The 1,145,140-nt window shown below is 39.7% G+C and overlaps 2 protein-coding genes across 9 annotated transcripts; one reads left to right on the top strand and one right to left on the bottom strand.

Annotated features, from left to right (window-relative positions):
- Positions 1-96,547: 96,547 nt before the first annotated feature.
- On the top strand, positions 96,548-109,482 carry DIO2 (iodothyronine deiodinase 2). 2 transcript variants are annotated; one of them, XM_058806923.1, is made up of 2 exons: positions 96,548-97,039; positions 107,915-109,482. In XM_058806923.1, exons 1-2 carry the CDS (start codon positions 96,818-96,820, stop codon positions 108,530-108,532), a joined length of 840 nt encoding a protein of 279 aa, XP_058662906.1. In that variant the 5' UTR covers positions 96,548-96,817; the 3' UTR covers positions 108,533-109,482. The 2 variants fall into 2 exon arrangements, with proteins under 2 accessions (XP_058662906.1, XP_058662907.1); XM_058806924.1 differs by having other exon boundaries at positions 107,915-108,487.
- A 79,587-nt stretch (positions 109,483-189,069) lies between these two features.
- Positions 189,070-1,097,086, bottom strand: NRXN3 (neurexin 3). 7 transcript variants are annotated; one of them, XM_058806342.1, is made up of 22 exons: positions 1,096,378-1,097,086; positions 1,065,153-1,065,170; positions 1,055,055-1,055,084; positions 1,052,743-1,052,754; positions 892,508-892,809; positions 885,818-885,979; positions 853,083-853,521; positions 847,701-848,084; positions 813,249-813,452; positions 805,673-805,699; positions 730,187-730,306; positions 723,544-723,925; positions 721,988-722,178; positions 721,331-721,504; positions 705,343-705,462; positions 431,979-432,160; positions 324,582-324,753; positions 302,846-302,935; positions 296,271-296,578; positions 290,133-290,135; positions 227,259-227,334; positions 189,070-192,022 (listed from the first exon to the last, which is right to left on the bottom strand). In XM_058806342.1, the coding sequence occupies exons 1-22, from the start codon at positions 1,097,084-1,097,086 to the stop codon at positions 191,721-191,723; spliced, it is 4,407 nt and encodes a 1,468-aa protein (XP_058662325.1). In that variant the 3' UTR covers positions 189,070-191,720. The 7 variants fall into 7 exon arrangements, with proteins under 7 accessions (XP_058662325.1, XP_058662323.1, XP_058662324.1 ...); XM_058806340.1 differs by lacking the exon at positions 1,052,743-1,052,754 and having other exon boundaries at positions 189,070-192,343; XM_058806341.1 differs by lacking the exons at positions 302,846-302,935; positions 1,052,743-1,052,754 and having other exon boundaries at positions 189,070-192,343.
- Between the last annotated feature and the right edge of the window lie 48,054 nt (positions 1,097,087-1,145,140).

Raw genomic sequence — 1,145,140 nt, 5'->3', positions numbered from 1 at the left:
TATTCTGGTTTCCTTTTGGATACCTTCCAAATGTGATCCTTAAGTAGAATTTTAAAAGCAGAACATACTACTGGAAAAGTCTGGAAAACTGCCTGAAAACTACTGCTGGACGCATCAATGGTTCTACAGGAGACGGGATGCCTATGAGGACAGGTCGGTCAACATTTCTAATGCTCTTGACAATGGACAACCACTACAGCTCAAACAGCACTTCTCAATGGGTAAGGAAAGTAGGTTGATAAAAAGAGTGGACAAATTGGTTTAATAGGAATTTTAGTTGTAGTCTCAGAAAAATGCTGTGACCTCTGATAAAAGTCCCAGCTGGCCCTCAGTTAGTGTGGACCTTAACTTATCCTTGTTTTATAAGCCAGGAACGCACTGAACTATCAAGTGATGGTTCTTTCTGGCCTGACCCTGTGTACCTCCTGGTGACTCAAATTCCAATAGGAACTAAACCAGAGTACAGGATTGGGTCTACAAAAGATTCCCCAAAACTGGTGAATAAGAGCAACAGACAATGCTGAAAATTACAATTTTGATTTTATCTCAGGAGCTGAGAATTTTGAAACAGTCTATGTATAGCAAAGTGCAAGCACAGTCAATTTTATATAGTAATTTTCAATAGTCAATTTTGTGACAAAACTTCCAAACAGGCAGTGATGCATCTAACACTGAATCTAGCATAGACCTGCAACCAACAACAGTGATAGAGGGCAGCTTATGATTTCCTTACCATCCCTTAGAAAAAACTGTACTATGACTTTACTAACAGATGGTCCCAGAAATTCTCCCACATATATCCCACGTAGAAATGCAGTGTTATTTATCTTAGTTTATTGTAAACTATGTTTGTGGTAGAAATAGAATAAATTCAACTTTTAAGATAATGCACCAAATACAGGTGGATACAGGCATACACCAAAATAATAAAATTTGCTAGCATAATGTAGGCTAGGAGGATATATTTTCAGATTTTGTAGCCAGGTTTTTAGTAATTTTATCAGAGTTCCTGAGAGTTGTCTCTTGACATCCCTTCTGTTGATCTTACCCTCAGGGCATATGCAACCTTCCATTTCTCAAATCCTTTTGTCTTGTAATCCCCATTCAATGAGTCACATTTGCTTTGTTTGTTTGAGACTGATGGGGTCAGGAACCTTTGAAAAAAGGCAGTAAGATGACTTCTCCCCAAGGAGTAACTGAATGTGCTTAGGCAGAAAATTTTCAATATGTGAGATGGGGCACTTGGATGGGAAGAACTCAGCATTAGGTGAAAATAGGACATTGCAGAGATGAGAGAACAGATAACAAAGCCATACCTGAGTAGTGATTGAAATTATAATTACTGGGGATCTGGGAGGCACTGTGCTGCATCTCAAAAAACCATCATGTTGTTGATCTAAGACCAAGCCTGAAAGAAAGGACTCATTTGTGAGCAGGAGAAAATTTTTTTACAGATACTTTCAATCTTCCTCTGTTTTGCTTAAACATTTGTTAGAACCCACCCCTGAGGCAGGATAACTTAAGTTTTTGTTAATAGATCCACTGGGCTGCATTAGAGTGAAACAACACTGAATAACCACTGTGTGTATGTGCATATATCTATATCTTTATTCATATATCTGTATCTATATATTTTGGGACAATTTGGTTTCAGTGGAAAGGAGTATGTAGCCATTTTTGTTATTGTCTATAGGACTATAACAATATTAAAGTATAAAGATAGCACATAAGGAAAAGAGAAAAGTAGAAAGAAAGGACAAGAGTAGAGTGTGAGAGGAACCCCTGGGTCCACAGACAATACTTGGTTCATGCAATTTAGATATCTATAGGTTGAAGTGATGGTCGCTGTCTTGACCCGTTGGGAGTGAGGGGAGCCTGTAAAACAAGAAGTTCAATGGATTCAACAGTTCCATACATTCAGGTTCAGGTAGAAACACCTGGGTACCTGCCTTGGTTGGGGAGTTTTACACTGTTTTACACTGTACATAGCAGCACTATGGGTCATGCTTAATTCTCTGGTGGAAAGCCCCAGAAATTAGTTGGGGGCACTTGAGAGGTCTTTGGTGGTTGATGATCCCTTCTAGGACATGATGGCTGTTTCTCACACCTGCATAGTTGAGCCAGTTGTGCCTTATCAGAAGGGATGAACACCTTCAGACTTCTGTGTAGGTGTCCCAGTGCCTCCCGGGAGGTGGGGGGAGGGAAATTTTACACCTGAGCCCCATGGGGAAGGAGTACATTGGCATGATAAAAAGCATTTTCCCACCTCGGAGGATCTGCTGCTTATCTACCTTTTCACTTACCTGGCTCAAATCCCAGATTGTTGCTAAACAAAGATTAAGGTTTGTTTAGATCATCCTGTGGTGGTGGGAGTGCACCCTCTCTGCACCTGGGCTGTTCCTTTGCAGATCTGAGGTTTTGCCACAACACACAAAAACTCTCCTCCCATTTGGTTGGAGGTGCAAATCTGGCCTTAGCAAAGCACCTGCTGCTTTTGCAAACGTCCAATTGTTTAAGTCTTTTAACCTTTAACATTTAACAATTACAGAAGCCTTCTGCTCAGCAGGACTATTTACATGCACCTGTCCACTTATTTTTTTGTTCCTGTTCATTCCCTGACAGCTATTCTAGTTTGTCCCCTAATTCTCCTGTTTCCTGTTTCTAGGCCCAGCCTCTGCCCTTGGAGGAAGCAGCTACTCAGGTCTTCTATTAGGTCTTCTATTAAATTAGTCACAATTTGACTAGAGATTTTTCTTCTTCCTGATATCACGTCCTTACTTAACATGCACGTAATTGTCCAGTAAGGGAGCTTCTTCCTAGTCCTTCCTGGGGCAAATTATATCTTCCATCTCCTTAGGGATCTTTCCAGTTAAGACTCATGAAGGAAACCTTTCTTGCTCATTTCCAGCCATTCCACATATTCCATTACTGCCGAGTTGAAGTATCTTGAGGCTATGGCTGCAGATGTCGCTGGCTGGCAGTCACCCCTGATTTAGCCAACTTTCCCCATACTTTATTGGCAAGAACAGAGCTCAGAGGAAGCTGCCTAACATGCAAATGCTCTCTTAAAAACGAAAAGTACCTGAATGCAAATCAAGGCAATATTTTTGGGGTGTGTTAACCCAGGAAGAGTGGTACCATTTCAAACAATATTTCATTAATCTAGAATTGTCTCCAGACATCAAGAAAATATTTAGAATTTTGATAATATATGATGTGGGTTTTTAGGGATATGTTTCCAACATGTAACAATTTTTGTTTCATGGAATTCCTGAACCTGTGGTGATAGTCTCCTAGTTAATGATAGCCTTGAGGTTTCTTTTTGCTGCCATGAATTTGTTCTGATACTTTTAGAACTTGTATGAGTTTTATCATCTGTAAGATTCTTTAGCAGAGTTTGGTGACATAGTCATGCAGTGTGGATGTGGTTAGCTTTCTGACTATGCCTCCTGCAAGTTTCCAATTCAAGTGACCTAGTTCTTAGTGCAATAACAGAATTATGTCTTCTGAAGACCCTTACTTTATGATGAAAAGTGCCCTTCAAAAATAATGTGGAAAATCAGAGACTTAAGTTGTTTCTTTCATCATCAGTTTCTCCTGTGGCTGCCTGGTATGTTGCAAGTGCTTTAGCAGCAAGGATCCCATCTGGATGGGGATTTTTTTATAAGGAAGAAAGATCTGTTAGAGTTGTTAGCTACTCAACAGAGGTTGGAATTTTCTGATTTTATTCTACAGCATTTTGAAGACAACATGTGAAACAGATTCTGTGAACTTTGGTAGAGGGTATGTTCCTTAGGCACAACCTAGTTTCAAGAGAACACCTGTTTTTTCTGAGAAACCAAGGCTGTTCTGAACAGATAAGACTGGCTAATAAAATAAATGAGACTAGCTCATTTTGAAGGTCAAAGGGGATGGATGGACAGAAGATACCTGGGGCATAGCAAAACTGCTTTCTTCAAAGTGGAGTTTCTGAATGAAGTTGGGAAGAATCAATGTTCCCTGTTCCCTCACATAGCCTAGACTAATTAGGTATGGACTAATAACTGTAACTGTGTCTTTTTATCTCACAGTTTCATATTGGATTGGTTTTTTATACTGAAATTCAAAGCCCATATAATCTTTTGTTGGATCTCTGCAGATTGCACTAACACAGGATCATTAAGAATCATAGAATTATTAAAGTTGGAAAAGATCTCCAAGATCATCAAGCCCAACCTTGTCCATTCCTACTCAGAATGTACCATGTTACAAGGTGTTTCTGCAGTCTCCTGGACAGTAAATATCATATTTACTGTGATTTAAAATGGAAAGTTTAATTCACAGTTTTTCAGAGCTAATTTACTAATTTCAAAGCTGGGAGCAAGTGTGTGTCACTCCATATTGCTCTACAGCAAAGGGCCATCTAGCTCAGTGTCCTGCCTCCAACATGGGTAAGGAATACATTGCTAGGCAAGAGTTTAGGCAAGTATCTGGCACTGCCTCCTCAAACTCTTCTCCCAGCTTCTGGCAAACTGTATCTCAGAAACCTCCTAAACAGAAACTTGCAATTTTGTTCTGTTTTTCTGGTTAGGCATGTGTGGGGAGGCTGCTGCTTTTCTGCAGCTAGGAAGGAAACTTCTTCCCTGTTAGATGTGTGAAAGGAATTACCCTTTGTGAGACAGTACAGAGTGCATGCAAACCTAAATTTTTTTTCAGGCACACACAAAACTTAATCTGCAGAATAGCAGCCACTGCTGTGCACAACTGAGCTCTTAAATCAGTTCTCATCTCTGCCTATCTGGAAGTGTTTTCTGGAAGGATCCATGTTTTTTCAAACTTAATGGTTCTGGGGAAGTCCATTGTTTTGTGGAATAGAGGAGGGTTTCTCCTTAACAATTCCTATGACCACTGGAGTCTTGACCTACTTCTGTCCATGCGTGTGCTACAGGCAGCAGAGAGGTTGTGGCAGGGAGGGGCTGCTCTGCAGTGAAGTCGGTGCTGACAGCGGTGTGTGCCGCGGTGCCAGAGGGACTGATGTGGGTGACTCAACAGGGCTTGCTCCATTTGTTTCGGTACTGAAACAATGCCACAGCAGGATGCTGGAAGCTACATGGGGGATGAGATGTAAAAGCCTCCTTTTCAATGCTCCATTACTCTGTTTAGTGTTTGCTTGCCTTCTCTATTGTGTATTTGATGAAGTTTTAATTATTATTTATTATATTGTTAATGCTATATGCCAAACACTGGGGATGCAATGGAGATGGTTGGTAAATAAAATAATTAGTATTATGCTCGAGAATAATGGCCCCTTGCACAGTGAATGGCATGAGTGAGCTGGTACTTCTGCAAAACTATTTTTTTTACTTTTCATAGTTTTACTATTCATAGTCATTCTGTACCTTTTCTTCCTATGTTCCAAGTCTGTAAAGAAACCTTCCCTCTTGTTTCTTATGGCAGATGAGGAGTTATATCTACTTTGAATATTCATTTTAATTTCCAGGTATGAAGAGTGTCTTGACCAAAGCTGCAAACTTGTGGCTAAACCAGAAAGAGTCCTGGTCTCCAGTTATTTTTCAGATAATTGCATTGTCTGAAAGACTCTGCAGTAAGCTATGGAGGTATTTATGGGTAAAGGTCTTTATCTGCACTAAAAATGACATTAAATAATCTAACAACTTGTCTTTGTTAGTAGGCTAAACAGAAAAAGAGCACAGTGGCGCTTTTTTCATCATAAAATGTAAGATATCATTCTACTCTACAGTTTTGAAATTTTTGAAACTGGCAGGAGCCTTGAATTGTGTCTGTAGATTTTGCTTTTCTCAGTTTGTGTAATGAGCAATTGGGAGTAACAGCCAAGTCAAGCACAGAGGAGAATTAGATATCAGTTGAGGGAATAAATCAACACAGGAAGACCTTGAAAGCAAATGCATGAGTTGTAAAAGGAAAAGAAAAAACCCTTCAAAAGGCAGGAGCCTGTGATTGTTTACAGCTGTCAGGAAACATCGATACTGCTCCCAACCTTCTTTGCTATTTAAGGAAAGAAAAGAAATATGAAGAATTTAATTTTAATTATGTAAAATGACATGCCATGGAAGTAGGCTGTGCCAGGGCCTACTCTGCATCTAATATTTCGCATAATTTGCTTGCTGTCCTGGCTCAGAGCTGCTATACATGCCTGTCATGTGAACTGCAGTTCCCCAAGGCTTTGGGATTATTCAGGTTTGTGCCATAGCACTCTACTGCTATTGCTTTAAACCTGATTAATGAATTGGAAGTTGAGTTGATTTAGTACTTCAGGTTCCAGCATAAAATTAATGGTTGCAGAAACTTGTTGAGTTGTTTTTTTTTTTCCCAGTAAATATTGCCTTATTCTTCCTGTTGTCATTGAAGAAAGGCAGAAAAGAACAGTAGGTTAAAATTCAGTATAACTGTTTCATTAAGCTGTGGAAACTCAGATGCCAATGAGGGGACAGAAATTGAGTGTAAATTACCCCTCCCAAAAAAATTTGCAGGCAGTGTTGGAACAGGTACTTCAGCTGCAAAGACATGCAAAATTGCTTCTCTTTTTTTCACCTTCCAGCTAGGAAAATGTTCTCTCCCCACTTAACAACAGCAGCAGCAAAAAAATACAAACAAACAAAAAAAAAATCAAGGGAATGATTAAGGTCTGCCCAAGTAAGAGCAAATACTTTTTCCTTCCTCCTTGGGACTGCCTGGCATGACAGTAATCAAGTGTCCCGCTACCCTGGAACAGCCTGAGAACAGGAAGGGTGCCTGGGGAGGCAGCACACCCCTGCTGCTATGCCAAAGTGCTACAGAGCACTACTGTGTTTGCTGTGCCCCCAGCTCAGAGAGGAAGTTTTGTTTCATCTGTTCTGGCAACTTCACAGTTTCCTTTGTTAACTCCTGAAACTGAGCTATGGTTGTGTCACATGAGATGCAAAGGCAGGAGAAACTGGGTTGGGATCAACAGCACAAAAATCTGAAAACACAAGTGAATCTAAAGACTACCAAGAATTTAAATCATAGGATCATGAAGATTGGAAAAAATTCTGCCCTTTGCATAGGTGCAGCAGATGAAAATCGGCAGTCAGAAAAGAAAAGCTGCTCCAAGAGCACCAAAAGTGTGCCATTGGGATAAGCTACCAAGAGGTCTATTGGCCTCCTCCTGGGAAAGCTGTCCATGCCTAAACCTACCCTGCAATGGTGCAGGCAAGGACAAGAAGCTAGAAAGCTACTGCTTCTGGAAAACAAAACCCTTTTTCAACCCTTTCTACCCTTGCCTCTCCCTGTTGATGAAAGGAAAAAGCAACAGAGTGTGTAAAGTTCTTTATGGTACAAAGTAATAAAAAGGCTACATTACTGGGTCAAATTCTATGTTGGTTTTCAAGGATAGTAGTATGGATTTTAGAGCTTCAGGTTACTGATAGCACAGTATTAATATGTTCTAAATCTTGGGTCTGCTATACAGATGTAGCACATCTAGTGAATGGAACTAAACAAACCCAAATAATCCCATGGGTTTATGTGGGATGATGTCTCGGCTTCAGGTGCTTCAAACTCTGGGTGTTCATTTCCTTTAATATGGTCTCCAAAGGTCTGCAGTTCAAAGGCAAAAGAAAAAAGCTGAGCCTTTGCAGTTAAATGACACTTGTACTGTTTATTCTATTAGTGATAGTGATCCACGTGCTTGTATCATTTTTTCTATCAGAATTTGACACTTGTATGTCTGTTGTTGGGCTGGCTGATAGTTACAAAAGGCTATTGCTTCAGTCATTGCTTGAAACACTGGAATGAAGCCTGGCCCTCTTGGACATTTTAAGTAGCTGGTTTATTTGTCTTTCCAAAGCAATTTATCTAAATAGGCCAACACAGTCAAATTACATGGGATTCTAAATACATTCCACTGCCCAGTCTGACATCTTAATTAGAACTTTTAAAAAATAATGATTACCTTTTGGCTCCCAGAATTTCACTAACCTCTCTTAAAAATTGGCCAGTGGATATCACTAGCAGCCACACAAAACTATTTGTTTTTTAAAGTTGATCAGACTTTCCATTGGCACATATCCCGGCCAAAGGAAAAAAAAGAAAAAAAAAAAAAAAAGAAGGCTGCGAGAAGAAATACAATTTCTGCTGGTTCAAAAACACAAAATCAGGGAATAACTGATAGTTCCAGGGAATAACTGGTAGTTCCAGTTGTAATCTTGATCTTGCATAAAACCATTTTATCCTTTATACCTTTGTCTGCTTTATAAAACCATTTATTTTCCAATATAGTGTAATATGCTTGTGTTGCACAATATTGTGAATAATTTAAAATACCACAATGATTGCATTGGCTTTCCCATGCTGTTTCCAATTTTTTTTGCTGCAGGGACTGTGCAAGTGGAGCTACTGCTGTTAAGTGTCATTCTGAGTTTTTCTGTATTCATTTATAAATTACATCCTGTGTCTCAAAGTAGATTATCATCTGTGAATGAAGGAGGATAAATATCTACTCAGAGAGAGACTTTGGAGCGCATGAAAGACAAACAGCATCAGAGCTCAGAGATGAGAATGTAACAACATGCTAGCTAGCATTACTGCTTCCTTTAATTTTTTGTGGATTTTTAAAGTGAAATAAGTTTTAGACACTTTACAAACTTCTTGAATTCAGTCAACTAATTTACACCAATCTTTCCAATAAAACAAACACCACCAGCCCACTCCTCCCTAACTTCGGTTGTCAGAATTGCAAATGGTTCTCTTAGTATTTTCCAGGTGCTTGTCTAGATACTGAACTGGGGAGATTGATGATTTCTTTTAAGATAATTGTACCTTACCACAACACAGATCCACTAGTCAAAGTAAAGTGAGTATAGTTTTCTAGAGATTAAAAAAAAATGTGTTAAATATTAGTTCAGTTATCAGTTTTGGTGCATAAGAACAAGGCTCCATTCAATGGAAATTAAATTAGAAGTTTCATTCCACATGCCAAATGCAAAGCAGCCTCTGAGAGACATGAGCAGCAGGAACTGAGCCTTGAGACAACTTCCAACCATATTCATGACCACTTTCATTCTAAGTGACCAAAATGAACCTAGCCTGACATGAAATTCCATAAAAAGCAGAAAGCTGAGATGTGGGATGTTCAGAACATACTGCTTTGATCTAGAGATCCACTTGTATTGTTTGCTAATGCAGACAGCCTTTGTGACTTTGTGAAGTTTCAGTTTTCTGTGAGCACTTTTTTTAAAGCAGTTGGCAGTATTTACTGTTTTCTTGAATATTGCTTTCACCTCCACAGTTACATACAAACTATCTGAAGGAAAATAGCTGGATAAACACATCATATGATGTGTGAGCAGCTGGATCAGAGGTTGAGCGCAAAGGATTACAGTAAATAGAGTGACATCAGACTGGTGACCTGTCACTAGTGGGGTTCCACAGGGCTCTGCTCTTCAACATCTTCATAAATGACTTGGATGCACAACTGGAGGAGATGCTAAGCGAGTTTGTAGATGATACAAAACTAGGAGGAGTTGTTGACTCCATAGAAGGCAAGGAGGCTCTGCAGAGAGACCTCAACAAATTAGAGGGCTGGACAGTCACCAAAATTAAATGGAGTTCAGCAAGGGAAAGATTCTGCATCTGGGATGGGGCAAGCCTGGATGTATGGACAGACTGGGGAATGAGAGACTGGAAAGCAGCACCATGGATCCTGGTCACTGACAAGTTGAACCTGAGCCAGCAGTGCCCTGGCAGCCAGGAGGGCCAGCCCTGCCCTGGGGTGCATCAGGCACAGCATCAGCAGCCAGGCAAGGCAGGGGATTGTCCTGCTCTGCTCTGCACTGGGGTGAGGTGGCCGCACCTCCAGGGCTGGGGGCAGTTTTGGGTGCCACAATATAAGAAAGGCATTGAACTGTTTAGAGAGCATCCAAAAGAGTGTGATGATGGTGAAGGGCCTTGAGAGGATGATGTATGAGGAGTGGCTGAGGTCACTTGGTCTGTTCAGCCTGGAGGAGACCGAGGGGAGACCTCATTGCAGTTACAACTCCCTCACAAGGGGAGGAGAAAGGGCAGGCACTCATCTCTGCTCTGGTGACCAGTGACAGGACCTGAGGGAATGGCCTGAAGCTGCGCTGATGAGGGAGGTTTAGGTTGGATATAAGGAAAAGGTTCTTCACCTGGAGAGTGGTTGGGCACTGGAAGAGGCTCCTCAGGGAAGTGGTCACAGCACCAAGCCTGAAAGAGCTCAAGAGACATTTGGACTTGGGCATGTGATATGATTCTTGGGGCTGGTACTGTGCTGGACCAGGAGTTTTCCTCAGTGACACTTGTGCATCTCTTCCAATTCAGGATATTCAGTGATTCTGTGATTCTGATAAAATAATGAGCTTCGGAAGTTTGATATTGTGTGTGTAGAGACCATAATACAAGTCAATTACTATATTCCTTATCTGCTTGTTGCAATTCTGCGGACATAATACTTTTATTGTACTGAAGGTTCATGCTACATTTCCATTATCACAGTATGTCTAGTATTTTCCATTAAAATTTCAGATTATTCTGCAGTTTAAGACAGTATGATTTGAATCTCATGATAGATTATACAACATACAGAGGAAAAAAAAGGCAGTACCACATATCTCTGTGATTTATGCCTTGTAGTTTAGCTGAGCCAAAAAAGAAACTGGTGAAGAGCCAGGTTCTTAAGCAGAACACTCACTGATTTGGGCTGGAATGGGTTCTCATCCTGCCTTATTCAATACAGTGAGTCTTATCTGCTTTACTCTCTCTGTATGAAGAGAGTAGAGGAATGCAGTCAAAATCATGGGAATCTGCCATCCTGAAGCCATTGCTAGTAAGGCGTGAGCAAAAATTGACAAAGGGAGGGATGGATGGATGGATGGATGGATGGATGGATGGATGGATGGATTGATGTCCAGAAAGCAGAATAAAGCTATCAAACACTGAGGAATGCATATAGGGAATCTGTATGAAACTGAGTGGAAAGAATTAGGAAGGTCAGAGACTTGTGAACAGCAGAATTGTTGGCAAGATGGATGCAAAAGTCTAATTGAGGAGACAGTGAAATAAGAATTCATCAAATGCAAAGTGAGAATATGATGTTAAATGAGAGAGACAGAGGATTTGTGAGGACAGAAATTCAGCTTGATCACCTAAGAATGCTCTGCGTACATCCATTGTCTTGTGTTTGTGCAGTAGTTCCAGAAGCTGTGCTTTTTGCTAAGGAAATTGGAACCAGTTGGGAGTTCAAGGAGAGAAATTTAGAGACGAAAACAATAATGCCAAAGTGAGAAGTCCTTGCTAATGCCAAGAAAATATATTTGAGACAACAGGTAGAAAAAACTTCACATTATCAGTGATAGAAAAAGGAGTAAGAGTAACAGAGCTAAAAAAATATGAGTGAAAATTGAAGTTAAGGTGCAGAGAAAAAAGAAGGAAGAGATTTAAGATCTAATGTAATACATGACCCAATACAGTATCTCAGTCAAAAACTAAACAGAGCATGCTGAAATCAATGAGATTACTTAAGGAAGAAATATCGATTTTATTAGGAAGACGAAAAAGAACAATTAGATTGTTTTTCATCTTCCTAAAAGAGTGAAAAGACAAGTATGCTGAGATATAAAAATACACTGCAAACATGATTTTGTTTATTGGCAAACAGGTAAGAGATAACGCAAGATTATGACTAATAGATCAAAACAGTTTGCTGTTTATGGAAAGCTTTGTGAGAAACAACAGCCAGAGTTGTCCTGGAAATGAGAACCTAACTGTTTTACACACTAAAATACCTTCTCTCATGCTCCTGAACAAGCCAACCTTCTTCAGAAACACTCTTAATGAAGGACAATGTTTTGCTAGCCAGCATGACAGGATTTTCAACTAATCCAGGGTGTATATAATCTGTACTTCTGCAGCAGGACTTCCTCCCAAGCCAGGTAACTCAAAGCTTGTCTTAGTTTCCTTTCTGAGTAGAACAGCCTTGCTCACAGCTGCTGTGTTGCTGGTAAAAGAAGAGCAGCATTTATTAACTGAATTGTTCATCTTTGATGGCATACTTTAAGGAAAAAATAGGACTGGGTCAAACCTTTACTGACAGTAGAAGCATACCGATTTTCACAGCAGAGAATGTGGAAGAGAAGAAAACAGTATCCTCCCAAGTATTAAAGATTTTTTTGTTTAAACTTTTCTTTGGGAATTTCAAATACCTTTGGAATTCTGTCAGCTTAATCTAACCAAGCAGTGGATGCTTGCACAGGTACTGAATAAACACTGTGCTGGAGATAACTGCACATTTTTAGCACCAGTAAGCACAAAGAGTTAGAATTTCCAAGCTGAACAAATGTTAGTTTTCCAGTTGAGTGAACAAAACCTGATGTGCTTAATCCAAACTTATTAGGTCATGCTTGAGCTTGTACTTTGTGTGCCTTCTTTATTAAGGTGTTTCTGTTGGCAAATGTTTTAAATACCCACTCGTTTGTTTCTGAGATGCTGGATAATAACTGACATTTGAAAAGAAGGGAGAGAAGTCTAGGAATCTAGGTAGGAAGCAGAACTTCCACTCTTCAACAAAATTAGAAATTAAATGAATTAGAAACATAAACCCTCTGCAATCAAAAGGAAAGCAAGATAGGCATCAAAGTTCAGTTTATGGATGTCACATTAGGGTGAAATCTCATCACAGTAAAGTACATTCCAAAATTATCATCAGTTTCAGGAAGGACAAACAACTAGGATTCCCTTTGTTAATCTTGACTATACCTACTTGAGCCATTGAGGAGCCTTTCAATCTCAGTTTTTGATTTGTGTAAGTTGATAAGAATGGAACCCTGACAGTTCTCATGTGTAGGATCTAGTGCACCAGGTTCCATCTTTTCTTTGACCATATAGGCATGATTTTGGAAGTCTCACAATAGTAACTGCAACCTAGAAGCTAGTGTCAAATTATGAGATTTTCTTCTTTTCAAATTTTGGCTATCTTAAAAACTTCACTATTATTGACCCTGAAACCTTCTAAAATTCATACATATCATCCCAGTTCCACTCTTGCTGATCACTCTGTAATATTAATACACATCTTGGGTTTATGTTTTTGAAAAGCTCTGTAAAAAAATTCACAGCTCTAAGTAAATAATATCTATAGTGGAATAGTCAATCCTTTAGGATGAGTGACTCAGTTTGAAGAGTTGGTGTAGTTGACTTCAGATGCCTTCACATAATATTAGCAAAACTTTATTATTCATAGCTTGAGGTATTCTGAATATTGCTATCAGTTCTGTTTTATCTTTGGACTGCAGTATAAATGGCAGGGATTTTTTTCCTTATGGAGTAGTTAGTTTTGAGAAGGACACTGAAGGTGGTTGAAAAAATGTCTGCATATGGTTTGAATCAGAAACAGCCATCTGAAGGGAGAAGTAATAAGCAAATCAGCCAGCCAGCTAAACAACAGAATATAATTCCTGCTAAATCTTTGGCACAGAAGTGTCCTCCCAGTGCCCCAAAGCATCTGGGAAATGAGTATGACATTCAAAGCCTGACAGATGGTGCGAGGATCCTGCATGTACTCAGGCCATGCCAACTGAGGATACCTGGTCTTTCATGGTCCGAATTGCGCTTGAATGCAAAAGAAATTTTCAATCTTCTTAAAATTGAGACCATCTAGATGAAAACAATGTCTGGTTTTTCTGGTTTTGATGAGAAACAGAACAGGTTGGATATTGGAACAGAATACTAGAGGCTTCAGAGTGAAAATTGAAATCTTCTCTCTGTGAAACTGGAATGTTTTCTGATCCATACTCTTCCTTAAATGATCTCAGGTTAGCAACTGTGTTTTAGTGATTCACTCTTTCTGAGACAGATTTTTAATGGGGGAATCTGCCAGTCCTATTTCTTCTGGAGAGCAAACCAAGGTCCCTTGGGGCAGGAAACAAATTTAAGTGGTGTTCCAAGAAGTTTGGCGCCCTGGAACATGATTGAATAGGGCAAACAATACATGTCTGCACTGAGCTGCCAAGCAGCCTTTCAGATGGCTGGCACTTCCACAAGATGGGCAGTCACCACTGCAATATTACTTTAAAATTGGCATAAAACCTGTCACTTTCCCATTCTAAGGGACAAAGCTCATATGAAACAAGAGGCTACATGACATGTGTAGCTATTTTTCTCCAAGTTTTTTTAGTTTTTTGAAAATTGTTTCCAACATTGATGTCTTCAGCATGGCAGTTTTCATGGTATTTTTTGACTTATATGAGTTGATGATTTTGCTTTCTTGGTTGGGGTTTTTGGATAACATTTTATTTTTCTGAATTTACTTATTGTGTGTATCAGATTTTTACTTGGCCATGTTGGTGTAATTCTGCTTTGTCATAAGGCTTCCTAATAGTCAGTGTGCATTAACCAGGTGCCTCTTTAGGCACCTTTGAATAGACACTGGACTGCTCGAAAGGTTCTACCACTCTTAGATGTTCGTTCCAGCTGTTTTTAAAAGAAAAATTCTTGGTATTTGTGTTTTTTGCTTTTGAAAGAGAATGTAATTGTGTAGATTTTTTGAATTTGTTTTCTTGTGTTTTCTTTGGTGAGTGTTTTTTTCTGTTTCATAGATACTGAATTTAGGCATGTTAAGGCTGGTGCTACAATTTTTTAATTATAAAGATTTTAAACGTGGTTCTGAGCACTACTTAGCAACAATTGAAGGGCATCTTCTGCTGTGGGATCCTTAATCACTCCCCCATTAACCATTTGTGGATTGTATGTCCAAACATAGGAGCAGAGTCAGAAGTGTGATATCCATTCCATAGACATGGAGTGTGTTCAAGTCCAGAGCTGGCCCTTGCAAATAGGATCAGTTGTTACTGTTGAGGCAGCAACTGAGACTTCTTTCAAAGAGCTGATCTGTCATTTACGGTTCATAAGTGATGCAACTCCATGTTTATAGGAAAGAAAGAGCTTTGCTTCAAGCCATAGATACAGAAAAGAAAGACTTCAAATATTTCTTTAACCTTGAAAAAATAACTGGTGAGCAATTTTGATTTCTATTCCCAACCCACCTTTGAAAGCTTGAGTACTTTACCAGCTCTGCATCAAAATCCCTGGTATGGATTGCTGTAAAAATCAGGGCACCTTCTGAACATTATGAAGTCAACACTGAACATGAAAAGGTTGTAAGTTAAGAAGCAAATGTTCCTTTCCCATTATTATAATTTCTTATTGGTTATAATCTGAAAATATGGTACATTTCTCTTCTAGTGGGTGTACCTTTTATCTAAATTGCATTTACTTTCTTTACCAGAAAGTTTATGGAACTGTTACAGCTTTTAACTAGCTCTGATTAAAAGCATGTGCATGTGTACTTTCCAGCACAAATTTGGGAACTAGAGGTGTCATCATGGCCAATGGCCTTGCCTGAGTAAGTTTTACTCAACATCCCCAGGTTTGCATCAATAGAGCTACTAAAAAATTTTATATTTGACTGATTCTGCCACAGTCAAGATTGTAGGGTGAGTAGGACAATTAAATAGAATGAAAATCATTGCTGATAACTCTCAACTAAGATGAAGAGTTATTGGTAGGGTGCAGAGATATTTGTTGGTTTATATTCCATACAGAACAATGTCCTAAGTACTTTCAGTAGTACTTTTCTACTTCTTGTACAATCTATTTTTAAGATCGGAAAAAAATTACTTCAGTAATTTTGTAACAGAAAAAGTGCAAACTCAGAGTCAAGGTGACTAATATTAGTATGGCAGAATCCGGATAGTTTTGTTTGCATTCTGCAGAAGAACTTGGTATTACAGCTTTTGCTATCCAGATGTGTTTCTAATGAACAAGAGTCTGGACCAGTCTCTCCTCTTAATTTTCTTCGTGTGGAGAAGCTTTAAATGAAATTACAGCCTGCTTTCTGTAACTTGTAGGCCAACCTCCATTACCTTATATACTACTTAAGATCAAGGCTGAAACAATAGTTGAAACTCTGAAGCTGAAAATAACTTTTACTGAGTAGCTGGTAGAACACATCCTGCTTATGAGCATTGTGTTTAATTTGCATTGTTTCATATCCTGTAATGGAAAGGAGTCCATAAGATTCTGGAATCTGGACCACAGTGTCTGCTTCCATTGTTGTAGAATTCAGTCCTGTGGAGACAAATGCAGTTGTCATCTTTGCTTTAGTATTAAACAGTTCTCCATAATGACATTTTAGAGCTGCAGGCACAGTTTTGAGCTGTGACTGCAAATTGTTACTTGGCTGGTAAAAATCAGTAGGGAGGTGTTAGAGCCATTGTCTGAAGCTTATTTTTGAACGCCTTCCATCTAAAAGGCAAGATGCCAATTTCCTTTGAATTCTTTTTTTTCTGGGTTTCCCTTGGCTTCTCTAATGGATAACTGTTTTCTGATGCTAACAAAAATCTTCAGCATGTCTCTATTTTGAAGTTTTCACTCTCATTTAAGACATGGTGTAGGGTCTCCAGCAACACACGAGTTTCACACACAATTATATATGCTCTAGGAAGGGATCTGATCGTGCTCACTGATGAATTTCTGTTGAGAGAAGAAGAACTTATGCTAAATATCTCAGATTTAGCACATGCCTTTAACGTCATGTACCTGCAGCCACTATTGATATTTATCCAGACCTTGACATGACTGATCACAGTTCATTTTTGAATATCACTATTCATCTCTTCCTGAATGTTCACAGGGAGCAATAGTGCACAGCTGCCCCAGTGGGAGTAATTGACTTTAAATATGAAGTTCACAAAAATATTTTGTCTGGCTGCTTCTCTGTCTTCTCATCTTCTGTGCAGTACGTGCTTTCTTAGGCTAAAACTTTTGTAGTGCAATACTGCCTTAGGAAAGATCTGTGTCATGTTGTGAATACAGTCGGTCCTGGTACTGGCAGAGCCCTCAGAAGGATGTTACAACCATATACGAAATAATAATATAGCAATATGTTGATACCTAGGAATATTTTCCCCCTACTATTTAGCCTAAATTTGTTCATAAAGGAACAAATAGTTTAGTGTATTATTTCAAATTTAGGTGAAGAAATACAGATATGTTTATATTTAGAACCTTTAGCTCTTTTAAGCAGGAAACACCTTTTCTTACTAATGCAGTCAGATTGTTTGATAAAGTTATCTTAGCTTCCTTGCTTTCACTTTCACTCTGCAGATATTATTAGGTTCAGTATCAATCTGTCAGCTTAACTGGTGTGTGCTGGTAGTGCCCAGTCTGATAAAATGTTAATGACTGACTTTTATAATGGCATCCAAGGATTTCAAACTGTCTTCTGCCAAAGATTACTTTACTAGTCAATCTGTCCTTCATCTCTTTAACACTTGACAAGGAGTTAAAGACGTCAATCAATTACAGAAATTACAGTATAAGAACATGTGAACAGCCATTCCCTGTCTGAGCAGTGATCTATGTAATTTATCATCCTGTCTGTGGCACTGCCCAGCAGAAAAGGCCTGGAGAGGAATGAAGGTATTGAGTGAACTCTGTATTCAGTTTTCCTTAAGCAGTGGTTTAGAAACTGCATCCAGAACACTTCCAGCAATGATAATACTTTCCATTATTCTGATTCCTGGACCCTTTTTATTTATTTATTTAGTGCTCAATTCATATTGTAATGGATTCCCCATTGTAATGACTTGTCGAGTGAAAAGTGGTTTCTTGTTTTTTGCATTAAAACCTTCTGCCAGATCACCCATTTTACTTCCCTAGCCTGGAAAGCTATGAAAAGTAGCAGAACAGGATCTGAAGGATCCTATGCAGATCCCATTAGCAGAGGGACAGAAGGTCAAGATACCAAGAACATCCATGGCTACCAGACTTCATGCATTGCAAAATCACTTGCAAGTGTCAAGGCCCCTTTGTGCTAGCAGTGGTACAGACTTCTGAGAGAGAGTACGATGCTAAGACTTGAAACTGTAAACAGAAGAAGCTGTCAAAGTGGAATAATGAAAAAACAGTGTTCTCGTTTTTTCTGTCTGTTTGGAAAGAGCTAGAAAGTCACAATTATTGCTGCTGCTGCCTAGACAGGAGGCTGGGAAATACCCTTGTTCAGCATCCTCCCACTTTTACTCAACTTTCTTCAGCTACTTTACACATTTCCTGCTTGGATTCATATCAGGAAAAGAAGCAGAAGTTATGCACAAGAGTCAAAATGTGAATGGTCAGCAGAGAAGTGGTTCCCTTGCATGAACCTTTTTGCACCAGGATCTCTGAGACAGGGATGTTCAGAAACCACCTGCTGCTCCCTGCACAGAACCACAATTAGTGCAGAATATAAACTCCAAGATGACAAGTATTGACTGCTATTCAGGGAAGCAAGCAGCTGCAATGGGCAGAAGGTAGAGAAAGTTCCAGATGAAGTATTCTATTAAGATTTGTAACTACAACAACCTTATGCCCACCCCTGTTACGTTGATGCTCCCTTGTATAACACTGCTGTCAGAAAAAGTGCATTCAGACATTGAATACTAATTTGTGATGCCAAGCAGGAAGCTGGGGTAAGATTTGAAGGAAATGTGAGAACAGGAATTTATCCCAGAATCTGCAGTTCTAAATTTGTAGCATGACTGCACCAATGAATGTCTTCAAACCAAACCAGAAATAGTAGACAATGACAAGAGAAGGAAGTACAGGCAATTCCATACTGATATTTCCCCAGAATATTCTCCCAGTAATCAGGAGTCTACACATCCCTCTAAGACTTTGATGAATTTTTTTCTGTGGGTTGTACATTCCCTTTTTGAACCTGTATGACCTTTGTCTTCTATGGCCACAGGTTAAAGAGCACAGTGATCAAGAAGTACCTCCTTCTGATACTCTTGAATCTAGTCCTTATCATCTTTCTGTTCTCTAGTTATTATATTGAAAAGTTTACTAAAAATTCTTCCACATTTTACTCTTTATCTTTTAAAGCACTACTATATTTCAGATTAAATGGTCTCAGTTTCAGATTGTTGAACCTTAGTTAATTAGTCTTTTTCTGGTTCAGGCTCCCTACAATACTACTACATGTCCTTTTTTGATATCTCTTCCAATTCTTTTGGGGAAGAGAGGTCAGACCTACTCACAGTTTTTACAATACCAATGAGGCAGGGAGTTATAGAGTGGGATAATCCTGTTCTTATGACTGCTGGTGTTCTACAGTCTTTTCTAACTGTTACAAATTATTCAGATTATGTTTTCATCAAACTATTCGGTAAATCCTCAACATTTTCATCCTGCCTTGAATTAGTCAGCCCAGAACAAGAGTTTATATGTGAAGTTCAGGTTGTTTTTCCCCATAGGCATTTATCTAAGCTGAATTTCAACTGTCATTTCTTTGCCAAGCCACTCATTATCATAAGGCTTTTCTGAAACTGTCTCTCTTCTTTATTGCCTTGAATAGTTTAGTGTCAGCACCATTCTTTGTCACCTCAGTATTCTTCCTCCTTTAATTCGTTTATGAATACACTGAGGACCTCAGGTCCTAGCACAAAACCCTGTGAGACTCCACTGTCTTTTTGTTCTTTGGCTCTGTTTCTGATCTCCTAAACAGTTCTTTATCCATCCAAGGACATTCCCTTGTTGCTTAGATTATTTAAGCGTCTTTGGGTGAGGAATATTACTGAAGGCCTTTTGAAAATACAAGTAGACCATATCAAAGGGATACTCCTTGTCCACATTCTTAATTGCTTCTTCAGAAAAATTAAATAAATTTGCAAGGCACAAATTTTCTGTAAAAAAACCCACAAGAAACAGTGTTGACTCTTCTCTATTCGTATTCATCCACATGTCCATTAATTTTAATATGTAGGATAAATTCCACTAGCATTTCAGAGGGCTGGGAGGGTCATTGGTGAGGTCTTCCTTGGGTGTCTCTGAAATTTCTGGAAAATAATCAGTGTCCTGTTGGCCATCTCCTAGTACCAAAGCAGTTTTAGGTACAAGATGCAATATACCACAATTAGTGCCTCCCTTCTTCATCTTGAGTTACCTTAGTGCTTTAGGGTGAACAGAAGTTGATGATAGCTTATAATTAATTTCTTATGTCTTTTGCAAGTTTCTTACTATGTTTCTTATGTTCCTTCTTCTTTTTGACTGGCCTTACTGTGCTATTTTTTCACTTAGCATGCCGCCACTGAAATTTTCTGAAGGGGTGCTTTCACACTTTAAAAACTGATTTTATTCTGTTTTCTTCTGGTGCTTTCTGAGGCTTTCTTTATGTGCAGTACTGCTTTGTCCTGAGAATCCAATAGATGGTGGCTATTCCAAGCTATGGTTGGAAGCTGTTGATAGGAGGAGTGGCTGTAGAACAGAACAAAGTAAAAAGAAAAAAGCAGTAAAGAGGAAAGGAATATATTTCTAGTGACCAAGCATCTTGATGTGGCTTTATAGGACAGCAGGAAAATGTTACCTGTGCTCCAGCAATGGAGTTTGGATAGACTGATGATATTGCTAAAAAAGACATACAGGATGTTTACTGCAGAGTAGAAAATTGAACTCAGATCTTTAAGGTCCAGGACTGTCACACAGCCAAAGCGCCAGATGGATCCCTCTTGCTCTTTTAATAAGTGCCATTGCTGGGAGGATCTTAGTCCTGTTAGCAAGTCAGCATTTTCACTAGAACAGTGGCTTGAATATTATTACAAATGAACTATAGAAAAAGGAAAATAAAAACAGAGAGATCAGGAGCAGTGGCTTTCAAGGAGCATGCTTCTTTTCTTAAACATTTAGCTGGTTGCTTCAAGAAGCAGCTGTGGGAAAAGAGGATTAAATAGGGGAAGTATAAGAGATGCAACTGGGATGTGTACAGTTTCCCTTGAGAGAGAAAACTGAAAAAATGTGTGGAAATATTTGGGAAGAAAAAGTGCTTTATTCTGCTAGCTTACGATGTCAAAGAAAAAAGATCCATGACAATATTTTTGTTTATTTTGAGGATTTAATTTTGCTAGATGCAAATAGTAGAAAAACAGACATAGAATGAAGGGAAAAAATGTCAATACGCTCATCTAAAGAATTAATTTTATTTTAATGGAATTTAAGAACACTATTTTTGTATGTGAAATTATGTAGCATTATAAAAAATCAGCTAATGAAAAATGTTTCCTGGGAGATGTATTTGTTCTTCCCTATGGTTCTGTGTATGGTTCTTACCTGCAGTTATCCTATCTGCTGATTAAAAATGGGGTGCAGAATTTGATACTTTTCTTCTGCTCCTGCTTCAGGCTCTGATTAGTTTGTATGTTCCAGCTGTAGAAATAATTGGAACTTATAATAAAACGTGAAATATTTTTACTGTATGTGCTTGTAACCATCTTCCATTAAATGACTGGTGTCATAAGTCCTCAGCATGATCAGATTTTAGTATGTGTTGTGTATTTTTAGTTTCCTCTTTTTCAGTAGTAAGTCTATATGAAGATAAGCTATCTGGACCCACTTTGACTTTTGTAGCCCATTTCCCCAGGAACTGGAAACTACCAATTACTATTTTGTATTCAAAGCATTTTCATATTTACATTTCTGTTAATTCTGGCTTAAATACTATGGGTCATATACTTACTTTTAAAAGCATTTAATTAAAAGTTTAAAAAAAGGACTTTAGAATTCTATGCTATTATAAGTGTTTTGAAGTTATACACATTATACATTTAGTTTTAATATAAAACATTTAAAAATGCCTCATACCCATTGTTCAGTTTTGGATCTACCTTGCCTTGGGCCCCGCTGAAGTACCAGGGAGGAATGGACAGCAAGTTTAGATACAACTTTCAGATATACAGAATTGTCTTTAAACCCTTGTGGCTTGTGCCATCTCTGCCTCTGCATAAGACTCTTTAGAGGAGAAAGGGAAATGAAAGAGAAAAAAAGAAGGTACTTCAGGTAATTTAAATATATGCACTTTTGCACTACAAATATGAATACCATTTTTAGTTGTTGCCATAACTTGAAAATGATTAGTCAGTTGGAAATTAACATTTATTTTGTATTGAAGACAGCTGAGCTAGATATTTTTCTTTACAACTTAGATCTCAGAAGCACCTTTTTAAAAATGAGTTGATTCCTGTTTTTGTAGATTTATTGTGACATTCTATGTGCTACTAACTTTAGTGCAGTGAATTTGTAGTTACAATCCCCTCTAGAAGTTGCCAATCCTCAAGCCATCAGAAGCAAAGAAAATAATTTTACAGTACCTGGCAACATAATGTATTCGGTTTAGCTTCCATAATTTTCTTACCCTGAAACTTTTAAACATGAAACATTTGTTAAATATGCCCCTGGCCTGAGCAAAGTGATAAGGTAATACTGTGAAATGTCGGGACCTTCCAGGTTTTCCCAGATAAAATGCAGGACCTTCACCTCTTTCAATGTTCAGAATAGGACTCTCTTGAATCTATTCCAGAAATGTAAAAATAAATAAAAAATCAATACTTCCTGGAATATAGTACAAAGTTTGGAAGAGCAGCAGAGATAAGCTTCCCATGTGTGAAATCCTTTCACCTCTGTAAAGGCTTTCCTGAGTAATGAATTTCCAGTGAAAATAGTATCAGGAACTGATATAATGTCCTGAATGAAATGGAGTAAATGCCAATCCTCATTTCATAAGCCCCTCTAATGGACTGTGCTATTCTGCACCCTGAAATCCTGACAATCTGGGACTTGGGAGCAGGAGAAGCACAGCTATGTGTCCTTGAAACTCTCTGAGGGTGCTGCTGCTTCTGATGGACAGAGCACACCAGGATGTTAATTTTTCTTCAAAGCTCTGCACACCAGCCTCTTGGATTAGATAGACAATGGACCTACTATAACATAGAAACTTTTAAATGGAATGAAAGTGACAAAAGAGACAAATTAAGACACAGAACAAAACATCTTACATAAAGGCCATGAGTTTAAAGTATTTGGCTGCTTTCTTTTTGGATGAGCTCCTAACAAAAAAAAAAAAAAAAAAAAAAAGGCCAAAACAACTCCAACCTAATATTTAGTCTTGTCTTTAGCTATGTAACAGGAGAATGTGTTGCATCATTTGTCTGCTGCTTCCAGGTGCTTAAAAAAGCTCAGTGGTTGCTCTCACTGAAACTTGAGTGCTGTCCAAATGTTAAAATCGGTTTCCAAAAAGCGTAGTTCATTCTAGAAGGCCATGCCCTATGGGACAAAAACCAAAGGACCCACTGCCCTACTTTGTTGCTATCATTGGCACTTCCCTCTCAGGTTTGTTTGCACAAATCTTTCTGAGACCATTTAATAAACTGGATCAAGGGCTGAAAACAACACCCTTATTTTCTGATGGGTTATTTTGAAGCAGGACCATTTCCCTTTTTCTGTTTAAAATGAGATACTACAAACAGTTGTGCCATCAGTGGTGAAGAGATACTACACCTCTTTCTAGCAGTGAGTGGTGGAGGTGGAATATGTCAAACTTCATTAACTCTGAATGGAAAATTTATTCTGATCTAGGCCACCTGATCACTGGTTGGATAAAACTGTTTTACTACTGAAAGACCACAGAGGGCATATAGGCACTAAAATCCTTCATGCATTCAGTTCAAAGCCTAAGAAATCTCCAGAGGGAAAGGACATGTTATGATGTCTTCAGAAAAGCTGTGCATGTTTGTTAATAATTAAAAAAAAAAACTGGAAAGACATGTAAATAGTGATTCTCCTCTAGAGACTTCACAGTACAATTTGGAAGAAGGCAAAATTAATGAATAATTAGAAAGAGAATTATAGGAAAAATAGTTTTGAGATCAGATCATGGTAAACTGTATCAGGTTGTTGTATTCATAATCCATCAAAGAAGTCTGTTGTGGTTTAGGAATTCCAAATGGGGAATGTTGCTTCCCCATTTAGTGCTTCCCCAGAAATTCTCCAAACCAAGCTGCCGCTCACTTGCTCACTTCCCCCTTTCCCCTGGTCCTCTCCCCTTCGGGAGGCTGGAGAGGAGAATTGGAGGCACAAAAGGTAAAGATCACAGGTTGGGCTAAGGACAATTTACTGGAAAAGCAATGAGATAAAAAAATGAACAGAAACAGCAAAAGTGCTAATAACAAAGTGTACAGGGCAGACAAAGGATTGACATGTGATTGCTTGGAACGGGCCTTACCCAACCCCTCCCTCTGCCCACTGCCCCTGGCAATGGTCTGTGAGAGAGTGAACAATACCAGTGCTTGGAAAAGAGGGTGTAAACACCAATCCAGGCTGTATGTTGATGACTCTAGCTCAGTTTTGAGGGATGGTGGTGAATAAATGCACTGAAAATGTATGTATGCCTCATATTTCTAATTATGTTTGTTCTTATTTCTGAAAATATCTAGCATTCTTCCAGGGCAGGGAGCAGGCCCATTGGCAAGAAGGCATGGAGAAAGCTTTCAGTTCAGCTTCCTACACTGTACATTTTCTATGAATAAATAAAGCTTCACTGGTTTAGGCTGACAACTTTCATTGAGTGAATTTATTTGAGACTGGTCCTAGTGTTTGGATTTTGGGTTTTTTAAGGTCTGTAGAACAGATGATGTTGAAGGCAAGCATTATGAAACAGAGCCTGGACTTGTCTTTTGAGGCTTGGTCTTTCCCTCCTGATCTTCACTTCAATTAGCACAGCTGGGGTGTGGCACTAAGCAGATAATCCCCCCCTTCAGCAGCACAGCTGAATGCTGTTAATCTTTCAAATTGTCTTTAATTTAACACTCTTCTTGGTTAGCTTTGCATTTGCTTCATTAGTAACCAAGTACATCACTAGTGGAGGAAAAGAATAGTTTTCTTTCCTTAGCTGAGGGAATTAATACTTGAGAAAAATGTGAAGTTGTGATGATGCTGATTCATGTACCACCTAAGGTATGACATGCAAGTAACTTGCTGTATTTTTTTTTTTTTTAATCTTTACTAGGCCTTTAAAGAACATTAGTATCTAACTTGAATGACTGGTGGTTTAAGAATACTGAATGGGGTAAATTTTTAATCTGTCAAGGTCTCATTTATGGTTTAGCTGTTGCTGCATGTGTAGCAGCAGAAGGAGCTGGTCTGGTGTACTCGTGTACCAGACAAGCTCCTCTTGCTTGCAGGCACACGTGCATCTGGAAAATGGCTCTGAACAATAAACGTAGAGTGGCTGTAGTTAAGTACAAACTGCTCTGTAGTATTTGTTTCTTCTCATTCCCCTTTGTCCTTTTCTTCTTTACCCTTTTCATATGTAGTATAGTATTTGAGCCAAATTTCAAGTACAGTGAGTACTCTGATGTATATCAGTGCTGATAATATACTAAAAATTATGAATAATGTCTGTAAAGACATCCTGCTTGAATGTGTAAGCCAGTGTTTGATGTTCAGTTCTGACAGGTTCCTGGATGTACTCTGAGGACCAGTTATGCTTGAAGAATAGTTCATTGCAGTCTGATTTTCTTCTGGGTTTTTTGTTTGTTTCCTTTATTGTGCTGAAGCTCATCTCTGCTGAGGCAGGCTCAAAGAGACAGACTTGTCCACTGTTATAAATAGACTTTTAAGATGAAAGGTTCTTAGTCAGAAATTTCCCAGATCTGAGGTCTTTACCACAGCTGTTCTGCAAAACTTGAGTCTGATTTCCTTGTACTATAAAGCATTTTTTTATTCCTTCAGCTTTTAAAAAATATTCTCAGTATGAACAAACAAAATTCCTCTCCATGGTGTCTTACTTGCTTGAGTGGCATCATTAGCCTCAGACTCCATGACAGCTTAAACCTGCTGTTTATTTTATACTTTAGACTAAGGGACTACAGTTATATTAAAATTTTCACCAAAAATGGAAGCAAGAACAGAAAATAATACAGATGCAAATGAAGCTAACCTTTCCATTGGAATTTCCTGATTTTGAAAGTGGTTTACCAGACTTGGATCAGATTTTGAAACATTTATGCCTCTGTATAACTTTGTATATACTTGGATAACATTAGTCATTAGATAATGTCTGCAAGAACATAACAGTGCGTTCACGATGGCTTTTTTTCATTTAATTTTCTAGATTTTTCCTTAAGATAAAAGAAATGCTTGAAAATTCTCATAAAAGTACTCCAAGTAGGATTACCAAAGCTGAAGGAGGTCAGTAGATGGGGCTTCCCTGAGACTCATTAATCAATAGGAGACAAAATAACAGCATGGACAGATGGCACATGGCTGTCCTGCTGTTCCCCTGCCCCTCACTCATTTCTTGCCAAGCACTGAGTAGTGGGACCAGGGAGACTAAAAGTCCACAGGATGAATGCCACGAGGGGAGAGGAGGACTGGGGGCATTGAGGGTGTTAAATGGAAATATGTTGCTCCACAGGTTGGTGGTTGTATAGCATGGGAAGATAGAAGGCTAACTTTAGGAAACTTTCAGGGAGCTGGATTGCTATGGGAAAGGTTACTTTTTGCTCTCGTAAGGAAAACAAAATTTATCTATCTTGTCTCAGATGGGCTGATCAATTTTCATCTTTTTTTGCTTAGACATTTTGAGAAAAATTAGCCCTTTTCCTGTCTCCAAAAAGTAATTTCACTTGCAAATACTGGATCACTTGAAGAAGCTGACTAATACTGAAAGGTTTTACAATTATTTTGATTACTTGCAGAAAAAGATATATCACAGACCTGACTTTTCCAGTGCTGCAAAATGTGTTTTGTGACTTTTCTTTGTCTCAAGACTTCCTTTAGCTGAGTTCTTCCAAACACTGGAAGATCTCTCCCCTCTCACAGCAAGAATTGTGTAGTAAGGTCCAGTCCCCTTTTCTTTACAGCTGCTGAAGCTGTTCTTTGCTGTGAGATCCTCAGATCTCAGAATGACCCTTTGGGACCAATAGTAGCAGGTGTTAATTGGAACAATCTTTGGGCTGCTGTGATGCACTCTGGGGACAAGCTGGAGTGTAAAAGCTGTGTGTATGCGTGCCAGATCTGAATAGTTAAAGCAGAAAGTTTGATGTTTCGCATTTCAGGCTTTGTCATGTTTCCCCCTTGTACTGATTTTTAAAAGTACAAATGGAATTAACAGGGATACTGGGCAGGAGCCATGGTGTTCATTCACTTCAGGCTATTGCAGATAACAATAGAAATAAGAAATAGCTTATTTTTTCTCCCTTATTAAAACTACTAAAAAAATAGTCATCATGTATTTGGAATCGATCTGCATCTGTGTCTTTTCAGCACAGTTTGGATAAAATGGAATTCACTTGGGCGCTTTTTCAAAGATATGACTTATTCTTCACTTATTATGGTAGTTCACAGCCATTATTTAGAAAAAAAAAATCGTCCAAATTTCAGTATATTTCATCATACTCCCAGTACCTCCCTACTTGACTGTACTTTCTGCTCTTGAATAATGAGAACTTGGTACTTGAGTTTGGCCATCCAACATTTTTGCTTTCTCATGCAGATACAAATGGATGTGTCTTGTATTCAGTCCAATAAAGATTGGGTTTTTACTTATTTTTCAATGCTGGCAGGAGATTTTCTGATGGAATGAACAGTGTTTAAATATGCAATCTGGGCTTGCCCCTTCTATCTCTAAGCAAAACCTTTTAGACTAAATGTCACTGTGGAGCCTGACCTTTGAGGTAGGCCATGAGATGACCGGTGCTGGAGACTCTTACACCCCTAGGATTTCTGTCAGCCTAGGAATCTGATAAAAATCTGTTTTTACTCTAAGGAACAGCTACATACACAGAGTAGTAGTGAATATATTAATTTTCTATGAAAATGGTTTTTAATGACTAAGCTAAATAAATCAGAGAAGTAAAGCTTGAATTTGTCAAAGGTTTGATAATCAACAATTTTTCACCAGAGAGCTTTATGAAAATTTTTATGTTTGTGTATTTTGGGAGTCTTTGGGGTTTTTTGAGCAAAACACAGAAAATGTTGATACCAAAGATTACTTTTTGTGGAAATTTAATTTCAGTGGCAATTTTTTTTATTGTTGTCATTTCTCTTTTAATCTGCATTTAGTGTAAGCATAAATTCACCAGTCTGGATGTTTTTGTTTTGTTCCCCCACAGATATAAATGACCAAATAAGAGCAAGAAGTATTTTCTTGTACCACGTAGCATTTGTGATTTTCCCGCTTTTTGAAAAAACAGCATTTCTCTGTTGTATGGTTAAGGATAGGAATATCAGGGTTTTACTGGATACAACAGCACATTCAATACAGCATCAGAAAGCAAAAAAAAAAAAAAAGTAAATCTGCACAGTTTTAAAATTACTTCAATCTTAACCCTCCCCACCTTTTAAAATTTCTTTTCTGTCTGTTTACCATGTGTGCTAACTTTCTTGATGGATTTTATATGGTTGAGTACTCTAAAGATGATCTCACAATGAGCTGTAAGCCTTTTTCTCAGCCTTTGTAAAGTCCACAACTTTTGATCCTGTCTTAGAAGAAGCAGTAGTGACCATTTGATAATAAATCATTTACTGGTATTCAAGGGTCCACTGGGCTTTGTTCCCACTCTGACATCTTCAGAAACTTTCTGCACAGAAATACTTTTTTCTCACTAGAAGTTCAGTGCCTTTGGTGGCATTTTAATTTTATTCTTTCTTTTTTTTTTACCCCCTTGTAACAAATATGTTGCTGTGTTGATGTGGTAGATTGCAGGGACTGAGAGTTAAAAATGCTTAATGCTGTGTGGCTTTGCAGCCTCTGATCTGTTAAGCAGGCAGCAATGACTTTACTCTCACTGGGGTTACAAAATCTTGGCATCAGGCTACCAGAAAGACTTTGCCCATCCCACCCTGTTCCCTATTTCCCAGGTGAACTTTGGTTTGCAGCATTTGATTACCTCATAGCTGCAGAACAAAACCAGCCTTTCAACCATTGCACCATTTATATTTGTTTAATTGTGTTAAGTTAGCATACTTTTTAAAAATTTTTCTTTTGATGTGCATTATGAACTCATGATTCTCATAAATCCTGAGATATTCAGAAAGTAAAATCCCCAGGGGAGAGTGGTGGCATATGAATGATGATAAGTTTTCATGGGTCATGTTCTTGTTAGTCTTGAGGTGGTCATTTCTGCAGCCTTGTGTTGAGGACCACTGTGAGCTGGGGCCATGGGTAAGAATAAACAGATCTGATAGGCACAGATTTTAGAGACTGATCTCCCTTTCTTTCCCTCTTCACTGCTGCTATGTTAAGAGGAGCAGGGGAAGCAGTCAGGTTTCTCTGGCACAGTGATGCTCTCTGTGCACACCTCCCTCCCATGTTGGATGTTTTCCTGCCTCATGCCTCCCAACCTTCCATGCAGAGATTGCAGCAGGGGAGAGGGAGAAGGGAACCTGACCTTGGTGTGCTGCAGCAAGTCCTGACCAACATGGGGCTTTGGTGAAGCAGCTGGTGTAGATTAGAAGAGGCCTTGGATTGCTTTCATCTATGGAAGGGCAGGGCTGGTGAAAAACTGCCCCCAGGATAGGAGAAATGCATTGGTTTTTCATGGATCTCATCCTCAGCCTCCTCCTTAGTTACATCTAATGAACAATGGTACAGCTGGGAATGTGGCCACACACAGCTTGGAGAGTTTCTTTTTGTAACTAGATCTTGGGAAAGATTTCCCTTCAATAGAGAATTTCATGGATTTCCTTTGTGCGAGTTGAGAAAATAAACAAACAAACCACGTCCAGCAGTTGGAACGTTTGGGACACCATGAAATGAATTTGATTTCCCTGTCTGTTGGTATACCAGGGGCACGGATTATAACAGATGCCCTAATGGAATCTGAGTACCTTTAGGTGTGGTTCTTCCAGTCAAGTGTAAAGTATCTGGAATGAAAGTATATACTAAGTATGTGATGTTATTTCTATGTATTTTCAATTTTAATGTGTACATTTATGAATTTAAAATAATTCTTGAATTACTTGGAAATTGGCCACCAGAGGTAACTTAGTGGTTCCTGGCACCTGTTTTTAAGAGATTACCAGCTGTTTACCATTTGTTGTCCACAGTAATTGCAACTGCTCAGACCTCAGTGTGTTTCCCACAGCTTTTCTGAACTGGCTGAGCCAGTTCTGCAATGCTGAAGTAGCACTGACAAATGTTGTTACTTGATTATTACACCTTGTTCAGGCATAGCAGGTTTGCATATTTTTATTTCTTCTACTGGATTAGCAAGAATTTATTTATGATAATTTAATTTGATGTCCATCCCTGAAGTTTCTTTCTTTAGAATGACTTTGCCAGTTGGTCTGGTAATACAAATATAGTATTTTCTTTAGCATGTATAGTGTAGAATTGGATGCTCCCACTCCTAGGTGTGACAAAATGCTTATGTTCACAAAAGATGCACAAAAGAACAAACACAATGTCTTGAATATTTTCTAAATATGAATAATGCCAAATATTACTCCATCTTTTGCAGTCATGAAGGTTTTTCTAGTCTAATAAAATGCCCTTAGTAAAGAGAGAAAAAAGAGGAAGACAGAGATTTGGGTATGTGTAGGGAAGTTAATTGTAAAAATTCATGGGGTTAACTCAGTTTTGCCCTGAGGCCCTTCAGCTTTTTATGTTACATTTTTTCCCTCTCCAACTGGCACACAGGGATTTTATGTAACCTATCAATAATCAGCAGTATAGGGCTATGGAGCAGAAAGCCTTAAAGAAAGTCACAGGATGGATGTATTTGAAAAGAGGAAGGACACAAAGAGGGTGAGATTTCATGAGAAGGACCACAAGCCAAAAGGGGGTACAGCAAACACACATGCTTATTTTTGAAGATGTTTTTTCTGAACATCTCTGAAAAGGATCAGAAACAATCCAGAGACAAGAGACTGGGTGGTACCATGCAGGTGATAGTAGGGAGAGAAATGTAGTATTGCTTCTTTCAGCATCCATATCCCATTGGATCAGCTTAAATATCTAGTGTAATTTTAAGTAAGGGCATATGAGCACATCACAGATGGCTGAATGCCAGTGCAGAGCTATATTACCTTTTCCTGTTCATGTACACCCAGGTTGCATCACTTTCCAGAGTGAAAAAACCAGCCAGAAACAACATTGTCATGTAAGGCCTTTGCAGGATGTCTGAAAGAATTTCCAGATATGATTTGACCTTTGTCTGTTTCCCATGGCTTGGTATAAAGCATGATTTTCCAATGCTGTCTCATTTTAATTTGCAGTCAGGCCAGTGAGAAGATTACACATTCAACCTCCTGCTTTAAAATTATTATTTTTTAATGTTTGGAAGGTGAGGTAATGTGGAGAACTGAAGCTGAGAACTTTCCTCAGAAGCTTGCAAATCATACTGGATACCAAGATCCCACTGTGTAAATGAAATACTGGCTTCAGGAGTGATAGGGAGTACCAGACAACATAGAAGGATTAGGATGTACATTTGCAAACATGTGCACACATACTAGCACCAAGCATGAACTTCAGTGACACAAGTAATTTTAGACCCTAATTTATCTCTACTGCAGTTCAGTGTTATCTAGTCTTAAAGGTGTTGCTGGGAAAATTCAATCACCACTGTGGTTTAAAATTCTCATACACATAGCAAAAACTAATCCTGTATCTATAGATAGCCACAAAGAAATCATATGTGCTGTAATGCCTTCTTTTGCTGACTTGCTAGTTTTCTGACTGGTTTTGAATGGCTGGGGAGTCCTTTCTAATGTTTTTAGATTTCATGATAGAGAGGGTAGCCTCTCCCTGGTGTTTCCACAGTGGTCTATGACCATGTTAGAGCTGTTTTAAAGCAGCTGGTCTCCAAGAAGATGTACTGATGTCCAAACTGAGGCCTTTAATAAAGACTAAGTGTGACTGCAGTGATGTTTTACAAGTTAATGTCACACCTGAAAGAAAAGCTGAAGGGGAGGATCCTCACAAGTGGGTCTGCTCTTGCTGTTCCTAACACTTTGAGCAGCACAAACTCACTGAAGTACCCATTATGTCTCCTCCATGGTTCTTATGGACACTGAAACACCAAGCACTGCTTCCTAAATTATGTCCAAGTTGCAGGCACTCTCCTGTTTTCTCCTCCTGTGATTTAACCTTGTGGACTGCATTCTCCAGTGTGAAGTTGTTCAAGGTTTGAGGCAAAATCCTTTAAAATGTGTATGAGTCGTTCTTCTGGCTCTTATCAGACTTCCTGTTCTTTGGTGTTATGGTAATGTATGACCCTCAGTTGACTTGTAATTTTACACTTGAGGAACAAAGAGAGTGATAGAATGAAGCTGATGTTTCATTCCAGTAATAATCTGACTGAACTGGGGAGGATTTACTGCAGCTGGCCAGAGCTAATGGCTGTGAGTATTGTGGTGGCTGAGAGTTCCCTCTCATGTGCGTGGAAATTCTGAGGAAAAACTGACTCCACCAAGACCAAAACATATTTACTAGTGGGAATTAAAGGGACCATGTGATGCAAGGATGTCTGTCTCTGGGCTGGGAATGCTTACAGACAAGAGATGAGGAGCCAATTTATTGGAAGTTTGGGTCAGGACACACAAGCTGCTGCTGAAAGGGCCTGTCTACAGTTATCTTCTGCACATCAAACAGGGGATCTCCTCTAAGAGAGAGGACTTTTTTCTCCATTTCATTTTCCCATTGTTGGTCTTCAAATTCTTTGATTAGGTGAGCAAAATGGGGACCTACTTTCATGTGATGATCAGTTTAATACTTTGTGAAATGGATTCAGTGCTGGGAATTCCCACTGAAGACTCCCTACAGTGTGAGCGCTCTGTCCTTCTTCCAGCATGCTGTGATCCCTTTATTTGTATAGAAGGCTGGAGTAACTTAAAAGCTGCCTTGAGGCTTAATAAAACAACATCAAACATGTAAGCCTCTGGTCTTCAACTTCATCCACTGTAGGCTCTTTATAATCAACAGTGATTATACAGCAGTGTGTGTTTTTTTCCCCTACAGGTGAAAATGTTAACTATGCTGAGGCTGTAGACTTTCCTTATAGATTTTGAGGTAAATTAATATGTTGACGTGTATGCCCATGTATATTTATGTTGCAGTATCTTCTAGTAGTGACAGATCTTTTTGTCTGAGATACACAATGGAGAAAGCCTCAGTGCTTGCATATTTACAAGTCCCATAATTATTTTTGTGTTTATTGTAGCTTTGCTTTTTTTCTGTCTCAGACCAAAAAATTGTGTAGTAAAATTGAAGCATCACTCTATCTGGTTTTTAGTGAGGGATGGAGAGGTAAGAGACAGAAAGGCACATGAATGCACATATATAAGCATATAGAGATGAATATCCATATACCTTGACAGACAAATACATTGGATGTGTGAGAATTTAGGAACACCAAATATTCTATAAAGTATGTCTGCTCTCCATACAGTACTATATCTAGGAGGCACATTAATACTTGAGGTATAGAAATCTCCTCTAGGTGACTTGTTGCTCCTTTGGTACTTTTACATTAGCAGGTGGCTCCAGTAGTTGTGGATATGCTTCATTAATGAATAGATATAGTTTTTTCACTGCCTGAATCTGAGACAAATGAACATGTGGATAAGAACAGCTTGCATGATTCAGATAACATTCTGAAATGCTACTTTGAGTTTTGAATGTTAGCTTTCATTGAAAGTGGTATTATGTTATAGTTCTTCCCCATCCTCAGAATTTTCCATAAACAAGAATCTTGCTTAAAGCCAAATTCAACTCTCATAAACTCCAGGGATTAATTTGGCTCATTATGCTATGGGCAATTACTGTTATATGGATTTTTAATCTGGTTTCTTCCTCTACAATTTGTTTCTGGGTTGGACTTTGTTCTTGGACAAACTCTCTTTAGTATTCTATTGTTATCATTCAGCCGTAGCTACCCTTGGCTGCTTTTCTTTCTGATTCTCATGGATTTAATTCAGAAAAAAATATATTTGGTATACTATGATCAATTTTGTCACTAGACCTATTAGACATTAACTCACGTGTGCCAATAATGCCATAGAGTAATTTTTAAAAATTGCTACATGCAATATAAAAATTAACTTCTGAGCTAAGTAAAAACCCAATCTCTATAGTTACATAACCCTGGATACATTTTCTTTTAGAAAGCTCAGAAAAAAATCCGACTTGTGCCTCTATTTAGAGCTCCTTAGCAGTTCATATTTAGTTCTACCCATGTGGTTCTTCCTTGTTCTTATATTTAACATTAATACTTTAATTGCCAATAGCTGAACAACAAAGAACTACTACAGTCTGAGTATTCTCATTAGAATTTCTCTTCTGTGCAGTATTCTATTAATTTTAAACTTGAAAGAAGGAAACAAATAAGTGTGGGGAAGTAGCACACTTCTTTGATTGTAGTAAGGTAATTCCTTCCTTTTCACAGAAAATCTTCTGACTGATAGACCTACTAAAGAAAGAAATGCCTCTATCAAAGTCATCCTTAGGATTCCCTGCTTTCCTCAGTTGTTACCAGTTGTGAAGAAAAGTCATTTAGACAGATTGAGTTGGCACTCGTTCTATCAGGGCAGAATTTTTAATTTTGGACAAGGACCCTCTGTTGGAGAGATAATTGGAGTAAACATTCTGTCATCCCAGTGGACTGTCTTTCACATTGTCTTGTGGAATGGTGTTACTTCAGTTTTTTATGGAATATAGTTGGAAACAACAAGTATATTTTGTTCCCATTTTGCTGGTAATGGCTGTGGAATTGATATACACTGTACTCTTTCACAGAACTATTTACTGTTCTTTTGTCATTGACATAATCTTGAAAACAAAATTATTTTTACACTGAGAGTCAATGGAAGGTTTAACAGCTTCGAAAAAAACAGCATTCCATTTTCTGTTTGATACTTCTTGCTTAGTCCATTCTGTGTAATTTTGTTTCCCCACATCCTCAGCAAATATGCAGCATATCTCCTACACAAGAGCTTTTCCTTGAGACCTGCCTTGAATGTATTTTTTCCTCCTTTTTTTGGTACTGTTCACTCCCCACTGAGCAGGGATATTTACAGCACAGCAGTAGCTAGTACAGGAGGGCAAAGTCTGCCTCCTGAGATATCAGTGACCTGGGAATAGCATGGTCTAAGTATATTTTTATGGCTACAACCTTCCTCTAAAGATAGAGAATATTTTCTCTATCAGTTGGAGAGATTGAGTAGCTGCATCTGCTCCTAATCATGCAGGTGGTAATAGCTCTGCCATTGCATAGCATTTTCTCCTTTCCTTTCCTTTAACTTTCCAATTCTGCTTGTCACTGCTTGAGACAAAAGGCATTTAATGATGTGATGCAATTTGAAGTAGGCAAGGGACACCTGTCTCTGGTTTGATCTTTCTGCAGTACTTCATAATGGAAGACACAGGCAGTTCATTACGAAATCTAAATTAATGCTTTATCTGTAAATATGTTGGGAGGATATGTGAAGCCGAACAAGGAAATGAGAATCTTTAGGAAATACCATCTAAAGATTTCTGGCCTCTTTGGATTCTCTAACTGCTGTATAAGAACCATCACTGGCAGACCAGCAAGGATTGCAGTCAGTGCATGGATGCAAGCCCACTGGAGAGGGCAGGTCAGTGTGGCGATGTTCCTGAGCCTGCAGATGCTGTGTCACTGTGCTGCTGAGCTCCAGCTCCACTCAGGGATTTGTTCTGTTTGGAACTGCTAGGTCAGCAATGTGCACCTATCTAGGGGTTGTATATTGTGCCAGCTATACTGAGGGGAATAAAGAGAAAAGCATACCTGAATTTACATCAGCCTAGAATCAACTGGAAATGCTTCTGGAACTGAACCATGGCACTAAATATGAGAAGACAACTTCAGCTTTTCAGCACAGATGCTATGTAACAGCACTGAAAACAATTGCTCTGGATTTGCAAGAAAGGACTCAAGTAAAACCTGGATTGTTATTATTTAAAAATGTTCAGAGAGTGGGTCTGTAATGTCACTTATCTACCATGCTCAAATCTTTTCTCTAAAGAGAGAATTATTTTAATGGTGAAATATGATAGCTCTTTCATAATTTATTCTCTGAACCTGGCTTGTGTCTGTGCCTAATGTTTTTCAGTGTAATAGAGAAAGTTAAACTTGGCCTAAAGTAGTTACAGAAGACCAAAAAGTGAAAATAAACAACAGAGATGGCAGTTTTATAACTCTTTATACTTAGGTTTTTTTTCAAATTAACGTTAAGTATTGGAGTTCAGATTCAGTGGCTGTTTAATGCAATCTGATATTTTTAAATTCAGTATTTGTCAAACTCACACTACAGAATTGTTGCATAATTTCACTTTTTCATAATTAAAATAAACTGTTTCTGAAACCTCTTAACATCAAATATAGTTCTGCTGTTTATCCTCATCTTCAAAAGATAAGCAATATGGTCCTCCCTTCCTCTCTCATGTATGTGCTAGAGAAGATGTAAGCATCAATGCTGAAAGCCATCCTATAGCAAACACAGTTGCTGTTGTCTTTTCAGGGTCCTCCTAAGGAGCTGGATAAGTTTGCAGCAGTGAGATTTATGTGTCAGGAAGGTTTGCCTAAAACAATCAGTGAAAATCTCCAAAGTAAGTTAAAGCTGGGGAAATTCTCACTTGTTGGGGCACCTAGTCTACCCTTGTTTTCTGTGTACCTTCAGGGAGCAAACCCGGGAAAGGTTTAGCATGACAACAAAACATCCCAAAGAGCTATTTGCTTTTCTTTAGTCTCCACAAGAAAAGAAGACAAGAGGGGTCCCACCCTTAAACAAGATTGAGAGCCAAACCTCATTTTGAAGATTATTTGGCAAAAGAAACACAGACAAGAAAGCTTCCCGCAGCTAGTTTGTTTGAATGGTGACCTTTATCTTTCTCCAAATGAAACTGAAAACTCTTCCTACGCTGTGTGACCTCCAGTGAGATTAATCAGTTGCATCACGATGAGATGATGTTATATATCATCTGTTTGTACTATGTCCTTTTCCCATATGTGGGCTCCATGTTAAGAAATTTTCTTCTTCATCTCTCTCCCTCCCATCCCTCCCATTTTCACTACTTCTTAATACCTTTTTTTTTCACTATACCTCATCTGTCCACTCACTGCCCAGAGGTGTGACAGTGGGAAGAATTTTATAGGCATAAGAAAGGAATGAATATACTTTTGGTTTTGGACCAGTTTCATAATCTTTTGCAGTTTAATGAGTTACCTCTGTTGCAGGGGACCTCTGCGATAACTTTGCCAAAACTGCAACTGTTATAATGGACTACAAATTAAATGAATTTCAAAACTGGCACAGAAAGCATAGCTTTACATGTGCTCCTCCTAGGAATGGATCAGAGAAGGATTTTTTAGTTGCAGTTGGTTAGAATGTTGGCTAGGAAAACATTAACTGTCCATTAAGAGTGAATAAACTTTTAGTATGAAGTAGCATGCCAAATTCAAGTCTGAAATGTGATCGTTTTCCTGCATTCTCTCTCTTAATCTAGATTTTTAGTCAATTCTTATTTCCAGTAGCTGTTTCCCTTGGAAAACATTGTGCTTGAAAAAGTTCTGTTTGTGTAAAGAGCTCTGATTTCAGCTATTATTTCTGATAGTTGACTAGGATATAAAATTCTCAATGTTACGCATACCATGTAGAACACAAGTGCAGCATATATAATTTGAAATAAGTATTAAAAGATACAGCTTATGGGAAATATTGAAACTGATACTTACTGGTAATATCATTGTGATTAACCCTTTGTGATCCGTCTCAAAGGGATGTTGAGTGTAAGGACCTTTACTGCACGCTGGCTCTTCTTTACTGACAAAACTGCTTTCTGTTCAATTGACTTTTTTCTTAATTGTCATTTTGATACATTTTCTGGCAGATCAGTTCCTTTTTTGCTCGTCATGTGAAGGCCTATACATCCTCTGCCTTTGCAACCACTGTTATAGAATCTGCCCTCTAGTTATGACAAATTTCTGAATCTAGTTCTGGGAAGGTGGGGGAGAGAGATTTCTTACCTGAATCAACAATGATTTTCACTAGATTGACTTGAGAAAAACCAGCATTGTAGGTGAGCACACTTCCTTCATTACCCTTGCTGGACAAGGGCTGTCCATCTGCTTGCATAGTGCACAGTCCAGTAAAGCCCCAATTCCAAGGGAGACTTTTTAGCTCTAAGATGAGTGGTTAACAGTAAATCTGCCATAGAGCATGATGCAGCTTTGGTAGTGAGACAAACAAATGGAAAAGGTCTCTTCAGTCGCAGGTTTATATGCTGCAGATTTAAGCTGAATTCAACTCTGAACCAGGATGTCCAAGCAGGAATATTTCACCAGATCAAAAGATGGGTGCATCACAAACAAGCCACATGGAACTGAAGTTAGTGTATAGAAAAATGATTTTCTAAGGATTGGAAAGAATCCTGAGAAACTTTGAGCTAGACGGAGAGATTTAAATTATAGATAAGGTAACAGCAAAAAACCTCCTTTCATGTTTTGTTTAGTTAAGAAATTTGTCTGCTAGGGTCCTTCAAAACATTTAATGATGGCCAAGAGTACAGGGAGTGCTGTGCATCATGATGAGATTTATAGGAAAATGGGATCTCAGTGCAGGTGCCAGCTGGAAAAACCTCAAGAGCTCCAAAGAACTGCCATCACAAGTAAATGCAAGGTGAACTCATTGACTAGAGGCTTCTAGCAGCCTTTAGATTGACTCTTCCTGGTGCTGTAAGAATTTGTTATAACAATTTTTGAAAGGAAGCTGTTTAAAAGCTGTTTTTCCTGTGAAAATATTCGGTCACTTCCAAGGCTATGCAGTCGACAGCACAAATGGGTGAAAGGGCTGGGGCTCCTCTTTCTGCAATACTTTGTGAACAGAAGAGGAGAAGCATCTCACAGACTGATTAAATCCTTTTGATATCTTTCTTGTCCCTCAGGAATACACTCATATGCACAGAGAACTGAGTACAGAGCTCTAATGGGACACAAATTAGTTTCAAGATATACAGTCAATGAAAACATATATAAGGGAATACATTTTGACCTTTTTCATACCCATCTCCAAGACAGCGTCTCTCCCGATGAGCAGTGGTGTTGTTTCTTATGCTATTTTGTTGTTTTTTTAGGAGGTGCTCTAATTTATAGTGTGAATACTTATAATTTAGCAGCAGAGAGGTAGCAGCCTCAGCGTGACACAGCTTTACTCTCACAAAGGCAGAAATGCTGAGTCTTGCTATTCAAAAGGCTGTAAAATGAAAATTGCTTAATGTAGAAGTAGCAGTGCTAGGAACCTTAGCTATGCTTTTATTAATATATGTGCACCTCCTTTTGGCAGAGATTACACTGCATTTAAAAACTGCTGCAGATGCTTTTTGGGGGATCTAGGCATGTCCATGTGGGTGGTGGGTTTTTTTAAACAGCAGCAGGAGATTTCAATCATGCTGCAGATTTCACTCTTGAAAGAATTCACAAAAGGTCCCATCCTTAGTCTGCTGAAAAGCTATAAAAAGACATGCTTAACTGGTCTTGTGTTGGGGAATATATAAAAGGATTTCCATCTAGCAAGCAAACAAAGGTACATCAGAATGAAAAGAAAATTCACATCTAAGGAAGAACTGGGAAAAAATAGTAGTTTTCATCTCTTTAAATTAGACCTTGGACGAGAGCCTGAAAATTGAGTCTCTAGAAGGATTAGGAAGTAAACATCTTCACTTTTCAGTCTATTACAAGATTATATCAGAGCTGCTGATGAGTTGTTAAGGTGATGAAATACCTAAAGCTCAAGGCACCAAACTTCTGCTGATGACTGTATTTGGTAGCTGTTAATCTAGCTTCTTATTGCAGATTTTAAAAAATTAAGTGTTCTGACTTAATCCTCTCTCCTTGGAGCCAGTGGTCCAGAGATTTATACAGTTTACCTCTCTCAATAGCTCAGTATCATCTTTCCATCTTCATGTGTCCACTTGTCTGTGACAAACACATGAATAAAGAATTAATGCTCTCTCTCTCTTCACTCACCCCACTCAGTACAGTTTTGCATCTTACTCAATAACAATTGTGAAATTTCAAACAATGATCCATCAAGTTCATTCTGAATGCCTGGGGCTTCACAGAAAGGCAGCAGCCATGTCACATCTCTGTGCCCACAGTTCAGTATTGTGGCTTTGAAATGCAGAACTGGATTTCATCTCTGGTCTTTGGTGATCTGCTGAAATAATAATGCATAAATGTTGTTAACCCTCTAGCAATGGTAGAATTATAGAAGCTGAATGCATGAGTGTTTTCTTCCAAGACTTCACAGCAATCTATCTCAGATATTTTCCAATTTGTGCTTGAAAAAACTTGTTGGAAAATTCGATGTGCTATCTGTTGGGAAAAGTTTCTCCTTTGCACTCCCTTAGTATTTCATACACACTTTTCAGAAAGAACGTTTATAAATTATCATTTTCACAGAGAGAAAGGAGTAAAAGATAGAGCAAGGTGAGAGTAATTTTAATTTAGATTTCTTAATAGACACCTCAGAAAACTCACATTCCTTGCAATAGCTGGAATCTTACTGATTCTGTCCAATTCGTGTTCATGTGCCTCAGATGTTGAGTAGGAAGAGGCAAAGATGGGCCATAATAAGGTCTTGTACACACTGATAGTTGCAGTGACTGGGCAGAAGAATGGGTAGGAGACAGGACATGGCAAAATGACCCTCAACTTTCTATTTGAATACTTGCTTTGAGAACTTATTCCATCAGGCACCCAATCTGAGCACCAACCTGTGACCTATTCAGACTGCCTATAGAGGTTTAGTAGACCCTCTTGATCCTCTTTCACATGAAGGCTGTTCCAGTTTTATACCCCATCTTTAATATTTTTGTTTCTATTTTATGTAAATCAGAATGCCTTCATTGTTCATGGGTGCACTTCATCTGGTTCTAAATCCTGAAAATCTCATATATGGTTTAGCCCTAAGCCCCATAGATACTATTTAAATGGAGACAATTCATCACTAAATTCTTTCCAACTCTTGGTGAGACATGGAATCGTTGGCTTCTGAGCAAGCTGACAAATCAGAACCACAGAATATCCTGATGTGGAAAGGACCCACAAAGATCATTGAGTCCAACTCCTGGCCCTGCACAGAGCAGCCCCAGGACTCACACCATGTGCCCAAGAGCATTGTCCAAATGCTTCTTGAGCTCTGTCAGGCTGGTGCTGTGACCACTTTCCCTGGGGAGCCTGTTCCAGTCCCCTGGGTGAAAAACCTCTTCCTAACATCCAACCTAAGCCTTCCCTGACTCAGCTTCATGCCACTCTCTTGAGTTCTGTCACTGGTCACCAGAGAGAAGAGATCTGTGCCTGCCCCTCCTCTTCCCTCAGGAGAAGCTGTAGACTGCAATAATGTCTCCTCCATGCTGAAGAAGGGGATAGAAGGGAAGTATCTTTTCACTGTGTTAAATTTCTTGAATTCTGTTCCCTTAATGCAATTTTTTAAAAATTCAAAGCAGTGCAGGATTGAGAATCAATACGCTTTACCTTTAGTGATCTTAATGAGAGTTACATGCTGGAAAGATTTACTGGAAATTTCTGTCCCTCAGATATTTTCTCTCTCTGCCAGTTTGCCAAATTCAGACACAACATAAAAAGAGTGACTGGAGATGAAATTCTTTTCCTTTTGGCTTCTTATGTGGCCATATGATCCAGTAAGAATTGAATGGCAGATAAATGGTGCTAATACACATTTAGAAATGTGCATGGGTAGCTCAAACCTAGCTAAAAATCAGGATTTTTAGCACTTTCTGTGACTCTCCCAAGTCACAGGAGCAATAGAAACTTACAGGAAAGCACTGCGGGAGAAAAGAAAGCTGGTGAGAGTTGTAATGAAAGAGCCGTGGCACCTTTTTAATGTAGAAGCAATGGCAATAACGCAGTTTTATGCAACTGCTTCATCTTTATCTTTTCCTTTGACACCTTTGTTCCATTCTTCCCATTGTCCTAATGCAAAAAACACACACTTTTCCTTTTATAGGGAAGTTTGTTTTGTTTCTCCCTTTCAGTTCTTTTATTAATTATATTTAGGGAAATTGTTCATATCTCACATTCTCTGTAGGCTTCTCCTTTATGTGTCCAGCCAGATGTGAGATGAAATTAGCCTTCATGGGTTGTAAAGCACTTTTAGGGCTAAATTTGGGCTGGGAAGGAGTGTGGTGTTTATGCAATGTAAACAAGCAATAGAAGTCATCAAGGCAGAAAGGATGATTGGGACACATGTCTAAACTGGCAGCCTGGGAGACCATTTAGGGTAACAGTGAAGTATGCAACAGCTGCTGGTTGTGGCAAAGGAGGCTTGGATGTATATAGCTTATCTGTGAGGGGTGCACTCAAAAACCACCTTAGATCTAGTCCGAGACAAAAAACCCAATATAAAAGAAGTATAGTTACATTATCATTGTGATTTTATAATGAGCTCTGTTCTCAGATGTGAGGTTGATTTTTTATTTTGTTTTTAAGCTCAAGCTACTTGATCTACCTCTTCCCTATGCTACTTTTCCATGAAGGAGGTGGTAGCTTATGTCCTTCTCACTTTAAAAATGCCTTGAAACTAACAGTAGTGATGCAAAAAAATGCTAGTGGTAATTTCAGTAGAGATTTGTTGAACTGTGGTAAAGGAGAAAATATTTTCAAAGTATGTGGAGAAATGGACCACCCTGTTCTCACATGGTGTGAACTGGAAAGGCTCCAGTTTGTGTCAGTGGATCTGTCCTGATCTGAGCATCAGCTGACAGTCCAGCTCACTCTTTCTGAAGGACATTTCATAAATGGATGGAAAAGTAAAACACAAGATCTCTGCCTCACCATAAGCTCTCCCTGCTAGAAGCACACGGTGCTCCAGGCAACGAATGGGATGCTGAAATCAGAAAAAAAATGGCACAATCAGAGCTCTGGCATCTGAGAAGCTGCACGCCTGTGGAATTTTCAGCTGGTTTGTAATAGTGTTTCAGGACTGGCACACTAACAGGTTTAAATGTGTTTTAATCCGCTTATGTAATTTAAGCACCTCTGGGAGTGGTGAGCATTCATTAAATTATTTGTTATGGTGGGAGTTCTATCATATTGTGCCAGATGCTGCTTTCCATGAGATATGTTATTGTGTCTGGTCCAAACTAAGCTGAATAACTCCATCAAATTCGATTAGGCTATAAAATAGGTCTCTGTATTAAAAAGTACCAGAGCACATCCTTGGCTCTTCTAAGCACCTGAAAAGTAACTTTATCAGCCATGCTACAGCTGACAGTTTTTTCCCTTCCTTTGATATTATTTTTGACTCTTTCTACATCATTACCCATCCTACAGACAAATGTTCATAACAGCTGATTTAGTTGAGAAGGAGAAATACAGAGGTGTGAAATGGCTCAGAGGTCTCCTTTATTACTTTACATCAAAGATCATTATCCAAATGAGAACAAATTTGATTTTGTAGGAAACAAAGAAAAATTCTTCAAGTCCATGTTCTGTATTATTTATTCTCCCTCTATTTTGTGAATTAATACACTCATGAGCAACATAGTCCTGCATAGTTCCATAGTTCCAAAGATCCAATCCTGTGTTTCTTCCATGCTCAGGTTGCCCTTGATCTGAAAGGGAGTTTGGAATTTGGTGGGAATATGAAAGCAAACCATCATGTAAGGCATATGCTCTCTTGGCATGGGTTGCTACTGAGGTAAGATAAGACCAGAAATCTCATATGTAAATAATGTGCACTAGTGCAGTAAAATTTATTTTCACTTTCTTTCTGAAACATTTTCTCTAATAGTTCTTCGTCATTTATTTATAGCTGAAAGTATCAACAACTACTGGATAGGCCTGAACTATATTTTCTGTCTTAAATGCTCTGTTAGCTCCCAAAGAAGGATAGTTGTATCTGTTTACAGAGCACCAAGCATTGTTCCTTTGTGCTTTGTGACTTTGTTCTCTGTATTCTGTGCTGGAACCAGTTCAAATTGACTCTCTTGAACTGACTGTTTAGACTGAGGTCAGTATGCAAAGTCTCTATTATAACCCATTCTCCAGTGTAGCCTTTTTTTTTTACCTTCCCCGTCTTCCAGGACCAGCCTGGCATTCTGCTTCCTGCCATTCTGCCCAGGCTCTGCATCACCTCATGGTCTCTGGGCAGACGGAACCTCATCTGCCACACTCTGCCCACCCAGTCTGAGACACTGACATCTTTGTCTCCTACTTCTTGAAGGTTCTGGATCCTATTCACATCCCTACTGCTGCTTCCCATAGTCCTTACACTTTCATTTGTTTAGACAGTAAAATATACAAAAGACAGTGTGCCAAATCCAAAATCATAAAACAGAATAACTGCTAAATAACATACCCTACAAGAGTTTTGTGTAGGTTTCTGTAGGTGTCAGCAGCTGCAAAATGTGTTGGGTTTGAGTCCTGTAAATCCTTCCTTGAGAGAAACATTTATGGTTTGAGCAAAAGCCAGGGATATATATTTTTTTTATGAGTTAAATAAATAGAAGCATAAGTTCTTTTGTCACATTTTGAAGATTACTCTTCTCAAGTTGCAAACATTCAGGCATCTTTTGGAATAAATATAAAATATTTTTATGGAGTGTGGAGGAAAACAAAAACCCACAAGAAACATGATAACCATGTGTATCATCTGTGTGATAAACTGAAAACTAACAAATAGTTTCACTGGAAATTTGGCCAGCTTCAGGGTTCTCGGCTGCAACTATCTGAAATGAAGCTGAAAACATTCACAGAGCATCCCTGAGCCTCTTAAAATCCACTTGTAAACCCAAATAGGTTTAAAAGTGAAGGCCACTGGGATGTGTTTGTCTGCCCCTCTCTTCCTCAGCCGTGCAGCCAGGTCTTGTTTGATGAGGAGCTCCAAGGTCCAGCCCTGGCACTGGGGGCTCCCAATGACCAAGGAGTTTGGCTCTGGGCTGTCATCCTCTCTATGGCCATGGTGAAATCAACTCTGGCCACTGTGGTCCTGTTAGGTTCAACTTTTAAATTAACTTGGTACTGTCTGCTCAGCAGTGCTCTGCTCATCTAATCTGGCCACTTTTGAGTAACCTCCAAGTGGAGGACATGGTGAGGAACCCACCCCTGGAAGGAGCCCAAGCTCCCTGGTACAGTGTCAGACCCACAGAGAGAGAGAAAGAGAAAGAAAGCATGAGCTCTGCCTTCCCTCTTGGACTTGTTTTCAAGTCTCAGGCTGCTGAATGTAAAAACAGGAGCACATGCTTAGTTCGGTGCCTGTTTTATGCAGCTCCTGTGTCTTTTCATTGACTTTAGCAACACCAACACTCTCCTTGCATTTACACTACTGGAATACAGACAAATGTATAAAAGAGTAGCAAATATGATTCATAGAACATATGGGTGACCTCACACAAGACTTCACTGGGTCCCTAGATGTAGTGACTACATCCATTAGACTGTGCTTCTCCTAAAACATTTAAAAATGAAAAAATCCATCCTGCTGGTGAGGTGATAGGGTCTGATGTCACCCTGTGAATGACAGTCAAATTCCCTGTGAATGACAACTTAAGCAGTGCCCATCTAAGATAACTACTTGCATTGAACACATTCTCCTGCAGCCAACCCCTTAAAAGTCACACAATTAAAATAAAATTTTGATATGCACATGGATTTTTATCACATGCATCTGGAACCAGTCAAACATTTCCCTAATGAAATGCATCAGGGCAAGGACAAGTTTTAATAATACACAGAAATGTTAAGGGCAAGTTTTAATAATACACAGAAATGTTAAGAAATATCTTTGATGGAAAGCCAATTTTTCAACTAGGGCAAGTAATAAGCATAATCTTTGAGGAAAGGTGGCACATGTTTTAATAAGCCATTTTAAATGGGGTTCATCAGCTCTGAAAGAAATACTAACAACAGTGCTACCAGGTTTAACAAAAGTGAAAGGAAATGATGTTTCTGAAATGCCCAACTCATTTAGGACTTAGAACAGTTAATGAGCTCCTGAAATGGGAGGACTTGTACCAATTAATGTCTCAGAATAGCTGGAGTAAATGATCCCAGTTCTTTTCTCCCTGGAGTAGAACGAAATGCCGTCGTTACCCTATTTGGGAGCAACACCAACCCATTATTTACCACCTTATGGCAGCCAAGATGACTTAGTATCTTGAGTTCCTTGTGTTAATTTTGAGATTGTAGATGGAAAGTTGTGGGGTTCATTTCTGTTTTGCTGTTGTTTCTTATGTTTGTACTAAAATACAAACATAGTCAAAATGTAACCATCAAGATTTTTTTTAAGTTTAAAGGCAGATAATTCATCATAGTTGCTTTTGTCTCACCTAAAAGGAGAAGAAATGTTGGTTTGGCTTTCCTTTACTGCTTTGATGCTGAAAACCATCCTGATTTATAAACATTTTACTATTAATAGTTTAATCAAATGCAAAATATTCCATTGCAATGTCAGAAAGAGTAGTTATGTATTACTGGCTGAAGTTTGTTTTTTGCCCCATGTTTTGGGTTCCTTAGGTAATTTGGAAATGTGGAAATGTGGTTTTACTGACATAAGGAGAGGCAACAGCAAGACTATGAAGAGAATTTAATGGGCCTCAGAGTAAATCTTATTTTCTTGAGAAGTGTTTTCTCCTATTAGTCCTTCTCACAGTGAATTTCATGGTAGTCACCATCCCAGTTTGATTTCTCCTGAACAGAAATTCTCTGCAGCTAAAAAGCTATGGCATGGTAGAAGTCAAGGTAGATTCATCTTTCTTTGCCAGAACTTCTTTGTTCTCTTTCATGTGTTCAGATGTTGAATGAAGCACCAGCTTCCACAATGATATCACTTTTTATTGTATCTTTGGAGTTCCTATCTTGAGATATCTTGAAAGAATGCATTATTGTTGAATTGCCATTCCCTTATAACTTAAGGCAATGTAAATATGTCTTTTGAAAACACCCAAATAGTGACACTCACACCTGCAGATAAGACAGGTAGTAGAATAAATCAGAAGAAACCAATTATAAATACTCCTCTGCTACTCAGTAGGGAAAAATATTTCCAAACATAGTGTTCCAAACATAGTGAGTTTAATTTATGTTGTTACAAAAACTTTGTCTATAAAAAAAAAAAAAAAACATGATTACATAAAGTGATAGTGAATAAGATTGTAGTGTAAGAGCCCTAACACAAATTCTGGTGTGTGGCTGAGTAGCAGAACAGGCAAGAAGTTGCTGTGCAAATGATATATGCCATTACAGAGCCTGAAGGGAAAAACAGTAGTGCTTTGCTAAAGTATGTACATGACAAGAAAATATTTTTATGAAGAAAATATCAAAACTATTCACAGACTTTATAATTCAAGAAAGACACAGTTTTAATGACTAAACAGGAGAGCACAAACTACCTGAGACCAACACAGTTCTAGTGTAGAACACAAATGGGGTCATTTAGGAGTGCTCCTAACCTCAAAACTACTCCCAGCATTGGAGGAGCAGCTCAAATGGACCAAGACAGTCACGGATGATGAGGTCTGAATGGCAGACACACCTGCTGACATTCTCCTACCTGCCAATTTTTTATAACCTTGTAAACAATCAGCAGATGGGGCAAACACCACAATTTTTACTTTTACCACCCACAGCAAAGACATTGCTCTGTAGGAAGCTCTGAGTTATAAGAAGCTGTGAGATTTCTGGTGAGCTTGGACTGAAAAACAAAACTAGAGCCTCAATTCCTTGTGGTTACCAATGTTTCCACAGCGCTTGTGTGAGCAGGAGTGTTGGCACAGTGGGGTCAGCTCATTCTGCTGATCTGAAAGGACTCAGGGCTCTTTCAGTTCTGTGCAGAATTCTCATGGATCAGAAGTCCTTAGCTTATGCTTGGTGCAACTAAACAGCTGTGAAGTTTGAGCTTTCATTGTTAGAAAAGTGAGGGCTGATGTGATTTGAATTTGTTATCTGCAGGGAGATACACTTCATTGAGACGTATAGAACAAAAGCAATGTGGATGTGAACAGCCTCAGAACTAGATCATGCCCTCAACTTAGAGTCTGCATAGCTCTCTGGATCCTTTCAATATGAAAAGGTCCAGTGGACCTCTAGGAGGTATATTCTGATGTAGATGCTTGTTTTAAGAGGATGGAAGAGGAAAAATGCAATGGAAAGTTGGATTGGCATCACAGCCTCAGTCATGCTAATGGCAAAGAGCCCTAAGATTTAAATAATTTAGGATATTGCCTTTAATTGGTTCTGGTTATGTAATCTTCTGTTAATCTCTTTCCTCCCACTGTTTCTCTGAGGGAATGTGCTCTAATGAGTAAATGTTCTGTCCATTTTATTAAGGATGGAGTGCTAGCCATAAAGAGAGTTCCCATAAAAATCACCGCACAGAAGTGGATTAAATGACAAACACCAGGAGCAAGAGCCCTAATGGCTGGAGTCATGTCATTATTAGAGACTTTAAGCTTCTGTCTTTTGTTTGGGGGAAAAAAAAAGAGTTTAAAAACTACTGTGTAGTTGAGGAAAACATGTTTTGAAAACACAAACATGCCTGAGTTATGTACTGTATCGTAATAGAAAACCAATTCCAGTTTCATTGTTTAAATTAATGCAACAGTGCTCTTAATTTCAGACAGTTCCTTACAGTGCTCTGCAAGCAGACATTGCACCCTCCTCCTGCCCCAACACACCCCCACACACATCCAGAAAAAAAGAGATCTCCTAACTTAACTGAGGTGCTTCAGCTCTGGCCACCTATGGGTGTTGTCCCAGAGGTCAGGGTCAAAGTCCTCAAATTCTGTTCTGCTCTGTGGACACAAGAAGTAGCCAAAATTCTATTCCGGACCAAATGTTCTTCCTGAGCATGTTTTGTACACTGAAAGTCAGGCAGGCACATGTCCTTGCTGAGCCCAGGCAATTAGGCTCCCTGCAGGAATCACTTGCAGTGAGTTGTCCTTCCACACTCCAGTTTTAGAGCATTGACTTTGCATGGGCTATGAGTGAAAAAAATCTCAGCCAGCAGTTTTGCAGCAACTGAATCCAAGGTGCTCACTTTTTTTTGTTAGGGACTTGCTGCTTTTAGGATATTTTTCTTTATTTAATCTCATTTGCCAAGCCTTGTCAGCAATTCACTATAAAGACAGATGAAAGAGTCAACTAAATGACTACAATGGATTGTCACTGATAGCTCTTATGGGCTTAAGACAACAAAATGGAAGGATTTTCCAAAAGTATCTGTAGCTTGATGTCATAACCTTTTTACACCAATTAGGGTTCATCTATGGGAAGAGACTGGTTAGTAAGAAAGAGGAAATTACAGTACATAATGATGGGATGAGGGAAATGATAGGAATATGATAGGAATATCCCCTTTGTCATTCTGGGGAGGGTTGAGGATTGGCAAACTGACCTTTGTCATTGCACCTCACTAGGAACAGAAGACCAGGATGGCCTGGGGGGTACAGTGACCCTTTGCCAGTATGGCTCAGTTAGAAGAGAACAGAGCCTTTGTCTGTGGCTGTCTGGGACACAATCTGCCCCTTCCAGCTGTGCTGGGCACTGCTGATAAACAGCTCTCTTTTCTTCCTGTCATGGTTTAGGAATGGTAGTATTTCCCCTGAAGTCACTCCAGGCCACACACTTCTCTCCTTCCACCCTGTCCCTCACCCTTGTCTGTGGCAGAAGGGAGAGGAGAATTGGAAGCACAAAAGATAAAGATCTTGGGTTGAGATAAGAGCAATTTAATGGCAACAGCAGTGAGATAAGGAAATCAACAGTAACAGGAACAAAATAGAAGGTTCAAGAAAAGAAATATTGTTGTGCATTCCCAAAACTCCCAACAACAGTCCCACCTCTCCCTCCAGCTCAGGTACCCGGTACCCATCCTCTCCCTCCCTCTGCCCTGGAGCCAGCGTTACCCCAGCCCCTCTGCCCAGCTGACTCCCTGGCAGGAACTTCTCCTCCTCTGAAGAGGCTCCTTTTCCCCACGCCAGCAATGATGTGAGGTGGTACAGGATAACCTTTACCCCCTTCTGACTGCTGCAAAAAATTAACTCTGTCCTGGCTGGAACCAGAACACCTCCCCACAGGAAAGGATTAAAACCACGAATATGCTCATTTCCCCAATAGAAGGGTGAATCAGCTTACCTGGTTCTTAGAACTGGAAGTTTGTTTGTGTGCTTACACCTATGTATGCAAGCATTTCTGTGATTATATAGCATAGTTTACATTTTGCTGAGGAGATGAAAGAGTTACACATCTGTAGAGAATTTTAGGGTACCTATTTTTATCCAGGCCCCTCTGCCTTCCCTGCAAACACTGCACACAGTAGATTATTGTTAGGTGAACTTCCAGCATGAATCAAAATTTCAGCAGCTTTCATCAAGCTGTGGACACTGAATCTGCTTAATGGCTTATTTATTATAAAGTTCCTTAAGATCTTTCTGCAGTCTTTCCCTGGTGCATTTTGGGATATGTCCTTCATGATCCTTAATGTCAGCCTTCTGGCAAATATACCATTTGTATGTTATACATGGAAACAAATATACTTTTAAGTCACTCATCTGCATTTCCTCATGTACCTATAGCCCTGACAAGGGCTATGAAGGAACAGGTGGCTTTGTGTTGTTTCACCTTCAGAACAGCTGGTTTATTCTTTTGAACAATTCATCATGTGAGCATTGTTCTCTAATACTAATTTTTGAAAATTGGATTAAACATCTGAATATGAAACTTGGAAATCTAAGCTGGCATCCAGGTTCCTGTAAACACGCCTTGCAATTTTGCTTTGCATGGCTTAAAAATTTGAATCCGCTTATGGGCCAGTGAAGCGTGATTCTGATTTAAGTTTTCTATCTTTCTGATGTATAGGTTGGGAGGGCTCTTACTTTGGAACACACCCTTGTGAGAAGACAAAATTAATTCTGTTCCCCAGCATCCCTTGTGGTTAGAGATCAGTGTGCCAGGTCCTGCAGCACTGCAGTGATTTTCATTTGGAAAGGATTTTTTTGAGCTGACCATGTGAAATGAGTGGTGGTGCTGCTCCAAAGCAGTGCCATGTCCCTTTGCCAGGGATAAGCAAATGCTTTCCTCTTGCTCAGGCTTTCTGTAGTAGAACTTTGTACAAATATAGTGTAAGAATGAATGTTCAGTGGTACAGAACCCAGCTTTGATATTGATTTGTGTTACTGTTGCATAACATTTAGGGACTCTGTAAGGAGCACGGTCAAATCAATCTACATGTGTTTAAATACTCAGAAATAAAGCAATGGAAAAATTTTGGGAAAAACCAATCAGATCTTACCAGAAAATGATGTTTATTAAGCACCAAGCCAGACCAAACTCTCCTGGTCTTTACAAAACCATGATTTTAAGAGCTGTTTTAGTTCTGGAGCAGTAACAGTAGACAATGAGTATTGAAGTTAATGGAAAGTCAAGGCACTCTACATATCAAAATATGCTGTGCAGAATTTGATTTTCACTTAGCAAAATTAATAATGGGGATCAGTAAAAAACCTACATGCTCCTGGCTTTTCAATGTAAAAATATATTTAGTCCCAGCATATATATGTGTGGAGGTTTTTAGGAATAAATACATTTATATCATGCTGAACTTACACATGGTAGTATGAGGCACAGACAACAAAAATGCCTATATCACCTAGAAGATTAATGAGCGAAGTGAGCTACTTCTGTCTAAATCTTTGTTCCCTGTCCAAGGGAATGAGGGACAGACATTGGTCAGTAGGCAGATAGGAGGACATGAGGTCCTCCTGCTTTGCCACTCCCTAAGACTTTTATTGCTACAGAACTGCCTCTTTCACTATAAAAGCTGTGGCCCCTTTATTCCAGCTAAAAGTGCTCTCTGTCACCCAAAGAGACAGCCTCCTTCTACATACGTGGTTAGAATGTCAAAATAGACCCTGGTGCGACAGCAACTTTAGTTTACGTATGTGCCAACGATATATATCTTTTATACACATGGTGGAGATTCACACTGGAAAGAAGACCCCAACATAGGTTCTGTTTCTGTATCTAAATGTCCTCAATATTGAACTAGACTCAGATGTAACATTGCACCTCAGAGCTATCTCCACAAATTTTTTTTACTTGATTCTTGTACATTTTTTTCATGGCTGTTTTAATTAGATGGTTTTTAATCATGCCTACTTCTACATGAAAAAGTAAGTTTTCTGACAGAAAGAATGTATTTCTTAAATAGCTGAAATTATGATCTTTTAAAATCAGCCTTGAGTCTGAGAAAAGCTGTTTTGTGAGGTTTCCAGAGGTTCCTGCCAAAATGCCATGAGACCATTACTTCACATTTACTTTCAGATTTATCTGGAACCCAGAAGTGCAGACACAACACAGAAGAGCTGGAAGAAACAAGAGTTCATCAACTATTTCTGAACTTTCAAAATGAATTATTTCTGGTTCAGTCTGTGGAAAACAGAAAAGCTTGGGTGGTGAGGAAGTTGACTTTATTTCCCAACACTTTTCTGTTCTACAGTAAATCCTCTTCAGATTCAACAACACTTTGATTAATTAGAAGATAATTATCCATTTGCTGACTAAACAATTGTTTCTTCTGTTGAAACTAAGCAATAATATCTTCTTGCTCATCATCCTTCATGTATTGGCAGCAGATCTTAGGTACATACTGAGGGGAAGGTTTGGTCCCTCTGGGAATGCATGCATGTGGAGGGAAAAAATGCACTGGTTTGAGAAGGGTGATTGTAATGCTGCACACATTACTTCAGGTATGTGCAAGTCAAAGAGCCACTGACCTGGAGCAGTCATGGATCAGACAGCCCAGCATGGTTTCCTGCCTGCTGTGACCTGGCACGGCCCAGGACAGCGCGAGGCCTCTCCGGGCATGGCTGGCTGCCACTGCTTCCCTGCGAGTGGAAACTTCACGGCTGGTGATAAAAGGAGAGAAACTTTGCCATTCAGAGTTACCTTTCTGAAATCATGAAACAAGGTAGGTTCATGATTTCAGGTTAGTGCTTGCAGGTGGTGGTCATCCTTCCCTGCCTTTCACAGCTGAGTGGGGAGCACGTTCCTAGGCTGAGGCCCAGATATCAATGCTTTTCTAAGTGCTGGGCAAAGACTAGCCCTACTGTGGTGCCAGTGCAATGGAGACACCAGGGTGCCACAGAAATGATGCCTGGTTTTGCCTGCCTCTTTTGAACTTTCTCTCAACTTTATTCAGGGAGATCTATTATAAGAAAATTGACTTGTGTAAGATAAAATACTAATTTCTGGAAGGGGGGCAAGTTTAGACAGATCTTCATGGTTTTTTCGCCCCAAAAAATTAACTTTTTGTCACTAGCACAGAAGTAGGCATATCAAGGAAACTCAAGCTCTTTTTTGATGAAGGAAAATACAATAGTTTGACTGCTTTATAAACAGTCTAACGCTCCTAAAATTAAGTTTTTGGTGTATGCCCAAATATACTACAAAGAAAACATTTCCTGTAGTATTTTGGTGCTCCTGTTTGGTTCCAACTCAGACTGAGAAATGTAGAAGCCATTTCAGACATGAATGATTGTAATAGTTTGCACTTGTAAAGTGATCCAGATACTAACATAATGGACTGCAGCTGGAGTGAGAGCATGGTAAAATGGCTCTGTTACAAGCACAGTTCTTTAAAGGAAGTGGTGAAAGGGAGAAATTAATTATATTAGGTCTGGTATACTTTGACTAGAGGTGTAGTAGCCAATGAAACTGAAAAGGCTGTTAATTCAATCACTGAAATGATTTAGCATGGGAAAAAAAAAGAATGTGTAGCCATTTTAAAATAAAGCTAAGAGATTTTAATTGCTAGAAATTAGACTTGCTTAGAACTGCAGAAAAATGGGATGGATGGGAACATCGCGTCTTATCCTTTTTCATTGTATTTTACACACAAAAATAGAGACAAGACAAATGATTTAGACAGGTTCCTTTAAGTCATATAATGACTTCCTCTTGACACTAAGTAATCCTACTGTTCTTAGACATATTTCACCTTCAACTGCAGAATGGTCTAAGTTTTCCTAAGTAAGAAAACATGGGCACTTTTGTCACATACAAAGAGAAAGGGAGCAGGGGAAGCTTAGAGATGGCTGGCACGATTTACAGCATTTGGAAAATACGTATAGGCTTAAATGCTCATGAAGGATCATGAATAGATGCTTTCCCTTTCACTGAGGATACTTAGCAGCATTTCTGGTATCCGGGTCCATGTATATTCTTGGGCTATACACTCAGATACAATGCAGGTCAGTTTGCTGTGTGAAACTCACTACTCAGTGGCCACTGCCTATTCAAAACACATGGTAATCAGACAATTACTGGGATTACCCCATTGATAGTACCAAAACCCCCCCACATATTTCTATTAAAGCAAGTGGGAATTCTATTTCTGGTAAATTCAATTTCATAAACATCTATTTAAGACAACCAGGGGTGAGCAGTACTCTATTCCATGCTAAAGAATACACACAGATATACTGTTTGCACTTCAACAATTCTTTCAGGGTCATAAAGGAAAGTACAAGTTAGTGTTGACTTTTAAGCAGTAGTATTAGCCTTGCATCACAGGAAAACCTGGGATGCAGCAAATCACATTTATGCAGTACTCATAAATCAGTAAAACACAAAGCTGAACTGGACAACTTTTACATGACATCAATCACAAACTGTGAAATACCCAATAAAATTTCACAACATACCTGTGGAACAAGTTTTGCAATGTGCAAATAACACAGATTCCCCACTACCAGGAAGAAAAAAAAAGTCTTTCAACACATACAATACAAATTCTACAGCACACATGAAAAACAAGTTCCACTGTATGTATGGGGACTTGAAGAATAAATATAGTATTTTAATAGCCATTAAACCTGAAGTGACCCCTTGTCTCATGTTTAGTTAGTACTTGGTTTTGTGGTCTTTCATTGCCTCAGGGCTTTATTAGGAAGATGAATTAATGTGAAAACTGGTCTTTTAAATGAATTGCTATATTTCTGACCTGAAATGCCATGATCAGTCTAGAACCTGCCTGGTATTGGCCCCAAAAATTGCCCCCTAACAGATTCATAAAGCTTCTGAAAAGCAGAAGTGCAAACAGAATGGAATATAACCATCTGAAACATAGAAATGCTTGTGCTTGGTTTTAACTGCATAAAGCAAACAGATTAAAGAGGCTACAGGGAGAAGGAGGGCAGACTGACAAGCAGTAGTGTGGTATTAGAAAGAGTTCCTTCTATGAGACCAGTAAAACAGCGCTAGAGCAATGGATGAGAGATAAAGTTAGGGGTAAACATCCCTAAAATATAGTTACCAATAAAAAAAAAAAGACAAAGTTATTAATTATATCCACAATTTTATAATACTGTCTAAAGAACAGAAGGTACATAAAGGAATTGACACTCTTGGTATCAGTCTATGAGCTAATTACCACTGCCCTTGAGTTGGAAAGATGCATCTCTTCTTTGTCTGTGTCCTGGTTCCAGCCAGGACAAGGTTAATTTTTGCAGTAGCCAGGAGGGGCATGGTGAGGACCCAGAGGTTATTCTGTGCACCCTCACACTGTGTGCAGGGGGTGGTTGGGAAGGGGTCCCTTCCATTCAGGAAGCATGGAGGAGCAGCTGGGTATTGCCAGTTTCCATCTACTGAGCACTTAAGCATTAATTATTTGCCTCTCTTGTACACTTTGTTATCAATATTTTTGCTGTGGCTGTTAATTTTTGTATCTCATTGATGCTTCCAGTCAATCACTCCTAACTCAGCCTGTGATCTTTATCTTTTGTGCCTCCAGTTCTCCCCAGCCCGCCACAGGGGGTGGAGGAAGCGCATGGTTTGGAATTTTTCACTGGGAACTCTAAATTGGAGAATACCATTCCTAAACCACAACAGTTAGTCATTCCTTTTGAAATTCTTTCAAAGTATTTGGCCTTGCAGCTATGGAGGCACATGGATGTTGCTTTAGCCATAGAGTCTCTGGTCACAAAATGTGCAAAAGCTCAGCTTGAAGAAAGGAAATGTGTGTATTTCTTTGCCTTTAACTGAAGCAAAAAGGTGTGATGTAAAAGAAGACCAGAAAGAGAAGGAAAGGCAGGTCACAGAGAGAGAAAAGAAAATTATAGGAATGCAAATGTGGAGAAAGCAGATAAGACTTGTCACCTCCAGATAATCATTTGGGGAAATGTTACAGCATGAAGAGCTTGATTTTTACTTAGGAACAGGTGTAGAGCAGAGTAATATGTAGTTCTCTGCAGTTGTGAGAAGGGGCATTTATATTTTTTCTCTCTCAAGCAGTTTCCATGTGACAAAATACTTGGCCATACATTGTGTAATGGTGGAATGCACGAGCCCCTCCAGGCAAGCAGTTCTGCACTTTAGGCTATAGCAGCTCACTACCTCAGTAATATAACCAGTGAACTCATGTGCTGCTGTCACTATTGATTGCAAGGATGACAATACTCCTGTGCCTGCTAGAAATCCTCAAAATCAGGCCAGAGAAAATAAATTCCTACTATTTATAGAAACTGGAGCTCCCCTTTCGAAAATGGTGAAATTCATTAAAGAATGACTGTCTTTGTTCTTTTCAGATTTCTGTGAGAGCTATCCAACTAAATCCAAGAACCAATAGAAATTTATTGTGTATTTATGTATTTTGTTTTCAGTGCTGCTTATTAAAAAAGTAATTTGAGAAACTTCAAGTAAATGAATATTTTTCATGTGCAAGTAGGAATCAGAATCTTGTACCTTATTCCTGCCTCATCTCTCAGGTTTCCTTTCTGGCCTTCAAGTGTAGTCTCCTATGTATTTCTTTGTTCCACTCAACAAAGGAGACTCATGTTGAAAGTAGGGCACCTACTTAAGTGTTTAGTTGGATTAGGGTTCTTCAGAGGATTTCCTAACCTCTGGAAAAAAATGATTAATTGTTGAAGCATTAGGCCTTCAAGGCCTAGACTTCCAAGAAATTCGGCTCTGAATCCTGGGCTGGGCTGACTGAATCATTTTATGATGGCCAGACCTAGGACTGTGCAGGGTAATGGTTTCTGAGTGCAGACAAAAATAGGAGGAGGTGAGTGCTGAGTGAGTAAAATGAGATTTAGAAACTAAAAAATCCCCAACCAACCAACCAAAACTAAAAAACCAAACAAATCTAACAAACAAACAAAAAAATCCCAAAACTCCAAAACCAACATCAACAACAAAACAAAACCATTCCCCCCTCCTCCCCCTCTGAAAAACCCCAAACCCAAATAAACAACCCAGTGGAAAAATGCATAGTCCAGTTACAGTTTAAAACTTTCTTGGGATATAGTCATCAAAGAGAAGATATTGTCTGACTCCATCTTTGCATTTAACTTTGTCAGACCAACTTTCAAGATGAGAAAAATCAAAATTATGTGATGATTGTGACATGCTGCAGTTATTTGTGAAGCCTTGACCGTGTTTGTGATGGTAATAGTTTCCCAAAAGTACTGTGCCTTGCAAGGTAAGTCACAAAGTTAGCTTCAGCTAAGTAAAATTTGGAGGAAAAGGCCCTGATACGGTTAATTGGCAAATGCCCATTTTTTTTCCCATCTTCAACGTGATGTCATTTTCTTTAATGTAATTCAAGAACACTTGAATACTATCAAATGTTCCCATACTTGCCCTATGTGCTCGAAGACCTTTATGCATTTCTTATACATTGCATAAAAACTAAAATTACTTTCCTGCTGGCTTGCAAAATACTTGGGTTAATTTTAGCCAATAGTTGCATTTCTCATAACCTAGTCCCTCAAAGTGTCTTCTTTTCAGAGTTTGCCAAAGGGCTGACTTAGAAATGCTAGTTCTTACAACTCTCACCTCACTTTGTTGTGACTAAGCCCTCCTGAAATGCTCTCTGTTCCACAGGACATTCCTTCTGCAGCTGTCACATGCTGCTGTGCTTGCTCTGTGCTTACTGAACTGCCTTATACTCACATAGGAGTCTCAATTGTTTCTTTCAAGGGAGAGTTTCTGTTCTGTCCTGTGTACTTTTTTCCTTGGTTGTTAATATCTTACGGTTCTCTACAATGACAGAAAAGCTGATAACAATCTTGAGTAGAAGAGATCAGCCTGCCTGTATGCTGATATAAACTGAAATGGTGGCATGAAATATGTCAATAAATCATCTTGCAGTGCATTTCACACATGTTTTTTTCCTGGTGTGAGTAAGCACATTTGCTGAGATGGGTCAGACCTGGGATAACATGAGTTTTTCTAAGAACGGATGATTTCCCTGGTACGTGCAAGTGCTTTGCAAGTTTAACCTGTCATATCCTACTTCACCCCTAACCCACTTTTTCCCCAACTCACCACCTTTTAATTGCCTCCTAGAACCCTGTTCGTGAAAATACAGAGCTCTGAAATTTCAGCCAAAGGGACACTCTGCCAATATTTTTTACCTGGAAAAAATGCTTTTCAAAAAGAAATGATAAGGAATAGTCTTAGTTGTAATCTAGAATTGCACAAAATAATTGGCTGCTCTGAGGCATAGTTATTTGGCATAACATGTTGCTTTGGAGGCTGTTTCCAGGTACAGCGTGGAGCAAATCAATCTCGTTCTTGTTTCTGGGAGTTCCCTGTCCTTGCCATGGAATTGCAATAAGCAGTCAGAATGCTGTGGTCAGTGGCATAATTGGGTTTGGGCCCGGAAATAATGGGAATTCAGCCAAAGCCTCTGAGGGAAAGAGAAAGGACTCTGTAAACAGTTGTAATTGGGTCTGACTGAAAAAAGATCATTAATGGAGCTGTGTCTTTTAAACTGCTAAAGCTGTTCTTATGCTCTAATTCTACCCCTAAACGTCTGCATTTGGTGCCAGTCATTACCCCTGTGACTATATGGAAGACATAGCTCCCTTCAATTCTATATTCAAGAGACAGGTTGGATCCTTACTTTCTTCCTATACTTTTTTGTCTTCTGCCTCTAGTATGAGAGGCACAAATGCTGCCAGGGGTTTCTACTGCCCAGTGGGGCAGCTGCCCCTGCACAAGAGGAGTGCCATTGCAACTCCCCACTTCCACCTCTACCCATCACCACTGTGGTGGAATGTAACTCAGCTGATAAGCAGGGTCCCCATGTGCTGCCTGCACACTCTGGAAACACCTGAATTGTTCTCTGCAGAACAGAAATGACAGGGAGAACTGCAGAGGAAGGCAAGGTACCCCCCAAAAATCAATCAAGATATCTCCATTGTGAAAGAAAAAATTGGGAGACAGGAAGAACTGCGGGATGGGTGAGAAATATATGGATATATCCAAATATATCCATATGCTTTAAAGAAATTCTCGATGTATGAGGGAACAGTATAAACAAGGCTCAGAGATTTTCATGTGAGAAATTTCTTGTGCAAGAAAGTGAAAAACAGTGCTCAGTGCAAGGATAGTGCTATCCCATTATACAGCTGAGCCTGTGGGCAACATTGGACAGGGTGACCCACTTGTATCTTGGCATTTCTACGGTTCTTTCCTAGGGAAGTGATGTTTACCATGTTTTCATCTTTTTGTCCCAGTGGAGATAGGGAGGAGTCTTTCCTGAGAAGTGTTTTTTTTCTGTAAGAAATTAATAAGTCAGGTGAGACCTTCAATGGCAGAGAATGAAAAAAGAGGCATGAAGAATGACCTGTGTGCCTGAAAACTTGGCTGCTAGTTAATCTGATAAAATATATTGATTTTGTCTACAGACTTTGATCTGGATAGAAATAAACAACAGTCATGGTCTAAAATCTAATATCAAGACAGAGTTTTGTTCACATGAAAAACTGACAAATCTGAAGTGCAGAAAAGAGAGTGCAGCCCTACCCTGTCTGTTTTGGCTCTCACTCAGTAGTGAAGGCACTCCAGAAAGGAGCTTTACTGATATAATCTAACTAAAAAAACTTGAGTTAGACTTGGTGTGTAATATGTCTAATGATCTGGAAAATATATGTTGGATATTCTCCCTGTGGTAATGGACCGAGACACAGAAAGCCATATTTTTCAAAATTCAAGATTGTTGCTCAGTTTTCACAAAATCTTTACACATTAAAACTGGCACTGTTTCTTAATTATTGAAGAAACGCAAAATTAGTGGAGCTGGGGAATTACTGAAAGGCTGCAGTACTTTTGAAGCCAGACCCACCCTGTTTAGGTGGAAAAATGCAGTGGAAACAATACAACCCGAGAATTATTTTCTGTGTAACTTCAATTTGAGTTCTCATCCCAAATTCGTTGATGTACTTGTCTGAATTTCTGCTTATCTTCCTGGCTTCATTACACAGCATTTGAATGTTTAAGAGTGCTCAGAAATCTTTATGATACCTGTGAGGCACGAGAAATATTCTTGTTTTCCTTTTGTTTTAAGGAGGAAAAGAAAACAAGAATTGCCAAAGGGCATGCAAATGTCTGTGCCAGAGCCAGGAAACAGGTACATGTTTTCAGTGTACCAGCCTCTACCAATGCCTGCAAAGGCAAATTTTTTGCCCCCCAGTCGTGTGTATGAATGCACATAGACATAAACAGATAGATGTGTAGTGTGATTGTTTCCTACTATGTGTTTGCTCCATGGGTGTTTGACATTCGTGCTGTGACATTGGAGCAGGCCTTGGTCAAACACACACCAAACTCACATCCTGGAAGACTCTTTCAGTGATGTAATATGTACAGAAAAGTGGCTCTAATATCTTCTATCTTGGCCCTGATTCAGGGTCAAGAGGATATTTCCAACAGTTGCTTTTTCCAACAAAGAGTGCTCTGAAAACCCAGGCCCTGTGAACCAAGCAAGTGCTCAGAGCACACACTTCTATAAGAAGCTTGCTTGCCTACTAAGCAATTCTCAGCAATGTCTTTGGCTGCAAGCTATTGTTATTTGTTTGTACTGTGGCAATGCCCAGGGGCTGCAGTCATGGATCAGGGCCCCATTGTGCTAGGTATTCTAAAGACACAACAAAAAGGTCTTTGTCATACTCTTAAAGCAAATCTGAGGTGAGTCTGGGAAAAGAACTTTCCCAAATCCAAAGTTCTAGGGCCAATTTATAAGCAGTTTACTTCTCTCCACACTTTGGGTTTATTCTTGGTTTTCTCATCTGCATTGTTTATTCAACACAGATAATAAATGAAATCTGAAAAAACAATGGGAAATGCAGAAATTTGATGTAGTTACTTATATTTTCTACTGAACTTTTAAATAAATAGCTATTCAGTGACTGACAGAGGTGCATTGAGGACTTAGTTGCCATCTTTGGCTCCCTTGAAGTATTTTGTTGTGGTGACTAAAGTGACTGAAGACTGAAGTCTGAGACAGAAATAACACTTGAGAAAACCCAACCTTTTTCCATTTGTATTTTTGATGTGTGAATATCATTTGCTTCATGCATGTGGCATTGCTGGGGGTATCCACATGACACAGGATTTTTTGCACCTCAGGCATTCCCCAGCTGCTGGCACTTGAAGTCACATTCCTTTCTGTATCACATCAGTTTAGTTGCTGTGGATACTCTTGTGATGCCAAAAACAAAGGATTAGGATTTACTGTAGCCCTTCCTCTCCTAGAACAAAAGGTTCTGTTTCTGAATGTCCTATCTGCATTGCAGGCAAGGGGAGCACTGAGGGTCACAGAGGAGGGATGGGGCTGGAGCTCCATAAACACTCCCACCCTACATTTGGCAACGATGCCCTTGTGTCCCCAAAAGGTTTTGGGTGAATAGAATTGGGAATTAAACTTGTACTGAAGTCACTAAAGTGCAAATACCTACAAAGTCATGTCAGATCCACCTCGGCACTTTGGCTTTTTATCTTTTCTGGATGTCCTCTGTATGCCTCTAGTCTCAAACGAAGAATGAGAACAAACTTTTCTCGGTTTTGGAGATACTGCTAGTGGTGCATGGGATAGTTGAACCCACAATAACAGGAAAAGGGTCTGGAAAGTCCCTCGAAGTGGTTCTTCACTCGTTGAGGAATCACTGTGTAAATCAAGACAATGGTCTGAAACCATAGTTTATATTTTTCTGACCCTCAAAAGCAGCTCTGTAGGAACTGAGTCTATTTCAAAATCCACATTCAGCTAGCAAAAGAAAAAAATGTAATGTTTCTGGGGAAAAAAAAAGAAATATAGTATTAATTCTCAGAATAATTCAGCATTTAACACACATAATTCTTGCCTATTTTCATCTATATGCTGATTAATTAAACATCTTAAAAACCTGGTTATGTATTATTTTTTAAAAATATTCTTATGTTCAAAATAAAAGTTAAATTAATACATCTAGCCATTGCTGGTGGGCTTCTTTCATAAGCCTTCTCTGCCATGGATTTAGGAATTGAGAGAACAAACATTTATCAGCTGGAATAAAGACTTTTTTTTTGTTTCCGTTTCTGTCTTCTAAGATGCATCCCAGGCTTTCAAAGAAGCCACAATAAAGCTCTAATTTTCTATTTATATGCCCAAACATTATTTTCATTCATATATCTATAACCAGATAAACATTCTGGAAATTCACATTGCAGTATAATCACTTTGTTCTTCTTTTGGGATACTGACTCATAATTAAATAAATGCAGCTGAGAGACAAAAACGTGACATTGAGACTGTACTGTTGCAGCAAGGGGAAAAAAGATGAAAACAGAGGTTCTAAGGTCAGCAAACCAAACTGGAGTAGGAACTCACAAATTGGGTTAATGCTCTGGTGCATCCACAAACACCCTTTACAGCCAGTGTTTTATACTTTGGCTTTAAAATGGGGATAATTACTTTCCTGTGTTAGAGGGTTTTGTGAGAATATCTATTAGTGACTGTAAAAAAAAAAATCTTGCAATATGGTAACACTCACATAGGTATCAAGAGAAACAAGAAGCTTAATTAGCATCTCACTAGAGACTTATATTCTCCTTAGAAAGAGCAATAGACTGAGTTACTGAAGGTAGCCAAAATTCAATCCCTTGCTGTTTATGTAATGAGCTAACTCACAGTTGGTATTTGTTGTGAATTGCACAGTAAAAGAATTTACTTTAAAAATGCCTTTTTGTTGAGTCTTGAATGTGTTGTCCAAGATGTCTCATTTTTAACAAACTTTCAGAGAATTTGAGCCTGACCTGGATTCTGAACCTGTCCAGATTTAGCACTGCAGGCAGCATCTGCAGCTCCGGGTTAGGTGGCTGCAGGAGCATTTCCAGGCTAGGGCTGCACACTCCAGGTCTGCAGCCTGACTGGGCTCCACCACCCGGCTGGAAGGGGGCTCAGGCTCCTGCTGTGCAGCCAAGATTTACAGCACTGCAAGTCTGGAAAAGGCTTTTTGGATCTACTTATGGGCAGGCTTATGCCACCACTAAGGCACAAGCTGTATGTAGGGTCTCCCCTGTTCCAGGGCACAGCCCTTTCACAGCTTGCTGTGGAGCGAGGAGAGCAGACAGGGAAAAAAGTGTTAGATTTCTTCTTTTATAAGTCCCTGCCTTGAAGCAAACAATTTCTTTCGGGGGGAAAAAATGTTCCTAAAATAAAAACGTTGTATTTCTTATGAAATCTGTTAATGCTGCTGAAATGACAAAGATAATGATTGCAATAATTGTTTTTAAGGTGTCAGAAATGTACATAGGCATATCAAAACAAAGCAGTCTACTTAAAGCTGACCACATGTAGCAAGTAACAATAGTCTAAAATATTGTAACTATCTAAAGGTTTTAAAGATGTCTTTGTTTAAAAATAGGATTTACCCATGGATTTTTAAACAATTTAAAACCATTACAAATTGGTTCATAAGAAAATGCAATTGTGTTATTTTATTTTTAGTCACTTTTCTTTAGGAATAGGATAGCCAAATTCCCTGAGTTCTTTGAAATGTTTCTATTAAGCTTCAAGCTTTCATTTGTTCATGGGATAATTTTCCATGTCTAACCCCAATTTTATTAGAAAGGAAAATTTCTATAACTTGACTCAGTCCCTGTTTCATGCTGCACTGCAGAGGAAAAACAGCTGTTTTTTCAGACATCTCTCAAGCAAGGTGATGTGTGTTTCCATGTAACTCTTGCAAATACAGTGCAGCCACTTTTACAAAGAAAGGTATTGTGAAATAGTTACACCCCTGAGATATATTGTAGGTTGTTAGGAAATTAGTCTTAGCCAGACTGAAGGTGGATTCTTAAAATAACTTGTAGTGTTTTTGGCTTCCAAAGCATTTTTGATGTGGAAGATCTGCTAAGAGTATAGAATCATAGAATAACTGGGTTTGGAAGAGATGTTTAAAGGTTGCCTAATCCAACTGTCTCTGAAATTAACCCCATCCAACCTGACTTTGATTCCAGGAATGGGCTATCCACAATTTCTCTGGGCAACCTGATCCAGGGTTTCACCATTCTCATAAAAATTCTTATATCTAGTCTCAATTTGTTGTCTTTTAGTTTAAAACCCCACTGCAACAGGCCTTACCAGAAAGCTGTCCTCATCTTTCTTACAAACCCCCTTTAAGTACTGAAAGACTGCAGTTAGGTCTTCCCAAACCCCAACTCTTCCAGCCCATCCTCCCAAGAGAGGTGGTCCATCTTTGTGGCCTTCCTGTGGACCTGCTTCAACAGGCCCATATCTTTCCTGTGCTGAGGAACCAGAGCTGGATGCAGCACTGCAGGTGGGGTCTCATGAGAGTGGAACAGAGAGGCAGAATCACCTCCCTCACCCTGCTGGTCAGACTGTTTTGTTGCAGCCCAGGGTATGGTTGGATTTCTGGGCTGAAAGTGCACATTGTTTGCTCATGTCCATCTTCTCATTCACCAGTACTGCCAAGTCCTCCTTTGCAGGATAATAAATGACCTATCAAGGACAAAATATATTTGTTCTGAAATTTAAATTCACATATTTTTTTAAGGCGTTTCCCATTTCTTAGTCTTAAAATTTGCCTGTTCTACAGGGAATTTTCCTTAAAATTGACTATAATATGTCTGGAAGTCCTTGAGTTCAGATAGCCAGAGGACCTTAAGATTACTATCTCTAGCAGGCTTCTCATGACTTCCAGGTTCCTTCTCATGGTGCATCCCTGCAGGTTTTCTGGACCATGAGATTTCAGAGCATCCATCTGGGCCTGTCTAGGCTAGCTCATGGCCCTGCAAATGCCAATTTCATTCACAATCTGCAAGCTCAGGGAAGATGCTTTTAGAGGCAGCACAGAAAATGTGTATTCCAAAAATGTTTGTTTGTACTTTTGAGCTTGTGAGAAACCAAAGGTATCAGTTTCAGTGTGACTCAGGTAAATATTATATATGAGAAATATGAGATTTTAACTAATTCAAAGTCCTTAAATCTTTGTGTTTGCACACATCATTACACAAATCTTTGTTGTAGTGTAGTGTGTTATCTTTAGACAAAACACATTAAGATGTATAGTGTAATGCTAAAAAAGGGTATAAATTACATTCCTAGTTGATTACATATGATAGAGGTCCTAATATAGTACATCCATCATTGTTGCTGTACTTTCAGTTAGTAAAGTGTCATTTTTGTGTGTCATTTTGGCTGCTTCTCTGTGTATCTTCAGTGAGTGAGGAAAAGACCCACACCTTCTGCCCTTGGCCCACTTTGCAGGTGATCTGTGGAGGAAAGCTGGTGATGAAGTGCTGCAGGCAGCTGCAGCATTCCCAGGCACTGAGGAGACCATATCCTCCCAATGCCCACAGAAAGAAAAACATGATCTCTGCTGGATAAGTCCAGACCTGCAACAAACAAATATAAACAGATTTTTTATCTTCCTATTTAATGAACTTCTACAAAACTAAGAGCTCAGCTTTGAGAAAATAACACTGGCAAACTCTTCTCTGTTGTGAGCAGGATCTTGTTGTCCTCATTCAAGGAGGAATTTCATATTCTGGCCCTAGCTTGCATTGTTAAAGAAATCTGGACATTTCCTAGAAGCCTGAAGGTTTTTGGCTACTAGAAATGCTAGAGATTTCCTAATGCTAAGAAAAACCACAGACTTCTCCAATTACAAATATAATTGTAATTCACAATTAGAAGTTACAATAAAATAGCATTTCCTGCAGAACCAAAGACTAGTTTAAACTTGCAGTCATTATTTGCAGGGCAGGAAGGATGGAACTAGATTGTAACTAGGACTATTTATGTGGCTTATACATTGCCCTTAATAATATAAACATTATGCCCATCTTGGCCACACTCATGAAAGGCAAAGTGAAGCATTTGAAATAAGAAAGGCATTTCTCAAATGTCTTTTTCATCTTCTCCATCATTCAGTCCCAAAGTGTTCAAGACACATTGTTGTCTGTCAGACTAAACAGAGAAAGGAAAGCATTATTCAATTCTTGAAATATTTCAGTGCCCACACATCTTCAGTTCTCATGACTTTTTTTTGTCCAGTGATTTGTGTCAACGATATTATCTATTCAGAGAAGTATGAGGCAAGAGGATAGAATGTTAACTTCTATAAAGTCTTTCATTCCACGTACTTCCCCAAACAAATGCTTTACCAAGTTAAATAACATAGCTTCAGAATTAAAATATTCCAGAGGGAGAGGCAAGGAAAGAGCCAATGTTTTCAGTTGAAAGTGAAAGAGAGACATGGCAGCTTCTAAGGCCGGCTCTGGGATGCAAATGAGGATGTTCTTATAACCTCAGTTCTGTATTTCAGGGACTTTGTTAAGGGCAGGAGGGCAGGGTGCTCAAGCAGAATTTGGAAGAGGGCATTTCCAAGGCAGGAAAACAGGGCAGAATGGCATTTCAATTCTGTTTAACCACTTCAGGTCTATCGTGCTTTCATGTTTTTTCTGACTGAGTGAAAGACTTAAAGGGTACAGTTTTCCAGAGTAGCATACATTGATGTGATTCTTAACTCTGCAGTGTGATGTTGGTTTATATGAATTGTCATAGATTATGTTTATATGAAGTGTCATAGATTAAGACAGTGGAAATATTAGAGTTTTGTGAGCTGAAACTTTCCTAAGACAGCATGTGGGATTTTTGATACACTTAGGTAAGATATTCTCTTTCTGTTCAGAGCTTAATTCCCAGCACACATTTGAACTTCAGTTCTGGTCTGAAGTTTTATATTAACCAGGTCTGAATTCTGCATATTTAATGCATTTTTTTCTCTCTTTTATCTTATCCATACTGTATGCTACAATTTACAAATATTTTCTCACTACATAATCTGTTACTGATGAAGCACTGTCTTGATAGAAATGTGTACAAAAGTAAATGCTAAACTAGAATAGAGCATAGTTACATCACAGAGAACTATCTGGCATCTGCCTCATTAAAGTGGTCTTGGAGATAACTTTTAAGTCTGTATAAATATGAGCATTAAATGCTATATCTTTGTGCTTTCCAAGGAAAGTTGTATATAATCAAAGTGATAGATGCCTTACAAATATTGGATTAGTCACATTTAGTGATTTATGGAAGTAGACTGGTCATCCTCATGAAAGCCAACAGGTACACCTTTTCTCTTTGACATTTGTTAGTCATTAAAAAGGTACCTCAAAATATGTATGCTTGACTCTGAGACTAGCACAAAGTTGCACTGCGAAATGCCTTGATGTCCAAACATCTACAGAAGGAAATATGTATTTGTACAGTCACCGGGATATTGTGAAGAAGCAATGATGAGATGAAGAGCATGTAAATTCGCCCCTCTTTGTACAGTGGAGTTCTCACTACACTAGTGAAATTACTAGTGTAATTCTGTGAATGAAAAATATAAAATTTATATGTAAAATAGAAAAAAATAGAAAAATTCTACTTGCAAGAGGCAGGTTCTATTTAACTGAACCTCTAAAAATGAAGGGTTTATTTGTTTACATTTATGCATTTAATAAATCTTCACATAATCCTGCAACAGATATTAAATACTTTAACAGTCTTCCATTAATTTAGCAAGGGTGGAACAGCAGTGTAGATAATGGCATTTAAAAGTTTTCAATTTTTGCTTGATGTTTGAGGTTCTGCAATCCTACCTCTGAATTTATGAATATATTTGTCAAAAAAATCTGTACTTTAATCAAAATAGAGGATTTTTGAATTAACAGTCGGGTTTGCAAGAACTCCTACAAAATAGTCATGACAGCAGCAGCTGCCATGGGTCTACATGATACCTTTTAACTTGATATGGGAATGTCAGCTGGTCAGCAGAGTGCATCTGCACCTCTCTTGAGCTTTGGCTAGAGGAATATACAACAGGAGGGTGAAATGAGTATTTACTGCAGCATTACCCTTGTGTATTTGCCACAAGTTCCATTATCACAAGCCTTCTTTGTGTTATTTGCTCATCCCTGCAAATATTCTTCAAAGAAAGGTCAGGGAGGTATAGAGCTAAGCTTAATACTGCTTTTGAAATGTACCATGAAGTGCTGCACACCAGAATCCAACACGTGCAATGGTCATTCCCACTAATACAAACAGAAATGACCTCTTTAACTGCTGACTCAAATTAGGCCCTGCTGGAATCCTAAGGCAAATTAATAATTTTCAAAGGTACTAAGCAAAATGCTATTTCTCTGCCCTCTCAAATAAATTGTGAATGCCTTGAGGAACTGGAAATAACTAATAGCCATCTTTGTGTAAAACTTCATTTATTTTCCTTTTAACAGTCTCAAAAAATCAAAATCTAACACACTGTGACCAGTCTCAAAATCTGGGCTAAATGCTCCATGCTACATTACCCAGCTGGAGAAGTAAAGAGGAAATAATTCTCTCTTACATATTACACTGTATAGCTATTCAATGACAGCAGTCTTCAATTAAAAAAAGAATTTGAATTAAGTAGATCCAAGTCATTCTGGCATTTTTCTCTACTGGTATATCCATGTACAAACAGTGATACTGTTGCTCTGATCATCCCAAGAGCATCTACAAGGCCTGGATGTGTTTCAGTGCTCCCCATATGACATAATTTTTGCAATGAAATAATGAAAATATTTTTTAAAATTAAAGGTCCAACTAGCCTAGTATCATGCCTCTAACAGTGGCCAATTATGGTTGCAAAAAGAGTCAGAATAGGGCCAATGTACAGACATTCCTACATCATACTTTCCTGACATTCTGGAGTTTCCTAACGCAGCAGTAATTCTTCTCTGTTAGAAATATAAATTATGTACCCATTACCTAGTTGTGAGCACGTGTCTTATGGAAAATGAGTATATTCAGAGAAGCATGTATGCACACACACGGAGTTGGTTCTTGTCAGAGTGTTAATATATTTGTAGATAATTTCCATTCTAATGCCAAAGTGCATCCTTGGTTTATGAGGGCCATGGCAGTGGGGAGGCCTCCTGTACATCACTGTGAGTTTAAAATTTTCACTAATTGTGTAGTAAGTATACCCTTGCTGACTCAGAACAACCAGCCTTGGTGCACCAGTCCTCTAACGCTGTGGACATTTGACACAGAATCACAGAGAATCACAGGAACTTTGGGGTTGGAAGAGGCCCTCATGATTATCTAGTCCAACCATCAATTTAGAATTTTGACTACCCCTAGACCACATCCTCAAGTGTCATATCCAGCCATCTCTTGAACACTTCAAGAGATGGTGACTCCATCACTTCTCTGAACAACTTATTTTATCTAATATTTAATCTGAATCTCTCCTGGCATGACTTGAGGCCATGTTATTTCATTATATAAAAGAGTAATAAAAAATAGCAAGGGAAATTTTTATTGTCTTTTGAGCTTTATGTTTGGAAAATGTATTCTGACCCTTTCCCCCCCCCCCCCCCCCAAAGATTTAAAAGAAAAATTTGTTTCCAGCTCTTGAGGTGTCATGTAGCCACAACTTCAAATAGTCTGAGCTGTAAGAAAAGCAGCAAATACAGCTAGCATTGACACAGCAAGTAATTTTTAGGTAAAAAGCTTCAGTCAGGCTTTCACAGCCACTGCTGCATTCCTTCTTTATGATGTTTTAGAAGTTCCAGACAGAAGAGGAAGTGCTGAAATGCTCAGAGAAAGGCACTCCTCTGCTCCAGAATGGAGTCCTGTCTGGAACTCAGCGTGAACCATTGGACCTCATAAGAGAGACTGTCCTTGGGTGAGGCTGATTCTGGCTTCCAAAACCTATGGCAGCTGAAGACTTGAGCTAAGATGCAGGGCAATAGACTGTGACCTTTTGTGTGCATTCTTCCCATAATTATTCAATAAAAATGCAGACTGTTATTTCTATCTTGCTAAATATCAGCTGTGAGTTTGAAACTGTCCAAGATCCCAAACAGAACACTTTAACTTAAAAGCTAAAAGCAGGGAAAAACCACAAGCTGGAGATCAGGGACAGCAGCATGTTCTACAAAAAAGAAGCATAATATGACAAATCTGATAGGAACTTGTGTGCGCCTGTTGGGTAGAAAGATGGAAATTTTCCAAGACTTTCTAGGAAAAGGCAGTATGAGTCATTTTGGGATGCCAGAAAATGTTGACAACCCTCAGGTGGGGTAGCCTTTAGGAAGGTTAGAGAATGGGTTGAGAGAAGGAGCTGAAGAAAAAAAGTCATTATTGTGGACTTTCCATAGATGATGAGGTAAAAGGTTGAGAAACAATAGCAGAGGGACAAGAGTTTTTTTATTTACTGAAATTATATTTGCCAAATGAAGCATTGTTAGTCAAAGAGAACAGGTGATAACAATTCCTGAGATGATATCATGGGTCTCATGACCATTAAATCCTTGCTCACCTGGGTACCTACAAAAGCAGAGTAGGAGGAGCACTCGGGTCAGTTCAGCAATCGTCTTTTTGGCATGAACCTGTCTTCTTCATGATCAGAGAAACTTATTGAGCAGTGTCTTGTATTGACTGGTAGTGTAGAAGCTATCATCTGTAGATCTTTCTGATAATTAGTTGGTTTTGTGCCTCCACCAAACCATGGCTGCAGAGGTAGGTATGCAAAGCTCCATGTTGCACTGGCTGAGCTTTTCCTACGTAACAGGGAATACTTGTATAAGATTAACCCAGGGTAGATTATCTGCCTTGCAGCTATGTGGAGCTTCAGGAGGGCCTGGAGCACTTCAGTTGTTAGTTGGTTTGTGTTCACCCTGGGTCTTAAAAAACAGAAGGGAATTCTCTTCCCCTTCTGAGTGCTGTCTGAAAGACTTGTGTACCATGTACCTCACTAATTTCCTCTGATTCTCAAAGTATATTGTGCTTGTATAAAAAGGGCTGAATGGTGAATTTTGTCTCATGATAAGAATTAACAGGCACAGCAGATTTAAATGAGCTGTATTAAAGTGAAGCCTGTCAGCACAGCCCATTGGCAGAGCAAAAAGATGAAGATGTGAGTTATGATGTATCTCCTGTGTGTTGTAATTTTTTGTATGTAGAATAGTTAAGAAGAAATATTAATGGTAGTTAAAATGTATTTCATTCTGATGTATTATCTAGAATTCACTTATATTTTTGAACAGGTAACAATGAGATCTTTTGCTCCCTGATGAAGAAATAGCTTTACAAATTAACTTGTTTTTATAAAAAACCTTTTCCAGACTTATGCTGCATTCTGCAATAATTTTGTTAGGAAGGTGTTTTAGAACCAGAATAGAATTTCTAGTGATGATGAAATGCAGTTGCAGAGTAGGTATAGCCCAGTGTGCAGGGCCATCTGCCTAATTCCAATGAAAATCCTAAAGTTAAATCTCCAACATCCTAGAAGCTGTTAGTGTTCTCTTTTCACCCCAATTATGTCATGACCAAGCATCAGAAGTTCCTTTGAGGATTTATGTTTTCTATAGAATCTGGTGATATTTAAATGTATAATGGCTTAAAATAAATGTGAAGGGAAAAAAAAGAAGAAAAAGATGAATTTTCAAGTATTTTAAAAGAAAATAGAACTTAAACCCATGAATTTGAGGAGCCACAGTTACACATTTTGCCAAGAACAGCAAAATCAATCAAAAATGTTTTCTCATTTTTTTCCTTGGTCATCCATTTGAAATGCAAATTCTCCTTTTTCTGCTTATGTCAACACTGAAAATAAAATAATCAGGTTTTTAATAGGATTTTACTGTGGTGAGAATCAAATCCAGTATTATCCAATGACTTTGTGAAGGAAATTATTAACTCTGGAGAAGTGACTACAAACTTGGAGAGAGCCAACAGAGCCATAAGCAAAATTTATGTCTATCCATAATATTGTTTTTGGCACAAAGGAAAGTGAATGAGCAAGTGCAAGAATAGGAAGTAGTTGAACTTTGTCAGATATTTTTTTGGTGTTCTGAAGAGTTCTGTGAATAAATCAGCAAGGGAGAAAAATCTCTCAGGCATGTCTGTGCAATTGCCTCCCCTCAGATGAAAGCCCTGTGGCTCCTCAGGTGGGTGAAGGTCATAGCTGAAGCAGGTCGTGCTTTAGGCAGAACTGGAGTGAGCTTTGGAAGTCAATCTGAGTGTGAAAAACAGGGAGATGACAGGGAGTGGGCTTAGTAAAACAGGGAACAGCAATATTGACACACAGAATCCATCACTCCTGTGTGATAAATGAACATGCAAGGCACAGGAGCACATGCTCTGAGACTGGGACTGGCTTGCTTTGCAGGCTGTAAATAGACCTGAGTTTATTTTGAGCTGTCCTTGGATCTGGCAATATTGTATCTTGCCAATGAAGTGTTATCTTTTCATTGTTTCTGCCACCTTTTCTGCATCCACCTGTGGTGACAAGCTGAAAGGGCTGATACAGTAAAACAGAAATATTTCTTCATGTGCTTGTTTCAGTTTTGAGTTTGAGGTTGCTCATCCTTTGCACTTTAAAGAAAGCAGAGCAATGCAGAAGTACGTAAATAGCTTCTGGGTTGCCAGATAATGTAATTACCTCAATTAGTTAATGAGATGATGGGCACTCGGGTGAGATCAGCTGTGGCTGTGTAATTGTTTGGGTTCTTCTCCATGTATGTGCAAGTCTGGGGTTTTTTAATACCTGAAAATGTAAGAGATTTTTCCTTTGTTTCTTGCATTCATTAGCCTAACATTCTTCTTTTTGTATAAGCAAGAACCAATTGTCCTTTGGTAATTTTGATTTTAAAGCAAATATTTAAACACTTATGTATTTTCTGCTAAACATGGGCCTGAAAAAGTGTGTATTTATAAAGTAATTTTGGGGTGATGTTGAGAGTTGTGGAGACAAGAAAATCTAGATTGCCTTTTTTTGTTTTTTTGAGAGAAGAGACAGCAGTATCTTCTGTGAAAATCACATCTTTGAGGGAAAAACCTCAATATTTTCAGTTTTCTGCTTCCTGCAGGTATAAGATGAAAGAATAGCTTCCTTCCACAAAACAGCTGTGCTTCCTTTCATAATAGAGGGGATAGAAGAGCTTTGCTTTTGGCTAAATTAAAAAGGGGACCCTGGTACTTGTGAAGTTTGTAGCCTATCCCCCTGCAGAAGTAGGAGAGCTGCAAACAGAGCCTTTTTCTCTACCCTGTGATACTCAGTATTGGAACCACCATTCTGCCTGTGTTTAACTTTTGACGCACGAATAATTCAGCTGAAGTCCAGCTCACATGAGACTCCACACACCCTCCTTGGGAAAGTAGTCATTACTGCTGGGAATATTCCATGGAGCTACGTGTATAGGGGCCACCTATATGGAGAACAAACACAGACAGTGTTGCCAGGGAACCCTGGGAGATTTGAGAGCGCACGACAGCAAGAACAGACTGAAAGGGTCTGTCCTGTACTGCTTACACTGCAGAACTGCACACTCTGGGTTATAATCAGCCCCTTGAGGGCTGCCAGTTTACCCTGCCTGTATTTCACTGCAAATCATTCTTCTCTGCTGGGTGTGAGGCTGCTGTGACACTGCTGAGGTCATTTTACTTCAGCCAAGGTGGCAGTCTTTACAATGAACAGCTTCTTTGGCAAAACATTGACAGCTTTATGGTGAAAATAATTTCTGAGTACCTGGAGTCCAGCATGTCCTTATTTATTTTTGTGTCAGAGGTTTTTCAGTTTCTGGCTACACCATTAAAACTAGTCATTCAGGTGGATGATATTAACTAGCCATATTTCTTTTCTCTGTCGCTGTACTCACAAGCCCATCCTTGCACAAGGATCAGAATGTTGCTATTTATGTATTTCTGGGGTTTTTTTTTGGACCATGTCACTACTTGTTTTCTTCTTTTTCACAGCTTCTTAGAAATCAAGATTCTTGTATTCACCCTCAGGGTATTTCTTGGTTTAACTCATCTAAAGAGGAAGAGAGCTGTAGTTGTTATTCATGAAAAGAGCCACTGAGCTCAAAGACAAACTGTACAAATTTGCACCGTATTCTACTCTTTGCACCTTATTTTATACTCATGGTGTTACCTCTACCTGTCCTGTCTGAGCATTTCTTTCACCATTTTGTCCCCTGCTTCTATGCTAACATGCAGGATATCCTTTCTGAATGAGCCAAAATACTACAATACTGACTCTTAGAATCATAAATTTATAGAATATCTTGATTTGGAAGGGACCCACAAAGATCAGTGAGTCCAACTCCTGGCCCTGCACAGAGCAGCCCCAGGACTCACACCATGTGCCCAAGAGCATTGTCCAAACGCTTCTTGAGCTCTGTCAGGCTGGTGCTGTGACCACTTTCCCTGGGGAGCCTGTTCCAGTGCCCAATCACCACCTGGGTGGAAAACCTCTTCATAACATCCAACCTAAGCCTTCTCTGACTCAGCTTCATGCCACTCTCTTGAGTTCTGTCACTGGTCACCAGAGAGAAGAGATCAGTGGCTGCCCCTCCTCTTCCTCTCTTGAGGAAGTTAAAACTGCAGGGAGGTCTCCCCTCAGTCTCCTCATACAGATTGATCTCCAGGCCCTTCGCCATCTTCAGTGCCCTCCTCTGGATGCTCTCAAAAGCCTCAATGTCTTTTTTACATCGTGTTGCTCAAAACTGCCCCCAGCCCTGGAGGTGAGGCTGCCCCAGAGCAGAGCAGGACAATCCCCTGCCTTGCCTGGCTGCTGATGCTGTGCCTGATGCACCCCAGGGCAGGGCTGGCCCTCCTGGCTGCCAGGGCACTGCTGGCTCAGGTTCAACTTGTCAGTGACCAGGGCTCCCTGGTTCCTTTCCATGGTGCTGCTTTCCAGCATCTCATGCCCCAGTCTGTCTGTACATCCAGGGTTGCCCCAGCCCAGGTGCAGACTCTGGCATTTGTCCTTGTGCAGCTTCATACAGTTGGTGATTACCCAGCCCTCTAAGTTATCCAGGTCTCTCTGCAGAGCCTCTCTACCTTCTAGGAAGTCAACAGCTCCTCCCAATTCAGTATTGGGGAACTTACTTAGTGGTTTTATTTGGGCTTTTTGTTGTTGTTGTTTAAAGACTCTTTTGTATTTTGCTTTTGCTGTGTACGGAGCTTTAGTCAATGTATACAGTAAAAGGTATAAAGTTATCTGTATACATGAGAATTTGTGAACATGGGTGTACACTGCAACTGCACTGCTTAGCCTTTGACTGTTGTGTGATTGGCTCTCTGAGCTTTATGTGTGGAGTCATTAGGCACTAAATCAAATTAAGAAAAAAAAGGAGGCAGGACCATGAATTCACATAGCTTTGAATCTTGCCTCTGAAAATTATGGATATAGTCCTCTTAACAGCAAAAATAAAACCAAATTGATGTGTATGATGAAAACAGAACATCTCTTGTTTCAGACACTAATTTAAGGTCAGGAGGTAAAATTGGGGGATAACTAGGAATGTCTTAACAGATTCTTGCCCTGACATCAAGGCTTTGAATTTCAATTCCTCTGTTTCAATCTTCACAGCTTCACAGCAGTATAATGGAAAGTAATTAATTGGCCATTGTTTGTGGAATTACTTTCTAACTGCAAATGAAGAACAATACAATTTTCTCAACTTTGGCTGAGACATGACATTCTGATTCCATTTCAATGGGTCTAACAATTTTCTATTTTGGTCTGGCTGTTTGCTGAAAGGGAAATAGATGTGCAAAGGAATTTTTGGAAAAAAACTGTGTACGGAATTAATGGAAGGGACTGGTATGAAAACTAGACAGATGTTACAAATTCTAGAATGAAACCAAGTTCTGGTTTTCTGGGGACCATAACCACTTTTAGTAGACGTGATCTGCATTCAAGCAGCAGATAAAATTTGTTCTGTTTGGCCTGTGATGTTTAGAAGGAAGAAGTAAAGATAATGACATATGTTTTCATTACCTTCTTCCATCAAGTTTGGAAATTAGGCCTTTTATCAGAAAGTAACAGCAGTTTTATTTTATTTAAATTGATATCTAATTAAATGAAAATGAAAAGCAGCACTGCCTTTCAAACTTTTTATTTTCCCTGCCCCTGAGATAAGGTACCAGAGTATAATTATAGCTCTACAAAGAGCATCAATGTTCAGTAAATGTGTTTGTATCTCATCTTTATTTCAGGAACTTCAGCAGTGAACTCCCTAATAGGCAGTAATCTGCAATACCAGGTATTCCTAATAACCTGAAGAATTCAGGTAAGTGTAATAATTTATTCAAATTATTTTGGATATCTAGGATCACATCTTACTGACTTTTTAAGAGGTTCATTCTTTCACATACTGGTACAGAAATGAGTTTTGATTGAGTTCTTATGAGCTTTGATGTTTTTCTCAACTACATAGTATTCCTCTAACTCTAAATACTACACAAGGCTTTCTCTGTGTGAACAGCTGACAACTGAAGAGTGTGTTTGCATGGTGTGTTACAGAGACCTTGGGAAGTGTGAGGAGGACAAGAAAGGTGCATGCATGTGTTGGCTGTTTTTTATTATATTCCCAAGTTTTTTTTTTTTTTTGTGCTCTGGTGCCTGAACTACTCTTTTATATTTTGTGTATAGAGTTTCAAATTTGTAAACATACTGTCACTGGAGAGGTTGTCCCAGTTATATTAGAAATTCTGTGTCTGAAAAATGTATACATTTCCAGTTCCTTAGTGACAGAGAAATACTATCATTCCCATCTTAAGTGCAGAAAGTGTGCAACTTTCCAACATGACATAGCCTCTCTTTTCCAAGATGAAAATTAAATACACAGGTGCTGGATTCAAGCTCAGTTCTGGCATGATCTTCCCCTCAATTGGAAAGGGAGAAATTGTTCTTTTTCTAATCCAGAATTAGAATTTTTCTTTAGCCTAGAAGTGCTGGTTAGCTTTTAATGCATAAGCAAAAAATACATGACTAAAAACGTTCTAGGAAAAAAATTAATTCTAATCGGTGAACCTTTGGACTCTTAAATTTCTTCAAATATTGAGCTCTGTGACCTTCATTTAAGCTCTTTGAGCTCACACAGCATCATACTTAACCCTTCTTTCCTATTTGACTTTATTCTTTCTCTTAAGTAGTATTGTTACCTTCAGAGCACCTGAATGAGCTTCCAGAAATCTTGGCAAAGTTCTTGGTCTTGCCACAAGCTCCTCCAGCTAAAACTTTCTACTCCTGCTTTCAGTGGGTTATGGATTTAGGACCTTTGGCTTAGTGAACCTGCGTGAAGGGACTTGGATTTTTCTGTAACTCCACTACTACTATGAAGCAACTATGAATATGATGCAAATATGATTATACTAATACTGTTTTTGTGTACATAGGCATACACTGAGTCTCTCTCCCTCACACCTGTGTTGTGATTTGGGCATATGGAAAGAAAAATAAATAATGTAAAAATGTAATAATTTAGGACTTGTCAGGCTGAGGGATGCTATCTCTCTGCACAATCTCAAGAAATCATGATGAGGTGCCTAGGCAGGGAAGAGACAATGCCCTGGAGCTTGTTTCCCATGTGTGTTGGGGTGTTTTCTCCTCCACCCCCTCTACTGTTTTACTGTTCTTGTTTCTATCGCTGCAAAAATTATCTAAAGAATTGTGCCATTAAGCTATGCATATGCAAGTGACTTAATTAAAATAACTTCAGTTATGCTAAACACAAAAAAATTATTATATCCATTTAAACAATAATTGTTCACATAAAAAAGATTTTAGCAGTAAGACAGGATACAGAGAGGAGAACCATATAGACAGCAGAACATAGTATATATATTCTAATTTAAAAAAAAATAAAATTCCCTTTAATCTCAGTTTAATTATCCTGTCAACCAAACAATTGCTTAAGCATTTTATTTCTACTGACTCTGAAGGAAGAAATTCAGTGGAAATTATGAAAATCTTTTACAAGTAGTAAGTTAGATGGTGATTTACACTGTTCTTGCTCTTGTGGTGGCTGTGATGGCTGTAGATGAAGCTCCTTTTCTGTCAGGTGCTGCACAAACACTGTGTGAGGAGGAATCACAGCATTGAGCAGAAATAGGGCTATAACATCTCTGAAACAAAGGCAGAAGAATCTGCATGTAAGTGGTGAAATGACTTCTGTACCTCCAGAGACAACCGAAAGATAAGGGGTAAAGTTAAAGCAAAAGATTTCACACTGATTTAAAACCAATTAAAAAAAATCCAGTAGTTAATAAAAACTAATCTTCCATTTTTACACTAGGAAAACTTAGATAAATTGATAGAGAGGCCAGAAAAAGGAACTAGTGGGACATATAAAATAAAGCCTGTCAAGGCTAGAATTAGACCTTGACTCCCAATTCCTTGCAGTAAGTCAATCATGCTGCATGAAATTGTTGTTGTGTGTTTTAATTACCCATTCACTGATTGATTAATTTTGGGGAAATAAAACATCATCATAAATAATTTTAAGTCAGTATAAACAATTTACTTAGTCTATAGGGTTTTTCCTCCTAAAAATCTGCTTTTCCTAATTCCCAGATAAAATGAAACCTCTCCAGTAAATGTGATCACTATGCTTTTCCACATTTCAGAGATAGCAGGAAATCCCTTCGGCTGTTTGAACAAGGTCTGGCTTGCCCACCTTTAGCAGAGGCCTGAGTAATCAAAGGAAAGCCAGTGGTTCTGCACAATAGAGTACACCAGAGATTGGCTGTGGACAATAATTGTCTCAAATATTTTTTATGGAGTTCAATGACCCTGCCCTTTTAGAGAAGATGGTGTCAGCTGCAGATAGTTTCACCATGGCTTGTCTTTTTTATTTTTTTTTCCTCTAAAAACTATTTATTTTACCCTTAATGACTCAGCCACTTTTGCCAAAAAGGCTTTTTATTTTTTTATTCCTCACAATGGGACAGAGAATGGTGTTGAAAGGTATTGTAGCTGGCATAGCCTGAAGGCACTGTGAAGCCAGGTAAAATACTTTTCTCCTTCTCACTGTTTAATCTTGGCTTGCACTCCTACTGACTTATTACAACAAAATGGAGAAAAAACCCAACCCACCCAAATATTCCAGATTGATTTTTATCATGAAAGGGCTTCTGTGCCAAGAACACACCTGGTTGGTTCAAGAGTGTTGTTTTCCAACACCGCCAGATTATTAATTATATTTCTTTTCAGGGGCCAGGTCAGGGTTTTGAACTCTGAACATCCTTTAACTCTCCACAAACAAAGCGAATATATAGGTTGGCTTTTATTAATTAACCCATCCTGAGATTGCAAGGTGCTGACAAGAGGGCACAGTTGTATTAGAAATTTGGATTTCCAGATAAAGTTTAGAATCTTCCTGAGCTGTTATGCTTTATCTTTTCATCAACATACCCCAGGATCTTGACTTTCTTCATTTTTCCAGTATAATTTCAGTCTCCTGCCAAGTCTTTATCAGATACCTCTTTGTTTCTGACCCTGAATATTTGGAGATGAACTCCTGAACTTGCCAGTTCCAAACCCTATGATCATAGTAATGATGCAAAGAGTCAGGAGCCAACTGGAAATCCAGTTGCAAAACTGAAATTCAGAACTACAAGCATATAATAAGCCCAGAGACATTTCCAGAAAAAAAAAAAAACAAAAAAAAAACAAAAAAACCCCACAACAACAACGAAAAAACCCCACAAAACAAACAAAAAAACCAAAACAAAACAAAAAAACCCAAAAAACAACCAAAGCAACAAAACAAAAAAAAAAAAAACTTGGAAGCTGCTATTCAAGAAATGAAGTGGTGGCTGTCAGTTGCTGTTATTGTTGGCTAAATTATGGCAGCAGGCTGAACACTGGAGAGTGACACACACAAGGACCTTAAGTGGTCTTGCAACAGGATATTTTAACTGTAACCCACTGGAGTGAAAGGGGCACCAAAACTGTACTGAGAGGTATCTGCAGCAGAATGAGATTGAAATGTCAGTGTTATGTTCCTGCAAGAAAGACACTGAGGCTGACAGTGGGCTCCCCACCTGGTATTCCCAGTGAACTCTGGATATTCATCACTTAGATCAACCCCAGGGACATATCTACTTGCCCAGGCAGTCTCTAGCTTTCCAGTTGCCTCTTTTGATGGCTTTGGTCTGAAAGCAAAGCCTGATAGCTTCCTGCATCATGATTCTGATGTTGCTTACCATAGATATCTGTGGGATTTATAGTGTAATTTGAAACTGAAGCTTTTGTGTATCTGTCTGGGTGATATGGTTATGCTGGAACACAGAAGGCTCCACAAATGCTCTGCCACATAAGGTGATTGTAAGCTCTAAGAGCAAAGAGTATGTTAGCATAATAGTCATTGTAAATGGGGAGCTCAGAGTATAAGGCACTTTGTCACCTTTTATTACTTGTTCTTTCTGTATCTTTGAAACAATTTCCTTTATTCAACATGAAATTCACCCTGTCCAGGATCTGGTATATATTGTCTGAGCCATTTCATTCTATCATTACAATGTATTTTGTGATTATGACATCCTGGTTAGTATGTTGTTCAGTCTTAAAAATTAGGCGGAGTTGAGGCTGGGTGGTAAGTGGGTGAATGACTTCCAAGAAAACATCAGTGTTACACAGGAAATACCGTAGTGATTCATAACAAAATTATTATTCTTCAATTTGAAGTACTTTAGAAATAATAAATCTTCTGTATTTGGAAGAGGTAAAAAAGCTGAATCATTATCTTCACTATGAACCCTGAGGGTTTTGATTTAATAGTTAGTTTGAATTTTTTTTTGTGTGTGGGAGACTTCTCTGTCTTACATGAATTGTATGGTGCTGCTTTACTGTTGCCCTTTAGTAGCCCCAAGATTAGTCTGTAGTGGCCCTATTTGAGTGTCTCTTGGATATTTGTCCTGCAGGATGTACTTGGTAATAAATCCCTTGGCCCACTGCTACTGTACTTGCTGCCAGTGTGCAAACACATTATGCTTCCTTCAGGGTGCAGTGGGTGCAAAAGACTATTATGTGCATAATTAACTTGCTGCTTAAGGGAACTGAGTAGTAAAGGCAGGTGGCTTCTTAAATATGAATCAAATATGTTGAAGAAAATGTTGCTGCTAAAAAAAAAAGGCATTCACTATTGGGAAAATTACTTGACCACTTGTAGAAGTGGAGGGTATGGGTAGGATGCTCAGGGAATGAGATTTTAAGTGTAAATTTTCCAGTAAGATTACTGTTTATCATCAGCTTTTATATTTGTATCAAATGGGAGAGGTGAAGGTGAAAGGCTTACTCACAGACACAAAGTGAGCCAATGATTAGCATATATTATTTTCCCAGCTTCCTGAACTTTTGAAAAACAATTTGCTTTTTCCTCTTTCTGTGTAATTTTAGGAGTGGTATTTTATTCTGAATTCAAAATTAGCAAAAGGGTACTTATGCCATTTTAAGTGTAAGATGCATAGACATCAGCGGGGCCCTTCTCCTCATCACAGCCTCTGCTAGATTTAGCATAATTCAGCAAAACCTTGCAATGATCCTTCTCAGCAAGTAGAGCAACAAAAGGTAAAGGAGAGTATGAAGAGCTGCTCAGTGAAAAGAGAGGAGGGAATAGACACAAACTGAAACACAGGAAAGTTCACTTAACAGAGAAAGAAACCCTTTTTATTGTGAAGGTGGTCAAGTAGTGGAACAGGTTGCCAAAAGAGGTTGTGGAGGCTCTGTCATGGAGATCAAACACCTGACTGGAGAAGGCTTGGAGCAATCTGCTTTAGCTGGCCCTGCTTTGAGCAAGGGGATTGGACTTTATGGTCTTTGAGGATTTCTTTAAATCTTCACCATCCTGTGATTCTGTGTAGCTATCTAGAGGTAAGTGAACTGCATAAACAGTGCGGAAAATTTGCTGCCATATTTGGCATTCCTCAGCAAAACTAAGGTGTACTGGAGTGATCATTTGAGAAGAAAATATAGAGGTCAAAAGCCTTTTGAATTCTAGAAATTGTACGTTTCTCAAATGTTCTGAAAGAAAAGGGGCAGAAATCACATGCCTTGAAATTTCTACCAATTGAGACAATCCTTTCAGAAGAATTGTAGAGAACAAGCCTATTTTGGCATAGGGTGGACTGCACAGGTCTCTGCCTGTGCAGGTAAATTTCTGTGATTCAAGTATTTCAACACAAAGGGACACATTACTAAAGCGGTATTTTATTTGTGTTATGTAGATGTACTTGTACATGACAATGGCTCAAAGCAAGTTTTAATGTACTAGTAAAAAAAAACCCTAAACAAAAAAAGAAAAGGTAATCATCAAGGGGAGGTGACTTGTTCTGTTGTTGCTTAAAACAGTTTGAGCTAACTCTCCTATATTCTAGATTATGTGAAGGATTTATCTGGGTAAGCAAGTGAGGTAAAAAAAAGCAAAATGTTGAAGCCAGGTTTGCTAGTCTAGCTGTGTCCTGATTTCTGGAATGCTTATTCATTCCCTACATCTTTTGCTCATCTGCAGGACCTGAAATTTGAGGTTTTGTTGATTTTGATGTTGTTCGTACCCTTAAATATGCCTAAAATATTTTTTAATAGCTGATTAACAATGCCTTCCCAGGATGTTGTGGGAGTTCACTCAGGTATTGCTTATCTGCTTACCTCTTTTACTGCTTACCTGATGCAGCATAAAGGATTACCTTTTACTGCATGGTCCCTCATTAATTTTTATTAGTTGCTGGTCAACTCCTTAACTCAATCCACTCTAATAAATTAATGTGATAAGACACAATATCCTAATATACTTATTAATGCAAATGAATGGAATCGACTTTGCTGCACACCTGTTCTCAGTAATCTGTGCAAATACTAGGGAATTATCATTGCCTCTCAGAAATAACATCTACAGTGACATCTTGTTATTCTTTTTTGCTGGCTGATGAAGCTCATGTTATTGCATTGCACAGGATGCTTTGGAAAATACAGTCACTGTGGCTGAACTTTACACATTTTGAAGAGACAGCTCTAATTTGCTTGTTGCTCCACCAGAACTGTCTTCCTTTATGGCTGGAAATGCTATAATACAAAAATGTTTCAGAAATATCAATGTATTAAGTATTACTAGAGCTCAAAGGGCAAGATCAGAAGAGACAAAGTAGAAGTGAACTTGAATCTGATGGCTGCAAGTTGATCCTCTGTAGAAGGAATTATTTCCTTGAGATCTGCTCTGGCTCACTCAGGGTCACACAGGCCATCCATGACAGAGGGGATCTACAGCCTTCTACAGTGGTTTTAACCATAAGGTGCCTGGAGGAGAAGTGCTAAACTTGCAATATACCTGGCCATCATTAGAGACTGTGAAAGAGGAAGAATATGCAGATAATGTAAATTTTATATAGTGAAAAGCATTTAACATATTTTGTCTTGTCTCAAAATATAAAAATTTGATTCTTTTTTATGCCCTTCATAAAAAAAAAAAAAGTAGTTGCAATACCTGTATCTTTTTTTTAGCTCTGATTTGAATCAGTCATTGCCCTCGTTGTAAGGTGGGGACAGTGAGGCATATAGGCATCTGAGAATCTGTCAGGAAGATAATTTCAGATCATGGACTGGACAAAAGCGATTCATGTTTGCAATTTGGGAGCAAAAAGTACTAGAATATCTCCCATTTTACCCCCTCCTCACTCCTAATATCTGCTTAAAAATCTTTGTCTTGTTCAAAGATTGTGTTCCAGTGCTCAAGCTTTGGTCTTCTAAAGTTACTGAGTTAAGCTTAAGCCCAGAGCCTTGGCATTTTGCATGTGCTGGGAGAAGCAGAACTGAGAACTTTAATAGTTTCTTCAGGCTATGGTCATATGAAAATTATTCCTAACTGTATGGAGACAAGCCATTCCACCAAACACTTTCAGCCATTTTTGCCCAACATTACAAACAGCATATCTTGGTTTACAAAATTAATCCAGAATTACTGAGTTTTAGTATGTATTCTTCTAGCATACATATGCTGGCACCTCTAATTTATACTCTGCTGTCTTCTTGATATGATACTTAAAAATTCATGTCAGTTAGGTGAAGCCCCGGGTGACTGGAAAAAGGAAATAATTGTACCAGTCTTTAAAAAGGGTAAAAAGGAGGACCCTGGGAACCACTGACCTGTCCATGTCACGTCTGTGCTAAGATTTGTCCATGTCACCTCTGTGGGAAGATCATGGAACAAATCCTTCTAGAAGCTGTGCTTAGCCACAAGTAGGACAGGGAGGTGATTTGAGACAGTCAGCACAGCTTCACCAAGGGCAAGTCCTGTCTGACCAACCCAGTAACCTCCAGTGGAGTGACCACATCAGGGACAAAGGAAGGGCTACAGATGTCATTTAGCTGGCCTTCTGTAAGGTGCTTGATGCAGTGCCCCACAACATCCTTCTCTGTAAATTGGAGATGGATTTGATTGGGTCTGTTTGGTGGATAAGGAATGTTGGATGGTCACATCCAGAGGATTGCGGTCAACAGCTCAGAGTGCTGATGTACATCAGTGACAAATGGTGTCCCTCAGGGATCTCTGTTGGGACCAGTGTAATTTAATATAAGCAAAGGGATCAAGTGTACCCTCAGCAAATATGCAGATGACAACAAGCTGAGGGGTGTGTTTGACATACCTGGATGTCATCCAGAGAGGCCTGTGTGAGCTCAGAATATGGGCCTGGGAACCTCGTGAGGTTTAACAAGAGCAAGCACTGAGTTGGGGCAGCCCTCCGTACCAATTGCTGTGGATGAAGAGATCAGAGCAGCCCTGCTGAGAAACACTTGGGGGTGGGGATGGGTGAGAGGCTGGGCATGACTTGACAATATGTGCTGAGCCCAGAAATCCAGTTGTATCCTGGGATCAAAAGCAGCTTGGCCGTCAGGATAAGGGATGGGATTCTGCCCCTCTACCCCCCTCTGGTGAGATCCCACCTGGAGTGCTGAATCCAGCTCTGGGGTCCCCAGCACAGGGAGGACATGAAGCCGTTGAAGTGAGTCCAGAGAAGGGCCACCAACATGGTTAGAGGGATGGAGTACCTCTCCTACAAGGACAGGCTGAGAGGATTTGGATGGTTCAGCCTGAAAAAGAGAAGGCTTTGGGGTGACCTAATTGCTGCCTTCATTACCTGAAGGGAGCCTGCAAGAAAGATGGGCAGGGAAATTTTAGAAGGGCATGCAGTGACAGGACAAGGGAGAGTGGTTATAAATAGATAGAGGGTAGGTTTAGATTAGATATTAGAAAGCAGTTTTAATTGTGAGGGTGGTGAGGCACTGGAGCCATCGTGAGGTTGTGGGTGTCCCACCTCTGGAAGCGTTCCAGGCCAGCTTGGATGGGGCTCTGAGCAACCTGGTCTGCTGGAAGGCGTCCCTGCCCATGGGAGGTTGGAACTAGATGATCTTTAAGGACCCTTCTGACCTAAACTGTTCTATGATTCCTCTGTACCAACTTTTCAAAGGCAACATAACGTGTCTGTGGTACACATTCCTACCTTTTCCATAGACAAATTTATAAGGTCTTAGATGAACCAGTAATTCCATGTTCAGTTTTAAAAAATCTGCTGACCAGAAATCAAGGTTTTGCTGCTTTTGAACGCTTACAGAATGTCTGCTAAAAGCATTCCCATGTCCATGTATTAGCAGTGACTTCTGAGAGTGCAATAAGAATAAACTGTTGTATCTCTGAGAAACAGAAAGGATGTTTTATACAAATTTACTCTAAAATATCTTTGGAAGAGAATGCTGAAATAGTTAGGAAAATTGATGGAGTTCACTAGCCAGAGGGATGTTTTCCTGCTTCTCAGTAGAGGCAGCAATGACTGGGTGGGATTATTGTAGCACTGCATGGATCAGTTAGATACAGAAATGTTTTTTCACTAGAAAAATTACTTTTGTGAGTTTAATGGATTTAACTTCAGTATTTATGGATTAAAATTTAGTATGCTTGAAATTGAAAAGCAAAGTTGAGAGATGCATCCCAAGTCCACATATATATTTTGTTAAAGCAGAAATTGTGTTGGAAGAGGGAAGGGTGAACAGTTGTATGGGAAAATTTTTACACAAGACGATATGGCCTTTAGCTGTGAGAAACTGAAGTTTACTTTTGCACGCAGCCCAGACAGTTTGGCTGGCATGATGGGGAGAACGGCAACAGGTGTGAAACTGTCACCCTAGAAGAGCAGCTTCTAGCAAAGTGTAAAAAAACAAGGAAAATGAGGCTGTGAAATTCAGTTGGTGAAATATACTGCCCTTTTACTGGCCACCTCCTTCTTATAAGGAACAAAATGAAGGTCTCTGATGGGAAGTGCAGCATTTTTCTTGAGGGCAGGAGAGCTGAGAACAGCCCTGTTCTTAGAAATGTAAGGTGTGGTTTTGTACAAAAAAAAAAAAGTTCTTTGTTTTATAGCTATGACATGCTATAAAACCACTGCTGACATGAAACTGAACAATTCAGGAGAGGTAAACAGCTTAGAAAGCACATAAAAATTGATAAGGGACTTCACCTGGTAAACTCAATGGGACTTTTTGCCTGATATGTTGAAAGGTTGAAATCTCTGTAATAAAGAAAAAGCGAAAAAAAGGAAAAAGATGTGATGTATAATTTAGGGCTTGACCTTACAGCTTTATTTGTTTAAGTAGTTTCCCCCTTTTCTGAAGACTTATTCCATGTGGTGAAGCATTATTTTTTCCTAAGTTATGTTGCCATGTTAGTGTCTTAATAGTTTTCAGACATAAAGGTATTTGAGGACATATCTTTCCCTTGTTGAAGTAATGACCAACACTTCCCACTTATTTCAAGGGTACTTTAATCTATCTTTTCAAGGCTTTTTTAATTAAAATGAATTATTCAGTATGTGTACAGCATTTTGAAAGTACACATAGCTACGTAAGTGCTAAGTTTTATTACTACTCAACTCATTATCTTTTATCATAAAACTAGCCATGACTTAGCTGCTGTTAAGCTTCTTAGTTCTCAAGGCAAATGAACACTAGAAAATGCTTTGACTTTTTTTTTTTTTTTTTAACCATGGCAAATTGCTACTACCACTGATGACAGCAGTGATGACAGGGTATGAGCCATAACTGAACCAATGTAGAGATCAGTTGTAGCTTCACTTCTTTAGGAAACTGAACTCTTATGAGTTGCTGTGCTGCACTGGATCATAATGATGGTGGACATAGGAATATGATTTGTCATTGCTCCATTCTTTTTATAGACACAAACATGCAAACAGTGCACCCTTGGAAAATGGTAACTATACACCTAACTTGTGTCAGTGGTCACAGGAGGTGCACAGGGCAGTGGAAAATCAGAAGTGGAAGACACCTACAAGGCACTTGCATTATATCTGTGCATTTATGTTTCAAGAATGGGACACTTCTGCTACTAATGCTGTCATAAGATTTCTTTCTGTACAAGTGCATTTGAAAATCCAGGCTTTTGATGTTTTATGCTGGACTAAATAAATCTTGCCTAAATTTAGGTATGTGTGTTAGTTGTAGGTTTTAGAAAAATTATCTGATTTTTTCAAGAAGATGTAGAACTTGAACTTTTTTCATGTGAAATTAGAATCTTGCTAGGCCTCTAAAACAGGCAATCTATCAAGTTTGCCATTGAGTAATTATAGTAATAACAATTAAACATTAGTAATAATTAAATAGTAATAATTCATAATTAGTAATAATAACAACAAAATAGCAAATTTAAAAGTCGACCACTAAATATGTCAATGAATCTGTTTTTCTCAGTGTATATGTACCTTATCCACATATATTCAGAATGTTTTGACGTAAAACCTGAATTTTGCTGTAGGGAAACATTGTGAATTAATAGCAGCAGGTAGAATAATATTGTGGCTACCTCTAGGGTAAATTCTAGCTGGCTTTATTTAGGCTACAAAAATACTTCTCATACTTAGTTGTCTTTTGGCTTGTTTGTTACTGAAGAACCAGAAGAACACTTTAGTTCTTGGAGTTTTTAAAAGAAATAGATGATATCCTGCCCATTGCCCTATAGCTTTTTCATTTATTAAATTATTAGTGTTATTCCTACCTGCACACAGTGAAGATGAGAGTCCTTTTTCCCACTTGCAATGAGACTTCATAAACAAAATTGCATAGAAACTTGATAAGATTCTTGTACTTTGAGTGTGAGGGAATAATAGATTACTGCCTAGGTCACTAAAGGTATAATGAACCCTTACAAGTGAATGGCATTATTTTGTGTCTCTGCTGCATTATTCTGATTACTGCTGTTAGTAATATCTGACACTTACACATCTTTTTTCTGAAGATGTTAAAATCTTTAAAGCTTTGAAAAGCTCACTTAATTTTCATAAAAATCTGTGCTTTATATGAGTCTTTAGGTAAAAATAGGTATTTAGGCAAAGCATGGTTTTCAGAGGCTTATTTAAATGCATACAGTGAGTTGTTTGCTGACTGGGGACAAGTTGTTTGACTCTTAATCTACCACTCCATCTAAAATGCTTGTTTCCAGCAGCACAATTCTTCTGATGTAAAGGGAATTACATTTAACTTTCTGAATCACTACATTTCCTTTCAAATGCCTGTTCAAATATTGTTAGGATGAGATGAAAACTAATGGTCCTGGATACATGCTCACTGCATTTATTGAAATGGTCTGTCATGCTGAACCTCAGAACAAGCAGCTTTCCTCATCTATAAAAACTTCACCTTTCCCAAGAGAAGGCTAGCTGCTGGGAAGTTTGTTTCTTTCTTCAGGTTAGGAAAGCAGTATAACAGACCTCACAACAGATTTTTGGGCAATTATAAAGAGCAGAATGTACTTGGAGCAAAGAACGTGGTGAGGGGATAAAGAGCAAAAATCCTAGACCCTGTATTGGTGTTAAATTTATTTCTAAGACAAAGTTTTGATTTTGTTTATATTTAATTGCCCCATTTTATAAACTTGCTTTTTGAGGGTAGTCTAACATAAAATCATCAAAATCTTCTTTACTTGACCCTCTGTTGTTAAACATTAGTTGTGGTGGCATAAAGTAAATAAGGAACTGAGAATCAAATCTTCTATTTTCTTTCTATTTCTGGCTGGAATGAGTCTTTGCCTTGATAAAAAGGGTAGAGAGATACATTGAAATAAAAAAATTACAGAACCCTGAAATTCAAGTTCTGGCTTGTGACTGCAAATTGCTGAAATTCTCTGAGGCTCTGCCCCTTTCTCTACCTCATTCTTTCAAACTTTTCTAGTTAAATTGAAGCTCTTCAAGGCAGGGATTTTCTATAATATATACTAATTTAAGACTTAGCATAGTTTATGTTGACGATTTAACTTAAATATCATATTTACTAGTGAAATGAACAAACCATAAAGAAATGAGCATGAATCACGACCCTAATGTGGGGAACTGTGGTAGGAGGTGGATGGGGGCAGCCATGGGATTGCACAAGTGTCACAGACTTCTAACTGCAGAAACTGAAGAGTGAAAGAACATGCATTTACAAATCATCCTAAGCCTAAATGATTTCCAAAGGAAAAAATAGTAATGGGATTAAAATTAATTAAAAACAAACAAACCCAAACAACAAAAGAACCCAAAGTGGGAATGGAAAATTCAAATTTCACTAGAATCAAAGCAGAAGTTTCAATGCAGCTGCCCCCTCAATAAATCTGAAGTCCGTGTCAGCTGAAGACTGAAAGTATTCTTATTTCTTACAATGCACAGCTCTTGAGTACTTTCTACTGCTCACACTGTTGAGTATGTATCCTGTCTAGCATCCCTATTATCTGTGAAAATACAGCTCAGAAATTTGCTGGGTTTCATGTAAAAAAATGAAACATCAAATAGTGGGTTTATTGTTTTTGAGAAGCGACTGACTTGAAATCTTTCTCTGTTCTGAAAGATATTGTAATAGTGAAAAAACACATAAATTTATACATATTTAACATCACTCTATAAGAAGCAAAATGGGCACTTTTTGCATTATCACTTAGATTGTTTTCATATAATTGAATAAATTTTTCTAATGAAGCAAAGAAAATGTTCAGTACGGACAATTTTTCAAACTGAAGAAAACATAGTAGAAAACCCAGCATGAGCAGATGGTTTGAGTAGTTTAGGAAAAGCTAGAGCCCTGGGCGAAAGCAGACTGAGCAATATTTTTAATGTGTCCCATATACATTTAACAGTTTTTAATAAACCCATGAAACTGAAGGAGTTCATTAAAGTAATGCCAGTCTTCAAATGGCCTGAAAACCATTATTTATTCCCTTCAATGTATGAAACTAAGTTGTTGCAAAGAGATTGGGACACCTACAATATGATTTCATTCGAAGATTTGTGGTTTCTGACATGAATATTGAACACATTGAAATGAAAGAAGAAGCCTTGGCTTTCCAGCTTTGATAAAAGAAGTTCCATGTCCTCAGTTAGGGAAATAAATTGCCCATGAACTCCTTACTGCCTCATCCACGAAGACCTAAGTATTTTCCTTATTCCCATGGATGAAGGGCTAAAAATTCATGGATTTCCCAGATGATGCAAACTTCAAGGATATTTTGGCTGCCAATTCATGCTTTCTAAAAAGCACACAAATGATAGTAATAGAGTATTGGCAGAACTGAGAGAAGCGAGATTAAGTAGGAAATTAGAATCCAACTGAAAAAAAAAGTCAGTTGTCTGATCTGAGACTGAGCATTGATGGTATTTGGATATATGTAGTTACTACTCTTATGCATCTAAAAGGCTGTTCTTGTGAGAGAGGTGCCAGTGGTTTGCTGGGAAAAAGGAAATGGACCCTTCTCAACTGGAAAAGGTGGGACTGGAGGGCTTTTCTAGAGCTTTGAGCCAAATTACTTAGAAGGGGCTACAAAGCTTATAATAAAACTTTATATATACTCTCCCCCATCTCCCCCCTCCCAATCTCTCTGGTTTTCAGATGGGTAGGAATGCATTAACATAATAACTCATTGACAGCTTAGCTGACACACTTAGCTGCCAGTATCCTCCTGCATTCTTCTATTTCACATGGATAGTCATGGCAGAGGTGAACTTTAAATTCCAGACACAGCTTTTCTGGGGCATTTTGGAGGTGATTTACAGAACCTACAAACAGATGAAGTTGTTCTCATATTCAAGACATAAAAGTCTCTTTTGCTCTTCTTGTGCATTATTCAGAATATTTGGGCTAATTTTTCTTCTAACAAAGCATTCTGATTATCCTTGTTAATGAATCAGCTTTCCTGGTTTTCTTTAAAGAAACTACCTTATATTTTAGGGTGTTTTGTTTTGTTCTGTTCCAAAATTAAGTCTGACTCAGCCAGGTGTGTTTTAGCATCAGCTTTGTTGAAACAGGGAGATGATTTTTGTTTTGCATAGAAATTTGATGATCATTAGTGAAGGGATGTGAGGAATTCTTCTGGTCTCAAATTTGTCACTATTATACAACCACACCCATAAGTCAATTTTTTCATTGTGCTATCATACAATGAATGCAGGCTCTTAGGAGGTGCCAGACTGACAGCTTTGAAGTTTACAGAACAGGTTTTGCAGAGGCATTAGCAGCTCTCCTTTTGCACTTCGATCTTTCTGAACAACTGCAGCTTGATTAGAAGACAACCTCAGTTACTACCTGGTGAATCTAGTTATAACTTGCCATCTCTTAGGATATTCTGTTCTTTTCTTATCTTATCACTTAAGAAGTGACCCAATTATATGGCTTTTTTTTCTTCTTCAGTTCATTTTAATACTGTTCCAGTTTGGCCCCTACTGGATGAAATGACCCCTAATTGTGGCGCTGCTTTGTGGACTGAGTGGGCAGTGAGGGTGACTTCCTTAATCTGCTTCAAGGACTTCACTCCAAATTGCTATGGGGAGCTGCTCCTGTGGGCAATTTGCCTTCTTCTTACCTGTACTCAGCCACACTGCAGATAAACCGAAGGAATCCGGTCTCTGGGTATTAAACCAACAGCTCTCACAGCTGCCAGTTTCACAAAATAATCAACTCTCAATTATGCAGCATAATGGCAATGGTAGAATAACCCAAATAAAACAAAACCAAGGCTAATACGAAAGGTAAATAAATTAAGCAGTAAGGATAGATTTAGTGTGCCTACCTTGGAGAGGCTGGTAAGCAAAATCTTGTAGAGAGCAGAGGCAGCTTTAAGCAGTCAGAATGGGGCTGGGCACGAACCGTGCCCCATTCAGATGGGGTGATGTGGCCAGGAGTGATGGAGGAAGGTATGGCCTGCAGATCCACACCGTGGATAATCCATTCAGATAGCATTGCAACTTGTGCAAAGTAATAAAATTCTTTTTTCATTAAACATATTATTTCTTTTAAGAAAATATGCTGCTGATCCTAATCAAAAAGTGTAAATAGACAGTGAATGCCCAATGGTATTTTAAGTGAGGGAATTGTTGCTGAGAGATGGGTGTGATTTTTCTCTTTGGCAAAGAGAAAATATTCAGGTTTATGAGAGGTACAAATTCTTGTTTGGCTTTAATAAACAAATTTTGCCCAGGGCGGCAAGGCTAAGCTAAGATTTCCCTTCCCCATCTCTAGCCGTATCACTCTGCAGCTGCACAATTCTCCAGGGATAAGCTCATGGACACACTAACTAGTCCTGAAACAAAAAGCTTCATTCTTTGGTTTTGGCAGTGAAAGCAGTGAGAAGCAGCACGGCAGGCACACAGGTTGTACTGAATCCTTTGGGATGGTCTCTCCCATGAACCTCCTGGGGGTAGGACCAGAGCAGCAGCCTTGCTCGTCTGTCACTATGAGGTACTCCTTCACAGCTGTGCTGCAACGGGTAAGTGTATACCAAATAGTCCTGCTTCATTGGAGAAAATAAGGCTGAGTAACCAAAATATCAATCAGTCTACTTGGTTTGTGCTCTACTGTCTTGAAACAATGTGATTGAGTGCCACAGTAGCTTTCACAGGTAATTAGGCAACAAGCAAGTAAAAACCAACACAAAAATCTGAAGATTGTAAAACACAATCTCTGACGTGCAGAAAGCTAGTATGGATGCACTATAAAATGAGATTAGAAGAAGTGGCTTGAGCTGTAGTAATTCCACCTCAAATTTTCTGCAACCAGTTACAGTTATCAAGAGAGTTGCAGTAAGCCAATTTACTAGGGACTCATGTCCTAATCTTCACACTACTGTGGTTGAAACTGGAAAGAAACCTGATGCTATGCATGGTTTCGGTTTTGATGGCACTGATTTTTATAAACATTACAGAATATGAACATCTATACCGATACTGTTGACTTTAGCCACATACAAGGTTTAGTAACAGTAAATGCTTTAATGTTGTTGGCTTTGCTCATTCCACCTTGACAAATTATGGATGATATGTTTAATTTCCCATTACTGAACCTGACTGCTCCTTAGATTACGAGAGGACTTTTATTTTCTTTTGCTGATGAAGAACTGAGGTACATTGTAGGGCTATGCCCAAATTATATATTGGAAGGTATGGCAGAGCAGGTAACTGAAATGAGCTTTAGCTGAACCCTATCTCACTTCCTTCATTTGTAAATTCAAACCTGCCTAATTCTTCCTCATATATCAAATTCATCCAGTTTTCCTTCAAGAAGGAAGTCTTCAAGACTCCAAGGCTCTCTTAATGTCTCAAGGTCTGAAATACCTAGCCTATCTTCCTTGTTTCATGACCATCTGCAGGGAAATAACAACAGACCCTTGACTTCAAAAGCGAGATTGTGCTCTACATATCTGACTTTCACAAAAGATGCAAATAGTGATTTCCCTTGTATTTTTGATGTCTGAAATAAATACAGGAATCAGTTTCAGTCAAGAAGGAGAAAAACTATTAACTACTGTCAAGAAGTAGGGTTAAGTTTTCCATCTCTGTTGAGGGCTGCTAGACTGTACTGGCAAGCTGACTAGAACCACATTGTGCCCTGCAGAGACAGGCTACTTCTGAAGACAGTAATGAGAAAAATGAACCTTTATTTACTCAAAAGATTTATGACTTTATGATTGTATTAATGAGTTATCATCCATTTTTTGACTGAAGCTCCCAAACACAATCTGTTGCAGTTCTGTTTAAGTCTATCCACATAGTCAGCTTTACAGACAAGTGAGGTGACACAGTAAACAGGAGCTACCACTCCATGGGCTTCCTGCTCGGCTCCCAATGCACTTCAAAGCTCTGTGGCTGTCTGGTCTCCAGCTGTCTTACAAACAACCTCTTCACCCATGAAGCATGCTGTGGGTAGGGGCAGTTGTTTCACAGGAACCCAGAATACATTGTGTTCCCAGGGTAAGTTCTTGCCTGACTTTACCTCCAGGGAACAGGAAGAGCCTGAGCTGGACTGTCCTCAGAGATGTTTGCAAACTGTTCTCAGAAACAATGGCTGATGATTCATCTGGCACTGTCATCAACGATCTCCAGGCCTGCCGTTTAACAGACCTTCCCAAAATAAAGAAAGGGCACCTTCCCAGACAGAATCATGTATTTTTTTAGTAGTGAATCTACAGAGGAGTAGCTTAGGCTTTAGAGTGCTTGTAATCAAGTGATTACATATGCTTGCCCGAGGTCAGGCAGTGAGCGAGTTTAGCAGCTCTGGGGACCCTTGTTCCTGTCTTGTGCTCACATGACATGAGCACACTGACTCATCCATGTGTGGGGATATATAAATGCCTTCTTATAACGTGTTTTTGCAAGTTTTAGTAATAAAGCCAGATCTGTGAGGCTGCAATCCTTCTATGGCAACAGAGCACTGTCATCACCAACTTAAAAATAGTTTGAAAAAGGAACTCAGTCTTTTTGTTTGTTTGTTTGTTTGTTTTGTTTATGCTAGTACTGCAGAAGGTCACTGGTTTAATGTGTGCAACATTTTAAAGTTATTTCTATGAGTAAACATTTGCTGGAAGATATCCTATCTGGGTGGTATCTTTTGAGAATGCCTGAAATTTAGCTACCTAAACAAACTTTGGTGAGGACAAGACATGGGGTGGCTTTTCTAGAAGTGTACATCCTAGTATAATGACAGGCCAAGTGACATTACAATGTCTGAAAATTAAAGACCCCAGAGTAAGGAAGACTGATGGTGTTTACCTTCTGCATTTGCTAGCAGTGGAAGGACAGTGATGACTGATGAAGAAGATATATTAATGAAGTAAGCTCATACTCCTCATCAAGGATGAGAGTTGACAGAGGCTAGATATCATGCTGGCATCTCTGGGAGTGAAATGTATCCAGGGAGGAGAGCCTAGTAAGCACACAGTGAAGACATCCACTAAACCCCAAACTTATGGATGTCTGCAACAGGAAATTCATGAAATATTTACCTAAGGGATTTAGAACCAAGCTAAAAAAACCCCAAACAAACTTGTCTACTATAGCTCCCCAAAAAAGTCGTGTGAGAAGAGGACTAAGTATTGGACTAAAAAGGTGAAACAAAGAGAAGTGCAAATGAACAAAAAGCCTTCAGCATGGGGCTGAAGGGGATCCTTGCAGCTGTTAAAATCCCAATGGCTCTGCCAGAGGAAATTTCTATTTTTTTCTTTACAAGCTTTTGACCAAAAGCTAGTTACCCTAATATTAAATAGGAATTATAAAGTCCTTGAAGCTCAGTTGATTTAACATCATTTAAGGCTAAAGCATATATTTTTTTTAGGTAGGGAACTTTCGCTTCAAAAACCCAAATCCATTAAAAATTTATTTTCTCTCTTATCTCCTTCTCTTACACATCAGTAGATGAAGTCAGTTAAAGGTGTTCACTTATGTTACCAAGAAAACAACAAAAAATAATTATACTGGTACTTCAGGCAGGTGGGAGAAAAATGTTACAGAAATGTGCTCTTTCTTGGGATGCATCAACTCACAAAAGCAAAAAGGACAAAGAAAATAAACCAATCATGAGAAAAAAACCTATTGATAATAGAAGTCTCTGTTGTTGTGTTACCTTCCATGTCACATGAAAATACTTCTTCCAAAATTTGGAAGTATGTTGTAAGAACATTCAGAAACATATTGGATTTTTTCTTTCTCCTTTTCAAAGTAAAGCAAAGTTCCACCCTTGCTCTCTGTCTCTATTTTTTTCTCCTCTCTCTTAAGGGAAAAAAAAAAAGTTTTGAGAATTTCATTTTTTCTATTCACTGCAGCCCTGGCCAAAGTAAAGCCCTCTTTTACATTGACGTCAAGATCTTTACTAAGATTAGGGTTTCATTTCTCTATTGCAGCAATTAGCTAGGGAATGTATAAAAGGCTTCAGGGAAGCAAGCTAGGACTCCAGAGGGGAGAGCACTTTGCACCATAGGCAAATAGCAAAGAGAGAGTGCGAGAGGAGAGGAGGAAGGCAGGAATACAGAGACGCCGAGTAGGAGGGGGGGACGGGGGAGGCTGAGAGGGAAAGAGAGGGAGGGAAGCAGGGAGGAAGGAACAGAAAGTTTATGTACATAAACCCTTTTTTTTAAAGCATTGTTGCACCTAGTAGCTAGCTTTACTGACACAGAAATGAGAGGTCTGTTCAGTGCTTAAATATCCGAGGAACAATGGGATAGTGCAGGAAAGTTAACAATTAACAGTCTCAGCTTAAATTTTGTAACTGCAGGGAACTGGAAAAACAGCTGCCTCTCTCTTCAGCAAAATCAGGTCTCCTGGTTAAGAGAAGAATTTTTGTTAACATCTGAATTTCTGAAAAATAAGCAGCTTGCAGTTGAATGAATACCGTGCAGTTATGGTTTTAACCAGTCTGCTCATACTTAACTATCTCTGCTTATTTTAAATAGAGCAGCTGTGAAAGGGGTAATGAGGCTTTTGAAATGCCTTTTGCTTTACTCTTTTAAATGAGGGTACAGAGCAATAAAGCCAGCTGAAGGTACCCGGCTGAGGAGAAGCAGCGAGGAAGATGGGTCTGCTAAGTGTGGATTTGTTGATCACGCTTCAGATCTTGCCGGTGTTTTTCTCCAATTGCCTCTTTCTCGCGCTCTATGACTCTGTGATCCTCCTGAAGCACATGGTGCTGTTCCTGAGCCGCTCCAAGTCCGGGCGCGGTGAGTGGCGGAGGATGCTGACCTCGGAGGGGCTGCGCTGCGTCTGGAACAGCTTCCTCCTGGACGCCTACAAGCAGGTGAGGAGCCCGGGCTCGGCTGGGGCCAGCATCCCGCTGGGCAGCGGGGAAGGGAAGGGAATGGTGCGGGTGCGAGCTGTCACCTCGCTCGTGTGAAGACTGATGGAGAGGTATGAGCTGAAAGGAGCGGTGCTTGTAAATCGGGGTTAAGGATTCGTGAAATTCTATAGCCGCTGAATCCCTGTGCTAACTCTCTGTGCAGCCTTGGCCATGTCTCTGGGTTTAGGTGTGCCTCAGTTTCCCCAAGAGCATGAATAATAATCTTCATGTTTTTAAAGTATTTCAACGTCTTCATTTAAGAGTAATTGTAAAATACTCTAGGTGTTTTCACAGCTGTAGTTTATTATTGCCATGTGAGAGCCTCAGATATTATAAAAAGACTGCATCTTCAGATAGAGTTCTACATAGATGTTAACTGTGTGTAACTAGAGTTGTTTAACCTAGAGTAAAAGATAGACATGAACCATTGTCATCACACTGGCATTTTCTATTACTCATATGTTAAACTTTCGTATTAAAGAAGGTATCCAAGTAAAACTGTGCACCTTTTTCCTTCAGGAAAGCAGTGACAGAGGGACATGTCAGAGATTAAAAATGAACTTGACTAGCTGTCGGACAGCTGCCTGGTGATTTAAGTTCATAAAGCTAGTAACAGTTATGCAACATGTACTTTTCTTTTCCTTTTAAGATTTCTTACAAATATTACCCAGTGGTACTGCCCAGGTCTCATGAGGTAGCTGGAATTCCCTTTTATAGATTGAAAAGGTGAACCCAAAACCATAAAATTTCTTGCAAAGACCACCCAGTTAGTAAGTAGAACTGGATTCAGAGCTCTGTGGCTTTCAAAACAGTGCTTAGTCTGTTAATTTGTTGTCTTATTTAGACCATCTAATTTAACATACTCCATGTGATGTCACAGGGGTCCTGTCCAAATACTCTTCTGAAATATTTCTTTTTGTATTGCCTTCCCCCCAATTTGCTTTCACACCTCTACAATAGCCTCTATGTTTGCTGTTATCTAAAAATGTGAAGAGCTGGTGATGCTGGTGTTTGCTGGCTTTGTGATATGGAATACCATCTGCTTAGCCTGAAACTCAAGCCATGGGGACATTAATTTTCAGTGTAAGACAAATAGAAATAACTTTAGCTTTTGCCAAATGGGTCAACCTCTTACAGCAACCCAGGAATCATCCAGCTGGCTACCCAAATAAAATAATGCTGAATGAAGCCCACTATTCTCCTAGCCCTTCTAGTCTTTGTTTTTATTCTCTTCATAGACATTAAGTAAGTACATTTTACAGTGGCCTTGTTAAATGGGTCACTGAACACAATTGTTCCCATTTACAGGCAAGGCAAAGCAGGACAGTTAGCACATGGCTTGGTCAAGGCTCCAGTGGAAGCTGGTAGCACAACTCTTCAACAGTCAAGTTTTGAGTTCCCATACTTGCAACCTATATGTGGCCTGGGGTCTGGAGAAGTTGTGAAGCTGTAGGAAACTTCATATCCATGATATATTTTCAATCTCTTTTTGCTTAAATTGCACACAATTATTTAAAATCAAGATATTGCATGCCTTTCTGTAGTATCCAAAGTCACGCTTTGCCTTTCTTTCAGTATCATGATGTTAAACATGGGAGTGACAGGTATGGTGACTCTGCTATTTTTGGTGCTGGCAGTGAAACTCATACCTTGAACTTTGGTAACTTTATTCTCTCCCTTATCAGCATTAAATCACCTGGGTTGTTCAGGTCGATCAGGCCATAAGGTTCCAAGAATAAACCCTGTGCCTCAATGAACTTGGCAGAAAAATGCAAATAAACACAAACAAATTTTATCACCTTGTTCCAAAAAGAGGAAAAAGTCCATTCATGGCAGCTATCCTTAAGGCAAAATGAATTGACCAACAATTCATGGAAAGACTATTTTGCTTCATAAAATTATGGGCCATAAGGACAGGATATCATTGGAAACTCTTGATTGTCACAGAAAGATAGTTAAGTATAGAAATCAAATTGTAAACGGGACAAAGTAAACTGAGGAGCAATATTGGAAGAAGAGTCATCACCTCTACGATAGATGACAATCTTTTGCTGCTTCTGTAAGCAAGAAATAGGAAAAAAAGTCTCATCTGAAAGTTGTACTAGTAGATTTGAAAAAGATTGAAACATATTCTCCTTTGTAACATATTTTAAAAACATGAGAAATAGTGAAATATATCAAAGAATGTCCTATAAGGCAAATTTTTCCGTAAATCACCCTTTTCTAAATCCTGAATAGAACTACCCTGTTGTGATATCTTACTCTGAGACAGTAAATGAGCAATTAAAATGCTGCGGAATCAGGGTACTATATAGCATGGCAAAACATAGCTGATAACATATCCATGATTGCTTGCTACTCCAATTTACCAGCTGAAGCCAGGTATTAGTAAATTACTTTAGAAAGTACTTAAACTCATTCCACTGAGCAGTAGTTATGAGAAAATCACAATTTTTCATGTAGAATAACAGAATTGCAGATGTCTGAGATAACCAGAGCCAGACTGCCAGTTAGCAGGAGACTGGATCAAAGAAGAAACTGTGCTTGGTGTCACTTGCACAGAATTCTTCCTGAGCCCATTTCATTATATTTTTCACAAAATTACTTTTACTTGTGGTAGAATTTCTATTCAAAGCAAAATTATGGGAATCTATTCCAGAAAAACACTATAGGTAGACACTACATTCTGAATTAAGGTAAACTTACTACAAGAAAGTACCTTTGCCTCAAAAGCATGTGTTGTTCCAGAATTCTTTTTTTTTCAAGGCTATTGTGTAGAAGATATGATCTTTTAATGGTTAGGGTGTATTTCAAGGAAGGTATTCTGATTTATTTTATTATTGTCTAGAAAACCTTATTAATATCTCATCCAAATGTCAACTTTTTTGGCTTTTTGTTGTTATTAAGTATTACTGCACAAGATTTTTTGGTGAGGGCAATTATTTCATAGGCAAGATTACCTAGCAACAGTTGAAGATTTTAACATCATCAGTGGGAAAACAATGCAAAGTTAGTTGTACTCTATGTAGAGTATATTCAGTGTTCTTTTCTATTGGAACATTCTATATGACTGGTTTTCTCCATATTTTAAAGTCTTACTTGAATCAAAAGAATTTTTTTTTTGTTTCTTTTGATTTTTAATGTAAATGTTACTAATGAATAATATATTTCTTTTTACTTCCTTAGCTCTGAGTTCAATATCTGTCAGACTCAGTGTTGATATTGTCTGCACTTCACCAGCTTTGTGATTTATAGACCATCCTCCTATTATTTTCCAAGAGGCAAGTGTGTCTTACATTACATGGGAGTCTTTAGGACCAAACTAATCATCATAACAGAGATAAACAGAGGTTGTAGTCAAGTTAGATTAACTTTCTGTAATTGAAAGAGTGCAAATATTTTAAATATTATTTTTCTATATATATGTGTGTGTAGGTATTTACAATTTCATATGTTTGCCTGTATAAAGATCTATATATACACCTCTTTGTCTCTATATATGTACATACATATATGTATAAAGAGGCAAAAGTACACATATGTAAGTATACATTTCCAGGAGTCAGTCCCTCTCATGTCTCCCTATGTGAACACACATATATATGTGTGTATGTACACATACATACAGATATGAATGCAGCCAGGGCTATTGATCAGAGAGAAAAACCAAGACCTTTTGGGAGGGTGTTAGTGTAACCATTATTTACATAGGCCATTTCTACAAATGCCAGGGAGCTATTTGTTCCAGCTTAAAGCATGTATACTGAATGTATAATCACACATCTGCAAAAATCCAAAGAAAAAGCTGGAGAAGTTTTGAAAAAAAAAATTAAAAGCCTTTTTTACCTGCTAAGTTCTGTGCCTTATTTAGTAGTGGGATGAATCTGTTTTCTAAGATACCAAAGGTGAGAAATTGTTATCTTAAAATGCTTTTAAAATAGCTTAAGAAGTGGTCGTACCCATTAGAGATGCCCTGCTCAGTGGTGAGCCCTTCTGCTGGAAGCTTTTCCAGTGCCAGATATGAGCTCTGTGTTTCAGCAAGGCAGAGCTATCATTCATGGTCTCCAGTAGAAGGCTTTAATGCTATCCTTGAGGAAATCATCCCTCTTCTGTAGGGTGCTGTAGGGAAGACCTTAATGGCCTTTCCCTGCAGCAGCCAGTATTCAGGAATGCTGTGGTGTGCCTATGGGGGCAACGTGCACATGCACATGCACAGCGATGTGTGTACTGTGCGTCATGGGCCTCAGAGGGATGCTGGTATCTCAGTGATAGGTGGTGGTGGGTGTGTGTGTACTTGTACAGCTTTTACTGTCTCTAGAATGGGCCAGCAGCAAGCTCTGGCATGACGGTCCCAGCGCAGGGAACGGCTGGCACAGGATCCCAGGCTCATGGCGTGGACCCAGCTCTGGATGTAGCAGCAAGTAGAGTGGTTCAGTAAACACCCAGTGAGATTTTCCTGGGTTTTCACACAGGCAGTTAAATTACCTTTGGCTGCTTTTTCCTGCCTGGTAGGTAGATGATCTAAAATAAATCAGAATGCAAAGCAAAACAGTCCCAAACCTTATGTGTTAAATGCATGCTGAGCCATCAGCATCATCACAAAAATATATGTGAAAGTAATATAAAAGCATGATCCTCTACCTGCTCTTCAGCTGTCCAGTAACTCTTTGCTTTTTGGGGAAATATTTTAAAGCTTGAAAAAAAGACACAAAGTTCATCCTTACTACTTGTATTTATTTTGTCTGGCAAGGTAAGGGTCTCTCTCCCTGCATTTGACAGTGATAAAGGGAATCCGTGAAAAAAAGTCTGTTGTATAATTTCAGGGTTTAGAACTAGACATTGTATGGTATTAAAATATTTTATTGGTTTTACAAAGTTCAACTTTAGCAGAATTGTTTTCATTGACATTTGCAAATGAAAACAATCTTGAAAGAAGTGAGAAAAACAAAACTGAACCAAACCACAATTAAAATTTCTCCTGCAAAGTTGGGAATGTAAATTCAACAGGATTTGGTCTTGAAATTGTAATTATTATTAAAAGTTTCTCATTATTACTAATATATTATCATGTTTGTTGTAGTTGTGTGTGAGGACCAACTTAGGCCAGGGGCCCATTCTACTAGACAGTGTCCCAACAAGAGGAGCAGACTGTTGGTCCCATGGAACTTAAGAGTTCAAACATTCAAAACAGACAAAGAGTAGGAAAAGGAATATGAGGACTTCTATCCCACATGGGCTCTTATCCTATTTCGTTTTCAGATCTAAATTCAGTTCTTCCACATCTCTTTGCACTGTTCCATTTTCACCCTTATGTGTGAAAAAATGACTGTAAGGAGTGCTAGCCTTGTTGTCAAAGCTCTGTGAAAACCTCTTTTTGCTGTGATAGACACAAAAAAATAGCTAGTGGGCACTATTCAAGAAGAGGATCATACATGGTTCTGGAGTGCTGGCTCTACCTCTCTGTTTAAACCACCACTGTGTATTCATACTCATAAAGCTGAGTAAACAAAAAAAAGTAAAATCTATCATCCAAATTAATATCAAATTCCCTTCACATGCTGAGTAACAAAATCTGGTGAAGGCCTCTGTCACATGAAGTCAGATCCTTGTGGCCATGATGTAGTTGGCCATGCTCTCATCTTGAGGGAAACACTAAGCCCTTAAGAAGCTTGCTCTTGGCTCCTCAATCGCAGCAACTAAAATTAACTGTGAGAGCACAAGGCAAAAGGCTCCTTTATGCTTTCCTTGTGCCATGCATACTCATTTGTGGGACTGGTGGCTTTTAAAAGGAGAGAGCAGCATTTGACTAGTTATTTTTATCTGTACTATGCCTGGTTTGTTTGCCTCCCACTTCTCTTCGTCAGCTCCACATACCTGATCCTAAATGAAAGACTCTGGGAAAGCCTGAGCCATTTCTGGTCTCTGCTCTCCAACTCGAGTAATTCAAGTTGCCACCTTCCCAAGACAAATGTCGAACTTCTGCACCGCTACTCTACTCCAGACAAGGATCTTCTGTGATTTTGTCAACTGCACAACTCTGGGTCACGAAATAAGGAAAACAAAACTAATATTTTGTAGAGTTTGCCAGCCAAATTATGATTTGGATGAAGCTATACCTAGCTGAATGGGATCAAATCAAAGCAGAGAATTAAAAAAAATGCTAAAGGCTGCAGGCATTCAGTTCTTTACCAATCATTGTACTCTAGTCCCAAACACAACATGTCCATATTCAAATGACTAATATCATAAACTGTTAACTGTCTGGCAGCACCTATTTTTTTTTGGGGGATGACACAACCTGATGAGTCTGCCAAACTGTATGAAAATTCCTGATGCAGGGAATTTAAGCTGTATTCTGGTGCACAGGATCCCAGGATGGTTATGCTGAAGTTGATAAAAGCAAAACAGGTAAAAAGAAAAGGCAAATGAGGAGACAATGTTTTGTGTGTGGGGCTTTACCTAGTTCTTATGGAAAATGTACTACAAATTTAGCAGTATGTGCTATTTCTAGCCTGCAGTTTATGAATAGGGCTTTCTCTCCTACTCCTAAGTCTCCTTCATTTTGCAGGCTGTGTGCTAAAACATCAGCAATCTTGATTCCTTTTCACTTTGCATGCAGACTGAGAACAGGCTGTCAGGCAAACACAAAATTCTCACAAATGATGCGAGTCACTGCTTTGGTGTAGCTGCCTGCCCCTGCTGATGGCAGGGCTGGTTTGAGAAGATTTGGTTGGCCTACCTTGCGTGTCCCAAGCAGGCTGTGTGGGAGGGGATGCTGCGTGCTGCTCGGTTCCTGCCTCATTCAGAAGGCTGGCACCAAATGGCCAAATATTCACGCACAAAAGTACGTGATTATGGAAATGCTGGATTGCGTGTGAGGGGAATTCTGCTGGTTTGTTTCTCAGAATTTATATTTTGCCTGCCTTTGTGTAGGATTTCAAAAGCAGTTTGGCTGAATACATGAGTGTTTTTGTTTGTTTTCTCATTGCGTTGATTTTCTTTTCCAAGAGCTATTTTTTCTTTCAATAAATAACAACAAAGAAGATGGCCAAGGCCTACAATGCAGATGATCAGCAAGGATGATATTGTCATCCTGTGTCAATCGGTTCAGGGTCTGGTGAAATAAACAGTCCCTTGGGAACGTCAGTGCTTCATCAAGACCAATTAGTGGATCTGCCGCTGCTGCTTATGTTTAAGCATTAACGACTGGGCAGGGCTGCTTTTTGGAGTGCCTGACACTGGCATGGAACAAGGCACCGACCTAATTACTTCTCTACAAGAGCAGAAAATGCCTCATGAATGCCTGCTTGGCAAGGATGTCTCATTAAGGGGAAAAACCCAACACAAGCACTCCTAGAAACAAAAATTAAAATTATAGGTAATCTGCGGCCATGAGACTTCCTTCATGGCTGTGGGAAATGAAGAGAAACTGCTGTAAGGTGATGTATAGATGGATAAAGGCTTCTTTCTACTTTGTTTCCTAACTCCATCTATTTTTATAGTCCATAAGGAGTATGAGAGGCAGAATGCAAACTTGCATTGTTGAAGAACAGAAAATATATTGCCATCTTTGGTATCTATGTTAAATAGGGCTTGAAGGACATTCCCATGTTGGTGTCTGTTGGAAGTTGTTTTATTAGTCTGTTTCTTCAGGGTTTGTAAACTGGCCTAGGAAATTTAAGGGTTTGGTAGACCTGAGTGAGGAATTGGTAATGAGGAGCTTATGATATATAGCCTCTCTTTCTGCTTAAAATTATCAAGAAGCAAACTGTGATTTCCCAGTTAAAGAGTGGTGGCTAGATATTTTCAGTCATGATATTTTGTTAAAATAAAACCTAAGGAGTAAGTAGAAACAACTGTTCAGATGTTTCTTTGGTCCTCAGCAGCTCTGATCCTTCCTGAATTATAGGTGCTTCTTTTTACCATTATTTTTCTTCTCCTCTGAAGAGTGAGAGCAAATACAAGAAATTGTGTGTTGTTTAATTGTGATTTGTGAAAAAAATTACATGTCCTTACTGCTTTTCTTTGACTGGATGAGAAAACACTCTTAAATACTAAGGCCCACTATCCATACAGGGGGTTGGGTGAAGCCCAAATACTTACACGTCAGGCTTTGCCAAAAAGGTACATTTTCAGCAAGCTATCTCTGAAAAAGTGTGTATGGTAGTTAAGGAACAGTTAAGCTTTCTAGGTGAAGAGGGATCTAGTGTTTGTGTAGATATGCATGTGCTGTGTTTCTTGAGATGTCCCTTCTTTGGGTAGTCACCAGTTTATCACAAATTGCTGAATTGTTTAGTTGGCCTCTGGATTGAATGCAGCTCTCAGAGTGATTATATGGGTGCCACATGATCTTGACCTGTGTATTTCTTTGTTCAAGTGCAGCCTTTTACCTTACTCCTGCTTTATCTAGCTTTATCTATCTGCGTCACAGAATGGCAGAGAGAAATTATCAACAGTTGAACAGCAGACTATGTGCTAAGGTGCAGGTAGCCTTAAATGCTGTAAGATGCTTAATGCTACTTTTTAGATGCAAGAGCCTGAGTCTCTGAGCCTGCCTCTCCAGACAGATAATTTCTTCTCAGGATATAGTTATTTTCTTTCTTTGAGTTCAGTGGATAGTACACTCATACATCAGGTCCTAAACTCAGCTGTTTCAATCTGTTTTCAAAGGCAAGCACAAAGCTTTTTTTAAACTATTACCAGCGCTCTAGTAGAGAGTAATGCTGCAGATGGAGGTTTACAGGGATGGGGCCAAAAGTAGCTTTGCTTTTCCAGAGCATCCTTTTTTCTCTTGACTGTGCTACAGCTGCATATCCTCTGCTTCCAGTGGCATGATCACCACATACTTGGCCTGGTGAAATTTTTGGGTCTCAGGCCATCTTTTCTTCTATGGTTCTCTTCCTTTCTGATCTCTGAGTGAGAATGGTGGCATGGTTGTGTTTCAATTTGCCCTATCAAAAAGAGTGAAAATAATGCTCCTAATCATGTGCCAACATGCTCTGAGACATTTTCATATAGCTGTAAAGTCTGGGAGCATTAATGACTGTGCCTTACAAACTTTTCTTCTATTAGACTCTTGCTTCTGTTGTTATTCTGATGAAACAGTGCAGAGCCATGACTAACTGCAGTTTTGTTCAAGATAGTCAGGTTTCTGAGGGAGAAATGGAGGATCCAGTATCAGCAATCTACTTGCCTTTGGATCTGTGTTCAGCAGCAACTGCATGAGTTCAGTATTCAGCTGTTCACTCAGCTTCTTACTGCATCTGACTCCTATACTGCATCTGATACCCTATAATGCAATCTAAAATAGAAGTGCACCAAAAATCAGTTATTTATTCAGTCTTTACACAGTTCTCATCTGTAGCCTTTAATTGCAGTGTAGCTTCAGAAATAAATACATAAAATGTTAAAGACTTTGTCCCTGTGTGTTTCCTTCAAAGAAACAATTCTGAACTTAATCAAATAGTCAGTGGGCAGAGAATGAAAGAGTCAGGAAAATACAAAAGGATCATTGTATTGCTGTACTAGAGGCTGATGTTAAAGACAGAGACATAGGAATTTCTGAGGCAGAGCTCATTAGAAATTAATTGCATTATGCAATAATGTTTTGTGTTTGTATAGTAGTTATCAGCTAAGGATCTTGAAGACCTCTGCAGGCTCCACCTTATTCTGTGATTCCCTCCTGTGAGTTGCTTTTATTCTGTCTTTTGTTCTATAGACATGCAAACAGAAATGGTCAGGCAAAATGACCTTTCTACCACAGCCTGTTGGGTCTGAGTTAGATCTGAAGTTGGAGCTGAGAACAGTTAATTTTCACCTTATCCTACTTCAGCCATGATATAAACTTTCCCTTTTTCCTGCTGTTTCCCACCCCCCCCATCATCTTGTACAGAAACATTGCAGTAGAAGGAAATGTGTCACTCAATCACTGATGAAATTACTGCAAAGGGGTTAGAAGAAATTTTAGGGAGCACAATCTCAAATGATTCACTGTCAAAGCAGCGTATATATTAAGTGGGCATTTGCAGAGATCTCTTGTGTTTGCTACTCTTGAGTATTTTCATTCTTGGACTGCAGGATGAAAGAGAATACACTAAGCTGCAAATCTCTCAAAATTGAGAGGCACTGTTTGTGTTCTGAAAATCAGGAGTATAACACAGAATGAGTTTTGAGAATTGTAAAAATGGCTTGAACTGCAGGCTGTGGGCTGAAAAGGGACCTAGGCTTTATAACACCTTACTAGCTAATCTCGAATCAACAGGCTACTCTTTTTTCATAACAATCATGGTGTCTCATAAAAGGCAAACATCTAAAATATATAAACAGGTGTAGTCTGTGAGCTACTTCATTATACACAGTAGTTGTCTGATTATACTGAAAATTAGTGAAAACACTGCTGAAGTTTTGAATAGTGAACTTCAAAGATGATGTGAACCAAGAGGAGAGAACTCATGGAGAATGACAATGGAAAAGATCCTAGGTGTCACAGAAGAAAGCTAGAAGAAATTTGAGGTAGTCTGTCTGAAAGCAAATACAAGTCTCCAAATACATAAGGGTGGACAGGACCAAGTATGTAGTGGACAGGACAAACCTCTTATTAAATTTTCTAACATAAATGAAGTAACATATTTGTCAGGAATGCCACATTTTCATGAACTGTGAGTGCAGGTGGACAAGATGACTGTTGTGGAGCTGCTGCTTTTGATGATTTTCTCTGCCCCCATGTGACTCATTAGGTGTACTCTGAACACGTGACCGTTTGAAGAGAGTAGTCATAAGGATACTGCACAAGCAAGTCACACTAACTTGCCATGTTTTAATTTGTTCTGCCATCAGGTCAAACTGGGAGGAGAAGCCCCAAATTCCAGTGTAATCCACATAGCCAAGGGCGGTGACAACAGCAGTGGCAGCTGGAAGAATGTTGGTGGCAAGTGTGGAACCAAATGCCACCTTCTGGACTTTGCCAACTCAGAGCGGCCACTGGTGGTCAACTTTGGCTCAGCTACCTGACCGCCGTTCACAAGCCAGCTGTCAGCCTTCAGCAAGCTGGTGGAGGAGTTCTCTGGTGTGGCTGACTTTCTGTTGGTCTACATCGATGAAGCTCACCCATCAGATGGCTGGGCTGCGCCTGGAATCTCTCCCTCTTCATTCGAAGTTAAGAAACACAAAAGCCAGGAAGAGAGATGTGCAGCTGCTCACCAGCTCCTAGAGCACTTTTCCTTGCCACCTCAGTGCCAAGTGGTGGCTGACTGCATGGACAACAATGCCAATGTGGCCTACGGGGTTTCATTTGAGCGAGTATGCATTGTGCAGAGACAAAAAATTGCCTACCTGGGGGGCAAAGGCCCCTTTTTCTACAACCTTCAAGAGGTCCGGCTTTGGCTGGAGCAAAACTCCAGCAAAAGATGAAATCCATTCTCCACAGCAATTAGGTCAACTGGTGTGTCCCTTTAAGGTGATGCAAAAGGGAAAAAAAAAAGAAAACATGCTAGTTTGAATGAAATCTTTCAGATGATTGCAGGAGAACACATTTGATAGCAATGTCAAGTGAATGTTAACTAGGAAAAGAAAATAAAACAAAAATCTAGCTCCACAGAAACATTGTCAAGTGAAAAAAATTGCACTCCTGCTCTTGCTATGGGACAGAAGAGGTGAACAGGCTTCTCCAAAAAGGTGCTGCTGGCAAGCAGGTAGGGTGGTTAGGTAAGACCTGTTTCCCAGAAGCCCCAGTCCTGGGGTGAGGCACAGAAAGCATTTCTGCTTGGAAGGCATTCCATGGAAAGGCAATGCTGTACATTTCATCAGAAACGCTTCTTTACCCCCTGTGGCCAATGCAAGGAGCCGGAGAGGAGCAGGGGTTTTGCAATTGCTTTGCATACAAATGCAGTGCAGTGCGGCGATTTTCCTATCTTGGTAGAACATTTATTGTTCAAAGACTGCAGGAGCCACATGCAGACTGGCACAGGCAGACTGGCTGCTCAGAGCAAGATAAACCTTTGTCTGCTGGTATTTGTGCTCTCTGTGGACACCTCTGCACAGCATATTATCTATGTAATTCTACCTTACATGTTTGTATCCAGTGTGCAGACCTGTGCCTGCTGAGAAAGGTGTTAAAATCTATGGAGTTGGACCAAAAAGACAAAGGTGATCAAATAAGCCCATTACCATCTGAAAACTGAAATACCTGGAGTAATTATAACACAACATTGAGAATCATCTAGAGCATGCATCATGAGACAAAACTCAGCTGATGCCAACCAAATCTTTGGTTCTGAGAGCTGACAACACACATTTATCAATGTTCTTTGGTTCTCATCTCTGTTTCTTTACCCATGTCCACCTCTTTCTGTCTAGCAATAGGGTTAAGGTAATTTTACTTTTAGCTTTTAAAAAAATAACTTATTTCTCTCTCTCTCTTTTTTTTTTTTTTTTTTTTTATGTGACCTTGCAGGTATATTTTGGGGACAGGAGAACTTATGCACAATTTTACCTCATTGGAATGGAAACCTATCCTGTCATTTACCCTGTTAAATGTAGTCATGCTGCCTTTTACTGTCTTAGATACCCGAACCTTGTTTATATCTATGTTAATCTGAAAGTTAAGTTTTTTGCAGCCTTAGAATTAATTGGCTGCAGTTCTGCTATTGGATGAGCTGATTGTCTGTTTTGCTCATGTTCTTGAAAACCTTCCCAGAAGAGAAACAGGGAGGACAAACAGTTTGAATTAATGTAAGTGTAGAAGATGGCAGAATTTTCATATGAATTCATATGATTGTGTTGTCGAAAGAGATACTGTGAACTTAGAGTACACATTAAGTTTAGGTATTTCTAAAACTAAAATTATTTAATCAAACCTGATGAAGAGGCAGATTTACTATGAGCTAACCTATTAGAGCTGATAAATGAAAACCCATATGGAGATGGACTATCCAAGTTTTCTCTCATCTTTGGCAGAAACATGAAACAGATAAACAGAATAAGTGGCAAAAATCAAATTCGTTCTTAATTTCTCATCCTGCCCAGCATCAGGAAAATGATGTGTTGATGCTGATATAGGAAAGAATGGAAAATACATAAGTGTGTTAATTTTCACAATGCCCATTAACATTGTGTATTTCCTCTAGCTTGGCTGTTGGTCAACTTAGCAAATGTAGGAGGAATTCGGAAATGTGTTTTCAAGCACAGATCTGAAATAATGACAGTAACATGGGTAATTTCTCCTGTACTCATGTTCATGCTTCCCATTCTTCTCACATTTTCCTCCACACTGCTAGACATAGATACACATGCACTTACATAGCTGGTAATGTGCATTGGAGAAGGGTGTAAAGCATAGTTGTCAAATCTAGTGAGCCCCACTTCTCGGAAGGCCTGTGTCTCTCCGTGTGTGCATTTATATATGCAGCCACATGTATATAACACATTTTTATGTATGTGTATATATGTGTGTGTGCACATAAAAATGATGTCTAAGACCACTAATAATCATTATCCTGTCCTACCGTTCATTAATGTTACTGTAAATCATTGCTCAATGCAGAAGACTGTTACAGATCCTCATGACTAATTGGGATATATAACTGAATTTTAAAAACTTGTTATCATAGAAACAGTAACATAGCCAAACTACATGGTTTATTTAATCCAGTGTCTTACCTCTGACTGTATCAGATGCTTCAGGGGAAGGTGCAATAATTTTTAACTTAGAGAATTTTTATTAGGTTCAGCCCATATTGTTTTTTCCTCGTCTGAAGTGACTGTGGATGTCTCATCACCCCTCATGAGAGGCTGTTTCTGGGTATTAAGATTTAAATATTTTGTGAGGTGGAGATTGATAAAATAAAAAAAAATCCCTTTTACGTTCAAAGAAAACCAAATGAAAACAGATTTTTTTCTTTCATATTTAAATAGGCTGCTTTTCGATGTCATTCTCATCTCTTGCTGTTATATGCTAAACCACTAAACATAAGCGATCCCAATTTTTCTTCTGTACATCGGTCATTATATAATCTACATAGAAATTTGCATACTTTTTGTTTGCTTAAGACAAACAATAACTCATATTCTTATACAGATTCATACTCTTTCCTTGTCTCTGAATCTCTTCTGGTTTTGCTACATTGTCCTTTTACTCAGGTGAGTAAAGATGTAGACATTAATCCAGGTGAAAATATGTATTGACATACCCAGCACAGCATCTTTTCCTTATTATATCCTATTCTTCAGTCAGCTGAAACTTTTCTAATGCACAGCAACTCCATAGCCATTGTAAAACTTAAACTAGTAAGTCTTTTCTTCTTTTCCTCATTATACAGTTGAAGTCTGAACTGTTTATATGGGAAATGCTAGCCAAATGTTTAACACAGCTGTTGAAACATACCTTTAGTTCAGAGGAAAGAGTCGAAATTAGTAATTCAGTTTGTTAATACCCAGTTACAATTATTTTTCAAGTCCATTCTCTCCTTTTTCCATTTTTTTGTTTTGTAATTCATAGATGCCTCTTCATCACATAGTATACAGGAATTATAAAATTGGCTTCTGTAAATGGGAAAAACACATTGATTTTCCACAAACAAAAATACACAATAACTTCATTTTTATTGGTAACATGTATGACTGTCCTGCCTAAAATTTAAAGATATTCCAGCCTCACTGATTATCAAGGCAGAAATACATTTTGCAAAATCTTGGCTTTCCCCAGAATCTCCTGGTCAGAAAGCAGGGCTTTCTTCAAAGTGAAAAGGGCATAAAGGAAAAAAATGGAAAGGTATTTTTTAGGAGGCTGACAGAAACCTAATGCCTTATATTATTTTATTTTTTTTTTACAAAATTAAAACATTGTATTGAAAAGGTTTAAATGAAACATCATCCCCAATTGATAATAAAAGTGTCCTTATGTCCCATACCCAAAATTATTTTAACAGTTGCTTTGGGTCCAGGTAGAGGTTTTACTACTTTGCTGGCCTTGTCTAGTCTGCTGTGAGACTGGATTTGCTTCTGTCTGATTCTCACTCTGTCAGGGCACTACACCATATTACTTGAGGTGCTCCAGTGTGACATACATGTTGAGCAACAGCTCTGAAAGCATTCTGGAAGGCTACTGTATATAATAGAGACCCCAATACTGTGTCTCAACATTACTATGGGAAACTTCCAGCATTTTTCATTTTGAGTAACGTAAAGCAATTCTGGGCTATAATTCTACATTGTTCTGTGCTTAGCATCTGTATTTAGCACTGTATAAAAGGAATGTAAAACATTTTGTGCAGATGAGGAACTACAGCATTTTGCTCTTTCCTTGTGTAGACAATGACATAAATTTAAGGCAGCAGGAAAACATGCCCCGTCTATTAAAAATAAGAAAATATATATGAAATATGTTGTTGAACATCTTTCTGAACACTCTGAAAAACAAAATGCAGTGATTTTTAGGAAGGTGATCTTGGTGGGGAAACGTACAATAATTCTCAAAAAGGTATTTGTGCTATGCATCCAGGTGTGTGCGGAGGGAAGTTATGCTTCTGCATGTGTAAAAGTGGCTTTTCTGTGATGTGGAGTATAGATTTAAGAGTTTTTAAGACTTTCATTCAGTACTATAACCAAAGCAATAAGAGGAGTCAGGTAGGGAATATTGGCCAGTTTTGTACAACTCAACACCATGTCTGTGACAAATCTGTAATCAGCTGGGCCCAACTTGGAGTCTTCAGCAAAGAGGGATTGGGGTGAGACAGGGGAGGCTTGTGTGCTCATGAAGATGGCTAACAAAAGAGTGATTAACTCAGTTAGCTTTCAGATGCCCTCACACTGGCTTTGCCCTGTGCACCTCAGTGTGGCTGTATTTGAAAGAGGAGTCTCTTTGGGTCTGTCAATAAGATCACCGTGGTGTAGGTACCTGTGTGTACTATGTGTGTGTCATTGTTTAAATGTCAGAAATACACTGCAGGAGAGCCAGCAAAATTTTGTTACAATATGGTGCTCCATGAAATGTGCTTTCTAGATTTGTTTTTCTTGTATGATAATAAATGATAATGGAAAATATACCTCTTTTGTGTTTTATTCTGACTGCTAATACACAGTGGAATCTTGACATTTGACCAAGGAAACTTAGACCTATATTTAATACAAAAGGTGGTGCCACCCTGATTAGATCTTAAGCAATGCAAGCAAAGTTCCTTATAAGTGGTGGAGCTAATTTACTGACTACTCTCAGCTTTTAAGAAAGGTAAAGGGGACAGAAACAGAGAACTGCAAGGACAGTAGTTGAGTATGCACAGAATTAGTGTTAAAAAAAAAAGTGCTTGAAGAAAGCTTGCCAATCTGTATACAGCACATGAAACCTAGGCAAATTGATTATGAATGCATGAGCTATAAATGCCACTCCCATTTCAATGTACAGGCAAAAGATAAAAAAAACAAATTAAAAACACATCTGAATAGCTGCTACAAGAAAAAAATTAAAATGTGCAGCAATTTTTTAACAAACTCACTTTGTGATTTAATGGTATTTTAGAAATTCCCTCTTCTTTGTCATCTTTTGTTACAGTAGGTTTTATAGTACTCTGCATCTAAAAACTGCTTCTGAATATAGGTGAGAAAGAACACAACAAATCTGCAGAAGGAAGACCATGAAAAAGGTTATATCCTAGTACCCCAGACAGAAATGTTCATTACAGTATACTTTATAGCCCTTGATACAAATAAATATCTCCCTCTAGATTATCTAGCTCACATCACAAAAATAACCTCCAAAAATACTGAAAGGAGAATTTTGAGTTGAGAGAATTTTCCTGTAGTCTGGTGGTTAGTGATTATGACCATTATATCAATTGTTGCTATAAGGAGCTACTCAGTACTCTGGAAGAAATAAAAATACCCTTCAGGTTGTGCTTCTTATTTCACAGCTGTGTAAATCAGATGAAGGCAGGTGTGATGAAATAACAGTTTTATTAGAAAATAGGAACATCAATAAATAACTTATTAACAAAAATCAGACTCTGGATACTCCTAAATATTTGTGAGAGTGTTTTATTTGGTTTTTCCCCCCCTGAAATAGTGATGTCCATGGTAGAAACAAACTAAAAAGAAAACAGACTATATATGGAGTTGTATCTCAAGATGATTGACTACTGCTCAAGGTCTTACTTTCTAACAGTGAATTTCTGAGACATAAAAAACCATCCCCAAATATAGTCTTCAAACAAAGGACCCAAATCTTGGTTAAAAACACTGATTACAGACAAGCCAACCCACTGTATATGCCTGTGTACTTCTAATTTTCTTGTTAGGGGATCAATGAGCTTAAATGTGTCCTAGAGGGGTAATGTGAAATGGAAACACTCTGAATGGGCTTCCTGTTCAAATCCTTAAGGCCTAAGGATTTTTAAGACTTGTTATGTGACTTGACTAGAGAAAGAGAATCCAATATAGGTCATATATATGAAACATATGAATGTATAAAAAGTTTTAGTTTTCTCTAAGTGTCTGTTATATAATATTAAAGAAGTAGCAGGCAGGAAAAATGCTCTTTTTAAGTCAGTATTCCCCATATTTTCAATACGTATACTTTTGTTTTCCATAGAAAAGCTACTGTGACTTAGGTATTGGTTAGGTGTGCAGGTACTAGGAGGGGAAGCTTTCTTAAAAGCTGGTACAAGAAAAAAAAAATTAAAATGTGCAGCAACTTTTTAACAAACTCACTTTGTGATTTAATTATATTTTAGAAATTCCCTCTTCTTTCGGCATTGATCAGGTTTTGATGTCCTTTAGCCCTGTTCTTTTTTCCTCATATCCTTCCTGCACCTGATTTCCCATATATCTTGAACCTGTGATATCACTGGTGATGTTTCCCCCAGTTCAGCCTTTGGTTTTGTGGAGTTCACTGAAAGCTACAGAATAGCTGAGATCTTAATTTCAAGTATGATGCCAGGATGTCTGTTGTCAGAAGGTCAAGTGAGATATGGCAGAGTGCAGTATTTTGTTCTGTGTATCTCTGTATTCTCAGTGCACATCATCTTCATGTAGGCTTGTTCTCAAATTTCCTATGCCAGCCTGGCATAGGAAAACTGGCTTTCCGGACAGATTATAAGAACATAAAATAGCTTTCTGCAGACTGGGAGTGAACATACAGGTTTTCAGCTCAGCCCTAGCTACCAGAGTTTTTATTTCCCTGATTCTGCCAACCTTTTGTGAAAACTCACAATGCTCCAGCCTCACACAGAGTGGGGGTCTCAGCACAGTGACTCCCATACATTAGACCTAAGCAGATGTCTTATGAGACAAATCTTTCTGAGGTTTTCTCAGAGATTCACAGGAAATTAGACCAATCCTTCCAAATCAGAAATTGGTAGACTATACTTGGCAATGAAAATCACTTGTTTCGTGAGAAAGGAAATCTTGTAGCTGATCCTGCCATGGAAGGAGCAACAGATTTTGCTAGCTGCAGAAATTGTCTGTTAAGTGACCCTTGCAGATCTTCACAGGTGGGCTGAACAGCAGTGCTAAAACTGTCTGCTTACAGTTCATGTAAAGACTGAACACACCTAATGGAAAATAACACAACTTTGTCACCTGTGCTCCTCAAAGCACCTGAAAAACAGAAGTACATCTCTACTACAGGCTAATTTGATAACACCTAGGCTGGATGCCTGACTGAAAGTGCATGTAAATGTAAGAGCTATTTTCTCAGGATATTTCTCCTGCCTGTCACAAACATCTGTATACCTCAGTATGGTGCTGCTTCTCTTTTGTCCAATACCGTGGCAAACAGTCCAGTATCACACCCAGCTCCTCCTGAGTAGATTGTAGTGGCCTCTTAATTTACTCTGTGTGACACTGGTGCTGAGCTGAAGTTCAGGTTGTCTTGTATTTTATTGGGATGGATATTTCCAAGTCAACAGGTCAACAAGTTTCCCAGCACTATTTTCAGCAGTGGAAGTATATGGTAAGTGATGTGGGGAGAAGAAAAGTTCAACAGATTCCAATGGGACTTACTACTTAATGTTGATTGTAAGATTTTTCTTACTATGTTTAGTTATGTATGAAAATCTTCCACTTGTATTTACTTAAAACATCAAATTCTAACTTCAATGGAACTTTCAGTATCTGAAAAGGAATTTCACAAGACATGAGTATTTTTTTCAGGTTTCAGAAACTGTAACTGTGACAAAGGAGATACTCATTAAAGTTCATGATTGCTGCTTAGAGATTTTTCTGTGAGTTGTTAAGGGAAGCAGAAAAATAATCATTGTCCTGTATCTTCACCTATGTCAATGTGAGGCAAAAGGAAGATTTTCAGGCCACACAGCAGTCCTGTGTGGCTTCTAAAGCATTCCTTAATGTTATTGCCTCTGTTTTGGAGTGGATCATCACTCCTGGAGAAAAATCCTGCTGGGGTGACCCAGTGGTGAGATGAGATGTTTTTCTTTAAAGGACAGAATTTCCCCTCAACTGACCATTTCAGAGCAAACAACAGAAAAAAAAAGTCCATGAGAACTAGGTAAGTTTCCATTCCCAAACTGACTGCGGAGGAGGAGGATCTTCCTGTTGCATTAGCACTGTTTTAATCAATTTCATGTTGTCTCCCACTACAGAAGTGAATGTGCTGCTTCAGTGATTTGAACATTTACAATGCCAAAGCAGCCCAGGCTACTTGAATCTTTTTGTGGCCCCTCTCTTCTCCTCCTTTTTTTGTTTGGGGCCAGGAAAACAGATAAGTCATTACTGAGATTACTGCAGTCTGGATCATTACCCAGAATGCCATCTGCCAGTATTTTGTCAAGCTTCCTTCTATTAAAAAGTCATTAGATGACATCTGACATTCATTTATGATTAGCAGATAAACCAGTTCACTTGACAGATAAATAGGAACCCAAGCAACTGTTTTTTAATTGTGACTACTACCATATGTTGTCACTCATGATATATTTAATCACTGATCATGCTCTAATTAAATGTATCTTAAACCTCTTTGTCTTGTCAATAGAAGAAAAAACTGATGGTAATACTTTGATGTGGCTTCAAGTTTACTGTAGATTTACGCTTTCACTGATACGCAATAAAGAACTAAATTTGAAAAAAAAAATATTGATGTTATCAAGATGTACCATACATGCAGGTTTACTTCTGATATTTGGAGAACAAGAACTGTTGTGTAAAGTTTCTGATACTTGAATTTTGAAGGAAAATTCAGAAGTAATAGTAGTATTTTTATTAAGGAAAAGGGCTTTCACGTACTGTCTTAAAGGTTTTTGTGTACATTTGCTGAAATACCTATTTTAAATATAGTGGGCAACAAAAATAAAGGATATTCCCATTAAGTGTGTAAGTGTACTTAGACAATGTAATTTTTACTTTTAATAGAATGAAAGAAAGCATTGCTAAGTTTCAAACTTAAGACTGTTTTATATCACTCTCTTTTTATTTTTCACATCTTAGTATGTTAAAAGAAATGCAGTGGAGTATCCTGAGGATAACTCTATCTGAAATTTAGTTACAACATACTACTTAGTTTGTTTTCTGACTCCTGGCAGCCTGAACCAGAGATGCACATGAGTCACAACAGAATGCAACAATCAGTGTCTCCTTCAGGGCAGTATGTAAGTTTACAAATAAGCCCATCATGTGATAAAATTTCTTAAGCATTTATGGGCTTAAAAAATTAAATGTGGTTAACCTAAATACAACTGATATAATAGGACTCTACAGTTCATACTTTCCATTATTCATCACTCTCTTTTGAAACATAATCTTCTGTGAATTCTTTTTCCCCAGAAACATTCCAACCATGAAGTCTTTCCAAAGTTGTTGGGTTTTTTGTTATTGCCTTTTTTTTTTTTTTTGTGGAAAATGTCAAGACATTTTACATTGCTATTTCAGAATGTGGTAAAGAATAGAGATACATCCACACAGAGACACACAGACTGGTATTTTTCCCATGGTAAAAAAAGAAGACATGATCACACTCAAATAGGAGATGGCCATACCAAGCATGAGTGACATTTTTCACCGTATATATTGTATATAAAACCTCTGAAGTAGAAATCTTCAGGAAAAATAACACTCATGTAAGCTGTTGAATACCTGCAGGATGAGCATTTTTTTCTGAGAAAGCAAACACATAATGGAAACTCTAATAGTACTTTCCACAGGCTAGGACTTTATCAGTTTTCTGATTCTAAGGCTGAACATGGAGGATGACTTCTTTAAAGGAAATATTCCATAAAAAGCCAGAACCTGTTAAAGGAAAATGTGTGCCATATAGTGTGTCTTTATTTTCCGAAGATTTTTTATGCTATGGGTGAAATCAACCCTATGGCCAGCCAAACTTTCATTATGACTATCTGTGTACTTATTTCTGTAGAATCTTGCTGAAACTAACTTTTTTTTTTCTTTCTTCTGTGTTTTCCCTGCATCCCTAAATGGGCAAATTTGCCAGAATATGAAGAAATGAGTAAAAGTAAAGAAAATCCTGCAAGTGAATGTCTCCTTCATGAGAATCCATGAACTCATATACAGTATAAAGGTATACAGTAATCCTACAGCCTCACATGATTGTTAACCTAAATGAACATGCTCTGAGAAGTGTTTTTACACTCTAGACACTCAAAGTCTAATCTTTAAGGAGGACATTGTACACTGACATTTCAGACAGGAAAAAATTTAGATAATTGTGATAAAGTTAAAACAAGCTGTAAAACAAAGTTTTCAGAAAACTCATCTGACATTATCATAAGTTTAACTATATATCAATAGAAAGTCTGGAGTTTAAACAACAATATTTTAGTGATTAATCAACAATACTAACATGATTAGTAATCTGCATTAAATAATTGCATTTCAGTGAGATGTAAACAATTTGATTATTTTTATTATTTTTGCAAAAGGTTTGTCTGAACCTTTAAACAAGTTTCAAATTTAATTTAAAGTGTGAGCACAGAGATAATATTCAGAGCAAACATAAGAAAAAAGCAGAAAAGAGATTAAATTTTTTGGCATCAGTCATCAAAATATCATAGCTTTACTTGCCTTGTTCTTGCCTTCAATCACTTGGAGTTTATGTTGGTCTGCAGTTTAGGAGGAAGGTAAGCATGAGACATGACCAAAGAAGAGAGACAGCCTTGGTATCATCAGTGTAAAAGTGTTTAAAAAAATTAGCCCTTTCTTTGTCTTAAATAACTGAATGTCATACTCCTGGAGACTCCTGAGTCTCTGGAGTGTCTCCTTTAAAAAAAATCATTGCCTTTATAATGGGTAGCTCTCTAAGCATTTGTCAAAAGATCAGACCTTTGTGCACACATGCACACACAAAACAATATCTAATCGTGCCCTAAGGAGGCTAACCAGTACAAAACCCATTAGACATTATATACCTGTCTCACATAGAAGAGCAGGTTTGGGAAAACAGTAAAAGAACTGTTTTTACTATTTCCATAATATATTAAAAGGATTTTGTACAGTTGGTTTTTTTTTTCATCATCGGTTGGTATCAGTGAGAGGACAAGAACACTCAGCTGATTGATTTTTGTTCATAATCTTCCAACACTGCTGCAGTCACACGTCCAACCCTTCTAGGGCATCCTGTTGCAAAGTGACTCAGGACTACTTGGTGGATGAAGAACTGGCTGGCTAGCCTCACACAAAGACTTGTGGTCAACGGCCCCTTGTATATGTAGAGACCAGAGAGAAGTGGTGTCCCTCAGGGGCTGACGTTTGCTGACGGCACCAAGGTGAGTGGTGCAGTTGACACATTGGAGGGAAGGGGTGCCATCCAGAGGGACCTTGACATGCTTCAGAGGTGGGCAGGTGCAAACCTCATGAAGTTCAACAGTGCAAAGTGCAAGGTCCTGAAACTGGGTGACAGCAATCCCAGACAAACCTACAGGTTGGGCAGAGAAGTGACTGAGAGCAAGCCTGTGGAAAAAGGCTTTGGGATGATGGTTGATGAAAAACTCAGCATGACCATCAGTGTGTGCTCGCACACAGAAAGCCAACCCAGTCCTGGGCTGCATCAAAAGACGCGCGGCCAGCAGGATGACAGAGGTGATTCTGCTCCTCCACTCTGCTCTTGGGAGACCCCCCTGAAGTGCTGCACAGAGTTCTGGTGCCTCCAATAGGAAGGACATGGACCTGTTGGAGCAAGTCCAGAGGAGTGTCACGAAGGTGGTAAGAGGACTGGAGCACTTCCCCTATGAAGACAGGCTGAGAAATTTGGGACTGTGAACCCTGGAAAAGAGAAGGTTGCATAGAGACCTCATAGCAGCATTCCAGTATCTGAAGCTGGAGAGGGACTCTTTGTCAGGAACTGTAGTCATAGGACAAGGAGCAATGGGTGCACACTGAAAGAGGGGAGATTTAGGCTAGTGTTAGGAAGAAAATCTTTATTATGAGGCACTGAAACAGGTTGCCCAGGGAGGCTGTGGACGCCCCAACCCCAGCAATGTTCAAGGCTGTGTTAGATCTAGTAGGAGGTGTCCCTGTCCACGGCAGGGGCATTTGGGACTAGATGATCTCTGTAGTCTCTTACAACACTTAACATTCTAAAATTCTCTGATTCTAGAGAGAATTCCCTGGAGAACAATTTCTAGGGCTCTCCATTCCAGTTCTAAGTGATGAGACACATAACTACTTTCCATTAGTATTTACAAGTTCAATTACCTTCATATGAATGTTCTTGGTTTGTTTTTTTTTTTTCTGTTGGATAAAGGTTTCTTTCCCTTTTTTGAATTTTCTGAGACGCCCAATCTCCCTTGTTATTAACTAAGAATCATGCAAACAAACCAAAGGCCTTTATCCAAGCTTTCATCCAACCCAATTCTCCCATGTTTCCTGTTTCTCAGCCCTTTCCTTTAAACCTTAGACCACACTGACTAGTCCAAAAATCTATTTTAAAAATCACTTACATATAAATAAAGTTTTAGAGTAGTTGTAGGATCCCAGGTGGGAAAATCAATAGCCAACATTCTTTCTTGGTCTTTTGGAAATAGATACTTGCAAATATAGTTGAGGGGTTTTTTGATTGGGATGCATCCAAGCTGACATTTTGTGGTCTATCTTCTGTAAAAAAATATATGTTAAAGTTGCTACTGTAGGTCTTTGAAGGAAACTGGTAATTCAGACAACAATGCATACTAAATACTCACTGAATATCTTGTTATGCTGTGGAAGTTACTTGTACAGTGTTAGTTGATACTGGTAACAGTTATAATAAGAATTCAGATTTTTGGACTTATTTCCATAAAAGATGAGAATCTTTCCTCTCCATCACCTCTTCAATAATACTCAAGGAAGCAAGGGAAATGTAGCTGTTCTTTTGGAAGACTGTTTTATTTAAAAATAAATTTTTATTTCTTGAAACACCACATAGCTCCTATTTCAATTCTTGTTGTTCCAGGCCTGACGTAATTCCTGGACAGTTCTTTATGCATTTAGGTAATTATGGATCTCTACCTTTCATACAAAAGGCACAGGTAGGCCCTGTTGCTTAAGCAGCATTCTGATCCATGGGCATTTTTCTAAGAGTTTGGGTTTGCTTTTTTTCTGAAAAACTGGGCAGCTGCAGGATGTCAGATGATCAGTGGCCCGGCAGTTGGAACCGTGCTCTCTGAATTGGTATTGCACTAGAGATCCTCTAACACATGTCTGGACACTGCTGCCAGGCAGGCCTGGGTGACCCTGGGCACTGCTGAATTTCTGCTAAGCTTGCACAAGAGGAGTGGTATTTCCCCATTCTCTTTCAAAGTATTCAAAGTTTGCGCAAATCTCTTTTTCTTCCTTGCATTTGCCCAGCTCTTGCCAGGCAGGGACTGAGGCCTGAGTGTTACAGCTGCAGTCCTGGCACTCTGGGCCCTCATGTGAAGCTCGGGCACGGCCTGGCTCTTGCTGCCCTCCTGCAGCAGGTGGTCAGAGCACAACTGCTGACAAGCGTGGTGAGGGCTGCCTGGGTGGCACGTGCTGAGCTGTGTGGAAAAAGGGTCACATCCAGTGGAACTGGCATAACTCTAACCCAAACTTTGAGAAATACTGCATTGATTTGCCAGCGACTTACCAAGTATATAGCCTATGGGTTGAAAACAAATGGTACTGTCAGAACCTGTGTTCACATATAGGGAACAAAGTACTGCTGTTTGTCTTGGTGGCCCTCAGTTTGTAAGGCCGACAGATTTCACTGATTTTTAACTGACTCTTGTGAAAGTGCTTTACAATGTTTTTTTTTTTTTAATTCTTGACACAATATGTTCAAACATTACTACCCTTTACTCCTTACCCTAAAACACATGTGCACATCCACACATGAAAAGGCATCACATGCCTCTTATGTTAAGGGGCTGAATTTCTAATGAGTACAGCTCCCATACAACTAATTTCATAATGATCAGATTCCCAGAAGAGGCTGACATGCCAGTTCTATGAACTGGAATAAATGAGACTGAGATTTTGCCATTAGTATTTTGGGAGCTCTCTGAGTATTCAAAATATGAGAGCTTTGCTTTATTGCTGCATCAAACAGACACTAAGCCAAAATCAAAAATATTTGGAAATTATGTTATAAGAGCCTTGGTTTCAGATGTCAGGCATTAAGGAAAAGCCCCTAGACTTATTCTCGTCTTCCTTGATACAGGTTAATGCTTCTTGCTTGTCTTTGAATGGCAGCAGGCTCTGGACCAGCCCCTTTTCTTGTTTATGCACTGGCTGGGATGCAGATTAGAAGAAATTCAAAGCAAATCCCTTCAGACTTGTTAAACCCCTGCCTTCCCCTAGGGTTTGTCATTCAGTGAATGCCCTCCCTTTAAGCTCTCCCCATAAAACTGAATTCCTGGTTCAGTACAGGAAAGTTATGGGCTGTTGTTTTTTTAACCGAAGAGAGAAGGCGGAGCTTATACCTAGCCAACAGGAAGTACCTGCTTTATATTGACCTGGAGCTGATCTGTCTTCTGCTGGTTTTGGTAAGTACATGTATGATTTGGTAAGATACATGTATGCATTAGTTGGAACAAACAATACATCCTGAGATACTAATGATCCGGGGTTGTTTTTGTTAGACCAAGTAGAGCTGTGCAGTTCCCCACAGAGGAACACAAACCTTGGAAAAGACTTGATCTTTGACTATTATTTGTGGCTGGGCCAGTCATGATTTTCAAGACAGAGAAAAGTTTTGAAAGAAAGTGAATTTTCACAGCAAAATGTCAACTATAGCACTACCAAAGTTGAGAATGGAAGACATCTTTGCAAAGGAAACCCCTAGAATTCTACAGACCTACCCTAGTCTGTTTGGCACTCTGTGAGAGCAGAAATAACACGCTCAGTTCATTTAGTACTCTGTTTTCCTCTTATTTAATAATAGAGTTATTTGAGAGGAAACTCTCCCACCTTCCTTAATTTACCAAATAATTACTAATTGTTAAATTAAACCTGAGGCAGGTGTAGATTTACACTGCCCTGAAACAGCAGGCCACAAAAGGACTCTGATTCCTATGGTAGAGTTTCCAGCTGAGAGCTTGGCTGTGAAGCTGCCTCTGCAGAGACACAAGAAGAGGCTTCATTTTTTAGTATTATTTTGCATAAACGTCTGGACAAAGTGCAAGGTATGTGCTCTTGAAAAAGACTTGGGCTGTTCTTAAGGAAGAGGGGGTGGTACTGAATATCTTTTGGGCTTATATTTTGGGTTCCTTTCAAGTCTGGAAGGCCATATTGCTTATACCAAATCAATTACAGACAATATGGTGGCAGGGACCAGGAAATTTAAAGAGGATAGGAGCATTTTTTTTCTTTTCATATACATTGCCCCCTAGCCTACTTCTACTGCATTCTGTAGGATAACTTTTTTTTTAGCTCAAATATATTTGTGCTTTCAGTGCTGATGATCCATTCTGCCCTGTGAGGGCATCTAAAATAACAGTCTTTAAAACAACATTTGGCATTCAAGCAAATATCTCACAACAAAGATAATAGCCAGTTATCATCCCTTGTTTCAGGCTGACTGCCCTCAAATTTTTTCAGATTAAATCTGTGATGGTCATGGCCCAGGGTGTATCACAGACTTCCTGGCTTTGTCTTCAGGGTTATTGCAACAGTTGTGCTGTGAAGGAACAATGAGGTAGTGGGAAAGAGCTCTCATGTCTGGGGTATGACTTCTTTGCTACTGGTACTTAATCTTGGAAATTGTGTGTGAGGAGACTTGGTAATGTGGCTACAGTTCAATGACTGCTTTACCTCCTAAAAAGTGGAGTACTCTCAGAGATAGTTGTTAGCTTTGAGAACTCCTAAAGGCCTTTAAAACTCTGGGTGACTTGCTTTGCATTAGCTAATACTCTGCGTATGTGTACAGGAAAACCTGAGCACAAAGTCAATCACTAGGGGTTTTATCAAGGTCAAATAATGAATTAGTTGTAGTGATTAATTACATCTCACCTCTTAATTCCTGAGCAATGAGAGAATCATACTGTTTTACAAAGTAATTCCCATGCCTTTCCTTTATTCCGCCACATTATTTTCCCATAGACCTCCTTGAAAGCTGAAGGGTGGACATACTGTTTTCCAGCCTTTAGTCAAGATTTGCAAGGAGTCAGCTGTGCATTTAATGTCTGTCCTTGTTCTGAGACAGTGAATAGTTGTTTAGCCTGGAGAGCCAAATAGCTCTGGGGCAAAGTAATCGGTCTCCATGCATGGTTTGTAACTAATACTATTGTAATAGAGAAGAAACATGAAGCTCTGAATGTTTCTTTCCAATACTATGGCACTCAAGCAAGCAGGATATGTTTGAGACATGCCAACTTCTTAATCCAAAGAGTCTACATGATAAATATGAAATAATAGGCTAGAACCTGCAAAAGCATCTCCTGCCTTCCCCTTATTATATAGTGCTTTCATACTTGCAGAGAAGCAAATTTCCAGAATGTCATGCATCTGTCACAGAGAGGGGATTTTTTCCCCCCTCTGTTGTCAACATAAAAAAAGGATCAAAAATCAAGGGTAAAAACACTTTCAGATTTCTGTGTTCAAATTGAGGTTCTGCCTTTTCTTCAGCTGGCTAAACTCTGTGATTTGCTCTTTGGAGTTTCTCAGCATCAGTTTATTAATGTATGTTTTCATGCAGGGAAAAAAGGCAGGAAATGCACAGCTGAAATTACAGTTGTTTGACCTAGTTTGTGAAGTCCTAGGCTGTGAGTCTGTCAGCCTCTCAAGCCCAGCTCTGTGAGAGGAATCACCTTTAAGAGATGTGTTAGTTGTTCATGTTATGTTTGATTTATGAGAGAAGATTCGAAATCTTGTTTAATTTTGGGATGCTGAAATAGAAAGATGTTAACAGTCTGAAAAGATTGTGTGACATGCATACTAAGAAGAGAGGGGTCAGGAGAAAGGAAATATTTAGGAGTGGAGGCAGAATAAATATAAGCAAATGAAAACTGATATGGACCATGATAAGAAAAATCTTGAAAAATTAAAATGCATTCAGCTGAGTTGCAAGTACAGTTGCATAATCCTAGCTCTTTAGGACAGCCAATATTAGAATAGACAAACACCAGAAACCTACCTATATATCTATAGGGTGTATCTGTAGACTATCTAAAGAATCTCCCTACATGCATTTTAAAGCACTTCACACTGCACTGCTAGAAGGGGGATTGGGGGCAACCTGCTGAGCCAGGGAAGTGGTCTACATGGCCTATGTACATGTTCTGAACAAAAACTCTGGAGCCCAGTTGTCTTGCTTTATCAGATCACTGTGATCACTTTGCCGTGCAAATAGGTGGGATTTCCTGAGAGCACATCCTTATAAAACTTTTCTTTCACTCCTCCTACCCAATGTTTCCACATAATCTTACAGCTGTCTGAACTTAAACGAGATTTTCAGATGCCCAAAGCTAGCTGAACCTGAAGAAAAGCGGCACCACCACTTTCTGCCATGCAGAAAGCACTCATAGGTCATCACATTCCAAAGCTGAACATACCACTTGGTTTTCTTGTGTAAACCTGATGTATGTGTTAAACCTCATGTCTCTTTTACAATGAGGGTTTGACTTTTCTCTATTGTATCTAGTGTGGGCAATAGAATTAAAGTTAGCTCCAGTACCAGTGGGCTAATTTTCTTTTAATTATTAATCCAGTTGTCTGCGAAATAGTGGCTTTAATCACTGAGGAGAAAGTAAATTTAGGTCCTTTCCAGCTTTGAGGAGTCAATAGATTTGCTAAGCTTGAGTAATTTTATTTTATTAAAGTTATTGAAGTTAGCAGGCAGAATTCAGCCTTTAACCAAGGTTTTATATAATACTTCTGTTGCCTTACACACTGCCTGTTGCTAACAGCACACTGGCCTAATCTGAGGTGGCTCAGCTTCTGGAGTCTGCAGGCTGAATTAGTTGCAAAGGACTTAAGACACATTGCCCAAATGTGAGGCTTTTTTTAGATGGTAAGTCATCCTTGCAGTTTAAGGCTAGAAATGGATATCCAGACAAACATCCCTGAACTGGAGAAGAAATATGGATACAAATTTTGAAACTAATATTTTTCTCTACTGGAAAAGAACCCCCTAATTTTCTATTTATCCTGTTCTTCCTTTCCCTAACAAAGCAGTATTTTCCTGATCATGTGAATTTTATTTACTGACTACCAAGTAATTGCATGGTGAGTAATTGGATGGCTTTGCAGCCCTGGAAATGGAATGCTGACTGCTTAACCTGTAGGTGAGTGTTCCAGCCCTGTGCTGTCCCAGCAGTGAGGGCAGATTGTTTTCAAATGCTGGCTGCATGACGTGACGTGGTGGGATTCAGCCCAATGGAGTCAAGTGTGTGCTTCCCAAGGAACCACTTAGCTCTGTTGTCAGCCTTGGGAAGGGAGCAGGACAAAATGGTTCTTAGGAAGAATGGCTCCTACTAGCTACCCATTGTCTGGACAGACTGTGTCTGTGGCTATCTGAGAACACAGAAGTACTTGTAGTAATCGAAATCTCAATTTGTTCGTGCTGAGTACCTGCCGAGCTCTGTTATCTTTCACTGACAGTAGATGAAAATTAAATATTTGATTTAGCTGCAGGACCTTAAGTAACTGCCTGAATCACTGCTGGAAAAGTAAATAAGATTTTAAAAGAAAAATTTGTAGCACAGAAACTGCCAGAAGGAAGCAGTACGCAGCTCCACTGTGGCTGAAAGAGGGGAACAATTCCTGCCATTTTTCAGCAGAGAATCTTTTCTTTCTGACCCAGCAGCAGTTGATTAGTTACCCTGAGCTGTTGTAATCTGCACCAAGTCCCACTAAAATCCCTGGGTTTTTGCTTGAGAAGGAATGGTGAAAAATGCAGCCCAGCTGTTACAATACAGAAACCTACAAGAGCAAATCCTGTAAAAGAAGCCCAGTCCAGAGAGACTTTTTATTCACATGGATAGAGTTTTTTCTCATTTTCTTTCCTTTTTCTTTTTTTTTTTTATACTCCACAGAGCTTTTCCCTCCTATAGTTTTTTGCAAATCTTCTTCCCGTTGTTGCTGGGAGATTTAAAACAAACAGCCAAACAACCAAGAGCATTTAATGAACTCTGAATTGCCTTGCTATTAACTGAGAGAATTTCTAGGTTTCCCACTTCCCCAACTGGCCTAAAATCACAAAAATAACCTCATCTTGTTATAATCCTGTTTCACAACTGCTTAATTCCACTCTAGACTGGATTTTTCTTTCTTAGCTCTCATTTTTCCTCCATTACACATGTATCCACTCTTCCTCTGTCACAAACAAGCTTGCTCACACACCCCCACACATCCATGCTCACATGCACCAGGAGTGGTTTACAGTTTTCAATTTGAAAGATGTTTCTTAACAACAACAAAAAAAAGCTTTCATTGTTTCTGATGTGGAGCACAACTAACAAAACAAAGGAAACCAGACTGGGCAGTAAAACTCTTGGGGTGTGCAAGCTCAGTTGTGGGAAATGTGGTGTTAATTTTTCTTATTTTAAAACCCACTAATGCCTCTTACAGAACTCAAAAGAACATTTTGTTTACTTAAAAAGTAAAAAAAAAATAATCTGATGACTTCGTTATATGGGATTTATTTGGTTTCTTTCTTTTTCTTAGCTAGGAAAGTTTGTAGGAAAACAGGATACTTGTCTCTGAAGAGGTTGTCTGCTACTTATTTCCTGCATAAACTTCCTGCTGTTGCTACTTCAGAAACTACTGTCTAATCCACTTGTGTCCCAGGCCTTTAACTCTTTCACTATGCACCTGGTCCCCAGATCATGGACTTTCAAAATTCATTCCCCCATATCACCCCTGCCCTTAATTTCTTTAACACCCACAATCTGGGTCATGTGACAAGTTTTTCCTTACTCATTCTTTCCTTGAATAATCACTTTGTTCACCTCTCCCTCAAATTTCCCTGTTTCCTCGCATGCCATTCTTCACCATATTTAAATTTGAACTGTCTGTTGAAGCCTGTAGAATGAAGGTCCTTGCTTTTGTGGATATTTCAGCATTGTCTTGCTGCAAACAGAAAACACTGACACCTTGCAAATATCCCTGGAAATTTTATTTCCTGGGTTTTTTTGACTTTGCATCAATTCCTTTCATCCTCTAATTAGTACACTTGTTGGGCTCACTTTAGTTTAGCTAGTCTCTGTGGAGTGTGGTGATACCATGCCAGAATATTTTTTTTTTTTCTGATAAAATGCCATTTTCTTCCATCAGGGCAGATTACACAGTCAGCTGTGTATTAAAAGGTCAATGTACAGAAACCTTATAAATGTATTGACCGGTCTGGAAGCTAGTTGTTATTTTTGTAATGCCCTGGTGACACAATGATTAAACTGATTAAGCCATAAATGATGAGGACATCAACTTCTGTCAGTTCAGCTCTTGGAATAGCCCTCCAGCCCCCAGTCTCCCAGTGTTCTGGATAAATGTGCTTTGAGTTCGTCGTAAAACGCCGGGTCAATGGACTGCCGAGTACTCAAACAAAGCAGAACGCCCTGACCACGTGCATAGCCAGCTCTCCTGCCTGTGCTGCCACAGGTGAAATCAAGGCAAGGAAATGTGAGCACTTGGCAGGCCTGCAGCAGATGCCATCTCAGTTCGTCTGTGATGAAGGTGAGCTGTTCCTCTCCAGTGGTGACATGCTTTCCACTTCTGCCTGGCAATTTGCCTGGCTGTTCTCCACTACTTATTAACCAGGTAGTTTGAGGTCTGATATATTTTGCTCTGGAAAAACTTTCTATCTAATTCTTTGTAGAACATAATCACAGGGCAACAGCTTCAGAGTGAACCCCTGAATGTATCCAGCACTAGCTGCTGTGGCTACTCTAATGGCTCCAACAAATGAAGCTAAACATTGAGAGCATTTGAAGAGTGTGACAAGTGTGGATGGTAGTGGTGGTAGTGTGGTAGTGACTTGCTTATTATGCATGTCACACCAGGAGCACTGCACTCCAGCTTTCTGCCGAGTGGTGTGCCAGGACTTGGGGCCAGAACTTAGTCCTGGCTGCTTAAGGCCCTGATTACCTGGGAAATTCTCCTTTTTTGCAGTGTCACATACCCAGGGCTGGTGACGAGGGAGCTGAAGTGGGAGTGCGTCAAGACGACGTTTGTGGCAGCACACTCTGTAGCACAGCCTGCGTTGGCTCACTTGCTAGGCAACCTCTGAATGCTGCCTTTCTCAAGTGTTTGGGAGGAGGTGAGCTGATCTCCTTTTGAGCATGGCTAGAACAGAGGAGCTCTGATTCTGAATCATTATTCTGCCACTGATTAATTAACAATGGGAACAGTTTATTCATTAACTGAACTTGTCTCTTTTCTCTGCTTTAATATGGAAAAAGCAATTAAGTACTAGTGTTGATGAACCAGAGTGTAAATACAGAAACAGCTAGTCCCAAAACCCTGTGTCTTTCTTTATATAAGGAGGGTGTTAACACCTGTTTTACACCTAAGGTAAACTTCCTTCAACTCTGCTATTAGAGCTTGGAGAATCAAGCTATGGAAAGTAAGCAGTGTGGGTGCAGTGTTGGCACCCATACATAACAGAAACTTGGTTTGGGCCAAGACCAGTGCTAGCACCAAGCTGGTGCATCAGCCCCTGCATGGATTTAGCAGTTGCTATGCATCTGTGGAACTAGTAATGGTGCACAACAACCTTGCATGGAAGGAATTTCATTCTCATTTTTTTAAATCTTTATAAAAAGCCCTCTTTGTAAGTGCAGCTACTTGTACTTGCTGCAGTAGCAGAGATGATTTTTTGCTATGTATGTAAGGATCACTAGATGCATCACTGAAGTATGTCTGCCTTCTGGATGGAAGGCAACAGTCTTTGTTACTATTTCCTGTGAACTTTATGGCCTTGTGGTCTCTTGCCCCTCTCCAACTCCTAGCACTCAAGGTGAGAAAAACACTACCAGATGAATGAGCAACTGGTGTAATCCTGCTGAGAGAGGATACCACTTTCAAGTTGCAAATGATTGAAATTTGTGATGATTTCCACCCTTCTGGGAATCAGCTGGCCAGCTATAGGCAAAAAATGGTTCTGGGTTTGAGATATCTTGGCAGCTGGAGGGATAAGCTCTTGAGCAGTCATTAACTGATGTAGACAGACAGAAGCAAAAGGAAAGCAACTCAAGGGGAGTGAGATACGTGCTTTTCTTTGAATTTATTCTTTAGCTGCTGTTTGTTAACATGGTCCACTGATTTTGTAGTTAATTTTGTAGCAGAGATTTTGTAGTCTCTTTATAAGCTTGAGTCTTATTTTTTCAGGAGCGCGTTCAAACGTTCAGTCTTGGTCTTGAACTCTCATGTGACAGATTAGGCACTGGCATTATAATTATGACCAGACATTTTCTATTCCCAAGGAGTTTTCTTGTCTCTTTCTCATTGATGCCTGGAAGAGTTCAGTAACAGTCAAGGGAGTTAACAACTGAGCTACTTACTTCTTCAGTCCTTGGTGAGACGAGCTTGTGAAACTACAGACTTGTTTCACTGTTATGTATTAATGGTTAAGAGTGTGGTAGCATCTAGAAGAGAAGACAAAACTACAAATTAGGCGTCCACCTAACAAATGTCCTCCTTCTTTGCTGGACGAATGTGTAATGAAAGAAAAGAAGTAAGGCAGACAGAGATGGAGGTACAGAGGGAGACAGCAGCAAAGATGGGGGTGGATGCTGAACAACCATGTCTTCCAGTCTCCCCCAAAAACATTTTCTCTTCAGCCCTTTTAGAGAGGATCTTGTTGGCAATCAACTTAGAAATGGAGGCTAAAGTCTGAGCATGCAGTGGGAGAAAGTGGCAGCTTGAAACCTCAAGACACTTCTCTTCTGTGCTGTGAAGAGGGATTGTCACAGGACTGATGTCAGAAGAATTGGATTGGTTTCAGGGAACCTTTGCAAAAGGGTAGCAGATGAAGGATCTTAATCTCAGTGACACTTCTGTGTCTGACACAGCTCAGAGAAAAATGGAATGTTTAATTACAGGAGGGTTTCGATTACACAAATTGCTGGTGCAATGTGTGGTTAAAAGCCTGTATGAAATAGGTCCTTCATATTGCTGAGCATGATTTCAAGACAAGATATTAAGGATAGATGAAACGTGATTCAAAACTGTCTTGTAAAGATGCACTGCAGTCATCTCACCATTAGGCAGATGAAGTCTGTAAGTGGGCAAGGAGTGCATTGACTCTGGTCTCTCTAAGACCCTCACTATAAATTATTTTGACTTGTGACAATCACAAGCCAAAGTAATAAAATAAACTTAAACCTGACCCTGCGTGCAGCCTATGAACATCTCCTGTCTGCCAGACAAAATGCTTTCACTTGTCTCTCCCAGGGCAATTGATTATTTTGATTATTGAAAAGCTTTTTCTTTTTTTTTTCTTTTTCTTGTTTTTTTTTTTAAATCCGGTGACATGCCACTTGCATATAGGTAAGATGTTTCTCTTGGATCTCCTCCTCCCATCCTCTATGTTGTTTATGCAGCAGACAGCAGCAGTGCTGCATGTTCCCTCCTAGCCTGGAAACTGACTGTGTGGAATAAGCAGGGGGAATGAGCAAAGGGAAACTTGAGGTCTAACTGGGCAGTTGGACTTAAGGAAAATAAAGCATAAATGTTTGTCATAGAGCCTGCATGTTAATGATCAGCCAGAGTTGAGAAAATATCAAGCTCAACAGTCATCAGGTGTGGCAAACTCCTCTCTAAGAAGGGAATTCAAGGCCTTACTTTGTTAGGATCAGTTCCAGACCAGGATTTAGGCATAATGACTTTCAGTAGAGGAATTCCTTCCCTCCTCCCCAGTTCAAAAGCTTGGTTACAGCATATGAATGTACTGGGCTGACTTTGGATCATTTCATCATGAATTTAGGTGTCTAAGAATTGCAGTCACACTGAATGGAGGGGATGAGAGAAAGTCTGATTCAGCCAACTGGCAATGTGATGAGAGCTCTCTCTCTATATTGCCTGGATTTAGACAGTGATCTCAGAGGTGGCATTTCAAAATAGATATTCAACTTTTGGCAGAAAAATGCCTGACCTGTATGCTTCAGGTAAAATCTGCCATTTTTTCATAAAACTTCTTTGAAGGAAGAGCTTTCAACAATCCTTTTTTCATACATATATTACTCATTCAGGAAGTGTTAAAGATGAGTATAGACCTTTTGCCTGCAATGATGCCATAAATAACTCTCATAGGGAAAATGTTCCGTATTTCTTGAGCTTCACCTAGTGTGCACAGATTCATTGGAAAGCAAGTAGAAGTATAGTTGAATAGTACAGTGCTTGCACCTTGAAATTGTTAATAATTTTAAATTATTTACTTTTTCCTTTCATTTTGAAGGCAAGAACTATAAATTCATACAACTTCATTAAAAATGTGAATGAGAAGCTGTCAGATGCTAGTTAACAAGTTCAGATTACCTCCCCAATTACAGGGTTGCACTTTGAGTGTTAGAGCGAAGGATAAGAGTACTGGTGAGTATAGCAGTAATGGGATCCCACTAATGTCTCTAGTGGCATAAAATGAGACAGATTAAGGACAGATTGCATGAGACATAAATCTGTCAGTTATTCTGAGCAGGCAATATGACAAAGGAGAATTCAAACAGGAGAGCAATAGACTGGCATGCAACTTGGTTGCCACAATCAAATAGAGTGAAAACCACCACACCCTCAAGAGGTGTAATTTTGCTCTATCTTTTTCTGTGCCCTTAAGCAGGGTCCACAAAGGCATATTTGATTTTTTTCCATGCACTTTCCTCTTTTTGCTTTCACCTTAGGGATGACACTTGATCATTATGATTTCCAATGACTCATGCTCAGCAACACAAAGCTAAATTGATTACCAATCCATCCTCCAGGAAATACTGGTGGGTATCCTCAGGAATCTAGGTTAGGTTCAGGTAAACATCTCTCACACTGGTTCTTCTGATGACTAGAGCAATTTGGTTCTCCCTGCTTTCTGTTTCTAACAACAGAAGACTTGTTCTCAGTTAAATAAAAAAGAAGTATATACTTGGTAGGTAAAAAAATCCACACAACAACAACAAAAAACTACCCAACAAAACGTTCCACAGAAAATATAATGATATACCAGAAGAACCATTTATGCATTAAAATCTCTTCTCAATTTTCCAGAAGGCATCCGAAGCTCATTAAAAGAGGCTTTATTTTAGTGTGGTTGTGGTTTTCATTTTCTCTTTTCTTAAAACAGCTTCTGTCACAGACAAATCACTTTCTCTGGCATTTTCAAGCACATATTTCCTAGCAGTCATGCTAATACCATCACAGGAGGGAAGCATTTAACTATTGCTGTTTCACCTCTATCTCAGCAGTGCACAATTGTGACTTGCAATTGCCATTGAATACAATTTTTCTGCAGGAAAACAGACCCCTTGCCTTAAATAATAAAACCAGTGAACTTAAGCAATGACTGATTTCTGCACTATGCAAATCTGTTCTTTTGCATGATTGAATTGGTGGAATACAAAGAGCTCTCCAAGTCAAGTGATTGGGATGTATCCAGGATGCAGCACGCCAGCTTGAGATTTTGTTGCAGGCTATGATAAGGATCAGATCGGGGCAAAAATTATTCAGTAATGGTATGTTTGCACCAAAGGGGTTGATTTTACTTGAAATCTGCCTCTGTTGCCTGAGTGCCAATCTGTGGTGGCCTTATCTGCAATATTTGCTATGTAACAGCCTTATTAAAAAAGTTTTAAAGTCAGTGCAAGGCTTCTCATTGCTTTTAACAGTTTTGTGTAAGGCTCTGATTTGAACATGCATGGGAAGCCTCAATTATAGCCTTCTTCTCTCTACTTTGAAAATGTGGTCTTGGCCACCCAGCATAAAGAAGCCTTCCTTAGTGCCAACAGCTGGAGCTGGGTTTTTTTCTTGTTGCATTCCCTACAGGCAATGTCACTCAGTAGAGTCTGATTTAGCAAGGTGCTTCAGACACCTTATGAACCTGTGTAAATCAGGGACCATTGCCTGGGCACTTAAAATCAGGTAGGTTCTCACCCAAGACCTTAAAATGCAGAATCAGAATAGCCATACTCACACCTCATCAATCCTACATTACTAACTACTGCTGGGTTTTGTGGAATGAAGGTGGGACCCTTTGAACCTGAGGCATTCTATTGAAGGATCTAAAACAAAGCATTTATTTGTCAGAGAAATACAAGAAAGAGATGGTCTTGAAGGGAATACTTGACAGGAGTTAGTCACTGGAACCAATATGCCCACTGATGGAGAAGTGGTTAAAGAGGACCAGCAGTCCCAGAACTAAATCCTAGACCAGAAGCCTCTGCTGAGTGGTTGCTATAGATGTAGAAAGTTAATAGGAGGCTGGAGATAAATTCCCTTCTGCTGTTATGGCATATCTGTCCAGTTTTCTGTGATGGCTTCAACCTTAATGCTTTCTTCGTGGGTCTCCTGATCTGTGAAGGTGTAGCAGCATTCCCAATAGAGTTGACCTGGTGACTTGACCTCGATGTGCATTTGAGGCATGCTAGGGTGAAATTTTCTAGGGCACTGAAGCTGGCCTGATATTTAATTTCTTTTTATAAGAGGTGAGCTTGTTACTTTGTTAGCTTTATTACTAGCTAGTTTAGGAAGTTGAGTTAGCTCACAGGATAAACAAGCATTGGAATGGGTGCACAGGAGAGTGCAGCAGTAGTCCACAGCTGTGGCAGGGGTGTGGGTTCTCTCCAGAGAGAGAATTAAACAAATGCAACCACTTCATGCAAGGTCAGTATTTTTCATATTTCTTGCCCTGTATTTTGAGAGCTTTATGATCTACCCTGGTTCATGTCCTGCTTCCCTGTGTAGGATAGTGCTGCAGAACTGAGGATAATTGTGCAGATAAGGGAAGGTGATAACTGCAGCACTTGTGATAGAACCTGAATAGATGCTGAGTAACAAGAAACTTCCCATTTACTCTGTCTTCTTCTGTCTTCCCATGTCAAGTTACCACCTTCATGAGATCCTCTTTTCACCTCTTTACGGGAAAAGAATAGTCCTCTACCTTCTAAAAGTATTGCAAGGCTACATTATTTATTTTACAGAAAAAATAGTTGGTTTCAGCTTCAGACCTATCAAACATTCTCATGGTTCTTGTTTGTACACTTAGTTTTCTCATCTCCCATACATTTTTGAAAAAATGAAGGTTAGTGGTCCAAAACAAATTTTAGTGGTTATTACTGTAGCAAATAGTTGGATTAAATAAACATATGAACATGAGCTTTTTCTTCTCAGCACTTTTTTTTTCTCCACAGAAGAATGTGAGCCACTCTTTATTAGGTGTAAATTGTGTATTACTGCATCAAGAGAATGATGTTGATTTACATGGGATCATGGCTTGGCTCACTCAAACTCTGATCCACTTTGCTGGACTACTTTGTGACTGCAATGAGGCATCCTTCTAATTTCTCCTGCAACCCTATTCCTCACATTTCCCAGGCCATGGTGTTTGTGTTTCCTGATTTTAAAGCACAGTGTCTTAATTATGGTCAGAAAAAAAACATAAGGGAAGGGAATGTTCTGATCTGTCTTTTAACTGCAGTTCTTACTGGTATTTATTTCAAAGTAATTATAGGAATGGAAATTGCTATGAAAAAATGGCCTTTTCCAATCTCAGACACTTATGTGTATTTGAGACAAATCTGCAGACCTTTGTTGACTCAAGTTTTATTGCAAGCCATATTTATTTTCCAGCCACTGCTGTAAAATAGCCTTGCAGCAAGGGCTGTCTTCAAGGAGAGGAGAAGGGTAAAGAACTAGAGGGACTTGCCGTGCTAAAGTCACTTTTTCCCCTTACTCTCTTATCGCAGGCAGCTTTTGCTGCCGAAAGTGTGAGCCTCTCCTGCCCCCTCGTGCAGACATGTGAGCACTGCCAGCAAATCTTTCAAAACTCTGCTCAGAGAAATAGCAAAATAGAATAACAGGCAAAAGAGTTTCGAGATAAAGCAGTTGTGCTGAACAGTTTTTTAGAAAGGATAGACATATGAAGACAGCTGTAGGGACCTGCACTGAGGTGTCTCCCAAGCCATTAACAAAGAGAAGTTGCTTCTTGAGACTTGCTTTTCCAGGCTGTAGAACACATGCCCTTATGAGGATGGTAGATCTGGTGAAAGTCTGTTTATGTGTTCAGATTTGACAATAACTGTGTCCAAATTTTTAATCTGAAGAATGGTGTCTTCAGGAATTAAGCATGGAAACAGTTAAGCCTTTCTACTCTACTGCTTCTCTCTGCAGGACAGGTCTCCCACGTACGTTAAGCCTTTGCTGGCATGTTGCTGGGTCCTGCTGCCACCTGGTGCTTCTTACACCCTCGTCTGGTACCCAGATGTCTCGGGCTGGACATCTGTTCTTCTGGCCTGTGGTCTCTCACTATACTGAGTTCTAAAATATTTGTGGGTGCCTTTAACTGAAAATAATTATCAAAATTAATATCAAATAGTTTGTCAGAAATGGCATGGTGATCAAAGGGTGAGAGGCACAGCATACCTAAGCTTTGCATTAATATTTCAATGTACAGTTTTATGTACCTGCACCAATACTGGACCATATTTAGAAGACTATTTGTTTTGTTTTTCTCAGTGCTAACTTAGACAAAATTTCTGATGTTAATGGGAGTTCAGCCGGGCAGAATACAACTGGAATCAGGACTGTGGTATTTGGTTGTTTTGGGGTTTTTTTTTCCTAATACAGTCAGGGTCAGAGTGGATTGGTCTGTGTTCCAAAAACATCTTAGCAGAAGATATTGAATTACAGCAGCAGTTTCTTCACCTTATTTTTGAGGACCAAACTAGGTTATATAACTTATGTTGTTGATCAACCACATACTGACATTGTCTGTGGTATTAGACATACTGTTTTGAGTGCAGCTTAAGTGTTTTAGGAAAAAGAAGAATCAGTAATACAAGACTGATTAAGAGCAGAGAAGATAAATGGAATGGCTCTAATTCTCTTTCTAGATTCCCATCCTGTAGGGTTTGTATCTTTTTAATCATCTTTCTTCACATAAATGAAATCCTAACATCTCCTCCTCTCAATTCACAACAAAAACACCAAACCAAAACTGAAAGCCAAAACCAAAACAAAAAAACCCAAAACGAGAAAACTCACAAGAACCCCACCAAACAACAAAGAGAGGAAATTGCTTCTCTGATTACTGTGAACAGACTCTTAAGAGCAGATTTATAAAGTCTCCTAGTGTCCAAACTGGCTTTGCTTACAGGAAACATTCTTGCAAGCAGGGCACCACCATGCTGTACAAGAGAGGGGTGACGGTGGGGTACTTGAATAAACAAAGGCACAGAAGAAAAACCCACTAACAGTTATGAAATTTGAGGATATAACATCTGTGTCAATAATTCCCTAAACTATGAATTGGTGAGGCCTCTGTCTTTCCTAAGGGAATAATAATAATAATAATAATAATAATAATAATAATAATAATAATCTTGCTATGCTACTTCCCTTCCTAACAACTGATAGCCACTGCCAAAAAGAGATAATCAGGTAGCTGATCTTCAATCTGGTCCTACCATTCTATTCTTAAGGGGTCTCTTAATCTGAAACCAAATGAGAGCAAATAAGTTGTGATTTACAAGGAAAGAAATTAAGTAGAGAGTAATTCACACGCTCTTCCCAGTACCCAGCAGACCTGGCTGCAAATGTACAAGTAACTACAAAAACAGAGAATTGGAAGCCACAAAGAGCCATAAATGGATTCATCAGATCCAAATTTTAAATAATTCAGCTTAGAAAGATTAAGTGGTAGTGGTGTTGTTATTGCAACTTTTTTAAGGCCTCAATTAATTCTAGAGAAAGAGAGCCAATGCACCTTTAAAACTTTCTGCTTAATCAAGTATAGCGAATGCTCATTTAATGATTGTCTTTTTGTACCAACAAGAAGTAACAATGCTTTTAGCAAAAGAAATGGAATGAGAGAGAAATTGCCTAATCAGCCCTACTCATGCAGTGCTTTGTGAGAGAGATTATTGAATTTTCAGTCTCTGCAGAATTTTAATGAAGCTCTGTCTTGCTGGAAAATCCAGCCCTTTGTCAATAAAGTTCAATAACTCGACCACCCATGTAATAAGATGTACTGCCTGCAATCTTTCACTTGCCAAAGCCAGAGGCCTGCTGGAGTCTTCCTGAAAGTTGGAGACACTCATTTGTTGTGTATTTTCCTACAGTCTGCATGCAGTGGAATTTGCATTTACTGTAGTGAAGGTGTTTACAGGGAGGTAGAGAAAAAATTAAAATTTGTCTCAATGTGCCGGCTGCTATGGTAATAGGAATATTGCCCTGCTGAAAAGGAATACAGTGAACGTGTCTTCAGGAACATATCTGTCCCAGTTAAACTCTTCCTTAAGTTACAAAATAAGTAACAAAGAAGACAGAACAATAAGAAAGTAAGTGAAAGGTGTTTCAGTAAAGGTGTTTCAGTAATGTCTGAGCTGAGGTGAAAAATTAATGGCCAGAGAAATTCAGAGGGTCACTAAACAGGAGAATACCCTCATACCACTGCTGTTGCTTGGTATCAGAAGAAAAGTGAGAGCACTGATCTGCCAAACTAGACAGAGAAAACTTCAAGGGACATTCACAAAACCCTCCAAAAACCAAAACCAAGCAAAAGAAAACCGAAAGAAATAACAACAAAACACCAAAAAACCCTGAAGAAATGAAGTTAATTTGGCTGGATGGGTATGGAGTAACTTATTATGTATACACCAAATATTAAGTTTAAAAATAATCAGAAATTGCAGGGATATGAGCAGGCTTTTTTCTGTGGAATAACTGGTCACACTGAGGTCCTCTGTGCTGCTAGTTTCAAACAGAACTTCTACATTTCTGGATTTACAAGACCTTTTGTTGATGAAAATTTCATTGTGGCACTGACTTATTGCAGTGAGAAATTGTTTTTATATTAACTGTGTTTTTTCAGTGGAAAACTTTTGCTGAAGCCACTTCTATACCATTTGCTCTCTAACTCTGGACTGTATTCCAAGATGAGCAAGAAAGGAATTAAAACTTCTGAAGTGTAATTTGTTGCAAGGAAAATCCACAGACAGCAGTGGGGAGCTGGGATTTGATAAAACCAGGAGAAGACTCAGTCTCCTCTGATGAGAGGACACAAAGTTATTGAAGATAATGTTATCAGAAACTAGTGGGGTAATACAGAGAATAGCACAGAAGCAGATTAGCCACAGCAGGAGAAAACTTGGAATCAACCCTGACATCAAGGTTGTGATGGAAATGAAGAAACCTGTAGAATTTATGTCATGGAGAGCAGGCAGAAGTGTGAAGATTTTCTTGTCCCAGCTGCCCATAAACATCTTTCAAACAATGATTTACATTAAATGAAGCTAATACCACAAAGTTAGAGGGGCAGAATAGACAGGGAAGTAATTAGAGATATCCAAAGAATGAAGAATAAGCAGCCAAAGAATAGTAATGCAGCGGATGGTGTTTGCTTTATAGAGACAGCAGAAGATGAAAAGGTTTAATGAAGATTCTTATAAGCTATGGAAATCTGTCAATTAAAATAGTGTGAGTTGCTGTAAATGCTGCAGACTGCTTTGGAGAAGAATATTTGTTTGCTGCCTAATAAAAAAAAACTTGTGGAAGGATGCCAAAAATGCATTAAAAGTTTCACAGTGATTGCTCTGGAGGGAAAAGGACTAAAGACTGGGGACTCTAGTTTTGAGTAGCTTTTAAGCTAGGTAGGTGTCTGGAGTTCTTGCTACCCTGACCAAAATACTCAACAAGCCATCCAGATTAAAGGAGATGTGAGTAATAAAGGACTCCTTTTCCAAAGGTGGTCACAGGTAGCATTATCATCCTCTGGGAATTTTATGACACTCACTGGTAGAAAGGAGAAGAAATGAGACTGGAAAGAGGTAAATATCTTAATTAGGAATATTAAGAAACACTGCTAAAGCTGTGGAGATTTTTTAGGCAATGAAAGAATTTACTTGGAAATAGAAGAAAGCAGACAGAGGGAGGCAAAGAGAATGGGTAAGGATAAGGGAAAGAGGAAATCATTCTGGAAGCAAGTGGAGATGATGGCGTTGCTGAAGAGCAATTTAATAGAATGGAGCTGTCCATCATATTGAAAACTAATATAAGTAGAAAGACACATTATTAAATACTTGCAGAAGAATTGTTTTCATGTCCAGCCAGAGCTAATGCCAGAGCAGGATAAGAATACAAACTGAATTTTTAAAAGAAAGAGACTTCTTTCCTGAGTGCTTGCTGGTAAATAGTTTAGAATTGGATTAGCAGATAATGTATTGGAGAAAGGAAATTTATAAATAAGGTGTTGAAATGAGTAGGCTTTTGAGCCCTCAGGAGCTGACTGTTAAAGTGTGAACAAAGCAGCTATTTTAAAGCATGTGTGTACCAGGAAAGATCTAGCTGTCTGAAAAGACAAAAAGAGAGAAAACACCAGAGAAAGAAACACATGAAAGTTAATGTTTGAGGCATATATTGTGTCCTAAGAGCAATGAAGAGAAAAGAAAGGATTGCCAGCAAGACTAGAGATCAGAGAGGGTGTGTCAAACAATGAACTTGCATGTAGCAGTGTTTGTTTGCTGGAGTCAGATAATTGCCAGAGCATTTGTGGTTTATGTGTTAGAACAAATGTCTGGGAAGAGTCCAGGCTTTGTCTCTTACTGAATGTACAAACCAACTGAGATTAAGTGATTACTGATGAACACAAGGCAAGAACCTTTTCCTCTGTACTTGCCAGTGAGACTCTCCAAAGGTGGGTGTAGGTTAGCCAAACCTTTTAAGAGTCGTTTATTTTCCACCTCATAAGTTATTTAGACAGGGTAAAATGTGCCATTGAATGATACATCCTAGGTCAATCACGAGACATTGCTCCATGCAGGGGTTACTTGGGTACAATTTTGGCCTTTATGTCAAAGGGAGTTTGAAAAGTCTATCTTAATGTCCCTTTTAGTTTTACATTTAATTAACACAAAGTATTGCATTTCATCTTCTTCATATGGAGACAGCATTCTCTATAAATAGTGTGTTCTCTGTGTTCAGAGTAGTACTTTCTTACATGAGAGGATTCTTACTGCATCCCTTTCTACTGGTGTGGATCCAATAATTAAAAGATATTACATTAATCAGGTGCATGAATAAACTCTAGGTGGGACAAAGCAATGGCATCTCAGCAAAATTATTTAGAGGAGGATGTGTGCTGGTTTCCAGACTTCCCTGAAGACCCACCTCATGCACTCCTGAGTGCACATCCTGCATGCAATTCTGCACCATAGGGCCAGCAATAAAGAGACAGCGAGTGGAAGCCAGTAACATGTGAAATGCATGGGTTTCTGTGAAGCAGCAATTCCTGCCAATGCCTCCAAGACTAGAGTTCAGTTGCAGTCTTGCAGATGACATCTATGTAGGTCATTGTGGCTAATTATATATCTGAGAGCTATTTTCTTTCCTGAAAAGGTGTAAATAACTGTGAGTAGCTGGGTACCTCTCTGAGTTGAAATGGCATGAGATGACAAGATTTAATTACATTAAATACAAGTAATTTTAACCTTGTTAAGAGCCTACATGAAAGGTAAGAAATATGGGTTTAATTCCTATGTTGGTTACAGCATTTTCCTCATTATGGGCAATTTTTAAATTTACTCTTGCTGACTAGTACTGTGTTTATTTTGCATAAATTGAGGCACCACTGTAAGGGTTAAATACTTGTTCTTTCTTCTCCTGTATGTGTCATTTTATGTCTGTAAAATGTGGTTTAGGTCCTTAATATAAGATACTAAACAAGCACAAAGTTTGGTAATACAGTAAAAAAATTATGCTAATGAATATGCAAAAGTCAGTCCTGCTCTTAAAATAAGCATATGTGATAAAATATAGCTAAATAAAACAATAAAAATATATGAAACTGAAACTGATGCAAAACTGCATCTGTACCAGATATAATATACACTGGGACAGTGTAGCAAGTGTATTTTCATTAAAGAAGCATCATTACTGGAAACATTAACACTGCGAACAAAAGCCCAGGAATATCCTTGACCTTTATGAACAGGTATTTTTCTGCCTTGGGTACATTTTGTTTCATTTTTAAAATAAAACCTTTCAGTTTAGTGAAGATTAAGTTATATAATTAGAAAATACTGATAATCATGCTACTCCTCTTAGTTGTTGCCATTTTAAATTTCATTAGGTACCATGACTCATTATGTACCATGTATTTTATATTTTTGTGGAAATAATACTGAGAGATACTGCTCTTATGATATCTGCATGGTATCCCTAAAAGGAGATATTTTAACTTGCTAGCTGCTCTCTCTCTGCATGCAGGACAAAAGCTAAATATGTCAGGGAGGCTGAAAGCAAGCTCCTTGCTCTTGAAGTTGGTAGGGGTGGTTTCAAGCACCAGCTAAGTGCTTGGATTATATAATATCTGCTGGAATACATCATCACAGGTATTTAATGCCCTTCATTTCCTTTGGATCTGTGAGTATCAGTGATTTCAGAGTATACAAAATGATGTGAGCTCCAATATGCTGATAAAAGTCCAAATTGCCAACCTTCTTCTTTTTTCTGAATGCCTGTCCCCACCTTCACCACATTATGTGAGGATCTTCTCTTTCAAGGCACAAAATAAAAGAGTGCTGAAAAAGTCAGATACTATTACAATGAAAAAAATCCTACTTGTGAATCCACTCCTTTAAACTTTACTCAGCTTCTCTTTTGTATTAAGCATATCCCTATCTCCAGTGTTGTTTCATGTCTGCCTCAATGTTTACCCTTGAAGAAAGTGGGGGGCGTAGTCTGCCTTGTGAAAGCGGATGGCAGGAACTCAGGGTAGAATTCTGTTATCTTTTTTTTCTGTATTATATCCCAACTTTTCTTGATTAATCCTGTGCTAAAGCTAGAGGAGGATCTTTTATTTGCCTGGCCTGACTTCCTCATCCTAAAAGGCACTTTGATTTGCATGGAAGGAATGGCATTGGAAAGATTACACAGAAAGGGGCTTATATGAAGGAAAGCTGATTGAGAAAGCTTATTTTTAAAAGTCTGGTCCTTTTAGTTTTGTATTATTCATTAAATTAGTTCTTTACCCTTTATACTTCTGTGCTCTTGGTATGAAATAAAAAGTTAAAAAGAAGCATTTTTAATATACCGTAAATTCTCAGACACATTTTACCCAAGAATGTGGAGGCTTAAAGCTGAGGATAGATCCAAGAAAGAGTTTGATGTCCTGTTGAGAGCTGGGGAAAGGTTAGTAAACCTGACCTCATTCCTGCCTCCCTCCTGGGTGTTAGAGCAAAGGACAGTAAGGGGTGCAGTGCATAGAGCAGTTGCTGTCAGCCAATTTGTTGTGGTTTTAGAAGAGTGATCTTGATGGGTGGGTCCTGAGCCATCCCCAGGGGAGCAACATGTATTAGTAGAAGTAGATAGACCCAATTTTTATAAGAAGCAATGATAGACACTAGTGGAAAAATGAGATAAATCACCCTCAGCTGGAAACACTAAAGGTCATTTGTGATTTAGTACTCAGAGCAGCTTTGGAAAGGCAATCCTATCCTCTTCATTAATCATTAAAAGTCCTGTATTGAGTAGCTTCTTTGTCTGCAAAAATTGCAAGATGCAGAAATTTTCATGTTTTCCCTCCTTGATGTTAGTTAATTTTGTACTTTTCATGTGTAATGCCCAAAGGCATAGCTTGTCCTTTTACTTATTCTTTTTCCAAAGTCTCTTATTTCTGATGCTGTTGTAGAATAACACTCTTGCCCACTCCAAACTCTCACTGTATAAATGGCAAAGAGAAAAGAAGAGAAAAAGTGGCAGAAGGAATAGGAAACATTTTGTATCCCAGCTTTGCACAGCACTTAAGCTCAGATCTTGCCTTGTGTCTAGAAGCAAGTCTTGCTGCTAATGAAAAGCCTTCTGCCGTAGAAGACATATTTGTTGCCTCAGTGGGCCTGTGGCCTTCCTCTAAAATAATTGTTGAAGGACCCTTTTCCAGACTGCCCCTAGCTGGGTAAAGTGCATTTTACCCTATGAGTAATGTAGGTAACATATATATTTACACATTGATATGTTTTCTGGCCCTCTGGGAAAAAAACTCATAATTATCCCACTAAAGTGAATTTCTGTGTAACACTGGAAACAATTTAAAAAAATCAGTTTATCTAATCCTTAGTTTATCTGCTTCTACTAGATGTGAAAATGAAGAGGAGAAGTGAATTTCACAATTATCTGAGATTTAAGCAGAGATTTAAGTCTTCTCTAAGACCTAAAGTTCATTTGGTAGAGAAAAATAGCTAATTTTTACAACTTGTGAGAATAGGGGTCAATTTCTTTCAAAAACTTAACTTTTGTCTAGAGCTCCACTTATCCTTGGATAACGCTTTTGTCAGTGATGATAAATATACTTCCAAAGACTTCTGGAGACCTTTAACTTTGATGAGCAGTTCAATCAACATAGTCAATTATGACATTACTTCTAATGGATTAGGGCTTTTTTTTTCACATGCAATTGGGATGTGTCTCTTCCTATAAACAGGTTAGAGAGAATAAGCATTTCTGAATTATCACGACAGTTTCATCTAAGTCTGTAAGCTGTTATAGTCTACAATTTGAGAACAATTTAATGATGTGAACATTGCAATGGTAATAAGGAAGACTGCTTATTGCTAGCTCACAGCAGAGATTATACATGATAGGTAATGAGACAAAGCTGGCAGACAGCAGTAAACTTGGGCCTGGCAATTCCACAGTCTGAACCTGCTGGTTTTGGAAAAGAGTGGGCATGAAACTGTTGTCATGGCCCTGTAGGTTCTTGTAGATGGAAGCCATTCTGGGAGGTGCCAATTGGTGCCATGAAGTCCATGGATATAGGGTATGCTCTGTGCCTCTTTGGGGCAGGACCCAATGGACATAAGCCCTCAAACCAGTATTTTTATAGAGGGTTGTTTCACCTGGCCTTTATATCTGTATATGTGGTCTCAAAGAAGCGACTCATTATTAAACAGTGAATCAGAAGAAGCACAAGCAGAGGACAATGGAATTGTACAGGATTTCAGCAGAACCACAAGTGCCTTTTTGGTTTATTTCTCTTGTTGCCTATGTAAGGCTTTTCACTATTCTGAGAAATAAATGGCTCAATAATCCTACCCTCCTCCAAGTGGGCAGGATTATTTTTTTCCACACCCCTGCCGTCCCTCCACCAACAGTATGTGAATAAGGGTATTGCTGGGAAGATGAAGGAATGTTGATCCCTCTGATTTGATCCATTATGCACATGTTCTGCCATCAAGGATTATAAAGAGACCAACTTTATCTTATGTAGAAGGTGATTGATGTTGCACATGTGTTGCAAGGCTTAATGGTGAGCCTTTTATTTGTGCTTCTCTACGCAGCTGCTGACTCTGTAACCCAGGGTGGACTGTCAGGACACAGACATTGTAATGTGTATTTCATAGCTGTATTTTCAGTAGTTGTGTCTCGAAGTGGCCCTTTTGACTCTGGTGTTATCAATATCTTTTGAGCTTTGCACTCCTGCAATGTGACATTGCCAACCCCTTCATAAAGTAACAGTTGTGCTCCAATGTCTGTTGGCCTCTTGTTCAATTTCTGTATCAGTAGATGTCTCTGTTTCCGTAGTGTGTGTGAGAATTGGGTCTGATTGCCTTTCTTTCATTCTGTCATTGCCTGTTGCCCTTTGGAAGGTATACAGGGCATGAGACTATGTGGCTAGCATGCCACTGCATCACCAGTTTCCATTTTTGTTCTACCTCATGTTAGCTCTTCATCAGCTGTTTTGGAAAAAACTATGTGCAATGAAAAAAGACCTTCTCTTTGCAATGTCATTCCTTTTTGGAATCCATCTGGGGGCTGTGCCTGTAACAGCTTTCTTGCTAGATGAGAGAGAATTCACCTTTTTCATATTTTCACAGTGTCCATTTTTCCCCCTTATGTTTTGATGATTTGCAGATTAGGCATGTTTTAAGTCAGCAGTGAAATTGACTGTGCCCTGGGGACCACCATTTAAGGGTAATTTTAGTTCCTGGCACCCTGACTTAGCAGACACAGGTGGATACAGCTGCTGTGCACACAAATGTTAAGCCTCTTGAGAAACAGCTCACAAAGCCAAGCAAGAAGGTGACACAACACATTATTCCTGCAAATGCCTGGACTCAACAAAACAGTGGTTGTGAAAGTGTGCAGTGTGCTGATTGAATCTGCCTGAATGTGTGTAATTGCACTCATTGTTCATTCAGTCACAATCATGAAAACTGCTCCATTTTCTTCCTTCTTCCCTCCCTTTCTCTCCTTTTGTAATATGTGACTTTTTCTGTACCTTCCTCTTTGTGTCCTCTTTGCAAACGGTCTTTGCCAAATGGAAATGCTGCCTGGCATTAATGGTTACACTCTGAAATAACATTTCAGGCTGTAATAACATTCCTTGCGAAATAAGCCATTATTTTTGAAAATATGTGTTCTGTACAAGACTGGGTAATATGTCAAAGTTCTTTGCCGCCTTGAATGTGGAACTCTACTTCTGTGTTATCTCCATAATGCTGAAGCAACAACATGTTGCCACTGTTTGCTAAATTTTCAATATATTTTCTTTTTTTTTACATGTAAAAATCATTCTTCCTCCTGTTTATGTAAAACAAAGGTGTCAAGAACTGTAAAATGATTGAAAATGCATTGCTATTGTTGGGGAGGAGTTTGTTTTTGTCTTCTACACTGCTTTTAGGTCTTAAGTTCCTCTCAATGCTCTTGTACTGTTACATTGTCTCTCAGTTCTAAAGATTAATCATTAAGGCTTCGTTAGATAGCTTTCTGGTCATATAGAACCTCCAACAGAAACCACCAGCTGTATTATTTAAATATTCTTGCCTCAGAAAGCTCATCTTCATAACAACTGTATCAAAGAATTTATTAGCCGTAACTGTGCCACATTTTGCAAAATATGCCAGACAATGGAAATACTATCCAAACTGAGCTTTTGTAAGTATAATTGGTATGAACTAGGTCTTTGGGAACCTTTTCTCACTAAGCCAGTTTGCCAGCCATTCTTCCTAATTTTTATGCTGTTCACAATGTTATTTTGCTGGTATGGGAGTTAGTAAACACTTCCCAAACTTACAGATGGGACCACGGTCCCTTTCTTCTCTATTTCATATCTATCAGGGCAGATGCAAGACCCAAGTGAAGCAGGTAACAGGTTTGAGAAACTAGCATAGACCCATTGCCTCCTTTTTCGGTCAGACTCTGTAAAGCAGGATTTATTGCTGCTGATGCCACTAGAGAATGGCTGTCATCTGTGGCATAGCAGGTATGAAGGCTTGTGAGGGGTTCAGTCTCTCCAGGGAGCCCAAATTACTGTTCCCAATAATTTCATTACTTGGCAGGAGTAGAAAGTGTGCTCTTTCAACAGTGAAGCTAAGCCTCAGGGGCGCAGCCTCTTGCCTGCCAAGCTGTGAGTGCCCAGGCCTGTCCCTTCACCATGAGACCACAGAGCTCCGTGTCAGTCACACTGCCTGACGCCATGACATGATCACCACAATATTCTGTGCTTCCATAAATGACTCTTTTGACTGCAGGCAAGTCACATTCTCAGTGCCTCAGTTTTTCTGTGAAACTCACTTCCCCTTTTGAGGAGGTAGTGAAGGCTGGGTAATATTTGAATAATGCTTTCAGAAACAGGGGTAATTATAATCTCCATTCATCCCTTCTTTGCTGTGACAGTACGATGAAATGTAATCAGTAACAAACAATTGCCTAGAACTAAATAAAAAAGTCTCAAAAGGTAAAATGGAACTATTGTGTATGCTAGAGGCTAAAAGCTTTAAGAAATAAAAGTGCGCTAGTTGGGATAACTATTTTTTGATGATGCTAGTAGCAAAATTATTCAGTACATGCAAATGGTAAATATAAACTTGAACTCTAAATACAAATTTTACCTAGGGTTATCCCTAGAAAAAACAAGTCAGGGAAAAGCTCTGTAAATGTCTGTCTTCAGCAGTCCTAAGAAGATGGCAGTATAAGGATGATGTAAGAAGGACACTCTTACTCTCAGAATCAGGGATGCTTCTGGTGATACACATATGGGCACTGTTAGTCAGGGCTGGATGCCCTGTATTTAACTTCAAGATGAATCTTTCCTCCGAATGATGATTTATTTTTCATTTTGGTAATAAACACATGCAATTGAGTCACAAGTTCAGATCCCACCAAAGGAATCTCAGTTGTTTTGAACCTCTCTTACTGTGTATCCACGTGACCATATGTGAATGCAAACATTGTCCCTTGAAATGAATTTTGTGTCTATAGCTTGTGTATTGGAACTCAGCAGATATTTGCTTATACAATGAGGTGGGTGACAAGAAAATACTTATGATTTGATGGAAAGAATGTAAAAACCATTTGTCCACTACTCAGTAAGGTGAGTGCTGGATATACTTAACAATTTGCTTTGATGGTGGTGTGCATTTTCTAATTTATTGGATGCCTGCTTCCTTCATAAAGTAAATTATGTATCATTAATCTTGCTTGGAAGCTGGTACCTTCAAGATAATGTAGTGATTATTTTCTTAGATAATCTACCAGTTAGGAAAGGATGATGTGATCAATATAGAGAACTAATCTAGCTATCAATGATTTATGTGTGTACATGTACAATATATGCCACACCACACTTGACCTCTCCTTTCAAAGGCATTCACATTTGTTTTGGGGAGTGAAATATTTTATTTCACATCTTTTGGCACTCAATGTTGATAGCAGCTAAGATTTATAATGGCAAAGGGAGTACATTGATTGATTCCTACACTCATCTACCTAAACATTTCTAAAATGTCGGAAATTAGCACTGATTCTTCAATAACCTCCATGAAGCCAAAGCCATGAATCAGTGTGCGCTGCAAGATCTGTGCTATAATCAGTTTTGGGAGGACAGATTGATTTTTTGATTCAAGAAAGCAATTAAGCATATGCTTAACTTTGAGCACATTTTATGCCTATGGCAATCAGCTACCACAAAACCCATGTGCTTTTATAGCACAGCACTGGAGCCCTGAGAAGACAGTCCAGAGCCCATCCCACTCACCTGGAAATCACAGGAGGTTGTGACAAGAATGACTGAAGTGGGTGGAAGGAAGTGAGCTGAGCAGGGACAGCTGCTGCCTGTTTGCCTGCTAGGTAACTGTGTCCATGTGTGCTCCTGCAGTGCATGGATGCACTGGAGCTGTGCCTGAGTCTGCTAGGGATGGTGGGATGCTCCAGCGTGACTGCCTAGTGAACTCGTTCTCAAACAGAGCTTGGAGGCCACTGTTGCAAACACTACAGGACCAGATATTATGGTCTAAAGATGCAGCAAAGATGAAACCCAGTGTTTTTCTGGAGGTAAAGTCTATTGAATCAGTTCCTGTTCAGCTGATGCTCAGCCGTCTTCAGGGGAAAGAAATATTCTTTCCTTCCAGCTGGTTGCATTTCTAACCTGATATTCCTGTTACAGTGATAAAAAAATGGAGACAAGATCTATTTGCTTTTGGTGAATAGTGTAGTTTAATGAGAAGGTAAAGTGGTTTAAAGAAAGTATGGCTCTGCCTGTGTCTTCTCCCCAGCTGCAAGGTTTTGAAAAAAAATGGGTAAATAAATATATCTTTGATGAAGTCTGTTTCCACTGTCTTCTGTGAATCTGCTGGTTCACGTTGGAGCTGGAGATATAATTACTACTACTATCCAGTGGCAGATATTTCTATCATGGTTCTGAACCAAAGGGGTGTTTTGGTCAGAATTCTGTTCTCAGGCAGTGTTCTGGCTGATGAGACAGATAAATCAATGGTGTAATGCTACTGAAATTAAAAGGCAAATATCTGTTCTCTGTTACTTTCATTTATACCATGTAAATAACAGTGGAGCATGCTCTGCTTTCTTGTTCCATGGAAGAGTATTGTCCAAGAGGTAAGAGAAATAGCTGAACTTTGGATTGTTCAGCTGAAGTTGATTTTTGAACTTTTAAGACTTGCTTACTACTGAAGCTAATATGTTCCAGAAAAAGCTGTCTCACTTTGTGACCTTCTAATGACTGACTATTCTGCTCTATTTCATTTTTTATTTCACACCTCTCACCTTTGTATTTGGATGCCAGTGAGATGAACACCTTGAAAATTGATTGAATTCAAAGGACTCCAAGTTTTTCCCTAACTTTAGTTGTATAGAAACCTATTTTTTGCTCCAGTTAGCTGGCCTCTTAGAGATTGCTTTCTGACAGTAAGCTGGGAACACTGTAGCCTATTATCTTACAGGATCAAAGGACGTGGGTTTTTTGCAATGGAGCCTTTTCCAATCTTATATCAACCATACTACCAGAGAATCTGCACACGGAGAGTTAAACCCATTTGGGCTTTAGGATGTAAAAGGTTATTTCATGTAGGGGGATACAATATAAGTAAATAAAGTTAGTATAGAAAGTAATCCTACCCCCCCTAAAGAGTTGCAGCTGGGTTAATGATTAAAGATTAGGAGCAGGCCTGATGTTAACAGGCCACAGCTGTAGCCAATGAGAAGAGTGTTATAAAAGAGTGGGTTGGTTTGTTGAGGGGAACTGGAGTCAGCTGGCTGCTGTGGGGATAAGGAAGAGTCAGTGCTGGAGGAGTTGCCTACGAGAAACATCAAGGAGGTATGAAACTCTAGCAATATGGAACCCTTACAATGTAATGACAATAGAACCTTTGTAACATAATGACAACAAATTCATTAATTTTTCATCATAGAAAGTGCAGCTTGAAAGATGGCTTGAGTCATTTCACAAGACATAATGGGATAAAAATGTATATAGCACCTTGATATATATAGACAATGTAGAATTGTAAAATAATTCAAGTTGGAAAGGACCTTTAAGATCATTCAGTCCAACAATTTACCCAGCACTGCCAAGTCCACCACTAAATCATGTCCCTGAACACCACATCTATGTAATCTTTTAAAGACTTCTGGGGATAGTGACCCAACTACTTGCCTGGGCAGCTTGTTCCAATGTTTGAAAACCCTTTTGGTGAAGAAATTTTTCTAATAACCCATCTAAACCGCCCCTGGCACAACCCGAAATTGTTTCCTCTTATCCTATTGCTTGTTAACTGGGGAAAGAGACCAACACCCACCTTGCTAAGATCTTAGCAAGATCTTGCATGGAGATATAAGATCTGCCCAAAGTCTCCTTTTCTCAAGCCTAACAACCCCAGCTCCTTCAGCCACTGCTTGTAAGGTGTGTGCTCTAGACCCTTCATCATCTTTGTTGCCAGCAGGCAGATTTCCAGCCTCTCTGTCCTCACCCTGGGGCACTGCATGGGCTTGCTGTGACCAAAGTGTCCGCACTTGGTCTTGTTTAACCTCATGGAATTGGTATTGAGGATATAACAGATATTATCTGTTATATAGGAGACATTGTATGGCCATCTGCTGCCTACTGTAAAGAGCATGGGGCAAGGCCTTTCATTCAAAAAATGGCAGATTTGCCTGGATGCATACAGGATCAACTGATCTTTGCTTATATCTAAAATCACCCAGATCCTCCCAATTTCTGTTCACTTGCTTTATGTGCTTAAATTTTCTTTAATGAAATTTTCTAGAAAACAATATCTCCTATTAGTCATGCCTAGAAATGCATTGAGTGGAGGGTCAATGAGATCTGAAGTTCACCTATCTGCTCCTTAATTGCTAATGGAAGACATTTCTGGGATACAGCAAGCACATGGATCTCTGCACCAAGATGAATATTTTACCCTACATCCTTTTATTCAGTGACTTAGTCATGACAGCTGTCACTTCAGAGACGGGAGATTGAGATTAATTTTCTCTCTGCCTGAGGTTTGAAGTTGCATCTCCCACACTAATGGTCTGAATATCAGTCAATTAAATATCACGGGTTGAATAATCTCTGTTTCCCTTGAAATATACCAGTTCATATAGAAAAAATAAGTGACTGAAAATCTGGATGGGGAAAAGAAAAGGACATTACTGCTTCAGAATTACAAAGCTACAGGGGAAATGAAAAAAATATTTGGCTTCAGTAAACCTTGTGTGTATATTCACTGAAATTATACACACATTGGAACTCAGGTCTCCCCTTTGCCAGATGGGTGGCACAACCATCTGTGTTTCTGTGGATTTCATAGGACAAAAAGGGTCCTAAAACGTTGATGTTGTACAATGCTTGATTCTGGTTGCAAGGGCCAACTACCTTTGAGAATCTAGCACTGACTTTTTGCAGTAGCTGGGGTGTTTTATAGTTAGTAATTATGGAAATTATCTGTTATAATTTGCATTTTTATATACTTCATTCACTTAGCTGAATAATTATAGCTTAGGATTTAATTATCCCAAACACATATCCTTCTTGCCTCTAATTTTAGTCTGTTCTACTACACCTGTCTCTCATCTGCTGTGTTCATCTCAGTCGCAATATGATTGGAATGTATTTCATGGAAACATAGAATGTATTGGGTAGGAAGGAACCTTGAAGATCATTTAGTTCTAACCCCCTTCCACTAGACAAGGTTGTTCAGAGTTCCATCCAGCCTGGCCTTGAACACCTCCTGCATCCACAGTTTCTGTAAGCAACCTGTGCCAGTGCCACACCACACTCACAGTAAGGATTTTTACCAATCCTCTGATCTTAACCCACTCTCTCCTAGTCTGAAGCCATTCCCCTTGTCCTGTTACTACATGCCCTTGTAAAAAGGCCCTCTCCATACCTTCAGGTACTGGAAGGTGTTTATCTTCTATACCTTTCTTTTACTAAGATTTCTGATCTCCGTGTCAATGATGCTCTTGTTCTCTGAGCTGTTTCAGTTAGTATACTACTCTAAATCTTCTTAGAAGCTACCTTTTTTTTTTTTCTTTTTGATGCTGTTTCCCCCTTATTTAATGTGCTCTTAAAATAGAAATAAAACCATATTGTAGATCTACTAATTTTAAGCAGTATCCCTTTCCTCTTGAGATCATTATTTTTATAAACCTTTTTAGAATATAAAGTGAAATATAAATATAAATATTTTTAGAATAGAAAGTGAAAAAGGCACTCTAAAGGAGAAACTGCTAACAATGCAGAACAGAAATTTTGAACTTCTTCACTTGCAACTCAGCCAAATCTGTGGTTGATAAAAGAGTGCTGAAAAATCTCCTGATGAAGAGCTATGCTATTAAACTTCCTGACGACTTCATTTCTTATCAATGTGGCAGTCCTATGAAGACAGTGTTTTGATTCTCTCCTGTTTGATTTTCTTGTGCTTGGTGTAACAGTGCTGACTGATACACAACTTAGCAAATTTTTACTTTAAGAGGCATTCTCTCCTCAAAATAGCTGAATATTTTGAGCAAAATATATTGAATTTTGCTATGTTGTCAGTTCTTGCTGAATGCCAGTAGAATAATCTGCCTCTGGCACTGTTACAGTGGTGAAAGTAATGTTCTTGAGATCGGAAGGTAAACAAAATGTGTTTGCAACTGTTGAGCAACATCTGCAACTTGAAGAGTAGAACAAAGAAGACAGCAACAAGAGTCATATTATTTATTTCCCTTTATATTCCTTTGTGAAACCAGAAACCTTTTTTTTTGCTTTTTTTCTTTTTTTTCTCTTTTTTTTTTTTTTTTTTTTTTTGGTAGGTAGTATCTGTTGCAGTTGCCAAAGTATAAAATTATGGAGCTGAACCTCTTTGCTGAAATGATGTCCAAGGCTAATTCATCTGTCACATGGCATCCTACATCTGGACACGCAAAAACTCTTTATGGGAGAGTCCCCCATGGGTAGGATCACTGCAAGTGATTGGCATATGAAGAAAATTCCAACATACCAAAGTGAGGAAATGCAATCTCTGTGTGGAAGTTATAGCTAGGAGGCATATGTCTCATTCTAACCTGCTGGGCTATATACTGTTAAAATTGGAAAAGAACAGGAGTGTGATTATGAAAATGAAGCTAGATACCTGCGAACAAGCAAGCAGCAATTTTCCTGGGATATGACTCTGTAAGTGCAGAACACTCAATGCCAGCCAGGTGGAAGGTTGTAGTAGCTGTTTAAAATCAACTGGGTTTAATCAGTCAAGCAGCACGTTTTTGGGAAATGTGATTTTGTTTTCAAACTAGGTTGGACAGCAGGTTCCTCTGTAATGTATTCCACAGCATTGCCAGCCTCCAGCCATTAGCTGTGGATGGATTTACCCTGAATTATCATGGTGAGCCTGAGGTTCAAATTTCAGCCTTATGTATTTATAGTGAATAACATTGTGAATAGGATTTCAGAGTTTGGGAAAATTTGGAGCTGGAGGTAGTGACACTGGTAATTTGAGTCACTGTATGAGCTCTAGTATGTCTTCATAAAACACAAGGAGTGGCAGGAATAAAAAAGTTCTCGAGGTGATGCTGTGTCACTGGGATCTTCCTCCATGCCTTTGTGTAGTTGTTGATGAACTACAACAAATGTACTGATATGGGCATCACACTGCTGATAGAGGCACAACAACTTGTCTCTTCAGCAACAACACTGGGAGCAGTATGCTGCTACTAGCACAGGGGAATTCCTACTCTACATTAGATTCCCATAAAACACCAACACCTTCACTGTCCCAATTTTTGATTTCAAGATGCTCAGGAATCTGAGTCTGATAACTGAAGAGTCACCTAAAACTTCAAGACTAGAGTGCTCAAAGACTTCTCTGTTAGAGATAAATTATATACAGCAAGAGTGAAACTTGCATGTGTTGGAAGTAGAACTGTTGCTACCTCAGACTGTGATCATCATGGCCTCAAAACTATCTCGAACATCACTAAAATTTATTATGGTCTGCTGTTTACCTTTGGTAAATGGCAGCTGAAATGCAGAAAATGTTTGATAAATAACTGAACAATAAACCAACATGAAAACCTCATCTTCTTTAAGTAATAAAGCAAGAAGCAGAGAATCTGCTTTGAGAAGTATCAGTGATGTTCAAGTGCCAGTAAGGTGCTTCTAAAACATGTAATAATGCTACATTAGAACAAGGAATTGAACAGTCAGTGTGTTGTGGTGTGTTGATGTAATATAATTTGTCACATTTCCCATCTATTTCCCTTTTCAGTTTTTTTAATTAAATTCAATGGATGTTCTGATTGAAAAGTTTTTGAGCAAGACCACTTGCTCCCTTTCCTAAAATAAAGTATATTTTTCTAGGATGAGTCACTCTACTTTTATTCCATCTCAGTATCATCTGGACTGTTGGCTATACTGGTAGCTGCTAACAGGCCTTTGTAGGAAGCAAAAGAATAAGCAGTTCATGACTCCAAGTTCAGAAAATCTTGTTTTCTAAAGTAGAAATGGTGCAGGGAAAAAAATCCTTCCAGAAAGCAGAATTCCAGATTCTGAAATTTCAAGATATTTGCATTTGAAGATTGCAGAAGGCATCCCTTCACACAGCCTCAGACTTGGGAACAGAGTCAATGTGGTCCTACACATGACTGTGACAAAGAAAAAGCCTAAGCTGCTCTGCAACGAAGAGAATTGCATATGCAGAATCTTAGAAATCCTGAAGAAAGTGCTGACTCCTAATTGCATCCCAGGATATAAGATGAACCCATGCTAGATTCTTTCCAGCTTGTAATAGAGATATGTAATCAATTATTTTCAGAATTTCTCAAATCCTTTAAGATCAGGGCTAGGTTAGACAGGATCCAAGCACAAAAGAGACTGAATTAAAAGGCAATTGAAAAAAGAGCTAAAGAATACCAAGCCAAAGCCCCAGCAGAAACTGCTTTTGTTCTCATAGCTGGGGGCAGAGTCAGTGATTTTTCCTGAAAATAAAAAGTAAACAAAATAAAATGTGACAACATAGTCCTCTTGACAGATGGTTTAAATTTTAATACATCCTGCTGATGTTTAAAGGCCAGGAGGTTTTTTACTGTTTCAACCACCAAATTGGTGTGAACTCTTAAGCTTACATATTTTCAGTTTTCCCAACTATAAGATGGAGACAATTGAATTATATCTTTTTACACTGTTTTTTAGCAGTTGAAGGTAGGTGAAGGTTTCTGTGGTTCTTGTGAAATGGAGCAAATTTAATGTAAATGCTTTTGTGTTCTTAAATACTTCCATTGCTGGTCACAACTGCTGTGTCACTTTGCTCTGGTACAAGAGCTGAGACACCACTCTCAGTCTGCCTTCAAACTGTCTCCAAGTGCTTGTGACATGGGAGAGAATTGGACTCATGTTCTGGATCTGTTGAATTTTAGTGTAATAAACAATTTTCATCCAAACAGAAGTCTGTCTAAGAGCCATGAACATTGAGCTGAGTTTCAAGATAAGCAAACATGGGGGGAGGCACAAAAGCAAGCCTCAATGTATCCTATGTCTAGTTACTCACACAGCTGTAGAAAAGAAACCCTTGTCTCTGCATTTCCTCAGTCTACCCCTCAGGCTGTATAAGATTCCTCTAATTTTTCTGTCTCACTCAGTTGAGCTAGTACTGTTCATCTTAGACTGAGCTCACAGACAAACTTCCAAGCTTTCAAAATAATACTTGCAGCAACTGCAAAAATGCATTGATAGCAGGTGTTTCTGTAGTTATGTTAAATTTTTGGTGTTCTTTATTAACTTCAGAATAACAACATTGTCAGTCATTCTAGGATATTTTCTAGTAAATCATATCCAGCTATAAACTAATATGTCCCGATAATTACACCACCTCCCTGAAAAATCATAGAGCTTTATCTCCATGAAAAATGAGACATTACATTCCAGTCATTAGACACATCTCTTTGCTTTTCTGAGTTTTAACATAGCTGATGTGTGACTCAGAAAACAGATACATGATTTGGTTTTGCTGTCATTAATTTCTCTAGCACATGAACAATAGTATTTCAGCCCACTCCTACGCTGCTAAGAAAATTTTTGCCAGTTAGGGCAAGTAGTATGATATGGATCTACTTTCCCCTATATTTTTCAGAGCTGCAGGTACTTGTTTTACTTTGCCATTAGCAAGTTTCACTTCAGAAACTGTAGCTATCGATTCAGTTTCTATTAGCAATATGTGAGCTTGGCTGGCACAAGAGGTGCTTAGATCCATTGTGGAGTAAGAGTTGACATTCTTGGGCTGATGTGACCTCAGAGAAGCAAGATAGATAGATCTGAACCTTTTGCACCACAGCAGTTCATTCCTCACACCACAAGCTGCATGGTCAGCATGATGCCACAGGCAATATTACCTTTCCATCAGAATCCCAGTATTTGTCTTGTGGTGGATCCTCTGAGACACAGCTGCTGCATTTCACTTTACTTGTCTCCCTGGCACTTTGTTCTTCCAAAAGAAAATTCAGATTCCTTCTGATCTTACTGACAGATGGGATGTTCCATTTTCTAGTATTATCAAGCATATAATCTCAGTGGCAGAATTTCTCATTGATTTAAATGCATTTCAGTATGACTAATTCTTCTGTTCGAATGTCTTCCTGATTTTCAGAATTCCAGGTGTCCAGTTACAGATGGGAAATTTTCCTGAAAAGGGTTTTTTAACTGCTCATGGAAATTATAAACTAAAGATTCTTGACTAAAGCCTATCAAAGTGGAAAAAAATCCCCAAAGTACCATCAACATTTGGAAGGCTCTAGATCTCACCTATTAAAGGAGACAAGCCAGATATGTCTTTTCATTTCAGTGATGAAATGAAGCTAACTATTTATATTTGAGCTCAGAAATATAAGATGGGGTAAACAATGGTCTTCCATTAGATCTTCATAGTTCACATTCTCATTTTTGAAGGACCCATATGGATTTACAACAGAACAACTAAGATTCTTATACATTAAGACTGATTGAAAATGTATATGTATAAAAATACCAGAAGAAACCATACAATTAGAAGAATGACAAGAATTGTTAACCAAGGAAACAGCTGTTTTAAACTAAAATCTGGGAAGTGTGTGTTTGCATTAGGACAAGAAAGCTGTTGCTCTGATGAGGTCACAAGCAGAGATGACTTCTCAGCAGGAAGCTTGTGCTCTAATAGCAGGAGAAAGGCAACAAGCTACAACTCTGCGTGCTGTTTCTCACCTTACCTGTTATCCCAAGGGGAATTTGGTGTAAGATTTGTGGAGAATGAAGCAAAAACATATCTTGAGATAAAAGGTCATGATACCTAGTGTTGCTCCAGCTGTGTACGAAATAACCCTGGGTGATGATGCTCCTAGACTTATTCCTTGGGGAAAACAACCAGTATTTAATAAGCCTGTCTTTATGAGAAATTTTTCCTTCTTACTAGCTTATAGTCCCCTGAAATCAAACACAGTGTCCACGCCATCATATTTAAAAATCAGTAAGACTTTCATTGAGGGAAAAAGCCTCATAGAAATCCTTTGCATTCAGAACAGTAAAATAATGCCCAGATCAAAATTAATTCTCATAGGTAAACATCTCCTGATTTTATATGGATCTGAAATTTGGACCAGAATTTTGTTTAGCAACTAATTGTTTTACTGAAGGTTCTTTAAACTTGTTTGCTCTTTTTATCTCTATGAACATGGCTGTCCTGTAAAGCCACCACAGGTCACTGGTGGTTTGTGGGGAAGATGTTTAATGGGCATTTTGCACAGAAAAAGTGTTCCATTTTCTCTTCCAAAAGTGAAGGGCTGACTCTGTCTGCAAGACTGAATGCTCATTTTCAACAACGATTTCTTTAAGGAATAAGTAGCCCATCAGTTGGGTGTCTTTTAATGTTGTTAATCCAGTTAAGTGCTTGTGCAAAGGAGTCTGACAGTAATGGCTAGCTCATCTGAAAGCCACCCAGAATTGTCAGGATCTGGCAAAAGGCTGTCTCAAACACACTGGTTCGTACCCTGCAGCTGACATGTCCTCTTCCCTTAAAGCTCCCTTTCTGCACATCCTTCTGTCTTGGTTTATTTTGTCATGTCAAGTAATGTCATAGCTGTGACAATCTTGTTTCCAAAGTCTTTAACACTCATACCTGACCAGTTTATCTCAGAAAAACTCTTTTTTTCCCTTTCAGTATTTTATAAACTATAGCTGGTGTCTTCATAAGATGGTTTTTCACAGTATTTAAGTTTTAAATGATGCTATTATGGCCATAAGCTACAAGACAAAGGATCATCTACTGGGAATGATTTTCTGACATGAAAATCAGTTTTTGCATAATTCAAATGTTCTGAAGAGAAAGAAGAATAAAAAATTTTCTTCTGGCTCTGCTCATCACCAAACATATTTATTACTGTAATGTAGTAAAAGTAAATTAAGTAATTATTTTAATGTGTAAATGTGTATTATATTGTGGAATATTTTAAATTTATTCAGTGAGCCTAAATTGAATCATTTCAACAGAACTTTGAACTGCACTTTTTATTGCCTTTTGACTGCTGTGTCTCATTGGACCCATGACAGCTGGAAATTATACATGTTGTATAAATGTATATATGGGCCCTTTAAATAAACTTGTTTATTTAACACATCTGGTTGCAGCTGAGTAATTGGTAATAAACTCTGCAATTCACACCCTGCTCCCCTGGTTTGGTCAGGCCTGTGTAACTGTGGAAGAGATGGTGCTGGTCAAGGTAGGACTGTGTAACAAGCCTCTGTTTTCTGAATCATGGTTTTGGCTGTAAGTGTATAACATCTACCCAAGCTCCATGGCAGAGTACTGGGGACTTGGCAACCACTTCTACATTGCAAATTTGCTTATAGCCTAGCTACTTAAAATGTTCTATTATGAAAGTGCTGTTGCTTGCTATCAATATTTTTGGATGGGTATGCAAATGTAGACAGCTGCATGTTAAAAAGGCTCTGTTATGAGCTAGTTGGAATGGATTGCTGTTTTACAGAAGTGCATGTTTGCTGTGCAAAACTGAAAGAGAAACTGGACATTGAAAAAAGGAGACTTGCTACTACTCAGTAGCAAGTCTCAGCCCCTATGACTACTTAGCCCCTATGATTAGTGGGCAAGGTACCCAAACCAAAATATCCTATGGAAGGATTATATTCATAAATTCAAATATCTACAGTGTGGGCTTCCATACCTCAGTTAGTAATATAAAGGTTTATAAAAGTGTGATCTGACCTGAACCTGGAGCTTAGAATTTAGTATTAACCTGAAGGCTGTTGGCAAACTCTTTGGTCAGCTCAGTCGCAGTGTAGACTCTAATGGGTGTATATGGACAAGATTTCCAGTGATCATGAAGTGTTTCCAGACAACACACAGAGATATCAATGTGTGTTGAACATGTGTTTAACACTTACCTACGTTCCTTTGCTTCTTGCAAATATATGTTGCATATGCCAGATCATAAAATTCAATGCTGAATGGATCCTTCAAAATTTTCTTGAAGGTTACTGCTTGTATTCGTCAGAGGATTTCAAACAAATTTGCAAGCACATACCATGGCTAAAAGTGTTACCAATGCCATATGACTGAGAGTAGTGGTGGTAAAATCGTCAAGAGGTTAACATTATTTACGTGGATGCAGTTATTGGAAATGCACACATAAGCAGAAAGCAAAAGACTTAAACCAGCCCAGATAGCTGTGTGTGAGTCAGTCTGTGGCTGTCACATAGCCTGTCCTTGGCAGCTGTAACAAGACATTGTAGAGGCACCACAAGGCTGAAAATTGCTAGGGTCAAATTCAATAGAGCCTCCTTCAGGCAATCCTTCCCACAGTCCCTTTTTAGTCCTGTGGTTTTTAGTGCAGATGTGCAGTTTGCTGGAGCTTTGTAGGTGCTCGAGGCAGTAGGTGCATCTTGCAGTTGGTCTTTCTTGCATATGAGTTTATTTGGCATTTGCATGCTGCACTGCATCAGCTTTTCTTTTCCTGGTATGGACTACGCAAAAAATCCTCAGATCCAACAGATCAGAGAAGGTAAACAATTTCCTCAAAGGCACAAACTAAAGTGGTGACAGAACTGAAAAAAGGACTGAATATCCAGGCCCTCTGATCCTTTTGCAAAGGATTTTTGACAGCATTCTTTTCGGAAATTGCTCCAGTGCCACAGTTTTTAGGAGAGGACTGAAAGAAGTCCAATTAAAAAATAAAGACAATCAGCTCTTTATGATTTCTTGCAGGAAAGCTTAATGACATATCTCAAATTTTCACATTTGTGAAGCTGGAACTGGTTAGTTTTTCTCCATATAAAACAAGATATCAAGAGCTTGACAGTAATGAAACATTCATTTTCTTTATCTTTTTACAAGGCAGACAATTAGTAATTTTATGGTTGAAAAAGCTCATTTTTAAACCTTGCATGTGGATGTTATTGCTAGACCTATTCTGATGTCAACTTTGTTGAAAAATAATGAGTGTGACTTATTCTGAATCTGCTCCCTTCTGAAGGGGGAAAAATCTTTCAAAACAAACAGAGAAACTGTTTTCAAAAGGTTTGTACACTTTCTTTTTTGATTTGTCAGCACAGCTACAATGTATATTTTCACACTAAATTTATGCTTCACATAACTGGCCTTTCCCTGGCCATCTTGAATGTCTTTTCCTCATTAAGTGGAAAAGATTCTTTCTTAACCTTTCTCTCTTGTGCTGGCTCTTCCAGTGCCCTGATGCACTGGGAGTTCATCAGTTGTGGTTTGGGCAGACTTGCTTCCAATTGATAGCCATGTATTACACAAAAACATAGAAATAGCTGTTCAGCTGAAGACCTTTTTTCCCTTAAATTTTTTTCCCTGTTCACAAGTTTTGAGGCCTTGTTTGACATCAAGAAAAATGCTAGATTCAGTCTCTGAGAATCTCTACTTCAAAGGCTTAAGAAATTTTTACTTGGGACCCTCTCCCCTGAAGTTCTCTTCCAAAAAACTGAGAAACTACATCTTCCGTGTTTCATAATGAGCCCTAATTTTTTTTCCCCTATCTGTTTCTATGCCAAGGAAATAAGCCCAAAGGGATGCAACATAAAATTTTATCAGAGGAAAAGTAAGAGTAAATAATCTTGATAGGAAAATAAGAATTATAGGATTGAATTCCTACGAGGGAATCCTAAACTACAATCACAGAGGTGTTTGGCTATTACTTTTCTGACCTTGTAAGTAAGGGTTCAGGGTTGATTGCTTCAGTTTGGAGAACATCAACCGCTGAGCAAATCTTAACCTGTAAACAATATCCAGAGCCCAGTACCTTTTGATATTTGAACAGTGAGTTGCTCAGGGGGAGTTCAGGCTGCATCAAAGTTGCTTGTTTTGTCTCCCAGCAGATGGTTGTGTTCTCCTTCCTAAGCTAAACAAGCTCTCTAGGATCTTTGAAAAGACAAATATTTATTGTAATTATATTTGCAAACTGAATGTAGTTTAGTGGCTTTGCAGATTTTGTTGACCTGTGCTGTGCAGTCCTTCTTGCCCTGGAAAGAAAGGTTTCCTAGTGTGTGCATTCTCTGAATGGCTGTCAGTGCTCGCTGTGTTTGAAGTGGGGTCTCAGTCACATTCAGTTTTCTGTGTAAGTTCAGGCAAATCTTGCTTCTGAAGTTAAAACAAAAAAATTTCTTAATTTCAAAGTAGTTGTTCAATGCTTAAGCTGAAGGAGATTGTCCCTTAACTGCTTGCAGGCAGTAATTTGAAAGCTAATTTTTTATCTTAGTTATACCTGTATACCTACAGTCTTTTAGCAGAATTACCATAAGAAAAAAAAATCTTCCTGTTCTTAATTTTGACTTGCTGCCTAGCCCTGAGCTCACTGACATCTGAAGATGTTTGAGGACTGTGTTTTTGTTCTCTGTGGTCTGCAAGCTCACAGGCCCAGCCTCACAGATGTTGTTGCATCAGGCTGGAAAGCACAAGCAGCACCAAGATGGGTAGATGCCTTACTGTCATTAAGGTTCTGAAATACTCACTGTTGATGATTTAGCTTTGAAGGTGTGTGCTTGAAACTTTGTGGGTTTCATGGGTTGTAATATCAACACTGTGAACCCCAAAATAAGAGCAAAGGAGTTAAAGCCTTTTTGTAGCCAACAATCCCTCATGCATCTGTGCAGCTCCATCATAAGCCACAGCACACTGTGCTTAGTCAGACAGTTTCAAGTTCACAAAGATCATTTCTACGATGACCTCCATTAAACTGATTTGTGGAATGTTTCATTTTTTCACAGCTTGGACATATCTTATAAATTTCAGGAGTCAGGACCTGTTATATCACCATAATGGCTTTCCTGTAGAGGGAGGTTTGAAACAAATCTCTTCAGTGCAATGGGGATCCTTTTATGATCACGAGCATCAGCATGTAGTAGGGTCCTTAAAATAACATTATGACTTTCATGATTTTTCCTTTGTTGTTGCCTTTTAGTATTTCCCTGGACTTGCTTGCCCAATTCCAAACTGCTGTTTTACAAGGGTCTCATGCACCTCCAAGAGGTGAAGTACAATACTCCTAGCATATATGCTACTAGCCTGTGTTGAGCTCTGGTTTTGAGTTTAGAAGAATACCTGCTGTCTCTGTTAACAATTTAAAAATAAAAATCTGTCTCCCTCTTGCACCACAGCCCAAAGGAAAAAAAAAATCTTCAGTTTTCCATGCAATACTCTCTATAATTATTTAAGTTGGTCCAAAATGGTTAAGAACCTTTTAAGTATTTTGGACTTTTTTTAAAAAAATTATTTTAAAATTTTTTATTTAGAAGCTTTATCATGAGGAAAAAAATATAACCATGGTAAGAACTACCAAGATCTGACAGCACTGGCATTTGCAAGCCATTGTTTCTATACTGTATGGATTAGGATTTCGGTTATAAGTTTAATGTAATGTATAAGCCCAAATAGATTGTATAGAAATTTGCAATAGTCTGAGATATCCACTTTAAACAAAGTTTTCAGGATGCAAAATGTCATCAAAAATTTAAGAACTAGAAGCATAACTGCTCATATGGGAAAAATGGAAACTAAAATTGACTAAAAATTCGGGATGTTGACTGATCAATATTCGTTGTAACAGTAGAGAATTAAAAATGTAAAGGGATAAGAAATGGAAATTAAATAAGAAAATCTTATTATCTTTCATGTTCACTGTCATCCACCATGACTTTCAGGTGCTATATCAATAGCGTGACAGGTATAAAGGATTGTCATTTCAGCTAAGAATAGTGTTTTTAGATGTCTGAAGCCATTTTTAGTTTGTCACCGATGTACATCAGGAATAGCCACACTGATTTTTCTGGCTTTGCTTCAAATTCACACCTGCATTTCCTGTGACCGGGTATGAATTTGAGGAGAGCAGCTGTGAAGCCCAGTCCTTGGCTGCACCTTGGGCACGGCGGCAGCTCTGGTGAGGAAGCTGAGGCTGAGTGAGATTGGGGGCGTTTGCTGCAGGCCCTGGTGCGTGCAGGAGCTCCCTGCTCCCAGAACCACAGCCTGTCACACCCTCCGTAGGCTGCCGCTGGTGCCAAGGATCGTGATGGGTCTGGGGAGGGCAAACTAATTACCACCAACCATCGTGTCTGCTTATTTCTCGCATGAATGGGTAACATCTTCAGCGGAGCTGGGCACTCATCATCGCTCAGCTTTAAGGGCTGTTGGTTGGACAGAGGATGGTTTGTGGCTATTCATAAAGAGGAAGACTGAAAATATGGCGAGTTTCACCTTTTATAACTGCATTTGCAGTTCCAGGGTAATTAGCTACTAAATACACTGCAAAATCTCTTCTAGATGCAGCAGGTGAGAAGTGCAAAATGTGGAGGATGCAGAATTAAAAAATGCCTTGATGCTTACAGATGTTTTAGGCATATTTTACCATAATTAAAGCAGCTCTCTGTCAGCTACTGTAAAAGGGCTGGTCATACAAAATGCTGAGTAACTCCTATAGTTAATTTTTCACCCTCCATTTCCAGACTGTTCATAGAGTCAGTCCAGTTCTGCAAGGTCCTGTGCTTTCTTGGCACAAGCTGATTCCACATAGACTCAAGGGCACATTCTAGAATTGAGCAATGAACATGGTGCAGATCAGCAGGTGTAGATAGGCACGCACTGAGTGTGGAGCAAGGGTAGGAGCTGAAATGGTGCTTTTCTCCTTTTCAAAAGGGAAGATTTGATCTAGGACTAGGTAGGAATCAGTTACTCTGTTGCTAAAAACAAAAGCAGCTGGTATCTGTGGTATGCAGGGGGTTCCTAAAGACAAGAAAGGAATATTTAAGTAGTTTTCCATATAGCAAGAAAGGACAACTCTGCAGTCCAGGAATCCTGGGAGCTAAAGGAGTTTGCAAATATATATTCACATGCATTTGTCTGCTTACTCCCTGCCTTTGGAGTGATGGCTAAAGATTCTGAGTGACTGCAGTGAAGAAAGTACTGGTCCTCATGAGCTATCCCAGATAAAAAGCCAAAATGAAGCAGAAAGATGGCAGGTTTTCCTACCTGATATAAAGTCCTGCTGAGAAAATATGGACAAATTATTTGACTTTTGATTTTATTTTTAAATTTATACACCTAGCTGCTATTTCATAGCTTCCCCAGCTATTACCAAAGCCACTGTCCTTGAGATCAAGACCAGTGATAGACTGATCAAGACCGGAAGGCTGGTGATAGTAGTAATTAATGTGAGTACCAGGTTACTTTGGAAAAAGGAAGAAAGGAAAAGAAAAGCTTCTACCACTGCTGACTATGTTTTATAAGAGTAAAGCATTTCAATAAGCATTTCAACACTGTAAGAAAACTCCCTGTTTCAAACATTTCTCTCACCTCTCCCTCCCGTCTGTGTTTCTGCACGATAGCTCCCAAGAGTATTGGCACTGGACTAAATCCTGTGAAGGACATTTCTCAAGGTGTCCTGCTTTCATCATAGCCATTCTACCCTGGAGCTGCTGCTCTTCTGAAAGAAGTCAAGTTTTTTGAACTAAGAACGCATGTGTATGCTGGAGCCCAGGCTCCCCGGTGAAGATGCTCCTGAACTAGAGAAACATCTGGATGCTGGATTTGGCTGTTCCTCTTTGTCAGATGATTCGGAGACCGCTGTTCTTTTTATACAGTTTGCTCTCTCCCTCTGTGCTTGCATGTCTGGAATAGGATCTAGATTCTTTCTTAGTAGCTGTTTTTTTCCTTGCTTGGGTCCCTGTTGTGGATTCTGAGAGTGGCATTGATGGACAGTGCTGCCTGCTCTCCTAGCTGGGAGGACTCTGAGAGATGACATACCATGAAGGAAGGGAGCACAGAAACCCCTGAAGATTTTGAGATGAGTGTAAAAAACCCCAAAATCCATAGAGGAAACCATCAAGAATTTTCTTTCTCCTGCAGAACAGGCTACTTGTCAGAGTACCAGTATTTTGCTGCCTTCCTGCCACCTCTGAAAATTCCCTCTCTGGTTCAAGTCCACAGCCAGTGATTCATCTGTATCTGAACCTGCTCCTTAGGCCAGACTTTGGGACACTGAAGAAAGACAATGCAGAGAGGCATTTCCCTGGAGGAGCTCTTGAGAATTTCTGGTTCTCTGATGCATTTTGGTACGTGGTCCTGTGGAGGGACTGGATCTCTTTCTTCCTGTCTCTTCCACTTGGGTCTTTAGTGCTGCTTCTCCTTGGGGCTGGTGGCTGATGGCAATGCAATAAATGGGTTCTGTGCAGTGCATGATCCCATCCACATGTGGAGAAGGGGTTTCACTACAAAAAGGTTGTTATTCAAATATTAAAGTAACCTTTGAGTGCCTCAAAGCCAAGGCAGCTCAAAAACCAGGCTACTAGAAGGATTTAACCTGAAAAGAATATGACTTTTAAATTCTCTCTGTGTGAGAACCTGTGTAGAGCACAGCTGTAGAATGCCTAAAATAATGACAAATTATGAGTTGAACTGAAATAGAAAGACAATGCTAAACGGTTAGCACAATTTATGCATACACAATAGTTCAAATATATTGTAAATATGTAAAAAAATACACAATATAAATGCATAAATGTATAAGGGGGACCAAGCTGCCTCTTTCAGAACATTACAAATGACAGTAGTGACAGCCAGTGTTGTTAGTGCTGAGAAGCTGCAGGAATTCTCTGTGCTAACATTTGCACCCCTGTCAAAGGCTGTATTGTTTTAATGACCAAATGCTCCATATTCAAGAAGAAGTGCAATTTTCAGGATTAGTGATGCCAAAAAGGTATAGTCATTTTAGAAGCTTAGGATTTCTAAATTTTCATCAGGAAAGGAATTAATTGTTGGACAGTGTCAAAGAAATAATCTGTGTCGAGGCTGGCAGCTCAGATTCTTGGCATTTTGCTTAGTGATTGCCAGGAAAATACACATTTTACTAGAGAATATAATCTAATGAATGTGAAAATTTCCATACTGGAATTTTATTTCTTTCTGTCTCTCTCCCAGTATCCTCTTAGGTGACTTCGGAGAAATCAGTCACTGTGCTTCAATTACTCCCTTTATATGGCAAGCAAAATAGTACAGAATTTGAATTTTGATACAAGAAATAATCTTGACTCTGATGTCTCATTTAGACTTCTAGTTTCCTACTGCAATCAATCTGCAGCATCTCAGTAAGTGTCATATTCAGAATAAGCTATCCTTCTGTCTTAAAACTTCTCAGAGTTTCTCTTAAAGTTACATCAAGCTGGTTATTTAATTCCACTAATTCGGAAACTTGTGATCTCTACTTTCATTGTACAAAACGACAAAGTGAAGCAGTGGCTCACTGGCTTATCTAAGGTCACACACAAAGTAAGCATCAGTCAGAAGTCTGACTTTGAGTCCCTGTTTGAAAACACAAGATAAAAATACTTATCTTGGGCATGATTTAAGAACAGCTTGGAAAAAGAGCTTTCCTAGAGAAAAAACCAGAGAAGTCCAGGTATGGCCCATGCACTTGAGATCCCAGGTCCTCTAAATACCTTACTGAAGGAGCAAACAAGGGTGAAATGTGAAGGATATTTATGTAGCTTGCTGAGGGTACAGCAAAGGGGAAAAAGAAGAGGGTCAAAAAGATTGATCAGGTAAATCAGTGAGCTTGACGTAAGGGTTAGGACTTGTGACATGGATTAAAGATTATCTTGGAGACTTATAGGACACAGGGGTGTCAGTGAAAGATAAGAGTTAGAAAAAGTCAGCAAGATGAGGACCACACTTATCTTTACCGTGGGTATAAGTGAGCCAAAGAAACATGCCATTTCAAGCTGCTGAAGTTTGCAGATGTTGCCAAGAATGAGAACAAACTTGGGAAACACAAGAGAGAATGCAGGCCCAGATTTCTAATTCTCTTGACTATTTAGATTTACTGTCACACAGACACAGATTTAGAGCCACTTGAGATATGTGACTGTGTTCAAAGATGTTTTGAAATAAAGAACACAGATATAATAATCAAGTGTTGGCAATAGTTCTGTAATGTTGAAATCAGTTCTGTAGTATTGTAACAGCTCTCACATAAATAGATAAAATATGATTCCTAAGTTTTTACTAATCTGTATTACTTCCCTCCAGGGTGAGGTATAGTAACTGTCTGCAACAGGGAACAGGAAGCATTTAGAATGATTGTCTGTGTCTGAGCAGAAATGAGAATCTAGGTTTATAACTGCACCCACTAGAAGTGTGACATTAGAAATTACATATTTTATGGAAAACTGCTCAAGGCAACTAGTGATTAAGCCATCAAGCGATCTGAAATCAAGGGATGCTCCTTCTAAGTAACACAGTTAAAATCAGGTAATTGTTCAGGGCTGTACCCAGACCACGCTGTCTAGGAAGGGGAGCCTGTGGTCTCTAGAATTAAACAAAGAAACTGGGCTAGGGTGAGATGAAAGGGGAGAAGGGGAGAACACTGCTATCAAATTTTCTGTGGTTCTTTTCAACAATATAACCAGCCCAACAGGGCTGCCCTCTGCCCTTTGCTGAAAGCACAGAATGACACTGCAGCCCTGTCCAAGTTTATGATGTAATTTTGTAAGTGCTCTCTTATGTGTTTGTTCTCAGTAGTGCAGCTCTTTCATCCAGTGCCACCACTGCCTTGGTATTCTGAGCACATTCAGAAGCCAGTCCAATTTAAATGTACCCCTGTTGTGATACCTTTATTTCTCAAACTCATCTTGAGTGTGTGGGAAGGAATCATTGTGGCTTTTTGTTTTCAATGGAATCTGATCTCTGTCAAGATCTCTGCTCCTGGCTTTCCATTAACAGCTTTTAGTTTACTAATCACTTCTTTTGAGCTACAGGCGTTAACCATTTATGCAATCAACCATAATACCTGGATAGGATCTTTTACATGTTAGATTGCTATTGTTTGCTAAGAGTGAAAAAATTGCTTGTTAAGTGGGTGTATGATGAGAGGATAAATTGCTGGCAAAGGAAATAAAAACAGCCATGCTGTAACATATCCACAGCTCATTTAGACTTTGACAGCAGCTGGATCTGAATGCTTCATCAAAAGGTGTAACATTTCCCCAGCATAAACAATTGTTTCTCTGTGTTCCAGAAAATTTCTTTCTTATTCAAACTGATGCTTATTTTATGCCAGAAAGCTTGAATGCTAATAACCTTAATGTTCCTTGCAGTAATATTAATTAGACTAACATTTTCCATCTATAGAATAAAACCAACAGTGTACAGAACTTTACAATTTTAATAAGAAAATCAAACAGCCAGTGGGACACCAAGTGTCACCCCAATGCAAAACACAACTGGCAGGATTTTTATGATTCATATACATCCAGCTCCCAAAGAGCTGATTTGGTTTATATAGGTGGCAGAGCAACAACTTCTGCAGAAACATTGGAGATGCTCCTTTGCCCAGCTTGCCTGTGGCTACCACGGGCGTTTGGACTTTGCTGAACACATAATTTTCCTGTTGTGTCTCTCTGTGCCCTCTCTGTGCCCTCTGAATCCTGCCTGTAGACACACCAAAGTGGCTGTTCATGGAAACACACATTTTCCATTAAAATGGCTGTTCATGGAAACAGCTTGCTCCCAGCAACAGTCTCTTCCTGTGCTAGTTTAGCTGGGCCCTGTTGCTTCAGTGTGATAGTTCTGAGACATTTCTGTGGACTTCTCCTCCTTCATAGAGAGTCTGGGAATACTTAATCATCTCTGGAATGGTTCATAGAAATCTGGCAGACGTTATATCTGAGATTAGACACCCACCTTCATTTCAGACACCATTGGTGTAGGGCCAATGCTATTATTTCTGCATTGTGCCCTGGCATAAATCCTCTAGAACTGGGATTTTCCCATTTCCCAGAAAATGGATAGCCACAGAACCACAAATAGTACTTCACAGGTAGGGAAAAGAACAGAAGTCACCTGTAGGTCTTCGGGTCTTCTTCTCTTTGGATGTGTTGCCTACCTCTAGAGGTCCTGGAGTATTTCAGTCTCCTGCATTTTCTTCTTAGAGAGACAGTGAATTGTTCAGTACTCCTCAGCCATTGGTTACATAACATCTTGCAGTGCCCCCATTTTGAGCACAATTTGCTCTGAGTACTTTAAAAATTGTCAGAATACTGGTCTTACATCAGTAATCAGGTTTACAAGAGACTGGTGAAAGGTTTCTCTAAGGACAAATAGACTCTTGTTTCCTATGTAAGCTTCACTGGAGCTTGGTGAGTGAGAAACATCTAAACACAGATTTGATGCTATCAGATATTTTCTGAGGTCTGAAACATCATACAGAAGAAGAGTACTTACTGTTAATTTAGCACAGACCACTAGGGGCAAATCTTTTCTAAATCAGTAACAGGGTGACAAAATTACAATACACCACAATTTATGAAGGAATCTGATGTCTAGCATGACCCAGGGTAAAATGTCCCAAGATTAGAATTTTAACATGTAGCAAACTTTAAACATGTAATTAATTATAATTAGGGAATGGAATGCAGCACATGTTGCACATAGAGGGTGATTTGCTGACCTAGGGCCTAATACTTAGAGATCCTAAATATCCAACTGCTAAGTGCAAGATCAGTAAAAACACATGGTATCTCTAAGTATGTAACTAAAAGGAGATGAACTTCATCTAACACCCCCCATTTTTGAAATTAGTAATAAAACTTCTGTTATCATCAAGAACTGGTAATCAAGAGATAATCCTGTTTTATTACTTGGTAACTGAGACACTCAGAGATTAAAAGTAAGATTTGCTAAGAGATGAGAATCCTCCCAACTCTTGTCCTTATGAGATGTCTGAGAATTTTACTGCTGCATTTGCCAGTGCCAAAATATTTTTGAAACCTCCCTGCACTGCCTTAAACTCAGTAGGTGCAGAGCACCACAAAGTATTGTGTTTGTGTCCTCTGTTTGACCTGTACATGATTTCTGTCTCTCAGAGCACACACTTCCTTGGGTCCTACAATGTTGAATGCATTCCAAAGGATACAGATAAAACAGTCTCTTCCACATGGATTAAACCCTTTTGCTTCCTGCTTTCACTCCCTTCAAAATTTCAAACTGGGAAAGAGCAATCAGAAAGGAACCAGATATACTATAAGGGAGATTTATTTTTTTAGTATATACAAAATAGGAGAAAAAAGATACTGATATAATTTTGAATAAAAGTAATTGAAAAATAGTGGCAGCAAACTGAGAAATTAGATTAATTAAACAAAAATATGAGAGGAAGGGGTTGTTTATCTGTGCTTTATCTAGTAGAAATTAATGGATAATATGGAAAAATAGCTGCCATTGCAGATGAATATATACTTCAACAAATAAAAAAAATATTATTGTTTACCTACAGCAGTAGTAGGTGTAGAATAAAGGCTATGGAGCTTGGTCTGTGTGGGGAAATTTGTGAGTGCATCAAAAGTAAACTCATGGACATGTATTCTCTGCAAAACAAAGGACATTGTTTCCCTGTGAAATACAGTTAATGCTGGCACTGCTTCAGATCTTCTGCATTTCTTCACATGTTCCCAGCCAAACAAGGCAAGGCTTCATAAATACTTAGATGAACTGTGATGCACCAGAAAAGAGGGAGCAAACAGTGCATTATGTCTCTACCCACCTGAAGACTGGGGGAGCAGAGGAGAACCAGGGAGCCCAGGTATAGCAAGGCAGATCTCAAATCTTTAGTAGTCTTGGGTTCCTGCCTAGTTCTTGACTCAGATATAAAGGATTTGTACAGAAGAGCAACCAAGTAAAAATAGTGAGCCCATCGCCTCCCCGTCACCGCCTGAATCTCAAACTGCTAAGAGAGCACCTACTGGCCCAGCCAAGTCAGGAATAGTCCTTTTCTTGGCCACTTAGCCAAGTATATTGAAATTCTTGCATTAAGCAGCATGACCAAACCCTGACAACATGGAATTCAGGCAGGAAGGAGACTGGAAGTCACTGCAGAGCTGGAAGGTGAGAGATTACCCTGGCTAGACAACTGGGAGGGTGACTGAAGGGTTTCATCTCATGGCACTTTTTGAAAGCAAAACATATTAATGCCTTCTGACTATTAAATCTGTGCAATGTCAGTGAAACACTAAACATTGTCCTAGCAATAACTAAAGGGGAAACAAAAGAACATGATTCTATGTTTTTGTGGTCCTTACTCCTGATTATTGAATTTGCATCTATAATATCTTACCCTAAGAAAATTCTAAACCAGACAAGGGATTTTCATTTAATTTGTCACATTCTTTTTGCAAATTTTATTCAATTATTTTTCCCATCAATTAAGAAGATTTATGAATATGTTTTCCATTATGCGATGTTTGTCAAGTAAATTATTCATTAGTTTTCCCTCAGCCAGCAAATTATTTGTGAACCATCATTTCCCCTTTTGTTTTTCAACCTGCTTAGATTTCTGAAATGGTGACAGAGTTTGTGTTTGATGAATGTGCTTTGTTTTCTTCATAATTTTTACATAACCAAGTACACTTTTAATAGATATTTGGACTCACAGTTGACTAGTTGAACAGTTGCGCTTAGTAATGAACATATGTAAAATCCCAGGTTTAGTCTAAGTTATTAGCCCATACTGTGTTCTGCAAAGGTGAAGTATGTTAGGTGGCATGTTACTGCTCAGTTGTCTAACCTTAAAGATTTGAAATACCACTGAAGAAGCAGTGGACCTTAACTCTCTCAACTTGCATAATGATCACCCTAACACCAGGCTACAGAGGCGGTTGTCATTTCAAGAATCCTAGTGCTTTGAATAACAAAGGCTGAAAAGCACATTCACCTGCAATACTGTGGTGGTTAAGGTGAGCTTGAATTTTCAATGTCCTTATTTGTTGCTGCCTCAGACAAGTGGTGGAGGATCTTGTACAAGTTACAGCTACAAGACTGATAGAATTGGATTGTTGGTAGCAGTGAACCAAAATGTCCATCCCTAGGATGCCTTTAATACAATTGTTTATCTACTTTGTAGAACTCAGCAATGAAAGTTAAGAGGGATGATAACTTTGTCAAAAATACAGCCAGGGTTTGAGTTTGGCATAGAGGAAATTATATTAATGGGTGTTGATATTTATCTGCAACATCCATGTGACATTAGAAATTGGCCTTCTGTCAGGTCCTAGGGGACAAGCACTTGACTAGAGCAAGATAATGGTCATAATCAGCACTGAATTGCTGGCAGACTAAATGTCATATAGGGAGATGGGGCTAAGTCTAATTTGCCCTTTGCATTGATGTAAACCATTCTGAGCCCCCAGGCAGCGGTAAGGTGCTACCCTGCTGACACCAGGGGAGAAAAAGTGGCCTGGTACAAGTGAGTCAGAAATGAAGAAAAACAAAATGGCTGGAACCATTCGTGCCTATTTGATTAATTCTCAAACTGTGTCCCATCTCAAACATTTTTCCAATAATTTAGCTGTTTCTATTGTTCTTGCTGCAGCTATTTTTTTCTGTTCCTTCTTGCTGCAGTGGAGCAAGTCTGTTTTTAACTTCTACTGCTGTGGAGTTTATCTCCATGGCTCATGTGAGAACGTTAAAAGAGCATGACATGGGTGTGCATGTGGAAATGATCAGTAATCTTTAGCCTGCAATAGCAGAACTCTCTTATCTCAGGACAAGGGAGGAGGGAATGAAATTGGATTTCCTGCTCCTCCTGACAGTTTCTATAGCTGCAGTGTGGTAGCCCCATCGGGTACGATAGTGCACAGCTAACCTAAGCTGCTTTTCTCATTGGGAGCAGCTGCCAGCTTCTCTTCAGAACTGTGGGCTGTGAAAACTATGTATAGAATTGGCACTTTGCTTCTTGGTTTATAATTTTCTGACTCACCGTATGTAAAGTTTTCTCAACATTTGTGCCTCACAAGAACACACCCAAAGTAATTAAGAGAAAAGCCCCAGTTTTTACATGAACAATAAAAAAAGCATTATTGCAATTGTGACCTTAGCTTTTGTCTGGCGAGATAAAGCAAGAGCAGATGTTATGTTTGAAAATAACTGACAGTGAATTAGCCATGTACAGTGTGTCTTGAAAGTGCTGTAATGCAAACCAGACACTGTGCTCATCCCAGCCCTCAGCAATGTGCTCTTTGTGTTGGCATAATAGGAGCAACCAGATATTTGCAGTGGTGAAACATGAGACAGGGAAGCTGCAGCTTGCAAATCTACTTGTTGGAGGCAACTCTCAGTCAGGTGAAATCCATGGAATTATTCTCCTTTCTGTTTCTTGGGGCTTGTAAATGTGAGGAATTAAGAAAGTTCAGCTCAGTCTAGATTATGTCCTAAACTAATCTATTCCCTCACTTCTTGCCTTCTACTCAAATCATCCTCATCTTCACTTGCGTGAGGTGAAAGTGAATCCTTTGGTTTATTCCTTGTGTGTCATGTTATTTATTGAGAGTGAGAGCCTTCCACCCTTTTTATTGCTTTTTGTGTTGCTATGGCAATGGTAGGTGAGGCCCATGCTTCTAGTCTGGTTAAATGTAATTTTAATTGCTTCAATAAGTGTACTTTAAAAATATACAGTGAAGGCTAATGTTAATGTTGTAGTTATGTTGCATCACATGTAGTAGAGATAAAAAAAAATGTTAATGTAAACTTATCTTTAACTGGTTTTGAAGCTGGTGATTTAGCTTTCAGCACTCTGCCTTTTGTGCTGTGTCAGGGCTGATTGCTTTGGGTAAACACTTGTCTTCAGCTGAAGCCATGGGTAAATAGGATTGGAAAGATGTGCCTGAGCCATAGAATGCAGTTCCTTAGGATTGCAGGTGACTGTAAAATAGGCATTTAGCCTAGACTGATGCACAGAGCATCTGGATCATGCGATATTCTAGAAAAACCCTTGGAGCATGCTTCAAAATCCTGCAAGAGTTAAAAACTTTGTCTGTAGAGTGCTGTTAGGAGGAGGGAAAGAGATAGGGCTACTGCTGATATTCTATATTTCCATGATTATCCTACCCTACAGAGCACAGGGAAATCGTGTCATGGCAATGGAATGCATTTCTAAAGGCCTTTGGGAGAATGTTTTAGTGGCAATTGCTTTTGTTCTTTTCACATGTGAAGACTGAAATATGAGTTGCATTAGGCGTGGCTGTGTCATCTTCTGACAAGATGTTGAAGACTGGCAGTGGACCTGTACGCTTGGTCTCTATATTCAATATTTCTTTTTAATACTGAATTGTGGAAAGGGGTAGAAAAGAGCTGCAAAATTGGTTTGAAAGTAGGAGAAAACATCCTGCAGTGAAAAAGCTACAAAATTGGCATGTTTGAATTATTAAAAAGCTTTAGAGGAAGCTTGGACAGAGTGAATAAATATCTTCCTAAAGAGAAAATACCATATACCAAAAGGGCCTTTTACTTAACAGAGAGAGGACTTAAGACCAGGCACATCCAGACTGGATATAAACCAGATTAAACTTGAAGACAGACTAATCAGACACAAAGAGTGTGTCCAGCAAGTCTTCCTATGAGGACTGGCACATTCCTAGAGAAATTGTTCCAGTTTTACACAAGCTGGTGGGCAGAAAGGGGCAGCAGAGGGGCAAATTCTGAAACATTTTATATACAGATATACCTACACTGTTTATATGCTCACATAAGCACACACATATAAGGCAGAAGTGATGACTTGTTAGGCTTTTCTGGCTCTAGACTCCCAGGCACTGATCTGTGTGGCAGTACTGAACTTGCTGTTTATAAACTTCTTACAGAAGACTTCTTAAAATAAGAAAGGTAGAAAGCAATTATAAGTTTTGTTGAAACCAATTATAATTTTTGTTGCTAAAGCTCTGTTAGATTCTGAAGCAATTATAAGAGAATTTGAATTATAATGTAAGTGTACAGTGGTTAGCTTTGATATGTGAAGGAAACATGGTTTCTAGTAATGGAACAATGTTGGCAATTAAACCTTGCAGTGCATAAAATGTTTGTAAACGAGATAAAGGATGTGTGTTGGTTGCAAGGGTCTTTATATGCCATTAGTGAAGTCTCCTTGAGTTTTGAAAAGTTTGACATAACCGCTTTTTCATGGAGAATGTATAAAATACAATTTTTAAGTTCTAGATTAAAGCATGTTATGTAGGTGAAATAACTGACCAGTGGACACAGTGTACAAGTGTATACATAAGTCTTATATTCTAAAGAAAAACTCACTTAGAAAAATGCTTTGGAATCAGAAGAAATTTTACTAATACTTCTGGTAATATCAATGTCTAGAAGTATAAGAATGATGCAAAGTTTGGCTCTGTTAGAAGTTTAATTTGACTTATTTTTTACAATAAATAGCTAGTATATTGATATATAGTATATAAATAATATATTGATATGCATAATATATTTATACAGAAAAAGATTTTAAAATTATAAACTTAATTTATGCAAAGTGCTGTTTCTTTGTCTTGATCATGCCCAGGTTTATTAACTGAAAATGTTAAAGTTATGTTATTCTACAGATCTGCACCATTTCCTACAATAATTTGAACATTTTTGTGTTTTCCAAGGCTTTAGGAATGTTAATCTTGAATAGTTCTTAGAGTCTGGTGGTAGCACAATGTAAAAACAAAGTAAACCAATGCAAAAAGTTCTAATGTTAAAGCATACATCATCTGTTATAACAGAATATTTTTTAAATTAGCAGTTAGAAGAAGAGACCTAATTAACGAGCTGTTTTGGGTGGTTTGCCAGCTCACAACCTGATTGTGCTTTCCCCTGGTGCTGGCTGCAGCCTCACCTGCGCTGCTGGAGGTGCTGCCTGGCATCCTGTGCTCCTGTGGGAAGCACAAATACCCTGGCAGGGCAGAATCCTGCGTGAGGGTGGGAGTGCCAGAAAGAGCCATTGGTGACCCCCTCCCTCACCCCCCTTCCCGAATCCCCAGCATAAAGGAGATGTTGGAGATGCAGAGTGTATCTGTCTGTTGAAATGAGCAAACAGGATGGTTTCGGGTAGTTAATGTTGCATTGAACAGCACTAATTTGATGAGTATGACATGAGCTATTTAATCTGCATTGAATCATTGCCTTGCAATTGCACCCCTAAAAACTATGGCTGTCTAATAAATCACAGGAGCCAAAGTGGCAGGTTTAGAATTTGCAGTACCTCCTAATCCTAGTAAAACAGTTATGAAGTAGGCTGAATAACTAATGGTAAATGTTTTTGAGATCTATTTTATCTGTCTTAGTTCATAAATAGCCTGCCAAAACCTTTTAAACTTGTCTTTTATTACCAATTATTTCCTGATTCCTTTCTGCCTGTAATTTTTGTTCTGTCTTATAGGTGAGATTGCAGATGCTTTGATGATCAATTCAGAAGTAATAAAAGTATATCTGTATTAAAGTAAAGTATACCTTTAATTATGAACAGCTCTTCCTGATTAAATATCTGCCTTCCTCTGAATTATGTTAATTGACTTCTTATTAATTTTGGAATAACTGCATCTGCTTATTACAAGTAAAGAAAAAATGAATATGACATATTTATCTAGGAGTAAATCATATGGAAAAAATCTGTGAATCACAGAATTGGGTCTGGATAGGCTTCTTATGTTATCTAATGGCAAGAGTGCACAAACTCCCATTTTAATGTCACTGCTTCCTCATATGTGAGATGAAACACTCATGATTCTGCCATCTTTTTTCAAACACTTTGAGATTTTAAAATGGACTTACATCCATTGTGATTTGTCCCTGTAGATGATGATCCCCATCATAACCTTTGGGTCTCAACTTTATGAATTTGATGCTTTTTTTTTTGATGTCAGACCTTCATTGCTACTCTTATAATTTCTTGTTAAAATGTCTTGGTGCAGTCCATATTTGTAAACTGAAATTTGAAGCCTGATACCAAGCTTGTCTGTTAAAAAAGATTTCTATTTTGTGAGGTTTGAGATATCTAGCTCAAATGCAGAAAACAAAATTTAAGCATGTGTCCAGTTTCTGCTGAAGACACTAGAAAGGACTGCTCTTTCTGTGGCATTGGTAAGGGTAATGAGGTCAGACAATTTGATGTGCAGTTGCTTGGATATTTGCAGAATACTTTTACAGAGCTGTTATATTACTGAAAAATATTTATTCATTAAAATCTTCTGTAAGAGATGACTTTGACCAAGTCAGGGCTAAACCAAGAGCACCGAGAAAGGCTTCATAAGCTTTTAACTACTTGGGAGGTGTTACTCAGTGAATCTCAGCTCAGTTGCAGTGGATGGTGCCCGGTGTCACAAACATGATACCTGTGAGATGGCACTCTGTGTGGGTCCCAGTTCACTCTCTGTGATGTTCAAGGGAAACATGTGATTTAAATTAGGTGAATACTAATAACCTGGTTATTATTATTATTCTAAGGCTGAGAATCCCTGAAACAACACTTGCTCATAAAAAATGTGTCCCAGGTGACTCGATGCCCCTCATCTTTCACCAGTCTAGAGAAATCTGGTGTTAGACAGTGTCATTCTATCTCCAATATATGTGAAGGAAAACAAAAGAACCAAACCCATCTCCCTCCCGCAAAGTCTCTGTTACATCGTTAAAGTTCACTGTCTTTGGCTGAGCTCTGAGACCTGAGACCCAGATGAAAACATCTATTAACATTCTGAAGGCACATTTGTTAACTGCAGAACTATTTCACTCAGTGCCTTGACTAAATTATCTTTGTGCAAATTACATTTTTTCCCTAATCACCTCGGGTAGTTCACTTGGAAGGCTTCCTACTTTTCTGCATCCAACTGCCAGGTATTACTTTGAAAAGCTTCACACCAAACTTGTTTTGGATGATATCTGGAGTAAAAGGCCACTAATTCAGCCTACTGCTGTGAGCCCACCTCTGGGCCTTTAGCTGTCAGGAGCCTTGCTTGTTTCTTAGCTCGTATTTGATATGATGGAAAACTTGAGAGACTGTGCTTTTCTAGCACATGAAGCACATTCAGACTGGATTTAGTCATTATCCTGAACCCTTGCCTATATCTTATATGGAGATGCAAATAAACAGCTCATGCCAGCATTCACAGGGCTGTTATGTTAAACAGGTGCTGAGGTCCTGGGTGGGGTGTATCAAGGCAGATCAGTTTACATGGCTTACACTATGCATCATTACCCTCTTACTTGGACACCTTGGCTTCAGGCAGGCACAAGGTTTTTCTTGGCTCCAGGCAGGAATGAGGTGTTCTCTTTCTGCCTGTGTTTATTGACTTATGCAAACTTAAGATTCTTGAATTATTAATTTAATTTTAACATGATGATTTCTGGATAAAATACTCAAGCACCAAGGCAAACCCTGCACAGATTAACTTATGATTTAGCAGAATGCTAAAGTCTCTCTGGGGGATACATGGAAACCCAGACTCCCAGAAATCCAGGCTTGAATCACTGTACTGCCAACTATGCAAGTGGAGATGTTTTATATTCTTCATTTTGCAAAAAAACTACTGTGGAGTAAAGGCTGAAAAAAAAAAAATAATCTGAGGCAACTAAAATATCTGTGAGAGGACCTAATCTCCAATCCCTGACCTACAGAAGTCTCTTCCATCATATCGTTTCTGAATGAAATACAGGACAATCCAGGGAATAAAGACCAGATAACAGAGCACAGGTTATCAATAAAATCATGTCAACATCTTCCTAAACATGGGAACCATTAGGCACCTGTGCAAGAATTAGGCACCATGAGTGGCATTCTCACATTTAAGGTACTTAAAACACTAACTTTGAAGCTTTGGGCTGGATAAGCAGACAGTGAGGTGGATTGAAACTGGCTTAACAGCTGTACCTGGAGGATGGTGATCAGTGCTGTGAAGTCTGGTTAGAGGCCAGTGGCCAGCACTAGGGGAATCCTAGGGTCAGTGCTGGGTCTAGTCCTGTTTTCATCAGTGTACATAAATACCAAAAGGGATGGTGTAAAGAAGATGGAGCTGAGCTCTTTTCAGTGACAGGACAGGACAAAACAATGTAAGTTCTTCTGAATTCAGACCACACTTATCAGACTGGACACTGAAAGGTATCTAGTTGTGGGGGATGCTTGGCTCTGCACATCAAATTTAGGAAGAATATAGAGATGGCTGAAGCTGGGTGAGATTGCAGAACCTCAGCTCTGTTTTAAAGGGAAATTTAATTGTTGATAGCAAGAGGTTGGCTTGTATCTTTTTCCCCATCCTTTTGTTAAAAGACACCTATTTTATACACCAGACAAATTAAATGGCCTCAAAGTCTCATACCTCTAAAAGCACAGTTGACATTTCTGCAGAAAAGTGTGTTCCAGACTGCAGATTTTCTTCCCTCCCAACCCTCAGCTACTTTAACCATTAGATGATTCAGCCTCTAACCCATTAATTGCCTAAAAAACCCCATGGCAAAAGTTTTGTGTTAATCGCTGTCAGTTTTGTGTTAATTCCAGGTGCTGAGATCTGACAATGCTGACAATGTTTTTTAAGGCTTAGCCTACCTACATAGGCCTCTCAAGATGTCTTTGGAGATTTATCTTGGATATGGAAAATGGGAATCTGGGCTGACCCATTTAGGGAATGAAAATAATTTATGATTGAGAGATGCATAGAGGGATATAAGTATGTATCTGTATTTTAGTGTGAACAAGTAAACAGTCAGCACTATAATAATCTGTAAGGCATTTGATCCCAATAAACCATCTTAATCCTTAAGGCTATTCTGGCAGTGAGAGATAACTGCACAGAAACAGAAACGTTCTTAGCATAAAGCTCACATATCTATGTTTACTGTGTGTGTTAGACAGTTTCAGATCCCTTCCCCCTCTTTCCCAAAAGTGATGAGAACTTCATCTCTACAGTCTGCTAGTTCCCTACTTCACTAGCCCTTCAATTTGGATTTTTATTATTTCCAGAAAGGGCCAAGACAAAAGGAAAATAAAGTCATAAAGAAATGCTTGGGACTAATGCTACCCCACTGGCTTGCCCTCTGCTTCAATGAAGTTTCACTGCAGATTTTGGTTTTAATAGCCATACATGTGGTCCTGCGCTTTGTGGGAGGATGCATTTCCACATCTCTGCTCTTGACGAGCCTCTGAGCTCAATGTTTTTGTGGCTGTCTCCTGGCTGCTGCATTGTCTTCATTGTTGTCTGCATTGCAGACAAAGGGCTACAGCTCAGAAATGCAGAGACAGTGAATGCCCAGGCAGTGAAGTGCTAAAACTTGTTTAATTTGTTGTCATTACTAAAGACTGAATGATGCTTATGAAAGGGTAGGAGCAAGAGCACATTGTACCTCCAAAAATAGGTAGTACCACTGCAGGTTATGTCACCATAATTTTTTTTATAATCTTCAAGCCAGAACTTGCTCCTTTAGTTTTGGTGTCCTGGAATCTGAAGACACTTGGGGTCTGTCTGGTATTTTGTGAACATACAGACCTTGTCAGCAGTGCAGGTGTGTAGTGCCTGGTGCTACTGCTCCAGTACAAGTGCTCTGCTGGCCTAAACTGTGGGGCAGACATGAAAAGGGGACTATTACTTACAGCTCAGAAATCCTCAGGATAAAGGTGGAATTTTTCTGTAAGTTTTTTTCATTGATCAATTAGTTTGCACAAATCTTTCTGGCTTAGATGGGTGAATAGCGATTAGGTACCAGGCTTTGACTCAGGTCAAGGTTGTTTGCTAGGGAAGCTGAAACCAATTTTTCCTCCCCCCACAAATAACAAGCTCGGGTTAAGACACTTCAGCACAAATGTTGCCATGTAATGGCATTAAAATAATACACATGTATTTGTGTCGTGAAGTCTTCAAGGTCTAGAAAAGGACTTTGAGTTCCCCCAGTCATGCAAATACCAGCAAAAACATTAACTTAGCTGGGAACTGCTCTAATTGGGACAAAAACCCCCATTTTGCATCCATATTTGACATTTAATAATAGCTTTAAATTGCTTTCATAAACAAGAATTTGTAGTTCTACTTCTTATTGTTGGACAAGAATGTATAAGAATTTTAGCTTCAACAAAGCTGCACAGGTGCCACTGCAAGAAATGATCCTTAGTATATGGGATACATTAGGTTATGCTCTTGATTGATAATTTGAGGAGGGAAGTATATATAATATTTTTTATGTAGGGAAACTTTCCTTTTATATGTTTTTTGATCAGTGACAAAGCATTTCTTAACTTCAGTAGTAAGTGCTCAAGGTGCAATATATCTTAGTGCTAAATAGTGTTGTCTGATGTATTCACCCTGCAGGTGTAGCTTAAGTGTAAGAGTCCATGCTTACGTTAAATACAATAGTCCTGTTGATGGATTTTGCTTACATTTACCCAGATGCACTGTATATGCAGCTTATTTTCTTCCATTTTGCTAAGCAAATAATTCAATGAGAAAGCAATACTATGAAGTGCAATCAGCTATGAAAAAAAATTATAAAGCTATTTGTAAGTAAAATAAGAATTGTAAATTTATTTGTAGGTCACTTTTTGTAGAAGAAATGTTGATATTATGGCCACTAAAATGAATTTTGTTTTTGAGGGCCCAGAAACATCAGGAGAACAGAGAAACCTTTGAGAGCTTCTGTACTCTCAATCCTTGTGTTAAAAGGCTTTGAGGGAGCAGAAACAGTCCTTCAGAAACTTTCCTTGTTGCAAAGTAAGCCTTTATAGTGCATACCATAATTGTTATTCTTTATAATCATAATGTGGCTAATATTAAAAAAAAATAAATCAGTGAACACCATGAGGTAAGGAAAATAAAGGAAACATCCAAACAGTTTTTACAGCAAAACTTGCAGAGATTCAGAGATTTATGGAAAGGGAGCACTCTCTGTTTATTGTCAGGAAGCTTTGCCATTAGCTTCAAAGGAAGTTTCAGTAGGTTCTAAATGTTTGTAAGAGTTATGACTCAATTTATCCAGATAACAATATCTTTGTTATCTAAAATCTTGGAAACACTGTGTATTTCAGTGCAGACTGCGAGCGATAACAATCAACTTCAACTCTCACTGACCCAGGAGGGCTGTGATATGGCATTTAGTATTACTTCCTATAATTACATGTAATAAAATTGTGTTGTCATTGGTGTTATTGTAATTGGTATAAAAAGTTGTTTATAGCAAAATATTACAGATGCAGGCAGTGATTTTCTGCAGGAGTTCACAGATGGCAAAGCTAGACTCTGGCAGATTAGAACTGCGAGAGTATAGTACTTGCACAGTACAAGTAAGCTCCAGTTCACAATGCACATGGGAGAAAAGGGCTTGATTAACAGATTAGAAGCTGCTTTGGATGTTAAAATGCATTCATGTGCCTGTGTATTTACCAGTATGTATAAATCCAGGACATTTAAAATAAACAGTTAGAAACCTAATAGTTTCCATTTTTAAATGGTTTGTTCTTAGTTAAAAGGGTTTTATTCTCTTTTTAGAAGCTCCTGCATTTACACCATTTGTTCTAAGTTTTCTTAGCCAAATCAAACCAATTCCAGCTCTTGATTTGGAGAAGCTAGTGTTAGTGGGAGGAATGCATGTGTTATACCTCTGGCAGCACCACAGTGTACTTTGGAGGCGTGAGTAAAGTGGGAGAGTCTGGAAGCTTTGAGGGCTAATCTTTTTACAACCATGGATTTTCTGTGTAATCACAGGCAAGTCTCTTTGTCTTAATTTCCATCCTTGCATAGGGGAGATACTAGTATCATCTCGCTAGGGAACCATGGATGTAAATTAATGTTTGTGACTCAGAGAACAGGCAGAAATGAATAATCATCTGATGTAGAAGAAGTGGTCGAGATCAAATACTTACAGAATTCAAATAGACCTACTGGAAGTGTCCTGCATAGTACAAGTAAACTCCAGGGCATGATGCACGGGGACAAAAGGGCTTGATTCAAGTTACACAAAGACTTTTTAGCCCTGGCACAGCTCAGCTCAGTATTCTTGGTTTTGGAAATCAAAATCCTGTTTTTCACCTGCTGCTTTACTAGGTGCATGGCTGTGCCCTGTATGCAGGCTCTGTTTCTTCGTCTTCATCTGTTCTTAAAAATAGCTCTTGGAAACTGTTCCTCACAAGAGGAACCTCATCACCTTGTGAGTGATCCTTGCATTTATCTCTTTCTCCACATAACTAAAGACTTGCTATTACCATCACATGATAGTAGTAGCAACTTTAAATTACTGGGCCAGGCTATAAGACTGAAAACTGTGAGAATCATGTGCACCCAGGAGGTTATGCAGATACATTCACTTTTCTCATTTCCACTTCTGTTTCTGTAGTGTGAGTCAGTCCTGTTTTGTTGTTCTGTGTTTTAACACTTTATGTAAGTATTCTTGAAATCCAAAGGCTGAGTGAATTATTTCAAAGTGTTACAAAGGCTTTGGCAGCATTATTAAACATATATATATATAATTCGTTCCCAGTGAGTTTAATTTTCCATGTGCATCAGCCAAACCTGTTAGGCATAGTGCCCAGCTTACGAGCCATTGAAGAAAAGCATGCCTTAAGTTTTTCCAGCTGCTTGTTCAGGATGTTTCTGACCCATGTGGACATTGTCCTTTTGTTGTATTCTATAAACAGGCAGACAAAGGAGATGCATGGAGTGGTAGATGAGTGGCTTTAGGTTGTGCTTGGTGGCGGAAGTACAGGTTTGGTCTTCAGTTGGGTTTTTACAAGGTATGTAAATAAGCCAAAGTTTTTTTCTTGTTTTTGGTCTGCCTCAACTGATTTAAGGAAATAGCATGCTCATGCAGCTTCACCCTAGCATGCTGAAATGGATTTGTCTCCAGGCAATTTACAACATATCTAAACCATCTCTCATCTTTACTCCCACTCTCAGGGCAGGTGAGTTATGTAAGCCTCATGAGAAAAAGCAGAACCTTGTCCACCACTTGCCTACACTATTAGGTACTGCCAAAGCCCAAGCAATTAACACTAGCTAATTAACTTTATCTGACTGCTACACTGAAATAGGCTCAATTTTTAAAGGTGTTTATGTAGTTGATTTCCCCTGTTTTCAATAAGAATTAGCCAGCTTAATACCTTTAAAAATTAAGCCTTTCTTTAGCTATAGGCAGTCTAACATAATCTCTTGAGTGTGCTCTTTTCCCTCTCTCATGCAATCCATGTGCCCAAATTACAAACATCAAAATCCCTGCAGACCAACATTTACTGAAAAATTTCCTTGAATGGCACTGCATTTGCTGATGTGTGAAGGACAACATGAACAGGCATGCCAGAAAAATGGGGTTATTGGAAACTGTTTGAGGACAGAGAGGAGATATAGCATTGTGCAATGTGTATTGTCTGAAGAGAAAACAGAGTGTAATAGCCTACTATACAGCATTTTACCAAATTGAATAAGAGATTCTGATTATTTTTTTTTCTTAAATAACCCAACAGATGTTGCTACTGTGGGAAAACTTTCACCAATAAAGAGTAAGTATCAGCCAAGACTTTGCAATCCAACCTCCTTCATTTATCATGACACCCCTGCCTGCAATACTTCTATACCAGCTAGGCAAATGTGCTCTCAGAGCTCAGCCTGGGTCCCATCCAGAGAGCCAAACAGAAGGCAATTGTCTTTCTTCTCATGCTGGTATCTCTACCAACCCAAGAAGGTCTGGTGAGGTTGACAGCTGGAAGGCAAGTCTTGTTGCTGTTCCATTTCTTTTTTATCGCTTGCATGTGGGAAGGGAAAAGCAGTGACTTGTTCCACCATATAAGAAACATCTTTTAGGGAGCCAGTGCCAACCTTGGCAGCTAGGGAGGGTGTATGATAAAATGGCAACAGCTGCACATGACTTTATGTTCTCAAAGGGCCCTTGACAGAACCTTGTGATCTTGCAAATGCTTTTCAGACTGATAGCACTAGAACTGCATCTCCATAGAAGTAACATGCTTAACTTTGCCCCTAAGTGTCGAGTCACATTCATTAGTTACAATTCATGTGTCTTTGCCTTTTTTGGGAGTAATCATTACCTTATGATTGAAGTTACTTTCACTATGGAATTGACAGGAAGGATGTTTGTCTTTTAATCATTATTACCAAACTGTCTGATCAGAATGTTCTCACTTCTTGTGGAAGAAAAACAGCCTGGCATGGCAACTGCAGAGGAGACCAGCATATCTGCCCTCCCTCCCAGACAAGGAGCACAGAGAGAAAGGTCTGGAAAAGGAACCAGCATTTACATTACTCCTCACTTGTCCTTTTCTGCAACACCAGGGCTGGGAAAGATCAAGCCCATTTGTGCTCAGATCTTCATGACTTTTCTCAGTGAAGAACCTCTGCAACTGTGCAATAAACAGAGATATGCTGAACAGTTTTGGAAATACAGGACTAGGCACCTAAGAGAGGGATCTTCAAAAAGTGTCACAGTAAGTGGGATGTTGTTTACCAGTACAAAATGGCAGGAAGAGCAGCAGCTGGCCAGCCCTGGTTGTTGAAAAGAGCCGTGTACCTAGCTCAGATATGGTGATAAGGCAATTGTGTCTGCTCTAGATACTGGAGTGAGTCTGATAAAAAGACATGAAGATGAATAAGTGATTGGAGCGTATGTTGTATATGGAGAGGCTGAGGGAGCTGGGACAGCTCAGCCTGAAGAAGCAAAGGCTTATAGGGACTCTTACTAACATGTATGAACACCTGAAGGGAGGCTGTAAAGAAAAGAGAGCCAGGATATTTTCCCTGGTACCCAGAAAAAGGGTAAAAGGAAATGGGAACAAATGAATTAAATTTCATCGAACCACAACAAAAAATGTTTACACTGAGTGTGCTTGTACATAGCAGGTTGCCTTCAGAGATTGTGGCATTTACATGTGGAGATATTAACAAAAATAGACATAGTCCTGGGCAAGTTACTGCCATTGACTCTGCTTGGGGTGGTAGAGCTTGGACTACATGATCTCCAGGGGTCATTTTCTATCTCAGCAATTCTATGGTTCTGTGATGAGCCAAAGATATACAATAATTCCAAGCCTTTTAGGCAGCAATGAAATCTCTTTTCTGACATTTTCATTTAGCCTAAGTAATAAAGTGGTCACTAGATGACAGAAAAAATGAGAAAAAGCATGACTACAGCCAGAGGGTTAAGGTGAGTCAGGTTGAAATTTCTTGCTTCACACAGTATTTCATAATGATATGAAGTATAACAGGTTTTGAGAGAAGTACTGAGGAAGAAAAATATTTTTTCAGAACACCAACTACTTGGTGATAACAAAAGTTTTGGCAATATTAGAAGAGATATTTAGGTTCAGATCTATATCTCCCACATCCCAGCTGATTACTTCAGTACTGGAAATATTAGGTACCAGTCATCACTCAGAAATTTAATGATTTTGGGAGGGAAGTGAGTGAAGATTAGACCAGAACCTGTGGGTTTGATACATGTGGGAATCTATCAGAATAATGATTCACAAAAGAACTGAAAAGAGTTGAAGGACCTCACATGTATGTACACATACATATTCTTGCCTATGCAAATGTGAGCAAAAACAATGTAGAAAATCACAGACAATACCTGAACAACCATTTTATCCTAAGTTGAATTTGATTGTAAATGAAACTTGTGGAAACACTGCTCAAAAGACCTATGGATTTCACCTAGGGGAGAAAAAGGTGAAGTCATCCCAGGCTGAAAATGAAAGGGCTGTGAAATACTCGTTTGGCTGAACTCCAGATGCCTGTAAACAGTTTAAGACCTTGCGGATAGCTTAGGAAGCTTGAATCTGTCAAACCCCCATACTACTACTGTGAACTGAAGTTCTGTACAACTTGCTGAATGATAGGGTATTGGCAATTTTGCATGATGCCAAGAATCAGACTATAATGCCCAGTAGGACAAGGAACATTCAGTACTGTAGTTGGGGTTAACTGGAAAGAGATGAACACTCAAAGAATCTACCACTGACTCCTGACCAAAGATGAATCAAGAATCCCATAAAAATAATTGAAAGAGCTACACACTTAAAAGGGAGCACATAAGAAAGGGCATACTAAGTCAATGTCCTAGGTATGCTTTTATCTGAGATAACTGAAACCCGTACTACAGAGAATGATGCAACTGAGGTGGTGGAAGTGGTATGAAATAGACTCCAGACTCAAGTTTAATTTATATCTCTGCAAAGGAAAGAAAAAAGGTTCATTGGACTAAAAGAAGAATGCAAACATGAACATGATTCTGTGATTTGGTGGATAAACACTCCTGTGGGATGGGGGATACTTGCATCACAGAATATTTCCACCTTTAAAGGTCTGGAATTTCCCTGAAGTCTTTTGGAAATAAAAACGCAGCAAGATTCAGGGCTTTGGGAAGAACATTTTATTGCTAAGCATATCTTTAAACAAACTGCAACTAAGAAAAGAAAAAGAATCAAAAAGAAGAAGAAAAAGAAAGGGAAAAAAAGCAATAACATCACGATAACTCAAAAAAAAATTCTCCAGGTTGTCCATAAAGCAACAGGGATATGGTAGTAGCCCACATACAGAAATGCACATGTTCCCAAAAACTGTCCAATAGAAACTTACACAAAAAAGGAAAGTGTAAATATTTTTCCTTTAACTTAAAAAAGGAAAGCAAAAAGGGAAGGAAGAAAGAAAGCAGGAAATCATTTCACAAGACTCCAAGACTCCAAGAACAGCAATCTTTTACAGACATCAAGATATAATCAACTTTTATATAGTTTCGGCCAGTTAAGTCATCTAAAATCGTGCTTTCATACCTTTTTAAAACCTGTCTTTTTTTCTTTTTTGTATAAAAAATAAAAAAGAAAAAGCTCAACCTCACACACGCACACACACACCACACACACGCACACATACACGCACTGAAAATATTTGTTAACATGAAAGTGCCTTCTCTATGTGTTTGAGAAGACTGTTTTTCTGAATTTAAGTTCCCATGTGCGTGTGTGTATCTGATGAAACTTCTTCAAAGTCAAATATTCATGCGACTTATAAACACCAGCAAGAGTAGATTTCTAAACCTAAACAGCTGATTAGTTTTCATCCGCATACAGCAAAAGTTTTCATTTCTGATATCCCAGGGCTCTCAACCCGTCTTGGTTTCTGTTGTTTCCCACTCTGTCTCTCTCTCCCTCATCTACTTTTTTGCACATGATAGGCATGGCCATCAAACCACCTCACTATTGTTCTGTACAGTAAGATAATCCTTTTCACAATAACTGGGAAAATGTAGAAACCAAACAACCAAATTAAATAAGTTAAATAAAACATAAGACATTCCCAATTTAACCATAAAACAGTATATACACCATTAGGGTATCCATATAGAAATTATACTAGCAAAAAAATAGTAGTAAAATATGTAAACAAAATTTCAGGGTTTTTTTTTTTTTGACACAGGTAACTGTGACAAAGCTAAAACACACGCTCCCTTCACATTTTAAGGTTTGCTTTTGTTGTCTGTTTCTTTTTACTCTGTTCTTCAAGAACATTCTTATTCCACATTAAGACCATAACAGAACTTCTGTTCCAGCCGTCCCATCAAACATACCATGATAAATATATCTGTGTGTATATATATATATGAAATTATTAAATTAATTTTTCTTTATTATTTTTTGTGTGTCACAGCAGCTTTATTTATTTTCTTTTATATAAAAGAGAAGGAAAAGGGAGAATAGGGCAAATGGAAAGACAGAGATGATCTGAAATGTCAAGCTACAAAATTAAAATATTACATATGAAAAACAGTTATATGTCAAAAAAACTGTGTAATTTGCATTCTTTTACAAGTGTTTAGCTTTTCTGATGTTCATTGGTCTTGTCACAAGTTGAACTCAGTGGTGTCTTTCTGATCACTTTATTAAACTGATTTATTATTATTTTTTGCATGCATTGCAATGTCACAGAACCAGATCCCAGAGGAAGGCTCCTTTACTTTTGCACAGTATATTCAGTTCAGAACAGTTAATAACTTTTAAGCATTGGTTTTTGAATCTCCAAATCCCATTAACCATACTTTGGTTGTCAAATGCATACTGAGTGCTATACTCAAATAAAGCCAATAACTGCTCAGAACAGACCATAACCCATCTGCTCTTCAGTTCAATTGCAAATACTGGAGCCAGATCCAAGAGAACCACCTTTCCATGACAATTTTCCTCAGCACCACTCATTAGACACTGTCACTGCGTTGTTAGCAAACAACTTACTACAAGATGATGGATTCTAGAGACAATACAACCAGATATGCAGAGTAAACACCATGGGTAGCTTTTGAATTCATATATGGCAATAGTCTTTCTTTATTTATTATGGATTTTTTTTCCGAGATTTCTTCTAGTGTCCTGGGTCACCCCCCACGTCATTCCACTACACTCTTCCCTCCCTCACCCAAAGTAACCAAAGAAACCAAATAAAAAGCAACCCAAGAAACAAAACAAAATCAAATCAAAAAACCAACAATCTCCAAACTCATTTATTCCCCTCCTCCAATCTCGAAGTTATGTGTATGCTGGACATGGCCAGATCAGTTTGTTCAATACATCTTTGTTGTTTAATAATGTTTATATTTTTTCTTTTTCCTTCTTTTTTTTTTTTTTAAATAAGTAAACTGAAAAATTATCGATACAGTCAGGGATCACGAACATTGTTAAAGACTCACTTGGAGATATGAAACAAGTAAGCCATGAAGTCTTCTACCTTTGCAGAAAGTTCAGCGGAGGAGGAGATTTGGAGATGTCCAAGTTCACTAACAGAGCAGAGCTGTGCGCGCCATCTCCAGAACGCTAAGTGTGCTTTATAATACATTAGGGCAAAGTTTGCTGACTCCAAGTGAGGACTTAGACATTAACAGTCACTGCTGAAATTTTTTCCCAATACTTTTTCCCACAAATGATATCTCCCAATCATCTCGTTCGCTGCAATGGTTCTGATATCTCAGTTAAATCTCATTAAGTATTTCTATATTTATATATAAATAATTATTCTTTTTTACACATAATACTCTTTGTCCTTGTTTTTCTGCTTCTTGTGGCCGCTCTTTGAGCTCTGCTGCTTCTCCTTCACGAGCGTGCCGTTGCTCTGGGCTGAGTTGCTGATGTAGTTCCGCGTCTCGTCCACCTGATAGGACCCCTCGTCCCTGTTCCTGTACTTGTACATGGCGTACAGGAGGATGAGGATGCAGAGGGCGGCAGCAGCCACAATGCCGACGACCATCCCCGTTGTGCTGCTCGACTCACGGACCACCTCTGAGGCCCCCGGAACCCGTCTGATTCCCGGCTCCGTGGGGTTTGCTGTGGGCACATTACGGAACATGGGGGAAGTGATTAGCGGGCTCTTCAGCTTTGTGCTGTCTAGCTCATAGGCAGTGGGCAACGGAAGCAAGACTATGTCAGGCTGGGGTTTGAGCTCACGGTTATTCATTTTGCCAGCTGGCAATTTGGGAATCATCACAGTCGAGGACGAAGCTGTGGAGCGGATCAGCTCAGGGGACAAAGACGTGGTAGTAGTCCTACCAGTTTCGGAGACTTTGTTAGGTCTAAAGTCCTTGGATTCCCACTTGGGTGCGTGTGCTTTGTAGCCACCTTCGAAGATTGAAGTGGAAAGACTCTTATCTGTTACCAAGGAGAAGGTGGTGTAAAAATCTTCATCATCAGTAGGGGGTAGGTTAGAGTCAAAGGTTTCCCCTGAGCCATACCCAGATATCACCAAGCCATCATCATCACAACCATCGCTGCCTTGGTCCGACAAGCAAGGTAACCCCGCCTCAGAGGTCATGGACAGGGAATCTTTGGTGGTCTCAATAATGGTGAGGAGGGGGCGAAAGGTAGGGGGAAGTGTAATGAAAGGTGCACGAGTAGCAATAGGAGGGATATCTAAAGGGTCTTCTACAAGTAGAGGGATAACTAATTCACCTCCTGGGATGGAAAAGAGAAAAAAAAAAGATTAGTACATTTTAATGACACAATGCACCATTTTCAGTTCACTTAAGGGTGAGAGAGGATCTGGGCATTATGAAAAGGTGTCAGGGATCAGCTTTCTCTCTCTCTAGCTTCACTACCTACATACTTTTTTGGGGCTGCCTTTCATTGTTCCCTCCCACCCTGCTCGGGCATCGGTAAAGTGAATGCTCCATTTCCTACCTATGCTAGATATGTACAGTGAATACCCTGAATTTTTACAGATCCAAATTTTTTTATTTTTGGAGATACTCTCAAGTGACTCTGTGGTCATCAATTTTTGGTAGTGATTTTTTTCAAGCATTTGGTTAGAAGACTATTTAAATTAATTACTTTAGACTGCCATAGACCAATGTTCTCCTAGCTTTATTTTCCACCATTCATCTTGCCAGTTTTTCCTCTTCTGATTATTTTCATTTAAAATAACAGTGGTATTTCTTCTCTGTCATCTGATATGCTCACCCTCTGTAGCAGTATATAAGTCCTTTCCCTAAGGTGTTTTCCATTCATCCATTTCTTCCTGATCATTGTCTGGCTTTTAAATTGTGGGAAGGTTCATGAGCATGAGGGATGGAATAAGAACCAAGTACTTACTGGGTCCATGAAGGTATAGAGCTCTACTCAATATGTTCATTTCTTTTTAATCTTTCTTTAGCATTCTGTTTGACACTAGGAATGTCCCTTTCCTTGCATCTTTTGGGGCTACTAGTGCCATGCTATCTTCATCTTCCATTCTTCTTGATATTCATTCACTATAATTTGATTAAAAATTAAGATAGATTTTATAGTGATTGACAAAAAAAGTGAATAAGGACTTTAAAGAACCAAATTAGCACTTGAGCCCAGGACTGCACTGCAGAAATTGTCTTCACACATACTGTTACATGTTCTTGACAGGCACACAGTTGCAATCAGTTCTACTGATTTCTAACAGGATGTTTACCTGCCTACAGAGGGCTGAAAACAAGGTGGACTTATGGTCTCCTCTTCAGGCAGAACAATAAAGCTATAGATGTAACATTTGTACCTTACAACAATATAAGCTGCAAATGAAACAAGAAAATCAGTGTATCAGTTCTGTGATTTGGATTCTGAGCAGCCATATTGCTACTTTTAGGGAAATAGCCTTCTGTTGTCTCTATATCATAATGTGACTGCACCTCTATTTTTCAGTATATGGTAGTTAAAACTCCAGTGTTTTATATTGTGGACAAAAAAAAAAAAGTGTGGAATCTTATTAATTTATCTAATTCCTCTACCTCTGTTTATATAGTCTTCTGTTGACATACAGGTCATCAACAATTTTTTTTTTAGAGTGAATTATATTGATTTTGAAAGTTTGTGTATAGATTTTCCTTTGGGTAATTTTTCTTTGCCTAGCCATGTAAGTAAGCAGCTTAAAATATAAATTGAATTGTTCAGCTAACATAATGAGAATCACCTAGATCTGTTCAAAGGAGTACAACTCAGTAAGTATTCCTAATGCACAGGAAATTTTGATTTATACTCACCATTGCTTTAGGGGAATGTTCAAAAGGAATTGTAGTTTCTAAATAAATAATTCTGGGTTTTAGTTATGTATTAATAACTGCTAATGAACAGTTTGGCATTGCTACAATGCTGAATTCATCAAGGTCAAAAATTCTACTCTCTCAAAATCTACCCTATATATTATATGCACTTGTTTCCCATTGAATTCTGCCAGTAATGTCTATGGAATGTCTATAAGGAATATTATCTAAAATCAAAATACCTTCTAAATGTATTTGGAGAGCAAATAATTTGAACAAATTACACATGGGAGATAGAAATATACTGAAAAAGGTACTTAACAGTTTGATTAAATCTGGATAGCTGAAATAGCAATATGGCTTATTCTTTTCCTTAATGGGAAACTAAGTGGTGACACAGTTTAATCAATTGAAACAGTCGGAATTCCCTCAGAGGTACCAGGGTTGAAATTACACCAAAATAAGAAATGTGGTACTTTGCATACTTTCATGCAAAGCTAGTTTTAAGTTAAGATACAAAGGGACAATTTGAACATGTTGTTTAGTTTCCTGAGCTTCCTCAGTATGTTCATATATCTCTTTTGTTACTGCAGAGAGACTGAAAAAATAAGTATCAATGTCTCTAAACGACATGCTTTCAAAAAAATTATGTAAAAAAGCCTACAGTGGAGTCTGCCAAATGGCTGCACTGCATTTTGTGCTCACGCATCTGAGCTGTCTTCTGAGCAATGCAGAAACTAGAGCATATAATATGATTTATACATGTCCAGAAGGCCTATATCCATGGCTTGAGTAGAGCATCTATAATCTATGCAAACAGGGGGTCTCAGGATGAACTCGGAGTATGCCTTGAGGGAAAGATCATCTGTGAGCCTGGCAAAAAAATGTATAAAAATAACAGAATTTAAGTGAGGATTGCAACAAATGGCATGACCCTGGAATTTAAGTTCCAGAAAGTTAGGGATAGATAGTGTTTCTTTAAACAGTTTTTAAGATCAGTGTTTTACTGTTCAATTGCAATACTCATCTGTGATTTGCATCCATCATCTGTGACACTCAACTGGAAAAAAAAGTTGGTCAGCTTTTAATTGCTCATCTGGAGCCTTGAAGTGCCTTTGTTCTTAAAAGCTATTATACTGGCCTAGAGCATCAGTATATAGTTGATCTGCCACCCATTGGAGCAATATTTTGGGTAGCTTTCATCCAAAAAGAAGTTATTTTGGTCCTCCTAATGATTAATTTCCTGGAAGGAATCAGACATTTTTTATATTTAATATGTATTTATCCTTTTTCCCATTTAATATGTATTTATCCTTTTTCCCCAATAACCTTTGCATTTAAAAGCAGGTCATAGTTATATAGTTTTTGTTGCTATTGAGGACTTGAGATAATGATCAAAACTACTGGAATTATAAAAATGAATACAGCTGTCTTGAAATATGAAGTAAAGTTGATAGACTTGCTATGATAACTCAGGTTTTACATAAGTGATGGAGAAAATAATGGAGATTTTCGATGCCAGCAAGTCTGGTGGATGGAAGGCAGTAAGACAGAGTCAGGACTAAGTTTTACAAAGCTTTCATCTCTCAATGTAAGTGAGGAGAGAAATAACTATCATACCAGGAGCAGTGGATTAACTTTGATTCAATTATTTAATCTCATCACTAGTTTTTATTCCAAATTGTCCAATGATTCACACTATGGTTAGTTGCATACTCAAGAAATAGAGACTGTTTAAGGTCCTTCCTTAGGAGTCACTTCTCCATCAAGGAGTTAATTTGTTACATTTACCTTCGTGGTGGATCAGATAGATGAAAAGGTTGTAATTATGTTTTGATTTTTAATTTTTTAATTGTCCATAATAGAAGAAACTGAGGCCAAAAAAGGCTGTGTGACAGTAAATCAGAAAAAGCACTTTAGGTATCAAATCTGGCTTCTCTTTTATTGCATTGTTAGGCATCTATGCAAACCTCACAGCAAACTTGAAGCTGTAAGTTTAACAGGATGCAAGCACAATGAATACTTCCTGGGGTATGTGATTTATAGGGGAATAAAAACATCCTTAAAAATGACATGATAAAAATGCCACTCAGTCTAAGAGAAATGTGTTATTTAAGGATAACAGGGAATGTAAATCCTGAAAAGTTCCCAGGAAAGTGTGAGAAATATGATCAACAATATCTGTGGAGCAATTGCAGACTTTCATATCAGTCCTGCAAGCAACTCTGTAAGTGGTACTACATTTCTGCAGGTAAGAGACACGAGAGGGAGTCTGATGACCAGCAGATTGAGTGTGTGTGTAGGGGAATCATCTTTCACAGAAGAATGGCTGAGGGTGCAGGAAGCTGCCTGGAGCCAGTGGTCCTTTGATGGTGGAGTAGTGATGCCTCTTGCCCAGGCCCCACATCAGATTAAAGGTGAACACTGAAAGATTTTAAAAACTAAAACTTGGTTGTCAAGAATATCTTATGCAGGATTTGGATCCTGAATGGTTTGCTGTAGAAGGCAAATGTTTTACAGATTTAGGCCTCTAGAAAGAGCTAGAGGAGCCCCTGAAAAACAATGACAATTTTGAAGAGAAATATGTTTGAGAGAGGTCTTATGTATGTCAAATTTTCTTCTCTCCTCACAGTGTCTACCCATTTTTCAACTGCAAAATTAATGCTTTGCAGCCTTGAATAAAACTTACAGGTTCAATTTCCAAATTCTCTATTCTGTGAAAGAAAAAAGCAAGGCTGCAACCCTGTTTGGGCCATGGCTTTCAAACAAATATTCATGTAAGACTTAGATTCTGCTTGGGAATGATATAGGCTGTTTCCTGGTAGTTATAGGTTTCTTTCTCCCTTTTTTTTTTTTTTTTTTTTTTTTTTTTTTTTTTTTTTTTTTTTTTTTTTTTTCTGTTGGCTGTTAAACAGCTGTTAAAAGTGTGTGCATTGAATTCAGGGTTACTTTAGCAAACTAAAGATTTCACAAGGATTTTCCAGATTTATTTTTCACCTACTTTGTGCTTTCTCCCCTAAGCAGGGAATAGATGTTTCTTGAATAGAAACATGTGTTTTAAAAAGCTCCTCTTGAAAACACAATGCCACAGAACTAAACAAAAGAGGAACAGATAAAATAATTTCCTTGGCAGTGACATATATGCAAAACTCATCCACAGTGTAGATGAAAAAAAAAAAACCCCAAGTCCAAAAAACTTAACACCAAACCAGAAGGAGCTCTGAGAGAACTGAAGTCTGTGAGGTGGGAAATCTCATACCAAAGAGCCCAGTGGTTTGCTTGGCCTTCTCATTCCAGAGAGTGTGCATATATTAATTAAAAATTAGCCTTTTAATGTAACACATATACTGCTTTCATGGAGTTGTTCTTTTCTTTAAACTACCAAGAGCACTGGGGGTATAAAAGGTCTACTTAAGCCTTGGAGCTGCCCTGCTTTTTGCTTTATGAGTGTATTTATAGATATATATTTCATACCTCTGGAGCTGAGCTCTAGTCAGAGTCCTCTGCCACAGGAAAAGACGGAGTGTTTAAAATTTAATAGAAGCCTTATGAACTGTGAGGATGGTGTGGGCAAGCCAGGAATGCAGAGGGCACAAAAAAATTCTATAAATAAAACAACATGAAAAACTGTGGCAGCTGGTGGTTTTCATCTTTAGAGCTACAATTACTTCAGTGGAGTTTCAGGCATCAGACTGATAAAGGACAAAAGGCACACAAAAAGGAAGCCTGAAAGATTAATCTTCTGCTGCTGATGATAAGGAACACACCTTATAGTCTCTCTTTTCCAGCTGCAACTGAGGAGCTTTAAATTGTCATCCATAAAGGCTGCACAATTCATCCATTCCTGCAGGTACTTGAAATTCTGCATCCAAAGTTTGCAATTTTAATTCTATTCTTTTGATGTTCCTCTGAAGTCTGACTCCATTTTTAATATGGAATACTTGCCAGAGAACTAATTCCTTACCTTTCCCCTGCCCTGTATCAACATGATAATTTCTTATTAAAAGACTGAGTTCATAAATTTCAGTCTAATGGTATTTAGTTAATTCTGCTTTGAGTCCTCTGAGGATAAAAAGAGGAAATTATTCAGAATACAGTCTCTGGTTGAAAGGAATGATGATGCTAACACAAAACCCAGTATATGAACATTCTCAATATTTTCTACTCTTGCAGTCTGAATTAATTGCAATTGACAGAGAGTAGTAGAGAGAAAAAGCAAGATTTCTACAATGGCAAACTACAACTCTTTATCTGAGATATCTCCTTTTAATTTCAGACACTATATAGTCCTCAAAGTCATTTGATAAAACTAGATTTCTGGTGGAGTTTGTTGAAAACCATTTCCTAAGCCCCTCCCTCCAACTATATTAAAAGTCATCAGTAAATGCAGTGTTTCCCAACAGATGGTTCATGAGCAACATGAAGGTACAGAGTCTGAGAGGTCATGAATCCCAAGTTAACGTTGGGCTGTCTGTTACTGATGTAAATTATTGCTCACCTTTGTGGAGTTTTAGTGAAACAGAACCTTCCAGAGAGGTCCTGACATCATGTCTAGAAGCAAAATTCTGGGGCAAAACCAAGAATTTTGGTGCTCAGACACTGAGCTTCTCTGAACCAATTGAGGCACGTCCTCCTCTATCTCCCACCACTATTTTAAACTTTTATGATTACCTGGTGACAGCTTCCTATTCAGTATAATTATTTGTTGTGTTTTCAGTACCAGTTGTCCCAGGGACTTGATGGTTGAACCTAATATACCTGCTGAGCACAGCATTACTATGCAGAAATGGTGAACACATATATACTTACAAAGAAGTACAGCTTTCTCTTATTTTAGTCACTGCTTTTTGAAGAAACTAATGGAAACTTCTTTTGAAGTAAGGAAATTTTAGAGGTTCAGGATCTGTCTGCATAACTTCCGTACGATGCTATCAAGTCTGATACTAATAGCAATATGGTGGGTGCACTGACCTGGTAAGAGTACACTTGAGAGTATCATTTAGACTGGACATCAGGCACATAATCAGCAATGAAAAAATTCAATAGAAATAAAATACTTTCATGGGAATAAAGTAGGAATGGTGTAGAGCTGCAATAGGAAAACCCAGAGAACTCCCAAAATGCTAAAGAAGTCCCATAAATTTTGACATGAAGGCTACACCACCAGGTTAAATACAATCTAAGTAACATGAAAAGAAGTAATGTTACTGGTGATTCGTGTGGGGAAAGGGAAAGAAAGCTTCTAGAGGGGGACTGAGAAAGATCAGAACCAAATTGCCTCAGACTCCTTCACCCCATCCTATGCACAATACAATATAGCAATCGACAATATACAAAGAGCACATAACATAAAGGCAACTACAAACTGATTAAAAAATAAATAAACTTATATGTATTTTCATAAAGCAAAACCATACACTAGAAAATAAAAATGCCACAGCAACAAGGTCAGAAAAGGAAAAAACAGAACAAGTAATTCACTTTATCAGCAAAAGAAAGATCAAAACCTATGTGAACTGAAAAAAATTATGAAAATCAAAAACATTATTTCCTTTAAAAAAAGGTAACCAAAAATACATAAAAATATTTAGAAAGCATACCACATTGATTTCATAACAGTCAACTTACATCAACAAATTGCCCGCATGTTTTTTGGCATGAAAGGAAAAATTTACAAAAGAAAGTTGTGTAAGAATGCTCTTGGACAAGTAGCATTGCCACATTCTTGTAACTTGCTTTTTTTTGCTGTTGTTTCTTAAAAACTTCTTTAGCAAAATGTTTATTATTTCTTTTTAAATATATTTGTTTTACAACAAAGGGCGATACAGGGAGGCAACAACACATACATCCACACCACATAACATGAAAAGAAAAAAATCTTGCACCTTAACAAATTTGAACTTTTTATTTTCTGCTGTTTTTGGTTGTATTTTTTTATCTTATGTAAAGTTGTTAGCATATTGCAGTTGAAAAATCCTGTACAATTTATTGAATTTACTTTTGCTTGTTTGCATATCTACATATAATTTTTTTTGAAAAGCAAAGTTTGTTGCTTTTTTGCCTTTTTGGTCAATTTGATATATATTTTTTTAAACATTTTCTTTTTTTCTATAATTTTTGTGTGTGTGTGTTTTAAGGAATGGATGACTGCACATAAAATTTTAACAATGCTAAAGAAAGGGGTGGTGAAGGGAAACTTATGGGAAGAAAAAATGCTTAGGGTGGATGGAGTGGGAGTGTAAAAATCTATGAGTGTACTACACAGGAGATGAAGATGATGGGAGTGAATGTGTAAGTCAGTTGCCATGTCCATGTAAGGGCGGTACGGAGTGATCTAGCAGCATTAGAGCTTCTGGCTGTAAGGAAGGGATGGGCAATATACAAAAACAAATGAGCATATTCATGCCCATCAACAAAAAGAAAGAACAGAACTCTAACATTGACAATCTCACAAACCCTAAGCTGCAACTTCTTCAACATGCAAGTTACAAAAAATTAATAATTATAATATTAATATTTACATTTTCATTAAATGTTCTCAAATTATAAAAACAGTTAAGACTTTTCCCTACTAAAAATAGCAGTAAAAGTACACAAACTAATAATAATAATAATAGTAATAATAATAATATCCAGAGAGTAAAACAAAAAAAACAAGGAAACTAGTTTTATGCATTGGAATTAGAACAACTTCATCTGTAGCTACCCACAGCCTTCTTGTTCTAAGAATCATCTTTTCTGAAGTCCATCAAATTGACAGTGTATTCTCAGTAATTTGAGGCAATTGTTTCTTGTGTACATCAAATGTACTGTTTCAAATGTAAAGATCATGTTTGCATACCCCTTCCCCACTGTCAAATTAGACTGCTTTCATATTCAGATTCCCTGGAGAATCTCAAAAATACAGCTGTAGGATTCTGCCAGTGAAGTAGTTCCTTATTTAAAGACAGAAATAGAGGGAAAAAATTGCAGAAAACAATTCATAACTCTTTTGTTTTGTTTTTTTTTTCATTATTAGATTGAAACAAACCAAATCTAAGATAGATATTCAACCATTGAAAAGAAATACATCAAAATAGAACTATGAAGAGATATACTAAAAAAAAAAGCAAAAGATGAAATAGAGAGTTCTCTTTGTTCCCAGGAAGAAGGGAGATAAGAACAATTGCTGGACTTTGAAATTTTATTTTTAAAGAAAATATTATTCCACACACTTTCAAAGATGGACAAACCAGATGCACACATTGAAAGGAACAGACAAAGCAGTCTAGGGACACTTTCATAATTTGAAATTTTAAAAAAAAATAATCGGATTCTCTTTCCTTCCATCCCCCTCCCATTCAAATATGTTTTCAATTGTCGGCCAAAAACCCCACCACCCTTGAGTGTTGCTTTTTTTTTTAATACATCTTTTTTTTATCACTTATTTTTAAAATAAACATGGAGAGGAAAAAAAAAAGGACGTGCAGTCTGGATGTATGTCATAAATAGACATAGAAAAAGATAGAAGAAATTGGCTGAGATCGACAAATGGGTTATATAATAGCTTAATTTTACTGTAGGATGTTAATAATAATGCATGCTTAAAGTAAGTTGCATTTAGGGAAAGTAGAAAAACAGAAGAGCAAGCAAGGGTTTGGGGGCGGGCAGGCAGAAGGGAAGGTGCGGACAAGGGGTGTACCATCCATGCCTCTCCAGAAAGGGCAAAGCACATTCCAGCAGGATCTCTGCATTTCTGGGGGATGTCAGAAGGGCAAAAGGGTGAGGAGAAATTATAAGCTATGCTAGGATAGACTTTTCACCCTGACTATGACCTATTTGAATCCGTCCAAAACACCAAACTCCATCCCTTGTTCTGACTCCAAGGCACACCTGAAATCAGTGGCATATTTTCCTGCCTAGTGGCAGAAAATGCTGCCACTGCTAGCATTAAGACAGAGACTACTTTCTCCTATGCTACAAAAGTATTAAAAGTTCAAGGAGCTATTACTAATTGGTACTTTCCTGAAACAGTATTCCAGATACTATATATCCTAGAGGGGTCCTCAGCTTTCTCTGAATTCCTTAATGACACATATGATGTCTGCGTTTTTCTTTTGTAAAGATCATCACTTAGATATCAGAGTCCTTCCAAGAAGGAACTCAGGACCACAGGCAAACAAACAGTTTTGTTTGGTGTTTTAAAAGACAATAAAATTACATATAAAGCTCTGGACCCTGCCTAAGAGAAATCTCTCCAGCAGGTGGGAGAATCTGGCTGTAAGCACTGCAGACACTTTAGCTTTCCATCAGGAATGTCAGTAAGATCATTCCATGAGCCGTCATAATGTCATGCTACCACCAATCAGTTGAAGTGGGAGCGCTCTTGAGATTGAATTTCTGGGAATAATGAGGATTTCCTCCCTGTGGATGTGGCCAGGGGTATTTCTGTGTAGGTATGATAACAAACAGGTAAGATGTTCTGGTACTTATGAATGTGAGGAGCAATAGCCCCTCTAAAGCCACTGACAGATCAGTGTTAGTTCTGGGGAATATTAAATAAGTATAAACCCCATAAAAATTAAATAGCCTGGGTTGGTTTTAGATGTATTACTGAAAAGTGTCCTGTTCTGAGAGGAGTTATATAAGAGCTCTACTTCAGAAGTGATGAGGTTGCACTGACTAACAGCACAGTGCAGCTGTAGCTGGAATGTACCATGCCTATGCTGGGAGGCTACAGTGGACCTGTCTCCTACATCCCTTTGGTAAACATGTTAGGAAGGGAAGAGGTCACACCACAGAAGAGGAAACCTGGTCAGGGTAATACCAGGGACAAAACATGCAGGTTACAGGAAGCAAAACATGGTCTACATAGGAAAATTTGGGGATTAATTTATGGATCAGAAAAAAATTGGTTAGAAATATGAAAAAATTTAGTGAGGCCTTTTCAGACCTCAGTGGAGATTTTTGTTTGGCAAGGTTACAAGGTTAGTGTCCCTGGACATCACTCCCCACCAGGATTCCGAGCCTCTAGTTTAATTGTACTTAGGGAGTTTCACAAAGAGGCATTTAAGCTTTGAATTTTAATCAGTATTTGTCATGACTTGCAGCTGGATTTTCAGAGCAGTGAAATATCCCCCTTCAGCACATTAGAACTGAGTGCCTTCTCTTTGATGCAAAACAGACTGTAAGGCATGGTTGCCAACTGTGCAGTCCATGTCAGGCATCTCCAGAAAATACTTCTGCCCTATTTGACGATGAACTTCTAACTCATTGCATGAGGGTCTGCAAAAGCCTTTTATTGCCTGTAAGATCAAAAGAGAGAACCACAACTGGAGCCAGAGACACTTCAAGAGATGACAAGATTTTGTAAAGGAAATATTGATGTTAGCTTTAGAAGAGGATCTAAAGGGTGCTAAGCAATTTTTTATTTGGTCAATACAGAGGTGCTTGAATAGAAGTAGATTTCTTCAGAAAATTTGGGTCCAACAACTTCTGTTGAGGCTGGCAAAACCTTCTTCAGTATTTAAAAAAATTCTGGCAGTTAATAATAAAAATTAGATGTCCTAATTTGAAAATTGGATCCTAAATGGTTCCACATAAAATTATAAGATGCTATTTTATTACCGAACACTTAGCAAATTATTCCTCAAAAACAAAGACTAAAAAGCAGCCTTTTTTTTTTTTTTTAAATTTTCAAAAACTTAAAGTAGATCAAAGGACTGGGAGTATAAACATCTGTATTATCAAAGCTTACAAGTTTATTGCTTGAAGGATTGAGCTGATAGCCAGTGTTTTCAAATGAAAAAATCCATATATCAACAGGGAAACAATTATGCAAAAAGCTCCTTGTTCAGTGGCTTCAATGATGAAGTTTTATTATACTACTTTTTGTTTTCAAGTTGCATTTTAAAGGGAAATAAGAAAAGTAAGGTAATGCACATGTCTCTGTGTGTGTGCGTGTGTGTGTTTGTGTTAAAAAGCAATATGAAAAATGGATGGTAAATTGGGATCTAGGGCTGCACTGCAGTACCCAGATTCATGCTAACCTCTGGAACTTCCATGTCTTTTACCACTTTAGTCACAGAATCACAGAATAGGCAGAATTGAAAGGGATCCACTAAGATTATCCAAGTCCAACTAGTGGCCCTGCACAGCACCATCCATCCCCAAGATGAGTCCCACCCTGCACCTGGGAGTATTGTGTAAACACTTGAGCTCTGTCAGGCTGGTGCTGTGACCGCTTCCCTGGGGAGCCTGTCCCAGTGCCCAACCATCCTCTGGGTGAAGAACCTTCTTCTAATATCCAACCAAAACCTCCCCTTACACAACTTCATGTCCCTGCTCTCCATTAAAGCTGATCGTTTCTCTCTTCTCTAAGACACTGAATCCCAAATTATTTGCGTTCTATCCACTGCAACACAACTCTGGTTCTTCCTGCTTGTACTAGCTCCCAAAACAACCTGTTCATTCTTGCATGTTTTTAACCTTTCATAGTGTTTTTTGACCATCCAGCCAAACGAATGCTTAGCATACCACAAGTAACAAATAGCTTATAGATTAATAGGATTAAATACTAAGTTTCAAAGCAAGTTTCCTACACCCAACTCAGAATAAAAATCTGTTCCTGTGATTCCCATCAGCTATCAGCACTAATTTAATCTGCAAGCCAAGTGTATTGAATTAGCTGGTCCACTACAAAACACAGAGATAGGAAGAGCATAAGAATATAAATTAGTTATATCACTTCTCTTGCACCAGCTGTTTGTACTGGTAAAAAGCTCTCTCATTCTAAGCCCATGCGCACATCTGAAGCTTAGAAATAAAAAAGCAATCCATAGTAAGAATATCTATATGAAAATGACTGGCAAAGTCCCACATACTGTTCTGTTTGGGTTTGTGTTAATTAGTGGGCCTTCTTTATAGCAATGAGCAAAAAAACTATCATCAGAAATGAAAGCACATGTATAGCTCTGAGAGCTAAGGAAATCATAGGGCTAAACTGCCACAGCAGTAAAGAATTTTTCAGGTGTTTGCCATAAGCTTATTATCTTTTCACAGTCCTTCAAATCAAAGAGTATTTGATGCTTCCAGTGCTAAGCAGCCCAACCAGTATCACTGGCCTGAAAGCATTCTGCCCATGCAGCTCTAAACTGTCTCTTTCTCCAGGGAGCAAGATCTGCTGTAATGTTTTTTGAAAGACTGAAGATTGATATTTGTAGTCAGCCCAGCTATGGCTTTTTTTTTTTTTAATGTAAAGCCAAACTTATTTAATCCTAGAAGTCAGTTAAATAGAAAGAAGTGTTTCTGAAGGGATTTTGCAACCAAAACCCAGATTCTCATAGTGACAAACTCAGCAGCAGAGTGACATCCAATAATTTGAGTGGGAGCAGGAATAGTTTACTGTCTTCGGTCTACACATACATAGCAAAAATTCTGCATATTTCTGCAATACTAAAATGTAAATAATTTTCTGCTAATCCACAAATATAGAGCAGCAAGGCTATATAAGTGTCTTCTCCTTTCTTCAGTATACAGCTATGAAGTGGACAGGTAAAAATACATGTCATCAGGTTGTCCAAATGCTAGTAAATACTTCATGACTTCTGCGTATCTTCTCAGAAGTGGCATCCTCAGAAGTCACATCATGTTGGACAGGTTGGATCAATGGGCTGAGATAAAACTGTACAAGGTTCAACAAGGCCAAGAGCTGGGTTCTGCACTTGGGTCACAACAACCCCAGGCAGTGCTAAAGGACAGAAGGTGGCTGGAAAGCTGCCCAGCAGAAAAGGACCTGAGGGCTGCTGGTCAACAGCTGCTGAACATGAGCCAGTGTGTGCCCAGGTGGGCAAGAGGGCCTGTGGCATCCTGGGCTCTGTCAGAAATAGCGTGGCCAGCAGGAGCAGGGCAGTGGTTGTCTCCCTGTGCTGGTGAGGCCACACCTTAAGTGCTATGCTAGATGTTGGGCCCCTCACTACAAGAAAGTCACTGAGGTGCTGGGACATGTCCTGAGAATGGCAACAAAGCCGCTGAAGGGTCTGGAAAGTCCTACAGGGAGTGGCTGAGGCAGCTGAGATTGTTAAACCTGGAGAAAAGGAGGCTAAGGTGAGAGCTTGTCGCTCTCTGCAACTATCTGAAAGGAGGTTGTGTACTTCAGAAGTAGGCAGAACGCTTTTTCAGTGCAATATTTTTAATCACTTGCAAACTAGGTTACATTTGCCATTTCTGTTGAAAGTTCCTACAAAGGAATTGAATTAATCCCTAAAACAGCATAAGCACATTACATTTTCAAAGTCTGCAGCTAATCCAACTGCAAGTAACTCAGTGGATGGAACTTCCTTCCTTGCTTTGTGAGAGAAGAACCCAAAGCACAGCAGAATCACTGGTTAAAGGTTTCTCTTGCAATGAACTTAAGCTTATTTTCTGCAGGAGTGATTCTAGTGATTCTAGTTCTGCAGGAGTGATTCTAACTAGTGATTCTAGTTCTGCCCTCAATAACCCCTCTTCATTTAGTATTTCATACTCCTGTTACAGAGACAAATCAGTGCCGGGAGGAACCTGCATTTGCAGCTTGTGTCCAGATACAGATATTGTGCTTTTTATCTTGGAGTTGTAAACAAAATAAAGTAAAACCACACAAAGAAAAGTGTCCACTTCTTCGATGGCTAAATAATCCAGGAACATCCTAGGCATTACTTATGTCTGTGGAAGACATTAAAGATCCAAAGCATTTCACTTTAGAAGTCTCCACTGATGCAGCTACACCGTATTCTCAAAGTTAAATGGAAATCAGTACAACCTTTAACAGTGTACACACAGTACCAAGGAAAGTGTTGGACAAGCTCTAGAAAAGAGCAAGGGTGTTAACATGTAAACTGAACTACAAACATGGTGATGAATTCCAACTAATAAAAATACACAATTTCCTTGGTAATTATATCAAGCTAAATAGTGCAATTACCGAGAAAAATAATTAACCATGTCTTTTCAGCATTGTGAACATCACTTCTTTGTAAATTTTTTACTTTGTAAAATGTACAGTGAAGAGAATTTACAGTGTGATGGTTGGGAAGAGACTAATTCCAGTAGGTTTTGAACAAGATTAATTTACCTGTGTCTTCATACCTAAATTTCTTTATTTTAGTAATCACAGGGCACGATAGGGATTCTTATAGGGCATGCTTTATTCTACTAAGTTTGAGCAATTTTAAGTTCCCTCCTACAGTAATTGGGGTGTAAGAGTTAAGAATTGAAATGACCTATTAAAGCACATGTTAAAAAACTGCACTAAATCAGGGATTAATAAGCTCATCTTCCAAATGATGGAAGCAGTACAGCCCTGCTGATAATGCCATTTTCCTTATGTTACAAGAAGCCTTTAGAAGTTCAGAACTGTCCTAGGACTATGGGACTTCAGTCTCCAGACAAAAAAAAGGAAAAAAAATCTTTAGAATGGATACAAGGACTGCCCCACAGCCATCCTAAAAGGCAAGGGCAAGTTCTCCTTCAGTAAAATGAGCTGATGTTGCATACACTAAGGCTTTAATCCCCAGTAACCTGTAAAGGAAAAATGGTACATAAGAGACTGTTACTGAGGAGGAGTTCACTATCAAGTAGACTGCTGACACGTTCTACAAAATTACCACTGGGAAGTGATAGAAAACCCTAGGTAAAAACCCTGATAATCTGTAAACATAAATAAACAGAACCCCAATTCTTCCTCCAGAAAAGAAAAATGGGAGCGCCAAGCTTTTGGGCTGTATGCTAGGTGTTGTTCTCTCACACCACTTCAGACAATGGGAGATGCTCTTTGCTTTTGATTTTAATAATGTTTAAAAGCACTACAATCCCCTTGAGATCTCAAGCAGAGGTGCTTAGAGATGGAATGGCAAATGCCTGTTAATCCATACTTTGACGTCAGTTCTCCTACTAGGCAGCATTTGTAACTGCATCAGTCACACAATAGAGCTAACTAACATATGAGCTATCTAGCTCTGAAGCACTGCAGGGGGAATCCTTTGTATAGAAGCTTTCAACATGTGAGCTAGTTCTGTCTATCATTTAGAAAAGACAAGAGGGGATGGTGCTGTGACTCAGGCATTTGGGAATGGATCTTTGGCAGGGCTTCTTGTTTGTTTGTTTTTGCAGGGAAGTTTAATACTAGACATCAAGTGCAGAAGCATAAAGAGAGGGTGCTGTTTTTGCAAATTTTCTTTTGAAAGTTCAGGATTACAGCAATGGAAGGCTGCTGCAGGCAAGTTTGAATCCTCTTTTTCAACATCATGAATGACTGGAATAAATTCTACTGTGATTCAGAAGCCAACGCTTTAAGCTGTTTATCAGAGGTTGCATTACAGCAAGAAAGTGGCTGGGAAGGGTATTTTCTCTGTTTTCATAAAAGATTGGATTAGAAGAGAAACAGATCTCATTCCAAAAGTTAACTTATTTTAGTATTGATAATATTAGCATCTGGGGCCCCCAACATAAGAAGGATGTGTAAGAGCAAGTCCAGAGGATGGTCATGGAGCTGAGGGCTGGAGCTCATTTCCTGTGAAGACAGGCTGAGAGATTTGGGGCTGTTCAGCCTGGAGAAGAGAAGGCTCCAGGGACACCTTACAGCACCTTTTCCCAGTACCTAAAGGGGGCCTACAAGAAAGCTGGAGAGGCAGCTTTTATAAAGGTATGTAGTGGATAGGACAACAGCTTCAAAATAAAACAAGGTGTATTTAAATTAGATATTAGGAAGAAATTAATTATTTTGATGGTGGTAAGGCACTGGAACAGGTTTCTCAAAGAATCACCATCCCTGGAAATGTTCAAGGCCAAGTTGGAGCAATCTGGTTTAGTGGAAGGTGTGCCTGCCCATGGTGAAGAGGATATTTGAGGTCTCTCCTCACCCAAACAATTCTACAAATCTATACTATGGTAATTGTATCTATTTTAGAATCACAAGTAAAGCCAACATGTTCACAAATAAAGATTGACACCAGAATTCTTCAGGTCCATACAGATTTTTAAACAAAAATTCAGGATGACTGCTTTTTGCTATTGATTAATTCCGCTTACCTCATTTGTATTGGCATTCTTTCTCCCTAATCTTCACACCATGATAATGTATACCCCACCCTCCCAGAAGCTTGTTTTCTTTGTTAGAGAAGTTTAAGCACTACCTTTCAAAATGGATGGAGAAGGGGGATGGGGGGTATCTGGGAGTATGGTGTGTATTTTTTTTTTAAAAACCAGCAGTTAATATTCATAGACCAGGGCAAGTCAGATTGCTGTGGATTCACTATTTAAAGGGATATATAGTCATATATTTGAATATGTTTTCCATATTATTCCTTACTGTATTACCTGGAGTATTTACATTTAAATTTCAGGGTTATTGTTAGACAATCAACTGAGAAATGACTGCATAGATATTAACTATCATGTCTGAGCTTCATGGTTTAGTAATTCTCAGGAGCATAAAAATCATGAATACCTGTGAAATGAAAGTTAACTGCAGATCAAGTCCAATAGGATGGAAAGTTAATTAAAAGAGGCTAAAAAAATCTTATCATATCAGGCTTTCCGCTGCTATGAAGTAAGACATCGTATGGTTAGATTTTAATAGGAAAGTCTATTACTTTTCTCATAGACTCTAATTTCCTTTATCTGTATGAGCCACAATATTTTCTCATGCAGAATTATTTTTCTGATGAATTCATTATTTCTATTCATATTCTTAGTCTAATTGATGGTCTTAAGCACAATTAAAAAAAGAGAGCTGGAAACATTATGTTAATAGAACAAGCATGTTATTTGAGCAATTCTGCTATTGGCAAACTTGCAGTTTTGAACTTTGTGAATGAAACAAAAAGGTGTTCAAATTTTAACTTATTGCCCTGTGATTTACTGCCTTATTAGGGTATTTATGAACAGCACTGTTTTGAAGTTAGAAGAAATGTTTCAACTTCAAAAGGCTCATTATAGACACTTGAGCCCATTGCTTGCCTTCTGCAAAGGACATTAAATGAGAACAGACACATGGACCAACATTTTACTGAAGAAGAACTGGCAGATTTGCCTGTTTATTTCCAGTGCCTAAACAATTCTTGCTAGTCTTTCATGGTAAATTTAAGTGTTTAATGCAAAGTGTCTTCTTTTCCCAACCTTCCAAGCCATTGAATTATTCATCAAAATGGAAGCATGCCAGAAGCCAAATTCTAAGTTGCTATTGCTGTCTTATAGCTCCATCACAATTCCTTATTATTCCTTATTTCATTGTCTGGTGATTTAGTAGTGGTAACCTCCGTTGAAAATTACTGAGAAAGGGAAGCATGTGGCAACTCAAACATACAACTACAAAGAGCAGAATTCAGCACAGGAGCAATAAGCTTTGAGAAAAGATGACAGCTGTCTTCATAGGTAGGGAGTCATAACATGGAGTTAATGGAAAAAACATTTCACTTCTGCTCTTTCCTCATCTTCACCTTTCTCTTAAAAAAATACATTCCACTTCAAAACTCTACCATAATAAGCAGGTGTTTCCTGCTTATTATGTCTCATTGGATGATTTCGCAACCCGATAAATATCTACTTCCAACTCTAAAGATATTCTTCATTCCAACTTGCTGCCAAGCCAAGTTAGGGATCTGAGAGATGAGTTCAGGTCTCCTATCACTACCACTCAACAGGAGAGGCTGTAGGTTAAGGTATGCACTTGGCAATCTTGCAGCTACCCTGTTGCCTTCAGTGATCTTACAGAAATACGACTGACTGAACTTTAAAACTGAACATGGATAAATGACTCTGCAGGGAAAGTGAGGGACAGATTGGAACCCATTCCCTAACCCCAGCACTGCATGGAATTTACAGGGACCATCAGGATATAAAAGTCAGCAGACTGGTCTCTGAAACCAAACACACAGATCAGTGGAGAAGAGAAAACACTTTCTGTTTGCTCATCTATGGCATTCAGGTATAGCTATGGGTGAAATTATTCCTTTTGATTAAACAAATAGGGCTGTTCATAATGAAGAAAACAATTTTATTTAGAAACATTTCCTCTCCTTTATTAATGCAATTCTTCTTTTAAACTCAGCAGTAGTTTATCCTCTTCCACCTCTGCAACTGTTGCATGCCCTCCAAATCATTGTCTCCCTGCATTGCTCCATGTTTTGCTCAACTAAAGCTTGTTAGTGAGACACCTCAGGAAGTATCCATTAAATGTCTCTCATTATTGTATTTATGGAAAGCAGACAATAGCATTCATCACTCTTACTAAAGGTCTGAAAAACTTCTTTTAAATACCTGCAGAACACGTTTCAAATCTGAGATAAACAATGCCACTGAAGTATCACAGAATCACAGAATCACAGAAGTTTAAGACTGGAAGAGACCTATAAGATCATCAAGTCCAGCCGATTTTCTAACTATTCAACTAGATCATGGCAGCAAGTAGTAACAGTGCATTTCTGGTCAAACACCTTAGCTGGCATATAAGGCTGGGTGCTATGTTAGATAAGATCAAGAAGATCCATAACACTATCAAGTGCAGAAATAAAAATGGAAGTAGCAATGGCTTACTTTAAAGACAGAAAAGAACAAAAAGGAAGGTTTATCCCTGCTCCTTTCCAGAATATTAATGTGCAGAATACAGATGCAACAGCTGGGCTCAAAAAAGTGAGAAAGTCAGAAGCTGCCTGATCTCAGAAAAGCAACAGGCATTCCTTATGTATTCAAACAGTGTAGAATAAAAGTAAAGCATTGTAATGAAATACAGTAAAAAATGTAGATGATACGCACCTTATGAAAACAAGCTGTTGTATTTGACAGCTGAGCTTTGAAATGCTCCAGCTAAAGTCTCTCCTCTCTGTTAAATCATCTGGACTTTTTTTTCCAGTGTGTGATTTAAGGTCTAGCTAACTCTATATAGTGATTTTTTCCACGTATAACTGTACAAAAGCCCTAATACTATAAACTGCTAAATACTTTCTACTTTCAATAATCCCAAGTCACTCAACATCTCATCAGGCTGCCAATTTTTCCAGCCATGTGGTTAATGTAATTAGCAAATATGCAGGCATATGCATATATACAGGAATCTACACTTTTTTTTTTCTTTTTTTACTAAGAAAGTATTTAATTTGCATCCAAATTCCAAAGTGCTTTAGACATTCAAGTGCTGACTCTTTTCTTTCCTAAAAGAAAGATCAATATCCTGTTCACAAATGCTAGGGACAAATGCTTTGGAAGAGAGTGGTAAAACAAGTGAGGAATGTGGCAGAAAAGTTGTGCTTTTGGTAATTTAAGCCTATTACCAAATGTAGTCTCCCAGGAATTCCTCGTACATACAGTTGGGGTTTTGTTTCTGCATATGCTATGAATTACCTAATCCACTCTTTCTGATCTAATGTTCAGTTCTGGCAAACAATCCTACTTCTGAAACTTAAGAGCATGATTTTCTACTCACCTGCAGCAGTTTGACACCGATAATGCTTATATGCATTATTGCTAACTTACATTAGCAGTAAATGAGAGGTACAGCATGTGCATCGTTTCTTACAGTGGAATCAGAGAAACCTAAAATATGACAAGCAATCTATCTCCTGGGGACAGGATATTACCAGCACTCTGTTTTCACATCTAAGATATTTGCTAGAACTATCTGAAATCTGTAATAATATTACATAACTGAACAATACTTACAGGTTTTCATATATATTTACTGTATGTAAGCCATATATTTTTTTTTCTCTTTTTCTTTAATTTCTATTTCCAGCACCTTTCTCAGTGCTCCAGTCAGAGACAAAAAGCTGAAATTTATTGGGTTTTATAAAAGGAAACTGCATTTTCCATCCCTTAATCCTTTCTTGCAAAGAATCTCCTTCCTCCACAGCAGTTCCCTATGCTTATTAAGCTCCCCAGCTACATTCAGAACCCTGGTGCTGTATAAGCAGAGGCGTCACTGTAATGGAGCAGAGAGATAACACTGCCTCTCTGCTCAGCTTTGTCAGCACTACCCCTGAAATTATGTGTACAGTTCTGTGCATTTCATTACTAGAACAGAACAACACAAGACAATGCAAAAGAGAAAACCGATAAAGAACTGCTGTTCAACAAGGAACAACAATCATTGCTCTAAGTTGATGTCCAAAATCTTTGCCTTCACTGTCGATAGCTTCATCATCTTGGTTTGTACTTGCTGAAATCTCCCTTGAATTAGAAAATTGATGTAATATGACACACAGAGTAAATGCTGTCATTGCTCTAATATGGCCGGATCCCCAGAAAAATGACCTCCTGGTGTGTGTATCTGTCTGAAGATTTGAGAACTCTGAAGGCTCAAAATAAAACTTTTGTTTAAAAGTAGAGGTGAGATTAACTAAGGTTGGAAACTGAAAGAAGAAGTAAGATTCCAAGGTCTTATTTCAAGTTCTGTCATTCAGCTAAACCTTAAGGGCTCGGTCTACAAAAGGATTGACTATCTCTTTTCAGTGTATAAATCTAAAATTTAGATCCTAGAAGCAAATGCTCAACTGCTCTAATATCCACAAAACTCCTCTTAGCTGCTAGAAAAATCATGGCAATATAGCTATAAAATGTTTGGGCTATTGGACACTCACATTTGCAGTCAAGGATATATCTCAAGGATATAACTATTAAAATTCATTTAAAATAAGCATCTTGAATGTGCAGCTGGCTTCTGAGATTAAATGCCAATAAAATAAACAATATTGCTTGTATAGGGATTTTAAGGCAAAATCCATAGGTATCAATAGCAATTGATATTCTGAATTTCATCAACAATCTGCGCCTTCACAAAATGTCTGCTGCTACAGTAGTCCAAATGGCTTTGACCTGACTTGCTGTTTAGACTCCTAATTAATTAGCTTTAATGAAATGTAAGCAAATTTGGTTGTGAAAAAAAACCAAAGCTGTTCCAGTTCCTCAGGATACTTTAAACATTTCATGTGAATATAGTGTTCTTACATGAAGCATGCCAAGCTTGGCAGGTCTTAAGAGTTTCCTAAACTATCTGAATTGGCAGCTTGTGTTTGGACACTTGCCACCCACGAGACAGGACAACAGAAAACTTGCAGCTTGTCATCAGGAAGGAAAGGTCATCTGAGAGTCAAAAGAAAAAAAAGTCACCAGGAGAATGAAAAAATCTACTGGTTCAATGGTAAATGACATAGAGATGATTGGGATTCATTTTTCCTATGCTATCATATCTTTGTGTTTGCTGTAGACAGCACTAACAGAGCACATTCTTCAGCAGAGAACTGTGTAAATCCTTTCCAGAGGAGGCAAGATAGGGGGAAAACTGCTGTACCAGGATTCCCCGCTCTTCTTGCATGGAGGAAGAATTACTAACAGAGAGAGTTAGACACACAAATGGCTGCTTTCATCTTTCAACAATCCCAGTTATTAGAATAGAGGTGCTGCAGGCACAACATCTGCAGTTTGTTTTGCCATCTGTTTCTAAAAATATCTCAGTGAAAGAGACTTTTTTCTTGTCTCTCAAAATCATTTTTGTTTGCTTTTTCTTTCCAAGGGAAAAGTGATGGGTTTGGAAAACAGCATATGTGGAAAAGATCACTCAGCTTCAGGGGTGGACTTTACCATTGCTATTCAAAACACAATGAAAAGCTGTGAACAAAACAACTGAAAATTCTGAAATATACTGGCTCAACTCCTTTGATAAATGTAATCAAAGAGCTTAGTCTTCTAACATAATTCCTACAGAGCTAGTGACAGATGTTTCCTATGCAGGAAAGTATGGCTTAATGTTCTGGGGAACCTAATGGGGGAGAAAAGAAATTGAAAAACTGAAAAGAACTACAAGAAGCTCCAAAGTTATTTACAGGTGAAGTTTAGTAGTCATATTTTCAGAAATTGAAAAAGGAGACAAATGAAGTGGGGGGACAAAAGAAGTTCCCGCAAAATACTTCAAAACTTAAGTTTACTTTCTTTCATAATTAGAGATTTTGTTAGAATTCAATCTTCACTTTTTTGTAAAGCATAAATTTCAAAATGAAAAAAAATAAAAATAAAAACCAAACCCAGCATTTTAGGGGTCAAGGACCCATTTCTTGTTTTGGATATGACATAGACAGCTCACAAGAGACTAGATGGAGTGCCTACAGTATTTTGACAGCATCAAATTTTCATTTTTTACTACAAAAAAATAAGGCGTGAATATATTTAACTAATTTTCAGTCTCTGAATTCCTTTGGGGCTTACTTGGCATGCTTATGCATGTGAAGTAAAGGGTGTGAGAGACTGAAATGTTAAAGGGTAAAGACTCAAACAACTGGCCATTTGCAAAAGCAGCTGGTGCTTTGCTGAGGCCAGGTTTGCACCCCCACACCGAAGGGGCAGAGGAGATTTTTGGGTGCATGATGGCAAAACCTCTGATCTGTGTTAGAACAGCCCCAGTGCCAAGGAGCAGCCTTCCACCAGTGGACTGTATACGATCCACAGTGTTCCAGGGAATGCCACCCATCACCCATGGGAATAAGGGCAGATCAGGCAGTATGGCCAGTTTACTGAACAAAAGAGCACTTTATTTTATTTCAGATACATACATACTCCCACTTCACTGACTTTCTCTCCAGCTGTCAAACCTTTTTAATCCTCTCCACAGGTCTCTCAGAGTCCCCAGAAGCCTGGCAGAGGTAAATGATTCAGAACCTCACCAAAGACACCTCCCTGCTGTGAGTTCAGATGCGTGACAGGGATCCTCCCTCTGGTTCTGACTGTTCCCAGATCTCAAACCTGAGTCACACGTGCCCTCACTCACAAAACACCTCCCCCAAAATGATGGGATGTACTAGCAGCTTTCTGAGGTATACAAAAGCCAAAGACCTGAACTAACAGAACATAACAGGCACGTGAGAAAGAGGATAAGGCAAGATTCAATCTGTTTGTTCCACATTTGCTTATAAAGCTCCTAAATAAGTTTATTCTACTATTTCAGTTCCCCAAAATGCTTCTTTTAGCCAGAACATAAACATGGCATTAACAAATGTATAAATATACACACATGTACAGAGAGAGTGCGAGCGTGTGCGCACGTTTTGCAGTATATTTATCATCCCTGTCTTAGCACTGAAAAAATTAACATGCAGGAGAATCATGGATTCTAGAGGAAATACAGATCTGCAGGCACTTCACAGTAGATTTGTTACTGAATGGAGAGAGGTCAGAAGAAGGGAATAAACTTATATTTTGATATGTTAGAAAATAACCAGAACTATTTACAGGACTACTTTTGCTCTTTTCATTAGTGAAATACAAAATTTATGAACTCCCCAAGATTTCAGCAGCGAAATCAGTAGTTCCTAAAACTAGTATCTAAAATCAGTCATACTGGTTTCAGTATTAGGGAAAAACCCTGAATTATGGACATATATTAAAAAAAAAAGCTCAAAATTGCTAAAATTGCTTTGCATTTCTGCTGTCCCTCAAAGACAGAGCAATCTTTCCCCCTTTTTGAATAACTCTGACATTTATTGTTCTGACACTGAGGTGGAGTGAAACCAGTGGAGATAAAATTTGGGGCATTTTCTTGTTGCTCTAAACCAAGCTAATGTTGAGATTTTGCAACTTTGTTTGTAAAATAGTTGTAGTTGCTCTTGAATGTAAAAAGAGGAGCTGATGATCCTTATAACACCACCCCCTGGGACCAAAGAACTTTAGTTTTTATGAGACTCCACAGAAGTAGAAAAAGAAGGTCCTTGGTGGTGGGTCTTTTGCAAGGTAATAATGTATTTGTTAGTGCAAAGATCAGTTGGGTTCTCAAATTAGTAAACATCTAAGATTTCAAATCAAGCAAGTCTAATTAGTTTTGTTTTGCTTTTTACTTCTATATCTAATTTCCAAGCTGGTATGGGCTTTGTCTTCTGTGCCTCATAGAGCATTTAAGCTGAGTAGTATTAAAGAAATACTACACTTGATGTCCCCTAGGAACTGGGATCCACCCTTCTTACACTTGGGAGAAAACACTGATTTCTACAACTTGTAAATAAAAAATTGGAACTGAAACAGAGAGGCAGAATGACAACAAACTAATAACCCCTTTGATGTAATTGTAAACTTTGGTTTCTCATGATCTGCTTGGGTGGAAAATAGAACAGGTTTTCCTGCTCTACTGAGGCATTATTCTAGGTGTTATAGTTCATGTGAACATCAATAACTTTGAACTTCTAGTACATAAGGCATCCTTAGGTCTAGGTATGATGCCCAAAAGGAATTTATAAGAAAAACCTTTAGAAGCAAAAGCCTATCCCTGTCCCTAGTATCTGTAAACACTCAACATGATTTCTCTCTAACAGACATTATTATCTTTCAGAAATCAGGTACTTCTTCTTGTTTAAAGGTAACTAATCAGTTGCTATAGACATTTAAGGTTCTAATCAACAAACATTTGCTTTTGATGCAAAATCTGTTTCTGAGTCATGTGCTAGCTCTTCTCTTCCACTCAATGTGTCATTGGCTATTTTTATTTTCTTTACCATATATTTTATGAAGCTGAAAATCAAAGCTAACAGGGACAAAAAGCAAGTCACAGCAGGTTGAAAATATCATATCTTAGTATTTTAGACATGTGTCAGCTTGATAACATAGGCACAGCACTAGAGGGATTGCCAGAATGTGACAGTGCACATGGCTTTAAGTTTAGAGAACATGCTTTAAAAAAAGACAGGAAGGCAGCAAGGGCAAGGTAGCCAGACTGTGGGGCTTATTCTCATCTTTCCTGATCTTAAATGCAAGAACCAGGGAAACTTACACCAGCTAAGTCAGGCTGGAGAAACTGTTTCGTTTTCAAAGCAAAATTCTACGAGCATGCAAGTCAAAGCAATGGAAGTGCTGATATTTAAGATCTCTCTATTGCTGTCCACACATGACATTAATTTATGTAGCCTGAGCATGGTCCATTCCAATGCATGTGTTCATTCTAGAGGGAAAAATGATATTTAATGAAAATAATGTCACACCAGTGGTCCCTGAGATTAAAATACTTGAGTTTTGTATCCCTCACTTTAATCTCTCTGCATTAGCAGACTAGGAATTGTACCAACTTTATAAAAACATGTGATAATATTACTTTTCACAAGCAAGTGAAGATAGCATATAGTACTAAAACCTTAACCATAACACAGTTTATTTGCACATTTCTGGTAGGCAGCAGTACAGAACCATTTTGGGGTGTTGAACAGCAATTTGCACCTGAATATCAAAGTCCATTAAAACAGTAATTAAATCTCCTTTCCACTCATCTTTACCTCATTCAGCTAGAAGTATTTCATTTACCCTGCCTAACAGGGTAAATTAACAATATACACACACAGCCACAGAAGAAATCAACAGTAGAACTGGGAATGCCACACCATAGCTCAGGCTTTTCATTCTTGGCTTAAACAACTGAATTCTCAGCTCTTCCTCTTGCTCAGTGACAAATGTCACAAAAGCTGAAGCCAGCAGCCTGCCCTAAGACAGAAAACAAAAATAAGAACTAACTATTTCTAGTACCAGAGATCCATCTGTAACCTTACTGGGATAAAACAGAGTACAGTGGGATCTCTCACAGCATCGCCTGAGCTTGAGCGAGCCCCTTGCCCCTGCAGAAGGCTGGTCACAGGCATAGCAGAGGCTACATAAGGCAAACAGAAGTCACCATTTAGTAGGACACAAGATTTATCACAGCCTGGAGGTTGCTGTCCTGATGCTTGGACATTTGATCGTCACATTACTCCAGTCTGAAGGTTACCCTAAACTTCATGATGCAGGGGGCTTAAACTCCAATTGTTCTGCTCCAGTAACCTGCCACTTGTTCTACAAAATTGGTTTCTTTTGCTGTTTGCATCGTAACATGACTGTCCTGGTCTCTCTGCCAGAGGGCAGTATTACACAAAACTACAAGCTTGTTGATTACAAAATAATTTTATAAGCAGTTGCTTTACTTAAGGAAATGCCAAGAAAAAGTTTTAGATTCAGCAGGAATTGCTGGTTATGAAAAACATGTGAGATCTGAAATCTAAACTAAGCCAGCTTTAAAATTGATTCATTTTCTGTTGTAATAATTACATTCAATAATTTTTCTCAGATTACATAAGAATTAAGAAAACTAAACTGAACATAAATCATTGGTTCCCACTGGTGAAAGAAAAGTGATATTTTTATCTCTCTGTAAGTACAGGAAACATACCTTGGGTAAGTTAAATGAACTAACTAAATAATTCCATGTTGGAAACCTCAACATATCCCATCACTTCCCTCTTCCAGTAGCTCTTAGCCTAAAAAGATATTATATCATGGTCCTGTGAGAAAAGTTCACATATTTCAATGTCTTCTCTTCAGAACAAACTAATTCCTACAAAAAACCTGGAATTTTAGCTAGGCTAAAAATATGTGTAAGTATGCTTTTTGTGATGATGTGAACATTATCTGCACAAAAACTGTCTGCCTTTTCCTCCACTAACTGAGCTGATCCACTGATGCCAGCTGATGTATCCTAATGCACTGAAGTTTCCTGTGCCATTAATGTGGCTAGTACATTCACAAAGAACTGAATTAAGGCACCAGGAAATGAACCACTGGACAAGCCAAACTATATTTTTTTCTAAACAGTATTTCTAGTCTAGGCAGATGCTTTGAAAATTCAGCTTTTTTTCCTCTGCTTTACGCATTATTGCACATTTATGATGCATATGGCAGAAGACACCCCAGATGCGATTCCAGAATTGTGTTCAAGTTATACAAGTAAACATCAGCAAGCCAGTTTTCACCAGCATCAGTAAGAGGCAGAGATCACACACTGACAGACAGAAGACTGGCCCCGCAGAGTGAAGACACACTACTCTTACAAATCCTAGATACATCCTAGACTTTTGTCTGCTAACTATAAACAAATTATGAACTGTGGATTTTAAAAATACACTCACAAAGGTATCCTTTCATCTGCACGTGTACAGTGATATTCCTTTTCCAAGACTGCCTTTTATAAAAAGTCCTTGGTACATCCCATTGTCTGGTGCCTAAAGCACAGATAGCAGGAATTCTTACTCTAACACATCAGCATGTAGGCACAAATCCCTTAAGAAGCTGTATAAGAAATCACTTTAGCATTATGCCAGCAAACCACTTCTAGGAGTGAAATGATAACAGAGTTTGAAAGCTATTGAGAACAGAACAGCTGCAAACTTGGTCTTATGAAGCTCTGCAGACATCTTGAAACATCCATCCTGAAGCCTCGGGGAGACACTCAGAACATCATTCAAAGCTTGGTGCCTCTTTGTGGACCTCCCTCGGGTAGGTGAGGAAGGGAAGAGGGGAAGGGAAGGGGATGAGGGATGACAGAGCGCCGAGGAGCTAAACACCAGCTTACAAACAGAGAACAGAATCACATAACAACACTGGACCAATGGACTCCAAGACACAGTGACAAGACAGATGGACACAAACAAGACGCAAAATCACTACTGAGAAATAAAACAAAAGCAAAGAAACCCCATTAAAAAAAGTAGATCTATAACTCCGAGGCTGCAAGAAGCAGCCAAGGGTACTGGCATAACTCTTCCAAAAAGAATAAATTATAATATAAATAAAAAATAAAATCAAAATAATATCCCCCCCAAATCATACACTACAGACTTGCTCGGTTAGCCTGAATGCATAGCTCTGATGGAACATACGATGGTGTCATCACAGCCCATGCACCAGTTAATGAAGGCCATGGTTAGTTACATCAGCTAAACTACAGCATGCCAGAAAAATGATCTTGCACTGACCCAGAAATAAAAGATACAACAGACACTCTGCATTGCAATAAAATTCTTTTTATGCCATCTGCAGTTTCTAGGGCTCTTTACATTGGAAGAGTTTTTCCTGGGAATATGCAGGGTAAAGGGGAGGGTTTTTTTCCTTCTGGGTGTTTTTTTCTCTGAACTCAATTGAAAAAAAGGGAAAAGGGGAAAAGCAGGATAGAGACTTTGCAGAAGTTTAAAAAAGTAGGAAAATAAAAATAAAGGAGAGGTAATACTCTTCATTCTTTTAAACACAACTTTCTTGGGATATCAAAAAATGTGAATTTCTTGAGGATGGCAAGAAAAGATTTTGTTGCCTTTATTGGTTTGCAGATCTATATCTCATTCTTGAGATGATGAAACCATTATTTTGTTGGAAGAACTCCAAAAATATAAATTGAGAAGTACAGCGATGATTTTAAAAATTAAAAATTAGCAGTATGGCACGATTACGAGCCAAAAAAAAAAAACGAAAAGGAAAGAAATATAAAAGAAACTAAAACATCAATCACCAAAAATTCATGCGGCACAAGATGAGGTGAAACGACAGAAAATGTTCTTCAAATATATACAATGTGTATATCTATCGATATATACACGGAGCAGGTGTGTTTATATCGATTGATATACCTGTATAATTTTTTTGTTCTCCCTGCCCCACCCTACCCCAAGGCTAATTGGTAGATGAAATTATCAATTAAAATCAAAGAAGTAAATAAAAGGAAGAAGGAAAAAATCAAACAAAAAAAGAAATTAACGTGCTTTGTTCACCAAGAAATAACAATATCATGCATCTGTCCACACCAGCGGATGCCAGGGTTAGATGAAGGCATGAATTTCTGTGTAAACATGTGATTGGATGATAGGGACTACTGCTGATATTGGTCATTTATTGCTTTAGCAAGTAGATATATATGCACACTGTATATATATAGTGCATATATAGATAAAATATCCTCATGGTGGGGCTTTTGGACCTTACATAGATAGAAAGACCAATATGCTGAAAATCAATCTCAGTATTCCTAATGTAAAAAAAAAAAATAAACACAAAACTAAAAAGAAAACAAAACTTCCTGTAAGTCATCTGCATGATTGTAAAACTCATTTGATTTTGTTTTGGCTGTAAGATTGTAGCTAGGAAATTCCACCAAACAAGTGATGCTATTAGACCCTGGGAAGTGCTGTGGATGAGCCCCTGTCCTTTGGGTCCATACGGGATTCAGCTTATGAGATTGGAAGTCTATTTCTCTGAGTACTCAGAGGCATGCACACAACTTTAAAGGCCATTTCTTACTCACAACATGAGAAATGGGGAAGCATTCCTGCTTGTCAGAGGGAAAGACCGTGGGTGACTGAGCACTGGACTGTGGGGAGTGTTCCAGTTAGAGCAGTGAAAATTCCCTGAGTGCTTCAGGAAGGTTGATGCAGTTATAGAGGACAAGAGCCAAATCAACACTTTTTTTGGTTTCTTCAGTGGACTCTTCACTCCCTACATATTGGTTTTTGTACTGTGCCAGCTGTTTCGGAAGACAGATTATGCTTGTTTTCCGCAAATCAATCTCTGACCCAGGCAGGCTGCAGGTGGATGGCTACAGGCCAGTAAATTATAGATACAGAGGGCATATCTGTTGGATATGTGCCTCCTGTGTGTAAGTGTACAAAACTTCCAATGCAAAGAACTGTAGATTCTGGTGTATCTACTGCTGTGTCCAGTCCCCCATCAGAAAGGCTTACCAGTCTGATTAAACAAGGACAGCCTTAACATATATGAAGCCTTTTGGGAAACACAGAGTAAATTTCCCTGGGGAAAGAAAATCACATTGGAAATTGATGGGCTGATAGGAAGGGAAAACTGGCAACTGCACCAGGGAAGAAACACAGGATGTGTCGATCCTGGGAACAAGGATTAAGCCCTACAGACCATTTCAAGAGGCTGTATTGTGGGCTTCAGGCTAATTGGTGAGTGTTTGAGCCTCACTGTTTTGAGCAGTCCAAGGAGCAGCTTGGGCTATGATCCCAACCAGCTGCCTGGCCACCAGCATCCAACCTGCCTGGTGCCAGAGCTCCACTAATGGACATCCTTAACAGGAATGAGGGCAATGGTGTGAGGAGACAGCAACAGCTGTCAGGAAAGCATAATTATCATCCTCAAGGCTTTGAAGTCTCAGTAAGATCAGATTGTAAGGGTGCTCCTCATTTCACTGAAAAGAGATAAATGCTCTTCCTTCACAGTGCTTCCTAGTCATTCCTTGTCTGAAAAGATGTTTTCCTTACCAATCTTACATTCTCTGAAAGCAGATGAGTGACCAAAAAACCACCCCAGAGCTGTTCTCAGAAGCACAGACTCAGAACCTTGGCTTGAGTTTTGAGGAACTTGAATATTTGAGCCTCAGATCTCCTTGGAGCAGGCCAGAAGACAGTCCTGTACTCATACCAGAGAAAAGCATCTGCTTTGGCACAGAAAAAAGAAGATTTTTGGCTGTGTACTGCGACAAGCAGAATTTTCATAGAGATAAAAGAGGATCTTCTCTTGACTGTTAAGCAAATGTTTCTTCAGGGCAGATAAACGCGTTTTTTGCCCCCTGTATAATTTATATAATTTATAATTTCTGTGGATCTAGAGATCTAAGGGTATCTAGGCTTGTCTGCAATAAGATGAATAGGGGGCAATTTCTGTCCCTGAACTGGTTTCTTTTACATTACATTAAATACAGGGGGGTTTTGGATCCACAGCTGTCATTGCTGTCACTTAGAATAATTCCTTATGTATACATTCATGTCTACAGGTGATGTCTGCAAGCTACCTCAGTCAGAACAAGTCCAGTGACAGCTCCTGTTTTTTAAATGAAGTTTTTTTACCAAAATTCAAAAACAAGAAATCACTTTTGGAAGGGAGCCACAAAGTCTAAGCCAGCCTGCTATAGTGTTTCAAGTCAGCCTGGAGAATCCTGAAGAGAGCAGAGTTAGGGAATCACCTTCACACTGTCTTTTTTGAAAGAGACGCAGTGTTCAGGCACAGATTGTATGCACATGAGATTCAGGTCTTAGATTCAACTGTCAATCAGAGTTAAGTGGCAGTAAGACCCTGCCAAATGGTCCTCACATGGTATTTAGTCTCAAAGAGGACATGATTTTCAGCCTCTGAGTACACCAAAAACAAAGGCTTCAAAAGGACTCTACATAGCATACTGCCTCTGATTCCAGACCAAGACCAAAGCAATATCCATAGGTACTGGGATTTGATTCTGACCCATATGAAATCTGAAAACTTCTGATCTGCAGGGAAATATTTTCTGCTGCTCTTGTCTTGGCTATTGCACAGCAGGTTCATAGCGATGTGTATCATATCTCACAGCTGCAGCAGTGAGTTCAGTAACCTTTACATTACTAGACCATGGCACTGAGGGTGATGGAAGGCCAAATTTGGCAGAAACTCAAGAGCTTTAAAAGCTCCACATTATCAGAGCAACAAAAAGAAGACTGTGCTGGGTTAGGTCATTTAATTTTCAGTCTGCTATAAAAGGAATCAGGCAAGGCAGAAGGCAGTGACCTGTCAACAGAAAAGGATGAAGCAATTTCAAATGAGCCCAATTAAAAAAAAAACAACAATAAGTTTAAAAAAAAATCTGAAGCCACACGCTAGAAAACACAAGCAAGATTATCTGGATCTTTTCTCTCCACAATGTACATATTTAAATACCAGATCTTGGCATGTGGCCAGAATTCTGACTTGGCTGGTGAAGTGTAAAGGCAAACACATCTGCTCAGCCAAGCCAGCACTACTGGATTTTGATAAGCTGGCTCAGATTGCTTTAGTGCTCCAGAGCAGAATGGGCTGAATGAGTGCTTTGATACTGCCTGTATGGCAGACACTATGCACTGAGAATGCAGACAATAAGATAGACAAAGAAAATGAGAAGCCCCATAAACCTGCTACTTTTCCTTCTTATTATGATGGAATGAGTGAAGTTTATGCAGAAAGGACCTGCATATTCCTCCTCCTTCTGGCAATTTTGTACACCAGCACCTCTGAGAGCAGAAGAACTCAAAATCTGGAAGTGCAGATTTCATCAGCAAAGACCATCTGGGAGACTTATTTTTACATATAATCAAGCTAACTTTTATTCTCAATGTCACAGTAATTCCCTAGAAAAGAATCAGATTTCAGTGGCTAATGTGGTCTATGCTCCTATGCAGGAGGAGTAGGGTGCAATGAAAGATACTGGGGAAATTTACAAGAATGCCTGGTAGTTTAGGAGAGAACCTTCAGCAGATTTTCAGAGAATCATATTATTTTGCACAGCAGATATTCAAATGTCTGCAGGCACTTCTATCTGCCAACTGTAATGCTTAGCAGGATTTTCAAAAGCAAGTAATTTTTACAAATCCAGTTTGTACCTGTTTGTAGCATTAGATTTTTAACTGTGTCAGGAAGGAGGTATTTTTAGTCTGGAAATGTTGCTGTACAGCACTATGAAATTTCATGCTAAACATGCTGTTTTTCCAAATTTCTACTCAAACTTTGATTTTTCCACTGGCAGCACAAGCTGAAAATATTGCTCTTACAATTTCTAGCTGTTGAAGTTATGGTGATTTTTTAAACAAAAATTTACAATAGGAGGAGTCTGATAAAGACATCCTTCTGTCCTTTAATTGAAATACATGACAATCAGAATATAAATTCAAAAAAATAAGTCTTCACATGTTAGTGAAGCTTTAATGAAGTGACTTCATTTCTTTGCATATCAGTTGCAATAACTTTGCCCTTGTGTCTATGGTCCTATTAATCTCATGCCTCACTTTCATTACAATCACTGTGCTGGCATTTTATTACTATTTTTATTTAAACTCTCAGTACCCCCATTGTTTGCTTTTTTACTTCACAATCTAGTTATATTTTGACTGATTTTCCTCCAGACGGGGAGTAGAAAATTTCATAGAAATCTGTGAAGAAAGAGATGGGAAGAAGGCTGAGCTACCTGTTACCAACAGCCTGTGTCACTGCCTTCACTGTCATCAGAGGGAAGTCAAGAGTATGGGTGGAAGTTCCCAGCTACAATGCAATGCCAATCTCAGGTTACAGCAAGACCAAGTTCTACTAAAAATGCAGGTACACCATGACAAATTGAAAAGAAAAGTGAAAGCACTAACCTTGGGTGAATTTTTATGTTATTATTGTATTACTCAAATGGCTTCAGGAAATTAGAAACAGAACATTTATAATACTTTCTTGGTATTTTTTGTAAGAAAAAAAAAACCCATCATCCCAAATAAAACAAAGCAAAAACAAACAAAACAAAGCCAAATGAAAGGACCCTCTCAAACTATTTATATGTTTCACTTTGAAAGACAAAAATTCTAACCAAAATTCCTCTTTTTCTTTTAAATGTACACAGAAATTCGATGATGTCTGTTCTCTATTATAGAAATGCTTAACTCATGGCAAGCCTCAAAAAAGAAGACTTGAAAAAGCCTGTAAGAAATAAAGTAGACTGCAGTTGCCTGCTGGATACCACATAAAATATCTCACCAGAAAGAAAAGCCATCAATTTATCAAAATGTATCTGAAAGGGAGAAGTTGAGTCAGTTCCACATGGCCAGTCCTTCTGACTCTTTAATGGATACATTTTGAAGCATCACTGCAGATAACAAGGCAAGAATTACTACTAATTTTGTTATGTTAAAACTATGTTTTGGTGCTCCCCAATTTCTTTGGGGTCACAGGAAACAAAATTAGTATAAACACATTACCATGTTAACTGTACTCAAAATCCCATGGACAAACGTATCCCTTAACATACATCTTCAGAGTAATTAAAAAGATTAAACATTGCTAATAACTTATTTTTATTTCACTTTTCTCTTCTGTTTTCAAAGGTTCACCCTCTCCACTTCATAAATCTTCATTATTTGTCACACTCCATATTGATTTTTTCTTCTTACATTGTTAGTAAAGTAACATCTAGAAATATGTGAACTATTAGCTGGAATCACATTTAGAAAGTTTGCCTCTCCATGCGAACAACTTTATATAAAGCAAATAGTGACTACATATTGGTGTTTTGCTGTTGCCAAGTCCATGGGATCTGATGCTTGGCTGTATAGTTTCTTATTTTATATACAGTGTATATATACATGAGTGTGTATATATACACATATACACACACATATATACATATATAATTATATATGTATACATTCACACACATATAAAATATATGTATGCATTGTTTTTTGCAAATGAAATCAGAAAGCAAGCAGAACACGACTGACCTGACTTACCTGTACTGGGTTCACAGTCAATGAAATCTTCATCATCACTGGAACATTCAGCTGATGAGACGATGTCATCTGTTGTCTGGCAGGTGAAGCAAAGGAACAAAAGAAAACAAAAGTAAGATATTTGCAAGTCAAGAAGCTATTACAGAGGCAGCTAAATATCCAAGGTTTCACAAATCTAACTTTTAAAATATTCAAGTTGTACCAAGCACTCCATATATGCCGGTGTAAATGTGTCCTCCATTGAGTTGGAGTCTCCTGTCGGAGAAACAGTGCCTATCCTGTGCTGCTGAGTATTTCAGGTGTGCACAGGTGCTGTGCACCTGCTGGGCTGTTTAGGGCAGCAAGGGGATCACACTGGTGCTGTTGGACGAGGTACAGTGGGCTGCAAAGCCTGCTTGGCTGGCAAACTGCCCTGAGCAGCCGCTGTAGATGTGTCTGCTGGGAGGAGGCTGGGCTCCTCCACAAATACCAGTATCATGCAGGGCCAGCCAGAAGGCACTTCCTGAGAGGCCTACCATGTGAGGCATGCTCAGACTGAACATGCTTTCTGCAAAGGAAATACACAGTATAGACCCAGACAATGCACATTGCTCAGCTAGCAGCCCTCTGCTGTGCCCGATGCACCACTCTGGGGCAGACATAATTCCTGCTCTGTTAATGCACCTCTTGGGCTGGAAATATGGTGTTGATCCACACAGTAAATATCTGTGCAGCTCACTTGTTGCGTGATGAGGAACTGCTGCATGTGTCAGGTATGCCCAACATGCAACCTCATCTCCTTGCTTAGCAAGTGAACAGGGATGTGGATGCAACTAGGCTGACTGGATGTAAAGTCTGATTCTGAAAGGGTTAAACCAAAATGTAACCATTCACAAACGTTACAGGTTTCATCACATTTCTTTGCATTTCCAGCTGGTGATATTTTCTTCTTCTTTTTTTTTTTCAGTTTTCATTTTTTATATTTTTTCTTTCTGTGTGTGTACTGCTCTAATTAATGAGCAGCATGTACTGCAGCATGTTAGAGAGACGTGTACTGGTGTCTCTTCCCAGCAGCATCTCCTGCCTGTAATTGCTGCAATTAGTTGAATTAGTAATGCAGACCATTAGGGAGAGCCTGTGGCAGCCTCTGGACACAGGTTGTAATGTTCCTGTGCACAATACAAAATTACCCCAGCTCAGCAGCATTGGCTCAACCACGGTTTCTGGTGAAACTGTCTCCCTTAACAGCTCTTCCTTGCAGAGAGCTGCCTATTCTGCCAAGCAGTAGGATCAGTGGGATGACTCCTGAAACAAAACAACTGAAATGCTCCTCACCAGGCAGGAAGCATTGCTGAACTCGGGAGCAGGACAGCTGCACTTCAGTACTCTAGGTGAATACTGCTGGGAATCTCACATCTCAACAAGACAATAAAATCCTTATCCCTTATCCCTAAAGACTCTCCAGCTTTAAATAAGGTCTCCTTTACATTTTTATATCTGCTATGGCTGCCTCCAACATGTTCCTTCTTCCCTTCACAAAAGAGTTCTGAGGACTCTGCCCTTTCTTTAGCCTCATGGGCTCCCAGCACTAGGAAATACCTCTGATCCCGGCTAGAAGCTCCTTACCCTCCCTGTCTCTGTTTGTAATTGAGCTAAGGGGAGAAAAAGAGAACCAAGAAGTCAGTCAGAAAGATCAGATTGAACCTAATGATCCTTCAGTCTTGATTTCAGCGGCTTAGATTGAGCCAAGAAAGAAAAACAGGAGAGGTCAGTTGCAAGTAAAAATTATAAAAATAGAGTATCTGTGAAAAAGCCAGTCATGAAGTATTTTACGCGTTACTCAGTCATACCCAGCATGGACATTTGGCAATGTTTTGTGGAATGCTATCTTGCAGTAGTTTCATGCTTAAATACTTTCATTAAATACTTCCACAATCTTGCTTCCATCGGGAGTCAAGATTAAAAGGAACTGAAGGTAATATGTTCCTGCCTCACATGTCAAGGTCATTTTTTTAAGATCTTCATTCAGTCATAGAAAGTTGAAGAATTCTGTTAAATCCTGCTGACTTCTCTTAAGACAAGCTGGCTTTAAAATTTTGTCTGCTCAGTAAGGGTACAAGAAAGGAGGATTGCACAAAATAGAAATTTACTTTTTTCAATTCTCCTACTCCTGTCACATATATTTTAGAAAGTATTATTTATCCCCAGAAACTTTATAACTAATACAGTAATCACATCCTCCAACAGTCAAATGCAGCTGTCCTGGGTAAAAAGATATTAGTTTTTAATTGCAGCAATGTAAAGTAATTTAGTACAATTTAGTAAACAAGGCTATACTGCTAGAAATTTTTAAGCTGGGGAAATGTAATTATAGAAACTGGAGATTCATACTGTAGTTGTCTAAGGGTAAGGATGGCACTGTGAATAAAGAATAAATTAAGGATAGTACTGTGAATTAAGAATAAACTACCCATCACTACTAGAAGACCTTGCTCAGACAGTGCTAAACCCCTGGCAATTGGTTTTGATTTCCAGGTTAAATTTAGATCATGTGGATTTTGGTCTTAGCTGAACATCTGAAAATTTACACTTCTCATAGAAAAACGGTGATTATTTGCTCCAGTAGGAAATAAACACAAAAATGATGACAATGTATTGTTGTCACTTATCAGCTGCTATACCTATTTGATTACCCCCTTACTTGCTCAGATCTAAAGGCTTAATGCAACATTAACATGGAATCAAATCCAATTGAACTGACAATGTGATTTAGTATTTGTAAAGAATAAGGAGTTCCTTTCTAACTATTTTTTTCCTCTTACATATTGGGGGCATCATATGAAACCAGGAAGGTTTTTTGTTTTTTTTTTTAACTGGACACCTCCTTGCAACAGGACACTGGTAGATAATAAAAGTTTAGAGCATTTTGGAAGTGATCAGCCAAACTGAGGGTCAAAACATCCTTCCAGACCTATTAATTACCCTACATCTAGTTTGGGAAGTCCCTGTACCACAACCTGGAAAGTCATGAAGCCCGGCCCTTGTTCCTTTTCCTGTTCAATTTCACATCTCATAAGCAGCTTAAGGCAGTACATGCAACACATTTATGCTGCACTCTGATATGGGTACTAGATTTCCTGCTATAAAATCCTCTTGCAGCTTGTGTTGGTTCTGAACAGAGAAGGGCACAGTAAGCCAGACTCAGACAAAATGCAAATATGTGATGTGCAGTACTCATCAACCCTGGCAACTTCAACCTCTATTTGCACTTTTTCATGACTGGTTCCACACACGATTTTATCAATTAATCTCCATCTTTCCTCTCCATCTCTATTACATACTATTTCACCTGATATTAATTTTTTTTTTGCTTGGTGATTGCTCTTTATCCCATCCTGTTGATTTTGTGTATAAAAATGAGGGTTAGAAAAAGAAAAAACCTCCAGAAGTGGTGTTAGATTTAAGTCAAGGTCATTAACAAGATCTCTAGAAACCACAGAAAAGATAAGTACACTAATCTGTCTTGCCATTTCCTATCTTGTATTTTTAATCTCAGTACTTTCCATCACAATTCATCACTAACTGATTTTCTAGTCCCACCACATATTGGTTTTCCATACACCTTCCGCTCAGATACCAACATCTGAATCATCCCAAAGGAATAAAGCTATTTATGAGAAAGAACAGCAGATTCCTGACCACAGGAACAGGGTCAACAAAACATCCAGAAGGCCATTACTTCTTGTAGGAAGTAAAGGAATTTGTACCTTTCAAGACCCTCCTGGAGCTGGGAATTTTCAATGGATGTTTATTAAACTTGCTGGTTCCACAAGACAGGAGAGGCTACTGAGCAGAGACCCTGGAAATCGATCCACTAAGATAATTTCTTCACATCAGAAACAGCTCGCTGTGAGGCAGTAAGCAAAAGCACTACCCCATTTCTGGTCACTTTTCCCCATTTTTGAAATGGTTCTCATTATACTCACCCACTGGCCCCAGGGAAAGTAAGTGGATTCATGCTTTAGTGTCTGCCCAGTGATCTAAGGATAGTAAATGCTAAACATTCTTATGTACAGGCAAAAGGATAGTAATGAAACTTCTCCATATGCTGTGATGGAAATGATGTTTGTGTTTTCATTGGAAAGAACATGAGAGAGAAAATATTTTTCTCTTCCCTATATTAGCTAAATTCTATATTAAAAATAATAAGTCACACTATACTATTTTAAAATATGTATTTCATTTCTAAAGAATCCCAGCTTTGAAATTACTTGGCCTGTATTAAAGGCCATAAAACTAAAGATAGGTATTATAATAACTTTCAATAAAATTTCTCTCTGGCAGGAACCCTTTTTATTCCTTCCTCTGAAAGATTTTTTTATGGGATTTATATTATTATTTTTTCTCTCCCTCTCTCTAGTGTTTAATGAAATTGCTTTGGAATAAAACCAGGGTAGGAGAAAGTGCTAAACTCTGAGTCCACCCCAGAGGATTTATGGGCATACTTACCTTCAAATTCTTTCTATTTCACTGAATTGGCTCCCCATTCCTTTCCATGAATTATTAGTTCTGTAATCACCTCCTCCTAATTATTCACTCTAAGGGCCTCTTCAATCTTGACATGGTGATAGTTCTATAATCTTTGTTCATTACACTGTATGTACTGGTGTGGGATATGTAGTGCAAGGAAATTTGGCATGGTGTGGCAAGACCTGCTCAAGATCACTCCATTCCTGTCCAATGTTTAAATTCCCCAAAGCCCTAATTTATGTATCAGATCCCTAACCCTTGCTCCTTTGTTCTACACAAAATGGCAGGTGGTGAATCTTCCTTTTCCCAATTGCAAAGTTTTTTTGACACCTTGCTGTTTGGGTACACCACTATATAAGAAATATTAAGAATGCTGGATAAAATAAGCTCTGTCACAGAACAGCTTTATGAAATTATAAAAACACACCCAGGAATGATGGAGTTCTCCCTTCCAGAGGGAGAGAAAAGACAAGGACCCATAAATTCAACCCTTAGACAAATTCCTGCAGAATTACACATTTGGCAGTTGCTTGACTTGATAAAGTAGGATTCAATTTTCCTACTTGCCTTTTTCTTGAAATTCTTCTGCACACTATACATGTTACTTCCAATTCAACACCATTATTTGAAAGGCAACACTTAAGGCTTTGTTGTGAGAGAAGTGTAAATCTATTTGCCACCGAGGAACCACAATTTACAGTACTTGAAATATGACCATCACAAAATGCTAGGCACAAATATTTTCCCAAGAGTGGAGAAATACAGTTGTATTAACCTGGGCACTGCATTTGCCTTTCACACCTAAAATATACAGAGATGAAAGTCAACAAACTTTTTCCTAAATACAAGCACTTGACCTCCTCCATTGCTTCTATACTGCTGTATTTTCTATAGATCTCAAATTTATTGTGGTCTATGGACTACATATTTTCCTCTATACCTAAAATCATAGAGTATAAATGCTTCCTTTAGAATAGCAAAAAGTTAGTGATGCTGTCCAGTCTTCTAGAAATCAAGTAGTTTCTTGGCAAAGAATAGGCTCAAGGCATTTGCTGTCATGTGAAAAAAAGATAGCAGATGAAGTGTCTGTCTCATTAGGAGCCATTTCTAGTTTGAATACCTCCACCTTCTGTACTTTAGTAACTGGGCTTTTTAAAGAACTTTTCGTATTCTGTTCACACTATTCAATTAAATGAGAATCCTTCATCTGTCCTTTCTACACGTTACATTTGTTTCTCACTTTTTAATTAATCTTTATTTGCAAAATACCCTGGAGGTCACTACAGTATAGCAGACCTGAGAGACTCAGTCTGGACAAACTCAAATTACTACATACAGATAGCAATAATCTGCATACAAATGGGAAAAAATTAGAAATGTTGCAAAAATCATAATGAAGCATTACAAAAGAAGCTGCAATCTGGGACTGTATAAACTTTTTAGGGGAGTCCTGGGTTTCCTGTCTTTTGCTAAAGCATATAAATCTCATTACTGGATAGAAAAACACGCATTTTCTTATCATGGGACAGACACAGCCACAAATATGTGCAAGCCCTTTGCACCCCCACACACTAATGCTGAGGTTCTGTCTGCCTCTGCAGAAGCAATGCATCAGAGAACATTAAACTAATAATTTTTCCTCATATAGCTAATTTGAGGTAAATAAAAAACCAAGAGGACCAAATCTTCTGTTTGTTTAAATTGGCATTGATTTCAACCAGACTGCAACAACTTGCAGCAAGAGATAATGGCTCACTACTTTTAGTTTTGGACAAATCAATGCCAAAAGATTATTGGAGTAATTTTAGTCAATTCAGAGAAGAGCCACTGAAAAGAGAAAAGAACTTGACAGATGTATGAATGAGAGGTTTAGTAAAACTAAGCATCAGAACTTGATTTAACAAGGACTTAAGGTATGATAAATTTTTACAGGTGTCACAAAGGACATCAGGAAGAATGATGAACTATTTAGAGTGCTTCAAAAAAGGATAAAATTAAAAGAAAAAAAGGTGTTATTTTAACTAAGCAAAATCTCAGTAGTGATCTTTATCAACTATGGAGAAGTGTCCAAGAAATACCAGAAACCATTAGCACTGAGGTCAAGCAGTTACCTAAGCCATCCTAATGGTAATGAATACCATTAGTGTACATGCTCTAATAGGCAAGAGCTTGCTCCATCTATCTTCAGTCCAATCTAATCACTCTAAATCAAGTCCATATTTGCATCTTCTCTGTCACTATGTAATATAAACACATTACACATTTCTCTGTCATTGCAAAGCAGGCAGCAAAGCTATCCAGCACAGCCTTTCAGTTTGCTGTGCTCAGAGCCAGAATCACAGAATATTCTGAGTTGGAAGGGACTCCCCAGGATCATCAAAGTCCAACTCCTGGTCCTGCACAGGACAGCCCCAAGGATAACACCCCGTGCCCTTTGTCCAAATGTTTCTTGAACTCTGTCAGGCTTCAGGCTGTGACCACTTTCCCTGGGGAGCCTTTTCCAGTGCCCAGCCACCCTCTGGGTAAAGAACTCTTCCTGATAGCCAACCTAAACCTCCCCTGACACAACTTGAGGCCATTCCCTTGGGTCCTGTCACTGGGGCTGGTGTGTTACCTACCAAGAGGCTGGTGGGTATCCAGCAGGCATGTACCCTTCAACAGCAGCCCAGCAGAAGTGCATCTCCTGGCTGCATGTTCCTGGCTGGATATAAAACCTGATTTGCTGTCAAATTATAGCATTAGGTTGGGATCATGAGAGAGCAACACCTCCACAAAATCAGCCATTTGTCCACTACTATGGCAGACAACAGATTAAGGAACTAGGCAGTTAAGTAAGAGAAAGCAAAAAATAATCTTCCCAACTGTATGTCAATCTAGATTCATGAGCAGTCATGATTAAAAAGAGCTTTGAAAGCTTGAATTATTACTTTGAAAGCCAAAAGCGTGTCTCACTAAAATCAATAGTTCATTAAGACTGTAAGTCTGACTCTTCTGGACCAAGTTTGATGCCAAATTTCAGAGACTTTGTTCTGTGCCTGAGCTGTGGAAAGTCAACAGGGAAAAAATCATGTTTCTGCCTTTTGTCTCTGTCTGTTGGCAGTGGGAAGGGTGATGATGTTGTGAGGCAGTGTGACTAGAGAGAGAAAGAGAAGGCAGGGCAAAGAGGGGAGAAAGGAAAGTGGGGAGGATTAATTCATCTGTTGTTCAAGGCACCCTGACAGGGGAAAGAGAAGTATTGAACCACAGCAGCTTAACCCAACTTCAATGTACCTTCCCAAAAGCATAAGGAATGTAATTCTTCATGGTGTTCTGCTGATAAGCAAATCCTCCTAAATCCTTTCAATTTATTTCTTGGCCTGAAGAAATTACATATTATTTAGGAGCTAAATAAATAAATAAAATTTCATTTCCATGAATCTAGATTGGCTGTTTATTGATTACATAGGCCCACAGAGCCGCTTGCTTTTCTATTTCTTTCCTTTCCTAACAGAACAGGCTCTTTTAGACTTGAACTAGGAAAGCATCAACTGGCAAGCCTTTTCCAGACTATTCAATGTAACCTTCAAGATTTGCAAGAGCTTTAAACTGGGCTGTAAAATACCATTTATTGGTTTTAATACAAAAGATAGTGTCTTCTCTCACACCAAAGCTGTTTCTCCCCTCTTATCAACCAATTTCTCCTTTCCATGTGAATTTTCCTTCTTCCAAACAAGTACCTTTAAGATGAAAGTTGTGTGTGTATACACTGAAGACAGAGACTCTTGGAAGAACCACACAGGAGGAATACTGACACTGATTATACTTTTCATAATTTGATGAAGGAGCCTGTGCTCCTTCCATATTATATTTTTATTTCTTATTGAAAGAAACTGTTACTTGAAACAGAAACCATCAGTCCTGTGTTATATAACCACAGTTATGCAGATGGTGCAGGTGAAAACTCCCTAAGAAAGGTAAAGAAGGTATTCCCATCATGAACTTAAGTGACTAAAAAGCTTAATGCTAAAAATCAAGCCTCTACAGCTGACCCCACAACAACTCCCACTCTAAAGTCCATGAGAGTTGCTGAAGAACAATTTGCTGAAATTCAAACACTGCTCATGAATGTGACTTTTTGAATATTACATTAATCTACACAATGGTGTTTCCCAATTCTTGTCCAAAAGTCTTCAAGTGAAAGACGTTTCTTTTAGGCAATGGTCTGAAAATAGACACAGTGTGTTCTACCCTGTGCCATTATCCCACTGAGAAGAGCCAACAATCATCTGAACACACAGAGCAGCATAAACTTCAACTTCCTGCTCTTTTCAGCATCTGCTTAAAGCAGGACACAGGAAGCAAAAGCTGAATAAAGATTCTTATACGTATGTAGGAAAAAGCCAGACTATTGACAGAATTCAGCATACTGCTGGTGTGGGCTCTAGTGCCTTAGGTACACATTGTAATATATTATGTTAAATGGCCACAGAAATAATTTTATCATTATGGTGGGCTATGAACTGCACTTGCTGAAAAACAAAATGTTACATACTCCACCAGCAAAAGGGCAGGGCAGATCACTGGGACGCAGTTACTTTTTAAATTGCCCCAGGCCAAATTGCCAAGGACATTGAATCAGAGCCCACATGCTACTTGATTTTATTTTCCTGATATTGTCATAAATTTGCTATCTGACGTCAGCAAAATTGTCCCCTTTCCTCGTGCTTCTGTTTATATTGCCAGAAAATGGAGAGAAAACAGATTCTCTGCTTGCTTGACATACCATCATAACTTTAGTAAACATTTTACATCCTCAAAGCAAAGCCTAAGTACAGAAAACTCCTTTACCTTTAGTAAAGGGAAGCCTATGTTTCAGAAAGTTAGAGACTCAAATGATGGGAGATGAATCAGCTGCCCTTTGAAGACTCAGCCTCTAGTAAGAGTAAATGGGTTTTTCTTTGCGTGCTAGCTGGCACTTAATAACTGTGTCAGAAGAATATTTTTCATTTACACTTTGCTCCTTTGCTGGAAATCAATATGTCGTTTGCTGGCATTTTCTCCTGGACATCTTTATTTAGCTTGTCTTTTTCCTCAGAGGGGAGGGAGTTGTATTTGATTTTGTTCTGTTATTGATTGGATCACTCTGAGCAAGAAATAAATAACTAAGCACAGCACAGTAGCTTTAATGACAATCTCTTAAGCCTCAAAATCTGCACACGGTGTTGCACTCCCCCCTAACACATGATTCAAAAGAAACAAATCTGCAAAGTACAGTTACTGTATAGAAAAGAGGTAGTGACATGTGCAATTTAACTGGCATTTCTACTTATGTGATCACTTAATAAAATTATACAAGTTCTTCTTCTATTAAAGCAGCACTCCTTTTCCTGCAGCACCTGCTGCTGGGATCTCATAATCTCTTGCAAATGAGGTTTAACGAGAAATTAAAGATACGGGAGATCTTCTCCCAGCAGACATCGTTCTCAGGAGAACAGAGGAGCCTGTTGACACGCTGAGCCCTGCTGGCAGTGCAGCCTGGTCCCCGGGGTACAGCAGGCCAGCGGGGGCTGGCGGAGGGGCAGGCGCTGTGCCCCGGCTGCACCAGCAGCACCAGCCCCAGCGATCCTGCCGGCGTCCAGCGGGAAGGGGTGGGCAAGCCAGCCCCAGACCCCTGCACAGTAATTGCCCATCATATTTTTTCTTTTTAACTGGGGAGTTCTTTATCTCCTCCCCTGTGTCTCTCTTAATTTCTCTTACTCATTATTACATTGACCACAAACAGCTGGCCGACACGGCTGTAAAATTCATAAAGGAGAAAATACCCTAGTACAGGTCCAAACCGTGGCACTTAAAATCTAATGTGACAGGGAATGTTATTCATAAAGTAACAATAAACGTAAAGACTCCGAATAAATGTGCCTTAAAACAACTTCTGCAATTATTATAAGTACCTCTGAGTGCAGTAAGATAAACAACTATCTTTGAATATTCACATTAATGCGCTAGACTATTCTTGCCAGACAAATATTCCTCCTGCTCTCCAAACATTAACCCACACTTAGAAAATGGCATTTAAATACTGTTACTCACAGGATTCACACATTAGCTCACAAGGGGAAGGCAGTTCCCACACATTTAAATGCAGAATAAACATAAAGTAGAAGAAATAATTGCAGAATAAATCCTGGCCCATTAGGTATCAACCAGCACCTAGAAATGCTCCCTGAATAGCGTTAGAGAGTACAACATTTAACAAAGGAAAATAGCCCCTAAATACCTATATGTAAGCACATATGCAACATACATGCTAAAAAAGGCTATGAATGGTTTTAATTTATAAACAATAATTAGTTTATAAAGACAAAAGTGGCTGTGGTAAAACTCATATTTCCCAGGAACACTGACAGCCTCTTAATCACAAGCCCATCCTTCCTCTCTTAATATAGGATGTAAATGATTATCAGCACTAGTACAGAGACATCTGTTTACTCAACAAGAGGTATATATTACCATTATCCTATTAACATACCGACATTATCACAGTGAAATCTAATAAAAATTAATAAAATTAAGTTAAACAGTTCTAGACAATATTTCGTATTTCACTCAGAAATACAGCTGCTAAATAGCTAATGTTTAAAAATCATACTTTTCTATCACTGCCATTTTTTTCCCATTTGAAATATGGGTAAACAAACACCTTTACTGGAGGGACAGGGAACTGACTTAACACCACATTTTAGCAAAAAACATGTAACAAAAGAGTAAACAGAGAAATGAAATCATTACCACTACCACCAGGGATCATGGGGGAAAACTTAGGAAAGTTAGAGCCAGAAATTGGTCTAATTATAACTTTATCAAGGAAAGAGATCTACTCCCATCAAACATATACCCATCAGCTTAAAAAACATACTTGGTCTATCAAATACTGATGAAACCAGGTAAACTTCAGCCTCATGAGGTGTGGAGCATGACAAATGGCTCCTGAGCATTAAATCTGAAGTGAACTTCACTTAAATGGCACATGAAGTGGTCCAAGCTGCAAATGGTTGTTATGCAAGAAAATTTTGCTGTTGGGTAAGGCAGACTCCCATGCTTAGCAAGCCTGACAAACACTTATCACTGCTGGGTTTCTCAGCAGCCCCTGCCTAATCAGAACATTTGCCCTGCGAAGGATAAGAAGGCCATTTTCCTTGCTTATTTATTTAGTTTTCTAGTGAGTTTGATTAACTGTGGTAAAGACAAATCAATCTTTTGTGTTTGTGTAAAATGGAAAAAGGAACAAAGTTAGCTTTAATGGCCCCAGAGATGCTCAGCTGGAAGGCACTTACTGAGCAGAGAGCTAGACAAAGGAATTCAGGCTTTAAACACCATCAAGAACTGGCTGACATCATCTATACTTCTACCTGCTTAAAGGAAAAACAACAAACCCACTCCACACACAGTGAAGAGGCTTTCTTTTTCTCTGCAATTCTCTATAAAGGCATCAAGTACTACAAGGTTCTTCCTTGTGTCTTTCAGATTTCCATGGTGTAATTTGGGAGATACTAGGAAACAAGTATCCAAAGGAACATCATCAGAAGGAGAGAGGATTTGAAGCTCTAAATCCATAAGAATTCTTTTATTGTAAACTTGCTTCTCAACTCAGTTTTGTGGCAATTTTGCATTTTTGACATCAATAACCTCTTGGCAAGTACTGAAAGATAGCATGAAATTCATGCCCACTATGAAATGAAAAAGCTTCTGCATAAAGAATTTGAATGAGACACTTACCAGTTGAAAGTAGAACTCTGAGAAATTTTTCCTCTCATATATTCTGATTATAGTGTTGACAACAGTGGAAATCACAAAAGAAATGATGCCATTTTAATGCAATGTCCATTAAAAGGGTTTAGTAATACAAATAAACACCCAGGTCTTCCAGACTATGGACAGCCAAGTTTTAGCCCATGGAGGATTTAACCTTAGTCTTAGCAAGACATAGAAAAGGACATCTTGACCATCATGGAGGCAAAATGTAGCAAAAGACCCCATATTCAAGATATTCCAGACCCTAAATAGACAGACAAAAGTGCATGCTTAGGTTTCTTGATACATCAGTTTCTGCTTTTTCATAAGAATTAAAAAAGCAGAAAGAATCAGAACTTTTGTTCTAAGAAAAAACTCCATCTTCCATTGCTGTAACACCTAAAGCAACAGCTTTGAGATGATGGTATGTTTCTGGTCTCTCCTGGGAGGAAACAAATTTGGCTCCCTTTAAAATTCCCTTTTCAATGGTGTCATTATTGTAGCTTCACTTGTACCAGAAAAAGGACATAATAGCCACTGAATTTAAAAGGTGGTACCTCTGCATTTTCAGATGTAGGCTCGACTCACACTAAAGAGATTACTGGCATTACAGACAGGAGGGCATACCCAAGCTGGCAGAGCTCCTCCTTTTAGGTCCAGCAATGCTGACTGAAGGCCTTCTGCCAGCAGAGTTACACCACCCATGAGTGTTTCAAACTCAGCTGACAATAATTGGCGTAGTTTTGTCCATATCAGGATTTTGACTGGCAACAGCAAGCAAAATCAAAGCACGTGCATTTCTGCACTGTGGGACATGCAGTGAAGTTGTCAGAACTCCAGAGTATGACACTGTATTCCTCTGAAATGCTTGAGGATGGAAAAAGTGTTTCTAAGAAATCCTGCAATTAAGTCCAATTACTAGCAGCTGTTACTAAATGTCTCACAGTTATTAGCGCACTTCAGTCAGAAATTTGCAAGTAAAAGATTGCAGTCAGTGAGATTTCTTTTGATTCAGAAATCTCAGGTGAGAGGGGTCCATTATTTTCACCAAGTCTGCCTGCCCATTTTACACAACTGTGAAATTACACAAAAGAGCTGAGTGCCAGGATGCCTCTGCCACTGATTTGCAATGACTCTTTACAGGGCTCGTAATATGTCAGCACACCATGGCTTAATTTTTAAGATAGTGAAGATACACATGTATCTCTTGGAAGCAAATATTTATAAATTGCTCTGACAGTACCTTGAGGACAGACCTATGTAAAGCATCTGAAGAAAGATTATAGAATTCTGAAATTGTTTGGGTTGGAAAACATTCAAATCACTGAGTCCAACCATTAACCTAACACTGCCAATTCCATCACTAAACCGTGTCCATACGTGCCACGTCTTTTCAATTCCTCCAGGAATGGTGAGTCAACCTCTTCCCTGGGCAGCCTAGCTTGATTGCATCCAGTTCTTTATATTTTGTGAGCAGAAAGACTCACACTGTCAAAATGGAACTCTCATATGGACTGTAACAAACTGTTATGCAGGGCTGAGGTAGGAGGGACATAAGAAACATTCTGCTTTCTTTAATGTTTTGTAATGAAATAAAATATTGGAGGTGACTGCACAGTTCCTACAAATGGAAGTTCCTGCAGACAGGAATATCTTGCAAATTCTTCTCATCAGTGGGAAAAGCCTGCAGTGCACATCTATAGAAGTAAATGGCAGCAGAGCTTAACACCAAAGGCAAATGACCCTCAGAAAAAGATCCCTGCCATGGTGCACCACCAGTACTCATCAGACCACAAAACTTGCTTTCACAAGCTCTAACACAGCTTTTCCAACAGGTGCAGAGTAAAGCTCTGTAACCTCTCTACCAGGCAGCTTTGAATCTTAGCACCTCATAGGTAGTGGAACAAATTACCTGTGTGGTCCCAGGACATCGCTTTTACCTAAGTCTCCCACTTACCCAGAATGTGCAATTGATCGAAACAAATGCTACAATCTGACACCATGGAGTGCTTGACAGCTGTCAACTCATTAAGTTCTATTCACTGGCTTCCCACCTCCTTGCCAATGTATTACATAAATTGCATTTTAGCTGGCAGCCTTTTCCTTTGCCTGAAACCATTTTGTACTGAGCATATTTAAGTTCATTGTTTTTTTTAAAAATGAATTTATTCCCTTCCCTTTGGTAATTTGCCTTGCCTTGCAACAGTTTGAATGGGCTGCAGGATACTGTTTCATTATCAAGCTGCAACTGGAAATGAATATTTTATAGCAGCTGAACAGAGGTTGGGCTGTAAATGACTATATCCTAATTATACAAAACAAAAGGAAGACAGAAAGAAAAATGAATTTAATTAATGAAATATTGATGCAATTTACAGACAAAGGCCTTCCCATTTAGAAGGGATTCCCTGCATTGTGAATTTTATAAGGAGCTGGAAGTTCACTGCCTCCTTCTTGATTTATCTAGTTATGTGTCTCATATTTAATTTTTGCTTCTTTCAGATTCTTTAAAATGCCTGAAGATATGTCTGGTATCTGTCCACACTAAGTCACAGATGTAAGTGCTTCAAATGCAAATATATACTTATAGTGACTGTTATAAGAACATGTAAAAGCAGAGCAGAAGTGCAGTCATGCTAGCTCAAACTCCACTGAAGTCCTGACTCCCGCCGCTGGCATTAGACATTTATGATTGCTGACAGATAAAGGATAAACACAAGAGAAACCTGCAGAAGTGCTTTTCTCTCACATATGCTAGTTGGAGTGGCAAGCATCAGTTAGGAAGTGGTTACACCTGCAACTCTGTGCTGTATAGATTTTGTATTTCATGGTTCTTAATGGGCTTTTCGACCACATGCTGACATATTAGCTTTTTAAATCTACTTATATTTTTTTTCTATAATATCATATGGCAGTCAGTTCCACATTTTGTACAAAAGCATTTCCTCTAGTTTGATCTCTGTCTGCTTCTGCCTTATTTCACTCCTCAACCAAGAGAAACAGTGAGCAGTCATTGCCTAGTCACAATTTCTCAGATACATTTTGATTTTAAAGACCTCTGTTATCACCACTTGGTTACCAATCTTTCATCATGAAGAATGTCAGCCTATTTAACCTGTTCTCATGTGGAAACCATTGCATACCCTGCAGCTTTTTTATTCATCATAGATCAGCTTTTGAGAGGTGATGGCCAAGTGAGTGCGATGCAGAAGGAAAGGCACAACACAGCTTTACACAGTGACACAATAATAGTTTAGATTTTTTTTCCCCCTCTAACAATTTCTAAATTTTGGTTTGCCATCTTGAATGCAAATTCATGTCTAAAAGTTACCAAATCTGGTCATTTGTTAGCATACAAACTAATTTTCAATGTTCTATGTGGTTAAGATATATAAATCAGTGCCAAATAATGCATTTTTTTCTGTCCTGGCCTCAGTTTATGAAATTTTTGAATTAAAGGCCCTATATCTGAAGTGACTTATTGATTCCTCAAATGCTTCAGAATGCCATCTGTTGAACTGTATATGGAGTGTGATCTACAAAGAACTAATAAAACTTTTAAGAGGATGCTGCATTTCTCAGCCATTCCTAGTCCAACAAGCTGACACCTTTCTGAGGTCACAGAAGGCACCTGAATAAGCTCCAGGGATGCCTGACAGGTTCACTGAGTCAGGAGGCAGGAGAGCATTGCAATGCATAATCATTTAAAATGGACTGGAGCAAGCCACACAGATCAGTAACAGACAGGAGACTCAGTATCACAAACAGAAATGTGGAATGTATTATACATTCCACAAGTGAGGACCCACTGTAGAATCTCCTCCAACTTGTTTCCTTATCTCTTTTTGATGGTAAATGGTCTTTATTATCATGCATGTTGTAAAGTGAATTAGGCTTCAATATAATGTCAAAATGCTGTCTGAATAAAATTAGAGGATGAGAATAGACCTGAGCTTCAGAGAAAATCACACACAGCTGTACTTTGTAGCCCCAAAGACAGTTAAAAATGGAAAAACTATGGCATATGTTTGCCCAAAATAACCTTTATCTTCAATACACCTGTATCATTTTGGATGAGCATGACTTTTCACCCTGGTGTGGACTCTATTGTCCATTGAGGATCAGTAATGAAATACTTTTAAGGAAACTGCTCTGGTTTAAAGTTAGTAAGGTCAAAGAATGCAGACTAATATATCCTATAACAGAACCAAGCAACCACAGAATCTGGCTATATGTGAAATGCAGATTTCAGAAACGTGGAGGAGAAGCTATTGACTCTTGTCAGGTCAATCAACCAATAGCAGTAGGCAAATCTTGGCAAAAGCAAGAGAAATCATTGACCTGAAAGTGTATAATCTAGAATTTTCTCCAGGAATAGCTTCTTTAAATCCTGTATAGGATGTGAATATAAAAGACATAAATGAAAACACAACTCCTATACAGTTCCATACCTAGCCATTGATTTAAGTAAATATAATTTCTCATCCACTTCAGCAAAAAGAGAAAAATATATCAGGAGCGAATGAATGAAATAAATGGATATTTGACAGGTTTGGAAGGGAGAGATACCTTTCACAGACTTCAGTTACATCTCTCCCTGTGCTATGATTTGTTTTCTAGACTTTAGTCTCCATTTCCCACGCACTGTTTCCACCTTCAGCCCAAAGCTGTCAAAGTCTTTCTGCTCCTACTGTGCCTCTCCCTCCCCTGCAGTATTACTGAAGCTCAGCAGCTTTGGTCTTCTACTTTCAACATTACTCCTCTTTTTCTCTGCTACCCCTTCTTCTTTCAGACTCTGAGGAAAACTGAGTGGCTCTTTAATACCAACAGAGATACTGATCATAACTCAAACACAGGATTTTAAATTTGCAGGAGAAAGATTTCTTTAAATTACGTGCTATCAGAAGGCATAAAACTTATATGTGAAGATACAACAGCTATTACCTGAATTTTAACAATGATGATATTATCCACAGCCTCAAATCAGATCAGGATTCTGTTATTTAGATACTACAGTATAAACAGGATAAAAGAGACCTTGCTGCAAGTACTGCTGCTTAGGTGAAGAAGCAATATATTTAGTACAGCTGACAAGGAAATAACAGCTCAGTTTTATGGTGAGTTATGATTTTAAAAGATTAGCTTTTGTTCTATGCTTGAACAAACCCAGATGCCTTTTAAAAACAAACTCAAAACCAGAAGGTTATCAAAGAATCGGTTTTGGATAATAATGTTTTTTTCCTTGCACCTCAATTTCAGACATACCATTCAGTGTGTGCCCGACGGCAAAGCACCCACTGGACGACACCTTGGAGGGTGCAGCCCCCACGAAAGGATCCAGGCTTGACATCCATGCTTCTGAATAGATAAAAGCAGGGAAATTTCTCACTGCATCAGGAGCGTAGGAACAAGAACCTGCAACATCTCCTTCCCACAGCAGTGCCCCGATTGCAGCCTGCTGTGGGGAGAGAGCCTCTCCCCTCCTCGCACGACAGAACAGAGAGCACGGCAGAAGACAGCCTTAGGAAATAACACTTATAGCCAAGATTAATGAAAGTGCAGAGGAAGTATGGGCAGAAAAAGACTGTTTGGCTAAACATGGATTCCTTAATCTGGTTAGCCTGGGACATTTCCAAAGAGGCTAAAAAAGATTTTATTTAGGAATGCAGTTAGTGCATGTGTAACATTAACTGAGATTATACCTTAATAGTCTACAAAATAACATTAGCAAAGATTATACTTATGCATGTAGGGCCTTCTGACAAGAACAACTTCAGGAAAAAAAAAGAAAGAAAAGAGAGAACAAAAATGTAATTGCCTGCCTATCAGCTCCACTATCATAATTACTTTCAAATTCTTGACATGGGTTGAATCAGATGAACACCAAATCGATTTTTGCAGCCAGCAATCATTGCATTCTTAGCTCATAAATTAAAATGTCACTGGTAGACTGAGTACAAAATAATGCCTGTTTCAGTATTTTAGCCTGCAGAGAGAGCAACATCTTTCTCCTTGTTTGTGAGTGTAGCTTGTGTATCCTTAATCACTGTACAGAACACTACACTTATCTAATTCAAACCAAAGTTTGCACCGCTGGATCCCACACAGGAAAACAAGAAATGATACACTACCTACAGAGTGGGGTAGTTTATCCCCCTGGGTATCCAGAGCCCCATTCCAGATCCGGGGAGATGGTGACATGAGTTTTTGTCTTGCCTGTGCACAGCAGCAGCATTGCAGCACTGGGGATTTGCTGGCTGCACACTGCTTCAGGGGAAGCAGTACCTTAGTCCTGCACTGTGCTCCCCTTCATCCTTTCCTGACCTGCAGTGAACCTCATCAGGCTGAAGCGAGTAGAGGGCTCCTCAATACAAGGAAAATTCTCAAAAAAGGCCCAGATTTTAAGGCCAGAAACTATTAATTGTTGTGATTTCTTTAAGGAATAAAGTGATCAGGTTAAATTTATGAGTCAGCAGCATCTGTTGAAACCTGACCCATAACAACAAAGTACTTAATTTCATATTACCTTTTGTGTCTCATCTCTGCGTCTGAGTGGATGTAATTTAATGGGCTGCTCTGTGCCCAGTACCTTGCCTATCACCTCTCCCTCTCTATTTTTAACCACAAACTCTGCAGCTGAGGGTCACAGAACCAGGCCGCTGAGTTTACTTCTCATGTTAACTAGAGTTACCAAGATATCCCATTGTTTTCCCCTTTTTAGGGGCTTTTGCACTTTATATAACACTTAACTGTATTTTTAACTGAAAGCACATTGCTTAATCTTTACCTAATGATTGAGATAATTTTTTCTACACTGTAATGAGAAAAAGCCCCAAATAACCAGTTTTTACTCTGAACTATCTCGAACATCATACCTACTTTTCAGAAGATAAAACTTCAAGCACCTTACTCTCTCACCCACCCAGCAGAAAAGGAGATATGAAGATCAACACAGGTTTAATTCCCAATTGCTCCAAAATTCTCCTCCAAAGCTTCACCTCCAAATACCAATGAACAAGACATCCAGCTGCACTAGCAAATCCAACTGATAATTTTAAATGCATTTCTGTAACAGCCAATTCAGAATTTTGCCTCAAGGGATATATTTGAAGAGTTGAGGATTTTCTTCTGCTCTTTCTAGCCTTCAGAAGCTGAGCTATAAACTCATCTAAACCTGTACTGCAAAGCACTTCCTTATTTAGTAAAAATAGGATTGCCTATCAGTTCAACCCAACCAGCAGCCAGTACATAGTGGAGGGCTGCATGCAGGGAAAGCCTCCCCTATTTCTTACAGTTGATTACTTCTCTGGTTCAGAAAGAGAAGTTTCACTTTAAGTGGAATGGTTGACTCTTTACCTGATCAGTGGGGTAACTTTACCTCACAGGGTGTGATTAGCCTGTGATCACAAGGCCTGGTATGTTTTCAGTAGGTTGCCTGCTACTGTCTGCCATGGGGAGCTCTGCACCTTTGTGCAAAGGCTTTCTGCTCAGCTGTGCCACCTAAGAGCTGACAACTGATCACACTGGAGCTCAGCAGAGATATGGTCTCACACCTCTATGATACTGTCATTAGTACAGTACCAAATGACAGTAGGTGCAGACTCATCAGGTACACAAATCACAGGAAAACAAGAAGAAACCTCTAAATGTGCAGGGGCCAGTACTAAGCTACTTCTGTTCCACATCAAATAAAGCCATTAATAAACTTACTCTTCTGGACCTCTTCCTCTAGATGACTCCCATTTTGGATAGGAACCCATTTCTAACTTCCAGCTGTATCTTATTCACAGCTGGGTAGCAGCCATTTTGGGCCATGCAACCCTTTTGTTTAAAGAAATAGTTTCCCAGTCTCCTCTTTGTAAACACAACACACTTTCAGAGAGCAAGCATCTCTCTTTTATTCTTTCAGTATGCAAGCTACAGAAGCTAAATTGTGAAATATTTCTTCTACTGAGACTGACTCCCAATTCAAAATTTGTCGATCAAAACCTTCTGTGTACCAGTGCCAAATCCTTCCAGTCATTCTGGAACATGAGCAGATATGCTCTGAAACAGCACTGAGCAAACTTGATTTTTTTAAATAAAATATCTTAAAGAATAATTCTGCTGTACAAAATAGTGGCATGTTTGTGTGAAGATGTTTACAAGTTCTTTACTTTCACAAGTAAAGGAATACAGATAATAATGTTCTGTCAGATAGAAAGTCAGCTACGAGACCATGAAAAGATCTGGCACCAGTTTTTAAGGGAGGGATTTCTAGTAGCTTAAATGCAATGATGTTTAAGGATCAGCCCAACATACTATTGAACAAATTCAATTCAGAATATCTACAAAATGGCTGGAAACAAAAACGTGTGCCTTGCTTGAGCACAGGAGGAAATAAAGAGATCAAGCTGAGAAAAAAGAGCAGTTACTTTTCAGATTGTCATCTTTTATCTCTGAAGAAACACAAAACCTGAAACTGATAACTGTCTTGATATGTTATCAGTTATAATATCTATATTATGGAGATGTATTACAGAGTAAGTCCTTAGAAATTCCAAACTAAGAAATCAAATATAATGAATAAGTGAGAAAGCCCCACATTCCATTTCAATTCTGCTCTCCTTATCTGCCATGCTAATATTTAGAAAGTAATTATTCCTCTTGATGATTAAATTTTTTTTCTCCTCTTGAAATGACTGATTTTTCTTTTGAAGTCTGCATCACCCTGAAGGGAAAATACATTTCTCAGCAGATTTTTTTTCCTATTTGTCTAACAAGGAAAGGGGATTAGAAAAATTAGAATAAAATGACAATAAAAATTAAAAAGAGGGAAGGCAAAGAATGAGCAAGGAAAGACAGGAATTTTTTTTTTTAATGACGATTGTCTTTAGGAATTCACAAAGAGAAAGAAGTGAAAAATTATGAGTTCATCACATAGGGTATGACACCTCATGCTGCAATCTGGAGTTCCTATAATGAGGTGAATGGGCACTGCTGAGAGCTCATTGCTGGGGAGAGGTTAAAATGAGTTCTGCATCACCAGGCCAGGCATTTTCATCCTACCACATTACACAAACATTTTTTGCAGCATTATGCACCTGGGTTAGTTCTCTAAAGTGAGCACAAATGCATCTTATCCCAGAGTCTGAGTGTCATGACCAAGTTAATCTGGGCTGGAGGGAAAGGAATTCACACTGTAATGGAGAAGGGAGGTGAGGGAACCTAGATAGTTGGATACTTTATCAATATAAAGAAATTAAACTATGGAAGTTTAACTACAGACTCATGTATCCCCTATAGTAAAAGGCAAAGTAAATAAAAATTTAATATACTATAGGATATACCAAAAGCAAAATATAGACATATGTCATTTCTCATTCTGTAAACTTCTCTCATTGAAATGATCTAATGAGACATTGGGGGTTTTGGATGTATGGTATACTGAAACCATGACCGAAACTCCATAAGAGTCAAAGCCCACACATAGGAATGCAGCTCATCCCCTCCTGAGTTTCAACCCCTGAAATCAGTGTATGACATGCAAATTAGCTTGGCCAACCTTATATAGAATATTACTACACAGTTTGTGAGCATGGCTCCACACTGCTGCAATGTGAACAAGTTGGTGCAAAGTTAATGGCTGGACTCGATGATCTGAGAGGTCTTTTTCAACATCAATAATTCTCTGATTCTCTGATTACTGCACTCTGCTCTTGCAGAATGGCAAGCATAAGATGTGCATTATCATAGATGAAAGACACTTTCTCCATAGTCCCTATGTGAGGCTGAAAATGTTGAAACTAATACTTCAAAGCACTCTTTGGTAAGAGTACTCAAAATACCATGTGACAAAGAAATTTCCTTTTTTTGCTTTTTTTTGAACAAACCCTCAAACCCCAAACTCATATGTGGTTGTTTCCAAGGGAAAAGAAAAGAAAAAAAAAAAAAAAAGACAAGGTATGAGGTTTTAGAAGATGACATACTGACCATGATTTCCAGCTAAACTCTCAGATATCTGCTGAAGCAGCTACTCAAGCCAAACTATAATTCACAGAAACAAGCTGGAGAAGAGCCAGCTCTGGATGAAGTGATTGGCTTATTTTGGAATATGAAATGTTTTCTCTTGACTGCAAGCCATGTTGACTGTCCTTGGGGAGATGCTAAGAAGAAACCTTGATCAGCCATGAGACAAAGCCATCAGTATTGGGTTGTGTAATGGATGGCCATTCTATGCCTTTGTATTTGCAAAGTAGCTAGGTAATATCTGCAATAAAATAGATGTCTTCAGTTGCTAAAGAGGCTAAACATACATTTCCAGGCATTGTTAGTGCTTGGTAAATCATTAGCAAGTTTTGTCATTGTCATCTTCTTTATTTTAAATACAATGCTTTTGAAGTTAATAAAATGACTTGTTTCTCCCTTGTGCTGGACCATTTGCATAATTATAAAGAGGGTTCATGAAAGAGAGTCAATGAGATAATTCCCACATGCAAATTAAAGATCTTTCAATTAACATGGCAGGACGTGTGTGAAAACCATGCTAATGCAGCAGAAGATATCCCTAGTGGCACTCCAGTAATCTGCTTGTATGCTAAGGCATCTCTGTCTCACTTAGCTTTGTCACTGGTGGCCTTTGGGCAACAGGGTGGTGGGACAGAGCAAAAAATGAAGCTTTTTGGGGAGGGTCATTACTTCAATGTTACTGGTGGTGTGGGAGAGCAGTACCTTAATCTTTTTTTCAGGCAAAAATTGAGTTGATTGATTAAATAACCATATTTCTTCATATCATGGAAAAATATTAAGTCTGATTTCCAGAAAGATTTTTCATTCACAGATCAATTTGCTTCTAGTTCCCCTCCTTGAAAGGTGACTTCCCTCTCTTGTCTTCAGTAATAATATATGCACTACTTTCATAAGGCTTCCCTAGTTTCTCTGCTTACAATTAATGGCCTCTCAGAACAACTACCGAAAAGCAGATTTAGAGTTCATATATATAAGTTGGTAATCAACTTCAAAATCAGAATTTAATATTTTCATGAGTATAAACATGCTAGATGATCCTTTATGGAAGTATTACATCTTTCCCTCAAGCTTGGGAAACATTAAAGACCAGATACCAGAAGACAGATGCTTGCTTGCTACTGTGGCACCCTGCTAGCTTTCTAATCACTGAATAAATTTTCAAAAGCAGCTCTTACCCAGGAGAAGTGATATCTCTGTGTCTTCCAGCAAAACAAACAGAACTGTATTATTTTAGGTGCTAGCTGCTCCTGAACTGGGACCTGAATTAGGAGTCTGAAAGTCTGGAAATCAAGAGTCTTTATGTGAGCACGTCAGAGCTTTCCCATGAAGGTATCTGCTTTACTGTCACCAGGCTGAAATCCTCCCCAGGAATCTGAAATAGCCCTCTAAACTGCTTCTCAGGGAAAAACTTACTGATTGCCTTAAAAAACCCCAACCCACCATGCAAAACCCCAAAACCTGTGGTTTGCTCCAGATAGGAATAATTTGGTAGAATACATATTTATGTGGATGATGAAGGCAAGTAATAGCAATGAGTGTCACAAGCTCAGAACTATGTTACAGAAAGCAAGAAAGTTATCTTTGCTGAATGCACTCAAATTGTGTTTGCTTGTTTTTGTTTGCTTTTTTTTAAAACCACAGACATTCTCTAATTAAAGGAATATGACTTTCACAAACAGGAATAATCTCCTACCACCTAAACACGAGGATGAACTGATAGTGGCCTTGGTATTAGTATCTCTCTGTCAGTTTTAATAATTTCATCACCAGCCCACAGGTCATCCTTGTAGGTATTCTGCTTTCTGGTACTGATGTATCATGGAGCACAACCTAATTTAATGGAATAAATACAAAACTGGGAGTCATGAACCCTTATTGTAAAGCCAACTGCTTTCTCCCTGGCTTCTGCACCATACTGGTGGAGCAGACCTAATCCTTCTCATCTCCCTTTAGGGGAAAATCAGTTTCCCATTCAGGTCTTCATGTTCCAAACTCACAAGGGGAATAGTGTTGTGAATGAATCCAGCTGAGACACAAGCCTTGGAGAGCAGCAAAGTTTGCAAGGAAGCAACTGTAGCTCGCACTTCTGTTATTGTGCATATAACATCCAAATCATTGCAGTCTCCATCCATCTACCAAAAATTAAAAATAAAAAATGATAACTACAAAAAGCTGCTGTATTTGCATTCCTGTCCCTCTGGATTTGACCAGTTTATAGAGTGGTTCAAACAGATCAACAGTTTTAAATGCTATTTTTGTGGTAGCAAATAAAAATCAGGAGTTAATTCTCAGCAGGCTATTAGTTTTATAATAATTATTAATACTAGTTGTTTTATTATGTAGCACTAACAAAGTAAACTCAAGCTTTTCCAGCACATTTTAGCTTTAACAAAGCAATTACTTGAGTCAAAATCATGTATTAAATTGAGCAACTTCTAGCAAGAATTGTATTTCTGTCTTCAAGTCTTTGTTTTTCAAATAGTAAGGCATAATAACTTCTTGAAGAATTAGTAATCAATGTGTCACTCCTCTAAGTAATTATTTTACTTGAAACAAGTAATAAGACTGTTCCCATTTGAGGGCACATGTAATTGCAGTGTATTGTTAATTCTCAGTCTTTTGTACAGAATGAATACTCAACTTTAATAATCATAGGAAACTATCAAACTTCTCTAGTGTACATTCTCTAGAAAAAAAGGAATGAAAAAAGTTAGGACTCTGAGTACCTTTTTAAGTTTCAAACTTCAGAGAAAAACACAATTTACTCTGTGTGTGGTGTTTGTGTGCATACTCAGCATGTCCTAAGGTTTTGTTTGTTTGCTTGCTTTTTTGAAAGAATACTATAGACCTAGTAGAACTTGGAATCAAATGGGCTTGTTTCTTTATGCTTGTCTCTTCAATTGCATTCATTTTCTGTCATACAAGGAGCAGAGCACAAGGCTCTTCTCTGCCTCAGCTTCACTGCCTTTAAAGTGCAGAAAAATAAAGCATCTGCATGAGTGACTGTTTTTTAAGCGCTTTAAGGTCAGTAATACATGTTCTTAGCATTACTTGTTTTTAAAAGATAAATTTAAAATAAATATGATAGAAGTTTTCAGCTTAATATGTGTCTTAGGACACATTAGAACTTGAAGTTGCATTTTTGCAATGAATTTTCATGTGAAATGAAACTGATATTTTACAGTCTACATAAAGACTATACTTGAGTATGAGAAATGACTTCCATCCACAGAAGGTGTTCAAGAGCAGAAGGATAGGGCCCTAAGTAAACTGATATGACCAGACCTACTTTGAAAAGGCTCTTGGTGGAGCTCCTTGTTAATAAGTCTTCCTGGACTGTGCTCACTATTCTGCATTTCACAGGTGTGAACCTCGTATGAGTGCACAAATGGACAGGACAACAGCGAAGCCCTCAGTCTGAACAGCACTTGGCAGCACACAGGATGCAGTCAAGATTGTGCTTTGAGCCAGCTCTGGTCCCAAAGGTGATTATACGTATTACCTCACAATTGTGCCTCTGCAAAGCCTTTCCTCACAGCTGGACTTCATTTGTGGGCATTGTCCTGTGTTAAAGCACGCAGATGGCACTTCTACCACAGAGAGCTCAGGGAACGTGCAAAACTGTCCACACCTGGCAGTGCAGTGCTGCCTGTAATGTCCCCTGCCACTACAGAAAAGCACCATTTATCCCAGACTCCAAAAGTACAGGTGCCACTGCTGTGCCTCTGTCATTGCCTCTCACAGCCTGTGATTTCAGCACCGTGCTGGGGCTTGAATTAATTGCTGCCAGAGAGAGAACAGCAGCTTGCCAGCCATCAGAAAAGCCCATGACCACTCATCATACACCACTGACACAGGACCAAGATGAAGCTGGGTGTCCAAGCTGGATGTTTATGTTATTGCTCTTATTTTGCCCGTTTGTTTGTGGTTTAATGCCTATGTGGTTAATTTGAGGGCGATAGATAGCTTTTTGAGAAAACTCATTTGTACACAGCTGCAATTAATCAGAGTGCAGAGAAGAGTGCACCAGAGCTGAACACCCTGCTGAAACACATGGCTGTGCTGCTGCCACACACTCCTGCATTCCTGGGAAGGTTAAGCTAAATTGCAGAGCCCTGGGAATTTGAGCTTGCACACATGCTGGCTCTCCCCCCACATCGGGTCTGTTAGGGAAAAGCTTGAATGATTTCCACCTGGAAGCCTCCTGGGGCTTGCAGCCATTAGTTGAGAAGTTTAATAACCACTGGCAGGGGGGGAAAAAAAACCCACCAGAAACAAGCAATTCACTGAACTTTTCCAACTGCACAGCTGAAATTTAGTATCTACTCCTGTTCCTGACTGTTTTCTTTATATTGCCTGATCCTCAAAACTTTCATGGTATGAGAGCAAAACGACAGCAGCCAGATGGCAGCTCCAGCTTACAACAGAGCAACCTGATAAGAATCCAGTGGTTTTAGTTGTTTCTACTGGATTCCATCTGAATGCAATAAGAAGTTAATATTCCCAAGGACAGAGAAGCTGAGGTGCACAGAGCAAGGTGCAATGTTTTAAAGCTTCTGGAGTGCAGAGTGCATTCCTGAAAACCTTGAGGACTGATCTGCAGTTGTACTGAAGGATGTGCTGAATCAAGTGAAAATTGTGAGCGCTGGTGCCAAACAGAATTTTTCTGAAATGAGACAAAAATTCTTCTTGGTGGCACCCATCATGCTTGGGGCATGCAATGGCTTGTAAGATGGTTATTAGGATTATTGATTAGGTTATTCACCATTTGCCTAAGGTGTATCCAAGAGTTACCAGGAAGAGGTTCAGCATTCACTATAAGAATCTTGTCATTTAAAACACAAAAAAACCAGATGAAAACCAGAAAGATTATATTTGAAACCTGAAGCTCTTTCTAATACATAGATGCTCTACATAATCACTAGAAGATGACTAATATCCTTTAAGTATTATTGCTCAATGAGTCTTAAATGCAGAAGAACAGTGATTGTGCAAATGCCACAGCTATTACAAGTGATTCTTCAAAGGTCAGAGTAAAAGGTCCTCCTACATGTGCCATTATATTATGGAAGATAGTCTCAAAAGAGACTAGCATGAGATATCCCAAAAACATGAGATCATGTAATCTCTGCTTTAATGTTGTTGACTTCAAAAGTGCTAGAATCAATTTTCATTACTTGATTGAGAAACAAAAGGCAACATGGAAGTTAAGTTCTGACTGTATGGGCTTGCTGCAGCTAAAGGAAGAGAATTTCACTTTCCTATCAGTTTTACTTTCCTGTGCAAACACACACAGCCTAGCAGCAATACCTTGAATAAGGGAAGTGCTTCAGCTACGGAGTAAAAGCAGGTGGACAAAGAGTTAAAACCTATATATGCCCTTCCAATAAATTCACATCAGATAATTAGTGCCAGGTTTCTAGTTCTTTCTTCTTTGCAAACTCTTCAATGGCTTCGATAATTTGCCATTATCTTGAAAAGGAAGGATGAGAAAAAGGACACTAAAAATGGTTGCTTAAAGACCTAAGCACTGTGGTATGCACTTGGGGAATTCTAGTTGCGGGGCAGAAGAACATCTGCATAGATCTTTAAGGAGACTGAACTTGTGAACCCTGGAGCTAAAAGGCTTTTTTATGATTCTGCACAATTTGTGTGTGCTTTTTCTTCTGGCTAGAACCTTGCTTTCCTAAGAAGCAAAAGTAATTCCAGTGTTGATTCCAATAAACTTACAGATAGTGTATTATTTCTCTCATTTACACCAAGTACATGCAAACATATTCAACAGGCTTTTGTCTTTGTCACAGGCAAGAAAAAGGAGTCACCATTTCAAGATTAATCATAACAGTGGGGATGAAAAAAACAACCAGTCCCAGAGTTTGGTGATTGACAGCTCTGAAGGTAGTGAGATGTAGTTTTGGGCTGAGAAGCTGAGAGGATTTCTATGTGGGCAATAAAAACTGCACATGCAACATCAGCTGAGAAACCAGAAACCCAAGCAGGGTTTCCCATCACACTTTAGCAAGGATAAAAAGCTGTGTTATTGCAGACCTTACACAGTGTCTTCTGTTATTAAAGTCTGCAGAATACAAAGCTATAGATCAAATAAAATTTGTTATTTCAGTCAGAGACAGAGCTCCAGACTTCTAGTTTCTGCTGCTCGTTCTCATATTAGACTTTATAGGGCCATCACTATTATAGCACCTGACCAAATTTTATGTTTTATCCTCATAACTGATATAAAAATTATTAACCTCACTTTCAGAAGGCACTAAAGGCACCAAAAGGCTATCTTCCCTAAGATCATATGGGAAATTCATAAAAGGAATGAACTGACTCAATTCTCCCAGGACTCATGTTTTGAATTTTCTTTGCTCACATCCACTCAAATGTCCATAACCTCAGTTAGTTCTGGATATAATTTTATTTTCACCAAGATGGGTAAGAAGACTGAATTTTAAGGCCTTCTGAGTTGCTAGGATGAAAGGCATTACAAGAAATTCAGTGTACTATAATAATCATTGGCCTCATGCCTTGCAGTAGTAAAACAAAATAACATCACTACAGCTTACTATTCTTTAGATAAAATGCTTTTCTTATTTCCACTATACTTGTAGTTCCGCAGTGCTCAACTCCATAACACTCAAGCTCTCCTGTTTACTCCTCGAGCTCCAAGCCATAGTTAAGATTTGCTCTGTAGAGCCTCACAGTAAAAGCTTTGGGTGAGTACCTGTGGGCAGACAGCAAACAGTGGAAATAAAACTGATCTCAAAATTTATTGCTATAATATACTGATTGTCTTCACTCCCACTGTGCTGAATGGGCTGAAGATAAAAAGTCAGGGATATCCTGTTGGGAGTTATATGTCAGCATTACAAAGCAACCTGATCAATGCCTACACAAGCACATCAGCCAAAACCAGCACAAAGGCATAGCAGCAGGTAAAAACCAACAGCCCAAGTGTGACCACACCGTGTTCTTACTGCCTGGAATGGGAAAGCTCATGCCAAGTTCAACAGTAAGCCCGGAATACTCTGCCTTAATGTGACAGTGGTTCACTCAAGTGAACTAGAGGAAAAAAAAAATCCCTCAGGCTGAGCTAGCAGGAACAACACTAACAGCTATTTGAGGTGTACTTTTGAAACAGGTATGGGGAGCTAGTACATGGCAGCTCAGCAGAATAAATACTCTCATTAAGAGCTATATCCATTAAAACTATCATGACCCTCTGCCTGCAATTTACATAAGGCTTTCCTATCTACATCAGAGTTGAAAGGAAATGGTGTGAAAGAGAAATGCACTGATTCGAAATAAAAGTTGCACAAAATTCCTAAATCATATTCAAGTGCTTTCTGCTAGATCAATTAGTGAATTCCCATTGCCTCTTGTAGAAAGGCTCCTTTACAAGGTCTGTAACTTCCCTGCACTCCCTGTAACAGACAAAGAAGTTGAGATTTTCTGGAGGTGATCCTTCTGCCTTCCTGTGCAAGGCACAGAAAGCTTTTTAAGGGCTATGCTGCTGTGACCTGCCTGTGCTGGTGTGAGTGCAGGGGAAGCTGTACCTGCTACACATGCCAAGTGTGAGCGTGGGCTCACACATGCACTTCTTGGTGCCTGCTGAACAAGATTGCTCCTTGTGGGAAGGAGTTTGCTGTACCTGAGAGCATTGACGTGTGTAGGTGAGGAACGTGGTGTGGGAGTGTGGATTACACAGACACATGAGTAGGTGTGTGGGTCTGAGAAATAGTTACAGCCGACAGATGACATGATTGGGAACTTTTCTGTGACTTTTTGGAGTACATGAGTGTACACTCTCTGGGCAAATGGTGAGTGTACACTCTCTATGTGGTCATTTAAGGTGTACTGTAAGGCATCATATGTAGCTGTACACACTTTGATGAACTTATTGAAGATCTCTAAGCATGCTTTAAACTTTGTCCTCTCACCTTACATGTTGGCCAGTATGGGAGGGACTAATGCATTCTAGGACTAGGGCTTTTTATGCAACTAAATAGGACAGCCCTTTTCTTCTTGGTCTTGTCAACTCATCCAACAGCAGACTTTGAATTACCACCTTTACTTGTCCTGTCCATGATGCAGATGTTTTGGGTTTAATTCCCATCATGTACCTGGAACATGCATGAAGCACTTAATTCTTTGGGATATAAATCATGGGAAACCTTCCCAACACCAACAACAAACTGTCCTCTCTGCAAGAAGTAGGCAGAAAGCTGAACTGAGCTCAAGAAGATGCCTCTACCTATTTCAAATCAGATCAAATTAAAATCTCCAAAGCCAGAGACATGAACCAATTTATGTTTTAAATGCTTTTTCCTTCCTGGTATTGAAAGAAAAGGTGACTATCACTCGTATTATGCTTTCTCTTCCCTCTAGTCCAAAACTTCTTCTTGATCCTTGAAAACAGCAGCCTGTGTAATCTCTTTTTGGTGACTGGCAGTCTGTGAGGCAGGAAAGCAATCCTTGAAAATGAAATTCATCCAGCATTTACAAACCAGACAAGAGAAAAGGAGGCTGAAGTGAAAAGGAACCTTTTGTTTTCAGCAGGGAGCAGAGCACAACAAGGAAATAAAAAGATGAATAAAGCTGTCATAGACTCTTTCTTTATGGAGCAGAAGCTCAGTTATTAGGTACCTGCAAAGAAGGCATTCTGGATATATGACTCCTAATGCATCGTCCATAATACAGCACTGTGCAGAAGGCATACAACTTTTCAAACAGTTGTCAGAGACAGAAATAAATACAGTGTCTTAGTGGAAAAAAATGGCCAGAAGGATTAGAAGTGAGCATTGGGGTGGTGCAGGCAGGAGTCAGAGAGCTCTCTCTGACAACGTGTTTTCACACAGGATACTTGTCAGAAAGAAAAGAATTATTAACCTATTATTATTATTATTTTTCTTTTACTAATCAGGGTGAGGTTTTTACTGCTCATAAAATGTGACAAATTGATAGTGCTCAGCAGAAAGGGAAGGCCACAAACACAGAGTTCTGCCAAGAATATCTCCATCCACAATTGTAGCACTCTTTATTAAACACAGGTCACACCACCCATTTGAAACCCATGATTTGACTAATCTAAAGGCCCAAAACCCCACTACTAATCCTCCTCACTGCTAATTGGTAACTTCCTTCCATTTCATCTCTTCCTACAGTTCTGACAAAGTTCAGTGATCTTTATATCATATTTCTCTTCAGTTTTCTATGTCTGGCATCAACTGCACATGTCACCATGCTCTGTAGCATTCCTTCTTATCTCAATGCTGATCTCCTAAAAATGAGCAGAATGTTCTAATGCTTGAGTTATGCAAGTACTGTCATATCTCCTAATGCAATAAAGCTGAATGTTTTTGTCATACACTGACTCCATTGCACAGTCTTCCCCATCTGCCTGCCTGTCTACTTCACCAGCATCACAGATTTGGGGAGCAAAGCAGTATCAGAATATATAGGTCTGGATGCAGAGGGGCATGTTAGGAAAGATCAGGTGAGAAATCAAAGATGGTTTGTCTGCTGTTGCAAATTCTGAGTGGAGGATGTCTTGTTCTGTAAATTTGTGTATTAATACTTTGAACTAAGTAACAGCCTTTTTCTTTTTTTTTTCATATGTATACTGCTAAAATGCATTTGCTGTTGTTTTTTGGGGTTTTTTTAAAACATTCAAACATTATCAGTAAAAGCTTCAGGTAACAATAATAAAACATTTACCAATTATTGTTTACGCCTTCATGATGATATTAGATCATGCTGTCTCCATGCTAACTAATTAGAATCTATTCTGAAATTAGAAACTTGGAAGATCTTTTCTATTCTTTTTTCAGCAGTTTGCCATTTGAGATACCACAATTCAACAGGAACCACTACAAGACTATTGCATAGCCCTAATTCCTTTATAGACAGCCTCATTTGAGACTTGGGCCTGAAAAAGAAAATACAATTATTTTCAGTGATGGTTGATCTCAATAGTGAAATTTTGTCTGATCTGTTGCTAGAAGCAAGGACCACATTACTGACTTGAGGTAAGTTGGTCAGGCTCAAATATCAGAAGCTGCAAAATTTGCAAATGAAACTGAACTTGCACCTGAATAGAACTTTTGCTCTGAGATTTAGACAAAGGAGGTTTTTTTTCCTTATGAATGAAGCAGTGTTTACAAGAGCTCTGGCTGAAATGACAAGTGCCCTACCACAGTCAAAGCAAAACAGCTGACCATCCACCAAAGTTGGCAACACTTTTTCAGTTTCACTGACCTATCTTTCACTGTCCCTCCCTAGCCTAATCTCTTTCTCTGATCTTTCTCCTCCTTGCCTCCCACTAATTGTTCACAAATTATTTCAACTGTTTCAAGGAAACAAGGTAGCAAACCCCCACCCCTTTCTTAGAGTGTACTAAAATGCTATGAAAGACACAAGTAACTTTATTCTTTCTATCCCTAAAAGTAAGCAAGAAACTCATCTCTGATCCCAAACCCAGCAACTGGTGATCCCTAGACATGATTTACAAAAAAAAAAAAAAATAAAGTTGCAGTAGTAACAGCACAAATTACATCAAAACAAATTATCAAAACAAAAAGCTGCATTGCTTTCTGGCTGGCTTGTAACCAAACACAATAAGATGTAAAGTAAGGCCAGTTTTCACAGCAGCCCTTCTCTTTGTTATGGTGCTGCTACAGACATTATCAGCCTCTGGCTTTGAGCTTCTTTCCCCAGTACCCTTCTGTGCACAGAAATGCACAAACATGCAGCTTAGCTTTATGGACAAGGCCAGGGCAATGAAGCAGTGATTTGTCCTCTCAATAAGGGTGAAAGACAACTTCATGTAATTAAGTCCTTCATTCACTCTGCAGCTAAGCTTTATTCACATAATATTTTAATGTAACATAAACAAGTTTTATGGGTCGTTACTCAGACAGGTGTGCTGCATACTGCAGCTTTCAGATCTCAGGCCAGGAAAATGAAAACAGGAATGGCAAAATTACATGGCTGCAAGCATTCAAGAATGTGGTGAAATATTTAATGACAAACATTAAGTTTCACTTTCTGTCTTACAACAACTCTTTTGAAGTTTGACATTACATTTCTTCACTCCTCCCCTCTTTCCTACCTTTTGTACTTTACTGAAAATGGCATCTTTCTGATACCAAATTAATTCAAAATCAATTAATTGCTCTCCTAACTCCAAAAACTAAGTGCTGAAAAAAATGAAACATTCACCTCCCAAATAAATCAAAAATCTAATCTTGTTAATTTGCACTCTTTATAATACAATCTGCTGTTTGTACCTGGTGTGTAGGACTCAGGGAAGATGCTCTTCTCAGCACAGTGATGGCTAGACCACTTCCTTGCTAATGCATAATTCCATTCAGGAATATTTGTTGGGCTAATTCTACCTTCAGTGGAAATAAATGTGCTTCTGCAGTTGCATATAAATGGCATTACTTTCCTTTAGCTTCAACATACTGCCAACAGGCTTCTCCTGATGCAGTACCCACAATTTCCAGAGAGTTTATTCAAAATAAAAGTAGTTTCACCTAATTACCTTCACTGATGTCTTTGATTAGTGCATTTTGCACTGATGTAATCAATTTCTATATCTTAACCAGAGCCACTAATTTCTTTCATCATGCAAATTAACTTGAACGATCATATTTCATCTTCAGCATCCTACGTCCTGTTTCTGTCTGTGTTGTCCTGTTTCTGCAGTGAAAGTGGACAAAGCTCTGACCACCTGTGTAGAGAGTTGCCTATTCAAAAAGTTCCTACATGAAGGTAAAATCAAGTAGATAAAATTCATCCCATAAGGCAACAGAGGAAGTATCACACCACAGGAGGTACTCAATGATTGCAGTAAATGTTTCACTTTCTTGGACAACAAAGAGTCTTTTAAAATCTCCAGAGAAGAAGGCCTAACTTCTTTATTGGATCAGTACCTGCAGAAATCTGAACTGGATATGCCATTCCTTCTTTTGTTGCTTTCCAATCTCCCCCCTCCCCCCCCATCCCCAGTCTTCATGAAAGTCAGGATTAAAAAATGCAGCTTTAGGAATTAAGTGGATTTTCACTTGAATCTGAATCACCAGCCTCTCCTGTTCTAAACTATTACTGCACATTACTGCACAGCTTTTGCACTCTGCAAAAGACAGATGCAAATGAGAAATGAGGGAAATGAAGCATGAACAGACTAGAAAGACAAATATGTAGCCTGTTAGGGATCTAAGACATTTAGTGTTCTGCTTATGCTGAAGGATTGCAAAAAGTTAGAAAAAAGCAACCTACAAAAGCAAAAATATTTTGGGGAACATTAGCTTCAAACTGTATCACAATGGATGGGTAGATTAACATTCACACACCTACTTTTTTTTGATAAATATTTCTCCATGACTTTTGCAGATTAAGAGATATAGTTACAAATACATATTATAGGGTTTTTCCCCTAGCTCACAGAATCTTGGAGCAGATGAGATGCCGTGTTTCGATTTACCTGAAGAACCTTTTAATCACAGAACTGTAAAGAACAGAGACAACTTTGATTCAAAATTATTTCTGTAGGGGCTGCATTAAAGCCCATAAAGGGTGAGAGAATCCCATTCACTTCTGAAAACTCTTCCCATTCTGAAATTTGAATGTGTTACTTCCCCACCAAAAATAAAAATCAAACTGTTCTGACAAGAAAGCTTTCACATTGTACTTCACTACCCAGGAAGAAAGGTTCTAGTATTCCAGTTTAAAAGCATGCTATTCTGAGTGCAACTATTTACATATTACAGCTTGAACAGAGGGGGAAATACAAGATCATTTCACAGACACATTGGCCAATTAAGTATATGGAGTTAATCATACTTACATCAAAGTATGCCAAGCATGACTAGAAGGTAATCACAAGGCAAACACATCTTTGTTCAACTGACAACAGAAGCAAAATTTCTTGTAAAATTAAAAAAAAAAATAATGCTATCCAGTAGCAGAAAGATTCTAGATAATTTGAATACCCATATTTTACTATATCAAAACTAACATAATTCCATATCAGTTTTACAAAATTGTGTATATAAGGAGAATTCAATTACTGTGAAAGTTGAAATAATACGTGTACATGCAAAATAAATTGTGCATTAGAACAGTATGTGTATTTAAATAACAAAGGTACCTATTCATAAAGACTAACATCTTCTATTTGGTAAAAGCAAATATAGAGAGAAATATTTCTTTTAATAAAGCCAAATGGAAGGTTTTAAACCAGTGTGGATGTGAAAGACAAAGCTGTTTTTTCATTTCTCTCACTAATGAAAAACAGATCACAGATTTACTCGTTACAAGTAGGAGCTATTGTACCATTAGGGTGTGCAGTGTTCTATGTACAGTGCTACCTACTATGCACTGAAATTGCACAATGCAGTCCTGTGGAAAAATACTTGCAATCTAAATAACTAAATTCTGATACTAGAAGCAATAAAGCCATGTGGTGCTGCATACCACATTGGCTGATTTTCCCTGTTTCTCAACCAGGTAAAATTATCTGCATGGGCTGCTATGGTTAAACTGCTCCCAATATCTGTGCACATTTGTTCAAAGCTACCTTGCCCATCTCAGTACAGGACTACAGCATTGTGTGCAGGTATTTAAAAACATTTTACTGAGGGAAGAAGCCAGAGCCCCAAAAGGTAGAGTTAACTGATGTACCATTTATTAGACTTGGCTTTAATAGCAGTCAATAACAGCTCAGAGGTAGTGTTTTGTAATGCAGCAGGCTGGGTTTGGAGGAGGATGTGAAGGAAGACTGTCTGCTTTGTGCTCTGTTGACGTGAGCATGCAGCACCTGGTAGTGCTGCAGCTCTGAATCACACCAGCCATTAACAGAAAACAAAGTCACCCAAGCAAAATACAGGAAAGCCACAATACATCTTGGAGTCAGTCCCAGCTAGGACAGGCTCCTTGACAAAAGTTCAGGATGAAAGTGGTATAGTGCAGATACCAGCAAAAATGCCAACTAGAAATTGTTTGCAGAGAAGGAGAATGAAAGATAATCTCTGCATCACATCTGCAACATGAAGCTTTAATTAACATTTCACAAGCCCTGGCACACTTGAAATGTCAGTTTCTGTTTGGTATGGAAAATCTGTGGGGGGTTTAGAACCACAGCTATGGATGAGACACAAAGGCAGGACCATGATTAGGACACAGTTGAAATAAAACCAAGCTGCTTTCCTTGTGGCCACGTGAATCGTGACAGAAATAGAAGCAGCTGTTACTGTTGGTTTGGTCGCACTGGGGACAGCTATTGCCACTGGCATGAGTAACTGGCTTGCTGCTAGCATTGCTGTAGTGTTCCACTGGCACAGACCACCACTTCCCTGTCTGCAACAGCTTTATGAAAATATCACTGCTCAAAAATTTCCATTTGGTTCAATTTCTTAGCCGATTGCTTTCTTTAGAAATTAATACTCTAAGTGTTTTTGGGACTAAGCCCCCTCAAGACACTGTTATATATAAACTAGATTACAGGCAACAGAACTGAAAAGTATGTATTTCAACATGATTTAAATTTGCTAAGCAAGGATATTTTCAGTTCTTTCTTGGGGAGACTATTCGAGAGTTTATGAAATCTTGCTTTTATGAAATTGCTTCTGCTTTCAGTCTAAATTTATTTATTCTTAGCTTCAGCCCAATACACCTGGTTGCCTCAATATACCTATATGCCCTCAATGCATCGCTCTAAAGCATTTATACCCTTTAAATATGTAATGTCTATCACAGTTCTCTTGCTTCAAGTATCATTTAGCAAACAATGCACATTTATAATTCGTGTAATTTCTTATCAGCTCAGCTTGCGTTCTAATTTTTACCTCCTTTTTTTTTGCTAGTTAGGCATCTGAAGTGGCATGCAACAATATCACAGAAGAGGCAATTCTGTTCAAAGTTATTTTAAAACACTTTTTTGTGCTTGACAAGCTCTGCAGACAGGCAACTTACAGGGTCATTTGCTATTTCCATAGCAGTATGGGATCTTGGCACAAATGGGCAAAGAAGAGCCTTGTGTTCTTGTCATCATCTACAGCATCATCTGCTGACTAGATGAAGCATCTCCATTTCCTGTGTACATAGCCCTAGCTAGAGGCTCTAATTCAACTATTGCTGCACTGAATTCAGAAGGAGGAGACAGAACTATTACTATGGCTACCTAATTGTTACATTGCTTTTTTTGATGTGACTCATATGGCTCATACTGCACCTTCTCTGGAACATCCCTAGTTCCCTTTAGCTTGTGCCTTAGCAAATGTACTTCACGCATCAAGATTCAAGCACTTCTGTGTGGGCTCTCTAACAGACACTTCAGAAAGTTAAAAGCCCCATTCCTCTGACAGTGTTATAGAGGCACTGTTTCAATTTCTTCATATAAAATTGTTTCAGAGTTTTCAATACATAAGATGTCCCAAATGACCTTTATCTATTTTCCCCAGAACTGCCAAGACCATTGCCCTTAGAGGTACATCTGAACAACACTTCAAACCAGAATAACATAACTTCTGACCTCGACAGCTACTCTATGCTTATCCTCTGTCCCAGGAGAAGAAAGCTTTTGCTTTCAAAAGGTATAACAGGAGGCAACATGGATACAAATTTCATTTCATAACATCAGAAGCAGCTGCCTCTTTGCACCAGGGTGAGTACACACTATAAATAAAAATATAAGCCCAGGAATGTTCAGAGGGATTATTAGAAAGTGGAAATGGATTTTGAAGCATTTTAGGTTGTAGATGTTTGATATGATGAAGCCCTGCAATTGTAACTGACTGCAAGTCAATGAAGAGAGGCCCTGCAGAGAAACCTTGACAAATTAAGAGGTCTGGACAATCACCAACCACATGAAGTTTAACAAGTGAAAAATACGGATTCTGCATTTGCCCTGGGACAGGGAAGCCCTGGATGTATGGACAGACTGGGGCATGAGAGGCTGGAGAGCAGCACTGCAGAAAGTGCAGAAAGGGACCAGAGGTCCTGGTCACTGACAAGTTGAACCTGAGCCAGCAGTGCCCTGGCAGCCAGGAGGGCCAGCCCTGCCCTGGGGTGCATCAGGCACAGCATCAGCAGCCAGGCAAGGCAGGGGATTGTCCTGCTCTGCTCTGGGGCAGCCTCACAAAATTAAAAAGACACCAAATTATTAAAGAACATCCAAAGGAGGGCTACAGAGATGGCGAGGGGTCTGGAGGGGAAGCTGTATGAGAAGTGGCTGAGGTACTTTGGTCTGTTCAGCCTGGAGGAGACTGAGGGGAACCCTCATTGCAGTTACAACTTCCTCATGAGGGGCCAGCACTCATCGCTTCTCTTTTGTGACCAGTGACAGAAACTTGAAATGGCCTGAAGCTGACTCAGGGGAGTTTAGGTTAGATACAAGGAAAAGGTTTTTCACCCAGAGGGTGACTGGGCACTGGAACCAGGGAAGTGGTAACAGCACCAAGCCTGACAGTCTCCGGAGGTCTCCCCTGACAGAGCTCAAGATGCACTTGGACAACACTCTCAGCCACATGGTGTGACTCTTAGGGAAATTATGTGCAGGGACAGGAGCTGGACTCTATGACCCTCATGGGACCCTTCCAACTTGGGATATTCCATGATTATATGAATGTTAAATACATGCTTCAGAGAAGAACCTAATGAAGCTTTACCCTTGCTTATGACTTTTAAACTAACTACATCTACTTTGCCTTTCTCTGATGCTTATATTTATTAATTATTTTTGTGATAGATTAGAATTTGTATTTATATACTATGTATCTAATATAATTTTGCATATCTGCATGAATGCATGTGACTAAGGAAGGAGGCAGGACATTGAGGTGCTCGAGTGAGTCCAGGGAAGGGCAGGAAAGCTGAAGAGTCTGGAGTACAAGTCTTATGATACATGGCTGAAGGAGCTCAGGTTCTTTAGCCTGAAGGAAAGGAGGCTCACTGGGACACCTCAGGGGAGAGGTCAGGAGAGACTTTATCACTCTCTACAACTGCCTGAAAGGAGTTTGTAGCCAGGTGGGAATCGGCCTCTTCTCCCAGGCAGCAAGGACAAGACAAGAGAACATAGTGTCAAGCTGTGCCAGGAGAGGTTAAGGTTGGACATTGGGAAGAAATTCTTCACAGAAAGGGTGATTAAATATTGGAATGGGCTGCCCAGGGAGATGGTAGAGTCACCATCCCTGGAGATGTTTAAGGAAAAACTGGACCTGGTACTTAGCGCCATGTTCTAACTAACAAGATGGTGTTCAGTCTCAGGTTGGACTTGATGACCTCAGAGATCTTTTGCCACCTAATTGATGATATGATTCTATGAAAAACTTTGTATTTTGAAAGTGTGTAAGGATAAGCTCTTCATGTGCCAGTGAATGAAGGATTTAGACATTTATGTGTGCAAGGGTAAATGTGAGCAGGAATGTGCAATGTGCGTGTGTAAGGTGCAAAGTCGATTTAAAGACAGCCATATGAATTCAAATATAAATATAAATAGTCAGCTCCCTGTTTGAATGAAAATCTTAGGTAGGCAGAAGCTTAGAAAGGCAGTACAATTCTGTTTTCTTTTGTGAGAATTCTTTTATAAGCCCATCTTTTAGGTTTTGAAGGTTTTTGGAGTACTTTTTATATTCTTGCTCTTCCACATGCAGCAAAATATGTTCTGAAAATGATAGTTATCTGTGAACTCAGCAACTCTGCCAACTAGAAAAACAGCTTTCAGCCCCACAACCCATTTGGAGCGATAAAGAATTGCTGTGGTCTTGCACTGAAATGGACTGACTTCATTATCACACTCAATGATGGTTTTAACCTCATATTTCCTCAGCTCTGCCTGAAGGAAAAATGATAGCTCTGATAACCAAAGAATATTATTAAAGATAGTTTCCCAGGGAGTTTAATGATAACTGCATTACTTCTCCTTAAGAAAATGAAATTGTGAAGCTAGTTATGTTCAGTATGCTTAACATTGGGAGATTTTGTACTACTGGGTTTTTAAGGGCAAGCTGGCTTGATTTTTTTTATACCTATGTGTGTTAGATTATTCAATGGAACTGGTTTTGGGTCACACTTTGAAGGTAAAAATGAAGTCTTTCTACTAAGTGATCTTTTAATAAGATTGTGGTCTTTTCTTTGGTGCTTGTAAACAATGAAAATGAAGTCTGGATTTAGTTATTTATTCACTGTGTATTTCACTGTTTGATCACATTAGGGATTTCATGACAGACAAAACTTTGGCTTTACCAGCCCCTCCTTATCTTTGGCATACATTATACAGTTGATCTTGCTGCTATGTACAAGATTAGTGGACTTTTTTTTTAAACTACATGCACATGTTGATGAGTGTTTCCAGGCTCAAAAACCTTCTTAAAATGGTTTCTTCAAACACAAGGTGATGAATTATACACAGGAATCTGGCATTCTATTATACAATAAATTCTTGTATTTGAAGGGATAAAGGGATGGATTCTATCCTTGGTTGTATTTCACTAAAATGGTAATTATAATCGGGTATACTACTAGATATAACCAGTTACAGCTGTAACATGGGCTACATTAACATCCTTCCAGTGATAAGAAATCTGCCCTGACTTTATGAGTTCACATTTTAAGCAGCAGATACTTCCATCTGAAAAGGCAAGCCAAAAGGAACTATTTAATCTGAAATTGCAATATGCTTTATAAATTTTTTTCACCAAATTTAATGTCATCCTTAGGGAGATAGTAATTACCAAGCAGATGAGATGAGTGATCTATCCAGACCAGTATCACACATTCCTCAGAGCAGATGCCAGCAGCTGCCTCCAGAAGACTAAACTCACAATTTCATGAGGTGCCATGAACCACAGTTGCTTTTCTCTACAGTTTCATGGTGTGTTTCTGTTAGTGCCTTAAAACAAGTTGATATCTCCTTTTGGAGTCCTACAAAATATTACTGAGGAGTTTCTCATTAGTATACATTTGTTTAATCCTCTTTTGAGCACTGATAAATTCTTTGGTTTAGGCTCTTTTTTGTAATTAGTTTTATATGTTAATTATCTTTTGAATAAAGAACATTTTCTTCTATCATCTCAAAAATATCACCTTTCAATTCCTCTGAAATCTTCCTGTTCTTGCCATTTTGGAAAGGACAAATAAGAATGTTCAGTATTTCCTTCCCAAATCATTCAGGAATTTTTTCCATGCCTGCCTGCCTTTTTTGTGATAGCCACAGCCTCCTAAGTATTTCCTGCTGTAATTTACTCTTGTGTCCCTTGTCAACATTAGCAGCTGTTTTTTGAACTTCCTTTAGTGATACTACTTCATGATTCTGTGAGCAGAAATAAATGCTACATCCTTGGTAAGGATGTACCACTGTTTTATATAATGCTGTGATCAGTGGAATTTTCTACCCCATTATTCCTGTATCACAGTGTAATACTTGCTTTTTGACTTCTGCTGTGCAACGAGCAGATGTTTTTAAAGAGCTTCTGGCAATGTCCCTTAGGTTTTTGTTTTTTCTCCCTGAATGGTTACAGTTAATTTAGAACCTAGTAATATGTATGAACAATTCAAATTATTCCTTGCAATGAGCATTACTTTGTAGTTGTCAGCAAAGGACTGTGTATGATGTTCCGCTGCCAATACAACCTTCTTTATCAGGTGCCTCTGAAATTCCTCACCGTCTTCTTAAACACAGACTTCCATAAATAATTTCTTACTATCTGCAGATCTTGCAACTTCATCGCCAATTCCCTTTTCCACATCACTGATTAAATACAGTGGTCCTCAAACAGAAGTTTGAGGCACTCTTCCATTAACCTTTTGCCATTTTTCTATTAACCTGAAAATCAAGCACCTATTTCTCTTTTTGGTCTCCTGTCCTTTGCCAGTTTCAAATCTTGACAGACATTTACCTTTTCCTATCTGACAGCTTCTCTTCCTTATCAGCTCTTACAAGGAATTTCTGAAAGACTAAATAAGTCCCATTTATTTGTTTCACTATCCCCACTGTATGGATGGCACAGAATTAATACTGGCAGATTGGAGAAGCACATTCAATCCCAGATTCTCATTTTCATATTATATTCACTTAGGTGCTGGTTCATACAGTAAATTCATTTAATTACCAATCCAACCATTTTTCCTAAAGTCACAATCACTGAGCTAAATAAATATGCATTGAAATAATGTGTGCTCTGCTTCTGTTCTACAGCAGTTATTTTCATGAATATTTTTTAGCTGTTAAAGATTTGCTCCTCTATTCTATCTGAAATCCCTTTTTGTTAATCTAACAACCCATTCCTTTATATTATTCTGATCTGTTTTCCTGAAAAAAGCAGGTTTGAGGCATGTTCCCTCTATCATAGAACAGCTTCCAAGAAGTTATTCTGCAACTCTCTAGTGCTTTCTAGGAAGTGTAATTTGTCCCTTTACTCCTTCATTGTCAAACCAACATGGGGATACTTTATTGAACAGTCTGATTCTGATATTACATCTGTAAAAATCATTAGCCTGGTACTGCAGACAGTTAACTAAGGAATTCCAAAACAACTTATGTCTTTAAAGTCAGTGATTTGAGAGGAACTAGAGAGAGAAGTCCAGGATCATGAACCATCCTGTAACTTTCCTATGAGATTACCAGCTTCAGTATTTAAGTGGTAGAAAAGAAGGTAAGAATATTTAAACTGAAAGTGCCTGGAGAACAACAGGAAGGTGAATAACAGAAGAACTGGATTTTTCAAAACAAAACTATGCCAAAGCAGCCAGCTTTCTCCATGGGTTGTTAATGAGGGTAGAACCAGGACTTTATACTTTGAAAACCCTTCAACAGAGTTTCACATGCCACAGGAAAACATACTTCTCCGTAGTGGTGCAAAACCATCTGAAAAAGCATATTCTGAGCATAATTAGCAGTGGTTCTGAATGAAAATGGGAGGTTATATTAAGTTTGTTTGTCCTGCTTCTGTATTAATATTTAATTTATTTAGAACCTGGAAGACAGAATAAAAAACAGGCTGATAAAATCTTCGTCTTAATCAAATTTGGAATTCACCACAAAACTGAATTTACCTCAAATTGATATTGAAATTTAAAATGCAGGAGGTGCAATGCAATAAAACTAAACAGTTTCTACAGTAGTTTAGAATAAACCTGCCTGACTGTATAATGAGGAGTGATCAGTCTGGCAGAAGTTGTGAAGAGAAGGACCCAGCAGGATACACAGCAGTGAAAAAACTCATGCTGATATTAAAATAGGGAATAGTAAACCAAGGTGTATAAATAAAGTTATAGCTTATTGCAGAAATACAAACCAGGGGTCTACTGTAGCTTCCTGTACAATGTACTCAGTGTTGGTAAATCTTTCCTTTAAACATTGTATTTGGGTGCTGCAGAGCCTGTGAAGTTACAGGGCAAACAGCTGGAGAATATAGAGGACACAGCAACAAGAACAGTCAGAGCTCTAGAAAACAGAGACCAGAAGAAAGATGAAATAACCTGCTCTTTTTGCCTAGAAGCCTGGGCCTGACCATGTCAGCAGTACTAAAATATGTTAAAGTGTGCTACAAAGAAGGTGACTTGAAAGATGGACATGACAAGAATCATGAGCTTAATTGGAAGAAATGGAGGTTTCAGATAAAACATCTGTCTAGATTGAGCAGGTGGTTTTGTGAGCTTCTTTTCACCCTCATTATCTACAATACTTACTTAAAAGAAAAATAAAGAAAACAGCTGCAAGAAAAATGCTGAAGGTATCAGAAATGGCCTTGGGCAATTGGGAATAGGCCATGACACTGAGGAATCAAGTTAGTACTATGCTAGTAAAAATACCTCTTAGCTCCCTCTTTTAAGCCATGAGCAGCAACTGAAATGACGGCATCCATCAGAGAGAGCACCATCTAGTCCCAGTAAGTGAATTGAGTCATCTACTCTGGATTCATCCTGTGGCATGGCACTGATTCACTGCACAGCCTTAGGCAAAACTTGAGCTTTCTGCACTTGCCTTCCTTCTCTGAGGGAAAAGTACATAACCTACCTCAAAAGCACATCACAAATGAATCATGGTAGAAGCCTTGGTTAAAAGAGTTCATCATCAAGGAAACTGAGAAAAAGCTTGCTTCCTAGAACACAGCTTCAGATAACTTAAGGGCACAGGATCACTGTTCTCTGCTACTGTGGCCAAAGCCTGCATACCACAGGTTGTTTTGATCCTTTCAGGCAAGCTGTCAGAACAGATGAAATAGTTCCCAACAAAGACACAGAAAAATCTCAGCAGATCGTCACCACATATCCTTTCAGCCTATTTCTCTGCTTTTTGCCTGTCTTCTTGAGCAGAAAAATCACTGCTCTTAGTACACTCCTACTGAAGGCATTTTACAACATACCACAGCGAGACAAACCATTTCAGTCTAAGGCTGTTCTACAAGGCATTCCCCTCTGAAGTTCCTGGGCAGTACCAGGTCCTATGTCTCCTACTTGACATCACACTACCCTGCTTTCCTCTGTACACTTGATCTTCCTTCAATCTTTAGGTATTTTACAATCATTAACTTAATGGACCATTATCCTAGTGAGATCCATCTTCACACTTTATAACCAGAAAGTTGGAGTCCAAGTGTTGAATTCAACATTACAAAGCAGAGCAACAGCTGAACTGAAAACAGGTTCAGGTTGATCTGATTTCCAGTTATGTGCTATGATAACCTACATCTATGTATATATGAGTATGCATGGATATATATGGATCCATATTAGATATATTTTATATTTCCATATGTGCATGTGTAAAACAGTTTTCTTAGCTGTGAAGACAAATAGAAGCATATGATTCCAGTTTCCCTTTACTCTGTAAAAGTATATTCCAAACAGATTCAATTTCAAAATACGCATGACACAACTAAGTGTTTTAAACTATATCTCTCAGGGAATAAGGAACACTTCTTAAGGAGCCTTTAGGGGAAAAGAGTAGAAATTGTCTATGCTGGCTATAAATCTTTTGATTACTGTGTGCCTTATTTAGAAAGCCAACTCTGACCTTGAATTTTCTGGAGAGCTTGCATTCCTAATTTTGGTTGCTTTTTTCTTTGTTGACTACAGAACTGATACACTTTGATTTTCATACATGACTTATCTAGTTTCCATGTGCTTCAAAGCTGTCCAGCCTGAAGGCATCTATTCTGGCCTCAGTCCAAGGCAGACTTCAATACTTAAAGGCAACTGGGGACATGCATGATAGGAGAACACAAGTCCTCTGCTCTTAGATTTCTCTATTTAAAGGAAAAGGCTAAGCTGTCAAATACAAAAAATGGAAGCTGTGACAGGGCTCAATGTAGAAGTCACTGTATAGAAAAGAACAAGAAAATTGTTTGCCTTTTTGAAAGACTCCAATTGATAACTGACACTCCTGTCACCTTCTTAAGTCACCTGATCCAATTTTCTACTAAGCAGTTCAGAAAAATCTATAGGCAGCACAGCCTTTGCTAAAACAGATCAGAGCATCAGTCAGTCCTCCTAGTTACAATACCCTGCCCCTTCACGTGCCTGGAGAGCAGTAGTTTCTCTCATCTCCTGTTCAGTCCTGCACTGCAGCAGATCAGATAACCTCACTCAGAATAAGCACCTTGTATTCATATCCACCAGCAACCACATGAACCTACATCACTCTGCTGATAGTCACTGTCTTACACACAGAAGGGGGCACTGAATTTGTTCTATGTGAGAAAGCTCTTGTACCACACTATTGCAGTATTCGAGCATCTTACAGCAGTATTTTAAAGGCAGTGACTGTATAGCTGCAGCAATTGCTTCCTCTCACTTCATCAGCCTAACTTATTCACCTGCAAAACATATTTTCCTTTGGCAGAGAGGAAGATCATAAGCTTTTTCTTGCATTCTTCTCTCACAGAAACAGCGATCTTGGGCAAGAGGTAGGCTAGAGAGAAGCAGAAAGGGAAGAGAAATTTCAAGGTGATAAAGTGACCACTGGCTATTAGAAGAAGTGAGAGACAGGAAATACTTTTTCCTGTTGCAGCTCTGCATCATTCACAAGAACGAGGGAGCAAAGAGGTTGAGAAGCTGAGATGAGCAGAGGCCCTGTGTAGAGTCATGATTCTCTGCAGACACAGAGGCACACTGCAACTTGCCTTTACACAAGTCTAGCATAAATGGTGTTGATTTCATAGCTGGTTCTTTCTCACAGAAGAGCAGAGCTTCAGGAATACATTATGGCTAAAATATGTGAATGCATATGCAAATTAAGCACAGCTTTCCACTCCTGCAACATTGCTGAGTATCCCCCTGTGTCAGAGAGTTTGGGAGTGCCTGTTGTGCAGGCATAAAGGTAAACATCAAAGCTCTGCTATTTCTACAAGGAATAGGGGGGTAAGCGGCTTTTCCTTTCTAGCCAGCGATTAATCATTCTGCACTGCAGCAGAAGCCATACTCCATAGGCTTCTGTCTGGCAATGTTACAAAAACCAGAAGGATGGCCATTTGACAGAAAATCATTATCTTCCCTCTCCTGTGTATGACCACACTGATAGCTGCACAGGAGAAGTACCTGAACAACCTGTAGATGTTACAGAGTTAACAACACACTTTGTTCAACTCCACTTTCAAAAGCATCATCCTAGAACGGCAAATGTTCTTTAAAAATCCCAATCCTTTTGAGACTTAAGAGACTCTTTCTCTAAAAAAAGTCTGGCAACAGTGAATTTCAACAGTGCTGAAGGCCAAAGATTTCCCATTGCAAATATCTTTCTATCAGAAGGTCATAATCCCATTCTGTAGGAATAATATTCATCATTAAGAGTACTTGTTTCCCACAAAGTCATACACCTCTGGCCTCAGCAAAAAGGTGCCATTTAAGGGGAACAGACTTACACATACAACAAAGAGCAGTGAGGGTGTTTCAGTGATCAAGCACTAGATTTTATCCCTAAGCACGAGATTTCAGCAAGCGATTTCAAATTTAAAGGCTTTAACTTTTCTCCTCATGTTAGGAAGCTTCTCAGGTTATTGCTCTATCCCTTAGATATTGGGATCTGTCAGAAACTGACAGAAATTATGCCCTCAATAACAATATATTAATGTCCAGAAATGGGATTGCTTGTGGAATATACTTGCAAGCCATAGATAGCATTTTTATAAGAAACTCAGTGTATTGCAAACAATAAATTAATAGATCTGTGCCATTGTGATAGAACTTTTAAGGACTGATCACTCAAGATATTCTTCAATAAATAAAACAAATAAACTAGATCACCCTACTCCTGCCTGTGATATTCATACTATTTGTGTAAACATATGGGATCAGTATCCAAAGTGTAGTGCATTTCAGTATTATTCAATTCATTAGCCATTAAATCAAAGACCATAAAAATTCTCTTTAATAATATATGCGTCTTTTTAAAAAGGAAAATTACAATTTTTATGGAAAGCTTTTTAATCCTCAGTTATAAATGAAGAGAATTTGCATTGAAGTGCATAAACTAAAGGGAGAGAGAAAAAGGAAGATGAAAGTGTGTGAAAGAAAAGGAGTGTAACTGATTGCAACACAATTTATTAGCTTCAAAGGTCAAGGCAGCCAGTGTTTTTATTGGATCTGTTTACCTAGGGGCATTTGCAGTGCCTTGACCTGAAACAAATGAGTTGCTGTGGCAGTGCCTCCATATAATTATGTCATTCCTAGGCTAATGCAAGCATTTCTTGAAGTCCTAGTGCAGCACTGCTAGCTCTGTGCAGTCATTATCCATTGGCTGAAAATGCCAGGCAACAAGCAGTGGCAGAGAACCATCAAATAAGTTTTTTCAACCTTCACTTCATTGCTACTGGATCCTCTTTGCCCTTGGGTTGGTCTGGTGGCAAACATCCTCCACAGGAAGGTGATGGCAGCAACGGGTTGTGCAGAGCTGCTTCACTGAGGAACGTGCCTATCCATGCAGAAGGAGTGCTCTCTGGAGAGTTACTCCTTGCCAGGGTATTTCAGATGTGCTCTGGGATACTCACAGCACCAACAGTAGAAAAAAAGGCCAATAACTAGGTAACCAGCAGCTTCCCAGATGATCTACTTTCAGCTGCATTTCCACTTGAATTTCCAGGCTTGTAACTTTTCTCGAAAAGAATGGCTCATTTAGTTAATAAGGAAAGTTCAGGATAGTGAAGCTTTCCAATTCACTCCAGTTAAGACTATTAAATCTTCTGTAGCAGTGGCTCAGATGTCAAGCCTAGTGGAAAATGGCATCCTAGCTGACATAGCAGATGTTATGAAAGACCAGCTCTTATGTTCACCCCATCTTTTATTAGCTGCTTTGGTATGTGGGATGAATTTTTCTGTCTTCGAATATAACCCTGAAATTCCTAGTAATACTTTTGCCAGCCAGTCTTCAGCCTCTGTAGCTGGGTTGCTGAGTCTCTCCCTGAGGGAAGCACCCAATGAAGAAAAGATGGCACCTGAAGATGCTTCAAGTATCCTGACGTCAGAAATGCTTCCTACAGAAAGTGTTACAAGTTCAGCCTGTGAAAAAATTACTCTAAAACAGAGATGTGAACTGAAGTCCCTCACATGAAATGAAGAAGGAAATGGCAGATACCAATCTTCTCTTCAGCTGGTGGCTCTACAGTGCCACACTGGACAAATGAAGGACCAATTCTATGAAACTATAGCTCAGTACTACTACTTGTTTCTGAAAACGTGCTCCACCATTGCTGAAACCTGAACTAGTGGTAGATTTACCAAAGGCTTCAGCAGCCCAAGTACAAAGCCAAGTGTACAAAAGCAACTGTAAACTATGGCATAATATAATACCTGAGCACTCATTTCACAAAAGCCACAGAAATCTTACAAATCATAATGACTCTGAACCCCTAGCAATTTACATTGGATGTGTTCTGGAAATCTAGAGGCATTAAATATGGTCTCCTCCTTATTCACATGATGTATTAAAAATATTTTACAAAACCAGTTGAAGCCTTCAAGAAGTTAAATTAAAAAACCTATATAGTAGCAAAGTTAACCATCTCTTTCTTTTAAAATATTCCTTCCATCTCCGTGAGCACAGTATCACTAGTGCTTACAGATGCCAGCAATGCAGAAATTTGTCATCTAATAATAGCCAAGAAAGTATTAGAAGCTGATGTGATGCTCAAAGACTGAATCACCTTTAAGGTCCTTCTACCTGGGAATAGTCTGTTTCTGAGACACACATCTTGATAGAGAGGGGAAAGAACATTCCAGCCTCAGGGTTTCTTACATATACAGCAAAAATTAGAAAACCAAGAGGTAAAACTGTCTTGAGAGCAGTGCTTTCATGGGATGACAAAACTAATTGGAAGTTTTAGGTCTGCAACGTTAAAGGAGAATTTTATTTCAGCCTCTAACTAAAATGAAGGCCCCATAGAGGGAAGTTTTTACAGAAGCTAAGATACAAACAATTATCCATGCATTAAAAATGCTGGAAGAATTAATTTAAGAAGAGCAATAATCCTTTTCCTGTATGGTGCAGATACCAGACATAAGAGCAGGCCAAGGCTGATAAGAGGCAACTAGAATTCACTATAAAGTGTCAGAAAGTCATTGTCTTACAAGAATGAAATGCTGAAGAAATGACATTGACTGAAAATTCTCCCCATTCCCATTAAAAGTTTGAATGAGATATTTTAATTCAAGCTGATATTATTCAGTTATACACCTCACTTCATTTTTCAACACCCACTCGAACACCAGCCCAACATTTATACTCAGTTTTGACAGTTCAAAGAGTTACAGCATTTGGGAGCTGTTGGTAACCATCAGATACCACATAATGTCATGCTGGCACAGTACTGGCATCTGCAATTATAGTTTTACATAGCTCAGAGAAACAACTTAATTGTACAAGGGCGTACCAGGAACAAAAAGACAAAAGATCAGCTGGACACAGGCTTACTGTAGTACCACTGTTATAATTATGTGATATATTTGTTTACAATACAGCTCTAGCAATGTATTAAAAAGAAAAAGTTTAAGGTTTGCAACACAGCCTGCCTATGTGTAAAAATGGGCCTAAGGAGACTGATACCACATTTTGTTTGACAGCGATAAGAGATCAGAATCTTGATCCATCATTCTTATCTCTGACCTACAGCTCTGGCCAGGCTTTTTTCTTCTTAAAACCCTCATTTTAATTAAAGGTAAACAAATGTGATGACTCAAAGAAGTGAATGTGATGCTGCAGAATAGAGAAACGCAAATGGTTTTCTAGTGAGAACAAAAAATCTCAAGTCTGAGAGTGGTCACTGACATTTCTGATCAATGCTCTTTAAGCATCTCCAGACACATGGAGAGAAGAGCCATATGAGTTCCCTGCACCAGAATAACTGTGTCAGGCATTACCCATTTGTTGGAGATGCACCCAATTGCTCTCAAAGACCTATGGTGTCCCCTGCTCCTCTGTATTCAGAAGTGAAGGCTTGTCCCAGAAATGCTACCACGTTTGTGCAGGCTTGTGTAAGGCTCTGGAAGAACAGTGCTGGGCAGGACGCGGCGACAGCACTCAGAAAAGAAAATGGAAGCTATTTTTGCACAACTCAGAATAGGAACATGGCGTGTGCAGCTCATCGTCTGCTGTGGTTACCTTCAATCCCAGCAGTGACAAGTGCTGAGCTGTATGTGCTTTTTCATTTATCTCTGCAGCTCCAGGCTGAGGGCAGACAGCACCCATTTTACCACAAGACCATGCTTGTGAGACAGGACAAGTGTATTTTCAATTTGCAAGTAAGCAGAGTCCTGTCAAGGGCAATATTAATTTCTACAGGGTCTGAAAAGCAGATCATTATTCCTGACTCTGCCTGTGGGTTATTGGTGCATTAAATAAAAAAAAAATCATCCCAAATAAAGGAATTTGTTGTTATTGCCAGCATACTGCATTGGTCTCCAGGAAGATGTGTCAGCTTATTGCAGCGTTTCTTCAGATGTATAATGGCAGAACTAATACAAGCAATTAATTAGTATTTTTCAGCTATACATCCAAAAACGCTTTATAAAAGAAGAAAAAGGAAATACTAATGCCACATCACATAAAGAATTAATCTGGGCATGTAGGGGCTTAAATGCTGGGGGTAATTTTATGGTTAAGTGTCAGGCAAATTCTGGAAACAAAATGTTCTTGAAGAGAACAGAGAAAATGGCGTCTGTAACAGCTGGGAGACTTGACCCAGCAACTCACGTAAGGTTTTCCTGCAATGGAATCATGTAACTATATAGTTTGTGCCTAAACAGTTGACTCTGGTGTCCTATCTGCTAGACTCTGCTAGAGAAGGAGACAGCACAAGTTATTTATTTACTGGTAACAATTAAATCAGTAAAACGTCAAACAAAAATTTCTACACTGAAAAAAATTGCTCAGTGAACTACAGAAAATACTATGTGGTTCAGGACCACTAAGAAGACTGGTGATAACGAAAGGAAGTTTTGAGAGTTGAAGGCAATTTCTGCATCTCTTCATGTCAATTCAAAAACAACTGTCCTCCAGAAAAGTCTCTGTCCTCTTGAAAAGAAAAAAAAAAAAACATAAAAAAGTGAAACTCAAAAAACCCAAACACACCCAGTGAGTATCATCAATTCAGAATAAATTTGGGGTTTCCCATCCAAGCTGCAAATGTCAGACCACAGCCTGCCTGCATAAAGAGCCATTCCCCTCAACAGAAAAGAAGTTCTCACTACCAAGTGTCAGGTAGTGAAGGGAATAAGAATTCTGATGATCTGAGATTATAATAGTTAAATATTTCTGCAGTAATCAAAGAAATTATGGTCTGACTTTATTTCAAGAATGAAATGAAGTCTGGCTTTACCAACAGAAAAGAAACACCTTTGGGTTGCACTGAGTAACCCATACCATGTAATTCTTAGATCATTGTGAGGTGGCAGAGGACATTTACAAGCTGTATCTTAAGTTTGTCATTGCTTGTCAAAGGAGAAAGTATAAAAAGAAAGAGTAGCAGGCTAGTCTAAAGTAACTAGCTTAGAAGCTTGCTACAACATTCATTCTTATTATTTCTCTTGTACTTATTGGGCAAGTTATGTTTTGTTTAATTCTGATTTGAAAGAAGAGAGTCAGGTTATTTCAATTTATAGCTAGCTATAGATAGCTAGAGGTTTTCACCACTCTATAGTCACTGCTGTGACTGCACTGATATGAAGCCACACGTGACTCAGCCTTGAAGTTACCTGTTACCAGGTGAGTGAGAGAATTCTAGACAGAAGCACAAAGATTAATGAAGGCTGTCTTAACCTGCTTCTCCCAAATACACTGAATTTTAGGCTGCCAGTTCTCATGGACTGGATTATAGAAAAAGCAAACAATAGGTATGATTGACCAGAGGGTTCCATTTCTGTAGTTTTGTAACACAAAACCAAGGCTAGGCAAATAAAAAAATGCCAGTATTTTATATTTTGTGAAATGTACTGCTGTATTACTATGGCTAATTGAGTAATAAACATCCTGGGAGGATTAAGTATTTTCATAAACAGTGCTTGCAGGAGTCTTAGCCACGACAGTAGTTTAAGGCAGCAGTTTAAGCACTCCTCATGCTCTGGGAAACAACATTTAGGGACAGAATCCAAAAGAAATATAGCACAAATACAAAATTCATGAGCAGGTGCACTGGGAAGGTAACAATGTCCTCAGAAACCTCCTGGCTATTTCATGGGCTCAGCTACTGCCTGTTAAGCCCATTGATCAAATTAAAACTAAGCCCTGCAAGGCAGGTGCCTACCATTGTCCCAGGAAAGAGCTTCCTTCTCTTTGTACTTCACAAATTTGCTGCAAATGGAAGGGTGCACCCCGTTCAAAGCGGGCAGAGATGTTACAGAGCCTCTAGCATTTGTGAGACTCATAAAAAGAACTCCATCTGAGGGACTTTTCATATAAATGTATCAGATTTGCATTCACCTGGCATTAAAATAAACACAAGGTGGAAGCACTGAAGAAGAAGCAAGGAACTATGAAAAGATGACTGCATGAGGAAGGAGACAGACAGTGTGGTGAGAGAAAAAACAAATACCAAAAGCAGAACATGCAAGCTGAGACAGAAAACATTAAGTCTGAGCCCTGGCAGTCCAATGAATTTACTGTGAATTCTTTGTGGGGGAGACAGCTGCCACTGAGTGCACATAAACACTCCACAGCAGAGCAGCTTCAGAAAGAACAGCAGAGGTCATTCAGAAACTCTCCACATGTCAGAAAGCCTTTTTTATTTTAGAAGAAAAACTCCAGAGTTTGATATGAATGGTTTGATTTGTTTTCCAGGTCTGCAGAAACAGATGACACAGTAAAGCCTGGAAAGTGCATGTGAACTCATCATTTTTACAGAAGCCTTAAACAACACAGCAAGCATCTCAGCCTTGGTGAAAGGACCATGCAGGTGTGCTTGCCACTCTAGGTTTATTTTAATAAAAACTTGCCTTCCTGGACAAGTAACTAGTTTCATTTGGCTCTTCTATTTTAAAGACAAATTCCTCAGAAACCATAAGATGTTAGCTTGGAACAGAAGGAGTAATGAATAAACCATTCTCATGGGATGCCAACATAGGCATAGGATGTGAGATACCAGTACAAGAGGTCAAAGCCAAAGGTAAGTTTAATGAAAACCCTTGACAACTAATGAAAATCTTTCACTGGTTCAAGAAGGACTTCAAATTGGTAGAACTGTCACAAACTGAAGTCCAAGAAATAAGGTATCAGGTGAATACACCTAGGGGAAAAAGGATATTTGTCTGAAACAAGTACTGTATTCCTTTAAAGGTTTGGATCTGTGTCTTCATTGGGCACTACAGAATGTAATACCATGCAGAGAAACTTCAATAACACTTTGCAAGGGCACTGAAAAGCTCTGCCATGTTAAGAAATAGCCTATTTAGAACAAAAGCTTCTGACTGACATCCTGTTTCACTGCTGCGGCAGTGGCTGAAGACATTAACGTCCCCAGCAGAGGTCACTGTCCCTGCAGCAAGGGCAATGAAGAAGACCCATGTGTCCACTCCTCCCCAGGTCCAGCTCAGGAACCAGCATGCAGCCTAACCTGATCATCTGAAGGGGCTGGCACTGCAGCACAGGCTGTGACCTGCAGCAGCTCAAGCACAAGCATATGCCCTGATCTGCCAGCTCTGCCAGGAGGCAGCTCAGAGGAATGATCAGAGACATGTGACTGATGACCTACTAAATGGCAAAATTCAATAAGCAAAGTCCTTAAGTCTCAAACATTGAGTCTTTTTTGTCTCTTTGGCTCTGCCACTGAAGTTGGCCACTTGCATTGTCTGTTCATTTGCTACCCATGAACCCCAGCTACCTCTGAAGACAGTTGCAGTATAACATCCCATCAATCAAGTCAGGTCATGTGTGAACCAATTAATCTGACACAATAGATAATACTTCCTGCTTTTCAATAAGCAATGTGACAAGTTAATATGGTGAACAATTAACACTGCCTAAACTGAGTTAATTTGGATTTAGTTTGGACAGTGCTTCTCTGTTGTGCAGACATGCCTGTTGTTTGATAGAAAAATAATAACAAAAAAAAAAATCAAAACCACCTACTGTCTCTGTGGATGAGAAGAGCTTGCACATGTATGTTAAAATGATATACAAAGTAAACCATGAAATGCAGATGTGGAAGATTCTCATTAATCAGTGGATGTAATTTTGCATGTTAGAAGGGGCCATTGTTGAGGGAATGGTCATATTGAGATCATTTGACTATTCAGAAACCTTTTCTTAAATATCAGTTTTAGGGTGTCTTGATGTAATGACAGCTTGGATAGCTTGGACAGGTTATTTACATCCTGCTTTGGTTTGTTTTTGCTTCTTCCTTCATGGCCATGTTGAAAGCATCCTTCATTGCCATTCTAGACTACTGCTGGCTTAGCTATGCATTATTAATCAATAATTAGCTGCTAACCTACAATTAACTGTGTATCTGTGATGAAAACAAACAATCCTTAGATACAATTTGTAAGGTGCTTCATAAAGAAATCTTGTTAACAGCTGTTTTCATTACTGCTAGCATGCACACACAATGGTACAGCAGGTGCCACAAGGTCCATCCCAGAGACTGAAGCCTTTGGGCAAGCAGGTTTGAAATCCACCTGCTTCCCTTGCTACAGAAAAAAAATAAAATCACAGCCCTACACAGTAAGATTAGGCTGGAGGGATTGCTTAAGTCAATTCCCTCTACCTGGTACTATGTCAAAGGCATAAACTGAATTACCAATTTTCCCAAATTACACACAAGTAGGAATGCAAATTTTTTTTCCAGAACCAGGAATGGCTGAACTTCTGCATACCATCTGATGCCAAACAAGGTCAATCAAGTTAAAATTGGCTTTCTGATGCTGCCATGTAGGCTACAGCCCAAATTTCACTGCTCTGTGCAAAGGAAAATCATGCCAAATACATTTAAATAGAGTGAAAATGGCACCTGGAACAACACGATCTGGTTAAATGAACAATGACTGCAAGCAGTGATCATGAAAAATGCAGTCCCACTACAGACACCATACCAGACTTACAGGACAGTCCACACTTCTCCATATCTCCCCCAGGACATATGTACAGTTTCCAGTTAGAAGTGCTTATGATCCCACTCTTCAGTGATGTGAATTTTCTGTTAAAATATTGCTTCGCATTTTCAGAAGGCAAATCAATGTTCACAAACACATCCTCCCTTCCATTATTCTATAAGCTTTAGAACTGTCCACCAGCTTTTCTTACATGAAGATTTCCAATAAAGAAATTTTTTTTCTAGTAACAGAGAGTATGGCCACTCCTGTCCACTGACATCTTTGACAACTTTGAGGCCATAATTCATATTATGGCTTTTATCATAGTTTTCATCTGCACAACTCAAGTCAGAAAATGTTATTTTACAGACCCACACTTCTGTGCAAGTAAAAGTATAAAATTAAATGATGAATGATGAGAAAAAAACCAAACTCAAACAAGTTAATAATTCAGTTTTACTTCTGCAAAATAAAAACCAGCCTTCCTGTATTTCAGAAAGTACTTTCTTTTTTTTCCATCTTTTAAATGGTCTGCCTGGATATCAAAAGGGAAGGGAAATGGCAGGGGTCTGGAGTGATTTTTTCTAAAATCTTTGCCTTCTATGAATGAATCTGCACACGACTTCAGAAAATAATGCCCTGACTTGAAACATGATGAAGTTATGATTTAGTCCTCATCTAGACTCCATATAGCTCTACAGTAAAATGTATGTGTGATATTAATAAAATATACTAATAAAAGATGAGAATTTCTGTCTCAAAGAGATTAAATAAACAAGTGGACTTCTGAATTCTAGGTCAAGTACATAGGCATTTTGAATTAATAGTCATTATTTCTCCCCACATCCTTAGTCTGGATTAATGGACCATTGCAGGTGGATGGCACTAGAGCTGCAAAACTCTCAGATGCCAAGGCAGTATACGTGACAGGTACTGCAACTTGCCAGATGGAGCTTAGCTCTACCCATAGATAATTGTAATCATTCCTCTTGTTTTCTCTGTAATGTCCTATTGGGAGAAGTGGGGTACAACACTGCCTAAGCACTGTCACCTTTCATTGCTACCAAGTTGCCTCTCAGCTTTAGAAGGACAAAAAAGCAAGGGAAGAACAGCTAACAGCAGGGAAAAAGTCTCAAAAAATTGAAATCCCCAAATCCTTCTTGTTATCATTATAGTGCAAGAGTTCTATTGTCATTACATTGCAAGGGTTCCATATTGCTAGAGTTTCATACCTCCTTAATGCTTCTTGTAGGCAGCTCCTCTAAGAACTGACTCTTCCTTGTCCCCACAGCAGCCAGCTGACTCCAGTTCCCACCAACCCACTCTTTTATAACACTCTTCTGATTGGCTACAGCTGTGGCCTGTTAACATCAGGCCTGCTCCTAATCCTTAATAATTGGCTCAGCTGCAACTCTTTAGGGGGTAAGATTACATTCTGTACCACCTTCCTTTACCCATCCTGCATCCCCCTACACCTTCTGATCTTCAGCTACAGCTGCCATTAAATCAGGTTTGAACAGAAGAGAAATAGTAAGTTCCAAGTGACCAAACCTGACAGAAGTAGAGGGACACCCAGCCTGTGCTATTCTCTCTCTTTGCTTCTAGAACAATCCTCAGTATTCTAAACTGATATTTACACTCTCTGCCTTGCTCAGTCTTCAACTCTCTTGGGGAAAGGTGACTACACTGCCATTTTTTCACCCTATTTCTCCCCTCACAGTAGAAGCCCTGACGCCATTGAACTGTGGCTGCCTTTGATGCCTCACATCTACCACCTCAGTAGAAAGCAGGAGAGCACAAGTGCCTGCCAAGAGTTGGAGCAGCAGCAGATCTTCCCAAGCCATGCCAAAGGAAACCTGGCCCTGTGGAGAGAGCAACTCAGGCTGAGAATCTGAAACAGAGACCTATCTCGAACGGTGTAACAAACCAACATAAAAGAACAAGTCACAGACTGCAGGTGTAGCAACTCACTCCTTTTGATGTGGCAATTCCTAAGGCCAAAGTGAACATAGCAGATCCTGGTTCTTAACAATCCATTGCCAGGCTCTCACCTTCCTGTTCAGTTCGTGCCAACTTCCCTCCTTTTTTTCCTCCAGGAATCACATGGAGCAGATGTGAACACCATTCCCATGGCTTCAGTTAAGAAAGGACAAAATAAACAACTTGCAAGCATTGGACATTAGCTGAGAGGCATCCAGAGAGACACTAAGCCTTTTCACAGCAGATTGTAAGTGGTCCTTGCTTCTTGCCAGGGCAACAAATGTTACAGCCAAGCAAGCAGAAATTTCTCTGCTGTGCCTGAGTCCATAAACAGGACAACGTGTAACCAGCCATCTGAGCACCAAGGAATTATTCATCTTCAGGCAAGCAACAATACCTCAGAATGAGTCAGATGTGGGGGTGGAAGAAGTCCTCTATGTGAGAGGCTCCTACTGCAGCGGTTCTTTCTGAGGCATATACACAACATATAACCCTCCTTCTTCCTCCCATCCAACTTTCCTTTCCACCTTGGCATTCTTATTTATGTCTAGCAGCTGGAAATCCTGCTGATTCCCAGCAAGCACACACAGGTCTGTTACAGAGCTGTTCCAGCTGCCCTCCTAGCTCTGGAGGAAGCCCACAAGCTCTGCTACACACATCCTCCCCTAGTGCTTCTAAAGCTGGATGCCTTCAGGGACTCCAGAGGAAAAGGCTGTATATTCTGATCTGCCTACCACATCTACATTTCTACATTTCATCCTCACTAATTGCTAAATCTCAAGACAAGACAAGCAGGTCACAGCAGTAGTCACCTGAACAGCCATTGCTCACAACATTAAGAACAATTAACTATGCAAGTCTGACAGGTGGCAGAGTAAATGGTAATGCATTAGGCAGTTGAGACAATGATATACAACTTAAATAGTATATGTAAACATATATGGAACAAACATGAGGGGAAGAGTGGCATGTATGAGGAGTACAGAATCAGTTTTAGCTTGCTTTTTTATGCATATCTCTAATGAAACAAATCTACAAATCTGGGCACTAGAGACCCAAGTGCACATATAAGTTTTAATACAAACGGCATTGCTCTAGCAGAGGAGGAGATTAACTGCTGCCTAAATGTAATCAATTGGGAGCTAAGACAATGATGTATAAGATTTGGGCCCTAAACATATTTGCACGTGTTGAGCCTACTCTGAGGGCATTATGTTAATACATCCACAGCAAAGAGTAATCAAATAGTCTCCAGGAATACTGACCCGACCAAAAAAAATGCTTTTAAAGCATAGATATCACAGATCACACAATGACTGGGCTTGGAAGGGACCTCTGAAACCCATCTCATCCATCCCCCCTTCTAAAGCAGGTTAACCTTGAGGAGGTGCACAGGATCATGTTAATGCATTTTTTGAGTATCACTAGAAAAAGAAATCTCACAAGCTCTCTGGGAAGCCTATTCCAGTCTCTACCACCTTCACAGTCAAGAAGTTCCTCCTGTTCAGAGGGAACTTCCTGTGTTTCAGTTGTGCCTATTGCCCCTTCCCCTGTCACCACTGAAAAGAGTCTGGCCCCATCCTCTTGACATCCATCCCTAAGATGTTTTGTATACATTGATAAGATCCCAGACAAGTCTGTTCCTTTAATTCAGGCATTCCTTTCTATATTCTTCTGCTCAAAGTGAAAACAAAATAAGGTCTTAATTACCATATCTTTAAGTCCTTTTTCTTAAGACCCTGAGGAAACAAGACAATTGAAATCCAATCCTACTGACTTATAAGACAGGCCTCCTACTTAAATCTAAGTCATATGCATTCAAAACATCCATTTCTGTTTTTACCACAGCACAGAGTAAATTTTGTGCTCTCTACTTTACACATTTCTAGAATTAAAGTGGAACTTCAGGGTCTAAATACCACTATAAAAGACCTAGGCCAAGAACCAGGGAGAAGGGAAAGGGAATACACCACCGGATGGAATTTACAAGGTATTATCCATACTATCAGAACAGTGCCTGTGAACTTGGTTGTGAGACGGACCAAAGACACTTATTTTACTACAGGGGAAAGAAAATAACCATCTACAGAGTAGGTTTCTTGACAGATGCTGAATTAATAGAGTAAGGATTAGGAAACAGTAGCTCAAAGCTCAGGACCTGCATTCAGCCTGCTACAGCCTTTAGGCTTTCTAGCTGAAGTACGGCAACCCCAAAGCAGCTTGGCAGCTCACCTCCCTCTGCAAGATGCTTGTGTTCCACTTGCTTTGGTCTGCCCCATTAATCTTCTCACCATCAAATTTGCTCTTACCTCTTGCTTCCTGCATTAAGTTCTTCTAACAGAAGGATAATATATTAAAGGAATAATAATAACACTGATAACAATAGTCTAAGAAATACATACTTCTTTCTCCTATTTCCCCTCCTTTGATTAGTCTCCCAGCAAGAGCAGCATTAATCACTGGGACAAGAGATAAAAGATAAAGTCCAATTTGAATTTTGCTGTGTGCTACTGAGAATGTATGTGTGTGTTCAGGCAGGAGGGAGGGAGGCCGCAGGATAATCTGTCATTTTATATATTTATGCTGTTGGAGGCAGTTGGGACTGGTTCTCCATTGTTACCACAGATTAAAATCATTCATGTCCTTATACTTTCATTGGAGGTCATCTTTCAGGAAAAGAGAGATATTATGACCAAGTTAAATTCAAGCTATTTCTGCAAATCTCTGTGTATGGCTTGGACACCGAGGCAATCTCTTGGATGTTAGAAGAACACAACAAATAGTATTTTTTTGTCCTTACCTGACCTGACTCTTTTTACACTGAGTTTTCTTGCTTTGAAACAGTTATGAGAAAAGAACAGCAGCAAGTGAGAGGAAAAGGTGCATTTTAAATTATCTTAGTACAAGTGAGTGATCCCAGCTCTATTCTGACTTTGAACTGCCATGGAGGATCCATGGATCCTCAGATCTCCCTTCCAGCATTTCTACTGAACTGAGTCCCAGCCAGCTTGGCAGAAATAAAAGACTTTCTCCTTAGGGAACATGGAGTGTGGAGCCAAACAAAGACTAAAAGTAGAAGAGTGGTTACTAGGCCATATAGAATGAGTTTGTCTTTCACTAAAACCTTTACTTCTCCAAAATAGAGTTCCTAGAACCATCAGCCTACCAGTTCTGGCCAGGTCACTCGCCCTCTTTAAATCATGCTGGTTCTTTCCCATTTCTCTCTGAGAGAGAGGTATCTCATCCTTTGGACTTTAGTTGTCATCTGCCCCTCGTCATTCATCCTTTCTGTATGCACTTTGATACATTTAGCCATTGGAGCATTTTCAACATTTCCTACTCTCTTATTCATGCCTCCTATAAAACTACGGGTATTCCCTAGGAGTTGTCCTTACCCAGAAATCAATTTCCTTAGAACACCTAATCTGAGACCCAGTAAAATGGGCAATACAGCACCAATCAAAAACTCTAAAAGTAATTAGTAGGGAAGAGGATCCCTTTCATTGGTCATTTTAAGGCGAAAGGCCAACATATTTTGTATGCAAATACCAATATCAAATAATAACTTTTCCTCCAAAAATCCACTGTAAGGAAAAAGGGAAGTGTTTATATCCTATGCAATACCAGGAGAACTGAAATCTAGTTTTCACCCCTATGGCTTTATTTTTCCTCGGGAATTTTGTGGAAACACATTCTTATCTCTCGGAATATAAAAGAAGTAATTTTTCAATCAAAATGAACAACATCCCACCTACTCATATGCCATCTAAGGGAGGAGATAAAGAATTGGTGGTTGCATAGCCTGTCTTGTTAAACACTACTTTTACGAGCTGTACCGTGTCAGACATATCTTGCAAATCAGTGACAACTCATCCTGCAGATGAAAAGAAACTAGCAGAAATCCTTCTGCTTCTGTTAGCTAACAACATCATCATTCTGCAGAAAATCCAAGGCATTAATTAGATGGTTTCAGAAAGCAGGTCTGTCACAACAACACGGATGTGTTTCCAATTTCTGTGCATTCACTGAAATGAATGATCTAGGAAAAGTAAGAGGTACATTCCCACCTCTCTGCTAGTCCTTTAAAAAAACCTAACAAACAAACAAAAAATCCCAAAACCCAAACCAAACAAATAAAATGGAACTATATGTTCAGGAAGCATTCTGGCAATGTCTGCAGCTTCTAGGCATTTCCCTGAAGTATATAAATAGCAAGAGGAACAGATATGCTATAACAAAACATGAGCCAATCCTCCAATTATATTTTAGCCATAACCATTGATTCTACTCCATTTGTTTCCAAGTAGTTGCTTTTGCAATATTGGATCTCTTCATCATATCTTGTCGCTGCACAACTATTCTAGAACAACATACTTCTCCTATTCTTTCACTTGGCTTGGGATCAAATGTATGGTCAACTAGAATAGCTTCAGTTCCTGAGTACTGTATTAATCAGATTTTGAAAATAATCTTTCACGTGACTTTCAAGAATCCATTTTGACAGGGTAAATGACATGTCTAAATGCACATAGGGATACTGTGCTCTGAAAAAAGGGCATACTGATGTTATTAATTTTACTTTCTGAGAAATGTATGCCTGACTGCCTGAAGAAGGCAGGTATCTGCTTACTACAGCTGTTATTTCATCTTCCTATTCTTTTATTCAAGAAAAAGGTGTGTTCTTGTTCACCTAGAGGCAAGTAAAAATTTCAACAGTTCTTGATCAAGGCAAAATAAAGTATCAGAGAAAAATCTAAAAAGATTCTGAAATTCTAGAAAAGTGCTAGACCCGACCCCTTTTATCCTCCCCTTGCTTTTTGATGCTGGGCCAAGTCTTCATTTTCAAAATTGACAGGAGAACAGAACTGGGTACATGTGTCAAAAACATCAGCTGAGGTTTTGCTGCAAGACCTAAATGCAGACCTGTAAGTTAAGGGAATGTAATCTCAACCCTTTTAGAGATGAATCAGCCAACTCAGACCTTCTGTAAACTATTAGACTGAAGAAATAAAAAGGCAGTGTGGATCCTAACAAAACACACAGAAGAGTGGCTGAAATGACTACTTGCTAATGCTGCTATATAAAAACAGGCTATCCAGAGAATTAGCGTAAAGTATATTTTGAGAAATCATGCTACATGCCAACTTGTGACTCTCAAGTTTGCCATACACATTCAGTCAAACCCCTTCCCTGGAGTCATGAGACAGACATCACCATTTGGACCCAAAAATGGCTACTAAGTTTGATGTTCCAATATCACTGCTGGTAATGTCAACAAATGACAGCACAGACCCATATATGCATGAGCTGTTTTACATGCACAATGTTCATTATCACTGTAATTGTGCTTAGCAGTAATACAAGGCTGAGTTTACTTTCATCATCAGTACCTGTCAGCATGGGCGAGTATAGGCTGGAAAAATAATATTACAGCAAAATCACATTCTTCTTTTGAATGGGCACTGTACTTGTGGCTCACTTATGGCACTTCTAGAAGACTGGATCCCTACGGCACTTTTAGAAGTGCAGCACAACTGTCTTCTGCAGTTGTAGATGAAACCATGAAAATGTAAGAGTCTATTTTAGGTTATATGAACATTACAGGTAATCTGAGTATCCTGAAAACAGCGTCAATAAATATAATTTAAACACAGCATACCATTTACACATCTAATACTCACTTGGAGAATATTTTTGTGCCTTTCCCATACAGAACATTATCATACCATATACATGTTTCTGGTTAGGTAGCTACTACATTACACACCAAAGATTCTATATTTCAGCGTGCACTAAATTTATTTCTCAATTACATATTTGTAAAGTATTTGGAAGTCATTTGGTATTATTGAATTAGTAACTGTAACCTACATGAACAATAGACTGCATGAAAATTTTCAACATTTGGATTCTTGCTTCCAAAATCTGCTTTCTTTCTCTGCTCAAAGCACGCTACCATTTACAGAAGAGATCTGACCGTGAATAAGTAAATGCCATTTTGTGAATGTCACTGCAGAAATGCAAGAGTGTAGTATAGGAGAAGGGATTCCAATCTGAAGCATTTGGAGCTTTGGTCTCTTGAAAAAAAATAATGGAGGAAGAAGCGGATAGAAATGGGTAAGAGCCAGGCTCCGTAATTCTCGGCTGTGCCAATGAGCCAGTGAAGTCAGTCTTTAAAGCAGAGACTCATCAAAAGCTCTTTTTTCATTAGAGCTTTGCAGTCTTGGGATGAAAATGTCACTAGTGACTTACAAGAAGCAAAAACCAAATTAAAGGCCAATTTCTTTCCCTACCAAATTATTATCTATGAGTGCAAAAGAAAGTACCTAGGCAAGACCAAGGGTGAGACAATTTTATTTGTCTTACTGACAGTGAAAGTCTAATTAGACTGACAAATCTTCTGTGCTATTTTCCTTTGTGATATACACTGTAAGGAAGGATTTAGCCTGGAGCTGCACGTTATGGAAAGACATTAATCAAGATTATTGGACACTCAAAAGAGAACACAGTTAGAAGACTGAAAAGCCTAATGGTTAAAAATAAAGGTTGAGAACCTTATTCCAAGCCATGACAATGGGCTGGACTCTCCATATAGATAATGGGAAGATCTCCTCTTCTACTCTCTAGAGAGAACAGTCTGCAAGAGAGAACAGTCTGCATATAATAAATCATGAACTGTCATTCTATGGCTCTAAGATCATAGCTGAAAACATCTACAAGTAATTTATTCTTGTCACCTACAAGTTATAACAGTTTGAACAGTTAGGCAAGTGTCATTTTCCACATCTCAAGAAGTTGAGTCGTGCCCTGGCTATGTTACAGAGCACACAGTTTCTGGCGCCTCATGGAGAGCATAAGTTCATCTGTCCTCCCAGACGGGTTCTGATCTCTTTTTCACAAAAAAATGTTTTGATCTTGGGTCCTCAGCCATCCATGCCATAGACCAGACTTATTAGGGACCTGCCCTAGAGCCTCCAGGAGATTACTTGGTTCTCCACTTGGACTTGATGAACTGAGTGTGTTTGGAATGGAAGATGTGTATCACAATGAATGATCTCTAGACTAGCTTTAGTAATTAACTCCACACAAATTGTTTGAAAACTGAATGACCCAGCCGGAAACAGAGACAGAATCATGAAAGCCACATGAAAGCAAATGGAGAGTCTCCTAAAGAGTTTTGAACAGCGACTCATAAAGAGAATTCTGACCACTCAAGCAGCTGCCATGGAAGGAAGACAAGGGAATGAGTGTCACTCTAACCTGTTTTCACAGAGGCATCCCAAATTAAAAAAATCCCTGAAGTACTTCATTAATAACTGAAGTTGTTCTTTAAATCAGCATATAGGGACAAATAGGGATTCCAGAACCTGTAACTAATGAAGTAACCCTGTGAGAAGCATGACAGCCTTGCAAGATTGCAGTGTGGCTCAGCACAGTGACTCTCATGCAGAAGCAGTCTGCATGACGTCTTACCGTATGACACAGAAAAGCTAGCAGTTTGTCTTTCAGGCCTTTGTGGCTAGTGTGGCAAAACAGAAGTCTCTGAGAGGATATTATCATTACAGGAGAGTCTGATGTGTCAGGGCCCTGAGAGGCAGCAAGAAATTAGTACAGCACATACCACTTCTGAACAGACTGTACTTAAATTCCATGTGTGAGAAAGTCAAATCAGTGCTTCCTCTTGTGGCAGTGGAGCACAAGCACCATTTGCAACTCACTGGAACAAACATAAGTCAAAACTTCTTTCTCTCCCTTATTTTCAGTTAGAAAAAAGAGTCAGCTCTTGCTACTTCCTTCTCTGAATCACAGGAACATACCCAGCAGTATAGCATACAGCCATATATCTCACCTGTTTCTCATTCAAATCCTAGCTGTCCTCCTTTGCCTTGAGTTTTACTGCCTTGCAGAAATTTAGTGTAAATTTATAGACATTTTAAATGCTAATTTCAGTGCCACTGAGTATTTCCAGTAATATTTTTTCTCTCAATTCCCTTTATCTTGGTTATTTGTCCAAAACTATATACTATGCCTGAGATCTTCAAAAGTTAATGCATATCATAGGCCTGAACATGTACTGTGTATTTCTAAACCTCTTAATTTTGCCAGCTGTTTTATTCTAACTCTGCTCTAAAATACTTCTGTCAGTACTCAGACTACCTAACTGCAGAAGGTGGCTTGGTGTGTGTCACAAACAGAAGATATCTTTGCACTTATCATGCTCTTCTCTAGTTTCTTAATGAGTGATGTGTAAATCTAAGTTCTTCTGAAATTCCCCTGGATTTTGTAACACTTTGTGATTACTGCCTTGATATTCTGTACAAGGTTTATATGCATTTCAAAAAGGAATAGTTTAGGTTACTTACATATGAAAATGAGTAATAAAAGTAGCACAGATACTCCTAACAACTCCTATAATTCTTTATCATGATTTGTGCTATTTCACGTTAGATGCTTGACTTTAATTTGTATCATGCCAGGTACTTTTACAATTGGACAGAACTGTTCTGCGCCAAGTAACGTGCATGTGCAGAATAAAAAAGTACATTTTGAACCCTAGGAGTCTGCAATCTTAGCATAAAACAAGATACTACACATGGGTACAGAAACATGGATAATAAAACAAAAAAATGTGACAACATTGATTGACTTGATAAACAGTCGTCTTAGACCATCATCAGCCTTTTTGACTACTTTTTGGCATGCATCATGATGACAAAAAACTTTCAATGGGATTGGAAAAATAACCTGCTATTGCCTTTTGTATGGTATCAAGGAGCAGAAAGATTCCTATGATCAAATCTAAGAAGTGAACAAAAAGTGCCTGAATCGTGCTGATCGGAATCAGAAGAGGCTAAACTTTAAACAGCCTTGAAAGCAAAGAATAACTGTTCATATCTGAGGAGAAAAGAAAAATCTGGAACAAGGTATAACTAACTGTATTTGTATCTCTCATAGCCTTAGGTATCTATATTTTATGTTTCCCAAAGAGTAAACTTGCTCTATTAGATTTTTCCACCACTTAGATCTAAAATTGTAAGCAGGCTTGATGATGGTGATGTTGAACACAAGCAAGATAAAATAACCATTAGGCATCTGAAAAACCATGGCTGGAGACACTGCCCAAAGAGGAAAAGACAATTTCTTCTCACTTTCACCACACAGATACTGCAACTTAAGCAGACAGAATCAAATTCCACCAAAAATAAGGAAGAAAGCCAAGCTATCTCTGCTGCAACAGCGATAAAATGGCCCAATATTGAAATGCAGAAAGTTGTAATGGAGGTACATATTGACCTTTATTTTTCTTTCAGCGGGTAGCATGAAGTGTCAAAGAGTTATTGCTTTAATATCAGCTGAGATGAGGCCATTTGTTGTGGTGCATGTGTATCCAGGAAATCGCTGCTCTAACCATGTTTTTAGAAGCACTTTGACACTTTATTAAATCTTCTTGATGCTCTTTCAGCACACAGTGGTCTCTGTAGGCTGAGTGAACTGCCACGTAGGCTAGGCAGGAAGCTTTCAGAAAGAGTTCCTTTTCAGGCAAGCCAGCATAATTTCCAGCTTGACCCAGCCCATAAAGGTCCAGTGCCATTTTCTGTCCACTGGTATAGCTAAACACAGTTCTGCTGCCTTTAAAAATTATAGAGGGCAGGATAAGAACCACAGACTTTATCACTCTGGAGATGTAACTGTACAAATATTTTCTTTAAAATTAGAACTAGTCACTGCAGAGAAGGAAATTCTCACAAAGTTTATGACAGACAGTGACCAAACACAGGGTAATTTCCCCTCATTTAGCTATAATTTTATAAAATCACCTACTGGGTGTGTGAGGCTAATAATTCAATTAATCCCAGTCATGTTGCCACCTGGATTTACAGAGTACCAAAGCAGGCACTGTTAAACCTCAGCTTGGAATTAATTACTCTAATAGCTGTAAATTCCACTGGAGCCAGACATACCTCACAGAATTGCTGTGGTTGGAAGGGACCTCTGGAGGTCACCTAGTCCAAACCTCTGGTCAAGTAGGATCATGCAGAGTCAGCTGTCCAGGACTATGTGCAGATGGCTTTTGAATTTTAACAGCATGGACTCTCCACAACCTTTTGGGGCAACCTGCACCCATGCTTAGTCACCCTCACGTTACAAATGTTTCCCAATGATAAGAGGGAAAGACCTGTGTTTCAGTTTGTGCCCATTGTCTCTGGTCCTGTCACTGGGCACCACTGTCATCTTTACACTCTTCCTTCAGGTATTTGTACACACAGTTAAGATCCCCCACCATGAGCCTTCTCTTTTCCAGGATAAGCAGTCCCAGCTCTCAGCCTTTCCTCATACATACTTTCCTCCAGTCCCTTACTCATTTTAGAGACCCTTAGCTAAAGACTCCGGCAGCTCCATCTCTCTAATGATTTCCAAACACATTTCATTCTAGTTGGTAACACAATAACATGATAGCATACTGCTGAAATAAATAATCCACAGCTCAGATTGGTTAGTCACATGATTCTTTGCACAGACAAGGACAGCCAATTGAAGGCGTTTATTTCTAATCAGTACCATGCTCAGGCTGCCACAAAAGTGGTTCCAAAACCACTGCATTTTAAGGGTTGAAATAACTACTTTGGGACAATTAAGTCAGATAATCTGAAATTAATTAATTTTTTAATTAGGAATGATTTTTACCAAATAGATGGGAACTACTCTATGTTGGAACATCTACATTTTGCAAGAAACTGATCTTGATAGCATTCCTTCAAAATCCTCTGCAGGAAGGCTATAAAAGGGAAATAAAAAATGACTCCAAATGGAAATAATGCTCCATTGCTTTTCTCCTCATTATGAACTTCACTATTGCAGCAGTTCATCCTGTCATAATAATAAATAACCATACACCCACCTCCCATTAAACTGCATAATTCTCTTCAGAATACATTTCCCCACATATGGAACTTTTGAAACATAGTTAAAACCTTGTTCACATTGTAACAATCTCACACAAATTGGATTGCACGAGATCAGGAGCAAAATCCATTCCCACTCTTACATGTATGTGCCACAACAATTCAGCCAGCTGTTTGTCCTGTGTCCAATACAGTAGGACAACATCTTTAAAACAAAGAGTTTCATGGAGCATTATTCAGAGAAGATAGCTCCTATGAACTTACAAATGAGCAGCAAGACGAATTAAGATCTGAAGGAAATGGAGAAGACTAAGTGACTCACCTGGATGCTGGGCGGGGAGCGATTTTTCCGGGTGGTAGTGGTCGCCATCGTGGTTGTGGTTTCCATGACTGTCGTCGACATTTCTGGTGGCACCGATGTTGTGGGTGTTGTTCCCAAGATGGAAGGGACTTCCCCAACGAGTCGGACGCTTCCATTGATTTTAATGTTGGGGTTGTTCTCTGCCGCCATGTTGAGCACTTTCAGGCCATTGTAATAGAGCCCGGAGAGCTGGCCTTGGAAGAGACGCCCTCTGTCCTTCCCTCCTATGGCTATTTGCGCCTGGGTGTTGAAGATCGTTAACTGTCGTCCTAGTGAAGGGGGGTGAATAACATTATTGACAGACATTTCCTTCAGTTTGCATACTACATTGAGCCCTGGCCCGAAGTGATGGACAAAGGAGAAGTAGATTCATTCTTGGGAGTGTATATGATGACTGTAGAGAAACAGTATGGAAGTGTGGTGCCTAAAAGTCATTAATAAGGATGGTTAGCCTGAAAGTATGAATACCAAAAACTGAACCTTATACCTCAGCATCCACTCACACATAAAAACTCTGGAGGATCTTTAGAAATGTGAACCTGTTCTTTTAGGATTGGATGGATTTTAAGCTACAAATAGGACTTCAACATGTGGCTATTTTTGTACTATCAATTCAAACTGCAGTACCTGTCAAGCTTTAGCCCATAAATAAACCTTCTTTTGGACTTTTTGGTTAAAGCAGTAGATTAACTCATAAAGCCACTTTTAACAATGCCAATGTTTCAAGGGTTGGCTCAAAAACAGTAAAACATCAGGTAAAAAGGAAACGATGTAAGAATTAAGTAGGAGTGTTATGATAGGATCAGTCATAATCTTTCACCTGCAAACTTTGTGTTATGAAGGCTTGAAAATCTAAACCCAAGAAAACACACACAAACATTTCTGATGTCTCTGAAAAAGCAAAGCTTTTGAAATAGTGAGGATAACAGTGCTTCAGATGGTTAAGCCCAAGAATGGCTTACTCCACTCTACAGACAGTGAAATTCAAATGTAGGCAGGGTTATGTGGTTTAGTTGAGGTCACATCTTGAGTGTTACAAGAGGTCCAATACCATATGTAATAAAAAACCCAATTATTAAAAATAAATCTAATAACAATTGCCAATTCACCTAGTTCTGCAGGACACTTACATCACATTCAGCCTGGACTGCTCTATAAATACTGTTTGTGTCCTAGGCTGCACTAGGTTTACCATGTTAAGAAATAAATTGCTTCGTGAAGTGCAAAGGCAGTGCCTATAATTTCGTTATTCCTCAAAAGATTAGGGGCATGCCACCTGAAATCTGCTGAATTAGCAGACAACCAGACTGGACATTGCTCAGAAGGGTTATCAATGCAGCTTCAAGTCAATCATCATTTAAATATCTTGCGCTTTTCCATTTTTATGAAGTTTGAAATATGTTTTCCAATCCCAATCCCACTCCCCAGTTTTCATTTGCCACTTTCTGCCTAGTCCAGGCTGATGAGCAGTGCAGAATGCCACCATGTAGGAAAGCACAACCTACAATCCACTGCTCATTCCTTCACAGCCAGTGGTTAGAGTAGATCAAAATACATGGGGGAGCTCACCAATTTTGGTCGTCGTGGCAGGTCTCGAAGCCAAGTGGTGATGCGGTGTAGCATCATCTTATGGTGACAGGATGGACCATGGGGAAGAGAATGGGGACAAGAGAAGAAATGTATCTGAAAGTAGTTCCTGTCCCCAAAGAGGGCCCTAGCTAACTAAGCAACAGTATATGGAGAGGTGTAACACACAGACATGTGGAGGTGGGCTGCACATCCCCTGTGCTCCTCACTCTCAGATTTGTAAATGGAAAATCAGGAGTTGGACAGGGTGGAGTAAGTGCATTGATGAGAAATGAGAAATAAAAATGGGGGATTATCCTTCCCCTGGAAAGTGTTGAAACACCTGATGCGATGTTCTGCATCTCAGGAGGTTTTAAACTTGCCAGAGGCAACATGTGTCTGTTAAACATCAATAAACATGCACTGAAGCCACACATCTCAGAATGTAAACAGAGTTTTTACTCGTGTCTATGACAAAAATAGGGCCCAGTAACAACATCTGTTAAGATATTAATCTCTCTCAGCCCAGCTCCTGTCTGAATTAGAGGAAATGGCACTGTACACTGCAGAAGGTCAAACTCCTGTCCCCATACTCTCTCCTCAGACCTTGCTTTTCTTTTCTGTCATGTTGTGCTTTGGATTTTATAAGGGATATGTAGTAAGAACTTTACTACATCATTTCTCTAAATATGTTCCCTCCCTCCAGCACTATAGTCCTGTCCATATTGTCCCTGCCCCCAAAAACTCAGACATGGCACTTGCAACTGTTCCCTTCTTCCCATCTCACACATGATAGAGGTAAAGATGAGTAAAGAAGGGACTTAGGAGTAAAGGGACTTATTTCACTAATCTTGAGATGTTATCCCTAAAACAGATGGAAGATAATGGTCAGTTCAGTTTTCCATTCGCTTTTCCATTTCTTTCTTCCCTTGAATTAATTTAGTATCTTTTTTCATCTTTTGCCAAAGGGAAGAAGGTGGAAGGTGATAAAGGAAAATTTTTTGCTTCTCCAGGTAGGAGAGCTCCCCAGACAAGAATAGGAGCGGGGTTCTCTCACTTTTACTGAATGATTATGACTCAGCTCTGGATATTAACTATTCTAACCTAAGCTCATAGCATAGCTTAACGTCTGTCATATTTCTTGCATTATTTGCAAGAAGGAAGACTAAGTATATTAAGCCTGAAAAAAAGAGACCATGTCTCCAATTCTGGGCCTTCATCTACATCTTCTAATGTTAAAAGAAAGTGTACACCAAGGAGGTGACCCTTTTCCAGCAAAAATAAAAAAAAAAAGAAATTTGATTTTGTATTTTGGAGTCTTCACTGTTAAATGGTTTTCCAGATCAGGATTCATGCATTGCACCATATGGTTAATGCTGGAAACCACACTAAAAATGTGTTTGCTAAAAGAACAATCACTTGTTGCAGTCACCTACTACTTGAAATTCCTCATTCTTTGCTCTAAGATGGTGTGCGTGTGCATGGTAAAGACATCAGGGAAATGAACATGGAATGAGAAAAATCTTTGGAGAGAATATGAATTCTGCCACCATGTGTCTCTTCTTATCATTCTTTGAATGGAATTTAGATGAAGCCTTTTACTTCCCCCAAGTAAAATTTATCTGGCCACTGGATTTTATTGATGAACTATTTATATTAGTAAATTCTACTAGGTTTGTAATTCAATTCTGCAGTGCTTTTTTTTTTTTCCACAGAGAACTCTTCCTACTGCTATATTAGTGTCATACTAAAGAAAAATAATGAGGTGTTTTGTAAGCATTCTGAATAGTTCAGGCTCTTGTTTCTTTGCTCTCTCATTGTCTTCATTTGGAAAATGGAATTCTAATTAAAAATACCACAGAGAAATCTGAAGTGCAACTTTGTCGTAGCACTAGAAGAGATTTTGGGCCTGATTTTGCAAATCCTAATTCATACTAATAGTACTTGCTTCAAAAGTACAGCCACTTACATCAAGGAGACTTTACAGGTAAGAGAGATTTGAATAATTAAGTGCTTCTGGGATCAATCCTTTTGATGAGATGCTTCTGGGTCTTTATTAGCTCATCCAATTGCAGAACAGGTAGCATCTGTGCTTTAGCAGACACCAAGTATTCCGCTAAGGAAATCTGCTGGATTTATGACTACTGAAGTTGAACAATTTAAGACTAACACTTCTTTTTATATTCACATACATAATCTCAATGAAGTTAATAGCATTTAATATTTTGCTTATTATTCATGCAATTCCAGACAGTAAACCTGGGCTCTTAAAATTATTTTAAACTAATTCATAGAATTTAAAAGCCCTTCAAAGCCAATAGTGATGACACTTCAGAAAGAGAATGTGTTATATTTGTTTTCCAAGAATGGACTATTTCATTATCATGAATAACATAGCAATACCAAAGGAAGACCAAATCTACAGCATTGAAAAATGTCAGTCAAAAAGTGTTTCATCTTACCTCACCCAAGCCAAGAACTGACATGGGCAAGACAGCTATTCTATATATGCTGACTCTTTGATGAATCTATTCCTCCATCCATCAGTTTGTCTTGCTCCCTTTTGAAGCTCCCCTTTCACTCACCATCTTTGTAAAGTCTTCTGACAGAAGGTTTCCATGTTACATTAATTGTTAGATGGATTACCAGATGGATGAGCAGGCTGGTGAACAGCTATATAAATTACTCATTCTTATATTTTTTTTAATTTGAGTGGTACCTGTATTGCTGAAAATGTCTATTTTGGAATGAAACAACCAAGTTACATTGTCTCAGATGCTACCCTGCACAATTTCATTCCCTGACACATAATGGAAAGACTGAATTTCCCTTCACTTTAGTAAAAACATAGGCCTATCCTTCTAGCCTGACCACATCCAGTGCTTTCAGAGTGCCTGAAGACTCAAATATTGTCTCTTTTAGACTCTAGTGCATGTGTGATTGTCTTTTAACAAAGCATCAACATCCACAAAAGGTAGACTTCAGTTCAAAACTTCAGGATGGATTACAAATGAAAGTGTCTTGGCATGCTCTTAAGCTCAAACTTGTAGAAGCTGTGACATAAAGTAAAAGATTTTGTGGAAAACCAAAAATGAAAAAAACAAAAAACCAACAAACCCACAACCAAACCAAAAGAAAAAAAAAAAAAAAGAGATGGGTTTCTCAAGCACATGAATTGCATCAAGGAATTAGACATGCATCTGTTTTAACAAAATTGAGGCAATCGTTGTCTTTAGTGTTAAAGGGACTTTAGCAATTCAGACTTACCAAAATTATTCTCTTTTTAGTGTTAAACTTTATTTATCTATTTTAGTTTGATCTTGTAAATTAATAGGGCAACCCACTGAGACTCAATAGCATTTTCTGTTTATTGTTATCTTCAACTTTATTCACAATTTAGCTGAATTAACTGTGTATGACAGTTAAATAACTGTGTATCACCAGTTATACTGGTGATAAAAAACCAATTCTGTTTTGGTTACACAAATATTTTTGCCGTTTTTCATTAATACCTTAGCTTTAGTTTTAAACATTACACCTTTGTAGACCAAACCTGAAAAGTGAGTGACACTGCCAGCTCTCATTAATAGGAGTTAATAGGAACTGAGTGCGCACAACACTTTGCAGGATCAGGCCCTTCACATGAAAATATTTTGACTGGATTTAGCCACATCCTTCCTGACCTTAATTCATACTGGATAAATCAATTTGTTAATTCAGCTGAGGTCAGAAATTTGAAACAGAACATAAATTATATTTTTCCAGTCCGACAAGAGATTGGTTTTCCTTCCTGGAAAATGTGTTAACAACCATAGTCTAAATCAGCACAGAAAATGCAAAACCTGAGTTCAAAGGTCACCCTCTTTTATTAGCTGTACTTTCATAAATGGAAGCAAGAGAAGATTGTGTTCTGCTTTGTCTAGATTTCAAGGCAAGGAGTCAGTTACAGGGTTTTTGGTTTTGAATACCATATTTACTAATGGAGGGAGAAAATCTTTCTGACTTTAACTGCACTGTATTACCAAGAGCCTAGTTCATGCCCTACTGAAATCAGCAAGTTATTCTGTTACCTTCAACAGGCTTTAAAATGGGTTCTACATCCAAGACATTTTATTTTTATGTCTCCAAATTCCTTGCAAGAAAAAAATAATTACTGTTCTGACACAAGTCCCATTTCAAAAGGTCATGGACTGTATGCAGAACTTTCACTCAAGCCATCTGGACTTATTCATGTTAACAAGTTTTTTTGTTGAACTGAGGCCAATTACTCCAGGCAAACCCACAAAATTAAGTGGCACTGCCTTAGACTAAGAATTTGAGACGTATTTTAGACAAATATCATTTGACTCTTCAACCTGTACTCCAGACATAGCATAAAAGCAACAGAACAATAATTTTCTCTGTCTCCCTCCCTGTAATTTAAATGAAAATGTTAAAAAATGTTTTCTTTACAACATTTTTTAAAATCATTTAATTATATTAATACAATTAGGAAATAAACAGCCATAGTGGCTAATCAGACTCATGAGAAAAATCAACTTAAAGGAAGTGGTTTACAAGTAGATTTGAAAATATTTTAAGAAAACTTCAATAAAAAAGATATAAATGTAGCTCAAGCCCAAATTAAAATAGGAAAATCATGCAGTGGTTAAATTGCCATAATACATGTTGTTGCTCTTCACTCTTCTTCATTTGGCTTTTTTTTTTAGAAATCATCTCCTGAATTTTTGCTTGTCATTGATATTACAGCAAGTTTAGAATTTCGTCCCTTTAACTGCATTTTAATAGCAATGTATTATAGCATGATTTATCAACATATGGCAGGTGGAAGCTGACACAAATTATAATGAAAATTAAAACACTCATTTATGCAGCAGGCGATTATCATTTAAGAAACATTTATTTGCAGGCTTTAAAAATGAGAGTTTAGAACCAAATGGGTTTAAAATGAAAGTTTTAATAAGTGTTACCTTTTTCCTGCAGCCACTCCTCTACAGGCCGGTTATATTTGAAGGGGATTTTCTGTTTTACCATTTGGAACCGTTCACTATCAGTGTTGCCTTTAAAGTTTAAAAAACAGCTTAAAAACAATCTGTAAAGTCAATGAAATAGTTAAAACATCCTAGATTTTTTGGGTTTTTTATGACCTTATTTAGCTATAGATAAATAAGTGCACACGTGTGTACATATATATATATATTTGAAAAGAGAGAGATTTATCTTTAGTAGAGTGGAGAATAGTTATACATTCAATTGCCTGAGGTTCTGGAAGGTCAAAGAAATTAAAGCCTACAAAAAAAAAAAAAAAAATTCTCAGATTCCCCTCAGAGTATTTGTTTATCCAAATTGGTTAGAAGGCATGTGCAATTTGTCTGCAATGTGAGACCTTGTGTGAACTCAGTGCCATGAGTTAAAACATTCTGATCAGACTCTGGATCTGACTGCATATGGACGTGGCACAATATGTCAGTCACGTAAACACACAGTAGAAATTTGAAAAACCTTCTTGCACTTGTAAAAGACATGTGTTAGGACCAGAAACCCAGTAAACAGGAAAAAAAGGAAAGGAAGAAAATATAAGAAATCGAAGCCAAAGTATCTAATAGAATTAGTTTAAAAAAAAAATCCAAACACCTAAGAAAGGAAAGATAAACAGAAAAAAAGAGAAGTAAAATTTGAAAAGAGGAAGAACTGTTAATTAAGGATACATGACAACTTCTGTTCAGTTACCAAAGACTTGGGCCTGTTGCCAAAAAAAAACAAATGCTTAAAAACTAATTTAAATAAAAGCAGAAATAATTGGCCAAAATGTAAATTCCGGCAATTACAGTTCCACTTTCTATGTTGAGGGATAACAGACTCATCCATTAAAGTGTGCTTTGGTGGAAAGCTCCTATTACTTGCACAGCACAGAGAGGCACAGGATTCACACAAAGCCTCTGTCCAAATTCCCTAGCTACTGGAAAATTGCACAGGTCAGATAGAACCTCTAGTAGAAAGGAGCAGCTCAGTTTGATGGTGCTAGGAAATACAGTGAACAAGTGCCATCATTCTGCTTTTTTATCTTCTTCAGCTAGAGTAATTTTCTGATTAATTCTAATTTTTGCCTCAAGTATTATTTTTACAAAAAACTCTTCAGACAGGCATAAGGGAAGTCCTTTTTTTACATGCAACATTATAAAATTGTAGAAAAAGGATTAAGCCCACAACTTAGTGAAGTAATGCGACCATAAGCAGAAGTTCAGTAAATCAGTTGTGCTCCAGTATGTGTTTTGAATAAATGGTGGCCAAAGTCAGTAACTGTTCTGCACAATTTGCAGTATTGCCTTTAAAGGCACACATATAAATATCCTAATGGGGCTTCACATTTATTTGACTTTCTGAAACAGATGCTGTAATCTTTTTTCAATATAAAGAGACATCAATGAACAAAAGCATAATTAAAAACTAAATCATGGAAGTCCAGCCAGTCAAGAGCAGACACTGTCATACTGCAGGGAATATGACTGGTGAATCTCATGTGTTTGATCATCCTCACTGCATAGCTGTTGCTCAGAAATGCTGCCAGTGAGTGTGAGGGACCTGCTGACCACAGCTGGGCTCTCCAGCAGCACCTTGGCACTGCTGACCTTCTGCTGCACGTGAGAAGCACTAGAGCAACACGCCAGATACAGTCCCACAAGGATTCATATGACCTAATCTTTAGGAATATTTGTAAAAATCATCATCTATATTACTGTAAGCTCAGCTGTAAGGAAAGCAGCAATTTGCATTTGGGTTAGTATCTCCAACTATAGTGAGGGACATTTAGGAGCCTTGCTGCTCATTTGGGGTACATGGTAAAAAAAGAAGCAAAAGCATTTAAGAACAACTTTACTGGCCCAGTTGCTTACTACCTTCCTGAAAAGCCAGATGACTTTTTACCTTCCATATTATATATTAATTGTGGGAAACTCCTATTCCCCATCGCAGAGATATCTAATTAAGCACCATCTGACACACATTATTGGTCCACGTTCTCTGTTGCACCTCAGATGCCTGCCATATACACTTGGATACTCAGATAAACTAAAAGGAAAAGATAAAATTGAAAATACTCTCTGAGTCATCTGCCAAGTCATATTTAACAATGTACTGTGGTGACTTGGAGTCACTCACAGAAATGAAGTTACATTTAAGTACGTTCCCAGCTCTCATAGTTCATATCAACACCACCAAAAGTCAATTCTATATTTCTATGAATACATATTCCTAAACAGAAAATTTGAACCATGTTCAATCCAGGAACCAAGAAAAAACTGATAAAGAAGAGCTGAGTTAACATAAACAACAACAACACAAAAAAAAAAAAAGGAAGAAAAAACTCCACCTAAAGCTAAAGGGACAGTAACATTAACAAAACAATGATATTTGATATGTTTATTAATAAGAAACTGAAATCACAGTTTCTTTTCCTGCAAATTCTGCCATTCAAGCCTAGGGGCAGCTTATGGGACAGGGAAGCAGACCCATTGGTTTGTGGAGAACAGAAAAAAAATTAAGTCAAGCTCACTACAAAACCAATTTTTTTTTTAAGATCAGTTAGCAAGACATTCAGCTTAGGCCTTTTCTCAACACACTCATCCATGCCCACCAAAGCAGATCAATCTCATAAATGCAATCATAAAAAATTCTGCATCTCCTTTAGGATTTTTTTTTTTTGTTAGTTGCAGTGTGCCTATTTTTTTTTTTTTTTTGTGTACAGTGAAAGAGTACTAGGTCCTGAAAATTCTCAGAAGGCATTTCCATGGCACTTAAAGACCCTAATTTCTCTCTCAAACTTGAAGACTTACAAAGAGGTTGCTACTGCACCTATGTTCATGTGATAGTGACAGACACAGTTTTGAAAGAAATGGGGGTTATTCCCCACTTTATAGAGTACATTTTTGAGCTAGGACTGGTTACATAAGTGATAATAAAACGTTGATAGGCAGGCACGTTTTCTATAGCCCCAAAGAAATTTTCTAACACTATTTGCAAGCAACAAGAAGCTCCACTGTCTTCATCAATATCAGCATGCACATAAGTAACCTTTTACTGCTGGAAATAAGATCTTTTTCAGAATGAAGACAGTTCAGAGGAACACTAGAGTCAGCCAGGGGCTGGCATGGTAGAAAAGAAAAAAACGTGGTGAATTGAAACTCCACAGAAATAGGGTGTCTGACAAGAAACAGGCCAACAAGACTGAGGTAAAAAAAGGAAGTGGGACAATCAAAAAAGACATGATGATGAAAAATGGGTTTCTTATAGCTCTAGACCTTCAAGAAAGCCAGAAAGGACAACTATTCCCCACCACATCTTTAATTTTTTTTTTTTTTTAAATCAGGTTTAATTTAATTTTATTGTGTTATTATTATGCAGATATATTCAGTGAGATTAAAATACATATAAAAATCATACCTTTAAAAGCGATGAAAAATTGAAGGGCATTCGAAAATTCAAGTAGGTTTATATTGCAACATTAGTATCTGATCTATTATTTTTTGTTTTTAAATTTTATTTCAGACATAAGTAAGAATGATTTTTAAAAACATGCGCATGAGAATGTGTTTACTCATATACCCAATTACAACAGTGAGCTAAAGAACAACCTTTTCATTGTTAAGTACTTAGAATAGCCATTAAATATAACCAATAGAACCCCACAATTAGTAAATTAATACTGACTTGGAGTTGTGCTTTAAAAAATAAACACAACATTTGATATGAGAGCTCAAAAAGGAAATATCATGGTTTGCAACACGAAGTAACATAAGTTTGGCATGAAGAAAGCTTATTGAACCTCTGACAGCTGAGGCATGATGTGATTAAAGGTGTTTCTCATCCATCTTCATACACATAAATTTTAACAATCCTTTTGTGACCTCAATGCAATTTCTTTCTATAGTTGAATGATACAAACATTCAAACAACCTTTTCATGTAGCTAATATAGATTCTGTCTTTTTTTCCTTTTGAGTCCAGATTTGATTCCAGGCTGTTTTTCAGAATAGAATACGCAGGATAGAGTGGTTTAAATTTTCAGAAAATACTCCTAATCACATAATTCTTCTGCATTCAGAACCAATGTGGGTCTCAAAGGTCACAGGATATAGCTTTTTTATAGTAAAATTGTGTTGATTGGTTTTGCCACTTGTGATTTACTAAATATTTTCCTCCCATAGATTCTAGCTGCTTAAATGATTCAAGTACGAATAGGAAAGGCTCATTTTAAATAAGTTTCCTCTTTTTTCCTTCAACAACATAATAAATTCCTGTATATCAATATGCCTTAGATCAGCTTAACAAACTTAGCTTCTTCTAAAGAACTGTGCCTCACAAACATATTATATTGCCTATTTTTATTCCTTTTTTCATTTAAAAATTCTAAGACTAACTATGAAGAGTAGGATTAAAAGAAGTCTTTTGTCCCATTTAGGACTTATATTCACAATTAATAGAAATTCTGCTGCATCTCCTAAGTGTTTCAACAAACTGATAAGCAATCAGACTTTTATGACCTCAAGGATTTTAACAGTAACATCTTGAAATCTAGATTCTTGAATCTTGGTTAACCTGAATATTCGAAATATTTCAAATACCATTGCTAAGGACTAAGTACTTTGGAAAGGAATATGGTAGAAGTGCTCTATGTTTTTTTGGGTTTTCTTGGATTGTTCCTCTTTTTGCAAAGGAAATGTGGAATTTAATCATAAAAATAAGGGCCTACTGGTTAAATGTGATCGGTTGCTGGCACTGTGTCTTTTTTTTGAAGCCCTTGGTATCCCTGAACTTCAGCTTTTGATAATCTTCAATTTAGACAAACTAAAATGAGGGGAAAAAACCCCAAATTAACTTGTTTGTGCTAATCACTCCTGGCAGTTCCCACAGGAAATACTTTTTATGCAGTGCAAGAGTCCAACGGACACAGTTTAAATTTGCTCATGGGCAAAGCAGAATTTTCTTCCAAAACCCTTCAGCGCTGGAAGATGTTATTCTTTTGTGATGATGGTTCCTTTAAGAAAACAAGCAAGCTTTATTGCATTAAGCTTATTTCTAAACCAAAATGGAATCTTAAGCCAAATAAAGTACAAGAACAATTGAAGCTCTGAAAAATCTGGCTTCTTGGCCTAGACCAATCATAATGATTTACTACCTCTTAGGTGTGAAAGAGAAAAACAGAAAGGTTCCAGCAAATTGCACCAGGCAGAAAGAAAGTACTTGCTTTTAGGTGGAATATTAATCCATCCTGATGTGTTGTCAAATCTGTGAAGATGCTGAAAAGAATACCACAAGAAAACACTCATCTGATCTAAATTACTGTCACAGGCTGTACTATGAAGCAGAATTTTCTTCATTGCTTCTAAGTCTCTAAAAAGAATGAGACATTTTATCTAATGAGCAGTTATTAAGTGAAAGATGCTACAGTGATACTAAGGATTTAAAGAAACATCTTGAGATCAGTGTTGAAGCTTTAAAATGTTTCCACCATTTTCCCCATAATGTAGATGGAATATCAGTAGGAAAAGGGCTTGTTAACACATAGCGTTTGATAGCTCAGTTCACCCAGCAGCCTGTAATGCCAGCTCCCTTCGAGTTTTTATGGATGCCCATAATATCACTAAGATTTACACACACTTAATTGATATCATCGTGGGAGAGAAGCAGTCTGCTACAGCATGAAAAGTGTATATTTGATGGGTAAATGCTCTACTAACACAAATTAATTCAGTTCAATTCAACTCCAAAACTCTCCTAGGGCTGATGCTCTGTGCCCTGGAAAAGGAGACTTGCATACATCATGGAGAAGTTGCCATTTCCCCTCTGATAAAGGGAACAAAAGTTTCCCAAGTGTGCTTGTGATTGGCACAGACTGAACCTCTTTTACCACTTCTATTTTCAGGCAGCTGCACTTGAAAACCTACAAGTTACTGAATTGCTCAATTTTCACATTTCCCTAAGTACATATTTTGTTTTAAATACTACGAAGTACAACCACTATTTGTTCATAGCTTGTATGCAATTAGATAAGTGACACAAGTCTATTAGTAAAGGATTGGAATCTATTTTTAAGACTAGACCTTCCTCCATACATCAAAAAGGAATAACAACACTTACAATCAAGTTTTAGCATCAGGTCTGTTTATGTATAGATGTTTATTTTGTTGTTTTACTGTAAGACCATATTGTGGTTTATGTTATATAACATAGAGAATGGTTGCACTAAAATCCAAACATGCAAAAAATCTCTACTTACAGTGGCTTTAGAGAACACTTGAAAAATGTCCAAACCTGAAACCACAGATGTGGCTTATACAAAAACGAGACAGCATGGCCATGCTAAACAAAATAATTACAAGGCAGATTATCTGGAATCTTTCTAACTATCACAAGCTGTCCCTCTAAAAATTTTTGTAAACCTTCAGTTTTGCCTTGTATAAAAGGAGAGCTATAGAAAATTAATTACAATTTGGGATTTCATTTCATTTTAGTGAATTGAAAAATAGACAAGTCTTAACATTGTTTAGCTTTGCTTCAGTTCTTGGATATTATATTCTTCCCCTGCCTTCACTGTTCAATAAAGTTGCATCTTTTGCTACTGAATTCTCATTTTATTTCTTGTCCTCATTTTCCCCTTAGTCCTGGATGCCCTTGACTTTATCTTCAATTCCCTCTGATCACAATGTTTGCTGGGAGCAACACCTTTTATTCTGTTCGTCTCGCTATGGACGGGAGTTAAAAGCTGACCTTCACACTGCAACCCTCCTCAGCTCACTGCCCTCATGATAAGAGACAACAAGGTCTTGGTAATGTAGGTACTAAAAATATGAGAAAAAATTAGCAAGCAAGACTCCAACAGTAAAAATTACTCAGGCAGCTGGAGCTGCTTCTAAGTCTAGTTCCTTGACCAAAATCTTTACAACGCCACCACTCTCTATTTTATCTGATCTAAGTTTTTTTGACCTAAAAAACTTGAGGTTCTAATTAAAAGTAAAGCACCATTCAGGCCAAAATCATTGGGAGATTCAGAAGCAAACTAAGAGACAGGAGTTTCAATGTCTGTGCAGGAGGTATAGCTAATGTGGACCACAGTGACACTAATAAGACCAAGAAAGACTTGAAGAAGTCATCTAATTCAATGCTCTGCCCCAGGACAAGATCAGTAACATTTCAACCTCTTAGATTAGTCTTTCAATTCTGTTTTGGATGGCTGAGAAAATAAGTGCCTTACCTTTGATAATCTAACACAGAAGCACAATAGAAGCAAAATGAAAGAAAACTCAGACTAGCAAAGGTGGAAGAAGGTTAATCAAACCTTTTCAAGCATCCAGAAGAAAAGAAATATTGTCAAAAATGTGACTCAAGTCCTATTTTATATGTGCACATTATGTTGAATCACTTCAGCCCAGTAGAATTTGAGCCCATGGGCATGAAATAAAAGCAGTCTGCTTTAGTTCTCATTTGAGCTATGTTGGAAAACTGAACCAGTGTACAATGCAGAGAAAGCAGTTACCAGTTCAACCTCTGTAAAAACCTGAAACAATTTGGGTGCCTACATTACTAGATGTTTGAAATGTTTTGTAAGGAATGTGTAAATTACTGTGTTTTTTCACTGACCAGACCCAAATTAAGCCCCATGTCAGGCAGCCAAGGCTGAAGTGTCTATTAAAGAAAAACTGAAACTACATATTGATCTTTCCATTTTAAGCAAGGAAAAAAAATCATTTTGCAGGAAGAAATCAGAGATTGGAATAAAATACACTGCTATTATCCCTGCATCCCAGTTTGATTCCCTTGTGAAAGGTCAGGATGTGATTTATGTTCCCAGTGGGAACAAGCAGCAATAATCAAATACCAAAAGCATTTTATTTCTATTGACACTTTAAATTCTATTGACTCTCATTTATCTAGAGGTTGTTTATCTGTTTTGTGCATTAGGCAAAGTCAGGACATAGAAACACTAATATAATTTACATATTTGAGGTGAAACATTGGAGCTACATGAGTGTAGCTATTTTGTTTCCAGAAGCAATGTGAGACTGAAAACAGCTCAGTTGCCTTTGGAGGGTGCATGATCTGAGTTAAGAAAACTTGTGGCTTTACACCTGCTTCTTGAAGGGTCAATGGCTCACTACCACAACCCTGCAAATAAGAGCAGCTCAGTTCCTGAGACCTCAGTTCAGAGCTGAAGTCTATGCCTTGGTGCTGGTAGCTGGATTGGCTCCATTAGAAACCTTCGGATGTTTCTGAATCTCATTCCCCTGTGCACATATTATCAGGGAGATAATATGGGGAGTTAAATGTACAAATAGAGAGAGCATGTGCAGTCCTTTCCCATAAATACAGTGCTACTGTAGGGAAGCTGCTCAGTCAGTAACAATAATGAGAGTAATGCCTGTAAGGCCCTTAGTCAAATGTCACTGATGAGGACTGGAAAGCTAACCAGTTACAAATAACCAAATGGCAAAAACTCTATGGAAGTGGCAAGTTCTCCAGAATGAGTGCCAGGACATAATTAAAAGCATGTAAGAAACTGATGAAAGAAGAAATTTATTAAGAAGCACTTCCTATCAAGATTGCATATTAGACAGTGCTACAGTATCCTCAGGGAAATTCTTGAATTATTTAAAATTTTCCTTGAAAAAGCAGTGGGGGATATCTGTTTATTACAGAATGGAATAAATGAGACCAAACAGGCCTTTCCCATTTCTAATTGCTACAAATCATGAAATCAATTCTTCTGTTTGCATCAATTTAGAAAAAGGAAATGAGAATTCTAGGATTCTGTAGCAACCCAGTGAGTCTTCTCAAAGACAGATGCTATTCACAAAGCTGTGCCATGACCAAGAGCACCAGGTACTCAGTAAGTAGCAAAGATGCAAATTCACTGACCCAGAAAGACTTCCATATTCAGTGAATTGTAGAATATTTTCTATTTAAGTCACCAAAGTTAAGGTAAATTGGAGCTTTATCCTCAGTTTACTGATGGGCAAAACCAAGCTGCAGAGTGGTAAAAGCATTACCCAAGATCACAGAGAAAGGCATCTCTAAACACAAGGCTGGGATTAATGAACTTCTGACTCCTAGTTCCATGACTGGCCCCTTTCATTTCTGACCATCCTTTCACACAGTTGCTCTACTTCAGATTGTAGCATAGGATTTTAATGACTTCATGCTTTCCAGTGCCTTTAGCAAGCAGGGAAAAGGCTGATGTGGATGCATAAACCCCTTCTGTCACTGCATGTCAGCACGTCAACCTGGGATTACAGCTGGCACTGTTTTTTCTGCAGGCAATGTGATCAGAAAAGCACAAAGTTGTTCAAGCCTGTGATCCCTCAGGACAGATGTTTGTTTGCTCATTCTTACTGTGCACACATGTGTGTTTATGAGAGAGAGACAGGGACAGAAGGAGAGTTAGGGAGAGGGAGGGAGATAGAGAAGAAATAAAACATAAAAACTCTGTTTGATCAGAAGAACTGGAATAGAACTAACCCAGGAGAGAAACATAAATATATTCATTCATCCTGCATTGCACTGTGCAGCAGGATTCTATTAAGCCTGACTCTCCATCTGAGAAATATTTCTCCATCCTTCTGTGCACTACTTTATACAGCTACATTTGATGTACTATCAAATGGCTGAAGCAATAGCAATTGGTTGGATGGGGCTCTGAGCAATGTGTTCTAGTGGAAGGTGTCCCCATCATGGCAGGGAATTTGGAACTAGATGATCCTAAAGGTCCTTTCTAACCCAAGTCCTTCTATGGTTCTAATCAATCTTATGGTATCAAAGGAGAAATTTACCAGAAATCACTGTTGATAAGGCTTATGCTTGGTACCTGGACCTCATACAATCATGGAGCAATGAACACAAACAGATGAGAACAGCTCAAATTACCTGAGCATTCAGTCAGGATTCACATGCCTGTGTGAACAGCTGTATACTTTGGCATAGAATTGTTGGGAAGAACAAGCTAACAGGATATACCTGTATCTATTAGTATGTAATTACTATTCATGGAAAATGGCTGGATGTAAAAGAAATACAGGGAAAACCACATGGATTGTATCTGTTTTGCACCATAGTATATGCACTGGAACTCAAAGGTCTGTGGTAAGTATATGAATGCAATACCAATACTTAGGGATATTCCAGGGTTCTTAAATCAGATACCAGGTGAGAACAATTAGGCAGAAAGATGCATCAGTGCCCTATGGATACTCTATCTTGGAATATTTTAAGTGATCATTCTGACACAGAGCAAATACAGGACTGGGAAATCATAAAGCTCATCTCTTCCTGAGTTTTAGCTTATGCTGTACTACCATTGTCCAAGGTTAATACAACTTTTCCTAGGCATTCACTCTGTGCTCCAAGAATTTACCTTACAAAGAACTCTAGTCAATAAAACTAAGCTGAGAGGAAAGAACTGAGATTTGAGAATCAATACCATCAATGGAAAAAAAAATCAGAAAAATAGAGGAAAAATTAGTGATGCCACTAAAATACCTAGGTTTTGGTTTGCTATGGTTTAAATTTGGCTGAGCAGTGGGGTCAAAATGCAGCAGAAGAAGTGGGACTATTTCCACATAATCATGTCTTCCTGAATAAATCAATAAGGGGAAAACAAGGAGACATTTGCTTTCCAATTGAGAAATACAAATGTAATTGCTGTAGATATGATACAAACACATACAGCTTATTTGACTTCATATTTCAGATCACAAACTAAATGCAGAAGTAGGGCAATTTTTTTTAGAAGGACATCTTTTGGGGCATATTTTTGTTGTTGCCATGGTGTGTTACTGTATTTCTCTGGAGCATCAGACACTTGACAGGTCTCAGACTCAATAAGCTTGATTAGATGAACAATCAGGCTCTGGGAAGACAGAAGAGAATCCCAAATCCAGGACCATTGGAAAAAAGTGTCACTTTGACCATTAAAGCAAATTTTCTCCTAAAGTATTTGGTATTCATCTGCAGATTTGACATGTTGGACATCTAGTCTGATGCAGGAAGATGTAAGAGTGTTGCTACACTAATTCAGCTAACAGCAGAATATACAATACAAACAACACATATCTCTGTTTTTTTGGACAGCACCAAAAAACTTTTACTCAAACTGTCAGTACTTTATGTTAATGTTTTCTTTATCTAGGCTATAAACAAGATAAATATTTTGGCTAAATTAAAACTAGTATTGCCTCTAACATGTATTTGCATATTAGAAGAACCTTTTATGTGATTGTTATGTAGCAGTAATAAAGACGGCTACAGAAGAATACTTCTTACTCCTCTCCCCTCTCCCTCAAGGCCTATCAGTGGGATCCTGGGTGGGAATTAGATGGTCATGGCAACTTGCATGAAGATACTTTTCTGTGTTTACTTCCTGCCTTAGGTAACCTCCTCCTTTCAACCTTACTGCTGTTCAATCATACTGTGCTACTTGCTCTGCTTCATTACCTTACATGTCTTCATAAAGGCTCATGTATTTCCCTCTTTCTTGATGCCAAGCTGACAAATTCCGGGGCTTGATAGACTGCCACTCACATGGGCTTGAGGTACCTGAGGAAGTTAAAACTACATCTCGCTCAGACTGAATGCAGTGTGTTGCAACAGCTCAGATCAGCTTTCAGAAACAAAACAGGAGCAATGGATACTGGAAGCTGCAATATAACCACCTGTTTGTTTTCTGTGTTTTCTCTCTTCTGTCCTCCAAACTAGAATTTGGAAGACAGAAAGTCCTTACAACACTTTCATGAAACTCTTTGAGAATAGAGCAAATGAGAAATAAACCACACCTTCATTTTTTTCTGTGGAAAAGCAAAATAAAAAGTACACAGCAGATAAACTCTAAGCGTAGTGGCAACATTTATGTAATTTTTATATCATGTCAGATCCTATCCCATCATCCAGTATGGAAACACATGCATTAACATGAGGTATTTTTGCACAAATTTCAAAGTATGTTCGTTTGTTGATGACTTCATCAACAAGTCTTATATGTTTTATATGTCATTGGATACAGGGGAACAAAACTTGAGTGTTCATATCAGGCAGCCATATTTATCAGTTTTCCAACTCTAAAAATATATTATAGATGCTATGGCCCTGCAGTGACAAGCTACAATCAACTCTTGATTTCATCAAATTGTCATGCTTTAATCATCCCTCTTGGCAGATCTTCCAACATATGTTGCAGTACTGCCTTCAAAATGTGCTCCTCCAATTCTGTTTTATTAACCCTGTCTTTTTATATGTTTTAGGCTCATTATGCAATGCAGTAAACCTGTCAAAGGCACTTTATATGCTGTCTCCAATTCATGCTGATAGGAAGCATCTAAGAGCTCATTTAAGTCCCACAAAATGAGTTCAATATGAAAAGTCAAAATCCAAAATAAAGTATGTGACAAGAATCCTGGTGATCGTATTCAGCCTACAGGGCTAATCAAAAAATCAGTTCTTTTGTTCCTTCCTTCATTGCCCACTCAGAAGGACATTTGGATAGGAAAATATTAACACCACAGTGGGATCTGGTAGCACCAAGAAAAAAATCCCTTCAGCATGCAGATCAAGCAACAGATTAATGATTCTAAGTCATCCAGTACAACATCCATTTTCATGAAGACAACTGGGTTCAGCCAAACTTCTTACTATTACCTTGGTTTCAGAAGCAAGGTTTCAGAAGTGAAAAGGAGATCATAACAGCCTCAAGTCTGAGGGAAGGAAAAGATTGCTACAGGGTCACAAGAAGGTAGAAGCCAAAGTTTTTGTGAGGAGTTAAAGGGTGGAAAAAAGAGGAAATGACATGTCAAAGTCATTCTGCAAGACAGAATGAATTTGGGGGAAGAGGACCCAGGCTCTGAACAGCACAAAGAACTAGAAATTTCCTCTAAGGAAATCACTGAAGTGGTGCAATATGAGCCATGTAGAGGTACTGTGCAGGGATAAGTACAAACTTAGAAAGAACTTGTTGCAATGACTCAAACATTTCAGTGAGTTCTGCTTTTGAGTTTTCCTTGTTAATTTCACAATCAGCATTAGACTTTGCGTCACTGAGCTCACAAGAACTAATAATCACAACATTGTATATTATTTACAATATCAGTGAACATGTCAGCTGAAGAAAGGATATGTAGCCTTTTACTGATTTCCCCAGTGATGCTAATATTAGACCTTCTAAACTTACTTCCCTTTTCTTGTCTAATGCATTATAAATTAAACAAAGCAAAGTTGGAAGAGGTAATATCCCTTTGACAACAGTTAAAAACAGACAAGCTCTCTGAAACAGAAGACACAAAAAAATTACAGAAGTAGAAAAATATAATGCCACTGATTAAAAAAAAAAACCTACCATGAAGAACTTCTATATCCTGAAATGAGGCTGATTTTTTCAGCTGTATTGGGCTGACTCATAAAAACTAGTAACCTTCAGTAATTATGCCTATATAAGTGAAGATTAATACAGATATCACACACTATTTCTCCACAGTTAAGGCACTCTTATCTTCTAGGTTGGTCAGCAGGTACCAAAACAGAGCACAGAGAAGTCAGCTCAGTCCCCTGCTTCCATCTTGGGAAATCTACTGTCTCCCCATGTTCAGTAATAAAGTCAGTGAGATGAACTCTAGCATGCACAAAGAATCTGGATACAATCTTGTGAGACCTTCTGTTTCCAGGACAAGATGGGGATAATATATAAAAATCAGCAATCATGAGTGGGAGCTGCCCTGTGTGCTTTACATCAAACAAATCCTTGCTAAATTTTGTCTTTAACAACTACAACAATCACTGCATTATCTGAGGAAATTCCTCATCATAACAAGCTCTTGTGTGTTTTGTGTAATTCCTTTACAAATAACCTTGAGCCTTCTGTATGTCCTCTTAATATCTCAGGAGAGGATCTCATTTTCTCCTCCTCTCCTGCCTGCCTTCCCCAGTCCCCCCTCCTCAATTATCTCTTGCTGTCTTCTGGGTGGTTATGTTTAATCTCAGGATTAGGCAGAAGCCTGCAGTTTGCTTTGAACAGCTTATCAGCTTCCAAGAGACATTTACAGGGAGAGAAAGACTCCAGTTTTGATAGCAGTAATTGTATTTAGCTTGTAAGATACAAGGCTATTTATCTCACGGCTGGGAAATCACAGAGGGAGAGAAAGAAAATGTTGTTGATAAAAACTAAATAAAGCCTAAAAAAATGGAGAAGAGAGAAGAGAGAGAAGAGAGAGAAGAGAGAGAAGAGAGGAGAGTCCTCAGAATCTTTTCAGTAGAGGGATGAGGTGGGAAATGGATCTCATTGAACAAAATGATCATGCTAGTTGTGGAAGGAGACTGAAAAAAACAAGGGAAAGGTAATAAATGGCTTGAGCAGGACAATAAATGACCTGTTTTAAAGCAGTCTATGAATTCTTGTTCAATATTCACGGTTGTGTAAAACTCATGGAATTTTATATGTAGAGATAGGTAGAAGCATTTTTAGAGATACTGAGAACCAACACTGCATTTGAAGATAGCTGGATCTGTGGATATCCACATCTCTGGAAATGAAATCTGCTTTTTTGTTTTTCACAGAAATTTACAATAGTACCCATCATGAATTGTGCAGTGCCATGCAACACTTACTACTTAAACCAGCTTCAGGTTCCTCTTTTATAAAACGCCCTTTCCATTTCACATTAGCAGTATTCAGTCAGTATTCAGTCTGCTCTCGCCAAATCAGCCTCATGCTTCATGTTTCCCACCTCACAATTCCTGTAAAATCTCTGATGCTGGTTTAAGTTCTCCTACTATATTACTCCATTTTTAAAGTATCTACAATAGGTTTGGGTGGGTATTTATGGAAAAAAAAAAAGTTTGAGATATTTTGAATCTTATTAGGCTGCCATCAGTATTCTAATTTGCTACAATGAAACAAAGCAAAGCATGGGAGGGTTAACATCATCTCACTGAGAAACGAGAGCACTTTGCAAAAGTATCAAATGGGTAACAGCAATTTAAAAAATGCCAGATTCCAATTATTTTGATACTTTTAATCATAGAATACTTTTGCTAAAGGAAGAATAAGATAGAACCAAGCTTTCAATCTTATCAAGACAAACACAAATACATCAAGTTCTTTCCACCACCATAATTAATTCTCTAGAGTTAAAACAGATGGAATGAAAAATACATCTATTTTTTCTGTGTTACAGAGATGCAGCATATAATTTCAGGTGTCCAAAACATGTCTCATAATCATGACATTTTCTCAAAGGTGAGAGGTCACAAAGTGAAAAAAAATTGAGAAAAACTGACAGACTTGAGATTCTTTTGTAGCCTTTGTTGCATTACCTTTCACTTAAATGCAGAACTTTAACCTCTACCTGACATTTTTTATTTCTTTGTGAGCAAGTAGTTTAGACTAGACTAGAATATTTGGAAAGTAGCTACAACAATTATCTAGCTCAATCAGGGCTGGCCAAAAGTCAAAGCATGTTCTTAAGGGCAGTGTCCAAATGCCTCTTAAACACTTATGAGCATGAGGCCTGGTGACAATCTCTCTAGAAAAATGGTTCTGTTTGACCAGTCTGTGAGTAAAATAATGCCTCCTAAGATCTATTGTGAACCTCCTCTAGCATAGCTTTGAAACACTCCTACACGTCCCATCACTAAGTACCATGGAAAAATAGCTCAGCACCCATCTCTGCTTCCACCCTCAGAAAGCTGCAAAGAGCAAAGTCACCCCAGCCTGCTCTGCTCCAAACTCAACAACCCCCAGGTCCTTAGTCCCTCTCCATAGGACATGCCTTCCAGCCCTGTCACCAGATTAGCTGCTGTCCTCTGGACATTTTCATGGATGTTCACATGCTTCTCAAATTATGGGACACTACCAAGAGTGAGACCACACAAACACTGAATAGAGCAGGACAACCACTCCTTTGACTGGCTGTCTGTGCTGGCTTTTCTGCTCCCCAGAACGTGGTTTGTTGTTTTCACTGTCAGGGTCCACATATGACTTACACGGAGCTGCTGCCCACCAGCACTCCAGACCCATTTCTTCAGGGCTGACCTCCAGCCACTCTTCTCCTAAGTCATAGTAACGGCTGGTGTTACTCTCCTCCATGTGCAGAATCCAGAATTTGTTCTTGCTTAATTTTATCCCATTAATCATTGTCCAATGCTCCCATGCAGCTAGAATCCCCTGCAAGGTTTTTTGTCCCCTAAGGGGGTCAACAGAACCAGCCAGTTTAGTCTCACTAGCAAACTTCCTACATCCACTACCTTCCCTTCATCCACAAGATAGGTGACCTTACCACAGAAGAATGAATATACTGAACAGATCTGTCCCTGGAACTGAACCCTGAGGAGCAGCTCTGGTGACCAGCTGCCAGGCAGATGCAGCCCCATCCACCACAGCCCTCTGAGCTCTGCGTTCAGCCAGTTCCTAACCCAGTGCACTGTGCACAGCTCATCCCACAGCTGGGCAGCTTGTCTGAAATGGTGCTGTGAGGGATGGTATCAAAAGCATTACTAAAATCCAGGAAAAACTACATACACTGCCTTTCCTTCATCCATCAGGCAGATGATCTTACAATAGAAAGACATAAAATTAGTTACATGGAACGCTCCCTTTGTGAACCCATTTTGAGTGTGCTTTATGACTGCATTATTCTTCAAATGCCTTTCAATAGCATACAGCATAATCTTCATAATTTTTCCTGGAGCTGAGTTTGGACTAACAGGTTTTAGCTCCCTGTATCTTTTCTCACACCCTTCTTATAGCCTGGAATAGCAGTGGCTACGTTCCAGTCAGCAGGGACCTCCCCAGACACCAAGACCCTTGTTAGATAATAGAGGAGTCCTGCTGCTAGCATCCCTCACTATTCATTCAGTTAGCTGGAAAAATTATTGAAAAAAGCAAGTAAGAACTCAGCCAGTTTTCTTCCCTATCTTACATAAAATGAGGGGCACAAATCAAGCTTCCTCAAATCTTTCCACCTAGCAAATGAAGAAATACATTTCAGCAAGGCAAGATAGGTAGGAGAATCTAAACCACTATCACTTGGACCTGCTTCTGGAAAGCCTATTGTTTTACACAAAGACTTTGTCTCACATAGACTAACAAAGATGCAGTTCAAATTGGATTGCTTTCAAATGAAATTGAAAAAAGAAGGTATGCCCAACAGTTCAGGAACATTCAATCCTTGGAACTGGAGCTACTCTGAAAGAAAATCCCAGCACAGATATCATGGTCTCAGAATCAGTTTTTTGTTTTATAGGTATGCACTTATCTGGCCAGAGCAGTCAGTTCTGCTGCCAAGAGCTAACAGTCCAGCTTTTCCAGAAATGCAATTTCCTCTCAGAAATGTACTTCAGAGACCAAATAAAGTAAGGGCATAGAGGAGGAACTAATTTTTTTCCTTTATCCATAGCAAAAATCCTGCAGAATAATGTAATTTGAAAGGGCAAAGACTACTGCAAGAAGAGTGAGAGATAACTCAAGAATGATAAAGGTGAAAAATATAAAATATGTACCGTATGGATGAAATAATAAACTCTGGTAATAATCCAGTTGTTTAATACTGTCTTAATTCTTGTTTCTAAAATGCCTTAAAAAATCCAGGCTACATTTTTTTTGCTGGATCATGCATTTCTTTAAATGACAGCTCCTTCCTACCTGTTGCCTTCTTTCCTTTAATCCTCTCCTTTAAAACATTACTTAAATAAGATTTTTTTTTTTATTGTGGATACTCTTACTTAACAGCTTGTCTTCACCTTGATTTTTTTTTTCTACTGCAGAATATGTAGTTGGTGCCTGGATGAACGAACAGGAATATCAGGTTTGTTTTGACATACACTACAAATCTGGCATCACACAAAGTACTTCTTTGCAAGGAAAAGACAGTGAACTGAGTCAAAAAAACCATATCCTGTTTAAGAAATAATAAAAACTTAAGGACTGAAGTATCCCAGGTCTGTGTAAAAATTGAAGATTGATTTCTAACTGCTCTGAAAATTTCTGTAACCTGTCTCAAATTTGATGGGTTTCATTTTGATAAAAACAAAAACATGTCAGATACTTTATCTTCCTGAAGTCTGGGTCCAAAATTACTTATATTTTATCATTAACCAATTTATTTGGATATAGAGAAGGCTTTTTCCAGGAACATAAAAGCAGGAAAATTACAATGACCAAGCACAACTTGTTTTCTGGGAGAGTTAAAAGGATGAAAGCATGAGAGACAACAGAAGGGAGGACGTCATAGAAAACTGTACTTCAGACTACAGCAAAAGTTTTATACCCTGACCAAGAAAAATTCTTTCACATTGTGATAACCAACTTAATGAATCAAGCATGAAGAAAGTGGCTATCAGTACAGCCTATGGAAGAAGCCCATCTTCTTATTGTGTTCATGAGAGAGAGGAGAAAGAGCAAAACTAATGCAAATAAATCACAAACAGCTCAATGGTTTTGGCTGAACCACAACAGCTGAATTGCAGACAGCAGCCTCTGTGCTAATGCTACTTTGACATCTCCCAGTTCTCAGAAGCTTTGTCTCACATACCTATACTGGGCTACTGTTCTGTCTTTCTGTCCAGTAACAAAAAATCTGGTACTTTGAGGTGGTACTAAAGATGAGAGCCCATTCCTAGTAATTTGGATTATTTCAGTCACAAAACCAACTTTAGCTCCATGTTAAAGTTTACCTCCTTTACCATTTTTCTCTAACCCTTTTCCCTACAAGAAAGTGCAAAGCTCATGTTGCAGGTGACTGGAATGCAATTGGATGCTATAAAACCCAAAATGTCATTGCCTGAGTTGTAAGTTTGCTGTCATTCTATTTTCTTTGTCTTTTATTTGAAGTTGTAAAAATACAGCTTTGGAGCCTTTGGGTCTCATTGGGCTAGTTTCAGTTAATTTCAATTTAACTAAAGACTGTATTTTAAGGAAAGCCAATATTCTCTCACTTTGCTCATTTAATGAATATCCAACTTTTTTTTGTACTTTTCATTGAGCAAGTAATTATGAGTCTAATGTATAATCCTTCCACAAGTAATAAAACTCAGAGAGGAGCATGGAAATGCCATTCAGAATGCAACCCTGACTGAAGATTGCACCATGTGTGATGACAAAGAAGAAACATTAGATAGTTTATAAAATTTGTAACATTAGGAAAAACAAGTACACATGAAATTGTTCATTTTACAGACAACGCAGTGTGCTCAAGCAAGCATGGTCTACACATACAACATTTTTTAAACACTACCAATAACTGTGTTTGTAGAATTGACATGATGCTATGTGAAACATAGGGGATTACTCAGCTACTATCACTCAAGTTTGATATGAATTTAAATTTTCAGCAGGTTCCAGTTGAAACACACTGGATTAGCCTGGGTCCATCCAACCACAAAGCCTTCACAGAACTGAATCTCTGCTGAACACAGGTTTGGTCATGCAGTCAGATCAAAAACAACAGTGCAAGTTTGGTTTGTGAAAGACAGCAAGTAATTAATTTTAAAAGCTCCTGTTCAGTCTTTTTTTTTAAACATTGTCTGCACAGAAAATGGGACTAATAAGTATTGGCTTCCTGTAATAATTGGTTCATTGAACCTTTTCTGAATCTTAGGCATTCATAACGCCACTCTATTTTATGGATATTCTGGTATTTAACATGAATTGACATCAAGCCACAGTCCTTTCCTTTGGGAAGGCTGGAACATTGCCCTCCTCCCTTGGGTTTTTTTGTTTGTTTGTTGGTTTGCTTGGGTTTATCCCACAGTAATGTATTATCTTCTGTTTTTTTGATTTTTGTCTTTTTCTTTTTTTTTTTAATTTGACTAAAATATTGGTTTGAAAGAAGTAGCAGACAAGTAAAGGATTAACCTGCACACACCAGGTATGGTCCCATAAGCCTTATTTTCACAGGGACAGGCTGAAAAATTCATCATCTACAAACAGACAAAAATTGAAATACGTGCACAGAAAGGAAAAGGTGTCTGGAAGATAAAGGTGTCCTTTTTTCTTAGGGTACAACTGCACACACTCAATACTAGCCCAGAATATAAGATTAATGCTGATTCCGTAAAACCTTACATCTTCTAATGAAAACATAGAAATATCTTTAGCCAAGGCAGAAGCCCAGGTACTGAGGTAGTCTGTGAGTGTGATTTATTTTCCCTTAAAAAAAAAAAATCTCTAAAGCATTGAGCTGAATATTTTGTTTCTTTACACCAGAGACTTACTACAGCAAGCAATATAAGAAGAAAATTTATTCATAGAGGTTGTAGTGACTGTAATTGGCTGCCAACTGTATTGCAGGTATTTTACAAAATTGATGAAAGGAGCAGAACAGAGATCCTCAGTTGGACCTTTCCTCTCAAACCAATGCATAGCAGAGCTAGAACCTAACACAGCACATCTGTCCTGGCATTCTTCAAAAATATTTTTTTCCCAGAAATAAGGTTAATAATTGAAATGTATCCTTTTGCATACACCTCACAAAACACTGACAAAGGGACATATGTAGTAGAGAGCAATATAGCACAGATGACTCACATTCAAAAACCTTCCTGTGTGCCTTCTGAGGGAGTAGAAGAGATGAAATCATCCCTTTGGAGTAATTTATTAGTATAATGTCACATAAATTAGCATATAACCTCAAGTTAGGATATTTACTATAATTTGAGTTTAAGTTTCTTTTGAACAATTCCTACACCACTACCAAGAATCTTCATTCTGTCTTGAGCTACTACTGTACAACCTAGAAATAAAGAACTGAATGTTTCTTAGACTCAAAATTGAAAACCAAGATCATGGCTTCACCTTAAGTAACATATGAATAAGAGGAAGGTGGTTAACATTGGAGTTCTTTCCTTGTGTTCATTCTTCCTTTTATAACCATGCACATCATCAGATCTCAGCTATTTAATACACTGTCAGCAGCACACAAAGCAATCTGTTTTTCACTTGGAGTAAGTTTGACCTTTTAGCATTGTGACAAAGTATCATGACATTGTGATTTGCCAGTGGTGGGATAAAACATGTGACAGTGTATCAAGAGCTAGTTATTCACTATTTCTGGTGGATTTAGGGTGATAATTTCCAAAGATATTGAATTTTTCCGCTGCATTTTGACAGAAAGTCAACTAGGAGTTGTCAGTTTTGGTTAGATGCTGTGTTAACTTTTGTGTCTGCAAACCTAAGAAAGAAATTGAAATTCAGATGATAAAAAATTATGAGGCAAGCATAAGGTCTGCTCAAATACTTGCTTATCTTCCATTTCCTTACATTTCTACTCTATATTTATATAGACAGTATCTGGGGTGGGGCTAGAGTCTTTTCACTTCACCACTCCTTTTCATAAAGTCTGTTCAAAACTTTTCTACCCTAAATATTTAGAAAATATCACGAGTAGCAAAACCAAGTTTGTCATTGAATAGCTTTGTAAGTCTGTGTAGAACCAGGATTCACTTAGAGACCTCTGAAATAGCATGGTCTATGGACATCATACCACACAGTTGGCATGCTTTTTCTTCCAGTCTAAAGGACCATTAGTTTGTTTTCCAAGAGACACACTATGCATCACCAGGCTCGTGAATTTATTGTCTAGATGAAGCAACAAAGATTTATATAGTGACCAGTTGTTATTAAACATGAGGTTATAGGTACAGATAAACTGAAAGAGAACAAAAAGCAAAATATATGTACCTGTGGGGTAGTGTTCATTCACTGGCCAGCTGTCAACCTGAAGTGTTGCATTGCCACCATTCCTGGTAAAGCGTACTACGTGATATTTGCCATCATTTACAGGTGTGCTTTCCTCTTTAATAGAGATGTCCACCGTGCCAATATTGAAGACTACGCCAATCTTGCCTTGCTCCTGAAAGAAGAAAAGAAACAAGTGTTTTAAAATTGCTGCCACTTAGGAGAATGTTCTTGGCCTCTAAGTCTCTAGTGGGTAGTTCTGCCGGTAGATGGCACTGGAGAATACACAGAATTGTCATTTTGAGCTTCTCAAGACACATTTCATTGGTTCTGCTTCATTGCAAACACTTTCTTTCACACTGTTCTTTACAGCATTCACCTGAAGACAGTGACTCATTTGTTCCCATAAAACATCACAGAAGACAGGTGAGAAACCAGGCAGCAAAAATCAGGAGATGTGGATAAAGAGTTATTTGAGCAACATCTCTGCTGATTATTACTAGTCACTTGTTATATAAAATGCAGCCACTGACAGGCTGTTATCTCAACACCTGTTTTGGTCTGTTATTCTTCTTGGGAAACAAACAGTCCTCACTCCCCAAGAAAATAATTGTGGGATCCAGCAGGAAGAATGCAGTTAGAAGATGAATGGAACTTGAAGGGAGCAGAAGTGTCATTAGCTGACTTCGAAATCCAGAGGGAAGCTCCTAAGAGACAGGAGCTGCCCATCTTATTTTTCTCCATCACACAGCAAACAGTGCCTTACCAATAAAGCAGTGTTTTCCCAAAACTTTGCACCAGTCACTGACTGAAAGGGAAGAGCTGGCAAAATCTGTTATAATAGCCACAACACTTCCTTCTGCAGGTCCCCTCAGGTGATTCCAAGTAATGACCATATTTAATGACTTTAGAGTATACTCTGATTAGATATATGCATTTAATATTACTGATTTAAACAGCAACAGAAATTCTCATCACTGTACAATTAAGAGCAATGCATCTTCAAACACTCAGTAAGGAGAGGCACAATATGCTAGTGTTAACAATTATGAAGGCATATTAAGTGCACTGCACATATCCAAAACTGGTACAGACAGGCAGAACTAAAATGTATCATACAGGAAGTCAATATATTTGCTAGCTATCCATACTATAAAATTGAAACAAGAGAGAGTGGATGGCCATCTTCTATGCAAATATATTTTCCTTGAAAAAAACTGAGGTATAATAAAGGGTGACAGGACAATTCTGTTCCGTTACATATCTGCTTAGAGGGCAGACGATCCCATTCTTCAGGGCTGTTACCCTAACTTTACCTCATTCACATTAGCAAATCTCAGCAATAAGAAAAAAACTTCAGCTCTTGTACTTGATGGCCATCTTGGATTCCTCTCCTGGATTTATTTCTGTCTCCTGGTAGTAAAAGAAATCTTTTTCTGAAAGTTTCACCGTGTTTCAATTTCTCAGAGAGGTCTTTCTGATTCCTTAACCTTACATTTCAAAGCTTACTCATACCAAAGTACTCATCACAAATTCCTTGTATCTTCACTACCCTTCTTTTTTTTTGACATTTTCTTCCTAACACCAAGTTTCCTGGTGTCAGACTACAGGATTGTTTTAGGAAAGGAAAGAAAACAATCCTGTAGCTGAAGAGGTCACGAACTCTGGTGGTTCAACTACTTGAAGTTTAGCACTGAAAACAGTAAGCATTTTGGTTTTTTTCTCATTAAAACAGTAAATTTTAGATTGTGCTAAATGTATGCTGGGTAGGAAGTTTTATGTACATTCATACTGTTATTCTTTGAAGGGACTTTTCTTCAAGATAGCAATATCATCCTTCTCTTTTCACTGGACTGTGAGGTAAGTGGATTGCTGCTCCCAGCAGATGCATGAAATCAGATGCCATTTGGAAACAACCAATGTTTCTTCTCTTATACTATCCCAAAAAATAAGTTTCAGTTAACAAAGATTTATTTCAGATAAAAGCATTGCTGGCACAGCTTTACCACTTCTTTGACATATGAAGTAAGTGATCTCCCAACACTGTTTTAGTGAACCTTTTGCTGGCAACCACATAATTATCTTTATCTGCATAGCAATTACCGAAGAACATGTGATTAATTTTTCCTCAGACTCAAATAATACATAGCAACCAGGTAACCTGGCTACTGATATTGTGGTTTTGCAAGATATAAACTTACATTTAGCCTCCTGGATGACTTCTCATATTGCTTTTCAATTGCCATCAACACACCAAGCTTCTTTGGCAAACTGTGGCTGCTTTAAGAAGGGTCCACCTTGGTGAAGGTATAGCATGAGTAGGTAAGATGAAGACCTGCACCTTTTCTAATGGAACAGATCAGAATCACCACCACAGAGGAGGAAGGGATTAAAAGGTATTCAGAGTGAAAGATGCATACCTTCAAGCCTACAGACTTAATGAGGCAAAGGTAAAAACTTGCAGGTGGGGAAAAGGATGGTGGGAAGTTCAATTAATCTCTGCAGAATGACAAAATGTTTCTGACTTCTCCTCAGAGGAAAAGGAGATAGCACCTTTCATGATTTCCTTTCCCAGGGCTTGCAGGAAAAGACCTATTTAAAGAGCTAGTGATAAGAGGGCAAACTGGGAAAGAGATAAGATTCTGGAAGCAGTGGACTGCAAAATGCCAGTGGCCTTTAGTCTGATGGAGAGAAGGGGGAAATGAGCAAACTGGTGCGTTCCCCATCCCAAGAGGCATCTCCTCCCAGAGCCAGAGAGGACAGACCTTTTAAAAGCAGTGTAACACTTTGTTGCAATTAAGAAGAGCAAAAAAATTGTCTAAAAAAAAAAAATCATGGTTCTTGTGAACAGTCTATTCCAGCTCTCTTCAGATGACTCTTGGGCAGAGCTCCCTGTGATTCTTTAACTCAACTTTTGCAGAATCACAAGTTCTGAGACTCTTATTTGGACTGAGTAAGAACTTGTCATGACAATGGTTTTTGTTCCAATTACCAGAATAAAACACAACACAATATGTCAAAGGTAGGGCTACTGAAGCCAAACTGCACACACAGACCCCAAGATACAGTTTACTTATGATTTTTTAAATCTCCAGGGAACCAGACACTATGAAAAAATTAACAATTAGTTTATGCATTCCTGGCAGAAGAAAAAAAAAAAGTAAAGCAAAACACAGAGAAAATGCTACAGCAGAGAACAGTGACCATGGACACAAGGGGCAAATCCTCAATTCATTTTCAACATCTCTTCAAATCCCAGTTTCTTGCACTACAATACTTCATTAAAAACAGCTTTTACCAAAACCTACCTTCGTTCTAAATCTGAAAGACAAGTTTGACCATTACAGTTTAACACTTTATGATGGACACAACCTTTCATTCCTTTCCCCACACATTCAGCTGGTGGATTTTCTTTCCACATAACCAAACAAAGGTATTAACTAGACCAGTAAATATGTGACAAAGAAAGGTTTATATTTGAGCCGCTACCTATAACATTTATTTTTTAGCTATAGGAAAAATAATCATAACTATGCAGCAAGGGAAAAGGTGAGTACGGAGCCACACAGAGCAAACAAGTTACGTGCTCCAAAAGGGTTCAAGAGAATTTTAACAGAGAGTGCAACTTTTTTCCTCTCTATATTGGTACTCACTCGGTGCCCCAAAAAGTTTCCATGAAAAGGCAACCATTAATTAATGTCTTTGAAAACTCCAAGTGACATCAAGTGCTGGCACTATGTCTTAGAAAACTGAGAACCATTTTACTTATAAATAATGAAGTGAACTCAGCATTCAATCTATCTTACTTTTTTCTCTTCTTTAAGGCTATTTGCCAAAAAGGATTTTTAAAAGTTTTTTCAAGAATTTGTCCTGTGCTGATTTATCCCATAAAATTGCTGCCCTCAAAAGCCACATTACCACTTCATTCCTTACAGTACTTCTGGAGATAAACTTCTGCCATTATGTCTCTAAGAATTTAGAAATATAATTATGATCACATAATGGAATGGTTGTAGATAAGTTAAAAGAACAAAAAAAGCACCAAGTCCTGAAAAAAAAATTGTACAAGGCTTCTCCTTGACCTGTCTACTCTACACAGACTCCTGGCAACAGTTTGTTATAGGCACAATTTCCAAACATTTGCAACATTATTAAATGACAAAGAACTAATCTACAGCCTGGATCAGGAGATCAGCAATTTATTGCCTGCCCTGAAGCATTGGTTCACTTTGTGCACCCTTTTTTACCTTACTGTAAACCAGATTCTTTATCTGTGACAGAGGAGTTATAGACACCTATCTTTTCAAGCTCTACAAGCCCTGAAAATCCAGTTATATTTCATTTAAACACTGATTATATACTGCCAATCCAAACATTTCAGCCCTGAGAGCAACTATGATCTGAGAGGAGCAGGTCCAAAGCTTTCCTCAGCTTCTACATTCAACCTCTTCAAAACCTTTTCCTTCAAAACAGGTCTGAGGTCTGACATTTTAGCAGGTATGTTTTAACTTTTGTTTCCCTTCGTTCAAAGAGAAGCAGAGCCTGTCCTGTGAGAAAATTGTCAGGCCTTTGCTTTCTCCATGCCATGCCTTTACATTTTGAAGGCATCTGTCTTTATGTAGCAGACCGGGTAGGAAGAAAGCAAAATGCGATTGGCAGCGATTTTGTAAGATGAGCAGTTCAAGAGTGTTAGAGGGTACACACACATGAACAACCACATACACACTATGCTCTTTACTCTTAGGTTTTCTTTTTCTAAATCTAAAATTTAAATTGTCCATACTAAAAGTATATATTTGTTCCATGTGTTCAGAAAGCATTTTATTTCAAAAACCAAGAGAGAGAGCTCCAGGCATTAGGACAGATTCTACTCTCAGTTGCATCAATGTGAATCAATAGCAATTCTGTTGAAGAAACTCAATTCCTACTGATGGAAATGGAAGCAGAGTTTATCCCAGCATCTTCTTGTGTTGTTTTGCTTATTTTTCGGAAGCAAAATGTAAAATTAAAGGAAGCATTTATAAAACGTACCGGAAATCTGACTACAATCCCAGGCTATGTTTTCTCACAGTCATTTTATTGCATAATATTTAAATCGCAACTACTGCACGTACTGCCTCCTCCTCCCACCCTGGCTGGTTCCAGCATGGCTAGACATCAGCCCAAACCTGGCAGACAATACTCCTGGTTACTCCGTCCTGCAGGTCACTGCTGATTTTTCTGCTCTCATTTGAAATTGATACAACCTCTTTTAGTAATACAACAAGCCATTTCACACTGTAGGAATGGTTAGTAAACTTTCCCTCTCTCCCCAAAAAATGCCACACAGATACACTTCAACCACCCTCCAAACTCAGTAAAATTGCTTTGTTTTGTTATAACCCTGAGAACTGCTCTTCCTGGAATGGCTGTCTTCTGCTTAGGCTCCTACCCTTGCAGTCCATGTTTTTAAAAGAGATGGAACTTTTATTTCTTCCTCTTTGTTTTCACTTCGTTTTTTCAGACTTTCTTTGCTTGATTTCCTTCGGGGTTTTGTTTGCCTTGTTGTTTTTTTATTTTTGCCCTGCCTTAAACTTGATTCTGAATGTTAGTCCCTCTGAAGGATTGCTCCCTCTCTGTGGTTTAGGGGGCTTTGCAGAACAGTGTTAAATGTTGCGAGTTATCCAGGAGAACCGAAGGTATAGATGCATATTCCACAGAGGAACCCCATTTATTACTACAACTACAAATCACTGGATGTGAACTTTCACTGTAAACAGAAACTCAGAAAGTTCTTGCTGATTAGAAAGGCAGTAAAAACCAGCACTGTCCTTAGAGGCCTTCCTGGGCTGCAGCTCGAACTGAACGCATGGCTGGGCAGATCTTGCTGGGACACGAGTGCCAATGGGTTTTAGAAGGGCAAGTATCAGAACCTGTATTCAGCACAGAGTGTATATATAAGGCAGTTATTTCTACTCTCCTCTGGCTGGCCATATTCAGTGCTGTTTTTAATATCACTGAGAGGTAAGTCTGAAATCAGGATTCAATATGGAAAAAACTCCAGGCCTGGCTAAAGGGAGAGTTTACTGAATGAAGTCTGCCCTTATCCAACATTGACAGCAGGGGAAGAACACTCAAGAATCAGTATTGCCACCCCGGCAAATATGATAATCAACAAAACCAGCAAATGCTCTGAGAGAAATTACATGTATTGAAGCTCACCTGACCTGGAAGTTTTTTGATCAGGGTGCCAACACTTTACAGTTATCTTGAGACAAGGAAAAATGTTAAGGGAAAAGGAAACACACAGGTTAGGTAATTTTGATTTTTAAGGGCTGTTATAAGGAGCAGCAGGTAATTTTTTGTTATATACTGTTCTTGCTTCTTTAAGGTCCTCAACCAGATCTACTCAATGCCAGTTAAAACCTATTTATCAGAAAGAATCACACACACAGAGGACAAATATACATAGAAATTATTACCCTTTGGGGGCATGGTTTTTAAAAGAAGCATTTGTCAGCAATACATAATTTATAAGGCTAAAAAGGACAATTGTTATAATCTACTCTCCTCTAAAATTTTATAGGAGGTCATTTATCTTGTCTAAATTGATTCTTTTTTAAACTACAGAATATATTTTAGGGCAACATTTATGATTTTCAGCTGAGGAAAGAAGGCTTAGATTCATTACAGTTGCTACTTTGATGAGATTGGCATAGTGTTGAACAGGGTCAAAAAAGCAAGTGGAATTCAAGAAATATAATGAAAAAGAACAGTGTACAAAAGGAAAACCTCTATTACAAGTTAAAGGTGGACCATTGACTTAAATTCTTGAACCCAGTACACAGATCTTTATAGGCCCTCACAAAAAGGAAAAGAGGAGATATAAAAGGTTCCAAAAAGTGGTACACTTGAAACTGTGTATACAGTCACGAAGCAATGATTCAGCATTGGCTCTTTTTAACTCAAAGAACTACAAATACCTAACAAAAGCATTTGACGATTATGTTTAACCAAAAAAAAAAGTACCAAATTCATGGGAAGACTCAAGAGCCATTGAATACAGCAATATGAATATAACCTGCTCAGCTCCTCCTGTAAGCAGATGACTACTTTTTAACTGTTACTGCCTATAATACTGAAATGCCACCTAGCATCATACTGCCACAAATGACTTATAAGTCTGTGATCAAGCCAAAATTTTCTTGAATGTTGTTCCTGATTCTTGCTCATTTTAAGAAGTGATGAAAAAATTAAATTGTGAAATATTAATGAAAATCTAATCTTTTCCACTGAAGGTTTAGGAAAGGTAACTTAGATAAACATCTGTCACAACCATGCACAATGCCTTTAGTCCATCCTCAGAGCAAAAAAATAGATAGAGCAAAAGACTTAGGATTCCAGTTTCATCTTTGCTTGACTGCCAACTCTCTCCTCAGTTTTACAGGGCATAAGTGAAAACCACTCAGCTCTCTGAGTTTCTTGCTTAAAACCAGGTTTTCCAATCTTTCATTTAAACTTCCCCATGGCCCTGAAACTCCTTCAGTTTACTTGTACCTTTTTTTCAAGTGGAGACATCAGAAATTTTAAACCTCAGTTTACAGAAATTACACAATCTTACCATGAGGGCTCACATTTGAGGCTTATTCACCATTATGAACAGTTAAATTCAGGAGTGCTCTCTGGGAATTTTCCTTGTATTGAAAGATGATCTCTACTCTTTGGTTGAAGACTCATTACATTATTTGGCTAAAGTAAAATTTATACCAGTTTCCTTGTTAAAAGTTTAAAAAATTTTCCAAACTCTCCTTCATTTTTTGCCAGTTGAAAGTTTATGTGGGACACAGATGATAATATAGTACTTTTTCAATGGCCCTTACAACAAGAAATTGTAGCACAGCAATACAGTGCTACTAAAGTATATTTTGCTCCTGACTCCTGGTCTTGAACTTTTTTTGACCAAACACCTTTGCAGTATTACAGAAACAGATTTACCAGTAGGATATGAAATTGCCATTCTCTTGGTTTAATTTTACCTACTCTCCTTGTCTCCCTGCATCTGTCTTTCAACTTTGCCTTTTGTCTAATAAAAGTTTATTTTATAAACAAAACTACCCTGAAGACAACCAAATAAAAAAAAAGGACAAGAAGCTCAATTCTGTGACAGTTCTACCAGGGTCAGGAGTGGCTCATTTTGTACAACAATACACACAAGATATTTTCACAAGATATTTCTTTTCAAGAAAAGACATGAAATGTAGAAGCTGCTTGTTTATTTCAGCCTGCATCAAATAAGAGCTTTACACATCACTGAAGCAGTTTAGGTAACATTAATACCTAATATCAGCAGAATTACTCTTAGGAATTAATTTTACACCCACAGCTTACATATTTCATGTAAGGTGATACCATTAGTACAGATTGATATCTTTAAAATTTAACTCACTCACAGAGGTAATCAAGATTAGTTAGATAGAGTACAGGGTTGAAAGAAAAGGTTTTTGCTTTTACTGCTGGTCTGCTGTACCTTGAAAAAGCCACTTGAATTTCTCTCTCTCCAGTTTGCCTTTTTATAATGTGAAGCCACATTATCAAAAGGCTTATCAAACAGTATATTTGTATGTGGAGCTGTGGTATCCAATGGGGCCTCCAGATGTTGTTGCAGTACAGTTAATTAATATCAAGCAGGGTATCCTGCTTTACATTATCATCATTACCATGATGAGGCTTGTACTAAGCTTACCCTAAACCCATTTCCTCAAAATCTGGGGAGTGCTGTGGCATATCTAGTTGCTCTTGTATCTGACACCTGCCAAGCCCAGTAATCAGTGGTATTCAGCAGTCTTAAAAGGGAGGCTTCCTTCCATGCCATTCAGTGCCTAGGATGCAGTGCTCAATTAAATCTTTATTCCTGTTACCTGGGACAGCACCAGTACACTGCCAGCCAATTAGCAGGCAGTAAAATGTTTCAAGAAACACATGCAGGTGTGTTTAGGCCACACAATTTCCAAAAAACAATTGTTATTACACAGCTGGTGAAACTCCAGCTACGAGGCTGCTAAACTCCAGTCATTTAGATATCATACTGCAGAAATTAGCAGCATGCTGAAAAGGGGAATATCCTAGGGAAACAGAATGCAAAACAGATTAAAGAGGTGATACCTGTCTAGTGGTTCACTAGCAAATACATTATTCAGATGACTAATTTGTTCTCACAGACTAAAATACACATCATAAAAATATGCCCTATCTGATGGTGTGAACTCCAACTATAATTAGGATTAAGTATTCTGACAGTGCCTTCTGAAACTATAAACAGTATATCCTGAAAAGTTTTGAGAAATTATACCTTGTAGATATGATTCTGCAATAGGTCAGAAACAGGAACCATTCTGAATGTTGACACAAGCCTCAATTTTCCCAGAGAAGACAACCAATGCATATTGTGTGCTGCATTTTAAACTTGAAATATGCTTAAGCTGCTGCTTTCTTCCAGAATTATAGAAGTTTACTGATTAAAAGTAGGCCTTTACCTTTCTAAGAGCTGCTCTGCAACTCACTCTTCAGACAAAAACATGACCAGCTGCTAAAATGTCACATCCACTCAATAAAGAATGACTGCAGTAGGAAGTCACATTTTAGTAGGGCACAAGAACAAGGAGCTTGCTCCAAAGCAGAGATTTTCCAGGAGAAAATACACCCATCCATCTCACAACATCTTCCCTGGAGCTTCAATCCACTGGGTAACATTGCCAACAATTTGTGCTGGCAGAAGCTAAAGTGGCGGTCACACTCCAGTGGTCTGAACCTTGCTGGACACCAGACACTCACCAAAGCCTCTCTATCACTTCTCCAATTCAGCAGGAAAAGAAGAAGAAATAAAATGAAAGGCTCATGAGTTGAGATAAGGGCAGGGAAAGATCACTCATGAGTTGCTGTCACCGTCAAAACAGTCTCAGCTTAGGGAAATTAGTTTAATTTATTACCAACCAAATCAGAATAGGGTAATGAGAAATTAATTTTAAAAACACCTTCTCTTTGATTTTCTCTTCTTTCACGCCCTAACTTTACTCTTAAACTCTCTGCCTTCTCCTTGCTGCCTGCAGCACCATGGGCTTTACCATGGGCTCTATCCCACTGCCATTGCTCCTGCTCAGCAACGTTTGCCCCCTTCTTAACTATGTTTTCACAGAAGTTATAGCACTGTCATGGATGGCCTCGGCCACCAGCAGGTCCTAGTCATGGAGTTGGCTGGCACTGGCTCTGTCAGACACGGGAGAAGCTCCTGACAGCTTCTTACAGAAGACACCAAAACCCTGCCATGCAAACCCAATACATACACAAAATACGGAGTTAAAGATCTGATACTTACAGGCCACGTGGAATAAACCATGTACCTTAACTACTAGACTTTCTTATCAAAAGCATGGGTACAATTGTTAGATGTCAGTAAGCTGAAGGCAAAGAATATATTATTCAGTAACAGCAATCAGAGCTGTCTGTCTCGACTCATAACCAAGAGAAAAGTGAGCATTTGACAAGAAGATGGCATTAAAAAAGGACACTGCATTCTGACAGGAAAGGTGATCACAAATACCAACTTGGCACCATCAAATTAACCCAAGTGCAAGAGCTGTAGAAGTGCAAGGGGTTAAGAGGCTTTGGACAGATTTAATCTATTTAAACTTGGTTTTGCCTAGAGTATATTTTTTTGCAAACTCTCTTCTCTTAATCATAAATAATATCCTAGAGTTTCAGAGTGGTCCAAAAATAGGTATTTACATGTATTATATGACTAAGCACTATATACTACTGCATTTTCCTTTTTTAATGTTTTCTTTACAGAATTTTAATAGAACATAATTCTAATAGAATTTAATGCATCCAGGGCCTACGTTCTATGTTTCTTTTGTAATCTATGAAAAGATTCCATAAACTGTGTAATATCAGCAGCCTACTGTAACCAAAGTAGTCTTCTTTACAAGACAAGCACGAAGTCTGAACTAAGGTTCATTAGGTCTCTCCAATCCAACAAGAAAAATAAGGAAATGTGAGGTTTTGCAAACACAAACAGTACCTAGATTCAATAACAGCTTATTTCTAGTTTTTCAAAGCTTGTTTCCTTAAAATGATAGATTTCTGTCATATCACGTGGCTTTTGAGATGTGGCTGGATTCCAGCTGAAGGCCTTCCTAATCCTGACTCCAAGAGGCTTCCTAAGATTTTTAATGGAAGCAGTACATTAAAAATACATGAACATTCCAGTATAAGAAACTTATATTTCTAATGAAAATACTCTAATTACTCAAAATGATTTAATACTCTACAGATGGTATGACAGAACAGTGATAGATAAGAAACAGTGGAATATTAGACAGAGATGGAAAAAGAGAAGAGGAGAACAGTGGTTTGAAGACACAGTGCACAAAGGAAGCCATCAGTACCATTTGAAGCATGCTGGAAAGCAGAGACAAAGATAAATGACTCAACAAAATTTTGCAGGAACAAGAAGTTACAGGAAAAGAACAAATAGCTGAAATGTACTTTCATTCTTAAAACACTACCTAGCAATTTACATTACCATAACTTTGCTACCAAGGAATACTTCAAACACCCATGTTTTACATACACATAGGATGCAATAACTACTACATAGGTCAAAAGGCTGCATCCAAAACTTGTTGGAAAAAGGCCGTCACATCAAGACTGACTTTTCCTACATTGATGAGAATTTTATTAAATCAAACTAGGCAGCTGGGAAAAAACTACATCTTTGCTATTTGCATATTTATTTTGTGTTGCCGAATTTGCTTATTTTTTGGCAAAGGGTACCAGCTGAGCCCCTTGCCAAGTTTGTACTATGTTAGTTAACACAGAACTGCTGATGTCAAATTGAAACTTGATAATTTGGAATGGATGTCACCAAAAAAGCTGAAGTACTTCCAGTACTGATTTTTTTTTGCACAGTGGGTGTGCGAAAGAGTAGTGAGTAAGGAAAAGGCTAATGTCACAATTTCAGCTTCCATACTTCTTCCTGATAGCTTCTCTGTACTTTCTAGGAAAAATGTTATGAGATGTAAAAGGACAGCCAATGTAGCAAAGGAAACTCCTGTTTTAGGACTGTGCTGAGATCCTACTCCTTGTGTAATACCAACAGTGCTTAGAGGATGAGTGTCCTCTAGGTTCTACAACACTTTGAAATCTGTAGGAGAGAAACACAAAAGAACTTAACATAAGGATGCATTCCATTACTCAGCCTCCCTTGTCCCTGTGGCCACTCACTTATTCACATCAGCTTCCATGGGAAGAAGCTATGTTTCATCAGGCCCGCACGAAGGGACAAAGACTCCCTTTAGAGACGCCCTTTATTCAGAAAACAGTTTAGCTACCATTAGAAACACTGAGGGTAAACGAATCTCATGGTATGGGAGGTAATACCAGTACAAAAACAGCCCTAACACGTCCATTCCTTGATCAAAGAATAATTTTTGTGAATAAAATGGAGCGGCCAAAGGAATTTAGAGATAGAGGACTGTTGTGATTTAGACTATACAGTTTATGCTTATATACTGGAAGAAAAAGTTTTCTTGCTTTCGTCCAGCACTTTGTGATTTAGCAACACTCAGTAAATATTACCCAAGTGCAAGAACAGAGTTCCTCTGTTCATTCATTATTTTGTCAGCAGGCTGCTGAAATTATTAGGTCAATTCTGACATTTCTACTCAGGAGAAAGCCCTACAGAGGACCAAGATCTGAAAAAGGGTTTAGTTTGATACTGTATGTTCAGCACAAAATAACATAGCCTTTAAAAATCAAATTTAAAGACCTGCCACTTTGTTTAGGGGAATAAGAGTAAGAAGGGCTTTATCTTTTTGCAATGATATGACCACAGCCCCAACTCTCCATATTTTCTCCTTCCTAGACAATTTAGCCATCTGACGAGTTGATTGGGAGAGAACTTGCAACAGGTTGATCTTGTAAAATACAAACTGAAGGAGCAATAAGGGTGATGGATGTCTGTGGCCAACTACTATGGTTGTTGTCTGTGTCTTCAGGCAGATGGAGGACAGCACTGGCAGCATATGGCATGGGAGTTTGGGCTTGGAAGGCAGATACAGCAGACTCCTGATAAAAGGAATTAAACCCAAAGCAGCATGGTGGCTAGCAAGCCAGTCTGACAGACTAAAGTGTTGATCACCTTCCTCATTTCTGCACCTCTACACCTCTTACTCCGTTCTATAGGCTCCCACCTGCATTCCTAGAGCTGGCCTTTTTAGCTCTGCCTGCAGAGAGGGAGCCAAGTAGCCTTAGCTGGAGATGGGCTAGTGTCAACACTCATTTTGGCAGATGCAGCTAGGCAGCAGTGGTCAGTTGGTGAAGCTGGCCATGGTGAACCTGGCCTCAAACACTTCCAGGGATGGGGCAGCCACCATTTCATTAGGCAACCTGTTCCAGTCCCTCACTACCCTCATAGTATATATTTACATACTAATCAGAAATTATACAGTATTTTAAACAGAGCCATTTATTATAAGAACATTGGCTTTCACAAGAGAAAAAAACAAAGCTCCCGAGGTCCATATACACTGTCAAGATTCAAGAGATTATTTTGCAAATTGGTGGACAATGCTAGTGACACAGTCTTGCCAGGCTATAAAGAAAGTACCAACAAAACAAAGCAGACAGTATGTGTATGCATGTGTGGACACCTCAAGAACAACAAATAAAGGAATGCTGGCATGGATTCTCTGTGTTTGTAGCTACCATGTGTTCTATATTTAGTCATATTACAATTAGAAGATGAGAAAATACAACAAAATAACATGTATCTGCTTTTTGCAAAAAAAATATATGGTCCTGCTTTTACAAAAGAGATGGTCCTGTTCATCTCCTTGGAGTCCCACTGCTCCTCTGTATAAATATCACTATCCTCAAATTGCTTTCTACTTCATTACAATATTAATAATCAAAGACTGTCCTTCAGAAAATGGATATAGTTGTTTTGGAACAAGTAATATGAAATTTATGCTGATCCACCAAACACCATTCATGCTCTTGTAGCAAAGAAGAATTAAGTACACGACATAAGTGAAAGAAGCTCCAGGGAATTCATGCAACACCAGCCTGCATGCAAAGATAGCCTATACTAACACTTAAAAGGACGGATAAAACAAACAGATTGCAGTTCTGTATCATAAAATCACGATGGTCTTTTTTCACACCAGAATACAAGTTAACCTAATTACAGTCTCCCTAAATAGATGGGTACAAATGCCAGCCTTAATGCACAGCAGATTCCTGCATCAGGGTTCTGAAACTTTCAGAAGGGTTTGCACAGCTTCTTCTTAATGAGCTTTAAACAGCAGCAGAACTGTCCCAGTGTGGGAAAAGAGATCATCAATGAATGGTCAGAATACATCAGGGAGCACAGCAACTGGTCCAATATCTCAGGTTTATTATAAAAAAAAGCATCAAAAATTTTAAAAATTCCACCCTATGATGGCTTTTAAACTTCTCAGATTTTCCATAATAAAATAATTACAATGGTTTTATTTAATTACCAAAATTTTTTTAGAATTCTAATTTCTAGAAATATTACTCATTCCTACATTTGGTCTGTATTTCCATCCTCCCTTTTCCTTTGAACAAAAAAAAGAAGCAGAAAAGATGACAAAATGAGATAAAGAAGAAATCTTCTTACCATTTATAAGCCTAAACTTCAGATATTTATTTTATCTGAAGACATAATTTTCTAATACAAACAGCAATATTATCTTCAGTGGGAGGTATTCAAACTCTAAAAATGTGTCCAGTTAAAATCTTGCTTTATAACATTTGTAATTTATTTTTATCTTTCCTAGACAAAGAAATATGTGGGTTTCTCAAATTGAAATTACATGCAGAGCATAACCACTTCAAACTGGTAGCTCGTGAGGGCCACTATTACCTTCAAAAAGGGACACCATAATCTTCTGATTTTGTGTAGTACATTTATTCTGTGTGGTCGTTGCTCTTGCTAAAGAGGCTGGCCTTGCTGAAGCTCCCTGCCAAACTTTGGGAAGCGTTATCTCAAGGGAACAATAAGAATAATTACTATCAAGGGAGATAACACTGCAGTCCTTTGCATAAGGACTCTTCTTGACATTGAAGCATGTGCTACGTGGTGGCAAGGGAAAGTTTGTTTAATATAATTTCCTCACACAAAGTTATTTGAAACTTATATTGGTCTGGTGCTTTTTAAAATGTAATTATCAATTCATTTTTATCATGATTCACTTTCTTCTTTCAGGTGACTACATCTCAGATTGTTTGGGGGTGATTTTGCCTTCAATGTTGCATATTAAACAAAGATACAACCCTAAAGTAGTTAGGGCTGAGTATCACAGTCAGCGGTTAACAACCCTACAACCTTCAAGGTGGCACTGGAGACATCCACCTCCCTCAGCCTCCAGGGCTACATTTCCTTCTTTATTCGTGAAACCATGTAGGTGGTTTCAAGAAAAAAAAAGAACATGAAAGCCTTGCCATCTTTTCTAGCAAACACTTCTCCAACAGGATGATCTGAAATGGGAAGGAAGCATGAAAGAGGCTTTATTGTTTTTGTGAGAAAGATTAATAGCAAGAGCTGCCTTTAAGAAAGAAAATAATAGAAAAGAAAAAGGTGAGGGAAATGAGAAAAACCCAGCAGCTATGTCTCAATTTTGATCAAAGCAATAGAGAAGGAGCTGTGCTGAGTGTCTCCCCATTTTCCTGGGGGATAACTTTATAGACATGCAAGATATAATACTTAGTCTCTTTTCTTTTTATAACATCCAAATACATGCAACAAACAGCAATGAAAACTCCCTATGTGCCATCCTCACTAATCAATGGCACCATCTGAGAGGACTCCAAGCAAAGGAGTGAGATTCAAACCCTACAAAACTTTCTCTTTTCAGGTTTTCAGGAAAGATGGACAGAAAGGAGTTCTAAATTATTCTGGGTGCATACTAAAACCTGACTTATTTTAGGATTTGCAATTTTTCCAACACTATCAGTTGGGCTGAAACTCCAGCTCATTTGCTATAGACTACCAAACAGTTACAGAAGATTTGGCATCTACTTTTATTACCTGTGTGGATAGAGATCAACTGCTAATTAGAAATTAAGGGCATTGTTTAATCCAGGCAGCATTCCTTAGACTTCAGTGTTGCTTATCTAGAAATACATTTGGCTTGAAAACTGTTTCTTTAAATTGATCCTCTGAGTCTTTTTAACCCTGTTAGCAGTGGGGGATTGGGTATTCTGCATTATTTTCTGAGATTTGCCTGTGGTTTATTTGCAAAGGCCACTTTTCTATCATTGCACTGATAGACAAATGGAACCGGCACTTAACCCTGCCACATTTGCCAGCTGAATACAAATCAAAGATTTCCACTCTTCATTGTCAAAAAGATGAACTATTTTCTGTCCAACTCAAACAGCCCCACTATATCCAGATCAGTCGCTTTCCAGAAACGATGTAAACCACAACAGCAGGTCCTGACCACTAACGTCTCAGAACATTTCCCTCTTTTGACTAGGGGTTTATGTGTACTTTTCTTGCTGTGACAAGCAATTTTGAAAACACTCTGTAGTTCCATTTGTGTACGTCACTTACAAGTTATAGTGCTTTTTGTCTTGTATACCAGGGTTGGAACAAGGATATGAATTGCTCCTTCCTGAAGAGGAACTCATAAAACTATGAGAAGGAAAAAATGGGAGAAATTAAGCAGGAAGCAGACCCACAAAAGCATCAACACTATGTACCAAAATACTACTGCTAGCACAGATCAGTGTCTCTGCTGCATGTCTGAGATAGCTGAAAAAGAGAACAGATGCAATGACTCATGTCACTAAAGGTACAGGGCTTGTGATCAGAGCTGAGTTTCCTGGATTCTTAAATCAGCAACTTTCTTAAATGCTGAATTAAAGACGTTTTAGATAGTATTTGAAAGTTACAGTTGGTTACATTGGAGCACACTGACCCTAACAATGTTACATTAAATATTTTCTTTTTAATTAAGGTAATAGCTAAAGTCTGAAGATGGGTAATGATTTTCACTTTGTTAATTTTACTGTTAAATGGAAAGCAGGACATAGAAACAGATTAGCAGAGCAGCATGACAGAAGGGCCCTTTCAGCTAGCTAGCCTGAGCAGTGAGGATGCTCGCAGGGCAGAGGCAGCAGTGCCAGGGCCAGGCAGGCTGTGTGTGCAGGAGCCCTGAGCTCAGGGTGGCTCAGCACCCACAGATCCACACGCAGCTCCGTGGAGCAGCCAGCACTCAGCACGCTGGCTGCTGGCCTCACATCACCCTTAAAGTTCTGCACAGTTACAGGGGAACCCCTTTCCCCAGCAGCACAAGGGCAGTTCTGCAAGCTCCCCTTCTGTTGGCTGCTGGAGTGTTAACACTGGGTGTCTTTCCAGCATGATAAAGGGAAAACTTATGTGTGCCAGCAATAACTTAGGCAGCAAACGACCTACTTGGGTTACTGAAGTTCAACCAGATTGCAACATGATACAATGCTGTTATCATGTAATATAATCCTACAGTTTCAAGAGGATTACTTAGATTTGAATTAGAAATTAAAATTACTTGTGCTATACAGAGACTTTTATAATAGGAAAGTCTCAAAAAACTCAAAGTACTTCAAACTAGGAGAGCTAAAAAAACTGAAAGTATGAGATATACAAAATAATGCATGAAACTGAGAAGTCAAGCAACTTTGATTCATCTTTTCTAATTAACAGATAATTAATAAAACTATTTTTCCATTTCTTTTCTTTTTTAAGACACACACTAGTTCAAAATCTAGGCACATATTTTCTATAAAATATTTTTGAGAACATTTCATTAGGAGTTAACATTCAGAGAGATAACAAAAATTTCTAAGGATGTAATTTTTAAGGATGCAATTTTCTTTTCAAGAAACCAAGAATAAAGACTCTTGTACGCCAGAATATAAAATGAACTGATAGTGCTTAGACAAAAAACTTTTCTAAGAGCCCAAACCAGGAACTGCTTCTTCTCCTTCTGTTGGTTTTGCTCGGTAAAATTTACTGGCCAAGACATTCCCATCTGGAACACATCAATAATTCTTCAGTGTTCAAAATTATCATTCCGAATATAGGAGCTTTTAAAAGTTTTTGTCATGGATTTGGGTCCTGTTTCCACAAGCAATAAATGTTTAATTTGTTTATGCAAAATTAGGCCCACTCATCTTATCTAATATATGATGAAAAAAGGTCCTTTACCCTTCATAATTACAATAGAAAAGTGTTAACCCTTAAGACAAGTAAACAGCTTTCATCATGCTTTCTTTTTGAAATTATCACATTTTTCTTGCTCACAGGATTTATTACAGAGTAAGGGAAGATTCTCATTGGATCGATCCTGAAAACACCAGTAGCACATCACTGCTCACCAGGTAAAGGAGGACAGCTGGGGGAGCATTTAGTCCAGTGACTGGAAAACAACAAGTCATTTGTTTTTGTGAGGAAAGTCATGGTTTAATGAATCAATTGGAGAGCTTCATGTCAGAAGATCTTAATCCTATCCCTTATGTTAGAAGGGACTTGCTGTGTAACTTGCAATCATAATGGCAATTTTCCCCCTCTTTCTTTTTTCCAAAAGAGAACATCATTTTTATTAAGTGGGTACAGAGATCCCAGAATGGGAGAGGTCTCGACAAATGCAAACCTCTCCCAACCCCATTGTCTGACCTTTTCCTGAGATATTTACAGATTTGTCTGCACATTGAACAGTTGCTGATAGCAGGGTGGCTTGTTTCAGTGCACAGCCCACCCCTCCTGTCGGCAGCTGCTCTCAGGGGACACATGTAATCATTACATTTGTCACGATGGCAATGGTGATAATGATACCGTGTGCACTAATGAAAGGCAAGTACATATTTCACTTTCTGTGAGGGTTGGTGCTTGGGCAACACTGCCTGCCAACTGTCTCTGTCCACAGCACAACCTGTAATTTAGTTAACAAAATGAGCCATTTCAGAGATCAGTCTTATCCTGCCTGTCTTTATCCATTTACTGTTGCTACCAGTGATAAACATAGTAGACCTTACAAACAAGGCCTTTAGGGCTGGAAAGGATGGAAAAATAATACTAGAAAAAAATACACAACTCTTGCCCAATCTGATCTGCCAAGTCAGATCTTTTAACCAGAGTCCTGGAACTTCTGCTTCTTCTCATCTCTAAAGTTAAGCAAAAGTCTTTTGGACACACATGTCTCAATTTTGCATCTTCACTTCCAGTTTCCTTGATTCTTCAAAGGTTTTTTGTGTGGTAGCTGTGGTCTGACAAGAAATTATCTCTAAAATTTCTTCCTGCTTTATGTCCACTATGGGTTTTAAAACCCAGATAAATTCTATGGTTCAGTTAGTCTCCTAGCCAAATAAACTTCTAAGGGTCAAACAGTTTCAGTGGCTATAAAGAAACAATGATTTTCACTACTGATGTTTTAATTCCCATTTCCATGAAATTTGATGAAAGAATTCAGAATATTTTGTTGATTTACTTTTCCCCTCTATTGATGGAACAGGTATATCCACACACCTCTCCTAATCAGTAGTGGGACTACTGCTTATAATTCAGCATTACTCAAGTGCTGAGTGAAATTCTGAGAATAAGTCACTCTACATCATGATCTACAACTTCAAGGTCTCACTCATTTTCCCCTCAGTATTTAGTTAACATTTGGTACTGCATCGTCCCTTAATTCACTTGCCACTTACTCCACTCCTGTATCCCCATCAAAAAAAAACAGAGACCATGCATCTTTGAAAATTGCAAGGATTTCTACATCACAAGAAGTGGGAAGAAGGATTTGGTTTAGCCTTGAGGGCTTCAGAGCACTGTCAGAAGAGCCCTAATTCATTTTTTGAGAAGCCACTCAAGTCTCCCACTGTCAGTGCTGATGAGGGGCATGCACACTCCCCGCTCTTTGAATGCAATCAACTTAGGTCTTAATGACTCTCCAGATGATTTTAAATGTCTAGAGCCAAAACCTAATCACAAGGATTTCCACCAAGATCTGAATCTGAAAATAGTAACTTGAAGAGAAACTTTATCTGCAGTCTGAACTTCACACAAAGGTACTGCATTGAAGCAAAAAAGATGGAAAAGGGATGTTATCAGGTCTGGATTTTCCCTGTTCATACCACAACACTAATGCCATGCTACCATTTAATGACTGTTGTGCAGTTTACTTTGTAAATAGTTGTGAAGAGCTGCTATAGCTACTGAAAGACACACAAATAGTTAACATACATTATTCTCAGAATACAAGTTGTGGTGATCTTTCAAACACCACTTGTTACTTAACAGTTACAAGTAAAGTTGATTTCCTAGCAAAATTATACAACATTTCATACACATCCTATAGAGTACAGCCACTACAGTACTGGAAAGTAAGACAGACATCTTTGGGTTTTGGTAGTTTTCTTTGTTTTGGGCTTTTTTTGCTTGCTTTTTTATTTGTTTTAGTTTGGTTGTTGTTGTGGGGTTTTTTTTTGTTATTTGTTTGTTTTTTAATATTTATGATGCTTGTAACAATGAGGTGCCTGCAAACCCTACTTCATTGGTAGGCACTGTACAGAAATAAATGTCAGAAATTATTAAAATATGACAATATAAATGCATAATTCTTTCTATAAGCAATCAAATATACTAGGACTCTTTGGATCTACAAAGATGTAATAAAACAGCAGATAAAAGAAAACAGATACCATTTCAAAAGACCTTTTAAAAGAGCACTTTACCAAAAAACCCTATAAACTTCATAACAGGAGAAAAAGTGCTGTAAAGTATTAAAAATTATAAAAACACAACAAAAAGAAATTAGGATCAAAATTGTGGGGGTTTTTTCAGTATGAAAAAGAAGACAATGCAGGGGCTTTTCTTAAGCAGCCCCACCTCACCCAGTTATCAGTGCTGTGGAAAAGGATGTAAATAACAAAGAAACAAATCTGCAGCTGGCGCAAAATTATTTAAGTTGTTTCTTAGATCTATGAAAATGGTCTATGCAATGGAAAATTAAATTTACTGTTGTCAGATGCTAAGAAATGCGTGCTGAAAATAACTAATAACTGCATGTGTACTGCCAAGTTCCAAATTAACTGGAAGCACCAAGAAAAAAGGCCCCTGTGTGTGCATCTCAACCTGTCAAAGTCTAAACATGAGATACAACATGGGATGAAGATCCTAAATGAGGGACACAGTAAAACCACTCGGGCAGAAAACTTCAAATACTTGGGAATTTATTGTGAATAGCTTTTTTTTGTTTTTCTGAAACCTCTGCTCAGTTCTTCTATATTTCTGATACAGGCAAGTATTGACATTAAAATTTGTCAGAAACCAAACAACAACGGAGCATAAATTAATCTGGGACCAAAAAAAAAGTAATGTCCCTTAAAGAGACAGATTATGAAAAATATTTCCACATATATGTCAGTACATGAGGAGGCCACAGGAGCATCATTAACTCTGGATTCTACAACATGTCCAGATGGATGGTGATTAGATGAACCACTGGTGTGAAGAATAATATTCACACCTCTGGCTTTGCAATGCAATCCAGTTCTGCCCTTGATAGCACTGTCAAGATGTACATAGGTGAGGCACATACTCAACCTCCTTTTATTTTTCCCTTTGATTACAAAGGAATCATTGCTCAGACTGAAATCTTGAATTTTCCAGATTGTGACACATCTCTGATGGATGAATGATTCACGTCAAATGAACCAAAGCTATGCACAGCCTTACATCAGTGATGGAAGATGCTGAAAGTACAAGCCAAGTGTGTTTATTTCTTAGAGGACCCTCTTCCAGTCAAGGCAAAAGAACAGCCTGCTTGGCTTGGTGGGTGACGCAGACAACGGAGGTAGAATTCACGTTGCATTACATGTTTGGTAACAACTTGCAAAGCAGAGAATGTGATCTGACAAAGGGGTGGAACACGTAGGAGGAAAGAAAACTTCTGAAGATTTGGCAGCATATCCATGGGTTAAATATGTAAAGTGTGAGAAACATAAAAAGTATTTAAGGAATGTAAGCTACAAAAAAATTACTCCTCTCCAAACCCTGAGAGTTCCCTACTGACATAATTAGACTAAAAACCAAACCACACAGACAGGGCAGCAAACTCACTTTGGGATGTGATCTAGTTTAAGTAGATATGGGGCTGCTAAGAACTAAGGTAGAAGAGAGAAATGCAAAGGGGTTCCTGCTTTTTCCTTATCTTGCCCTTGTTCCAAGCAGTTGTACTTGTGCAAGTCTCATGAGTTTAAAAATTTATTCCTTACCAGAGCAGGATCATTACATTTCTATCTGTCCCTGCTGGGATAAAAATAAGGTCAATGTGTCACAAGCAAGATGATCTCAGTGTGCAAAAAGGAGGAATATTACTAACAGGAAGTCACTGAGCAACACATATGCTTCTCAGTCCTGCACACTGTGAGAAGATTTAAAATTCTGAGATCAGAAAGAATAAATAAAAAGGAAAGAAGGAAAGAATAACTCAAATAATAAACACCCTTTCTTCACAGCAGTAGACATCTTCAGGTTTTTATTAATGCATTCAAGAGGAGAGGCTAAATAAGCCACATAAGTATCTCTAATCTTAGTCTCTATATCTATGTTCTCCATACATAACCAAGACCAGTTTAAATGGTTGTGTTTGGTTGTCCTCTACTGATCTACATACTTGTCTGCAGAATGTACCAATCTAACCATTTTCAGTTTAAAAATTAAAAACATCCTGATCAACCTGGTCAAATTATTATACAAAAAACTAGGATTGGAAGAGAATAAGGCTGGGGATGAGTTTAATAGAGTGAGTAAGATGGAAATGGACGTTTTTACATATATCTACATTGAAAAGAGAAAAAAAAGTCTAGTAGCAGGTGCAACCACCTTATCTTCTCTTCCTCTGCCTCCATACCTTCATCCAAATAACTCAGTATTAAGGTACCAGGAGAAGACATTTCACATTTCTGTAAGATCAACCTGACAGCTTACCAGCTGTTTCTTTACTGTTCATCCCACAATGGCATGAGTAATCCAAAGAGTGTTCTCACTTTCCCTGCTAGCAGCATGGTTACCTGCTGTTCACTTCTCCTAGTCTATTCCCTGAGCAGTGAAGTACTGTCTCTTTTAAATCCCACTCACTTTGCAAACCACAGGACTTGATTTTGTGTAAGAGCAACTATTACCTCTATCTTATCCTAGAAGTTCTCATGCTGGGAAAACAGCTTCCCATCTCCTTTCTCTAACATCACTGTCCCAAAGATACATTGGTCAATTTTTGGTGTTATTACAGTACCTTGGCCTTAAGAAGAAATGTATGGGCCAACATGTAATTCAGCCATCTCTTTAAATACTAAAAGAGCATAAGTCCAAGTATTGAATAAAAGATAAACATGGTCAGTTTGGGGGAAGATTGTTACAGGAATCTAGTGGTGTCTAAGAACAAAAGACACTAGTGCAACAGGCTTTGAGGGGCTATGAGTCTTGTACTCTAAAAATACAAAGCTCTTAGAAAAAAATACTGTAATAAAATCACTACCCAGGAATTGAGCCAATCCTTGCAGATATGTGTAATATATCCTGGGTTGCACTGTATCACCTGAAGTCTGGAAGTCTGAAGAAAGTACATTTAGTGTCACAATCAATAGTTGGAAGGACACTTGCAAAGCAAGCGTACCCCAAATTCTCTGGTGAATCTTGTGGGTTAACACCTGCCACGTCCCATTATATCAGCCTGAGAACATGTAAGGGTCCAGGATGTGTGCAGCCTTACTCAACAGAAATCATCCCCTCATCTTTTTGGGGTTTTTTTAGGGATCTTTTCTCCTATCGCCTGTGCCATTCAGTGTTTTCTGAATAACTGTGTCTGTGTAGGTAAAAAGCCTGTGGGATTTGTTTGCCCTTCTGGCAAAGCATGCAGGCATGTCCTAAAATGGAGAGCCAGACTTCCATTATGTTTGCCAGCGCTCTACAACTGGCCTTTTTGAAATGCTACAAAACAGAAATGGACTAAAGGAGGATGGCAGTACTGGCCAAATGCACACACTGGTCTGGATAGCCACTTGGGTGAAGAAGTAAAAAGCTGTTAGCACGCGGATAGAAACAGACATCCAATATCCCCACCCACACAGATGGAGGAAAATAGAACACCTCACTGGAAATGGTTTTCAGCAGGGACACAAAGCAGGAAACAAAAGAGGACAGAGACCAACGGCCCCTTTTTTTTTTTTTTTTTACAACAGGTTCTTTTTTCTCTCTCTCTCATCTAGTGTCTACAACATAAAGGAGCCTAAATCTCATCTTAAAAACCTCCTCTGTTCCTGGATGCACTTTACAGACAATGATGTGTGAACACAGGAAAGCACTGTGCTTAATAAAAAAGGACTTTCCTGTCTCATTCTCTGTAGTCATATAATAATATCTCACATACTAAATAAATGGAGACAGAAAAGAAAGGAGGCTCAGGATTAAAACTGTGAGGCCTAGGTAATACCACATTTCTTCAAAGCTTTTGACTGTCTTTCTGCAGCTCTCTCAAACTAAGGTAATAAACAAAGTCAGCAGTAATAATACTGATACTGCCAGGGGTAATAATTTATCCTGTGACAGAGCAAGAAAAAACCATCAAGAACGTGGCCTTGTCACACTCAGTGACAGGACAGCATTCATAGTGTAAAGGATACAAATCAGCAACACAATGGGATACAAGACAGATAATGCTTGGTTTGTCTTCAAATGGGACTTGTTTAGCAGATCAGACAGACAAAAGGTACTGATAGAGGAGACAAGGCAACAAGAGACAGTGACCAAGTCTCAGAAGGAGGGAAACAACAGAAAATAAATGGATTAAATCACCAATCAACAGAGATCATAGGAAGTTTTCCATATTTTTGTTCTCTACATAAGTTCTTTGAAGAAAACAGTTATAGAGCAACACATTGATGTTCTAGCAAAAGATATATTACAGTACAGTCACTATTATTATCACTGCTTAATAAAAACTCCTTTTCTATACAGTCGCAGCTCTAAGGCCATCACAAAGCATTCTGACACACTTTGAAACCAGGACACGGCACAATGGTTAGCAACTAAACGAAGGCACAAATGAAATTTGCAATAAAACATGTTTAACCAATTTGGGCCCAGGAACTAATCTGCCAATGGGAAGACACTCCACTCAAAAAACTATTAGCTTGGGAGAAATGCCATAATGGGAAAGTACAGGTTTAAATTTTAGGTGCCAAGTGATTACAGGCCCGTCTGAACTGGGCCAAGGAAGCAAGGCTAGCACACTTTCAGCTGTGAAAAGCACACAGAGATATTTAAAGACCATAAGCATAGTTGGAACGTCAGTTCTACCATCTGTCTTAAATGGATCCTCTTCAATAATGATTCCACTCAACACAATTTTGAAGCCCCATTTTTGTGTCAGCTCTGACAGTAAGAAAATATTTTAGCCTACAGCCTTTAAAACGGTCTTTAGCTCCCTTCACACTCACCACAGCTTGCTGAATTAAAAAGATTACAGTCAAAACCAAGTACATCATCCAGGATTTGTAATGGAAATTAATAAGAAACTCACATGTATTTGTTGAGTTTGTTTTGGTTTCGTGTGTGTGTGTTTGTCTTGATTATTCAAGACTTGCCACAGAAAAGTCAAAGAAAGCATTTCACAGTCAGGTTCATGCAAAAAACCCAGTAGTGATGGGAAAAATATAGGTGAAAACAGTGCTAATATGGTTGACAGTAATGCTTGCTTTCTGTCTCCAGAAAGCTTGTTTCACTTGTGTAGACGGCTCACCATATCAACTCTATTCACAGATTCAGGATCACTACATATCAAAGGATAGACAAGTCAAATTTTAATGGTCATACTTCCTGAGAATGTGCCTGTTCCTTTGTAAAACTTTTATTTCAAGCAAGAAGCCCCATGATTTGACTTTGGCAGAGCTGATAGTTCCAACAAGATCTATGGTCATCCTGCGCTTTCATTGTAGCAATTGATTTTAGCACAGATTAAATTCTCCACAGCTTTAACCAAGTATATATTTTTAAAGTTTTGAAATAATTAAACTTCTCCCTTCATCTTCCCAAGAAGAGCAACTGTGAGAAATGAGAACATACTGAAAATATGGAGATGACTAACTGATAGCAAATTTTCAAATTTTGGAGGTTGCTGTCAAATAAAAATGCAACTCGCTTTTATAGAAACTGTTAATATTGATGTTAAATCATCCATCTCCTTGAACGGTTCCAGAAACGTAAAAGTCAGCACTGTGAGTAGGAGTTAATCCTGTATGTGAGACAGTGAGTTCCAGAACCTCACACCATGAATTGTAAATACCATGCTCACTGTATGCAAGCATGACTCATTGATCTATCTGCACAGATGAATTGCATCACTCCTGAAATGAGAGGAATGTTACATATCCTTAGTAGCACACAGCAATGGCAAACATCACTTTAAACCAGGAAATGTTTACTCAAGCAATGTACAACTGAATTATAACATAATCTGACCCATATGGAAGGCCAGTACATTTTTCCCAATGTTCTTGACTTCCCAGCAATGTTCTTACTTTTGCTTTAGGAATTGCATACAGAGGCACAAAGCAATATAAAGTCCCTTTGTTATTTGAAAGCTACTGAGATGACAGGCAGGCCTGCCCTGCCTACAGCTGCACCTACACTCCAGTGCACTATGGAACAGACATACACAAGAACAGAGCACGTCAGTAGGACTTGGCTTTGAACAACCAGCTCTCTGCAGCAGGACAGGTTCTCCAGCACCTTCTCTACACACAAAGATGGGGTTTCTCTCCCAGCATTAGTCACTACAATTCAGACATGTATTCATAGTTAACTGGAATATTCTCACACTCAGTAGTGAGCAGGAGCACTTTCAGAATGAGAGTCTACCCATTTATCCCAATGGCACGATCTGCTCACTGGGAGCACCTATCCCTCTCCTGACTAGAAACAGAACCCAGAAAACACCACTGGGCTTAAAATGCAAGATTACAGACAACTGGTAAATAAGCTATAGAGAGCACATTACAATTACACTTCCATAGCTCTTTCTCATTGTTATCATCCTCTGACGATACCTAAGGAGTGTGAAAATTTAGTAGGTCTTTTGGTCCACTGTTTTTAAGGAAGATGCATTATCTCAAAATACACCTCCATCTGCCATCCTTTGCTACCACATAGCAATGCTTATTGACCTCAAGGGGCCCTAGTATGTTTTCAAGCAATTATTTTCAATACCCATATTTGCCTCTACTATTTTGTTCTGTAACCATCTAGAAGTATTTAGGTTTTAAAAAATAAATTATTATGCCAATAATGCCTGAAAGAAGATATATAAACCAAATATGCTGGAGTTATAAAGATCCCAATGAAATGACAGCACTGAATATGAGAAAGGTGGTAAAGACATGGGTGTTTTCACCAAATATGTCATAGCCTTGTTTTCTCCTAGCCAGCAAGTCTTTTAATGTATTGTGTGACACCTCTACTCCCCACAAGCAGACAGTGTGGAAGTTGCCCATCTTGTCTTAATCAAAACACTGGAACAGAAAGATACTAACATTGTATAGTATTATTACTGAAATACTTTCCCGTGTTTATTTTTTTAAATCCTAGTTTTTCATGTACTGCATTCTCATTAGATTTTGATGCAGTCAGCATCAATTTCTAAGCAGCAATAGTAAACCTCATGAATCATTTTGGCAAAACCTTCCTTGAAGTGACTTTGAAAAGGCAAGAACTTTTGCTAGCTTTATCTTTTGTCTTTGAAAACTGGCAGCATCACACACTTAAGTAAACACTCCCCCATTCATAAACAGCAACACACTTACAGCTAACTTTCTACCTCTTGCAGTTTGAAACTTCAAAAAATCACCTTCCTAATATGTGCTTCTAATTAAATTTCAGTCCCTAACCACAGCTGCTGTGATTCATGCATACCCTGCAAGGTTCAGTGTTAATTAATGAGGGCTCCTTAAATTCTCTGAGCCAGGGTGTGGGAGAGAAATAGGGTGTGTGCAAGACATGAGGATTTCTCACAGTTGGTTGTAGGGTGTTGTGATGCCCCTCTGGGAGGCAGCTCAATTACAGTATGCATCCAAACAAGAATGAAAAAGGAGGTGGGGAACTGGGAACAGAAACCCACACAGTGTATTATTCATAAGCAAATATATAATTATGCAGTCTCATGAATTAGGGATCTACACGTTTAAAGAAAGACAGAAAAACTGTGTCAGAATATTGCTTTGCAGTGTATTGGTTTAATATTCCCTTCTTCCTACAAAAAATTGGAGGTAAAGTGGGACACACTCAACTGATCCCAGGGGCCTCTAGGCAATCCAGGGACAATTTCTGACAGGTACAATCTGAAGTATTAATATATTTCATGGAGTGTGGATTTCTGCAATCCTTTCTGGGACTGCAATTCAAGGCTGCAAATGAAAGCACCCAGCAGCTACGCATCTCTACAAATAAGAAATTTCAAGGTGAGATTTTAGAGCTTTGCTAAATAAGCAAAGCAGTTGGTCTGGCTCACATGCATGTAAGTTCATAAATAATCACAGTTATTATCATGTATTTGTCTTATGCACAGGGCAGGCTGCTCAAGACACCACAATTCTCTCTTCAGCTAAATGTCTGCCAGTCAAGAACACATCTACTCCTCACAGGTTGCACAAAATACTGATCTGAGAAGGCTATAATTGGTTGGATACAAGGATAAGCCTTTGACCTTTGTTCTTCAGTATTTATTTTTCATGTGATTGCAATATCCTGCCTCTCCCAAGCATCTTCCATCCTTTATGTCTGCTCCCAGCAATGCAGCTCAGAAACGAAGCGATCTCAGCATCAGGATCTGAAATTAAGTAGCTGATAGAACCTCAGAGGGGAGGTTTAGAGGAACAGAATGTAAATTAATGAGGAGAGATTTGGCCTTAGCTTTCACAGTGCTTCCTCTTACAAAATATTCTTTGGTACATTTAACAGTCCTGAGTAGTCATATCCTCAGACTTCATCTTGCCTAACCACTGATATTACAGGTCCTCTGAAAACTCCAGTCCCACAGGTGATAAGCATCATGCTTGCACTTGGGTTGGAACCACATCTTTCTTTCTCTTTCAGAGGGAAGTTTACAGTAAAGACATCAGCAAGCCTTCCCAGAATCAATTTCATGTTTGGTCCTCTGAGGACTTTAACTAACACTGGATAGGCAATAACCACTAAGCCTCTCAAAACACATTATTTTATCCTGTCAGTAGAAATTCTGCATAGAATTAAAAAATAAAAAACCACAATCCAGATTTTTAAAGTAACAGGGAACAAAACTCCTCTAATTCAATATCTATCCCTAGTACTTACTGTTCCTCGCTGTTTTGGAAACCCTAACCCAGGGATACTCAGTTATTTTTTCTAATCAGTGTGTAAGTACCTGGTAACTTAATAATTACTTTTTCAAGTCAAGGACTGGCTCTGAGTCTGGTGTGCCAGTCTGAGTTAGGTACTCCCTTTGCAGGGGACACACTGCAGCTGCTCATAACATGAAAAAAAGACAAGAAGTCTGAAGGCAAAGCTAGCATACTGTCATGGTCTAAGCCGAATTTATCCGCTGCCTAGATCTAGATTTGAGTCAATCTCAGTAGGAGCTTTATGCAAAGCTCTTCAAAATTTTCAGCAGGCAGAGGGGCTACTCTATTAGTAGTTCCAAACAATTGGTTTACCAATAGAAACTCTTTCAGGATACAGGTTTTCAGCTCTGCTTAACAGCTTCTGGATTTGAACACTTGGATCTTGCCTAATAAACACAGACATTGCAGATATACTGCCACTGGAGCCTTTTTTATTATTTCAGATAGCAGGTTGAAGCCAGCATGGTCTAGGAACCATTGTCTTCTGCCTATTTCTGTCTCCAGCAGGTGACAGTTATCACCAATTCCTTCTTAGATAATTTTGCCATTGGCAAGCCCTCTATTTCCCCAGAAGCACTATAAATTGGTTAGTCTTGTTTCCTTAAGGTACAAATAGTTTTTTATACTTAGATCTTAAAAGACCGGAAAAGGGCTTTTACTTCTCCCCAGAATACTCAGAAAAAGGTGCCCTCAGTCTGACCCCCAGGGAGAGCAGGATTTTTCTTTCATTTAGACAAAAGGAAGAATCCAAAACCCACATCGAGAGTAGTGATGCATGGAATTGTAGCCCTACATTGGCAATTCCTAAATTTATAGCAAAATATACCTTTTTAGCCAAAGTAGAGGAGGCCTAATTTTCCAGAGTGAAACCAGATGGACTCCAGTCCAATTCAGGTCTATAATCTCACTTACTAGATTTGTCATAAGTTTTATCATGATATGATTTATCCCAGACTATAGGCTCATGGGGCTGCTATCCTCGTGAATTGTTCTCTAAATCCTTAGGTGCTATTTATATTGGACTGTAATTTGAATCCTTCTTTCCACCAGCCTTTTCCCCCTACAATTCCATTGCCTTTCTGGAACTCACTCAGTTTTTTTCTGAAAGGGAAATCTTTTAACCCAGTCATTTATTCCAGAGTTACAAGAAGCTACACACATGAAAAAAAATCTGCTCAAGTTGGAGGCTTTGCTTCATCTTCATGTCTCTGAGTCTCTAAAGTACTCTTGGGTACAGGCAGTTCACATGAAAAAATGAAAAACATTATTTGTGCCTTCATCTGTGTCAGTTTTGGTTTTCTATACCCTTTTTGACCTTTAGAGCACATAGGAGGTTGTTTTCTCACAAGCATTTCTGACCACATATAAGACAATGATGGAAGCAGCATAACCTCTTGTAGCATTCACAGAATACTACCACTACCTGCTACAGAAAGTTTTGCAACAGATTTAGGATTTGCCATTAAATGCTAAAATCTTTGGCTGGGAGTGGAGATACTTCCTCTACCCTAAATTGCAAAGTATCTATTATGTCACATCCTTTAGGGCCACTAATATAGCAATTTCACAGGGCTACCATTGATTTCAAATAAATTGAAAGCCCATTTAAATAAACCATGGCACCCACGCCTGAGTATGAAATTGCATTTGTATATGCTTGTTCACAGCACTCAGCGACAAGACACAAGGGAACTTTGCTCTGTCCTTCCACATCCCCTTGTTGTCTCCCAATGTCTATCAACATGGAGGGAAAGTAACCAGCTTTGGTAGTGCTTCTGAGGCAATCAAGCTGCTCAACAGAAAACTATTATCCCTCAAGACAAATACTACAAAGAACTGACAATTCTCTGCATAATGCAATTATTTCCACCTTTAAAGCCATGTTAGAGTATCCTATGAAACATTTCACCTGTCCATTAAACTTTCAAGATGCAGGACTCTTCTCTGTTCCTCCCTGGGGATCTGTTCCTTACATAATCCAATAGCTTAGATCTCCAGAAAATCTTGGAGACTGAACTAACACTTGTTTGAGGACTACTGCTGGAAAGAATGTTTGCTATTCTTTGAATATTCTCCACAATGCTACGAAATAAAAAAGGATGACTGAAAACTCAAAGAACAAAGTCACTGTGTAACAAATTAATTGAAACCTTGACATCCTCACAAAACTGCCAAGAGATAATGATTCTGTGTTTGCTTCTGGAATGCTGTCCTGCCAATTTTTACATTTGGGGAGAGGATTGCAGAAACAACAGAAAACTATTTAAGAAATAGAACAGTTGTCTTCCCAATCCAAATCACTAAAAACACTTCTTTATTCAGACTTCAGCTCATAAGGCTTAGAAGATCCTTAAATTGAAGTGGAATTAGGATTTAACAAATGAAGCCCTTCTTCCTAGATCTCAAAATGAGCCTGCCGTACTGCCATGTGCAAAGACATTAAAAGCAGAAGGATAAACTCTTCCAACCTTTAATCTTAATGATATTTTAATGTTGCAGAATTCAGTGGAAACCTGGCTTCACACCATTTCTCCTTTTTTTGTTGTCAAAATGTAATGATTTGTAGGTTTATGAATTTCTCACTTTTAGAACACCAAAAAAATGTATACACAAGAAACATAATAGCATGATACTGAACTTATCCATAAGTCTGAACTCTGTAGTCACTATTTCATAAAGATAAGGGCACACCATCTTCATTACCACACCCTTTAAGAACTGAATATTGTCCATTTATAATCTTTAGCTGTAAGGCCATGCAAAGCTTTGCAATGTATCCTTTGTAACTTTTGATGATTATAATGATAATCATGACCTTTTCCCCCTACAGGTTTCAAGGGCAGCAAATATCAAAGTTAGCTGTTTTTCATTAGAACACTGGTCCATAAACTTTCAAAATAATTTGCTTCACACTTCACTTAAAAATTACTTAGAAATATGTACATACATACACACACAGACACACATATATGTATACATATACTGTGGGGGTGAGCAACAGATATATATATATTTATTTATTTACAGCGCCATTGCCCAGTCTTTAGACCATGATCTATGATCATCCATAGGCTGAAAACCATTGGCTTTACATTCCAATCTCAGCTCTTCTTCCTGGATTTCCACAACTTTAAATAGGTCAAATTGTGCTCATAAATGAGGCCCTAATATCTATGTACAGATTATTAAAGAATAAATGCCTTCCAGAGTTTTTGTTAAAAGCAAAATTAGTCAAAGAAATAACTAAATTTTGGCTGAAATTAATGTCAATTTACTTTACTGGAAGCTATGAAAATCTTATAAATTCCTGCCCCTCATCCTTTATAAATAAGACTATTATTCCACCAAAACACAATATTTTACAAAATTGCTTCGTTCACAAGATGGAAAAAATTTGAGAAAAATAATTTTAACTTTCTTCCCTCTCAGCTACTCAGAGTTCCTTCCATATAGTCTGAGGAGTTATGCTATGCTAGGAGACAGTGCTGCAACACTGACTTCCATAATTAGTCAGTGAACTCTTGCCCAGTGATACCTGGAAAGAATACAAAATTCCCATTTTGCCTCTCACTTTCTGGAAAACTATGAACCCTTGCATGTTTTTTAATATAATTATCTGAAACTATGGAATGTGTCTCAACTTTTTAGAGATCTCTTAAAAAGCAAGTTTATCTTTTGAAGTGTCCTGGAGGCCCATGCACAGGAGTACCTCACATAAATTTTATTCTATTTAACTGGATGAATTTTAAATGTCATGCAGTAGTCACACTTTGAGAACATAACAGAAAACCACTTTTGATTATGTCAAATCTTCATGATTTTCAGTCTTGTAGTTAGTTTGCCCACCCTCTTGGTCTTCCGACTATCTAAAGTGCTGTCTGGTCTTTTTTTTAATCTTGTACTATGAAAAACCTGTTACTACTCACATCACCTGTGATAGTGTTTTCCATTTTTGTCAAATTTCAGGGGAAAATACTGACACCCCAGATATGAGCCATATTCTCTGCTCAGAGATATTTGTTTCTCCTACCTGGTGTACTGGTAGCCTTCATAGGATGTTGTGTTTAGGGGGTAGTGATCTCAACCAGATCACTGGACCAGACTATCGGACCTTGTACTTGGGGCTCGAGAAGCCCATGGCAGAGCAGCAGCAGCCACTGCATGGGAGCCTGTGGGAGTGCCCTGAGCCAGCCCCTGCTGTGGGCTGGGGGGTGATGTGACAGAGACAACCTCACAACTTGTCAGGAGCAGCTAATTGATTCTGTTTGCTACTCAAAATACAAGTGCCACAGAACAGGAGGGATGCAGGAAACTCTCTGAGCTGCACCCAGTGCTGCACAAAAACAAGGTTCCCAGACTCTGAAAGAGTGTGAAAATTGCTCACTATCTATATTCCTCTCTTACTGAAATGGCTAACCATTAAGCCGTTTGTCACCTGGCCTTTTTATTTAAATCCAGAAAGAGCCCTGCTTTTCCAATATCATGCCCCCTTCCCTTCTGCAGAACATCAAGCTGGTCCAAGAGGCCCAAAACCTTGCTGGAATGAGACACATACTTTATGAATAGTTTTACCTTCACACACAAGGACAGCAAATGCTTCTCTAAAAGATCAATTTGTTCCTCATACTAAGAGAATGCTTCATTAATTGACATGACAAATATGGGCTGGGAAAACACACTATTAATCAATAAGCATTGGAATGACAGATGCAAGTTGAAAGCTTTGCAGCATCAATTGGCTTTTATTTCATAGTTATGTTATTTGTCATCTGTTGTTCAGGTAATGGTTCTTAGCCTCTAGAGCATATAGAAATATGACTGCCAGCATGTCAGAGGGTCCCATGTCACATGTGGCCTGTGAGATGTCCTGGGGGAAGAGTGGCGGCTCCACAGTTCAAAGGGTTCAAAGTGATACCCTTACTTGTTCAATCATTTTCAGCATATATTGTAATATTGCAGTTTACAGGCACCTTGTTAAGTTGGATTATGGATTATATTAACTGGTTTTAATGAAACCTTGCAAAATGGACAACTGTCTTAAAAACATTCCTACAAAGAAACCACAGCCTGAGAAGACTGATAACGTGAGCACAAGTCAACCACAAAAAATGGCTGAGTTGACAGTACTTCTACTCCTAGCTCAAGCTCCTCATTAGCCACTTTATGAGGCAAAAACAGTGACAATCTGGTCTGACAAGAATCAGGCCAAACATCAAATGTTTGTAATTATCAAGAAGATTATTTGAAATATGCATTTTCATCCATGGTCTTAATGATAACTTTGCCCTAAACACTCAGTATGCTTTGATATAGTATGAAGTCTCCACAATTAGGAGGGCATTTAAAAACTGAGCATCCAGAACATGAATGCAAACATCTTACTCATGCAATATCCAGCACTTCACAGGACTTAAAGGCTGTTGAGCAGTAGGAGGTTTTTTATTTAAAGGCAGAACAAAAACATCCACATGTTGAAATGCTTGTTCCTCCTGCCATGGTAAAAACTACTGGAATAATACATGGAAAACAACATGGCAACAAACTTAAATGTATTCCTTAGTCAACAAGACTTTAAATCAGCAGATTCTGTACAAAACTTTGTAGAGATGGGTGGGTATTGACTGTGAAAATCTTTTGTACCACAGAGAAGTTGCCTGGTTATCTTGTGGCAAAGTGCTTTCACTGAGCTATCCAGCTTAAGGATGAGTTACATACTTTTCTTTAACAAAAAAACAAATGTTCCAAATTTGCTGACCTTTTTTGAGATGACAAATGGCTGTCAGCAGTATGCCACCTAGCAAATATATTGAAAAAAATAAACACAATCTGTCCCTTCAAAGACAGGTGACATTTTAAGGATGACTGCAAAAACATTTACTGTTCTAAGAATAAATAAAATTAAATAATTATTTCAAAATATTGTTTTTCATCCTAATCTCACCCATTTTTATTATCTATTTCTGTGTAAATTATGTAATTAGCACAATATATTAGTACAACAGTACATATATGCAGTAGGACAAGCAGAGTTATGATTAGCTAAATACACATATGTAGGGGGTGCAAGCTCAAAAACTTGTTAATGATAAGGAGGTTTTTAATCAAAACTGTTTGGAGATCCCTACTGTAGTATAGGTAAGCCAGCAATTTCAGTGGCACATTATCCATAGCATGCTGTGGGATAAGGAGTGGTTCATAGACTAAATGGGAATTGCATATAAGAATACCAAAACCCAGTACTTTGCAGACAGCCTGCAAGAAATAGTTGATTGAGCTGGTAAAGAGGCTGGCAAAAATCAGCCTGTGATAGAGTAGAAGAGGAAACAGGTTTAAAAGACAGTGCAGACTAGTAGGGCAGAGGGAATAGTCTATCATAGGTGCTTTATGCACTTGGAATCACACATACACACCTCAGCTGTGAAACGTGGCTAAAGCTGTGCTGCTTGTGAGGAGATGCTGCTCAAGAGCATTTCTATGAGTGTCCTATGCTTATATGACACAGGGGCTTTATCTCTGCATATCAGCATTGCAGCTGCTGAAGGGGGAAATAAAAGAAGCTTCTTTCTGAGCAGCTGAAATCATACTTTGAAAGTGTACAGTTGCCTCTTTGATAGATCCTTGTGAGACAGCTGAGAAATGATGACATGGATGAAAATACTTCCTTGTAAACTGCAGAATTTCATCACTGAGTCTATCAATCAAAGTTCCATTTGTCATCCATCCCACACATGTAGTAATACTTATTACCATAGGTGGGAAGCTGCTGCACTCCTACCTCACAGCTAATCCTTGTTGTAAAGAACCACAGCAGCTATTTACACTCAAATTGTCCCCTCACCACAAGAGAGGCACCCTTATTCAGCATGCCCTCAAAGACCTTCATCTTATTTGTCTAAAAGTACTGAAAGAGATGAAGGACTGAGTATCCTAAGGGAATGGAAGGTAGTACAATTAAGGACTGTTTTCAGGAATGATTTTCACAAGTTTTAGCTGAATGCAACACTATCAATACAAGGAAGATGAGTGGGGGTTTTCCCCATTTTGAATATTCTTTAAATACTCTCGGTTAGACACCAATCTCAGCTAAACCAGAGCAAATTCTGCATACAGTACATACTTGATATAGCTGGAGGTATGAAACAAGATCCAAAACTGGGCATATTATTAACTTAAACTTTTCTGTGTGGCAAAAAGTTGATTAAACCCAAAGCAGACAACAGGAAATAGGAACACAGTGAATTCAGAGGAAATATTGGGAATTTACCATAGGATTATTCTGTTTGAGGTTGCTGAGAGCAACAAAGAAAATCTAAGAACTGTTGTATTCATGGTAATGTAAATTGAAAATAATAGCCAAATATAGTAATTGAATGGTCAGCCTCTCCCTTCCCACTGAAGCTAAAAGATCACTTCCATAGCAGCAAAGGGCCAGTGACTCACTAAAGTATCATCATTCCCTTCAGAAAAGGTGTGGAAGCACCTCTTTACTATCTTCTAATCCTTCTAGAAATGCAGCACAAAGACAATCCTGTGACATATCTCTAGATTGTTTCTCATTTCTCAAAGCATGGTTTAATTAACAACAATATATGGTAGAAGATGCAAAAAGGACACATGTAGTTACACATGGCCCAGTTTTCTCCCTTTTACAAGTGTCCTCCCTTTGATATTGGTAGGTATGGGGTGTTCACAAATACACATCTAACAACACTAGCTTGCTCAATTCCATCTTTCAGCTCTATTCCAGCTTCTAAGAGATCCAACAACCAATGAAATTTAATGAAAATAAAAGCATGATACTGTGCTTGCACCCTCAATTCACTCCTTATGGTTAAATCTACTTCATCTACTCTGAGCAATTTTCCTTCAGCATTTGCATTCTTCAGAAAAGCCAAGTGCAAATTACAGTATTTTCAGGTTTTTTGTAGACAGAGCTTTCTGAGGGATGACACCCTCAGTCTTGGAACAGGAAACAACATATCTCAAGTACCATGACAGTTGTAGGTAAATCTGACACTGGTAGGTATTAGACTGACATGACATTGACCAGCATCTACTGGACACGTGGTTATCTTGCCACTGAACTCCCCTAACTTTTCTTTATCATACACCTTTGTGAACACCACAAAAGCTTATCAGTTGAATATGTAAATTCTTCTCTTGTAAGTACCTAATGGTTATTTGAAATGACTCTAATAGTTAAATTTCCCTGTTCTGTATGCAGCACATTAAAATTTCTGTTTCATTATTTGTTCATTAATGGCACTACAATAACTCAGCACCTCATCAGCTGCTCTAAACAAGCACTTTATAACTAAATAATAAATAATTCATAAATACTTATAATTAATAAATTACAGAGCAGAAAGATCAATTTTTGTGTATGCTGTGTGAAAAGAACATTCCATTAAGGCATCAATGGTGCTGTTGGCTGGAATATTAAAGAAGAGAGAAGAACTGTGTATTGGTGGAAATGTAATGCATTCAATCCAGTCTTTTCTTGTATCAGATTCTGCCTCAGTTTTTTACATTAATTATACTGATTCAAACCTACGTTTCTACTTGATCTCGCCAACTTACACTTCAGCTCAATCTCAGTCTAGACTTCTGGCCAGCTTGTACACAATCTTCAGCCTACTTGCAGAACACTGGGCAAAAGGTTTCCGGACTGTCTAATTTAATGTTAGCAGATCTCAAATTGAGATCCTAAATTCCCCTCTTCAAGTCTTGCCTTGTACTGTCACTGAACGCTTCTTCCTACATTCTCATCGCTTATATGATTGTAACAATCAGAAGAAAATGTTGCTTCCTTTCTTTGTGGCTATGCCTAATTGGGCTGCTTTGTTCCCATACCTCCTTTGGAAATACTCCTCAGCTTCCCCATGGACTACTATTAAAATGAAATGCTCAGCTAATGCAAACCCTTCCTTTCTAGTTTTCTTTCTCTCTTTTTTTTTTTTTTTTTTTTGTCATGGGTAGAATATAACAGTTTTTCAATAGACTGTAACAAAATATGCAGTAATTCAGGCAAGAAGTGAAGAAAATTCCTTTAACTGAATTCAGAGAGATGATATTACTTCCAGGCATAGATGTACTGGGATACCAAAAGTAATATTTTTATCTTGACAATCAAGTTTTGCTGACAACATGTGGGCAAGTAGGTCGGATGAGGCAGCAGTACAATGCCTGTAGCTTACATTTCCTTTCCTTTACATCTCTCTCTCTTTCCACCCTTCTGTCCTCTCTGCAGCTAATTTGGAAGGAAAAAACACAAAGTCTGATGTATTTCTTAATGAATTTCTGAAAGAATTAAGTAATTAAAATTGAGCAGAATAGAATAGTATTTTTCCAATTGTCTTTTTTAGACATTTTTCTGTTTTTCAAAAAACATCCACACAAGGATTTTCTTTTGCCCTTGATTCTTCTGACTGATTGCACTAGACTTAACCTATTAAATATTTAATTGCTGTCTTTCTTGGCCTCTGTACAGCTGTAACTCACCTTGAAGCCATCTAATTTTGTATTATGGTAAGATTAAGTCCCTATGACTGTTCATTTTGTCATTTATCACTTTTCAAAATGATGCAGTCTGAAAGCATTTTTAAAAGGAAGATCCAGTGGTTCCATTTGTACCTCCTATTTTTCCTTTAAAAGAGCACAGGATGATGGCTGCTGTATTCCTCCCAGCAGACATCAGCACAAACAAAAACATAGTGCATTTTATTACAATTAACAAAAGGCAAAAAATGAGAAACGCATGCAAAAATCCATATTCTCTGATAACAACATAGAATGTTTTAGATTAAATATTTTTGCAAGGCCTGTAAGAGCAGAGCAAAAGAGGAAAAATGAGAATCTCTTAGGATGTCTCCCTAAGAACAATTGATGGAAAGATGCCAGCAATTGGTACACAAAAGAAAACCACAAATAGTCACACAATAATTGCATGGCTGACAGCCTCATCAAAGCACCTTGATTAGCATCTGTTCTGGTCCCAGTACTGAAATATCGACAGCATGAAGACACTACCAGCTGTCACCAGCACAGTTCTGAGAACGAGTCTCAGAGATGTTCAACCTGCTTCTTAATCTCCTGAAAGGCAACATCACCCGCTTCAAGGATGAGAGGGAGGCAGTAGACACAATTTTTTTTCCTGGGATTTAGTGTAAGATTTCTGATACCATCCCTCACAGCACCATTGCAGACAAGCTGCCCAGCTGTGGGATGAGCTGTGCACAGTGCACTGGGTTAGGAACTGGCTGAACGCAGAGCTCAGAGGGCTGTGGTGGATGGGGCTGCATCTGCCTGGCAGCTGGTCACCAGAGCTGCTCCTCAGGGTTCAGTTCCGGGACAGATCTGTTCAACATGCTTATCAGCAATCTGGATGCAGGAGTTCAATGCAGTATTAACAAGTCTGCTGTCAGTAACAAACTGGAATGTGCTATCGACTCTCTTGAGGGACGAGAAGCCTTGCAGAGGGCTCTAGATAGATTTAAGAACCGGACAATCATTAATGGTATAAAACTGGACAAAATGATTCAGATGCAGCACACAGATGCAGGTAGAGCCACAGGATGCAATGCTAGAGACTTCAATAATGAATCTCATCAATGTATCATAGAAATTCTATGCAACATCAGTGCAACATGATCAACTGCTGCTATTTAATATAACATTTTACTGGAGATAAGGGAAGCAATTAGACTGTTGAAAATAGTGTTAACATTTCATAATTCAATATTGACCATCACCAGCACTACAATATGTGGTAAGACTGGTAACTAATTTTGTGTGCAATTCCTGTAAGAAGGCAGAAAAGAAACAAAAAGTGATTGAAGGTGAAAGTGTTGTGGGATTATTTGATGAAACAAAACAGTGTTTCACCAGTTTGACTAGGTTTATCTGTCTTTTATTTCTTACCAAAAAAAGTTCCAGTTTTGGTAAAATACCATAGGCATATTCACAGACAATATAATTAATTGCTCTAATATCAACATATTTTGAGAGTGAAAAACATATTCTAGTAGTTCTCAGGGATTTTGGACATTACAAAATGCATGAGAATGTGTTATGAAATTGAGTTGTGAGGGCTATTTAAAAAGAAAAAAAAAAGCAAGCATGGTTAAGATATTTGCAGCCTCTAGTTCCAAATTATACACCCTTTATACAACACCTTAATTAAATCACACCAAACAAAAAGCCTTGACCTAGACTCTGCATCCATAAATATACAACAACTGAATAATACAAGTGCCAACAGGAACAAGAGAACAACCCAAGTTGATAATAATATTCACAAGGAACATAAAACTTTTCAAGCAGCAATGCCTAGATGCAATCACAGATTCAAAGTATTCACCCTGTAAATCACAAAGATTCTTAATAGTGAAAGAAAGGTTTTGAAACAGCGTATGTAGTACAAGCAGTGGAACGTCCACTTAAGTATTCTAAAATAAACGTAAGCAAAAGACAAGTAGAATAAAAACTTCTCTAAATTAGGAATTTCTTTTGCAAGAGAAAAACAAAAAATCTAAGAACAATTTCTAGAGAAACTAGAAAACAGCAGAATAAGCAATTAACTTAAGATTTGCCCAAGATGTTTTGGACATGATGAAAGGAAGGATTGAAGTCCCTAGTTGAGGCAAGATACTCAGACAGAGAAACACATCTGTGAAAGACTACCTAAGACCACCACGTCCTTTAAAACTTTCCAAACATCTCTGCATTACTTGGTCTTTCTGTTTGCACTCATAAATGAGTATCAGTCCTTCTGCAGCCAGGTCTTGTATACAGACTGACTTACTGTGGCTTGTGTTGGAGCCACAGTAAAATATTTACTACAAACAGTTTCAATGCATTTCTTTGACCTGAAATTAATTTAAGCAACTTTGAAAGCTGAAAGTTTGAAAGATTCAAACAGGATTCATTTAGAGACATAAACCAAACAGTCCTATCAGACTGTGTGCCTCAATTTGCAAAGCATATAAGAATGCAATTAAAACTGGCTGCAGGTCAGCTAGCTAATTTTGTAAATACCATACACATAGCCAAGGGACAACAAAGAATGGGAGGGCACACACAGATGTGAAGTGTTTTTAAAGATCTGTTTATACCTTTTGCCTCCAGAAAAAACCACCCCAAAACATTAGGGCTTCTCCTGGAAGATTTCTTTTTCAAACAACAATTAAATTAACTTCTTGTAGTATTTCTGTTGATGGTCAGTGTTGGATGCATGTTACTATATTTATCTTGCTCCCAGGAAAGGTGCACACCAGCATTAGTCAGAAAATTCAGCTCTGGTGGGACAGCTATATGGATTTATTTCAATAATTACAGTCACAGTTAATATTTCATTACTTGAAGGCCACTCTGCTCTGAGAAAGGTGCAAGAAGAGAACAAACAGTTCTCCCTCCTTTGGGAATGCCAGTTTCTAACTGATCTCTAGATTCTAAGTGAAGTTACCTTTTCCTATGGTCATCTCAGACCTTGGCTAACATAAATAACTAACTAGGAAAGCTAATCCAAAAACCAGTAACATTTGTGGCGACAATTTTCTAAACATACTGCATACATTCTGTTGCTGGCCTCAGCCCATTTGGGTCTCCTGCATGCACTACACACAGCCAGACCCTGAAGGAGTTCAGTGTCACTAACAATATAATGAAAGCTAGTGAAGTGAACTGGGAATCACAAACACATTGAACACCACAGATTTTTCATCCTTAACTGGGGCTTTGTACCATTCCCACAGTAGATAAGTTGATACTGACTTAAAAAGTCTCAGAGTTGGGACTGTTATGATGCTATGGAATTGGTATAACCTGGACTTGAAAGGATCATAGTAATAATAACGGAGCTCACTGAAACCTCACAGTGACTTTCTCAAACATCATTTACTCTTGATTTTCTGTTCCTGTTTAATACTTCTTTAGGTGGGCTTTGTAATGCCCACAAAAGTTTAAAATTATTGGCCTTCACCCAGCCGGCGACTCTGAAATTCTCAGAGCTTTCCTGTTCTCAGGTACTAAGAATAAAAGAATGCAATTGTTGATTTCAATGCTTTTGTTTCAGGAATAAGTTCTTTCAGGGATGTCTGTGTACATTTTTGTGGTTTAGTGATTAAATAACGTTTACTGACAAAAGTTTAATGTAGAAGTGTAGAAGTGTAGCAATGCCTTGTATTTACAGATCATCTTTTGTTAAACATCTGAAAGCACTCCATGAATACTCATGATATCAGCCTCTTAGGTGGATTTTGAAGGAGGTAGCAGGTCTATTTTGCAGAAAGGAAACTTCAACACAGTAAAAGAAGACAAAAAGACCTTTCCAGGCAATATGTTCGAAAGTATAAACAGATCTTATAATACCAAATCTTGTGTTTAATTACCAGCCCACTTCACTTATACATCAAATAGTTACAATTCTGTGTCACCTCTTCTTAGAAAGGTTTCACTGCAGTAATTCAACCAAGTAGCACTGAAGCATTATAACATCTACTGCTTAACCTTTCCCTTCTCCCTGACTGCCACAGACTCATACATAATCTGCTGATGTCTCTTTCTGCCTTTTGGCCTCCTACTTGACAAGCTGGCATAACCTATGATTTTTAGTAGATAAACTGACAAGAAAAAATGGGAGGGATCAAATATATACACCCACATTTAATTAGCCTTCAACATGACTGCTTCATGGAGAGCAAGTTCATAAACATCAAAAAGAACTAAAGCCTCAGTACAGATCCAAATTCTTAATTGACTGTTGCCATTGACAGGAAGGTTGCTGTAGTGAGGGACTTGCCCTGCACTTACAGGTCACAACAGAATGTCAGAAGTTAGAAATGAACAGATACAGGCAGTCCATTATTCTAAAAGACCAAGTCATAGCATTTCCCCAGCTCATTGCTTTTTCACAGGTTTATATCTTAAATCTCCCAATTTACACCTCACATCACATCTCTCAAGAGCTGCTCACATTTACAAATGGGAACCTAAAGCCAGAGAACAGATAGCTGCAATGGATACCCAGAAGAACACGCTGCAAAACAGTGGCAAAGATGCATTAGTTCAGGAATGTTTGTCCACACTCCTTGGACCTCACCCCATTTAATCTCAGTGGATTCCTCAAGATAAAAAGGAGCAGAACTAATGTACTACACTAGGTTGCTGAAATAAACATTAAAGATGAGACTTTTAAGTGAAAACTCCAGCTCTTGATGAATACATGTCTTATTTCTAAGCTGATGTAGAGGACAGATCAATGCCAAAAACTTATTTGTTTTAAGGCACCTGTTTAGTCCCCATTGCATTCTGGTAGCATAAACCTGCCACTAATCACTTTTTGTACTAGAAGTAAATTGCAGAATGACTAGGACAGAGATTTGCCTAATGCTTGCAGATGTAGGATTCACTGCTTAGAAATGTCTTGGATAATTTTCAAACCACTTCTCCTCCTCCTCCTTCATTTAGTCTTCATTCATTGCTCTCTTTTCTCCCTATTTTCATTCCTTCACCTTGGTTTCAACTAGGTGGTGATAAGGGAGAGAATATATCTCTGCATATTTCAGCAAGACTATTTTTCTTCAGGTAACAAAAAGATATTTGTAATTTCTCTCTTGAGTGGGTTTTGAAGATTTTCCAAGGTTCAAACAAGTATTTCTTATCTACTTCTAAAGAATCCAACTATTAGAAAGTTTCATGTTATAGTTCAGAACATTTTTATTTACCGAATTAGGCAATTCTTCCATCAGTTGGCATGATCTGGCAGCAAGAACTCCAGAGCATATTTCCCCTGCACACCTCTTGTTCCAAGGTTTGATGTAATAGCTGGCAACCTTGCCTTCTCTTTCATGCCTGGCAGCAATGGGACAGTGCACACATGGTTCCCTGCCCCCATCACAGCCCACCTGCACAGAACGAGGCGACTGCGGCGCGCGGCTGAGGACACAAACACACCGAGAGCAGCCTGACAGCGCAGGGCCACGGTGGGCACTGCTGCTCAGGAGGGGATTGTTGCTCTCAGAGAGTGTCAAAGCAAGCAGTCAAGCCAGCTGCTCCCTGAAGCATCCTCCAGCCTCAGCTGCTCCCATGCAGGCACCCAGGACGCTGAATTCCAAACGCTGCTTGAGCACAAACACGTCGCTGATGTCTATTCTATATTTTCCTGTCCTCAGTTTGCTGAAGTCATGCAGGGCATTCAGGAAGCTGGCTGGGTATTTCCTACTGACTTCAGTTGGATCTGAATGGTGCCCCTGCTGAGTGGTATTGTGGTGACAGCCTTTGGAAGGGCAATGACAGAACAGCTTTCAGCTGAAATGCTGAAACATCATGTGTGACATGGAAGAACAAGCTGGGAGTGTGTTGGGAGCTTAAGCTCGGCGTCTGTCTGTGAGGACTGACACACAGTCTGGGTGATGCGCTGCAGCAGCCAGGCTGCAAAACACCTCACATATTTAAGCAATCAAGAAAGACTTATCTATTAAATAATCACTGCCACCCAAGGATATGTCTCAGGGAGGGTAAATACATCCTTACTGGCAGGTTCTAGACAGACTAACTGATGTACCATGAAGACAGGAGATGCTTGCACAAGGCAAGGTTATTGGGTTGGTCACCCAGACAAATAGAACTTCTGTAGTCTTAACAAATGAAATAAAGACCAACTTGGAAGAGAGTGATCTAATTCAGTTTTTATAATGGATAATGGTAGTCAGAAGAGCTTCTTTCTACTTGTAAAGGAAATTATTTTACCTGCATATATAATCCTTGTCCGCAGCAACATTAGGTGCATCTGTCTTTACTGCCTGATTTGGCTTTTTTTTTTCATTTCAACCCTCTAACCCTACTCTAGGCCTTCACAGGGTGCTGGTGTATGAGAGCTTTTACTTGAGTGGGTACTACTCCCTTAAAACTGGACATCTTCCTCTCTTCCCCTCCTTCCTGTCTGTTTCTTACTGTGCATCAGAAATATTAAATTCACCTACCAGTTCTCCAGAATACTTTACAAAAAAGAAGATATTGCTGAGATTATTGATGACTGAAAACAAATCTTTAAAGCGGTGGTGTCATTTAACCTAGAACTACTCCCCTGCACCCTTGATATGCCTCAGAGCCTGAAAAATCCAAGTGTATTTATTCACAAAGCTGTTATCTTTTTATCTCTATCAGCTTTGGCAAAAGATGAAAATGGAGTTTTTAACCTTGCTGGTCAATTCCTCAGGTATCTTATTTCCTCAGATCAAACCTATATCTCTTAAGATTAGATGCAAATAATTTTTTTTACATGCTGTTTCCAAGATTTCACCACAACTCTAAGTCAGGAATCAGTACCACAAAAGGTTGCAGGTAACTAATGTAGTGAGAGAACACTGACCGTACTAGAAGTGAAAGAATGTACAAATAAATTCCAGTTATCTGTATCAGGATGAGAAAAGTTTTCAAAAAAGAACAGAGGCAGGACAGGATCAAGCAGCACTTACTGATAACACGAGACAATGGATACACAACTATGGCACCTACATCAGTATTTCCCACCAGCAGCTCAGCATTCTGCAGTAGCAGCAAAATAACTTACACTTCAGTGGACTTTTAACCACAAACAAATTGAGCACTTTGTTCCTCTGAATAGGAAGGAATGAAGACTAAGACTCCCATAGGAATAGCTTGTATGCACAAAAAGTAATGTAAGTCATTTATCACTACTCTGATGGTCTTTTCTAATGAACATCCACCAGCTACTGAAAAATAACATCATAATGTAACACACATTTTGCTACCTGAATGAAAATGCCACTGACATCTTCTGTTTACTTAACTAGAGAATACAGAACAATGAAGATTAAACCATGTAGTACCTTCTCTGGAGTGAAACAAGATGGTCCCCCCAAAAAAAACCAAAAAACCAAACCTAACCAAACAAATCACCACTGGAGCTAAATTGCCGAAACAAACAAAATATTATATGAGTAGAAGAAAAAGTATTGAAACTTCTAGTCTCTGGTTTACCAGCTCTAATCTGATCTATTAAAAAGAGGCTGAAAGTCACCCTTATCAGAATGTTAAGGGGACTGCATGAAATCAGCACATGGAATTTAGTTCAGGTGACAGACAGGTCCATCTTATAAAAGCAGTGAAGGAAACAATAATTGCTTTCCCTTGCTTTTGACAATTTCACTGTAAAAAAGCCCAACCTACTGACACTGACTGCCTCACAGACGCCCAAGAAGCCACTCCATCAGGTACTGTGGGTGCAGGGATACAGGGACTTTTCCATAGATCATATTTGTTACATAATTGCTAATCAAGTTAAAAAAAATCATTATTATCCTTTTCACAGTTGTCATTAGCACTAAATCCAGTTAAAATACTAAGTGAGACTATAACATCAAAACAAAAGAACAAATCCACAGGAAAAAAACAACCAAGCAAACCCACAAATGAAAAAAAAACAAAAACAACTGAAACCAAAATACCAACATCTCTTCAAACTTTTCCATTAAATTTGTCTCTAAAAAACCCACTGGCATTTGATAATGATCTATGAACATGGAAAAAATACCTGTTAGTAATTATTTCTGAGAAAGGTTCATATGGTTTGGTTTCTGCTATTACTTAGACTATTACTTCATTAATTATTTGTGTGCAAGTTTAGGTCAGAACTGCATATTCACATGCCTTGCAGCTTGAAGATTTTGATTGCTGCTGCAATCCCCCACTTCCTGGCTGTATTGAGCAACAAAGCTGTCCAGCTGTTCTGCGGTGCCGAAATAGTGATTCAGTGAGGAGGTGATGGCATCAGATTTGATTTGTTAGTTTGTATTGTGGTTTCTAGTACCCATGAATCCTTCTTATTAAATAACCATCAGTTGTGCTAGAGATGATTAACTTCAGAAGTCAGAATTAAATCAGCATTGAATCTGCACTGCTATTAGTACAGTTAATTTTCTGTTTGATGGCTGATATGCCAGGTGTCCATTGTTCAATGTAACTTGAAAAGTGAAAAAAATAATTGCGTGCACATGCTCTTCTTATTTCAATAATACACTGGAATTCAATTTCAAAGAGTGGGTGAGAGCAGTGGGAGTTATAATGGTATTGACCTTCCCCTCTGTGAAGGATGCTAATGCTGCAAAACAATCAATATACTAAGAAGACAACCAAAAAAATGAGGCCACATTTTTGCTTTTCCTCCTTTAAGATTTTTATACTGATGATGTGCCAGGAAACTCATTTTACATTAGACCAGTAATTCTTTCCATACAAAGAAGTGTTATATTAGCAGCTGACAATCCATCGGAACCAAGAGAGCCTTCTTAAGAAGGAAGTGAAACAAGAGAGATTGCAAAATGGAAAATTTGACTTTTTCCTTGCATCAAGTAAAATTCCCAAAACAATAGTTCCTTGTCAGAAAAACAGCTAGGTCAAACAGCAATTCTCTCCATCCTCCATTGAAACCACAGTTAGAAACTTATAGGCTGCTTCTAAAGGAGGAAAAAATCCACCAGCTTGACAGCTGAACATTCTTTTTTCTGTTCTTACCAGTGTTTTCTGGGCAGAGTACAACCTTTATCCTTTTGTTCATTAGGCAACAAGGTCTCTGCTAGACACAGAGTAAGAGCAAAAGTATTCATAGTCAGGATTTAGAAAATCAGCTTTTGCACAAGAACGGGAGAGGGCAACTTTATCACAGACTGTACTTCTAAGAAAAACACTAAAGAAGCTGGACTTTTGTTAATGCTTCAGTGCTGGGCACAGCTCTCTTGCAGCTCTCTTGTAGTGCCTAACCTCAGGCCACTTGTCTTTTATCGCTCTGCCCACAGAGTGCAAAGCAGGTTGAAAGACAGAACTGGCAGAGGTGTGAGCAAGAGGGAGCTGAGGAAGGGTCAGGTCACTGGTGTGCACCTTCACAGCAGCAGCCAGGGCAGGTATGAGAACAGCCTGCCCAGATGTCTGACCCCTGCATGAGTGTCATCCGCTGAGAGACAGCCTTGTCCTTCTGCCAACAAGCATCAGAAAGCCAAGCAAATCCAACCTATCTGCAACATGGAACTGTTGCTATGAGGGAAACTGACATCTTATAGAGGCCCATTAGCCTTTCTGGAATTTACAGGTACTGTTGGTCTACAAAAGAATAATTAAAAAGGTAAAAGTACTTGTAGAATACATCCATAGGAGGAAGCTGATAGGGCAGCCAGCACTAGTGCAAGCCATTAAATTCTGTGTTGGTGAATGTGTTTTACCCCAATAGTCCTTTATTAAATCATTATTTAAGCATTTAGAACTTACAAGCTATACACATCTTTGTGTACTTAACCACACAATTGTTTTAGCTACTCCTTCCTCCTACTCGTTAAATTTCTCAGACTGGGTACTGGTAAGCTGTGTAAGTTTTACTTAACAGGAGTAAGTTTTACTTAACAAGGCAATTAGCCCAACAATTAGTATACATACAGGACCTGTCCCGTCAACATCTTCTAAAAGCCAAAATCAGATTAAATACTTTTACTGAAAGCAAAACCAGTCATAGAGAGCCATACAGCAATGAACCTACTGAACTAAATAAATGGAAGTACTTAAAACCAGTTTGGCATCCACACATCAAATATTCAATAGCATTTACTTGATCTTTATTATAGCCTTCTACAATGCCATTGTTGTTATTTTACTGTACAGCTGTAGGCAGCTCATTTTCATCATCAGGGACTTATTAAGAGTCAGCCATTTGATGCTTAATGACTTGTTAACCCTGAATAAATATATTTAAATAAATTCAAATCGAATTGCATTTGGCTTGTGTTTTCTTTTCTGTTTAGTTTTGATTTTTTTGTTCAATAACATCTTTAGCGAGAGAAAGTACCATTTAAGAAGGAGCTTTTGCTAAAATATATTTCAGATTGTTCACACTTACTTTTCAACACGCAATCCACCTTCCTATGGTTTGCACTCTAACATTTTGTGTTAGTTTCTTTTGGTTTATATAGTTTCTTCAGCTATGGTGTTAGCTCTGATAAGGAAGACATTCAGCCTACTCTCAAAAATGTCTTTTAAATACTTGAGTACTACCCTCCCTCTTCAAATACAGTTTTAGAAAAATCCACTCTTGTTCTTTTTCAGGGCTTGGTTTTATAAGCAAGGCATGTGAAATAAAAACGTCAACACCCAGACTGTTGCACTTGGATTTTTCTATGCCTAAGGACTGCAAAATCTCAAGAGTTTTTATACCCCTCTCTTTTAATTTATGTCCTAACAAGAGGCAGTTACTGAGCTCTGGCTGGTTCAAATCAACAGGACAATAGAAAAAAAACTATTTTCTGGAGATCTGCAAGTCTTAGTCTTTCTCCACTGGGGGAATCAAGTGTCTGAAGCCTTAAAAGAAGCTGTTTGATGCTACATTTTGACCTGCTACAAAGCTCTTATGGCCAACTCAAAACTACCTGTGGAAGATCAGAAATGAGGTGAAGCTGTTCTACACCATCAGTTTTCAGGCACTGTCTGCAGGCACAGAAGTGAAAGAAAGCAGAACTCCAAATTGTATTCTTCTAATGACCATCTTGGTCTGCACTGCACTGTTCTCCTGAGTTATGCTGCTCTTCTCTCAGGAATTATCACTAAATAACAGAAGTTTCTTTTATTTTATGTACTAGAACTATCCATGCTTGACAGAGTACAGTTGGTGTGCTACACATTTGTGGGAAGCAACTCCCAGAGTTGATAAGACAGAGAGGTCTGCTAAACATTACAGTGCTGGGGTTTTTCACAATATCTCTACAGAACTTACTGACAAAACTGGTGTTGAAATCATTAATTCAGAAACAACACGACTGCAACAGAATGGGCCAGACTTTATTTTTCTTGTACATTGTACAAGCTCTGGATACAGAGCTTGTACATCAGCTAAGGAAAATGCTGATATTTTGACTCCAGATCAGTCCTCTGGATTGTTAACAGCATCATCAACTGATAAAGGAAATAAATGCTGTTAAAGTGAGTTACAAGAAAACATTAGGGGTGACAGGCTCAAATGTGAAATAAAATTTTACAGGCAAACTGAAGGGTGTATATATATATTTAACTATTTTTATTCCTTAATTTGGCTTATTAGATTTTCTAATTTACAGAAGACATTACTGATTTGGAACTTTAATTTTTTGGGTTTTTTTTAATTTTGTTTATTTTTACATAATTCTGGCACCTGCACCTAACAAGTTCATATACTACCCTCAACGAGAAAAAGCACAGGGTACACAGATGCAGATGGTCTTGAGTGGAATAGTTTGAATAACATTTGTGATGGCTTCTTTCCCCCCCATGGCTTTCCTTGGCAGATTTCACAGACGAGAAAGACAAAAAATGTCACTAAACACAAGCAGAAAGATGCTTTCTCAAAGTGCAGTGTTTAATTTAGAGGCTGTATGTTGCTCAAAAATACTTTCCACAAAATAAATGAGATTTTATGAGTAGGTGAAGAGGGTCTCTTCACTTGGATGTCTAGTCAACCATGGGTTGATTCAGTCGAGTTTTATATTTTGGTACTGTGTCTATTTTGACTTGAGAAGATGGCTTTGATTTCATATTGAGAGACAACTCAAAGCCTCATTGAGTCTTACAGGAGTGCTGCTCCTTGGATAGAACAAAGCAATTGTTGAGTTCAGAAAAAGAATACCAATTTAAGTTATCCCATATAATTAAGAGAAACAGATACTGCATACAGAAGCTGGAATTTGGTGTAATATGGCCAGACTAATACTTCAGTTTTTGGAAAGAAGTCATAGTGATCTGACCAAATGCAAAGGACTTGAGGCTGCTGCTTTACTTCTGTACAGGAAAAGTACTGCTTCAGTTGATTAAAAAAAAAATTGCTGCTAGGGAATGCAGGTATTCACATCCAGGGTTGTTTTGATCATTTGCTTTTTAAAATTCCTTATGGACAGTTTAAAATAAAAGGACAAATAAAATCCTAAAAAGACTTGCTAGTTTAATTGTGGACTGTCTTAGCAAAAGTAAAACTGAGAGGATGCTTACAAATGACAGGTAATTGATATCCATACTTCTCCAGAGTGACAAGAGATAAAAAGAATTCCTTCACTATTGTGGTAAATAATCAAAACAACCAACCAACATTTTTGACCCATGGTACTCAGAATCAGACTAATTTTTGAAAACCAGTGCCTAAATGAAGAAAAAGGGTTGGCCCAATGTGGCAGATCCTTGCAGTGAACACAACAGAAGTACACTCTCTTTTCCCTAAATAGTGTGCCAGATAGACAAATCAATGAAATTCAATCTCATCAAACTTGGCTGGGGTGGCACAGACTGTATGGCAGAGTATTGTCTGACCCAGATTCATCCAATACAATGTGAAGAGAAGTTTGTGTGACATACAGAGAAAAGAGCACTGAAATTTGCAGTTTCTAATAGAAAACACACAACTTTGCACTGTTATTTTTGTATAGGGAAGCCTGCTCATCATACAAGAGGTTACGCATGGTCTACATTTCTCTTATGAACAGGAAGGCCTTTATTTCATCCTTATATTAGAAATAATAAAGAAGCCTAAAATCAATTTTTATCATTAAAAAGCCAGCTCAACTCTGAAGACTTTGTTTACCTACTTCTTCTTCATTCTTTTTGTTGAAGAAGGATCAGCCTATTTCTAGACTCTGTCATAATACATAACATCTGTACTTTTTTCTTTCATTCTCTACAATGAGATTTAATATGTAGTACTAAGTAAGGTATAGCTTGACAAAATGTCATTTTTAATGGCCTAAAAACCACTTAACTCCTATTGATTCCTTTATTAAAGAGATCTAGGCCAGTACTACCTCATCAGTATTTCATGATGTTACTCACAGAAAAAGAACTTGGGGTTGCAGAGAGAACAATGTTTACATCTTATACAGGAGGCTAAGTCCAGCAACAAAAACCAGGTAAAAGAATCAACCCAAAAAGCCTCCAACTCTCCCATCCCCTGCAAGTTCCCCCCAAAACTCCCAAACCAAAAACCACAAAAGAACTCACAAAACCAAAAACCAAAACCAACCCAAATCTCCACCATTGGGAAAAGAGGCAACTAGTGACAGCAGCAAGTTTTGCTTGAATTTTTACTTGTATATTCTTGTGAACAAGGTATACAAAATAAAATCACAGGCATTTACTTCACCATCATTCATTTATTATAACTTTCTCCCAGTGCAAGGTTGTCTCACTTCTGTTAGTATCTGAGCTGATCTATTGCTAAGACAGAATACAATTCTGTCAGTAAAGACATGATGTTTATGAAGTAATTTTCTGAGGAAGCACTTGAAAGCCCTCAAGTGAAACAGATATCAGAAATTCAGAACATTTTAATTATTTAGTGCATTTCCTAATGCTTTGTCCTGCTTTATTTTGTAATATTCAAATAATTAGCAGTACAAATGGAAGTGGGAAAAATCCCAAATCTATAGCACAAACACAAGAAACCACACACTTAGGCTTTTGCACTCCCCAGTTTGCTGAAACTCAGCAGCAGGAAGTTTCTCCTCTTATGCACTGCCTTATAGCTAGCTAGAGAAAGTCACAGGGCATATAAGCAAGATGGTAATACTACAGATAGATGCTGCAATTTATTCACATCATCTTCTGGTTTTTATCTCAGTCTTCCCCTCCAACGTTGCCCATACAGCTTCTATCCACTTAATACTCATAGCTATTTCTTGCATTGCAAGCTTACTTCACCTTACAATATTGCTGCAGTGTAATGCTCCTTTCTGAGCCTTGCTATAAGGCTCTGATAATGCACATGAATGCTGACCTGCTTGTCAGTACTTGACAATTTAATTCTATCAAACCATTCTGCTGTTTCAAATCTTTCTGATACCTTAGCCTTGCACCATCCTTGCTGTTGCATCCCTGCCCAGTCTCTAGCCCTGGACATAAAACTCACCTTAGTATTAAGTTCCACTGCTATTCTGTTTGAACATCAAAATAACTTTTTTTCTGGTACAATGCACTCCTCCTTGATTCCTAGACCAAGACTTTCCAATTCAATTCCCTGAAGTTTGAAAACTCTGAAATTTTATGTTCAATATTCAATGCCCACCTTCAGGCACTAACTGCTGCTGCCAAGCTGGGAAGTCCATTGCACACCCTGAGGTTACTCTTCCCCCCCAGACTCCCTACCTTCCAAGTACAAGACATGTCTCACTGTAATTCACAGGCATAAAACCCACATTAAAGGACAAAAAGTTGGACCTCTTATATTCCTCTGATGCCATCTGCCCTGCCACAGATGCACAGCATAGAGACCACTACAGGTTCTGCTTCCTGAATAGGTGATGCCAGTGAAGCTGTGTATTGTTGTTGAATATATACAGATGTGTCCATTTCTCACAATTCTAGGCACATGTAAGGGTGGATTAGATAAAATACAGGTTATTTTCAGGTTAAATAATCTTGTTTCTAAGTTGTACTTGAGGGGCGTGCAAAGAGAACAAAGATTTGTTATCTAGAAGCAGAAAGTTAATTTTTGTGATAAACAAATATAAAAACTTTTGATGAATGAGAAAATAGAGAAATGATCAGTACCTTTGAAAATCAGCTATCTTCTGCATAAAATGGACAAACTGTTGATATACCAAGCACATAGATATATGATTTAGTTAATGAATGATTGCAAAACTTTTTCAAATCATTAGTTCAAAAAAATGCTTGGAACCTAGAAATTCTCAGAGCTGATCCATTACCTAAATGACACAGCATACAAACCAACCCAGCACCTCTGCCAGAGGTCAAAAGAAGCTCTTTCCTTGTAGATCAGCTAATACATGAAATGCTTCAACAGAAAATATTTCAACTCTTTGACTGACCATATATTATTTTTCTCGATTGCTGTCTGGTTGAGGACATATCAGAAAAAAAAATTGTTATTACCTATATCCTGATCAGAAAAAGACATGTGTAAGGCTACCCATTTGAAAATATTTTCATTTAGTTGTGTTGGGGGCCTGTAGTGTCTGCCTCACTAAAATTTTGGAAAATATTCACTGTGGAAAGAAACAAACTCCAAAATAAAGGAAGAATTCATTTCTCATGCCATCAGGGGATCTCAGAAGATTCTGAGATATGTCTACTATAGTCAGACCAGCCATGGTCACAATAATGTCACAGAGTAGGATAGAAATGTGCTGCCTAAATGGGAAAAGACTATTCATCTTCCAAGAATCTTCACAGCCTTTGTCAGGTAGCTGTTTTCATATCTACACATTGTCTCTCTTTGTGTCACTAAGTCCACATACATTACCCTGCAGCATATGCTCATCTCTTTATGGCTGTCTATCTTTCTTTGTATATTTTCCCATTTGTGAAAAATCTGATCATATGTCTAGAGCAGCTATACAAGTAACATTTTTCTCATGTAACTACTGTTTATAAGCTTTTAAATAAACTTGCTTGAATAACTCTTCAGAAACCTTGAGAAAAGTGAGTTTTTAAATTAGGTACACCTTTCCTTTCCCCCTTTGGTCCAGATCAATCAGTATAAAGTAATATCAAAGTGGGACGAATCTTTTTCCAGCATTCCCAAAGTGAAGCAATTCTTCATGCCTTTGCTCTTTTCCTTAAAATTGGCCAGAAAAGAAAAAACCCCTGGTTTTGCACTGTTTCCTGCTGTGTAGGTTTCTTCCTTCGCCTTCTTTGTGTGAAGAAAGGTAAGACGGTTGAACAAAGAAAATAATGAAAAAAGGCAGCTTTGCTGACTGATCCATTTCCCACCAGGCACTCTACTGTGTCTGAATTGCATCTTCCTGCTTGGACTGTGAGCAGGTCATTGACTGAAAACATTTGTTACTGACTGCAAATGGGAAGTCAGTCTTGACTTTGAATACTCAACAAGTTGGAATTTTTTCCAAAGGAATTTATTCAAATTTTGTGCAGCTGGATATGTCTGCTAGGGATGAGACTCAGAGGTGCTTTGAGGGCAAAAAAGATCAAGGTGGTAACAACTTTTTGGATGATGGAGAGAAACACACAAAGTCCTGAAAAGACCAGCACCCATCATCCCCCTTTTTCCAGCCTAGTGCTGACATTTCATTGGTGCAGGAACACCCCCTCTCACTACCTTCACTTCATTGCCCCATACTGAAGTGTAGTGCCTCTGTGCATTGCTAATCTGTCACCACATCTGGTTTCAGCAATGACCAAATTTAGGTGAGAGTGACTAATACTGATACAAAATCTTAACATTCTTTCTGAATCCATCAGGATGACAGGACTGTATAAATAATGCTGTTAGTAGAGTATCAGTAATGTGTTTGTCAGCATAAGGCCCCTTGAAACTCTGGGCTTGGCTGCAGCACTCAGAATAGTGGAAAAGCAAAGATTTCTCTGGAAACTCTGTAGGAGCTGGGAGCTGCCGCCTGTCACAGTGTTCAGGTACCTCTGGGATAAGTAGATGATTACCTGACTGACACCAGATGACAGTCTCTGACCTGTGTTATGGACTTCAAAATCTCAAGGCAGCAAGCCTTGGACTTTTGCTTTTCTGAGTGGAAGCAATCCTTGATACAATCTGACCTACTTTACCTGCAAATAAACAACAGGGACAGATACCACTGATCAGCTACAGATTGCTTTTTGCTGCAATGAAATCCCACTGAGGTCTTGGGGACCTGAATGCCATACAGTGATGGCACAGTGGTGCTCTACAGGAATACCAAAGTGGACTGCCTCAATGGAAGAGAGCATTCAGCCTAGTTAGGAAGTGACAAAGGATTACAAGTCAGGAGGTGCCTAGAGCAGATCTCCAGGGCAACATAATTAGCTTGACTTTAACCCCCACACTTGGCCTAAAAGCAACAACAACAGATGAAAACACTGGAACCTTTTTATGATCTACTTCAAAAAGTGATTGGCAAAAAGCAGCAGGAAGTAAGTCAGTGTGCCATTTTGAGCTCATGGTGCAACAGACAGGATTCCATCATAGAAAAAGCATTTCTACTTCCCCTACACACGCTGTGACACAGGGGATCTAAGATGCCTACTCAGCAGCTTCAACATGGGAAGGAGCAACTTAGGAAAACCTGGTACAGCAGAGAGGAACTGTGCAGAAATTGTTCAAAGGAGTAATTTCAAAGAATTTTAGACAGACCAAGTGGAGAAAAACAGAAGGCAAGGAGAATTCTATCATATTTGTTATATCCAGGATCAATGGCTAAAGGCAAGAAAGAAAAGTGCCTGTCACCCAAATGCTTTGAATTTGTCAACCAGAATTCAAGGTGATCCTGGATTTAGGCTTTCTGCTCATGTTCAAGATGACTGTACTTGACTTCAATTCCTGGTCCCTGCTTTGAGCAGAAAAAAAGGCAGTGTTAGAGACAAGTAATAATTAGAAAGGAATAGAGGGAAGAATTTACTATTCTGTTTCAGTTTTTGCTCTGTCACTTGCCTATAACCTAGTTCTCACTCTTCCCTCCCAAAGCCAGTGCCCATTTTTAAGAAGAAGCTGAAGGAATAAATCTATGATTTGCTGTAACTGTATATTTATGTCAGCCTGCTAACTTTTCATTGCAAGATGAGCTTTTAATGAGTGAGAAATTTTTACAGTTCTGAGAGACGTTTTACTATGACAAGGCAGTATTTTCTGTAGCCATTTACAGTGGGGAACAGTGAGGAATACAAGACTGCTGCTATATGAATTTCAGCCCTGGTTCTACACTCAACTCATGTAGAGAACTCAAGTCTGGACTTAAGTAACTTCACTGAATGAATGGTGTGATGATAAGCCATAATATTTGGCAGCATTAACCTTTTATTATCAACATATTAGGGGCACCTGACTATCTTTGTCCATATTTAACATTCTTCATTTTTTGCCATCTCAAACTCATCAATTTCCACAGCAGCCAGACACCTGCACTCTGAAAATTCATCATCTTATTTAAATACCAAAGCATGAGAAGCCTCTTAATAAGGTTGGAAATCCAGGTCTGTACCTTTAAAAAATACTCTTGACCATATGGACATATGGAATTTCATCATAAAACACTCAGTGACCGCAAGGCAAAGCAGAATTGCAGAACTGACATACACCAAGATAAAAAATGAAGTATGGTTTCTTATGACACATTTTGGATTTTGAACTTCTATTTTTTGTTGTCTTATTTTTTTTTCTTGGGTGGGAATGGGAGCTACAATTGTTACTAGCTATAACTTTTGAGACTTTTTTCATTTTGAAATGGTACATCATTGAACTATGACACTTTTGCCTCAGACCTGAACACAGTACAGTTGAAATTGTGTTTTTTCTTCACTGTGCTTACAGTTACATAAAATCTTTATTTATATTGGTTTAGGAAGCAGGAGAATTAGCTCAAAGACACCAGTAATCTCTGTGTAAATCTGAATTCATTCTATTTTAATGAAAACCTTCCAGTTCTATTTAAAACAGGGTAACAGCAAAAAGCTAAGTCTAACTTTTGGGCTGAGGATACAGTCACTGCAAAGGATAAGCACCTGTTTGGCTTGACACATGCAAATGTAAATCCAAAGTGAAATATGTCACATGTTTTATTTCATGATGCAATTCTTTCCTCCCTCCCAATGCTTTGAAAGCACTAAGGCTGGCTGAAAAAAATCACAGGCACAGCAAGTGATACAGCTCCTGTGATGGCTCTAACGTCTCCCTGAAACGCTTTCCAAAAACTGTGGTGCAAATGTTAAACTTTCATTATAAGAGAAGGAAAAAACCCCAATTTTACCTCTTTGCTTTGGAAGGAAACAGCTGTCAAAATACAAGCAGGTCGGGTGATGGTGTCCTGTTAACCCAATTTTACAGAGACCTCTCAGCAGCTAGACAATAGCAACCTTTAAGATGTAATTCAGCCTCCATCTGTGCCATTACTGTCAATTATGGATACTTTAAATGTTAAAATTGCAAAAGAGAAATTAAACTAAACTAAACCAACCAAACAAATAATAAAGAAAAAGGGGCAAAAAAGCGATACCATCAAATGCAGCCCTCCCAATATTTACATAGCACTGCTACACAGAGAGATTGCTGTTGGAGAGTTGTGAACATTTTTCCAAAGTGTTATTTAATACTAGTCTGCACCTCAAGTATGGCAATCTAAATTCCCCTACAGAACAAATCTTTTGGTTTTAAAGACATGGCAATTTCTACCCATGCTTAGAGAAAGAGTGGGTGTTGTGAAAATCAGAAACTACTGCACAAGAGAAGGTCTTATGTTCCACCTAAATATTTAGCTAGAAAAGGGAAGGCTAAATAGCTGTGCTTGTCCTATCCATAAATTTCCCTATAATGAAGAGAGGTGGGAGAGAGGAAGAAAAGTTAAGCTAGAGGATAACACTGGCCCCAAAAGAAATGGCAGTACATGGGCTAACAGCACACCATAGGATGCCAATTAGAAACTGTGCCTCCTCATTATAGGATTTGGGTTCCATAACAACTTTTCAAAACACAGCAGAAGGAAAAAATTCAATGAGTTGAGAGACAAACCAGGATTATTACTGAAAGGAATTAAAAGACACAGCTCCCTGCGGTAGCAACAGCTTGGGATCAGTGACCCACAGGTCTTTTGCAGCCACAAGGCCTATATTGTAAAGGAAGGAAATTCAGCTATGTCAGAAAGAGAAATCATTTAGACCACCAGCTAGATCACAATGACAACACTGTATTTGTGCTTCCTGCAGTGCCTTCCTGCAGCCTTGCTGAGCACTCAGGCAAGGAGCTCCCACCGAAACAGGACAGGACCAGCCTCAGTGATAACACCAGGATTTGTTCCTGTGAGCTAATAGAGGTATCATATACAGACAGGGAACTAACTGGGAAGATTTTCTAGAAAATGAGAAATAGATACTATGCTGCACCATTTATTTGCCATGAGAAATTGTTGGCTATCCTGGAAAGGTATAATCTTCCTAGAAAAGCCAAAGTAACAGCTGTCTGACAATATCGTTTGTCAGAAAAATCATTATCATGCCATTACATAGCAGGCCCTGTGAACCCAGCTGTCTTTTATATGGTGGCAGCTCAAAATCTTCCTGTGGGAAACAAACTCACTCTCTCACTCCCACCCATGCTAAATGCCATTACAAGCCAACACATTAATATCACTCCACTTGTACATTACATATGATGCTTATGTTTAAATAACACCCTCAGATACAGTATGAGCAATCTGAACTTTCTGATGAGACTGAAAACTGGCTTCAGATTTCAGGTCTTTCATGTAGTGACTTGTTTTCCTCAGTCTTTGCTGTATACAATAAATCTGGGAGATGAGCTTCCAAGTTTCTGGCTTAGTTTAGCAAAAATTACCATTTTAAGCCTTAATACATTACCTTCCTGGAACAAAATCTTCTCTCAAACACACAAATTCTGCTTTGTGTAGCAAATTCTCCTACTAAATAAATTTCAAACTGTAAGGAAAGAGGAAAGAATATGGGGACATACACAAGCGTTGCACAGCAGGACCAGCAAGACTGGGGGACAGCTTGAACATTCTAAAAACAGGATTCTGGAAATGTTTTGTTTCCTGGTTGCAAAGGCACTGGAGAAAGCACAAATATATATAAACTGTATATCTCCCATGATACTTCATTTATTTGAAACCTGTCACCTGTTTATGCCACATGCTGCATTCCAAGTTAATTTAAAAAACCCAAACAAACAAACAAAAAAATCTGTAGTTGCAGAGGCATCCAGCTTACATCCGTCTCCCCTTATAAGCTGTGGATTTTTCCCCACCTAAAAGGTCTCAGTTCAGTTTTGGTTCAGGCTGGATACTATGTTCAAACCAAACTACAGCAGAAGTGTCTGCTAAACAGCTGGCTTTCTGGAGTTCCTAATGCTTAAATCCCTGCAAATTATCTGTGGCACGTATGCAAATGAAATAGTGCAATGGAACACGGGAGCACTCAGGGCTCAGTCAGTGTTTCATGCAGCAAAGCACTTCCAGCCCAGCTGCTCATGTGTGCATGTGTTACCTCACAAGGAGCACAGGGCCAGCTTCACTCCTAGCTGCTGTCCACAACAGAGGAAGGGAATTCTGTAGGAAGCAGCTTTGGCTGGAGAACTGTATCTCAAAATCTATTCAGGCCAATACATGAACACCACAATATGACACTTCCCATGCTGTATGTTATGTGCCTTTAACACCAAACTTTAATTTGTAAAACCTTTGCTTTCATCATAAAGAAACCTAGCAAACAGTGGGTAGCTCCAAATCCTATGACTTCTGTGGAGTCCAAGAATATCCTTGGAGAACACTGTCGAAAGAACACCCGTTACAGCATTTGCTACTAAATTACATCCCAAACTTGAGAATAATAGTCCCTATTATGTAAGGCTTATAATTCAACTTTTCATTTGACATCTCCTTTGTGCACTGTGGAGTCAAACAGGCTGCCTTTTCTGAATGGAACAACAGTTCTCATTTCATATGTCTCATTGAAGCTACACCTCTATAGAACAGATGGATCTCCTTTGCACTACACTCTATGAAAAGAAGTGTCATTTAAACATGAGGCCTTTATATCAACTGCAAATGGAAAAATAACCAGCATGGCTTTCTGATCCTGGCAGAATCTGACTGCCTGCTTCTATTTGTATGCTTTTGAGGATCAAAGTCTGAGGAAGAATAAATGAGGATAATTTTTAAAAAGCTAAAAGCCAATACTTATCCCCTCAGTTTCTCTTCTTTCCCCTGACATTAGCTGGAAGATAGTGATGTGCTGTGTCCATGTATGCAACATACATACAGACCCTTGCACAACTGTAGAAGAAAACCTAATTTCAGGAGTACAGCTACATACACAGAACTCAAGAACAAACTAGATCTGAACATAATCCCATATTACTCTCAACAACTCCAGCAGTGTTTACTGGACATCTGCCCTGGTAGCACAACAGTGCAACATTTACAGTCCCACACTCTCTCTATTGGACAGTTCAAGAACAAATGAACACACTACTTGAGTAATTGGGTTCTGTCTGGCTGCTGCACAATGCCATCTGGGTTTACAGGGTTTTTATTCTCCAAGTGTTGAAGTCAGCATGACACAGCTATTTTGGAGAATGGCTACTGCACACCAGTCACTATTTGAAGCCATTTTCTTCCACTGATAGAAAAGAGAGAAGCTTTACAGTAATGCACTTTGTGGAATTGACTTTAGCTGCCTAAATCTAAATGACTATTGCATGACTTCCAGTTTCAGAGAGAGAAGAAGGGGGAGGAAAAAAGGATTATTAAATGATTATTTTACCACGCACATGGCAGCTGAACAAAAGTCCTGGGTGATAAGAATGAGGCACTTTTTATGTTCTTGGAGGTAGAAGAGCATAATACTGACAACTGGTGTAATACCAAGAATAGTCTTCTGCCTCTGCTTTGAGAAGAATAAGGAATACACATATTTTAGTTCAAAAAGTAACCTCGTTTTCACAAAAAGAGTTAAACATATACATTGAACAAGCAATCCCTATTCCAACAGAAGGAAGCACCCATCAAAATAGACTTTCTCTTCCACACAAAACCCCCAGACAACCATCAAGAAATAGAGCTGAATTGACAAACATTCTGAGATCCCTAAGTTTCCAGTGTCAGCTGTCTTTCAAAGAAATATCCTGGCATGTCCACAGGTCAGTGTGTCCCTTACTCTCAAGAGTAAGTCTGGTGGTGCCCAACCTGTGCAGGTACTGCAACTGCCTCAACCATAAATGCTTGGGCCATTGCAATGCCTCTGTAGACCTGCATGGTTTGAGAAAAGGTGATTGCCAAACTGGATGAACTAAGGAATAGACTAAACTTTCAAGCCAAGCTTGAGAAACATCCTGCTTTTTCCTAACAGAAATCAGTACTTCCCAAGTTAGGACAGAGCTGGAGATAGAAGTCTGCAGCAAGGTTTGTGAGAGCCAGATACGCCAGGTTTATGTCCACAGAGGAGAAAAAGGAGCATGTAAAGGATTAGACAGATCAAATGCAAATTAGATTATGCTGACAACTTCCTGAGGAAATACACTCAGGTGAGATTTCAAGACTATCAATCTCTTACAGATTCTTATATGAGAACTCTTAGAAAAGGTTCATATCAGGCTCAGTACTCCAGAGCCCTCTCAGCTGTCACTGTTACAGGGAGATGGGCTGCAGTAATAAATCAGCCAGGGAGAACAGGCTGCTCCTGGCTGCTATGCTGGGACTGTGATCTTTCCTCTCTGGCAGCTGTGTCAGCTTTCCCACACTATGCAATACCCATTCCCACATAAGAAAACCTGTCCTAGCTCTCACTGTGCTAAACATTACTAAGATCAATTACACAAGTGACCTTTTTATTTCAATAATATAGGTAACACTGCTCAACAGACATCTACAAATTACTTTTTTTTTGCATGTGTACACATGAGCCCCTGTATTCACCAACGTTTCAGAGAGGCATATATATCTACTTAAGAAGAACTGGTTTAGGTCTTATGATCAAAGATGGCAACAGTCACCCTCTCAGGCCATTTTATTATGTCTCAGAAGCAGGCAGCTTGTAACAAGTGCATCACATCCTGCAGAGGATGTAACCAGGACAATTATTTATTCCATTACTGTTTTCTTTCCCTTGTGGTGGGAGCTCTGCTGAAGAAGAAGTTTTTGTCAGTGGGAGAGCAATTCCTAGTGTTACTTTGTCATACCCCACAGCCAGGTATCCTTTCCTTTTCTCACTGCTACAGGCAGCTCAGACCCCACATTCTACCTTCATTTTCCCTTAACATACCAGATTTCATCTCTTTTCCTCCTAATACTCCTCTCCACATTGCACATTCCTTTTCTTGTTTTATTTAAAACTAGTAAAGCTGTTATTCAGCAGCTGGGAGAAAAGAGATTTGATGAGACTCATCTATTGCTGAGACCATGCTGACCTGGATCTTTCACTTTTCTCTTTCTCTCCCCAGTGAGCTGCAGTAATAAGAGCTCAGCAGCTCTAAAAGCAATCGATACAGAGATGACGTGGGCAATTACCAGCCTGGACAACTCAAAGGACTTCCAGTAAATAAATAAAGAAAAAACAAGTAAGTTTTCTGAGGCCAAACAACTGCACCAGGAGACTTGGTTGAGGTGGGAAGCCACAAGGGGTGGTGGTGGTGAAATAAATCAACATCCAAGGCAGATGAGGAAGGCTGCAAGGAGGGCATGAGAGGTAGTATGCAAGCTGGCACAACAGAAACACAAGGGTCCAAAGACATGAGGACCAAATCCAAGTTTGCTCCAGCAACCTGCGTCCACCATTATAACTCCACTGACTACAGGAATACAGCAGAATGCCACCAGTGACTTGCTGTGTTTACAAACTCACAGTCATACAGAGGTTTACCTTGAGGACATATTAAGACAGGCATTCAATTTCTCCTCCCTATTTCACCCCCCACCCAGAAAGCCTGCACCATCACAGAATGTAGCTTGTACCTCAATACTTCCCTTTTCCTGCAGCCAAAACTAAACCCATTTCCCTGTGGAATGCTGAGAGAGAAAATCTCCACAGCTATGGCAGGATTCCACATTCTTCCATCACACTTCAAGATGTTAAAATAATCCTGGAGTGCCAAAAAGCTCAACCCATATTAATCATCTCACTAATGTTGTACTCCCACCAGTCCCATTAATATAAAATAGTGCTTACTGAAAGAAATTTTTAATGGCTGTCCTCTTGCACATTGGTTGAAAGAAAAATTCTCCCAGATCAAACCATTTGCATTAGTTTCACCAGAGTGATTCCTTTTACTTTCCCATCACCTCATTTTTATTTATATAGATACTCCTTAATCCTTCAACTATCTAATGTCTTGGCCCCTTTTTACCCCTTCATCTCTGACACAGAATGTTTGAGAAATCTGATGTCTCTCCTCCCTCTTATCAGAATCATGCCAGAGGCAGCAAACGAGATGTCCTGAGACTGCAGTGTAGCCCAATGGAACTGTTTTTCACGGCTTGCAAAGCTGTTTCACCACATGGTGCTCTGCATCAAACAGCTCTTACAAGCCTCCTGCACCCTTAGGGGGTTTGACTCAGGCTTCAGCAGCAGCAGGCAGGTGGTCTGCAGCATGACTGACACTTCAATACTTACTATAGGACTGGGGGTGGCAGGAAGGCACATAGATATTTCTTGTCTGTCAGTGACAGTAGAAATGGGAAAACAAGTGACACCTGCTGCTAATGACAAATGATGAACTCAGGTTCAGAAAGGCTCATTCACACTGCAGGCAGTATTTATGTGATACATGTGGGCTCTGAGATCCACAGCAGCTTCAGTCACTGGCAAAATCTGGATGAGGAAAAGAGGAAGATGACCAGGAAAAAGCAAAGTGAGCTGTAGACAATGCTGTCCATGTTGACAGGTTTGCACCTCATCTCACAACTTCTTTGAACTAGAATTTTTGCCTATATACAAAAAATGGATGCTCAGTTACTAATAGGAAATCCTAGCATTGTTTGAGATCTGTAAATTTCAGGAAGCAGCCATGAGAAGTGCAGACTCTTATGCTGTTGGGGCAAAGACAAAAGCCTAGGTCAGGATTAATCTAGGATGACAGAGATAAGCAGGGGTCTTAGCCATGGGAGTTCTGGCATCAAGCACCAAATATGAAGTTTCTGGTTGCTCATTAACATCCATATATGATTCCAGCACTTCTGTTATGAGAGAGTCTCCAGAAGCCATCACTGCTTCTTGTGAGAACACCTTCCCCTTTGCCTGTGCTCTGCTAGGGGCATATGCATCTGCTCTGAGGCTAAAAACAGAGCCTGGCCAAGGCCATTTTTGTAGTAACAAGATTGTCCATGGAGGAAACTACTTCATCCCTTTTTTTTTTTTTCAACAAAACCTTCTCTAGTAGCAACTGGACTTACTTGCTAATTTGTCACGGCTTTTTTAAACAGATGGCCATTAAACAGATACCAGTGAGAGGGAAATACTAGGGGTCACTACACATTAGGCCTGGCAATGCCTTTGAAGACTGGGTCTCATGGCATCTATCAGCTCCAGTGCTTCTTGGAGACCACTCAGTGGACCTCAGCTATGCGCCTTCACTTTTGCCAAACCTAAGGCAAAAGCAGCGTGTGAATATTCCTGTAGAGTTTTTTAGGAGAGAATCATAAAAGTGTAACTTGATGACTTAGGTTTGGATTATCGACAGGAGACTTGACAAATAGTTCTGGCTTGAATGATAAACTTGGATATCAGAGAATAAATCTAATGGAAAAGAAAAATCTATCTGTCATTCTTGGTCACATCTGCAGAGCCTGAATTGGCAACAGGGATTTATTTTCTTAATTATGAGCAACTTCGAGCTCTCCTGTGGTCCCCTGTATCACCTCTCAGGCCTCGCAGACAATACAATGTTTCATTCTAAAGCAGAAAAATTCACCTTGGATCACCACCCCTTCCAGGTTGTTTGGTTTTTCTCCCTTCACCTTCCCCTGCCCGTCTGCACTCACCCCAAATATTCAGACTGCCGTGTGCAAAGTATTTGTCCTTTGACCAAAGTATGAGAGAAAGGCAGATGAAGCTGAAGTCAGAGAATCACCAAACCCACTGACCCTGTGCACCTGAAACCCCAAACCAGGTTCCACTTCAAGTGTGTACAAACACAGCTGGGTCCCTGCAAGATTTAGCACAGTATGGATTGTAGGATCATCCTCAGAGTATCTACTGAAATCCTAAACCCTTAGCCCTTTTGCTGTGGGGGCACCTTGAGCTACATTTGTTGGTTAGTCTTGCAGTAATAACTAAATAGTCTAACTTCAGGCACCTTAAAAAACAACAGTCTAGCAGAATTGGGCAACATCCAGGGATTTATGGACACTTAAGGCTATTGTGACTCACCAACAGTCTCCAAGTACCTTGTATTCTCTTTCACAACTCACTAGCTCTCCCTTGGATGTCATCCTCAAGACTTTTGCTATAAACACTATAAAGCCGCATTGATTCTTCAGAGCATTAAAGCTGAGTATGAGGTAAGTACCTCCAAAATGTATGCCATATAATAGCCATGTACAAAAGTGAATCTGCTATAGCTGTACTTTCATTTACCATTTGATTTAAAACTAGTGATCAGAAACTCTCTATTGCATAAAGAAGTTTCTGTGGTGCTAATCTTACAATGGCAAACAATTTTACAGTGTCATACTGAAGTTCGCTTTCATTCACACAAGGTAGGGTATGGTGACCAAGCCATGAAGTACAATCAGAATAAAAGCACAGGTTAAAGAACAAAAGCCTCAAGTCCCTCCTGCAAAGCAGAATTGTCATCCATAACAGTTCTACAGTATAATTTAACTGTGAGTACTGACTGCAGGAATATATGTTGGCTAGTGGTTAGGACATTAAAAAGAGAAGAAAAACACATCAAAAAGTTATTGCATATCTTGACATTAAACTTTAAGTTCAGCCAAGCAAGTAAAGTGGTGCCAGGAGCAAATCTTGAACTAAATCACCCAGTGGTCCCTACTTCAGAGTAAGCTGCAAGTCAAGCTACAGCACCCTCACCAAACTACTGTGATGCACAACCATTTGCTCCTCACCCCCCATATGAGAATTAGCCCAGAAAAAGGAAATGTGGACATTGCATCCTCAGAAAAAACTCTTGTATTTTACAGTTATTCTCCCATTCTGCCATCCAACATGCTAATGTAACAATGTTCCTGCTTTTTTTAAAGAATTATCCACAATTATCCTGGCATGTACAATTTCCCAGTCATGAACTAATTTTAAAAATACTAGTGAAGCGCTTTTGTTGCAGAAAATTAGGAATAAAACTCCCTAACATCCTTTGTAGTATTAAATTACTTTACTTTCAGGGCCGAGAGTGCAGGGGATATCTCCTCCTATCACACACTGCAGTTATTTAACACACTAGTTTTATATCTATGCAACTAGTACATATTCATTGCATTTCCCCAAACTCATCCATATATGCTAAACATTCCTGCAAATTCTTTTACATATTTAAATCACTTCTCAGAACTCATTTACATTAGAGTAGTTACAGTAGAGTAGTCTCTTGTGGTTGTTTTTGGGAACATCCCATTCCTGGGTCAAAGTCTCTAAATAAGCAGTTTCTTCTTCTTGAATGCATCCCAGCTACGTGATATGACCAAGATATACCTTCTTATCAGCTTTGCTCAGGCCAACAGTTTTTAGACTCAAGGCTAAGATAGCCACCTGCACACATTAATCAATGATATGGGTGAATATAGGACTAAGCACTGTCTGTTAAAGCAAAAGGAATTTACAAGACTTAAACACTGTTTACTACAATTAAAGATTTTCCTGATGGTTTTCCAACTTTTTCCAAGAAAAGCTTGTTCTTTGTCATGATGTAACCCTCTTCCCCTGCAACTGTGGCTGTAAGGTTTTTCCTCCACCCCCCTTAACAGTTTTATTTGTTATCAAAGACCCAAGGCCTGTCTCTGACACAAAGTAGTTACTGGAACTAAACAGCTGACAAAACTAGGAGAAAATCTGCAGAAAACCAGAAAAGGTAAGAATTAAAGAGGGAACTAAGTTGAGTGGGAATAAATCATTCCTATCTCCAGAATTCAAGAGTGAAAACACCCACACAAAAAGCTAAGAAATCCTATGAAAAAATCAAGGAACTAGTCAGGCCTCCAGCTTTAATTGGAGACCAGTCTAGAACACATAGTTGGATCAAGCTAACCACCTTCCTCAGGATGCATCCTACAGATCCTGGACTTTACTTGCTCTGCTTCTAAAGTACATTGAAATGTTTCGAGGAGGTTGGGAACACTCAGGGCACTGATGCCCAAACAGATATCCTACAAAGGAGGATATAAAGCTCCCAAAAGAGTCACTCAAGGGTAGAAGTAACAACGAGCTATTATCTTTGAAACCTACTGCCTATTGACTCTCATGGCGGCTGTTTCCACCTTGGTGTCCCTGTGCATCCTGATGTGATTGGAGCACAACAAGCATTGCTTCACTCCCCATTTCTTATCTTATGGCTACATCATAAGGTTGCCAAGGCAGGGACTATCTCCTGGTCTCTTTTCAAGGCAGACAATGAGCTCTTTGTTTTATTATTAGAGTTCCATCACATTAAAGGGCTATTGATAAAAATGAATAAAATTATCCATGTGGCTCAGATGAGTCAGTGCTGCCTCATCACAAATTCTCCAATAAAAATAAAGTTAGGGCACCTTCACTGAAACATAAAAACTGGCATGGAATAAGTTCTTCCAAGTGTCTAAGAACTGTCCTGAATATCTTACAAAGTATAAAAACCCAAAGTTGCACGTGCTCTACTACACTCCCTACCTACACAAGCCAAGGTTTATGCAGGTTTATGCTTTTATCCATTTTAAATGATGCTTGAGTTTCATTGCATGCTTTCATCAACTTGCAAACTCAGTTGTGCTTTCTCTAATTATCTTTTATTTCTTCTGTTGATCTCATATCTTCTAAAATTCTTCATTCCTAGTATAAAAACTCCTTGCTTCATATCTCATACAACAGTCCCCTCAACACTCATTTCCTTGAGCTGCTTTTAATGTTTGCTGCCTTTTATTGACCTTCCCTATTTTAGCCATTTTGTTGAGATCAAATTCCCATAACTCGATATTGTTTAACTTTTGCCACTAATTTATTTAGAGATTTTAAAAGCAGAAGCATGTGGGTGTCTGTTATGACCCAAAGTCCCAGTATCTGGATCAAAATGGGACAAGGCAGTGAGAGAATGAAACACATTGGATCGTATTCTCTGAGGAGGAAGCACACTTCAAGGTGTTTTCCTACAGAACATTACCATAGGGTAGGAGGTAATGGAACAAAAAACCTTGGAGAAATTACAAACATTAGAACTAGCATTGATCAGTTAATAATGAAATTTCTGTAACATACAGACAGGGTAATTGGTGGGGGGGAGAGACAAGTATGATAACATTAAGAAGCTGAAAATGCTGGTGACAGCAGGAAATAAGCAAATCTGTTCTGACAGAGCAAGAATGGATGTGAATGTCTGCCACATTAATGATAACTAGAAGAAACTAGGCAACTGGCTTTTCTTTCTCTCCCCCTCCCCCCCTGTTTTTGGGTTTGGTCTTTTTTTTTTTTCTTCTGGTGGATGCAGTTAAGGGGGAAGAAGTTAAGGAAGAAATCAGGTTATATAACACGGACAAGATGACTGATATTTGTTGTTTGCAGTCCTCTTGGAAAGACACATCTGCTGAAATAATAAAAACACTAGCTTTATATTTCCCAAAAATCAAAGAATAAGGAAGCTCTCTGTTGTTATTGTCATTAAATATTTATGCTGTTGTACATAGAATAGAACACAGGTCAGGGCACAAATGATCTGTGCAAATATTGCAAAGGATAGTACAGACCCAAGAACATACCAGTAAAAATAAAAACAAAATAAAAAGATGCTGGAGGAAAACACAAATATAAGGGTCAGGTAAAAAGCTGCACTGAAAAAAAATCTGTCTATTCTCTCTCTTTTAATCAATCCCATCTTCCCACACGCACTGAAAAACCTGATTAGTTTCCTGTCACCATAAATCCAGAGTTCACTGCCCAGATGAGAGGAAAATAATTTCAAAACCCCATTCATGGCACCTCCTTCACAAACTTGTCTTTTTAGCATAGACTCACCTATGCTCTCTGTCTGTATGACCTAAATTCCATTCTCCATCGCAGCCCTCTGTGCCTTCTGCCAGAGGAATGGCCAAGAGTCAGAAGTGGCTGGGGGACAAAACAGGTGTGTGAAAGGAAGGTGTTCAGAGCCAAGAGCTCTGCTGTGGTGCCCTGGTTACACCACTCCTCCTCTCTGGAGCTCCTCTGAGGGACTAACTGGTTCAGATCACAGAAATCACCTCATGATTCTGCATTTCAACAGCCAGTGTTCACTTGAAACAAATGCACCAGGTGTAGCCCTGAAAACATAACAAAAGTTAACTTGATCTTTGTGGGGGGAAAAATCAAGGTTAGAGGTAAAGGAAGACAAAAACCCTACAACCTCACCATCACCTACAGAAGCATTTTTAGAAAGAATGAATTAGAAGAAATTAAAAAAAAATCACTTTAAAAACACAAACACTGTCCTGGTACAGAAAGTACTTTTTGCTTGCTAAATGAAATACACCTCCCATTTTCCCTAGATGGTAATAAAACACACAAGCATTTTCTAAGCATGTCTGTATGTGATCCTTTTGTACTTCATGGCTCCAGAAACCTAAGCCACAAAGAAATTGGCAACTTTGGAGTCTGTAGCTCTTGATGTCCCAAGGTTTTGAACCAGGCAAGCCATACAGAACATATCATTATCCCATCCCTCTGGAATATCTCCAGGCAGTTTCTTTAAAGTACCAGAAAAGAAGGGAAAAGAGGTGGCATGCAGGCTGCTAAACGGGTGCCCTCCAGGAGGCTACAGAGGTTTCCATCTGAAATGTACTCACTTTTTTTTCAACTAAATACTCACCTGGATAATTTATTTTCTTTTAGGAAATTACCATTTCCAATTAGAAATTTCTTGACCCAGATCCAGTGCTCATTAATCAGTGTATATTACTGAGCACAGAGGACTAATACATCTGTGTATACACAGACATGCTCTTCCTTCCCTGAAGCACTTTGATGTCCAAAACAGTGGGCTACAATATTTCAGATGTACATGTAGCACAGCCTCAGGCATACTGCACCTGCTGAAAGGGTTGGCTAACTGCCAAACATCTTTCTTTTGGAAAAAGCATTTGCTTTAATATCTGCTAATTCCAGGAAGGGGGCTGCGCTCTTCTTGTTTGGCTATGTCTTTGCATTTGCAATGAACAAAAGAAAAGGACAAGGCAACCATCTGTGGGTGCTTCATAGAAAAATAAAACCCCAGTGGGCTTCTTATTACAAGGAGGAAAACAGAAAGAATAAGAGATAAAACAAGCTGAATGAAACAAGCTGACACCCTGAGCTCACTTCTCTGCAGCAGACTTGTTAAGCATTCCAGCCCAGACAACCTGGAAAGTATTTGAAATAAAATTTAAAATCAAAAGGTTTCCCCAAAGCATTTGCTTTTCCTTAGAACAGTTTTGTTCTATCTAGTTTAGAGAAAGGGAATCCTACTCCTCCCTACACATTTTTATAGTCTTAAATGGAACTTAGCCAGGCATCAGCCAGACACCAATGGTCAGATGCATTAGAGGCAATTTGCATTTGGCAACTAGAGATGATAATGAATACACTGTAATATTTTGAATTAATAAATATTTCCACTTAAATGCATATGTAATTGCTATTCTATGATCAGATTCACTAAGCACTAGAATTCATAACATAAGGTAAACAGAATTTTCTAAATTCCTTCCCTCCATGTGTTCTGCTATTTCTGTCCACATAAATATCACAGTTAACATCAGGAAAAAACCAACACAACCTGCCTCCAAATACAGTCTCACATCTTCTAACTTTATCAGTGTCTCAAGATTATTACTAGCATGAGCCAAAATACAACGCTTTAAGTATAACTAAGGCTTCACACAAAAACAAAAGAGTGAATCAGCAAAAGAAAACACAGCCTCTCTCCCATACTGAAGAGTGCAGTAACAGACTTCTCTCTGGAGATTTCCAGTAATGAATTCCTGTTTTAATTGAAGATGCAGCCAATGCATGAGATCCAAATAGGCTTCCCTCTCTTTTCTCTCTCTAGGTGATGCTGTGCAGGAAAGAGCTTTTAAATCAGTCAGCGAGCATAATGAACTTCAATTTCCCTTTGACAAGGGCAAAATTACAAACATGCACTTCACTTCCAGACAATTAATTAATTTGTTTACATGATTTCTTTGCTTTGTTTCACTTTCATGATTGTTTTCCCCCTCCACTTTTAAACTTTTTAACTCTCTAAGGTGTAGGATTAGCTTTTGACAACTCATCCTGGTCTCAGGCATGGAGACATGAAAATAAAGCAGATTTTTGAAGCAGGGAAGGGAAGCACATCCCTTCAGGCTTACTGCTATCACCTAGGGACAATGTTAAAGCACACATGCCCATTCTGTAGAGGACAGCATCAGCTTTTGCCCCTTGTTAGCAAGGCAGACACAGTTGTTGCCTCTGGGAAAACGTTTGCCCAGTTATTAGCATGAAAGGGTGGACTCAAACTGCTGGTGTCTGGCAAGACCACAGGCTGCCAGTCAGAGATGAACATGACTGACTTCCAGGGGCAAAAGCCATCTCCTCCAAAGGGGTATAAAGGAGAAGGCATCCAAGTAGCCAGCCAGAGCCAGCAACCACAGGATGCACACGGATATGCAGCCTCCCAACACTGGGCTCCCACTCCTGTGGGATAATGTAACTACCTCAAAAGCACTTGGGAGGAGTAGCAATGGATAAAAGAGAAAAAGCACAGGACTCAGAGAGGACAGGACTGATAGATTTGAGATAGTGAATATAAATAATTTTTTCTTGTAGAAAGAATGTTTCTCCTACATAACACCACAGATTAAATCCCTCTAGCAATATCAATACCGTGTACATTATCATGGTGGTGCATGTTTAATTTCATTTCTGCTGCGACAAATATAGGCCAATAAATTTGACAACACATCTGTTATTTACTTGCACTCAACACGAGCATATTCATGACATTTACTTTGCCAGTTTTAAATTTAACAGCTTTCCTTTTATTTATATCTACTTAGTGTTAGTGAAAAGTGCTCTGGTGACTTTCCATATACATGTAGTAAGTGCAGCACATTTAGCAACAGTAAAATATTCCTTGGCTCTGTACCATTACTGCACACATTTCTGATCACATAGAACAAAAATATTTTAAAGTGGTATGAGATTGTTACATCCACTCACTTTGAATATAACTAGTAACTCTGTGCAGCTAAATCATGCTTGCAGTTGTGCCATCAGCAGAGATCCAGGAACTCATTTCAGTGCTCACTGAGTTGCTGACACACACTGAGGTCCTTCATAGGCTGTGACTTGCATCACAAAGAGGATTTCACATGAAATATTAGCTCATTCCTATCCTCTCCATCCTCTCATTACTCTTTTGAAGGAAAATATGAGTAGGGACATAAGAAGTTGTGATCACAGATATAAAAGAAACGCCTCAAATATTACACAGCAGATTCTCATGAGCAGGGGGAGAGCTTTCCAAAGTAGTGTAGAGAGGTGGTGAGTGCATCCAGCTCAAGGACATGAGCAGAGAGCACCAGCAGAGCACAGTGCCTGGCACACACTCATGCAGGAGCCAGGGACTGGGGCGGTGACACAGAGCACAGCTGCACTGCCTTGCTCTTGCACTGCCCGTGAGCTGGGCTGTCAGTCTTCTGTCTCCTGCAGCACAAATCCAGAATTACAGCTGTGAAACCGTGTAAGTTTGCAAATTGTGTTAGACAAATCACAGAAGACCAAAGAGGGAGATGAAAATTCACAAATCAATACAAAAGTGCAGAGTGAAATTACAGCAGTAAGATGGCTTTTCCTGTCTGACTTCTGGCTTGGAATTCTCTGCATTTTCATGGTACTACAACTGTAACAACAAGCTCATTGACATTTGACAAAGCTATACAACTAATATGCATTCCTGTAGTGTGGCCTTTTTCTTTCAGTATTAGTTATAGCTGTTAACTGCAGAAAACTGACTCCTTAAATAAAAGATCACAAGCATGTTAGAAAAAGTCAATAACTGTGCTGCTTAATAACAAGGCCCTCAGCCCATGGTCAGATTTCACCATGTATGGTCTCAAGTATGGTCTGTTGCAACAAAAACATGATAGCAAATTGAAGACCATACCACAATGATCTGCTTTTTTGTATCTGAAAATACAGTGTCTAGAGAACTATGCATATCAATACACTTGATAACAGTAGGACTGGGGCACACACAGCATGGGGTCTTTTAGAATCTATTTTGTAGTTTTGCAGATGTAACAGCTTTGTAGAGAGAAAGAATAAGCAGTGCAGAGGAATCAAGTATTTATCTATTGAGTGGATGTGGATGCAGCAGCCAAACTGCAAGTGAGTGTGCTTGTGTCTGTTGGGGAGGATGGTGGGGGAAAATGGGAAGAGTAAGACAAGATAACTCACACCATCCAAGCTTTCTATCCTGCACTAACCTGCTACCTACTTTCCAACCTGGAAAAACCTTGCTCGCTCTGCTGAGGACACACAGCTTTTGATTTTACCATCAGCAGTGGAACTGCTGCTGCTCCAGACTCCAAATCCTGAGACAATGGGTCACCTTCACCCTGTTCTATAGCTTGGAGATGATGCTGGTAATTCTGTCATGTTCATAGACAACCTCACCAGTTGAAATCATTACTTTTTATCAGTCCAATTTTTGTTGCGCTCTCGAGTTGTTCAGAACAGAAATTACATTGTCTCCATTGACCACCATTTCAACTCCTGCTCTAAAAAAAGCATGACCAACAATAAAACACCATTTTGGGCTTCATTATTGACAAACAAGAAAGAAAGCTGATACCTTCAGTATCTAAAGGGGGCCTCCAAGAAAGCTGGAGAGTGATTTTTTTACAAGGGTGTATATTGACAGGATAGGGGAAAGGACTTTAAACTGAAAAGGGGTAGGTTTAGATTAGATACAAGGAAGAAATTCTTTACTGTGAGGGTGGTAAAGCACTGGAACAGGTCTCCAAGCAAAGCTGTGGATGTGCAATCCCAGGCAGTGTTCAACGACAGTTTGGATGGGCTTTGAGCAACTTGGTTTAGTGGAAGGTGTCCCCAGCAGAGGGGTTGTAACTAGATGATCCTTGAGGTGACTTCCAACCCAAACCATTCTATGATTCTTTGGAAACAAACATGCCTTTTAATCATTGCTATTTCAACAAACTCCTTTCTTCTTGCTGGAAGGATAATATCCAATAGCTACTTACACTGGAAACTGCTGAATCTGAAAACTAATGGAAATAACTCCTGACCCTAATTCTTCCTACATTTTCACAAGCAATTTACTTTTTCTTCCTTTGTTTTGGCTTAGTTTGTTGTTTTGCCATTTCCTTCTCTTTCCCACGGCTTAGATGAAACGCCAACAGCCCATTTCTCACTGCTTCATACAATGGCAGCCACTGCAGAAAAGATTGTAAAACTTGGCACCAGTAGCATGGGGCAGAGGAGGGGAAGTGCCATTGCCTGTGGGGGTGTGTTAGAGAATGAGGAATTGCTCCTTAGTTACCTGCCCAAAAGCAATTTTCAAGAGGTGTGAGGGAAGCTTGGAAGAAGAAATGAACAAAGAGCAGTTTAAGGCTCTGTCATTTGCTGGGTGTCATTCACACTCAGAGGACTATCTTATTTAAATAATCTATCATTTTCAATCTGTCTTTCAAACTCTAAGCTATTTTTCAGTTAAAATTAGAGTCTGTCATGATCATAGCATTCAGGGAGCATATCACAGGGGGCATATGTAAGCTGGTATCAGACATTACTACCAAGTGAGCCTGTTTTCTGTGCCTTACCACTAGTTCTTCTCTGCCCTTTAACCACTATCTGCAGTAACCAAAACAGTTTTACAAGTTTCTCTCAAGATCAATTTGCTGTTAACCTAGGCAGCCTAGTAAAAAGCTTTCCTGAACAAATATATTTGTTTTATCTCACTGAGTGTTTATGTCACTGATTATCCATCTCATCTTCTTGAAATTATTCTATCTTCGAGGCAAATTTTGCAACTGAAAATCTCCTGAAGGCATTCATTGTGCCACCCAACTCTTTCATAGAAAGGTTTTCTGGGGTAAGTATTATCAAAACCTTATTCCTGAAGATAGCTGTATACCCTTTTGTTTCCCACAGCACCCTGGTAGAATCCCCACTAAGTGTCAGCACAAAAAGGGATAAGGCAACTGAACTACAAACTGTGACTTAAAGGCCTTAAGGCACAGGCCACCCTGCCCTACAGCACTGGTGGCATACCACAGGATCTGCCACCAGGACAGCACAATGCTGTTATGATAACTATCTCCTAAACACAAACTGGACACAGCTTCCTTCAGTTGCCTGCAGCTTGCATTTCTCCTAAAGCTCTGTAATAGTGGAGAGCAAACGAGGAAGATGTAAGCTACTGGTAGCAGGAGCAACCAGCACACTTCCCTTGAGTCTCACTGAACTCTGATGGTAGAAGAAAGCACAGACAGACTGTTTAGTGGTGTAAATCCAGCCTAAACCCTCCAATTTCACTGGAATCACTAGAGGTTCACATAAGCAAAACTCCAGGACTATGCCTCTAAATACCTATGTGCAATAAGTAAGACATTTCAGATATTTAAAGCTCACAAAACTGGGTAAGCAACAATGAGCAAAACTGTCATATTTACATAACAGATATATTTTTCTTGCAGAGCATCTTTGAAAGGTGTTTAAGGTCATCCAAGTATTGCCTCAGAGTAATGGAAAATATCTGGTTCCTTTGAATTGTTTCAGCAATGTTAACATTTGATCAGATTTCTGAACAGGTAGCAACCCAATGCCAGGGCATGCTTATCCATAGAATTGAAGACTATGTTCAGCTCATTTCATTAAGAGCTTGTCACACTGCACAAAACAGCAGCCAAGCCAAGTCACTCAAAAGCAGGATGACTGTGATGGTTAATTTAATTTCCAGAAAACTGATTCTATTCTACCAATAGAGGATTTTATAAACAGTAGGTTACATGCCTCTTAGAACTTCCATAAGGAGTATCAACTAATCTGTGGACAAAAGATGCAGTCAAATTAGCTGACTTTTAGTTCCCAACAGATACCTGGGTACACTACAAGAAAAGACAGTCACAGTCCAGAGATAGTCAGGCTGCCTTCACCCTGCTGTGTAAACAAAACTGGTACACATATTAGAGATAAATAATAACTGCTCAAAGTGGTCTGAAAGGTGCTTAGCCATTCAACACAAAAATGGACAGACAGAAGAAATTAAGACTGTTAATGACATGTAAAAGCTCTTCAGACATCAAAATAGGCTTAGGGACATTTTGATTATACAACTGAAACTACAGGATTCAACCAGGAAAATGCTTCAGCTTTGGGAAACCATGAGACCTGGTGTGCCTTTAGAACCAGGGTAGGTTCTTTTAGCTTTGCAACTGTGTTCCCTGAGAAATTACAATGTGGGTTCCAACCTCACCACAGGTCCTGGAGATGAGGCTACAGAATTTCCTGCCACATGAAGAAGTTATGGTAACAAGAAGAAAGGAACATTAAGGACATTTATTCTCTGCCCGAAACATTCAGAGTTATTCTTGCCAGGGTTTGGGTGATACAGAACACAAATAATTAAGTACCCAGATCTGTAAGCACACAGAAGCAATACACGCACTAATTATCAAGATGCACATCCATGGCATGACTCATCAGAAATAAATGAAGCTACTCTCAGCAATATATTTTCCTCAAGGAAAGACACTTAAACAGAAAAGCAGAATAAGCTAATGCAGGCAGGCGTAAAACAAAACATGAGATTTCCCCCATCTTGCAATTCCTACAATAAGCATGAGATTCAACCTGTCTCAAAACCCCTGCTCACGGCCATTAAACCAATTTATTCTTCTTTCTCTATCACATGCAAAAAGACAGAGAAAAGTTGAGTTGAGGTTAACCCCTTGTTCACTGACAACAAAGCATCACCATTTCAGATTCTCACAATGAGCTTTGAACACATGGGAGATGCAGGAATAGATACCAGATAATGCCCCACTCACTCTGATTTACTCCCCTAAACAAATAACAGAAGCCTCTCTTCCTCATGGTAATTAAAAAATTCCATCTTTCTCGAGACCATTGCAGGGTTCTGCATTTAAGTCTGGAGTTAACAACCTCTCTACCTCTACAGCCCTCAACCAGCTCAACTTCCCCTTTAGATCTGCCTTAGGTAGATGGGTGAGACCTGAACAAAGAGTCAGTTCATGAAAACCTAGCCCCAGAGACCCAGCCTCACCCTCAAGGCTTTTTTTCCCCACCCATAATTAAACTTGAATTTACACTTACAAATACAGACCATTCTCATTCTTTCTTCCTATGCACATGCAGAAACTCCTACTATACACATATTTCTGAATAAATACACATACAAATATGTGTACTGGTTTAATGTAAATTTCAAAGGCCATTTGCATGTCAGGTATGGAAATGAGTCCTGAACCTTGCTTTGAAGGTTTTTCATTGCTCTACAGAACAAATTAGCTCCAAAGAATCCCAGAGAAAATAGGCAGTTGTTAAGGGCTGCTGAAGCACTGGGTTTCACTAGTTAGACATCAGTGGTATCTAGATGTTCATCTGTCCACAAAGGTGTTTCCTCTTCTCTGCCAGACTTCTTACCCACTCATAGCATCTGTGAGAACAAGGTGATTTCAGTAGCTTTTGGCATATTATCCTTTTTAAATTATAAATTATCTGGGCTTCTACCTTTGACCAATGCATTGTGTACTAGCAGAACATAAAACTCTGTGACTCCTACTAATAATCTGATGTTGATTTTACTGACAATGAAAAGGAAAAAGTAGTACCTCAAGGGACTGTATTTGGTACTGTGCTGATAATTGCAGAAAAATTTGGGGTTATATCGTACCTTTTAATCTCTAGGTATTACAAAGTATTTAACAAAACAGTATAATTGGTGTTTGAAGTGAAATAGCACCTGGGCAAGGGAAACAAATCATCAGCTACAATGTACTTGAGAAAAGCCTCCTCAGTCTCAGGGGTAAAAGCAGAAGCTTGCACACAAGCTGTACCAACACATGTTTTGATACTGGTTAAAGCAACCAGATTTATCTGGGTAAGTGGCCCTTTATACTGTCTTTAGTTTCCAAATAATTGACATTGCAGTGGAGCACCAACAAAGGGAACTAGGAAACTTCTTGTCATTAACTTTTTGGCATGATCAATTATTTTGTGATCTTTTGAAGATCACAACTAGGAAGAAACAGGAAGAATGTCAAGCAATAGTCTTTAAGACAAATAGAGGAGGTGTTGGTATTTTTTAATCAATACAGAAAGCCAGTAAGTGCTCTGATCCCACAGCTGCACACAAGTTTATCAAATAATTATAATTTGAGACTGGCCTTTGCTTTAGCGCCTAAAGGAAAATAGAACAAAGAGAATTCTACATCCAGCCTTAAAAGCCCACTGAAAAATCCATGTGGTTACCATAGTGTTTGATTTTGCTTCTACTGTTGATGACATTTACCTGGACTCCTGTACCTTGATCTGTGAAGCAATATGTTGGTAAGCACAGTGTGCAACATTATGGACAATGCATATATTCTGTATAATGCTAACTGTACAATGTTTAATGCATATATAATGATACAAACACCACAAAGCATTAGAGTTATTTATATCTGTGTGATTCATACATAATACCACTAAGGTCTGGCTAAGATTCCTTTTCCCCAGTAAAGGCCAGCACTTTCAGAGGCCAGCCTTAACTCTAACCAAACACTGTTATGTCACTGTAGGCGCCCATGACGTATAACTAAGTTACAAAACACAGGCAGTCTCATGACATTTGAGAACTGCAGGGTTGTCACAAACATCTGCTTGACTTGGGATATGTAGGTAAACAAATTCACAAAGTCCAAACTGTGCTTTCCTGTGCTTTTTAAAAAAAGTCAGAAGATGACCTTGTTTTCTTTCAAGATTTTGTATACCTCTGTAAACAAAAATGCAGAATAAAAATAAGTTATCAGTTGATGAAATTCATCTGAATTTAAGACTTCTTATTACAAAACTTTAACAATCCACTAACTTTTACAGTCTTCAGAGAGCTGAAGATACAACACTCATTTCTGCTAGCACTTCATAGCCATCTATAATTCTGCCACAAAGATTATTTTTCTAATTTGTCACTGTGACATGGTCACACATCACAGTCATCCTAGCTCTACATTGCCTCACAGATTTCCTCTCTCTGCCTCACATACATGGCCGTCTTTATTTTCACAGCCTAGCCTGTCTAGTTTTTCTCTTATTAAGAGATCATTTCTGATCTTCCAAAGATCTATTGTTTCAGTCTCCACTCAAATTCACACATAGGCAACTTTTTGCCAGTCCTGTTCTTCATACTTGGCAGGAGCTCCCAATTAAATATACATGAAGTACCCCAGTACTCCCCTACAATTTTCAGTTGAAATTCTTAAAAACTCTTGAAACGTGAAGATCACCACCCACAGCTGCCTCATTGTTATTCCTGTCTTAATCCCTTCATCAGCCTATGAAGGTATATCTGTTGTCTTTCCCTAGGTTACTAGCGTAACACTCTTGATAGAATAAAACGTGGGGTTTTTTTCACATAAATTCAGTTACTGAGAAATACCTGACAGTTTCAAGTTCTGTAGCTCAGTATCTTTTTATCATTTTCTTTCAAACCATATCTCCAGTGTTTTCTTCTGAGCAAAGTAGCAGGTGATAAGCACAGGAAGGTAAGCAAGAAACTACTAGAAACATCAAATAGAAAGGCTCTACACAGCTGTTTCTGAGCTAAATAGAAGTTTGCACCACCTGTGATAAGGGATAACTTCAAACTACTAAATTCTCTTCCACAAAGCCTACACCCAGCCAGGCTGAGCAGATTCAGTGTCCTCACAAGTGAATAGACACATTCAGCACAGATGCCCCTGTTCAACACATAAAACCTGAGAACCCTCACTTTTCTGCAAGTAAAGATTTCCTTCACCCTCCTTCTCTTTGGCAAGTGTGACCAACCATCCAGCCGAAGAGCAGAGCTGCATCCTCCACAGGCAGTGAGCTCCTCCTGCAGCTGCGAGCACAATGTCTCCCTTGAGAGTGCTCTCAAGGGCTAACAGCTCACCATAACTTCCACAGCACCTCTTCTCACAGGGCTTTTCCCCAATTTCATTTATAGGTGAACTCTAAGACAAGCAAAAAGAAGAAGTATCTTCTTCTACATTTGGATTTCTTGAATCTTCTTAAAGAAATTTCCCCTAGTTTTTCTTAGAAATCAAACACATTGAGAAGTAAGCATCCAAATTTTTATTTATATATATTTAATACATACATACAAGTATATATGAATAACTATATATTTATACATACTGCATATATATTTATATATATAAATCATCTTCAGATTGTTTGGATTACTTAAAACTGAATACCTCTGCTCTAAGAAGCTGGGGACTCAGTCAAGAGTGTAAAACCAGAAATGTGCAGGGAAAGTGTCTCTTGCTGTTACCTACATTTAATTACTCCTCAACACTCATCTATCCTACTACATAATCTCAGTATATAAGAAAAGACAATGCCTTCCTAAGCATGCAACAATCCAAATCCCAAAGGTTTAGTACAGGCTCTCAAACCCTCTCCAACCTAGCACGGAAAAGGAGACTAGCTTTGCTTTCTGGACAGTGATTTTCTTGGGAACCTTTTAGTGGTAGCCTTTTTCAGGCATGCAGCAGGGTGGGTTCAGATAAAGCCCTGCAGTCCAGTGCTTAGGGTGCTACTGTTAGATACCACAAGGCTCCCTGATTCCATATCTGGGTCTAGCAACAGCTCCCTGTGTGGCCTTGCTTTAGACTTGCATGAGATTCACTTGCTGCATCTTTAAAATGGGTATGATAATAATAGCCTAACTATTTTCCTTTTGATCCAGTCAAATTTTGTGAGCATTATTGATTTATCCAGTAGGAGCATCTCTTCCAGTGATAAGCACTTTGAAACTGTAGTTTCTAGGTGGACATTTTTGCCACCTAGAATACATTGCATTCACTCCATCTTTTACAGGGGAAGACACTGCCTCCAAAGCTGAACACCATCCCTTTTAATTTTGTATTGAGAGATATTTCTCTTTAGAATGCACCTGTACAAGGCAGAACTACTGCACTCTGCCTTGCCAGTGATGTACTGTAAAATCTAAAGGTAAATTACCCACCTCTTTACCTTATTTTGCCTGTTTTATTTAATAGAAGCACTGCTGTGTTACTGGAAATATCTGCAAGGGTGCTCTTAGGGTCAGCTAGAAATTCATTGCCTCAAAGAACCCAAACAATGCAGACATAACTAACAGCCTATTCCAGTGCTACAGTGCCTTCTGACAAAAACCCAAAAATTATATATGATTGCTTGCAAAGAAAGAAGAACTGCTCTAGATTAAAGCACTATCTTTTAAAAAATGACAAATATGTGTTGCCAACTGCATATTTGAGGAAAAACTACTCATTTTTGAGGTCAGAAGGAACAACTCCTTTCTGGTATAAAAAAGAAAAAGAAATACCCTTATCAAGTAATAAATAAATGAGTTTTAGCCCATAGAACCATTGAGGCATACCGCTGAAAGAAGAGAGGATGAAGAAAGACTATCAAAAGAGATGAGACATTCATTGTAGACAAAAAATACCAGGGCTGTAATTCAAACTGCCATCAAGGCAGAAATCAGCAAAACCACCACTATGTGCCTACAGAACAATGTAACGAACACATGGAATTTCCCTCATTATGGGTATTCCATGTTCTTTAGAAGGAAATGCATCATTACAGAATTGTCAGCCAAGGGATATGACTGAAGGCATCGCTGCAGCACAACAGACTCAAAGCCCTGCTCATCAGTTGGAAGCAGCTCCTGCACAGCATGCAGACTTGAATGATGGCTGGAAAGCCCTTCTAGGCTTAAATCTATTTGCACACTTTGAGATCATAGCATGACTGCCAGCAGTAGCTGCCTTAAAAATAACTCCTAAATGTTTATTCTATAACTGGCAGTCACACTGTTTATTGAAGAATTAGATGATCACTAAGGCAGGTGGAGATGCCACAAAGGGCATAAATTGATGGGTCATGTTTTTTTGAAAATCTGTCACAAAGCTCCTGTCTATATGTCCTGGGTAAAAGCAATACAGTCTGAAAGCACCAGAGAAACAGATATCTTCAAGATTGAATGCAGAAAGGAAGAACATGCAATTCTATAATATATAATCACTAGGGCTGGTTCTGGAAATAGCATGGATTTACTCTTGTAGAAGTATAAGGGGAATTTTTTGGGTCTAATATTTTTTGAGAAGGTGCTGGGAGTGAGTTAGTTCCCAGAAAACTCTGCTGTAAACTCCAGATGAAAGATGGCAAGTCCATTTCACTGTACTGTTATAACCTTTTACAGGCTCAAATCTGCCTGCAAACCATGTAAATTCAGATGCTACCTCCCATCTAATTTTTTGTTACTGGAAGATTTTTACAGCAAAAAACTAATCAGGAAACAAAGGTGGTAAGATGCTAATAACAGTAGGAAAAAAAAAATAACTCAAGGTGTGGTGTTTAGGATCTGCCAGTACTTTGGTCATAATTCTCCATGCATTGGAGGTATTGCTCATTAAAAGCTATATCAATTACTGTAACTTTCTCTTTTCAGATCTACACAGAAATGCATAATGGTACCATGGAGGGTTTGATCATGCTTTCTTTCTTTTCTTCCTTCATTTGCTCTCTCTTCAAAATACAGATGATCTTCTTTGACTTTAGTTTCAGTTACTCTTACATGGGAAAACTTCCCCTCACTGCTTCATTCTGCTCTTGCCACTAATACCCAATGGGCTATCTTGCATGAACTCTTCTAAAAAAGTTCACAATCAGAAAGCCCACTTCCAGGATTTTGAAGCTACAAGTTAGAATTGAAGGCAGGGATCTGGAGCAGTTTACATAAAAGCATTTTGCCTTCCACTGAAAATATAATTTTCACCCTATCTGCAGGCCCAGGCGTCATCCCCTACCTTCCCCAAACACCCTGCACATGCACACACTCCTCAAAAGCATTTGCATAACAGCCTCAGCTGGGGTTTACATGTTCTTCCTTATTAAAGTAACTAAGTCCCTTGATCTCAGGTGAATGATGTACTTGGGGATGCCTCTGCTTAAGCCTTTTTGAAACATATTTAGGTGGAAGAATGATTTCCTTTTGGCTCCTTGCAGAGAGTATCTGCGCCACCAAAAATCCATCAGAGTTACAAATAGAAATTGCTTCTTGAATTTTGAATGTCCAGTTCAGTTCTCCTCACAGCATAGGACAAAATGGAAACACACTGGAGCTGACATAAGATCCCAGTAAGAAACTTCACCTTCCTATCCATAAAATAACTCAAGTAAATTAATATCTCTAAGTGTCTTTATCATTCATCCCTTTAAGGAGAATTGAAAATATATTTTCCCCACATATTGTTTGCCATTAGGCTCAAACAGATGATGTTTTGAATGAAAAGTTGAAGTATTGAATGGAAGCAACACATTCAACATGAAATGGTCTGGTTACAGCTATAGTTAGACTTCACATTTGTATGCAGTATTACAATGTCCATAGTGCTTTCCCCACAGGGGGAAAAAAGGTCAAGAAAAAACCTTCACACTATCCAATTTGCCTACTGACATTATAGGATGGTTTTCTCAAACCTCACAGTTGAGGTATTCTTTGCCTAAACCATTTTGTGTCCTCCTACATAAGACATCAATCTTGGAAGCTTCTATGTTGTATGTATGCATGCAACCAAGCCAACACAGACAAGTTAAAACACAATGTTTGGAGGGCAAACTCAATATTGAATGATTAAAACATCAACCATAGATTGGATTGCAGCATTCAGTGCAAAGTGGTCCATATTCTTCAAAGGGCATCTACAATAGGACCATTAAACACATGTGGTAATGTGATACATATGGTTTTACAGACAATTATGCTACCCCAGTGAACTCCAATCAAAGTTAGTCATTGTTTCTTGGCTGAGGTGCTTGCTTGTAGCCTATTCACTAATTCTATTTATGTACTTCTAACAGGGATTTCTGGTACACTTCCAAATAGCTTTATTCATTTATTAACAATGTGAACTGGGATATGCAGATATTTTTCCTTGTAGTCCCCTGGAGACCAAGGGGCACAAACTTGCATAAAGCAAGAGCCAACAAATGAAGTGAGTAAATTAAAATTGCAAGAGGAGGAAAAAAAAAATTAAACCAATTTCCAGATATTGAAATTATTGTTATTGAGAAGAATAATTACGCAACCTCAAGGAATAACTGAGCAGTATTTGTTTCCAAAGTATTCAACCAGCTTCAGGCCATGTGTGAGCACACAGCTGTGAGAGGCTCCTTCAACTACTCACTGCCACTTCCCTGCCCCTTTTGTACCAGTACTAATTAGCAACATAAAGAAATATTCCCTGCATTTTTGTCATCATGCTGTTCAAGCTGCCTGATTTTTCTGATAGCCTAATCCAGTGTTTGACATATTGTTTTAGATAATATGATCTTGCAGAAGCATATTGCCAAGCAACCTCTGAATGAGGACCACATTAATGAGAACTACTCAAAGCCTGAGTGAGGGGTAAGTTGAATTACAGATACTTCTACTACATTAAAACCATTACAGAGCAGGCCTCTCCCTAATACAGGTGCTTGACATTTCCCATTAAAGTAACTTCTTTCAAGCTATCACCATTGCAAAAATGAAAATGTTTACACTGAAGTCATCAGAACTATCTGTCTGCCTTGTTTGCTTCATGAAGTTTTAGCCTCAAAAGAATATTTGCCTCTTAATACTATTCCCTCTTTTGAGTCAGGAGCAGCCCCCAACACTTCCCAAACCACATTTTCATACTTTAAATAAACATTTGTAAGCAATTGATCCAATAATTTCTCTCAATTCACTTTAAGTGATTGCTCACAACATTAACAACCTTGGAAGGCTTTATTGAGTGAGGTGACATCTTTTAGCATAGTAATACACAGTCCAGCTAGGAAAATGAGGTTTTAGGGAAATATAAGCCCTTTCTTCATGTCCCAAAGGGAGAAAAATGTTACTTTACTACAACTTTCAGAAGAAAATCTAATTTCCCCAAAAGCTTCCAGACATTCATCTTCTAGGTGGTCAAATGAAAGTTATTGTCAACAAATCCTGCTTGGATCTTTAGGACATTATATCTACAACAAAAACAATATTATTCCCCCCAGTTACTATATTGCGTTCAAGTAGCAAAAGGAAGTGCAGTTACAATTAATATTCTATTCCTGTTGTGACCTGGAGATGTTCCATGGTAAAATCTCAGCTTTTTGAGTCATTTGCTTGTTTTAGTCAAAGCCAAGGAAGTAGTACACACACAAGAGAAGAGCACTTGCATGGTCAGATACTTAAAATAGGTAAACAGAATTGTTTTACTATTCATTTTTACTTGCCAGATATAGGCCCCAGGTTATGATTTGCAGAAATACTGAGCATTCAACTTCACCTTAAAACAACAGGAACCCTGTGTGAAAATATGAAATATCACCTGGTACTAACAAAAAATTCTCAAAACAGTTTATCATTGTACAATTTACTAAGGGGAATAAATTTGTCCAAACCCATGAAACTCTTGACTTGAAGACTTCTATTCCTTAATAATGACCTTCCAATATATCTATGTGCCTCGGTGGTGACAGCAGAGAGGGAGATACACTGTCAACAGCTGAAGGCTTGACTCACTTGGGCACTGATGAGCTTATAACCTTTTAACATCTGCACATAGTAATACAAAAGCATTACTGTTGTGGTTTAACCCCAGCAAGCAAACAAGTACTATGCAGATGCTCACTCACTTTTAGCCCCTCACCTCAGTGAGACAGGGAAGAGAACTGGAAAACAGCAAATCTGTGGGTTCAAATAAGAACAGTTTCAGAACTGAAATAAGGCAAAATATATAAAAAATATTGTAACTGGGGGAAAAAAAGGGAGATAACAAAAAGAGAGAGGGATAAACCCCCCAAAATGACTAGGGATGCACAATACCATTGCTCACCACCTAGAGATTGATGCCCAGCCTGACCCCAGCAGGGACTGTTCCCCCAGTTTAAATATTGAGTGTGATGTTCTGTGCTATGGAAGGTCCCTTCAGGCATTTCTGGTCAGCTGTCCTGGCCATGCTCCCTTCTTGCCTTTTGTGCACCTCCCCTCTGGCAGAGCATAAGACATTGAAAAGTCCTTGACTTAAGGTAAGCACTGCACAGCAACTAAAACATCAGTGAATTATCAATGCTATTGTTACGCTGAACCCAAAACACAGTACTGTACCAGGTTCTAGCAAGAAAATTAACTTTATCCAATCAAAATACAAGACAATCAATCTACAATGTCTTATTAATAATTTACAAGCAAGAGGAAACTTTGTTCCAAACATTTGATAATCCCCAGAAAGAGATAAACTAGCCTATAACAACAGATAGTAGCATTGCATCAATATACAAAGAGGGTGGATCTCAACAGTGTTCTGTAGTCTCAAAGAATGACCTTGCCTCATGCTCCTGAGTCAATAATGATGGCAACAGCACAGCAGGTATGAGCCCAAACCCTAATGTTGAATCAATAATCACTATGCTGGGTCATGGCCCTGCATCAGTCTGAGATGGTTTTACATTATGATGTTGCAACAACTTGCATGATATTGCAAGGTCATCTTGCATTTGTTTGGTGGTACCATGCCATGATCTTGCCTGAATATACACAGATACTTGCCTGTGACATCAAATGATTATAGAGAGATGCTCAATTTTGAAACAACCATCAGGGAATCATTATGCATGATATTATTGATAATGATTGCTGACTTGTATGTCACAAGGTCCCTTAATTTTCTCTTTACAGGACAAATTCAGCTAAGTGTGAGTCCTAAGTAGTAAAGTTTTGCCAAAACTAGCAAAGGCACCCCTTTACCCAAACTGTCCTTTCACATTTTCACTCCAACCTGAATGGACAGCAGGTACTTTGTTCTTGCACACTTTTTATCTGCTCAGCCATCTGACTGAATATGATTGACCTCACTACAACCCATGCAGAGTAATAAGATTCAAAAGGAAACTACTGTGACAGGGAAATGGCCCAATTATGCTGAGACCAGCTTTTTCTCTGGCAAAAAGGGATTCACAGCATAACACATCAAGACACAGAAGGAAGCAGGAACCCAGTGATTGCTGTCAAAGGAGGAGAACAAAGGGATGGCAATTATTTTAATAATTTTCCAAGAGGTGGCATTAATGTTTCTTATAATTGCAGAGAGAAGCAGAAATGTCAATAGTTCCAACCAGCCTTTCTTTCTGAATGGTGCCTGAATCAGCTCTTCATTTAGGCTACTGAAGCATCAACTATTTCCCATTAAACTGTACTTGGGTCAGTCTGCTTTGGTCACACTCAGCTTGGATTGAATTTGAGAGTGATAATTACTGTGAATTCACATCATTTTCCTAGGGTGAATTTGTTTCAGTTTCTTGATACTATTTCACCATGCATGTTTCCTTATATGTCCCCTTTATTGATACATTGTTTTCTTCTATTTCCTTATTATTGCTACAGTGCTGACAGTTGTCAAAGTATGTTTTCCTGAATCCATTTCATGAAATTTTATCTTTAAAAAAACTCATACACTTATTTATAACTGTATTATAAAATATAACAAGGATTGCTTTCAAATACAAAAATAGTCCAATAAGAGTAAAGAAAAGATGGCACAGCAATGACTAGTTCTTTTGTCCTCATTTTCAATGGCCCCTAGTAAGCAACAACCCAAGTTGACAGTAGACCTTGTACTACTTTACCTCTACTCTGTGTGTGCCTGGGCAGGAACAAGAATCACTATCTAAAAGCTTGCAGTTTGAAAATTACACAGAAACTAGTCATGGATGTTTTGAGAATCCTCAGCAGAAGAACACAAGGTAACAGTGAGGCAGAATGTGGCTCTGTGTGTACTCTGCAAGGGGCTGGGCTCACAGAAGGGTTTGTGCACAATATCAGCATTCCAGCACCTCTGCTCTGATGGCACATGCAAGGCTCTTCCACAAAGGACTCCGAAATGAATAAATATTCTCCTTTCTATCATTTACTCACCTGCTGTAACATTACAGGTGAACTGATCCAAAAAGCAGTTATAATAGAAGTGTATGTAATAAAGTTGGAGTATAACGGTGAATTTTAAACAGAACTTGTCTCAGTCTCCCAGTACCATGTGTAACTGTTCTGGGGTTCCCAGCCCATCATTTCATATTTCATTTTGACAGTTCAGTGTAGCCCACCCTGAGTGCTTGACCTGACAATGTAGACATGTTTCAGATGAAACAGAAGGCTAATTAGAAAAGCTGAAGCCATTAATGAAGGCTATCAATTATTAATCAGTTGGTCCACTATTCTCTTTCCCCATATCCAGAAGTATTTATAAGGCAGTGATAGGTTTTTAGGGCTGATGACATCTCTTAGCAACTGTATCACTCTGGTTATATGATTAGATCCCACAAGCAAAGGAGGAAAACATGAAACACATTTCCAGACAAAACACTTCTAAGGAAAAATTCCAAGTGATGAAAGACAGGAGACAAAACTACTTCACACCTCCAGACCCTTCCTGAACACTGCACTGCAGTGGACCCTGGCCTTGCATCTCAGTCACTGAATGTTGCTGGTAATGAAGCACTGAACCATGAGACACAGAAGATTTTAATGTAGTTTGCATTTTCAGAAAGAAAAATCACAGCAACAGCTGTTTTAAAGTAAATATATCAGTCAAAAAATATATGCATCCTATGTTATAAAGAACATACCAGGAGTTTGCAACAGACAGGTAATTCTGAATACTCATAGACAATGTTGAAAGATATCAGAATATTAGCTGAGAAAATTATTTTCAGAAAATGAGAGCAGAGTTTCTATTAATTGTCCTCACATACACGAAATTTATTTCCCTTGCAAAATAAATCTATCATTAAAGAAAAATGTTTAATTAAGAAATGTTAATAGAAACATGCCTTTTCAACAATTTATATTAAGATTTTATTGCCACGTTAAAGATGAAAGCCTACTCAGTTGTGAAATCATCACTTACACAAAGTGCTAAAATCATCATCGCTGGTTAACTGTAGAGTGAGGGAAAAAGACTTAGGAAATGCAACAGGGAATCCATCTTCAGAGCAAATTATGACTACCTTGGTCTTTTCCTTCTCTGGGATTCTTCATTACTGCTAGATGCAGGGTATTTTTCCATTGCCATTTTTCAAAACTTAAATATGCTTTTCTTGTATTATGGTTTGCATCATCACAGATCAATTTTAACTTCTAACTTGAATGATTATAAGTTTCTTATGCAAAACCACATACTGCCACTTCACAATAAATCAGTATACAAAATTATCATGAACTGACAAAACGACATCATATTCTTCCCCTCTAAGGTAATTAAAAATAACTTAAACCTACCTAAAAAAAACAAACTTTACTGAATGTGCATTACTATGCCTTCTGCTTCAGAAAATTTTCTATTCCTTTTTGCATCAGAGATCTGGAGAATAAACTTTAGTAATACTTAATGTCTTAAAGTTCAGCTTTTATCCTTAGGAGAAAACTCACACTCAGATAATTCCATTGCTTGATTGTTCAGTGCAGACAGAACATTTTCCAAGGGAAAAAGCTACAGAAATTTTACAGAAGATACCCCACCTTTGTACTAATCTTAGATCTCTTTTTATCTTACCTTCCACTTGGAATAAATTATTGCTTGCAAATGCTTTCCTGTTGACCTCTATCCCTCTTCTTCACATAAATTTTCAGGAATTTATAAATTTTCCTGGACCATTTTAGACATTAACTTGCAAGCTCTTAGTGGATCTTTGAGAAATGTCCATTTCATCTTTCTAAATGGACAATCACTGGTGCCTCACTCCCATATTTTGAAGACTACACTCCCTTCATCTGTACTGAATCATACTTTTCCTCAGTTTGGCAACCCTTCAACAAGCTTCCAAAGCCTGAAGGAATCCCCCAGCACTCCAAATGTGGGGGCAGAATCTGACAATAATTTGGCACACACACAGGCTAAAAGGATCTTCTTCTTCATGTCGGCCCTTACAAGTTTAGATACTTCTATCAGTCAAACAGAGAGGACATAAGTAACAGGGAAATTCAACAAAACTACCAGGGTTTTCAGTAAGACGCCATCATTACAAACCTACAGATCTAATACTGATCTCAGTGAAAATTCTCAAAAGAATAGTCTGTTTCTATCAAAAATAATCAAAGCACTTTCAAAAAAGTAAGACAACTGAGTTGTTTATATTAGCACAATAAAGCACCTCTTACGTTCAAGCAGTAGTCCTTTTATACTTCGAAAATTAATTCCAGATCCTGTGAGGGTTCTATTTCCTTTTCAACTTCTAAATGAGTACAGTTAAATTCCATGGCTTCTTCCAAAATTTTTATAATCTATGAGTCAGTACCTATAACACATTTCCAAGCCCACCATCCATACTCTGCTAACAGCTCTGACATGGGAAGGGAGGCAGGAGGCACAAATCATAAGAAGCAGCACAGACCTGGACAGCATGAGGTGCAGTGATGGCACCCTGAAGCCTAAATTTACTCTCTTTAGGCAGACACCTTCACCTATCTTGAGTTTTAGATTCAAAGCACTCTTTAGGGTCAAATGGAGCCATTCCATATGGAGCAGATTCAGGCTTAACAACAAAAGAATGGAAGGAATTTTAGTCTCCCATTTGCTCAAAACTGCCCCCTAATGCTTTGTAGCGGCAGTGGCTTAGATCTGCTGGCAGCCAAACTCTCACCCAGCTGCTTGCCCACTCTCCTTCCCAGTTTGAACTCCCTTCTGCTGAAGAATAGGAACAAGAAGGCTCATGGTTTAAGATAAACACAGGGAAATCACTTTCCAATTACTGCTGGGGACAAAACAGATGCAGCTGAGGAAAATTAATTTACTACTAGTTAATGTTTATCTATTTATTAACTGGTTGGGTTAGCAGGAAACAAAAAGACCTAATTAAAACAGAAGGAAAACACCTCTCCATGCCCTTTCCCAGGCTCTACTTGACTTCACTGCAGATTCCAGTCCCCTGCTTTTCTTATTACCTCAGGCTACACACAGTCCCCTCAGTGAAGCAATAAACATGGATGGGGTGGGTTCCTGTCAGTACACAGAAGTTCTCTCTCCTGCTACTTCTTTCTTACACTTTTGCTCTACTCCAGAGTGGACTCTCCACAGGCCATTTATTTTTTTGGAATATCTACCTGCTCCAGCATGGGGTCTTCCACAGGCTAAAGCAGATAATCTGCTGTGTCATGGAGCACCTTCCTCCTCCTCTCACCTTGGTGCTACCTCTGATGTTTATGTCCCTTTCCTGAATGTGCTTCCACAGGTGACACTGGCTTGGCTGATGGGCTCAGCTGTGTCCTGCAATGGGTCCATTCTGAAGCCAAATCAATCTGGCATGGGGCATACCTTGGTCTCAACCCACAGAAGCCACCCTGCAGGTTCCACCCTGCCCACATTTACACCCAACATATGGTTTTACATATGTGATGTAATAATTCAGATGGGTGTAAAACACCCTCTCTTTTTACTCCCAGTAGTATTTAAACAAGTCACATTCATATCTGTGGATACACCAAATTTGAAGCAGATTCATTTACTTTAGAAGATATCTGCCCAGTTATGCTATAAATTTTAGTTGTCCCTGTCATCTCTGTACCTAATTGATACACCTGAGATAGTGCATTTTGGTAGTGATGCAGACCACAGGCTCTTTGGTGCAGGCAAGACAAACCAAAATCCCAATTAAGGAGGAAGTTTTTTTTTTTTTTTTTTCTCATTTTAAGCAAGTGGCAAGAGCAACTTTCTCCCTTATATTCTTCCACTTGTCAAAAATAAACTTCAAGTGAACAGAGTGAATGCCACTAACGTTCACACCTGACAAAAGACACAATGCAACAATCTCACCAGGGAGCACAGCCCTGCAGATGAACTCAGTCTGCCCCATATTTGCCTGGTTTCAGGAACTTATCACCTACTCCAATAGGCAAGAAATACAAAAGAATGGTTCTAATTGTACTCGAGTAAAAAAAAAAAAAAGAAAACACATATCAAGATTAATTTTTAATGACCTCTTAAAAAGTACTGAACAATATTCAGCAGCTAAAGCTTTGAGCTCTTTAACTAGCTCAAATGCATTCTCTGGATTTTGTCTTGCCCAGGTGATATGAGTGACCCACAAACCCCAAAACCACTTACTGCATCAGCAGTTCTGGGAAAGAGGCAGTGAATCTCATTCTCCTAGGAAGAGGGTGGCTTTTGACACAGAAGTGCAAATGGGAAAACAAAAAAAGCTTCTGTAATAAGCTAGCTAATTTTCTTGTTTCATGTACAAAGAGCCAGAAACCATCCAGTGACTGTCAAGCACCACCTTCATGGGTAGCTCCAAATCAGGAATTTCTTTCAGCAAGCACTGGGGAAGATGGATCATGAACCAAATACTACACTGCATAATGCTCTCAGGCACATGGCATTATTCTTAGGGTTGTCCTGTGCAGGGCCAGGAGTGGAAAATGATGATCATTGTGCATCCCCTCCAGCTCAGGATAATTGATGATTCTGTGAATCCTATGAATGCTCATGAAGGGATTTTATACTCACAATTCCTCTATGGCAAAAAAAAAAAAAAAAAAAAAAAGTTTTCCCCAACCTTGATAGATTTAAAAGTTGTTTAAAATTACAATTTCCCATTTTCATTGAAGATGAAATTCAAAGAAGAAAGAAACAAGAATCAGGCACCATGTACATTTCATAGTAGCAATATTGAGAAATCTACTGGATTATCATCCCATGTGTGATGATGCCAGAGTAAGGGCAGGTGTTATGCACAGAACAATACTGAAAGAACTATGTAATACCCAAATGAGGTGGGCAAAGCAGCTCACATCACTAGTTTGGCCTGTTTTTGCATTTTTAAAGACAAAATACTCCTTCCCTATGCCTTTAGAAATCTCTTATTTTCCTAGCCTCTTTTCACACCCAGTTTTGTAATCTAAGTTTTTCATTAAGGAAATAAATAAGCTTGCTAACAAAGAGCTCTTCTGAGAGGAGGGGGATAGGAGTATGGAAAGCAGGAAATACATTGTGCAACTTGATCAAGGGATCTTAAGACAAGGCCAAAGTAAATCAATACTGGGTGCCTTGCTTTAAAATTGCATGCAACAACGTATTACCTCTGTCCCCAAAGAGCAGCAATCATCCTTCAGTGCCACTGTTCACATTACAAGTGATGTCTTTTCAATTATCTCAAAGGCCAGATTTACCACTCTCTATTCACAAGTTCACAAGCCCATTAATAGCCATCTTGGGAATCATTGCAAGGCTGCTGACTACATATCACATGATGATCTCTCTGATAAAGGTTTTATAAACTGAGTCAACATGCCATCTAATGTGTCAAAATACTTTTTTTCCTAGACTGACAACAGGAAACTAGAGCACAGCCCCTCTGTCTTCTAACCCAGCATTATCATTTAATACCAGCTGTCACTGAAAGCTGGAAATTGAGTTCCAGGAAAATAATTACCTGTAATAAGCAATGATGTTATGACAAATGCCACAGTTCAGGGAGGGAACTGAAAGGTTTTGGTTGAGAACACATCCTTTAAAATGATCCTACCACTGCTGTAAAAGAATTTCAGAACAGATGTGATTGGATGACGTGTGTGCAGATGCACCCAGCCGTGCCTACCCAGCCAACCAAGCCCAGAACCAAAGACACCCTGGATGGCTTGCAAGGACCAGCTTGGGTCTACAAGAAAGTAGTGATGTGTATTTGGTGCTGCAGCTGCATGAATAAATCCTGCCAAACACAGCTGAACATTCAGGTGCAAAAGCAATGAAACCTGCCTGGAGCTGCAGCTTGTGGACTGGTTTGTTTGAATTTGCTTTAGTCCTGGGATATCTTCATTGTGACCCACTATCATACAGAGATAGTCCAGAAGAGCCAGGGGGATTTGGTGGGGAGCTGCTGACACAAAGCACAGGCAATGCAATCCTCTGTGAATGCCACTGACAGGTAAACACCAACAAACAGAGAGGAGCTGAAGGGAAACACTGGCACAACACAAATGAAGGTTAACCTGAATGAATAGATACATGTACTCATTCAGTATTCATACAATACTCTATGAATACATAGAGACATTAAAATAAGTTAAATCTTAGGAAAAACATTGATTTTAGAACAGCATTTCAATAGAAATAGTGAAACCAGAAAACCAGAAGGGATGAGGTAGATCTGATGCAGCCAGAAAAGAGGATGCAATGGTACAGCTATGAGGGTAGAGGACTGGACTTGATAACCCAGATAACCCTTTCCCTGTTGTGTGTCCCTAAATCAAAATGCATACCCAGCAACCCCAGAAACCTCATCTATATGTAAAGCCACAAAACCAAACAGATTTTTCCCATCAGAAAGGGAAGACAGGAAAAATTTTGATCAGAATAAAAATTAATGAAGATTTTTAAGTCTGTTTCAAGCAAAACATGTAAAATGTAAAATAGTTGGACCTATATGCCTTTTTATCTACAGATTCCAGTCAAAATTGAATTATTCTCCTTTGAAAAAAAATAAAGGTAGTTAACAGCAACATTTGTGGAGGACTACAGTTAATTTGGCTCCACAAAAGTTAAGTTTTAAAGAAATATAAATGAGAAAACACAACCTCCTTCCCTTCACAGAAACAGACAAGAGAAGACAAGAATATGGTGCACCACAGTAAGAGACGTAAATCTTTTGCATTAAAAATACCAAAGAAGATCTGTATATGAAAAGACTTACAAGTTCTTCAAATAATTAATACAAAAAGAAAATTCTCTGTTCTCACAACTGGACAGAATTAGTACAGTTAGATTTTAACACATCGTAGGAAAATCCTTTCAATGTAACAGAACAATGGACTAATTTCCTCTTGTCAAACCTTCCCAAAACTGTAAGGGTAAAAAAAGCAAGTCTCAGCAGTGGTCTCTGCAATGATGGATGCTGCACTATAAACATATACACAGGCTTCTGTACATTAGTAAAGCACCACACAGAAAATCACACCCAAAGGGAAAATCACACCCTACTTCTCTCCTTGGCAATCTCCTGGTCCAATAGTTTAAATATCTTCTGGCACATTAATTTTGCACAGCTCATGATACAATGCAAATCCTGTGGCTGCTCCTGAAAGTCTGTATTAAGCAAAATATCACTGTTCACTGAGGGCATAGTCTCTCTGAATATATTTAGGACACAACATACATCTATGAAAGGACAATCTACTGATAGCAAGAATATTTGTAAGAATTGTTTAGCAATGCACCCAAAGACCTGCAAAGCTAGTGGATCTATTTCTATTGCTAGTTTAGAGAGCATATTACAAGTGTGAACATAGTTCCCTACAGAACTGATTAATCCCACCATCTCTTTAAGGCTGAGCAGTATCATACTAAAAAGGGTTAAATGATCCAAAATCTGAAATCCTATACATGTTACTGGATTTCAGATGAGATTTTCTAAAAAAAATACAATAAATGAGACATAAGATAGAAAAGGAACCCTGAGTCAGTATAAGATACTTTTCATTTTTCATACTTAATGAATGCTATTACCCACCTTCCAGAAATTGTACTCTTAACATCAGTAATTGACAAGAATAAAGAATAAGCTAAAACAAGGCCTGCGTGCACTGAAAGTAAATTTGGACAGTCAAAGCTAGTAATATACTTGATTATCAGGTATGGGTAAAAATATGCTCAGCTGATGCTTTGCACTGTCCCAAATGATATCAGTTATACAAGGCAGTCTTTTTCTGTAGGCTAGAAATTGTTTAAACAAAGCACCAAGAATTTAAATGTAGCAGAAAAAAAGGTATGCCAAGATATTTAAGAGAATATTCACACTACATAAGCTTTACTTCAACTTGCTTTCAGACTGCTGAAGTCTTTACAGTCTTTCCATTCCACTTTTACGTAAGGAGGTGGAAGAAGAAAATGCCTGTATCATGTATTTAACATAAAAGCCTTTCAAACCAGCAGGAATCTTTCAGTTCAATCATGCTTTATGCACTGAAAGGTTAACTAATGGGAGAGGCTTATTAGCACAAATAACACCACTTCTGCCTTGATCCCAACAACACACCAGCCAAGCAAGCTCAGGCTGCATGCACACTTGGAGAGGAAAAACCAGCAACAACAAATGCACCACACAGCATTTTACACCTGGTGCTGTAAAATCAGTTCTCAGACGTGTGGGCAACAGCAGCTTTCCCAGGGCACTACCTCCCCACAGCTGCTGGGACTGAGCCTCTCAGGTGGGAGAAGGGAGAAATTTGAAGAATTCTGATTTAAGAATAGATGAACATTCAGAGCCAGCCAGCCACAGTTCTGAGGCAACAGACCTGTTACATCATTTCACCTCCAAAGGCTCCATTTTCTAATTTCAGAAGTATGTTTAAACTACCTTTTCAAGAGATATGGTGATGTACCGTGTTTATACAGCTGTTCTAAAATTACATGCACAAGTATGTTTTAGGTATTATTATAACTGTTAAAACAATGTTTCTGAATAGGAACGGTTTTCAAGTAACACATGTTTCTTGAAAATTATGGTGAGAGAAACACAAGAATTTGAATGCTAGAGTTTTAGCCAAATTTCAGTGCATTTTCTTCTCAGAATTGACTCTACAGTGTCCTGATAGAATAGGAAAAGGCAAAATTGCCCTTAATTTCCTTTATAAAACTGTGCAAGACTAGTCTTTCATGTTCTTTACAACAGATGATTTTCAACTCAGTCAGCTACATATCAATGATCAAGTTATCTTTTCCCTGCATTGACTTTTGAAACCCTATAAAATTCAAATCCTACAGCAAACAATGTGTAATATTACTTGAATTAGATCAAGTTCACATTTTTTTCCTCATAACATTTAGTAATATGCCCTGTTTAGGATGTTCTTCCTAGAGGCTTAATAGAGAAACAATTCATTTTGCTGTAGCTGATGCAGTATGAAACAGTTGTTAACCTTTGATGAGAAGGTTACATGAGATACCAAGCTGGGGTAAATTATACTGACAATTGCCCCTGCTTAATTGCTTTTGAGTAGCACTCAGTATGTCTAAATGTGTGGTGAATTATTATTGTACCCTGCTGCTATCCATTAACATGGAGATCAAGAATTTTATTTTACTTTTTTGATGCAACCATAGAGAAGGTGATAAAGGCTTTAATTGCAAACAGATTTATTTTAGAAGTTATTAGTGCAATTTATCCAAGCATACAGAAGATGGGTTGGTCTGAACAAGCTCGTACATTTAAAGCTTCTTATAAAAGGCAAAAATCTGTATTGCCAATTGTTACAATCTACAAAAATGAAAGAATTTAGTCTCTTTTGGAATGAATACTGAAAACCTCACACTCATCTTATTTGAGTCTTGGTTATTTCAAGCCAAGAACTTCACTGGAGATGATCTTATTTCTTCGGCTCAGCCAGAAAAAAACTTCACATTACCTCAATTCCTTTGTATTTAGTATTTAAAAAAAAATACTAAGAAGCAGAATGGAAATTTTCTCAGCATCGAAAAAAGTATCCCTAACCTAGTATTTCTTTGTTTATTCACTCACTGACAAAACCGTGTGACAAAATTTGTGTGACAATTATTAGTTCTGAAATCCTAAGAGAAGGTACTGCAAAAAAGGAAAGGCAATTCATCTCAGGTTTTACTGAAATTATGATATATTACATAGCCCTGGATGACATATTCTACCTAAACACTACAGTCAAAAGGGAGACTAAAATTAATATCAAGCAAACCACAGTATTTGTTTGTACAGTGTACAAGAACAAGCATTAGCATAATATTTATTGCCATACAGGATGTTTGGATAGATACTGTGAGGCACTCAGAGATTTGATTGTTTAACATCTAATAGCAATTCACAGAACCACAATGAATCCTAAGACAAACCTGGACAAAATAACAAAGTTTTAAGCTCCAGAATGTATTTTAAACACAGGCTGCATATTTACGGATGAATCTTTCTTGTGAGCTATCCCATTTGCTTTGAATTAGGAACCATTTTGTTTTATTTCTGCACTTAGACTGAAATACTAGTGTCTGACTTTGCCAGATGTATAACACTAAAACTGGCATATGTGTATTCTGAAAAAATGCTGTCCACTATACCAAACCACTATGATCTTAGTAGATGCTTCTGTGACTCAGCAAAGCTCTGTCTTTTAAGTTAGAGTATTTAGTTGCCCTTATCTTTCAGATAGGTTTCAGAAAGTTACCAAAATGTAACTTCCCACTGAGTGTCCCCCATGTCCTCTAATTCTAAATTTTCACCCTCTGTTGTTCCACTGAATTCAACAGATTTGAGAGTCAAACTCACCAAATTATTTTCAGTTTAATTTATGGTCTAATCAGCAATTTTACTATTCATACCAACATTGCCCTACCAACTCTTTCTTCCATGTCTTCAATCAGCTTCAGAATGTTCGATGACAACTGCAAAAACACTAGGATCTATGCACAAACAGTCACTGAGTGAGGAGTCAATGAATCCCTGTATCAAAGCACTGAGCTTCTACGCTGCCTGAGTGGAGCTAGGGATGTAAAATCCATCATCTTTAGCCACGGGACAGCAGCGTGCCATTTCCTGCACTGCTGCATTCAGTGCCACACACTCCTTCAAACACCTGGGGCACACAGGGCAGGCAATGGAGCACAAAAGCGAGAGCTGGGTGGGCACTGAGAGGGCTGGGTGAGCCACAGTGCCAAAGGGTGCCAGCCACAAATGGGCACACCAGGGTGAAAACCTCCCCCTCGTTCATAGGTTTAGTCTCAACTCATGGCCTCCTACCAGAGACTCCCGCTCAAGAGTTAGGAGACAACAATAAATGGACAATTCCTATGCATAATATGAACTAGCTAAAATACATAAAAAATGGGTTGTTAATCATCTTCTAAAAATAAAAAAGAAGTACCAATAACACGTTTTAAAGCTGGCTTGAAAACTGAAAGTCCGTTTCCTCTCTTCAAATTAGTTTCCCTTTACTAATTCTTCTGTGCTCTAGGGAACAATAAATGCAGCATGCACTAACACATGGGACTTCAGAGACCAAAAGAGTTTAGGAAAGGACAGGAAAAGACTGAGAGCATTCTGGGACAAGATCATTGTGTATTTAAATAGAATGCTTCCATTAAAAAAAAAAAAAAAAGTCAGGCTCTTTGGCAGTTTTACACCAGCTGGCAAAACAACCCGTGACGTGCATATCTCAGATTTGAAACTCATTCAGATATAGCCTCTCTCAGGCTATAACAATGCTGAAATAATATATATTTGCTATGGGGATTTTTAATTCTATAAACCTGATATAATGGGCAAACAGCTACATTATAGTCCATTTCTTTGTGCAGATGATCTGCATATGGTAGCCTATAATACATTCCCTATTTTCAAAGTAAATGGTCAAGAACAGAGGCCTTTATCCAGGTCAAGACTAAGTAGGACAGCTTGACCCTGCCTAGAAACTGAGGATCCCCAATCTTCTCATTCACTTACTCCTCCTGAACAAGGATGTAAAGAAAATTGGAAAAGCAAAAGTGAGAGAACTTGTGGATGGATATAAAGACAGTTGACTAAGCGAAGCAAAACCATACTGCTTCCCATTCACAGGCAAATATTGAGCCAGTTCCTGGTAGGCAGGGCCTCTACATGCATAACTCCCTTGGAAAGACATAGGTCATAAACCATCAGCATCCCCTCTTACCCTTCTTTCCCTGCATTTTTTTTTTTTGGTCAGACAAATTATCTTATGGTATGGAATGTCATATGGTCAGTTTGGGTTAACTGTTCCAGCTGTGCTTCCTTCTAAATTCCAGTGCACTGACAGCATAGTCACTGACTTCTGCATTCATTACAGTTTGTCTTTTAACTTACAAATTACCTTTTAGGGTAATTTTACCATCTCCAATTCTTGTAAGCAACATAAAGAAATAGAGTGTCATTAAGATGACAGCCTCGACTGAAGATGACTATCATCCTAAGGAAAGAGGAAGATGTGACTTAAAACTTGCACTTAATAACACAACTATAAAAGGATGTAAACACTTGTGATGTGCTCTGTAAGATACTCATAACCTGTTTGTCATGCAATAGCTCAATGCTCGTTGTAGTCTCCCAAGAAATTCCTTGCTGCTAGGGAACAGTGCTGCCACCCCAGTTGTTGCAATGCCAGCACTCTATCTAGCCTACAGGGCTAAGCAGAAACCTCCTCCTCTGTAGCAAGGGGAGGTAGGACACTTCTTAAGGTACTGCAGTATATGGACACATATGTCACATCTTAAATGAGCATTTTCTTGCCAATCCCAATTACCTTAAAATTTAATGCAATCCAAGTTAAAGGTATCCATTAACTAGTTAGCCTGAACTTCAAGAATTGACAAATCACAGTAACAATTGTTTATAAAAGATATATATGATTACGTGAAGGAGGGACTCGAGGAAATCCTCGTACACTAACATTAAATCAAAACAGTTCTTCCAGTCCCTCATTTGGCTCATTTTCCATCTTGCCTAGGAGGTCAGCAGTCAAGGTTTCAAGTCTTCAAACATACATTAATTCCCAGGTGGTACCTATTAAAGATGGTATATTCAGAAGTCTCTGCCAGAGAATTTACTCCTAGTAGAAAGACCCATTCAGACAGTTTTTATATGTTAATAATCACAGGAGACCTGCAGAGCACTCCCTCAGGATGGTTGCTAGATTTGTTGTGGTAAAAAACGTCTGCAGACAGTTTGTTCTTTTAGACCTTCTAAGCATTAAGACAATATAACCTTTTGCTTGAAAGCTCATCCTAATTCTCTCCCCTTACCAGCAAGCAGTCTAGTCACTCTCATTCACTAGCTGTTCACTTCCTCAGCTAAATGTGCTATACAAGATGTTGTCTCCTGCACATAGAAATTTTATAAATAATTTCTTGCCTCAACAAAGCAGCCTTTGTTGCATTTCACCTTTTTCACTGATTGCTTCACTACAAAAGATCTTTGATTGAACATGTGTTCTATACCAATCTGTAAGGGCTCGTAATTCGTATAAATTAAATTAGGAGAAATGTTCACAGTTCTTTGCTGTTTCATGAAGGAAATGAGGCATAATGGGCATTAAACACTTCGGAAATGATAACTGCTTAACCACTTCTGGTATTCTCCAAAGAACTATATCAGACTCAAAAACTTTACACACTGCTTGAAATCCTAGAAAGTAAAAACACTGCTCTGAATAGACATCAATGTAAACACAGTCAAGACATGGTAGATAAAATTATTTATGTTCACAAAAATTAAACTTGAACAAAATTAGGGGTCTATATAAGAATAAAAAAGCTGGTCTAATATGGTGAATCACCCTAAGAAAAAACTGCAACTGTAACATCAGTAAAGGCAGCTAAAAATAAAGCAAAAACACAAGATAGGATATTGAAGCAGATCACTCATTTTTTCATGGTCCATAGTCTCTGCTGATGTACTGCCAGCAAAATAATGCAGGTTAGTCTTAAGAAAACTCTGCTCTACTTTCTTGGATACAAAAATGTAAGCCTGTTAATGCTCAGTCTGTATTCAGGCTAGGAAAGGCTGAAATATCTTGCATCAAAGAGCTTTTGGTTTCAGAAAAGTAAGACACAAACTCCCATTGTATTTTGCCTCAATTTTTTACCTCAGAGTAGCCCTTAAGTTACTCAGTTCATCATATACTCTCTGGTTATAATAAGGACAACCCTGCATCTATCCCTCTCCTGATTCTAAATCATCTGCTTCTTCTATGTCTGCTCAGATGACATGCCACTGCAGTTTGGAAGGCAGACTCCATAAACAGGAGTCAGAATTGGTTCTACAACTGTAAAACCCACAGACTTGGGCCAATCACAGTATAACTGAAAAGAAAATAAATTACTGAAAGTGCAAATTCATTTTCATCCATTTATACTTATTTTCATTTTGCAATGTCATCTCTAACTCAGGGAAAACTTACTTGTTGCTACACATTGCTTTAAATACAATATACTATTAAACTGTTTAAATACAATACACTATTAAAAATCAGAATGGGCTACAGCAGATTCGGTAACCTTCAGTGGTAGTCTAGTTCTAAATGATGGATCCTCCCCTAGCCTGGGTCTACTTAAGCAAAACTCATTCTAAAACCACTAATTTTTTGCCCAAACCTGAATTCCTTCTTGTGGGGAATTCAGAACCTGGAAGAACCTCACAACACCATTCTGAAGATCCAGAGGCTTGATTTACCACACAGTACAAAATGAAAGAAAGCAGACTCAACCAGCAGCACACATGAATTATTTCTGTCTCCACAATTACTGCAAGAATGACACTCATCACCACGTGCAGCTGTTTCTCTCCCCATTTCATCTCTATGTTTTGCATGTGATGAAGCACCAAATATAAGTGTAGTGGTGCCAAGTGAATAAACACACAGATGCATTGAACCCACAACTCAAGACACGCAGTCTTTTAAGTATCCATTGTGGAAGACAATTTCCTGGTATAGGTTTGGACTTGTGCTTTGAATGAACTGTTAGAAAAACAAAAAAATATCCTAAGGAGGGATCTAATGCTCTAGCAACACTCTCATTCCATGTGCTACAGTCTGTTCACACAAACACCTCATGCTTCATATGCAGCATTGATCTGGATGGTATGCCATCCATTTCTGCAGGGCTGCCACCTCATACTTCACTGTAAGTCAGGAGAGAAAAGAGTTTCTCAGAGGCTGTAATTTTTTGTCATATAAAAAAGACATTTTAGTCAATAAATTTCCACAATATCTGAAAGACTCATAATTAAAAAATGAATTGTAACAGAATGGCTGTAAATTAAACAGGTAAATATGCACCATCAAAATAAAATATCTTCAACTTCAAATCTACAAATAGGAGAGATCAATGGACACTCCAGAACATACATGATATTAAAAAAACAGGCTAACTACTAAAAGGTTTCCTTAGAAGAGTATGAGCAAGTTTTACAATCTTTAAAATATAATCAGATCTTGATAGACCATAGCCATTACTATTACTTTTGGATTAGATTTTAGTTTAGTGATGCACATTAGAAAACAAAGATCATCAGGTGGCTTTTGCCATCTGTTATCACCAATAGAACACCCAGGGAAGTCTGAGGAGATCAGCATCCAGTAAATAGCATTCAAAAGAAACTGTGAATAGAATATCTTAAAAGGCTCCCATAAAAGAAGTGTTACCAGGATTTTTTATTAACTCAGGCAAATCCCTGTCACTTTTATTATTACTAATATCATTAAATATAATTGCACCTGAAAAAGTCAAGATGCTAAATATATATAAAATAAATTACATTAGTCTTTTCTCCTTCTCTTGTAATTTGCTTTATGGCCTAAGTAGTTGGGTTTTCAAAGTTTATTTTACTCTCACTTTAATCTGTTTTCATAGCTCTGCTTTTAAGATCTATTTATCCCACATTTCTATTAAAATTTTACCCATGCTGCCTTGTTTCTCTTGACAATTGAAGATGGCCTAATGGGAGATTTTGAAGAAAAGAAGATGGACAAAGGCTTTGATTATCACAGCACAAGCATGTGGTAGTTTTCAGACATTTACTAAAGATCTTGCTCTCATGAAAAGTTCACATGCAATCTAAGAGATCCTAAATGGTCTTGCATTTCAACTGTCATTTCAAGTTGCACCTTTAACTACAGATTCATTTTTTTTCCAAAATAATCCTGATGTAAGCTCACTTCTATTTCTTTGAGCCATAAACCAGAGATAAAGTCTTACAGACATTCAAGAAGTCAATAACCCTGTAAAAGTTCCTCTTCAACTTTCCTATTGCATGTCACAGCATGAGTCTCAGACCACATTCTTTATTTGAACAGTTAGGTAGAGCCAGTTATATATATGATGATCAGTACTGCCATACCCAGAAGAGCACAGCAGCATGCTTTTGCTCCTCATGAATGACTGGCAAATCCTTCTAATCCATCCTGACCACAAAGGAAAAAGAGAAATTAAAGCTGAACTAGTTCTATATTTACTGCTAGTGAACAGCTTCAAGGATAAAATTGGCCAAACTGCACAGAAAGCATTCAACAGAACTTTTAGCAATAATATCAATCACAATTACTAGTTTTTATTTAAATATTTGGAATAATCTGAAACTAGCAGCATGCCATAGAGAGTAACTTGAAAAAACAATATTTAAAGAAGCTGAAAATTTTTCATTACGTTATTTTCCAAAACTGATTGGAAAGAGAAAGCAATGATCTTCTTCTGTTATTTTTTTTTAATGAATGCTTATGTCTCAGGTTTAATTTATTTGTTTCAGTCTAGTAAACAAATTTTTTTATAATTAAAAATAATCAGTCATTAAAATGTTCAATTAAAATGAGGAAAAGGTTTGAGACCAAGATATAGAGAAAAAATATGTGTCTTCATCATTAATGCTGAAAAGAGTAATTGTGCAAGTATTTATTTTAGTGCAGAACTTAAATTTCTTTTGCTGGTACTTGTGACCATTTCTCTTCTTCATTCCACTGACTACTACAAAGAAGAGCCTGACTTTTTTCTTCCCCATAACATCCCATTAGGCATTCAAGAGCAACATGATCCCATCTTAGACTTTTTCTACAGCCTTAACAAATTCATATCTCTGAACCTCTCCTCACATGCAAGAACAGTTTTCCAGTTAATTGATAGCATTTTACATGTTATAATGTAACACCTGAAGAATATACAGACATCAGACACATCAAGTCACATTTGCTTCATTTGAGCCACAGAGTTCCAAGCAATTAGGCTCAGCACTGCTAACTTTTACAGTCTTCTGGGGTTCTTTTTATTTTGTTTTTAAGAAAGGAAGAAAACCTGGCTTTATATGAAAAAAATGCCAGGATTTGATCTCATTTGCATTCCAGCACAAAACAAACAAAAATATTTGGATATATCACAAAAGAGAAAAACCAGAATGAGTGACAGTCTAATGGCTTGAGCCATATCTACCTTGTTACAATGAATCTGAATTTTACAATAGGATTCAAAACAAAAATCACTGAAAATGCTGGCAGTGAGCACCAGAACATTGTTTCTGGTTGTTTCAGAACCACCCTGCAATATATCCAGTGCCTGAACATGATTCTGAATATGGCAAACTCCAGCAGCAGACTGAGGCCCTTCGTCATTCACATTAGGTCTGTTTTGGCCTCTGGCATTCCTTCCTGTTTACTTATATCTTCAAGGTTCCATGAAATGTCAACATATCCCCAGCTCATTCAAAATTTGCAAAGGGCCCAATTGCCCTTCCACTATGAATTAATGCATAATACATTGCAAATAATCTGAACATCAAGTAACATGACCAGCCTCTACCTCTGGTAAACCTCTTAGCTATTTGCCAGATGAAAACAAAGCAGTCTCTTCTCCTCCCAAAGAATCACATAAAGTAACAAACCCTGAGTGTTTCCAGTCCTAGTATTCTCATTTTCTCAAGTAATTCAATATCCTAAAACCCGCTTTGCTCAAGCTCTCACAAAACTCTTTTCTTTTCTTGCAAAGCCATGTTGCGCTAACATAAAATTCTTATTCTTTTGAGCTACCCTGCTAAAGCAAGCATCAGCTTGAGGATCTGTTCAGTTCTCACTTAACTTTTTTCGTGAGGAAAAAACCAACAACCTATCATTGCCTTTTACTCTTTGCCTTCCAAGAAGAGTACTACTTCACCAGAAATTCAGCAGTGTTCAGAACTGTGAATATTAATCAGTAGATTACCACTGATGCAAAATGTTTCTTCACTTTTTGAACAAATCCTACTATTGAATCACATAAGGCTTTTGAGGTTTGTTTGTCTCCTTCCTCCCCAAATACTTTTGGCATCAAGATTTAATTGTCTGTGCATCCCATTCAGCACAGAGAAAACCCTAAAGAACTACTATAGGCAGTTTACTCTGATGAGAATTGAAGACATAGAAAGTACAGAATATGACACACGGTATTTTAGAGTAACAGCTTTCTTCAAACACATATCCAGTTAAGAGAAACCCAGGTGTGGGAGAGGCATGGGCCTGTCTGTACTCACTATGTGCAGCTGCAGGAAATCGCCGAGCCCAGGGGCACTGTCAATCCGGACGAGGATGCCATCCTTCACTGTTGTGCTGAAGCCCACAGCAAGACGGTCTGTCCTCGTGCTTGGTCTGTCATTAGCTGGCCAGGTGTACAGGATGAGACCTCCACTCTTCCCAAAGATATATGTGGCACCAGCTACAAGATACAAAACCAAAGAAAAGTGTATTAGTTAATTAGTTACTTATTTGCCAAGTCTGGTGGTAATCCTACGACTTTCGAGAGGAACAAATTAAGCAAGCACATGCTTTCCTTAGTTATAGGAGGGAAACCAATGTGTCCTGCTGGCCTGGCCTGATGAAGTACACTATTAGTTCCTCAATAAAGCCATACAGCATTCAAGACAAAGCTAAGTGAAGAGTTTATCAAAAATAACCAAGATGGCTTATCAAGAGTGAATGATTTCCTTAGTGCTAATACCCCAGACAAGGCTGGACAGGACACAGCTGTACAGGGGGGAAAACCACAAGCCACTCCTGTTTCAAAATCATGGGATTCAATCTTATAAGACAATTCAAATGAAATATTTCTCATTTCTCCTTTAGGTTGGACTTGCCTTCAGCTAAAGTCTATTCACACATAGTAGGAGACTATACTTTTCTCAACACTTCATGAGATTTTTTGGTATCTAGTCCACGTATTTCCAGCACCATTTGTCTTGTCACAGCTGAGCCTGGGAATTTGTTCCTTGCCCTTGTTTTTAAGGACAACACCAAACTTCTCCCATGCTGAACACTGCCCTCCCACATTCATGAGGGCCATCTGAGCTGAGGAAGGCAGAAATGCAAATGAGGAATTATTATTGCAGACGAGGAAGTTGAGAAGCTGAAGCCTTTGGAGTTCACATTCTGACTTGTACTCAACAGTCTGAGTTAGAAGCAAGATTTTATAACTCAGCAGTTATAAAACTGGCCCCCAAGCTTCTTAAAAAATAGATATCTAAAATTCCTTTCCTGTCCAAATCTACAGGCAGGCCAGGAACAACACTCCTCCATGTTTCAGCCACTCACTGCACCTCATTTTTCTGAGCACTATTACAATGGTTACAAATAGAATAGTAGGCAAAAATAACCAGCTTCGGTTACTGCAACAATGACAAAACATATGTAGAAAGTACAGGCAATTACTGGGTACATTTTCTAATCTGAGTGAAACTACAACTGAGGGTTACAACACGGATCACACAACCCTGTACAGAGAAAAAAGCAGATAGATACAGAAACAGGTAGGATCATAGCATGGTAATTTCTACACTTGCCGACAAAGCTGCAGCTTCACTAAAGCTCTCTATGACCTGAATTCCAAATAAATGCTACATATTAATAGAAATAATTGATACACTTCTCTCTTGCTAAAGAGGCTTCCTCTAGACATCTCAGAACATATTACAAAAACAGACATCAAAAACTCAGCCACCTAAACATGAAATTATTTGTGAGCAGCTGACTCAATGACAGAGTGATAATGAATCATGTTTCCTTCTTCCCTTCCAGGCCTATGCACATCCAATAGAACATGCCCTCAGTAAATTCAGACAAATGTGTCCAAAATCAGGGTCACATAGGAAATTTCAGTCATAATTCTGAACTACCAAGAAAGAATATTCTGGCATTCTGGAACTGTGAACATAAACTATTTCAGTTTGAGAAAGAATAATTTTACAGATTCAGTCTCCTCATTTAGCTTTAAACTCCCGACAGAGGGTGTATGACTACTATGGGATGTGTGGAAAGAGGTTTTGTCTGTTTGTTTGAACACATCCCCAGCTCTATCTGCAACCTTATGGCTAGACAGGTGGACATGACCAGGTAGTGAATTAAAACCCACTTCCCAAAATGACTCTCACTTGAATTTCAAGTTCTCCTCCTTTCCTTTGTACTGGCATCAGGCCTTTCAGCAGCCAAGACAAGCTTGGAGGTGAGTTATTTACTCTTTATGAAGACAGATTACTTTTTTGCCTCTCCAAGAGTCATTTGGCTGCAGGTAGACCATATCAGTCCCCCAATGAGAGCCAATTAGAACCAATTACATTCTCACAGATCTTTCATGGGACTTAACTACTTAACCAGATCTTATTTTCTCCTCACAGAGCATAGATTTTGCCTCTAAGCCTAACCTGACAATATTCAGTACTTTGGTACTATGGTACCAAGGTTCCTAAGGTAAGAATCAGAAACACTAAGAAATAACACAGTATAAATCTGCCTCTGTTGGGTCTTATTCCAGTTTTCTCTGAGATGGTTCTACATAATGCTTCATGAAGAAATGTGGTACTCTGGTTCAGCTGGGAATGTCAACTCAGTTCTGGAGTTCACCTGGTCCACAGGCTGTCCAATTTTACTTCAAATGTGTCAGGGGTTTACTGTGATGGATTTTGCAGTCATATATTCTGGCAAGGCACAGAGTTCTGGAAATAAAGATAATTCAGATGCAACAACCAGAGCAGCACTAGCCTAAACAGACCTGTAAGCAGAAGTCTGATGGCCAGTAGTTTTTCCTTATTTTCCAAGTCAGAAAATATCTGCATAATGAGAGATGGGCCGCTTGCTTTATCTGTGTGTAGGTGAATGTACAAATTTGTTGGATATATCAATGCCCCTTCCTTTCACCAACTTTTTGAAGACAAATAGGATATCCATTGACATTTTTAGAAAGAGATGCACATTAACATTGTGCCAGTATATTTTCTTCCCCAAATTATGAACAAAACAATCATTCCAGTCTGAAAACATAAGGTTCATCAAGTAAAAATGAAAGTATGACAAGAGTTAGTACCACATTGCAATCACATAAAGAGAAAAAATAACAAAAAAAAACCCCAACCATGCAACACAAACACACTTGACTTAACTACTTTTATTTGACTGCAGCAACCATGAGTTTATAGGGTTTGAAAGTTCAAGACAATTGAAAAAAACAAAAACAAAGCAAATTATAACCCTGGACTTCAGGAAAAGAGATTTCAGCTTAACCAGAACTTGACAAGACCTGGACAACTCTATTGGACTGGACTTGCTTTAAGCTGGTGTAAGCTGGCTAGACCAGTTTACCTCCAGCAGTCCCTCCTGACCTTAAATCAATAATTATCCTTTCTTTGTGGTGTTGCAGAGAATTGTAGAATAATTAACTAAAGCATTCTGATTAAAAAAAAAAATCTGGTGAAATGCACATCTCTTCATCTTGATATCTTCTTGTACCTAAACTCTGTTACAGTCCTCTTTATAAGACAAGAATGAATAGTTTTCTTCCAAGATACTTTCTATTCAAGACTGACGAGAGAGCACACTCTTAATGAGCAGCCACTTTATATTTAGTTTTTTCTCACTGTTAAAGGTTTAATTATGTAATTCTTTTAATAAATGCAACACCAACTGTGCCCTAGCAATAGAAAAGTCTGAAGGACTGATTAATTTCTCTGTTTTACAATGTACTGTTCTTATGTTTCACTGCTTCAACTTTATAACACTAAATTCAACCCAAACCATGTAAAAAAAAAGAATAATAATAAAATCAAGGACACAAGCATACAAAATTATTTCCCCAGTCACTTGTGTGAGCAATCTCACTTCTCATAGTGCCCTAGGCCAGATTACTGTACCAACACATAAAAAAAAGGTAAGTATAATATTTTCAGGTACTCTACATGTTGCATTCAGAATTTGGTCAACACCGGGAGCTTAGAGAACTGGAGAAGTACATAGTGAGGAAACACTCCCTACAGATTTAAGCTACTAGGACACCATTACATGTTTAGCATATACAAAGCCTATAAACTCACAAAATTTAGTGCGGCAGACTGGCAGTTGACTTCTCATAGAAATTACATAACTTGTAGCTTATATCAGTGTTTAGAGATCAAAGATGGGTATGTTAAAACACATATGACAATGCAGTCTGCATATCTAGCTTTGGTAAACTATGCATTTGTTAGTTATATTCATAAATAGAGCTGTTAGATTATTCATCTTCAGTCTAAAGGAAATAGTTTGAGGCAAAGACTCCTCATGGAAAACTTCTAACACAAAATTCATAACTAAGATTATCAACCACAGCAAATAAAGCCTACAAGTGAGGCGCTTTAAGAAGTGTTTAGTTTCAGCTGGCACCATCACTTGTCATTTTAATTCATAATTGCCCAAAGACTTCAAAAACCTATTTTAAGGATGAGTTTCTTCAATCAGCATAGTACAACTGCAGCAAAGTAAAAAAGTAAAATAGTAAAGTAAAAGCAGAGTAGTAGAAAACCAGTCTATTGCATCTGCACAAGTTATAACTGCTATGCCCTGCACTCCTGTGAATTTCCCCACATGAAATAATTGATTGCAAATTCTCTATTTGCAGCTACTAAGCCATCAAAAGCCTGATTTTCTCAGCTACAGCACAGCACACACACTCATTTCCCCATGGCCAAGAAAATGTAACATTTGGAAGGTATTACAGTGTTATACACTGAAGGGTTAACTGCAGCAACTCTGCACTGGGAGGTGAACACAAGTTTAACATAGTGCAAATGCTACAGCTCATATTTTTACACCCAAAAAGTATCTTTAAAATGCAAATTATGAAGAACCCAGACCAATTCAAAAGCTGCAATACTTACTTGAGCACCTTTCAGAAATCTGCACCAAGGGTGGATAATCATGAGTGGTATGGAATGCTGGAGGGCATGGGCTACTTTTTGAACGCCTTTTCTGCTTCAGGGATCTGGAAGCTCACACCAGAACTTTTTCAACTATAGGACTCTAATAAAGTGACAGAATATTTGCAAAGATAATAGTGTGGCACCTCCAGAGATAAGCCCTGGAGATATATCCCGTGCCTCACACTACTGCCTAGATGACCACCATGGCTCTTGAAAAGCAAGTCCTGCAGCAGCACAGCACCCTAGAAAGGATTGGGTCTGATAATGGAACTCATTTCAAAAATAGATTTGTAGACACCTGGGCCAGAGAGCACAGAGTGGGTGCATCATACTCCCCACCCTGCACCAGCCTCTGGGAAAACGGAACAGTACAATGGACTGTTAAAAATCACATTGAAATCAGTGGTTGGTGGGACCTTCAAACATTTGGATCTACATTCAGAGAAGGCCACCTGTTCTGTTAACACCTGAAGCTCTACCAGTTGAGCTGGCCCTGGACAATCATAACCTCCACATAGCAGAAAGGGATGAAGCCTCTGTGGTGCTCATCAGAAAGGTGTTAGGACAGTTTGGATTAGTCCTGCATCAAGCAAAGGCAAATCTGTCTGTGGGATTGTTTATTGCTCATGAACTTGGACCTACTGGGTGGATAACGCAGAGGAGCAGGGAATCACAATGTGTACCCCAAGAAAACTTGATTTTTGGGTGAGAACTGTAATGCTAAGTTTCATAATACTGGTGGCTAAAATGATATTCCACTGTGTGCCACAATTACCACAGAGAATGAGAATGGACTGCTTCAGTTACACGAGTTGTGAGCTCCTGATGTAGCTGGACACTAGCCAACAGCACATGAGCCCTCCTGTCCTGGAAGACATCTAGGATGGATGGAATCCACATGGAATATATGAACTCAGACATCTTGAAGGGACCACTATTAACTATGGAAATGAACCTGTGCTTGTGTTTATATATGTACATAGCTGGAAGGCATAGATTTGTGCATGATATAAGTGGTATAGAATATCATACACTAAATTGAGAAATACCATTTCTAAACCATAACAAGTATAGGTATTATTTTACTTGTTAACATTTTTGTAAAGGGAGTGGAAATTTTCTTATATTATATTCTGCTTAGTCCAGTAGCTCAGATGAGTCTCCTAGAGTATTTCATATGCTGGTGTAAAAGTCTTAGAAGTTCATTAATAAACAAACTTCTGCTATTTAACAAGAAGCTATCAGTTCAACTACAGGAAAATTGATGATGGCATGATGATGGCATTTTGCTCTTCTTTCTTGGCAGGAAACAGAATTTTAGGTAATTTTCAAGAAGCAATGTTGTCAAAGGATGAAATCAGTAACACATTGTGCTTGACCACAGGTTACAGGAGCAAATCAAGATCCATTTCACATCAGGAAGGAAACCTTGGTAACACCTGTAATTAGCAGCCCTTTAATCACCAGGCTTCTGAAAGCATAACTAAATAATGGAGACCTGATAGTTTATACAGACATTCAAAAAATGCCACAAAATCTCAATAAGAAAAAATAGAACTTTTTCCAAACTTAAAGAAAAAGTAATGGCGACCTTTATCTCACTGTACCTGGACTAGGCAGCTCATTTACTATTTCCATCACCAGAAAAGGAAGGCAGGTTATAATACTGGCATGAAAGCAAGTGAGATCAGGCATACATCTGCGAAAACTAACTAAGGAGACAAAATTTGCTGCTGCTGGAAGCATCATAATTGGGTCATGTAGTAAAAAAGCAGTTCCAAAAAACATGGCATATAGAGTTATTCCACCCTCATAAGTGAAGATGAACAAAGCAACAAGGAAGAGCTGCTAAGAACAATTTCTGTTGTAATGGAAAACTCTAATAACATAGATTGGAAGTTTTGCCAGAAATCTGATCAGACTGATTTGAGCACTGTCCCCAGAATTAAGGTTGTCAGCCATATGTTTGCAGCTAAAGGAAGACTTCATGTTTGATCACTCTGTTTCTAGTCAGAGGAACAACTGTAGGGTAGCTCCTCAGGTCTTTACTTGGCCAGATAGTTCAGCATATTATTTATTTATGCTTGCTATTCTTGACCAAAACCAATCCATGCTTTGACCACCAGCTCTAAGGGGAAGCAAACAACATGAACCAGAAAAGAGAACCACAACTTTCAAATGACATCTGTTTATTTATTACTTCCTGAGAGTTTAGGATGTCACAATGCAAACAATAAAGCATCAGTGAAACCAGAACACTGCCAAAAGGATGCACATTGGCCGAGTAAAAAATGAAGCTTCTGACAGTTGTTTTTAATACTTAACTCATTCTGACCACATCAAATACACTATGCACATGCTGCACAACTCCAAATTTCCATTAAATTAATTTATTAGGAGTAAAAAGACTTAAAGAATGACAAAAGAATATTTTGAGAACAGTCAAAGAAAGTAAACAGTGTTCATATGCATTAACAGCAATAATGATGAAAATAGGTAGAGTTTTCACCTGGCTTTGCAATATACTCCCAAAGAGCATGAATGATTTAGCTGACTCTTCATTACTTGAAATCACTTGAACTGGGTCAATTCTAGGTGTGCTGAAACATCTATATTGACTAGAGACAACCTAATAGATATTTTCAATTGCCAACTTATGCAAAGTTACTCCTGTGGATCCTGTCTGCTAAAGGCACTGAATTCAGGATAATACAGCTTCTTTGCCTCACAGTTACATTAGACAGCATTTACAGCTACTACTATGAAACAAATTAAGAATTGAGAATAAAAAAAAGACCAAGAGAGAATTGTCCCATTCCTTCTGCTCTTTCATATTTACCAAGGCATCAGTTTTGACAACAGCTATTCTTCCTTCTCCAGTTATAAACTGTCATTTTGTTGCCCTCAATCCTAAACTTCAATTACATTGTTATCCTAATCCCTCTTTTACTCCTCATCTTCCTATCCCTCTATACATCACATCCAATTAAAAAAAAGTAATTAGACAAAAGAATTAATTATATCTCCAGAACCAAAACGAAGCTAGACATCAACCCATCCTCTGCCTTCAAGCACATACAACAATATATTTATGTATGAATCATTTGCAATACCTGGACATCCCAGGGACATCTTGTGAGCTACTGCCACTCAATCAAACACATCAAAAAATGGAAGTCTCATCAAAACTGAGTATCATCAATCAGGACAAAAAGTCTTACTCCACCTAAAGATCCTCTCTGGCATTTGTACATCTCTGTGACTCAGTTGCTGTGCTTTCCACACCCTGAGTTTAAAAGATCTATTGATACAAACACCTGCTTGATTAAAAGAAAGGAGATGAGGGTTAAAAAGGTTACAGAGGATCCAATCACCATCAACATCTGGCTCATTTTGACCATTCCTTCACAGTATCCTTCCTGGGAGAAAGAACTAATCCTTTCTATGATATGACTGCTGAAATATCCTTTTATTTATAAGAGATTTAAATTGTCTAAGAATAAAGAAAACTTAAATCCCTGGAAAATGCAAAGCTTCCAGTGTAATCCTAAAAAAAAGATAAAAAAGAAAAAAAAAGCAAACTTCTGTATTTAGAGTTCTCATGAACTAGCTCTTCTTCCTTTCAGGATGCTCACTCTTCCCTTGACAAACCATCTGAGACTGAAACTGAACACCATATTCATCTCAAAAAAGCAGGCATTGTTTGACATGAAACTGAAATTCCTTCCTCACTTGAAAATATGAAGGAGCTGCTTCTACACAAAAAAGAGGAGGAGCTATAAAAGCTGCAAGACTAACACAAAACAGAAGCAGCAATTCAGATCACGTCTGCTTTCTGTGTTTGTCTTTTTTAATGATAGCAAATTAATACGAGTCACTTTCCTCCCAGTGTGTGTGCATCAGCCAACAATTGGATCAGACAGTATGTTACTTCTTATTAGTTACACTGCATTAAAAAGATTGGAAGAGGAAAAGAAGGAGAGCAATGGAGTGTTCCTAGAACTACTACAAGGTCCAAGATAATTAATGCTTGAAATAGGAATTCTCTAAATCTAGAACACCAGTAAGATTGAGGTTCTTTCCAAATATGAATTTGCCATGGGGCATGTTGGGGATGTTTATCATCTCACAAGAAATTTAGGGATTAGCTCCTGACTAAAACAGACACAAGATGACCACAGGCACACCAGCTTAAACATAAAAGATTGCAACACTTGAAAATATTTCAGAAATACCTTAATTTCCATTTTAACAACACAATTGGTCAGACAAGGATTACTGTCATGTCTTCAGCATTGATCCTAAGTGTATACCCAGGGAAAACTAAGAGTAGGACAAGCCTATTTCCTTTAAGTATGCACTCAGACCATGAGTCTTTTCATCAATTAACACAGCCTCATGTGGTTTGTTTATACAGTAACCCCAAAGAGATCTATTTTTCAAGTACTTATCCAGTCTCTCTTTAAATGCATTTAAAAGTTTTGCATTCACCACAATGTCTTACAAACCCTTCCCAATGACTCACACAAATCTGCCATTGATGTAGCAAGTTAAACATTAGCCAGCTGTGGGCTCTGTCAGCACAGGCAGCCTACAGCATCTTGCGCTCTATTAACAGGACCTGAGGATGTTCGTAGATGAAGTGATTATTCCCCTTTACTCAGTGGTTGTTAAACTGCATCTAGAATAATGCATCTGATTTTGGATTGACAAACTGGAGTGAAGTGCCACAAAGGCAGTTGGGTGGATGAAGTGCCAGCCTTGTGAGGAAATGCCAGCAGATTGGGCCTTTATCAGCTGGGAGATGACACAGCTTCAAGGGGCCCTAAGGGCAGTCTCACAGCACCTGCAAGGAGGTTGGGGAAAGGCCAAAGGTCGGCTCCTCACAGTGGTGCACAGCTAAAGAACAGGATGCAACTGCCATGCTTCAAAGTAAGAGAATCTGGCTCTGCAGCAAGGAGAGAGCTTTCTCCTCACAAGGACAGACATGCAAACAGGTCACCCAAGGCGATTTTAGAGTCTCTGTGTGTGGAGATTTTCAAGATATGACTACCTAAACCCCAAGCAACCTGATCTGACCTCACAGCTGCCCTTGCTCCAAGCAGGGGTTTGGATGGACTAACAACTTCCTGGTCACACTTTCAGTCTGAGTGAAAAAGGATCACCTTTTTCTGTGAAGAATCATCTTTTTCATACTTGCCCTTGATAAATAGATGACATTCTCCCTAGATCTTGTTCTGCAAATAATCTGTCCCTATAACAGTCCAGGGACAGTAATCTGTCCCTATATCTATCCTCTCAGTGTCAACTTTGCCTTGCAGACATATCACACCATCACCCTCAACCTTAAGTAATTTCCTTCAGTAAAGAGACCAGTTATGCCATCAAACTCCGCTCCCACAGCTTTATCCAGCTAGATGACAGTTATCACTAGAAAAAGTCCACAAGGACAATTTCTCCAGGTTTTTTTATTTTTCCTTTCTTTTTTCCCTACACATTACTGAGTATGAAAAATATTTTGCAAAATAAACCACCCCCAAACTCCCCACAGTACTGATAACAAAACTGAAAACAACAGGCTTAAAACCACTATACACTAGAAGAAGAGACAAAAGAAACTACAAACACAACTGAAATATGAAATTTGCTGACTAAAAGTGCCTGGAAAATTGTGACCCCTTGTAGAACAGCAGGATATGTTTACTAGGGTCAAGTTATCCACCATCCACCAAGAGATTCCATTACTTCATTACCTGCAAGTGTGACTAAATTCAGCAAAGGTAGATGGAACCATTTCTTAGTTGCACTCTGCTGCCAAAGGGGATCAGGATTCAATTTCTTATTTCTGGGTATTTCCTGATAAAAGAGCACAGTGAGAGGATGTCCTTGGAGAAGGCCAGAAGGCAGCATGCCAGAGGAGTTGAATACAGAGACTGCTGTTAGCAGGGAGAAGCACAGCAGGATCCATAGCTCACTTGGGGCTTGGAGGAAGAACAGGAATGTTAGTTCTGTACAGTTTAACAGAATCTGAATGGTTACAAAATGGCCTAGATACCCCTCAGGATGGATGACGGCTAAAATGCCATTACTGATCTCAATCCAGTCAACACCCCTCTAGAGAATCTCTTTCTAGTGTTTATCCTTAGCTATATTTTATTTATTCCATTAAAACAAATTAACCCTCACAAAAATTCAAAAACAAAACAAAAAATACAAGCAAAAAAACCCCCAAAACAATGAAAACCAACCAACCCAAAAGAAAAAAAAATCCCCAAGACCCAAAAACCAAACAAAAAACCCACACCAAAACCAAAGCAAAACCAAAATAAAACTGAAAAGACAACTTCTGTTCTCTCAGCTTGAGTCACTTCAGGTTAAGTAGTATAACACCTTGCATGACCAGTCTGTGTGTACAAGACTTCACTTCTTTTAACTGTAGGGAATCCTTCACTCTTCCCTACACACCTGCTCTCATTTCCTTAATCATAGATACCAAAACAGAAAATAGTGTTCAAATTTACTGTCTTCACAGTCATCACTGCAAGAGACCAAACCCAAATTTTCAGTCCTGACAGCTAAAAAATGTTGAGCTGGAAGTATCAGCTACTAGTATTCATTAGAGCCTCAGAAGGTAAGAGTTTTACCAAATCTAATATGCTAAAATTAGCAGCAGAGTTTGGAAAAAGAAGTAAGTTTCCAGGTATCTAACTTTTTGCTGGCTACTAGCATTTTAACAGTATGCTTTTGAAACAAACTTTTTTATCTATCACCACTAGATTTGTTTTAGTTCTCATCAGAGCAGTCTCAGAGAACACAAGTTTGACTCCTTAAAATCTGCAATACAGCTTTTAAGAAGATATTAGTCTATAGTACCAGACTAGAGCTAGTCCAAAGTAACACTTTAAAAGAAAAAAGCCTGCAGTGTAGATCTCAGGTCCTTGGTACTTCATTTCTTTCTAAAAACCAACTCTCATGCTGGCTGTTATTGTAGACACAACCTAGTCTTCAGTGACTAAATGGGGCCTATTTTGGTCCATCAAGGAAAGAAACTCAGAGTTCTGAGCTCTTTGACCTCACCTCAGTTATGACATTGTCCCTCACAAGTACTGGAAGGTCAATGATGCAAACAAATGCATTTGTGGAAGCTCACCATTCCCAAGGCTCTCTAACTTTCCCCAAGGTCACATAGTGGGAATGTAAAAACAAAAAGTATCCAGAGCTATTAATAGGGCATACAAACTATTCTGTAAATGATATGCAGCTTTCCTTGCTATTACCTCTTCTTGCCACCATGAAAGGACATCCACCTCTGGGAGAGATGGCCACAAGTGAACCTCATACAGGCAATCTGTTAAAAGTACCACGCCAGAGCAAAAGACAAGTGTAATGGTTGTTTAATCATTCTCACCATGAAGTGCCAATTCTTTAGTGTCTTATGACATTCATGAATGATGCACAGGACTGGCATGATGAATGCAGAGCAATTCCGACTGACAGATACTTTCAGAAAATTTATATCCTTCCCACACTCCCAGGACAAAAGGGCTCTTGAGCTGAGTTATCATTTGTTCCATGAGAGGATTTACAGTCTTGCCAGCAACTCCTTTTACCTTACTCTATAAAGTGTTTATTTTGATATACTGATTGTGATCATTCAAGAACAACTGTATCTGAAGAAAGTCAGCAGGGGAGAGAAAAGGCAGAGTGGCTCTGAATAACTTGCTCACCTTGACCTGGGACTTCATTCCCCTCAGCCAGTTTGCTTTGTTTTTGGTATCAGTTCTTTCCCAGCATCCTCTGCTATTCCATTGTATTATATTACAAATGTGGTATCACTCCAGGGAGACATGTAATCTCCCATGCCAGGCTACCCTTCCTTCATGGCAAAAGGTGAAGTTTAGCCTCAAAAGCCATCCACCATAGTGTCTTCTTATAATTTCAATGGAAAGCACCTCAGTTTCACAGTTTTCACATCAGCCTAGAGTGGATTCTATCTTACAGTTACACATAGCAACAGCTCCTGCCATGAGACTCGGTGGCAAAGGAGCACCTGGACTTTATCCAGAAGAGCAGGGTGATACAGGCACAGAGTACCAATCTCAACAGGACTTAGAGACCAAGATGTTCCCCATGCTGTGATGAGCACATCAGCAGTGCACTGCAGTTTAGCTAAAGCAACACTTCTCACCTCTGGCAGAGGCTACCCAGAAGTCTTGTGACTTGATATTCAGCCACTCTCTAAAAGTTTTTTCATCACTCTTGTATTCTGAGAAATTCAGCAGTTGCAATCTTGACTAAAACACATCATCACCTAAGAGGCCCTGAGTCTGTGGCCTTCAGCTGCACAAAGCAATAGCATGTGTCACACAAGAGAGGATAATGAAAGGCCTGTGTGCTGATCGCATCAATCTAACAACAGCAGTGATTTCTCTACACTTCATTTTGAAAGCTTTAGGTGACTTCAGGCAGAGAAGCAGCAAGTTTCTATGAATATTACAAATATTACCCATAATATCATTACAGAGAAGAATATTATCTTTTTTTACCCATTTTAAATGATGCTTTAATGCTATACTTTTGCACCTCTCTAAGTATTTGATTTTAAATGCCTTGAAATGCTTGGCTCTTAAAGGGGGCCTTCACAAACTAATAGGAGAAATTTAACTTACTTGCCTTTGAAATTAATCAATCATTAATTTAGAGGATATTGCACCCCATCACGACACAATGTTAAGGTAGACCAGTGACAGATGCTACCAAATACCTATCTAGACATGTAAAAAGGACTTCTAGAGCAATGAGTGAACCCTATGGTATCTAATGGGTATTGTTAAGAAATTCTTGAAAGAGAAGATAAATTAATAAGGCTGAAGAGATAACAAAACGTGGGTATGCTATGTCCTCCTAATCTCTTCTCCCACTGAGAAATTTTGATTAAAATTGAAATATGGCTGAAGAAAATATTTATCAAGTATGTATTAAACACCTCCAAGCACTAAACTTCAGTATTTTTATTTCTGTCTCTATCACTTTATTGTGAATTGCCAGATTCATTCCCAGTAAAGCATTTAATTACTGCATCATTTATTTGGGAGACAATACATGGAAGAGTTTCTTTCAGGTACACCTTCAGGGTGCCAATGACATAAAATTCTATATAAAGTTGATTTCTGTGCTCCCTAAAGGGAAAAAAAAAATCTTTCTCAAATAACCTGGAAAAATAAATCCCAGTCTATCTTTTCTTTTTCTCCCAAGCTGTAAATACAAACTATTGATTTACCTCTAGCTCTTTCATGCCTTTCACACGCTTCAATAATACAGAGGATTTGTTCATCATCCTTTTATCTCCAGGCCTGGAATGCCTCTTAAGCCCTCTGTTAAGGGTCACTCATTCTTCCTGCAACTGCAGCACCAGCATCCCACAGAGCTCCACAGGTGACAGCTAGCGAGACATGCAAGTCGCACATAATCACTTACCTCCTGATTTTTTTGGCAGGTGAGACAGAAAGACAAAATTTATATAAACCCTAGTTATTCAAAGTTTTGATCATTTATGTTTGATCTTTTGTAAGCCTCCTTCTGAAGGCAATATAAAAACAGTAAAATATGGATAAAAAGTAATTTCCAATGCAGCACTGCTCCACCAGGTCTATATTCCCACTGAAAACAGGGAACATGTGGAAGTTCTCTCCTCAAATGCTTAGAAACAAAGAATCATTGGATAATTGGAAGGAACACGTAGACATCATTTCGTTTTCCCTCTCCTCCAACTCAAAGCTAAGTCAATGAGAGAAGCTTACCTAGGAACTACTTGAGTTCACTTCTGAATGTATCAAAGAAAGGAGATTCAGAAACTCCTTCATTGGCAACCAATTCCAGTACTTTACTGTCCTACTTTGAAAGTAACAATTTTCTGTATTCCATCCTGTGCCTGTTACTTCTCATGGTATTTCTGTGGATCTCCAAGACAAGTCTTATAGATAAACTCCCAGTCTGGTAATTAAAGACAACCACAGTTTTTCCTCCCTCTCTCCCCTTAGGGTTCAACAAACCATGTTCTCTCGTATTTTCCAGCACTTTTACCACCTTTGCAGCCTTCTGCCAAGTGAAGCCCAAACCTGAATGAAGTATTCCAGATTAAGTCTAACAACTGATTACAGGGCAGGAAAGCATTCCCTGAGCCAGCTCCCTGACTGCATTCTTGCTCAGGTAGATCACTGTGTAATTGGCTCTCCAAAGAAGGACACATTGCTAACTCTAAGTCAAATGGTCAAACACCTTTTCCACAAAGCTGCTTTCTTCCATTCAGTTGGCGCATGCCCTGCTGCACCTCTTGCACAGGAATTCTCCATCCTAGATGACTTGGCATTCTCTTTTGTCAAATTTCATAAGATTCATCATAATGAGCCCCTTTGTCTAACCTGTTGAGGTCTCTCCAAATTGCAGCTTATCACTGGTTGTCCCAGTTTGGTCATTTGCAAGCTTGCTAGAACCACACTCAGTTTCATCTCCCAGGTCACCAGCACATACATTCAAAAATATTGGCATCAGCATCAACCCCTGAGGGGTATCACTAGTCCTAAACTGCCTGATGAACTTGGGCCATTGAGCACAGATCTTTCAACCAGCAAGTCAACTTCCCACCCACCCAAGTAATATCTCAAAGGTTGGTATATCAGGATGCTGCAGCAGACTGTATCAAAGCCTGTGTAGAACAGAAAGTAAACAACACCTCCTGCACCTGTTATCCAGAGAGCCAGTCATTGCAGAGGGCAATGAGTTTGGCCAAGCATAAGTAGCCTGCAGCAAATATATGTAGGCTATTCCAAATCAAGTTTTCATCCTCTGTGTGCTTGTAGGTAGCTTCTAGGAAAATGTGCTCAGTAATCTTCCCAGGAACTCATGTTATGCTGACTACACTGTAATTTTCTAGTAGATGTGGCATTTACCTTCCCCCCACCCCCCTGTCACTAATAACATTTTGACTGTTTTGTTTGGTTTTGTTTTTCCCATCTCTTTTCTTTCTATGTATCTCACAATTTCTCACTGTATTTATTCAAGATCAAAATGCGACAGTGTGATGTAGACTCTTAGATCTTAATATTTCTTCTATCCTGGATAGAATTCCCTCTTGTCAGATATGCTGTCCTCAAGATTCCTGTTAAAAATACATCTCTCCTTGTGAAAACTCAGTCTCACGATCTCCAAGCATTGCTTCATCTATTTAAGGGCCTGCAAACTTAAAGAAAAGTTCCTGTTCCACTTAGTTCATCAAAGAATAGGACCTGCTCCTGAATTATGTGATTGTCTGTTCCATGAACACCAACTATGACCAGGGCTACATATACCATAATGTCCAATTTTCCTGCAAATCCAGAAAAGTGTTTTCCTTCTTGTGGAATGGGTCTAGACTCACAGTTCATTAATCTGATATTTTCTTCATTTTAGCAAACTTGAATGGGCTCCCTCATGTTGTATACTTAGACCTATAGGTCAGATCTTCTCATTTAGGTATTCTGCTCCAAATCCAACTCCTAATTCTGCTCCTTTGCTCTAAAGAATAAGATTACTAAAGAATTCTTCCAGCCTTTCCATCAGTGAATGCTGCTATAAGATACTCATAAAACCTATGAGAGCTGCAGTTTCTTCAGGGAAGTCCTTCCAACATGTAATTCTGACACTTACATCTTCCCTTCAGTACTGATAAATTGAAATGTGTTCAAAGAACATAAAGCAAGTTCCAGGAAAAGCCAATTTGTTTTCAATGGTCTCAGAGGTGCAGGCTGTTCCATGGGCTCATTTTCCTTTGCTCATAGTTCACAGGTTATTTTGAAAGCTGGCTTCCATACAGTACTTTGAAGTACTTTACATATCTGTGTGTATATATACATATATATATATTTTTTTTTTTTTACATCCAATCAGTTTCCATGTCATTTTTGCTAATCCTCAAAGTTATTTATATTTAAACAACAGCCTCTGGCTTTTATTCTCTCCATTTGATTCTCCCATAAGTCATAAAATGCTGAATTGATAAGCTAACAATAATTGCCACAACAGAACAGTAAGGTCACAAGCATAAGCAAAAGAGAAAGTCATTCTGACTTTGCAACAAGCGTAAATCTGAGTAATTCATCTCAGGTCAGTGATTTAATTCAAGTACATTTAGTTATAAAAGAAATCATGCTCATTGTAGTACTTCAAGGCAGAATCTGTTCGCATAACAATTTTTATTCAAATATAACACCTTCTGTAACATATTGTATTGGGGAAATAATAGGGAAATTTAATCATTGGAAAACTGAAGTCACCACCAGTGAAATTTTCCACTTCTTATAGAACGTATCACATCTTCCTCCACCACTCATATTTCTGTGACAACGTATTCCATGAGTAGGTGGGATGGATCTTTCTTTTTCAAGGCAATCCTCATATAACACTTCCAGAATAGACTTAAGCTACACACAGTTGAGCTGAATTATAGACATTTCTGTCCAGTTATTTTGGCATTACACATAGTCTATTTGGGCTTATACAGCAGCTAAATTATCAAGTAGAAAAAGACTGGAAACCAAACAATGTAAAAAAAAAGTAAAATAATCTCCTCTGAGTTATGTCAAGTAAGGCTATATGTGATGAGGGAGCTTATGGCTGTCCTGTGCAAATTCATATTCCTGGTGTATCTACAGCTGAACTAAACCAATGAGAGGGTACAAATAATGTCTTACAGAGAAAAAAAGAGAGACCATGTGCTAGTGGATGCCGAAATACCATTGTTCCTTGTCCACTCAGGAAAGACCAACCAATCCAGACACTGAGCAACTACAACCACACTGAGCTCAGTCATCATAAGACCTATGGCCTACATACATTTCTGTGTTCAGTCAGCAAGAACCAGGTAAGTAGCAGACCTGTCAGCCACTGGTAAAAGGAGCTGGTATCTCAAGAATAAATAACTATTAACTATCTGGGATAGTTACTATTTTCCTCCATATTTTCAGATACACTACATTTGTTTTCTATATGCAACATTACAAAACCAAGCTCTTTTGTGGGTAGAAAAATGGGTTTCGTGGGTTTTGTCCTCACACCACTTAGGAAAAATTTTGTCAAAAAAAAAAATCAAAATAAACATACTAAGAAAATACCAGTATAAAAAAAAGTATATTTATAAGTTCTAAAAATCTCACGTAAGACTCTCATGACAGCTGTAACTGCACATGCTAACCCAACTAACCAAAACACAAGAGCCACCCCCACTCCTGCACTTTTAACAACATGCCAGCATCTTGCTTAACAAGTTTGCAGGAAAACTTAAATTTCCATTATTCCTCAGCTCTCACTTTTGGATGTAGAGATTTCCATCATTAAGCACTACATAAATCAAGATATTGCATTTCAGCACGCCTTCTTACTACAAACATATTGCTAACACTCTTTTTATTAGAAGGGGAAAGGTTAAAGGAGTTGTTTCCTTCAATTAAACTGCAAAGCTTGATTTTACTTCTTTAGCAACATTAGCATCATAGATTATTGTGCTCATGTTTATTTCTCCTTCCAGGCTACCCTCTGTATGCAGAAAAGAAAATAATTGCAATGTTTTCCCCTCCAGATCTTCTTCTACGACATAAATCTTCAACAGGACCCATGAGAAGTGAATTATGAAACGATGGGTAAAGGCATGTAGCATTTAGTCAGAAAGAAAAATATTTGGAACTTCCTAGTTACACATGTATACCACTGAAGGTCAGCCATTGATTAGACTCTCTAGAGACTGGTGCAACACAAGTTGAAGAAAAGTATTTCTGTTTGAAAAGACAACCAATCCAGCATTCTGAAATAAAATTATTCTTGCTTCCAGGCACACAACCGTATTACTGCAGCTCCCATTTTTCCTTGCTATTCCTGCTGTTCCTTAGTAAATTCATTTGCATCCAGTTTGACATTACAGGAGATCCTGTCACACAGAAGCATCTTGTATCTCCAATACAGGAATAGAATTTAGTGATCTGTTTGTTCAGCACTGGCCCAAAGGTATTTTGATGTAATGGTGGTATTTTGCCTGCCACCAGTATAAAATAAGCTAGTCAACAGCAGCACGTGTGTCAATAATGACAGCTTAAATGTATGTATTTTTCTGAATTAACTTAAACTCACTATATCAATCTATCTGCAATTTGCAAGGAAAAACAGACAGAAGTATTGGCTAACATCATCCCTTTCTGCTCCAGTCTGAATTATCCACATCTAAAAGGACTGACTGAGGAAATGGCAAAAAGGTTATGTACTCTACACATAGCTTCTCTAAGGAGCATGTTTCAAAGATTCCTGTAGTGAAAAAGGAGACAAAATTCCTACGTGGCAGCAGAAAGGAACCACTAGGAGTAATGCAATGAAAATGGAAGGGGAAGAAAAGAAGGAGAAAAAGAGTCAGCTGAATATCAAGGGCAACAAGAAATTAATTAATGATTACATTAAGGTTGGAAAAGACTTCCAAGAGGATCAAGTCCAACCTTTGACTGAACACTGCAATAGCATTAATGAAGATGAGCTCTCACCATGCTTTTATTTTCCCCCTCCTATTTCTGAAGCAGGCCTTCCAACAACCATCCTCACTTCAAAGCTACAGTACCTAAGCACAGCACCCAATCAAATTTTCTAGATGTGATTCTAGTGGACCCACCAGAAAGCTGTCTTCCAGAAGTGTATATGGGTCCCAAGACCTCAGGTATAGCACTACTGTTTCTGGTGACCAATCTACACTGCTGTATAAAGATTGAAATTTTTACACAGAGCCTGTAATCAGCACTGTTCAGATGTGCCCTTAAAGTTCTTTTCAAGTGGCAGTTCAAAGAACATCACCAACAATATTTATTTCTTTATTTTCCTGCCATATGTCTGGGACCTTTTACTGGGGGACTTTTGTTTGACTTCAGTTTCAGTTTCACTGCTTTTTCTCTCTCCCTGCTGATGCCTCCAGAGGCATCACCATGGTGACTAAAAGACCTCCTGAGAAGATAACAAACTCTCAAACTTTTCCTTCAGAGCAGTCTCCAGCTGTTGCAAATGGTCCCCATTTATCTCTTCACAGCCTCAATTAGAGCAATTGCATCTTGGAACCGATTTCCTCCTCCCTCCCACTGAAAATGCTTTGGTCCACCTGTCAATTGGCATCCTTGCTTCATTACTTGCTGACAGCTCACAATACAGCTCCCTTCCCCTGGCAAATTACTCCTAATCAATTCCTCCTGCAACATTATCTCGTAGCTCTTCAACATACAGACACACACTCTTGCACACTGGGAAGGGGCTAGCTGGGATGGCTGCCTCCCTAAGAGCTATGATGTATAAGGAATTTGATGCCTGGAATATTTTCCTGGGCTTGCTGCTGTTTTGTTCTGGGACACTGGATGAGCTTCATAGTCTCACTCTCCCCTTCTATCTATACAGGGTGCTTAGAGAAAAGTTGATGGAAGAAAGCTTGATTACTCAGGATGAAAACAAAGATCAAGTAAATAAACAATATTAATAAACACTGCACTGCATTATAATTGACTGTTTACCCACAATAAACTCCCTGATAATCTGTTGATTTTTGCTTATTGCCCAATCAAAGAATGCTTTTGCTTTAATTCCAAATCTTCATCCCTTTTCTTTACACCAATAAGATAGCATCACAAATACCATAGAAAGACAGCTGCTCATTCTGGAACCAGAGACAAAAGGAGCCTTCACAACTTTTATGCACCATCTCGGGAACTTTAACCACATTAAGTGAACCAGGCTGTCTTATTCAGAGAAGACACAAAAGATGTAAGTCATGAAGAAATGTGACCCATACTACCAAACATTATTACAACTTGTTCTTCTGATGGGTAGATGTTACTTGATTCTGTTACTTCAATATTTCTTAATGCTGTTTTTTCTCAATGGTACCACACGATTCACTTGACATCAGTCTAGAAGGGTGTCTGAAGAGCTTTTATCCATATATTTCTATGTAAGCATCTCCTTTGTTTTTTAACAGTTTGTCAATGTAATAAAAAAACACTCAAAGTACCTGTGCTTGTGGATACAACAAACTCATCACCTGAGAGTGTCTAAATGATTTGGAGCACACAAGGGCACATTGCTGAGATGTTAAAGGTCTTTCTTTGCTAGCACATTTAAAACTGCTGAAATTTTCTCAGTTGACATGACTCTGGATAAGGACATCTGCTTGGCAGATTTATCACTGGGAGAAGCCACACAGGTTTTAACTACACAGCCTCCAACACTGCTGCTACTGAGTCATGAATTTCTAGGGCTGAGAACTAAGTTCACCTTTGAATTGTGTTTTACTCCTGGCCCTCCCAGGTGAGGCTGCCAAGAAGATGTGCAATCAGAGTCATGAGTGATAATGGGAACTGCCAAATGGATCCCAGATGCACCAGCTTCTGCCTCTGTTCTGCACAGACACAGCACTAAGCCTTTAAGGGCTAATGTAATGTCACAGAGCAGCGCTTGTTCAGCATCCTTATTATGTGCAGGGAAGCAGTTTTCCTTTTGTGCTACAGAGCGCAGAACTGAGGGCTGGACACAAAGATCAGAATAAGGAACATTGCTCTCTTTTCCTATTTTTCTATATGGAAGAATATAAAAAAAACTTGTCAACTTCCCTTAGAATAAGAAAATCTTTCTGGGCACTTCATCATACAAATGGAAACAAGCTGCAACTTCTAATTGTTTTTTTTTTTTTAATTTTCAAGCAGTTAGTAGTCCAGAAGGCACATGGTTTTGGGTATCAGTAAGCATGTGACAAGTGTAAAGGATTATTACAGGCTGACTGGATAAGCCATATATCAGTGAGAGGTGGGGAAATCGCATGTACTAATATCCCCAGAGACAGGAGCATTTCTAGTCTCATTTGAAATTAAAGGAAAAGGGAAATAATACATTTCTGTGCTGTCATGCAAAGAAATAGAATTAAACTATTAAGGGAAGTGAATGACTCCCAGCAATCTGTAATAAAAACATGTTAAGAAACAGAACCTGATCTTATAAGTTTTGAGAAATGTTTTTTCTATCACTCCTTATTACTCAGAAAACAATTAAAGAGAATGTGATATATTCTTATAAACAAGATTTTTGAGACATACTACCACACAACTAGCTCACAACAGACAAAAAGTACTTTTGATTTCTTTTTGCTCTCTGCTTGCATTTACTTCAGACACCCAATACACCCCAAGGAAACAAATCCCAGCACTGCACAGAGCACATCAGCCCAGAGATCTTGCTCAGACATATTCTGTTGAAGTAAATTCCAAGAAAGACTGTGAGGTCACCTTCCCCTTTTTCATTATTAAGAAACATTTGCATGATGCTGGCTTTATAAAATGTGATGATAATTTACAATAGGCATCCATAACAACACGGTCTAATTTAAATCCATTTTTCTTACTATGATTTCATAGTAGTTAGAAAGAATAAATACTATTTGTATTTGGCAGCCAGGGAAAAGCACCTCAGTGGCCCACACTTCTGGAAGAGCTTGCAATTCCTAGTAGACTAAATCAAGAAGTGCAGTAGTGCAGCATCTCTGTCTGCCCGTGATATACCAAGCCCCATAAGGTCAGTGAGAAAGTAGAGAAAAAGTTCAGGGATTCCAATGGGGGGATTCCCAAAGGTGACCAAGGAATCCATAAAGACAATCTGAAATTGGACTGCAGAACCACATTACTATGCTTCTGTTTTGCTTCTGTTTAGAAACTCTGATGCATTTATATTTCCTGATAATTACTTTTGACAGTAATTCAACACTGAAAAGAATGAAAGCTAGAAAACACTCTGTTCCTTACATTATCTCATCCATTTTGATAGGGACCTATGCTGATATCAGAGTTACAGCTTCTGATGAAAAAGGAGTTCCAATAATAGAAGTGACCAACACATTTTCATGGAATGAGTTGCACAGAAGAGTACCTAGCAATAAATAGCAAAGAGTGACAAGGACTAAAAATGAAAAATTGAAAAATCACAGTCATTCTTTCATAAGTCTTATCACTTCAAACATATGCATCAGGACATCTGCTGCTCTTTAATCTCTCTTAAAAGCAGTTACATATGACTATGAGAAAAAAAAATTCTCCTGACCTACCAGTGGCACAAACACAAGCAAAGCTGATATATTAGTTTGATGTTCATGAGGTCTTCCTTTGTTTAAAACTAAGTAAAAACATCATTTTCTTAAGCATTCAATATAAATCAGAAGACAGAAACCCAACAGAACCAAAAAATTTGACCTTAAAGATTCAGTGGGACTAAAATAACTGCCATGCAAACCCTTAACCTCTGCTCCCTGCTGCTCAGACTGGGATCCCTGAGGTGGTTTGCCACTGAGGCACTATATCTTACCACCAGGATCCACATCCTGCAAGTGCATTATCTCCATAAGATTGTACAGCTTGCTGCTTCTACTAATTAATTACAATAAATTACAGTCAAAAAAAGCCTACTGCTCAAGAAAGGGTGCATACAAAAATGCACTGAACTGGAAATGATACCACAGAGCCCTGCAGCAGAATGATCTAGAATATCTAATTAGCTATTGCTGAATTTATTTTAACTCAAAGGTTTCCTTTTCAACTCATTTGCAGAGGTTTTCACGAAAGAACAACAAAAATTGTTTACAAATTAAAAAAAATTAATTTTTGCAATGTCTACAAGAGACAGAATTCAAGCATCTGCACTACAACTCAAGTTATGGCATAGAAGAGGCTCAATCACTGTTTCTTGCCTTACTGGAAGCCTTGCAAATAGATCAGAGACAGTTCTGCTGCTGTCCCATTGTCAGCCCAGAAAGGTTATCTAAATCCCTTCTTCCCAAAGATGCAAATAAAGACTACAGAACAGGAGACCAAAGACTTAGTTCAGAGAGACCTCTGACAGTCAAAGGGAACATAACCCCGTACTTTTCACATGGGAAGTACAATCTTCTGTTGCTCAAGCATCTATTTGTGAAATCTCTAAAATCTAACAGATCACTTGAACATACATTGTCAGTTTAGTGGAAAATAGGGAATAATTGCCATCTGCAGAAAAACTCAGATTCTCACATTTATTCTAAATGACCTAAAAATAGTTCACAAACACAGTTAAACCACTGTGTGCAGGAATCTTCTCACCAGTAACAGTAGAATAAAGTATATTCAACCATTTGATCTCATTAAACTGACACCAATTTAGCTCAGAAAATATCCAAGGTGCAGAAAAAGATGCACCAAAAGAGTCACTCCTTTTTCTGGAAGTGTTATGTGACCATGTGATTCTTTGAAACTTTAAAAATAAGTGTCCCTAAAGATCATTCACTTATACTCTTTACTAGAAATGTAATTTCAGTGTCACCCAGGAGTTAAAAAAAAAAAGTTACTGGAAACAATGCAACATTGTACTTATTGACATATTTACTAAAAACAGAAAAAGCAAGCACTCAAATTACAAAATAAATACAGCTCTAAGCCATCTGGGATCCTTCCTACAATGTTGTTCCCTCCTCACCCCAGCAGGTGCCATTCCTGCTTTTAATGACGTCAAATTAAGATCTTCCAGAGAACTTCAATGCCTCAAGATGAGACACTGCTTCTCAGCTGAGACTTCCTTAAAGCAAATCAAAAGGGTTTATCTAACGTCTATCACATCTTCACCTTTTTTGTATGTACTGCGTTTTGAGCATGCAAATAGAAATTCACTGCATTTCCCATCCCTTCAATTCCAGACATGCAAGTCACGAAACTATCGAACCTACAGTCTTTGTTTGATCCTAAACCTATTGAGATGAAAGGCTTTGAAACAGGACCTTTAATGTTTGGAATGGATTTCAAAGAAGCCTCTAATTAAATTTATTTCATTTTGTATTTTTATTTTTCATGATGGAGTTAAGCTGTAATGGGACAAAGATTTGAAAAACTCTAGGTAGAACCACACTGGTATACAGAAGGGCTTGAGGAATCTTTTTGGGTTTGTTATCTATTATCCACTAGTATTCCCTTCACCTTTAAGCTGCATCCACCAAAAGATTTTAGCCAGACGGTTACAGCTGCTCAGGACATCCTCTGTGTTCAGATCCCATTTAATTGTATATTATCAACCATTCCCTGGAGAACACCTTTCATAGATGACGAACGTGTTTCACAAACAAGCTTGCTCAAGAGAGTTGTGAGATCTTAAAACCCTCACAGAGAGCAATGATCTGTGTAACTTCATATTCTGTGGGGAACACCATTGCTCTGTTTGAACTCTCAAATGGTGGGGGAGCCATTCTAATTCTAAAAATACATTAATAGGTAGAACGAGCACTCATGTTGGATTGAATGATAGTATACTTGTTGGCTGGGTGCTAAATATCCCAGTTCTTCAGAGGGATCAAAATATACCTCTGCTCTGCCCCTCCAACCATTTTCTGCTTATTCCCTTTTAGTTTCCAATCCTGTAGTCTCTCTACATGTACAGAATGAAGCGAGGACACAAAGCCTGAAAACAGGCATTAACTGAAGATAAGCAGATGTTGCAGTCACGGGTGTCTGTCAGATGTAACTGTTTAGTAACCAGAGGAGAGGACACTGAAGGGGGAAATCTCTAACAGAGAACAGCTTGACAGAAGGTAAAGCACAGGAGACATAACTGAGGGCATAATCAAGACACAAGCAACCTCCTCCTCCATGTTCATGCACTGTTTATTCAGTATCATCTTGATCCATTTATAGATAGACAAAAAATATTATCTACAGCTAAACACGTGGTGAAGGATCTGGGGCAAAGGACTGCCTCTAAACCAGTTCAAGTGCACAGCATCAGCATCCTGAACCACAGCAGTTTTCAAACATACTCCCATGATTAATCAAATTGACAGAAACGTAAAAATCTTTTTAATAAAGCCTATCAACACAATATTAAGAGAAAAAAATTGTTCAAAACAAATATCACAACCTACATATGTATATGTTTCGGCAAACTTTTCTTCTAGATTAAGTCTTTGTGCTTTACACTTACACTACAGTCTGCAACACACCGTCGTTTACCTGGAAATTAGGTAAATTTGATCAAATTAGAAGTTTTGATGAATTAGATGCAGAATAAATTAAAATGAAAAAAAAAAAAACAAAAATAAAAAACAGGAGAGGAATTATGTCCACAGCAGTTTGGGCAAGTATTCATTACAGACAAGCAGCTTCACAAATTTCCATCTCTCTCACTGCAATCAGGAAGCTATAAATAAATACTTATTCCCATTTCACTTTTGTAAGATCTTTCTTCCATCAAGTAATATTCTAGAAAAGCTGGATATTCCAAAGGTGCCATTTCTGACCTTCTGCATTTCTTCCTTTCTTTACACTATTTTCAAAGAAACACAGATGCAAATACTACAAACTGCCTTGGAAAACAAAACAGACTTGGAAACTTTAAAGGATCTTCTGATGCAGCCAACTGTGTAAAAGGCAATAGTGTTTCTCTCAGATCTATGTTTATCTCATTTTAATGAAGTGGATAGCACCTCCTTTTAACACATTGCTTTCTATCTATATATTTTTATTCAACTAGAAGTATCTAGAATCAGTCGAAAATTCATTAACACTGACATTTAGACAACAGAAAGCCATTTCAATTCAATTAAACAAACACAGTGTGTTAACCTTCAGCAAAAGAAGTAGCCGTTCATTTTTATAGGCTTCTGTAAACAGATTTCTGGGCTTCAAAGCCAAGATCAATAAAGCTTCTGCAAACAATAATAGTCTCACACAGACTCCATCGACAGCTGCTCAGAAAATATAGGCTGATTCTAAACATCTTAGTGACTGGGTGCTTTCTCAGTCTTTTCCTCTTGCGCTCTAACATCAGAGTGCAAATGCCAAGACCTTAGTGCATTCCTTCAGAGCAGACACTAAAAGGAGCTGCTCCCTTCTTTAGCAAGGAAGTCTTCCCATTGGGAAAAAACTTGGGGACAACAGTGAACCCATGTTGTACAACTACCTAAATGCTGATGAAACGTATATTATGCTATAAGACACTATTTCCATATAGCAGGTGAGAGACAGATGAAGTCTTAAGCCTTCCTCTTTTTTCTTTAGACCAGTGCTATTAGCTTAACACTCAAGGAAAACTTTCACTCATCCACAGAACAGGCACAACTCAGGGACCAGCTCTGTCCACAGTATCTTGCTTTCCTTCCTACAGTCTCGTAATGCAAAGTAACAGAATAATTCAGAAGAGCAGCTTCTGCATTTCTTAGTCCTGCCAAAACTGCCATGCAAAGGCCAGCCTTATGTTCTTATCCACTCCAATAAACATTTTACCTCTTCCTACTTATGTCCCCAGAATCTTCTTGACTGCCTGTTTTAAGGGAGCATGCCTGTGTGCAGGGATTTGCTTGGGTTTAGTTGTTCGTTGGCTTTTTTTTTGTATTTTTAAACAGCTCTTTGAAGCAGAGATGGTATCTTTAGTAATGCCATACTTTAAGCCCATTGATAACTGATTGCCAGCAAATACAGTAGCAGTGCTACGTTTATCAAGTGCAGTTATTATCACAATAGTCAGCAGAAGACAAATAACTGGGTGATCAGGAAACATAAAATGCAAGGAAGTGGATGGCAAATCATATCTTGGCTCTTCTTAGTACATTAGGAATCTTGCAGACACAACACCTCTGAAACTAATATTTAACAATGAGATGCACTATCTAGCCACAGTTACATAACCACATAAGGCCAGCATTACACTTATGCCTTTACTGTAGCATAAGATTAGATGCTTATATTGTTTTTCCTTCTTTCTCAGCAGACTCCCTGTGAAGTAAGGAGAAGGGATAAATACAGAATGAGTACAGGCATTTGGAGACTTCCTCCTATCTTCTCTCATATGTCAGCGAAGGATTGAGGTGAGAACTCAAAATGTACTCTGTGATAGCTGAGAGATCAGGTCTCACTCAGGTCAGTGGATTAGGCTGCTTGAGAACCACTGGAAAGTCTTATCTCTGAACAGAAGATTAAGGATTAATTTTGTGTGGTCAATATGAAGTTTTTGGATGGCTTATGTAACTCCACAATGGTTGGTTCAGCTATTGCATCAAAAAAAGAAGTGCACATCTTTCCTTCAGAATACTTCCCTACAAGACTACAGAGTTACATAACATACGAAAAGGAAGCTACCACATGTGTTTCTGTCAGACATTATACACCAACAAGGCACATTCCATACATTTCATTCTTTCAGAGCTTAGGACCTCATACATTGTCTGATGTGATGAGATCACAAACATCAGAGATATCAAAGGAAATTAGGATGTGTAGTCCATCTTAATAACAGATGACAAGCATTCCCACAGATGGCCAGGTATCAAATTCATGGCTTAGCTATAATTTTAGGCTGTCCCCACTAACTTTCAAAGTCTATTTTCGTAGTCATTCATTTCATGTGGATTCATTTGGATCAGAAGGATTGGACCTTCTGGGGTAATTACTAAGTATGTACATGACGCCATACTGGCAAATAAGTAGTGTTCTAATCCATGTGCAGATTAGATGCACATTCTTGATGCACAGATGACATTCTGCTGAATACCTACAATTTGCAGATGAGGTGGTTCTGGTGCTTGCTGGATGCCTCTGGTTTTTCTTTACCGTATTTCTTCATTAGAGCACCAACAAATTAATTTTCTATTCATTGACATCTGATCCAGAGGAATCCTCAGCAACACAGCACTGACTGAAGCAATAAAACAGAATCCAAGCAATAAGCCTGGTGGGGTATATTCCCATTTAGGTTGATTCCCAAATCACCTTGACAGATGGTAAGGGAACCTAGTTCATGGGCTACAGCAAGGCAATTAATTTAGGTCTTCTAGGTAGAAGCCTCCACAGTGTATACCAATTTTTCTTTCCTTTCACTTCTGCAAACTAGTGCCAGATTTACAAGATGACATTTACAGTGACGTTTATAAGGAACACAAAGTACTCCAGACATCAGCACTGGCACTTTTGGGAAGTGGCTGCTACTCTGCCCCGTTGGCAGAATAATTTCAGCTTTCAAGGGCATTCAGTAACATTAGCTACATTAATTTTGAAAGTAATTGTGCTTCTGCTAGTAAACACCATTTGTATCACTGCATAAGAGGTAGATTTTCTCGGTTCTGTCCACTCCTGCTCTTATCCCTCAATTTATGAATGAAATCTACTTTTTGCTATGAGTTGCCTCTTTGGAGGCAAACAAAGCAAACACACAGAAATTCAGCAAAAGAACTGTGAAGAGGCATCACTGGTGGGACTTAAGGGAATGAAAAGGAAACAGATCCTAACAGAGGGTTACACAAAGCATGTGTGCCCTATGGCAGAGGGCTCTCACTGCTGAATTCAGTTTACCTGCAGAAATGAATTGTCTAGTCATGTGGAAAGAAACTAATAAGCTTACATCTTCCAAAGGCAGCAGTTCATAACACCTCCAACTTCAGAGGTTACAGGTTTACTCAGATGAAGTCAGGCAACAGGTACCTCATTTTTATCACATCTGGCCTAAATGAGGAAACCTGTTGGCAGGAAAGGGCATCCTTTATACATCTCAGCACTAAAGACACTGAGTGACCATTCACTCGAGAGCTCATGTAGCTGTTATTTTACTTTCTATCTGTCATCCTGCATTGCAAAAACACCACAATTTGATCCTTGAACTCATGTGGGTAATATAGACTATGTTCCTGTATCAGCATCTTCACACCCATACTGTGCCCAACATGAACAGCTGAATGAAACCTATACTTCAGAAACAAATCAAGTAAAACTCATCTTCCCTCTCATCACATAAAATCATGTCAAAGATGAGACTAATCCTCATGAATCACACAATCCACTTCCTTGAGGCATTCAGCTTCTTGAGTCATCCTTCAAGCTTATCAGCAATTTCACCAAAATACCAGCAAAAAACCCCTCACGACTGCAGACACATATGTGGGTGTGATGAGTTGGCCCAGGCAGGACAGCACGAATCCACCAAAGCCACTGTGTCACTCCCATCCTCAGCTGGACAGGAACAGAAAATATAAGGAAAGGCTTGTGAGTCAAGATAAGAACAGGGAGAGATCACTTGACATTACTGTCATGGGCAAAACGAACAGACTTAAGCTGCAGAAATTAATTTATTACTAATTAAATCACAGTAAGATATTGATAAATAAAATTAAATCTTAAAAATACCTCCCTCCTCCCACAAAATTCTTTCCAGGTTCAACTGCACCCCATTTTTCTCTACCTTCTCCTCACAAGCAGTGGAGTGGGTTAGTTCGTCACATGCTGTTTCTGCCACTATTTCCTCAAATTCTTCCCCTGGTTCTGTGTGGGGTCCCTCCCATGAAAGACAAACCTCCACAAACTTCTTGCACAGTCCCTTTCCATGGGCTACAGGTGTTCACAAGCCAGTGTAACATGGGACCCTTCCATGGGGTACAATCTTGTTCAGTGTGGTTCCTTTATAAGGTCAGAAGTCCTGCCAGCAAATCTGCTCCCCTATGGGCTCCTCTTCATGGGAAACCAGGTGCTGCCAGGAACCTTCTCCAGTACAGGCTTCCCACAGGGTCCCAGTCTTTCAGGCACACAGACACCTGGTTCCACTATGTGTTCCTCCATGGACTGCAGGTGGATTTCTGCTCCACTTGGACTTCCATGGGCTTGTTTCAAATGTGACAGTGGAATAACAATATACCTAGATGTACTGGTTTCAAATGAGACAGAACTAATTCTTTTCCTAGCAGCCAGAACTGTGCTGTGTTTTGGATTTGCTATGAGAATAATGTTGGTAACACAATGATGCTTTTAGTCGTTGTTCAGTAGTGCTTACCCTAGGTCCAGGACTTATGGCTTTCCCAGTTTCTGTCAGTAGCAAGTGCACAAAAGCCAGGAGGGAGCAGCTGATCAGCTGAGCAAAGGGATGTCCCAGACCAGAGAATATCACACTCAGATTATAAATTGGAGGGATCAGCCAGTGAATGGTGAGCAATGGTATCGTGCATTACTTGTCTTTCTTGAGTTTTTGTCCCCTTTCAACTTTTGCTGTCTTCCTTTTCATCATTATTATTATGATTCCTATTATGTTTAACTTAATTTCAATACTTAAACTGTTCTTATGTCAACCCATGGGCCTTTTTTTCCACAATTCTCCTCCCCATCTGCTCAGGATGGCAGGGACTGAGGCAGTGGCTGCATTTTACTCCTTTGCTGACTGAGGTTACACCACAACACACATAACTAACAATTACATCATCAATTCTCATAGGGAAAGCATTTCTATCCCCCCCTCATGGAACACTGCTGTATTAAAGCCGACAGCTCCGATCTGGCTGTACTGGAAATATTAGCATCGTTTAGGGGGAGTAAAATGAGTTCACTAAACAGAAACTACATTATTTGCTTTGGGGATAGCAAAGGAACATACAAGGGCTCCCTTTTAAGCACCTGCTGTCACTTTGCCTATGCTCCATACAAAAACCAAATATACAGAGTTAACATCCTGATAAACAGTTTATGCTAAATTAGGATCTAACAGAGGTTATTTTACTAGACAGAATTTCCCACATTTTGTCAGAAAATACCATCCCCATGGCTTCCACAGGGTTTTCTTCTTACCATCCCATGCACTTTGCTAAAGAATATAATAGATTTTCACTGTTTATCACATGGTATAAAAGACAGTAAAAATACTATAATTTAACCATGTTGTTAGCAGCTGCTCCCCATCCCCATTGGCACTCACATCACCAGCATTTAATGGATATAGTTAATGATGCTTCTGTTCAAAAAAAAAGTGTCCAAGACAGTCAGGATGATAATCAGAAAGTGTTCAATTTTTCAGCACAGAAATCAAAATCTGAAAATCCAACTCCCTTTTCTATCTTTCATTTCAAAAGCATACATGCAAGATACTGATGGCAAAATAAAAATGGCACCACACTTCATGATGAATCACTTTCTTCTCTTTCAACTACGCTATTGCAATTTTTATGAGTGGGAAGTAAAAGTACAGCAAACAGATGACGAAGTACAGCCCTTCCTAGTAGTATGGTACAGCCCTAGGATACCACAATTCCACATTTTCTCACAAGACAAGCATCAAAGGCAAGAAAATGCACTTGTCCAAATGGTACTACTGAGAGCAGATTTGTGCTGGCTGCAGCAATAATTATCAGGGCCAGTCAAACACACCAGATTTGGAAAAGGCATATTCTAAGAAGGAAATATGGTGTAGAAAGAGTGATAGACTGTAACAAAAATACACAAAGAAAAAGAAAAATATGAAGAATTGAGGCTGGTGGAAATGAAGGGTGAAAAGCAGAGTTGAGAGGAAGCAACAAGATCTATAGTTTATTGTTTCTACATATATGACAGAAGGAAATTAAAAATTTTAGAACACACGAAGACACATATATTACTGTAATAGACCAAGAAAATGTTCTTTTCAACAGCTCCTGCCTGTCCTTCCCAAAGAAACACGCTTTGATCTGACTTCACCAAAATCCTAAAAGAACCAGAAAGATCTCTAGAAATATATTTGTAAAAGTTCTACCTAAAATAGGAAGAAAAGTCATGGCCAAAGCACTCAGCCACAGGCCTTTGGCATGTTTTAATGCCCCCTGGAAAAAAAATCAACCAAAATAAAAAAAGCCAAACACTCCACAAAACCCACCAGGAATCAGGTGGGCAGAGTCACTGCGGTGGCTTTGATGACTCACTAAGAGGCTGTGGTATCTTTTACAATCTCTGCTCATGCTGAATATGCTTCCTTGAGCTGCTGCCTGACTGTGAAGCAGACAGCATGGGCTGGAGGTCATTCATTTAATTGTCTTGCCAGCTGGATCTTCTTTAGGACAAATCCCAAGGTCTCTCTCCCTAAAGCTCTCACTAAAAGCAATGGATCAGACTTTTGAGCACCAACAGTGACTACAGCCAATAAAAAAACCTGCTCAGAAAGTCAGACTTGAGGAAAAAAGATTAAGAAAATTAGAATTCAGTTATTCCAACTGCTTGCTTCATCCATTCCTTATCAACCTGCTTGTAGATTAATCAATACATAGACAGCAAATTATTTCATACACAGTGACCTTGCAAAACATTCCAATGACAAATTCAACCAGGCACAACAGAAAGACTGTTTGCTACAGAGGCTGAAATTAATATTGAAGTCACAACAGAGCATTTTGCATTAATGCTGAGTACAACAGCTGAGTGTATCAGCATTATATCCACTTTCCACACTCTTTGTGAGATGAGGTGAGGGTTTATATTTCTGCCCCGTCCTTTTCTCCATTGTGCTGACATAGTTACTTGGATTGAACCAAACCAAAAACTGTTTTCTTGAATTATTTTTCTGGATCACTGAACTGGTTCCTCTCATGAACTCACACAGTAGAGTCAACACCATCCAGGCAACAGCAATAGCAATGGAAATGTTTAACTTGACATCACTGCCAAGATCTCAACAATGCCCAACAGTAATGTAGACAGTATCAAATACTAATTAATTAATCATTCATTACTCTACTATTTTCAAACAACACACAAAAACCACGACAAAAATGTAACCTACCATGCACTAACCTCAGTGACCAACTGCTCTGAGATCACAAGCAATCAGAAAAGGATTAAACAACCTCTGCATCTCCTCTCTTCCCTGCCTTTTTATCATTAATAAATTAAAAATATAAAAAAATTGAGATTATTATATTCTGTATAGACTTCAGTACTTCCCACTTACTGTTCTATGTACCTCTCAAGTACTGAAGAGTAGAATAGAAGATGGTTTCATTTGGATTGTCTCCCTCTTTGATGATTGTGTCATTTCAAAAATATGCTAGAGAAGCACTGACCCATCAGACATCTTGTGCTTCAACTAGCAGTAAAGTACTTGACTTCAACTGGTGACACTTGCTTTCCCACATTCCTCTGCAGCTGTCCTTTAGCCCACTTGAACCTTGCTAACACAGTGTTTCTTCTCTTTGCCACCCCTCAGGTGGTGTCTCAGAGGATGGTATTCCCGACACAGATGCCAGAGCAGCATCTGTACCGTTCTCTGCACAAACTGTTTAATCTCACTGAAAGGTAATGGAATCAAGTAGCCTCCTACTGCACAAGATCTGCTCTAGTGATCACCTCCCCTGGTATTTCAGGCTGGGTGCACACAGTATTTTTAAACTACAGCTCAGTTTTCACTTAAGAAAAATCTGCCATTAGAGAAGCAGACAGGGACAGAAAGCTTAGTTTTGCTTTACTGGCAGAAACCATAGGTAGAAAAATCCACATGGTTACAACAGTCTATGTCCCATAATTCCCAGCAGTCACAAGCTGAAATTGTTCAAACAACAATCATCAGCGCTTCAAACTTCATTAGGGAATGCAGTTCTGTTTCTGCAGCTGGCAAGAGGAACAGATCTCAAGTATGAAATGATACTGTGTGTGCCTGGGCAATGTTTTGGCTGCAGGGGTGACTTCTGTGAGAAGATGCCAGTAGCTTCATAAGAGTTGAGTCTGGTTTGGCCACCAAAACAGTCGGTGAGTGGTCTCTCCCTGTCCATATCTCAACCTAGAAACCCTTGGTTGTAGCTTTTTTCCCTGTCTAGCTGTGGAGAGGCAGTGAGAGCAGCATGAGGGTCAAAAAAGGAAAGAAAAACCAGCCCTCATCTTCCCACTGATTCCTTGTATCTGCCCAGGAATGATCCTCTACCTGCAAAACCTCTCCTTCCAGAAGGAGAGTAGGCAGGAAGGCCTTGGCTGCAACACACTGGGAGTGAACAGCCTGTAAAATTTCTTTGCCATGAGCCACCATCACTATTTTGTCACTTTCATCATTAAAGGTGTTCACTTTGCCTACGCCAATCCTTTCACAGCCTTCTGCTAAGGGAAACATTGTGCACAAAGATGTAAAGAAAACAGTGAGAAGCAAGAAATGAGACTCACTGCAGTTAAGGATTCAAGCTGATGAAGTAGAGGGTTTTAGGTTATTTTTAAACATTGATGCAGTACTGTAATGTGCTAAAACCTTAAAAGCCAGCATCATAAGACACACTGCCTTGAACTCTATAATAAAGTGCTTGCAGCACACCAGTCCATGTGTCAATAATTGAGCTTCAGGGTTTTTTCCTTCTTTTTCACTTTTTGCCTTAAAAAGTATGCTGATATTCAAACAAGAATATTAATTACTTCATTGAATAGAAGTGTCCTAGGGCTTTTTATCTCCTGCTCAGGGTATTATGATGTACTACATGGATTAGACTGCACCAGCTGCTAATTTTTTTAAACAGTGTTCACTCAAACCTTCTGTATGCGTGCTATTATGCAGGAATTGTCAGGTCAATTAGGACTAGTGCAGTCAAAGCTCAAAAAGTGGTCATTTCATTACTGTAGGGATAAAACTGAATAAAGGACATGGGAGATGAAATAATGTTAAAAAAGAAGAAAATTCTTCTAATGGCTAGACAGACATTACTTCATGGCCAGAAAAAAACATTGTAACTAGTTCACAGCCCCAGTATGGATTGCTATATGACCTTGAATCAGTTCTCACAATTCCCACCAGGCATATTATGGGATCTGAGATCCTCAGCTGAGAGGTACTAGAACCATGGAAAATTAGGACCTATTTCAGAAACACTTGCCCAGCCTTCTGTTTTTTTTAATGCAGGTGACACAGTCAGTGACTTCAGTAAGATACTAAAACTTGCTTAGCACAGCCCTTCTACATTCACTTTCACCTCCCTCCCCTTAGGCTCCTTATTTAACTCCCTCAAATACACACTAAGTGACCCATAGGTGGAAAATTTCAAGAGGCAAAGACATTCCAGAGATTTAAGATTTAGCAGTGAATGGATATTTATTAAGTACATGGAGCAGACACAGAGTGGCATTGGTTAGTTAGGTTTCACACTTCCCTGCCCCTCCTCCAGAGTTACTTTAAAGACAATAAACTTTAAAATGAAGTATTGATAACATCTTCCCATTTAGGCTAACAGGCTTATCACGCACTCCACCACTGAATATGCTGTTTTAATTAGCAAGATGGATCTCAGAGCTGATATGTTCTGTTGTGCCATAATTTCTGCCTTTACAGTAATTTTCTCCTGTTTTTCACAGTATAATGTGCTATAAATCCTACTTAGGCTGCCTCACTGGCCTGTTGCTGCTCAGAGTCAATCTTTCAGGCCCTCTGTTTCCATGACAACTTCCTGCCATCCTCCCATTTGCAGGATTATCCTACTGCCCCCTGGGGAGACTGTTTCCAGCCTGGATGCTCATGGGCTCCTACATCTGGAGCTCCACTCAGCCCCCTCTCTGCCTCCAGCAGATTTGGTTTGCCCAGCCTTGCCATGTTGGCTGTGCCTGGGAACTGGGCAACCAGTCCTCTCTTTATCCCTCTGGGATGGGGGTGCCGAGAAGAATAACACAGACTTGGCTGCTTTAATTCGCAAACAAGTCACGAACAAATTAAATAACCTGTCCTCTCGCTCCAGGGTTTTGGTTTTTATTTTCCTTTTTCTCTGTATTCCCTGCTCCCACATTCAGTCTCCATGCACACATTTCAGACTATAAGCACATATCCTTACCAGTTCTTAATTTTCAGCTTTTGTCATGTTATCTCTCTCACATTCTTCTTTTCTCCTATTTTATCTTGCCTTCTGTTCCTTTTTTCCTCTCTATAACATTTCCTCATATACTACAATGCTTTCTAAAGACAGCTGTGATGATCCAGAAACCATTACAAGGTCATCCATCAACTGCTCCTGCTCCCCCAGGTCATACACCACATTCCACTAATACTTAATTAAATTTCAGTCTTTGAAAAGAAAAGCAGGATTTTTTTTTCCTCTCCTATGGGTCTCCTTGTTTACTTTTTCTTCAGTCTCATTTTGAGTTGTGAAAAATAAGTTTGGAGCAAGTATCAATTCCTCCATGCTGTTTCAAGGAAGAAAAAAACCCAACTAGGACTGACTGTTCTCTAGAGCTAAAGGAAAGGCAGAAGGGCTGCACCTGAGATGGCAACTTTTCTACGTCACTGTATAAAGACAGCAATTAGGAGCCTCTAAACATGCAGGCAGTGGGGAAATCACATTTCTCAGATTTCCCTCTGCATGACCTATTGATTTTCCAACCTTATTTCTGTTTTTATAGATGCAGTTCTCTATAAACAAAGGGTACATAACTGTTAACAAGAAGAAACACTTTAGGGATATACACACCACCTAACCTTAGGCATCTAATAAAACTCAAAGCTCACAGGTTTACAATTTATGAACAGACAGGATCTTATACATCAAGCTCCTCTGAATTTTGGCCTTGGCACCAAGCTGAAAGACCAGGTCAGGTGCTTCAGGGAGGTTGGGTGAAGGAGGAACCTCCTTACAGAAGATTCTTCCATAAGCTTATCATTTCCACAGACCTAACCCACATCTGCAATGTGGCAAGTCTCCAGGTGGACTCCAGTAAGGTATGACAGACTTGGGCACGACAGTACTTCATCATAGCCATGGCACAGTAAAATGCAAAGTGACTTCTGCATGGAGAGATGGGCTCATCCCCTTGCTTTACTCTTCAGAAAAATGACAAAGGAAGCTCTCCAAGACAGCAAACAGAACCCACAGGTGTGAGTCTAGTAATTTGAGAGCACACATTATGGTATCAGATTGCTGATAAAGTGAAATATCTCCTATCTTAGCTGTAGCCACAGTATTAGCAGCTACAGAAAATGCTGGAAATTTTCATAATTCAGTAGCATCTCTACAATCTTTACAGTTCCACTATAGTCCAAATTTCTGGGCTTTGAAACACCTGCTGCCCTTTCAGCTCTAGACCTAGCCCTTAACATAAACCTTTACAGAGAAGCAGGAAGTGCAGCAAAAGAATTTGGATCAAGAAAAAATAAACTTTCCCTAGGGAAGCCTCACTTAAAAGTGTTTTGGTTTTTATCCCCCCCCCCCATTCATGTTGTCATCAGTTTATATTCAATAGATCTCATGATTAATGTAAATAAGACAATCCAGATAGATTTTATTTAATAAGTGGGATTCTTTTAATCACCTTGAGCAATATGGATTGTAATCCCACCTTTTAGAATTTGGTTTTTATGCAAACTGAGAAGTCTGATTTTAACACTAACAAAAGATTATACATGAAAGAGGTGAGCAAATATTAGAAATCACAGAATTAATTTTCATTAAGAAAAACTTACACAGAAGTAAGGATATTTTTCAGGACTACAATTTCTGGATTGTTTTTTTGTTTTGCTTACATTAAGGACAATTTCTTGTTCTCCCGAGTCAGAATCATCTTCCATCTTGCACATGAGAACTTCAGTGGCTAAATAAAGCAATACTTAACCAGTACATATTCCATACTCTCTACAAGATCATATTAAGTGCCTCAGATCCCACACTTTATACAGATTAGAAAGTGTAACATGTTTGTCAAAGTTATCATAGGAATTTCAGCACCTTCATAGAAGTTTTCTCTGAACTGGGTAAAGTGCTGAGTTAAAGCCTAGATTAAATTGTTCTTTTTTCCTCAATCTGTTTCTTATTTTAGAGCTAGACTCTGGACTCCCTTAGCCCAAACACCACATTTGTTCCAATTCATACAACAGATCAAACTGTTGAGAGGTTTTATTTGAATTGACACTGCTGTAATACTTATGTAATCATTAATGATTCTTTTTAAATACGAGGAAGAGGCATTCCATGTCAGATCTGCCCTCCATCTACTGTATGTTCCACCCCAATGGTTGTCAGTACCAGTATCTCCTTTAACCTTCTGGTTAACTCCTACTAATAGCCCCATTCCCCTTCTGAGCCAGAGCTTGATATAAAATGCCCTTCAGCTTATTAAAGTGAATAGAAATGGTTCAGATGAGTCTCAAGATTCCACATCTCAAGCCACTGACACACTTGAGCATTAAACATTTAGTAATTTCTCTGGACTATACCCATGCATTCATCTGAGCATACAGCTAGATATGTTTTCAGGGAGTTCATTAGCATCTCTGCTGTTCTAATAAGGACTTCCCACCCACACTGTAGAAGGGTTATCCTGCTTTTAGCAGGACTAGAGAAATTCCAGAAAGCTAAGCTCATAAGGGCCATGAAAGCAAAGCTTTTAGTTCATTTCCCTCAAAAAGTTTATTATTCCTGCACCAAGAAGCAGGGTTTTGCCACATATAAATATACACACACATATATTTTGCAAATTCTGCTTTGAGAATAAATTTGAAATTGATGTCCCAAATGATAACCCCAAACACCTGATAAATCAATGACATGTTTCCATAGTGACATTACACTGTACTGACAATGGCTTTGTCCATGAGGGCAAATGACTAAATCATGTCAGCCCCCAAGCTTGATGAGCCCAAGACAGTCACACAAGTCAAGATCATCAGTTGATAAATTGGAAACAGTTCTCAGAAACTGGAACAGTGTTCCTTACAACTCACTGTAAATTGTTTCAAGGCCTTTCTCTTTTTTAAAGTAAGCTGCTGTTCTTTTTCACTAATGAATTCTCTCCTTTTGTAAGAAAAACAAGATTAAAACATGAGGTTGATGTTTTCCAGAAGCATCAGCTAACTTGAATTTTGGCTATTGTGTTCTCTCCCTTCCACTGTGCAGCTCTCCAGACCTCACACTGTTTGCACCACAAGACAGATGGATCAGCTGAGTTCTGATCCATCTAAGACCAGAAAATTTGCTTATTTGGAGGAGTTCTATTCACTTTTGGTCAGCTAAGGTCACATGGATAACAAGTCTTCACCTGAATTCCAATGGCAGCATCTAGTTAAGGTTAGAACACGAGAGCAGCAGAGCAGCCTTCCCTTAAGGCTGGCTTATGCTGTCACACAACATCCTGATGCCTTCACCAGCACAAGCGCAGAGCCTAGCTCATTTTTTGAACTCAGAGAGGGCACCGAAATATCATGTTCTTATTAAAACATTTTAGTTGAATAGACTATTTCTATACACCTCACAAAAAAACCCACAAAAAAAAAAAATCCTGCTCCTCTGTAGCTGTATCAGTGATTGGTTAAGAAAAACTCTCTTTAATTGTGTAATAGAGGTTGTACAAGGACTTTAGAATATAGGAAATAAAGTTTACAGTGCACCATCGACATTCATTTCTCCCACTGTTCAAGGCAAATTAAAAAAAAAAAAAAAAAACAAAAAAAAAAACCCCTAAATAAAACCAATTTCACACCAAAATAAAATAAAAAAGCCATAGCCAAAAGTTATAACTCACAACCTGCTCAGAACCTTTCATAGGTTTCAAACTCCTGAAAACACAGTTTGATCAAATCTTTGTTCAGGACAACCCATCAGTGGTAAACTGACTCCTTGCTATCTGTACCACACAATTCCAGCTCTCTAATACATACAAACTGCAAATAGTCAAGACTGTGATTATGTGAAAATTGCTCTAATACTCCTCTGACAGCACTCCAGCTGAGAAGTCTCCCTGAGCACTGAACAGCTGTTGAGTAGTATTTACATTTACTTCTTATCTTGGAGAGTGCTCTCAGTACAAGCTCTCCAGTATAACCTGCAAAAGGATGACATACTAATTACTACCCGAGTTCCAAACAAAACCCCAAAATAAACAAACAATCACGAGCTATATTGTGAAACACTACACTTTTAAAAAGTTGGAGGGCCAAATAAAGAACCTTTAAAACTTTCCTTGTGGACTCAACCATGCAAATTTCAGTCCAGATTTTCAGAAAAGTTTCGCTACACAAAAATCTTCTTTGCATTTTGCTGAACTTTTCAATAAGTGAACAGTCAATGCCCAGAGACTAGACACCTCTCCATGAACATTTGAAGGGAGCTGTGCATGTGTGGAATAAGTATGAGGGAAGTTGATGGCCTCTTGAGCAAGAATTACCCATATGTTATGGATAAACAACAGTTTCCTGACTCTTTTTTTATATGTTCAATATCTTTTATCAACAACTTGAATACATTGGTTTTAAACAAGGAGTTGGATTTTTCCTACATAGAAATGTATCAGATACTGAAATACTGTGTGTTTTGAAAACAAGATTATCCTCATCAAAACAAACAGAAAATTTAAGGGGAAAAAAAACCAGAAGGAAATATTGCACTTATCTAAACTGTGACATTAACCTGGGAAACTACTTCAGCTAAACTTGTTCCAAGAGTTGAGTAATACCCCTGAGAAAGCACACAATTCTAGTAATAGCAGCAACTCATAGATACTGTCTGGAAGGAAATTAAGATAACTATGTCAGTTTTCCTACCACAGCATGACCCAGTCTGGGGTGCAGAAACAACATTTTGTTATTTCTCACATGCTGTATTTAGCATTATCTAGGGATACAGGTAAGATACCAGTTAGCTGGAAGTCTATTTTGTTTGATAACAAAGCTTATGCTCTCCAGACTGTATAAAAATTGGGTAATGAGCTTGCAAGCTCTGTTCCACTGCATTTTTATGGGAGGATCTTGGTCTCCTGGTACACACAAGAGTGAGGAGAAGCAGTTTCTCCATATGCAACTGCACTTGGTGCCACTGGGCCACATGATGGGGATGTGCTGCTGGGACCATATGTTGAAATTCAAAACAGACACTTCAAGGCACAGACATGCCAAGGCACCCAAGGTCACAATCACAGTACTTCAAAACAAAATGTTAAAGTCTCTGGCAGGCCAGGATTTAAAAGAAAAAAATAAATTAAAGCCTGCTATAAACCTTTCCATGACAGATTCCACTGGTTCATCACAGTTATTCATTACCAGGTAAATAACAATTGATTTCAATGTCCCTGCACACATCCTGACTCAATAAACCATTTTTCAGCGGATGGGCTACGGCTGTCTCTGAGATAAATATCACCCAACTTTAAAACTACATTAGATCACATCCATGTCACCATGACTACTGCAGGTTTTGTTTGGTGACAAAGGTCAGTGAATGTCACGAACTACTTGGCTTATGTAGCTGAATGCGTATCTACGTTGGGTTTTCACTATTTTAGTATCCATAATAATACTTAAGACAAACATTAACTAATTAAGAAATAACAAGTGGGATCTATGAAAGTAAAATCTAACTCAGGCCAGAGTTTTCTTGTGTGGGGCACACACCCATTACTTGAAGTGTAACATACCTTTTCTGTTCAGTTTTCACCCTAAAATGCCTTCTATGTCTCAGAAGACAAAGAGCACCCTTGATGTCTTCCACATCCACCCACACCTGACAGGACATCCCTTCTAGTCCGAAACAATCCCTTCTACCCCGCCAAGAAATAGTACAAAAGAAAAGAGGAACTGAATGCCCCTTCCATCCCCTAAAATTAAAATGCCATGTCTTGCTCTTTCTGCAATATTATCAGGCATCTCCTTACATGTCTATTTAACCCTCTCTTTCCACAGATGCCACTTGAATACCAAGATTCACAGAGCTCATCTTAGCATCTTGGACCCAGTTTTCCAGTCCTGCACACATTCTTAGGGTACCTTACAACCCAGCTTCCCTAGCATTTTCAGTTTTTTAAAAACCTCTTTTCTTTCTTATTCTGCCCATCAGCAGTAGCCACCCACACTTATCCCTGTACACTCCACTTCCACACTCTAGCCCTCTTGAGCTTGAGAGCACTGATTGCATCAAATGTGGCATAGTTACATTTAGTGGCTCAGTATCCAGCAAGGACAGGCTCCAGCCATTTGAAATCTTCATTTAAGCTCCCTGCTGAGCTTGCAGCCTTACCGAGACAAGGATGCACTGAATCTTAGATGGACACTGTACTGCCAGTGATTGACTTGTCTGTGCCTTGCACCCAGAGAATACTTCAGGTGCACAATCTGTGATAATCTTGCACCCATCTGTGTGAAGTGACATGCCAAGACCAGGCAGAGGAGCAATGGTCCCACTCCACACCCAATACACACAGATGTAAAGAGCCTGCATGGGCTGTTTATGCAGCTGCTGACCCAGGAACTCATTTGTGCATGGAAGCACCACCAAATAAAGAAATCTTTATTATCCTGGAGGAGAGAACACCTTTAGCATTCTGCATTATTTTCCTAGACCAAGGGGCATCAGGTCAGGCACAGCAATAGTCTGGCCCAGTGCTTCCCAATGGACAGCTGAGCTTGTGCTGCATCATGGAGGCTGCAGCAAACTGCCTTTGCTTTCCTACTTCTTCTCAAACACTGGCCTAGTGTAATTGCAACACATCCAGACAGGGCCATGTGGAATGATATGCTGGGTATGTTTTTGAGGTACTTTTCAAAGCAGTAAATAAAAAGAAGTGTGGCGTTTCTTCAAATGTAAACAGGACAAGATGTCTTTCAACAAGCAGTTAAGAGTACAGACCACCCTTGTGTAAATTGTTCAATCACATTGGCAGAAGTGTGGAAGCACTTCTAGACAATGGAACACAGGTTTATACCTTCTACTTAGCATAAGAAAAGGTAGCTCTTTCACCCACAGAAATATTTGGTTCTTAGAGTAGTTTATCTCTGAGTAGAAGAGCACTGTGCACAAAGAGGACAAGGACCATTATGCTCTGTTAGTCATATGAGCACAGAGGCAAGGGGGACAAAAAGGGGGAGAGCTTGCACTAGACTGGGGCATGGAACAAAAAAAAGCAGCTTCAACAAAGCTTGGAAAGGAGAAAGCTTGGCTCAACACACTGGGGAATGTAACTGCTTGAAAAAATTTGAAGTGTGCAAAAACAAAAAGTATCTTAAATAACTCTTAAGTAGAAGAAAAGGATGAAATTAAGCAAAGGAAATTGCAGTTTGAATGCCAAAAAAGTATTTCTTTTGAAGGATTTTGTTCTGTGAGTTATATGTGATGAAAGACATTAAAGACTACATGCTGGCAATATATTGATTAGGAGCAAGGCTGAACTGGCCACTCTGAGTTTGTTGTGTCTTGCCTCCCACCTCTCCTGTTTTTTAAGAAGTTTGGCACACTTTTTTCTTTCTTCACCTTCAGCATCAGACAGATGCCAGAATAGCATTTGATATTAAGCAAAAGCCTCACACTGATACCTTTGGAAATGAGCTCCAATGCCCTAATTAGTCCAACACATCCTTGGCAATGTCTATAACCCTTATATAGTCACAGCAGTAAGAATCATGCAATCATGAAATCTAAGCAGGAAAACAGATGGTCTTAAATAAAAATTTTGTATGTAATTCATTTTACAACATGGTGCGAGGTCTCCAACTTGATAAAGAAATGGGAAGGAGCAACTCTGAAGGGATCTTTGGCTTTGAATTCCTGTGTTTAATTTGGTTTATAGATTAAAATGAAACACAAAGATTCAAATTCAAATGAGCCCACAAACACATAAGTGTATGCCACAGAACTGGGATGCAATTTAATAAAAGTGGGATAGCTCTCAGAGGACAGCAATGCACTGATTTTCAATAGTGCATTTCATTCTCAGGAAGATGCAAGCAGTAGCACTTATGAGATGGGAGCACCATGGACCTCTGTGGGAGTGGGCCACATGGAAAAGCTGGACACATCAGCAGTTAGGGCGCTTGAGGCCACAGCTGAAGCAAACTCCTACAGTTTCTCTAAGGAGCCCATGTTGGAACTGTCAAAAACCACTTTAAATTCTAGATCCATTGAGCAAAAGCACAGCAGGACTGTAAGGGATGCTCTGTGTCAACACCTGAGATTTTCAGCAGAGCCAAGTACATGAAGCCATGCATGTAGAGAGGGTGCCTCAAGGTGAGGCACATCCAGCAACTTGTAACAGCAGAGGGGTTACAGGGGAAGGAAAATGTCACAGAAAGCTCACAGACATAATCCAAAAATTATCTACCCCATGATAAAGCTTCCAAATGAATTTCATCAGCACATCATTAGTAAACTCCATTGATTTGGAAAAGAAAACAATGCCAAAGCAAACATCTGTGACATCTTTTAATATGATACTGCAAACCACAGGAGCATAACTTAATAGCTAAGCATTTTAAAATACTCTAAGTTTTACTGGAGCATTGAGGAGAAGTCTTTAAGATGTGAGCAAAAGTCATCCAGCACACAGACCAGTGGTATTACATGCACCTGTGCTCTGTTACAGGAGTTGTCACAGTAACAGGAGCAAACACAAACTCCAAAGTCTCAGGAGGATACCTGCTACTAAGTGATACATTCAGTGGATGAGAGAACTAGAATTAGCACACCAAATGCAAAAGAGACTGACAGTTAATTGCATTTGTTCACTCTCAGCCTGTGTAAGAGTTTGTTTCCTCAATGACACACAGCTTCCCCTCAGCTTTACCAGCTCTCCTTCCTCAGTCACAGTGAGGCATCTCAGCTGTGCCATTACACCTCAAAGTGCTGGACCAAGTCAGCCAGTAACCAGTTCTATCAGGCACTGACAGCACTCGAGCTGTGGGAGCATGCAAGAAAGGCTCTGAACAAGTCCAGTGCTGCTTTGTCAGCAGGGACACAGCTGTGCATTGCTTTCTTTCAGGCATCCACTGCCCATCTCTCTCCTTTTAAAAACCCAGGAAGCCATTCTAAGGTATGTCAAATTTCATCACCTCGTTTCATGACCTGGATAGATACTCTTCAAAGGCTGTAAGGAAACCTAGGGAGCTCCAAAGAATCAGCACGGTGGTGATGCCAATGGGAAAGCTGACTAGGCAAGGTGGATCCATTTAAACCCAATTCTCACTTTGTGGCATTCCTGCCGGGTACTCTTAGGACTCTGGAAACACTACTGCAACACCAAAGGATACAAAATAACCAAAATTAGTCTTTCACCTGTGGGGTTTGCTGAGTTGGGAGGGAGAATAGCCTTGCAAAATGTGGCACTTAAGTCTAGTAACCAAAACCTAAAAGTAAAGTACTCTTCCCTTTGACATCTTTTGCAAGGAAGGAAAAGAAATAAAAAAGACTCAGGGAAAAACATGAAATATGTTTGCCTTACACATTTTCTTCTTACTCTTGTGAGTGATTCCTCTTCAAAATAAAAAGAAAAAGAAATTCAGGGGAGCATGCCACAAGGCAGAGAGAAGTCTGCCATTGAGATAACATATGAAAGTCTGTCTTCATAGTTCATCATCCTAAAGTTCTGGGTGGCTTTGAGCCCTTGCAGGAAACTGTTATTGCCTCTGAGGAGGAAGAAGGAATCAATGGCAGGGAAGAAAAATTGTATGCAGCTCTGTGCATTACTTTTATTGCTGTTCAAGAAGAGAAATACCAGAACCAGGCTTCTGGCTGTTGAACCAGAATCCACTGCAGACAGAGATATAAAGTCAGAAAAACAGGATTACAGAATTTCTGGGCCATCCTTTACAACAGCCCACAGGACTCAGAGAGCCCCTGCCACAAGAGGTGAGAAACTGCCTCAGCAGTTTCTTCAATCACTAAACAAGGACTGCAGCCTTACACCAGAAGAAAAGCAATTGTATATTGCATGCCACCAGGTGTATTTTGCTGAGGCAGTTTTTTTATGTGCTTTTTTTCCTATCTTCAAATGAAAATATTGTCAGCAGGGGAAGTCAGATCATTACACAGCAAAAATTAACTTCAGAGCAAGATGGTCAAACTCAGTCCCAGGCCAGGCTACATGCAAGCCTGTGGAATGCAGTGGACATTTTGCACTTTCACTTAATGGTCCCTGGAAGTTTCAAGAAATATCAATAACCAAGAAGTATCAATTTAGATCACCTCTAGATTCAGTATCCAAGCTGACAAAACTTGTCGCAAATATGAGCCCATCCCTACAACATTATAAATCAATTCACAATAATAAAATCTTATTTGTGAGGGGGGAGAACCACAGTTGGGGATCTCCAGCCAAGGAGAGCCCCCTTTTTTCCCCATATCCTTCTGCAGCAGCTTGTAAGGCTGCTTGTAAAGACAGCAGCACCAAAGAGTCAGAGTGGAGAAACTGGAACTAGAGACTTGAGCAAGTGATGAGAATGCTTTCAAAAGGAGTGAATTTGCAGCAGAGAGTAATTACACATTCAGTGCTGAATCAAGTGCTGCCACCCTAACATCCAGCTACTCCACATTTCTCTGGGGCTAGGAAACATCTCTCACTACTAATAAACTTCCACCATCTTTCCACAGTCTAGGCAAGGAGTAACTTGTGTGCAGTCCTTGTTTTCAGGATTAGATTAGCACTAAACTACTACCCATTGTCCTTTATGAGCACACGGATAAAAGGGCAACAATTCATTTCAATTATTTTTCAGTAGAAAGATTCATAGTGAAAACACTCAAGTTCTTCCTAGAGTTGTCAGTTTACCAATCTAGACAATATTTACATGTGTTCAGGAGATGTTTGACCACATTAGTCTGTGGTCTGCCTTCAGACAGATTCCTGCAGCTTTCAGAATGTATTACTGCTATCATTCATAAAGGGATACTGTTTATTTTCTCATTGTCTTTATGTGGGACTTTTTCTGGTTACAAATTATCTATGAATGTCCTTAGTTCTTCTCTGAACACTATTAATCTCTGCCCATTTAGTAATGCCTAAGTGTTCACAAGTGGATACAAATCTGAATACCAAGCAGTTTTAAACAAAGGTGGAACTGCTTCATTCTTGCAGTCAGAGCACACTGCTTCTTCAAAGATGTTTTAAGTTCCCTCTCACACAAATGTGATGCTCAACCACATCATCAGTAACCTTAAAACAAGGCTAGGGTACTTGTTCTTGTTCAGTGCTCATTTCAAATGTGGTCCTTTTGGAATGCCAAGAAGCAAGTAGAAACCCATAGTTTCTGTGGGATTTTCACATTATTACCATAGGAAGAGTCTATATTTTGTAGTTAACCTATCAGCTGGAAGTTCTATCTCTACAACAGAGGTTGGAAAAACTGCAGGTAGACCAGGAAAGGATTATATATTTTAGTCAAGCTGTATACAATAGCTGATCTCAGAAGACAAGTGACACAAAACTCATCCACAGTCACCAATTAAAATTTATAGATACATAGACCAGCTAGACATAGGAATCTCAACTCTGGAGAGATTGCTCTTTCTACACTGACCACAGATTACATAATCTGGGATATTCCACCACAAGTTTGAATCCAAGCTAAAGAAAGCTTTTTTCCATCTTCTCAAGGGGTTGAGAGACTGTGAGCCAGAGCAGACTTTCAATACCTTTTCCGCAAAATTAAAAAAAAAAAAAATCCCAAGTAATTTCATGAAGCAACTTTAAAGGGAACCAGTAAAATACTGACTTGATTTCTACCCTACTCCCTCCCTTAGAACAAAACAACTACTGACTCCATCAGCACAGAAATATGCTCTTGACCTGATCCTGGGCAGTGAGTACTAATACAGCACTGTGTAAAATACCCAGTAAAGTATGGGATCCTAATCTAAATTCAGTAAAAATTTTGTCATACGTTCCCTAAGAGTTCTCATTTTCTTCATTGCTAATTTGTGACCTCAGGACACAGCACCTTCTAGTTTATTTTAAAGGTAAAAAATGTTGTCATTATATTGCAAGAGTTCTATTGTCATTACATTGTAAGGGTTCCATATTGCTAGAGTTTTGTACCTCCTTGATGTTTCTTGCAGGCAGCTCCTCCAGCACTGACTCTTCCTTGTCCCCACAGCAGCCAGCTGACTCCAGTTCCCACCAATCCACTCTTTTATAACACACTTCTCATTGGCTACAGCTGTGGCCTGTTAACATCAGGCCTGCTCCTAATCCTTAATAATTGGCTCAGCTGCAACTCTTTAGGGGTAAGATTACTTACTATACTACCTTTATTTACTTATGTTCTATCCCCATACAAAAAAAAGCCAGATGGATTAATTTCTGAAACATTTCTACAGAGCTGTTAATTGAAGATAAACTACACCTGCATATTCCAAGTTCAAAAACCATTGCTTAGAATTCACCAAATGCGTATTTCAACACTGTACAATATCTGTTCCTTTTTTAAAATAGTGTGAAGCTCATAGCTTTTTATGGTAGGGAGACAAAGCCACCAGAGCACCAAAGCAGACGGGTTCAGCTGCAGCTATGGCTTTTATTTTGCCAGAGAGACCCCAATACTGAAAGTTTTTCACGTATGTGTCCTAGTGACAGCATTACAAAAATAACTTAGAACCAAACACATAATTACGTGCATTTATTTCAACCTTCCATTACTAGAGATAACAAGATGAATCGTGCAATGCGAACTTTAACAATCCTGTAATTACAGCCACTGAACCGTATGTTATTGAAAGAATTGTGCAAAACCCAGATGCAAAAGAATCAATGAGGTATGTAAATAGAAGTGAAACAGTAAAATAATCAAGTGATAAAGAAGTAATGTGCAGCACTAAATAGCCTCTCAGCATCTCTTGCTACCATGTTTAGTGAATACTTTCATTTTTTCTTTCAGGTTATCACTTTTTCCACTACCATATATTGTTCAGAGGTTATTCTCATAAGTGGCCTGGCTGAAAATACTCTGATAGCTGCTGTAAACACTTGAATATAACCAGAATTCTAGAAATACTGTGATATCTTCAGTTTGCACAGATGAGAAAAACTCAATTACTACAGGTAACCAGGATTAGAACCAGTCTTACAAGGACCCAGGAACTTCAGGCTGGCCCCACGAGATGCAGCCCTCTCCTGAACTCCAGCATCTAAGCTTGGGAGTTATCCTACCCCTGGGATAGGCTGGCTTTTAGAACCAAACTACAGACACCAAAAGAAGACTATTGTCCACAGGCAAACTGAAGTTCCTATTAATACACAGCACAGCCAACTATTTTAGCAAGATTAACTCATTTTCTTTATGAAGGGTAAGGATCAGGAGGAAAGGACAAGTTGTTCTCCTCTTTTCCCCAGAAGAGCTATTTTGTGACATACAGATATCTGTATTTCAAGCAGTCTGAAGCTATTTTAGTCTACAGAAGAAGAAACATGCAACCTGGATTTTAACAATCCTGATGCATCTTAGCCTCTTCTGAATGGCCTCTACTCCATTTAACCTATTATTTGACTTCTAATTTTGACAGCACAGAGTCAAGGGACATCTTTAACCCCAAGTGTCTCTCCCTTCTACACAAACACATCAAGGAAGGAAAACAACAGACTGTTCTAACATCTCAGAGCATATCAAGAACCCTGGAGCTTGTCCTGGCATTCAAAACACAGCCATTTAATCAAGTTACCACAGATCAGTAAAGCAAATGGTATCTTGGGGCGTGATATGAAAGATTGGAAATACATTACAGGCTTTCTACTCCTAGAAGCAAGAATGTAATACCTTCCCTACTGGATACTTGGAAAAATAGGAAAAATTTCACATTAGCCTAGACAGTAGCCAGTACCAGCAACCAGCATTAACTCTAGAACCTACTTTGGAGGTCAGGCCTCACAGCTTGCAGGATCAACCGTGCTGCTTCTCAACAGCTTTATGCACCTATAGTGCTCTGCTTGTAACAGCTCAGAGTATCAAGCTACCCTACAACAACCCTTTTATTATTCTTGCCTTCCTAATGGTATGGCTGGCCAGGTTTAGCTTAACAGTCCTTTTATCATTCTTAGGCCTTTTTGATAGGACCATCTTTATATAAGGTCTAGGTTCACTATTATAGCCCAAAGATGAGACAACTGGGCAGCCCAGCCTCTCATCTTCCAGAGCTCACAAGCTGCTATGCTACTTGTCACCACCATAATTTCCCTTCTTCTAAAAGACAAATCCCCAGTCCCTCCTCTTATTGAACTTCCTGCCTTAAATAACTAAGCATTCTTACCACTCACCAATATCTCAATCTTCATAATCTTCAATTTTCCATCTTTACAATCCACACCTTCTCCCTGATAAACAGGCTCACAATTTTCCCATCCTCTATGGCTGCCCTATCCTAGGGCACACAGATGTATTGACCACAATTCCCAGCTGGAGGAAATGATGAAGCCTTCTTAACCCTTGATGGGCTGCAGCTGAGATCTTTATCTCACAATAATGAACAACTTCAAGGCATTTTTTGGGTAGAGACAGAGTTTTTGCAAATAAAGTGTATTAAAAGTCACATATGGTGCATTTGACATCATTATTGGCTGGTGGGTTTTACTGGGATCTATCACTCATTTTCTTGCAGGCAGTCACACAGCTACACACATAGCAAAAGATCATCACAGTGTGCCAGTGAGACTCTTTCAAAGTGAGCAGAGAACAGCACTGAGGAGTTGCCATGATTTAAGGAGATATTGAATTCTATATGTTTTAAGTGCTTTTTGATAACTAGAAGTATGTCCTTGTTTGTCAGGTTTCAAAACTTTTGTTGGTATTTAAAATACATAACCATCAGCTAGATATATGCCCAGGAGATATTTCTCAAAACAAAATTCCAATGAAAAATATAATAATTTTTATTTACCCTCCTTCTGCATTTCCCACTGGTTAATTATGCATCAAGTATTTATTCAGCAGCAGCTAATGAAAACATCCTCCCATGCTTCCACCTAAGAATGTCCTGCTTATAGGTGAAAGACCACCAATTGTTGAGTAATCCACAGGAGCTGACAGCCTAAACCCCTTGCACCTCCCATTGATAGGTTTGAAACATCTGTTTGATTAGAAACACAATTAATGCAGGCAGAACAGAAACCCAAACCTGAGTAATTAAATGGGAAAGAACATAGGGAGCCCAACTGCTGTATCCCCTCTCCCCAGGTAGTTGGAAGTATACAATGTTATACTCTGAGTGCAGACAGATAGCAGACTGAGCTCATTCAGACCTTTGTCCCCCGATCAAGTGAAACTAAAGGATAAATGGAAATTCTCTGTGTACAACTAAAAGATCAGAAATATAACTTCATTGCAACAATCTGACCCTAAAATGTTATCTATAAATAGCAAACAATTCACAGGCTGCTTCTGCCTTCAATCCTGCAGCAGATGAAGTATTGGTTACCTCTTTTATATACTTTCATGTATACTTTTCCTAGAGATGGAACCATTACTGGTATTTTCTTTCCCCATACACTAGAGGTAAACTGATTTTCACCAACATCCAACATGTCTTTAATATTAGAAACTGAAAGCAAATGTATTAATTGAAGAGCATGGGAAGGAGGCTCTCCCTGTATGGCCTTTCCTAATCTTCCTGCCACCTGCTTGAGCATGCATATTTTATTTCCTCAGGAACAAAATTAAGTCAAAAGCAAAAATAATGTCCCAGACCTCTTCAGGCAGGGTTGACAAGCATTTCTCTTCCTCACATCCCCATGTTATTTTTCATGGAGGTAGCATCAAAAGTCCCATCCAGTGGAGACTCACTTCCAACCATGCAATTTATTCAGCAATAAAGTAGGATACAAACAATTCTGGAGCTTAAACTGAGAAACGTGAATTTATGATTAAATGACCCTAAAGGATATATCTAAGCCAATATAGTAAACTTAGATGAAGAAGATGAAGACAGATCAACCATGACGCACATTAAGCTAAGGTATTTTTAGTGGATTTCTCTGTCCTATTATGAAAGTCCAAAGAGAATTTTGAACTGTTTAAAAATCTAAGATGATATCAAAAAATACTTATGCTTCCCAACATCTTTTATGCTTTTCTTTTGATGACAATAGCAGCAAGCCCCTTGTGTAAGTTGCACTTTGTTACACAATTCTAGTAGCAAGTAAGATTGAATATTTTGTCCTGACCAGTAGGGAAACAACAGACATACAAACTACTGGATAGCCAGATGCTTCCAAGCTAATTAACACCTTTTTTGGTTGGACTAAGCTAAGACAAGTAGCAAAGCACATATGCAAAACATGCAAGGACAGAAAAGGGAAGAAAACACACCTACGCATGGAGGGAGAAAAGAAAAATATTAGATAAGGGTGGGGGGGAATAGCACAGCAAGCATTTTAGAAATCTCTGCTAAAATCACTGCTTAGTTGGCTGGGTGAGAGGAGGTTAAGATAAAGGCAAAACCTGCCTCTGAGCTCCCATTTACCTCAGCAGATAAACAACTTTGGATTAAAGGCAGAAAAAAAAGCTGAGATGTCAGCATACTTCAAAAGCAGAACATTTTACTCAGTACACTTTCCATTAGCTGGATTGCTTCTAGCTCTCTCTCTCGTATATTCCTCACTGATTTACCTTACAATAGTGTCAATGACAAAGTTGAAGTTACTGATAAAAGCCTCATGGAATCAGTCTAATCCATGCAGCATAGACATGCTGTTCCCTAACTACACCAAACATTACTGTTGGGTAATTTTCTGCACAAAAACAGAAAAATGAAAAAGACATGCTTAGTATTTTTTCTCCTTCACCCTCCATACATATTTTTATTATCTGTCCTCATGTGGCAGGACAGATTATTGAAATTATTTATCAAAATTAATTTGAGTGGTGTGGGTACCAGAAAGGAAAAATCCCATGCATTAAATTTGATGTCTACAAAGCAAATGTGAGGCCAGATTTCTCTTTGGTATTAAAAAAGCTATTAAAGTGGGTAAACTAAATAGGCCTGGAACATCAAATAATCTAAACACAATTTCTAAGTTTATGAAGTCTGAGAGCTGTTCATTTCTCCTTCTGATTTTTGAACCCTCCTTTTTTCCATATTTTTTTTTTGTTCTGTCACCTTATCAGGAACAAACAGTGGGGAGATGTGATAATAGTCTTCACGTACCTGAGGCTGCTGCAAAGAAGGAAATAACCCATTCTCCTCATCCAGGGTGGATAAGGCAAGAAATAAACTTCAGCTACAGCTAAGGAGATCCAAATCAGATATATGAAAATGTTTTCCATACTTAAAATATTGGAGCCCTGGCTCAGTCTGCCTGGGGAGACTGTTGAGTATCTGTCACTGAAAGCCTCTACAAATAGACTGGATCCTCATCCATCCAGAAAGACACATGTATAATTTGTCTTGCCTTGATACAGATAGATGAAATGATTTCTTAAAGCTTCCTATTCTGAGCTTCTGTGATCTCATAAGGTAAAAAAGGTCTGGATTGGGTCTGGTAGGTACTTGTAAGACAGGTCACCTGGCAAATTAGCTGTGGAAAGATTTCTGAGAGTTCTCACCCCTCTAATCAGCAATTAGCCAATATCTCAACTGGGCTATCAAAAGTGCCAGCAACTTAGTAAAAAGGGAATTCTGATGACTTTAGTCTACTAGGGTTGTTTTCTCAATCCCAACTCTAAGCTGAAGTCTCAACAATGTTTAGACTGTCCGTGATTTATCCTCTTAGTAAGTCCTTAGATCCCAATTAATTACAGTGGGAGTTTCAGGAGGCATATTGGAGAGAGATCTTAATCTAAATGGTGCTTTGGAGTGGCCAGGAAATACAGAGTTGATCAGTAGTACATGCTGAGGGTACATTCCCAGCTCCAGCAAAGGCAAGCAGCTCAAATCACACAGAAGCGAAAATAAGGCAGACACACATCCACTGTGCAGAAATCAGAGAGAGACAGGGCTCCATTTGCTTTTCCAGTTTTGTATCAGTGGCCAGACTTGAGTTTTAAAGTCATATAATGCATAACCAAAGCAGCTACATTTTGCATGCAATAACTTCAGAAAATCCTAATGAAAGTTGAATAAGACAAAATAACATAACTCAAAGTTTTTATGAACAGAAAACTGGTTTGCTAGTTTGGAAGCTATGCATTTCTACAACTTTAAGAACACTTCAATTATATCTTGAACATCTTCTGAAGCAGGAAAAGGAGGGGAGATTCTCATGTCATTGTGACTTTTTCTACCTCCCTAGGTACACTCTCATCATTTCTGTAAGCAAGCCTGCCTGATAATGAAAAAATCCAAAAGAATTTTCCTCTTTAGTTTTGGAAGGCAGATCATTCTAAACAACACAGAAGCAAAATACCCCATCACAAGCACATCAAAGGAAACACAGACAATAATTCTGCAGAAAAATCTCTAAAAATCAGTTGGAAAAAATGTTTTAAGAGTCCAGTATAGTCCTTTCTTCATTTATTGCCACAGAACACAACCTAATTTTGCATAGTTGGATATGAATAAAGTATTCTAAAGATTATATGTCACTTACCTTCACCCAAGTTCCAGCTAAAAGACATCTGCCAAGAGAGCAAACAGACTTTCCTATAGTCCTTAGCCACCTTGAGGAAACCCAAATGTAGCTGCTAATCTGAACATCACTGAGCACTTTGGCTCTAATATCACAGTTGTGACTGCAGGACTAAAGCTGCTCTATTCAGCTGTCCTGCTGCTAAACATGTAAAAAATATTGGGCATCCCAAGCCCACAAGAATGCTAAGCATCATATGAAAATCAAAATAAAAGCAGTCATTGGGTAGGAGTTTACTTGTGCTTAAACCAGTGCCATGAAAGATTGTCTCCACTGCTCCATGGGAGTTACACAGAAGAAAAATTTGTATGAGAAGGAAATTGGAAGCAGTCCCGCACCAGAGGACTTCAGCAGGTGCACTGTTATCAGAGAGAATGGGGCTCACTCAGAGTCTCACTGGGCTTTGCAGAAACCTCAGACAATATTAAAAAGACTGCAAGCTACTACTTCAGGATAGGGTCACTGGCAGGAACCATCACCTCCAAAAGTAGTCAGTATCAAGAAGGAGCAGGGGGGGAAAGACCAGAATAAACAACACAAATATACGGTGATTCCACACTGACATTTACACAAATGGCACATGAAAGAAGCAAATGGTCACTGAAGAGAATGAAAGACTGAAGTCAGATGAGAGGAGAGTGCCCAACACAACCCCACAGAGACTACAGCAAATGTAAGGAGCCAAGTGGAGACATTAGAGAAAAGGTAGAAATTTTATGTTACTTTTATTTACAGGAGACAACATACTGTTAAGATTCTTTCAAATGGTTTTCCCTAAGCAATGATGAACTAGCAGCATGCAGATATTTTATTTCTAGCAAAAAAGATGTTTTGGTGCCTAGGCACAGACAGGCACGTTACTGGGCATCCAATATTGGTTGTGTCTTTACTGGTTCATTTATCAAGCTGCAGACCTCTGCATTTCTCGCTAGAAATCTCTCTGGGTATATGTAGCACCTGATTCTTATTTATACTAAGGCTGCACTACTCATTCAGTGTAAAGGATCCTTATTCTGTGTTACCTCTGTACATCTTCTACACCACCATCCCTTTGTGAAAAGGCCTTGGAATAAATGAGAATCACATCTGTAGGTTACAACTAATTATTGCACTTTATCTTTTTTACTGTACATGTTATTTCATTTCATTACAGCCCTATTTTCTCATGATGCCTACTGACAGTGACTGCAGTGAGAACATTACATGAATTTTATTTTCACCCTGGACTCATCAGAAGGCTGTTCCACTGACAACATAAGGGAAAAATCAAAAGTCTATCCAGAGCAACTTCCCCTCCACAAGTTTACAGAACATAACCATGAGATGTGTCCATATAAGGTGCCCATACATAGTCATGATGGGTACAATAGACAAATCCAGATGTATGTACTATGCACAGGACAGCAATAAACCAATTAAGTAGAATTAGATGAATAAATTTTCAGGCTCTGCATACAAAATCTACCACTTAGAATATAAACTGCACAGCTATTTGCATTTACTTTTAGTGTGTTCTCAGGGAAGTACTAATCACCTCCTCAAATCCCCACATTTCACCAGAAAACATCATAAATTACTCTTCTTCTATACCATATGGAAGGGAAACACCTCTTTCAATATACTGCAATTATAGCAGTTCTGGATCTGAAATCTACGGTTCCAGAATTTACTCTGTGGCTACACTGATAATAATACAGTGCAGGCTTTAGCAGACTTAATACCATTTTTAGGACACAGTGATACCACATACAGACATAAATCTGTCAGGCAAGATGCAACTCCACACTTTCTCACCTACATTTTTCCCATTTCTAGAAAACCCACACACAATTTCACTCTGCGATGTATGTTCTCAAATTTAACTTTTTTAACTGTTTAAAGTATGGAGAATATTTTTGCCTGGGTGGTCCACAATTATTATTATTATGGAGAAAAAGATATCAAAAGAGAAGAGGGGAAAAGGGAGGGGGGAAAAGGCCTATATGAGAAGAAAAGAGAAAATGTGTAAGATGGTGTGAGAAGAGTGAAAAATGCAGAGGAAAAAAGAAAACATGTCAAAGCAAGTCCGCAATAAAAAAAGTTAAGAAAAGGCAGGAAAGAAAAAATATAACACATGTTTACTGCAAGATGATATATAGAACAAATATATGATTCTCATTATAATCCCCCATTCTGACAATTCATTACAACACAGCACCTCAAGTATCCATTATACTTTTCCATCTGCTAAAGAATAGATGTTAAGAAGATAAATGTTGAAGTATGGTCTCAACATTTCCTTACAGCCACAGACCTTCCTGTCAGCACAGATAAACCTGTGCCAGGATACCTTTCTTATCAGAATATGGGCAACAAACAGTTTAAAATCATGTTAGATTGAAAAGATCATTCTTGTTGCAGCCCCCTCAGAGCAATCACAAGAGCAGCACAAACATATGCTGAAATCAAAACACCTTTGCCTCCTGATAGTGAGATATTAATTATGTACTGGGAATCAGCATTAAGGGAATGATTTCTCCCTACTGACCTATGCCTGCTAAGATGCTGAGCTACAAATTTAAGTACAAGCACCCTGGCCCAATCTCATCCCGGGAATAGATAGATTTGTGCAAATTTTGGTTACCAAGATTTCTGAAAATTATATCTAATGAGAAGTGCCTTGTTGTTTCCTCCTAAAAGAATAAAAACCTGCTGTTGACAGCAAGAGATCTAATCTCTGGGTAGCATTTCCACACTGAACGAAACACAGTTAATTACAGAGTTTTATTTGTTTATGAAAAATTGTAGGAAAGCAATAGAAGGAAAGGTAAGAATCATTAGTGAAAAACCTTCCCGACAGTGAGCTGGCTGTGAAATTGTCTCTCAGAAGAAAAGAGTCCATTGGTCATTTTTAACTGGAATAGACAAAAATCCTATTGAAAGTAACAAAATTCAACACAATTCACTCCGAGCTTCAGAAATTCCTCATTAAGTCTTCTGAAGAGCTACATCCTTAGATGCAGGGTTCTACCAATGGTCTTAAAAGCCCTAGGGAAGGACTGCAATTCTGAATTTACAAGAAACAAGTCACAGGACTATTCCCTATTGAAATAACCTATTACTTAATCATTCATACCACATGTACTCCTACCACACTTATCTGGCTTATTAAGTCTTTCTCATTTCTAATTTACACACAAATATTCATGCAGCCTTTCATTTTTATATTTCAGGTTCATTATCTGAAATACCATTTTTTGAGTTATACCAGTCAAGAGTTATGAAATTGGGATCCATGTCAGAAATATCACTATATTTTTCTGTAAATGACAACTTTGATTTGCAAGTGAATCCTATGCTTTGTAGTTAACATTCATAAGAATTACCTTATTTCTTGTCTTATATTTTTATGAAATTTTTATAGTTCCTTATTAGTACCTTGGTTCTTTTTCTTTGATGTTGAATCTAAATAGTCCTAGAAAGCAGGATGTCTTTGTTATCAGCTATCAGGGAACTGTTTGTTCCCTGGGGAAATTCCCATTATTTCCATGAACTGCGCTTTCACCTACTGCATAACACTGGCTGACAAATTGCAAAGAAATCTGATAAGTTTATTTACTACAAGGCTGTTAGAAGGGGCAGATGTAAAACAGAATTCAGATGTTGCATTGTAAATTAGAACCTGTTAAGTAGCTTCAAATTCCTTACCAGTTTAATTTTAGTAAATTAAATTTATTCCCATTCTAAGCAGGAATATACTTCATCCTAAATCACTGGGCATGTTAATGAAAGCAGAGCAACAGACACAGACTGACTGATGTCATGGGGAGGATTTTGTCAAGTATTACTCCCTATAAAGTGAATAATTTCTTTCTTCTATACTCCCAAACATCAAGGGACTGAACTTAGAAAGGGTGTCTCCAAGACTGTACTGCCTCTTGCTACAATTTCCTACTCATTCTTCCTACTCATTCCTGTGCCTTCAAATATATATGATAATGTTAGTGGTGGGAAAAGTGTATAAATTATTATTGGCTAAATGAGCATTCATTTGGCATGAAGACTTTCTGTTTTATTATCCAATCTTTTCACAACTCAAAATCCCATTGCCCTATTATCATCTTCCATATTGCCTGGGAGAAACAGCAGACCTCATCATCTTACTCTACTTCTTTGTCCCATCTTTTAAACATTTCATCCTCGCCTGGTTATGAAAACCAGGAGATAGTCATCATAGCATGATGTGTTTAGCACACACTAGAGACTAGCTGCTGGAATCTTTCATGAGTTATGATTTAAAACTTAAGAATGATGGATGGTTGGCATATGAGATACAAGTACCCTTTTTGACCTGATCCTTGAGGGATACTTTCCTGCTTTCATTAGTTGTAGAATCACACTTTATGCTGTTATTTCAATTATAAATAATTAGTGTTTAATCAATGTTGTCATAAACAGCCAAGCAAATACCACAGACTCTACTGAAGTTCACTGGATGATAGGTTTTAATAGCTGTGGCTCATAATCACAATAAAATATTCTCCCCTTATGTGTTGTGAGTAACCAGCAGCATTTTCTCATGATGCTTGTTTTTCACATATGAACTCTCTGTAAGCCATTTACTATTTGTTATAAATGAGAGTAGATAAAATTCAATAGACAAACATGCAAAAGCTCTGAAGAGACATGAGCATTTTCTGCTCTGCAGTCAGTCAGCCAGATGTTCTTGCACAGAAACATATACATCTCATCTCTCCTCACACCTGAAACAGAAATATGTACAAAATCTTACAGACTGCAATTAGGAGGTTGGATAGTCTATGTGACTCCTATACAGGTGAAGAAACTTTCTTTATCTGATGAAATAGGTGTGTACACTGCTCTCTTGATAGTCAGCCCTTTTATGCTCTGCAAGAGTAAAAACTCTTCTGGTTTTCCTGAAGGTGACTTCCATCCACAGGAAGACTGCCAAGATACTTAATTTCTATATACTCCAATATAGTTCAGAATAAAAAAGCGCATGGAACAGAATAGCTGTTCCAGTGTCACATATGGCCAAATACTCTGTAAATAATGCAAGCACTTAACACTTTGACTTAGGGAAATAGATCAAAATATTACAGGAATTGCTTCAACCCATTCCACCATGGAGACTAATGTTATTATTAAATGGCTATTTCTAAAACCTGTGTACATATTTAACTTTAGTTAGCAAGTCAAGGCACTTCATTAAATGCACACGAGAATTTTATGGCATCCTTGCATTTGTTTTCTTTTTCTTTTCAGTCTCCTCCATTTCCTCCAGTCTCAAATATGTAGCAGTGATTTATTATTTTCTATGGGGACTCAGAGAAATGCCATTTCATTTCCCTGTATCTTTCTATTTTTCTAGGATGACTTATGGTTGAGAGAGTATTTTCACATGAAAGCCCAAGTACTGTCGTCTCATTAGGAAAAGAGAAGGGCTCAGCATACACAAGGAAGGGGAGAAGATTCAAATCTCAGGCCATTCATTTCTTCTGTAAAAATAACTTCCATAATGCTACATGCATTAATAAAAAAGAAAACATTGATATTTCCAAAAGGCCAGCAATTATTGAAAAATCTTGAAGGCTTTTGAACTTTTGGACCATCAAAAGTTCACTCCAAAATTTGCCCTGAACCACACACCTTAGAAGAAGTGAAACAGAGAATACAGCTGGTGAAGCTCTAGGAAACTCCTTGTTTTTCCTTTCACCTAGGGAATAGCCTGCAGTCATGGGCTGACATGGGAGAAAACCTACCAAGCTCCAGTTCAACCTCTGCTATGGCAAAGGCTAACTCCTCTGAATTCCAAAGGTTCTGACTAAGGGCAAGGTGATGCAGAAAAGCTTTTTTAAAGCTGCAGAGGTATGTGCCAGGATGGGCTGTGGTTTGTGCACATCCACGTGTGAGCTGGGTCTCATCAGTGCCTGCCAGGTGTGGCCAGAGGGGCACTCCAGGGGCACCTTTGAGCAACAGAAGGCAACCACCAGTGCTTGAAATTGGCTGCCGCCTTCTGGTAAGCAGTAAATGGAACTGAATATATTTCAAACACACATACCAGTGCTCTCTGCAGAGAAAACAATCCTAGCAGAAATCGTATCTACCTCAGAAGGATGCAACAGAGCGGAAGAAGGTAAGAAAATGGCAAAGTGGGGAAGGTTTATGTGCAAATAGAAATTAAACTAAGATTATTCAACTTGGTAGACCAGGATTAGGAAGATTTACAAGACCATGAAAGAGACAGAGACAATAAATAGGGAAAAATCACTTATTATTTCACAATAAAGAAGAGAAATCAGATTAGCAAGCCAAAGCTTTTTTGAAAAATAAGAGGAAATACCTTTTTTTTTTTACATGATTCATAATTAAAGTTGTGATCACAAGTATAAACGGACTGAAAACATCATTAGAACAATTCACAGAAGAAAATTCCACTGACGGCTTAAATACAGAGATGTAAATAAAATCTTTGACTTTGGAAGATTTTTTGTGGACATGGGAATGTATTTTATAAAAGGGATAACTTTATTTTTGCACTGGTTTTATACTTTTTTTTCTTACTATAATATTTTAATTTTTATTTTATATTCTGACCATGACTGGATATGAACATGAACATCCAGCTGTGTATTAGAGCTAATAAACAAATATTTCCCTTCCGTTCATGTAGCAAACAAACATACCCTTCCATTCTATCATTGCACTACTGTGGACTTTCAAGCAAGCATCATGTGGTATACTCCTTGGTGTAATGCAAAACCTGAAATACTCAGAGAAACAGAGTTTTGCAAAGCATATTTAAAAATGCAGCAACAATCCCATGATGTCAGTGCTAGACCACATCGGAATTCTGACTTTGTTCTGCCTTTTTGGACAGACAGCTCCACTCATTGTAGTTTTAAGAGTTAAGAGAAAAGGACTACAGTGTGTCATTGTATAAGAGAATGCATTTTTCATGCAAGGCCCTGGCTATAATGCTGACAGCATATTATGAATATAAAAGCAAAGTCATCTTCATAAAAAAGCTAAAAAGAAAATAGATTTGTGGCACAAAGCAGAAATACCCTAGTTGTGGTCTGTAGAGCACAAAGGGTAGGTAAGACATTTCTTGGCTGTCTGGGAAGAGCAGTTTCATCATAAAGCTCTCCCTCGGTCTCCTTTTTACCAATGACAGAATTGCATTAAAAAGAAAGATACAAATGTACAAATTCCTAATCTCACTTTTCCCTGCAAGCCATTGATATTGCTGTCGTCAGGATGTTGTGGGCTGAGAATCAGTGAAGAGATGTCCCAAAAAGATAACGTATCTTTAAAATGTTTTGGAATCCCTGTAATAAATAATGCATATAACAGCATGAGAAATAATATGAGTAAAACCTAAATGGCACAGTTCAGGAGTTATCAACTCAGCTGGATTAAAAGTTAAACCTTTAGACCTGAATAACTCAAACTGAGCTCCAGATCTGAACATAACTTCATATGCACAATTCAAACAAGCTAATTAATTTTTAACATAAGCAATTTTGCTTATGTGGGAAAAAGACTATCTAGTACAAGGTATGTCCATCCCAAGATAAATCTCCTCAAGGATATGACTTATGTGATCTTCTAAGTGCCCTCACAATAATTACACTTTTTGAACTCTGCTGCTATGCAACTCTTATATCCAGTATTGCTTGAGGACACCAAGATAAATAGTGAGCAGCTGTGATGGGTTGCTGCTGGCCAGATGCCAGTACACCCATGAAAATCATTTATTCTTTTATGCTTTAGCATAAACAAACAAGTTGCATGTTAATAAAGGCATAGATAGCTATTCCACAAAAATTTGCTATACATTTCATAAAGTAGACACCACCCTTCATCCCAACCACTTCATGTGAAGAATTCAGGTATGTAAGGCAAACCAAAGCCTTTCAGTTTCATTACCTTGCCCAAAAGCCCAATTTAAGAATCCAGCTTTGGGCCAAAACACCACAGTTCTTAGTACAAAACAGGCATAATGGAGTTACTTTCAAAGATATACTGATAGTTAACAAGCAGTAGATTAAAAAAAAAAAAAAATTCCAAATTTAATTGTGTGGTTTTTCATTAGTGTCATTCACTCATCCAATATGCAGCTATGAGAAGCTGCTGAGTGCAGTGGAGTCTGGCAGGGGCTTGTGTGATCAGGACCTAGCTCTGCATAATGATCACATTGATAATGTCTCAGGCTGGCAGCCGAGGCACACAACTCAGACATCCCCATCTTTCTCTGTTCCACAGTCAGTGCAGCTCCTTGCCTCTAAGAGTGCCTTACCAGCATGGCCAGCTGATTTTTCCAGGTGGAGATGAAATATGTTTATAATACCCTTCAAAATATTCAGCTGCAGGAACTGCAGAGAATTGCAAAGGGTTTTATTAAATGCAAGGAGAACAAAGAACTCACAATCTCCTACAGCATATTAAAAAAGTGGTTCCATGCATAAGCAAATAAATAATGATGCGTTCACATAAATATAATGGATTTCCCTCCTCCATCTATGGTTCTTTCCCTCCTGCAATTATTTCTGAGTGAAGTGAAATTGTAAATAGCTTTACCCACTAAATGATCTTGAGAAAATTATTTCTGAAGTGCCACAGTGCAGCTTGGGGGCTTTTCCCAATCATTCAGTGCTCAGATGATTAGCTTGAAGCAAATTTTTGCAACTATGCTCACCAGAGCAAAAACACATTGTGAGGAATGATGAAAGCAGAACCTAAGTCACATTTGATTTTCAGCAGAAAAAGGCTTTGAAACAGGACTGGAAAGATGCTGAAGGCCACAACAGAAGTGCTTGCAAGAGCTGGGGTTGTGAACTGGAACAGTGAAAGCTGTAGTTATCCATACTGAACTAGCTAATCTACAAGCTTCATTTCAGGATAGAGATGCCAGGCTTGGACTGCAAGAGAGGCAAGGAGAGCAGTGAGCACTGCATGTGAGAAATGAAGCACACTGGAAATACTGCCAAGAAAAGCCAGGTTGGGGCAGCACGGACGAGCGAACAGCCCTGGCAGAGCTGTACAGTGCCCTGCACGGGGCCTGGCTCCAGCCAGCAATGCTCAACCTTTCACAACTCAAAAGAGTCCAACACAAATCCATCACTTTTACAGTTTCTTCACAGTCTCAAGGCCCTTTATCTCTCCAACTAAGGGATCAAGAAAATAAGTAATTATCTATCTGGTTTGAATTAGTTCCTTCTAGAAAGTGGTAGAGAAGAGCCTTTGAAACACCTGTGTAAAACACTCCTGTGACTAAACTAATCTTCCACACCATTACCAAGATTCCTCTATGAAAAGGCAGGCATGAAACTGTTCTGATTGAAGAAATGTAATGCCTTGGTCAGAAGGTGATTCTTTTACCCAGCAGGTTTCAAGAAAATCTACCAATTCCCTCCAATTTCTGTGAGAAGCTTACACATTAAGAGAACTCAGCAGCCACAAAAAAACCTCCTTAGTCTGCATCTTGATTGATTTTATAACAAAGGAAATAATTTGCACAATATATCACTTTGAAAAACAGTTCATCAGCACTGATGTCTCAACATCATCCATACACTAGAAGATTGAAAGATAGTCAGGAAACTTATTAATCATAAATTCACACAACTTGGGTTCCCTGAGGCTCCACATCAGCTGAGAAGACAGTGTGAACATTCAAGGAACGGGCAGAGAATAAGGATGTCCAAAGAAAGAGTTTACTCCTGATTCTCATCATGCCCAAAGTTATTCAGCTTCAGTCTGTTAACAGGAAAGGATGTCAGGATGGCAACCCAAGGTGCTGGTAGGAAATGATTGGTGCCCATCTGCTCACTATTTTTCTTCACCAAACACATGCACTGTTGTCATGCTACAGCATGGCTCCATTCTCTGATATATCCAATGCACACAAATAGAGTGTTTAGGAGGTTCTACAGCTGAGTTAAATCATTGCCAATCAAAAACAGCTGCTCATCAGAAAAAAAATGTTGCCACTTTTTTTTCCAGAGAGGTGTTGGTAGTGTTCCTTTAACTGGATGTGGTCACATGGCAATATCTCCTCACCAAACACAACCCACACTACACATCTCTGCCTCAAGATTGTTAGCTGGAAGTGAGGTCTACCCTAGCAGAGTTGGTGTGGCAGTCTTTCACATGGATGCTGGCTGGTTGTCACCCAAGAAACCAGCAGGAGTCAGTTCTAGGGGCCATCCAATTCTGCAAGTTCTCTGCGACTGAAGAAAGATACACAATTAAGCATAGCCCTAGATAGCGTGATTGGAAGCAATAAATGTAAGAAAACCATATGTAATCTTCTTCATTTCCTATCTTCATAGAAGAATTAGCAACCCATAAGATTGACTAGGACAGACTGAATGTTTCTGTCAGAAATAGATAAAGTGCATGCATTAAAATGGATTTTTAAATGTATGTTGGCCTGAGGGAAACAGCTTTGCTCAAATCTTTGTAAACAGCTATTTACTCTCTCCCTGCCTTTGAAGCAGATGTTCATTGAACTGTGAGAGGGAAAAATACCTAAGTCCAGGATGTGTTAAAGATCTGCAGCCTCATCAAAAGGTTCAGGTACATCTTTTGTCACCATGATGGGTACAGCTCATCTCTGCTTACAGTAAATTAAACTGATCCCAGCAGCTGAGACCACATTGTGTCAAAGAACTAGGTGTGCAACAGAGCAGAAGATACAATTGGAAAAACCACCATCAACAACATTTTGCCAGCTAAGAAATTACTCCTCTGATCTCCATCCTCATTGCTAATTTATTACAAAGCATCATCTATTAAGGAATATCATTAGATGCCTTCTTGGCTTTGATATTTCATACTTGAAACCAAAGTTTAATTTTTGATCCATGAACATGTAGTGAGGGACAAACCCAGCACAGAGCTATGAGGGAGTATCTCATCTGCTACAGCACCCTCACCTGTAAACGAGAAAAGAGTAAATGGCACAGACTGACTGCAGGAAAACAATCCAATCACTTTTACCACAAAAACTTAACAGTAAGTACATAACCATTTCTACATTAATCCAATACATTCCCAGAAATAAATGGGGTAAAAATGCTTCAGGACACTAAAGCCATCTCCCTAAAAATCTCCTGGCAAGAAGAAAAAGATAGGGATCTCTTTGCTTCTTTTGATATTTTTGTGTAAATGATCAGTCACCCTCTCTATTAAAATTGTACCTGTTTTTCCTTTTGAATATATTTAGATTCAGCTCCAAGTTACTGTTTTTCATGATACAGTCCTCTGCAGATAAAAGATCCATTAGTGCCTGGTATTTTCTTCCTGTAAACATACTTTTATACTGACAACAGGTCACCTCCATTTTCCTTTCCTAAGGTGTCTTTTAAAAATGATGGAGTGGTGTGGCAGATAATACACCTGGGGACAGTTTCAGGTAGTTATTTTATGCTGTACCTATTTTTCTCTCTGATATTTGGGATGCTCCAAAAGTTGTGTATGCAGGTTTCACATGGGAACTAGTTAGGAATTTGATGAAAGTATGGAACTACAGATCTGCAGAGCTGCACTGTACTTTAAAAATAGATAAGGGTTTTTCCTTCTTTGTCAGACCCCAGATTAGAAAATAATTTTTTTTCCTAGGTTCAACAGAATACTGCATTTTTTCACTGTATCTTCATTCTTGGTGGAAATTTTCAATAGCTGCAATAGTTTACCCTAGAAGTGGCTGCATGTGCCTGCAGATTGAAAGGTACATCTGGAACACTGAAACTTATTAGAGATTACTGGAGCTTTTTCAGGTAAAGGAAAGTAGTATCAAATGTATTAACTTTTATTACAGAGTAAATGTCTGCTAGAAAAAGCACTCAAGTTCCGCTTTATTTTTGACCTTGAGATTACAGTTTGTGTGTTTTACAGAGTCACTGTGGCAATCTGAAACCACACATGCTTTGCATTTAACCATGCCAACAATGATGAATCTGGCTATCAGAGAGAATACTTAAAGCTGTCAGTTTGAATTAAGGCTACATTTATCCTTTAAAATGCTGATGATAATAATGATTTCTCCCAAGAGTCAATAACTCCCTGAAAAAGATTAAAAAAAGAAAAGCATGGGGAACAACAAATCAGATTTATATTTTTCACACAGTATCTTCCACTCTACCTTCTCTGCTCAGGTGAATTCAGGAGCTCTATAGCAATGAACCTATGACTTGAAAACATATGGAACAAAAAAGTAGTCCCAGGGCAATGTCAGTGAGTCTAAACAAGCACTAATTCAAGATCTCTAAGGACAGGCTTAAAGTAAGGCACAGGCTTGTGCATTGTGTTTAGTGAAGAAAAAAGATCTCTTAGATACCATTGCCATTTTCAGAGTAAATCTTTCTTCTTCAAATCACCCTGAATTGTTCTAATCCAGAATGGTAGGCTGAAGTAATTCCATGACCTCCCCTCTTCCCCTTCCTGAAGTGACCCAGATAAAAATACATTTTCCATTTTGATTCCTCTCACAGAAGAAAAAGGAGTGGAGAAAGACAATGGTAGTTGCACAGGTGTTCTTACTTCATACATAAAAGAATAATTTGGTTTGAAATGTTTTCAGCATTAAGAAGCAGAAATTTAGCAAGAATTGAAAAAAATTCAGTACTTTGGAGAAAACTATTTGTTTTTAGAATGTGTGGGTGATGTGGAGATGTCACAACTAGTGTGATTTCCAGTACAACTTGATCAAATTGCAGTGACATCAGTACTGGTACAGAGTGCTAGATTGTCACCCCTAAAGTCCACAGAGCAGATACAACTTGAGTTATAAAGGAGAGATTCCTATTCATTCCTGCAAATGTGTTACACTGGGAGAGGCATTTTCCAGAAAGCAGATTGAGTTTCCTTCAGTATTTCAGCTGAAGATGTCAAAGATGTCCGAAAACCATCAGTGTGCTCTTCAAAGAGGGCTCCTTGTATACAGCCAAACAAACTCCTTGTATCCAGCCAAATGAAATTCCTCTAAATGAAAGCAGCCAAAATCTCACAAAGTGAATAACTGTCCATCACTATGGAAGTGGACTGGCATCCACCTTCTTTCTTCTGCAAATTCCAGTCATCCTTTCTTGTGCTGTAACTATCAGCAGAACCTGCTGAACACATTCTGTGGGCAAATAATGAATTGAAAGGATAATAATTATCTCCATGTGGAAACCTAAGGCTCATACATACTTCAGGTTGCCAGATTGAAAATTACATCTATGAGGCCAAACAAATTACTTGTGTACTGTACTAGAGGTAACCCAGAAAGGAATTTACTTCTTCTACCTTTATACCAATCTGTGATAATTTAGATGATAGTAAGTGATGATTTCCAACATTAAATTATTGCAATAAGTCCATAATTTTTTATCCTATCAATTGGTCCCTCTCAATTAAAGAAAGAACAGAATTAATCATTGCAAGCCAAGGCTTCCTAGGAGATCTTCTCTTGCTATCATTGAACTGATAAGAGGGGTCACGAGGTCACCATCTGAAATCTACCCAGACCTGTTACCACTGTTGCACCAACTGATAACAGTCTGTATGGTTTCATTCCAGCCTGCACACTGCAAACATATCTCACTAATACTATAACCTTGGTTTATTTCCATATGCTGGGTAATTGCCATGTACTAAGCGATAAATTAAAAAGATTAACCAAAGTACTAACTACAATAAAGCAGCTAATTTAAGAATTTCAGCTCTATATTATCTTCTCTTTATTGAAATGGAACTTAAAAATTCTCCCTTTGCTTCAGCTAATGATAAAATGCTAGATAAAGATAGGTTTCTGTATTCTCTATTGGTTGACAAATAACAGTTTATCCTCTAATTATGCAGCTCAAATAGCATTTTCCTTGACTGTAATTCCACACTTGCATATGGATCTTAGCCTGCCTAAGTGGAAGACTGCCCCCACAGCAGTAGTTTTCAGTCTCCTGCAGGTTAGAGGACAGAGAAGCTGTCAGTATGTCAAGAAAGGCATTTCCAGAAAAAATTCCTGGTGTGATGTGGAAACAGAAAAGAAGAACAGATCACCAAGGCCTCACTAATACTTTGGAGTTTACAGAGCTTTTCCCATTATCTGTAAGGCTTTCAAAGCGCATTGAAAAGCTCTAGTTAAACAGTAAAAAGAACTCCTTCAATTAACCAACAACTCATTTAATCTTCAGGGAGGATGCCTGCCCCTCTGCATCACTCCCGAAATAAACAGTATGTGCTGATGGTCAGGAAGACAGGAAAAGATTCAGGCTATTTTGGGCCTGGGTATGAAACCCAAATTCTGCACTACCAGTCACCTGCCTGGGCTCTTTTACACCCTAGAGTGTCTCTGACTGTAAGCTGTGAAGTCCTTCATTACTATTCTGAACATTGGAAAGACAGAAAGTGTGTGAAACTTCAGATGTATGCTGAAAAGGGGGGTTTAGAATGAGACTGTGCAGTTACATCTCTTTGAAATCCAAAACACAGATTTACAACATGGTGTCTTGATAGACAGTGCTCCTTGCTACCATTCATAAAATGATAAAATCATGGAATCATTAAGGTTGGAAAAGACCTTAAACAAGTCAGACATGACTGACCCCAGTACTGAGCCCTGGGCAACCCCCCTAGGGACTGGCTGCAAACTGGATGTGGCATCATTTACCACTCTCTGGACCTGGCTGTCCAGACAGTTTTTAACCCAGGGAAAAGTGCTGCTGTCCCAGCCATGGCTGCCAGCTTCCCCAGGAGAATGCTGTGGGGGACAGTGTCAAAGGCCTTACTGAAGTCTAGGTAGACTACATCCATGGTTGTTATCATTACACTGTAAGAGTTCTATTATCATTACATTGCAAGGGTTCCATATTGCTAGAGTTTCATACCTCCTTGATGTTTCTTGTAGGCATCTCCTCTAGGCACTGACTCTTCCTTATCCCCACAGCAGCCAGCTGACTCCAGTTCCCCTCAACCAACCAGCCCACTCTTTTATAACACTCTTCTCATTGGCTACAGCTGTGGCCTGTTAACATCAGGCCTGCTCCTAATCTTTAATAATGAAACCAGCTGCAACTCTTTGGGGGATAAGATTATTTGCTATACTATCTTTATTTACTTATGTTCTATCCCCCTACACATGGCCTTTCCCTCATCCACTAGTCAGGCCACCTGGTCACAATTTTTCTGACTGAAGATTAAGAGAAATCCTCTCCTCGTGGGTTGGAACATCCTGGGAGTCCTGGGAAAGGTTATATGTTCATTGCAAGTAACCTTTAGCATCACACCATAGTTTTCCCTCTTCGTATTACAAAAGCAACACGGGACTTTTTGCCTGAATTGTATTTATTCTGCCAAACTCAGAGCATGCCTATACAAAGGACATAATGATGTCTTAACCCTCTCTGTGCTCAAAGCCATCTTCAAATGAATCAGCTCAAATCTGCAGCTACATTACCGTGGTGCTATGCCCAGGCTAACATGTCCTGCCACTCAACAGGTCCCATTATCTGGGTCACAGTGCCAGGCTATCACAACTCTGCAAATTTTGGACTTGATCTTACTCATGTCTGAATAACTTCATAGTCAGGCAGTGTTCTTCCATCTGTCCACTCTGTCTACTTCAGCTCTGCTTGAAAAAATGTTCTCAAGCTTTATCTTAAAAACAGTTTTCTGACTCTCTTCACCTGCCTGCCTCTCTTTAGAAACTGCCCAAAAACCTCATCACTGTAACGGTTAAGAATTTTTCTGTCATCTCCAAATTCCATTTATCCATCAAAAATTTATACTGTTAACTTTTTTGGTAAAATTTGCCTTTCTGAACTTAAAAAACATTGCTCTCCTTTGTGCTTAACTGGCTGATGCAGTTACAGGGAATAATCACCTCCACTCCTGGCATTTGCTCTGCAAAGCTGAATAAATCAAAGGCTGGTTTACAATCATTTTCTGGGAAGAACTATTCATTCCTCAACAACCTAGAAACTCTTTATCTGTTTCAGAAGAAATTTATCTTTCTTGAACTGAAGTGACTAAAAGCAGACCCGCTTTCTAAAAGAATCCACACCAGTTGGATACAGAACAGCAATAATGCTTCCTTATTTCTGCTGGATGTATGACAGGTCTGCTGATATATCCTGGGATATAACTTGACATTTCCATCACCTTTTCATGTTTTTTCAAAGCCCTTTGTTTCACAAAACTGCACTTTAAATCTCAGAGGAGTATGTTCATGCACAACATTTCTGATCCCTTTTAATTCCAAGCAAAGACAATCTTCATCAGAAAAAGTTCAGATCTATGTCTAGGCACAAATACCTTGGAATCTGACTATGTTCAAGAGTTAGTTTTAATTGGATCTATCTTTTATTTGTAGTAAGCTATGAAAAATGCTCCTACTAGAGTTCAGACTTTTTCAGTTTGGGACTAATTTATATTGATGCAAAAATGCAAAGCAATTGAATAGTAGAGCAACACCAGTTGTTTTCCAAACCAGTTTCTAAACCCAGTTCTTTTTCAGAAATAGTCAGTTAAGAGAAGCAGAATGTTCTCCCTGGACTGTTTTACCCACTCCATTCATCCCTCTGATGTTCTGAGTAAACCAAATACAAGAGCATTTTCTTCCCTGAATCCATTTCATGTTTTTTGCAATCCTGCTACAATGCAAAAGATCCTGTAAAAGCAGAGTGGTTTGTCAGCCAGATCTGACACCGGCCTTGGCCTCTCTTCTCTCCAGTGGCTCTTGAAATTCAACAAGAAGATGACTCAAGTGCTGCTGGAAGGAGGGAGGGTACAGTGATGCCATTCACACCACACTCCATACAATTTCTGAAGATCTCACAGCAACACATCCCACCTAATAATCTCTTCACTACCAGCTTTAACCAGCTCCTGTGTGGATCATGACTAAGTTCAATTTTTACTAAAGAGACCCTGTCAGGTATTTTGTATTAGCTTGCATGGGGTTTTTTCCCCTCCGGATGTCTTAGGTTATTTCTTCTACTGTAGAAATAGTTTGATTTTGAGCCAGGTTTTCAGTCAAGATAAGTCTGTGAAGCTCTGCAGAAGTGAGTTCACACCACTTGATGAGCTTTCCTTCAGCAGACAGATGTGGGTTTTTTATCCCAATTGTTTCTTTAAGACAGGTAACAAACTCTACATACTGTCTATCTTTGTATTTCAGGTCAAATCCAGGACACCAGCAGCAAACTATGTAAGTGAATTTAAGTACTGAATTGGCTTCAGTTAGGAAAACTAAACAAAAAGTGTACGTACTAAAAATGTACAGGGCCTGGTTAAAATAAGCTAAAATCTCAGTTAAAAAAATAAAAAAGCTAAGATTTAAAAAGCAGTTTGCAAATTTGGCAGCATTTAAACCTTTTTTTCCCCCAGACAGAACAGGGAAAGTGATAGGGAATGAAAGGCCTGCTTTGTGAGATGAAGATGGGCAGAGTGATGTAAATGTGGACATGGAGTAACCTGTTGAACAGTAACTTAGGAACTTGCTATTTTCAGTTCCACCAATGGCATGCTTCATAACTCTCAATAAATTCCTCTATTTCTTGTGCCTCAATTTACCTACATACAAGGCAACAATAATGATTCAGACATCACACAGCAGTTTGAAAAGCAGAAAGCACAACCTAAATGTTAGGTATTGATATCAAATTTTTTTTCATGTAAACACAGGACAGTCCTTAACAAAAGCCCTTGTAACAAAATTGCACTGAACTGTTAGAGATCATGTTTTCACAGAATCCCTTTTAATTTAGGTCCTCCCCGAGTCTCCTTTTAGCTATGCTCTATTTTGCAGAAGTATTTTCCATATTGATTTGTCTTTGCTTAGGTAGGTTGTTTTCTTTTTTTTTTTTTAGAATAAGAGATTTTCCAAGTGTTCTGTACATAAATAGCCTTTGAAGCAATCCAATATAATTTCAGCAATATTAATTCAATCCACTTGCTATCCTTGAAACAATTTTTGACTTTGCAGAAACCAGCGTTTGCATCTAATGTAGCAAGTATTGTAAATTGCCCTTAAGTGCTTAAAAATTAGCTTCAGGCTGTATCTGGCATCCATTTGTCACATAAATGCAGTGAATATAAGGCTTTTATCAACAACATCTAACATATCTGAAAGCCATAGAGTAACTGTCAAATGGCAACAAATTTTGTTTGAATCTAACCTAAGTAAGATTTGAAATCCAAGAGAGTGTTGCAGCCAGTTAACAGCCTAGGAAGCAAGATATTGCTTCAGAAGTGTGGCAATGCATATGTTCCAATATGTGGGATATATGTGCATATATAGATACCACACCTGGATGAGGAGTCTCTATTTCTTATCAAATTAGTTTACAGCACATTGCAATCCCACCACATTAAAGCCACACCAGAGCTCTATGGTGCAATGAAGCTGAACACACACGTACTGGTATTTCGTGTGTGTGTGTGTGTGTGTGTGTGTGTGTGTCTGCAGGCCTGAAGTCTGAACCCCTAAGTGATTAAACAGGGAAAACTTCTACTGAAGTAAGAAGAACAAAGTCAGATGAATCCTACTGCTTTCTACCTCTAAACACAAGCGCCATCATATTAGTTTTCCAGATGTAAAGGTACAGTACTTAATTTTAAGTACTTAAAACTAAAGTAAATAATTACTTAAAAATCTGATTTTCATCACACAAGAATTGTAGCTTCCATTGAAGACAGTTATGGTCAAAAGCATTCAGGCTTAGATCAGGTATAATAATAATAATAATAATAATAATAATAATAATAATAATAATAATAATGGTATTGAAGTAAATAAGTCTTATTGGGTCTCCTAGTTTTTAATTTTCCTCAGTTTGCAGATAAATACCTAAATAGGTGCTAACACTGCATGTGTGAAATGAATAAATGAATGGAGAGGCATGTTCCCTTCCTCACCTTCAAACTTCATTCTCTTTCTATCACACCACAGCTTCAATAGTCCCTACAACAGTTGAAAAGCACTTTGAAAGCCTCCTAGTTCTTTTATAAGGGCCTACCAAGATCTCTATATATGGTTCTCACTACATTTTAGGACTCACTAACATTCTTGACAGAAAGCCAGGAGTGAATTTGATCTCCACCTTTCTGAAGCAAAATAATTTTGAGATATGAGGTATTAAAATGTTCAGGTCTTAGAGGATTACTTTTTGTAAAAAGGCACTGAAAATCTTTTGAAAGAAAAAGATCTTTTCCTTCACCTTAAATTTTACTTGGCAAGATCTTGGTTTGTGGGTAGACAGAGCAAGAGGTAAGGCTGTCTGGTTCCTTTAATGAATTTCATATAATCACATCAGAAGCCTGTACAGAAGCAGAATTCACCAGGAATGGTTCTTTAGAAAAAAACCTTGAAACTAAGCAATTATTTGAAAAATTGGCCCAAACTCTCTTGCATTTATGCCAGTTAAAATGTGATGCAAATTCACTAGCTTCTGTAGCACTGCTTTCAGATCACAGCCATAGCAAGAAAAGAACCAAACCCAATCTTCTTATTCCCAGCTCATAAGCAACATGAATTCAGCCTGAGGTTTATGAAATCACTTCCGTGCCACATATCTCTCCATTCTTCCTCTGCCTCATTTGCTGAACAAATGAAAAAAGTCACTTTCTGTGAAAAAGCAGCAGTAATGGAATTATAGCTGTGAAGGTAACCTTAGCCCATTCCAGCTCCAGTCCACAGCAAACTGCTAACTGCTGTCCCAGAGAGCTGCATTCTGGAGTGGCCCAGCAGCAATCTCATTGAGTTTAGCTTCCTGCAGGAGTAGGACACCATTCCCTCTCACCTGGACCTTCCCTGCATAGTCTGGGGCTGCTTTTCTCCCTTTTCAATTGGATATTAAGCCAATGATGCTTTATCATCTAATCATTACATAAGGTCACATTATTTTTAGATATATTATTAATCTATTGGGGGATAAAAAAAAAAAAAGGGAAGATAAAAAAGCTAAAAAGGAAATATAATTCTCCCTCAAAGGTCCCATGTAATTTTCACAGCTATACACTGTATGGTATAATGTTGCCCCTCACAGGCTACAAGGATGAAGCTTGAAGGAGAGTAATGAGAATAAGGAGTCAAGAGGCATGGCTCAGTCAGGATTTCTGGTTTCTGTTGCCAGTTCCAAAAGAATACACTGACTCGTACAACACATGTTGCTCCTGTGCTGCTGGTAAAAGGGACAATAAGATTTCCCTCCTTTCTCAGGCCATGTCAAGAGGATCAGGTAGCCACAGAGCTGCAGCCAAGAGACTGCACTGTGTTTCCTTCATCCTCTCTCCCTTCAGCGTCTGTGTGCACTGAAGCACAAACATGCCTAGCTCTAAACACTATTCTTTCATTAAAACAGAGGGGATGCAGGTAAGGATCCCCTATACATTCTTCTTACACAGGGCTTAGCACAGCTGAATGGCTCTGGGAACCATTCCTCATCTCTGTAAGGTTGTAGTCAGAAGGTCGAGCTAGGCAGAGCAGAGAGAATGCAAGCACATACTACAGTCAAAGAGAGAGTTGGGCTCAAGTCAAATCCAGCTCTGGATTTCAAACTCACATTAGAGTCTGGAGAGACTGCTTTTCAGAACTGAGAACCTGCTTTTAGGGGGGATGTATAACAGTAATGGTATCAGAAGGAATGAGCTGAGGTGACTGTTTGATATTTTCTCAGGACCTAGAGAGATAAGAACAAAACAGAAATGAAAGCTAGGGAGGAAGAGAGGACAATGTGGGCAGTAAACACTTATCTACTTCAAAATAACCAAAAAAGCATGATAGTAGGGAAAACCCTACAAGAAGATGCTACACTGTCAGCAAGAAAGGGCTGCTGCAGAGGGAAATCAGCAAACAGACATTCTTAAGGCCCAGGAATTTTGAATTTTAGAGAGATTAAGCTGACACATGATACTGGTGCAGGAGTAGAGCATTATGTCCAGTTCACTCTAAACATGTGTGAGTCTTAGTACTGCTTCAATTGTCTCGATACTATTTATGACATAAGCTCTGTAAGAAAGACATCTAATATGCAGAGCACACATATGGTCCCTTACTAAACACAAAACAGGACAGTCATTCCCCTCCAAGAGCAGCCTGCTTTACAGATCCAGCACAGCACAATACCATGCTGTCACTCCCATGCCATTCGTCCCTCCAGTCATTATCAAACAGTAACGCACATTGCAAATGAGAATAGGCTAAAGGGCTAAATGTGTTTCTCACTGCTTTCAGGAAATTATTAGTGTATTATGTACCCAGCTTCCCTACTTGAACTGTCTCTGTCTATCTTTGGGAGCCCAACAAAAAACCAAATGATACCCTAAGGATGTTAAACTTCCTCTACATACTGCCTCTTTTTGCTAAGCCAGCCAAATGTGAGGTTGGGCTGCTTTCAGTATGTGACAGACCAGATTCAGATATAACTAGCCAAGTTCAAGCAAGGTATATGCCATGCTCTCCAAAGAAGATGATTAAAACTTAAGGAAATGTAAGTCGAGTCATCTTAAATCAAGGAAATGGGGCAATGCTGTAAAAGTAAAAGGGGAAAAAATATTTTGAGCATGTCTTGGAAAAAGTCTGGGACACATTCATAATGGCACTATATTCCTCAAGGGTGTTTTCTTAAAGGATATGCAGACTGGCGCTAGCCACAAAGCAGCAGGCTGAGAAGGATTGTGGGAGGGAGCAAGAGAAATTTGGGACAAGAGAGGGTGGTCTAAAGCAGTCATGTGCTAGGAGGCTGAAAATAAATCAGCTCACACAACTCACATAGGCTGTTATGCAACAGTGCGTGAGATGCCCAAGTATCCTCAGATCTGGTCATCAGTATCAGCAGCAAAGGCAGAAAAGAACCTTTTGGCATCCAATGTGTCAACTGTTGTACAACTGCTTTCTGCTGGTTATCTTAGGAGGAGAATGTAAATGTGATAATGTTATATTTATTTACATATGTATTTATTTTAAATTGTATTAAGGCAACCTATTTGTAAAGGAACAAAGTGCAATTTCAGTACCCTTAAGTGTAATTAATTAAATTTCCTTGAGCTGATATAAACATGGCCTAGACACTCCTGGCACTTTCCAGTCCACTGTTCTCCCCACAAAATGTCTCATCAGTAATACTGAAAATCTCTTTGGCCTCATAAAGGCTTCACCAGAAAAGTCCCTCCATATCCTTAGTGTGTTTCTTTCCCTGACATATCTTCATTTTGTATAGTGTGTCAGTTTCTTGTCTCTTCAGCTGTTATTCATATTTCAGAAAGCTGCTGGGACAGAGACAGAAACACAGGAAATTACTTCACCCAAGTTTAGACCCGAAACTGGCACAAAGGGTATAAGAAGAGGCCAAATAGCATTTCACTGCTGGGCTGCAGGCCTTTTGTTGGTCCAGGGCAGGAGCAAACAAAAGTGAATCATGTCTGCTGGTGGTTCACTACCCTTCTGACATGAATTTGGATCTGGTTTTTTAAAGACAGTATCAACTCAGGTAAACCAACACATGTTGTTATCCTAGAAGCACCTTAAAAGCAATCAGTCTTTGGGGAATATCTCAACAGCAAACACAAGGAATGACTGCATAACAGAGCTCCCCTTCCTGACCACATACATGAGCCCTCCACTGTATACATATGGTGAAAATAACAAGAGAAGCTGGCAGACAGGCTGTCACTTTATCATTGTAGCCATGGTCAATCAATTGAATTCAACAATTCAGCACTTTCCCCAAGTATACCGACACACTATATATCCAAACTAATATAGCCATATTAAAATTCCTCTAAAGGCTCCAGCTAAGGGGCTAGTTTCCCTTGAACTGGAATCAAAGATGTGATGAGAAAATGTACAGTTTTTTTATTACCAATTATGAGGGTATTCATGCAGCACTGCTTAAATATTATCTTCTAAAACTGATAAAAGGGCAATGTAAGGGGGAGTTCTTCAGAGAGCAGGAGACCAGACAATTAAAGCTGTTAATTACAAGGCAATACCCAAGAACTTAAAGATCATACCCAGAACTTAAAGATCATACTCTGTCCTTTCTATCAATATTCATCTCACTAATATACATCTCTTTAAAAAAGTCTAAACATCATAATTTTCTATCATATTTTAAAAGAACTTTAAGAACATTTCATGCACCAGTTAGTTCAAAGATACTATGATACATTAAAAGTTCAAAGCTGCAGCTTCTCCCTTTCCTTTTATACCTCATTTTAAGAAGGAACAGTTGCATGCAATTTAATATTCCTCTTCACCAAGAGCTTGTACTTGTTGCTTTTACCCCAAGACTGTTGTAGAAACTCCTTTAACACAGAGAACAACAGTATATATTGTATTAATGGTTGTGACACAGACCAATCACGTTTGAAAGAATATGGGAAATTCCAGACCAAGAGTCCTTTGTGCACAGAGGAGCACAGGTCAATAACCTGCAGCTGCTCCCAGTTAGCCACCATCACATATCTGGACAGCACCACGGTGGGTACACGACTATTGTGAGGGAAAACATGAGCAGGTGCTGCACTACTACCTCTAATTCATCATCTTAACCAGTGACATATAAAAAGCAGTGGAACACAAAGTGCTATTAGACCTGAAAAGTTGCCATAATTGCAACAGCATTGCTAACTAACCATTCAGCCCCATGTTCTGAGTAATTAGGGCAATGGTTTATGACCAGCGTTTGGTGGCATTAGCAAAATGGAGCAGGAGATTGAGCGCGACGGGTGGGTTGGTAAAGAGGGGAAGGAGGAGAAGATGTAATTTACAGCTCTAGGGAATCACCTGTTAAAAAAACACGTGTCCTTCTTCACTGAAAAGGAAGAAGTTCCCATATTTTATGGATAAGGAACAGGGATTCAAGACAATGCCAAGGTGACAGTCTTTTACAAGAATGTGTTTGACTTTTGTTTCCTCCCCACATACAGATTATGTGATTTGGCTCTGACAAGTCAGCAGGAGAAAGGAAAGTCTAGCATTCAAGCTTTTGCAAGATAAATTCTGTATGCTTAAATGATTTGAGAAAGATGTTACCTTACTTCCTCTTAGAATGAAAAGGCTGCTGTAAGTCACCTATGCTGCAGCTCTAGACACAGTAGGAGGGGACTGGAGAGTTCACATAACGCAAAGAAAAATACCACAGAGGGAGGAGAAGCTCTTGCTTCTTGCCCTCCAGTGTAAGGCTTCAACAGTGAAGATTCTGCAGAAGATGCAAAATATAGATATGTATGACTTATTTTTTCATGGCCATTAAGAAATCTACCCTGAACTCTAGCACAACTCACACTAACTTTCTTGTTTTAACTCTTACCTAAGTCCAATAGCAGGGTGCAAAATACAGAATTCCTTTTTTTCAAATTCTTTCAGTGGGGGTAGGAGAGGAGATTTTTGATGGAAAGTTGCCAGCAGTGATGGCTTTCCCACACTGCAGAAAACTGAAATGTGCAGACTATTACACGTCTACATTTTTCTAGTTTAAAGCATGTCATGCTTTCACTTTTAAAAAATTAAAAGCTCTCTTAATAAATTGCTGTTTACTATTGTAGGTAGCTGTAGATTTTTATTGCCACCCCTCCATTCTACAGAATTACAGAATTATTTAGGTTGGAAAAGACCTTTAAGACCATCCAGTCCGAATGTCACTTAACACTGCCAAGTCCATCACTAAACCATGTCCCTGAATACCACATCTACATGTTTTTCAATATCTTCAGGGATGGTGACTCTACCACTTCCCTGTGCAATGCTTGACCCTTTCTATGAGGAAACTTCTCCCAATATTTAATCTAAACTTTCCCCCCATCACAACTCAAGGCCATTTCCTCTTGTCCTATCACTTGTTTACCTGGGATACTGACACCCACCTCACTACAACCCCTTCTTTCAAGTAGTTGTAGGGAAAAACAAGGTCTCCCCTGCCTCTTCCTTTTCAGATAAATACTACTTATCTCTCACTGACCAATTTTTCAATTGCTTTACCAATTATTATATTTAAGAACTATCTCTCCTCTAAGGTAATAGCAGCTGTATGAATAGAAAATGTATTTAATTCGCAATCACACCAAGACTAAATACATCTGTTCCTACTCAATACTGTCCTTTAACATAAACAGAGTGATTTAGTCCTTTGCCCACCATATAACCCTGAGAACTCATTTTCTGAGTAAAAGCTGTAATCCTGAAATCTTTAGCAAAAATCAGTACTTCCTAAGGTCCTTTTAAAGGATGGCTTACATACTTAGTTTTAAAACTGATACATTTCAAAACAGACACTTCAAAATGCATCTTGTTCAGCTGCCCTAAATTTGCAATACAATTCAGTCTATTAGTGACATTTCATCTCTGAATGTTTGAACTACCCTCTGTTTGAGCCATTCAGTGCCAGGTGCTTTGTGAAGAGGATTCACAAGACACCATTTTCCTATACATATGTTTTTTCTCTCCAAACAGCTGTTTACGGCACAACTGTACATTCTTTTTCATTCAGAGGATCTTGCAACACAGGTGGCAGTGGCATTGTGAAGAATAGCAAATAAGCCAACTCTGTCAGATCAGGCAGAAAGAAAGGGTCACGGTGGGAGACTAGTTCAGCAGAAGGAAGCTGGCATACATGAGTGAAGCAGGAATGACCCTCTTCCACATATCAGATCACCCATCTGTGGGGCTGGGTGCCTCTCTATACATGAAACAAAAATATCTGAGACTGACATTGCTGCATCAGGGGGTGAATTAAGGGTATGTGGCAAGGGGTTGTTAACGGTGTGAAATACACATGACCACCATGCCAGGAGAAACAACAGGACTGAATAACCTGTATTTCCATTATAGGAATTTGTTTTTTCATGGACAAAAATTTAAATTGACTGTCCCTTCAACCTTTGGTTTTTTTTGGTAACAAAGTCAGCTGGTTCTGATAAGGGAAAGCAGAGGCTTTTTATTTGCTTAAGAAAATATCCTTTTCTAATGGGAAGTAGAAGATTCTATAGCCTCACCCCACCTGCCATACTGCACTGCATGCCACATAGCATGCCTGGGGAAACTGGCAAAGGGAATAACATTTCCTCTGAACCCTTGATGGTGGATAAAGAAAAGGGCATTTGGTCTTCCCCTGCTCTCTTTGAGCTGTCACAGAGATGTGCTGCACACATAAAACAAGGCAGGGGCTGCTGAGAAATTCAGAGCTCCAAGGGAGCTTGTTTAGCTTTTTTCCATCCTCCAAGAGTCAGAGGCCTATAGGATGTACTGTGGTAAGCACAGCAGCAAGACCAGAGAGTGGAAAAAAGTGTGTTTCTGGATTTATAGCCATTTGTTCTGTGCCAAGTGACAGAATCCTAAGTGGGAGGGTGAGGAGCACAGGGTGCAAAATTAGCCTGCATTTAAATAAGAGACATGTGGGTTTGGAACCCCTCCCTCCTCTGTTTAAACAGCCCAGTGCTGCTGTGAACAAAGCCTAAGAAGATTATGTTCTGTGAGGATAATCTCAGCTCTCTAGTGCTGTCTTGGCTTCAGAAATGCAGCATTCCCGTTTTCTCCCAGGGTCATTTCTACCATTTCCCTTCAGCTCCTATATGCTTCTCCAGCTACTCTCTGATTTCTGGAGTGAACTTTTTTAATGTTATAATTATCAAGGCTCCTTGGATTTTCCTGCCATTCAGGCTTGAGAGAGACAACTTACTCACCTGAAGGTAACAGGATTAGGTGTCAAGGAGCTTTCTCAGCAATCCAGGTACCCCTTTGGAAAGCAGAGGAGCAGCATTCCCCATGTGCATGAGGACCCAGCAGCCCAGAGCACCTCACTGTCCACCCAAACACATTATCTCACCTGAGCATTAAATAGTACAAAAAATATTCCAGCAGCTCAAATATTGAGCGACTGGTAATGATGCTGTCACTTTGGCAGAACGTGCAAATATTGGCGCAGGTGGATAGCATTTGTGAAGGAAATGAGCAAGATGAGAGAGGACCCCTTTGATCTGTCCTGTGCAGTTGCCATTGCAGCTGAGGGCACACAGCTCTCTGCCAGTCAGGGTTAGCTGTTCCCATCCTGGCACACCCTTTCCCACTCACATGCAGACTCTTCCCAGCTGCAAGAGTGAGAATGGCTTGCCTGGCAGGCACTGTGCACCACTTTAAACATGCTGAAGCCTGAAAAGTGGCATCTCTTTATGCTAGGTTTGAATTCACTCTATGCATGCCAGAAGACTGAAGAACATGTTGTGTAAGGTTTCCACCTGCTTTAAAAAGGTAAAACAGGTAAATAAATGTCAGAGATACTTTACAGATCTGAATATGCTGTGCATAATATTCCTTGGTGGCAAATACTGTTGCTCATTCTGGGGTACATGTTGCCTCATTTACATCTACTAGTTGTATATGGAAAAGAAGCATAACTACCAAGAGAATTAATAAATATGCAGGAAGAATAACTGGGAAAAAAAGCAACACAAGGACCAGGAGTCAAAACACTGTTGAGTTGCAGCCTTTTCCTAAGGTAGTGTTTGGGGTACCTGGATGCTCATTGCACAGGACAGGCCCAAATTTCTAGAATTCTCTGTGCCAAGACCACAGGATCAACCTTGTCTAACACCTGGATGTCATAAACCCAGCCTGAAAATGCACCTTCTTCCTCTGGTCCAATGAAAGTTAGTGTGCATTTTAATTGGTCTTACCATAATACCTTAGTCTTTCATTTGGGCTATGGACACAGAACTCTGGCACTGAAATGAAAGCTCACTGACAAGAGCAAATAAACAATATCACATAAATAATGAAAGTAATTGTAATTGTTCTTTCTGGTACTAAGTCCTGCAGTGTTGACATCAAACAAATTCCTTTGACTTCTATGGATTTTTGGCCTGATTATGGATTATCTGAATCAGCCTGAATACCACAGGCTACAAAGGAAGTAGAGCATCAGAGGAGGAAAACAAATATGAATTGTTCTCAAGTTCACCCTCAGGCTTAAGAAAGATTGAAACCAGCCAGTACATTGTCTCATTCCATCATAGTCCCACTGATCTGGAGATGCTGCATCAGTATTTCCCACAGTCTTTCACATCAGAGCTCTGGATGGGAAATCCCAATTCCCAGTAAACCCAAATAAACACCCAAATTAATTTAAAAAACAAATGCTGAAATAAACCCACTTACTCGAATGTAATTTCTTTTCCAGTGACATGTTGCAAAGCCCAGCAGGAGCACACCTGTTGCATGAAAACCTCAAGGGCATTTTATGAGATTTCCCTCAAACCCAGTAAAAGTGGCCAAGAAATTATCTTGGTGTTACAAAGCATCATGTCTTAAAACACATTAGAAAGCTCTGAAGGATGCAATACAGTCTCTGTAGTCAAGAACTTTCAATTCAAAGCATTTCCATCAGGGTATGAGCACAGTGCATCTGATTGCAGCCCTCCTGAGGTGCCAGGTAGTAACTACATGTGGTACAAAGTAGTGGATTAAATATCACATGGGATAAAAAAAAATAAAGGATCAAGTATTGACATGTTTCTGAAATGCTGTAAGGACACTCAGCGTCCTTTCAGATCACATAGTTGCTCTGAGTGTAAAGACACAAACATAGTAAGCCCTTCAAGGTCCATCTCCTGCTGGAAATCCAACACACAGGCAAGGAGCCAGCGAAACCACTTCTGTCTATAAACACCCTGAGGCTTCCTGGTGCACACGCTCCCGGTGGGTGAATGGCTCTGCCAGTGCAAGCCTTTCATTTCCTTCCTCCAGCTCCAAAGTCCCATGTCAGGCATTAGAAAAGGGATCAACAAGGTGAAGTCTGACATCACTTGGTGCTATTTGACATGAGCACATGCATTAGTGTATGTAATTCTCCCTGCTGAGAATCCTGATCCCCCAGGCCCCAGAGCCACACCAGCAAAGGAAGAAAAACATCCCAGCTAAGCAAGGAGAGAAGTACTAAAATGACAGCCACTTTGCATTTTTAATGAGGATTGTCTCCTAAACGTCTCTGTACCTCCACAAAGCCCTCAGCACTGCTTCAAAACCCATCTTGTTTCTCTCAACTGATTAGGAATTTTTATTCTTGCTTGTTTCCTCTCCTCCCTGCCTTTTCCTGTGTCCTTGGTGTTAGTGTGCCCTGACAGCAGCAGCTCTGTGGTGCTCTCCTGTCTTTCCCAAGCACAGCACCTCATTGTGTGCTGTCAGTCACCCACAGCTGCTGCTTCTCCTGCACCACTCACACTGGGCAGTCAGGAAAGTCTGTCCCCCTGCCCCCAGCCCAAGAGGGAGGTGCATGCACAAGGCCTTGGGGAGCTTCCACACTGCCCAGTCCATGTCTGTACCCTAAGTCTGTCCCAAATCCAAACTAGGGCAAGAACTCCATATTTATCAACCCTCCCACATAACACCCTAGTTTTCATGAATGGAAAACCTGAAAAAATGAGAGGGTGTGGAGGTGCCACATGACCTTGTCCTGGTAAAAGATTCAGATGACTGGGAGCCCAATAATTCATGGTGCAATACAGCATACATGCAAAGTAAATTTAGCTACAGCCTGACATTCTTGCTTTCCTGCTTGTAAACAGAGATAATTGTGCTTTCCTAATTAGTGCATGAGTGTTGAGAATAAACAGCAAAATTCTTGAGGCACATCTTAGCATAAGAACAAAACTCATAGAGGCTAAAACCATCTACAGAGGCCACAGGAAAGCTTTGCTTAGCTTACAGAAGATGTGTTCAGAGAAGGCTGACTGCTTCCCAAAAGGAAAAAACCCATCTTAAAACCATAAAACCCCCAGAGTACATCCAACACTACCAGACAAACGTTCCCCCTCCTCTCACAATCTCTTCTGACCTCTCTCTTTCCCTCTACTAGTCATCCTAATACATCTTAACAGCTGTATACTTTAAATATACTTGTACACATTACTAATGCCAGTTCTACAAGGCTATAATTTCACTATGTTTCCTCAAGGCATGCACAGCTCAGCCTCTTTCTTTCCTCCCAAAATCCAAGGTTTGGATGACTGTCTATGGCTGCACAGAGTAAAAGCTCTGGGTATGCATCAAATAATTCAGAGGTAGAATAAGCATCAGGAACTAAAACTGACTGACCTTTTAGTCCCTGAGCTCAGCCCTTTTGTTTTCCAAGCATTTGACGGACCAGTAACTCACTCTTCACTCCAATCACATTGAAACTTGAAGGTTCCTAAGCTGAATTTTTCATTCAAATAAAAGTATCCCAGGGGTCACAACAAACAAGTGTGTGCCTGTTCTTCAAGTGAGATAACACGGCAATTGTATTTCTGTTCTCTTCGTAAAGGTTTGCTAATGTTGTAGCTAATGATAGCTTCTAACCCAGGCAGCACTGCAGCCTCACAGCAAAGTTTTAGTGAGCAAGTGGAATCCTTTTGGCAGGTTTATTCACTCATAAGGAATTCCTTTCATTATTTAGTACAAAAAAAGATATACCTTCATGAAAGGCTTCTGCTGCTCATGATGCTCACTTTGATAGCTGAACAAACAGCTAGAGACCTTTGCCTGTTCCAGACTAGTGTGCAAGAGACGTTCTCTTCTGAGACTGATTAATTTTCAGAAGAATATTGGGTTTTCATATAGAATTAGATGGATTTTGTATCAAGATTTTGCTTTCTACCTTTAAACTCCTCTAAGGGAGTAAAAAGAGCTTGCAGCACACTTGACTCATCCAGCAAAGCAAGGCACCACAGGGAGAGACTCCTGCCTGACCTCTACAGGCATCAGATAATGACTTGAGCTATGTGATTTGAATATCCCTCTCTTAGAGCCTGAATATGCCTCTGATGCACGTTCCCCTGTAAGAGCAGGGAGTGAACTAGGACTGTAAACAGCATTTAAGACCCTTTCAAATTTAGTTCTACACTAGACTAGGAAGGACCTTGTAGAGACCCAATATATGGCTTCTCTCTGTCCATGCCTGTTCTCCTCTTCCAACAGCACTAGCCTGCCATCATTTTCAAGCCCCCAAAAGGCTTACCACTGAGCTTTGAGAGAGAGGTGGGAGTTATTGCATCCCTCCTCCTGCTTTAAGATGGCTGCATACAATCCAGTGTCTTATAATAGCAACTTGTTACTATTTTGAGTGAATGTGTGAGCTGGGTTCTGCTGCCCTGTGGCAATAGATGGTATGAAGCTGTAGGTCTTGTTCACAGCACAAAATGATATTTCTTTTAACATTTCTGCCTTGTGTTACTGGCTGGCCCTTTAGTGTCACATTATTGAAGACTCTGAGAACTCAATGCTTATCATTGGCTTCCTGATTCTTCACAGTCCTTTCACTAACAGTGAAGTAGCCTTCACTACCTCAAAGGCAGACAATCCTTTTCAGCATCTCCTGAACTTATCACCTTCAACAGTCAGCGCATATTTTCTCCCCAGATTGTGCCAATGCTAAGAAAACCCAAAGCGGAATTTTGTGCTCTGATTATGTCCAAGCCAGAAATTGTAAGTGCAGAATTTGCTAGGGGAAATCACTGCAAAATAAACAAATGAATAAGATACTCTGCATATTGCAAGCCTATAAAAAGCTGGGCTGGAACAGAGTGGGCAGGAACTTAAGGGCTGAGTGCCAATCAGGATAGCTGAGGGGTCTGTTAATTTATCCCCCAAAGATTCCCTTCTCCCTTAGGTTGTAACTAATAAAACAAACTCCTATCTAATGCTACTAATGCTATTATGCTGGAAAGCCCAAACCCGAGGAGGGAAAAGGCAGTGTCTGGCAGCAGATGCCAGAAATCAGCCAAGATCAGAAGCAGAGCATGTCTTCTGGCTATATGTATGAGATGAATGCGGACTTCATTTCTACCCATATCCCCCATACTCTGCTGCCCTGAACCCTCCCAGTGCCTCCTTTTCCAAAACTCTGCTCCGTTCATGTTGAAATGATAATTGTTAATTTATTCTGCTTTTCTGGTTGCTGTGCTAACCCACAGCTTGTGCTGCTTGGTGTCTAAGCAGCTTGTCCTGGGGATATGGTTAAACCTGCCTTTGATCAGCATTTAATCCTTCAAGGTGCTCCAGGGGCTTCATTTTAGTTTCTATGTGAAAGCAATGAGAAAAGGCAGAAAGGAGGGAACAGGACTTTCACTCATTCTCCCTCCAACCCTCCCTGTCTCCAAAGAAATGTCTCCAATAGACTGGGGTGGTTGTTACAGTGGGGGAAGGAGCTGCTCCAGGGGGCTGATCCAGAGCTGATGACTGTGAGAAGCAGGAGCTCTGAACTCCAGGAGCCTAATCTGTCCATCTCCGCAGGTAGCCCAAAGATCTGTGCAAATTTGTTTCTCAGCTAAATATAAGCTGCTTGTTAGGGAGAGAAGCTTATTCTCCCCTACCTTTTTTCAAGCTTTCATCGGGGAGAACAAGTAGAGGTAGCATTTTAAACAGATGGGAGCTAAGGGAATTTTTCAAAGTAAATAAATAAAAAGCAACTTGAAGTTCCTACACACAGCTAAATATGAATGTCTAGATAAAGCCCTAACTGTGGGGCACAGCCATCTGCAGGAATGCAGAAGCTGCAGTAGCAAAACAAGGGGTGGAGCTGGGGAAGAATTTGAGAAAGCAAGACTAGACTGGATGAAAAAAGGCAGCTGATGCCAAACATCCCAGAGAAAGCTACTTAGAAAAGGATTCAGTTAATGCTCTGGTACAGCATCTCTAGGAAAACTCCACATCTAAGATCACTGAAAACTAAGTGGTGTGATGTCCACATCAATGTATTGCCATGGCACAGGACTTTCCTCAGTGGGGAAAATGTACCATCTATTCAAAGAGTTTACAAGCACTTGGCCCTTGTGAATCAAAGAGCAACATACTGTCCACATGTCCCCCACATTTCTGGCTTTACACTCACACTCTAGAGGCCACAGAATGGTACCTCTCAACTTCTCAGTACATGGAGCTAAATCATGGAGCAGGAATATGGCACCAACTTTTCTGCTGTTGGCTAGATCATGTCAGCCAAGCTCTTGGTGTCACAGAAATGAGATACAATACAATAAATGCCTAGCTAAGGTACTTCCAGAGTACTGATCAATGTAGTTGTCTAGGAAATGTATCATCAGGATATTAAAGTTGGTTACCATTCCCCAAGTGCTCTGGTAGGTTACTCAATTTGAGATTAAAGGAATAAATCAAAAAAGAGTCAGAACTGTAACAGGAGAATGCTACCACTGCGACCACCTATATGTGGCTTGGTTTAGTAAACTTGGCTCCTGGATTTTATTTGTAGCTCCTGGATTTTATTTGTTCTGCAACAGAATTGTTTTGTGTACCTGATGAGATGCTTCTTTTCTCTAGGCCTCAGTAATCTCATGATGTTTAGTTTCCTTATGAAACTCAATTTTCAATGAAATGGAATTAATGATATTGTCCTATTTCAGTAGGATACTTTTAGCCGGCTCTAGATATGTAAACAGCTGTGAAATTGCAAGTAATAATTTATCTCATTTGCACTTGCTCACAGCTATACTATTGTAACTCTTTGTATGCTCCCATATTTCTGCTCTGTAACTGGAGATAGGAATTAGAATTTTTACCTGCCACTCATCACATCAGAAAATGTGAGTCACTCACCTCCAGTATTTAGGAAAAAATTTAAATAACTGCATGTGATTTTGAAGTACCAAATAAACTCCACTGCTTGGCTTGAATTTCACAAATCTTCACGCTCTGACACCACACTAAAGGATTGCCAGCTGAATGTGCAGCAAACAAATGAAAATCCCTTAGCAGTTATATACATGACTTGTTCAAATACCACACAGGAGAAACATTTTTCATCTGGTATGGAAAATAAATTAGCCACCTGCCAGCCCGAATTAGGCATATATTAAATTCTATGAAACACCCCTTTTTATCACACTTAAAACATGTGGAAAACACTGATCATACAGGGTTAAACTAGTCTTTAGAAGAATTTAAGCAGATTCCAGGGGTGACTATATAGACAGGAGCTGCCTGATATCCTATGCTCTCTGCTCCATGGCTCTGAGCTGCCTCAGGGCAGGAGAGGAGCAGCCCCTTCCTTCCCTCTTCTGCTGCTCCAAGCCCTGCAACCTTACAAGAATTCTTGGTTTCTCACAGCATGTTGTACTCTGCAGACCTGAAGAAAACATCACATTGGCTTTGCTGCATAAAAATCACTGCTACCCTCAGTGTGCTAGCAGAAAATATATGAGAGGCACTTGAAATAAAGAGTTAAATCTTTTATAAAAACATGTCCCAATCTCTCTCAACTGAGCTTCAGCTATTGTTACCCATTTTTCTCCTTCTTGGGCTTTTTTAATATAGAAAAAAGTAACGTGTAAAAAAAAAAAAATAAAGCCAGCTAGCACAGCAGGAGCTACATGCTGATTAGAAAAATTTCTTGGGGTGCAGGTTTGGGGGCAGGAGCAAATGAAGCAAATAAATGGTATTAATCTTTTAAACCTGAGAGTTTTAGCTACTGCATTAAAAATTTGGCAGTGGTATCTTCTAATCCCAAAGCCCAAGTACAGAGTATTATCCAGCAGACTGCATTCCCACACTTGACACCTCCCTAAAAGCTTTCTGTCATGTGTGCCAGTTTTATCGGCTACCTGGAGGACTAAAAGGGAATTCACTCACTAATTCCCAACCTCAGAGCAATCTTGCTCTGTTCCTTGAATGGCAGGGTGAATAGGGTACTATCTTTAGAAAGCCTTTGCTTATTCAGTTACACCACCTTGCTTTGCTACCAGCCCTGAGTCCAAACCATATTAGCGAGTAGAAGCAGCAAAAGCATTCACTGGTGGTCTAATTCTGCTCTCCCTGCCTTGCCCTGAGGTGTGACTGCCTCTGATGTGGACCATGAAAGCTGATGAGCAGCTCACAAGGGCATGATCAAACACTGCAGGTCAAGACATGAGGAAAAAGTCAATATCCAAGTAAGCCTGCAGGAAGAATGTAAGGAGTCAGAGTAAAAAAAACCATAATTGGGATGTAGCCAGAAATGAGGATTAGCACTACACAACATCAGTGACAATGCATGATGAGGATTCCCAGTTGCATGTCTTATACCAAAAATATCTCCACAAGTAACAATCTGCCCCTAGAGGAGTGATCTCAGGGCTAAAATGCTGAAGTGCCATTGCAGATGAAATCTAGGTCCATGTAGTGCAGTATGTGTCTGTGGCAGTAGCCAGAGTCATATCCTGTGGTGAAAGGACAGCAAACCTTGCTGTAAGAAGAAATTAGTGTAGTTTAGTAGAACAATGGTGCAGCTGGAATAAACAGGCAATATATCAGAAACAAAATATTTTTTATGTCAAAAAACTAGTCTGTTACACACCAGTTGTGTCAGTGGTTTACTAACCTTGCTTCATTTACACACTAACTTCACTGCAGCCACAACAACACAATTAACTACAATCTGCTCTTCTACATTTTGGGAATATGTGCATCTGTACATCCTAGGTCTCATCTTCATTTCTGGGCATAAGCCTTGAAGAGCACATTTCTTACTCAGTGAAAGACCCCTCGTGCTACCTTGTCAATGGCCACTGTGAGGCACAATCTCCTCAAAACCATGCTGAACCAACTTCCTGGACCTCCACCAGAGGGATAAGGAAACACCACTCAGTTAAAAATAGATGTTGACAGGTTTTGTATAATGAATATTGATGGATAAAAACTCCAGATCTCCTGCTCGTTTGTGAGTTCTTCCCTAAGTGCAATATGGGGTCTGCAAGGAACATGGTAAGTGTCCTATGATCCTGTCCTCTTTTGAGTTATAAAACAAGATTTCATATTAGTATTTGGGTCAAGGGACAAACTGCTTGGAGTTTTGGTGTAGCACAATATACTGAATGCATTATTTTTCCAAGTCACAGCTTCCCTTCTGGATTCTGACAAGGAAAGACTGACACACCGGATAAACCAGGGAAGAAATTACATCATATGCAATCTGTTACTTTTTCTCTTTTTTTAAGACACCTGAAGCAGCTAAAAAGCAGAGGGCGGGGGGGGGGGGGGGGGGTCAGATCCCCACTGGGTATAAGCTGGCATAGCTCTGCTATAGTCACTGAGTAGAATGAGTCAATATATTGATACCTACTGAGAAGTTATCCTGTGTACCTTAAATATTAACACCAGAGTCAACATGAAGGAAAATGGAAAAGGGCTTTCACCTCGTCTGTTCACCTTTTCAGCCTAATGAATGTATAAGTTCCCTAATGAGCACACACACACTTGCTAAAATAAGCCTGGCTGAGTCAGAGAGGCACTGTGGGACCCATCTGCCCCTGCTGATCAACCTCCTCCACCCATCCACCCACCTTCTGCCCCAGAATACACCTTGCTCTGCTGCCACACTTCTGTGTGGGGCACAAAGTTCCCTGTGCAAGCAGAAGAAATAAAAATAATAGCCTAGGCAGGCTTCCAAAAGTCAATTATCTATCTGCTTTTTTTAAATTCACAAGGTAATTGGTCCACATTCTGCTATTACTGTTATCAATGCAAACCTGGGAGATTGCAGTTAAAGACAGCAGAAAAGACCTAGGATTAGAACCAAGTACTCTCCTGCTGTATCTGAACTTAAAGCATAATTTGGCAGTATATAGTATGCATTCTTGTTTCTTTTTGTGCACATTGGACTAGTTCATGAACATATTATTTAACCTGGGGAAACATCAGAACTTCCCTTCATAAATTATTTCAATCCAGAGGATTGCTCAAACAGAAATGTCCAAAAATTGGATTTAGAGGAAACCACAGCTGAGAGGCTGTTGGATGATGAGAAAAGTCTTACGGTATTTAAACATAGCCCAGAAACAGACAGTGCTGAATATATGTGTGAAGGTACCTTATACTTTTTGTATAGCTCTCTTTCTCTCTCTTAACCGAAGGAGCCAGTTAAAAAGATGATTTACATGCTCTGAAAGGCTGGGATTTGCAGTCTGGAATAGGGAATGAATAACAGCAGCAGCAGTGTCCTTTTTGGATCCCAGCACAAACTACACACCAGAGGCAGGACCTATGCATTGCCCTCCCACAGCAGAGTGAAGCTTTCCAAATTAGGTCCATTAGACTCAGGACTTCCCTCATACATCTCTCCAGCATGGGCAGACTGGAGAATCTTTTGAGAATTCTCTGTGTTATGTGGCAAAAAAAAAAAATCCAGTTTTAGTCTTCCATGAAAACCTCTGGCATAGATGTGGTTATTTCTAAAAAAAAAAAGCTGACGGTGGTCAACAGCCTTTGGGGATTTCTGCTGGATTGGGAAAGTTAATACCAGGCATGCTGGGCAAAGGACTAAAATACTTCCATATTACGTGTCAGGAATAAACACAAGGTGATTCAACTCAATCAACTCAATGCCTTCTTGTTCCTGTCACACCTGTAAATGCTACTGACTGTCATCCAGGGATATGCTTCTCTAGGACAAGCAATTTTCCTGTGCAAGGGAAGTTCATCACCATTAGATATGAAGGACTATCCTATCCCTCCTCATCTCCAGTCCCTGCTTCCTTTGGCAGTGTTCTGGTGCTGATTTTCTTAGATAACACAGCTGCTTTAATGTTTTAAAACTAAAGACTTACTAAATTGAAAAGTGGTGTTTTAAAAACAACAGTATTTTACTTTTCAACATTTTTCATTTTTACAACATTTTAAATGCTAATTCTATTATCAAAAATGTTATTGGAACTGTTACCAAAATGGTTATAACTGTAGTAAACCCCCTAAGAATATAAAACCCAAATCTATTTTAAACCTTGTGAACAGAAAAAGCATCAAAACCTCTATATTGAAAAGGTAAGTCAAGAAAGATTATTCAGCCCAGCTCTTTAGTAAGTCACACAGTTAACTCACTCCTTGCTGCACTCTCTCTCTCTCCTCTCTTCTCCACACTGATATGTAAGAAATACAAGCACTGAAATGAGGGTGGCATTTATTTCCTTTCAACACAACACAGACCGAATTTTCCACAGTCTACCATCCTACCTACAAATGTACCAAGCAGTGTTTCTAGGGGGCTAGCTGCTCACTTGCCCACAGTTTCATGTAAGAAGTGTGAACTATACAGGTTAAGGACACTGAATAAACTGTTTTACTGGTACATGCTTTGCAATAAGGCACACAGAATGCTACGTGGTCCTGACCACATGCATACATGCCAGGGGCTGGGGATCCAGAGCTATTCAGGCTATTAGAAGAAAGATCAATGAATAGGAATTAGGGATCCTACTTGCCTTTTTGCCTCTAAAATGCCAGTGCTAGTGAATAGCTGCATGTGAAATCAACAACATAAATGGGAAGAGAGAAAAGAAAACCCTTTCCTGAGACAAAAATTATGATGTTTTTTTAGAAGTAATGGCACAAAGATCTCCCTCTTGTTTAAATACTCTCTGGGAGCACAGCCTAACAGAGTTCAGTGTAACAGCTAAAAGGGTTGTCACGTTAAATGGAGCCAATGATGGCTGTCTCAATCCCCAGTTAATCATTTGCTCTCACCAGCATGGTAAAGCTGAGCATCCCAAATCTCCAGGACAGTTTTGCTAATGAAATAAACAAAAAAAGTCAAGTGAGATGTTATCTGAGCCTGCCTGATGAGATTGCAGTTTGCAGACAACCCTGGCTTATCTCAGATGATGAACTATCGTGGATAAACAGAATGCATCAAGTCTGTTTCCCCAAGACCTTGACATGCTGGTGGTAGGGGAATATGAATAACATCTAGACAGCTCAATATAGATTAAGTGAGGAACTGGACAAGATCATGGTGTTAACGAATATGCCCTTTAAAAATACCACCAAATACCTAGTCTGATAACCACACACTGCAAAGCTTTAGGCTTCTGGTATACATTACTTTAGGGCAGGTAAATTAAGGTCAAAATCAAGGACTCTAAATGTAGTATGTAGTTGCAAACACATATGAAGATTTCTATGTGTGTCCTTACAATAGTACCCAATTTTAACGTGATTAAAAGCTACTATCCATCTGAAAATTTCTTGCAAAGCTGTGTCACTATCACAATTCTGACACATAAGAGGAAACTGCAGTATTGGCTGAGGTTATAAAACCAGAACATGTAAGATGCAGAAAAAGGTTCTTGGATCCTGTTCTCCTCTGGATTCACAAACACTATGTATCACTGATGTTAGCCAGAAACAGTTTGGTAAGAAAGCCATAGAAATCTTGCAAAATGAAGACTGAATGTTGTCCCACACACCTGTGAGCTCATCAAAATTATATATTCTGTTTGATAACTGCCACTGAGAAACAAATTTGAAAACATCTAGTTTAGGCAGGCAAATCGATAATGAGTAGAGACATGCAAGGAGTATTCATTTATGCAAATGTCACTGCATTATAGGTGTCTGAACAACTATTGTAATGCATTGCATTCATGTACCAGATTGTTTATCCTAAACAACGGATTGTCTAAACAGTGACTTGTTTGGGCTTCAAATTTATTTAGCTTTAAACACCCCAAAAATCTGGGTACCTAGCTGTGATGGTGGGATTGAGGCACAGTTCAGGCTTGCTCCACCAGCAGGTTACAGATCAAAATTTCTTGGTGCAGAAATAGTACAGAAGTTCACTGTGAAATCTTTTTGTAAGAGAATCAATGACATTTTAACAAGCCCACAACTACAGCTGGGTTTGGAAAAACCTACAGCACTGGGTTATTACACAGTAGCAGTTAAAATAATACCATGACCTTATAACAGATGCATGACATTGCTCCATGTCTTGGAATGCTTTTTCTCAGAATTTCACTGGCATCAATTTCAATATCAATTTAAGAATTCCTCTTCAATTAAAATCCCAGCTAAAGAACCACAATACAACAAGCATTCTGCTTTAAGCCTAAAACTGTGCAAACAAGCAAGGTTTAGAATATTCACTTCCACAGCCCTAGTCACCTACAGCTAAAGTCCAGAAATTTTACTCATTCCCCCTGCTGTTCAAGCCACAATGTATCAAGTACAATGGAAATAACAGCAACTATTTTGGGAGCCTTCTAAATGGATTAATACTCATGTAACCCAGGCTTTCAGAATGGTTCTAATGGCATAGATGTGAGTTCTTCTTTGCATTTGTGTACAATCATTTTATGACTAGCATTGGTTGAGAATTTTCCACTGAAGGGTAATTCATCAGAAGTAAACTATTTTTAGGGATTGTTCTGTATTCAGTTTTAAACAAGTTTAGGCATTTAACAATAAGGTTTCAAGTTCCATTGAAAACACATTTTTTGTTTGGAAAGCTTAATAAATACTTCAAAAAATTTAAAAATGTGATGTTTCTGTACCCATGATGATTAATAGTTATAAATGAGCAAGATTTGCCTTTAGTAGGCCAGCCAGTATAGAAGGAAAAAAACATCAAAACTAAAGGAACATAAAACCTATTCAGATCTAAAAATATAGCAACAGCTTTCAAAACAACATTTAGGTTTATACCAATAGCTCTAAATTTAATACTGTAATCTAATAAATTAGCCAATTTGAGGCAAGAGTACTGTTACCTGTAGATCCATGGGGAGTGGTACTAGAAATGGCAATAGGCTCTCTCCCTCAGAGGGAGAACTAATTGAACAGAAGGAGAACTAATTATTGCCTATAGAACATGAAGAGTTCACAGGCAGCAGGATATAAGAATTACAACATACAATAAATTATTATTGCTATCCCCAGCCCTTTTAGAAGTATCAAATTTTAGTTTTTAAAATCTTTCTTTGAAACAGTTTTGATGAACTCCCTTGAGGATCAGGGCTAATAGGTTAGAGTGGTTATTTGTGAAAAATGTTCTCCCCCTGTTAACTGGATGTTTCTATTTACTGAGTGTCTGGGTGAGTTTGCCATGGTATATGGCAGGTTTCTGTTTTCCCCAGCTTTGGTTCCATGAGGACCTCTGCAAGCACAGGATGACTTTGCCACACTGATTAATAGGTTGGACCATACATGTGTTAAACCCAGGGCTCTGGACTGCTTACTGTGAGTGATGTTTTACTATGGCAAGTACAGAAGCCAGGCAACCTGGCTTGGTTTCATTAAATGAATTTTGTTTCTGGGGATGAATTTGGTAAGATTTGTTGCAGAAGTAGTCTGAGTACAGGCATTGCAAGGAAGGAAAGAGTTTTGGGAAAACATCCTTTAATGATATTAGTTTTCTTGTAGAAAACTAATGGTGCTAGGCCATAAGCAGATGGATACGTGTGTGTGTGTGTGTGTGTGTGTGTGTGTGTGTGTGTACAGAAAAGGGGTTGTATTACCATTATTTCGCATCAGGTTCTTGGGTGTTTCACAAAAGGATATGACCAATCTCTCCCAAGCAGTAACTGTTTAAAGAAGTTACTTGGACTGATCTCTGGATTCCTTGGAATAGCCAGTTCAACATTTTTAGCTTTTTGGGGTTTTGTCCATACGGAAAAAAAATTTTTAAAAATCTATTTACTTTTAAAAATTTTAAAAGTAAATAGATGGGACAGTTCTTTATTCTCTGTACCCTACTCTACTCACATCATATGTTACAACAACAAATGGAAATCCTTTCTGCCCAGGTCATAAGTTCCCTTTTCTGGAATCCCTTTTCTGTGGCTGAGCCTGCCAACTGCTAGACAAATACAAGAGATCAATAAAGATTTTCATTTGAAGTTGGCACAATGTACAGTTGAGGCTGAAACTGGGATCCTCAGGTCAGAGCTACTTCTTTAGCTAGGCAGGTACAGGCTGGGACAGCAAGGGAGCTGCTGTGACCTGCAGCCAGCTGAGAGCCCAGGGCCAGCACAACAGACTCCTCTTCATGCCAAATGTCTTCTGGTTTCTAATGGTGAAAGTAAGACCAGGCTGGTTATGCCTCCCAAGACTAGGAAATATTTCAACTCCCCATTACCACCTGGGAGTTCAGAATATGCAAGGGTCAAAGCTCTGATTTTGTCTAGAGCGACAGCAGAAGGCAGGGCTAAACCATGACCCACAGCCACTAGCTGATGTTTCCAGACTCCTTGCTCAGACTCCTCTGCCTCTCTCCCTGTGGGATACTCACGTGGAAGCTGCTCTCTGGGAGATTTACACTAGTTTAGATGAAAACACTGAATAGAAAGGTCTTATTTCTATGCACCACGGACTGTAACTAAAACACTGTGAGTCCATGACAGCTGCTGTTTGACACTGGACACAACAGGCTTAATGTCACAGTTTGGAGGCAGAAGAGAAAATATTTCTGGCAGTATTTAACGTGGCTGAGGTTATTACAAGACACAAATGCAAACAAAAAAACAAAACCAGGTTTTCTGCAATACAATGTGTAGTTGCATCTCTCAAACACACATCATACTTTTAGTCTTCAGAAATCCATGATGCAGGTTGCTATTAGGAAGAAAAAAAGGTACGATACTGTAATTCTTGTGTAGCAAGCTAAATATTTCAGGAAGACACGGACAAGAACTGTACCAACTATCTACCCACAAACCGTATTTTTTCTAAGGAAAAAAGTAAGCATTTTAGACATATTAGACTAAAATTACATGGAGGGATTAATTATGATGGTCAATGCTTCCTGGTAATGTCAAACTAATTATACAGGGGCCTCCCTTCCCTGTGTATGTGTTTGAGCAAAGAAATCCTAGACAGGAACACAACCATGCCACCATGCAAGAGCAATGTGAAAGGAGCACTGGATCAGATGCCACCAATGCCAGGTTGTACTGTCAGCTTTGACTTTGTGCACAGCCACATTAAGATAACCTAAATTCTATTAACCTCTAAAACCTTTTAGGTGCCTCCAATCAGGCACCTGATAACCTGGACTGAAGTGACAGAAAGCAGTAAACCCTGGGATTTCAGCAGAACTCGAGCTGTTTAAATGTGGCAACAGTTTCTGACTCAGCAAACTGCTTTGCCTCTCCACGTCCCATTTTCTCATCTTAGAATAAGAAATACAAAAATTGGTTGCTTGCCCTCCATCAGTGCTGTGATGGTCTAAGAAGCTGCATAAAATGCTTTGAGATGGCAATTTAAAAATAGCTAAGGAAAAAGTTAGCAAAAGAAAAAGACTTACTAATACAGAACAGCATATGAAATATTATAACCATGACAAAACTACAGTGAGTCCCCTTCTCAGTTCTTTACAGCATAAGGTGATCACCATTTGTGAGGTCAAGGAAAAAAAAATACAACCCTCCCTTGGGATATACAATTAAACATATCAAAGAGGTTATTTGCGTCCATCTGTAGCATCTGGCACTGGCCACAGTCGAGAGACAGAATACCAGAGCAGATGGACCAGTGTATACAGAAATTCTTATGACCTTCTGTGATTAATTTCTTCCTTCAGGTTGGATATGTCTCTTCAAATTGTGTATCAACATCTACCCAAAACTGGTGCTGACATATCATTGATTGTACTGTGAATTTATCTGCAGCTCAGCATTCTGGGACAGTTTAGTCCCTTGCTTACCTCAACTCTAAAGCGGAATTTCTTTATCAGTGAATTTCTACATTCACTCACACATTTTCCAAGCCTTGTCCTCAGAGATTTCTGACAGAGTCCATGACTCAACCGTAAATTGAACCAAAAATCCTTTTTAGTTCTTGAATCTTTGCTACTGTAAGACTGTAACCTACAAAACTATAGACTATAAGACTCCAAATGATTTTCTAATAGTACACTCTTGTCCATGAATTTATAGACCCTAGGTTTGCATGGCAGGATCCTAAAACTTGCCCACAAATTCTTTTGGAATGATTGCACTGTTTTCCTGTGATCTATGCAAAGACATGCAAAGCAAGGGTGAAGTAAAACAGCAAAGAAAACAGAAAACTCTTTTACAAGACTCACCCATTGCAATTTTTTTTTGTTTGAGGACCATGTAGATAAGAATAATCAATTATTTTTAATCCTTATTTATAAACTATTTCTTTTACAAATAATTAGAAATCATTAGCACTGCAGTATAAAATGATGACATTGCAATATTACAATACATCAGGGACTTTGTTGCCATATTTTAAGCTTCTTGACTAACTAGGACCTCTGTAAACATGGTCAAGTTAAACTACACAAACACCAGGGATTGAATCATGTTCTCTAGTAGGTGCCCTTGAAACCAGGAATCCAAATAGCTTATAGAAAAGGGTTGATGTAGAATGGTTGCTCAGGCAGTGAAATGGGATAAAAGAAAGAACTCCTGCAGATATGACTGCTTTGTCTCTACATGGTATTTAGAGGGAAATACTCTCCACACACAGCCCCTAGCCCTTTCCTGATCCTGAACTCAGCTCCCTTATGGACATGAACTAAGCATCACCCCAAACCTTGGCAGAAATCTAAAAACCAGACACTGCTTCTGAAGAGAAGCAAGTTTCCCCAAGGAGAAATCCTGCACATATCCCAATGTACACATGGAGGGGTGCCCTGGCAAAAATGCCCACTATTCAAGCACTGCATTTGAACAAACTGCTCCTCTTAGAGTCTTGTGTAGCAGAGGAGCACAGACAGGGCAAGCACACACCCAGAGGCACCACTGCTGACTGCCATACAGCCCTGCCTTCACCTGGGCCTGTCCTAGTGACCTTCTTAGCAACTCAAATAAAGCACTGCACAGCTCTCCTCTTGCCAAGCAGCAGCAGAATCCACCCTTTCTCCCTCCACAAAAAAAATGTGCCTTAAGTCTTTAGACTGACAGACATTAAGTTAAATTTATTAATGTCTTGTTCTAGATATTGATAAGACAACTTCAAAAACACATGGTGGGAGAAAAAAAAAAGAAAGCTGAATGGGTGATTCAATCATCACAGTAACTGGACTTCTGAAACATAGAATACTCCAAAGTCTAGATTCAGGGTCAAAAAAGTGTGTGGCTAAAAGGGCACTGTACATTGAACACCAGCAGCTCAGGGCTCTGCTGGACAAGATGCATATCCCACAGCCTTCTTCAGAGCACTTGAAACTCCAGCTCAGATGAAGAGCCAACAGGGCAACCCCTTTGCTGAGCTCTGATACTGCTCGTTCCTGTCCTGTTTATTTGGTGTATTTTTTCCTCTAGCTTCAAATTGCCTGTCTCTTTTCTTGAGTATAACTTGGGTCTTTAATGGCTCTTCTAACGCTTCCCTCCTTTACTTCTGATTAAAGAGAAAGAAAGAATGGGAACAAATTTACACTTCAACTTAATTTCCATCTTCCTCCTCTTTTCTCCTTCCCCTCCTCTGTCCCTTGATTGCTGAAATAACCTCAATAATTTTGTTCATGATTTTTGATAAAATGAATTGATTGAACAGTTGCAGACAAAATCTAACTTGTGACAGAAGCAGAAGACAGCCACCAAGGACAATGAAAGTAGAGGTTGGGGTATACAGTCAGCTTTTGGGTCACTGGTCTAAAAAATCCCCTCAGATTTCTAAAACCAGCAAAGAGAAATGCATGTCCACAATGCTCCTTGAAGCAGTAAGTGAAACTATCTCCAGCAGTAGGAGCTTCTCTCACAAAGAAAGGACTGAAACAAAACACTGCATCTAACCACACACAGCCCTGGCATTTCCCATGCTTCTGACAATGTATTCTTAGGATGAGAATCAGTATTTCTCTGCAGAACTGGCTTTCTAAAAAAGGCACCTATGCTTCTCAGGACTTCTTCTAAGGAGAGTACCAGAGCCATGCCACTGTGATGTTCCTTAAACTCCAAGGACCAGGTATGCTGGCTGAAGGTTGAAGATACCTTTCCAGAACATTGGGGGGGAAAAGTAACAACACAGTTCTTCTCCTTTCATATGTGTTATGTCAGGATCTAACAAGATTTTAAAAAATCATGTTAGTTTTGCACTAGAGCGCAGAGAAACAGAATCACCTGGCAATGTATGATTCACCATCCAGTATATCAAGGTAAGCCAGGAGTAGAGCTAGGGAACATGTTTGGAGGTTATCTTCAGTTCTGCTCCATGCTGTTGCTGAGGAAAAACCTCTTCAGCACTGCTCATTAACAGCTGGAATATGGCTTCAATGACATCAATGAACAAATTTCACACCAAGGAATGCACAAAGGGCTCAGTTTCAATCGTTTTTCAAACAGTTATCAAGTATTAATTAGACCAGTAGGGGAGGCTGCTCATTTTGCCAGTGTATATTTCCTAATGACTGAGCCAGGAAAAGTAGCCAAGTATATGGCTTGTTAAGTAGAAATTAACCTGCCTGAAATAACAATTACCTGAACTGAAATAAGCTTTGATACACACCACTGGCAGAATTTGCCACCCTGCCATCTGAGCAGAATTTGCCACGTTGATATTTGGTTACAAGATATATTCTTTTGACATGAAGCAAATGCACCTCAATTCTGAAGGACAGGCACCCACATCACCTTATTCTGTTCCAGCCTACTGCAATCCTGACATGTTCATAGTCCTGGTGTCAGAAAAATAAGTTACAAGGCAAATGGATGTTTGTAGGGCACAGACACTTTTTGTCTCCAGATTCTCCATGAAAAAAAAGTTTGAAAATAAGATAGTAAGAATTCTCTGCTCTGTTTCTCTTCTTCAAGCCTCTATAAGGTGCTGAATACATTTCTCAAGGAAAATTAATTTCTTTGTCTTTTCCTTGCCTCTAATAAACTGCCTCTGAATGCATGAGGGCACAGGAAAGAGAGCAGGCTCCATGGTGAGATAATAAAAAGTGAAAAGGCATTCAAAGCCATCAGTATCTTCCAAACTTACACTGACAGAAATATGCTGGACTGTAGACAGGGGAGCAAGATCAGGGAAACTTAGAATAGCTTTGGCATTCACTACTAAGCTACAAAGAAAAGATGACATTGGGGGAGCAGAGGTCATGCTACAGAGAGGTTACACAAGCACATGACTAGATGTAGGCCACGTAAACTGAGGATCACTCTAGGTCCTATCCAGGCCACCATCATTCCTAAACACTGTACTCAGTGAACATCAGTGAATGACAAACTCTCCTGTGAAAGCACAGAACATCACCATGATCAGTAGCATAAGCAGAATATGAGAAAAGCTGAGATGAGCTACTATTAGAAAAGTAAATCAAGAAAAAATAAAGGAAAGAGAAAAATGTCAGGTTTCAACCCACTGTTTCCACTTTCATTTCATCAGATACTAAAAGATCAACAGTGCTTGTAAGTAAGCAAACATGCCTATATGACTGCAAGCTCCAAGAGTCCTTGGAGTGGAACTGTCCCACATGATCTTCCTATCTCAGGAAATCACAAAACCTGAAGGTTTTAATGCAATAAACACAGGAATTCCTGTGTTATTATGTGTTAAATCAGACAGTGCAAATCTTCCCAGAGTAGAAGCCAAGTAGAGACATTGGGAGAACATATTTTCTATGTGTAGTCCAGTCAATGTAACACCCAAATAATATTAACCAGGTCCTTCTTTATTCCTTTTCTTTTTTCTATTTTTTTAAATTCTCTTATTCAGAAACACTAGAATTTCTTCAACAATTTCAGGTCTATTGTATCTTTTATGTGTTCTCTCCCTTAACCATCCTGTATTTGACTTCCCAACACTACTCAGGGAATTTCCATACTCTGCTGCTTTGTCCGCATGCTCACGGTTGAAGTCCTTACCAAAAGAGGAGGACTTCTGTGCACTGAAACATTGGTAGCTGAGACAGCAAACACACAGAACCAGCTGGACAGAAATATTTCCAGATGTTACTCCTGTAAAGTCTCCACTGGCTGGATTATTAAGCAAACCAGCTGGAGCGGGAGCAGCAGGCTTCTGTAACTGCAAGATCCAGCCATGACAGGAAGCCATGAAAACCAATACTGGGCAGTGCAGTAGATGAGCTAGGAAACAGAGTTCACCAACCATGTCCAGAAAGTCAGTTCTTTCATGCAGCACAACTTTGAAGATTGAACTTTTTGAAAAAAATCCAAACTTCACCTCCCCGCCCCTTCCTATAATTTGATCCTCTTAATTTAGAGTAATAATCTTCCAATAATTTGATCTGGTTAATCCATATTAATAATCTTCCAGTAATTTGACCTGATTAATATGCTGAATTTATTCTAAATTCAAAATCAAGTTCCAAGGACAGCATAGAAACTGATTCCCTCTGAAGTTATTAAATGGAGCCTGCTGACTAAACTGATGGTACTCTCTTCCTGAGCTCTCTGGAAAACAAAGTCTTCCCTCACTCTTTACCACGTGGTATTCACAGAATAAGTGAAGGATCTTTTTTTAGCAATATTTTTATGTGTTTCTGATTCATTCACCCTGTTCCTTGATCTTCTGCACACACAAGACCCTCTGTAGATTGTAAAATACTTCCCTCTCTTCTGCCCTCCAGCATCAAGAATGCAAGAAGATGAAAGATGCAAAACTAAAAGATGATAAAGTAAACTTTAGCACTGGATCAATTTAGTAATGTCCTTTATCAGCCTCACTATTCATGCTTTGCAACCACTATAGCTCACACTAACTTCATTTTCATCTTAATACACCATACATAAAAGCAGCCTAAATATACATCCCCAGATATAAAGCGTATAATCTGTAAACTACAGGAACAGGCAGATCATTTCCATTAGTTTCTTATGTAGCAAAAACCACAATTTACACCCAAAGCATATAATTATATTCAAATTCTAAAAGACAGTTTCGGAAGTACTTTAAATTCATAGTTTGGGGGAAAGTCACTCAGGGATGTAAGAAGTTGTTTTAATGTGCAAAAACAACACACACACAGAATGCAAGAGAAGTAACACTCAGGAGTGGTGAGAGAGCCATGGTGAATCACAGGTCCCTTGCTCCAGCAGCTCCCTGGAGTTTGACATAGCCAGCACTCTGCTAAAATGCTCTCCTGCTCCTTCAGAAACACCAGTGCTGGGATTTAGCACTAGAGCCTGTCCAGGCTTTAAAGCCAAAAGGGATAACACTGCTAGGATCTGTGTTCAGAATCTGAAGGTTTCTGGCTTGTCCTTCTAGAGGAGATACAAGCAGACTGCTCTTTTAAGGTTCTCTGACATCTAAATCCCAAGAGGACTACTGGGGTTTCATTCATTTCTGTGGATCCCTGCCAGGGATCTCAAAGCACACAGATGCACCAGAACTGCTCATCTCACCTAGATGAAAAAATGGTTTTCTCTTAATTTCGCAGATGAGGAAAACAAGTCAGAAAGTAAAGTAATGTCTTGCCAAGGTCCTACAACAAATCAGATCCATCGGACAACTGCACGTCGTCTGGTGTGTCTTGGTGTACAGAGGTTACACGTAAGACATGAAAACTTTTTTTCTTTCTTTTTTTTTTTGCTAGTACAAATGACCTTCCATAGTTATCAAAGACCACCAGGACAGCGAGGGCAAAAACAAACAAGAAAACCAACCAACCAATGCCCAAAATAAGGCAGCCAATCAGCACAGGACTGTCATCCTGGGCAACTACACAGAGAGCTGGTCTTGTTAAGGCACAGCACATACATAGAAAAGAAAAAAAACAGAAGAATGGTCATCCTTTGCACTTCCCAGACAAAACTTCAAAACTACTCCTTGCACCAGGAAGCTCCAGCTCTTTATTTGGTTACCTCCTGTATGGGAAACCATCACCAGCTGGAGACTATTACGTTCTTGTCAGTATTGCCACATAACATGACCTAGGTGCATTTTCCTTCTTCTAGTGAGATGTGTAAGGAATTTGGAGCTCCCAGCAGCACAGTAAATAATAATCCAGTGGCTGTCATAATACTGTTCAAGCACATATTTTCATGCCATGGCAAAACAAGAGAAAGAAAAAGAAAACAAGAAAAACTAGCCAGTATTATTAGGAGAAAAACTCATATATTTTTAAATGTAGAAACATTATAAAAGGTAACATTGTCGTTCTGCATTATTGTGACTGCATAGCTGATGTCACATAACCATATATTCTTTACAACATCAATACCTATACAAAGCATACAGCAGGATCTTTCGTCTGTCTTTGAAATGTAGTCACCTCTACAGAAAAATGTGGCAGTTCCTTGAAAAGTCAGGGCTGTATTATCCAAAAGCAGAAACAATAAAGAAAAGAAACCTCTCTCCAGTCTAAATTGCAAAGGAAATACAAGGAGGAAGAAAGCCCTGATCTAATTCTGACTAGGACTAGCATTGTCCCTTTTGCAAAATGTGCTATGAGATACTGGGCAAGCACAACATTGCTTTTAGAGGCAGCTTTTTTACATGTTTTAAGAAACTATACCTTCAACAGAATAGGTCTGAGCAACGTTTCAAAGAGTACAGAGACATTTATTAAATAAGACTAACAGGGTCCAACAACCATAAGATCATTGGGATCTCCTAAAAACAAGTACCAGGTGAACAGACTTTACCATTAGTTTTGGAGATCAATGCCAACTATCCCAAATTGAGAACAGTTAATACAGTGCACAGAATGAGAAGTCAAAGCACCTGATCAGAAATTGTTTCACAGAAAAGCATGCAAAGGATAACTCAAATAGCAAGCTCATTTTGAGGAAACAGCCTTTGTACATACCAGATTTTTTCTGTATTCAACTACGGAAACTGTGCTTTCTCAGAAGAGCTACAGAGTCAGCACAGGGAGGGAAAAGCCCAGCTATGATCACTTAAAACTCCAAGTGAGTCAGTTTGGATGCTTTGATTTCTGGATAGCCAGCTTGAGATAATTTAAGAAGACTTTCTTTAAAAATAATTAATCATTGTTAACATCTCCTTGGAAAGGAATGTAAACATTCAGGCATACACAAGCACTAGTCTTTGCCAAAAATTAGGCTTCATTGTTGATAGGAGAACAAAGGCAAGCCACAGAAAGTAGACAGACTACTAGCATTTCACCTTTGCAGAACTTAATTGCAACCTTAATTTCAGCTCTGAGTGAAGTTAATTTTGCTGGATCGCTGACTGCTTTGCATAGAGCGATTTTTTTCCATTTTTTAAAAACTACCAATCTTGGCTCAAAATAATCTCCTGGTGAAGGAGGAATGGGAAAGGTCCTGCTTTGTACTGGAGAATGGGCAGTGCCAAGGATGGGGAATCTGTTTCCTCTCATAAGGAAAAGGCAGGATTGCAAGAACATACAATCTTGAGATGAGGAACAGGTCACACTGGATGAGCAGCAAGGACATATGTATTCTAAAAAAGGGTGCACTGCTAGAGCTGTGCGTGGCAATCTTTGACACTGCTTGGCAGAATACCTGCCTATCTTATGGAAACACTCTCTTGATTTGTCCAAGCATTCACTCTCGTTTGCTAATTTTAAAAAACACATAAGAGAAGGAAATGTTTCATATAATTAACAGAATGTCTAAGAATTGATTCAGGCCTGACAGTTATACCCACAAGATCTGGTGATTGCTCACTACCAAGTCCTCACAACTGACTTACACTTTTTCCTAAGACTAGTGCAACAGCCCAGGCTAGCCTAGGCTCCACAAAGTGAAAACGAAGAGAAACTATCCTGTGCCCAGCACTGCTCCCACAGCTGCAGAGCAGTCCCTGCAGCCAGGGGCAACCAAGGCATCACACATCACCTCCGAGCACCTCTGCTCCACAGCCATTAAGGACAGCCAGAGAACAAACAGCCAGAGGAGGAAAAGAGAAAGTAAATTAATTAATTCATCACTAAGACCAAACAGACACAAAATCCCTTCATTTTATCTGTCAACCAGAGGCACTCATTATTCATCAGCTGAGGCCACGAGGATTGGAAAGAAGGGCTGTGAAGTCACTGCTGCAGGCTCCGGTAAAGCAGCTGACCCAGCACGGCGGTGAACAGCCCAGGGGAGACAGGAGGATTCAGCACATGTGAACTTTCAATAAACACTGCCCCAACTTTGTTCCTCCCTCTGTTTCACAAGCCCCTAGTGAAACAAAAAGGAATCAAGGGTTTCCCTCCCTATTATTCAGGGATAAACATTCTGCTAGTCTAGGAAGGTCCTCACATGGAAAAAAGATTTGTTCTAACTTGCTGAAGTTCCCTGCCTGGCCAGGCTCACTCCTCAGCTGAGAAGGAGGTAAATCTGTTAGAAAGACTTTCTCCTTGAGAAGATGTGCTGTGCCAAGTTTTGCACTTGCAGGTTGCAGCCCAACTACCATAAAGCACCAGCTGGGTGATTTCAGAATTAACTCCTGTAACACCAGCACAGCAGTGACTGCCAGATCTGGGTCCGGTCCTGCTCAAGGTAAGCCACAAGAAGGTCTCCACTGATTTTAAAGGAGCACTAAGACACAGGCTCCAAACAAGTGCTCACTGCTCATGAGACATTTATTTTTCCTCTGTGCTAGATATTAATTTGCTTCTTCAAACAGATTGAAATCCACTGGGATGTAGGAGGAAAAAAGGAAAATATGTTTAAATACAAGACTGAGTCCCAGTGGTCAGCACTGTGGGGCTGGAAGACAACACAGCAGGGTGGCAATGATCCTGATATGATTCCTTCCAAAACCAGTATTAATGTAGTCACTAAGCAGGGCAGCAATCAGAATGAATTTATTTCTCTAGAGAAAAAACAAATTATCAAAATCCCAGGAAACACAGGGAGTGCACAGCCTCTTTGGAATCTGACTCCTCAACGCTGTTACAGATCCAAGTTCCAAGGGTCTCTGTTGTGCAACAGTGAAAGAACACACAAAAATAAACCATGCATGTTTCCAAGACCAGCTGTCTTTGTGGTCTCTTCTTCCTCTCTCAATCTGCCCACCTCATTCACCCTCGTATTCGTGGCCAAAGGAGGTTTTTATGATAGCTTTGCTACAAGGCATGATGAGGAAAGAAAAAAAAAAAATCCCACAAAAAACCAAACCACTAACATTGACTTATGCATTAACCTCAGCTCCCTGAATTCTCTATTTCCCTTGATTCCTTTCTGCAATGGGGACACCAAAAAAATGCCTGTTTCTCACTGAAGCTGATAACTGCTTTTGATCCTGACTCTTAAATGAGGCTTTGCTTGACTTTCAGGGCAGATGGAAATGCCATCAAGGAGAAAAGAGCTATCATTTCTTGACCACGAAACACACTGTAGACTTTCACACAGACTACTGCCTGACTTTAACAGCACAGCCAAACACTATCACATTTTGTGACATCCTTCTCTCCTTTCTTCACAAGTGACCTACAAGCCAGACTTTGCTATCCCCTTTCATCACAGAACTAAGCTACAAAAGCTGGGGGGTTGAAAACCTTTTTGGGCAGTGACTGGCTGATCCCTCATATTTCTTGTTTTAGCACAACAGGGACTCTCTCACATGGTCCTCGAGCATTGCTACAAATAACAGGGCTCCTGCTGCTAGTGATTAATAACCCATAACTGAGTTTCACATGGGTGGTGCTTAACAGATGGTCTCAATGTCTGGCATGGCATTGAGTCCCTTCCCATGTGGGGCCTGAATGTTTCTCTTGCATTTTAGGATGGATTTGAACTTTGGAGCAGAAGTGGGAGTTTGATAGGCTGAAAGGATAGTGCCACTTGTGTATGCAGAAATGGCTGAACACCTCCCACTCAACCTACTGCACCCAGTGCCACTTCAGTCCTGAGCCCTGGCCTCTGCAGCACGGTGCTGTTCTGCAGTGCCCTGGGCTCCCCCTCCCGCACTGCCACAGCATCATGACCTACCTTGCAGAGCTCCCTGTCACCCTCTCCCAATGCCCTCCAGCAGCTCTGCCAGGGCACCTCCTGCTAGCACAGCCCTGCTCCGCTGGTGCTCAGCTGTGACCTGCAGCATCTGCCTCCTGGCTGTGTTCCTGAGCCCTTTCCCCCTCCAGCGCTCCTTGCCTCAGACCTGCAATACCAAGCCTCTTCCACAGCTCTGCCAACGTACCTAGAGATCTCACTGGAGCTCCATTCATCGCTGTGCCATTTGAACCCTTCAGACTGCTCTGCTGGTCGTCTGAGCACTTATCTGTCCTCCAGTGCTCCAGGTTTCAATATCCTGGTAACCCTGACACAGCCCTGCCAGCATATCCCCATAGTCTCTGCTGCAGCCATGTCATGTGGCACCAACTGTGCCAGGGCTCTTCCTTCCTTCCCTTCCCTCTCCTTCAAAGCGTGCCTATGCTTCATTTCTGATACCGGTTCTTCCTCTTCTTGCCCTGCACCAATGTGAATCTCTAGGTGAATACTCCTATGATGGAAGGCCAGACCTGACCCTGACCTGCAGCCCTGCAGGGAAAGGCCCAGGCCTTGGCCTGCCGGCCTCTCCCAGCTGATTTGACTGAAAACAGGAGCTAAGGGAAAAGGACAGCAGACAGGAGAAGGTGGAGATGAGGAAAAGCCCCCATGCCTGACAGGCCTAGGCCAACTCCTGTCAGGGTAGGAAGACTTGAGAGAGCTGGTTAAGAGGCTGTGTTCGTCCAGCCGCTGAGCATTGCTCAGCAATTCAGGGGCACGACGCTGGCCCTCTCACTCTCTCGGCATCTCTTTAGACACTCTCTTCCCCTTCTCCCTTGCTACCAGAGTGAAAACCTACTCCCTATTATTTCCTGCCCCAGGGTTTCCCAGGAAGACAGTACCAGATACCAAGCAGGAAGCCAGGAGCAGGAACGAGACCTCGCCTTTTCCTTTGTACGCCCCTTCCTCTCCTCACCCAGGAACGCTGCGAGCGCGCAGGCAGGGGAGGAGCGGCGGCAATTCCCCAAGCTCCGGCTGGCCCTCCCGCAGCCGGCCGACCGGAAAACCAGGGTGGCCGGCGGGGAAGCTGCGCTGCTGCAATGACCATGCCAGCCGCTGCAAGCCAGGGAGTTACTGCTTCCCCGTGGCAGGATCCCAGCGGGACAGCAGCGGATGCCCTTCCACCGTCACGAGCTGCTCGGCGCTGCCACGGAGCGACCCGAGCCCGTCCCGGGCCCTACCCTCCTGGAGCACAGCGGCCCAGGAAGGTGCCTCTGGAAGGGTGCGTCCTCAGCCCTAGGCTCGGCTCGGGGGCAGGGGAGGAGTGGGGGGTTAATGGAGAGGGGGCAGAAATATGAGGGGCAGGGAGGACCCCCCTCCCCCGGAGACACAGCCATCGTCCCTGCTCCCCCTCTGCTGCTCCAACTGCTCTGCAAAAAGGTTAGAAAGAAACAAGAGCGGGAACCCACCGTGTCCTCCTCGGAGGGAGACAGGGGAGCGGTAGATAGAGATAGGCACAGAGTGGTGCTTGCTGCCGTGGAAGTGATGCTCATACTGAGCCTGAGAAACAGACGAGGAAGAGGAGGCAGAAGAAGCCACGTTAGAGGAACTCCACACAGAGCTGACGATACATCCCCAAAAGAGGGAGCACATCCACAGGGTCCAGGCGGGGCGGCGTCCCGGGCAAATGCTGGGGTCTATTCTCAGGTGCATGGTCAAGGCACAAGACACCTACAGACGGGCAGTCTGAATTCCAGCCAGGGAGAGAGAATAACGTTCATGATGCCAGGGGACCCATGCTAGCAGAAAGGAGTCGCTTCCGAGGCTCTAGGGGTGTGCGTGTGTGCTCAAGAAGAAAAGAGACTGTGTGTGCGAGAGAGCGAGTGCTAGCGGGGAAGGGGAGGGAGGGGGAAGGTTAGTAACCACACAGAGACGAATAAGACGCGCCGTTTCCCAGGGCTGGATCTACTGTGGCAGGAACCCCGCGGCCGTACCGAGCCTCCAGGAGTGCGCAGGAAAGCCGCACATGTCCGCACGAGGGTCCTGTTCAGATTCCTCCAGGAGCACGGGGTCCTTGAGGACTTTTCCCTGCATGCGATTCCTGTCTCTCACTTTGCTGAGAGGGACTATTAAAAACGAAAAAGAAGAAATAAGCCAGGGGACCCAGGTAAATTTTTGATTTTTTTTTTTAATCCAAATTCCGGGGGGTTTCTCTTGCTTCTCCACTAGCAAGTGTTGCAATGCAGAACTGCTAGGACACGCACACGCGCGCACACACACACACACACATAGCAATCTAGATTATCATCCTCCTTCCACCGAATTCAGGCGACCGAGGGCTCAAGCCGATTAACCCTGCGAGGCCGTAGAGCGCATCGCCAGGTCCTCCCGGGCGGGTTGGAGCGGCGGGGCGGGCGGTGCGGTGCGGGCGCGGAGCGAGCGGAGCCGGGGCTGGCTGCGGGCGGGCGGCCGGCGCCAAGTGCGGCCAACTCGGCGGCGCAGGTGAAGCGCAGCCGGGGCGGCCGGGGAAGCGGCTCCGCCAATGGGCGAGCCGCATGCAAATGTCTCGGCGCCGGCGAGCCAATGGGAGCGGCGGCAGCGCTGCGCAGAGGGACTGGCTGGCTCCGGGGAGAGGCGGGGCCGGGGCGCGGCACCGCCCCCGCCATTCATGCGCTCGTGCGGTCCCGCGCGCCCCCGGCCCCGCCTCTCCCCGGAGCCAGCCAGTCCCTCTGCGCAGCGCTGCCGGACCCGGCTCCGGAGCCGCCGCACGGGAACGGAGCCCGGCACCCAGCGGAGCCTGGCACCCAGCGGAGCCCCGAGCGGCCCCGGGCAAACGCGCCCACCGCGTCCGTGCGGGGACGGGACCTCCTCCCGTGCCGCTGTCCCGCTGGGCCCCGAGGGCAGCCGGCGCGGGGAGCCCTCGGCCGCGGCGCGGGAATGGATGCGCTGAAGCGCTGAAGTGCCACCGTCCCGCCGCGCCGCCTGTCCCAGGGCTCGTCCTGCGGCCGCACCTGCTCAGGAGCAAACGAAGAACCAGGAACGATCGCGCTCTTTAAAACTCCCTGCGGCTCTTACCGATTTTTTTTTTTTTTTTAAGGCTCCTGCAACAATAGGTGTAGTCCAAGCAGTAGTATTTGTACTTAATCCTCGGAGAGTGAGGAATGCAACCGGAGTTTGTAGCCCATAAATTAATAAAAAAATGCAGTACCTTTATCTAGTAATTTACTGCCTATCAATTTGCATGGCAAAAATCCCCAGCCACAGTGGGAAAGGCAAGCACCAGGAGTGAAGTGACTTACACTTATGATCACTCAGGGAGTCAATAAGGAGCTTTAGAAAAGGAGCCAGCCAGCCCCAGGACTCACCTCGCACTGCACTGCCTCCTTCCCTTTCATTTATTCATACAAACGAATAAATTGTTTATGACTGTAAGTTTTTTGTTTTCCCATCTAGAGCCGTATTTGTAGGTGTGCAGGCATGCGCCTCTGAAAGCTGCTGTTTGACTCGACTATTCCCTAACACTGAGGAGCTCTGTTTGCTGTCATTGATCTCAATTTGGTACATGTCAGTAACTTCTAATGATCAGCCTGAGTTGCACACCTAATACTATTAATTGAGTCTGATATGCTTGTAATTTATTTTCTAGTAACTTACAGTATAAGTGATCTAAATCAGGGGCTAAAGCATCCAGAAATGCTTTGCTGTTTTGCTGAGTTTAATCAGTGATTGTGAAAAGCAAGAATATTATCTTCACATTTATCTCCCATCTGCCACCTAAGAATCTCAGAGTGCTTTAAAATCTTTTATTAATGAAGCCGTTCAACAGCTTTAGGTATTGCTTTGCCATTCTGTAGATAAGGAAACAGAGGCTCAGTCATGTTGAGCCAGTGAGTGACTGATAGACATGGGAACTGAACAGACACTGAGATTCTCCCTCCCAAGCACTACATGCTGTTTTATAAACTATTTGACTGATTTGGTGGCCATGTGCTGGCCTTAAAACGTGAATATCAGCTTTCCTGACAATGGGACACCCAGGTGGTGACAGGACTGAATACCCTGCAGTGCAGGTGCCTCCTGGATGGCAAGTTTGCAGTGCCACACAGAGGGCACAGAGCAGTTTTATCTGTGCAAAACAACTTTTCCTGGCCTTGAGTTTTGTTGAGGAAACTGAGGTTGCTGCCATACGTGTGGTGGGATATCACATACATAAATATGTACTTGGGGGAAGGGGGGAATGTAACCTGTCATCACACCTTGAAGGGCTGCTGACCCATGAGTCAGCACCCTTGAATCCCTCATCACATAAGTCCTAATTTTCACACAGTCCACAAACAAAGTACTCTGAATAATTTATTGTGTAGTTAAGCTGTAGGGAGCCTGATTTAGGGGAAGAGGGAAAGGACAGGTATTAAATACACATCACTGAGTAGCTGATTTGTAAAATAAAAGAAATCTGAGTGAGTTTCAGACCAGATAATTATAAGCAATGCAACAAAGATCTGCCTCCCATCATCTTACTTTCTGTTTTCTCTGGCTACAGCATTACAAAAAGGACAGAACGTGTCACACATTACAGGATCAGTCAAAGGGGCTACAGGTGCTACAGGTTTAAACACTGAGGACTCAGTGCTGCTTTTCCAGGAGGCGGGGGTGGAAAATTCATCACTTTGTGTGGAAAATATAAATGTTTTAGAAAGTGCAATTCTAGAGATAAGAGCAGGGGAACTGCATGGATACACTCCTTGCCCCTGTCCTGTTACTGAAAGAGAAGAAAACAGAAGAGGTTGTTTCTCTGACTAAACTGTGGTAGCATCCTTCAGCTTTTAATTCCCCTTTAACAGTCCAACAGGCCACATCCTCTTCTCCACACACAATCCTCTGTTCATGCTGCCCACTTACATCTTGGGTTGTTGTGGGAGGCAGAGCCCTCAATGGCCAATAAATTACCAAGCTCAAAAACAAATCACTGCTCCTTTTCCTCATTCAGTCTGCCACCAATCCTTCCCCACATAGAGAGGTACCAGCTTAAGTGCTGGTAGGATATACAAAGGTGAGCATCACTTCAGACTGCCCTGGCCAGAGACAGAAAATGCCTGGATAGTCCATGAACAGGAGAAATAGAGTGGCTGTGTATTGGCCCTCTGATGGGGATGTGCTCTACATTCTGCCTACCAACCTTCCTTTGTTGGAAACCAGTGGTTAAACTGCCTTAGGCAAAAATGAGAAGGGCCAAGAAAACCAAACTCTAGGAGTACACCATAAAAATAAATAATGAAAAAAGGCAAAACCTGTGAAGCTAGCTATAAATACATCACAGGATTCTGGTGACACCATAAAGTACTGGAACTTCACTTTGCCTTGCTTTATGAGATGTCAGTGGATGTATTTACTGCCCTGTAGTTCACAGGTGACTAATTTATTTAGCAGCACCACTGCAGGAAAAGGGCACATTTCAATTGCAGTCTTCCTCTTGGGTGGCAAGGGGAAGTTTATAGTCAGAAGTGAGATTTCAACATTATTCCCATTAGATTTACTTCAGAAGAGGCTGGCTTTGTTGTATTCATATTAGTTTATTTGATCTGGGTAAACATAGTCTTTCTAAATGCTCTTGTCCCTTCAGAACAAAGATGGAACCCCTTAAAAGATAATGGTTTCCATGATATGTTGTGCCCTACAAATATGTCTTTTTCCTACACAGCTGTTTCTTTCACTAAAAGAGCAGAGGGCCACTATAATCTGCAGAAATGAGAAATAATAAAACAATTGTTTCTGAGTTTTAGAATCCCAGAAAGAGACTCAGTCATCTTCAAGCCCAGTAAGGGTTTGTACTCTGCCTTATTTAAAGGAGCAAGTACAACTTTTTCTATGTTTCCTATTAAATCTTAGCTGTTAAATATTTTGTTGCACTCAGAACTGAAAAATCAGTGCTGCTGTAAAATCACAGATATTTTAAACTGGATCCAATGGGGAAAGTTGATTAGCATTTATCAGGGCAGGGTGCCTGCCAGAGAGAGGACAGTTTTGCCTCCACCAGTAGAGGCTAACAAGGTACAGCGTTAGTCAGTGCTTTGGTATATAATAAGGTTAAGAGAATAAGGTCAGCTAGAACAGCCTGTCACCCAGAAGCTTTTGCCAGACTGAACTGCTTCTCTCAAGGTTCAAAACAGTTCCATTATTTTTTGTAATGTACTTTTACAAAACAAGGAGGGTGAAAATATGTCATACATATGATGTTAAAATACAGTTTTAAATAAACTAAACTAAAATAAACCAGAGGGAATTGCATGCTGCAGAGAGCTTAGGACTGGCATATAGACACCTTTGTCTTTAGCAAGCTATTTCAAATTCTGCTGACAACAGCAATGACCAAAAATCTGGTAAATTCCTCAGCACTGCTTGCAGAATTAACTGCTCTGAGACTAGTCCCTGGTGCCCCACTGTCCTTGTCATCACTGTCTCTCTGCAGGCAGCCTCAAGAGGCAGGACCCAGCAGCACCAAAAAATTATCAGTGTTTGCTCATCCAGAGCGAAAGGGGAGGGTTGCGCCAGGACAGGGCTGAGAGCAGGGCACACAGCTGCTGTTATGCAGTACTTTCCTTGTGTGCAGTACTTTTTTGCATACAACCAAGTTGCTGCAGTCTCTGTAGCTCTCAGCTTTATTCCGTATCTGGCAAAAAAAAAAAAAAAAAAAGAAAAAAGAAAAGAAAAAGGAGCAACCTTTTCTCAGGGCTTCTGTGCTTTCCTTTAAAAACCACTAAGTCCAGTTACCTGCAAAAGTTGAAGCATATGTCTTACATGTTACCAGTAACAAAGGTCAGGTATTCTCTTTTCTGCTCAGCTCCAAGGGACCACAGATTGCCAAAAGCAACTAATATAGAAGCTTTAGAGCCTAGTTTTGTTCTCATTTATGTCAGGGTGAATAAACTCAACACAGCCAGTAGATTGACATCAGTGAAGGGAAATCTGACCCTTGGTGTTCATTTGTGAGAAGAAAAATGCAAGTTGATTACAACCAGGTAGTCTGGGCTAGCAGTAAGTTAGCCAAAAGCGATGGTAACCACTGAGACACAAATTCAGTTCTATCAAACATCCAATTTAAGGGCCAAAAATCTCATAAAGTTCAGACTTTCTGACACACTCAGAGTCCTATGTTGGTGGAAATAAGCAAGAACAAGTGCATGGCCACACAAGTACAGCAACATGTCTCTTTTTGATAAGCATTAATCAACTATAATTGGGAAAGAGGCAATGTCAGGATTTGCTAATGCAAATTGACAATAACATGTTAAAATTGCCTGTTTGCTGGCTAATGTGCCAAGGCTGATCCACTGTACTCAGCACTATGCAAACTAACACAAGCTGAGAGTCCCTTCCCTGGAGAGATTGCAGACTTGCTGGAAAGGCACGAGCCAACATATGTCAGAACAGCTTCATGAGCAAACAGTACCTTTTCTTGGCCAAAGTCTGCTAGTCTGCAAACCCATGAGAATGGAAGGCACTGGCAATAGTGCCTTGACACGGGAGTGTCTGTCCCATGCTTTCAGTCCTGAGCATGGGAGCTCTTCACTCCCTCATCACTGGGAATTCTCCTTCACAGAAAGTGCTGCAGAGATACCCCTCACCACCCGCACAAAGCACCAGCAAGCATCCTCTCTCCCAAAGCTGCCTCAAAAATGAGGACAAAATCCTTCTCACACCTCCGATCTCCAGCAAATCAGCAATTATGAATGGGATTTGTGTTAAATAAAGGATGCTCAAGTTTAGTTTATTTCAATCATCATAAGGAGGTTCTGTTATTCAGGTACAAACCATCTTCCCTTCTGTCTCACCAACACTTTAGTTCCTGCCTCTGGGGTACTTCATCAAAGTGGGCTAAGCAGGCTCTAGTCTGCTCTTCAGCCATGTGCTCACAGGCAGACTCTGATCTCACAAGAGACAACTGATCTTCTGTGGCTGCAGAGCTTTTTCCTCCAGGAAGGTTGGAACTGCATCTATCTCTTACTCTCAGTAAAAGCTGGGCTCAATGGCAGCTGCTCAAAGCTTGTCAGGCAGAGAAACAGAACCTGCTTGGACTTCTTGTATCCCTTTCAGCAATGTGACTTTTTATCAAAGGTTTGTTCAGGCTCAGAAAGATTCTAGAAACTAAAAGACTAGCCGAGTTTGAAAAAATCAGAGTTGCCCAGTGTTTGACCTTATATAATTACTAAATTACCAATGAAGAAAAAGAGCTTAACAGTTTAATTTTCTGATCTTTCTTTCACAGTATTCACACTTCTACTACCTAAGTTTCACTAAGTGTATCAGTATAAAATGGTAGTGACCTGTAGAACTGGTTTCCATCATTGATAACAGCCCCCTCTTACACATCTGTGATTTACCCTGATTTTATGTTGAGCAAAATACATCTCTAGCCTAACCCCTAGCAACTGATACTATAGATCCATATGGCTACTACGTTTATGGAAACAAAAAAAATAGGTGTACCTTCTTATGTTTGGAATCAGTGTTGGCAAGTCTCAGGTGAAGGGGAACAGCCTGTTTCCAGCCTAGTGTGAGCCCTGCCTGGGATAACACACTGCTGTGATCCCCTGCCTTCAGTGACTCTTACAGCAGCAGGAGGTTAGATGCACCAGCACATCACAGATGTTGCCCACTGTAATTTTGTCTGTATCTATTCTGCAGATCTAGATCTGGAAGGTCTGCAAGCCGCGCCTTATACACCAGGGCAAATATTAATACTGCAGAACTAACATCTATGTTACAAATTCTTAGTGTGGAACACTTAGCTGGGAAATTATTTTTAAGAGTTCTGAGTTCTAAAATTTAAATATCAGCTGAAATACTAAAGTAGAAAGGCATAGAGAATAGATGGAGCTAAAATATCTGCTGAGATAAATAGGGAACCATTTTAATTTTACCCATGAAAGCAGAAAGAAGACTTATTTTTCCTTTTGCACTCAAAGAAATCTTGTCTGACACAGAAAGAAAAAGCTGGAAATACTGTTGCTCCTTTAAACTCACTTCTGTGCTAATGAAAAGTGAGTTCTCTAATATGCACTGTGCACAGGCTCCCCTCTGCTTCCCTTCTGTCTTCCATCTATCATTTTTGTCTGGCTTTTGCCTGTAATCACCTGTTCAACTCACAGCAATAACTTCCAGGTGACTGCTGTTTGCTGTGGTCATCCAGCCACCAAAAAAAAAAAAAAAAAAGAATTAAAAGCAAAGAAAGATATAGGGGGAAAACCTTTCAATGCTCTGAGTGTCTCACCACCTGACAAAGAGCAAACTGATTCCAGCAGCCAAGCCTCCTTGCGTGGGAGCTGCTGGTAGGTGTAATTTCCTAAGATGTATACCTTGTCAGAATGCAGGAGATGAAAAGAAAAAGAAGGTCAGAGCAGCCAAAGCTAAAAATTTGAAGGACAAAAGAAGATGCTGTGGGGAACAACTCTTCTGCTTTTAACCCTGAAGGAGCCCGTTCTGCATGGTCTGAGTCAAATTACTTACCAGCTAGGTTGTAACAAACAAGAAGCTGTTAGATGGCCTTCCCCATGCCCAAAGGGGACAGCTGTTATTACAGGTGGTGCCTGTGCTACATGACCTGCACAGGTAGTACAAGTATACAGTCCAATTGCTCTCAGCCACAGTGGAAATGAACTTTTCCCCTCCAGGTAACTAGGCTCATAACAGACCAGACAGACCTGAAGAGGTTATATTGTCTCTCTCTCCACCAATGCAGTATAAACTTTGCCTACAACACTCTTGCTAATGTCCCAAGTGCAATGATGAAGAATCAAATCTCTGGAAGCAATATATACCAGCAACTTCGTGAATATATTTTTTCCCCTCCTTCTCAAGATTTGCCATAGTCAAAGAAGTCATGTGTGACATGTATGAACTAGAAACGCATTATTCAGGATATAATTAATCTTAGCTTTCCTTCTGCCCAGGTATAAACATACTAAAATATTGCAACTAACAGCAGTAGATAATATATTGCAACACTCTGATAGTATATATAGGCATCTCACTAAGTATATGAGCAACATGACCACCAAACAGGCAAACAAGACATAGTTATTTGCTCATAGGAGGCCTCCAGGCAACAAAAAGTTGCTACAAAGGACAAGATAAGCATAAGGGATGCAAACAGACAGGCATCCTGCTAACACACAAGAAGCACGTCTGGGGGAAAAAGAACAGGAGAAGCAGCACTGTTGGCAGTTGAAGATCCCATTTTTGGGAGATCAAAATAGCATTAAAGAATCAAGCACATAAAGGGTAATTGGATATGGAAGATGACAAGCCAGCATCACTTCCAACTTCTCTCATCCTTCTCTACTTCTCACTTCTTCTGCAGCTAAAGCAATCAAGAACTGTAGCTGTCAGTGCAAAGTGTAGAGAATCAGCTCTGTGGCACTGTATAGTCACAGTTAATTTAGGACATAAATATTAAAGAACACCAGTTCTGTAGTTTTATATATAAAGCAATAATTAATGATAACATTCGAGAATTAACCACTGGCATTAAGTGTGTTTCTATTCAATGAGTTTAGTTAAATTTTGGTTTAAAGTTCAAAACTGGCCTGATTTACTAGTGTTCTATATGTTCCCTTCCTAGCAATCTCTAATTCCCCAACATACAGTACACACACATTTTCAGTTGCATTATTGAGGTGTTATTTCTTCTCTGTCATCCAAGAAAGATTATTTCCTTCCTCTTTACAGATACTATTTGAAGACTTCTGCTATGTCCCTCCTCCCTAGACTAGGACATTTGCTCTATTGTTCCTTAGAAATCTATGGGGTTTAGACTCTGCTCATGATTGCTGGTTTCCTGGAGACTTTTTCAAAGTATCCACATTTTTCTTGAAGTGCAATGTCCCAGACTGGATGCAGTCCTTCAGATAAAGTCTTATGAGCACTGCATACACAAGAATAATTATTTCATGTATCTTATTGATGATACTCCTTTTTACATTCCCTATAAGGTGTTTGCCCCTCTTGCACAGGAGAGCTCATATTAGCACCCTGCTAGCTACTCCCAGTTATATATTTTGTAACGGAATTATATATTTTTTAATGGAAAATACCACTAAGCCCTGGTCCAGAGGCTCCTAGGCCTTTTGCACTGAGATTTTTAAAAGCTTTTGCAACTTTCAGAAAGTGCAGCTTCGGTCACTGCAGTATTATGCTGAGATGAGTAGTTATACAGCATCAGCTACCTGTTCCCTGCTGATATATGTAATACTTCCAAGGACAGGCCCTGGCTTCAAGGCATGCAATGCACCCACACAAACAAATCAAAGAGATGGAAGCAGAATACACTCTGGGTCCATTTGCAGCAACTCATCAGGGACCTTACTGAGATACTTGGTCTCCAGCAGAGAGGTTCAACAAAAGCACAATAGTGAGAATAAGGAGCACGAACTGCTTTAAAAACATCTCTCTCTTTGTGATGCACCTCCCTCTCCTGTCACTCCCCAGGGTCTCAAACTCCACCTACACAAGCTTCCCCAGAACTGCAGGTCTCCTGAGGCCCCAGCGGTCTCCTTGACTTGTCATATCCTCCAACTCACATGTAATTCAGAGTCTTCATAGTATTCACATGGATGCAAAAAGCCAAGTTCCTCAAACTGAACACTTCCCTTTACCCAGCACTATAGTCTTTGAGCAAAATGGGAGGCAAGGCACCTCACACAACAAAATCCCACTGGAGCTGCAAACACTACCAGAGCCAGTTACCAGTACAGTTACCAGGAGTACAAGGACCTTAAGGACCAGGCAGCCATACAAATTGGGATATGGAAACAAAGGGAAGGAGTAGCAAACTCCCTCAATGAGAGGCTGTATACAACAGATTAGGCATGAACTGCTACCAACATGGATGTACAATCTATTGGACAGAGCAAATAAAAAATCCAGCTACTCATTGTAAAGGGCCAAGGAAAAAAATAAAATCAGCAATGCAGGGGTTACACTTAGATGCATACAAACACATGTGCATGCACAAGAGCACACACATTTCTGCTCTGCTCTCTCCTCTGTAGCCTCTTTATCTCCTCCCCAGCCCATCAGCCCAGGACAGCTACAGAAGAAACAAAAAAGAAAAAAAAAGGAAAATAGTAAAATGCCTGGTATAACCTTGTAGAGGGAACTCACTTGAAGAACCACACTTCTTTACTTCTTCCATCTGAATTTTGAATTGGTCAGACAAAAGCCATCTGCACCCTGAACCAATATATCTCTCAAGTAACTCCTTAAGTTATAATTAGGTCTGCATAGTTTTAATTAGATGCCACATTTCACCCCACCTTGCCATTTTATTAGTCACCTAAAATGAGCACTCAGGATGGCAACACAGTCTGCCACTGACTCGTCCAGGGTACTGGCAGAAGTATGGTGGGTATATGAGGGTGAAACAAATGTGAGTGGTCTTCAGGATGACTAACTGTGAATCATTTTGTTGCTGTCTTTATCTCTGCATTCTGATCTCCTCCTGCACAGAAATCTGAAGGTAGCTATTTTGTGACAGCCCAAGCTACCAAAAAAACCCCAAAGAGACAGAAAGCAGTATGTGATCAACAGAACAAGCAGATATACAGGTGCTCTGTATAACACATTTTCTTGCACTGAGACACTACTTACCCACTACCAGCCCCTACACTAGGTGTTATCACCAGAAACGTTGCAGCAGGCAGATAAAACAAGGGCATCTGATATTCCTGGTTACCTAAAAAATGTTTGTTCTACAAGCAGCAGAACTGCAGAAATAGCTGATTAGGAAATGAGGCTTTATGATTCCCTTTTGTTGTGTTGTGTGTGCCCTCCCCTGTTCACCACAATGCCACCACATGACCTTTGGTTCCCCCTGCATTCTCTCACACTCTCTCCTCTGATGTGCTCTGGTTTTTGTCCTATTTCCTTACTCCACTGTAACACCTTTCATTTCTTTTCCTTCTCATGTCTTGCTTTGGCTGAGAAGGGGTAGTCAGTGTGGATGCAGGTTCAGAGTTGCAAGCCTGCCTGCTAGTGGGCCAGCCCTTACACCTCAGCAGGGATGGGGAACAGGTTTTGGAGGAATTCAGTATCTCTGGGGCTTTAATGCTCCTGTCAAATGTGGTGGCTGCTGTCCAGGCAACCAAAGGGTGATGGTCAAACAGAGGGATTGTAGAAGCATGGTTTCCCCATAAGAGCAGACAGAAATAACACTGCATTTCCACACTTGTACAGAATGGTCCAGAAGGAATCCTTCAAAACTGAGTAATTCTATTCCCCTTTGATCAAGCATTATTCTCCTCTAGAAATGGGAGATTTCATCTGGCACTGGCAGCAGGACCTAGACCAGCTAGACCCCAAAAGGTAGGATGCTGCTCTTCCACACTGCAAACATTGCTTCTGTATCAGAGCCAAACACTGAACAAAGCTTGCACTGGAAAGAGAAATCAATTATCTAATGAAGTTAGAGGAGAGAAGAAAATACTACACAGGCGTAAATTTCAAAACCAGTAGAACAGCACATTTCCAACTTCTGTCAGGGAAACGGGTGGCCTCTGAGGGAAGCCCCAAACTGTCTAATTATTTGTGGGTTCTTTGAAACCCTTTGACCCATCCCCAGAAAGAATGCTGAGCTGTAAAATACTTTTAACAAAATTTTCATCTAAGGAATAAAGCTGTAAAAAACTTCTGTTTTCAACAAAGGATGATCTAATAATTTGTGTTTTGTTTGTTGTTTGTTTTTAGCTTTTTGGGTTTTTTTTTTTTTCCTCAGCAAGCTGTATTGCAGCAAATCACTCTCATTATTGAGTTTTCTCAGGCCACTAGTTACAGGCTGAAAATAATACATATCCAGATGTTTATACAGAGCTTATCATAGCTAAGGTTACATAAATCATGGTAAAATAGGGTTAAAATCACACTAGACAAAGCACTGAGACAACCAGGCAAAAATCCCACTCTATCCAAATGGGACAGCTGGCATTTAGCAGGTATTTTTACCACCATCCATCTTAATTTTTCTCCTTATCTCCCATATTTGTAATGGCCCATCCCACCCTGCACAGTAACACACAGAGGCTCACCCACTCACTCCCATTTCTTCTCTCGCCAAGAAAAGCATCCTGGTGGGATTCAATCATTTGTTGTCCACAGAACTTCTGGTGTGTGTCTCTAAATAGCTGACATCTGGAGGAGCTATACCTTCCTTGGCACAAACAGATGCTGCTAAAGAACATGACAAAATGCCTCATTCTCAAAATATCTTCTCTCTTCCCCCTACTTCTTTCCAGCAAGGTTTTGTATTTTTTTTTCCGAGAGGGATTCACAGTCCACTTCATATAGTGACCAGCTTTCCCAGCTGTTGTTCCCAGGGACATAAAGAAACCACCAATGTAAAAGTATACACTGATAACAATCCATTATTTCTGCCCTCACATCTGTAACATACTCATAACTGTTTAGGAAGAATGCATCATTCTAGAATGCTGCTGCTGAGCCAGGGAAACAAGTGGAGTATTGGATTCTTTAATTACAAAACTCCACTTTCCTCTTTATTATTCAGAAAATTTTTATAGCAGCTAAAACAGAGGCTTCACAAACTAGAGAATTTTCTATCTATACAAATATGTTTCACTTAATGCTTCTTTCTGGCTCACAAACAAATAGGGAGTCTACAAGAATATGACCCTGATCTTGATATGATTAAAAGACTGAAAGAAATGCAGAAGGGGGAAAATGATACACGGATTTCCAGCTTGCCTCAATTTTGAATGCTTGATTTTTCAACAAAAACCCCAAATTACTCCGAGCAGGGTTGTTGTTGGCTTTTTTAACGTTCTCTCTCACACACATGCCAATCTATTCATGTTCATGTGTAACCTTTACTTCAGTGGAGTATGCTTTCATTCAAAAAATACAGCTAGCACATACACGCCTCAGGTCACCCAGGCAAAAGGAAGGCTAACAGCCAGCAAAGTGATGGGCAGCACAGATGCTCCTAAACTGATTAAATTGCTGTTGCTAGAACAAACACGCCACAAGCCCTTTCCCTTTTGGTTTATTCAAGGTACCCTGTCATTCTTCTCCAGCCCCTTCCAAACTGCTCTTGTTAGCAGGTTGAGAGAATTAAGTTGACTCACTAATATTAACAGGTCTCTCTAATTCAATAGCAGCTTGTTCAGAGAATACCACCTGCCTTCTCTTTAAGCAAAAGATACTGAAACACAGCCAACACTTTAGCCAGCTGTTTCAAAAGCTAAAATTAGACACACCTGTTTTAACAGTTGTTTCAGCAGCTGGACATTGGGATTTGGATCATTCAGATTTACTCACAGCTTTTTCCCCTTAGAGCCAATAGTGCAATTTTAGTGTTTCATCCTGTGTTTATAGAAATTTTATGCTGCAGGGGACGGTGTGAATGAATCAAAAGAGGTCAGAATGTTTCTCTTCCACATTGCTGGACTTTGCTACAATCCAAGAAAAACTGCCTTTTCAGTTCCTGCCTTCAGATTCCAATGGGATCGAGATATTCTGGTCTTGACCTAATATTATACAAGAACAGTATCTTGAAGCACCTATAAACCAATGTAATGATAAGCTGCAAGTATAAAATGGCAAGTTTGTGAGATTTGTACTCTCCATTTGCTGCAATGAGTTGGCAATGTTCATAGCTAAAGCCAGAAAGTGAATCCTGCCAACTTTTCCATGCAAAACCCACTTCCCCAGCATCCAAAGCACAACTGTCCCACCAGTTGTCTTCACATTCAAAGTGATCCCCCACTGCAGAAACCTATGTCATGCTGGAAACAAAAACCACTGAGATGTTATGAAAGAACTGACTGCAAAGTGAAAGACAAAATAAATTAAATCTTACTGAAATTACACTTTAAACACTTGCTAGAGCTGTTTCCAAGCTTCTGTATCTGACCAGGTTGCTTGAGAATCCAAAAACCTTGTCCTAAAAGGAAGGTTCAATTCCCTAAAATCGCAGTATTTCACAATCTAGTTCTGTTTTACTTTTTCCCTGAGGCAAAATCAATTTATACAGTGCTATCCAGACCCATTTATTGCCAAACTAGAGTCAAGCCCTCTGGTGTTGACTGTGGGACCAACTGGTAAACACGATCAGGGAGATAATCCACGTTACAAAAAAGCATGCAAAACCAGGAATTCCATAAATCTGTGTTACAGCTAAGAAAAAGACACAGAAGAATTCTCAAGACAGAAGTTACAGTTGGCCCTGTAGCCTTAGTGTTCCCATATAATCAGAAGCCATAAATAAATTTGTAAACATGAGTGCACTGAGTCATATAAAAGTAAACATCTCACTGAGTATATACTCATTATGTACTCCCCTGGAATGGGCACCTGAGTGGTTTCAAAGAAAAGACACTTATGACATGAACCCAGAGAGGTAGCATGCACATCTATGGAGATTATTTATAATGTACATAAGTGCATGCAAGCATACAACCATGGCCACACATCTCTGTAGCCAAGGGAGCAGGGCCCTCAGAGCACACTGCACATTATCAGCTTCCCATCAAAACACACTGCAAATTTTCTAAGAGAAAGGGGCAAGGGCAGGGAGACTACTTGGCTGTCAAATCCAATAATAAATGCTTGTCAAGAGTGTTTTTGAGCAAAAGTGCTTGGAGAAGTGGGGCCACCATGATCAAACTGTCTGAGTTGAACTCAAGAGCAGGGAAGGCAGGAAAGACAGTGACACAAAGACTTTCTCCTCTTTCTGGGAAATAATGAACAAATCCTTCAGGGTAATTACTCTGTTACACCTGCTAGCCCTGCTCTCAAATCCATATGAGACAAAAGATGCTCCTATCTTCCCTCAGATTAAACGTGCCTTGTAAAAAAGCGATCAGAGATTGGCACGATAATTATCCTTCCTCATTAGAAAGCAAGCCCTGAACCTGACTGAATATGACTCCTCTGTCAAGGCCCTTTGTGAGCTCTAATAGAACCCAGCCAACATCAACAGGCACAACGCTTCATGTGAACAAAACAAAGCAACATATCAAGTAATCTTGTCTTTTTAGATGCTTTTTCTATTCCAAGCCTGATAAGTGAGGTGGGAAGGTGCCAAATTCTTTTTTAACTAGTATAAATGAGCCTAAATGTCACAGAAGAGCCTTGTGAAAAGCTTTCTAAATGTTTTTCTCTCCCACATCTAAAATAGATTGCTCTTTTTTCTTTTTCTTTTCAATTAAAAAAGGCACACTCTCTCAGACCACTGCCTTTCACTATTCCAAGGGTCAGCCAGCTGTAGGGACCCAGAGAGCTTTCAGTATTTTTCTGGAGTACCATGTACCAATAGTGCAAGGGCACATCTATGCACATGGAAGCCAGAAAGAAGGGTAAACACATATATAAATACAGAGTTAAAAACTCTTCTGACAGGAGCATGAGCAAACCTGAAAGGCCTTTCTGTGACAGAACATACATGTTCCCTCTTCTTTTTTTTTTTTTTTTTTTTAATGCATTTGGAGCATATTTGTTGCTTTGCTTCTTTTCTGTTAGCATGAATGTGAGCAGTGACTAGCCCCCAAGAACTCTGACCCCAGTGACTGCAGCACCACCATGGAAAGGGCAGTGCTGAGACAAAACACTACTCCTGGCACAGACAGGGCAGACAGGACAATCTCATTTGAAAGGGATGAGTGGGAACAGCTCAAGCTTCCACAGTGGTGCACATCTAGATATGACTGGTAGATAGAGCACACTGAGAAGGACGGGTGGTCAACGGCCAGTTGTTATGGGCAGGCAGCACTGGCTAGTGCACACACTGAGCATTAGGAAGAACTGCAGAGAACTGTGTTTAGTGGCCTTAATGAATCAGCTACTTCCCTTTTAGTACAACCAACTGTGGTCACTTTATCATCCCAAAGGTCTCTCCTACCTCCTCAGTCTGGCTCATTTCTAATGTTCTCCGATAAAAAGCTCTGACTGCATTTCTGGTCTTACCAGAACAATGTCAGGAGAAGCATCCCCTTTGGTTCTGCAGCCAAATATAAGGCTCAAAGAAATGATCACATCCTGTTCAACAAAACATGCTGCAAAATGGTGTTACTTTGCAGCAGTAGGAGCAGACCTCTGTTAATACATTACAGTATCCTGCACCACTGTCAACTGAGATGTGTGGTGCCAAAATGCAATGGCATTTAAAAAGAAAAATTATGCTCCAATTACAAGATTACAAATACATCACAAGAACACAGAAAACACATATAACCTATAGGAATGCTATAACTTAACATACAAGAGCAGAGTCAGACACCAAATTTAGGACACCTGACATCACAGAAGGGTAACCTTGGATACTTGCAAAGGAGCCCTCTGCAAGCTGCAATCCTGCATGGGACTCCACTGCAACCTGCCCCATTCTCAGCCTCCTTCCACCACCCAAATCAAGACACACCTTCTACACTGAAAAAATGAAGTCTCACAAAATTAATTTTACTATTTCACCATCTGCCACAGTCTGCTCTTTCCCAAGAAGGAATGTGGGCCTTTCCATTCCAGGCAGAATCTAGAAGCTCAGACTAGTAAAATTACCATCCTCTGAAATCTGAATCTCAGAGCTGGCCCCTCAGGTGCAACAAGAGGGATTTTAAACTTTTTTTTTTTTTTAATATTGTACTGTTCCTTTTATTTGCCTTTTCTTTTTGTATGTGGGTAAAGGGAGAGGGAAACTGGGGAGTGGGGGGCTGTTTTCATGCTTTCATCTGTAGTAAATAAAAAATTGTGTTTCATAAAAATTAAATGAGCAGATTCAATGACACTGTATGCCTGCAGGAGCTCAGATTCTAAGATACACATCAGCCACCAGTGGCCTCAAATTAAATTATGCACTAGCAATAAAAAGCATCTCACATTTAAAAAACAAGAGAACTCTTGATCAGTGAACATTTCAAAATCTCTGCTCTGCAGAGGTGTTTGCTAGGCAGATGTGACAGAGCATTACTACAATGGAGCAGTGGTTAATTGCTGTGATCATTTAAATATGCATTTATTTGCCTTTGGATTGAGAAAATGAAAATCTAAAGTGCAGTTGTTGTGTGGCCACAGTGCTAGTAACCAGCCTCCTCATCTAGGTAAATTTGGGTAGGCAACGTTGCTCTTCCTTGCCTTGTCTCAGCTTTCCTAAAACTGATCATCTTCACAGAAATCTGACTTATTTCATTGGTCTCCTTTCTCCTGTGACCACTTGCCTCTTTCCCTTTTCTGTCTTCCTTCCTTGTCTCCCTGTTTCATGGGCTGCACTGGGACTGGGAGCAAGAGGAGCACATGCATAACCCCATTTCTTTACCTTGCTGCTTACAGCATTTCTCAATTTCAGCAAAGTTCCTTTTTATTATTGCTGGCTGGCACCTTATTTGCATAAGGATGAACTATGAAGCAGTGTTACCTCTCCTCTTCTGCAATACCAGAGTCTCCTGATGAGTTTGAGTAGTTTTAAACAGGGTTATACTTTCTCTTGTGCCCTCTTGCAAGCTTGGTGCTGTGCCAGGCAGCTGCAGAATGGCTGCACTGAGTGCTGAATATTCCCTGTGCAGCAGGATAACAGGAGCTCCGAAGGGGAAGGCTCATCCAAGCTCCCACAGTAAAGCCTGGCAAAAAGAATGACCATTCCTGCTGCCTTGAAAATGATGTATGTGCCCAGAGGCTTCGCACAGCTTACAGCCATGTATGATGCCCCACACTGCTGCCTGAAGCCCTGCACACACAGAGAAACACGCTCAAGAGCACCAACCTGAACACCACCAAGATCAAGTAATGTAAAAGGTAAAGTAACCCCACTGCCCAGGGTCAGCCATTGCTTGCAGGGTTTGTTTTTATGTAGATATTCATGTATAGTTTAATGGCTGGCACATTGAAGGGGTGTTGCAGACATCTTTTGTGAACAATCTTTTCTTGGGATTTTTCTCCCTTCTGAGAAGCTGGGCCCTCAGAAACAAGATGTCAACAATGGTTATCTGCTGCTGTGGAATGCATCAGGTTTTGTCTGTGATTGGGCCATCTTGAATGTTTACAATTAATGGCTAACCACAGACCAGATAGCTTGGACTCTCTGTCCGAGACACAATCGTTGTTATTCATTCTTTTCTATTCTTAGCTAGCTTCTGAGGAAAACTTTTCCCTTATTTTCTTTTTAGTATAGTTATAGTATAATATATATATCATAAAATAATAAGTCAAGCCTTCTGAAATTGAGTCAACATTCTCATCTCTCCCTTCACCTGAAAACCCCTGTGACCACGGTCACAAAGGGGATACCAGAAGATAAGCTGGCTTGTTCATTTTGGATAGGATTAAAAGCTCTTACACGGGTTCAGCGCTTCTTGAGAAAAATAACTGTTTCTCCCACAAACCTTAAAAGGCAGGAGGTTGCAGTCTAGCTGGAAATGGTGACGACAGGCCTTTTGGCACTTCTGCTCTAAAAGGAGCTGTGAAAAAAATACTATTTTCGCATCTTCTCAGAATTAACCCGACCAAATATGCCTGACCTTCTGAAGAGCAGGAAATGTTGGGGCACTCCTCTGTCAGTGCTTAGACCTGAGAGAAAATCTGAGGTCATATCCAGCTGGTATGACTAAATTACAAAAAACTTACAAGTAGCTTAACCTGAGAAGTTCCCTTGCAAAAGCAGCTACAAGAACCCCTGGCCAGTGTGATCCCAGTAGCCCACACAGAATTCACCTCCCTGATGGCCTCAAAGCAAGGGCTACACATTTACAGTAAGTCACATAATAAATACAATTTGCAGCGTGCTAGCAATGAGAAGGTTTACTGCTAAGAAAGATATGGGATTGGCACTTTTTTTTTGTCAATTGTGCCAGACATTTAGGTAAAACTCTACTTGTCCTGGGAAAGTGGCCAGACAAGATTATGCAATACCAGTGACATCTCATTTTCTGTATGCTTGTTAATTCGTCCTATTAACAAATTTCATCACAGTTACAAACACTGGCATAAACAAATATTTTCTTATATTCAGCCAAGTTTTCAAAAGTTTTGTAAATCCCTCATCATTTACAGGAAAATAGGGTTTGCCACTTAATAATTTAGTCAGACTCATGCAGAATACCCAGCTATGTAGCAGAATAGGAGACTCCATTCTCCTGCTCTAAAGCTGCTGCAGAAGACCTGATCTCCCCACTGCAAGTGGTGTACAAAAATACCAGCACACTCTGAGCAGCTCTGGGCCTATTCAGCACAGCAGCAGAGCACTTGGTTATATTCTACACTGAATGCATAACCCTGAAAATATACAAAAATCCTGTTCCAAAATCCATGGCTATACAAAGAAATTGTTTACTACATAGGTATATTTTATATTTGTAAAATGCATGGTATCAAACTATTCCAAAGGAATTTACTGCCAGAGTGTACATAGAAAGGAAGCATTGATTACTCCAATCAAAGGAGAGCCAAGCTGAGGCAGTGAGGGAAAAACCACACCACTGGTGGAGGCTGGGATGTCTCTGCATGTTTCTACACAGCCTCTAATGACATGATCACATGCTAGTGTTTTTTGACATGACCTTTCCTTCGCTCCTTGCACAAGAAGAATGATGCCTGTTGAAGGTGTCATTACTTGATCCTATGTTTTTTCTTCATTGCTCCATTTGTGGCCCTTCTGCACATCACTAATCCTGCTCTCAAGAGTAATTTATTTCCACATGGGCTTTCTGTGGTGCCACTCAGCAAAGCACTGGACTGTTTTGCAAAAACTAATTACTTTGGACAACACCTTTCTCAGGTGATAAGCTCATTTCACAAATGCTGAGCTCAGGAATAGGGAAATTGAATCAAAATGTCCACTGGTTTTGAATACACAGTCTCAGATTGCAAATTCTGCATACACAGTGAGCTTAGAACCTAATGGAACCTTTCACATTCAAAGCATAGCTGGTGCTGACTTCATTCCTGCTTTTAAGGGCTCAATACTGTTTCCATCCAAGTTCTAGATCTCAAGTAAGAGACTGGAACACAAGAAATGCCTAATTCAGAAGAAAAAATTAAGTTAGCAACTTCCCCAGCACCATACTGTGACTCTGAAGTAGAAAGAGGGATAGAAGAATGAGATGTCTCCTAATCAATGCTTTGCTAAAGAGGTATCCCTCCCTTGTAGGAATCTTTTTCTTCATTTGCTACACAGTCAGCTTCAGAAAAATCAAAGTGGCATCCTATGTACAAGGGCATCAATTTGAGAACAGATCCCAAGTGCCAGAAGCTCCTTTTTCTTCTGTGCACAGCATGGGTGAAAGGCATATAGGGGAAATAATGAGTAAAGATATTACCAAGCATTGTAGCACAAAGACCATAACCAAAGGATCACAAGGTCTATTTACAATAATTTTTAACTCCTTGACTTTGATTGTCCCCAGTCCTTTCAGATTTGTTAAACGGGAAACAGCTTATATAAATATTTATATAGAGATAGATAGATTTGAAAATACAGATATATAAATATATATATATGTACATAAAAACATATAGCCTTCTCTAAAACTTATTTAAAGTTTCAGTGAGTTCCTTTTGATTTAAAGAGATGCTACCATATCCATCGGCATTTCTGTTTTACATTTTTTATTGAACAAATCTAGAACTGAAAACTAGATTTCCTTCAAATTCCCCTACCTGCATAATGCAAGGAAATGAAAATGTCTGTCAGCAAAAGTAATGTGTTTAATACCACGCCAGCCCTAAACATCAGTAGAGATTTCTGTGTATTGCAGATAATTCTATCACCAAGCCATATTGCTCTGTGATGTGGTTTTATCTTTGCTGTAGGATAATATCAATATTTCAAGCACGAGCAAAAGAATGTTTTATGAGATTGATGTGGGAAAATATGGTGACAGGTACATAAAAAAGGGCAAAGAAAAATGCCAGGTACTCATCATAAATGCCTTCCATTCCCACTAGAATTTGTCTAGTTTATCCAACTTTAATCAACAAGTAGAGGTCCACTGGGGCATCAGTGACTTGAATTACATTTTCAGTGCCCAAGAAGAACAGCCAGCAAAAGAAAGAAGAATAAAGAAGGTAACAGGATGGGGAGACTGTCACCTACATCTTAGAAGTTTGGACCTTTAGAGGCCAAAATCGTATATTGTTAAACTTTTAAATTAAATAAAAAGAAATTATTTTTAAAGAAGAAAAGAGAATGGGAAAAAAAAGGTATTGAGCTACTTGCTGTACTGTACACAAGCCTGATAAAGGCCAGATGACATGGGGCAAAAATACTCAGGGAATAAACCTATGATGCCCTGAGCAGGCAGCTCTTTGGGCACTGCTGGAGCCTGAGCATGGAAGCACCCAAACAAGAAGTTAACCCTGTATGGCTCTGGTTGAATTTGGATGAATTATCACCTCCTGCCTACTTCTGAAAGGTAGACAAGGTAGGTTTTCTGCAGAAAAACTCTCAGCTACAGACACAATTATACCAAGAAAGACAGCGTTTTTCTCCAGTACAGCTAATTAGTTACCTGTGCCCCACACTTGCACAAGATCTAAGCTTGTTTATATAAACTTTGCAAGTAACTTTTCTGGCAAATCCACCAACACAGACCATTTGTCATATTGTCCTTTTTTTTTCCTCTGGGGCTTGCAGTTCCTCCCAGTTTGACAACAGAACTGATGACTAGTATTTAACCCCTTTCCACATTAACACTGCAGCTGTTCAGCCAGGCTGATTTGTTACTGTTGTTTGGTGTTAGGTACCTCAATATTTGTTTGTTGAACTGAGAACCCTTACAGGAAGCGGAGTTTCAGGAAAAGAGCAATTGGCACCTTCTGCAATCAGTTTTAAAACTGTTCCAAGTCATTAAAAATGAGATAATCAAAATTATGAGTTCTGTCAATCTTGTCTGATTTAATTGGAAGCAAAAGGAAATATCACAGACCAATCTTTTCTGAAACATCCACTGTCTAACTCAATGTTCTCCTGGGGACAATCAGATAGTTTTTAGTCCATCTGAAACAGTGCTCATTTCAAACCCAATTTCATGAACAGCCTAAAAAACTCTTAGAAAATAACTCTCATAATAAGTACTGAACCTTTTATGATGTTACATTATTACCAGACAGTAAATTCGTCTGTCTCCCCAAATCCCTTACCAACTTTTTTTAAATACATAAATAAAGAGGGGGAGTTTCAGTGGATATTATTTCACAATATGTGGATTTGAGACATTTTAATAAGAAAGGCACTTTCAGGCTAAGAGGTGTGAGTTGTCCACCAAAGAGAATGGTTTAATACACTGCTTAATGCTGTCATCAAAAATGATAACAACGTGATGGCTTTTACATATTTTAACATATCTTTAGCTGGAAAAAGTGGTAGTGAGAACTACATTTGTGTATTACAGAAATGTCAGAAGTGACACAGAACCACACAGTTCCAACAGCATTGCCTCTCCCTGACCAAAGAAATATTACCTGAACAGAGAGATCCAGGGATTTCCTCTGAGAGTGACTCTTTAAGAGAGTGCCTCTGCCATATACCCACCAGTTCATGTGAAATAATGAACACCTGCCATGTCCTCACATCCTCTCGCTTCTATATACAGTGTGTTTTTGCAAAAGCTTTGACATAGAGTCAAGGTATGACATGTTGATAACAGCATTTGAAACAGGAGCAAGATGGACAGGATACTCCTATCTACCAGGGAACAAGCCATGACCAGGATCCCCTGCTGGGCAGAGGGTCATGCAAGAGACCATGATTTTGGAGAGGCCATCACAGCAGCAATCACTGTAAGCTCTCTGTGCAAGGACCTAGAGACATCCTGAAGCATAAATAGATATACCTGTAACAGCATTGTAGCAGTAGTAACATGGATGAAAATAACTCTTCTAGGAGAGGGAAAAGGCTCCTCCCTCAGCTATAGCCTTTCTAGCAGAAACTTGCCAGGAAAAAAATCCTGAACTGTGTAGCCTATGATTATACAGAAATACTGTTGGGGGTGCATCCTTCCATTTCTTAAAAAGAGGTAGTGGATGCCATTAACTTAAAGACAGCAGCCTCCTTCAATTGGCAGCAGCCCACAGCAAGCCTTGGTGCCTTTCCCTTTCCCAAAAGGTAGAAGGGGAGAACTGGTATTTTCTGGAAGCAATCCTGGATCCCCCTTTAGGGAGTCACCTCTGCATGAGTCTATAATTGCAATACTAGAAAGATTTTGACTCTCATAGTCCTGAAGATGGGAAGATTGTGAGGTCCCATATGGGAATTTCCAGGAGCAAATATGGGACTTAACTGCTGAGGCATTGACTATAAAAGGGGAGGCAGAGGAAGTCATATTGCTCTGGCTTTATTTAGTCCAAAACATAAGTCTTGTTTTTGTGTTCCCCAGGCCCCGTCAGGCTTGTGATATAGGACCCAGTCTACTCACACAGCACATATCCATTTAATGTATTCCTATGGACTCAGATTGACCAAGTGGCTCTGTCTTTGAGATACTGTTGCAAAAGGAGAGCTTTTAAACTGCTAAAATGCCATGTAAAAGTAAGTGGTCTTTTAGTGTTCTGTACCAGGACTGTTCTAAATTGTGCAAGCTCTAGCAAAAAGTATTAACTTGTACATAAATGTTTTCTCCTGCTCTTTTATTCTTCCAATGAACAGGAAGTCCCTAGGGTCCTGTTAACTGAGAACAGTAAAGACTACTTGCACTTGTCAACAGAAACAGGTTTTACATCTAACAATAAAGTATTCTGGCACTTTATAATGTGTATTTGCTTTTAGCTCCATACCCCTTAAGAGGGATGCTGGCACTTTCACACATTCAGTGGGGGTAAATGGGGAACATCTGAAGCCCCCTGTGCCCACTTTCTGGAGGACAGGGATTTTTCTTATTCCATGGAACACCATTACCTTCTTGAGGAGTCAGCATCTCCAAACAGTCAGGCAACATCTTCCAAGAGAGTGTTTGGATTTATCAGCATGTAGGACAACTTCCATATTTCTCTCAGGTTTCTGTCACAACACCAGTTTCCCTTGTCCTACCAATCAAAGACCTCTGTTCCCCAAGAAAATATTAAGAAATCTGTGCTAAGATAGAATGGGAGAGAATAACTGATAGAAATTTCCAAGAGGGAGCATATGCCTGATATAGGTTGTCTTGAAGACCAAACACATGGCTCATTTGTAGCTAGTGACCTAAAAGGTGTGCATTTCCCTTTCCTTTTGCTAGGGAGCATGCTTTCTACACAGGAGAAGTAAAAAAGCAGTTTTTGCCAGGCTGGAGTTGAAGGTTGGAGCCTTCTGCTTTTTCACAGCTTTATCTCTTTTCATAGATGTAGGAGTCCTGACTGTTTTCATATTGAGATATGTTTGGTGAAAAGGTCAGGAAAGTCTAGCCCAAGGTAATGTTAAGCCTTAGCATTACCATGAAGAAAAAAGAAAGTTCTTGGTTCTAGGCACTTGGGTTTTATAAAAGTATTAGTTCTTAGTGCTTAAATACACACATGTGAAGGAGCTGAAGTAGACATCAATGAAGGGAAGTACACAGGTAAACAATCCAAGTTTCTGAGCTGTCCTATCCTCCCCTCACCTCCCTCTCCACACACCTCAGCCCTTCCCCCAGGGCTCCTGTGAATTCTTAGACCTGGTTTCTCACAAAACTGACCAGCATTACTTAAATGTGTGTACTAGCACATCTATTTTATTTACTTCAATGTAAGTATCTTCATGGGATTTACAGAAATAAAACTGGTTTTCCTCCCAAGTATGAAAACATAGCACATTCAGTTATTCCTTACCTGAATAAGAAATAGCTGGAATATTGGTATAAACTAGGCTTAAGTCAGTGTCTAAAGACAGTACACTATTTAAAACTGCTTCAGGAAATTAAGATCTTAAGCTTATAAATACAGTTTCTCATAGCTCTGATAGGCTTTCCTCTTCAACTTGGTTGTAGCTTTGCGAAACAAAAAACTAATAACATTATTTCGTGGCTGGGTGCTATGAGCGCTGCATCAAAACTGCAAATTCTAAAGAGTGAGGCCTGCTAGTTTTGGTTGTTCTGGGGTTCTTTAAAAAAAAACAAACAAACAAAAAACAGGTTGATTTTGGACTTAAAATTTCATGTATATAATTAAGAACTGCACTTGTGGATTCTCTTTGAGTGCTGACCCAGCTGAGCACTGCTCCTCAGCTCTGCACTGCTGCTCTGCCATTATGTCACAACTGATCTCAAACTCTTCCATCTGTGAGTTATTCATTGCCTCTCCTCATGTTCGTCTGCTGGCTATTTATAAATTAAACTCCACTATCACAGCAGTCACTAGTTTCCCTTAAAGAGGATCTAAATTTACAGAATAAAATGCTGAAGTTGCACAAACACTCGCTACACAGGGAAAAAAAAAAAATTCCCATCTTAGAAACAGCAGTTACTGTGAAATATTTGAAGTATTTCCACTTGAGTCTATTCTAAGTATCGCCATTTGATGCAGCCATTTTGGATTTTAAGGCATAAGGGCACCAACCAGCTTACTGAGAATCATTTGCACATATGCTGATAAAGTCCTGGCTTGCAACAGACTGAAAAAGCAATCACCACTAGGCAGTTCAGCTTCCTGCAGCTTCAGAAAGCCTGTGCATAAATGACTGGAGGCTGAAAATCCCTAGGTATCTTATAGCCATACTCTGCCAGAAATAAGCCCTGGGGACCAGATCCTCAGGTCTGTATTCCCATTGCCTTTGGGAAATCCTTCTAATTTATACCAGCTGAGGAATCAGCCTTTATATGTATAGACTCCATAATTCTCTTCTACGACACCTCAAATAAAATGAGAATGATAAAAGCTGAAAGGGTGTGAGAGCATGAAAAGGAAGCAAGTCCCTGCTCTATCTTATACCAGTAAAAACAAGAAAAAGGCAGAGCTTTGAACAGTGGCTTCAGATCCACCCTGACACACAGAGAGCAAAACTTGACCAAGGTGATGTCCAGAATTAGGAGCGCAACTCTTGATGAATTTTCTTATCTCTGCTATGCTTTCTTCCTGACCTTGGGTAAGTTGATTAACCTTTCTCTTCTAAATTTCTCTAAAAGTGGTATGAGTCTGCACCTCCCATAGAGGTTGTGGTGCTTAATTGGCCAGTATCTCTCAAACACTTGAAGTACTTTGGATGAAATACGTTGTGCAAGAGAAATAATTGAAGTCACTGGAGCTGTGACAACTGACGCGAGCTGGTGGAACCCTGGTGTTTAATAGGATCAGAAGGAGGCTTAGTTAAAATGACAGGAAGCCAAAGAGGCATTTGGTGGTAATAAGATCATAAAGGAGTCAAAGGGGTTACTGTTTGCTGTAGTAATACTCAGAATTTTTCATCTTCCAAGCACTTTATCAGCATCCATTAATTTTCAGGCCTCCCTGTAAACAGCTCTGTAATATGTCTCCCATTACACAGATACAAAAATCAGGCAGATGAGTGATGTGACTTATCCACAGAACAAGATGTAAAAAATCAAATTTGAGGCCCTGGTTCCCAAGCCTATTCTCAGAGCTCCCTTTCTGCCTCTCTTTTGTTGTCTATATATTTCCTTATCTGTTTCAGTTATGAAAGCCCATCTCCTGCTCCTTTTTCTGCAAGCATCCTTGCCTAATTCCCTGTTAGACACTGCTCAGATCTAACTCAGATCTGCTCTTCCATAAACTTCTCAAAGCTTTCAGACAGAAAGCAAAGCTGGGGGGAATGCTGCTGGGCTGAGCAGCTCTCCTTGTCTTAAGCCCCTCTTCCCAAATGCCAAGATATAACAGTTTTTGCCCTTCCAAGTATTTTTCCTGGTTCCCTACCAGTTCCCCAGAGCACCTGGCTGCTGCACTGCAACCTCTCTTCTCAGAAGCAGTTCTCATCAGAATATGCTGGGACAAGTTCTGTTGTTTACACTGCCTATTGCTCACTGCTGGAAAAAATCGTGACCTGCTTAAGCCCCTAGGGAAAATTATTGTCATTACTTCAGCTCTTGAAGATGTCTGCCGTTAGAGGATGCAAGGCTGAGGTTATGTAAGTGTGCCAGACAAATCCAGATGTTCCAAGGAGTCCAACCACAGCTGCTCTGCTCCTGCCCCCTCCCTCTGGAATGGGTGCCAGGCCAAGATTTTGGGTACTCAGTCTAACTAACAGCCTCCAGGCACATCTCCACAGACTAGTTTCTGTGGAGAGGGAATACTTTTCTGTTTTCTAGTAGGGGACTTATTCAAGTTCATGTATTAGTGTGCTGGGATGCTTCTGTACTACAGTGTCCCAGCAGATGGAAATGTAACATGAAATGGGGCAAATTATTCAACTATAGGGTTATAAATCTATAAAGGTTATAAGGTTATTTATAAGGTTATAAATCTATAAACATGCAACAAATCCAGAAAATATTGTGTACTCGAAAATAAAGACTTCCACTGCCGCTTACAACAATTCCACAGCAATACTGGGGGTAATTACTCTTGTGTGCTAGAGGTTCTTTAATTTTTTTTAAAGTTATTTGCCCTAGATTTACACTCATAGTTCAGAAATAAGAGGTTTGGCTACATTATCTCTACTTAACTAAAACCCAAACTAGAACGAAGGAGAAAATATAAAACATTACCCAATCAAACCTCAGCACTTACTTGTGATAACACCATGATGGAGCCACATTTGCACACATTATTTTCTGGCTAGCTACAAAAGAAGCTGGTTTATTTCACCCTGAAAAAAAAACAAAACAAAACACCAACCAACCAACCAACCTAAACCCCAAACAAACAAACAAAAAAGAGCATTTTAATTGCCATAAAAGTGCAAATTTTGGAAATGAAATGATGAAATTTGAAGGACTCAGGAAGCAAACTGAGCACATAACTGGAAAATAATTTGGTTATTTTGGGTTTTTTTCAGAAGAAAAAGGTAAAGAAGGATGCATATTTGCCCTTGCTGACACTTGAGTGCTTTGATGGTGATATAACACTTCTTGTGCATCTCTGTTTTATACATTGGAGACAGCACATCAGACACAAAAACTGTAAAGGTAAACTGTAAATTCTTCCAATCCAGATGAAATGGCAGTCAGACTCATTAAAAAAATTCCATGAAAAAAAAATTACTCTTCCTGTCCTATTCTGTGCTCTTTGCTTACTAAGATGTAGATTTTTGATTGAGATGTTAGGTTCATAATACACTGAGTATCTTTTGTTGCAACACAAGTGAACTCCCTAAAAATTTTAACTCAAAGTCAACAGACAGGATTCAGCTGGACTGACACCCTGTATAATATACAGGTTATAATCCCTGTATAACCTTAGTGGAATCTCTTGTCTTATATTCCTCCAGTGGGAGCTATTACAGTCAATTCATTAATGTGCAAAAATGTGATTTAAGACCATCAGAGAGAAAATCTTAAAGAAAAGGCATTGTTGTCATAGATTTATGGTAAATTATCTTAATAAAGTGAATGCTGTGCTATCTTTAGTTACAATGTTAAAAAAAAAGGTAGGCATGCAGAGTCACAGTTCTGATAACTAACACAGCAGGGAGATCTGTGAGAAGTAGATCCACAACAGCTAAAACTTCTGAGGTTTTCTGCAAAAGTACAGGTGAAAGCAATGACATTTTTCATTTAGAGGCTTGCTCAAAGCTCATCCCCTAATACTGTTTGTCTGGGAAAAAAAAAACAAACCCAGAAGAGAGAGAAGGTAGCAATTACCATTGGGGAAAACATAAAAGATGACTGCTGTGAGTGTGCCAGGCATTGGGGAAAATTACTACTTTGTCTTTAGCAGAGAGATGACATTATCCCTGCAGCCAAACAGAACCTACACTGTAAATGCAATGTCCAAATATATTCAACAAGAAGAGGAGAGAAATCCAGCTGGATTAGAAACAGAGCCATTCATGAACTAATTGGGACAAAGAAGTTTTGCTGACAGTCTAGGCTGCACCCAGCAGTCATTTAAAAGTCATTCCCATTTTGGGAGGTGTAGCAGGTTATGATGGGAATTACCCAGGATAACAGTGGGAAGCAGATTGGTCACAAGCGCAGGGGAGGTAGTCTGAACTGGCACTTTTTGGATGCATTTAAGTGAAGGATACCCCTGTGCTGCCAAATGGAGAGGCAATACTTCCCTGTTTGGAAATAGAGTCCAGGATTTGATTTTTTTCTAGGTAGCATTGATCTGGAATGATCTACAATGATCCAGTGGGCATATACCAAATAAAATGATGGCTCATTGGATATGTGAGCTTTTCACATTTGTGCCTGCTTTTCTCTATATGGCTGCTGGATTGGAGGGAAAGACTTGGGCAGAAAAGAAAAAAAAAAAAAAAAGAAAGCAGCACAGGAGCTCAGGGGAAATGGGGCAAAACTGTAATGAGAAAAAGGAAAAAATAAATGGAAGTGGTACGTAAGCAGCACTTAAGTCTGTGTGAGGTTAACACCAAATGCTTACTCCAAGCTAAATAAATGCCGCCTGGGGACTGTGATTAGAGCAGGCAGCTCAGGGGAGCCAGCAGCCTCTCAAAGCTGGAGCCAGGGCAAAGCTTTGGGAGCTCAGCAGTATGGTGAGCATTTTTGAGCATTAGCTCCATCTGACCATAGGGAACATGATGTTCACAATAAGGGTGAAAGCACTCCCCTACCATATCTATCTAATGCACTGCCATCATGCTGCCAGCCTGTGCAGAGATGTCATGTCATTCTGTCACATTAACATCACAGAATTTCAGAGCAGCTGGAGATGTCACGTGCCCTGTCCAAAGTGACCAACTCATGAAGCCAACAGCTTGAAATGCCTCCTTCCCAGGTTGGGGTCCTAGCCCAAGACAAATGAGCAGGCAGTCAAATGCAGATCAAAATCCTTGTTTGAATAATCTGCCTCTTGAAATACTTCTCCATTTTTCAGAAGCAGGTATTGGATAAAACTGCTCAGGCACAGCCCTCAGTCAGAGGCAGCAGCCAAATTATCACTTTACTTCTTCTGATTCATATTACAATCTACCTGCAGGTATGTAATCAGGCTTTTATTCACCTAACTGCTTTATCCTCTAACAAGCAATTCAGCTGAAGAGTTTTTTACTGCAGGATTTCCACTGTAAGGATCTTTTTATTCTGTTGGAGAAGGAACTCACTGCTTCAGTGCAACACTTTTGCTCATTAAAAATAATTTCTCAGTGACTTTGGTCATAGTAGCTCTTCAGTCATATTAGAGACCCTGTTGCAGCATTAGTGCTGGAGAGCATGCTAAAGACCAGCAGGGAAAATGAAAGGGAGAGGAGAAAACAAGAGGATGGAAGGACAAGGCAGATTGCTGCAAATTATAAGCAAGTGCAGACCTGCTGCTGCCCACTGAGGTACTGATTTGTCAAGCCCTGGGAAATGTGCTTGACCATAAAGTCAGACTGTACCCTCATCAGAATTTCTCACCTACTTACAAATACAGTTCTTTATGTATTTTCTCTCTTGCCTCACTCTCTTCTTCCCTCTTGCATCATCCTTGGCTTTCTTCCTTTACTACCATAACTTCTGTGCTCACCAGGGACGCTCTGAAGTTTGCTTTCGCAACACAGCCTCATTCCAGTCTTTAGGGAAATTTGGTACAGAGAGAGCCTGTAGTTTATATCAGCAAATTTGTAGCACAAGCACATTGCCCCAGAGAGATGGTTTGTTCAGCTGCCAGTGAGCTCATTCAGCTCCTTTGCTTGTGGAGCAGACAAGCTCCTCCTCAGGAAGCCTTGTGTGTGTGTGTGTGTGTGTGGTGAGGGGCAGGCCTGCAGCAGCCTGTTCTGCTGTTACAGGATCTAACAAAACCTGACAACTTTCACTGAAGCTCCCTGTTTTCAACTAAATAAGAGAACTGGCACAATCTGGAGGTGGAGAAAGATTATTTCAAGATGCAAAGCATGTTAATCTCCCTTCTTCTGACTTAAGCACAGGCACCAGTCAGTGACTATTTCTAATATACCATGTAAATAGTGAATCACATTATTCAGAGAAGTATCAGCTCAGACAAATACAGAAAGAAGCAAGGTACTACTTTTGATTCTGTGGGACAGTTTCACCTCCAAAGTAAGTTAAAAGCCTTCCTGAGGCTCTTCATCACTTGACTACAGCTTTGTTTTAATAAAATCAAAGCAGAGTCCCTTAGCATAAAAGTGCTAATCACTTCAGGGAATTCATGATTCTACAATAACATCTACTTTTCTTTAAGTAGCAGAAAAAGGAGGAACTGGATAGTCTGTCCTGGGCACAGGAAAAATACTGTGATTGGTCACTGTCTAGCCTAAGGGAACATAAAAGATCAAATAAAAACTGCAGTATTTGTTTAGAGAGGGAATACTGCTCTAACACAAAAAGAACTCATATGCCAGAAACCTCCCTGCCTGAGGTGAAACAAGAGACATACAGCTCCTGGGATTATCCTGCAGCAGAACAACCAGTGCTGCAGAAAGAATTAACTACAAGGAATTAACTTTTAGACCTTTTCCATCTTTCATCTTATTGAAAAGAGCTGTCCTGGTCACTGTGGCCGTGTAATCTCCTAGGAAGACAAGGGAGTACAAATTTGGGCCTCCAGGCTTGAGTGGCTCATGTCAGTGTTCACTACTGACTGCTTTGTACCTCTGCTGTGTCTCAGGAGTAGTTTGATTCACTTCTAACTTTGATTCTGGCACTGGTAGGTGAGAAATGGCCCTCACACTTGCTTTTAAACCCTGGGGAAATTCTGCACTCTGTTTTATTTCTAGTATCTGTTCAACTGGTGTAATTGGGTTGTTTCAGGATGGATGAAGCTAGAACTGAGAAATGGGTATCCATGAGTTACTGAAAGGAGAAAAAGGTAAACAAAATCAAAGACTTGAAGTTGAAATCTTAGACCCTGCCCTCTCTTCTAAAACCTCATCTGTAACATGTCAGCAAAACAGATGGTATAGGAATATAAAAGACTCTCTTGCCTCCTCAGACTGGCCCAACAGTGTGATGATAATGCCAAGAAAGCATCTTTCACCAGGAAGGGGAAGAAGTAGTTTTTCCATTCAAAAAAACCCCAGAATCAAAGCAAACAGAATGTGAAATGATGAAGCTGGCATCAAACAACAGACATGATGAATTGAACTTATAAACAGATTTTCTACTTGTCAAGCCACTATCCTCTCCCAGAAAGTATGCTTTATAAAGCACTTAAAAAAAAAAATCTGTAGACTGCTACATAGAAAAGAAAACCCCGCAGGACTAGAGAAATATGTCAGTGAGGAGGCACTGGAACCTCCTTTTTTCTAAACAATTAATGGGACCAGTGTCAGCCCTTGTATATGGAATAATATATGAATACCTGAAGAGAAACAAGCATGATTTGTCAGCACTCATACAAGAAAAAGCTCCATGAGCATCTGTCATTCTTACCCATCCTTTATAAGTGTAATACGTGGCTTCTAGTGAGACTTGCCAAGAACAAACAAATCACCAGCCCATTGGGTAACCATTGTACACTGGCCAAAATTCAAACTGTGTGATATAAAATCCAAATGGGTGCCTCAGCATCACAATCATGCTGGCCAGGACTCACCCATCATCATTTAGGCCTTTACATATGAGAGAGTCAGTCAGCTTTCCCTCCAAGTCAATAGGGCTATTTCCAAGGCTGTCTTTTAGATGTCCATTTTAGAAAAAGAGGAGAGAGATACCAACTTCAACACTGAGCCTCAGAGGCTCAGAATGGAAATGGAAATTTTAATGTGTATCAGATCTTTTACTGAACCAACTCTCAATCAAATAGATGAGAACTGGGGATTGAGATAGATATACATAAAATTCAAGTAGTATGAGCTAAAATGAAAGGTTACAGGACGTCTTCTCTAGTGTCAAATGGGAAGCTTGTATGCCACAAACATCAGCAATGGTAACATACTCCATCAGATGTTCCCTTGTATTGCTGCATCCTGCCAGGAGAAAATGGTACAGACTCCACACTATGCTCCACCAGCATGTCTGCTACAAGATTTAGCATACACACAAGGTAAGTAATGCAATTAGTAAACATAGAGACTGGTTTTTACATTAAATTCCATGACTGAAAATCAAGACTAATTCCAACAAGAGATCATTAGAACTCCAGCACCCAAACTTCAGCCTGTGTATGTTTTAAGCCAGTATTGACTCTGAGTTCAGGGACTTAGTTTGGTAAAACCAGCTCTTCCTCAGGAATTCAATGACAATAAGGCTGTTAGCTGTGACTAATCAGAAGAGTCTCTTAGGAAAAAGGAGAGTTTAATTACCTTGGTGTTCTACTCAGTAACTTTTCTACATATACCACACAGTGAAAGATACGTGACAATGTGGGTGCCAGAGTTTATATCATCACGAGCTTGGGACAGCCATGTTAGTCATGAGTTTGATTCCTGTCTCCTTCTCTTCTGAGGTGCATTAGCTGCTATGGAAACTGTATCATTAGAATGGGCATGGCTTTCTGACACCCCGATGAACCCTGTGCTGATGCTAAGTGATGTATCTTTTACGCAGAGCTAGGTCTAACCCCAGCATTTTAACTAATCCAGATCCATCACACACAATCTGAAATACATTCTATACAAAGGAGGTAATTGACAAAAGTTTTGCAGTTTTTTCCTACTCTTACCCATTCCTGACCAGAGGTGGACTTCTCCTACCCTGTAATGCCATGAAAACAGCAAACTGCTCAACACACAGCTACAATGATTGGCAATCTGACACTTAGTTAAAGAAGCCTGAGAAAATCTTCCATGCTCCAGAAAGACTAGAATCCCTCTGATGAAGTACAACCACAATGTAATGAATTTAATTTTTTATGCTTCTTCCAATTTTCCTTTTGAAAGGATGCTGCAAGATGTGCTACTTCAATTGGATCAAGAGATGTATGGAGAAGCCTGACTTTTACATCCCCATGTTAAATGGTGCTTCCCAAAAGACTAAGATACAAACACAATGAGACCCTGTCTTCAGAAGGAAAAAAAAAAAAGAAAGGAAAAACAGTTCTCTTTAGTTAAGAGCCTTATCAAATTTCATAATCTGAATGAAAATTTTTCAGGGGAACAATGAAACAAGAACTTTTCTGCTCAATCAAATCAATGGCTCATCTGTTCTTGTGTCTAAATGTGACAACTGCCAAATTTTCCGAGCAAGATGTAACCAATTCCCTGTCTGCTACTGCAATTCATTTCCATGCTGCTGCACTGTAATATGCATTGTTATATTCCTCCCAATGCCATTCTGCAATCTCAGATAGGAGGATCAATTTGGAAAAGCTTCAAATGCTGCAAAATATTTACCAGATTTTAGAACACCTGGAAAGCTATGAAATAATAATAAAACCAACAATTATAGTATATAGTGCTTTTCCAACATTGTGCTTGTGATTTACTTGACCTCCACAGTCTTCTGTAATTACAGAATAAATGATGAGATATCACAAGGAAAGCAACTGTCAGGATCTCTCATGCAAGCCCAGAAGTGTAGGAAATACCTTTGCTTTAGCAATCAATCCTACACCATTGTGGAGACCCAAAAGACTTTGAAAAATCTCAGTGAAGCTTCTAAACCAAGAAGCTTGAAAAATTCAAATTATCACATTAGTCATAGCACTCAACCTCCAACATGTCATTTTTGGTCTGTATGCCTCAGTTTACCAATTAATTCTGTACAGCAACCTCCTGTGACCAAAAACTTTTTCTCCCCCTGAAACGGTATAGTCAAATTACATATCAGTAATTAACCCATAGTAAATTAGACTTGATTGATTAAAGTCTACTGCTCTGCAGAAATAAAATTAACTGAAAACTGTCATGTAGCTATTAACTTTTAACAAAAAACAGATTAGTCTGACTGTGAAATAGCACCTGAGCTGCATATTGCAGTGGAGAAACAAGTTCAGGACTAGGGCTCCCCCGGCAATAAACAGTTGTAATGTTCCATGTTTGGAAAAATGAAGACAACTAACCACAACACAATAGGCATGTGCATGCTTTCATTTTTATTTCTTAGCTAGAAAATTTCCAATGCTGCCTTTGAAATTGCTAGCAAGCTATCTTCTTTGACAAGGCTGGTCTTTCTACTCTTTGATGTTAAGCAGAACTGAAAAGGAGTCTCTGGTGGAGTCTTACATGTCTTGAGCCTTGCTAAACTGAACAGGGGAACTTCACAGCTCTCCCCTGAACAGTATTCAAGGCCAATGGCTGAGTACTAAGAATTAAAATCCCCAAAAGATTGTAAAAACGTTTGAGGCACAGCATGCCTGTGCGTCTATGACAGATGGTTACTACGGCTCCGCGATCACACAAACAATTCTCAGTCAGATCAGCAGATACTTTGTTTACCTTGGACTTTTACAACTAGGAGGAGGCAAGGATACATTCTTCAGGAGACTGCTGAGCTAATTACAGTTTCAACCTTTCAGTTTGTACGCGCTCAAAAAATTTTGGGCCTTTCTTGTAGATCTCTATATAGCAGCTTTAAAACAAATTACCATAATCTTGCTTTACTTAGTTACTTTTTATATAACTTAGATGCAGTCCACTTAGATCTATTAGTCAAAATCTAAAGGCATGCCAGTAGATATTTTCAATACCTTACTAATGAATCCATCAACTTACAATAAAAAGTCAGTTTATCTAGCATAGATTTTACTAGCATAGATTTTCCTAGTAGAGATCACTGCTTTGAAGATACTTCCATGGTGTGCTACCTTTAATCTCCTATTTCAGGGCAAAGTGCCACCACACTGTAGTGTTTGCATTGCACTCAGTGGGCCTAAGACAATCTTGTGCTGCCTGGGTGCTGCAGGTTGGCCTTTCAAGATGGATAATCCTGAGCAACCCTGCTGAAACCCAGGATGGGTGAATCTATTTCTGCCTGAGTTCCTCAGTATCCTATGGCTGTGTGGTGCTCACAGGGTTGGGAAGAAAGTCTACAGAGATAATGGCTGCAATTTGCAAGGGCTTCTCTTTGTTTCACTGTCTGAGCTTGCTTGCTGAGGCGGCACTAATTGCAGAACAAGGCTTGAGCTCAAGGGGCCTCACGAGCAGAGCTGCTCGCTCCTGAAGCTGAGCTCCCTGATTCGTGACCTTGGAACAGCAGGGATGGGGAGAAGAGGGAACACATACCCGACAGTTGTTGCACTGAGGATGGCAGAGTGGCCTGAGGGCTCAAGACATAGATCCTGTTCTCAGCTCATTTTCTACTGGATGTCAGCTGTGGACATCTCACAAAATCTCTCCTTGGACTTAAGTTTGTCTCTTACTGGCGATGATCAAGTGCTTTGAGATATTTGGAAGGCGGAAAATGCAAAAACATTTTGGAGCATCTCATTATTAAATATAGGACTAGACAAACAACTCTGAATTTTGTTATTATTCAGGTAGATAAATAGAGCTGGTCGCACTGAGTTCCTTCTGTGTTTTCCTTCTGAGAATATTATAGCAAGTGACACATAATGTGGAATGAGAAATAAAAAGGGAAAAGGGGTAAAAAGAATCATTTTAAACTTGTATTAGAAGCTGTTCAAAGAAGGAGATTTTTTTTTATTGTGTTAGCTCATTTGCATTTGAGAACTGACTTGTTTTACAGGAAAAAAACCCAATATGATCTTATTGTAAAAATAAGAGCAATAAGCCCCCCTAATTATAAAGTCCACTGAACTGTCCTATAGCCAAGTCCCTGAATAGCTTCCTCCTATGGCATCTGAAGAACCTTCTTTTCTCTTCAACGATCTAGAATTCTGTGTACCAGTGTAAAATAATTTAAACCATGCCAAATTTTCATAGGTAACTAAAGATAGGGATGGTAGCAGGAGCCACTTTTAGGATACAAACTGAACAGGGAAACCACATTGCAAAAACTTAAAGAGAACAGTGCTAATGGGAGAGATGAGTGGGAGCAACTCTCCACAGTGAGAGGCATTGTCTCTGCAAAAGGGCAAAGGAAGGACACTTGCAGCCTTCCAGCTCCACAAACCCAGAACCAGGGAGCCAACACAAGAGCTTCCTTCCTGACACCAGCCTATGCCCAGGGCAGCTCCAGCACTGCCATGCCAGCACAACCAAGAGATCCCATGTGCAGGACAGGGCAGGAAAAGGCACCATCTCCAGATGAGGATTCTCCAGGGTAGAAGAAGACTCTATCTCCAAATAAAAATAGGTAAAACTTCCACATGCTGTTCTTTTGGTTTGGTCTTCTCCAGCCTCATCTGTGCTCTCTGCTTATGACACCTGGAAAAATCAGTAATTACTGATGGCACAAGCCCCTAACTTGATGAATTCTATGTCCAGCACCTCAGTATTGGCAGAAGTGTCTGTCTTCTGAAGAGAAAGGAGGAGCTAAATGACCTCCATATGCATCTGACAAAAAACAAGCTAACAAAGGAAAAGCAAAAGTCATGCAGTACAGTTTGTCCTCCAGGCAATCAGTAAGGTCACTCTCAAGACGCAAAACATAAGAAAGGCTGATTTTTGGAGATTCAAGCTAAACCTCAAAATGTCATTGTGCACCTTGCTGGGAGGAAGTTTGATTACTTTTCTCACTAACAGCTTCAACTTCCCCCACCAGGACTGATGGGAGAATTATATTCACCTCATAGTAAGCAGAAGTCAAATTTCAAAACAGTTTTATATCAAGAGAGGCATCAACAGAGGCATCAATAGAGGTGGGGAGAGGTGAAGATGCTGAGGTGAGAGGCACTATGCTCAAATAACACAGAAATAATGCCAAGTCTTACTTCTCTTTAAGATTTGCTATAAACCCTACAGAGATTAAAATAATAGCAATGGAACTCCAAAGAAAATAGACTAGAAAAAGCGATATACCAGTGCTAAACATGTTGTACACAATGCCACTATGACCAAGGGGCCAGAAAGACAGATAGACTTCTGATTTTTATTCCTGAACTGGCCATATATTTGCAAGTTCATCTTCAGCCATCCATTTATAGGTCTTCTGTACACCTCTTTCATAGTTTATAAAAGGGACAAAATTACTTCAAATTCTTCATACAAGAAGTGCTGTACATGACCAAGGTGTTATAATTACTACTAATTCATATAACCTAAATAAACACATCTGAAGTCCTTAAAAATAAGGAGTGTAGGATTGGGCTATGATACTGGAAATGTTCATAAGATATTTCTAAGGATATTCATTTATTAATCAGTTTTCTCCTATACAGCATTGACACAGATTAAAAATCTCCAGGGAAAAGAGAGAATCTTGGCAGTAAGCTTTAAGAGCACCTAGTAAAAGAGCCCAAATTGCAAGTGTTCCTGAAATAACATTGTGTCCCACTGGCATCTCCTGATACCATCTCACAATTTTTTTTTTACTGTATCTCACTTGATAGAAAGAATCTTTGTAAATCCAAACAGAAGCACATTTAGAGCAGTTAGTGCACCCAAATTTAATTACCTCCCTTCCCTCTTATTTACAAGGCACGCATATTTTTATCTTCGAGTGTTTCTATTCTACAAATTAGACCAAGAAAAATCTGTACCTTGCAATGCAGCATCTCCTGCTGAAGGAAACCAGTTCCTCCCTAACATCTTCAGTGACTACCAGATGGTTTTTCCTATCATCTTTCAATGTTTACATTTTATAGGAATATGTAATAATAATAATACATTTTGCAATAACATATGTGCAATAAGTAATAGCATATAATAATGTAGCATATAACAATATATAATCCTGTTACATGAGAAATAAAAGCAATACTACTAACTTGTACCATGGCATAAGAATGTAACATTGAAGATGTAACATTATTGCAGAATTTGCATTCCGTGTTTAGTATTCAGATGACCAATCCTGAAGGATGTTAAAGAAAATTTCAGTACCAGAGCTGCTTCCCATGAATAGATAAAGCTTCATCTAGATACCTAGAAAGCACATTAGACTTCTGTATCCTCTCATGAAAAACCACCAGCAGTTGTACAGCTGAACAGGTGTGGGCTTAGCAAACACCTAGGACTGCTCTGGCCCCACTGACTGCATGCTCAAAGCTGTTTATGTCAAACACATCCATCACCTTCTGTTCAACTCAGATACTGCCTTCATCATTAGAGCTTCCAAGCAGTTGAAGTGAAAGATGACTTTCCTCTTTTCTTGCATTTCTTTATTTAATGTCAGGATTTTTTGAGATACTTGCTCAATTACAGATGGAGTGTTCATTACAGTCTCAGTTTAAGCAAGGTTGCTGTGTGGCCACAGCAGTTTACCTTGGTTGGAACTATCACCCTAATCTGTGTTGTCCCTCTCTGTTGATCATCTCTGCTTGTCATGTCTCAACTTGATTTTAGAATAGGCATCTCTTTGGGAAAGCAACCACATCTATCTGCAACATGTTTTAGCCATTGACTAGCATAAGGCAGCTGTGATATGAATAGAGAAAAAGTTGTCAAAAATTCAGAGAATCAGAGAGCTCCACTGGCCACAGTAGGGAGCTTTAAAGCCCTAAGTTGTAAGTCCAGCTTGATGCATGCCACAGAGGAATCCATTTCTCAACAATGAAGTTCACATTGCAGTGTGAGGAATTTTGGAGCAAACGCTGTTGGCAGTGGTCCACCTAGAAGGTACCAGTCACTTCATTATATAAGGACCAAAGATAAAATTAGATTGAGAACAATGTGTAGCATCTTCTAGAGCACCATGACTCACATTCACACGAGGCTGTCAAGCTGGAAAACAGCCATGGAGAGTGTAAAAACAAGGCTGCAGTAAAAAGTACATCTCCAAATTCTTTTGCTGAAAATAGAGAGAAAACTAAAGAGCTAGGGGCATATTAGTGATCTGCAACTTACTGCTGTAGGCCACGGAAACTCATGAGCCATAGCAGATAAATAATAATAGCTCCTTCCCTAAACATTGCAAATCAGCAAACAGAGGGAATTCATGGGGAAAATTATGACAAAACAAAAACTAAATATCCCTAAGAGGAGTTTCAGGAGATACTACTCAGAAGGTGAAACCCTTTCCTGAAATGACATGTCAGCTCACACAGAGACTCCAGGCCGCCTTATTCATACATTCCAGTTTTGCAGACACTGAAAATGTAGGATTCTGTACAATTCTACCATTCAGAAACTGTGTATCGTTCTCATTGTGGTACACACAGAATGAGATGAGTAGATCTGTCTGGCTGCAAACATCTGTTCTCCTCCCTCATTTCAACTTCTAATGAAGGAAGCAACATTGCTGATCCTCCCTTCAGTGCATTCTCTACCTGTATAACCTGCACAGCCTTGCTCATCGACTCACACAACCAAGGAATGACAGACCATTTTTTAATTCCAGTCTGGTTTTATCCACCTGAGTCCATAACAACTCATGTTTTATAATTAATCAGAAAATGGTCCTTACAAAAATTTCTGGGTCCTGCCTGCTGTACATGCCTACAGCAAATACTGTCAGGAGGCACTTCCCAGGCACTGTCTGTCAGCACCTCTCAGTGAATATGTTCAGAAGCTGTCTCCCAACAACTGTGAAGAGGTCTCAAATTATGTGGTCTGAGGCTAGCACCCTGGGCAAAGCTGCACACACCTGGGCAAAAGCTGCTTCCTGAACAGCCATTGATGCCATCCAGGTCACTTGTCTGTACTGCTGGTGACATGAAGAAAGTCACAATGAAATTTGGCTTCCACAACAGCTAAACATGATCTCTACAACCTCATCTCACAACCAGTAAGCAATTACTCTGTACTGTGGCCTTGATAACAGGGAATCCCTGCAACACATGAGAGTTACAGCACTGCGTACCAGTGAACAAGAAATATCCAGCAGTTTTATACAAGTAAGCAAGTAAAAATACCACCACTGAAACAAGGTGGATCTCACTGCCATGAGGTTTTACCTCTGGCATATTCAGGTGAAAATTCCATTTTTCAGATGTCGCTTCTCCCTTGCTGTACCTTCTTTTCTATGGTTCACTGTAAGCAACACTTCTCAATCTTTGATTTCAAATAATCATCTCATCCCTAATTAGTCACAAATTAGTCAAACTGTACACATTTAGTTTGTTCATTTAAATTCACATGCAACTGTTTGGCTCTCTTAGGAGATGTACAAGGCAAAGAATGCTTTTAGTGAAAGAAGAAAATGACAGATTGTCCCTCAATGTGTCTGTGTATATATATACACACACACATGCACTGTATGTTCTGGCACATGGTAGGGTGTATTTACTGTATGAGGCCATATGTTTGAAGAACTAGAACAGAGGAAAAAAGCCATTTTCTGAATGTTATATGTCTAGTTTACATATTGTCAAATATATTCTAAATATATGGGAAGCACAGTTCATGAGATTCATAATTGGTAAAGAACAGGCAGTCACATATAAAGATCAGTGAGTATTCAGGAGTCAGATTTACAAAGAAAGAAGGTGGAGCACTTCTAATCTGTATGAAGACTTATCACTGCTCCTGTCTTTTCAGCTTAATAAAAAACTCTCATAAAAATTTGAGCATGCCAAATGTAGCAGAAGCAATATCATAATCCTTGCTTCATGTGTGGATTTACCAGAGTACATATCCACTTCCAGTGGTGGAATCACTGAGTGCTCTAATCATGTAATTCAAATATGTCTACAGAATTCTTGATGCTTTGTGTGCAAGTGTAAATATGTTCAATGAACGAAAGCATTGGGAGTTAAAAGGCTTTTTCTACCCAAAAGGAAACAGCATAACAAGAAGAATTAGCTGAGTGCTGGAAAATAAATCAAAATAAATTATGAGAAATAAGCACTCAATAAATTACAATGAATTTGAATATGTAGATTATGCTTGTCATCGGAAGAGATTCACGTTTTTAGAGTGAGTTACCTACATCAATGCTTTCTTACCCTTTGTTACTTGTTATTTTGAGGCTTCTTTTTTCCTTTCTCATGTCATTATAGATCAGAAATAGCCACATTTTGTGACACTTCATTTTCACTGGAGTTTTAACTGAAAGAGTCCAGTTCTTCGACAGCAACAGCCAAAGGCTGTGACCACAATTATTTGTATCCATTTATCTGTGCCAAGTCTTACCTTGTGAACTCATCATTAAAACCAAGACTTGGGAAAATGGTACCCCTGGGGAAATGTTAGACAGGAACTGGATCTCCTCTTTAGGACTTTTAGGTGTATAGAGAATTAGACATATTTTTTTTTAACATATGCAGCACCTTGTTTGGAACCTCCTAATGTACTGAATTACATAGCACCATTGTGAAACCAACAGTTCTCTGATTTTACTAATTATTTAGTAATTAATTAGACAGCTGTGCATAATTCAGGTTACTATAGAACAATTAAATCCATTTTAGTCTAGCAAACTATCACAGAATCACAGAATACGGTAAGTTGGGGGGAGCCCACAAGGATCATTGAGTCAGACTCCTAGCCCTGCACAGCACCATCCCCAAGAAGAACAACATGTCCCTGAGAGCATTGTCCAAATGCTTCTGGAACTCTGTCAGGCTTCAGGCTGTGTCCACTTCCCCGGGGAGCCTGTTCCAGTGCCCAACCACCCTCTGGGCAAAAAAACTCCTCCTAATATTCAACCTAAACCTCCACTAACACAGCTTCAGGTCATTCTCTCAGGTCCTGCCATGGGTTACCCCAGAGAAGACATCGGTGTCTGCCCCTCCTCTTCCTGTCATGAGGAAGCTGTAACTGCAATGAGGTCTCCACTCAGGCTCTTCTCCAGGCTGAACAGTGACCTCAGCCACTCCTCCTATGGCTTCCCCTAAATGTCCTTCACCATCTCTGTGGCCCTCCTTTGGATACTTCCAATTGCTTAATGTCTTTTTTACATCATGGCACCCAAATCTGCCCCAGTGCAGAGCAGAGCAGGACAATCCCCTCCCTTGCCTGGCTGCTGATGCTGTGCCTGATGCACCCCAGGGCAGGGCTGGCCCTCCTGGCTGCCTTGCTATGAACTCTGTCAACAAAGGACTTGATTGTACATCAAATCACCATGTTTTCTTCAAAAAGGCGCCAACACCACACATGCTTTAATAAGTGAACCTAAACACAAGGATCTTCATGAACAGATTAGCTCTGCTTCTTGAACCAAAACCCATTCCTACATCATGATAGCATTAGGAATCAATTATACAGTGTACTTCAGTATATTTCAATTAACTGTTGCCTACAAAATATCTCTGTAGTTTTGGCAGGCCTCATTTCCCATTCTGTAGCCACAGAACCTTTGTGAAACCTAAAATTTCTTCCCATTTCAGTGCCTCAGTTCCACTTCCTTTCAAATATAAGGATGATGACATCAGTATCTACCTCAGAGGGATTATGAGCATTGTCAGATGACTTGAAATTATCTGAGCTGTGATATGTGGGTAGAAACTATGAATTAATAGTGACAATTTTCTACATTTTGAAATCTCACATTTTTGAGTGAAAGAAAAAAGAGAAACACCTCTTGGTTTCTACATCCGGACTTAGATTTTGATTTGATTTTAACCTTCAAGATTCTTTTAACTTTGCGTGCAGAGAAAGAAGATTGAAAGCAGGGACTGGAGAAGCATCTGAAATTCAGAGAGATTCTTGTCTGTCTCCCTTCTTAATAGTTTCTTTAGACCTGCACTATTACCCATCAGTACAGCATTCTGCCCCACTGGTTAGAAGAGTGCTGAGAAAATACAGTCTACAGCTGGCAAAGGCAGGACTTGATACACAATGTGAAACAAGCAGCAACAATGACAGGACAAAAACAACTTTGACAGAGAAAGACTGATGGTGGCAAATGGAGAAGTGTCACAAAGCCAACCTCAGGCTTGCCAAACTCCAAAGCCACATTTTTCATCTGTGGCACTTTTTCCCTGGTGGAGGCTGCTTGTCAATGGGACTGGTTCAAGTGTTCAGCAGGTGAAGAGATGAGAGGTGAAGTGGAGGTGAAGAAGTAAAGACATCATTCTTCATTACTCACTTCAGAAAGGGGGAAATGAAAATAAGGAAGAGTCAACAACAGTACAGTCTTGATTAATTACCAGGCTTGTCAGTGACAGTGAAAGCCAGAGGACAGTGAATCTTATTGCTGTATACACACAGAGCAAACACAAGTTCCCTGAGAACCATCAGTTCAATGAGGCAGGCACTAGTGTCTGGGTCCTGAAGTCCTGCAGGCTGAAAACACAGACCTGCACAAGCATCCAGCCCCTCCTCACTCCACATTGCTGCTCTGGGCCTCAGAGCTTTTTTGCTTGGCAAATCCCATGGTCTGGCAGTAGCTTTGGCCTTACAGTAAGCAAAATATTGCACATGTAGTTACTAATATGCACGTTGCATCTACAGACTGTGAGAAAATTCTGTTGTGTAAAACTGGAGTGGCTGCAGGGGACTGAAATACTTTCAAAGTGCAAATCACATGAAATTGTGATTTTAATTTTTTTTCTGATATCTATCCTACAAGTAGATAAAGACTTCATTTGGAAAATCTACCTTTATTGCTAAAGAGGCCAATACCTGATCTCTCCTTACATGTTACAAAATAATTTAGAGTGTAATTACAGATCTCCAGACCATGTACACTTAGTATCCAAGAAAAAATTGCTAGGTTTTCCTTCCCTGATTTCCAACCTGGCCAACTCAACCTCTCAACTTAAGTCTACACTTGCAGCTCATGTAACATCTGAAATAAAGAACAGACTTTTGGACTTCACAGTCAATCCTATAAAAATTTGTAAGACATGAAAGATGATGCATCTCTTTTCTCTGAAAGTTCTGCTGACTTTCATAAAAGTGAAAAATACTTTAAATGCATCTTAATTTCTACATCCTGCGGTTCTAACTCTGCAGTCACAAAGGATTAAAAATTGTGCCTATTATTATTTGAAAAAATAGGCCTGAAATCATATTCCAACAGGTTTCAATCACTGTGGCAGCTACTGAAAACCACTTGTCCCATGCTTGTTAATAGTAAAATTGCTTTCAGCAGTGGCTGAGTGGGGATTAGAGCTACTGACAATTACAGTTAAAATACAGGTCACTTTCCCAGTACACACTAACCGTAAGCCTCTGATGTACCCAGAATAAAGACTCTGACACTAAGGACCTGTATTGTGAACAATTTTTTTGTTCTGATGTACCCAGAATAAAGACTCTGACACTAAGGACCTGTATTGTGTACAATCCCTGAAGGAAGGAAGATTTCCTTAGCTTAAAGACAAGTATTCAGAGGTCTTAATAGCTGTAGGGGGTCTAAAAAGTATACTTATCAACGTGGCCTCTCTCAATCTCCTCATACCCTGTCATCTCCACCTGAATTAGGCATGAGGACATCCAAAAAAGTGAATTCTGCATACATCCAGCACAGCAAAGTTGGCAGCACTTCTGGGCACACATGAGAGCAGAGAAGAAGACCCCCTGGTAAAATTTCACTAGAAAATACAGACACAATGTCCCAGGCAGCCATGCTGCCCAAGCAGAGTTTTCAGTATCTTTTAAGCTGTACTTCTGCCACCAAAGTTCTTTTGTGGATAACCACAACCTTTTGCATGGAGACTTTCATCACCCTGTTTGCAGAATATTTCACAACCTTCAATGTTTGTATCCTCCCAAAACGTGAAGGAAAGAACTGAGAAGGACATAACTGATATCACACTACACTATGACCTGAAAATAAAGTGGTGGATGAAGGAACATCTTTCAGAAGGCCATGAACCAGCTGTATCCAAGCTGCTCTAGAGCCAGAAGCAGCACGTCTGGAAAGCACTGTGTCTGCTAAGAGACAGAGACCAACAGCTGTCCATAGATAACACAACACTGCTAGGAGGAGAACAGCACATATCTCTGCATGGATCTGTTCCACACATTACAGAGACATGACTTGTGGAGCTGGGCCAATGCACCCTGCACCACACTCAGCTGTGCAGCACAGAAAGGCCAGTCACTGCTCAAGGTCACTTTATTCATCTACAGGAAGGATGGAAAATGTGCAAAACCTAAACTCCTAAAAATGGCATCACTTTTATCTCCCTGCTTCCCCCTGCCCTGATTATCATGTTAAAAATGGTCCCATCTCTTCAAAACATAAACACTGTCACCCTCAAAGCATGCATGCTTTCTCAGGAAAAATGAGTCACTTTCTAAGTAAAGGCAAACTTCATTCAGAATCTTTTAAATGTCTTCATGCAAACATGAAATACCTGTTTTAGCAGGGTTTCTCACTAAGCAGGTGGTTCAAATCTCAGAGAAGAAAAACCGTACAGATTTGTGCCTTTTAAAAAATAGTTTAATTTCACCAGGTTCTAAGTTGCAGCTCAAGGTGCAGAAAATATGTACTACTACTAGGGCCTGTCTTTTCCCTGACACGCTTTATTCATTGATCCCACATAATGAAGGCCAGCTTGAAAGACTGTTGTATTTTGCATCCGTTTTTCATGTTCACTGCCTCTCAGCATCCTTCACTGCAGCTGGTGCCTCAGTTAAGCTCCACAGAGCTGCCCCCCGCCATTAAATCCATTCTGAAAGCACCCAAATCTGCTCTCAAGCAAAGAAAAATAAATGTACCTGCAAATGCCTGAGTAGCTTTCCCCTTCACCCCTCCTTGCAGGTATCCATAATTTGTTCTTCCCAGGTAAGCCTCCAAGTTATAGCCACTATCCTTCTTCCCAGCCTGACAATGAAGCCTGACAACACTTTCTCTCAATCATCTGAAGCTGTCAGTCATTATGATTGACACACCAACTCACAGCTTGAACATATTACACCCACAGGAATCCCACTGCTGTCTGGGCTACACAGTCATAGTTTCTGACCAAGCATTCTAAACCAGGTCTGGACAAAGGAGCTGAGGCAGAAAAATACAACAGATGTGCCACCAGCAGGTTGATGCTCTCCTGTACCCTGTGTCCATCTCACAGCTCCAGAGCAATAGCAGGAATGAGATTTAGATCACAAGACTGCTGAGGCAGAAACTGTACATTTTATTATGTGCAAATTCAACACACTGTATGACACATCTTTATCTTTGTGCTTGAACTAATAGGGAACCTCCATCAATGGACAAGAGTTATGACACAGCTGAGAGATTCTGATTCAAGCTGTTAGATGAATGTATACAAATGCACAGTTTATCAGACAAGGGAAAACCTTCCTACCTTTTTCCCCAATGCTCAAACCAAATGTTTCAAATGTTAGAAAACACTTACAGTTCTTCCCTAGGATACTTCCATCTTTGCACCTGATAATACAGTCACAATTCAAAGTGGGAAGTGAAAATTGCCTAAGACCAAAACCACTATGTTGTTTCAATTGCCCAAAAATGAAACAGAAATACTAGATAAGGTACAAGAAAGACTTTCCACTTCAAAAATAAACTATGATTACAGAGGTCATAGTGTCTAACTGACAGGAGAAGATAAAGAAATTCTGCAGAAATTATATGGTGAACTTATTCTTCATCCTGGGGCTTAAACAGGATGATGTCTCCACACCATGCTGCCCTATGTCTCTTCCATGCTGAGCAGGCATGAACTCTCAGTGCTCTCTGCACTGGGTTGACAAACTCCAGGGAACACAGGCTGAAAGAGAAATGAATCCCCTACATTCAATACCCACGAAAGTAACATCAAAGTCTTGTCATTTAATGTGTGCTCAGATGTTTATTCCCACTCTGCTTAGGCTGGTAAAAGTATGGATCAGATGCTTAATGTTTTCAACAGCCACCTAACACTAGAATCAATACTGCCAAACACCATGGGTTGTCCCTCATTAATGCCCTTACATCAGTAGTGTCTCTGATTTAACGTACTTGTAATGGCTTTGAACATTTGATCCATACACTTCACTTGCCTGAACAGAAAGCAACAAACACCTCTTGACACGCTGCACGATGTGTGCATGGGCTATGAAACCAAAGAAACAGAGTGAACACTGAGGCAGTGGCTGCAAACATCACTGCCCTTAGCTCTTTAATTAACAGACAAAATTTCACCATTCCAGCAGGTAAGTAGTAGTGACAGGAAAGGCACAAAGCAGGGAATGAGAAAGAGAACAAGGAGAAGGCCAACTTTCATGTTACTGCTCATGTTTAAGGAGTAGTTTGGAGTGTTAAAAAACCCAAGAAGCAAAAAGGTTCTGATTTTTCATCTTTGGGGACTGTGCTATAAAGGCTTGAACTTGTCTTTTTTAGGGCTTGAGCAAAATCCCCTCCACTTTTTTCCTAATGCTGTATCACACAGTATGGAAGCACTTTTGCTGGCCATCACATGGTAGCACCGGGTGAATATGCAGCTACACAGGATGCTCTGGGGCCTCATATGATAGGCTGATGGTGTGACTATGTAAGACAAGCACCTGTGGGTAGATGGATTGTCCCAGTGTATAAACACTAAAAGGGATCCACAGAAAAAAACATGCCCCTCAGATCCAGCCCCCTCAGAACTGCTCAGTGACTGTTGGTTATACCCTCTATGTGTGCATGTGCATACATTAACAGTTGTATGGGCACTCACACACAGGCATATAATCTCTACTCAACAATTTCCAGAAACTAATTACAGCCTTGACAGGGTGGGTCTTGCATCCTGATAAATTGCATAGCCACAACCCATATATATCCCACAAAAATGTATCTCCGGATTACTATGCTTGTGGTCACAGCTGAGTGAAAAGCACTCTCCTCTAAAGGATGACAAACAGCATCCTCACACTTTTTAGACTTTTGCTCTTATGACTGCATCCTAGAAGCTTATCATGTGTTTCCACACCTGGGGTCTCCAAGGAAATTCTTTAGCACCTAGTGACTGCCAGAATTTAGATTTCACTGTGATAGAGACCAGCTCTGCATTTCCACAGGGGCTCTGCTCTCTGTCTCTAATAATCTGCACAGACATTGCTCTATGGAACAAATCAGAAGGGCAGATGACAATGAATTGCTCTCCCTGCAGCTTGGCCTACCCATCACCTTCCCTTAGCTCAATAATTTTTTCCGGCCTTATTGTGGCTGCCTTCCATATAAATACATCCTTCACCTTCTACCTTTGCTTCAGGTGCTATTTAGACAACATAATATTTCCTTCCCTGTGGAATATGGGGGATGGGAAGGTGGCAGACCCTTGCCTCTAGGAGAGTGGTACATCACATTCAGAAATCACACGGAGACTTGTTCTAACTTAGTATCATCTGTAACTCAGCTGATTCTTCTGTTCACTCGTTGATTCTGCCAGCCTCATTTGTTTCCCCTGCACAGATGTGTACCTCTCCCTCAAATAAAGAAGAATACAAGACAGAGATGGCAAGAGGAAGGGGAGGAAGGCAGGGCATGTTTTTTCCTTCCACAACAGCATGAGGAAGGTGTGCTGGGGACAGAGTAGGGCTAGTGCTATCCTCCAGTAACCACAGCTCAGGGAGAAAAGCTTGCACTGCAAGGCGTGAAACATCTTTGGAATGTGATTTTCACTTGATAACCAGATTTTCTTTTATTTTCTCTTCCTTTTCCCTGTTTCTATTGCCAACCTGTAACATGTGGGAGTATTTTCCTTCTATTAAAGGGGAGTTTATCTCCCATTCTTGCAATAAAATAAAACACCTAAACAAACACATGAAAAAAACATCACTGAGAAGAACACTCTTAAAATCCATCTAGAATAGCTCAAGAAAGCAGCTAACACAAATTGGATCAAACAGGAGACAGAGGACTTCTGGTCTCTCTCAAAATTCTTGTGGATTTCCTGTGTGGTCACTTTAGTAAAGTAAAAGTCCTTGGAAGAGTTTGTAGTCTGCTGCTCTCCAGAATTTGGAAGGGAACTTTATTTCTTACTTGTGTAACATCCCTCACTCCTTTTAGTGGATGAAAGCCTGTTGTACTGTGGCAAAAAGAGGTATTCAAAGAGTCAGTACAGTGGAAAAGTGTGGAAAACCTTAGAATACAGGGCAGTAGTCCATTACTATGCTTTACTAATGGTTGCTCAGCCACTATCTCACCAAAGGGTGGGAAGGAAGAGAAAATCCTGTTGCTGTTCTAACAAATAGCAAACATGGTCTTGTACCTGGGGCCTGGGCTAGCAGTTAGGAGATGTGGTCTTATTCCCCAGCCACGTCTCTCCTCTGCAGCAAACTGTCCATCACACTAATACTCTGAAGTTCAATTTCTCCATCTATATAATGGGCATGTATTGGCTTTCTTCCCTAAAACAGAAAGATCCACAGAAAACTGCCACATAAGTGCTAATTATTGTTAAAAATATGATTCTGTCCTAACTCCTTCAGACACACTAGCAGCAGCTTGGAAAATGAACAGTGCAATCTCAGTAACGATGATCATCCCAACAGCACTGGTATGTTTAGCTCTGTATAAATCAGGCCTGGCAGCTTGATGAGTTGCAAGGAAGGCGATATTACGTCTCCAGAGGAATGGACAAGTGCTGACAGCTCACCAAGGCTTCCTCTGCACAGACACTAAGCAGCTTTCTCAAAATGCTCAAGCTCCCGTGAGAGGAAAGAACCGTACGAACAGAGGGAAAGGAAAACATTTTGTAAACTTTTTTCTCAATTTTTTTGAACTTCTGCTGCTGTTCCATCTCCCTCCCCAGCTCCTTTTTACTACAAATTAAATAATTGCTGGTCTGTAGCCCAAAACACTGAAGATTTCACATCTTGTTTGGTCTAATTATATCAGTCTGCCTGACAAAATGGTTTCATCAATGGAATTGCCTTGCAAGAGCTCCAGCTAATCAATTCTTTGACACTTAATTAAGAACTCTGCTGGTCTGGGAGGATTCAGGGAAGTTGTTGGGGGGGAGGATGGGGGAATGTTGGGCAACAAAGTATCTGTAGAGTGCAGGTTGTTAAAACTCCTGGCACAAATGAACCTCTAATTCCTTCACTGTCCCCACTTTAATATAACCTCACACTTTATCCATTTCTCTAACCACTTGCTTCAGTTGGGTTTTTTAATTACTTTAATCTTAGTCCTGCCACCAGTAATGGCTTCAAAACACCCCTAGGGCCTTAGATTTACTTTCAGACAGATGTTTCCAAAGCAGGCAGCAGCAGACAGGCTCACAGCACAACGCTTCCAGCTGCAAGTGCACCGGACCTCAAACACCGACAGCCTGAGCTTGGCAGCTCGTGGCGAAGGAAGAGATCTGTGCAGGGGAGACACACGGCCATGGTGAGAGGAACCAGAGCAGGGTCATTCCCCTGAGCCAGCACCATCCTGACACTGCCTGCAGGCCCTTGCAGGCTGCAGGGCAATGACTTTCTTCTGGAAAACTGCCAGGCAACCTGGGCATCACCCATCAGTGCAACCTGTCGGCTAGGTCTGAAGCAAAAAGACAGTTGTTTTTCTTTTGAATGATCAGTGCACTAAATTCACATCTTATATTGGTTTTCCTGATTGCACAGGCTTTCATCTGGCTAAGGGAAAAGAGATAATGACCATTCTGGCATAGAGTTAGAAAAGAACAGAGTATCTGGTCCAGGATAACTATTTCCATTCACTGCAAGGTTAACCCACTAATATTTTTCTTAATAGCTTAACACCAGCAATGTGAGTTTAACATGAACAAGTAAATTGTATTATTTGGTGGCAGTGTGTTTTTATTTGGCCCAGATCAGAAATTAAAAAGTGTGAGCTACTTGAAAACTGTACCATTTAAGAAAGAAAAGCGGCCTTTATAAATAACATCAAATTAGAAAAAAGAAAATAAATAAACAAAAAAATAAACACACACAACAAAAGAGCAAAAATTAATTGGTAGAAAATTCTGAGTAAAATCTGTCTAGTTTAACAGTGTTTAAAGAAAGCACATGGCAAATGCACCCAATGCCATTTCACATGCCAAAGCCACATCACAAAGCACATACTGAGCCCTAGCTTGCTGTTTCTTCTCATGGAATACACAAGGTTAGCAATAGCAGAGGTAAGCAAGAGATGGGACACTCTTAGCTTGACCATACATTAGCCAGATTTGCATTAAAATGCTTGGCTACACTGCAGATTCAGAGCCTCAGCTTCAATTTCAGCAGTGGCAAAGACTGACCATTAAGAGTTAGAAGGCCAAATGCTTTACTGCAAAGAAAGTAGCCAGAGACAGGCTCCTTCCCAACATTAACACATTCAGAACTATTCCACAGAACTAAGTGGGCACTTACACTTTTTCATTCCTAACTCCATACATTTTGGAGTGTAGCTCAGAAGACTTTTGATGAAAGACAAGCCTTAAAAGGTTTCTCTATCTTCTGAAATTTAGGATTCAAATTCAAGAATTCTGTTTCCCATTCATCCAAAAACAGATACATGGCAGAAAAGGAATTAACCAAAGATATAACAAGAAATGACAAAGTGTGTTTTGCACACATTTGCTTACATCTGTAAGACATTAGCCAGTAACTGTAAAATCCTCCATTTGTTGTGCCCATTGCTAGCTTTGAAATCCAAAAGATTCCAAAAAGAACCAAAAGAGCTCTAAAAAAAAAAAGTTCAATTTTTAGGTGTAACATGTCTAACTTTTAGCAATACTAGATGGCTAGACTGGCACACATGGGAGATTCCCTAAATCTATCATCCCAAACAGGAAAGAAAAAGTGGTAACAGTGACAAATTCAATATACAAACTTAAAGTTTTGGCCATCTTGAAAGACTATGGGAAAGCCAGTTACCCTGTGCAGAACCAAAACTGGAGGCAAGCAAACAGACATCTTTAGCTTTCAGCTTCCAAGGAGGTTAACCTCATCCCAACAGCATCAAGAAAAGAGTGACTAATTTTCTCTTTCTCAGTTTTGTCATTGTCTTTCTCCCAGTTTTAATACTACAACTGAGAAAACTTTTCCCTTTGCACCTCCTGCTGTCAGAATATACTTTTCTGTATACCTTTCTCTCACTGCTCTTAGACTCTCAAATTTTTTTGTTTTCCCCAAGAAATTCACCACCTTGTACCGCTTCACTAATTTTTCACTTCTGTGAAAACAAGAGTTACTGTACTTTTATTTCCATTGATGGAGGTGTGTCAATTTACACAGTGGAAAACTTTGTTTACACTAGACAATAAGCTTGATAAAAATTATCTAAGTAATACTGGGAGAGTTCTATTATTCACTGCTAAAACAAATCTGAGTTTGTAGTTTACAGGAAACAGTGAATTTTCTAAGAACTAGCTGACTATCTGGACCAGCTAGGACCAAAACAAAAAAACACAGCAGAACAAATGGAAGATGATGCTAGTAAAAAATGAAATTTGGGAATTAATTAGGAGCAGAATGAGAAAGATTGAAAAACTACCTTTATAAAGCTCTGTATTCATTCCAGTCCTTCAGTGTTGACTGTCAGGAAGTTAATATTTTGCTGTAAGAAATGTGCAAATCTTTCATATTTGCAATTTTTTTTTTTTTTTGGAGGTGGGTAGAAAATTAAGGGAAAAGGAGAAAAGGTCCATTTGCTTCTTCGCAGAGAATATGATTTCAAATTTCAATTAAAATGAAACGAGCAGCGCGATTATCGCTATGGAGCAGGCGCTCGGCAGCGCGATGGGCGCCTTTCACTGCCATGGCAACCGCCCTCATTGTCACGGCTACCTTGGCACTACGTGTAATTGTCCATGTGTGAGCCTGCCTGATAATACACAATCAATACCCCATAAGCAGCAAACATCATTTTCTGTCTGAGGGAAAGGAAAAAAAAGGGGGGGAATGCTTGCAAAGGAGAAAGAAAGCAGCAAAAAGAAACAGGGAAGTAAGAAAAACAGAGTAGGCGAGAAGAAGGGAGACCTAACTCCAAAATACCATTAACAATTAAACATGCAGCTTTTTTTTTTTTTTCATAAAGCAAATAGCTGGAAAAGTCCCACCAGCATACATAAGCACCTGCTAAGTTCTTCTAATAATATATTAACTAATTGTTTACGCCAACATCATTAAACTATTATCCAAACACCACATCAACCAACAGAATGCTTTTTGTATGTAACCAACAGTAATTTTGGTAATGCCAAGTTCTCTGGAAAGAGCCAGCACTTGCAGTCCAAAGCAGGAAGCTGATTTGTGTATATGGATCATTAGGTTTTTTGACTAGCTGAGTATAACAAAACAAAACAGCCCAGGGAACAAACAGATCTTGTAGGGGAGCTTAGTCCTCAAACACATAGCAGAAAGAGAACTGTGATATCAGAGTGGAGACAGGTGCAGGAGGATAAATGGAGAAATAAAATTCTGCATAGTATTAACACTAATACTTTGGTCACCTCATATTCTTCTTTGGGCACTGTGTCCTTTTACCTAATATTTGCGTGCTGTGCAGTGCAATTGGGTCCCATTATCAGTGAATGAAAATGGAAAATAAGAAAGGATACACAGAAGAGTATAAAGAGAAAAGTGGAGGGAAAAAAATGAAAAGAACAGTGCAGATGAAAAAGGGGAAAGTGAAGGAAAAAGCTTGACTCTATTTCTTCTAAGTGTGGGGTCCTAAAGATCAACAATGCAGGCCTGTTCAGTGTGAGCTACCTGCATGTTACACCTGTATATACAAGCAAGATAGAGCCTACAAGACTGGTACCACTAGAAACATGGCCATGCAGCACCAGCCATTCTTCTCCAGAGTTCTGGCCAACAGCAATACTATAGAGATATCAGGTGGGTAATATAGTTATGAGATGGCATGAACTCACTGTCTTCAGATTTAAGGAATTTTATTCCCTCAATATTCTCTAGGGATAAGTATCATCAAACTCTGTACTCACCTGAAAAAGTGAGGCAATAGTAAGGGGACTGAATTCCTCTAGATATGAAAACAGGGATCGCAAAAATTCTTTAATGAGATGCCAGGAAAAGCCACAGACTCACCCAATCATGGGGAGATAAGCTGCAAGTCACACCGCTGCACACCTCTGGGTGTTATCAGGAGGTGTTAGTGAGGCTGAAGACAGCTAAGAAAAATGTCTTCTGAATGGAACAGAAAGGAAGTGCTCCATTTTCTCAAACAGCCTTCTTGATATTTTTTATTTTCTTTGTAGATTTACGTATTCCTATGAGAAACTCATAAGATGTTATGCAGGTATACATGAAAAACTTGGGTTTCACAGCACAGGGCAAGGGAAGCTGGTGGTACAACATAACAGAGATAAGCTTAGTATATTAATACTGAATGTAAGAATGTCTTCCCATTTTAATCCTTTTGAGATAGTCATCTGTAATAAATTAGACACATCAGAGACAGAGAAGAAATTCTTCACTGGCTTGGACAAGCATGGGCAGATGTGAATCACCCTATTTTGTGGTCTACCGTTTCTTAAATATCAGTGTTCTGTCTACTGAATCTGGGCATGTACCTTTGCTTTATATTGGTCTATTTTCAAAAGTGTGCTTCTCTGAGATATCACATGTGGTAATATTAATTTATAAAAGCACATCATGCATTCAAGCATCCAATATAGAAGTGAAAATGTGTTTCTGAATGAGTCCATTTAGACCAAGTTCCCTGTTCCCATACATAACTACACAATGCAGTTGATGTTGAAAGTTCAGTTTTCCAAAATAAATAATTCTATTATAATTACACAGCATTATTTTAGTTACAATATCAATCCCCTCTTGCACGAAGGAGAAGTGCATCATATTCATTTGCCCAGTCCAGGAAGAATCCTGCATTAGTACTGTAGCAATATGCTTTGCATTCCCTTATTACCAATCAAGGCAAGTCCCACAAAACAGATCAAGGAATAGGTACCTGAAGCAGCTTTAGCTCTTCCCATTTTAATTCAAATCTGAGATAAAGATGATGAAGCATATGGGTCTCACCACACCTTAACTAAAGACAATCACAGTCTCATATCACATAGCCCTGAACCTTTTATATGCCTTCAAACTCCCTGACTCTTCTGAAACAACATGATACCATCTTCCTCACACTCCCTCCAGAATGATCAACTGTAACTTGCACCTTTATTTGTCAAATTCAAACTGCATAACAGATAGGATAATTGGGCCCCAGTCGACTAACTTTTATGGAACAAACCTGATAACAACAGATTGATTGACAGCCCCAGCTGTAGAACACAAACACAAAGCCTTTTAGATTATGATGTTCTAAATGTTAATGCTAGGGTTGAAAAGCAAAATTAAACAATAATAAAGGACCTACCTGTAACAAATGCAATGTCAGAAATTTCCCTGGGGCTTGAGTTAGGTCTGATAGCATTGTTCTAAAATAAAACCTGAAGACACTATAAAATTCTAGTTTTAGTAACACTCCCCCAGGCTTCCCAGGGATGCCTTATAGTATTTCCCAGTATCTGAAGAACTACTTTCCAGACACACACTTAGGAAGCTTTCATTTTCTTTTCCCTTTATGGACTTGTGTTTCATCTTACTTTCTACCTCTGCTCCTGAGTAGTCCCACTCAATCACACACATTCTGAAAGTAAATATAAACCTCTACAAGACAAAACCAGCAATCTGTTTAGTTTTGGCTCTTTGTCAAATTATCTGATCTATTCTGACTTTTAAGTTCTGTTTCCATCAATATGTCAGGGGAAGCAATCAAAAACATTTTTGTTTACTGTGTTCTTTTTAGTAAAAGCAACCTTTTATCCATTTTCTAAAGAAAAGTTATTAATGATGTCCAATTTGTGATATAATTAGAAGGAAGAAAGAAGTAACACAGCCACTCTTTTCCTCCCAAAGCAATGTTAATAATATCTATTGAATATATTTTACATAAACTTAGAATACATAACTAATGAATCATGTGATCTGGCAGCTAGCAAGGCTTGTAGATACAGAGGCCTCCTAGCTCACTGCAAGATAAATGCCTGCCATACTGGAAAACATCCTTAGCTCTGAGAAAAACATATATGTCACTTCTGGTACTTTTATCAAGACATGCTGAAGAATTCAAAACTCCCTCTATCCTTATTTTCAAGTATTAGAAGAAAATGTGAAAAGAAAATCTGCAAATATGGCCAGCTTCCATACCTCAAAATGAACATTGCTTATGAGCACTGGGAATAGGAGTGATGTGCATACTCAGGACAGAGGGATGTTACAGCCTGAGAGAATGGACAGCAAAGGGAACACAAGTCTGACTGAAATACTAAAGCCCTTCCTGTAAACCACTCCCACTTCCTGAGTTTGAGTGAGATCCAGTCCCTAGTCACTACATTTACAGCTGCTCATTTCTTATTTGTGCTACTTAAGGTAAGTCATGGAGCAGCCACACGATGGAAAGTTAAGTTCCTTATAGCTCAGGGACCATATTTTGCCACTAATATTCACAGTTAATAGTAAAGCACCAGAAAACTTGATATGCCAACAAATCTTTAAAACTTTTTTCTGTTAACCAGCCTACCTCTTCCAATGAGATCTAACAGGCAATCTAAGCTGGCATGAACAAAATCTGCTTGAAAAGGAACTTGGGCCAGTGGGTGAATATGTGTGGCCTCCTTGTGTCTCAGAACCCTTCTCCTGTCCTTCCAGCTCTGGGTGACTGGCATCCAATGGAGACAGTGATTTTAAGTCAATGTTACAGTTCAAACTGCTCGTGGACAGGGCTACAAGCGATCACAGGGGCTGTTTGACAAAACCTGCCTGATGGTGGGAAAGGCAATCTCACAGAAAACAGTGTGCTTCCGTAAATGCCTATGAGCTTTTCAAGGGCACATCACGCAAAAGGGGAGAGATAGAAGAAAGGGAAGGAAACAATTCCAGGTTGTGCAATTAGGAAGAAAAAGACATAAAGGAACACACAGGAGAAATGTCAGGATGCATTTCTATTTGGCCACAAAGTCCCTGGAACAGCCTCCATAGAATGATGGTGGAATTTGTGTTGCTATAGTCATTTATAATTAAACTGGATGTATCACTAGTGATTGTGACATAAAGAACAGACTTGTAGCAAAGGCCAAGGGAAGGACTAGATGGCACAGGTGTTTGCCATTTCTTGTGTCTAAGGCATCTTTCACTTCATTCATAAGTGCTTTCTAGTCTTTTCTATATAAGCCTTTTAATCCCACTATCCTGGCAAAATTCCAACTAAGTAATTAGTTTCTGTCTACCTTAAATTTCTTTTTGTGGTTTTGATTTGTTATAGCATTATCACATCTCCTGTTAAGTGAAGTATAATATTTTGCTGCCATGTTCCACTCCAGAAGTAGTTTTTAATACACACAGAAGGAGAATGTGGTGGCTGTTTAAAAAAGCTCAGCAAACATGAAAATGTAACACAGCAAATGGAGGAGGAGATCGCAGCCAATACAAATCTGCTGCAGAAACTAAGCAGAAAATAGCTCCTCAAATTGGAACTAGACCAGAACCCTGGATTTAACATATCTGCAATTGTGAAAACTGACAGAAGATCTTTACAAACACCAGCACTCATGAAATAGGCCTATGCACTATCCCTAAAGATCAGTGGAATCAGAGCTCCTTCAAGGGGCAGAAGACCATCTACTGAGTCATCCCTAGGGATTCCTGCAAAAACCAGCTTCTTTGGGGTTTTGGAGATCTTTCCTTTAAGCCCCAGCTGATGCTATTTGAAGCCTTGTGACATCAGAACACAAGGCTGTGAGGCTACACGAAGTCAACTAATTTCATTTGTAGACCACCCTCCAGTCCTCTGCTTTTAGCATATATCTCAGTCTTAAAATATATGAAAAAGTAAAGAACCCACAGACCAGACTTAAAAGAAAAAACAAACATCAAAATAAGATGTTAGGTTCTTTTCCTCTATGCTTATTTATTCTGTTAAAATTTGGCAATTTAAGTTCCTAGTTAGATTGATTTCTTCCATTTCTTAAAAATGCACCCACACTAAAAATTACACAACACTGCTTGCTTTTAAACTGTAAATATTCAAGAAAAACACATACCAGAAAAAAAGAATTTCTTGCCTTTGTTGTTTCCAATGAAGTAAGTTGCATGTATACCACATGCAAAAGTAAACCCTTGGAAACTGCATGCTAGGATCTCAGGAGACATGGAAGAAGAACTAGAGATGACAGTATTTTCTGACAGTCATTACAATTACTGATACTTTTTTGAAGAGGAGCATCAATATAAAAGAAATATGAAAGCATTTTTTAGAACTGCAAAAAATAAATAAACAATTACATTAGTTAAATCCATTCTCACATCTTGAGAGGTTATTTATTTTCTCTGAGGGCTGATAAAAGTTCCTGATGACATGCTTTCTAATTTTAAAATTGCTCTCACTTCACAGTTCTGAAAAAGCGGATGTCAGGGAGTGAGTGGGTGGGTCTGTTTTAAGTGTGATTCACACATTAGATTCTCTTATCAGCTCATCCATATTCAGAAGTGCTGTCCATGGGCTGTGGGGTTCAGGAGGAATCCGGAGGACCAGAAAGGAAAAGGGTCATTTGGAAAGAACTAATTAAACTAGGGGAAATAAAATAGAGAAATTGTTACATTATCTTTGCTTCATGTGTCAGGCATGCAAAATATGTCATATTTATGCCTCAACAGAGTATGTCACACCTGCAGAGAGCCTTTCCCTGTCCTGAGCTCTGGTTCTTCCCACCGTCTTGTGACTCTCAATATGCAGAAGTAAATCCAAGGCTGCCATGATCTCCCCACAAAAAGGAGACATGTTTTCAGAGATGCCTGGGACTAGAACCCAAGATCCAAAGCCAAGGCTGATATTCACAGTATAGTATTTGTGTAAGGCTTGTGTTTAAAGCATCCTGAAATAACACACTGCCCGGCTAACTTGTCATCTCTTCTGTACACACTTTTAAACACTACCTGCTCCTACTATGGGGTCTGATCAGGATAGCTCTTCGCCAAAGTAAATAATTCCCAGGAGAAGAAAAGGCCATTCTTGAGATGAGATACAACCAGGTAATGATGTCAGCTATGTAGGTGAAACTCTGAAACTCTTAACTTGGCCTGTTTCTCAGACCATCAGACTGGCTAGCAGAAATCTTTCCTCAAAGTCCTTTGCTAGAGGGAAGTGCTTCTTTTTCCTCTTCCCCCTCCAACTGCAAGAGGTTTGCTGGAATTGAAGCGGGTGTTATGGAGTACCAAGATAGCAAGCCTGTGCCATCGTGTTGGTGGAAAAACAAGATTCAGCCATGACAGCTAAAAAAGAAGATTCTGCATGATGGCTGCTGTGCTGGACACAGACATGCCCTGAGGCACAATCTGGCTCTCTCACTGCCTTCATGGTTAACATAGCCCATGATGAACAGCCTCATCACAAAGTCTCTGCAAATCCTGCTCTACCCTAAGCAGATGAAAAAGATTCTGTTGCCTGCAGTGCACATACCTTGGTCCTCAGGAGCTGGCAAGCACAGCTGAGCTGAGGGAGGTAGGAAGAAGGTTGGGTGGCAGGGAGGGAATGTGTGTGATACAGACACACACAACACTGTAATTAAGGGTAATTTCAGAAGCATTTACCTGTGTTTCAGTGTCTGACAACTTTTCCCTTGTGAATGCTGCAAACGCCTCAGCTCTATAGACTGATCTTGTTTTTATGTTGCTGGAATTGGAGGAGCAGAAAAATGAGAATGTCATTTTCTGAATTAATTACCTCCTCTGATTTGAGCAGCACACACTGAAATGCAGTTTAACTCTTGCTCAAGATCTGTTTGCCTTCACTGAAACAGAACTGAAATGGAGCCATACCTTGTGTTTACAAATACAGAACTATTGTAGAGGCTATCCTACCTGCAGAAGATGATCAAGGATGAATGCTGCCATATAGAAAACTCAGTGTTTTTGAAGAACTACACTTCATAAAGACACCTTACTTCACCTTAACTTCACCTAATATGACCTCTAGCTAGCAAAATAATTACCATAAATATCACCTTTGTTCAGTCACCACCCTAAAAGCCACCACTTAATTTCCATTTCCTTTTGCTGAAAATCTGAGGTTCCCCATCCCTTTAAAAGTACTATGATGGGATTGAAAACCAAGCTGCAACTCACCCAACTTATGTCCCTAATTCTACAAGTGGGTCAGTTTTGGGTACATTGCATCCTACATTTGGGTATGTTATATTCCTATCTGCCTGCTCCCTAAGGCAGTAGCAACATCTTTTATCTTTGTCAAGTGTTCTGAAAGCAGGGACTCATAGATGTCTGAATAACAAAAACTTTGGAGATGTCCAGAGTTAAAAAGTTGTAAGGAAAATTGCATTTTAAGTCCAACATCCAGTACTTGCCTCACTTTTTTATTTACTTATTTTTTAAATTAGCTTAACAATTGTGCTCCAGGTCCTGACCCACAATGTCTCTCTGTGTCATGTCAAGGTATGTCACACATCAGACTGTGACTATATTGGACGTGATACTTTTTGTCATGAAAAAAAATACTCTATCCTGACTTAGTGGTGGTGATGGGGTAAGAAAAAGGAAATTAAGGTGCATGTTATTTTTTCTCATTTGACCCTATACCTACACGTACATCTGAAAAACCTGAAACTTATCTATGTTTACTGTTTTAATACAGTCTTTTTCCACTGCTTCCACTGCGCAAAAGAAGTATTTTCTGAGTAGGCCAGTGTATGGGCACTACAACATAAGAACATAATATCTGCTTCCTGCCAGTGTGATATGCAAGTCTTGTTCACATGTTTATGGTATTCTCCTTTATTTCTTTTTTAAATGTGAATTTCCAATCTTCCAATTTTTTTCCAGAGCAGCAGGGAGCAGTATGTAGCTGAACTAAATTTCCTGCAGCTCACAAATCTGAACAAGCACTATGTGAACAGGCCTTGGAGTAATGATCACTGATAATCCATCCGGGTAGAACTAAGAACAATTATGACCTCCATTTCAGTATTCAAAGCAGCAAAATCTCTCTGTAACAGAGCTAATCTGTCACTGACAGCAGAAGGCACCACAATCAGCTGAGGAAACACAGAACAGATTCTGGTGAATTGGTAGCAGCAATTAACTTTGGGTTGTCTTGTACCCACCTCTGAGAAACAGCATGACGGTGTCCCTTGCTGTTATCAGACTAAGTGGACAATTCTTCAGCATTACACACATCAGCACCACTGAGTAGGTGGCTCCCCCTCACTCACTGCTCAGTGCTATCTATCCCTTCAGGACACCTGGCTGCTCACACTCCCAGAGCATTGAGGCAATCCCAACCCAGCCAGCAGCAAAGAAAGAGGCATGACAGTGGTCAGAGCAGCATACAGAGGAAGATGATGCTGGTTAGTGCCTGACACTAAATTGTAAGGGAGAAGAGTTTACTGTAAATAGAATACTACATTAGGGATGGGCTCTTTCCTATTGAAACAAATCAAGAAATTACATAAACTTTTGACACAACTTGAGCTGATATATGCAACAGGAGAAAAACAGGAAGGGAAGTATCATTTGTACTTTGTGTTCACTTCCATGGATTGATTTGACCGCCGTTGGTGGACAAAATATCATAGCAGCTGCTTCTTCTTCAGTGACAATTCTTAACAATTGAAAAAAAATCTTCTGTCATTAATCCCTCCAGTCAGAGCAAACCTTATCCTGCAGAGCATTCTTGTATCTTAATGCAACTCAGTTTCTGCAAAGGTAGGGACTGAATTCACTGTGAACATGGACAAGACTTTTTGAGGAGTTCCTGTCACAGACTGGAAACATAATTGACCCTAATAAAATGAAAGAAAACAATACTATTTGATAAAAGCGTCAGATCATCAGGTCTGGGAATGACATCATCAGCCACACCTGTCCTAACCCCAACACAGATCCACAGATCTGTCCTAGGGAGACAAAGCTACTCAGCATAATAAAGATGAGAGGAGCAGGGATTCATACTGTGTTTGCAGGACCTGGCAGCCCTCTTCAGGATGTGATTCAGGATGAGTGCCTGACATTGGTGCTCCAAAACTCTCTAACATCTCATTTCTCTTCAGAGCCTATGCAGTGCCTCACAGCTTAGTTACTCAGAATGAGATTGCATGAATAACTTCCAAAATGCTTATGGATCAATCACAAGTCCAACTGTCTCTCTGAGGAACACTGACAATAACAAACAGTAAATTCTGTTTAGTCATCTCTGATTGGCAATTAATCATCAGTCCCCATGCCAGCACTTGCCCTCCTGCATACCCTACTCCTACCATACAGGTATATCCATATAACAGCCCCATAGACCTACCAAGTGCCTCTTTTCTGGAAAAAAGGGCCCTATCTCCCGTAGGCTGACTGTGGCCTACTCATCCCTCCAGCCCTACAGAGTGCCCTAAAAAAGCAGCCCTTGGAGAACAGCTATCCTAGGTGAAACCCCAGGGATACAGAAACAGAGAATGCAAAGGCAGCAGCTGCCAAGATGGATGGATGCCTCTGACACTGCAGTGAGCATCACAGCCTCTTGCTGCTCTCTATTTGGAACTGAAAAGACCATTTGTAAATCATTTTTAATTGTCATGTTAAAGTGCAGAGAGTGCAGCAATCAGAGAGCTGGTGGTGTTGGAGGCCTGACACCACCATCAGGCACGGATCAGCAGACAGCATAATAGGAGGAGAAGCTGCAGGGTTACACAAGCAGGCACAGGCAGGCAAGTGGCAATGTGAGAGAGGAGGGCGAGCGCATGCCCTCTCACTGCTCTCTTCTGGGGAGCAACTCATGGGAACTGAGTGGCAACACAACCTCTTACATCATGCATTAACTGGGTCCATTGAAAAGACACACAACTCAAAATCTGTGGGGGATTTTTCACAATGAAATGACCAGGTTACTTGTAATTTTTCTCTTTTTAAGTGGTGGGAAGTGGCTTCTCCAGCTCCTAGCAGTTCATCCCTACCTTGACTAGAAATTATCATGAGAGGTTGCTGCTGAAGTTCAGCAGTCTCTGACAAGCTATTCACCTTATTGGTATTATGCCTTTAACCATCTCTTAAGTGAAATGGTTCCTAGAAAATCTCACCAAGCCAGGGATCTTCTTTCCAGAAGATATGGGTCTCGAAAAAAAAGATACTCAGAATCAGAAAGGGTCAGTCACTCTGGAAGTATCTTTTCAGTAAGTCCTGTACTAACTGGAGAAAAAACTTTTTAGGTTGATCTAGAAGTTGTTTCTCATTAACTTGTCTGCCTCAGGGTATCTGTGAAACACCAAACACAGGTTTGGATCCTGTTTGTAATAAGTAATATCACATAGTAATGGCTGTTCATTGACCTTCACATGCTTCTCACAGCTACTATCTGCTATTAAAAACTCTACAGCACTTTAAACCAAAGTGCATTCAGTTGAGTTTCAGAGGACAAAACCCCTCAAATTCCTTGTTCACCTCTCTGATCGGTCAGCTACTGGGGAGCATAGAAAAACAAGGGCTGAAATCAAGAATCTTCCCTGCCTTCACCACAAAGTAGCCAGACTACTGCACTGAGGAGTCCTGGGTGCATTCTCTCAGTAGGTACAATCATTATGCGAAACAGCAGGCAGCAGGAAAGAGGCACAGAAAAGGGTTCTGCTTCACTGAGGATTCTTATTACTGCTTAAATACAGAAGATTGGATTTTCTTTCATTATTACTCCCCAGGAGACCAGAGACCTTGCAGATCTAGGATGTTTTGTAATCTGACATAAAGGACACCTGTTCATCTGCAGCACATGGAATCACTTAGCAAACACATTCTGGTTGTACTGAGAGCAGCAGAAAAGCTGTGCTTGCACTTTGAGGGTGGAAGGTAGCAATGGCTAACTGCTGCCCTTCAGACTCCAAGAAACTGCTTTGATTGCTGTTATCCTATTTATAGTTTCAAAGAGTTATCCTTGCAATTAGAAGTAAGAAGTTGAGAACAGTCATAGCCATGCCCAACTTTTCTATAGCAGCACTCCTGTGGTCATTTTTCTGCCAGCCAGAAATTAGCACTATGAAAAATGAATTTCATTATAAATACAGAAAATAAATACTAAAAAAACTTTATATTATGAAAGCATCAGAAAAATGCTCCAAAACTTGGTTCATTATATTTAAGAACAAGTCTAATGCAATACTGATCAGGAGAGAATCAGGCTTATCTTTTCTGATATTCTTGCTGAAGCTTTCTCAGCCGTAGGGAACAGAGATGATGCACAGTAACAAACACAGCCAGTTCCCTATGAAAGATTTCAGTGGCCTGCTGAAAGGAGTTCTTCTGTGTGTCAGGGGAAACCTTCTAGAAGCTTTGAACACTTAGCTTTTCCTGCTGTCTGTTAGGCCTGTGATTGCTGTTGTGCTCTCTTATCTAAGCAACCACCTAAGTGGCAAGAAACTGGAGTGTTGATTTGGTTGAAAAAGTTTTGGCTATAGTCTTCATTGCTGTAGTTTTCATCTGAGCCCCAAATGATTTATATTAAGACTTCAAAAATATTGTTTGGAGTTTGGTTCCTTTCAATGCCATGGTGCTATTTCTTAACCCTCTAAACTGGGTGAACTGAGTTAAAATGAAATAATTAGGTCACACTCAGCAGAATTCTTAAGAAAATCTGCCCCAGTGGTAGAACTGACAGAAAAATAAGGTAAGAATGAGCAAGCTATGAGAAGTGTGGATTGACCCCACAGAGTTCTGTACAATATTGATACTGATGTATACGAGTGACAAATTAAGTGTTAGCTTTGTGAATTACTTCACTTTCAACCACATTAGCATGAATATCTATTTTTAAGCTCAAAGTAGAACCCAAGGATAACACTACTCACTCTGACAATACACCAAAACAAGAATACTAGGGAATTTTACACAAATATGCAGAGAACCTTTTCCCTTAGTGTCAGTCCTAGTTCTAAGAATGAAGTAAACAGACAATTCTGACAGATAAGCTTTGGTAAACATATCTCAAGCAATTTAACACATTACTGTACACACCTGTCTAGCCCACTACTTTACTAGAGAGGTCTACCTTCAAAAGTCAATAAACAAAATGGGAGTTATTCCATGCCTAACTTGCTCTAGGTTACAGTCCTAACCAAGACTTAGCACAAACCTTCTTCTCTGATCGATTTACCTGAGTTAGCAGATTGTAAAATCAGTTGTGAAAATGCAGACACTCCCCTCATTTTGTCACTCCATTGATAAAAGTGATAATTATATTTATTTGCACTGAAATAGAGTCCACAACTGAGAAATGCAATGCTAAATACACCTATTTCTGCCCCAGTCTACCTACAGATGTCCTGGGATCATTCAGGCTATCCCATTTTTGACATTTTATTCAATTCAAGGTCTTACAGCAAAACTGTGGTCTGCAAACACATTCATCAGGCCACTGACCAATTCAATCGATTTGTCTGTCTTCCTTCCTTTCCGAACCACAATTCTTTTGACGTGAGCTGCCTGAAAATCCACTAACAATCTCTTTCCATCCAGCCAGTTCCCTCTGGAATTGTTGAAGAACCTTCCTTCTACTGGTGCTGTCCTTCCAGAGATGCACCATTTCACCAAGGAGCACAGTATAAAAGCCATGTGAATGGTTTTGCTTTCAATTCTGTGATTGGTGCTCTAAGGTGAAGATAAGTACATAGAATAAAATGCAAAAGAGATAAGCACAAAGAGGCTCAAGATACTCTTCAAGTCACACTTTTTAAAACAACGTAGAAAATCTATTTCTTGACTACCTTGATTTTATGTAGGAAATTGGGGGTTGGAAGTAGTTAATTTATGCTTCGGGGGAAAACAGAATCTTACCCCTCCCATCTGCAGTTTTCTTCAGTTCATTAAATGAAAGAAATTGATTTGGCGAAGGTAATTTTGTAATTAAAAAGCTTATCATGGCTTTCTCTAATGAGCTGAGCAAACAGACAGTAATTCAGTGACAATATTTACACAGAGCACACTGGGGGATGTTTGCTTATAAAATTAAATAATAGAAGGAAATAGGAAGAAGAGAAAAGGAAGAGAAAGGAAGGAGATGAGGTCAATTCTAGATCCAAGTTCATCCCAGGGCACTGCTCCTCTGATGACTTGCTCCTGTTTCCACTGCATCACAGCAGCAAAAAGAAGAAAAGGCTGTAAGTGACCTAAGCTAGTCCCCTGTGTAAGTGGGCTTTTCACAGACTGAATTTACTATGCTCTCATCTCCAGCTGGGACCATAGCCAACTCTCTATTCAGGATTTCAGGAACAGCTTTATACTCATTCAAGACTAAGAATTACCTTTCCAGGATACATTTCCTCCCTCTAGGGTGCCAGAGGCTTCATGCACACTGACTGAGGGCACAGTATGGAAGAGAAGAAAAACTCTTGAGAACTGTAGGTAAACTTGACTTCAAAAAGCTCTTCTGTTACATTTGGAATGAAACTCAGAACTCAAACTACTCCTTTTTTACCTTCAGAAAGCAAGAAAACACGACAAAGATCCTGCCTGAAGCAAAGCTTTGTGCATTGCAGGATGTAAAAAAAGAGAGAGAGGAAATCCAGCAGTTCCCTGGAGATTTTTTCCCTCTTAGTCTGCTCTGCTGTGCAGAGGTACCATTCCCACCCTCGGGGAAAGCTTCCTGGTACAGAAAGGAGGAAGTCTCTTCTCTGCTCTGGTTTCCCTCAGCCTTCAAAGTTTGTTCTCCAATCATCTCTCTCTGCTCTGTGTAACTATGGATGAAACCTCTGAAAGTTTAAAAGGGAAGTGAGCTCAGGAAAAATCATTCTCAGTTTTCTGAGTTTCTCACACTTGAAAAGCTGTTCCCTCTATTCTTGCAAAGAGACCTGGCTCAGATACTGTAGCAATTGACAAGTGCAATTCGAGGGAAAAAGATGAGTTCCAAAAAGAGTGAGCAGAAGATCAGTTAGACGTGAGGCAGCAGAGAGACAGGAAAATGCTGCTAAGAAAAAGGTTAATAGTGGGAGCAAACTCACAAAGCTTAAAAGACCAGAGAGAGAGAACAAAATGGGAACTTCAGTGGACAGAGTAAAAGAACCTGTGGATCTAAAAAATTGTCACGTTTTAACTCAGAAATAGCTGCCTTCTGATGCCTAGCATATGCTTTCAAACCCTTCTTTACAGCTATAATGTAAAGCAAAAAATTCATATTAACAAAGAAGAAAATAGTTCAGGAGATTTGACTCACAAATTTCCAGATGAATTTCCTTCTAAAGGATGGGGTAGATTCATCCCTTTGCATCATCAGAGGTCAGCATATCACTGTGCATCAAGGATATATGAGGGGGGACATAACAATGAGACCTCTTTCTTTCCTTATTATATACTCCATGAAAAGACAACCTACCTCCACTCTGAACTGAGTCCAACAGGAACCACTAGTACAGGAAATGTTCCAGCACCTCCTGAGACTCTGACACCAAAAGGCATTTTTAGATTTAAAAAAAGAACAAATGAGTTTCTGTCTGCTGAGTCCAGGTCCACACCTACACTTTTCTGAATAGCCTCTCAAAAATTAACACCAACCCAATTTAATAAGTTAATAACTGATTTCTGTGGTGTAAAAAGGTATCTGCAACTTATATAGAGTTGCATGGAGCTCAGTCGAACTGCTCACTTACTAATCATATCTTATGCTTCCTTACAGTAAAAAAGGAAGTTCTCCATCTCTGCTTTCCTCAGAGGTATCCTGTACACATTCTATTTTTTCTCCAATACTGGATACTGCATAAGAGCATTCTGAGACCACAAGGCAGGCTCTGAAGTTCTGCAGGAGCTGGACATAGCCTACTCATAAGTCTGAGAGCACACTCATGATAGTGGCTTGGAACAGAGGATAAAGTCTCTAAAATGAATTGGAGAGACGCAGGCCAAAACAAGACAGATAAAATCACAACCACACTGAGCATCTGCAATAATCCTTAATGCATTCTTCTAGATAGGAGACTCCTGTGACTTCTCCAATACCACACCCTGCTGGCTGTCTCTGAATATTCTCTGACAAGAGGGCACGATTGCACAATCATTAATACCAGACATCCACACATTCTAACAGTACTAATTTGATACATACCAGGCACAAAACCACATTCTCACCTCGCTAAAATTAGCCAAAGAATATGATAGAACAGTTAAGGCTATTGTCATGTCAGTTGGGGTTGAAAGCACCTGACCCAGCATATAATCAGAGGTGCAAAACCAGACAGTCCAAGATCCAAGTCTCTAAGTACGCACTAAAATCCTTTGAAAAAATCTGAGAAAGCAGAATAAGTTTATTGGTGCCACGTAACCCAGCTTTTCTGTTTTAATCTGAGATATCCTGAAGCTGTGTCATTGAAACATTGTCATTATGCACAGCAGGAAGAATCTCTTTCAGCACACAGGCACAGAAGCAGAACCTAAGATAAGACCAGAAGTGCCCTGCTTGCCATGACTCACAGTCAAATGTGTCTAGAAATTGCTGATAATTAAGACTTATCAATCTCAGTACCCCACACTCAATCCTGCAAGCTAACAAGTACCCCATGAGTTAAAGGAATTTGATATACTCACAACAGTTACTAATTGGTTACCAATGAACTGAATAATTGGTTTCCAATATTTCTCCCAAACTCCCTTTTCAGCTGTATTTTCCAGCATAAAAACTATTTTCCTGTTCTTCATCCTTTGTCTTCTCTCATCCTTATAACTCTTCCCTTAAGTGCCTTTGAATCCAGCAGCAATCCCTTCAGGAGAACAAAGTTAGCCAGTGATTATTTGCTAGCAAGAAAACAGACAAGAGCCCAAGAAGCTGCCTAGGTCAGACCTCAGGGTAGAACTGTGCCACTTCATTAGCTGCAACAGTAACATGAAAATCCCAGTGGCTCTGCAGTAATAAATATGTAATAAATACTACCTTTATATATAACAGAAAAACCCTGCAAGTTACACTGCTGGGGAATAATTCTGTGTTGTGCTTAAGCAAACTGACTAAATGGAATATAGCAAGGCTTTTCCATCTCTTAGTTCTGAAACCTAATATTGTCAGCAAAACAGCAAATACATTTCTTATTTCTGGGGTTTTTTTTTTGGTTGATTAGTTGTTTTGCTTTCTGTTGTTTTGGTTTGGGGGTTTTTTGTAATGATAAACTTGTAATTTATTTGTTTGTGGGAGAGTGGGTGTAGCTGCTCCCAGAGGACAGAAGCAGAGGTGCTTGAGCAGACAGCACCGCTCCTGAGCTTAGACTGTGAAGACAGAGCAGAAAGTCTCCTACAGCTCAGGTAGAGACAGCCATCGGCTTTTTGAAGAATAGGACCAGACCTATGTCCAGTGCCATTATGCTGTATTGTAGGGACTCTTTTTTGATAGGATAGTAACTGTTGGGAACTCACACCAGATTTCCTTTGACCTGAAAGAAATTATATCTGATGCGACACTGCACAGAGAAAATTAATAGATAATGACTTAAACATCTGAGGGCCAGCTGAAGAGAAGGCAAGTAGAAGAGCTATTGAGAAGAGCAGAACTGAAAAATGATCCACACATCTCCCACCTTACTGGCAACCCAGGGTGGGCTTTTTTAGTTTTCTTTCCTTTTTTTTTTTTTTTTTTTTTTTTTAAACTGTGGGAAGTGAGGTTGTCGTGATGAGAAGAGAATGAGGTGGCTGTGAGCTTTCTCCAAAGAGTACTTAACTCCTCTCTGGGTATTTTAGTGCCTGCACACGTGAAACACTTGAGTATTAGCTTACCACTCTTTCTCCAGTTAAAAGCATAAAATTGCAGATACCAAGTCTTTTCCTCCCCTCATTCTCTTTAAAATTCCTGAAAGCTAAAGCAGTTTTGTCATGACTCACATTATAAAAAGAACAAGCGATGTGAGTGCTCCCACTTATCATGCACATGTACAAAACAAATATTCTCTGTCCGCTCTACCTTGACTTGCTGCTGCCTGCAGTCCTGTCATCACTGCCATCTGTTTAAGCATTAATGCCAAGCTCTGCTCCATGAAGCAATTTCTTCTTTTTTTTCTTCTTTGTTTTTTCCCCCCTGGAGGTTGGAAATATCCCCCTACTCCATTATTCTTCTATCACTCCCATTAAATTAACTAGAATTTGTATAGGACAATGGAAAGAAGAATTAGGCTGCAACATGAGTAAAATCCTAGATGGTGACAGAAAATACCCATTCTCAGATCACAGAGACTGGACACAAATCACAGTACCAAAGAGAATTTGAAAACAGACATTCTTTATGATTTTATCCACTAGCACTTATCTCCCAGAATATATGGTTATTCTTACTAGAGTTATTCATGAGCATAATTCATTCAGTGACATGATCTGATCACTGTTATACCTTTTGATTCAGCAAATTTGTTAGCGATGGAAACATGATTAAGCTTCTAAATTAAAAATACACTGAGAAAACTGGTGAGGCTTTACATTAACCTCATAAGTCTTCTCAATGAAGAGATTAGTTGGGTTTTCTCCATAACCAACGTAATGTCAGTTTCTGGAATAGAGGCTTTTCTTTTGAAAAATTATACCACCTCAGCCCCTTCCATCTCTCAGCTCACAATGTTACCACTGCTGCAGTTACAAAGACATCCAAAGTACGATAGGAACTTTTGTGAAGTCACATGAAAAGTTAGGCTTTAATTGTCACTTGAGCACACCTTTCAAAAGTTGCAACAAAGAATATAATTTAACCATGTAGAACAAGTGTCATGTTTGGGACAAATAACAGATTAAATTTCCAATTTCAATAAAACAGATTAAAAAGCTTTACAAGATAGGAAATAGCTCTTCATTAAACCCTCACAAAGTACAGAATTTTTGCAACTACCTCTTAACTTCTGCTCCTTTTAGACTATGAACATTGCCATTTACATATATATGGAGCTGCTGAAATTATGAAGCACTGGACCATATTTTGGTGACAAGTTTTTTGAGTGACACTAGTTCATCTCTGATAAGGATGACCCTCCAATCTTCTGAGTCCTTGCAAACAAATTCAGATCCAAGGAGCTTTGGATCTGTTCCCATTTTCAATGTGAAAGCAGAAAGAAAACACTGCCAAAGGCTTGTGCACATTTGTACATTTATTATGACCAAATTTCAAACCTCAGCCTTTCCAGTCTTTCTGAGGGATGGGTAAATGGTTAAAAACCTGCAGTACCATTTCATAGCTCGAGACTTTTCTTGCAATAGACACGCAGATGGAGCCAGAGGGCTCCTTACTACTACGAATTTGTGATGCACACTGCTCTGACTCATGACCAACTCATTCTTATGACCAACAAAGGCTGCAGTCTCTGCAGAAGGCAGAATTCCTAACTCACTTTCACAAAGCCTTTTATCATCAATACTGTGTATAAATCACTGAATAATAATGATTATGGTTAATTTTTAATTCACTGGAAATAAAATCCATACAATTTTGGCCCTTCTTTATTCCTCATGGACTGAACCATATTTCTGTGAATGGATTTGTTATTCAGAAACATCCACCAAATAGTTCATTTGAGCACATTTCCGCCTCCAGAACACTTGTGAGCTGCTCACTTCAATTATCTGCTATTCACAGTGTGCGAGTGGCAGCACACGACTGTTTCCAGTTCCTGACTACAAGAAAAAAAGTTTTCAAATGGGAGAGTGATAAGCAGCAAATGCTAAATCATTTTTCATAAATAGCTTTCAGAGATAGATGACTTCATGGCTACATGCTCACGTTAAAGTCGATAAAACCTACAAAACAGAGAAATGTTTTTACAAACATCCTCAGGAAAGGAACAATCTGACCCCACATATAGCTGTAATCATATTCAGTACTTTATTTCTAAAATTATTTTCAAGTTACCTTTTGTATTAAGCAGCAATTTGATATCCATGAGTGAGAGTTTTTTTTTTTAAATTCTTGGGCAGTGACACTATGCTGAAGAATTCAATGCTGCTTTTAAATGGAAAGAAGAGACATATCAGAGGAAATGCAGTAATTTTTAAGCAGATTCTGCACCTTCTCTACTGACAATCGTCACCACTTCCTTTTCCCATTTTGAGTGCTGTATACATATGTGAGTAATGTAATCTTCCACCCAAAGTTGTGATGCTAAAAACCCACCCACATTTTTCCACTACCTGATAACTAATCACTGCAAAGTTCTCTGATTACTGTGTGAAGCATAATAACAGCCACAAAGGGAGACAACCAAAAATTTATTGGCATCAATCTCAATAGCAAAAAGATGGTTATGCTATTTCTGTGCCAGAAGAAGGAGAGATGCTATACTCTATAATTTAGTGACTGGATTACAACATTCTTTTGTCATGGTTGAGATGTGGCATGTGATGGTTGCACAGTGACATTTGGGTGGCTGATTGATGGAGAGCTTTTGCAACACTGAGTTTGACAGGGTGTGGCTGTGCCATGACTTTGCCATGGGTGACTTAATTTTTTTTAAGGTGAGGAATATACAAGAAGCTGTTTAAGTTGACAGAAGTCAAAAATGAGATATAGTAAGTACCACTCTAGCCATCTATAGCAACAACATCTGTTCCTTCTGAGCCCTCTTTTCATTTTAATTTTGAACTGTCAGTAAAAAAGACAAAATACCCAATGCTGTAACTGTCAGAAGAAATCAGCCAAAAATCAAGAAAATGAAAGGCAACAAGCTTCCTAAGTTTTTTTTAGCCTAGCTACCCTAACCCCCTTGGCTCTTCCAAATCCTCCCTCTTGTTTGCCAATACAGTGCTCGCCCCCTCTTTATTTCCAGAAGTATTTTTTACAGTTAAGGGCTGACTGTATGCTGCAGGGCTGACGGGGACTTGGACTGGATGCTCACTTCACAGGGAATGTGCTGGGTGCTTACCCAGGAATGACATGGCATCACTGCTGCTGCTGCACGCAGCGCGCCCTGGTGAGTAATCGAGGCAGCTTTTATAGACACCAGAAATGCCCATCATAGCTTGTCTCTGAGTCAGTTGACATTTTTATTTTATATATAAAGCAAATTAGGGTGGAAGACAGAGAGCAAGAGATGAGGCTGTGTGCCAACCTCTTCAGATCTCATTTAGTCTATGTTACAGAGCACTTAGTCTTTACAATCCAGCATGCTAATAAGGGACATATATCCCTTCTCTGAGAAATTAATAAATCTTGAGACAGCTTAAAGGAAAGACAAAAAAAGTTACAGCTTTTAGTGTAGACATCTGTGCCTCTGTATGTGTAAAAGGATTAGAGAGGGAGGGGAAGGATTTGCAACATTGCTGAGGAGAGGGGTGTGGGGAGTGTCAGATATTTCCACAGGCTAAAAGCCTAACATCTATTAAAAGTAACCTGGTAATTACACTGGACACAAACAATGACAGTGAAAAACCAGCTCCCTTTATAGGAGCTCGGCCACAGTGCTTTGAAAGCTCTGCTGTCCTTGTCATAGTCCCCTACCACCCTCCCATTGTGCTTATTCCAGCTTGAGGGTACTCCCAAACCTCAGAGAGACACATCACCTCGCTGGGAAGTGAGTGACAAGAAGTGTAGGCCATCTACTTGACAACTTGGTGAAGATACAAACCAAACTCCTTTTCAGATTTCATCTTTTTGAAGAAACTAGAGCTTCATTAGTGCTTGAAAAGCCTGACAAGAAAAAAAAATCAGAAACTTCACAGGTGGGAGAATTGAAGCACAACATATCAACAGCAGAGTCTGGAAAAGCGCTTGGAAAAATCAGCCATCGCCTTCTGCCTATTCCTTGACATTTTTGCAGTATTTCCACTTATCTCTGGGTCCATTTGCTATCTATATCACAGTCACTTTCCACACAACCTCATAGTGAAGCTAAAGCCAAAGCCTAATTTTCTTCCAGAATGTTTCAGGAAACAGCCAGGTAGGTCCTGATAGAGAGCGAGAGCACCATGCACAGCCAGTGAGAGTGGGAGATACTTTGGAACAACCTGAGTTTCACATTTTTGACTGATCCTGCTTGAGAAATGCTCTGTTAGAATGAATCATTTTGGTTTTTTAGAGAAAGGACTGTTTCTTACTAATCAACCTGTGCCAGACCCAAGTTTTATCGACACAATAGCTACATGCAGCCTAACGTGCAATTTAGTACATGATTACCTACTGCCAGTGAATCCTCAATCTTTACAGTCCAGCCAGTGCTGAAAAATGTTCAAAATACCACTTACTGTATCTAGTGGAAGAGGAAGGGAACTGGAGGAAGGAAGTGGGAGAAAGAAATATTGAAGAGGGAAAAAAAATAAGGTAAAAAAAGAATGGAAGAAATAAAGTGGAAGAAAAGGGAGAGGAGACTTAACAAGAAGAAATTGTTGAGACAGGAGGGCAGAAATGGATAAAGGGCGGCTGCAAAAGGAGAAAAGATTTTAAAAGCTGAAAAATAAATTACCTGTTTATTTTCTCCACAAGTGAACTTCTTGTGCAACATGGCTGCAGCAAAAGTCACTTCCAATCCTCCCCTCTCCCTGCTAAAACCAGCCCAAGATTTCTCAGCTGAACTGCCAAACTGAAATTTTACAGCCAAAATAAAGTAGATTGGGAATGCTGTCAGCATAGGAGCTTGAGCACACCACTCTTGTCCCTTCCCATTTTATGTGGTCATTGGAGTGACAATAGCAGCAGTAATCCCTGGCTAAAGGGTAGGTGTCTAAGAAAACCATCCCTCACAGGCTTTGGAGCTGCAGCCAAAACCAGGCTGCTCAGCCACCACAAAGCATCCAGAGGGAGAAACCTGCAGTCCAGGGAGTGCAAGACACCCCAGGATTCAATTCCTCTCCTTCTAGTACAGGCAAAGCTGTCAGAGGGGTTACTCTGTGTTACCACACTCAGCAAGCCACCACTAACAAGCACCTGCTTCCTTGACCTGTCCTGGCTGCTCCTGCTGCCATGGAAGAAATCAGTGCATGGTGCTGGACACTGGGACTGTGCACCACTGTTTGGTCTCTGTCTCTTTTTGCCTCACAGCTTCATTTCCCTAATGGCCAAAATATTTCCATTTGTATTTTCCCCCATTTACCCTTTCTATTGTGCTTTACTTGTGTCCTTCATTTGCAATTAAAACTGTCTATTACTGGACTATCTAAAAATATTACTTTTATTATAATTATTCTATGTGCCTTCTTCTGCAGTCTCAATATTCTGAAAAGCAAATTGATTTTACTCATATAGAACATGAATTCCCTGTTCTAGCTCTATGCAAGATGCAGTAAGAATTTTCCTTTTGTTTTTGGAATCTCAGCATCTCTAATCTCAGGACTGCATGCATCAGAAGAAAAAAACCCAAACCAGATGAAACGAAACCACTGAAAAAAAATTTGCATGTAATAAAGGACAATAATAGTTACTGTTATTATTATTAGTAGTAGTAGTATTCAAAGTGAGGCTAAGTTCTGATTTTCTCCTACCCAGATAATATATCTTCAAGGAAATATTTGCTCTGTTGAGTTGAATGTTTCCACTTTTATGGACTCTGAGATGAATGAACATGAGTTAAAAAGATGTATTGATAGTTCACATGATTATTTTTCTCTTTGTTACCTTATCAATTTCAGAATGTCCTTGCACTAATGACTTAAGTGGTTAAATAACCTATGAGCTATTTGCTTTACACTGAATTAAAATACAGACATTTGATTTTTTTTTTTTTCTTTTTTAGGCTAATGAGTTAAACATATCCCAGAAGCACAATGCCACATCAGTGTCACTGACTGCAAAGCTGAGGCTGTGGCTGAATTTTGGCAGCTTGTTAAGTGAGAATACTGGGCAGAGACACTGACTCTCTCTCTCTCCTATCAGTTGTTTTGCTTATATGTTGGGGTAAAAGAGGTTTTCTAGATGGGAAGAAGCTGAAAGTTTTTCTAATTTTTTCAGCAGTAAATGTTTCTTTTTAGTTTAATTTGGTGGTTATAAAATGCTCCTGTTTCATTTGTATGCCTGTTTGGGGGTATGTGCAAGATTCAGATTCATTATCTTGTTTTATCAAGCATGTAATAAATAAGTTCAACTAATTTGAAACTTTCCATTTGTTCATGTTGTTTATTTTTGTATCTGTACTAATCCCAGTTTTTCTAGCTCTCTGTTTTTCCTGTTTGCTGTACTCCTATTACTATGTTCTTGTATTTGACTGGAAGTTCCTCACAGTCATGCTGTCAGATACATTCATACAACACAGACTGCACTGGGACATTGGGACCTGATACTTAGAGGAATTTGAGAGTGATCAAAAACAGACCTGATAAACAAGAAGTAAAGGTAAGTTTATCTCTCATCTGCTAATTCAGGATTATGGCACTGGGAGAAGAAAAATACAAAATAGTTTTCTGGGCAATTTATTATAGCTATCTCTATCTGTGGTAGTGCCTCAATACCCAGGAGCTGCCCTCACAGGACAGCACAAGTGCAAGAAAGCCATCTACATTGGGACAAAGAAGAAAAATGAAAAATCCAGACCTAACTTATAAACATCCATATTCCAACACATCTAAAAGAATGTTCTGCTTCTTTACTGGATCTCTAGCTCACTCAGCCCTCAATCTACTGTAGAGAGCTTTTTAACTTCAGCCATGGATGGTTTTTTGCAATTGTTCCAAAGATAGCTCAAGTACGTACATCCAAGAGCACAGGAAGACAAAACCAAATCCAGTTCACAAAGAGCAAATAAAAATTTTCTCCTAAAATAAATACGAGACAAGGATATGGTTGATGTTCAAAACCTACAGAGATTATGCAGAAGAGTACTGTCACAAGTACACGTATGTCTGTATCTTTCCTTGTGCAATTTCATACTTGAAGCAAGTAATTCAGTTTGTCTGCTCAAAGGAGATTAAGGGCTCAAGGTTACAGGTGAAATCACTTGCCTTCCACTGAAAACTTCTGTTTACAATGAACCCTCCCAGTACTTCCCCCTGAATTATGTCCAGGAAGCAAAAAGTTTAAACTCCATAAGTTTCTACCTGTGCTTTCCCCCCCTCCAGTTGAAGCCCATCATCATTTTAAAGCACCAAGGCAGTCTGAAAGGTTCACCCTAGTGACCATCTTGCAAGGCTATCAGAGTGGAAACCTCATTGAGAAGCAGCAGCATCAAGTCAAGCACAACATTCCAGAGAGAGCTCCCCTTAGCCACATTACAGTAACTGGATCTTCTCATGACCTTCAAGATGCCACTTCAGTTCCCTCCAAAGAGACTTAAGCAGCCTCTCTGCCATTAAGATGTTCCTTCATTTGTCAACAGAAAGCTGCTCAATTGCTAGCCTGAGCAAATTTACATAGAAATTACCAGTGATACTCTGCAAACAGTTTGGAGAATGACAGCAGAGGCACCCAGCAGAAACAGTCCAGGATACACAGCCTGCACAGTCACTACTCAGACAAAGACATAGAGGAAAATGTTACCAGGAAAATTCCCTGGACTTGCAGAACTGTTAATATATGGGCATTCAGCAGTGTGAGGTCTACTGGGGCTCTGAGTTCATCCAAAACCCTTCCACAGAAGACGATGTTGTCAGCATTTCCTTCCTACCTGACAAGTATTTCCAAGTTGCCAGGCAGCTGAATTTCATGTGAAGCCTGCAGATTGAGAGGCATCTTGATAAAGGATGCCTGGCTTTTCAGCCTACCACTCAACTTTATCCTCCTATCCCTGACAGGCAAGTCTTGCTGCCACCCTCAAAGCTCCTCCTTGAAGAGAGCAGTCTCTCCTTGTCACACTCCTCATGCCCTGCATCTACTCTCAGTCTCCCCAGAGCCCTTTCCCCACCCCTAGAGACAGCATCCAGGTAAACCAGGAGCTTGATTGGTTCAAAACTGTCATTTTTTTCTCCCTTTTTTTCTACTTTCTAGGGTTCCTGACCCCTGATCACAATAGACTTTTATGTGAAAAATTGTAGAGCTGTGAAGTCTGCACTTAATCCCTTTGTCAAGCACTACTTGTGGTAGTATCTAACTTCCAAAGCCTTGTATGAGTGTTCAGACAATCAGAGATAAAATACCAATCTGACATGGCTGCTTCTTGACCGGGAGCATGACTGAAAGAATGCTATAGGTTCTCAATGGCAGCATTTCCCCATAACTGCCCTTCAACAGAGCAATTTTTCTACAGTAATCAACACCCTCAGGACAAGGTCTTAACCCTATAAAAATTAAAATACAACCCAGAGACTTAGAAGTAATCATGGTGGAGAAACACAAACGGTACTGGGCCCTGTCTGCCCAAATAGGGACACTCCAGGAGTCAAACCAAGTAGTGAGCACTAAAGCATACCAAGAGACAAATATACATTTCCTTACACACTACTGGAGCAGAGACTGGTGGATAAGTTAAGGGCAAATAAAGAGGAATCAAACAGCAAAAAACTGTCTTCCTCTATGTAGTGATGTATATTAATGGAGGTACATTTGTGTGAGTGTACACACAAGAGAAAAAAAAAAAAGGTAGGGTTTCAGCAGGGCATGGGGTATCTGATCCTTACCATGTGCTCTTGACTGCACAGAGTAGAAGAAAAATCCTATTTCAAATCATGATCAAAGCCATCATAGGGAAATAAGTAGCTTCCACTTCTTAAAGCAAACAAGCAGGTAATATTTATTCCACAGTATAGACAAAACTCTGCCTTCTGTCAAGGAGAAAGGAATAAATTGTTTTCTCATAATGGTGTTTTCTTTTCAATCAATTTCCCTTCAAGCTTGATTTAAGAGGATGCCATGCCAGAACCTCAGGTGAACAGAAGAAACCGAACATACTCCCTCAAGAAAGGTGAAAAGGATGATGCAGTCAAACTCCAAGTTCCATCCAAACACCAGTGCTGCACATGAGTACAGTCATGCACTCCTCTCCCTCCTCCTGCTGCTCTTCAAATAAAAGGTTTGCAGCAACAATGCAACAAAGGGCCAGCAACAATAAGGGAGAAAGAGTTCAGAGCATAAGGAATAACAGCAATGGAGATAAGCTGGAGTGCATGTTGCTTTAGTTAGGGATAGAAGCATTAGGGAAACTCTTATAGGTCATTTTGCTACCTACACAGGCATATGTGTAAATGTTACCAATTTTTATTTTTTTTATTAGTGAGAGATTTGTAGATATTATCTTATTATTAATATGCATGCATATAAAAAAGAACAGTCACATCTGGTAAAACCCCTGGCTTCTAAGAAAAGCTGGAAGGGGACAGAATGAAGAATGAGATTGTTCTCAAGGTATTGCAGGCACTTAGGTACTGCAGAGCTAGGTCATCAGGGAACACTTTAGTTTTTAAAATACTGCCTTGTTAAAAATTGTGCATATTTTCTGGGGTTACAAACAGTCCCTTTGAGTTGGAAAAATCACAGAAGTTTCACAGTAGTTTTCAGGAAGAGACTGATATTGTAGAAACTTCCCCATCTATTTCTTTTAAATGCAAATTGTAGAAAGATTGTTTCCAGGAGGACAGGAATTTTAAAAAGAAAGCTATTAGTATTTTTTAATCTTGGAAAAGCGTTAACAATTTCACCCACAGAGAGTATGGACACACAGAACAGTTCCAGTAGTATCAGAACCCAAACACATTGTCTCAAAATTTCAACTTAGCTTTTAACAGACACAAATCTGAAAGACAAGGGCCCCTTATTGTTTCTCTCAAAAGGTTCCTCAGAGGATGCAATTCCCATTTATATAAATCTTCTCTTCAGAAGTCACGGGATCCTTTATGCAAGGTTTTAGTGAGGGAATGTTGATTTAAAAGACACAACTCCATTTCATTTTCTTTCTGACAGACCCTTCATTCAATGGATGTTGCCTCAAGACAGGGCCTTTTTGCATGTTTTGTGTACAATGAATTCCTCATGGCAGTACAGTAAATAAACAGCTAGCAAATGATTTGGGTGTTCAATGGACTTTGCAAGCAAGATTCTTAACAACAGCAATGTTAGTTAAGCAAAAGCTAATGAACACTTACTACAAATGACATTCCCATTTCCTGGCCCTAATTCTCTCATTACTTATCTGCAAGCATAACAAGCATTTACTGGTTTTAGCATTTTTACTGGTTTTAGCATCACTGACAACAAAAGCCAGAAGCACAAAGGATGCCACATCCCATGATGACAGCCCCAGAATGGCAGCTGTCAATTAAGTTGGGAAGGGACTGCTGGGGAGGACAGAGTTAAGAGGCAGCCTTGCCCAGCTAGGACCAGCAATGAGAACTCCCTCCTGCTGCTGAGTACTGACCCATGCACACATCTGTCTGCACATGCACCTGCACAGGGAGAGCCTTAGAGGAATCTTTTAAAGATTAAGATTTGCTCCACAAATGTAGGCCAACATTTTCAAAAATAGCTGTCCAAAGTTAGGCATTCCAAAATCCATATTTAAGCATCTACAGAATTGTCCTCATTCTCAGAAGTGCTGAAATTGCCAAGAGCTGTAAAATGCTCAAATTTTGAAAACCAGGCCACATCTTTAGGTGCTTGAAAACAGATTTAAGAGCCTAAGTTTAGGCATCTGTATTCCTGACTGTAAACTTCTATTACCCAGGAAGACCTGCTATAATTCATCACACATACATGACATTCTGAAAAACGTACAATACTAATTGTCCTAAATTTTCAGTTGCAGCTGAAAAGTGTACTGCCCAAATCAGAGCAGGATCACAAAGGCAGCCACTGCCCTTCCTCACCTATTTTCTGGGAGTATTTATGGCAGTAAATTACAGTGACTGTCAAAGCACCCAGTGAAAAACAGTGGCAGCTGACCTAGTCCATATTGCCTTTATCTACCCTGAATCTTCAGCAGAAGAAAGGATGAAATTGATATAAGGTTGCACAAATCAAATGAAAAAGAGTGCTGGCTTTGGCTGGGATAGAGTTAATTTTCTTCATAGTAGCTGGTATGGGGCTATGTTTTGGATTTATTCTGAACACAGTGTTGATAATACAGGGATGTTTTAGCTGTTTTAGAGATAGCTAAAATACAGCCAAGACCTTTTCAGCTCCTCACACTGCCCCATCAGGCTGGAGGTACACAGGAAGCTGGGAAGGCACTCAGCCAGGGCAGCTCAGCCCAACTGACCACAGAAATATTCCAGACCAGAGGGCACCATGCTCAGCATATAAAGGTGGGGGGAGAAGAAAGCAGAGAGGATATTCAGAATGATGGTGCTTGTCTTCCCAAGTCACCATAACATGGGATGGAACTCTGCTTTTCAGGAAGGACTGAACACCGGCCGGACCATGGGAGGTGGTGAATGAATTCCTTGTTCTGCATTGCTTGTGTGTGGCTGTTTCTGTATTTAAATCTGCATCATACAAATGGAATAGGCTCCATACTTATCAATGTCAATCACATTTATTAAACATGTGAATAGGGTATATCTGTTTATTTAAATGTTACCAAGTAGAATTCAGTCGCGTCATTTGAAATTGATGTCAGATGCTTCAGCTTAGGGAAATTAAAAAGAAATACACACAACTGTTAACTACGCTGGTGCCTCAGCAAGCAAAAAGCTTCCCCCTGTGCTACAAGTGGTAAAAGCAAAATAACAGCATAGTTAATATTTAAAGAAAAAAATAGGAAAGGAAAATTTCATCAGTGCAATAGCCAATATAGAGAAGATTTTCATGTTTGATACAAAAACTATGCCTCCTCTGAACCCAAAATCATTATATTATGCCTGTGAAATATACTCTAACAAAACTCTGAGTATGAATCAGGGTCTTCATGTACCTCTCTTCTCCATTTTTCAGCAGCATTTTAAAATATTTGCTGCATCCTGTAGCTTCAGTGATTAGACAGCAGCAAAGACCATATATTCTACCTACTGCCTGCACTGTACCCAACTAACTATACTGTCCCACACAGCTGGCAAGTACTTGATGAATGGGCATACTAGAATCACACAAAATTATCCTGCATGTGAGCTAAGTCATCATATGTAGCAACATCTTACTAATTTTATCAAAAAATTTCCCTATTTGTCTACCACATTTACATTTTTAATATATTCTTACAAAGGGTCAAATTCTCAGTTGTCCTCAAATGTGGTATTCCACTTATATTACAGCTGTTATTGTCTTCAACAAGTGAGAATCTGATTACAAATTGCTTCACTTAACAATAAGCTATGACCACTTCTGGGACAGTAACAATCATCAATCAATGGCACATAAACAACATTATCTAAGAGTTTATAGCTGGAAATAAAGTAAAATACCTTCTTCCAAAGATACAGCAAGAGGAAATTAACATAGGAAATTAATCCAAAGTGGCCAATGCTTTTAAACATATAGTTTCAACAAGATGTCCCAAAGAAAAATACATCTATTTGGTCACTCATAACCACGAGCACAGTTTAGCTTAACCTCATACAGAGCAACCACATGTGACTCCTAACAGGAGGCATTGTCACTCCCTGTGCCCCACCAGCCTCCTCTTGTGAGGCCACAGCCCTTTGTGAGCTACCCACATAAGCCTCTCATGTTAAATAGGACTGTCTCTGCTGCAGCATATGTGTATATGCTTCTTGAATCCAATGCACAGAGGGACTTGCTTACTCAGCTCTAACTTCTTCCCAGAGGCTAAGCCTATTTGTTCAAGCACAGAACCAGTTATATTGGCTTCTAGACCACTCTGTTTACTCATCAACCTGACCAAATGCAGGGCAATTCCAAATGCATGTTTGTCAGCAAAAGGCCCTGGCAAGCCTCTCCTTAGCTCATGTGAGCCAAAAATGCTCCAGTGCACCCTCAAAGGGCCAACTCCCTCGTCACAGAGGCAGACAGCCACAGTTACAAGAGATACATGTCATGTGCTCTATTATTGAGTAATTGCATCACTAATAAAAAAATATAATAATAGAGAAGGACCCTTTTTTGTCTCATATCAATGCTAGCAAATGCACAGGCTACTGTTAGCAGACCAAAGCCAGTGAATACTGAAAAGAAGTGGTTTGAAATTTTGGTAAAGCTTTGCATGGAATATAGTTTGCTAATATCCAGCATTCAATTCTGCCTTATGGCCTGTGCCACTGTAAATGTTCAGTTCTTGAGGAGAAGAGCAGCACAGGCACTTAGCAGTTTTAGCAAGAATGCGCTTCAGAGTTTTTTGAAACATTTCCTTTAGTGTAAGAATGCTTTTGGTAGGTCATTACTGAGTATCTGGCCTAAATATTTATTAATCTCTTACTTGAGAGTTTGTTTATATTCTCTAAGTATTGCATTTTGTATTTCTTACAGGTTTTCCAAGTAATTTTTATCAGCGAGAGATTGCTCATTAGTTATATATATTGTTCCATATAACACTTCTAGTACACTAAAGATTTCCAACGTACTTAAGATTCCACAACACCATGCAGCAGTGAGTTCGAGAGGCTCATTATGTACACGAAAACAAATTATTTCCTTAGATTTCAAATACTCAGCTTCTTTGGGAATCACCTGTAAATATGCACTGTTAACATTATATTCCAATCTTGCATTAGCTAACAGTCTCACTGTACTTAATACAGATACATAAACAATTAAAACCTGCACATCTTAAGGACTCTGCTTACAAGAAAATAATAGTAAATCCACCAGCACTCAAGAAAGGCCTAGAACATACCACAGAATAAAGCCAGTGCTGCGATTTCAGTATTTAATGATAGAGAACTGTGTTCAATAACAAAGTGTGTTTCACTTTAGATTAACATCATTTAGGTTATTGAAAACACACTGTGATCTGTAGCTTACATTTTTCTGGAGCAAGAAGGCAGTATTAAAAACTTTCACTCACTAACTTAATCCCAATTTGAAGGACCCAAGCTAAAAATTGGAGATGGGCTTTCTCAGCTTGTGGGGTTTCTCAGCTTTCTAATTATATCCCTTAATATCCCTTACATTATAAAACATGCACCAGACTAAAGAACCAGAGGAACTGGCAGACTGAGGCACACTGAAAATATCTTAATTCTTCTGACCTTTACCACAATTTTCTTTCTCCAACAGAATACACAACTGACCTTTTCCACCTACTGGCAGGACAGCTTATGGTAGATTTCCATTATGGAAAGCTCTCTGCAAATTCACTGCAGTCATTACTGGTAACCCAGCTCAGCTCTGCAAGGATATTACAATACACAACTCCCTGAAACCCTAATTGTTGGTTGTTTCCTGTTCCAGAAAGTCACAGTGGCCATACCTGCATACCTGCTAGCTTTCCAGATGTGCACAGAGGCAAAATACCTGCAAGACAGCCAAACATTACTGCTGTTCCCAGCAGAAACACGGCTGAAGTGTTGCCAGATGCACCAAACATTCATCTAGGTCACAAAATTCACTGGCTTGAGCGATGTCTCAGTCATTAGGCTGCCTGCCTAGCATACAGGAGATCTCTCTCTGACTTAGGAGGTGACATTGAGAAAGTCACTAAACCCCTATGGCTCTGCTCTTAGTCTGTAAAAAGAGGGTGGACAGCATCTCCTCTTCAGTGTTATGAAACGCTTGTAGACAGTGAATCATTTGCCACTTCTCTGGTAACAAGGTCCAGATGGAGAAATTTGCAGAATATTTTAGTTGAAGTTTATAATTAAATTACAGAAAGACAACAAAACATTGTGGGGTATGGTATACAGGTTTTATTGGTACAAGCTGGATACGTGATTATTCATACCTAGAAAAGCCAAGTGATTCATGAAGTTTGCATCAACTGACTAGCAACAAAGACTTCGTACCCAGCTGTACCATCCTGGTCTTTGTGAATTTCAGACGTTTATTAAAAAACCCAAATTTTTATATATTTTCACATCTTTTTAATTGAAACTATTTTTACATTGCTCCAGCTGTAAAGCCAGACTCTTTTAGTAACCATGTGTTCAACTACAAGGATCACTGTCGCAGAGAAAGCTTTATATTTCTAATCCCAAAATAACCTGCATTCTTATGCTTTCTTTCTTTGTTTAAACTAGATTCAATACAGACATATAGAGCCAGGAGTATTTTGAGTGTTTATAACATGTCTTGACAGAGAGCACCACAAAGTGAGAAGCTTTTCTGTAACTATATGTCCCTCTCTGGTCAGCAAAGACAAAACTGCTGGGGTTTGCAAAGAAGTCAAAGGCAATAAGAGTCCAAAAAAAAATTTAATCTATAAATCAATGCAGCAGTTGCATTGAAAGTGTGGGAGTGATATTTGCCTTTCTCATTCAGACTTGGCTTGGGATTTAAAATCCCAGGGGTTTCCATCTTGCATCTTACTGAGGTTTTACAGGGAAATAAGCACTGAGAGAGAAACATGAATGCTCAGACAGAAAAGCCAAGAAAAGGATCAGAGAAGAGTTCGTGCAAAACCAACAGAGTGAACAAGGGAACTGAGCCTCCTTGCATGCATGACCACTCACGGTCACGTTTTGGAAAGAGAAGTGGAATTAAATGGGAATTGAAGAGGCCTGTGATGCATCCTACCAGTAGAAAAATTCTTGGGGACACATCACAGAGACAGCTAGAGAAGTCCTGAGTGCAACACTCAAAAATTATTACAAACAGCACAAAATATTAAATCCAAAAAGTGTAATCTTAGTCCAAGAATTTCAGGAGTCTGACTATATTTACTCCCTGGGTAAATGTATTCTAGGTTACATAAAATTCCACTGCAGACAATATTCTTTGCTTTGCTGTATTTTGCCACTAACCAGTCATAATATTTTGTGCCATTATGACAGAGAAAAAACTGTTCATAAAGCTTTGCAAGGGCCTTCCACAAAGAAAAAATACACTCCCAGAAATAGCATTCCAGGAAAGTGTTATTTCAGATTTTAAGGCAACCAGAACTAGTGCATGGTTCATGTACTCTTAATTTAGAATTCTACTGACACTACTCAATAGTTCATTATACGTTGAAAGGAATTTACAATACAGATAACATTTAAAAATATCCCATGCTTCAGATACTCAGACTGGGAATGAACAGTGACTTAAAATCAAATTCTAAGAACAGGACAAAAATACTTTATAAAACATACTGTGTATACATTTTAAATAAATATATAGTTATATGTTGCACATAGAAAGAGAAAAGATATTGAATGAAAATGAATGCAGGTATAATCCAGAAAGGACCACATATTTTAAATCTTACACAAAAATCTGACTTCCCTGTGGAATTCCAACCTGGTTTCTTTTGTTTTGTAACACTAAAAAGCTTGGGTAAATATGTAAGGAACTGATTATTCATTATTACTTAGCTAGTGGGTTTGGCTCTGACATTTCCTTCTTTGTTTTCATTCAGACTGCCTACCAAATACTACAAAGCTCCTTTTGACAATGCTAAGCAGGAATAGACATGAAGAAAATCTGTGACTATCTCAGACTGATTTAGGAAGACAGTTTCAAATTTGAATATTAAAATGCTGGGCCAATGCTGACTAAGAAAAGAAATAAAATTTGCAAATATGAGATATATAGGAAAGATGGAAGACCAATTCAAAATGATAAAAATCAAATTAAAAGCATAAAAATATAGACAGAAGAAATTTAGACTGGAAATCTTCCAGAAAGTGAAGAGATGCCACAGAATTATTATTCATTCTTTACAATGTTTTCCACAGAATCTCAAAACTGGATCACAAATATAAAGTAACAATTTCATTTCTCAGAGGATAAAATATCATCACTAAGGACACATAATTAAAACACAGAAGAATGGAAAAAGCAATTGAAAACAAAGCTGTAGGGGCCTCACTGGTGCCAAGAGTAGCATAAAACAGGTTTTCTATTTCTGAAGAGAGTGATTGTAGCAAAAGTAAAAGACTTGCAGCCATAGGAAAAGGGATACTGCATGAGAGAGTCTTGGGTTTTTAAAGAAGATGTGATTATAGAGGGAGGATCCTCCAGCAGTAAAACACATGCACAGAACAGTAGAACATCTCTTACACACACCCCAAACCATTCCTGCTGAATGCAGAGACAAGGTGACTTTGCTGAGCAAAGGCCACAGTTTCAGACACATATCTTTTGCTTATCTTTTACAGCCATCTGAATATACCACCAAAATCTGATGCACCATGAAATCTTCAAGAAACTCCTGCTCTGGGATCTTTCGTTCATTTTGCCACTTTTCACATCTGAACTCCTCCCTCTTCAACCACCCAAAGGTGAGATGCTCCCCCAGCCTGTCTCTGTCTGCTGCTGAGAACTTTGGACTCATTTTGCATCACAGAAAGAATGTACTTTTCAATGTCTGCCATTGAGAGCAATTCTCCTTTCCCAGTCATCCTTCCTCAGCAGGCTAACACATAACTCATGCTAACACCCCCACAGAAGGTGCGAGAAGTTGGATAAATAAATGTTTGATTTGTTTGGTTTGGGGATTCTGGAATATTTAGTTACAACTGACAGAAGTTTGCAAGCATCATCTACTTCCTCAACACCTTGGGACTGCATTGAAGTTGTGCTTCTAAACTAAACCAAAGATAAAATAATCATCTTTCCTTGGTTTTGCAGCATATGCAAACCTTAGATTTCACAAAACTGTAAAGATTTCATACAGATCCTCAGAAACCAAGTATTTCTGAAAACATCAAGCTGATATTTTCCACACTGATTCAGGGGAGGAGAGTATGTACTGGCTGGAAAGCCAAAACTATGGCTTTATCTTTACCTTCCCTGGCCTCCAGGGAGAGGTCTGGGAAGAAGCCAGCTAATTTTGCCTTCTTCTCCATCTTTAAAAGGGTTTGTTTGCATGTGCATGTGGGGAAAAAGATATCAAGGAAGGGACCTGAGAATAGGAAATTTCAGCAGCACAGCATGTCACCAAATACTTTGTTTCTCCACCATTATCAAGAGCAGTACTTCATTTCTCCTTTCCTCACAGATTTGCTCGGTAGGATTTGCCACACACAGGCCTTCATTTGCCATATTGTGGCATGGGCAATCTGGGGTTGTCTCTCTGAGGGGCTAATTAGGGATTTCTCTTTCATTCCAGTACCTCTAATGTCTGAAAACACAGACACCAAAGCTTCTAACTGGATGCATCCTTGCTCTGTATTTCCATCCAACAGAGAAAAATGCCCTAGAAAAATTGCTACTAGAGCAAGCTAACATTAAAAAAAGAGTTTGCTTCTCTTCTTCTAAATGAGTTAGTTAGAAACCAGTCAGCTGTTTGCTCAACATTCTGAGCCAAAGCCAAGCACAGATCTCTCCCTTGACTTGCATTTGCTTGGAGAGTGCAAACAATAAGCAAGCTGGGGCTTAATGAGCCTGTGTGTGGGGTCAGTCTAGCAGAACAAGAGAGGATGGTCATTTTTTGAGCTATCCCAGTTTGAGACAGAAACTACAGGGGGGATAACAAGAGCAACAATGAACTAAGGACCTGCAGAGATACCTCACAGAAAGGGTTGCATGGAGAGCAACTCCCTCATGGTTTCTTTACTCCAGCTGATGATAAGATACTATTTCCCAAGCACTGGCACTGAGCAGCTAACCCAGATCAGCCTGCATCAGCCTTTGGCACAGTGCAGTGGCACATCTGGACTGGGAAGGAAAGACTGAGCCTCTGGTACAGGAATGCATATTTTCTTTTAGAAATTTGTTTCACATAAAACATGTACTATCCAACATGCAAAAATAACATAATTCAAAAAAACCCCACCTCTAATATTGTAACTATTTCTGAACAACACAAAATAGAACCTGTTGTTAAAACCCAATTGTGTTAAAAGACTTTCACCATCAGAGCCAAAATGAACATCCAAAGCTTCTCTCAAAAACATGGAAGATAAACAATTCTAGACATAAAAACAATCCACCAACTAGGTGGAGCTGGACAATACATGCCACAGGAAATACAGAGGCAAGGTAGCATCTTCAACCAATCTCTTTATCCCAGCTTATGCCACAGACCCCATTCTAAGGCACATCTCATAATCTCTCTTCTACACAACTTAGCATCCTCCTTTGATTTGCCTGGCCCCCACACCTCTAAAGAGCAAGAGGAATGCCAACTCATTAACGCAAGAGGTGCTCAGTTATAAAGGTGATAGGCTGATAGAAAATTCTGAAGGCAGACAGGATTAATGTCATAGACATATCTCTGGGCCACCCAGAGAAGGAATTTTCAATTATTCCAAATTAAGGTAATGAGCTTTTCAAAAATTTACCTTGGTAGAACATTTCCCCAACTGCAAAACAATGATCAGTGAAAACTGAACATCAGACAACTAAATGGTTAAAATCCTGCTGGTGATTTGCTGCAGATGCTTTCACTGGGAATGCTTGAGCATAATAGCTCTGCGTAGGAAGAAAGGAACTGTATTTTAGTCATCTGCATATATTTTAGTTTTGGTTGAGTTTTTGGTTTTTTGTTGGCTTGGGTTTGGGGTTTTTTTTAAAGGTACACTTAATAATTATTCAGGAGTGGACTATTATAACAGTTAAAAATAATACTCTTACAGATTGTAATCAGCTCCAGTGTCTCTCCACATGTGTGTGGGTAGGAGATGAGCACCATGGCCAGTAGGCAGGGACTTTTTTTGTACTGATGGGGGTGTATGTTAAATCTTTAAAAGTTACTCTGATTAATTCACATCAAGTCAGCATAATTTTCTTCACTGCTTAAGTATTCCAGCTGCCAAGACTCCTAAAACAGAGTAAGCTGTGCTCCTGAACATGATTAGGGTCATGCCTTTTTTTCAACCAGACTGAGACCCACCAACTCACAACTTGGCTGGGACTTTTCTTCAATCTCATTCTCAGAGCAATATCCAGCAAGGTAATTTCATAGTAAGACTCCAAGTCTCCCTTTCTCAGCAGCTCTCTCCTTTTAGACTATTGATAGAATTCAAATTAAGTAATTTCAGTTCCCTCATGTACCTTAAAAATACTCTGGCTTTTGACATAAGCACCAAGAAAAAGCCTTAATACAAGGTTTTTCCATTAGCAAATGCCCAGGGAGCAGGAGAGGTGGAAAGATTTTGCTTCCCAATTAGTTTTATCCGGGATGTTAAAGCAAAGTCTTCCTTTCATATTCTATCATCCATCCCAATAATGTCTAACTAGGAAAGCAGCACCAAGTTTTACAGCGCAGCTGTAGCTTCTCCCTAACAATGATCCTTTTCTGTCTGTAGCTTTCACATCATTGTTTTGCTGATGCTTTCAACTCTTCTTGGTTTGCATCCATTTTAAATGAAATAGCCTGATTAGATTCCTTTTGTCAGAAGACTGAGGTCACATCAATCATAGCAAGAGTTGTCTGGACACAGGGAGAATGAAAATAGGTTGGATACCTTTAAATTTTCCATTTTCCTACAAAGAGCCAGATTATCCATTCATATAATAGTCTTTAATACAAGCATGCAACACTTCATTGTATGTCTCATTCACCCTCAAAAATGCATATGCAAGCTAACTGAAACTACTACAAATGAAAATAATATTCAAACTGTTTCAGCCAAAACAATAATAGCTTGTACAACCTAAAAAAGGCTACATAGTGTTTCAAAAAAAAGCCTTTACATTTTCATACAAAATTGAAACTCTTAATTTAAAATGTCTAAATTTTTAAGTCAGTAAAAATAGTAACTAGGCACTTGTCCTAGTCACATACAGAAAGATATTGAAGTATATTTTCATTATAGAGAAAAAAAGTGTGCTTGACTTTTTCCAACACTCCTTTCTATTTCAATCAGCAAATTATAAAAGCCTTTGCATTTCTGTTCTACATACAGTTACAAAAACTACCTTTGACTTTGCTCTTCAGTTTTCTACTAATGTATAAAATCATTACAGCTACACCTGTTCTGCTAAACTGTACTACCTTCAACACTTAAAAATTCAGCCTACAAATGCATTTTGCTTCCTAATCTCTTGAAGAGGCAATTGGTTACACCATCTAACCTATTGGAAAATACAGAGAGGCAGTGTAAATTTCTGGTGGTCATGCAGAAGGTTTAAAAAACGTCTCTGCTGGCTTCAGACATGCTTTCTGACATATATTCTGCCTCTTTTAATAATGCTAATGAGTCACATATAAATGTTTGTACTGCTGAGACTGCTAACGTTTACACAGAACCTATTCCATCAGCAGAGTTCTGATCTGTCTTAAACTGTGTTGCTGTTGATCCTTGGTCCTCAGCCCCATGTAGATCATGATACTCACATAATCAACACAGCAGTACATTTGCAGCTACTATGGAAAAGTAGCATTTGTTTTTCTCAAGCAAAATTAACACGCTGAATTGTCACTCTGGTTTTAGTAAGTAAACGAATAGGAACTAGGCAGAAAGAGACCAGCACATTCCTTTTCTCATAGAAATACAGACTTAAGTAACCTTGCTCTGCAGAGGTGAGAGGCTTCTAGACACTGAGATAATCCAGCTTGGTAGCTTCTGTCAATTTAATTATTTTTTACTGAGGTTGGCACTCATGAAACCATCTCTGATTGACAGCCCTGGAGATGATGTCCTGTGTTATCTATGGAACAGATACAGTGCAAGCAGCAGCAATGTTTTTAGGTCTGATTTATTTTCATTTCAGTCTTGAATGCGTCCTTCAATTTTTAATTGATGATAGTGACATCCCTTCCCCACTAGCACCCTTTTTTATTTTTCTGAAAAAGACAGTTATTTCCTTCAGCCATATAGATTTTACTTCTAAACTGATTAATTCTCCCTAAATACAGACCGTATCTTCATAAATACTCTTATTACCACGATTGCCAAAAAGTCTACAGGTTACTTAATGAGTGACTTAACTTTTAAACATGGAAACTAATCTTCATTTACATTAAACACAAACATCTGAGTAGTTACATTTTAATAAGGTTTTGTTTTATGAAGAAGGAGATCACTAACTGAAACTGACATTACAGGAGTGCAATGAGGAATGGAAATTAAGAAAAGGGAAAGGAAAATGGGGAGCAAATAATTCTAAGATATTGGCCGTCATGTGCTGTTTCATCTGTATATATACCACTAAATACATGGAGCAATGTAACCACTTGGAGGTAAGAGAATAGCACAAAAACTTCATAACAGTAACAGAAAATTTTCAACCAACATCTGCAGGAGGCAAAAGAGCAGGAAGAAGGAAAGGATAACCTAGTGAGCAAGCAATTACGAATCTGCTTAAACCTGAGCCTCAAAAAAGATACAAACATAGAGGCTGGTGTGCTCACAGCCAGGCTCATGAAGCAATAGTTGCCAAGATTCAACCATTGACATGAAAATGCAGGAGATTCTGCTGTAGGCAGCAAGGAGGCAATCAGATCCTAACATAAAAGGTAATATCCTAATCTCCAATCTTGATCTAAACCATGAGGTTTAATACCCTTTCCAACTTCCCTGCCCCTGTTAATAGGAATATCCAAAGTTATAGCGATTATCAAAACAAATGTCATCTGTGCATCTGGCTGAACTCCTGTTCTTAATGAAACCATTTGACAAATCATGCATTCTAGTACCTAGCTTCAGCTTGTTACCATACCACAGACTTCTTGTGTGTTATATGCAAAAAATCTTTAAAGAAAAGGTTTTTAAAAGGAATTTAAGCACATTACACATCTTTACAAATCTGTTAGATCTTGTTCTTATAATGAGGATAACTGCGCTTTGCTGTATCTTACTTATCTTTACAACATCTCCAAATTACAGACAGTAAAAGCATTTACTACTTGAGTCATGACTAGGCAGGTGTGTAAGGGACAATATACTTAGCGATGAAATTAGGTAAACTGTCACATAATGGCTAGTCACCAGCTCCTTCAGCTTGGAAAAATGATTTTCTAAAAACCATTTTCTTGTTCTTTGTTAAGTTTTAAGTAAGTGAAACATAAAGACTGCTCAAGATTGCTCTCCAGGGGCAATCACTTCCCCTGGCCCGGCTGGCCACACTATTGCTAATACAGGCCAGGATGGCAGTGGCCTTCTTGGACACCTGGGCACACACTGCCTCATGTTCAGATGGTTGTCAACCAGAACCCTCAGGCCCTCTATACAGTCTCAGATCCTTTTCTGCCAGGAAGCTTTCCAGCCACTCTGCCCCCAGCCTGTAGCACTGCCTGGGGTGGTTGTGACCCAGTACAGGGCCTGGCACTTAGCCTGGTTGAACCTCATACCACTGACCTTGGCCCATTTGTCCAGTCTGTCCAGATCCCTCTGCAGAACCTCCCTGCTCTCAAGCAGACCAGCATTCCAGGCCAACTTGGTGTTGTCTGCAAACTGACTGAGGGTGCACTCACTCCCTTCATGCCTACCATTGACAGAGATATTGCACACAACCGACTCCAATACTGAGCCCCGTGAAATACCTCTTGCGACTGGCCATCAGCTGCATTTAACTCCATCCACCACCACTCTTATGGCTTGGCCATCCAGCCAATTTTTTACCCAGCAAAGAATGTGCCTGCCAAAGCCATGAGCAGTCAGTTTCTCCAGGAGAATGATGTGGGATGCAGAGTCAAAGGTTTTACTAAGGCCCACACAGACAACACCAACAGCCTTTCCCTTATTCATTAGGTGGGTCACCCTGTCATAGATGGAGATCAGGCTGGTCAAGCAGGACCTGTCTTTAATAAACTTGTGCTGGCTGGGCCTGATCCCCTGGTTGTCCTCTGTGGGCCACATGATGACACTCAAGAGGATCTGCTCCATAATCTTCCCTGGCACCAAGGTCAGGCTGACAGGCCAGTAATTTCCTGGATTCTCCTTCCAGCCCTTCTTGTAGGTAGATATCACACTGGCTAACCTCCAGTCTTCTGAGACTTTCCTGCTCAACCAGAACTGCTCATAAATTATTAAGAGTGGCTTTTCAAGCTCTTCTCTGAAAGGATCCCTCTGTATTCCTGGGTGGATTCCACATGGCCCCATAGACTTGTGTGCATTAAAGTGGAGCAGCAAGTTTCTAACTGTTTTCCCTTGAATCATGGGGACTGCATTCTGCTTTTCATTTCTGTCTTCCAGCTCAGGGGGCTGAGTGCCCTGAGGATAGCTGGTCCAGCCATAAAAGACTGAAGCAAAGCAGGCATTCAGTATCTCAGTCTCTTCCATATCCTTTGTGGAAATGTTTCCACCCACATCCAATAAAGGATGGAGATTCTTTATGCTTTCCTTGATAACAGCAAATCTTTCACCCTTCTGACTTGTCAAAAGAAGAAAGGCATCATCACTATGGGAACACAACTATGACAGAGAATCCCTGAACTGCTTATTGAGCTTTGCCTTGGACAAAACCTACAACAGACATGTCAAGGAGGCCTGCTAGGGACAGAACATGTACACAGCCCCTCCACAGTGAGCTCCTTTCCTTATGTTTTAGCCCACTCCTCACCTTGTTTGCTAAAGCTCTTACCAGGTCAGAATGGGAAGACTTATTCCCTACCATGGCTGCTTTGACACAGACCTTTCCACAAAAGCTTAAAGTCATTTTTGTACTTTAGAAAATCTATATTATGAATGATAGAAAAAAGGCATGAATTTTGTATCAGGTGTCAGCAAGACACCCATTACTTAAACACTAAGGTCCAGTGAGGCGCTGTTGAGCATTCATAGGAAGACCATAGGCTAGAGGTAAGGAAGGAAAGAAATGAGTCAGGATGGCAAACTGTTCTCTTTCAGAATTTCTTTGCTTGGTATCTTTGATAATGCAGTTGCAAATCCCAGTAATAGACAGAAAAATCTGAGATCAACATTCATTCTCAATTCTACATCTTAAAACAGGGACAGAGAATGCCCTCATTTAAGATTCAAATTTAGCTCCCTCCTACTTGGACCTTTGTGTCATCTTGTGCACTTCTTATGAAAAAATATTTACACGGGAATTGTCAACTCAACAAGCAAAGGCAGAGGAAATTTTTATGTCAAAGGAACAAAGCCTGCTGCAAGCTGGCTTTCTCTTTTCCTTCTTAACAAATCATTCTGTGGCATGAGTCAGATAATATGGAGTGGGAGGATCACACTCCAGCAGGCTGTGGTAGAGCAGGTGGAGCTGTGGAGACAGCTTGGACATATGCACCATTTGTGTTTTCTCTGGAAGGACTTGGAGAAACAAGTGCTGCAAAGCTGATTTTGCAAAGGAATCTTGCTGGCTAAATTCGTACTTTAAAAGCACTGGGATTCCTGAGTTGTTTTCCTCCACTTGCATCAATTATTGTTTTTCTTCTGTATTTTTTTTTCCAAGATGAGGCAAAAAAGCCACAGATTTTTCTCACAGACTAGTTGGGAAACTAATTCTGAGAGCAGATGACAGCTGTTTCAATTATCAGTGCATAATACTAATGCTATTTTCTGGACACAGAACAGACTCAACAGTGTAGAAGGCATATTCCACAAGGGGGACTCATATAGTGAAGCTGGATTATTTTCCCTGGCCCCTAATCACTGACTTTTTGCTGATATTTCTGCTGTTACATTCCAGGTTAAAGTAGCATTGGTAGCATTGTGCAATCAAATTGTCATGTTAACTCTAGCCAAAGCTTTTTACAAGGCTCTGTATTCCTCCAAATATCAAGAAGTTTTTAACAGTGCTGAAAGTCCCTGGATTTAACAATCAGTTTTATTCCATTTCCAGGATTATAGATAGCCTAGGTCTGTTTGTTTGCCTTATCAATATAACTGTCATGAATAAACAATAATGACCGTGATCCCAAAGAAGTCATATTACTGTAAATGTAAATATCCAATATTTTTAAAAACCCAATACTTTAACTGCTCCTGCCTTTTCCCCTTCTTCCTCTCTAATAAAATTATCCACTCTTAGCTTTTTGAGGACAATGGGACTTCTATTTTGGTGAAGATCAAGAAACAGAGAAAACAAAGGTCCATGCTAAGGAGGCCAGCCCTTGCATTAATGTAGCCCCTCAGCGGCCCAGCAAATAGTTTAAAATAAATAAACAATGTGAACAAGACACAGTAAATCCAAATTTGAATACTGTGAACTTAAAGTTAGCTGTTCTTTGGAGTATTTAGCTGAACAAACAGTAGCCCCAGCTGTTCTCCAACAAGCCCAGCAAGCTCCCTAAAGGTTTGTTAGCTGACTGCTTGCCTGAGGGGGCCACTGGATCTATCACAGTCTTGCTGTACCTTCCTCCTGCACTGAAAAAACCCTTCCTGAGTGTCTCAAATCTGGCACCAGGCTAGTCAGTATGTCAGGAAAATGCTGTGGAGACCCCAGCGAGACATTACTTCCTGTGCCTAGCTTGCGATGCCAGACTTTTGACATCTCAGATCACATCTCATTTTTAATGCGTGTTAGGAGCTTTTCATCAAGGTGGAAGGAAGTGTCCTCTCTCCTTCCACGGCAGACAGCTCAGGCTGGGCACAACTGCTGTACCAAGGGATAAGGGAAGATCCTGAAGGGCAAAAGTGGTGATGAAATTGGCATGATTGCTAGTGGCTGCTTGTAGGAAAGTGAGCCAGTAATTTGGGAAAACAAGCTCGTTAGAGGAAAACAGGAATGACACCAATCTGCTGTAGTGAGCAGACAGTAGAACAGTGATTTCATGTCAAGCTTTATTCTGGGTTTGAGCCACACACTGCAAAGGTTGTGGCCTTGCTGGGTGTAAATTAACACAGCCTAAATTTCTCCTCTCTTTTTAGTCTCCCAAGCTAGTATCAGTTTACAGTGAGAACAAAAGACAAAAGCAATGCAGCAGAATTGAGGGCAGACTAGGAGATTTCCATCAACCATCATATATAGACTTTAATTTTTCAGGGCAAAGGAAATGAAAGACTGGATGCTTTAACCAACTGTTTTGGTCCTGAGGTTAAGCAGTTACTCACCTGGGGCAAGAAGCTTCCAGCTTCCTCCAGACTGTGGGCATTTTTAAAAATAATCATAAAGCTCCAAAGTACCATGCAGCTATGAGAACATTGTCCAGGGAGTAAATTCTTCAGATGATGAAATATTCCTTTTACAGATGGGAACATGGTTGCACAGAAGGATAAAATTACTTGCCCCAGTATTATAAAGTAAATCAGTGATAAAACAGAGAAAATAATCAGATGTCCTGATGCCCACTTCTGTATATAAATCACTAGACCATAATTTCCTCTGCAAGATCATAATTTCCTCCTTTCATATGCTATCTTGCTGCCAAGAGAAAGATTATTCTACATGCTGCATGGACTAACATTTTTCCAAGTCTAATTCAAAACCTGTCAAGCCATGGAGTTGCTCTTCTATTCCCCTGGGAAATGATTCCAGAGCTTGACAGGACAAGGACATATCTCCACGACAGGAAGTTTTCCATAATATTTACCCTTAAATTCTTCTATTCTCCACTTGTAGTCATCTAAATATCTTGTCTCTTCCTATAGTGTTTATGATCATCAAATACTAGCAGAGTTGAATTTCCCCTTCTCTCACCCAGATATCACTAAGCAAGATTAACTAACTCTTTCAGTAATACCTCTAAAAGCAATTCCTTTAATTTCCAAAGTAGTTTTAATTTCTTTCCCTAATCTTTCTCCACTTGTCCCATGTTTGACACTTAGTTCAGTGTTTCCACAGTGTGTCCTTGACCAGTACTTCTTTTCTCCCTGCTGATAGGATAGACTGCAGCAGTACACAGGACATTGTGAAAACTGGAATGTAGAGCAGGAACTCAGTGAAGTCATAAAACCCCTAGGGCTGAGGGATTACTGGAAAGTTCCTGGAGCAATGTTTCTTTTCACCCATTGGAACTGGAAAGAGTGCCAGATCCTACATTAACACTGGGCTAATTTACCCAAAGGTGAGAGGCAGAACTTACTGCTTCCTTCCTGTTCTTTTTACCATTTCAGCCCACAGAACTCAGAAGAAACAGACACTAAATTCCATCATTAAATAATAAAAATGAAATTGCTTGTTTCACTGCTTGGCTAAATCAGGAAAAGACAAACACCAGTACCTGAAACCCCTGCGGTTTCTACTGTGGTCAGAACGAAGCCTCACAAAAATGGCCATCTCAGCAGAAATATACAACCCTGGGCTGCCACATTAACATAAATTACAGCAGCCAGAAATTATTGCTGCCTCTAATCTCCAAAGACTCAGGAGCTGAGCTGCGTTCAGCGGAATGACCTGTCCTCCGTGATGCATTAGTGTTTGCACTCTCTCTCCCATGCACACACAAAGCCTGTCCTTTTGAAGTGCAGAGATTTATGTTTTCTGAAATCAAAAGCCTTATACTTTAACTGCTCCTGCCTGGTCCCCTTCCTCCTCCCTAATAAAATAATCAACTCTTAGCTTTTTGAGGACAGTGGGACTTCTATTTTGGGTGAAGATCAAGAAACTAAGAACAATCCAATGCTTCAATTAGTATCTTGCTACTGCCTCCCAAGAAGAAACAATACTTTCCTTTCATCTCACATTTCTAAACTGAAAGTGATGTGAAATAGTTAACAATAAGTTACAAAAAACCTGTGTGCAATCATGCTTGTACAAAGTCACATAAAAAAACAATCTACTGATCTTCTATTTTTTGAATTTATGCCATCCATCCCTCTGACCCATCCCCTATATCCCATGTCTTCTCTAACTTGTCTTTACCGCTCCTTAAAAACATTACAATTATGCTGTGAACAAGTCTGTTTAAAACTAAACTAGGAGAAACTAATATGCACAAGTTCTTATTTCTACTAAAGGCTGGCTTATTTTAACTTAATAACTGGCTTTTTGTTTGTTTTTTAAGTGCTTTTAGTTGCTTTCCAAAAACAGAAATAATAATTAATAGGTTTAAACTAAAGTGGGTAGTCTGGCTTAACAACGCTGGTAAGAAGCAGTATCTTAAATTTAACCAGTACAACTGATGGCAGAGGAGACCAAAGACTGAAGGTTTACTGTTGCAGACAGAACAACAAAGGTCTGCCTAAAACAAAAATAATAAGCAGAGGTTGAATCACAGTAGAAATGGTAGATTTAATTGTCACCCAGGTATTTGAAAGGTACACACAGGAGAGAGTTGAAAACAAGCTTCCACTTCACACAAAAGGATAACATGCTGTTTGAGGTCTTGAGCAATCAGAACTAAAAAAAAAAAATCCAGCAAACAGCAAAATACAACACAACACACTACAGCTATGCAACTCCTGCAAAAGTCATGTGAGAGCAGACACTCTCCAAGCAGAGAGAGTGACAGAAGTTCAGGTCTGGCTGAACTCATGTGTGGTGTGGGTGAGGGATGTGACATTTGAGGAAGGATACATACAGAGAGAACTGGTGCTCTGAGTAGACAGGAGCATCTATGCTTCATATCCTATTTTGTTTGAGAATGACGGATTTTATATAGCTCTTTAAAATACCAAAAATAGATCAAAGTTTTCTGATGCCATGAAAATCATTTCCTCTTCATAAATGGAATAAACTACTATCCCCAAATTTGGACCAACTGTTGTAGTGAAAAGAAGCACAGTTTTTAATAGGAAGGTGGCAGCAATAAATAACCTGGGATCTATTACTACAATAAGAGCACAGTGCTGACAATGGCTGAGGGTTACTACTCTGAAATTGCCCTACATAAAATGACAGATTAAATCAGATCTAGCTCTATACATAATACAACTCTTCTACACATTCAAATGTTATGTTTTAAATGCCAGACAACAGCAAACACAACTCTCCACATTGCCACCATGTGACCTGAAGACTCCACACTACCCTTCACTCTCTAGGACTGAACAGAATAGAAAGCATGTTAATATTAAGGATCACTGCCATTACAAATCTACCAAATAAAATAACTGGAGTAAAACAGTTATAAATAATCATACTTAGGACATTTTATTTAGCATTAGATGTTAGCAAAGTGCTGCAACAGCATGTCAATGGCTATTTGATGCAGGCAACCCACACTGCAGAGCCAGGAGAAGCCCCAAAAGCTTTGCATCTACTCTAAAAGGCCTTTTTAAAGACCAACAGCAACACCAGATTAAATCTGCAACAGAATGGATGACTTTCAACTCTAAATCAGTGAAAGTCTCCCACTCTTCTATTTCAAACTCATCACATGTTCCCACCAAAATAATCAGCTGTGAAAGAGTGAATTATGCCTATATTTAAAGTTCATGCTGTTAGGCTTTGGAGGTGCATCCCCTTGAAACAAACAGACATAGTCCTATCATCCCTCAAAGACACCGCTTATAGGCTGTCTACAGCCTCATCCATCTGCTTGGAAGATATTTAAAAGGATACATATCTATGAGACACACTCTATTAAAACATTGCCAGCAAATACTTCAGGCAGCACCTAGTTCTCCCCTCATTTATACCTCTCCTTTCATGGCAAGAGACAGCACTTTCAACAGTCAGGCCTATGGGGTTATGTCAGAAACATAACCACTGTCCTTGTGTCATCTGTGTCACAGATCTCTCTTTTTTCTTCCTCTTCTTCCTCAGATCCAAGTCCCTAAGTCTAGAAAGGTTGTCTACTTCTTTTATGCCTCAACTGAGAAATCAATAAATGCTTTCAGCCTTTCCAGCTTTATGTCTTTATTTGACAAGAGTATACAACAACGATCTATGTGACACGGTTACAGCAGAATATTCTTAGGTGTACTATTATCTTTCTGCAATTGAACAGGATACAATAAAAGAGATTTAAGCTAAGTGTTACCCTGCCTTTGCAATGAAGAGTGTGTAAACAGTTAATTAAAGTAACTTACCTAACACAATATAGTGTGATACAGCATTCAGATCTCACTGGTAAAATTTTAAGGTGACACACTCACTCTGTGGGAAAAGATCATCCAACTCAGAGTGTTGTCCTGGAATAGCTATTTAATTACCATTATTCAAGTCCATGTTCCCTATTTCCACAAGAATGCACTGTAGTCCCTCTTGTCCTTCCTCCTAACCCGTTATGGGCTCACTGGACTTTGCACAGACCTGCAGTTCCATGCTACACAAAAGTGCTAAGGAGGATGGACATATAGGATTCCTGCTAATTTTTGGGATGCTTTACCCAAGATTACACCATAGAGATCAATTAAGGATCATTATATGTTACAGTGGTTTTCAGGGGTTGCAAGATGAAGAGATAGATGAGAATGTTGACCTCATGTTCAGAAGGTTTGATTTATCATTTTATTATATATATATTACATTATGACTATACTAAAAAGAATAGAAAGTTCTCAGAAGGCTAGCTAAGCTAAGAATAGAAAAGGAATGAATAACAAAGTTCTGTGTCCCGGCAGAAAGCGAGAACAGTTCTGCCGTGAGTGGTCAGTAAATCCAAACATTCACCCAACACCAATCACGGATTCACCTGTTGCATTCCACAGCAGCAGATAACCATTGTTTACATTTGTTGCTGAGGGCACAGCTTCTCAGAAGGGAGAAAAATCCTAAAGAAAGGATTTTTCACAAAAGATGTCTGTGACAATGATATGATTCTTAAAACTTACATGACGCCCCATAAAGTACTCCTAGATATTAAGGAGAGATCAGAAGCCCCCACCTTGTCACGTGCACATTGAAGTTGACAAAAATATTTTTCTTAAATAAGCTCTTCATTTTGCTCATTTTCCTCCACTTAAAGAAAAATCCAAAATGAAACAAAATATAAATGATTGCCAAAAGCTCAAATAAGTAAACAAACAACAGAGATCATACAAACTGATGACAAAAGAAAAGACTTGAGTTTCTCGTGAGAAATATTCAAAGAAGCAAGGCTAAGCTAATCAAGTGATGCCAAATGCAGGAAGGCTGGGATATACCTTCCTGCCCTGGTAATTATATATTTGAGCTGCATTGCCACAATTCTGGCTTATGGCAGTCTCTTCCCTTAAAAAAAAAAAAAAAAAAGAAAAAAAACACAAAGAAAAACCATGGAAAAGAAAAATCAAAGTCAGCTATGGTTCGACAGGTCTGCAGTAAAGCCCAGCCATGTAGAAAATAGAGCAGCAGCTGCACTACAGGATCAAAAAACAGAGTGAGCAAACTCCATCATCAGGCAATCAGGCAAAATTATCTTACTGGATATAAAAAGGAAAAGAAAAATACAAAATAAATACACCTACCCTCACTCCCCAAATGTCTCACCCAAACCCAAGCGATTTGGGTTTCTAATGCAGGATTTCTGCATATTATCCAATACCTGCCTTACAGGCTTATTTTTTTCAAATATTTCGTTCTCATCAGACTTTAGTTTAGCATTTCGGAAAGAAGAAACAAAAAGCACGTACAAGGCAAGGAAGTCTAACACGTGAGGGACATGACTGTCCTTCAGAGTCATATTCCATGCACAGGGCTCTTGGGGGAGTCATCCTGCCAAGGAAGGGAGGAGGGTGCTCCCACATCCTGTCAGGGCATAACAACAACATGGCAAGCTCAGGTAAGGTAAGTGTATCATAGCATCAGCAGACAGCATCCAAATCATGTCTCAGAAACAGGCTTAAGCATAGCTCCATGAACAACTATATTCTTAGAGTGTTTGGAAAGTTTAATACTGCTAATACACATATATACATGCGAATTCAGAGGCAAATTTTAGATACTAAACTCTCACCTCAAGTCTCCCAGAAAAAGCTCAGCCAGCCTTTATCCCATAAGATAGTGGGCATGAGGCAGAGAGCTCAGAAATATTTCTGGCTAATGAATTTTGAGGCTCTAGTATACACTTGCTGTCCAGAGATGCAAGCATCTTCCTTTCTCTGAACCTCCTGGAGCTAAATCCCTGCTTGGGGATTGGTAATCTATTCCCTAAAAGAGCCCTACTTAAATCCTTAGGAGGAAGAGGAGTGTCCTCTTATGCCTGTACAATTTCTGATGGTGTTCTCAGGTGACAGCAAGAAATTGCAATTCCTGAAATACAACCAGACACCATTCTCCATCAGATGTCACCAAATCACATCATCATTTCCTAATTTCCCCTGTCCAGCTCTCACACCATGTCCTGCTAACCTTTTTTCTGCCTATTTGAATGCATAAATCCCTGGCTGCAAAGACTGGCATCTAAAAAGGTCATCCCCAGGTGTTTATGGGACACGTCTACTAACATCATGGCTGGAATGAATGCTATGTCACTCAAGTACCCTTTTTATTCATACATATAAATATTTGTGACTTGTTAAAAAAACCCTCAGTGCCTCAAGCAAGTGTTTACAGGACAGAAATTCCAGGAAACCATGTTAACTAAGGTGTCAGTGCATGGGTAGGATAAAAATACATCTTCTAAGTGGTTATCATACAACAAAGGAAAGTGAACATCAGCAAAGAGCTCTGGAATTCTGATGCTCTTTCAATGCCCTATTGAAAGAGCAAAAGGTTTTATACTTATCTCCATCTCCTACACATCTTTAGCCTTTTGGGATTGTCAGTCCTCTGCACTACAGGAGAAGTGAAAAACCACAGAAAAACCAACTATAAAGAGCAGAGGGGAAAAGGTGGGTGTCTTGATAACAGAAAAGTACTGAGGTACCCTTTGATATAACCCTGCACTGCAGAGAAATCAACTTACCCACAGCAACAGCAGCCAAGGGCAGGGAGCACAGCCTTCTACTGAATTTGCTACCATTTGTGAGATGATCACAGCATAAAACAGCACAGATAAATCCTGTAACTGCAGTAAAAGTAGGTACTCAAACTTGAAACAAAACATACCTCACAAGAGAAACAGAGTAATCCAAGGAATTTTCATTTAACCCCCCAAGTCTTTTACATTTAAGGCATTTCTGTCACTTTTACAATTCTTACTGCAATATGCTCAAAGTGCATTAGGATTACGAATAAAAGGATATATAAAAAGATAGATAAACTCTTGAGGAGCTATACTGATACACCACTGAAACGCTAAAACACCAAACTGGACTCAAAAGATAGCTTTGGTTTTATAAGCACCCCCAGGGAAGCTGAAAGCTCCACTGGACACTGCCCTGTTGCAGTGATGCCTAGAGGGAAGGAGTAGAGCATCCTTTGGCACTGCACAGCCCTTCCCTCCACAGCACCCAGCTGAAGAGGGCAGGTGGCTGCTGCACCAACACCTCCACATCCTGACAAATCCTCTGGAAGCACAGACAGCCAGTTCCACAGGGCCTGCAGGAAGCCAGAACTGCCCTTCCATGGCCTCTGTCTTTCATACTCCAGTGCACTTAACCTGAAGCAAAAACCCATGTTAGCTGCAGATCAGCAAGCTGCAGACTCACCCAAGCCACGAGTAGAAGGATAAATAATGGAAGTCAACATGTTTGAGAGCAACTGGGAAGTGCAAAAGTTTCACAAAAAGCAAAAACAAACAGCAACATGATAAAAAAAGTAGCTGAGATGAATGCAAGTGTCACTCATCTGAGAGGTGACAGCACAAAAACAACTGACAACTGAGCACACTTGGGAGTGTAACAGGTCCTCGAAGGATATGGTGACACGCAAATTATGATCTGCCTCTGGGAAAGCACTTTTCTTAATTTCTAAATTGTGTGAAATTGGCATGGGTACATAATGTGGGGACATTTTAGAGACGTGCCCTTATGAAAAGACTTATTTTGCATTTAGAACAACTGCAAGCCAAGGGCTGTCTCTACTGCTTCAAGATGAGCTGCAATGCAAGTCCCCAGCTGACCTTCAAAATGGTGCCACGAGGAACTGTCCTCAACAGGAAGATCTTACTACTGTTCCTTCCAATTTCACAGCCACAGCTAAGACACAACTCCAACAAAACTCAGTCCTTAAAGTCACCTTGTGAGACCTCAGTGTTTACCCACAAAAATCCAGCTTGTGGATGCACAGAAGTTCTGGGAAGAATGAATGGTAGGTACGCAGGACCAAGTTTGAAGAGGAACAGAAATAGAAAGGAGCACAATGCATTGACTTATTTCCTCAAATTCTGAAACTTTGCATCACTGCAGAGATGGTCTGGGCTGTGTTGGAGCCCCGCTGACACAGTAGATTTCAACAGAAATCTCTCACTAATATACTCAACAATCTGACTACCACTGGCATAAAAGAAAACATGCACGTAGGGCAACAGTGTATGAGCACATCTCTGGAAGCTCAAAATAATACTTCTGTCTGTGTCGAAGCACTTACTGCACGTCTTGTCAGGAACTACAAGGGTATTTGCCTAACAGAGTTTCTAGAAGAAAATAGAGCATAGGCATTAAAAAAAGTTGTTTATTTCACATTAAAATATAATACTATAGACAGAAATGTTAACCTACTTTAGCTCTTCTCCAGCAATGGGATGAAAAGATATTTCAAGGTCATCACTCATCATCATTCCAGCTTCAAAAACAGTACTAGCAAGAGCTGTAGATAAGAATTATGTTTTTACCACTGTATCATCCAATTCCTGTAGTTTTCATAGGCGTACCGTGTGATTTGGTTATTTTTGCAGCCTTTTTGCATTTGCAGATGTTTTAGCAAATGGTATTTATTAGAGGAATATTCCAGTCTTGAAAAGATGCATATTTCAAATAGCATATTTCCCATATAACGCAAATTTGGATGGGTTCAATGAAATGGAGAAAAGGTGAAAAAGAGGCCAGATTGACCAAAAAATATTTGCTAAAGAAGCTCCTGAAGAGCATGATTTAACCAAAGCTTCTCAATTTGTGTAGGCCAAGAAAGAGTAAATATGCAAATGTATTATTTGTTTTGAACCACTTTTAAACTTCAATATTATTTTTAGGATCTTGGTATCTAGCTTGAAAATAATAATGTAGAATACCTGTATAGAGTCCTCTCACATCCATATTTTTTTATCATTTTGTAATATATGGTCAGAACTTAAATGTCTCAAACATCCAGAACACAAATCAAGTATTTGACCCTATGAAGTATTACAAACATTAGCCTTTACTTTCACACCTACAGCAGGCTGACCTGATATCAGAACTAGCCCTGCAGTCTAGAAATTCTGACCATTTTGAATACTATCTCATGTCATCTCTCAGCCTCCATCACAGTAGCCACACACCCAACTTCATAGTTCTTACTTGTAAATATTCCCCAAATTCTTCTCCACACAGCCTTACAAGAAAAGTCAATCTAACACTGAAGGAAATATAACAAAACCATCTATGCTGGAGATAGCTGCAAGCAATTTCCAATTACGCCCTGATAGCCTGGCAACTCTTCATAGTGTCATTTAATGTTATTAGATAATAACTAGTTATTTCTCAGACAAATAGGTGGAAGCTAATCCTCTTTTACTTGGGTTTGCAAGACTCTTCTTATGAGTTATCTTCAGAGAATTATCTCCTGAGATTTTATTCTCCAATGGAACAGGCCAAAAGACATCAGGTAAGTTCAGAGTTCACCAGGCATTTGACAATTTCTTCACAAGACGTTCACATGCAGAGTAGGTGAGATATTATGCTGAATAATATTGCTTATGCTGCAAATGTCAGCCTGAAAGGGACACATTTCCTTGGAGTAGGCAACTTGGAACTAGCTAGAAAAACAGAACAACTGATGGACATGAACCCAAGTTGCACACTCATCAAGGAAAGAAATTACCATGTTAGTCAATACTAATTTCTAGTTCCAAAATTTATACATGGAAAAAGAAAAGAGAGTCACTCAGAAGTCCTTGACTTAAGTTTTTCACTGCTCTGTCACCAGATATGATTTTATGCAACAACTGAAACACATTGGCAAGCTGCAGCTTCTGATACAAAAAATGTTCACATCTCTCTCTCCCCAAACACATCATAAAAAGCTTCCCATCACAGGCACTTCAGCAGACTGTTTATGGTCTGTAAAAAATGGAAGAAATTATCTCTCTTTCATTCTAAGGGCACTAGGCCAGGGCAGCACAAAAAGGGAAACTGACATGGTTGCTGATTCACAAAAGATTTGTTTTAGGAATTATTCTAGGGTATTCCTTACCAGATGTCCTAGTCCAATTCCTTTCCCAACACCCTCCATTAAAAAAGATAAGACAAATACAAAACAATTGGAGAAACATCTGAGGATTCATCATATTCTGTAAACATCTTTGCAGCATGGTGTTTGTATTTATCTTCTTTTCATTCACCCTGATGTGAGCTGCTTTTGTAGTTCTCCACAGATTTTGTGCTAACATCTTGGGGAAAACAAAACCACTTTAGAAGTCATTTCGGAATGTGCAGATATAATGCAGGAACACCATTCCCAACCTTTATATTTGTTTCAGAGGCAAAAAAGAAAGTACATTAAGGCTGGTCTGCATAAAATTTCTCATGAAGCCAGATTTTGGTGTGAGGTAGAAAAAAGACTTTCTTTGAACTCCGGATTGCTTGCATTTGCATTTTGAAACTGAAATTTCCCCTTGAAACTCCCAATATGTTTCTGTTACCTTCAGGGAACAATAAGGGAGCCCTCCTGTGGATAATGCATCAAATTTAAATTCCCATGACCGACAAGGAGACTATGTAACCTAGGGGATAAAATGGCTCTATTTTAGAGCAAAGAGAGTGAGGTGGTAATCCACTGGAGGCTGTAGTTTTATTTAAATGGCTATTAACTTTGTTCCATTGGGGCAGTTATAGCTTAATTCATACTACTTTTCTGAAGAAAAAGAAATCATATAAAATAAAACATCCAGACTACAAAAGATATTTTAACAAGACAAAAAAAAATGTAAGATGGCTTTTATATAAATTATGAATGTAAAATATAATTATTTATGCTTCCAGCTCTTGGAAGGAACCTCATTCATGAGGTATAACTTTAGGGACAATAGTCACATGAGGGCATCAATATTGTTTATATTAGTATAGTTAGGTATTTGCTGGACTCTGCATTCCTTAGTACATCACTTCTTCCTTCACAAGAAGCATGACAAAAAATAGAATACCTTCTTCCTCCTTTCTGAAACAGAAAAATACTCAGAAAAAGAGAACACCAAAACTAAGTTAACTCTATTGCCTGCCTTCAGTTCTTGTGTTCAACTCATCCATTTTGTTGGCTTTAAACAGCAGCTCTGCTCTTACAAGGAGCAAAGTGGACATATTTAGCATCACAACACACTGTTGTTTGCTGTCTGCCACTGGCTTCAAATAATTTTTTTAGAAAAACAAATGAAAAAAAAAGTATTTGGGCCTGCTGGGATTTCATCATTGAAAAACAAAATATTTCTGCAGCAACCACTTCCAAAAAAATGCAAATGTCTTTAAAAGTCTTGCATTATCTTACATTATGGACTATAGGTGTTGACCTCCATCACATCTCATAGGGCTTACAATTGCTCAGCACCCTCACAGGATGGAGATTCTGCTCTGAAGATCATAATTGCCAAGTTCCTGCAGTCCTCAGACTTTTTCTTAACTATCCTATGAGCTGAATTCCCTCAGCTGATTTCACTTTAGAAGTGGTTGCACGCAAAATGCCAATCGCAGTAAAATCCTAGAGCTGTAGGGGCTCCTACTATAGAGGACACTACTGCAGGAATTGTACAGGCAGGTCAATTCACCAGCAGGGAAGAAAAAAGCAGCACTGGAAGTTAACAGAGCACAACAATATTTTTACAATTACCTTGGCAAGGAACTGAAGAATATTCAATGCAATTGGAACTGCAGGGAAAACTTAATAATCACTTGTAGTCCAATTTGCTCACAACACTGAAACTAATGCTCCATCTAAACTTACTACACAGGTATTTTGGACTGCAAGTAATCAAGGCTTGACTTCTGCCTTCTGTCCAAGGAATTTTATCACAGATTTTTATGAAAGTAGAGATAAAATTCAACAATCTTTGCTATCATGAGTTCTCTCTATAAACAAAGAACATTCAACCTAACAATATTTTCTGGCTTTGATCTGCTCTCTGAAAAACTGCACCTATTAGAGTATTTCTCTATCCCAGATGAAAAGGCAATAAGGAATAAGACATGAAAACATCCCTTACTTCTTTCTTAGTCTGCCATCACTGATTTCCAAATTCACAGACGTGACCAGGAAGATTTCAATTTCACTCAACTAAATCAAAATCAAATCCATAATACAGGACAGAGACATAATATTTGCAAACTCAAACACAAGCAGCAATCTTAGAATTTGGTACGAACAGAGTAAGGCAGTAATATTATAGACTCAGTACCTATATACCAGTGTAAGCAATTCTGAAAAATGGTCCATCAACAGAACACTATCATGCATATGGCAAGAAAGAGGGAAATGGATTTAATATTTCAGATTAGTAGTAATAACCCCTATGCATGAGAAGAAATATCTTCTGTGAAAAGATGTCTGAAATCCCAATGCACAGTGGTATGCTCAATATTCCCTTTTCCAAAATCCACAAGGAAGTTTAAATTAAACTACATAGAAGGATGCTTGAAGAGAGAAAGAAAAAACAACAAAACAAAACAAAAAATCCCCACAAAACCAAAACACACAACTACTTGAAGACATGTAAAAAGAGGAAAAACACTAAAGAAAACCAAACACCAAGATACAATTGAAGAAAGGAATTACCTTCACTTTGGGATAGAAGCACTACTAAAATATTAGCAAAGCCAATCAGTGAGAAGTAAGATAACCACACTGAATATCTGGATCCAGAAAACAAATGTGGATATCTCACAATGACTGGGCTCTCCAGATTTTCACACAATTACCTTATTGTCATGAGGCAAAAGTTACAAAAATCTCCACTGCTTCTAGCAGTTTTAGGGAAGAAGCCACGACAGAAGAGAATTTCTAAAACTTTAGGAGTTCTTTCAGTATTAAAAACAAAATTTTCGAGTCTTGGGAGAACATTCAAAGCCAGCCACATTGCAGCAACTTTGACTCATCAAATTCTCACCTAACACAGCATGAGACAGGAGACAGGATGGAGGTAAAAAGGCATGACACCAAACCAGTTTCAAAGATCTTTGTGACCGGAGGCAGATTTCAGTTTTATAATACCTTCAGTCCCTGCCTTTTACTGGAGTATGAGCCAGGGTCACCACAGTCCTGGAGATGAGATACTAATACACAGGATAAGAAGGAGAGGAAAAACAACATAAAAAGAAGATTCATGACAGAATCTGGAATCTTTGCAGCGTTTAATACATCTCCTTAGAGATCTTAATTGCACATCAATCTTCTTCAGCTGGAGAGTGAGAGGTGAACGTGCAATTCTTTGGCTTGGCACAGAGGGCAAACTGGAGTTAGAAGAAAAGGAGAAAAGAAGGGCATGCTCAATCGAAACTGGATTTTCTCTCTCCTTACCACAAGAGGACAAGAAGCTTTTCCTTAGTGCTTGCCAATACAGGAAAATTACTTTGGAACAAATAAGAATGTGGCTTAACAGCATTCTGTCTGTAATTCCCTTATTCTATACCTAGAGTTCTTTTGGCAATTTAGCTTAATCCATTTCTAACCCACACAAAGGCTTGTTCAGTGCAGGGTACCCACGCAAGGAATTAGTAGAGAATAAGCATGCTAAAGTAAGAAGACATAAGCACAAAGTTCTTCATCAACCTTCATTGCCAATGTCACCCTTGTGACACTCCTGCTGCCAAGGCAGGAAAAAGAATTGGTGGGAATTGTTGCTCTCTTCTCCTGTAAATGAAAGACAGAAAAGAATTACCCTCTACTTGGTATAAGGGCAAGCCACATCCAAGCTATCTAGGCATATTCAGAGTGGCTTATACAAGATAAAACAAGAAGAGAGTAATGTCCAATCTATGCTATGTTTAGATGAACTGGACACAATCCTCTTTAATGCCTTTAAGCTGTGTGCGATCTATGTGGCTCTAGACAGAACTTTAACATTTCTTACTGTAAGTCTTGCTTTTGGCTGGGATAGAATTAATTTTCTTCCTAGTGTCTGGTATAGTCCTCCCTTTTGGATTTAAGTATAAGAATAATGTTAATAATACACTGATGGCTTTAGTATTTACGCTACGTCAAGGATTTTCAGCTTCTCATGCCTTTCCAGGGAGAAGGCTGGAGAGGCAGAAATAGTTAAGAAGAGACACAACCAGAATAGCTGACTCTCAAATGATATTCCATAACATATGGTGTCATGCTCCTCATATAAACCAGGGAAAGCTGGTGAGGGCCCTCAGCTTAGGAGCTGGCTGGGCATTGGCTGGGGAGTGGTAAGCATTGTGCATCACTTGCTTTGAGTAGTCAAATGCTTTAGTTATTACAGTATTATTATATTTCTTTTGTGCCCCATTTAATTGTCTTTGCCTCAACCCATAAGTTCTCACTTTTAGATTTCTCTCTGTCCCAGTGGCGGGGTCAGGGAGCAAGTGATCAGCTGAGTGGTGCTCAGTTTCCACCTGGGCTTTACCCATGACACTGTATGAACAACTCATCTGTTTAATGATAGCAATAAAAACAATTGCTACAGTCCAGACTTATCAGACCTAGATTAGCAATTTATGTAATCAACAGATACTTGATTAATAACTATGACCTTGTCTGTATTTTATCCCATAAATTTAAGATTAGTAAAATCACTAGAGTTGAGATGACTATCTCAAACTCTCCTGTTCTTCAAGTTCCTAAAGGTACACCAACAAAGGAATGCCCTGTAATATAACTCTCATTCATACCAACAATATTTTGTTCTAAAGGCAGCTTAGAGTCAAGCAGAAAATTAAAAAGACACTAAAAAGCATTCCCAGTTTCTAATTCAGAGGAGTCACATTTTAAACTACGTTCCTTAAAACACTGTAGAGTTATGCCCCACTTTAGGTTTGGGAATACCTAAAATTTCTTCACAGACCTAAATGAACAGTATCAGGATTAGAATTATGGAATGTCCCCAGAGGAGCATGCAGTGACACACACCTTCAGACCTCTTTAAGCCATCTTCCCCATGGTTACTCATGAGACTATCAGAACATGTTAGAAAAATGTAGGTTAGATTCCCCTATTATTTTAATTTAAGATATGCATGAAGCAAGAGATGACTGGTATCAACCCATTGCGCTTTCTTTTTATGCTCTGATCTTTCTTGCTCTTATATTTAACATTTGAATAGTAAAGAATAGAAAAGTCTCTCCTGCTTCTAAAAATAATTATATTTGAATTCTCTTTTTCTATAAAGGGTATTCTAGAATCTATACCTTCTTGAGGTGAAGCACAGGCCACATTCCTTTTTAAAACCAAACCCACATTTTGAATCTAAGCAGCACATTTCATATTTCAGGTCTGGCATCTCAACTGGAACGTAAAACTTGCAGTAGCAAAAGATGAAAAGGAGAAAGCATGCTTGTCTTCCCTGGAACTCTGCTGCCCTTAGGCATGAGCCAGAAATAATCCCAGAGGCAGAATGCAAATGAAATGTCTCGTCAGCGTGCAGGCCTTAATGCATTTTACCTTAAACATTTACATTAACAGATGGTCCCCTGCAGTCCCATAAACTCACTCCTGAGTTCATTTCCATCTCACTCCAGGCCACATTTGTCACTGGTCAGACAGAAGAATATTGCAAGGGAGTTGAGCCAGAACAGAGGAATGGGACAAACTGTATGAAATGATTGGTGTCACCTACAGACAAGCATTTGACCTCAGTTACAAAGGGAGAAAAAATTGTATGTAAGAGGAAAATGAATGAATATGGTGATGATCAGATGACCTAGAACTACCAAGATTTAAAAAAACCCAAAAAAACTTAAAAAAAAACAAACACAAAACAAAAGACAACGAAAAGCAAACAAAACCAAAACACCAAAAAAAACCAAACTAACAAAAAATTCCTCCTCAATAAACCAAAAACTACCACCACCAAAAATCAAACAAGAAAACCACACTACTCTTTTTGTGGAGGAGAGAAATGGTATTTTTTGAAATGGAGTTGTAGCTGTGTACTGTGACAGTGGACTAGGTTTGCTCATGCATTTAAGGAAAAGTGACTGACATCAGGAATGGCCTAAGACAACCAGACTGCTCAGCCCTCACTTGTGGGAGACATAAAACTCTCCAATCAGTCCAGTGCTCGTGTACAAGATTTTGGCTTTTGCTGAGTCTCTAAATTCTCAGCTCTGTCACAGAAAGGGATATTAGTTTAACCAGGGGAAGAATAGAATTAAGCTCTGCCATGGTAGGTTGAAAGATACCAGGTCTTGAGCCACAGCTCACCTGTGGCTTGGGTTTGTTATAGCAAGGAAATAAATTTTGATTTGCTTGAGTTATTTTTATCTTGGCCAAAAGACAAAAAGAAATTGTTAGAACAGAGATACCTGCCAAAACAAAACTCTCAAGTGCAAGAAGAAAAACCACAAATCAGTCTAGTTGAACTCTGTGAGGGATAAGAACACAAATGGATAAAAACTGGTGACAAAGTGCTAGTTCTTTATTCAGGTTCTGAAGGATATGAGCAACAGAGTTTGATCTATATTCTCACCAGAGCCTTACACAGATGCCGTAGGTGCTCAGACTATCCCAGATGTATAACACACTGAGTTATCTCAGAACATTTCTCTGAAGCACAAAAACATCAACTCTATTTTTCAAACTGAACTACATCAGAGATAAAGAAAATTGTCACTCCACAAAGAATACCCCTAGTCAAAAAGAAAAATTAACTGAATCACTCAAATCTCCACTTAGTGTCATAATCATTCAACTCTGCCCAGACCATGCAACTGTTCTTTCTCCCTTCCCTGTGCAAGCAGCAAACAGGTACTGGGATGAACTAGCACTATGCCCAAGCTGCTCTGCTGTGATGGTAAGAAAAAGCACTGCCAATCCATTGTTTTCATCTGAGAAAGGATGCCTTTGTTTATTAAATTAAAAGCTTACATTACTTCTCTAAATTGCTTCAGGGGATACAATATGCTACACTTCACGTTGCATCCATGGATTTTATACTGTAAATTTGAATACAAGACTCATATTTGAGAATTAATGACAGAGTTCTACAGTAAAGATCAATCTTCATAAGAAAATCCCATTGTGTCAGATCACTAAAATATATTGTTTTCTTTAAATCAGAGGAAGCTTGCCTACTCCTACAGTTTATATCAAGTCTTTCAGCCTGAGTCAAAATGTAAGACAACTGTGAGAAATACTGTTTTCCATTCACCAGCAATATTCACACAGGTTCTTTAGCTGCAGTTCACTATTGCCCAATGACTTCACAGATCATGCACCAGAGCATCCAGGTACTTTGGAACAGGATTTTGCTGAGCAAAATTTAAGAACACATTCATAAAGATGTGATTTTTCTTTAACATCTCACACTTCAGAAGACATTCAGGAATTTGCCATGCTTCCTCTATTTTAGAGCCTCATTAGAAGCCAAGCTTTATAAAACATAAAAACAGAAAAACTGCATTCTCCAAAGGTCCCATACTTGCATTCATGACACTCACACATTCTTTTCTTTCTCTAGAGTTCAACAGCATCTGCCTTGAAGGAAACCTCTACCCCTAAGTGAGCCAGCAGTATCCATGATAATGAGAAAATTAGACATTGTGGGTTATCTGCCCAGCTGAAAACGCTGCTGGTACCTGCCAATGAAAGCAAGTCACAGCAGAAAGAGTGCAGGGGAGCTGCTGTGCACTGCACTCAGAGCAAATGCCTCTGGCTCTCTCCTTGTAAACTTAGGCCACTTCCAGGGATAATTAAGGGACTGTGTCAGGAGGGGAAGAACAGCCTTGTAGAGATAGCCACCTATATAAGAGCTGCCTATATCTTTAAATTGTTGTAAACTAGTTAGAAATATCAGTTCACTTGAACAAAAACTGGCCATGACCTGTATTTTAAGAATTTCAAGTAATCAGTTAATAATTAGGGCTCTGTGTCAGAAATCTCTCTCATTTATGCCATGTCTCAAATACATTTTGCTTCACCTTTTGGTCTGTTTATAGTGAGGAAACAGGTAATGTAGCAGGGAGACTGGTTCTTCAAAGATGTGATAACAAGGCTGAATGACAGGAAGAGGGAAAACCATACCATTTTGGAAGTCAGTGGCCAAAAAATCACACTGCAACAATATTCTCCCCCAGCAGTTAAAATGCAAGCCTGACTGTTGCTGCATGCCTAGGGGGGTTGCAGCGAGAGGGAATTTTAGTACACCACCTTGTCCCAAAGGCAGCCCTCAGAACTTCTGTAATCTCAAGGCCAGCACAGTCACTGTGAAATTCAGCCAGTCTGCTTGCAGAAACAATCTCTGCTTTTAAGTCAGGTTACCCTTTTCCTCCTTGTTGCTCCTCGCACTCTCAAGCCAGCTGGGGAAAGAACACGCCCTCATGGCTGCAATACTCTAGTTTCTATTTGTTACTATAATTACATTTTGGTCTTCTGATTTTAAAAATCTGAATAAATCCTACAAGCTTTTGCAAACTACATTCTTGTAAACAGACATGCTGATCATCTTCAAGCAGCCAGACTTTTCCAATAATTAACTGCTAGGATACTACAGTGCTCATCCACTTATTGTGGCCTGAACTGGAGGAATTTTACAGGTATCACAGCATGTGCTGCAATGCCCAGAGTAAAGGCAACCACACATGTATAAGGTATTTAAACACCTCTAGAAAACACCCATACAACACTGCTTTATGCTGCATTTGTGTATATCCTGAGTACAGGTGACTTCTACAGGAGCAGCAATCCTCATAGCTCTTCTTGGGGGAAAAGGTTTCATATCAATGAACAGGTAAGCTGTCTCCATTGGCTGTTGCTGGATTTCATAATGGTGACTACAGCACATTGCCCATAGAATCATTCCCTGAGCCATCCACCACAAGGAATTGAAGTCCAAGAACAAAACAAATGTTTGAGTACAGGTCTAGCACTTGCAGAACATTTGTGCATACCCTGCTCTCATTTTGTCGCTTTGACTCAACTGTAAAGGAAAGAAATCTCCACTCAGTGCTACTGGATGAGATCATGATAGCAAGTATTTCATTTCCAGCAAGGCAAAATTTTACTCATTAATCCTTTCTGTTCTTTCAGTGAGTGGTGATTTAAGCGAGCTGTATTTATAGCACTGATTCTGCAAAGGGAGAGAGTGCCCAGTGAGAAAGGAGTGCAAGTGATGGGTCCCAAGGGAGCTAAAACACAGATGTCATAAAAATGCATTTCAGAAATTGTGCACAAAGGCACAGCTGTGCAGTGGGAAGCAAAACAGGTGGCACTGGCATCAGGGGCTGGCAGAGGATGGAAATAAACACACTGCCTCGTGTTACAGTACAACATTGCCACAAGATACCATCAAAAAGGACCCTTTAAAAAGACCTCTTTCTCCTCTGCCTCTGGAGAAGTTGCTGAGGTTAAGCAGCCCCCTTCAAACAAAGCATCCCCAGAGCAGAGTGCATTTGTCCTCAATCTGTGAATTTACACAAACTACCAAAGACTTGTGAAGCCAGCTGGAGTTAAGAGCCCCTCAGCAATATACTAAATCAGTTCCACACTCAGCCCGGAGTCCTCTACTTAGAAGCAGCTGTTTCTCTACTGCTTTTGTTCAGCTTTGCACCCTGAGGTTGAACAGGCCAGTTATCCCTCTCACTCAGGGTCAGGTCAAGAGACAGCGACTGAAGCAGCACAGGACCCAGCAGTTATCCCATTGCCACTTGCCGGTCTGCTCACCAGATCAGGCTGCTTCATTTCCCTCTAATCTGCTGGTTTGTAGACAAATTCTGTCTGCACAACAGATTTTGAAGAGTTAACCAGCTCTCTCCTCAGTGGTTAGAGCAGATTTAAGGCCAGTGTGATCCTAGCAGGATGCGAGGCTGTGCAATTTACTGCTCTAAATCAACTGCCTGGGTTCAGATTTGGAAGGCTGGAGCAGCTCCCTCTGAGGCAGCGGGGAGCTCACGCAGTTCACTGACATCTGACACCTTGCAATGTTTTAAAAGTGTGTTCTGAAATGCAACACCAATAAAAATGACAGTGTAGAGCTTCGCTTTTGTTCTGTGATGCCAGATCAAATCTTCTGAACAGACACTCAAAAATATAATGCAGCCATCCCCATCACACTGCCTCTTACGTCACCATCCACCACATTTCTGTTTTAGGAACATGGCTGCCACTACTGGTGCAATCATGATAAACATAATGGAGGACCCACTATGTCCCTTGCTTTCCAAAGGTTCTAAATCTAATCTTTTTTGAGAAGAATATAAGCACCACCCAAATAGCTAGCTTGGGACCAGGTTTGTGTCATCTATGTTTGTTTTCACATATGAATTTTATTCTTTTTAATTACAAAAACAGAAATAAATTTTATAAAGAGTAATAGCAAACACTTATAACTCACTGTTCATCTGTAGAAAGAAGATATTTGTATGCCCAGCTGCTTCACAATATCACTGAAAAAGATGTCAAGTTGATTATAATTGAGACGCCAATAAAATGCAAAGTTAACTTAAGAACGTTAAAGCAGCTTCTTAAAAATGGAAAGTGTAAGGAATTACTTTTGATATTACTCTTCGAAATATTTATATCTTTTGATGAAGAGGAACTTCTTCCACAGTGTTTCCAATGACTCTGAGGTAACCAAGTAGTACAAGGTGCAGCTCAAAGAGATTAGAGGCACCAAAGTTCAAGACACAACACTTATAGAGAAAATATTAACATAGCTGGTTGAAACAAATCAAATTTTTAAAGAGAGTTCAGGATAACTGTAGAGATCACCACAGAAGCAGCTTTAAAAAACAAAAAAGCCTCTCCTGTCCCATGGGTCAACTTCAATGACACAGTCTCCAGCTGGAACTTGGCCTGCCTCACAGCTGGAATCTTGCCAGCCCAGCTTCACTGTGATCCCTCCTTTGACCCCCACACAGACAACACTGCAAGGTTTTGATGGTTCTCAGACATCAGGCATGTGAAACAACCAAAGAAATTTTTAAAATTACTAAGAATTGACTCTACTGAAATTTTCCTTTAACAGCTTAAATATGGGGAAAATAAAAAATCCAGCTTGATGCCAGGGAGCCTTGCACTCAGACCATCCAAAGACCATGAATGCTGGAAAGATAACCTTACAAAGAAAGCATGGGTTGAGGACAATACCACAGTATTGAGCTCAGTTTTCCAACAGATTCTATGAAATACCAGAAAACGATATTCAAGCATTTTGGTACAAAACTAATGATTTAGTTTTATTTATTTAGAAAGATCATTATGGGTACATGAAAAGTCATTGAGCACACAAATGCCTTTAGCATCAATGGGAAGCCAAATATCTCATTGTGACTCCAGGGGTAAGAAAACAAATGAATCAATCTTCTTACCTCAGTGCATAAACTGAAATTCCTCATGTGAAAACCCTGCCCCTGTGTTTTCAGGAGAAAGTATGGACAAATAAATAATACTGGATAATAGCTAATTCTTCTCAGCCTACTGTGGTTTTGGCTCAGCCCTGCGACAAATGGTTTTCACTCATATAGCGAACTGTGGCCACACCCCCATCTGCATCCAAAGATGCCTGGTTCTATGAATTTTTACATCTCAAAGCACTGCATCTCACTGCAGCCATCAGATTGAGCCCTGGTTATTGATTAATCCTTAGCAAAAGCTGCTACAGTCCTGTTTACCCATAGGCAAATACTATCAGATTCCCCAATTCCTTTTTCTTTTCTCCATTGTTTTTTTACTTTCCTTTCTTGTTTTCTTTTTTTAACTCAATTAATTAATTAATAAAGTGTCTGGCAGGGCCAAGGCCCTCCCCACAATCTCCCTTTTGAGTAACATGGCAGAGCACCAACCAGCTCTTTATAAATCTAATTGAAACAAAAGCTATTGACCCAGACACATGTGCAAGTAAATCCGGTTGGACTTCAATCAGAGAGCATGTGTTTGACAGCAAATTATGCTTAAGTGCTACAGCAAGAAAAATTAAAGGACAAAACACATCCCAGCAAGTGTAGCAAATGAGATTCAGAGCAAAAAAGGAGAAGTGCAGGGCTGTTTCTTATTATAGGAATCTAGCACTAAGGAGATTTGTTGTCCTCCAAGAATGCTTGGGCACAGGAAATGATCCTACACTGCTGTGAAAAGGGCAACAACCAGAGATAGGGGCTAAGGGGGAAGTTAACTACATTGCAGGCGACCTGAAAATGTCACCTTGTCTTTTGATTAGGGGTTTTTCAGTCTAAAGCTGAAAATTAAGAAAGCACAGTTTGCAAATGCTGCTCCAAGGAATTATTTTCAGAAAGACCACAGCAATGCTACAAGTCAGTGTAATGCAGCTACCAGCCCTGTCCTCACCCAGATAATAATCTGCCACGTATTACTGAAACAAATACAAATTCCAGCAGCAACGACTGCAGTAGACAGCTGAATCCCCTGTTCTATAACCTCACACAGCACAAGAAACAAAGAGATCCTGAGCTGGAAGATAAAGGGTTCCTCATGCAAGGAAAACCACAACATGAAACAATCATTGGTTGCTACAATTCAACAGAAATAAAAACATCATATCCTGGAACAACATGGAGGGCAGAAAAGCATATGAATGTTCTTAGGGGGAAAAACAACCCCAAAACCCCCACAGAACATCATCTTCATTCCCACCACAAAGGGGGTAAGACAGCTCATCATTTTTATTTAACTATGCTCATTTGGGTGTGATAATTATCGAAATAATTATGCCAACACAACCCTAATTTATACTCAATTCTGTATGTTGGCACAGTAATCATGGCAAAGACCGGGATCTCTGCTTCTCTTCTAAAACTACTGTGCTCTGCATTTGAAGCCTTCTTCATGCCTTTTCCTCTTTATCCACTTTATATCATGGTGTAATGTCATGGCTCATAATAAATAGATTGATGAGAAGTAGAAAACAGTTTCCAACACTTTTCTCTTGAGACTAGGAAAATAACCTTCCCCCCTCAAGGTTTAAATGAACTTCGTGACTGGACAACCAAGCCTCAAAGGCTGGCATGTCCCAAGGAACATTACAGACATAAATACTCTAATCAAGCCCTCCTAGTAACGTGCATGTTCTCTGCTGCTCTCAGCTGGGTTCCCACTGAACAAGGCAGGAGGTCTCACAGATCAGTGGGCAAGTTGTGCCTCTGATGTGTTTGACTGTCACATTCATAAACACAACAAGCTATGCCAGCAGCAATAGCAAGGCAGCATGGTGAGGGATTCAATACAGCTCACAAGCTGCAGAGCACAACATCCATCAGTGCAAACAAACTCAGTCCACAGCTCCTCAAGCTGGTTTTCACAGCAGGGGCAGACAGCTGCCAGTTCTGCCCTTGGTCCTCCTTTTGCTCACTCCTCAGACCCTGAATCCCCCATGCAGGTGCTATTCTTCTGTGGCCTACTGGAATTCGTGGCTACCACCTAACAAACATTGACCACTCAGGGCACTTTCAGAAGCATCTCAGAGAGATGCTCCACCTCTTTTTTAAGAGGAATTGAGTGCCAAGCCTTTCTCTGAAAAGGGACAACCATATAAATTACATCAAATGTCTCAGACAATTACATATCAGGTCCAAGTAGGTCTCCTGGTACCTGAGCCCAGCAAAGACCATTGTCTATCAGGTCATGACCTCCATCCACATACCATCTCCTCCTAGCATACAAGTGCATATGAAGATAAGTGCTTTTTAAAAATAAAGTAGTAAAAAAATTTACTGTGATTCTTCAACACCAAACAATTTTAAAAATGCATGTTTAAGAACATTTCTCTCTCCTTTCCCTGAAATGCTATTACTGAGATGAAACTGGAGTATTTAACTGCACATTCAATTATGAAAGAGAGAGCAAGGAAAGGATTCTATATTCAAATTTTAAAATAGAAACTCAGAAAAGAAAAATCTTATTATATAACCCATAGTTTGAAAGGGTAAAAGATTGCTCTGGCCAAGAAATCTCCAAGAATTTCATCCATCTCTGGAGATGAGACTTTAAATTTCATGCTTGGTAAAGAATTACACCACCAGTCCCCGGTACCCTTGGCTTAGTGCTGTGTCCTAGATCAGAGTTGATGGGAAGCAGACTGCTACCTACAGCATTGCTCCAGCTCTTGGACTCTCCAGACATCAGCAAAGATGAGAACCCAATGGATGGCAGCTGGGGACTAAGCTATGAAGGGAAAGAAAGCAAAACAAAAACAAAAAAAATAATTGGAAAGAGAAAACTACGTTGGGTACCTTGACAGATATTGACAAGAATAGAAACAATAAAAAAGTCCCTGCTGTGAAAAACTCGTCAAGTAGGGGATGATGCATACAATGCAGACCTCATGCAGTGTCCTCCCTCAAAGATGTCACAGTTCTCATCAGCTTTGCTACTGTAATATTCCTCCAGGAGAGGAGAGCTTAGCTGACACCCTGCCAGTCGTCCCAATGACTGCTGACAGCCTCAGGGAACGTGGGGATGGGAAACTGATGCCTGCACTCAAAGGCTGCTGTCAAACCCAGATAATAACCCATGCTGCAAGGCAGCATTGCCTAAGCATGTGGAAATACCTACAGGATCCATACATACAAACACATTTACATATCCTTGACTGTATCCACAGTGATGAGAGGGATACAGAGTTGAGTCTGCATGATTCCAGCAAGCCTGGGGTGGTGTTGTGAGCACAATGTGAGCTTATTCACATGACAGCTGCACTAATTCCTTTGATCTGCAGTGACTGGGTTGCCTCATTGCTATGTTATATAATAATATAAATTAAGATCAGCTACAGTAAACAATAATACAGCATGAAATACAGTCAGTGTTTGTTCAGTGGACATTACGAGGACAGACCCAGAAATAGCACAGCACCTGGAGAGAGAAAACACTGCCCTGAGGTTTCAACATAAATTTACTGAGCAGGACCTAGTGGATGCTCCTTGCCCCTCATCCTCAGAGTCTGAGCACCTTGCCTCAGTTTTGGACACATTGCAGAGCAGCAAACTCTGAGCCTATGCCATTCTCCACTCACCTCAAAGCTGTAACATACCAGTAACCCTTGCAAATTGGACTCTAGTCAAAGTATTGGTTTCCTACTTGAGTGAGCCCAAATGGGCCCTTGACTACCTGCCATACCTTGCTGCAGCTAAATCCTAAGGATGCAGCAAAAACATTACCCTGTATTCCCAGTGGCTATTTGACTAATAGCAGTAAGAAAACTCGAAGGAAAATGCAATACGAATTAAATTAGTTCATGTTCTATACATATAACTCTTTAAAAGTTTGCTCGAGTGGGTATCACTTGTTTTAATTCCTGGCAATATCACATTCCTGAAGATGCTTCTTTAATGCACATCAGTGGAAAGGTGAGGGCTGGTAACTTTGAGGGGTGCAGTTAGATGACACTGCAATATTAAAAGTATTCCTAAATTTTTAATTTAATTCCACCTTCTTTTTTTTATTGAAGAAATAGAAAAAAGGATAAAAAACCTAAACCCTCCACGATCCAATCCAAACATTAATTTTTTATACAGGAATCCACAGGAATTCATGTGTTTTGTTACTGTCCAGGGCACTGTGGAAGCTGACAACCAAATTACCAATTTATGGGCTACCAAGCCTTAATCCACCTAAGCAGCTATGTATTTCATAGAGTACAGATCTAATTAAATATATATCACTTGGACTGTCATTTGGTCAGATAGTGGTTTACCAAAACTGCCCACCTCCCCAGTAAAACATAAAGCAATACTTAAGTTTAAAAAAGGTGACAACAGTCAATATCATTTGATGGAGGGTTTTCCTCCTACTCTCTTTCTTTATTGCACCATCTGGGTTACCCAGGACTCAAAACCTACAAGAATAATATAATTCACTTTATCCCCTTCCCAAAGCAAACAAAAAAAAAAAAAAAATCAACCCATGAATTCCTGAGGCCCTATGATTTACAGGCAAGCAGCTCTGATTCAGTCCACAGTGAAAGAGATCAACAAGAAAAGAAACCAGAACCATCACTAAAAGCTAAGTGTTTTCAGCTTGCCACAGCACTGATTAAAGAGGAAAGTGCTTCTCAAAGAGTATGTGGAGCACTCACCTTTCCCAGCACTGACTTTGTGCCATTCCTCAGATCATGACAAGGAATTCTCTAAAACAGAAAAAAATCAGACCCCTCCTTATCACGTTGCCTATGTAAAACAGCAATTTTTTTTTAATCAGAAGTCAGCCACATACCAAAGGAAATCTTATTAAAGAGAAAGAAATCAGAAATTCCACATTAATGCTGCTGTGGGCTGGATGATGGATATGAGGTGCTTGCTACAGCTCAGTAAAGCCTTGTCAGTTGACACCATCACATGGGCCTGCCCAGACTTTTAGTTCCTGCTGTAGTAGAAGACAAATCTGAGAAACATGCTCAGCTGCTGTCACAGCTAAACATCATTGGCTTTTAGAGCAGCACCTTTTAAAAGATGACCTGCTGGCCACACTTCTTTTGATGCAGCCCAGAATACAGTTGGCTTTCTGGGCTTTGAGTGTGCATTCCTGAGTCATGTTGAGTTTTTTATCCACCAACATACCAAAATCCTTTTCCTCAGGGTTGTTCTCAGTCCATTTTTCACCCAGCCTATATTTCTGTTTGAGATTGCCCCAACCCAGGCCCACAGGCCTTGGACTTGGTCTTGCTAGATAACACAAGGTTTGCACAGGCCCACCTCTCCACACTGTAAAGTCCCTCTGGATGGCATCCTTCTTCACCTACATGTCAACTGCACTGCTTAACTTGGTGTTGCGGAAAAACTTGCTGAAGGGGCAGTCAATCCCATTGTCCATGACACCAACAAAGATGCTAAAAAGGCCCGGTCACAATAATGACCCCTGTGGAGCATCACTTATCACTGGTCTCCACTTGGATTTGGAGCCACTGAGCACAAGTCTTTGAGTGCTACCTTTCAGGCAATTCCTTATCCATCAAGTTTTCCACCTATCACATCCGTGTCTCTCCAGTTTAGAAGCAAGGGAGTCACTCAGAACAGTGTCAAGTGCTTTGCACGAGTCCATGCAGATTACATTAGTGGTTCTTCCCTTATCCACCAACACTCTACCCCTGGTCACAGAAGGCCATTCCCAAAAAGGAATGTGACAATGCAAGCTGAATCATAGCTGGGACTGGAAGTGAAAGACTGCAAAGCAGCTGTAAGGGGAGTGTTAAACAAACAGAGACTTTGCTGCTTAGCCAGGGTACCGATGCTAATGCTACTGGCCTAAAAAAACACCAAGAACAATATATAGGTCCATTCTAAGGAAAAGCATACCAGAACTTTATGGATGGGGGTTGGCCTCTCTTCCCAAGCAGCTAGCGAAAGGATACCAGGAAACGGCCTCAAGTTGCACCAAGTTCAGGTTGGAAATCTGAAGGAATTTCTTCACAGAAAGGGTGTTCAGCCATCAGAATGGGCTGCCCAGACAGATAGTGGAGACATCATCCTTGGAAGTGTTCCAGATGTGTCACTTAGCATTATGATTTAGTTGACATGGTAATGTTTGATCAAAAGTTGGACTCACTGATCCTAGAGGTCTTTTCCAGCCTTAATGATTCTATGATTACCCACAGGTGCACAGGATTCAATGAAGCCTATGCCCATGGCACCCTTGACAGCAGGCACCCTTCCCTTCAAATCTGAGGAGACTCACCTTCACTTTACTCTCCACCTCAAAAATAACACATAATGTAGACAGGATCACAGCCACTACCAAAAAGCAGATTCCTCTCCACAAAGCATACTCAGTATTCTTCAGAGGTCGCTAACCAAAGAGCTGACCCTGCCCAACCCTGCACAGAGGGGATCTGTGCTGCATGATCTAGCTATGCCACTAGAAAGAGGTATTACTGTCATATCCATTTACCTTTGCTAGCTCCTGGCAGCACTGGTAGGCTGTCAAGAAAAGAAATGAGCTAATGTTCACCAGCAGACCCTTGCCCGCTTCTGCTCTCTGGACATGACAAGCCCTGTCGTTTCTCATATGTGAAAAATCGGAGTAATAATGCCTCTCCCCTCCAGGATGATATAATGGTGTCTGCACAAATAGAGAAGAGCAGCAGAAACTCTGGCATTCTGTAGAGTGTGCAGTATACAGATACCAAGAAAAACAACAAAATATCAGAAGGAAACATTTTTTTAAAATGCCATTTTTGATCGGAAGAGGATTTCATACATGGAGAATTGACTCACACTGCTATTGAAGAAAAATCCATTGAAGCTGGTTCCTTACTGCTGGTCCTTTCAACAGCTCTGCCTGTACAAGTCAGAGCTGCCACATTTGGCACCTCCTTGTTTTCTCCAACTGTGAACCTGGTTGAGGCATCTAGAGCTCACACTGCCTGTAATGCAGACCTTTCTCTACTGTTAGAGTTGCACAGGCTACAGGCAAAGACTGCTGCTGCCACTCTGTGCTGACACTGGCACTGATCATTTCAACCAGCTGAGGAAAGGAGAAAGCAATGTGAAAGGTTGAGACTGCAGAGGTCAACTCTTCCTTCCCCCTTGTCAAAAAGGTTTTTCCATGGGAAAAGCAAGTACCAAATTTATGCCCTCTTATGGTTCAAATTCTCTCAGAGACCCTTACCCATACAAACTCTCACCTTGACCAGTTAAGCGTATTGATTAATACCTTCTCTTTGCAAGTTCAATAGCATCAGACAAATAACATGAATGGCATTGAGAAACAGTAAAGAGAAGCCCATCAGCAGCAGCCTTAAGAAGATGCAGAGAGTGTTTAGCCAAAATTATCTTAAGTGCTTATGGACTACTTCTTGTCACGGCTGGTTACAGAGAATGTTATTCCTTGATGAGTCACTTTTTACACTCCAGTGCACAGGTCATTTCAAACACACCCCAAAAGAGATACTGTGATGTACTGAATAAACTGTGCAAAATCTCTGAATGGCTCTGACACATGCAAGAAAATAATTGCACTAAGGGAGCTTCAGCTGCCCCAGAAATGTGTAAATGTATGTATGTATATACATATTTGCAGGAAAAAAATGTAAGTTTAAACACTAGGCATATAATAATTTAAGAAACAACATGATGCAGCAAGTCTGTTGCATAATTCAAAGTATGAAGGAAATCTTTACTCACCATGTACCAAAACATGCTAAGACAAGGCACATAAAAGTTCACCTGTGCTGCCACCTCTTCCTCTGCTACACATTGTATACAAATGATTGCCCTCGAGAGCGCAATTTAATTCTGCTCATTTCAGAATTAGCACAGTTGCTATTACAGCAAGTCCATTTTCTCTGCAAGAATTCATAAAACTTGAAGTCCAGAAGTTGATCTGGGTTCTTAAACTGGCAACTGCACTTACAGAGAAAAAAAAAAAGAGAGAAACAGCTTAAAAAAATAGGAAAAAAATTTAGGATGGAAGGATTGGTGAACAGACAGTGGTCAGCAGACAGACATCAGCAAAAAAAAGAGAGGAAGAGAGACAAAGGAAGGAGAGAGGTGAAAGAAAGAACAAAAGTGCATTTTTATTGCTATATTACAAGCCCTCTGATTGCTCTAATTACACCTAAAGGAAAACAAAATTTGCCTGCTAGTAGCAAGTGAATGAATAATTAAATGGAAAGGAAGGAAGGCAGCAATGCTGCAAAAAGCCTAAACAATCTTAAGCTATGGGCAGGTTCTCTGCAAAGCAGGAAAGCATTTAGTTCCTGGTGTGTGGTGCTATTTTTTTTCCATTTTCCTCCCTTCCTGTATGTCAGCTGAGCTTTTCTTCTCCTCTTCCCCCACCATTCTTGGACTGTGGTAAGGCACCTCATCTTGTGATGCTTATACTTCTTACTGTGACTTACCACTTTAAGTGTAAGCTGTCTGATTCTACAGACTGTTTGGGTGAGAGCAACTCCTAGGAAAGTCCAAGAGAACACACAGGAAATGGATGCTTTTTTTTTTTTTTGGAAAGAACAGCTTAATTGCAGTAGTCCCAAAGGGGCACAGTAAAATCTGAGGCTTCAGTAACCACTAGAAACAGACTCTTTAAATGTAATAGTGCCCCCTTTCACAGCTCTTCTAAACAAAAGGAGTTTGGGCCCCAATGCCTTAACACACCTCCAGTCTTCTTAATGGATTATACAAGGAGATACCAAAATGAACCAAAGCAAAATGATGCTGTTCTTTTTGTTTGCTCCCTACACGCTCCTTTAATTTGGAAAAAGTAACCCTCAGGAGTTTTTCCTTAGCATTGAGAGTGAAACTGAAGTGTTAGGCTTTAGAATTTATTGTTAAATACAAACCCACCTAACTAACCAATAACATAGGAAAGAGTGGAAAATTGTTTGATCTTGTACAGTAGCATACACAGTAGACAGATGGAATGGAACATCTCTGGAATGAAAAGAAACAAACTAAAGTGATCAAATAAATATCTCAGATAAAGCTTTTATGTTCAATATAAACAAAACCCAAACATTTCTGGGAATATTAGTAGAATTTTATAAAGTAACTAAAGGGGATAAAGGGGTGCGTAAATATGTTATTAATGACTACAGAGAGAACCTGAGATGATGAAGTATTAATCATCATTTCATCTATTTTGCTGAAACCTCAATAAAAGAAAGAGAATAATCAATTCCAACAGGAAGATACTAATAGGACCCAGCAAATTCATCCTGAAGCAATGTCTTTGCTGGTCCTTAGGAATGAAAACATTTGCTTGCAATTAATCAAGGAATTAAAAAAGAAATCTTGACTTAATTTTCTGGCATTCCAAAACAATGCTGATATCAATCACTTTAAGTCTGTGGAGGGCTAAGTGCTAAATAAAGCTACTTCCAAGTTATGGATATTTACCAAAATAAACAAACATATTTATTACATAGTAGGCAAGGAGAAGAAAAAGAACAAGAAGGAGTAAAATAAAGATTTAGAAGGAGAGGTCCTTACATCTATTTATTTATCTAATATCTGGAAGTAAAAGCTTTTTGGAGTGCAGAAATCCAATTGCTACGTGCACCATGATGGATTAGCTCTGGTAAGGTGAAATAAATAGCCATTCATCTTACTGCTCACATCAGCACTGGGTGTACCATGTACAGAACTGAAATGAAAAGCCTACAGACAACCCTAACCTGGGGATGAATCGACATTTGCAACATTTGGGTTGTCTGCTGCCTGCAGAGAACCCTAACATGCACTACAAACATTTGCAAAACAGCTTTGGTACCAGAGCTAATTCTGAATGCCCTTTTGGAGTCTCAAACCAGCCATATTTGAATCAGCCATTCTGTAATTCTCCTCTCTCTGTGGATAGTTACACTGAGAAAAGCATGTACATAGTCATCCATCCTGGAAGTGCTTGAGGGCTTTCTCTCCCCTTAAAGCACCTCAGGAGGTTTGCCCTTCAAAGATCTTTTGTCTACTGCTGTAATACAACTTCCACACTACCACCACCAAATGCTGTGGCAGCATTTTGTTCTCACTTGTAGTCTCTTCTAAATATGAAGATTGAAATAAACATCTTGAAACCGCAAGTTAATGTACTTAGGGCTTCTCTTACATACATTTTATAACGCCTTAATAGTTGTACTGATCAGAGGTACATTGCCCTAAGGAAAAACAGTATTTCTGCATTTATGGCAAGAGAATTAAGAGCAAAAAAACTAGTCTTGCTGGTTTTGCTATCTGAATTTACAGGTTCAGGATACTTTCCATTTTGAGGCTTGAGAGCCCTGAGTAATGATCCTCAGTTCAGTACACCATTTTCCTCTTCACTTTGAGAGGAAAAGGCTTAAGAAATCTCTGATCTTTAGAATCCTATTTCAGGGCCTTTAGAAAAATTTTGAGGACATCATAATCATTAGTATAAAGTAAATGCACAAAAATAGGGATTCAGTTGAACAGAAAGTTCAGAGCACGGACATTGAGCAACTCAGGCATGGAAACATATTTTCTCTCTGGCACAACAAGAAGTGACTTGCTACTCACCAAGCCAGATACTCACTCTCACTTACTGACTCCTGAGGCATGCAGCAAACACCCTGTTCCTACTTTCTTCCCCAACAGATGTAATTAAACACCTTCAGGACAAAATTGTTTTGTTATTTGATTGCTTCGGTTTTTTGATTTTTTTTCTTTTCCCAAAGCATCTTGTCCTCTGTCTCACACTGCTTTTTCTATTGCTTCGGTGAAAGAAACTTAATGACTTTTCAGCAGTATAGTAATTACAGTCCTGGTGGAGTCTGTAGAGGCAGGAGGTCACTAACACCTGAGCAAATCTGATTCCAAACAGCCTATCTACACCTGAAACAGAGAAGAGCTGTAGTTGCCTCAGGGTATTCATTCTGCACCGTCTTGCATGAGTGGAAGCATATGTTTCTCTTCCTCATGAGTGTTAGTTTGTCAGAAATTTCTCTTTCCTAAATCCCCTGGTCAACAGCACCAATGGTACAGCTGCAGTTATTTCATCCTCCTCTTCTGTGCCCTGAGAGAGGAGGAACAAAAGGAACCCAGATAATAAAGTCAAGGGCTGAGGAAAGACTGAAGGACTTCAGGGAGAAAATCATCCTCTCCCTAAGGCTAAAGAAGTGTTCCAAAGCCACATTAGGAAGCAGTAAAAGAGACCCTCTGAGATGCAGAGCATTCTGAGAAAGGAGAGAGCTCTACCCTCAAAGAAATTTGGAAATGAGAAGTAGCAACAGAGAAGGTTCTACACACGTTGTGCACTTGAACAGAAAGAAGTCTGTTTTCTATCTTTCAACTCCAGACCCTGAAAAAGAGGATGGCATTGTAGAGCCACCTTCAGCAGCACATACATACCATGACTCCAGTCTCCAAACAACAAAAAAATCAAACCAAAGTGATGAAACACTGAATGTTTCCTAATGTACAGTATCCTCACATCCTTCTGTTATCCCTCCTCTTATGAATAGAGACGTTTTAATCAGAGCGGCATGCATGGTTATTTTTGAGTAAGATACAGATGATTACTCATATGTGAACCTCCACCTAAGAGAGATAGCTCCTGATAAGCTTTATTAATATTATTTTAATCCACAGATAAACAGTTAGTTGCTCAGAGGGTTTTGGTGTTCATCACCTTCAGTTCATATACTCACCTATCACTAATTCTATTAATGCATTTCATCACTGAGAGCTCCCATTAAATAAACTTCATGAACTCTTCCACAGATGTTTAACAAACTGAACAAGCTTCCTCACACTCACAATCCTAAGGATCTGTGTACAAGAAGCTCCAGGAGATTAATTTCTAAAACTCACCAGCCTCACAACTGAGCATGTGCCCAGCTGTTGCATCCTTGTTAAATGCTCTGATTACATGAGCTTTCGCTCAACAGTAGCTTTGGGCTCCTCCCAGGATCTGATAAACCAACATTGATGAAGCTCCTGGGAGGGAAATAATTGTACATGCCAAATCACCATAATCCAGACTTTGTGAGACTGTTCTTGGCCTTTCCCTTTGGCTCAGATGTCCTCTTCAAAGAGAGACATCTAAAGAGAATCCAAAGGCCGTCCACTCCTTCATGTGACAATAAACCTGTCATTCACCTAGCAGCTTTCAGTGATTATCCAACATTTTCTGAAACTCGTGCAGCTTTGTTGTGCATCATCACATACTTGTCTCATTTCAACCCAGAGGTGGATACATTTCCTGACTGCAGCTCATCAATTGCTTCAGGCCCTCTCCCAGTAAATGTGCTGGACAAATGAGAGCTATTATTAGCATAGACAGCAGCAGTGTCCAGCAGTAAGGACTGGCACTTCTGACTATCAGGGTCCTCCCTCTCCCACACTAACACCACATCTGTTCTAACACAGGAGCAGCGTATCAAGCCATCCTGTTGCCACCAAAAAATTCAGTGTGATGACCAAAGAACTCACAGATTTTGCTGGGACCTAAAGCACACCCAGAAGCAACAGTAAAGACACACAGAGCTGCCTCATTAAAAAGAGGGATGATCTGAGAATCATCAATGTGCCAGACAGCTGCTAGCAAGCACAAATTGAAGGGTGGCTGGTTTGTGCCAGCTGTCTCCAAAGCAGCTGCTTAGGGTAGGACACAACTTTCTGATGAGGGCAGCTGGGAGTAGAAAGCCTGGCCCAACAAGTTAATGCTTTCTGCAGAAATGCCTCCAAGCGTGCAGTTCAGTCTACTGAACAAAAACAATAATCCATAAGAGAAATAGAGAAGTCTTCAGATCCAAAAGACGTGAGGAGGCTACAGTAAGTTCTTGCTGTTGACAGCATTTCTCTGCCAGAAGTTCCATAAAACAAACAGCTGAGAAAAGCTATTTATGTTCCATCATGTTGCTTTTCTTTAAAATGGATTTCCAACTCATGATTAGCAAAGCCCATTTTTAAGATGTGGAACACTTATTTAGCACCACATAACCCTATGAGCTGTCAGGGGCTATCATATTCCTTTCCTATACAAAGCACTTGACAGAGAGTTTTATAAAAGCATTATTCCCCTATTACAGGTATGAAAATTAAATATCAGATGACTGATCCAATATTTAAGGGAGCTGGAAAGGTATATTGTTCCAGGGACATAGATGGGACACCAAAATCCAAACTATATGGAGAAAAGAATCCCTCCAACAAGCGCATGCAGAACTTTTATTGTCTTTTTTCATCCAATGGCTCCCAACAAAGTGCTGAGGAAAGAAAAGAGATTATATTTTATGTGATGGATAACAGAAAGAAAAATAAAGAGAGGAAGTAAAGTGGTATTCTTAGGTCATGAAAAGAGTAAATGGGGTGCTAATAATGAGCAATACCAAATTGTGTCTCAGGCTCTGAATGGATCATGCTGCCTTGCTTTGACCTAAATGCTGTTTTGTTTTTTTTTTTTCACATCAAATCAAAATCAGAATATGGGTCCTTTTTGGTTTGTTTGTTTTTTGGGTTTTTTAATCATGGCAGTTGACAAGACTTCAATCATTGCTTTTACAAAAAAAAATGACTGCTCAGTGATATGAGGCAAACCAGAGTAGCTGCATTTGAAGTCCACGGTTCATTCATATTCTGTGACAGATGAGGAATATATAGTTATAATTTGTGACAATCCCTGACAGAGTTTATAATTTTTAAAGGAACAAGTACTCTCTAACCCAAAAAAATGGAGACCATATTACACATCGATTTCACTCAAAACTGTGTAACTTTAACACAGTACTTTTGGCCAGCTCTGTAACAAAGAACTGAGAACAACACAGTAAAGATGCTGGCTACTGAAGCGATGATTATTCATGTCTGATTACTCCCTAAACTGCACTATCTCAAAAGCAGACCCACAGCCTTGCAGCTGCCTCCGGGCTCTAAGAAGCATGGAGAAGATGGCACTTCAACTCTGAAATGCACCCAAGCAAGACTTGAAAAAAAAGCACGGGAGAGGGAAGTAAAATTCAGGCAAAATCAAACTTCCAAGTTTCCAGGTTAATCTACATACACATTAGTCATATGCTAGGTCTCTGTGTGCCAGGACAAAATGAAACTAGTATCTAAATAAAGCAACAAAAACATAGACAACATAACCTTAGTGTGTCTAATGAAAATTTTTCTCTGCTATAAACAGAAAATAAAGGTGTGGAGAAGATGCTGCTCTGTAAAACTACCATTGATATCCTTTCTCTGCAAATAAAGAGCTTTAAAGTTTTATAAAGTCCAAGTGAGTGCAACTTGTCTTCAAATTTGAGGCAGCCTCATTCAGAGGACACATTGCATGACTCCTAAATACAACCTGACTTTTACCCCATTGTCATTACCTGTTAGTCTTAAATGGAGGTTGAAGAAAGCAGCTGCCTTCTACCGCCTGAAAAATAAAAACTGGCTTTTGGCAAACCCGACAACTTCCACGTTACCCATGTTACTCATCAAATAGTCCATCTTCTGTGCTGCCTTTGGTGGGAAAACAAAATCCTCATACGATTTGCTTGGTTTGACTATTTCAGATTTTACTCCTTGAAGCCTCATAAAGTAATCTGCATAGAAGCAAAAAGAGGAGTGCCATATCTAGGATTCAGAGTTACTTATGCTATAAAACTGGTAGCCTCACATTTTCTGTGTTGCTAAGCAGGCAACAGGAACAAGGACAACCAGTGGAGAATACAATCGAAGCTATACTCTTACAAAATTCTTCTGGACCTGCAATGAATGCAATGGATGTTTTAGCTTCTCTATTGCTTCCCCATTCTCACTTGGAAACAAGATTCCAAATTCACCCCTAACCACACAGTGCTTAGGGTGGCTAATACTTTTAACAACTCATTTCTCCAGGTTGCAACGGTGTCTTTGCATTGCAGCCCTGACATTTGGCATATCAATTGATTCCACTATCTAGTGTTAGCTACAAACTTAAAGAAAGGGATTATTCCATCCTTTCACCTCATTTATTCATGAATGCATGAAGCAATATCAGCTCCAACACTGACCCTTTGGGAACACCACTGCCCTATGCCAAAACATAGGAATTTTGTTTCATCTTCCTGAAAAAACAGCTCTTCATATGGAAAATATGGGGGTTGGAACTAGGTGATGTATAAGGTCCATTCCAACCCAAGCTGTTCAAAGAACCACCAGTACTGTGACGAAGAAATAAAAAACCGATTAGCTGACAAGTTAGAACTCATCACACCTCGGTAGGGGAAGAAACAGCACAGGTCAGATCCACTCATAAGTTTATTAGTTATCAGACACCAATGTCTGTTGTCTCTGGCCACCATTCCTAAAAAAACTAACAAAGATTTTTTTCAAAGAAGCACTGAGGAAATCTGGACTCTGACATAAGCCATTATTTAGAGTTAATAAAAAGGCCCTACATTATTTATTCCAAGATCTGCAGCAGAAGTACTACTTTCTCAACCAACATGAATAGTTTTTGCTTGAAGTGAACACTTGCCACCATAATATCCTTATTCTGAATACATGCTTTGCATTTCTTCTACATTTTTCAAAGGATATTATAGTTGGAAACATCAGCAATCAAGTGTCCCTGTGAGGCAAATTTGTGCTGTTAGTTGCAATTGATAAAGTGCAGCAACTTCTAGGGTTGAAAACAATACTTAATTACAGTATTCACACACAACAAAACCCTGATATTACATTACAGGGTCCGTCCAATCCAGAGGCTTATTAAAAAACTCTGATATTTGTATTTAATTAAATCAGTTTATAGTCAGTTAATGAATCTTCCCACTAACTAATTTTGAATAAACAAGGAAAACCACTAGTTGCAGGATCGTCTGGTCAGTTACTGCCCTGTCTGTGGATCCTTCATACTAGGAAAGAAATGGGAAAATTTCATCAAGCAGAAGCCTTCAAGTTACAGTTCAGAGGTCTGAAATGAATATGCAGTATCTTTAAAAGAAAAGAGAGTATATCTGATCTGACTCATGTACTTGGGACAGTGATAGAGCTGGACTGTAGAATGGAGTCTCACAGCCAAGTCTTAGTTCAGAATACTCTGTGTCAGTATAGTATATGCTGGACCAGCAATTTTGGCAATTTGTGATGCATTTCTTGTATATTTACTGCTCACATATAGCAAGTGCTGTGGCTTAATTTTGTTATGTTTCTGCTCTGAAAGAATTTGAAGCAATAAAACATAATTGACTGACATTTTGTCTCCATGCCACAACACTGTGCCACAGAGCCATGCCACCTGTCACCACTGCTGGCTGCAGGAGACTGAGCCCTCCACTAATATTTCCCCTGATTATCCACGGCTCACTGGTCAAAGCCCTCTGCATTTTCAGTTCCTTTAGGGATAATCTCCTCTATAATTGTACTGATGAGAAATGACAGATTAGAAGGGAGACCAAATGATTTTCAGTCTGAGCTCTAGCAAGTTCTTGCTGGATTCTTCTCAAATCTGCATGCTCTAGGCTTTCCTAGCAGTGTCCTACAAGCCATCTCAACGTTTACACTGCAGGAGATCCCTGCAATTCAAGGCTGCTGAGGAATCAATTAAATCAGAAAAGAACAGTGATCCCCATCCTGCCACTCATTTACAGGAAGAAGTAGATAGGAAAGCTATGTGAAAGATAAGGTTGAGGCAACAGATTTGTCTCAAAAGTTGAAAATTATTTGTCAGCTATCAGCGCTTTCTAAAACTACACCCTTGCTTAAAACATTGGATGCCGCAACCAAGAAATATGACTAGAAAAAACAATGCGTGATCTGTACCTTGGTGAAAAAAGAGATGGGCCAATCTTGGCATTCTGGGCCAATACGTGGCAGGGGGACTTGGCAAAGCGCCACCTTCTGTTGCCCACCTCAGCTTCCCTAACCACAATTACGCGTTAGAACAGTTAGCAACTTTCCAGCAGCATTAGGAATCTATACACACATAGAAGAAAGCTCCTCAAATGACAGTTGGAGAAAAACCATACACAGCTTTAGTGATGGTGCCTTGCACAGCGCTGACTTGACACCCACCTGGAGCCCAGGGACAGCTGTAGCCCACAACTCTCTGCTATTAAGAAATGTTCTCTCAACATAGAAGGTAGTGACATGAGTTAGCACAGAACAGCTTACTTTCTTTAAAGCCCTAAAGTGATCAAAAGATCTGATGGGCAGCACAGAGCATTTAAAAGGAGTGAGAGCCTTTGGGATCAGCTGGGTGCCAGCCACTCTGTAGGCACAGCTTGCAGAACCAGCAGGCTGCCCTTCTGCACAGCCTCCATTCCCAGCCCCTCTCTGCCAGACGTCTCACAGCTGGGGGGAAATGCTGGCTCAGACTCACAGGGGACACAATGGCAACACTTAAAAGAAAACAAGGTATTCTGCTTCAGAAAAATGTAATTAAACAATTCTCATGCCAGCCACTTTTCCTCAAGCTCTGCATCCATTGTAGAAATAAAAAAACAAGAAACAAAAAACTCACCACAGATTCTTAGCACCATATTAAGTTTTATGTCCATTAAATTTTACCTGCAGAAAATAAAACAATTTGTCTGTTTTCTGTCTTTTCATAATGCATTTTTATGCCTCTAGGTGTCTGCCTGTTTGGACTCTAGGGGCTGTAAAAAGTATTCTGTACACCATTACCTGAATAAACACCCTATAAATTACATCTGATATTTATCAGCCTCATGGCAATTCTACTACATTAGAAACAGTACAAGAGTGTATTTAGATTGATAAGATATGGGTAAAAGATTAGCATACAGAGATGTCTAAAAAAATCCATGTCTGCTATTCTAGATGAAATACATACACATGTTACTTTAATTAACTTTCCCCGCATTTGGAATTCCACCAGGATACAAAGATAGCTGGATCACTAAATCAATAATATTTTCAGCTCAGCCTGATACTTCACCAGAACCATTCAAATCAATTTATCCAACAGAGATATTTGTCCCTGGCCTGTCACTATGGCCTGCATTGAGCCTCCTGCACTTCTTTATCTTCTGGCAGGGCCATCATAAGCAAGTGACACAGAGGGCGATATATGGGCACTCAAATAAGTTATAAATCCTGCATCCCTTCATCAGCCATCAGCCTAAGTAAATTTACTCCAGTCAGCATTGGCAAAGACTCTCTCTGCCCTCAGGAACAAGTCAGCTCTAAGATGACACGTTCTTCAAGGAAGAAGCTCCTCATTGATTTTGGGAAAAGAAGGCACTGCAATGGGAAGGAATGGCAAAAGGCTGCATCCCTGACAGGTAGTGATATGCCTAAGTATCAGCAAATCTCTTCCATGTATTCAGATGCTTCTCAAATGTTTAGAAATCCAAACTAACAATCTGGCACATAAGAATCCAACACAGTTATTCCACTGACCAATCTTTGTTTTAAGACACTACCCTTAAAGTAGTAGTAATAGTAATGAAAAAACCCAACCCAAAATACCCAACATCGAGACCCAAAAGAGTGGGCAGCTACCTGCGCTTCAGGATAAAGATAAAGAAAACTGAGTCATTTTAAAAACTCAGAGGAGCAGTGAAAGATACTCTCCTTTTGCATAACAGCATATCCTAGGGTTTCTTACAAGGTCTTTTTGAACTCCTTTGAGAATGTCACAGGTGTCCATTTCCCTGTCACACAGCTAAAAGGATGGTAATTGAAGCCATTTACTCACTAATGCAAGAATCCTTCACTGACAGGGTACAGAGGTAGCCAGATGGTCCAGCCCAGTAGAGACATCTTTGCACAAAGCACTTGAAATGCCAAGATCCAGAACTGTAGGTACATACTAACTCCTTTCCTCCCTGCTGTAACTGGAGGCCTCACCACTGCACGTGTTTATTTGATTAGCAGATATCACATCTGCAAAGCTCCTGGGTCTTCACTGCTTCCCTCTCCCTTTTCAGTGGAATGGATACCAGCTCTACAGCACCACTCTGCACTCAAGGGGCCAGGTCTAAGGAGCTTTGTCATGGCAGGTCAGTCCCTGGATGCAAATGGCTACATAGCTACAACTTCTGTCTATAGAGAGAAATGCAGAATAGCGAGTGTTTACACCAGTGAAGTCAGAGCCCTGGCCTTTTCCCTAGCAGAGGATTTATGCTGGTCAGCTAAGAACTAGCCTGATTGCATCTAAACACAGATTTGATATTATGAGTATCCTGTTATCCACTTTTTTGTGATTTCTAAGTCACAAATTACCCAAAAAACCTTATAAGCTACTATAAAGAAAACATTGAAACACTTTCCCAACAAAAGCAAAATTATGACATTTTGTCCAACAGTATATTAAAAGTTACAGCAAAAGGTGAGAGAATTAAGATAAACAATGGATCAATTCTGAAAGATCTGGTACATGTTTTCTTACCCTGGCATACTGAGGAAAGCAGAGATAAGGGCGCTTTCCACTCACCAGCATTTCCTTTCTTTCAGACACACAAGACTTTGGAGCAGTTATGATAGGGGGATGCTTTAGGTTTGAGACACAGCCAATCTGTTCCAGCCTGGACACACAGGCTCAGAACTTTACCAATGATTTCCTCATCAACAGCCTCACAAAAACAATTTTCCAGAGGTTTTCCACATACATACAAATTTAGTTCAAAGCACAAAACATCAGCATAAAAAAATTTACTAAGCATCTCGGTTCAGCTAAAGGTAAAGTTTTAGGCATTTAAGGCCTAATTTCAGTTTGGAGAAAAGTTCAGGTCAATGGTTACGACCCTTTCTTGTAACAAGTTCAACTACAGAGCTTTCAAACAGAAATCATTCAGCCCACCCTGCCCTGGCATCTGCCCTCCTCCTCTGCACCCACTCCCAGAAGTGCACGTGCAGGCACACTCAGACTCTCAATCCCAGCCATTTCACACCATCATAAAAGCAGCAGCCTCCTCTTTCCAGTGCATACATCTCATTACCCATCCTTAGTACACATCTTGAGTAATGCAATTTAGTTCAATGTCACCAAGAGAAAGACATTCCTCTGGGACTGTCATTACCATAAACCACAATCTGCTGCCAGTTTATATGTCCTTATCCACCCCTTGTTTTAACTTTATAAAGCATAACTAAGTGTTTTGCACTCCAGTTCTGTCACTTAGATTCAGAAATCGTTTCCTCTTTCCCCCAAAATCATGCTTTACATTTTGCTCCCCTGTACATCCCTTAATCTTTTAATCCCAGCCCCACAGCACAGTTCTGTTGCCCCATCAGCACACACTTGCCCATCCCAGATTGACTGCCACCTTAGAGAACTACTTCCCTGTCCTCTTAAAAGTCAATCGACCTCTCAAGACTACATGATTCTCTAGCCAGCAACCTCAGAGGGCTTCATGCTACTTGTCAGGTGAAGCAGGACAATGAAGAGAGGTCATCAGAGTAATCATAGCTGTCCTGTACGAATAAGCCATCTCAAAGTGTGATCCTACAGCAGCTCAGCAGCTCAAGAGAGTTAAAATCGTGCAGGAGATTTTAACATGTCTACAGTAGAGATTCTTTTACTACTTGCCTGTGTAGTCCTATGCCACCAGCATAGGTTAAGGTGTCATAACAGATTACAGAAAGAAGCTTGAGTCTTGAGGGGAAGCACTCTGGAAATTACCAATATTTATATTTTGCTACAAAAAAGGCATTAAGAAACAAAAACAACCAAACCAAAAACCTCCAAACTACTAGAAGGAGCTACAGAGGGTTTCAGTAGTAGAGTTAATAAGAAAACAGGCTCAAATCAAGTGTATCCAAATCAGAACATGATCTGTGAGGTGGTAGTTAAATACCTGGGTGATGAGTATTGCAAGTATATGACTGCACCCTGTGTCTATTAGGGATAAAAGTCTTATTTTTCATGATTAACTTGAAAAAAGTATGTGGGAAAGAAGAGCAGAGGTCCCTTGTCAAAGAAGACATTTCTGGACTTAAAAGTAGAAATACATGAGACTTCAAAATCCTAAAAAGTGGACTTTTATCTACATAGTGATTGAAGCTGGTCAGAAAAGCTAGGAGAATAATTTCATGGAACGCAAGGAAGTTTTTACCTTATGCAAATATTGAAAAACGTTTTTCCCTTATGAGAAACAGTTAAATCTCTGTTAGCTAATATATTTATTTGCTTTTATTGTTTCATCAGTTTTAATAAAGTCTCTTGTTCCCTAAGATTTTTAATGCAAACTAATTTTATGAAGATTTTGCCAAAAATCAGACAACTTCTGAAGAGAGGTGCTGAAACATAGAGTCAAGAAACTACTTCTATTGCTCAGTTAGAGAGCAAGCATATATCCAGGCAAACTCTGTTCCCTGCAGGATGGTTTACATGGACACAAGTGGTCCAGGTGGTCCTGGTAACATACTGGATCGTTCACTGATCAAGAAGCACTGGAGATGCATCACCCCATTACTGTATCCATCTTCTGATGTTTGTGTACATTTCCGTCACATGCTGCTCACACCAGCTCACCAGACTTCTGGGTGCAAAAGCTTTGAAACATGTCTTGGTTATACAACAGCAAATGTCTCCTTAACCCTTCAGAACTCTGGCAAAAAAAGGAGGGCATGTGCAATTATAGCATGACCAAATACATTTTGCCTCCTTGGACTCTTCCCCTTTTAGCATGGTGTGGAATTTCCCTTCATCTATTTTTTTTTGTTTTGTTTTTTGAATGCTGTGAGTGACAGCGTTATATGCTGTTGAAAATCCATCCAAGTCTATCTCAAAGGTGTGGAGCATTATCTTGGTATGCAGCTAATAGAAAAATGACTTTGAAATGAAAGGTGCTACAGGAGCACAGGTGCCAGGGATCCCATGTCACTGAAAGATTCACGGAGTTTTTACAACACTTTACTCCTTGTACTTTATGCCTCTGAAAACGAATACATCTGCTCCTTTTTTGCTAAATTCTAGTGTCCATGCCTTGTAAATGATAATGAGAGCTCCAGAGGGAGGAAGAGTCAGGCCCCAGAGTGCATGCAGTGACCCCAAACTTCAGCAAGGCAAGGTGACTTGGGAATGTCATTCCTTCAGTGGAAAATTGCACAGTGGGAAAGACAGCAGAGAGAACAATAGCCTGGTGTGCCAGAGCAGAACCCAACTGCTGATTACTAGCTCCCCTTGCACAGGAAGGCAAAAAATGTCACATGGCTCCAATAATAAGATTTAAATCCTCCAAGAACAACAAAATAACACAAAAAAGATTGCTAAAGGGGAAAAGCCAGTGCTATAACTGCAGCTGAAAAGCATCATTCTTTGTACCAAGAGATGCTATGACAATAGCATTAAAAATAAATCACTCTTTTTTTGTTCACCAGTGGCATTTGTCTGCCACTGCTTTTAATTCAAATTGGGCTGAAAAACAAGACTCATCCATTTTGAATCCCGGATCTCGTGTAACAGTAAGGGGAAAGCCACACAGTTATTAACAGCCAAGCAGTAAAGAAAAAGGAACTTGATAAAGCTGGTACATTGCAGGCAAAAAGAGATCATTTTGCTGCTTTGGAATTTCAGCAAGGCTGTGGGAAAGCTTATATATTAATAAAACATGATTATTGACATTCACTAAGACTTATTGTTAGGTCTTTCCCTTTTTCTTGTATACTTGTACACTTGTACTTATTTATCACAGTCTATAAAAACCGATCATGAAGTGTAAAAATGTTAGAATTACTTTATAAAGGGTTATACATCTATACAGTGTAATTCTGCAAACAGCTTCCCAATATCTCAAAAGCATTATATATAAGAAATGGCATCCTGTTCTTTAGATTGAGGTCATACTGCCATTTTTGGCATTAGACAACACCATAAAGGCCTTCAGATCTCTCATACTCTATAGCATTCACATTCTTTTTCCTGTTTTACGGACTAGGTTATTCTGAAGGTTTTTTTCCTCCTAGGCAGGAAGATTTCTACACTCTAGAAATAATTATCTTATCTCTTGATGTGAGTCTCAGTTGGGCAGACTAGAGAGAAATAAATAATCAAAGAAATCAAGCAGCACGCCTGCTCATTTAGGCCCTCTTCTCCTTCAACAGCCCAATGCTTCTTGCTTTCTTTACTTGTTCAGGATTTTAAAGACTTGGGAACCATTTACAGTCATGCACATGTTTACTTTTACACATCACCCCCAAATATTACTCATTTATACCAATAAGCAGTACATTGGCTAGTAGGTACTTCCTAACCACTCTCTTCCTTTTCATTAGCATCCACATTATCTGTTCAACACATGAGGGTCCTTTAAGAGACTTCCCATCTTTTAAATGAAGTGGCTCATAAGTGACCTTATTCTGGTTCTGTGAAATCGTATAGGGCACATCAGCTTATCTCCTAGCTTTTTTCCTTTACCTGTCTCTCCTCGGTAATTTACAAAAACCCAAAATCTTTGTGTGCTGCTGAGAAGAACTGGCTCATGTTGCAAACCTGTTTCCATGCAATAAATTCAGCATTAGAGCAAACTTCTGAGGTACCTTCCATATGTCAGGTTTCTTCTTTGTATGCTCTTTCAGAAGAGAGACAAGAGCCCCTAATCTGCTGAATCTGTTCTGCCTTGGCTTGCTACCAAACTTGCCAAGAAAAGTGATAATCACTTGGTCCATTTTAGAGAAGCACAGGAAAATAGATTTTAAAGAAAAGGGAACTAGCTACTTGTTCTACAAAAAATAAAATTAAACCCTGGATTTCACCAGGACGCCAGAAGAGCACATACTCTGGCACTACATCCACTTTGGAGTCCTCCAACGCCTTGAGCTGTTGTAGGTTTTTATTCTTCCTTCTACTTCTTTTTGCCCTTTTTCCTTAAGACATGCCCTCAGCTTCCATAAGAGAGACTCAGAATAATCTCTTAGTACCTGACAGAAACAAGATCTTCCCACAGGCAATCATTCAGCCAGAATATCATTTATCTTCTGCTTTTCCCCACCTATCATTATGCAGTTTGAAAACCCTGAATGGCCTGGCAGTCCTTTATGCTCATCCTTACCACATACCTGAAAGAAATGTAACTGCTACCAGCTCCATTTTGCTAATATGAGCTACAAATGTGGATTTAATCAACTAATTGAATGCACAATCCTATTTACAAAAATGTTCATGAGCAACAGACAGTAACAAACCTAACATATCTATTTTGGGAAGAGATGATTCAGGCCCTGAAGGATTCTGTTGCTCATCATTGACCATTAGGGGAGTTTGAATAGTTCAAATATCCCTATGGGGCAGGTGTCTGTGTAAGGTAAGAGTGAGTCCACAGTGTAAATGAATGTACCAAGGCTCACCAAGGTTTGCTTAACAAGGAACAACTCTGCCAGACCAGCCAGGCACCACAAAGCACCTCTGAAAAGGATACCAGGAGTGTTCTCCAGCTGCCCAAGTCAGTGCTGGGAGAAAAGGACATATCCCAACACTGCACCCAGACATGGCCACCTTTATTCCTATTAACCAAGCATCAAAGGAGGTAAAACTTGCAAGGAAAACCAGTAGCATAATTCAGATAAGAGTCACACTTCCACAAAATAGCCAGTTAAAAAAAGACCAGAATGTTCAAAAATCCAGGTCTGGGCTTTCTGAACACAAATAAATGCCAATGCATGTACAATACTGGTCAAGGAAAAATAACTAAAACAGATGCAGAGGAAGGCTATCAGGGGACAGACAAGCCTGTCTGGGAAAAGGAATATTAAAAAATCTTGGCTTGTTCGGACCATCTAAATAAATGTTGAGAGGAGATACATTTACAAACACCCAGGGGTAGAAATAGCTGAGGAGTGGAAATGACTATTTAACTAAGGACAATACTGGTACAAGAACAGATGGTTATAAACTGCCAAAGAATAAATTTAGACTGAAAATTAGACAAAGGTTTCTAGTCAGCAGAGCAATGAAGCTTTTAAAAAGCTTTTACAGGAAACAGGGGCAAAAAGCTACTCTAAATGAGGGATAAAGCCTCATGCATTTCTGAAAGGTATTATGAAATATGGCTCCCTATCAAAGCACAGTACTGGAGGTAAGGACTCCTGAGGTTCCTTGCAGCCTCCTGCTTCTCTGCATTTCACACTAAAATCCACTTACAGCAGCATCAGCATATCAGAAGCACAGTTCTGAAATACCTTGACCTCCCAGAACAGCTACATGAAGAACCATTCTGGCTGGACCCTGCTGAAGGGTAAAACACGATAGCTTCTAAGGGAGGGACCTCAGGAGCAGCCAAACTTATGAAGAAAGCCTGAGCTGAACCTTTACATTACCTTATTATGAAAGCCACAAACAGAGGGCAAGCACAGACAGAACACGTCATTTCCTTGAAAGCTCGTAAAACAAAACTCTTTAAAAAATTCCAGGGGCTCATGGGTACAGAAAAATTTCTCAAAACACTGCTCCATGCCAGACAGCCCTCCTGGTGACCATCAGTCATTGAAAGATGTAGTTTTGTTGTCTGACCATACAATATCTTTATCAAAACACCAATTTTTAAAAATTTATTTCTTTTTATTAAGGTTTTCCATAAAATACAAGGATGGAGCATTGTGTTTCTGCTTTCTAGTCTTTTTTCAAGTCTTTTTACCCATACACAATGGTAAATATTTGATCTTTGCAACACATGCATGTGCCAAAAGTGATAAATCATGAGAGGAAAGAAACTTCCTGAGAAGTCCTGCAGAATTATAGGCTTTAACCTGTTTGCTTCATTCCTTAGTTATGGCTACATTGTGTTTATACCACATACAACATGTATCATTATTTTAGGATCAAATAAAACCCAAAAAAAGCCTCTCAAAAAATAGGAATTTGCCACAAAGACTGTCCAGCAACTGCCTCTTGACAGCCATTTCTAAAGTCCATATTATCAGGGCAGTTGAAGATATTCTAAACATTTCAGGCAAAGGTGCTTGGAAAGCCCTAGACTCTGAGGAGATATTCTCTGGCATACTGAGAAAAGAGGCCAGAAATAGGCCATAGATCAGTTATCTGCCAATTGGTCCTGATAAAGTGAGGAAACACATGAGGTAGTTTTGGAGAACACAAACTTCACTGCTTCTTCAGAAAATCTTCAGCTGACTGATGTAAGACAGTATGCGGTTTTCAGCTGCAAGCTCTGTCCCCTTGGGCAAATTACAAGGGCTCCACAATTTATACAAATAACCCTAGAAACTGTTCCATGCAGAGGCCATAACCATTACCACTGTACATCTCCTTCCACAGACCAGGACCACATTCACTGTGACTGAATCCTCTGATGATGGGAGGTTTTCAACTGCATGCCTGATTAAATGCTGCCTTCCAGAATTCTTGGATAACAGGAATTAAATTTTAATGCCCTTAATCTAGTTGACACTTTTTTATAAGCTCTTCCTCCCCTCCTTCTCCTGTGTTATAAATGACCAATTACCTAATCTAATGCAGGCTTTGGTGGAGGCTAATGAAGATGCGGTGGGTGAGATCCTGCTTGCAGCACAGTCCCATTAGGAAAGGTTAATCACCTCCTATCTTACAATCCCACGTTTTAGCTCCAAACAGCGAGGGGGCAGAGAAAGAGGCATCCATCACTTTAACCAAATAGTACAGCAAATGCCTGGCACTTGATCAGCAGTAAGGTGCTCTCCTGATGGGAAGAGGAAGACTGCAAAATGAAGACTAACAGTGACTCTCCAAGGTTGCTCAGGGACAGAGATGCCCATGTAGGAAGTAGGAAAGGGAAACACTCCCAGATAACAGCTGAGATTTCTGTTTTGGAAGAGAGGCCTACATCTTCCTTCCCTGAGAAGGAAGTGCATCACTCAGTATATGATGTTGCCCTTTCAAGAAATCAAAAACCTTGTCTCAATGAAATGTGAATGAGCAGCTGAAGGAAACAAGAGAGGAACAGTCCCAACCTATGTAGAATGAAACAAACCTTCAGCATTATTTTATAATTCCAAAGCCTCAGGAACAGCCTAGGCAATGGAGTAGTGATATCTCTTTCTCTACATTCAGACTATCCATTGCTGTTCAATGTTGATCAACCAAAATCATTTATCTGCAGTGAAGTCAGAATGCACGTGAACATAGAGCCAAAGGGTTTGTTTGTTGCATCAACAAGGCCTAACCCTGCATAGCTACACCCGCTGCTGTAGATATCTAGAACTAACCTTCATGACACCAATTCATTCCATTACTAAGTCCTTACTCAGAGAAAGAATAATTTCTTTTGTGAAGTGAGGCAATGGGATGGTTGGTAGGAGGAGAGAAGACATTCCTAAAACTTTTGCATTCTGATTGACTACACAATAATGTGTAATTACTACAAAAAACAGGGTTTTGTTTAGTTCTGTTCTTGGTTTGGTTTTTTCTTTTGTTTTGGTTGTTTTTTTTTTAACTCGGAAGGTTTTTCCTAGAATTGTCTTCTTTCATTACCACTGTCCATGACCATTAAATTTCCTGTATGTAAACAGTGAAAATCCTTCCTTCTTATCCAGAGATACTCCCAGAAAAATGAGAAATACTTTAGTTGTGAGACAAAGATATTGCCTCTTTCCTGTCTATATATCTATCTATATATATATATATATCTCCATGGCTTCAGCAATTAAGGTCCTTTAGAGTTCTTGCCCAGATAACACAAATATTCTCCCTTTCATCATTTGAGATATCTTACAAACCCAATTTATGCATTTAAGAATAGGTCCCATGATGTCAAAGCTGAAATAGGATCCCTTGAAACTGGTAACATGCATGGCAGAAGATAGTAAATAATTTTTTTGGCTGTGTTTAGTCATGATCAAATTTAGGCTCTTTATAGTTCTAGAGCAACCTGTCATCAGTGAGTGCTCCATTTAGTTTGCAAAGTAGGAGGATGTTTCCATGCAGTCTAAACTTAACCTTACTTAAACAATTTCTGCTTCTCTCTACTCTTCATCGATAAATATTCAAGTGAAACATTTTATGTTAATTTCTTCTGAAGCAGAAAGGCAGACAATAGTGGCAAAAGAATCTTCTGCTTGGAAAATGAACAGCGAAGAAAACATTCAGATGGTGATCCTCCACAGCTGCCTACTTGAACTGCCACCAACTCTGACAGCTAAGGGACAAATTGAGAAAAAATACAAAAGGAAACCCATACAGACAGCTGAAGTGGCAGGCAGAGTTTAAAATTTGATCTGAGTGATCGCTTTGCAAATCTGCAGTGTATGTAAGACTAACATTAGGCACAGGAGAATAAGAAACCTAATTTAGGAGTATGAAATTGCTTTTTAAAAGGATTTTGAAAAAAGCTTAGAAATTAGCTTTTCAAAACTCCTGTCCCAAAATTGCTTTCAAATTATTTTCTAAATACTTAACCCTTTATTTTACTAGAATAAACTTTATTTTTTCTTCTTTTTTGTTAAGGCTTATTAATGTGTGTCTTTAGATGAACTAGCCAACATTGAGCATTCTTGTTTTAAGAACAAGTGATAAACTTGCATTTTATGCCCAGCTAAGTTGAAATAAATACTTGCAGGTTCTCAAGCTGTGTCTACACAGCCATACTTGTCAGGCAATGTGCAGAGAGTCAAAAGGACATACTATCACACCTATTTATGATAGAAACCAGTGTAGTACAATGAACATATGAATGGATGCAGCAAAGACACTAACTCATGGATTGCACCAGTCCAGGTGAAGATGTCCACAACACCCCATGGGCACTAACAAAGAAAAAATTTGCTCCATACAAACTGCAGGGAAAAAGCTCTACATCTTCCACATGGAATGGCTGCAGTTAAACAAAGACCAGCACTAACATCACACTAAGAGACAGAGCCCAGGCGCCCTCAGACAGTTCCAGCAGTCTCTGCCATAGGTGGTTTCAAAGATCAAAAGGGAGAAGACAGATTTACTGCCCAAGCCAGAAGGTCCCAGGCACAGGAGGAGTGTGGGCCTTGCTGTGCCCTGCTTCTTCAGGCAGACAGTCATTCACCTTAAGATGATATTTCCTTTTCCTTGGTGTGTGAAACAGAAGGTAACTCTCAGGTGGATTCAGAGTTATCCATAAGTGTCTTTGGATATTGCTGCAGCTGGTCACTCTGCTTGCTAGTTTGTATTGTACTGGTGAGTAAGGGAAATAATAGGATAACTGCTACCAAGGACTTTCCTATTACAATTAGGAAAATTAGGAAGAGATACTTCCATTATCAGGTTCACAAGTTTTACAGGTTTCTGAGAACATCTGATCTCAACTTTTATTTTCTGAGAGAACTAGCACTACCAAAACATCCAGTCAAAATCTGTAATTGGCAAATGCTAGAGATCATGAATAGTGGCTCCATCAAAATTTCCTGTTGGATTCCCAATTAAAAAATTACAGCTTTCAGCATTTATTCAACAGTTTTCACCTACCTGGAAAATACAAAACTCTTATTCAGCTTTTGATCTCGCTTCTCTGATCACGAGCCTTAATTAGAGCCAAAAGCAAGAGAACTGTTCTGATGTTGAAGCTTTTCTTCAAGAACTTTTCAAGATCTTCCAGTTCTCCAAAACATCCCACAAAGTAAGTTATGTAGTGGTCATCACAGCAGAACAGCTGTTATTTTCTCAGAGACTGAGCCATATCCAAACCAGAGGAAGATACATAACTGATCCCAAACTAGCTCATCTTCCAACTGCCTTTTGAAGAGGATGCTCTCTTTGACATCAAACTGTCTCACTACCTTCTGTAGCTAGCAGTTCCCAGACTGAAAAGATATATAAGACAGGAGCAACAAATGCCAAAGGAAACTTGGAGTCATTAAAAAACAAAACAAAGAAATTAACAAAAAAACCACAAGCAAACAAGGAACAAGGGAAAATTTGCTCCATGCTTCCTAGTTTAAAAATTCTGTCTCTGGAGAGTTCAACCCCTTCTGCTCTGATGTGTCCTCCTGCTGTTTTACTGCAAGCTCTGTCTATTCACAGCTGCTGCTCTGCACAAGTCCTGGGCTGCCTTCAGAAAAAAACACATGGCAAAGTTGGAGAGCCATTTCCCCCACTCAAACAGCAAATCCCAAGTCAGAGAGAAGACACCAACACAGAAGTCAGAAATCTGCATTATAACAGCAATGACAAGGTGAGTCAGGGCAAAAGCTGTACTCATCAAACTAATGAGAGTAGCATCAGCTATTTCCCACACAGAACAGGTCCTGTTTTGAACTAGTCTACCTAACCCATGCTGCTGCATTCTTATCCAAAATGCTCTCAAGGGACTGGTGCATTGTGATCCAGTCTGGACCTCAAAGCTCAGTATAATCTATATGTAGTAAACACGAATCACTTAACTGGAACAGCAAGAAGAGTTATTTGCTAACATGCATGCTTTTGAGGAAGGCAAAACAAGTAACACATTATATGGAGAAAACACCTTCACACTGTTATTCATAGTGTCTTGATCATATTTCTCAATCCCCTAAACCTTGGTGCCATAACTACTACATCAAGGTAAGATAACCCCAGAGAAGTATCTGGGGAGGACTCAAAGACAAAAACCTATCAGTGAAGCCTAGCTTTTATTGTTTGGTAAATTTTCATGGTAGCAGAGACAGGACACTGATTGAGAAGTGATGAGAAACACAACTTCTGAAGTTAAAAATCCCTCTGCTGTATATCTGATGATACACAGAAGCACTTCTGAAGCTGTATCTGGGAATTAAAATTTGAATGAGAAATCAGAGATGAGCTTTGAGCATTGGAACATTTACTAGCATCTTAAAAAACTTGCTAGAGGTATCCAGATAAGAAGATTTTCTTGCCCTGGAGAACATGCATGACATGGAATTTCCATGCCACAGCTCTTGGGGATTAACGGCTGATGGCAAAAACTGCTGCTTATATCCAAAAACATGTCCTGAGGTAAGGGAGTAAGAAACAATCCTCACACAATGATGTCATCAATTAGGTCCTAAGGTTCCCAAGATAAGTGAAAAGTAACAACTGTGAAAATTGTAAGACGTGCATTAGGAGTCCTGCTGAAATGCATTTAGCTATTTGAAATGGAACACTGTTTCTGACTTGCCCCAAAACTGCAGTTACCCCACATTAATCAGGACTAGTCATAAAGAGTTAAAAAGTGAGGAGGGTCTCAGCCTCATTTAGGCATGTAAAGATTTTGTGCCTCTTCTCTACTAATCACCTCCACAGCACTTATGGGGATTTGAGACTAGATATTATAAATCAGGAATTGGCTCTCAGTCAGCATAAAAGCAGGAAAGTGCAGGTTCAAGCTTTTGAAAACTGCTAGAACAAAAGTGGGAGGATAAGTGAGGTCAGACTGTACTTTACAGAAGCATGAAGAAATGAGAGGCAGAGCTGTGAAGACACTGGACACACATCTACAACTCACAAAGATATAAGTGATAATCAGAAAGCTAAAATGGCAGACTCCAGGGACACACAACGGATGGAGGAGCCTTTCACCCCAAATATCTGCTTCTGTAAAAAAAGAATCTGTTCTACAGAACAAAGGGAATGTCTCTATCCATAACTTCAAAAATAACTAGTAAGTTTTTTCTTTTACTTTCCACACTGACACAAAACTCGCTTTAGCTACCCAAGAAAGGCTAACACCCTGGCAAGTTTGTCAAAGGTGACTTCTCTTTTACCCCCAAGTCTCTTTCCACCTTGTGGCAGGATCATCAGAGGACTTCAGCCATGTCAAAGACAAGGTTCTAAAGTTCCCTCCTTGCAAAGACAGTACCCTCAGTAGTGCCCTACTCCAAATGTAACTGAAAACAGGAGAAATAAAAAACAAAATAACTCCCAAAACCATAAATAGGAAAGCATATGGTAGGAGAATGAGAACAGCAGAACTGCTAGTTATTTTAAGTGACAAGATCACATAATTTAAGTTTCCAGGGCTGAAGCCCTGGAACATTTTGCACAAGACTTTAATAAATAAATAAATAAATGTGGAAATAGGCAGACCCCTGCAACATGCAGACATCTTCCTGACTCAGCAAGCTATTCACAAGGAACGGCCACACACTGAGGTTTTTCTTTTTAGTATGTCTGCCCTGAAACTATGGCATCTGGAAGCAGCCTCCAGAAGGTTTCCTAAACCCTCAAGTCATGGCAAAGCTGCAGGACTCAATAAATATCAAGGAAGACATAATCTGTAGAGGACTATACAAAGCCTTAGGTGATTTTGGAAAACCTCTTTTTGAGATTAATTTGGAGAGGCGAAAAAGACAGCTGGAAGACAGAGATTATTTCTAACTTCATTTCAAGTTTTCATAATCCAAATATCCACCAACAACCTGGGAAAACTCAAGCAAAGGATTCCTCGGGTCTGTGGGTACACAGCACCATCTCGTGGAGTAAACGAAACAAGTATAAAAACCAAGGAATGATTCCAGCACTTGAGACGTCTGCAGCTTGGCTTTTTGACAGGCTGCTCTTCTAGAAGGTTAACAAATCTCTCTATCGAATTTGTGCTTTATAAAAAAAGTTCACTGCAGATCTATAAAGAACAAATGAACAACAAACAACTCCCTATTTTTATCTCTCAAACTCATCACCGTTAACATAAACCCTGCAGGCCTCTTCATAAATAGAGTGTGGGCAGACAACCATCTGTACTGAATTTTATTTGCCAGCAGGCCTAGCACAGCTGTGAGCACCCTTTTATTACAAGTCTGAATCTCATGTACTTAAGGTGGGCAAAGAAAACAAGTCTACAAATGCTAAATTTGCCAGGAATAACAATCTATTCTCTCTATTTAGTACTGGAAAAGAAAAAGCCCTTTTCCATTTAGAAAAAGAGGGCAACTCAGAGAAGCAGTTATTTCACCCTTTCAGTATTTGCTCCCAAATATGGAGGTATGCTAGCAGAGTGTCTGAGAAGGAACAGCTTAAGTCACCCAACAGGTTCACATCTTAGTGGCAATAAATAAGGATTTCAGGCATTACTTTGAAATCATGAAGACTTGATTAGTTTTTACCTTATGACAGGCAGAAATTCACTTGTGCAACACAAAGCATTTGAGTGTCCCCACTTCTAAAGGAGCTAGGCAAATACAGGGGTCTCTGTGCAGAAGGGATGTAGTTGCTCTTATTTTCAGCTCCATCTAAATTATTGTGTTATACCCAGCTTCACTCCAGCAAATACTTCAAAATTTATTCTTAGTTCATCCTGGCCTCCAGGATGAAAGTGGTTTAAAACTAGAAAGCACTATGTATATTGTCTATGCATTTCATATGCTCCCATAGTTATTTTAGTACAGGTCTCTCAAGTGTGATATTTGGACTAAGCATGTTCTCTGGTACGCTTAATTTAAGTTTAAATGACTTGAACTATCTATATTCCATGCATATGAGCCACCAGTAGTAATTCCACAGCCAAGTGGAGATCTCCACAAGGATGCCTCCCTTAAGACAAAACTCAAATTTATGTTTCAAGTATCCATCAGAAGCATCTCTATCTCCGCATGAAGGGCTAAGGGATTTAAGCCTCTAACCTCTTCCAAATAGGAAAAATGCCACTGGTAACAAGTGCAAAAAACTGAGACAAAAGAAAGAGAATAGGCTGGTGGTTTAGGTTTTGTGGTTGTTTGTTTTGGTTGTTTGGGTTTTTTTGAAGGTTTTTTTTCTGACAGTACAAACACTTAACTGCTATGATTTGTGTTAAACAATATGAAACATAGATAATTCTGACTGATCTCAGTTTCTAGCATTCAAGAAACTATAACAAGATAAATTCCCAGGATCATCCCCATGCTGCAGCACTATATGCCTCAGCATCATGTGGCATGTAGGATTAACAGGATGCCCTGCCTAGCTCAATGCACTACACAAATGTGCACAACTCAGCAATAGTTCACTCAGGTATTTCAGATATCTCTGCATGATAACTCATGTATCAAATGCATATTCTGCAGAACTGACAGTACAGTTACAAGACATCAAAATCATGCCCTATTGGGTAACTTCACATGTTTCTGTAAAATGCTATGCCCATTGAACTCCAGACAGATACTGGTATCTCTGCCTCTCACACACATGTACAGTCACTCAAACAGCAGGAGTGCCTACAACTACTTGCTGGCAATCAGATTCACAGTCACTGCTTCTGGAACTTGGGCTCACTTGCACAGAGCCAGGTCTGCTCAGTTCATTCTGCACTGGTAACACAGCCAATCCAGTGTTACAACAGCAAAACAGGAAAATGAGCCTGCTGATGTCAGCAATAGTGCTGCCTTCTGTAACGTGCAGTTGGCTCAGATCCATAACACAAACCCTGGTGCACACGCACTTTTTGTGACAGTCTGCATATCCAAGTGAAAGACACCTGATGGCTGAAGTCTTGAGTATGAAAAAGAAATACCAATATTAGCCCTCTCTTCAGCATTTTGTGGTGTTGAGCTATGAAACTATCTGTGACAGATGAACTGTTAAAGACACAGATGCTTCTGTGGGACCTATAAATTGTATGATGGATGGCTTGTGATAATGCTATCTATCTTCATCATTTGTCTGAGATCAGAGGGCAGAAATGTAACAGACAGAAGGTCATTTAGTACAATCTGAAAAAGAAAAAAAAAAGAAAGACAATAAATATGACAGATGGTTATGGGAAGCCAGCAAACCTGACACAAGTTTTGCTGTGGTCAAGCACTGCAAATAGGTTTCAGACCAGAGACAAGAGGAAGAATAGAGCCCCAACCACACTTCCTTCAAAATAAATGTTGGAGTCTCTCAGGGAGAAGAATATGCTTTTATTTGGCAGTTATATTATTAAAGGCAGAGTCTAATCAAGACATTCTGGTCCAGAGGTCAGTTATGTTTTCTGAGACAGTTACTTAATAGGCATGAGCACAACTACTCTCACATTAGAGCTAGAGACACCTGACCAAAAGCTACAAAGATCAAACTCTGCTTTCGTAGGGATGGAGTCATTTTCACATCTCTTTCCCCATCCTGCTCAAGACCATGCTCTCAAGCACTGCTGGCAATATACAGAAAGGCACATCCTATACTAGGGAACCCACCACAAGCCCATGCTGCTTACCTCCAACACAGAGGTCGTGAGGAGCCAGTAGCTTATTAAATAATAAACCTAGGCAGAGGAGGATGAACTAACTCAGGTCAATGCTTTTAAACCAAGATTAGTTGTCTTCTTTCTCAGGATTTTAGGCATTTTCTGCTAACTGTCACAATGAATTCATCCTTATGATGCAGTCAATAAATCCTGAGTTTTGTTTTGAAAAAAATGAAACCAACCACATTTTGCTTTTTTATTCCTTCATATTTTCTGTTCAAAGCTATTCCAAGACTTTCACTGAAATATGCAAAGTTTTTCTTGCCCTATGCGTGCAGTTTTCATCAATTAAACTACCGCCCATGAAAAATTTTCACCAGCTCTGTATGCACCAAGACTTTGAAATTAACTAACATTCACAGTTTGGAAAGCTTTTTAATCTGCAGACAGCTGTTAGCTAACTGGGGTTTCAGTTAACACTTACATCCCAATAGAATTCAAGTTATACGATTATTCTTGGGATTTCCTACTAAAAAGGTTTCTTACCAAAAAGCCTAATTCCTCCCATAATCAGAGAAGTTATTTTGTGTCCCAAAATCTCTAAGGACAGCAAAAGGCAACTGAAGTCCCAGACTCCTATCCCAGCATTTGCCAAGGCCTCAGATGTCAGCACACAATGAAACACCTCCGCAAAGATAAATTAAATCCACCAAAATCTGCTCCCCTGTGCAAAGCTTGCTTCGCAGGTACCCAAGCAGCCAATTTCAATCTGCCCCTCAGGGATCATTATTAAGATAACTGTAATTAAGGTTTTTCATCTAATCCCCAATGTTCTACAGCTGAGATTATATACCAGCTCCTGGGTAACAAGATTGCAACATAATAAAGCTATGTCCCTATTGCAGCTCAACTCCACTGGAGATCAATAGTAGCCTTCTGTCAATGACAGGAAATAATTAGTACATTAGGCAGCTCAGATAGTGAACAATCTCCTTCAGGACCACCAACTCCTCCTGCCTTTGTTTTTCTGTTTACAATTTCCATTGCAAAACAACAAATAAGCATAAAAGATGTCTCTTGATCCCTACTGACCCCAGCTTACTCCCTTAGGTAGCCCCAGACTTGCAGGCCCAAAAATCAGAAACAAGAAAAAAAGTTTAAAAATTCCAGTACTACCTCTGTCTGCATGTTGGCATTCTCTCAGCTACCCACACTGTAAATATTTTATGACATAGATTTGCCCACCTAATGACTGTAATCTTAAAGGCAGCTTTTAGTCTAAGGTATGTAAAAACAATATATATGAATCTTAAAAACAAAACAATTAGTCATATTTTATATGGGGACTGAGAATCCCATAACATTCTGATCTGCAACTACTGACATAAATCAGAAGTTACCTCATTGAATTAAAATAATTACTTTATATTTATAAATGTTACTGCAAACAAAGTCTAGGCTGTAAAATACAAAACATTTACTTCAATCCTCATCTATTTGTTCTCACCCAATAATGTAGGCTCCTCTTGGTAAAGTGTTCTCTATGTAGACAGCCTGGGAAACAAGCAATAATCACCTTGAGGATCCTAGAGGAATAAGGAGGCAATATAGTGTGTGCTATGGCAAACAGCTCTATGCTGTCTGGAAAGCGCCAAGTGACCCTTACCCCATCTCATTAACACCATTACACCCCACTTACCACTCATCAGATTCCCATCAATGGCTTAAAAGCACACATATATAACTCAGCTGAGTGCTGCAAAGCCCAGGTAGGACACACAAAGCCCAGGTAGGACAAAAAAAAAAAACAGATTAAGGATTATTGCAGTCAGATTTACTGTCCTGGATGGAACAGTAAGTTCCATCCAGGACAGTAAGTCCAACATGGAAATCATATTTCCATAATCCACAGTGCAACTTACTACAGACTCATAGAGGGTTGGAGGGAATGATCAAAGCCAGCTGGGTGTTCAGCTAGTGGCTGGGTATCCTGCTGCAGATCAATTGCAACAGCTGAAAGACCAAACAGATTTTTCAAGTTTTTTTTTTCCCTTCTCTGTGCAAGAACAGGTACTATCTGCATACCATATGGCACTCAAAATACCTCATGCTGATGAAACCATAGTAGGTGTGAGATTATCAAAAGCATTTGAACAATACAATCGAGGACAGAAGTTTGATAGCATTGTGTGGGGGAAAAAAAATCCATTCAATATAAAAGTCCTCAAGTACAGGGTGATTCTTGCCTATAAAATCCAACTCTACATACATTTTTCATTATCTTCCAAATTCAGTTCTGTCCTATCTTCTGTGAAGAAGCTACGATAAGAAGAAAAGAATCTTTAAAGAGTAAAATTGATGGTTGAAGACTTTTTGTATTTTTCTGAGTTTTTACATTTACTGCTTCTCAAAACAAATACAAACACGTGCAGGATATTACAAAGAAAACGCTACATTTAAAATTAATCAAATCATTGTTGCAGTTGACAATTTGGAACACTTAATTTATTATCTTACATTCAGTCAAAAGATGTGCTTACAGATCATCATCGACAAATGGAGCTTGAGGTGACAGAACAGAGACTCCTATTCTGCTGTACAACATTTCTGTTTCTGCTGCCAGCTTATATCAGTGTCTTATCAGTGATTACACCCTGGGTGTGCCATTACTGAAGGAACAGCTTCTGAGGCCAAATTTCTCATGGGGCAAAATACATAGGACACAGTACCACTTGCTCAGCTACTTTTGAGATGAAAAGTGAAAATTATTGTCATGACTACCAAAGAGCATCAAGTTAAAAAAAAAAATACTCTCAAAGGGAGCAGAGATCACAAGGAACAAAATTATGGCAAGAGTCTTCTGTGACATGCTTATGAAAATGGCATAGCTGCTGAACAGCACCAGGGAGGGAATTAACTGCTTGAACTGTTCAAAGGCTGATAACAGAGGCTGTAATCACTCCCACCTGCAAAAAGTCTCTCTCCTTCCATGCTATTGAAGTCTGTAGCATGGCTGGACCATAGCTTATATGCTGACAGCAGCCAGGTGTGCACAGATATCAATGACTGATTACAGCTCTCATTCTAAATGCTCCTTCTGCCAAGCTGTTGAAGCAATCGTAATTAAATTACTCACTAGAGACCTAGATGCATTTTGGGGATCACAAAAGGATAAAGCTGGCTAGCTTTCACTATTAAAAAAAGGAAACACTTTTATGTCAGGGCACCTTGAGAAGCTGAAAGGTGCAGAAGAAGCAATTTCAAAAAACACCTGTCATTCAAATTCCTTCTTTCTCCCCCAAAACAGGGACAGACAAATTTCTCCCTCTAATGTTGACACTGCCCATTCCGGATGACTCCCGAATGGAACATGGGGCAAACAAGTTCTTGATCTGCTGTCTGATCTGATGTTTAACAGCTCTTACTCAGGGGAGGGAAAAGTCCCTTTAAGTACACTGAAAAGAATGAGCATTCTTAGATCACTGAAGAGCCAAGGCCATTATGTAGTGGGCTATTACTAAGCATCAGAAAAGTGCATGGTGCTTTAATAAGAAGTAGCACCAGTTCCTTGCCCTAAAGATGTTACCTTTCTTGGACCTGCAGGGCAAATTAAACAGTGCTAAGGAGGATGAAAGCAGGGTTCACTACTCAAATCACATTGGTACAATTTACATCATGTACTCAAATACAGAGTTGCATTTCCCTTCTTTTTAATCCCTGTTCTCAGAGGATATGGTCATTCACTGTCAGAAGACACCAAAGGCTTAAGTTAGAAACTGAAAATGAGCCATCAGCCAGAAAACACTAGTCATAATAAAGGAAAGACCACTAAGTAAGCAAGAGCAAAGCATGAGGAGAGAACTAAGAGGTAGGCAGTGTCTGACCTGTTGTAATGAAGTATGATTCACTCAAGATAAATCAGAGGTGACTCTTGCTTCATGTAGGATGGATGTCTCTGTAGTATCAAAGGCAAACCCCCAAGCATGCTGATATTTAAACAGCTGACTGGTTTAGCCATGCATGACTAATGAAGTCTATGCAGATTTATTTTCTACACACTAGCAACCTCTTGCTCTCTGACTCAGTAAGTGAGTAAGCTGGGCACATCAGAAACAAATGGGTGGTAATTAAATATGAACAATAAGAGTGTTTCTGTAAGTAAATCAAGCTGAGTTTTTGGCATTGACATTAAAGGAGGTCATGAATTCTGGACAACAACTGGCTCAGATAGTGAAAAACACAAAATACTGAGACAGAGGGAATAGGGCCCATCTCCCAACAGGGGCTCTGAATCCTGCAATGTAGAGCACGCGCTGTAACTGCTCAGTGACTCACCAAGTTTGGGGTGCAAATGGCTCATGAGCACATCAGAATAAAGCCATCACCATAAAGGAAGGGTTACTTAGCCATTTGCTCTGCTAGTAGTCTCTTCTAATGACTATTCTGCTATGCTATTTAAGCAGGTGTGAGGGAAAACAGTTCTGCCACTCCAACCTAGTTTACAGACTATGCTCCAGAAGCATCAATACACTTTCATACTCATTCAATTACTTTGTAGGGTGCAAAAAAGAAGGGCATTAATGAATAGGAATGGGCCTGGTCTGACAACCTTGGTATGTCACACATGTGGGGCTAAAGCCAGCTTCAATCTTTCTTAATCATTCAAAAATACTCAGGGCTTTACTCTAAAGCATTGGTCTTAGACATTTCTTGCTAATTTTGATATCCCTCCTTTTATGTCAAGTAAAAAAAACCTATTTTGGCTAGTAAGCCTCACTCACTATGATTACATAACTGAAGTTACCAAAAGCTCTTCTTGTGATGGCACTAAATTGATGAACAATGGAACAAAGTCACCATAACTCTCTTTCCCTCTAATCCTTCCCTCCTCCAAATGCGATTCACATAAAACCAGTAAAAGCATATAGGTTATGCATCATATGCAAAGGGATTGTGGAAAAAAATACAACTTGCACAAAAAAAAACCCAACAGCCTTGTATACTACTTCTCTCTCAGATAAAAACAAACATCACTCAGCCAAGCAACCTCATTGGAAGGTTACTTAGGAACAGGATCCTTGAAAAGCATGAAGACTGGAGGCATATGAAGATACCAACACAAGAGGACAAAGAGCTTGGGCTGCTTTTTCTCTTTACCGATCAAATGGAAAAGTAGTTTTTAAACCAGGTGTTTTAAACCAGAATATTACAACCCAAAGTTTATAAATGAATAATATTTATAATGAATAAATAACCCCTCTAAAAATACAATCACTAGTCAGCAGATGGATTTAACTGTTTCAACAACAACATAAAACCTGTTTGAAAAGGTGATTTATACTCTGCTTGCACAAGTCATTGCTGCAAAGCATTGATTTTTCACAGGCAAACCCCTCCACTAATACATACTTGTGTCACCCTGGCAATTGCTCTTGGAAAGCTTGACCCTCAGTGTTACTCGTGTGCATGAAGCACTGAGTAAAAAGCAGCATTTTCTATGATCTACTTTGACATGGATATACCATTTGCATTTGCTAGATTGCATAAGAGGCAGCATTGGCATTCTCTCTTCTGCAGAAAATGTTATTGTTTCATCAGATACACAAGAATGTGAATTAATCGAATCTGTAAAGCTGTTCATAGACAAATGTTTAAATACAGGTCACTTCTCAGGTAGGTTGGAATGCTCAACTATCATGTTTTTATCACATGTCATGGTTAACATTATCAGGATAGAGTTCACCCCAGATGCAAGACACTTCACTAACATCATGGGTTAACTTTACTTCTGCTACCTTACATGCTTGAAGTTGTACATTTGAACAGTCTAAGCAAAAGCTTGGCATGCCAAGCAGGCATTATATTTCTAATATTAACTGCAGTACACTTACACTGACTTCCTACATCTTAGAGTAGTATGTAGATTCTTAAAATAGGTTGAAAGCCCACACTGAATGTGATGCTGAAATGATTAAAACATCTATAAAGATGGAAGACTATGGAACAACTTCAAAAATTTGAAGATATATTTTAAATGACATGGAAAATAGAACCAGTATATCCTGAATAGCATTATTGCTTCTATTTCTACCTTTCATTTCAGGTGCTAGTACTGGCCAGTGTGAAGGGCAAACCTTTAAATTCACTTTTGTACAATGGACCATCTCAAATAACTTGAGGAGAGGGGGTGTCTGTGGGTTATTCCTGAGTTTGGTTTTTTTAAACATCAGTACAGTTGTACTAGTCAGAATGAAGCATATTAAAATTGAATTTATGCCCCCATAGCTCCCATTAATTCCTTATTCTGAAGCATCTTGATTACTACAAAGTCAAGAACATCTAAAACAGAGCTACAGACAAACAGCTAAAAGGCTATATCATCATTTCCATTAGGAATTGAAATTCTAGTCTTGTTAAGCAATTCTGGTGAATGGCTAAACAGGTCTATAGGTTTACAAAATGCATCTCTGTCACCTCTGAAGAGTGAAGGGGAATTACAGGTGCTTCCTCTTCATCCTTCAGAAACAGCAGTTCCAAGCCATTTGCATCTGAATTAGGAAGTTTAATGGCCTAGTCCTGGGACAAAAATTAAACCGGAAAAACATATTGGTGCACCAAGCTTTACTCAGGATTGATAAGACTGAATATCTTTGCAAAGTTTGCTCTAGCAAATAATAAAAAAAGCAAACATAAATCACATCTACCAATAGTTAATTAGGGATAATCTAGGCAATTAACAATAATTGAAGAGAACACCATACTTCCCATTTATCAGTCTCAGAGGCACAGATATATTGTTCATCAAACACACAAAAATTAAAATTTCCAGTGTGGACAATTGACTTAACATAAATAAAAACGCAAAATATGTAAAGTAAGTCAGCCTTTTGCTATCATTTTCATTGGGTAAAACTCTACCTGTTCCACTTACTTCAATACTCCATATTTACACCTGTGGGAGACCATTTTGACCAATTGCTCATAAGGTAGAAATTTAGCCATCTACTAAATTAATAGAATTGCCTGCTGTGGCCAAAAAAAAACTTTTCACCAAAGGGCCTGATGCATTTCTAAACAAAAGGCCTCAGGTTACACAGAAGCTATCTCCCCCTGCCATTACTTGCACTAAAATGCAGTCCAGTGTATTTGCTTCAATTGATAGATGCCTGTACTTGGATTAGCAACCACATCTAAAAGGCAGGAAGGAACAGGACTTTAGCCTTCTCAACTACATACCCACAATGTATCTTTACTGTACCAGGAAGTCAGGAGTAGAAGTCTATTTCCAGTATCATTATACATGGCAAAGACAAAATCAAACAAACAAAACCCACAAAAAAAAAAGTCATACGCACTTTTTGAAGGTCCAGGATGAAGTCTTGTCATGTTCCAGAAGGACACTACACGACTTACCTTTCCAGATCACTTTGAAGCCCACATCCTTCTACCTGCATTTGTAAATTACCAGCCAGGCCTGATAACTGGAGGCTGGCTCCTACACTGTCCACAGCTCCCCCACTCATTTCAAGCTCCCTTCTCAGCATTATTTCCAGCTGCCAGCTCTAAAAATCAGCAAGAAATCCCCAATTACAGACACAGGAACCTGATTCTTGCTGATGCTTCTGGGCCTGCTCTGAGCCATTAGCAACAGCTTAACAAGGGCACAGCAATGTTCTGGAGTTGTGAAGCCAAACACATTAGAAACAAACCCCACAGTATCAATAACCTAAGAGATTTCCTGGATATGTATTTAAATGCAACCCAACAGAATTCAAAGCAGTGTTTCTTTCACACATTTGTGTGCCACCCTTAGCAAGTCTAAACTGATTGACTGAACAAGTAACTTGAGAGTGGGAAAGTGGGTGTCCAATTGATAAAAGCAAACCAAAATAAAAATGCAGAAAATTGGCACCAGATCTTGTGACTCCAACATGAAATGTTTCTTCTGGACCCAAAGGAAACATTCTGAATTCCAAAGCAATCCAAAACCAGACATAGCATTACAGTCTATGAATCTGTGTCAGTAGCATCTTGTTTATACAGCCCCTGTCAAAGCATGAATGCTGGTAGGCCTTTCCAATATCCGTTTGAGAGAAATATGCTGGAAGAAATGGGAGACCAACACAGACAACACTACATACTATGAATGACTCAGAAAAGCAGGCATTTTGGCCTTCAGCAGAGACTGATTGTCACCATGTGCTACACAGCCTGTCACATGTGCCATCAACTCAGTTATGTCTCAGACTTTTAGGGGAAGGTTGCAGATATGAGAGTGCTGTGGCACCAATATTGCATGGACCTTGTTGGTACTACTAATTAAGTCTACCACAAATACCTTAATGAAAAGCAGTTTTTTCTGTGTTTAAAATTTATACAGTCAGTGAACCAAATTATTGAAGCCTACTGTTACACTTACTACAGCACTCATGATGTATTCCTTCGTTCCCTGCCTTGGAGCAAGCCAGGGAGAAGGGGGCAGTCACCTCAAACAAGAAAAGCAGGCAGACAGTAAAGCTGAAGTGATCTGCTCCCTCCAGGCAGGAGCAAAGGCCAAACCATGATGAGCAGAGGCAATGTCAAAAAGCTGATTAGCTGTCCCCTAAAGGCAGACTTAAGGGGTTTGTTGAATTATTTTACCAGAGATTCTAGTAGTACTTGGCCAATAACATTCAGTGTTTTGAGATTAAGCAAATCAATACCAAGAAGCACAATGGTTCTGCTGTGTATTTAACTGATTGCTGGTTTTAAGTGAACATTCTCAGAAACATTACTCAGCATTTCAGCATACAGCTAGTATTTCAATAGAAGACTAGAACACTACTCATTTTACATGCATTCCATGCCTTTTTCACTAAAGTTTGAATGAAAATCTCAAAGCATAATTCAGTACACAAAACCTAGACATTTTTACCTATGAAAATATTACATACAATATCTGCAAAGTCATTCCTGGTTTCTCTAAACCAGGAATTCCATCAACACCAATTATCACCATTGGACTGGTAAAGTTAGCACTCAAAAAGAAGCAGAGAAAAAAACCACGAAAACCAGTCAAACAAAACCCATACATGCTGAATTGCATATTTTCATTTTAAGGTGAAAAAAAATATAACCTGCTGTAGGTTTAAAGAAATTTCCAAGAAAAAAAGTTTGGATTTGACACAGGGAAAGTTGTATTGCAATTGAAAGAACAATGAATCATGTGCTTTCTGTACTCTCATGTATCAGAACTCACAGGTCACCAATGCACTGAAAAGTCTACTTACGATCATTGCACTGGCTCCCAGAATATGAAGTCATGGAGCAGTCACAGGTGAAGCCTTCCCATTGCTGATTACAGATGCCCTGATTTGCACAGGAATCTTCCTGGCAGGTAGTGCTCGGCCCTGGAGAAAGGATGACAAGAAAAGAGTGAAATAAAGCTGAAAGAATCACTGGGTCAGGCCCACAATATCTTCAATTCATCACTATCATGACCACCAGGATCCTCATGCAGAAGAGAGAAAGCACTTAACCAAACACTGCTCCATTGCTGGACGTGCAAGAAACTCAGGTAAAAAGAGCACAAAGACAGTGTTCACCTCACAACAAACACCAAACTGTAACACAGAGCAAGGAATAGGGAACAGCAACATATTCCCTCTTAGGCAGACCCAACTCATACGTTCCCAACTTGCTCAAACAATTTTACAGTGAAACAGGGGTGATGCCAGGCCAACAAGCATGGTCAGGTTGTTGTGCTTCCCTAGAAGTTTGATCCCCTTACAGAAATGAAAGCTAATTAATAGGTCCCTGAAAAATGCCTCATCATACCCAAAGAACACTGATAATGTAGATTCAAACTGCAGTTTTGAAGCCTCAGCTGGCTACAACTTGCCTTCATATGTTAATAAAAGTCAGCCAAACAAAAACCAAACACTCTACCTATTATATTGGCTCCTCTGGAAACATGCCAATAAAGTCCTCAGAAGGACATGACATGTATCCACAACTCTTCTCTTTTTTGACTGCTTTCCCTGCTTTTGGTGGAAGCAGAGAAGGAAGCAGCCACCACTATCAGAACAGCCTTTCATTGTTATGTGATTTGCAGCTAACAGTTGCTATCCTACTCAGGTAAGCCTTGCAAAGACAAACTCCAAGAAATAGGGAAAAAGTAATCTTCAGATCAGAGAGACTCTGAATTACAGCTACTGTAATCCACACGGAGGTAGCTGGATTCTGAATCATCTGAGAGCAGGCATGAAGCTGCAAGTCATAGATCACAAGAATATGAGTTTACAAGTTACCTCCTAGGTAAGTATTTTATATTCAGCATTCTAGACAAAGGTATGTCACTCCTGTTGTGCAGGTTTTTAAATAAAATGTACATATACATTTGACATACCTACTATGCTATATCCTGTATGTGTTGGAAAAGAAGAAATTAAAGAAATAAAGCAGATAATAAAGTATCAATTGGCTAGGCTGCCTAAGATAAGTTCATTAGCCACTTTTGGTCTAGGAGAATAACATAAGAACAAAGAAATAACTGTTTCACCCATCCCAGCATCTTTCTTCAGTCTATGCTAGCAACAGCAACTCCACAAGACTCAGTCCTTTCCTTATTTCTTCATCACATCAATACTACCATCTGTATTTTATAGATTAGATAGAACAGACCAAAGCAGAAACAGCATTTTGAAATATTTTAACATAAAATGAAACCCTTCAACCTCCATCAGACACCATCCATAGTGATTTCACTGAATTCCACCATTATTCAGTATCTTTGATACTGAGATTGCACACCAGGGCGCTTCTGTATTTACAAGCCCTCGTAGAATCCACATCTAACTGGATGTCCCATGTCAGGTTGCAATGTTCCCAACAATTCAAAGACCAAGTCAGGAATGGACCCTTAAAGCTTTGGTGCAGAGTTTCGGCTCTCCCCACCAGACCACCTGTCCTCACTGAAAGAACAGAATGGATGAATTTCAGTAGTTTTTCAGCTATCTGCATTTCTTTTCATCTCTCCTGCAATGAGAATGAACATGTGACTAAGTAAGTAGAGTTTGACTGAATGTTAACAAAAACCTGAGCTTCTTCCAGAATTTATTACACTGCTATAAGAAACCAAACAAACAAACAAACCCCAAAACCTCTAGGTAGAAGCATAAGTGCAGTTAATAGAAGATGACAACAAAATCCCTAAAGGAAAGTTCACCTATTGAAAAGAAGTGACAGCAGGAGCCACAGCACGAAAACCCCTTGTTGCCATGCTGAAAGAAAGCTGAGCAGCATTTTTCAACACTCTTCTCCTCCCCTCCACCTCTTCTTCCCACCCACCTGACTCTCATTTGCAGCCATACGAATCCCAGTGGTCTCAGTGGCACAGTGTGAAATTAACAGATCACTTCTAGATTAGAACAGAGCTGACAGACTTTCCAGTGTGGGCGGGCACACACATGTATGTACAGGCCTCCCTCCTGCCTTTACTCTTGTAAAAATCATGGATATAAATATATATACCTGTGCATCAGTTTGTGGTCTGGTACTTGCTGCAGACTTACTCTGGCCAAGAAGAAGAAGGGATAACATTTAACAATCTGAAATAGAATGTTAATTGTCATTTTCCCTAAAATGTCTAAATTATCTGAGGATAAGGAATGAGGAACAGATTACCTCTCCTGCACATTACTATCCCACTATCTAACCTCTAACTTCAATCATGAATGCCAATACTGCTAGAGGTATTAACAAGCAAGCTATCTATGCCTATATTTTAAAATTAAACCAGAAGGCAGCTGTGACTCTATGCAAACTTGCTACAGCCTCAACTATAAAGACCATTACAGAGAAGCAGAGCAGAACACCATTTTCAAAAACAATTCTCCACTTTTCCTACATTTTCTGAGAACACTTTAATCACTAACTAGACTTGACAATGGGCATATCCTTTGTCTAGATGCTGCAAGAGAAAAGACTCTATTCAAGGAATAAGACTGCATGAGGCCCAGTACCTTGGCTTGAAGTCTTCATATGATTGAGCCCAGAGAGCAAAGTATTTGAATTCATGGCCTGCATTATGGTATCTGAATTGTATTTAACAGAAATCAACTGTGAAGGTGGGAACAGCACTTTCAGCAGCCGGGGGGGGGAAGGAAAAAGGAAAAAAAAAAAAAAAACTCACAATGATGAGGAATTTTGAAAGCCTGACAATACCACAAGGAAGCTTGAAGCCTGATCTGCCATCTTTAGAGTCAGTGGTGACAGCACAGCACAGATGCTGGGTACTTGGCCTCACTTCTTAGTACTATGGGCCATTTGAATCATAAAAGGCTCGTTGTCTCAGAGAGTTCATCTACTCCTGCTGCTAACAGTCATGGCCTGATGTCATAATCCTCTGTGGCAACAGAATCTTCAGAGCAACTAATAGGGATGTCACAGGGAATTAGGATTTTGGATTAGGGAGCAAAGTGACAGAAGCACAGGAAGGATTATAAAACATGAAGATTGTGCTACCATGCACATGCCCTTTAGTGCTAACGAACAAGGAAAGAAGATGACAAACAACTTATATATAAAGCAGTAGAATTGTTTCTAAATTACCAGTGCCATCAGGACTCGGGTCTATTTTTAATCTCATTCCTCTGGCAACACTAAGAGCAGACAAAGTATTTAAAAGCAAAGTTTCAGAATTAGTCTTCACATAATAATCTGAGATACCTCTGATTTTACTGTCTGTCTGTAGCTGAGCTTGGTGCATTGCCTTCTTCGTGCCACACGCACAGTGGAAAGAGGAGTAAGTGGGCAGTAGATATCAAGTAGAAGTGGAAAAGTCCCCAGAAAAGCAATGCCACTAGCAGAAGCATGACTTGCTGTGTCTCTTCCTGTCCAGGCTAAGCCTACCAAGAGAGGCCTCTCCTTTGGAACATGAAATAACAAACCAGGATTCTTCAACAATATCCTTTGTATCTTTATATCTGGATCTCCAATTTTTACTGGAACAGCTCAGTATCCAAGGACTTGCAGGATCTGACATTTGTTGTGTTTCCCTCCCTGCGAAGGAGACCAGCACTACACTTTTCTACACCTATCCAGATGTATTGTTTGTTTGCTAATTTTTCTAATAAGTATTTGAAGAAAATCACCTTTGAAGAGTATAATAGCCTGATTTTTTATGTGTATTCTGCTTAGACAAATTGGTTTTTCTGCCCTCTTTCCTAAAATCAGTTATATGGTATGTTTCTCTTTGCTCTGAAATTAAAAAAAAAATTCTACTGCTGCATGTTGCTAAAACTTCTACGTTTCACTGGCAAAAAAAGTCATTCCTTCTGTATCTTTTGAAAGCCCTTAACAGGAAAAGGAACTTGAGAAATAAAAGACAGCATTGTGTTTACTGTTCTTTCAAGTTACATGTAGAATCAGTTTATACAGCAGCTGCAGGATTATAACACAACTGCTTCATGCTTTGATCATAACTAGCAATAAATATTAAGATAAATATTAATAATAAACCATTGCACATAATACCTTCCTCCACACATTAAAAATTCACTCTTTTGGAAGGGAATCAACCATTTGTGTTAACGTTATTGTCTCAATAAGATGAAGATGAGCAACAGGGGAAGTTCAGTAACAGTATGGTTCTATTTTCATTCTTCACCACCCCAAATGCTCTCATCTCTTCTCCTTTATCTTCAGAAATGGTACAAAGCAATAGGAAAGTAACACACACAAGGCATCTTCAAAGCCTCTGCAGAATAAGGTGCCTTTTCAGTCCTGTAGTTCCTAAATTACAAATGTCATGCAGCACTGAAATATCTCTACTGTAAAGTCAGACATTACAATCAACTTACACCTTTCATAAAACTACACTCTACTGTCAGCATTCCTCTTTCATAACCAGAGAGCATCAGCCTTTTTTAATTCACTCTGCAGTAGCAGTTCAGCTCAGAAAGGCATCAGGTCTTGGAAACCATATGTACCAGGTAGAAAATAAACCTGTTCCAGGACTCACTCCTCCTTGCAGGTTATGGAGGAAACAAAGTTATGCCCAATAGTTTTCTAGTGTTAGAATAATTTGGAAAACAAGATTATTCCTCTTTAAAAAGTGAGCAAATTAAGGGTGAATCTCATGGAACCATCAATTTCTGGGACGGACCATACCATGTATACTGTTACTGCCACATACATATTGGTGGTATGTCAGCAATTACTTTGCACTAATCCAATAAACTAAATTACAGTGAGGGCTCAGTGCATGATTCACAAAGCTAGATTTTGTATTTTGAGTCACAGATAGCAGAAAGCAGGAATATCACAGACTAATATAGCAAACCAGAACCAAAAACCAAACAGATTTTCAATGACTGCAAGGCCAGCTCTTCAAGCTCTCAGTTTCATACTTTGTTAAGAACTCATCATCCCTTTCATCACCTAAATAAGGTTAGGCATCTGTCAGGTTCCATATTTAAAGTTACTCATTGTCAGAAATAACTCAAAAGCCAGCATTCTTCTGTCCTCTGTGAACTGTAGCCATTTTTTTCAGTGCCTCAACAGAGCCTGAATGCTTCATCCACCTGATATAAGTCATGCTGCTGAGTCCTTTTGTTCCAAATAAGTGGCTGGTCTGAAAACTTCAACTAGTTAAAATAACAAACATGCACAAATGTGCTTTCTCCCACAGAAAGCACATCTATCTCAAGGTTACAGAAGAAGGGAATCTAGAAGCAATGGCAAATCACAGAAATGGATCTGCAAAGTGCTGGAATTTCCTTCCCCTCAAAGAAAGCTGGCATATACCTGTCACCCTCTCCCTTGCAACTCTTCCACTTGCCATTTCTAGGTAACCTAAAAGGTCATAAGCAACGTGCTTATACACATGCTGGTGAGGAGAGAACCAAAAAAAGGCCAAAAGAATAAAAATCCCAACCGGAGAACAAGAAATCAACTGCATAAAAGGGAGTATGCCTGCACACAGAATGCAACAAGGGACAGGGAGATACAAACAAAGCAGAGGAACTAAACAGCATTTGGACATTCAGACACAGAAACTAAAAGCATAAAGGAAAATTGAAAGGGTGGTACATGAACAAGAAAAAAACAGAGTACATTGGGAAAACATCCTTCCTCACTGCAAATCACAGCAATATAAAAGAGTCACAGAATAGTCTGATTTGGAAGGGACCCACGAGGATCATGGCCTATACTGAAATAGCCAAACCTATTTAGCAAAGGTTGGTTTCCTGGAAAGCCAATAATCCACTTTATGCACTCAAGCCAAATGCTTCCCCTTAGGCTTCAATGTAATCAGATGTCTCTACCTGCAGGGCAAATACTCTTACAGGGTTAAAACCTCTGTAAAAAAATTGAGCATGAGATGGAACAATCTTCACAGGTGTATTATGCCTTTGGTTCTGAGGACTCAGGAAAATCAAAACAATAGAACTCTTTCTTCCAAGACTTCCTGTGCATGATGCATCCACTTCAATAAACATCAATAATCAAGCTCAGGAACTCCTGAGCATGAATTCTGATGGACACATAACTGACTACAGAGAACAACAGTGGCTGTGGCAAGAGAGACACAATACTTGCTGATGTCTAATGTAAGTCCTAAAATCATTGCCACAATTTCAGTGGATAGCAGAAAACATATTAATCCTAAAGTTATTTATACTCCAGTGTACTTCCAGGATGTTTTTTTCTTATCACATCAGTCTCAGTCCACATATATTTCCTATTTTTTCAAATCTCATCTTTTACCTCTTATTTACATAAACTTCAGAAATCCCCTAGGGGCAGCACCTCTCTATATCACTCACCTCTGTAAGACAGAGCACTTCAAATGTTACAGTTGGGAACGGGTCAGAGATGCCAACAAAACATAGCTGCAGTCAGAGGCTCCACACGCATAAGGCAAAATACATTGCATTAACTTCTGTCTACCTCAAGGCTGTCAAATATTTCAGATTCAATGTCTCATATGGATTCAATTGCTAAAATTATCTCAGACTGTCAGTATCATTACCTGCTGGGTAAGAGGGTATCTCTTAATATGCTCCTGTCAGCAACTGCTACAGCAATAAACTGTTAAAACATCCTTATTCGTTCAAATTTATTTTTATCCTTTTCTACTGAGCCACAGAACACCAAACTCTACTTAAAAAACACAGATGATATCCTGAAGGAAAGGTAATGGCTACCTGCCTATAACTGGAATACAGAACAAGAATATTTTAATTTGAAAATGGCATGTATTACATTAGATGACGTCAGCAATATCACCACGTCTTCACAGTAAACACAGTGAATAGAAAAGGAGTTTATGGATCATGTGATTAAAGCTACAAAATCTTAATTCCAGAGATATGTAAAATTTCAGGAAGTCTCTATCTCAGAGAGTGAAACAGGAACATTCTATGTTTTGTCTCACAACAGAACCTTAGACATTAAGTGGCTTAGACATAAAATTTCAAGGTGACTAAGATGATCCCATAACAGAGGCTATCTGTGGCTTGAGGACTGCTAAACAGAGACACATTGTTCAATTCCTCTGACTTCCCTTTATACCTGAAACCATTATCTCCTTTCCCATTAAAAAGGAGGACCAATTTTTTAACTTTCATGGCATTCCAGAATAAATTAATTTGTACTCTATATTGCAGTCTTTACAGATGAATTGGGAAGTACATTTTCATTATCATATTTAAAGGATTCACTTTCAACGCCATGGAAAACATCTTCCTGTTTATACTAGTATCAGACCTATTAATCTCTAATAGGCACATTTCCTTATTTATGTCCCAGGAAAAAAGTCTACAGTGTCTCTGAGAATACCTGGTTTCCTTATTCTCACAAATGCTACTGAACCTAGTGCCTTTCTCAAATAACTCCTTGGCCTGGTGGCACAGCTCCTGGACAAGGACACACCTGCAGGGGGATGACTCAGCCCCAGCTTCTTGGACAGGCACTCTGTACCACCAGGGCCTGCAGACCTGCCAGAAAATCTCTTTGGGGGGAAGGCTGTGACATCAGGTGTGGCAACAGCCACTGGGGAAGGAGCTTTGTGGCACAGAACCAGCACAATGTTGGCAGCACTGACAGCTGAGACAGGGACAAGGGAACTCCTCGTCCTCCTCAGTGTTAAAAGCTGCTCCCATGTGCTCCTCTCTGGTTCTGCTACTGTGCTGACCCTCCAAAATGGAACCTTTCCTACCCTAACTATGGCTTGTAAAAAACTATTTTAAATATTGAGGGAGCTTGTAGTTTAGAGATTTTTGGTTTTGGGTTTTTTTTTTTTTATTTCAAAATTGAAATTCCAGAAAGTTATTTCTACGGGTTTTTTTTTTTTCAAAATCTACATAAAAACAAAAAACCAAAACATCACAGTTTTTACCTCCTGATCTCCCTCCTTAAGATCACTACTAAAGAAACTAATTTAACTTTCTGTTTTTTAAAGCTCTGAGGGCTTTCTAAGTCTTGATGCACAGCAGGTATTTGCGTGATCATTAGGCTTTCCAGGAAATCAGCTGGTGCTTTAATGGCCATTCAGAGATTGATACAGTCAAATTCCCCAGGTCAACAGAAGCAGCTCCGTTGTTTGCCATGTTCTTCTTCAACTCAGAATCCTCCTCCACATATGCTGGGGTTTGCCATTCTCTTCCTGTCTTAGAGGTGTGACTGCACCCAGTAAAAGGCACTAAATGTTACATCAAAGCATCTTTCATTGAAACAAGTAATGGAGAAGAAGAACAACCTTCACTACCTTGCAGGTCAGCTTTGGTCAACTCAACTTTGTTAGCAAAAAAAAAAAAAAAAAAAAAAAAAAAAAAAAAAAAAAAAAAGCAAAGACAATAAAGAACAGGTTAGTATAAAAGCAGATAAACCAGGGCAACAGGGCAACATCACTTTGAATAAATAAATAAATGCAACTGGTATAACCATCACAGCTAATATGCATAATCAAAACACAGAAATGACAACATAAGCAACAGAAGGACAATGACTACATTAATACCACCAACAGATAGCAAAACCAAGTAGAGAAGAAATGCATTTAATTCATGTAAACACAAATTAAAAAATTTATAGATAATACAAAGAGAAGAAAAAACATCACATTCTTCAACCCATCTCCCAGCATTTACAATAATTTTAGAGAGATTTTGTCTTGTTTGAGAAATACATAGAATCCATTTAAGCAAAAATAAAAATCTATCTGACTTTCAGTACCTCCATCAAGCATGCACTTAGTTTATTTGGCTTTTTGTCCAAAGTGGATTTATTGCCAGAAAACCATAGAGGACTGATAATTCTATAAGACAAAAATTTCTGTTTATGCAAAGAAGTGAACTCAACACTGGATATAAGTGACAGTAGCACCTTGCCCCCTCACAAGCTGTCACCTGCTCATAGATTTCAACACATTCTTAAAAAAAACTTACATCAACAGGCAAGCAGACAGCTCAGGCTTTAGACCCATATAGTCTTAATCAGTCATTGGAGCAATAAAAAAACAAAGAGTACCAGTTCATTATTTCACCTAGGTTAGAATGATCTTGTTATCTGTGGTCAAATCACAGTCCACATGGAAAAAAATTCATAGGTCTACTAAGTCTGACTGTCTAAAGATCCAAATACACTGTGTGAAGACTGAAGAGCATCAAAAGCAAAGCAATACTTGCACTGATGCTCTTCCATGTAGGCACAGGGTTTCTTTTCTTTTTTTGTTGTTGTTGTTGTTTGGGCTTTTTGTTTCATTTTTGTTTATTTTGTTTGGTTGGTTTGCAGTTTTTTCTTTTAATGGAGTCAGTTACAAGGAAGCCACATAGATTTTTGGTGTATTATACCTTGATTCTAAGTTTTCTCTTTCAGAATGGAAAAAATAGAGGACAAAGATGAGAGCACAGGCAGCAGCTCATGAATCCCCTGCCTCTGAAGGTTAAATATTTCTATTTCACAGCACAATAGGAACAACAAAACACCAAATCATCAACTTCATTGCTAAAAAGATGGTTATTTAACAAGTGCATACTTACCATCTTAACCTGCTCTTAAAAAGTTCTAATATCACAGCTGATACTGAAGAAAGATTGGTAGTTCTCCTTTCCCCACTGTCTTCTCTTACATTTACAACCCAATAAATTAGAACTGACACGTGCAGATGCCATTTCCTGTGCTTCCTAAGAATTTTAACATTTTAAATCTTTGCTGTTTCACAGCCTCTGAATGACTCAAGATAGCAATTATCCTCCCTTTCGAGATAGTTAGAATTTTCTCTCCACTTTTGAAACTGCTTTACTACATAAAGCTATAAAATCCCATTTTCCTTAAACAAAATTCAAAAGAAAGGAGAAAGGTGTAGAAAGAAAAGGATGCACTTCTCCATGCATCATTTTCAACACTTATTCTAACAAAGTAATTTCTCTATAACAAACAAGTACTTTTTCTACTTCCCTGCACCTCATTCTCTTTGTAGCTGAGAGAAGAAGCTCATATTTGTTCCATAAATCCAGCAGCATTATGAGAATAGAATACAAAAGCAAGGAAAAGGAAAGACGTCAAACCATCATGGAGCAAATTAATGCTCCACTCTTCAATGGACAACCTTTGATTCCAGAGAGAAAGTGAAGTATGACCAGATTTGAATTTTCTCTACTGAGCAGATGAAGGGTGAAATCCTTTTTGACATTATCCTGCTGTGAGATTTTAAGCATGAGATTAGATTTTCTGTTTTCCACATACTGCTTAGTATGCAAAATGTGTTTCCGATTATCCAGCCTGTATGTGTCATTCGTGCTTTTCACGCACCAGTGAATTCCAAAGGTTAACTATACTATTTAATGGAAAGTAGCAAAAGATTATGATTTTACTGTGGGATCTGGAAAGAAGATTAAATTAGGACCAAAAAAAAGTCCCAAAACATCTGGAATAGTGTCAGCCAGTTTAATAATAACCAGTCTCCTTTGTGAGAAGCTGTTAGTGGAACAGGTGAGGTAGAAGCAACATCACTAAAGCACATAGAAAACTTCCTTACAGAAGAAATAAAATGTTCTTTAGACACTACTCTTAGGGGTTTTTGGCCGGGCACACAATGGGGTAAAAACATTTAGAACATGCAGCTGAATTTCAGATAGCTCTAGTGCCCATGGGAAGCAATATAAGGATGTCCAATTAAAAGAAAGGAAAACATGTGAGAACATGTGGCAAATTAATAAAGAGATGAAAAAATGCCTCAAAGGCAGAAAAGTACTCATCAATATTGAGGACATCCTCTTCAAACTGCACAAAAGATTGGACATCTGATTAACTTATTCAAGGACCAGTGAGAAAAAAAAAAACCACTGAATCACTCAGTCTAGATTTTCATGGATGGAATAAATTGATCCATTTATCTAGTAGTAAGACCAGGAATAAGGAGTTCAGCAATAAGACCTCATTTTAAAAGTCAAAAAGTGAGAGAAAGCTGAAGTGAAGTTTAAATTGTTTACTTTAAAGAAGGGAAATTAGGTCACCTGATACAACTTCTTCCATCTACCAACTCTTCATATATACCATAGTGCAGACATCTCTCTCAAACTGTGTATGTTTGATGTAGAATAGTCTGTACTGCTCAAACTCAGGAGTAAAAAGTTTCCAACCACCCTTCATAGGCTGTTGAGCTACAGACTGGAGACAACTCTGTCCTGATACAAGACTTTTCTTCAGTTTCTAATGCTTTGCTCATGTCCAAGAGCCTCCATCCACATTTTAGAAGTGGTTTACAAGACATAGATGAATTTCATACTTTTATCACAAATACAAGAACACCTGGAAGATTAATTTCATGGGTGGGGAAAGCAAGGCCGAAAGCAGGCGGCAGACTTGCCTTCAAGCTTCCACTAGAAGAGGCCATTCCATTTGAAGACCTTTCTGAAAATTCATTTTGTCTCTTCAGTGTGTTTAATACTCTGATGCAACACTGACACAAGGACCATTTAAGTCTTTGCCTCTTCACTACTTTTGGTAGCTTTTCTCAGGCCCTCTCACCAATGCCCTTTTTGAAGTGGTGGTAAAAGAAAGGGCCCTTTTGTTAGGTCAGAGATAATGGTGAAAGATGCAGTGAGCAAAAGAGATCAACAAACAGAAAAATGAACAAATATATTGGTGACGTGTCATTCTCACCAAGATTTTTTCTCCTCAGAGCTGTGTGCAGCACACCTGAACATACCCCAGGCAACAAGGTGGTTTCTGGCTTTGCAACATCCCTTCCAGGGAAACACAAGCTGCCACTACAGATCTGATCAGACTGTCAAGATCCATGAAGAGCTGCCTGTTGGTCCTGAAAAATGAGGAATGTAGCAATTGCAAAAGAAAAAAAGATCTGTGCGATATGAACCTTTAACTTCATAAAATCATTTAACATTTCACACTCTTGGGTTCTCTTCTTCCAGATAATCCCCCTCAAAATCCTTTGCCCAAAGCAATGGCACTACAGGATACATTCAAACACAAAACATGTCAGTGTGGTAGCTATCATCTTGTCAAACACACAGGTGATTGAACACTTCAAAAGCTGAAACCATAAGCTTCTACAGCACACATGGAAGCTGCATGGTGCAATAGGGAGCTGATATGTCACCTAACAAAAACTACAAAGAGGTTATTTAGTTGTGCTAGCCTAAACAAATCCCACCATATATAATTTAAAGAAATTATAGCAATAGAACCAGTAGGATATCAGAGGTAAAATAATTATTGCTTCAAGTCTTGAAGTGACTTTTTTTAGCACTACTATACACTGTACATCAGCCAATTTCAGTGTCAAGGATGCCTGCATCTCAAGAGTGACTTGTATGTATGACTACGAATGTTTTGGTGGGTTCCGAAGAAAAATATGTCCTATAAATACAAATTATTGAAAGTGCTTCCTGTTCAAGTAGAAGCCTTACTCATCAGTGGAACACAGATAATTCTGTGGTAAGTGTGTGCTTTGGTGCACAGGGAGGCTGAATGAATCATTGCTTAAGCACACAAGAGGAACAACGTGGTCAAGGAAGTTCAATGGCTTGCTCAAACTGAATAAAAGGAGGCAAGATAAGACAATAAGGAATATTATTTTCCTATCTAAACTTGTGCATCTTAATTGGTGGCATGAAACAGGGTACTGAAATGCATGAACAGAGATAAAAAACACAAACAGGATGCAACAATGTCACCCCTTTGCAGCAGTACTGGTGCATCTTAGCCAGGATAGTGCTCTCTGCTGACCTACATCTCATATTCTACTGCTCTCAAGGCCTTCTTCTTCTAAATATTCTTTGATTTTGTTCTGAGATGAAACTGACAGTTTCTAAGAAAACAGCTGCCACATGGTAATCTCTGCCTCTGAAAGCAAGGCATCAACAGAAGACAAGCATTATCAGAAATCCCTCTCACATGGCCTTTGGAAGACAAGATTCATTGTGAGAATGGAACAACATTTCCTTAAGCATGCATGTTCCCATCATATATGTGGCCCCTCTGCCCTTCATGATCAAATACAGAGAGGTCCAGCAAATCAACACACAGCATGACTACTCAGACAAAAAGTCTGCATTAAAAATGTATTTAAACATCATGAGGCAGCGAGGACTACTTGGGACTTCTGCCCTTAGAAACATTAAGACTGCACCCAAAGTTACATCAGATGGAAACAAACTAGGGAGACATAAATAAGGACTGAACAACCTTACAGTTTTTCTTTCCTTGGAGAATGAGAGATAAATGTGACTTTCACTGGCAACAGTAAGAATAGGCCCCAGCATGCAGCAAGACAGATCTGAGATGAGGCTTTGAGGATTGTTATGATTCAAAAATTAAGGAAAAAAATAGCCAACAACAAACGTAACAGCTTTACAGTAACCAAATTCTCAAGTTTTTACTAATCCTAAATACATTGGCAAAAAAGAACACTTTCCTCTTCAGCAGTTTCCTTGGTACTGAACAGGGATCATTTGGGAAGGTAGAAAGGGCACAGCTTTCCAAGATCAAGCTCTTGCAAAGGCAGAATGATGACCGTCACTGCCCTTATCACCCAATTTTTTAGGTCTCTTTCCAATTCTGGGTCCTGTTTGAAGGACTTTAGAAGAGAAGGGGAACTTGCTTTCAGGAAACCAAAGCAATCTCCACATTCATGCAGCAGCTGTGCTGGTGCCACGCTGGCACACAGACAAAGGGCCACTTTATGTGTTTTGGGAGCAGCACTGATGTTACACAACCATGGCAATACAACACTACATCAAAGAACTGCACTGGGTACAGGAGAAGGAAACACCACAGCTCTAATGGGACACTCTTCAGGGCAAGCCTCATGGCTGTGTCCCTGAGCCACACACAGAACAACAGGATGGTCTGACTGGGTGGTTCTCTGGATGAGGAGGGCTAGTAGAGATCACATGCCAGCTAAAGAGCCAGTGGGTTGCGATAATTTAAAAAAAAAGAGTTATCAAAAAAAAACCACTAATACTAAAGAGCTTTCAGTGCATCTGATGCAAATAGAACAGACTTTTTCATAAACCTCAGATGCATTTTTTCCTTGAACCTTATAAACAACAATACAGAAAAGGGGTACTTCTTTTGCTGGCTCTGCCCCAAACAGGCAAAGACACAAATTCTCCTACACTGTGCTCATTTCCACAAGGAACAAAGTGGTTAATAGACACTATTAAGAAAAAGAGAGAAAGACAGATTAAAAACAGCCTACTGTTGTCATCTTATTGCAAAAGCTCCATACTTTCTCAGTGATTGCTCATGGGCAGCTCCTCACAGCACTGACTCCTTCATCTTCACAGCACAGCCAACAAACTCCAACTCTCTCCTCACCCAGCTAACCCACCCTTTTGTGGCATTCCTCTTCTTATTGGACACAGCTGTGGCCTATTAAGGGCAGGCCTGTTCCTAATCTTTGGTGATTAGTACAGCTGCAACTCCTCAGGTGTGAGACTACCTTCTACACTATTTTCTTACATTATGTCCCTCCACAGCCTACAACTGCCTGCCAATGTTGTGAGATGGGAGTTGACATGGAGGGAGCTCCTGTGAGAAGACACAAAATTCTTACAAACCAGCATACTATTGTGGGAGCATAGAAGGAGGGCTGGGGCACAGGAGCTCCCAGCCAGCCAGAATACTGAGACACAAACAAGGGATCAGACCTGATTGGATGGTCAATTTGGTACTCAAAGTTCTCCCTCGGATGATACATTCAATCTTAAGACAGAACAGTCTTGACAAGCAGGAGGGCTTCATCATGATGTAACTTGTAATCTTGACACAGTAAAGAAAGATGATCAAGGAGTTTTTTCATGTTGTGAAATTGTTGAAGGATCAGTTTGGGACATACATCTTGTTTTAGCAAATGAACATACAAACTTCACAGAAAAAGCTATCTTCCTGTAGTGACTGGTAGCCATCATAGCAGCCTGGTGGTACTGAGTGATTCTAGACATAATGGTGATTGTCATTTAACCCAGACAGCAAAACCTTGGACTTCTGGATGGTAAGTATTGCAAGTGCTTTGGGAATTGAAGGCATATGCATTGTACTGAGTCAGTGATGCTGATGTCAATATTCTTTTAACCAATGGGAGCTTACAGGAACAGCAAATTATTTAAAGAGGCTTCAAGAAAACACTATGGTTTACATGCTGCAAAAAGTAACTCATCCCACTGAGTTCTAAACTGGCTGGAAAAGACAGACAACTGAAGAGAAATGTTTCCCAGGCAGAAGAGGCAATGCCTCCAGTGCTTTCCCTAGAGGTACACCTCATCAAAAATTAACTCCTCTTTCAGTCAAATCTTTATCATTCAGCTCCTTCTGCCTTCCATTTCCCCTGTCTCTACCTGTTCTTCCAAATACTTACTTCTGTGAATCCCAAGAAAGGCTGCTCTGAAGCACAAATTAACTGAATGCTCAGAACATCTTCCCAAGTATTTTAAGGCTACTGCAATGCTAATAAACCACTCCGAAAAAACCACTAGTAAGTAGTAGTCCATCCCTTAGTACCATGCCTTCCCACTAGTAAAGGTACCAACTCACAGGGGAAAGAGCACAGAGGCAAAGAGCTGCTAAGCCACTCACAGAAACTGGCAATCCATAAGCTGCATTTGGTAGACAAAAGTGTAATAAAGAATATTGCCATGGAAGCAAACTAATGAAATGGACAGTAAGGTAAACAAGTAGTGCACAGAGTGCAACAGTGCAGTGTGAAGTGAGTGCTGGAGAAGGGAACCTCTCTGAAATCAGTCATACCTTCACAGCCACGCTCAATCTGCCCACTGCGGTGCAGAGCATCATTGATAAGGTCAGGCAGACGCCCATTCAGGTCTACAGATGCCAGGCAGCCCTGAAATCCATCACGAGAGGCCACAAGCTTTGGGAGGTTGCTATACATGCCTTGAGCCAGGCCAGCAATGTAGAGATCACCTGGAGCAGAGAGGGGCAAACACAAGGAGGAGGAGGTTACACACCTTCTAGAGTCACTTTTCTTGCCACCAAATGCGAATAAAGCAGTGATCACACATTCAGAAAAAGTTTAAAAGAGAGCAACATATTGTGCAAGAAGTAATTTCTGATTCCCTTAATACAAAATACCAAAATAAACCCAAAAACTGAACAACCAACTAAAAAACAAAACCAAAGAAACCATCACAAAATCCCCTAAATAGTCTTAGTTCTCATTGCTACCTAACTAGGGAAAAGTAAAAAATGACAATTTCTGAAAAAGCAAAATATGACAAACTATTTGGCTACATAAAGTTGTTAAACCAAAAAGAGATAAATGAATTTGAAAGCCAAAATGTGCAAAGTCCAGATTACTCTCCTATAATGCATGGTTATTCCAAGCTTTCTCCTGTTCACAGCCTTGCAAGAACAAAAGCGGGAATCTGTCAATCTTATGGAGTTTACCTTTAAGATCCAGATTTTTGGCACCATTGATAACCTGAGTGACCACCTTGGTGTCCACTTTCAAGCTGTGTGTGTTACTGTTATCTCTGGTAATGACAACATTGTGCCACTGATTGTCATTCAGAGGACGATCACTGTTGCCTTTGATAACATTAGGTCCATTTCCAAGGTCAAACACGTAGTGTATATACCTGTGTAAATATAGCAAGAACTGGTTAATATTCTGGAAGAACTCCAGCATTACTGAACCGTATTCTAGCCAGAGCTGGTAAATTAACAAGTCATGAAGGGAAATATCTCAGGGTTACAAAGTTCTAATAACCCAAAATATTAGCCACTGCTTTGAAAGAATATAGTTGTTTCCTTTCTACCAAAGTGTAAAGATTAGTATTTTGAGATGACAACATTCCAAGTAATCAGATTCTAATCACAAAACATTCCTCTTTTTCACAAATTTCTCTCAGATCCACAAAAACACTGTCTGTGCATATTTTTTTTTTAATTGGTAATATTGATTAATGTACTGGGGAGTAACACTAGATATGCCTATTTGGGGCATATATTCCCTAGGTTAATTCTGAGTTTTGAATAACTCCCATAAGAAGTTAATTAGGAAACTCACTTGAAAAATTGTACTAAAATTCTCATGAGATCCTAGACTTATTCAAACAGCTGAAAAACAATTAGCAAAGCTTTTGGCAAAAATAGAGATCCTAACAAAGACTGAAGTCATGGGAGTGTTACCCTGAATTATTTATATAGTGCAAACAGAGAAATCCACCTGGGGATGGAAGAGAAGTATTCTACTAAGAAAAGAAAAAAAAAAAAAAGACAACAAAATTCTACTCTCAACAGAGCACCAGGGGATCGTGACTGTTGCTTTTTTTATTACTCAATGTCCCACTTAAAAAGTATGTGCAAAGCCAAAACCAAAAACAGACTGAACTGAAATAAACAGGACTGGTAAACTGTGGAAAACATGTCTACCATGACTAAATCATCAGAGATCAAAATTTGTTCAGCTAACAAGGATTTTTTTTTAATGAGCTATAGGTCTTCTGAAAAGAATACAGCAGCTCAAAAGCAAGCTGAGTTCGCTTTTCATCAAGCATCACCAGCAGAAGTACAAATTCAGCAGCCAATGTGCTTTTTCTTTTTCCTTCACTGGAGATGGCAGAAAAAAACAGGTATTACAATGGGAAAAGAAAAGGGAGAGGGAGTGGGGGAGACATACAGAGCCCTCAGCACATCTCCTCCTCTGTGCTAATGTGCAAGGTTGAAAGGACAAAATATTAGTCTAACTATGTCCCAATCACTTAAAATACTAATATTGCACACTGTAAAAATGTCCCTCCCACAGCCATAGGAGGAAGTCAGTGATAAAATCAGGAGTCTTAAGCTTCAGTGTTTTTGTTTAAACACTTCATCTTACAGCTCAGCAAACAGACAAAACATGAGTATCAGGTGAACTTCTCTTCATGTAAGCTTGAAATGCTTACACCTATAAGTAATTTATCTATAAATAAGCTGGTAGAAAACAACAGAAAGCCACTTACCCCTTGACTAGTTCAACTGCGATAAAGTCATTGCCATCACCGCTGTTAAAGAGGATGAAACCATCAGCCGAGGTGGTCTTGAACTGAAAGAAGAGGTGCATGGATGTATAAGCCTGCAAGGTGGCCAGGCTCAAGTAGCTGCTCTTAGTCTTGAACGTGACAGGGTCAGCTATAATGTTGCGGAGGCCAAAGCGCGCCTTCAGCTCGCAGTAGTCAATGTCGCCGTTCTTGCACAGGTCGATGTAGAGCATCCCGTTGAACATGAGGCTCTGCAGGTGCCCGATGAAGCTGGAGGGGATGACGGAGATGTAGCGCTTCTCTGTCATGATCCCTGTCTCGATGTTGTGGAACTCCAAGCGGGTGTGATCACCAACCATTGTGCCTTGAAGGACAGAAACAAAGAGAAATACTGGGGATCAGTAATAAGTTATATAGAGCCCACCAAACTCCAGTTTCCAGACTGATAGCAGAACTAAATCCTATCCAATCGCTGTTCAGCAGCTTACATAAGAAAGGATGTACAGAATCTTGGTGAAGAGGCTTGGTGGAGATGTGTGAGTATAGCAGCTGCCAAAACCTGGCAGAAAAGACAGGCCTCTAAAGGGCCATGGGCAGCAAGCTCTGTCCTTTTCCCTGTGCTTCACAGACTTTATTGTCTGTAAAGAGGACCAGGCATCTCCCTTAAAGCTGACGGTGATCTATTTGATGCAGCAGACCATATACCAAACAACTCGAACACTTCTGAAACAACTTTTCCAAGTGCACCTCCTGAAAACACTTGTTAAACATAGATTAATATAAGTAGAGCAATGAGAGAAGTGAGAACAGTCATAAAATTGCTGATATTTATTCCTTTGTTCTCTCCTTGTGCCTAATGTTATTTCTCTTTTAAGAGCACGGCAGGAGGGAAACACACAAAATGCAACAGGTAAAAAGCCCTCCATCTATTTAAATCATCAACCTACTACCACTTGGGCTATTTACCACATCATGACAAGATTTTAACCTCTCAAAACATCCAAGCCATTCAGTATGCCAAATACTACTGTCAGACTCCTCATACAGCATATTTAAATGTTTCACTAAGTGTGCTAGGCACCAGTGCTGACACAGAACACATACAGACAGATGAAATACAACAGTATGCTATGAAGACAAGTTGGGCAACGTCAGAATGAAAACCCTTTCAGCCAATCTTATTTTACCTCTCCATAGTTCTTCATTAAGGTAGTTCTCACTATTTGGTCACATGTGCACAGTGTTTTTCTACAGGAGCCTTGATCCACGAAGTAAAAAGGAATGAATGAAATACTAAGAATTTAGTTGTTTTCCTACCGTTCACTGTACAACTACCATTCAAATTCTGCTACATGTAGGCCATTATTTTTTCTCTCACGAAATTTTCTGCAGTTCTAATTGGGTTTATGGAGCGTGGTGTTGGCTGGGGGGTAGCTGCAGGGCAGCCTTAGTGAGGAAAGGCTGGGGCTATCCCGTGCCCAAAATGGCCAATTCCAAATGGCTCCAACCCATCCACCACAGGGCACTGCTGAGCCCCTTGGACAAGATGGTGGTACCTGGGAGAAAATGTGTAAGAAAGGACATAATGCTATGCACAAGAAACAAAGGGGGGAAAAAATAATTTTAAAAAAAAGCCGAACCAAGTCAAACCCCTATGAACATCAAGAATTGAAAAGAGGGAGGAGGCATTCCAGGTGCCAGAGTAGAAATCATCCACCATCCACAAAGAAGATTACAGTGTTGCAGACAATTACACTGCAACTCATGGAGGACTCTTGTGCTAGAGCAGGTGGATATTTCCAGAAGGAACTGCAGCTCCTGGAAAGCCTAGACTGGAGAAGGTTTTCCTGAAAGCATATGGAGATGCCCTCCTACTGGAGCACTTCATGAAGGACTGCATTCCATGGCCAGGACCCACACTGGAGCAGGACAGAAGTGTGAGTAGGAAGGAGCATCAGAGAGGATCTGTTACAGCCTGAGCACAGCCACCATTCCCCAGTCCCCTTCTCTGCCTCGTGGGGGCAGGTGGGAGAGCAGGGAGGAGCAAATCCAGTAAAAGAGAGTGGCAGACACTGTTCTACTTTCTTGTCTTTGTTTCTCACCATTCAACTCTATTTTTAAGTGGCAGCAAATTAAATTAATTCTCTCCAAGTCAAGTGTGTTTTGTCCATGATTATAATCAGTGCACAGTCCTCTCTTTTAGCAGGTTTTCCAAAGAATACAGCCACACTACCCATTGGTCCCTCTCATAAGATTTTATCATGCTGGTAAAATTCACCAGGTTTAAAATCCAGAGGGAACAAAGATATTTAAACTCACACCAGCTCTGTGAAATTTGACAACTGGATAAATACAAGAATAAATATTTCCAGTGTGCTATAGACAGACAAAATTTTGCAACAGTATCTGACTTCACTGCATCTGCTGGTCAGCAAGCGTATCTACACAACTCTCAACCAGTCACTGCAAGAGATATTTGTCAGTCATTGCGGTATACCTAGGAATCATACCAATCACCACAGCTGAACCCAGAACAAATTCCTCCAATTCCCCTAGGTTATATCAACTGGGGCTTAAAAGCTTTCTCATATTCTGTGCTGTCTCCTGAACTCTCCTAACATTTCTCACCATAACAACTTCCAGGCATTAAAAGACAAAAAATAAAAAAAATTGACAAGCAAAAAACCATTAGTCCTTTCAAGACTTTTCCTACGAGTTGTGACTTTGGCTTTTTTTTCTCTGTTGGGGATAGAACAAAACGTGAACACGCTTTTAAAGACACATGGATGATACATCCTGGCTTGTAGTGTATAGAGTCAGTTTACATGAACTGATGGTCATTATCTTGCTTAGACATTCTGGAAACTCTGAAATATTTCTAACTCACCTCTCATGGTCATGTACAAACTGCAGGTTTTCAGTTTATACTTTGTCCAAATGTGAACAAGTTTTATTCAAAGACAGCAAGCAAGCACAATTGTTATTAGAATTTTTTTTTCAGCTATCTACTTCAAATATGAAGAAAAAATATTATATAAACCAATTCACCTTTTTCACTTATTCCAAATTTTACCAGTGGATCTAAATATCTATACAATTATACAAAGACCATGGAAAACTTCAGTCCAAGCAGACACAGCTGATCAAACTTAGAAGCAGCTGAAGGCAGTCACAAATTTCTGACTATTTAAAAATTCAAGTGTCAGAACCAATGCAAATGTTTTTAAATCCTGAAAGAGTTCTTTACCAGAAATAATATTATTTTAGTTTGAAAAACTGAAGTTTCCAGAAACTGAAACAGTACATGGGGAAATTTGTTTAGACAGCTTTCTCACTTCCACTACTGTGATCCTCAGAGTTTCAATTTCGGTGTTATAAAATTTATGATTTTTCCAAACCAGAAGTGTATTTTCTTAAAATTATAAAAGTCACTTAAAAAAAAAGCCTGGTTTTTTTTTACTTCAAAAAATTAGAACAATAAAATTAAGAGATGTCAGTTCTCAAAGGCAAGAAAACTCCCGCCTTTTTCCTTTTACACTTAAAAAAATACAAGGCAATTGTGGCCTGAGTAGAAGAAAAAAGCCAAGACTGGGGAATCCAGAGCACACTGGGATAGGGGAGCCCAAATATTGGGGGCGTTAAAAATGGAGTGAGGGACTTTGGAGAAAGTGAGCCCAGAATCTTAGAAAAGGTGAAAAATATGAAAACTGGGGCTGGCTTAATAATAAAAAAAAATAGTGCTAGAGGCAGTACTGTAGAAAGTCAGGAGTAGTTCAGTGAAAAGCTGCAAAGGGCATGGCAATACAAGATCAGAATCAGGACAGAGATGTAATTTCCCAGGAAATCATGGAGTGCAATCCAGTATTTTCTGATCTCATTAGCTATCAGCCCCACCTGCAGAGTTCACCTCTAGTTCCCCACTGTGCTCTACAGAGTACTCTACCTACTACAGCAATCAGAAGCTCTCTATTTCAAGCGGTAGCAGACAGAAAAAATTCCAGCCTCACTGTGGTATTTGGGTGCTAGGAAGATGCCACAGAGAGGAATATATCTGCAGTATTTGTGTCTCATTTACCACTGATGTTCTGACATCTGTTCTGAGGTCAGGAGGAATGTGGGACAAAGGTTTTGTGAACCTTTGCATTAAACAGTAAAATGCTGTCCAGAATTGGATTCTGTGTCTGCCTTGGATGTTCTACAGGAGACCAAGTCAGACACTTCATTACAAATTTTTCATAGGTGGTCATTAATTGTCTACATCTAATTCCCCAAGGGGCAGGGTTCAACTAATTTACAGGATGTAATTTACAGACGTGCAGAATCTTTCTGATGAAAATGACTAAAAGAACACAGCAAATTTGTACCAAATACATCCAACTATAATCTGGTTGTTCCCAAACCTGTAAAATGGGAAAAAGATGCCCACTCACTTCACGTAACATAGACATGGGAATAAATCCAGTTAAACTTTTTAGTTCTGTATAAACATGTTGATGAGTAGCCTACAACACACACACACAAAATAAAAAAACTAAAAATGTAAAAAATAATCTAAATTTAGAGCAAAATTCAGCTGGCGCGCATTGTTCCAAACAAGCAATAAGAAAACAGAAATCAGATAGGCTGTTTATTTTTACTGGAGGCCTAATTTAGATTTCTAATCTATGGCTAAGACAGCAAGAATCCTGTGGAAAAATCTATGTGACCACACCACTGAAGACTGTTTTCATCTGCCCAAGGAAGTGGGATGCAGATTGCACAAAAATTCTTAACTCTGACTTTTCTGACTTTGCCATGATGGCATTCTTTTAACAGATATTTTTAGCTGCAATGCATCTTTAATTATGTAATTCATATACATGTACATATGCGTGTCCTATTTTAGTACAGGATTGTATCATTATTATTTATAAACTTTGCTTCGTGAAAAAGACTTCAAGAACAGATGGCTTTGGGGGATCGGTTCGGTAATGCAGAGTGCGCCACCCCGTGGTGCTTCCTAAAAAAGCACATCCAGAAGAATTGTTCTCAAATTTAGAAGTAACCGGGATGAAGTGTTTAAGTTCCCTCCTAAACAAAATTCATTTTTCCTGTGAGCTGATTTTGACCAAGCCACTACCAAGGCTGAATTTCAACGAGGAGAGGGAATGATTTTTCTTGCATGTTTCTTGTTCTCTCTTGCAAAATCACAGTCTGTATAGGACAGTACATATTTACTTCAGAGAGAAAACTTATTTCAAACCATTTTCCTGTAAGCCAACTTCTTTGAGCATATTTCAGATTTCTGACTCCTGGCTTTCCAAATTATCTAAATTACCACAATATTTAAAATAATTCACATTCCTACAGAAGGAAAACACTTTTTTTTCAGACATAGGTTACAGTGTTCTGGCACTGTGTGGCAGCCATTACTCCTAGTTGCATTCTGAGTAGAAGCTACTCAGAAAAGAGGATTTCAGCTTTTTGGCAAACCAGCATGGGTGTAAACTAACAATTATGCCTGCATCAGTTTTGCATCCAGGGTTCCTGGCTTTGTTTTGGTTTGGGTTTTTTTTTTTTGTTTTAGTTTTTGTTGTTTGTTGTTGTTGTTTTATTATCATCACCCTCCAGACTGCTGATGTTTTTCTCAAAAGCCCAGTTCCTAAAGTTATATACAAATATGAGAATTTAAGATCTTCAAAAGAATAGAAAAATAGGATTCTGGCTCTTGCAGTCATGGGGAAATGGACTTGAAAAGTATAATCTCTTAAAATTCTGCAATTACAAAAGGATCAATCTGAAGTACTTTGATCATTTCAATGCAAATCTTAACCTGGGACAAACCAACTTTCCTGACTGATCTTTTCTTTCCTCCCTGCAACTACATGTCTCTGCAACAAGAAGTAGGAGCTCAAAAAGCTGTCTGAAAATTCAGAAAATTATTTTAAAAATAAAAAAAATTTTAAAAAAAGGACTGACACACTTTGCCGAGTCAGGATCCTCCCTAAACTCTAAACCAAAGCTGAGAATAAATTTCTTTGCTTGCTTTTTCTTCTGGATGGCTCTGATGCACACAAGAACTTGGGAAACTAAAAAAACATAAAGAAAATAACCTATAATGCCCAAACTACAAAAAAAAAAAAAAAAAAAAAAAAAAAAAAAAAAAAAAAGGAAGAATAACCAAAAATGAGCAGCAGAGACATAAATCTGTGCTCTGTAACACATGTACTTCATACAGGTTTATCATCAAGGAAAAGTTTGTGCAGAGGAATGGTCCAGAGAGCCTTGGCCTTGATTCCAGAGCATTGGAAACCATCACACGTGCAACTCAGGAATGGAGTGTGTTCAGTCTCCCTGGACCAAGAGAAAGTTCTGCTGAACCCTCTACAGTCTGAGATAAGTACAAGCTTATCTGCCTCCTAAACCCATATCTCAAGTCATTACAGTTGTCACAGAAGTTTCTGGTGCTGGCTGAGTCTCTCAGACCTGAACACTCACTTTCAACATCGTAACAATAATAATACATGAGTGCTAACAGGAAGGGGTGGGGGGGAGAGATACCCAGAAGAACAGGGAGAAGGAGCATAATGGCAAAGACTAGGAACAGAGACACAGTGATCAAAAAACACTGATGCATCACACTTACCCTCAGCAACATCATCATCCACGATCAGCTTGAGGCTCTTTCCTCGCCGCACCACCCGGACAGTGTGCCACTCATTGTCATTGAGCTTCTGCCCAGCATAAAGAGTTTCAGGTCCCTTGCCTGGGAAGGGTGATAGGTGCAGCAGTTAAAGCCAGACCCACAATTGCTTTAGTACTTTCTCAATGGGAAAAGTCATGAAAATCAACTTGGTGTGATACAGACCAGTAGAGTGTACAGGTATATGACAGCCTCCAATCAACCCTCACACCTACACCTTCCCAGCTCAGGGAATCACAAACCCTTCCACTCAGTCAGGTGCCTCCCTCCACAGAGCCCTAAAGTCACACACATTAAAAACACATAGAAATCTCTCTTGTGCTGTGGTACTAATTTCCAAACATCACACTTCACAGCACACTACAATTATAGGAAAACAAATTGATGACTGAAATGTCTCAAAGGGGATCCATTACAGTAGCATTTTGCTCTCCTAAGAAACTGGATTTTAAACAACCCCAGGGTACTTGGGATTCTTTTCAAAGTTAAACACACTGGTCTTTCAACACTTCAGTATCAAACACCAGGTTGGTTTCAGTCTCAAAAAAAAAAAAAAAAAACAAAAGAAAAAACTCCACAAAACCCCCAAGAAAGCAATAAAAAACCCCTCAAAGAACTTCATACCCCGCCTTTATAAATAATTTTTTTAAAAAATTAGAATCTCAAAGAAAACCATTCACCAACCTTGCTGATTGCTTTTGCTTTAAGGCTCTTTGGCAAAGCAGCCTAGATTTGAGGTGCTTACTTCACCCCTTGGATTACAGCCAAAAGAGAAAGAAGAGCCATGTCTTCTCCAAAAGGTTATACCATAGTTGCCCTTGCAAACAATGCTCCTGGGGAAACAGCAATAGTGCTATCCACATTTGTCTGGTTTTGCTCACCCATCACAGTTGACAGGCAATTACTTAAAAAATTAATTGTTCAGATTACAGGACCAGAACATCTCACTCATGTCAAATGGTAAGTGAAATTGAATAATGGTGTGTGCTAAATTAAAAGCATCTATCCTCATTTCAGTACAGTATTAAAGTGGAGGGTTTTGATCCAGGTATACCAGAAAATGTGGAATTAGCATAGCCAAACTCGTTGCACACTGGTCTGGACCCACTGCCCAAACTGGCAAAAGGGAAACCCAAGAAAAAAACCCCATTGAGAGATATTGAACATATTAACAGAGGTGGGGTAGGGACAATAAGGCACTGCTACAGCTCATCATACTGCACTGGTAAAACTCATGTCAGACAGTCCACAGCTCACAGCATGCACAGCATTACTGTGAGCAGCATTACTAATGAGCAGCATTACTGTAAATTCTTCTCACCAAAGGAACATGGGCAAAGAAGGTGGTGTCTCATTCACCACTTCTAGGTTTCTATTTGTAGTACAGGAATTCCTCAGAAGACCAAAGCAAAATAAATGTTCCATTACTCTTTTTGAAAAAATCATGCAGTTCATGCTAATAAAAAAGATTAATACCTTTTTCAAATAAAGACCATTGCCAGCCAATTTTACCATAAACTAAGATGAAAAAAATGTTTTCCAGTGACTTGAAAGATAAGTGTCATTCTTGGATTAAAAGCACAGGGAGTCACATATTGAAGTTACAGAGAATATCTCCTTAGCAGAAGAAATCCATAGCTTCTGCTGTCCCTCATCCATGTGCCAAAGTCACATACCACTTGTGTAAATCCAGCTGAACAAGGCAGTTGGATCAGGGCCAGAAAGTTTAAGTTATTTGGGACTAGGCAAGCAAAACAAGAATCAAAGAAAGTTATGCTAGATTTACATCAGTAAGTATATTTTATCCCAAAGCAGAATTCACAAAATTATAGGTCTCTTTGGATAAACAGCAAAATTATTGTCTACATCAAAATATACAGCATCAGTTACTGTAGTTCTACACAGGCACTTCCCAGGTAGGAAGATGAAGGAGGTCACCTGGAACTGTGTGTTTATATAATGCCATCTGGAAGCAGGGGGAAGGGGGGAGGGGTGGCAAATGCTTTCTAAAAAACCCAATTTTTCCCACATATCCATTAGAGCTCTGGATGGCTCAGCCAAGAGAAATAGTCAGGTGTGCTGGAGTCTGCTCATTGACAATGCAATGCTTTCTATGCAAGAGCTCTGTGTTCAGCATGGTTGAGTAACTCAGTTGCTGTTCTTCTAGTCCCCATTTTTCAACCCTAGCTTGACAAAACCGGGATCAGCTAAACCAGTCTAGGGTTTGGCTTGTCTTGATGGCCACTGTAACACTTTCAAAACTTCTGTGACACCAACAGAAGTTATATATTTATATTCTTAGAAAATGTAGCTTAACCAATTCACAAATAAATGAATAGAAAGTTGCAGCACTCCCACATTTTCCAAATGAATAAGGTTGTCAACTTAGAAGTACTTGGTTAATAGGTTAGCCTAAAAATTTGAAAATTAAGCACTGCAGGTATGAATTATTTTATTATTTAAGTCCATGTCTTCCTCAGTCAATTATATATTTGATCAGTAGAAACCAAAAAAAGTTTTAATACTTTCCATAACTTACCACCCTCCCTTTTGCAAAAATGGGCATTGGCTTCTTTTAGTAGGGCTGCCCAAACAAAAATTCAATACTTGAGCATGCTTAAGAGCATTCAGATAAGTTTTTCCAACCAAACATATCTGATCTTAAAACACTAAAAAAATGTTATTTTACTCTATTCAAACTGGTTTATTTTCAAATGTTTTCAAGACATTTATGCAGCGGAGGGCTGACCTGAAAAACAGCAAAATTGTGTCCCCATTTTTCAACTGAGAGTGTGCAAATAAATTGCTGCTCTTTGCATAAGCTCCCATTGAATTATAAGTAGGTCCAAGAACTGTGTATGCAAAGCCTTTCACAACTGGATACCAAAATTCATTTCATTGAGCATTATTACTACATGTGCCATTACTATAGAGACATTTAAACAAGGCCTTGAAGATTCCTAATCCAACAGTTGCTTATGCTGGGGAGAATAGAAAGGAAATGGGCCACGTGTTCCTGCACCACAACACTGTCCCTAAAAACAATCTCCTGCCAGGCATTTCTGTAGTCTTATGTTTTGCAGTTTTATGTTTTTTCCTCCTTTCAAGATATCTGCACCTACATCATCCTTCAAAAAGGACAACAGACATAGGAGGAAGCAAAATAGAAGATCAAATGGACAGAGAAAGAAATCTAGAGATTATTATGTTCCCTTTGTGTAACATTCTTTTATGACAAAAGACAAGAAAAGGCAAAGAAGAAACTCTTGCAGCAATGAACGGCTCACCTGGAAACATTTCTATTTATAATACTTTGGGTCACTAGGGATTAGGTCATTTCAACAATCTATTTCTTTTTATGCATGAAAAGAGTAAAGGACAACATAACAGTAAACAGAACAAGAAAGTTTGTACTACTGCAGTAATATAACAGTTAGCTGACAGACCCTCACTCCTGTTGGTGTCTCTGATCATCTTGGTCATTCCATCCCCTTTCCTAATCCTGTCTGAGGGTCTGTGTATCATATGGAATTGATCACCACATTTCATTTTCCAACTCAAATGAGGCAGGCTAGTGAATATTCCTTTTATGCTTTGCAGTGGCAAATACTACCTAATCAGAAGCAAAAATATCTCTCTCAGCATCCCCAAATTCTGGACATGAGTTCAGCTGCAGTTCTGGCTTCTTGAGCAAATTTAACTTGATTCAGCCACAGTGACTCCTCCTCATTCTCCCATGAATCCTCCGACATCTACTCAAACTTTTAGGCATAATGTTCATGAAAAAAAAAATTAGTATATGCTTTCAAACATGGAAGAACTCCATCCAATCTGCCCAGCGTATCCCAAACATTATATATGTATCAAAGGTGCACTGCTGCTAATTAATAGCTTGGCTCAAATAACCTATATAAAAGTTCCAAGAATACACATGCCAAAGTATAAAGAATCAAAAAGGAGATCATGCCTTCTAAAAATGCTGAGTTGCGTTCCATGTGCTCCCCAAGAACTCATTTGGTTCAGAGCAAACATCTAGTCAGAGGAATGCAGTTCTGACAATACCTCTGAAAATGCACTGCTTATTCACCCTCAGTGGCTAACAGCAGACGGAAATTTCCTCTGTGAGATAAAGGAGAAAGAGGTTTGATCCCCTCTGCAGTTTCTCACAGGTGGATCAAAGTCTGCTTTTACTTTGGTGCAGGCTGTCATCATCTGATCCATTTATATGATTAAATGGGCTTGCATGAAACCAGGCTATCTTTATCATTGCATATCCTATCCAACACTACAGAAGTGGAACACTGAAGGTCTGCTGAGCACCACAAGAGCTGAACAGAAGGGACATTGCCATATTGGTGAGAATGGACAAGGTGCTTCCCTCAGTACAATTACAATGATAAATAATTCTACAGTGATACTAATGCTTTTCAAAGAAGACCCTGGGTAATGATAAGGTTTTCTCTGCTTTTAATTTTTCACTAAAATCCTTAGCTACCATTTCAGATTTTTTCAGTGGAAAGATGAATCTTTGTGTCTCTTTTATACAGGGCAACATCCTGTCAGAATGCCATTAACATTCCAAGGAAAGGAGGGGCTGGGAAGGGGAAGTTTCTTTGCCCCCCATCCCCTTTTTTTCTCCATTTGTGATGGAGGAAGAGCATTGGTTGTTTTTACTTCCACCTTTAAATAATGACCCGAGAAGTTGTGGTTTGCTGTATAAAATGTGTACACAGAGATTTGTGAAACAATGACAATGAATGACAATGAATCACAAGACCTCAAAAAAGGAAGAAATGGGTGCAATGATAAGGATGCTGGCAATTTTTCACACACCTTTGTGGCTTCCTGATTTGCAGTAAGTTCCTACAAAGCACAGGTCAAATATCAAAACACAAGAATGGCTCAAAAGCAGAGCTGGCAGCTGCTCTGAAAATCTTCAGTAATTCTCAATCTTGGTTAAATATAAACCACTAGTGTAAATTTTGTTGTTTCTTTCAGGCAGCACTAGTATGGACAAAGTGTTTTAGGACGGTCTTTTCTTTGACCAGGATTTGCTGTTCAACACCAGGAGCATTGTTAATTGCTAAGAAACAAGTGGCAACCCCTGACTGTACCTTGCAGACATTTATCTAGATAATCCAGTTAAATCAACCAATATTCTCATACACACACACTTGTTTTGCTCATATACAGGCTTTAGAATTCCTCTTTTCAAGAAAATGTTGGCTGCCAACAAGGAATAAGCAGTTGCACTCCCCCTACAGATACTCAGTATCTTCACTGGGGACCTTACCTGCAGCAGTCTTTCCATTTCCTCAAGGAGCAGGATCATGTCCATGTGCTACCCCACATGTTTAAACAAACATAGCATGCACTTAAGAAACAACCTTCCTGTGAGGCATGCTAAAAACTTTTATGTTTACAGCTTTACACAGTGGCTTTACTGTGAAAATCAATTAAGTTGAGATAATTTACACCAGCCTACACAGAAGTAAAATGTAATTATTGACATCCATTCAGCAATAAAAAGCACATACACAAAGTCCTTTAAACACCCACAGAGTCAATTAGCCTCACAAGTGCAAGTGACAATTCCCTGAAACACCATACTAATCAAGTGCAGGGAATTAACTCAGCAACTAACTGAAAACTAGCAAGACCACCCGAATAGATCTCTCACACTCCTATCTCCATCTAAACATGACAAAAAATAAGCTAGGTTTAATTATTTTGTATACAATCTATTTTAATCTTTTTAACCCCTTATTAAAAAAAAAAAAAAAAAGCCAACCAAAACCAATCCCAACAAAGCACAACATAGTTCCTTGCTTTTGCTATAAATACATATATCACCATACTGAATAACTGTGATTTTCACTGTAGACACCCTGGCCAATAGCTGTAAAAAGGTTCAGCACAGATTCAGGCAGCATTCAACACAGCTACAGCTTTTTCATAAGACTCTGAAACAAAATTTAGTGCAGAAATTAAGTTGCATGTCTTTCAGGTGACATGGCTCTAACTTGTGATTAAGAACAGCGAGATAATTTGATTGCATATATCATACAGGTCACACATGGCCCAGCTGTATTTATATGGAGGTTTTTCCATCAAAGTTAGTAGGTTCTGCTCCTTATTTACTTCAATTTCACTGCTGGTGAATTTTAATGCCTTAGACATTACATTGTGTATCAAATGCAAAATAATTTTTAACAGAAAAATGTTTGTCTTAATAGAAACTTGATCCCCTCAAAAAAGCTTAAATAGAAATTTAATGAAAGGATATTTCATCTCATCCTAAAATAGTTTTATTCTGACTTAGAAAACATCCAAAATATTTCAACTTCAAGCTAAATGAAAAAAAATTCCACTGTTTAAAAAAAAATTAAGCATCATTATCTATTCAAGATAATCTTAATTTTTAATGGTACTAGATAGTTTCCCATTTTTATTGAGTGAGTTTTTTCCACTTTTAATGAAAGGGATTTTATTTTATATTCACAGTCAGGGAGGAGGTCAAAAGAGGACACGCAAGTATGTAAAATAACCTCAAGTATTCATGCTTTTAAAATTAAGAATTACAAGAGTTTAATTAAATTAACTTCAAAGTGATTTCAGTCACACTGACTCTATGTTTGTTTTCAGATAAGCCTGTCATATGAACCACTTCACATTTGCCTAACGCCTTAAACTGCTGTCCCTAACAGATCAGGGCCACAAAAGCTTCAGTGTTGCTATACCAAGGAGTACAGAAGCTGCTATATTGTCACTCATCTACAACTTGCCTAAGGAATTATTTGTACACATTAAATTTTCACAGAGCAAAGCTCAAGAGTACTCCTGGTGTAAGTGGGGCACCAGGCAGTCCCAGGAGCAGCATGGGAGCAGGGAGCACCACTAGAGGGAAGCCACATTGACTGAAGCTGCTGCTCAGACAGTGCTACATGAGCACAAAGGAGTTACAGTACTCTATGCTGCTTTCCAGAGTTTCACCTGCTGATATATTTTGCTTTGAAGACTACTCCACTCCAGCAATTACTAAAGTAACTCTAGAACTTTAACCCAGTTTCACCTCCAAAATAGCAACTACTCATTGCTTTCAGGTATATTTGTTGAATGGGTGTAATTTGCCACCCAAGAAATGAGTATATGCAGGAATTACAAATATGGAGAACCTCATGAAGTTTTACCGTAAGAGAGAGTTTCAAAGTAACCATTACAGCAACAATTATGCATAGACTTTAGCACACCACAACAGTAATAAAGAGAAGACATTCTATTTAAAGGAAGCTTTACATTTTATTAGCATTTTTTTTATTAGTGATGCAGTAAAATCAAAGCAAGATGGAGGAGTGAAAAAGCTGGAGATTTAATTCTTCTCTTTCTTCCTGTGTAGATAAAATAACAGAAATACCAAACCCAAACAGCTTCACACTAATCCTATTCATGTACCTTACTTGAAGCATAGATAGAATATGTTACCAACAGTAAGACCACTAAAGTTTCTCCGCTTGTTTAGTTCCAAATCTCTCCATAAATGCTACAAAGCAAGTAAATTAATCATGATGATAGTGAGAAAAAGATACTGGTGATGAAGCTGAGACAACTGGAGTGAGCCACATTCATTAGACAGACACACATGTAGCAGCAATGAAATAATTTGACTGTTAAGCGCCTGGATGAGATTCAAACCACTTGGAGAGAAAAAAATTATGAATCAAATATACGAGTATTTAAATCAAGAATTGACCCCTTTCCCTCACACCCCTTCTCAAAGGTCTTTGCTTTTGCTATGTTACTAAGTAACAGGAAGGAAAGGGCTGGAAAAGCTCCTACCATCCCATTTAGTGAGTGTTCCCATGCTCTAATTGCCTCTATTACTTAATTTGAAAGGATTATTTGAATTTTGGAATTATATGATTCCTAATGTAGAGGGGAGGTTTTGTGCCTCTTAAAAGTATAGTAGGAACTTCTCATCTAAATCTGCAAAGCAAGGAGATCAGAAAGATGGATAAATCACACAGTACATGGCAATACAGCACCTTATGGTAATTGCACATGTGTATTTCAGAAAAGGATCTGAGACCACTTCCTAACAACAGGACAGCATCTTTGTCCCCCTCTTTCAGAACACAGAAGATAACACCAAAGAAAGGGTCTCCTCTTCCCAAAGGCACATGTAGCAGTTGAACAGAGAAACAAAGCTGAGTCAGAGAAACAAAAAGCTCCTCAAAGCTCCAGTCCCGAATATTGCATTAAAGGTTTTTTTGCTCTTTTTTAATGATCTTTAGAACACACTGCACAGTCCTCACCAACAGCATAGCATTAGAACAGTAGAGAGTTTTGGTACCAACACTTCTCTATCCAGATATGGAGGGCAAAGAACAACATCATCACATGTTCAAAGAACCTAAACACTTCTCTCAATTAAAGTACCTTTCCCTGTGGCACCAGGGTGCCTGAGGTGTTACAAAGGCACACAGAGTTACACCTTCATTGCTCCTAGGAGTATGACATGAACTAGCTTCAGCCTCCCTCTAAGAGCATAACAGCATCACAGAAACTGTCTAACAGATCACAGAGCCAGCAGGATTCCAGTCTCCTGCAGGGGGTACAAAACACTGTCTATGCCTTTTAGCTTTAGCTCTCTTTTTACTACCTCCATTCTGAAGGGTGTCACTTTTTTAGGATCTTTGGAGTTTTTTAACTTGCATGTTAGCCAGTATGTATAAGCCTATAAGGAACCCCAAGTGTATTGATTAGAGGAACATCAAAGTGCACAGAAATCATACTATTAATAAGTACAAACAGCAACCAAAATTTGTGAGTGGAGACCCTTTGTCTTCAGATATTACAGGCAAGCTATATGTGCATAACTAGTAATGCACATCGGTCCTCCCTGCCTGAAGTGAGAAACTACTGAGAGAAGGATGGTAAGTGGAACCTGGACCTAATATGGAAAAGTCCTTTTATTTCACTTAAGGAGCTATTGAGGAAGGATCAAATGCTTCTGGAAAGCTGAGGGATCAGGAGTGCAGACTGGAGTGTTTAAAGCTAAAGGCATTTAAAAGCTTACCCACCTCAAAGAGTGGCTTTCACAGGGAACAGAATAGAGACCTCAGCTGCTGTTACTTTTTTGAAGAGTCTTTGAGTATTTTCTCATTTCTTAAGTAGGAATGGTTAGCACAAGACAGTGACCATATAGCAACACAGATGACACTATTGCGACTGAAATTTTCCCTGATATTTAATAACAGCACCATTGGTATGTTTTTTACTTATTTAGATAAACCACATTTCCAGGTTACATAGCAGAAAATAAGTGCAATCCAATAAAAACATTTCATGGGGAAGTTCTACTGAATCTACCTATACAAAGGGTAGAGACATAGAAGACTCTCTCGAAATGCCCCCTTATCCTTTCTCTTCTTGAACTGCAATTTAAGAGCTGCCATTCTCTAAGCTTCTGATTTTCTTCTCAGTATTTGTAGAATTCTATATTTATCCAGGTCACTACAACACTAATGCAATCTCAAATTTTTAAGAGGCAGAATGTGGAAAGAGCTGTGTTGCCCGCAAAAGCTTGGACCCTCTTGTCTAGCTGCAAATAATTTGTTTAATGACATATTACCCTTCTATTTCCAAAAACCTTTAGCAGTAGTCATAATGCATTCTCCCAAAAGAGCTGGGACCCTGCTAGCAGAAACCCACCCCAGTGATAGCAACAAGATCAGTATCCACTGATGAAAATATTCCTGAGGTGCCTTACAGACAGCACCAATCTCCACTCTCCTGATTGCACTGACTGCTTCCTCTCTACCTAAACCAAGAAACCCAAATGAGAAAGACAAGTGGTATGTAGACCTATAGGCAAGAGCCTCCTTATTTAGCTTAAGGAGCTATCAAGGAAGGATCACAGGCTTCTGGAAAGCTGAGGGATCAGATGTGCAGACTGAAGGATAGTTGAGGATTTACAGATAAAGATGACATCTGAGGCAAATATCGAGAACTCCTTTGAAATTCAGATTTTAAAAGTCACAGCTTTCATGTCAGCTAAGGAGCATGTAAAGGAAAAAAATGCCCTGGGAGAAGAAGAAGGAATTATAAAGTTAAGCACATAACTTTAAACATATCCATATCTGTGTGTCCTCAGTGCTCCCAACAGCAAACAGTGTCAGATCCAAACAGGTGCCATCCCTCTTCTCAAGGGGATGCCATACCTCTTGAGTCACTCCATTTCATATGTATAGCTTCACAAAAATCCTCTATGCTTCATATAACATCTACATGTAATCCTAATATTGTTAAAATTAGATAGGAGTACACCAGCTAATTAATTGTAAGGAGTCATCCTAAAGCAGCAACATACCAGGAGAAAGAGAAAAGAGAAACAAAGCAGATCTCTTCCACAGGAAGCAGAGTTACTCCTGGAAAGGTACCACCAGCATATGGGGATCTTCTTTTGGTGCCAAAGACAGGGAAAAGTTAATGATCACTTTAAAAAGGCTGGAGCTCTGCCAGCAACATCAGTGTGCAAACCACAAGCTGAACACAAGGAAGGAAAGTGGTGACTTTATGGACCCTGAGCTCAGCTGATGCCTGTGCATCTTCATCAGCCCTCTTGTTTACAATCAAGGTTTATCAGTCTTTGTGCATCACATTTGAAATAGCAGGAAAATTTTTTAAAGAAATTTTTTAAAAAATCTAGGTGTGTTGGGATTACATATTAGTTCAAGCTCTTTCAAAGACAATTTTAAGCAATAAGGTTTCTTGACTACCAAGTAATAGTATATCTGCTGACCTCTGGCTAAGTTGTAAAAACTGCAGAATTTGATTAATGGCATAAGCTGGTCACAAACATCTCTCTATAACATCTAACTCTTTCCAAGTCTCATGGAAAGCTTAGTGATAAGCATGGTTGGTTTTCCACTGCAAGTTTGAAAAGACATCCTTTTCCTCTCAGAAAAGGTTAATTTGTGTGCTGACTTTTCAAAGACTCAAAAAAACCCCCCAAACCCTCAACACAACTTTTTCTCCCTCTCCAGCTACCTGTTAAAAAAGACGGTAGCAAATTTTACAAGGATGGGGAGATTTTACACACCTCTCTCCCAATATATTACTTCTCACAATGTCTCTATTTCTAGCTCATGAACAGCTGGTGTTCTGCAATGCTCATCAAACCAATATTTTTCTAATTTCTATTGTTCACAGGAGCACTTTGAGAATGAATCTGTGCATGTTTAGAAAGCATTCAGATTCTATGCTGAACAAATGCTGCATAACTACCAGCATTTATACAGTCCAGACCACCAGCAAACATAATTTTAATAGTATCACAGCAGCAGAACATTTACAGATTCTCTTTAAAATGTGGATCTTCACATTCTACAGTCAGTGCAAGATAAGCACCACAATAAGCAGAAGAGACCATCAAGTCCCATGGGTCAATCAGTTGAGGAAACTTGGTTCCCAGGACAGCACAAGACTTCTAATACAGGCTATGATACAAATGACTGGCACAATTGTACAGCACATGAGTTTTAAGCTCTCTGTAGTTCCCACAATTTCAAGGGGAATAAGCACTCCTCTCAAGAAGGGTTTTGGTTGGGTGGAGGGGTCGGGTTTTTTGCTTTGTTTTAAAATATAAAAGGATAAGGCATTTCAGGATGATATATTAAGAATCACTGCAGAATCAGTCAGGAGAAACAAATGCCATCATTTAGCTCATCACACCCTCAAGAACATTAATGATGTAGTGAAGTAAGGGTTTGATGGAATATTCAAAGCAATAGTCAAGCCTGGAGAATGAGAATTAGACCTCAGAAGACTCCTGTTTCTAAATCTTTAAAGTACTGGTTCTTCAGAAGTCAGGTTTTCATAAAAATAAGTATTTTTATCTGCAAGTGTCACATTCGCCTGATGTCACTCTAAAACAATGCACTGGGTAACACTCTAGGACCACAGGTCAAGTTCGGCATTGTTTTTTTTTCTTTTGGTTTGTTCTGCTTTTTTTTTTTTTTTTTTAGCCTGTATTTCTACTTGATGCTTTAGATTACTGGTTGTAAATTACTCCCTCTTACTGGTTTGTGAGTTTTTATCAAGTGAAGCATTTCCATCCAAAGAACTGGTTGGAAACCTGAATGGCTTGAGTGACAAGCAATTATCCCCAGTCACCAGCCTGGGTTTGTCACTCAATAGTTCAACAACCCCACCTCTGGGCTGAACTCCTGCTAGGAAGAGGCCTCAGGATTCCCTTCACTTCCTCTTTGATTTACTCTTTTTTTTAAAGGAAGAGATGCAAATTAGTTCTGACCCTTTTTCATTGCAAAGACTAATTAACAGTATCTCCAACTGACAGCAGTTCAGTTTTAACAAATGCATGTGCACAAATTCAATGGCAGCTTGATTTTCAGAGGTGCTGAAAGGAAGCTATAAAGCACATCAGTCTGGAAAATCAGATGAACTGGTATATAAGTTCAAAATCTCAATAAATGGTAGAGCAATTTTATAGGAAGGGATGTATTTATAGATGTGTCATCTCTCATTCACTCTCAAGTCCAGTTTTAAAAGTTGCTAAACATTTGTTTAATGCAAAGCATGCTTAATAGCAAATTGGCATCTGAAGTTTTACCTAGAAACCAGGCCACATGTAAAACCCTGCAGGCAACTGGGTCACATTCAATATCACTTAACGTCACTGTCACAATTTCACACAGGTACAGTGTGAAAAAAATGTGTCAAGTACTACTGAGATGAGTTGGAATTAAGGAACTTCTAATTTCTAATTCAACATCACCAGTATCACACAGCAAAACAGCTTCTAGTTTTATACCAACGCTGCCTTTAATGAGGTGTCAAATAGAGACACATGGTTTCATGCAAAGAACAATTAAAAGACTATTTCTATCAGAACACCAATCTAGGACAACCATCTGGATCAGCAAATTTACTCTTTTATCTTTATAGTCAAATATAACCAATAGCCACATAATCAAAAATTATGCAAAGGATATCTGCTCTCTCACCAGCACAAAGAAATATCCCTTCAACATTTAAATAAATGCAATGGAAAAATGCACCTTTTCTGTCACCTTTCTCTTCTGCAAGCCACATCTGATTATCTGCTGAAGAATGCTCACTGCTAGAACAGAAATAGCACGTATGTCAGACTATGCCATTAAGGTGAATATTAATACTATGTACAAACACATGTTTGCAGAACAAGAACTGGACCATGGAAATGCTGCCACAGCACAGATCACATTTAACATCCAGGAAATAAAATAACAGGAGGCAGTTTTGATTCACTGAACACATTGGAAACATTAGCAGAAGAAAGAGAAAATCATTTCATGCAAATCAGAAAACATCCTCGGTTTTTGGACCAAAAATTGCCCTGTGAAAGCAACCGAAATAATGTTCTGCATGGAGATTTTTTAAAATTTAAATAGGGCTGAAGTACTCACACTATGCCTTCTTTGCTCTGGTATTCAATGGTAAGGTCAGGCCTCCAAAGTTTCTGACATATATAAATAAATTCATGGGACAAGAAAGGCTGCATCCAAATGTACTGAGGGAGCCAGCCATGAAAGAACACCTTCAATCACATTTGAAAGGCTGCAGTCACAGAAGGAGGTCTCAAAGTGACAAATATATTTTTTAAAGCTGCCCTTGTTTTATGCAGGGAGTTAGACCACAGACCTCCAGAGACCACTTTCCAACCTAAGTTTTTCTATGAAAACATTTTATTTCACTGGCAACCAGTTTTTTTTGGTTTCACAGACTGGGAATATAAATAATTTTTGAATAAGTTAAACATTGAGACATTGTGCAAAATGAAAAGTCAAAATATTTTCATATTAAATGTCATAATATTTTAATGTTTCCCATTTCTTTTTTTCATAAATGCTTGCCAAGTTCAAACTAAATTGAAAAATAGATGCAGTCAACATAAATCTGCACATTTCAGCTAATAAACTGTTGAAATGAAAACACTTAATCTAGTTGTACTGGCAGCAATACTACTCCTGGAAAAAACAAAATATTTGTGAGAAAAATCTCTATTCAGAAAAAACTGCATATAAAATTAATAACCTCAGGCAAGGCCTATAAACTAATGTCCCTCTTTGCATATATTTATTAATATAAAGCACTGGCCAACATAGAAAAAAAACTATTAGCATCAGACATGAAAACAACTGACCCCAAGTCTGTATCTATAAACTCAGGTCTGTGAACTCAAGCTGACCAGCACTTCTGCTTTACCATGAGCAGCAATGCTCTGAACACACTAATGGCAGCTGCCTTTTACATCAAAGTTATTCTTTTAGACTGCACTCTTAAGACAATAGAGATGCTTATAGTATGATCCCTTACAGAATGATCCCTAAGGAAACAGGCAGATTTTGCATATAATTATCAGTTTGAAGTTTGCCCTTATCAAATTGATTTTGATTCTTTTTATCTTCATAGTGAGAGATTTGTCCAAAATGCTTCCCACGCTCCTCATCTGTGTTCACGGCAGAGATGGCTCCTACAGCCCCAGTCACTGACACCACAGCAAAGCAGCATGGAGGGGGAAATCAAATCTGCCCTGAGCAAGCAACCATTCTAAGGCAGCCCCGTTCTCTCTGGGTGCCTCTCATCACAGCAGTGACTCAGTTCAAGTCACAATCATTAGACATGAGCAGAGCAATCCCCAGGGCCTCTCAGCAGGAGGAAGCCTGGACACCTCCACTTCTCCATATGCTCCCAGAGAGAGGGAAATGGGCTGTATTGCCCATGCACCTGATCTGACAGCTTTCCTTTGGAAAACTAAAAAAAAAATAAAAAAATAAAAAGCATGCAGACACATTTCTCCTGCAGCTCTCTCACCCTGAACAAACACTGGGAATGAGGTTTAATGTCAGACTGCAAGATTGTGCAGAGAAACGCCTGAATCTCCTTACCAAGGTTTTGTTTGTGGCAGTTTTCAATTTCCTTCCTGACAGTGTGAACCCCTTCATTAACATAACATGATTTATGCAAATAACCACAGCTAGCATAGGAGGCATTTATTTTGTTATGCCCAGAATTTACATGCATTAAAGGAAAGATAATTCTGTCTGGTTGCAAAATTGCCACTAATATTATATAAACACTTCTCTGGCTTTAGGCCAGAACCCCTGCTTTGCATGCATCATATATTCAGTTAACATCCAGTTTCAGGAGAGCAAGGTTTACAGCTAAACTAATTCTTGGAATAGGACTGGTACCACCTTTTGTCACTGGCCTTTGTGGTATATCATGAGGCTGGCAGTCTGGATTTCATCAATACAAAGGTTTCTGCTAGCCACCACTCTGAAGCAAAGGAAGCATGTGTATGTGTGTGGGAAGGCATGGTGGGGAGATGGAAAGCAAAAAAGTTTATTTTCCCAATGTGCGGATGCTGAAAATTTCTCTTCCATCCCCTCCTTCTCTGGTGTTTGCATGCCTTGTGTCCATATGGGCAACACACAGAACCACAACAGGCCAGAAAAGTCCTGCCTTGCAGCCTCTCTCATTCAGAAATGACAGAGACCAGAGTGAAACAGCAAAGCACCTCAAGAAATGACTACAGATCAGCAAGGCTCATAGAGGCTTTAATTTCATTATAAAACTTTAAAATATTAGAAAAATTTGGGAACAATATTTGCATTTAGAACAACTTTGATATCTTTGAAACTTAACCATAGGTAGTCTTACAGTGGAAAAACAGGTCCAGAATTTCTTGGAAAGAATGCAGACAGTAAAAAGGACAAAGGAATACCTTGAAAATATACGGATAAGAATCTCTGATTTTACTAACACTTTCATGTGGAATGACACTGAGCCAGTCCTATACACAAGATGAATCAGCTCAATATTAGCCACTTAAAAAGCTTAAACTGCTTTCTAGCTACCACCTAAGTATACCAATTCTAAGAAATTAATCACCATCAATTAAATTCCATGTTAACAACTATCAGAATCATTCAATTACCTTGTAATTTCAAATTATTTTACCATTTTCTTTCCACTTTCTCCACTCACCTATCCTGTCAAAAGAATTAAATGCATCAAATAATAACAGGGAAAAGATGTATTTCTAAAGGCTTAGAGGAAAAAACCTCAACTTTACAAATAGACTGCAAGAGCCCTTGGGAACATTCAAAACGTATTCAAACTTGCAAAACCGAACAAACACCCAGAGTTATTTCCAGCTGACACCTTACACTGTCCTGTCACAACAGATATATAACAGATATAAGAAGAAATGACCTCAAAGAGCTTTACACTCAAATAGCCATAGACTAAATGAGAGGAATTTCTCTTTTTCTTACAAAAGCTTTACAGAACTGAGAAACAGAAGAGTCTGAAGTCCTCACACTCATACTTCTCTGGATATAACAGATTAACAGTTTTTTCCTACATTACAGCAATATTTAGATATATCTTGCAAAATATTATGCCTCTCTGTAATGGGTGTTTATCAAAAGCGAATGGCTGTTTATCAGTCTAAGCACAAGTAGCTTATTTCTCTAGTGCCATCAGTGTTATTTTTCTCCACAGATAATGGCTGGTAACCTCAAGGTATGTTTAGACAACATTGTAACTATCATGGCAAAGAAATAACTCATAAACATGTTCTTTGTTCTTCGGAGTTGACTGATCTGAATTATCTCTTTCTTGACTTCTCCTCTAATCCCTGCCATTTGTTGAGGAAAACAAGGAGAAATCTGGTTCAAAAATTATTTCTCTCATCAACTCTGTGTCACTTTCCTTTATGTACTTCTGACTCTTTCCCTGCAAGATTCCTAAAGGAGTCACAAGTTTTACCATGCTAAGAAAGCCTGCCTAGGAAAGCAACTACTTACAACAGTGTAAACATAAATAAAGTGCACACATGCAACTCTGGGGAGGCCATGTAGATCTGCAAGAGCCAGTTTGTCCTCAGTTTATGTATTGCTGGAACTAAATTAACCCCATCGATATATCTTTGTGATCCAGGAGTACCAATCTTGTCAGGACTTCACTCGAATTAGGTAGGAAACACAAGAAAGTTTATATGAAAATAATTTCTAGAACAGCCTACTCTACAAGCAACACAAGTGAGCTGGTGCCAAATAGTACTCAAGACATCTGATATTTCCTCGAGTGCTGTGCTTCTTATTAAACCTTCTTCAGCTACTTACTAGAGCTGTCGTCAGCCACCCAGCCTTACATTAGCCTCTACAGATAATGTGAGATCTCCCTGACAGAAATTAAAAGTAGTGTTTGGTCAGCAGCAAACACAGCCCAAACATCTTGTATTCATAAGCAGTTCAAAGTTTCATAAGGAAAGAGAAGAAGTACAATATAAACTTGTATTAGAACTTCCCAATCAACTAGAAAATTATCTGAAAAATGAAAAGCCTTCTGCTACCCCACCCAATGCCTGTCTTCTTCACCCAGAGAAAGTCTGCTTGCAGAATAAGTTATCAAAGATGAATCTGCTAGTCAAAAGAACTCAGAAATTAGTGATATGACAAGGAGAAAAAATGAAACCCCAATTGCCAGAAGATCCTGTGTCCACAGATCCCTTGCATTCAAGCCCAGAAGTAGAATCTCAGACACCTTCACTGTCATCAGCTGCCACAATGTCCTAAGGGAAGAGATGCAGTCTTAAAAAGCCAGGATCTAACAGCTGCAGAAGTTTGAGGATAGCACTTTGAAATACACTTTGAAAGTAAAGGGAGATGGGTACCACTACAAAGTTCAGAGGCAATTCTGCAACCTGAAGGAGCCACTGATATGAGTTACAGCTGAAATGACCCAGAGCAAATAGAAAGGCTTCAACATTTTGACTAAACATAGGTTATTTATATGCACTACATGGACACATATGATCAGGCATTATTGTTCACAGTTCACATTAACTAAAAACACTTAGCAGTGTATTTAGAGATTTCATAAAATCACTGATAAAGAAAAATGCTTGCAATTTGGACAAGTCAAGTTGTCATTCCATGACTGACTACACACAGATGAAGACTTGCAAAGAGAAAACTGCTGAAACTGTCTACTTTGACCAAAATTCACAACAATTCATTTTCAACATTTACAATAAATATAGCACAAATAGTAGAAAATGCAGTATTTTTAACTCATTTATGGTTTGAATAATCATGTCAATAAGCTCCTGATTTGCAGATCTACAAATGCCTGAAACACTTACCTTCACTGAGAAAGATAACCAAAGACCCTTTGATTATTTTTTTGTTCTGCTTTTGGGGTTTTTTTGGTTTTGTTTGTTTGTTTCAGGCATTTTTCTTCTGATGTCTTCGCTTTCATTTAATACCTTTTCACATTTTTGGTCTATCACACTATTTGTCCTAACAATGTTGCATAACTTTAGAAGAGCAAGGCTTGCCTCTGCCATGTTTAATCCCAACAAACATAAGAGCAGTATTGTGTGCTATTACCAAAGACTTTCTCACAGAACAGCCAAAGCACAAAATTTTCAGTTGATTCTAGAACTGTGACTGTCAACACTGTTTCAAGGTACACTCCTTGACAGCTCCCAGCATCCTTTCATCATTTTTATGTGATGTTTACATCCAGTCCTCTAAATTTTATCTCTTGTATTACCATTATGTTCTACTTTGATTAGATTTTTCTCTAATAGTAATAGCAAGGTACTCTTACATAACTGTTGTATAAATGTGATGAGTTCCTTATGAGACAGCAAAACAGTATAATTTTACTGGAGCTGTAAGGCATGTTCTCTCAGCTGCTTATCTCCAATTCCACAGGTACTCATCCAAATGCTGTGGAGGATTCTGCTTGCCAGGCTCTGCCACTTCTCACAAAGCTGAGTGCGTGTAGCACTTGATCTCACACCATAGCAGCTGACAGTAATGTTGTCAAGAGAGAGAACTTGGGTATCTGTCTCTAAGGTGTTGAATAGTCTTTTGATGACATAAGGGTGAAAATCACAAGTGGGTGAGTTTTTTAGTGATATTCAAAACTTTCTTGGATAAGGCTCTGCAGACTGATCTAATTAAATCTACTTCACATAACACCCCAGATGAATGGCTCCGGATATCCTTTTAGAGTTAAATCATTCAAAATTCTCTTGTCTCCCAGAATCATAGAATGGTTTTGTTGGAAGGGGCCTTAAAAATCATCTAGTTCCAACCTCCCTGGCATGGGCAGGGACACCTTCCACAAAACCAGGCTGCTCAGAGCTCCACCCAGCCTGGTCTTGAACACCTCCTTGACCACAGCTTTCCTGGTCAACCTATTCCACTGTTTTACCACACTCACAGTAAAAAATTTCTTCCTAATATCCAATATATATCTATTGTGTTTCAGCTTAAAGCCATTCTCCCTTGTCCTATCAGTATGTGCCCTTGTAAAAAGTCCCTTCCCATGCCCAGGCTTCTTCAGGCACTGGAAGGCCACAATTACATCACCCCTAAGCCTTCTCTTCTTTAGAGTTAACAGACCCAATTCTCTCAGCCTTTTCTCACAAGAGAGGTGTTCCAGTCCTGTAACCACCCCCATGACCCTCCTCTGGACTTGCTCCCAACAAGTGCATGGCTCTCTAAGAGTTGGACACAGATCTCTAATAAGACTAGGGTCTCTAGAGAGCAGAACAGAGTGGTCCTGCTGGCCACACTGCTTTGGATGCAGCCCAGTTTGGCTTTCTGGGCTGTAAGCACACATTGCTGGATCATGTCCAGCCTCTCACTCACCAGCACCTCCAAGTCCTTGGTAGGGCTGATCTTGATCTGTTCACCCTCAAACTCTGTTGATACTGGGGTTTGCCCTAAGCCAGGTACAGCACCATGCACATAGAAGAACTACTTGTCCTGGAAAGCACAGAACTCCCAGCCACCCAAGGCCTGCACACTAAAATGTTTTTTTAAAACAATAATCTGTAAGACTAATGAGAAGCTGGAAATCAGGAGAGACACAATAAGTTAGCAGATGGACAGATAAAAGATGAGATGATACGTTGAAACAGAAAGTGGTATAGAATGAAATATTAAACTAGAACAAAGGAGAACATGCCCCCAGCAGGAAAAATCACTGTAAGAAACAATAAAGATAGGCTTTGAGGTACAAAAGAGGTACAGAATAGGTGACAGGAAAAAAGACTACATAATTTGAAAAGACCCTAGGGAATAAAGCAACTGAAAGACTGCTAAAAATAATTGTTTGCTAGATACATGGTCCAAACATGATCTTTGAAGAGGGAAAAATAAAAGACAAACACAAAGACGTAGAGAATTGCTTTTTTAAAGCACAAAGCTGAGGAAGAAAAATAAACTGCAGGCCTTCATGCTGAAAATAGCATTTGCAAGTAACTTCCAGCTTTTCTTCTACAGAGCACCAAACAACAAAGGAGTATGGCAAGCAGCATCCTGGGCATTTCAAGGCAGGTCTACAAAGCACAGCTCAATGTTCAATCAGCTCTCAGATGGAAATACTGCCCTCGCACTCACATAACATATCTAAGTACAGCCAAGTCACTGTAACCTTCTCACATGAACAGGAGCAGCCAACGAACAGCTAAATATTCAGAATCTGCATTATCACAAGCATGTATATTTATTGGAATAAGGAATGAAAGAGAAGGTTGTACAGAGAAGACTAACATGTAGTTATAATCCTGTATTAATTGCTGCATTTAACAATACTTGCATGGTTTTAAGTACATGGATATTTATATGAAAACTGTAGACAGACCAACTTGTTTTCCTAGATACACACTTGAGAAAACTCAACAGAAGTAAAGCAACTACAGTTTCTTCTCAGATGGTAACTTTCACAAAAGTGTTAGATGAAAAATACATTTAAATCACATATAACTCCTGCTCTTTTTCCACAAACTACCCAGTCATGAATCCATCTTCAGCCTTTGCAGAACATAAGTCATTTTACTGAACTCTCCTGAAACACAGTTGGCCTCTTCACAGCAGGCTAAGCAAAAAAAACTGTATTGGAGTTGGAATCAAGCTCCAATTTCAGTGAAGTTGCATTCAGGCTTAATTGGCCTCCATATCTCTCTCATAAACATGATGAAATGACACAGCAACCACAGTCACTGTGGTACAATGGCACCAAGAACCATGCAAGAAATACCTTGCCCAGAACTCATCTGTCCTGTTAGTGATGTTCATTACAGATACCTATGGCTTCTCTAACAGAAATGTAGATGCTTTCTTGGGCCACAAAGATCTATGCAATAAAAATAATCAGGGAAAAAATAGTAATGATTTTTTCCCACTATTAAACAGCCCACTATTGCTATATTTTATATTTGTCACATGGAAACCATATAGAATGAACTTCAGAATGTAAGTGGACTCGCCATGGCACAGATAACTTATGAAGAACAGATAGTATGATTGCTTAATTTACTTCACTGAGAAACCAATGAGAGGCTTCCTTTAGAGTACTGAATTATTATATATGGAGATAGAATAATAACAACAAAAATTGGATTGCACTTTAGGAGATTAAATAAGAGGTTACTCTATGGGACAGCTACAAAATTAACATAAAACCAACAATATAAACATTGAAATTAAGTGTTGGACTGCTACCATATTATTGAAGAGGAGTCACAATAGAATGGTGTTTGAAATTTAACGAATAAGCTGATTTTAATTCCAAACACTCAGCATCCAAAGCTTTCAAGTCAGGCAAACACCTTGGGAATGTCATGAAGCTGACTGAGTGACAAGTTTCTTTGTATTTTGCATTTTGAGATGCTAAGTAGGGACTATTTAGGATTTTGTGCAAAGCTCATCTGGTCTTCTATTTCATATCAATCTTTCCAAATACCTGTTCAACATCAGCTCTTCTAGGTCTTGCAGCTTATCATCTACATGGCACAGAACTGCATCCAGAATGGACTACAGTATTGTACTAGAGATGCTAAAATGCCCAATAAAAGTAGAAAAAGGAGTCATCACTCCTCCACACTGCAACAGAACATTTTCCCATGGAGCTCCAAACCCAAAAGGACAACCACACTATAATGGAAGCTGAAAGTGAGGGGTTTTGACACTCACATGACAGCATCCCTTTCAGGACTTGAAGGCAACTGCCTCACTTCCCAAAAAAAAATTACTGTCAGAAAGAGACACCTCAAAGAGAGACCCTAGTGATGAAGAAAAAAATGAAAAAAGCATTGTGCAAAGGAAGCTGCTTCATGTTCACATCTTTGGACCCAGCAGTCCTTCACAGCAGGTGCTTCATTACATGCACTGCCTCAAAAGTCAATAGGATTGAAGAGCCTGAGCAATACAAATCTCTGGGCTTTACACAACTCTCCATGCAACTCTCACGTTCACTCTTTGAGGGCTCTTCAGCACTTTGTCCTGCAAATCTCATTTACCTGTCAGCTTCCCTATCTCTGGAATTCTCATGAGACATCTCTGATAAAAAGTAACACATTCAGCTGCACACTGAGCAAGTATCCAGTTCACAGCGGTATTGAATGCATCCCAAGCTTCATCATCAGATGTAGGACTGCCCTCCATGGTACCTAATAACACTACCTGGTACCATTGTATACTTTTTGGAGGAAAAGTGGCTGGTTTAAGCTAAATTGTTGGTGTAATAAAAAACAAAATAAAACCAACAAACAAGAATCACAACACAACCTCCCCCCACAACACATTTACCACCACCACTCATAGGAAATAGGGAGTTTGACATGTTAGTCTCTGCTTCTACAACACTTATTCCACATAATGGATGGAAATATTTTTAGGCCTTCTGAATAAAATGTGAGGAAATTGAGAGGTTCTGAAAACCCCTCATAGCCTTAGAAACAGAGAAGCAAGCAAAGAAGTATGAGAGTAACAGTAGAGACTGTCAGAAGGAGATGGTTCATAACATAACTGCTAATTTGAGCCTGGTTTGGTCAATTCCAAGGATTGCCTGCAAGCTGAAAAACAGATGAAAATATAATTGAGGCATTACAGGACACTGAAGAGCTCTTTCTAAAGGCCTTTGAAACACAGTGAATAAAATGTAACTATTACACTTAAGTATAAGAAATGTAACAGCCTCAAGTAATGACTGTAAGTTGTAACCGTTTTGAGAAAATAAGCACAACAGAAATGTATCTGTCAACTTCCTGAGAGAATGAGAATGAATTCAAGAACTGGAAAGCAATTACAAACAGAAGTAAACTGTGATAAAGTCCCACTGCTTTCCTACACATGAAGAAATGAGAGTCCCAGGAGAAAAGCCTCCAAAAAGGAGGATAACATGGATCACTTATAGTTTTTGTTTTCAAAATAGAAGAAGTTGCTACATAAATAACTATATTATATACCATATAATGTACCATATAAGGTGGAGGAAGTTAAACTATCCTGTACTTGAAATGTGTTTTTTCCTTTGGTTTTCTTTGTGGTTTTTTTTCCTTAAATTTCTTGTAGCAGCAAAGCTAGAAATTCCTTTTGCAGGTTACCCTCATAAAACATCAGAAGACCCTTAGATGATTGTATAAATCCTCATAGCGTGTCATATCAGAGAAGTGACAAGTAAGTTTCAAAATCATAAGCAATTTTTTTTGGTTTTTGTTTTTGTAAAAGAAAGCAATTTTTGCTAAAAGCCCAAGCTATTTTGGGATAAAATGTAAGGGAAGGGAAGCCCTTTAAGTGTTATATACTCCCATCCCAAAGGAATAAAGTCTTTATTCCTATCAATCTCATTTTTTTTTTTGGTAATAACACATTGACAATTTAATAGAAAGATTAAAGGAATATCTGTGTGCATTTACACACAATCTCACCAACCCTTAGATGGCCATTCTTTGAACAGTCTATTCCAACATTTATACAGTGCATATAAACTCTTCAAGGAGAAAGAAAACAGCAGGGACATGCCAAGACTGGTTTAGCTTGGGAAGGCAGAATGGCAGAATACAAACAAATCTTTGAAGAATGTGGGCTACTTGTACATGGAGCTTCCCTGTGTGAATAAGCAATAAAACCTCTTTGCTTACTTGTAAATTAGCTGAGTTCTAAGGCAACTCCCCAGTTCACCACTGAAGCTACGATACTGGAGAGACTAGTCACAAATATAGTATAAGGAATATACCAAGTTAATTAGCATTACTGTCTCTTTGATTAACTTTCTGCTGTTCATAGAGTTGCAGCAATACTACAAATAGTAGCAATGATAGATTGTAGTATTATCAAAATTACTATTGAGCTGCTTAAGGACCCCAAAGGAGTTGATGTTAACTTGTATACCATGATTGAAAGGAGGTAAGATTATTAATTGATTTTATTTTAATTTCAAAACAGAAGCAGTAGCTTTTTTTTTTAATAAAAAGACTGCATATTGACTGCATGTTTGACAGTTATTGTCTTTGGGCTGTTCTGTAAATAATGAAAGAAAAGCAAAGCCCACAGCCTATATCACCCTTCCACAGCTACATAATGTGGACCAGAGATGCTAACTCTTCGCACCATCTCACTAAGGCACAACTAGGTAAGTCCTATCACCACAAATCCACATCACAACTTCTGATTACACTGTGAAATAAACTTTTTCTTTTCTTTTTTGTTGCAGCATTTGGAAATCTAAACCAAGACAAGTTGTAGGCTTCCTTTATCAAACAGGTTTCTTCAGTAAGATATCAGCAGGCACCTCAGGGCTGAGAAACTTGCATTGGAGTGTGCTCACACACATGGGTGTGGAGTGTCCAGCCTAGAGTGTCTGAGTGCCTGCCTTCAGCTCAGCTACTGAGTGCCAATCAATGTCCCACATAATCCAGGATTTTCCAAGGCATCGTGATACCCACCCACAATATCCATGACATCAGATAGTGTCAAACAATAACATTACATGATTTTTCTTTTCAAAGAAAAATTACCCTGCTGTAGTGCTACTTCTACTTTGACAGCTCACACTGATGTTTGATATGATGGGTGGAAATACTGGAAACACAGTTTTTCCCAAGGGAAACTTTTCAAATGTCAGCTCACACAAGCAATGCGCCTGAAGTTGAATATTTCATTTAGAATATGTTTAAATGTTGATTTGAGCAAACTGAGCTATAGCAGAAAACAGCAACGTGCAATTCCTATCAATAAATTAGTACGAATTACTTTCAAACCAAACCAGTCAGAATTTTTGCCATTGGTTCCACCTTCTGTTTAGAAAGCTACACAATTAGAGGGAGAAGTTGTAGCCAATTACCACAAATATTTACCACTCTACGACTCTGCTTCGAAAAGATCAACACAGAATCACTTCTCCACTTAACTCCTGTCTGCCAGTGTAACATATAATGACAGAAAAAAGGAAAAGCAACCTCTTTCCATTGACAGCTAACAATTTTCCTTACTCAGACTATAAAGCAGATGAAGTGTCTTAATATCTTGACAGTCTAACTGAACTGTTACAAAAATGTCAAATTGGTCACTACCCATTCGTAAATAAAAGCCTTTGTAACCTCTTTCTTAATGAAAATTGGCTTTCACACAAGTTTCTAGTTTAAATTTTTACTTTAATAAGGAAAATCTTCCTACTTCTTGATAGAGAACATGTTAACACATTTTTGAAACCTCACATCATTCTTTTTTGATGGGAATGATAACTTGTGTTATCACTAAATACTAGACTTCTTGAGTCATCCCACTATCTTTCTTCCTATTTATAAATACAATTTTCAGCTACACTTGACCATCTCCCCTCTGAGTTAACACCACCTCTACAAAGTGGAACTCAGTTGAACTCCCATGTCCCACTTCAGTGCCCTGTGCTTCTCCCCAGCCTGCCTATGCTGGGTTCTGAGGTGGGATTGCCTATGCTGGGTTCTGAGGTGGGATTGCAGGCTTCACTGACTGCTTTCCTGCAGTAGGGTCTGTGAGCAGGAGAAGCCAGGCATCACACACAAAAGCAACACAGCTTACAAGCCTTGCTTGCAGAGAGAATAACCAGAAAGAAAAAGGAGAAAGAAAAAACACAATGAACAAGCAGGGGGAATAGTATCAGTGGTTATTATCAACAGCAGTCCAACATGAGAATTTTTAGAAGCATTTTTAATTAGCTTATGACTGACAGAAAAGGGAACTGTCCCAGACTAGCTTCCATGCATTGCAAGGAAATATTTTATGCTATTACTTCTCTAGCATTGCACAGTGGCCTTACTTAAATGTAAAAATATTCTGTTTCTCAATCTATATAAGGACTATTGATGGATGACCCTTAACTACTTTCAGATCAAACTTAAGTTCAATGTTTTTCTGTATGCAAGTAGACCACAACCTTCAAAACAGGAATACAATCTATTTTGCATAATATTACCACCATTATCACTAAACATCAAGTAACTCCATATCAGGTGAAAGAATGCCAGTTACTTGGGAATAATGACCTATAGATGACCAAAACAAAAAAATCTACCTTTTACAAGATATTGTCATCACATATCTGAAGGTAACTAGATGAGGATAATGTGCAAAGATATTTTGGTAAATAAAGCAACAACTCAGATGGGTCACATCGCAACAGAACAGTCAGTCACACTGCAGACTACATCTTTCTTGTCATTTACAGCTGATTTCCTCTGTGACATCCTTAACAGACCTACAGAGAGCACTTCTGATGTGTAAATCACAAAAAGCACTTTGCCTGAACAGCCCACAGGCAACATTTTATCCGAGACTCTGTGCATAACTTAACACCATACCTAGATTCTCAACTCTGTTGGAAGCTTCTTGCTCCCTTCAGACAGTAAATTCTACATAAAAGTGCAGCAAGCAGTGTGTACTTGTACACACATACACACATCTACTTTTTGTATTCTTACTGCAATTTCAACAGGCATTCAACTGTACTTCAGTTGTTCTGGGGGTGGAAGCTTATATCTGTGTTGAGATTTTCTGTGGTTTAGTACCTGCTGCAAATACTGATAAAATAAAACTTCAGCAGATTAGACATCATAAAATCTAGAAGCAAGTTTTGAAGCTGCTTAAACATTCACAGTAGTTTCCAAAATACATTATCTCACCATAGATCAATCAGATTGTTCACACTAGCATTTTTGCTACTCAAACAGAAAACTTCCCTGCTGAGAGATTCATACACATTTATTTTAAAGATCACTTTGTAAGTAATATCAGTTTTTAGCAACTTCTGAGAACTCTATATCATTTTACACCATCTCCTTAAGATTCCAGAAGGTTTGATAATAGCTTCTAGAAGCTGCTGACACCTCAGGAACATAAAAAAAAGGACCTAGAAGACATCAACATTTGGTGTCTTAACTGTTTTGTTGTTTCACTTGCCAATAGAGAACTTCTAGAAAAATAAACCCACTGAGCAATGTGCCATGTATGAGGCTCACATGCATGGAGAAACATGAGTGTTATTTACACACATGAATTTCATGCTCACTTAACCTGGGTACAACATTTTCACTAGAATGAATTATGTACATACTCATTTGTCAGTTATGAAAAGTCCTGCAGAAAGCTAGCAGAGACTTCATCCTGCCTTTTCCCTCCCCAACTTCAGCACTGAAATTACGCTGAGTAGTTGCACAATCTGCTTCCCAACAACCAGCCATATAAAGTGCACTTTAGAAGAATACAGAAAATCAAAATATGACCAACCTAATATAACAATATGGGAGACACACAAAAAACAAGCACTGTTGTGAGACTCAAGCTTTATTGCCATCAATATCAACTGATTTCAGTAGTTACCAGTGGAAATTGTTTCCTAATTGACCATCTGTGCAACTGCTCTCTCCTTTACTCCAATGATACCAAGATGCATTTCACCACGTCAGACAGTAGCTCTTCATCAGTATTTCGTAACCTCCTGCTCTCACTCTTCAATTTTCTTCAGGAGTATTTTATAAAAGCTCTGTTCTAAGTATTCATGACAGCTTTCTAAATCCCCAAACTACTCAAATACAGTTACTCCTTCCAATCCCCTAAGCAGTCTACAGGTAAATTCAATCAAGCAGTGGAATATCACCAACAATGGGAGCAACAGCACTGCTTAGAGACAACAAAATTATATTCATCAGCATTTTAGGATCCCATTGGAGGAGGCCAGTGGATAAAACACCAGCAGCAGGTTTCATTACTTTGAACAAGTCATCACCTTCACACTATTCATCAAATTAAGTAAAACACTGAAATAAATAAATAAACAACTAACCAAAAGTACTCAAAATAATGAAAAAAGTAAAATTTTGATAGGTGAGGAGAAAGAGAAATAAACAAATGCTTCACCTGATCCAAGCTATCCAGTGCAAGTAAAAAACTCATCACAGCACAATGTGTACCAGCACAAACACAATTTTCACTTCTCCTCTACAAATCTGCAAGCTGCTTACATTTTCATATAGATAACAAAATGTCTTTCCTATGAACCAATATCACTTAATGCATCTACCATAAAAATCTGTCTTTAGCTAGCTCAGCATTTGAAAAGTCTGCACAGGCCTCCTTTCCAAAGTTCAAGTTGTTTATCCAAAAACTACACTCATTTTCCTTTGTGTAATCCAACCTAAGCATTTTCTTTCCACTTGCCTATGCAGACATCACAGAAAGGGCACATATTCCTGAAAAGTGGCGAACATTAAAAGAGAAAAAAAAAGTAGCCCCAACCCTTTATTAGGCATTTCTCTAACAAGTACCTCAATTATTGCATTCAACAGTCAGTTTGAACCTGTTCCCATTAGGCTTCATAATTGAAGTCTTCTTTTAGTGGGCATGAAACCTTTATATACAGGCAATTACTTTTTTCCCTCTTCAGCCTTCCAAAGCAAACATTGATTGTTATAAGATGTCTATTCATCCTCGGATAAAAATGAAACTTGCAGGAGGCTAGGACAGTCCTTGCCATCCAGTCCTTTTGTCTGCTTCTCATAACCTGCATACATGGTTTTCTTCAGACTATTCAGACTCTGTACCAATGTGGACAATCTCAGATTTCTGTCAATAACTCCAGTTTACCATTATGCCAAGACTTTTTGCCTCTGCTTTACCCTCAAAGCACTTATCTATTCATACATTTAGAAAGCAAAATTAAGTTAGTGAGGCACTGGAACCTTAAAAAAAAAAAAAAAAAAAAAAAACAAACAAAAACCCAGAATAGTCCAAGCCACATCAATATTAAATTGAGATCAATCTGCATTACTAAAATGCCTTTCAGACCGTTCTTTCAAGTATGGGGAAAACTAAACACTGCGTTAAAAAATATCTACAAAACACAAATTCACAGATAATGAAATCATTACCTCCACTTTTCATACCTAAACTTCCATTTCCTTCCTCTGCCACTGCTCAATCATTTTCACCATACCTATAAAAAGCAGCAAATACACAATGCCCAGCCAATTTTGTGTATTTTTAAAGAATTTAGATGTATTAGTGGCTTATTGCTCTCAGCATTTCTTTTGGTTTTCTCACCATAGTCTATATGCATCCAAGCTCTGATCTTAGGAAGCTGCAAAAGTGAAATATCTCCACATAAGAAAAAGTGTTTCTGTCTCTTTCTCAGGCATCATTTCATTTGTCAGAAGGTGCACTGTGGGAGGAAGAAGGTGGCCCTGGAAGGCTGGCACACATTTAATTTCTAAAGGATATATTCCACAGCTTTTCTTTTCCAAATTCCAAAAGTGGCTTAGTAAGGAACTTTGAAATAAACAAACCTTAATTAGAGACTGATTAAGTACATTAACATAACAAAAAAGCTAATAGCCTTAAAACTACACAAGAGTAAATTTAGATAAGATCAGAAGAAATAGCTTCTTAAAACTCAATATAATTTCAAAGAGAAAGCACTAATTTAAAAAGTTGTGGAAGGACAAAACCAGGACAACTAAAAGCAAGATTAAATAAAAATTCCAGGGAAGTAGCACCACAAAAAATCTGCAGCAGTTCCAGCACAAGTTTGACCCCTACCAACCATAACCCCTCAGATGTACATACAAGGAGTGACAGCACTGGGGAGGAGCATTAGTTTGTTCCTCTGTACCCATTTTTGTGGAACACCTTTTCACAAAAACATTTCGGTCAGGAGGGACCTCTTGAGCTCATCTAGTCCAATAGCTGTGCCTCAATCAATGTGACCCACACCAGGTTGCTCAGGAGGTTGTCCAGTCAGGTTTTTGATATCTCTAAACATGAAGACTCCACAAGCTCTCTGCTTCCATTCTTTAAACAACCTCTCAGTGAGGAAAGAAATATGTTTTTCATCTGATGTTCTCATGGAAATTTTTCTATTTTTTAAATTTAGCTGAGAAAGCACTGCTGAGAAAAGCTTTGCTTCTTTAGTCCCCCATACTCCTGACTCTCTTGAGCTCTTCTTCCTTCCCCTGCTACTTCCTCAAATCCTGGGATCACTTAGGAGGTGTCTGCTAATCTGTGCAAGCCTCCTGCTTGGTTTTGGTCCATTTCCTACTTGTTGGGACAGATCTTGCTTAAGCTTGGAAGGACAGCTTAGCAGAATCTCCATCAGTTCTCCTACAGCCCTCTTTTCAGGGCTGTATCCCATGGGATTCTTCTAGGTAAATCATGAAGTGGGTGAAGTGCGCTTTACTCAAGTTTAGGGATGTGTCCTGCTTTTTCTTCTACTCCCTCCACTTAGGATCCTGAACTGCACCAGTTCATGGTCAGTGCAGCCAAGTCTGCCTTCAACCTTCAAACTGTGGCCGCTTCTGCCTTGTTTGCAAGTACCAAGTCCAGCAGAGGACACTTCCTCGTTGCCTCCCTGATCATCTGTATCAGGAAATTGTCATGAACACACTCAAGAAATATCTTTGAGCCATACAGTTGTCCTCCCAAAAAAATACAGTGGTTACATATTCCCCAGGAACCAGGGCCTGTGAATGAAATTCTTCTTCCAGCTGTTTGAAGGCAGTCTAAGCTCTGTTTTCAATCACAGACACCTACTCCAACACCACCCACATCTTCAGCCCCAAACTCCTGCCTGAGTCCTGGCTGGTCTCAAAGAAGCACCCCCTGCATACAGCTGCTCTCACATCAAGGGCAACTCTCTCTCTCCTCGCCTTCCCAGCCTGTCCTCCTTGAAATGCTGTCTCTCTTGATTATAGCCCTTCATCACGTAAACCACCCCACCACGCCTCCACAATCCTGATGAGGGCACAGCCCTGTTACTGCTCAAGGACTTGTAACCCCTCCTTTTGCTCTCAAGCAAATATGCTGCTCAACATAAGCTCTCCACACCTCCCCACGAAGCTGCAAGAGACTTGGATGCACAACTTCCATTGGCCCGATATGAATCAATAAGCACATTAAAAGTCTATGATTTCAGCAAAATTGCACAAGAAATAGTCCCTTTCACAAGCTACTGGCTCAGTCAGAAACATACCAAAAAAGAAAAGTAGCAGCATGTATTATGAATGGTTGCTAGTACCTAAAAATAGACGAATCTGACAAATTCAAAAGCAGAAAAAAGAGGCAATAAGACAAGATGATGAAATGAAGAAAGTTGAGATCTAAAGCTTAGCAAAAAAAGTGATAACATAAAATATACTCCACAGTCAAACATAAGTATGTGTGAGGGAAAACAGTTAAAATATTTGGTTTATGCAAAAAATGTGACAAGATGTTAAGACAGTTTAGGGAAGCCTTCTTCCTCTTCTAACAGACAAAGAAGAATTGTACAGATTTGGGTGGGTGTTTGTACGTGTTCTCTGTTAAAGTGAGTTGGTAAACGCAGAATGTAAAAGGACTTTCTGCTGCCCTTCTGCAAGAGAACACCTCTGTTTTTACCTCCAAAGAATATTGTAGAAATTGCATTAAAGGACAACATTAAAATTGTCAACTTGAACAGGATAGCTGGATTCTTCTCTTATAGCAGATGGTGTATGGGTTATAAATAAACTCTCTTCTACACACTATTGTAATGAAAGTGAAATAAAAGAGAAGGAGGAAAAATTGTGTTTGATTGATACATTTTAAAGAATCATTTAACTGTATACTCCTCTACTGTCTGATCTCTGATGTCAGTTCCATGCAGAATGCCTAGGGAGTGGCTGTTACACTGCATGATGGGCTGTACATTTCTTACATCAGAAAGTTCAGTTTCCCTTATCAAAAGTTTTGCTCTCTCACTTTTGAGGCTATGTTGAGACTACAGTTCGTGTTCTAATCATCACATCAGGGTCATGACCATTGCCACAGGTGCTGGTAATACTGGGCGGTAGGCTGTTTGCCAGAGACCAAAACCCTGCATAGTGCCTGCCTTGCATCTTAGGACCATTCTGGAGCCAACACTAAGTCCCTGCTGCTGTAGAAGTAGCCCACTACCATGTCTCTTATCCCATGTTTTTTATCCCCCCCCAAAAAAACATCCTGTCAATGTCTCAAACCATGACAGTGTGTCAGCAATATCCAAGCTACCCTGAATTGAGCTAGTTTAAATCTAGCTTGGGAGCCTCAGGGAATGTATATCCACAGGGGCTGGGAGGGTCTTTGCCACTCAGAAGTGACTGAGCTTTGCTACCCCTACTATTCCCACAGCAACTGCTACAAGGAGATCACCTTGCCAATATAGCCACACAGCTTCTCCAACTAATCTGCAAGGCATTTTCTAAGCAGCCTGTGTGCTTCCCCAGATGATCTTCAGGGGGGTGAGGTACAGAAAGGCATCCTGCCACAGCTGAGGCTCCACAGCTTTCCTCTGTGTCTGAAGGCTCAGCATTGTGGAGCCCCAGCTCCTTACCTGGGAAAGGAGCAGGATTCTTCTGCTAGCTTAGTTCCTAACATAACCAATGGGCAGGAACATCTTTGAAAACTAACCTGGCATTCTGTATTTCTGCTAAGAGGCACAGTGAAGTCAGCCCACATTATTCTCACATAATAAGCTTCCCCTCTGTGGGAGTAGCAGCCAGCACAGACCTCATATTTCTGCTCTGCGAGTACAGGTTTCAGTTAATGAGCTAAAAGATATGCTCTATTAATTATGAATAATGTACAGCAAGAACTCACAGTAGAGCTGCCCAAGAGAGTGTGCACATGAAAGCACTAGACCTCTCTGATATTTACACAGTGTGGTGCTTGCAGCCTTGCAACAGCAAAACCCCTGAATGGCTACTATGAAAGGTGAATTTCAGTTTCTGTTGAAGATCATTACAACAGCAAAACAATACTAAAGCAAACCAGAGGGAAAAGCTCCAAGTGATTCCAAACTTGCAAGTAATGATCAGTACTAATTTTTGTATAGATGATATATAGACATAAATATGAAGCTAAATTAAAACTCAACATAGATTATTTTTATCTCTTAAGAAAAGTATTTTTAAAGCACACATAATATCTAAATATATTATATATCTATCTAAATATTTGTACATATATATACACATACATATATATATGCACACACACACACACATAGACATATATATACATGACCTTCAGAGAATCATTTCACTTTTTCCTACACTTTTCTCCTGTGAATGCCCTGGCAGCGCCCTTTACGTGTGTTTTAAAGCCGCAGGGAGTGGCAAACAGCCGATGCCCAGCGGGACAGACAGACAGACAGGCGGTGCCTCCATCGCGCTCAGCGCGCCCGGGCGCTGTGTCACTAGATGGAGCTCAGCACCCACCAAAGCCACGCACGGCACAGGATCCTAAGCGGGAGTTGCAGAAACGTTGTAAATCAACCAAATTTATATTCAGGCAACCTATTTAGTTGGTTTGCTTTCTTGTTTCATTTTTCTAAATGGTCCCGTGAATTCTTAACCATAAATCTCAGCAGACTGACAGGATATGGAGAAGTAGAGGAGGCACAAGGTAAGACTGTTCTCTGCACATTCTAGTTTATGCATAAAATCCCCACAGTTAGTGATCCCCATGTAAAGGAACTCATGCCTTAACTGTTTGTTTCTGGGGATAACCTTTTCACTGAGGTAAATCCAAATTAAAAATCTTAGTAGATGAGAAAACTTAAATCTAGAAAGCTCAGGGCTGAACACAACATTTGAAACTCTTTTGAATCAATTCTATAGTTGCAGTATATACTTAATATATTCCAAATTGAGCGGAAACCACAAAATTTTCATGTCCTACAAAAATTAAACCTCAGTAGGCCAATTCAAACAAATTTACAAACTCTCATCAATTTCACTGCCAACCAAATATCAATAACCATTGAGGATTAAAACCTAATGATCTGCCTGAATTTTATAGCTTTGCTTGTCTTCCAAAAAGATGCAGGTTTACAGTCCTTTGCCTAAATCAAAAAGACTTTTTTATAATATTAACAATGATAAATGGCTCCAGAAAAAAAAATTTATCTACTCTTAAAAGACCAGGATGCAGTGTAGTAAAACTTTTGAGAACCAGGGCTTCTTACCCTTTCAGTATGTTCTTTATTAGTGGGTGCTGGAGAAAAACACAGAACTGAACAAGGGTCTTTCTGCAATTGTGGACTGCAAAGAAACAGAAGCACCAAGAGCAGAGAGAGCTCTAAAATAAGATGACTTTGCTAAACAAGTTGGTGCTGTCAGAAAGGTTTGCAAACAGCATTCTTTGGTTCATGGACAGCTTTGCCAATGCTTACGTGGCCTCACTTGCAGTTTTCACGTCTTCTCTAGTGACCTAAAGTGGAAAAGACACAGTGCAAGAAGGCAGCAATGTCTTTATTCCCCATGCATTGCTTTCATAGCAAAACATTCTCCAAACTGCAAAAAATATAATCAATAGTGCTTGAAACATGGGCGACTCTTCTCAAAAGCTGAAAGATTTTCTGACAGAAAATTTCAGACAGAACTGGCTTTAAGCAGTTAAGGGAAGAAAGGTGAACAACACTCTGAAAACCTTCAATAGTGGACCCCTCTCTTGATCTGGTTTGTCTGCTCACAGTTCCCTGTGCCTAAGAACAGCCAAAACAGAGTCCCAGTGCAAGTATAAAGGAAAGGAATATTAGTATATTAGCAGTAATATTAGCAGTAAGCAATCACAGAGGAGTCTGATCATCAAGAGGGGAATCTCTGGATGTGAGAAGTATCTCCCCAGACCCTAGGATGGAAAGACTGAAATAAAAACCAAATGAGTGCAAGTCTGTATGTCCCCTATGTATATTCCAATCTATGAAAAGAAAATTATAACCTAATCCTAGATGTACTTTTATCCAGATGAATTTTCTATTAAAGAACTGCAGTTAAGCTCTTTGCCTTGATGCTATCTTGCAGTAATGAGTTTCACTGCTTAGTTACAAAACATGTCAAAAGTATTTTATTTTATCAATTACTGTTAAATCTGCTGCCTTTCAGTTCTAGTTCCATGATTTAGGTTCTTTTTCTCTTGAAGTAACAGAAGAGCAATCCAGGCATCTTATCACCATTCATGACTGAGTAGCTCTGTCATTGTCTGCCACTCACACCATATCTAGCTGATATATTCTTGATTTCTCCTAGGAGTACAGTCTGGTTACCAACCATTTATCACTTGCTTGTGAAAAGAGAAAAAAAAAAAGAGAAAAAAATTACAGTCTCAGAAAGAATTTTCCTATTGCACTTAAATTTTACTTAAATAGGTCTATATATTTAGAAGCATAGAATACTAAAGATGAAAAAGAGGAAGTCTTCTACCACCAAACAGAAGGAAATGCCTCACTGGGAAGTATACACACAGAGAGTAACAAAATACAATTGAATCTTAACTACAGTGAGAGTCTATATCTTACAGGGAACTTGCAGCTAAAAAACAAACAAGCTCTAATCCACTTAATCCACTTTTCTCTATTTTCAACCGTAGCTGTTGCCAGAGGCAATGGCACAGATATAAGGAAGAACAAGAGTGGGACACTGTTCTCTGCATCACATTTCTTCACAAATTTTGTGTTGTTAGAGGTTGACTATGAAATTGGGCCATAAAGCTCCCCTCAAACCTCAATGACAAAAACAGCAAGATAGAATCCAATCATCTATACAGAAAACTGAGAACTTATTGAGGTTTTGAAAGCATCAATCTGAATGATTACAACAGTTTATCAATTGTTGGAAAAGTATTTTCTTGTAGTAATTTTGCATTTTCTATCCTTCCATTTCTAACAGGATTTTCTTAGTGTCCTATTAGTTTCATAAAACTACGTTTCCTCTGTCATTTATTATTTTAAGTATTTTGGTCCTTCCTTAGTTTCTGCTAAAAAATAGAACCTTAAAATTTGAAAAATTATTTCTCACATCTTATCTTCACACAGTTCCACAACACAAAAGTTCTTTTTTTACCTAGAAGGGTAATCTTGAATTTTTCAGGAACTGAGAACCACGTATTTGTAGAAGCAAATAAGTTCATATAGTCCTAAAATTAGAGAATCCTTTGCTCAATAAGTATTCCAAGCAGCTGGGTGCAATTAACTTGAACAAAGTCAGTGTGCAGCTAACTAGAGCAAAGAAACCAGCACTAAAGATTTAAGAAGGAATATTATGTTTTAAATGCCTTGCGTCTCTCAAACCCTGCAAGTTTTGGAATCAAAGTCTGAAATGCTGCATATATTTAACTAGATAGAGTCTTGAAGAAGATTTTTTTTCCTGTCTTTTCTCCTCTCATGTTTAAACTGAAACCTGTAAAGCTTTCCCAAAGAACAATTTTGATTACTCCAGCCCCAACTGATATTTTTTCCCTTCTATTTCCTTATCCTCCAGGGAAATAAAGGGCAGAGAATAAAGAGCCTTTCTTGGGCTTTATTTCCACTCAAAAAGGACATAATTAATAGAAGACCCTAGAGTGCTTTGAAATGGAGGGGAAAAGAAAAATAAACATTGAAGTGAGGCAGTAAAAACCCCTTAAATTCCTGTCGGCAACTATGCAGCATCAACATATGCAGGAAATAGGGCATTTGAAATTTAAGTAATATTTTAAAATTACTGCTTTTCAGTCTATTGTTCAGTTTCCTTTCTTCCTTAACCTGTCTCATTCTATGTCAGAGGCATATGAAGAGACATATTCCTGCTGTAAATCACAAGATAATTTCTGACTAAGTTCTCAGTTCCCAGCCTGCATTCAGGGTTGCCTGTGACAGCTTGCCCTCCCAGACATCAGATTCTCCAGCAGCAGAGTGCAGGGAACACTTCCTGACCGGCTCATCCCACAGCATGTCACTCCTCTTCCAGAAAAGGGTCCATTTAGATGAGCTCACTACAAACTCAATTACTTGAAACAAAACCCACAAATCTAGGTAAAAGCTTTATTTCCATCAAAATTAACAACTATATTAACCATGAAAAGATATCACTAGTCATTAAATGAATTCCAAAATATTTATACTCCACTGGTTAAGTACACAAATTGTTTCACATAATACTAAACTGCATTTAACTCCTAAGTGAAGCACAAAGCAATACTAGAGCATGGCATAGCAAGTAAAGACTGTCACATATTAGGGTAGCTGAAAAAGAAAAAGCTGAAAATTTGGAAATAAGGGGTACCACTTAACATCCCCATCCTTGGCAAGTGCCAGTTGAACATAGCCAGGTTTGCCTTCTCAGGCTACACAGTTTGCTATTGAATCAGAGGACAGTCAGATGTATATCACCATACAACCTATCAAATCGTACTAGAAACATCATTAAAATTATGAGGTGCTATTACTACCTAGATTTCTGAAGAATCCTCGACAAGCACATGCTCTTCTCACCAGCAGCTATAGCCCTACTATTTATTTATCTCCTGTCTGCCCTAGTCTTGCCAGGCTCATAAAATTTTACTTAGCACAACATACTGCTGCCTAAGCTCATACATCTGCACCACCTGAAACACACTAGCATTATCCCAGACACACACACAGCACTGGCAAATATGACCAGGAAAGATTTGCTTTCCTGGAGTGCCAACTACAGGCCAGGCTAGCTACCAAAGGAGATTTAAAGTGTCACTGTACATCACCCCAAAGTCAGTTGAATCCCATCCCTATTCAGCCATCCCAACCCAATGGTTTGGAGAGGCTGGAGGCAGCCTGCACTCCTCCTCTGCTCCCCCAGCCATCAACTCTTCTCACAGTAAAGCACTGGTGAGAAATATTGCTGCTGAACCAGTGAGAACTGGGCTTTGGGAAAGCATCTCATGGTTGAGGATGGTCCAAGGAGACCACTGATGTTGACTGTTGCTTTCGAAAGGGGGAACCCTAGGAGAGATGAACAGGGTCCTCCTATCCATACTTCAGGGAAAGAATTACCCCAAGAAAGGCTTCCAGCACATGAGATCCACTGGTGCCCAAGAGGTCTGGCCACAGCTGAAAGATAACACTTTTCATCTAGACCAGAACTCCAGATCCCCCTGATGAAATTTAACTTGATGACAGCACAATGGATTTTAGCACTGGTAGGATGAAACAACCCATGCCTCTACAGCTGAATGGAAAGCAGTCAGCAGCAGCATCACCAGCAGCTTGCAGCAGCAGCCCTGTAACTTACAAGAAATACAAATTTTTAACCATCTCTGCCATGCTCCCAGACTACCCAGTCTGACAAGATCACACCTACAGTAGGAAGAGCTGTAAATACTTAAATGGGTAAAAATATGCAGGTTTCCATTCTGAAAACCTGGCTTGGAAGGAATCACAGTGAATTTCAATATCCCTACACCTACACACTTGCAATAAGGTGAAAAAGACTTACAAAACCACAGGCAAGACTTGTTGATCCCATCCAATCCACACCTTTAGTATCCTAATGGAACACAGAGTATTTCTACAGAATTTCCTATATTTATTTATTAAGGGTTGATTTCTTTTGATTGTTTTGATGTAAATTCCTTTAGCCAGTCAAAATGCAAATTAAAGTTTAGTTTTTATCAGCACCAGTGTGAAAACAAGCACAAACTTATTGCATTTCAGTCTTTGCACTTTCCCGATCTCTTTTTTGAAGTCTAATCTGAAGATACGAGTTCTCTACTCCATAGGAGAATTCACTTCTCCATAAAAAGCATTAAGATGCAATAAATTCTCCTGCCTGCCACACAGATTCTTCATCCAATTTTCCAAGAACGGTATTTTGTTGACAATTACTTACAAAAGAGTTCACCTTGAGTTCAGGGATCACTTCATGCATGGGTACCATCAAAAGCTGCTCTGGTGACAATGGGACTGGTAGATAGGACTCTACCTAAAGGCGTACATATTACCCATCATGAGGGGCCAAGGATGGACTTTACACTATCATTCTTCTCACAAAAAAAGAGCTGAGCTATTAGAAACAAAGTTTGCAAGTCTTTTACATATCTCAGGAGGAGTCATTTCCAAGTCTCTGGGATCCTAGGGCCAGAACAAGGGCGTGGCTTTAACAACATCCAAACTATCAAAGGTAAGACATAAATTTGAGCCTACTTCCTCATCTTACAGAACATGTGTGCACAGGCTAAAATCCAGATAACTCCAGTAGCTTATTTACTGATGTACCAGAGACTGAAATCTCCATGTACTACACTGGCACTGCTAAGTTTTACTGGCTTGTACAAATATTAATTTAGCTGTATTGTTTTGGTGTTATTCTCATGTGAAATTAATGAACAGCTCCAGAGATTTCTGGTTTTGTTACTAGCAATTAAAAAGATAAAACATTAAAATATAATAATAAATAAGAACAAGGAATTTCTTTTTTTCTCCCAAATGAAATTTAAACCAAACAAGAGACAACAAAAGAGTGCACAGGGGAGTCTCCTCTTATATCTGGAAGAATATAATTGTCTAAACACCCAAACACTGTCTAAAGAAAAGGATATGGTATGCCTAGTAAAATCATAGACAATACCAATGCAGTCATATATGAGAAGATGAGTGTTCCAGATAGATGTACATCTCCCAAAGCTATGCAGTGTACAGACTGTCAATGTATCAGCAACCAAGCAGACACAAAACCACTTCAAAAAATCACAAGCAATGTCTGTATAACCCCATAACCTAGCTACATCAACAGAGAATGTGACTTGGTTCTGTACAGCTTCTGTGTGTCTCCACCACACTCCATGTCATGGCAAAAATATTCCTTCAACCAAAGCCTCCCTTCCATTTCTGCAGGTTTTTCACACACACTTTGACTCAGAGGCAAAAGTTGTTCCACATAAAATAAACATTTCTGAAGAGAAGCCTGTGAAACTCCTAGGCTGGCATAGGGGGGGAAGCTGGGTTGACTACCTTAGAGGTAAATATTCTAATTGGGTTTTTGGTAAGTCTTCAGAGAATGGCAGAGGCTTTCACTGTGTGACCATGAGGTAATGGTGAACTGCTATTTTTGCTCAAATTACAATTTTTAAAAATGGTGATATGGATTAGGCAGTGGATTGAGACACAAATATGGCCCAGGTTCTTTCCAAACTCTTCCCCAGCTTCCCTTTAAACCTCTCTCTGTTCATCCTTAATCTATCAACTGAGACAATACTGCCTCTCTCTCTCATGAAATAGCAATATTTTCAATGCATCAGAAACGTGTCAACAATAGTTGTGTCAGAAATAAATGGCACAACACATGAAACTGAAGCAGGAGATGGTCCCCACCATTCAGGCATCAACCTGAGTGCTGCAGATGGCCTCTGCATATTTTAGATGGCTGAGCAGATCCTGGCTGGGGTTTTTTGGTAACAGAAGTTAAGCATTCTGGATCATATATGAAATGACAGTGACCAGCTGGGTTGAAAACTCTGCTCTTCTAGTCCTTGATTAACTAGCAAGGAATGGAGATCAATAATTTTTTGAAGAAAATTTATACAGAAAATGGCTTAAAAACAGGACTCACCAAGATCTTTTGAGGCTTTCATTCACCTCTAAGTATTGTCAAGTCCACAAATTCTAAAGAATGCATCTTCTTTGCTTTTAGATGTTAGGAATGAGAATGGGGGGCAGGGGAGGAATTCACCTTACCTTTTTGAGAAGCACCATCTGATGATACTTTTCAAAAGCATTTTATACAAAGTTAAGTTTTCACCATGGAATATTACTGAACACACACTTTCTTTTGGTGCATGTGTCCAATCCCCCATCACCTACCATAGATATGCTTCAGGCATAAAAATGCACCAGGAACAGGACTTCTAACCAAAGCAGAGAAAGTACCAGAAAGATCTTGTAACAGGAATAGACAGGGACTAGCATAAAGTGAGATTTAATTGTGAGGCCATGCCCACAGATACCCATAGCAAAACACTTCTTTCTCATCATAAACTCCCAGTGTCTCCAAGCATGACTTACCAAAACCTCAGATGTTGGGAGCCTTTCTGCTTTTATATTTTTCTTTTCTTTAACAAAGTGAAAACAAAAGAAATCCAAGCTACATAGACAAGCAGGACAATTTAATTCCCAGCAGCACAAGCTGGATCACTTAGTCAAAGGAATGTTCTAAACACCTGTTTATGAGCAAAACCAGTCATAAAAACAGCTGTTAGCAGCAAACAGAAGCTAACAACAACAATTTCCCATCCTTTTCCAGACACATAATGACATTTAAATCACATAGCATCACAGAAGAATTGCAAAGAGCTGATGGTAATTGACGTAATTACTTGTATGCATTTCTCCACTACATAGTGTTGTGCTGTAAACCCAAGCATGTTAAAAGTAAACAGAGCTTTTGAAATCCTAAAACAAGAATACAACATTCCCTGCTGGATCCTTTTAACTTGTAGGTGTAAAGAAAACAACTACTTCAAAGTTTTAGACTTCAAAATGCATAATTTAAACCCCAGGCAGACACTGAAAAAATTAAAACTTTGCCAGTTCCTTTTGGTTAAATGGGTTCAGATCAGAGCAGATATGATACACAAACAGGTAATGAATGTTTATGTGATTAAAGTTGAAGACAAAAAGAAATCACTAGGGAAAATATGCATAGTTGTATTTTTCTTCTTTCTTTCAAAAGAACCAAATCTTTCACCTGCAGATATTTGACGGATCAGAGCAGGGGAAAAACACATCAGTGAATGTGAATCACAGAAAACTCTCCTTCCTTAAGTATGCATTAGCATCAGCAAAACCATACGGGAAGCAATGAATTACAACACACTGAAGGTTTCCTCTCAGAGGAGACTGTTGTTTAGAAAGACTCCAAAAAACCTAAATGACAACAAATTTTACTAAAAAATATTTGAATCCTATGTATCAGCCACATACATGGACTTTGAACTGGTGCTACAGGTCAGGAAGAGGAAAGTAGCTCGGCAGTCTAATGTGTCTCTAGTCACATGCAGATCTGTGGGGAAACTGACACCATGTGGAAAAAAAAGTATCTTATAAATATAGTTAAAGCATCCAATGAAGAACATTGGGGGGAAAAGCCACCCATCTCCCATACAAATAATAAATGCATCACTCTGGATAATGAAACTCAACAGGTTAAATGATGAGCCCAGGTGGAGAATTGATATCAATAGGATATCCTATAATAAGTATGGAAGAATGTAGAGAGGACACAGCATCCTCCAAACACAAAGAAAGAAGGTTCCAAAGCTATCTATTGTCCCATACATAGAAACTTTCTAACAACCATTTCTCAAGAGATTTCTTGTTGACTCTCCATTTGAAAATATTTTTGGATTCAAAATAAAATAAATAAGTGGCAGTGGGAAAAAGCCTACTGGCCCAGAGTGTAATAAAAAAAAACTCAAAAAAACCCCCAACCTTATCACCCCCAAGACATTTTACTTTGGCACAGCTTTTACCAGTACTCCAGACAAGGCAGAAGGATGCTGTGACTGTATCCAGAACCACAACTGTTGACAGATGGGAGGTGTCTCATAAGTACTTTTTAAAAATTAAAACAACTGGGTATTTTATTTCTCTACATAGCCCAACCTGAGATGCATCTTACTAGCTTTCAGTAATTAATGCTTAATTCTTGTTCTCTGCGTTAGCAATTTATGGGGACAGCACACAAGCTGAGATAACTTTCATATATCAGATGGCATGTCAACAGATAATCAAATAGTGTGTTCTCTGTTCATTTGAAAGCAGCCCTTCTGTTAAGAACAGACAGAGGAAGCCCAAGTGATGTTGAAGCTACACCAGTTGGGCACTGATTTTTGCTCCACAAGCACAGCACCTGGTGTTTAGAAAGAAGGGAACAAGGCCACATGCCTCTAAAAACTTTTGCAGGTTCTGGTCTCTTGTTACCTGCATATGGCTATTGAAATAACACCAAGAAAATAATGGAAAACTGTAAGGAGTGGAGTGTAACAAATCAAGGATAGCGACTGGGGGACATGCAGAATTTACATGATTAAACACTTAACTTAAACTGTACCTTAACTTAGCTGCTATAGTGTTTCTGGATCAATTGCAAGATAAGCTAATTAGAACTGACAAAATAATGGAGGTTTAAATAAAGCATGTCTTCCTCCAAAAATAGTCAGAAAAGCACATTTTCTTCTGCAGAAGGATCGTAACAATCTGGATTTCCACAGATTAAAAAATGCTTGTCTTCCAAGATGACCTCATGACCTATATCCCAGACAATTTTAAAGTACTTTTAACTCTACAGTCTAAGGATAGCTCATTTTCCTACTTACTATTCAGCCTAAGATATACTTCAGACTTTTTCTAATATAGTCAAAATCAAATTTATCTATCCAGCACTGGAGCAGGTAACTCCTGTTGCAGTTAAATCCCAGCCAACAATCAAGTACCACAAGCTGCTTGCTGACTCCTGTCCTCACTTTGTGGGAGGAGCAGAGAGTCAGAAAAAGATAAAGTGTGTGGATGGAGGTAAGAGCAGCCTAATAATTGAGCAAAGTAAAATAATATGATAAAAGGGAAAAGATAGAGAGGACCAAAACCCCAATAACATTGGGGCCCACAACCCCAACCCACTGCTCACCACCCACTGACTGATGCCCAGCCAGGCCCCCCCAGCAGCATCTGGCCCCTCACAGCCAAGTCTCCCCAGTTTAAATACTGAGTGTGATGATCCATATAATGGAACATTCCTTTGGGCAGCTCAGGTCAGCTGTCCTGAACATGTCCTGGCTTCTTGTGCACTGCCTCGCCGGCAGAGACCAGGAAACTGAGAAGTCCTTAACAGAAACAACAGTAACAACTAAACCCTGCACAGCAACAACTAAAACCATCTGTGTGCTACTGACATCGTTCTCATACCACATCCAAAACACAGCTCTGCACCAGGTACTAGGAAGAAAACTGACTATCCCAGCTAAGATCAGGACAATATCAAAAGTCAAACCAGCATTTCCACCTGCTTCTGATTTAACTTCTCATGAGAGCAATTCATACTAGTGAAATAACCTGATCTCCATGCATTATAGTCTTGGTTATCAAGTGCATATTTGCAGTAGAAGCTCTGTTTATTTTAATGCAGAGTCAGTTTGCATATGCATTGAACCTGCTGTTTAAGAATATTAGGCAGAAACATATAATTTCCACAAAAAATCCAATGTTCTACAGCCAGGAAAAATAAGAAAAATGTGGATTAACTTTCTAATGCTTTGTCAAGCTTTTCATAATTTGGTTTCCAGGGGTCTTCCTGATGTACAGCAGTATCCTCATCTTATTGTGTCACTGAAATCCACATCCTTGGCAATTCTCAAGGCTTAGCGTGGAAGTCTTAGAACTGTGACATTCTAACTCAAAGATCAATTTCTATCCTTTTTAAATCAAATTGTTTGTTCCTAGCAGTTTACAAGCAGAGTAATATAAAACGGAGAAGCTGTGGCTCATAACATACATGCTCTGTTAACAGCAGATCTGTAAATTAGAACTACGTAAAAATGTAAGGACAATATAGTAAAACTAACTCCTAAATTTTTCCCCAAAAAGAAACCACCCAAATAAAACCCCACCAGAAAACACTTTGTGGGTTTTTTTTAAAGCTTTCAAAAATGTTTTGGGTAGTGAGACAATTTATGGGCAGCATCTTCAACCAGAAGATGTTCCATATGTTGAGCATTACAATCTTACACTGACATAAGAAATGGGCAAAGGCACATGAAGCAGCACTATACAGGGTCCCTAAAATTACAGTATACTGCTGTGGAAAAGCAAACTGCCAATGCTGACTGCTGACTAATATAAAAGCAGTATAATTTTAAAAAACCCAATACAGAAAGTGAATCTATCCTGCATAAGCATGCTGCTGTCTTCTGTTTTTAGAGGTTTGATGGGCCACAGACAAAACTATAAAAACACAATCAACAGCATCTACAGGGTCTCTTGTGTGTAAGTTCAGGAAATCCTGATTCAAAATTTCTAGGCTATATATACTTAGATGTTCATAATTTTAAACTTTTCTTAGAATTTTGTGATATGAATGAAACAGGCAATCAGAAAAAGTAGTAAGGCTGTAAGTAAAACTACAGCAGACACAGAAAGCCTGTTCTTCTACTACTAGTTATGGCTGAATACACATACAAAAACCAAGATGCACTCCATTCTTGTTTTTTTCTCATAAACCATCCAAAATATCATAAAGACAATAATCTCAAATCCCCTGTCTTTTTTCACTTCATTGTCACAAAGCTTTTCTGAGTAAGTAACTCTCTAAAAGTTCCTATTTTAAGACCAACTTCAGACCAGGCATTGACTAACAAAGCAGTAGTCCTTGCTTTCTGCACTACAAACACAACCTGAGTGAATCCCTAAGCCTACAGAAGCACTTGATCTCTTTTTCAGCAAGATCAGTGCAGGATACTTCTCTATGCTGCTAAGAACCCATGTTGGTGTTTATACACCTTCACACAAACAACCAAAAATCAAGTGTCCAGCAGGGGAGTGTCCCCTCATGGATACAGGACAGGATGATCCTTTCCACCATTTGTCTTTTCAGTGAAAAGATTTATTGCTGTAAAAGTTATCCACCCACAGAGACATACAGCAGTATTTGTAACAGAATGCATCCATCACGTGTTACTGAAACACTTCAGGGAGGACTGCATAAAAGAAAAATCAAAGTGCTTTGAAGAGAACTATCTCCTCCCTGTCACCATGAAATCTCACATCAGTAGCATTCATCTCAGCTTTAAAATTATAAATATGCTTAGAAGCAAAGATTAGTTTCAGTTAATTTCCACTCTCAGTTATTTACTAACACTCAAAACATCAATAAAAATTTGTAACTTTATAAAGCCTTCTTTTAGAAAAATTCAAAAAACGCTAAAAAAAGGTAACTGTCTTCAGTTTATGACATGGGAAACTGAAAAGTGTTAAGGTGCATGTAAATAAATAAAATACTGCCTGAGCTAAACTGAACTCAGCTGCTTTGTTTCCTGACCTCTTTCCCCAACCATCAATGTGTATTCCTCTCAGAGTGTAATTCTGAGTTCTCCCAAAATTACTCTGCTTTTCAGAAAGAGGAAAGAGCTATCCAAAACTCCATTTTTCCACAGAAACAAGGACAGTGTTTAAGCATCTAGGAAATAGGTTTAGGAAACAACAAGTAATACTTGTGGATTGTTTACTAACAATGAGAATTGTCAGCCACATGAATGTTCAGAAGAATACATGATATAATGAGAAAGCTGTGCCCAGTCTATGGAAGCCATTCGGAAGATCATGCACATCAGTCTGCTGAGCTAAATGAACAGCTTTGCATGGGGCACACTTTGAAGAAAAGGGAAAAAGCAGGAACAAAGGGGAAAAAATACAAAATTACCAAGTATAAGAAACTGTTGGTGAAAGCTGAAACCAAAGCCAAAGTGACTTTCAGCTATAGGAAGATACATTCAGTTGGATTAGAATGAAGAATGGGACAAAAGAACAGAAATTAATCCTGAGACTAAAGGTCAAGAAAAGTTCCAACTGAGATTAATTTAATTAGTAAAAAAAGGGAGGGCAGATAAGAGGACCTGCATGTCACACTACAGTAAAAGAGTAAAACCTGTCACATGTTCTGCAGCAGACAGGCAGTGGGTGGTGGCAAGCAAAGACAGTATCTGTTTAATTGTGCTAGCACTGCCCAGCAGTGGAGTGCTTTGCACACTCTGAAGTGCCAAATAGTGGTCAGCAAGTGTTAGAAATATAAAGATCAAAGGCTGAATAGGAACACTGCAAAACACCAAAGAGAATTACCTAGCACAAGTCACTATGACAAAGAAGTTCCAAGCGCCAAAAGAAGTTGCACCACATGATAATGTAAGCAGCTTTGGAGGAGACTGGTAGGAAGGACAAAAATTGGAAACAACTAAAGCGTAGATGAAAAGGCCAATTACATGGCACCACTTAAATGTTCAAATTGAGACAGTCCCCCAGTCACACCTGCTGAAGTCAATACCTTAAGAAGTGCTCATTCTCACTAGTACTAGTTGTGTTCAAAAGGAAACAGACTTCAAGCACTTACAGTACCAGCTAGGTCACCCAGTAAAGGCATTACAGGATAGCAATGAAAAAGCACTGAAAGTGAACATTACAAAAACCTAGAAATGGGACTGTAATGAACAGCTGTTTATAAAAGGAAAGTTGAGAGTTTTTACCCTCTAATAGCTTTTATTCCCTAGAAATGCAAACTCAACACCTGTAAGACACTCAATAAAGCAACTTGGCTAAACTACGTATTTGGTGGGAAGGTGCAGCAGAAAATCAAGACTTCAATTTCTATATAAAGAAAAACTGGCTTTAAGTACCAAATTTATTGCAAACAATACAATAAGGTTGGGGCAAAAATGGACTTCATATAAGCCCATCCTACTCCTGAGCTGTTCACCTGATTGGCTTTTGGGATGTTTTGGTTATTAATTATTTTGCTCCAGTAGAAAATGATTTCTTCCTCTATATCAGACCTGGAGCAGCTGTTTATTCCTTCAGCCTAGCACATCTATTACATTATCATTCATATGGTCATTCAGATATTAGTCACCTGCTGGAGAAATACATTTTTACATAAAAGCTCTCATCTAGTGTCTGTTCAGTTTTGCACTGTCTGTCACACCAGAACACTGTAGCTGCATCCTCAGTCCATACCAGAAAGGTATCACACAATTTCTGTGAGAAGTTTCTGGTATCAATAGGAAAATAAATGGCTAATCAGGCAGAGGCTTGAAGAGGTAGTGCCATACCCCAGAGAACACTGAGAAGATTGAGGACCACTTGTACTTATGAACAGCTGACTTAGATTGCCTTTTGGAAGAGGGGTACCCCAAATGAAGGAAGAAAGTGTGCTACCTGCAAAACTACAAGATGTCATCACAAAGAATTGTTCAGTTACTAATTATCGGGGTGCTGACAGCAGAACAGTCCCATCTGGTTTAGATAAATTCCAGCAAAAGAAAGCTTTGTCATAATGCTCTGACAGAAAAAATTGGAAATTTCAAAAACATTAAGCATAAAATAAAGCTAGTAGAGTGTTGACAACATTGTAGAGAAAGGATAAGTTAGGCCTAATAGTCAAAGCAATAAAATATATCAAAAACATCCATCATTCCAACCTTTATTTTAGGCAAGTTCTGCTCTAAGAATAAAATCCAATATGCTTGACCTTTAGCCAAATGTCCTGAGGAAAAACTATTTTAACTTTTGCATCTGCCCACTCGGTTTGGTAGTAGGCACATGGTTATGATGGATTCTTTCTCCATCGTCCCAGAAGGCAGCCAAGACATGAAAGTATCATGAGAGTCTCACTCTTCTGCAAACACTTCTGCAGTTCAAGAAAGAAAGCAGCCCAGCAGTATGGAAAACTCCTGTCCCTCCTGCACACATCCAAACTGCCCTAAGAGTAAGCACAATACAAACACACAGTTCTGTCAGTCCTGCACCTTCAGCAAGAACTCTCTTATTTTAAGCAATCTCAATTGAAGAAAATTGAAATTAATTTAGTTCTGTAGTGTACCCTTTTGACCTCATTTAAGCCTTAGACCTCACAGTAGCCCACAGCAAAATGCAAGGGTGGCAGCAGTACTGGTCAGTAAGTGTTGGACATCAGTGCCTTCAATACTGAAATAAGTGCCAGTTCTACAAAGGGTCATGCCCTGGAGAGGATGGACTACAGAGGCTCCAAAATGGAAGTCAGGACTTAGAGCAGCAAACAAACATAGGTTTCTCTCTTCTACACACAAAACTGTCTTTCCTGTGCAGGTAATGTATTTTTTGGCACAGGTGGGACTAGGTTTTGATTTGCAGATATACACTGAACTGTTTCTCAACTTGGTGAAAGGCTTGTTTCTGCTATGTATAATGTACAGAGAAATATAATGATTGTATATATTATACACCTGCTAAAAGTCAAAACACTATGCTTTTTTTTTCTAGCATCATGGAAACCATCTCCCCTGGACATTCTGGACCTGCAGAATACAGAAAGGTACTACCTAAAACTAACGGTTGTTTTCTACACCTGATAAAATGTGAGTAAAATTTCAGAGAAAGAACCAGCAGCAATTACAGAAGCATGAGTTCTGTGACTGAGTCTTTAGAGACCTCTCTGCCTCATCAGAATTATCTTGAATATTACAGGGTGACACTTAAAGCATTTCCTGACAAGAAGATTCGCTTCTTGCAAGACATGAGTGGTGTTTAAACACCAGAAGGGCACACCACTCATAACCCAGGATTCACTTATTCATTCACTATTACTCAAAGATCACAAATTATAGTTTAATACCATCATCAAATAGAATTACAACCTTTCTTTCTGCCAGCAAACCCTGAACCCTGACAGAAAATTTCTGATTTCCAGGTGCTTACCATTATAGTACACCATTGAAGTGATAAGAAAGTCAAAAGTGACTGAACACACAGACTTAGGCTGACCTGCCCTTTCATATCTAAATGAAAGCTTCTTTTTAGCAAACCCATAACAGCACTCACATCTATCATTAATGCTGCTAAACTGCAATTAGAGCTGGCAAGTATCTAGTTCAGAGAGAGCAGCAAGCAGCAGGTGTCCCACCAAGTGATGCCATGTTCCCACCTTCCCTTCAAATAGTCTTTGCTACAGAAGCTCCTGGCATTTTTGGGCAGGGGCAGACCAGAAGAAAAGTTCTCACACAATTTTCTCTCACTTCAGGTAAGCTATACATACAGCCACACCAGAAAGAGACCACAATTTCTAGTTCCATATGTTTCCTGACAGTATTTCTGCAGCCTTCACAACCTTTATTATTAATTAAGGTCTTTTAACTTCAGGGAGGTAAATACCACTCATTCATTTACACACAAAATCACCAACTTTGAACAAGGTCAGTTCTAGGAGAGCCAGGAGTGGATTAATACATTTTTCTGGGCAGAATAAGTACTATGATCATATGCACTGACCTCCTGCACAATGCAGGCCACAGCACTTCAGCCAGTAATTTCAACACTCAGACCATAACTTCAGTTTGAACTAGAGCTTATCTTTTAGAGAGACATTCAGCCCTGATTTAGAGACTTCAGGTGATGGAAAATCTTCCATCCAACTTAAAAAATTGTTCCAGTGATTAATTACCGACACTTAGAGATGGGTTCCTTATTTTAAGTCTCAATTTGCCTAGCTTTCACTTTAGTCATCAATCCTTATTACACATTTTCTGCTCCAAAAAGATTAAGGAGCAGTCTACAATCAGCGATCTCTTCCCTGAACAAGTATCTGTAGGGTGTCTTCAATTCCCCTCTTAACCTTCACTTCTATAAACTCCAGAGTGAGTTTCCTTGTCTCTCTACTCAAGTTATGACACTCTAAAGTACACATCCTTAGGAAGTAAGATATCACATAATTTTTATAGCCTCCTTCTCAACACTTCCAAGTTTACCAGGAAATGCTTCTTTTGATGCAAAGGACAAAACCTTAATCCTTACTTTGTCTGGTCTCTGATGTCACATCAAAGGCAATTCCAATGCATGAATATTCTTCTACTTGTACAGCCCAGTTTTCCCAGCTAAGAATTAGAGGGAGCATATGCTTAACTGGCTAAAAAGTTTCCCAGCTCCCTTTTCAGAGCTACTGCTTCCAAAGTAAGAAATGCTCTTTGTTACTAGAAGTAGGACTTTGCCACAGGCTGTATTAGGAAATCAATTACCCAAATGAGCCCACCTCACCAGCTATTAAAAAAAAAATCTAGGCTGATTGATTTTCCCACATCAGTATTTGTCTCTTCATGGTAATTTTAACAGCTGTGTCCTTTATCTGCTCATAACATTACACCCATTACCTCTTCCATGCTCTTGATGAAATAAAGTGGTGCATGCATGGCACACATCATCCACAGTGCCATCTTTCCCCTTCCTCAAGGGTGTCACTACTACAGCTATTAACTGACACTGCCCTTTATTTTCCATTGTCTAGGCTTCACTAGAAATCAGAACTGACATTTTACTCATCAATTGTTTCACCTTTAAAAATATTTTTGGAATAAATATTCAGGCCTCAGAGGCTTAAGACCCATGAATACAGTACACATTATACATGCAGGATAGTCTATGATCACTGCCACCGGACTATTCTGAGATAACAACTGGCACTTTTCCAAATACAGAGTAAGGAATTTGCTGATTACTACTCCTTTCTCTGCACCACCACTAACCATTTTTGATATTCATCACTCACACTCCATAATGGAATGTTTTTTTAATTAAATAAATCTTTCAAAATTTAAACTTATTCACCATAGCCAAGTTTATGGTGAACTATTTTTATTGTGATTGTTTGATTTTGTGGTGCTTTGTTTTTTGTTTTAAACAAATCCACATTAATTCCTATAGTTTTCTTTTTCAATTGCTTGCACTCAATCTCCCAATTTCTATTTCCTTCCCCTCAACCCAAAAAAGACCATGCTCTGTAACTCTATCACACCACATTTAAGCACCACACAGAAAGCCACAAGGACTTTCATACATTTCACTATGCACAATCAGTCTCAAATAACATTGTACTTCATCACCCTTACACATCCCAGCCACAAAAAGGAAAGGAAGATGTAAATCATTTTTACAAATATATTCCTTCTATATAATAAGAAAGGGTCATACATAGCCCAGATATATTTGGTTTAGAACGCAATACTGACAAACCCAACATTACCTGTTATCTAGTTTTGTCCAGAGAGAAATCCTTCAGCCTCCAAGTCAGAAAGTGACCCAGGGAAACTGGTGGCCCAAATGCTGAACAGCTAGCTACCAATGTACATATAAAATATTCCTCTGTGAGATGATTTTCCTCAAATGCTATCAAGCTTCAACTACCTCACGCCTATGGATTAAAACCTTAATAACATTATTTAAAAAACCTCAAAAACAAAAATAGCTGGGATACAGGTCCAGTTAACAACAGATCACCAGTCTCAATACAACAAATCAGAAACTGCAAGGTATTCCCATTAAATACTCAAGAGAGCTACAGAAAGTACTTTGGTTTTGACTTCCAGATCCAAACTATCATGTATTCCATTAGGCTGCTCTAGTCACAGTACCTGCAGAAAAGAAAGAACCCTTTCTCCCTGATGGTAAGGGCCCAGTAAAGCTCTACAGGAAGAACTCCTGGAACAGAATTTAATTATTGAGCCCATTATTTGCAGTAAATGACAAAACACTAAACAAGAACAGCAGCTTACCATCAGGAAAAGGTGAGGGTAAGTACAGTTACCTTTGGCAGCAAACAGATTCACACTGGGGTTCACATTTAAGACATGTTTTTAAACTCAAGGAGACTTTCTGAAACCAAGTTATCTTATTTCCTTCAGGATAAGCTTTAAAGCAAAGAGAAAGCAATTCTGAAGTGTGATGGCCTGTGATATACCAGAGTTCAGGCCACAGTGTCATAAGGATTCCCACTGCCTTTACAATTTATGAAGGTGGGTTCACAGCCACAAATGCTGCTTACACACTGAAAAGGGGGGGCAGTCCTCCCCAGAGATGGATGAAATCAGCGTTTCATTTTCTCTCCCTTTTAGAAAGCTGAACGGATCCAGTAATATTGACCTTTTATATTTAGCAATATTTTACAATGTTCACAGCTTACAAATTTTATTCTGTTAGTTTTCTTCCCTCCCTATGTTAAACATAGCTTTACCTGCTTCTTGGTCACCTTCTCATTCCTTTTCCCTCCTTTTTTTCCTGCATTCATCTCCTTTGTGTTCAACCACCTTTCCCACTATCGAGAACTAGACTCTTTTCATCCCCATATACACATGCTACTTAGATGGGAACAGCAGAGAAAGGAAAAATGCATTTCTCCAGAAACAATGTGAGTCAGCAGGGCTGGTTAAAAAAAAATACTTCTACTGATAACATGGCACAGGAGTCTCTCAGGCTACTGTTTGTCCTAATGAAATGAGTAACACGTGAAAAGGAAGGATGAAGAGGCAGTTTAGACTTCATGTTCTGAGGTAGGGCTGCCTCTTCTAAAACAGCCCTCTGAAATATACCATTTCAGGTAATACAAAGAAAAGTATTGTTTCATCTGTGTGCCTCAAGTAAATCAGAAAGCTTCATTTGTGCTGGGACAGCTCCAGTGGTGCCAGTCTGCACCCTGAGGCATAAGGAAAGCACAGCTCTGAGCACAAGCCCAGCTGTGCAGCCCTCCCACACCAATGTGGAGAAAATCCTCTCTGCTAAGTGAAAGTTATATAAATGAGAGAGCAGATAGCAATGAAACATTCAGCCAGGAAAGTAGGAGAGACCTGGAGAGCCTTATACTGGCTAGGACTTTTTATAAGTTCAATTGAGAGGGCTGGAAGAGTAAATTCAGTTATATTCAGGATAAGCAGCCACAAAAAAGTCTCAGAAGTGCAGCTTCTGAAAGAAATGAAATGAAAGAAAGTAGCCTTAATGAAAGAAAGTAGCCTTAGACAATGCAAGCAAACACCAGGTTTCACCCATCTAGCATCCTAGGTTATTAAATGTTTCTTAAAAGTTGCATGGCAGGAAAGATTAGCACAGGCTAAAGTTCTGAATACAAGAAGGCTTTAAAGCCCCACTTGCACTCCTTGTTTTGTCACTCCTCTTGGAAACCCCTTCTGTCCCCAGCATGTGCTTTAGGCCTGTCCCAACCTTTCTGTAAACACACAATGGACAGCAAAATTTCCAGTCTAGAAGGCAAAATAGGGAAAATTTTAACTAAGGCAAGTGATTTATCCTCTCCAAACCAGAAATCATCAGCACACCCTCCTCACAGACTTACTTTTACTATAGTTTAAATTCTGCATGGAAAAAAAAAGAACGGGGAAAGAACTGCACACAGGAGAAAAACCCCACACATTCCCAGCAAAGCCAAGCCCACAGACCCTCCTCCAGCCCCACTGACCTGCAGCTCTACTGAGCCTGTCTGCCCACATCTCTTGCTCCTAGAGAGGAGAGCAGAGGCCAGGAGGAGGCTGCCCCAGCACAGCTCTGCCCAGCTGCAGCCCCCAGCACCTCCCCAACTGCCTCAAACGGCCCCACAGCAGCTGAGCTCCAGCACTTCAGTGACTGCACCTGCTGCCCCACTCCATCTGTTACTTATCAGGAGAGAAGACTTTTCAAATGTAGTATTTTCTTGGGCTTTTAATAGCAGAGATACAATGAGCCAACAGACCTGGAGGAAAAAGCCTCAGTGTGTAAAAGCAGAGGCAATGGCTCGTGCTAGACAGTGGGGAGGTATTACTGCTGTCAAAGGTGAGGGGGGGAAGACAGAATATCACAATGCAGAGACTGGTAGAAGCTCCCACAGGACACATAGCCAGTCACCTCCAAAGAAAAGCCACCCTAGATGGTTGGGGACAGAAGAAGGGCGCCATGTCAAGAGGGGAAGGCCTTGACTGGGCAATCACAGGACTTCAATCTCACTTTCCCAGCTGCTTGGGTCACACCTTTGGGAAAGGAAATGCCTACATAGCTTCTGTCCCTATCACTATTGAGTGAGACTACCCTCTGCATGGTCTGACCATGCAAAAATGGTACCAGGTTCCATCTGTCCCACCCTGATGTCAAGACATATCCCCTGACATTCACTCAGAAGAGCTATACCAGCACTGGTTTCCAGCTCTCTCAGGGGATTCCAACTAGATTCAAGTTACTTTCATCATACCTTTACAATATCTTAGGTGGAAACCAACTCCCACATTCCTGCAGCAGGCCCAAAGTTTTATGAAGAACCTCAGGAAGGACTGCAGCTCCCATCAGTCTCTATCTGCTGAGGATGCACATAGTATGCGACAGGCTGGTCCGAGCTGAAGACTGCACAGCTTTTTGCAAACTCCAGTTAAAAAAAAATGGCACTGATATGGTCTATCAAAAGGCACTGTCTGATGTCAAATGACTGATGTATCAAACCCCCAAAGTGTTACAATTCAGGGCACTGCCATTCCAGTAATACTACCAGAGGATCCAAATAATGCCAAATAGGATGAGCCTAACTTTGAGCACTGGCAATGAGGTTCAGGGAATATTGGTTCTGAAAAAAGGTGCATACAAAGGATTTTAATAAATTGGACTTAATTCATGGCTTTACTACGTATATTTCACGTACAATTGGCAAATGGCCTTTATGATTTAAACAGACTTGTAAATCCTTAGTGAAGATACAAATTTTAAGACAAATGTACTGAATGGAGATGCATCCAGATAAAAAATATTTCAACCCAGATGTTTCGTAGATCAGAAATCAGTTCTGAGTCATATAGGAGGTCAGGATAGATCATAATGGCATCTTCAGGCCTCAAAATGCATGATGTAAGGCAAATGATAATACCTAAAGATGTACTGGTAAAGCTGAACTCTTGAAAACAGATTATCATAGACAATTCAATGTCTATGTGTTTTGCACAAGATGTGTGACTCTGTGGAGTACTTAAATTTGTTGTTCATGACCTGTGTGTACTAATGTGGATTCTATGACTTCTGTGGTCATTGTCCCAGTACTTCATATAGGGTACCTTACTTTCTCCAGTGAGGAGCTTGTACCACACTGATTGCTGTTTCCATGATTTTCAAATCAAACTAACAATAAGTCTTCAACTTAGCATTTAAGAAATATATGAGCATAACATCTGAATTTGAGGTTTGCTATTAGTCACATATTCCCATCAGGGTGACAGTTAACAATTCAATTACCAAACCTTCAACGCCTCTTTCTAGCAATACTTTTCATAGAATCCCACTAGCAGTGATTCACATCCTTCCCAGGCCTTCTCAGTTTGTGACTAACACTGAAATACAGGCTTACAAGCAAAATTGTCTACTCAATTTGTATGCCCCTCTAAAGCAGGGACACAGTCAAGTCTGCAGTGTGACACAGCAGACTGTCCTCAGTGCTTCTTCAGACAAGCTTAGATTATCAAAACTGGTATTTAGTTCTTGACATATATAGCTTTAGGAGTATTGAACACAGAAAATCTCCTGACAAAGATGGGAGCTGGAAAACCAACCTCACATTTTGGAAAATGCTGATTCCCTGTCAGATCTCCTCTCTAGGTGGAATATTGTTGCATTTTATTTTTAATTTATTCAACATCCTCTAGGTGCTGTAAATGAAAGATTAGATGGCTGTAATTTAAATATTCAGTGTCAGTATAAAACAAACAGCCAGATTCCTTCTGAGAATAAGTATTTCTTAGCAGCAGTAGTTCAGCCTGTAGATTATTTTTTCCATGTTACTATAAAGGGGAAGATGCTAGCAGATATCACAGTTCAGTGTTTAGCAAGCAACAGAGTGCCAAGAATTGTCACCAGATGAACTATTATAATGAGGGAAGAAAGAAATGCTAGATCTGTCAAGTGGGAAGGAGATGCTTGTGGGCTTTTGCTCTACAGAAGGTAGACAATTGGTTCAATTTAGCACTACCTGCTCTGAAACTTTCTGTCCAAAAAACCCTTGAGAATTCTTGGCTTGGAAGAAATATCAACACAAAATCAATTAGCAGCAAAATTGTACTTTCCCAACTGGACCCCTTTTGGATCAAAATTAATCAAATTCATAGGATTAATCTCTCATGACTCAAAAATCAGGAATTTGAGAGTGGGATCAAATGTAGTATAGATGTAGTATTTTTGAGGGAACTAATTCTCTTTGTGGGGAGGCTGGAGAGAAGAGCTTTTGCATGACAGGATACTACTACATTCTTTCTTCTTGACTTTTTAAATCCATATGTCAAAAGTTAAATACCAATTTAAAAAATCTGAGCCTATCTGAAAAAACATCAAGGACAGTCTTCTGTCTCACACGTCAGATTTGTCTTTAGAAGGTCATAAAGATGGAGCAGACAATTCTGCTCATAAAGTCTGTAATTCCCACAATTAAAATCCTCCAGAACAGTCCAGTAACAAAAAATAGTGGACAGAACCACACTCCAGCAGGCACAGTTTTGATGGTCTTACTGGTCCAGAGTAAACCTGCTTGAAAAGTGGAAGTGTAGAGCATAGAGAGAGTGGAATTTCTGAACACACAGGGCTCAGCAGGCAGCCTGAGCTTGGGTGTGAGTGCTGGCTCCCTCTGCAGGGGTGTGACAGCCCTATGGCCAGTGAAGGAATAACATTGAAAAAAACATAAAAATTAAATGGACTCCTAAGTCTCTTCTGTTAAGCAAACCAAGTCATTGCTTGTTAGTACTGAAGAGCAAAATCTCCTTTGAAATGACTGAAGGCAAAGGCTTGGGGAAAGGGCACTGGACACCAGCAGTCATTGTGCTGCTGATGACAGAGCATGGAGGACAGCAAGGATCCTGGATAACTCAGCTGGTGGAGTCACATTTCCTCTTATTTTTACTGGAAATCCAAAGCCCTTGTCTTTTCATGTGACTTCATGTACCTCCTGTACCAGCATTTAGTTGCCTGCATCAGCACCCCAACTTTTCTCTCAAGCTGCCACACAGCTGTAGAAATTAAACTTCACTGACACTCTCATTTATATCTTTCCCTCATGAAAAAGCAGGTAAAGTCATGGAAGATGCAGAGTGCCATGGAGAAAGAAAAATTTAGCAAGCAATGCTAGGCATAGATTTTTAAACCTGGTGCTTATTTTTATCTCAGCAAAAAAATACTTGCTCCTGTTGAAAATCTCAGTCTTAGCACTCACATTTTTGGCAGTGGTTTTGGTGAAAGTAGAAACACAATCTTAGACCTGCCTTGAAAAGATAGTACATGCAAACTCAGCTGGCTTGTTCTAGCTATTTACAAAGCAGTTAAAAGGGTTTCTTTCTTCTATACCCTTGGCATGAACAAATCGATAAAAACATAAAAAGATTAGACAGAGTGAAAGAAAAAATGACTGACTGGCAAGATAAATAGATTCTGTAAAGACACAAAACCATGCAGAACCATTAAAGCCCATAGGCCAATTGATAGATGCACTCAGTAAACATACACTGTGCAAGAGTGTTCAGCAATTGCAGCTGAGAAATTCTAAAGACAGAGGCTCTCCCAGAAGTCAGGAGGCAAAGAAAAATGGCTCCAATCTATAACAAAAAATTACATGCACACACACACTGTGGTTTTGAGTATGATTTCCTCTTTTATATTCCAAGGCTTGGACATTGCTTTGTATGTTCAGATCAAAGCAGCAGCTGTCAGAGCTCTGGTATTGTTTGGTGTTATTTATAGAAGGGCAGAGAACAATTATTTTCAAGGTATATGAGGGTTCCAAAACAAACAGGTTAAGACCAAGCTGAAAGAATTTGGAAGCCAATTTGCCACATGTTACATATTATACATCCAGATCAGAAGTGCAAGTCCTCATTACGTCTCTGCTCTGACTTGAGAATAGTTGTTCACTTAAAAAAAATAAAATTAATATTCTATTCTCATGAACACATGACCCTCCCTTCTCATATATTTCTCATGCTTTCCCACAGTGAAAAAATGACTGCACTCTACTTCTAGACATCTGCAATCAACCTTGTCAAAACTACAATGTCTTTCATTATTTTTGGATCTTTCACCCTCACTTGTTATTTAAAACTAGTCTCTTTTCAATTTCTTTCTATCCCCTCACATATAATGTAGTCTCTTCCAATAAAAACTCTTCTTCCTCTGCATTTCCTCCATGCCTTGTTTACCTAGCAAACATTCCACATTTTTTCAAACCTCATCCAAGAACTTATTTCATTCTTTTATATGGGATGCACATTAAAATTCTTTTCCTGATAATACTTGTCTTTGTGCTTCTGACTCAAATTCAAAAGGAATACTGCCTTCTTATGTCAGTAGGAAACTGAATCATATTCCAATCATGTGTGTCACTAGGCCTTGTATGTACATACATCTCTCTCTCCATAAGTTTATATGAAATGAAATGACAGGAGACACAGTTAAAACCAGAAAAATTCTGATCATGTATATAGAGCTGATAATCACATGAACATTATGTCATAGGCAATTATGTCATGCCTATGACATAATTGCATAATTAGAAAAAAATTTCAGAAACAATCCACTTCGGTTTCATCTCGGATTCCAAAACAAGAATCTCATCAAAGCTGTGAAGTTTAATGCCAGCAGTGTTTCACTGACCTCTTGCCACTTACCAAGGTAAACCACAGGAGCCACATCTCTAGACATTTCCATGAGTGCAAAGAGAAAGACAAGTCAACAGGCACAGCTTCAGTCACACCTGCAATGACATTTCCCAGTGCACGGGCAAAAGGGAAACCACACTGACATAAAACCATCACAACACTGACAGGGTAAGCAGATCATACTGCCATGGCACAGAGGCAGCATCATCTCTGTTTTTATCTAAAGAATTAATCATTTTTTAGCACACAAGCAAATTTTAGCTTTAGTATTTCTTCCCACAGTAACTAAGAGACTGCCATGTCTGTAAGGTAGCTATCTAGTTCTGGTATATAGTAATGAAAGAAGCAAAACATCATATATGGAGAGTGTCATAAAGCAGGTAACCTGTTACCCAGTCTGCAGATATTGCAGCCATCCAGGGAGAGATATGCAATTATGTGCAAGCCAGTATAATTTCTTAATGTCAACCACATCATTCTGGCCTAATTATTCTGTCTTTTTTATGGAAATTACAACTGAATCTGAAGTACAGTGCATAAACACCAACCCTATAAACCCTTACATAATAACCACATTTACAGCAGTCCAGTTATTGCTGATGCAGGAGACTGAGCATTTGTTTCATAGTGGCTTAAGGATCAGATTCATCATTTCACACTGTTTCTGAAGATGAAGGCACTGGTGTAGGAAACACAGTTATCTCCTTCAATGTGCTGTCCTCAACAAATACAGAAAAATTAAAGCACAGAAGAGAAACAACTGCTAATAACACTTTCAAATTTCATTGTAAAATTTGATCGTGTATGGATAGAACATTGCACACACTTATTTTTGTAAATATTTCCATATCTTTCTGCTCATTTAAGTTAGTTTTCTTTATTGCAGTTTAATCTGACTTTTTGATTCCCATTGGTGTGGCATTTTTCATGGAATTGATGGTATATCTATCTAAATAACTACATCTAAAATTAAACGTATGCCATGGATTTGATTTCTTTGATTTCTTTCAGGAAACTAATTACTACACATAAAAGAGAAAAATTTCCTTGCTGTGATTCCACCAAAATGATCCAGCCAGACAATCTGGCCTTTAACATTTTGAAAAACATTTCCTCTTACTCCCACTTATTACTGTAATGTCATGGGTAATAAACAGAAATTCACAATTCTTTCATAGGCACTAAATATGTGTGCACAATACCTTGGTACTTATGATATTAAAGCCATTACAGACATTCATGACTTCAGTTCCTGAAGCCTTCTGGCAAGAAGGTCACTATTATTATCGGCACACCACTGAAAAGATTAAATTCTAGTAAATAAATGATTTGCCCAGAGTCTTGATACTGCAGAGTTATGTAGAGATGATGATGATGATTATTATTATTACTATTATTATCCGGGGTCTCTGAGGTGATGTTGATTTAAGAAGCCTCTATCAGGCAATGCTCCTGACAATTACTAAGATGTGCAGGTGGCTCCAAATTGCCCCCTGGAGGAGGCTGAGTTAGCTTCCAGCTTCAATCCAGTCTCTGGAAGATCTTAGTCCTCTTCACTGACTAAAGAGAGACTGGTGTCAACAAAGTAAATACTGCTTAATTTAATCATTAGTCTAAATATGAATGCCCATACACTCCCTCTATGCCTTTTATCCTTGAACACATTTGGACAATAAAATCTTCAGAACAGATTCTGTCTCTAAGACATCCTGTAAAAATCTATGGCTATCCACACATAGATATTATTCCTATCAGCAAGAACTGAAACTAGGTTTTTCTTCATACAGACCTGAAGCACTTAATATCAAAGCAGAAGTAGTACTATCCTATGCTGTGAAGGCGCCAATAGGATGTATTTATCAAAGGACAGGCTACCTCTCTACTATGTCAACATACTGGTATTCTCTGATATTAGGTAGCAATAGGGTTATGAATGTAAATTAGTTCACCTACCAAAACTGCCTTATCTTTTTCAAATACAAGTATTCTGGTCTCTCTTGCCTGTGAACACAAGAGCTGGCCACAGCAGAAGGCTGTGGAAGTGAGGCAGGAATAGGGATGCTAGGGCCTGTCTCTAGCTACTGCGGAAATCCTAGAAGCCATAGACAGAATTCTCAGTACTCAAAGAAAGTAAGTTTGAAGTTTGGACCAACCAAACTGGAAGAGAACTGGGGCAGTGGACTGGTGATTGAAGTGATTTAGAAACATCTGTCTCTTTAGATTAACAGTTCCACAGCAAAATGAACCATTATGGCCTGTTCGCTAATAGTATTCTGATAAACTAACAGTAAGCAGAGCAATGTACAACACTAACCACCTGATCTTCCACTGTGAGATTTTCTACACTCAATAAGAACTGACTTAAACTTCCCTACAGTCTCTGATACTTAGAAATTAGGGTTTGAGTTTGTTTCATCTCTGTGTTTGCAGCCAGAGAAATTGTACACCAGTGGTTTTGTTAGTACTTCAGATAATTTTCTTCAGAAAGTGCTGATTTTAAAATGTGGTTTCAATGCTCTTGGGAGATTTCTTCCTAGATTTTCCTCTGCCCTTGCAAAATCTGTACAGGATTTACACTGGATCTACTACAGTTTCAGAAGACTGACTGCTATTTAGAAGCAAAAGGCCTGAAACTATTGTCACATGAGACTGAATGTGAGGTTTATTCCAGTAGTGATGCAATTAAGTGTTCACATTTCATGGGTAGCATTTTATCCCTAACTGATCACTTTCAGGTATACTTGTAGTTAGCAGCTAAGCACTTTTCTTTAAACCAGCATGCAGCCTGCAGGTTTCCAAAACTGCACTGGCAAGAAATTCAATCACATCTCCTTCTTGCAAAAGTAGAAGTTGGATCCCTCCATAAACTATTGGTGCAGTAAGGAAACAAGAGTGAGTAAGAATGCATGATCTTTCTTTTTGCTCATATTTCCCTCTCTAGTAAAACTTGTAGTGTAGCACCAGGGTTGAATGGCTGCAACAAAGCTTTCCATAACTGTCAGAAGTGCTTGAAGAATGGTACCATATTAGGGCAGGTTTGAAAGCCCGTAATATCACTGCTACTGCTTTGCACAGTTTGTCCTTCACTAATTCCATGGTGACAGTAATTCCACCATTATTGCAGCCTCAGAAGTATTGAATCATCAGCATCAGTATAATACTCTAAAGATAAAAAAATGCTGAAGAACTCTTCATTTTAGGCTCAAATCTTAAATCACTATGAAACAGAATCAAATATTCTTTCAGTAGTGTGATCAAAAAAGAGATGCCAAAGTAAAGCAATGCTTTGCCCATTTTCAGATTAAGTTAAGAAAAACCAAAAGCAGAAATCCTACATGAAAACGTGCTCATGTTTACCCATGGAGTCTCAACATAATACCGGTCCCCAGAGGTAAATACATTAAAAAACACAGTTTTGCATTCAAAGCTGAGTGACTGAGATCCTCAGTCTTCTCAGATCTAAATCGTTCAGATCATGGTGTTTGAATTAGGCAGCTCTCCTAACATGAACACATATCTATCTGTACCAAGAACTCGGATTTTCTTAATTTCCTTCATGACAGGAAAAATATACAGAACCTCTCATTTGTCATCATTTCAGTTCTGAAAATTTCCCCATAGTATTTGGGAGTATATCTCTTAAGGCCTTAAGGTCTGATTCTTCATAATTGCTGAAATCCTGTGAAATTTAACAGCAGTTGACTACATTCAGTAACTCTGCAAAATAGAGCTAAAGTAGAAAAACATCTTAATAACCTCCTAATGGACTACTGAAAACCATAGTTTCAGCAATCAGAATGACAGAAAGCTGGCTCTTTTCCTCTTACAGTACAGAAATAATTGACATTTGAAAACTATAAAAAGTGATGCAAGGAAGAGGAATAGATTTGTATTTTAACTCCATTTGAGTGAATTGGACAAAAAGGCTTTGCTTGGAAGGGCAAAGAAAAGTGCCTCTCTCAAAATAAGGAAGAAATGTTTTTTTATGATGCATCAAAATTTACCTGAAACAGGAAAGTATCTTTTACTTTTCACTTTTCTATTACCCATAGTGAGGGAGGTGGCTGGCTCTCATTCACAGTAACATTTTCCCACACTGCACCTTTCACATTGACACTTTGCAATTTGAAAGGAAACATTCTCCAGCCCCTTGTCTCCCTAAACAAATTTCAGAGCCCAAGTTCTTTGTCCTGTTTTCCAATAGCTCCCTTGCCAGAGTCACTCTTTGTGCAATGGTGAAACACACTTATTTTTCAAGTTTATCTTGGCTCAACTCAAAAAGCATCAGACTGAATTCATGGTAAAGAAAAACACAAGATCTTGTAGAAATTTAAAGTCGGGGGGGGGGGGTTGTTATGAAATGAACATCAGATGCAGTTCCAATATTAGCTTAAAATGGACTTCAAGTTTAATTGCTCCTACTCAGAATTCTCAGAGACGTTCTGGCTGCTTCAGCTGAGGATTTGGCTTTAAAGTAACATCATGTCTTCCATGTATGGAAGCTGCCCTGGGTTTCTACAGCCTAATCAAGGAAACTCCTTTCTGAATTCATGCCTAGTTAGGAATGGCTGAATATCAGCTATGACAATATGACTGAGTTTAATAAATATTTTCTGTAGCTTCTTAGCCTAGCTGCCCCACATCCACACTTGGCTGCTCCTAGTATGAAGGATTATCCACATTTCTGTATGAATTATTATAAAACACTTCAGCTCCATAAGTACTCTACGAAATTTCCCAATTTCAGGAGGTGTTAAACATTTCTACAGGTAGCCCCACTGATATATTTTATTAAGGATGTTCTGTACATACTTATCCATGCATACTTTTCTTATTACATCAAGCCTGATGTTAGATATCACTAGCTTTCCTGAACTCTACTTTTGGAATCAGATGCAGATGGCAGAAACAAATGTTTTAAATGCAGTACAGTATCCACAGTATGTGAATGTGATCTCTAGGAAAGAATACTGAAGTTAGGAAAACCTGATTTGGTGCAGCTGTCAGAGACACAGAACAGTAGTTTCTGCTATGGCCTGGCAGCCCCTTCAGTCTCCATTTTTGGGTTTATAGTGTTTAAGGCACAAAGCTTCAGCTGCAGGGCATCAGCTTTTTTTATCTGAGGCAAAAAGAAGTAACTCCAAGGAAGCAGAGCACGCAGTTGTTTGCAGTGCTGATCAGTGCTGGGCTATGGTACAGTCCACTTTTTGTCCATTTCTTGCTTCCTATAGAGCACAAAAGATTTGGTAGCCCAGTGCTACTCTCAAGCACCTGTTTGCATTCAAGTCTCACACGGCTCTGCCGTGAACGGAATCTTCATCTTTGCTGCTTCCTACAAAGCACTGTGAACATACCTTCAACCCTTTCACGGGTAGAAAACAATAACATGGCAAATACAAAATGACCCATCACTTTGGAGATGTATTTAAGTTTCTCAGCACATGAACTAAGAGGAAACTACAAAATCTCCAGCTACACCACGAGATGGTGCTCAGCCCCCTCTCCAAGACACACATGGAATACACCAGAGTCAGGAAAGTTTGCTTGAACTGGGTACTGACATTGCCAGCATAAGCACACACAGACAAGATTCCTTCTATACAGCCCTGCTGGATACAGCATTCCCTGAAAAATACTGTTGTGCTGCAGAAAAAAGAGAGAGAGAGAGAAATAGAAAGAAAAAGACTCTGCATTTTTAAATGTTTTTATGCTGCTCCACCTTCTCTGTTGCATTTTATTATGCTTGAAATCAGTCAAAATGTGAGTAGTGAGTGAAATGTTATAAACCTTTATTACAACAAGAAATGGTCGATTTTATTGGTGCTGCTTTCAGTGGCAATGATAATTTAGGAAGCAAGTTTCCTTTAATCTAAAATTATCCTAAGCAGGAAAATATCATAATATAATAAATTGCAAGTAACAATCTCTCATTCTTTCTAATATAAGAAAGCACAGAGCTAAATGAGGCTAGTTTCTGTCCATCACAAAAAAAAAAAATTGATATTATCCACATTTTTGGCATCAATATTTTGGCAATTCTAGGACTATGATCTGTATTTTCATGAGAGACTGCAATTTGATGGCAGAGCAGACTACAGTAACAATGTGATTGGGGTATATGCAATAGAAGTTACAGTATAAAAGTAACTACTAGTGTATGGTTTGGGCAGCTGGGTACTAAACTCTAAAAATCTCTGTGGTCCACTACAAATATACTTCTACCATCTTGCATTAAAGTTCAGAGTTGCTCCATGATCTTTGATGCAATCTTTCACAGCAGAACTGGCTAGGTATCAGCAGCAATGAGTATTTAATCTGGAAGAGCCCTTATAAACTCCTGGCTTCATTCGCTATCTTACTAAGCGAGCACTCCTTACTAGCCTGCAAGGAAAAAACCTCTCACATATCTATAGCTTTTACCAGGGGCCTCTTTGCATTCAAACATTTTTATATCACTTCTGTATTTAAAAAAGAATTATGAAATTCCAGCAACATTTGCACCAAGCAGTTTTTTCTCTTGCACTGAATGTGCAAATCCACTTTTTTTCAAATTAGAACCTGTTCCATTATAAAATCTACACATGTTAACTGCAATGTAGGGAATCTGTTGGATATCCGAAACTCCCGTTTGAATAAATGAAAATAGACTTGGGTCTGGGACCATGAAATATCAAACCTATGACATCTTTCCCCAGCTCAGGTAAGAAAAGGCTTGTGGTTTTGCTTGCAGCAGAACAATTTGGCAAACTCTGTCCCTCCTCTTGAAGCTAAGAACTGAACTCCAAAATTTCAGGAGGAGAACCATGCTAGATGGAAGACTGCAACTTTAAGTTGCTTAAGGGCTTTGTTTAACAGCTTGGTAAAGTAGCAACAGCTTGAAACCTGAAAGATGCTCTTATGAGTCAAAAGCAACACCAGTTACATTTCTTCTTTTCCCTACCAGTTCAAAACAGCGGGCTGAATAACTTCAAATAAGATTCCGCTACAAGAGAAAAGGGAACAGAAAATGCACTAATCCAAATTATGTCAGCATGCTAGCAGCTTATTAATAAACAATTAAATCCTTATCTGAACCCACTCTTTCATTAACAGGTAATTAGCATAATAACTTCTCTATTTTGTTTTAAGCTTTCTGGTGATTCTGTACTCAAATTTCATGAGCCAAGAAAAAAATAAAATATCCTTAGATGATTAAAACTCTACCTGGTGATTTGATTTCCAGTTCATAGTCAGGCCTGGACACTGGGAAATCCACCAAAAGGAAGAAGTTATTTTTCCATAAAGAAGTGAGCTCACATGACTGTTTAATACAGCAGTCAACCAAAGTGACACAAATGAAAAAGAAATTTTACTGGGAAAATTACTTGAGAACTTCTCTCAGGCTTTCTAACTTTTCACAATCAGAATGAAAATGCTCAGCATATTGCATTTTCCGCTTGGTAGAAAATGATTTATGATGATATAATGAATCTTCACCACTGATCAGACACATCTGTGGCATCTTGGTCAGCTTTCTTCTGCCATCAAGGCTTCCAAATATTGTACCCCCTTTGCACAAAAGAAGGAAGAAGACAACTACTGTCTTCTTGGCCCTGAAATCTCAAGAATCACCTTTTTTTCTTTTTTTAAAGGAACAGATGACAAGACATTAAAAAATATTACTGCTGAAAGTTAAGAGCACATTTCCAGAGATGCAGCAGCAATGCAAGCTTGCCATATGCATCATACCCCAGTGTGCACCAGCTTGACCAAGCAAGGCCCTCTCTGGGAGGAAAAGGGTTCTTGTTCTCCATTATTCATTTTGTCCCTGCACTAACAGTGAACATTTCTAAGCTGCTTCTTCCAGAGACCACAAATCTGCAGCTCACCTTCCCCAGCTCACTTCTTAGCAAACAATATTTAAGCACAGAAGCATTAATGGATATTTTTTTAAGTGAACTTCTTACTCCTGTGCACAACTGCAGTTCTCTGCTCCCAGAGAGAAATTTTCTAGGAGCAGTGCCCTTTGCCAGACGAACCAGCCTGGCAGTGGAAAGTACAGGCAATGTGATGGATCACAGTGGCAGGACAGTAGCAGTCACTGCTGAAAGAGGTGGGATGGGTGAAGATTGTGAAACCTGGAAAAAACCTCTCAGCTGTGGAAAGGCAATTGTTCTCTATTATCAACCCTCTCACCATTCGTGGAAAGAGTAGCTAATACTGAAGTCCTAATGCAGTCACTATTTGATTTTAAGATAATCAATAGCCTGACATCTTAATCCTGGAAATAATATCTTTCATACTCCTACACAGCTCCCTAGTGCTACCTCTCACACACCAAATTTGCTCAAATGTAGTGCCTTGTGTAGAAAAAGAAAGTAAGTGAAATGGAAAAAGAAATTACCAAATACTTGATGGCTGGACACCATAAATGACATTGTTTCAGTCTACCTTTAGCCATCTATCTCACTGTATGGCAGCAAAAGCATTGCCTTTTTAAGTTCTATATAAAAATATTCACAAGCTTTCAAGGGTATCTTCTCTTTCTGAGTGTACTGGCTCTGGCTGAGAGGGAGTTAATTTTCTTCAGAGCAACACTCATGGTGCCATGTTTTGGATTTGAAAGCAAAACAGTGTTGATAATACACAGGCAGGCAAAGAGTGAGAGAGCAGCTGTGTGCTTCTTAACCACCTACAGGGGTTAAACCAAAACATTGAGGAAAGTGCAAGTGATGACAGCTGATCTGAAAAGAAAACAAATCAATTTATACAAGGAAAGTGGCCAAAATAACAAATTGAAGTGCTTACACATTTTTCTATCAAAGCCTTTTTTTTTTTTCCCTCAGGCATCCTGGCTGAGATCCTGCAAATATTGCAATAGAAAAGGAAAAAAGGAAATAAGACTGTTTCCCCAGACATGAGAAAGGAAGCTGATAATATAACAGCTGGCAAATAAGAGAAAAATGTTGCTGTCCACAATTAGTTATTCAATGTACCATTAAACAAAATCTAGCATCACAAGCTTTTTTCCTCAGTTACTCCAAGCTTCACCAACAGTGCCTTTTCCGCTAAAAATAAAATAAAAATAAATATTTTTTTTAAAAAACCTACCTCAAACTTTTCATATTTCATTATCTTTGTTATAGCATGCAGGATCCCAATACTTAATTAGCATTTCTAACATTAAGTAATGGGTATCTATTTTATTGACTGACAGGATGATTAATATAATTTGCTTTGACCTTTAAAGGTGTTCTTTTTTTTTAGCTATAATCCCACAGAAGGGGTGAGAGGCTAAAGGAATTGAAAATTATATATATATATAAATGTACAACAAACACAACCTTTTCAAAAGTCAAAAGGAATCAAGAAAAGCTGCTGGGGTAGGAATGACAGCCAGTAAACCAGATGAGCTATTTTCCAAAAGTGGGTCATTTGATTCCTTACAGATAACTGCTGAGTTTCCAAGGTTAGTTTTCTTTCTTGTTTGGTCTCATCACAGCAATTTAGGTAAGAACAATGCAGAACACATTCTGTCAAGCTCTGCTTTCATCATTGCCATCCCTCCATACTGATGACCTGTCTCTCTCTGCATACTGGAACTGAAGACCCAGACGTGAGGCTTTCAAAGGGACAGTATTAGCTGGAAGATGAAGGCTGACTGCTCTTAACAAACAGCTGGGCCTAGCTGAATTCTAGCAAACACAGACTTGTGTTTGTAGCCTACATCTGTGGCTCCTGAAGAAATATTCTGGGATTGAGGGACCTGGTGATATAGCAAACTGCAGTTTAGGATTGCTCAAATCAATTATGCCACAGCAAAACCTTAATCTCCATGGTACTGTCTGGATGAGGAGGATTACGGACACTGTGAAAAGCCTGTGCTCATTAAACCCAATATTCTGCCCCCAATAATGGCAATCACTATTACCTCTTGAGCAGTCACTCCTTATCCAACATCCACTGATCCTTAAAGCTCACTGATTTGGCCTTAAATTTACAGAACAGGTAGCATCCACCATAGCAAGCAGTGCTTGTGCTGATCGATTTTTGTCTTTTTCTTTATAACTATTTAAAGCCTCATTAGAGATGCTCTCTCTGAGTTGTTCGCAAACAAAATTAATAATATATAAAATACTCGCTTCCTCCTAGATCCAGAGGGCATGAGTTTTCAGTTTTGTGCCAATGTTCTTGGAATTAAAAAAAAAAAAAAGTGGATGTTCTGGCAACTAATTACACAATGTAATCTACAAAAGACATATTGTCTAGACATCCTTGAAGTGGACCAGTTTCTCATATGTTCTTTATGTTTCCTCTCACCCAAATGAAAGATGTCCATGTGGAACCCAGCCTAAAAAGGGACTTATCCTCTCCACTGCAACTGATAATTACATGGATTCTTCTGCTATCTTTGTAAAACAAGCTCAGAAGCACTACTGCACTTTGTAGGGGTACCAAACAACCTCTGAGTTGGAAAACGTGTCCTGCTTTGGTTTAAGGACAGGGTTAATTTTTTGCAGCAGCCATGAGGGTGGGGAGCCTGGAGCTGTGTGGGCATGGCCAGGGTCCTAATACCATTCAATACCATTTCATGTCATTGCCAGGGCAGGGAAAGGGACCCTCTGTCTCTCTCTTTTGGGAAAGAAGATAATTCCTTCCTGGTCATGGGGAAAGCGTGGTGGGTGGAGGGTCTGCCATTGTTTTCACTGTCCCAGGCTTGGTGGGCATTTTGCATGTAAATCATCCTTTCTTTGTACATTTGTCATTATTGGTATTGTTGCTGTTCATTTTCTTATCTCATGGATGATTCCAATAAATGGTTCTTAACTTATCTCTGCCTTTTGTCTACCACTGAAGGGGAGGGGTAAGGGGTGCAGTTCATGGTTTTCTTTTCAGTGGGAGTACTAAATTGAAGAATACCATTCCTAAACTACAACATTAAGTCAAGAGGGTATTTTTGCCACCGGAGACTTGGAATGGGCTTGAATCAAGAAAGTCTGAGACAAAAGAGGTCACTTTTTAGTAGTTGCCACAGGGAAGAGGAATTTGTTGCATTATGAAATAAAGCTCATCTCCACATCCATAAAGGAGCTCAGAGAGACAGCAACAGGAGGGGGAGCACAAATAATATCTGTCTGGGTTATACCCAGGGCCATCAGCCCACCAGAGCCCCATATGCTCAAGCCCAGAGGAGCATGGGGCACAGCAGCAGGTGGGAGCACAAATCATGGACTCCTGAGCAATGAAAACCTTTCCAAGTCTGTCCCAGGGCTGTTCCAGCAGAGCCATTGGTTCCAGTGCCCAAGCATGACACTCATCACTACATGACAGCTGGATCAACTCTTGATATCACCTTTTGGATTAAGGGGATTGCTGCATAGGGTGGGACATATGCAATGGTGGAAAAAGCAGTTTGGGGTCAGACAGACTTACTATGGGATGTTTAGGGGAGAAACCAAAGGTACAAAAAGAGAGAAATTCAGGTGATTTTGAGAAGAGCAATAGTGGGAAAATAAATACAGGGGTAAGGGTATAAAAAGGGTCGGGCATGTAAATAGTTGCTGATGAGTATTTTTATCTGATCAAAACAGCCTATCTTATTAAATTCCTTTCTATGTCTTTCCTGGGTGAGAGCCTTTTATTCTCTGTGCATGAGGGTGTATGAGGCTAGGAGTGCTGCAACTGGAGTCAGACCATGGGCTCAACAGGCCCAGATGTTCATGGTGCCAGAGAGTGGAAAGGATGCGGGTCTGCGAGCAAGTGTGTGCGCTCTAGCAATGGGCCTGCCAAGAACACATCTTCAGCTGGCCACAAGCAGGACCTGGAGCAAACAGTGGCAGTAGCCTCACCTCTATTGGGTTGTCGGATCTAGTAGGTTCTCCTCTAACAGAATTTTTAACTTGCTGCCTGACAAACATCTGGGAGGATTGCTTTTGATCCCCTGAGAGAAGAAGCCTTCTTAAGACAGGCTAGCTCCCTTTTCTCCTGCAGCAGCAGCACAAAGCCAGACCAGCATCCCAAGTGTGAGACTGCTCAAAAGTGGAATCATTCTCAGCTGAGCTGTGCAGATGCTACAGACAGACACCAGCTTTGCTTTCACCACTACAATATGACATACTACCAACTTGACACTTTTCAGGCTGCATAAGTATTCATTTCTTCCTGATTATGTTTAAATGGAGCTAGGAGACACTACAGTCACAAATATGATGTGGATGTTTAATCATATCGCTTCACTTTCAAAAGAATGTTTTCTTGTTAGAGTACTATTAAGATTTTATTAAAATGACAGCAATATAACTAGGAATCGGGTAAGTGCACTTGGTTTTACAATATTTTGATTAGAGTTAGCACAGCTTCCTATTTACTTATGATGATAGAGAAAAAAGAGAAGTTTAAACCTCTCCCAGAAAGTTACACATCATAGATTCAAATTTTATGCTCTTACAGTGACACTTAATAAAATGAATCATTAACACTGCACTGAATAAGGCACTAAATACAGTAAGCGTGGCAACTGAAACAGGAGAACCAAACATATTCTAGTTGTCATTATTGTCAAAAATTATTGCATTTCAAACAACATGTTAAATGTGAGTCTCACAGAGACACAGAATCAACTGTGCAGTAGTGATTAGACTGATTTTTTTATCCCCTTTATTTATGCTTTTAGCAGCAGGTAAGAGAAGAAGATATGGAATTTTTGAGGCATCAAAAGTGACATGAAAATAGATGATGGCTTGTCTGGCAAGCTTTAGTGAGAAGAAAACGCCTTATTATGAAATAACAAGCAATAAGACAGAAGTGTTCACTGTCCCAAGGAGCTACTTTTGGCAGATCTCTCATGGTATTAGCATCAAAGTATGTGACTGAATAATGACACACCACATAAAAGGCTTGTGAGGAGAGAGGACTAGAGCAAGAGTAGTATCCAAAAAAGAATACAGAGTGAGAATACCTCCAAAATCTAACAAATCTATAGCTTACACAGCTATGCCCTCCACACTTAATACTGAGTAGAATGCTGAAAACTCTCCACATCTAATCTGATATGAAGTGGGGCCACTGGATATAGAATAAGGAAATTAAGGAATAGATACCTTTGAAAAAATGAAGGAAAATCAGAGCACCAGACATGATGCAAACTATAAAATAATCGCAACTCCAACTTTCTTCAAAGTGAACAACGCATTTCAATAAACAGTTTACAGGAGAGGGACCATTTTCCTAGTAAATCCTATTTTAAATAAATAAAATACATGTAGCCAAAAATCCAAGAGATTTATATTAATATACCTATTCTCCCCATTAATCCAACCAACAAAATTGTGCTATCCATTATGTCTGCATTATGTTGAGGAATCATTCAATGCAGTTTATTCACAGAGTTTGTTTGTTGTTTGGAGATCCTCGTTCTACTTTTGGTTGTGCTGATTTCTCACTCAGAGAAAAAGAGAGTTACTATACAGCTCCATATGTGTGAGCAAAAGCATTGTTGGGTCTTCTAAATGTGCAGAAACAGAAAAGCTCAGTTTAGGTATCTTCAAGAGTGAAAGGAAAGGGTGAGATGAGTATTAAAATAAGTACAGAGACAGTAAAAAGCTGAAATACAACAATTATGAAACACAGAGAGAAGGTAAGATGAAATTATGGAAAACAATATTTTGCACCAGATATAAAATAGTCCAAAGATACATAAGAGAAAAAGGCCTCAATCTTTTTAATGAAAATTAAGAGTAAGTATAAATGCTTACCTGGGACAAAATGCAAGACTCCTCTCGAACAGTATGCGTTTCAATGTTTGAAATAGCGGGCTCTTAAGCTACATGTTCCACAAAACCCAAAAAGTAAAGCTCTTTTTACCTTTGAAACCATGCACTGGGTCCCTTCTATTCAGTTACCAGTGGCGACTGCTCGACCCGAAACTCTTCAACTGTTGGGAAGCCCATTTGTCAAGTTACTTTAAAACAATTCTGCTCATTTCAAGAGACCCCAGCAGACATATCTGTGTGTGGATAACTCCCTCTGCACAAGTAAATGTCAGTGTGCCTGCAGGAATGCTTACAGTGATATTTGGTCTGCTTCTGCCTAACCATATTTTATTCATTGAAGGGTACAGTTTTCACCAATCCCCAGCAGGTTCCCTTCTAGGAAACAGGACAGATGACCTGAGTTATTGCAACAGGCATCAAAAAAACCAATGTATTGGAGGGACTAAGAGTAGAGACATTTGTTTTCAGCAAAGCATCATAAAAAATAAATTAGGAAGATCCAATGTGTTTTAAATAAAGAAATAAATCTAAACCTTCAGGGGAAGACTGTATTTAAAAATGCAACAGGCCTAACTATTAAAAATGCATGGCAGCAAAACGATACAAGATGTTTTGATGCTTATGGGGAAACTAACAAAAACACGGAATTCTAACTGTCCTTCCACTGCTTTCATTATATGATTCTCTTTTTCCTCTCTTTTTTTCCTTTTTTTTTTAATATTTCTTCCAATTAGTGCTAGCTATTTATTTGCATAAAACCCAGACGATTGCTACTTGCTACCAAAGCTGACTTCCTACCTGAAGATAGTCTTCCATAGCTAAACTTTAACAGGCAGCTGTCATCACAAGTTGATGTTGACAACATTAGATTGTTGTCCAGCACCAGAGGAAATGGATCCTCAAATAACAAACATAAAGAAGAACTATGGGCAAGTGTTTTGATGGAGTTACAGATGGCTAAGCAGCAAGAGCATATGAACTCTTATGAAGTAAAAGATCCTATTTTTATGTAAATGTCCTTACCACTGCTGTGTAAAATCTGGCAATCCCAGCTACCATATTCAAGACACTTCTTCCTATTGCACATTCTATCTTGAAATTTAGTGTGAAAACTTCGAAGAGCAAAAGGAATTCAACAAGACCTTTCAAGATTTGAGTCGTACACTGACTAATCCCACCTGTAGCAGTTTAATCCCATAGATAACTAAGCACCGTGCAGCTGCTTGTTTACACCCCTCCTGCCATCAGTGGGATAAGGAGAAAAATCACATGGGCTGAGATAACAATTTAATAGTTGAAATAAAGTCAATTATCATGAACAAGCTTCTATGGCATATCAGGTCTTCTCACCAGCTACAGGCTCCCAGGGACCACTTCCCAAGTCCAAAAAACTACTTGCTCACACTTTTGTAAAAAGTATGGTCTCAATCAGCTGGCATTTGCCCTTCATAAATACTTCTACATAAAATCTAACACAGAGGACATTCAAGAAGCTGGTAACAAGTTAAGATAAGCTCAAAGCACACTTGAGAGCTAAACAGCTCCAGTGTTTGGGGAGTGCTTTTGACTTTGAGGCCTACATCAAGTTGATCAGCTCTTTGAAGTAGAACAGAAAAGATTTGGCTTACTCAGTCAGTCTAGAAATGGATATGATATTCCACTATTATTTTTCACAGAAATTTTATAATCCTTCCTCCCTACTTCTATATATTGAAAGGAATTTTAGGTGACCCAGAGATTCAGATGGAATTTCTTACAGAAACCTAAGAATTGCAAATGCCATATATATACATATATATATTAAGTATATATAATATACTCTAAATGTAAAATCTAAGTTTTCTTTATTCTATACCCAAATTAAAAAAATTTAATAAATATCCTGTTGTCACCAGTCTTTAATAAAGCAAGAGTTTGAAGCTTGTTTTCTCTGTTTTTAAACATGCCTGCCTTTTTGTAGTGGAGAAGTGCATACAGTACCTGTTGTTATTCTTACATTGTTCCTTAAAGTTTTCATAAAGACAATAGGTTACCAGTGAAATATAATATCAGCTCATCAGGTTCCTGAGGTGCTCTTCTGCAAAGCTATGAAATAACAGCTCAGCTCCTCCTTGGAGAAACCTAATACAAAATTTTCCACATACAATCACCTTAAAGTCTTCCCTCCTCCCTCTCCAGCTTCATATCCCACCCAATCCCTTCAATTTCAAAAGATTCTTTTAAAGAAAAGAAAAAAAAGAAAAAAATAAAAGAAAAACAGCTTATAAAAGAGCAAAGAAAATAAAGTTATTTTAATATATATAGAAAGAGAACAAAATGAAACTTGAGGGAAAACTTACTGGCGTTACAGTTTATCCTGATACAGTCTAGATGGGGAAAAATAAATGAAAGATGAAATTGCATCCTTCAAGGTAACAGCTGCAGACATCCAAAAACAATCAGTCCACCCTTCCGGGGACAGACACACGCAAAGAGATGTGGCCATTTTATACTTATACACAGTCTGTACAAGTTCAGGAGTGGGTGTATATGTACAGTATATTCAATGTAAATATCTGTTACATAAATATATATATATATACACATATATATATACATATATGTATAGAGAAATATACCAATATACATACATAGCCACATGTTGCTACAGAAAGTTCTTTTCTTTTTATAGAAACCTACAAATCTAAGAGAATCTTCCACTCCAGACCATGACTTGATATGAATTACAATTTAAAAAGTTATAATTAAGGCATTAAAGTCTCCCTCAAGACACAAGTCATACTCAAGTGTCATTTTGCTTTTTAGAAACCTTCAGCAATTTCTCTAAGAAGCTTGAAGCTCAAAGTGAACCTTTACACTTGGTTTCTTTTAAATTAATTTGTATTGTTATTGCATAAATACACCATCTGTCAACAGAGAATACCTGTAAAATCAGCCTATGAGATTTTTTGGTGCAATATTTAACCCTTTCCAGCTCTCCCAAAGACAGACCCTCTTCTAATTCCCCCAAAGCCAGCCCAAAACACTATTAATATGTGCACAGACACATTTGACGCCGTCTGCTCAGGCGAGGAAAGGGTTAACATACTGCCCAGTTGTGTCCTATCATAAAATGGCCACTTGCAAACAGCTAACCGCACGAACGCCCAGCCCAGATTTCAGCTACTTCTGGAGGTTGGGAATACTTTTTGTCGGGCTTGGCAGGGAGAATGGGGAAGTCTTTCAAAGGTCCCCAGCCCTGCCAGCTCCTCAGAGCCCAGGCTCATCTTGCTGCCTGAACGCCAAGGCTGAGTGGGGTGTTCGTAACGTTCAGGGAGAAGATGAAACGGGCACTGAAATGGCAGATCTGGGAACCTTTGCTGCCCTGCTTCATTCAGAGGTCACAGGCAAGGGAGGGACAAAGAGAGGTACAAGGAGAGAAAAATGCTTGTGGAATCTGATAAATGGTAACAGAGGAGTCTCACAAAGAAAGCAAGTTGAGGTAGGAGAGCCTGAGCTAGAGGGCTTCAGAGCATTGCTTCTCTCGTTTAACACACTAATGCTCAGCATATCTCAGGATGTGATCCACAAGAGGATCTTTCATTTATAAATGCCTATTTACAGCCTTGTGAACATCCACTGCTGTGATGTCTAACATGGGCAAGAGTTTTCATATCAGTGCTATTACATGTCTTGGGCTATGCTGGCCTTCTTGCAGGAAATCAAGGCTGTGAGTAATAACACAATGCAGTGGACATGTTGTCTGCACAACTAGAGCTTTGATCACCAGGAATGGTTGTATTTATTACAGAGATATGGCCCAGCAAGGGAGATTATATAGAATGGCTGAGAAATATAATGCAGTTTGCTTCTTAACTGGACCAATTTTATGTTTGCTCAGACAGATGTAGGAAAATTATTTCAGTAGCTAAACTCAGTTCTTAAAAAATGAAGGAGGGGAAAGAACAAAAGTCTACAAATAATAAATAAAGACTTGCAATGAGCAGGGACATCCCAATCACGAGTAACATAGCCAGAGAGAGTCTGTTTTCAAGCAGAACTTCTCCTGAGAAAATCTGGGTTTGGTTTTGTGCGATTAGGTTTGTCATGTGTCGTCAACCGCAACAGAAAAGTGGGAGCAAACAGCCCTGGAGCAACTGCTACGATCACCATACAGTGGTGGCCATATCCCTTACAGGAGTTGGGTGGGGTAAAGGGAGCTCTGAAGTACATGCAGGGGAACTTCCCTCTCTGACCTGATGGAGAGTGACAGCAAGAGAGACACCCAAGTCTCACCACAGGCAAGTGAGGTCAAGGGAGTTGCTATAGCTGGAACAGGGGAATTTCTTACAGACTAAAGAACAAGTGTGCTGGAAAGGGAAACATACATGGCTGGTCCTCAGCAACATTCATCAAAGAGACTAAAATCACTCTTGAGCTATTGATGTCTGCAGAGATTTTTTTGGTTTTTGTTAGTGATACCAAAAAACTATTGGTCCTAGGGCTTGCCCTCAGGCTGAAACACTATTCAAGATGAAGGGATAGATGTTTCAAACTGAAAACCACTGTAGCCCTTATCTTGGCTGCAAGATTCCTATTTCAAAGGATGAGAGTCCAGGACTGCCCTGAGAAGTGCCCTGACATGGCAATACTACATCTCCAGACTGTGAGCACAAAGTCTGCAATGCCACGCAATTGGGAGCCAGACAGAAACACCCAGGTGCACTCCAAAGGAAGCAGCTCCCCATGCAGGTTTCATTTCACTGGGTTGGTGTGGATCCTGCAGGGCAGCTAAGAGAAGGTATCTGCTTGCACTGTTACCCCAGCACCACCATCCAAGAACGTGCATAGGGGTTTTTTGTTGCCTTAATTTTGAGCCTTGCCCAAAGCAGTCCAAAAATTTTACAATTATTAACACATGAAGTTGTTCTCTCTTTCTTAAATGAGTTTTTGATAAGGAGGAAAACCCTAATGTTCCTCTAAACTAGTAAAACAGTACAAATCCAAAGCAGAGGTTTTTCCTGGAAGTGAGGAGGCAGGTGTAGTTTGGTGTTTGTGCTCTGAACAGCAGCATCTGGCTAATTTGGGAATAATTTTTAAAACTCCTTGGGATTCCTCCTGCACAGAACCAGGGCAATAAGACTTCTGGTAATCATCATCTGGGCCACTCAGCCCTGTTACCAGTATTTACTTCTGAGATAAGTTTTGGAGATGAGTATGCCTGAACAGCTGTAAATCCAGTTACCTGCCAGTTCAGCAATTGGATGAGGAATGTGGTGGGTAGTAGGCAAGTGAAAATAGACTCTGTTACTGCATGGGGAGCAGGATTAGCTGGGAAGACCTTCTGAATTAATTTCATTAATTCACTAATGTACGCCAGAAGTTTCTTAGTGCTCAGATGAAAGGTTTTCCAGAGCACATCACCTGAAAAATGGGCCAGAGACATTCTCCTTTAAAAAGGTTAAATAACTCGGCTGCAGTTAGCTAACACAAAGGATCCATTGTTTGAATGGAGGTATCTTTAGCAGCAAACAGAGATCTGAAATCTTACCATTTTTATCATTTTGTCTGAAAATAGTAATATTTACTTGATGGTGCTAAGGCTTCAGGCTGTTTAATCCTTGAATAAAAAAAAGAAAGTTACCTTTACTGTGTGAGGACAAAATGGTTTTTCCTTTGGATAAGCAGCCAGCCATATGGGGTTGTGGAAGAGTACTTTAGGGCAAGAATAGGATAAAAAAGATAATCAAGGCACAACTTCTTCTAAGCTCACACTGAGTTTATTTCCCATGGGAAAACCAGATAAAGTCCTGTGCACACTTACCCTACATTATATTAAGGCTCCTTGCCTATCTCCTATTTGCAGTATTTTTATGTAGAAATGACAAAAGAAACTTTCCCTTTTGGATGGGCAAATGTGGCTCTGGCACCTTCAGGATTTATCTTAGGAAAAGAGAGGTGAGAGAGAAGATTATACCTCCTTAAATGAGAGGCGGAAGGAAATACTTATCCTTGTCACCAGTGACCTGAAGATATGCCAGGCCAGGAAGAAAAAAACCCCTAAAACAGTCTTTAATAAAAGTCAGTATAACATTATAACCCTGCCACTTGTAAATGGGAGGAAAAATGTGAACTTGGATCTCCCTATCAGACCAGCCATTTCTTTCCCTTTCTGCACATCATCTCAGCATCAAAAATAATTCCCAAGCATGTTCCAAGCTATGATTTGCCTAATATCTCTCTCTCTCCTTCCACTCCAGACTCATTTCTTCAAAATCCTTCTCAACAGAGATATGTATCACATTTGGATTTCTAATCTTCACACCACAAAAAACTCAAATTACTGAGTCAACTCATGTTGACTACTGTCAACATGAAAATTTGCAATTTCTCAGGCACCCCCACTGGAAAGGTCTGAAGCAACTTCCTTGCCCCCTTCCTTAGAGAATCATTCATTGCTGCTCTTCCTTTCCCTCCCACGTTCCAGAGCAAGCCCCCAGCTGCCCATTCCCACTGCATCTCTCTCTCCTGGCTGGTTTGGACCCTGGTTGGAGGGGTGAGAGGGATATGCCAGCCCCTGCAGGCTGCTCCGTACGCTCTGTTCTCAGGGCTGTTTGCCGTGCGGGCCGCAGGCTTCAGGCCTTTGAAGGGTCGAATACCATCTTTTGATTTACCATGGCTGATGGGTATGGGAAAGCTTTACAACTGAAACACACAGAAGAGTCAACCAAAAAAAAAAAAAAAAGAAGAAAAAAAAAAAAAAAAAAAAGTAGGGAAGACCTTAATAAAGACACAAATGATAATAAGTAATCAAATGGAATAGATCACAAAAGAGAAGAAAGAGAAAGCTCTTAGTAGTAGTATTAAATGACATAAGAAAAGCACAATTAAATAATGCACCCCTCAAAACAGTCCTTTTTCACACATATCTATCGTGGGTTAGATGCTCAGGGGATATTGATATACAGCTAGTCAGCACCAAGCACACTCAGATCTTCAGAGGTGGTGCTGATGACTGTTTCTCACTGGTAAGGAGATTTTGGCAAAGTCAGGTAAAGATTTAGTTCTTGTTTGTGACATTTGGGCTATGAGCAGTCTCCGTATAGAGTTATTGTGACTTAGAGTAAACAACTGGAAATTAATGGCTCTGGTAAGGTGATTCTTCCTCAAATTCTGTTCTTCAACAGCAAGGTAACTGCTGTTTTGGCAGAAGGAAAGTCCTGTTTCAAGGACATTTTCTGACAGTTTTATAAATCCGAATAAAGGAGAGGTGAAGCTCAGTCTGCGTTCCAAAATTCTAAACCACCCCACTGTTGAGTTAGACACAGGAGAGTGCTGACAGGTTTCCATTGATCCAGCCTATAGTCACTTCAGGGAAGATTCAACCTCACAAAACTTTACAGCTGAAAAGCTGGCAAAATGTGGCATACACATTGCTTCAGTCCCTGCTACTACACAGAATCAGCCTTTAGTTTACACAGGGGTTTGTTTAAAGATGTTGTCCCTGCATTAGGCTGTCAACAACACATCTTTTCCCAACATGTGTAGACCATCTGTCAAATCTTTAGCCACGTATTTTAGGAGCCAGACAGAGTTGAACAGTCCACCTCTAGGCTAAGTGGTGGCATAACAAATCCCAGTGAGTGCCAAAAGTGACCAATGCCAATAAGACTTAAAATGTTGACAGGTCCTGAAGGAAAATGCCAGCATGATATAATGAAAACTGGAAAGGAAAAAATAAACTTTAAAAAATAAATATCTTTAGGGTGATATAAATATCCCCTCCTCATATCCACTATTCAGGGTCTAACTCTAGGAGGCTGCAAACACCCAAAATGAGCAAATTCCCCTAATTCTCATTCATTTTTAAGAAGATCTAACAGAATCAAACAAGTGGTATCTTTCTCAGAAGAAAAAGTGACAGTTTTTTATGAAGTCTGGCAATTTTCATGCTGTAGTACTTTTCATGTGGGAATATCAAAGCTGATAAAAGCAATCCTTACTAAAATACTAGGACATAGCTAGTCAGCACCAAGCATACTCACATCTTCAGGGTGCAAAGAATTCTCCTTTCGACAAGTAGAGGAACTAGGGCTTGAAAAGTAAAAGAACTGGGCTACAGGAGCATATTGTAGAATTAGGCAGATACTCAGTTGCCCCATCACTTCTCCAACAGAAGTATGCCACTACCAAACTTTCAGTGATTAATTTTATTTTCTGAGAAAAAAAAATAGCCATAATTCTCAAGAAATTAAACAGGGGAAATAGAATCTTATTTTTCTTGATTATTAGCAACCAATTAGATCAGAAGAAAATGCAAACACATATAGATAGACAAATGCTCTGGAGTTTTGTAGAAGATTCTCATTGCACATGTAAAGAGGCTCAACAGCAGTTTTTCTGAGCTGCTCTCCAGAGAAACCCTGCAAATCTATGAAATTTTCCTTCCCTTAGAGTTAATATAGGCAGAGATGGCTACCATCAGAGTGCTGTTTCTCTTTATTTGAGGAGTTACTGACACAGCTGAGGTTCATCTATCCATCTGTCCTATAGGCCAGTTTGGATAGCACAGCAAGTGCTCTTATGCAGCTATGGACTCAATAGTGCTTTATGCTTCTTCAGTCAAGCTAAGTAGAACAAATATGCAAATATATGGGGGTTTTTCTGGTTGGTGTTTAGCTTTTATTTACTACAAGGCTATAGATTGTATAGACTTTTAGGTGGACATTTTTCTTTTAAGAAATATGAACTTGTTTGATGCATCTTCTTCACTTTCTTATTCAAAAAGTAAATAATAGGGTCTGGATCACAATTTCAAAGGCAAAAGAAAAACTACTAGATAAAAATTTAAAAAGCAAGCTAGTTTCCAGAGGACAACATATTGTACAAACAAAGCTGCTACATGGTTTGCTCCTGGTAGCCACAGCAGGGCTCTGAATGGGGTGATACTACTAGCTCAAAAAATGCAAAACTTGTTCTAATGGGCCTTAGAACTTTAAAAGCTGACAGAAGTTTTCACAGACCATACATGACCCTTCATATAAAATAACCTACACATTAAGAGGTATAAGATTATGCATTATTATGTTAGTTTTGCCTCTTTGAGTCAGGACATCTTCTTGTTTATATTCCTGACTTCACATGAAGCAACAAGCTGCATCACTGAAAAGCAAAAGAAAGCTTCAACTCATGTATTTACATTCTTTAAAAATCTGTCATTCTGTAGCATACATAAAGAATGGCAAGGAAACTAATTTTGGCTAATCTAATAGCACATTCACCCCAATTGTTCTTGTATTGTTGTTATTGTTGGACTTGTTTCTAATTTTCTTTTTAAATTATTTTCTGGGAAAGTCTAACTCTAAGGAGACAGAACACAGCCCTTTGGGATGAGGGGGATGCACTTTTATTGTTGTTAATTTCTTTTTTATAAAGACACAGCAATAAGACCAGCCTTTTTTATTAGATGTATAAAATATAGCAAGCTATATCAAATGCTGACAAATTATGCAAAGGGCAGGGGGTTCACAGGACTTCTGCCTGCCAACATATCAATTTTTCTTCCTTTCCATGTTTGTCTTTGACTGTTTTGAGTGATGCTGGGTGAATGAGGGATGTAACTGATCAAAAGATGGACCAAGTAGCATGTTTCACACAGAGCTCACCAGTCCCAGACCAAGAAAGGAAACTTAAAAACTTAAAGACTTAAACAACACTGTCCATTAACAAAGAACTGACAGCAAATCTTCATGCAGCAATGCAGAGGAGAATTTCTCTCCGCAAGAGACTATAATTATAAAAGTTTCAGCATTTATTTTAGAAATCAATACAATCCAATCAAACCAACAGAAAATAAATGAAATAATTTTTTAGAAAACACTAATCACAAGCCCAAATTAATAGTGAGGAGGGCAGTGGGAGGTGTTCATACGATACCTAAATTGACCATGAGTTTCACCCGGCCTCCATCCAGCTCGAGGCGCAGAGTGTCAGCAGAGTCCCGGGACGTGGTCGCCATCAACAGCCCGTAGGCACGCTGGGACATGAAACGGAAGGACACATCCTCTGCTTCTGTGTGCATGACCATTGGCATGATGATCTTCATGTACATGCTGCCATCATAGCTCAAGATAGAGGCCTCTGCAAGGAATCAGCAAACAATTGCAGAAAATGAGAAGAAGTTGCACCTCTGAAGAGCCCTCACATCTACCACAGAGCACTGTGTTTACAGAATCCATAGCACTTGCCCCAGAAAGGTATGTAACTGGGGAAAATGCAACATTTAACTGCACCCAGAAACCCTGCCAGGCAAATATGAACAGCAAAGAAAGATATGGTGTTCACTGCAACTGCTGACAGCAGTACCTATGGACACATAATTCCCAAGGTCAAGCATGTTAGGACAGAGCCCATTTGTGATTATAAGCTAGCAAAGCCTTCGTTTTTCACATCTCCTTCAGTGCACTGAAGTCTAGCCTTCCCAGGACTAGCAGTAATGACTACAGCAACTAGAGTTCTGATTTCTGGTACTCTTGCTGTTGTTTATTTAGAGAGGAACTTAATTTCATTGATATCAGTTTAAAGACAAACAACTGTATAAAGTGAATTTCCTAATAGGTCTTTCCTAAATCAGATTTGTTCCATTTTTTGATTTTATATTTTTCCACTACTTAATAACAACCAGTGTTGGTAGAGCTCTGCTGACACAACCAATGCAAATGAAGAAAGGAACAAACCAAACTCCATTGCAAGTGCCATTCAAATGCAGGAAAAGTTAGAAGATAGAGGCACAATGAAAGCCAGTAGGAGGGGAAAGGAGTGAAGAAAGAAGTTATATTTTTCTATCATCTCTGAAGATGTCAAAGAAAATTGGAATTTCAGCTGAGAAAAAGAGTTAAATTTAGCATTCTCTATTTGTTCAGGGTCTTGCCTGCAGAAAGTGATATTCTCCTCTAAGGGGTAGAATTAAAGCCTTGTGTTAGAACTGCAGCAAGCACTACAGCATAGCAATCATTGTTTCTTCACGGAATATGCTCAAAAGCATTTTCATCTGCAAACTTTACTAATCTACATAAATACATTAATACATGAATCAGAGCATTTCTATTCCCCACAGCCAACCCCTATCAAAGGCAGAGCTGTAGACATTGCTCCATGTAGGGCTTCTACCATAAAACTACATATCAAAATCCCAGAGTTTAAAAGAAAAAAAAAATAGAGTGGTTCAGCTTCCTAGAAACATGGATGGATTGCTCTAAAGCTCTCATACCAGTACCTCATCCAGTTCAGTTCAGCTGGAGCTTTCTCAAATGATTGACTGGGATTCTCTCCAGGCACCACCACCCCACCACCCAGCCCATCTAATTTAATCAACTGGAAAACATGTATTTGGAATGCAGATGTTCTCCTCATGTTTTCGTAAGTCCCATTTTTCCCAGCCAATGAGAGCAGAACTTCCATCAGGAAACAGCAATCTTGGCAGAGACAAACCTTACATCCTCTCAATGTCTAAATGTCAGATGCTACAGTAGGGTAAATGGGTGGGAAACTGAGGAACAGCCAAATGTCCATGCCATAAAATACCCATGGCAAGCTCCAAAACGGCCAGTAACAGAACTGTTAATGCAATGCAATAAATATTTAAATGAGGTGATAAATAAATATATAACTATTAAGCTGATAAAGTGACAGAGAAGACCTACATATGATTCAAAAACATTTAGTGGGAATCACTAAGTTGTGCTGGTGCAGAAACCCACCATATTAATAAGCTGGTATGCAGCACATCTGCAGTCACAGGACATACAAACTTATTACGAAAACTTTTCTTAATATGTTTGGGCGGATGTTTGGGTGCACCACTAAGATGAACAACATCCCTACTCATCAGTTTTCTTAGCTGCATTCATCACACACTGTCATGATCTGTACAGAGAAAGCTTTCTACACACATCACCCACTCAGCCATTACAATACACACATCTCTGGTACCAGCTGCCAGTGCTCCCCTGGGGTCCCACATCTTCACTTGGCCAAGAAACAGAGAAGGAAAGAAAGCTTCTTTTCCAAGGTGTAAGAATACTTTCTTCTTTTCAAAGTGCAATTCTCTTCCTCCTCACGTCTGCAGCGCTCACTTGCCACCCACAGCTGCAAGCTGGAACTAAATGTACTGTATATTATACATACACTCAAAGGCAATGCCTATGTACACACAAACCTTTCTTGCTCTCTTTCCTCTCTCTCTCTGCAGATTGTATTAGAAAATGCAGTCAGGCATGAAATGGCTCTTTTGACGCCTTCAGCTCAGATGTGCCTTGCATGAAACAGTTGCTGGCCCTGGCACATGAATAGCTGAGAGAAGGGGGTTGGAAGATATGGGGACTACGAGTGGGAGTAGCTGACACAAGTGTCCCAGCTCTGCTGCTTCCATCTCCACAGTGCCATGCATTAGGTGCTTTGAAAAGATGAGTTTTCTGCAGTGACTAGAACAAACCAAAAGCATGGTAATAATGAGTCTCTTCCCTTCAGTAAGAACTCGCATCTTTCAGCTTTACTGATCCCATTGCCAGACAATTACTGTTCTTAGACTAGAAATCCCAACCCTTACTATTATACTTATGTAAGGAGGACCTGAAGAATACTCAAAATTGCTGAAGATGACATAAAAGTCTAGACAGCTGACATCCCACAGCAGCCTAAATCAGGTATTACTGTCCCTTCTCCAGACAGTCTGCTACAAACAATGTGATGAAACCTCTTAACAATTAAGCAGATAAAATTAAATATCTTGAAACAGTTGAAACAGGCTTCACACAACCCCAGGAGACAATGTTCTGTTCTTGTGTGTGCCCTATACACTTGATGTATTCCAAAAATGACATTTCATTCTCACTTTGCAAACCTTCAGTCTACAGTACCTGAGAGCTTTTCAGCACATCTTGCAAGCAGAACATTCCCTCCAGCTATGAAAACACCCCTTCAGAGAAGGGTATTGCCTAGTAGCAGTCTTACAAGTAAAAACTATTTCCTTTTCCTGACAGTCAGTCCTCAAAGCTTGAGAAAAGCATGTTACAGTTGAGCAGCACATACAGCAAATCTGCTCAGGGTTGAATGCAACCTGGCAACAAGTGCATGACCTCAGCCTCCCAGACACCTGTGCTGGCAACTTCTTCTGAATGCATCCATTCAAGTGTCCTCAGCCACCTGCAACAATGGGACTGTAATGCTTTGTTCAGCACCATAAATACAGGCAGCAGCACAGTTATCCAAGTTTAAAATACATGCACATTTCTGCCACCCTTCTACTTTTAGGGTAGCTATTATATTGGATGCATAGGAGCAATATGTGAAATCATGTTTGAGACCCCCACAGATTTGTAGAGACAAAAACATTGAGTGGCATTTATTTGTGATCCCAGTGCCAGAAGCTCCATTGCCATTAGCTTGGAGATGGGAAGAGGAAGAAACCAGGTGCTGGTTCAAAACTGCTCTGACACAATGCCAGAAATCTGTGAAAATCAGTATGTTATTAGGAGCAATTAGATTCCCAGTCTTGTGCTCTCAGACCCTGCCAGTTTTAATTTTACACTTAGCATCCAAAGGAGCAATTCATTGCTGCTTCCACACAGGGCTCTGCATAAACCTCCTAGGGAGATGGAACAGGCATATTCTTAGCATGCAGACAGAAAATTATTCAAGACCTCTTCATGCTTTTTCTCCTGCTTTCAAACCACTCTCCTGTATTAATCTCCATTCCTCACCTCTTTTCTTTCTCCTCCCTTTTAGTTTTTCTGTAGTCTCCTGTTCTTCCCTGTGGCCTTTTTTCCTATGCCTCCCAGACTACAATACAGTGTAGTTTTTTACTGAAATTTTCAGAAAGGTGACAGTGCAAAAATAATTAAAAATATCCACACTTCATGATAGTTGAAGTCCCCAGTGAGAGGACTTCAGGGCACAGGACATTTTCCCCAGCCACATTTACAAGACCAAAATGCTTAGACCAAAGATTTCCACATACTTGTGAATTCAAATAGCCCTAAAGTGCCTAAGTTTTGTATTCACAAACCAGACACTTTCCTGCAGGCATTGATTGCACAGCTCACCTCCTGCCCTCACATATCCACTAGCAGACACATGGCACCAAATAAAAAATAGATTTTCTTAAAACCAAAATTATACTTTAAAACAAAACAAAAACAATTTTTTTTTTATAAAAAGAGCAATAAATCTTCTTTCCTGACTGAGTGGATTCCATACAGATGAGTTTCAACAAAAGAAGCCTGACAAGTAATTTGGGAAGCCCGAATGTAATCACTCAGACTGAATCTGATGACAACCCAGGAGAAAATGCTTCTGTTTTGGTGGAAAAGATAAGATGGGAACTTTAAGTGCTCACCAGCAGTTAGGACCTTGCACATCATCCAGCAGGATGGGTGTCAGAAGCTGTGGGGTTCCCTGTGCCAGGCCCTTGCTGCCCGGGGCTGTCCCACACACACAGGAAGGTGAGAGGGACAGATGAGAGCCAGCTCCAGCCAAGAGCCAGGGAACCTCATGGTGATGAGGCAGGTCCATGCTCCGGCCAGGAAGTCTATCTGCTGGCCAGGGTTAAGGGTGATTGCCAGGCAGGGCCAGGCTTGGCACACCCAGGGCCAGCACTCAGTGGGGCCTGGGGTCTGTTGTGTCACAGCATCACTGGGTGGGGTGGGCCATGGGGGCTGCCATGGGGTGCAGGGCCAGGAACAGGGGGGAAACCCCAGGGGCCCGGCAGGGCTGGGGGTGCCTGGTGGTACTGTGCTCTGGGACTGCTTCTCATTGACCCATAAGAAAAGTCTATGTCTTCTAAATGTGCTATGACATCTTCTGCAGTAAATTGAATTTTCCCTGGATGTTTCCCATCTCACTGTCATCAGACTTCACCTTAAACTTAGTCCGCCAAACAGGAAAGAAATTTGAAGGGATGTAAAGGTAATTCACTAGCACTGAGAGGGAAAATAACAGAAAACAGAAAACCATCGTTTAAAACCTTCCTAAACTGAAGCATTGCATTAGAAATAAGAATGCTATTTATTAGTCTAGCAAAATACCATGCAAACAATAAATATCACTAATATTTAGACAATGATAGGGTTTACTGTGCTAGTAAGAAGAAAGCTATTCTGCTTTAGAGATTTCAAACTGACAAGATGTCAGTATTATTATTATGAGTTGTCATCCAATGGAAACTCATGAAAATAGAACAGTAAAAATCTTGGACACATAGAGATACAGAAAAGTAAAGAAATCAGACTGGTTTTGCTGGTACTTAATCTCTCTGAAAGACCAAAGTATTTTTTCAACATCAATCCAAGTTTTTCTTTGCTTCAAATTAAGATGACACCTTCCTTCTCCACTCACAAGGGGGCCGCTTTACAAAAGGATCTTTGTATCCTGAAAATCAGTGTATCATTATTCCAGCTCCCTCACTCTATTTTAGACTAAGTAAACTCCTTTCTACTCAGCTTTTCCTAGCTTTTATTTTCTAAAGCCTGCCACTCCTGCTTCTCATCTCTGGCTTCTTTCTACTGTATATACTATTTTCTTAAATTCAAGTTTTCCAATTTGAATAGCATATGTCAGTTAAGATCAAACAAGCACTTAGAGTAATTACATAAAACATCCTTATCACTGCATTGTGCACAAAATAGTTCCAAATGAACAGCAAATGGGAGACATAATAGAGCAAGCTCCAAGGCATTCACCACATTTTCAGGGATGCAAGAATACTGGTGGAGCAGTAGTAATAATTGTCACTTATAAGGCCCCTGCTATAGACAAAAATTGCTAGTATATGTTTACATAGGGCAGATGACATCCAGATGAATATTCTTCAACATTTTTTTCAAAACCTTGCAAATTTTATTTCATAACATTAATTAAAACATTTAATTTCTGGGCCTGAAAATTCCTGAAGAAATCTGAAGTGCAAACCACATCTATTTATTTATTTAGAAAGTCAGAAGAAAATAAAAACTCTATTCACCAATTTTCTTTACATACCACTGTCTCCCCCTGTTCCAGTACCTTCTACCCCTTTGAAGTCTTCCCAAACACATAACCAAAGCCTGCAGATAATATTATTGACTAAGTATCCATGAAACTGAAGACATAAAAAAACTAGGTAAAGAAGGCAAATAAAGAGCCCTAAGCACACAGCGCATGTACTATAATGTCCTTCAGACAAAAAAAAAATCTTAATTCATAGAGTTTAGACTTTGAAATTACTTTGGTTATGAACAAAAGTAATTCGGATTTTTCTTTTTAGAACATCACCAATTTTCCTTTTTGAGTTCAAAATTAACACCTTGCTGTTCTGCTTTAATATTTTTCCAAAATCCTGTAAAGCCGTCCTGAGAATTTTCACCTTAAAGCTGAAGGAACGAGTTAAAACTGTGAGGCTTCTACCAATGTAAGGTAAAATCCCACAACATTTTTGCCTGTCTACAACAAAATCTTCAAATGGAGACTTCCCAAATTTTAAACTCACCAAGGGAAGACATATTAGGGACATGGCTCCCAAATCTCTCTCCATTAATAAACCTCTCTAACATTTGTCATCTGGATTCCAGATTTGCTTAACTTCTGTATTTAATCAACTCTCCAACTCCCCAGGTTAACCTGTGTCTTCCCTGCAAAGTGGTATGTACCAGATTCCATCAGCACCAGGCTTGGTATGCCCTTCCTACGCTCCTGTGTGTGTCACACACACAAAAGAGTATGAGTTAATTAAGGGGTGTTGTCAGGTGGGGAGTTACCAAAAAAGTAAATTCCTGAACTGCATAATGAGAGGCAAATAAACTTTGCTTCTCCTTTCTCTGGGCTGCAATCACGAAGAACTGGCCTAGGGAGGAGCTGTAAGAGCGCTGAGTACCACAGTGGAAATATTTGCAGACAGAGGAAACTGTAGCTTGTAAATGTTATTGCTAGCCCTGGGAGGGGAGGAGGGAGGTTATATTGCCATACTGAAGCTTGGCAGAGACTCAGGAGAACCAAGAAGGAACACATGGGCTTTTCAAATCTACTCCAAATGTCACTCTAACATTTACAGAGCTGTGTACAACTATTTGGGAAGAAATCTTTGGCAAGAAGGCTGAGGGTACAAGAAAAATTGCTCCTCAATGTAAAGGAGCGTAATGGGGAAACACGATACTAAAATGAGAGTTTGCATTAAATGGTGGCACTTTAGAAAGTGACACCACTTCTGTTTAGTTCAAACATCTTTGAGTCCTCTTCATGCAAGCTACATGAAGCCTTTGATCACTACCTGCTGAATAATGTGCACTGAGAAAGGGAGATTACAGCAAAAATGTTTGGTTTACCTCAGCATAAAGTGAAAAAAAGAGGTAGCAGACACAATCTGTAGCAAGGGAAAATCAAGAAAACGGTAAGAGAAGAAATTACACAATGAGGGTTGCCACACACTCAGCAGAACAGCTGCAGAAACCCCAATCTTCAAGTTAGTCTTCCTTGAAGCAGGTGGTGGGGACAACAACTTCCAGAGATTTCTTTCAACCATGATTATTCAGTGTCAAGTGCCAGAATGCCCCGATTTCACTGGATATTGCACCTTTTCACAAACATCACTTTACACCTGCAAACTGCCACTGATTTGAGATGGAAAAGGGTTCCAGAGTCACCATCTCTGGAAGTGTTCAAGAGGCATCTGGATGTGGCACCTGGGAATGTGCCTTAGGGGTGATTATGGTGCTGCTGGGTTGGCAGTTGGACTAGAAGATCTTGAAGGTCTCTTTCAACCTTGATGATTCTTTTATTCTGTGGTCATCAGTCTACCATTTTTGAAAAGCAAGGCTGTAATGTAAACTACATTCATAACTGTTGGAGAATTTTGTTCAAACATGGCTTAAAGAAAGAGGCCATGAAAATATACAGCTGATGGAAAAGTAAAAGGCAGCCATAAAGCAGCAGTTCCCAGTGACAATTTCTGTAAATAATTAGGTTCTCAGGCACATTTTTATAAACAGCAGGATTCTCAGACAGTCTTCTCATAACAGGTAAACATTCTGTCCTTGGCTGGTCTGGGAACAGATTTGGAAGTTTTGAGAATTTTTACGTATCAGGGTGAGAACACAAATCTTGGTTTCAATAAACAAACCACAGGTATTGAAAACAAAGGGAGGGGTTAATGTTTTCTCTGTAGCCTATCGTGAGCTCGAATTTTGCAATATGTATGATCTTAATTAACACTGTTATAAAAACTTGCCTTTTGGATCAATAAATCTGGAGTCGATGCTGATCAACAAAGAGGGGTCGTCTCCCTTCGCTTTCAACACATAACCTTTTTAACATCCATAAACAACCTCTTCTCAGTTCTGTTTTTCAAATACAGCAAAGAAAAACTAACTACTATTGCCTCTGGCTGTTGGTTTAAGGAAGGTTCACAGCATTAGACAACCCTCAATTTCATTTTCTTTTCCTCATCTGACAGCCCCAAATCCCTGAAATTTGTAAATTCCTGGAAGTACTTTATCAGAACAGGGAGCAAATGGAAGACATTGGTCTAATAACAATAGGTCAAAATTGTCCATATCATACTGGTTTTGAAAAAACAAAAATTCTTCAAGCCAGTCAGTGATTTAGGAAGACACTGATGTGCTGAAAATAAGTAAGCAGAGGAACTCGGTAACTATTTATTAAATTCATACAAGGCAGGCAGCTTCATGGAAACAAGAATGTCACAACGCTTGCAAAGGATGGAAAACAGGTCATCTTTGAAGGGAAGCCCAACACAACAGAGCAGGTAGCAATTAAGAGGGTAACAACAGTAATACATGCTGTGGAAAAATATAGGATAATGTGTAATTTGGGGTTTCAGCCTACAACTTCCAAGCTTAAAATACAAGATAAACTAAGCTGAGTTTATAATTCTAGGATCTGGAGGAAGGTTCCTTCAGACCCTTTTCTTCTCCTATCACAGGTCTGCTGTCTCCCTTAAAAACATTCTCAAAACCACTAACCTGAGAGTGATCTCCATCTGAGATCAACGCTCAGACAGTGCTGAAATGGTGACACAGATTTCCAGGCATCCCACAGACCCTGTCCATTCCTAATGAAGTCATCAGCAGAGATGCAGCAGCCAGATCTGTTCACCCAGCTAATTGCAACCACTGTCCAATTATTGGAACCATGACAAAAAGGCAAAGAGAAGCAGAAACTAGTTGCTGGCATGGAATGGCAGTTGATATTGCCAGGATCATGAAGGCTCAAGCTAGATGTACATGTTCATGCCTGTAAATTTCACTAGCAGATAAAAGAAATTTAGTTCTACTTTCAAGTAACACACACTGCCTTTTGAAAACATGATTGTATCCCAGATCAAATTCTACTTTACGACTCCAGTACTCGTAGATAACTGTTTTTAAAATAAAAGTAATTTCATATAAAAAAGGAAGAAAAAAAAGAATTGGCATGGATATGTAAGATGTTTATGTACTAATGATGACCCAAATTACACAGAATTTCAGTGTTTGGACAACTACAGAAATGTCCATGAGCTGTCCTTCTCTGACTCCAAACATGACCAAGTGCAGTTTCTGTCTTACAAAACCAGTATCTTTTGGTAAGGACCCGATTAAAAATTCATAGTCTTTATCACTGGTTATAATTATCACACAATTATTAAACTCCCACAAGCCTATCTCAAACGCTATATGCTGTAGTGCAGGATCTACAGGGCAGGACTGTGTACTGGTCCAACTGCCTAAACTGGCATTCAATTAATGCATTTCCAAATAACAGTAGCCAGTACAAACCCTTAGTTCAAAACTTGAAGATTTGGGTTCATGGAGAAGAGAGCTCCATTAACCTGCTTCTTCTCTGAAGAGAAGAGCTGAGCTCCAAGAGCCTCCAGTCATCTTGAAGGGAATCGTAAATTATAATAAATCCTGCTTCATGTTGAAGCTGAGAAGATTTAGCAGCATTGGCAACTGATAGGATTCTCGAGTCAAAAGAAGGTATAGTAGGTGTATAAGTTATGACAGCAGCTGTGATCCTAAAACTTTCACATTCACCATTGTGCAGCCCATTTTATTATCTTTGAAACTCAGGGTGGCAGTCAGAATACAGTGAAGAGTGTCATACTCCAAAAGCACCAGGCTGATGCCAGAGTCAAGCAGAACTGGATTTTCTCCAGATGCTTCTATCATGGACTTACTGCTGAGGCCTGAGACTATTCCTATTCCAAACAAGACCAACCAAATCTTGAAATCACCAATTATCTTAGACTGAAAATGTCATTTATGCACAGAAGATTTTTAGATCACCTTCTGTGGTTGCTATGACTTTTACTGAAATGCCTGGATCACTCCTGCTCCTAACTGAAATTTGAAAGCTGTCACATTGTCACCCCATATCGAGACACTTGCATCCATTACAGAAAAGATGTAAGAATGTATTGTTCTCTTTATACTAGACATAATGAAAAACTCCAAGTTAGGAGAGGTCTAATGGTGAACAACTGGCTATTTATCCTGTCTAAAGCACTTCTGTCCACTCTAATACAGTCCATAGGGACATTTACTCTCTGGATTGCTAGCAGTAGATTAAACATAGCCTATTAGGGAAGAGGGTCCCCTCAGAACGGTAAACTGCCTCAAAGGTAAAATTCAATATCTATTTATCAGTGACTGCACCTCCTGATTGACATCACTTTCCACACACCTTCACTCAATGCTAGGCAGCACACCTGCAGAATGAACTTCCTGGGAAGGAACTCTGCCATGAGTGGGCAGGTAATAAAAAGCTTCACTTCACTGTGGTCTTCCCAGGTTCTCCAGGTTTTTGAACAATCTGTTTATGAGACTGAGAACCTGAAATACTCACAGAGCAATAGCACCCCACCCACATCAATGTTAGTCCTGGTACTGTTCAGAAAAGCATTAAGGATGGTACAGTTGATATCTGTCACAAGGGTGGGGTAATAAATTCAAACATCAACCATTTTTTCCTAAAGACCAGAGTTCAGAAATTCCTTACACAGAGAAAAATATGAATTTTGTCATTTTAAACTAAGACCAGGTTTTCCACATCCAAAAATCACTGTTTAGAATGACCTGCAGGGCTGCCTGTGCTCTGAGGATGTCTGGGACAAAGGGAGAAATAAAGCTACTCATCATAAATATGACATATTTGCTAATCTGGGTGGCAGACAGAAAGTGCAATCTCTAAGAATGGATTCTGAATCCTAATAAAAACTTAGGTGTTTGATAAAAACATCAACAGCCACAGTCTTAACACCCTGTACAGTGGAAAAACAGTTTGCTTTCACCTAAAATGTCTCCCAGGTCCCTAAGTGCAGAAGAGATGGAACTGGAGACTAAATTGCAAAACTCATCCCATTTAGATAACTGGGATCACGTGTAAGGTCAGAGCACTTAATCACTCCCTATTTGCTGAAAATTGCCCATAAAGGCTATTAGATGCACAATACTTTTACAGCAATTAGCTCTTGTTGATATGAATATGAAACAGGTACCTAGTAAGAGTTACCTAGGTAACAAAAAGAAGGAAAATAATCAGAACGAATATGGAAGACAAGGTAAATTTTGGCAATGGCCAGTTCAGATACATGTTTGGAGGACTGGAGAATGTTTTCACATGTATTATTTGGCCAAATCTCCAAAGTGTATCAGAGGAAGTGAAATTATTAGAACAGAGTCCAACACAATTTAACAAAGCATGGTATAAGCAGATGGGACCGTGGCTATCAGATTAACTTTGCATAAAAGCTGTGGCAAATCCATCATGACGTTTTCCAGGCTCTCGGAAAGCCTGACTAGAACTGGCTATACCAGCAAATTGTGTTTATTTCAAGGATGAAAATTTTCTCTTCCCTCATTATACAAGGACAAAAAAGTGTTGGGGGAGAGAGTCTGACATTTCCTACTCTCAAATGGTATTTCTTTATAGAGATAAAAGCCATTAATCATTACTAATCAAAATTGGGGGAAAAGGAAAAAAAGTAGTTACATCTGAAGGCATTATTTCAGTTTTTTCCACTCGTTGCTAGCTCCTTCTCTTGGGCTGTCTGCAGTCTGCACCCCTACTGTTTCTGCACCCACTGGAAGGGGTTGAGAAAGCTGGGCTACAACTCTGTAAATGCAGCCTTCAGCTCAGGCAGAAGAGTCTGGCTGCTGCCCTGGCAAGCAGGAGGAGTTAGGAACAGCCACACAGATGTGCTCCTCACATCTGCCCACATTTAGAGGAGTCACACAGTCCAGCCCAGGAGATAAGAAGCACTCCAAGTTCCACAAGGACAGAGTGGAATGGGGGACCCAAGAGCTTCTACCTGTGGCTGAAGCATGATAATGGAACCTCCTGTGAAACTGCTATAAAGCCTTGGTGTCCCAGATGGTCTCTGATTTGAAAAATATTTGGGACAACATCCAGAAGCCTTCCCACAAGGGATGTAAAGTTGAATTAAAGCCAATATAAGGAAACAGAAGAACTCAGAGTCTGGAAGTTTCTACATTCTTAAGGATCCTGTACAATTTCAGAAATTATTTAGACAAAAATTATTTCGTAAAACAGGATCTGTTCGAGCCTGATTGTAACAGCTGCCTATGGGGACACCTTGGGTTTAAAATTGAGTACATTGCAAAAAATAATCTAAACCCAACTATCTGCATGTACTTCACCTGTCAGATTTCCACCCCCTACTGCTCATGGCATCAGAATATGGTATTTCTTTTTTTCATATCTTTTATATTTTTCTTTCTCCTGTTACTGCCAGTACAAAGAACATGAAAAACAGCAAGCGACCTGCACCAGGTAATAAACAAAGCACATCAGAAAATTACTTCCTGTAAACTGAAATAAAATTTAATTATATTTTTTAAACCTGTTTTTCTTTCAATTTCCATCCAGCATTGGAACAAAACTATCAGAACATGCGCAGTGCTTCCAAATACACAATGCCATAATCTTCAATGACAGTTGAGGGCTGACTCATTCTTAACAGCAGTTTTATCAAGTCAGAACAAGATTCTGCAGAATATCAAAGCAACAAGGGTTGTATTGAGCCACATTGCACCCTTTCCCCTGGAGAACACACAGTTACAGCCACAGCACTTGGCCTTACACAGCACATCACTTCTTTACACTGCATAAACATCCTCCTGTGCTGGCCAGACCAAATTCCACAAAGGGAGGAATACAGCAGAAAAATACATAACCAGAGGAGGACAGGCAAAGCCCTCATTCTTCTAAACAAAGCCAAGCACTGAGCAACCAGAACTCAAGAGACATTTGGACAATACTCTCAGACACACAGGATGATTTTTGGGGGTATCCTTAGCAGGGCTAGGTGTTAAACTCGATGATCCTTGAGGGTCCCTTACAGCTCAGGATATTCCATGATTCTGTGAACTAGGGTGTTTAAAACTGCCATCTAATGGTGAAACTGTAACTTTGAGTAGACAGCACACAAGGAAATAAATTCTGCTTTGACCTGCAGCTCTTGGATTCGGATTGACAATCACCTTTTTCAGCAACATTTAATTATATGCTGCTTCCTCCAGCACTAGCTGCTGGTGAAGCAAAAGTGTATGTTTTAGGTGACAAAACACATTTTCATCAGGGATGTGATTACTGACTCAAACTGCCAGATTTGATTTCCAGTTTTGTGCCACACATAAGAGACTGCACAGCAAAAAATATAATAATGCCAAAGTTCAGGCTTGGATCTTTTGAGGACTGATAATGTCATCTTAATTTCTGATGAAAAACCCACCAACATTGAACACATGCAGAAATGCTGAGTTAAACCATCTAAATTACTCCAGTCATACAGATTTACTGGACATTTCAGCTATTCCAGAACCAAATCACTGTCAGTCATCCATCATTTACTTCATGATTTGGTGGTACAGGCTCCAAATCACTTTCCTGGTGACTCAGGTATGGGCAGAGTTTTTGGCCTTGCTATGCACCTAAACCACAGGAAGCTAGTTCAGACCAGTCAGTATTTGCCTTTCCACTTTGCTTAAACTATAATTAATAGTACCTCTTTATTATGCTTCCACTGATCCACTAATAATTGTAGAATCATAGAATGGTTTGGAAGGGACCTTAAAGATCATCTAGTTCCAACCTCTTACTATGGGGAGGGGCACCTTCCACTAGATCAGCTTGCTCAGAGCCCCCTCCAATCTGGCCTAATATCTAAAGCAGAAGGACACAAATTAGGACTCCTGAGACCTATTCAACAAGTCACTTTGTGATTTTCCTTATGTGATCTGAAAGTAGGAAGGAATGTCATTTACCTCTCTTCAACAACATGTTTTAGATTCTCACTTAAGCAATCACTACAAAGTAAGCCAAATATATTAAAAGGATGTCACCAAGGGAAGAACAGAACCTAATGAAGCCTTGTATTGAAGGTATGTCAGGCACAGACACATTTGGAATCTGCTTCTGACAGGTTACTGACATCTAATTCCATACTATCACCAAAGACACCTCAATTTGCACCCCATTTTAATGCGCAAGTGAGGGTCAGTGAAACTGTCAGACTCATGATGAAAGACAAGTCCCTAGGATACATACAGAAAAAATGGTTCCTTCTTAAAACTCTCTCCAAGTCATTCAAGAGTTTAGAATCACAGAGCTTAATACATGAGCCATCATTCCCCATATCACTGGAGAAATGGGATGTTAAGCTCTTCACCCACAAAAGCAGACACGTGGCCTCTTCAGCAGAAAGAGAAACATTTCTATTTTCAATATAAAGTGAATCACAGGCTCTTACTCTTGGGCTTAATCATGATCCTGAAAGTTCAGTACAACATCTGTCGTGAACATCATGCTCTGCTTTCTCCTGAGGGCTCCTGGAGGGCTGCAAGGGTACGGGGGAAGCCCAGAGGTGGAAAAGCTGTGACTATTAAGGAGTTAATACACTTCAGTATGTATTTCAAGTCTGTTTGAAGACAAACACAGTGTCAAGCGTTTCCCCAAAAGGGTTGCTAGCAGGAACTTAGCAAATCAAGTGAGCCACCAGTTGCTGGATGAGCAGAGCAGGCGATGGGGATGCAGAGGCCATGGGTCCCAGGGACTGGTGCACTTGCTCAGACACTCTGGGGGCACAGTGAGGGGCAGATGTCAGGGCTGCTGGAGGCCATTAGATGGTGAAGGAGGCTGTAATTGTCTCCTCACCTGTGCCACTAGTACTGAGAAATGCTTGTTATGTGTTTTTTTCAAGGGACAGCATGTGGCTCCTCCCTGGGGTAGAAGAGAAAGCAGAGACACACAGCAAATCCCAGTCAGTTTTCTGTGTAGTGTCACTGCCACCAGCTCTCACTGTCACTTGCTGGACAAGGTCCCAGGTTTCCACTCCTATCTGCACAAGTTCTGGATCAACAAGAGCTATTTCAAAAGAAGCTTTTCCTAATGTACACCTGGAAAGGATAAGACACAGCTCTATACCACAATACAACCACAAATAGCTGTTTTCAAAAATAAGCAGCTGACATACTCTGATCAAAGAGGAAAAAGAGTAGGTCTCCTCAGAGGATGGTTTTCCTGTCCTCAAATCCTGTTATTTGAAATCCTCCACATGATTTCAAAGCATTAAGATGCACTCAGGAATGTCTTTTGAACTGACCTACTTTCACAGCAGAAACTGAGACAGAAATAGAAGACAGCTCATCCACTGTCACCCTGCAAAGCCAGGACTGTGCAGGGACACAACCCACTGTCCACCACAGCTGGGCTGCTGCCCTCCCCTTTTCTGGAGGGCTCTTTTCCAAGAGCCACCTGTACTTTTCATCAGACAAACCCCAAAAAATTCTCAGAATATCAAACAAGCCAAAATAATGAAGAGGTCAATAATTCCTCTGGAAACTGGAAAATAAATCCACAAAAATAAAATAATCTAAATCTGTAACGGAAAAGGGACCGATCTTGACATCACTTGAAACATAGATGGTAAGACTCTATAGATACAGCACCTGCTTTTCTTTCAATTTCTGCAGATAGAGAGAGACTCAAAAGGGGAAGAATTGAGGCACAAGACAGTTTTTTAAGATTTCAATTGGCCTTTTTTTTTGGACTAGAATTTATTTACTGCAGAGTTAAGCATCTCTCATAGTTACAGATTCTCTATTTATATCTGCTAACTGTGCAAATTTCCTGGTTCTCTGATTCCAGACCAGCTGCTGGGCACAGCTGTGCTCCAACAAAGGCACCAAAACCAGCGGGATTGCTGTGGGACTGTCATACTTCCCTAATTTCATCTGCATCTGGAAGAGGAAATCACAGTGCTTTTCTCACCCACTCCTGACACAGCTCAACAGAACACCACCAATGTAATTAAAAAAAACCCCTCAGCGATAGATTGCCAGTGTGAGAAGCTCCCAAGCTTCCACAGCTTTCAAACATTGCACTAAAACTTCCTGCACAACATACAAGGTTGCTAACACAAAGAATACAGGAATTTCAGTGAACAGTCACCTGCAAACCAAGAGACAGGGCAGAGGACATCCTGTGAGCAATCTGACATGTGGAGAGATGAAGGCATAGAATTGCAAGCAATATAGTCTGGCATCAAAGAAGCCTCTGTTGAGTGGGAAGAGGGGGAAATAAAAGCAATGCAAGTAGGCAGAGCACCCAAGGCCTCACAACACACTGCAGGCTGTATGATGACACACAGCTATGTGGCATCTCAATCTTGAAGTGGGTTTTAGAATGCAAATTTCATATTTCTGTGGGCATCAGTCTCAAGGATGCAGCAAGAGCAAGGCTGCACCCAGCAGAGGGGACTGGCACATCCTCCTGGAATGCACCACTGGCTGCCTGAAGCCTGTCCCTGCTTCCCTCACCCCCTTGTTGCCCTGAGCATATCCTGACTTAATGACTGCTTCACACCTGAGCACCTCACTGACAGATTTGGATTTTACTCTAAGAGCTGATGGGCCCCTAAGCACTACAGGGGGCAACACTGGAGTTTGTCAGGATTTACTGCTTTTATTCATCAAAACCTAATTGATTTGCCAAAGACCAAACAAAGTCTGTGACAGAGCAGGACTAAATGCAAGTGAACTAAATAGTGGACTATGTTTTTTGTTGGTGTTTCAGGGTTTATGCAGATGAATAATATTTTGGAGAAGAGCTTGTCAGTCAGAAAAGCCTCTGTCTTTCATCTGCAACAAAGATGAACACTTAGCAGCATACTAACACGCTTCTGCTTATGCACTGGCTGGAAAGAATGAACCTTACAGTAGGCTCTCCCCACCAGTAAACTGGAAACAACATTCCATGCTTCTGTTTCTCACATGAGTTTGTGAATACCTCATCTAACTGAGATTTGAGCTTGGGATCTGAAGGTTTTTTGGGAACAGCTTTTCCCTACAGTGCATTTGACAAAACCCTATGTAGCAACAGTCTGTTCTCATCTGATACTGTAGCACACACCACAGAAATTGTTTCTAGTTTGCCCAAACATGGAGTTTGTTCCACAATTCTTTGAGACCTAGCAAAGAAGCTGAAGTATCAAAATGTTATCTTTACACCATTAACTGTTGTACCCTTCCTGGTTCAGTAAGAATTGTACATAACAAGCAATTACATTAAGAATCAAACAAAACGTACTTCAGTAATCAGTGCCTTGCATACTGTATAAATTTATTTGTGTGGTCACTAACTAGGAAAACACATCCAGTCGTTAACAGGGTTTAGTGAGGAAAACGGGTCTTTTGAAGTTGGAGGACATTTCCAGGTTTTGATTCTGGGCATACATTTCCCAGATTGATTCAAGCAGAAGAGCTGGCTAGATCATGGAGCTCCTCCCCTTCCTGCCCTCATACTGAGCATATTGCATAGAAGTGGAGAGCAGCCTGGCCTTGCTCTGCCATTTTAGCCATCCTAGTTTCCAATGCCTAACAGATGGGATTTCCACCCTTTTCTACGATTCCTGCTACAGCAAAATGAAGAAAAAAAAATCAAACAAACAAAAAAACCCCAGCTCATCATTGTGATACTATGATATTCACCATTTTCCTTTCTTAATTTAACCCAATATTCCTGTCCTGTGAACTTCCTTAAACAAATCCCTTCCTTGTGAAGGCAGTCCTCCCTTCAGAGCTGATTCGCCATGCTCTCCTCAGGTTATCATTTACCAATCAATATGTACTGAACTCTTCTAAACTTTCTCCACAATTCCTACCTTCAGCCTCCTGATTATATTTCAACTTATTTTGCCAAATTCCTTCACATTGTTGCATTTTACTCTAAGCTGCATAACAGTGCTTTCCACCTTTTATACTTTTATTTCTTGAACATACATTCCTACTTGTGTGACTAGGAATAGTTCTAACTAGCACAGGTATAGCTGAGTACCCAATGGCACTTCATTAGTACACAATTTAAGTGCTGAGGAGTTGATATTTAGGCTTTATTATCTTGGCAAAGGTCAATGGGTAAAACTATTTAAGGCTCCTTTCTTGTGTGCTCTGTAAATCTCATACCACCATCGAGTTAAATACATCCAGCCAATCACTGACACACTATACAAAATTTCATCATTTGTTTAGTGCCTTATAAAGGGCAATGAATAATTTTACCTTTTCAATGCCAAAGGAACCAGAAAGTTTTTTCCCCTTGAGTGGCTCAAGTACTACTACATTTTATCTATAAAAGGTTGCTTGTGTATCTCAAAAAAATACATCACTGTGTCTCAACAACCACACAAGGATTGCAATAGCACTGCAGGTGTAGAAAAGTAGAGAAGACAAAGTTTCTGCTACTTCAATAGAAAATAGCTGACCTTTACAGATTTTTAATACACATTGCTGGTCTAGGCAATGTTGTTCTTCTGGGGAGATGAACTCAAATTATTAACACACAACACCAAGAGTGGCCCCCATTTCTGCACTGATGAAGAATAAAATACTCTGTGTCAAGTAGTAATAACGGGAAAATTAGTAAGCACAAAAATAAGTATCATTCATTAGGTTAGGTTTCTACCTGTTCTCATAGAAGGATGTCCATTAAGATTAAAGAAAAACTATGAAACAGAAGGTTGAATATTAGCAAAAAGTATAGATTTTGCTGGTCTTCAGTTTTTCTCATCCTAGAATCCGAAGTTCTTAGTGATTCATGAATTTTTCCACATTGCAACCTTTTTATGATTTTGGAAAGTCCTAAGTATCTGGCTTCTTGGGGAGGTTTTTTTGCATCTGGGGAACATAAGGCACAGAAAAATGAACTTGCCTATATTTATATAATCCAGAAATAGAATTCCAAGGCATGTCTACATTGTATACTTTTGTGAAGCACCAGATTAGTGAAGTCCTATATATGTCAAGGCCTGTTTTGTGAGAAGCCCCGATCAGACTCACTCTCCAGCCTGGCGGAGATGCTGAACTGACGTGACACAACTCCTCATTCATCTGCAGGTACTGCCACTGCAGCAGGCAGCAGATGGTCCTGCAAGGCAAACAGGACTACAACATAGCACAGGATGCTCTGTGCCCACAACACAGCTTCTGAACAGCATCTGCCGGGCAGCTTTGCAAAGATTTCTCAGTAACAGCATTTGTTGTGCTTTTACCCTGGTCCACAGGAAATCACTGGTTTTTAGCTCTCACTGTCAGATAACAGTTTTTTAATCTTTACTTGTTCCTTAAGTTAAGGCTTATACAACTTCAATTTGCCTTATTAGCACATCTACTAACTTCTTCCATGTTTTAGTCAGTTGGAGACCCCTGGATTCTGAACAAACACACAGGGAGTGATAGTTGAGTGAGCAACGCTGGGCAAGAGAGAGGCTGACCCGTGGGGAGCTGTATGGTAATCAGCTTTTCATTACTGCATGCTGAAAGGCCAAAGTGATTCATGAGTGCTCTTCTGAGTGGGAAAAAGGAGAGGAAGAGATGAAGGAACTCTGACTCTGATATCAATTATCTCTATCCTATCACAATAAATATTTCTCTCTAGAAACTGCTAACCAAATATCCCAGGACTATATTATCATGTCTGCAGAGATCTGCAAGTATTATTTTAGAGATATCAGATAGCTTTTTCCAGGTGGAAAGAGTAGCTTAGTGCGCTAAGAGTCTAATGACTAAATTAGGCAATATCTTAGATCCAGACACTTAAATCCCAGTAAATGAAATTTTCTCAGAGTCAGGGTCTGTGGCTAATTACATTTGTAATCTTGACTCTTACTGTAGGTGCCTTAATAGTTCTATATCACAGTTTCCCAAAATATAAAATTATGATGATGTCAATCTCAAATACTCTGCATATGGGAAAAAATGGAATTTTTTTGTACAGGATTATCAATCTGCATCCTTATTAATAGTTTAATGTGGATTTATTTAGCATATTCTAATAGCCCAAAGACAGGTAGGTATGTCCACAACTTCCTGGCTTTCTCCCAGCTATGACCTTGTCCGCTCATTTTAAGTCTGAAGGGTCCTCCATTAATTATCTGTATGCAGAGGTACAAAAATTCACCCAAGCCTCTGCCCCTGGCTTCTACAGAGAGAGAGGTAATACTGTGAGATTTGGCAGGTCCCACAACACTATGGCAGAGAACAGCCTAAAGTTCACTGCCAACCCATGTTTCAAATGGATTACAGTGCACTGCCAGAACAGGAAACATCTCACTTCCAAACACAAGCAGCCTAATGCCAGGACCCCCACTCCTGGCTGTTTCTGAGTGTTCTTCCTTCCTGTCCTGAAGCTCCCCTAGGCAGTCTTCACCAGCAAACTGCTCAAGTGTGTAATCCAGAAGCAATGCTGAAGCAGAAAAAAGCACAGTTACCTGCAGGCACCCAAAGAGATGCTGAACTACAGTTCCTGACATGCACAATCTCTTCAGTGCCTAACAGGACACTGCCTTCCAAGGGATTGACATGGGAAAAGAAAGTTATGGGTGCCACCCAGTTAAATAGGATTTTATTGACCAACACTTTGATGGAGCACACAGATCAAGCATCTCTCCATAGTCTGAGTGGAAGGTGTCTAGGAAAACCAACTCACAGCAAAAGGGAGATGGCAGCTGTTTCAAAGCTGCTCCTCCTTGAAGATTTATTGACTGAGCCTTGGCTGGTGGCACAGACTAGGGTAGGAACTGTAGCAACACGCACCTGGACACACAAAGAAAGGTAAGTGATCTGCATTTTGATTTTTACAGCTTCTAGAAAAAACAGTGTAAAAGAGAATTGATGGGCTCAGCAAATCGTCACCAGCCAGAAGGAAAAGACAAAAGAAAAAAGAAATCACAGCCGTGTAAATCAGTCAGGGAGAAATAGCTAAATGAGGATACTGATTGCTAATCTACATCCTGTCACTCTGACTTTATAAACAGGTGAGCTCAAGAGGCCATGTGTGCAAAAGCAGCCCCATAAAAGCACTGTTTTTCCCAATCTCATCTGTATTCACAGTGGGCGAGGTTTTCACTTTATGGCTGCAATGTTCCTGTTTCTTCTGCAGGTCCATTAGCACTGTGCACATTGCACAGTCAATACCAATTCCAGCCTACACTTTTCTACCTTTTTTATTTGGACACAAGTCCTTCTGTCTGCTGGATTCATTACTCTTCGACATGGCCATTTGTAGTGTCCCTTTATGTTTTGATTATTTTTTAAAGCAGCCCAAGTGCTTTGACTTAAATACAAAAATTAAAAGATAAAGTGAAAACAGTGAGGCATTTAAAAATGTCAAGATAAATAATTTCTATTTCTCTTTACTTTAATCCTTCTTATTTTCCATAATTACTTTACCCAAAAAACTTGCAGGCTATAAAATGACCCCCACCTCTCCCCCCCCCCCCACCCCCCCCAAAAATACCAGCCTTTTGTTCAAAAAAGCTCTATTCATTTCTTTTCTTGTCCCCTTTTCCTACATCCCAAGAAATCTTTTAGGACATTCTTAGTTCTTCTGCACCAGACAGGAATGTGAAATTTGATCAAACTGGAAGGTGGCAGAAGGAATCTGGCAGGTTTAGGGGAATGGCATATAAGAATTTGAACAAGATACAGAATCATGATGTCACCTAAGTAAAAGGCAGGCAACAGCCTGAAACAGGAGTCAATCTCCACCTCCTTCACGAAGGAGGCTAAAGGCAGCTCCTTCATACCATAATTGTGCTTCCAGCATCACACTGGGACCAGTGAAAAGTGAACTGCCAACTGTTACCTGTGCCTTACTTTATTCATACCCTCAGATGACCAATCCCATGTTTAACGTGAAGAAAAGATGGAATTATTAAACATACAACTTTGAGGCAAGCACCTTGGATGCAGTGCTAAATCATACTCCAGTAATACTTGACAGGGAAAGAAAGGTTAAAATTCATCATTGGCCAGTCCTCCAGGAGGACAGAACAATCAAATGCAAATGTAGAATAAAGGAAATTTGCACAAATTGGGCATGACAGCTGACCAGCAGAAATGGGGTGGCAGTGATTTGTGGGGCTTGCATCAAAAAATCAGACTGCAACAGAAAAAATCTTCACTGAAGAAACGGTAATAAAATGGTGGAATCCTGAACATTTCTGTGACTGGGTACTGAACTATTAGGCTTCACTTCTAGGAACCAGAATCAGTACAATAAGATTCATGCAGAGGCTCTATATATTTTGAAATTCCTTAGCATGCCAAAAAACCTTTCCTTTGATCTTTTTTCCTCTTTGGTCACAAAGATTCTCAACAGAGAGATTAAAAAAAAATTACAGAACTATAAAATACTTGAGACTACTTCTGCATTCTTGCTTCCTTCCCATTCTTTAGCAAACACATGCTTTTTGCCAGTCACTTGCTCAGGGGGAGATCTTGTCCTGATGTGGCAGATGATACACACAGCACAAACTCCATTTTGTTCTGCTTGGTTCCAGCCTTGCTCTGCTCCCCAGGCTGGGTGCACTAAGCTGCCTCATGGCTCTCTGTCTTCAGCAGTTTCACACACAAAGGAAAGGAAATCGGAGCTAGAGAAGAAGAGTTCCTCCTTTCACCCTTCTACTTTGTAGCTCTACCAAAGACTAAGCAAGTCAGAAAGACTGACCTGTTTCCTAACATCTAATGCAAATACTTCTCCAAGAGATGACTAAGGTATATAAAGGAGAGGTACTCTATATATTTCTCATTCTAAGTACAAGCCTAGGGCTCCAAGAGCTGTCAATATAACATGCTTTTCAACTGAGGGCCTGAATTGTTATTTTCCATTTTACTGATTTAATGAAAGGTAGTGGATTAAAAAAAAAAACCACTGTTTAAAATACCATATTTTTTCTTTCTCAGCAGTTTGAAATAGGGCCTGTGGGTATTGGGGCAGTCAGATTGAACTAATTCCACATGACTGTTTGCATCCTAAACTGGTGCTTTGTTACAACTTCCAACAGTAATCTCCTTCAACCTTCCCTGTCCTTTCACTCCCTTCAGCAGTACCACAACATGAAGAATTACAAGATCTCCTTGCTCAGAAATGGAAAAATTCTGTTGCTCACAAGAAGACAAGATTAGTGTGGTAGGTAACCCAAAGGGTCCAGGCTGACCACAAGAGGACCTCACCCTAACAGGCAGAACTTCAGAAGTCAAAAACTGTAGGATATAAAAAAATGGAAGCATTATGAGACCAACAGCACTTATTATGGTGCTGTTTTTCTTGTACACCCTCCTTGCTACTGTGTCCTTTTAGTGGGAGGAGTTTTGCCTCAATGTGATGGACATTTCCTAAGTTTTATCTTTTATCTGTTACCAACTCACTGCCTATAATCATCACTGAGCAGAAAGTTGTTCTGAAACTCTTATTAGGATTTGATTCATGAGGATGCAGTTTCCCTTTTCTGCATCTTATCTTCCAATTTTAACTTCTTGTTCTCGATTACGCAGGGGGAAAAAAAGGATTCTATGAAGAAATAAAAATGATTACTATTATCTTTCCTTTACACATTCTCAGATGCCTTAGCAGTGAGAGTGAGAAGGGTTTCCCTCTGGAGGGCCATGCCGCCATGCCTTGGAGTCTGGTACCTAATGGCAGTGGATTCACGAGGACCACCCTGTGGGCTGCTCTGTGAGATAGCTGCATTTGAGACAAGACAGACAAACCAAGCAGACTGGGGGCAGCCAATATACGCCACCAAATAAGATCTTTCTATGCTTGTGGTGATGGCTGTGCTGCTGCATATCCTTTCCATATCACATAATAGCCTCATCCAATCAATCAAAGTGTCCAAGGGATGACTGCCTATCTCCACATGCAGAAAGAGTCAATTAAGGGAGCATCATGAATGCCAAGTCTTTGCTCTTCCCCTGAGATGAATAGAGGAAAAGAAATGAGACAGAAAATGCACTGTGCCAGTGCCTGCCTTTAAGCATGATGGCTTTGACTAGGCAAAGCAGGGAGATAGAGAAAGCTAATTTCACAGATAACATCTCCAAGGTCTATATAGTAATTTTAAATATTGGAAATAATTTTTCATGACAAATGAATCTACTTCATCCTGGCCTCTTCCATCAAGATATTCCCTTTAATTGTACGGACAATTGGTAGTCTCAGCAGAAACACAAACTGGTCTGATTGGAGGGTATGGAAAGGAAGCGGGGCATAAAGCCACAGGGACTGAGTTCAGCCACTAAGCTGTAAGAGACTCAAAGACAGAGGTAGTCTGAAGCAATTCTTGAACCCAGTGTCAACAGTTAGTCTCAGGACAAACTACAACAGATGTGGTGCATATTCATACTAAGCTCATTCTGGATCATCCATGCGACATACTGTGAGACTTGACTAATAACAATTACTGACTCAAAACACTTGCCCATTTGGGGAGGTGCCATGGTGCTTTGCTGAGGCAGGTTTGCACGCCTAGAGGAAGGAGGGGAGCTTTTGGCTGTGTAATGCCTAGTCTGCATAAGATGGAGAGGGTGAACTGTCTCTGCCTGGAGGCTGCAAACTAGGCTTTGAGGCTGACCAGAGGCAGGCTTTGTGGAGACAGGATGGTGTCTTTCATCATGCCAAATTGCTCTCCCTCACACATCCCAACCCCTCCTCCAGGGGAGGGTCACATTGACATTTAGACCTATTGATGTCAGAGGCAGCTCAGAAGGGAACATAAACCATCAAAAACCCTCAAGGCATCCCCAGACTCATTTCTGTGGCCTTCCACCAGAGGATTGCAACCTCCTCCTCCCAGAGGAGGTACCTGAGTATTCTCATGAAGTCAGGGTGTACTTAACTTTAAGCCATTGGACTTTGTGTTTTGTTGGTGTCTTCCCCAATATCCTAACAGATCAAGATCATTATTTCAAAAAAAAAGAATTTACAGATGGTGATAATATATCTTTTTATTCTTATCCTTTCTTTCTCTTGCTTTCTTTTCCCTATTCATTTTCTTAAGTAATATTTTTATGCTTTCATGCTGCTATATTACTACAGATAATAACCAAAACTGCTACATGCATATTTTCAAGCACTGACCATTCAGTGTCCTTTCACTGTAATCCACCCAAAAGAATCTATTAACAAGAACCTGTGTTATTCTTGTCTTTGTGGGGGAGAATCATAACACACCATCCATGTGTCTTGCAGGGAGTAACACAGAAAAGATATAATGAAAAGGTAAAAATGTATTTTCCTTCCTTCATGATGAATTACCTCTTCATATGATCTAAGTTTTTAGTAAACCTGCCTTCCCCTATGTTCTGGTTTTTGCTGAGTTAATTTTCTTCACAGTGAGTAGTGTGGGACTATGCTTTGGAATGGTACTGAAAACAGTCTTTACCACACATAGATGTTTTTGTTATTGCTGAGCAGGGCTTACACAGAGCCAAGACCTCTTCTGCTGTCTGTCCTGCCACACCAGTGAGGGGGCTGAGTGTGCACAAGAAGCTGGGAGGAGACGCAGCCAGGACAGGTGGCCCCAACTGACCAAAGGGACATTCCAGACCATGCATCATCATGCTCAGAACAGAAAGTGGGAGGAAGAGGGAGAGATTTGGAGTGATGGTGCTTACCTTCTCAAGTCACTGTTACAGGTGATGGGCCCTGCTCTCCTGGAGATGGCTGAACACCTGCCTGCCATGGCAAGTGGTAAACACATTCCTTGTTTCACTTTGCCTGTATGCACGGCTTTTGCTTTTGCTATTAAACTGCTTTTATCTCAACCCCTGAGTCTGATTATCTCCCTGATCCTGCTGGTGATGGGGTGAGTAGCTGCTTGGGGCTCGGTTGCTGGCTGGGGTTCAACCATGACACTGTGATATTCAGGCAAAACTGACCTGCTGGGACAAGCTGTCCTTCAATCTGAGTTATCTGAACAACATTTTGTGCCTTGACTTATTTTGTGGCTTACATTAAGGAGAAACCATTGTTCTGAACTGTCATTTATAAACCACGAGAGAAACAAAAACATCACTATAATACTGGCCCTGTAGAAGAGGCCTATACTAATAAAAGTATCATGTTCTGTAAGCATTAATCAAATGTTCTTACCTACCCATCAACATCTCTTTTTGTTGTTGTTCTAGTGTTCTTTACAGGAGTTGACAGTACACAAAATCATACAGCTTTGGGTAAGCATATTTCTTGAACTGGAAGGACCTTATGAAAGTTACACTCAGCAATAAAGAGCCAGAAGTACAGAAGTTTAGAGGAAAACAGCAGAAATTATCTTCTTCTGTGCCACCAACTAACATATTCAGATGAGATGAAGAGCACCTGGAGTGTAACAAATTCACATGCAGCACGGAAGTCAAGAGTGGCCTTAAATATCAAAAGCATACGATGATGGAATCAGGATGAAGAAACAGGAGGAACATATGGATTAAAAAATCATACCCGTAACATTATATGATACAGGAGAGACAATCAGTTGGTTTTTATACGGTCTCAGATTTTCCAGCTGCTCAGCAGATGCTGTTGGAGATTGTCACATCAGTGAGACTCTTCGAAGCTGAAGCTCAACTGCATAAAACCCATGAAATGGTCTTTTCACAAGCAGATGTAATCACCCTGACTGCAGAATTAACTGCACAGTCTTCTGTACTGTGGATACCACAAAGGTATTATAGTGCAACAAATGCAGTTACTGGTCCTGGAAAGCACATACATTCAGAGTGGCTTTTGACTGAATGTATGTATCTATGGACAAAAAAATTATAATGAGTGGCAAGGATCATAATGTAAATCCACAAAAGTGACAGACTTTTAAATTGCTCCTTTACATTGTTTCTCCTCCCTTACAAGCCCACCATCCTTATTGGAGCTAGCACAAGATCTAATGAGCATCTTGGGAATTGTTTGAATGTTAGCACAGAAGTATCCCATAGAAGATAAGGAAAGAATTACAAGAAGATACATAAAAGCCTAATAAGCAGAATAATCCAGCACTTATGCAACAAACAGTTGCCTTCTGGTCAGACAGTCAGTTTCTAAGCAGAGATACAAGGGAGCTAATCACATAAAGCCAGGTGTTTCTTGAGCAGGACTGTGAACAGCATCTTCCACAGTAGTAACTGTCTGGGCCAGCCACAAAGGGATCAGCCACGAAGTGTTACAAATGGATTGATGGCAAGTGAGAAAATAAACTTCTCACATAAAATGCTCTTAGGAAAGTCAACATTCTTCAGATCATGTTTAATGGAATTTTTACCATAAAATTAGTGAGAAACAAATTGAGATGGGTGTTGAAGGGATTGTATGGAATTTTTTTTCTGCAGTTTGGCAACAATTTGGGAAACTACAATAGGGACCTTTCTGGTACTAGCAAGTCAGTGAACAGATGAGGTCTAGAACAGACCTATTTTCTAACATCCTACTTTATATAATGAAATCAAAAGAATTATTCTGATGTTTTTATTTTCTTAAGTCTTTAACTGTTCAAGATCAAACAAGAATTAAAATAATTAAAAACACTGCAGCAAAGACTTTTCTCCTAATGTGTCCATCTCTCCTGGGAACCATCAGTCCTATAGGAAAATCTATTCTCAGCAGTTATCTAGCATTTCACTGCATACTCAGAAGATCTGGACAGTCCAAAAAGCATCAACACTTATGAGTTGCTTTAAACAAACCTTCTAAGATGCAATTATCATCAAACATCTTCACTAAAATTAAAAAGAAATCTAACTTGCTATCTGTGCTTGAGACAGCAAAGTACACAGCACTTTTCCTGTGTAGTAAATGGTTCTGTAGCATTTCTTATTACAAGTAATTTTACAACATCTCCCTTCATTGCATACATAATGGGAAGAAGTGTATTGTCATTAAACTGTTCTTAGTAAACACTGCTGCAAAGGTACTTGGCAGATAATGAAATGTGCAGCCCTATGCTCAACACCACTGTTGTTAACAGCAGATGTGCTGCTGCTCACAGAGAGTTTACCACAAAACACAGGAGAAGGCTGCTTTGCTCAGGATGTTAGCTGTCCATCTGTGAGCCAAGAGAAACAAGCACTGGTTCCAGCCCCTGGGAGAAGAACCAGAATGGGATATTTCTGTCTTTCTGCAATAAAGACTGAATGCAGCTCAGCAAAGGAGATGGCTGGAACAAGCCTTTTTTTCCCCCTTTCCCTGGAAAGGACTCAGATTAGATCCAGTTCTGAGCAAATACCTTCTGAGGTTTAAAATCTAAACCTCAATGTCTTTTATTTCACTCTTAAATGACCAAAGTCTCATACCAGCCTGCCTTTTCCAATATTATATAATTATTTAAAAAAAAAATCCAAGCAAACTGCAGTCAAATAATTTAAGTAGGAGAAAACGTTAAAAAGTGACTGGTCAACAACATTCTATTCATATTGGCCTAAAATAATCTGATTTTCAGTTGTTTTTGCTTAGTGTCCTTCCTGGGCTCTTGTCTTCTGCAGTCACTCTCACAGTGTTTCAGTAGAAGGAAAGGGTGCAGAGAGTTTTCAAGACCCACCAAACAGACCTCATGCATCCTTTTGAGCCCAAAGCATTTTCACTGTAGCTACAGAAAACAGCTAATTTGAATGGAACTCACATTCCCCTCCTCCTGCTTTGTTGATGCCAGGACTTTGAGGTCCTTTTCAGAGAAGTCCAGGGTACTTTGAAATCCCAGCTAAGTAGTACATCATCCTTCATGAGCCAGATACCAGCTCCTACCTCTAAAATCTTAAGTGCAATTTACAGGGAGCTGCAATGACCTGATGTAACTGATGTCAAACACTAACAAATTACAAGGCAAAGGGTAAAGAAGACATTAAGTACTTAAAAAGACCCACCAAAGATCCTTCACAACTGCTGCACAAATCCACGCTTCCCACCCTCCTGCATGTCTGCAACAGTCCTCCAGCCCTTGCTGACATGACCCGCAACTCACCCTGACTCTTCTTAGGCTCAGTTTGGACAGGCAGCTCACATGTAACAGAAGGAAGCATAGCATCCATCACATTGGAGGAACCTTTTTGTCAATTACCTCAAAGTTAGCCCGGCATCTGATGGTTAGAAAGCATTTGGGAAGCATTCCCATGGGATTTCAGATATTTTAGGCCCTTTTTTTTCAAACTGACCAGCAGAACAGCAGACCTGTTGAAACAAGGTACTTCAGAAGAGAGAGGCTGCACTGCAGACACTGTTCTCTGGTACTCTACTCTTTTTAAAACGCTAGGATGCAATAATGTTTCAGTACTACCAACAGTACAAGCACCTATTGCAGTGTGATCTATTACCCTGTTTCAGCTATCCCAGTTCCTCCCTCAGGTGTGCCAACAACTTGTCCCTTTCCCTCCCCCTTGCCAAGTGATGTCCGTCAGTCTTAACATTCCAGCAAGGGCATTGTCTGATTGGCAAAGTTCAAAAGATGCTTCTCAGCCCTGGGGACATTGGGCTATCCAGGTGTCACTTGTCCCCTAAGACTTCCCCCCTCCTACCTGGATGGTGGCATACCTATCCCTTCCCTCCCCCTTCCCCCAGGCTTAAAAGACCCGGCGACTTGATTCTGTTGGAGCTGTTGCTGCATTCAGAGGTCTGTGTGCTAGGAATAAAACTCTGGATCAAAACCCTCCAGCAGGACCCATCTCCTTTTTCCTTCACCATCACCTAAAGCCTTTTCACCAGAGGTAAACCTGAGCTCCTGCTTGCCTGGACTTGTCCCAAGCACCCAGCTGCAACATCCAGCTAGCCAAAGGTGTCTCTGAGGTGAAACCACCTCAGCTGCCACCCTTGGTCAAGCAGCAAGAGCCAGATGAGCCCAGGCACGTTCCATCTGGCAATATTGGGATCTTATTGGAATAAGCACAAAGGTTTGGGGTTTTTTTTCACTAATGCCCAGCACACCACAACCCAAAACTACCAAACTCAGTAAAAAGTCTCAGCATGCACTTGCAATTATAACTTTAATCATAAATCCACTTCACTGTGCCTGTGATTCATTTAAGAGCTATCCAAAACTAAATTAAGTTTAGGAGTCTTTCTGGCATGATTAAATCTTTCTCTTCACCATATTTAACAGCAGTGCAAGAGAGCTCAGGGAGCAGGGGAGGGGAGATCATTACCACATTGCAAAGCAGTCAGAGCATCACTTGCAAGGGGAATTGTGTCCTGTCTATCAGCTTCTTCTCTTTTCCTTGCCTTTCTTTACTACATTTGCAACACAGTCACACTGAGTTCGACTGCTAAGTAGAGAACCTTTATGGAAAGGTGACCGAGGATGAGAAGCAAGGATTTAAGAAAATAGCAGTGTGTTACCTGGTCATCACAGTTTCTGGTGGAAAGTGAAACAGGGACCATATCAAGCTAACTGCCAGCATTTGCTGCTGCCTTTGCTCAGCCTCACAGCCTGGCACTGAGCCCTTATGGCCCATGAAAGCACAATCTGGTCTTTTCCATGTCTTGCCCCATCTCTTCCATGAAATTCCAATAACCCAAGGAGAAACTACATTACTATTAGAAACTATGGCACTTTCAGACTGCTAGCACATTTGACTGCTTACATCACTGCCAATACCAAAATAATGACTAGATACTGGAATTGTAAGAAGGAATTTGAGGCCTTGGTAGCAGTTTTCTGTTCTCTTCCTTGTCAAACTCCAGTTACAGCAATGTTTCTCTATCTGCACAAAAGCACAGGCTTGAGCAGACCTCTGTAACCAAAGTCTATGTTGCATCCAGTGTAACTGGCTGAATACAAGGAGGTGTTATTTCATTGACAGGAAAACCCCCACAGGCTTTATATAGAAGTGACATATTGAATACTATGTATTTGTATTGTTTCACCATGAATAAAAGGAACTCAGACTTCTTTTCTAGCTGACACAATTAATGTCCTTTTTAGTCCCTTTTAAATGTATAATGTCCTTCATATCACAAAGTACAAAATTTATGAGAAATACGGCATTATAAATGTAAAAATCCTACACCTGGAAGGTGGGAGGTAGACTTTACCATCAACAACAAATTAATTATCTCCTTCTCTTCCAAGAGTTGTATGTATGTCCTTCCTATTTTTAGTACTTTAACTAATGTTAAGTATGTGCTTTGCTTTGTGATAAAGACTGATTTTCCTGATAGTCACCAAGCACAGGAGATTCTTCATTCTAGAATCTCCTGCCCCTTAACCCTTGATCATACATCTTGGGCTGCAGGAGTTACATTCCTCTTTTAGCAGGACAGAAGTGTAAGAAAACAGTGAGGGATGGCAAACTGGAAAAGTTTGCCATCCCTCACTTTGGGATGGCAAACTAATCACAGAAGTTGTCCCATATTAGAAGATCTCGCCTGCTCCTTCTTCTTCATTCCTACCCTTATGCACCAGCCTAGCTGCCCCCCAGTCCTGTAGCAGCTCATCAGTCATTACACAGCAGTGGCACCATGGCATGGCAGCATCCCTCACTTTGATTCCCTTCCCAGGCTCCATCTCAACCTTTCTCCTTCCAACAGTGTTAGAATCACAGACCAGATGTAATCAGGACTTCAAGTAATCCTTGGGTGTCAGACCAGGAGAATGAAAAGCATCATTGGTAGTCTGCAATGCTTTTTGTTTATGGAGGCAAAATCAGTGGGCACTAAGGCAGTTGTTGATGTTAAGCATTTATATCAGAGCAGTATGAAGCTCCTATGTAACACCACATAAATATTCTGGACTCAAATGTACTTCAACTTGTACAAATTTTTTCACTTACCCAGTCTCAAATATTTATTCCCTGTGAGCTCTTTCTTACATTGCCAAGGAGCATCAGGAATTATAGTGCCATGTTTTGCCTGGCACTGGACTAAAGCAGTGGTTTAGTCCAGTGGATCTGTGGTTTGTAGTTACAGACAAAATCAGTTTCTCAGGATTAGAATATTTGCATACATCTTTTTTACTGTCCTGAACTGTTTCATCACAGTTCTGTTCACCTTAAATACACTCAGATTCTAAAACATATTTATTATGACCTCAAGTTCCTGTGCTAGACATTAATTCATAAATGTATCTCCCTAATTCAGAGTGATGCACACCAGAGCACAGTCAAGTTACAGATCTCAGGCCTGACTTGATATTCATTTCTCCCAAATTAAAATGCTTACATGCCTTTAACCTACTGATTTATTTTCACTGACAACAAAAACAGTAAAAGCTAACAACATCGCTATATAAAGGTTCATGACATGAACCCTGTTCTTTATGTCATTGTTAGCTTTGGATTCTCTTCTGAGAGCCAGGCCTAGGAGATGGGCATGAGACAGACTGCACAAAGTCCTGAATCACAGAGCTGGTCACTCCTAATACTAAATAAAGACCAAGGGCAAACACATGCAATTTTTGGGGGAACGATATACATTTATGGTAATGCTTCCTTTTATCATGTTTGTATAAAACCTAATCACACAACAACTGGCAAAAACAATTCCCAAGGCTAGGGCCGAGGAAACTTCTATCTGAAGTTTCCCAGAATTTTCAAATCCTATGTATTCAAAAGAGAGAACGGCTGAGCTGACATTGGCATAGCTGATGCCCATGAATCTTACATTTTCATCCAATCTTACATTTTCCCAGCATGGATGGCAGTGTTGATGCTTCAGCTGTTTTAAGGCCCACTGGCAATTAACTACTATTGCTGCTTAGGGCAGCATGCAATGAATTTCTGGCGGTGAGCAGTTTTATAAACAATCACGGATCTTGTACTTGAAAATCTAAAAATCCTATCCATATAGGAAGGATTTTGGTCATTGACAAAAAATTTCTGCAGTGAAGAAAATCCTCTGTAGAGTGAATAAATTCCAAACTTCAATTATGCCTAATATTTTATGCAATGTAGCTAAATTTCATAAATTTCCTCATAACTGGCATGCTACTATGATTAATATTTAAAAATGCACTAAATGGGAAAGGTGTTGCTCAAATATTTATAGCGCAAGTTCAAAAATATCTGACTTTTGAGTTCTAAGACACATGCTATCACCATGGTGCCAAGTGAGGTGATATAAAGAAGGGACTGAAAGCCCAAAGACTGTTAATGGTTTACTGTTATTTCTTGAGTGTACTGTGAATGCAGTTTAGCCTGAATGCAATGCTAATGGCCAGATATTAACAGAAATAAAAAAATAATATATAAGAAAACACCTTCTTGGGAGTTGGGAGTGCTTTGGAACTGATCTTAGCCCCATCTTTTTCTGTAAAACCACTCACCTACTTCTTTCTGATGGTGGCAGCAACATTAAAAAGATAACAACAATTAATGGAACCACCTATGTACTTGAGAAATACATAGTTCAAGTATCTTCCATTGGTAAATCCTTTGCATGTGATCTATAACACGTAGAAAATGTGCCTGCCTACACGAGCATCACCTGGGCCTCATATCTCCAAATCATCTGTCTTTAAATCACAATCTGTAAGAGTATCAACAAGATGCAGAGACTCTCCCATGAATCTCTTCCAGATTTGCCTTACCAGAGTTGAACTTGGAGACACACTGCTTGTAACACTATCCCATTAGCTGACTTTACTCATAAACGGCCATCAAGGAAATTCTACTAGACAAAAAAAAAAGGAAGCCCAGATAGAACTGGGATTCATCTCATGCAGGAAAGAGCTACATAACTAGATTTCACACTTGCTACAGTTTCCAGTAATTTGTTTGAGACTTCTCATATGCAGTTGCATTTTCCACCTCAGGAGACAAACCATACTTAGCTAAAGAAACTCTGGAACCTGAAGACAGGATCTTCATAAGGCTTAGGGAGGGAAGTGGCCAAGTAAGTTCATGAAATGAGGGTGGAAAAGACTGGAAGGAAACAAATCAGAGAAGAAAGTTTTTTGATTGTGGGGACTGGAACTTACCATTAGGAAGACCAACAAGGGCAAGGGATAGTGTTATGGGAACACTGGATTTTGTTCTTGTTGTCACACACACCTTCAGCTTTGTGTACCTGAAGTCAGAACACACAACTTACCTCGCTCACATGTTCTACCCCAGTAGCCAGTGCCAGTGCAGTCACAAATGAAGCGGTTCCAGCCATCCTTGCAGACTGCATTATTCTTGCAGGGGTAGCTGTCACACTGCTTGGTGCTGAGGCGGGAGCAGGAGGACTTGACCCCGGCGGCATTCTGCGCCTCTGCCAGCTGCCGGATGTTCTTGCTTCGGCCGTCAATGAACAAGTCTCGGATACAGCCCACGTAGCCGTAGTTCAGCATTGCTGTCCAGAGCTCTGTGGGAAGGATGAGTCCTGCCCGGTTCTCTGGCAGCCCACCCAGGTACATGTCACCTTCCAGATCCAGGATCTCACTCTCCCCGCTAGCGGTGAACGGTGTGCGTCGGCTGTTCACTGATATGGTACCTAAAAGAGGAAGATAAGGAGACATCAACACTTTCAACTACAGACTCGGTTCAGTTAATTTTTTTCCCAGTAACTGAGTGAGGTTTAAAGTTCAGCACAGCAGAGTGAAGATTCTTTACTACCAAAATGGCATTTTAACAGTGTCTCTCACAGCTCCCTCTCCTCCTGATCCACAGGTCCTAAGTACTTCTGTGCAGCAACCAATCACGTGTCTATACCCCAAATTGCATTAGAAAGTCAGAAGCATAATAATTCAATAGATAAATAAGAGCATTTAAAATTTGAGCATTATTCAATTGTATTCATCCAGCAAAGCAAAAACTTATTGAAAACACACAGGAGTTTGATGGCATAAAGACTGGAGAGAAAAAAGACATGCAAAAAACCCCACTATACAGCTCTTTCAGAAAACACTTCACCAATCCCTCCAAACCTGGACCAACACAGACACGTTTATAAATGACATGGAGAGAATGGCTAATGCATTGGAGGAAGCATTGGGTTACCATTTAGAGAAACCATTGCAAGGTGGAGCACAGGACTGATAACAATGTTTGTTGTTAATCAAAACCAATAAATACAAAGTCCTACAAGACCTGAATCACAGAAGTCTCACACATAAGTAGAGGCTAATGACCAGCTGGCTAAGGAGTAACTCTGCAGAAAAGGACTGGGAGATATGGCAGACAAATTGAACCTTGAACAAGAATTAGCACTGTGAACTCGTAGTGGCAAGAGACATGAGCTGCAGTAGGATGTCCTGGTTCCAGCCAGAACAGAGGGAATTCTTTGCAGTAGCTGGGAGAGGCACGGCCAGGGGAAGCAAGTGAGCAATGTGATTTGCAGAGTCTCAACAGGACCACTGAATGGGAGAGTACCTTTCTTAAGCCACAACATAAGGGAATCTCCAACGCCATAGAAAATGGTTGAACACAGAAAGAGAAACCTCAGAGAGGTTTACCAGACTGAAGACACTCAAAGCTCAACTGTACATGATCCTGAAGAAAGTCTAAACTGAAATAGAAATCTCCAGAAGTTTGTCACAAAATAAAATATTGTATAGCTTTACAAAGAAAGTTTTCTAGTTTCCATTTTATACAGGAAAATTGAGAAAGAGAGAGACAAACTTATATGTGAACAACAGTTATTATTAAAACTGTGATGATTCCATATGCTCCAAATCAAATGTGGGCATACTGCATTGAGGGCATTCTCATATATTTCAAGAAATTGCCCCAGCACATAAAATAATCAGAACATATAATACAGAAATATAATCAGAATATTTAAAACGGGTACAGAAAAGCAAAGTGACTTGTTTAAGGTCAGACAGTGCATCCAAAGAAAAACAGGGAACATAATGTACATCTCACACATTCCAGAACAGCGTACTCTTCTGAAGAGCATTCAGCAGTTTCTGTGATAGGGATATCTGCCCACCAGACACTCATCTAAAAATCAGCAATTTGCTCTCCCTAGCTATAAATCATCACATTGAATTGCCTTGTCATTAAGACAGTCTGTCTTCAGAGACACTATCCAAGCTTTAAGATTAATTCCACATCATTGGATTTTTATCAGACACCCCTACAATAAGGAAGGAGAGTTAATAGAGTTAACTCTATTGTCTCTGTAAGAAAGTACAGTTATGTACACACCTTTTCTTCAGCTGTAAGAGGTATCTTCTTAGAGAATTGCATATGTGACACAGACACAAGATATTCCATCTGTGTGATTTTCCACAATAATTGAGGAATAATATCGGAGGCAGCAGAGTGTCAGAAGCAACAGAGGCATTACAAATTAAAGGCTCAAAGAGAACCACAGTTATTTGATGAATCATTCTGTATCAACAAGCTGAAGCACCACAGGCATTTTCTCTTTTATAAAATAAGGAAAGAGAAAATGTGACAATACACATACTGTCACACAAGCAGCATGTCATGGAGCCACGGGAACACAACTCTCTTTCCATAATCTCCCCTGGTATTTGTCAAAAGCAGCCTGCAGAGTACATATTACTCTAAAGCTTAGAACCAAAACACAAGAGGGCTGAGCTCTAGACAGATGCTACTGTGGAGAGAACGAACATGTGCAAATCCCACAAAGATAAAGAAACCCCCAAAAGACAAGAAATAATGGATAATGTGGCGTGCAAAACCCAAAGAAAGATGGTGATATGGTGAACAAGAAATAGGCTAGACAGCAACCTAAATTTCTGAGTGTTTTGTACCCTGCAATAACTCCTGCAAGGAGATGGCAGTAATTTGGATGAACAGTGCATTTAAGATCAAGCTGCTGAGACAGAGAAACCCTGTATTGATCCTAGAAAGGAGGACTTCTATAAGCTGGCATCCTTTTTTTTTTCCCCCTCTAGAATCCCCTGTTTTTCACTCTGCTTAGAGTAGATCCATGTCCATCTTGAGAAATCAGAAGCATCTAAGCATCTCCTCTGCAGTGCCATCTCCTCTTGGTGCTGGACTGAAAAACAGATCAAAATACCCCCTGAGGGCAGAACAGGCACACCAAACAGTGCACTGACACAACTGTAAACCAAACAATCTAGTAAGATTTTTAGTGTCTAGTCAGGTGGCAAGTCATGTATGTCTTGTAGCTGATGACTACCTAAAAACATCATCCTGCATAAAATGCTCACTGCTCCCCAGCTAGAAACTGTGACAGGTTTTGTGAACCTGCTGGGAGCTTTCTGAAAGGACAGAAAGGTTACAGGACCTTCAAGAAAGGACAGATAGGTTAGGTGTCCGTGTCCATGCTGCCAGCGTCTGTCAGAGTACAAAGATAAAACCAGGTTTTGCTGCTCTGGCAGCCAACACAGACCAAAGTATACACAAGGCCTAAGGGGACTAGAGATGCCAGAGGTTATCTGAGCATGACTGCCAAGCTTCCCTGCCTTAGTGCACTGTAATAGTGAATATTTGGATTTTTAAGCTATTTTAGATCAGCAGAACCTGAAGTTTTGGACTGTTATAGAAATGAGAATAAAACAGAGAAAGATGACCCCTAACATAAGCCTTGCTGCTTTAGTAATGAGAATCAGAACTTGCAAGTTACTCACTCATTAAACTCAAAAGGGTGTTTTTAGCCCCACTTAAGTAAATTAATTTTTCAGTTTCCAAATTGTAGTCATCTATACAGGGAGGAGAAAATCTTCAGGGTGTAACCATTATCTGGTCCACATGTGGAAGAAAATCCAAGGACTTAAGAAGAGGTCTTGAACTCCTTTCTCACACTTATCCAAAGTGTCATTGGATAATAGTGACTGAAGGTATGTGAAGAAATGTGAAGAAAATAATGCCAGTACCCTGGCATTTCTCAGGACACAAGACATTAATCATTGGGATCATTAATTAAGTACTCATTGTGAACAGAGAACACAACAAAATAAAAAGAAAAAACAAAAGAAAAAAAAGGGACCAGACATCATACAAACACATTTTTGCTTGTTGAGAGAACTCTTTCAAAATCTGTTACCTCTAATCAGTGTCCAGAATATCATAAACCTCCCTGCCAAGTGAAAACAAGTCAACCCTACAGTGTCATCCATCAAGTAGCAATGTGTCTGCCACACCCTCCCGTGAATGTGTCCAAATTAACACGTGTCCTTCTTGGTAGGGCTCTGCAAACATTCTTTGCACAGAGCCTCTGTCATTTCTGTCTCTTCTCCCTCTGCAGCTGCTTCTTCAGGGATGACACAGTCCCCAAGGGAGCAAGCAAAACTGAAGTCAGTATGCAACACAGCTAATTGAGTTTACCCCTGGAAGTTAATTAAATTTTAGCAATTCTAAAGAAATCAAAGCTCCATTTATTTATTTATGGCTTCCTTTGTAAAATGCTCCTATCGATGTCTTTAGGAGATAGCAACATAGAACCACACGTATTAAGTCCAAGCAGAGCACCATGCCAAATACAAAGAAACTACTCACATCATCAAAGGAAAAAATAGCTTCAGGCAAAAACCTGTTCAAACAGCTAGGCCTTGCATGGTATCTCAAAGTCAGCTCTTCTAAAAACTCAAGGGAAGCAAATTCTAGCACTGGATTCCCTGTACTGATAGTGCTCAGCAATTAGAAACATAAAATTAGGGACCTAAAACTATCATCTGGAGATCACCAGACAAATCCCAAATCCACTGGCAAATGTAAGCAAAATTCCTTTTGAAGTGAAGGCTTTGAGATACCAACTGTTCAGAAAAAACTGAAGTACAATTGTTATTCTCTAGACGAAGCTACAGTAACTGAGCTTTTTTTTCCTCCACAATTTCAGAGTAGATCATGAAAATGTTAGCTTGATATTCAGCACTGGAAACAATAAAAATATCTCTTGGCAATTGCATGGTAAATGTATTTTTAGAATACTAAACCCCATATTTGAAAATGAGAAGCTGTGAAGAAAGAAAGAAACATCACTGAATGCTGCCTCAGATTTTAAGATTAGAATCTGTCATTCAAAAGAGTAATGAAACCTAGCTTAAAACTACAGGATACTAAGGGAAACAGAATGGGATAAAAATGTTCATCTGTTGCCATAATTTTGTTACTGATTGTGCCCATTACTCTTATTTTTCTCTTAACAAGATCCCAAATGCTGAATCCCAAGGTAGATCAGGAAGAAGTTCTCAAACTGAGAACAATGGTACTGAAGGACCTTAAACCTTACCATGGCCCACAAAGAAATCATCACCCTAAATATGCATGCAATTGCGAATATATGTCCAGAATATCTGAGGATTGTGAATAAAATATTAATCGATAACCTCTGTGATGTGCTATTCAAAATTCTCCCTACACATTTAATGAAAACATTTAACAAAAACCATTCACATCTTTGCCTTGCTGGATAAATACCACTGGAATAACACTACGCTTTCTTAAGGAGGTGACTCATATTTAACAGGTTTTGAATGTTCTGAGAATTAATACATAGCCCAAGGTCTGAATCTGAAATATGAATCTATTTCAGAAAAAGTTATAACTCTACCTGATCTTCCATCTCGTTGAATATCCACATGATACCATTCTCCATCATTGGCTTTCTTCTGGGTGGCCTTGACTTTAATGGTCCCAGAGCCCATGTCCAGCAGCAAGTAGAGGTTTCCATCTAGAAGCTCAACTGCAAAAAAGTCTACCTTTGTATTTTTTTGGCTTCTTGTATCTTTCCTCTCCTGAGGCTTGCCATGGGTGAAAAGGATCAGTCCATTGGGTTCAGTGGTTCGGAAATCAAATGAGATTGAGCCCATCCTCTTGGTATTCCATTTAGGCAGACTAATATAGGCCTCAGGTGTCTCAAAGCTGATGGGGTCCAGCGTAGCCACATTTTCACATATGAATTTCACTTCCCCATAGATCTTCATCTTAGTATCACCAATCCGTGCCAAGCGAGACAGCTCCAGACGAATGTCATTATTCTTATAAACAACCTGCCAGACACAAGGAAAAGTATCATACATCAATCCTGCAAACAATACAAACACCCCAATTACTTTTAGCCATGGGAGATAAACTTTTTCCAAAAGGCAGTGGGGAGAGGAAAGGAGACAGTGCAAGAATCTGACATCCTGACAGAGGGAGCAAGTTGAACCAGAAGAGTGTATAGAAATGACAGCAATGGGTACTTTGCAATGACTTTAGATCAGATAAGCAGTCAGAAGACAATATTTAACTGAAGGGCAGTGAGAACAATTAACTCTACCACAGGCCCGCTAAGCTGTAAAAGCTTCTGTACATAAAATGCAGTGTGTGTTGGGTATCATGCTGTTATATTTGCATAAATTCCATACAAAATACATAACAAAGTATAACCTCCATGTCCATCTCTACTAGCCACAGCAGGGAACTCGGTACCACTGTCATTTCTCTATTATTCCTATAGCCTTCTTAACTACCAGGAGAGAGATGCAAAAGAATTTCAGCAAGTTGCTGTGAACTGTTAGTGATTGCCCTGTGGGTCCTGAAAAAAAAGATAACAAAGACTTAAAATTTCTCTGAGCAAGAAATTTTAGATCACTACTGACACAAGCTTGGCATGGAAATATCTCTACAGCTTACCCTTACTTCCAAGAAACCAACAATTTTTTGTGCTAACACATAAAAACCTGTACATTTTCAGTGCCTGGACTATCACATTCTCTGAGTTAAGGACCAGAACTCCGGGGTCTATTCCTGCTACATGGATTGAAATTAGCCAAGAGAAGAGTCTCAAAACAGACAAGCACTCCTGAGCATGCCTCGCTTACTCAGGAGTCCAGACCTCCTACTCTCCTCTTTCTCTCAGGTTCAGAATGAATTCCTGAAAAGCAAACTCTTCTCTGGCCCATGTCATCCTCACAGAGGCAGGAGCTGGAGAAGGCACAAAATTGAAACACTTGTAAACTGTACTTCCTCTCAATCACCTTCCACACTTGCTAAATGCAGAGCTGGCATGTACAGCAAGTAAAACTGCTTCTGCTACTAGCACAATTTTTATTGAATTCTTGTTCAGTGATACTACTGAAGACTCTAATTTCTTCTAAGGAGTTATTATTCTAAAATACTTTGTGTCTGTCACATATAGCATATATATACACATATTTGATTTCTGCTTTCAAAATCTTATCAGGATGAGTTGTCAGCAGTTTGTTACGGCAATAGAAAGGAAAGGAGAAATTCATTGTTACGTCTTCTACTATTAGGACAGGAAAGTCAGAGAAATGTGTATGCAGTAAATATTAAAAGGCAAATGACAGAAAGAATGAGGGATAAGCTTATAAATTAGGTCACTTCTAGATTAAAAAAATAAATTAAATCGTGATTCGATACATTCATTGCTGGCAAAAATACCAGCATTCACTAAGCATTAAAGGAGAATTTCCCCAGTGCAGTCAGATTTTTCTGTTTCAAAGGCAAAACGCTGAGTGAAAGGCAAAGCCAGCTGTTAAATCCCATTTGGAGAAATGGCACAAAGCTCTAGCTCTTCCCAGCAGAGGACAGTATTGACCCACAGTAACTGGGTCCAATTCCTAATAACATGCTCTGCCCTCACACAGGCATCAGAAACATCAAGGCTATTAATATCTGCAACAGGGATAAAATTCATTTTCAATTTATGGGACTGTAGTAGTTTTATGCTACAGATTAATCATGTCAAATGCTCTCAGAGAGACCATACACCTCCTTCCACTGAAACAGCAAGGGGGTGCATTAGAGCCTCCTCTCTTCCCAGACAATGAGGTGCACCTCAGTCAGACTTTAGTTCTGAGCACTGCATGAAGTCCTGTCTCTGCTTCTCAAGGAGAAAGAAGAAATAAATAGAGCAACTAAAAGGATGGAACAGGATGCTTTATGAGGATAGGCTGAAAAGGCCAAGCTCATATTTGGAGAGGACTGAGAAAAATATGATTGAAGTTTACAGAAGATGGAGAAGGTTAATGTGGAACTGCTCTTTGCCAAACCCAGTAATAACAGAGTTAGAGGCACTTGCTGAAACTTGTATGAAATCAGCATAAAATGGATTTTTAGAAGTACTTATTTACACAGAGGGTAGTGAACTTCTGGTACTTGCTGCCAGGGGAGGTCATGGAAGTAGGGTACAACAGAAGACACAAAAAGAACCAGAAATAACAATGGACAGCAAGTCCACAAACTGATACTGAAAGAAAAAGTAAGGAGTGCATCTTCTAGCAATTGTAAACCAACAGCAGTGGGTGCTGCAGGAACGTCAGGGAATGCGCCACTGACAGCAGCCATGGTCCTGTGCTCTCCCTAAACACCACCTGCACCCTCCACTATTGAAGACACCATCCTGGGTGCATGGATTGACCATTCTCCAGGCCCATGAGGGCTTACAATTCTGGTGCACCATTGCCTTTTGGTTCCCCCCACAGCATGGAGCTGGTTTGGTGGGCAAGAGAATGCCAGGCCTGAACAAGCTGTGGCTTTAATGATTCTAAGGAAGGAGAGCTGCCCTTATAAGATACCACTAAAAATTGGTCAAACCAACACTCCTCTAAACTGCATCTTGACCCAGTCTTCCCATACATGAGAGAAGCAGACATTGATTGATGGGTGGTGCTGGGCTGCATCTAGCCATGACTCTGAGCTGTTTTCAGCAATCTCTGTTGGTTGCTGGTAGGGGGAATATCATATGCACACAAGCATAGCTGAGCCACATGCAAGTTACTGTATGTATGTGATACTTGAGTAATAGGTCTCATCTTTTCCGGGGAAACGCAGAGGGCTTGCCTCTGAGTTTATTTGAGGTGTGATGCTGACTGCTTTGTGTTTCACTAATCATACAAGTACCACAGCTGGAGAATCCTTGTGACAGAATGCTTTCAAAAGAACCAGAAAAAAATTACATAAAGTTAGTTGTAATCAAGAAAGTGACTAACAATGAAGAATCTGTGGCCAAGGATGAAGAGACTAAGAAAGCAAGTAAAAAGGAAGACCTGGGGAGGAGATGAGGAAGGCTGCTGAATAGATACAAGAGTTCTGAATTCAGTCTTTACAAATAAACATATCCACCCCAATCTGAATCTCTGTTAGTCAAAAGTGGCTCTAAATTATTTTCTTTAAAAAAAAAACCCCAGAACAAAATACCTAGCTTGAGAAATCTAAAAAAAGCACCTTTATGGAAGAAGTGCAAGTGTTTCCATATGTGACTTGAAATATTATTGACAGACATATTTGGACATCAACATCATGATGTATAATCAAATGCACCAGAACTCTCATAACAATAAAAGAATAGAAATAATGGTTGGGTGTAAAACCAATGTGAATCCTTGGCAGGAATGGAGAAATGCTACAGCAGCTTCTGATAATAACAGTTCAATTGTCAGACCAAAGGTTCAAGATTAAGGAAGGAATAAAATTAAATGACTGGTATGCATGTCCCATAGTGGAGAACATTCAAATTCAGTCTGTTTAATAGGCAGAGGTTAAAATGTGATTTGATTGCAATCTACAAGTACCTGTGCAGAAAATGGAATTTGGCAAGAGAGGGGTCTTCAATGCATGTGACAAAGGGACGATGAAATCTGGGGGCTAGATATTGAAGTTAGAGAAATTCACATTTTAAAATATTATGACTCATTTTTACATGAGAGTAATTTGCTACTGAAATAATTTACTACAGGTTATAGTGTGTTCTTTGCTGCTGGCAAATTTTAAATTAAAATAGTATCTTGTTTCCTCTAAAAGACATAGTGAGACAGGAATTAATTATACAGCAAATCAGCCTAGATTATCATAATGGCTTTTTCTGGCCTCATAACCTATGAATCTTTGTGTTTTAATGAAAACAACAGAGGCTTCAGTGCAGTTTGCAGGACAGATGATGCACTTCTTCCCAACTGCTAAATCTGCCTGGTAAAGGAGAAGATGCTATCATCAGTTCTGGTCTGACCTGTCATCAATGTGTTCAGTGAAGCTTTTTTTATATTTCTACATGTTCGGGATCCTACCTGAAAACATACCACTAAAAAGGAAGGCAAGCAAAAAGCCTTGGACAAAAAAGCCTGATTCTACAACTCAAATATATAAGTTCCAAGAAATAGTTTCTTAGAGTCACCTGCTGCAAGTCAGAGAAGATACAACTGAACAAGATTTCTGCTAGCAGTAGAATCTGCCATCTGCGTAGCACTTCCTATCTTGTAGTCTCATTTTACAAGCAACCTCTGAAGTAACTTGAAGGCTCCTCAGTATATGCCAAAATACCTATTGAAACCCACTGCTCTAAATTCAAATGAGGCCATGACTGTCTCAGAATGCTGCTCCTCTCAAGGACAGCCTTCTAGGGCCACACATGGCTCCAAAAGCAAATCAGAAGTAAGCAGAGCAATGAAAGCAGTGCCCAGAGACTTTCCATTTATGTCAGGTGCCTTCTGAACAATGCCAGTCTTGCCTGTTAAAACTAACACAAGCTTGAATTCATCCCAGGTCTGATATGTATATCAGAGAAGGTCTAAGGGAGTCAAGACATTACTCCTGATACAGACATAGCCACCTTTATTTTGGGAATAAAGGTGGAAAAGAAAAAGGGGAAGAAAATTATTAGCAAAAGCTATGCACAGAACTTTTAAAAAGTAACCTTCATTCCTTCAACCTTAAAATCACTTTATATTGCAAAAATGAAATAAGAATAATGAAAACAATGGTTTTCTCCTTTTCCATGGGGACTGTTTCTAAATACACTTTAACCAAGGAATATTGACCATTCAATGCCTCTGTCTAATGAATTAGACTAATATAAATGGATGGTCAGGAAGGGGCAGATACACACTGTCCTAATAATCAGCAGTAGGATTTCACGACATCTAAAACGTTCTGAGGGAAAAATATATACATTAAATCACGTTTCCTATAAATCTGCTGAGAAAGAAGAGCTTGTTTTAAGAAGAGCTAAAACAAAATCACAATCTAGTTTTGAGGTTTCTTTAAAATGGCAACTCTGCAATTCTGAAGCATTCAAGGAATTTCTCCAGCTAAATTTCTTATAAGTTTCACTCATGGGTTAATGACAGCTCTAATCAGATGGCTTTTCACAATGATGAAAAGCATCTCTCTGCAATCAAGTGAAGCTGCAGATAGAGAGGGAGCAACAAAAAAGGAGGGAAAATTATGTGCTAAGTTTGGCCAGTAGCCAATATAAAAATTCCTCTCCAAGTGGGTGTTATTAAGTGGGAAACACGATTTTCAGTACAGGCTGGACACAAGCATGCTCCAAATGGGAATGGCTTTCGGCAAATTAGATGACTACCATCATGAACTAACACGAAAAAGAGCAATAACCTGAAGGCTGCATATGTTTAGCTAGCTAGGAAGAGCACCTCTGAAGGCCAGCCAAATTGTTCACCTATTGCACCCTGGATATTGCCTTTTTCTGTCCCAGGCTGCACCCCTTCACCAACTGCCCATATCAATTCTCACAAAGGATAACTGCTAGATATTCAGGCTAGTGCCCAAAACTTCTTTAAAGGCATCTACAAATAACCAAGCAAGGTCCTACAGGAAAAAAAAAAAAAATACAGTTTATCCATTGGTTTATTAGACCTGTGTTTTCCTAGCCCTCCCTGACAAGCAAGTAGAAAAAACTACACTGGGTTAGCAGCACTTTGTGTCTGGGACAGACTGTGTATCAAGTGACCAAGTCTTCAGCAATGGGTAACTAAAGCTCCTACGCTTATTTAAACAGCACTGTGTGAACTATGGATACCTAGTATACACATATTTGATGTTCCACTAGGATGATAACTGTATTCAGGTAATAAACACTACCACCATTCCCCACACTCTGAAAGAGATACATTTAGCTATTGTGTAAAGTAATTCATTGAACATGGATGAAAAGTAACTAAAACTAAACAGTCAAGACTCAAATACAACTTGTGCAATGTTGACTAGAGCAATGCAAGCCTAGATTTCATCTGAATTATTTTTAACAAAGAATATGTGTTCACTCAGGGTTTGTCTTTACTGCTAAAGCTAAAAAATACCCTAAGAAATTAGATTTAGAATTCTCATTCTGTTTCTGAAAATCTAGCTGATTATTTTTAATACAAAGGTAAAAAAATTAACTGTCTGGTATTTGACAGTAACATAGTTCACCTTTAAGTCATAGCAAAGTCTTTAAGGCATTTCACTGTGGATTGAGATGCACAAACTGAACTTTCCTCTATTTATGTTCTATTCAACCTCCATTTGGCCTAGTAACAGAGAAGAAAAAACCTGCAGGACAAGGGAAGCCAAGACAGTCAGCTGTGATGTTCCTCACTTGTGCCACAGACACAGATATGCCTCATTCTAGCCCTAAAAAGTAATTTGTACCATAGATGTATTTCTGTATGTAAGGACATAGAGAAGATATGTCTGTACTTTAAAAATATGCATCCATATACAACAGTGAGGAAATTCTGTTTTACACTGAGCCTAGTGCAGAGGTAAAACAAAATAGAAGAAATAAAGTTAGCTACACATAGAAAATTATTCATTGGATGGGTTGAAAGATGCATGCTGGAATGTAGGGAGACACAGAAAAAGATAGTGCTGTACTCTACTGGAGCTCATGTTCACTTTGGAGAATTGCACTTCAAGAAAGGAGTGCAACTATTGGAAAGAGTCCTGACTACAGCAATGAAAATAATCAGGGGTCTAGAAAATAGAAGTTTGAAAGGAGACACTATAAAGTGTTCAAATAGAAAAGGTCTACTACAAAGCAGAAAGGAACAATGTCTTCTTTGTACCCATGCTGAAAAGGACAAGAAATAATTAGCAAAAAATTACAGTAAGACAAGCGATAGAGAAAGGCTTTTTTAATTTAAGAACAGTGAAGCACTGGAAGAGGTTGTCTGAAGAGCAACACTTACTGGAGACCTTGAATTTCAGGCAAAATATTGCTGTCAAAATTCACATAGATGTCATTGGTTTTGTTTTGGGACAGTGGAAGTGCAAAGGAATAGACAACTCTAATGATCCATTCTAGTTGTATTTGCTATGATTTTGTGTTTGGGGGGGAACAGGAGAGTAGAGGAACATGTGAAAAAGCAAATTACTGTCTATTACGTATCTAAACACTTGCCTATAGTGTTCAAGCACAGGAAGGAAAAATTAACCTTATAATAACAGAATATTGACACCTCACAAATTTGAAGAGCCTAAATTTACAATTCACCTCCCTAGCAAACGAAGGCTTGAGAGTTAAATAAAAAAAATTAAAATTTAAAATAAAAAACACTTAAAATAAAAAAATAATTATTATCACAGTAGCTTCTTTACCTGTATGCAGGAGTTGACTTAAATTACATTCAGTTCTGTAGTGAGCTTATACAGACATTAGCCAGTTACAAAATATTTTGCTCCTCCCAAATGCATCCTGAAATCTCAGATTTGTCTAGCAAGCACAAGCTAAATCTGTCAAGCTTGGTTCAGTGATGATTAAGTGAGGAAATTATTACTGTCAAGTGTCTTAAGAATTTCATATGAAAGGCTGAGAGGAATTATTTTAGGATGGCCCATTGATCATTTAATGCTTGAGCCTTATTACACTGAAAAGTCTGTCAGACAATGACTTAGCAAATACCACTCCATTTAGTGATTTCTTTGTATTTTCAATCCACCTAAGATTGTGCAAGTACAAAAGACCTATCACAAGGAAATAAATCTGTTTAGTATGGCTGGGTGAATGCTTCCATCAGGATAACTTTTTAACAGAGAAGTCCATTTCCCTTACAGAGAATTAGTAATGGAATGCTTCACTCCAATCTATAACAAACCAAAAATGGCAAGTTTTGTTTTATTGAACTTTACAGAAAAGTTTTTGCATGAACTTAACCAAAACATAAACCAGTATTTTTCAGGCATTGCATTTACTTTCAGTAATGGTCCCCATTTTTACCTCCGGACTCCACTCCCTAAGAAAATACTTTGACAGACACAGTGTCAGTGTCCCACCTGATATCAGCAGAGATACATGACTGGTTTTGCCAGAAAGCAGCCTAACCAATACTCTGGTCCCTCTGGGAGAATGGACACAAGGGCCCTATGGGTCATATGAACTGCACTGGAAAATGTAGTTTGTGTTAAACTGGCTCCAGATTATTTGGGGTCAGCTCAATCAACATGAAATAATTTGATTCAGAAAATACCAGAATGTTACACATGCACCCAGTTTTGAAGATTTCATGGATTTACATTTTTAAAAAATTCATCTTATCAGCAACAGTGAAAACAACTGTCAGCTGGAGCAAACTCCTTTGGAACAGAAACTCTTAATTTCACTCAGCTTTTCACTTCAGTGGTAAAATATATTTTAATGAGAACAGTAATGTGTAAAGTCTTCTGTGAGAATACTGAATAGATATTCCTCACTCACAGATATGGAGTTTTTCCCCCACAACCTACCTTCCCTAGCCAATATGCCTTGAGCCTGCTTCACTAGAATGCCCCTGGAAGGGGCAAGAAGGAAGTCCAGTCTCCATATGCCAGGAGTCTCTCTGCTGAGGTTTCCAATGTAAGCAAAGCAACTGCTCAGCAAATTGTGCCAACCACAGCAGCGTCTTCTATGCTTTTGTCACTTGCCCAGCAAAAAACAAACTGAAAATATTTACCATTACATATGGGAGAGCACATGCTCGAAAGTGAGCACAGTTCAAGTAACAATGAGCTTACAGCCACAGAGGAAGCATTCAGTGGATTTAGCACTGTACAGACTAAGCCTGAAAGTGGTGCCACTGCAGCAGGATGGTGTCACTGTTTGTAGCTTAAAGCTGAGAGTGCTGCATCCCAGCGTGTGTCCCTCCCTCAGCCTTAGCACAAAGGTCTCAGGGGCACTGACATCTCCCACCACCTGCAGTGTCAGCCAAAGAAAGAGGCATCCCTCCAGCTAGGCTCTCCTTCTGTGAGGGACCAAAGACACTCTGGGTCTGCTGAAGAACTCCCATTGCAGGATGACACTGTCTCAATATGCCTAGCCCAAAATACTATGGGATTTTAAGCTTCATTTTTCATACCCCTCTTTTTGCTCTGTGCAAAAACTTGTAAACATTGACATCTCTCCGGGATCTCTCCTCTCATCTCTCTTGAAATTCTATAGCATGGAACAAAGTTCAAATCCTCCACGGGTAGGATTCCCCAAATGTTGATCTGCACTGGGCCCTATGTTGTGTGAAAACAGAGACATCATGAGCTCACTATTTGCTTGAATATTTGCTGTAGAGGGCAGGGAATGTAGTTAATTCCCCACCTGAAAGAAGCATCATCAAGAGAAAAATACTGTCATCTTATAACCCCCAACCTGGTGTGAGAAAAAGAACCAGAAGCTCTTTTATATCTTTCTCTCATGCACATCTAAAACTCTCTCATCTACGACCCTTCATCTCTAAGCTTTCAACACTAATAAAAGGAACAAGGGGATTTTTTTTTTTTTAAATACAATATCTGTCTTCTGTTTGGGACTGAGCCCTACTTACCACAATGCCAAAAGGTCTAACTCATCTGTTCATCCAGAAGCCACCCAGCTGCACCAGCCACAGCTTTAGTTCACAGCACAACAGTGAGAACAATACAGCAATAAAGGGAGGCTTGGAATAGGACAGCTCCCTCTCAGCTGCTCATCTGGTTTTATCTGGCCTCCAGAGAAACCATTACTTTAAAAACTCTCCCGTGCCCACCACCTTTACAGTTTTCTTGGGGAACAGTATCAATACATGCAAAGAACCCAGTGGCACAACCAGGGTTCACCAAGGCTATTGACAAAACTTCACCTTCATCCCTTGCTTTGACCTGGAAGCTGTGCTCTTGGAGTGCAAGTCCAGCAGCTCCTGGGGGGGATAGGGGAGCATTCAGCACAGTCAGAACTGCTGCCACAGTGAGAGAACTTGAGGGAAAGCACATGGAAGCAGAAACAAAAGCAAACACAGGTGACATTTTCCAGTGGAAGCACTGACATGAGAAGTAGAAATGGGAGACAGATGAGGACCTCAGCACCAGATTACACTTCCTTCCCAAAGGAGGTGGGCTGCTGCAATCAGCAAGAGAGAGCTCTTCAGAAAGGGGAGGTCAGAAATGGAGTCAGCACTAAACACCAGGCAAAAAAGACACCTGATTAGCTGGTTCCCAGCACAAAGGGAGCTGGAAACAAAAAGATCACGCCATTGTAGAAAGACTTTCTATGAGAAATGCCTACAAAGCAGTTTAAGTTACTCAGTGAATATTAGTGTCTTTGCATTAATTTATTTAATATTGTACTATTTTCCACTCCTTCATTAAGGGCCTCTATCCCTGATTTTGAGAAAGTGAAAGAGGGAACTGAATTCATACAAGTCCATAGATGGCATGAAAGAATATTCCTTCTTCCTAGCTACTACCTTGTGCCTAAGCTGGAGAAAATATTTTGGTAACACTACTAATCTCTTTCAGTGTTGCAATTCTATAATAGAAATATGGAACAATAATAAACCTTTCCCTTGGTTTGTTTACTTTTCCTACAGTGCCATGTTAATGCACCCAAGCATGGGGTTCCCGTCTCCTCTGTGTGGAGCTCAAGGAAGACTGATCTCACATCTAAGAAAGTTTCTTTGATACAAGACTAATTTACTTAGATTTTCTGTTTAGTTCAATACTGTCTTACTGCTTAAGAATTATCTATACCAGATCTTAAGCAGAGCAACAGAGCTTACATTGCTCAAACACTAACAGGCAGAAAACAAAATCTGCTTTAGCCACTCTTTGACATGAATTTGCCTAAACCTTTCTGTTTAAGTGGACTTCCCATGCACTTTAGAGGTTTAAGTCCCAGCAACCTTTTCCAACCTTTACAGAGCACTGAGGTACTACTGTGACAGCAGCAGTTTCAGAGCATGGTGAACTTCCATTTCTGGAGATGACTCTTTTGGAGGAAGGGGTTGAGAAGAGGGCTCTGCTCTTATTATTACCCAGACCACGTTGACCAGAATATAGAAATGATTCGTCTGTCTGCCTAGTACTCAAAGAACCCACTGTTTCTCCTCTACAGCAGTTTTATTCTCCACTGAGCAAGTGCTGTCAAAAATAGCAAAATACATAGAAATCAGTCAGCCATTCTTTTGCTAATATATCAAGAAAACTTGTCTGTGTGTTTTACTGGCAGCTGAAGGGGGAAAAAAATGAAATAAGAGAAAATGGCTGACATAGTCACAAAGCTTGAAAAAAGATTCCTGGAAGCAAGGACATATATTTATTCCTCAGTGCAGGACAGGTTGAATGTTTGGACATGTAATCACCCTACATGCTATATTTTTTGCCTAGATGTACTTACATATATTTACATATCCATATACTGTACATCGATGCACAAGAAAGCATATGTATTTATGTACAGATCTGCACTAAAGGCATATATATGGGTTTATATGCATTTTTAAGCAGTACCTGCATGCACTCTACTGTTTGTGCATACATGTGTACTCGTCTCTTCACTTGTGATTTTAAGGCTACGCTGCTGTGATTTAACCCTAGCCAGCAACAAAGTACCACATGGGATGGGGAAGAGAATTGTAAGTAAAAGGTACAAACCTGTAGGCTGAAATAAGAGAATAATAATAATAATAATAATAATAATAATAATAATAATAATAGTAAAAAAGAAAACAAAGGAGAGAGGAATAAAACCCGAGGCAGACAAATGATGCACCATACTATTGCTCCCACCCACTAACTGATAGCCAGCCCATGTTTATCCAGGACAGTAAAAGCAGCATTATAAGAATCCACATCATCTGCATGCAGATCCCCACAGTCTATTCTTATGCAGCTGTATGACCAACAAACTGCTTGGCATCCTGGTAACTGCTATCCTCTTCCCCTGAATGTAGCTCACAAAGCAAGAGCATCTCTTATTATTGAACAACTGCGCTGGTAGGGGCTGAGGTCGAGTTACTTTTCTTCACAGTGGTTGGTATGGAACTGTGTTTTGCATTTTTGCTGAAGACAGCAATGGTAGTTTAGAGATGTTTTTGTTATTGCTGGGCAGGGCTTACACAGAGCCAAGGCCTCTTCTGCTTTTCTACTGCCACACTGGTGAGAAAGCTGGGAGGAGACTCAGTCAGGACAGGTGACCCAAAGTGACCAAAGGGATATTCCAGACCATGTGGCATCATGCTCAGTATAGAGAGTGGGGGGAAGCTGGAGGAGGGGAGGGATGTTTGGGGTGATGGAGTTTGTCTTCCCAAGTCACTGTTACAGGTGGTGGGGCCCTGCTGTCCTGGAGATGCTGAACACCTGCCTACCATGGGAAGCAGTGAATCTATTCCTTGTTTTGCTTTGCTTACATGTGTGGCTTTTGCTTTTTCTATTAAATTGTCTTTATCTCAACCTACAAGTGTTCTTAGTTTTGCCCTTCTGACTCTCTCCCTGACCCCTGGTGGTGGCTGCATGGTTCTTGGCTGCTGGCAGGGGTTAAAGCATGAAAAACACCACACAAGGATGAAGTTACCATTAGAGAAAAGACTGGAGGAGGTGAGATTACACTAGAATCCTTTCAACTGAAAATTCAGCCTTTCCACACCTTCCAGTATATCCAGAAATAAGATATCAGTTCAGAAGATGCAACCAACTTTGCTGTACATGACATTGGACTGTGTGCTCAATGGGACTTTGCAGGACCTAACCATGCTCCTTCATACATTTCTTTTTCTTTCACACTGGCATGGTCAAACCTGAAAGAAGCACAGAAAAGGGAGGAGGCAAAGAAAATGACAACAGGGGCTTTTAAGTTAAGTATTTCTAATGTAAGCTGTACTGGATTTGGCACATTATTGCCTACAGTTCTGTTCCAATTCCAAATAACTCAATGTCAGTCCTGGCTATTGTATTATTCCAAATACACAATTAAGAAAAAAAAAAAACCAAAACAAAAACTGTAACAACCACATAAAAAAGCCCCATGTGCAGAATATTAAGAGGAAAATGCTGAAAAGTACACTGTTAAAAGAACATATGTTCAGCCCATGATGCTTCCCAGCATCAGCATCCCTGCCATTCCCAGGCAGTCATTGTTCTGCTTGGCTCAGGTCCTTCACATATAAGGCTCTCAAAAGGAGAGAATTGGTGGTGATGGTTGTGGCACACTGAAAGTGTTGCTGTTTTTTATACTTTACTATACTCTTTTTTTCCTCTTTGTTTCCCTACAGCAATACACTTTGAAAGGGTTGCATTTTTCAGCTACCCCATACTTCTCCATTTTGCTTTGGGAGCAATATAAACAGTAAACAAAACAGGCAAGTTGTTTCTCTAACTCCTCAGTCACTCTGTCAATAAGGTCTCTATGGCTTTATAACACAGTTTCTTTGCCCTTCAAAGCACAAGAACCTCACACTGTTCTGGCATCCACAAGCCTGATACCTCTCACTGCAAACCCATCATTTGCATTCAGGTCTATCAACAGGTATTACTAAGGCTAAGAATTATTTCCCAAAAGCTTCTAAAAGGAAAGATGGCTTGCAGACATCTGTTCCAGATTCTACTAGTCTCTCACAAAGCCACAGAAGTTCAGAAGCCAGAAAAAAGTTCTTAACTGTTGTTTCTGCACTGTGCTACAAATTTGTTTTGTCCTACATAGCTAACATGCCTCTTAAAGGCAGATCATCACCCTCTTGCCATTTTCTTCCTTGCTTATGCAGACGTACTAAACCCTGAAATTCAAACCCGAAAATTAGTTTGAAGCAAGAAAATAAACCCCCTCATGTTAATCACATCCTGCAAACTTGGCTTGCATGTTCCTGTAAGAGGTATAAGATGCATAGTCACTGCCTTCAAAAACCAAGTTTCGTGTTGCCAAACTAAACATATAATCTATGACACGAAATGAACATCACTATTACATTATTGCTACTATTACTACAACTGCTATTGATTATTACATGTTGAAGACACTGATATAGACAGGGAAGTGAGGAGGTAGCAAGTGGCAGGTAGCAAACTGCAAGTGACAGTTTCTACTGACATGGAGAAATATAAGAATCATCCTCATCCATCAATTACCAAAAATTTAGGACTGCAGGCCTATTTCAATTGATCCCTCACACCAAAAAAAGAAAAAATAAATAAAAGGCCAAGAAGAAGAAACACACAAACGGGTGTATTTTCCTTTGAGGTTTCCTCTAACTTTATGGAAGAAGTGTTAATAATAAGGCTTTCCAGATGCCAGAGAGAGACAGACTGGGGCAGCACCCTGAGGAAAGTGACACTGCCCAGAAACATTGGGTCCTACATCAACTGAGCTACAACCACAGAGCAACCTCCAGGTACTTCAAAATAGTCATGCAACCTAAGCTGGCTTTTGGAAAAGAACAACAACATATCTAAAACTCACATTACTTATCATTTTGACAGGCATATAATAATATATACTCAGACACATTATTTCAGTTCAGGTCATTGCTAGATTATAGATTAAGGATCAAAGACTCTAAGCAACTCTCACACAATGGAACCGTATCTAAGCCTTCCAAATAGTGACTATGAAAAGAGCATGCATGCCTTTGTGCATAACCAATTGAACATGAAATGCCTTTGTAAAGCAGTTCTGAAGAGGACTAATTGGGATTCTTCAGTGTCAAAGTAGGAAACTATCAAGAAAGTACAAACAAAAGACAGTGATTAAATATACAGTACTAGTGAAACCATTTTGTAATACTGTGGCCTGTTATCTTGCCTATGCCTTAAAAAATATGTTAAAAACTATCAAAGAACACAAAAAAACCTTAATCTTATACTGTACTGGGTGAGCTATCCAATGAATTCCATCTATTTTACCCAAAGGTAGGTTATAAGCTGATCCAAATCTACACGCTAAAGGGATCTCTATCTGACAGAAGAGATCTGCTTTAGTTTAGGAGATAAAAGCATAATGATACAGCCAAATCACAACTATTCAGGTTGGAAGTAATGTGCAACGTGTCCTAGTGATCCAACAAAAAAATTAAGTCTTCAAATCACTATAGGATGCACTAATGGTTAAAATGCTGTATCTTGATACAAAAGTATATCATAACACCAAGATGGCAATTGTTTGTTTAAAAGGTTCAGCTTATATAATTTATTGACCATGCAATATTTTTTCTCCGTCAGATATAAATACATGAAGAAGCTACGTGTTTATATCACAAGATGACAAAGTATTTTGCAATCCATGAGAATAAAAGAGGATGTTGATCAGCTACCAGGAATAAATATGCTTTATTTTTAATTTCACAGACTTGGGTCACTTGTTTCAATTTCTTAAAAGAGCTGAATGAGGAGATTTATTATCCAGTGGGGTTTATTTTTAATCTTGGAATAACAGAAAGATAACAGAAGAATAAAAGAACGATAATGTTCTGCGAATGTTTTAAAAAGCCAAACAGGACAAGATGTATAACTGTAGAAGGGTTTAGCCTGGAGGAAACATCAACCCTGGAGGAAATAGCACAACAGCTTCTATCTGAAGTGCTTAATAAAAACATTAAAGGAGAGGAATACAATACTTACTGTCATTAGACCTTCCCGTGTAAAAGGAGCTTCTGTCAAATAAACCGGACATAATTCTAATGACAATGGTGAAAGAAGAGATGAAATAATTTTTGAAGTATTTAACTGAACACCAGAAGACAGCTCTGCTCAAATAAACAGCATACAAGAACAAAACAGATGTAATGATAGAGAGATAGATAGACAGACAGTCAGATGTATCATCATTCCTCAGCTAACAAGTCTCACAAAGTATTTGTCAGTGGGGTAGCATAACTGATTAGAGGCATTTCTAATGCACCATAAGAATCTATGTTTGGTGCAATAGTATTAAATATTTTGTCAATTACCTAGAATATAGAAAGCGCTGAAGCTGATGCTTGAAGGTAACACCAGGTTTGGCAGACCACTGAACAACCTTACTGACATGTCAGTCATACAGTGTTATTCATAGAGCATGAAAACCCAGGCCCTTTCATTCCAAGCAGCTTTTAAAACATTTGAATACTCAAATATAGAACCTTACAAACATGAAAGACCATGAACTACAGAACCAGAAAGGGGAAGTTGCACTTTTGAAAACAATTCAGAAAACATCAGAGGAGAAAATGCAAGCTTCCAGTAAAACACTATGGGCAAAAGGGCCATACAGTCCCAGGACAAAGGAACAGAATAAGCAATATGCAGCATTGATACCATATGCACTGTAACTTTAGGTATAATTCTAATGTCTACATTTTGTTAAAGGACTCTAAAGAATTGCAAAGAGTATATCAAGCAGCTTCAATGTGATTTGAAAACTCAAATAAATGCCTTAGAGTAAAATACAAGGAGCTCCATTGGTTTAGTTTTTCAAAAGATGAATAAAGACTTGATTACAGCAGATAAAGGAAAGACAACAGATTTCTGAACCATCTTTGTTTCAGTAGAAAAATGCATCAAAAGAATCCACATTTAGGGGCCATTGTCAGAGAAATTCCAAACGGATTAAAGACCCAATTGCTTTTGTAGTAGGAGGTGGTTAACCAGCACAACAACTTAAGGAGGTCCAAATTATTAGATTTAATGTGGGGGACACATAAGAAAGTGAGGCTTTACGTTTGTTGTTTATGACCACTCTGAATCCACACATAAGTGGGGATGAAGGCTGAGCTAGCTGGGTATGGAGGGGATTTGGGGCCTTAAAATTCTCTGACATTTTGAAATGTTTACATGCCACAAATCACTCCATTAGGAAGAGAAAATACAAGCATGGACACAGTTTAAGTAGCAGGCATTTTTATTCTGCTGAATTAAGCAACACATCAGGTGTTATGCCTCCTGGTTTTTATTCCTGATCCTGCCACTTATCCATTAAATAACTTTGGCCAGGTTTTCATATGATTTCTTAGTTGAAAAAGTCTTTAAATAGTGCTATTACATGTAATTCTCCAAATAATAATTCTTTCCAATTTAGTCACTTTTTATTTTCATATATGTTTGCTGTTAAGTCCCCAGTATCCAAAAAGCAAAAAAATAAAGGTGCAAAGAGAAGGGTTTACTTGTCCTTAAGACATCTTTAGCAGCAGTAAACAGAACCCAGAAAATGACAGTCACAGTCCCATGGAGAATAACTCTTTGTAGAAATGTTTCCAAGTTAATACACTGAAGGGAATAATGGCACTTCTGGCAGGAGAAGATGGACAAGGTGACCTGACAGATGTTTACTATTTCTACTACCTATTATTCTCTGGAGTTTTTCCCAGTAGGGTAAACAGTTATCACCCCTTTTTTACACACCACCAGTCTCCACCTTTCTGAGGAAGCAGAAAACGCTCCTTGGGTTTTGAGTCTTCTGTAAAAGACAACTCCAGATGAATTCAGTGCTCAGAAAAGGAGTCCAGTTGGGCAGTAATAAAACTTCTTAACAGTTACTTCCACAGTTACAGCCACAGGGGGGAAAAAAATACAAATGATCACTGTCTGACCATTAGTCATGGATGGAAAAATCCCCAAATCCAAGTTAAGCCTTGAGAGCTGTCTGCAGCTACCACAGCCTGTAGTGATCTGGGGAAATTTTCCTATTGGAAATCTCCCTCCAAACCTTTACAGAATTCCCAAGTCCATACATAGAAAGATCATCTTTAATGACAGACAAATCTTTTTACAATGCAGCTCAACAAGCAGAGCCATAAAACTGCTTCTAATATCCTCATTTCCAATGAATTGTTTTGCAGGCCTTAATAATTACAAATGGGGAAAGAAGTCACGCTGTTTTGCACTTCCCTGCAAACATCTGGGATTCATCTAGCCCTCCTTGTTTTGCTTTTCATTTAAAGCAACCTCCACAAATGTAGGCTGACTACACATATGAAAACCAGTTTTCATTCAAAGGGACATCATTACACCTCCTGCCAACATGGGGCACTCCAACCTTTCCTTAACCCTTGTGTGTCTGTTCCTCCAGCTCTTCCATCACACGCCACTTCCACACATTGCTGCACAAACCTGTGTGCCAAATTTCACGCCAAACTGATTCTCTGCTGCCTTCCCCCTCAGCTGTGCACAGGCCTTCAGCAACATGACCTTGCTGTGCAATACTTGCAATGAAGGGAGATCACGTGTACTATGGCCTCTGATGGGTTGTGGTAGTTAATAGAAGGCAAAGCAAATAGAATATCAACTTTGAAATACTGCAGGGAGCCTAGGAATGATGTAGCTGTACCAGGAAATACTTGAACACAAAATTCTCCAAATTAAATTGGATCAGTATCCTATATCTGAAAACCACCTCTTCAAATACCCAAGCAAGTCAAGCAGAGCATCTGTGTGGCAATACCCACCCATAAAACCATTTTAGATTCCACTCCTCTGGGGCCTGTGAGGATCTGCAGAGACAAACTTGTGTCTTTGTATTTCATACACCATCAATATTTTTCTTCTGTGATTTTTCCAGGCAGTGTAACGTCCCAATGCAAAGCCTTCCATTACTTTAATTGCCATCATATTTCTTTTTGATTGTTCTGAAGTTTGCCCTACCTTTGTCTTTTGAATTTACACTTAATCCCTGTGTTCAGAAATAAACAGAAAATACATTATGATTCCCCACTCCCATATCCTTTTTCCATCAGTTCAGTTACAAAGAGCCCCAGGCTGTACTGACAGCTCTTGTATAGAAGTCTTTCTAATGACCTTTAATGATCTTTGTTGCCCTTCTCCCCTTTCTGAGATTAAAACAACAGGATAACAGTGTCCAGTGTGGGTGTATTTAATGACATCATTATATTTTCTGTTTTGTTCTTATTCCCTTCCTAGAAATGCATAATATTAGATGTGCTTATTTGCCCAATATTGATCACTGAGCAAATATTTAAAAATAATTATTTAATAAAACATCAGAAACAACTCAAAGTCCATCATTGCATATGCATAATATTGATTCTTTTCTCTCCCTCCCAATATAAAAACCTCAATTTGTGTTTACACACATATAATTTAATCTGCTTTTTATTTTTCCAGACATTCAGCATTACTAGCTCATGCTCTGCAGTCCTGCAGATAATCCTCATGCAACAATTTTCATTCTCAGTAAAATGTATGCTGTCTCCATCCACATTTCTTTCCACTAAATACCACTAATGAATCTTCAGACCTCAGCATGGATCCCAGATGACTTTCCACTTTGGCCCTCCCACAGGAACTATTTAGTGCATTCTGTTTATTCCATTCTGGTTTTTACCTTCCAACCAGTTCTTCCTCTGTGCCCAGATCTTCTTTATCTGCCATTGCTTTTTCAGTTCCTGAAGAGCCTTTTGGCAGGACACATCACTAGAAGATTTCTGAAAGCTACCTACATTTGCCAAAACTCTCCTGACCATACAACTATTGTGGCCTCAAAAAAAACAAAGGAAGATCCTGGCTGTAACAGCTCAAATACAATGCCAGTACTATTCTTAAGTCCTTGGCACCACCATCAGAGATTGTCTGCTGCACTCCCAAAGAACTGGAGTCTGTGGAATGGTTTTAAGGGGAGTATTGTCACAAAGCTGATGGGTTAGATGGGTGTTTGAGGAGGCAGTTTTCAGATCTAGGCCTTTAACATGGCTCTTCCCATCAAGCCCCTCTCTAAATTAGAGAAATACAGATTTGATAGATGAGGAATTGGTTTTATGGTTGCGCCCAAAGGGCTGTGGTCAATGCCTCAATGCCCAAATGGAGATCAGTGAATAGTGGGACTGTGACAGTTCAGTACCTTCATCAATGACATAGACAGCGGCATCAAGTGCACCTCCAGCAAGTTTGGAGATGACACCAAGCTGAGTGGTGCAGCTGACACACCTTGAAGAATGGGATGCCATCCAGAGGGACCTGCACAGGCTCAAGAAGTGGGCTCCTGGGAACCTCATGATGTTTAACAAGGTCAGCAGAAAGCCCTGGAGTAGATGCAGAGGAGAGCCACAAAGATGAGAAGAGGGCAAAAGCACCTTTCCTATCAGGACAGTCTGAGAGAGTTCAAACTGTTCAGCCTGAAGAAGAGAAGGCTCTGCAGAAACTTCATTGCAGCCTTTCAGTACATAAGGAGAGCTTTTAAAAGACAAACGTTTTTGCAGAGCCTGTTGCAATAGGGCAAAGGCTTATGGTCTTACACTAGAAGAGGGTAAATTTAGATTAGATATAAAAAAGAAAAATTTGATTATGAGGGTGGTGAGGCACTGGCACAGGCCTTCAAGAGAGGTGGGATGATCCCTGTAAATATTCAAAGTCAGGCTGCATGGGGCTCTGAACAGCCTGAGCTAGTAAAAGAAGTCTCTGTTCATTGCAGGGGAGTTAGATTAGATGACCTTTAAAGGTCTCTTCCAATTCAAACCATTCAATGATTCTTACCAAAAGGTGCCCTCATACATACCAAGTTTTTCCCTTAAACTCCAGTTGCAAAACCTAAGAGGAGACCAACATTTAATTGCCTTCCTCTGCTGGATGCACAGGCAAATCCAGCCTTCAGGAGAAATGTGGAAACAGCTGGAATCAAGTTTTTAAAAACCATCTGTGGTTTTCATACAGACTCAAAAATCATAAGAAGGGATAGAGTGCTTTAGAAAACACACTTGATGTCAAAGCTGTCCCTTGAATTATTAATGCATAACTTTAAGTGAAGCTCACAATAAGATGAAAGTTATTAACCTAATAAGTTACATGCATTATTAATTTCTCGTATGATATGTGATTTGTGAAGTTCTAACAAAATGTGTCACAGAGGTTGTAAACATGAAAACTAGCCTGAAGCCAGAAAAGCTAAGCATATGCTAATTAGAGAACATATGAGAAATACACAGTAAGGAAAAAACTGAGAAGAGAGAGGAAGTGACAGCACTGCATATCTATGTGGCATACTAGTGTCAGTTATGAACAGGAACTAGGCTCAGGCAAGGAGGGAGAAGCAAGCACACTAAACCAAAAGAGAATGGAGGCATTCAGTGTTCTCATTATCGTAGATGAGGCTACTTTAAGACAAATCAGCCCTGAAATATAAATCAGGGAAATAGAGGAAAGTGCTCAGCTGACAGCTTATCTTGTTAGCTGAACACTGAAGCTGCAGAGGAGGAATCCATTCTTAAACATGAACTCTAAATATGAATCCTACTTTCTTAGAGCTTTGCTTTGTAACCAGTTTTAGTACTGCAATTGACTGTTTAGACACTATCCAGACAGAATAAATAAAGTGGGCATCCCCAGCAATATCAACTACTTGAGAGAGCTAACAAACACAACAGCCTTGTTCTTTACAAGTCGCAAGTCATCACAAGGATCCTAGCTTATCAAAGTCCTGAGAAAACTTTTACTTTTCTATATGTGGTTTTCTTTACAATCCTTTACATCTTTGAGAAGGGTGGTATGGCAGTCGCCTTCCTTTGGGAGGCTACAATCAACATTCCATTTAGTCGGTCACCATAAGGGATTATATAGGGCAGCTGCAGAAATACACACGTGGTTATATCAGCAGCACTAGGAGAACTGATTTCACTTTAGCATCTCACTGGTCTTCTCAAGAAAAACTGTTGTTTTGAAGACAACCATAAAACAAGTAATAGAGTGTGAACTGATCTTAGTTAATTGTCTATTTGCTAGGACAACCTAGGGAGGTTGTCCTAGCATCACTGAAGCTGAAACACAGGCTAGAAACCCATGTCAGAGGTGTGAGAGAACCGGCCTCTACATAACCAGAATAACCTCCTCTACCCACTCAGATATTGAGCTCATAGTACCTAAAACCTCCAAGTACCAAACCTCTCAGGCTCTGCTGAACTTTTAAGTCAGCAGTTAACAATATTAGAGAAGCACTTTGCTTCCCCGTTTTGCTGCTCATGCAGTAATCTTGTCAGAGATAGGGAAAAATTTTGTCATCAGAGCCTGTTTCAGATTGTTGCAGTGGTTTGGCCAGTCCAGCTGCAAACATGAAAACTATTCTGCCCTCCTAGCATTTCATAGCAATGTTTTAGTCACCTCAAATGTCTTGCATTCCACAGTCAGATCCTTTCTCTGATGGAAGTTCAGAAAGCATCAGCATACTTATCTTCACATCTGTTCAGGGCTTGAAACCCACTGCAACACTTCACAGACATAAACAAACTGGAAAAGGAACACTGGAAGGCAGCTGAGCAGCAGAATCAGAATGGTATGGACTTTACCAGCCTTCTGCAAAACCACTGGCTTCATTCCCTGTTGCTGCTGCTGCCTCATGTTGGTGAGTGCATGCAAAAGCAGATTCTCCACCCACCTCCTGCCCCAATCAGGGGAGCATCTTGCCTCTGGCTGGCATCTCACTGCATTCAGCTGGAGTGAAAAAGGGAAATCTCAAGGACAACCAATCCAGCCAGGATGTTCTGCCAAGGTCCTGTTCCTAGCTGAGGAAATAGTCCTCTCAATTTTTCTCAGCCAGAAAGAGAGAGAGAGAATGTACACACACCCCCACCCCCATTATCCTAAAGCCCGCAGGTGCCAGCAATCCAAATAAACGTGGAGCAATTAACAGAATTAACACAGCTTTAAATAGCTTGGCACACCAGATGCGGACTCCTAGCCGGGTTCTATAAAATGTAAAGTTATTACAGATAAAACCATTAATCATCTGTTCAGAGACTTGTTCTAGATGCAAAACCCATTTCACTTAAAATGGCTAATAATCAGAAAGAAAGGCACAGATTTAACAGGAATGATTATGCCATTCTCAAGCCCCATTTCCAAATGCCATTTTTCATCTCTGCCACCGTTCCCAAACCTCTGTGTTCCCTCTGCTTGCTAATGCTGATACAGTAAGAATGCTTTGCAGGCATCACTCACAATTACCTCTCAGGGTGCTGAAAATGGGACACCACCTCTAAGCCTCTTCCATTTGAGATAGAGGAGGTTAGTGACTTGCACACTACACATTGCTGCTTTCCTGGATGCAGTTGCTACTATTCAGTTGTGTGTCACCAGCCCCATGCAGCTCACAGATAACTGGTGCTCGCCCTGATGAATTAAGTCTTGAACTGCTAAGATTTATGCTTAGAAAATACGAGCATTTGAATATTCCCCACATTGTGGTAATGTGAAGTCACCAGTAGCCACCATATGCAATGTCACAATCCTCCTGATATTCCCTTAACACCTACTCAAGTAACTCCCATTTACTACATCTATGTCTAGATAGCTACAAGAAGCAGAGGTCAGGAGCTGACCCTAATTCACCTTTGAGCTCTGATGTTACCATTTCTAACACTTCCACTTATGGAACCATAGCTTAAAGAGTATTAAACCCTGTAAGTAGCAATTCAGAGCTAAAATTGCATCCTTCTACATATCTATACTAATCCCATTGATTTGCTTAGGAATCTAGATACATACACTGTTAATTCCAACTAAATGAATCCTGCCTGTGCAGCTTGCAAAAAGGATGGAGATAAAACAATCCTAAAGCACAGATATTCAGTGCAACAGTAGACCAAAGCCAGAGAGCAGCAATGACAAAGAACTAGAACAGAGAGCATATCAGAGAGTATACAAAACCTGCTTGTATTATACCAAGCCTGCTGCCTTTTCCATGCAGTTCAAATAACAAATGCTGCCCATTAACTGCCTGCCCACTCCTGTGCTCCTCACACTCGACAGCTGGCTCACTGCTACAGAGGAGTGGCAGACCTGGGCGGAGTTGTTCAGCCCACTCACTCAACATTCAAACTTCATCATCTTTTCCTGCCTCCCTTGCTGGCACAGCTGAGCAGCCTGGATTTTTGTGGTGGGTAACAGCAGCTCAGTCATTCCCCATTGCCCACAATACAAATAGCAATACTCCAACTTTCAGGGTGAGTTTGCTGCTCCCAAAGAGGGGACACTTGTCAAGTAGCTGAAAATGCCTGTTTGATACACATGTGTATATAAAACAGAAGAGTCTTTCAACTTCTCTCATGAAATTTTATCTTTATTGGCATATGGCTGTCCTGACTCTCCAAAACTACTCCCATTTGTATTTCTGTCTGATAGGATAAGGATGGATCCTTAGTCATCTCTTAAATGCAACATAACGAGCAAGAAATAAAAACATATCTCCTATTTATTTTCAGTATTCATCCAAACCAAGAGTTTACTGATCTCAGTGAATGACAAAGCCAGGTAAAGCAAAAGAGGCTCATTTACTTTCAGTCCAAGATGAGCACATCAGACTTTGGACAGCTAAGTTAAGATCACAGCATCCATTAGGATGGGACCACGTTTGGCTAACAGCATTTGAAAAAGACAGCCAGAAATCCTTATCAGAGTAATCACCAGAGTATCATCACTGCTCTGCTGACGACTTTGGACTCAGCTACGTTTGTCCATCAATATATCCTTCATTTGCTCACCCTTCAATGGGTAGAGATTAGACCACAAATTTTGTTAAGGATGTTTTAATATTGAATAGTTACCAACTAACTTTATTATATGCACCAAACACAGGCTATATTCCTCCAATCCCCATTACATTTTCTGAATTTGTTGATATAAATACAGTTCTACACCTGTAAACACTCTCATTTTCTGAACCACAGCACATGGCACACCCCTTGCAGCCACAGAAGCTCAGCAGGAGTTAGGTTCATTATGCAGCAAAGAAAGCCTGATCCTGAAGATCCTACTGCAAAGCAAGCACAGACGGCCACAACACCAAGAGTGAGAGTCACATGCAGACTGCTCAGTCAGGATTCAGTGGAGTGCTCCCCTACTGGTGTGACACCACTACACTGCCCAGTGGTGACACCAACCTCTGCTAGTTTCCTCCCTAGGCACCTGTTCCAGTGGCAGCTGAAGACAGGTGAACACAGTTAGACCCCACTTTGCTTTAGTTCCATAGATTCTCTTTAGCTTGCAAGTACATAGTTCAAACAGCCCTGCAAAAAGAAACCTCTTACACCTCATGCATAGAAAGATCCAGTTTCTATGTTTGCTCATCAATGCTTACTTTGGAAGGTATGCTCAACCTACATACATATTATATTATTCAAACTTTGGCTATTAATTACTTTAGTAAAATTTCTAACAGCGCAGTAAGTTTAGGAGTGGCAGTTTCGATGCCACTGAACTGTTGACATGTGAATTATCCTTGAAATTAATCCTCAAAAAAATGTGTGCTCAGGCTGACCTAGAATGCCTACAAGATGCTGTTTGCTGACTGATAGGAGCTCCAGAGAAAAAAATACTACAATGTAATAAATGTGACCTTAACAAGAACCTATATTACTTTAATTTGCAAAGAGAACTATAAAACCAACAAACAAACAAAGTTTTTACTTTAGATTCATTACGGCTGTAGGACTCTACAGCTTTGCTACATGAATTGCATTAAAGAAAGAATTTTAGAAGCCTAGAGCTTTTTTCAGTACATGGTTTATAAAATAACATCTCCTCCATCTTTTGTCCCAAAGCTAAAAACTCAACTCCTGTCTTTGGACTTCCCATGTTTTACTAATTGAAAAATTATTCTAGCACTTCATTTTCCTACTCCATTCACTAAAGATTAATTTCATTAAGCCATTTAAAATTGTTTTCCTCCTTAAATGGAATAATTTTCATGGATCTATGAGATAATGAGTAAACTTTCTACAGTCATGAGTACATTACTTTTCCACTTTTCTATGTATCTAGAAACATTTGATGAAAGAGATTGATCAATAACTGGGCTTAGCTGATGTTATTTTGCAACAAACACTCATTTGATATAATTATGCCAGCAAAGTTGTTGTTGTGGATGCACATGAGCCAAGGTAACCAAGTTCTTTCAGTGTCATGCATGAAGCAAGTCAAAAACAGTATCAGAGACCTCACTTTGGTAGAGTAGGCAAGAGCTAAGCTGCATAAGAAACAGGGGATTTGAATAACCCCTTAGCTAAAGCAAAGCTGCAGCTAATACAGAAATATCAAATGCAAACCAGCCCAGGACCTAAGCTTATCAGTCTTACCCAATGAAAAGACACTAGCGTATTTCCCTCCCCATCTATTGGTCTACTCAGAATTCTCTCAGCATCTTGCCTCCTATTGCATTGCTCTCAGTTTCCAAATGCCTCCATTCCCACCTCAAAATTAAATCTTTCCAGAAATAATTGGGGATTTTTTCTTATTAGCTTAAGAATGTCATCAGCAGCCACTCAAAATGCTGGCCTGCATCTCCAGTGTTTTGTGTTGCTACAACAGTGGTACTTGAAAACCTGATGAAGGCTTTGTGTTGGATGCTCTGCAGATGCACAGAGAAAATGACTGACATTCCTGACTCCCAAGATACACACTGTACAGCTGCAACACGATACTGATCCCCCACAGCAGCAGCAATGCAATTGGAAGTTTGAGAGTGAGAGGCAACCAGCAACTTTAGAGACCTCCAGATCTGGAATCTTAGGAATCAGGGTCATAATCATCATCCAGTCTATTTTGAAGGCTCTGGCAGAGAGTATTAGTGAGACCAAGACAAGAAGTAATATTTTGAGGAGTGGAATAATATTCAACCTTTGGTTGTGCTTTGTCTGCTCCTACATAGTGCCATTTGCCTCTCCCTTTCTTTTTCAAATGTTAAATTTATTAAATACAGATAGAAAGTAGGCAGGCCCAAACACAGTAAGATAGCTGAAGTAGCAGTATTGGATTAACTTATGTGGGCAATTAGTACCATTCATGTAGTAACTTCCTCCACTGTACCTCAGTGCAATCCCCACACTGTTGATTCCTCATTCTCCTCTTATGCATTCCTGGAATTCTGTCACTTGTGGAAGAGAATCTTGAGCACCCAAAAGCTTTTAGGCTTAGGGAGGGGCTTTTACAACTACAACTTTGTCTGTCTGCCAGTTTTCCTCTGCCTCCAGTTTTAGGCTGCCTTCCCTCTGCACCTTCAGTCTTCTCCCAAGTGTGACACTGCAGTCAGAAAAACTCATCCCCAAACAGAAACCACATCATCACTACACATCAAATAGTCCTGAAAAAGATGTGGCTTGCAGATAGCATCTGAGATTTACATACAGCAACTGGGCACACTCATGGACCATTTTGAAATCTGGCTCCTAGAAGTTAAATTGCAGACAGAAATTATCTAAGCTTTCACAGCTTTCTCCCATCACAGACAGATGGTGCCTGACCCCTGTAATAATTTCTGCCATATTCCACCCATATGCAAGCCTCAGTGCTTCCATCAAGCTGTTACTACCAATCAACATTTTTCAGAATTGAGATTTTAATAAAGCACTGATAGAAAAATGTGAAGATTTCATAAATTCTCTCATGAATATCCATTCTATAGGGACCACCTTAGGCTCCTCTAAAGCATCTCCATCTGTACCATTTAAGTCCTGCTCCAAGTAAATCAAATCTCAGTGTCTGGCTCCCTAACCCCAGGAAATATTCTGATTCTCTGCCTTCCCTAGCAACTGGATATTGAAATACCAATTTCCCCTCTCTGCCCACACAGCTAAATTCCTACCCTGCCACTTTCCATCTCCATCCTTGATTACTAAAAATTCTTCCCTAAAGCCCCTGATTACACACAAAACACAGCTGTTTCTTGTTACCTTTCTTGTCCTAACCCTTTCTGGCCATGCAAGTTCCATTCAACCCATCATTGTAGTCTCTTCCCTTTCCACCTTCAGTCAGCGCTTCTCCCTTTTAAAAAAATCACTATCTGTTAAAGCACTGTTACACCTTCCTTCCTTGACACCCATTAAAATTACTTCTGCTCAATTGTCTCAAGATGTGTTCCTGTATCTTCTCCTATCCCATCTCTGTTTCATCCATGATGGGAAATACGCCAGCTTCCAAGATTTTTTCTAGAACGAATCATCTTAAGAATGAAGGTCCAAAAAACCTTAGATTCTATGCAACTATATTCAATGCAAAAAAAACTTAGATTCCATGCAATGTCTGTACTTCATGTATGTGCACTACCCTATTTGCATACCCTGTATGACTATTTTCCAGTCTCCTTGCCTCATTACAATGTCAGGTATACTGCAACACTGCCAGGATGGCTGTGGAGAAGTGCAAAACAAACATGGTTCACCACACATAGGGAACTCTTTCACTCTGATAAAAATAGAGGAAAAATCCCAACCTGAACTACACATTAAATACTTGTATGTATGATTTAGGTATATTACTGCTACCAACTTAGTGGAATCTGTTCAGTCAAAACCTATAGCCCCAAAGGAAAGAAGATACATGAGGGGTTCTATTCTATGGTAAAAGGAGGTACCATTAGGTCAGAAATTGTCTGACCTAAAGAAAACATTATCTAGATAATTAGGTATTTAGATTACTTTTAAGAAATATTATATAGATACTACAGCAGAGGAGCCCCAAGACTCTTAGTTCCTTGCCAGGAACACATTCTTAGACACTACATTTCCCTCTAGCCAAGGCTTACACTTGGCTCACATGAAGTACCTACCCTGCCAGAGCTGCCCCTCCTCCTGGCACCAGCCTGGGCTGAGTGGGGAAGTCCCTTCCTGCTGCAAAGGGGCAGAGGAGGTCACCAGGCACTCTGCCCCCTGCCACTTCAGCACCTGCATGTCCTCTCAGAGGAAGTGGGAAGGCAACAAACCACTCAAGGAGCCCTCTTAGCCCCACCAGTGTACTCTCAGACTGATACAGTCTAGAGGAAATACAAGAGCTTACAGAGGAAAGGCTGAAAGTTTCACCTCAAATTTTGCAAAAATCCATTTACCTTCTTAGGAAAGTAACACATGCCCAGAGCCAGTCTTGAATGAATGCAGAGACCATTCTGCTGTTAAACCTTCAAGAGAACGGCACAGGGCTTAGCAGGACATTCTCCACCACTAAAAACAGCAATCCACTCAGGGGTGTGTTATGTCTCTGGTATCAGCAATTACTTAGCTAGGACTTAACTATGAAAGAAGAGCGTTGCTCTACTAGAAGACATAAACTCAAAGGAACAATATTTTGTAATAGTCTACCCTACCGCTTCAACTAATTTTCTTAGTTTAGGAAATTTTTGTTAAAAATCCAAGCTCCTCCAGTACTGGGTAATGAGAGACTGAGCATCCTTTTTAGCTATGGAGAAAAGAAACGTAAGTTTGAACCACAAGCTATGAGGATAGATTTATGAAATATGCTGACAAATGTTATTGCAGGGGTTCCATACCCTGGTCTCCTATCGCAAAAGTTTCATACCTTCTTAGTGTTTCTCATGGACAGCTCCTCAGAGCACTGACTCTCTCTTCTTCTCAAAGTGGCCAACTGACTTCAGTTCCCTTCTCAACCAGCCAACCCACTCTTTTATAGCACTCTGCTTCTCATTGGCTACAGCTGTGGCCTGTTAAAGCCAGGCCTGTTCCTAATCTTTGTTAAGTGGCCCAGCTGCAACTCCTTAAGAGTAAGATTACTTTCTACATTATCTTTATTTTCTTATATTCTATCCCCCTACAGACAAGCTACACAGAAAGCCAAGTAAAGTTCCCCATAGCCAGTTCTGGGACCAGACAATCATAAGCACACAAGCACTGCACTAACCCAGTTCTGCTCCTCCAGGATCAAAGCTCATTGGAAGCATTACTGAACCACTACTATAAGTGGGTTGCTTTTAAGCAGACTATAGCTCTAAAGCAACCATCAAGTCAAGACATCTGTTCATACACATCTCCTGTCATTGCCTAGTCAAGTGAAGATTACAAAGCACATTTTGATTATCTGTTTTCTTCCTCTCATGCTTAAGCGGTTCCCTGGGTTTTCCTTCTCACAGAACATTATGAGCCTGAGATGACTATGTTGGCGGCTCTTAGCACATTGTGCAAGCTAACAGAATACAAATGATTATATAAATAATAAAGCTGCTGAAGATTTTCTTGTCACTGCTTTTTTGCTCCATTGGCTTGACTTAAAGCATACATAAAAATGGCCTCTGCTAAGTGTTATGTTCATAGCATCCATAAATAAAATTTAGATCCTGATTTAAAGAGACACTAAGAGGCTGTATCTCCTCCTGATTTCAATCAAACTGGGATGCTCAGTGCCCAGGAAAATCAGACTCAAGGCTCTATAAATGTAACCAGAAGGATTTGATCTCTGTATGGCAGTTTGTATTCAATCAGCAAAGTTTCATTTCCTATATAAGATGCTCACAAAGTCTTCTCTAGCATATGTATACCCCTTTCATCCAGAGGTCAGGCAGGAGAGCAGCTTCAGACCCTAACAACTCTTCCTTACCAGAGGAGAGGAACATAACACATAACATACAAACCCTGATACCATGAGTTGAGCATCAGTAGGATGATGGCTTGTCAAGGCAATTACAGCCACAGAACAACATCTAGCTCAGCACTGCTGCTTCCATGACTCCTATGTAAGCTTTTTATAACACTTTGTGGAGACATCAATATCCGTATCCCCATTAATCACAGTGATAATCACAAATTGCATTAGAAGAGAGAAGAAAGAAGACAAAAGGTGACTACAAGCCAGCATCAAAACTACACTGTACCAAGTTTGGGATTTGGACAGAACTTACCTTTTGTTTTGTCTAAAGTTTTTTTTATCAAGGATCACTTTTATGGTTCCTGCTGCTATCCAGGCAGTCCAATCTCTATTACCCATGTTTGAATTTTCTCAATGCCATGTGGAAAGTGCAGCCAGCCAAAGAATGACAACAGAGTTTTCAGAACCAGCTAGCTCTTTCTGACCAATGCAGCCACTCAAGTGCACCAACTTAGCAACCCAGTTTAAGGACCTAAAGATCACAGCTGTCTGTCTCAAATACTGTTAAGGCCACAGAATGACTTTGCCATGAGATGAGCACAGAATGGAGTGACAGGATAGTGCTAACTCCAGGCAGAGGTAAGATCTGGTCAGCACATCCTGGGTAATGCATCCAGACAAAACTTCCCACTGTGGAAAATTTTGTATATCGCTGGTCAAACAAAGATCCCAAAGATCCCAAGTTATGGGACAAATGGCATCTATGACCACTGAGGGACCCCACCTCCCAATCCCTTTCTCAAATATGCCTCCAGGGATACCGGGAACTTGGACTGTAAATAAAGCCACCACGACCAGGAACTTAAGATAGAGGTGATTCTATTGTCCAATTGTTATTTCAAGCCTAGGGGGATGTAAACAAAGCTGTGAGAGCAGAATGTGTAACTTATAATGGACATAAAGAATGTAGAAATTATGGGCCATAAGGGAAGCAACTTTGCTGAATCAGCTTGGACTGGGTAAAAGGTAATTCCGTCAGGGGGAGATTCTGACTGCTGACTCGCAACCCACCAACTCAAGAAACCCACCAACTGCAAAAAACAGAAAGACTGGGCATGGGACTAATTAACATTGGAAGCAAGGGAATTATTTAACCAATAGAATGAAAGATGTGTGTAACCAATGAGCATTAACTCCTTTGTTTGAAAACATATATAAACAGTGAAAAGTTTTGAGTGACCTCAGGCCCCCCACCACTGAGAAGCCTAGGGTGAAGAAGGACCAATGGGACACCACTATGACATGGGTGGTGACTATCTTCTGTTTAGTCTGTCTCTCTTTTTCTCTCTTTTCTACTTCTTTTTATCTCTCTACCTCACATTTCACTGTTCAATAAAATCCATACTATTGACTTCAGCATATGGTTTTGTTTGCACTTTAATTCAGGAAAAGGCATCTCTCAATAATGATGATATAACACACGGTACACTTCATGTCCACATGACATGTGATTGGCACACCTCCCTGACACACCCTCATGCTGCATTCTCCTTGCAAAATTTACACTTTTTATGCTACCTTCTACTTTCATTTTTCCGTTTTATTCTATTGCTGTATCTTCGCAGAAAATTCAGATCTAACTATGCTCCCAGGTGAAATCCAGGATCTTAAAAAGTATTCTAAATAAGCTTCTGATTATGATTTTTTCATCTCAAAATGCCACTTAGTAATCAAAGGCCATTTGTCTTTTTATGATGGCTATTGCCATCATAAATGGTGCCTAGAAGATAGTAATGCTTTCTTCTGAAGTTCTAACAGCTTAGAGAAGAAACCTCTTCTACTACCATGAGTATTTTTTCTATTATCCAAGCACTAGAAGTATGATTTTTCCCTTAAGTTCATGAGATTTCCAGCCTTCTGACCAACTGAATGACAAGTTTATCTTTACAGAGCTGTTGCAGTTATCAGTATAAAATTAGGCATCAGGGAAAGAATTAATTGTGTAAGGCAGAAAAGAGTGATGACTTTAGCAAATCAAAAGCACAGAGACAAGAATTAATTTCAAATAGTTACCTCTTTGAGGCAGCCCATGAAGTTATTGCTTACTGGAGACCCAGGTAAATCAGCAGTACTGGGGCTCCCTCCCACGTAAAAGAAGTCATCTGAGCCCAGCATGGTGTAGTCCTCCTGTGTGTAGCCCGTGGTGGTAAGGATGCCATCCACAGAGATTGTCACCTGTTTGAGGGACACAATGGACAAAGAAAATCCCAGCAATGACCTTACAATCCAGAACAGAACAACTTACCTCCCCTATAATTTTATGCCAGTTTTAGTAAGGATTTTGTTGAGATTTGGTATGCTTTTTTTTTTTAGTTAAGTTGAGCTCTATTTTCTGGTCTGATTTTCCCACAGAGAAATGCTTCAGCATCTGCTTCTTCCCTTTCTGGTGCATCAGCACTCTCAGGCTTACCCAGCAGCCTACCATCCAGATGCTTTCCATCTATTCAGGCCAGAAAATATAACTGTCCTTGAAAGACATTTCTCATATTAGCTGATTTTATGATTAATTAGAATTTATTTTAATGATTACAGTTAGTTATGGTTGTTAGTAAAAAAAAAAAACACTAATGAAGACGAGGTTGGTATTTTTTATTTTTTAAGTTTCTTTTGCTCACGGCACACAGACAGTCATGCATTCAGGGATAGGGGAAGAGGGAACTCACTTTCAATACATTATGGATGTGCATGCCATGTACCTGGAGAGACACACACCCACCACAAACAAACAAAAAAAAACAGAAAGAAAAAAAAACTAAGAAAACTATTTTCAAATTAACCCATAACCAAAATATAAGCAGAAAATAAATCAAAATAAAATAAATCAATCGCACACCAACAAATGTAATAGAAGTGGATATGAGAAAGAAAGCAAGAAAGAGCTACAAAGCGTGCACACACTGCACTTTGACCTGTCATGCCAATATATCTGAGATCCAGAAAGACGACAGGAAAAAAGCAAAATAGAGAGAGAGAGAAGGAGAAGAAAAAGGGAGAAATGACCATTTCACACTCGCATGCAATCAAAAATAAAAATACCAAACAAATTCCATAATAACAAAAAAACTCAAAATGAAACAGAAATGTCCCCAAAATCTCTAACCACAAACACATGGAGGGTGAAGGGTGACAGAAGGAAAGGGTGGGAGAGGAGGAAGTGAATTTGATGTGTTTTGCTTGATGTTGTTAGTGGTTGCAAGGGAAGATGGAGGAAAATAGATCGAGGCCAGGAGGAGACGGGCGAGTCACCAGACGTGGACATGCCATGCAGAGTGTGTACTGAAACAAACAACCGGCTGAGCTCCTGTTGGCCACGCAGGTAGAGGTCAGAGAGAGAGAGAGAAAGTGAGAGAGAGAGCAAGAGGGAGAAGGAGGAGAAAAAGCAGAGGGAGGGAAGTGGGGGAAAATCATGAGAAAGAGGAAAACTCTGGCCAGTTTGCCCATAATAGCCATTGTCAGAACAAAAGGGTGAGAGAAAAAGAGAGCCTTCACCACCATGGACTAGAGGCCCTGCAATGGTTCTGATCTAGAAACCTTCAGAGTAAAAAAACCATACTAAACTAAAAGCCAAGAAAAAAAGCCAAATGAAAATAAAGCAAAAGAAAGAAATCTGAAGTCAAAAACAAGGGACAAAAAAACCCAACAATTTATCACCAAAAAGAAAAAGAACTGAAGACAGAGGTGAAGAAAGCAATGAAAGAAATGTCCAAACCCTACTTCCAGAAGAGCTGTGTTAGTTGCTTTTGATGCTCATTTTTCTATTCAAAAAGAAGAAATGAAAGAAAAAAAAAAAAAAGAAGGGGGAAAACAATGTGTTTTCAATGAAATTAGAATAAAATTAAAGGAAGCAGTAAGTATAAAGGAAGGGGGGAAAGAGCAGGTAGGGGGAGGAAAAGGCAGGTAACACACGGCAAACCCAAAAAAAGAGACAATAAGAATGATATCTACCAGACAATGTAGTTTGTTTACCATAGCGTGTCCAATGCCTGAGTGCTTTGCGGAAAAGGGGGAAGAAAGGAAATTAAAAAATCGTGAACAGAACGATTGTTAATTAAAATAACTAAAAGCAAAGATGAGTCGTTAGGGTGTTAGTACATTAGTTGGTTAGTAAAAATGACACATTGCATGAATGATCTAGTGTTAGTTTTTCAAAAAAAGGCGTGGGGCACCTGAGACACACAAAGTGAGGAAGAGGACAATGTGACCAGGACTCTATGGGGAACCATGCCTTTTAGACTGTAAAGAAACAGAGGGCCACCTACTCTTCCCACCCTGGTATTAGTCATTAACCTCAACCCTCACACACATTATCCAGACCTGAAGCAAAGTTAAAACAGTGCAATACTTACTCTTCAAATGCTCATCAAGGTGCTTCCCTCAAACAAGAACTTATGCTCAGAGATATACACACAGAATACACAGTTTGCCCCTTCAGTACAAACCCAGCCATGACTCCCTTCTTCCACCCACCACCACACCAGCTCCTCTTCCAACCTTCACTACCCTCAAGTGCTGCAGAATATCACAAGGCCAGTATTTCCTTTGGCTGGAGGATACAGCTGAAGATGAGTCCAAGACTCTGTGTCTTCCTTCCAAGTTTCCCAGTCTGCAGGTTTCTTTACAGCAGCTGAGTTTGTGACTTTCAGGAGAAGAACATAACAGTGCCTGTGCTTGGCTGTTTGCCTGTAGCTCACTTCTGTCATCCAAGACACAGGAATTGAACCTCTCCTACTGTAGGAAGAAACGTGTAAAGAAATTGTGTAGAAAGAATTGTGTCCCTTGTGTGCAGGTTGAAGACTGAATATTGACAGGACTTAGCATCCCTCCTGTTTCACTGCATCTCTATTACACAGGAGCTAGGAGAATTTACCTGTCAGTTTGGTTCAGCTGAACTTTTTTAACCTGTCCCAAGCATGCAGATGTCAACTGTTAGAACCTACCCTTTGCTTTGTGTTTTAGCAGTTAAGGAGCTAAAGATCTTCACAGTAGATTTTGCACTGTGACTAGCTTTAGTGTTTATAGGGAAGGGAAGCCTATGCAGACTCCAAGTCCCTGTGATTGAAGTTGGCAAGAATTATCCTAAATTGCACAAGCAAGATCTACACTGTCTCATGTAAAAACTGTCTGCTTGCAGGCTTCAGAGTTGTGCACTGTCTAAGGAAATAGGGTTTGAAGACTTTGTGGCACTGAGCATGAGGTCCCAAGGTTATTTTCCAATGGGAATGAAATCATAATAATAGTCTGTACTTGGAAATAATGAGCACAAACTCCTGAATTCTTCACCAAGGAAGTCTTACAGCAAATTGTCGTGTTAGTAAATTATTTTTAAAAACAAGGGAGTTGAAGTATGGGACAGGGAGAAGAGCATGCTAGAAAAAAGATGGAGTGTCAGCAGCAAACGTGAAGACAGACACAGAAGTCTGACCTTCAGTCTCCTCTGCTTGTCCTCCCACCAGACCACACTGCCCCAAACACACTCTGAAAGCCAGGGCAAAATTCAGCCATGACCCTATTGCTAAGTAAAGGTTTCTCACAAGGCAGAAAGAGGGCTTAGTTTTAACTGAAATAATAAGATAAATAAACAAGGAGATTTGCTTTGACATTAACAATCACTACTCAAGGGAATCTGTGGATTCACTTGGTTTGTCTCTAAGGAGATTAACTGCAGTGATAGTCATTTGATCTAAAAAAAAGCAGCTCTTAGTACTCTCCCAGCTTAGCTACAAAATATTTAACAATTCCAAAAACCAGTAGGCAAAAGTCCAACTATTTAAAGTTCTACTCTAATTCTAGAAACAGCCAAAAAATTATGCAAATGCTCCTCCCCTTTCTCTTAGCCCCCAAAAAAACAGAGGAAAAGATTAAATGGCATCCTGAAGCTGCTGATAGTCCATTTAGCTGGAATTGCTTAGATTTAGATAATATTCTTGGAATGTCTAAATTATTGCTTTTCGAGTTCATTTTAAAGATAAATATATCTACCTCCAGTGCAATATTTTCAAGCAATTACAAGGAGGCTACTGATTTTCTTATAAAACTTCAACATTCAGAGGCAATATATTTTATTGGGGTTTTATGTTTGGTTTTGGAATGGGTTTTTTAAGGAAACATGAGCACAGCTGGAAACAAGACTTTCTATTAAACTATATTATACTGCAACATTACAGGTGAATTTATGTCAGGAAACACATAGAACCAATAATCTTTTTCATACAAAATTATTTAAGTGATACAAAATTATATTGAATGAATACTTTTAGTACTATCATGACTACGCTGCCTCAAGGCCTCAGCAGTTCCAATATCTGGGCAGCTGCAGGTTCTGGGTCAATGTCTTGATTTTGAGACAGATCAAAAGTTAAAATGCCAGTATCCAGGGAAAAGATAACTAAAAAAAAAATCCAGCCTTATTGATATTTATTGGTTGAACTGTATTCTGTCATGTTTAACTATAGAAATGGACCCCAAATCAATTCTGCTACTTAAATGTAATTTGATTTGAAGACAGGCCTTTCTTTGCAAAGAGCCCATCCATCTTATTAAAACATCTTCTCTCTTGCCCAGTCAAGTTGGATCCTTTAAGAATTCAGGATCACTTAGAAACATTCACAGTGAATAGATCAGGAGGCTTAAGATTTTACAGTACTGTTTAATTGGCAAGGGACTACCTACTTTCTAATAATCACCAAAACACTGCCCTGGACTCATCCAATATGAAAAGCCATAGACAGATTTCCAATTTCTTGGTCCACTTCTGTGGACCAATTAAAAAATCATTAGCTAAAATATTAAGAAAAAGAATGTGACAGGTTCCCATCCACAGTGTTGTTTGTGACCCTTCACCTTCTGCATCTTCAAGATCCAAACCAATCCTGGCATGAAGCAAGGATTAATTTTGCTTCTGGCACATTTGCCCACTGAAATTTATTTCAAATGAAAAATAAAAAGTACAATTAACTAAAATGGCCAGTAAGCTCTACTGAAATATTCAAGGACCAGCTGTTCTGAAACTACCTAAAAATAAATTTTAAAAATCACATCAAATAAAGCCATATATTCTGACCTTTCAAGACTGACAAACCTAGACCAGTTAGTGCATCTCCCTCTACTGTACTGATGGGAAAGGTTAAACAAAATAGGATCATTAAGACCCATCCACTGCATAAGAAATGAAATTTTCATCTCTATATAAACTATTGAAAACAGATTGATTTCTTCATAGGTAAGAATTCTGTAGTCTCTACTAAAGTTTGACGACAGTTTTTTTTTTTTCAGACCCAGCCATCCTAAGCATGTAGAAATACAGGGATTTACATGTGAAATAAAAATAAAAATCTTCAGCCCCCAGCCCAAATATTGAAGAGACATGAACTCCTGATAAGAGAAAAATTTTCCACTGATCTCTAGTAGTAGAGACTTATTCTGATTCCTGGCACTGATTATCCTATACTCACAGAGATTTTGCTCTTAGCTAGTGTAAAATCCTACTGCAAATTACACTGTAGAAACTTATATAAAGCTATTTAAAGGTTGTGCTAATATTGGCATTAATGAGAAAATAAACAGGTAACGTATTCACAAATTGATTTTTAATTTAATTTTAAATCTTAGTTTACAAGCTTCTTCTGCTGCTCTACCAATCAGCAAGACATCAAATAGCTCCTATTCACCATGTAAACCTCATTTATTATGCAGCAGATGGCCCTTAGTGACTTGATATATTTACCAGCTTTCAGAAGAAAATTATTTAATTTTATCTTATCTATTTACGTATGAATTTATATTTAATGAGAAAGGCTTCAGGATTTTAAGACTAGCCTACTATCAAATATGTCACCTGATATAGTTGTCTGCTATGAAAAGCTGCATGTAGATGTGCAAAATTACAGTGGTAAAATCAGAAAAACTTTTCCAAAGTGGAATTGTAGGGTGCTGGATTGATTGAGTTTGCATGGGGTTTTTTGATCCTTCCACTTTTCCAGTCCTCACAGCAAACAGAAGAGTCTCAAGGCAGAGACAAGAAATAAAGTAGAATCTCATTATAGAAAGAAGGGGAAAAAATCAAAAAGAAGAAAAGAAGAACAGAGAATCAAGAAGACCCAGAGAGACTCCAGCCAATTAATTCCAAAGCTATGAAGTTAAAATAGGTACACACATACCCACCAGCCTGCACACCTGCACACTCGTATGCACACACAAAAGAAAAGGAAAAGAAAAACAAAAGACTTTCAGAATTAGAACTGTGACATCATGGCAATGGTTAAACCAATTAACAAAACTGAGAGAAAAAGGAGAGAGGTGTAGAGCGTTGGCTGTTGGCAATAGACTCTATTCCCACAGTAATTAAATGCAACAAGAATATTACTGATAAGATTGAATAATAATTAAGAAAATAATAAAATTTAAAAGGGAGAACAGAAAAAAGGAAAAGGGAGATGAAAGTAAAGTTATGTCACAAGATTTTATTATTAAATCAAACTGGGAAAAAAATAGAAAATTAATAAAGTGGAAATGAAGATATTGCCAGAGGGATAAATTCCCATCAACTAATGTTTTTTTTCACAGTCCTTTAGGCACCAAGATCCAGAATAGGTGGAGAAACTGTAGCAATAGCACTGAGCTTCCCCATTTCTCCATTACCCTCTCCCATCTGCCTGTCCCAAAAAACCAAAACTCTCCCCAGCGCTTTCTCCCCTTCACCATTACCTGCCGCAGGTTGCGTGTCACCTTAACGTCGTGCCACGCGTTGTCATTGAACTTGCCATTGACCGGCTCCACAATGGCCTCAAAGGCCCCAGACCCCAGGTTGATGACCAAGGACACGGCACCGTCCTTCAGGGCCAGGTTGACGTAGTCAGCTGACTTGCCCGTGTGCAGGATGAGCCCATTGCGCTGCCAGGTCTTGAAGGAGAGCGTGATCTCATCGCTGCTGCTCTGGATGGGGTTTTGCGACAGGTCATAGCAAAGGTACTCGGAGCCACGGAAAGTGGCCATGTTCTCATCTCGCGCTGCAAAGAAGGGAAACAAAAGGTCCATTCAGCACTCAGCCAAGAAGAGATTTAAGGTCATCACGAAGTTTAGGCATCCCATGGCAGTGTCAGCTGTAGAGCTAAATATCAAGGCATGCTAATAACTATGGAGCTCTTTTTGTAATATGGCTACCAAGAGAATTAACTGCAGGGTCGTCGGTGAATTTCAGTGCTGTGTTTTTAGTTTTAGCGATGAATTTCAGTGCTGTGTTTTTAGTTTTACTGCAGCACTGTCTCCATAGGGACCATTCAACAGTATGCAGTGGTGTCTAGGAAAAGCACATTTAAGGATTGTTATAAGACATTTCACATCCTTTTTAGGAGAAGGATGGAAAGCTCTATTATTCACAACACAACCACCACATATGTGTCGATTAAAAAAACCCAACATTTCACAAAGATCAGTATTCAGATTCAGGACTACTGCCATCTGAACTTATATTAACCTATCTGACAGGAAATTTAAGAAAGACACCAGAAGGTAATCCTAACAGAGCTGCCCCTTTCTTTCAACTGAATGAAAGACCAAGCAAACAAGAGAGCCACATGAGGGGTCCTACAGATTTCTTCTCTCAGAGCACGAGGGAAGTCCACATAAAACATTTTGTCCATAGATATAAGTAATGTCTCTGGTAAACACATCTGAGAACTTTGCCTGTATTATCACCTTTTCCAGGAAATCTGTACTAGATTAGCACATCTTTTTCAAACAGCAAAAATAAACATGGGGGAATTATTCACACCACATGACATTTAATATTTCCTCATAAAGAAAAGAAATATCTTATGTTCAATAACGAAAGCCACTGCACTTATTTCTCAGCAACTGGAAGCAGTGTTTGAATACCATGAACATCCTTTGTGTGAGCTAGAGGTCTACTTCCCAGTACCTGGGTTCTCAGTCACTCAAAGCCAGTTCTGCTGTAGTATTGTGCTCATGTGACTTGAGCCAGCTGCATACCCTGATTTTATCCCGTGGAAGAAATCCAGAAGAGTGATAGGAAGGCTTGGAGGAGGGCTGGTTAGTGCCAGCTGGAAGGAAATGGTACTTGCAATGGCGTCTGTATAGATGCCACCCCCCACTCCACATTGCAGCACCTTCCTGACTCCCAGCTGTGAAAGCAAGGCTGAGCAGTAGATAGCACAAGCAGTCAAGCTATCATTGCTTACAAATCACTGCATAAGGCAAATGTTGGTGCTATTTTCATTGGTATTATTAGTACTTTTCTGCTCCATTTTGTACCATTTAGTAATCCTAATAAGGATTAGCCAGAATTTATTAGTACAAGACTGAAGGGAAAATACACGTTACCATAGCCATTCTTGGAGACTAACTGCATGGTAAAATCTGTGTTCTCACAGCATAAAATAATGGTGAAAAAACAGTATAGTATTGCAACTTGTACATATAAAATTTTCAAGTTAAAGGTCTGATTTAAGCAAAGACTCTTGCAGAAGCATTATGTGTTTGCACTTCAGTAAGCAAGCCATGCGTCCAGATACTCCTGCAAGCAAACAGCCACCCAAATTGCTTCATACAGCAGCACTCATTGGGAGCCAACTGGCTCAAAAGCAGCTTTTCAGAAGAAGACCTGTGGTCCCAGCAGACAAGCTGAGCACACGTCAGCAGCACCTGCCCTGCCAGCAAAGGCCAGCTGCATCCTTGGCTGCATTAGCAAGAACCCAGTCAGCAGGCCAAGGGAAGTGATTCTTCCCCTAATGGAGACTTATGAGATGACACCAGGAGTGCCACTCCATCAGGAGTGCTGGATCTCATAAGTTACCATATCCCTCATATGATAATTACTTTGAAATACTGGAGTCAGTCCAGCAAAGAGCTACTATACTCAAGGTACTGGGGTAGTTTATGTGTGTGGAGAGGCTGAGGGAACTGGGTTCATTCTGTCTCAAGGAGAGACAACTCAAGGGAAACCTTACTGATCTCTTCAATGACTTAATGGAAGAACACAGACAAAACAGGTTCAAATTCTTCTCAGAGTTGTGTAGAAGGATGAGAGGCAACAGATGCAGATGAATACAAAAAATTCTCATCTAAACAGAAAAAAATGTTTCATCTTGAGGATGGTCAAATAGTAGGAACAGCCCAGAGAGACTGAAATCTCCACCCGTAGAAATACTAAAAACTTAATTAGGCAGAGTCCTGAGCTGTCTGAACTAACTGGACCTTCCCTGAGCTAATGGTTGGATTACACAGCCTCTGAAGGTGCCTTCCAAATTATTTAGCTTTTTGAGCATATTCTGAATACATTTAACTACCACCAAGAAGTGTTTATGCTTGTATCAGTGTTAAACCAGCCTAAGTACAGAGGGATGCTACTGACTGCAGTTCTGGAAGTCAGAGCCAAGCACTCAACAACCCTCTCCCAACACTGACAATTCCCCTGCCTGGTCACTCCTGATCCATCAGAAGGGAAGGTGTTTCAAGCAAGTTAGACACATGCTCCATGTACCTGCAGGTAATTCCCAACAAACAGCCGGTGTGTGAGGGCAGGAGTCAAACACAAGGCTCATTGTGAATGAGCCTTTTCCCTGCAGCTGAAGATGTGCAAAGCACTGAACACACATTTGTGAAGGAGGACACTCAGGCTGATTGTTCACTCAGTACAAGACATAGTAATAGGGCTCATTTACACTTCCTCAACCAATTAGATGAAATCTCACTGATCCACTCAATACAAAGAAGATGGCAAAGAGTAGATTAGAAATCTTAACAGTAATTTAAGGCAACCACTAAAGACTAATCAAAACAGAGCAGAGTAAATTTAAAGGGATATTACTCCTACTTGTACCACTGGTTTTAATATAGGGTGCATTCAGCTATGTCATCTGCCTGTTTCCTCCAGTCATGTGCAGCTGGCCCTTGTCATAGATGGGATTCTGTACTTTATCCACCTTTGTATCCTTCCTGTTCTTGGGAGAACATCAGCAATTTCTGTGTTATTATGGGGTTTTTCTTCCTCCTGTGGCTACTCTGGACAGACATTCAAATTTGCAGATCAACACTTACTAAAATATCTGGGGTTCACTGTGAAATCAAAATTCATTCCTGTCCATGATACATCTCATAAGCACAGCTCCCAAGGTAACACACTTTGTAAGACTGCATTTTCCAAATTGCTGACTCCTCAACAGTTTACCAGTGGCCATGTGTTTTGGCAGTCTCATGAAAGGGTTCAGCAGTCAGAGTCTGGTATGTGCACTAAAGAGCCTGACCATGCATCCCCCAAGCTACAGCAGCTCCTGCCCGGCCATATGAAAGGCTTCTTACCAAGCATGGCCTCTCCTACTGTCCCAACTGTTAGCATGCACACCATAGCTGTGGTCAAAAAGCACCTGAAAATTACCAGAGAGCATGGAGGGGGGAAAGGGATATAGGTTCTTTCCACAATGAATGAGGAGAAAAAGCCCCAAGAAGGCCACAGGTCTCCCAGTATTTCTGCTTTCAGACATGGTCTGGTGACACTTGGAAGACCACAGAGCAGTGAACCACTTGTTACTGGTTAGCTCATGACCCTTGTGCTGCACAGTTTTGAAGGTTCCACAGATTGCACTGTGATATTTATACCTTCTGTATTCCTTAAATAGTGGTAGTGTACCAAGCAGCTTCTGCAGAGCAGCACACAAACTAACCATAGGATCCAAATCAAAGTTATCAGGGATCCTTGGTTCATGTTACATGAAGCAATAGATCAAACCCTGATTTTTCTGTTATGTGAAACTCTGTATATAGGCACTGATATTACATTTAATTGATTATCTAGTTACTCAAGGGTGGCAATGCAAATGCATAAATTAACATTTACTTAAAACATATGTGGGATATGTTTGAAACCTACTGATTTTTGTATGATTCGCACGATTTAATTTTTAACTCAGTTAATACTAAATAGATATACAAAAATCAGAATCTGTCAGCACATTTAAGGAATCAAATCTTCCATTCCTCTTGTTAGTATTTATTTAAATCCATTATTTATTTCCTAATTCATTCACATAAAATTCTGGGATTTTCAAAGATCCAAGATTTGTACAAAATTCCACACTTGGACTTAAACCTTCACATATTCAAGATGCAAAAAAATCACCTGAATAGAAGCAAAACTCAGAATCTTCCAACTAGCACAGATATTTTCCTTGAATTAATGGAGTCATGGATCACCTTAATGGGAAAATGTTACCCTTTCCTGACCAATCCCTAGCAGACACAGCCAGCACATTTAGCAGTTACCATCACCACCACACTGCAAAGCCAGTTTTCTAAGTCTCAGACTTCTATCTGTTTAAAGCCCAAACCAGCCATCAGCACATACCAGAGGCTGAGTGCAGGAACAGAAACAAAGGCACAACACACAAATACCTAAGCCAAGCTCCTGGCTCTTCCCATCCCTGAAGAAACCCTAGCGCTTGCTGAGTCTCAGGTCCCCTGGAGAGGTACAGAGCCCAGGATCTTCCCCTACAATGAATACTTATACTGCCTCTTCAGGAAAGCCAGATGGCAATTTTAGCTTCAGTTTTTATGTGCAATGTTGTTACTTTCCTGTCACAGCTCCTTCTATGAAGGAGAATATTCAGAACTCCCAGGATCACTAAGAGGTGAAAAACTTCAGAACTCCCAGGATCACTAAGAGGTGAAAAACTTGGCATTTTGATTTATAGATGAGGAAACCAATGCAGAGACATTTTAATGGGTTTACTTATAACCACTGAGAAAATCAATGTTTGAGAAAGAATTTGAGTTTAGGAGCTCCTATCTCTCCATCCTGGGCTCATTCCAGAGGTTTTCATACATTTGTGGAGGGAAATCAACCTCCTGTTTTTCTCTAGTCCTTTCAGGATATCATCCTAGTTATGGTGTGAAGAAAGCAGCCTCCAAAGTTTTGGATGATGCTTGAAAACAAATACTTCATGACTGCAAAGCTGAAAGCAGCAAACTCTAGAAGCTCTCATTTCACTCAGGGGCATGAAGTTTAATACTCAAGAAAAGCAGCATCTCATGTAACAGCAATTTTGTCCCCAGACACAAATACTTAGAAACACATAAAATGGGCAGTGACTTTCCTGACATCTCCTGAAGCAAACCTCAAGTAGCTCTCCTAAAACCAAGGGTCAGCTGCTCACCCCTCTCACTGCATTACAGATGTCCTGTGAGGCAGCCTTATCTCACTTGGGGTTTGGTTTACAGTCAACATTACATGACTGAATGTTAAAACTAAGGAAAGCCCTCAGAAGTGGTCAAAGCACTTTGCCCAGATTGATGTCATTAAAACAAACCGCCAGGCTTAGTAGTTTAGTAAAAAATTAAGCTGTTATTTTAAAGACATGGTGACAGAATCCAGTAGTAGCTAAAAGCAGATTACTGCAGCTATTTATCCTTCTGCTGCATTCCTCCTTTCCAGCCTTTGAACAGGAAAAATAATACATCCAAGTAATTGTTGTTTTCTATCTATTCTTCATACCACCTGAACAGATCAGTAACACCACTCATCAGACTCTCTCATTTACAGATATTATTTATTTAAATACATTTAAAATAGTGTACAATACATTCTTCAGTGCATGAAGCATCTTCCAAGCACCACCAACAGCGATACTGATATGTGGAAGCTGTGAGAGCCATATCATAGCCTGCATTTATATTACAAACTGCATTTATATTACAAACTGTAAAGTAAGAACATATAAGTCATATTTATGTCATAATGAGATGAATGAACTGATTGCATTGATTAGATCTTGGAAAAAGAATATGACTTCTAACCTCAAGGAAATTATAGGAATAATTTTTCAGAAGAAAAAGAATTTCTGCTGTTGGAAAAAAATTGTCTGTAAAATCACAGAATGATGTTACAACAGATAAAATTAAGTGCTGAGCTGGAGTCCTACAGTAAAAAGAATAGTCTCTTAAATGCTTACAAAGTTTAAACCATTCTGGGAAATGTTACATTTTTCAGAAACAGGTGTCATTTATTGTTTTCACAGGCTCCTCATGCTCATTTACTCCATATCCATAACTTGTAACTTGGAAGCAGGGAGGAATCAGCATTACAACATCAGAAACAGTGTGGGGAAGAATCAATGCAAAACAACAATTCCCATCCTGTTAAGAGATGCAAAGATTCCACAGCAAAGGAGTTGGCCCAGGAGTCCAAAGCAAAGGTGAGATGCACTCAACAGCCGATGTTCTTTCAATGCCAAACTCCAATTTTACACATAGAGTAAGAGCTCTAATCTTATGCAAAAAGCTCTTTCACCTCACCAGTAAGAGCAAAGGAAGCATTCATGTTCCACCAGAGAACATCAAGTGCCTAGCATGAATCGTGCCCTCTACTCTCTTATCTGCTACTTTACCCATTACCCTTCAAGTCTAAAGCAGAATGCTTGCTAAAAGGTCATCAAGTTTAAGCCCAGAAGAGATCAAGGAGACTTGGCAATACAATGAATGTTCAGGGGTTTTTGTCAAACCTGGCTAATCTATTATTTCCCTGTGCAGCTAAGCTCTTAATGAAAACAAGAGGAAGAACTGCTTTATCTGAAGATACTGCATAAGAGCTCTGGAACTGCATGTTCCACCTCCGCTTTTGTCTACCTGTGTCCTTGGATGATGCTCTTTGGGCTGGCTCCAACACAGATGAGGCTCTGACCCGTGGGACCGCAAACCATCCCTAAGAGGTCCAGAACCAGCCCTACAGAGTGATTTATTTCACCTGATGATTTTGGACCACTACACAGCAAAGACTGAATGCAAAAGGGAGGAAGAGGCATGACAGTGCCTGAATCTTTAGCCCAAAGAAAGGAAAAATTTTCCCTAGGCTCCTGTTCCTCAAAATAGTTGACACATACTAAATGTATAAAGGAGATTCCATATATCACTGTCACATAAACGTGGCAGAACTAGAAGCCTGTTAGAAGCACAACTGCCCTATACTTCTGAAGCACCTATTAAATATACAGTTAGGGATCTTATTACCTAAATAAATAAAAATTCACCCAAATGAAAAGCTATTTTGCTTGTCAGTGCTGGGAATCTGCTTTTCACTCAACAGTATATTGCAGTCATCTGATAAAATCTCTTCTGAGAGGAAAAAACGTAAATCAGTTATACCACACAAAATCCCCTAGTTAGTCCACATATTGAGCACAGGTAGATTTTTTAACCTAGTTTTGCCAATTATATGATCCACAGGTTCCCTACTCACTCTCTAAGCCACATACTGTCTTTTTTGAATAGAAAAGCAAGAAAACAGAAATGTCTGAACTCCTCCAATAATGCACACAAAATAGCTGAAAAACACAGCCATAAAAACCTTTTTTGCTAAAATGTTTTGATGACAGAAGTATTAATACTACAATAATGAAAATGAATAAATGACATGTCTACAAAAGATTATAGCATATGTCTGATAACACCATTTCTTTAAATTGCTCATTAAAATTGATCTAAATGACAAAGGCAAGGCATAGAAGTCAGAACCACAGCTTTTATCCTCAACTCTGTCACTGATTCACTGTGCAACCTGAGGCACTTAATTAACCTTGGCTGTCTCCATCTGTACTATAAAGATAACGAAAACATAGGTTAAGTCCTTCAGACCTATGGGAAAAGAACACTGTATGAGTTTAATAAATCTCCGAAAACCAACAAATGTTACACATCTATGGGGAGACACCCTCTACCAAGCCAGTGTCTGTGCAGTGTACAAAGTGTCCTGAGAATCCTCTTCTCCACATATTTTCCAGTGTTTGCTAAATACAAACTGTACAGTATCAGTGTGTGATGTTGCCTTCTCTGTCAAAGAAATTATAAACTCCAAGTATTGGTCTGCCCATGGCTCTATGTATTTACAGCTGTGTTTGTTCTTTATGCTCTGATCAGCTGACCATAGGGACTAAAAAAATAATTCTGTGACAATGTCTTCCTTAACCCAAAATGAAACTTAAAAATTTTGGTTTACACACCCTGAAAAATATAGTTCTTAAAAAAACCTACAGCTCCATTTTAAAATGAAAGCATGAAACATGTTTATTTTGAAATGAACTATGCTGAATAAATCAATTTTGAAAATAATTTACCTGGAAGAATTTTTTATAGTCATATAAATTAACAATTTGTTTGGTTGAACAAAGTATACTTTCTCTTTTCATTTCTCTGAATAATTTTGCTACTCTCGCTCCTAGTTCCAGAAGGTAGAGAAAAAGTAAAGTATTGCTACAAATTTTGTCAAGAGATACGATGATGATTTGCTGAGCATAAGACCTCCTCTGGATTCCTCAATGCTAAGCATGGGTGAGGGCAATTCCCACTGCTGCTGTATTTACTTTTTCTTATGCTTTGATTTCACTCTGCAATTTTATAGCTTTCTTTTTTTCCTGCTGCATCACTCTAAAACATAAGGATGCCAGTCACTGAACACATCACCCAGTAGAAATGCTTCCTCACATGCTGAATGTTCACAGTACCATGACCATAAAGTTCCAGGTCTAATATTCACCAGCCCTGCTCTCACAGAGGTGTCTCTACTGCTGGGTTGCTACCTGGCCCATCTACCCTTCTGTGTAGAGCACACGTGACAGTACAGGTAAGAGTGTGGAAGCATTCAGCTGAGCTCTAAATTCACCAGCTTTTCATCTATGTATTCTTGACCAAAACTGCTGTTAATTTACACAGACCAAAAAACCAAAACAAAACAACAAACTGAGAAACTGAAGCAACTTGCAGGCCAACAAGCAACATTATATTCACTCCCTAAGAGAGATTTACTGTTCTTCAGCAGCAATCTGTATCCCCCATCTGCAATTCCCAATTTCACACTATCTTTACTCTTCAAGCCGATTAAAAATCAGAAGTCAAACGCTTATTATTAATCTTGATTCTAAGCATTTAGACCTGTTTATTACTGGCTACAGATTCAAGAGCACTAACATTCAGCTATTAAAACAGTGTGCACTTGGCATTTTTGTTCCTTTCCACACTGAAGACAAGGTCTCTCCACAATTATCTGACCTTAGCAAAAAGTCATACCATTGGAGAGAAGAACATTAGGTAACTATCACAGTCTTCCCTACATGTGTGGTATGATTAGTCCTGCTTGGGAGAAAAAACATTAACACTGTCAGAGAGAGTCTTCCAAGACTGACGCAGGAATAAACAGAATTATTTAGACCAACACCAAGAGGAAGTTGAAAGGGCATTCAGAGCAAAAGCACAGGTAAGGAGCCCGACAGGAGGCAAAATTCCTGCTTCTATTGAACAGCACTATTTCAGAGCACTGCTGGAAGCTCACAAAGAAAAGGGCAGAAGGGAGAGAGGCAGCAGCGCCAGAGGTGAGCGTGTGCTGCTGCATGCCCGTGGGTCTGTGCTGGCAGCAGCCTTCCAGCAAGTGTCGCGCTTGCTGCTGAGCAGGGAGCCCCTTGGGCATCCTTCCAGCGGGAAGTGGGAGTAGAAAAATAGTTACCGCTAATCACTGTAATAACACAATAATGATCCACAAAATTATCCTTTCAGTACCACTGAGCGGTACTGAAAGTCGTGCCCATGGGAAAGGGGAAATGCAAAGGAAGGTGAAAAGCAGAAGTGCAGTGGAAGAGAGAGGAGAGCAGGGCAGAGCAGCACCAGTGGTACCACAGAGACTGCAGTAATGTCAGCTTCCCACGGCTGCTGTGCTGCTGGAGAGTGGGCACATGTGGAACCCCAGTGCTGCCAGGATAGCCAAACACACTGCCAAACACTACTGCTGCCCCTCATTTATGCTCGTTGTGAGACATCATTACGACCATTTTTGGAAGTAGCAGTATCCAAACCCAATTTGAGGCAGAACAATTCTACTCAAACAAAGCCACAGGTGAAGACTGTTACAAGCTGGCAAAGCAGCTTTGGCTAGTAATTATTTAGGGGTAAAAACGTGTGCATTTGTATGCAATGAGAAACATGCTAGGCTTCTGCTATTGTACACAGCAGCAAGTTCCACATGTGTTTACCAGGGCAATGGACACATACGTACCATACGAAGGACAGCTGCCTACACAGCATATTTCTGTGGAAAGGCAGACAAAGTACAGCTGAACAAACACAACAGATAGATCTGAAGAGAAGGTGTGCCCTTTGTTACAGCATGAAAGGAAGTGACCTCACCATGAAGAGATTTACAAGAGCAAGAAAGAGAATCAGGTAGAAGTGGATGCACTTGCATACATGCAAAATGTGGGATAATTAAAATCCTTATACAACTTGCAGTACACATCTGAGGGCAGGAATGAAATGCATCTTCCCCATGTAACTGCAGGGCACACACACATGAGGACTTACACACACACATGCATGTACACAGAAAAAATGAGTGTGTGTCCTGGCCAGGTGTGAGTACTGCAGTGAATACACCCAGTGTCAGGGCACAAGCACAGATGTCCCACGGTGCCCGAGGATGCAAGCATGGTGGGAGCGTACGGAACCGGCTCTGGGCACGGGCTCAGAGGGAGGGTGTGCCAGGGCTTCTGGCGCATGCTCCAACTTCATCCTGGGCTTTTTTCATTCCTGATTTAGTTTTTTTTCTGCGGCAGAGCAGACTCCATGTCTACAGGGAAGATGCTTAATGAGTCAAATCCAATCTCTCGAATGTCTTATCAGTTGTGGACAGGCCTGTTTCTGACAGCTGACCTTTCTCACTGCACGCAGCTGAAAAACCCATACACTACAAACAATTAACACAATGCTGAAAACACAAACTGAGGGAAGGGAAGACTCTAGATCACTATCAACAGCACTACATCAGAGGGAAGAGAGTGATGCACATAAAAATGACCAAAAAGCATCTATATAAAGGTTTAATTCCACCTTATTTTGCCATGCATACACTTTATTACCGTCTTTACAGCTTGGCTGTAGCAAAGTTATGTGCAAAAGCAAGGGTCATGTAAAACAAGAATGAAAGGCCTAGAGAACAGGGAACATTTCTGTGATGTATATGACATTAAGCCCATGCACAAATAAATATATGTCCAAATAAATACATCCAAAACCGATACAAAGAGGAAAGTTCTTTACTACAAAACAAAAGCATACAGAGTAGAGGAGAAGACAAGCATCAGCCTGCCCTCCTGTACCTATGCTGTTATGGGAGTAGTTCCTAAGAAAACACACAATAATATATTTACTAAAAAACCTAAACTGAATATTGCCTCAATCAGAAACACCAGAAATAAAAACATTGTCAAATAGTCCCTTCAGTAATGACAAGGAGGCTCATCCCATGATGAGTGCAACTCCAGTTCCAGGTAAGCAGGAGGTTGCTTCTTTTGGGAGGCACAAACACCTAAACATAAAGTGGACTGTCTAAGCCACTTGTTCAAGGGATTTGTTGCTCAAGAAAGGGTCAGAAAAACCTGCTTGTTCTCATCTCTGCTGCCAACTCAGCATGAGACTTGGGCAAAGCATAAACATTGCATTTTCTGAAATCTCTCTTCACTATGAGAATTTTCTGCAGTAGGTACATAACACCAACATGCTTGAAGATCAAGACTCATGTATCTCAGATTTCAGGAGCAGATCCTCGGCACACAGAATTCATATCCTAATTTGCAAAATTCTTTTGTGTAGTAGTCTCCCTGTATATGAAAAAAGAGCACAGCCTACCATTATCACATTTTGGTTTTTTACTATTATTTAATGCAAAAGCATAACCTCCAAAAGGAATGTGTTCTTTCATTTTAACAACTCCTTACATATTTGAAATAGGAGCTAGATGACACTGAGGAAAGTTCACAGAAAAAAGTTTGCTGGAAAGTTCATAGAACAAAAGTTTGCCAGAAGCTCCATAGAAATCATCTGGATTCAGCATCTAATTCACCTAGACACCTGTGGAAAACTAAGCATCTTTTGAAAATTTGGCATGCAACCCAGACAAGACTGACACAGGAGTGGTTTAAAAGGTACAGAAGTAATTTAAGGTCAGAGAGTGGGGGAAGCTCAACAGCAGTGCAAAATGTGTGTCAGTTTAGCATGACTGGCTGGTAGTGATGCTGATGAACAGAAAAGGTATTCAGGCATAAGTACTCCAGTTAATCACTGGAAGTACATAAGATCTCTTCAAAGCTCAACAAATGGAAAAATATTTCAAGAATAAATATTTCATCATAGTAGAGGCTTTTTGTATTCAAGTGAAAAAATTATGTCAAGATTGTAATTCTTTCTTAGCTATTCCCATGTGGTCTTTTCATATATAGATATTATATCTATTTATTTCAATGCAATAAAAATTGATGCTTAGTATATACTGTAATTATCTTTAAATACTTATCTGCTCATCTGTTTTCATAAATTTCTGAAATTATCTATGCTATTTGGAATAACAGATAACAGCTATTCTATCAGCTCATCCAAAATTAGTAACTTCATATCATCAATGAAATGAATTTCATATCTTGATGTGACAGCACCAAAAGTGAGCCCAGCTGCTTTCATTAGTTCAAACTACTGGGTAGCACAATCCTATTAAAGCCTTGTACACATTATCAAGACTGTATATCAACTAAAAACAATTTTAAAAAAAACAGTCAAACCAGTGTTTCTCTTCAGTACTATAAGCCAAACTGTGAACTCACTGGCCTTGATAAAAATAAGGAGCAATTTCATGGCAATCAGTGAGGGTATACTGCTGGATGTAAGACAGTGATCATGCTGGTATCCGTGTTCATGTTATTTTTCCTAAGCCTGTTGCTAGAAGGTCAGAACTGATGTAATTCTTACTCTTACAAGCAAAGCCCAACTGCTATAAAAATTACTTTTCAAATCTCTCTGCAGGAGATGTGACACTGCCCTTGTGCTACAACTACTGTTGAAAAACCTGTGTTTCTCCTTCAGTTCAGAAAGGTGCTGCCATTATTTTCCTGGAGATGAGTTCAGCCTAGAGGTCTTGACTTCTGTGGTTTTGGGGTTTGGGACTTGGTTTCTTTTTAGTAGCAAAGACCCTCATTCTAATCTAAACACCAGGGGTATTTGTATATTTTATCAATATTTTCCAGCTCCTGTTTCACTGAAGTGCTGTCCCCCTTTTCCCCACACATTAACAATTTCATTAACCCACTGACACCATAGTCCTGTTATTTTGGAACTGAAAGCTGGTCAGAAATTATGGGAAGTTGGGATGGCAGTTTTGGTCACGACCCATAGAGCAAACCAGCAAACCCTTGTGCATCCCATGCATGTGGCCAGCATGAAGGATCATTGAAGCCCTTGCCACATGAAAAACATCACTGTGCTTAAAATACAAGACAATTCTGAAAGTGGACTCTGCCAGTTGGTAACCTCAAGAGCCTCCAGATTACTTGTCTCTTGACAGCTCTCTGGTCGAACACGTTCATTCCAACAAAAAATAAGGGTTGGGGCTTTTTTCCCTGTAACTTCTATGTCTACCACTACTCTGTAGAATCACAGAAAAGCTGAAATCTTTTTTCATGCTACCTCTAGAAACAGAATTTTGTCAAAACAAGTTCTACACATGCCTTCATAATGCCATGATCTATTATGAGGCTGCTGAAAAAGGACTGTCGGCAAAATTTGGCCTTCGCATTGTAATTTTAAGAGCTTTTCTGTTAAAGCATATGTCAGAACAAGGTATAACATTTTCTCACAACTCTGTTGGCTCTGAAGAACTAAAAAAATGAGAGATTAAATTATATAACGTTAAATTAATTCATATAGTCGATCTATCTAGATATAGATATATATGCAGTTTTATCATTACACACAGATAACTTGACACAAAGAAGAAACTTCAGTAAATACTTTTTTCCTGATTTTATGCAATTTTTTCTTGCTTGCCGCTATACATAAATCCCACAAAGGAACTCAACAAAAGAGAACTGTATAACTTAACTAGTCTGGGAAGACAAAGGAGGAAGAGAACTCACTGCATTTAGTATATAGCAGGACTGAAAGCTTTTTTACAATTATCTGACAATTTGCAGCATTAAGCTTTACCATCTGCAGCCCACAGAGCATCACAATTGTTCCTGCTGTTGCCTTTACACTTTCTTGGAGCACCACTTCCCTGTTTCTTTGTCCTATAGATGAGCAGATTCTGAACTTCTGTGATCTACTTGGCTTGACCATACCGTGATGTAAAAATCATAAGGCATAGTTGCACCCTCCTCACCTGTGAATGTCTTATTGAATGGCCTTCACAATGAATGCTAGTTAAAAAAAGTTCTCAAGCTGCAGAGACAGCAGCAGACAAATGTTAGTGCTGACCTCAATATTTCATAGCATCTATTAAAACAAGATTGTTGGCCCCAAAGATTCTGTTTCTCAGTGGGGGTAAATTAAGAACTCATTTTCAACCTCTTACAAGAACTGCAGCAACTCCACAAAGTTCCTTTAGTTGTGGGTGGTTTATATATATATATGTGCTAAAATTGTTTCATCTGGCAGAACTGAGGCTGTTCAGCCCCCAAAGACAGAAATGATCCTTGACAGAAACTGTAATTTCCCACCAGCTACAATTTCTGATAGTCATGCAAGCACCAGTCAGAACAGGCTGTGGTCAGCCCTGCTGATCCTTCAAGTGGTTACAGCCTTGCAGGCTTACAAACCTCCAGACCCCACCTGTGCCTGCTTTTTCACCTCTATGAAAGAGAGCTCTGTCTACTGGCTGCAGCAATTACTCTTTGCAGAGTAGAACATACCCTGTACATACAGCTCCGCATCAACATTCCTTAACCACTGAGGACTGAAACACAGTTGGGACATGACCTTTCTTAGCTGCAAGGGGAGTTTTAAAGGGGCAGAAGGACATTGCAGCAATGGGAAACTTGGCTTCTGCACATCAAGGAGTAACCCTGGCTGAGAGGTGGGGCACTCATGTCTCTGTGCACTGGGCAAGCATGTGGAATACATCACATCAATTCCTTCATGGCATCTGCCCACATGCATCACCTTACCCTTCAGTAAACACAAGGCAGCTCATGCCTCAGTGTCAACGCACTAACTTGCTTTCCCTTAGAATTAAAAGAGTACACGTGTTTCTTTTTAATAGGCAAATTCAGTCTAGATTGCTTCGGAGTAATTTGTTATTATAGCAATAATCTAAGCCAGCAATCTCTCTTCCAGCATCACCCACCTGCTATTATTTTAAATTCTTTCTGCATGTAGGTTTTTCAATGAACCCTTCTAGGACTCTTCCAAAACTCCCTGAATATTGCTAGAGACTAATGCACCATTTACTGGGTTGAACTCCAAATGTCAATGGCTCCTTCACCTCCCTGGTTGCATCTACTATGAACCACTACCTCATAAACACAATCCATAACCTGTAACATCTGAGTTTATCAGTTATTTTCCCACTGCTGCATCTGCCTGCCTGAGGTGTTAGGCTTCCACTGGGATCGACATACACCTCTGATAAAGGAATGTTTGTTTGTTAACTGCTTCATATTGATGTGTTTACACTGAACACTAGCACAGAGGGAGAGGGAATAACAGATTGGGACCAGTACAAGTTATTTTTACAACACTTATAATATGCATGTGGTGACAAACAGATTTCACGGCTTTATTTCAGGGGAAAAATTACAATGAGGACTTTTTTTTTTTTACCAACTGGCATCACACCGTAGCAATCAGCTTTAAAGGCAGATACATTGGAAAAAACTCCTACTTGATGCTCCTGCTTGCTTCTAAAAAAGTAAAAATGCCCTTAACACAGCGATGAATAAAAGCTCAGATTATAAAATCAACAGATGACCACAAGAAAATACATCCAGCTGGTATTAGAGCATCAACCGGTCTCCAACTTTGCCTTCTGCTGACTAGTGTTTCTGTGGCCCACCCAGTGCACCGGGTGGGTTACTTTGAAGCAGTCACATGGCTGTGTGGGAGCCATCACTGGATGGCCAAGCTATTCATGGCACATACGTGATAAACACGTGTCACAAAACAATCAGCATAACCCAGACACTTATTGTCTTAGCAGGAGCCAGCAACTGAATGAACTATTGATACTAAATTCCTCTCCAGAGCAACTTTTTGAGCCAGGCAAAGCTCTGATACACACCCATTAGCCATCTGTATGGCTTTTCAATCAAAGATGGCTCTCTCAGCTTCAGACTCATCTCCAGAGTCTAAGTGGTTTTTGTTTAGGCTGGCTAATGACAGATAGAGAGCATGAAAAAAAAAGGGGGGGGGGGGGGGAGGAGAAAGCAACAGAAGAACCTTCAGTGATGAAAGACATTTGAAAAGCCAAAACTGAGCATGCCTTATCCTCCCAAAAATCAAGCCAGAGGAAGGGCTCCCTGTAGAAGAGAGTCTCTGTTGTTTCACATGTGCACACAGGACTTCATGCGTGCCAGCACACACACAGCAAGAGCCTCCCCTCTGCGGGGGAGCACACGGTGCCTCCAGAGCAGCCCTCCCTACCCTGACTGCTGTCACACTGCATGTGGGGGCTCGGCAGGGCAGGCAGCCATGAGGAATCCCACATGCACACATGTACAGTCCTTACCAACACATGCAAAGGGTTTGCAGCTGCACGAGTGGCTGTTTGCACATGCACATTCACACACCACGACATACAAGCCCTGGTGCTTTTGAACGTGCATGCGCACACAGCACCCATATGGGCTGGGCAGGGTTCCCTTCTCCCTCTCTCTCTTTTCTTCACTGAATGGGAAAAGGCTGTCAGCAATTTCCTTCTGTCAGCAGCTGGGAGACACTTTTCTGCAGTTAGCTGCAATTTGTTTCAATTATGTGTATTAATCACAGCCTGCTCCTGATGGGATTCTTCATAAATGAAAACTTTTTAAAAATCAGAGCTTTTCTTTTTAACAAGACGATTCCTCTCTCATGATGGCACTTAATGATTGCAGATTTGTTGGGAGAGTGGGGGAAAAAGAAGGAAAAAACAACAGGAAAAAAACAACCCTTAAGACACTTGCATGTTTGCTTATTTCATTAATAAGCACCATGGCTCAAGAAGCGGGCAGGGCATGCAATTGAAATGGGGGTCAGTTCACAGTCATTTCAACTGTGCAGAGAGAGCTCTGAATAGCCTTTATACATAAAAATCTTCTGGTTCAGAGAAGTGGTAGAATTACATAACTAAGGATTTTTGGACTCCAACTTGCTTTCTTTGAAACCTAAAGCAGAAATCACCTTCCTAGTGTTTCAATATCTTATAGCAGGCATTAATTTTAAAAACACTGGAAAAAATAGTGAAAAACTGGGAAACCTGTAGCTGCCTAAGGGCTGCTCCCAAAGTCTACTGGAGCATAACCAAAGTATCAGCGAGGATGAATGCTATGCAGTGTCTCTCAAAGTTGCCTATTTAATCTGTGAGTCCTAAGAGGACTCCTGAGGCGCATGCTCTACATTTGCAGTGAAGAAGTAAATAAAATCAGGTACTTAGGATGTATGCTGATATTTTAGAAATACTCTGCTTAAATAAGCTCCTCTGCTGAGATATGAGGGTGTATCAGGATATAAGCCAAAAGGATCTTTCCTTCTTTCTCATTATCTATTTTCCCCTAGCAGTTATCTTACCTGCTATTGTATTAAAGATTCCCTCTGCCCTGATATGTCACAAATCACAGTGGGGGCTGATGAACTTGTAAAACTTAGGAGTCATGGTACAGATTTTATCCAGTGGTGTAAATATTTCTAGGAAACTGCTAGGATTCAAGCAATGAGCACTTACTCCACAACCTTGGAATTTTTAATCAAAAATTATCCAAGGACCAAAAATGTAGATGGTTTGCCCGTCATGATCAATGTATTTTATCAAAGACTGGGTTAGAACAACAAAGCTGCGATAGAATAACATGGGGTCCATAAGACTGGTACTCTTTAAAGCTGTATTGCAATGAGTCCTTCCAAAATTTGCTTTCTAAAAATCTGCATTGCTAGATTTGCTCACTCCATCACACTTAGGGAAAAGAATAATGATCCTATTCTAGGTCCATATGGCACAATGTGTATAACACATCACTTAGAGAATTTTAGCCTAGTCCTACCTTATGATTTAATGGCACAAGCCGTTTGGGTGTACAAAAAATCCACCCAATATATCCCCTGAAATCATAATTTCAACAACGACAAAATCATGAGTGAAGGTGTCTTTACACTGGCAGAAAATACAACTTTATTCGTATGTTTTCTTTTCATAAGGGCCCAGGCACACTAACAAAAGAATTTATAAAGTATATGGATATGTGCATGTATATATATAAAATATATATGTATTATACGTGTATATATTCAAACAAGCTCTTTACATGACTAGGTTAATGAAGTCATAGGTACAAGCAAGTCAAGTCAAACAGGTTCTGCATCAGACATGTTTTCCAGGACAGTGACATGAGACAGGGATTGACGTGAAGTGATTCTGGACAGAGCTACAGTGTTAGCTACAGTAACTAGGGACTGTGCAGCTGCCAGAGCTCTGCCACATCATGTGATAAGGAGCTCTTACTGCAAGATGGTGTAGATTTTGTGGGAGAAGATGATAGTTCCTCTGCTCTACCCATCAAATGCATGTCTAAACCTTGCCAATCTGTGAAGGTCACTGCAATGGATGCAGCTACACCCACATGACTCTGTCTATGAGGATTTCATGGCTCTTTGCAAGAAAAGGTGGAGGAGATAGTCTGTACTGAGAAGAGCATGCCTTTGCCTGCATGAACTGCATCCACAGAGGGCTCTTCTACTGAGGTCAGAGCAGCCTTTGAATCCAAGCAATGAGTTTCACAGGTCTCAATTCCTTCCACCTTAAAGGTAGGTACCTGAAAGATAATTGTTTACTTCAAAGTGTTATCTACAGAGGGAGGGGTCTTAAAATCCTGAGACAGGATCACTTGCCATCATCAGTGCCCCTTGTTCTCATCTCAGATTTACACAAGCAGGATATTTAGGGAAACTAAACCCAGAGCAGTTACTAGGTGAAACTAACCGTGAATAATTAAGATGTGGAAGAGTCACAACATTAGGAATCATTTAGAAACAAACATGATTTACAACCTAGATTCAAACTACCCAACCTCTGGGCATGCTGTCATCACCAGCTCTGGCACCACAAGAAACAGTACATCCCTTATACTAGCACTTTCCTCTATATTTCCATCAAAAATTTCCATTACATTGTGCTTTATTTGCCAAATTAAAACACAGTCCACATAAATGTGTTGGTAGAAGGCTCATCCAGAAAACTTCATCCTTAGTAGAGTCATGCTGACATGTGCACAGACAAAAGGGAGAAGAACTAGGAAGAACATGGGAAGTCTGAAAGGTACAAAAAGCTTGGAGCTTCACAAAACCCTTGGGCTTCAGACACAGAAATTTTCAACACCAAGAACAATAAAACCAGAGAACATGATAAAGAAAGCAAGAGAGGAAAGAGGTGGGGAAAGGAGAAAAATAAGAAAGAAGGAATACAAAGAAATAGAGGAAAGCAAAAGGGACTAGTGGAGAAAACAGGCAGAAAAGGGAAAGAAGGAGAAAAAGAAAAGGGAATGAGAGAAAGTGATAGACAGAAGGGGAGAGAAATCTCTGCTGGTACAGTAACAAATAAATCCCTGCAGCATGACAGGCGTCTGCTGAAGCATTTCATTTCCCCGCAGCATAATGGTGTGTTATTGCCCATTATCTGTTCTGTCAGTGCCAGAGTCGGTATTAAATGAGGGGCAGCTGCATTTAGCTGCCATTTTTCAGCTGTCTCTCTGTTACCATGGAGACACACTTTTTTTTTTTTTTATGAACCTGGCTGTGAGCAGAGGGGCGCATGCGCACGAGGGGGAGGCAGGAGCGCTGCAGAGCAGTGGGAGCAAAGGACCAAGACAAACAGTGAAGGGACACAAGCAAGGGGAGGGCAGGTCCTCTGTACCCAGGCACCACTGAGACAGCCATTTCAAAAACCCTCTTAATATGCAGAGGGGCCCACAGCCGAGCATACAGACATTGCTGTGATTTTCACGGATTCTAGCAATTGCTCCTTCATCCCTCTGCCCTTCTTCTTTCCCTGCACCCTCTGTCCCATAATGGCAGCAATCCTCCCCTTCTGTCTGGTATCTCTGCAGCAACATCTCTAAGACTATTAGAAGTAATGATTAATTAAGCCTCTTAAAGACCATGTAGCAAATTGATGAGCATTAATATTGCTAAAATATGAATCAAGAACATAAAGAGGGGATGCACCCCTCTTTCCCAATATGATTTATGCAGGAAGCTGCTGCCACAGCAGTGGGTGCTGAAATCTAGATAACTTCACTCACCGTTTTCCTGCTTCAAATATAAGGATATTCCCTACAGGGAAGTGGATGGGAGACATCTACACAGAAAACTGGAATCAAATGAAAGAGATCTCATTTCCTTAACTTCTTAACACAAAGCTTCTTTAGAGGAGAGATGCACTGTGGTCTGTAGCAGGCCACAGGCCTGCAAGGGTCCCATGGTGATTAGAGGCCTAAAGATAGGAAATGCCAAGTCATGGTGAATAGGCCAGAAGCCCCCATTCCGCCTTTGGACCCCTGCTTATCTCTCTGTAACCCTATAGGTCACTTTCTCTTAACCCTTGCCATTGGACCATTTCTGATCCTCCTGTACCCTATATAAAGGGCTGTTTCAGCCCGGTTCTGGTAGAAGAGCTGGGCTTCTCAGAAGATTCAATAAAGACACTGCTGCAGAACTCCAAATAGCCTCCTCCTCTCTCTCCCTCTGTCTGCCTGCCTAGGCACCTAGCAAGCTGAAGGGCTGAAATCACAATGAGCTGGCGATCACTGAAGAGCTGATCTCAGGCTTGCTAAGGTTGCCTGCGGCTGAGAACTGCTTGGGGACTTGGACAGTCCGTCCCGGAGGCGACTGTGCTATCCGGACCCGGCAACCTGCTGGGGAAACCCTGAACCCAGCAAGGCTCATTTAGTGGTCTCCCTGCACCATTTACTCAATGGTGGCAACTTCAAACCCTGCATCTAGCATGGATTTCATCTCTAACACTGCTGGCTTTAGAGCCACAGTCAGCATACCTGCAGTGGCAGGGAGAGCCCATCTGTTCTCCAGTGGCATCTCAATTCCCAGTATGAGAAACTTCTGCTTCAAGTGTTGACCACACACAGCACTCGAACTAAGCAGTCAGTTCCAACAGCATTTTCAGTTTACTTACATCACTATAACCTATTTATGTCTGCTTGAGGGCCTTGTTTTTCTGAATTGCTTGTAAAGGGTTTTAGGAACATTGGAGAGACTGACATGGTGAAAGTCAAACTAATAGACTATATACCAACACCAACAAATGAAATGGAGCCAGGGTGTACTCCTAGAGTTTGGAACATGGCAGTTTGCAATTCTAAACTATTAGAACTCTCTCCAATATAATTTTCTCATTTTACTAGCAGTCTTACAAATTATTCTGAGCACAACTTAGGGGTTAGGATATGCCCATGACTATTCCCAATGCCCATTTTTCATACAACCATCTTGTTCTGCATGTTTATGAGCACAGACAGACCATCCTGCAATGGCCAGTCTCAGTGCCAGGAAACATTTCCACACATGTTCAGCTGATTAGTAGAGACAACTAGGCAATCCAGCTTTGCCACAGCCAGACAGTACTTTGTGCAGTCCAAAACTGCAAGGATAAGGGTCTTGTTGACATATCCTAGCCCTGTCCATCCTAACTCTCTGTCAGAGGGCTGACTTGCACAATTCTGCTTATCGTGCAGCTTGGATGGACACACAGAACGATGGAGTCACAGTTCCTCTGTAAGCCACTGAATACTTGAGCCATAAATCTGCTGAGATTCATCCTGCTAAACAGAAAAATACAAAAAGAGGACTAATAATCCCACTCAAGCTGACAAGGATAATAGGATGCCTGAGAAGTAAATCACAGCCTTAAGATACATACCAAGAGCACTTTTGGGGTCTCAAAATTCCCTAGCAGTAAATGGGAATATTCTGCTGCTACACTCTGAACTTGCAGAAAGCCTCACCTCTACATCAACTGTCACAACACTGAAAGGAATTGTTTGATGTGCAAATACTTATTATTAAGGCTAAAAATGCCCAGAGGACATTTACTCCTGAAAGGTGAATTAATGATGCAGATATGTTGTCAGACACTGAGAGCATTCAGCTTTTCACAGCTGAATGTTTCAACAGCAAGCTGCTGTTTGGTCTTTAAGTGATATCTACATTTGCCTTGAATTCTGATTTTCAGCTACCCAGTCCATCCTCAGATTATGATTCTCAAAGTCCAAACCTTATACCTCCTCCCTTAAACCTCCATCCTGTCCCTTTGCCCTAAACCCCCAGTCTGAAAAGCAACAAACTCAAATGTCTTGGCTAGGAAGTTGCAAGCAGAAGACACAAAGGTGCCCAGGCCCAACTTTGGTTTGCAGTGGAGGGTCCAATCTCTCGCTGTTTAATCTCAGTGCAGGTAAAATTGAAGATATACTGATACATAAGTAACACTAAGAAACACAGCAACACTGAGTAGTCTTAACTTTTAAAATTGTAATTTGCTGCTTCCTTTTAGCTTAGAGCACCCTCTTTTCCATACCCCCTGCTTTCCCAATGTGTTACTTTCAATCTCCTCATTTATTTGTTCATGCTGTCCAGCATCACCTAACAAACTTCTCAACACTCAAACACTCAAGTAGGAAACTACTGTTTTATTAATTGTAAAAACTGCAGTACCTTCCAATGATCCACTGCACTGTCTTCCAGTGACCTGCTAGTACAGACAATTTCAGTGTCTGACTGTGGAGCAGTCTTCTACCTTTGTTCAATATATTTGCTTTATGGAAGCCATTTAAAAGTCACTATTTCTCAAGTGAAATAGCTCTCCCTGCTCCATGCTAAGAGACAGTAAAAACAAAGGATCCAAGTGCATCATTGTATATTAATAGGTAGGTCCTCATCTCATAGTTCCAATGTACCCATATCTTGTCATTCTCATCACTACCCCTTACTCTGATGTTTTCCCACTTTGGGCCTTCTGGAACTTGACAAAACTTGTAAAAGCAGATTCTAAAGAAACTCCTCAAGCAACATTTAAATGGCACAGTGCTGTTGATCTTTCCCCCAATGCTATCTGCTCCCTTTCTCTACAAAAGTTGCACAGAACTGCTCATGAACCTTTTCTTATCTTGCTGACCACTGATTTCTTTAAAATTTTCAATTGTCTCACATCGATGAAAAAAGTTCTGCCTGAATTGCTTACATGCTATTCCTTTCTTTAGCTTTTATCCACTTTCATAACCTTTTGCTTTTTACTATGGAGTTATCTTAAGCACCACAGAGTACCAGACTGACATTGAATTTGCAGGATCTTTTTTCTCTGGGAGATGCCTCCGTTCAGAGTGTCTGATCAAAGTCATCTTTGTAGTCCAAGAGAATTTTGCTTACAGTAGTGGAAACAAACATCTGATATACACGATTGAAAATATGAATGCTAACGAACTGTTTAATCTGTTAGGTCAATGACACTGGTTTTGAGTTCAATGAGTCAGGGAAGCTAAAGAGTAGAAAGAAATATGCTCTAATACTAAGAGATTTTGTTTTAATGTAATCTCTGGTCAGCAAAGAGTATGACAAGAGCAATAACAGAGCAGCTTTTGAGACAAATGGGAAAGCAAGGGGGAAATTATCCTGCAGAGTTCTCATAAACAATTCTGTGGTCATTTCAAGGAGTTTCTAGAATTGTGCCAACTGTGATTGAAATTCATTTATATAGCACAGATAAACTGGTTCCAGAACCTGCCTAAACTATCCCATTTGGGTTAAGCAATACATTCAGAAGAGCAAGGGAATTTAAAATTTATTCCTCTGACCACATTCCCCACACCCCACAACTCCACTTAACTGAGAAACAAAAAAAGGACAACAAAGATGTAAAGGAAACCCAACTGCTAGATACTACAGACAAATTATATTTATTCAGTAACAGTTTCTAATCAAAAATATTGATTTCTAACTCAGGGATTCTTTGTGGAAAGCTTTCAGGTAGACAAAACTAGCACTTAAATTTCAAGGAAAGAAAGAAAGAAAGATGTATCTATCTTTTGATGTCTTTGCATCTTTATTTTCCCCACTCTTTCTTTCCAAAGAACAATAACCATCATTTTTCTTCCTACAGCCTACTGTCTCAATTCGGTCACTGAAAAATAGGTATGTCATGTTTGGCTCTAATTATTTGCACTCATGTAGCACAAGGCAACATACCTGAGGATCAAACCCCTAGTGGCACAAAGACTGCCCCAAAGGTGTCCCTTTAGTTCTGGCATTAAGGGGATAGTGCTCCTGGTGATGGTATTCCTAAATCTGATTCTTACTACTGGTGAAGGAATGGTGCACACCACTGTGCTAACAGCAGGTCTGCTTTTTTGTGTATCAAAACAGGATCCAACTTTGAGTATTTCAGTACTCCAACAGAAGCTGGGACAGCTCAATTCAGAAAAATACAGGTCCAAGGGGCAGAAATGTGAGAAGGTCAGGGCCCAGTATCACAGACAGCTTTCTATAAAAACATGGCTTCAGTTTTGACTGTTCAGGAACAGATTTCAAACCTCAGCATCCCTGACACTGAGTGCCCCTTATGCCTTGCCTGTTTGTAGGTCAAGTCATTCAACTGCAGAGCTGGGAAAGAAGGTTGAGTCCTCCAGATGCAACCTTTTGGCACTGAAGTCTCTCCTTTCCACTCCACATTGCCCCAGGAGGGGATACTGTGTTTTGCAGAACACGAAAACATTGTCATGAGGAGTATAAGCAATGAAGTGTATTTCCATGTCATAACAGACTTTATTAACATAATTCCTAATTGTGACTGTTTAGAAGCCCCATAAGAGCAAGAATAATTACATTTAACAGGCAAAGTGATAAAGAGACAAGATAATTCAATTCTCCATCCCCCTCCCCTTCCCAATTGCTACAAAATCCTTTTTCTTTCGTCTGCCTTTGGGAAACATGTACAATTGAATGTATTCTACAAGAAAAAAAGGGGCATTTCAATTTCTAGGAATCTTATACTTGTGACATCCTAACACTAGTTTCGTTGGGTGGGACCTTATACACACTTGTGAGCGGCAGCATAAAACAAAGACAAAATTTGGAACCCCACTAGAAGACAATCTAAAGGCAATGACAAGATGTAACTAAGCAGAGGGAAGTATTGCAATCCTTTCCAGAACAGCACACTGTGAAAAGAACCCATCATTTCGATACAAGTTTGCAAGTTCCACCATGTTTAGTACAAACATAGAAGACAAAGCATTTAGTGCCTTATCATGAAGCATCACATCCTAACCTGACTCTGGAATCTGAAGCACCCATCAAGCAACTCTGAGCCCTTGCAGTGCAAAACCAGTCAGAGGATAATCCAGGGAGTGCAGAGTCTGGGGCACAAAGCATTTCTTCTGTTATGGCAGGAGAGGACAGGCTTGCAATGTGGACTTGCCAAAAGTACCTGTCTGTGAGGGCTTATGGATAGAGGAAGCTCCTCTCTGCAGAATCCAATTCAATCATTATAAAGATAGTGGCCCTCACAAAAGCAGCTCCTTTTGGGTACAGTGGCCTATCTTGGATATTACCAACTTCCAAAAACATGCAGGAGTCTGTCTTGGTAATACAAGAATGTCTAACAAGGACAAATCAGAGTCCTGAGCACATCAAGGCACCGGGCTAGAGATCACCCCCTCCCTCCCTGCTCTGTCCCCAGCCTGCACAGTGTCTCTCCAGAGCCAGTGGGACATGCCCTGGCTCACAAGGACCCAGTCCAGTCAGTCCAAGGGCTTGCAGTCACCAGCTGCCAGCCCCCATGGTGATCTGACACAGCAAAGGATCTTTAGATGCCAACTGGTACCATCTACAGCAAATCCAGACCTGCTGTCCCAACAAACATGAAATGATGCAGCTATTCCAGCTAACAGCTTTAAAATACCCTTCCAATATGCACTAGTTACATTCATTAGAGCCCAGGGATAGCCAAACCATCTTACACCTCTCCTTTTGTCCTTTAACTCCTCTAAATCTTAGAAGAACATTTGTTTTCAAGCTGACTTATCATGTAACTTCATCCCCTCCCAAAACTGTTGGCAGTTTCAGGTTCAGATGAGGTCTAGAACTGTCCCAAGAACACAAGGAAAAGCACTTCTCTCAATTTAAACTGCATTTTACATAACCAGGATATAAGAGCAGCCAAAGGCTCTGGGGTTTAATTCAAACTTAGACTCTCAGGTGTGATTCTGTTTTGCTGCAGGTATGTTAATTTCCATTAGACCAGAGGAACAGAATCTTACATGGTTTCATATGCATTTGTTTTGATTTTTATAGTTGGCTAAAGTGCTATATTAATAGCACAGCAGGGGCTGCAGTGAAACCAAAGACCTGGAAAATAAAATATTCTCAGCATTCATTATTTCAGTACTTGCAAATTCCAACAAGATGGGACTTCTATATGCTTATCATGAAAGAGAAAAAATAGGCATGGATTAAAATAGATTAAAAAAAACAACTATTTATTTACAGTACATAAAGCAAATATACTTGCAAATTGTAAAAGCATTACCCTTGGCATCCTCAGAGGTTCAAATGTATTGGAACAAAAAGTAGGCATACCCAAATTAAATGCTCAAAGAGAAACTGGGAAAGACACTTTCAATCTGATACGCAACTGCTGAAGACAGACAACTCAACACTTAGAGCTGAGCTCTAAAGGCTTGAGTCATGAATCCAAATTTCAGACATCTGAGTTTTCACATGATGTCTGTTATCTCATCTTAAATCTCACATGAAGCTGATGTACAGACATGGTTAAATCACCTGATCCTCTTTTTCTAAAAATTAAGACTCTGATACTGAGCCATTTAAAAGTCTTCTGAGATAAATTGCCCATAGCATTACAAAGCAATAATATTGGCACTTAGTTTTGCCTAGTATTAAACAAAAACTCTTTAGAAATCACACACACACTTGTTGAGGTCTTAATCTTGAGGTCTTTCTTCTCCAGAAAGAAGAGCAAGTGTCACACACAGCCAGAACAATCAAGAGTTTTCAGTAACCCTCTCCCATTCCAGTCTTTAGTCTGAGTAAATGAGCCTCTTCTCACCTAATTACACCCAAAAAAAATTTGAGTCCTTTAAACAACCATTCAAGAAAACAACAAAGAAATATAGAGAAAAAAGAGTTCCTCAAAAAAAAAAAAATAAAAAGAAAGACACAAATGCCTAATAGTAAAGGGCTTCTGACATCCAGCATGATGAGCCCCTACTGATCTCATAGAAAAAAATTTGGGGCGGAGGGTATGTAGGGCTTCATAAATGATGTCCTATACCACCATGCAGAGCTAGGCAGTCTCTACAGAAGCATATGTGGTGCAAGGGGCCAAATCTCCTGCTCAGGGTACTGCCCCATGGCTGACCCTTCACTCTGCTCCTGTAGCTGCAGCAAACACACCCACAGCCTTGCAAGTCACCCAGTGCAAGGGAACAAGGGTCTGAATGGCCCTTCTGGGGGCTGAAATGTCTCTGCAGCTCCAGAAAAGGTGTTGTCAGGTCCAGGACAGTAAAAGATCATGACTCCTCAAATAGTCCCCCTTGTGTGCTGAAGGGGTGGGAAGGAATCCCACCCCCACAGTCAGTCTGCACTCCCCTGTTAGTAACAACCAACGCCCAAGCACCAAAGACAAAAGTTTTGGTAAGGGCTTGAGTCATTTAGAACTGATCGGACACCTCCCCAGCTTGTTTCACATAAGTTCCAATTTCATAGAGAACCTGCTATTTAAATGTCAAATGGGGTGGTAAGTCTAAGACTACGGCAGAAGCATGTGTTTAGTCTGGCCCAGGGAAAGGTACATCCCCTAGTGATGCCTTGTAGCTACAGTAAGTTTAGTTCCTAAGTGAACCAAACACAGGGATAACAATGGTAAATACTGCTACACAACCATAAATAAGTAAATATGAAACCCAATAACAAGCATAGTTTTTCAAGATTATGCTATCAGCTGGCTGAGAAATAACAGTCTCAGGCTTGTCTATCAGACAACTGGTTAGTGATACAAGGCTGTTTGACTTGTAGCATAAGATAAATATGTGTTCACACTTTGCCCTGATGATATGGAAAAAAAAAAGGGCAAGAAATGCACAGCAAGCATCTCCCTATATGAGATTTGTCCTCAGAAATATTCTGCTGACAGTTAATGAAATAAGTATTTTGGGGGCAAATGTTTAAACATGAATGAAGACCAACTTAAATTGAACATCTAACCAACAGCAATGAAACCTGGTCTCTTACAATGTCTCCCTTTCACCTTTGGGTAAATCACAACTCTGCATTGTAGAGGCTCTTTCATTTAATAATCAAATATTCAACAATGAGAAGAGAAGCATTTTTGACTTTTCAGTTGTTTTTAGTTAAAAACATACACAGTTCCCTAACAACAGCATAAATCCAGTGTATTTCTGATGACCTCTTACAAACCAAGGTTTATTTGCTAAAAGAGATTAACCAATAATTTCAAATTAACACATTTCAATAACATTACAATTAATTAGCCAGCAGCAAAAGGAAGGGGGAAAATTTAATGAAAGCATTCAGTTTCTCCATTCCCTCTGCTCCAGATGGAGTGGTGTGGCTTCAAATTAATGGAGAGATCTCCAAGGTCAAGAGGGAATGGTTACCTGATGGGGTCTGTGAACCTGACCCCTCTCCCCAGGTCCCTGCCCTTCAGCGAGACTGCAGCTTTTGCCATGGAAAAATTATTTCAGCTGTTAATTTAGTCTCTCCTTTTGTAAAATAGGCCTAATAGTATTCACTTATCTACTTCACTAGGATACTTCAAGGATTAAAACTGATGTGTCCCTGCTGAAGTAATGTGCTATAATTACCTTGTTAATGTGCCCTCTCTTGGATAGAATGAAAATTGCTTAGCTGCATGTCACAGTCCCGCACCTCCAGAGACCTGGGCCCTGGGCAAGCTCAGGCAATTGGACAACGCTCCCTCAAGCTGATTTCTCTTGTGCAGCTGAAGGGAAAGGAAAATGGCAGCCCTGCAGAAAGTACACTGTACTTGAGTCTGCTTCCTCAAAGTCACTAATTATGCCAAACAGCGCTACCTTACAGATTAGCACGAGGCAAGGACTACATTTTCTGCCTACATTTGGGTGACAAAAAAACCCCCAAACCTGTTGACATCTTCCTTTACACAAACTAGATCCTTTCCTGATGAAAGCAGTGAAGCAGTTTTTAAACGTATCTGCAACATACCAGCCCCTGCCTGTGCTCCGACCACTTTTCCCCTGCTGTATGATTGTGCCCAGCAAAGGGCCCCTTTTCCTTCAGCTGTTCTAACATCTAAAAATGAGAATAACCCTAAGAAATTATGCAACACAAAGGGAGAAGGTCTAGCATTTTATTTCTTACAGAGAAAAGGAGTCAGAAGAACCTTTAGTACAGATGCACTCTGGCAACTGCAAGTCTGTCTCTACCATCCAGAGATGTGCATGGCAAACATGGGGGAGTCCAGAAAATCAGATATGGATAGCAGTTGGCATTTGTGGCAATGCAAATAAAAACAGCACCATTTAATAAAGGGCAGGCAAGAGCCTGACATGAGTATCTTCTGGCTTCAAAATTTCAAGAAATAAAGAGCAGAGCAACATTTACACAATGAATAACAATGTCCAGATAAATAGGTTTTCCTGTTTTCACAGCTCTATTACAATAATCAGGAATAAGTTGACTCCTATCTTAGGAGAAGCATTTCAGGGGAACAATTTCAAACAGGAACACAAACAACAGGGTTTCAGACAGGCCAAGGCCTCCTAATTCACTATATGTGGGTACAAAGCCAAGATTGCAAGAAACAAACTCCACTCATTTGCCCTTGGAAAAATCAAACATCCAGCCTCGTACATGAGAATCCATTCTAAGCAACCCTGTTTCAGAAACAGCCAAGTATTATCACTGCAGGAGTCTTAGAGGGCCTGCATTTCTTACAGATGTTATTTTACCCAAAGGATTTTCTGCCAAAGTTACAGTGAATATTTCTATTGTACTCCTTTAAAAAATAAAGACACTGTTATAAAACTTCATAAAGTATTCAGCACACAGCAATCCCTGAGCAATGATGACTTCACACATTTGCAGTGCACACGTATTGTTTAAAGCACTGCCGACATCTAGGACTGGTTCTCCTGCTGTTTTTAAAGGTGGTCAGAAAATGCAAGCAATACCAATGAGTTGCAAGATGCAGGATTTTTAAGAGTCACAGCTGTGTTTGGAACCAGCTGTGACCCCAAGACTGAACTCTGAACTCTGCAAAGAACAACTTTTTGTTGAAACAAGCTCCAAAATGGCCAGAGGAAAGCTCAGCTGACAGACCTGCTCTGACCTCCGTCTATCACAAAAGCTGTTTTTTAACAAAGCCATCATATGGCACTGAGCTGCAAACTCAGTGCAGCATCCAGGGGCTCTCATGGTTATCTCAGCCTGCTTCTGGGTCAGTAGAAGCTGTTCTGATTAGCAGCCCATGCTGCAGGAGAGAACAAGATTTCCAAGTAGTTTCACACAGGATTATTAATCAACTATGAAGATTTTACTCCTAACCCACACTGTGTTGTGACATATGGCTACTTTGCTGCCTCTGAGTAAATCTGGTACGTTATAACATTCCCTGTGTGCCAAGTGTTTAGCAAACACACATGTTGGCAGCCAGAGTATTCCTGGAAAGAACATGTGTCTTGAAATGAAGCTGTGCCAACTGCTGCTCCATGTCATAACAGAGAAAGTGCCCTAATATCAGAGTTCAGCAGTGCTGGCACAAAGAATGACTGTCATCCAAAAAGCAGAGCTGGAAAAGTGCCATGAAAAACACAGTCAAATTAACAAATATGTGGGTTTGAGTACATCTGCTTCAGAAGTATCTTCTGCTCTTCCCTTAATTGATGGAAAATAAGAGATTTCCATCAACAAATACCTTGGAAACATTTGGCCAGAGGTCAAAGGGATAACAAAGCAAGTGTAACAAGGCAAAGAATGTCAAGCAATTTGTATAAAAATATTGAATTGCTGCCCAAAAGCCATGAATGCAGGTATCAGAGCTTCACACAGATGAGTGACCAGTATGACACATGCACCTCTATTATATATAGCTATCTAAATACAAATACACACTTAAGAAGTTGATTTCTAAGAGAACTTAGAAAAACACAAGTAGCAAGAAGAAAGAAAATATTTATGAAATCCACAAAAATTTATAACCAGGTATTTGGATTGCAAAGCACAGTCAGATCTTAACATGATGCATACTATAGAAACAATAATCCCAAGTAAATCCAAATCTCAACATTTGTGGATCTTATTTTTCTGGACTCATTTGGTTCAAGAGTCTCCTTCTGGGAAAACCAGTTCTCATCCTCCCTTGTGAAAGTTGATTCCTGGTATTTTCTGAGTATTCTGAGAAAAGTGTATATTAACAAAATTACAGCTGCTAAAGAGCTCATCATTTAAAATTGTGTGTATTTCACCAATACTACACACTGAGCATAGTGGACATGTGATATTTGCAGTTGTACTCCATCAGGAACTACAATGAAACACAAACATTAGCTAGGACTTTGCAGTTTTATAGCACCAACTATTGATATTATTGAAGAAATGAAAAGAGAAAGAAGAAGCTGTTATAGTGGGTTTTTCTGCATGAGACAAAGTGGCAGAAGTGATGCGCAGATTGTGGATACATTCTCGCCTTACCTAAATTATGTTATTCTCTCTAGACATTCGCAGCAAGTTGTATTAAGTAGCTGATAACAAGTTAAATGCTGCAAAAAACATCTATGTGCAATTTTTGCCTGCCATTACAGAGTGACTGACAGGCACTGTTACCTGCATTTCAGCGCACATAACTGCTGCTGAGTTTTAATTGAGACATTTATTTTGAAAAGCTGAGTGGTAACATTATCAAGAAGGAAATACTCCAGAAACAATGAGAGAAGGGGAGCTGAAAGGATGGTAAACAGTGCTTATCCAAACCATCTTCATCTCAGATAGTCATTTTCTGAATCTTCTCCCTCCAAAAAGGGCTATCATCAGGTTTCTCCTTTCCAGCTGCCACAGGCAGCAAGCCTCTGTCTGTACTGCCCATTTCCAAACGTGTTATTCTCTCTGAGATTCTTTTAATAATAACCACTAAAATTTTTCATCAGAACTTTTAACCCAGCCTATATATTTGTTTAGAACTCAGAAATCTCTACTGCCTAAGTTTGCAGTTTCCCAGAAGCCTGTACCTGATGCATGTGGCATGCTAATGCAATTAAAACTGCATGTCAGATTGAAAGTCATCCAAAACCCATTAGAATCACATTTCTCTAACAAAAAGAAGAAATTGTCTAATGGCTGACTGTGCCACTGATCAAAAACCTCCTGCTGGCATCATCTTTACCCAGTGCACCATAGGATGCTGCAGATTTTACCACCTAAATTGCACCCTGCCCTCCTCCTTAAACAAAGACCAGTAAATCTTACCAGAGAAATGCAGGTATTAATCACTTGTGCTTTCCCATCCTTCCCACTATATATGCAAGTTAACTTCTCCTGACATTTTGATTGCCAGAGAAAAATCCATAGTTTCAAATATTCATCTAGACATAAAAGAACACTTAGAGCATTAAAATTTTTATTTTAAAAAGCCACCTTTAGAGGAGGTGAAAAGGAATAAACTAACTAGTCTCACATGACAGATTATACGGCTGAAGGCGAACTCATTTTTTCTCTGAAGGTGCCTGTCTTTCAACAGCACCTTCCAACTGGAATATTGCATGCACTTTAAAATATTTATTCATCTAGTTTCATACAATTTACACTACCTATGGGCTATTGAAGGTCAGTGAAAGTATTCACATGTGAAGCAAAAGGATACCAAAATAGTTATTTGTCCGAAAGTTAAAGCAGAAATTAGCCAGAAAAAGGCAAATCTTTGTGTCCCAGAATGGGCCTTAATGACTGTGTCTACACACAGCTTGGTCCTTCACAGGAAGGATTAAATAATAATATCATTTTCCTGTATTAAGTATCTTTCACTGCAATGGAAATTCATTGCACACACATCTGTAGGTAGAGGCAAGTTATAAATAATTAATATGATTACATGCAATATATATGTAGCCTGTAACAGCTTATGTATGCTGGTCTCATACCACATCTGCTGGGAGAGTGTAATGTGATTTAGTAGATAAAACACACTTATTATTTAAAAGGGTTATCAAATTTTGAAGCTGCATTAAATTATACATTGGGTCATTGTGTTTGTGGGGGTGTATGTACTCCTATAGTTCCTGTGTATGAATCAATCGTGTTGCCTGTTAATCCCCTACACGTGCATAACCCAGAGCACCAGACTGCAGGGAGTCAAAGCCCAGCACAGCACAAAAATAAATACGTTTTAACATGCACGCTGAGCTTGGCTCTAAAGGCAGGATAGCCATACCATGGATACTGTGCAGGAAGGAATACACAATTCAGGATTGCTTTATACTCCAAATCTGTACAGTTTGGCTGCAAGCTGAAAGAGCACCTCAGCGTGCATGTGCACACGTGCAACGCGCCCGTTTCTGCTGCAGGCGTTCAACATCCCCTCAGTGCAGCAGGTGCTTTGTCTCTTTGTCTTCACTGAGCTGTTTGGCTGCCTTTCCATTGTGGAAGCAGCATGTCAGTGACCACGCAGGAGAGAGCAAGAGCTCCAGACAAAAAAAGGGGAAGCAAAAGAGCCCCCTTTCCTTGTGTCACCCATCTGTGGTATTTCTGGTCCATCTCACTTAGTGAGGTCAGGTGAAGGCTTCTTCCACACAGTTTTGCCCATGCTCTGCAGTCATAATCTCCATGGCAGTGCCATTTCCTCTAACACAAGGCCTGTGAGGAAAGTCTGACAGATTTCTAATATATGCCACCTGAGACTCAGCAATTTCTTTTCCTTTTTCCTCTCACAAACAAGAATCATTCTGAATAGTCAGGTCTTCTGATAATAAAACATCTAGATCTTTGTGATACTTCATCTTTTATGCATCAGGTTGAATAAATTAATATCAATCTAGTCCATTCACATTGCCAGTACAAGAGAACATGAAGGCTTTCACCCTGAAGAAGTGTTAAAAATCTTTCATGCAGGACAAAGGTTCTATGCACAGCCACTGCAGTATACACACATACATAATCCCATTAACTCACAGAACAGTTTTCTTCAGAGTATGACTGTATATGGTCATTCAATTTAAGAAGGCATCAGCAGAAACAGAAAGGATTCTTAGGAGCACAGGGTGGCAGGGAGGGGTAGGAGTGGGGAATAAAATAATGAGACAGAAGAGAGAACTTGCACACAGAAAATCCTTGATTTAACCAAAATAAAGGGTAAGGTAGAAGCACAAGAAACGATGAAGCATCCTATAGCATCTGTCACACCTTCACATTGCAGGAACAAGAAAACTGGGATGTTTTTACACAATGCATAATAACCTGTGGCATTCACTACCACAGAGTAATACTGAAGCCCAGAGGTCCAGCAGCACATAAAATAAAGCCAGGCACTTGGGCAGATAACAGAAACTGTTGCAGTCACAGCATGTACTTATTAAATTATGTTTACATGTTTCTAGAAAATACACATTAACCCTCTAAAACATGTGCAGAACTACTAAGTTAGAAAAGACAACTGTCAATGGAGTTGTCTGTGAAAGCTGAGTGGAGCAAGAACACCATCTTCAAATGCCCTTTTACATGTCAATTGTAGCAGCATTGCTAATATACTATTTTTGACAGCAGTCTGGGAAGTGTCACATTGATACCAAATTGAAAACCAACATTTTTCCTTCATGAATGTTACCTTTGCTACTGGCATTTATTCTGGATTCCTCCATATGAAAAATGAGAATGCCAGGTCACAGCAGTGCACCTGTTTTGGCTCCCTGTTACTTCCAGGCTCACAGAGAAGGCTCTCCTAGTTAATTACTATGCAAAGCGAGAACAGAGACAGATAACGACAAGCAGCAGAGAAGCTAATACATTTGGCTTTTTTTGCTGCACTGGGAGGGTCTGAACTATCAATTACCTTTTCTGCACTTGAGCTCAGCTCAACCATGCCCCACAACAGATCCCCCTCCCTTTTTCTGCAAGAGCCTTGCCTTTATCCTTACAGCTTTTCCTATAACATCAATACTTACTTAAAGGAAAATGTGAACAAACATTACCTAGTAATTCCCCAACTGACTAGCTCATCCCTTCAAAAAAAAATAAAAACCATAATCTCATAAAAATTACAGGCCAGAACCTCGAGATTCTGTTATCCGCTAACATTGATCAGGCAGGGCTGCTCCCATAAATGCAGGCAGGACCTGATGAACAGAGAGGATGATACACCATTTCTTTTCCTAGATCAGCAGCTAATTGCTCCACCTCCCTTTAAAAACATTTATGCTTGTATAGGAAAATAAGCCTGATCTATTGCCCAGCAGAGATCATCATGGAGAAACAGCAAATCCACTCAAAGTCACTGATTCAACAGTGGCCTATATAGTCAAAGGTGAGTGGATTTTAGTTTTGTTTAGGGACTTTTGGGGGACAGGGGCTTGGGAGTTCAAGTTGGGTTGGGAGTTTAGGGTTGTTGGGTTTTTCTGTTTGTTTCCGGGGGGGTTTATGGGGGGGGGGGAGCTTGGGGTTGGTTTGGGTTTTGTTGTCATTGGGGTTTTTTTATTAATTTTGGTGGTGATGGTAGTTTGGGGGTTTTGGCTTGTTTTCTTAGGTCTTCTGTATCCCCTTTATAACTCGCAGAAATCATCCACTCCTGTATCCCTGGATGAAATCTTGATGTGCTTGGCCCACCAGTAATCTATGCCCCAATAAAGTAGCATCAGAAAGCACTATGGACCACACTCAGCAAGTCCTATATACCACATCTCTCCATATTAATATCCCTAAGCATTCCTGAAAATTAATTTCCAGAATTTTACATTCATTCAGTGGTCAATTATCTTGCAGAGATAGTAGATAAGAGTTTGAGAATACATAAGGGTAGCTGAAGTTATGTGGATTTAGAATGCTTAATGGTGCACACACAGCCTTTCAGAAAATAGAATTTTTAAGCTTTAGAAAATGACTTTTTGGTAAGAATTATTATACCGACATATTTACATTACCAATTGTCACCAGAGAAAATCACTGGAAATCAGACCCTTAAAATTCAGTCTTAACAATGGATTTCTGAAGGGTGTATTTCATGATACATCACATTGTGTCGCCCTGGCAGTGAGACTTGGAGTCAGCGGCCAGGGACCAGCAGAGAGATGGATGAAGTCTGGCTGCCAGTCAGAGAGCACCAAGATAGGAAGCCACCAAATACCTGCTGCTCTAGTGGCATTATCATGCCACTCTACAGTGCAGAAACTACATTATTAGTCAAAATATGTGTATTTTTAAGAGATTATTTCACACTTTCTATGACAATTTGGTTTTGTAGCTTTTTCAACCAAAAAAAAATCTTGGGTCAACCATGAATCTTTTTACTGCTTTGTCCCATATTGAACTTAAGTGTGAGCTTTTGACATGCTGAAAGAGGCTGATGGATGATCCAGCACCATCTCTGGGTTCTGTCCCACTCTTTGGTTCATTTGTGGGTTTGCACTTGAACAGGGGGAAAAGTTAACGTGGTGAAAACAATGAGCACTGTCCTCCAGAAGGTTCTAGGAGCACTACTTCTCAAGACCCTAGGAATAAATTCAACAAAGACAAGGAACAGAGGCAAAAAAAAAAAAAAAAACCTGTAACAGGTAATCCCAATAGCTCTGCTTGGCACATGTTTGTAACTCCCTGGTACTTGTACTCCCCTGCTCTTCACAGCCATGATCCTTCCACTCCCCTTGGCACAGACAGTCCTTGCATCTCTCTCAAACCATCTTGCAATGAATTACACTGTAACTTTTCCTTTGAAGCTACAGGCAAGGGCATGGATCTTCCATGCTGCTGGTCAGGGTACCAGCCTCTTTTAGGAGCATAACCACATACATCCCTGAAGGCAGTCAGTAACTTTTGCACCTCTTAGAAATACCATATACTGCTATTTTGGCCATCATAGAGAATTTCAATATAGAGCCCAATCCACTGAGGTAGGTAGTCCTAAGTGCATGGTTTTCCACTGAATACAAAATAAGTTTCCTGCTTACTCACTATAATGTTATTTCCATGTTTGTAGAGATATGCAACAGGAATTAAGAGACTTGAGCTTCACCAAAGAGAAGTATGGCTTCAGATCTTTCAGGTTCTGTGGACAAGAACTAAGTGTCCTAATTTTTGTTTTAGGATGAACAAATTTGGGAAAATTGGCAAGAAAAATAATAAAATCCCCCAGGAAGAGTTAGATAACGCTGTTTCCTGCATAGTAATCTAAGCGAAGACATTTTAACTATTGAGTAATGGACCCAACCCTTGAAAATTTGTCCAAAACCAAGCTAACCACTGGAAATTCTTGTTTTAACACAGAGCACCTCCCTTATGCTTCTATTTTGTACTTTATAACTTAGTCCCACTCTTTCTGCTATGCTCCCTTAGCTGAAACATTGCCCACGATTACAGAAATGCTATGCAATGTCCTGTGGGTCAGTTGTTCATCACTGGGGGACATGAGGAGAAAAAAATCCAAGTTCTCTTGAAACAATGGCAACTTAAAAGAAAAGCTTTATTAAAAATTCAGGTTGGTGCAGGGCACTGGACATTCCATTTCTGCTTTTACAAAAAGCTGTATAGGACTTAACAAATTTAAGCACAAACATATTGCACATCTTATTCAATCTCAAACTTTTTTAGCACATAATCACAAACTGATTAATCATCTCACTTAGAGACTGGAAGCATTATTTTTGAAGCCTGGAAAGGGAAAGTAGTTTCATTATAAAAATCCCAGAGGCCCGTGGCAGCATCTGAACCATTATGTCTACCAAAGCCTGACAGAGACAGCTTTATTTTTCTTCACAGCTAGTGGCTGGGATTCGGGTTTGCTAATTAATGCTGTGGCATTTGCTCTTGCAATGCTGCAAAAGGCCCAGGTTAAGGTTAGAGAGTTCAACATTCACACTGCACAGCATGTTGGCATTTCATTGGAAATCTGCCCAAGTATTTACTGTGCCAGGAATCTACTCAGCATCATAGATTGGGCACAACCAGTGTCTTCAGTATGATGAGAGAAAGACTACAAATAGTACCTTTCATGAATGCAAAGGTTTCCATCTGGAAACCAGAAAAGAAATTTATACATAAATTTGAAACACTATGCAATAAAGCAATCCACCTTCAGTGGAATTTAGCAACTACAGCTCTGTGTTAGGAGAAATGGCAGATATGAAGTGTAATTACCTTTTTCTTCCCTCCAAACTCAGTGTTATTCAAACTAGGACTGACAAGTGAACAAAGAGACTGAAAAAAAGCAGGTTTTATCACCACAGCTTGTTTGAAAACCCAGCCTACAACTAGCTGGAAAATGCAGGGGCTGCTAGCCTATGAAGCAGACCCAAATTAGGAGAGAGCAATAGCTAAAATCCTCTACACAGCTAGTTCACGTGCCTTTCGCAAAAGTTTCTATGCTACTTGCGAGAAATAGACATGTCCATGGAAACAAAACTGTCAGCACTATTCTGCATCCAAAGGCCTCATGGCATTTTATAAAAGAAATGGGCACCATTAACTTCAATTTTAAAAAGGAAAAAAATTAAAGCATAGAGATTAATCTCAGATCAGCAGTACCAGCAGTTAGATCACACAGCCCTTGCTCATGCAGTTGTTCTCAAATCTCTCTTTTTTTCAAGTATGAAGAAAAACTATTTTTTCAAGGCTTCAGTGGATCTGACCAAGAAATAAATGCTATTTAACCTGAAGAGGGCGGGACGTAAGATCTAGAGAAGCTGAACGTGTTAATCCAGAACATCGCCAGCAAGTCACGAGAGGTGATCCTTCATCTCTACTCAGCCCTGGCGAGGCCACAGCTGCAGTGTTGCGCCCAGTTCTGGGCTCCTCAGTACAAGAGAGACTTGGAATTCCTGGAGCAGATCCAGTGGAGGGCAACAGAAATGATTAAGGAATTAGAGCATCCCTCTCACAAGGAAAGGCTGGGGGAATTGGACCTCTTTGGCCTTGAGAAGAGACAACTGAGAGGGGACCTTGTCATTGCACACAAGTATCTGAAGGGATCTAGCAATTACAAGGCTGCCATAAACTAATTAAACTTCAGATCCTGTTAAATGCAACATCAAATCTCACCAAAAATCTGAAGTCAAAAACTTAGATTGCTCATTCAGTACAGTGAGGACTGAGGCCAAATCTGTTCCCTAAACTATGCAAGATTTCAATGCTCTATATGAGATTGATTACAATCAATTTGCTTTTCTGAGGAATAGAGTTTATTTCTGTCTCTCACTACTTCAGGTAAGCATGTCTGCTTGTCTCTCACTTCTCCTTTGCGACAATGCTAAATAGGAACATTTCTGAAATTTCAAACAAATTTAATGGAACAACAATCTTGCTTCCCACCTCATTGTCTGCAGCATTTACAATAGATAATCTGTGGAAGCAACTGACAATGCCAGTCAGACAATAGAAAAGAAAAAAACTAGTATGACAATACTTGGGAGAGCATCTTGGTTTTGCATATCTTTTCTTGGTAATTAAATGTCCAAATTCACCACCACCTTCATGCATCTTCACACCCTGGCTCCTAGGTACTCAAAAATTCAGTACCCCCATTTCTGTTTAACTCCATTACAGAGTACCCTCTGCACAGAACTGGAAACATAAATTGACATTTACCTTGTCTTTTTCATGGCAGTGAAAGCTGCCATGAAAGCCTCAGTGAAGATATCAGAGAGCCACAGAAGCATAAAATGGTTCAGGTTGGAAGGGATCTTAAATATCATCTAGTTCCAATCCTCTGATATGGACAGGGACACCTTTCACTAGCAACTCAGGTTGCTCAGAGCCCCATACTTGAACACTTCCAGGGATGGGTATCCACAACTTCTCTGGGCAACCTATTCCAGTCTCACCACCCTCATCCTTTCTTTCTAATATCCAACCTCAATCTACCTTCTTTCATTTTGAAGCCACTCCCCCTTGTTCTGTCACTACATGCCCTTGCAAAAAGTCCTTCCCCATCCTCCTTGTAGACTTCCTTTAGGAACTCAAAGGCCACAATAAGGATCTCACAGAAGCTTTCTCTTCTTCAGGGCATAAAATCCCCACTCTTTCAGCCTTTCCCTATAGGAGAGGTGCTTAATCCCTCTGACCAACTTGGTGGCCCTCCTCTGGACTCTCTCCAACAGGTTCATGTCCCTCCTGTGCTGGGGACCCCGGAGCTGGATGCAGTTCTCCAGGTAGAGTTTCACCAGAAGGGAGGGGCAGAATCCCCTCCCTGGCCCTGCTGCCCACACTGCTTTGGATGCAGCTCAGGACACAGTTGGCTTTTTGGGCTGGGACTGCACATTGCTGGCTCATGTCCAGCCTCTCATCCAGCAGCACTCCCAAGTCCTTCTCAGCAGGGCTGCTCTCCATCTGTTCATCCCCAGCCTCTGTTGATACCAGGGGTTGCCCTGACCCAGGTACAGCACCTTGCACTTGTCCTATTAACACTCATGAGATTCCCATGGGATCTGTATTGGGCCCATTTCTCAAGTTTTTCCAGGTCCCTCTGACTGACATCCTGTCCTTCAGGGTGTGGCAATCACACCACTCACACTGATGTCCATCAGGACTCTGAATGACTGACCACCACCTTCTGGATGCAATCATTCAAACATGTTATCTACCATGATTCTGGCTAACTTACACATAGAAGCTTCTCTTGTTATTCTTTGAGTCCCCTGCCAGGTTTAATTCAAGCTTCATCTTGGCCTTCCTTACCTCCTCCCTACACAACTGAACTTCATCTCTTTGCAGGTTACCTGTCCTTGTCTCCACTGTCTGTGCATTTGCTTCCCCCTCCCTTTTGTTTGCCCAGCAGTTCCCTACTCAGCCATGGGGGTCTCTTGCCTTTCTTGCCTGATTTTGTGCTCCTGGAAATTGCTACCTCCTGCACTCTAAGGAAGACTTTCTTAAAGACCTACCAGCTCTTTTCCACTCCCTCCCCTGAGGGCAGTCTCCAAGGGGATGCCACTGGCAATCTGGCTGAAGAGCTGTATTCCTTACCTGACCCATACCCCTCAGGACTGCAAACTTCACCAATGCATGGTCACTACATCATTCATAGTTTATAAAGCTGAACTAAAACACAGGAAAAGAAAACCCCTTCAGTAAAATCACTTAGTTGCCAGTGGTGGCCACAGAATTTTTTTCTCTGCTGTTACTATTAAATTATTAGTACTAATGCAATTCTTATTATAAGGGTGCAACTGCAATTCATGTGGTTAAAAAAAAAAAAAGGCAGGAAGTATTTAAAATGCTGCAACAGTAAATATCACCTCTGGCATATTTGTCCTGGAAGAACAGAGCACGATTTGGAATACCTAATTGAAATGTGCTACAGGAGATAAGGCTAGCTGCAGAGACTGACATTTAAAAGCGGGAGACACCAAACAAGACATAAAATATCACTGTTGCTGCCTCAAAGCAGAAAGCCACTTTCACAGAACTGAAGTTTTCTCCTACTCACCCCTTGCCCCTCCCCAACTGACAGAGACAGCAAGCAATTAACCCCTTCCCTGATGTCACCAGTAATACCACCCCCACAAAAATATAAAGGTTGCTACAATTTCATGTAGTTATTTCCTCCTGCAAATCACGCAGCCCTGCATGAAGCAGCATGTCTTCCCTCTTCCCATTCCTTCTGTGGAAAATCTTGTTTCTTCCTTGACACATGAACATTTTGAATTCCAGCACACAAGATGCTGGAAACCAGGCTCTCCTCCTGCCTAGCCCTGCGTGGCAGCATGTGCCCCCTGTGCCTACTGGCCTCTGAGTAGAAGAGCCAGTAAACTCCTCCTCAACTGGAACGGCATCCAGGGATAATGCCAGAATACAGAGCTTACAAAAAATCCTTGGCACACAAGGGATATTAAGATATGTTTGACTGCTCAATCCTTTGCTGCCTTAGTCAGAAGGAGCACTGGTGCCTTTGAGTCATCTGATCTGGCGTTGTGGACAAGCAGCAAGGGATACAAATCCAGCAGATGCCATAAATACACAGTTTGCATCAATAACACTTCAAGCAAGGACTTAATTAGAAAGTTACAGTTCATTAAAAGAGCACCAATTAGATTTTTTAACTATGAATTTTTTCCTATGCCAGGATAGCAAGGCAAAGATTGGGACGCATATCAGAACCAAGCACATTGTGGTGCTCAGTGAAACATCCCAGTCTTGTTGAAGGAACAGCCCTGGTTAAAAAGATGGGTTTGAAATAGATGTTAGAAAATATGCTGTGAAGTTTCTGAGCCATTAGACTGTTCATGCCAATAGACTGATCACTCATCCTGAGCAAAATGGGAAATCCTAGCCTTAGAGAAGATATTTTTAAATTTAAAAATTAGATTTTTCATTTCAAGTTATCAATCAACACTTGCTTTCATATACTATCAGTTGGTATCTCCTTGCTTCCCTGAAACAGGATGGGCCAAAGGAGGAGGTTCCTCTTTGTTGAACAATACACCATGTGGAAAGGCCCATGGTGCAGCCAAGGAGACTCAGCAGCCCTGTTTTCCTGGACCTATTCTAGTCACTCCTGATAGGCAAACAATAGTCCTGTTCTCCCTCTGTCTTAAACTCAGACTTGCTGTGTAGGGTGTCATTCCTTTCCATATTGTAGCACACACTGTATTTCTCTTCCATTAACCCCCTTTGTCTGCTCCTGGAGCAATTTTATCACTAAAACCCAATACACTGAATTAGTAAACTCTGGACCCCTGACTAGTGCTTCCAGGAGGAAAGCTTGATACACAACAGAACACAGAAGAGAAATGCTCAGAAGGCTCATCAACCCTTGTCACAGTGTTTTAAATAAGCATGATAGATTGCTTAGATGAGAAATATCACCTATGAAGCAGCCCTTCCTCATATTCAATAATGTCACAAATCAAGGGAGGTTTTTCTTGAGAATGCTTTAGCTATATCCCAAGAAGATATGCAAAACATCTACATGCAGACCAGATTGCAATGTCAGATATCCAACATGTGCCATTCTTTTCATAAACACCTACCTGGTCATTTAAGGACTTGTAACAGTAAACAATTGCACAATATTTTGTTTTCTTACACTTCAGTGACATGGGTCACAAGATTCCATTAGAAGTTACTATTCAAAGCAGGTGGCCACCATATCTGAATGAAGCCCAGCCCGACCAGAATCCCTGCTCTTCTGCCCTCCTTCACACTACAAACTTCAGTACTCCTGAAACAGAAATATAACGAAAAAAAACAAATGAAAAAAATCAGTCTGTGCTATGTGGTTGGAAGCATTTGGATGTGTTGCCATCACACATGAAAACCAGGAAAGGAGGCTGAGGGCAGGGGTGCTCCATGTGTCACAATATAATTCTGGGATGTTTGAGATGCCTCTTAGGTATCCATGCCAACACCAGCGCTCCTTCAGAACCAACTTGTGCCACCATAAACTGGCACCACATGGACCACACTGCAAGAATGGAAAATCTCTCTCCAGAGACATTCAGGTCAAGAGCCAAACGCATGAATTACATTGATTACACAGGAAATCGGACACAGGACAGAAACAAAATGAGTGCAGTGCTATCAGTCAAGTCAGGAGAGAAAATACTTCTCAAATCGTTTGTCCGGGTGAGCTCACCTAAAGAAGCAGAAGTACTAGGAAGGGTGTCAGAAATCTGAGATCCAAGTGTAGTATTACAACTGGAAAAGAAGGAAGGGATGAGGCTGGGATTCAGATACCTTAGTAGATTGACAGAATCCTAAACTGACTCCAGAGTAGGCATACAACAGGAACAAGGAACAATTTTTTTTTTAATTAAAAAATTGCCTCTTGCCAGTTCACTAAAATGTCTGTTATTTTATGAATGGTTTTGAATGTGTCCACAAACAGGTTCTTCCAGAGAATCATGGAGGAAAAAAAACATGTTTTAGGTACCAGTTTGAAATAAAATTTACTTTTTGCAGCCCCTACTTGACTTGGCATCTTGTAAGATCACTTCACATTGGGATGATCTGAGCAGCTGTATCAGGCTGACACTTCAGTGGGGTTAGTGAAATTAATATCTCCTAATTTTAATTATAGAATGGTCTGGGCCAGAAGAGACCTTAAAGATCATCTAGCTCCAACCCCCTGCCGTGGGCAGGGACACCTTCCACTGGACCAAATTGCTCAGAGCCCCATCCAACTTGGCCTTGAACATCAGAGATGGGCTATCCATAGCTTCTCTGGACAACCTGCTCCAGTGCCTCACCATCCCCATAGTAAAGAATTTCTTCTGATACTAAACCCACCATCTTTCAGTGCAAAGCCATTCCCCCTTGTCCCATCACTACACAACTTTGTAAAAAGTCCCTCTCCAGCTCTCTAGTAGGCTCCCTTCAGGCCACAAAACACTGTTCCTAGAACCGTCTACTTTTCTACAGGTGTACAATCCCAACTCTCTCTGAGTTTTCTCATGGGAGAGGTGCTCTATCCCTCTGATCATCTTGGTGGTTCTCCTCTGGAATCTCTCCAACAGGTCTATGTCCCTCCTTTGCTGGGGACCTCAGAGCTGGATGCAGTTCTCCAGGTGGAGTCTCCCCAGAGGGAAGTAGAAGGGCAGAATCACGTCCCTTGTCCTGCTGGTCAGGCTTCTTTAAACGCAATCCAGGATACAACAGTACACTTGGCTGGGTCATGTTGAGATTCTTGTCAACCAACTCTCCAGAATTGTTTCCCTCACGGCTGCTCTCAATCCATGTGTTGCCCAGCCTGTATTTGTGCCTGAGCTCCCAACCCACATGCAGGACCCTGCACTTGGTCTTGTTGAACTCCATTTCTCTGCCAACTGTGTAGGGAATTAGGGGAAGGTTTGTGAGGGGCAAACATGCCAACATGCACTGTGCAGCATAAACCTGTCCAGTTTATTTCTCAGTAGCTTCCAGCAGTTCTTCCCTTTTATTTTTCCTTTGGAAGTGCTAATGGATGATGGCAGAAAAGGAAGGGAAAAGGAAGGGGAAAAAGAGAGAATTAATCACAGTTATGTACTTTTTTTTTCCCCTCTTACTAACTGAAATCCTCCCCAGTGAGTCCATTTTAGACGGCTATGGCTTCAGAAACAGCCTGGACAATTAAAATGCTCTCTCCAGGGTATTTCCTGCAGCTTCCTCTTGCCTCCCAACTTGCACTTCATTGAAGAAGTGACCATCCCTCTATATGAAGGCAGCCTAAACCAACAGGGGATTAGATTAACTTCCATTACCCAGGAATTGTCCCTGTTCCCACATCTCTCTACTCCACTCTCCTAATCATTTTTAAAGAGACTTCTTTCAGTGTGTCTGACTAATATCAGCTTTTTCACTGCCTTTACGGGATATTGGATATTCTCCCAGCTGTGCAGAGCCACTTTAGGTCTACACAAAGCACTCCCCAGCAAATTAACTTTTAGTGTATTCAGTGAATTGCTCTGGGATACCACTAATAGAAACAGTGCAACAGAGGAAGGAGGGAAACTAGGGGACTAGCAGGCATGACACGAGCATGGAAGTCCCACAACGTCAGACAGAAAAGAACCAGAGGAAGTCCCAAGGTAACACTAAGAAAGAATTGACTGCATTAGTGATTTTTTGTTGGGGTTTTTGTTTGACTGGGTGATTCAGTGGTTCTTAATTTTTTTAATTACATATAAGATATGTATAGGTATAAGGTATAAGATTCAAAGCAAGCACATTTCTGTGTGAACTAGCCTCCCCATTAAAATATACGGAATGTCCATCTCTCACAGCCAGAAGCTTAAATATAACTAGTATTCACAAGTTAGCACCACTATGAGGTGGAACCACATTGTTATTTAAGGGATGAAGTGGTAGGATTGGTTTTCTAGTCTCTCCAACCGAAAGGCTAAGCATCAAGACAGAATCAACAGATCTGAGATGGACATGGCATTAAGTCTCTTCTGGCATGAGATGACCTTTCAGAAAAACACATTGGAAACACTGACAGTCACTGAGCACAAATGCAATTACATGGTGCTGCCAGTCAGAACAAATACACTGTATTGTGGCCACTGTGGCCGGTGAAGCAGAACAGACCCAGCCCAGGATGCCAGGCCTTAACCAGCAACTTCAGAATTTCTATTGCTATCCAGGCTCTTCTTCTGCTCCAGGGTGGGCTTTTTTATTGTTGGATATCTTTTTTTGCCCTGGGTTAAGCCTGTGGGTTTGCTTTTGCATACTGAGCTGTGCCTATTAGCATATTATCACACTAAGACTAGGGAATGTCTTAGCTCCTTATTGGAGATGGGGAGTATTTGTTTAAGAACAGAAAAATTGATGAAACACATGCCCAGCCCTTGCTTTCATCTACCCTCTGCAATACATAGTCATTGTTTTGTCTGTGACACCCAATTTGGCTTGGTCCTAAAATAAACTCAGGTACAACCAATCTTTCAGCAGGAGGTAGCGGCGGCAGCTGGTAAAACAACACAAGGACACAAACTGTCCAAGGTGCTTCCCTACATCACCCACAAGCAGCTGCTAAACACCAGCTCATGACTATGACTGCTAAGCTTCGCAAGATTTGCTTCCTCATCACTCAGCAGCCTTCTACCCATTATCCTCCTATCTACAGGAAGATGATTTACAAGTGAACTTTTGGTTTTTCATTACGTATCATTCTCCCACACTTCTTTGCAAAGTCTGTGGCCAAACAGGGTCTTCCTCCTCCTACCCCTCTGCCTCTGCATTGTTCCCACCTCACAATCACCTTTTTTGCCAGCATTCTAATCTCAGTAGTGTCTGAGCCAAAGCTTGCTAAAATTAGTGAACAGTTGAGATCAGTTAAAAGTTTCCAAGACTGTTGAAAAGAAGAGAGTCATGCAATGTGCTCAATAGAGCATGCTAGTGTCCCAAAGGATGTCTGACAAGCAGTTGTATAATCATGGCCTTCCTCTAAAGCCCAGGACCAGGTACTGGGAAATGTGGTATTTATTCCTGGCTTGTCTAAAGACACATATGATGACAGACAAACCATTTAACTTCTGTTGCTTTTCCTGCCTAAATAATACTGAAAAATATGAAAAATGATCAGCTATGATTCTGTGACTCAGCTTTTTCTATAAAACAGAGGTTCATGGGAGCAGTGGGCACAGAAGGACAGTCCTTAGCCTTACTGCTGGAGAAAAATACAGTGATTGATGTATTGTCAGACAGCTTCTCCCTAAGTCACCAAAGTCTTTACAGTGCTCCAAACAGCTGAAGTTAGAAGACAACTAATAACTCTACTGTGGGCCATTACAGGGTTTCTAATCCCATTTCCTCCCAATAAATCTTTCTCAGGTCTGTAAGGGTCTAATGAGCACTGTCAAACTGAGGTGAACTACGAGCGGTGCAGTTGGACAAACTAGACCAAATGGCTTCCAGTAATGAGCACACTGGCCATCAGGGGACAAGGTCTCTAGCCAAAGTTAGAAACTTCAGAGAAACCCTGAGGTGAATGTTAGAGCCTGCCCCTGGGTAACATCATACAACAAGAGCCAGAACTGCTAAAAAACGACATGTTCCTTTGAAGCCTCTTCTGAAAGGCCAACAAGCTTGTGCAGCAGCGTGAACATGCATGTCATCACTTCCCTCTGGGAAGGCAGTGCTGCATTTTGTTGTTTTGTTTCAGGTTTTGCTGACTTCCCTGCCTGGAATAATAAGCCAGATGGAAGGTCTGATTTTATAGGATGAGAGCAGTGTGCAGAAGTTAACAGTGGAGACAAAGTACCACAGCAGCAAAGGGAAAAAACTCATGGGGTGATGTTCAAAGGAGGACTCCAGGCTAAAAAGGAGGAAGAGCTGTCAGAATCTGGGGTATATGGGAATGCAGAGCACAGAATGAAGACAAAGACAAAGAAGAAGCAGGATATCCAAAAGCACAACACAAGAATCAATGCATAAAATGAAGAAAAATCTCCCTCTGAAAGGACAGTGGCTTTCAGACACCAGCACTTTTTCCTGCTTAAAAGTAAGAATATCCACACCCATTCAAGTAGCTACAACTCTGTCCAGGACTGAACACAGGTTCCCTCATGAGGTGGCTCCAGCTGGGTCTGTGTCCCCAGCACCCAAAGAACACCTCAGCAGGAAGGTAGAAAGGATTTTTCAGGTCTCTCCGCTATAATTAACATTTCATAATCTTAGCTGAAAGAAAAAGGTAGATCAACCTCTGATACTTTTTAAAACAACATAGAACAAATCATGAGTAAAAGCCCAGCCCTTTCAGTAGGTAGTATACCAAAAAAAATGCTTTGCAGTTCTAATCAAGTCAGACTACCTGAGAGTTATGCAAATACAATAATTGCATAAACCTTTTACAGAGAGGATATTTTAAAGAAACATGACAGAGGAACAGGCACAGTACCAATATTTTTAAAGACTGAGTGCCCAAACTCAGAAGTCCATACAATTTTCAAATGTCAACAACAAGCAAAGCTCCAGATGCTCCTATACTCTGAAAATGCAGCTATCATCATGACTGCCTCCTCACAAAAGAGCAGCACCTCCTAACCTCATCTAACTCACTCCCACATCCCTTATAAATATTAACAATTGGAATGTCTACAGGACACTCAACTTCAAAGAGACTGAGATAGTACATAGGACTCATTTAGTCTATGTAAGAGGGAGGAAAAAAGTTACTTTTCAATTAAATGATAAGACAAACATTGTGAAGAATTGAGTCTTTTCCTTAAATTATAGTCCTAATTCAGTCATTACACATAATTATTAAATTTGCACAAATGATTAGATAGGCTTTACTTACAAAAGAGAAATAAATGGAGCTGCCAATGTTGGCATATATCACTATTTAAAATAAAGACCAGAAGTCCTCCTTGGTGTGCAGGCCTGTTTGTGGGTGCATCTGCAGCAATATCCATTTCAGACAGCTCCATTTTTCAATACACCAAATACCTAATGGAAGATACCATCTATATTCACCTTAGAGCTTTTCATATGTCCTATTCACAGGGACCATCATGAGTGATGTAGAACATATATTTGTGTTCAATTAAAAAAAAAAAAGAAACACAACAAATGAGGAGAATTTGGAAAAATAATTGAGTTCTTTCAACAGGGAAAATCAGCAATGCCGCAAGCAATGCAACAGCACAGTAAAATGCTCTGGATAGAACAGACTACAAGGAAATTTCCAGAACTGATCAAAGCTCTGAGCTATCAATAAAAAGGGATAGTAAAAACATCTTCCACTAAGTACTTGGCCAATAGGCCATATGCAATAATATATATATTCCCCTTACTGGGAACTATTTACTGCACTGGTGGTAACAACTGTCACATCAAAAAGCTGAAATCTCAAGCATGTCAGAAATTTTATTTCTCAATTACCAGGAAAAATAAATCTACTTCAAAAGTCAGTTTTTCCTCCTCTACCTCTACTCTGCTCAGCATGATGTACTTAAATGTGAAATAGTGTCTAGTTTAGCAAGATTTTATAAAAGAAGTAAAAAGAACAGCTGAAGAAGGATGCTTGCTGTGCAGAACAGCAAGCTTTCTAGGTCTTACAAAACCAGACTCTTACATATTCACTAGAACACTTATCTCTGGAAGTATTTATGACTAGATAGAGGGAGGCTTCTAGGTACTCCTACAGATCTCAAAGCAAACATTAAACGCTGCAGAGCCCTCCTGCACAGCAATGGCTGTTGCTGTTTACAGAGGAGCACACAGCACTGAAGTGACAGGAGCTGTACCAGGGGCTGCAGCTGTGCTGGGGACAGACAGCACAGGAGGACTGACAGCCACTGCAGCTGGGAGCAGGCATATCTGGACACCAGCGGAGGTGACCAGCCTGGCATTTTGAATTCCCAATACCAGCCTGCACTGAATTAAGAAAACTATTCAGCAGCTGCAAAACTGCAGAGGCTGCTGAAAATCCTGAGTGATAACCCTTGTTTATTCAGCAAAGCCACTTAACTGGAATGGGTAATACACCAAGGCCCCACCACAATTAATTGACACATTCATTGACAAACCATTGCCTCCAGCTTGCTTGATGCCAGATGCTGACAGTTCTTGTGGACTCCCTGGTTGCCCTCTGCCCACAGACACATCCTGCTGCAGCTCAGGCTCTCCTGGGGACACGAGCACTTTGCAGGAGGGTTCACCAGAGAACTTGCTTGTGTAACATAACTGTTTCAGCCTCTCTGGCACCAAATATCACCCTTAGCTCAGGATTTCTGCAAAGGGAAAGCAGCAGGCTCCATTTGGAGCTCTGGAAAGGCAAAATGGAGGTTCTACAGCAGCTAAGGACCAAGGGAGAATATTAAACACTCCATGCCTAATTGAGCATCTTTTCAAATTAGCCTGACTGCCTTATTTGCTCTTTTCAGACAGAACAATGAACCGAATGTTACAAAGCATCTGCAGCGCTGAGCCCCCCACAGGTGCCCTACCCCTCCTACTGTGCTGGGCCATGGCTGTAATGCTTTTGTAGAAAGAAAACCTAGGCAGACTGGGCTTGAGAGCCCCTCTTTGCCCATCCTTCCCCACTTGGTGCTGGTAACATCCATTGCCACATGCCAGTTGCACAGGAACCACTCCCACCTAAACACATTTTGGTGGCTACAACACCTTGTACATAAAACTTTTAATTCAAAAAAGTAAGGCTTCCCTTTTAAATCAAGAACTAGTAAAGAGTATCTCACCAGGTAAACAACCTCTAATTATTTTAAGACAAACAAGTCTCATTTGCAAATAAAATGGGTACAAATGTGTTAAATGCACAGGGATGGTTTAACTCAGTGCAAGAGTAAGTCTGTAAAAATCTATAGCTCATGATGTATATAGAAGGCCAGAGGCTGGAATGATCTCATAGGCCCTTTGCAATTGTAGATTAAAAACTTTATAAAACATTATTTCTCTGACTCCTCACTGCTCCAGCCTACATCCATGCTCATCACCCCACATAGTCACTGTGTGCCTGCCCTCAAACCAAACCACGGAAACTACTGATCAAAAAGAATGCATGAACAGCACTCCCTATCTCAGTGCCTGTTCCTCCCAGCCTTGCTGGGTCACCAAAACATCAGCACTGGAAATTAAAGGTATCCAGTATAAACTGAAGCTAGAGAGAGCTTTCCACCGAGCAGCCGTAAGAACTTTTTTGCAAATAGGGCAGAAAAGTGTAATGAGTTCAGAGCAAGCACTGTTTAATTAGGGCAGTATGAACTGTTGTAGCTTCTTCAAAACCCCACTCATTCCAAAAGTCCCCCGCAGAGCAGCCAGCGCTGAAGCAGACATACTCTTACCTGTGGAATAAGAAAGGAAAAAACTCTTCTGTTTCTCCTTGTGCATATTTCCACAAAATGCTTGTGGCAGAAAGGCCCAAGGAGAAAGGAAGGAAAGACTTCTTTAGACTACCAGACCAAATTTGGAAAGGTAACAGTGATTTTCAAATCAGAGCAGTCTTTTGCTCACCTAAACATAACCTAAAGGACAGTTGTTAGCCTCTGCTATTGACTCAATACCAAAAGTCATGAATTTCAGGAGCAAGGAAAAAATAGCACTAGCACCAGTGATCAAATAATTAAGGATGTAACCTCCAGTTTTTGGTTTACCTGGGATGTAAAGAAACCCATTTAAGAAATGCCTGCTGATAAGCCCACCAAGCAACACACCGAGGATAAGCCAAGGGGAGACTTTGATGTGCTTCTCCATTATCTGCACCACTGCTTTCTCACCACACCAACATGCTCCAAATTCCCCTTCCAGCTCACCACCTTCCTGGTACATTTTACAAATATTTTTGCTTTAATTTGCTTGAATTAAAAAATCCCCACTGCTGCAAAAAGAAAAGCAGGAAGGACTGTGAATGTCTGCCTAGTTTAAGAAAGCTAATGTTGATTTAGACAACATCACATGCATAAGGCAGGCCTGTTTGTTGACATCCTGAACTCTGCTTGTTACTCATCTTAACAGCATCCCACGTTACTGGCTGCACTGCAACAGCCTCAAAATCTTTACAGTGTATTGACTCTATCTTGAGAGTTGCCTTATGCTTTCTCTAACTGTTAGATTAATAATTTAAGATCTGACACTGATCAGTTCACAGCATTTGTTCATTCACCTGAAAAACAGCTGCTGCATAAGAACAGCTATGGTTTACTTGCAACAAAAGCAGTTATTCATAGCTTTCCTCTTAAAAAAAACCAAAACAATAAATTATCTAACACAAAAAAAAAAACCAATGAAAAAGTACCTATTTTGAAAGACAAAGTTTTGGTAAATGCTGTTATTTGATGCATTCAGAAACACTTTTTCAAAACAATGTTTGGAAACATTGTTTAATGAAACAACTAAGGCAAGATGCCTACTGAAGACTCTTTGAGCCCACCAGACACCCATGTGTCAGCTTTCTGGGTTTGCAGTAACAGTTGTCTGTCTTCTCAGAGAAACAGGTTGAGGACTAAAATGACTTATATTTGATTGGTTATCCATATGAAATGAAAATTTCAGATTCCGAAATAGATAAGACAGAAGACCATACAGCCTAAGCAATGTTTTCAAGAAATAAAAGTTTTGACATTCATACTAAGGAAGATTCTCAACTTTATTTCAAGTTAATCTAAGGTATAATTTCCAGAGAAGAATCCCATTTTGAAATAGCATCCAGCATTAAATCTTGGGAATTCTGATGCAATAAAATTAACATAACAGTAAGTATCATAAAGTAAATGATTGTTACTGCTATACAATTTTGCATGTGTAAGATTGCTCTGTAATCTTAGTAGACAGAGAAACATCCAGAAAATATAATTTCATCCTCTATTTGTCTACTGCTAACCTGTGTCTGACATTCTTCTAGGCACTTCCTCACTTTCTCATAAAGCAAGGGAGAGTAAAAATGCAACAGACCACATTTCAAAAAAAGAAAATCCTATAATAGTTTTGAATCCTCTGTTATTCACATCAATTTATCCCCTCAGCAGTAAGACAGCATTCAGCTGTCACTGATATGACCTACAGTCTTCCTCCATTCACAATGGGTAGCTCTTCCCTGTTAGAGTAAAAGGCCTGCTAAAACTGATTTATCCTGTACTGCCTTCTGTTTGGTTCGTTACGGTGCCATTCAGTTTGTTACAAGAAATTCCTCAAGCTGCTTCCATAATTCAAACATGCACAAGACAGCCAAAAGAGACTCTGTTGTCAAGCCCATCAATGTATTAGTTACACCAAATCCCAGCAGTTCTTGCAAGAACCAAACCATATAGCAGGTCATGAAAACAGGCTCAGACTTCTCATAGGCCTCACGATATCACTTGATGTACAGCTATAAATCAGTTTAAGAAGTCTCTGTATTTGCAAAGCTGTAAGACAGACAACCAAGAGTGACTGAGTTCACAAGGCAGAAACAAACAGCCCTTCTTTAGCTCAACCTTCCTAGATACTCTTGCCCCAGAGTACCCAGCCCAAATACCAGCATTCTGAGATGAACCCTCCCTTGTTCACCACCTAAAATCATCTGTCTCCAAGCTTTGATCACTGCCATGAGCACACCCCCCTGCACTAATAAGCTCTGCAAACATCAGAGTTCACTCTCACACGTAAAATACAGATTGAAGGAAGTCCTCAAGGTGCCCCATGGAGATCCAGGTTCACTCCTGACACCAGTGCTTCAGCTTTCACATCTGACTTCTACAAAACAGCCTCTCTTCATGGGTGTCTGCTGCTCCTGGCACAGCTCTATCACATGCTGGAGGAACTAAGACTTTAATGGTACACAGATAGTGTTCATGCTTGTTTCCCATGATTGCCCCTTGTGAAGAATCTCTCAGACAGCAACACTACCAAAGGCTGTATGAAAAGATGTTCTTCCTTTTCCTCAGCAAATTGCCAGTGGCTTTTAGGACAGCAAGCACAAAAGAAAATAGGCTCTCCTGACATTGCATCCCCCAGATTCAACTGTGCTGAAAAAGGAGGCCAATATGGGACCTTTTCCCTCCCGCTGGGACCTTGTCCGTCAGCTGGAGGCTGGAGAGTGTTGGGCAGAAATCATCACAGACCATGTAATGCAGTGTGCCTGGCTTTTATTCCCTCTCACAGACATCCACTTTTGGATGCTGTTGGAGAACAGAAACATGTTCTGAGCCATTATGGCAACCCATGTCCATCTTATGATGGACAGCTACCATCACCTACTCTCCTCTTTGAGCAAAGCCTGATGCAATTCCTCAGCTGAAGCAGGAAGCCCAAATGGGAGTGCTGGAACTCTCTTGGTCCTGACCTGGGCCAGTGAAATGACAAACACTGACCCTAACTTTCACAGTAAACTGTGACAGGAACATGACAACACGAGGTCTGTAAGAGCCTGTGGCTGAAAACAGACAATGGCAATTGTAGGAAGAGATTGGGAGCATCTTCTGCTCCAATCAGCTCAGCGTGGGACACTGTACTATTTGTCATGTTGAAGGAAATGCAATGCTTCTGTAACTAGGCAAGCAGCACTTCCTCATTCCCTTAGCCTCAAAGCAACAGAGATCCTTGCTGTTTAATGGAGATAGGAAAGAGAGCTGGAGAGAATTTTAAGGTGGGTGGTCTTGTTTGAGCCATTCTCATTAAGCTGTATCAATACTCAGCCAAGCCAACCACTGTTTTCATGGCCGTACCAGCTGGTCACAAAAATTAAGATAAAAAGAAACCAAATGAAGTTCTTTCCTGTCTGTGTAGAAATGTAAACTGATGGATGACCTACAAATGCATGAAATAACATACCTCTAAGTGTCCCATCATAAGCATATGTCTACATGTGCTGGCATTTTTCCACAAACAGCTGCACATTCACATGAACTTATCAGAAAACCACCAAATCCTATATTGACAGTTTTACTCTCACATTTGCACATAATTTCACTTCTACATAGTATGACAAACTCCAGCTCACCAATTTACACAAGCAGTGATGTAGACATGCCCTCAAACACTAAATCTGCCACTTTCCCTTCTCTTTTTCCTCCCCAAACAGGCAGAGGCACAGTTACAGGCATATACAATTCCCATGTGCATTCCTAAAGACCCTTCTGAGATTCAGCCACTCCATGTTTGTCCTGAAATGAACTAAAAGGCAATGCCAAACCTTGAAAAAGCAATGAGCATAGCTGTTAAAAAGATATTCAAATACATGTATTCTCTCATAATCATAGTCATTCCTAGTTAAATCAAAAAGGACAGAAATTTGCAGAAGAACCAATGCTAAGTAAGAACCTTGTTAAAACAGTGATGACAACAGACTGGCTTTGCAGGAGAGCTCTTGAGTTGGAAGGAATCTGCAAGAACATTGCACAGTATTCAATTTTAGACCTCATCACACTTAATACTCATATTAATCTGACTAGGCACAGGACAGGAATGTGCTAAAGTAATCTATTGGCATTCAGGAAGGAGTTTCTGTTAATACAAAGGAGGATCACAATATCCCAAGGATGGGCTGGATCATCATTAGGACTGGAAAAAAACAGAAATAGTATGTGACATAATATAGTGCTTATTTCTGACAATGAAATGCCATATCCACATCCCTCCAATAGATCCTTATCAGCAGCAACAACAGCTCTCCAGACAAGCCTGGCAGGCTGCATCCCCTCCACAGCCACTGTCCTCTAGGCACTAAAGCACTCCCTGGTCATCAGTGAGGATGGCTGCCATTGGACTATCTCCAGGCTTTCCAACATCCTAAAACTTGCATTTTCTGTGGCAAATTTACCCCAAAACCTCTAGCTTTGTCTTGCCTTCATAGCTGAAAACATAGCTATGCTAAAGAAGAAATAATAGCCAAGCAAGTTTCCCTTTACATAGAAATCATATTAATGCACCACAGTGAACCTGGATTATATTAAGCATGGAGAAGCCCAGAATAGTTCCCCAGTTATGCTGGATGATCCCCAAATCATGACAACTCTCCTGCCCATCACCTTGCTTCTATGCTGTCCCTGCAGATCAGGATGCTGGAGCCCATGGCCTTTGACAGGTGATCAGTGCCAACCCCAGAGCAGGGAAAGTGACAGAGCCTGCTGAGTGAACTAGAGAGCCTGGTAACACACAGGGACAGAGGACAAAGGGACCTCAATGCTGCAGGCTGTTTGGCAGGTCTTGGGCTGAGGAACCCACTAATACAATGCTTCAGGAACCACCTCAACCCAGCCAGGTATGGCAGAGCCTCAAGGAGACAACACATCATCGAGGGCACTACACAAAGAAGAGTTGTCTTCTGTGCCTACACACCCTTGAATCCAAACCCTCCAGTTCCAAGAGCAGGCACGATGAGCTGCTTTCACCATGTTATACCTGGGGAAACAGACAACGGTTCAACAAGTGATCAGCAAAAAAAAAAAAAATAAAAGGCATCAGGACAGAAACAGCCTCATCTATTTCACTGACCACCCACAGCACTGCTTTAGTCAGAAATCCCTCTACAACTGATGATTTGTCATACACGAGCTCTCAATAATTTCTCTGGTATGTGGCCTGTATTTATTTTTGCCCACATCTCCTCATTAGCGTGTCCTTGCTTGTTCCTGTGCCCCACTCCTCTGGCCTGTGTCATTATATTTCCATGTGCCATCCACAAAGCTACGCCTGCTTCTCTAAGCAGCTCCAAGCAGCACGTTATTCATCCTCCACACAGTCCTCCACCAAGCTGGTTCTCACCAGCATCAGGATTCAAAAACAACAGAATGGGAAAAAGCATCCTTGGAACCAGAGAGCCAGACCTCATTTCATACCATAACAGAGGGCCTGAGAGAATTAATTTAGGAAGACCATAGGCACAAAGGCAAAATTCACGAGTCTTCCATTTGATTACATTTCAGAGACAAGATTTGGTTGGGGTTTTTTTTTACTTCCCCTCTACCTCAAATACATAGAAGAATAAAAAGGATAATCAAGTGCTGCAAACTATTTGAGAACCAAAGGAACTCCAAAGGAAATTAAAATTAGTTAAATATTTGTACAGTGCAGCTCTAATTTAATTAAGAGGGCTGCAGATGTGCTGAGGAGATCAGCAAACTACCTCCTTCACCTTAACCCTCTAATTCAATTATCACTGCAAAAATTTTAGCGAATTACTGACACAACTGAAACAAACAGAAATAATAACACCTTGCAAAAAAAAAAATAATTGAATCCTCCTTCTCAAAACAGGTATCATGCAGTAAATATTTAAGAGCAGCACATATCTTCCCATATAAAGACCCTCAAGTTCTTACACTCCCTGGGAATTCCTGAAACAGGATCACTGAGCAAACGCTGACAAATCAGATATACAGTTACATTCACTAAGTGTAAGCAGTCTCTCTTTCAACCATTCTGCCAAACAATCAGTGTTATCACCAAGTGCAAGTGACAGATCTGGACAACTCTGTGTGTCAAACCCTTACTCTTCACCTCTCTGCCATGTACTGGAAACTGCAACTCTTAGTTAGGCAGTAACCCCTTCATGGAAGTACAGAGTTTACTGGGAAAGAGTCAATCTGCTGCATTCAGACATTTAGAGATTCCTCTCTGTGAGGAGAAAACCAGGCTCCCAAGTCCTGCCCAGTGAGTATCCTAAACACTAAACTGCATATCCATGTTTATGCTTTTATGCTTGTTTGCTCCTACTTTGCTCTCTAACATCATGACTATTTAATTTCTTCAAGCACAGAAGAGAGTCTTCAGAAACAGGCAAAAAGAGTTATACCTTCCACTGCAAAATTATCTGCTGGCTGCAGCAGCCTGAGAAATGCTACATAACCAGTGGCTCCCATAGGCAGGCTATGTGCTGCAGCCAGACAAAAAGAGTGGCTCCCATCATTTCCATGAGCAGGCTGGAACTGTACTCCTGAGAACAATTAGTGCCAGGATTATGGATCCCAACAGACACAAGCTACACACTGGCACTGAGCAGCACTGTCAAGAGAAACAACCCTGCACGGAGTTTTAGGCACTTCAGGAAATAGAAAACAGCAGCCTAATGACCTCCCAAAATAAGTCAGTAGTGGGGAAAAATAAAAATAAAAGGACTTGGAAGATCTGTTGAGGGTTTGAGCACCTGAGAAGCAGTTAGATGGCACACAGTCATGTAATTTTCTTTTGTGGATATAGTTCAAAGTCTTATTTGCTGATGTTTATCCCAAAGCTCCCAAGTAATTTTATATGACCTCACATGTTGTCATCTTATTGCAGGTGTTCCATACTGTTGTCTCCTTATTGCAAAAGTTTCATACCTTCTTGGTGTTTTCTCATGGGCAGCTCCTCAGAGCACTGACTCTCTCTTCTTCTCAAAGTGGCCAACTGACTCCAGTTCCCTTCTCAACCAGCCACCCCACTCTTTTATAGCACTCTGCTTCTCATTGGCTACAGCTGTGGCCTGTTAAAGCCAGGCCTGTTCCTAATCTTTGATAATTGGCCCGGCTGCAACTCCTTAGGGGTAAAATTACTTTCTACACTATCTGTATTTTCCTATATTCTATCCCCCTACACTCACAAGAATTCCAGGACGTAATTCCAAAGACAGGGGTGCACACACCCAAGATTCTAGATATCCCTTAATAAAAAGCAAGAACACGTACAACTTGTGTCAGTGCCCAAATTCTCCAGATCACAATGCACCTTCCAGTGTCTCACTGGCTCTCACCCTAGAGCAGAGAGAAGAACAAAAGTTGTTCCTTGATCCAGCATTACATGGAATTCCCAGAACAACCCTATGTGTAAGGCTAACCTGCAATAGAGAGTCTCCCTCCTTATCCCCAGCTGAGATTAAATTAAGCTATATGCTCAAAATCATATAGACACGCAAAACCAGAAATACAGGTAATACCTTTCAGCCCCTATTCTGGCCATCAGAGACAAACTCTTCTGGCATCTTCGTGCCTCCCTGTTTCTGACCTAAGATACTTAAGTGCTTCTTGAGTGCAAAAGTATCTGGATCACCTACTTGCCATGGATATTGATGTGCCACACGTAACACAACTCCTGTGGTTTTAATTCAGGAAGATACAAAACTGCCTTGTAGAGAGAAGAGGAGAAACAAGAAAGCCTTGCAAATTTTTTACAGTACCAATTACCTCAGCTTTTCCTGTTCTAGTTCCACCTCTAAAACTTGCCACTATTTCCATGGCTCTAGCAAATAATGCTCCACATCAGATCTCAAAGGGCTACTTAGATCACACCACAGGCCTCTGTGCTGTACCAAGAAGAAATTTTCCTTTATCACTGTCCTCAAAGAGAGACCGAGATGCACAAAGGATACAAAAGACAACAGAAGGATTTCAAGCACAAGTAATAAGAATATTGTGAGAAAAAGATTCAGAGACAAAAACAAAGTTCAGCATTTCCACCATCCATGTATCAGGAAGCAAAAGTTAGCGTTTTTACCAGCTCCAAACTAAACTAGCTACACTCCACTCCCCACAAAATATAACTAGGCACTGGTTAGCAAAGTCTTCCTGCTCTGTCCATAAGACCTAAAAGGCCCAGAATGCCATGAACTACTTGAAAAATACCAAACATCACAATCACTGATTAATTAAAAAACAAAAAAAGAATGGGTCCAAGAGAAAATGAAATGAGGAAAAGCCCTCAAGCATAATTTGAAGAAAGTAGAGGCCAAAGGTAGAAAGAGAAAAGCAAATGTCTGGAGACACTTTAAAACAGGACAGCTGGGTGAGATTGTTTTCTGCCTTGCTCATAAAGGCTCCCAGCCCACCTCTTTGCTTTGACTGCTTCTTTTTGCCAAAGATCTTGTTTTCCTCCTTGTCATCATTGCGGGCTTTTTCCCCCTTTTCCCCTCAGAGCAGCTGTCACATTTACTCAGGTCTCATGAACTGCTGTGCTGCGGGTGCGTGTGATTAATTATTCCGTTAGCCTTCATTAAGTCAGTGGATTGGCACCCTGGTAGGGAGGCAGCGGGACCAGAAGGAGAAACTATTGAGAGCCAGCAGGATCTGTGTCCCACAGTTTGTGTGGTTTTTGGGCGTGTGAGCCTTTTGTCCTCAAAAATAGCAATATCTGAGTGGTTTTCTTATGCTTTGATAAACCACAAAGATTCTGCCTCAGTGCATGCCAGGCTCAGTAAAAAAAAAAAAAACAACAAACCACCACCACGACAACAACAACAAATCAAGGTCCTGGAAAATGTTACTACCCCAATTATCCTTTTGCTGTTGCCTACTTAGTTTTGTGCACTGAAAACATAAAAAGCTAGTGTCATTAGCAGAACTGATCATTGTTTTTGTCCTCATGCCACTTTAAAGAGATAAACCAGAATCACCAAATACACCTAAAATGCTTCCTTTCCTACTTCACAGAAATACAGGTTGGTCTTGCAACAGCCCAGGGAAAAGAGCATAATGGGAGGCAAAAGAGACTCCATTTTGTTTGTTCCATAGCATTGGCTTCTCCCACAAAAGGACATGTTCTCAATGCTCAAAGATCAAAAAGAAAGCTCTAGTTCTATTCAAATTGCACATATTTATCTCAACTGTTTCTACCTGTCTGGAGCTTAACCAATAACTGAGACCAAGCTTTCAATACTTCATAAGATATAATTGCAGCCAAAAATCTTCATAATTCTGCTAGTAACTCTTCACTCTGCACTTCTGAAAAGAACACAATTTCTACAAGTTATGACACGTCCCTGTTTTCTTTGGAAGGATTCACTACAGATGTTGTTGGAATTTCTTCTCAAAAGCTCTCCAGCTCAAAACACAGAAATTCAGTTTTTGTCATGATGATATTGTGTTTCACTAGTCATACATGAACACTCTGTGGAAGAGAATTTGAATTTAGGAAATAGGGTAGTTTGACCACTCTAGTTATATTATGTGGTTTAATACACAGAGAAGCCAAAAACCAATCTTCTGCAGATTTTCTTTTTGTTTTAGTCACCATTAAAAAAAATCCCAAATGAATATAGTTTACAGCTCATTCTTTGCAATTTAAAATCTCAAAAATTTGGTTTACCACAATTGTAGATATTGCTATACAGCAGAGAACTAGGGGTGTCACAGTTGCCAGCTAAACCATAGCCAGCTACACCAAATCCAGATGACTGAAGGATGTATCCAAATTATGGCTTAAATTACTCCAGACTAGCCTCAAGGACCCCAGAATAAGCAGAATCCATTGACCCCATTTAATGAGGAAGGTACCAAAATGTCTCTCTGGGGAAGGGGCACAAGTGACTCAACATGGGGAGCTTCAACAGATTGTTTGAGACAGAAAGATCAGATAAAAGTCTAATAGAGCAGATGCTATAAGAGGATTAGGGCAAGCGGATTAGAAGCCTTGAGAATACAAAGATCATCAGACTCATGATTCCTCTTTAAACATAATCAGGAACAAGTATCCCAACTTCCCCTACCACTAACAATGCCCCACGTCCTTATTTGCTCTCTCCCTCCTCTTCTGCTTCCCAATCTCCCTCTCAATCATTTTATGTTCCTGAGAGGTTATTACCATCATGTGAAAGATTTGCATGAAGTCAAGTAGAAGTTCCCAGAAATGTGGCAGGATCCTCTTGGGCTAGGAGCAGCAGACTATGAAGCTGGCCAAGGACATACCAAAAACCTCAGGTCCTGATAAAAGCTGATCTTAGGTGGGCGGCAAGCAGGAATGCCAGATACCAGGGAGAATGCAGGCCGTAAATGGATGAGGCCAAGAATATAACTGCTTTTCCAAACATTCTACTGTCCAAAAACCCGCTGTTTACATGACAGTATCACCTGTGTGTTACACTACCTTCAGCTCTCTTTCAAGTAATTTAGTTATGGCTGAAGAGCCCACCAGCATCCACTGAATAACCTTCATCAAGTTACACAATACTGCTCTTTACTCCCAACGTTGTATCCATCCAGTTTGGGCTGTACTGAAAGCATCTATCCACAGGATTTTTCCAATTATCTTCTAAGAGTGTTTACAGATCTAAGTGTTGTGAAAAGATCACTATGTACTGAGGACCAGCAGTAGGAAGCTATGAAATGTATCCACAAAGTATGCATGTTTGACATTTGCTTAACTTGTCAATATAAACCCACAGGCATCCAAAAGCACAGCAGGAAATATCATGCTATTCACAGGACCAGCCACACAATGGAAAGCAAGAGTTTAAGTAAACAACTGTGCATATGCTATAGGCTGAAATAAAAAATCTTTTCCAAACAATTATGAATCAACTCAGAGTTTGTATGTAATTCATTGTGCTGTAAAAACATCTGATTTAATCAAATGATTTGAAGCACTGTATAACAATTCACCCAATTCCACTTCAAGTAAATCATGTCACCAACAGTTTTACAGGGCCTACAAAAAACCCAAACAGTCTAGAAGCCCTCATTGTTGAAATGAATCATGAAGTCAACCTACATTGACTCCATGAACATAAATATGCACGTCCATGGCAATGCACCTCTAGCTAATGTCACAGGTGGCAAACCTCCTACAAACTACGCCATAGGCTCTGGAATGGGAGGGTTCCATCTTCTAGAGATCAATTGCATTTTGACACACTATACTTAGCTCTGGGTATTGTCTCTGAACTCCTCATGACCTCTCCTGATGCCTTCCAAACTGATCTTGCAGTTCAGGCCCCACAGAGTTTTCCTCATGGCATAGGCTCCAGATCACTGTCTTATCAACCTCCCCTCCCAAAGCCTGGTTTATGTGTGCTTCGTGTTTGTAAGCAAATATAAGTAGATCTTTAATTACATGTTCCGTAGAAGTCATAAATCACCACCCACCCTTTCTTCACCAAAGTTCTCCAACTTTGGTGCCAAATGAGAAAAGTGGTAAAACACCCATCAGGATGTTTCTGCAATCAGCAGACTTGGCCAATGCCCATCCCTTATCAGAAGGAATGCAACTGTTTACCACAATGACTGAAAATGTACACGTCTCACCTCAGCTTTGCACATGACCTCTGCTTACTCACCTCTTCACGACAGCTCCTGGTGTTTGGCCTTCCTCCACAGAACAAAGAAAAATCAGGTACCATGGTTTTCACCAATCAGCCCCACCAGCTTGTTGGGTTTTCTTTTCAGTCCCAACAACAGGGCTGTGTGGCTGCATGCCTGCAAACCCTGGCTAGCTTCCCCCTCCAATCCCTCACACCAGCCTTCAGAGAATTTGCCATGACAGGCTGGACACCTGGCTGAGGCCAAGGGAAATCCTGCCCATCACAAAGAGAGCCCTCAGCCAGACACATACTTCTCTTCCAACATGCCGAGAAAGGAGAAGACCCAACCCCTGCTACTGGTGTACACGTGTCCCCTCCCCAAGATAACCCAAGTTTCCTCAATAGCCATGACACTGCCACACACACCAGAAACACCCATACAGCACTCCAAGGGCTGTACAAAACAGCAGTGTTACTATCACAAATGACAGGCTGACAACAGAGAATATTTCTCCTGTCTAACTCTTATGACATCTGAACGGACAGTTGTCCATTTTGCAGCCTTGTTTCAGTCTCTCATTCTGATGAAAAAGGGGAAATAAGGAGAAACAAGGATAGCAAATCAATCACAATCTGATAGAGAGCAAAACTAGCTGGATGCACTGCAAGTAAATTCAGCTGTTCTACAGGGATATATTATAGCTACCTACACAAGAAGTTATTCCTTCAAGTGCAAAAATATAAATTAGATGGTCTTTCATTAAGAATGAGATCTGTGTTAAAGCCAAAGGCAGACAGCAGAGTTTTACAATGCAGGAATGCCATGATGTCCTCAACAAAAAACTACAATAGTCGATGTACAGAGAATTTCGGAAGATATGTCCTGCTAGGGCAGCTGATGAGGGACCAATTAGAGGAAATTAAATGAGATGTGCAAGCAAAAGGCCATTTAGTTTTGAACTTTGAACTCTGGAAACTGCTTTGCCAATGTACACAAACCTGACCCACTCTTCGAACCTCTGATAATTAAGCTGTCCCCTACACTCCTCAAGCTTCAACTTAAACACCCCTGCTAGCAGAGCAGTTTGGACACCTGAAACATCCACCAACTGCTGAACTACTTAGTGATGTGTAAAACATGGCAAGTATGAACTTGCATTTAAGGAACTAATATTTGACCTGTGAAGGCCAGTGCCTCAGAGATGAAGTAGTGCAGTATCTTATCTACATCTCTGCTTATAATCTGGTTTATATCCTCCAGGAAGCTTTTCTTTTTCTGGATGCAGTGGAAAGTGAATTTAAAAATAATTAAAAAAGAAAATAGAAAACGTTAAAAAATGAAAAATAAAAGAGAACATGTTTGACAGAGGGACTCCTGAACTTAAACTTAGAAGAGAGAACACGACAGTAACTGGCAAACAAGAAGAACATTGTCTCCAATGACCTGCCATGATGAAGGGGAAGTAAGGATCCATGAGACCCATCTGAACTCATCTGCTTTTAACCACTGTGGCAGGAGCTGTGCTGACAGACTCCCATCTGCTGGTGGATCAGATACTTCAAAATGCACATTGAAAAAACCCACATCATTAGGAGAAAGTTATGCATGTGGATCTATAATACATAGATCTCATCTAAGGCTGGCAAGTGTGCTAGGGATTCCCCAGGACATCCTCATCTGTCCCCAGTACTATCACTTTGCAGTTGTCAGATGGAGGGCTTATTTACAGCTCTAGGGGAACACTTTGATGAACAGCTCTAAATAACTTAGTGAACCATAAACCATTCTCCTGAAGCAAAACCCCCAGAATCTATCCTGAAGCCTAGTCCATAATAATAACTGAACTTTCCTACAAAAAATTTTGTTGTTCCATTACTCACAGGGGAGTGAAATGGTTGCAGCTTTATCACCCTGTTGCTAAACTGTCCTTCCATAAGCAGTTCTTATCTCAGAGTCTCTCCCCCCTCAGTGGTTAAGTCTCTTAGTATCCTGCAGCCTTCACTCACATCAGTCAGGTTAATAAACCCCTTCCCAGAAAGCCCCAAGTCTTGTTTGATAGCTCCCTCTGAGGCATGATGCACATATAAACTCCAAAGATTTTCCACAGGAGACTATGATGGGAGATAGGCTTGCAGAGAGTGAAGGATTCTTTATTGCCCCATTAAAGACAGAAATCTGTGGCTGCAATTTACTGAACAGTAAGACATGCAAGAAATAAAATTTGTCCAAACACAACAAACAGCAAATGATCCAATCTGGGCACCTATCAAGGGAAAAGAATACTTCAGGTCAACAGCTGTCATGGCAGGACAGGAGCTATTCCTGATGAAAAGCAACCCAACCGTAGTAAGTACTTCCTATGCAGAGGCAACAGAAAACAGAGAAGGACATAATAAACACATAGGGACAAGTATTCCTTTGGCACAGGAAAAGGTAAAGACAGATCTGTAATAGGCTGCAAATTACATGGTAATTGTGTATGAGAACAGTATCTTACAAACTCAAACCTTTGACAAAATCCCAACCAGATCCCACAATCTGTTATCACTCTGCTTAGTAGTTTGTACTGAACTGAAGGAGTAGAACTCAATCTATAGGGCACAGAACAGTAAAGCAGGAACTCAAGACAGTTCCTGCAAATTTACTGGAATATTCTGGCTAAGCCAATTTCTTTCCTTGTGCTTGGGTTTCTGTGCCTGTACGGGGAGCAGGCTCACAGCACATTTTACAGAGTATTTTCTATCACAGGAAAGTAAGTTTCTTATTCATTAGAGAGTTAAGAAGTATGATACTTGTAGGTTTTTGTATCACATGAAGCATTATTCAGCCTTCTTATTATCTAGTTTTTGAGCAGCAAAAGCAGAATAAATGCAGCAAACTTGAACTGCCCCCTCTGTACAGGACACAAAAATCCCAAGCCCTTGCATTTATGAAAATTCTCTCTTGATCAAAACAATCGAGACTCTTTCCTGTCATTTTTTCATTGTGTGGTAGGGTCACCTGGCAACAGTCAGAGACAGCAGGAGCTGAGCTTTCTCACAAGCCATGGCTTGGCATGGTTGTGCTTCAGGGGAAGCATTGGAGGGGCCAGGCAGCTGAGAACAAACCTGGTCTTATCCGGGAGGGGGCACTGGTAATACACAGTAGCCAAATCTTCAGGCTACCAAGCACTAAAATGACAGAAAACTAATTTTAAATGAAAATAATTAAGTATATTGTCTTGTTGTTCTAAAAACTTAATGATTTGACAAAATAAACACTGTATTCTAAACTAACACAGGTAAGCCTTCTGCACTTTTGTATAACAAAGCACATTTCCTAGCAATAGATCTGAAAAAGCTCCCAGATACCAGCATTTGGCCAGCAGTGAGCAGGCAGCAGTTTACTAAATATAGATATCATGGCTGCTGCCCACAGAGGCTCTCGACAAACTCTGTGCAGGTTCCTTGCACAGACACCACATGCAGTGATGCAAAACCTTTCCATGCCACCCTCTGTTCCCAAGCCAGACAGCCTGGAGAAGACATCACTATGAGCACTGAGACTGCTAAAACTGAAACATCAAAAAAAGAAAACCTGGACACAGCAAGTGCATGCACTGAGGGACCATGATGAGATTTTACCTTGTAGAGCAGTGTACCTCCGTGTTTTTTCACCAAATACATGGAGCCTCTGGATTTTCCTCTGGACTCCTCCCACGTTCCTCATCCCTTACAGCTGTGGGCTGTGACAAAGCTTATTAAGGCATGAGGTCCAGTGAACATCTACAAGGCAAAGTCCTAAGAGAAAATACCAAACGTGCATGTTTACAAAAATATATGTGCTAGAATTTGGGAATACAGACTTCTACCAGCCAGTTGTTAATTTCGGACATCTTTCTATGTTGAACTCTGTGGAGCTGATGCTCCCTTATTATCTCCTTTCTTTCTTTTCTTGATGCCTGAAGCCCCTCAGGCCAGAATAATTTTGTTGCCTCCACTGCAGACTGGAACATTTGAGTTTGGCCTGTATGCAAAAATGCCTCAATCCAGTGCTAGGCATGGGGGCTGAGGCGGAGTCAGGAGTGTCAGATTTTACATTAGGCTAGGGGTGACTTAGAAGTGATCATCCAAGCAATTCAAGTGTAAGCTACATATGCCCAATGCTAGTTCTTCCAAGAGATTGCAACGTCTCACTCCAAAGTACCTGACAAGGTCCCAAAAGCAAGGTTGCTGTGGAAGATAACAGTGGCCTCATCAGTTTGCCCTGCTCCCAGCAGATCTCAGACTTGGCCACAGAGGAGCTCTTTCATCCTGGGCCTCTGAGTCAGCCCCAGCAGCCTCACTTGCCAAATCTTGCACTAATCAGCTCCAAGTTTCTCTGCTCACTGCACAGGAGAATGCAGGAGTACAGCTCCTCGCATATAGCCTGAGCTACCAACACCCAGGAAATGTTTAGGTTGTCACGCAGCCATTCAGGAGCTCAGATGTGAATACCCTGAGCAGCGCTCCTGATGTCGGCGGTAGGGATGGCTCCTCCCTGCCCAAGGCCCCAGAGAGGAGGGAAGGCCGATGATGATTTCTGCCGACAGCCTCAGGCCTGCAGCACAGGTGGGCAGTTTTGATTTCGTCCAGCAGAGGGCAATACTAACATAGGAAAGGAAAAGCAAACCATAGTACTATTGCACTAAAATAAGCAAGCAAAGGAATTAAATATCCTGACCGTGCAGCGCTGAACACAGAACAAAGCACTTGGATAGTACATGTGTTCACTCCAGACAAAACGTTTCTGCAGCCTGGCCCTGTTTAGTGGAAGCTTGCCCTACACAAAATTTTCAGATGTTTCAGGTAAGATTTTTACTGTTCTGATTAAAACAGACAAGAGATGGTTTGTATTGGTCACAACAGAAATACAAACAAACCTTTTTTGTTATTCATTAGTAAAGAAACTTTTCCATTCTACAGAACTTTAGTCTGCATATATGATAAGGCCCAAGAGATCAGAGCTTCATCATCGTCCCTGAACTAGCCTGTTTGATACAGACCATTTCTTGCAGACAAAGAGATAAAATTTACCAGCATTCAATTGTATTTGGAATGGAATTGCCTCACGCTTGTTAGGACCTGAAATTAACTTTCTATGACCAAAGCTGCCACACATATACTCATCACACATTTCTAAACTCTGTGACAGTACTATCTCAAATTGTACTATGATAGCATCCTTCCACAGTAAGTTTGAGAAATTAACTCCCTGTATTTCTTTTATAATATTTTTTTCCTCTTTTACAAGTAAAAATCTCTGCTTCTATACCTTTTCCATCCATTTCAAAATAATTTAAAAACATAGGTAAGTCTCAGAAGCTTCTCTTACACTCTAGCAAACATCCTTCCTTAGAGACTGGGAAGTTGAGGTACATGATATGACAGTGGGTCTCCCCTAGGTCGTACATATCTGCAATGGAACAAGATGAGAATCTTTTCTGTAGCTTCAGCCTTGTATTTTAAACATTTACCCACGGTACTAATCATGCTTACTGGCACAAGATACCTTTTTTTTTCTCTGAAGTCATCTATTGTCCTCGGATGATGGAGATGACAGATGGAGAGAAACTGTTTTCCTATTCACAGTGTTCTGCTATTATGTTTATTTGCTTATAAACAAGATAAGATATTTTCTACTCTTTCATTCCTTTTGTTTACTTTTCCTTTCAACTAAACAAAAATCATGCAGAACTATCTTCCTAGATTTTTTTTTAAAATCAAATAATTTCCTCCATAAGTATTTGACAAGCCAAGTCACACCATGACTGATCTCAATAATAAAAAATAGCATATTACACACAACTCAGAGCTAGCCAAGGCTAAGGTACAGAAATCTGTACACAAAGTGCTGTCAATACCAGAAAGAAACACATCTTTTTCACCTAGGGAAATGTACCAGTGAACTTGCAGATCTTGGCCCACATTTCTATATGGATGCTTTCTATACAGTGCCCAGCTTCTTCGGACCTCTTTGGAAGTTCCAACACGTGGTAGCACTCAGATGATGCTTCTCTGTGGATATGAGGCTTACTTCTTCCTGTCTCCCTCACAGCCAGGCAGGGCCAATTCCACCCAGCTCCTTCAGAGGTGTGAACTCTCTCAGTCTATCTGCTCTATGCAATGGTGACCTCTATAAATTATGACCTGTTTATGGTCACAATTTGTTCTAAGGCAGAAAAAAAAAATTGTTTTAGGCACAGGGTTAGGTATAATCAGGCACCAGGAAGAACACACAGTCACAACAAAGCCTATTGTACACAGACACAGAGCTCCTCCCAGTTACAGAACAGTGACAGCCTATTTACCATTACTCCCTGCATCAAGACTGAAAATTAACAATTGCACCACCTGTTGCCATGGATAATTTCTAAGTTATTATCACAAAAGCACAAAAACAAAGGATCCTAAATATCTAGGAAGAAGGAGGTCTGCATTGTGTCCCATGTCTCACAGCTACCCCTAAATGCTTGCCTTGTCACCTTGACTTTAACATCTCCCTTTCAACACGGGAATAATGACATAACCTCCTTCCCAGCAGTGGCACTCAGAGTTTTAATACTCTAGCTTATTACTGCTGACATAACATTATGCAAATAAGACACAACATTAAGGACAGACTGGACATGGCACTCAGCACCATGGTCTAGTGGACAAAGTGGTGTTTGGTCATACCCTGGACCTGATCTCAGAGGTTTTTCTAACCTAACAGGATATGTGATTATACAATCAGAGTGAAGCAAAGACAGCATGTATAGCTCTCACAGTCACAAGTGACCACTACACCAGTTTGGCCATCTTCTTTTAAAGTTTGACAGAAAGATCTTTCAGGGCATAGCCACATAAAATGCTGGAAAATTTTTTTACCACTAATACCCCTGAATCCTGCCACCCTGTACTTGTGATCAACACTTTGACTCTAGAAGGCAACTAGAGCAGGGATTTAGTGATAGCACTGCTCATTCGAGTGTGACAGGTTTATTTATAACAAAAGTAACTTCTTATTAAATAAGGTATTTTCCTCCTAACACATAAAAGAGAACCAACCTGTAGCATCAGCACTTTCTCTGCCAGTAAATTAAAGTTCCCTAAGTAAGGCTGTAAGGACAGGATAATTGTGTTATCCTAAGAGAAGCTGAGAGACAACAGCACTCGGTGCACTGCTGTATGACATGGGCTGGAGAGAGAGGAACTGTTCTGTGTCCCCCTGACCCTCTCCAAGCTGACATGTTTGGTCACTGTCACAATTGGAATTATCCTCATTGTCATGCTCCTGCAGCATCAAGCTGTTAATTGACAATGAAGTAGCTGTAAGCTGGAAAAGTGGCTCAGTCTGAGGCCTGGAAAACATAACACAGGATAAATGGGGAGCTTCTATGTCACCCAGGAAAGCAAGCAGCTCCTAAAACTAAGTAAGGTGATTGCAGATAACAAGCAGTCAGGAAGCTTTCTGCATACAGTTCTGCAATGCATCTTGATTGAAGTACAGAGTCCATCACCCAACCCCATGCAGGACATAAGCACCCTTCCTTCACAGGGCAGGGATCCTAGAAACGAAGCAGTCACCTGCCACCCCAGAGCTGCATCCCCACACAGTTCAGAGACCCTGACAGACCTGGAGCTTTCCTACCCCTGCTCCCCACCCTAGCCCAGCCTGCACACCTCAGCCCACACAGCCAGTGCTCTCTCCAGCAGCCTGACCCCTGTGCAGCGCCCCATGCCTGCTCCCCAAGGGCCAGTAACACACTGGCCAAGGCAGCCCAAGCCAAGCTCCCACCCAGCACACCCCACCAGCAAAAGAGACTTCACTCAAACATCAGCTGCAGCAGGGAAATTTGAGGGCTGTATTACAACAGGGCATTTCTATGAACAACTCACAGGATCAGTACGATCTTTTCATTTGCACTTTTTTATCTCCTCTCTGTACAAGATATTTTCTTACAAACCCATTACCATTTCCTGAACAAATACTACCATGTTTTTAAGCCAAATCACTTTCCAGTTTTCTTGTCTGCCTAAACATAGTGAGGCCTCTCTGTACATAATATATGTATGTTCAATAACTATTTTGAAAACTGCTCCAACCTTCATTGCTTCAAGACAGATCAGGCAATTTGTGTCCTACATGTGCAAAACCTAATGCAAAGACTGACTTAATCAGACTCACATTTCAGAAAGCTGAATTCACAAATTACCAGGGCTAGCTAATGCTAGCTATAAATATTACCTAGAAAACCATGTTCTGAGTTTCAGGTGAAGAGTACATCTAAAGTCATGGAGGTATCTCATTCTGTGAGCTTCTTTGAGTTTGTATTAAAGAAACAATTATGTTTACACATATACACAGATATAAAAAATTTAAGTGTTGGATATATTGCCTTAACTCTGGATGCTAAGGCAAAACAATATTTTGAATTACTACAGAAAAGAGATCAACAACTGAATGAAGCTGGAACAAAGGACAGGTGAACACAGCTAATAAAATACAGATCTTAAACAAAAATTGTTGAAAGGCTCTTTGTATAGCCTTTGTCTTTTAGTGTTTTTCTTTAAACTGCGTATAAGGCCAAGAGGAACAAATGGCAGGGTATATTTTAGAAGCATTATTTATTTCCCTTTTAATTTTTAATTTCCCAGTAAAAGTGACAGTGTTATTGCTAGAAACTCACTTGCTCAGGGGCATTTTTGTAGTCTCCAGCTTTGCATGAATTGTCCCTAGAGATCTCAAGTTCCCCTGACTCTCATCTAGTAAACATCTGACTAAACTGCCTATTAGACAATAATGCCCTCCAGGCAAGAGGGGAAAGAAAGCACAGCTCTGTTCCTCTGCAGCCTTCTCCCTCCACCCTCCCCAGTCCCAGCATTGCACAGACAATACTGCAACAGCCGTCTGTTTCAGGGGAAAGGTGACACAGGGTGAAGCCTACTTAAATGGAAATTTCTGTTTCTTAATGTTTTAGGCTACTGGTTTTCCTTCCTCTGTGGCTAGCAAGGATAACCCAGACTGGGGTTAACCATTTAGTTCCTGTAGCCCACCAGGCATTCTACAAACTGGCAAATTCAAAGCCCTCTGAAAGGGGCTGAAGATGACACAGCGGGAGACAAATATCAAACATGCCCTGAGAACAAAGAAACCAGCCTTGCATTGCCAGCATTAAATGTTCTCTGGCAAACCCAGCCTCACACACAAAAAGGATTCCTGCTGGCCTCTCATCTGCCAGGGCTTATGTATCAGCACAAGAACCCAGCAGGAAAAAGTCAGAAGGTCTCTCCCCATCTTTTACCCTCTTGCAAAAATAATAGTTCTCCAATGGACTGAATATTTTCACGAGGAGGGAAAACCCCTGCAGGAGTGAGGACAACAGCAATGATTTTTCCACAGCTCTGAAGCAGTGCATGGGAGATTTATCTGTCAGCAATTCAAGCATTTGCATCCCAAACCACACTTACCATCACCATTCCTGAGCAACCTGGTTCTGGGTGCCTTCCCTCCTTGTGTAGATATGCACTTTCCTTCACATTCCTGAAGAGAACTGCTCCCCACCGAGAAGAGAAGCCTCAAACAGAAAGCTTTAGAATTCGTGATTTTTTTTTTTTTTCTTCTCTGCCCTACCTTGCTGGAGAGCATCCAAGATTTACAGTGCTGGGGCTGAATTCTTCTCTCTAACAGCAGTGAGGATAAAGGAGCAAGACCCACAAAAGTGAGCTCAGAATCTAGGCACCAGCTTTCTGTGCCCTGGATGAACCAGGGACACAAATGCTGCATGGAGAGTCACTTTGCTCAACAGAGAAAAGAGTGTGCTTCATGCAGCAGGAGCATCTCCAGCTGGTAGCCTCCAAAACAAAAAGTACTGGGGATGAAAGAACCGTGCCCTTTACACTGCTCATGCAGTACACATTTGCCATAATCTTCCCAAGACACACTTGCACTAAGCCCCACATAAAGAAAAGCATTTAAGACATCTCAAACTCAACAAAGCAATATGCATATGCATTACAGTGCAGCAGTTTGGAACTGAACTGACAGTGAAACAGACTTACTGGATCAGTTATTTTCTATCTGATTTCAATTATTCTACTATGCAAGGAGGTGAAGGTCACAGAACAATTTAGTGCCAGGGCTGCAGATCGCTCCCAGGTGACAGACAACTAAGCCCTCCTCCCCTCCAGCCCTAGCCTATCTCTGAACTACCAAAGAGCACAGGAGTCTCTTATCAGCTAATGACAGATGCAACTGGGTCCCCAGGATGGGAAAAAAAAAAAGAGAAAAGAGGGTCCCCCAGGTTCTGGGAAGGATGAGAGGTTGCTGGGGATATCACTTTTCACAATCTACTACTCTTATTTTTCATTATATTACACAGAACAAACACACTTGGCTATTAAGCAAAAAGGCACCAAGGGACCCAAAGAAGACAAATTAATTCCTGATTTATGAACAGAAAATGCAATAACCATAAGGGGAAATCAGCATATTGCTCATGTACTAAATGATCATTTCATAGACAAAACCGGGAATAAATCCAAGAATGAAGAATAAAAGCAGCAGGGCTGTGGTTGTAGTGTTGGGCATCTAATCCACAAAGGAATATTATGGAGAGCCCTATTAATTCATTTACCTGGAGGAATAACAGTATCACTGGAAAACAGAATACTTTGATTCACTGTAGAGCAGAGCTAACCCAAGCCAAAGGTATTCATAATCTTAATAACAAAAAGAACTTTGGATGTATGTACATATACTTAAGCATGGCTACATGTAAGCATAATGTTTTTAACTTCCCATAGCATCTTCTGCTTCTCTAGTCCTCACCCTCTCACCTCCACCAGTGAATCAAAATCCTGTTTACAGCCTTCTATTACTCCATGTTCACTTCCACATACAGATCTACTACAGGGACCCTGCAATTCTACACCAAGGCTGAGCTATGCAAAAATTAAGTGTGATCTAACTAGATAGAGCTAAGTGCCAGGTAAGCAGCACAGGGATCTAGGAAAAGTACTTAGCTCTTACAGCTGAAGGACTGAATAAGAAAGAACTCAGGGCTGAGGAAACAGGAACTACATCAGTCTTACCTGTGTCAGCCATGAGAGAGAGAGAGACTGTCACACAGTAAGAGTATTGAACAGTACCAGTCCCAATACAGACCCCAAAGGGACACCACTTCTTACTGATCTGTATTTGGATATCTATATCTTGACTGCAACCCTTGGGATGCAGCCATCTAGTGAACAGTCCACCCATTAAATCCATATTTACTGCTTCAATCACTGAAAACCTTTTAAAGCTAAAACAAGAAAAGAGGCAATTAAAAATAGTGCAAAACACTGACTTCTATATCATATTTGAAAATCATTTAGAGCTGGCATAGCCCAGCAGGAAAGATCCTTTGGGCCACATCTGCAATGACCTCACCTCTTTCTCTTTCCTAGAAAGATATTAAAACAACAGTGTTATATAGCATTAAGGGAAATCCACCTGGGTATCAACTCCACATCTGCTCTCTTGTCCCTAGGTCCTCTCAGTAGCCTTTAATCCCCCATCCTGGATCCACACCTGTCCTCAGACCATAGCTCCAGCCATGCTGAATACAATTACTGTAATTGATGTGCTGCTTTTGTTAAAACCACAGTATCAATAAATGGGAGTAAAACAAGCTGCTATAGAAGATGCAGGAAATTTATTAGAATGAACGTATGCAGTGGCTGGCATAATAACTGTTGATGGCCAATTCATAAATCACAGCTGGATTCTTTGGGAGACTTGTAACTCCCAGGCAGCTTCTCTCATAAAATAACAACAGTATGAGGAAACAAATGACAAAGTGCTGCTAAAGCCAGTGAAAAACCTTTCTTATGCCAGTCACAGCCTCAAAACATAACAAAAATCCATTAGCCTAAGTTACCAGGCTTAGAATCAGCTAAAAAACTACCAGGAAATTTCAGACAAGTTCTCTTACCTTTTTTTCCAAGCAGCCAGTCACAACTCAGACCTCTAACAACTCACACCTCTGACCTCTCAAGGCCTGAAATTTTAGGAGAATCCAGAAGTTTTAACAGAAACCAGCAACTCAGAAAGCACCCCAGTACCCCCTCAAAGCTCACCAAGCACTTCAGAAGGGACCAGTCCTTGCAACAATACCACACACCTAGCCAGGACATTAAGACTGCTGCACCAACCAGAGCAACTCAGGGCACTGAGGGAGCTATCACAGCACATGGCAGACCTGCCAGTCTTGGTGGGACTGCGTGCAGGGCTGTGGAAAATGACCCAAAAGCACAGCCATGGGGCTGAGCAACCCAACCAGGGAAACGTCATCCTGCTCTCAAGGTGGCAGGACCATCTAGAAGCAGGTTTTCATCTTCTCCTATGGCAACCCTGCAGCTTGGCTGGCGGACTCTTTGCAAGAGATCAGAAGCAGAAATGCCATACTGTTTTGCTTGCCCCATGTTCTCCACAGGGCACAATGGTCTTGTTACAGGCCTCTGTCCCAGCACTCCCTAAAACAGAAACAGGGTGGTGATGTCCTGGTCCATTCCCTCTGGCTTTCGCAAAAGTCCGGGATGGGCAGGGTCCCTGATTACAAGATACTGGTAACCAACTATCCCATGTTGATCCCATGGGTGAACTGACAAACCAGGGCATCAGTTCAGCCTCTTGTCTTAATCTCTGGAGCCCTTACCTGTTCTGCACCTCCTTTCCCCCATATTCATATCTGTGATGTCTGATCCCTATCAGTGGTGATGAGAGGACAAGGAAACGGCCAGAAAGGGACGTACAGATAACAACTGCTCCATGTAAATTTATAATGGCAATAAACAGGATTTATTTTTATGATGATTTATTAACATGCTTATAAATGTATAGACTAGCCTGCAGCAGCATTCCATTGTATTAGAGGTTGGTGCTGCTTGCAGCTGGGTTTGATAAATAGCCTCTCCTATGCAACAGGCTCCGGAGACCTCGTTATGCTGTTCGCCCTTTAGGGCACTGCACTGCTTTAGGACCAGGTCTGTGCACTGCAGCCTTACAAGCTGTAGCTGCTACATCCCACTTCCAAGCCTTCTCCTTTCCATAGGGTACTGCCAGAAATCTCCCTAAGCTTATGCTGCAGGTTGAGGATCATGGCCAAATCTCATTTCATTCTGTAGTCACAAGCCAGTCTCCTAACTTGAGGGGTCCATGTCACACATGACCAGTCTGGCTGGCTGGCTCCATGAGAGCCATGCAAGTATTTCCAACTGTGCAACGCTGCTCACCATGCTGCAAAACACTGGCTTACCCAGCAAGACATGAACTTGCTCAGGGCTGCCTGTTTCTCCAGCAGGTGTTACAATAACATTACTGTTTTGGTACTTAAACTGCATCTTTAATTTAGGAACCACAGAATGCTTTTTAGCGGCATCATTATCCATACCTTTCCTTGCTTCATATGAAAACATAATTCACATAAATCCAAAAAAAGTGCAAGTCACAAAATAGGAATGGGAAAAATTTTCTTCAGTAGATCTGCAGTCAGGATCTTTCTAGATTATCTTTCAGTATATTTCAAAGCCAAGAAGGATGCAGAGGTCAAGGTGCATACTCTGAAAATCTCACAGCACTTTAACACCATGATCTTAATCCAGTTTTACAAACCTTTATCCACGAAAGTGAGGCACAAGACTGGGAACTCATTTAGCCAAGGTCCCACAACTGTTTAATGTCATTTAGTTTGAAAACACCCTGAGAAAGATAACCAACACCATCGATGCCTTTGTTGTTACAAACAAAAAATTCCAGTTAACAATAAAAAGCTCAGGAACTAACTGCTGTAATTTTTTATTTACTCGCTAAGCAATGAGACCATACATCCCACTACATCCCTGATACAAGGGCCTTTTGTTATTTTGGGGCTTTTTAAAATAATTTTTGTTCAGAGATCCAAGGTATGAAAGAAATTTACACAGTTTCATTAAGGCAAGAGCGATAGGCAACAGTTGCAACAGAAACACCATGAAAAAGGACACAGTAAATAATGATGCATATATATTGACAGAAAAAGTAAGTGTTGATGCCACAGGCTCCCTCCCAGGTGGTTTGTTTGTGACATTTGCACATTGAGCACACTCCTGACAGAGTGTGTAACTCTGGCCTAAAAGCTGAGGCTCCAGAGGCAATGGCTATAGATGCTGTGTTCCTCATACAGCCCCAAAGAAGCAAGGTGTACTCATTCAATAATAAATAACTAATAGATTTGATCAGGCTTCAAAGTGCTCCGTCTTTAAAACCATGCCCATTTAACTTGAACTCTAATCCCTCTGGTTTGTTTTTTTCTTTCTTTCCATGATGCTTGCTTTGATGTCAAAAACAGAGGAATAAGGGCTTCCAGTACCCCTGTCATAAAGGTAATAGATGTGATAGGCTCAGGCTTACCACTGACTAGGTTATTGATTAAAATTTGTCAGAAGATGCTTTGGAAAGGCTGCAAGAGGCTTCAAACAGGGCAGGGGGAGGGCAGGAAGAGAAAGTAAAATGTATTTCACTCCCAGAAGTGTATTTCAAATGACTGAAGGTCAATTATCCCAGCAATTTACAGCCAGTCTCAACAATTTGGCTTGATTAGAGCCTATAATACAATAGGGGAGTTCTAATCGCTCTATCTCCCCATCTTCCCTTCTTTAGCAGAAGGTTTGAATGGCAGAAATAGCAGAAAGCACAGGGCACCTATACTGTGGAATAAAGCATCAAACAACCATTTGTCCATGGATCTTGGCAAGTTCAGACTTAGAAAACATGTTAACTAGAAGGCACTGCAAAAGGGTTTAAAAGCTTGAAGGACTGGGTTGGTGCCAAATCAGCAAACAGGAGAGAGATGCTTGAATCACCAAGAAGATAACTTGATTGGTGGGGATTATCAGTTATTGGAGGAAGAGACAGCTGGAAAGTAGGTTTGTACAGAAAAAATTTATAATTTCACACAGTCTGTTCTTCTCTTACAATCTCTCTCACCTTCTGCACTGGCCTGCCAGAGCCATGATGTTTGCCTTTCCCAGGCCAAATCTCCACTGCCAGAAAGCAGAGCTTTGCTGTTTTTCCACTGCCACCATGCTGTGCCACACACCCATCTTAGCTACCAACATCCAGGCTTCTCCAAATTTTCCAACTGGCTGCTTTAACTACTCTCAAGGCAGGTAGTAACAACAGGTAACATGTTCTGGATGGGTAAAGCAGGACTGCCATGCTATTCTTAGCAGCAACCAGACACACTGAAGGATTGTGAGTTGGTATGTTATTTTCATCCAAGATCACTCTGAGAGGGTTGGTACCTTCCTGCTGCCCAGGCAAAGCATTCTCATACACCCGTGTCAACCTTAGAAAGGCCAATTCATGCCTCTGCTTTGTCTAGTGATTACTGCAAAATGTGCATGCATCCTGCCTTCCAAACTGGCGGGGTTATAAATCTCTTAGAAGTGCTTCTGCCTGCCCCTGTGCTAACAGGCTGGTGAGAATTTTCTGTTCTTTCATCTCATAGGTTACCAGCTGCTCACTTCACTGCTTCTCCGTGCAAACAAGAACTACCAAGTCTTTCTGACCCAGAGCACACCAATGTTTGATTTTAAATTGTTTCAAGTTTCTATTCTCCCAAATGCACAAAGCTGTCTTCATCCCACAGGGGAGCAGAAGGGTTAAAAGCCCATCCTCATTCTCCTTGATGGAGGCCATCCAGCCATGACCCTGGTTGAGTAGCAGACACATAGGAAGTAGATTATCAATAACTCTTTTTTCTACTTTCTTTCACGCTTTCTCTATACAACGTCAATGAGCTGGAAAATGAAAGGAATAATGCAGGTTTAAGAGGCCAATAATTAGGTCACAGCTGATCTCTACTCAGATCAGCTGACAGCTGGTGCCTATCCTGCCTGAGTGAGCAGGGGTTTTTCAGGACTCAGGTTTAGGCCAACCTCCCCTTCTCCCTTCGCTCTATTTCTTTGTCTCCAGACTCCTGAAAAGCAAAAACTGACAAGTGTAATGCAAATGTACTAGGTTTCCATCCACTGGAGTTTACAGGGAGAAATTACTTTGCTTGCTTTTGTCCTAAATTACCTTAAATGCTCTTCCCTGCTGCCTCACCACCACTGTGGCAGACCAGCATCACAGCCTGAGTTACTGCTTCTGTGTTGTCCCCTTCCTCCTGCAACTCCATCCTGCCCATCCCCTAACATAATCACAATGTTTGCTTGTTTTAGCTTCCATAATCCTGTTGTCTTGCAAATCTCCTCACCATAATCCTGCTTTTGTCTGTCAATACAATTTGTTTGCAGTGGGGAGGAAGGGAGGTGAAATGTTGCTTGGAACACAGAAAGCTTTGGCTGCTATATTTCAAAGCTCTATTCGTTTTCAAACACACCCTGAGAGTTTGGCACTGCTGTCCACAAAACATTTGAGAAGGGTGCCACAGCCTCCAAAATAAGGAGTTTGCTGGGTCAAACCAGTGGCTACTACAGCATTAATAGCATGACAGAAGGATGTGCTGTTTTATGTACCTGCACACACTAGAGGGAGAGCAGGCAAGAAAAGAAAGGAGAGAAGAAGAAAGAAGCTCCACTTTGCCTTGTCAAAGAGCTTGCACTATCAGTTTTATCTGGATAAAGCAGTGGCAGAAGCTGCAGAGCAGGGCACTGCTGTAGGCAGTGGCACTCAAGGGATGGGAGAACAAAGCCTGTACCACTCACACACTAACAGAGTGGTAATGGGCAGACACACAAACTAGTAATTGATTGGTAGGAGCTGTGGCAATTCTGTGTGTTTGCATGAATAAAGAATCAGCTTAATCAGACTAATTCCTTACAGTCAAAACACAACATGGGCTCCAGCACTCACAGCAAAACTCTGTTGCACCAGCCAAGTTTCAAACCAGAACAAAGCAGCTAAGAATTTCACCCAATTTGGATGCAAAACTGAGGCCAAGTGCCCAGAAAACTCTTCTGAATTCAGACAACAATCAGCTGAAAAAGAACAACAAATCATGAAACTACAAGACGCTCATATGATTTGGGGTTTGTTTGCAAACATTTCAAAAAGAGATATAGTACCTCAGCAATTTGCTTCTCAAAAACTGCTGAAGTGGATAAGAAAAGAGGGGAATGCATGTCACTCCAAGAGTGAAAGGAAACCTTAAGCAATGCTTTCAGGAGATTAAGAAAAGTATCATTAACACCCCTTTCCTTATGTCAGTTCTCTACCTCAGGTCTCCTACTAAAAAAGAAAGTATTAAAGCATTGCATCCAGAATATCCCTCCTCCAGGGGAAGTCTGGCTCAAGCTCTTTGCAGAGAAAAAGGATTTTTGGATTTACACTGAGCTAAGCTTGAGACTCAAGCACTTGGGATGCTCAAAGCATATTCAGATCAAGCTGCAGACATTGTTCATCCTGAACTTCCCATTGCAGGCCTTACTCTACAAAAGTTTTTTGTTCTTTTTTTCCCCAAAATGCATCATCTCAACAAGTACATTCTGTGTAGAACTGCTCAAGTTTTCGCTACCATCTATGTAACCTTTCGATTTCTGTCTTTAAGGTTTATTTGGAATATTAAGTTTTAAGTCAATTAAGCATACAGTTCAATTTATTGGAGATGTTAAGGCAGAGGAAATACACAGAACCCATAAATAAAACAGAGCATCAAAGACCAGAAAGCATTGTAATAAACTTCTGCTCTCTTGATGCAACATGGACATGATTACCAGACTACATGTTGCTAATGCAGAAAGAATGCAGGAAAGGTATAAAGACTCTAGGAAAGATATTTTATGAAGATGTTTATAAATTCACATGAGGACAGTAAAAGAGTGGACTCATGCTATGGAATGAGCCAAAACCAATGCTGCATAACCACTGCTGTCCCAAAAAGGATAGGACTTTGAGGAAGGAATTATATGAGGAGCTTGAAGCAGCATGTGGGACAGTAAGAAATTGCAGTAGAGCAGGAGCGGTCCCTTCCCATACTACTTTTCAAGTACATCAGGAACCTGTTATTCACCAGTTTATTCTAGAATATGTTGTGGTTTATTCTTCCTTTAAGTGGGAGAGCTCCTTTAGCTTCAGCTAAACATAAATATATTCACTCATACTCATCCAATAACCTCCCCCATCAAGACTTCCAGACATAACTTTTATCAGCAAGTTTATCCCCCTTTCATATACCTGTCCTCACCTACCCAGGAATTCATGGCATTTATCATCTCACAGCAGTGTATCACACTCCATTTAGTTTCTGAGCAGTCATCATCTAAAGATATGCAGCTCGATGTTGTGTGTCTTGAATCAAATGGAGTATTTCCAGAAAGTCACAGTATTTCACACTTATTTGGTTCAAAATCTGGTATAGATTCTTCCACCTCCTGTGGTAGGCCAGCTAGCACTGTTATGCCCACTGCAGAGATGTAGAAGCTTGGGTCAGAGTAGGGAAGCAGCTCTTCCTCTAGCTGCATCAGAGCTGGTAACCAGGTGATAAGTAAGCACCTGATCCTGGTTAGTGATTTTTATTGCCACCTACAATACTCCCTCTATACTTGAGGATATATACAAAACCTCCCTCAGAGCTCACAGTTTTAAACACTGTCGTGTACAAGAAACTTCCTCCTCAAAGCTAACATGCTTAAATGACAAAAAAATACCACCCTCTCTGAGGTAGAAAATACCACACCACAGGAGATGAATCACCAATGCCCCCATTCCACACATCCAGAGCAGCTTCAACATCTCATCCAGACCCCTGGTGTGCAGAGGCAGCAGTGACATGAAAAAACACCTGCTGAAGCCAGGTCTCCCTGTCATGGACGGTACAAATTATACTGCAAGAAACCAGGTCTGAGTGGTTTGTTTTCAAAAGGGCCCTTAATCTAATATTTCTTTAATACTTAGGTTCCTAATACTGGTTTACAAGAGGCATCTGTCCTGGTCCCATCCAGGAGAGCTATTTTTGCTGTAGGTGTGGGAAGACAGAACCTGGAGCTGGGTGTGCATGTCTAGGAATTCACTCTATACCACCTCACACCAACTACCAGGGACAGAGGTGAGGAACTCTCTGGCTTTGGGGAGGAAGGAAGTGATTTTTTCCAGTGGGGAACCTGTCCACTATTGTTCATTGTTTCTGGCTCGATGAGCATTTTTTTTGTGTGAATTGCTCTTTTTTTTGTATACTTTAGTTACTAATATTGTTGCTGGTACCGTTCATTTTCTTATCTCATTGCTGTTTTCATTAAGTTGTTTTTATCTCAACCCACGATCTCTGCCTTTTCTGTCTCCCATTCAGGGGGTTTGTGGTCTTTTCAGTAGGTGTACTAAGTTGGATAATATCATTCTAAACCATGGCAGCATCCTATTCATGTAAGATCTGCAAACCTGCACAACCAGCCTCCTACCTCATCACGCTTTACAACCCTAATTCCCCCCACCTAGGATTCCAATACAATAAACGCGTCCAGTTTTGAAGTATGAGGAAGATCAGCTTCTCTCCTCCACATCTTCTCACACAACACCCACACCTCCCTTACATTTTCCCATAGCAGAAGCTTGTGTGTTTCAGAGGTCCATGCATAATTTCCTCCTCATGATCAGAAGCAAAAAATCAACATAAAGCCACGAGGACAAGGAGTGTTTTGAGGAACTTGCCCCTCCTTCCCTTCCACCCACAAATCTGTTTGTACAAGAAGGAAGATGGTGAGGTTTGATTGCAGGATCATCCTGCGAGCACTTGATGAGGACTGTTGAGCTCTTCGAGCCCAGGCACACAGTGCTCAGCAGCAGCTGTGAATAGTGCATCCTGCATCTAGCACTGACAGCGAGGAAAAAGGATTAAATCTACAACTCCATTCACTCCTGTGTATTCTGAGGCATTTTGAAATCCATGTAAATCTTCCATACCATAGAATGCAACCTTCACCTACTTTGAGAGATGGCAGCTGATCAGCTAGAATATGCCAGAGTTCAGAGCATGGCAGAGAAGGGTTCTGCATGGAGTGGAGAACATAGGCAGAGAAGCATTGAGACAGGGAGGTGATAAAGGTGCAGAAATGACCAAGACAGAAAATCTAATAATCACTATTAAAAATGTGATATTTAAGCCAAAGAGCTCAGTTTTATACCCAGGCTGAAAGCAATTATGGGAAGACCTCCTTCTTCCAATACTTTATCAAAAGTTGTACATAGAAATTGGTTTCACCCTTGACTTCTGGCAGATGCATTTTTCAAGACTCAGTTACAGCTAAGCCCTCAATTCTGAAATGTCAAAATTTATGATCAGAACAGTGCCTGACCTTAAGTTACCCAAAATACAAGAGATAAATCAAAATTTTGTTGGATTGTTTTAACAATCCATATATTCAAGTTTACTTCTGTGCCTGTTTTACAACTGCTGACACCTTTGAGTGAAACAATCCCCACTGGATCAGTGTAGCTCATGACTTTTCAGTTCAGAAGACATGAGGCTGAAACCCTGTAAATGCATCAGCAGAAGCCGCTTCAGGTTCACTGCTGCATTAGACTGGATATAACTTGCTCTGTAATCCACTTAACTGGGACATGCTTCCCCAAGGAAGTATGTTTACCTACCAGATTCCACAAGGAATTGATATAAGCCAGCAACACTTAATGGCAATAACCACAGTATAACAGAGACATTAATTCTGCTCTTTAGGGACAAAATGCATCTGTTAAGGAAATTTTACTAAGACCTGCCAATGCATAATGTTTACTCAAGATCTCTACAGGCTTACATAAGCATTTTCCTAACTGGGACAAACAGTCGCTCCAGGTGCAACATTCAAGCCTGCAGTTTTGCTAAGACTGCACGACTTACATTAAAGTAGACAAGGATTTCAGGTGGCCCATAGCTGCCAAGCAGCTCTCAGAAATTAATAATCTTTACTCCATTAGCATCTCTTCTATTTCCTGAAATGAGCAGCAGCTCAGACATTGACTCCAACAGGAGGAAGCTAAGCTTTTATTTTTCCTTATTTATCTCCTGCTCCCTTTTTGAGACAGAGAAGGTTTCAATAAGCGTATGTTACAACAAAAATGCCAACAACATTGCTGGGAATTTTTATTTTCTGCAAAGCTGTGAAACTGAGCATGTACTTCAAATTCTCTATCAAACCATTTATGTTGGGACATCTCTCACCCAGCTGGGAAACTGTCACTGCAAACAGCAATGATGATCTGGACTGTGATGCCCTCTCTTATGAATCCCAGGAGGAGCACAGAAGAAACACAAGTGTAATTAGAGACCTTCAATATACCCAAGAAACTAGGTTTGGGTGTGGGGGAACATTAACAAGCCAGCACACAGCGAGCTCTGATCCAAATACAGTGTTCCACTGTTTGCTTCTCCACTGTGTTTTCTGCACTAATTCACAGCCACTGTAACATCAAGACAAGCTTCCATATGCTTAATTTACTGACAGTAATTAATTTCAGCCTCTCCCCACATACACATTCATTTTATCTGACAAGCAAGTCATGAAAAGCAAGTCCATTCTCATAGAAATACAGGGCAGCTACCAGAGGTTGCCTTTCTTCTTAGCAAAGAAAATCTAATTGGTGCATATGCTAAGTCACAATGCCTCTCTCACCCTCCACTCTTCACTTTGCATCCCCTGCCCAAGCTTAGGTGTGTTGCTTCTCACAGGCTTCCCCTTACACCAGAAAATGATTTTTAATAAAACACTTTATTACAGATGAAAAAGGAATAACTGGCTAGGGAAACATCTGGGCACCCATCTCCTTTTCAAAATAGTGAATCTATTAATGATCATGAGGAAAGGAATAAATGTTTTAAGAGGCTTAGCAAGTAACTCAGAGAAGCACGGCCTCTACCCTCCTGCTCCCCCCTTACTCACTGACAGTTTAACCCATACCAGCAAGGCCAGTAAATTAAAAAAAAAAAAATTTAAAAAAAATGAAGCACCAGGTAATTGATCCCACTTTAAAATTCTTTATTAGGAAGAAAACTAATCTTTTTTTTCTGAAATCCACTTTTAACTCACTTGTTCTCATGCCTTCTGCAAGCTGCTACTCTGTTATTATTCTATGGCAGTATTATTTATGGTCTCTTTGCTACGTTAATATTCTTTCATGAAATTTGGTAACTGTGTTTTTAGTTCTCCAGCATGTCTCAGTATTGAGGTGGGTGAGAGAAGTAACCATGTGATGCTGACAGAAGATAACACAAGTCAGCAACTGAAATCTAGACACAACTACCTCAGAGCTGAAGTCACCATTACCTAATCAAACTAAATCTTCACAAAACAGCCAAAGTGCAATGTGTACATCTTAAAATTTTGACAGGAAACAAAAGACAAAAAAAATACAAACTTTGAAAACTGTTAACCCAAATTTCACTATATCACACAGGTAGAAAAGAGGGGCCCGAAATGTCCCCAACAGACACAATGATGCCTTGGTTGTCAGTCAGGACGAGACACCTAACTGAAGAAATAATAAATACTTTAATTTGCTATTATCACAGAGCAAAGAAACACAGACTTACTGACATGTACTTCTTTATGCCATGCCAAATGAGTGAGAAAACAGACATGCACATGAAGAAGAGTCTTGAGTTACAGATTCACTGTATCAACTGAGAAAACAGGAACCAAATCCAGTCCCCACCACCTACCAGTCACTAGGTCCCTTTCTCTCAGGGGAAGATATGGTATGCTTGAATTTTCTTTAGACACACTATTTTTCACTTTCTTGACTTTTATATAATGGCCAATCTATGCCTTTTTCACTCCTTGATGATATTTTGAAGTGTCACTGCTATCTGGCAAGAGTAAAGCCTATTCTGCCCTCCACAAGCCACATCCAAATTTCTTCTCACACTAAACAATGTACCCAGTTCTAACAGCAGCTACGCCTCTGCCAATCTACCTACTCTTCTTAAAACATCTGAAAAACAATTAATTCAGCTGAAGAGTCATTCCTATCACCAAACAGACGAGAAAACCAAGCATAGAGCACCTTCAATCAATTTTTCTCATGTATTCCTTACTTTAGTTGCTTTCTTTTAGAGCTGTCCAATATAAGACAGCTGGAACTCAATTTTCACAGCATTCTCAATGTATTAAAAAGAAGCATTAAAGCCACGTAGGAAACAAAGATCAAGAACAAACTTAATAGCCAAAGTCATTGACTACTTCCAGTCTGAGATCTGACAGCAAGTCTGTGGAGAAACTGGGAATAAAGTTCACAAGTGCTGAAGTCCTCATTAATGACTAATCTACCAAAAATATCAATTTCCTTCAAACTCCTAAAATTTGCTGCACTCTGTCCAACACTTTGAATTGACACAACACTGTCTTTGGGATTTAACCTGTAGGAAAGACATTGTACATGTGAACTTATTCTTCATATTTATAAAGAAATAGAATTAATCAGCCAACGGTTTAAGATATGACAATCCTTCTTCTCAAAAATTCAGCAATAGAGAAGTGAGAATCAGAACATAAGTAGCTATTCATCCAAAAAAGGAGCATAAAGTTTAAACTTTTCCAGCTGAGCCTCACACATAGAAATACAAACCAAGTTGTCTAGCACATGACAGCAGAGAAAATTCATGTCCCTCTTTTTGGGGCCATCCCACAAAATAGCTGACCCATGTGCATTGATCTGCCCTTTTTCTGCTACAATATACACAAGATGAAAATCCTTTTAGCTGACCATTTCTTAGCTCCACAGTCCAGTACTAAGGAAAATGTACTTCTTGTCTGTAGAGCCAATGGTTATAATACAAGGACTAAAGGCAGGAGCTGGCTTAAGATAGAATTCCCTGACCCCTCCCAGAAAATACCCATCAAGAAAAGGCTGAACCATGAGGACACAAAACTGCCACACTTTTCCCACTTAGTCAAATCAGGGCATCGGCCATGGACTCCCATAACTGGATCTTCTCGCAGTTGTTAAGTTTTCTACAGAACATATTATACTGGCACAGCAGATTATGTTGGTAAGACTTCTTAAGCAGATGTTAGTGTGGATTTATCCCAGGTATGCAGGATCAAAAGGGCAGCTTTGCAGTACAGGAGAGGAAAATGGCTACCAGATAAATGGGACAACAGCACGTCTGACAGCTACTGCAAAAGCTCTTGAAAATTTCTTTGGTCCTTGTCTGCCAAAAAAGAGATGATGGTCCCTTTCATTCCTATTTTCTACACCTTTTCTCTGCCTTCCTACCCTGTCTCAATTTCACCTTTTCTGCCCATACTATGTTTTTTTCCATCTGTCCTTTCCCTCTTATCTTCTTTCATAAAGCAATTGCCCTTGTTTTTCTCCTTTATTTACTTTCCAGCAAGTGAACAGCAGCAGTGGTGCCTGCTTTGCACACTGTGACTCCATTCCCTGTCTTCATTTTCCTCCCAGCTCAGGCTCAGCAGTTCCACCTCAGTGCTGCTCTCCTGAGACTCCCACAGCAAGAAGCAGCCTCAGCTCTCAAGCCTCAGTAGATTAGGGAACATCATGGAAGGGAGGCAAGTGGACACTGGAAGGGGAGAAATCTGTCACACCCACTGCAGTCAGCCATTCTGAAGGTCATAGCACAGAATCCTCCCCTCTGCCTGCCAACTTGGTGCTGTCACTGGTATTGTGAAAGCCTCTGAATGAGGGACTGATATTCTCTGCAAGCCACTACTTCCTTAAAATAGGGCCAAGAGAATGAGTAAGCTCAGCTAGAAGAAAAAAATAAATTTGGAGGAACAGTGAAGCTCTCAGCCAGCACACGCTGACAGTGAGAATGAAACATGGGAATGGCAGACCAACCACGTGCTAAATGTCTCACTTAAATACCTCATATCCCTAAAGAAACAGTATGATAAGAAAGGGCCCTGTCAGCTCAGGTCTCCCCCCTCCCAGAGCCTTTATCCCATTATAGAGAAAAGAACTGAGCACACTGTGCTGCCAATACACACCTGGCAGTGTCCCTGGTGGAAGGGCACACTCAGCTACCTTTCCTATTAGGACATGACCAAGACACACAGCTGTAAGTCAGGCATTGCACAAACAACGAATAAAAAGACATCTTGTTCCAAACAACATGTAACCAAAATATAAAGCAGGATGCTGCAGAAATACACAGAGAGGACAGGGCATACCAGACTGATGCATTTTCCATATAGTGGCCTGTTTTCCCTTCATTATTTCATCCTCATTATGGACATTAATCAACTGGAATAATGGAAAAACTCACTGGCAATGTGATTACCTCCTCTACTCATAGATTTACTCTTAAAATGATCCTCCCTTGCAAACAGCTTACACAGCTACTCCATGTAGCACACCTACTGCTGTCAGGTATATTCCTACTCTCTCTCAGGCAACTTCTGATGCCAACTCATTGTGTTCTGTCTTGCCTTTAATTACAACTCCTGGTGCTCAATACACAGGGGACAGGGGAGGCAGAGGTGGGCAGGGAACATGTTAAGTATGTCTTAAGCTGAAGGCCGGAAACACACCCAAACAGAATCAGTGACTGCTACTGGAAACCATGCCCAAAGTGACCCACTCACTGCTCCAAACCAATAGCAGAGCCAGTGGTGGGATATATGAGCTCAGTGTCAGCTGCATCTTTACTGTCCATGCTGTCTCCAATGCAATATAACAGGATCTACACATCAGTGAAACTTCCACATCTCATTACTCTGTCAATTTCAAAAGAATGTTCTGGAGCTCACAAGGTGTGAGCTATAATCGAGAGCTCAGAGATTTCTCACAGATAACAGAACAAGTTGAAAATTATTAACTCCCAAAACTGTCCCAAATTGCTTGAAAATTTATGAAGTAACTCAAACCAGTCTCCTGAATCACCATCATCATCTTTTCTTAGAGGTTCCCTATGCAACTGCTGACCAAAAATGCATTGCTACTCAGGACAAATACCTGGTAAGTTCCCAACAGCAAACCATATACTGGCCAAGTTCATGGCCAGTACCAGTTTCAACTAGTTGAACAGTTCTCCTGGCAAAATTTTGATCTCAAGTTCAGCACTGAAATCACTTCATCCTAAGAAAATCAACACAAGAAAGATATGAAAATGTAAGAAAAGGGGAGAGAAACAAACAGGGGCAGTCAGAACTTGCAAATTATCATGGACAAAGGACAGTCTCAAAAAAGGAGTAATTCAACCATGTCGAACACCTTTCCTCCTAATCAGACAAGAACACCCTCATCAGCTGGGGAGAAGGCACACAGCCAAAAGCAATTCAGAGACAGGAGAAGGTTAAGACACCAAAGCAGTCAAAACAGCTGCTGGTATTTGAACATTTTTGGCCAAGTCATTACATATTGTAGAAAGGTGGCCTTAACAGAACTACAGATCCTACCTCTGTCATTTTGAAACAGGGAATTCCCTTCACCCTTATCACTGACTTGCCAAAAAAAGTGAACTTGAAAATGTAAGTCTCATATACTTTGCCTATGCCCTTTCATAATGGTTGGGTAAAATCCCAAAACTAATGAATTCAGGAATTTTTTTGTTATTGAGGTCAATGGAGCCAAGATTTTACTCCTAGCACCTTTAGAAGTTATTTACTCTGCTATCTATTATCACATCCCTAAATCTGTGTTTCTCCACTTTCTTTTACCTATAACAGACATTAACAACGGTATAACTGACAAATAACTATTTCCTTTTCTTTTCACTATTGCATAGCACTGACAAGCATCAGCAGAGCTCTGTGAGCCCCTCACACTAGGACAGAAAGGAAATGCTCAGGGTCGTATCACACTGGCAGAAACACACATACCATTGAACTCAAAGGATCAAGAGGAGTTATAAATAAAGACTGACATGTGTTGACAGAGATGCAAATAATTGGATTTGAAGAACCTGTACCTAGCCCATGGCAGATGCTAAATAAATTTTCATCAAGAATTCACCAAACTCTCCTGGACATTAAAAACAAAAGGATGAGGGATACATGTCATTTATCACACTTTGAGGCCCATTTCCTGTCAGGCTAGGCACCAAACAGAGCGGAACAAAAAGATGGTCTTTTCTGCATACAGCATTAGTTTTTCAGTAATGTTTTGGGTACACATGGCCTGTTTCTGATAATAGGCACAAGAAGACTGACCAATCTCTGAGACCTATGGACAGCAGTAACAGGAACCAATCCAAGTCTTCCACTACAGAGAAAACAAAGTTGTTGAGCAGTTCCTGCCTAAGGGAAGAGAAGGGAAAGAATGAAGAGACAGGCACAAGCCCTGCAAAACCAGCCTGCTTCTGTCATAGCTGCCAGACACACTGGAGCAGATGCTGGGGAGCACACAACTGCTGGCAAGGGCTGGCAGCAGTTGTGGCAGTATCTCACTTAGTCTGCTCGTGTGCCCTGAATTCTGCCCCAGGAGTGGCAGCCTGGCTTTCCCAGGCACTGCCCGGGGCACAGAGCTGCTGTGCTCTCCCCCAGCACCCCAGCCCCACAGAATCTCACACTAGCCAGACTTAGCCCTACTCTGTGGCCATAAATATAGCAGTCCTTCAGGACAGAGACAGCTCTCCACACACAGTCACGAGCTCCACACTCACACAATGCAATCATTAAGTATGTGCCAATTAGATAATGTGACGTCAAAAGCGAGGGCTCAGAAATGAGCAATATGAAGGATGAATAAGCTGAAGGGACTGATTTATAGAAACATTATCAGGAGGTGGTTTTTCTGCTTCTTGCTTAAATTTGTCTTGAAAAACAGGATTACATAAACCAATAGCAATGTAGAGTCAACTCTGACTTTTGTGTCTGAAATTAGACCCAAACTTTTCAAGGCTGCCCCTGAAAAATTATTACAGCTCTGCATGCAAAAGTCAAATAGCTCAGAAGTGACTTGTGCTGGCAGTAGTGCTGAAAAGAATATATTATTAGACTATACAATTTTGTGTTGTAAACTCAGCCTCCTATTAAGCTACTTCTCCACACTGTGATGAGCAAACTATAATTTTTTACAAGGTTTTTCCATGGGGTTTTAGATTTTTGTCAGATAAAAAATAATTAACAAAAAAAAAATTTCATTTGTCAAGAAACACAGTTATCCCTCATTCTCAATTTCAACAGAACTAGTTGGGGTTTTTAAGCAGAAAACTTTCTCTAGAAACTGATCAGGATCAGCATTTGTGTCAAGCAACGATTTACATTTTCAGAGCCAAATCTTCACCTGTATGTGCTCAATGAAATGAATTATACTGATTTACACAGTGGGGTCTTTGGTCTACAGGTTTGATTATCAATAGCAGTTGATTCTGTATTGCCATACACTAAACTACAGAGACAAGAGGTGGTCTACTGTTAATCCAAGACCCTTCAGATGTACAAATTACAGACTCTGCTTAAAATCAATTGCCTCTGGTACATTTGCTCTTTCATACTCAAAACATCCTGTGACAATTCATGGATCTATGAAACAAGGGCCTGCTCGATTTGTTCCTTGCACCTCACTGAACCAAAAAGTAAAACCATGAATGTAGTCACAGCTGCACTGGTGTAAATGCTCTTTAGAGACAGCAGGGCCTTGTGGTTCTCTCCTCTTTCACCTTGCAGCATGCTAAATTGATCCAGAAAGCAGTTCATCTGAAAAAAACACCTACCAACAATTTGTTTTAAACAAACACTTGCAGCCAGAGCCCCCATTCTCCATCAGCATGCAATTGTCTCAAATCACAAAAGGGAAGGAAACCAAAATTGAAAATTGATCTCTCTGTGGCCACGTAGACAGGAAGAATGATTTCCTAGATGTGATTTTAAATAACTCTTTCTTCTGTCCCCTCTACCCCCTCCCTATACACATTTACATTTCTTCTCCTGTATTCTCCATCTTTTGTCAAACAGGAACAAAGACTTCCACCATCTCACTCTCTTTCCCCAGCTTTCTCATCAATATTCCATTATCAAACAAGGTTTTAGCTCTTTTTTACCTCTTTAAATCAATAAGAAGCAAAGCAGTAAAAGGGAAAAAATTAAAATCACCAGCAGATAAAGGGTCTTTAAAAAAAGTTAATCACTGCTAAACACTGACAGCTCACTGGAGTGTCACACACAGCCTTTGCTACATTCTGTTTGGTCCCACACTGTCATAAAGGTAAACTACCTGTACCTGCCTGCCAAAGCCAACTGAGACAGGAGAGAAAACAAGAATAAAACTTTCAGAATTGGTCCTCATATAGATGATTGCCACCCAAAATCTGGAAGAGCAAGAGTTTGTAATGTGTGACCTCCGAGTGAAGGTAATGCTGAGGAAGCCCCACAAGTACCTGTCATTGACACCTACCTTAGCTCCCAGCTGGAAGCAGGGGCAGCCAAGCTAGTCTTGGACCCTTTCTGATATTGAAGTTCTCCTGCTTCTCTCCCAGGCCTAAGACTTTCCCCCACCAACACATACATGCATGATTCAGACAGGTTTCAGGTGTGCTGCTATACATATACATGTATATGCATTCATATATATATATATATATATACACACACACCCAGACACAAAAATTATGTGTATGGGATATTCCATACCTAACATCTTCAAATTTATTGTCACACACATTTACCAAAAACACCCTTACATTATTTGGAACAGCAGCAGAGGGAAAAGCCAATGCAAAAAATAGGGAGAGACAGAGGAAGAAATCTGGGTGTGTCTGATGCCAAAAGTGCTGACAAGAAACAGCATTTTTCTTAAGCCATATGCCTGTACTATTATTGCTAGTACTTCTTCATGATCAAAGGACCTTTCAAGAGTCACAGCTGGACAGAAACTCCATGTCAGTGGCAGGAAAGAGCAGAAGTCCCACCACAGTCAGCAGTTCATTTTTTTTCAGGAATAGGTCTTAGAACTAGAAAGTACAGTCAATTCAAAAATAAAGGAAATAGGAAACCACTCTGTTTTGACTCAAAGTAATTCTACATCTTTGGGCAGCATACATTGTTCGTTCCTCTTCTGCCTGCTGACAAACTCAAGTTACAGCTCCAACCTCACACACCTGCCCCAGCACAGATGACACCTCCATACTCTGTCACAGTGCCTTGCTGTGCTGGACAGCACTGGGCTGCACAGCTTCTCTCAAACAGGCAATAAAAGAAACCACCTGGCTTCCCACAGAGGGAAGTAAAAAGCAGCCCATACAGGGCTTCCCATATTCCCATGCAGAGGGCTTCCCATATTCCACTATCTCTGTGACAGTCACAGGGGATTGCTGGGATTCTGTGTTCTTATCACACCAGGAGACTCACACACAGACTCTTAGTGAGGAGCAAGCTAAACAGAGGAGTTTCCTGTTCCAGACCACCAGAGAGGAGAAAAGAAGCAGCAATGAAATTAGGGAAAGTTTGACATGACAATCTGTCTATCCTCAAGAAGATGACCACGAGACAAACCTGCTTGCTTATACAAGCATTGATTCCATCATCATTCCCAGTCACCAAAAACAAATTACAAGCATCCTTAATATTAGAAGGGCCATATTTTGTCATTACCTTTTAACAGAGTAAAATTATTCAGGGGACAAAACAGTGAGTCAAACAGGAGGCCTCTAAAGATAGTGTTTGTATCAGCAGGACAAAAGTGGGATGACTCAGGAAAGAGCACATCTCCTGAGAAGGTGCCACCAATCACCTCCAAACCTTGCTAGAGACCATTATGATGTAACACAAAATGGATTCTGCACTTCTGTTTAAGCACAAAGGTCCTCAAGCATTTACAATGAACAAAAGCTTCTTTCCCCTCCATACTGCTGTAGAGCACAGTGTGTTCTTTCCACTTGGTGGTGACGTGTTCTTTCAGGTATGAAGAGAATCCTGCATAAATACCTTATAAAACACTTTGGATCTATGTGTGCCATAGAGGAAAAGCTTGAATTCTTACTTTAAAATATGCAGTTAATTTGATATGTTTACCTGGAACAAGAAGATAAGAAGGGACACAAGAACTTGGGGAAAATGCACAGTTATATCACTCAGTGATTCTAAGCAAAATCACTAAAACCAGAATCACAATGAGTTTAAAACTTCACTCCATCCCTGTAGTGAAGAAATACACTCATCTCTTCTGATCTCTTGGATTTTCCCCAAAAATGCCCAGCTATCCATGATGCCAAAGCTAGGATTCTTCCTCAAAAGTTGCCCCATTCTCCTGCATTCACTCTTCCCTTTGCTTTCCTGTACAGCTAGCAAAAAACAGGAACCTTCCTTTTCTCTCCTAGCAGCATATGGTAACAGAAATTGCCCATAAACCTTTCAGAAGCATTTGTACTAAATTCTATGTTTAGCAGCTATACTAATCAGAAGGGCAAACAAGAACTCATGAACCTAAGACTTTTGTTACACAGTGAATTAATGGGTAAAGAAAGTAAAACCAGAAATAATTTGAAAAGTCTCAGTTAAAAAAAAAAAAATTGCAAGCTGAAATATCAGCCGATATTTACCAATGGTGAACTACAGAATAGTGTCCTCAGTTAATGGCTTGCATCCCTCTCCCCTAGGGCTTGGCATGCTGTTTCAGCAGCTCCACCAGCAGTCATAATCAAGCACTCCCTCACTCCAGCACAGGACTGGTGTCTTGACAACTGCCCATGGCCTTTGTGAAGGCTGTCTGCACCCATGCTGACACCTAGGAGGCTCTTGGGAAGACACACTGGATGTCTGCTCACAAAACTGCTGTCTTGCAGAGCCAGCAAGTTTGGCCCTAGGAGCAGCTTTGAGTGTTAGAATATATTCAGAAATTGCTCTCCCCAAAATACAGTGTAAGGAACAGTCAGGTGGGGACAGAATGTATGAATAGAGGAGGAGATATACAGACCAAATACTCCTGGATCCACCATAATAGGAATACAACCCATAACATGCAGCTCAGAACATGAACACCTGTAAATGTGCAATGGGCAGCCCATCCAACACCTCCAAGTATACAAATCTGGGAGCAGTGTCCATGACTCCAGCCTATGCAGGAGAATAGAAACATGCATCCCAGGAGTCCCAAGCTGCAGCAGAAATCCCAGGCTGACAGGCTAGCTCTATGTGCACAGCCCTCAAAGCAAAGCAGCAAAGCACACTCAAACACTGCAAGTAACACGCAGGAAAAAAATTAACAATGTGACACATTCAGAAAGAAAAAAATGGTAGCAGAAACCAAAATTCACTTTACAACTCCCTAAAAGAAATCACAGAATCATAGAATGGTTTGGGTGTGAATGGACCGTAAAGCTCATCAAGTTGTAACCCTCATGCCAGGGATAGGGGGACCTTCCAGTAGATCAGGTTGCTCAGAGCTCCAACTAGACTGGCATTGAACACTTCCAGGGATGGGGTACTCTCAATTCCTCTGGGCAACCTGTTCCAGTGCCTCACCACTCAAAGAATTTCTTCCTAATATCTAATCTATATTTATCCTCTTTCAGTTCAAAGCCATTCCCATTTGCCCTATCACTACATGTCCTTGTAAGAAGTTCTCTCCAGTTTATTTGTAGGTCCCCTTCAGTACTGGAAAGTGCTATAGGGTCACTCTGGACCCTTCTGTTTTACAAGCTGAACAGTCCCAGCTCTCTCAGCTTTTTCTTAGAAGAGGTACTCCAGTTTTCTGATCATTTTTGTGGCCCTCCTCTGGACTCATTCCAGTAGGGCCACATCCTTTCCATGCTGGGGGCCCCAGAGGTGGATGCAGAACCCCAGGAGGGCTCTTCAAGAGCAGAGTAGAGGGGGAGAATCATCTCCCTCAGCCTGCTGGACACACTTCTTTGGATGCATTCCAGGATACAGTTGATAATGTAGGGGAAGAAAACTATTGTCTAAAAAAGGACTGAAAGGAGACAAACACCTCAAGGCTTCCGTCATCTCACACAATTACGTTTTTTTTAATTTTTACTTTCATGAAGACTAAAGAAGATATCTCCCTCTTCCACTGAAAGAAAACCAGATTCAGATGCCCTAGTCCATGATTGGTTGGAAGCTGCCAAGCAAGGATGTGTCTATATTTTTACAGCTGAACAAGGATCCATAAAACCTATCAGATGAAAGAGGGTGTCCAAAGGCACAGCAAGTGAATGCAGATGGATGAAAGGACCAGAATTTGTCACTCACCTCCCTCAGTCTCCAAGCCCCATGGGAAAGCAAAAGGAAAAAGAGGGCAGTAACCATGGGTAACCACTCTCAGGTTAATCTCAGATGGGGAGGGGAAAACGCTCCTCAAGATTAATAGCTAAAGTACTCAGGGATTAGAGATTAGGAGGAGAATCCTGTTTGCTAGGATTAAAAGGGCTGCATTCACATGAAAACCTCAACCAGTGAATTGCCTCCAGCAAAACAGTGGGTTTTATTATTATAATTATTATTTTATTCTCCTCCAATAAATGAAAAACATCAGCAGGAGGGCAGCAAAATCCATCAAAGGTTTAGAAAATAAAATCTCTGAGGAAAGGCTAAGGGAATGTAGTCAAGATAGAAATCAGATATTAAAACCAAAAATCAGCCCATGTTATTAGTAGCACAGAAGATTATAAAGAAGAAGAGATTTTAAAAAAAAAATCAACTTCCCAGAATCCATGTGGTGTAGTCTATTCCTTTGCCCTTGGCTTAGCTGGAGGCAAGTGAGCTACAAAAATGGCAAAACTTACACAGTTTGCATATAAGGGAAGGTACAGTTTAAACATCCAATGGCTGGTATTTTCTAGAGTGCTATCTAGGAGCTCCATTTTGACACCTACTCTTAGTTGCTTTTCAATGATGCATCATTAAGGTACTTAACGGAAGTGTACAGGAAGGAACAGAAAAAGAATAGGACCATGTTCTATCAGAGGGGGTTAATAGAGAGGGGAAAGACATTAATCCTAATCATCAAAGCAGGCCTTCAAAAGTTTAGTTAAGCAGCTTTTCTGAAACAATTTTCAGTGATGGAACAAGGGAAAAACTTGGATCCACCACAACAAAATTGTCTGAACTAGATTCTACTTCACTTGACTCAATCCTCGTGCAAGTAAGAATATTCAGTCTGGATTAGGTCAACAGACCTGCAAGACAGCTCATGAGGTCAGCACAGAGAGGCAAGGCCACAACACTGCCCTGTAAGCAAGGACCACACTACTGAGTGACATGCTACTGCAAAGCACATCCCTCCCTTGCAGCCCAGTGCCACAGGCCCTCCATACAGCCAGATCTTCTCTGTAGTCCCGTGTCAAAAGTGCCCTGTCAGCAGACTTGGCATCAGTCTTCTTGAGCACTGAGAGGAACTGGGAAATCTGATTACTCCAGCACACTTGGCCTTTCAGGTTCACAAGAACTGCAAAATTGCCACATCCCTGCAAAAGGGATGGAGGTTGCTGGTAATAACGCCACTCCCAACAAAAGCCATAGAGAAACAAGGATTGTAACAGGAAAGAAACTAAAGAAGGTATTCTTAAACACATGTGCTTGGCTGTTTACGAGAGACATTTAGCTGCAGAACAGACCAGAATGTACTCAGCTTGCTTTAACAGGAAGCTGCAAAACCATCTGCATACCTGTCCCTCAAATCAAATGCACAGGCATAGAAGAAAAACTAGTCCCACCTTTTACTGGGCAAGAGCTCAAGGAGGAAGCTTTGTCTGTTGCAGGTTATTTGGAAATTTTATTAAACTGCATGTGTATAAAAGAAACCGCAAACCAATTTATAAAGCCAACACTTGCTTTGTCTGATGCCAGATGGTGTCACTGCCAGACTTCCAACCACCACTGGCAAAGGATTCCCAAGGGACCAAAGCTCAGGAGGCTGGGGCACCACCCAGGACAGGAAATCAGTTTTCCACTATTTATTCCTCTGCATGAACCCTCGTCCTCTGGGGCTCCCAAGGCAGTAAGCAGCAGGTGGAGATCAAGGTGATTCATGGGGAAAGCAAAGTGCAAGCACAGCAGAGGCCAACACGCATTCTGAACTATTCACATCCTGGAAGCACCACTGTCTCCTCCCACCTCACCAGCATCTGCGTCTCCTCTCTCTCCAACCTGCTATTTTTGGAAACTCAGTGACTCACCTTCCTGATGAAGCCAGGTCTAGTTGGCTCTGTGCCCTGACACTTTTTTGTACAGAACAGAAATGGCAATTTGCTTGAACCTCTGCTTCTACACTCACATAAGCCAACCATGTCTGCACAGGATGATAGCAATGCCACCTTCCCAGCACCAGCAGCGTTTCTGTGTGAGCAAGGAACACAAACACTGAGCTTCAGAGAGACTGTATACCAGGTTCACAGTCTAGTTGCTTGCTTTCTGTTGAAAAATGGACACTGGAACATAACACAAGGTCTAGGAGGGGGCAAAGTGAAGAGGAACCTGTAGGGAAATAAAGTAGAAAGTAAAAGCCAATGTACGATGCATACATAAGTGAACAAGGCACACAAAATCCCTTCCCACTACTGATCTGTGGCAAGCATTATCTCAAACACTTTAATTCTGGATACCACAACTTAGAGGGTAAGAAAGAAAAATACTGAGAAAGATCAGGAAATCACAGGAATAAGGAATTAGTAAGTACTAAGAATCAGCTAGCTTTAAAAAAAGCAAGCAGTGAAAATGAGGAGATATGATGGAGAAAGAATATTGAACTAGAAAGGGTATGCAGGCTATGCTCCATTGCTAAAGGGAGAAATGAGACAATTAGATACTTAAAATCTTCAGTTTACCAACATCATGAGACTCCCTTGCAAATAACTTCCCACTCTCCTCTCTCTGGACTGCTTTCACAACTGTTTCTGTCCCATCCCTACAGGCAGAGCGTCCCCACTGCCACACACAGCCACTGGGTCATGTTTCATTTACCCTCTAAATCAATACTTGGTCCTACCTGTGCCACATCTCTTCCTTCACACTCATTCCCCTCTTCCTTTTCAATACTGATTTCTAGTGCAGGTTAGAGATTAAGTTCTCTGTTACAAGATAATACATTTCCCATAAAAGTAGTATTTTGAAAAGCCAAAATCGACCATGCTTGACTGTACAGTAGAAACAGCTCTGCTCCCCTTCAGCCACCACAACAGGGAGAACACAGAGCTGCCTCCTGAGGCAGGCTGAAGATCCACTCTTGGAGACTAATGCCTTCAAAGACAAAGACACATCAACTACTGGTGCTGGTTCTTTGGTAGGGAATATCAGTTTCAGTATAAAGATTTGTTAGGGCCGTGTTCCACAGATAGAGCAGCCACTTCACAGCTCAGATTAAACTGAAAAACTGATGGTGGACAGTGGTGTGAACGGTGTAATGCTCACAGTTAATAACACAAGCACACATTGCTGCAGTGCCTTCACTCATGGGCTTGTAGGTGATAATCACAACCAAAGCCAATGTGCTGCTCTTGCCCTCTGGTACGGTTGTGACAGATAAAGCACCAGCACATCAGAGGGCAGCAGCAAAGCTACATTCCCTGGCTAAGGTACATCAGTCCTAATATAGCCTTGTGCTATAAAAAGACACAGAAATTTTACTGTGAATGGGGAGTTGCCCTGTCCACCATAATCACCTCATTCGGCAAGAGAGATAGAAAAATGAGAATCAGTTCCTGACAAGAAAAAACAAAGCATAAAAAAAACCAAAAAAAAAAAAAAAAAAAAAAAAAAAAACAAAACAAAAAAACCCCACACCCCTCCTTTCAACTGAAATCATCTAAAGAGAAAAAGCAGTAGACAGCAGAGCTCAATGTGTTTGGCTGAGAAGAAAGTTATTTACAGCAAAGTCTGGCCTCTCACTGCCACCATGTAATTCCAGGCAATTGCACTTTCAAATAGATCTTTTTGGAGAAAATCAACAGAGGCTTTGCTTTCAATCTACTGGAAAATGAAGTCCTGCAAATGCATTACATAAAGCTGCAGCAGAAAGAGCAATGTGCACACAGGCACATACTCTCAGGTGGAGGTTGGTGGGCTTAAGTACTCAACTCTGCCAGGCCCACTTCACATTTTCCAGCTCTCACATCACACTCTGGATTTCCTGTAACTAATGATGCCAGCCAGATACCATGGCAGTGACAAGTTTCCATAGGCTGAGTCCTGCTGCCTGTATCAGTCCTGTCTCTCCAGGTCAAAAGGAGAATGTCCATCTCCAAGGCTCAACAAAGCTGTAAGCCTCCTGAGCAAGGCCCTCAGCCATTAAACATACAGTCTGTGAGGCAAAGGATCATCCAAAAATTCACCACTGATTACAGTCCACATAATTATGCCCCACTGTCACCTTCATTCAACATCAATGTCTGCCCAAGTGTCTACAAGGCAATTTCCCAGGCCTGCAGTGACCAGTACTGCCCTGATCAGTGTATCTGCAGCTCTCCCCTCCTACAGAGAGCCTGTCCCACTAGTGTCTTGTCACTCAGAAGCAACAGACACTAGGCTTTGAATATTTTATGCCATTGACAGCATAGCAAATATTGTAGAAAAATCATTCCTGACAGACAGTACAAATACTCAGAAAAACTTCAGAAGGGTGGCAATTGAAAAAAAAAAAAATGCATGTCTTCATGCAGAGAGGGCTGGGGGCTGCATCATTATCAGAGGTCAACAACACAGGAACACAAGGGTAGCACAGTCAGACTTCACAAATCCCGTCACCACAAGCTGTTACTGTGTGTCACCCTCTCCCCCAAGCCCATCCATATACATACATGTGTATACATGCACGCCAGCCCCAGCATCCATTTCACACAAAGGCCAAATACAAATTCAGAAACAATTTCAGAGCAAGTCAGAAGCATGGAAAGTAGAAGGCAAACCTAGGCTTTGAATTATCTCAAACTAGCTCAGATACCACTACCTTGTGAACACAGCAAAATAAAAAGGTTAAATTCTCATTATTCATTCCATCAGGGATGATTTTGAACTAATATTTTCCTTCATTTAAAACACTGAAAAATTACAAGAGACAAACCTGGAACTAGTAACTCTAAAACAAGATAACCTTAAGAAAAATATGAACAATCCTTCTTGTTTTAGGAATACTGGAGCATAGGTTTGGAAACACCTGGGTCATTGAGTAGGTTCTGCAAAACACCCAACCACACATTTCAGTAAGTGTATGGCCAAAGCTTCACAGCAAATTCCACTCATGCCCAAGTTACTCAAGCCACAGAACACCTTCAAAACCTCACAGCAAACCACTTCCAAAAAACTAAAGCTTGTCACTGTAATATGGAAGACCAGTGGAGATTCAGGATCCCCCCGCCCCCCAGGTGCCCCACCTCTCTCACACAGACCATATGAAAGAGAAGTCTCCTATAATCTCCTGAAACAAACCATGCCTGTTTCCACACTGGAAGGTGATAAAAAATGAACCAAAGCCTGACAATCTGACCAGAAAAAATTGCATTTTCTCTCCCTGAATCTGGCCGTTGCTTTAATCCTGACATCGTGAAGGGGACATGAAATCAGGCATCTGGGATAATGCAGTAACAATGGGAGTGCTGAGAGGCTTGCTGCAGCCTGCAGGCTATCTCTAACTGAATCTAATCTGCACTGCTCCAGAGAAAGATGGAAAAATTATCAGTCAGAAGCCTATTTGCACAAAGGTGGAAACCATTCCCTGCCCTTTCTAGACAACTGGTCCAGGAAAGCTGCTTTATAGGATCAAGCTGACTGCAAAGCACCAGAAACCTTTTTCACTTCTCAGTGCTGACACCCATGCAAAGCACCCACGAGCAGCAATGCCTGTCCACTGGTTATTCCTGCTGCAGTGTAGAAAACAAAAGAATTCAACGCAATGAAGTAAATGCAAAAGGGGTTTCTAGGCAGAAAATATTGTAGCTTTTTATAAGGAAGTAGAAATTTAAAAAAATGAAATTTAAAATGAAATTTAAAAAAAAAAAATAGCAACAGCAATTGCACCATGAGGCTTGCTTGCTGTTCCAGTGCCACATAACACAGTGAGTTAAGACTTCACAGAAACAGCAGGGAGGAGAATTCAGGATCGTATCCAAAAGTACGTGCCTCTGCCACCCACACATCAGAGGAAGCGCTACTACTTTTTTTTTGTTTTGTTTTCTTTTTTTAGCTAAGACAGTCAGGACTTGATGCACGTAGCCCAGCTTTTCCCAGAGCCTCCACTAGAGGACTTCTCCTCCCAGGAGCCATTAGTCAGATTACAAAGCAATAGGTGTTTCACAGGAAACCCTCTCCTTACACTCTGAGCCTCCTGCAGGTGGAAATGGTAGCAAACCAAACAGCGACACACCCTACACATGCATTTACTGTCCCCTGAGCAGAAAAGGCTTTAATTCATTAACTGACACACGCCCACCCAGCATTTCGTGTGATTTACCACAACCACCAGCGGTGTAACAGGGGGACCCTGCCCCATGTAATGGACAAGCCGTGAGCCCTTTCTGGAGCAGAAGTGGGAAGGAGTGCCAGGCCCCTCAGACAGCAGCAGCTCTTCCTGGCTCTCCTTGTCCAGGTTCCTGATCCCTTCCTGCCCCATCCCCTTGCCCTCCCTCCTGCTGCCCACGGGGCACTGCTATCCTCCAGCCCCTGGTGCATCACTGCCAGGCTCTAAACCCCCAGCACTCTGAAACAAGGGAGCCCAAACAATACGGGCCTTGGGGAACAGCTGACAGCTTTATCTCTGGAGCCACACCACCTCCTGCAGCCTGTGCACAAATGAGATAACATCCTCCTGCATCTGAAGGATGCCCCTTTTAATCTTATGACTAAAAATCCTCAAAAACATTATTCAGAGAAAGCGTTTTAAGATAAATTAATTTGAAACATAATTTATGGGCATAGACTGAACCACTACATCACTGGGCACATGGGGAAGTGCTATTCCATTAGTTGCCCTCACAAACAAAGACACAGACAATCTTCACATGGAAACACGCTTCTCAGCACACTGAGCACAGCTTTTCTAAAGGTAAAGCATACAGACCTGTAATTAAGATTCTAATGCATCATCATGGACACAGCCTGTGTCCTAGACAGTGATAAAGCCATGACATTTACAGCATTCAGAAAATCCAAACAATCAATTTGGTACACCAAGCTACATAAGCCTGCAATAACATAAGCCAAAACCAAGCAAGAGTAGCAATGAACAGATTACTATTTTTAAGAAGTTTCTGTTATGTGGGTTCACAAAGGCATATAATTCAAGGCTACAAATCAAATCACAAGCACCATCCTTGCATCTCCCTTCTCTGAAGGAAACAGCAGCACTGCCAGGATGTTACATTTGCATTTTATTCAGTGTCCAGATCCAAGTGCCAGATAATCACCATATTTAGTTTTTTACAGAAAGGTTAAAACCTTAATGGCCTGAATCATCAGAGCGTTACTTCGGTCTGATTCTAATGTAAGCCTAATGCTTTTAGCAGTTGCACTGGGGGGGAAAAATCAGTGACATGACTGCAAAACTGAATGGCCTAAGCATCTTATACAACCGTTATCTCTGTTCTAGTCAAAGTGATATAGAAACAGAAAGATGTAGGAAAAGCTTGTCTCAAGATGCATTGCAAGCTAGTTAGAGATGTGTACAAACCCTGCCAGTCACATCTACTGGATCAATTTTTTACAAAACTTCTTTTCTCAAAACTATGCAAAATAAAAACCCAAAGTCACTGCTTTTCTTTCCCTTTATTGCTACTACTGCTACCACCTTCTTGGACTTTACTGCTACTACTGCTACCACCTGGCCTATCTGGACAGCAGCCTCTCACTACCTAAACACTGGCCCTCAGTTTGGATAGCACCGATTCATATGGGAGGACAAAAATCCCTGGGCACAGGGGAAAGAAAATCTCTGCACCCTACACTACCAGTGCAGCAAAGACCCATCTAGTAAGCTGCACCAAACCCTGCTGCCTCTGTTGTAGTAAGACACCTGGCTATGTAGCATGACCTTCTGTACCCAAACCAACAGCTAAACAAGGTCCAGACTCCCAGTGAACTATAGTCACAGCAGTACATAAGCAGCATTTCTGCCAAAGTTGTTTGCCTAATTTCTGGCTGGGCATACCCTTAAGTATTGGCTGTGACAGTCATGGTGCCAGACACCTGCTTTTCACATTTTCACTTCTTTAGGATGCAGGCTAGAAAGCATTTTCTGTGATGCTTATGCCTGCCAGTGTGGTGAGGATAAGGAAGGGTCACTTCACTTGACATGAATAGTTCTGGATCCTATAAGTTTGCCAGATAACACATGGACAAGAGAAAGGGAGACTCAAATAAGCATTTAAATCAAAAAGTGCAGAAACAACCATGGAAAAGCTTACTCAGCTCTAGTTTTCAAGCAGAGGACTCCATTCTCACCAATATTTACTCTACTAATGCCTTGTCAAGGCTTGCTTTAAAAAGTAACAGTAAGGGATTTCTCTCTTCTCTTGGAAAACTTTAATAAAGTGAAAAAAAAAATCTGGTAAAGTAAAAAATCTTCTGTCAAGTTCTTCTCTGCATAATTTTGCTCAGAAATGGATGCAGAATCCCTCTAAATACTCTGAAGACATGAAATAATAGCTAGTGTAGAGAAGTTTTTAGTTTTTATACTAATGAAACTCTCTAGGGGAAAATTGCTTTTGAGTAATCATCCAACATGACTTTATGTATAAAAGAGTGAAAACATTTTTGGATGCTTTTTTAATGCAAAAATGAGGCACAACTCAAAAACAGAATCCACCTATCTACAGATATTTACAAAATATATGCCACCATTGTGTGTAGTCACTAGAGCATGCTTATGTCAGGCTGTCTTGAGCTCAGGTTACCTTTGATAACAGTGAATCCCACTCTTTTTCAAAAGTCATATGGTACATTCACTTTCCCACAGAAAACCCACGAGACAAGGACATAAAAGTGGAGTTGGGAGACTTTACTACTCACATATCTGAAACTTTTACTAGAAGTGAGAACAAGCAACCTAAAGATGCATGAACCAAGTTCAGTCTAAATCAAAGTACAAAGGAAAATGGGGCAAAATGTTAATTATTGGCAACATTTTAATTACACCCAAGCAAAGGATTTTTAAAGCATAACTCTTCCTGCCACCACATCTTGATCTCAATGCTAAGATATTATTCCTTTCACAACATTGTCAGGTTTATTTTCCATGTCATCCCGTTCTCACTTTTTATCTTACCTACATTTATTCCTTCTGCAGAATAAATATCATCTTGAAAAATAAAGTACAATGCGTCTTTATAGCTGAAATAGCTGTTTTCAAGGAGCAAAATAAGATTTTTTCTCATCTGTGGAAGTTTCAACAGCAGAGAGACTAACCAACCTATTTCTCTAAGTGGCAAATGAGTGGTAATGTTCCCTACCTTCAACAAATGCTTCCACAAATTAATTTCCTTCAGAAACAAATCAAAGCAATAATCAAAGAACTTTTCTAACTTAATTTATAAATTCCTTAGGATTCATTCCCCAATTTGGGGTTGAAAGTAAGATGAAGGTTTTTTAGTAAAAAGTTGTCTTAGAACATGGCCAGCTTAGATGGCCATAGAGCAGATAACCAAGAATACAGAAGACATCTATCCTTTGAGCTTATCTAAATCATTATGTGTCCCAGTGCTTCAAGTAAACACCAAAAACAAGAAAAAAACAATCAATCACCAAGGTTATTTTTTTGCTCTCACATAGTATTTCTCATAACCAACAGATTAGAAGAACCCACAGAAGAGCCACTGCCTATTTAAAAAATCCTACCCTGTAGACTCTTTATCAGCTCTGTTGTCTTTCTCTGGACTCACTCCAGCACCTCAATGTCCTTCCTGAATTGAGAGATCCAGAACTGGACACATTACAGTGCCCAGTATGGTGTCCATGAGGTGCAGAGCAGAGGGGGACAATCAGTGCCCCTATCCTGCTGGCCACACTATTTCCTCACAGGCCAAGGTGACATTGGCCTTTTTGGCCACCTGGGCACATGCTGGCTGGTGCTCAGCAGCTGTCCACCAGCACCCCCAGGTCCTTTTCTGCTGGGCTGTTTTCCACCCCCCTGCACAACCACATCCTGGGCTGTATCAAGAGCAGCATGGCCAGCCAAGCCTGCCCCCTACTTTACCTGGAGTTCTGCATCCAGCTCTGGAGCCCCAACATCAGAAGGATGTGGAGTCTTAGAGGAATTCCAGGAGGGGCACAAAGATGATCCAAGGGCTAGAGCACCTTCATGTTAGAGGAGTCTCCAGGGAGACTTCCAGTACATAAAAGGGGCTTATAAAAAGAGAGCAGGTTTTTACACTAGCATAGAGTGACAGGACAACCAGCTATGGTTTTAAGCTAGAAGAGGAGAGATTAAGGGATTTAGGTTAGATGTTATGAAGAAGTTCTTTACTTAGAACTTGTAGTGAAGCACAGGAAGAGGTTGCTCAGGGAAGTGATGGATGTCACACTCCTGGAACTGTTCAAGGACTCTTTGTATGGGGTTTTTGGTAACATGGTCTAGTGGAAGCTACCCCTAAGAGCAGTCAGAGACAACAGAGTGGTTTCAAATAGGGACCCTCCTTGGGACCATAGACCAATCATTCTCCCCTCAAGCTTCAGCTGTAAATTTCAGCACACCAGAGTGGTGCCAAATCACTAACAGATCTATCCTCATAAACAACTGATCAGTGGGAAACTCTGCCCCCAAAGATGATCCTCACCAGATCTGTCTACCAACTACCATACTTGTCAGATTTGTGTGCCACAAATGCCACATATATTTGGTATTCCAGGTTTCCTTTTTGACACATTATTTCTCTCATTTACATTACACTTAAATGGAATACAAGGTAACACTTAAAATAGGAAAATATCTTGCTTCACCCAATTTTGTCTCAAAACAGTGTTGGAAATATTGGCTAGACCAACAGACCTGCAGATGTTCATGTTATTCCGGGATGGATAACCACCAGAGCTCTGATTGATATGAAAAGAACAGAAAGTTTCTAGAAGCATTTGTCTCTGAATCTGTAATAATCTAACACTTTTGCATGGAAATGTCCTGCTGCAGTAAGGAAACAGGGCAACACGGTATCAGTTCTCTGATGTTAAACTATGGTGATTGTAATTACTAGAGGCTGCAGCATCCCTGGAGAGGACATACCTGAATCAGACAGAAAATGAAGGTTTTCCCAACATGGTTTTTAAAGATCTCATGAGCAACAAAGTCACTTATCTTGGCTGCTTCCCAACATCAGTAAGTGCCTCCTTTGAAGTTACAATTAGATGGGAAATTTTTCTTCATTCCTGTACTTAACAATGCAAGTTGAATTAGCATGCTGTTAAATGACAAACATCAGTTGCAAGCTAAATAAATCCTCCTGTCTACATAATTCTGAAAGTACTTTGGGGATCCTTCACAATGAAAAATGCTCAAGAACAAGCATGGTATCTTGCAACGAGTACTGCAATATTTTCATTTATTCAATAATAAATTGATTTCTTCCCTAGAGCTGATTTTTCCCTTGTGCCAGTCTCCAATATCCTTCCTTGATGTAGCAGTAAAAGAATAAATTGCTCCTGGGGCTAAATTCCCAGGCATACAAGTTCTCCAAGGATCAGACTTTACTATTTTATCATTTAGTTGAATAGTTGGTCTTCGTAACAGCTGTTCAGCTGTGGAGTCCCGAGACTGCACTCCCTTAGTTCAGCTCTAGAAGTAACTTCTTACTTCATTTAACATCTCAGGGGGCTGCAGAGAATTCTCAGGTCTCCACTGGTGAGTGGGGGTTCATCTAATAGCTATGATGCACTGATAAATTGTGAACCAATAAACACAAAAGGAAGTAGCATTATCACATCCACCTTATTTCAACACAAGAAAGAACTCTGAAGCTTAAAGGAATTCAAATACAGCAGTGGAAGGAATTTTTCACCCTCCTTGACTCTGTACAATAGCAACCTTCTTCCAATCCCTTCCTGAGAACTCCAAAATATGTTAGTTTTTCTGGGCTTTCTTCCCTCCTAGTTCTTAAACTCAGACTCCCAGAAAGGGCTCCTTCACAGGCAATGCCCTCTTATTTTGGGTGCAACTGTCAGCATGCAGCCCTGCACAGGGGCTGCAGAGAAACCCAGGGGAGTCCTTCAAGAAGCAAGAGGCAGGTCCTGGGCACAGCTTACAGCCATTAAAGGAGTCACTTATATTTATTTTGGACAAGGTGCTTGTTCTCTAGTACTGTCTGTCGTGCAGGCAGTCAGACCTAAGAAAAGCTTGTCTGTGAGATCCAGCTGCCACATGGAGCAATGACCCACCACCCACTGCAGGATGGGCTGCACATTTCACTCAGCTGCACCAGGGCTGAGCACAGCCTCAGCTGTGCCACTCCTGCAAGCCTCTGGTTTGCAAGCACTGAACACTAGGAAAGGAAGTCACACGGAGTACAAGGCAATGACACTTGAGGCCCAAGATGAGCACTTAGAAATATGGGCAATTTGACCATCCATACTGCAACACAAGCATTACTGCATGGAAGAGTAGCTGCTTTGGGCTGGGTTTCTTCCTCACCACCACCCCTTTTCTCTGTACTGGTCTAATTCATTCTCTCTTATCTCACTTAATATAGCATCCCTTTCCTTCAAAAAAGTCATCTCTGTCCATAAAACTTTGCCAGAGACAGGAAAACTGCTGAGCATCTTGCGTATAGAAGACAGACACAAAACTAACCCTGCTTTTAAATTGTGCAAAACACTTTACCTCACAGAAAGCTGCAGTGTCTCTTTCTGCTCTTGTGTTCCTACAGGGAACATGGACAACAGCACATCTGCTCTCCCAAATTCCCAATAGGCTTCCTGACAAGGAGTTTTGCCTATAAGCTATGAGAGGTTAGTTGGTGCCAGTGCCCTTCAAATACCTGGCCAAATTCACATACCCACCCTCAGCCAATGCCTAACCAAGCTGCACACACTTCACCACTTAAATTTCTCATCAGCTACTCCATCTGGTCCCCTAGGCAGTGTAATGAAAGGCTCCAATCCTCAGGTTACTTCTCAGGCATTGCACTCCTCATGCTGGGAAGCACAAAGCCAGCATGGACCAACAGGATGGTCACATCTATACAGCTATCCCAGGTTTAGCAACAACACCAAAACCAAGAACATACATTAACAAGTACTGTGAAGAGGCCCTTCCTCAATAAAATACAACACTGTCACCTAAAATATCTATTAGCAGTGATGTAAAAGAATTGGAGTGCTATTTGGATTTGACATATGGTAAATAATGTTACTGGGGAAGGGGAGAAAAAGAGGGGCTAAATTACCCTCTTGACAGCTCCTGAAGAATGTTTTGCCTTGTTGAGCTACTGATGCCTCAGAAGGGGTCTAAACACCTCATTTCTCAACATATAGCAAATTTCTCTCACTGGCTACCATGAAAGTAGTATCCTACTACTGCCTGCACTAGAATAATACTATACAGAACTCTAAATAATCTCTGAAAAGGATGGGACTTGTACATGGAGACATCTTGTGGAGATATCAAACTGGGACTGGAAACAGACTGTGGCATTGCTGTAGTCTTCCACCTCAGCTGAATCTGTTTTGAACTCGGGCTGGCTTTTTGGAGGGGTAATGGGCATGAGTGTGGCATATATTGCATTCAAATCAACAACTACTTAGTCCCCTGTTTGTTGCTCTATCTGACCCTTGCCTCTTGGCAAACATACACATACACTGAGTCAACTGACAGCCTCAGCAGCATGTGTTTGTATTCCCATACCTGAGCACTGGCATCAACACTGTAAAACCAAAATGCTCTGAGTAATTCAGTGGAGCACTTCAGTAACTCCTAGACCCATGCAAATAATTGGAGAAGACTTATTTGACCACTTATCTGATATTCTCTGTACCAGCCCCTCCAGCCTAATCTTATTGGCTTTGCCAGTTATTTCCTTGCTGTCTCAGATAAGCACCTGACTCCTTAGTAATGTAAAGGGTCCCACAGCTTGCAAAGGGCTTTTTAGTATTTAAATGTATAGTGCTATGCTCTGTTTCCTATTATTACAACTCATTACATCCTTCCAAGCCTTCAGCAATTATATTGAAACAGCTTTTTGAAGTATTTAGAATTTCTTAAAGGTCTCCCAAGAGAACTTTTTTGCCCCCAGTATCTAACAGTTCCATATCCTCTGGTGATCTGGCAAAGGGAAAACAATTCCTGTAGGAGTGCAATACATACACTCTATTCATAGCTCTTCCTCCAGAAAGAGATGGCTCACTTGTAAACTTCTGGGCTGAAATCCATTGGAAAACAGTCAAAACAAATTTTTCATTCTGTTGCCACTGTAAATAAGAAACTGGCAGTACCACACAAAGGTCTAAGAAGAGTGAACTAATGATGCTGTCTTCTTCCCAAAGACCATGCCACTAGGACACATACAAAAAGGAAAAAGCAACACATTTGGTCTCAGACAAATGATAACCCAATTCATCTTGTGAGTGGTTAAAATGAACCAGTTCAGGTAGCCACAGAACACTCCCTTACAAACCTCCACACCAGCTCTCTGTAAAAATCAGATTTTGCCTAGCTGTACAGAGCTTTCACATCCTTGCTGCTCTGACACAGAGCAGCAGAGGAAGACTGTTCCTCCTTATAGCAGGTGCCTCTTTGCATTAGCTGTAGTGGATTTCAGTCCCTACAGGAACACAGCTTCCTCCCTTCCCACTGGGAGGATTAACACTTGTGTTCTCTACAAGCAACTGCTTGTCTTGCAACTCCAAAATAAGCACCTTCGAGGTACCTACAGGATACACACTGCCTCTGGTTCCCTGTGCTCTTGTCAAGCTCTTGGGGCGATGCAAGCTGTCAGCCACACTATCCCAGAGCAGAGGAGGGAGCAACCCCAGTGCTATCCATGGACGGAGCAGGCTTGCTGTAATTGCTTCTTAAAGCAAATTCCACTGGGCCCAGGGGAGGGCAGAGACTGGCACGTGCCTGTACATACTCACACAGAGGATCTCTTACTCCTTTCAGCTTCTACTGTGCAAGCTTACTGACCTCCTGCAGTATTAATGAATTCCTCTCACCTCCTTGCTCTGACATCTGCTCAGGAGAACGGATGAGTAAGCAGGTAATCCAATTGGGCAGGAGCAAAGCAATGAGCCAATTCTCCCACACAACTGTGTTACCCTACTGCTCTTTGGCACTGCCTGCCCCTACAGGCCCTGTATTCCAAGAAAAAGCTTTTGGGCTTCCTGCCCTGAGGATGGCTGAACAGACCTTCTCCAGCTCCAGCTTATTTTATTGCTCCTGTGTAAGTATGACATAAAAGGCTGACTTCTCATTTCCAAGATTTCAACACTGACAAAGGAAAAATGAAGCCTTGATTTCTCTTCATCTCCTCCTCACTTTCTGTAAAGCAAGTTAACAAAAACAATTGCTCCCACACAGCAAATTAGACCAGACAGATCAACAAAGCTTCTGCACAACAGAAACAAATCTGATCCAAATCAAACACTTTCAGTAAAACAAGTTCTCAGGTAACCTTTAGCAAGTTAAAACAGGCAATATTACTAGACAGCTGAGAATTAAGGCCAGAAAAGGTTCCTAAAGTTACTCCAGCTCATGTCAGGGCTAGGACGAGATAGGCTGTTGTAAGTTGCCAACCTGTGCTTTTCTCTAGGCTTGCTTTCAAAGGCATCAAACAAACTTTTATCAATTCCTTTTCAATATACATTCTATTCAATCAGTATAAACATGACAATTCTAACTGATGGTCAGATTAATTCTTCTTCATCCAGGCATTTCTGCTACCATTACCTAATTTTCAGATTCACCTAAATGTTCTCCCCATGCTTAGGATGCCCGTTTGGCTTTCCTTGTTTCACAGTCTTGCCGTGGAGCACCTCAATGTAGGAAGAGCAAAGATCATCTCTCCCATTTCTGCCATCTCCCATTCATACCATATCACTAAAGGATCTGCTAAAACTCAAGGGAAAAAACAAGAATGTAGACAGCTTTTCTCATTCACTATGAGAATGTGTTCATCTCTGCTTGGCTCAAAACAGTATCTGACAAGAGTGAACCACACAACTCTGAAAAATTCACAAGAAATAGGCAAAGAAATCTATAGCTTCCTTCCTCAATCTCACTCCCTGACTGTCTTATTGACTTCTGCTGCCTGCATCGACCATTTGCAGCTACCTGTCTGCTTTCTCTTGCATTGAGGTAGCTACCAATACAACATGAGAGGAATGGGGAGAAAGGGAAGTACTGAATTACTGTGGGGATCTTCAGCACCGCCTCTTGCTGAGGGAGATAAAGAAGAGCCAATGAGGAAATACCCAGCACAAAAATCATTTGCCTTCATGAGAAGTCAGTGAGCTAATTCAATATGAATAAAAATCATAGATTTTACTTGATTTACATAAAAGCCTAAAATATCCCAAAATATCTTGATCAGTCAGTCTTGGGGAAAAGAGAGGAGACAACCTTATAGAGCCTCTAAATCCAGGATGCCACCAACCTCCAGAGCTGGGTGTGGAATTAAGAGGACATCTATCTTCAGGAGAGATTAATCTCCATTCTCCCATTAACTCACATTTTCAACAGCTTGTTCTCCACTACATTTGTTGCTCCAGTCTTCTCTCTGATTTCCTAACATAGGCACTACACCTGCTGACACTGTTTACATGACTAACTATGCTAACCTAGGTATGAGGTAAGTTGCATTTTTATGAAAAGGGGGTCCTATTATGAAGGGGGCTTGCATTTTATGAAAAGTACTGAAATGAAGCAATAAGACAAAATATGTTGGAAGGGCAACATCCATGTAATTCCAAGCCACAAAAGGACTGGTATGAACTTGGCTCCCATTTCTTTTCAAGTCAAAGAGAAAAAATTATATATACATTTCTCTAAGCATTTTACTTTTTCCTCTATCCTCTTCCTTCTCCTGACCCCTTCACTTTTCTGTTGCTTTAAGCTTCCCTCCTTGTGGACAATCCTGTGTTGCTAAAAAGCTATAATTGATTTGAGAAGGAAAACAAAGAAAAGCATTAGCTTTTGTGTATCTATATAGAAAAAGGCTAACAGCTGAACTCAATGATCTTGAAGATCTTTTACAATCTAAACAAGTCTATGAGTCTGTATGTTGTCATCTCACGGCAAGGATTCCATACTGTTGTGTGCTTATCGCAGAAGTTTCATACCTTCTTGGTGTTTTCTCATGGATATCTTCTCAGAGCACTGACTCTCTCTTCTTCACAAAGTAGGAAACCAACTCCAGTTCCCTTCTCAACCAGCCACGCACTCTTTTATAGCACTCTGCTTCTCACTGGTTACAGCTGCGGCCTGTTAAAGCCAGGCCTGTTCCTAATCTTTGATAATTGGCCCAGCTGCGACTTCTTAGGGGTAAGATTACTTTCTACACTATCTGTGTTTTCTTATATTCTATCCCCCTACATCTATAGACCTGTATTTATAGGTACATACACACATCTTTCTCTACACAAGGTCATAGATGAAAACCCATGATGTTTGAGAACTCTGCATTAATATGTACACATAAACAGCCTTAGTCCCTCCCTGGAGCACTGTATTCCTATGAGTTTTTGCTTGGCAGAAAGCAAACACATGGAGAAGGCTGCTCACCCTGGCCTCAGCTCAGTGCAGAGTCAGCAAGCACCCTGTGGTCACATCCAGACCTGACAGCTGGAAAACACCTCCAGGTTTAAGTGCCCACAAGAGGTAAGGAGAAAAAATATGAGAGGAAACTTTAGAAGTTATTTTTAAAAGGATCTCTGCCAAAACAGAGAACATTATGCCTCTGAATATATTTTTAAAGGAAAAAAGCTGAAATACAAACACTGAGCAATACTAATCTTTAATCACAGAAAAGTTGTAAATTTAGCCTGTGTAGAGCTCCAAAAGGAAACCAACCAGCCACAGTATTACAATGTTAATTTTTTTCAAATATCCTGAGAGTCAGAAGAAGGCTACAAGTAAAATTTCTTCAGAGAGCACACCTGAAAGCCAATGTCTTCTTAAAGATCTCAATTTAAAATATCTTGCTTGCATGTCATCATGTCTGACATGCACCAAAAAACCCTCATGGAAGTTTAAAATATATGTCATTTGGTCCTTAAGTGAAAATGCAAGTCTGCAGATTATTTTCTTAATATTACAGAGGATATTTTTAAAGCTATATGTATATATTTCAGTTACATGCCAAACATACAGATTTTGTCAACACCATAACTATCATTTTTTAACTTTGTTTTTTTACAAAGCTAATCAAAGATTTATGTGTTTCAAGGCCCACAATCACAACCAAACTGTCACACTTCCATTCTTAAAAGTCTCCTTAAAACCAAAACAAACATATTGCATCCAGCTCTTCCAAAAAACAAGGCTACAAAAATTGGTAGGCTTTTGTGTCACATATAACTAGTATTTCTGCAAGCAGAGGGGAAAAAAACAAAACAACCAAACAACAAATAAACAAAAAAAAAAACCACCAACTTTCAAAATAAGCATACCTTTGCTACAGAAAGACCTATTGCAATGGGAAGTCATTCTACAGAATAGAGTGGAAATTCCATTGCTAAAGGCCAGACACAGAATCAGGAAGCCCACAAGCAGAGAAGGCATAACTGTGTGAATGGGAAGCTCAGCCTTACTATCTGTCTCCTGTTTGCATCCACAGCAGTAGGAAGCATCTGTCTTCCCCCAAGCAGCACAGGGAAGGGAGGAATCTTTTTGCATAGAGAACCATCTTGAGCAATACACTGTGGTCAAATTAAGTCAATGAGTCACACCATAAAACCAAGAAAAATCAGACATGTGCGTACTTTTTCCTACTATGACCTTGATTCCATTCATGCAAAGCAAATATTCCTAGAAGAAGCTGAAAGCCTGGCTATGAGTAAGGAAAGAACCAAAGCAAAAGAGAACAATTAATAGGATTTGCTGGTTTGGTACACTGGCACACAATTGCATTCCCCCAGACCTCCAGCATCCATCCAATCCATCCAAGGCTAGAACAAGGCACCAGTCTCATCCTGCAGACTAAAAAATTCAGTGAGCATTTCCTTTGCTATGCAGTTACAGCATACCCCAAGTGCATCCCTACAGTCTCCACTAAGCAGAGGCACTGTTTAGTAAAACTGGTCTCACTTATCAGCTGACATGATCTTACATATAAGACAATTGCTTAAGAGAAATATTAGGAGAAGGATCTTCTCACCTGTAAGGCAGCTTGAGATGAGAAGATTAAGTTACTTGGAGGGAAACCAAAGTAACTGAAACAAAAATGGCAGTTCCTCATTTCTTTTATGTAGCGGCCATTAGACTGATCTCAGAGCTCTGACAGGCTAACACAAATGCTTTGGAAGAGGGAATACCAGTGAGAGGATTCAGCAGCACCCAAAGAGGTGGCCAAATCAGCAGGCAATTAACCAGTCATGAACAAGCTTCTCAATCAGGTTCTTGATGGAACATACAACTATAGGAAGAGTCAATCCAAAAGTCTCAAGTCACCTAATTCACATGATGGACAGATGATACACTCCCTCCTCCCAGCCCAACAATGCCCTGGATGGCAATAACTTTCCTCTGAGCAATGTTGCTATGTCAGTGCTGCTGGTCATGCTCAAATCTCATGGTCTCACCCAGATGGCAGCCTGGGGTCTGATACTGTGCAAAAACTCAGCACAGAGTGTGTACAATAAACCAAATAAATCCAGGAGCCCATTCAGCACCTATGTGCACATGTATAAACATAATCCACTTCTTAGAAGACAAAAATCATTACATGATCATTTTGTGACCACAGAGCTGCTTTGGGCCTTGTTTCAAATTGGACTCTGTGAGTTTAAGAGATTATAAACCACATTGTAATTCCTCACAGCCAGACACATGCTTAAACAAGAGTCAGGCTGGAATATAAATGTTGCATATCTCCACTGCCAATGCTTCAGAGTTGTTGAGTTCCCTCAGATGAGAGGTGGACTGAAGTCAGTTTGAGTGAAGGGTCTTACATCTGGTTCACAGATCTCTTGTACTGCAACCACAACACTTTCCTCTTTAAAATATTTTATATGAAACACGGTCTCTACATCGTCTTTTCTCCTCTCCTTTGATCTAGGCAGGATAAAGTAGGATAATCATATTTTTCTTCAAGATTAAGAAAATCTCAATTTCTGATAAAAAATGACTCGTTTAAAGAAAGGCAAATGTACGATGGTTGGAAAGCAAACTGGAGGAAGACAGAGACAGTGGTCATAATCCCATGAATCCACTGCCACTGTATTATATTTGAGAATCAGAATGGAATACTTTGCCTGAATATTGCCCTCCCCTCTTCTCTTTTTTTTACTTCTCTTCTGTTTCTTGTAATCTTAGCGTAGGGAAAGAGAAAAAGAGAAAAAAAAATTCTTCCAAAGCTTTTCCAAATTATTGATCCATCAGTTGTTCTGTTCTTCTCAAATAATGAGAAGTATATAAGCAACATACATATGACCCAAATCCTGTACTTCCTTAAATTCTAAATCTTTAAAATATCTCTGGATCTGAAGATGCAATTACTGGTCTGCACACCAGAAAAAGCAGGAAAATAAATTTAAAAGAGAGCTGATATCAGAAGAGATTTTGATAGCACAAGGGAAGATTTCATCATGCAGAAAAACAGTTCTAGATAAAACAGAGATCTTGCTTGGCTTGTGATCACACAATGACCAGATTATATGAAAGCTCTGCAGCTGTTTTGCTAGTTAAAGAAAGCAATAGTGGGAGGATTTTAAAATAAAAAGCATGTAACGCTAAAATGAATTACAGATGGAATGGAGAGCTATTAAGTGATTTACCCAAACACAGGATTTGACCATCTTTCTTGCTGTGCCCAAGAAGGCAGGCTGAACTCATAATGGTTATGGAAAAGCTGGTCCCAGCACACTCCAAGGCCTGGCAAGTCAGGCCTTGGCATCTCACCAGAGGCAGGAATGGCACTAATGTAGAGGATGTATCACAAAAGGAAGGACCAATTTGTATTAGTCATGGACTTTGTGGCAAAGGTGGCATCAACAAATTGTGAAACAAGGGAATAGGAAATTGCATAGCCCTACCTTTAATAGCATATTACCAAGACCCAGCTGCCTACACTGGCTTCTTTTCAGGTTCTGTTCATTTCTTTCATTGACAAGCACGCAAAGCAGCAACTTTACTAGTTCATCTTTAGTAAAAATGGGATTTGCATCCTAACCAATTCCAAAAGAATAAAGGTATGTGATTTCCATCAAAAAGGCAAAGACAAGAGAAGCACAGCCATACCCCCCCATCCAAATATCATACATCCCACCCCCAGATTCTTCCTGTGGGTATCAGGTTTATTTCTAATTCCCACTTCCTGCTCCTTATGGAGTATCTTTCTCAGTCTGGTTATGCGCAGCACTGATCTCTCATCCATACATGACACGCTCATGTGTACTTGCAGTACCAAAAAATATTTCATCTAAAATGCCCAGATGTTAAAGAAAAAAAGTTTCTGATCTCCTGTTGTAGGCCAGGTGGGCACTGGCTAGAAGAGCCAGAGGCAGCAGGGCAGCACAACTTTAGCAATCCTTGACATCAGCATTCTCACCATTAACAGTTTCTTTGTGTCAGGAATACATCTGACTCACTGAAACAGGTAAAATAAGTGCAGGATACATGTATTTACTATGTGAGTGTAGCCGAATTCCTTTCCCCACCCACCCCAAACCTTATCAATTCAACTGGAGATAGCATTAATTTGTGAAGGAAAAAAAAAAATAGCAGACAATTTATCTGCTAAAATCACTGTCTGATTGTGAAAGGACTGCCCAAATTTAAAACAGGATTGGTAACAACTCTTGCAACTAAAAGTGTTTAACCCTAACCCTAATGTTTTTCCAAAAAATAATTTAAAAAAGAAAAAAACAAACAAACACACATACCACCACCAAAACACCAGCATTCACGTAGCATTTGGAAAACTACATAGATAATATACTGGCCAACATAACATCATGGCCAAGTATTCTTAACTTAAAACATTTCACTGCGCTGTTTACATAACCTAAGATGGTCTTCAGGCCAAGACAAACCAAAATTCAAACAGTCTCAGCTTGTAAAATATTTATATAAAATGTTGCATAATAGAAGTGCCAGACCAGTGAACCAACAAGCATAAGAAATCTGTAACACTGAGAATAATGGCACAGAATGTACAGAATCTATTCCTTTGTTTTGTTGGTTTTTTTTTTTGCTAATCTTCCCTGTTAGATTATTCCGATACAGGAAGAAGTACAATAACTAAAGACTTTTTTCTGTGTGTAATAAGAGCCCAGCCCAAAGGCAAGTCAAGGTAATGATGCCAATAGGCACTGAATTACATTCACTTTAACTATAAACAAAATGGTCTTAATCAAATCTTGCCTCATTCTTCATAATATTTCATTGCATTATGGTTTAAACTAAATTTAAATGTATTTCTTTCTAAAGAAAATTAAATAAAAATTCAGATTAGTAATACTTACCTATAAGCTTCAGAACAAAATTTAAGACCTCAAGAAAACTTGAAAATAAACACACTGCTTCTGAGGATAGAAAATTCTAAATATCACTGCACTAAAAAGGCGATTTAACATGTCACAGAAGTTTTGAAAAAAAATAAATTTCTTTTAAATATTAAAAAAAAGGGGACCACATATACAGATGTTGTTCTGTGCTATTTATTTTTATAGAAATCCACTCTTTTATTCTGTCCAAATATTTTCCATGTGTCACAAACTTCTGAACTAAGCAAATCCATCAAAGAAAATGCAAGGAAACCAACTATGCTTTGGCAGCTGACAACAGCATCTTTTGACAGTGAGGAGTCAGGAAGGCAAGTTCAGATTATGGGATGTGCTTCTTCACAGCAGCTCTTTCTGCTACAATGGTCAACAGGGGGAAGGCCAACAGTGCTGACCTAAAATGAATAATTTTAGGTTCAGCCACTGGTCATATGAGACAAGCATTCCCATTCTTTTGAAAACGTCCCCTTCAACCAGCTTGCTGATATAGGCAGGCATCATTCTCTTGGTTTACTTCGGGTAGTTTTTGTAAGGTTAGCATCTCCAAAGAGCTAAAAAAAAACATCAGCTAAATTTTCAACTGATGAAATCAAGGCAGACCAGGTTAAAACAATTCGCATAAGATTATTAGCAAGGCAGTTTTACTAGTACAAGAGCACAAATTCTGTGTTCAAGTTCATGAGACACCATGTCCACACTTGAGTTCTTGTAATATGTCCTACCTCTCCACAGTGGTAACTGCCCTTCCAACACAAAAGCCAGCATATGAAGCTTTCAGTCGGGTCCAGCTGGCAGCAGGGCTGGAGGTCCTGCTCTCAAATCAGCAGAATTTCACAGTGGGATGAAATCCAGAAGTCACTCAGATTTAGGCAGTCACATTTTTCCCCAGTTAGCCAAAACAAAGAGATGGGGGCTTCCACAAAAGAGGTGGTTTTCCTCTGGCACAGAGTCATCTCCATCTGGGCACAGAACAAATACCCTCCATTTCCTAGGTTTTACATAAAATGTGGGCTGCTAGGAACATAATAACTGTGTATTTTCAGTTTTATTTGTTATTAATCCTGATGAAATTTTCTGGTCATGGATCAAAGTTCTTTAAAAGCATGTGAAGTTAAATATGCCATATCTCAATGTGTTGTTAAGGCAACTGAATACTCAAAGTTACCAGAAAATAAGTATTTTTTTAGCTTCCAGTTCTATTATTTTTTACCAGAATATGACTGTATTCTCTCCCACTCAACTAATTTTTCTTTTTGATCCCAAAAAGGCCAAGACAGGGGAGGCAGAAAGGATTGTTTGCATGCTTTATCAAAAAGAACTGTACAAACTTCTCATGCCCAGGACAATTAAAGAAGGGTTGCAGACATACAAAGTACATCAGTGCCCCCCAGTATATGCTCCTCCCAAGACTTTTTCTATTGCAATAATGCAAGCAGATCAAAATGCATAGAGAAACCAAAGCAAAGCAAAAGGAGCTGGGATTTCTCTGTTCAGCTCCAAACTCTACCATAGCTGGTTGGGACAACAGGCAATAGCTAAGTGCAATATCTAAATTTTTTACTATTCTCAAAATAGCTTAACTTGTATTTCTCATTTAAACCACATTAGTCCTGAACCTTAGAGGTATTTATTAAATTATGCATGTAATCCAGTGAGAGTGGAAGCATGATTTCTTGGTTACTGCACAAAAGAAGAAAAACAAACCAAACAAAACCACCTCCACTAGTCACATCACAGTGAAGATGCAAGCCAGTAGTTATTTTTGACAGCTGTCTTTAATCTTCCCATACTTTGGATTCCCACCTCCAGGAAGGCTAGGTACACACAGTCCCTGTTGAACTCATCAAATTGCTTTTCCTTAAAGGAGCAGAAGAACAAAGAGTCTTTCTCTCCTATTCATATACTAAAGCATAATCCAGGGCCAAGAGTATCTACTAATTCAGAATAATTCTGAAAAGCCTTATTTCAAGTCATTCTTCTAATTAAAGCGAAACAAACTAGAACTATACACAATTATAACATCATTCAGCTTTCCATTTAGTAAATTTACAACTACTCCTCCTCCTGTTTTACTTCTGGCCCTATTTAATTCTGACTTTTCTTCACTGCAAAATAATACTGTACATTTCTCTATGTTCCTGTTCTTGAGTCTTTTTCAGTCTCTCACCTGATCACTTCATTTCTTTTCCTGTCCATCCATGTTCTCCTTTTCTTCACTTCTAAACCTATCCCTAGCTACTTCACTAAGTCTCTTTTCCTGACTTCTACTTGCTCACATCAGAGACTCGCTCTACTATCATTGTCAGCAATCTCATGCTACATTCAGAATCTGAGAATGGTACCAAGACCTTATGACTAGGAAATTAAATTTAATTCAGCATGGAGATGGAAATGTAGCAATCTGGGGACTCTTCTTTCCTTTGTAATCAGGTCTTACAAGGCACTTTCCAGACAATCTGCCCACAAAACTTTCAAACATGATTCTCAAGAGACTTCCATGCCCATTTTCCCAGCCCAAGAACACCACACCTAAAAATCAAGTTAAAAATCCCAAACCCTCTGAACTTCAGCTATGACTGAATTGCAAGTGGCTGGAAGAGAGCAGATGCTCAGGGATGTCCATCCAGCTCTATAGTCACTCCTGTAAATCTTCTCTAACAGTCACCACTTTAAAGAATTTCACTGATTAATTCAATTTCATTCAGAAATAACAAAACAACCCCCCAAAAAGTATAACCAAATTTAATGCAGGCAAATTTCAGAAATATATTGAATTTTTTTAGGCTACAAACATTAAGCAAGGAACATCATTCTGTCTCTGCAAGCTGTCAGTCTTAATTCTATCAAGGACAGCTAGCTTGCTTTCTTTAGTTTTTCACACAGCCAATTCAATATAGGTAGGTAGTCCCTTCCTTTCTCTTATCACTCCTATTCAGCCAGTTCTGCAGGAACTGAGGACTATCTCATTTTCAGATTCCTGCACATTCTTTCTCACATTCTCTTGCACTGCAATTCTTTCAAAACTGGATTGTCAAATGAATAGTATTTATCTTGAGTGATCTTCCAAGAGGAAACACAATGTAGACTCCTTCTCCATTAACTATTTTTGTTATCTTATTCTGCGCATTAAAAAGTAACCAAATTATTTTGTCCCTCTGAAAAAGGAATTTCACTGCTGAATTTTGTATTCAGGCAATACACAGTCTGTTCACATTGGCCATTCAGAGAAGCAACACTTCTGAAAAACATTAAAAAGTAACTCCTTGTCTGCTTCCCATTCAAACACTACCCATGACTACTGCATTTTGAATCCTCAATTACTACAAATCCTGCTCAGGAAACAATGAAAGTTTTTACTGGGACAAATCTTGCTGCTGCTTTTCCAAGACTGTGACTCATGTCAGTTCTAAAAAGACCACATAATAGACTGGATGGAAAAAATTATTAAAGAAATATAGGTAGAGATTAATAGATATCAAATATTAGTGCAGTAACTGAACTATGCTCTGAGAATTTATGTATACAAACTGTCTATAGTTAGACAATAGCAATTTATACACTTTTTTAACAGACTAAACATCCATAATTATATCTAACAGTAGAGACTCACACAGGTTGTAGAGTTACTGTGCTAGTAAAGAAAGAGATAATAGTATGAAATAAAAAATGAAAATCAACAAGAATTAGGAGATGCACATCATATTAATTTCATTCATTACAGAAGTTCTATCTATGCTTGTCTTTGTAGACAGGAGATCTGGGGACAAATCTGTGATTACATGTTTCTGTTCTGCAAGCAAGCCCTCTCACCCATCAATAAGAAATGGACAGAGTGGCTGCTGCCTCCCACTAAATGAGCAAAGGCCAGTGATACATTTGATGTGCTTTCAGTCTCTATAAGAGTAAATAAGATCTTCACAATAGTTTCCCTGGGAGATTGTATATGTACAGATCAAGTACTGCTAACAGCAGGAGGGCCAAGCATATTGATGACAGGAAGAAAAATGCTGAAGCTGCTGTGGATGAGCCAAATTCAGCTTGCTTGTCCTTCTACCCTTGTGCAGCTCAGACAGATCTCTTCTACTCCAGAGAGGGTCAAAAAATAAGATGGATGCTCAAGTAGATTCAGTCTAGGAAATTCAGTCTTTGGACTATCCAACTCAGTAGCCAGTTACATTATTCTTATGCTTTTTATCACATAGTTACCAATTCAAGTATAGCCCCCATTCAGTACCATAAAATAAATCAGTTTATTATAGTCAGATTCTTAGACAAGAAGTCTCCATAGCAATACAGCAGCAATATTACCAGTTCCTCTACTAGTACTTTATTCTTTTCTTACATATATATATATATATATATATATATATATATATATATTGGGGACAGTAACTTCCAGCTATCCACAATAATCTCCATCTCACTAGATGAATGCGCAGTATAAAAACAACAGTGACAGATCTACCAAACCATTAGTTTGCTATCTAGAGAGAAGGAATTCACAGACGTGTGAGATAAGAAACTTCTGATCAAATACCAGCTATACTTCAATTCCCTAGTTTTGTTACTTAGTAGGTAATTACAGCAGGAAAAGAGTTCAGTGGTGAAGACATCTCACCTTAGTTACTTACACAAAACAGAACATAAGTGAACATAATTGACCTAGGTACTCTAACAATACTTCCTGGCCTCGAGCTTAAATCCAGTCTGGAATTTAAATAATTAAATAAATAGTGGGCAGATAGCCTGGCTGGACTTCTACACTCCTGGTCTTTTCCTTAAGATTTGTCCTGGGGTCTCCTAAAAATAAGAATACCCAGACAATAAATGCAGGCAACTGATTCTACCCTGAAACCCCTTCAGACCAAAGTCTCCAAACACCCTGTACAGCCCTTTGGGGAAGGGAGCAGACAGGTCTTCCACAGCACTTCTTCACTCCAGCCTGAGCATTACACAAGTCTGTAATGCTATTTGCAGCTTCAAACCCTGCAGATTCATCCCATTCCCATTGCTCAGGAAAGCCTTATAGGTCTCACCTCTAAATCCCACCTTCTCTGAATCGTAACTCCCACCTTACCCCAAAAAATCTAAAGATAATGATTTTAACAGTAAATCAGGGATTCCTGCTGATTCTCATTCAGTATCAGGGGACACTACAGGACTGCCTTTCCTCAGCAGTGGCAACTGAGGGGAATAATGTGACCAGCAAGACCAGAGCCTTACTGGCCAGTGTCTGTCCCAAGGTACACAAGGAAGACAAACCTGGAAACAGCAGCCACATCCAACCAAGTGTCCAGATCTTAAAGTAGTATCATTATGGCAAGGCAGTTCCAAAGCCAAACTGGGAAATCAATCCATACATTAAAAGCAAAGATGAGGTCCTGCAAGTGCCAGGCATAACCATGGTGATGAAGCTGGGCCAAAAATCAAGCCAGGTAGTCAAAGGCCACAAGCCAAAATCCAGGTGACACTATTCTATGGCTAGGCACTGGCATTGCTGCAGCTAATCAAAAATCAGCAACCCTTCTCCATCATAGCTCAGAAAAAAAAGATTGATGCTCCAATGCTGAGTTTAAATAGAAGTCCTGGGCCCACAGGTGTGGGCTCATCAGGACTATTAGGGGTTATTAGTGTACTTAGAGCTCCAACACACCTGCAGTCTCCAGCCTGAGGAAGTCTGAAAAACAAAAGAGAACCCCAGTACCAGCGTCCAACCCTAACAGGACCCTAAAAGCTCCAAAACTCGACTTAAATCTGGGAGAACTTCTTGAATTCTGTGTAATCTTGGGTAAGAGACTTATAAACCCCCAAGCTAACCACCTACAAGTCCCAGCTACGGTTGCCCTCCCACAATACAAATCAGCCAAAAAGGAAGATAATCTTTTTTCACAGCTCTGGTAGCCCCATTCAGTGGTGTGTTCCTGCTCCAGACAGCACAGCCCCATGACCAGGGGTCTTAAGCCCTGCCCTGCAGCAGGAGTCAGTCCAGGTAGCACATGCCTGAGCTAATACACCTTTTTTTTCTGAGAGGGTGGGACAACCCAATAGGAGCTAGGTCACTTGGCATTCTTAACCAAACATATTTCTGTTGTTGACTCTCAATCCTTAGCTAAGATACCTTCTACAGCTTTAACTATGGGCACAGAAACCATGCTATGTAATAAGCAGTCATTTTCCATTTCATGAGAACATCTCCAGCCTCCTCAGCTGAATGTACCAGGGTGCAGCCATTGTAATGACTTCAGTACAAACTAACAGGTCCAGAAATTTTAGAAATCACTTGCAATAAATATGGTGAGTACGTAGGGAAGGCAGGGGAAAACTACAAGGTAGTTTCACAGGGTGACACTTCATTTTCTCCAATAATAAGTAGGGAATATTCTACAGAAATATCTGTAGAATTCAGATGCAGAATCAGCCTGCAACTCTTAGCAACAGCAGTGGAGCCTCTGCTCCTCACAGTGGGGAACAGCAGAGGTTGGCAGGGAATGGAGGCTACACCTCTGATGAACTCTAGACAGAAAGCCTTAAATCTCCAGTTATGCTCATCACAGACATGTCACCAGTGCCTAGTCCACATAAAAATAATAATATTAACAACATTAAAACAAAAGGTTGAATATCAAGGTCAAAGTAACAGTAGACAAGTTACAATGGTAAATGCCCCTTGACAGCATTACAGCTGAGTGCTGTATCAATAGGCTCCACAGCTCAGACAGGGAAAAATCTTCCTGTCTGCAAAACTAATGCCTTTTTATTCACCCAGCCACAGTCATGCCCTAAAAAGTTAATATTAGATTTTAAAAATCAAATATCTCACCTTCCAGAAAACCTTGCACTTTCTCAACCCCCTGGAAGTGTTCCTCAGTTATTCACTACAGAAATAAAGACCCCATCCAGGGAGCTGAAATATGTGGGTTATGCACTGAGAAAATATATTAAAATCTTTATTGGCTTCTCCATCCAACCAAGCCTTTTCACATAAAGAAAACAGCCCCCATGACACTAATTCCCCCCTTTGAGCTGAGTGTTCTGTAAAAGTCTGTGGCTCCAAAGCAGACTGAAATGCAGCCACACTGTCAGGGCAGTGCCAATGCTGGGAGCCCTCACATGGCCCTGGCACCCCTGGCAAGCCCTGCCTGCAGCAGCCCCACTCCATCAAAGCCCATTTGCTGCCTCTCACCCAAAATATGGTCATTCATCCCTCTCTTCTTTGAAAAAAATTTAAACATGTTCTTCCATAGCAAAGTCTCACACCATAACAGACATCATGATAGGGGTTTATCACATGTCCAGAACTGAAACCTAATCTGAACCAAGACATACAAGGCTCCCCTAATTTGGGATTTAGGGGAGAGATATGAAAGGCATTAATTGATAGTTTTTTCAACTGGGAGCTTATTTTTACAGACACTTTCTTATAGACTTTAGTTAAGCAACAAAGGAAGAGAAGGGAAAATGGAGGAGGATGACAAGAAGATGAAGAGGATTGTGTCTCAGAAGCCAAAGCAAAATGGATATAGATAGATAGATAGATAGATAGATAGATAGATAGATAGATATAGATAGATAGATATACATACATATATATATATATATATAGAGAGAGAGAGAGAGAGAGAGAGATATTTATATCATGCACCCATAAACACAGGACCAGAATGTGTCCACATCTTTCCACTGGGTGCTGTTCCACATTTACATGTTGTCTTGGGCAAGAGAATACTCCTAAGCATTCTTATGTAATGTTCCAATAGTGCTACTGTGAGAAAAGCTCCATTTTACAGTGCTGATCCCTTTCACATTTGGCTTTTGTCTTGCAGCAATGAAAGTGTTGGCTCATGGGCAATCATTTTTCTCATGCTTCTCACATTTCTTACAGTTTTTACAAAAAAATCGTTATCCACAGCAAAAGCTGCTCCTTGTTTGTTACATAGGAATACAGAAATGTTGTACTCTAAGTTTGTGGTCTGAAACTCTCCCTTCACAAGAGTCACTGTCAGGTTCACCTCACAGTGACTCCTATCAGACCACATATCTGGAAATGCTTTTGCCTCTTTGAAGCCACCAACTCTAAGTGCCTTACCCAAATAGCAGCTTAAAAAGTGCTCTTGACCACCTGGGTCAAGAGTAAAACCTAAGAATTTATATATTAAAAAATCATTTTTTTCCAATGGAAACCACTAAAATAAAATAAACAAAAAAAAAATATCTGGCTTTTTCATATTTCAACTTTTAAATACACCTGCACTTTGATTTTCACTGTCCTTTCCTCCATGTCCCAAACCAAGGAAAAATTAGCATCACCCTTACACCCAAGCAAAAAGAACTGCAGTCTCTGGCTCTATCAGATACATTCTCAGTCAGTTCAGGGCATAAAACACTGTCCAACATTTTCACCTACATAATTTCACATATATATTAAGTAGTATGCCACTGCCAAACTTGAGAAGTAGGTATCTTTTAGGGTTATATGATAGAGTCATATTTGGACCTCTCAACTACAATGCTTTAATGACAGTCATTAAAACAATGTGGGAAATAATCAAGTGTCAGTTTTAAATTTCCCTGTTCTGAAACAAGACTGACACTTTTGAAGCAACAAAATAAGAGAGAAAAAGATAATTTTTTTCCACTTGTTCAGCTGAAATCCTCCACACTGTGCAAAAATCAGGTTGGGAATTTCCTGAGAATAGTCCTGAATAAAATAGAAGGAGAATTCCCTAAATTCACTATATCAATTCAGTAAAAAAATACCACATGAAAAGACTTTTTGGCTAGGATCCATGCACACAAAGACTCAGGATAATAGAAGAAAAGCATTTTTACTTTCCCAGCCTTGGGTCAAGTCTGAAGCAAACTTCAAACTAAGTTCTGATTTGGTTGTTTATTTCTCAGAAAAACAGAATTTGTCGTCCTTGCTGCAATAAGAGGGAAAAGACACAGAACACAAAACTTCTACAGCAGATACAGCTATTAAGTTTTGTACAGCTCTATAAGCAGTATTAAGAAATTTGCATTATATGAATGAAATAATTATTTTGCTAACAAGCTCAATGTAACTATAAACATAAAATTTAAAAATACTGTCTGATTTAGCCAAGGCAGTAAATTAAGTGGTATAGTAGCTACAAATGCTATTTCAAACTCATTCCATTCTCCCAGAAGTCTTTAAATAGTAGGAGCAAACATGATGTAATTTCAGGAAAACACAAACAGTTCAGTATTTTCACAGGCTCATCTTGGCCCCAGCAGTCTGAAAAAAACTTTAATGAATCTGCAGCTCAAAACTAAGAACTGAAACATTGATGACTATCTTAAAGGATGTCAGCAAGCATTCATCAGTGAGAACCAGCCTCTATTTCCTATTCACCCAATCTGGATTGAAACAATGACATGGAGTTGAATGGCACCAATAGCAATGCCCTGCAGCCTCTGCTGTCTTAGGTGTGCCAAAATCATGCACCTGGGGAATGAGGCTGCTTGTTCAGAGAGGTAAGTTTACTTTCAAACACTGTTTCAAATTTCTTGGAGATTAAGGCATGTTGTTCAGCTCTCTAGGACTGAGAAAAAAATCTTCCTCATTCTTCAAACTCCCTCCAATCAACTGCCTAACCCCGTTTCATTAATGAAACCACTACAACTTAACTAAAAATAAGCATTTACCCTAACCAAGAAAGAAAACATGATTTACTTTTCTCCCTTATCAGGTGCCACAACTTAATTTAAACATATATCCTTGAGATTACCATTCCTCTTTCTCTATAACCACTCCAGTTACTGTTGAACTGCACAAAACACATGAAACACCAGCAATTGCTGCCAGGACACCAACTTTTTTACTACTGTTGGCAAGTCAGCCCTGACTGACTTGGGTCTCAGTGCACCCTTCTATCAGCATGAGATATTAGATGTCCCAGTACACAGGCAATCGTCCCTGAAGGTTGTCTCAGTACACAGAGCTTTCCTTCTTCAAAAAGGAAACTGGTAAAGTAAATGAATTCCTGATCTGTTTTTATCAGAGAACAAAATTCCCTTCTGTTGTCTGCAAGTCAGCAGTGTTGCACCTCGTTTTTCCCAATGAAATACAAACTACACCATAAATATAATGATGGTTATTAGGGACTCAGAAATGGTTATCAAAATTTGATAAGAAAAGCAGTATAGACAAGTCTGGACAATGCCCCAAACCCTAGGCAACCTGCTAATTTATGGAACAGTGCCTCATTTTTTTGTCTTGGTATCTTCTCTGACACAGAGGAAACCATGAAAGACCCATCAAAAATGCATGTATCAAAGCAGGCATATGAACAACACTTGGCAGCTCTGAAAATATGAACATCAATCATTGTTTTGTATATGTTCTACCAAGCTGTGAAAATGAGCCTCTCAAAGTAAGGTGTGGGGGAGAATATATGTCTATTATACTCCAAGACCTCAAAAAGCAACAACAGTCTACACTGCTTTCTCATACTATAATAATCATTGAAATACATAAACCTGTAGAAAAAGAAAGGTCACAACCAAATGATGTCCCTACCCTCTTATCTTTAGATGCATTATCTATTTATGTTTGACATTCAAGGTTAGAATTTTCATGATGAAGTTTCAGAAGCCCACAAACACTAATAGTCAGCTACATTCACCTTTATCAGAAATCTTATTTAAGATGTAGGAAATCTGCATTTCTAACTCCTTATGAGGTCAAGAAGTCAAAGGGCTCACAGTACATGTATTCTTTCCCTTTTTTAAATATAAGCATGATCTTATTTATGGAAGGAAACTGCCACATTAACATACAGCAAATTTACTTAATGAAAATAGATAAAGGAGTCTCTTCAGGTTATTCCAACGTGTCTCACATTTACACACTTAAATTTCATTTTTAAAAAAAGTCCAGTTTATCAACTAGTCTTTTAAGCCTTTCTTCTAGTCTATGTTCATCCATTGAATCCATGTTGTCAGAAGCAGTATTGATAAGGACAGTAGAACAGAACAGCATTTTACTCTGATAAGGACAGTAGAACAGAAGAGCACAGCCTTGGAGAAGCAGATAAAGGATGCAACCTGGGCAAATAGAAGTCATGCAAAATGCAAGCAGGATGCCAGCTCAGCTCTGCAAGGCCCACAAAGCAGAAGTTATTCAAAACAAAAATATTGTGCTTGCTCCAAAGCACAGGTCAAGGAAGAGCCACCTAAGGACACCAGACACAGAAGACAGACCCCCGGAGAACCACATAAGGACTTCCAATAAAAGGCGCACCTATGGAAAATAAAGTGATACAAATACATCAAGTATGGGGGGATAGCTAATGAATATGTAATCAGTGTGCGTGTTAAACACTGTTTACCCAATGCTTGAGCCACTCAATTAGAGGAAGGATCCTCTGAGTGACCAGCACACCGTAATAAAGAATGCCTGCCTTCTAATACTCAAAACCATGTTAGAAAGTTTCTATCTGGACAATTTTGGTATCAGCATCAACTACAAAAGGGAAGGGAAGAAAGGCACTTTCATTGCCCTGTCAGTGGCCTTCACCAGGGCTATCTGATCATGAAGTTTATCCAGTACTTTCCAAGGAACGACTGTGCAGCAGCAGTGACAGAAATAATAACTGTGTGTCAGCAGCAACAGAAATGTACAAACTCAAGTAGCCCATTCCTATACAAATATTTCTGCTTAGCGTTTCTGCAAAGAATTTCACTATTTTTTTCTTTTTTTTTTCAATGTCCAAAAGACCACCACCAGAAAAACTTCCTAAGTATGTCATGCAATGGAAAATTCTGGTGCAAGCTGTAGGTACCCCTAGCAAGGCTAATCACACCTCGAGGTGAATCAGGACATCTCCTCAGTTCCAGTCTCTTCTTCCTGGATTCATTACTCAGCAAAAGAGACCACAAAATGGCAGCTAGCACGATCACATCACTCATACAAGACAAACTCAGCTGCTCAAATCAATATTTGTTAGCAGGCAGAACAAGCCAGTTTTGAGAGTGTTCTAATTAGACAATAGATATTATTACAAAACACCTGCAATGTTCGTAATTGTTTAAAATAATGAGAATCAGTATTAGCTTCCAAAGGCACCATATGGTAAATGCTCATTCCAGGCAGGCGATCCCTCATAGGCTCTCAGTGCTCATTAACATTTTTTTTAAATGTTAATGAAATGAACTTGTTCTCAACGCATGGGCCGCTGCTTTGTCCTCTGCCCGCTGACCGCCGCCAGAGCCGAACTGCGGCGCCTCCTCCTCCCACGGTCCGGGACGTGAGGCGGCTTGCTCGGGAGGTGTCGCCGCCAGACGAGAGCAGCCTCGCTGCTCTGCCCTGGGCTCCGGAGTCTCAGAGGCCTCAGAAGCCATTTTCAGGCAAGAAGTGTTGCTCAGTGTTTCCTCAGCCAGTGTCACAGACCGAGGCCTGGCACGCAATGCCGCACTGCAAATGTGTCTCACGGCAGCGCTGTCCCCCCGGGCCGGCAGCCGCGGCCTCCGAGCGCCGAGGGAGCCGGCAGAGCCCTACCGGCACCGCCTCAGCAGCGAGTCCCTCAGAAATCCACACCAATGTCTTCATAAATGGGAAAAAATGAAGCTTTACATTCATACACACTGCTGAATGTCATTGAAAACAAATACGGTATCTTTTCTGTAAGTCATATCAGATCTGAATGTTTCAAGTCACTGATTGTATTTTCTAATTGTAAGAAAAGCAGGTTAAACAGCCACAGTGTATTGTAGAAACAATACATGGTAACAAATATAAAAATCCCCATAAGGTAGCTATTGACATACAGGCCTCTGTCTCCCCCAGGCACACTTTGTGCAGTGACTCCTGGGAGCTGCTTGGGAAAGGAAAAGAAGGAAGATGAAGGAGTTACTTCTTTACCTCTTGCCCTTAGACAGCAAGAAAAAGAAACCAGATTCCAAATAAATGTAAATATACTGTTTTACAAATCACAAAGGTATCATTTAAGGTTCTCACCCACACTCTTTGCAAGCATAACTATTCAAGGTGCCAAAGAGAGAAAAAGAGATTCAGGAAACTGAGGAAACAGAGACAAACAAATCTTGAGATTATATAAGTCTAAATTTAGATAAGTTTGATAAGGTTTTGCTACTAGGCAATAATTACACAGAACTGTGTTTACCTATCAACTTCCATGCCAGGAGTCTCCAAGCACATTACTTTAAAACTATTAAAACATTGTTCCCATCCCAGATATGCAGACACCATTTTTACAGTATAGAGGCTGCTTAAATGCACCCTGCAGATTATAAAATGGGCATAGACACTGAACTGTAATCAATTCCAACAGCAAGGGAAATGCAGAACTGGAATTGAATCACCTGAGTTTGGAATTAAGACTCTGGGGTGAGAACTCTAAGACTTCCAGAAAAAATATCACTGGATTTTTAAAGATTAAAAGTAAAAAGGGCCTCCTTTGAAATAGTCAACCACCAGTCATGGTACATTTAGCTGTGGCAGTGGACATTAGTTTTGAGTAAAACTGGGGAAGGAAAAAGCCTGACAAAGATCAGATGATCTTTCAAGATCCCTTCCAGCCTGGGCTATTCTATGATCCTACTAAATCATCAGGGCAGATTCTGCTATTTTAGAATATGATCTCGTTATAAAGACAGTGATTTTTCTGCCTTTATTTTATTGTCTGAGATTTTGAGAAAGGTCAAAACTTCAGAGAAATTTTTTCATCACCAAAATGTATCAAGTGGCTTTTTGAGGCTGCTACTAGAAAAATAAAACTAAGCATTTGAATTCAGACATCCAAAGTTAGAAATATTTTTCTGGTTTCCTCACCTCCCCTAGAGAGAAACTATATTTCATTAAAGAAATACGTTAAAAATATATTTTGCTGAATGTTTTTTGATAAGCTCTACTTTGGCCTTGCTATGGACTTCTTACAATAAAGAACCCTGGGAAATATCAATAATGCATGTGTCACTCTGCTGCATTTTCACAAGCTGCAGCAAGTGATACACCAAAGGAGGTGCAGATGAAAAGATAGGGCATGGCTCCTAGGTCAAACCATAATCAACAGACCCTAAATTGGGCAGCTGTGAGCTGCTGGATCAAAACACACAAGGCAGTCTTGCCACCCCTCCACCAGGAGGTGTTTTAAAACCTGGAGGCACAAAGGTGGTGCAGAGCTATCATTACTGTTTTACTTATGGTTGATGTTTCCCTGTTGCTTGTCCTGAATATGTAGCCCTGATTTGGACCAGTATTTTGTCAGTAATCTTTTCCCCCAGCTTTTTTCCCCTGTTCATTCAGCTTAATTAGAATTATATGACCACATCATATCCCAAAAAGGGATAGATAGCAGCAGGAATGTTTGTTTCATGAGAGACAGCAAAGCCAAAGAACACAGTAAGAAAACCTGAGGCAGGATTTATTACAAGGTTTGTCCTTGTCCAGGGTTTTACACTTCATCTTCCTCATTCATTTTATTTTGAATATATGTGGATTTTTGCTCTGAATTGTTCTGGTAAAGCCCTGCCTGCTAAAGAGGCTGTGATCACAAACTCTCTGGGCACTGGCATTTGTCACCATGATTGCAATTCACAGCAATACATAAACTTTTTAAAACGCTGTGAACATAGCTTCAGGGGGTTAATAAAGCTGCTTTCCAGTCCCCTAGCTCCTTCCATTGATAACTTATTCAAATTGTAATTGCTTGCAGTGTGCACCCTATATCACATAACTACTTCTGTTACACGTATTCCCTGGGGCCATCCATCACCCCTGCCTACCAGCAGAGTCCTTGTTCTTGCCCAGTGATGGCAGCCAGGGTACCTCTAACACGTGTGGGTTTGTGCCCAACCTCAGCTGACACGCTCCAGCCACAGTTGACTCTATCCTGCATTTAGCCTTTCAAATTTCTTTTATCCTCAAATCCAACTCAGTGCATTTCTTACAAATCAACACTTCAGCAAGTACTTCCAACAGACCTATATATGTTATACATGGAAAAGAAGCTTTTTTCCCCCACCTTTTCTCCCCTGGAAAACTCAAAGGCCAAGTTTCCTCTCATTCAAACAGCAGTTTCATCAGCCTAACTCCATATTTCACAGGTGGAAGTCACTGCTTCCTTGGCCTGGGAGTACAAATAGCAACATACTGTCAAAGGGGGTAGTAATGTCCTTTCCATTCAGGAAAAAGCACTAAGCAAAACTACATCTTCACAGCAGTTATAAGGCACAAAACTTTGAAAGGAAAATATCATAAAGGCAGATAAAGCTGGGTAATCTTCCCTTGCCCACACTCTTGAGTAGTACACTTCAAGACTTACTAGTAGTACATGTTTTCATCTTTGTCATTAATTTTATAGCATTCCAAGTTATAGTAGTTTTTTTTTTCCTTAGATGCATAGGAGTCTATGCAGTCTGAAGACTTCCCAAAAGCATTTTAAATGAGATAGACTATACTAATAGCAAGGAGAGGCTGTGTCCTGGGGCAAGGAAAATTCAAGCTTGACTCAGATATGCAGCAGAAATCTCTGTGCTGTGTAAAGACACAGTAAATAAAATAGTGGGCCTTTTTCAACATGGCCTCTTTTGGCTTTACTTTTGAGCCCCACACTTATCCCTGGCAGAAGGTCTGTGATCTACCTGCAGCTTCCGGGCTTGGATGTCATAACAGTATTTTGATACATCTTAATTACAATAGTTCACACCCTGAATTTCTAGTGAAGGCCTTTCTTTAGGAAAAGGATGAAAAAGAATAACAAATACTGTAATTTAAAACTATCAGGATGCCTCAAAACATGTTGGTGTTTTGAAGGACAAAGATGCTTCACCAAGAAAACAATTTACTAACTGTTCTTCTTTACGTACAGATCTTCATAGCGCTGCATAGTGGGTTTTGCAAGCAAATCAATCCTCAAAGCATCCTGGGATGCTGATACAGTGCATGTATCAGTTCAATTTCATAGACAAAAAAATGCAAAACAATCAAGCGGGTGGGTTGTAAGGCATGCCCAAAGCTATATAGAAAGCGATAGGCCTGGTACTATTACTCTTGCAAGTCTTGATCTAACATATACACCCAACTACTCTCAAATGGTGAGTTCAGTCTCACAAAGGGGAACAAAACTAACAGAAACTGAGGACACATTTACCTGGTCATCAAAAGGCAACCCTAAGTTGCAAGCTGGCTAGATGTGAGCTAGTTCTGCCAAGAAGCAGTGTGGTCACCTTACCTCAGGTGTGGTGCTACACTAACAAAAGTCAAATTAAACTCCTGAGCATCAAGTGTCAAGATCTATTAACCATCCTGAAGAAAATCCTCACATCTGGATGACTTAGATTAGCAAATTGTGTGTCAATATGCTTGCCTATGCCAGAACATACAGCCATGCACTAGAAAATCTTAGTCCTGAAACACATTTACCCTCACATCTATTTGACTTCAGCAGATATTTTTTCAGTGATTCTGAGACACAAGGTTAAGAAGTGGTTGGGATATATACTGGGACAGACAAGTCCCTTCATATTCTGTATCTCTTAATGACCTGTCTTTCTCCTCCTCTAACGCCTGTTTGCTCTGTGGGTTTACATTTTTTATCTCAAGGATTTTCTCTCACTGAGCAGATGGATAGCACGAGGCTTAACACATAAGTGCTGCTGAAACACACATCATTATAATTTCCCTAGCTGAATATTATACCAAAACATCCCCCCCTCCTCTAGTGACCACTCGCTGAAATGGCTGAATTTAGTACTATAATATTACATTTGTTCAGAAACACTACACTGGCTTTTGGTACCAATATTCTTGGTGCTCTGCACATGTACTGAGCCGGCAGAGGGGCAAGCTACAAGGAAAATGTGGTGGGTCTTAAGCCAAAGCACTGTATTACTTTTAGCTCATGGCTGATTAATTTAATGTATGTGAAAGGAAGAGATAAGCATTTAATTGTTACTAGAAATGGGGAAGCTGATCATGGCTGAATTAGTAGAATCTGTGACCTAATTTCATTATTGTTCTAATGTTCTAAAAACTCAGAACCTGTGCTCCTGCCAAAATGAGACAGACTGCTCTTCAGACTGCCTTCTGCAATGCATTTTCTCTTCTTCTCCCTCTCAAACTCATCATTGTTTCTAAAGAAAGGTGACCAGCCCATTAGGTTGCAATTACTTCTATGCTGCCAAAAGACACTCTTCCCTTTATTTTTTGTGCATTCAAACACTGTTTTTCCTGGAGTATCAGACTTGAGGTTCTACACTAATTTCATCCTAACAGTGACTGACAGCAGCTTCTCCAAGTGTCCCAGAATGTGCATATGTACAAAGCACATGCTAGATATTGTATGCTATGTATTTATATGTTATCCCAAAGATATGTATGTTATCCTATGCAAGTCTTCAGAATAATCAAGTTGTAAGACCTTGGAATAACTGAGACAGGGTTGGATGCAACACTCAGATGTCCTAGCAGAAATCAAGACCTAGACCTCTGTTCCTCCAAACAGATTTTGTCCAGCAGCCTACCTCTAACACTGGGGACATGCCTTACTTTAGGGTAGAATCAGTGGTTTTTCCCCAGAAAAACAAATATATTACCATCCCTTTACCTTCTTCACTTCCCTTTGGGAGATCATGCTCCACATGAGGCCAAAGGGAGGAGATTTTTTTCATCGTGGGGAAAAAAAAATTAGAAATAACAAAAAGGGAAAGGAAGTGGAGTAGGAAGAACAGTTTTGTCTTTGTTTCCTTTCCCTACCTCCCCCTTGCATGGGAAAAAGTCTGTTTGGAAAGCATTTGTTTGCAGTGGTTTCATTCAACAGGAGACCAAACACCTCAAACTCTTTCTGACACCAGTGGAGTTCAAGGTGCTTAGCTCTTTTTAAGTTAAAACCCTAAATATGAGAGAACCTGAGTTATTGTTTAGGAAGAAAAATAATAACTGATATTAGACCTGTCCCCTATCTGCCCCATCATTCAAGACAAATTATTTTCCTTCCTGGAGAACATCAAGTGTACCAAATTCTCCAGGCTGCTTATCCAACAGGAAACTTAACACTCCCGAGCAGGACTTCTTCAAAAACAAGACTGCTTCACCTTTGCAACTTATATTACCAGAGACTCTGTGATTAGCCTGATATTTTATCTCTGACACTGTGAGAAATATCACTGCCATAAACCCTGCAGTCCTTAGTAAAAGTGGAAGTACTTGGCAAAAGCTAATAAAATGAGGAACAATGACAGCTATCTCCAATGAATACCTAAGGAACAAATGAGCCAGCTGCCCACGCATATGCACACACACTGAAGCATTTTTTCTTCACATGGGGCATACACCAGCAGAAAATGTATCATAAGGACACTGCTATTTTAACTTCATGCCATACAAAGCACCAGCAGGGAAATGGATGAGGTGCTTTCACAGATCCTTAACTCCTGATTCACATTCCTCTTCACAAACTAAGTTTAGTATCTAGCTTACTTATAAAATGGTTCTGGTTTTTTTCTGGATTCTTACCAGTGAGAGCAAGAAGAGGAGACTGTGTCTAACATTCTACAAATGCAACAAAACTTTCTGTTCTCTCTTTTACACCACATCTACTTTTCTGCAAAGTTTTGAGCAATAAAATACAACAGCTGAAGAGCAAGGAAATAGGAAGTTGAAACACTTAGGGCTGTTCCAACCATTGGTGATGATCAAGGAAACGCTTATGACAGTAGTTCCAGCTCTGGAAAAAGAGAAAGGGAAAAACTAAGCTATCTCAGCAGAGGAAACAGATATAGGCCTCTAATAGGCCTACTAATTCAGCTGGGACATCATGAAGCATTTTAAAGATGAGAGAAATTTTGCACCTTGGAAATACTGCAGCAATAACATGACCTTAAAGAGCTATTATTCAAAGTTCCTGAGAAAAATTGCTCACTGTTCTCTTTCACTACTCTCTGAGTCTCTAGCATCAAAACTATGAGAAATTCTGAAAATACAGGGTGTAATATTCAATTCTAGAAATTATCAGCTGAAATCACTAGACCTGCACAAAACTAGAAGACAGCATTCAGATCCAAGGAAAGAATATTTTGTAGGGACAGTGTCAAGGTCCATTCTTCCATTTCTTGTAGGGTTGGTCTTGCAGTGTTTAAAAGGGGCACTTTGGGGCATGCTCCAATTTAAAACATTTCCGTATCCAAGTTATTGTTCCAGCTGCTATGCCTGCAGCATTTTGGCTGTACACTCCATTTGCTGTTAAGAAAGGTGTTTAATATCACAATTAGAAATTTGTTCAGTTTTTGGAAAATGAAGTGTAGTCTGACAATATACTCATATGACTACTTTTAATTCTATTAAAACACTTTTAACTCAAGAGTTGTGTGGCAGTACTCACACCCATAAGAAGCCTTGTTCCTCTTATCAGTAAATCAAGAAAGTCTCTTTTCTTTGGACAGTAATTCAGCAGCATTTTCTCACAGCTCTGAATTCTCCATTCTCCTTTCTTCTTGCAAAATTCCACTGATGATCAATCTCACTAAGTGTATTAATATGCTCACCATATTTGGCCTTAGCTTATTTACATTACTCTACAGCTTCATGTGATCCAGTTTTGGTCTGCTCCTTGAAAGATAAGTAAAAGCCTCTGTACAGATGAACTCATTCTGTAGCAATGTCTGTCACCATAGTACCTGTCAACATATTTGCACAACTCACCTACAGATGCTCATTCTTAATATTATGCCTTTAGTTGCTTATTTTTGCAGATTTCAGAGAAAATAACTGAGGTTGCATCCTTTAGCTGGAACTTGCCTGTATTTAATGTTCCTACACTGGCTTTCTTGGAGATCTAAAGAAATTAAGGAGAAACAGTCAGCCATGCAGTGCCTGAGCTCCTTTGAAGTAACCAGAGGCAAGGACCTCGAATGATACCACCCATCCCTTCCTTTTCACATCAGGACTGAAATCCAGCACTTAATTTTATTGTCAGAAGAAAAGCGTAATCAGTCATTGCCAGCTAAGGTAACTATATTCATAGTGATGACCTACATGAGAAAATGTAAAGACACAATTTTCAATTCCCCAGCCTAAACAGATCCTTCCATATAAATCTGCTGCCATTAAAAAATCAAGAATTATTACAGCGATGAGGATGGTACATCCAAGAATTATAGAATGGCTTAGGTTGGGCGGGACCTTAAAGACCATTTAGTTCAACCTCTCTGCCATGGACAAGGACACCTTCCAATAGACCAGGTTGCTCCAAAACGCATCCAACCTGGCTTTGAACATTTCCAGAGATGGGGCATCCACCATCTCTCTGGGCAACCACTGTTCCAGTGCCTCACCACCCTAACAGTAAAGAATTTTTTTCCTAATATCCGACCTAAACCTACTCTCAGTTTGAAACCATTCTTCCTTGTCCCATCGCTACAAGCCCTTGTAAAACATCCCTCTCCATCTTTCTCGTAGGCTCCCTTCAGGTATTAGAAAGCTGCAATTAGGTCACCCCAAAGCCTTCTCCTCTTCATGCTCAATCATTCCAATTCTCTCAGAATTTCTTCAAAGGAAAGGTGCTTCATCCCTCTAAACATCTCAGTGGCTTCCTCTGGACTTTCTTCAACATGTCCGTGTCCCTTCTGTGCTCGGGACCCCAGAACTGGATGCAGTTCTCCAGGTGGGGTCACATCAGGGCCAAATAGAGGGAAAGAATAACCTCCCTTGACCTGCTGTCAACACCTCTTTTGATTATTAATAAATTACTCCATCATTTTTGAAGACATAATGTCTCTGTTGGCTCACAATCATAAACCTAAATATAAGATTCATCAGTACTTGTGGCCTTCCACTTTCTGACCTTCCAACCTTCTCTGAACTACCTGCTTCCTACACCATTCATTTATCAAGAAGACTCTTCTTTGATATTGATTATCCTTAGTTCCCTGACTCCAAGACAGTAGTCTTGATACACCCCATCACAGAGTGTGGCCTCTGGGATTACACAGGGAGGCCCCAGTCAGCTCCTGTCCCAAGACCTGAGATTTATACATGCCCAGTCTCCTTTTGGCTTGGCATTATCTGCTGTGCCAATGGTCTGAGTCATTCCCTTTAAGATACAACAGCCCCGAGGTGGGACTGACAGACTGTGATGAAGAGGGACAGAAGAAGGGGATAGATGCTCCCTTTATTTTGTCATTGCATTTACCCAAGCACTGCAAGGGAAATGTTACCAGGAAGCTGTTAAAGGGCAGCTTTTTCTGGAGTCACCAATACATCTCCGTGTGACATTTACTCTGTGAGGAATGATTTATCCCTTCAGAAGGAAAGGCCTGAGTCACAGCTCAGCAATAACAAGTAAATCACCTTCTGGAGGAAGATAATGGCTCTGCCTACCATAGGGCTCTTTAAAATGTATCAGACAAAACTCTACCCCATTCTTGATGAATACTTAAATTTCATGTTTAGAGTATGTATGGTATTAATGCCCAAAAATATCTCAAGAATATCTCAGATTTATACCCTCCTCTGCTACTAATTCCCTACGGGACCCTCTTCCTCCTCTTCCCCTTGGAAGACAAGACACTAATCATTCCCTAACCCACACAGTAATTGTGGGAACACAGCCAATACTGACAAATCTGACTCACAGATTGGAAGTGCCATTGGGAGAGTAAGGAGTAGCAGCCTCTTACTTTTCTACTACTCCAACAGAAACATAATAGAAGAGCCAGGATCAGGAGAACAGACTGATCTGTACAGAGAAACTTCCTAGCACAAAATTCTTCCTAGCACTACAGAGCCTGACAGAAGGAAAAAAAAATGGAAAAAAAGACAGAACATAAATGCAAAAGTATTAATAAATTATATTCACTATTAGAATGCTCTTTAACACCTTTCCCCATGTCTTATCAGGTTACAACAACTTATGTTCTGCCCCAAACTGCCTGCTATTCACTATAAGATTATTCTCCAGTGATGTATTCTCATTATTTAGCCTAATCCACTTTGAAGCGATTTGAGCTCCAGTTTCTGCACAGGTTTAACTTTGATCACTTACAAGTGGAATCCTCCAGATATACACAACATCTATGTAAGTACAAGAAAAGACACAGAAGAAACACAAGGTCACAGTTAAGCATGTACTGGAAAAGCTCTACAGTGTGACCCAGACAGAATTACCAGAGGAAAGAAGAGAAAGATTTATACCTATTTACATTATCCTTTCAAACCAGGAGCAATTTCCCCTTACTCTAAAACACTAAAATTTCCTATGAGATTTGCTCATATAAAAGATGCAAAATGAAACTTCAGCTGCAACTCCTTAAGCCTAAAACATGACAACACAGCATTAACGGTGTCTTGTTTTATTATTACTAATAAACCCTCTCTCAGACAGGATTAAATGCCAAAGGGAAGTCCAGTAGTTGTACCTCCACAAGGGAACTTGGGTGTCCAGAAATTTCCTGGCATTATTCACTGCTGCAAAGACAAGAGTTATAAAAAACCAGCAGAGCCTGAAGTCAAATATTCTCACCTGCAGCAATGGGGCTTGAGAGCCAGCAAGTACACCCTGTAGTCATTACAAAAGTTTCCTTAAAGTTTTGGGATCCTGATGTGATCAGAGCTTAAAGGTACATCAGCCCATGCTTGTATATGTGGGTGAAGCATCACAAATACTTTACTCAAAATTAAGCCAAACATGTTTTTGGGATTGACAAAATGAAAAGCAAGGACACAGGACAGACTAGAGAAAGTAGAAGTTTCAAGTTACTCACCCTACCTTTTTTTGTGGCCTTTTCTCCCTCCTGCCTCACACTTTGAACATGCAGTCTCATAATCTTCTGTGTTGCAGTACACCATGCACACTCCCAGCAACATCCCTGGGAAAAAGGTCTCTCCTTCCACAGGTTCTTTGGTTACTCCTGTCAGTATATTCCCACGGCCACATTGTGGTGCAAAACCCCTCTCTACTAAAACTATTCTTGGGCCCCCCTGCACACTCCAGAAGTCTTCCTTCTCAGCCTCATGATCCAAGTCTCCCAGTGGAACACATTTTCCTTGTGTCTTGTCTGAGCCCATCCACTGAAGGAGAGAATTAATTTTAAGGAGACAGTGGCATTGTAAGCAATAAGAAAAATCCCATCTGCCAGGCAATCATTAAAAATTCTGCTTAAGGAAGAGCAACTGCATTTCTCAGGGTATCACATGTCACTATGGACACTACTCTCTTCTAGGAACAGCTGCGGACTAACTGCACTAGCCTGTGAAAAGCCATTCTCTATCAGAAGTGGCCCAATGATGGCCAAAAGGTCAAGAGCTAGAGGAAAACACACCTTCCTACAACTTGGCCAAAATGCATTTCCTGCAGCCAGTCAGATAAAGAGTTCTTTGATTACTCTGTGAGATAAATCCACCTGCAAAAAAAGACCTTATTGCAGGGGAACAGTGTCTTGAGAACAGACAAAAAATAACTGACAGAAGAAAATCACTGTTCTAGGCAAGTGATGCCATGCTGTCACTCTGTGTTTAGGCATACATAGACCACTTAGCTGATGTGAAGCTTGCATTTGGTAAGAATGAAAAGAACAAATGGGAAGCATAATCAAATCCAAAAGTGGCCTGGAAAGAATATGCAATACATACCATTTGCTTATTTGCAGGTGGACCCATCATGTCCCCCTGCTCAGTACTTGCTGCAGTACCTACCTAGGCAGCTTTTATGGTCTTCTGGAAACAATAACAAAAGTTAACAGATCAACACAGAATTATTATTTTTTATTACAGTTCATCAGTGGTAAATCACTCATTCCCCTCTTAAGAGACAAAATCTGACAATATTTTTTCTGGGACATGTCTCTAGTTATTTGGAACAATCGGCTTCTTGAAGGACAATACAGGAAGTCCTTTTTCCTGAGGAGTGTTGGTAATAACCTCTGAACAGGTCAGAAGATAAGCAAAGGCAGCCATGACCAGTATCACTACAGCAGAAATATGCATTCCCATTAGTAACATTGGATGACATGATCCACAAAGTTTATTCTGATATATGATTTCACTTCATCAGTGAGGAGGCTTTCAGATATTCATTCCTTTCTAAACCAAAAGAGTATAAGGATTAGTTTTTTGTGACTACTAGAGAGCTCTTCAGAAAGCAGTTCTGTGATATTTGCAACCAGAAGAGCTGCTGGCACTTTTGGTAGTCTCAGAACAAGGTCACTTGGTCATAATGCTCTTTTTCCATCATTGTTCCTTTTTATCATTGTAAATATTTAAGAGCTTCTTTGTACTGATGCACCAAACTGATCTCTCTTCGCCTGCCATTGCAAGCCCTTGGATGCTCCATGAATCCAATGTCCAGACTGTTTGCTCCACTGCACAGAAATGCCATCATGCTGAGAGTCGTTTGGCAACACCTGCCAGTGATGACTCTGTTTTATAACAGTCCATTAGCACAAAGTTCTTAATGAAAATGAAAGCTGGTAATGAAGCCAAAAGGCAGCAACAGTCTCTAGTCTGGGGAGGGTAATTAAGCTAGAAGAGATGGAGTGACTGAAGAACAAAATTAACACACAGAAAAAGAAAAAAGAGACCTGGTAGTGCATTAGCACTAATGTAGTTATGGCAAACCATCCAGTTTCCTTTATGAAAGCATTTTGTTTGCATTTTGTGGACTATTTTTTAATTGCTAGCTGATACAACAACATCTTATTGCTCCCTTAGAGATACAGATGTCACCTAGAGCAACACACACACAGGATCTCAACATGGAGCAGATGAAGAACCTCTGGAAAATGATGAAAATCTTTATATCTATATTGTGATACAGCTGAGCTTTGGAGAAAGGAAAAAAATTTAAGTTATCCTCCTCTAAGTTGCCATCTCATGTTCACTAGGCGTGGAAGAGAAAGACTCCCCCAAATGGCTTACTTTCAATAAAATTGTCAGAAGTCAGTGGCTTGCATCTTTTCACTTGCTAAAATACTCTATAAGCTGTTGCTGTAGTGCTCATTGCTAAGATGTTCTCTCTTGCTACTGGACCTAGAAGACCTTTAACCAATTGAACAGTAACCTTTCTACATAATTTCTCTGAGACAACCCCAGCATAATTCCTACTTCTCCTGTGTATTTATGCTCCATATGTGTTTGGAGATAGCTTTCATATCTTGCCACTTTCTCAGCATGAAGACCTAGCATACATACAAGGCCTTTGTCTGCTCCCTCTTAATGAAGTCATGCACAATCTTAATCATCAACCCTTTAAAATACCTAAAATTTTCTTGACATATCTCCACCTTACAGTATTTAAGGTCCTTAAAAGTTTCGTCTAGGTGCAGTTTATCAGGTCTCTTTACAGATTAATTATCCACCTACTGCTTTATGAAGGATGTCATGGCACTTAGAAAACAGCATAAATGTTGCCTATCCACACTGTTGATTGCAATTCTTCCCATTCTACTCAAATCTACACATTTCATTAATATGTCATTTCTTCCCCTCTTGGTGATCACTAAGAAATGCACTAGACAGAAATGACAGTAACTTCCAAATTTTCTAGCATTCTCAGTTCATAAAAATGCTGTTGCATTTTGAATTACTAATTTATTTTAGAAAACTCATGTTAAAGCCAAATTTTAATTGTGGGTTTTTTTAAAGTCGGGAATTTTGTCAAATAACACATTTGAGTTTAAACAATCACTATCTTCTATTCATCCACTAATTCTGTAACTGAGTCCAAAAGCAATCAAATGTCCTTTATGAGTTTTGTTTATTAAATGCTACTGATAATTGCTCATGGTTCTGTTATTCCTTATAGTTACCAAGTCATTATTTTTAATATTGTTTCCATTATTTTATTAAAGGCTGATAATGCTTTTAAGAAACAGTTTGAAAGTTAAATCATTTGTTAATTCTTTGTTTGGGGAACGACTCAAATTAAGCCATGCACAGAATCTAACTGTTGAAATGCTGCCATAGTTTTTGATTCTCCTAAGTGTGTAATATAAAGGACCAGAAGAACACAAGCAGACAACAACTAGAGGTTATATTATGATCATTATGCTATTGTAGTACAGTTAAGGCATACACACCATGTACCACAACTTCTAGAAAAATCCAGAAAGGTTTAACAGAACAAAAGACTGATGATCCCACTGTCTGTGGGCTTGGCTAATTTTTATGTATTTTATTATCATCCCATACAGCACAAAGGTATCTCATAGACTTCACAGTCTCACACAATAGAAATCATTATAGGAAAGGTGTACGTAAATTTTTTCTTTGAAGTAATGCCTGAAAGGTGGCAGGGAAAGAGTTAGAAAGGGGGAAATACGAATCCCCAATGCCCTGTGATAGAACAAGAGGAATTTTCACTTTCCTGCTCTAAGCAGCCCACCATGCCAACATGTGACAGCAAGAGGTCCTAGGAATGGATTAGAGACTCTGACACTCCCTGCCCCATCCCCAAATTCATATGAACATTTCTAAACATTTCCAGCAGGAGCACCAGCAGAGAGCTCTGCCAGATAGCAGAACACCCTCCTGCCTGCTTTGGCTTGGACATCACACCCTGGGAAAACTGGGATCTACAATCAAACCTCTTTAGGAGTGGATTGAATAACTGGCTCTGTTTACAGCTATTCATGTGGCATCCCAGCCACCACCAGGTAAACACCTGAACCTAGGGAGTCACTGGCTTGTAACTGGAGACTGGCCATGTACTAAATATACTGCTCAATAAAAAGACAGATAATCTTGTAATAAGAGACTCATGAATCAATCTTCTTGTTTCAGTGTTTCCTTCCTTTCTTCAAAGCACTCTCTTAACCAAGTTGAATCTTTATGTACAATGAAGTTAATCTCCCCATTTCCTGGCAAGCCAGCGTCTCAAATGCAGTAGGGACTTCTTCATTATTATATGCCTATGAAAGACTAGGGAAATGCAACAGTAGCAAATTCTACATTGCCTAAGAACAATATCATTGCTTAAGCCAACTTCTAAATGGAGCTTTGATGTGACTTGCTGTACCTAGTGTGTTCAATAGCTCTGTGCCAACAGGAATCTGAGTCTCTGGGCTCTGTTCCCAGACTTAGTAGTTCACCCTATCTCTGTGGAAAATCAGGTAGTCTCTGTCCTTCACTGTCTTCTGTTAAATGGAAAATACTAAGTGCTCTGAGTGACTACACAGTACCTCCTGCTCACAGCTCTACCAGTGTATCTTGTTTCTAGCTCTGCTACCCCATAACTTGCTGAAGTCCAGAGTGCTGCTAACTGTCCCTCTACTTGCTGAAGGTCCAGAGTGATGTGCACTAACCTAATGTTGAGCCTGAACAGCAGGATGGCATCAATGGCCTAGACCAGGGCACCAGCAGGACCCAGCACTGCGTGGCAAGTCAAAGCAAGGCACAATTGGGGCTTGAGTGGTAGAGTTGTGGGACAAAACAAAACAGCTGTACTACAGCTCCAAGTCACACAGGCAGGGTAACATAAGGAGACACTTTAAAATGTGTTTGGAATAGATGGAAAGATACTGACAGTTATTCTGATAAAAATATACTTGGAACAAAATAGATTTTTTTAATCATAGCTATCCATCAATACAAACAAGGTAAAGCAAACTGACACACTGAGAATAAAATCAGAATAAAATATACAAGAGAAATAATGACCACCAGATAAAAAGAGAACAGACGCTTAGGCAATCATCATTATGGAACTGCTAAAGGAGAATTCTGGATTTATCATGGAAAACTTTTATTCATAACTTCTGAAAATTCATATTCTACATGGTCAAAGCTCTGGGAACTCACTGTTCCTGTCCCCAAGGTGACCCATGAGCCAAAGAGACTCCAGTCAAAGGCAACAAATGCATTATAAGAGAGAAAGAGAAGCATTAAATGAATTATGTGAAGGTTTAATAAAAAAAAAAAATCAGAGCTCTCAAAAAAGCATTCAGCAATGCCCATGCAATAACTCCACCCAAATTCTTTGTGTGGACTCAACAGGGCACCATATCCTCATTTCCACTTATACCCCATCTTAGTGATGCCTGACTGTCAACTTACAGTAGGGCAGAACTGCTCCAACTCAGAACCACAATAAGAGTAAAGTCAGTATATGTCTGATCCTTGTCACAAAAGCCATGACAACAAATATTAACTGGCTCTTTTTTGGTACATGTAACATAAAAGGGTAAAGACCATACAATCACAGCCATTGTCGTGACTGTGGTCCCTAAGAAGAGAGTTGAAAGATTTGAGTGAATGGGGGCAGCACACACAGTGCTAAAACACAGAGTGAGAGCAGTAGCAAGGGTAGGACAAAAAAAGTCTCTGCCTGGGTCTCATCTGTGCAGAAGATCTCACACTAAGATGATATGTTAGGTGTCTGTCAGTCATGGCTGCTGCTTGGGGAGCAGCCAGCAGTGACTTCCAAAATCTGCAAACTGCAGAGGAGAGCAAGCAGCAGGTTCAGATGTAAGATACAGCCCCAAGGTGGGAAGGCAGCACAACCAATATTAACTTGCCTGTCTCTGGCTTCAACTAGCCTGCGTAGAAATAGAGAACATACTTCTGTTGCAAAGAGAACATCCATTTCTTTCCTGGAAAGTATGTTCCTTCAAACAGTACAAGCTGCAACTAATTAGTCTCAGGGACAGACAATTTAGTACGGCCTGTATTGACAGGACAGGGAGTAATGGTTTTAAATTAACGGAGGGTAGATTTAGTTTAGATATGAGGAAGAAATTTTTCACAATGAGGGTGATGAAATACTGGAACAGGCTGCCCAGAAAGGTGTTGGATGCCCCACCCCGGAAACATTCAAGGTCAGGTTGAATGAGGCTCTGAGCAACCTGATCTGTTTAAGATCTCCTGTTTTCCAGCACTATTTGCTTCCTCAACACCACAGCAGAGTTTCTCTCAGGATCTATAGGCAGTGCTGCACTGTAAACCCGTGCAGTGCCAGAGTCAGAAGATGTGAATTGCAGAGCTAAAGATGAACTCAACTCTTAGCCTAGGTCTCCTGCCCAAAGTCCAGGCTTCCATCAGGGGTGACTTGCCAGGCCCTGGAAACACAAGCCAAACTCCAGGCCAGTTTGCAGGTAAGGTGCAGCATGACCCAGCCTTGCAAACTGTGTTGCCCCCACAGTCTGGGCATGCCAATCCCATGGGGCAGTTTCTCTTTTCACCCCAAAAGGGGGCTGGGCCCCCATTTTTCACCAGCATTGTGTCTGCCCATTACAGAGAAGGAGAAGTAATAGAAGGACAGAAATTACTCAAAACATGTGAAACCATTTGTGACCACACCGTGGGGCATAAGAATACAGAGAATCCTTTTCTTTTGTACTTACTACCCAAAAACCTAGTGCACTTACAGAGTAATTAATTTAGTTTCATGCAACATTAGACAAGAAACTTATCACCACTTCCATTTCACACATGGACAAGCTAAGGTTTACTGTGGGCAATCAGAACAGCCTGAAGCAAAATCAGAGCAACCAAGAACTGAACTGAAGACTGTAAATCTTGTGCCTTAACACTACCTTTCATTTTTCAGCATGACCTCCTCCCAAGCTGAGATGCTACTTTTCCACATTCAAAGGTATTATTTTCCTCCCTAGAGAGACCTGAAGGCTGAGCTGGCTTCTCTTCTTTCTTTCTGCTTTTAGGGAAAAAAAAAAAAAAAAAAAAAAAGAAAAAAAAGAAAGAAACCATATCCACAAACACTCCAAAGGCAGTCTTATTTAATCCCAATGTAATTCCCACTGCTTTTTCTTAATCCTTTCACCTGTGAGATAATTGCCAGCATTCTGGGAAGAACTCAATGCTAATCATAGACTTGCATAAAAAGAGACAAAGAACCAGATAAAAGAGTGTAAAGGAAATCACAAGGCCTGATTTAACCATGCACACACATATCCATTCTAGACACCCTGCTGAACTAGCCTCTTTCACAACAGATGAAAGGTCTGCTAATGGGCCTGGAGGAGAAGGCTATAAAAAGCTATGTCAGTAAATAGAGGCTTTAGTCTTCTCCTACTGCATTGTGGAATGAGACATCACAAAAATCAAATACCAAAATAGGCTACCAATATTAATATCTGGTTGCCTAATACTCAGCAAAAAATCTGTAGGGATATCTTCCCATCCTATTCTGTCCAGAAGACCAATAGTCACAGCAGACTGCTCTTCCACCACTTTAGCTGGGACTCCCAGATAAGAGTATGCATGTTTCTACTACTCTTCCTCCTGCTTTCCTTCCCTCTTTCCATTGCTGATGCACTTCTTTCACTGAAAAAACATTTCCACTCCTTGAACAATTTAAGTGTCTTAGTTCTTTTCCACTTGCCCTTAAATTTCATGCCTTCGAAGAGAAACCCTCATTGTCTCTGTGTGCTCACATTTACTTTCCCAACAAAATCCTTACACAGCACAGTCAGGGCACCTTTGCATTAGGATAGGTTTATTTCCTTCTGTAGAATTTTTTACAGAGAATATGCGTCATTTCCCTTTGTAAAATATGACTGCTATGTCTGTGGTCATGTACATGTTTATCAACAGGTAAATACAGTTTTAATCTTTTTAGAGTATTGCTTTAGCAAGTGGAATCTAATTGGGAGAGTCCTTGGTATAGGAGGCAAGTTATGTGGTGGTTTATAAAATAGATTGCACTGGTGCTTAGAGAAACAGGAAAGGACAAGAGAACTCTGGCATTTATTGCCTGTTCTTCTCCAGCTCTCTCTATCTCTGTGTGGTTCTGCTCATTCAACTGTAAAACAAGGAAAACAAATAATTAACCTTCTTGCTGGACGGATGTGAAGCTGAATGATAATGCTCTGTACTGGCTCTGTATTGTTTTCAGGACATACTCTAGGTGTCAATGCAGCAGCTCCTTGTGCAGTGGTGAATGGCTTCTGTCCCCACTCCATTGCTGCAGAGGCACAAAGACCCCAAAAATTCACAGGGAAAGTCAGCTGCAGAGCCAGGAACACAGCTCTCACTTCTGAGGCCTCTTCAGTAAGCATGATGCTGTGCAGGAATGTACTCCAAGTATTTATAAGACACCAGTTCAGGAGGTGAACTGTCAACATGCTACATGTGCTCTGCTGATGACAAACAATCAGCACACACACAAAAAAAGTGTTTTCATGAGATTCACAGATAGATATGGCTGGAAATAGCACAAGGGAAGAAAAGCAATCACTCATAAGAGTGGAGGCCATAATTCAGTATCTCTTCAAATGAACTGCTGAGAAATGGCCAACTGGAAATCCCAGCAAATAGAGCTGTAAAAAGCTCAAGGCCAGAAAGAAGGGAATCAGTGTTTATCCACTGAGCTCATCAATGTGAAAACTTGTAAAGAGGTTTCAAGCTCCAAAATCAGTCAGATGGGAGGAGAGTCAAAGACAAAATGATTTCTGAAATAAATTTATTTTCAGTTATTTTTGGAAGACAAAAAGAAGGGACATTGGTACATTGGAAAGCTGACAAAAATCATTATTCTCTATAAATTGCTTTGACATTGTATATGCAGTGACCTTCACAGCACTACCAGTTTAATGGCATTTACTTCAGCAGTAGCTGATTTCACTATTAAACAGGGATGCATAGCACAAGATTACACAACTAAATCACTCTTGTAAATATTTAATATCATTGCCTTTCTTTTTTTTTCCCTTTTAACAAATCACTACCAAAGGCAGAGCACACAGTAGAAAATATATTTATTTATTCTATCCTGGAAAAAGCTTAGTGCTCATGCATTTTATCTATCTAGTTCTCCAAATGACTTTGACACTTGAAAGCCCTTGTGATCAAAACAGTCTGAAGGAAGGCAATTTTGCAACCATTTAAGAACTGATTTCATGCACTGATCAACATTTACAAAACTTGCCTGATGGAATAGCACAAAGTTTAACCCAGCAGATTGATAGCAAACACCTGAAGGAGAAAATTAGTAAGAAAACTGCACTGGTTTAAATAAAAGTACCTTAGAAGACAAAAAGAAAGAAAATCAGAGATTCTCTCTCCACTCTTCTCTTCCCCGACACCAAAAAAACAGCATTTGGGAAATCAGAGGGAACTCTCATAGAACTCTCATTCTCTCATTCTGCCTGATAATACAATAAGTGCATCCACCACATAATACTTTCATACCATTATGGATGTACAGTGCATCATAGCAGGAAATTGTGTCCACAGATTTCTCTTAAAATACATCTGTTTTAAAGACAGAGTCAACGGACAGAACAAATAAAGTACAAGAATGTAGCAAAGAAAAATTACTAGTGTGTATAGTACAATATCTTGTCTCTAGTATAATAATCTCTAGTATGATATTTTAATATAAAATTTACTGATAAATTTAAATGCCCAGACTGGAATAGAGTACTTTAAGTATAGCAAGTAATTTCTAAAGAGAGACTTACAATCCGAACATTCTGATTTTTCCAACTTTAGGTAAAGATTTTTTCCACAATCTGGCATAAATGGTCTGTCACAGTGTGGCAAAAATGATATTCTGTTCAAACTGCCAATGATCAGTGACATAAAGCCTTCTTTGTAACAGTATTTCATGAGATAAGTAACAAAGTTATGGTTTTTTTCAGCAGTGTAACAACAGGGGTAAGAAAAATCAATGGATATTTACGAAGTGAAAAAATTAAAGGGAAAAAAATAATTTGGTAAACCGAAAGATAAAAAACACATGTAGAATGCAGCATGCACACATGCCTACAGACTTCTGAGACTGCCTGCAGAGTAAGACTAGCCAAAATAAATATGAAAATGGTCAGATAAATGTGTTATTTGGATGATGGAGTTGGCCAGTCCTGCAAGGCACCAGTGCCTGAAAGGTGTGTGCCCTTTGTGAGAGCTGTGAAATGCAAATGCACAGCGATGCTAGGGCTGCCCTGGTTTTACAAAAGCTTGCAACCTCTTTAATGCAGAGCTAAACGAGAGCCTGTAATCCCCGTGCTGCGATGCAGCAATGTGCTCTCCCCTCACAGGACAAGCCAACAGCCATGCAAGATCCTTTTATCAACATTCACAGGGTTGGAAAATAACTGTTCACAGTTTGCTTCCCAACATTAGCGAGTGAACCGAGAATTGCTCAGAGAGCAGGCAGCTGAATACACATGTAAAAGACAAAGGTTCTTCAGTGATATTTATTCTAGCCAAGTTTTAATATTTCAAGGCTTATAGCAACTAACTCTTTACATAATCAAATGTAATTATCTGATCTCAGCTGGTGATCAGAACATTCATCATCAACCTGGTCATTATTAATATACCAGTAATTAAGGGAATAAAGGTGTATGCTTCATAATGCTGGCTTAATACAATTCACTATACATAATAAGACCCCAGATCCCTTTAAAATACAACTATTTTAACATATTATACCTTTTTCTTACTACTACTAACAATGAAAAATCACAAAGATATAGTATTTTAGAGCAAATACTGAATTTTTTTTAAGTCTTCAATAAAAAGAATTTGGTCAATTAAAAGGAATAATGTGTTGTTTTAGAAATAATCTGACCCATAAGCAGCTCCCCAATCAAACTGATTGATATGAGAGAAAAGCTTGATTAAAATGCATGCAATTGACAGAATCAAATTGTAAACACTTACCTACAAATATTACATACCATCTTCTTGCTCTACTGTAGGAGAGGAGGTGATTTCTCAGTCACCACTGTGTGGTACTGCTTGGCAAATGCTACTGACTTTTTAATGGTGACAACTGTGTACACAAATCCTAAAAGTACCAGTTCTGTTTAAAGCTTTTCCCCACAAAGCAATGCTGGTAAAGAACCATTTCTATTAAATGCTTTGCAGTGTTTAACAAGAGAAGTAAGGCCATAATTTAATGAAAATTATCCAGAGTCCCTCAGGATAGTGTTGGAACAGTTTTAGAGTCAGATTCCTCCCTGCACTATTTCTTTTACATTAGTGCATTTCCTCTGCCTCAGTATCAGGTATAACACAATAAAATGCTTCCAAAACAGTGAAGAATGTGGCTCTTAATATCATTGCCTCTCATAATATCATAAACCTCTCAGTATAATAAGCTCATCTAGTATGAAACCAGTATCTCACAGAAAATCTTCTATAACAGGCTCTGGGGACTTTATCCCTCCAGGTACACAACACATTCCCAAGTGCAAAATACCATTAATTTCTATAGGGTTCTCCAGCTGTTTAGGGAATGCAGTAGACTCAGCACAGCAACTTGCAGGGTAGGTTATCAGGAACCAAAATTTCAAAACAAAAATGCTTTCAAAACAAATGTATATGCCACAGCCTGTGATGGCTAGGTTCACACCTGATTCCTTGCTCTCTGCAGTGGTATTTTCTATTATCTTCCCTTATTTCATAGCCTATCAGCACTGATTTCTGTACATGCACTCCAAACTATCAAGGCTCTTGAAACAAATGAGGAAATGAAAACCAGCATGAGAAGGAGCTCTAGCTCCATAAAAGGATGAGTACAGCCAGATAAATGAAGAGTTCTGCATGTCACAGGAAGAGATGCTTTGCCAAAATCAGAATCAAAACCCACAATACTGATGTGGGCAAAATCACACACCATTAGGCATGAATTAGTAACTGACACACATGACCTTCTTCACAGTAATAGTTTTACAACCATTTGCATGGCATGTTATTCCCTGATCTCTAGTCAAAATATTTACCAGTTGGTAAAGCACAGCAAATAAGGCTGCTGTTTGTAAGCTCTTATTTTTACTCTAGAAGATCCAGCTTACACAGCACATATTTTCTAACCTGTTCAATACCATAACGTTATCTCTCTAGTCCACAGAAGGCCACAAGGAGCCTTAAAGCAGGAAACTCCCCTCTTTCACAGGGTTTCCTATTTTTGCAACTGTCTGATGTGTGTGACAGGGTCTATTTTAGTTCCTGCTGGCATTATCATCACTTTGCTGCATTACCATAAAGCCCACGAAATAAGCTATTACCCACCACACTCCTCCAAAATGTTACCAGAGACAATCATGTGCTCACAAAACAGCATTAACTGTGAGAATTAGAGTCCATTTAAACTGCAGCTGTTCCTTCATTCCTAAATAGGTTCTTAGATCAAAACTTCTCCCTGACTGGTCTCATTACTGAATGTCCATTTCAACTGGAAACAACAAAAAAAGACCGCTTCAAAAAAAATTTTTTTTACAGATAACATTCCTTCCCTGTAACATGACAACCAGGTAAGTAACATTAAAGTGAAGAATTTTTAAAAAAATATAGTGGACATTTTAGCTTTCAGATTTGTGGGTTGAAATTTTGCCTTCCAATCCTCTCTGGCAAAAGAAATGAACCTGTAATTTTGATTTTCTATTTCTAGTTTCTCTTATTTTCAGAATCAATCTCAAGCTTCAATTATTTAAGGGAAAGATTTATTTATTTTTAACACTACTAACTCTGCATCTGCTGTTAAATGCAAAACTTAAATCTTAGATTTAATACACAAGCCAGTGTTCTTTTCAGCTAAAAACCCATGTCCTAGAAAGGCCCAAACCACCACAACTCTGTATTCTGCTATTATCAAAAAAACCCCACAGATTATTATGTTCCATTTCCTGTTCTGTTTCTTTGTCTCTTTGTTACCATTCATTGGAAGGGCTTCAATCCGCAGAGGAGAAACACTTTTAAATCTAAACTGAAAAACCTAAATGTCAGGAAAATGCACAATGTCTCTTTAAGAGTCAACAGTAAATTAACTTGCCCATAAAGTGCAATAATTAGCAGTTAGTAGCTTATTAAATGGATGGCAAAGGCCAAGCTGCCATCTGGGATCTCCAGTTTCTTGCGATTGTTATTATGTCAAGATGTGCAACTTGCATTAGCTTTCATGTCACTGCACTTGCCCTTACTTTACATGTAAATTTTAATGAAACATACAATACTTTAAAAATCAGAAATCCATCAAAAGTGCTATTGGCCTGCCTTTTACAAAGCACATGGCCTGTTTTGCTGCCTCTGCATCTCTACATGCCACTGAATGCCTCAAATGAAAAAAATGGGGGGGGGTATGGTAAAAGACTTTCAATTATATCAATTAAATACTCTCTCTGGGTAGAGAGAAACCTGAGCTTCGTTGAAAACAGGAGACTACAATGCAGCCTAAGACGACAATATTTTAGCTCCTGTTTACACACAACACAACCACAATGCCTTTAACTCTCACAGGAGTCATTATTCTTAATAAAAATGAAAGCCAGCAAAGAATCAGCTGCTTATTCACACATCAGAAAGACAGTTTTAAAACAAGGCAGAAAGAAAACATATTAAAAAATTAATTACCTATAAACTACAAAATACTTAAAGCATTATTTAATATCTTATGCATACACAATATTTGTAAACTCACATGCTCATAAGCACAAAAAATAATTTACCAGAACTGTCCTATTATGCTTGTGTTCATAAATGCATTACACAAAGAGGTATAAAAAGAAGAATAAGATATCTATTCCTTTGCATTAGCTGATATTGAACATTTAAGTGACTTCATTCCCCAAAATTTAGAAAATGTCATCACCACTGGAATATAAAGAAATAGGATGAATGCTTTGCAGAAATGCCACCAAATACTTTCCATCTGAAATTATCAAATATCAATCACCTCTAATTAGAGACTTCAACAAATTACATTAAAATATTTCTTTCTTCCCTAAACAAAATATGAAACCAGCAGCAAAAATTCACTTACAAAAAAAAATTATTCCAGAAGAATAACATCTTCATTCAAGGGGCTTTGATTCTATTGAAGAGGTTTTGCATATTTGTTATTTGCTAATCATAAAATAAAATGCTTGATTTTTTAAAGTAGTCATTACGAGTAAAGTTAGAATAAGTCACCATCCTTATAAAAATGTAAATTTTTTTTCTCACCAAAAGAAAACAAACCCACTACCACACATATTTTAGAGTCCTTTCATTAATACTTTTAATTGTAGAAACCAAAACCATGCAATATTCACATTTAAAATCCAAATATCAAGATACTTTATAGGGCAAAGCAGAGCCTAAAAACCACTGCCAAGGCTGGCAAGACAAATGTAGTGTTGTTTTTCCCCTTTTATAATTAGACATTTAGAGAGCACAAACAATTTAATTTGTTACTGATATTTCACTTCAACATTTGCATAAACTCTTGGCCATTCAGCTGGACTTATTCACATACAACCATAGAACCATTTAGACTGGAAAAGACATTTAAGGTCATCAAGTCCAACTCCCAGCACTGCCAAGTCCATCACTAAACTGTGTCCATGAATACCCCATCTACACATCTTTTAAACAGCTCCAGGACTGGCAAGTTAACCACTGCCCTGGGCAGCCCATTCCCATGTTTGACAACTCTTTCCATAAAGAAATTTTTACTAATATCCCATCTAAATCCATCCCTGGTGCAACTGAGGTCATTTCCCTTCATTCCATCTCTTCTTACTGGGACGAAGAGGCTGACCTCAACCTTGCTAGGCTGGCCTTTCAGGTAGTTGTAGGGGGCAAGGAGTCTCCCCTGAGCCTTTTTTTCCCCAGACTAAACACCCCCAGCTCCCTCCACTGCTCCTCATCAGATTTGTGCCCCAAAGCCTTCTCCCGCTCTGCTGCCCTTCTCTGCACCTCAACACCTCAATGTCTTCCTTGTAATGAGGAGCCCAGAACTGGACACAGCACCCAAGGTGCATCCTCCCCAAGTACAGGGGATGACCACTGCCCTGGTCCTGCTGGCTACACTATTTCTGAAGCAAGCCAATACAAATCTTAATGGTGTGACTGGTGAAAAAGAACTTGAAAATATTTTCCTGATCAGTAAGGTCCAGTCATTTCCTTCTATTCGAGCCCACAAATGCTATTTCATTTTTCCTGTGCCATTACCTTCAGGTCAATATTACTGAACATCTCAATGAAATAAGAGCCTCATTCTTTGAGAGCAATGCTAAACCTTCCAAGACTTGAAAGACCTACTTCAGTTAAGAGCAGGTAGGACCACAGCAGATAATCTGATTTTGCAATGCTGACTATTAAATGGCAGAATTGGCAGTAGCCTTTGGTCCACACAATATGCATTTTAAAAGATCCCACTGTTTCACTTCTGTCTGACAATTAAGAAAAAACCTACTTCATACTGGAACTGAGAAGGCAGCTGTGTAGTTCACACTGAGGAGGGAAGGGAAGGGAAGGGAAGGGAAGGGAAGGGAAGGGAAGGGAAGGGAAGGGAAGGGAAGGGAAGGGAAGGGAAGGGAAGGGAAGGGAAGGGAAGGGAAGGGAAGGGAAGGGAAGGGAAGGGAAGGGAAGGGAAGGGAAGGGAAGGGAAGGGAAGGGAAGGGAAGGGAAGGGAAGGGAAGGGAAGGGAAGGGAAGGGAAGGGAAGGGAAGGGAAGGGAAGGGAAGGGAAGGGAAGGGAAGGGAAGGGAAGGGAAGGGAAGGGAAGGGAAGGGAAGGGAAGGGAAGGGAAGGGAAGGGAAGGGGCCACATGGCCTTGGAGAAGAGCCAGCAGTCTGCAATGCTTGCTACAGGGTGTCCCATGCACACCAGAAACCACCTCCCTGATCACTCCCTGTGTCAGAGAGGGCATCTTCAGTTCTTTGGGTTATTGGCCCACTGGAGTCAATGTGAATTTTGCTATTGCCTTCAAGACCAAGGACTTAATTCACTAAATATAGGAGATTCCCACCATGAATACAGACAATTTTCAAAGGTGATATGAGTCTCAGTAGAAGTCAGATCCAAACCAAGAGTGATGGTAAAATAAAACCTACATGGTGGAAGGTAACAAAACAGCAAATAACCATTTCCTTAACAAAGACTTTCAAGAGAACAAATTATATCTAAGAAGGTGATAACACATTAACTCCAGTAGCAAATTAAAGTTGGATATTTGTCATTTCCTTTGATATCATTTACTTGTGGGGAAGCATTAGGGAAGTAAACTTAATATAATTGTTCCTTAATTGCCAGTGCCTCTCCAGAAGAGCAGTCATATTCAGCAATTCTTGCCAAACTAAACAAAAGTCCTTGCTCATCACATATTTACCTCACCTCCATGACCAGTTCCATACCTCAAATAAGAACTCAATGCATTTAACCTGAAACTTTAGCTCAGGTTAAAATGCAGGTAATATCCAGGTGCTTGTCTGTATCTCAACTACTCCAGCCATTACCCCAGAAAACCTACACTTCATCTTCTTCAATTTTCCAGGAACTTATTAAAAAAAAAAAAAATCAAATTTCCTGAACTTTTTAAAAAGGATAGATGCAGAGAAAGCCTATTTACTACAGTGGAAACAACTAATCAAGCACTTGCTTTAAATGATGAATGCAAGGTCACAGACCACTATATGCTGTAAAGAAGTTTTATGAAATCAAATACATCATATCCAAAATTAAATCAAATACATCATATCTTTTGGCTATATACATGACATGAGACAGAGTTGTTGCCAGTTTTTACTAAAAACTACTAGAATGTCAAAAAAATATGAACCTTCCATGCAAGCACTAAAGGCATCTGGTGCCACTTTCTCTGTGAGCTGAAGGCCATGTGTGGGTTCAAAATTATAGTCTGAGCCCTCTGAAAGGAATGCCATTTTTCACACAGACTGATGGTTCTCTGACAAAGTCACTTGCTATAACTAGAGCTAAAAACTACACATAGCTGGGAAGTGAAATTATATTGCCGCTCAATGACACAATAAATTAATTTTCAGTACATATTAATTAACTGTGGACTATAAGTTATAATCTTCATGCCTACCAGCTCAGTTAGAAGATTTGCCTTGGAGAAGACTTTCAGCTTAGTCCTACACAGGCTGGCCTGAAGCATAAATACCACCCAAGAAAAGAACATGAACTAACATCACACAAGACTTGCCCTGATCTACACTGACCCTTAAACCACACTAAGCCATATATCAGCTAACTGAATTATTGGCAGCTGTGTTGAGGCACTGACATTTTATATGGTCTGCTTAGAGCTTCAGGTTCTCATATTTTTTTTACAGTCTACATATGTGATTAATATGTTCTGATGTTCACCTCTAACTGAGAAGATAGCTCTGAGTACAGCTTAGATATTACCCTCCATCACCCAAGTTTGGAGAGAACAGAAAATGAAATTAATTATTGGAATATTTTTTCCAACCTCAAAATAGAACAAATAATATTTGTTACATAATGTAGTCCATCACAGGGAATTCAACAATACAATATTGTTAGAACAAAGCTGAGTATCAGAAAAAGGAATCATACAAATTAAGGTGTTTGATATGCCTTTTTGCTCCCTAGAATTCAGATATTACAGAAGTAGTAACTATTGAGCAGAGACTGCTTGTGCCTCCAAGGAAAGTTATTATGAACAAATCCTCTGAGCTCATATCCCTCCCAAATTCATAGCTGCACAACTAGTCATTTCATTCCCCAGTGTCTTACTGGCATGGACACAAGCAACATTATCCAACATGTTCAAATCATGGTAATAAATATATCAGATTTTTCAGTAGTATATTCATTGGAACAGAGTAAGCCTCAGCATAACAAAACCTTTTAATCTTTCTCATTGGAAAATAGGATCAAAACCAAGATTTTTCTCAAGCCATATTTATAACTTATCAATCAATCTTTACTTTTCCTTCCAGTCCAACTAAAGGCCCATAGCAAGCTTGCAGCATTTTGCCTTTTTGGCAGTTCTGATAAGGGATGGATGACTGCCCCCAGCATGCCTAAGCTGAGGTGTGAGCTCTGAAGAGCAAGCTGGAGCCCCAGAGCAGACTAGCATGCCCTGTGCTTTACTGGGCTGCAAAGGAAATGCACCTCTCTGCTTAGCAGTCCTGATTATTTCTGCTTCCTCTGCAGCTTTTCTGCAACTCAATTTCTCTTTGAAAAACACCTTTGCACTAACAGGAATAATGGGAAGCAGAGCCAGGGGAAGAAACAACAGCTCACAAAACCTCCATTGTTGAGTGGTACTGGACATGCCCAGGTTCTGCTGCCACTAACACCAGTAGAAAAACTACCAGAATTGGCATCACTCTAGAGCAAGTGTCAGCAGGATGAGCCCACTGGCCTGTGGCTCTATCCTTGGCTGAACCTTTTGCACCCCAGCATCACCAACTACACATGGCCTGACACTGCACAGTCCACATTTAGTGTGAGTAGGGAGAAAATAACATCTCTTAGCAAGGCCTCAAAGCATTAATCTTAATAAATATTTCCTCCATAATTCAAGACAAAAGATTGTTAAGAGACTTTTAAAAATAAAAGATTAAGTTCCAATATGAAACGCATTCATAAAAATACACTTTGCCCATCAAGAAACATTTTACAAGCAATGAAGTCTCAGAAAGAATGTGATCTCTACCTTTACTTCTACCTACAGACAGGAAGGTGTGCATCCAGTTAAGAGGAGGAACAAGAGAGGTGTCCGCCATGGAGGAGGCAAAAGAGAAGAGAAGGAGGAAACATAAAAAACCCAGAAAAATACATCACCAGCCATACTTAGAAAAACAAGGAAACGAGCAAATTTATCTAGCAGCCAAACCCAACAAAACACAATGTCAAGGGAAAAACAAGAGACACACCACAACTAAAGCACAAAGCAAAGCTTAAACCACTGACAGTACAATCAGCAGCTGCCTGGTTAAGCTTTAATTTGATTTTCTACTGAGAAATGCAAACTGCTCATGCAATACCACGCCAGTGATATGCCTCAATCCACGTCAAATTCAAAACAGCAAAGGCAACAATAGACTAGGACAGGAAAAAAATAAATCTCATGGTAATATATTTGCTAAACACATCTCACCTAGCAGAGCTAATGTATTTGTATATAATGTTGACATTGCATATTTACTCACACATATACATTTACATATTTTTATATCCATAATATTTTTATAGGCAGTAAATATTTATCAAAAGGCAATATCTGTGAGTTTGCTGGCAAGAAAAGAGAAGCCACTGTTCCCTGATGTGTTATAGATAAACAAGGGTGGCTGAAGTTGCCAGAAGCCAGTAGTTTTTACATTTTTGCCAGATGAGGGAGTATAGAAAGTGCTGATGACTGGCCTGAATAGGTCATGTAAGTCTTCATGAGCCAGCTGGGTTGTACCTTGTAATTTAAATGTCCAAGTGCAACTGTTTACATAATCCAGTGCTAAATCACAGACTACTACAAAGAAATGTTCCGTGGTTTTCAGAATGAAAGTGGCCATCAGCTGTTCTGATCACTTTCCAACATGCCTTCCTCTGCCAAAACAGCTTGCCATACTCAACTGAATCCTGAAACTCAGTGCTGAAGGTCCTGTCTGCTGGATGATCCTTCAATAAGCACAACCTGTGAGCCATGAGCCCAGCTGAACAGTAAGTGGGGACACAGAAGGAGCTCAATGCTTTCCAGAGTTTAGTCAAATGCTCCACATGCCAAACACCATGGTCTTGACACACATCTATAAAGAGCCCAATTTTCCTACTTCTCCTACCATACAAGGATGTTATGCAGTACAGAAACTCTTAAGTAAGCCCCTACTTCACTTCTGGTTGTTACCTAACCTTTCATGACCTCAGAGCAGATATCTGCCTTGAAAAATAAAATAAAAACTGATTACGTCCCAAGTCTTTCTACATTTCACTGAGATACATAATGAATCTTTAGCCTACAGTGGCACTATGCACCATCTTATTCCTTGGACTGTCTATCCTCAGATACATGCTAACTTAATGGCAAAAAAGCTTTTGTCTACACATCTAGTCTAAGAAAGCCTCATTGGGCTTTAGAGTCAAAACTTACATTTTCTTCCCCTAGGCCAAACACTTGGTCGGGTTTTCCTAGTGTACCACTACCACTTGCACACACCTTGCATTAAGTCTTAAGTTGTTTCACTTCTGCATTCACAAGAGCAGAAGGCATCAGGAGTGCTGCTCACTCCTGTGCACCTGTGTCAGTGACACCGGCACTGTCAGAGACAAACAGAATCACAATTCTCCTTGCTTTACCTGTTCTCACCAGCTTCTTACTCCACATCTTCACAGTGCAAAATGGGACTAATTATTCCATCCTGTCACAGATTATAGATCTGTACCTCTGTGCAGGCGGAAATATTAAAATGTGATCTCTGATCTGGGCCTGGATCCCATTTGTAGCTCAATATGGGGTTAGCCCTGTTGTTCTTCTCAACCATTTTGTTCTGTATGTATTTGAGTAATCTAAATTGCAGACACAGGACTTGCAGGCCATTATATGCAAATTTCCTCAGAATTTATAATGAGTTAGGATCATGCCACAAGGGTTATTAATATACTTTTTGTAATAATTGTACTCTTAAAATAAAGACCAACATTGAGGTCTACATTTAGTAAGCAGAAGTGGGAGTCATTACAGCTGGCACAAGAAGAAAGAAATGGCAAAATAAAGTAGTTGGTGGGCTGCATGGAAGAGGGATGCATACATTTTTACCTTCCATGGAACCATTTCATGCTCCCTCCTGGGCCACTGAGTCCCAGATTGACAAGAAGCCTTGGCTCATGGGACACAGAGGCAAAAATGCAAATGGCTTGACTGGCAGTGTATAAGTTTAGTTGCTTTTGTTATGCAAAGCCCAGCCCAGAAATACAGCAGGGACAAAGCTTCTTCATGATCAGTGATAGAAACAAAGAAAAAGTGGAAGGACTTACCTTGTTCACCCATCATCAGGTGTGAGAGGCCTGAGAGAGAGAGAGACAGAGAGAGGAAGTAAGAGAAAAAGAACAAAACTGAAAAAGAAGCAGTAATATCCATGCACACTGGTCACAGTCCAATACCTATCAGGATTGGAGCTCACATACTTGAACTAGACCAAGTATGGCTGTAGCACACAGGGCACAAACATTAGCAGGCATTGCTTCCCACACTGAGCAGGAAAGCATCTGTCACTGGTAGAAAAAACCTGCTGCTCATTGCAGAATTGTGTCTGAGGTTCAGCACATCCCTGGGGTGGCTCCAGAGGCACTGCACACCACTATAGGTAAATGGGCTATGGAAGCCAAGGTCTGTAATGACAGTCTGCAGTGAGCTGCTGTTCCTCTGGAGAGATATACAGAAATAACTTCTCCTCAGCTAAAGACTTTAAATTCAAGATTGCAGTGGTCAGTAAAAGGGATGCCATGATCACACCACACCTGCTTCAGATGAATCCTCTGGTCTAAATGCATACACACACACACACAAAGCTATCATTATTGAACATGTGGCTTCATAATGTATTTTTAGGAGTCTATCAACACTGCTCACACTTACTAATTAGACACCAGTACACCAGACATAACAAGGACTAAAAAAAAAAATCACCTGTAACCTATTTAAATACACCTCCACACCCTTTCTGGGAAGAACTTCAGTTTCCTCAGACAGTGTGCTACTTTATGGCTCTATAGCCAAAGCTACTCTTCAGTTTCATTTTTGAAGGTAAAGCCAGAAGGCAGCACAGTTCCTCTGAGCAGAGACAGTCATTGTCAGCTCTGCAGATGAGGCTTTAGTGTTTACTTGGGCTGCTCCACTCTCTGATAATTCTTTCTGGCACAAACCTTGTTTGTTCCAATCTAATTCTATGTCTAGGCCAATTTTCAAATAGGTTTACTGTACTGTATTCATACAAATATTGTTTAGGTATTTCTGTGTACATATCCATGCCCAAGACATTAAGCATGAAGTGACCCATTCATCAATTTTGTGACACAAGACATCACAGAACTAACATAACAAAAATTAAGTCCTACACACTCAAGCCATGAGGGACCCCTTTCATACTTGGTTCCCTGACCAAGTTCCCGTAGCTTGATTCCTTCTCACATCTCCTACCTCTCGTAGCACTTAATATGGCAGGGCCTTCGATGCACATACACACCCCACACCCATATTTTAAGTCAGTTTCTTAATCAAACAGGGCTGTGACTTTTTAATTTCACAGAGGCTGAGAGGTCAAATGAATTTATTAGAATGAGAATTTTCAACAAGCAGCATGCTAAGTTTGAATTTGTTTATTCCTTTCTCTTTTATGGTTTTCCTTTGCGTTGGCTGAAGAAATCTAAAATCCAGATCATCCTAAGAGTATGTTCACCCACAGAGAACTTCAAGCCAGATAAGGGGATTAATAATTGTACAGTCTAAGGAATGCAAATACCTTAATGTTCTTGAAGATTATTGTGGATTTAGAAAAATAATCAGAAACATAACATAGGTTTAGATTCTTTTAGGTCTTTTAGCTATAAATAAACCTAGCAGATTTGATACTGTAGGACACTTCTGGCTTAATTTACAAGATATAATTCAGTGAATCATTTGCTCTGCTAGGAGAGTGGGTTGAATTTTTGTCTCTATTTATGGCTACTGACCCCATCATTCTTGACAGGCAAATCTTAGGTCTGATCAAAGGGACACTTGAAAGTCACCATAAAAGGCAGGGAGACAAAAGTATAATTGTTAGGGACCCATAATGCACAGAATCCCTGTACCAATGTCAAAAAAAGTGAAAGGGCTAGAAGGTGTCAGCATGACATGCAGCAGAAGCTGGCTGAACAGGGAGGGGACACCAGATCCAAGGTGGAAATGGGGATCCTGAGGCCTTGTACACTGTGGGAAAGGAAGGTCACACCTAAGAGGCCCAGCAACAAGTGCAGCTACTGGGGATGGCAGGGAGTTTTTCCACTTGGACACAAAGAGAAACCCCCAGAGAAGGTTCAAAGCAAGAGTCTACATTAAACACCATAAATTACTCCAGAAAAAGATCCATTTTCTCTCCACCAGCCACACAGGAGCTTTAAAAATCTCAAAAGGTCAGGAAAGTCAACACCCCTTTGTGTCCTTATCCCCAGAAGGCCAATGCCACGTGCCCTGTCTGTCAGGCCCATCAGCCAGATGCATCCCCACAAGCCCTCTGCCCGAGCTGAGGAGTGAGCACACCCCCAAAGAAACACAGTGTTGTGGCCCCTAATTTGGCCTTGGTTCAAATACCTGTAGAAGAAAGTATCCCTAAGAAATATTCTGGCATTTTTGGCTTCTTCACAGATGTGAAATACCGCAGCAGCCATGGAACTGGTACTGTATGTACCTCTTGATCTTCTAGTCCCAACTCGATCATGAAAGCAAGGAGATTAATGAAAAATAATGCCCTCCCCTCCTCAATGGCTATTTTTTTTTCCTTTTTTAAAATAGGAAGAAAAAGGAGGGTGGACTTGGAGACAGAACAAAAAAACAGTATTGTATCATACGTTGTCCATAGACAGAGACCCTTATTTTCACAAAGAATACCAACAGAATTCCAGATTCATTATTAGATAAAATAAAAATATAAATAATGAAATAAAATATCAGCTTTTCTGATCTTAAAATATTCCTGCTTTGCATTTTAAGTAAGAGTGAAAATGAGTGTATTTATCTCCACGTAAATGTCATTAACAACCAAAACCTTCAACCACTGAGATATAAAATCTGTGACATTTGCAACATGTGTAACAAAGGCCTCAAATCAGTCAGAGTAAAATCGACGTGGAAAATGTGGACTGACATAGTTGTTTCACCTTTACATCAGTTTCAAGACATGACAAGATACTAAAACAATTTTCAAATCATAAGTCAAAGCCACCTCAAGGTGGAAAGCAGTAACACTTACTATTGGACTGTAAGAAACTAATGTGGCATCCAACAAACCAATGCAAGAGCTGTACAAATTGTTCAGACCTGCAAACTAGACCAGCTTTTTCCAGATCAATGGGGACACCTATCACCATGCACTATTTGGGCAGCAGTCATAAAACACAAGCAAATTTTTCAGCAGGCTCAGGATACAAATGAACTCATTAGGCCTCAATGCACATTATTCACATATTTTACCATCAGAATGTTTGTGCCAATAGGCATCCCATTTCAAAACAATCCTATAAGAAAATCTGATTTTCCACCTAAACCCAGGTGAAACACATTTTCCTTTGAATCTTGGATTTTTTCAACAAGAAACTTTGATTATAGCCTCAGCTATAAGAAAAGCCAGCCAGTGCAGGACTTGGAAAAGGCTGATAAAAACTTGCATGAGCTCTAGTAGCCAAGGGGTTTCATGCTTTTTCTAAACCAATTTAGTCGTCTTTATAATAATTTACTGGCTGGACAGAACTGCTGCCCAACAAAATTGATGTGTAGTAAGTAGTCTGGAAAAGGTTTAGGAAAACCTCAGAATAAATGGCTTATCTGCCTGTAAAGAAATTTTATGTCCAAGTCAAGAATATGGTGACTTTCTATTCCTGAACTTCAAACATGAGTGGCAGTAAGGACAAGCGCATGGCTTCAGAAGAAAACTCTTGACAGGTTTTTTTAGATAAACATCTGCTTGTACTCAGCCTCTCGAGGCCCAGCTTCTTTGAACATTCAGCAGTAATGTGAAGAGAAAGCAGTCTGTTTCTTCAGAACATCAGTTTGTTATTAAAATAATATGTCCATTGCTGAGGGCAGACAGACCCAAACTCTGCTCCCTGGCCATGATTTATGCCTGCCACAACTGACTTTTCCTATTTCAGTCTGGGAGGTTTTTTACTATTTCTTTAACCTATTACCTAATCAGTATTATTTTCTTGAAGTTCAAAATTAAGCTCCCTTGATTTCAAAGAAACATTTCAAACTATTTTTTTTTTAAAGACTGTAAACCCTCTGGTTTCTATATCAAAATAGTAAAATTAAGTGGCTCTAATTGTTCAAAGTACCAAGGGCTAACACTTAGGAAGCCAGAATGACATTTTTAAAAGTAGCTTCAGAGTACAATGATATGAAAGAACAATGCAGTTAAACAGCAGTCCTCATCTTTAAGGGTTTGCTAGGGGCAATTTTCAGTGTGGAGGAGAAAATATGGGAAACCTTGGAAACAGTTTGAATCCTGCTCCCTCCCACCCCATTACTACTTAGCACTTAAAATGGAAAATAAAGCTACAAAACATAAGAAAGTGAGGATAGCACAAAACACAGCTGAGAGTGACAAGTGATTGCAGCAACAAAGGAAGATAGACTTGTTCATCTAGTTAATTATAGCTTGTCCTGTGCTACTGGGCCCATGATCTGGGGGTGTGCACGTGTGCGTGGGTGTGCACGCACTGCTGAATTGCTCTGTTATGGCAGGCAGCCTCAGTATTTCCCTTTTAATGATGCTACCAAATGATTAGCCCAAAAGCTCTTAATGAGTGGGAAAAGAGACTGCCAGGCAGCGGCAACCCAGATTGCCCCTGGGGCAAGTTTGCCCAGAGAGGATTTTTTTTCAGGGTGTCAGGCTGCATGACCCATTCAGACAACAGCAGGGCCAGCTGCAATGTATGTCTGAGATAGGACATCAAATCCTCTAGTCCAGGATATGCACAAAATCCTTTATGCCAAAGCTGAAGAAAGAAATCATGTAAATCAGGGACTCCTCCAGAAATAAAATGACATCCACTATAGAGAAGAGCACCCAGATGAGTACTGGAGTCTGTTGTTTTCCTCTCCTTTCTGAATATCCTAAAACTAGCAGTTCCTTAAGAAATAGGCTTTTCTCTACTTTGAACCTCATACCCCAGCTCTATTGGTAGTTCCCTTTTCTATTAGGGAACAGAGTTGACAAGATCTTTGTCTTCTACATGGTCTTCATAAAACAGGTATCTTGAGGTTCTCAAAAACTAAAACTCCAAGGAAAATTCCATAAGAATCCCCAGGTATCAAAAAAGAGGACATTCCAGCAGAGCCAAACGATGGGACTCAGAGGAAGCAGCAAAACTCTTGTCTCAAGAGATGTGAAGAATGGATAAAGAAGCAAAATCATTCTGCAGCCTAGTTCAGACCTTTTACCTGCTAGACAGGTCAGCTCTGCCAAGAGGGTAACCCGATTTCTGGGCTGCTGCTGTACGTGGGGCCTTTTCCTTCTAAGCCAGCAGAGCAGTAGCACAGGCTGGGGAGGTCAGCTCTGTTTGGTTCAAGCATGACACACATGACAGCCAAGGGGCTGCTCTCAGGCCCCAGCAGCGAGCCCAGCCGGGAGTGCAGTTTGTTATTGTAGCCTCAGGCCCACTTCCAATCCAATTACACACAACAGCTGTGCTAGCTCCTCTTTCCCATCCCCTTTGCTCCCTCTGCTATGTAATTCCAGGATAGGTTTTGTCACTATCAGGGGCAGTGAGTCAGGGTGAATGGCATCTACTTTGAGTGATCAAAGCAATAAGAACATGAGACAGAAACCAAAGAGAAAATTGTTTACTCCAATGTCTATGGAAGCAATAGTGAAAAAAACATATATCCTCTCTCACTCCCAGCAAAAACAGTATTCTTCTGTAAGTATTTGCATAGGAAGGGCTAAAAACATGGTGGTGTATGAAAACAAACATGCAAGTGTTTGCAAGGATGGCCACATGCACAAGAGAATGTGAGAGTGCATGTGCAAGACCTGAGAGTGAATGAATTTTATCCAATCCACAAAATGTGCATCACTGCAAATCAGAGCACCTGATCAAGTAGGTGCAAAAGTTGGGAAAATAACTGTTAGACGTGGAATACAATTCTTCAGCTTAGCAAAGATATCTCTGACAATATATATGATTGAGATAAAACCCCAATTGAGACAGAGCAGGTGAACAGGAATAGATTTTTCTTTATTTGTGGGCAACAAAAGAAATAGAAGTCACTGGATGAAATTCTCAAGTAACAGGTGTAGAAACAACTGAAATAAAGTACTTTCCACATTTCAATGAATAAACAATGGGACTTGTTATCACAGGATACAGTAGAGTTAAAAAATACAAGTGGATTAAGAAAAGCAAAGACTGGATATATCCAGAAAAAATATGCCCATCAGTGACTGTAGAACACAATCTGGATACAACATCGGGTCAGGAAGTCCTTAAAATAGTAATTACCAGGAAACACCAATGTATTGAGACAAGATCTATGCTATCAGAGTTTCTTAAACTTCCTCCAAAGCATCTACTTTCATAAAAAGACACTTCCAGGATAGAGGAATTCTTGCTCTCACCCCAGTGATTACTACGGCCCTATTTTTACAAATGGGTTTGCATGCAACTAAAAACATTCACATTCCAGTGTAAGAAAATCACATTAGGGGACAGTACCTGTGCAAATGACATGAAAGTCTCAAAATAATGGTGACACCTATGAAGAACCTAAGCTCATATATACTGGCTTCAAACTCCTAATGAGTGGCACTGACAGTATGGCACAGATGGATTCTGACTCTGACCTAGTACCTTCTTCAGACAGGAAACTTCAGATGGGCTGAAAACCATCATTTTCATGGCCCAAAACCAGAGTTCTTCTTTAAGGAAGCAGAAGCCAGCATACAGGTACTGCTTAAATGACCCTATGACATGGAATAAGGGAGATCAACTATAACAGCAGACCTGAGATGAAGAAGGGAAAGAAGCATGTAAAGATGGCTTTTGAAAGATTAAAGACCTGGATCAAAAATGTGTGAATATGCTCATGCTTTCAATGATCTCTGTGTCTTTATGAAGCATTTGTTCAGGTAAACAGGACTAATTTTTCCTCTGGGAACTACCTAGGTAATATGTCTGCTTGACTTTGTCCATTCAGTTATATGCAAACCTAGTCAGCAGTAAAATCATGACAGCCAAATGTCCAGAACTTAATCTCTTAGCCTCCTCTCCATAAGCATTTAAAAAATCTCTACTGCAATAGGAATAAGCATGATATGAATAGGAAAAGCACTGTTTAAACTCTGACACCACCCTACCTAGGTATCAGTAACTGCCTCCATAATAATCAAGGAACCATATTTAGTTCTGTCTCCTGCATGTATCCTTCCACTAAAAAAAAAAAAAAAAAAAAATTAAAAAAAAAGAGAGTGAGGGAGAGACAGGAGCATATAACTTTCTCTTTGATCTATTGGCCTTTTTCCAACTACTTATCTTTCAGAATCTATACCACTGGTAAAGAATAGAAGGTGCAAAGAAAGAAGCAGATACTGTGCAGAAGTGACAGAGGCATTCATTCTGGTCTGTGCTGCATACCACTTCCCAGCCAGGCACTTAACCTCTGTACTAAGGCTCTTAAACCCCATAATATTCAGCCCCAGCAGTCATACCAGGTTGTGAACGAGAGGTGAGGCTGTAGCTATAACCCCAAAGGGAAAACTGAAGTACTAAAAGAAGCTATTTCTCCTCTACACAACACAGCGAGTCAGTGACCCAGCCAAGTGCAGACAGCAACAATCCCAACTCTGTGGCACTGTTCAAAACGTGGTGGTGGTGTTTTATTACACTTGGAGGAAAGGTGGGCTGACATCTGACAAACTTCTTTTATATGTGAAATAAGCCAGATGGGATCAAGTTGGCTCTTGAGAAGAATATGGCAATGAGCCCCTGTTGCTGGAGTGTCCTTCTGCACAAGCAGAGACTTCACAGCCAGGAAAGGCTTATGGTACACATTTCTGTTTACTTTAAAAATAAACAACCTCTTTGCACCTTGGAGCAACTGCACCCAGCAGAACACTGTGGTGCCCACTGCTGCCAGCCCCAGCCTATTCACAGCTACCTCCTCTTAGTGGGGAATTAGTTCGAACCAGTCTATTCAACAATAATGAATACTTATTTAATCAATGGGCTCTTTACAGCCCTTCTGCTGCCTGTGGGTAGTTACCACAAGCACATAAAATCCCTAATTTGTCTTTCAAACAGTAGATGGTTAAAGTAACCATTTTGATAGGGGCCTGAGGCTCTGTCCTTGCAATATAGATAGCTGGATGGCCAAATAGGTAGAAAGTGTCTGCATAGCTTGGCAGAGGAGAAGTGCAGAGCCTAGCTCCCCTGGAGGTCCATGTCACTGCACAATCCCACAGCAGTGCCATATCCCCCTGAGGGTGAGAGGAGCAGAGAGATGAGACTGCCCAGGAGTGAACAGTGACAGAGCCTTGTAATGAGGTATGGGTAATTGTCAGAGTGAAAATATACAGATGATTGACAGAACACATGAAAAAGCATTCATATGTCACTAGAAATCCACATGTGACTAAAATGCCACATGAGAAAGCACATACCAGTCCTGAAAACAACAACATGTGTATGAGCAATGGCAAGAACAAAAAATGCACATCCAAGCATATAAATCATGAGACTACAGGGCAATAGGGCAGAAGAGCACAGTCACAGAGCAGAAGGATGGACTGCTCCATGGTGCCCACACTAACAGCAGGACAGTTCTGTACTGAATGTGCCACCTCTGCTTGGGCTCCTACCAGTGATGCTCTCAGCTCCTGTACACTGGGAGATGTCCCTGATATTAATTGATATATATTATTATTATATGCTCATTACTGGCATAATATCATGTGTCCTACTGGTAGAGCATAGCAAGGCCATGCTTTCCCAACTCACTCATCCTCCTCTGCCACACACATCAACATCTTCAGGATGCTGTGGAGAGAACTGTAACTCGAAACCTTTGGTGTGTGTCCTGTCAGATCCTGCCCAGACAAGAGGAAACAGGAGTTCCTGGACACCTCAGACTGGGGCAGAGCTGGTACAGTTTCAGCCTCATAGATAACTGAAAAGATTGTACATCAAAGTTAACAGAGCCTTTCTTTCCAAAGGGTGCCAGGTGACATTTGCCATTCGGCCACTTCTGTTCCCCCTGCTGTTGGGTGAGATGCACACAGAATGCAGAAAGTCTCAGCAGAACAAAAAGGTGGCTGATAAGAGAAGCCAAAAGGCTAAATATGCCAGGAAAATACCCAAGTGACAGGCCCTCCCTGCATCTCTCTGAAATGATGCACAAGATCTGATTATCCAAGTGTAGAAAATAAGCAAATTGAACAGAGAACACATTCCAGATCCAGATAACTCATTCCAGGTTAGGTTTAGCAAAAGTTATGCAGGAAGCTGAGAAGTAAAAGAGCTTTGACTTACCCACTATCCCATTCCAGTCAGGGCAATGATAGGTGCTTTCTTGGGCTCTCATTTCCATTTAACATAACGATAAAGCAGATGGAACTGCCCATGTGTGAAGAAAAAATTCATTTCTAAAGTTTTATTGGCAACAAAATGTGGACTAGAGTAAAGTAGCCTACTCCCCCTAACACTTGTAGCTGAAGTTGGGGGACCCTGATCCTCTCAACAATGAGCAGCAATCTGAGGAGGGAGGTTTGGAGTTCTCTGTGGTAACATATGCTGTTGTGGGAGAACTGCGCATATAAACAAGCATGTGAAACACATTCATTTTTCCTTTTAAATCATTTGTGCTTTAGTGGGAATAAAATTTTGATATCTAAATAAGATCACACATTCAGATTCAGCCAGAAATATACTCACTGGTTTATAAAAATGTAAAATAAAACAACAACAAAAACCCCTTTTGTTAGTAGAACTGAAATTCAACATGTTATCAGTGGGAGTAGCAAATGGAATAGACTGCAGTAGGAGAAAGAAAATTACTAAACTAGATTTTTATGCCAGACTACACAGAGATGTATCAAAAATAAATTGTATATAATGCAGTTTTCAATGCCAGGTTCAACTAGTAATACAAGCAACAATTCTCAATGTAATTTCATTAGGAAAGCATCCCTTTAACTGACCAACACAATGTAGTCTCTGGAGAGGGAAGTTTGTGACCTTTGCTATGATGAAGGCCTTCTTTCAGCAAAGCCTGTGCAGTCCAGACTTTGTGATGTCCAGCAGGAAGCAGGATGAGACCTGACTTGGTAACTTACCACCACTCCTTGAGGAGCAGCCTTTCAGCTCAGCAAAAGTAACACTTACCTGGAATATGATTGACATCTGTCGAGGTGTGTTCATGGCAAGCAGAAGGGAGAAAAGAAAGAGAAAGAAAGAGAAGAGAAAAAAGCCATTAGAGATGCACACAGCAACTCAGCATCCTTGCATGGAAATCAATTTCATGCAAAACCAGAAGTAATTAGGTTTGTTTGAAGGCCACCCATCTGCATCCAAGCACGCCACCATGCAAGGGAGGAGGCACTGGCTCCCTCTCCACTGTGCATGTAAAAGTGAATCCAGCACCATATCTGTCCGGAGAGAGAGTTCCTGGAATCAGATAGAATCAAGCCACATCAGTTCCTGCAAGAATATTAATTAAAATATTCTATGTTTTTCACACACACAAATGCAAAAGAGAGAAACAAAAACCAACCTGCCTGCAGAAGGCTTCTATAGCACATAAATTCAAGCAAGTTTCCAGAAAAACAGAAATTACCTGCTCCCCTTTTATAAGGGGCCATGTGAATTTATGACCATGTGTAAGACATACAACATAGTCCCAAAGTTTAGAAGAGAGTCCATTCCTTTTCATTCTTTCTGCCCACCATCTTCCAAAAAACATCCTTCATTGCAGACAGTAGTAGAGGTGGGGGAGAAGGAAGTGTGCCAGAGCTCTGCACATGTTGTCTTTCTCAAGATGCTAAATTCAGAAAAAGTGTCATTTGGTACTTTTTCTCTCTGTGGTATAAGACCACTTTTCAGAATCAATCACATAAATTTCAAAATAAGTCATTTAAAAAGGGAGGAGCAAGACTCTGTAATTCATAGCATTGATAACAGGGAAGGCATATATTTGAATGTACTGTCTGTTTTGGGCAGAGCCCACCAATCCCAAAGAAAGTACTTTAACCAAATGCTTCTCATAACTTTTTTAGCATCCCAAGTTTAGTCTTCCTCTGAATAAGCTACACTTATCATAATAACAAGAGGGAGGATCCCATGAAATCTCATAGGATTAGATTGATATCTTCCTTACAAGAAAGCCCTCAAAAAAAAAAAAAAAAAAAAAAAAAAAAAAAAAAAAAAAAAAAAAAAAAACCTTGCTTGTGGAAACAGAGAGGCCAGGTCCACAGAAGTCCATGGACGACATTCTCCCCTGGAACTCGTACCCTTGTCCAGGAGTTGGGCTGGTGGAGTTATCACCTTTGCAGTAAGGCTTCAAAGAAATACAGAAATGATTTGAACTACAGATCCCAGACTACTTCTGCCACCAATCCAGGAGCATGACATACTGAGTGCACTGGCTTCACACCAAGGTCTAAGGCTACATTCTCCTTCTCCCAGTGTGCCCTCCAATTTCCATCAGTATTCCACCTTCCTGTCCAAACCCACTGTGTTCCTGTGAAACTGGTTGCAGCGGTGAGTGATTCCCTTGCATGCTGCTTCCTGCCTATCACTTTTTAATGGCTCCAAAACCATTTGAGGAAAAGTCTCTGTATAGCATCATACATATATCAAGCTGCTCTTTCCTAAGGAGGTAACAACCTAAATAAAACAATGCACAAAGAGGGGAGGCACTGTTGCATCAATTTATTTAAATTCCATAGCTTTTACTAAACATATATGGCAGATCTGATGTGAATTATGCTGCCTTTCCTCTTTTAGCCCATAATTGCATCTAAGAATCAGTGTCCAGGCAGGCCTAGGAGGACACTAAGCACTGAAAGTTTACCTGAAAGTAATTACTTTTAGGTAGGAAAAGAAAACAAGTGTCAGGTAGCAATGCATGCACTGAGGATGGAAAGCAAAAGAAGGTGATAGCAGGGGCAGAAGGAAGGAGGAGACCCTTAAACACCACTCCAGGATGCGAACATGATGACAAAGAATTTACAAGTCCACTGCTAGGAGCAGTCTTAAGTTGATGTGCTGCTTGGGGAAATATCAGTGGCAGTTAGAGATGATCACATATCCCAAAAGAGGTAGAAGTGATTACCATAAGGTACTGCAAATGTTTCTGATAATGCAGCATCCACTTTAAATGGTATCCTAAGCAGGTAAAAAGTCCTTGACCCATGTTGTCCCCTGAGCCTCCCTGCACACCTGACTGTGGAGCAGGCGCGGCTGCAGCCCAGGGTACCCTTGGGGGCCTGGAACAGCAGGCAGCCTCACCAGGGTGTCTGTGCTCCAGCAGGAAATCTGGGGGGTGGTTGGGAAATAAAAAATATCAGCAGATAGAAAGGGCAAAGGAAAGAGCTGGCCACGGGGTTAGCAAGGGATAAACACACTAAGCAAGTAAGAGAAGAGGCAGTGGGCTGTAACTGATACACTGCTTGAAATAATATTTACTTAACTGTGTGAGAATTAAATAGGTCATGAAGGTGTTAACCAGGGAAATGATGAAGTGCTAAAAGCTAACATAAGCATCTCTAAAATTGAGTTACTCAATGGCAAGTAACAGCAAGGGGATTTCTTTTTACCTGTTTTTTTTTCCTGTGCCAATGTCCCTAAGAGCAGGCATGCCCCATCCTGACTGATTTAACTCTTAGGGTTTTTTTGCTGTACCTTTTTTTGTAAAGTTTCCACCCAAAAAGATTTCTGTATACACTAGTTGCACCACTGAAGTCACTGTTTGCATCTCTGTGACACTTCCACAGTACTTACGTACATGGCAGCCCGAGTCATCAGTCTTCCCATACTAAATGCAGAAGGAATTTCTTGTATTGCAGACACCCCCCCCATGTGGTATCTGCTGGCAAATGCTGATTTCCAATGGTGAAACTACTTGCTTTTTAGTTTTAAACAACAAGAGAAAGCACTGCTTTCTTTGCAAAGACAAAAAACATTACACAGAGCCGTCAGTTGTCACAAAAGACCCTACAATAAATACCAGTGTGGCATACAAGTGAAACTGCCATGCAAGTCACAGACTCACAAAGCACAAAATACTCTGGGTTAGAAGTGACCCACATGGATCATCAGGTCCAATTCCTGGCCCTGCACAGCACCATGCCCAAGAACCACACCATGTGACTGAGAGCTTTGTCCAAATGCTCCTTGAGCTCTGTCAGGCTGGTGTTGGGACCACTTCCCTGTGCAGCCTGTTCCAGTGCCCAATCAATTTTTTTCACCTGGGTGAAAAAAACATTTTTTAATATTCAATAGAAGTCCCCATAGGAAACACCCCCCCACTTTTGCAGTGTGGAATGTTATTCCACTTTGGTTTTCACAATTAAAACTGTGGTTGCATATATTGACAAAAGGGACCCACCATACCTTATGGCTGGTGGCTCTACAATCAGGAGGCATCTAATGCCTCAAGAAAGGTAAATGACAGATGGCATAGAGCTAGTGTGACCAGATTTGGGGACCTGAGATGACTCTCCTTCAGACCCTGTCATCTGAGATATTCTTTCAAATTCTCTTGATGTTTTTGTGTTTTGTTTACAATAGGACTGTTTGAAACATGTCCCCATTCTCTCCCTCTTCCATTAGCGCTACCTTCCTGCACCCACACAGATCTCCTCCCTGCCACAGGCACTGAGGAGGCAGAGCATTCCAATAAAAGAGGAAGCATGCAGAACTCATGGCCAACAAAAAAATGCAGTGACCATGGGACTGTAGATGGAGGTTTCTCCACTTCCTTCAGCTCAGAGCAGTGCAAACACAGAAAGGTCTGCCTCTCCACATAAGACAAGGCAGAGCTTGCTTTATCCTATACACAGGAGTCCATTTATTGCTCCTTTGTAAAGGCTGAGCCGCAAGCCAGCAGTGTTTGCTTTTGTTCTTTGATGATAACAGCTGTGTTGAAAGAGGGATCAGCAGGGCTGCTGCCTTTGTCTGGTGCAGCCCCAGCCATCTATCTGGGTGGGGTGGAGGATGAAGGGGAGCAGGGGGAACAAAGCAAATGTTATTATAGTTCAGATCATTTCCACGCCTGTACAGGAAACATCTGAGGTATTTTTCACTCTAACATTTTTAACACAAAGTTTAGCAAAAAAGGGAAGGCATCATGACTGCACACTTCTCTCTCCAACTGGAAGACAAGGACAATACAAACTTTCTGAAGGCACAAGCCCTACCAATACTCATCACCCTGACTTGAAGAGACCTACTTTCACTTCCCTCTCTGAAATCCATTCAATCTTGTCCCCTGCTTTGATGTGCTGTGGACACCTGTCTTCTGGCAGCTGAACTGTGAGCTACTGACTGAATTCACCAGTCACAAACAACCTGGCAGGCAGAGGCATCCTAGGTTAAGTGGAAATAAGCGCCTAGAAGTGAACGGCACTAAAGTTCTCCAGCATTGCTTCAGCATTCTACTATTACTCTCAGTCTGAACAGCAGTGTACAGAGAGGACTGGGGAGCAGGCAGAAACTGGAGAGAGGAGGAAGGCAAAAGCCATAAAACTTAAGAGGTATTTTTTGTCATAGGAGACCCACTCCCAAATGAGAGGAAATCCAGCTTTATACACAAAAATTACCATACTCTGAAGATTATTCAGATATTGACGTCTAAAACAGCTTTTCTAAAGTTAGATTTGGCTCTTATCGTTCTGAAAATACAGAAATGGGTATGGGTAGAATCTCACTGACAGAAGCAGGACTGGTTGAGAATTCAGGCACTTAATTTGACATATTATATATATACATACATACACACACATATATATATATATATATATATATATATGGGGGGGGTGTATCTATACTTCAAAAGATGTGTGATGAGCCAGCCTGAACTGAAGTGTGGTAGTAAGAGATGTCACCCAGTGACTCAGAACTGGGTGATTACCTCCTAAGTGAGCTCTGATGGAACATTTTAACAATATGAAAAGCTGCATTTTTATTCAGCCGGAAACACCTCAAACTGGCGAAAGCAAATTCCTCACTGATTTGATACTTCATCAAAGTGTTAATTTCACATGCTGATTTGGCAAGTCTCATTTGGTCTCATTCTATCCTAACTTGGTCTGTTACGGCACAGATAAACACATGGTCCTACTTCAGACCTCCTACAGAATCTTCTTCTTTCTCTTCGGTACACAGTGGTTCAAAACAATCAGGGAGGGTTACAGCAACTCCAAAACAAATAAGCATCTCCATTGTATAAACACCTTATAACCAAAATCTGCTCAGTAAGGAGATCAGCTTCAAGCATTAGCACATCCCTGGATACAGTGCTCACACTGGACACAGACACTTTGAAGACTGTTGTATTTATGGTTAACAAAAGCTAAAATCTTGCTCCATTGAATCCATAAAGGACTTGAAAATTACTTTAAGAGTGTCATGATTTTCATCCTTCATATTTGCTTAACATCTTTTGTTTTACAGTGGTAGTAGGATGCATCCCTGGTGTCCTTTCATGGGATTAATTCTCTAAATATTGAAGTTGCTAAATGTTTAGGATACTGAAACAAATCCAAGACCACTCCAGCCTGTGATGTCTGTCACTGAGCAACACACTGGGATCATGAAGAACTTCACAGTACTAGCAGGTGTAGGCCTTATTGTCTCACTCCAGAAGAATGGGACCCTGTAATCTGTGTTAATGGAGTGTTGAACACTTCTGATTTTATTCAGTAGAGATAAGTGGTGACACATACACAAACAAGTTCATTACAATCAATTACATTTCTCTGTGTTCTTTGTCCTGTGGGATCTCTTAGGCTGCCAGCCTCTTGGGAATAGTATTCACTTGATACATTGCATAGAATTGCATACATTTGTGGTACTGTGCCTTTGCATAGCTAATACTTGGGATCCCAAAGCACTTATTAGCTGTGAATATAGGACTCATTCATCCAGTACTGAAAAGCAGCCAGCTCTGAAGTGAAAGAGACAGATGTTTAACAGCTTATAGGAACACCATACAGCAGTTTAGCATGTCAGAATTAGAACAACAAGAATTACTTAAAGAGGCAGAATGAAACTTCGCTGATTCTACTAAAAGTGCTGTGTGATTTTAAAGCACTCATGATTTAAATGAGGTGAAGAGATTTGATTTCAGAAGTTATCTAGTTTCAGATCTTATGTGAATTACAGTGATTTGAGGCTGCCAATCCTTTTCTCCATACTGTACACGTTAATGTTGTGGGCAGCATCCCATCTGCTTGGGGTCAAATGTGAGCTCAGCTGACCTATGTCCAAGTATGTCACCTTCTAAAGCACAGGAAATTTGAGTGGAGCCTTTACCTTAGGGGGCCAAGCTTTTTCCTCTCAGGGAACCAAAATACTCAGGCAGAGTGTGTGCTCAAGCCAGCTGGGGAGACATTTGCAAACCACTATGGCTTTGCTACTGTTATGTGGCTATATAGAAAAGGGCTTTCATACCAACGTGGTATGGACTGATTAAGTATGCTTGCTGCTTTCAGAAACCAATGCACAAAGTTACTTGGTTCCAGTAAGAAAAAAAATATTGAAAAACAAATTCCTAATAATCCCTCTAATTAACTCTGTATCATTACTATTCTTAGAAAAAGTTGCTTGCTGATTTCACAGTTTTCAGTGACAGTACCATCCTCTCCCACACATCCTAACAACTATGCTCACATACATCAGGCTACATTGCTGGGGGAAAGTCAATAGCAGACCACTACTAGCAAAAATCCAACTGGAACTTAATTACTCAGTGCCCTCCAAACAATCTGTTGATCTTTACTTAAGCTGCCTAGTGCCCAAGCACTCCAGGATCAAACTTCTCTATGTTTCATCCTAGGTGTTTGGGCACTGGACAAAATAGAGGATTTGCTCCCTGCTATTTAACACTCTCATGCATCTACATCCAGCCAGTTATGTTCTCAGTCTTGTGAGGAACACAAAGATACATAACTATATAAATTCTGAAGGGCAGATGCAAGCAGAAAAAATGTCCTTCATATTCACCACAGAGAGAATGAGAAGAAACTTATAATGATGAAAGAGAAGTTTTGGCATAATGTCAGAGAAATTTGGTAGGAACAGGGTAGTGAGGGTCTGGACTATTTTGGCCACTGAGAGCTTGCCAAAAGCATTGAAGACTATTAAGAAATTGCCAAGCACTGAAGACTAGACAAGTATTTCTCATTAATTTTTCAGATTCACCTGATCTTGTCTTGGAAAGAGTAGTTGGCCCTTATGACCTTTTTCAATTCCATTTTCTATGATTTTATTATTCTAATTCAAAAGACACTCTACCCAGACAATCCCATCAGTAACAACTGCCAGACATCCTAAGCCAGCAGCTTCACTAATGGAGCAGGGCAGACACCAAAGTCAAGCCTCTGACAGCAGAAATGCTCAGGTACTCAGCAAAGAGTCAAAGGGACCAAGAAAAATCACAGTGCCATTATCAACAGCTTCCAGCAATGAGACTGGTGGAGGTTGCATCATGATCGAAATGCTGATCATTCCTTGATGGACTTCTCCCTCCTTGAACTTGTCAGGTCTATTCTGAAACATGTGAAACCGGTTTTCTTTCTTTATTTAAAACCTGCAACTGGGCATCTCCAAACTGTTGCTTTATAAAATACATGAATAAGCACTTTGTATTCAGCATCACCACAGCATTCCTGATTATAAATATCGACCTTCACCTCCTGCTTTAGCCAGTTCTTTTCTAAATTGAAAAGTGTTGGCCTATCAACATCCTCTGCAGATGGCAGCTGTACTTCACCTGTTGTGAAAAGGCACCAATGTTACCTACACCAACACCAGTTTTGATGTTTATCCTGAAGTTAGTTGTACCAGGCCATTTGCATAACTAGTATATTTTAGCACAGGTCTAAACCCATCAAAAGTCCTTCCCTCTCCTAAGTACCAATATGACCAAAACTCCCATGAGAACAAAGTTATTATTCTCATCAGAAGCACGGACTGACAAGTTTATGAGTAAGAAATGCAGGCTGTGTTTAGACAAATCAGACTAAGATCACCCTACTGCTCCAGCAGTCCTTGTACCTCACCAGAGCCTGGTGCAGATTCAGGCCCCTTCTTCTCTTTCTCTTAGCAGTATCATGCCTGCAGTCCTATAAAGGGCATTTATCTGCCTTAAAATCACTTGAAATGCTTGGGCCAAGAACAAACTATAGCCCCTGTGTGCAGAGAACAAAGTATGTTACAGAACAACAGGGACATTCCTGATGGCATGTGCCCAGGTTAGGCACACACTCCACACTGTCTCCTCCACAAGCACTACCATTTGTCCTTCAATGTTCCATGCAAACAGCAAAAATCACCATATGGTTCATGGTACTGCACGTTGGAAATCATAAAGATTTTCTACCTAAGTGGCCACTTGCAGGGAACAAAAAGGGACTAAATGACTTTCCATCCTTTAGCTACAATATTTGTAAGGCATTCTTGTATTAGGACCAGTGGCATGGTCACATAGAAAGTTGTTTTTCAATTTTCTAAGGTAAAGAGAGGAAGATGATTTCTCTTTACTTCCCAGTTTGGATGAAACAAGAACCTATGGCCTTCTAAAAGCATACAGGCATATTTCTATGTCACACTTCTATATCATTACCTAGGCATCCCTGTATCTACTCCACTCTTCCATCTCTGTATCCAGCACACACTTATGGCTGGCAATTCCTGTCCTCATTCAGATTTCCATTCATGGTGAAAAGTCTCACGCTCTTTGAAAAGCCTTTCGAAAACTATTTGCAACATCCCCATGGGCAGTTGCTTCCTCATGTTTTAATTACAATTGAAACTATCTTCCTATTACAAGCCAAATTTTCCCTTGACTTTAACAAGAACTAAATCAATTAATGTGATATTTCAGGGGCCACATCATGTCATAGTAATACTTATTCTTGTAAGCTGGAGGGGACACACAGAAGATCTTAGGGATACAGGAGTATTTTTTAAGTAGTCTTGTAAACTTACATGAAAAATTGAACTAGCCATATGACCCAAGAAGCTAAAACTAGTTTCACTGCTGGCAGTCTGCAATCTGCTCAAAACACTGCAACCAGGCTCATGGTGTTTGACCCTTGTCCACATCACCTGCAAGGCTGACACAAAGACTGGAAACTGAGGCATTGCTCACCATATCCCACAGGAGGGGACGTCTCCTCCCATTGAGGAAGAGCCTGCACACATGCTAAGGATTTTCCTATTTGTCCTGTTCTCAGAACATCACCATGACAGCTACAAAAGGCATTTACTACTGCCAGATCCATTGTAAATTGTGCTGCCTCTGTTCCTTTCTTATCATCTAAAAATGACAGATGGAAATGAACTTTGGCCATATTTCCTATGACATATACATCAATGAGAATATTCAATAAATAGTAACACAAAGAACAGAAAAGGGAGTTAACCCAAGGAGATTTGAGGGGGAAAAAATCATAAGTAAGCAGAGAAAGGTTTGTTAAGCCTATGAAATGGCCCAAGTTATAATCTATTTTCTGTACCCAGTCTTGGAATTAACAAAACAAATCCCTTGATATGTCTGACAGAGCTATTAGAGGGTGTTAATATTCCTCTCAAAGCAATCTGAAAAGGTGGAGCTGGAGGCACAGAATGCTGTGACTAGTCCAGTCAAGCAAGGGTGGAGAGAGAAGAAAGGGATCCCTTCTTCAAACTCACCTGACTCTCACTGTCAACATCGCTTATTCCTGTCCAGCCTACTCTAGAAAGCATTACAAGCTGTAGAACAAAAGGCAAAACCTTTTGGGGAAAACTCCCCATCCCCAGTTCTCAATCCTACATGAGGCAGGAAGAGAGACAGGCACTGTGCCACTGGCTGAGCCCTGGGATGCTCACAGCAGGCTGGGGGGGTCAGGCCATGGCAGGGAGGACATCCTGTATCACTGGCCTCAGAGAACAGCCCGAGCTCTGAAGGAGCAGCAGCTCGTGCAGGCTTGGAGGGCAAGGTTACACCTGGTATTTACCAGTGCCATGTGCCAACACTCTTTGTGCTGCATCACAGCATCCCAAGGCCCAAATGCCATACTGCATCCATCTGCAAGACTTCCCAGAAAAATCAAGAGGTGACTTTTTCTGCCTTAAAAGGGACCTCCAGCAGGCTTTGTCCAATAGCCCAGTTACTGTATTGTCAGTATCATGGTACCTCTTTGTTGGAAGGTCTAAGTAGAATTATTAGCATTTCACCACCAAATGCAGATCATTTAACATTACACACCTCACCAGCATTCCTGAGGATATACATCTGTTCTTGAAAAACAGAGCAAGGCAGCGGGATAAAACTCCTATTTTATTTCTCAATACTGATTATAGCTAAAAAAGAATAAAATCTAGGTTTGTTACAGGATTTAGACAGCATTAATTTGGAATTCAGTTCTGTATTGGGTGCCTTGCAGAAAATATCATATTCAAGGAGTTATTGAACTCGAGCAGACCATGTCTGTTGTGTTGATCCTTGTACTTGGGGCTTCAGAAGCCCACACAACAGCAGCAGCAGTCACTGCAAGAGCTTGCTGGAGTTCCCTGTGCCATGGGATGTTACAACAGAAACAAAACCCTAACCCATCAGGAAAAGATAAGTGATTCCATTTGCTACACAAAATAAAGGGTACTACAGCATGGGAAGGAGGAGGAAAATCCATTCAAGGTGGATGATATCCAAGGTGCATTTGATGGAGCATTAAAGCAGGACTCCAAGCCTCTGAAGTGACAAAAAAGTTACTTACTATCCATATTCTTCTTATTATTATATCTTATTACAATGTCTGTTTTATTACACCATTTGGTTTTAAGCCTTTTTATTTAGATCCAGCAAAATCCCTGCACACTATCTCACACACAGCTGCTTCCAAGCACTATGGGAGGGACTCATCAAAAAAGGCAGGCACAGTTCTGGTCAGTCACTTGGTGCAATCAGGTGCTAAGATTTGTGCTTCAGCAGGCCTCTTCACCAAGGAACCACTCAAAGTCTCCTGTTTTAAACACTCATCTCCCTGAATTGTTTAAAACCATTGTCTTGAAATTTACTTGCTGTCTATAATGCACTAAGAATGCCTCTGGATTTGGTGTAAGTACAAATTTTGATTTCTCACTCCAATTCCAATTAGGATGGAGTTCCAGTGTGCCTGAAAAGTGAGAACTCCATTTATTACACTATAAAAATATCTAGTGCATGCTCCTCCAACGTACAAAAATCGTCCTAAATACAGCAATGAGTAATCAGAAGAAATGCATCTTCTTTTCCCTCCTTTCTACACTTACATATAATTTTTAGAGTATGTGTTAATGGCTTTTATATTCCATGTTATTGCTGTATTTGCTGCTACATATATATATTTAAATTAAACAGAAGTCATCAGGAGGTTCTATTGGAAGCATTTGCCTTGTTTATTGTTGAAAGGCACTGCTTGGAAAAGAGTAACTGCTGACTTCAGTAAATGTGAAACATAATGACAGGAAACAGCTGCATTCTGCATCTTTCAAAATGCTAAATTTTCTTGTGTGATTGTCTAAATGTAGACCTGCAGCCTAATGCAGAATCTATGCAGATGCAGGCCCAAGTGCATAATCACAGGACCTCATACCCACTGAATTCAGCAGATGTCTCTCTTCATTGAATGGACTAGGCCCAGGCCCCTAAAATTAACAGCATTCAAACACAGGGAAAAAAAATGGTTTATTTTTTCTTTTGATTAATGTGTTAACATAATACACATAAGCTCATATCCAGAAAAACAGAAAACAGAGGGTGTAAGAAAAAGGTATACATCTTTTTGGAACTGAAAAAAAATAATTATTTAAAATTTCTACCCTTTTTAAATCTGTGAGAAAGAGTGCATGCAATAAATAGCTTCCATGCTCATTATCTCAGATTTTTTTATATAAAAGACACTGCTGAACAGTATGAAGCTTCCAAGCCACCACTTCAATCCACTGTAAGTCAATAAAGATTCAAAGTTATTCCCAGCTAGCAGTCTTTCCATAACCTAAGTGGAAACAGATGAATAGACCCCTCAACTCATCTGCTGGCTGATTTCTGAATCCAGAAAAGCCACCATCAATAACTGGCTTCCAACAGTACACAAACACGTTGAGCACTGTCTCAACAGTGAGAGCACAACCCCCCTTCCCACCAAGAAGGGTGCCAAACACAGCATCAGACACTAGCACTGATCCCTCAGCTGGGTCTCAAGCACAAAAAGAATGGATTTTAGTCTCTTATTTCTAAATGCCATCCCTTTGCAGAAAATTTCCACCAGATGCTTGTTACATGAGTAAAAGCCAGTACCTCTCCTCCAGGAACTGTTATTACTCACCAGCCAGGATGCAGCTCTATGTGCTCATGCACTAAAATAATGGAAAAGGAAGGTCTTACAATCTGCAGCATACATCAGGCTATTCCTGAGTGTCTGTACTTCCATGTCTGATGAGTTCAAAGAGAGCCATAGCCCCTTTTTATTCCCTTAGCAATTCAGGGTTTGTGACTGCAGCATGCACCAGGGAAAGCCATTCAGCTTGCTCTGATTATATCTTAAAGAGCCTCATTCACTGCCAGGTGAGTAATCAGTCCCACACTTAAAGAGCTAATAAAAACTTCCTTCATGAGGAAAACACTGCCCTGAAATAAAACAATAGCAATTAGGGAAAAGAGATGCAATTCATCTTTGGATTTCAGTGATAGTCATAAGCACAGTTGCTGAGGGATTTGGAAGAGGGATGGTAGCTTCTTTTCTATGCCTTCTAATTACTAAAAGGGTAATATCTCTTCTCTCCTCTTTAGGAATCCCACTAGAAATTGCTGGAAAGCAGTAGCCTTCCAGGATGGTAGAAGAAAATATTTTATCTCCATCAAGGAGTGATTGTAGGACAGTATTCCTGAGATGGCATGTGACATAGCTGGGTTTTCAAAGAAAAAACAATATTTAAAATTTTTATTAATCTGTATTGTCACCTCATAACATGATGTAGAAACAGGTACTAGTAAGGCCTTTTGAGTTCATAGAATTACAAAGTAGTTGAGGTTTGAAGGGATACTGATGACCATCAGTTCTGACTGCCCAATTCCCTTAGGTCAAAGTAGACCAAATTGCTCAGGACTTTAACTAGTCAGGTTTTTACTGTATTCAAACATGGAAGACCTTGCAACACCTGGTGAAGTGAGCCTGGATATGCAAAACAGGACATACATTTAAAGAGAGCTGATAAAATCTGGTACCTATTCATATACAATGGAAGAAGGAAGGAGGAGTGGGGGGCATTGAGACATCTAGACCAGTGTGACAATCCAAACACTTTCATTTGGTAAAAGATGAGCAGGTAAACCATTGCCTTGTACCACCTAACCCTGGATATTAGGCAGCACACATAGGGATGTAATAAAAAATTTCAAAGTTGCAAAAATAGGGCAATAGAAACCTAGCACATGCAGTACATAGAGAAGCAGATTAAGCACTTGATATCTTCCCTTGTAACAAGTCGGTCATAGAATATTTGTATTAGGAAAATGTACAGAAGGAGATTTATAAGGACTTTTTCCAGCAGCCACCAGCTGCTGGGTATCAAAAGTCTGTTGAGGAAGCTTGCCAGCTTGAAGGTATAGAGCAACAGGATTAATATTTGATGCAGATACTGATGACTTTCCAGTGAGAGAACAATTGAGTGCATCTTCCTGGCTGCTTATGGCATGTAGCATTTTAACGACATCTTGCTTATCAGCCATGCCACAACAGAACCCTATAAAAGAAGCAGAAACACTGTGTAGATCAGCCCTGAGTACTTTCTAATCCAGGATATTACTGTAGCTTCATCTCCTTCCCAGAGCACACCACTCACCACTGCAGACAGCTCAAGTGTCTGTCTGTGCCTTACAGTTCCTATTGCCCATGGAGTAGTCATGGCCATTGTCACTGCAGTGAGGACAATAAGGAATATTCTTTTTCTCCAGGATTAGCCATAAGACTTTGAGGTAAAAACATGTGATCCCATTGTTTTATGGTGCCTAGAATATATTGAATATATATTGACCGTGGTCAAGTTCTAGAAGGCCAGAGGTGAACTCTAACAAATAGCATCAGTTCTGCACACCATCATTTGAGAAGCACCAATTCCTTCTCAACAGCGTAATACAACTTAAACCCTAGAGAAAAAGTAGCTATCCAAGAGCGATATTGCCTATCAGCCATAATGTCCATGAACTTGATAGCTTGTTATGAGTGAAAGAGAAACTGTTGTAGCTTCTGTCTACCAGGGAAGTGGATCACTGTCCTACTCCAAATGCTGAACCCCTTAAAGAACATGAAGAGTAAGAAAAAAAAAAAAAACAACCAGTAGGCCTTATATGAGGAACACTGAGGTCAACAGGATCACTCCAAGGTATATCACACAGACTTAAGCTTGGTGAGGTCAAAGACCCACTTCACTAGTCTGTACCTCAGACAGAAGACAGTAAGTATGTGTCTGCTGGGTTCGTTCAGATCCACAAGAGGGAAACAACCTCCCTTTTTATTTGGCATAATGGAGCATGAGCAAAAGTCACTTCTTCACTCCTACATAGTCTCTTGAATGACTCACAAAAAAAGCAACACCCACTTCTATTGGGGCAAGCTTTCTTAGGAGTGATACCCTGAAAAAGAAGGGGGGAAAGATATAAAAGATTAAACTGGTCGAGTAGCTAGAGCCATACTGAATTTACAAAGGAGGGTGAGTCTGTTTCCAAAGATTTATTCACTAAACTCTGAAAGTACTCCTAATCACCACTGAAAATTTGCAGGTGAATAATGTGTGTGGGCTGTATTATCAGGGAAGAAGACAACTCTTATCCACCAATATCTGACTGAACTTCAGGTTGGGAACAAAGTTAAATCTATTGATCTGAGAATTGCATTCACTGCAATTCAATGATAAAATGCAAAACCCTAGAAAGGACAAGTTGGGCCTTTTGATATTTCAGAACATTCAGTCCAGTTCTGAATTACAGCTATGAAGTCTCATGTGAGCATTAGCAGTGCTTTCTCACTAGATTTTACTCTTCACAGTCTTTCTCCATACCAGTATGGAAAGACATTTTCCATTGTCTCAAATGCAATGACCACCTTCTTACTGACTTCAGATCCCTCAGCAGTGCCCAGCCTCATGGCACACAGAGTATCACTGGTTTGCTGGATACTGGCCAGCTACTGACTATTTCTGTCAAGGTCTGAGGCAGGACCTTTGCAATCATCTTAGAAAATACAGGACTTGGCTCCACTACCAATGATGACCGAGACAGCCTCGGTGCTGCTGTGTCAGCCCATGAGTGACATCATCCCTGGCTGTTTTCTGCCTGCTATAGTTTCCACATGAGTCTTTGCTTTCCTGTGTGCTACAGTAGGCACTGAATGAAGCCACCTCATTTGGGAGCAGGAGTCCAGAGCTTGTCTCCAACAGGACCTTCAAAAACTGCTCCAGCAGATGGAGCTTTTACCTTGTATCTTGCAATTTACAGTTTTGTGGAAAATGACAAGTCAGGCATCTGCTCCTTTCTGAAATTCCACACGAAAGAGAAACCTGTTGTGTTCATCCCCTGTAATGATTAACCCTGGAAAATACACAACTCTTAAAACTGGCAGGGCTTTGATTCCAAAGGGGTCAGGAGGAGTCAGTTCAGACAGAGGGCCTTGGAGATAAGAGAGATGAGTATTTTCTCAGAAATTAGTTTCGTTTGAGTGCATTAGCAATGTTCCATTATCTGGTTCTCTGGTCCTAAGGCCTGGTGGGAAATGAAAGAAGGTCACACCACCTTTCCATCATCCTTTTAAAAGAAAGGGAGACCCAAAGTTCCTACTTCTCCTCTAATTTCATTTATGAGGAATGTGTAGGCCAAACAGGATCCATACTGACATCTAAAGATCTAGAAGACTTCACTCCTCAAAGCCAAGAGCAGAGGAATGAGAGGAAAAAAAAAAAAAAGACTGCTGTAGGAAAAAGAAGATTCACGCATCACTGCATTCTTTTATTTGGCAAAGGCAAATTTGACACATTTATCAAGGGCTAGGAAGGTATGAAGAGTGTGTCTCTAGTTCTCTAGTATCAGATGGCAAATTACAACACAGGAATCAGATGTCAAAAGGAGGGAGATTTAAATTATGTTCATGGAGGAGAGTCTCAAAGATGTGGACATTTGACCCAGCTGAAGACAAATACTAGAATGCAAACATGGAAGTGCAGCTTTCCCTTCCAACTGAGTGTCTTGAAAGCTGATCAGTTTTCCATGATTGGACAGCTTTCCTGCTACAACCACACAGCAGGACTGGGTTTTCCCTTGCTGACTCGCTCTCTTTTTCTCCAGTTGCAAATCCCAGCCCCCAGCTTTGCCTCAGAAAGACAGCTTTGCCTCCCAGTGCCAGTATGCAAAAGCCAGCCTGGCCAGTCACAGCCAGGAGGCTCTTCCCCTGTTAGCCATGATCATCTTGACAGTTCTGCTTTCTCCTCACATCATCCGTCATCTCTCTCACTGCACCTCCCCGCCCTGGAAGCAGCCTCCTCCATCTACCACTTTAGGGTTGGGGGCAAGAACAACAATGATCAATGCCGAAGTCAGAGCACATACTCCTTCTTTCCTTCTCCCACTAGAGTGATAAGGCAAAAAGAGCCAGGGTCAATTAGAATGGAGGAAAAGCTGTGAAAAGCAACAGAACCATAAGCTGCTCATACAAAAAATCAGCTCATATTTCTGCTCTGAGAAAGGAACAGCTGGAGTGTTGATGTTTAGGTGTGATTTGGCTTAGAAAAGACTGCCAGAAAGATTTAAGGAAAAGAACCACATAGTCACAGGTCTGCACATCACTTTCCAAGCATCCATCATGGAGATAATAGCTGTACAAATACATCTGAGTCTGGACTGGCCACTCGCTTCTGTGTGCGTATCTTGGGATACAGTTTGACAGCGCTACCAACAAATGTCACTCCTGATCTTGGGATTGCCCATTTGTTTAGATCTGTTTCCTTCTGGCCTAGTTCTGATGATGAGTTTTATTACAGACATAAAGGAATTCCATTGATGTGGTTCTTCACAGCACCAACAATTAATTTGTTGTGCATTGCACTAAAATAATTCATACATGCTTACAGCTTCAAACAATTTAATTTAAACAGCTTCCACAATAAATGCCAGTCAGAATTGTTAGTTACCCTGAAGAGTCCTACTCATACTCCTGTATGCTATGCAGTAAAATAGAGTACTGCTGGAGGACAGCATGGTTAAATGCAGTTAATCACAATTACATAGAAAATAAGAGAGCACTTTTGGGCTAAAGAGCATCTAGTCATATTTTCTCATTATGTTATTGTTTCCAACATAAGCACAATGTCATCATGCCCCATCTGCCACCATCTACATTCCACACTGAACTTGCTGCTTACTCGGGTAACTGTTCTTTGCAAGGCAACTTTGTTTTCAAGGGTAACATTAGAAATGGGGCATACTGGAACCATTTTTAGTGTCTAAAGAAGAGGTTTTTGGGCAACAAACACAGGAAAAAGAACTCTTAAAAAATTTTAAGCTGCTCAAAGTGAGTAAAGCGAATAAAAGGAAAGGTCTTTTCAGGAATCCCTTTTTCCATGGGACTTTCTCTCTGCTCCTTGGACAGGTGTACCCTTCGCTGGGTAAAAACCTGGATGGCCAAGCTCCAAGAGTGGGAGTGAATGGAGTTACATCCAGCTGGTGGCCGGTGACAAGTGGTGTTCACCAAGCTCTGTATTTGGACCAGTTGTGTTAAGTATTTTTATCAATGATCTGGATGAGGGGATCAAGTGCAGCCTTACTTTGCAGAAGACACCAAGTTTGGTCGGAGTGTTGATCTGCTGGAGGGCAGGAAGGATCTGCAGGAGAATCTGGATGGGGTGGATTGATGGGCTGAGGCCAATGGTATGAGGTTCAACAGGGCCAAGTCTCAGGTCCTGCATCTGCATCTCAACAACTCCATTCCTCACTGCAGGCTGGAGGAAGAGTGACTGGAAAGCAGCCCAGAGGAGAAGGACCTGGGGGTGCTGGTCAACAGCAGCTGAACATGAGCCACCATGTGCTCAGGTGGCCAACAAGTTCAGCAGCATCCTGGCCTCTATCAGCAATAGTGTGGCCAGCAGGAGCAGGGCAGTGGTTGTCCCCCTGTACTGAGCACTGTTGAGGCTACGACTCAAGTCCACACTCACTACAACAAAGACATTGAGGTGCTGGAGCATGTCCAGAGAACAGAGCTGCTGAAGGTCTGGAGAGCAAGTCTTTGGAGAAGCAGCTGAGGGAGCTGGGGGTGAGAAAAAGCTTGTAGAAGAGGAAGCTCAGGTGAGACCTTATCCCTCTCTACTACTACCTGAAGGTAGATTTGGCCAAGGGGAGAACTGGCCTCTTCTCTCAAGTAACAATTGATAGGATGAGAGGACAGAGTCTCAAGCTGTGCCAGGGGACATTCAGGTTGAATATTAGGAAAAATTTCCTTTACAGAAAGAATTTTCAGTGCCAAGCACTGAAACAGGCTGCTGAGGAAAGTGGTTGAGTCACCATCACTTGAGGTAGATGTAGCACTTAGTGGCACGTTAGTGGTTGGACTTGATGATCATAGATGTCTTTTCCAACCTAAATGAATCTATGAAAATAACCGACAAAACAAAAAAGTCAAATTGAAAACGCTTCTTTCTTCATCACATATGAAGAACCTTCTATACAATCAGTTCTATTCAGCTGGAAGTTCAGCACAACAGAGTCCTGCCTTCAGCGTTTCATTGGAGCCACTCCACTCCGGAACAAAGTTTCCAGTGAAACTTACTGTTTCTATGGACAATGAAGGCTGGACAGAAACAGAAGGTTACAGGAGAGCCTAACCTTTACAGGTTTGAAGAAATTCAGAAGGGAGGGGAAATGTAAAGCCATACTGTCTCCTATCACCTTCTATCCAAGGGTATGTTCAGTCGCGTATTCAAATATTTAAAATTAGTCTTACATTTTGGTATTTTAAGTGAAATCATAAACCCTTTCTCTACTGGAAACATTTAGAGGAACTGAATCCTGTCTTGAAAAGTTGTATTGGAGCACACATAGGCAAAACCAGCTAAAATTTTTATTGCTACAAGTCTGTTTTTCCTTATTACTAATTTGAAAAAAGCACTAAACAGGGGAATCCATAAAGCACAGCCCAAGCAGTGCTGCCTACTGGCACGAGGTACAGAACAAGCTGGTTCAAGATGGTTTCAGCGGGCAAAGTTATGAGACAACAGCCCCAAAGACAGAAGCCCTTGGTTATGGACAATCCAATCCACCAAAAAGAATAAAAAGAGTTGAAATTCTTTGAATTTCAACTGAAATTTTACAAGAATCCCTAAAATCCAATGCTGTGGTTTTAGCTTCATATTCAATGTATACCACAGTATTTTGTGGGTTTTCTAGCACACTTGGATAAAACTAGATAAACTACTACATCGTTTAATACTTAGGATTTAGCATTCTGGATTCCAATTTCACCTCAGGCAGCTTCTGACTTGATACCCTTCAATAATTCTCATTCTGCTTGCCTCTCAGTTTTGCCATCAGTAAAATGGAGATAGCATGCATTCCACAGTGCGGTGGAGTGATGTGAAGGCTGACTGATTTATCGGTAGTTGTGAGATGCTTAGGAATACTCTGATGAAATGTGCCACATGTGTGCACAATTTATTATTAACCTGACAGCGTTTTAGCTCTTTTATTTTCCTGCCTTGCACACAATTCAAGTGCAGGATGCCTGAAGCACATTTGAATGGATGCCATGTGGCATTTTGATTGCAGCAGGTACTACCATTTAATTCTGAAATTCACAACTTTAAGATCACATGTAAGCAGGATTTTTGCAATTAATTTTCCTTCTCCACTTCTCTTTTAAAAGAAGAACATTTGATTGGTCTTGGTTTCCATTCAGTATCAGATCATTAAAATTATTAAAGGCAAATGCAGGCAAGGATAGAATCTCATGGAAGAATGTGATCTTTGGGCCAAATCTTTAGAGGTGAAAAAGGGCAGAAATAAATACAATATGAAGGTAAAATGATCAAAACTGCTATTTTGAATTACAGATCAGTCACAAGGCTTCAAGGTGCCTGAATCATTTTTCAAAATGGACTTAAAAGTAACTTGACAAGATCAACAAATCTAAGTAGATTTGTGTTTAGTTCTTAGTTAAGGACATCTTCCATCAGATGAATGAAAACTTTGCTTGAATAAAGAGTAGTTGGTATATGAAGTTCATTTTGAGTATTATTTATGGGACCAGATGTGCAAGAAAACATTTTATATAATGATCCTTACATTTGATATTTTCACTACAGAACAGCTCATTGGTGACACAATATCTGCAAGTTAAAATAATTCACATGCCCATATTGCAGCAGAGCTGTGCAGAAGGAAAAAACAGCTGGGCAACTGTAAGGATAGACACTAAAGAAGATATAACCTACATTTTGTTTCACTCCCAGACCTGAAAAGGGGCCTAAATTGTTTTAGTCAGCTTTCCAACAACAACATTTTGTCAATTAACTAGGAGGAAACTTAAGCAATTTCAGCTCTGGAAGAAAACTAGTGGAGACTGCTACAAATGCCCCAAAATAGCATGATATAGATTGATAGATTTTTAAGACCAGAGGGAGCACTAAACAGACCTACAATATAGCAGTGACCTCCACTGTAAGTGGTAGCAAGGCTATAATTAAACACCACTGACAAATGAGTTCTGAAATCACAGCCAATTGTTCTCCCGGGATAGAGGATCTGTTACTTAGTGCTTCAGTTTAGCTATCTTTTGCCTCAGGCAAAATGGGAGTCACCACACTGGCAGCAGCAATGACAGGGAAAACATCCCAGAGCTCAAGAATGACTGTCATGCCATGCTGGTGCAGATCCCAAGTGATTTTCATAGGCAGAGTCTTGCTTATCCAGCCCCAATTTCAGCTTGGGCTAGCTGAATTTCAGAGAGCATATCTTGCACAAACAGATATTTGTTAAGCTCTTCTTTGGGAACGCCTGCTGCCCAGTCCTTAGGTCTGGCTGCATTGCAAACTACTTAGGTTCAACCAATATGCTAAAAAGCTAAAAAACAATCTGCTGACAATCTCAGGCTCTCACATCAGCAGCTCTGGTGCTTCATTAATATACTCAGCCTTGTTGCCTTCACTGTCACTGTTGAGAGACTGCACTGTTCAGTGATACATATTAGAAGTCAAATGGGAAAGAGCCCACTAGAGTCCTTTCCACTCATAATTATTCCTCGAGCCTTTCTTTTAGTGGAGCTCTTGACAGACAGCAGTACCTATGGAGCTGTCACTTCCAACAAAGTGAAAGGATAACAGTGCTTCACACCACTCTTCTCTCCTGGGAGGCTTCAAAGGGCACCAATCTGGTCATTGCTGTATTTGTGCTCCAGGCTCCACTTGCTGTCTGCAAGCTGGAAATCTGTTCTCCTCTCTGATTAAGTTTAACCTATCCCTAGGTCTCCTTTTGCCTGCTCTTCTGAATCTAACAGTTCCCACTGTTAGAACTGTTAGGAGAATGGTGGGGTTGAATCCATGGGTTTCCATTAGTTCCATTTCGTCACTGTGGGAGTACACGCCCCTTCCTTAAAACACTTCAGCACTTTTGTGATATACTACAGTTCATCAGTAGTAGATCCATATTTGGGCTAATCATGTTGGTAAATTTTAAAATAAGCTATATTGTTATGTGTAATAGACATAGAGTATTTCTTTTAAAAAATCAGGATTCAGAAATTCTGCAAATTAAAAACACATTGCTTTTTTCTGCAGATTGTCATCCAAATCAGTTGGTTGTTTTTTTTTTTTTTCTAAATATTTTGATCTGAATGAAACAACCATTTTTCACAAGGAAAACATTTCCAGTCTGTCTGATTCTGATGTGTCTTAGCTGGTCAAAATGCAACTTCACATGTCTTTCATTCAAACATGCCACACCATAGGGCAGGCAAACACCAGACTGCCTTAAAAATACATTTCTGTGTCAGATGCAAAGCAAAGATAATGTGTATAGGTATATAAACCTCATGTCTGTTCAAAACCAACAGGCTTTGGAATTTGTTGTAGATGTGTTCATTGATGCAGCTGAGACACAATTGAGCATTTCAGCTTAAGTAATGAAGGGAAAGAAAATTTAGGAGGAGGCAGCCAGCAAGCGAAATTACAAATTGATCACTTCAGCCCTACTTTTTTTTCAGTGAAGAAAAGAAGTCAGATCTCCAACAATACAGTGCCCACTAGAGGAACTCTGAAGAAAGAGGATTTTGCCATTTTCTGCAGCATCCAATATTTGCTCAAAAGGTCTTCTACACAATAAACTTAGAACAATATTATCATGTTTCAAGCTCTGGGATCACAGCTACCAGTACCTAATCTGCCAAATTTTCAGCTAGATATGCCTATATGAGTTTTGCCCCACCTTTGACACTAATATAAAACTACCTCTAGCTCTGGTTATGCTGAGGGATATAGCAATGCTACTGCTTCACAATGGCAATAATATCCATCCATAATCTTTCAGGTTCACTGATCTCCTGTTATCTTCCTTGAAGTCAAATCTATGTGAATTACAAGGACCTACACAGAGCTCCCATTACACCAGAGGTCTGGTAGGCATCATGCAGGGTAGTTGCTTTTGCACAGCCCCCTGCCTCCTACCACACCAAGTTAGAGAGCAGGTCTCAGAGAAGACACAGAGCAAAAGGCAAAAGACAGAAGTGAAAATACAGAAATTCTGGTTACTTTACCAGCTTTTTCTTTTAGGTAGTCCTAGACAAGAAATTTAGTCACCTTTCCTCTTCACAGACTTCACCTTTTTCTTTTTCTTTTTCCTTTTATTTTTTTTAATCAGCAATTTATTAAGGAATGACTCCACACACTTCTTCCCCATTTAAAAAAAGTCTTTGAGAAATATAAGAAATTTTAACCATATACAGAAAGACTCTTAAGGAGTTCAGCTGCAAACACAACTGAACTATGAAATTTGCAGATCACAACACTAGCCACTCTCTTCATAGCTAGCCATTCCTCAACTCTTGTTCCTGACCAGCCTCACTGGAGAAATGTGCCTTTAGTTCCAAGGATTTCTCCTGCATTACCTTGAGGAGAAAGGTACTGAGAGGCTCTCCAACCCTGAAAGCCAGACCTGCAAGATGGATGCAGCAGGAATAACCACAAAATCAAACACAAGCCTGTGAAGACACACAAGAGGTTTGGAAATCTCAGGCAGTGTCATTTTTCTCAAGTACTAAGGCAACAAACGGCAAAGAAATGAAAATCCACCCAAGAGACTACAGAGCCCAAGAAAGGCTTCTGAATAAATACAGCAGCCAAGCAAACTATGGAGCCTGCCAGCACTATTAGAGATTGAAGCCTGGTTTTAACCTACAGCTCAAATTCCTATATCTACCAAGGAACTGCTTCTTCCTTTTGTGATAAAGATCTCTTGCCAAATACTCAGAGCCAAATTCAATCCATTATATTCAATCAGGTTACTTAACTGGTCAAATTCCATGAGTAAGAGGAGGAAGGTCACACCTCAGAACAAAATCCTCAGAGTCAAGTATACCTTTCCTCCTTGCCCTACATTGCAAACTGCAGACAAATATACCTGCTTTATCTAATAAGCAGTCAGAGCTTTGATGAGAGCTAACAGGAAAAGCAAGGTTTTTACACACCCTTTCAGTGCCTTAGAACCACAAAACACTGGCCAGTTTTGTGCTAATTAAACACTCAGAAACAATCCAGTGGACTTTCTTTGCTATCCCGCTTTTTATGCATAGAGGAACAGAGGAAGGGCAAGCAATGCCATTCTGCTTGGGTGACCTTTTGTGCTCTCCTTGCCTCCCCTGACAGCACAAGGTGGAGGCGAGTCCTGAGCATGGAGGGTGAAAGGGGCAGGTTGAAACAAGCAGAGAGAGAGCCAATGCAGACAGGTAGGCAGAGGTGGGCCACAGTACAAGGAAAAGCATCTGATCAGCATCTGAGGTTCACAGCAGAGGACATTTGGGGGAGGTCAGTGGAGCACATGGGTCAGATACACCAAAAAAAAAAAAAAAACACCTCTCTTTCTCATATTGCTTGTATCAGCACCCTGCAGTGCAGCATCTGCTCCATGTCACCAACAGGAAAGAGGCTGCACTGCTGCTCAGGCTCTGCCTTTACCAGCACAACTGCAGCCTGGCCTGGGAAAGGTCTGCCTACTCACAGTGTGACACTGCACAGAGCAGCAGGAAACTGGGAGATTTCTGTTGAAAAGAAAGATGAGGAGCACTCCTCAAAGATGGCCACTTAACAAAAAAACCCACCTTAATTTCTAACTGCAGGTCCTAGCTAAAAAACTGACTATCATACCAGGTCATTCTACTGGGTGTTCATGCATTATCATCATTTACTTGTCATGCTAAGATATTTATATGTCTCTATCACTGTCATACAGAAGCATATGGGATTCTTAACACCTGGAGTATAGGAAGCCCCACTGGCTACATATTTCAGATATAGAAACTGAGACACAGGGGGTAACCAGGTACATATCCTCTGCAAAGAAAGGTCAATTGATTCAGTCTTGAGTCCTTCAGTCTGCCAGCAAATCACTCCAGGGACGCAGAAAGACTGTAGCAGAAATGGAAATCAGCCTCTTAGGTGCCAACACTCTTATGACCAGACCATTCAAGTTCTGCTGCCCTGCTCCACTTCCTTTATGCGTTATACCTTGGTCTCTTTTCAGAATAATGAGGTGAACAAGTGTATGTGCAGGCAGGGCCTGGAGAGCTGACACAGCGTAACTGGCAAAGGTGTCAGTAGCACAGAATGTGAATCCAGCGTACTCAGGTCTCAGCCCCATTTCACAGCAAACACATTCAAATACAAATGAGTTCTGCTTCAAGTAGATTCTGACATCCAGAGTCCTTCCTACCCCCCACATCTACTTCTCTCAGCCCTCGGGCTGTTTTGCATCCAGTTGTCAGCTCCTGGACCTGTTTACAGATGGAGAAAGGGCAATTGCTTTGCTCTGCAGGGTGGGTTTACAACGGCAGTGAACCTGTCTGCAATGAAGGATTGAGCAAGAGACACACACATACACCAGAAGTCACACTGCTGTTTCTGGACAGCAATAACATGGCAGCTGCCTTGCTTTCCATAGGGAGAGAAAAAAGCTTTTCTGTCCATCAAGTTCAAAGTTGATCAGCAAAGAAACAATTAAAATCAGAAGTGAAATTAGAAGGTAGCCAAGGACAGGTGGGCATTCTACCATTTCATCACAGGGATTACCACCTTCTCCTGCACCAGGGAGCACTCAGTGCTGATGCTGATGTGCAGAGGCTCATCTTCTTTGAGTAGTGACCGAGTTCACTGCACAGATGTGCTCCTCCTCCGATCCTCTCCCTGGAGCTTTGTGGCACCATTTCCAGCATCCTCAAGGTATCTGGGAGGATTATTGCCCTCCATTTTTCACCAAAACATAACAAAGATTACCTTGTGGCAAATGCCCTGCACACCTTCGTACCAGAATTAGGATGAAAGCAAAAGCTACAGCATGTGTTGTCTTGCTTGGGGCTGTATTTACTGCTGATTGACCTCCATGACAAGCTGCCTAGCTCAGCAGAAGCCTGCACAGTAATAATAAATCAATTCTTCCCCCCACTTTTATTTTTTTATGGCAAAACCAAAGGAAAATAAACCTTCTTCAGAAATCAAGTTGGAAACCCCTCCATTGGAAAGAGAAATCTCTGACTTCCCTCACCTTCACATAATTATTACCAGTTACTTTCATTTCAATGTTTATTTAGTAATGCCCAAAAATTCCAGTTTAGATCCAGGCTGAGCACACTTTGGGACAGAGCAGGAGCCAGCAGGTTGGTCTGTGGGTTCACAGAGAATGCTGGTATCCAAATTCCATCTAGATTTAGTCCTCCAGAAGCTTGGTCTTCACATTGTCTTGGCAAGAGCTAAGAACTCTTCTTTTGTTCTATCAGGCAGGTAAAACCAATATGGAGCAGCTACTATAAACAGTGTATATGAGCCATGGTTTAAACTTCTATAACATTTTATAAAAGAACATTTTCATCCTGAGGCTTTTTTCCCCCTGAGTTCACTCTTCTCCGTGCCCACAAATTATTGTCACTCTTCACCAGTTCCACCTTACACCAAGCAGCAATCTCCTTTGTACCCAACCACCACCTGCTTCACTTCATCAGAGGAAATGTCCAAGCTCGGCCTAACTGAGGGGTTTAACATGTCTTTTACACAAGGTCTGCAGCTGACCTGCAATCCAGCCGAAAAGGACTGTAGCCCCATAGTGATCTATAATACAGGAGAGGGAAACTACAAGAACATAGCTGTCAGCATATTCTGCAGCCTGTATTGCAGCCAGACTATTTGAATCAGTGGCACTCACCATATACAGGGTCCCACAATCGTCCTGCAGCTCCCCTGCTTTTAAAGCAGAGGAGGCTACAAAACAAATCCAGCTAGCTCTGGGAAGGGTTTGCTTAGTCCACACTTAGTGAGAGGGGTCCTTGGCATCTTCTGTGAAAGTGTATGTAGGATCTAAATTCAAATCCTGTGGCTCCTGCTCAGTTTCAATATTTATCATTAAGAATAACAAATGGTGCCTAAACTCCACCTTGAAGTTTCAAAATGCTTTATAAACATTAATACCTGAACACATCATCTTTCTCAGGTGCTCATCTGGCATTGCATAAAAAAAATTGCAACCAGACTGGAAAAAATATTATGATTTTAAATACAACAAAACGAACTTAAACCAGGAAGAATGAGCAAGCAAAAGAGATGGGGAAAACAGAAGTGCTGCAAAATGAAGTATGGGCAAAGTTCTTACCAGCTTTCTGCCCAGTGACAAGCGCTGTGACATAAGAAGTGACATAAACCAGCAGATTTTCCCCTTGCAATATTTACTCCACAGATCTTGGAGACGATCATTCTAGAGTTTTGCACTGGTGAGTGAAAATCTGGGCCCATCCAAAGCATGTGCCAGAACTGCCTGCTGTCCTCTAGAACAGCAGAGCAAAAGACCAAATGGAGTGTCTGCAACTGTTTATTGCTGGTGAATTCAACAACCAATTTATATTCATCTATCAAGGAACATGCAAGTAGAAGCAAATATTATGGTCATGTTCATTTGTTTCTGATTACCAGATGTATGTAAATGTATATGCAAATTAAGTGCAAGCATCAGGCTCGTGGCAAAGTGCCAAACTATTCTTTAGTGTTACGAAGATTGGGAGATACAGGGACTGCAAGTGAGGCTGGGCAGTGCCTTCAGATACAGCCAAGGCTGGGCTGCTCTGAAGGGGCAGGAGGAGGATAAATCCTGCAGCAACTTGTCACTTTAAACGAATCTGAGGGGCTATAGAAAAATCTGTTCCCGATGCAGTTAGAAGTGTGATAATTACAGAGCAATGGGCTCCTCTGTCATTCAGCAGGCAGCATCCCCAGGAAATCTTGCTCTGTAATCAAGGGAAGAGCTGCAATCAAGCCCGTATTCAGCCTTCGTTTAGAAACAGCCCCTGCAGGCAACACAAAGGCTTCAGCATGGTGCTTTGTGAAGTTGGTGATCAACGTCTTGGTTTCTGCAACTACAAGCAGAGTTAATGCATTTCTAAGCACATGTTCTGTTCACCTTTCCTCAGAAAGTCCAGAAGGAGTCTTGGAAGAAGGGTGAGGGTTTAGGCCAAAATACACTTGTACAAACAGTGTTGCATTCACACTGTCCACATTTGTGAGCTCACTCTCTACACAGCAGTGTCAGAGAAAGAGAAAATTCCTTGCAAACTGACAGCATGGTCCTGAATGAGCAGATATGAATAACCCCATCTGGCTTCTACAGCACCTCAGCTTGCAAAATCTGCAGGGGTAAGGATTTTCTTGGGTTTTTTCTCCAGAAATTTGAATGTATCTGTGATTATCAAATTCTACAGGAACCTCATTCTCTTGGCAGCATCCTGATTCCACAGAGACTGATGAGGTTTATAAGAGGCGAAGATGTCTCTGAGTTCAGCTTTCATGTCTAATGCCACCATTGCCCAGAAACATACAAACTAATAGCTCTCAAATCAGCCATCCTTTGTACCCTACAGAGCTGTCAGATTCAGTGAACCAGTTTACTCCAACTGCAATTAAAATTGTCTCACATTTTATTCAAAACAGTCAAACTTCCCAAAGTGCACATATTTCCACTCCCACTGTCTAAACTCAGACACAGAAACTGTACCTGCTCAGCTACCATCTGGGCATGTGACTGCCTTGATGTACACAATCCTACCAACTCTGGGTGCACATGAAGTGCCTACATTTGTTTTGCACACTGGGGACACATTCTGGGCAGGATTCACAGTTTCATCTCAGTATGGAATGGTTGTTCTCTGTTGACATCCATCATAACTGGAACTGCACTTGGAGTTACAATAGCCTATAATACTGTAAAAATGGAGCTTCATTCCATCATAGTACAGAACAGCAGCTTCCACTCTCAGTTTACTTCTTCTATCTCTGGCCACAAAATAAATGAGTTTGCTATGGTTTTACCATCTGCAGACATAGGAATCAGTCAATAGCCAAGTAATGGCCTGGACACTGTCAAGAGAACTCATTATTAAAAAGGTACACATTACATTTAGCTGTTCAAACAGAACTCGTTATTGATCAGATCCATCAGTTCCCAGTAAAAGAGCCAACTCTGATGATGAAATGAAAATATGCACATAGACTACAGATTAGTAAATACTGTAATGGAGTGAAGGCTCCCTCCCCAAAAAGGGAGTTGTTGTATCCAGTTGAGAGACCAATCTTTTTCAAAAGTGAGAGTGGGAATAAAACAACCATGTTACTTCTGCATATATCCAGAGGCTTGATAAACGTACAAAAACAAAAGGGAACAGTTCTGACAATAAACATTTCAGTCTCTTGGGGAAAAAAAGCAAACAAAGAAAATACAAGTTGTTTAATGGCCAATCAAGCCGCAAGCAGGAAGAGTCTGTAACCAATTCTGCCATTCCTGCCACATCCTACTGTTTATCAGTGGAGATTCTGCCACACTTGCAGAATTGAAAGACAACATCTTGTGCTTTTCAAAGTCAGACAAAAAGGTAGCTATACTTAATTTGCTTCCTGTTTTTTTTCTTGCCACTTTTCTTTGTCTGCTTGTTTCCACTTACTAAACAGCCTTTTCTTTTGGTTTTCCCACTCATCTGCACAGACACTGTAACATTTTTCAATGGCAGTATTTAACACACAGAAATCACCACTGCTGCAGCACAAAGGAAGCTGAAAACAAGGCTGATTATAAAATTCTAACATAAACAAAATATACACCATTTACTAAGACATGAGAAAACAAGAAGAACCAAACAAGGTAATGACTGCGGAAATCTCTACATTTGATCCACTGGAAAAGTTCTCCACTCAGCATCTTCTCTGAGAGTGAAAAGACCCCAGCTAACAGTGAGTTAAAAGTGTTTGCTTAAGAAGGCACATTGTGACAAACTTCTTTGCTCACCCTTAACAGCAGGTTGGGCTGGAAACTGATGAATCACTATAGAAAACAAACACCAATGGTGACTCACAGCTTCAAACAGTAACAATAGCATTGCTTTATCCATGGTGTCTACAACAAAAATATCCCTGGATTCATTAGAAGATGTATTTCAGATTGTTCCACCCACCCAGGAAATGCACAAAGTCCACCCCCCAAGCCCTGGTTAGAGTTCTTACAACTGCCCCACAGGTACATGGAATTCCTGCTCACTTACAGTACTTCCTCAAGAGGTTCACTGAAAATCATACGCTGTTGATGTCTTGAGCAGCTCCCCAAGGAGTCTGGATCCATTAGCCCAGCAGCAGACAGAGCCTGGCATCTTTATGTTTCAGAGTCCTCATGCCTGTGTGGCTCTTGCAATCTTCTGTCACCACAGCATTCGGACCTGAGGTGTGTTTGCTCCCTAAGTGTATGAGGATCAGGCTGGTGGCCCAGCTCCTGAACTGCCCGGTCATAGTGTTGAACACAGAGTTCTGCCCAGCCCCATGTAACTCATGGCTCAATAGTTCTGGCTCATCAATGGTTTGGACTAATCAGGTCGGAGCAAATAGCCAGGAAGAGTTCTGGGTTCAACATTTCACAGACTCACACATCCTGTCTAAGGCTAATGCACTGTTACTGTATTATTTGGATATAAAGCCAAATTTTCTGTTATTATTAAAATCACTCTAAAATTAATGCACATATGGATACTATGTTTATTTTCCAAACCTTCCCTTACTATAAAAACATGTTTGCTTCTCCATATAAATGCAGACTGTGAATGTCACATTGTACAGGCTAAACTCTGGTTAATCTAGTTTCATTGCCAAAAGAAGTGAACAAATAGTAGTCGTGAAAATATATTATTGCAAATATTTCCATTTTGACAAAATTTCAGGTTGGGGCTTTTTTCCTTGAGATTGGACACTTCTTGTCCGGGTTTCATCTTTGGTTCAAGCTCAAACGGTGGTGTTTAAAGCCAAATGGCATAAATAATGTTATGATGAGATTCTCAAATTCACACAGGGATTTTCAGTTGACTTAAGTCTCCTGCACATACAAAATCAATTACCATCACATTGCTAAAGACCAAAGGAAAAATCTGAAATACACTTCATCATGTAGTTGGCATGACTTAAAACTCTCAAACTCAAATTCAAAAAGAGAGTACCAAACGATGAGGAAACATTCAAATCCCTCTTCCCTTTGCAATACTAAAATCAATTTTAAAAGCAATTTAAGCAATTTAATCAAGGATGCTGAAAAAATCAAGGTGCCATTCAGTGATTAGTGTGCAAGCAATTGAAGGGAAGCATGGGGCTTCCACAGGCTAGCAACAGCTAACATCAAAAAAGTATACAATGTCCCTTCAATTAGTTATGTTAGTGATTTATATATATATATATATATATATATGGTTCCTATTTGCTGACACTTCACTCAGTTCTCAGGGACTACTGAAAAAAGCCAGCCATTTATTTTACCAACACCAACCTAAGATACTTCTTAGTTTTATTTACCAATTTATGTTCTCTACCCTTATTAATAAGTTGCTGATGAAAATCTCTCCATACTACAAGTGCAGCATCCTTTCAGAAAGATACTTTCTTGCAGTTGCTCATACTCTTTATCTACTCCCATTCACTTCTATTTGGAAAAGGAATGGTAGAACTTGCATTCCTTTGACAACAATCAGCAGGAATAAAAACTCTGTCATAGCTCTGCTAAACAACAAATTAACTCTGGATTGTGTAAAGGTCAATGAGAAGCAGGGAAGTATTCTCTTACCTTCAGAACACAGCTTGCCAGCATATCCAGTGGCTGAGCAGTCACAGTGTGGCTCGCCATCCAGAAGGAAGCAAGTGCCACCATTTTCACAGGGGTTTTCTGAGCAAAGTCCTTCCATTTCCAGTCTGACCCCTTGACTGCCCAGGAGCTGCGGCTCAGAATTGCCATATTTAAGATCCAGGATATATCCTTGAAATGGAGGCTCACTGAGAACACCATCAAGAGTCAAGGCAGCAGGACGGATGTCCAGTGGGACTCCCCCAATGAAGAGGTCACTGACGATGTTCATGTGCTGGCGCTGCGGACGCACCTCCCCGGGCTTGGCCTCGCCGTCCAGCACCAGCACGGTCCGCAGGTGGTTGCGGCTGACCATCAGGAAGTGCCAGCTGCTGTCGTTCACCTGCTTGTCTGTGACCACTGTCGTCTCCGCACAGTCCACGCTGAACTGCAGCTGGATGCGCCCATCAACCAGGGACACGCAGAGGAAGTCACAGACACCACCATCATCAAAATACAGGAGCAGCCCAGCAGAGACATTGGTCTTGAACTGGAAGCTGAGTTCGCTCCTAGTGCTGGCATCCCAGCGGAGGTAGCGGGCCCACTGGTTGGGGATGCCCATGAACTCCAGACCCAAACAGAGACCCAGCAAGGAGCCCAGCAGCAAACTCACCTTCAAGGTGAAGTAGATAGAATGCAGAGTGAAGCCCATTGTTTCAAAAATCTGCTCTTCCCTAGGAGAAAAAAAGAAGCCACACTACTGGGAGAACCCCAGCAGTCAACACCAAATGTTAAATCCAAAAGGAAGAGAAGAAGAGCAGAGGGAGTGACAGAGAACAGGAGAATAAGTGGAAAGTGACCAAGAGTAAGTGTCTCCTCCCAAGGAAAGATCTCAATTATCCTTAGGAACCAGAGGCTTCTATCTCAGAAGTACAGGGTACATGAAGCGACTTCTCCAGATGGTATACTTCTCTGAAGGGCAAAATAACCTACAGTGACTTTTTTCGGTAGAACACAAAGGTGTCACTGGTGTTCCAGGAGGAAGGAAAGGGAGAGCCAAAACCCAAGCCTCAAATTCTTGTTTTCTAGAAGTGGTGAAAATATTGATGGAGATGGCAGTGAGATAGAAGAGAGAGTGAATTCATAAAGCACGTGAACTTCAAGAGGGCAAAAATAAAGTCAATCTTCATGATGCACTGGTGGATACCCAGCCCATAATTCACTGCTTGGCACTCACGGAGCTTGCAGGACCTGTGGGGTCAAGACAAAAAAAGAAAGGGAAAAGTTAATCTTATTACTCATCATATCTTTACTATAAAGTTTATTAGCATCTTGTCCAATAAATTATTTACATTTCTTGATACTCTGGACACTTCTCCAAGCTTGCAATTGGCTGTACAGGTCTCAAAAGACCTTGCCAAGGACATCTACGTCCTCAAAACTAAGAGGCCAAAATAGAGAACTCACCAAGTCATCTGCACACATAACAACAATAAGCAATATCAAAATACACCAAATTATTTAACTCCTTTGATGGATGCAATCTCATTAACTTTACTGGGAAATGGTGGCGGAGCTTTCCCAGTAACAATTACCTCTCCAAGAAAATGCTTAGGGCAAAGACCAGAGTTCCTTAGAGTTTTAAACTCTAGTGTCAAGAGACACCACTAATCAAACTTCCTGTTCCATCGCTTACATTATGCTTCCTAGCACACCAAGAAAGGATTAGAGAATATAACCCTGCTGTCAGCCTGTCACACAATAGCTGCTTTTACTTTACATGTCTTGCATACTTCAGAGACTCTACCACGGACCTCTGCAACCTGGAAACATGTGTTATGCAAATTATTTATGGCAACCTGCAGCTTTGATGATAGCAAACTTGTAGCTTAGATGATAAGAACTGTCTAAGCAGTCAACCACTTACCCTGGTCTAGTGGTTTGGCAAAAAGGCCAAATTCACCCCTAATTAAGAACAGAGAATTCCAACTGCCTTGAATGAGTTACATCTTCTAACACCAGGAATTAAGTCACTTCTGCATACTTGCATGTGGGTGACTGTATGCCTGGTGTAGGAGGATGTTTTAAGTGACAAGTAAAGGCAGTACAAAGCAAGGCACATTCTTTGAAAATTCTACCCAAGAAGAAAGTAAGTTTTCTATTAACACAGGTGTTTGTTCATAAAGATGGGTTGGACACAAGAACAGCTCTGGGAATGGCTAACATTAGCATTGATACAAAGCAGGAAGGGAAGTGATGAGAATCAAGGCCTTCAGCCTCACAGAAGTTAGCATAAACACAGCTTCCACAATCTGGAACACAAATATTGTGGGGCAGTATTTGCTTGGGAAAAGTGTTTTGTGCTGTGGACCATGAGGGTTGCTCACAGCAGATGCATTGCAACCCCATCATCCATCTTGCTGTAAAGGAGAAGGCATACAGGCACTGCACAAGTGGGCAGTGCTGGAAAGCTTCTGTTTGGTAGGGACAGAGGTTGAGTTGGAGGAAAACCACTAAGAAACAGAGGGGAGAGTTTACACAGGCACATGCTCACCTGCCCCAGGGACCTGCAGAAGCCATAAGTCTCCAGAGCTGTCAGTCTGACAAATTTAGCCAGCACAAAACACAAGTCACTTAGAAAACAAAAGGGATCAATTAAAAGAAAACATGCAAGTTGGAGAGAAATGTGAGCTTTCAGTGCCCAGTGGAAACCAGGCCTGTTTCCTGCAGCTGCATGTTAGCTAAACTGCTATAAACACAAGTCTGTTAGCTAAACTGCTATAAAATCAAGTAAAAACCAGAGGGAAGATAATTCCTTTTAATTGTTAACAGCTTGGCTGAGGAAAATGGAAGGTGGGAAAAGGAGGTGTTAGGAGAGGTGTAAAATGAACAAAGAATTAAACACAGAATCAAATTCCTCAATTTGTTTGTCTTCCCAATAATCACAACTGGGATTGTAATTGTTCATGGGGTGGTGTTGGCTAAATTAAGTTCATGGGGGTTCTGGGGTGTCCTGAAAAATGGATTGGGGAAAAAATTATGTGGTTCTTGTCCATTTACCTTTCTTCTCTGTGTGCCCTAGTGGATCCACTAAAATAGCCCATGATTTATGGAGAAGAATGGAGTGAGAGAAAGGTAAGAGAGAAAGTGATGACCCAAGCCTGGAATTGCTGATGAGATGGAAATAGGAACATCATAATGTGTGTAAATTAGCCGGTGATGTGCTTCCAGCAGCTCACAGCTTCCTGGACCATTTACTACCACCATGGCAAAAGTCACTATTCCATCAGACAGCTCTGTGCTCAGCCTGAGCTGAGAAGGGTGACAAGCCCAGCATGGCAGCAGCCATCCACAGAGAACCCAGTGCAGCAGGGCTCACACCCCATCTTTAAATTCTCCTGGGCAGGGTAGATTGCACCATCTGCAACAAAAGCAGCCTCAGGCTTATACTCTTCTCTCCCCATTTTAGAAGACCAACACTTCGATAAGCAGTGAAAGATGCTGTAAGTCACAGCAGCAGGTGTGAACACTATAGATAACCACAGATGAGATGCCTAAGTCCACACACAGTTCAAATTCCTGTATCAATCTCTCCCAATCCCAGGGTGCTGAAACCCTGTTTTACAGAGACAAATCCCAGCCTCTGTGGGTCACTTCAATCCTTGGGATATTTCAAAGGTACAATAATAGGAGTAGCTACCTCTGTGGTGCAAATTTCTGTAATGATACAAGTTCATTAGGGCAGGACAAAAGGCATAGCCAACAAGGGAAATCAGACAGAAATGGTTAAACAAGAATAGCAGTCTTGACTGAGGGAAGCCAGGGCAATTCTTCTTTCTGTTTTGATTGAGAGAAGCCAAGGCAATCCCCTTCTAGCTGTTTTGAAAGAAGACAGTGCCAGCTCTGTTTCAGAAGAGGAAGACAATGCAAAAGCCATGAAATATAGGTGTCATTGCTGGGTGCTTCATTGCCATTTAGACACTACAGCTCAGATTTTGGGAAGGCTGCCCACACCCAGCCACTAGCAGGCGAGGGCCATCTGTGACTCCCCCAGAGCTCTGTCAGCGCACGTCAGTCCTGACTCATGGTGCTTCCCATTACTCCAGCTTCACGTCTCACACAGTTAAGTCTGTGAGAGCAAATCCTACCACAGCAGCAGAGTCTTCAAGAAGAGCTCAGAAGACCCTGTACCCTTTATAGCAGGAGGCAGGATCTCAATCCCAACCTTGAGAGAGTAAATCCTGACACACCAATTCTGATTCTCCAAGACACGCTGAGAATGAATAATTTTCTGCTCTTACCATTTTATTTTTAGTATAAATACTACCCTACCAGCCTCATGCAGCACACTGCTACCATAGCAATACATTACAGTTTGGGACAAAAGCTACAGAATCACAGAGTATTGTCTTACATATTTTATCTCTGAGTAATCTCATTGTCACAGCATGACCACATCCTGCACAAAAAGGGACTTCATGATGGACAGCAGCAAGCATGTTATCTCCACTGCATTTCCAACAGCTTGTACCGCCTCCCTGGCCCACCTGAGAGCTGCAACAGCGAGGAACCTGCACAGTGTGCAGACAGCTCAGCATCTCTCACATGCCAAACCCACTGCAGGAAACACCCACTGGCACCACTGAAACATCCCACTCAGAGGGCTGACAGAGCTGCACAAGTTCCCTGGCCAGGGAAGGGAGGCAGCCCCACGGCAGCGCTGAAGGCGAGTGCTGCCTAACCACTGCACACTTGCCCAAGCCTGACAGCAGCCCATTAATGCCAGGTCAGAGCCATCTGCTCAGCAGCCCACGGAGGGGGTCTAGCCCTTGCTTTGAAGTGGCTCTCAACCACTTATCAGCTGTATGCGGAGAGTGAGTGACATTATCTAATTGCCAACTAATTTCCATAATTACTGACTGGCACACTCTCTATGCTGGATTAATATCTTTGCAAATGTCTTGAAATGCACCTGCTTAGGAAAGGGGGTGAGAAGCTGTTGCTCTGCAGCTTATTTACCCAACTGCACAGAAAGGTTGCAGGAGATGGGTTTGTCACTCCCTGTCCTCCCTCCTCCACTACCTTCCTCTCTGGCTGCTAATTGCTTGGGGATGGACGTACTTGTATTTGAAAGCGTAATTTTCAGCAGAAAAAAGAACAGTTAGATTAATTGAAAGACAGGCTGGCTTCTCTTGCAAACCTCTGCCTCAGCAGCCCAGTTCAAGCCTGTCTAAGTCCTGTTCTTTAAGTCAATGTTCCTTAAGCAGTGATATCTCAGGCTTTATCCTGGATCTAGAGATATGTGCATATGAAGAACAGTATCTTAAAATTAGGGACTGAGGGTGACATGGAGCACCTGTTGACCTCTTCTGCATGATTTTCAGGGATGTAATATTGATGCCAGTCTCTCACATCACTGTGAAACCTCACATGCCTTTGCCACTTCAGGATGCTGGACAAAATCCCACTGACACACTGTTGGGAAAAGTTTACAGTCCACCAGTCTTAGATCCTCTTCTACAACCAGAACTATTCACTATGCCACAGTTTGTGCAGAAGGAAAAATATACATTGGTCACCTAAGATCCATGTATTTAATACTCCACGTGAACTCACTTTTATCCTTTCCTTCACTCTAAAACAAGCAAAATCTAATTGTTTTCTTTATTCCTCAAGCCCTAATGAAGCAGCAGTTTTAGGAAGGAGTAAGCAGGATCCTAATTTGGCTCTGCATCCACGTGTCTTCCCTCAATTGGTGCAAAGTACAGCAATTAAATCATTACAGCTCTATGACATATGTTGCTCAAAAGGATACAGTAAAATTTACCCTCAATAATTGACATTAAAAAGTCCAGCTTGCTAGCAGGGAGAAATGAGGAATTCATAGTATTTATTCACTCATCCAGTTTGGAACAACAGGCTCCTTTTGGCTAATGCTTTGAAATCTTTCTGCCTGATCTATCCCCAGCTGAATTGTGGCAAAAGACAAAGGGTCAAAGCATAAAATAAAAAAAAATAACTCTTCCAATAAAAAATGTAGATGTGAAAACTGTGAGTTGCTACAGTGGAGCACAGAAATCTTCCCATCACAAAATATCCTCAGCAAGGATGCATGCAGGGATGTTTACAGAGAACTGAGAGGGGACATGGAGGGTTTGAAATTCATGAGACTAGAGAAAACTGCAGGGGCTAATTTAGTTTTTAATTCCTCTAGCAGCATTTGCATCTCAGTAATAAATCTGGACACTGCCTCATAGCCTTGCTGGGATGGAGAGGACGCTGGGGTGGTGTCAGGGAAGCTGAGCTGAAAGAAGTAGGATGAAGATAGAGACAGAGAGCTTCTATCATCTTTAAATTCCATGGTTCTTTTACCAAGGAAGATTTCAGTGGCACTATACAGCTCAGAGGGGTCACAGGTATGGCAAGATGGGCTCTGCCCAGTGAAGAGGCTGGAAGTGAGGTCCAAAATGGGAGCTTTGCTTTGCAAAGGGCTGAACACACCTAGGTTGTGCTGAACTTGGCAGAACTTCATGGGATGCAGCATTTATATTACAGGCTGGCTGGCTCTAAGGAGAGAAGCAGTGATATCTCAGGCTTTATCCTGGATCTAGAGATATGTGCATATGAAGAACGGTATCTTAAAATTAGGGACTGAGGGTGACATGGAGGACCTGTTGACCTCTTCTGCATGATTTTCAGGGATGTAGTATTGATGCCAGTCTCTCACATCACTGTGAAACCTCACATGCCTTTGCCCTACTCCAAGCCCAAGGAGAAGACATATTTTTCCATGTTCTTTGCTACTTTGCACTACTGATATATCTTGCAAGCTTAACTTTTCCATTCTTGAAAACTGATATTGAGTTACTTAATTCTTATCTAAACTCAGCCCTGAGCTCCCTAGGAGACAGCTGCAAACAAACTGTATCAAGAAGGAAGCAAGAAAACAGAGGTACAGAGTTATAATTCAAGAGTGTCCTCTTAAAGTAAGAAAAAAATAGACTATAAAGCTAAATTAGTTTGTCTTGCTTCCCTGTAGTGGATTAGTATATGCCCATGCACATGCATTCACCATCAATTGTAACCTGTAGGTAAGTGGTTGGTTGGTTTCCTGGTACCTGGGCATGTGATTTGCAGTCAGTTTAAGCTCACTGCCCATCTCCCCATTCTGAGACCTTCCCTGGGGAAGGCAAGAATGACTGCTTATGATAAGGCTAACCTTGGAGCTCAGCTCCAGAAACACTGTGTAACACCCAAACTAGGCACCTATGCATGGGAGAGCTGAACTCACCTGCACTAGCAAGTCATACCACTGAAATGCCACCAGCAGCCTCAGAAGGGATATGAGCAAACCAACAAAATGCTTAGTTCAATAAACAGCATGAGACCATGGCAGCACAGCCCCACTTCTGACTTCTCGGGCAGGAAAGTCATCTGACTGCTGAAAGAGTTACTGTTTTATCATAACCACCCTTCACATTTTTACCTCCTGGGCCTATTTAAACAAACTCAACTCAGAACCAGAGCTCTACAAATCTATCTGGAAAAAGAAGGGTTAAAAAAGCCACAAGGGACATTGTGACTCCCTTCTTAAACACTCTCACCACCCCACAGAGGAGGCCATCTAGTCCATGAGAGTGACCTTTAACTAGCCTACCTAGCCCGGGCTCAGCATGAATGCAATTTACAGACCATTTCAGCTCTCCAGCTTTCTTAACACAAAGAAGAAAAATCAAAACCCAAGCACAATGGAAAAGAAAGAAAGAGAGAGGGAAAATAACCCTGCAGAGCAATCATGTCTGGGGCTGCTCTGATGGCTTTCTGTTCCCTTCCAGGACACAGAAATGACTCCCAGTGTGTTAATTACCCCCATTACCACAAACTCTCCACTAACAAGGAGTAGCTAAAAGGAAGCGTTGGCAGCAGCTGAGCAGTTATTGCTCTGTTCTGCCAGAAAGAGAAACCAGACTCCCCCATCTCTGAGCTGGTACTAACCAGGAGAGCAATTTCTGCAAAACTCAACAGCCTTTATTGTAATTCCCATGGCAGCTGCACTGGGAACACTGGCCTTGCCTCAATTCCACCATCGCGAAAAGAGAACAAAGAATACCTGCTTTTCTACAGACTTTGAAGCTCAACAGTTGGAGAGCTCTGAATCATTATCATTTATTTTACTCCTTCTGTAGATGGTCTGTCTCCATCCCCCGCGTCCTCTTCTTTCTGCCATCAAAAAGCTCGGACAGATCTGCAGCATTGTTTATTCTACCAGACCCTAATACACCAAATGCAGTCAGTAGCTATACACATCTCAGCAGGGAATGTTAGTGGGGAATTTGGTAGTACCACAGCGCTGGCATTATTGATAAAGCAATACTTCTTCCAGAAGTATAAAGTATTTCCATTTTGTTTTAATATGAGCATACATAATATTTCCATTTTCATTTAATGAAGTCTTTTGAAAATGTGCTTATCATTACCAAAAACCAAAATTTGAGCAAGTCACTAATGCCTGAAAATAAGGCTGCTTCCAAGATTTTCCTAAGATTAACAGTGCAGAATGGGTTTACTTTCCCCCCAAAACGTATTTGATACTACAGACACAGGCCAGCACTACACACTCCTCAAAGGGGACACACAACTGGAGTGTGGGGGGGGAATCCTGACTTTGAAGCAAGAGGAAAAAAGTCACTGATCCACTGCTTTCTCAGTTACCTGATTTTAGAAAAAGATACAAAGCACAAAATCAACAACAAAATAAAACAAATGGCCAGCATACTAAGTAACCCTACTAATACATTGCTTTTCCTAGCTGTCTGTCAACCCATCTGCATCTTCCTTGCATATGTGTTTTAAGTTCTTCAGGAGCAAGAACATTTTCTGTTCTGTCTGACAGAATCTAGCACAACATAGTCAAGAGCAGAGTTATGAGGCACTACACATGCACACATTAATAACTGTGATTTTATGTACGTGAGCTAGCACTAAAATGCCTTTATATTCCAGCTGATGTATAACAATTTCTTTTAAAAAATGGAAAAACAAAAGCTTAAAAGGACTATCAGAATGACTATAGTAAGAACAAAATTTTAACTCACTTTTTGTTTCACTTTCAGATTACAGTCAATTCACACTTTCTCAACATATTTTATACTCCTGGACCTATTTCCAGTAAGTCAGAGCAGTCTGCATGTTTTTAAATGTTGTGACAGTATATTGTAAAGACAGGAGGCAGGTGCAATCCAATTTGTTACTGTACTAAAAACATAGCATGTATAGAGGGGACACTGAACGTGGCCAGATTTCCCTGTCATTAGTATGGCCAGGAATTAATTTAGATCATTCTCTTAGTCTGCTGGTCCACAGGAAAACAAGCACATCCACTTAAAAAGGAAATAAAGGACCCATGGACATCTTGAAATCTACAGTGAATTTTCCCATTATGTAACACGTTAGCACTCTCTAAGAAGTGAACTCAGTTCTCTGAAGTTTTATTGCAACTTAGGAATCTCATGCAAAAATTTCTACTCAGCTTCCCACAAAGCAAACACAAACACCTAAACACAGCACACAGATGTGAGAAGCTGTCTAGAGTGCAGGCAATGCCCTCAGTTCCTAAGCCCTTTAAGCAGCCAAGGTTCCATTTGTGGACCAAAGGCCTTTGAGGGAGCCCAGTTAAACACTGGAACTGAAGCGTGGCTGATCTGTAAGCACCCAGCTCTCAGTGCCTGATGCTGACGCACACAGGGAGCTGCCACTGGCACCCTGCTACGTGCTCTACAAGTCTCAGCCACTGTGAGGGATGTCTCTGCTTTCTGAACCACACTCCTCTCATACCATTAGCCCCAAAAACATGTTGCGTTTCGTGGGTGTACACATAACAGCAGGCTGGGAATCCTCTGCCATGGGAAATCAATGCATTGTTCCAGCTATCTGTTGTTTTCATCCTCTAATACACGAATTCCTGCCAAAATTCATTCCACCCCATCCCTCTTCCCACTTCTACCTCAGGGTAATTGGGTGAGCATGATTAGAAGCTATGCATAGATAGGTTTCTCGGTTCTAGCATGCTGGGGAAATGGAAGTGGAAATCTTTGCCAACACAGACTTGTTGCAAAAATCTTTAAGTGTCACTGTCTTGGCTGGAAAAGGATAACACTTCAAATGGCTAAGGATATTGAAAACTTTCCAGATCATCAGGGAAATTACTTGTAATTTTTCATAATAGGGGTCAGTTTCTAAACGGACCAGCAATTATGGCACAGGTAAGAGATACACTGAACACACACAGCTTGCAAGGAGTCATTTCAGCCTGGCCTGTGCCTGCAGCACTGCATGGTGATCTGTCAGAGTGCACCAAGCAATCCTCCACCTAACCCAGACTGCCTGCAGGCAGGGCTGGAATAACAAACCTGCCACTCTGCCACAGCAGTGGCCTCACAGCCAAGGACTAAAACAGCCTTGTGAAGGCTACCTAGGCTCTGGAGCCCTAGGGACCCTCAAAGCAGAAATACAATGCTTCCAGCACAATGTCTTTTGAAAGGAAGGCTGTTGAACAGGTAATCTGAGGAGTCCTATGGGCCCAGACAGCGGGACAAGTCACACACAGAACAGAGTTCTCATTTTTGTTTTTTAATTCATTTACATCTTCCTGCCTTTCTATGCTTCAAACTGTTTTGCCCTACAAATTTTCTCTCTAGTTGTCTTTTCCTCAGAAACTTCCTGCTCTGAAATGTAGAACCAAACACTAATATGTGCAAAACAAAAGGGTTTTTGCAAAATTCAAGTGTAAAGGATTCATCTGCCTATTTCAGTGGAACCACCTAATAATGAAATTACATTTCCTGGAATAAGCAACACAGGAGATGTCAAAAAGGCTGGGGATGCATCCATGTGGCAAAGCACAAGAGGAATCATCATACAGAGCGACAGAGAGGCAGACACTAGCTAAAACAAGAAGTCCAGAGGCTGGACAGTCCTGGGCTTTCAAAAGTACTTGGGCATGACTGCAGAAAAGTGGAAGAGCAAAACTGCATTTTATTTTAAAATTAACTTGGATAAAACCACTAGGAAATAGTGTAACAGAGAATAACCCTTCAAACACCTGAGAAACAGGCTAGGGGCACTGCACAGCACTCTTCTATCTTCTCTCTATATTAAAGCCCCAAATGCAGGAGTGTGCCAGGGCCACAGACCCAGGAAGCAAAGTCTGTCAGCCAGCTTAATACCTCAAGTGAGCTCAGGGAAAGAAAAAGCTAACTAGCAGCACTGTGGAAATTAATGCCTTCAGAAATTAGTTCAAATTTTCTAATGGAGCATTTTAACACCACTGGAGGAGACACACCTCTTTATTTAATCATTACTGGCTACATATTGATAAATCAATCACACTTGGTAGATTTAGAGAGGCTTAAAAAGGGGGGGAAATATATATATATATATATATATATATATATATATATATTCTTGCAAATGTTCCTTTAAAAGTCAGATGGTATTTTAAAGAGCTTCCAGCCTTGGGACTCACAGTGCAGTGCCCTGGAAGACAATTGACATTCTGAGTGACTGGGCTGCGAATTCAAAATCCCAACTCAACCTGCTCAAGCCAGGATTCAAACTCACATACTTTAAAAATAGGAAAGAAAAAAAAAACTACAAAGAAGAAAAGAGAGAGCAAGGAAAATACCTGAATTCCTGCAACTCCCCAGACCAGAATTTCTAAGGTTACAGATGCAAGAGTGGCTCTGGGAATATTGCTATATGGAATTCCATAGCTGCATGGGACGTATTTTCTGCTTTGCCATACTTAATATGAATCTCTCTATGGTTAGCAATACAGCTGACAAAGGATAATTGTTTGTTACGAAAGCCACTAGTGAAAATGAAAATAACATTTGTTATATTGAGGGGCTTTAATTGAGTTTTCTATTTTTAATTTAAAAATGAAACATTCTAATTTACCTGGCTTTGGATATAGCAACTTCCAGTCATTATTTGCAGTTTACTTTTATTTCTTCTGGGAAAGAAGTATAGAATAGGGAAAGAGTATAGAAGTGGAAAAACTGAGACTGCTATATAAATAGCTTCATTCCTAGCAACTGCATAACTTTTCATTTCAAATCAATTTTAAATGTATTACCCTCCCTCTCAACAAAAAAAATCTGAACATTCTGAATAATACATCCTTTCTGCTAACATTGTTTTCACAGTCTGAAAAGCCATTATTTTGACAAAAACATTATGAGCAGTTCTTGCTAACAGAACCCACTTTTTCCCTTTCATACCAAGCCCTGCACTCAGCTCTTATGTTGGGGAACTTGTGCATAACTCTAGAGATAAGTGATGAGGCAGTGATAGGTCTTCCTCCTTTTTGGTCCCAATTTTCACCTCCTTTTCCACATGTAGGTTTTGCTAGCTGGTGGCAAACTGGAAGCCAGTGAGGGAAATGCTGCAAGATTAGCCCCAGTTTCTAAATTAAACACCACAAACCCTCACAGTGATCTTTCTGTGGTCCACTGGTAAGGGAAGCAAGGAAAGACAAAACAGTACAATTCCTCTCTATACCTAAGGAGACACTCTGCCTAGGATGTAGCTAAAACATGTGGGTAGAAAAAAACCCTCACTAGTGAGAGCACTCATTCCTGGGTAGACTGAGCACTCCAGTCTCCCACCCCACACCTGTCAAGAGTACAAAAATAAGTCTGGGAGAAACGGGGAAAAGCTTTTCTAATCAACACTTACATGGAAGATACCTGATGTGCTTGTAATAACCTGGCAGAATTTCTGCTTCCAAATTATGTTGAGTTACTGAGATTTAGAAGTAACTAATGAAAATGATTACTTGATACCATGGGCAACAGATGGTTCCTGCAACCTGCCAGTTGCCAGATTCTAGGCCAAACCTCTCCCCCATGTAACTTCATCACACATGACTTTAACTCATTTCATCTATAGCACATAGTTTTTAGCTGCCAATATTTTGCTGTTCGCTGGTAAGATTGATGCAATGAACTTCATGTTCTTGCAGTCAGAGTACATGCAAGAGTCAAAATAAAGAGGCTCATGACTTGTTTGGCCTTAGGCAAAGTGCTCTTTCAGGAGATATAGCTAGGACTACAGCAGCCACATTGTAAAGTTTAATTAGTCATTGTGAAACGCTCAAACCACTCAAAAGGCAAGCTAACAGAAGAGCAATCTATCTTCTTTTATGGCATTAAGAGACTGCTCTCGAATTAAGCAAGGGAAGATGTATCTATAAAACACAGCATATTTTCTTCCATTATTCCTGATGTTTCAGTGCCAAAGAGACACAGGTTTACTCGGCAGGCAGAGAGAAAGGCAGGGCAGTGATGGGGGAGTGGGGAAGCCTTTATCTGCCTCAACTCCTGACCTACCTGCAGCTGCCCTCTCACTCCCCTGCAGCAGACAGCTTTGGCAGAGCAGAACAGCTCAGTCACAGAGAGCTGACATGGTCTGCACCTCCCTGGGGCTGCCTTGCCCAGCCATACAGAACCTCCCTCCTGTGATACAACACAGCCAACTGGGGCACTCACCTCCCCATTTAAATACCAACCTAACGAATCTGTACAATGGCTGCTCTGTGTTTATATAGGAATCGTGGCCCACAGTCCATGTACTGCTCAGTCAGGAGAACTGCAGCCCCTCTTTCCCCCCCCCGCCCAGAACTCCCTAAGGGAGAACTCATCTCTGGGGCTACAGAAACAGGCAGTCAAACATGTGGGGGAAAAATGGGTACGTTTAACTCCATTTTTGGCCAGGTCATCTTAAACTATCTGAAAGGCTCAGAGGAAGAGAAAGACATAAATCCAGACAGGCCGCTTGTATGCAGCATTGCTCTGTGCTAAAGATCTGCTAAGTACAACTATTTTGACTTGCTTCCTCCACATTTCTGGGGCTTTTAAAAGTCAAAAATTAAGCAAGTTAAAAAGACATTCATCTAACAGAAGAAAGTCCATCTATGCATTTAATTAAGATCTAAATGAAGGGAGGAATCTACAAAGTCTGTTTTGAAAAAATACGGCATTTTAGAGTCACTTAATTATGAACATCATTTAAAAAAATGAAAAGCTGTTTTCAAAGTAGCTGGTTTTCAAACATGTGCAATCTCCACTACAGCAAAAAGTAAAAGTGTCTCCAGAGTTTACAGGAAAGGGAAGACATACATCACTGTAAGCTGCTTTTACAGAATCCCTAATGTAGGATTTCCTACAGCATTAAATGAAAAGGGAAGAGGATATGGAAAACCCATGAGTCCATGGGTCTTCTGATTACCTCACAAATACCGGGTAGAAGTAGTCACCTGTTAAAAAATACATGTCAATAAAGGTGTACAGTTACTCTGCAGCACTGAGCCAGTCTGTTGTCTTGGACTACAGCTCACTCTTGGCTTTCTGTCAGATGCCTCCCAAGAGAATCCTTTACAGCTTCGCTATAGCAAACACTGCTCGTCCAGGGCAACAGAATTAGAGACATTCAGAGTATATCTCCTAAAATAGCTATTCCCAATAGCTTTTTCTGACTAGTGGGAGAGATTAAGATTGCAACTGTACCATCTACACCTGCCATTCACTACACAACTAGTTGATTTTAAGCCACAGGACTGCAGGCTGTTTCATGAAGATGAAAATAAAGTCAGAGGTAACAATACCATAGAGGCAGGAATGCATGATTGAGCAGAGGAGGGAGGGAATGGTAGTGTTCAGTAGAATATTTGGTATTTAGGTAGGTCATGGCAATAAAGTCAGAAAAAATTATTTAAGCAGCACTGCTGGAAAATAAAATAAAAGGACACCCCACTGATTCAGTTGATTTCACAGACTTCAAGAACAAACTTCCCTTAATCTTCACACTCATAATAGCTAAGAATCCCACAGGGACATTTTCCTCCTTAGACATTCATCCCCAACAGACTCTGCAACAGTAGGCTGAGAAAATTCGGCTGTTGAAGACAGCTGGTCTTTTTCCTAAGTCCAGCCACCCCACCTACTGCACATCCTCATTCAGTACTTTCACAATCAAAACACAAGACCGTGGACATTGAAATCAGCCTGTCTTACTGCAACTGTAATGTAACTTTGCATTAAGAGGTTCTAGTGTGTGCTCCTTCCTTTCCTCCTCCCCAGAATCTTCCTCCAGTGCCATCTCCTACTGCCCACTGTGGACTGGAAGTCTGCTTCCTGCTCTGTCATTTTACATCCCACTTCTCAACACCTAAAGACACATTCACACAGTTTTAGCCAAGCCATTCATCTCCTCTCCAATGAAGTCTTGGCTATAACCCAAAACTGGAGGCCACATCCAGACCGCTTCTCCGCAGCACTGTGGCCTTTACAGCACTCCTTGCCCTTGCCTCTTCTCATGAGCTGAGGAGAGGGAGCCCTTCCATCTCTTCACATGGATACCATTTGGAGTCTGGGGAATGTTTTCCATGTTTCTAGGTGGGATCACCAGAACTGCATGAAGCCAAGAAGCTGTATCATACTGAACTGGGATATTGGTGGGGTTTATAGTGCAAAAAGAAAGCAAATTAATTTAAAAATAGAAGATGGTAAAAAAAGAAAACAAAACACCAAAGTACCCCTGCATGCCACTCAGTTTACTTTGAAGTCTCTACTAACCTGGATTCTCTTCTGGTTCTTTTATAGCTTACATCTTGGAGGAGTGTTTTGCTTAGTGCGTAACACTAAGCAATGTGATTAGAATTGATCCAGTGAGTCTCCTATCCTGCCCCAAGGGAACAATCACAGTGGATTGTAAGGATAAAATTAAAGCACTTGATTTTGGACCAGAGTTCCACAGGTGAAAAGCCATGCTCCCATCCTTGTACTAAACCTCCCAAAATATTTATCCATACTTACTGGATAATAACTCTTTGAGTACACATTTTCCACAGTTATCAAAACATTCACCAATCTGTTCAAGGTAATCATGTGAGGGTTTGGAGTTGAGGATTTTTTTTCTATTTTTGTGTAAGAGATTAAGTGAATAAAAGATTTTTCTTTGACCACAAGATTTCTTAAACTTGCCAAAGGGGAATGGAATTACATTCCACTAGTGAAAGAGATTTTCAGAAAAAATCCAAAGTGGGATATAAAAAAATGACAGTAGATTTGGGTATGTCAAAGCTGCAGCCTCTGTCAGAGAGCAGGATGGGGAAGGAATGCAAAGAATAGAATAGAATAATACAAGGCCTATAGTCTCCTGTAAAACAACCATTTTTACTCTTCAGGTTATTAAACATTTTATTATTTCAGTGACTACAATAACCCCATTTCATGCTCCTGGGTTCGTGCTTTTCCATTATCAAAATCTGGCCAAAATACCAATGGCTAAGAAAATAAATTAGTTGATTCCCTTTTTTAAAAGCTGTGTTTGACTTTAATTACAGTGATACTTGCTTGGGAAATCAGACTTCACTCTCAAGAGGGTAAAAAGGGGGAAAACGAATGAGAAAAAACAGACACAGAGAGAAAGAAATAGAATAAGAATAGACAATGGTAAGTCAGATTAATCAAATTAAAAGTTTCTAACCTCCTATCTCTGAAATTTCAGCCAATGCCCCTACTTAGGAAGATGGAGAAATGAGCTTTTAAATTATTTGTTTTCTTTTATCAGTCATCACTTCAGAAAATTCTGACATCTTCAAGCAGACATGGTTATCAATCATTAGAAAGTGCTTTTATCTGGAGCTGCTCATAAGAAACTGAAGACTTTCCAAGATGAGCTTAATGCAGAAGGATAGTACTTCAAGGAAGAGGAAAGCACCAACCATGGGAGAAGTCTGTTTACCTCTCTTTCCATGTGGGTTAGTACTTAAGACTGAAAAAACAAAGTGCTACAGTCACAGTGAACAACCAAGGAAGATTCTGCAAAAGTGGGTAAGATGTAGTTGTAACACAGATTGCTCCATGGAAAATGCTTTTGCTTTTTTCACTTATTCCTTTCATCTTTTATGACTGAGTTTCTCAGTGACACAACATCATGTTGCTTGTCCAAGCTGTGTCCACAAGTGCCAAAATATTAGGCAGCTATTTCACAGCTGCTGATCAGCACTCAGCAGCATGGTCAAACCTTCATCTTTCATTCCTTTCTCACTCTCCTGCACTCCATCTTCCTCTCCTTCCAGCCTTTCTTTCCTCCACTCTTACCCCTTCTCATTCCATTTTAATCAAGGTTCTTTCCTAATTAAAACAAACAAATATGTGGAAGCAATTAACGTCTTGAAGGAAGCAGATGGTGGAATAGTGCCATTTCGTTATTGCATTAAGCCTTAACTTGCTATCTCTTCAAACTTTGTACACTTTAATTAAGCGCTGTTACAGGCAAGTTCAATGGGCTCTAGAGTAGAGTTTATCCAATTAGCTCCTGAAAAGCTGATGGTGCATGGTGGCAGGCTGAGCATGCTGTGCAGTGTGCAGCTGGGAGGGCAACTCCCGAGCCAGAAGGGACTAAGAACTTCCTTTACACATCCAGCAGGCAGGAAAGGGAATGAAAGAGAACCACATGTTGGTGATGGGGCAGAAATGTAAACTAGCCCTGCCCTGCCATGTTCTGGTGGAAGTTTGCCAGTGCCCATGTCAAAGGATCAATTACCATGAATTCTTTGTGCACATATTTTAATGATGACTTTCAGTGTCTATGCCACGTTCCCAGAGACAGGGAAGAGATGAACTTGTCAGAAGAATTTTCTATAGCTTTCACGCCTATTTACTGCCCTCTCATCTTCAGCATTAGCACCACTCCAATCTTTGGCTCCCATTATACCCCCAGATACAAAGGACTTATGAAGAAGTGGCAGTTAAAGATCTTAAGTCACCTAGTAAAATACACTCAAAAACAGAATGACTCTTTTTTTTCCCTTGCATTTCTGTTTGCAGTCAGCCCAACACTGCGGAACAGAAGCTTTTGCAGCTAAAGTAAGAAGTGAAGAGCAGTTGTGTCATCCAGGTTCATCCTCTCACTGTGCTCCACAGACACATGCCAGAAACATGGACAGTCAAAAGATGCAGTGACCCAATCTACCTCCACCCTACGCCATTCTGGTCAATGATACACTTCTATTCAACACTGGAGACAAGTGTGTCCAAATCCTACTCCCAAATATTTAAGGAAAAACAGCCAGTGTAACTCAGATGGAAACAGCCTGATAGATCCCAAGCTTCCCTGCACACAAGTGTCTCGATTCTCTAAGCCCATATAAGGATAAATATACATCTATTTTATGCCTAGAAAGCAAGAGAGACAATTTTTGTGATTCCAGTGTCATAAGGGGACCATGCGGAGGAAACACTTTCCTGTGTCTGTCAACCACAAAAATTACCCTTTTTGTATAACCGAGGTTGGAATATGACTTAAGGAGGATTCACAAATTACATAGACAAGAACCATCCCTGGAGGTCATCTAGTTTGAGAACTTCTCTGAATTAATTTCTGTTTGAAGCAGGGCAAAAAAAATCCACTCCTGTCCTAAAGATTTCTATTAATGGAGAGTTCATAACAACTCCTAGAACATTTTTTCAGGGCCTAATTATCATAGTTGTTAAAAATGGGCACTTGATTTCTAGTCCAAATTAATCTATTTCAGCTCCTAACCACCCGTTTATGTTATATACTTTTACCTGCTCAAATGGAAAACCCTCTAGTGTAAAAGGCCCTCTTCTTCTGAGGATAAAAGGCAATATGCAAGATTTGCTGAGGGGTAAGCCTCACATCATGGTGCCCTGGCACCTCTTCATTCATCAAAGATTCAAATTCAAACAAGGAAACCATCACAATATTAAAAAATGCAACCACAGCATGCTATAAATAATTTTTTTTCTTGCAGACTTTCTTTTACAGTTGTGCAATATACAGTGCAAATGTATTTATTGAATATTTAATCATGCAAAATTCAAAGATTATGATCATCCAGTTCCCATCATAACCATGATGTAGCCCCAAGAACAGACATAGAATTTTGTGTTTTCCTGTGGATTTTATCTTAATTGTGGCTTGAACACATCACATGGAAAAGAGAGTTTATTAGCCCTATGGAAAGAGAAATTCTCAATTTCCAAACTTTGGGTACTTAAACTGTTATATTATCACACTATGAGGTGGCATGCAAAAAATAATAGGGCTATAGAATAAGGAACCACGGAATCATTTAGGTTGAAAAAGGCCTCCAAGATCACCGAGTTGAAGCACTGACTCAGCACTGTTAGGCCCACCACTAAACCATGTCCCTAAGTGCCACATCTACATCTCTTATAAATACCTCCAGGGTTGGTGACTCAACCACTTTCCTGAACAGCCTGTTCCAACGTTTGACAACCCTTTCTGTTAAGAATTTCTTTCTAATATCCAATCTAAACTTCCCCTAGCACAACTTGAGGCCATTTCCTCTCATCCTCTCACTTGTTACTGGAGAGAAGATGCTGACCCCTCCCTTGCTACAGCCTCCTTCCAGGTAGTTGTAAAGAGTGATGGGGTCTCCCCTGAGCCTCTCCTCCAGGCTCCAGCTCCCTCAGCTGCTCCTCCTAAACCAGTGTTCCAGACCCTTCACTAGCCCTGCTGCCCTTCTCTGGACATGGTCTAGCACCCCAACATCTTTCCTGTTGCAAGGTGCCCAAAACTGGACATAGCACTTGAGGTGTGGCCTCATTAGAGCCAAGTACAGGGCAGATGATCACTGCTCTAGTCTTGCTGTCCACTGCCCCAGTCTGGTATCCTGTTGCTGATCCAGGTCAGGATGCCATCTGCCTTTGTGACCACCTGGGCACACCCTGGCTCATGTTCTACCAGCACCGCCAGGTCCTTTTCTGCCAAGTAGCTTTCAAATCACTCTTCTCCCAGCCTGTAGCTCTATGTGGAGTTATTGTGAACCCAAGTGACCTGACACTTGGCCTTGTTGAACCTCATGCCATTGCCCTCAGCCCATCAATCCAGCCTGTCCAGATCCCACTGCAGACCCTTCCTGCCTTCCATGAAATTAACATTCCTGCCCAGCTTGTTGTCATCTGCAAACTTACTGAGGGTGCACTCGATCCCCTCATCCAAATCATCAATAAAGATGGTAAGCAGAACTGGGGCCAGGACTGAGGCCTGGGGAACCTCACCAGTGACCTGGATGCACAAGCTAGATCCACCACCACTCACCAACACACTGTGGGCCTGGCCATCCGGTGTTTTTGCTGAAGGAAGAGTACACCCATACAAGCCATGAGCAGCCAGCTTCTCTGGGAGACTGCTGGAGAAAATCTGCTCTAGGAAACACTGTCAAAGACTTTACTGAAGTCTAGACAGCCAAAACGCACAGCCTTCCCCTCATCCATGAAGCGGGTCACTTTGTCACAGAAGATCAGGTTGGTAAAGCAGGACTCTGCCTTTCCTAAATCCCTGCTGGCTGGGCCTGATCCCCTGGTTGTCCTGCACATGCCACATGATAACACTCAAAATTATCTGCTCCATAATCTTCCCTGGCACCAAGGTCAGGCTGAGAGGACTATAATTTCCCTGGATCCTCCTTCTGGCCCTCCTTGTAAATGGGCATCACGTTTGCCAACCTCTAGTCAACTGGAACTTCCCCAGTTAGCCAAGACTGCTTATAAAATGATGGAAAGCAGCCTGATAAGCACTTCAGCCAGCTCCTTTAGTACCCTTGGGCAGATCAATCCAGCCCCATAGACTTGTGTGTGTATAAGTGGTGTAGCAGGTTACCAATTTTCCCCTTAGATTATGAGAATTTCCACAATATTCATTATCACAATATTCATTCCTAATCATCAACAAAATATTGAAACAGTTTGATATGTATATGTAATCTCACACTACAAGTGCATGTATAGGTAGCCATCTCATTTCTATCCTTATTTAAGGCATACTTAGGTTCATATGTGAAGTATTACACATAACTATACCATGTTCTCAGAAAACAGATGTGTTCAGATACACATACTATCAAGAAAAGTGTTACCCTCAACTACACTAAAGGAGGACCTATTTTGCACTATTTGTATTGTCTATCTGGTTTTCGACCTCATAAATCAATTTGGCCATGAAATTAAATTAAGTAGATGCTTAACATAGATGCACTAATAGGAAGCAGCAGATATGCTGGCTTCAGAATTACATTCAGAATGCTGGCTCCTGAATTAAATCTGACTTGGCCAGTTTACATCTTTATCACCAGCTATAGGCATCAGGAAATTCCAATCTCCAATGCCTTTGGAGCAGAAGTTGAGTCCAGATTGCCACAAGGACTAACATCCATCGTCCATGCCATGAAAAGAGAGATCCTTTTTCTTCACAAACATCACATGAGCTAACACAGTTTGCGCAGACATTTAAAATGTGCTGTCCAAACAGGTGGATCTGCACACAAAGCTGGTGATGAGCTGTCTTAGAGCAGAGGTCCTAAGCACATCACACTGGTTAGATCTGCTCTATACTATTCTGACCACCTCTGCTCATGAAGGAGGAAACCAAGTCTTCAGAAAGCCTCTGAGGATGAACCAGGAAACCCTGAGCCTATTTCACAAGAAAAGACTAAGACAACATAGCACTTTTAGCCCTAACAAGAGGAAGGCAAAGAGAAATGACTACTGACTATAAATACTTTAAAGACAGGAAATAAAAGAAATTTATTTAATCTGAAGAACAAAACTGACACCAGAAGAAAGGTGCCAAACTGGCTGTAAGTACACATACACTGGGAATTAAAATACCACTTCTAGCAACCAGCAGACTGAAGTTCTGAAATGGTCATCCACCCAGAAAACTGGCAAACATAAAAAAAATACTGGGGATTATTTTCTGTAGAGGACACACAGCTGCATGCCACAGGGCTCAGGATGTCCTCTGCAGTCTATGTTCCTACCCTGATCAAGGTAAATATTGTAACACAACCACAAAAAAAAAGCACAGTCTGAGTTCTAAAGAGCCAATAAATATCAGAAATTATTTAAGACAAGGCTAAAAGATGGTAAGGGAGAGAAACTGTCCCCAGTGTACTGTTCCCAAAAATGTTTCAAGTCTCCAAAACATTTTCAATATATGAGCATATGCCGTAGCTGACACAGTTTCCATTACACAGGCAAGTGGAGGAGATCATCATAATGGCCACTTCTGGCCTCAAAATCCATGGATCACAAGGCAAGGTCAAAATGATAGAACATCAAGAGAAAACCTGAAATTCTACTCACATTTACTCAGCACTTAGAACCTGACAGCTGATTCCGATCTCAAGTCTTCTCCCAGGCAGGTGTTGCAGTTTTACCCAGCAGACAGCTAAGCACCCCACAGCTGTTCACTCACTCCTCCCCACCATGGGAGGGGCAGGTACTCTTGTGTTAACTAGCCACACGGCTTTTGCTAAATGTATATTGCAATGTTTGAAGATCCCACCACCCATTACTTTCAGTGTAGCCTTTAACAGTCCATTGTATCATTTGATTTCCCCATAGGCTGCTGCATGATAGGAAATGTGACTACCCAATCAACAGCACATACTTTGGCCCATGGCTCCATGAGGCTGCTTTGAAAATGAGTCCCATTGTCTGACTCAATTCTTTCTGATATGTCATGTCACCATAAGACTTGCTTTTCAAGGCATAAAACTCTTTTGGGTGCTGGCATGTGGCACAGGTTGTGTTTCCAGCCAACTGGTGGCCGTTTGCACAATTGTAAGGACACAGAGCTTGCCTTGATGGGTTTGTGAGAGTGTGATATAATTAGTTGCCAGATCTTCCCATATTTATATTTTGAACATCATTCACCACACCACAGAGGCTTTAACAACTTGGCCTGCTTGATCACAGCACACATTTCACCTTCATGAATAACCTGTGCTATAGTGTCCATGGTCAAGCCCACCTCTCAATCACAAGCTGCATCTCTTCCTCGGTGACCTGGTGGGGTGTCACAGACCCACCAAGCTGGAAATAATTCACCCTTGTGTTGGCAGTCCAGGTCTATCTAAGCTACTTCAGTCTTAGCAGCCTTATCCATGTGCCCATTGTTCTGCTATTCTTCACTGGTCTGACTCTGGGACCATGGGCATCTCCATGACATACTTTCACAACAGGTTCTCTCCCTAGGGAGCAACATCCTGCCACAACCCAGCAACCCAGAGGGATTTGTTCTGTCCTGTCAGTTGCTCTGCTTTCACTGCTGTAGCCTCCCCCCACCCCAATCGGTATCCATGAATCAGTGACTACTAAACTAATATAATGAGTTTGTTTTAACATGCTCTGGTCAGCTCTGTCTTTATTTCAACCCTTAGTATCACACATAGGGCACCAAAAAGGACTGTTGTGGTTTAAAACAGCAGGCAGCTAAATACCACACACCCTTTTGCTCAGTACCCCACAGTGAGATGGGGGAGACAATCACAAAAAAAGGTAAAACTCCTGGGTTGTGATAAAGACAGTTTATTAGGACAGAATAGGAAGGAAGGCAAAAATAATAATGATGACAAAAGAATATACAAAACAAGTGATGCATATGCAATTGTTCATCAGGCACTGGCTGATGCCCAGACAGTCCCCAGGCAGCAGACCAACACCCTGCCAGCTAACTCCACACGGTTTTATTGTCCAGCATGACACCATCTGGTACGGAATATTTGTTTGACCAGTTTGGGTCAGCTGTCCCAGCTTCTTACCCTCACAGCGTCTTGTGTACCGCTGGCCTAGTCACTAGTGGGGCAGTATAAGAAGCTGCAAAGTTCCTGACCTAGAGTGAGCACTGCTCAACAACTAAATATCACTGTGTCTATCCACATTGCTCTCATCCTAAATCCAAATCTCATCCTATGTCAGTGGAAACAAAGACACCAAGAAACAGAATCCTGAGCTAGGACTCATGCAGTGGTAAACTGTAAACTCCAAAATATCTGATCTGTATTAGGTAAGAGCCCAGAGACACCTTCACATCACTGGTTTTTGCATTTGTCATCATTTAACATGACCTGGAGAAATGTCAGTCCCTAGATAAAAAATACAAAACTAGAAGTCAAAAGTGCAAAGTAAATATAGTAAACATAGTTTAACATAGCATTAAGGGGGGGAGAAGCACTTATCCCAAGAAAGCATTAACAGACTATATATTTGCAGTCTTATTGACAACTTTCAAAGAATAACCATGCATAATCATAGGTATGACTTTTAGAAGCTCTTCACAGGAACAGGCAAGGCACAATCCCTGCATTAATCACCAACATTTCACCTCCTGCAGCTATGGTCTGCCCTACCAACTGCCCTCTGCATGTTGGTAAGGGAGCACTGTGCCCAGAATTCCCTGAACGAGTCAGTCTCACCCACTCCAGGGACAAAATACATTGAATCCCCTAAAATACAAGAAGAGAGTGAGTTGAGCTTCTTCAAGTTGAGTGAGTTGAGAGGTAGTTGAGCTTCCTCTAGAAAATGCCCCCAGAGAAGTGCAGTCTCTAATGTGGGCAAAGTGAGCAAAATAATCAGAATGGGCAGTGGCCAGAACACATATGTGATATTAATTCAGAGTATCTTCCTTTTTGAACTCCCAGATGAAATTCAAACCTTTCTTGCCTAGAGGTAACCAAAGAGAGTGCAAGAGAGTGCTGACTCTTAGAGCAGAATTTACATGCACACGAGTCCTCTGTGTGACTGAACAGATGCCAAGTCAGTCTGAGAAGAACTAGGAGGATGTTCAGATGAGAGTATCTTAAACCTGCACAAAACAAATATTTATGGTCTATAAATATACACAGGCACATTCCTTCTCCTTCCTCCACAGAGCAGAAACTCCCACTACAAAGTGTCTTGCAACATGTCAGACATACTGACAAACCAAGCAGAAACTGTGTTTTTTCCTCTGCTCCACATAGCAAGGCTGTGTTCTTTATTCCTACTCTTCTGATATTATCCCTCCCTTTCTTCTCCATTTTCTGCCTCAAGCCAAAGGCTTGTCTGCTGTCTCTTCATATTGGAAACATGCAAGCTTGTTTGGTTTAAAAGGTCAATCACAGCCTGTTTGTACTAAGTCTCTGATGCAAAAATCTCTTTGTATAAGCTAGGAAAAACACTGGAAGAGAGTGCTGGATGGAGGACTGTGAGGTGCAGGTAACATATCAGGGGCATGGACACAGTTAAGGCACTGTGGCATATGGAGGCAGCACCCATGAGCTGAGGGGCTCATGGGTCTATGTCCTTGGTCAATAGAAAACAATGCAATTAAATTCAGCTCATAACAAGAAAGGCTTAAGTCAAACGAGGTTACCTTATATTCATCATAAACTAATAGTGTCCACAAGGATGGTGATTATCTACTAACTGTGTTAATTTAAAGCAATTGACTGTGTGTTGCAAAATTTAACTCCTCAGGAAAGGGGCTAAACCAACACAGCAGATGAATAAAGCCATTAAGGTTGACACTTCATGATCAAGGGTCACAATACAGGCCAGGACATTTTAAAGATGCACTGCAATTGGTTTGAGAGCTTTTTTTAATGCGTATAAAAGCTCTAAAAAATAAACACAAAATTTAAAAATGTATGTCATTGATGGGTTGTTCTACTTAATTTAAAGGCAACAGTCATCTTTCAAAATAAACTGGACATAGTGCATGTTGCCACTACTTAACTCTATCCAGTTTAGCCATGCTGAGCTGTGTGTCATTAAGTTCTCCAGAGGTAACAGAGAAATTCCATGATCAAAACTTCTCAAAAGATAAAACAGTGAATCCTATTCTTCACCTGCTTTGCCAATGGCTATATTATATAGCTATACACTATCTACCACTTCTGTCAATTAAAAAAAAAAAAAGGTTGCAGTTGTTTCCTCTTTCCCTGGCCTGCCTAACTATTATCGCAGCACTATCTCCTACTGTGCTGATAGCTGGTGGTACTTGAGGCAACTGCACAGGAATTACCTCTTGGCCTGAATCAGATGCAGTGAGGATAAACACTGTCCTCCACCACTAGAGGAGATCCTGAAACCCAGAGCTGGGTTTTATCAGCAGTAAAAATGGAGCAGACTAAATGCTCCCTCATGTTATATGCCCCACAAACTACTTCATGTCCATATTTCTGTGCTCTCTGTGCTGCAAGCCTTGGAATTCACTTCCTCCTTCCTCCTCCCCTCAACTGTCTTAATAAAAAGAACTAAGCTCCTTTTCCATTCCCAGACCTGCCCTCTTCCAAAGCAGCTGTTTTCCATAGCATAGCCAGCCACCCTGGTCATGCCAAGACCTCAAGTGAACACCTAACCCAATCTCAAACTCTATCAACACAAAGACTAAAACCAGGGTTTGCTTTTAGCTGAGTTTAAGAGGACCAGCTTTTGGTACCTTATTTCCAAGTTATTGATAGCCTTTTGCCACTCTGCACTGTCACTTGAGAGTTACAAGACCATCAATAACCATTGAAAATAATGCACCCTGAGAGAGGCCAGAGCAAAACCTCCTCCTCCAAAATCTTTCTTTACCCATGTAGTCTGCAGTGAACCACATCACTGAGTAGCTCACTAGTACAGGCTTCATCTGATACCCACGCACCAGTGAGGAACAGCACTCCTCTTCCATAAGTCAGCATGTTCATTCTATTAGGGAAAAAAATTCCCCCAAAAAAATACTACTGTTTCAGTTTTTTTCTGTGTGAAAAAGTGCAAGTCCCTGTCCTGTATAATCAGAGACAGCCTTGGAGCAAACACCCACATAGCACCCTGCTGCTATTCATTAATCGCTCCAGCAGCTTGCAGAGAAATCCACAGGGAAATTTTATAGCCTTTCTTTAACTCTACACATCTGTTTGAAGACACTCCAGATAGACACACACACTACCAAGTCTTTGAGAACTTGGTTCCTGTGGAATATCAGAGAGGTGCCAAACATACCTGCTCCCACAAGAGAAAACAAGTAGAAAATCAGTGACCACCATTTCCAGCAGATGGGGAAATACTGCTTTACAAACTGGCCTTGCCTGTGTCTCCAGAGGACATAAAATGTCCTGGGAAACTCCCATGAGATATGTGACATTCAAGAAGAAATGCTTTGGGAGGTAAATATCAGACTCTGAGAGCAAAGCAGCCAAGATGGTGCAAATAAACAAAGTAAAGATGTTCATTACTTCATCAAGACTGCAAGAAAGGCCAGAAGTCACAGTGGCAGACCAAGATAGACGCTCCTCAGCTACTGTGGTTCTCAGAGGCACACAGTTCTAGTGTAGAGAGCCTACATTTTGCTGGGAGAAGATGGTGACTAATGTTATCCAAAGAATTAGGGGAAATAATTCAGAAGTGCAATTTTCAGCCTACTGAAGTCAGAAGCAATTTTATTGGCTTCAGTAAGGCTGAAAAGTACTCTTTATCCCAGATCTTTTATTTGATACCTAAGATAGGATATTTTGTAATCAAAGACACCAACAAGTCCTGAAGATTGAATTTTGAGCTGCTCTTTTTTCCTGAAGTTTAACCTGGGCATTTCTGAAAGACACAGAATTCCTCTGTGTTTTTTTCAGATTGGAGCACATGACAAAGCCTCAATGATGTCTACACCACTGCAGATGCAAACTGCCACAGAAACTCACACTTTCCTTCTCCAGTCCAGCATGTTCCTGTTCTGGTTCAGATCAAGCCTCCGCATCCCATTTCAGAAACTGAGATTGTAGATAAAGACATAAAACCTGGTTAACTCTATTAACTTTACAACATCATGTCATGAAATGTCATCTCAGTTTCCAAGGCTGTCAATTTATGCCACAGCCCTTCTGGCCTGGGTTCCTCTTGCTCTTTCCATTCAGACATGCACAGCAGGCAGCAGCCTTTCTGAGCTACCCAGCTCACCTGTGCACATGCACTCTAGAACAATATGAATATTACATGTAGCAGCCTTTGCAGCAAAGGATATATTAAGTCCTATATTTTTAATGCCACTTTTAGTATGCCTATAAAAAGACTCTATGCAAAAAAGAAAGGATTATGTATTTCTGTTCTGTATGGGAATAGGGTACCTAGTGAGAGACATGGCAAGTAGGAATGCTCCCATCCAGGTGCAGCAGCTTTTTGTAACCTGCATCTGCATGGGATTTGCAAAGAATTACATAAAACTTATCTTCCTACAAGCATCAGACCTAGTTGAGCCCATAGGATTTTTACATCTCAAGAGGTTTTTACTGGTAAGTCACACTAGAAGTGCTGGTGAATGCTATCCTTCACAGTGACTGGACGACATGCTGCTCTTCCAATTTCTCTGTAACCACTCAGAAATGTGACATCTTTACAAATCATTGTGTGCCCTCCCACAGTTCATATTAGAGGGCCAGAAGAAAAAGAAATGCCTGCCAGAAATTTGTAACAAAATTCGGTATTTGAAGTTTTCTCTTACATTTGCCCTTACTTCTTCCAAACTAAATTAGAGCAAAAGAAATAATTACAGCTTCACAAATATCTTACCTGCCTTTGCATTGCCCCTGTTACTGTACTTCAGTTCTGGCCTGAAAAGATTTCCCCAGCAGCAAGAGAACATCTAACCTCCATGACCCTTGCAACTTTGGGTTTTCTTGAGATAGAAAACGTATGAAACTAGCAGGACTGGGAGTATGTTAAAGCATGGACCCCAGAGATCACTTCAGGTCTTTTCCACCTCCCTGGCAAGACATGCCAAAAGTGACATTCTGTAAGAAGAAGGGCTTCCTAGCACCACTTCTGCCAAAGAACAGAGAGACTTACCTGGGAATTAGGTCATTAAAACAGAGGGTCTGGCTCACAGTGAGAGGTGGATCAATAAGTGACCTTTGACAGATTTGAGCCACTGATCAATGATTACTTTTTTATTAAATAATTCTTTTCCTGTACCAGCAGGGACTCCTTCCCTCGCACACAGCATTAACATTAACCTTTGCTGCACAAGGATTAAAGGAGATGATACCGTAGAGAACCATCGAGAAAGCAGTGAGCAGTAAGGAAAAAGGCAAAACAGAAGCTTAGCCCAAGGAAACACTCTTCCCTCTGCTCAGGACTGGCTCATGCTGCCCAATTTCCCCATCACTACTCCACCCAACTCTACTCATTGTATATAAGCACTGCCAGGTCAGTCTGAGAAAGAAGGCAATGCTCAATTCAACTATAAAGGCTGAGAAATCAGGGATACCCAGTGAAGGCAGACAGGGCAAGGTGGCACCCATAATGGTCATAACATAATTAATAAATCAGCTACAACATCGTAATGAAAATCAAGGACAATTCAAAGGAAGCTGTGCTGACCCACAGCTCCCAGAACCTTAACTATAGCAGACACAACCTGAAGCATTTCTATTTCACTGTTTGGCTTCATCCCAAAACACTTCTATCCATGCCAAACTGTTTGTCTTCACAGCATTTGCTCCTCCTGAGTGGATATCATCAGTCACACCCACCTGTGACAGCTATTTTGTTATATGAGGAAAAAAGACCCTTAGGGAAAAGCACAGTTCATCAAATGTGCTATGCCTTGGACTTGGGTTCAGTCTTAATGCAGGTCTCCTGGGGTGACCCTGTACACTAATCAGGTGTGCCCTTTGGCACTGTGCCCACAGCAGAAAGACCAGGTGGCACCAGGTGAAACCTTGAAGAACTGGAAGACTGAAAGGATGACACGGGGATGTGAAAAACCCCAAGAGATAGCATGGAATAAGCTTCTTTCTGCTTTGACAGTGGTTTGCTCTAGTGTGGCTTTTACTGTGAAGGTTCTGCTGGTTTCTCCATATACTCCTTTACATGATATATTTCATAGGAACTGGAGGGAGGATTATATATTCTCCTCTCACACAGTCTAACACCATTATTCCCAGTAAGTGTTGTACCACAGTCCCCAGTAAAGCAGTATGTCTTTGTCTTGGTGCAGTGCCAAGGAACCAAGTGACATTTGAGCCTTAGATGAGGAGAAGAAGCTACAAGCAGCACAGCCCCCAGCAAAAGGAAGCCTTTGGCTAAAGAGAGAAACATGGAAACCAGAGAAGAATATGACAAGAAGTATGTAGTTCACTTCGTACATCTTGCATGTACATAATTCACCACCATATATTTCAATAGTTGTCACCCAAGGAGAGCTCACACTAACTTGAAGTGTCTCCCATCTATCTCAAAGAAACAGGAGGCCTGCTTAGCTGAAGTCCACCCTCATCTAACCATTATGAATGCAAAAGCAGCTGCACTGATGGCAAGAACACATGCCCTGTTCCTTGTCTTCTGGGGTGATCAGTTGCTCATTCTTTAAGCCTTGATGTGTGAACCAATAACTCAGCATGAGCCCTCCCCAACAAGAATACAGGGAATGTCTGCTGTCTTGAGAAGAGACACCTACTGCCCTTATCACTTCACATTGGTTTTAGTCCATGCAGAACAAAATGCCTTATGGAAGAAACAGAATCATGTGCACTAAATCAGAGACAAATAGGACAGCAGAGTGCTAATTATTATCAACAAACAGATCTTAGTAGTTAGGGAGAGGCTGGAGAGCTCATCAACTACTTTGCACAGAAAAACCCCACCCAATGTGACAAAGCTCACCCATCTGAAGAAGGCAGTAGGCTCTCAAATCTTCTTCTAGTCTTGCTTTGACAACACATTTCCTGGCCCTGTAGGCCTCATTTCTTTGGACATACAGACTCACTGGTCTCTTCAAAGTCTCAATCTGCACATACAGTGTTTCCTTGCATTCTGAACTTCCTCTCCTTCCTCATCAGGGAAAGGAAGAATCACAGGGAGACCTCATATTTTAAATTTACAGAATTCTTGTACAGACTAAGAAATTGCATCGTACACATTTGCGCTTCCCTTTCAATCCTCAGCAGAGTTGCTGGGCCTCACTCCTTCCTCACTCCCATACCAACTCCCAAAAAGAAATCCTCCAACACCTTGTCACAGACAGCAGGCAGGACCAGCCAACATCAGCTCCCTAAGAGACCTTCCACTGTCACACCAAACAGAGAAACTGAGCTCTTCCATGGCAAACACAAGACTCTAGTTCTCCATCCAGAGAAGCCAAGGAGGGATGAGGATACCCAGAGTCAAATCCCAGCCTCAGGCTGGTCATTCAATAGAAGGTGGGATTTTAATTCCTAGTTTTAATAAAAAAAAATGTAGTTGCAGATTTTGAAAAGCAGTGGCATCAAGAAAAACGTGGCAAGAGTCTGCATAAATCTTCTTGCCAAGTCCCCTGTTTCCCCTGGAGAAGGAAATTAACCAAGAGGAGATGCAGCAGCCATGCTGTCCCTGCAGTATCATTTCTTCTATCAATTCATGTATCCATGCTTTGTCCTTCCTGCACTCACAAGGTGCAGATTGACTCCTCCCTAGGAACTTGGTCTGTAGGATTTGAAGAAAAGGTGAAGGGAACATTTTCTCCTTATCCTATACAAACCTGCGCCCTCCTCATTTCTTCTCAATGCTTTTTCTGTGTTTTTCATTTCCTTCAATGATCTATATAACTGAGCCATGTGTTTCTTCTCATTATGAATACGAATTATTAGCCTATTCAATAATTTAAGTGGTCCAAAATGATACAATTCTTCAAACCTTTTCACCTTGAACACAGATGTCTGCATATACATGCATATATATATATATATATATATATATATATATATATACACAATCATATATAATTTTTTAAAAAGTAAGTAGGATCAAGGCAATTAAAGACTGGTATCTTCTTTCCTAGAAAACTTTAAAATTCAGAAACTTGCACTTATTTTTTAACAGATCTTACACTGATTTTAAGCACACTTAAAATTAACAAAAAATTACAAAGCTTGCTTGCTATTTGTCTTGGATCAAAAAATAAACTGGCATTGGCAAATTATATTCCATTAAAGGATACTACCAATTTTAAAAAATCATTATTCTATTTGAGTACTTTTTTATTTGCTATTGTTGCAAGCAACACCTAAGATTAATCCAACTGAAGGATTAGAAGGGAAAATGCCTTTCACCTAAGTGCTTACTCCATGCGTGTGACAGTAGTTTGCGTCAAGCCAGTTTGACTGTTTCTCTTGCAAGCAGTCAGATCCCCTTTGGATTACATCCATAGAAATAGGGAAGGAAAAATACATGTGGAAATGTAACTGCAGAAACTCAAATATTAGCAAGTGAACCCAAAGAGAACACTTTTTCTTTTCACCTAAGTAAAAGGAAGCTGCTGCATAGTCCTTAAACAACACTCACACTCTGAAAATCCTCTGTCTCAAATAAACACACATTTCCCATCAGGCACAAAAGCATATTCAGTGTTCAACAGACAGTGTCAATACTGGTTACAGTCTTTTTCACACACTCTACCCTAGAATGATGAGACATCTATGATTCATTCTCCAACCCACCTCCCCAGTCACACACCTAGGAGGAAGGCATGTTGAATGTTTTGGGGGTTGTTTTCACATCAAAGAATAGAAATATTAAAAGCATTGCATTTCTTTGGGGATTTTGTTCCTCCTCAAAAGGAGTCTCATCACTTAATTTTTCCCTTCTGCATTTCCCCACACTTCCCCTACATCCAACCCACTGTCTGATATTCTTTCCCTTCCCAGAGACTGTCTCCTCTTCAACCTTGCTCCTTCCAGACATCCCTTCCAGTGTTGCCTCCTGGCTCTCCCTTTTCCTTTCTGTGTGAAGTCGGACAGGTTCTTGTGCAGATGTCAGCACACACATGAAGCTCTGTTAGATCTACACTTCATAAATCAGAAAGCTGCCTTCTGCTCTCTTTATTCACAATCTTCATTCAAAAACTTTTTCTCTAGTCCTTCTCCCTCCCAGCCTCTTCTACTTCCCTATATACTTTTGCCTCACCAAAAGCTTCGTACTTTTTTTCATGTTTTTATTTCTTGCTTTTAAAACTTCCCTTTTCCTACCTGTTCTCCAGCTACTTCCTTTGGATTCTTTTGCTACCAGGCTGTCATCTATGCTGTCAGTGCCAACCACATCTACAGTACAGTTAAATCATTTATTAGATTCCTTTTTTACTTATTTTCCTAATTTGTTCCTTGGAGTCCTAGCACTGTCAGTTCCCAATCACAAGGACATCAAACCTATACCCTGTCCCCTCCTTCTCTAAAATCTTTTACTGGGAACTGACCACTCTTATAGGATGCAATAGCCAAACCTTTTCACAGGGGCACATGATGATGTGTAAGTGTTAAGAAGGTGGTTTATATGAACTGATTAGAAGAGATTAGTGAAACACATAACCAAGGCTGACTCCACTTGCAGCTTAGACAAAGGTTTGTGCTGACCATTCTGGGCAACTTATCATAAGAGAAAAAAAGAAACTTAAGAGAAAAAAGATTCAACTGAGCTACTTTGGCTGTGGACAGAGCTAAGCAAAGACACAGAGAAGCTCCAAGGCAAGAGAAGTCTGCCCCATCAGCCAAATACTAGAGCAAACATTTAACTCTTTAGAGTTCAAACTCTACAGTCAGCAGGAAACTGACTCAAAGAAAGGCAACTTGCCAGCTACTTAGAGTAGCTAAGAGCAATGAGTCAGAGGGTCACCATCTATGATGCTAAGAGTTTCACCTGGAAACATGAAAGAAAAAAGGGCAGTAGCATCTGCTCACTAGGCTGCTCCATGAGGCACATCATGGGACCAAAACACACACACCCTCAACCCCCAAGTAGTGAGTCAGGACAGAGCCTTTCAAATCTTGATGCACAACACTCCACATGAAAGTTGTTTGCAGTGACCTGTTGCTTTCACACCTTACAGGAAAGTTGCGTATAACATCACCCCCAAACCTCTGGCAGGTTACACTGTGACATGACACACTGTATACACCCAGGCAGATGCACAAGGGTATGTGTGCAGGTGACAGAGGAAAAGGCAGTCAGAGAAGTGAATAAACATACAGGCAGCAGTGATTGAAAACTCTGAAAGTCTAAGGTCTCTGCAAATGCCTGAGTAAAAGCAGAGGCAGTCTCCCAGATCGATTATGCATGCACGCCACTGAAAACACAGACTGCTAAAGTGCCAGAGCTCTGCTGGATAATTTATAGGCTGGTGTTAGTATTCACAGAGGAGTGGGCAGAGTTCAAAGGAACGAGGTGAAGAATAAAAGTTTGAGCCTTATGAAAACACCACCACAGCCAGCATGAGCATCTGCACCACAAAGGGCTTCAGCTGTGCTGGGTGCAGGCAGAAGCCAGCAGATATTATCCAAATAGGAGCCATCAAGTGGTATCTTGGCACAGGGGCAGAGAGTTCAGGGAGGGTGTACAATCAGAGCATGCACATGTGCAAACTTTGCAAGTGCTGAGCACGTGCCTGCTTGATTTTTGGAAAAGCAGAGGAAAGCTGTGTGCCAAACAGCCTGCAAGCCTGTTCTAGCTCAACACTTCCTCACAACATTCTTGATTCTTCTACACTCACCATACCCCAGATTTGCTGGGCTACTTCTGTCACAGAGATATACAACAAGCAGGGAGTAACTGAAGACCTTCACATGCCTTTTTCATTAATGGTCTCACCAGGATTTGAAGCCATGACTGTAGGGAAGAAATTAACATACTAAGCCACACAAAATGCAAGCTTTATTTAGGTGAGCTTGAATTTTCCAGCTTTATCACTGCCTGAGCATCTTAGACATCTAGTTATCCAGAGACAAAGATGGCAAGACAGTGAGGTCATCAATTTACTAAGCCTTATGTCTGCTCACGTTTCAGATTAGACACAACACCAATGGCATTAGAATAAGTACTGTGCAGTAAACTTCAGCAGAGATGTAAAGCAAAGGCTGCCTCGCCCATCTTCACTCCTCTCTCTGCAAGGCTACTCTAAAGCCAGATCTTACAAACAGATATGCAGGTGCACAGCATTTACTGCCACTATTCACTGTTACCATCTAGTGCTGGAAATAGAGTACAAGGGAAAGCACAATATACAGACAAGATGAACTAAGGGATTTAACCAGTATTTTTGGTATTGCATGCATGCCCAGATAGCACCTTTAAACTCATTGTCATAGCTTCCACAGCACTCAGCAAAATCCTCTCCAACACTACTCATTCCAAAAGAGAGTTGTCTGGAGGTACAAGTAGTTTTTTGTTCTAGAACCTTTCCTAAACGAAGCTCTATGGCCCTTGCAACACCTACCCAAACTGAGAAGGCCCACAGGAATTTGGTATAATAACAGTGTGCTGCTAAGTATTCTAACAAATACTCATCTGACTCACTTATTGCTGCAGGTTAGCCTTCAGGGACATTCTGTCTGGGTGCAGTACTTGAGGCTCAATCAATTATAGAAAGTTATCTTTATTAGACGCCACAGAGGGGCATGCTTTAGAGACACAAATCACTCAGGATGAAAACCCTTCGTTCTGCATTTAGGCAGCATCACACAACAATATTCTTGTGTATGACTGGATAATACAGTAATATAATTCAATAGAATAATTGACACTACAACTAGACTCCTCTCTGTACAATTAGAATTTTAAGGTGGGTTTTTCTCCAAAGAATCTGGAGGATTGCAGTATTGATGGATGCCCATTCTTTTAGTCATGAGAGGGCTGAGCAGGAAAGAATTGAAATAAGGAATCTATGTCTTTATTCTTTTAAGCAATGCAAAGAATCTCCATAAAGAGATGGCAACACTATTACATGGAATATGTAACTTGATTAATTCTGTTGCTAGACATGTGATCATTAGGGTCTTGGCAATTAATCTATTGTTAGTCCACAGTATCATTCCAGGTGGGTTTTTACCTGCAATGCTATTACAAGTCAGAGGACAAAGGCACATGGTGCACAACACAGAATATCATGGGTCAGCAGCATCTGCTGATTTGTCTGACAACCATTAACTGAGAAAAGTTTGGAATACCATCTCAAACCAATTCGAATGTGATTAAATAATTTGGTCTGTTGTCTATGATCTTCAACAAAAATAATTTAAACTCCATTTATTGAATTTGAGACCTTTTTCAGAGATAAGAAAAAGAGATAGCAATTTGCTTTTGTCATGAAATAACTCAATGACAGGATGAAAAAGAAAGTTTGTGCCTCCTGCCCTTTCCATTTGATTATTTACCTCTGACAGTATAAAGAAGGGAGGTGTCAGGGGAGAAAAAAAAAACACAGAACAACCATAAAATAAAACACATGAAAATATCTAGACAGAGTCCAGTGAAAAGAGGCTATAAAGCCGTGTTCACATAACAAGGTTCTGGTAACTGGGGGACTGCAGGGGTGGATCCGCTGAGAACTTCCAGAAGCTTCTCCCATGTTCAGGAGAACCAATATCAGTCAGCTCCAAGACAAACCTTCTGCTGGCCAAGGCTGAGCCCATACGTGATGGCAGTGACACCTCTGTGATAACCAATTTATGAAGAAAAATGTTTCTGCACAGAATTAACTGCGGTCAGGGAAGAGAGGAGTGGGACTACATGACAGGAAGAACTGTGCAGAGCACCAAGGTCAGTGGGGAAGGAAGGGCAGCAGGTGCTCTAAGCACCAGAGCTGAGATCCCCCCACAGCCCACAGTGAAGACCATGGTGAGGCAGGATTTGCCCCTGCAGTCCATAGAAATTCACAGGGGTGCAGAGGTCCCATGGAGGGGACCCACACTGGAGCGGGTGAATACCCAAAGAAGGTTGTGACCCCTTAGGAAACCTGTGCTGGAACATGCTGCTGGCAGGACTGTGACCTTGTGGGGAACCTACACTGAAGCAGTCCCTTCCTGAAGGGCCACATCCTCTGGAAAGGGGTCTATGTTGGAGCAGCTTGTGAAGAACTGTGGCCTTAGGAAAGGACTTATATTGGAAAAGTTTGTGAAGAACTGTGTCCTGTGGAAGGGAGCCCACACTAGAGCAAGGGAAGGACTCCTCTTCCTGAGGACAGCAACAGAAACAGCATGGGATGAACTGACTGTAACTCCCATTCCCCATCTTCCTGCACTGCTGATAGCAGGAGGAGGCAGAGAATCAGGAATGAAGCTAAGGCTGTGAAGGAAAGAGGGCTGCAGGAAGGTGCTTTTAGGATTTTTTTTTATTTCTCATTATTCTACTCTGATTTTGATTGGTAATATTTTCAACTGCCTTCCTCAAGTCAAGTCTCTTGCCCATGACAGTATTTGGTGAGTGATCTCTCCCTGCCCTTGTCTCAACTCATGGACCATTTGTTATATTTTCTCTCCCTGTCCAGCTGAGGAGGGGAGTGGCAGAGCAGCTTTGGTGGATACCTGGCATCCAGCCAGGGTCAAACCACCAGAAGCAAGACAGGAAAGACTTCCATGGAAATAGAGAGAAGAGGTATAAACTGTTTAACATATAGGGAAACAAAAATTACAGAGAAGAACAACCAAATCTGAAAGGACATAACGAATCAGTTTACAAACAGAACCTTTTTTCCAGCACAATTACAGTGACAGAATAATCACTGGAGAGCTTTAAGAAATCATCCACTGAGCTCTTACATGGGATAATCTAGCAAAGGGACCCAGGAGACATTAAAGATCTTAAAGAACAAACTCCTCAAAGCGCAAGAACAGTTCAATTCAATTTGTGGGAAACCAAGTGGGTGTGGAAGGAAGAAGGCAGCTGAATGGGAAACTCCTGACAGCACTCAAACACAAAAGGATGAGAATGAAAGGTGAAAGTGGGGGTGTGCTTCTCAGGAAGAATACAGAAACTCTGCCTCAGCATGTCAGAATGAAAATTAGAAAAGCTTGAAATGGCATGAAAATTCATAAAATGTGAAAGGCATCAAGAACGGCTTCTTAATGCACCCTGCTAGCAAAAGCATGACTAAGAAATCTGTGGGCCCAAAGCTGAATGGAACAAGAAACCAGTGGTAAAAAGAAAACATTTAGGTTACCTATGGATGGCATTAGATAGATTTTGCAACACTTTGGTAAGACATCACTTCAGCCAACAAACCTCCTGCATTATGCCACTTACTTTGAATATTCATCCTGCTGAGATCCATCAGTCTTTTTGCTGTGTCCTTCAAAATGCAGGGCAGCAGAATCCCATGTTTAGTTTCATTCTCTTTCCACAATAATAAACTACTGTTTCCTTAGAAAACTGCAATGGACACTTCATTGTTGGACCAGTGTGTCTCCCTATCTTTACCAGATGAATGATGGGAAGTTTTGGGACAGAAAAAGCTACATTGAGTGAGAATTAAGCTGTTTTATTTAAACAGATGGAAGATGCACACACAACACCACCAAAGCAAAGGACGCAGTTTGAATTATTGTTATAATTCTTTGCCACATGCCTACAGAAAGCTTGACAACAGCTAAGCTGTCAACATGCTATCATACCACCGATCCTGCTGACCAATCTTTGGGTTTTCTGTACTCCCCCAGTTGTCTGTGTCCATCTGTTGTCTCCTGTCTCATCCTTATCTTAATAGCTCTTTGGGGCAGGGAACATTTTTTGCCTTGTGTTTGAACAAGCATTGTGTAGGTGCTACCACAATAGGCAGGAATAAAAATAACAACAATAATTAGGTTATATCTTAGTATCTCCTTGGGTTGGAATGTTTCCCTCCTGACTTCACAGCAGTGTTCATAAACAATTATAACTTGGTGCAATATGGGGCCTCATAAACAAATAATTACATCCCAACCTACCTTCAACCATTTCACCAGTCATCCCTCAAGGGCTGATCTGCTGAGCTCTCCATATGCTCCAAAAGGTGAGTGTGTGTGAACTCAGTTTCAGCAGAAGATACCAGCCTTGCAGTGTAGCAGGACTAACACCCTGCACATAACCCATAGATTTTCTTTGGACAGAACAAGCTTCCTACACACAAACTGTTGCCTCCTACTTTTGTGTGTCAACCCTGACTCATTTCTAGTGCCAAGAAGAAGAGCATAGTATCTTCATCCTCTACTCCTCTGAAGAATGGCAAAAGCCTGCAGTTATAAGTTTATGTAAGATGGTGGAAAACAGTTACATTATAAACTGTGCACACAGATTGTGGTCAAGCACAACACTGTACAACTTTAACAAGCATATATTCCCAGGTGTTCTTTGAAACTAAAAGGAAAATCTTCCTTCCTTGAGGCTCACTAGGGAAAATGGCTCGCTGCACTGGAGACACTCAAATTCACTCCTAGGCCCAACTGGATCCAGACAGGCTGTTAGTGTAAATCTAAGATTCAGAAAAAGATAGCAGTAACATGCCACATAGTATGTCTTGGACTGCTTGCTAGTAGCTGAAAGGTTCTGCTGAACTCTTGGGGAAGAAAAGCCCCTTTCACCAAGAAACATCCTCCTCTCTTAAAGTGCCATGAGCCCCTCTCACAAGTACCAAAGTACCAAAGTATATGTCTACTGAATCAAGCATTAGGCTCTCTCTTCTCAAATCCACTGTCTGCAAAGACACCTCCTGCAATGCCTCATCCACACAACTCTGCTTGAGGACACTGGAAGAAATATGTTGCAGTGAGGAAAATCCTTTGCCCTTGTCTATTTCTTTTGATGGAAGAGCACAGAAAAATTATCTTGTAACTGTAACACACCATACAAATCTGCCGTGGGTTTTGATAGGTGAAAGCCTTTTTTTCCATCTCCAAATAATTTCACCAAATCTTCCCACTGTAAATTAAACAATAACCAGGATAAAAGTCTCCAATAACTTCCAATTCCTAGTTATGAAGATGCAGGCAGTTGGGCCAGTCCTCTGCTTGTTTATCTGCAGAAATAGAAAGGCTTACAGTGCTGGATGCTAATGTAACACTACTGAACACACAGGCTCCCTCAGGTCTTTTTGGGATGTGCAGTGTAAAACTGGATTATGCCAGGGGCATGGAAGGTGCTGTAGGGCAATCTGCAGAGGGAGTGATTCACCCTGGCTCTGCTTCCCCACGCTCCCACCACAACTGCCAGCGAGGGGACAAGCCTGCCTCTCAGGCACTGCAAGAGCTCTTGGGACCAGACATCAGGAGTTCAGGCAGCCCATTCCCTTCTGAACCTGTCAAAACTATAATAAAACAACCTAGTTAAAATTATGTGTCTCCTGTCTCATATGCTCTTAAAACTTCCTGTGATGAGGGCACTACAGCCTCCCTCAGGACACTGTTTTCCTGCTTAACTTTCCAAATACTCATAAAGCTTTTCCTAGCACTTACCTCCACATCTTCCTTGCTACAAATTAAGCTGATTACTTCTTGTCCTATCCCCAGTGGACACAGAGAACAATTAATCACTGTCTTCTTAAAACAAGCTTTTAAATATTGGATAGCTTTTCCCTCGTCAATCTTCTCTCTAGTCTAAACCAACCCAGCCAATCCTCTCCTTGCAGACAGCGTTGGCCACTCTGGCTGCTCTCTCCTCATCTCCTTCCACTGTTTCTGGTTTTCCTGCTCTCCTGGATGCAATGCTCTGCTATGGCTTCAGCAGTGGCTGCTAGCGTAGAAAAACTACAGCCTGTGTGCTACACGTGACTCTCCTGTTAAATATACCCTGAAATGGGATTTGCTTTTTTGCAACATCACCACACTGTTGACTCATATTCAGTCTCTGACTCACAGTAGTGCCTCCCAGATCCTTTTCTGCAGTTCTGTTGCCTGGCTTGTTATCCCCCATTTTACATATAGGCATTTGAGTAGATCTTTCCAAGTACAGTACTTTTCATTTGTCTTTAATAAATTGCTTCTTATCAAATTTAGACCACTTTCTAGTTTAATTGGTAAATTACCTATGTTGTGTCAAGAAAGCAGATCAACTTCCAACCTCGTGTTACACATTGACAACAAAGAGAGCATGAAAGGAAGAACTGCTGTGTTCGAACTTCTTAAAAAGAGTTACTGTCTTATCAGAAGCTCAGCAATTCACTGCTGCTTTTTCACTCTGCATTCTACCTGATTCTGGCAGGTTGACCCTGGCTGGATAACAGGTACTCACCAAAGCCGTTCTACCACTCCCCTCTGCAACTGGACAGGGAGACAAAATATAAAGAAAGGCTCATGAGTTAAGAGATCACTCATCAATTACTGTCACAGGCAAAACAGACTTGAATTTGGGAAATTAATTTAACTTATTACCAATCAAAATCAAAGCAGGATAATGAGAAGCAAAACCTAAAAACACCTTCCCCACATCCCTCCCTCTTTCCTGACCTTAACTTATTCCCAATTCTTTACCTTCTCCCCATCAGCAGTGCAGGGAAATGGGGAATGGAGATTATGAGCAGTTCATCACATGTTGATTCTGCTGCTACTCCCTCCTCAAAGAGAAGAGTCCTTTTCCTGCTCTAGTCTGGGGTCCTTTCCATAGAAAACAGTCTTCCATTAATTCCTCCAGCATGAGTTCTTCTCATGGGTTACAGTTCTGCACTAACTGCTCCAAAACAGATCCCTCTCCATGGGGTTCAGCCCTTCAAGAACAGGGTGCTCCAGTGTGGGCACCCATGGGATCACAAGTCCTGTCAGCAAACCTGCTCCAGCGTGAGGTCCTCTCTCCGTGGATCTGCAGGTCCCTGCCAGGAGCCTGTCCCAGCAAAGGTTTTCCAAGGCATCACAACCTTCTTTCAGGCATCCCCCTGCTCCAGGGTGGGGCTCCCTCCATGGGCTGCAGGTGGATCTCTGCTCCCCAATGGATTTCCACAGGCTGCAGGAGCACATCCTGCCTCACCATGGTCTTCACCATGGGCTGCAGGGGCATCTCAGCTCTGGCACCCAGAGTCCTCCTGCGCTGCCTTCTTTGCTGACCTCGGTGTCTGCAGAGTTGCTACTGTCACATATTCTCCTTCCATTTTTCTCTGGCCACAACTGTGCAAAATTTTCTTTGCTGCTCAAGTACAACATCACAAAGGTGCTACTGTGATTCTTTGGCTTTGCCTTAGCCAGCAGAACATCCATCTGTGAGCCAGCTGGGATTGCTTCTGCTGGACATGAAGTTTCTGGCAGCTCCTCATAGAAGCCACCCTGTAGCCCCCCCAGCTACCAAAACCTGGCCATGCAAACCCAATGCACTGACACATGGTGGTCTTCATAAATTAACAGTAGCTCCCTCTAGCCTCATAAAACACATTTACTCAATGAAATTACAATCTGCTGTCAAAAAAGTACAGCAACATCCTAGGCACCACACCACTCTATGACCCAAGCTAGTACCAAACAGAACTGCTAGCAACTCAGTAGCCCATATCATCCAACTAGGAAGAGAAGGGGCACATTTAAAAAACTAATTATTTGAACTACATCTTTAAGACCTGGCTCAACAAAATTATGACTTCTGGTCCACTGGTATTAGACACACCCTTAATATGTATTTGATTAATGACCTATATGAAATTACATCAAGGATCAATGTTTCTTTGTATTTTCTCCATAAAGTTCTTAGCATTTGATTCCCAGATATGCAGCAGGTATTTTTAATGCATCTACCTGAAATTATATTATATCATACCCTCTTTGACAATGCTGCTTGAGCTGACCAGACAAACTGGCAGATTTTATTACCAGGATATCAATGAATTAACAGGCATTCTGAGTCCCTCAGGAAGGCTGGCCTTAGTCTCCTCACAGGACTTCTGCACTCTCTTTATCCCCCTTCAAAAAGTCAAAGTAATCTATAATTTAAAATTTGTTTTCTTTGTGGTCTACAAAAAATGTAGCGTGTAACCAGCCATCATAAGAGAACAATAAATTACCAGAATTTCTCTCACCCAAAAATTAAAAACGATGTTAAGTGAATGTGTCCAGAGGAGGATAACAAAGCTGCTGAAATGCTAGGACACATGTCCTCTGAGGAGGGGCTAAGCACTCTGGGTTTATTTAGTTAGGAAAAAAAGAGGATTGAGAGGCAAGCCCACTGCTATCTACAGCTTCCTGAGGAGGGGAACTGCAGGGAGGTGCTGAGCTCTTTTCCCTGGCATTCAGTGACAGGACATGAGGGAATGACTTAAAAATGCTGCAGGTGAGGTTCAGACCAGATATTAGGCAACACTTCTTTACAGAGAGAGAGTGACCAAACACTGGACCAGGCTTCCTACAGGGGTGGTCAATGCCCTGTGACTCTCAGCAACACTTGCACAATGCCCTCAATGTTAACTGTCCGGAAGTGTTGGACTAGTTTGAACTGGAACTATTCTATTCTATTCTGTTATCAGATATATGAAGCTTTCCTTTCAAGGAACTCAATGTTTTACAAATTATAATTTTGAATTTTCGGTGAATGGCAAAAGTGATGACTGTTATAAAAAATTGGTTAAACACACTCTGGGAAAGAACTGCTTCTTAAGTTAGTACTTAAGGACCATTCTTCCTGCTCTCCTGACACTCCATACCACTGTAATGAAGTTCATGGGTCATGGATCAGAACATGCTGAGGAACACCTGATTGAAAAGCCTTGAGAAAAGGACCTGAGCTCCTGGTGGACATCACATTGCATATCAGCCAACATGCCCTTGCACAAAAGGCAGCTAATGGTATTGTGGGCTGCATTAGGAATGTTGTCAGCAGGTGAGGAAGGGGATCCTTCCCTCTGCTCAACACTGGTGAGGCCAAACGTGGAGTACTCTGTGTGCAGCTGTGGACTCCCCAGTACAAGAGGAAGGCAGACATAACAGAGGGCCATGAAGAAGATTATGAGTGTCTCTCATACTAGGAAAAGCTAGGAAAGCTAAGACTGGAGGAGAAAATACTCAAAAGGGTCTGTGGGGTGGGCAGTGTCTGATCAATGTACATAATTACCTGAAGGCAGGCTGTAAAGGTAACACAGCCAGGCTTTTTTCAGTGCTGCCCAGTGACAGGACTAGAGGCAACGAGCACAGACTGAAACACTGAAGGTCCTGCCTGAACATCAGGAAACACATTTTTACTGGGAGAGTAACTGAGCCCTGGCACAAGTTGCCCAGGGAAGCTGTAGAGTCTCCCTCCTTAAAGATACTAAAAAGCCATCTAGACATGGTCATAATTGCTAGGTGGCCCTGCTTGAGCAAGGGGTTGGATTAGATGACCTTGAGAGTCCCTTCCAGATTTAACCATACTGTGATTTTCACCAGCCATCAGCAGGTCAAAAATCTTCCTAGAAAACAGCTGCTCTGTGGCCTAATCTATTATTTTTCAAATGTCTCCTGATGCTATAGCAGATCCTTCTGTACTTTGATACTGCAGATGGTGGAGAAAAGAAATTTAACAGCTAGGACAGGTTCCTTCTCAGGACAATGCTGCTGTTTCACTTACTGCATGAACTGATTGAGATCTTCGTGAAATCACTTTAATTCAGACTTATGCAATGCTCAGAAAGGTCAGACAGGTTATTCCCTCCTTTCCATTACTTCCCACAACTAGTGAAGACGGAAAGCACAGTGGTCAAAAAAACTCAAATCAAACTGTTTAATGCTGTTAAGAATATATTGCTCACATCAGCAGAGAATTTTATTCCAGATAAGATCTTAGACTAAAGCAAGGACTCTTATCTTCTCTATGCATTGCCAACACCTGGGAGCACAAAAGGAGGACAGCACAGCCTTCCATTGGTTCTTCCAGTCTAATGAACAGAAGAGAGTTCAACCAAGCAAGGGAAGGACAAATCATAATCTTTTCCCACCTTCTAATGGTCCAAGGACCAGAAAAGAAAGTATGAAAAAGTGCATATCACAACCTACAACCTTATACGTGTGTTCACTGACTGACATCCACATGTAGTAAATGGTATTTGTGAGTAACAAGAGCATTACAACTTGTGGCTTAACTTGCACCACAACTTGATTCACTTATATGTACAACAGCAACTATAAGAGTAGAAAATTAGAAGAATATCAACTGGACAGAAAGCCTCTCTAACACCTTGAAAAGAATCTTTCTTCCATTTTGCTTTTTAATAAAAGTGAAGTATTTTGTAAGAAATACTGTTGTCTACCTGGTAATTCCTTAATTCATATCAGTTGAAAACTGTGCAGTTACAGAAGGAAGAAGATTCACACTTAAGATGAATGAAGAACTCTGAGCTTAAGGTGAACAGATTTTTCTACAACCCTTGCGTTGCTTCCCTCCATGACTAGTCATGAAGACAGGACAGAAGGTCCTTCCACACATCCCTCACCAGATCCCATTCCTCCACACTCCATTTAGTTTCTGCAGTTCAAGCAGATTCCTTTTCCCCCTGAAATCAATGTTTAATTAACACATTATTGGAAAAAAAAAAACGGGATGTAAGAGCAGACTGAAACAAAGCCAGCACTACCCCGCTCTGCAGATGCAGCCAGTCCCATTAGACAATTACCCCACTGGAAAGTTATTCCTCTCCTCATCCTCCTTCAGCTGCCAGCAAACATCATCCTCTTGCTTAGTTACCTTTCCTTCCGTCCCCACAGGACTCTTTCCTTTCTTAGAAGTGGTCCACAACAGCAAAAAGACAGAGTAGAGGGAGAAGGGGAGTAAGTGCTCTCTGTGCAGCCTCATCTTTAATCCTGCCATCCCAGGAGCAGCATACTGATTCCCCTGATGACCACCCCATCAACACAGCAGGCACAGCAGAAACAGGACAATGTGCTGTGCCACGAGCAGGGGATTCTCAGAGGGTCAGACCCACAAGCAAATCCTGGAACTACACACAGCTGGATGTAGCCAAAGGCAGCGGAGATGGTACCGGCAGCTTCAAAAAGTTTACATCATACCTCCCCCTATCCTCATCAATTATTATTCTATCCCATTCCTTGGCTCTCATCCTGCTGCTGGGAGGTACTTGGATGCAGGGGATGCTGCAGCACTGTCAAGGGCATTATAAGGCAGGCCCAGGGCTTGGGCACCCTCCCTGCTACACACACAGGCACCCACACTACAGGGCTGGTGCAGCTGGCAAAGGACAGCAGAGTCCATGAACTCCTGGGCTGAGCTGCCCTAGCTATGAAGGGAGACATCAGGATCTTTGAGGGAGTCAACCATCCCAGCACTGTCATTCCAGGATCCAAAGCTACTAGTGTTAATTAGTTCCCATGATGTGATGGATGACAAGCGGCAGGACTAGGAATGACACAAGCAGATTGTGTTTGAAACAAGCCATCCCTCACCATCAAGGGCAGAGGAAAGGAATTTGGAAAGGACAAGAGCTCAGCACACCAGTGAGAGACTAGAGATACACTGACAGCCCCAAAATCCCTCATATACCCTTCCCACCACCCCAGCTCGGTCCTTCTGCCAGCAGACAAAAACAGGCAGGGGAGTGTGCCTGGGAGAGAGCTCAGGCACATGGCTGTGAGAAACAAGAAGAGAGCTCTGAGACAAGGGGAAGCAAAGCAGATGAAGGGCTAATCCACCCTGTTGCAAGAGACCATATTTCAGACAGAGCTGAACTTCTGACAGCTGGAAGCGAACCTCCACCACCCTCTGAAAAGCCACATAGTGATACTCAGCAGCCCAGAGTCTAAAGAGGCTGAAGGCTTTAGCCCAGACAGAGCACTTTGCCAAGCTGGCTGTGCAGTGCACAGTTCACAAGAGCTGTCCACGGTGCTCAGAGAACACTGTTTTCTGTAAATGGTAGCAAGAGAAATTGTATTCCCACCTTCCCTTAAGGGAGAACACAGGATCTCCCAACATCACTAGTGTATTTCCAGTAGGAGTCTTAATGCTCAACTTTTCAAGAACATCACTACAGAAACACTGCATTTTATCCCTACTAGATTTCAGTAAAACCATACTCAAGTTAGCCCAACCAAATGGTTTTTCATGGTTTTTCCACTGGAAAAAAAAATTTCACAAAAGGGTATAAACAGAGCACTAAAAGTGCCACCCATTGCCCACAACAAGTTGAAAGGAAGAACAAATTTCTCCCATGCCATCTATGAAAGTGTCTTCATCTGACTGTTTGGACGGCAGTGAGAAATCAAAACACCACTTCTGATTCTCAGAGTCCTTTACACATGAATTGCCATTATCTATGCCCAAGTGAGGAGAAAAAAGGAGAAAAAGTGAGGAGAAAAAAGAAAAGAAAAAGCAAACAACCTGAACCAAGATTATGTAGTGTACTGGTTTCAAGACGATACCTCTTCTATCTCAGTTTCAAAATTAGAAGTATTTCCCCCACCACTCGCTGTATGAACAAACCAGCTCTGCTAGACTGACAGACTGCTATTACATAGAAAAGGGGGATGAGGGAGAGATGAGAGCTGATACAAATTTCCAAAGCTTAACCAAATTTTGGGTAATTTCTTACTTCAGCTTGGGCAATTGTCCAAAAATAAAGCCTGTCTTCTCTTCATGCTGGTGGGGAACAGGGGCAGATAAAGCTGGATGCATTTTGTTTTTAAATTAAGCCCCTTGTCACCTGCATCATCATCATCACAGGTCATGTCTTATCCTGGCTTTTGGTCATCATAAAGCTTCTGACTCTTTCAGTTTGTTCCTGGACAGATCACTGTGTGTCCTTATCACTGACACAGCCTATCACAGCTCAGCCAGTATCCTGACATCCACCTGCACGTGCCCACAGCATACTGCTAAAGGAGAGGGCAAAAGAAAACAGATTGGGGTGGAGGGGGAGAAATACACTCTGCTTGTCAAGAAAAATATTCTAAAGAGCCCTGGAGGAGGCTGCAGAAAAAGAAGTTCAGTATATCCACCAAAATACCACTGCTGATACAAGAAAAAGGGAACGAAACTCTGCCTTCCCAGGAATAATCCAGACAGGAGCCCAAACATCTTGTACAGCCTGAAGGTGTCCTCTAGGTTGAGGGCTTCAATCCAATCCTAACACTTACCAAAAAAAAAAAAAAAAAAAAAAAAAAGAGTTGCCTGTACCTGCTGGCTTGGCAACTTGCTCAGAAAGGGAAGAAAGTAAGGGACGGAGGAAGCGTAATAATTTCGTTTTTGCACAGGGACTTAAAATCCACCATCACTGCTACCACAAATTATCCCTGGCACCATCTCTCACTCTCTGAATGCTTTGCAGGAGCTGAGTTCTCCTCTTGCTTCAAGGATGCAAAACATTCAGGGTCGGGGTAAATTCCAGCACTATGTCAATGTTCTTCCTTGGGTTTGAATCACTGGGGAAAGGAAGGAACCATAAACCCTTGGGCCCACCTTTGCCCTTCAGGGCATCAGGGAGATACCAGGGAGGCAGACTCCACAGGATGGGAGCAGCAACACAGGCCCTGCAATACATTCTGCCTGTTGCTCAGATGGCCATCACATTGTCTTAGAGAGCAGCCATGTAAGAGCCCAGTGTAACAAGGATAAAAAGGTGTGAGAGAGCATTGAAAGGAGGGCTACAAAGATGGTGAAGGGCCTAGAGGACAAGCCTTATGAGAAACAGCTGGCATCACTTGGACTATTCAGTCTGCAGGAGACAGGGAATAATACCTCATCAGAGTCTACAACTTCCTCATGAGGGCAAGTGGAAGGGCAGGCACTGATTTCTTCTCTCCAGTGACCAGTGACAGGACTCAATGAAATGGCCTGAAGCTGAATCAGGGGAGGTTTAGTTTGGATGTTAGGAGAATGTTCTTCCCCCAGAGGGTGGCTGGGCAATGGAAGAGGCTCCTCCCAAGGGAAGTGGTCACAGCACCACGCCTGACAGAGTTTCAGAAGCATTTGGACAATACCCTCAGGCACATGGTGTGATTCTTGGTGTGTTTTGTGCAGAGCCAGGAGTTGGACTCCAGCTGAGGATACTGTATGATGGTAAGATTCCTACAAGCACAGGAGCTGCAGCACAACCACTTCCAAAGTAACTGAGGTAAGAGGGCCAGCAGTGAGAGCTCAGAAGGTATCTACTGGTGAAGCTGGGCAGCTGAAACAAGATTGGCTCTGGTGAGCACAAACCAGGGGAGCAGAGGATTCTCTCCAGGCATCACCTAGAGCAACCATGTGAG

Source organism: Ammospiza caudacuta, chromosome 6 (genome assembly GCF_027887145.1).
Source record: "Ammospiza caudacuta isolate bAmmCau1 chromosome 6, bAmmCau1.pri, whole genome shotgun sequence".
In the NCBI taxonomy this organism is placed as follows: domain Eukaryota; kingdom Metazoa; phylum Chordata; class Aves; order Passeriformes; family Passerellidae; genus Ammospiza; species Ammospiza caudacuta.
Note: the sequence above shows the minus strand (reverse complement) of the source record. Positions and strands in the feature narration are given on the sequence as shown.

Coding starts and splice junctions, on each gene's coding strand:
- NRXN3 (XM_058806340.1), bottom strand. CDS start 1,097,086: ATGGGCTTCACTCTGCATTCTATCTACTTCACCTTGAAGGTGAGTTTG. Junction 853,522..885,817: donor TCATGGGCTGCCTCAAAGAG/GTAACTATTTGA, acceptor TGTGTCTGGCAG/GTTGTTTATAAGAATAATGA. Junction 296,579..302,845: donor GGAGTGGCTGCAGGAAAAAG/GTAACACTTATT, acceptor CCCCTTCACTAG/GACGACAGTTAACGATCTTC.